At 41.6% G+C, this 1136893-nt stretch overlaps 6 protein-coding genes and 5 long non-coding RNA genes across 19 annotated transcripts; 4 read left to right on the top strand and 7 right to left on the bottom strand.

Moving 5' to 3' along the window:
* Nucleotides 1-53799: 53799 nt before the first annotated feature.
* LOC135974342 (uncharacterized) lies at nt 53800-57657 on the bottom strand. Its single transcript, XR_010591584.1, has 2 exons — nt 57301-57657; nt 53800-56969 (listed from the first exon to the last, which is right to left on the bottom strand). It is a non-coding gene; the product is annotated as an uncharacterized LOC135974342 (long non-coding RNA).
* Nucleotides 57658-64417: 6760 nt separating this feature from the next.
* On the top strand, nt 64418-226986 carry STK39 (serine/threonine kinase 39). Of its 3 annotated transcripts, none has more exons than XM_008178422.4 (19): nt 64504-64900; nt 104235-104347; nt 113018-113126; nt 114655-114796; nt 117939-117994; nt 124398-124507; nt 124597-124698; nt 128208-128341; nt 132043-132091; nt 132194-132259; nt 159757-159825; nt 160650-160772; nt 160915-160947; nt 164758-164820; nt 165411-165478; nt 189878-189930; nt 191948-192016; nt 218632-218696; nt 225498-226986. In XM_008178422.4, exons 1-19 carry the CDS (start codon nt 64792-64794, stop codon nt 225570-225572), a joined length of 1608 nt encoding a protein of 535 aa, XP_008176644.1. In that variant the 5' UTR covers nt 64504-64791; the 3' UTR covers nt 225573-226986. The 3 variants fall into 3 exon arrangements, with proteins under 3 accessions (XP_005290458.1, XP_008176644.1, XP_065417869.1); XM_065561797.1 differs by lacking the exons at nt 64504-64900; nt 159757-159825 and adding exons at nt 72312-72467; nt 72890-72986; XM_005290401.5 differs by lacking the exon at nt 159757-159825 and having other exon boundaries at nt 64418-64900.
* A 31863-nt stretch (nt 226987-258849) lies between these two features.
* Nucleotides 258850-608232, bottom strand: B3GALT1 (beta-1,3-galactosyltransferase 1). 5 transcript variants are annotated; one of them, XM_065561795.1, is made up of 5 exons: nt 606658-608232; nt 522286-522360; nt 446884-447040; nt 356268-356372; nt 258850-265201 (listed from the first exon to the last, which is right to left on the bottom strand). In XM_065561795.1, exon 5 carries the CDS (start codon nt 264969-264971, stop codon nt 263991-263993), a length of 981 nt encoding a protein of 326 aa, XP_065417867.1. In that variant the 5' UTR covers nt 264972-265201; nt 356268-356372; nt 446884-447040; nt 522286-522360; nt 606658-608232; the 3' UTR covers nt 258850-263990. The 5 variants fall into 5 exon arrangements, with proteins under 5 accessions (XP_065417867.1, XP_065417868.1, XP_005290455.1 ...); XM_065561796.1 differs by having other exon boundaries at nt 522291-522360; XM_005290398.5 differs by lacking the exon at nt 522286-522360.
* LOC135974341 (uncharacterized) lies at nt 436082-438655 on the bottom strand. Its single transcript, XM_065561794.1, has 2 exons — nt 437646-438655; nt 436082-436651 (listed from the first exon to the last, which is right to left on the bottom strand). Exons 1-2 carry the CDS (start codon nt 438220-438222, stop codon nt 436176-436178), a joined length of 1053 nt encoding a protein of 350 aa, XP_065417866.1. The 5' UTR covers nt 438223-438655; the 3' UTR covers nt 436082-436175.
* LOC135974340 (uncharacterized) lies at nt 497438-499911 on the bottom strand. The gene is made up of 2 exons (XM_065561793.1): nt 498947-499911; nt 497438-497952 (listed from the first exon to the last, which is right to left on the bottom strand). Exons 1-2 carry the CDS (start codon nt 499521-499523, stop codon nt 497483-497485), a joined length of 1047 nt encoding a protein of 348 aa, XP_065417865.1. The 5' UTR covers nt 499524-499911; the 3' UTR covers nt 497438-497482.
* Nucleotides 608233-628380: 20148 nt separating the features above from the next.
* Nucleotides 628381-770048, bottom strand: XIRP2 (xin actin binding repeat containing 2). 3 transcript variants are annotated; one of them, XM_008178425.4, is made up of 10 exons: nt 769591-770048; nt 698214-698367; nt 668941-669104; nt 664410-664520; nt 646024-646131; nt 645628-645700; nt 644850-644983; nt 634631-644093; nt 631811-631944; nt 628381-630997 (listed from the first exon to the last, which is right to left on the bottom strand). In XM_008178425.4, exons 1-9 carry the CDS (start codon nt 769741-769743, stop codon nt 631850-631852), a joined length of 10455 nt encoding a protein of 3484 aa, XP_008176647.3. In that variant the 5' UTR covers nt 769744-770048; the 3' UTR covers nt 628381-630997; nt 631811-631849. The 3 variants fall into 3 exon arrangements, with proteins under 3 accessions (XP_008176647.3, XP_042716708.2, XP_065417864.1); XM_042860774.2 differs by having other exon boundaries at nt 628381-631038; nt 769591-769893; XM_065561792.1 differs by lacking the exons at nt 698214-698367; nt 769591-770048 and adding an exon at nt 684249-684531.
* Nucleotides 737369-740221, top strand: LOC135974339 (uncharacterized). The gene is made up of 2 exons (XR_010591583.1): nt 737369-737544; nt 740014-740221. It is a non-coding gene; the product is annotated as an uncharacterized LOC135974339 (long non-coding RNA).
* A 31786-nt stretch (nt 770049-801834) lies between the features above and the next one.
* Nucleotides 801835-805747, bottom strand: LOC135974261 (uncharacterized). Its single transcript, XR_010591478.1, has 3 exons — nt 805432-805747; nt 804213-804293; nt 801835-802128 (listed from the first exon to the last, which is right to left on the bottom strand). It is a non-coding gene; the product is annotated as an uncharacterized LOC135974261 (long non-coding RNA).
* Nucleotides 805748-806730: 983 nt separating this feature from the next.
* On the top strand, nt 806731-842296 carry LOC135974260 (uncharacterized). The gene is made up of 3 exons (XR_010591477.1): nt 806731-806804; nt 838455-838641; nt 838777-842296. It is a non-coding gene; the product is annotated as an uncharacterized LOC135974260 (long non-coding RNA).
* A 102925-nt stretch (nt 842297-945221) lies between these two features.
* Nucleotides 945222-1135809, top strand: LOC101945174 (sodium channel protein type 2 subunit alpha-like). The gene is made up of 27 exons (XM_005290394.5): nt 945222-945418; nt 1013318-1013642; nt 1021940-1022058; nt 1022443-1022532; nt 1026387-1026515; nt 1027545-1027636; nt 1028635-1028871; nt 1029800-1029863; nt 1034030-1034171; nt 1035014-1035220; nt 1039783-1040073; nt 1043484-1043849; nt 1047526-1047658; nt 1048806-1049044; nt 1061629-1061802; nt 1063133-1063489; nt 1066023-1066475; nt 1087234-1087351; nt 1097388-1097542; nt 1100578-1100751; nt 1109045-1109167; nt 1121321-1121602; nt 1126601-1126654; nt 1127497-1127634; nt 1130317-1130421; nt 1131262-1131532; nt 1132011-1135809. The coding sequence occupies exons 2-27, from the start codon at nt 1013370-1013372 to the stop codon at nt 1133192-1133194; spliced, it is 5970 nt and encodes a 1989-aa protein (XP_005290451.2). The 5' UTR covers nt 945222-945418; nt 1013318-1013369; the 3' UTR covers nt 1133195-1135809.
* Nucleotides 1051585-1091995, bottom strand: LOC135974338 (uncharacterized). Its single transcript, XR_010591582.1, has 3 exons — nt 1091857-1091995; nt 1060738-1060800; nt 1051585-1052071 (listed from the first exon to the last, which is right to left on the bottom strand). It is a non-coding gene; the product is annotated as an uncharacterized LOC135974338 (long non-coding RNA).
* Nucleotides 1135810-1136893: the final 1084 nt, after the last annotated feature.

The raw sequence follows: 1136893 nt of genomic DNA, 5'->3' as shown, positions 1-1136893 counted from the left end.
GGCTGTTACGCTGTGGAGAAATACTTCAATAGTCATTGGGTCAGGAAGAGAGAAAGTGAGAATGGCACCCAGCTGGAACATGGAAGATCACAGGTCCAGTCCCCCTATTCCAGTCATTTTTTTATTATTTATCCACAGTGGAACAGCTTCAACAGGAGAGACTGCGGAAACCCCACATTAGACTAGGTCATAGCTCGGTGGCTAGAGCACTCATCTGGGAGATAGGAGACCTTGTTTTGGGAGAGGGGGAATTTAACCTGTCTCTTTCACTTCCCAGGTTAGTGCTATAGTGGGCTAAAAGATACAATGTGGGCAGCAGTGGCAGCACCTCCTCCAGCCATTTTGGGTGTAGTAAGGCAGTTGCCTAACTCATTTCCACAAGAAACATCTTAGGTGCCTAAGCTGCCTGGCTCCAGGAGTCAGGTTTTTGTTTGTGGGTCATAGAGTCATAGATTCTAAGGCCCTAAGGGACCATTGTGATCATCTAGTTTGAACTCCCATATAACACAGGCTATAAAACTTCCCCAAAATAATTCCAACAGAATATTTTTTAGAAAAACATCCAACCTTGATTTAAAAATTGTCAGTGATGGAGAATTCGCCACAAGCACTGGAACAATTTGCCAAGGGTTAATTACTGTACTCTCACCCTTAAGAATTTATGCCTTATTTCCAGTCTGAATTTGTCTAGCTTCATCTTCCAGCCATTGGATCGTGTTATACCTTTCTCTGCTAGAGTGATGAGCCGATTATTAAATGTTTGTTCCCCATATAGACACTTATAGACTGCAATCAAGTCACCCCTTAACCTTCTCTTTGTTAAACTAAATAGATTGAGCTCCTTGACTCTTTCACAAGAAGGCATGTTTTCTAGTCCTTTCATCATTCTTGTGATTCTTCTCTGAACCTCTCCAATTTATCAACATCCTTCGTGAATTGTGGACACCGGAACTGGACACAGTATTCCAGCAGCAGCTTCACCAGTGCCAAATACAGAGGTAAAATAACCTCTGTACTCCAACTCAAGATGCCCCTGTTTATGCATCCCAGGACCACATTAACTCTTTTGGCCACAGCGCCGCGTTGGCAGCTCATGTTCAGCTGATTATCCACCATGCTCCCCAAATATTTTTCAAAGTCACTGCTTGCCAACGTAGAGTCCCCCATCCTGTAAATACGGTCACTGTTCTTTGTTCTCAGATGTATACATTTACCCATTTTAAAATACATATTGTTTGCTTGCACTCAGTTTACCAAGCAATCCAGATCACTCTGAATCAGTTACCGGTCCTCTTCATTATTTATCACTCCCCCAATTTTTGTGTCATCTGCAAACTTTATCACTAAGCAGAGATAGGCAGTGCTGATCTCTGTGAAAGGGGAGGGGCTAGGACACACCCCTGTCCTCAGCATTTCCCATTGACTATCTGTAGCCTCCTTGTGGCGCTGTAGGAATATCAGCTGTCCTAGGCGGCTCCCCACCTAGTTTGCTGGCTTTTGTGGATCTCATTCTAAGGCGCCCATCTCTCCCCATTCATTGTATAGGGAACCTAGGCACCTAACTCAGGCTTTATGGATTGCAATGTTGTTCCTGTGATTTTTTAGGTGTCTAAAGTTAGGTGCCGCGATGTTCCACGTTGGAATGTCTAAGTCACTTTGTGGATCCAGACCCTGGGCCTGTTTTTCAGCATTGCTGAGCACTTGTTGGTCTCAGTAATAGACACACCCAGCATCAGAAGTACCCTCCCTGCTGATGTGTAAACAAACCCATACAGATACACACCCCAAAACCTTACCCTCTGGAACCCTCCACCCACATGGTCCTATTTTGGGCAGATTCCATTATACCTTGCTTTAGGTGAGGCCCCTTAGCTGCCTCTAGCATCAATCTTAAGTGAAGGACAAGTTCACACTGTATTAATTTAGATGGAATAAAGTGGCCCAAAGAGTTAAAGGTGTTACCATGACCCACTTACTGGTCAACATTATACAGTGCTAAACAGGGTATACAGAGACCTTAGCTTGCTTAGTGCCATGGCAAACATACCATTAAACACCATTTTAACCTTTTATTAAAGATACAGAAGAGAAAGAAAAACAGTTAAAGCATTTAAAATATAAACTATTAAGTAAGGCTTTGATTGTAACAACATCCCTTGTTCCCTTTCCCTTTAGCTGTAGAGAGCTTTTCAAAGGAAGTCCCCCATCAGACAGATTTTTAAATTATATTAAAGATAGTAATACCTGTTCTTTTGAGGGGGAACAACAGGGAGGAAGTTGAAATGGACTGGAGCTGTTGCTGCTAAAGTCAGATTTTGTTTCCTAGAAGACAAAACAAGACTAACAGATAAGGATACTTGCAACCCTATTACTGGAGAAACAGAAGCACAGCATACAGGGATAGTCACCACTTTGATGACCTGGCAAACTTGTATCAGGTTTAGGCTGTTTACGGCATTGCATTTAGCTGCCTCGTGTTTGTGACAGGCTTACAGCAGTATTGCAAAATATACAGTTGTGGCTAACTAAGACAGAATTTTATTAGACAGAAAGAAAAAGGAGAAGGATAGGAAAGAGAAGAAATAAGATGAGGAAGGAAAAGAACACACAACAGGTGCGTGTGTGTGACAAAGTCTTGCTTTCCAGCTGGTATCTGGGAGGAAGCTGGAGCCGGAGGAGGTAACAATGTAATTTGCCTCCCTCTTTTTGGTTTGATCTGGTCAGGACATCTTTCTGGATTAGGATGAAGGAGACAGTGAAGGCGGTGGCTGTGACCCAAAGGTGCATCTACACTACACCTGATACACTACTTTCATGGTATTTATCCACAAAGGTAGCATGTCAGGTCTCTACTGAAAGCTTGTAACTTTCCACTCCCTGGCTAGCTGATTATGTAAGGTATTGCTCAATTGTCTACTCTTGCACCAACCCAGAAAAGTCAATGGAAATTGATCAACAAACATCAACATAAACATCAAAACCACTTGGAAGTGAAAAGGAACAATGAGACAGTGAGGGGATCACCCCATCTGTGAATAATGATGAAAGACTCACTCGGGTAACTATTAATATGTGTAGGCCCTAGTTCACATTTTATGATTTTGTTTTGTATGGGAGGTCAGATCTACACTACAGACCTATATCCGTATAACTACATTTCTCAGGGGTGTGAAAAATCCACACCCCTGAGCAACATCATTATACAGACTTAACCCCCTATGTAGGCAGCACTATGTTGACCAGAGAACTTCTCCTGTCAACGTAGCTACTGTCTCTCAGGGAGGTGGATTAAATACGCAGTTGGGAGAAGTTCTCCTGTCGAGTACAGTAGCATCTTCACTAAAGCGCTGCAGCAGCACCGGTGCAGCTGCGCTGCTGTAGCCAGGGCCAGCTCTAGGCCCCAGTAAACCAAGCACGTGCTTGGGGCGGCACATTTTCAAGTAAGGTAGATAGAGATACTACAGAATGTACATCTGCATATCCATATACTCACACCAGCTCCTGTAGAACAACCTGAAATGTTAATCATCTTCCTCATCACCTTCCCCATCATCACCAGTGGCCAACATTCTGGCATCTCCCATGGACTACATCCCTCTCTCCTACTGCTCCTAGGCTGGGATGCCACTTTTATAATATGTTACACTGACACCGCTATGCTTGATGCATATTCAGTAGGGGATTTTCCCCCTTTTCCTTATTTGTATTTCCTCACCTTACTACTGTTGGAGTGTCTTTTTCCTATAGGTTAGTATATCAATTATCTCAACTTATCTTATACATCAATTCATTACCATGGCCCTTTTATGATTAGGTATCAAATTTGTTATTTCTGTTCTTATTGGTTATTTCAGTTCTTTCCAAGTTCCTGGTTGTAGCATACCTGTTACCCTTTTAAACTTATGAACTTAGGAAAGCCCCCTATGCCAACCCACTTCAACCCATCCTCTATGTTAAAGGTCGCAGCCATACATGGACCGTATGCTTTAGCTCATCACCATCTATCTAGGTGAAAGGTCCCAGACATACGTATGCTAATTTTACCTTCTCTCAATATACAGGACGTGGCCTGCAGGTCCCTTGTGTTACAGCCCAAATATACTCTAATATAAACATATTCTAATAAAATAATCAAACCCATAAGAAAATAAGAAACTTATAAGAAAAGATATGTAGGCAAGCAAGTAGGCTAGCCTTAGATGTATCTCATGTACGTCAGTTCGTTGCCAGGACACTTCTGTAGTTGACTCATGTACCTGTGATCAGAACTTCCCCATAAACTCTATTTTCAGCTCCCCAAATACTTGGGGTTTTCCATTGGGCCATTTATCTGTGCAAAGCTTATCTGTTCACAATTCATATGCTAACTTGCTGAAGCTAATGTCTTACAGGATACAGGTCTGTAGGTTTCTTGCATTACTGCTGAACATAATGCAAAGCAGTAAATATAATAAAGGCAAACTAGCCCACAGAGCTACAACACGCAAAAGTAAGGAATATATTTGTTGACACTGGTTTCACTGTTCGGGTGTTTGTTTTGTGTACGTCACTGGTTTTGGTGTTGGTTAATTACTGGTGTTTGGTATTGTAGTGGCAGCTGGCCTGGATGCCAATGCTTTAATGTTTGTTTGTTTTTTTGTAATACAACCATGTTCACAAATAAAGGCTTCTGTTTTACTGAGAAAGTTTATTTCTATCACTACATCACATTATATAATGTATATTTCAAATAATAAAGATAAACACATGAGAGACAGCCTGGGAAGTTGTATCCAAATAATTTTTCGATACATCCATTTACATCAATGCATAATGAAAATCCACAGTTCCTCCCACACGGTGCACCTCTCCACCCCATTTCATAAAGTCATCTCATTCATAATTAAAATTCATGACAAGCAATTTCCCCCATTTATTGGGTACAGTGACAGTACTCTATTGTTAACTTTGCTGTAAAAACACATTCATAAACTTACTCTTCTCCCTCTTCCATTGTCCATTCAAGTCCATAATGTGGGAGCACAGAGCATCCCAGATTTCTGTTGCATGTGTGTATTCTGCTCCAGCTGTCACAGGTACGCTGTCTGGCTAAGTGTACCAGTTCAGCAAACATAGGGCCATTCAGGGACCAGTGGCTCATCTTTGGCTTCAAAAGATCATGTTCTGTGGCTTGCTGTACTCTCCACAGACAGCACTGAGGACACAGGAATCCAAACAGGTCTGTGAACAGTGCCAGAGGGATTTCAATCTGCCAAATGAACATTCAACCACCATTCTACACCTACTGAGTGTGCAATTGAACCTTTCCCCCCCCCCCTAAGATCAGGATACAGTTTCATAAGGCAAGGCAGAAGAGGGTGTGTGGGATCCCCTAGAACAGTGGGGACAATTACTCCATTAATAATGTCATGTAGTGGGAATAGTGTCCAAGCTTGTCCATGAATGTAGACTCCTGATCTATGGAAAACTTTGGCATCATAAACTTTTCCAGTAGAGCCCAATTCAGTGGGACAGAAAATGCCATTGAAATGTTAACCAGCATGCTCTGCCTGTTTCCTGAAACAGGAGTGAAAACTCAAGCAAGGCAAGTTCTTCAAATGGTGACTCCACCAAGTTGCTGGCTCAGCAGGATGTATTGATGGGTTGTGACAACTTCCTGTAACGTGGGGTGGACAATCACGCCCCCCCCCCCCCAGTGTACCACAAAGGGCTAGAGTGGCTAGAGCTGGGGAGGGTGTTAAGAAGCCTGCGATAGGCGGATTTGACTTGGGTCTGCATAATACACTCTAGACGCCTGAGCACAAGTGTGAGACCTAGGTTCGGAAAACCTAGGATTAACATTCAGTGTGGATGCTGAAGCCCAGGCTTACTAACAAGAGCCTATGGGCTCAAGTCCTACTGACCCTGGTCTTAGATTGCAGCACAGACATACCTAGAATTAGTTCTTGTTAGCCTAGCCTGGGTGGAGCATCCCACTGAAAAGCCCTACCCAAGTCAGGCCAAGGTAACTGCCCACAAATGTGCTCTACTACTAGACTATATGCTGGGATATCCCTTGGTTCTCAGCAGGGTAATGAACTGGGCTGCTCTAGGAATTCATTCACAGGGTGATCTCTCTCTCCATCCTAGCATGGAGCTGCTGTCTGTAGCCCTGCCAGGAGAATACTTTGTGTAAAGAACGTACAAATGGAATTACTCATTACGGATGCAGACAGCTCTCAAGGTGACAAACAGCCTTTGGCACTTAGAACTTTAATGAGAATGTCATTAAGAAATTCAAAGTGATTTGTAGCACACCCACCCAACTGACTGCTCTTGCATTTAGAGGACCAGAAAGAAATGAAAAGATAGAGATTTCAGGTACATTTGCCCAAATTATGGGCCTTACTGATATCACACTACAGCTTTGCCAGAAAGCTGGTGTCAGCTTCTGGCCAACTGGCAGCACGGGAGGAGGATTTCTTGGATAGCATCTCTGTACAAATGCTGTGGAAGAGCAGGCAAATGTGCAGTTAAAATGCTGAACCAGTGTAGGTGACTTGCAGTGCAGAAGAGACGATGTAGATAGGAAAATACAGCTCTGGTGAAATTATGGGCTAGCACTGGAGGCCAAATAGCACCTGTGCTTGATTAGCCTCTGTCCTCACTGCAAAGTATCAGAGAATATCAGGGTTGGAAGGGACCTCAGGAGGTCATCTAGTCCAACCCCCTGCTCAAAGCAGGACCAATCCCCAACTAAATCATCCCAGCCAGGGCTTTGTCAAGCCTGACCTTAAAAACCTCTAAGGAAGGCATTTCCACCACCTCCCTAGGTAACCCATTCCAGTGCTTCACCACCCTCCTAATATCCAACCTAAACCTCCCCCACTGCAACTTGAGACCATTACTCCTTGTTCTGTCATCTGGTACCACTGAGAACAGTCTAGATCCATCCTCTTTGGAACCCCTTTCAGGTAGTTGAAGGCAGCTATTAAATCCCCCCTCATTCTTCTCTTCTGTAGACTAAACAATCCTAGTTCCCTCAGCCTCTCCTCATAAGTCATGTGCTCCAGCCCCCTAATCATTTTTATTGCTCTCCACTGGACTCTTTCCAATTTTTCCACATCCTTCTTGTAGTGTGGGATCCAAAACTGGACACAGTACTCCAGATGAGGCCTCACCAATGTCGAATAGAGGGGAATGATCACATCCCTCGATCTGCTGGCAATGCCCCTATTTATACAGCCCCAAATGCCATTAGCCTTCTTAGCAACAAGGGCACACTGTTGACTCATATCCAGCTTCTTGTCCACTGGAATCCCTAGGTCCTTTTCTGCAGAACTGCTGCCTAGCCATTTGGTCCTTTAATTAGCTTAGAGCGAGCTTGGAGAGGTGTATGTTGGAGACATTTTGGAAGTACAGTGCTGCCAGCTACCTGAAAGTCACAGACAGCAACCAACTCACGTCAGCTTCCCTGCTGCAAATGACTACAAAGGATGACGAAGAAATTGAAAACAAAAGGGCCAAAACCTAAACTCACTGGTGATGGTATTAATCCAGACTAGTGCTACTCACTGCCGTTTACACAGAGGGAACAGTGATCAGAATCTAGGTGAGTGCATTTAAGGGCCTAGATAATATAGGAATTGGTAATAGGATACTGAGAGATTTACTTTTTGATTATTTGAATCTGTACCAGGCAGCTAGTGACTGAAAGTTGATGCCATCTCATGACTGTTGGTGACCTGTGTAAAATTGGTGGTGTCAATCCAGTTCCTAAAAGCCAGCTATCCATTCAAACGAAACACCATCACAACTCGTAGTAATCAACAGCAGAGAGTTCCAGAGCTGAATGGATGCTGTTTGACTCCCTCAATCCTCTCCAAAGGGGGTCACTAGTCAATTTACACTTGGTAGCGTGTTGTAAGGAAGCTCGCCTGGCTGCTGCCTACGCTGTACTCATGCTATAGACAAAGAGGATTGCAAGCTTCAGGTACTGTCAGTTTTGGCACCTTTCACAAACAAATGAACTTTAAAAATCCCCCCACAAGCAAAAGAGACAGACTCCTTTCCAGCACTGAGAGCTTCAGTGGTGCTGCCCCAGAGCAGTCCTGACATCTCCCCTCCATAGGACTATCACAAATCTGAACAGACTGGCCACCTCCCATAACTCCCAAGTGACTTGTACTGTATCTGAATGAGTAGTAGAGCTTTACTTAATAGTGCTTTTAATATATGGTTATAGCAGGTGTGACAAGGTGGCTATGTTCTTTTTTTTAGCAAGAAAGCCAAGTTGAGACTGTTGGGAAGACATGCTATGTTGTTAGTTTGGGGTTATGCAAGATTCTGTGCAGGAGAAGGGATTGTTGCACAAGCAGCAAGAGAGTTTGTGCCCTGCCTTGAACTCTGATTGAAGCAGAATTGCTCCCTGGGAAACGGGGCACTAGTGTGGTGGTGAGATTCCCAGAAGAAACCAATATAGTTAAAGCAATACAAAAATCTGTGTTTAGACCAGGCCTTACAACTAACCTGTAGGCCAGGTCTACATTAGAAACTTTTGCTGGTATAATAAATCAGTTAGGGGCATGATTTTTTATGACATTTTTATCATGACAAAAACCCTAGTATAGACAGTAATACTGGAAAAGTCTTTTTGCAGTTTAGCTTATTTAATCTCGGGCACTGCTACAAGCTATACCAGCAAAAGCACAAAACTCCATCTCCTGATGATGTTTGCTAGTATAGCTCTACCAGCAAGCCCTTTCTAGTGAAGGATAAGCTTTAGGCAGAAAGTTTTCACATGGATACATAACTGAACTACTCTCACTTCAGCCCAGCATGGAGCCACTCAGTTTGGCCCAGCAGCCCCTCCATTATGACAGAAGGACCACTGGGCCAAGTTTCACTGAGTGGCGTTGTGACCCAGCGCACCAGGTCACACTGCCTCAGTTTGGAGGCCCTCTCAAAGAGGGGGCCAAGGGAAAACTGCCACTTTTGCCCCCTCTCCCACCACCCCAAGGAGGCTCTGTCCTTGCCAATACAGGCACCACTGGCCTTAGGGGATGTCTATACTTGTCAGGATCCCAACAAGCGCAGCCCAGGCTAAGGGTCAGAACAAGGGGAAACCTGAGGCTGGGAGTAGCAGAGGAGCTCACAGTTGGGTTCCAGGTCAGGGTCAACACCAAGGGTCAGAACCTGAGTCAGGTTTCAGGGTCTGAGTCAGGAGGCAAAGTCCAAGTCAAGCCAGGCCAAGCATTCATGTGCAGGAACAATCATAGCAACTACCAGAAAGCCACACTGTTGCCTAAAAGCATCCTAAACCACCCTTTGGGTTTATATAGGGCAGGGAACCAATAACGAGCCATGAGACTGCTGTCTATCAAACCCTTGAGGTGGAACTTCGCTGGTCTGTATCCATAACGGGTCATGGGAAGTGTAGCACAAATTAATTCCAGCTGCTGGTGGGTGGCAGCCTGGAGATGCTAGCCACCTAATAGCACTACAGACTGGGTTCTAAACCTGTGGTGACTTACAATGTAGCAAATAAAAAGTGTGTTTTTAATTCAGGTTAGCTAACCCATGATCCCTAACAAAGATTTTTTTTTTTAAAAGGGGGGCATGGAATGATGTTGTGATTTACTTGAGAGGGGAAGACTTTCAGGCTGTTACCCAGCATTGACTTGTGATGGGCCTGTTCCCATGTGACAGAAGACAATGAAAGACTGTCATTAGTGGCAGCTATTACAGTCTCTCCTTCCGATCAGTCAGGCTGGCTCAGGCACTAGAGCTACTGCTTCTAAACCCAAGAGTTCGTGGTTCACATCCCAATACCAATGTTCCCTCCAACTTTTTACATCCATGTGCGGAATGAATTTTGTTATGTGCACCAATATGGAGGTGATGAGTGGCAGGGGTGGGGTCTAGGGTGCAGAGTGTGGGAGGGGGCTCGGGGCAGAGGGTTGGGTGTGTGGGGGGGTGAGGGCTCCAGCTAGGGGTTCAGACTCTGGGGTGGGGTCAAGGATGAGGGGTGTGGGAGGGGGCTCACGGCTAGGGCAGAGGGTCAGGGTGTGTGTGGGGGTGAGGTTATGGCTAGGGGTGCAGGCTCTAGGATTGGGCCAGAGATGAGTGGCTTGGGGTGCAGGCTGCCCCAGGGCTGCAGCAGGGAGAGAGGACTCCCCCCGTGGCAGCCCCGGGACTGGGGCCGGGGGAGAGGCCAGTTTATATTGGCCAGTTTATCTTGCTGTGAACTACTAATGTGCAGGAAGGGAACTCTGAGTATTTCCATGTGGATTATGAGGCACCGCTCAGAGGTGTGGAAAATACACATCCCTGAGCGATGCAGTTATACCAACCTAACTCTTGGGGTAGACAGTGCTGTGTAGAGGGAAGGCTTCTCCCATTGATATAGCTACTGCCTCTTGAGGAAGTGGATTAACTACGCTGACGAGAGAAACTCTCCTGTTGGCATAGTAGCATATTCACTGAAGCACTGCAACTGTGCTTATGCAGCCTTTTAAGTGTAGATTTGCCGTTACAGATGTATTGCCGTAACTTGGCCCAGGATTTATTTAATGGTAGACCAGTTTCCTGGCCAAATTCTAACTTGGGTCACTATATTAATAGATTAGGAGTACTACGGCTGCTATTCTGAAACCTATATTAATAGATTCTGAGTCTATCATCTAGCCTGACCTCCAGTATCACACGGACCATAGAACTTCTGCCCATATAAATAATTCCCCCAACCAGATACAGTAGCTATCTTTACTTCCTCTTCTACACTGTGGTAGTGTTGCAGTTGCACTGTTAATCTGTTAACACTTTGCATTTAGGAGTTGATGAACCAATTTCTACATAGAATTTATAAAGTTCTTTGGGATCTTTCTGGATTAAAGTCCCTATGTAAATATAAATCATTATCATTGTTTTAATAGGATTGACAAGAAGTTACCTAGCACTAGCTTTCTATTTCATACTCAAATCTCCAGTTCAGGTTTGTCTGTACTAGAGCTCTGAGAGCCTCTAATTGCGTCCACCATAATACTTGCCTTCCTCCACTCTTAGCTATAAATTGGATACTTCTGACCCTGACTAAACTGCACCTGGCCTTATAACTCCATTGGTCTCTACTAACTCCACCTGTTGTGAAACGCAGCATTTATGCTCCTTTTAATTCTCATCAAAGGTAACTTTATTTTCTTTTGGTTTTTAACTCTTCATTAGTTACTTACCCCGTTCATCCCTAAAGTCATATGACTCACTTGCTCTGCCCTCAACTCCCACTCAGATCAAACTCATTTGCTGTTATCCCACTCTACCTGCGTCTCTCTGTTTCTGGCCTGTAAGCACATATAGCCACATAGGCTTTTCAGGAGAGTTAGTGAAATTCTTTCTGGAGGAGCCCTCCACCCCCAGATGTAACTGACTTGGTTTAGATTACAAAGAAAGCCTCCCAGAAAGGACAGAATTTTCACCGCCATCACCAGCTGCCTTCTCTGCTGCAGGAGGCGTGGAGCCCAGCTGTTTGTGATGTGGTCCATGAATCATTGCCAGCATTTGCAAGTTGTTGTCAATGGAGATTCTGCAAAAGCTGGCAGCTGGGGACCTCTAGAGGGTTGCTTTGCATGTAGCCAATTTAGGTTCCCTCCATCTCAGCCCCCCTAGTTATTTAACTAGTTGTCAACAATATTAATATAAGTGCTCAGAGTGGCCATTCCATCCTTTCCCCAGCCATGCCGGAAGCTGACAACTGGTAGCAAAATGACAAGCAAAGGTGCACAGATTCACTTAAAACAATGACAGTCCTAAAAGATGCCTCTATTTGCTTTTTTGCCCTCTATTTCTTTATTCCCCCTTTTTAACTTCCAAGTGATTCTGTCCAATCCTGGAGCATGTTCTCTTTCCCCCTCATTTCTGCTGTGGTCACATTTGGGGTAGTTGTAAGGAAAGTGGTGTAACTTCTCCAAGCTCCACTCCCAAAATTAGGTCCGCCCATCTGTAGCACCAACATGAGATGACTCACTGTACTGTGCAGATGTTCAAAATGCGATCATATGTCCTGTCTGAGCTTCACTGGGCTCCCGGAGCTTTTTCTTGATGGGGGATGGGTGGGGTGGAAATAAGTGATGATATTTCCCAAACACCCCACCCGCTTGCAGCACCAAAATGAGAAATCACTCTCAGTAAATTGTGCAAGTCTGTGAGCTTTCAACTCCTTTCTGACCTATGTGGTCAACAACATTCCCATTTAAATCATTATCACTGGGCAACTGAGCCTTAATTAAATATTGTCAGGTCCATTAAAGACAAGTTGAATCTCTGAAATTCAGGCAAATGAAATTCAGTGAAAGAGGAGAAACAAGGCCATTTAGTGAAATGTTACCTGAAATGAAATTCTGCCTCCTTCCTCAATTTCACAGGTCACTAGAAATTTAATCTCTTCTTTTACTTGAAGAGAAGTATCACTCACACTGAAGGGAAGCCAAGGGAAGAGATGGATAGGTCTGAGAGCTTTGCATTTCTCAAGTGACAAAACAACGTTGTTTACTGTAAGACACCAACACACAAGATACTTAATTTCTGATACCCTCTGTACAATATAGACTGGGTCAAATTCTATGCCAGCATAACTCCATTGACAGTTCATGCTTCACTGACAAAACAGTATATTAAAGGAAATTGGATCATTTGATTTAATGGAATATAAATCAAAAGAGCTGATAAAAATTGGCAATTCATAAATAACTGCATAATCCAGTATAATTTAAAGATACAGATACTGACTAAGTATTTATGTAGCTCAGGTTATAGAAAGCTTTATTTCTGTATTTTTCTAAATTAAGTTAAAAGGTACCAAGAGCTGAAGTGAAGTGGGCCGAGTTCTTTTCTGGCATAACTCCAACACAGTTTGCATTTACACTGAATGTGGCAACTTGTTCAATAATGTAAAAAACTAATCTGAAATAACTTTGAAAATATAAAACTTTTGAAATATAAAATTAACATAGCACCCTTTAAATTGATTAAAAACTGGTTAACTGATAGCTTTCAAAATGTAATTGTAAACAGGGAATCATCATTGAGTGGGTGTGTTTCTAGTTGGGTGCCAGAGGAATGGACTCTTGGCCTTATTTAACATTTTTGTCAATGACCTGGAAAAAAACAAAATCATCACTTAAATGTTTGCAGACAACAAAAAAATTGGGGAAATGGTAAATAATGAAGAGGACTAGTCACTGATACAGAGTGATCTGGGGATCGTTTGGTAAACTGAGTGCAAGCAAACAATATGTATTTTAATATGACTAAGTGTAAATGGATACATCTGGGAACAAAGAATGCAGCCATTCTTATGGGATAGGATACTATCCTGGAAAGCAGTGACTCTAAAAAAAGATTTGTGGGTCATGGCAGATAATCCGCTGAACACGAGCTCCCAGTGCAACTCTGTGGTCAAAAGGGCTAATGCGGTCATAGAATATCAGGGTTGGAAGGGACCTCAGGAGGTCATCTAGTCCAACTCCCTGCTCAAAGCAGGACCTAATCCCCAACTAAATCATCCCAGCCAGGTCTTTGTCAAGCCTGACCTTAAAAACCTCTAAGGAAGGAGATTCCACCACCTCCCTAGGTAACCCATTCCAGTGCTTCACCACCCTCCTAGTGAAAAAGCTTTTCCTAATATCCAACCTAAACTTCCCCCACTGCAACTTGAGACCATTACTCCTTGTTCTGTCATCTGGTACCACTGAGAACAGCCGAGCTCCATCTTCTTTGGAACCCCCCTTTCAGGTAGTTGAAAGCAGCTATGCATGAACAGGGGAATCCTCGGATGCATAAACAGAGGAATGCCTCTGTTTTTGGCACTGGTATGACCACTGCTTGAATGCTGTGCCCAGTTCTGGTGCCCACAAGTCAAGAAGGATGTTTATAAATTGAAGAGGGTTCAGAAAAGAGCCACAAGAATGATTAAAGGATTAAAAACCTGCCTTCTAGTGATTGAGCTCCTGGAGTTTATCTATTCATCTTAACAAAGAGAAGGTTAAGGGATGACTTGATTACAGTCTCTAAGTACCTACGTGGAGAATAAATATTTAATAATAGGCTCTTCAATCTAACAGAGAAAGGTGTAACCTGATCCAGTGTCTGGAAGCTGAAGCTAGACTAATTCAGACTAGAAATAAGGCATACATTTTTAAACAGTGAGAGTAATTAACTGTTGGAACAATTTACCAAGGGTTGTGGTATGGATTCTCCATCATTAGCAATTTTTAAATCAAGACTGGGTGTTTTTCTAAAAGATAAGCTCTAGGAATTATTTTGAGGAAATACTATGATCTGTGTTACACAGGAGGTTAGACTAGTTGATCACAACGGTCCCTTCTGGCCTTAGAATCTATGAACTGATGTGTAGTCTCAGCCCACCTCTCTGTAACCGGAGCACAGCTACTACAGGCCCTAAATTACTTTAGCAGATGCCTGAAGTTAGGCACATACTTACATACCTTTCTGAATGGGGGTCATAATGTTGTGTTTCTGTCAGAGCTTCAAGAAGAGACTTCTTCCTTCCTAGGGAGACAGGAAAACTCAAATCATTTCTGCACATAGACACCGGGGCCTCCAAGTGACAGAAAATAACTGGATTTTCTTCCTACTGCGCACTGAGAAACACAGATGAGTACATAAAAGGGAGGAGATTGTTCTACAAGCCCCACCCCCTCAAACTGTTCAGATTTTGAACAACATCTACATCTTTTGTCTGTCAGGGAACATATGGGTAAAAAAACCAAAGACGTCAGCAACGTAAATTGAGCACTTAACTACTATCTTTAACTACTATCCAATGATCCAATATCTCTCCCCTTGCACTGCTCCTCCTGCCCCGCAAAACAATTCTGAATACAGTTGATTTGTACACAAATCTAATCCAAATCAGCAACCAAATTAATCTGTATCTCCATCACCTTTGCCCCATTCCAATAATGCAAAGCAGCCTGTGTATCAGGAGAGCAGCATGAGCATACCCATGAATCTTGTCACAGTGATTTATAAATGCCTCTAATACATTCTCATGCACTCCCCCATCAGAAGCTGCATCCATCCACATCCTGCAGTTTATGTAACAATTGTCTTGGATTAAAAATAAGTGATTTATAAATTTGAGTTTGACAGAGGGGCTAACACAAACTGAAAGATTTGTCACCCCAAATTTGCCCTTTGCTCATATACACACACACAGGATATTTGAGTTAAATCTATTTTTAGCTGACTGTACAATGAGAGTAATATTAATATGGGAATGACTATCCTAACGCTTATGATAGACCAATGAGTGTGGTCATTATGAAATAGACATTTTCTGGTATCCAAGTGGACTTGTACTGAATAAAATAGTAGAAGTTCTGTGATTTCTCTACTCTTAACCTGAATCCTGTGAGCAGGGCCGGCTCTAGCTTTTTTGCTGCCCCAAGCAGCAAAAAAAAGCGCCGCCCCCCGAGGCCCCCCGCCGAGCGCCGCGCCGCCCCCCCGCCGAGTGCCGCGGAACCCCCCCCGAGAGCGCCGCCCTCCCGCACCGCCCCCCCCGCCGAGCGCCGCGCGCCGGAGCCCGCCCCCCCTGCGTCGAGCGCCGAGCGCCGCCGGAACCCACCCCCCCAAGCGCCGAGCCCTGCGCTGCCCCCCCCCCGAGCGCCGCGCCGCCAGAGCCCGCCCCCCCCGCCAAGCGCCACGCCGCCGGAGCGTCCCCCCCTCACGGAATGCCGCGCCGCACTCCCCCCGCCGCCCCTTACCAGGTGCCGCCCCAAGCATGTGCTTGAGTGCCTGGTGCCTGGAGCCGGCCCTGCCTGTGAGCTCAACCAAACAATGCAGATGGGACTTTTAGAGTGCTCACCATTGACCTAATGTTGCTTCCATGGAAGTAATGGGTAGAACTCTCATTGACTTCAGTGAAAACAGTTTGGTCAAATCTACATTCTTGAGAATCCCATCTACAGCTACTACTTCACTATTAAATTAACAACCCAGAAACATGATAAATAATGTCCTATATCAATGATCCCCAAACTTGAAGAGCTAGAAAGCCAATTTGTCACTGACTTGCAAAGAATCACAAACAAGTTACAATGTTTGTGCATCATTACAACTCAACACTAATCATGTATCAAAAGCACAATGAAAATAACATAATGCAATTTGGGGACATTGCTCAGTAGAGGCAGTTACAGTACTGGCCAATAATGTTGTGAAAAACACTGAAGCTGTTTCCATTACACAGTGTTCAAAATGGACCAATTTCTAGTTTTTAAATTAGTTATTGAAAATTTTCAATTTCAAACAAAAAATTGGGTTTTCCTACAGGCTAAGCAATTCAATAATCATTTTTAAAGTTGCAGAAAAGTCAACAACAATCTTTAATTAAAACCTACATGTTTTGAAAAAGACCATTTCCCCCCTCAAAGTAAAACTAACTGTGTGGAAAACCTTTAGAACAACTCTACTGTTTTAGTGATTGTTTTACAGATTTCTCACTGCGTTTCATGCCAGGATGAAAACTGATGCTGACAACTTCATTTTGCTTATTTACTTCTGCCTTGCGTGTGGGAGAAGCTCAGGTTATAGCACTCTTCATAGTCTGGGTATGTCTACACTATAGGCTTGCTGCATATGTTGTTGCCCAGATTCCCCTTCCATCCGTACTCAAAACCCTTAAATATGTGTTTGTGTGTGTTGAACCTGTGTTCATATACTCCACTGGAAGTAGGGGGTAAAGCATACTTTGTCCTTCAACTCATTCTTCTATCCATCTACTCTGCAGTGAGAAGCAGTAAAAGTCTTGAGTACCTACGCACATGCTATTCCCCCAATTTCCTATGCCTGTATCTTCCAGCCCTTCCTTCTACTTACTTGTTTCTACTTGCCCCATATGCTCTGGAAGCTGCCCACCTATTATATACACGTGGTCAGCAGTTAATCCTTCAGTTCCACACAGCATACTCTATTTTCTGCACAGCTCAGCCCAGCTCTGTTTAACAGCAAAATGCTCATCATGCACCAGGCTACTGGCTGACCAGAGGAGCACTCCAGGGTTCTGGTTAACCTCTAGTGTGAGCACAGCAAGGAGCATGGTTTTGGGAGAAGCACCTGGGATCTGCATTTATGAGACCATCTCAAAGAGGCTGCTGGTGGTGGACAACCACCAGCCTGGTGTGCTGTGGAAGGAGTGCATCAAGATCCTCTACTGCAGAGCTTAAGAATGGCAATAGAAGGTCCTGCAAATCCCCATCTACATGCCCCTATTAAGAGGTCAACCAGGTGCTTACCACTGCCCCAAATGCAAAGATGACTGTCCTGCATGACAGGCTTCTGAGCGGGAAAGGTTTAATGCTGATGCTGTAGGGAGATGGGAGACCGTGGCAGAAGATGGGGTGGAGTCTCAGGACCAGAGCATGGTGCTGTAAGCCCAGGATCAGCACATGTGGCTGGATGGGCTAGAGGGTATCCTGGATTCATTCTCTGAGGAATTGCTGTTGACTGGGCCCTGGGAACAGTCTGGAAACTGAGCGGTGCAGGACCAGGAACTGTATCCACAGCCAGGTAAGTGCCACCCACTGTCTTTATTAGTGTCATCATGGGGGAAAATTGTAGCACATGTGGGAGGAATTTCTGGCTTCATAGAAGCATACAAGTACAGAGATAACAGAGCACTGGATACAGGTAGTTTTGAAGTTTTACATCATTTAGGGCATGATCTGTCTATAGTTGAAGTAAATGGGAGTTTTGCCACTGACTTCAAAGGGAAGCGGATCAGCCTTTTATATAGTAGAGGCAATTGGTTGAGCTATTATTTTCTGTCTGACAATCATCTGGATGTTATCTTGGATTAAACAGAATACCTTTGAACAAAAAACCATTTGGAAAAAGTTACTTCTAATTATTCAAAACAGTCTATGTCAGAACATTTTTGACCAGACCACCACATCTGAGCACATCAAGTGTGCCAATGAATCAACTTTATTAAAGTTCTTTGGAAAGGAATATTATTTCAAGAAAATCAAAACGTATTTGGTATTGCAGTTGCCTCGGAGCTAATGACAAGTGTTGTTGAGGTTGGTGGTCGCCATCTCTCTGAAGCCACTGAATTCAAATATTGAACTACATGCTGATAATTGCTGCTGCACAGGAACTTTCTGTTCTAGCTGCTGAACGGCTTTTATCACCTCCTTTGCACTGATTTTTGTTGTAATTCTGAGAATAGCTTGATTTCCACACAGTGAAATGGCAAGGCTATAATTTGGAAACTTTGCAAGGATGAATTATATAAATCCAAAACAACTTCTTGCTAGCTAAAACAAAATACAGCTGCAAGAGCTTGGAAATTTCCCTGGTGGGCAAGCTATAAGCCTAAAGAGCAAAAATAAATAGGAAATGAACTTTAAACCAAGAAAATGAGGGTAGCTGAATAATACAAATGCGCACTACTTGACATTTTATTGCACAAGTAGTTTTCTTCATCAAAAATATCCTTTTCCTGAAAATGAAGCTTTTCATAAAAGATTGTGGACATGCTGTAAGTTTTAATCACCATTTTATACCTAACATTTTAAAGATTTCTCATTTCCCAAAAGATGCATTTTTCCTACTGAAAACACTATTTTTGGGACATGGAACATTTCAGAAAAAGCTTTCATGAAAAAAAGAGACTATCTGAAACCATGCAAAATGGAAACAGCCTGGCCATCTTGTGAATTTATTTTCCCACTCTTCCACCAATTCCAGCACAAACGTGCGATCTTAAACTAGTGATGTTCAGGAGGTGATTTGTCTGTGACTCATGGAATCCTCTATTAAAGTTTTGCCATCAGGATTAGAAATCCAGCATTTGTCCTGCATTGGGGCTATCAGCAGGAGACACTCAGGGCATGTCTACACTGCAGCTGGGAGTGAACTTCCCAGCCTACGTAGACAGACTTGTGCCAGGGGGACTCAAGCTAGTATATTACAAATAGCAATGCCGACATTCCAACTAGGGCAGAAACTCAGGGTCTCAAGCCCACCCAACCCCCTAGGCCTGAGTTCCAGCCTGAGCTAGAACATCCACATTGCTATTTTTAGCACTCTAGTTTGAGCCCTGCTAGCACTTGTCTGTCTACCTGGGCTGGAAGGCTCACCTGTTCTTTAAAGGAGTCATGTCATAGAACATTGTTGACTGGCTCTAGGACCCCCCATTCCTTAAAAGGGGCCAGAAAACCCTTCTACATAAAGTGACCACTTTGGTAACAATGTTTGAGTGACTAACTTCAGATACCTTAGGCCTGACTTCAGAAGTGATAGTTCAATGGGAGCTATGGGTGCTCAACACCCTTGAAAAATCAGGTCTCAAGTTTGCCATGCAAAAATTGAGGGATCAAAATTTAGTGAGCACTTCAAGATTTAGTCTCATGCTTCCTGAGGAAGAGAAGGGAAGAATGGGCAAAATTCTGCAACCCTAGCCTTCAACAGGAGTGATGCTTTAAGCAAGGACTGAGAGGGGACTTCACTGGGACTATTGCATGAGTATAAACTAATTAGAAGCTGCAATATTTGGCCCTATGTTTGCCATTTGATGCTGCAAGGAGAAACAGACTGGTAGTACCTGCTCAGCAACATGGTAGAATGATGAAATGTATGTGTGACTGTGAGACTTAGCTCAAAGGTGCTTCCCCTTCCTAGGAGGCGGGAAGGTCCCTCTTCCTGACAAGAATTGTAACCTTGGGGTGTGAGAGAAAGAACACAGATGTGAATAGGGAAAGGCAAGGGACAGTGTGTCCTGGCAGAGGTATAGAGGTGTGGTGTGAATATGGAGATGGTGCAGAAAGCCTGTGGGGACTGTGATATGAGGATGGTGGGGCAGTCTGTAGGGAGACAGTAGGGGCAATCTGCAAGGACTGTGTATGCAGGGAAGACAAGGGGTAGTGTGTGTGTCTCCAGAGACAGTGGTTGGAGATGGCAGGTGTACACGAGAGAGATGTGCTTAAAGCACAGTATAACCAAAGGAACAGTTATGCAACCAACATGACGGAAAGGTTGAGACAGAGGCACTTTCTACTCTAGAGTCTGAAATATGAAGGAGAGGGTAATAGTTTCAGGGTTATCTGCACCTTTGACTTCCCCTCTTGGTCTCTTCTCTAGGGCACCCACTTAAAGGTTTCAGGCTCCCAGCTGTCACCTCTCTCAGGCTGAAACCTGCAACTCGCTCTCCCTCCAGACAGGGAGTTTAGGCATCTGCACTTCATTGGGATTTCCCCGGCAGGTCTGACCAAGGTCTAGGGCCACAAGAGTATACACCAGTTATCAACCAGCCTTCACAAAATAAAGTACATTTATTCTTAAGGTAAAAGCATTACCAAGAAATATAAAAAATAATAAATGTTCCTATACCCACACTAAAAGCTTACCAGAGGTCACCCATCAGTCGTACTAAACTTAAGTCTTTCCAACCCTTCCGCAAGTGTTGGGCCTCCCCACTCCTTAAACAGCCTTTTTATATCAAAAGCCCTTTCTTTGTCTGTTGGTCTCTGAAAACCCAGTCTGAACAGCATACGCAAGACTCCCCTAGAGGTAGTACCTCACTGGAGGTGTTTACAGTTTCAGCCACTAGCCTTAATTACTATCTGCTACTTTTTGATTCTGGGGGAGCTGTGGTAACCATCCTCCCAGAGTTGCATACAATCCCTTGCCCACAATGATACATAAATCATTAAATTCATACAATATGGTCTCCTAAAGATAGTGCAAGTGTCTGCAATATCTATCACATCTCCCCCATAAAGAAGCCTATATTAGCAAGGGTGGCTGTTTGGCACCTTAAGGGAATCCACTGACTTATTTCCTGCACAGAGCATCAGCAACCAAATTTGCATTCAATTGGACATGAATGTTCTGTACCATAATCTTGGCACACGAGGTTCCATCTCAGAAACTTGGCATTAGTCCCTTTTATTTCATGCAGCCAGGTAAGTGGTGAATATATACAGTGAAATGTCATCAAAAAAATAAGGCTGAGGGTCCACGCTGTGGCTAAACTTTCTATTCCAATAGTTTTTCTCTCAGGGAAGCAATTTCTTGCTCAGGTACGCTATGGGAAGCATCTCCCCCTTTTCATCATTTTGTATCAGCATCAGCAGGATTCCACTCGGCCCAAGGACATGCATTCACACTGCCAGGCAACAGCTCAGAGCTGCCTCTCTGCTGTCAGCTTGCAGCCAGGGGTCAGAATCATGGGCTGCTGCTTTCTGCTCCTGGCTCCAAGTAACCACACAAGTGGCCTGGGGCCAGGATTCTAAGTAATTCCCCAGCAAGTAGCTGGAAGTGCACTCAAACATCCTTAGGCCCCTGATAGCAGTGGCACCAACTCAGGGGGCTGTAAACCGACTGCCCCTCTATACAGATGGAGCGGTAGCCGGGCCAAATCTCAGGGAGTGGCATTGTGACCTGGTGCACAAGGTTGCAGCTCCACTCAAATTTGGCTGAGCTGTCCCTCCGGCCAGACGGTGAGGTGGCCAGGCCAAATGATGTTGCAACCTGGCACATGGGGAGTCTGTTCCTATATGGCAAAGTGGAGGTGAATCTGTCAAGAACTCAATTCCTGGGGGTATTGGCTCATGCACTGAACTGGTAAGAGAGGGGTGACTCCCCAGCTGAAAGAGACCCAAGGAAGGGGGATCAATCGGGACCAGAAACCCTCACCTGCCAGACTCTCTGGGCTGGGTTTTGCCTGAAATCCTGGACCATCGTTTCATTTCTGGTCCTCACACTATAGCAGGTTGACTAGCTATGCCTTTGTCCACTCCTCAGTGATAAGCGCCTTTCTCTGCATTTCTCAACCAGTTAACTTTTTTTCAGCTGTTTATAACTCATTTTTCCCAGTCTCCCTTTTTGTTGTTCCTTTCCTGAAAAGACTGAGACTTTTCTCTGGGTTTTTCTCTTCTACAACACTTGCTTTCTACAGCACTTCCTCTTGATACCTTACTGGCAATTCTCCACTGTCATAGATCACACACGCTGCTACCAGAAAGAGAGGGAGAGGAAGATTTCCTTATGCTACTGGGAATCATAAGAAACTTTAAATAAAAAAAGTGATGAAAAAACTTTGCCTGACCCTAAGAGGAAGGAGATAGATGGTACCTTGCTTCATAGCAACTTTCTAATGGATCAGAAATGGGCACCAGGAATAGACCCCCAGAGAGAGTGTGAAAAGTTATCCTGGGCAGAAGCTGAAAGAAATACCCAAATGATCCTCAACTGCTGATTTCCAAATTAAAATGCAAAACAACTTGCATTTTTTGAAATCATAAATCCTAAAATAGGTGAGGAGAAAAGTGCAACCAAAATCTTAACAAAACATCCGTGAGGAGCCGGAATAGGGGCTGCAGCCTGGCACACTCCAGGTAAACATGCGCCAGGGTCTCCCTCATGCCGCAAAAGGGGCAGGTGTCTGGGATAGGGGTAAACCGCACCAAGTACACGCCCGTGCTCACGGCTCCGTGAAGGAGCCGCCAACTGATGTCCCCGGTGGGCTTCGGGATCAGAGCAGAATAAAGGCTGGCCCACCGGGGCTCCTCACCCTCCAGAGGTGGCAGAAGGTCCCGCCACTTCATATCGGGGCGGGACGCGAGGGTGAGGACATGAAGAACATGGAGCACGAGCGTGTATAGATGTTTCCTTGGTGCGGTCCGGAACAGAACCGCTGCAGATGGTGCAGCTGGCTCATGGCGAATGGACGGGGAGGGGGCTGGTTGGGTCCACGGGGCAGGGGCCCAATGAAAAAGTCTGGAGGGCTCGGAGTGGAGGGTGGGCGGGGCGTGCCCCCTCGCAGGACCCGGTCGAGATAGTCCCGAGCAGCGGGCGGCAAAGCGGCCCTCACCTCCTGAAGTACGCGCCGGGGAGTACGAGGTCTGGAGAGCCCCAGGCGCTGAGCGAGCGTCAGGGGATCCAGCCAGTCTCCCCGGTCGTAGTCCAGGAGGTCTCCGACTTTGGTGACTTCTGCTAGGACCAACCTCTGGCGCACCATGGGGGACTCCGCCACCTGCACACGAAGCTGGGGGTTGTGTAGCAGGGGCTCCGCGAGGAGATCTGCCCCCACGGTGGCTGCCATGGACCTGGTCACTGAAAACAGTTTCCAGGTCCGGAGGAGGTCCTGGTAGAAGACCGGCAGCCCGGAGAGGCCTCGCGGAAGACCTCTCGGATGGAGACAAAGGAGCTGCCGGTCATATCGGAGCCCTCGGAAGCGGCGCAGGAAGGCGTGCGCCAATACGCTCCATGCCGGACTACTTGCACCACAAAGGAGCCTCTGCAGGGCCTGGAGGCGGAAGACGTGGACCTGAGCGTGCAGACACTTCAGGCCCACAGGAGTCTGGTAGAGGGCAAATATACTGGTCACTGGATGAGTAGTTTTCTGTTCCCTGAGTGACCAGAGCAGGGGCTGCACTAGAGTAATCAGGAACCTGCTAGAACCAGTTAAGGCAGGCAGGCAGGCTAATTAGGACACCTGGAGCCAATTAAGAAGAAGCTGCTAGAATCAATTAAGGCAGGCTAATCAGGGCACCTGGGTTTTAAAAGCTCACTTCAGTTTGTGGTGGGAGTGTGAGGAGCTGGGAGCAAGAGGCGCAAGGAGCTGACAGTGAGAGGGTGTGCTGCTGCTGGAGGACTGAGGAGCACAAGCATTATCAGACACCAGGAGGAAGGTCCTGTGGTGAGAATAAGGAAGGTGTTTGGAGGAGGCCATGGGGAAGTAGCCCAGGGAGTTGTAGTTGTCATGCAGCTGTTACAGGAGGCACTAAAGACAGCTGCAGTCCACAGGGCCCTGGGCTGGAACCCGGAGTAGTGGGTGGGCCCGGGTTCCCCCAAAACCTCCCAATTGACCTGGACTGTGGCTTCTTCCAGAGGGGAAGGTCTCTGGGCTGTTCCCCAACCCACATAGTGAATCTCTAATTACTGTTTGTGTCCTTGAGTTTCTGCATCAGTGTTTTTTTAAGCTTTTCTTCTCCAGATTTTTAACTGCCTTGTAAGTCATTTTTCTGTTTTGCTTGACTGTGTTTTCTTCCTTTCCTTTGTATGTGGTCAATTTTTTTTTACTGTAAACTGTTACCTACTTTCAGCATTCACAAAATACAAGAGTTTTAAATCTGAATATTTTGACTATCACTATCTGAGATGGGTAATAACAGTCTGGGTCTACTTACTGGTATGTTCCTAGAATTAATATATTCTCTTTGCCTTCATGCTGATCTGAAGGCATCATAATATAAATAAGACAAAAGAGTGACGGAAATATAAGCAGAATCTAAGACAGGAATTAGAAGGGTACTCAAAACCTGTTACAAGAAGATATTGACTCACAACCACTGATGATAGTCAATATATTTATCAAGACTTACTTGACACACTTAGTCATCTAGTAGGGCAGCTTAAAAGGAAAAGTGAATGTTTTGACACAATGTCCTTGAGAGCTTCACATGTGTGGGGAAAAACAGAGGTACTAGATATAAATAGCATATCCCATTGGCAAGAGGGGTGGCTTCATATATTAAATAAAACTTGTTCCAGCACTCCTGATCTAGACCTTCCAGCTGTGATAGCTCAGTGCTCACTGTTTATTATGGGGAGATCTAGGAAAGATCACAAGCAACAGAGAAAAAAATGAAATAAATGGTGTTAAAGGGGGATCAAAAATGGTCTTCAGACATTGTACAATTAATTAACAATATTATTATTGGTGGTGTCCAAGGAGGGCAAGAAACATCTGTACTCGTGTGAACTTAAGCTCTCTTTGACTGACTCAGGGACTACACTGACTAGCTCTGGAGGGAGCTGCATCTGGCCCTTGGTTCCTGAGGGATTGTTACTATTAGCCATCACTTATGAGCTACCTGAAAGTAGCTGAGATCAGCATCTGGCCCACGGCATTAAACATCGTCATGGCTGGAATACTTCTATGTTCCTAGAAACTTACATCCAGGTGCTGCAGGGTGGATAAAACCACCTCTACTCCCATCCCCACCTCCTATGCTGTGTCAAATGCTGCCCAGACACAGCTCAATATTAGGTCCATTATATCCATAGGAAAGTATGGTCATGAGAAAGAAGGTCTGCTTTAAGTTCACTCCTGAGTGGTATAGTGAAATCTAACATTTTACAGTTGACAATCCAGGCACTAAGCAATCTTCTCTTTTCATTTAATTCTGTTAATGTTTAATCAAAAGAGATTCCTGTTTGTTGTCACTTTGACTAGTTACCTTCCAATCAACACTCAGAACTCGTTAGAAAGAGGCGCTTAGCAATCTCTAGCTTTCCAGATTAGTTGCTTTTCATGACAATATTTTTCTAACTCTAAAAGGTTACTCAGATAAAACATTCATCTCCATACAGCCCTCAAACCCCATATTTACACCAGTCTATCATTCTTTTCCCGCCTCCAGTAATAAACAATATGCCAGAAAAGATCACATTGCTGCCCTGATTTTTCAGCGTAATTGCTATTTTTCTAAACTTAACAAAATCTAATCCTTAAATCCTTTGATCGTCTACTTTTAATGTAATTTGTCCTTAAACAGATGGCTACAATCAGCTTCTTATCAGCATCCCAGCAATTCTATCAATTGTGTCCATTAAGTCTCTAAATGCATTTTCCTAGGTAAACTGACTAGTTTTCTTTGCTGGATGACTCCTACAGATGCTGCTGTGACTCATCGGCTTCTCTCCCCAACACACTGGCTCCTGCCTTCTCTTTTATTGCCCTGAGAAGCAGGTTGCCCATTATTCTCAATTGCAGATCTTGTTGTGTAAGAGTGGCAAATACTTAGGATCTTAAGGCCCCTTCCACTTAACAAATAAGACACATTCAAACAATGGCCAGTTGAATGAGGATAAAATTCTGAATCTCTCCATGGATGAGTTGAGATTTCCAATTCAAAACAGAATCCAGCCTTCCTACGCTGCATATACTACTGCAGGCATTGTGCTACTGCTTGTCAAGTCTCCTGCCCTTTACTTCACTGAATCACCACCTCCTATCATCCATAGCCCCTAATTTTGCTACCCTGTAAATGTCAAGAATAATAGCACTCTTTTTTTTTCAAATGTAAGCTATGTCTCTAGTCCTTTTCTTTGGGAAGCTAGTCTTCAAAATAAGATCCAAGCTCTAGGGCTGAGAGGATGCTACAATGATGTATCTCCCTTAGAACCCTGGGTAATTCATGGTCCTCACCAAAGCCACTCTTACTGGTCATGGGATCCCCCAGTCTTTGAGGTTAGTTTGGATGAGTTGCGGCTATGGTAGAGGTGGCCATCCATGTTGCTACCCATGACATGGTAATATATTATAGTAATCTCCTTAAATTAAGGACCTGAAGAAGAGCTCTATGTAAGCCCAAAAGCTTGTCTCTTTCACCAACAGAAGTTGGTCCAAGAAAAGATATTACCTCAGCTATCCTGTCTCTTTAAATGTAGTCATGCATAATCACGAGAGGGTCTCCCAGCGTAAGGCATCTTTCACATGATGCAAACACATCAATGGTCTGTAGGAGCCACCTTGTTATGTATCTAATGAAGAGAGCTGTGGTTTAAACTCCATATTCCTGGTCTCGCTCTGGTTCCTGAAGTACAGAGCCTGCAGCATACTCACAAGGACGACACTCTTGGATGCCTGACTCTGCTAGAAAGCATGACTGAGTCAGAAGTGCCCACATTATGCATGAAGCAAAAAGTGTCTGTTTTTGTCAGGAGCACAGTGGATCAGTAAATGGTGCAAACTGCTACCCAAGAAAGTGCAGTCTACAGACCAGAATGAACTAACAGAAGGTGCAGAGCACTGAGACACAGTAAGTGCACAAACCATGAAACCAAAGTAAACCCACACTGAGGCAGGACCACACATACCTAGACCTTCCTTGACAGGTGTTTGTCTAGCCTGCTCTTTAAAACCTCTAGAGGCAGTGACTCCACAGCCTCCCCTGGAAGCCTATTCCAGAACTTAACTACCTGTAGAGTTAAAAAGGTTTTCCTCATATCTAACCTGAATCTCCCCTGCTGCAGATTAAGCCCATCACTTCTTATCCTACCACCAGTGGACATGGAGAATAACAGCATTATTAGATCACATTTGCCTAGTTGGTTTAAGAGACTGTCACATGGAACTGTGTCAAAAGCCTTACTAAAATCAAGATATATCATGTTGACTGCTTCTCTTCTAACCACTAGGTCAGTAATCCTGTCAAAGAAGAAAATTAGGTTGGTTTGACATGATTTGTTGTTGAAAAATCCATGCTGGCTATTCCTTATGACTCTATTATCGTCTAGGTCAGTGGTGCTCAAACTTTTTCAGTCGTGCCCCCACTGTTCAGTCATGGAATCTCTCTGCGCCCACCCCCTCCATTACTGCACAGCCCAGGCTTCCTCAGCAGTGGAGCTTGGGCTGAAGGCAGAGCTGGGAACAGAACTGAAGATGGAGGAGGAGCCGGGGCTAGAGGCAGAGCTGGTCTGGGGGTGGAGAGGGAATGAAGACCGAGCCGGGCTGGGTGTGAAGCAGGGGGTGGAGTAGAGCTGTGGTTGCAGATGGAGAGGGAGTGAGGACAGAGCCGGGCTGGGGGTGGAGTGGAGCTATGGGTGTGGGTGAAGAGGGAGTGAAGGTGTATCTGGACCTGAAGGTGGAGCAGGACTTGGGGGTGAATGGGGTTGAGTGAGGAGCAAGGCTGGGGGCAGAGCAGTTCTGGGGACAGAGCAGGGCTGGAAGCATGGTGCTCCCTCCCCGCCCCCAGAGGGGCTAGCCCTGGTCTGGCTGTGTGTCTCCAAAATGTTCCTCCACTCTCCCATAGGGGGGTGCACCCCACAGTTTGGGCATCACTGCTGTATGTGCTTATAAATTGATTGTTTACTAATTTGTTCCAGTATCTTTCCAGATATCAAAGCTAAGCTGACTGGTCTATATTTCCCCACATCCTCTTTGTTCCCCTTTTGAAAGATTCATAGATTCATAGATTATAGGACTGGAAGGGACCTCGAGAGGTCATCGAGTCCAGTCCCCTGCCCGCATGGCAGGACCAAATACTGTCTAGACCATCCCTGATAGACATTTATCTATCTAAGATAGGTACTATGTTTGCCCTTCTCCAGTGCTCTAGGATCTCACGCATCTGCCACAAGTTCTCAAAGATGCAAATGGTTCCAAGATTGCTTCAACTAGTTCCTTAAGTACTGTAGGGTGAATTTCATCAGGCCCTGCTAACTTGAATACAATCTAAATATTCTTTAATCTGTTCTTTCCTTATTCTGGCTTGCATTCCTTCCCCCTTGTTTTTAATATTAATTGTGTTGAGTGTCTAGTGAAGACTGAAGCAAAATAGATATGTTTTCTTGATGTTGTCAGTTATTATCTCTTCTTTCCCACTAAGTAGAGGACCTACGCTTTCCTTTCTTTCTGTTGCTCCTAATGTATTTAAAAGAACCTTTTCCTATTGCCTTTTATGTCCCTTGCTAGGTGGATCTCATTTTGTGCCTACACCTTTCTGATTTTGTGCCTACACGTTTGTGCTATTCTTTTGTACTTCTCCTTAGCAATTGGTCCATGTTTCCACTTTTTGTAGAAACCCTTTTTGATTTTTCAAGTCATTAAAGAGCTCCTGATGAAGCCATAATGGCCGCCTCCTATTCTTCCTGTCTTTTCTTCACATTGGGATAATTTGCAGTTGTGCCTTTAGTATTGTCTCCTTGAGAAAGTCACAGCTCTCCTGAATTCCCTTTCCCTCTTAAATTCTCTTCCCATGGGGCATTACCTACCTATTCTCAGTTTGTTAAAGTCTGCTTTTTTGAAGTCCATGGCCCTTTTTGGGGGGGAGGGATAGCTCATTGGTTTGAGCATTGGCCTGCTAAATGCAGCATTGTAAGCTCAGTCCTTGAGGGGGCCACTTAGGGATCTGGGGCAAAATCAGTACTTGGTCCTCTTAGTGAAGGCAGGGGGCTGGACTCAATGACCTTTCAGGGTCCCTTCCAGCTCTGAGATAGGTACATCTCCATTTTTTTTTCTTACTTTCCTTAGACTCATTTCATGATCTCTTTCAACCAAATTGTCTTTCACCTTCAGACTCACAACCAATTCCTGCCTGTTGGTCAGAATCACGTTTGGTTTGTCCCGCATTACTTCCTTCACTTTCTGATACAAGAATTTGTCTCCAAGAACTTACTTAAAATGTTGTGTGTTGCCATATTACTTTTCTATCACATGCCTGGGTAGTTAGTCCCCCATTACTGGCAGGACACTATGAAAAGAAAAATCAAAACCGGGAGGATTACAAACCACCTCCACCACTATCTTTACTTGGTAACCTTGCTGAGAATTGGAGGAGATGGGAACAATGCTTCCACATTTAAAGGAAAGCCTCAGAAGCAGACTGAGCCAATGGTAAAGATCAACAGAACAGTGGAGGTGTATACACTACAAGGCTGCTCCCACTGATTTAACTCTTCTGTGACACCGACAAAATAAAACCATTTCAACAAGGGGCCTAGAGCTTTTTGTGACAAAGTTAGATCGATCCAGTGTCAGTGTAGACAGACAGTGTGCTTGTTTATGTCACCTCCAGGAGGTGTCCCACAATGCTTATCATGATTGCTCTGGTCAGCAGTTTGAACTCCCTCCCCCATTTAAAGGCCCAGGAATTTTTTTGAAATTCCTCTTCCTGTTTGCTCGGCGTGGACAGTTCACACAGCATCTTCCCAGCTGACCAGGCCGGCTTTCCACAGTAGATGCGCTCCTGCGTGGAATACATCACAGCTGTTGGATGTGCTGGGTCTGTGGGGAGAGTAGGCTTGTGCAGTTGCAGCTCTGATCCAGCCGTAGGAGCTTTGATACCTGTGGGCTGATTGCTAGAGGGATGCAGGAGAAAGGGAATTAAGCAGCTGAGGCAGGGGTACCAGAAGGCAAGGGAGGCCAACCATCACTCTGGTGTGGCGCTGAAGACATGCCGCTTCTACAAGGAACTGCATGCTATCTGCACATTGTTCTTTGTCCACCAAGCTCTGGGTAAATATCTGCCAAAGTTGGCACGGAAGAAGGTGGGGAAGAGGACACTGCCCCACACTAAGAATGGACAAGGCAGTGTTTTAGCCTACGGGTTAGCACAGGCACCTGGGATGTGGGAAACCTGGGCTTAATTCCCCCCTCTCCAGTAGAGAGGGAGGATGCCACCTCTCAGGAGAGTTCTTTAACCACTGCGCTCTGAGATAGGCTGATGGGACTCCCTCAGTTCCTCCTGTTGAAGCTGTTCCACAGTGGATTAAACAGTGACAGAGTCAGTGGAGCCAGGGTCTCCCCCTCCAAGGTGGGTGCCCTATCCATTTGACTACAGATTCAGTCCCTCTCTTTCTGGCCACATGACTTTCCTTATTTATCCATGGTAGAGCAGTTTCAACAGGAGAGACTGAGGAAGCCCCCCATCAGAACATCCCATTTGGAGAATGATTTGAAGTATTCTAATAATAAAAAAGTTAAGGACTGTTATAATTTAGTTGAGAGAATTAATAAAACACAAACAGCATTTTATATTCCAATTTATGATCTTTTTCATAGCATTTTAATGAGTTATCTTAAATAACTTCAGTAACACTTCTAAAAATCCCTCTTTCCAAGAGATGGGAAATAATAGGAAAGGAGCTTACAAAGATCAGCAATAGTAGAGGAAAAGTATATTTGCATTTCAACCCTAAACATTCAGAAGTTAGTCAGGCCCCCAAAATCATGAGATTGTCTTAAAAATCTCCTGATTTTTAAAAATTCCTTTTGGATTCTTTTTATTTGTTGTCTGGTGTTGTAAGCCTTTAGAGGTCACATTTTCAAGCTTTTCTGCCCAATTATAACTGCTATCTGTGGGCGTTTTTCTTTCTTTCTTTTTTAAAATGAAAACAGAAATTCATGTACAATTACTTGAATTCAGGAACTATGGCTTTAAGGAACGCCCCAAATACTGTGAGATTCATGATAAAAATTGAGAGTTGGCAATACTGATTTTAATCTATTAAGTCTGAGAGATTTTTAGCTTCAGGTAAATAAGAGATTAAGGGTGTGGGGTAGTTTCTTTTCTTTATTGTTTTCTTCTTTCTGTTACAACTTTTCCATGTAAAGATTATTTAAGATCAAAATTATCAAGTAAATGACCTCTCAAATGTGTTTCCAATTTGTCATGGCATTTCTCTGGATAACAGTTACTAAGATATTGACTTCAAATTTCTACTTCAAGTCTGCAGAGAAACACTCTAAAACTATGAATGAGGGAGAGCAGCTGCCCTCAACAGGTACTCCCAAGATGGAGGAAGAATGAGCCTGTTATACATATTTGTCTCTTCTAAATTTCAAAACTGTCTTTTAGTACAGCAACTCATAACTGGACAGCCAGCTCCAGTCTAGCTAACCCTATTAAACTTTGACCAAGACCTTAGTGGGAGAAAAGTTTATGTAGGAGAGTTCTGCCCCCTGCTGGAATGCCCAAATACTGCATCAGTTTATTATATTCAAAGGCTCTACTTTACTATTGTTTAGCTGTTGACACATTTCTCACTCAAGGTGCTATTCGAAATAATTAGTCAGCTAAATGTTTCTTTTTTGCTTCATTAAGAGCATAAGCAAAGAGTTGCTGTCACTAGTGATTTAGTTATATTAGGTGTTTGTGGTGAAAGATAGTGAACAAATCAAAATCCAAACTGTGGAGAACCCAGCAGATCCCTGATGATGGGACTACAGAAGGAAGAAATACCACCCCTGAGACACTGGCTGTCCTTTCCACCCCAATCTGTGGAAGGTCCTTTGCGGAACTGTAGTTTGGAGAATTGGCCCTGTCTGCACATTGTCCTTTGCTCACCAAGCTTTGGGTAAATATCTGCCTAAGTTAGTACTGCAAAAGGTTGGGGAGGGAGAACACTGCCCCACCCTAAGAATGGACAAGGCAGTGTTTTCTCATGAACAGAGCAATGGGGTAGGAGGCAGGAAACCCAGGTTCTAATCCCTGCCACTGGCCTGCTGGGTGGCTATCGGTGCTTCAGCTCTCCGTACCTTAGTTTTCCTAATGTAAAATGGGGATAATGATACTGCCCTTTTTTAAAGTGCTTTGAGATCTATTGATTAAAGACACTATGTAAGAGCTCAGTATTATTATAGTGTTTATGTTCCAATTTATATTGAATGGTTAGATTGTAAGTACTCTGGGACTCTCTTTATTTGTATTTGTTTAGTGCCCAGCTCCATGGAACCCCTAATCTGATTGGGCTTTAGGCCATTACAGTAATATACATTTTAATAATAAAATGGTCACAAACAGCCTTAGGGCACTGGATTCTGCCTGCCCCCACTGAAAGTCAATGGGGAGTTTGCCATTAACTACAATGGGAGCAGAGTAGGCTCTGTATAGTTCAGTGACTTTGATTTCCACATCACAGTACATGATTCATGCCAGTTATGAAAGTCCCTTATGGAAGCTGAATAACAATGATGCCATTCCAAAATGTTTGCCAGCTAACGTAGCTCAGTACATAATGCTTTAAGTTAGGCAACAAAGGATGATGCGATTAAGACAATCAACAGCCACCAGTAAGCAGACAATTACGTAAATGAATTTAAACCCTTCTACGTGAATGACAACACATCTGAGAAATGTTGTAATTCTGCAGATCTGCCACTACTGCGTCCTCTCTCCTGCGTCTTCCTGAAAGACACACCTGTGAAAACAGCAAAGGCTCTCATGTTCATTGAATTGTGCTGTCTTTCAGAGGGGGTCATGCTACTCACTGTGCCACAGCTTTGTCTATTGGTCTATCATCTGAACTGTACTGTTCTACTGCACCTCCTTGGGGTGCATTCACTACCCTAGAGACTAGATCCTGTCATGGCATTCAGGCAGTCTTTAGTGCAGCTTTCTGATTTTCTAAGGTCGGTAGTCATCTGTAGCATGTAGCCTAGATTAAAGCTGAGCTTAGGACCAGATTTTCAAGTGCTCTGTCTGCACCCACAATTGGGGCCAGAATCTCAAAAGTGCTCAGTACTCAGAAGCTGCCACAGATGTATGGCCAGATTTTTTCGAGAGAACTGAGCAGGTTTGGTGCTGAAGTCTCAAAAGCTGGCCCTCTATTCAAGTGCCTAAATGGAAGCTGAGCTCTCTTGATCACTTGGCCACAGCTGCGATGCGGAACTCTTGAATATCTGGCCCCTTGTACATACAATGTGCTGAAATCCTTAGCTGGAGGTGCTCAGCTATCTGGCACATATTCATGTGAAAATTCCTGGCAATGGAATACACTGAGGGCCAGACCCTGCTTGACCAGGTTGTGCACATGGAGAGGGGGACTGTCAATGTGAAAGACATCTTTCCCCCAGGCCACTTTGCAGCTACTACCCCTCACAGGCTCTGGGGCCCTGTTTAATCCTCTTAGACTACACTAGGAGAAAAAAGGTGTATTTTTAACATCTGTCATTAGCTATCACATGTTAAAATCCTAATGTAGATAAATTAACATGTGAGTTGGACACCAGCCTACCCAAGAATCAAGCTGGTTTTAGACCACACAGAAGTTGCTGCGGCCAGATCCTGGCCCTCACTATAAACATTGAGGCTGGATTCCAACAAAAACTCACTTTCATCAATCTGTCAGTGACACAGTCTGGAAGGATGGTCGCTACTGAAACTGGCCAAAGTGATCCCCGGTGTGGAGATTCTCAGGCTGCTGAATATCATGCTTAGTGGCTGAAGGATGCGCATATACCGTGGAAGTCAAACCAGCAAGCCATGCACTTTGAATAATGGGCTCCCACAAGGCTCTGTACTTGCTCTGACAATCTTCAATGTTTACATGAGCGATATGCCTGAAACAATGGCACAGAAGTTTGCACAGACTGATTTGGCACTTGCAACTCAAGTCTCTGGCTTATAAGAACGTGAAGTAACCCTTGCATCTGATCTTAAGACCACACACTGACCTTTCATGACCAACTAAAGAAAGTAGCCTGTAAAGTGGAGACTCACCTCCAGATTATTCCAAAGTTAGTGGGAGCAAGCTGGGAATCAACAGCCTGGGTTCTACGAACATCAGTCTTGGCCCTGGTGTACTCCATTGCAGAGTGTTGTGCACTGGTGTAGACAAGAAGCTGCCATACCCAATTTGTGGATAGGCAACTGAATCAGACCACGCGAATCATCATGGGATCTTTCAAATCAACACCTCTACCACGGCTTTCTGTAATAGCAATCATCGAACCTCCAGCTATCCACCGAGATACAGCCACAGCACGAGAACTTAAATGCTCCAAAGACTACCCAGAACGTCCCAACCAGCAAGTTCTGGATAACATACCCGAACAATGCCTGAAATTGTGCAAAGCACTAAGGACCGCATGTGACCACCTCATGTCTCTGGATCCAACCAACGAATGGCAAAGTGTCTAGACCTCATCTACCATTCCAAACAAGCACATTATTACTGAACCAACAAGCCTTTGTCCTCCTGGTTTCAACCTGCCACACGCACATTGATTAGCAAACTGAACAAACCATGGAAGATGTGGCTGCTTGATGCAAAAGTGGAAAATCAAAGACTCTTTGTGCGACTGCAGTGAGAACATCCAAACCATCCAATGCATTATAACACAGTGCCCCAAATATGGATTCAAAGGTGAATTGGATGGCATCCACAATGTCACACAGGAGGCCTTGAAATGGCTAATGGAGTGACAGCTGCATCTATAGAATGTTGCTCTGCAGATGTCATGCACGAGCTGGTCAAGGTAAATCCTAGGCTTCCCCTAGAGTTTACTTCAACCAGATAATATGTTAACTAAAACTGCCTTGTTTACACTAGAATTTTAACATATACTAGTGAACGTGTGTTAAACACACCTTATCTCCCAGTGTAGACATGGCCTTAGGGTATAGCTGGACTAGGATAAGGTGTGTATTTTTGTTGTTTTTAAACATGTTTGCTAGTTTATTTAAAAACTCTAGTGTCAAAATACAAGTTGCTCTGTCTACATGTGTCCGTGTGACACGTGAATGCTAGGGGATTTAAACTCGCCACCTTTTAAACTAGTCTAGAGATAGCTTAGCTGCAGCTCCACCCCTTCCAGGGTATCAAAGTTCCAACCCAATTATAACAAACTCAAAAAGAAGGTAATCCATCCCAGGCCTTGGCTGGACCCAGCCCTTCCTCTCAGGGTCTGTCTTCTCTAGTCAACACTCACCTGAGCTCCCTGCTCAGGCCTGCTTGCCTTCAGGGAGTCTCTGTCTGCCAGAATCCTCTGGGTGGCCCTGATGAATGGTGAGAAAAGTTATTGGAGGTTTTGGGCCAGATCCTCATCTCCATTGATGGGACAACACTGATTTACACCAGCTTGGAGTCTGTCCCAAAGATATTACAACCCAAGACATGCTATTTTAGGGCTTATCTACACTAGAGATTTTTACCTCAAGTTAATTGGGTGCCAATTAATTTGAGGTAGTTAACAGATTTGCAAAGAGCAAACCACAAATGTTTCTTGTGAGATGGAATGAACATAGGACCAAAAGAATTGCCATATTGGATTAGACCTGAGTCCATCTAGTCCAGCAGTTCTCATACTGTGGGTTGGGACCCCAATGTGAGTCACAACCCTGTTTTAATGGGGTTGCCAGGACTAGCTTAGACTTGCTGGGGCCCGGGGCCAAAGTCTGAGCTCCACCTCCCGGGGCTGAAGCCAAAGCCCAAGGACTTCAGCCCTGGGCAGTGGGGCTTAGGTTACAGGCCCCTGCCTGGGGCTGAAGCTTTGGTCCCCTTCCGGGACAGTGGGGCTCAGGTGGGCTCAGGCTTTGGTCCATCCTCCTGAGGTCGTGTAACAATTTTTGTTGTCAGAAGGGGGTCACAGTGCAATGAAGTTTGAGAACCCCTGATCTAGTCAGTGTCCTGTATCTGACAGTAATCAGCACCAGATGATTCAGAAGAAGGCGTAAGAACCCTATGGCAGGCGGATATGGGTTGATCTGCCTCCCCATATTAGATTTCATCCAGATTTCTAATAGTTGGGAGATTAGCTTAATCCCGAATCATACAGTTTAATATCCATTCCAAAATTTGTTATAATTAATTATAACTCTAGATATTTTTGATATCCATACACATGTCCAATCCCTTTTTGAATCTTTTTAAATTCTTTGCCTTGATTCTTGTGGCAGTGAATTCCACAGTTTAATTACATGATGTGAAAAATTATTTCCTTTTACTAAAATTCCCCTCTTTTAGTTTCATTACACGTCCACTTGTTCTGCTGTTATGAGATGGGGAAACAGAAGTTCTTAATTCCCTTCTCTAGATCATTCATTTTTTATATACATTTATCATGTACCCTCTTATTCATCTAAAGTAAATAACCCTAATCTTTTCAATCTCTCTTCATAAGAAATATTTTTCAGGCCCTTAATCATTCTTGTTACCCTTTTCTGACCCCCTCTAGTTCTGCAGTATCCTTTTGGAGGTGAGGTAACCTGTCCTGCACACAGTATCCAGATGAGACCGCACCATTGATATGTATAATGGTATTACAATATTCTCTGTATTATTTGCCATCCCATTTCTTATCCATCCTAACATCTTGTTTGCTTTTTGACCACAGCAACACAATGAGCAGAGGTTTCCATTGACAATGACACCCAGGTCCATTTCTTCATTCATGCAGTTAATTTAGATCCCAATAAGGTTACTAGCAATTTAAATGTTCCCCTCCAATTTGGATTACTTTGTATTTATCAACATTGAATATCATGTGCCATAGTGTTGCCTATTCACTAGCTTGTTTCAGTCTCTCTGAAGTTCCTCACATAGGAGAAAAGTAAGTTTTAAACTATTCCTATTTATCATACAGTGCCCTTTTGTCCCTTTTAGTAGTAGTTTGTGTCCCCACACACCTACCTCCATCCACACACCCAGCCATTTCAACTCCCTTTCTACTGTAAAAATGATATTTGGACAATTAAAAATAGACACTTCAGTTTCATTTCTCTACATAATCAGTTTCTGATACGTTTCCCTTGTCCATACTTAAGCTGTAGGTTTAGGTTGTAAGATGCTGCATGAGAATGCAAGTGGTTGGTGTTTGTTTGTTTGTTTGTTTTATTTTTAAACTTGTTTCTAATGGAATTTAAAAAGAAAAGAATCATTCCTACTGGCCTTAGGTTTTCAAAAACTTATTTTTATAAAAATCAAATTTTGGAACAATTTTGATCTGATGCAGTTTCTTTAAACTAGGGTATTTCAACTTTACTTTCATAGTGTATAGGTGTCAATCCTCTGTTCGCTTTCTAAATTAATACTAATGATACGCCATCATTTTATCTTAGTTGAGAAATAACTTGATTTCAATTCCACCAGAAATCCCTTTTATATACTCTGCTTGTCTGCTGTTCTTTTCTCCTGAGATACTATCCATCACGACAAATGAACTTTACTAATGCTCATGCTAGTAAGCAATCACACAGATTTCTGCAGAAGCTTGTGGGGCTAGAATACGTCTTTATGGAAAATATTTAGCTATTTTGCGCTTTGCAGCAGTCAGAGAATTCAGAAGCACTTCTCATCAGGAATAAAGTGTGAAATGTATTTGTAAAACAATGTTATAAGGACTCTGCCAGCCAATTTTAGGAATCACATTTAGGTTTAAGTAAACGTTTTCAAAATACTTGCATTTGGTGACTGGGTTTGTTTTCTTTATATACATTTTTGGTTTCCGTTTTATTTTCAGCACATCCTACTGGTGTTTGTAACCAAATATCAGTGAGAAACATGTCTGTTGTCACCCACTCATCCCCATTTTGGGGGCGACAGGGATACTAGAGCAGGAGAGAGGATGGTAATGTGATTAAGACTCTAGCCTGAAATTCAGGAAATATGGGTTCAAAATCCCTGATTCTAGTAGAGGCTCACCTGGGTAAATTACTCTCCCTCTCCCCCTCACTTCCCCATCCATAAAAGGAGGATAAACCTAGACTAGAGGAAGGCAAGGCACAGGGATGTTGTGGGAATAACTTCTTTAAAGTTTGAGAGAGAAGGTGAGTGAAGTAATATCTTGTATTGAACCTTCCAGCTAGCATGGTGATGGGCGCTGCTAACACCTGGCTGAGTCCCATCAGTGGGTGGTCACTGGTCTGTTGTAATTGGACCCAACCTTTGGATCCCACACACTTCCAAGTCAGCTGGGCTTGGGCAGCATCCAGTCACTGTTCCTAGCTCTGGGCCTCTAAGGAACACTCTTATGTGCTGACTCCCTCTCTGGCACCGTTGTTTGGGATATGGGACACCACAGTCCAACTGTCCGAGGCCCCAAAGCTAGAATTGAGACTTCCCAAGCTTCCCCAGTTGCTTATGCATTCTCCCTCAGAGTCCCACTTTGCCGTGGGCACCTTGGTTGATAGTTTAACCTGTCTGGGCTCATGTGGCACATATTGCAAGGAACGTAGGGCTGGTCTACACTGGGGGGGGATTGAACCAAGAGACGCTATTCGCGTAGCTGAAGTCGAAGTATCTTGGATCAAATTACCTGGGGTCCAGACGGCGCGGGATCGACGGCCGCAGCTCCCCCGTCGACTGCGCTACCGCCGCTCGCTCTGGTGGAGTTCCGGAGTCGACGGTGAGCGCGTTCAGGGATGGATATATCGCGTCTTAACGAGACACGATATATCGATCCCAGATAAATCGATTGCTACCCGCCGATACGGCGGGTAGTGAAGACGTACCCAGAGACATTACTCGGGAGTTTCTTAACCACAGTGACCTTTACTCTTAAAGCACACAGGAGTTACAGATCTTTAGGTAAAGACTATACCTTTTCTCCCCTAAATCTACACCCAACCTTTGTGTGGGTCCTTAGGCCCAGTCAGTGTGCCAGGTGGGTAGGGCCTTCTGCCTTCAGTTGTCCAGTGACAGCTGGCTGTTGAGAGAGAGTAAGCTTGGAGCAGACCCTGCCCTTAAATAAGGCTTCTGTCCCCCTCTATTATGTGACTATTAAGGCACTCAAAATGAGAGGCCACTTTTGAAAATTTAGCCCTAGATATCTCCATCTGGTCACCTAAAATTAGAAGCCTCTTTTGACAGGTTTGGTCCTAACCTTTCTGTGCCTCAGGTTTTCTCTCTGTAAAATTATACTAGTACCGGTAATTATTATTTTGAATATATCAGTAGCATGTAGGAACCCCAGTTATTCAGCAAGACCCTGTTGTGCAAGGCGCTGTACAACCATAACAAGACAGTCTCTGCCCCAAAGAGCTTAGTGCATTGCTTCCATGTTTGTAAAAGCACCTTCAAGTCCTTTTATTATTTATTTTTAGATTTATAAAATGCACCCTTTCACAAAGTTGAGCATCCGTCACCTAAACCCAAAAGGATCTAAGGCACTTTCCTTTTACAAGGTAATAGTTATGATCTAGGTTATAGGTTTCTGAATTTATTAGACCAGGATATATTGAATTTCAGGTGAACAGGAAGCAAAATGTAGCCATAAATAATGAAATGTCTATTAAAAATTTAACTTAAAGAGAACCTCCCCATCCTCATTTTCTTACTTTTAATCTTCTCATCTCAAACATGCCTCCCAAATATGTCAGCTGTCAGCAACATTCTTCTCCCCAAAGCTTCTGCAATATATGTTATATTTAAACAAGCAGAAATAGGTGTATATACATATATGTATGTGTGTAGAGTGGTCGAGAGTGAACAAATGTGGAAAGAGGGGCCCAATTCTGCTTTTACTGGATATTTTCTTCATTCTAGAGAATTCAGCTTCAGTTGAGACTCAGAACCATTTCCAATTTGGACATTAACTGCACGTGCATTGTACATGCTACTTTATTTACTGTGTAAGTTATGCACTTTTAAGAGTTAGGCTGTGATATAAACCACATAAAATTCCTGTCTGTTTATTTTCTTAAACACTGGAGGCTTCCTTGCTTATCGAGATGTGTTTCTTTAATTCTGCTTTTAAAGAGGCATTAACTTTGAAATCTGTCTCCCACATTACATTCAAATTTATTGCCAATTACTGACAGCTCTATACTATGAGCAGACGAAACTGTCATTGTGATAGTTGCCATGACAGTTCTTTGTGAATAATACATGGATCTCAATGTGCATCTATTATAGTTGTATGTACTTTTCACTATAGAAACATCTTGCCAAGCTAGCCCCTCACCCATCTGCAGGCCATTCAAATGAGGTTGCAGGACAAATATTCTTCAATTGATTTCTGATGTTCTTTTCAGCCTGGTTTTTCATGTGGGGAGGCACAACAACATGGATTGAGGTTTGCTCACCACCAGTAAAAGGCAGGGAAAGGTGCATGACACACACATCGTTAGAAACACAGGTCTGTTCAGAAAGCTGTAAGCAGGGACTTTCTTTCCAGGCTGTAAAATAACCATTGGTGATGTTGAAATGCCAATCATGATCCTGGGAGACCCAGCCTACTCCTTGCTCCCATGGCTCATGAAGCCATACATTGGCAGCCTGGACAGCAGTAAGGACCGGTTCAACCATAGGATGAGCAAGTGCAGAATAGTGGTGGAATGTGCCTTTGGATGTTTAAAAGGTCACTGGCACTGTTTCCTTATTAGGTTAGACCTCAGTGAAAGCAATATCCCCATTGTTATTGCTTTGTGCTCCATAATATCTGTGAAACAATGGGAGAAAAGTTTCCGCTAGGGTGGGGGGTTGAGGCAGCCAATTTTGAGCAGCCAGACACCAGGGCAACAAGAAGAGCACATCGAGGGGCTCTGTGTCTCCATGAGGCTTTGAAAACCAGTTTCAGCAAAGAGCCAGAGTAAAGTGACACTTATCTGTGTTGTTCCTTACCGAACTGTCCCTTCCATTGCATTTTCTCCCCTGTAAACTCCACCCGCACCAACCACTGTGTGTTAAATGAATAAAGAGCCTTTTCTCCTCAATCCAGTCAGTTTTATTATGCACACAAACGCACAGAGACAGCAAAGAAAAGTAAGCTAACCTGGGGCAAAAGGATTGATAACACTGTGGGGGTGGAAGGAGAAACAAGGAAAGCTTGCTTACAGATGCACTGTAATAACAATCAATAGGAATGGGCACCTTCTGGTCCTTGTGCCCTCCCCTGGTGTTGAGTGCAAGGGATACCGGGCTTCCCCCCTCTCCCCAGCCTCCTAGGATGTTTGAGGGAGAAGGATGTAGAATTGGGCGATGATGGCAGCAGGTTCAGCATAGGCTGCAGAGGGACTCTAGCATCCAGCTGTCTTTCTTGAACCTCAACATGTCTGATTGCTCCTTCATAATCTGCAGCATCTCGTCCTGCGGGGCGCGCTCTTGTTCCCTGCATGCTCTCCTGTCCTCCCTGTGCATGTAATCTCCCATGCTCTGAGCTCCATCTTGTCACTTTTGGAGGCATGCATTAACTCATTGAACATGTCCTCCTGAGTCATCTTTTTCCGCCTTCTAATCTGGGAAAGTCTCTGTCCTGGTGTGGAGGATGTGCAGATGGACAAGGTTTCAGCTGCAAGGAATGTAAAGCACAAGGGTAGCATTGACAGTGCATGCTTTGTTTCTGGTGCAAGGTTAATTTTTTTTATTAAAAAACCCACCCCTCAATACACTTCTTTGCAAGCCACAATGTAATCACAACCACTGGCTATTGCAAGAGTCAGTTTGTTGCTTCAGCCATAGTGAGTAAGGCAACGAGGAATGGGCAAGAGGTTTTGTGCTGCTGCTTTTGTGAAGACATCCTTGGGATCACAGGCTGGAACTTGAGAAAAGCCACCTTTCCCTAGCAACTGGATGGTGCTTGAGGACAGGCATCAGTGTAAAGCCCCCCCAAATAATTTGTTTGTTACAAAAGCAGAACCACGTCAGGGGAGGATGGGGAAGAGAGACAAACAGGAAACCGCCACCCCCCTTTTTTTTTTCAGTGCTACTTGCAATACCCGGTGATCCCTTCCAACCACAAAATGTTTGGGAAACCATGGTTGTGTGACCCATATTTCACCAAACTGGGAGGTGGATTACTTGATGAATTGTTTGCGGTTTAAGGGCTAGCATTGAAAACTTCCCCTGTTTCCCCTAGGTGACTCTATGCAATATCACTCTCCTGAGGGTAACAGCGGTGGCAAGGGAGCAGATGCTGCAAGCGTCTGGGTCGTTATGACCCAGACCTGGTCATTATGCTGCAATGCTGTGTGCTGCAGTGATGCCAGCATAGTTAATACTGGAGTGGTGCAGGAAAGTATCCTACTGTGGTGGACGAAATAAAGCAGCCCTTCCCAGAAATTTTCTGCAAAGGATTGCAGAGTACCTCCATGAAAACTTCCTAGAGATCTCCATGGAGGATTCCAGGGCCATCCCTCTGCTTAGCTGGAGTGGCCACTGATTCCCACTACACCTACCTTTTTGTTCAGATTAAACATAAAAAATAATAGCATGTAACCCCTACAGTTTGATTAGAAATGTGTACTCACCAGAGGCACCTTCCCTGGCATCATGCTCCGCTGCCAACTGGTCCTGTGAAGGGATGGGCTCCAGGGTTAAAAACAGTTCTTGGCTATCGGGGAGAATGGATCCTCTGCTTGCCTGCCTCACATTCTCCTCCTCCTCTTCCTTGTCAACAAGGAGATTTAAAGCCTAAATTTTCAAAAGTAACTACTGGTTTTGGATGCCTTAACTTTTAGACAACCAACTGGAGACATCTGAAAGGAGCCTGATTTTCAGAGGGAAGGTGCTCAGCACTATCCACTAATAACTAATCAGCGTTGAGAATTTAGGCCTGTATTTTGTTTCTCCCTTGGAACAAAAATGAGCCTTAAGACTCTGCTTGTTTGTTAAATCTGTCAAAAGGGTTATAAACTGCTGGAAACTCTTCTTTACCCACAGGGAACAGGGAATAGGGTGACCAGATAGCAACTGTGAAAAAACGGGACAGGGGTGGGGGGTAATAGGAGCCTATATAAGAAAAAGTCCCCAAAAACGGGACTGTCCCTATAAAAATGGGACATCTGGTCACCCTAACAGGGAAGGCAGTTGGGGAAAGAGGGTGTAGTCTTGGATGGTGAGTTTGGGAAGTCAATGCAGACAGATGCCCTGATAAAGGGCCTGAGATTGGAACTGTAAAGTGCAGGGTGGGTTGGAGTTTCCCTCTTTCCCTAGTACCAACAGACAGCAGAGACAACCCCATATAGAAATGCACACCTCCGGAGTGGGAAGAGTAAACCCCCCATACAACGCCAGCTTCTCTTTCACATACTGAAAAATCAGGAACAACCCCCCGCATCTCTATAGCCTTAGAGATTTATGTTACATGGTCAGCTGCAGTAAGGGTTCCTGACAAATAAGTTCTTAGGTCCATTTGAAATATTAAACACAAAACACAAAGTAAGTATAATCCACCCTGCTCTTAATGAAACCTACCTAAAGCAAACTCAATCCTCGACTATATTTTTGGAACAAGGTTGATTTTCCAATTCCATCAAAATACCATTCTAAGAATCCTCAGCAAATCCGCATTCAAACACTTACACGCTTTTACCTTGGGATCACTCAGATAAATCCACTCCTGCATACAGACCAGGCGTCCATCCAAATTGTTAATCTTTGCATTCACTGACTCATATTTTGTGTCTAGTCTGGAGGACAGCATTTTCTGCAGTCTCTCTGTCTTTGCATGGAGATTAGCCAACATCTCTTGAACTGAGCTGACCTTTTCCATTGGTGAGGTGCCTTACAGTGGATCATCATAGCAGTGGGAAACAGAGAAGAACTAGTTGATGGCCAAATCCATTCCCTTGTAAGGGTAGGCTATAGCCCTCAACAGTTGATGTATCAGATTCAATTGTCACTACAACTGATTTTGGCAAAGAGACATTAGCAAAAATTATTTCCCTAAGTAAAAGAGTGCCTGAGGTATGGTCTATATGGTTCAGACTTCTAAGAAAAAATCAGTTTGCTCGAAATTGCTCTGTCTTGTGGATATTCTGATTCATCCCAAGAACACTCAATAATGCCCTGATTACAGTAGGAGCTGCAGGTGTTCCACACTTCTGGACCCCCAACCATTACTGTCCAATTGAACTATATTTGGAAGAGGCAATAACAGACTAAAGAGGAAGGCTAACTGGGCCACAGAGAACTAGGTGCTCCGCAGTACCACACATGACTGACACTACACTCTTGTGATAGGTGGATTGATCAAAGCCTCTGGGGTGAGAAAGGAGTACAATTCTCACCTTCTTCACTTGCAGTAAGCTTAGTATGAAAAGCAAAAAAGCACAGTCATAGCAGAGTTTCTTACCGGAAGCATCCAAATTGATCAGAAGACAGATTTAGGCTACAGCAGAGCAGCAACAATATCAAGCTGTCACCTTAGCATATTAGTGTGTAGCAGTCGGAATCCTGATCAGCTACATGCAACATGAACAAAGGATTGACTTAAGAGAATGTTGGTGTTAGCTGAATGAGCACCATGATCTTACAGACAATATTATCACCTGGCTGTATCAGGTGCCACAAGTCTCAAACACAGGCCCATAGGGTTTCTAAGCAGGAGCTTTACTCTTTCTGCTACGTTGCAAGGCTAGACAGGGAAACTACAGAGGATACCCTGCAAACAGAGGCCAAATCTGCTGACTCAGCAGGATCAGCTGACTAGCAGCCAAATGTTGATTGGTCATCTTCTAGCAGATAGCTTCCTGTTCCTACCAGACCCCTTGTCTGAGCAGCTAGTTGCTGCAGATCAGACCCCTAAGATCAATTTCCTGCTCCCTTGTCCTGACCCCACTTATTGACTACAGTTTTTACCCCTGGTATGATTTCTGGCTCTAACTCCAGTTTGACCTTTTGCATGGCTTTTACCTCTGATTCCAGCTGTGACCTTTGGTCTGACTCCTGACCATTACCACAGCTAGAGTTGCCAACTTTCTAATCGCACAAAACCAAACACCCTAGCCCCGCCCCTTCCCTTAGGCGCCACCCCTTCCCCACCCCTTCTCAAAGGCCCCACCCCTGCTCATTCCATCCCCTCTCCCTCTGTCGCTTGCTCTCCCCCATCCTCACTCGCTCCTTTACACCAGGCTGGGGCTGGGAGTTGGGGTATGGGAGGACTCTGGCTGGGGGTGCGGGCTCCAGGGTGGGGCCAGAAATGAGGGATTCAGGGTGCAGGAGGGGGCTCAGTGGGGGGGAGTGAGGGCTCTGGCTGGGGCTGTGGGTTCTGGGGTGGGGCTGGGGATGAGGGGTTTGAGATACAAGAGGGGGCTCCGGGCTGGGGCTGAGAAGTTCGGTGTGCAGGAAGAGGCAGGGGGTTGGGGTGCAGGAAGGGGTGAGAGGTGCAGGATCTGGGCAGCGCTTACCTCAGGTGGCTCCCAGGAAGCTGACTGCATGTCCCTCTGTCTCCTAGGTGGAGGTGCAGCCAGGTGGCTCAGCTCTGCGTGCTGCCCCGCCTACAGGCGCCGCCCTGTGGCTTCCACTGGTTGCAGTTCCTGGCCAATGGGAGCTGTGGAGCCGATGCTCAGGACAAGAGCAGCGCGCAGACCCCCCTGTGGCCACCCCTATGCCTAGGAGCTGGAGGGACATGCCAGCAGCTTCCCGGGAGCTGTGCGGAGCCAGGTAGGGAGCCTGCCAGCCTCGCACCAACCAGACTTTTAATGGCCCAGTCAGCACTGCTGCCAAGAGCTGCCAGGGTTCCTTTTAGACCGGGTGTTGACAATCCACATATAGTTCACACAGAGAGACCACCTTATACAAGCTTCAGCAAATCCTTCCGTTAGCCCCTTCCTATGTCGCCCAGTTTAGATACTTGGCCACAGACACTGCCTGGAATGGTGTCGCACTCCTCCATGAGTTTCAGCTCGGTCTCTGCAATTAATTAAAGGATGAGCTGGCACAGGTAGTACCTCCTGCCAGGTTGGAGGCCTTTATGGACCTGTGTATCAGGATATACACCAGGCTTCATTAATTAAAAAATGGATTGCAGGAATACCCCATCTTCATTCTGCACTATCCCAGTGTTCAGCCCTCAGACTCAAGGAAGCTTGGCCCCGGTTGAGCCCATTTAGATAGATGTGGCGCAGCCCTAGCTATCCCCCGGAGCATGAGAGCACCAGAGATGGGAAAACCTCTGTTTTCTACTGTGAAGCAGGACATGGTATTCATGTGCCCTGCCAATATCTCTGGCAGCCTGATGATGGGAAAAAATTAGACCCAGACTCATTTGGGGTCCTGAGCCTGAGCACCACCATCAACAGATCCCAAGGGGATGTTCAACTAGGATGCTCTCATTCCTTCCCACTTCTACAAATTTCCCTACAAAGATCCCAGAGGCCTTTCCTGTGCAATAAGCCTTGACTGACTCAGGGACAAGGGATAACTTGCTGGATTTTTCCATAATCCAGGTCCTCAGCCTCCCAGGTCTAGAATCCAGAATCCTAGAACCCAAGCCAGAGAAGCCTACTCCAAGAACCCGGAGGTCCCTCCCCATAGACGCCACTCTATCGGATCCAGAAATGCCAACTCTCCATGATGAACCATGCCTCCCTGCAAATACCAAGAATACCAGGATGTCTTCGCAAAATGAAATGAAGACACATTACCTCCATACCATGATTACGATTGTCCATAGACCTTCAACCTCGAGCTAAAATTCCGTTTGAATGCATATATTCTATGTCTGAGCTGGAGTTAACAGCTTTGCAAGAATACATCCAGGAAAACTTAGACAAAGGCATTATCCACTACTCTACCTCCCCACCAAGCGAGCCCACAACTCTCTGAAACTTTGTGTGGACTACAGGGTGCTTAACCAAGTAACCGTACTCAATCGGTACCCCTGGAATTAATTCCAGAGCTTATGTATCAAGTAGAGTTGGCCCAAGTGTTTGCAACAGGGCAGGTGATGAGTGGAAGACAGCATTTAGGACTAGGTATGGACATTTTTAATATTTAGTATTGCCCATCAGCTTTAATGCCCCCACCATCTTTCAGCACTTAATTAACTACATTCTTTGAGATATCCTCAACCAATATGTAGTTGCATATCTGGATGATATTCTAACCTATTCCAGTGACTAAGAACGCCATGACCACCATCTCTGTGGGGTTCTCACAAGATTACACCAGCATGGGTTGTATGCAAAGATGGAAAAGTGTGCATTCAATCAGTAGTCTATTGAATTTTTGGGTTCATCCTATCAGCAGGAGAGTTATGAATAGATCCTCAAGAGGGTGTCTGCGATTTGGGACTGGACAGAACTCGAACATATTCGAGACATGCAGAAATTCATGGAATTTCCCATCTTCTATAGGAGATTTATCTCCAACTTTTCAAAAATCACATCTCCCATAAACACCTTCATAAACCTGCAAAGTTTCACTGGCCCGAAGGCCCTTCAAGCTTTTGAATATTTAAAGGTAGCCTTCACCTCAGTCCCAGTGTTGGTCCACCCTGACCCTTACCAACCTTTTATCCTTAAAACCAATGCCTCTGATATAGCCATTGAGCCTGTACTGTCCCAAATAATGGGGTCCCAATAGGAGATGCATTTACATACCTTTTTTTCTCAAAAACTTACTTCATCAGAACACAATTATGAAATACCTGACAAGGAATTACTCACAATCAAGGCGGGGCTCAAGACCTGGCAACACTACCTTGAGAGGCCTAAACACCCCATACCAATCTGAACAGACCACAAAAACCTGGAACATATATGATCCACCAATGCACTGAATCAGCAGCTATGTTGGGCCTTGTTCTTTTAAAGGTTTGACATCATGATCTTGTACCATGGAGGACACAAGAACGGTGAGGCAGATGCAATTTTATGGAAGAGGGAGTACCATATGGAATCTGTGAACCGCAAAGAACCTCCACCCAACATACTGAAACCACACCATTTCCTTTGTGGATCTTTGTGGATCTAAGGACTTCCTTACCTCGGTTTGAGTAGCTTTCTCCAGTAATCCTTTTTTAAAGCTTATAACATTATCCAAGGAGGGCCTCCCTGGCACTGCCCTATGCCATTGCTCCTGGTCGGTGATCTATATGTCCCTGAGGGTCCCCCATGACTTTACGTGCTATGCATGCCCTATGATTCCCATTGAGCAGTCACTTTGGACAATCCAAAGACTTGGCATGCAGTTGCCCGCTCATTGTGATGGTTGCAGATATGGGATGTTGTCTGATCCTATCAGGTCTTGTGACACCTATGCTTAGATTAAGACCTCCCGAAGCAACCCTTTTGGGCTTCTGATACCATCCAAAACTCCTTCCCAACCCTGGTCATGTATAACCCCTGATTTCATAGTCAAGCTAGCAGAATCAGAAGGACACAATACCATACTAACTGTAGTCTATCATCTCACAAAATGGCCCATTTTATTCCAGTCATGTGCCTCCCAACTGTATGCTTTTCATCTCCGTGGTTTCCCCCACATAATTTTACCACATTTCAGGCTCTCAGTTTATATCCAGTTTATATTGGAAGGAGATGAAAAACACTTCCTGGAAGTCTGTTCTCATATATCCATCTCCCATCACACCCAGATGGATGGCCAATTGGAACGGGTCAACCAGGTACTTGAGCTGTATCTATGCTGTTTCCTGAACCATTGCAAAAATAACTGGGTTATGTTACTCCCGTTAGCCGAATTTGCTCATAATAACACAGAACATACTTCCACCCAATTCAATCGTTTCTACTCCAATTATGGTTTTCCATCCCTCTGTCCCCTCGTCCACAGCAGTTCCTGCTACTTCAGATCTTGTACAGACGATGCATATGACTCGGGCTAACCTAAAGGAGCACGTAGAGGCTGCCAAAATAGCCCCCAAACATCACACCTAATACCACCAAGAGGCCCCAACTCTGAAGGCTGATCAAAAAGTATCAATGTCCACTATCTACAGACTGGCTGGCCTACACACAAACTGGACCACTAGCACACAGGTCTTTGACAAATCAATCAGGTGGTGTTTGAATTATAGCTCCCTCAATCCTGGAAGATCTATCCGATATTTCAGGTATCCCTCTTAAAGTCTTTCCCCAGCTGGCATCCACCACCCCCACCCTAGTTCAAGTACAAGACCATGAGAAATATGTAGTTTGGTGAGTCCTGAATTCCCAAATATGCAGAGGAGCACTGTATTATTTGATTGACTGGGAAGGTTAAGGTCCTGAAGAACGTTCTTGGGAGCCAGTCCATCATGTTCATGACCCTGCAAAACTACAGGCCTTCTGCAAGGATCACACTGACAAATCTTGCTCCAAGGGACCCAGCAATTGCCCTCAGGGAGAGGAGAGTATGTGGCAAGCACCACAGATCTCGAACACATGCTCACAGAGTGGAAGCATTACTCTTTGTGCCACTTTTTCACCAATAACCAAAGAGCAGAAATCCTTGTGACTGCATCGGAGTCAAAATCAGTGATATGCTGTTGGCATGAATGCTTTCCTTTCAGTCCATGTGCTTTTAACTGTGCAGAGTTCTCGCCCATGCATAGCCAGGAACTCATGAATTCCAGTACCAATACTCACTCTGCAAATTTGGGCAAGTTATTTAACCTCTACCTAAAATAGGAAAATACTTACCTATCTTGCAGAGGGTGGGGGATAATGTGTGGATTAGTTAGTTAATGTCTGTTGAATGCTTTGAAGATAACAAGTGTTCTACAAAGATATTAATAGAAATATTTTCAACTTAAAAGAATAGTTCCCATAGTTGCCCTTCTGGAGTCCTGGTAAAGTGTTACTGGACTGTAATTCTGGTCTTTTATGAGCTCAACCACAATCAGAGCCAATAAAACAAGAAATTGATTAAGTAGGGGACCTATGTGTGCTACTGTATTATTAAATAGTAAACGATGGGTCTAAGACTGTTAGATACATTCTTCTTTTCTTCTCTAATGGAAACTACTGGGGAAATTTAGAATATCTGAGTTAGAATTTGTTACACTCCCAACACTATGAAAAGTGCCAGGGGATCTTTGATGACTACAATGCCATGCTTTCTAACATGTTTAGGCAGTTGAGAGTGTCTTCTTTGTGTGTATGCATGGCAAGACTATCACAGTGCAGCTGACTACTTGCTGTTTAATCTTTATATGTGTGGATCAGAGATTAACACTTATTCTATTGGAGCTCAATCTTTACCTTTGATTCAGTCTGCTTCTGCAGGTAGTCCGTTGTCATACAAGTCTTGGTATCATGCTGGCATGCACACCTGACATTCACTTGGTTTATGCACCTGACATCTTCTTTTGAATTTATTTTCTGATGCAATCAGTGTCTCCGAGATGTTGGAGATGATTATGATTGCTGGTTTTCTGGTATAATTACCACTTGTTGCTAATGTGAATCTTCCAATTTAGAAGTATTTTGTGTATTGGTTGTTGGAACTGGATGGTCAGGTTGTAGGTACAGATGTAATAGAAGACACCTTTCTTCAGTAGGTGTCTCAATCTGACATAACCATGGACCTGTAGCTACCACCTTTGCTGGTTGCCAACTTCATGTTGTTTCCGGGCAAATTGGCTCTTGAGGATGAAACACTGATAGTCACTTAACTGTCTAGTGATATTATTTCTTTTGTCTTTCCTGTAGATGCTTTAATCAGGTGTGAACCCTCTGAGGTATTTTGGGTTGTAGCAGTGGCAGATGCAGAACTTCTGGAAATTTGAAAAAGTAGCCCACTAGGATTAGGTATGAGTAGCTGCCAAATTCAAATATATCTGCAGCTATCTTGTGCCATGGCTGATCAAGAATCTTATGGTACAAGAATAGTTCTTTTTGGTTACTAGGTCTATGTTCCTGACATACCCTGCATCCTTCTATAAGTTATTTTATATGTTGAATCATACCTGACCAGTACATTTTCAACCTAACTCATACTTTTGTTCTCTGTTGTAACTCATGCAAGTGCTTAAGCATTTTCTGCCTTGTATTTTTAGGAATAATTAGCTTGTCACCAACTATTAACAAACCTTGTTGTAATGATAGTGTTTTTTCACAGCCCAATAAGGCTGCAACCTGGGATTCACACGTCTTCTTCTGCATGGACATCCCTCATGTACAATATCGTGTAAAGCATGCATTACAGAATTTTTCGGTATCCTCCCTCAGTTTGTTTAACAGATGTGTGCTGAGTGCAGTAGTGGCCTCAACTGCATAGGCAACCAAATCAATAGTGATTTAATGAACTTGGTCTATACCGGGGTGGCCAACCTGAGCCTGAGAAGGAGCCAGAAATTACCAATGTACATTGCCAAAGAGCCACAATAATACATCAGCAGCCCCCATCAGCCCCCCACCCCACCCTACCCCCAGCATCTCCTGCCTGCCGGCAGCCCTGCCGATCAGCACCTCCCCCTCCATCCCCATGCCTCCTGCCCACCACAATCAGCTGTTTTGCAGTGTACAGGAGGCTTTGGGAGGGGGGGGGAGAGCAAGGGTGCAGCAGGCTCAGGGGAGGGGCGGAAAGGGGTGGGGGCCTTGGGGTAAGGGGTGGAGTGGGGGTGGGGCCTGGGGTTGAGCAGTGGAAAGTTGGCACCTGTCGCTCCAGCCCCAGAGTCAGCACCTATGCAAGGAGCCGCACATTAACTTCTGAAGAGCAGCACGCGGCTCCGGAGCCACAGGTTGGCCACCCCAGTCTATACTATGCGATATACATTGCAGCTCTCGATAATGTATATTCAATTAGCATTTCTTTACCGGGGATATGCGTGAGTTTAAAATAATATTTCTGTAACTGAAATAGCAAGTGTTGTAGCCTTGCAGGTGCTTTTCCTAGAGGTTTGGAGAATATTGTCTCCAGCGGTTTATGATCAGACTGTACCTCATCCTGTCTTCCATATATGTACGGATGAAATTTCTTTGTGTCTAACACAGCAGCAAGTAGTTCCTTCTCTGTTTGGGCATAATTTTGTTCTACTTCTGTCAGACCTCATGACGTGTATGAAATGGGGCCTCCGTCTTGCAGTCGACAAGCTCTTAAACCATCTTTGAATGCATCTGCTTGAATGGTGACTGGTTTGTTGGGATCTTAGAATCGGTGTACTGGTGCATTACGGAGTGCTGTCTCTAGTTATTGCAGTGCCTTGTCATGTTCCCATAACCATTGCCAACTTATGTTCTCCTGTAGCAATTGTGTCAGTGGAGCAGCCAAAGATGCTTCACCAGGGATGTAATGTGCAAGGAATCTAATCATCCCCAGGATCTTCTGTAGTGCGTCTTGTCCTGTGGGGGTTCCATGTTAGCTCTGGTTTCATCCTTACTGTCATCTGACCTGATTCCTTGTGATGAGAGAACGTGTCCCATGTATTTGACTTCTCTTATTGTGAACTGGTATTGTTCAAACACAACATTTTTCTTCGGCTTACAGTAGTTCCTAAGCATTGTTAAAAACCTCATTCAAAGTAGGAGCATTTCAGCTGGCTGCTATACAAATGTGTTATCAACTTCCAGAGCCTCCTCCCCACTGTGAACAATAAAATGGCTACTTTTAAGTCCTCCTCTTTTTTATCTGCTCCTGAGGCTTTCTATAGATGTGGAAGTGTTGTTCCTATCTCCTCCAATTCTCAGCAAGGTTGCCAGGTAAAGATAAAGGTGGGGGTGGCTTGGAACCCTCCACGTTCAATTTAAAAAAAACCCCACTATTTTCTAATTTAACTGCTTTACTTTCAGTTTCATATTTGTGCACTTGCTGTGTTTCAGAGTTCTGTTTCTTCTGTTGGTTCCTGATGGTCTGTAGATTGCTTGGTGTCCAGAAGTTTGCACCGTTTACTGATCCACTGTTCTCCTGACAAAAACAGACACTTCTTGCTTCATGCAGAATGTGGGCACTTCTGTAGGGTTACCATACGTCCGGTTTTTCCCAGACATGTCCGGTTTTTCGGCAATCAAACCCCCGTCCGGGGGGAATTGCCAAAAAGCCGAACATGTCCGGGAAAATGCCGGCCAGGCACTTCCCCTCCCGCGGCTACTCTGCTCCTCCCCTGACTCTTCGGCTCTGTTTAAGAGCCGAGCTGCCCGAGCGCTATGGGCTTCAGGCAGCCCCCTTGCCTCCGGACCCCAGCCGCCAGCCGGGCACTTCCCCTCCCGGGCTCCGGCGGCGCAGGGTCCGGAGGCATGGGGGCTGCCCGAAGCCGGTAGCGCTGGGGCAGCTCGGCTCTTAAACAGAGCCGAAGAGTCAGGGGAGGAGCAGAGCCTCTGGCCACAGCGGCTCTGCTCCTCCCCGACTCTTTGGCTCTGTTTAAGAGCTGAGCGCTATGGGCTTTGGGCAGCCCCCATACCTCCGGACCCTGCGCCGCCGGAGCCCGGGATGGGAAGTGCCCAGCCGGGGGCGCAGGGTCCAGAGGCAAGGGGGCTGCCCGAAGCCCGAGTGCTACCGGCTTCATGGTTTGCCGGGCAGCCTCCAGACCCTGCGCCCCCGGCTGGGCGCTTCCCCTCCCGGGCTCCAGCTGCGCTGGGGAAGTGCTGGCCGGGGGCGCAGGGTCTGGGGGCTGCCCGGCAAACCGTGAAGCCGGTAGCGCTCGGGCAGCCCTTTTCGCGTGGCTGGGAGTGGGAGGGAGGAGGGGGCGGAGTTAGAGCAGGGAAGGGGCGGAGTTGGGTGGGGCTGGGGTGGGAAATGGGCGGGGCCATGGCCCCGTGGAGGGTCCTCTTTTTTAATTTGTTAAAGATGGTAACCCTAACTTCTGACACCATGTGGTGCTTTCTAATAGTCAGGCAGCCAACAGCATTTTCCTTGTGGGTATGCTGCAGCCTCTGTACTTTAGGAACTCAGAATGAGACCAGGTATATAAAGTTTAAACCACAACTTTCTTTATTTGATACACAAGTTACAAGATGGCTCCTACAGCCTCTGAATATGTAGACCCAGAGGTGCCCTCATCATGTAAGAGAACTCTCATGTGAAAGGCCCTCTGGTAATTACACACACCTTATTTTAAAGAGACAGTACCACAATATACTACAAACAGTGACTAGGACATCCATTTTACATCTCATCTTAGATACAGCATCACAAAGACAGTTGCACATGCTAACACTTTGAGGAAGTGCCTGTTGTTTCATTACTGACTTCTAGGAGGGAAGAGTGCCACATACTAAGTCACCAACATAAATTCCTACAGCACCTAAGGGTATGTCTACACTGCAATTAAAACCTACTGCTGGCCCATGTCAGATGACTTGAGATTGTGGGGCTAGGACTAAGGAGCTGTTTAATTGTGTGGTAGACATCTGGGCTTGGGCTAGAGCCTGGGCTCTAGGATCCTGTGAGGTGGGAGATCCCATAGCTCAGGCTGCAGACCCCCCTGTGAGACAGAGTCAGCTGGCACGGGCCAGCCGTGGGTGTGCAATTGCAGTGTAGCCATACCCTCAGTGTCCTTTGAAGGTCTCTTATCCAAGTAATGAAGACTATGCTCGGCACAAGATCAGGGAGGAAATGTGAAATCTTATTTTCAAATTTCCAAGAATATATATAAACACACACACACACACACACACACACACACACACACACACACACACACACACTCGCAACTGAGGTGATTCTTTGGTTCTTTGACACCCACAAATGTTAGTATAGACAGAGACGGTGTTTTTTGCCACAGATCTTGTGCAAGTAGAAAAACATAAGGAGTGTGTTTGTTAGGGGGAACTAATTTTACTTTCCTGCAGAGTAACAACATTGTGTATTGGCTCTGACCCCACCAAAATTTGCCAAATGGTTGCTGGCAAGGGGAAAAGTTCTTAACTGCTAAAAGGATTTTGCTGTCTAATGCCATGGATTAGAAATTCAGTAGGACAAAGGAAAATACAGAGAAAACTGACTTTCCAAAAGGCACGCCTCTACCCCCAGGTGAACAGCAGACTTGCCAGGTGGCCACACAGGTACAGCAAGGAAAAAAAGTGCTCTGTAAAAAAAAACAGTACTTGAAGAGCTACAGACTGCAAACTTTCATGACCTTTTTTGAGGAGAGATCTGAAATGACAGCCGTCAAAAACTCAGCCCATTAGATAAGGAGTAACAGCTTCTTTTAAAAGGCTGGATGTCCTTGAGAAGAAAACAAATTAGTTTTTTGGTTTTTGTTTTTCTTACAGGAAGTTGAGAAGGCTTTCCATGCTAATGTGCTTGTAAAATTGTGATTTTTGGAGTGATGTATTAAGCATTTAAAAGACCAAATTAGACATAGCCATATACTCATGACAGCAAGAAAGTGAAATAGAGTAACAGATTTTGCTGAAAGTATTATTGTGGATTTGTTTAAATAGCAAAGGTGACTCAATCAATTTATGTAGCGAAATGTTACTGGGCACCTTATAATGTCTGCAGCATTACTACCTTGGGCAGAGCTTTGTAAGACCATGCAAGCAGAGCTGGACAAGTGCTTTCTAAACAGTGCCTTAATCTGCACTAGCAGGGGTTGTAAATTGTGATGAATACCGGCATGTCGTGTGCTAACTGGCCTGCATGGACCTTGGTGGTGCATACCAGAAGTTCCTTAGTCGGCATTCATGTACTCCTATTTCAAATGGTATTACATTAATGCATACTAAGGAACTTTTAATGTGTGCCGGCAGAGTACACATGGGCCACACAACCATGCTGATGTGAATTAGAATTTATGCCCCTGCTGGCGGGGACTGAGGCACTGTGTAGACAAACCCTGATTGCATTGGAGACCACTAAGGAAAACCAAGGTACTATAAGAAATACCATTGATCAGGAGGAAATCCTCTTCCATATCAGTCAGTATGGAACTAAGATCCTGAATGGTGTTAGAGGCACTTGGTTACTGGTGCTACTATCTTTCAGATGAGTTGTAAGCATGAGGTCATCCTGTACACTTTGGTCATTAGAGATCTCATGGAAAGAATAGGTAGTTTCCTGGCCAAATTGCAATGTGGGTAATTAGGATGATGTGTCTTCCTAAAATCACTCTGCAGTTTCAGAATCCAATTCTGAAGTTCCTAGGTAAAACTGTGTGAAAGGGCAAATCCGTAGCTGTTCATTCATTTCTATACAGTGCTCTTATTGGACAGTCTCTAGGTGCACTTCTAATAAAACACTAACGTTAAATATGCGTTAATCTGGTATAATCCCTGGTCTCACTCCAACAATCCCCTAATAGAAAGCCTAAGAAAGAAGGTGAGGGGAAAGATTATATCCTGACACTATCTTATGGTAAGTGTCAGGAAGTGGATCTTAGATATTCCTGATTTGATTTGCATAAATATTATTCAAGATAAATGTGTAGCTTTACAGCTATTGGAAAAAACATGTGCTTTCCTCTTTCCCCCACCCGTGAGGCTTGACAGTTATACTGAGAAAGGAACCAGAAAAGGAACTCTGATTTTTTATAGCAGCCATTTAAATTGCTTAATTATGATTGCCGAGAGATAACTCAGATATTTACAAGACTTGCAATGTACACCAGTTACTATATAAAATCCTGGGATCAAAGTATTCCCGTTCTGTAAGTGATTTTAAAAGCAATAAACAAAGTTAAAACATACATAATAAGAAATGTTAAAACATGACTTCCAAATCTCGTGTCTCGTTAAAAAGTGTTGCTGTAGTCTAAACTCTTATGTCGGGAGCTTATCACTTTGAATGCTGTATTGTTCACAATTTCTGCTCTATGAAAGGGGATTTTATTAAGTCATTCAGTAACAAAAATAGATATAAACTTCAGCTACATCATCCTAATTAAATCAGTTATTTTGCCAAAAGAATATTGTATACAATCTGAGAAAACTAATCACAGCCATCTTCAAATCAATAATGGGTTGCTGGAAGGACTTTTCACTCCCCATTAGGAATGCTTGACACAATTCAGTTAGACCCAAATCCTCTCCCCAGCATGCAGGCTGAGTAAACATGATTTGTGCAAGGGAATTCTACGTGAGTTGAGTGGGGATAGAATCCATCCTCCTGCCATCAGCTCCATGGCCTTTATAGCATTGCTAAGTAAGAAACAGGAAGAAGGGGAAAGAGAGAGACAGTGGATTAGTCACAAATCTTAGTCATAGATTCACTGGTCCCCACCCCGGTTTACCCAAAACTTCTCCTTCATGCTATCATGGATGTAGCCTCTGCAGCATGAGGGAAGTAATAGATCCTTCTGGGGAGACCTTCCACCACTGTGCAACAGAACTGCCTCAGTTCCACAGCTTTTCAGGCCTTGCAAAGGATGGGGGCAGGATTGAGGCCTTAATGCAGATTTTAGATTTGAGAGCATTACCCTGGGGGAAAAATATATTAACGTACATTTTAAATAAAAGGCTGTGTTCTCACCATCTGCCGTATTTTGAGAGGGATACATAAACTGTAGTGGAGCCAATGTCCTTGGTGAGGTGGGATAAAGTTTTAGGTGGTAGCTCTGAGTGCTCAGGTTCTGTTAAACTCTAATCCTGTTTCTTCTAATGACAAATGCACACAAAAGGTGAAAGAAAAAAAATAGATTGACATTTTAGGATACAGTCATGGAAACTGTGAGTTGTTGGGTTCCATCTCCTCATCTTGTCTGGTCAGATTGTTTTTTAGGATCAGGAAAAAGAAGGTCCAACTGTGGTTTGATAAATCCCTGGATCCTAGTGTCTGAGATGGTTTTTTTTTTTAAATACTTCAATATAATTTCCGTATTTTGGTGACTCTTTGATTGCTGTTAAGGACTAAAAGATGAGCTAGCAGGAAAATCAAGTTTTTTTACACCACACAACTACATCAGCTGTCTATCAAATATTAGAACATCTTCAAAGTCCTACTCTAGACCTTCCAAGATCTCAACGGGCTGAGACTGAGCTATCTCAAAACTCACTCTTCCTCTGTGACCACAGTCTCCAAAGGCAGTCTCTACCCTCCAGGAAGATGAAAATCTCAACTGACAAAGCAAGACCAATGGATGGCTACAACTGTGGGACCCCTTTCTGATGGATCTACAGAGGACAATTAACCTGACATTTAAGACAAATGCACAACATACCCTTCCTATAGCACTGCCATATGCCCAGGCTGGTATTTGACTAGCTTGGTCATTTTTTTTTAAAATGGATTTGTTGACAGAAAAATAATTTAGTCTGATGGTGTTTTTTATGTGGGTCTAAAGATTTGCATTATTATCACAATACACTGTGATATCTAATGTTAAAAGTTTCTGGGTCCAGTTAAAGATGCTGCAGTGTTCCCACTTCCACAGATTAAGTGATAACAGATCAAAACTATTGAAAACACAGCAGTTGTCTGCCCACCAACACACAAATGCACCATGCATGTGTGTGAGAGAGGGTTTGAGTCACGTGAGAGTGAGATGTGCGATGTTCTCAATCTTATCTATATGTGATATCTCTCTAGAATCTAGATACTATAAGTGGCTGTTGGAGGGGTTAGTTACGAAGTTGCCTTGTGTTGTGGTTGTGGTGGGCTTGTCTTGGGGTGGCGGGATGCTGGGTTTTTTGCATTTCAAAGGTGGTAAGCCTAAGGCACACACATACCTATCTGGTGATTTCCCTAAAAACAAAACAAAACCCAAACACTACTTTTCCTGTCGGGAAAAGAGCAAGGAAGATTAACAGAAGGATAAGAATAAAGAAATTAAGTTCTAATGAAACCTACCAGCCTCTGGAGAGAGGGTGAGAAGCAGAAAATCAGGTCTCTGTGTAGACCACTCACATAGTTTTGGAAGGTGCTTAGATATTCCAGTGATGAATACAGCATAACAACAGAAACAAAATGAAAAAAATTAGCCCATTCCTAGATTTATAGGTTAACTGTACTAGGGAATTGTAAGAGATGTGGTGCCATTGTCCTCTGAGATCTGTCTGTACCCAGCCCTGGTTGGCAGATTGAAGGTTCTCTCCATTTGATGGATGTTTTGTAGCCTCTGTGAAATGTATTGACTCGATCCAGTATCTGGCAGACAGCACAAATCACCACAATTGGCATGAAATGACATTTTTAGCAGTCTCAGCAGAGGCCAAGGACTAACAAGGCACGGAGATTATAGTGCCCTCTCATCTTAGATGTGATGCCTGCTGGTCAGGCTTGAGGCATTTTGACTGGACAAAGAGGAAACCCTCACTGCCTGTACTTTCTTTTTCTGCAGTTAACTGAGTGGCTTCAGGCCAGTCAACCTAGTATCTCTTGTGATATGAGATTAAAATACCCCAAAGCTCCAGAAAGCATAAACAGATCTTTTTCCATTATGAAATTATTCATTTAAAAGTAAAAGATCTTTCAGTTTGTCCTTACAAAACACATGAATTTGTAATTTGTCAAGAGAGGGGAAATGTCACCTGAAACTTGCTGAGAGAAATGTCAGCAGTGCTAATACAAATCAATACGAGTTACTTCCCTGATTTATAGCGTGCGTGTCAGATTGCGGGTCCAAGGGCTGAAGGCAGCTTGCTTGATGTATTCGTCTGGCCCCCATCTCAGTTTCCAACTCTGCAGAATTTGAACTTTCAATTAAAAAATAAAAAAAGCGACTGGCTCTTGTGACTGAGAAAGAAACCTTGAGTATTGTATTTATTTTTATTAGAAGTATTTTATGTACATATAGAAAAGGATTTAATGTAGAATTTACTGCACAGATTGATTCCTCCTTTCTTTCTCCCCCATCCTGCATGTGTAGCCTATTTTGGAACACAGGGATAAAACAGTCATGTGCCTATCATCATCATCCTGCCCACTTGGCTTGTATTGTTGTATCCCACTCCTCTTTCCCTATGTTTTCTCAAGCCCCCCACTAAAATTTGATTAGATTCCCTCCCCCACTCTCCCTTGTTTTTTTACTAGTTCTAACCATAATGCCTCAAAGGAGTCAGGGTACTATGAGAAGTAATTTGCTAGTGTTTTTAAAGTGCTTTGAAGATTAATAGTACAATAGGCATGCAAATACTAATTTAAAAAGTTAATAATTCTGTTGATAGCAGTGGGAGATCTGTTGTGAGTCTAGGGTAGTTTATGGCTTTTAGTTTGTAGCTCAGGCTCACAGACCCTAATTAAAAATATAATTCAGTTCTTTCTACAGAAAGTCTGTTTGTCATTTGATTTATAGCATCTAGAGGACAGCATTTGAATATAAAAGGTGGCTTTCTTTTTTCTAATTGCTCTACGTACACCACTTTTTAGTTGTTCAATACTTTATATCATTCGTACAATGAACTGTCAGTTCATCAATAAATATAAACACATTTAGCGTGAACAGAAGCCTTTTCTATTAAGTTCAGTTTATTTTCAATTGTTTATTACAACAGAAGACATATTTCTTTTAATTTAATATTATGAGTCTTAAATATTTTAATATGTTCCAAGCAGCAATGAAGGATCTGGGCCCTGATGCCTCACTTGCAGAGCTGTTGAACATGGGAGTTGCAGGTGCTCAGTACCTGTGAAAATTAGACCCTAGATGACTCAAGCTGGGTATTCAAAAAATAAGTCACCCAAAATTAGACCTTATTTTTTAAAATGTTAGCCTTTGTATCTAGGATTGTTAGACATCATTCACAAGAACTAAAGTCACTAGGTTTTTTTTTTTAAAAATCATGTACTGGTGGTTGTGATTCAACCCACTGGGAATAGCACAAAGAATAGTTTCCATCACAAAAGTCCATATGAATATGGGGCACTGTGGAGAAGGGAAAGAATTAAAGACTAATTTGAATGTTTGTGTAGCAAATGGCAGGATCGTGCACACTGATACTACAGTCATCAACAGTAATTGAACCTGGAATCTCCTGTACCAAGAACACAAAAGCCTATTGTTTGAGCTAAAGAAATGTATTCATTAAATGCCAAGGTAGAAAATTCCGATCCCACTTGGATATAGCAAACCACACACTGGGCCGGCAAAGAGCTTTATCCTACAAGTAAGACCCCTGTGCCCAAGGACTCCCCCATTGATTTCGCTGAGGCTCTGCACAGGCACAGTGGACTGCTCACACAATATTCCTTGCAGAATCAATGGCTCTGTCAGTGTACTATATCCTTTTGTAATGTAATGTTGGTGCCAAGAAGAGTCTATATTTAATCGTCTAACTTGGTAAAGTGTAAACACATATAGACTAGTAAATACTAGTAACTACACCTAAACTGCATGGCCCCACTCCTGCAAGCTCTTATCTAAGTGAGAAGTCTCACTGAAGTCAGTAGGACAATTCCCACATATGTCTTAGAGTCTGATTTACCATAACTTATTTAGGTTTTTATTTAGATTTCCAATAATAAAGTTCAGCATTCAGATAATAATAGTTCTATACTTTCAATTATACAACTAATGGATCAGAAGTAACAGCCATATTCTAGGAGTCCTTACAAAACTATAACTAGGTACTATTATTTCTTCCCATCTGTGACCTTTGTCATCTGTAAAATAGGTCTTAGAACAAAAATTCTTAGAACAAAGTTGATTAATCAACAGGCAACAATACCAAACATGTAGGGTTGGATTTTCAAAAGTGATCAGTGTTGGCCTCTTTTCCCCTTGTAGTCTTGAAGAGTTGTATCATTGCATGTCAAGTACTGACAAGGATTTATTCTCATCATTATCAAGAGAAAAGGCCAAAACAAGTTCAGAAAAAAACAAAACCAGCCTGAACCTTCACCTGTACCTCAAACTTAATCCTTTCTTCAGATCAGATAAATCTGTAGCTCCAAATGAGTTTCTCGGATCTCTTCCTGGCACCTCCCATCTTTGCAGATATGTTGGTGGGGCCTCTTCCTCTTTAAATGTCTGAAGGATCTTCTGGGAGAAGTGTCTCCTTTCACCCTTTAGCCAATTAGCAAAGTCTTCAATGCTGTGTGGCCCATCTCCTATGCATCCTCGCGGGAGACCTCTTTAACAAAGGCAGCTGGTCAAGTGGCACAGCCCAACAGTTTGAAGGCCTCACTGTTGCTCTCTTTCATATTTGGCCTGTTTTTGGAGCTCCCCCTTGAGCTATACCCCAGTATGCATGGCACACATTTGAGAAGTTCTATAGTGCGTAAGACCCTTGCTCTGAAAGGTTTTCCCCATGGAAGCTGCTAATCTCATAAAATGGCAGGGACCTTATGAGCTCTAGGTTCCTAGAGATAGGTCATGCACCTTGGAAGGAAGTGTCTTACAACATCATCAGATGTAAAACTGAGCACTGTTTCAGCAGAAACAGTGATACTGTACCAGCAGCACAAGAATTCATAATGTTTCTGTTTTTTTTAAATCTGAATACAGATGGAGGAGTTGGCTGTTCTCCACTGAGTGGCAAGTAACTAATTTTTTCTGTGCTGATTGACTGCTGACATTGTGGTCTTTTTTTTCCCCAGACTATTGCTGGCAGAAAGGTCTTCTTTACTAACAACAAGTTGTGTTGTCTTGGTATTAACGTGATTATTGTGGTATTAGCATGACAATTTTATACTTCCTCTTCCAATTTTTGCTAACCTTTAATTTTGTTGGAGATAATTTCTAATGTGTATATATTAAAATATTTTAATTACATTTCTTTAAAGTCAATTAAGAGAGGAAATTTGAGCATCAGTGCAATGCAAAAATATACAGTGCTTCCTTTCTGCACTGCAGAAACGGTAGCCATCTTGAGCCTAATTGACATGTAGAAGGATGAGAGAAAAAACCTTCAATGCACAAACATGATTTGGTATTTACAAAGTATAGGTATAATTTGTGCTAGATGCCAGATGCCAGAATTAGGGATTCCTCTTTCAGTCAGCATTCAGATTTCCCAACCGAACTTTTGTGACAAAGAAATAACTTAATAATCAGGCAAATTGCTATGCTTTTCCAAGGTGATCTTCCTTTGCTAACTAAACTGCTTCCTTATATAAGCTACACAGCAATGTTCACATTTATTACTTGGTCCAATTCTGTTTTTTCTTCTTTTGTTTCTTCCATTATTGCTTTAACCTTTGCTACTCTATATTTCATAGTACTAGTAGGAACTAATATTCTGTTATCTTTAGTTCTCATCAGTATAGACATATTGACCCTGAAACTCTCCCCACTCAGATAAAATTTTCCAATTTTAGTTTGAATAACCTTCAAAAATCTTTCAGTCATAGCTGCAATAACTGAAATTAAAAAAAAAAACCCTTTGAAAGTATATTTTGTTTTTTAATAATATCAGAGCTTTGTCAATCTGAAGTAATGTGACATGTACAAGTCATTTAGGGCCAAGAATGGGGATGAGGGCAGGACTGGACCTGTATTTTCTGGAATTATTTAATAGGTAAACATTTTTACTAGAGCTATGAAATGTACAACAAAGAGAAAAAAGAATTAAAATCCATGTTGCTGACATCACAAGCAGCAGAGTTCCATAATTCACACAGTGACTTTGCTTTTCTGCAGTCATCTCTGTTCTTGTATAATAAAAAACAAAGTGGAAAAGCCTTATACTACTAACTTTTATAGAGCAACAAAATCATTTAAAATCTCTTCAGTACTAATCTAACTTCTGTTCAAGCAAGGAATTATCTCTCTGCATTGCACAGAAACCTGCTAGTTCATTGACAATATAGACCGAGTTCACACACTAGTGTAACATGGCACAGTTCCATTCACCTCAATGGAACTTACACCAGCAGTGAATTTGGCCCTTTGTTTGTTAGGGTACAAAGGCCCCAGCGCTCTGCAAAGATAAATGCATGTTCTTAAATTTAAGAACATGAATAATCCACCTGACATCAATGGGACTACTCATATACTTAATGTTAAGCATATGTGTATGTCTTCAGGGGTTAACAGAGGCTTTTTATCTCTTTGCAACCCCTATGGAGCCCACAGACTTCAATCAAGTTTCCTCTATAACAGTGGTTTTCAACTTTTTTTCATTTGCAGACCACTACATATTTTCAAATAGTGGTACGGACCCCTTTGGAAATCTTAGGCATAGTCTGTGGACCCCAGGTTGAAAAATCGCTGTTCTATAGTAACGACAACCTTTTGTGGACCCCAGACAGTCTGCAAATCCCCCAGGGGTGTCTGGAGACCACAGGTTGAAAACCACTGATCTATAATGGATCCACTTGCTGGATTGGGGCCTATACATTGAAAATGAGCCATGACATCCTTGCCATGGCCTCACATCACTTACAACATCACTGACTGAGACTAACCAGATGATCAACAACAGAACTAAAACAGAATTCAACGGACTGGAAATGGCCACAGACTGAGCGAAGGGCTGTACAAAAAGCTGCAACGAGCAGAGCAAGGAATGGAGAAAGCCATGATGCCTCCTAAAAGTTAGCACCACTTTTTAAAAAATAAGCCTTAACTACACATATATTTCTATAGCCCGGCTTCACCCGTAGGTTTTCCTACAAGACAGACTCGAGGAGTCTCTCTCACATGGCAGGCGCCCCAACTTCAAGCTGTGCCAAGTGATGCCAGACACCACAGAGCGGCGGCGGGGGGGGGGGGGGGGGGCTGTCGATGGAGAGTTACACATCCAGGGAGGCGGAGATCCACCCTCTCCTCCCCCCGGGGCAGGTGCATGCCCAGCTGGCTGCGAGCGGGCCCCCCGGCCCCCCGCAGCTCGGCGGCGCTCATCGCTAGCCTCCCTCCGTGGCGCGAGGCGCTAGGGACCATGCCCGGGGCTGTCTGGTGCAGCCGCAGCTCCCCGCCCCGCCTCCTCGCCGCCGGTGCCCTGTCTCCTCCTCCTCCCCCCGCCGTGCGGCTGGCGGCTCGCAGGGAGGGAGCGTGAGCAGCGAGCGAGCGGGCGGGGGTTAAAGGTGCCGCTGGAAGGGAAGTTTGGAGAAGGTCGTGCGGTGTCTGTGCGCTCCGGCAGCATCATGGCGGAGCCCAGCGACTCGCCTGTCCACCTCCAGCCGCCCCCGCCGCCGGCCGCTCCCGCCGCCTGGCCCATCTGCAGGGACGCCTACGAGCTGCAGGAGGTTATCGGTCAGTGGGGCGGGGGGCCGGGGTGGGGAGCCGGGCTGCGCCGGGGAGGAGGCAGGCGGGCGGGCAGGAGGGATGCGCCGGTAGCCGGCTGCGGGGCCTACCGGCGTTTGCTCTCCGCAGGCTTCTCTCACTGCGGTGGGCGCGCCCGGCACTGCAGCGGCTGCAAACTTTATTTCCGAGGCGCCGGCCGGCTGGGGCTGGCTGCCCCACTCTCCCCACGCGTGGGGGGCGGGGGGCTTGGCGTGTCCCTCCGTGGCTGCTCCGCTCTCCCCACGCGCAGGGGGCGGCGGCTCTTGTTGGGGGTGCAGTGGCAGCTGCCCCAGCCCTTCTGCGGGGCCGTGGGGGTGGGGATGAGCCCCTAAGCATCAATGGTGAGCAACGAGCTGTAATTAACCATTGGCCTTTCCTCATCTCTGCTCTCGCCTGCTGTAACGGTGCACCCCGTTCAGATTAGTCTGCATCTTTCCGGTGGTTTTCGGTGTGTGTGTGTGTTAAATCTCCCCATCTGCGGCTTGTGCTGATTTCCTTTTTGAAAGCCTTCATTTCCTTTTGCCCCCTCTGCATCACTTTAATTTTCCCCCATCTCCTCTTCTCTGCCCTCCCCATCACTCTACTCTCCTATACACTATTTTCTTACCGCTGTTGTGATTATGACTTAATTTCATTGGCGCAAACCTTCCCCTTCGGTTTAAGGTTTAACACCCCTACCCCAAACATACAGGCAGTGTGTGTTGTGCTTGTGCATGTAACAGTTAATTGCCATCAAAACGTGACTGACTTAGTTTTCCTCCCATCTGTGTGAATCAGATCATCATGAATCTTGCAAGGTGAAAAGATGACTGATGGTAACAATATGTATAATGGAAAGCTCTACTCCTTTCTGATCTGGATGCTATTTATTGCTAGTTAATCAGTTCAAGAATACTCATTCTTCTGTTTTTTATTTTTATATATAAAAACCTGCAGAAACTAAAGGCCGGGTCCAAAATTGCAATTGTTACTCCTTGAGGTTTAGGCTAGAATTCATTTACCTCAAACATTTCCTGTAGATTTGCTTTGCGTTGCTCTTGTAATTAGTGGTGCTTTTAATATTGCACACCAATTGCTGATTACTATGACAGATGACATTTTTAATCAGGGTTGTAAATCATGTACATTCAGCTTTGTTTCTGAGGCTATTTAGTTTCCACAATCTGAAACTAAGTGTTGCCAAGGAGAAATAACTTGTTCCTTCACTCTCAAGTTTTACCAGGCTTCTGTTTTACTCATATTCTTTCCCCTTTTATTCCCCATTCCTCCACTTGAACTTCACTAAAATGAAGAAGGCTGAGGCCTGGTTTACTTACATAGCTATGCCAGCAAAACTTTTAAACGTGGAGTATATTGGGGGCGGGGGGGGGGGGGGAGAATCACACTTCTAACTGTGACATAGCTATGCCGCTGAAAGCCCTAGTATGGATGCAGGCCTCTTGCCAGTGTACCAAGAGAACTGAAATAATCTATACCAGAAAAAGAGTTGTTTTGCTGGTATAAGATACATCCCCCAGTGGCTGGGTTTGCAGGTAAACTATACCCAGAAATCCTTTCTGCTGTAGAAAAGGCTTGAGAAAGGTGTTAATCTAATCCTTATCTGCTGTTGCAATGGGAGTCTGTAGTATGTTTCTTATTTAAGTACTGGTTGTCCTCCATTGGTGCAGTTGTAGAATGGCTGAAGATTAGGGCTACTCTACACTGGCAACGATAAAGCGCTGCTGCGGCAGCGCTTAAACGTGGCTTGTGTGGTCACTCCCAGCGCTCTAAAAAGCCACCTTCACGAGTGGCATAGCTACCAGTGCTGGTGCACTGTCTACACTGGTGTTTTACAGCGCGGAAACTTGCTGCGCTCAGGGGGGTGAAAGTTGCAGCACTGTACATTGCCAGTGTAGACAAAGGGCTTGTAGCGGGTGGAGGGGGGGAAGAGTGTTTACTTCTCAAAAAAGCAGTTTAGAAAGAGTCTATGGACTGTTAAAAAATGCTAAATAGGTATAGTTTATCTATTTATTGATACAAATGTTTCAAGTGCCCTATGCAAAGATGGGACACTCTTTTTGGGGAAATGCATTTCTTGTGTAGATAGGCCTCTAGGCTAACTAATAGATAGTATTCGATTACCACAGTAAAGTGACAGGGCAGTTTCTTGTAGCATAAGAATCATCACTACTTCTTAGTGAGGAAGGCCAGGTAGGGTTCTACTGGAACCTGATCCAGTAAGGTGCAGAGTGTTTTCTTGGATGTGCTGAGTATGTATGTAGGGTTGCTTTTGTATACCTTCATCTTAGTATCCAGGGGAAAATAATACAGTTCCAGTGTCTGACTGCCACTCCTGTTCAGTAAGCAGCATTTAATCACTGAAGCTCTTAAAGTTTAATCACTTCATGAACATGAGTACTGCCACTTATTAAAATAAACTTTCCACAGGTGAATAGTTTTAAGTACACACAAAACTGTCTGCCAGATAGGAGCCTGAAGGGATATGTTTTGTTCTAATAGTCCTTTGCCAGTTAAAACAGGAAAAGTACAGTATATTGAGGCATCTGAGTGGGATTTTTAAGAAGAAAGACATACCAGTCTTCTTTAGCACAGACTTTCATAGGCTTACATAGTATGGAATATTTCTGAATGTAACTAAAGTCACCTTCTATCTGTAGACTAAATCTAATGTCTTAAGAGAGATTTTAGGGTTTATTAGTGACAGTTATATTGCTGAAAAGTACAGTAACCTATTTTTTTGGAACTGGTCATGTTTGATTTAATATGGTGAGAGGGTAATCAGTTTCCATCCTGCTGTTGTAGGGTAAGCAACTGGAAATGGTGCCACTGTTTTTTTTTTTTTTTTTTTTTTTTTTTTTTTTTTTTTTTAATCAAATCTTTGCTTACGGTTAAACCACTTCCTACCTTAATGGCAATTTTAAAAACTACCTTTGAGTTTCCATATAGCCCGTGTCATAAATAATGTTTTTTCCCCAATCATATAGCTGTGGCTAGCTGGAGGCCCAAATGCCCAGTAGGGGAAAAATTGATAATTAAGATATGAGAAGCACTGTTTCCTCTAGGAACCTTAAAAACAAACAAACAAAAAAACCCTGCCCATTTTGCTAAACAAAATACATTTTCTTTTAAGGTTGTGTCAGCACTTTCTTTGCAAATTCCTACTATCATGAGTTAATAACTTTTATTAAAAAATAATTGTGGGTTGAAACCTGGTATGTAGATTCTTGAAACAAAGGAAATAGCTTTTATCTGTACCATGAACATATTCAATTAAACTGTATGGTGGATTTGGTCATATTTGAAGATTTTTGTTGTTGGCTGTTCTTGCGAGTCTTGGTATAGTTTGAGATTTACAAAAAGCTACTGATTATAAGCAAATTATCTTTAATGGAAGTAAATAAGATTCAATATTCTTGTCAAATTGGGCTCTTTCGTTGTGGATTGGCTCTGAATAAGATGACACATCTGATTTTCTGTCACTTCCTAAAACTTCTACACATCTTCCTTTCTAACATATAAGGGAATTCGCACTTAAGGATTTGCTAACTGAATTTCCTTGCTTTTGTTTCTATGACATTTTTATATAATTCTGTATCTGCTTAGTTGTATTGAGTCCTATATCAAATGGATGTTACCAAAGATAAAGCAATGTTATGATGAGCGTGAGAAGACTTTCTGAATGCTTTTGAGCAAATTGCTTAAGACTCCATGCCTCAGTTTCCCTATTTGTAAGGGAAGGGATAGTTCTCTCCTCCTTACTGGCTATTTTGAGAGCCTTGGATGGAAGGTTCTGGCCAAGCTCAAGTTACTTTGAAAGGAAAGGATTGTGTCTACAGAGTTTGAAGAGAATTGAAGCATATTTTAGGTTACAGATCATTTAAGAAGTTCTCATTTGAAAATTTGACTTTTTGGTCTAACATTGCCTTGTCACCCTCCAGCTCAAAAAACTTGTGACATGAAACACCGAACTTCCAATGTAGCTAATTTCCTATAACTCATGGAATCTAACTTCTGCATAAAACAGATAATTTAGCAAAACCTATCAATTTTTGTTGTGGATGGTTTTATGGACAACCCTGCTCCTGATATTAGGGTTTTTGTTTGGTGCTTCCCCCTTCCTACCTCCCTCCCTTGCGCCAGTGACTTCACTGGAAGCAGGGCCATGTACCCGGTGTCTATCTAGTGTCTAGTTTTAGCTGAGAAAGAATGAGCACTTCTGTAGGTTTGAGCTAATGGAGACCTTCCTATAGCTCAGTGTTAGAGGCATGTGGTTGTGGAAATGAAGGACTGAGGTTCCAGTCGTGAGTCTGCAAGTGTTTGCTGCCTTATAATGGAGAGAGGAAAGATTTTTGATAGTTGTGGATGTAACTGCAGCGCCTTTTTTTTTTTTTTTTTTCCATTGTCCTTCCTATAACTAGGAGGGTATAGTATCACCGACTACCAGAGTACCTTAGAAAACTTTGGTTAAACCTGAGCGAGTACTCATTGAGATGAAAATATTCAAAGGGCTTCTCTTTGAAGTGGTAATGCAAAGAAACACTAGCCACTTCCAATCTGCTAAACAAAATGTTACACCACAGTACTTGAAGCCCAGGTAGATCTTGACACTAGCCCTTGCAAGAGGCTGTTCAAATACATGAATTGTAAAATGTTTAAGAAACTGCATTATTTGAGAACCAGATAGTGGTGGTTGTGTTTAAAGTTATTTTTCTGTCCCCGGAAATGTTTCTAAGTATAAAGAAATGTATAGATATACTACTACTTGATTTGGATCAGAGTTAAAGTTGTAGTGTACTTTCACCACTAAATCTCAAACAACACTGCACCTTTAGAAAGAATAGTAAATATGGCAGGCGACCAGCTTGGCTAAACAGTGAAATCCTGGCTGATCTTAAACGCAAAAAAGAAGCTTACAGGAAGTGGAAGATTGGACAAATGACCAGGGAGGGAGGAGTATAAAAATATTGCTCAGGCATGCAGGAGTGAAATCAGGAAGGCCAAATAACACTTGGAGTTGCAGTTAGCAAGAGATGTTAAGAGTAACAAGAAGGGTTTCTTCAGGTATATTAGCAACAAGAAGAAAATCAAGGAAAGTGTGGGCCCCTTACTGAATGAGGGAGGCAACCTAGTGACCGAGGATGTGGAAAAAGCTAATGTACTTAATGATTTTTTTGCCTCTGTCTTCACGCACAAGGTCAGCTCCCAGATTGCTGCACTGGGCAGTACAGCATGGGGAGAAGGTGACCAGCCCTCTGTGGAGACAGAAGTGGTTCGGGACTATTTAGAAAAACTGGACGTGCACAAGTCCATGGGACCGGATGCGCTGCATCCGAGGGTGCTAAAGGAGTTGGCGGGTGAGATTGCAGAGCCATTAGCCATTATTTTTGAAAACTCATGGCGATCGGGGGAGGTCCCGGATGACTGGAAAAAGGCTAATGTAGTGCCCATCTTTAAAAAAGGGAAGGAGGAGGATCCGGGGAACTACAGGCCAGTCAGCCTCACCTCAGTCCCTGGAAAAATCATGGAGCAGGTCCTCAAGGAATCAATTATGAAACATTTAGAGGAGAGGAAAGTGATCAGGAACAGTCAGCATGGATTCACGAAGGGGAAGTCGTGCCTGACTAACCTAATTGCCTTCTATGATGAGATAACTGTCTCTGTGGATGAGGGGAAAGCAGTGGATGTGTTATTCCTTGACTTTAGCAAAGCTTTTGATACGGTCTCCCACAGTATTCTTGCCGCCAAGTTAAAGAAGTATGGGCTGGATGAATGGACTGTAAGGTGGATAGAAAGCTGGCTAGATCCTCGGGCTCAATGGATAGTGATCAATGGCTCCATGTCTAGTTGGCAGCCGGTTTCAAGCGGAGTGCCCCAAGGGTCGGTCCTGGGGCCGGTTTTGTTTAATATCTTTATTAATGATCTGGAGGATGGTGTGGACTGCACCCTCAGCAAGTTTGCAGATGACACTAAACTAGGAGGCGTGGTAGATACACTAGAGGGTAGGGATCGGATACAGAAGGACCTAGACAAATTAGAGGATTGGGCCCAAAAAAACCTGATGAGGTTCAACAAGGACAAGTGCAGAGTCCTGCACTTAGGACGGAAGAATCCCATGCATCACTACAGACTAGGGACCGAATGGCTAGGTAGCAGTTCTGCAGAAAAGGACCTAGGGGTCACAGTGGACGAGAAGCTGGATGTGAGTCAACAGTGTGCTCTTGTTGCCAAGAAGGCTAACGGCATTTTGGGCTGTCTACGTAGGGGCATTGCCAGCAGATCGAGGAACGTGATCGTTCCCCTTTATTCGACATTGGTGAGGCCTCATCTGGAATACTGTGTCCAGTTTTGGGCCCCACACTACAAGAAGGATGTGGAAAAATTGGAAAGAGTCCAACGGAGGGCAACAAAAATGATTAGGGGTCTGGAGCACATGACTTATGAGGAGAGGCTGAGGGAACTGGGATTGTTTAGTCTCCAGAAGAGAAGAATGAGGGGGGATTTGATAGCAGCCTTTAACTACCTGAAGGGGGGTTCCAAAGAGGATGGAGCTCGGCTGTTCTCAGGGGTGGCAGATGACAGAACAAGGAATAATGGTCTCAAGTTGCAGTGGGGGAGGTCCAGGTTGGATATTAGGAAAAACTATTTCACTAGGAGGGTGGTGAAACACTGGAATGCATTACCTAGGGAGGTGGTGGAGTCTCCTTCCTTGGAGGTTTTTAAGGCCTGGCTTGACAAAGCCTGGCTGGGATGATTTAGTTGGGAATTGGTTCTGCTTTGAGCAGGGGGTTGGACTAGATGACCTCTTGAGGTCCCTTCCCACCCTGATATTCTATGATTCTTTAAACATGAAAACTATATATATATATATATATAAATGCCACTGATCAGCCTAAACTGAAGTCCATATAAATAACTTACTTGTCTGTAAGTTTCTTTTCTTTTAAGCTACATGTTTCTCAGGAAACAGTTACAAATACTTTCCCAAAAATGTCTGTCAATCGATAAACTGTTACATGGGAAGTTCTAACTTCTCATTTCTTAAAATAGAAAATACATAATACAGAGGAGGGGAAAAGACTGAAATTAATGAGCCCTAGTCAAGGTGGCTCTATTGTGATGAAACTTTTGTGTTTCTTTATAATTTGATGGTGGTTACATGGGCATCTAGGGTTCTGGTCTATAATTGAAAGTCTTACTGGTATAACTATTTTGGTTAGGGGTACAATTAATTAACCAAAATAGTTATATTGAGAAAATAGTCAATTGCAGACAAGGTCTTGGTTGTTGTTGCCGTCTTACATCTAAGTTCTGGGTTTTGTAAGTGATGTGGTTATTTTCACCATTATTTAGCAAACTTGTGTAACTTTTTTTTGTTTGCTAGAATATCCTAGGGTGACATCCCCTCCAAATCAAAAAGCCTGACCACCTTCACACCAGAAGGCTGAATGCTATGAAAGTAGCCAAAAATTAATGCTCAAGAAGAGAAGGAACAAACTAAAAACTGGATTTCCTACATATTGATAGGAGCAAAACCAAGGTGAATAAAGCCTGGTAACTTCAAACTAATTTAACTCTTAAACTGGAAGTCAAAGGTGTATAAAATGTTCAACATGCTGTGTGTTCACCTGGTGCTGTGTAGTGAAACTTACAGAGAATTACATGCCCCATTTCCCCCCCTCTCCAAACTGCTGTGCAGCCACTCAGCCAGCTCCCATGCCACTTTATCACTCATTCCCAAGGATTTCTTGGAATCTGAGGTGCAACAGCTCGGACACCTACACAGGCTTAGCTCTATCTGTGTGTGTGGGTGGTGGTGGTATGTGCTTTGAGAGGAGCTGTTGTGTGGGGCAGTGTTGGGAACAGAAGTAGTCTGAGAGTCAAGAACAGGTACTCTTTTGAGTGTTTGTTTGCTTGATGTGGTGTATTAAAATTGTAATTGTAAAATTTATATTTCCACAGTTTTACCCTGGTCCTGCTTGCAGGCTATGGGCCTCTAGGGAAGTATGCAAACTGGGCCTAGCAGAATGAGTGTGCAGCCAGCCTAGAGTTAAGTGTGGTGAGTTGTGCCTCTCTGTTTTAGAGAGCAGCCTGCTTTGTGTATCTGTTTTTTGGTTCTTGTGTTATGAATTCCAAGAAATAAAGTAGGATTACACTGCAAACTTCCAGAAAGAGCATTTTTATATTTATCTAACTTCTGTGAATATGCATTGAAACAATTCTTGATGAGGACCTATTGTGAGGACCCTAGAAGAAATTCTATTAGAACTCTTCTACTAGTCTGATTTTTTTTTTTCTACTGGAGAGTCATTTGCCCAAGGAACTGGTAGGCCAGCAAACAAATTGCATTGATCCAAAGTCTCCTTGCCATGTGGAACCAGAAACTCTTTGAAATTAGAACCATCCACTCACTCACTTAGTGGAAATAGCTCATTACACAAGGGAAAAGGCAGGTGGTTATTGCAGAGGCCAAAGCAGGCATTGCTGTGTAACAGCTCCATGTGCAGCACTGACTCTGAGACCCTACTTCATGTTTTAATATGCTGACTCTGGGTTGGTCTATACTTAACTCCAGGTCCAGCGGTAAGCAATTGATCTTCTGGGATCGATTTATTGCGTCTTGTCTTGACGCGATAAATCGATCCCGGAAGTGCTCGCCGTCGACGCCAGTACTCCTGCTCCACGAGAGGAGTACGCGGAGTCGACGGGGGAGCCTGCCTGCCGCATGTGGACCCGTGGTAAGTTCGAACTAAGATACTTTGACTTCAGCTACGTTATTCACATAGCTGAAGTTGCGTATCTTAGTTCAAAGTGGGGGGTTAGTGTGGACCAGCCCTTTGGCTATGACCCCTCTGCAGCATGACTCTTGGGGTGGTAAGGGGTGGATGTCTTAGCCTTCAGAACTGAATGGCTGTGGCTTTTAAAAAAAGAAAAAAAAAAAGATACTTTGTCATGTTTTAAATAAATTCTCAGTTCTTAGGCTTTTAGTGTGTTTAAGCCTCACCATTTTACAGCAGTTACCCTTGGTGACCACCAAAGCTTGCTGGAGGCATTAGGAAACCTATGAGCAGCAATGGGGGCATGGGTGCAATCTACCTGCAGAGATAGGAAGATAACTATGGCATTGGTTTACCCTTTTGGCTTAACTTTTGGAAAAGAATCTTCACTATCAGAAGAGCTGGAAACTTATTTACTTTAATTGAAAGCATTCTGTGGAGATTGCTGGCACTTACTCCTAGCAAGCAGTAAATTTTTTTTTTTTTATTTGTTTTTTAAGTCTGGCTTATAGCACTGGCTAGCAAACTGAAGTATTGACAATTCCAGTAGATTGTATTTGTTTGTTTTTGAGGTTTTGGAGTGCTAGTATATGATTTTTATCTTCTGGAAAATATTATTGTGTAGTGTGTCAAGACTATTTTAATGCAAGATAAAACAAGCTGCAATGGTCATGGTTTGTAAGGATGAATCTCCTATGGTGATTGAGGTGAGGTGGCAAAATAGGGTTGGGGTGATGTGAAATAGCCTTAAAGCAGCTTCTTTGCTCAGCACTTGTGGAGCTGTAGAGCAATGTATAGTTGAAAATCTTATTGGGAGGATCTAGGCAAGTACACTACTGTAACTATGAGTCTGTATTTCTGAGTACTGTGGAGTTCTGCATAACTGGTTGCTGACTTACAAGGGTGTGTATTCTATGTTGGTGCTGACAGCCCAAGGATTGAAATGAGCAGGCATCCTATTCTGTGTTCAGTCAGCTAAGGCTTACTTGTATCTTTTATATTTTATAGTCTTATACACTGATCAGCAAAAAATGTTCATATATCCTCTTTCTCCCACCCCTCCCCCATTCCCTCAGCCTGTCCTGGAATTACTCTCTGAAGCACTACAGGCAGTTGAGGGTGGGGAGGGGAGGCAAAGAGGGGACAGAGCTGGGAGTTCTCTGCTGAGAGAGAAGCAGGTGTCAGGGAGTAAGATGTAGAGAGGACCTGCTGAGAAGTCTGCACCTGAGAGGTAATTGTTAACGAAGGGGAGAAGCCAGTGGAGACACAGATCAAACTCATGGGGATGGAGGGGAGTAAAGCCACTGAGAAAAGAGATGGGGAAGATGCCTGGTGGTAGAAAAGGGTTGCTTTTTCTTGGGTCTGATTTCAGATAAGCCAGAGAGCTGTGGAGTTTGGTGAATTTTAGGTAGTTCTCTGCACGCATCCCTCCTCCTTCTCTTGAAGAAGAAGGAAGTCAAAAACCAACTTCCTCTGGGATCTTAATAGCTCCATGACTTCCAGATTACATGGTGAACAGGGTCTCTGACAACAGTCTTGTGATATTGACAAGTACCTTAAAGCCTGGAGGATTTTTAGGGTCCCATTTTTTTGGTCTGTTTTCCTTTACAGAAATATTCAAGAGGTGCTGGCAGTGTCATACCTTTCAGGGATGTTCTCAAAGGTGCCTTAGTGAAAAGATTTAATCATCAGCATTACTCAGTAATGAATTATTAATTTTTATGGAATCAGTGGGGTTAATATTTCCAACCTTTGGTCTCTAGATGTTTGACCTAACTTAACTAGTCAATGGGCTTCTGAAAGCCTAATGTAATAAATCAGCATTGATTGATTCTTTTATGATTAACAATATGAGTGAATCACTTTGTTAGACTAATTAATTATTCTTCAAAACACTGTGGATCACTGATGCACGGGCTTTCTCATCAGAAGTAAAATTCTGCTGGGAGTTGGGTGTCATAAAAAGCTGGCTTACTATGGACGCAGGTATGCCACCAGTTAGGCACTACATAGTACATCTAAAAGGAGACAGGTAGTGTAGAAATAGAAAATTGAAAGGAGAAGAGGTAGTAGGCAGACTTGTCTGATCATGGCTACTGTGGATGGTGTGGTAAGTGGTTTTTATGGCTCTGGTCACATGCTCAGTTGTGTGGTGAAGCTTTGTTTAGAGATCATATGTTTGGTTCAAAGTTGGGGCTGATGCATTTTACCTGAACCAATTAATTTTTAGTATAGCTGCAAGTGGTGTGTGTGTGTGTGTGCGCGCGCATTTTATGATGGGGATAAAAATATGGTTCTGTCATTTAATAGGCCAGAAAAGTATAGGGTTTGTATATTGCAAAATGTGCTCTGATATTTTCATTTGTGGGTATTGCTTCCTATCTTGTAAGGAAAAAGTAGGCAAAGCTCATGATCTTGCTGCCATAACTAGTTCTGATTAATAACATCTAGTAACTCCTCGCTTAACGTTGTAGTTATGTTCCTGAAAAATGTTACTTTAAGCGAATCCAATTTCCCCATAAGAATTAATGTAAGTTGGGGGCGGGGGGGGGGGGGGGGAGGGGATAAGGTTCCAGGGACACTTTTTTTGTTTTATTTTTTTTTCACCAGACAAGACATTGTACAAGTTTTAAATAATTTTAAACAAACTATTTAATACTGTAATCACCAATGATGATTGTGAAGCTTGGTTGGGGCGGGGCATAGTGGGGTCGGGGCAGAACGCCAAGTGGGCAGAACCGGGCAAGCTCCCACTCCCCGACCCCGCTCTCCGGCTGGAACGCCGGGCGGGCAGAGTGGGGCAAGACCCCGTGTCTGACCCCGCTCTCTGGCAGGAGTGCCAAGTGGGCGGAATGGGGCAAGCCAAACAACCTTATAACGGAACGTTGCACAACTTTAAACGCGTATGTTCTCTAATAGATTGGCAACTTAATAACAAAACAAAGTCATCCCGGTTAACATTAAGTGAGGAGTTACTGTAGCTTAATTATAGCACATGGTGGTAGTACAACTAATAAAGATGCTTTCTCCTAATGTATTTCCACCTGCACCCTAAAAGAAGACTTGAATTACTTTATGCTGAATTTATAATTAGATACTCACTCTTGCATATTGCTGTCCAACATGCCTGCTCTTTCTGAGGATAGACAGAAATGGCCTTACTACTGTCTTAAGGGCAATTTAGCAAAGAGGAAAGTGAGAGCTGCTTCTAGCTTTTTTATTTTTTTATTTATTTTTTTTTTTATTGTAAGAACAATGCCTACAAATTTCGTTGTTTCCTCCTTTGTTGTTAATTTTCTGGGGATCATTGTAAGCGGTAATTTGTTGCTAATGTCCTGTCATGACAGATTCTAACTCTTTTTTATTTTATTTTATTTTTTTTATAAAAGCTACCTGGAGCGGTGGGAGCTAGCTGAAGATGCTCTGTTGCTCAACATCTGAGCATTAGCTGGAGACGTTGGTGTCAGGATAGCAACAATGTTACACACTTCAGTTGAAGGCCTGTGGCTGGCCTGTGTCAGCTGACTGCATCTCAGGATGAGGGGCTATAAAATGGCAGTGTAGGAGTCTGGGCTCAGGCTGAAGCCCAGGTTCTGGGACCCTCTTCCACTCCATTTGTGGCCTGAGCTCCAAGAGCCTGAATCTGCTGACACAGGCCAGCCGGGGGTATTTAACTGTAGTGTAGATCTATCCTTTACCCTTTTTTTTTTTTTTTAAATCAACTGCTATTAGTCTGACACACTCAGCAGTGACAGTCAGAAGACTCAGAAAATGCTATGTTGATGTTTCTGTGCAGCTATAATTGTTTTAAAATGTTTACTTCCAAACTGAAGGAAGAGCAGGGAAAACATGCCCAGTAATTAAATCAACATCACAGTTTTTCTCTATTTATGATGCTGCTTTAAAGGTAAGCTGTAGTTCTTCTCAAAAGCTTGTTTCTAGGCAGTGTCTTTCTGTACAACTTTTTAAATCATTTGTAATGTAACAGCCTGAGAAGTGGGGCTGGTAGAAGTAGTGGTTTCTGTAGAAACCCTTCTGTTATAATGTCAAGAAGGCTTGGGATTTGATCCTACATAAGCATTTGATATTGTGGACTTGTGCTCGGGTGCTGATCCTCTAGCTATGCAAGATAAGGGCCTTAGATGTCAATTACTTGTACTGAATGATGGCTTCCTCATTCCGCATGCTAATGAAAGGTGAGAGAGGGAGAGAGAATAAAGCATTTTGAAATTCAACAGTTTTTTTTTTCTTTTTTTTTTAAAGACACTCTTAAAATGTATATTTTTCGAAGGAAAACTCCAGAGACTCGTTACATTTTAGGTAACTAATTGTCTAGCCATGTAAGAAAATAATATAATTCCTCTTAAGCATCTCCTTCAGTAAATGAGTCTGTGGTCTCTGAGGGTGCCATTTGAATAATACTGCTCAGCAGGGATTTGGGTCTGAAAACTGGCTTTCCTGTTATAGAATACTGGAAACCAGAAGGTTTCAAAGTTGCTGTAAATTCTGAGACTTGTAAAGAAAACCAGCATATATTTTTGTGGATTTGTGTAGTAGTTGATTTAACCAGAATATTTTTGCTTCCTAATCTCCCCTGCCCCCAAGGATTTAGAAAACCTGACTATTTTATATCTTGTAAATCTCTGTTGCACTAACAATCCTTTCTCAAATCAGCAGTTTGCTGGTCTTACCCCCCCCCCCCCCGGTGCCTTAGCCTTAGACCCTGATTCTGCAAAATGTAAGCAATTGCATATGCACTGATCATACTGTTACTTAAGTGATTAGAATATTTTTGCAGTTTCACTGAAGCTTTTAAATTCAAGGCCAGCTGTAAACACAAGTGCAGCAAAGATCTGATTGGAGCCTTGGCCTTTCAAAGGCCATGTGTCATATTAATTCTGCAACTTGGTCTTGTCTCCCTTGTCAGCAGTGGGAACTGATTTGGAGGCAATTCATAGGGTGCGAACTATGTCAATATCTTCCTCTTTACAGAATGTTGGGAATTCTGTTCAAATAAGTTGCTTTTTTTTTGATTTGACAGCTTTGTCTTTTAGTGCTTTCAGATATGCTTGTCCATGGTTCTGTTTTCTCTTTAGCCTATTCTTTCTCCAACATCTCTCTTGCCCATGAATAAGAATTTTCAGTCAGAATTATTTATTACATTGTTGGCAGTTTTGTGTTTCAAAGATAACATGTTAAGATTTTCCCATAAAACTCTTGTGTGGGCTGTTTTATACGGAGTAACTCTTTAGACCTTGGAAACAATGAATTCTGCATCAGAATTTTTAAGGGAGCTTGAACACAATTTACCATTTCTGTCTTGGATTGAGCCACTCTAAAACTAATCATGATGTACCGTCTGCCATTCTTTTGACTTGGAGCCAGGTGCTTTTGTAGAAGTTTGATTTAGCTGAATTTGAATAAATGATAAAACATCTAGTTTCTATGATGTACTCCTCTTTTGTGTGTGGAGCATTTATATTATTCTATGCTCCAGGTCAGTGGCAAAAGACATAATGCTTCCTCTGGCACGCTTCCTGGATGTCTAATTAGATAGAGGAGGAATTTGTAGATTACCAGCAGAAAAGTAGAGAAGGAGAAAATATTTCTCTTGAGGATGGTGTGGATGGGGAAAGAACTACACTGGAAGCAATTACCTTATTGTGGAATTAAATTTACCAAATAAGAGCTCAATCCCTTTTTGAGCCACCTTAGATTTTTAAGTTTCCTAGTCTTTGAATGTAATGCGGGAATGCCGGACTTGAGAGTTCAGAAATTATTGGCCAGGCAGCCAAAAATCATAAAATTGTCCTAAATCATGCGATGTCACAAATAACTTTGGGGTTCTCTTCATTTGCCTAATAGTGTCTTGAACCCCAGTAGGGTTCATGTTTTCTGGCTTGCCTCTGCAATGGTGAGGATTAGGAACTTTTTTTTAATTTAAAGGTGAGATTCTCCCCTTATCTCTACTCCAGGTACTGAGGCTTTTAGAATGACACTGAATCTGGTATTTCAGTTGGCTGCTGTTAGTGGGTTTGGATAAAGGCTATTTTCCTAATTTGAACCAAGGTAGGATCTTTGTTGGCTTTTTGCCCCTCTGCTACTATTCAATTTGTTCCTGTATATTAAAAAAATGCTAATAAAAATGAATAGACTTTAGAACATTGGGCAATATTATGATTAAAAAGCATCTTAAATTTCACTTGTCTTTGAATATTCTTATTTTAAATAGTTTCCCTGGGGCATCCAAATTATAACAGATTGGCATGTAATTAACTGAGCACTTCAGATCACGTTACTATGCTCCAACTTTAAAAACAAAACAAAGATCGCCTACAAAAATCCATTAAGATCCCAAAGTTGTTTTCTCTTGGAATACTAGATCAAAGTGGTGAAGCCTGTTTTAAATGAGTACATGTTAAGAGATGTATTTTCAATGCAGCAGATGAAATGAATACCTGTAAGAAACAAATTTCAAATGTACTAAGAAGTGAGAGAATTCACTTAGAATTTATAAAGGCCATTAATAAAAACATTAAAAAAAAAGCCTGTGCATATTATAAAAATACATGTTAAAGGAGTCTTCCAGTGAATTATAATGTAATCCTAGAAACATGGGGTTTCAAGGGACTCAGAGGTCATCTAGTCCAGCCCCCTTCACTGAGGCAGGACCAAGTATAGCTGACAGGCATCTGTCTAACCTGTTCTTAAAAACCTCCAATGATAGGGATTTTCACAAAACTGGGTGACTGGGCAATAAAATGGCAGATGAAATTCAATGTTGATAAATGCAAAGCAATGCACATTGGAAAACATAATCCCAACTGTAAATAAGGGATAGATAAGAAGACAGAAAATATCATATTGCCTCTATATAAATTCATGGTATGCCCACATTTTGAATACTGCGTTCAGATGTGGTCACCCCATCTCAAAAAAGATATATTGGAATAGGTTCAGAAAAGGATGACAAATTATTAGGGGTATGGAATGGCTGTCATATGACAGCCGATATTAATAAAACTGACTTTTCATCTTGGAAAAGAGACGACTAAGGGAGGAGATGATAGAGGTCTATTAAAATCATGACTGGTGTGAAAAAAGTCAATAAAGAAGTGTTCTTTACTCCTTCTCATAACACAAGAACTAGGGACCACCAAATGAAATTAATAGGTAGCAGGTTTAAAACAAAAGGAACTATTTTTTTCACACAATGCACAGTCAGTCTGTGGAACTCCTTGCCAAAGGATGTTGTGAAGGCCAAGACTAGAAGGGGGTTCAAAAAAGAATTAGATAAGTTCATGGATGATAGGTCCATCAATGGTGATTAGCCAGGATGAGCAGGGATGGTGTCCTTAGCCTCTGTTTGCCAAAAGCTGGGAATGGGCAACGGGATGGATCACTTGATTACCTGTTCTGTTCGTTCCCTCTGGGGCACCTGGCATTGGCTGCTGTCGGAAGACAGGATACTGGGCTAGATGGATCTTTGGTCCAACCCAGTATGGCCATTCTTATGTTCTTATTCCACTTGGTAATCTCTTCCTTATAATTAGGCAGTTCTTCCTAATCTCTAGTAAGGGAGATTTATGTTAGGTACTACACCAATTACTACTTGTCCTACCTTCAGCGGACATGGAAAACAACTGATCTCCATCCTCTTTATAACAATCCTTAACAGATTTGAAGACTATCAGTCTCCCCCTGAGTCCTCTTTTTCTCAAGACAACATGCCTTCCCCCCGCCCCCAACCTTTCCTTGTAGAGCAGGTTTGTAAAACTTGTTTATCATCTTTTTTTGTTGTTATCCTCTGGACTCTGTCCAATTTGTCCACATCTTTCTTCAAGTGGGGCATCCAACACTGGATGCACATTCCAGCTGAAGCCTCACCAGTGCTTAGTAGAGTAAGACAATTTAACTCCCATGTTATATTAGCAGCAGTATTCTATATAAATGTCACAGTATTTGTCTTTTTTTGCAACTGCATCAATAGTCATATTCACTTTGATCTGCTCTAACCCCAGAACCTTTTTAGCTGTGTTATCACCTAGCTGGTTATTTCCCCCATTTTGTAGCTGTTAGATATATATATATTTTTTTCCCTAAAGGTAGTATCTGTCTTCCCTTTGTTTTGTGTCATTCTGGTGATTTCAGACAAATTTTCTAACTTGTCAAGGTTGTTGTGAATTCTAATACTGATCTCCAAAATACATGTAACCCCACCCTGCTTGGTGTCATCCACCAGATTTATAAACCTTCTCCACTCCATTGTCCAAGTAATTAATGAAAATATTAAATAGTACCAGACCCAGGACTGAGCCCTTTCCCCCCACAAGATCCACCTTTCAGTTTGACAGCAAACCATTGATAATTACTCTTTGTGTACAGTTTTTCAACCAGTTGTTCACCCATCTTATAATTTAATTCAAGACCATGTTTCCCTGTTTGCTTATGAGCATGTCTGGTGGGACTGCATCAAAAGCCTTCATAAAAATGAAGATATATCATGCTTCCCACCATCTGTTAGGCCTTCAAAGAAAGAAATTAGGTTGAAATCACTTACATCGAATTACAAAAAATAAAACTGTAGGGAAATAAGGTGAGCCATCATTTTGGCTGAAAATTCTGACTTGCATTGTATATGTGAGTGTAGTGAGAAGTCTTCCATGAAATCCTACACAAAAGTTCTTACTATTTTTAGGTGCCTTCATTTTCCTGTGAAATCTGACTGCATATTATGGGCCAAAGTAGGCAAAAATGCAAATTTTGAGGCTCCTATCTTCTGGAAAATGGATGTGCATTGCGAAGGGGAGAAAAATGGACTACAAGATGCAATGAGCAAATAGACAAAACACACTGAGGAGTTAAGACAGAAATCTTCAAGTAGCTCTACACTTCATTGCAAGTTTTTCACACCTCTGGTTAGGATACTGGAAATGCATATAACGTCTGGAATGAATGGAGCTTTAGGTTCATGTCTTCCATCTATTTCTTACTAAAAAAAGGGTCCAGTGAGATGAAGTAGCTGCAAAACATAAGCTCTTACGAGAAACACTAGTGTTACTGCACACTGATTGGAGCTACTGAAGCAGTGGTGTAAAGTTGTCTACAGTGGCTTAGATGTATATTCAAAAGAATTTTCAGAGGTATAGCAAATACTTAGCCTAAGTCTCTGTACTTAAAGCACTACAGTGGGACAGCAGTGCGGTGGGCGGGATTCTCCCATCTTGAGTCCCTCTCTCCGAGAAGTGGTAGCTAAGTCGGAATGATCCCATAGTGTAGACGCAGCCTATGCCAACAGAAGGGGTTTTTCTGTCAGTGTAAAAACACCTTTGCCCCAAACAAAGTTAGCTATGTCTATGGAAGCCCTCTTTTGTCAGCATAGCTATATCTACCCTGGGGGTATATCGGCATAGCCATATTGGACAGGATTTAGCTCCCATCCTCCCCAAACTCCTGACCACCTCAGCTATGTCCCTAGAACTTTCCATTGTACAGCAAGACTTAATTAACTAAGTATGCAGGATTCTGGCCAGTGCAAGTGGATTTCTGTGCATGTAAGGAGCCCCACTGACTTAAGTGGACTCCATTAGGGGTGCAAGGGTCCAACGGGGAGGGTCTGATTGCCAGGTTATTATCTATAGTATCACTTGACCCTTCATTGTCAAAAGGAATAGACGTTTTAACCCTTCCATCCTTTTAAATGCCTTTCTAAAAAGCCCATCATTCTAGCCTCTGGTTCTTTTATATACTCTTCCCATTAGGGTGCAGTCGGACAAGAATGGCTCTCCATTCCTTCCTTCCACGTTGTCAGAGAAAAACAGAGTTCTCACTCTTTTGTTTTGTTCTCTGCTTCCACAACGTACATCTGACACCTCTATTAAGATGCTAAGTCCATTAATGGAACCTTTGCCATCTGCTGAGGAAACACTTGCAGAAGAAGCGTGCCCTTAAGGTTATCTACGTAATCTGTTTGTATGATGTGTGCCCATCCCTGATTTATAAACTACAGCTCAAGAGCTGCATCCGACCCTCCAGAGGTTTTAATCTGGTCCTCGAGCTCCCTCTGGGGAGCGGGGTCGGGGGCTTGCCCCGCTCTGCGTGGCTCCCAGAAGCAGCAGCATGTCCCCCCCTCCAGCTCCTACACGTATGCACGCACGCTGTCCCCACCCCAAGTGCAGCCCCTGCAGATCCTATTGTCCGGGAACTACGGCCAGTGGAAGCTGCAGGGGGGGTACCTGTGGATGGGGCAGCGCATAGAGCTGCCTGGCCATGCCTCCACGTGGGAGCCAGAGTTGGGACCTGTTGCTGCTTCTAGGAGCTGCTTGAGGTAAGTGCTGCCCAGAGCCTGCACCCCTGACCCCCTCCCACACCCCGACTCCCTGCCCCAGCCCTGATCCCCTCCTGCCCTCTGAGCCCCCTTTGGTCCCAGCCTGGAGCACCCTCCTGCACCCCCAGCCGCACCCCCAACCAGAGCCCACACCCGCTCCCACACCCCAATTTCATGAGCATTCATGGCCTGCCATACAATTTCCATACCCAGATGAGGCCCTTGGGCCAAAAAGTTTGCCCGCCCTGGTATAAATCTGCCGTTGATGAATTTACAAAAATGCATCATATGTCAGTATCTCCTTAAATACTGAGGATAGTTGCAGTACACATACACATCAGATAGGGACAACTAAGCAGGTTTGCTTATTTACTGTATATGCTGCTTGTCATTACAGGCAGGGAATTGGGAATTAAATTTAGATTTTTTTTTTTTTTTTTTTTTTAATGTAAAGTAGAACTATTGTGTTAAAACTAATGCAAATCTCTTGCTTTTTCATCTTGGTATTTTCCCACTTGCCTGATTTTTCTAGTGAAAGAGAGACTAATTTAATTAAATATGGGGTGGATGCAGATATGCAGCATGTGATCCGATTGAAAGAGACAAGTGGAAATTGTCCTAACTGGCAATATGCCTTCACTCAGGTTTTCTAAAGAACAACTAAATTAAATTTAAAGCCTGTCGTTTATCTAAACAATTTAAAACCATGATAAATTTAGTTGCTAGAATCTTGAGATTTCCCCCCCCCCCCTTCTATGAGGAAAGCGTCATTTGTCTTCATAATCAACTTGATATTACTGGGATAGAAGGGTAATGTGGGGCTGAATGAAGTCTTTCCAGTGCTTAGTCTTGTAATAGGATTCAGTTTCATTCATCTTTAAATCTTTTTGTTCTATGCCATTTTTCACCACGTCTATCCATTGAGTTCAGTCTTCCTCTGAGGTTTTTGAGACACTGACGAGCAAAATGAATTTTGTTAAACTCAGGAGGTATTTATACTAATAAGGGATTGTCTACATGAGGAGAGTGTTGGGATTTCTATAGGAGTGAACATGTGGAGATTTTGTATCACTTTTGTAACAAGTCCACACATTCCTTATACTATAACATGTAATGAGTACTGTTGATAGCACAAGAAACCTACCCTTCAGTTTGGAATGCATCTCCTAATGTGGTTATATTATTCCTGGGAACTTCATTACTAACCTATATATCCTTATTGCAGTAGTGCTCTCTAGGATATGGCCTTGTTGATGGATGAGATTTCTGGTGGGGTGAAAAACACTCATTATGTGAACCAAGTCATAATAGGAATATCAATACTGGGGAAATACTTCATTAACGTAGGTGCCTTGGGAAAGGGTGGGCCAGGGTTTTCAGTTTTCTGTAATTAGAAAATTGGCAACTCTATCTGTAACAAATTAATTGAGCTGATAGATTCTAAAAACTTGAAGGATGTTTTAACTAGAAACAATTTTTTTTATTCAGAGATTATAAGAGGAAAACAAACTTCTTCCTTTCCTTTCCAACTGTTGGTTCAAAGTTAAAAAACAAACTTGTAATTGAACTTTGTGAAAAAACTGAAATGAAGAAAATATTCTCTCTGCATCGATGGAAGAGGCAACTATTGTCAAAAGCTAGTTTAGCAATTGAACAAACACTGGTTCCAGGTTCTTAGCCAGTGATTTTCCACCAGTTCAGTAGAAGAATCTGGCAACATAAATCTACTTCTTAATGTTTTTTAATTTAATTGAAATGATTAATAGATTACAGTAAATTTAGGCGTTAACGTATTTTGTCAAAATTTACTTTTAATAAATAACCTTTTAAAAAAAAAATTATTTAAAAAATCAGTTTTTATCCACCCTGGGATTAGTGTAGTGGAAGGTGCTTACCACAGTCATTATTTGCTATTAGCAGAATGAAAGTGCAAAGAAACAATAGAGAGAACTGTATATGTATTGTCTTTAAAGTCAGCAATACTAAAACTCTCCTTTATAGTTATCTGGTGCTTAGATACTAATTGGTACAGGATGCTGCCTTGTGCATGGGCTTTTGCTGGAGGGGATGAAGTAGTCCTAAACTTCGGGTTTGAAAACACCACTTCAAACCCGGCATGGTTATGTCAGCTCTTCATTCCTAATGATCTTTGTAAGAATAGAGATCTGTCCAGAGTCCTTGGCCAAAAATTTTTGTTCCCCATACTGCAGGTTGCTACTTTCTACCATAGAGGAGGCTGCATTTTAGAGGTGGTGAAATATGTAATTTCTAAAGTACTCTAGGAACCCTTGGGGTGAAAAGCATCATGTAAACATAAAATACAACCAAATCAACAATACCACCGCTGTTTGAAGTTATATAATAGGGGAGATGGATGGTTTATCTAAACGTTATATGGATGGCTGAAAAACACAACCTTGGGCATTTGGCTGAAGAATGTATATGCCTCACTTCTACTGCTGCCCTCTCCCTCCTTAAAATATTGACTTCATCTCCAGGACTAATGATGTGTTAAAAGAGCTCTAACTCTACCCTTTCCAGTACCCCTTTAACAAGAATATAATTTTAAACTAAGCAGACTCCTGCATTTGTGTTCTATAAAACAAGATAAATGTGAAATGTTTAAAGGACAAGTAACATTTCCAACACAGTGAGTGATAGAAAATGACAGAATGGGTGCAGCTTACTCTTAGTAAAACATTGCACACAGTACGCCAGTGTCCTATTGTTTCTTCATGTGGCTGGCACTATGTTCCCTAAAACGTTTACTTGTGCCTTGGGGATCTCTTTATTGATAGAACTGGATGTATGTCAAAAGAAGTATTGTATAATGATCCCTCCACTATGATATTTCTTCCCCTTTCTCTCTTCGGTGCCGTGCCCCATTTCCCCCTCAGGTAACCTTACAGTTACGCCTTTACAGTCTGATTCTCTCTGCCCATAGGCAGACTGGCTGTTTCTCTTCTCTACCCGCCCCACCCAGTCTGACAAATGCTGTAAGAACTTCTCTACCAGTGAATCCCTAACAGCTCTGTGGACTTGCTCAACCCTGCCTCTCTGAGAATCCACCTACTCTCCTGTTTCATGCTTTGCTGATCTTTGTCTCTTGTCTGCCCCTTCTCATCTCTCTCTCTCTCTCTCTCTCTTCAGTAAGGTTTGACCTTTCACTCACAGCCACCTATATTTGGAGTTCTTGTCTCTTTCTTATTCTTCTCATCCTCCTTCAAAAATGATTGTCACTTCTTTGAATCTTACTATTTCTATATCTCCTTTACCTTTTATGAATAATTCCCTTCTTACTATGTTCTGTAATACAGTATTGGATGGATGCTATATAAAATCAAATTGTGTTCTGTAACTGAGAGGCAGCATGATGCCAGATTGACTCACGGCACTTCAGTAGATTCTTATCTGGGGCACAGATTTTGATGTGTTGCACGTGAGACCATGATGCATTATTCATCCTGAAGGTACAGCCACTTCAAGCAAATGCACTGATGTTGGTGTCAACACAGCAGCTGGTTGCATCATGGTAGTACCACTGCCCTTGCAGTGATATGGTAGGTATAGTACTCTTTAACTTCAAAAAATCCTTTGATACTGATCAATAAAAGGTTTCAGAGTAGCAGCCATGTTGGTCTGTATCCGCAAAAAGAACAGGAGTACTTGTGGCACCTTAGAGACTAACAAATTTATTAGAGCATAAGCTTTGGGCTGTCGTCCACGAAAGCTTATGCTCTAATAAATTTGTTAGTCTCTAAGGTGCCACAAGTACTCCTGTTCTTTTTGATCAATAAAACTCATTTTATCTAGGATAGGATTTATTACAGAGTGAATAAGGGCTGTTTTGGGCAAAATTTGATGGCCAACTGGGTCAGGCAGGAATTTCTTGTGCAAGAGAAGTAAGCTGTTGAGAAAGAAGGCAGGGAGAGAGAAGAGTGGTGTGTAGGAAGGCTGCATAACGGAGTGTTCTTTGAGATACTCACTATTTTCATTTTTGTGCTTGCACCGTCAAGTATGGGGAGAGAACACTAAGGTTGGGGGATTAGAGGGGTGGCTAACTCTCTGAGGGGGAGTGAAGGAGGCTAGATCTAAAGGCAAGGATGCCGGTTTTAATAGGAAGGAGCAGAGGTGGGGAGGAAAGCAGAGTGCTATGTCAAAGGCTAAATGGGTAGATGAAGAAAATAGTTTATTATGAACTTGTGTTACAGTGACCACCCAGAGGTCCCAATCCGGATCACAGCCCCGGTGTGCTAGGCACTGTACAAAGGCACAGCCAATACTTGCCCAAAGAGCATATAACCCCCTTATTGGGTTGCCCCACAAGGGCAACAGTGATGGGAGCATGTAATTACATAGACTAGCTCCCTGCATAGGCAGCTGGCTTGGTCATTAAATCTCTTAATTTTGAAGGTATCTGTCTTAGTGAAGTGATGGGAGAGTAAGCAAGGCTAAAGGAGAGCAAATGGACAGAGGCAAAACTTAGCTGTGTAAGTAAGAAACAGAGCAGTGTAGGTAAAGTCATATCAAATGGTAGCAATTCAGTAAGGGAGTTGGACCGAAACTGGGGCTTGAATGAGGCTGTTAGTGAGCAGTGAAACTTGAAGGGTCATTAATGTGGAATCTGAAGTTGTCATCAGTCTCCCCTTTCCCTTCTAAGAAAGGTGAGGGACTTTGGGGGTGAGTTGGTAGGAGAGGCAGGAGCAGCCCTAGCCAAATTGTTGGCCCAGTTGGGAAAGATTTTCAGCCTCCTTTCCAAAAGGCTGAGGGCCCTCTTCCCCCCGCCCCCCAAAATGTCTGGCCAACCAGAGGGGTGTGTATGTGTGTTAAAGGCAGGACAGTGGCCAGGCAGCCTGGAGAAGTTGGCATCCAGGGCAACAGGCTTGCTTGCTCGCTTTCCCCTGAAGCGTCAGTGAGATTAGGAAGAATGTGAGAGAGAAAGGAAGGCTGCTAGAGTTGCAACATGGAGGGAGAACAGGAACCTGGGCAAAAGTCAAAAATCTGAAGTCTGACTCAGAAAATGTTTGCAACAGCAAAATACTGAAAAGTTTTGGGAGTATTTCCACTTTCAGTGCAAGGTGAAAATGATAGGTAAGATGAAGAGGCCTGGAATCACTGAGTCAGGAATGAGAGGCCAAGGTGAGACCCATGACAGAAGCTGAGACACTGGGAGAGACCCAGTTTCAGGTGTCTACAGGAACTGAGATAGAAGTCATGGAAATTGGCAACTTCAGAGGGAAAAAGACAAAGGAAGGCCAATATATTGGGTTGTCAGGATTAGTTGTCAGTTTGCAGAGGCGAGGACAGGCATTTGGGTTAGAAGGAGATGTCACCAGAGATGACAGAGAGGCAAGGAATGCTGTGGAAAGAAGTGACTATTTCCATGCAACAATATCTTTCTATCATAGATGGGATGCAGCTGAAACTTTGGAATGCAAATTTGAAGTTGCATTACTAGAAGAGGTAATGCAAGGAATCAGTCTGAGGCATTGCTAACTTCTGTTGTATGAAGATGTCTGTCCGTCAAGACAAATGAGCTCTGGGCTAAAGAGTATTCCAACCTTCCATATATGTAAGGCTGATGCATTTATTATAAAGTCTCTACCCATCCCTTCCTAAAAATATTGCTGTTGTTGCATAGTTTTCAGCCTGACTAGACTACAGGGCTGATCTGGGGGGTGGGGAGGCTAGCATAATGCCTCCAGTTTTCTACAGGATATTTTTGCTGGAGGCTGGTGTTTGAACCATGTTACTATGACAGTTCTTTGCACTAACACTTTCCAATGATCTCAAAGTGCTGTACTGAACAGCATCTAGTAAGTACATGTGAAGTGGGCTGATGTGCTGAAAGAAGAGGAATCTTTCCATTATTAGTGAAAATCTCAACTTTAATTAAAACACTTCTAAACAGGACAGATGTTTTTCATCTCTGTTGTCTGTGCATTTGAGGCAAATAAAGTGTTTCCTTTTTATCTAGTGATTGAATAAATCATATTCACAAGCACAGTATTAAAGACCAATGTGTGGTCAAGTCTAGTTCCCCTTACCCTGAAATAACTAGTTGTTAATGTGGTGGGGGATTGTTTTGCCAAACAGATGACTCGTATTGCAGTTTCAATGGTTCTGATGTAAAAGTGAAATTTGTTTCAGCTTCTAATTAGCTGAATTGTCTCAAAAGATATCGCACCAAGATTTATACAGGTACAAGTAGTTACTGTAACAGTCCTCCACTTCCGAGGAGCATGGATAAAGAACTGCTGATTGATGTCTCTGTGGCTGCAGTCTAATTGTGCTGGTAGCTATTTACAAAGTTAAGTTTCCAATAACTTTGGAAAAAATTTGTTCTTAAAGGGGAGAGCAGAATCTCAACTACACACGTTTTTGGCACGAAACCTCCCTGTTTGTTCCAATATACATTTGGAAGGTCATGAACCTCCTCAACAGAAAGAGGAACCTTATAAAAAGATAAGGTGAAGTGTTGGAACAATGTTTGGAGCAGCCCAAAAGGCTGTTTCTCCTATTCAGTAGGGAGAGGACGGTATCTCTTCAGACTTTCAGCCTCTGGCTAATGGAGGTATGTTACAGAGGTTGATGCAGAGCCAGCTAGCCTCTCTCTCTCGTTTGTGCCCCTTTCTGGAAATCCCAGAATGTTCACCTACCTCAGCAGCTGAAGCTAATGGGGAGGAGGGGCATGCTTTTTAGCAAGGTGTTGCCCCTGGGCACCACTAGTTGGGCTCCCACCTCATCTTGTCTTTTCAGATCTACTTCTGTCTGATCAACTCTAAGTCCTCCTCCCTAAAACAAGGGACTAATCTATGCCTTCCCAGCCTGTGTGGTTCTGTTTTACTTTGTCTTTGAGTGCTCCTCCTGTCTCTGCTCAGTCTTCCCCAGGGGTAGTAGCAGCATCTTACAATTGATTCTGGATGGGCTTGTAGCTGGATTCTGAATAGCAGCGGTGAAACTGATCAGAATCTTGTTAATCTTATGCTACTTGGCAAAACTCTGAGCAGCAGTAGAGACATGTGACCTGAGTAGTCTGTTGCTAACCTCCAGCACAGCATTAGCTTATACTAGTGCTCTCATTTGGAAAGCTGTCTCTGCAGCCAAGGAGGGCTAGGATCTTAACTTTTGATTTCTACTCCCTCAGTTTTGCAGATGATTTCCTGTTTTCTCTTCCTATTCCCTTCTGGTGAATTAAGATTGCTCTTTAGTGGTCCTCTTGCTGTTCCCATCCCCATTCCACAGATTAGGTGTGATTATCCTCTTGCAGGAGTATACCTGACCCCACCTTGGATTTTGGGCATTTTAGAGACTTACACCTGTGTGACACACCTTACAGAGCTCTTCCCTAGTCAGTGAATGAACATGAATGATTTTTTTTTAATAGCATTTTCACATTCAGTACACACATCATTTTGACAAATGCATCCTGCATGCATTTCTGAATCTTTTCATGCACATCATTGGAGCAGTTTTGCTTTAACTGATAAGTAGAAATAGCAAACTCCCAAATATTCTACATATTTATTTTGCTACTGCAAACTTTTTCTGAATTAGATTTCAGATTTTTACTATTTGAATCTTATCCATATCATTGTAGTAAAAAAGCTGTTTACATAAGACATGTTGAGGTGTGATGTTTTGGGACTGTTTTGCTCTTCTTCTCCTTCTCGTATATTTGAAAAGGTCAACTGAAATTATCCACAAGGAAACTGAGGTTCTAGCTTTGAAGTTTAGGTCTGGAATGCAATAATCTCTTAGGAGGGTTTTTCTAAGTTGCTGAGACAAAATATACCCGTCCAAAAATTTAGCTTTGGAGTAGTCTTTAAATTGTGATGTACTAAGCATGACTATATTTCATGGTCAATTTCTTGTCTCATACATTCCAGATTGAGTCTTAATTGAGAGAGTCTTCTTCAAAGATACTAGCAGAGTATTTGCCTTTAGTTTCGGGCTTTTCTGTTTCTAAATTCTGCAAGGAATTTTTTAAATTTTTTTGTAGTGCACTGAATTTAGAGTGCAACTTGACATTTCTGACAAAAATAGGTAGGAGGAAGTGGTGGTGGCCAATGGCTAATATTAGTGACTAGGTGTCAAGCCTCCTGGATTTTGTTTCTGGCCATACTACTGACTCAAGCAATTTAAGCTATCCCTGCTTCCATTTTTCTAGCTGTGAAATAGAAAATGTCGTGGGGGTAAGCAAGCGTTAAATGCTTTAATTGAAATATTTATGTATTTAAAGGTTGAGGGAATTTGGCTAGCACATTCCAAAGGAATAGACTAGAGCTCAGTTAACTCCAGAGCACAAGACTTCACTACTGTCATTCGTATATATTAAAATCATATCTTTTTTTTGTCTTAGTATGCTGATGTGATGCAGTTCAAAGAGAACCCTCTCTTCTTTCTTACACAGCACTGTCATACCTTTTTGAGACCTGAAATTTGAAAGTATCCGATGCATGTGTAAATGTTGTTATAAGTACAAAATGTTGGTCTTGTGGTGATTGATCTCCACGGTGTAGCGTTACTTCCTCTTAAGTCATATTATTGGAATACACATCCCATTTTCAGTGTTTTGTTTGCTTTTTACTTGGTGCCAACAAAAGTGAGACATAGGCTTGCATTCTTCTCCTGTCTGTGTTGGGGCGGGGAGAAGGAAATGTATTGAAGATTGATGTTGGCTTGTCTGCACTTATACCACCGCTGTAGCGCTTACTGAAGACGCTACCTGTGTCGATGGGGAAAGCTTTTGTTGGCGTAGGTACTCCACCTCCTCAAGAGATGGTATCTATGATGATAGGAGAAGCCCTCTCATCAGTATAGTGCTGTCTACACCAGGAGTTAAGTCATTATAAATGAATTGCTCATGAGTGTGGATTTTCCACTTCTGTGCAACATAGTTATACTGGCATAAGTTTGTAGTGTAGACCAGGGCTGAGGGACAGGTTGTCTTTAAAGAAGCAGAGACTCATTACATAATTCATTGAAAACCTACTTTTAATCACAAATACTGTTCAAAACCATATCCTACTTCCTGTTGATGGCCCCTTGTTTGACAGGCACAGTCAGATTTTCACATATCTGTGTTTCACTTAAGAAAAATGTCAAAGAATTAGATTCAGAGATGTGGGGAGGGAGGAGGACTGTAGGAGTTGTTTCTTTTGCTAAGCGTAGGATTTAGATGTATATCTGACTAATTTTATACTTCTTTAGAACCATGGATTTCCCTTGACTACCGTACATAAGGTTTGATTTTAAGCTTAGTTTTGCTGACTGTGGTAGAAGCTATATGGAATCTTAATTTACTGAGATTTGGAATTATATTTGCTACAGAGTTCATTAATATATTGGACTGCAAATGCTCTTAAAAATGGATTGTAATTGACCGTGGCTGTACAAAGATACCAACCATCAAAGGTGGAAAAGTTTCTATTTTGCATTCTCTAAGTTTCATACTTTACAATATGTTTTACATGCACATCATATTTGAAAGAATTTCAGACATGGGAGCAATTTTCCTGGTATTTAATGCAAAAAATTAAGTTAAGAGAATACTTTAAGGTTACCCATTTAGTTGCTCATAATCCAGAAAACAGTACAGCTGCAGTTGTGTATGTAACTTTAACACTTTCTTTGAGCTGATCGCATCTCAATGTAAATTGCAGGAAACTCTGTTGAACCCAATGGACTTAAACCAATATTAAACAGGTATAAGCAAAGTCAGTCAGACCCAGAATCTTAATTAAAAGATTGCATTAATTCTGCAATAATAAAATATTTATATCCTAAATCCTGCTCTCACTTGCTTTTAGAGGGAGAGCAAATACTGGGCCTATAGCCTGATGTCTTCTGCAACTTTCTTTCCCTCCGTATCCAGATCATGTCCAATTCTGCCATTTCATCCTCCCCCAACTGGTAGATGCAACCTTTTTCTTCGCAAACAACTAAAACTTTTCAGTGCTCTCATCACTATCTGTTTTGACTTCTGTAACTTCCCTGGTGTGGCTTTCCAAACCTCTACTACACCCTCTTTCAGTACATTGAAAACACAGCGAGTGGGTCGATTGGTGGTCTATTATAAGTGGGGTAGAATGGGGAGGTGGTCACAATGCATCTGGCAGTATAGTTCTTTGCATTACATCAATGTTGCCAGAGATCGCCTGCTGTCTAACAGCTTCCAGTGTAGATCTTGGGCCTACTAGCTTAAGATTCCTAATACTTTACTTTTTTTTTTTTAACAGCCATTTCCGTATTTATTCACTCCTATTAAAAATAATAATCACACAATGCCATCTTGTTGATGTTTTATTAAATAGTCCATCATGAAAACCATAGGGTTTAATGCCAGAGGGGACCACTAGGTCATCTCATCTGACCTATTGTATATTGCAGGCCATTACATTTCACCCAGTTATCCTGTATTGAACCTAATAACTTATTTGAATGTCTCGCTTCAGCTTCCTGCCACTGGTTCTTGTTAAGCCTTTCTCCCCTAGGTGAAAGAGCTCTTTAGAACCCTAGCGTCTCTGACTCTTGTGACAGCTGTGACTAACAAATGTCTAATTTCCTAAGAAGCAAGGCAAGTAGTTTTTTATGGTAGAGTAGTTGCATAGTATTGCAACATTCACAGAGGGAAGGAAAGAAGACTACTTTACCAGCTAAGAATGGGCTTAGCTTCTGCATTCTCCTTTTGTTTGTTTGTTTTTGGTCACTACCCAAATTAGTTTTGTGATGGGAAGTTGTTTCATGTTAGACTAGGTGACTTCCTAGTCCCATGTGCTTTTGGGGGAACAGAATGTGTGCAGTTCTCTATCCTATTCTGCAGACTTTTATAGGGGCTGGCAGCAGGGGAGTTGTGACATGATTGCAATGTTCCTTAGTGAAAGTGAAAATATCTTAGTTCTGTAATCTCTTATCACTTAATAAATATCAGATGTGGCTAATCTTCATAGCATTTCTCAACGATGGTGCCTGGAAATAATGACTCTCTTCTGCAGTTGAGGGATAGAACCTTCCTCTTTTCTAATTTTGGTAAATGTAGGGTTTTTTATTGCTGATCCGTTTTTCTTTTCCTCCCCTCTAAGAATGGTGAATTTTTGTCTAATACCCACACTTCCTATCAGATTTTTCTGCCACTCTTCTGTCCTTATAGCACATGCATGTTTAAAACATTAGAAACTCCTCTTGAAGGTTTTTTTTAATAGTATTTTAGCGATGGAGAGAGGGATGCATGTTCCTTATCTAAGGCTGTAGTGGGATTAAGAAAATATTCTAAGATGCTTTTCAAATTTGAACTCTAAAAAGAGTTCTTCTGAATTGCATATATAGAAAATAGAGCATAGTATTATTGCTAAATTGCAGAGATTTGTATCTAACAGATTCTTACATTACTGAGCAATGTAAAAGCAAAAATTAATCATTAATGTCAACTTTTTCATGGCAATTGACATTTGGAAGTATTGCAAGTAGAAATTATCTCATCTTAGTTGCTTCCATATGGCCATTCTGAAGGTACTCTAATGTCACTTGAAATGTTTGTGTTTTGATCTATTGCATGAAGCTAGAAAGAGAAATCAGGAGTTTTCTGTCAAGATGCTTAAACTTTAAATAGGATTTTTAGAGATGGGATATCTTTTTGGTCTACATTTAAAGTCCAGAATTTGACTTTAATAATATTTATTGTAGAAGGAAACAGGTAACTAAAATTGAAAGCACTCATATGTATGATAGTACTGAAAAAAGTCCTGAACAAGGATTCTTTGACTACATTCAGCCTCTTATTTCTCTAAATTGGAGTTACCTACCAAATGGGTTCTTTGTGTTTTGAGCATCACAATCATTAGCTGGCTGTGTGACACAATAAGGTACTGAATTTCCATAGTTATTCCACAATCAGTTGGAGGACTAGACAGTTTCTAACAGTGATGTGACCATTAGAACTTTATAGAGCATATACATTTTATGAACCTGATTGGGACTTGAGTTAGCCTATATTTGCACAGGCACAGTCTCTGACCACAGTCACTTGGGTTTGCTAATGATTTGCAAAAAATCCTTTGGATACAGAGTATTCATATTGCACTTGCAGGTGGGGGTAAGGGTGTGTGTGGGAGAATAGTGTACATAAGTCTGCATTTTGAAAACAGGGATCTGTAAACTGAGACAGGGTAACTAAAAATATTTAAGAAGTCAAAGTGCATCTCCTCCATCTCTACAGATTTTGCTCAGCCTGTGAAAAACAGTAGTTCATCTGACTGTGTAATATAATCTGATATTGAAGGAAAATTTTCTCTATTCAGAGATACATAATGTCACTGATATTATCTGTGGCTGAATGTGGATTATTATTATTATTATTTTTTTTAATGATAACTGTAACCAAATCCAATGGGCAGTATCAGTTCTCTAGTGCAGTGCTTTTCAACCTTTTCATTTGCGGTCCCTTAAAAAATTTCAAATGGAGGTGTGGACCCCCTTTGGAAACCTTAAACATAGTCTGCAGACCCCTTGCAGGGGGTCAAAACATGCTAAATAAATTGTGTGTTTACAATTTGCCGGTTTTGCCAAAAATTCCAGTACCTTCCTAGTGGCCAATAGGCATACACACATTGTGAATGCACAACACATCATTCCTCAACAGACTTGCATGTGCACTCCTCTCTCACCCCCTGTGCATTCACTTTTCTGTTCTCACACACCATCCTGCCATTCATTTACTCCCCAGGGGTCAGGAATACACACAAGACTCTGCCCTGTGATAAATGAAGGGGGAGGGAGTAGGAGTAGCTCCCTTTTATGGATACCCACCCAGCCAGTTAGCTATAAAGTCCCTCTTGGTGGCTGTTCTCTGCTTGCTTTACCTGTAAAGGGTTAACAAAGTCCCCCAGGTAAAAGAAAGGGAGTGGGCACCTGACCAAAAGAGCCAATGGGAAGGCTAGAACTCTTTAAAAATGGGGGGACGGGGGGAAGCTTTCCCTTGGCTGAAGTGACGGGCAGCAGGAATGCTGTGTCCAGTTTGAACCAGGTATGAAAAATTATCTTCCATACCTAGAAGGATTCATTGGGACAGGGAATGTTTAGATAGATGCAATCAAGTTTATTTCTTTATTTTGGCTTGTGGATTTCCTCTGTGCTAAGCTCAGGTATTTTTGTTTTCTTTTGTAATGTTAAACTGGACCCCAGGGAGCCATTCCTGGGGTTTAACCCCTTTTCAGTTGCTCTGTAACATCTAGCCATATCCTGATTTTCCAGATGTTTCCTTTCTTCTTTTTAATAAAATTTACCCTTTTTAAAAAACCAAAAAAACCCCCCACCTGATTGGTTTTGTCTTTTAAAGATCTGTGCATATGTTTTTCAATTAGCTGGTGGCAACAGCTGGGTTTCCCTTTTGTTTTCTTTCTCGGCTTTCCCAAAGGAGGGGTGGAAAAGCTAAGGGGCCACAGAGAAAACTTCCCAAGTGAGTTTTTCCGGGATTCACAAGAGGCAGTTTTTTCACTTGAGTGGTGGCAGCGTTTGCCAAGCCAAGATCAGAGAAAAGCTGTAACCTTGGGAGTATAACAAACCTGGAGTGGCAAGTATTAATTTTTAGAATCCATGCGGGCCCCCACCTTCTGCACTCGAAGTGCCAGTGTGGGGAATCAGCCTTGACACTTCCTCATTCATTCACCCAGGGTTTAATAATTCCTCCTGGCCCTGCCAAAGTCATCAATTCTTTTTCCTCCCCTCTGTTTCTGTCCCCATAAACTTTAAAATGAATCTGTCTCAGTCCACGTCAATATCCCCTCCATTCCCATTTGATGATGAATAAAACAGACATTTAGAAAGTGTTAAGCAGTTAATCGTGACTGTCTTGTGCTGTCATCCGTCACTGTGGTATCTGAGCTTTTACACAACTCATAAAAAGTTGAATTGAAACAAAATGACAGCCCATTCATCCCTTTAGCCAGGTGGTTCCTTTAGGGCTCTATACTGTGCATTCCACACTCCTCCAGCTTTCAGCATTTTTATGTATTCTGCCTAGAACCTTCAGTTATTTAGTTTTGTGCAGTGTAGAAAACTGAGTGAAAAGCTATGATAGTTGGCCACCATACCATATTTTATCTATCACGAAGTGACAATAGTCACCACCTTCCTGAGGAAGAGTAAGTGTTAAGCTGGAATATTTGCAAGGAGTTAGAATTGAAGATTCAGTGATTTCTTTGTAAGTGCCTTTATATGAAAGCCAGCTCTTGTAAAAACACTAGTATTTGTCAAGGATTTATTAAGACTAATTTGATAACTTTGTGACGGGTTGGATCACAGAAACCCCCTTGGGAGCTGCCACCCGATGTGCAAAGACTACCCCTGCTCCTGTTTTCCCTGCCAGCTCAGGACTCCAGCACCCTGTCTTGCTGAGCCGGACACTCCCATCTGGCTCCAGACACAGAGCCAGGGTCTGAATCACTTGTCCAAAGCTGCAAGTTTACCTGAAAACAGCTCACAGTAGCGTGCTTGTCTTTAGCACTCAGATGCCCAACTCCCAATGGGGTCTAAACCCAGATAAATATGTTTTACCCTGCATAAAGCTTATGCAGGGCAAACTCATAAATTGTTTGCCCTCTATAACACTGATAGAGAGATATGCACAGTTGTTTGCTCCCTCAGGTATTAATACATACTCTGAGTAAATTACTAAATAAAGTGATTTTATTAAATACAGAAAATAGGATTTAAGTGGTTCCAAGTAGTGACCGACAGAACAAAATAAATAAATTTGTTAGTCTCTAAGGTGCCACAAGTACTCCTGTTCTTTTTTCTTAGAACAAAGTAAATCACCAAGCAAAATAAAATAAAATGCGCAAATCTATGCCTAATCAAACTGAATACAGATAATCTCACCCTCAGAGATGCTTCAGTAAGTTTTTTTTTCTCCAACTGGACACCTTCCAGGCCTGGGCACAATTCTTTCCCCTGGTACAGCTCTTGTTGCAGCTCAGGTGATAGCTAGGGGATTGTTCATGATGGCTCCTCTCTCCCCTTGTTCTCTTCCACCCCTTTATATATCTTTTGCATAAGGCAGGAACCCTTTGTTCCTCTGGGTTTCCACCCCCCCTCACTGGAAAAGCACCGGGTTAAAGATGGATTCCAGTTCAGGTGACATGATCACATGTCACTGCAGGACTTCATTACTCACTTGCCAGCACACACATATACAGGAAGACTCATAGGTAAATACAGCCATCTGCAGACAATGGGAGTCATCAAGATTCCAAACGATCCTTAATGGCCCACACTTTACATAATTACAATAGTCACTCAGAGTTATGTTTTATATTTCTAGTTTTAGATACAAGAGTGGTACATTTCTACAAATAAGATGATCACACACAGTAGATTATGAGCTTTGTAATGATACCTTACAAGAGACCTTTTGCATGAAGCATATCCCAGTTACATTATATTCACTTCTATTTTTATAAAACCATATAGACTGCACAACGTCACAAACTTCATTAAAGCTAATCTAAATCTGATGCAAACAGATCGAGCTTTTTAAACTCCTATTTGGGTTCTATGTAAAATCAGCCTTACAAAGTCCCAGCCTGCTGTTTGCAGGGAGTAGGGCACTCGATCAGCAAAGCCATCAACTTCTCCTGAACTTATGTTTTAATTTAGCCTTTGTTAGCAAAGAAGTCCTTGAAATGCAAACTGAGTGCAGTCGATGCCTGTGTCAGATGGATGATAGCAGCTGTTGCCATAATAGGGTCAGGCCTTGCTAAGCAAGCAGAGGAGCAGCTGCAGTGGCCCACACTGAATCCTCTGGGCTCGGAGGAGAAGTGACAATTAGCAATTCCTCCAGGCTCTCCCTCCACAGAGCCAGACCTGTTTCTAATCCTCCCTCATGGCCAGCAAACACCAGCACAGAGCTCTCCTGTCCTGTAGTTCCCACATCAGCAGGCCATAACCTCTTTCTAAGGAAGGAGAAGAGAAGATACATGCTCCTTTTTATCTACTGCACCTCCAAGGATCCCAGTATAACCTTCTTGTGGTGCTGGCATGCGCAAGGTGCACAAAGGGGCATGCAAGGTCCCGAAAGAGAAATAAGCTTTTCATTAAAGATAACTCTGGAGTGATCCAGTAGCTCTACCAACAGGTGTGACAAGACTTTCAACATTGACCCTCCAGCATCCCAGCAAAGCACTTGAACATACACACAACTTTGAACACCCAACTAGTACTGCTGACTCGAGCATTCACGCTACTTTTACATGTGAGTTAAAGTGCCTACAAGGACAAGAAGATCCCTAGGGCCTCCAAACTGGACATGATGTGGCAAGTGGAGAAGTGAGGCACCTGCCATCGGAGAACAGGTGCTGATATGACCTCTGGAACTTGCAAAAGATGCTGCTGAAAGGCAATAGTTTGGTGGGACAGGGTAGAGAACTGTCTTGTTTCACTGTAAATTGTGCAAGTGACCTTTGGCAGTTTGAAAACTCTCCAGTCTACACCTCAGTGAGTCCCTGTGCCTACTAAAGCAGTCATGAGAGAACTTTCCTTCTCCCAACCCTTTCCTCCTCCCCTTCCAACAATGGAAGAAAATCACTCTGGGCTTGTCTACATGGGGACATTCAGGAAAGTAAATTTAACTAAAAGGTATAATTGGGATTTAAAGTAGTTGAGTTAAACTGCATTAAACCCCTGTGAGGACACTCTTTCAGAATTAGGGCAGGTCTATGCTTAAAATGCTGCATCGGGACAGCTGTGTCATAGCACTTAAGTGAAGATGCTCCTACGTTGATGGGAGAGCTTCTCCCATTGGTGTAGTTAATGAACCTTTGGCAGATGGGAAAAGCTCTCCTGCTGACACAGGCCCCTCTGTAGACAGTGCTAGGTCAGTATAACTATGTTGCTTAGCGATGTGGATTTTTCACACCCCTGAGTGACGTCGTTATACTGAGTATAGACCTGGCCTTGGTGTCCAGACAGGGGTTTAATGCAGTTTAACTAAGCCACTTTAAATTCCCACCTGTTAGGGCTTTTCTACACAGTGCAGTGCACTCTACAGAGGTGTGAATCGTAGTGCACTGTAACGTTACAATCTAAGTGCCCAGTGTAGATCCTGTTGGCATGAGCTAAAAGATACCCAGTGCTCACTGATGTAGTCACATATGAAATGAGACAACGTAATCTGCTAGGTGCTGAACTGTCTTGCTCAGCTGGCCATATAGCATATAAATACTGTGGGGCGCTGTGCCTCTCCCTCTGAGCGTGAAAATGGAAAGGAAACTAAAACTAATTAGCAGAGATGGTGCTGGATTTGTTTTATTCTAAACACAGAAGGCCACCTGAGCAGTTGTCACTATATATCATGGATGAATTTTGTCTCTGGCATGCTGCTGAAGGAGACCACAAGTGGTAAATGGCTGGTAATTTTTGTTCATGCTTGAAACTGATATAAGAAGTTCTTAAACTGGACTTCAAAGGAAGTTCCTTAAGGAACTTGCATCAAATACTAGTTCAGTAGACACAGGGCAGGAGAAGTCTTCTAATCTAATGCAGAGGATTGGATAGGAGTTGTGTGGTGGGGAGCCTCCAAGCAATAACTGTATACTCTTGAGATCCCGTCCTGCAAAGACTTAAACTAAGCACATGCGTTATACACACAACTGGTTCTGGTGAAATCAATGATATAATTCCCATAGCTAAGCACATGACATGCATAAATCTTTACAGGATTAAGACCTGGGTCTATAATTGGGAACAACAAACCTGGATAATTTTTTCTCAGCAAGTTTAAAGAGAAACAAATCAAATTTAGGTTTAAATTAGAGTAAATGGTGGATTCTCTGAAACTTGAAATCTTTAAGTCATGGTTTGAGGACTTCAGTAATTCAGCCAGAGGTTCTGGGTCTATTTCTGGAGTAGGTGGGTGAGGTTTTGTGGCCTGTGATGTGCAGGAGGTCAGACTAGATGTTCATAGTGGTCCCTTCTGGCCTTGAGGAAAAGGGAAGGGAGAGTGAGTAGCAGCCAAAAGTGTGTGTGTGTGGGGGGGGGGGGGGCGATGCGGGGGGGGGGGGGGGGTCTAGTAGTTGAAGGTGGTACGGGTAGATGGGCGCTCTTGAGTTGTTAGCATCCAATAAAACTGGTCATATCCTGGTCCCAGTGTAGTCAGTGGGAGTTGTGCTGCTGACCTTAGTGGGGCCAGGATTTTACCCTTGGAATCTTCACCCAGCAGGAAAGTGCAGATTTGGGTAGTTTCCCTCACTACAAATTAACTAAACTCCTGGCATAGGAAAAGATACATAAAGGGCAAGCTTTTTCTTTAGTTCCTGTATCCTGGTTTCATTCTGCAGCAACTCTTCCAGTATGGAGCTGAAATATAATGACACACATTGTGTACTGATGTTCATTGAAAAAAAATTAACAAAAACATATTAGAAACTTGGCCTTTGGGGGTAGGCCTTTCGTTTCCTGGTGTGTCTATTTAATATCACTTAATTCTTTTGCTGGATGCCATTGCAGGAACAGCTTAGACATGTTTTTTTCCCCCCAAGTTGACAGAGCAGATTGCACCAATATTTGTCAAAGGCCACATCCTGCAAAAGCACTTCTGACTTGTTCTGTTGTAGGGGTTTTTTTTTTTTTGAGATCAGCTTTATTTTGTAACTAAGTAGATGCACTGAGCTAAAAGCTTTTGTTTTGAAGCATGATGTGAACAAAATTATACCAATAAACAATACATCTAAATAAGTAAACAAACATACACAGTAACTTCTAGTCATGTGGTATTGTGTCAGTTCTGTTTTCAGATAGCAGGAGGAAGTTGCCTATTGTTCTTAAGCCAGCTGGTAACTGACACCACATTTGTGGAACATAGGAACAAAAGGCTTTTGTTCACAATTTGTATTCCTCTAGAACATACCAATTTCAAAGCCTAAGTAGAACATAGTGTATGAGCAGGCCAATTTGAATAGAACAATCTGGTGAGTTCAATGAGTTGGTACAAATCCATAATTTTAAATTAAAATAAAAAATGGGACTACAGGTAGTAATTACTCAGGAGGATTACAGTTTGCAACATGAATGGACAAAATGCTCCCATCGCATCTCCTTGCTCCTCCTGTATACGGGCTCACTCTGATCACAGTAGGATATTGAAAAACGTGTAAGCATTTCACTGTCCTTCTCTCTGAGTTGGAGTTGAAAGGAATGCATTTAATTTAGAAACTACAGTACTGAGGTGTCCACTTGACGGCAAACAAGAGCTCTTGGTAAAGGAAGCAATGGTACTCTCTAATCCTTGTGACAAAATAAAACACTTCCTGAAAACAAAATAGTGTTACTCCATGCAAAATACCATTGGTCACCTCTAATACAGTATTGCTGTGTATGAGAACTAGAAATGGTTTAGCCATGCTCAACTCAGTTGAGACTTAAGTCCAGTTTTTCTGTAGCCTCGATATACCTAATTAGGATCCTCACAGGGAAGCAGTATTTTGTCCTAATATGCTGCTCCCAAGGTCAGACCTCACTATTGGGTGCTCATCCACCTCACTGTTAACAAGCAGGAACACAAATGAAACTGCAGAAGTTTTGGCGCACCCAGTTTTACTGGAACTTCCCTCAGTTCATTACATTGCATAGACAAAATCCTAAGAAGTTTGGATCGTCCTGAAACAATTGAGCCAAGTAACATTTTGTAAAAAAAAAAAATTAAAATATTTTGGTATTATTTTGTAGTAATATGCTAACTCTGTGTGTAATGGAAGGTTTAAATTCCTGTTGATTTGAAACTGACATGTTCCGGGATGGGCCTCCACCTTCTTAATTTATGTTATTTAGGTGACTCCATAGTTAAGTTGTGGTCATCCCATTTTATAAATGTGGAAGATGAGAACTGTTTCTGGAAATTAGAAGTATGGGACAAACACCAAAATAAAAAGATTAAATATATTGAGTCTTAAAACTTTTTTTCTTTCGGCAAGTAAGTGTGTGTGCGCGCGCGCGAGCGCATTTTCAGTCCTTTCTCACTGAGAGCCAGTTCATTTTTGGAATGTCCAAATAGGCATCTACTGGTGTGTCAAACTTTTGTTTCAAGTTATTTTCTTCAAACTTCTTAGCTACTGACTAGCACTTGATTCTTACTCATGACACTTTTAAAATTAACTGTAAACTTGTGGTGTTTATATATGTAAGCATGTATTCCAATTCTGTTCTTTTTCAGGTAGTGGTGCTACAGCAGTAGTCCAGGCAGCGCTATGCAACCCCAGGCAAGAACGTGTAGCAATAAAGCGAATCAACTTAGAAAAATGCCAGACCAGTATGGATGAATTGCTTGTAAGTAAATTCAAAGAGAAAAATGTTGGTGGGCAGCTCTTCTTTTGCCTTATCTGAGATTTTTTTATGTAGAAAACAGGTTAAAAAGAATCTGGGAGACATGTGCCACTGCACTAATAAATGAACTGTATCCAGATCATCCAGTAACTATACTACCATACAATATTTCAAATGTGCAAAAACAAGACATGCAAAGATTGGATATTTCAGGATTGTATGTGTTGAGGCCTTTGGAAGAGCTACTCTAAGCCGTAGCCATTTCTTACAAGTGACTCTGTCTTCAGGAGTTTGAAACTTGACCATAAAAATGTTTGAACTTCATATGTTAAGACTACTTACAAAAAGAAATTCATGTCTAAATCAAAACTTACTTACTTTTTTTGGGGTGTGTGTGTGTGTGTGTTGTGTACACATTATTTGGGTTAAAAATCCCAATGAAGAATGGCAGCATTTTAAACAAACAAAAAGCTAGTTGAAGTTGCAAGTTTTGGAATAATAATAATAATAATAATAATAATGTCTATATTTGGTCTTAAAATGGATTACAGCACACCTTAAGAGCATATCTTTTCACACATCAGGATTTTCATATCACAGACCTAATATGGGTTTGTGCCATTTAGCTTTAATCCAATAGACCATACCAACTGCTTTAGAAACTCTTGTTTGGATCACTGATCAAAGGAATACAGACTTTTTTTTAAAGTGCATTTTTATACAATAGCCACTTTAGAATAGTAGGAGTGTAATAGGTTAATGCACCAGTGATGGCAGTCTATCAGGTGAGTGAACTCTTTTAGCAGACTTTCATAACTCTCCTTCTATTCAGGTGCTTATAAGACCAATCACCATGCTATCTAGGCAGCATGACAAGAATCCAAGAATGCCAAATATTTCCAAAAAAGAGAGTGTTACTTTCTGCTTCTCAGGTTGCTGTTACCGGGAGGGTGTGGATTTTTTATTTTCTAATGAAGAAACTTGTAGTTCTTCTTCAAATGCTGTTCCCTATGTATGTTCCACTGTGGGGTAGGCATACGCTCTGTATACTGGGTTCTTCAAGATGTGTGGTCCACTAGATGCCCTCCTTCCTTTCTGCTTCGGATTATTCTCTGATTTGTGGTGGAGAAGGAACTGGAGAGACGGTTGATCCGCTCTGCCTTTTATCCCTTGGTCAGAGGCATGAGGTGATCAAGAGACACTGCTTTCAAAGTTTTCTGGCTCCAGGCTCATGGAGTGCTTGCCTACCCACAGTGGAATGCAGATCGAGACCACATATCTTGAAGAACCTCCAGTTACTATAAGGTAAGTTAAATTTCTCTTGGAAGATAAATGGTCTCCTTGATGTGGAAATGCCAAGATAAAGGTGTCTTGACTATTACCCTTGATACTGAGGACTTGGCTACACTCGTGAGCAATAAAGGAGCCCCGGGCGCACTAGCTCACTCCCCATCCTCACTGGCAAGGTACGTAGAGTGCTCTGACTCCACGGCTACAGCGCTGCTGGTACTTCACCTCGGCGAGAGGAATAATGTTTGCTGCGCCTTGGCTACAACACACGGGCGTCAGTGTGAATGAGGTGTTGGGTTACTGGACTCTGATCGGCCTCAGGAAATGTCCCATAATCCCCTTAAGTCAAGTAGCCACTCTTGTCATTGTTTTGAACTCCTGTAGGAATGCGGAAATGCCCTTTCAAAGCTCTGTTTCTGACAGCCGGCATGCAAGCCGTGTGTGTGTGTGTGTGTGTGAGAGAGAGAGAGAGAGGCGGGGGGGAGGTCTGCTGCTGTCTGAACTTACAAGACAGCATGCTGACATGCTCTCAGCCCCCCCAAAACCTCACTTTCTCCCCCTACATACACCCAACTCACTCCCTGTCACACTCCACCTCCCCTCCCCCATTTGAAAAGCACGTTGCAGTCACTTGCATGCTGGGATAGCTGCCCATAATGACCACTCCCAATGCCATTGCAAGTGCCGCAAATGTAGCCATGCCAGTGCGCTTGCAGCTGTCAGTGTGGACAGACTGCAGCGCTTTCCCTACTGCGCTCTACGAAGGCTGGTTTAACTCACAGTGCTCTACATCTGCAAGTGTAGCCATGCCCTCACACAAGTTGGGCTCAGCCATCTTCCTTCTGATAGTATATCCTGCAGTCTTGGGCTCTCCACTGCAAATGTTCTTCATCTGGTTCTTGATGGCCTTCCCCTTAGTTTGTCCACCCCTGCACTGTATAATCCTATGTCCTGGGGGCCGCATCCGGCCCTTCAGATGTTTTAATCGGCCCCCGAGCTCCTGCTGGGGAGCAGGATCCAGGGCTTGCCCCGCTCTGGTGCTCCAGCTGGGGAGCAGGGTTGAGGGCTTGCCCTGCTCTGTGCGTGCTGTGGCTCTGCACGGCTCCTGGCAGTAATAGCATGTCCCCCCTCCAGCTCCTACATGTAGGGGCAGCCAGGGGGCTCTGCACGCTGCCCCTTGCCCCTGGCACCGCCACTGCAGCTCCTATTGGCCAGGAACTGCGGCCAATGGGAGCTGCGGGGTGGCGCCTGCAGACGGGGCAGCGCGCAGAGCTGCTTAGCCATGCCTCTGCAAAGGAGCAGGAGGGGAGACATGCAGCTGCTTCTGGAAGCTGCTTGACGTAAGTGCCACCCAGAGCCTGCACCCCTGACCCCCTCCTGTGCCCAAACCCCCTGCCCCAGCCCTGATCCTCCTCCTGCCCTCCAAACCCCTTGGTCCCAGCCCAGAGCACTCTCCTGCACCCCCCAATCCTTCATCCCCAGAGCCTGCACCCCTGGCTGGAGCCACACACCCCTCCCACACCCCAACCCCCAATTTCATGAGCATTCATGGCCCGCCATACAATTTCCTTACCCAGACGTGGCCCTTGGGCCAGAAGGTTTGCCCGCTTGATATAGTGTGATGTCTCAACCAGTTGTAGCTGTTTTCAAGAGGATTGTGGTAGAGGAGTTGTCTTCTGAGGCAGCTTAATTCCAATGTGTTTGGGCTCTGTAGATAATCAGAGCCTTGAACTGGACCTGGGAGGGGAAAAGACTCCACTGGAATGTGGTGTGATGTGTTAGCACATGCCCGCTACTTCACCCAACCCCTCCCAAAAGTGCTAAGAGGCTTTATTTTAAAGTACACCTTTACCCCGACGTAACATGAATTCGGATATAACGCGGTAAAGCAGTGCTCCGGGGAGGCGGGGCTGCGCACTCTGGTGGATCAAAGCAAGTTCGATATTATACAGTTTCATCTATAACACAGTAAGTTTTGTTTTTTTGGCTCCCGAGGACAGCGTTATATTGGGGTAGAGGTGTAATCTGAAACAATCTTTCTTAAACTGGCTCTAGAGGCAACTCCGAGGGAAAGGGTTAAACAATCCCAATCTTTTCAAAAGGGATTAGTGCCTTCTCTTAAAGGCTACCTTCTTGTAAAACATTCTCTGTCAGGGCTTGAGGTATCCACATGTCTGTCTGTCAATGCTAAGATATCTTGCCTGTCTGCCAAAACAGAAGCAGTTTATCTGGACCTTTTGATGCCATATTGCCTTCTTCCTTCCCCACACTTTTACTATATTAATGATGGTAATTCTGCCTTTATGTGCAAACAGCTTATTTCTCCTTCTGCTACTGTTCTACTTGAGCCAGAAATTCCCTCCCACACACAGTTCTGTGGCTACACGTGACTGTTGTCCTCCCGTGTTAACTCTTCCAAGTGCATGTTTATAATCTGTTTGAGAGTCTTTAGTCAAATACATTAAAAGGCAGAGGACCCTGATAATTGTTAGCTCTGTTCTAGCATTGTGAATTCACTGTTTCAAAACAAGATATTCTCTCTCTCTCTCAAACACACACACCATTTATCCCTAAACTATTTGATTGCACAAGTACTTTGATTTCTATGCATAGCACTTCGAATATATTTCCCAAGCATTCTATGAGCTCTCCTTTTTGAGAATACTGATTGTGTTAAACACTGTACTCTACTAAAAATGCAATTCATACAATAACTATGATAAATATTTTCCATAGGATGGTAGTGGCTTTTATAATGGGAGAGCACAACTGCATTTAATAAGTAACTTATTAGGTAGCTCAAGAATTAAATACTTCTGTTTACAGTGTGTTCTTTACTTTCTAATATTAAATTGTACTTGAATTTCTTTTGTGCTAAATGTCCACTTCATTTTGCAAAGTGAGCTCAATTAACAATCTTAAGCTGCTGCATTTTAGAAAAAGACTTCAGTAACTTGATGTGCAAATAGAGATCTTATGTCACTGCTGGTGTCTGCAGAATTGTCGTCTACCCTGTGAATCCAGCTGTTTGCTACCAAATGTCAGTGCCAGGGGGTCCTTGTCTTCATCAACTCAGGCAACATCTACACTATAAGGACTATAGAAGCACAGCTACGGCACCATAGCTGTGCTGCCATAACCCTGTAGCATAGACACACCCTACAGGGATGGAAAAGTTTTTTTCCATCACTGTAGGAACTGCAGCTCCCTGAGTGACAATAGCTAGGTCAACCAAACACATTCTTACATTGACCTAGTTGTGTCTGCATTCGGGGTTAGGTTGGCATAGTTACAGCGCTCACTCCTGAGCAATGGTAGCTATGTCAACTTAAGTTTTAAGTGTAGACCAGGCTTCAGACTCAGCCAGGGAAACAAAATTTCTAAATTAAATGTCCAGAATCACTGAGAAAATTTTTACCAATAGTGGTTTGGTCATAAAACTGTTAGATCAAGGAAACTGCTCGTGTGTAAGTAGGAATATTCACGTGAGTAAGGAGTACTTGTGTGAGTAATGACTTGAAAGCTCTGTACTTCCTGAAGGACCTATTCAGTCAAGTGAGTAACTTTAAATATGGTGTCAAGTATCAGGGGGTAGCCGTGTTAGTCTGTATCCACAAAAACAACAAGGAGTCCAGTGGCACCTTAAAGACTAACCAATTTATTTGGACATAAGCTTTTGTGGATTAAAAACCCACTTCTTCAGATGCATGGAGTGAAAATTACAGGTGCAGGCATACTGACACATGAAGAGAAGGGAGTTACCTCATGCATCTGAAGAAGTGAGGTTTTTTACCCATGAAAGCTTATGCCCAAATAAATCTTTTAGTTTTTAAGCTGCCACCAGACTCCTTGTTTTAAATAAGGTGAAAGTTGCCATTACTGTTTTGAATAAGAAGAATATTCCCAAATCAAGTTCTTACCAAATGCTACAAGGGAAGTCAAACTTTGGCTCCATAATGATTCTGTGAAGTGAAGAAGGATGGTCTACTGGAGGAGTCACTGGACTCAGATCTGGATTCAGTTCCCTTTTCTGCCACAGACTACCTGTGTGACCTAGGACAAGTCATCTGATCTACCCTGTGCTCATGGGGTACTTGCTATCTCTCACACAAGTGTTTGTGGTGATGAAATCTATTAATGAATTAGGTGCTCAGATTCTATGGCGAAGGCTAGATAGATTTCTTCTAAAATAGTAACATTTAATGTTACTATGATTCTTGTTAGCCATTATTTTAATAAAATAGATATCAGATTTTACAATTTATGAAATGGGGCTACCAATGACTGCCTCGACCCCATAGCTATTCATCATGACTTGATAATAAATTCTTAAGTTGAGACCTATTTTTATGGGGGCGGGGTATGTGTGTTGTTGTGGTGTTGTTTTTTTTTTTTTTTTTTTTTTTTAATTTCTGCATATCACTGTGCTTGCAAGGAAGAAGAGAAATTCTTACAATTTCTTGAGTACACATGGGTTTGAACTACTTTTAATATATAGGGTCAGCTTGCTGTTTGTTTTTGCACTTCTGTATTCTTACCTGGCTACTAGCTGTTGTAGCAGAGTCATTATGCCCAGTTAATGGAAACTCTCTTGTACTCATTCTGGAGCTTAGATCATTTGCCTGATAGAATAGAGTGGCTCTATCTGAATAAATATATAGTTATCCAATCGACTTCTGTGGCATTAGGACAAACCTATAAAAAGAGGATCTCTAACAAAAGAGACACAACCATCTGGAAACCAATTTATTAAACAAGTTTAAAAGTACCTTCAGTTATAACACCTGCTCTGAGTCCTCTCTGCCAATTTTTGTAGCTTTAGTCATATTATTTCAAAACAAAACAAAACCACCAAAACCCTCGAGTGTTTGCATGGGAGACATGTAGAAACAAGAAAAATTATTTACCCATTTAGACTCAATGCTGTGAAAAGCACTTGGTAAGCAGATTTGAACAAAAATTAAAAATCCTTTTGCTCATCCTTTTAATCCTTTTAAGTATTGTTCCGAAGGTGGTTTAAAATGAGGTTTTATGCACTTTTTTCAAAGTTGTTGATATCCCATTAGGTGAACCTCCCCACTGCAAGCAAACTTTGCGCCTCAGCCAAATAACTGCTATTTGTAGATCTTAGGCTCTGAAATCTTTTGCAATTGAAATTCCCATCCTTCTGCAATACAAGATTTTTAGGCAATTAACTGATATTGAGCTAAATGACTTGTGGAGGTGCTTGCTTAGTGGGTGGTTGTTACATCACCAGCTAACTGTAGCATAATGTGGACAACTGGAGTTTTTTGACCCTTAAATCCTCTTTTTTTTTTTTTTTTTTAAATGCTTTAAAGTATCTTAACGATCTTTTCAAACAATTACACCTTGCATACCCTTTGTAAACATATGGAGTAAATTTTGCCCAATAGTGACATGCCGGTACCTCTGAGAGACACCAGCAGCTGTTTTACAGCATGAAGCAGCAGTATACAAGCGTGAACAAAAAAATATTGTTCAATTGAGACTGCAGGTTAAATTTGAGTCATAATGTGACTTGCGGTATTGCAGCTTGATGTGGACAGCTGGGTTAAGACCCTGACTTTACAAAAAAGTACAATGAGATTATTAATAAATCATGTTTGTTCAGGACCTTGGCTTAACATCTCATCTAAGACTGCTGTGATTTAAATCCCTCTTATTATTCTGACATATAATTAAATGTGGTGAGAATAACTTGGCCATTTTTTTTCTCTTCCTTCTAAGGTATGTGTACACTGCAATGTAAGCCCAGGGCTAGTGGGACTTGAGTCAGCCTAACCATGTTAGGGAACCCTGGACTTGACTGTCAACAGTGACTGTATTTAAATCCTATGTTAAGACTTTTCTAACCCATGCTTGAATTTAGGGCTCTGGCATCCACACTGACTCTGGTCTACGCACTATAAAGTACCATTTCCCAGATATGCTATCCCTAGCGTCCATTTCCCAAATGTGGCCACTCTAGCCCTAGGACCGTGGTGCCTGCCCTTCAAGTTACAGAAAGTTTGAGCAGCCTGCCAAACTCTTTGCAAACCCAGGAGGCTCTCTGATAGTATGCTTGCAGATCTGTGATTAGAAGAGAATGGGTTAATGCTGACCTAAGTTGCTGCTAATCACTATGGGGTGGGGGGGTGGTGGCTTCTGTTTTCAATAGAGTGGATTGCAGGTTTTTGGGATAGAAGATTAAGCAAGTTGTCCCATGGAATTGTGGGATACATCCAGATGACTCATGGGGCACAAATTAAACGGGGCTGCGTCTACACTACAAAGTAATAAGGCTCAGACTCTGGATCCTGGCTAGGCTTGAGCTCGGACGCTCTAGCCCTGCAGGGTCCCGGGACCCTGGATCCAAGTCCTGAGTTAGTGCAGTTGCAGTGTGGATGCAAGGGAGGGGTTAGGTTTTAGCCTGGGCTCAAACAGGGCTTACGTTGCAGTGTAGACATACCATTAGAGGCCTTCATGCTGACTAAAATAAAGTGTGGAAACCAGATGTAAGCTAGAAACTACATTTTCTTGCTTTTTAAAGACACATAGGACCTATTTCTGTTAACTGTCTGGGAGGCACTGTAAGAAATACTCTTAAAATGTTAAGTTAAAAATAAGGAAATAACCTTGGAAAAGGAGGTCTGGGGCTTAAGAAAGTTGTACACATTCATGAAGGTAACAGTCTTCCTTGCAACCTATTGTAGACTGTATGACTTGGTGGTGGTGCTGCTGCTGCTTCTGGCCACATCATGTGGTGACTGCTGATGGTGTACTTGTTTACTAAATCATTTCCTTTGCTTTTTTTCTATAGCTGTGAGCCAGCTTCCTCCACTCACTTGGCTATGTGGTCTCTACTTTGAGCCCCACACTTTGCTCACTCCCCTTTCACCACTCTTCCTCTCTGTCTAATGCATTTTCCAATCCTAGAGTTTCCTTAATCAGTTTTCTCTGTTCCTGTGCTGCCAAGGGCCTTTTGAGAAAAAACAGGGAAGGTACAGGCTCATTATTCTACAGCAGGTTTGTTCTCTCCTTTTAATTCCAACTTGCATGCCAAACCTGTTTTTTCTCTTGATCTACTCCCATGCCTTCTACCCTTGTAGATTGTCCACCATCGCTCCCTGTGGGATCATGACTCTGACAATTCCCTCCCTCCAGAAGAAAAGAGTGGCATCAATCTCCTGGCCAGCCTCCCTTTAATATTCCCCATCTTCAAAACTGGTTCTGTTGCTCAAGGTTTATGTAAATCATAAACGTGTGTGTAAACTATTCTATTCTCATATTTCACTTGGGAAGTTATTAATAACATAAAAATGATGGTTATAGCAAAATAGAACTGCTGTCTTTCCAGACTGTCCTGTTTTGCTTTTCTTATAGAAAGAAATTCAAGCTATGAGTCAATGCAATCATCCCAATATAGTGACTTATTACACGTCTTTTGTGGTTAAGGATGAACTCTGGCTGGTTATGAAGTTACTAAGTGGAGGTAAGTTCCTGACCTTTTTTTTTTTTTTTTTTTTGCTTGAGCTTGTTTAACTTCAAGATGATGTATGATGTCATTTGCATATGCACATTCTTTGTATTAATGCATCCAGTCCAAATACCTCCTTTTGTGGGGAAGAAGTAGTAGAGGAACACACTGGCTCAATGGCATAACAGGGATGCTGCTCTTTTAATGTACATTATTCAGGCTATGTGAGTAAACATGCACTTTTGCCAGATCTAATCAGTTCTATTGTTATTTTTTTCTTGAGCATTACATTCATTTACTTATCTAAAATAAGAGTAAACAAACCACTGCAGGTCCTATTTCCCTCATCCTGTCCCTCACCAAGAGAAGGACCAACACTATTTCATGCCTATTAGGCCTGTAGCAAAAGTTATCTGTCTTCTCCGCTGTGTCACTATTATTATTATTATTATTTTATTTTTTTTGACTGGATGTTTAAAAAGATTCCCACAACTTGCATGATTATTGTGGACAATATGAAAACGTAATCATAGTCATCTCTGGGAGGGGAAAAGACAGAAAACTCCATGTGTTTGCAGTTGGGAAACCAAATTTTTCCTTGCTGGCAAATAACTTACTATATCATCTTGTGTTACTAAATGTAACACAAGATTGCCAAGATCTGTTCTGATGGCAGCAGTTGACTAGTGCACTTCTATGGTCAGAAAATAAATATGGAAAATCTGCCTAAAATAACAGTTTGTTACTTGGGCTTCATTGAAATGCAGAAAACATTAAGCAATAATACGAAATATCTTTGTTGGCCAACAGTTAATGACTAGCTAAAGCAGCTGAGGACACAAAATGAAGCCAAATGATCATTAATACCCTAGCTAGTTACTGTCAGGAAATGCCTAGCTGAAAAGACAATGTCGCTATTGAAAACTGTTGACATTTTAATTAAAAACAAAAACTTTGTTTTGAAACGTGATACATCACAGTGCATGTTGCCAAGGACGCAGTGCTCTACTTAGAATACTTTTCATTACTATGCACAGTTTTCATATCCAGTTCTGCAACTGGATTTCTGTAGGCATGGGATTTGGCCCACATGGATCTGAGTGAAGAATTGGGACCTTGGATGGAAACTCTTGAGGGCAGAAAACATGGTCTAGTCTGTTTTGTAAAGTGTTTGTGTAAACTTTCAATGATATTGAAATGTATAACAACAGTAGCATAATAAACAAGTAAGCAGAAAGTTGAATGTTAGCTTTTTTAAACCAAATGATTTTTTTTTTTGAGCAATCTGTGCACTTTATTCAAACAGCTGATAGTTGAGGGTCTCTGTGTGAGCATACAAAGATATTTTTTTTTAAGTTGGAGCAGAATAGCTTAATAGGAGTAAAGAAGTGTAAATATTAAAATGTAGAAACTAATAGAGATCAGAAAATCTGGTCTCTATAGCTCAGTAATCACTGTGGTAAGACTTCTCAAACAGATTGTTTCTGACTTGTTTTCCCTCCCTTTCACCCCGTCCCCATGGAAATCCCGCTTTTCAATTTAGGTTCAATGCTGGATATAATAAAGTATATCATCAACAGAGGGGAACACAAGAATGGGGTCCTTGAAGAATCTATCATAGCAACAATTCTTAAAGAAGTTTTGGAAGGCTTAGATTATCTACACAGGAATGGGCAAATTCACAGGTAGGAGCATGTATACAGTGAATTGTATTCTTAATTTGCATTAATAGTCTTCACTATGGCTGACACTAGTCAATCCTAATAGGTTGGTTAATTGATGCTTTTCTCCAAGTATTAAAGGACTATGTTCAATAATTCTTGGTGGCAGATAGCACTGTTTAGGCAACTGGTATACCTTGTCTGGCTTATCATTGTTATCTTGTACTGTGTGTCTATATCCAACTGTTCTGTCTCCTCTTCTACATAAATTGCAAGCTCTTCGGGGCTTTGACCGTCTTTTTGTTATATTTGCATAGTGCACAGCACGATAGAGGCCTGATTTGGGCCCCCAGTGAATATCTGTGCCTTTGTAGCTATGAATCAATGCTTAGTTTTTGGTGTGTGTTTTCCTCTGACTTAGTATAAACCTACTTTGAAGGACCCATGAACACCTTTGTACTTGTTTTAAAAACAAAACAAAAAATTGTATCTTAGTAAATGCCCACTTTTCATCTACTTTCCCCACTGACTCCTAAGGTGTAGATCACATGTAATTTTATATTTCTTCTATTCACTCAGGCTACTCTATATGACTGCTATGGTGATATACTGTACCAGTTATTTCCATGACTTGGAGTTTTGGTGTCAGAAGCACTATATGTTGACCTCATGAGTATTGTTGGTTAAGACAAAGTTGGCTTTAAGGATGAGACTTTCAACAATTTCTTTGCTTGATCCAGTAGTGCCTTTATTTTTTTTAATTGTTTGCTTTCAAAAGGTGATTAAATTAATACTGTAAACAAATGCCCTAAAACGGTACAGCACAGGCCCAATGCAATATTAGTTTCTTGCACTTACGTAGCATGTTTCATCTTCAAACTGCTTTTTACAAATAAGCCCCCTCTTGTCAAATTAAGACATATATTTTCCTCACCTAGAACCCATGTTTCCAATCTAGACCTTCAAAGGATGTGCCACAAACCTTAATTTGTTGCCCATGCTAACAGAGGAAGAGTCATTATCGTCTAATGCTCACCATGTCCTCTGGATTAGGAAGAGATTTTTCTCAGCTCTTTTTGTAATGGTGCATAAGAAGCTGGAGAAGAGCTATTTGTTTAAGTCTCATTACAAAATGGAGTTGAGAAATAATTCTCTTAAATCATACAGCAGCAGCATGGAAGCATTGTTTACAGTAGAATCTTTTACATTCTTCTTGCCCAAATGGGTTGTCACTGATTTTCCCTAGTAGACACTAAATTAAACAACTGGAGTTGCTGCTTCCAAAATGGCTAGTGTGTTTTGTTTTTCCCTTCACCACCACTTGCTTCCCTATTAAAATATATCAATGAGTGAAGAGTTAGTCAATGACAGCAGATGCTAATTCTGTTCAGTAGATCCTAGGAAGATGGACTACTCAAATTCTTAATTTTTTTACTTTATGGTTATTGAAAGGAACATGTATTCTGTGCAGTTTAAATGGGTATAAATCTGTCATTTAAAAAATGCCCGATCCTGTGAAGACTTATGCTCATGCTTTTGTTTTTAATTTTAAGCATATGAATAGTGCCACTAGATGTCTGAATAAAGTCACTGAATTCAACATGAAGCATGAGTAGATGTCTTTGTAGGACTGAGTTATTGATCTAGTCTGACCTCCTGTATATCACAGGCCACCAACACCAGCTACATTGACCCCAATAACCAAAATGAGACCAAAGTATTACAGCCCATCTAAGTACCTTTATAAACCACCTATGCAGCACGTTAGTCAGGTGTAAATTTGCAGTAAACTATTTAATCTCTTCCCATAAATTTGATTAGAGCATTTTACAGAAGATTAAAGAAAGCAGTTTTATTTCTTTAAATTATTGGTGCAATTAGGGCAGTTCCTCACTGTAGAATTTTGAAAAGTTTCATTGGATTGTTAGGATGGAGACATCTAGGGCCAACCTCTGCAGTGCTGTTAAGGTGCAGTTTCCTTTGAGGTCATTGGAGTTTTGTCCATTTACATCAAAGCTGAATTTGGGCCCTTAGTTTCCATTCAAAATGGATTTGGCTTGTGTTCTTACTGGTAAGACACAATTTCCTAGCTGCAAGGGAACAGCCTACCCAGGAGAGGTGGTGGATTTGCTGTCACTTGGAGTATTTAAGACTAGATTTCTTTCTAAAAATATCATTTAATCCAGTTTCTGGGGGAAACTCTACGGACTGTGCAGGGGAGTTGGGCTGGATTGCCTCCTTAGTCTCTTCTGGCTTTGGAATGTGTGAATCTGCCTATCCCCTTCCTTCATGGGCCCTGGGGAGAATAGGATTGCCTACCTTGCCTCAAACTCATAATTATTGCAGTTCTGCATTAAGATAATGACTCGTGCTCCAGCCAGTTGCCTGCATGAGTCAGGAAGGAATTTTTTTTCCTGATGCACAACTAGCTAGATGTGTTCTGGGGTGTGGTTTTTTTTTTTTTTCCCTGCCGTCTTCTGAAGCATCGGAGATTGGCCCCAGCTGGAGATGGGGTGGACTGGTGCTTTGAGGTTGTACAGAGCAGTCTTCTCTTAAATGAATGGCTGGTGTGTCTTTCTCTTATGGTCAGGGTTAAACTGATCTCCTCCACAGTTGGGATTGGGAAGGAATTTTCCCTCAAGTCAAATTGGCAGGAACTTTGAAGGTTTTTTGCCTTCTGCTGCAGCATGGGCTTGCCTGCTAGCATGATTTGGGTCTCGCTCACTTAATCACTTCTCTGTTGTTGCTCTCCTGTTCTCTGCCTGTGGCCTGCAACAGTTTAATCTCATGAGGACTGAAATGCTTTGGTCTAAAGTCACTGGGCTCAATATGGGAGTATTTGAGTGAAATTTTATATCTCATACACTGGACATAGACCTAAATGGGTCCTTCTGGCATTAGACTCTGAAAGAATGCAAGCTCAGTTTTGCACGTCTATTTGCTTTTATATAAGCTAACAAAATTGTGTCCCTCCATTTCCCCCCCCCCTTTATTTTAAACGTCAGTGGAGCATCTTTGTTAACTAGTTTCAGATCAGATAATCAACATGTTTTGAGTGAACCTTTTACTAATTTTACATTTTTCTTATGAAGCTTTCTTTACAATAGCTATAATCACACATTATGAAACTTATTCAGAAAGTTAACTCTCTTCTTGTGCATTATAGGGATTTGAAAGCTGGCAATATCCTTTTGGGTGAAGATGGCTCAGTACAAATAGCAGGTAATGATGATGACTGAGGCCTAACAGTTAGTCAAGGGGAAATAGAAATGAAGCTAAGTGATACCTTTTTGAGATTCCCCCCTCTTCCTCCCCCCCCCCCCCGGAAATGCTGTAGTATCTCTTGGGCTACCAACTTCATAATGTGGGGGTGTCAGCTGAAAAATATGGTGCAATAACCCAGTTTGAGACTACATGATCTCCAAAGCAACAATAAAGCATCTGAGCAGCATATATCATACTTGTCTTACAAGCCATAGCAACAGTGTCCAAAAACCTATTTCCTTTTCCCCCAGCATCTTGTAACTATCCACATGCATGGGAGAATTTGTTACCCAGACTCAGCAATTCATGTTGATGTCCTCTGCATTATGTCATGAACTGTATTTCTGTAAATTATTCTAATACTTTAAAGTCTACACTAAAATACAATGGAGATGTTATACAGTGACCTTGGCCTCAAGACTCTTCTTGAAGATGTGTGGAGGGATGTTTAAGAGAAGATGCCTCCCTTTCCACTTTTGGCATCTCATTGTTTCATGATGGACACTCCAATAATCTCTAAGGCCTCTTAAAGATCAGGTTATAAAACATGGTGGTCGTCTTAGTGGTTGTCTATCAACCAAATAAATTAATTCTCATGATTGCTAGCCACTAGGCTGCATAGGTTTAGAAGAAGCTTTGAACATATCATGGGTTGTCCACATGACTTTTTTTTGCATGGTTTTTTGTTCGTTTGATTATTATTTTTTTAAATAGAAGTCTACAAGGGCATTGAAATAACACTGAACAGAGCAGAAGCTATTAGTAGATTAGATATCAAGAGCAAGTCACTAATCAGAAAAATGTTAAGTTTTCAGTTTGTGAGCAGAAATCTCCTTTGAATTAAATAGAAGTAACATGTGGAGGTTTGACCTCCTCTCCTCCCCTCCCCCCCCCCAAAAAAACCCCTAATATTAAAATTAATGGGATATTAAGTCTTCTGTGGCTTTTTCTATTAATGTTAAATTGAAATCAAAGAAAATAATAGGGCAGACTTATAGCTGTACCTGAAATCACATGGCTTCAAGTGTAGGACATATCAGGCACTTGCTGAGAAACTGTGACTTTTCTAAAACACTAGTTCAAGTATTTGAGATCCATTCGTTTTTATAAAGGAATTACCCCAAACTCCATCCACATGATTGCATTAGATTTTTTTTTTTTTTTTTTTTGAAAAAGTGGTCTCCATTGATTTGTTAACTTTTGGATACTCTGATTATACTTTTGATCCTATGAAGGTCATGCAGTCCCTCTCATGAGTAATACTGTGTTTCTTGCCAGGATTACCATATGTCTCTTTGGACAGTACATTGCTGCTTCTTGCTCTTGTGAGAATCCCTGTGATCAGTTCTATCCCTTCCTGTCCTTGGCATTACTCTCAGTGAGTAAGTCCCTTTACTGTGCTGCAAAGTCCTGCAGTACATCCAGAATTAAGGAAACTCCATGACTGTGTGGACATATGGCATGTATCCTGTGGCATGTGGTTTTTATGGCACACTTTCTAGCTAGAAGGCTATTCCACATCTTCACCTGGGGAGAATAATTGAATCTGAACTGTCTTTGTGAGTCCTTGCTGGTTTGGGCAGTTCCTATAATGTGATTTGTTGTAAATCCAGCAATAAATGAAAGTAGATATGCAAGATGAAAACATTTAAGAAGTTGAGAGTCATCAATTTTGATTTTTTTTTACAATCTATTTAAAAAAAAATCTTCTATTTTTTTCAACTTTGTGGGTGCTCTATATTTTCAATTTGTATGTATTTTTTTCTTTTAAAGTCATAAAAGGACACAATCAAAAGTCGCATTTCATTGAACACTTTTTATGCCTCCCTTTGTTAACAATTACACCTCTGATTACTATAATTAAAGGATTCATTCCTGGCCACAGTATGGGTGGCTTTGCATAATAAAGGTCAGTTCAAAATGAGAAATATACAAAGACAAAATGGTTTATTGTTTAATGTTAAATTTTGTAAAGAATGGTATTTGAAAGTGCAATTGCCCTTCAATATTCTCGCTTTTTGCAAAGTGCTGACAAATATTGGCATTATGTATGACAAATGAGAAACAGAGTCTATATGGACTTAATAGGGTGTTAAATATTTAAGTAGGCTCAGTCCACTAGAATCTTCAAAGAAATTGAAGTGCAGGAAAGTGACGTCTAGCCAGAGACCCTGGGGTAGCGGAACAGAGTTGGCTAGGGGGAATGTAGCAAACCTTTTGTTGTGTGGTTTGGAATTAAAAAAACAAAAACAAAAAAACAAAAACAAAAAACTTTTTTCCTTTTTCACTTCACTTCTCCTTTGTAGTGAATAGAAAGTTTTTCAGCCTACTTTTAACTAAATGATTCTAAAATCATTACTGGCCCACAGTCCTATAGCCTATTAAATACCAATAAGATTGTAACATCTTGTGCAAGAGATAATTGGTACTTCATCGACGTTTCAGCTTTCTAAGCTTGACTTGCCTAGAGAATATAAAAAAGCCATGAACTAAGTGAAGGAACAGAAAACCAAGTCGAGAGAAGGAGCACACAGTAATGAACAATCCTCTCTTGCTATCACAATTGGAGACTGAGAGGGAACTGAAAGAAGGTATGGGTTATTTGGTAAAGTTTTTACTTTAGTCAGTATAAGTGACAGTTCTGTTATCTTAAAGAGCATGCAGCTTTAGTAATCTAGGGAGAAGGTCTTTCATTTCCATTTCATATGTAGCTGTGGGTGCAAAACCCTTAAATTTCACCAGGCCGTTCTTCCACTGTTCATTGATGTGGCTATGAATGACCACAGAACAGATTGTGTTTAACCAGACCTTTTTCAGATGCTTTTGAGGCTGCCTCTTTTCAAAATTTTCAAAACAAAGGTACGTTTAGGCCCTGTTCAGTATTAATCTTAGTTTTAAGCCTGGGAAAGTAGCTCAGTCATGCAGAGTTTTGTGAAGGTCTCCATCTTTATTAGAAAGAAAAGGTTTAGAACTTGCCACCTAATTTTGATTTTAGAGGAGACTTCAGCCAAAACAGCATAGTTTAGAGCTCTGGGTATAACGGACACCATCACACCTACATTCACCAGCATTTTACTACAGAGTAACCTCCTCTCAATCCAGGGGAAAAATTGAGATATCTTGGATACCATAGTGTGTAGTAAAAGTTGGCAAGTACTGATTTAGTACAGGTGACTCTCTCCCGTCATCTACTATATAATAGAAATGTCTAACAAATCTTTTTTTTTTATTTGCAAGAAGGAGTATAAAGTAGGTTTGCCTCTTGCTTTCTAACTTTAATCAGAAGGTTATGTTCTTCTAAAGGAAAATCCTGAAACTTGATGAAAGACCTTTCCCTTTTAAGCAAAAACCTTGTCTAGTGCATGTGATAGCACATATGAGCATAGTACACAAAAACCTGTCTTTCTTACCAATCCATCTCAGTCCTGACCTCTGTCACTCCTGCTATCCTAGTCCTGAGATCTCATGACTTAAGGCTGGCAAATTGTGCCATGTGGGCAACTGTTTATGAAGCATTAGATTGAGATTGCTGAACTATTTTCCTGTGTGACACAGATCACGTTCAATCTATTTTTTTCCCAGAATAAACATTTCAAAAGTTCCCAAGTATGTCTCTCTCTCCAAAGTGACTTGGGTACGTGAGCTTAATGCCTGTTGACTTTCTCCCTGCACTGTACTCAGTGAGACTTGGGGTCATCCATGCATATGCTGCTTTTGAAAATGGATTGTCACTTAAATACTTTTGGAAAACCTTGCCACTAGTGTATTAACTCACTGTATGTGTGAGGCTGTCCCAGTCCCACCATTCTTTCCACTTGCAAGGCTCTTAAGAAGCTTCATAAACACTAATAGTTAACTTCTCTTCCTTGGCAGCTGCTTGTACATTGTTACTGTCTCTTACCATGAATGTGTAACAGTTTGCTATCTAACTTCTTCAGTTTTGCCCACTTCCCTTTTCCCATTTGGTTAAGTGGCCTAACAATACAGGAAAATGTCAACGCTAAAGGCACATTATTGGGTTAGGACAGGGGAAGTTAAACCTCTCTGAACCTTTGAGTAAACAAACGGTATGTTTTGAAGGATCTGTTACTGAGATACAAAGCTACTCAGTGAAGGAATGCTTTTTGTTATGACTTCTGTTCTTCTTGTTCCTCATCTATATATGACTTGTCAAACACTGCAGTCTCCTGCTAGTTTAATATGCATTTGAAAGTCATTCATATCTGTGAAGACATAAAATACAGAAAATACACTTATCTATTGGGCAGTATTTGGGTGATTTATTATGAAGCTTTTGATTCTGGGTATTTTGTCTCTTGCCTTTGCCATTTGTAGTACATTGCAAAATATAAAATATGTATTAATAACAAGAGGCAGTAAATACAAATAGGTGCATATAAATAAATTTTTTAAAAGGTGGTGCACAGGCTTGAAGATAAAACAAATGTGGCCTGAAAAACAAAACTACAACCGTCTCTCATCTGGATAACTTTTCATGAAGTGAGTTAACGAATAAACTAGAACTGAAATATAGATAACTAGTTAATAAAATAACATCGTTCTTCATATTTCAGTACTCAGTGCAGAATTGCCTGGTTAGACAGAAGGACCGTGTTTAGAAGACATTACCCATTACAGAATATTGACAAGTCCCAAAGCAGCAACTCCTAACCTACAATGTTTTATATAAAACAAAAGTGCTTCATGCAGCAGGCCCAGATTCTCAAGGATCTTCCTTTAATCCTTACCAAACAAGTTGCAGGTCAGGTCCCTGAAAACATATTTAGATGGCAAACTTAAATGCATTGTTTTTTCTGTGTGTAGAGATATAGGAGGGAACCAAAAAAGACAATCTACTTGTAATGCACTTACTGGCAGGACACTTGATAATGGCTTTGTGGAGATTAATGACAAAGTATCAATGACCAAACTCTTAATTCCATTTTAAACCAAAGGTAAAATCCTAAATACTGATCCCCATCAAGGTCAGTGGGGAAATGAATGTGAGTGGGTCCAGGTTTGGTTCTGTAATGTCTCAAAGACCTACTTTAGTTATGCTGTTGTGAAAGCACAAAAATGCACAGCCACATGCTGATAAGACTGGGCTCAAGTGTGAGTAAACTCTTAAATTAAGGAGTGCATTCAAGTCCTATGAATCAATTTTAGGACAAGCAAGAATTGCTTACTTAAAAAGGGGAATGCATAAGAGGCTGTGTTCTTAGCAGCAACAAGCCCTTTAATGTTCTCTGTTCAAAAATGGTGTCTAATTGCAGGGTATATTAAGATACAGAACTCTGCAGTCCAGCATAAGAACATCAAATGTTGCACTGATTTCACAAACTGTACGGATAATATAAAAATCCCAAATTCTTGTAGGGAAAAAGATTGAACAATACAGCAGAAACAATCATATTTATATTTTGTTGCTGGTTCCTGACCAAGAATATAACTTTTTATTGCCCATGTTGCCTTACTTCATTTATGATTTTAATTCTCCTCTTTGCTGTGGTCTCCAGAGGACTTTGCACACTTCTTCTTTTCTTTTTTTGTTTTTAAATTTTATTAAAAATGAACAAGACCAGGAAGAAATCCTTACCAAACATCAACAAGCTCAGAAAAAGTAAGGAACCTTAGAAGTGGGTACAATGATCAGAAAATAATACGAATTTGAAAACTTGGTGGTTCAATTCCCTTTGAAGGCAAATGGAATGTAATCTAGTACTCTTCATAAATGCCAGAATTACTGGGCCAGTTGGAAATACTGCAGTCTTTTTAAGATAAGAACAGCAGAACAGGGTTAGACCAATGGTCCATCTAGCCCAGTATCCTGTCTTCTGATAGTGGATAGTGCCAGATGCTTCAGAGGGAATGAACATAACGGGAAATTTTGAGTGATCTCAAAATGTTGTCCAGTCCCATCTACTGGGAATTTGGAGGTTTAGGAACCAGCCGGAGCATGTGTCTCTGACCATCTTGGCTAAATTGCCATTGATAGACTTATCCAGTTCTTTTTTTAAACTCCGTTATACTTTTGGCCTTCACAACATCCCATGGCAATAAGTTCCCCAGGTTGATGGTGTGTCATGTGTTTGTTTTTTAACCTGATGTCTATTAAGATGACCTTAACAGAAGAATGTGAACTGAGGAAGATAAGGCTGTTATTCTGAGTGTCTAACATTTTTGTGTAGTTTTGCCAGCTGTGAAAAGATAACTCTTCAGCTAAATTTAGTTATACAAAAGATTTTATAATTGGACTCCATTTAAAAAATATATTTATATTTTCTGTTTAGCTTTGGTATGGGGAAAAGGGTGAATTTTTAATTTTAATTTATTTTTTAATTTTTTTTAAAATGTGTTCCAGATTTTGGTGTTAGTGCATTTTTAGCAACAGGAGGCGATGTTACCCGTAACAAAGTAAGAAAAACCTTTGTTGGTACCCCATGTTGGATGGCACCTGAAGTCATGGAACAGGTATCTTTATGACTAATTAAATGCACTTGTATCTTATGATTTACATTTTAAAACACCACACTAAAACTTCTTTTTTTGCCCTGCAATAGGTGAGAGGTTATGATTTCAAGGCCGATATGTGGAGTTTTGGAATAACTGCCATTGAATTAGCAACAGGAGCTGCACCTTACCACAAATATCCTCCTATGAAAGTAATTATCCTTGGAAATTATGTATAATTTAGTGTTGCATAAGTAACGTTCAGGTCTTTACATTGAGGAAATTTCTAGCATTTCTCTTTTAATCACTTGGGATTGCTCTACTTTTAGCTTATTAATAAACAGTCTTGCGTAGATTAAATGGGGGAGGCAAGATTGTCCAGACCATAGAACTGGAAGATGGGATTCCCGTATTGTTCCTTGCTCTGTTTCTGCATGACTATGAGCAAGTTGTCATGCGCAGTTATCTGAAAAGTGTCTCTGTCATTGTAGAGCTCCATGTGGTAGCGCCTCTCTGACTTTAGATCAGATTTTGTTCAGATCATAAGTAATATATTTTTCTCTACAACTTCCAGCCCTTTGGGCACACCTGGTATGTAAAGGTCAAACTCTGCATTTTTTGGCTTGCACGTTATCACTAGTAACAGATTCTCCAACCAGAAGTTAGCTAACAGTTCTGTTGAGGTGTGACCGGAAGAGGATTCACATTGCTTTTCCCTAGCTCTGTTGGGTCTTCAGTGCTAATAACAGGAAAAGGTAGTTTAATCTTGGAAGCATGTTGATACTAAAGTAATTGGTGTGTTCAGAGTCACTTCCTCGAGTGTGGATCTGATGGAAGTAGAAGGGTGCCGTTTTTAGTCACTTTTCTGATCATACTTGGTCAATTGTAAAATTAGGAAGATGGGGGGCCTTTGTAAGGTTCAGGGCATGTAAAGCACTCTGAAGTCATCAAATGAATGACGGTACGGAATTGCAAATTTATTATTCTCAAAAATGGCAGAAAGCTGCAATAACTGACGTTACATTTGCCAAAAATAAGATTTTATGTGCTGACTTTAGAGTTCACTAAAAATAATCTTAAATTGAGCAATTGAGGGCTGCTCTGACACACATTCTCCACTACCTTTCATTCAGAGAATCATAGGACTGGAAGGGACCTCGAGGGGTCATTTAGTCCAGTCCCCTGCACTCATGGCAGGACTACGTATTATCTAGAACATCCCTGACAGGTATTTGTCCAACCTGCTCTGGAGATTCCACAGCCTCCCTGAGCAATTCATTCTAGTGCTTAACCACCCTGACCATTAGTAAGTTTTTCTTAATGTCCAACCTAAATCACCCTTGCTGCAATTTATGCCCATTTCTTCTTGTCCTGCTCTCAGAGGTTGATGATAATTTTTCTCCCTCCTCCTTAAAACAACCTTTTATGTATCTGAAAACTGTTATCATGTCCCCTCTCAGTCATCTCTTCTCCGGACTAAACAAACCCAATTTTTCCAATCTTACCTCATAGGTCATGTTTTCTAGATCATTAATCATTTTTGTTGCTCTCCTCTGGACTTTCACTAATTTGTCCACATCTTTCCTGAAACGTGGCGCCCAGAACTGGATACAATACTCCAGTTGGGGCCCAATCAGCGCAGAGTGGACTGGAAGAATTACTTCTTGTGTCTTGCTTACAACACTCCTGGTAATACATCCCCAGAATGGTGTTTTCTTTTCTTGCAACAGTGTTTATACTGTTGACTCATATTTAGCTTATGATCCACTATGACCCTCAGATCCCTTTCTGCAGTACTCCTTCATGGGCAGTCATTTCCCATTTTATTAAATAGCATTACCATCCCTGAGTTTTACGTCAAAAGATTAAGAAGTCGTGAAGTTAGCTTGATCTTTGCTTTTCTGGGAAACATTCTAGGGTGAATTTTAGTAGGGAACATTTTAAAAAGGAACATTTCTCAGATGAAAACTGAGGTAGTTACTGCTGTTTCATATTCTCCTTTTAAAATTGCTAAATTACTTTTTAAATTCTTAAATGTTAATGTTCTGAACTTAGAGAAACTCTATAATTTCATTTCATTTTGTTTTTAATATGCTTAAATTACAGCAACTGTTGTACATAGCAGTATTCCTACACAGCCCCCTCAGACTGAAAAATTTCTATCCAAAGTGTTACAAGAGTTAGAGTACCATGGCATTTCAAAAGAGGAATGTGGTGTTTTTTCCCCCAGTTTCTTTTTTGCCTTTTTTTTTTTTTAAACTCTGTAAACATTAGTTGATTGCTTGTAGCAACTTCACTATTCTGACTCTTCTCTCATTTTACCAGAATTAAACTGACTAATCCTGATGTGAAGGCCTGGCAGAAACCTTTCAGTATTTTGCAGTACTGCTGGGTTTTTTTGTTTTTGTTTTTCCCCCTTGTCTCCTTGGTGAATAGTAAATTGTCTTTTATTCTCTTGTCAAGTATACTCTTCATTGGTCTAAGAGGGTTTTGTGAGAATGCTTACATGTGGCTGTACGTGTTAGTGCAGATTTATGTATTTATGAGGCTCGTGTTAAGAGTTTGATATATTTTTTTTAACTAAACAACTTTCATTTTAGTGAAACTCTCTCATTAAAGTACTGATACAACATAAAAGTCCATTACAGTATATGAAAAACCTCATTAGCTGAGCCTGATCTTTGTTACCTTTTGTATTAAATTTCTGTTCAAGTAGTCCATGTTTTGATGTTTATAATGCACTTCTCTCTGGTAATGAACTTTTCTATTCATGTGTTTCTGCTAATTCCAGGTAGCTTTCTTGGTTTTCATATTTTGTTAGCTCCCCTATTACATTTCCCCCCCTCCCCCCCCACACTCATCTCTCTGCCTGCTATTTGATCAAGTTCTTCATTATCCATTCCTGGAGTTAAAACAAGCTGATCCAAGTTGTATGGCCTCATCCTTCAAAGATAAATTGCTTCCTCTTTTCCCTCACCCCCTTTTCCATCCCATGCTTTTCCCGTATGCATAGCTACCAACAACAAACTTCCTATGTAAATATTTTAGCACAGGTCACTTGCAGAATAATATAGAAACAATTCTCTCTGCCTTCTGTAACTTTTACAAGGTGTCCAGATGCAACTTATCTGGGAGAAAGACCATCCTAGGGATACTTCCAGACCTTTGTCTTCACAAATTGATGGCTTTAGCTATATGCTATCTATATGTCCTCCAAGGTCAGATATGTGGCATTGTGAGTGATGTGCCATAGGCTTGTTTACAGGTAGGGGGAGAACTTGGTTGAGTATTGCCTGTCAGCCTTTGCAAAAACCTATGCCATCCCTGATTTGCCACTCAACTTTTTTTCATTCTTTTTAGAATGGCTTTTCTGTTTCTTTTGGAATCTTATGATAGACTGGAGCATTGTGGTTTTCAGGACTGCTAAATTAGTTCTGAAGACCACCAACTCAAAACTAAGAAGTGGGTTTCATAGTATGTCTGAACATCACACAGTATCCGAAATAGATGGAGCAAAGTGAAGGTCTGATAAGTGAATGAACCCCATAAATGTGAGAGTAATGTATAATTTATTACCCTGATAAGCACTGTGTGATGCCTCAAAGTGTTTTTAAACATGAATATTCTATGTTTTGTGGAATATTTGTATCCTACTTCATCTACTATTGTGTTTGTAATTTCACTGAGACACTTACCATGTCACCTTTTGGTTTTACTATAGGTGTTAATGCTGACATTGCAAAATGACCCTCCCACTTTAGAGACAGGTGTAGAGGACAAAGAAATGATGAAAAAGTATGGCAAATCCTTTAGAAAACTAATTTCACTATGTCTTCAAAAAGACCCTTCCAAAAGGTATGGCTTTTTTGTTGTGTAAAATGGAATTAGTCCAAAATTCAGTGAAGACTACTTTACTTTAAATATCCTTGTTACAGATTTTTTCTTAAATATTGATTTGGAAAATCCTTGAGTTTTCTAAATATTAGGTCTTTGGTTTGGAGAGGAGTTTGCTGTTAACCAAATTGTTGAAGCTTGATAATTGACTTAGTGTACTAGTATCCAAATATTCTAATTCTATTGCACAAAACATTTCTTGAACATTTTGAAAAACCATGGTCCCTACCCTGAAGAGCTTACAGTCTCTAATTTGAAACAACCCCCCCCCCACTTCTTGCAAATCCATGTTAAAGATTATGACCATGCTGATCAAGCTGAGCTTTTACAGTCTGAACATACTAACTGCTTGAGCCTAAACCAGAAATTGCTGTTGGCCTTCTTTTTTCTGAGATGAGCTTATTTCTAACTCTAGTTGTCATTTGTGCTGTGTGACAAGATTATTTCGAGAGGGTTAAGGTGTTTTTTATGTTGAAGATAAATAGTGTAAACAACTGAATGGCTCTGAGCTAACTTGAAAATTATATATTACCTCTTTCTTCTGTTTTATTCTGAATCATATATTTCTGCTCTATTTTTGTGACTGAAATACTCCAGATAATTACACTCTTTGTTCCAAAACTGTTGGTAAAGTCCCACAATGATGTCTCCCATTATCCTTTTGATAGTTATTTCTATGTAAACCCATTTTGTATGTTTCTCTTGCTTGGACTCTGTGGGAGGCACATTCTGTAATTAACATGTTTTCTTAGTGTATTTAATAAATCAGTTATCTGTTTTAGAAGTTACAGTGCTAGTGGTACGAAACAATTCTCCTTGTCTGAGTCACCTGACTCACTGCTCTCTTACCTTATTTTCATGGTGTAATTTGAGTTTAGTGGTGTTACAATAGTGTAAAATTAGAGTAATATAGTTGTGAGTCAGACTTAGCCTGCTGGGAATCAGGGTAAATATGGTCAGAATAATCAGGCTTAGGAACTGAGAGCAGAGATAATAGATAGATCAAGAATAGTTAAGAAATAATAAGTGCAAACAAGAGACCTTCTTTTTCAATTTCCCAGAACCCCTCAGAATTCGTCCTCTTGGCTCAGGGGATCATTTGTGTATCTTCAAATTCCCCAGACCTTTATAGTCTGTCTCATTAACTTTAAGTCCCCAGAGTCTGGTTATGCTTTAAGCATAGTCCTACAACTTGCAGACTGCTTAAATAGATTTTAGTGTTTTCTTTAGATTGAAACATGTTCTGGAAAAACAACTTTTATTATGGTTACAAATTATTGTAGAAATGGCCAAATCTTTTCGGGGCATGATTAAACTGGTGCATAAATATGATTGTCCCTAGGAAGTTAGCAGTTGCAGTAGTTTTCCCTGTCTCTCTCTATGTGGTAGTATCTGCTGCAAACACTTGATTCCTCCCAGTGCAGTTCTCACGGTTAGCTGTTCTGCATTAAGCATACCAGTGTGTGACCCTCAGGGTATTAACATTCCTGGTGACTTTCTGCTTTTTTTAGTGTAAAACTAAAGTACAGTGCTAGTGCCCAGGTCTGGCTTCCTGCTGTTAGCTCTGACTACAACGGATCTTTCAGTTTTTTCTTTTAAAGCTTCCATTAGTTTGCCCATATTGAAAAGGAAGCTTCTAGGTGTATCACCTATTCACATATCCAAGTGCTGTGGATACACTGGATGTGAAAAATGGTCTATAAAATTTCGTTGTCTATTGCTAAATTGGATAGTAGTCTCCTTGATGGCAGGAGCGCGCTCTCTCTCTCTCTCTCTCCCATGTGTGGAGCATGTGAACTGGGCTTACTTAAATAATAAAATCTTTCTTCCTGGTCTCTTCTTCCCTTTCTCTTCAAACCCTTATACCACATCAAATAAGAGTGGCAAATTAATAAGCTAAGCAAGCTTTTAATCAACATAGAATTTGCAGCTTTGTTGGACACTCCATCTACATTGGGTTATAATCTTTTCTTAAACCCCTGCAACTTCTGTGTGGAGACAAGCCCTTGTGACCTCCTTCCTGAATTACTGTAGGTTCTTCTTACATTTTAACCACTCATAGACAAATGCAGTGAGGCATTAATTGGGCTTTGTTTTGGTTTTTGTTCAGTCCTCTTTATCCTCTGCAATAGGGATGATAGAACTTATTTTTCTGTTGAAAGTCCACTCTTCCATTGAAAATTAAACATTAATTTGTGAGAAAGTGTCTGTTTTTTGTGCAAAGTTAGAATTTTTCTTTCCATCCCTCCATTGAAAAAACTGAATGCCCAAAGACCAAAATACTCGGATTCAGATATGCCACCACGGTGCTCATGGGATTTGTGGTTTAGTTCCCTCATATCCCCAGTCCCTTCTATGGGCAATGCTTCCCAGCTAGAATACATCTCCTATAATGCACCCTGGCCAGGGATTCCCATGATGTACCACCTCCCCTCACCAACAAGGGGACAGTGGTGCATCATGGGAAATTGAGCCCAGTCTGTAATGAAGAACAGGAACATCAGATACCTGAAATACAATTCCCCTGGGGCACCACAGGAGCATTTTCAAATCAAAGTGTGTGGTTTTTTTGTTTTTGTTTTTGTTTGTTTTAAATTTGTGCTGAAATATTTCATGTCTTTCGGTTGAAATTTTCTATGGAGGGTGGGGAACCCGATTTCTGACCACCTCTGCTTGACAGTCAGACAAATACATTCATAGGTCCTCTGCTGTACCTCTAGGCAAAAGTGGGCAAATGTTGCTCCTCCACATTCAGAAATCTAGCATATCATTAGTGTAAACAATAACACTCTGGTTGCAAGGTTGTGACTTCAACTGCTGCAAACTTCAAAAGTATAAATTCAGGGGGGTCTGGGAGGAAGAGCATCCAACAGATAACTCCAGGGAGTAAAAATGGAACATAGAGCATTTGGCCTCTATGCCACTGCATCAGATTCTACTTGTGTGTCTAGGGACTGAAAGCTCTGACAGTGCTGTTTGATTTATGAAACAAGTTAATGGGTTCAGTCCAGTTCCTTTTGGACAGGTCTTCATATCACTGAAATAAATGGCACTTACCTCACTATTGGGAACATTTTAAATTATCCTTTCATCTGCATAAGCTAATTTGTTCTTGAGCAGGGTAGTCAATAGGCGGACCACGGGCCAAATCTGGGCCACCAGACACTTTTGAACGGACTCCAAAATCTTTTTATTTATTATCGTTGTTTTTTTATTATTTTCTATAGAGTCTGGACCTTGACAAGAAATTTGGACCTTGACAAAAAATAATTGACTACCCCTGCGTCTGGAGTATGGTTTAGGCACATGGGCAGGGTCATCTAGGGAAGCATGTATTGACTTTTTAATGGGTAAAAGGAGATTGTAGGTCTTGGCTTTTTAATAAGCACCCCTCACAAACACTAAATTCATTAAAAAAAAATGGACAATCAAGGACAGGATATTGATTATATCCAGTGCTTTCACCATCTAGGAACATCATTTCACAATGTGTATAGTGAATGAATATGTATATCATTATAGATTTTAAAATTAATTTTGCAGTTAATATTGCTATTCATTCAGCAGTAATTCAAAAGTATCATGTCATTTCATGAATGTCCTGTACAGTATTCATTAGGAGGGATCTTTGTTTCTGCTCTAATTTATTATTGATCTTTCAGGCCCACAGCAGCGGAACTTTTAAAATGCAAATTCTTCCAGAAAGCCAAGGTAAAATACTTGACCCTACATGTAAATCTGCTCTGTCTTGCAATCTGTGAATCTCCTGTTTTCCTTGTATTGGGTTTAACTGTCCAAATGTTGGTTTTTCAGAATAGAGAATACCTGATAGAAAAGCTTCTGACTAGAACACCTGACATAGCACAAAGAGCAAAAAAGGTAAGGTTCTTCACACTTTTTTTCTCTAGACAGTAAGATAGGATATTGTCCAGAGACCAGCATGGGGGAAAACTCAGTATGTTGATTTTTAACTGTCAGAATGTAGCAATTCTCTTGCTAACCCTTCGCAGATGGTGACTGTTTAAAATGAATGGCTTCTGAGGTTGAGCTTTCTCCAAAAAGTCTTAGGTCATTTTGACTTCCTTCCTTATTGTGCCTTGCCGAGAGAGAGAGGTTTTTTTTAATTCTTTAAATTTTTAGTTAGAAAGCTATAAAAGCAGGAAAATTTTTAGTTGTTATTAGGAGGTACAGAAAATGGTGAGCATATAGATCCACAGACCGAGAAAATGAAGTCATAAATTCAGGACATAAAATACAGTGTTAAGAGCACAACAAACACTATTGACAAAGGATTACCCGGTTAGTGTGCATTTCCATGTGATTATGATAAGTCACAAAGACGTCAGTAACAGTTGTTCAGTTAGGGAGAAGCTGGCAGCAGGGCACTTCCAGAGAGGAACCCGTGTTCTCTTCCCTGGCCCAACAGACTGAGCCCTAGTTGAGCCACTGAGCCACGTGCTGCAAGGCTTTGCTCTTCTCTTGGGCTTTCTGAGAGATTGGCTTGACTGAGGTTTCAAAGGGCTAAGGTAGGAACTTTCTTCAGGAGTCTTGTGGCTATTGACCCAATGTAACTTGCAAGAATGAGGGTGTTTTTTTTTTGTTTTTTTTTTATATAACTATTGTAGAAGCCTCTAGAGTTCAGAAAAGACATTTTTTGGTGAACTCAGAAATATATACTTTAAACTACTCGCTCTTGATTTTTTGTTCCCTAATGAATACAGGGCAGTGCTGGGACATAGAGGTCTGCTCAGGTCTAACTTTTAAAGCCAGACCCAAACCTGACTACACTGCAGTCATTCCTGAGCCTGAGAGTGTGGAATTGTTTCCAGACCCTGACCCAACTCTGACAATTGTAGCATATTAATTGTGCTCAGGGAGCTATGGGCAGAGCAGTGGGGTTACTGCCTGCAGGCTCAGGTGGGGTGTTCCATGCTCAGAGGGTCAGTGGGATTTTTGCCCCCATGGAAGTCGGGGGCCTGCGGGAAGTGATGATGAGTTCAGCCCTGCTCACTGGGAAAGCTGCCTTGTCTGCAGGTGCCAGCAGTGGTTTGCTCAGACACCCCATCTCTGCAATAAGGCCAAGCAGCTGGAGCATGTGCTACCTAGCAGTGCAGGCCGAGGACTCAGACTGCTGTGTGCAGGCCCAGGGGTTATTCCCCCTTTGGTTCCTTCTTGTGAGGTGGGGAGAGGGGCACCTGCCCCTGAGCAGGCTCAACCTGCCAGCAGCACTGGGATGCTTCCACCCACCTGGGCAACAGCAGCACCACTACAGCCACCGCTCTCCTTAGAATCAATCCTTGTCCTGCTTCCGGGAGTTTGAATCCTGTGGCTCCGCCAAAGTCATTCCTGCTTGGGGTACCATTCTATCGGGGGGGGGGGGGGGTGGAGGGGGGGAGAATGGGGTCCTGGTCAGATGGGCTGGGGAGCGAAGAGGCTGTTGAGGGAAGGGGGAAGGTGAACAGAGGATCATGGGGCCAGGGGAACTGTGGAGAGAGTGGGCCTGGGGAAAGCTGTGTAGGGCCTAGGGAAAGGGGTGGGAGTGGGGAGGAGAAGGCAGGGTGAAGGGCTGGAAGGAGGAGCAGGGGAGGGTAATAACTAATATAGGCTACAAAGGAAACCTGATGAGGGCATTAGGAAGTTGGAAACTCACACTCTCTCTCTCTGATATTTTTCATACCTGATCCAACACATATAGTCGGTTCCCATTGGGTTACAGGACTCTACCGGACATTAGTGACTGGCGATAGGGATTTGTGGCACAGTGGGTGGTGGTAATATTCTAGAGGAGGAGAAGAAGCAGTTCTGGCAATAGACAGACTGTTTGGGTAGAAGTAGGCAGTGCTAGAGATGGAATGAAGGACACAGAGGTGGATTGAGTAAACCGACTCCTTTATTGCAGTACTTGTTCCCCTCGACCCAATTGTCGAGTAAGCCCTGAGTTAATCACATCACACACTTTTATCTAAGTTTAAGATGTAAATACCTACATTTACTACAACACCCCCAAAATCCTTATTTGATAATATGAACGCCCATATAATGAATATTAATAGCTATATATTGAATGTAATTATACCCGCTACTGTTTACAGCATTAAGCCTGTTATACAGACTTTTTTACCTTGAAGATACATTTCTTTGCGGTAATTGTAGCCACAAGTTCCCTTAATCAGCAGTTCACAGGGGAGGGAGGAAGGGGCCATGACCCCAAGCTCATTTATGTAGCTGGGAGAAGGTGGGGGGGGGGATAACACTTCACACATCCTTCAGACAACCATATTCCTCATTCAGCTGCAATGCTTATCTATCCTTAACAAGCAGAAGGGAAGGGAAAAGGATGGCAACTTTATCTATCAAGCAAAGAAATAGCGCTTGCCTGTGCCTCACTCCCGATCACTATGATAGCGGTTTCCCCAGTCTTTACTTAACCCTTACGTACCCCAGCAGGCAGGAGGAATGGAAAACTTGGAGAGGGTGCAGTGAGCACCGCATCTCTTTGTCCATGTGGTGACAGCATGTGTTGGAAGGAGTTTGTGTAATTTGACTTTAAAAGGGAAAAAATAGGATTTTTCAGTTTATACCACAGTGGGAATCACCATAATCTTCTATCTTCGAAGACCGGTTTCTAAACCTATATAGCATGGACCACATTTTAAATAGTTCGTCTCCTGACCATGCAGACCAGCCTCCCTTCTATTCATAATCACATAATATCTGAGTCAACTGCAGCAAATTCTCATTAGGGAAGTATTTAATGTAACTTTATCTCATAAAGTAACTTTTCATTTGGAAATGAGAAGCCAGCACAATGCTATCTTTCTGTGGACCACCATCAAGTACTCCTGAGACCACAGTTTGGGCACCTCTGCTCTCAGATTCAGGATAAACCTCCCCACTTCCCCTGCCCCCTTAGGATTGCGAAGAAAAAGGACTGTCTTGAGAGAGCTGTAAACACCATTGTGTACTAAAAATGCCAATAGAGTAAACATCTGCCAACTGCAGCATAAATTGAAAACTGTTAAGTCATTTAATGTCTTCACTAGCTAAAAACTTAAGTTTTAAAAGCCTCAATATTAATATTCATTGGAAATTTAAGCTTTAATTATCAGTTGGCTGCTATTTTAAAATGCTATAAAATATAAATCTATTTCAATATTGAATTGATTGTTTAAAAATATTTTATAAATAGAACTTGAGCAACTAAACTTATGCAACATGTGAAATGTCAGTCAGAAATCACTTTTCGAAGAACCCATGTGCTGGAAAGGTGGGGAAGGCAATTGGTGTCATCAGTACTTTAAAATATATTTTAATATGGCATTTGGCGTCAAAAGTCTGTAATTGACATCCATGCCAATCCTGCTAGTATGTATAGTAATGTAATTTCTGTTGCATCTAAGATATGTGTGATTAGTTTGCCTCGCTGCCCAAAACTCCAGCCTTATTCCACTTAGTTAACCTTTTTCTCTTTACCTGATGTCCTCTTTTATTGTGCTGCTGCTGTGTCAGCACTATTTGTGCCTATTCCTTTATTTTAAACCTGATTCACATCACCTTGGTATAATCCTAAAGATACCGTATTTAAACAGCAGCTTTAAATGAGTGGGTAAAATGTGCGAGGCTGTAACAAGTGTAACCTTACAAAATTGGGATTTACAATAGATATCTACTCCCCAATCATATGCCTTTTTTTTTTGTTTTTTGTTTTTGGTTAATTTACTAATTCTAGATTAGGTGTTTTCTACAGAGTTAACTTTGCATTTTGAAATCCTCTCCTCCCTCCTGGCACTTTCAGCCACAGTGATGATAGCCAGACACTTTCTGAATTTGATCATGTGAAAGGAGTGTGACTTATCTTCCACCCACCCAACCCATCATAAAACCTAGTTTAATATATATTAGTACTGATTTTCCTGGCAATAGCACAATACTAGGAAACTTCTTATTGGCACTCCAACTCAATATAAATAAATTTTATAACAATACTGTGTATCTTGAAGTCCTGATGCATTTTGTAATGTAGAACACGAATGTATTGTTAGAGGTCACAGTGGAAAATAAAGTGACATCTTAAGAGCCAGGGATTGTTGAACATAGGAATCTTTAGGCATTGGCCGTCTTCCTGAGGGTAGGAAACATTTTCAAATAGTAACCGGAGGAAGGGTGAACACTAAGCTCAGATTTTGGATCGTCATCTATTCCTCCCACCCCAGCCATCTCCCTTTCTCCACGGGTTCCAGGAGTTTATCTTTTCAGATTTTACAGTGGTGAAGAAGTCCGTAGGATAGGGAGTTGGTCAGTCTTGCCCTGTTCAGAGCAGGCCTACCAAGTACTCAGAAACAAGATGGAGTGTGGAACCATCCATTCTGAAACATAAGAGCCGAGTAGGGGGTTGGATGAGGCTACAGCTACCAGGCAACTTTTCCAAAAGACTTCTTTTCCTTTAAATCCTGGGGACTGCTGTGTCAAAAGGTTTGAGGGCTGAGGAAGACCGTTTAAGTGGAGAAATAGGCACAATAGGAAATTCTTGTCTTAAGCAAGAATGTGGTTTCTATTATGACTTTAACTAAAGATTTGTTCTAATTTTTTTGCCAGTCCTTTCCATGGGTTATTATTTTAAGATAGGTTCCACTGTATTTTTTTCAGGCTTATTAGTATTGTACTTGTAACTTACATTTCCCAAATATATAACTGCGTCCAGTTTATGAGCAGAAGTACACTTCAGAACTTGGGGCCTCATCCTGATCACACTGAAGTGAAGTCAATATCAGTACTTCAATGAGGGTAGGATTTTAGCCTCAGTTTAAATAAAATATAACTCCAAGGAAAGAGTCTTGATTCCTTTGTGGCTAGACTGACTGTGTTATGCTAAAAGAAAAAACATACATTATAAGGTGCTATCAAATATAATACTGAAAGCAAACATTATTACTAAACAAATTCTTTTAAAAGAAAAAAAAATAATCCACACAACCAGAATATTAGCTTCTGATTGTGTCTGAATTAACAAGTGGATGGAAATTGAATGAGATCACTGCAACACAAGCTTGAAGTTGATAAACTTTGTCCTGACCCTGCAATTTCAGGAAGAGGATTGCTGTGAGCCATGCTGACCCTGGGACATGTATGAAATAAACTCCTGTCATAAGATATGTGGAAACCAAAACAGTGAGTTTCTGTTTTTTTCCAATATGGCACTTACACTGTCAATGGAAGCCTTGGAACACTTGTGGGTGTTGAGCCTGAGTCCTCTCCAATCCTGAACTTGCAGAATCAAACCAATCTCCTAAACAAACCCTACCCACCACCAATGTTGGTGCCTGAGATGGTCCATATGCCACTGCAACCTAAAGTTCAAGTGACTTTATATCCTACAGCAATTAAATGGTATACTGTCCATCAGGATTTAAAAGCACCGAAGTGTTTATCTTCATCATAAGAACCTATAGGTGATGTTTTTCAAACTTAACTTCAGTGAAACAGTGAGTGTCTCTTGAGTGCCAGCATTGACCTGATGGCTTGTTTAGATGTTTCTAGCAGTAGCTCTGACTCCAGGGTTATTTGAGTCTCTCTGATTGAAACAAAGAACTGATGGGCATGTAAACTGACACAAACATGTACTCAAATCCTTAACGATTGCTGATTTGATTTTTTTTTTCTTCTTCTTCTTCTTCTTCAATTTTAACATGAATCTCATGGTAGTTGGAGACTGTTCTTTTACAACCCCAGTTCCTGAAATTAAATAACTGCTGGAGAATGTTTTTTTTAAAACAAAAGTTTCTAGCCCTTGTGGTTGCAGAGAAGGCCATAATCATAAACTGTGTGCACTCTAAAGGCCCAAGACTGACAAAGCAAATAAGACCCAACTTATTTTTAAATCTTGCATTATTTTTAAACCAATCTCGTGCTACTATTGGGCCTGACTCATGACTTTAGAATGCTTAGCATTGGCTGTATCTTGGGTTAATCTGTTAAAATCATGACCGTGAACATGTGTTCTAATATCAGAAATGCATTGTGTAGTCTGATGGCACAAAGTGTGAAATGAATTTTGCGGTGCTGGAAAAGTTCTGGAATGAGAATTGTTGAAACAAGCCTTTTCTTTTCAGAAGGGGTTGATTCTAGGCAGTGGTAGTGCAAGCTTCTTGTTACCTGTCTTAGCTCTGAGAGGGCTCCTAGCCTAAGGGGATAGCTAATTTTCCATGACTATTCCATCCCTGTCCTCTTGCCTGTGAAAGGTGCCGGTTGTGGTGGGGTTTGTAGATGTGGGTACTTTCCTGCTAAAGAACTGGATTGAAACCACCAACACCTCTTGTGTAAGCCACCAAACACCAGTGTGAGGTGTTGACTGTCACTATCTGTGCCGGATTTGAGCCAGGGTGCTGGAGGGTGGATGGCTCTGTAGTCAATTACTCCTTTCTGGAGTCATACAGCCCTCAATCCCTTCAATCTAGAAGAGGCCAAACTGAACAGATATTGCTCAGCATGCACATACACAGTTGACATGGAGGGTTATCTCAAACTTTGTAAATTGTCTCCAACTACTGTTTTCCTAATATGCTGTGAAACATGGTGGAGGAGTAGGTCTTTGTGCCTGCTTAACTTGGTATGGGGACGGTCAAAGAGCCCCCATTCATTCCAAAAAGTAATCTGTGTGAACATTTGGAAATGAAGAGGTTGGGAAGCATGAGAAGTGGTCTGTGTGGTGGTATTTTTGTTTTGTTTTTGTTAAACTGGCAAGAGGCTCGGGCAATGTAGATTAGCTCCAGAAGGGATTGCGGTTGAATTTGCAAGATGAATCAGAAGCAGTGTTGCCTGCACTCACTATTTTATTGCAAGTCTCAGAGTGTCTGTCTGTCTGTCTGTATGTATGTATGTATATAATAATTGAAAGCTCCAGCTTCTGGAGTTAAGTAATAATGAGAGCAGAGATTTTTATATAAAAACAAATGAAATAGGTTTCTAATGCTCACAGTTGTAGAGAAGCTTGGAAAGGTTACCCAAGTACACCTTAAAGGCTCAAAAACCAAAAGAAGGCAAAAAAATCATTTTTGTTTGTTTTTAAAAACAAACAAACAAAACTTGACTTCTTGAGACTTGACTGGTGCAGCTGGAGATGCTATAGGAGCTACTAGGGGACTGCTAGGGAAGTGGAACTGGACATTATGGGAATAAAATAGCCAGAGGTAGAATTTATGGGACAATGGATATAACTGAAAAATATTCCCGGCTCAAGAATTGAAAAACCTAGTATGGGGCTGAACATTTGGGGGTTGACGGGAACAAGCCCTTAAAATAGGCGTAAATAGAAGAGCAGAAGATGAATTGGGACACGCTGGAATAGTGGGTATGTAAATATTGAGTGAAAGCTCTGTTTAAGGCTTGGGAAGAAAACAGTTGCTGGGCTGGGTGTATTCAAAATGTACATGCACAGATGCATATAGAATATGAAGTCCAATCAAAAAAACAAATAAACAGCTCTAAGTCTTAAAAGGTTTGGATTTCTAACCATATAGTTGAGTAATCACATGTCCAGCAGAGGGCAGCAGTGTATTTGTATTACATTGATTTAAGTGCAAAGTAAGAATGAAATGTATTCTGCCTTCTACATTGACATGGCAATAATTATAGTTACAGAAAGCATTACGTTAGAAAAGGCTTTGGTTCTGGGGTGTTAAACACTATTGTACTCATCAGAATACAGGCTTCTTTTTGATAATTCAAACACATTCAATATGCAAACTGTTTGGGTCTCCATGTTTATTCTCCGGTACTGTGAAAATGTCAAGATTTCAGCATCCAAAATTGTACTAGAGCTTTCATTTGAATAGGCTTATAAAAAAAAAAAAAAAAAAGTATTTGAAGAATGAACTTTGATAAACCTTATCAAATTCATGTAGAGATGCTTAACTCAAATTTGAGAACTCTTGTGATGTATGCAAGAGGGAGTAAAGACCTTTCATTTTGCTATTTTAGTAGCAAAGGGTGGAATTCAAGTGTGACACCTAACGCAGCATTCTCTAACCTATGAGCTGTAGTGTAACTTTTTATGTTAGTGGAAATTTATAGTTAAGATTGAATTCAACTATCTCCTAGCCTGTATTTTTTTAGGACCTGATCCTAAATAACACATGACTGGGCATAGTGCTTGCGGTCAGTTGTAGTACTTACTGTATCTTGTAGGGCTCTATTGAAGTCAATGGGGGTTCTGTCATTAACTTAATTGGTGCCAGGATTATACTTGTATTCTGCTAGGATCAGGGCCTAAAAAAGCAATTGTGTAGTAGTGAAAGCATTCAACTTCCATCATTATATATTTTCTGAGAAAGTGGCTGGTTGGTCAGTTAGACATACTCTGAAGGGTGGGTAACACATGGTGAAGGGGATCCAAAAAATTTTAACATAAATTTCCAATTACTTCTCAAATAAAAATCTTTGATAGTGATTTGCCTTCACTCTGATTATCCATGTGAGTGGCTAGGAAATGGATCTCTAGAGCTACTACATCTAGGTCTGTACATCTTTGGCTGAATTACCTGTTTCAGCAATTAGTTACCCCTTTAATTTGGTTTCTTTCCACTCCTGCCTTTAACTGCTGGGCTGTAGTAGTTTACTTTGAGCTGCGGAAAAAAACAAATGAATGGCTCTGTTCACATGACTGAATTACCATTAGGGGGTGCCCTATGAATAGCTAGTTTGGGATTCCTGTGTTCAGGCTGTCTTTTTTTTTTTTTTTTTTTCATAGAAGCATTCAATCTCCTCTACCCTAAGGACTTAAACTTCCAATTCCTCTTCCATACAGCTGCACATGTGTGCCTAACAGATGAAATATTCCAATGAAACAATATGAATTGGAGAGATGTGGATGACTTACTGTTTTTAAAAATGACAATAATGGAATTTTATGTAGTGGAACTAACAATTGGAGAAAAAAGAAAAAATACTTGAAAAAATAAAATCAGTACTGAATTACTATCGGTGCATACTTCAAATAACATGATAGTAACAGAAAACAAGATCATATTTTTGGATCCCTAAGCTTGTTTAGGTTGAGTATAAACATGTCTGGCTTAATTCTGCTTTCCAAAACAAAGCATGCATTACAAATATTGTGGGAAACATTCCGTTCTTGTTACATGCAAGCTGTGCAACATGGAGCCTCAAGTCTGAACTCTGATTGCTCAAAGAAGCATTATTCTTGTGAGAAGAGGAGTTGGGGACAGAGTAAGAGGGTGGATTGGGGAAAGACCTGAGAAAGGAAAAGGAGAGAAAGCTGGTCAGCCATTTGTAGAGAAAACAAAGGGGACCAATGGCAATCTCTTGTTAGTACTAATATTACCTACAAAGGTTCCTTAGTCTTACCATTAATATCATGATTCCACATTTCCTTGTTTGCTAGGGGGAAACAAGAACCTCTTCTGCAGTACTTTAATGTTTGTAAAGCTATTGGCTGTGAAGTGCTTTGTTGTGGTGCAGATGAGCAGAAAGGCGCATGGTTGCAACAGGTAAATTCTTCATTAGTAGTAATCTGGTCATCACTACTTCTGCGGGTAGTGAAACCAGCGATGCAAATTTTTTTTTTTTTAAAGTGTCCTTGCAGCACAGTAGAGGTGAGGGCTTTGTTAGTGTTAACCCCAAAGGGGGACACTGGGCTGTCTACCTGTTGATAATGGGTGTCAGCAGAGAGTGCCATTGACTATGACTCAGTCTTTGTTTCTGCTTGTAGCTAACTGTGCTCGATGCCCAGGGCTGAAAGTAACTCCGAAGACTTACTGGTATGGGGGCTGGGGCAGGCTCTGGCCCCCGGAAGGGGCGGGGCCTCAGGCAGAAGGGGTTGGGGGGGGGTCCGCTTTCCCCCTGTGCTGCCCAGGGCTCCAGCCGCTGCGGCAGCGCTTTAACGTCCCTGCCCCTTTTGCCTCCCTTGTTGGCGGCCCTGCCAGTAGGGTCCGTACCAGCAAGGATGGGGAAGGGGCAGTGATGTTAAAGCGTTGCCACGGATGGGCTGGTACCGGCTTCTTACCGGTATGCCATACCAGCCAGTACTGGCTCACTTTCACCCCTGTTGACGCCATTTCAGAATTCTCAGGCCTTCCCTATTTAGTGAGGTTTACAGTACTGGCTCTAAGTGCCCTGTAGCACATCACAGCAAGTAGTTATAATTCTTAAATTTGAAGGTAGAGTTTAGGACATTAAACGTTGGGTCGCTTCAGTTACTTGTGAAAGCTCCCTCATTTGGAAGGCCTCCTCTACTATGAAATGAGACGTAGGGATGTGTGAATCCCTTGGAAGCTTGAAGTGTTGCAAATCATTTATGGAGACTGATGAAAAGTTTGTTCATGAAGTTACAACCAGTTAAACTGGGTTTTAATTTGTTTTCCTAGGGCAAGGCGAACAGTTTTATTTATACTGAAGGCAGACATAGATGAACATATTGGGGGAGGAGGGCAGACAGACTGGCATAGATGAACATATTTTATGCCAGTCTGTCATATGTCTGTCTTCAGAAAAGTAAAAACCTAACTGCCCCCCATGTCCTGTTCTTAGGGCAGGTCTACGCTACAAAATGACTTTGGTATAACTACGTCGCCCATGGGTGTGAAAAATCCACACATTTGAGCAACATAGTTATACTCACCTATGTGCATTTTAAGTGTAGACCTGCCCTTATTCTCTTTGACTTATTCTAGTTTTCCTGGGTATTTTTTGTCCCCTCACAGACCCTACCTACTCTCTTGCTCCACTTTGTTTATTACAGTGTCCCCCATGTGGAGTATGAAAATGATAATGTCCGTGTTTGAGTGGCTGCTAAAGATCTTCCACCTTCAATCATTTTAATTAAACGTAAATGCTGTTGTCCCTTGCTCCTGCTGCAAGAGTCATGATCCTCCCACTCTCACGTTCCTGCCACCCTTCGTTATGGTTCTAGTGTTCCATCTTTCCTGGGGAACGCATGGGAAATGTTTTTGCTTAGTAGAATAGTATATTGCCATGTTGACCTGCTCCTGTGACCACTGGAAACTGAACTGGGAGCAGGGTGAAAAAGAGCTGTTGAGGGTAAAATATGCTGTCAGTTAAGGAGCAAAGGAAGTGAGAAGATTGGAGATGCGAGCACTCTGAAGAGCTGGAAAGAGGAGCAAGTAGATGGTTGTAAAGGTGATTCAGAGTCAGTATGAAAAATTAGAGTTCACCTGTTTACCTCCTCTTTCTATTTATATTTTTGGGGTCCCTTTCTCTCCTGGTTCCAGCCGGTCCATGTCTTCCCTTGTTCCTGCCAGTCCATTCACCCACCGTCTTACACCATCTTAGGGCTGAGGATGTAAAGTACTGCCTGTGTGGCCAGCTCTGCTCAGTGCAGTATTTCCCCACAGAAAGTCTTCGTTGAAGGTGGGGTAAGGAGAGAGTGATGCAGTAGAGGCGGCTCTCCATTGAATCTCCATATCCCATGCTCACAGAAGAGGGTGTGATATGGCCCCGTGTGATGTTGGTTTATGCCATAAACCTCCTACCTCAAAATGAAAATCATACTTCGTGCTGTGTGCTGGGAGGTGCTTGGTTCTAACACAATATTTTTCATTTATGCCCAGAGGTAGTGCTTGCTTTCCATTTCAGTTTCGCTTTATTACTAATAAAGCGCATGGACCTCTGTGCTCCCTGCTCCTGCCTGCACAGAAATGTGGAAGTGTTGGCTGGATCTCTGCTTTTAAAAAATGGACAGGGGGGAGAGGACAAGCTATGAGGCATTAAAAGGAAAAGAGAAAGTGGTGTTTTTCCATGTGGCCATATTTGTGATTTGCAGCTAATCGTCCTGAGCTATGCCACAGTGACCAAGGGGACTAATTTAGTACTCCAAGGGGGAGGGGGGGAGAAAATACCAAGCAATTTAAATACCCTAGCATAATTCCTAGAAGATGGAAACTAAGATCTCCATCCCTCTCTCATTTCCTTTCCCTCCTTTTCTTTTTCTTTTTTGTTATCCTAGCACTATACTTTAGTCAGAGATGTGTATATGTGTTACTCCTAAAGGGCAAATGTGTACCCCTTACTGATGGGAGTCCATGTATTTATGGCCTTATTTGTGTTGTTGTAATATATCATTAGCAATGGACTAACTCAAAAGACAAAACTTTGCTCTCAGAGCACGTCTCCCATTAGCATTGGAGAGTGCTGTGTGAGGGCCTGGAAATTTGTTTTAAGCAGTGGTTTACTTGAAATGGAATTGGACAACGATGGTGTTTGACTGATTCCAGTGAGAAGAACATAAAATTGTATTGGTAGGTATTAAATACTTGCATGTCTTTATCTTTCCTGAATATCTTACTAAAATGCTCACATTTGTATAATAACTTTTTTAAACTAATGGCAAAAGTCCCGGAACAAACTGGGATATGTGTATCTGAAGAAGTTGCTCTGCTTCTCAGAGATGGCATGTAGTATAGAAACAATGTCCTGTGCAAATGGCCAGAGTCCAAGTTAGAAATGTTTTTATGATGTCCTAATTCTTGCATAAATCTTTCTGTAAAATAGTTAACATAACAAATAACAGGCATGTTATCACATCAGATTCCAAAGATGAGCTCTCTCATGATTTTGGGCAAAGATAAATCTCTCAAATTGACCAAATTGGTACAGAATTGATAATTTCTAAATGGCTAAGACTCTGCAATTCTTGGCCAGATTTATCACATATTCAAGCTGTTCTGAATACAACCAGCTATGTAAATTCCCACCTAAAATATGTAGAGAACACAATCCTAGGGACTAGCTGTATCTTACATATAAATATTTTAATGAAGAGAGGCAGAATAAAGACCATTTTACAATTAAACAGACAAAGGAGAGCCTTATTGCAGGAATGATCTTGGCAGAGTAGTCTCCTGTTGGTCATTCTATAAAGTTCAAAAGTCATAAATATTGAAATATTCAAATTCCTTTTTGTGTCCCATTGGTCACCAACTAATTTCAGAAAATCACCTCACACAGGGTTTGGCTATCAATTACCATAACATGCATTTTAAATCTTAATTAAATTTGCATAGTTGTATAATCTTTCTGAGAGCAGCTAGGATGTCTGCCACTTCCTGAATAAATTAGTGCATCAAAGAGCTGGTGGTCCCTTTTTATAATCCCAGGATTTATGTACACACCTCTTCAAGCCAGACTTACCTTTGAAATTTGGCATACATGCACAAACATCATTCTGCCAAGACTCTTCATTGCTCTACCAATTAGGTGATGCTGCATCATGGGATCTGTTTGAACATGCCAGCAATGAGACGGTGAATGTGCCATTTACCTCAAGTGTCATTCACCCCTTTCTGAACTGCAAATTACCTTCAGTGAGCTACCAGCATTAATAGATCACAGGGATGCTACAAACACTCTGCCTTATGTCAATGAACTGTACACCAAATCTTCTATTAGATGTAGGCTTCTATTCTCAACGTTACGAAGGCCTCTTGTTACATTGCTGGGGCGTTCGTGTAACTGAGATTGTGCCCACAATTGTCAAGGTAGAACTACTTCCATAGCAAGGTGAATACTCTCGCATAGGAAGATGAAGCATTCACTGGAGTGATGATGCTGTGGCAGGATCCTGATGCAAAAGCCATGAATACAAAAATTGAGTAGGAGAGTCATGCAATGATCCTTGTGCAACAGGCTTTTCAGAGATTAACCCCCGGGTGGGTACTTTAATCATGTGTGATTTTTTTTTTCCTTTAATTTCTTGTCTGTCTTGCTGGGCAGCAGAACTTTCTTTTCAGTACTATTTATTGATGTATAATGTCTTTCTGACTGAGAATTCTAACACACGTTCTATAGATTCTAAATCAAAAGGTTAAAGACGCATGTTTATAGAAAATCTTCTCTTTCTAAAATGAATTTAGTAATGGTGAAAAATGCTCCACTGTCAAGCCTGCAAAGTGAAATTCACCACCACTGAAGAAGTGTGGCAGGAGAGGTGGCTTTCAGCATAAGCTTTCCTTTGTAGTAACCCATCCATGAGCCATACTGTTCTGGAGAGATCGCTGTTGTGTCTGAGACGTAGGATAGACCAGATATAGTCATGGACCAAGGGCATGTTTTGAATGGACTTTTGAACAATGAGGGATGAAACAGGAGCATCTTATTACTTGGAGGAAGCTGTGGCCTAATTTCCTTCCACACCTTGCTTTCCAATGAGAGTTGGTATTTTTTTTTCTAGGCCTCAGAGGTCATGAGGTATTGGACTTTTAAAACTGCTACATTATGACTTAACCTCATAGCTTTTGCTATAATTTTTGAATCTTCTGCAAACTTAGTTTCTCTCCTTCCAAGACATAGACAGTGTAAATATTGTGGTAAAATAACATATTAAGTATAGTACAAGGTGTAGAACAAGTAATGTGATATTAAGAAAGGGTAAATTTACAGCAAGATCTATATAAACATGGAACAGTTTGTCAGAAAGGTGGAAATCTTGTTGCTAGAAACTCTTAAAACTGGATGGGGCAAAGCACTAGGAATTATACTGTGCTATAGGGAATAGTCCTGCAAACTGGCAGCAGTTCTGTTTGTCAGACACATAGATGAACATAATTTGTTGGGGAAGAGTCAACATGGTTTTTGTAAAGGGAAATCATGCCTCACCAATCTGCTACAATTCTTTGAGGGAGTCAACAAGCCTGTGGACAAGGGGATCCAGTGGATATGGTGTACTAAGCTTTCAGAAAGCCTTTGACAAGGTCCATCACCAAAGGTTCTTAAGCAAAGTAAGCTGTCATTGGATAAAAGGGAAGTGGATTGGTAACTGGTGAAATGGTAGGAAACAAAGGATAGGAATAAATGGTCAGTTTTCACAATGGAGAGAGGTAAATAGTGATGTCCCTCAGGGATCTGTACTGGGCCCAGTCCTATTTAACATATTCATAAATGATCTGGAAAAAGCGGTAAACAGTGAGATGGCAACATTTGCAGATGATACAAAACTACTCAAGATAGTTAAGGCCCAGGCAGACAGTGAAGAGCTACAAAAGGATCTCTCAAAACTGGGTGACTGGGCAACAAAATGACAGATGAAATTCAATGCTGATAAATGCAAAGTAATGCACATTGGAAAACATAATCCCAACTATACATATAAAATGATGGGGTCTAAATGGGCTGTTACCACTCAACAAAGATCTTGGAATCATTGTGGATAGTTCTCTGAAATCATCCACTCAGTGTGCAGCGGCAGTCAAAAAAGCAAACAGAATGTTGGGAATCATTAAGTAAGGGATAGATGAGACAGAAAATATGCTGCATGCAGATGTGGTTATCCCATCTCAAAAAAGATATATTGAAATTGGAAAAGGGTTCAGAAAAGGGCAACAGATATGATCAGGTGTATGGAACAGTTGACATATGAGGAGAGATTGATAAGACTGGGACTTTTCAGCTTGGAAAAGAGACAACTAAGGGGGGATATGATAGAGCTATATACAATCATGACTGATGTGGAGAAAGTAAATAAGGAAGTGTTATTTACTCCTTCTCATAACACAAGAACCTGTGGTCACCAAATGAAATTAATAGGCAGCAGGTTTAAAACAAACAAAAGGAAGTATTTTTTCACACAACGCACAGTCAGTCTATGGAACTCTTTGCTAGGGGGTGTTGTGAAGGCCAAGATTATAACCGGATTCAAAAGAGAACTAGATGAATTCATGGAGGCTAGGTCCATCAATGGCTATTAGCCAGGATGGGCAGTGATGGTGTCCCTAGCTTCTGTTTGCCAGAAGCTGGGAATGGGCGACAGGGGATGGATCACTTGATGATTACCTGTTCTGTTCATTCCCTCTGGGGCACTGGGCATTGGCCACTGTCAAAAGAGAGAATACTAGGATAGATGGACCTTGAGTCAGACCCAGTTTGGCCGTTGTTATGTTTAGCTAAATAGATGTGATTATAAGCATGGTATAAATGCAAATATCTCTGATCTCCTACATGGCAAAAGAATTCTGACTTTTTCTCTGGCAGTTGTGCCTCCGGTTGATCACATGGTATCATACTCTTAAGAATCAGTCCCACAATAATGACCTTCCAATGGTTTCTGCACTTGATTAACAGAATTGCCTATGAAATGTCGGTGCAGAATGATAGACAGTAGTTGCATCAGTGTAGAAAATTTGCACAAATAGCCTTGCGTATAAAGCCTTGTTGCTTTTCTGAGCTCATGTTTCTTACCTACACCCACCACTGTTGCAATACTACAAAGTTCAACTCTGTTTTTACTTTATAACTATGCTGGCCAGTTTGTAAGGACAGGCCCTAAGGGACAGAGCACTCCATGCCTTTCATGGAGATTTTGAGTGAATGTATCTGAGGGTATGTTAACACTGCAAAAAACAAACAAAAAAACCTGCAGTGGGACGTCTCAGAGCCCGGGTTAACTGACTCAGGCTTGTGCTTTGGGGATAAAAAATAAAAATAAAAAAATAAAATAAAATAATGGGATATCTCCATCTCCTAGAACTGGAAGGGACCTTGAAAGGTCATCGAGTCCAGCCCCCTGCCTTCACTAGCAGGACCAAGTACTGATTTTGCCCCAGATCCCCAAGTGGCCCCCTCAAGGATTGAACTCTCAACCCTGGGTTTAGCAGGCCAATGCTCAAACCACTGAGCTATCCCTCCCCCCTAAAAATAGCCATGTGGATGTTTGGGCTTGGACTCTGAAACCCAACCAAGGTTGTGTGTTTCAGAGTCTGGGCTCCAGCCTGAGCCCAAACATCTGTGTTGGTATTTTGAGCCCCATAGTGCTAGCCTTGTGAGCCTGGGTCAGTTGACCCAGGCTTTGAGACTCGTTGCTGCTACTCTTTTTTGTAGTGTAGACGTACCCTGAGTGTCTCGAGGCAGAGAGACCTTAAAGGTCATTCTTGTCAGCCTCCAGGACAGGTCTGGGCTCTTTATAGAATGGGCTACAGTGAGTGGCAAAGAGGAGCTATTAAATGATCAACATGTCACTCCTGCTCTCTGGGATCTTGAATATTTTAAATAATATAGTGGTAGATGCAGTGGAGAAGGGCATCAATAGGAATGTGTTTTGAAAGCCATTTTCTGTCTCCTGTTAGACTGTGCAGGAGCAACACAGCTGGCTGGTTGATAGCATGCAGTGCTTTCATAATGATCTAAGAACAGATAGTCCTTCTGTAGATTGGTGCAGGTCACAGAACAGTGTTGGCTGTCCTCCAATTAAAAGGGTATAGGGAACAGTGCTGGGTGTGCCAGGCAGATCTGACAGAAGTTATTAATTGGGTCTTCCTATATATCAGCCCCTTCCCAAGAATACTGGAGTTGGAGATATTGATTTCCTATATCAAGACAATATTACACCTCTACCTCGATATAACGCTGTCCTCGGGAACCAAAAAAATCTTACCGTGTTATAGGTGAAACAGCGTTATATTGAACTTGCTTTGATCCACTGGAGTGTGCACCTCCCTCCCCCCCCCCCCCCGGAGTGCTGCTTTACCACGTTATATCCGAATTTGTGTTATATCGAGGTAGAGGTGTATTTTGTGTCTCTGAAATGTTTAATGATCATCACCATCTGTTTCATGTGCACAAAAATCTCATTGAAAATACTTGCTGTCTCTTTTTTAATTCTGTCCCCATAATATGAGAACAAATGGTCACTAGAGGAAATTTACAACAAACAAAGGATAGGCTTGTATCTCGGATGGGATGATTCTGCAGATTTACCCTCGTGAGTAATCTTGACTCTCACATTTCAATTGAAATAAGTGAGAGAACTTCAGCACCTAGGGACTGTGACAAAAAGAATTGTACAAATACCTGAGATACGTGGGTGACCTAGGAGCATTGAGTTTGGGCCCATAGTGCCTAGTCAGCCTGTAGTTTGTGGTTGAAGATCAAGGTAAAGCGCTGTACCTGCATATTAACAAGGGCTGAATAATTTTGTGACCAATTATATTTATATCTGTTCACTTTACGTCAAAGCATGTTTTGTGCTTTCGTACATAAGCGTACTGCTGCGAGCCAGGAAGGTGTCCCCTATCTCCTGTACAGGGTTACACAACTGTTTCGGTGTACTTCAGGGAACTTCCACCATTCCTGAAACTATAGGTATGAATCACTGCCACAGATGGGATACCGGACCTACTGAACCACTGTGATGCTTTGGGGTTCAACCCAGACCAGTAAGGGGTTGTCATCACCTGCCCTGCAACTTTGGGTGCCTTTAAATGGTGTGCTGCTGTCGCTCACATCCTGGACACCAGCAGCCCACATATAAGCAGAAGGGCATCCGGAGTTGCCGGGCAGGTGGTGACACAGCCACTTACTGGTCTGGGTTGAACCCCAAGCATCACATTGGCTTAGTTAAACAGGATTTACATGCGCCTTGCTCTTTAACTGACGTTTACACATTAAGCACTGGTAAAATAGCTTGTGATTCTCAAGTGAGAAGTCTGGGAACAGTTAAAGGTTATAGTTTTATTATTTTCCATTTATTTTGGGAAGGACATAGAGCAAAGGGAAGTGTAAAAATGAGTAAGCAGCAGAAAAGGCAGGAGGAGCAAAGAAACGTGCTGAGCTCATCAGGAAGCAATTAGAAGAGCTGTGTATACGGGGGGGGGTCTGTCAGCAGCCACTCAGAGGAAATCAGAGTGTGGTGGTCATGCTGCACTTGTATGCTATGGGGCACTTGCTCCAAATGAGGGTCAGAGGGGATCCCTTTTTCTCCTGCAGGGTATACAGGAGACCAAGCAAATGGCTTCCCTAGATGCCTCAGAAATGGAGAAAGGCACAGAGCTGTGGAGGCTGGCGTGGAAAAGGCTGCTAGGGGAAGCAAGATGGGTAGAGCTGGAGGCCAGGTGTCAGAGAGTGGCAATAGTGCTGGAGCAGTCTGACCAAGACAGATGCAGCCAGCTTGAGCAGAAGAGGGTCAAGTCATAACTGTGGGACCCAGGAGGAAGGACATAATGGTGCACCTGATTGGATACTAGCAGACGAACAGATGTGGGTGTGATAGATCCCATTGTTCTGCCTGTAGCATGAGTCATTATGGACACTAAAGGTTCTTCTGGGTTCTGACTGTGGAAATGTGGGAAATGTCTCTTCTTGGTGTGTGTTCTGTAATAATGTAACAAGTTTGAGCCCGAGGGCTCAGGTACAAGATTGCAATAGCCAGACTCAGTGGTCAAGGAGGTAAACCCTCACTGAGGAAACTGAGTCAGTGTTGAGTGGGGCTGTGGCCAGGGTGTGCTAGGAGCAGTGGGACTCTAGCACAACTAGCAAAACAGAGGGGGAAAAGTAGGGAAACTGAGCCACAGCTAGAAGGTACTGTATTCCAAAATATTGTGTATAGAGAGAGGCTGGCACAGCTACGGATAGCTATGGGCCAAAACTCCACTAGGAGCAGGGCAGACGCAGGGTGGTAAGTAGGGTGACCAGCTGTCCCGATTTTATAGGGATAGTCCCGATATATGGGGCTTGGTCTTATGTAGGCGCCTGTCCCGATTTTTCATACTTGCTGTCTGGTCACCCTAGTGGTAACACCTCTAGGGTTCTGGCACTTCGGTTATTGTCCTGGGTGACCCAGATGGGTACTATGTCAATGTGGGGGGGTGGGGGGGGTGGGGAGAAAGGTGTGACAGCGGCCCATTTACGGTTCATTACTGTGTTAGTAACACTTGTCAGGCCTGACATGCTACACCTATCACACTGTTGATATAATCTGTATCTAAAAGGTGTCATGTAAGGTATCCTATACAAATTGGTTTAGGTGGGTTTGGGTTACAGCCTCATTTGGTGGGATTAGCTTCTGACAAGTTCCAAAGATAGTAGTATTACTTTTTGCATGTAGTCCTTGTTTATCTTTGTGTACAATCTCATTTGCCTGAATACTTTGTGTGGACCTCTGCATAAATCCCTGCAGAAACTTCTTGTAATCGTTCCTTTGGATAACTTGACTTTTTTAATATTTTTTGTCATAGTCATGATTTTTTTCACTCCCTAATTTGTCCAAGCATTCTCAGTTCCAGCTGACATTCATATTGTCTTCCTTCCTTCCGCAGCTGTGGTGATGTTGGCAGCAGCTTGTTAATCTTTTTTCCTCTCCCACAAACTGCTTTTGGTTGCAGATTACAATGTGCTGAGCTGCTTTTGTGTTGGGTACAGTTTAAATGCCAGCCATTCAAATTCATTTTTATTCCCTACACACTCTTCTGATTCATGTGAAACATGTTTCCTAATACATGTTAATTTGTCTTTGTAAGACTGAAGGGTCTCATTGTTTTCTTTATTAGCTAAAGTTACAAATCAGTTTGCCTCCTGTACTGCAAAAGGCTTTTATTCTTTGAAGACAATAGAACCCAAATTGGAATCTCCTCTTCTTCTTTTTGCTGTTTTCCATCTTCCTCTTTCCCTCAGTCTAAGTAATGTTGCTCTGAGATATACCAACCTTGCATAAGGGCAAACTGTTAATACAGCATGTTATGACTACACCCAATACAGACATATAAATTATTAGGTTTTTATACATATTTAAAGAATTTTCCATGATCTTTTAGAGAGGACTTGAGAGATCTGAGTTCAGTTCTCTGCTTCCCCATAGATTTCATATCTGACCTTGGGAAAGTCACTTATTCTGTCGGTGCCTCCATTCCCCATCTGTAAAATGGAGAGAATAGTACTTTTTTATCTTACAGAGGTGTGATGAGGAGAAATACATTAGATTGTGAGCTGCTGAGATGCTACAATAATGGGGGGGGGGGCAAACAGGAGATTATAGCGTTCTCTTTTTATAGCAATTCTGATAGTAGACTTCTAAATGAACAGTTCTATAGTGTGATCTCAAACCACACCTTTCTCTGCCCATTTAGGGTACATCTGCACAGCACACTAAGCCCGGGTCTTTGTGACCTGCATCTGCAAACTGTGTTTCCAAAGTCATGCTTGAGCAGCCACGCTGAATTGGAAACCTGGGCCTCACAACTATGCTGACATGTCCAAGCTGCTCTACACAGACCTCAGTCTCAACTTCAGCTTCTGTGGGCATATACTATTGTATCCCAGGGTTCTACCACCTTCATCAACTGTAGATGCTTTAGGGTGTGTTTCATAGTGGGTGGTAGGAGAACTTATCTGTCCATCCAGCTGACGTTGACCAGAAGCGTTTGGGTGGTTTTAGCATGCCAACACATCCAGCTGATCCGTTTTGTGTCCACATGCTCCTAGTAAGCAGAACCATCAAAACAGTCTTCAACCCAGTGGAAGAACTTCTACACCTCATTCTTTCAGTCCTGTTTTGGGAAACAGGTGGCACATCTGTGAGATGCTGGTGGATATGTCAATGACAGTTTTTGAATTGCTGAAGACACTTCTTGGAGAGGATTGCTGAGATGTCAGCTGTGACCCAGCTGATGCTGCTCATGCCTGTTGTCTTAGCTATGTGTTCTCCCTGTGCAAACCAGCGCTTCTGGAGTGGAGCCATAACCACAGACTGGTGGGATTGCATCATTATGCAGACCTGGCATGACCAACTGTAGGTCCAGAATTTTTCCACGAAGAAGCAGTTGTTTCTGGAAGCTTTATCTCTTGCCCTTACCCTCCAGCATCAAGGCACCCACCTAAGGGTGTCCATGCCAGTCCAGAAGCAGGTCACTATAGCTACCTTGAAGCTGGCTACCTCAGACTGCTACAGGTCCATGGCTAATCAATTTGGAGTTGGCAAATCAACTGTGGGATTGATTGTGGCAGAGGTTTGTGAGATGATCAGGACTGTGATGAACCCAGAGAGGCTGGTCATAGCAAAAGTTCCTGAAATTATTGCTGGATCTGAGAGAATGGGCTTTCCAAATTGCGCTGGGGCCATTGATGGGACTTGTGCCTATAGTTTACTCTCCACAAGGAGTACATTCATGTCAACAAAACATGGGATGCACTGGCAGGGTGCATGATGCCAGGATTTTCCAGAGATTGAAACTTTAGCTTCATGGAGAAGCTGGGACATTATTCCCACCCAATGACACTGTTATAAAGGGAGTCACTGTCCCCACTGTTGTCCTAGAGGATGCTGCTTACCCCTTGTTGCCATGGCTATGAAACCATATAGTGGTTTCAGAGAACCTGGCAAAAGAAGGTTCAGCTACACACTCAGTAGCTGTAGGATAGTGGTGGAATGTGCATTTGGCAGATTGAAATCCTGTTGTCACAGCCTTCTAAATCATTTAGATGGCAGTGTCATCAATTCAGTCCACATTATTGTGGCTTCTTGTATCCTGCAGCATGTCTGTGAAAACATGGGGGGAACGTTTTTACCAGGAGTGGATTCAAGACACTGCTGGATTTCTGAACAGATACGCAGAGCACAGCCAGACTGGGCACTTGTCATGACTGGGGCTGGAGCCACATGTGCATCAGAAATCTGGGATGCTTTGTGCTCCCACATAATGAGTTTGCATGGTCCCATGCATGAAGAGCAATGAAATGATATTTGAGGCTTTGCTGTGTAGGGTATGGGGCAGCTGTGGGAAGATATTTGTCAATGTGTTGTATTAGATATTGTGAATTTTGTAAACATTTTCATAAAATGCATAACATCAACATTTTTCACCAATACTGGCCATGGACTACAACTCAGTTTATGGATTATTGTGACGACAGTTTGTAAATTTGTGTTGTGAGCGTTACTGAGAAAGGATGTGTAATGACATTCATTAAAGTCTGTGCCACCTCTAACATTACAATAGCAAATTTTATTATATGTAGCCTTGAAATGGCCAGCTATTCCTGGGTGTCTGTCTCTCTGTTCTCCTTGGGCTTTCTGGTCATTTTGTATGTGTGGGCTGCAACTGTATTGGTGTATAAATGCACAGGGTACGTTTATCTGTTCCATTTGCTATTGTTTATTGCCCCTGACATGATCCAGCTACCCCCTGAGTTGTCCAAATGATGCATAGCCTGCAGGGCATGATAGTGTGGAGGGGACTCGCTGTGACACAGGAGCTGAAGGTGGCACTGGAGCCTGCAGTCTGGTAGTGATGAGTGCAAGTAACTGCTCAAACAGTTCCTGCTGTGCTCTGTCTTCCTCCCTCAACCAGCAGTCATGCTCCAGGAATTTGTCCATCAATTTCTCCTCGCACTCTGTAGCCTCTTTCTCTCCTCCCATCTTTCATCTGTATCCTTTTGATATGCCATTTGGTCCTTCCGGAATTCTGTGTACTGATTTGTTTCATGTAGCAGCTCTCCCATCAGCTCATCTGATTCTTTCTCCTTACTTGCAGTAGGTTGGCCCACACTTCCAGGCTCCTGATGCCGTGTGTTTGCCCTGTGTGGAGGTGGAAGGCCTTGAAAGGAAGGGGAAGAAAAGTTGGGGGGGAAAGAGAGCACATTGTCTGACCGTGGTTTTAAAAAAAAAAAAAATGTACATTTCCCACGGCATGAAAGGGGCTGCTTTAATTAAAGGTCAAAAATGATACTTTATCGATGGGCTGTATTTTATTCACACACCACGCTGGAGACTTCAGTCTTTTGGAATAGGTAGGAGGAAAAACAGCAGAATAAAGATAATGGATTTCAAGAAGGCAGACTTCAGCAAATTCATGGAGTTAGTAGGTAAGCTCTCATGGGAAGCAAGTCTAAGGGGAAAAACAGTTCAAGAGAGTTGGTAGTTTTTCAGAGAGACATTAGTAAGGGCAAACTATCCCACTGCAGAGGAAAGATAGGAACTATGACGAGACCACCCTGGCTTAACCTAGGCGATCTTCAATTATCTGAAACTCAAAAAAGTTTGAGTGGAAACTAGGTCAAAGGACAAATATATACACAAAATTAGAAAGGCCAAGGCACAAAATGAGATTGAACTTGCCAGAGACATAAAGGGTAACAAAAAAACATTCTACAAATACGTTGGAAGCAAGACGAAGACCAAGGACAGGGTAGGCTCATTACTCAATGAGGGAGGAGAAACAATAACCGGAAATGGCAGAAATGCCAAATGACTTTTTTGTTTCCATTTTCACCAAAAAGATTGGTGGTGATTGGACATCTAACATAGTGAATATCAGTGAAAATGAGTTTGGATCAGAGACTAAAATAGAGAAAGAACAAGTTAAAAATTACTTAGACAAGTTTGGTGTCTTCAAGTCACCAGGGCCTGATGAAATATACCCTAGAATACTCAAGGAGCTGACTGAGGAGATATCTGAGCCATTAGCAATTATCTTCAAGAAGTCACTGAAGACGAGAGAGATTCCAGAGGATTGGAAAAAGGGCAAATATAGTGCCCCTCTGTAAACAGAGAAATAAGGACAACCCAGGGAACTACAGATAAGTCAGCTTAACTGCAGTACCTGGAAAGATAATGGAGCAAATAATTAAGCAATCAGTTTACAGCTTATCTTCTAGGTGTTTGCAAACTAACAGTCAGCATGGATTTGTCAAGAACAAATTGTGTCAAATCAACCTGCTAGCTTTCATTGATAGGGCAACAAGCCTTGTGGCTGCGGGGGAAGCAGTAGTTGTGGTGTATCTTGATTTGTAGCTAGGGAAATACCTTATAGTAGCTCCATCTAGGTTGTATGTGCATAACTGATTGGAAAACAGTTCCCTGAGAGTAGTTATCAGTGGCTCACAGTCAAGCTGGAAGGGCGTATTGAGTGGGGTTCAATATCTTCATCAATGATTTAGATTTGAATTTTGTTCTGATGTTCTGGCTTGTAAATGTTAATTTTCCATAATTTGCAAGTGGTTAAATGCTAGTTTGAATGTTCACATCAGCCTCAATATACTGGTTTAAATGTATTTTGTGCATATGTGTACAAATGAGTAACATGTGAATAAGCCAATTCAGGAATACTAGAAAACTGAAGAAGGTGTGGGGGCTGCACAATGTTAAGGATATGTTTCAAGATGGGAAATGCTCGTTGCAATAGGAACATTATCTGTTAGCATAGTTCTGATCCATCTGTGATATTGCCAGTTGTAAGGTTGTGTGAAAGATGGAAACAAGAGTGCAGCTCTTCCCCACCTCCCTACCCCCACCACTGCTTTGCCATTAACCTCTAACCTCTCCCCACTCTAGCCTGCTTAAACAAGTTCACTGGTACCTGTTGACACTATGCAGATTAAGATGACTGTGGTTTAAACTAAAACTGAGCTTGCATTGAGTCAATCAATCCACACTTGATCCTGGCAAACACAAGTTGTTCAAAATCCAGTTGTGGAGAACATAAATGTCAAGCTCTCATGGCATATAAAGAATGTTTTGTGCAGAATTTCTGCACAGTTGCAATCCTTGAAGGTGACTTATTGTTCAGTGGCTTGGGGTTTTTGGTGCAGCTGAGGTTCCTATTTTCCTTTATGTAAGCATGTGTTCTGTGGTCTTTCACGTCCAGCTGATCCCTACTGGCCTAGATTTGCGCTTATTCTGCCTTCAGACAACTTTCAAAAACATTATTCAGTTGAACACCATATTTTGATGATGATATTTTTCCTTGAGGCATTTGTTTGTTGCTTCTTCAAAGGCAATTGGTTTAAAAACTTAAAGCACACTCATTCTTCATCAGTAAGGCTTTCTCTTTCAGCTCTTTGCCAGCACCATTAAACTCCATTAAAATAACTATATTAGAAGAGGTCTTCCAAATGACTGAAAATATAGGTGTAAGTGTCTACACTAAGCACAAAAGGTGTAGTGCATGAGCATGTCAGGCTCTAAAGGTTTATAGATGTCGAAAATACAAAAATAGCATGTCTAAAAAGTACATTTTGGCTTGTGATTGGTGTAATTCCAGAGTTTTCAGTGCAGCTGTTAAAGAATAATAATTGTGTTGTCTTGTTTGTCTAATTCGACACCTATATTTAAAATTGGTTGCAGAGCAGCTTTTTGCATTGTATTAATAGTATTGCATAGTTCTTTAGAAGCTGGTGTTTTAAACCTCTTTGGTTTGGTTTCTCATTGTCAAGCCAAATAGGTACTATATGTGGTGTGACGTTAGAGTGCAATGGTCACACTCCAATATTTTTAAAATCCCCTGCAGTCTACCTTGTGCTATGTAGCTCCCGAGCTAGCAGTAAGCAGCTACTGGAGAGTAACCACCATCGCATGGATTCTGCAAGTTTAGCTCTCCATGTAGATTTTAATCTAGTTAAAAAGCAAAACCAAAAATTCTCTATCCTGTCTGAGTGGGAATTTGCTTTTTCTCTTTTCTCCAGTGTTCCAGAATAGCACCTCTCATGGTAATGACTTCTTTGTCTTCCCTTCACAGCCTGTAGTGACCATTATCATGGTAGGATTAAATAAACAAATGAACTTCAGAGCAGGGCACACCTAGTTTTGGACTTTGGTTTCTTCTGAGAAATGGTACAAATAAAACCAAACCTGGATCAAACTGTCATCTTTTTGTAAGAGCCTAGAAAATATTGTGTAGACCTCTGAGCTACTCTATCCTTTTTAACCTTTGGAGGCGAAATATCTAGACCTGATTAAGGAAGTGATAACTACAAAGGATTATTACTATTTTTAAAGAAAACTTTAAAAGGTATCTTATCTGGCATTTCTCATTGTACAGAAAACTGCTTTCTATGCATCGTTCTATCATGACTCCACGAGTCTCAAACCTGCGTCCACAGAGTTCCCTGTTGACTGACATTGTCCTGCTCTTACTCAGCAGCTTGCTACCAACTGACCAAATAGAGAGACCATGAAACCTGAAGCTACATCTAGAAGGCTACCATTGGGCCCTGATTGAAGGAATGCCAGGACCTATTTAAATAGGGCTTGCTATTTAAACCCAAAGAAGGAGTGAGACAGGAAGTTGTCCACATAACTGGGTGAATTCCTGTCTGGCAGCTACGTCCAACTCTGCCTTCTCACCTAGTTCCTGAACTCTGCCTTCCTGACTTATCCCTGGATCCTACTTTCCTGATCTGTTCCTGCCTCGTTCCAGTTTCCTGTCCTTGGTCTCTGACTCTGGCTCTGACCCTTGGCTCGACTCTGACCACCCAAGCCCCAGTCATGACAAGTTCTCCCCATTACGTATTAATGGCTAGTACCATACAACTGTTCATAGTCCCCTTTTTCCTGTTGCAATGTGTTGATTTTTTTTTTTTTTCAAATGAGAATTTTTTCATTTTATACTTTTAGTACAATGGGCCATAATTTTTAAAAAGGCATCCTCTTGAGTTTAACTGCAAAGGCATTTAAATTTCTGCACTGTGGACTACTTCTTGTTTCTTGGTTTGATCATTTGAAATAATTAAGGAAACTGATTATAATCAAACACCAGGGTGGCTGCTGATTATCATGCTGTGCTTCTAGCAATCTCATGAGTCTCATAAATGCTTTCCAAGGTGTGTTAAGAGTAGTCTGATTCTGTTTTGTTTTGCTCAAGTAGGTTGAGCAGAATCCTGGGAAAACAGGCATGATGTCAGGTTCTGAGAAAGAGCAAGATGGCAACAGAAGGGTATTTGATTTTTTTAATTTAGGAGTTAGCTGCTGGATGCTCCTGGTGTGTGCTTCATTAGGCTGCCTAATATACATACATTTGCCCAGTCTGCAACGTGCTACGTGCATGCCTCCTGTTTTCGTAGTCATGCCTGAATGCGTTTTACTGAGTTATTTATAAAGATCCAAACTTACTTTAAAGGTCAGACGTGTTTAATAGGTTTTCACTACATTTTTGTGCTTTGTCAGGGTTGTTTTTTTTGCTTTAAGAGCTTTTTCTCCATTCATATTAAATCTGTTCCATGTCAACAGCAACACATTTTTTATTTTTTTTATTTTAGGGATCGTGTTTTGTGGGTCAGAAAGAGGTGGAACTTTATTTTAATCCAGCAATTTAACATCAACTAACATTTCTGCATAAACACTTCAAAAGTCCAAATGCTTAAGGCTCATATCCTATGAACAATAGTATGAATAACTTTAACCTTGAATAGTACCATGAACGGCCTGTCCCATTTAAGAGAAAAGGGCTACTCACAGTAGTGAGTGCTACGTACAGTAATTGCTTGAAGGTTCTGGCCCCAAGTATTGTGGTTCTCAAAAGATGGTCTATAAATCGCCATTAGTCCAAGGAGATGGCACACAAAATTTAAATGTTTTTTAAAAGCCTAAGTATTAATAGGAGAGGTGATCCGTGGAAAGACCTCTCTCCTGAATCAAACTACAAAATGAAAGCATTGGAGAACAGCTGATGTATACTGTAACTGTCGACTTAGTTACCAGAATGCAAGGGAAGGCTTTTGAAGTACAAGAACTAAACATCTATTGTTTCATTTTTCACAGGTTAGACGAGTACCTGGCTCTAGTGGCCATCTTCATAAGACGGAAGATGGGGACTGGGAGTGGAGTGATGATGAGATGGATGAAAAGAGTGAAGAAGGCAAAGCTGCATTTTCTCAAGAAAAGGTAAGTTGTTTTCTACTAACTGCTGATACACTAGCAAAGTAATGTAGTGTTTTCATTTTTTTTGTGAAAAGTATTTCTACAGTAAACTATAACAGCTATAAAATAAACTATAACAGCTAATATCTAACTACTTCTTCTACAGTCAAGAAGAGTAAAAGAAGAAGAGAATACAGAGGTAAATCATCCTTTGTTACTTTACTGCCCCCCAGTAGCTTGGATAGGGGTAAAATTGTAGGGGCCTGATTCTGCAGCCTTTCTGCTGAGTAGTAAATAATTTTGAGTAGGGGTTGAGCATGAAGGTTATGCAGGTGGGCCTGGAGTGATTAACTTATAGCACTCACAGGGTAAAATGGCTAGGAAATTCAAGCTGATGCTGCTCATGCTTTCTAGCTTTGAAGTCTAGTAAAAATATTGATTAAAATGAGCAATTTGGCTATTTTTAATGAATCTTCAAAACTAGATCACACTAATTACTACCTTTCTCTTCACACTAATGATGGCTGTTTCTCTGTAGCTGAAATGTCTCCAAAGAATTTTCAGCCTTTTAGAATCTGTATCGGTACTGTGCATAACTGGTAATTAGAATGGTTCATACCATATGCAGTATAATGGTTCAGTACAGTGCTACAATAGAATAGATTGATTCAGTCACCTATAAACACAAAAGAAATACAGTATTAAATGCCATCTTCTTATGCTGAGACTAGGAAGGATTCCTGCCATGTATAAATGGAATAATAGGATTTCTGGTTTACTGTCAAAGTTCTATTCAGATGCTTATTTATTGGATCTATGAAACGGATACATTCTTTACCTGTAGCTTTGGATCCTCCAATCCCAACTGATGTGTTGCCGAGTCTGCAAAAGTTTTGGTACCACAGGATTCTCTGAATTCTGTGCTTGTTCTTTCTCTGACCCCAGTGCTCTTCCTTGACATTCAAAAGAAATCTTTCAACTTTTTCCTGCCTGACTCTCTCAAACATGGAACCAGTTAATATGTGGTGTGCTCATCCCTTTGGAAGTGGCTGTTAAGATCTGAGATGCTTTGTGGTGCTGTTCAGTGAACTTCTTGCTGCTTCTTTAGATCAGTCTTCAGAGCTGGAGGTGACCTTCAGAATAAAAATATATATTGTTTGAATAGATTCGAGATTTGACACATTCTTTCCTCTTCCTTTAAAGTATTTGAAAGTTGTATCATCTGCCCAGTAAATCCCAGAGTTCATAGATTAAGCAGATTGGGTCTTTGCTAGTAGATCATTCTGAAAACACTCTACTTAGAGATTTCTTTATCTGGGTGATTAGTGAAGTAGTTGGCCCACCCTTCTGGACTAACGTAAAGCAGAGGGTCTGTAGCTAAGCTTCTGACTTCAAAGGGGCCAAATCGGATTCTGCCTAAATATTTTTCTTCTGAAGGATTTGCCATTTTTATAAAGTAGTTGCCAAGGACGCAGGTTCTTGTCCCATTTCTCAAAAAATTTCCAAGTTGCTCCATGGGAAATTACTGCCATTGAAAGAGGAAGGAAGCCTGATAAGGTGGCAGTCTTCTGCATGGTGACTATGCCTTCATCAGCCATATGTGATGCAAAGAAAACTTGATTAATTTTCATCTACTATAATTGCACTAGTTGTGCAGATTTCCTATGGAAAAGTCTAACCTGTGTCTGGGACAGTACATCTATGGCTGGTATAGATATAGTCAAAGGAGCACAGGAGGAAATTTCTCCCTTAAAATTTCCTGGATGAAATAAGTAAACCAGGCCCTGAAGTCCTTGGAGTTATCATCTGCCCTGTAGAGTCTTCATTTATGCATTCCCCGTGGTAAGACTTCTCCTGGAGTAACTAAGGGACCCACAGCTTCCTGATCTATAAAATCAAATGGTTTAACATCTGCTTTGTGATTAATTTCCTTTGTTTCTTCATTGGCGTCTCCACATCTTGCAGTAAGGTCACTCTCATCTTTGGCAGGAGAGCTTTGTCATGAAGGTTATGAGCTGCTGTCATGAAAATCTTAGATAAAGTAGAGCTTTCTTCCTTTTATTGGGGAATGGTAGTTGTGGAAATCCTCTTAATCAGGAACATACTCAACCAGTGAGGGAGTCAGGCATTCTGTCTTTGCAAGATCTGTATTTCAGAAAAGTTAAGGTTTAACAGAGCTAGAACCAAACCATCAGTTAACTCATCTGTCTATCCCAGGCCCATCTCAAATCCGGCAAAGATCTAGGAAGTCCGTGCTCTTATGGCTTGTTCAGTTTGTTTTGTGGTTACAGATTGGATATTAAATAAAGTTGGCTCTTAAGTGTTCTTTGTAGAAAGGAAGAAATACAAAACTGTGTAGACAAAGGCAGCCTAGTTCCGATATCCGGTCCAGGAGACCCCCTGGCATTTATAGATGCACAGGCATTGTATCTCCCAGAGACGGTTATGAGTCTCAGTATCTGAAAATATCCCTGCAAAATGTTGTTTTCCATTACTGTTCTCCCTTTCCAGGAACCAGGGTAACATACAATGATTATTAAAATAATAAATCTTATGGATGATTACATCTGGGATGATGGGTGGAAGTGGAAAGGTTCACCATAAATAATGTTGTTGTGCTTTAACCAAGCACTCTCAGGATGGGCCTATGATCTTCCAGACCATCCTGGTCCTGAAGGCAATGCCCCTGTGAGCCCACACCCTCTTTTGATATGTCTGATTTTTAATAGAGGAAAGCAGCACCTGACAATAAGCTCATGGCACCTAGAAGCGAAGTTGCTCAGGTTCAATAAGTAGACTCATCTGCTTGCTTGCCATCCTACTTGGTTTAAACATTCCAAGCATGGCTTGCTCATTTCTGTTTATTCTCTGAGAATACTGGAGAGTTTAAAGAAAATGGTCTCACCCTGGGAACTGTTCACATCCAGCAGATGCTCTGGTTCTGTAGTGGATGCTGATCCTTCCCCAACCAATGGACTATGTCCCAGAAGTTGATATGTTGTTTGCTTTGGGTTCCACAAAGTCTAGCAGCGACCAGCCTTGTTCTGCTCTCTGGCACGTGCTTTTCCAGCTTTACACATTGTGGCCCCCTATTTCCTGCCCCCAGACTTAACCAAATCCCTCCTATCTCAGCCAGTCCAATTTCTTTGTCAGTTACTTAGCCCACTCCAGTAGGTCAGATGTGGAAGGCCACAGTGGACTTCATTAGTAAGGTGGTAGTTTGTTCACAGCTTTGATGTCTCTCCAAGTATAATTTGGGCATCCGTTCTCTAAGCAGTGGTCTCTATTTAAGTCTCCCTTTTGCTGTGTGAAGGTGGGATTACCAGACAGTTCCTTTCATTCTAAATGTACGTGTAAACGTTTGGTACGTCAGACATGCAGAATCGTCCACTCTGTTAAATCAGTAATTAGTTCCTAGGACAAGAGTTGTGGGGTTTTATAAAGTTTCCTTGCTGGTTAGGAATTGGTTACTGTTTAGGTTAGAAATCTGGAGGAAACGTTCTTATTCTTCTGTTAATCTCTGTACATATCTAAATGCTGTAGGATATTGCTTTGGATCAGAGGTGGTCAGAGTAAGATGTGCAAAATACGTGGAGCATATCATTGGTGCTGTGTGCCTGTCAGGGTTTCCCATCCCCATGAAGACTATCACTTTGAAATGGTGTATCTGTAATAGATGTAGAAACACATGTAAAAAGGTTGTAGTCTTACTATAGACACAAATTAGTTAATCTAAAGCATTCTTTTTTAACTCTTGCTGACCAAGGATTCTTTAATTTCAGAAATGCTAAATTTGTGCCCATACAGTACTTAAATTGACATGTTAAAATGACTCCTTTTATGAATCTCAAATGTGTGGTGTCTTTTTTTTTTTTTTTTTTTTTTTCTTAATAAGTATGCCTTAACTGGCATCACTGTCCAAAAACCAGCATTCATAAAACTATTTTGATGGTGTATGGATTTTTTAAAAATAACTTTTCATAAATATTTCATCATAATCTTTTAACAGATTTCCATGAATGCCACTAATATCCCAGAACAGATCCAGAATCTATCTATACAAGACCCTCAGGTACTGTCAATAGTTATAGTTTATGGGTTTTTTATTTTTTATTTTTTTATTTTTTATTTTAGATTTCAGGGAAGTACAAATCCTTATATGGTGGGGATGGAGGGGAAAGGATAACATGAAGATGGAGACAGAAATAACAAACTTGGATTCCAATATAAAGATTTGGCAAAGCTGGTGAGGTCAATCATGGTAGACTCTCTTAGTTCTCCACCTACGGCTAGAAACAAGATTTAACTAGAAATAAGACTAGAAACTTAGTGCTGTGTGAAAACAACTGAAGAATGGCTCAGTGTTCTAACTCCAAAATTATTACTTAGCTTATCAGAATTTGATGCTGAGTGGAGAAAAATCCAGCGCCCTAATTTAAGCTCCATGATTTGTGGTTCTGTAATCTATTTAAATACACAGACTGTTCTGCAGGTTTCACTTGTACTTTAGACCTAGCACTTTAATAAAGCCCTTAAAAGGTGCTTGAGAGTCAGAGTACATGTTAAATATTTTATGCTTGCATCAAACCTATAACTGGGAAACTACTTAACATTTCTGTCCGGCATCCATTGTAACTTACATGCTGCTTTTTTCTTTAATAGTCCCTACCTACTGTTAGTGATGAATATACTGAAGTTCCACATGCAGTGAATCTTGTTCTAAGATTAAGGTAAAGGATTCATCTGTTTATTTTAGCGTTCCTTTTTTGTCGACTGTGTTATTCCTGTTCTCCCTCATTAAACTTCCATAACATTAGCATAAAATAAAAATATTAACCTCTTTAAACTCCCAGTATGACCAGTATGAATTGTGCTCCCATGACTAATTGGTATCTTTTAATTGCTTACTAAAATAGAGGAAAATGAAAAGCAGAATATGAATGTGGCTTTAGGCTACGTATACCCTTCATTAAGTATTTTCTTTTTTTCCTTGCAATGCAGGATCACAGTCAGTGATTTTTAATGAGTTTCTTTCACACTTCAGCAGTCGGCCTCTGACAGAAATAAACCATGGCTGTATTACAAGTTGCTTGCTCAAAACATTTTTCACTAGCAGATTTGATCAGCCACTGTGGAGAAATGACAGATATCTTTTGAAAGAACATTTAGTCTTTTAGGAAATAGAGACAAATCTGATGTCTGACTTCATAGTTTTTATTCAGTAAAAGAAAGTCAGTTTATATTTTAATAAAATCAGTTTACAGCTGCTTATAAAATAATTGCTTCTTAAGTATCAAGCTTTATTCTTGGAGAAAACTGTTTTTTTTTTTTCACAAAAAGCTAGCTAGCTTTCCTATGTATTTTTCATAGGGTGTCTCCTTAAATGGCTAATTTATTTAAAGTAATTTACAGGGGAACACAACTTCAAAACTTGTCATCTTTCTGCTCATGCAGATAACGAGGTGATAATCTCTTCCACAGGCATTTGGGGGAGAGGGAGGGAATAAGAGTATTATGACATTATACTTAATTAGCACAAATACACATGAAGGGAGTACAAATGGCCTTTTTATAGCCAACTGTTTTTTAATAGTTGTAGACTCTAAGCCAGAAACAAAACAGTTATATAAAAGTACAGCATGTGATTTTCCTGAAGGCAATACAAATTTAAAACTCCTTTATTAGAAATCAATAAAATATCTGCATGATTAATCCAGAAAGCTAAATATCCTATGTTAATCCAGAAAGCCATCGTTGTCCTCTTGTGACATCTACAAGAGATTGCCCAATCAACAATGGCTGGGTTGTGTGGGAGTCAGAGATAAGTGACTTTGTTTAAAAAAGTCTTTAAAGTGATTTGGAATCAAGTTGTGCAGCAGCCAAGCTATGTAACAGCACAGTCGCATTGTTACCCTTCACCTTTCCATCTGCCCCTCGACTATTTCATACTCATTTTCATCTTATCTCCAGTTAGATCATAAGTCTCTTCCCATGTATTTGTACAGTGTGTAACACAATGTGATCGTGATCTTTATTGGAGACTCTGGGTGGAATTTCCATAATGATTTATTGACCAATTGGGGTAGTTTCTTGAAACACAAACCTTGAATATTGCACCTAGGGAAGATGGTGACTAGTGTTCTAAGAATTAAAAAAAAAAAAAAAAAAAAAAAAAAAAAAAAAAAAACCACTAGAACAGATGTAGTTGGAAATGCTAGCTGTGGGTGATTTAGGAATGTGCAATAAAAATCCCTTTTTGATTTTACTTTCATATCAACAAAATAGAATACAAGTGGATTCAAGAATTCTTTGTGTAGATTATATTTTAAAAGCAAAGCAAGAAACTATTGACTGCTTTTTACTAGATTAATGAAAAATGGGCCCTTAGTTTTTGTTTTTTTTTCAGAATCACTCACACTGAATCAAGCTTTGAGAAGCAGTGAGGTAGAATGTGTGGGGAGGTTAATTTCTGAACAGGTAATTGTACTGAGATTTAGTGGAAGAGAGGAATTCTGTTTGGGTTTTTGTTGAAGGGTGTGTGTGTTTAATAAAAACAGTCTATAACAGAATTATAATGTGTGTACTATATTTCTAAATCTTAATGTGTATGAGTAAGTTGTAATAATAAGTTTTGTGACAGCTGCTTATAAGATTTATCTTGCAAAATATTCACAGTTGAGTATTGCCAAAAGAGTTACTTTGTGCTTGGGGTGGGACAGGATGATGAGGGGATGGTATGGCTGACAACAGACAAAACCCCTTCTGAAATGATGAGATGTAAGAGGTTACAATTTGTTTTCTATATCTCTTGGGGTTGTGATGAAGGATGAGGCAGATTTACAAACTGGCTTTTAAAAATGATATAGGATCTGATCTTTCAAAACCTTATTTATGTGACTAGTTCTTGCTCATACAAATATTGACTCGTGAGTCAAGTTTGTTGGAAGTCCATAATGGGTAACTGGACTCTCTGGCTACAAGTATGTGGTAGGTGCAAATAGTTCCTTGGCAGGGGAGGGGACTAAAGAATCTTGTTTTCTATAAAGCAGAAAGATCCATAAATGTAAATAGACTTCTTGGGTCTTAACAAAGAACCTTTTTTCTGAGGCACTGATAAACAACTGGCTGTTAGCAGCTCGCTGAAATGAAGCTTCTAATATTTTTCATTTTGCTTAGTTAATTTTCTTAACTAAACTTAGGCTTATAATAGCTAGGAACTTTGTCTTTATTTATGGCCTATGCAAAATAAGCTTTTTCTCTATTAAGATGCCTGATGTGGGTTGTGTAGACTTTTTTTAAATTGGGACAACCTCTGGCTAACCCTCCATTGTGAAGATTGACTTTTGACTAGAGGGCAGGCGAAGGAGGAATGAGAACTGCTGGAGCTGTCAGTCAAAGGCAAAGGAGCTGCATTTCCTCTTCACTAATGAGGCCAAAAAGGAAAGTGGGTATGGGCCAGTATGGACATGGCAAGAGCTGCATTACCTATGGAGAATGAGGCTTTGTTACACTATCACTTAAAACTTGGTTTGTGTGTTTTGGTTCTTTGATTCTTATTTATTAAATTAACTCAACTATAAATTAGCAATCTATTAAGAGCTAGTTAAAAATTACTGATTTTTTTTTTTCTTTTAAATAAAATTTTATTGCCCAGACTTTCAGCCAATTCTAAAACCAGTCTAGTCCATCTTGGGTGTTTGTAGAACATCAGTGTCTAGGCTCATTGTTCCTGCAGTATACCCTGTTTTAAATTAAATTGTCTGCGTTGCTTTTAATCTCGTTATAGCTACGTTAATAGTGGCTGTTGTGGTCTGGTGGCGAAGGGACTGGGAAACAGATTCCTGGGTTCTGTTCTCCATTCTGTTGTTGATTTGAAATGTGACTGTGGGCACGTTCACTTGAGCAGAACTTGTGCTGGAGAAATTGCAAGTTCTTTACATGTAAAAGGAGGTTCAGGCTTCACTGGGCATATATTTATAATCCATTTATAGTTTAATATTTTATAATAATAATTGCTTATTAAGTATCCAGTTTTATTCTGATAGCTGGACCTAAGTCTCTGAATATTCTGGAGGTGGAGAGGGTGACAGATCATCCCAAATGAGTGCTAATACCATGAAGTGCTAATACCACCTCAGACCATACCATGAAGTGTTCCTTTATCACACGTTACAGAAAAACTATTTTTGGGAAGAGGTTTTCATCTTTAGATCTACTTCTTGTCAGTCTATCTGTGCTTTTTGTTACTTGGACCCCAACTGAACAGAGCTCAGAGAAAACATCAAAATGTTTACAAATGACTTAATTTAGCTGGGGCCCTGCATCACTACAAGCAAGTCCAGGGTCATACTGGAAGGGGGAAACTTTCCCTCAGTCTTCAGTGGCATAAGACTCTCCATTCTACCAGCAGCCTGAGATAATGGACCTTGAAGTTGTGACATTTCTATGTATAGAAAAAGCTGCTTCTGGTCCAGAACTGTGTGTGTCTGCATATGTTATAATTAACATATATTTAGTCAATTTTTTAATTCCGTAGTGGAAAAGTACACTAATTCTTCAGTCATACAGTTGCAGCTAATAAAAACTCTGTGCATGATATAGTCAATATGCATAATATTGTACTAAGTATATCTCACTGTTGCTTCCATCATCTCTGCATTCAAAATGGAGGAAAAAAGCACTTGTCTTCTGCACATAAGGTGACTTTGGTCAGTAGTTTGCTTTGCAACATGCTACATTCAGTTGGGATTACAAAATGGTAAGCAGCGAGAATGTTCCTTAGGATTTTTGCCTTTATCTGCCGCCTCTGCTGATTTTTAAACTCATTTAATATTTCCTGCTGAGATGCTCATTAAGTCTTTATGGCCAATACAGATTTGAACACCTCAGAGAATTTTTGTTGGAATTGTTAGAATGATCCGTACAGGTGAGAGCTAGCATTAGCATGGAGTAGCTACCAACTACAGTATATTAAAAAGAAACACATTTCTCCTAATACGTCGCATGCTACTGTCCTAAACCTTTAAAAGAAAACTTATATTCAAATAAGCTTTGTGAGCTGAGCTCTGAATGGCAGAACTGAGAACTTTAAAACATGCTTCTTCATCCAAAATGTTGAAAACTCTTCTTAAAATGAAAGTTCACTCTTCAAGCACTCATGACATTAAGCCCACTGGAGGACATTCACAAGGTTCAAAACAAATGACTCAGTGTGTGTCATTAGTAGTTTGCAGCAAGTACCTTTGAAAAATTAAAAAATCCTTAGAACTTGCTGGAAAAAATGCAAATATTTACCAGCAGAATACACGCAGGAATTAATTAGCTGTAATCTATGATTGCAAGACTGTCCAAAGTGTTCATGTAGACTAGTCACTACTTACTCCCTCTGCAGCTCTGTTTGCTGGAGACTTTTTCTTAAAGACCTATGCTGAAATAAGCAGTGGTGGGTCACACAAAAATAACTTCTACTTGTCGTTAGTGACCACAGCAGAATAAAAGTGCAGAGCTACATCCCAAATTGATTCTCACAAAAGAAAATTTATCTTAGGGTGTATCTTGGTTCCTTTCTAGGCCAAATGTCTCAAAGTAATGCTGCTTTGTGATAGTCCTGTTAGATTTCACAAGCTAAAGAAGGTTTAGCTGGGTCAGAAGTTTATTGGACATATCCCATGCAAGACCTAGATTGGTGATTTCAGTCTTCTGGGTAGGGGCGTACTATTTGTTGCTAGAGATGCTGCCTCTTGGATAAGCTACACAACTCTAAATTCTCAAAGAGACATCATTAAAAATTCCCTGGAACTCGTTCTAAAAATCTGAGTATTGAGCGCTGCTGGTCTGGTGAGCTTCAATTTGAGTAGCTGATTTTTGCCATCCTTAACTTGTATTTAGTGAGTAGTCTTGTCAATGGGACTACCGTGGAGGAAGATGCTTCTCAGTGTGAGCAAGGGTAGCATTATTGAGTCTTAAGTAATTACATTCTGTCTAGTTAGATTTTCTATTGCAGTTTTAGTTGTTCATTTCCTGCCCCTAGAAAGACTGTTGTATGGTATTGCTATGCACTGTAAAATAGCTAGTGCATGTCACCCCAGAGGCGTTGATTTAAAGTAATCCCTATATATAACTTATCAAATTGCTTTGAAATCCTTTGGTATTAAATATTTACTGTATACCAATGGAATCTGTAAAGTCAAATTCCATTCAAGAGACTACACTGCTAGCATTATTCAATGGCCAGAAAAATATTTCTCTTTTCAAAAGGTTGTCTATACTTTGTGTGCAGTATAGCTACACCTATTTGACAGCATTAGAATTTCAGAGTACCTACATGTTAATATGTTTCTCCCTTACCTACAATCATTAGTGTTTGGTATCCTCTTGTCATGAGAAAATAACTCATCATTCAAGTGTCCTCAAAGCCATCATTACGAGTAACTACATGGAAACATACATTACTTCCTCTCCACAGAAGGCCAAAATATGGTGGCTTACCTCCAATTTTAAAGAGCAGGAAAAAAGGAATGATGACCCTCTGAGACTGCAGGAGGTCCTTGATACACATACTGTGGGTGGATTTGAAAGGGTCTGTATGGTATTCTGGCCACACAGCAATGATCTTGGTAGGATGTAAGGAATAAAGGATTAACTGACACTGCCCCAAGACTAATTCAATATACTGGTAGTTCTTGTGAACCAGATGAATTAATCCTGTGGAAAGACAAGAGGGGTAAGTACTTTCCACTTGCACTTGCAAATGGCGTAGTTATATTGTATAATTGCATATTTTATTTGGAAAGTTGAATGTGGAGATAATGTTAATAAATAAGAATGTTCACACTTAATTCACAATATTTATGGATAAATATCATTTTTACTAAACTAAAAGTCCATTTCCTAGAGTAAAATAAACAGTTTTATAATGGTTATAATAATATGTGATTTGATCCTTTCTAAAGAATGTATCTGCTGTGACGGGTTGGGTCACAGAACCACCCCCCTTCGCAGCTGCCAACTGATGTGCCAAGACTACCCCTGTTCCTATTTTCCCTGCCAGCTCAGGACTCCAGCACCCTGTCTTGCTGAGCCAGACACTCCCGTCTGCTCCAACACAGACCCAGGGTCTGAATTATTTGCCCCAAAGCTGCAGGTTTACCTGAAAATAGCTCACAGATGTGTGCTTGTCTTTAGCACTCAGATGCCCAACTCCCAATGGGGTCTAAACCCAAATGACCCTCTATACCCGTTTTACCCTGTATAAAGCTTATGCAGAGTAAACTCATAAATTGTTCGCCCTCTATAACACTGATAGAGAGATATGCACAGTTGTTTGCTGTCCCAGGTATTAATACATACTCTGAGTTAATTACTAAGTAAAAAGTTATTTTATTAAATACAGAAAGTAGGATTTAAGTGGTTCCAAGTAGTAACAGACAGAACAAAGTAAGTCACCAAGCAAAATAAAATAAAATGCACAAATTTATGTCTAATCAAACACTGAATACAGATAAGATCCTCACCAGTTCCAGAATGCTCCCTTTTACAGGCTAATTTCCTTTTAGCCTGGGTCCAGCAATCACTCACACCCCCTGTAGTTACTGTCCTTTGTTCCAGTTTCCTTCCAGTATTCTGGGGGGGTGGAGAGGCTCTTTCTTTAGCCAGCTGAAGACAAAATGGAGGGGTCTCCCACGGGTTTAAATAGACTTTCTCTTGTGGGAGGAGATCTCCCTCCTCCACAACAATCTCGCAATGCCTCCGTCATCCTAGGTAAAGAATGCCCAAAGCTTGGACACTCTGACCTCACCACTCTGTCCCTGATTCCCTGGCTCATCCTGCTCTGTATGTAAATCACAAGCTTCTCTCTCTCCCACCATCTCTCCTTCCAAAAAGGGAACATTTCAAACATAGTGGTTGTCTCAATCTTGTTGCTACTTGATAGATCTCTGGAAGGATATGGTCACATGATTTGATGTGTCAAATCGCTGTTGCCTAACATTCAGTAAGGGGAAAAAATATAAAATCCACATTGTCACCCAACACATGACATTTTTCACCCTCCATTTCATGGGGCTTTCTCGTCTGACTTTAAGTGCATTTTGAACCTATGCTGTTCAAGCAGATAGGGCAAACTTGTGCTTAATTTCTATGTGGTTTTTTTGCAGCGCTGCAACTGAGGAGTTTCTGTGCACAAAGTGGCTTGGCAGTGCGGACATGTCTGCAGTTTGAGCACAAAAAGCTGCTATACTGTGCAGAAACTTGCCAGTGTAGACAAGCCCTTAGCATTTAAAACGCTTTTCCATTCCAGTCCTTTTTTGTAAGGCGTGTCCGAGGATTTGTCCTGTTTATCAAATGCAGGCACACCTGGTTACTGTGTTTTTGAGAATGATTTCAGTTTTTGGTTTCCAGTGCCCTGGAGACACTGAATGGTAAAAGTCATGTACACAACTCTCAATGCTTGAATGCTTTAAACCTGGACAGTGACATAGGCTTTCTTTTTGTAAGTCTCCTTTTTACAGTGAAGGAGAAAGTAGGTCCTCCACATTTTCTGCAGTCTTTTGTCATGTGGTCTAAAGCACTGGAATGTTTCTTAGCAGTTATAAAGATGAATACAATTTTTGACTGCTGTACTAAGTACTGTCGTCCTCCAACAGATTCTGGCATCTGCAGACTTTGAACCAAATTCTGTCCTTGCAGATACATATTACCTTTCACTGATTACTCAGGGTGCTCTGCCTATGGGAGACTAGCCCCCGGCTGGAAAAGTTGATGCACCCTTCTGAGAGAGATCTTAAGCTGTTTTGGGTAGCAATCAACAGAGAGTCCTGTGGCACCTTTAAGACTAACAGATGTATTGGAGCATAAACTTTCGTGGGTGAATGCCCACTTCGTCGGATGCATTGGGTAGCAATATTTGTTTACCTTCGCTACTAGAATACTTCACACTCTCTCCTTGTTCAGCTAGTCAGGTCATACCCATCAACGTTAGACAGATGCTAATCAGACAGTATCATGTTTTTGACAAAGGGGTCAGTTGGGAAAGCTAGTAACTTATTCTATTCCAGTTCAACTAGATTCAACTCAGTTCAACTCTTTGGTTGTTATCTTAGCATGTTGATAGAACATCAGAGGTGAAAAATTTAGCCTCCCATTTAAAGGGGCGCACACATTCAGGAAAGCTTTGATAAAGCAACTTAAGTTGTCTGGAATTTTAACAAGCTTATTTTGCTCCTGCCTAAGCCTAAGGTATCTTTTAGGCCTCTTCAAAAGCCCCTTTTGCACACTAAAGGAATTTCTCCTCAAGAAATGCATGTTCCTTTTAGAACTTGCCACAAGGCTTTTGTTTTGATTGAATAAATGAAATCACTGTCCAGAACCAACCCTTTTGTAATGGACTAATCCCACTCTCCTTCTGAAGAATTGTAGTGTTGCTTTAGGTAGCTTGGTCACTTCACAGTTCTGTACTTGGGGAATATGTCAACATACTAATACCTTGTCTCTTTTGTGCAAGGTATACAGAAGCCCAGTATGGCTTTAAATGTTGAATCTGAACTTGTTCCCCTTTGTTAGTCAAGAAGATGCAATGTCTCACCTTAGTTCAGTCACACAGCTAATGTGGATTTGACTCCTTCAACTGGGTGCATTGAGCTATCCCTTCATGGTGTATTTTATCACAGAGAGACAAATCCCTTTCATACGGATACATCACAGGGGAGTGGGGAGGTTAGTTAACTTGACAGAATCAGAAAGTCCTCTATATCCACAGTATGTGCTCCAGTGTGCAATAAAAGTTGATTACTGTATGCATAAGCAGTTGTGCCCTTCATTGTCATAAATTGCAATATTTTTGCACTTTCATTATCAGACTCTATTTTCAGACACTTCCAGCTATTTCTAGGGGAGGGGAGAGCTTTCTTTTTGAACTGAAACCTCTCCTGCCTGTTTTTGGCCAATGATGAATATTATTTTCTAAGATGGTACAATTTTATTGGCCATCTTTAGTTAATCAAGCATTTTTTTTAAATAAAAATGTTTTTCACTAGTCAAGTTGTATTTTTACCATTGCTTTTCTTTGTTACTACACTCCAAGAATAGCTTTAAAAGAACGCCCCAAACCTTATATGCTGTCCTGTAGCAAAGAAAATGTTGTAGAGAAATGGATACAAACACTGAGAGAAATATAGAAGTCTGCAGATAGCATATAAGTGAAGCTTTAACTGAATATTGCCTTTCAATGTAATGAGGTACATAGCCTATGCTCCTCTCACTAGCCAAAGAACTGAATTCCCAGGGAGATCCATGCAGGCTGGCTTAGACTGCTGGAGAGGTCCATTCCAGAAGGGAAATAACGAGTAAACAGACTGTCCATTTTGCAACCTGCCAGTCCAGGACATAGTGACCAGTAAGGAAAAATAGACTTTTTCTCTCTCGTTCTGCCTCCTTACTATCTTGCTACTCGTATCCCCATCCTTGTAAAGGATCTTTGGTTTAAGAGCCACCACCTGCAGCACCTTAAGAACTAAAAGTGCATTTCTAGCATTTTTCATTGTCAAGATAGCCTTGATGTTAAACAAGCAGCTTGGCTCCACATGTGCAATAGGAGGCTTTTTTTCACTCACTCACTCACATGCACGCACACCTTAGAATGAGCAGGCTAATTTGGGGCTGTCTCTGTGCAAAGTAGTGGGATAAAGGACAGAATTTGGTTTGAGGTTGTTTAGGTGGGAGTAGGAATTGCAAACACTGTTTTGCAGGCCTGCTCTGGTTTTAGTGTATTACAGCTCATCATCAGCCTAAATCTGTGTATATTTATCGCACACCAATGAGTGTTTGAGGCACTAGTGAATACAATCTCAGCAATTTGAGCTAAATCATAAATCTCATCCATATGCCCCATCCTTTGGAAGGGTTCTCATCTTGTACCTATGACTGATGTAATTTTTTTTTTTTTTAAGCCTGATGTTTCATTTTAGATTGGGATGGGTCAGCTGTGGAGGGGTTGTCTTAAATTTGCTCTTCACCTGGCAAGTTGTTTTCCAGTTGATGTCCATTGGTGGCTGCATAACATTTTGTACCAATTAATGAAATGATGGTAGTAGCAATCCAATGAGCTGCAGTGGCTGTAGCTTTTGCAGCAGGTGTGAAAGGGTAGGTTTGTATGGAGACTGACAGCAGGAGCAATCCATACAGAAATTAAAAACTTCCAAAAACAAGCTCCAGCAATGTAGGAAGTGAATGAAAGTGTTTCATTAAGATATGAACTGAACTATTTATTGTATCTTTCTAAAGCATATTTGGTAGGTACAGACCATAAAATGTGTTTAATTACATTTCATATTGCCCCTTAAAACTTGCCATTTTGCTCCATGAAAAATAGCCCATGCTTCAGTAAGGAGGAAAAAGTAAATTTTAGTTTTAGCTATGGAGCAATGGTATAAAATGCACACCATGATTAATTAAAACACTTTCTCCAGCCTCCAGGCACTTCTGAGATATCTGTTCTTAAATGAAAAATGTTTTCTGCCCTTGTATTCCAGAACGCTTCTAAAACACCACTCTCTCGTTCTGTGATTGCCTTGCTTTATTATACTTTCTCTTGGCAATATATGATCAGAAAACTTAGTAGAATATTTATATTGAAGAAAGGAAGGTCTGGCCTGGGACCAGTGCCAGAAACCAATACTAAATATTCTATTTTCATTTTTAAAAACCCTTCCAACTCTGAGGATTCCTAAAACTGCAGGCTAAAAACAAATGTTGTCCTAGAATAGCAGGTACCTAATATTTGTAGGGCAGGGGAACTTACAAGTATGTCTGTCTGGCCTGATTCAAAGCCTATTGAAATAGGAGGAAAAACTCCCATTACTTTCAATGGGCTTTGGATCAGGCCCATATTTACTTACAAAGAACCAGCTTCTCATCCCATTGGAGCTGATGGAAGTCTCGCCACTGGCTTCAATGAAAGCAGGCTCAAGTCCTCAGCACCCAATTTGTTTATACCAAAAAATTGTATTGAGTTAAAGCAGGAGTGATCCTGCATTTGACAATGACCTAGAATTACAGGAAACATATTCAGAGGGACTGTCTCTCCGTTTTGTTTTTCAAAAAGTAACTGAAAAACAGAGGATAACAATGCAGAATGGGAAGATGTCCCGTTCACACAGAGTGAATCCTCAAGAAGCTACTTTTCAGGAAACTTTTTTTTTTCTCCAACCAATTTGCATGCGTGGAGAATCTCGTATTTTTAATATAAGAACATTAGGGCACTGATTCACAAAAGTATTAGAGCACATGTGTGGGGGAAGTTAAGCAAGGGCTTAAGTGTGCTTCCTGAATAAGGATGTTTTCTTCTATTGGGTCTTAGGTTAGTGTTCTGTCAGCTGGGCTAGACAGACAGCCACATAAGAGCCTGGATGTTTGTATCTGATGATGGGAGGATGGAGCACCTCACATGACTTTAAGTACTATTCTGTAGCAGGTGCATAGGGCACCATGTCTAACCCCACTACACCAGTTAGAGTGTGCACTACACCAGTTGGAGTGTGACATTGGGCCACAGAATGAGGATAAATAAAATAGAAACTGGGTACCTCAAAGGATTCCTCCTGTTCTTTTTCCTCTTAAAGTAGTAATAATAATCATCCCAGTACTCCAAAAATGTGAAGTTACAGCTATACACACGTTAAAATATTTCATTCCAGTTTATATATATTGAGGGTATTTATAAATACCATCTATATCTAAAGTTGCAGTAACTACAATAGAGTCCTCTAACAACTTGATAGAGACAATAGAAACAGAAATACTTTTTTCTATATTTTTTTCAGTCCATTTTCAGTTGATCCTTTTCTTTTTCTTTTTTTTTTTAATTACTATTTTTATTCAGGTATATAAGCATTTTGTCAAGGCTTCCTTTAACACCAAAATTAAATCAAACCTTGATAACATATCTTACAGTAAAATTGACTTTGTGCCACTGTATCAGTAAATCACCATCCACAGGGACAGTAAACTCATTATAGTAGCCTTGGAATGGAAGCAGCCCATTGGAAGAACAGTGATAGATAGATGAAAGAATTCTTTTTCCCCCTCTCCTTTCTTGGGGGAACTTGCTTGAAATGCAGCTGATCCCACAAATGTTAAGTGACAAAGGGAACCATATTTAACTGGTTTACTGCTTAATAAGGAGTTGCAACTTTTAATATTAAAACATACAAAAATGCGTCCAAGGATGCAGAAATGAGCCAACGTTAACCAATTCTTTGAAGGGAAAAGCATTGAAAGGAACTGTGGTTCTAAATCATTCTTATTTTTGTCTTAATTTTATTTATCCGGTTATTTCAAACACAAATGCATAAACAGGAAGGGAAAACTTATGGGACGCCAAATGAGATCTCGCCTGGTGAACTAGAATGAAAATTAGAAATGGGTAAAGATTAATACAGCTCTGTGATATACAGCATGTAGCTTTGGCTCTGATTACTGATTCAGCCAGTGTAGTTATGATCTAAACTTCTGCCTTCTCAGAAATCTAAATGAGCGAGGTCCTTTGTGTTCCTTTATTTTTAATTACGGCAGCAACTGCAGTGAGGCTGCACAAATATTGTACAGTAATTCCTTGTTTTTAAGCTGTTGGTGTGCTTTAGGTGGATTGTTTGGTTGTTTTTAAAAATGAGTTGGCTGCATCAGCGATGGTATAAATGAATTTCAACTTTTAGAGAGGTGTTTCTGATTTTAATTCTAGATAAATATGTCTTAGACAAGGCTCTGGTTATGGTGGAAATTCCCTGCTTTGTAGGAATGGAATTGGTGTATGTGACATGCCCCAATTGTTTATAAGAACGGCCATACTGGGTCAGACCAAAGGTCCATCTAGCCCAGTATCCCGTCTTTTGACAGTGGCCAATGCCAGGTGCACCAGAGAGAATGAACAGAACAGGTAATCATCAGGTGATCCATTCCCTTTCGCCCATTCCCAGCTTCTGGCAAACAGAGGCTAAGGACACCATCCCTGCCCATCCTGGCTAAAGCCATTGATATAGTGACCAGGGAAGGTGAAAGGCTGATTCAGGTTGCCAAATGATGCCATCCAGGCTCTGTCTCTACCCCCAGATGCTGGGGATATATGGTTTAAGGACTTGTCTGCATGAGGACATCCAGGAAAGTTAATATGAATTAACTAAAACTTTGGATTTGAAGTGGATAACTTAAACCATGTTAAATCCCTTTGTGAACATCCTCATTCAGAATTAAAATGTCTTTAATTTGGTATAATTAATTCACTTTCAAAATGAATTAAACTAAACTGAATTAAAGCTGCTTTAATTCTGATTAAATCCCTGCACGGATGCTGTTAATGCAGTTTAACTATTTCAAATTCACACCTTTAATTAATTTGGATTAATTTTTCAGGTTGTCCCTCTGTAGACAAACCCTTAGTTGCAAGCAATCTCACTAGTGGTCCTCAAAGAAGAAAGAATAGCTCATAAAGAGGAGTTGATTAAATTGGTGGGTTTGGGTGGTTGTTTTTTCTATTCGCCCAGACTCCTTTGGGTGGGCTACGTTTGTAGAGCTTTAGAACTCTTAATTTTAGAGAGTGGAGATTTAATAGTGCCTCCTAGAGCATGGGCCAACATTATATTTAGTACCCAGGAATGTTGGGTCTCAAATTGGCTCTTTTGTCCTAGTGGAGCATCCAAGAAAGAAGAGAGGGGCTTCTTATCTCCCTGAGAGATGCCATCCTGCTCTTCATTCATGATTCCCTTAATTGAGTCTTGATCCTCCACATGGCTGCTCAGTTGCTGAAGGTGCACAGAGGCTTTTATTGTGACAAATGACCCGAGAATAGAAGATGTGGAGAGTTCTGGCTCCCTAACAGCCTCTCCACTTGAGCAAGCTGGGGGCTCTTGCCTGGGTCGACTCTGTGCTGATGATAATGTCACAGAGAATTGCTTCTGATTTTCATCTTTTAAAAACATTTTTCCCTTCCCCTTGACCTCTACTGTCCTCTATTAAACTGTAGGTCAATAAGAAGAGGGGAAATAGAAGTCTTATTCTTTGCATCATCAACATAGAAAAGAAACCAAAGGGTAGGTGGGAGGAATCCTTCCTCAGGTCAGGGCTGCTGCAGCTACCTGTGTATGTCTGGCTCAGTTAAGACAGAGTAAAACCAGGTTGCAGCTGGGTGAGAGTGAGTATTCTGGCACCAGCACAGCTTAGTTTCTTAGTGTTGCTGTCTGTCTGAATATAGAATATCCCTCTGTGTGTTAAGGGAGGCCTGAGATAGCTAGAATACAGAAAACAGATGTACAGGTAATGAATACAGATGTCCCTGTTACATTGCTTTTATGTAGAAGTGTTCCAAGTCTAGTTCTTAGAAGCCCACTTTAGTGTTCCCTCCCCCTTCTCATTAAAACAAAAAATATTAGCTTACTGTGTGGTGTGGGTTTATAATTGTTACTTCTTTTCCCCTTCCACTGTGGAAGAGAAACTCTTTAACAAGGTAGGCAGGATAATGTGGTTATACTCCTATCTGGAATAGTTTGTCATCTACAGAATGCATATGGCTTTTAGACAAGCTGGGTCATTTTAAGGCAGATGAGAAATAGGGGCGGATGAACCAGCCTGTATAAAACAAAAACCAACATTTCATCCAGATCTTGAGGTGAACATAAATTCCACTTTTTTTAAAAAAAATTTGAATTTGTTTTTTGTATGCATGTCTGCTAACCAGCTTTTCAGGAATGAAACTGGCAGTAGCCCTGGAATAACCTTTCGTGTCATTTCATGCTAGATCAAAATAGATCTACAAGCTGATTTTTTTTTATTGTTATTTTTCCCCTTGTCAACCTGTCCTTTCCTCGGAAGGAGGCAGAAAAGGGAGGTCTTGGAGTCTCATTTTGGAAAATAGTGTTGCTTGTGTTTCTCATCAAGAGTATTCAGTGAACAGTCATATGAAGCTTCAGTATCTGTACAAAATGGCATTTTGTACAGATTCTGGTATTTCAGAACAATAAATATATGAAATCACAACTTTCTTTTAAGTTGAAATTGGTAAATAAGAAGCACTGTATCCATTTTCTCTAGAAAGTGGGCTAAAATTAAAACAACTTGTGTTCAATAGCTTTACTGCTTATTTAAAAAAAAAGTTTTTGGTATAATATAAAAAATAATCCATGGAGACTTGCTACTTGTCATCTACCCCGGCTAGCTCAACTTGATTTGAACTATAGTCTGTCTAGTTTTCAGACACCTATTTCACTATGGTCTCATTCTTATCAGCATTTAGATATCTAGCTGATGGATACTTTACAAATAAAAATAAAAAGATAAGATATACTCCCATTGAATATCTGTTGAACTTACAATTGCAAAAACATAGTGTCCTATCTTAATCTCCAACCATATATGGTAGTCAATAATGGTAGATTCTTTGTAGCTAGCCTGTGGAACATGGTTACTTGACCATAGCAGAAGTATAGTTAGATAATTATTTGTAAAACTACTTAATGTGTTTTTTTAAATGTGGGTGTATGAAATTATACTGTCTTCATGTCTCATGCTCTCCCCCCCCCACACCAAACAATCAAGTTCATTTTGCAGCTTCAGTGGTTGTATTTCCCACAGTCATTGCCTTTAAAGCAGAATTTTTGTTTTGTAGAGACAGACAGACACACATACACAAACACACACTTACTTACTTCTATTTTGGCCTTTGGGTCATCTTCTAAAAGAGGAAAGGCCAGGTTCAGAAAGATCAAGTGACTAAATGGGAAACCACCTTGCTTTGGTTTCTGTATGAAAACATAGTGCTTATCAAACCAGAAAGTGGGATACCTTAGCTGTTTAACATCTGCATCACATGATGACAATGAAAGCAAAAAATCAATGAAGGATTTTAAAATGTCTGTCATAAAGTGCAGGGTTTAAATACCAAAATCACATTGCAAGGGTGATGCCTGCCAAAATGTTGTGGTATGATTAAATGGTCATTCATTATGTTTTGGTGGGGGGCAAGGGGATGATTTAAAGTGACTCTGTAGAACTTTGGCACCTGGAAGTGACTAATGTGCCTATTAGCTATCAAAAAAGCAGTTTTGGAAAATTAACTCCAGTTAATGTGCTTTAATGTACGCTGCTCTACTGCAGAAAAAAGCTGGTAAATCTCCCCAAACTACCATAATTAAGGTGCCTCAGGCTACAGTGCTTCTGAAGAAGCAAGAAACATAGCTGCCAAATAAGCATGATGAGGGACTGCAAAAAGGTGTGTGTGTGTGTGTGTTTCAAAGAGTAGAGTTTCACAGATATATTAGAGAGAGAGAGAGAGAGAGAAGTAGTACTAGAAGAAAGTAGGGGCCATTAACAAATAATGAGCGAGATTAAATTAATGACTAAGATACTGAATTCCTTTCTTCTAACACTTCTGGCCAACAAAAATACATGGAATCAGTTTGAACAACTAACTAATGAAAAGTAACTATACCTTACAAAATAGGAACTGTTTTTAATAAATAAATAAATAAAGGAAAGGAATACCATACAGATTAGCAAGTCCACAGGACCTGCATCCAAGCGAATCAAGGGAATTAGCAAATTAATTTATTGTATCACTTACACTAATTAGCCTTAGAGAGATGTCTAAAGACCAGAAAAGTAAAGGCAGTTTACACCAAAAGAAAGAAGAAATGCTCTGAACTCTCGAAACCTAAGTGTAGCTTTTATCTAGCCTTCTTAAAATGCATCAAATAATTTAAAGAAATCATTAAACGTCTAGAGGATAATGGGACTGTAAGCAATAAGCATTGTGGATTTCTAGAGAATGGGTCTTGCCTAACAAAAGACTTGCTTTGCTTGTTGCACAATTAATGGATGAAGGGAATGCAGCAGGCAATTGTTCTGAGTTTAATAAAACTTCTGATAGTCTCATGAAATCCTGCTTCTAAAATTAATTCAAATTAGCTCAAACACTAATACTGTCACCTGGATTGAAAACTGGCTGGAATTCCATAAAAGATAATGACAATCAGCAATAGTGTTGGGTGAAAGAATACCACCAAACTTTCCTTGGCAATGCACTCTAAAAAAAGCAATGGAATTGGCTAGTTATGCTTTGTGCTCACTTTCATTGAATATTTCAGCAAACAAATTCACAGAAACAGTGAATTTGAAGTGTGTGTGTGTGTGTGTGTGTGTTTCATTCATATATATATATATATATATATATATATATATATGTACGAAAATGTTTACAGCAAACAGTGAATCCTCAAATACCAATATTTGTGCTGATGATAATCTCATTCTAAGAATTTGGCAGCTCCAGTCATGGGACAAATATTGGAGCCTGATCTGTATGTCCAACACCAGATAACACAGTTCACATCAAATGCTAGAAGTAGGCTTGCAAATTATAAGAGAAAATTATAAGCTGCTTGCAGACAATGTGTGAACATAAAAGGCTCAATTAGCCTAAGGCCTGGCCTATAACTGAAACGTAGTTTAGTTAAGCCATCCTAAGCCCCATTGTAGACACTGCTAGGATGGCAGATGCCCTGTGCTGAGGGGCTGAATTTACTACAGCAACTGGAAAAACTCCTTCCATCACTGTAGTAAGTGTCTAAACTACAACACCAGAGCTGCTGTGCTACAGCTGTGACGCTCTGAGTACACTTCCCAGAGCTGAAGAAGAGTGCTGTGTAAATTCAAAAGCTTGTCTCATTCCTAAACTGTGGCAAACAAAATATTGCTGGTGGTCTTCAGAAACCGGGCTGGCAACATGATACTGGCTCTCTTCCTTCTGTTTTCCAAATTACACCTTGCTGTTGCTAGAAAGGGTTAGCCTGTAGAGGTATACTGGCAATTTCCCTGTTGGAGATGCAGCTTATACTGGCAAAAGAACTCTATTGCCAGTATAGTCTAAACCAGTTCCTTGAACCGAGTATGTATACTTGTGAAAGGACTTCTTGGCTGGTATCACTCTATCTACACTGCGGCTTTTTCCAGATTAGCTATACTGGTTTGAGATGTGATTTATTTCATTTCATTTCACACTCCTAACATACATAGTATTCTGGTAAAACTTACTAGGCCTTAAAGAAACAGAGTAGATGAGAAAGAATGATGCTCTGGCACCATGGGGAGCTGAAATGAAAAAGACAGTAAAAATAACTTTTCTAAATGGAAAATATAAACACTTAACGTGCATGAATACTTTCCTTGCTATTTTTCCATGTAAGCAATTATTGAAATTGCCATGGAGACGTTCTGTGATTGCAACTGGGAGGGGAAGTGGTCCATCAGAGAATCTGTAAGTGGTAGTCCACATCATGGAACAGTTGTATCCTGTCTTTGAAAGTTGCACTCTCAAACTACATGTAGTGTAGCATGACCAATAAGCACTACAAAACTTTGTAGCTAATTTTGTGGTATTTTGAGGCCTGTGGCTTGTGTCTTGGTGCAGTGAAAGTTATGTCATAATTTAGTCTTTTTGTTGTAAAATGCCACAGTCCAAAAAAGTAAACAACCCCAAACTCCAGACTATAGCAGGCCTTTCACTTCCCTGGGCGGTAAACTGCATACAATGAAACTATGCAGTTCCCTTTTATAACTGTTAAAATGTGTTTTGCATAGATGCTGCTCTGAAAGTCAGAAGGATCATTTAAAAGTTGCTTATTAGTAACTTGTATCAAATAGTATATAATACTTTTAATGTCTTGTTATATACTGTATTCTCCAGCTGGGAAATCGTAATCTGCAGTTGCTAGACACACAGCCCTCAGAATTCAGAGTAGCAGCCGTGTTAGTCTGTATCCGCAAAAAGAACAGGAGTACTTCTGGCACCTTAGAGACTAACAAATTTAGTACAAATTGATATAATGTTCCCAAGTGCTGCATTTTGGATTTCTCAGTTTCCCAGTGAAAACACACATAGCCTGGACAATTCAGTGTTGTCTACAAATCTGAGGGAGTGAGAGTCTACTGTTCATCCCAATAAAGGCATGGAGTAAAGATTTGGTGCTCCTGTTGCACTAGCTTCAAAAGGCAGTATGCAGATACCGAGTGCCAGGAGGTGATGCCTCCTGCATTTGGTGAAACAGTGTCCTGTTTAAGGGGGATGTTAGACATTTGGCTCACTTGCTTTTTCAAGAATGGGTGTTTAATGTGAAGTTCACTGTCAGCCCTCTGCTGAATAAATTATTCCACATATTTCTGTGAATCTGATATTGGAAGTAAGCCCAAAGAATGAAAGCTTTGGCTTTCAAGTAACCTTACCAAGAAAAGAAAGAGCCTCCCTGGTTTTTCCAGTGAGAAACATCATTTTATACTATAATTCTCTGCTGATTAATGGATGTGGACTTGATGGCAGAAGCAAATGAGCCCAATAAAAGGCTGTATGTTACTAATCAGATAACTGCATAGTTGCATTATCTATATCTTTCTATTAGATGATACCAAATTACCTATTAGTATCTGTTTTGCTACAATAAAGTGCCAGATACCTCAAAGTTGAAATAATTGAATAATAAGTGTCTGGTATATTCAGTAGGTGGATACTTTTCATTATAAACATTGCATGTAGCTTTGTAATTTTTCAATATCTTCTAGCTCATTCTGGTAAGGTGAAGTATCCGTTTTTGTTATGTTTTGCTGTTTCCTGACTATATAATGTTTCTAGCAAGTGATGATAGATCTCAGTCATGGCTGAATGTGCCTGCCTGTTGGATTTAGGTTTCCCACAGTAAACCATGGCCTGGTACACTGATATTTGAACCTGCTTATAGTTTCCTTACTGAAGAGAAGAATAATGGACTGAAAAACACATTCTACTGTTGTTAGCTTTTCAAGTAGATTGAGCTATTCATTAGAAAAAAGAGTGTGCTACAGCAATTAAGTTAGTCTCTGGGCTTAGCCCGCTTGCTGTTTCCAAAAATGAGCTGGATTTCTATTTTGCAAATGAACGAAATGTTTTATTGATGGTGAAAATTATTAACGAATACCAAAATTGGAAATTTGAATGGAAAGGAGATTTTTGCAGCACAATCCCTGTAGAATCCTAAAGAAATTCTTTACGATGTATAGGAAACATACAGTGACTTTGTTGCACGCTGAACTGGCTGAAACGCTTTTTTCCTGGTAAATATGAAGGCAGCGGTTTTTTAGGCTTGAATGCTGTACCATCGATATAAGCAGTCTGATCTCGTATTCGTGGGAAGAACTTCTGAGTGGAAAAAGTACTGGAAAAAGGAACTGTTTGTATTAAAGCAGTTTTATAAACATTGCTACAGCTAGAATGAGGGGGGGAACCCCTATGCTTTCCTGTATTAAAGCAATGCTGTAATTATGGTTGATGAAGCACTTTAATTATAAGCCTGTTTCCACGTATTCTTACATTTCTTGAATAGTTTGTTCTCAGATGAAAACTTAATTGAGCCGCCCAAATGAAATTTTTTGTTTTTTTGTAAAAAGCTGTGTTAAAAATTGGATTGCTCTTGCTAAGCTATTGGAGCAGGTGAATGGCAGGTGAATGATATCTTACATATTTCAGGTAGTATTCAGAAGTTTATTTTACACTTGGACCACTCAAGCATATTTTAAAGCTATAAACTAACCTCCAGTTTTAGTCCCCAACAAGTACTAGTAGCTTGGACATATTTAGAGAAAGTATATATAGAAATAAGTTATTTAAATTGTTATTAAATCATATTGTGGGTGAAATTCACCTCACCCTGACAAAAAACAAGCTTTGCACAGAGACCAAAGCGTGGACTGTCACGGGCTCACAGATCGTGCCCACTCTTGGCCCAGTGCGGTCTGTGGGGGGAACCCCTTTCAGTGAGACAGCCCTTCTCGGGGGTCCACTCTCTCTCGGGGTCAGGCCCCTCCATCTCCTGGAGCCCCGCACCTCTCTGAGCCGTAGCAGGTCTGTCTCTCGCCGTGGGCCCCCTCAGGGAGTCCACTCACTCTGGACCTCCAGGGCCTCCACCCCCTTCCCCCCCGGGGGTTGATGCAACTCTGTTCTCTAGACCGGAGTGACTCTCAGCCAGCGTAAAACAGGAGGGTTTATTGAGCGTTGAACACAGCACAGGAAACTCTGACCCTCAGGCCTGGCCTCCCTCAGCACAGCACATCCCAGTCTCCCCTGCATCCAGGTGGGCTCTGCCTGCTCCCCCTCTCCAGCCCAGAGCCCCCCTGCTTCCCAGCTGGGCATCTGATGTCACCGGCTTCAGGCCCCACCTCTGTCCATTGTCTTCTTTCCAGGTAAACAGGGTCGTCTGGGCCTCCTCTCCTCTCCGCCCTCTTCTGGCTGGAACTGGCTGGTTAGGTCATGGGGTCCTCTCTTCGCAGCCCATTGTCCTCCCACTGGCCAGAACCGGTTGCAACTCCTGAACTGGGTCTCCGGATAGGGGTGTCCCCCCTCCAGGCCATCAGCTGGGGTCCCAAGTTCCCTCTCCGGTCCTCTGTAACAGCAAACTCCCGCTCACCTCGTTAAACCAGTAACACCCAGGGACCCGGAGTCCCACTCCCTCTGCATGCAAACATTGGAAAACCACGAAAAAAATAAAAAAATCCCCCACTTTGTTACAGTGACAATGGGGCAACACTATGGGCAGGGTGCAGGCCTGCAATGCAGGCACTCTTCCAACTGAACTAACAGCCACAATCACATCACACCTCCTTTTGTCAGGGTTCCTAGCCACTTGGTCCATGTTGAGGGTTGTGTCGCTGGCCTCTTCCACCAGCAATCACCACCCTGCCTCACCCCCAATGTTGTTTTCTGTGCCAGCCTGTTTCTAGCCACAACACCACTCATCTAGTATGTAGGGATGCAGTTCACTCACGTGCACTTACATGCAGCTTTCTTATGGAGCTATACCGCCATATTGGTCACTGTATACGTTCCCCACTAGGGTGCAGTGCATGGATTTTTGCCATGGTTAAACTAAGTCATGGAGCTCAAAAAAGATGCATGGTCTATGCCTGTAATACAGTTTTCAACAAATGCCTAAATCCTTCAGGATCAGGGAAGGAAAAGTGATCCAAGATGAAAGAGCATCCAGTGACTGCAAAGGGCAGGTCAGACCATGTGGGCCCCTAACCTTTTAGATACTTGCATTAACAAGGGCATCTTGCTACTGGCTACCATCTTCTCTCATACTGAACCTGAATCCATGCTGTAGGTTGGGCTGCTTGGAAGGAGTGCACGTTGTGTTAACAGTGACAGAGCAGGTTAGTTGGCATGCCTGAGGAGAGGATGCGGAGAAGAGAGAGTACGGGGACTGAAGTAGTTTGCACGGTTTATACCAAGCATCAACTCCTACCATTGGCTGGATTGTTGTCTATTGTTTCGATTGTGTGTTCTTGAGTCCCGGGACTCTTTTTTATGTGTAGAGACAGCCTAGCATACTGTGGGTGCTACCGCAGGGTGAGTACTAAATAATAAGTGCACACTGTGTTAAACTGAATATCTGATTAAATATCATGTCTCTGTGAAAACACCACCTGATTGTAACACCTTATGCCAAATCACATTAAATTGTGAGAATGGGTTTAAACACAGAAGTCAAATGTAAAATTTATAGTCATGGTTCCCAGAGGAACAATAATGTGCTTTCAGTTAAAAATGCTAAGTTGGAGTCTGAAGATGTTTCTTCGATACTTGACCGTCAGTAGCTATATCCAATTTGGCATTTTGCAAACTATATATCGCCTCAATGGGGCAAGACTACTACTTACAATTAATCATAGCTTGTTTTACTCTTGAAAGTATATTGAATGTAGGCTCCTAAAGAATGAATAGACAATATGGCTTACTTGAGCTACATAAAATAAGTGTTAGGGTGTGTATATTACCAATGAAATCTTGAAAAGTTTTCCAACCAATTTTATTAAACACTATAGAGCGGTTGTGGGCAACTGGCTGCCCGTGAGCCGCACGCACCCCGTCAGGGTAATCCACTGGCGGGCCATGAGACAGTTTGTTTATATTGACCGTCCGCAGGCACAGCCACCCGCAGCTCCCAGTGGCTGCGGTTTGCCGTTCCTGGCCAATGGGCTCTGCAGGAAGTGGTGGCCAGCACGTGAAACCAAAAATAAGGCTTCTTATTGGGTTGTTTACAGTTTTGAATTCCCAAGACTTCCATGTTTTGTACTGTTTCTCGTTAACTGTCAGGCAAGGAGAGGGAAAAACAAAAGAAACCATTTTTCTTGCTCTGTATTTCTGTCCTCAGTGGTAGGTGGGTGGTAGAGAGATGATTTGCTTCTGATGTTATAGTACATATACATTTATATAACTTGATGCTGGGAGACTTCTGTCTTTCAAAACATTGCTTTATTATGTTTTTTGTTTCACTTGAAAACTAACATTATTAGGGTTATATATAGAGTCTGATGTTCATTTTGTATTAGTTTTCTGGGTTTATTCTAGCATGTGGGTCCCTGAAATTTTCTGGCTGAAAATGATGTGACCAAGATTGTTTGTTTAAAGAAAAACTAAATATAATCCACCATAATCACCAAAATATTCTTGTTTCATTGTACAGAGTTTTATTAAGATTTTGTACATCAAGTACTGAAAATTTGAAGTACCATACTGAAATACTGCAGCAATGATTATCCCAACAACTTTAAAGTATGGGCTGTTCCTGTATTGGAGGACTGGAGCTGGGTTTCCCCTCCCCCCCCCCCCATAATAAGTTTGTTTTACTGGATCCGATGCCACTATTTTTTTTAATACTTTAAAAATACATAATTCTGTTGGTTGCTCTTATAAGACCAGTATTTATATAATAATATGGAGATATACCTATCTCATAGAACTGGAAGGGACCCCAAAAGGTCATTGAGTCCAGCCCCCTGCCTTCACTAGCAGGATCAGGTACTGATTTTGCCCCAGATCCCTAAGTGGCCCCCTCAGGGATTGAACTCACAACCCTGGGTTTAGCAGGCCAATGCTCAAACCACTGAGCTACCCATCCTCCCTGTCTGCTTGTATTTTATACTCCAGTTGAGTAACAGTAGAACATAAAACTGTAAAATGCTCTTTATATATTAACAGCAACTTTATAAATAAGTTGAATACACTTGTAATGAAGCACAGCTTATTCAAACTTATTTTAATGTTTCCACTGAATATTTTTCAGGAACTCTAGAAAGGAACTTAATGACATACGATTTGAGTTTACTCCAGGCAGAGGTAAGACGACTGTTAATTAAAATAATTATTTTAGTGCTCAAAAGGGTATTTCAGAATTTATTATTGTTTATGGTTAATATAACTTACCACTCTGAAGTGTTTCCTACTATGCAAAGGTTTTATATTACACTATTTAAACCAAACAAAAATAATGCAGAATATGTAAATTCTAGTGACAAAGTTAGATCTTGAACAGTATAGTAGATACATGATAGACTTTTCGTTTCACTTTTTAATATAGTGAAATATGCAGTATATAGAAAGGTCTCTTTGCAAGGTGACATGAGTTACACCATAAAAATGTACATGCTGTAACAATAAACTGATCATTGTATGAGTGATGGAAAGTAGAGTAAGGTATCCCTGAAAGCACGTGTGGTTATAGTCTGAAATAGTACTCTGAAAATGGCATTGTGAGGGTCCACATTTGAGTCTCTTTTGACTTCCATATAAAACTTGCTCAGTTTTACAAGTGAGAAGTATTTGCCAATTCTGCAAACTCCATCTTTATCTGAAAGTTTAGCTGTATTTCTGGCTTGTGTATCTTCACTAATAATTAAGTTATTGTAATTGGAACTTTAGAATCCAGCTCACTTTTCCAGCTGTATTTGCTTTCTATTGCTAATAGTTGTAAGAAGCCATACAACTGTATTTTTGCAGATATTATTGGTTAAAACACACAGCTGATCGGTTGAGTAAGAAGATACAGTCCACTTAGCCAACATTTGGGCTATAACTGTACTTCAAATTTCACAGCAACAGTTTTCTAAATTGAATAAATACTAAGAGTGCTACTGCCTACAAAGGAATCTAAATTGGAAGGGAAATTATGATTACTTAAAGATGTGTGTTTGGTGTTTTCTTTTGGGTAAAATATACCTATAGTGTAGTGGATGGGATATATAGAGCTATATGCTCTCCTCTCTTATTAATTTAATTTATTTATATAGTGGGATTTTTGCAGTCATTTGTTTTAATATAAGTACACAAACATACCCCCTATCACTGGCAATCATTAAGGAGATCAGCCTCTAGATGATCCCCCAGACAGATCTTTATCTACCTGGATTTCTTACTGACTGTGGCAATGAAAAGAGAGAACAAGGGCTGACCAGGAGCCAGTGCGCTATTCTGACAGGCAGGTAGACACTTTTGTGAACTCCAGGCTATATTACTGCAACTCTCTCTAAGCCTGGGAATGAGTACACAAGCCATGGAAAATGTCCAAATGATCAAAAATATATCAGCCTGCTTACTAAGAAACACCCTCACCCCAGGGTTCCGGTCAGTGACCTGACCTCCCGTTTACAGACAACATTGAGAACAAGGTTGTAGGTCTAAGCTCTGCAGGAGTGGGGATTGAGCTATTTTAGGCACTGTCTCTCTCCTTCCTTAGCCTTGGCTTTCTTCAACAATTGCATCCTTCAGGAATGAAGGAGCTGTACACAGAGTAAGACATTAGTTGAAGATGGTGCTCTTAGTGTCTACTCCAGCTATGGAACTCCCTGATCAGAATGACCTTGAAAATTACAACTTTGAAATCCAAATGAAAGGGCCCATCTCTTCAATGTAGCTCTTTCTTCATAACAATAATAAAGCAAGCTCATCAAGAGAACTTAACGTGATTATCTTTTCTGCCTGGGGAGGAAGAGAGTGAGAATCCCACCGCAACAACCCCCTGTCGTCTTTTGTAAGGTGCTCAGATATTACAATGATGAGTGCAATATAAAATATCTAGTTAGGTAATAAGGGAGAAATGTCAATGCCAGGGAATGATCTTTATGGGCTTCATGAAGAATCAAAATGTTATCTTGTTTCTTGCTGTGCAGAGTATGATGGGCTAATAATCAATGGGAAATTATGGTACCCTTTTTTATCTTTTTGTAATAAAGACCGTTTTGAATTCAAGCACACTTAGCTGGGTGTTTGAAGCTGAAATATATTTTCTTAAATTGCATTGGATTATTGATTTTTATTTTATGGCCACTAATACGTATTCATTTCACCTTTTGGACAGACACGGCAGATGGCGTTTCTCAAGAGCTGTTCTCTGCAGGCCTGGTTGATGGTCACGATGTAGTTATAGGTAAATTACACTTAGTTTGCAATTATGCTTTTGCTAAAACTTGTGCTAAATGGATGTGCCTCTGCATCTTTTTATACAAAATGCATTCTCTACTTTGCTTTCCTTTTCATATATGCACAAGAGAGCCAGCGGTCCACTTTGATATAAATCCTTCCATTATCTCTGGAAGTCAGAACTCCTACTGATTTAACATAGGTTTTGATTTCACCGGGCTGTCTCTCCTGCTGTTATTTTCCAAGCAGTAAGTCATAACTTTTGTGCTAATTCCAATTTTTGTTCAAAAGAAAATTGACTTTTGAATTAGCTAGTTAGGATTTATGGATGAGATTTTTTCAAAAGGGGCTCAGCATTGGCCTAATTCTGCTCTCATAGAAGTCCATAATAAATCTCCCATTGAATTCATGGAGGGAGAGAGAGAGGAATTAGACCAGTCCTGAAAGATTTTAAAAATCCCACCTGATGTCATCAAGCAATTTCTAGTGAAAAGGGAGAATCTCAAAGTGATTAATTGCCCTAGGGTCTTTGGTGATCGCTTCTAAAATATTATACTTGGCAAAACATGATTGGCTAGGAAAGTCTCTTTTCTCTGCAAGTTGGCTCCTCAAAAATTGGATGCAAGAATCCAGTAGCTTCCTCTTTTTACCAGAATAAAGGAATTGTTGAAGAGCATAACAAATGACACTTGTGACTGGAACATCATTAAAAAATATTAGAGGCTTACCTCTCACGTGATGTATATATGGTACTGGTAACACTATGTAGAATTGAATTACTGCACCAGTGTCAGAATCAAAGCAGTCAAGGAACATTCACACCCATCAAATATTGGTTCAGATGAGTTGCTTGTCCAGGTTACCTAGTGGGTTCAACTCCTGGTCCTTGCATGGCTGTCCTTCCTCACCACGTTTGTCCACTTGGCTGGATCCCCGTACCCTCCATGATCCAATTTCCTACATCTAAGTACAAAAAAGTTCTGCTTGAGGGTTTTTAGCCTCATCACCTACCTAAAAGAGGCTACTCAGATACTTTATCAAAATCTAACTCGCTGAAGTATTTTAGGAAGGAAACTGATATTCCAGTGCTATTGTATAAACAAAGTCCATGTTTGTTTTGGCTGGGACTGGGAAGCTGAAAAAGAAGCCATACCCGCTTTACATATAAACAGACAATTTCAGTCTCCATAGCTGTCAACCAGGAGTATGATTCCTTTCTGACTCAGTCCCCAAATTCAGCTGCCATTCCCTGCTGCTTCTCCCAGTGTCACCCAGCTCTTTTCTCCATTTTTCTCACAGCAGAAGTGGGAGGTTGCCAGAATTGCAGCCATTTCTCTCTGCATGCAAAGTCTCAAGCCTAATGTTTCAACTTGGCCCCATGAAAAATAATCCCTTGCCTTCTAGCCCTCCCCTTTGCTTTAGAGATGGCATATGGATGGGATGGAGAAAACTGTACAGATCCTAGGGGACAGGAAGGCATATTTGAAAATCAGTATTTGAAAATCAGTAAGCTCAAACTTGCACCTGGGTAAGCTGGAAGCTGGCTCCTCTTACGTGGTGTGCTGGCTGCATTCACTGGTGCTCCTTCTCTTGTATCTCAGCAACACAGACTAAATTTAGGCCTCCCAGTCCCTGAAAACTGGAGCCTGAGGTACCATAGGGGCTGCAGGGATTGGGACATGTACCACTGAACAAACGCTAAATTCACAACTTTAAACATTCAATCAACTTGTTGTTCCTCTTTGGATAAATAGAGACATTATCCAGCTAATCAGTAAAAAAAAATAGATTATCGTGTTTTAACCTTATTTTGGACTGCACCAGAGAGTTTGATATTTTTAATACATTGGGGATCTTGATCTTTATTGTTCTCCCTATCTATATGATTGTTTCTTGGTATACCATAGTCTGTCTCATATTGGAGGGGAAAGCCATTTGTGTAGCTGTTGGACATTTCATGACTGTACTAAAATCCTGTACGAATGAATTAATTCCAAGTAATAGTATGTCTGGTAAAACTAAATCAAGTCCTTACTTTGAATCCTGTAGATGCTGATCTTTGCGCTACATTTTTTAAAATTTTGCATGTAGTATTTCATAATGTCTGCTCATTTTGTGCAGCATTTTAACATTCCAGAAATTTGTAGACAGAACAGTATGCTTCTGGAATGTGGCTTACTGTTTTCATATCTCACTGATGCGCACACACACATCCTGCAAACTTTGTTTTGCTTCTGCACAAAAATATAAAAATTAAATTTGAGTTAGATTAAGGTCCATTTACCTCCTCCAAAATAACCAAACCAAAAACCATCCCGGATGCAGATATGCACATATATAAATCTGCAGATTTGTAGGGCTCTAGATACAAAATTGCGGATCCACGTCGATCAGCAAACATGGTCCACGGGTATCCGGATGTTGATATCTACAGATTTGTAGGGCTCTACAAATTTTCATCTCACTGAGATTTTATAGCATGGGGGGAAAAAGTCCTGTAAATAGTGATTGGTAGATGGAAAAGAACAGTGGATGTTATGCCCATTACTAGAAGCAGTAGTGAATGTAATACTGGATCCAGAGAAACTTGGACTTCAGGTTTCATGTCCAGATGTTATGTATATTTCAATTCATTCTTTAACCATGCTTTAAGGGATTGTCCAGTCTTGTCCAAAAAATATAGTCAGGAGCACAAACTGAGTGTTATGCTTGTACACCTGAATAATAGATTTACCACGGGTCTTTTAACTGCCATGCCTCCTGTAAGAAAATAAAAAACAGCATTAAATCATTTGAACTGAGAACTGAAAAATGGATTTCCCAGAGTAGGTTAAAAGAAATTGAGCAAAACTTGTTCCACTAACTCGAATACTGGAGGAATTAATTTAACCCATTTGGGTTTTAAAAACAAGCTGAAATCCTGACGGGAAGATGGTCCTGAACGTGTAAATCTGTTTAGGAAGCTCATTTGTTGTGCATGTCTTGATATTGCCTTGACTTTTTCAAAATAAAAGGCTTAAAATCTTCCTGTGTGTGGGGGGGTGGGGGAGCTATGGCAGGGATAGTAGCTCGGTTAACCTTGCTTCAGCAGAGGACCTGGTTCCATTAGCTTCCAGATTGAATGCAGCTGATAAATTGTTTCACTTTTTAGCTGAAGCATGCACAAATTCAGCCTGTAAATAATGTGCATGAAAACAAAGCTGAGTTCTGTGAAAGCCTTGTGAAACTTGATCTTTTCATAGCTCCTTTTTATAAATCTGAGGAGCTGTAGAGTTGGAAAATCAGGGACACATGTGATTAGTATCAGGATAGACAGTTTCTTGGCATAACCTGTTCCTGAAGGATTGTTGGAACTGTGCTCATCAAAGACAGTTGCAGAAAGTGTGGCAACTGCATGTGAATAAAAGCTGTTACTGGGGTTCATTTGGCATGTATCCTTTCACAGCATTTGCTGTTAACTCTCAACATTTTTCACCTCCTGAGTGCTACTGGATTTGCTTCAGTTAACATGGGCTTCAGAGGAAGATTTTGAACTGAAATAAGGGTGTCAAGGATAAGATATGCTGTACTGGCAATAGGCGGAGAAGAGCAGACCCCAGTGGCTGAGAAGGAGAAGCCACCTGCCCCTAAGACTTGGATGCTCACACTACCACACCTAAGAGAAGGAGATGTAAGGTGGTGGATGCACAGAGGCATCCATCTGCTGACCTGACGACATCTTGGGAAGTGTGCTGCCTGCTCGGAGCCCTCATCCAAGACATCACAGAGTGATGAGGCTCATTGGACCTCTGACCACTACCCCATGATGTTCAACCATGTGGGCACCAAGGATACCATCTGGTATAACCCAAAGCAGATGAGTAGGATGAGATTAAGGGCCCAGGCAAGAATATGCATCCTAGAGATGAATGCATGGCTGTGCAGGGGGTATTGACAGAAGATGTTGGCTTCCTAGACCATGGGATGCTGTTCCAGGAAAGAGGATTACTGGGAAGAGATGAGGCCCACCTGACCAGGAAGGGAAAGAGCACCTTCAGACACTGGCTCATCAACCTAGGGAGGAGGGATTTAAATTAGGTTCAAAGGGGGAAGCTGACAAAAGCCTATGTGTAAGTATGAAAAAGGTGTCCTTAGAGGGCTAGATTTTGGGATGGGTGAGGGAGGAGAGGAATGGAAAAGTAGGGTCATAGGAACATCAAGAGAGAAAACAGTGGGGGAATCTGCACAACATATTAGATGTCTATACACACCCGCAAGGCATATGGGGGATAAACAGGAAAAACAAGTATTAGTACATAAGCTAAATTATGACTTGGCATCAGAGAGACTTAGTGGGATAAAGTTTAATGACTGAAATATTGGCATAGTTTGTTCAGGAAGGACAAGTAGCGAAAAAAGGAGGTGTTGCATATACATAAAGAATATATACACTTGTTGTTTGAGTGATGGTCCCATGTATTCCACACATGGGCATGTATACGTGCCATGCACCTCAGTCCAGAGATTGTAGGCCAAGACGACCCTCTCGAGAAACATTCCACCATCAGCCTCTGCTCAAGCAGCAGAGGGTTCACGGGTCTCAATTTTCAGCCCCCACTACTACTGTGACCTCTACTTGTTCCTAGTCAAGAACCACCCAGTGTTACTGATGCCAAACACTTCTATCCCTCCCCAATCTTTGGGGTAATCTCTCACTTTTTGCCCACAAGTGGGACTCTGTCATGACAGACAGTTGAGTTCTAGAAATTATTAACTGTGATTACTCCATTGAATTTCTCTCCCTTCCTCCCCACAAACCTCCTTCCCTCTTCCTCTTCAGGGACCACTCAAAAGGAGATTCTTCAGCAGGAATAGATTCACTCTTCAGGGACCAATAGAACAAGGGCCACCTCAGTTTCAAGGGAGAGGGTTCTATTCCCCATACTTCTTAATCACCCCCAAAAATGGAGGATGGAGACCCATTCTAGACATTCAACAGTTGAACATCTTTATTTGAAAGTCAAAATTCAGAAAGTCAAAATACACTAGCATCAATAATTCCCTCCCTAGAGGAGGGAATCGGATTCACGCCTCTCAACATGGCTGCCTATATTTGTATAGACAGTCATCTATCCCATAAAAAGTTTCTCCGATTCCTGGTAGGTCAGGAACACGATCAGCTCAGAGTCTTTTCCTTTGGATTCGCCACAGCGCGCAGAATATTCATAAGGGTTTTCTCTGTGGTGGCAGACCAAATGAGATGTCACGATTACAGAATTTTCCCATATTTGGACAATTGGCTCCTAATAGGTTTCCAGCCACAAGGTTAAATCCGTGACTTTGTTCCTGCTCCATCTTCTAGCAGTACTGGGGGTCTGTGTGAACAAATAAAAGTCCATTTTGACCCCCCCACACACACAGACAAACTTTACTGGGGCAATGCTGGATTCAGTTTCAGCAAGATCTTTTCTCCCCACGGAAAGATTTCAGTGAGAAGTCTGATAACACAGGCTACTTGCAGACCAAAGACTATAGTGAAAATATGCCTTTCTCTATTAGGCCATGTGTCTTCATGTACTTATGTGACACCATTCACCAGACTTCATCTGTGCTGCCTGCAGGCCTTTCTCTGGTCTGTCTGCTCACCAGACAAAGACTGTATGTCATTACCTCTCTTACCTGGTGGTCGAACCCAAAACAAGTGTGAGTAGGAGTCACATTCAACACTCCCACCCCCAGTGCCACCACCACAACAGAGGCAGCCCTTCTGGGTTGGGGCACTCACCTGAATGATCACACTGTACAGGGCATTTGGACCCCATGGGAGGCTAGACTGCACGTCAACCTGCTAGAACTGAGTGTGATCCACCTGGCCAGCAGGTCTTTCTCCTGCTTATAGTCACTCCATATCCAAGTAATATTGGACAACATCACCACATTCTTTATATAAACAAGCAGGATGGAGCAAGATCCCTTCCCCTTTGCCTGGAAGCAGTCAGGCTTCAGAATTGATGCATCAGAAACCACATCACTGGATAGCCACATACCTACCAAGTGTTCACTATTCTTTAGCAAGCAACCTAGTTAGGCACTTCTGTGCAGATCACAAGTGGGGAATACACAGCTCTGTCCTGAGTGATATGTTCACTCTGTGGGGAATACCTCAATGGGTTCTCTTTGCATCCCAACAAACAGGATATTTCCCCTGTACCTCTCCAGAACAGCTATGGGCCACGACTCCCAAGGTGATGCTTTCCTGTTGTCATGGACAGACCAACTCCAATATACCTTTCCACCCACTCTCCTGCTACCACAGGTCTTGAGAAAGATTTGTCCTGACTGGGTCAGAGTCATTCTCATAGCACCCAACTGCCCCAGAGAATTTTGGTTCCCAGAATTTTGAGAATGTCAGCCTGTCCTCCTCTCAGGGTCTGTCCCTTCTGAGATCACCTAACTCAGGAAGATTGCAAAATCAGACACTCCAGTTCAGATCCACTTCACCTGATGGCCTGGCATTTGGATGGGCATCAGATCTAGAATGCTCATGTTCAGAGGCCATTCAAGCCATTCTTACTCAAAGTAAGAAAGATTCAATTAGGAACTGCTTCCTAGCTAAATGGAAACATTTCTCTACTTGGGAACAGTGCAATCAGTCATCTTCAGACTCTGAAGATATCTCAGTCAATTTAGATTATGTCTGGTCATTGAAGAACTCGGGTCTTTTCATTAGCTCGTTGCGGGTCTATCTTGCAGTAATCAGTGCTTTCTTCCTCTAGTAGACAGGGTTCTGTTTACTCACCCAACTCAGAAATCAGAGTTAGGAGCAAGATGTAGGGCCAAGGTAGATAACAGTGATGTGTTACTGATTCTATACAGTAGAGGCTTTCAAAAAGGACTCAATCAAAGCTCACTAACAAACTGTTAATGCATGCCAGCAGGGTCCACTCAGACTGTAGCAGGTTAGTGTTGTGTAGATTCACACCCCAGCTTGCCGCAAACTAAATGGTTGTGTAGAAGAGCCTTAAATTATTAAAGCTTGCCATATGCCATTCAACTGATTTAGCTTGGACAGTAGGCCAGCTTGCTACTTGGATATATTTAGCCAAACTAAACTTTTAAGCTATTGGCTTGACAATGGTCAAGCAGCTCAAATATGAGTAAGCTTTGTGGCAATTTCTCATTTAAAAAAATAGCAACTCAATTCAGAAACACGTTTGGCACGGTTTGTCAATCTATAGTCCCCTCCATTTTTTTAAGGGAATGTTTTGTCTTCTATGAAGCCAGTGGAATTATATATTTCTGCAACAGCTCAAAAGTGTACTATTTTATGTGCTAGAGCCTAGCTTCAATTAAATCCCCCAAAGTCAAGATGCTCTTACAGTTATTAGCATGTCCCTTTCTGCCCACCAAAAATGAAACAAAACCAAAACACCCTGATAAGGGCTTGGTGATGAGATATACAATTGTGGATCAGTGTGTTAATGACACGATCCTGTGTTCAGAAATGATTGCCAAGAGACCTCCATATAGATTTTGAACAGCATAGAGGAGAGGATAGTCTGATACATATCAGATATTTGATGCACTTGTTCACTACCACTTGTTTGACTCCTATTTGCCAGATGATATAATCAGAACCAAGCAACATCACTTAGTCACCAGAATAACAACTTTTCTTCAAGAATATCAAAAATTTCTTACTGAGAAGTCTACTATGTCAGAAAGAGCCAACTGAGTAATATGTAGATAATATTTGGAATGGGCAACACTAATCATTTCTTTATCTACATCTGTTACATTCTCTTGTAAGAAGTTTGAAGCCATTTGGAGAGTATTGTTTGAATCTCGTTTCTACACCTGCCCTTTCATTAATACCAACTTAAAATATTGCAATATGGCATGGTTTCTTTTTCACTTGGGTGCTGATTCACATTCAGCAAAGGTTGTAAGAACTGCTGCAATAAGTAGGTGAGGTTGAAAGCCTTACATCTAGAGTAAAAGATTGTTGGATTCAAAGACAAGTGTGCTGGCCACACCAAAGAATGGGTGCTGGACCAACTTCACAGTGGCTTCGCCATAAGAAATACTGAGTAATAAAGAATAGTATTGATGGCTCTCTATTAACCTTAGTGTCATAGAAATTAGAAAATGAAAAGACTACTGGTCTCCCCCCTTCTACTGATAAATTATTCCCTACAATATTTTACTGTTTATGTGTTTAATTTTATTTACTTTGTCCAGTCTAGTTTCAAATGTCTCACATGCTAGAGCTTCTGCTTCTTCCCTTTTGAATAGTTTATTCATTTTTAGCATCAGAATTTCCCTTCCCTCCTTTGCTTACCTCCTTTTCTACCCACTGACTTCTGGTAAATAGTCCCTTATGCTCAGGTTAATAATTCCTCTCTCTCCTTTGTGTTTATTCCATCATTCAAGTATCTGAAGCTAGTCCTAGGTAGCGTAAGCCCTGGGGATTCAGGTAAGGTTGGTGGCAGCCATGACTACCCTTTGTCTTGGTTTTTGCTCTACTGTTATGCATTAAGGTCTAAATTGGAGGATAGTGCATATGACAGGCCAAGCACTGAGTCTGCTAGGCACACTAGAGAACACCAAAGTGAAGCAGTGGCAGTAGTACTACCAACCTTCCATATAAAAAGAGAAAAAGCTGTCCCCATCTTTGCTCCAACTATCTCCATCCAACAATTCTGTTACTTTCTCCTTCCATGACTTAATGCTTCAGGGCTTGCAGCCTAAAATCTGATCAGCTTTTTTTTTTTTTTTTTTTTTTTTTGTACCGTATCTCATTGCAAACTCTTATCTAACTATTTGACCGATCACCACAAGTTTCATTCTTAGATTCGTTGCACTGAGACTATTTCAATCATTCATTTTGTTTGCAAGTCAGTCTTTTGTGATATATCTGCCATACCACAAAAGCTATTTTTTGTCATGAAATTCTGTCCAGGGAATTGCTCTCTTAGTAAATGAATAGTGGTTTTGCTTGTTTGTCTGGAGAGGTAAAAGCAGAAGTGTTCGTGTTAATCCACATGTGATTTTTTTTTTTTTTTTTTTTTTTTTTTTTTAGAAAAGGTTGTTAGTTTTGAGATACATAGACCACATGATGCATAAAGACTTTGTATAGTACTTTAGGCAGCTTGATCACTCAGTAGAATGATACGGCTTTGAAGGATATCAAAAGGTAGAGTCTTCTCTTCGTTCAAGAATCCTGTAGGGATTCATTTGTAACTTATCTTATGCTTGTCTGCTTCAACCAAAGGATCCAAAAGTGAAAGTTCAGTATGTTAATTTACTCTTCTTAACCTCTTCCTATAACAGCATTTGAAGTTGTAGGCACACAAAAATGCCACACAGTTCCTTGTGGCTTGCCCTTTTTGCTTCTATAGTTTCCCCCCCCCCCCCCTTTGGCTTTGTTTATCCCCATCTTCATCTTTAAAAAAAAAAAAATCTACTTATCAGCTGAACTTAGTGATGCTTTTTGTTCACTTAATTCTAGCCTACCACCTTTCTTTCTGTAATCAGAAAAGCGATTGTGCTGAAAGTAAGTTTCTTACAGTTATTTATGAAAAGCTACAACATTGCTAGAAGTACCTAATTTGGGTAGCACTACTTTCTGAAAGCCTGAAGCTTCACAGGTTCTTCATTAATATCTTCATTGCATCTCAAATCCCTGCTAATTTTGGTAGTCTTGAGGACTTTGTTGAAGTTTTGTTAAATAGTTTTGTTGTTGTTGTTCAAGCTTTATACTTGTATAGAGTAAAGTTGTAATATCCGTTCCATTCCTCAATTCTCCTGCCATTGTGTAGTACCTATCAAATATATAGATACTCCATAAGGATCCTAATGACAGACCAAAGAAACTCAATCGCTAGAAAATTGGTTTTAATCTCTGTTTCTGGTTGGAACAGACTGTTCTGGAGAGCAGTCTTATTTATCTCTCTCCTGACCTACAGCTAATTTTACTTGAGCTATTTTATAGTAAGTATTGTCATCTCAACACAGTCACGTAACTCCCATTAGCTTTAATAAGAGATGTGCACACATTATTGATAGACTAGCCCCTAAGGATTTTATAGATAACTAGGAGCTTAAATATTTCAACACATCCAGCTCATTTAAATCCTAACACACTGAAGGGTGACTCATAATGACTAGACTCTTGGGGATTCAGAGAGCATCAAATACAGCCTTAGGTGGTCAAACCTTGCATCTAATTGCTCCTTCAAAGAAGAAAAATCTGAATATTATGCCTTGTTAATTATGTAAGCTGTGTATAAAATGTCTTTGATACTGAAGAACTTTATGTTCATTGAAATATGTTCTGTATTAATTTCAAGGGTCAAGAGAGTTCAGGGTGTTAAACTCATTGTCCAACATAAAAACAGAGATGCAATGAATTCTGGGGGGGTTTCCTACAGAAACCCTAGCTAGCTTACTCAATTTCTTGGTAAACATGCAAAAGCATTTGTTCTAAAGTTGAAAGACAAGAAAGAACAAGATATTAAAACTAGGGTTACCATTTGTCCGGATTCCCCCGGACATGTCTGGCTTTTTGAGCTAAAAATAGCGTCCGGGGGGAATTTGTAAATGTCTGGACTTCACACACACACACACACACACACACACACACACACACACACACACACACACACACACACACACACACACACACACACACACACACCCCCCATGCAGAGCGCGCGCGGCTAACAGGGCAGCCGGCCAGATGGTGCCACTTACATGGGTCTCTGACAGCCAGAGAGAGCTCCTCCTCCTCTCCCCTGCAGCAGAGATCCCTCCCTCCCTCCCTGCATTCGCAGATCGCCTCCGGCAGTCTGGAGCTCCTCCCCCACTCCCCAGCGTGCCGGGACGAACTGCTCCAGCCGTTCCTGAGCAAGTTCACAGAGACATTAGGCGAAGGCCAACAACAAGGGAGCGAGGGGGTCGGAGAAGGGGCAGGGAGGTTCTGGAGGGGGCAGTCAAGAGACTGGGGGGGTCGGGAGTTCGGGGGGGGCTTTCTGGGGGTGGGGATGTGGATAAGGTTTTGGGCAGTCAGGGTACAGGTAGGGGGTAGGGTGCTGGGGGGCATTTGGGGGGGGTCTTAAGAGGGGGCAGTTAGGGGACAAGGAACAGGGAGGCTTAGGTAGGGGGTGGGGTTCTGGAGGGCAGTTAGGAGCAGGGGTCCCAGGAGGGGGCAGTCAGGGGACAAGGAGCCGGGGGGGGGGTGTTTGGGAGTTCTGGGGGCGGGGGGCTGTCAGGTGGCAGGGGTGGGGAGAGGGATCGGAGCAGTCAGGAGACGGGGAGCAGAGGGGTTTAGATGGGTCGGGAGTTCTGGGGGGGGCTGTCAGGGGGTGGAGAGTGGTTGGATGGGGCGTGGGAGTCCCAGGCGTCTGTCTGGGGGTGGGGGTGGGGGTGTGGATAAGGGTTGGGGCAGTCAGTGTACAGGTAGGGGGTAGAGTCCTAGGGGGCCAGTTAGGATGGGGGGAGGGTCTCAGGAGGGGGCAGTCCGGGGACAAGAGGCAGGGAGGCTTAGGTAGGGGGTGGAGTCCTGGGGGGCAGTTAGGGGCAGGGGTCCCAGGAGGGGGCAGTCAGGGGACAAGGAGCGGGGGGAGGGTTGGGGGTTCTGAGGGGGGAAAGTGGGAGGGGCGGGGCTAGGGCAGGATGGGGCGGGGCTGGGGAGGGGCGGGGCTAGGGCAGGATGGGGCGGGGCGGGGCTAGTGCGGGGCTTCTCCCGTCCTCTTTTTTTGCTTGCTGAAATATGGTAACCCTATTAAAACAAGTGTTTATGTTGAAACTGAATGATTAGGCAAAACAAAATTAAACCTTTAAAGCCCGTCTTCTTTTTAGATATAAAATATTAGCCCCTGTTGAAAAGGAAAGAGTTAATTTTACTTACAATTCTGATGTGTAAAGAATATTCACTTTTCCTGTTTCTAACAGACAGACTGACCCAAGGTGAAAGGAGAGAGGGGATGGCAAAGGTGGGGGAAATATGGCTTTTGGTGATGTCTTTAGAACACTGAATGGCTGGTCAGTCACGAATGGATACTTTGCCTGACAGGTCAACCACAGTACCTATTGCGTGGACCCTGGTTCACATTCTGGTCAGGGACATCATGTGGTTGGACCTTTTCTCCTTAGGTACAGTAGGATTGTGGTCATCTCATCTCACTGTGCTGATGCAATGCAGTTTATTTCAGCATTTGATGAAAAGTCAATAAAATAAGAGGAAGGAAGGGGAGAAAGTTCCAAAAGGAATGGAACAGAACAGGCTCTTATGTGCCTTTACAGTACTGGCAATTAGGTATCCACACTGATGGCCTGAGGAATGGATGTCAGGATAATAGGATTTTCAGGACTCACAAGTGAAAAAGAAAGTTCCTTGAAGAGCAAAACTTAATAGCCTTCTCTCAGGAAGAAAGTCTTTCAGGCTCATTTTCTGCTCCTTCTGTCTTGGGGTCAAGGAAAATAGGATGAGACCAGGTGAGCTGGGATGTCAAATGGGACGGAAGAGAGGAGCATGTTTTGTTTTTTGTTTTGTTTTGTTCTTTTCTTTTAAAATCTCTTTTTAAGAAACCCAAAATGGGAAAAGTAGGCTGTTCATCCTCATTATTTTGTCCACCAGTTATACCCAATAGCCAACATACTAACTTCTAGCTACACATTTCCTGGTTTTTAACCAGCATAATTTTAACACTGTCACGGGCAGGCTGTGGGCAAGCAGGGACTGTGGTCGCAGGTCAGGAGTCAGCTGGATCAGGATATCAGGGGGTCAGAAGTAGGAGACAAACTGGAGGATAGAACCATGAATCAGACACCAGGAGTTGTGCCAGGCCAAGATGTCAGAAAATCAAGCCAGAGGCGCAGGAAAAGGAAGCACAAGGCACACAGTCCAGAATAGGGTGGAGCCCAGTTGTTCAGACAGCTTCTTGTTCCTCCTGCTGGCTTAAGTAGGGTCAGCAGGCCAGTCAGCTGCTCTGGAACTTCACCAATAGGACTGAAGGGGCAGAGCCTCAAACTAGAGCTGGGCTTCATAGTCCCAGGTATGCACGTGTCAGCAGGTTGGAGCGTGGCTGCTCCTATAAACTCTGTGAAAACAATTGTCACAATTTGAATCTGTTTGTTTTGCTTATAATATGAGGAATACATTGCTATGAGTCACTGGTATCATATATTACTTACCCGGTACTTAATCTTGAGTATTTTTTGTTTTTGACCCCCTAACCAATACCATGTTGCTAGAATTGCTTGAACACTAGGTATAGTTCTAGCACCAAAATTATTTCATGTTCACATTTGATATAATGTTCCTATTCAATGGAATATACTCTGTTCTCAATAGATGGAAAACTTTCTAGCAGCTATTGCTTGCATACTACTTTGGTTCAGTCCTGAGTTCGCGTCTTTCTGCCTGCGACTTCTGGGTATTAAGGAATTTGAGGACTACCATTTTTACATAATCTCTAGATTTGATGCAGTTCAAGTGGGGATGAATATTTCAGAGGTTCCTATCTGTCAGAACTGTCTTTAAGCAATGCAAACATGGATTTGCAACCTTCCTACTACATAAGGCTGGCAAGAATTCAACATTTTTATCCCACCATTTCCTGTTTAAGAAGACTTACTGTCAATATCTGTTTCCAACAGGACCAGATTCAAACCTCCCCTTACAGTTTGCGACTAGGATGTGCATTTGGGTTATAGATTGTTTCAGCATTTAATCTTTTGGAGACTTGATATCTGTCCTCTCACTGTACACATACCACACACACACACACACACACACACGAAATTAATGCTCTGTAGAAAATGCCAGCATTTTAAGAATTAAACATCACGGGCAAACTTTTTTCATCCATACAATATCTCCAAAAACACACACTTTAATCTGATAATTGTGTTGAACTTTATTCACTTGGAGTTGAGCATTTTAGTTGCTGGGGCTGCTGCTGTCTTCCCTGTATTGACTTCAGCTCATGCAACATCTAGTTGCTCCTCTTAGACTCCTTGGAGAGAAAAAAAAAATACGGTCACGAAGTCTATTGGCTCCTTGTCATACAGCACACTGATTTTAGGATATTTTTTTCCCCACTGTTTAGCTGGACTGCTCCTCTATTTGTCTGTTTTGACCTCAAAGCTTTCATGAGTCCGCTTCTCAAAACAAAATGTAGTGCACCTAAGATTCAGCTGTCTACTAGTAGTGACACAATGTTCTAATCTCTTGCTAAATTTTGGAATATACACACATACAGAGAGCATGAACAGGTGGGAGTTGTCTTACCAACTCTGAGAGGCCAAGTAAGTAAGAGAGAAATTTTTTTTTAAAGTAATAATCAAGCTAGCCCAGTACAGACAGTTTGATAAGAAGTGTGAGAATGCTTACAAGGGGAGATAGACACTTCTTATCAAACTGTCTGTACTGGGCTAGCTTGATTATCACTTCAAAAGTTTTTTTTTCTCTTACTTAATTGGCCTCTCAGTGTTGGTAAGACAACTCCCACCTGTTCATGCTTTCTGTATGTGTGTATATATATCTCCTCAATATATGTTCCACTCTATATGCATCCGAAGAAGTGGGCAGTAGCCCACGAAAGCTTATGCTCTAATAAATTTTAGTCTCTAAGGTGCCACAAGTACTCCTGTTCTTTTTGAGGATACAGACTAACACGGCTGCTACTCTGAAAGGTTAGCCAGGTGTATTAAGTTTTTGGCTTCTTTTGAAACAGGATACCAGACTTGATTAGTCTGCCCTGGGTTGGCCAGTTTCTAAGAATTCCCCCCCCCCCCCCCCCCCCCCCCCCGTGCCCCAGTAACTTTGGTTGTCTTCAGCAAACCCTTTCAGTGACTTCACCCTATGTAAGAGAGAAACCGATTAATACACTCTCTGAAAGTGGTTTTACTACTCACTGCCTTAGGGCCAAATTGTAACCTGACTTACATTCTGTGCAAACCCAGGGAACCCAATGGAGTTGCACAGCCTTTAAATCAGGGCAGGACCTGTCCCTTATTAGTATTAGAATAGCTTGCGCTAATGTATATTCCATAATTTTATGTATATATTTCTAGGCCTTGTTTGTCCGCCTTTTACTCCTGTCAAACATTGTGCAGATTTTCTTCAGTGTATTATTGATGATCACCACCAAGTCTTTCCCACTCTGGTTAGTATTCAGTATCCTGCTTCCGTGTAGGCCACAGCCTTTGATTCTTTGTGGTGACTAGTGTGTTGCCTTATCCTTTATCTTAAAGTACACAGCAGGGATCATGTCCTCTTGTGTTTGTTCTGCTATAGTGCTGTTAGTTGGCAAAAACACATTCTATAGTCTCCAGAAGTGTCACCCTCTACTAATCAGTTACAATTGGTATTTGCTCCTTTTCTGTACAAGCAAAAGATTGGTGCATATTGGGCAATACTAAATCCAATTAATGTAAAGGGCTGAATTTCTGGGTACTTCTGTAATATAAATAATCTTTTGAGCTGTCCGAGCCATTTATCACTATGGAATTTTCTTCCCAGTCAGCTAGTTTAGTCCCTTATGTATATGCACAGGAAAAACTACAATAATCCTAGATGGCCCTTCCTCCACTTCACTGTTCCTCTTCAGCCAAAACTGCTTTGGCTCTCTCTAATTCTTCTTCGAGGCGGGGCATGTACCAGTCTCCCAGGTTCAAGCCCTGCTCGGACTGCAGCAGGCCTATGCCTGTGAGTGACCCCCACAGCAGCTTCCTTAAGTGCCTGGGGGAGTCACATGTTAAGGAGCGGTGCCGGATCTGCAAAAACTTTTGGCCCCGCATCCAGAAAGAGTGGGACGTCTGCCTCAGTGCTGTCCTGATGGAGTCCGCCCTCCACCTGACTTCCGACCCCTCTGGGCAGGTCGCACCGAGTGCCTCAGCCTCCATGCACAGTCCACCACCGGCACCTGACTCCTCCTGGCACCTTTCGCCATCACCGGTGCCGAAGAGGAAGGCCAGGAAGCGCTCCCCGGCACCGAGCAAGAAGGCCCAGCAGTCATCTATCAAGGGACGCAGCACTGCCCACCAGACTGCTCTGGAGCCACGCGATCGTGCCTCCCCTGCTGGGGCACACACATTATTGATAGACTAGCCCCTAAGGATTTTATAGATAACTAGGAGCTTAAATATTTCAACACATCCAGCTCATTTAGATCCTAACACACTGAAGGGTCTGCCACCGACTCTTGGGAGCAGTATGGGACCCGCACTCTTGCCTGCACCTTCATGATCCCAGGCTCCCGCGGTGCAGAGAGAGCACAGTCTCCACCTGCTCCAGTGACGACCCCGATGCCGCAGGACCTGGCTAAGGCTCCCCAAGAGGGCAAGCCCGCTGTTAAGATCCTCAGGGCACAGGAGAACGATGCCGGTCGCTGGACAGAAGGCATCGCTCTTCGTTGCCACGTTCAGAATCCCGGGGCAGGTCGCTGGTTGCCCAAGTGAGCTTCCAGATCCCCGCGGCGCTACTCTCCGGCACAGGGCCAACGCTCCCCTTACTATTCCTGGCACCGCTCGCTGTCTTGACTATTGTCCTCCAGGTGTCGGTCCCAGTCACCAGAATGGTGGGAATGGTCCTGGTTCCAGTCCCCCCGGCACTGGTACTTCTCTCCATGGTACAGTTCCCGTTCAGTCATGCCCAGGCAACGGTCACCTGTAGCCACGTCCAGCAAACAAACTCAAGCATCGACAGCTCCTCCCTGGTCACTAGAAGGGGGTTCCTCCGGTACGGAGGACCAGTTCAGCCCGTCCCCACGGTCTCATCGGTGTGACTGGGCACTGGAGCCTGTTCCCTCATCAGCAGCACCGCAATGGCAGCATGGCCAGTGGCCAGCGCAGTGGCCTTATTGAAGCATGTGGACCCATACCAGTAGTGACACTCCTCCTTCACAGCTCTACATGGTGGCCCCACTGGCACCGGACCCAGTACCAGAAGCCCATTGTGAGGTCGGGGCAGAGGAACCTGTGCCCACGCCAAAGCCTCTTTCTCCGGTGGTTGAGACTCCAGCACCCCCACTGGCAGTCTAGTCTTCCTCGTCCTCCCCAGACGAGGAGGTTGCAGGACCTTCCAGAGCTAGCCTGCCGGATGAGTTTAGGGCACATCAAACCCTTCTCCGGCATGTGGCTGAGAACTTGGGGCTCAAGACGGAAGAGATAGCGGAGTAGGAGGATGCCCTCTTCAACGTCCTCTCGACCTCTGCGCCCGCCCGGGTCGTCCTGCCTGTGTATGAGGGGATCCTCAAGATAGCTATGTCCTTGTGGTAGACCCCATCCCACTCACCTCAAAACGGGCTGAGAAAAAGTACTTTTCACCAGCCAAAGATTACGAATACCTTTATACCCACCTGCCCCCAGGCTCGCTGGTTGTATCTGCAGCCAACAAAAAAGACAAGCAGGTCCCCACCGCCTCGACTCCCAAAAACAAGGATGCTAAGAAACTTGATTTATTTGGGAGAAAGATTTATTCTATCGCCAGCCTGCAATTTTGGGTGGCGAATCATCAGGCCCTGCTGGGCCGGTACAATTTGAATCTCTGGGACGGACTTAAAAAGTTCCAGGAATCCCTACCTCAGGGTTTGGCCCAAGAGTTTGGCACTTCGGTGGAGGAAGGCACAGCAGCAGCCAGATGCTCCCTGCAAATGGCATGGGACGCGGCGGATTCGGCGGCAAGGGTGGTTGCATTGGTGGTGGTCATGCGACGTAGTTTCTAGCTCCAGACTGCAGGCCTCGATCCAGGACCTTCCTTCTGATGGAGTTGGTCTGTTCTCGGATCAAACGGACTGTAGATCTACCCTTCGCTTGCTGGGCATGCACATGCCACAAGCAGCCAAGAAGCCCTTCCGGCCACCGCCAAGACCCTGGCAGCTTCGTCAGGGACCTATGAGGAGAAGGGATGCTAGTTTAAGTCTTCGTTGCCCTTCTTCCTCCCACTCGCCAGCCCAGCCTGGGGCAGCCAAACACCCAGAGGCCCAGAAGCAGTCATTTTGAAAGTGCACCCGAGAGCGACGCCCCAATCAGTCGACCATATCCTACCCACCTTTTCCTCAACCACCTTCCCCCTACCACTCAGCCTAGTCATAGGTTACGTTGGACCGCTGGGTCCTGGACATAGTGGCTTGGGGCTTCCTGCTCCCTTCTGCTTCTCTCCTGGAAGGTCGCCTTCTGGGTCGCTATAACTTCGGTTTGTAGGGTGTCCGAGATCAGGGCTCTCACGTTGGAGCCACCCTATATGGTCTTCTGTAGGGACAAGGTCCAGCTGCATCCGCACCCAGCCTTGCCCAAGATCATCTCCCAGTTCCACACTGGTCAAGACATTTACTTACCAGTCCTTTGCCCAATGCCTCATGCAACAGATGAGGAGCGCAGGCTGAATACCCTGGACATCAGAGGGGCGTTGGCCTTCTACATTGATAGAACAAAGCCATTCCGTAAGTCAACACAGATGTTCATTGCTGTCGCTGACAGGATGAAAAGTTGCCCAGTGTCAGCCCAGAGAATCTCGTCTTGGATCACAGCCTGCATCCTCTACTGCTACGAGCTGGCAAAGGTGTCCCCACCGGCAATCGTGACGGCTCATTCAGCTAGGATGCAGGCATCAGCAGCAGGCTTCCTGGCGCAGGTGCCAATCCAATAGATCTGTTGGGCCATGACCTGGTCATCTGTCCACCTGTTCGCATCGCACTACGTGCTGACCCAGCAGGCTCGAGACGATGCTGGCTTTGGCAGAGCAGTGCTGCAAGCTGTGAGACTGTGAACGCTGAGCCCACCTCCATTGATTCTGCTTGTGAGTCACCTCGAATGGAATCGACATGAGCAAGCACTCGAAGAAGAAAAAACGGTTAAGTACCTTTCGTAACTGCTGTTCTTCGAGATGTGTTGCTCATGTCCATTCCATTACCCACCCTCCTGCCCCCCCGTCAGAGTTGTCAGCAAGAAGGAACAGAGAGGGCGTAGGGCCGGCAGCGCTTGATATACCGCGGTATGAGTGCAGCACTCCAGAGGGCACTACATCTGGCCCTACGAGTACTGCTAAGGCAAAAATCTCCAAAGGCTGCATATGTGGGCGCGCACACCTAGAATGGAGTAGACATGAACAACACATCTCCAAGAACAACAGTTAAGAAAGGTAGATAACTATTTTTTCTTGTCCTTCTAGCCAGCTGAGAATATGGTTCTCCTTAAACCATGTATTCTGAAGTTCCAAATCAATTTGTTGCACAAGAGAGTATCGCATGATGAAATCCAGATAAATCACGTCCACTGTTTTTTATCTTTATCTACCGATTCAGCAATGTACTTTGAGAATTCAAACAAATTTGTGAAGCTTAATCTTTCTTTGAATTCCTGATGACAGCTCCTTTATAAATAATGCATTTCAAAATGTTTTTCCTTATCAATGTGTCCAATATCTTCCTCACAATAGAAGTCAGACTTACAGCTTGGTTGATCTCTGTATCTTTTGTTCCTTTCTTATAAGAAATGTCAGCTACCGTCCAGTCCCCTGAATACCCGCTCCTTAGTGAGCAATCACAGATCATCTCCAAATGCTGTAATAGTTCTCTGGCTGCTTTTCTTAAACAGCTTCTGATAAAAGGGTCTTTTGACTGTTATCTTGAATGTCTGCACTAAGGGAGTAACTCCATACACTTATAAATCTTTTCTTAACCCCGCCTTAGTTTCTCATACGAACAATTCTGGCTGTTCAGTACACTACTAGGAGCAAATTTAGAAGCAGAGAAACATTTATGTAACCAAAGTTCACACACTTCCATGTTTTGGGATTGGATAGGTGTACAGATTAAGACACTTGCCCAGGGAGAAAAATTCATTTGCATAATGGATAAACCAGAAATGAAATGCTGTCTAAGCATGCTGTAAAACTTAGAATTTTGCATTTGACACAGTCTTGCAAATGTGATGCAGTATTGCCCAGTCTAAGACATCAATGGATATACAGCCCAGCAAACGCCTTATGACAAACTACCACCACAAGAATGTATAGATTAAATTCAGTTCTTTGGGCAGTTGAGTTTTCAAGAGCTCATTATTCCATTGGAGAGTGTCCCATCAATCCAACATCCCATTTCTCTCTAATATCAGTAAAAAGGGGAAGCAGAATGAATTCTGAAGCCAGCAGATCCCCAAGGCGGTTGCCGTTTCATGTAGTAATCTGCTTATCAAATGAAAGTGCCAAAGTCACTGCCTACACATAGGAAAATAAGGTTCAAAATGAAAAGGCCAATCTGGTGAGACTGAGCGCACACAGGAAACTTGGAGGGATTGTGTCCCCACTACATACAGGCTGTGTTTTGCTGCCTCCAAACAGGATTACCCACAGAACAATCAGCTGGAAAATGAAGCTGTCATTACTACATCTCCTTTGGACTCCATGGTAGAAATATATACATATTTGGGAGAATTTAAATAGCTCCCAGTTAGCTGCTGAAGGTATCCCTAACCAAATTATCTAGCCTAAAATGTAATGATACAATATATGCATACAGTTATTTTCACTGTTAAAAAAATAGCTTATTTCAGAATCTAGCCTAGCATTTCTCTTCTCAGTGCCAGCAGCTGTACCCTAGAGAGGTTTGGGCAGGAGGGACAGGGTTACCAAATGGTGAATCACTTTTTAAATGTTAAGAAGCCAGGAAGATTAATCAAAGGCTCCCCATCCATCTGAAAATGGAGAGGTGCATGAAAATGTTTCCTTCTGGAGTGGGCCACAAAGTAATGTCTCAAACCTCTGGATTCCGTCTTGTGCTTTGTGTTTATGCCAGACGGCTCTGCCTCAGTTGACTGACTTGGCATTGTAGTTGAAAAGCATTATTCACATTACTGTATTTACTATCTCCTTAATTTTTTATTTTTCCAGAGATTTTCCCTATTCAGAAGTCATTAGGGTTAAAACTCCTGTGTAGAGAATTTCAACTAATCAGCCACAATATTCTATGACACTAGAAGAATAAAACTGTAATTTGAGACTGATGAAAATGCAGTTAGGCAAACTTTTTGTAATCTTGGAGATTGAATTGCCATTTACTTTTGTTGTTTGTTTGTTTGTTTGTTTTGTTGTGTTTCTGTAACTTGAATTAGATGGTTGGTCATTTTTATAAAACTAAGATCTGATTTATCAGCTTGAAACCTTGTATGGAAAATGGTAATTTGTATCTGCAGCCTAAATAAATATATGCAATTTCATAGAGTGCAAAGTTTTTGTTTAGTTTTTCTTGTTACATCTGTCCTGAATTAGAGCAGTCCATGTTGTGTTTGCATAAACGTTGTTCTTGACCTTTTATTCTGCAGTGATTGTGGAGTTGCAGTAACATTATCAAGTTGACAGACTGGCACAGCCATTTGTAACTAAGCAAAGCCTTACAGTAGTATCTAGAATGAATTGTGGTCCCCAAGCCAAATATAGATCACTTAGAAACCTAAAAATACACCTCATTCACTGCTGTACACAACATAAAACCTATTGTACTAAAAAAAATGCTGGTAACATTTGGAGAAAATTTTGATTCTGAGAAATATCATCAGGTACTCTTCTCTCTTCTCCCTTTTTTGTTCCAGGATATTGCTGGCACGAATTTTTATCGTTAATTTTATTAATCTTCCCTCTACCTCTTACTCACATTTACTCGCTCGAACCTTATGGGAACGTGACTATAACACCTAAAGGATACCAGAAACCAAAATAAAGTTGAGACCTTCCAGCAATGTAGGGTGCTGGGAGAGCTAGGAATTCCCACCAGGAACTTCAGATTGGCAGTCACTACTGCCTGCAGTCAAACTAATATAATCTGGATATGCAAGGTAGTGCTTATCCAAGAATTTTAAAGCACTTTACACAAACTTCATATCACCCCAGTGAGGCTAAATAGTCTTATAACCATCTTACAGATGAAACACATACACACGTATGGTTTTCTTTGCTCCCACGTCTTCAAATATCTCAGCTGGAGAAAGTTAACTCATAGCTGAGTCTCTGCACTACATCACTTATCTCTCTGGAAATTTCAAATATTGCAAGAAATAAGAGAGGAGTACTGCTTATCTCAGTATAGGATTCCTCAAAGCACTAATCAGATAAAATAGACTTTGTATCCATTGACTTGCAATAGAAATACTGTTGTTACATGTCTTTTATTACTTCTCCCTCAATTTTGGATGAAGTTCATTTAATTTATTTTTTTGTTTGTCTGCTCACTTCCCCCAAGCAAGTAAAGATAGAGCATAACGTTTCTTAGATGGTCAGTGAAATCTTCACACAACTTCGTTCTTCTGGTTTTTCCAACTAACAAAGGTGCTAAATCAGTAGATGGCTTTATTGATGAAGAGATGAGTCCTAGGTAGCAGTACCACTTACAAGAATTGCTCTTCTCCATTTCTTGCCCGATACTATCAATAATTCTAGTAAGGGTGACCACTAGCAGCAACTGTAGTTAAGTTTATCGCACGATGCCATTATAAACTTCTCATTTTCACTGGTTTGTGGCCCTGTGGTTGGTGTGGATTTCTCCCTCTTCCATTTTCTTTAATTACAACTAAAAGGAAATTTAACCATTTTTAACTTAAACCCACAAAGACAAAGAAATTCTGTGATAAATTTTAAATGCAATATTATATATCCGCTTTGCTGTGTCTAGGTATTGTGAGGAAGACATGGAATGATTTTATATTGGCTATGTTGTATGATGTTATGTCACACTTTAAATATAGAATTATAGCTGTCATAGTTGAAGAGACTGTCAGTAAATCACTTAAGCTGTCTTCCTGAATGAATGACAAGCCTGCTTTAATTGCTCCTAAACCATCTGAGTCCACATCTCTAGAGCGTGTACTTCTGCTTTCTTTTTGTCACTTAATTGAAACAATATTTCTGAAGGGATATAATTTGGACTAAAGGCCTAAAACAGTCAGCAGCAGATCTTTGGCTGGTGCTATTAGTTAATGTGGTTGTTTACATCATGCCCAAAGGATGCTAGGAACTTTCCAGATTGCCTCCCTACCCCCCAAATCCCTACCAGCAGATTAAGCCAGGATCTTCACATTTGGATGCTTAAAGTTAGGCACATAGGTTTCATCTTAAGAATCCAAACAACCAGCCTGATTTTCAGAGGTACTGTGAGCATCTGCTGCTCCCAGTGAAGTAAATAAGACCATGGGTGCTCAGTGCCTCCTAAAAATCAAGCCACATCTATTTAGCTTTCTAAATATGGATTTAGGTGGCCAACTTTCGGTACTGAACTCTGAGTTGGCCTTAGAGTCTAGATACAAAACATAGCAAATGTGAATAAAAAGCAAGGGGTTGGGTGGGAGAAAGGAGGGCAAGGCTTCAGTAAGATTGTACGGTTACTGGGGTAGTTATGCATGCCTCTTTCACTTGAATTGATGCTCATCACTCCTTGAGGGCACTGCAGAAGAAGTGAGCCTCCAAGAGGGATTTGAATGGGCGGTGGCTTTGTGGACCAAAATTGATGACACCATGAGAGAATATTAATTTTTATTCTCTGTGGTGTATATCTAGCCAGAAATGCAAACCATGCAGAATACTGATCATTGCTGAAGCACTAGTTTTACTTCTTCAAACAAACAAACAAACAAAACCCAGCCAAACAATTCAACAGTGCACAGTGCAGGTAATGGAAAAACACACACCTGGAATGCAAAAGGAATACCTCTAGCAAAACTTAAATGCTGCCTTTCAGAGGTGAGCTAACCTTTGTGTAAACATCAGCTCTGTTATGGAATTCTAACAGTTCTGCTGCTTTTATTTTTGAAGATAGTGTCTGAAAACATCTGTTGTGATTCCCTTAAATCCCCCTAATCTTCTTATTGATGAAATGTTTCACACTGTAGTCGTAACACATCAGGGAAGTGCAGCAAAAATAAAAGATAAACTTCTGTTCGTTAACCCATGGTCCAAATACTCTTAAATGTCTGCTTCCTGCAGTAAACTTCCAGGCAAAGTGAACATGTGGTGTTAAAAATGTAGATGCACAAATAAAACTGTTTTTTATGGTCCTTAACCTCCACTTTTAATGAGCATTACCTTTGAAACATATCATCATCTAGAATAATATGTAAAATTGGTTAAATACAGGCATTTTAACATTTTTTACAGGAAAGTAAAAGTGTTTTGAGAATATAAAAATAGCATTAGGATAAGCAATCAGTTGAGTGGTCATCTTTGCTGTTTTTGCTTTGAGATGACTAAAAGAATTTGAATTTCTAAGGTCCCTGAAATGCAGGATTGACAACTGGAGACCATGGTTTTTAAGATGATCATTCAAATAACTAAGAGCTCAGTGCTGCTTTCCACTACACAACATTGCATTATATTGATAAAGGGGTGTTGCGCATATCAGTACGGTGCAGTAGCTGTGTCTTAGAGGGCAGATTGAAGCCCTTCACTTGACTGGAATAGCAGCAGCAGAATGGAAATAATCCAGGAGCAAGTCAGCAAATAGTCAGTGTTAACTAAAAGTCAACTCTTCTTGATGTAAAATTGAAACTGAACGTTTAAATCAAGAGATCCATTTAATTCAATGACGCCAATTGACACCAGCTGAGAATCTACCCCTTACTTTTAAATAGAATACTTTATTGGATTTCAGATAAGTCACAAACACTGCCTGAAGTACATGGTATCATGATGAAATTCCAGGCCTAATAGTGTTACACAGCTCTATCCTAGTTTCAGCAGATGGGAGGCAATGTGCCTCATATTATATATTTACTTGGTCTAAGTATTATTCTAATTAACTTTTGTTTTAAATGTGCACTATATTTTGACTGGGTAGAATGTGTGGACTTTAGAGGCTAGAATAAGATTGATCTGTGGTTTAGAGATGTGAGTTGTCTGATTAAAACAAAAACTGTAGATGAGTAGAATAAAAAATCCAATGGAATTTTAAATAAGAAAATCACTTTAATTTGAAATGGATTAATCCAATTGTACAAGCAAACTTCTTGTCATTTTCACAGTTACCTTACAGAATTCGTTAGTGTTTGGCCTTGAAGTTTCAAGCACCCTTTCTACTATTTCTAGATTCCTTTTCTAGCTAGAGGGTCAAGTTCTGTCCCAAGTTTCTGCATGCCACCCCCCTACCAAAGACTGTGGTAATGGTGAGCACATACCTTAGCGTAGAAATGAAGCCCAATTTTTTTTCAGGTTTGGCATGGTTACATGGAAGCTAAAATGTCTACATTTTTTAATAACTTAAATTTAATAACAAATTAAATAACTCTAGTTCCTTATATGGGACTACATTCCACCTTAGAATGTATAGTAAATTTTACTGGGACAGTGCACATTTACCCCAGGGTGGAATTTGGACCACGGCGACTAGCAATAGTAATTAGATTTCTATTTCCTCAGTCAGTTCTGAGTGTGGTACTTTTTAAATGTATATCCAGTGGCAGGGAAACCAGGGGTTTTAAGAAGTGTCAACATGCAAACCAATAAACCATGGTGTGCTTTCTGCATTTTTATACAATCAACAGAAAGGAAGCATGTAGAGGAAAACATTGCTTTAGTAAAACACTTGATTTCTTCATTCTCCATTTTGCTGCAGTAATCTGTCCAATGTATTCAGAAATCTCCACTACTTGAGTACCCTTGTTGTGCTCTGTTGACCAGTGCATATGGACTCTGCAGCAGTGCTGAGACCGGAGCCTCTCTCTCATGGTGATGTCCTAGCAATGGTACTCACGCTCATAAGACAGGATTGAACAGAGGCTGACAGTGATTAATTTTGAACTAGCTAGTGCAGAATCCTGTAATGTTCAAAGTTGTGTAGAGTAGGTTTAACAAACCAATGAACTTGAAAACAGTCAAATGAATCTGCCAAGATTAACATCTAAATAGATTGATTAACAGACAAGTTAAGTACTTTCATTGAAAAGGGATTTACTGTGTTTCTTGGTCCTCTCTCCTTTTTAAAAAGGCAGAAATAATTCTAATACCACTCTCGTTGGTAGCATATTGACTCATTGAGTTTCTAACTCTTGTCACGAGGCTGAAAATATTGGTGACAGTATTTTGGTTTCTGTGTTGATTAATTTAAATTAGTAGTTTTAGGTTACAAAATGTCATTTAGCTTTCCTGGTGTGCACAGACCCGGTACATGCTTTTTGAATATTTCTTTTTCTCTTCAGTTTCAAGAGCGAAACTTGCCAGAGTATTTGAATTGGCCAGGTTGGCCAGACAGTTTCCTACTCCCTCTTAATGCTTATAATCTTCCAGGGTAGATATGCCATTGCACTCAATATGTACTCTAACACAGCAGAAACGGTTACCATAGAGAGAGAGCTCTAACCGTGGGCTAACAAAAGGTCAGATGAATGGGAAAATGTATTACCCCCACAAACATTCCCCTCTCCACTTTCCTGGAAATTAAAGATTGTACACTCTAAAGTACATAATAGATTCTAGACTTATGTGCTGCTATGTTAATATCTGTAACATTCTTTGTAGCCTGACAGAAATTTAGCCATTTAAGTGGTATATTACAAATGTATGTGTGCTAGTGGAATTGCTCGAATACTCCCATCTGAAAGAGAACTGTATTTAATGCTATTTTCTATGTATGTTACTTTTCACAATTTGTTTTACAGTTGCTGCTAATTTACAGAAGATGGTAGATGATCCTCAGGCCTTGAAAACATTGACTTTTAAATTGGTAAGTAAAAGGTTCTTGGTGACAAAACAGTACACACAGAAAATAATTACTAATATTTGAAGCAAACTTTTTTTAGCTTCTGATTTATTATTGGCTCTTCTTCTGTACAGAATATTTACATTTTTGAACAGTGTACAAACTAACAGGAAAATAGAAAGCAGCCCTCTCTTCTTCAGCTGAAAACGCATTGCAACAAACCACTGTTTGGAATGCTATGATCTGGTAATGCCTGGACAATGTGTTCCATTGGAACACACAACTGTCCTGTGTGTTCTGCAATTGCTGGTGGCAATAACTCAGGGGTGGGCAAACTAGGGCCCATGAGCCACATCCGGTCCGTCAGACCTTTTAATCCAGCCCTCAAGCTCCCATTGGGGAGCGGGGTCGGGGGCTTGCCCCACTCCGGTGCTCCTGCCAGGGAGTAAGGTCGGGTGATTGCTCTGCTCCGCATATGCAGTGGCTCCGCATGTCTCCTGTAAGCAGCTGCATGTCCCCACTCTGGCTCCTATATGTAGGGGCAGCCAGGGGGCTCCGCACGCTGTCCCCGCCCCAAGCGCCGGCTCTGCAGCTCCCGTTGGCCGGGAACCAGGGCAGTCCGTAGAGGTGCCTGGCCGCCGCTTCACCTCTGTGTAGGAGCCGGAGGGGGGATATGCTGCTGCTTCTGGGAGCTGCTTGAGGTAAGTGCTGCCTGGAACCTGCACCCATGACCTCCTCCCGTGCCCCATCCCCCTGTCCCAGGCCTGATCCCCCTCCTGCCCTCTGAACCCCTCAGTCCTAGCCCAGAGCACCCTTCTGCACCCCCAAACCCTTCATCCCTAGCCCCACTTCAGAGCCCGCTCACCCAGCTGGAACCCTCACCCCCTCCTACACCCCAACCCCAATTTTGTGAGCATTCATGGCCCACCACAAAATTTCCATACCCAGATGTGGCCCTCAGGCCAAAAAATTTGCCCAACCTTGCACTAGCTGTTGGAAAGAATTGGACAAAGTTTTTACCTTGATCCAGTTGAACCAGTATGATGCTTGAGGGATCTGATCTACACTGGGAAAAAGCCATTGAATTCAGTCCTCTAAATCCATTCCTCAGTGCAATACTTTGTGGTTGGAAACTACGTAGAAGTCCCTGCAGGAGGTCCCAGAATGCATTCATATAACCGTGGCTGTAAGGCAGGTTGTGTATGGATGTCTCAATCTGGTCATTAGTTAAAAACTGAGTTGCTGTGTGGATAGGCCATGCTACTGGGAGGGAAAACAAGAGAAACAATTATACAATCTCTGTCCCTGCAGTGGTTTCTTCACTGAGTAAAGGGCCCCCTACTTCAGTATTACACTTTTGGTACTTTTTAAGTAAAACAAGTTGGGAATCTTGATGCAAACAACCATTTTACTGACCTCTGGCAATGTATCTGAACCATGTACATGAATTAAAGTGAATTCAAAGCTATACTCTCCTAATAAAGCTTTCCTGTGGAGCCAAGTACTCTTAGCTGTAGGGGGGAGAGAGCACATCATACAAGGTGAATATATAAAGGTCTAATGTGACTGGGAGCTATTGTAGAGCTGCTCAAGTGAAAGCCTAATGAACAAGAAGTAACACTAACTCCAACCATCAAATCACAATAATGGGCTCTAATGGACAGGCATATTTTAATGGCACACTCACACCAGGAAATAATGACTGTAGTCTCTGGTGTGCCTGTGAAATAGCGTGATGGGAATGGCATTCAGGTCACTCAAAATAAACATGAAGTCAAGATGTAGCAAATAGTTGTCATAGCATAATCTAGATTTTTATCTCACTTACTGCTATTTTACTGCTTTTAATAAATGTTGATAAAAGTTGACCAAAATGATCATCTTAGATATACAAATCTGTAGATGCCTGAAGTCTATGTCAAAACAATACAAGATGTATTAATATAAATTTAAACTTACATTGCAAAGAATTGCCTGCATTGATGTGCTATATTTGCATTTTTCCAAAATTAAGTAGAAAATTTGTATGACTGATTAGTTATGTAAATATTACTGCTACCAATTAACTTTCTAGCTTTTAGCACTCTTAGCTGAGAATGACTGTGCTGTATATGAAAGGATAGACCATCCAGAGAGGTGCTTTCTTTATAAAATAGGCTACTTCATGATGGGTTATAGTCTAGATTCGATTTTTAGAGAGAAGACATAATAGATCACCTAGAACATCCACTTGTCAGTGTGGGATTGTTCCCTCTCTGTCATTTTAAAATGACATCATCAATGGGGCTTCCACCCCTTCCCTTATCAGACTGTTTCATAGAACCAACCATTCAAGAAAAAGTGTTAATGTAGGTTTAAAACTTCCTTTGCTTGATTTCATACCATTAATCCCATACCATAAACTCTCTCTCTATTTCTATGGCTTGGTCCACACTGGGGCCAGGGGATCGATCTAGGAAACGCAACTTCAGTTACGAGAATAGCGTAGCTGAAGTCGACGTTTCCTAGATAGAACTAAGTTTACTTACTGCGGGTCCACGCGGCGCAGGCAAGCTCCCCCGTCGACAGCGCTTCCTCCTCTCGGTGAGCAGGAGTTCCGCAGTCGACAGGGGAGCGCTTCTGGGATAGATTATCGCATCCAGATGAGACACGATAAATCGATCCCAGAAAATCGATCTCTACCCGCCGAATGAGGCGGGTAGTGTGGACCTAGCCTATGTCATTTAGCCTCTAAATATAGTCTTTTCTTGTCTTTCCTCTTTGTTATTGTTTAGCCAGGCTAGCTACATAGCATTCAGTTAGTTTAATAGCTCATCAAAAACCATTCCACTTGACATGTTTTCTTGTATTTCTCTGACATCCCTTCAGTTTCTCTACTATGTTTCTGGTACTGAGGCATACACAGTGGCATGTGATATTCCAATGCCTGTAGGGAAGGAGTATCACTCTCCTGGTCTGTGAAGAGAGGCCTTTTTATGTATGGTCCAAAATGGTGTTGGTTCTCTTTGGGAAGGGGAGGTGCCAGATCATAATTCAATCTAATTTTCTATTCCCATTCAACCTAAAAAAAATTTCAGCATTACCCCTTTCTGAAGTACAGTTCTATCTTCTGTTGACATCACTGGGCATCCTGTGTGTCATCTTCTGAGGGAATATCTTCTATTTGGATAGTTCTCCCACAGATATTCTTTGTTAGATTCACTCTTGGAAAAAGCTACCTAATTCCTATGGATATTTCTAACCTCCCCAAGTTTCTCTTCCATTTCCCTATCCTCTGACTTTTTAATACCTCCCAGTTTCGGAGTATCCTTCAGTGTATTTCATACGTGATCTGATTCCTCCTGCTCCTAGGTCGTGGAATAGATGCCAAATAAAATAGTGCCTAACACTGAACTTTATCAACCACACACTCTCCTCTATTTTTCATTAATTTTTAGGCAAGATTCACTCCATTTGACAGTGTTTCTATACAACTCAGTTCAAATTCATTTTGCTAGTAAATATTTCCCGGGAAGCTGAAGTCTAACACACATCGTCTGTCCACTGACTTTGTAAATGTGATTGAAAAGCGTGCAAGTTAATCTTGCCTTATTTATCATTACTCATTACTATGTGTCTGTTACTTTCTGGCTGTTTACAGATTGTTTCCATTCATGTTTGGACTTCTGCTTAAATAGCAACTATTGTCTCCTTTAGAAAACTTTAACTATACAATATCTAAGAATTTTAGATCCAGGCAACTTCCATGTCTTCAATAAATTTTGCGTACCCATTTGATGTTGATTAAAAATGTTATTTTTAGAAAGCAAACAGGGATGAAATCCTAATTGTGTTTGTTTAACCCTCTGTTAATGTCATAATGCAGAATTTGTGACATTTGTGACACCGTAATCATGAGGGTGAGAGTGAGGTTGGTAGATGATATGAAAGATGTAGTGTGAAATTCAATTTGTGGCAATAGGCTGTTGCAGTTAACTCAGAATTATGCAGGATCAAGATCTGAGAAGGAAACTGTTGTTATTCAGATACAAATATTCGTGGTAATAGCCAAGGAAACAGAAATTCTGTTCAATATAATTAGGGTTTTTTCTAAGTTTGCCTTAGAGTAAAATACTTGAATGAGAGAACTTGTTTGGTTGGTTCGTGAACTGTAAATTGTAACTAATTGGAGCCTTTCCTAACTGTTGCAATGTAGATATTGGCATTTATACTTTATTAAATTTCTATTTTTATGCCCCGTGTTGAAAATTGAGCCGATTTCAATATTACATAAGAACGGCCATACGGGGTCAGACCAAAGGTCCATCTAGCCCAGTATCCTGTCCTCTGACAGTGGCCAATGCCAGATGCCCCAGAGGGAATAAACAGAACAGGAAATCATCAAGTGATCCATCCCCTGTTGCCCATTCCCAGCTTCTGGCAAATAGAGGCTAGGGACACCATCCCTGCCCATCCTGGCTAATAGCCATTGATGGACCTATTCTCCATGAACTTATCTAGTTCTTTTTTTGAACCCTGTTATAGTCTTAGCCTTCACATCATCCTCTGGCAAGGAGTTTCACAGGGTTGACTGTGTGTTATGTGAAAAAATAGTTCCTTTTGTTTGTTTTAAACCTGCTGCCTATTAATTTCATTTGGTGACAACCCCTCCACTCCCCTCCCCCCAGTTCTTGTGTTATGAGGAGGAGTAAATTACACTTCCTTATTTACTTTCTCCACACCAGTCATGATTGTATAGACCTCTATCTTATCGTCCCTTAGTTGTCTCTTTTCCAAGCTGAAAAGTCCCAATCCTATTAATCTCTCCTCATACGGAAGCCGTTCCATACCCCTAATCATTTTTGTTGCCCTTTTCTGAACCTCTTCCAATTCCGCTATATCTTTTTTTGAGATGAGGTGATCACATCTGCACACAGTATTCAAGATGTGGGCGTACAATGGATTTATATAGAGACAATATATTATTTTCTATCTTATCTATCCCTAACGTAATGATTCCCAACATTCTGTTAGGGTTTTTTGACTGCTGCTGCACATTGAGTGGATGTTTTCAGAGTACGACCCAGAACTGACTCCAAGATCTTTCTTGAGTGGTAACAGTTAATTTAGACCCCATCATTTTATATGTATAGTTGGGGTTATGTATTCCAAAGTGCATTACTTTGCATTTATCAACAATACTAGCTAGAATTACTCTTATTTTAATCTCTAACTGCCTAATCTTTTAAAGTGACACTGTAAAAAATATATATATAAAAAGTTGCCTGTCTTATTGACAATACCTTTAGATTCCTTTAAAAACAGACTACCTCTTCTCCTGGACAAGTCCTTTCAATTAAGAGTAATATAACTAGTGGATAAGGGTGAGAGTGAGATTGGTAGATGATATGACAACTCCATTTAGCCACTAAAGGTCCAGTGCCCATTGTCAGTGGAAGTCTTTCTACTGAAATCAGTGGAGCTACATGAAGCTTTTAACATAGGGCATCAGTGATAACTAAGGCCTATTCAATACTCTGCACTGAGGGAGAAGACAAGGCCTCATCCTGCATTTCTGTAATAGAAATAAAATTGTCTTCTGACTCCCAAACAAAAATAGAAGAGGAGAAACTGATGAAATACTTTTACTGTATCTGGCCTTTAAGAGTGAGCAACTCAGCATGGCTCTTGCAAACACCCAATTGGTTTTCCTTGTCAGTGATGAAAAACTATTGGTGAAAAATGTCAATGAGAATGCATGCACGTTATGTACACGTTCTGTGGCTCTTTTCTCACTGTTCCAGATATACACACTAACTTGTAATAAAGACATAAAAGGATTAAAAGAATTTTTCATGGGGGAGACTGAGTAACAGTTTAATGGGAGCTGTGCCAAGTAGAGTCAAAAGGTGTCTTTCAGTGTAATTTACCACTAACCACCATTCATCAAACTACTGGTACTTTATTGCTTATAATCAGATGTATGCACCAAAGAGGTATCTAGTTTCTAGCAACTTGATGAGGACTTCTGTGAAAATGTAGCCACCACTCAGCTACAGGCACCAATTTTGTATTTAAAAAGAACAGTTACAATCTGTAGACTAAACAAATTGCACTTGTTAAAAGTAGTTTTGAAGCAGCAGTTCCTTGCTAGAAAATCTGACTTATACTTTCACTATTATTTGTGAAAATCATTTACCCTTTAAATGGGTATATTACATTGTGCCAGTTGCATGCTGCAAAGCACATTAATAAAGAAGCACCTGTGATTGCTAGTACTAGATTGTAGAGTATGTCAAAGGGAGAAATACCTTAGTACTTTCCCAAATAATAGCACAGACTCCCCCAAAAGTCCCTATTCTTATTTTTAAAATTCCTGGCCAAATATTCTAAAACAGATTTGAAATCAGTAATTGTAATCTTGTGGCATATTTTTTTTGTGTATGCAGCAGAATGTATTCTACAAATCAGATCGCAACTATGCATATGGCTATTCTGTTTCTCACACATTTAGAAGGCAGACTTGGAGGGCCTCTCTGGAAAAAACCATTTGCTTTTGTGTTTTTTAAAAGTGCCAGTTTTGGATGACTGCCAACTGTTTTCCTGAAGCATGGCCCCAAACATTTTTCACAATTTTTTTTTTAATTAGCCATATTGATTTAAACATTTTGTGCCTTGCTATAAGTGTGCAGTTTATGAACAGTGAGAGAGGATAGTCCTAACTGTGTAGACACTTCATTCTTAAACTGAATAAAGCATTTTGTTACTAGTGTGGCAGTACAGGGAACTGTAGAATTATAGAACGGCTGTCAAATATTACAATGAATGTCTGTTTTCTTCTTCCAGGCTTCTGGTTGTGATGGCACTGAGATCCCTGATGAGGTGAAACTGATTGGGTTTGCTCAGTTAAGTGTCAGCTGATGTCTGTCCCTCGACCCCCAGCAGAATTGTGAGTTTGTGAGGAGGCCAGCTTAGATGCAAAGAAAATTAAAGCACCCACACTGAGTTCTGCTTCATTCTCTAGCAATTCACAAAGTCAGAAGACGCAAAGCCCTCAGCTACACCGCTGCTGCTAACATTCAAAATGCTACTAACCGTCTCTTATCAATTTGGATTTCCCCTATGTGAAAAGCATATGGAAATGCACTCAGGTGGCTGTATTTATTGGTTACAAAAGGAATTTTCTATCAAATTTATTTCAGCTTTCATAAAATTTCAGTGATATTATTTTAATTATGTACTTCTGATTGACAATACCACCTCTCTTCTGTTGTATTTAGAAATTAACATACTTATAAAAGTTAACCTGTATTAGCCAAACTTGAATTCTAGTTTTAAAACTGACTGTGAATTTTATTTTTCATATATTTATGCATTACACATCCTAGCTATAAGAAAATGATTGAGCTGATTATGTGCTACTTGCAGTTAATCTCCTGTTGAAACAAAAAAAGTTTCAGGTATATCTTTGAAGTATTTGTAACTTCTAGTTTTTGAAATGATTTAATTATGAGTTTAGGAAGCTTTTGTTGGTTTGTGTGTCTAAAAACCAATCCACAATCTGATTGTCAAGGGTGTGGGAGGTGCCTTGCAGACATTGATGTTTTGAGAATGTGCCTGAGGCTGCTTAAATCTAGAATAGACTCAGTTCTAGAAGCACCGTATATATTTGTTCTTGGTTAGAAGGGGATATACTGTAGCAAAGACTTCAGACAAGTTTGGCCTAAACTATGCTTTGTTGGGGAGTCTACAAGCAAGAATTATTATAAAATGTTGCCATTAAGCTAGACTGCTTACTGTGCCCATGTCTGATTTGGCTTATCCTTAAGCGATAGAAATTATTTTGTAAAGGTGATAAAACTTGAACAGAATCTGAGCTTTACTTGAAATTCTGCAAAATACCAAGGTGGAGTGAAAATAATAGAAAGGGGTTTGTGCAATGACTAAAAGGTAACATTTTGTTGTTTAAAAAAAAAATAAATAAAACCCCACTTCTGACCCAAGTAGTCTTATGCTTAACCTGTGACATAGCTATTATGGAGCTAATAAACTTTAGAAAGATTCTGAAATTTGGAGTATATGTTCAAGGAGGTATATTCCTTGGATGTTACCATTTAAACTACTTCCTAGCTAAAACTAGATAAATGGCAGCTCTTTAATGTACTGAAAATGGCAAATATATATTAAGAAAAAGTTATTTATAACTCCTTGTCATAATTGTTGGGGTGTTCTAGAGCCAATTGCATAAAACTCAGTGTAATTTCATTCCATTTTATTGTTTACACGATTCAAAGATGACTGCAAAGGTAAAAGGAAAATAAAAGTGTTGCACAAATAGGCTGTGTAATGAGTTTCCTTGATCTGTGTATTTTGTGCATTACTGTTGTAATATGGCAAATAACACACTCTCTTATAAGATCACCTACAATTACCAACACTTGTGTTCTTTACTTGGCTTATTGAAAATGCCACCTGGAAAGGAAACCTGGTTCATAAAGGTCAGAAGAAGAAATGGAACCACCCTCCGCTCCCCCCACCCCCAATTATATTTTCCTGTCCATTTGCCTGCAGTGGAGGATTGTTCCCTACTGCTCACTGTTCAGTGCTTTGTCAAATCTAGTGTTAAAAGTCCCAAGTGTTGAGGCAATAGTTGTGAAGGAGGCAATGGTCAGAGCAGAACTGGAACTGTGGAACTACTTTCTCAAAACTGTTTTGAATGAGAATAAGGAAACTGCTCGCCTGTCCAAATTAGGGGAGAAGGTGCAATTTGACAGGCGATGTAATTAAGAAGTATCAGTTAGCAAGAAAAAGCCTCTATTGAAATAAGAGTAAACTAAAAGGGGAAATTATAAACCCATCTGGCTTCTGATAAAGCACTTCACATGCTTGTAATGCTGTGAACAGATCATTAGTCACTAAGCAAGAGTGAAAGTATTTAAGTGCATGAGCTGTGATTGCATTTAATGATTCTTGGCACATACAGCATCTTGGATTTTTAAAGCACTGTACAATTATTAACTAATTCTCCTGTGAAAATAGGTGGATAACTTTCATTTTACAGAAAAGTGGTGTTCAGGGAGGCTTGCTGCTTGCCCAAGGCTACACGAGAAATCAGGATTAGAATTTAGAAATTCCATGCTGCACTAAAGAAGCCAGGAAAAAGGCTGGGAAGCCAAATGTGCTCAGATAGCACAGTAATTGGGGGTATATAAGTACCTAGATAGAGACAACACAACCTATTGATGAAGTAGTCGACAGTACCCTAGAAGGGTGTGCCTATTCTAGTGCTGCTCATTAGTGATCTGCTGTAGAAGCATGAAAACACTTTAAAGGTTTTCCTGGATACAAAGAAAGAGCTGGTCTTCACGCCAGGAAATAGTTTCTTTGCTTTATTACAGTTGCATTAAAGTGCTTTTTGCAAGTACCAAAGCACTGTATGTAAAATAGAACCCACAACAACAAAAGGAATTTAGAAGGAAAGTAACTTGGGGGAAAATAACAGCTTCAGCTTTAAATTTAGTAAATATTACTCTCATGAGGCAGATTATGCCACCAAACTATCAGTATAGACAAAGATTTGATACTCAAAGTTGGCAAACAAACAAAAAAACCCATAGCTTAACATGTACCAGTGTGCAGCTTCTGTGTAGGAATATAAACAGAAAGCACAATGGCATTCCAGAGTGAAGGACCTTTTAAATGCTGCATTCAGATACTTCAACTGAATATGGAGAGGAAAAGAAAACCAGTGACTGTTACATGAGCAATTTTGCATGAGAAATAACCAAAACATGGATGCGATTTATTTTGCAGGAGTTGATCAGACAATGGTGGTGTCTAGTAAGGGATGGAGAACACCTGGTTACATTGAAAAGGAGAAATGTCTAGTTAATTAGACAAACTTGGAACAGGTGAGGTACTGTATAGTCATCTGTGAGCCCAGGGAATGGGGCTTATTGAAGAAATCTCTAGTATTTTTACAGCAATGATGATATGTCATTGCTTACAGTTTTGCACTTGTAGAAGTTATTAATTAATTTCGATATCTGTGGAACCAGCCTTTTCAGTACACTTTTCTTTCCAGTGTGTTGAAAGCAGCTCTTCATTTTGGGTAGAGGTTGAAGCCAGTAGATGGGAAAACCAATTGTGTCTGCCCACTGCTGTAAAAGAATAAGCATATAACCCAGCTCAGCACCAAACTGACCTGCTACAATGTCTGCTGAGCAGTTGTTAGCTGATGTTCAGTTAAGAAAATACAAGCCAGGTGTACGGGCAGCGTGGAATGTTCATCCTCTTAACTCTCGGGACATGAAATCTTCAATATGTTTAACCTTAGGCCAAGTAAGCTTGGCTTCCATCTCTCTCTTCTTTGTGCCCCTTCCCAGCTGTTCTTCCCCCGTGTTCTTACTGTTCCCTCTTCTTGATGTCAAATGAGACAGACCTTCCCACTTCACTGACCCTCAGCTTATAAGAGGTTCTGCCCAGCTTCCTGGCATGAGACTCCAATATATACTACGGTTCTGGGTCCCAAGGCAACTGCTTTCTGCCCCACGCCTGCACTGTGCAGCTGCTTCTACCAGAAGCCCCCTGCTGCTTCCTGTAAGGACATCCGGAAGTCAGGGAAGCAGGGGTATTTAACAGGGGCAGGAAGAGGACGTGCTAGAAGCGAGGGAGGGAAGTCCTGACCAATAGCTACGATCCCTTCCTCCTTCTGCCAACATATCCACTGTAACCGCGCCTGCCTTTGGGAAACTGGCTAGTTCTGATGGTATTTGACATCCTAGAGCCAGAGTCTCAAGGGTTAGTTATTCCCTGAACAGATCCTGCTTTTATTCCCCTAGGATTGGAGATGAAGAGGCTCCTCTGCAAAATGCTTCTAAATAAAATTATCTTCCTAAGAAATGGATCATTCTGCATAACTTGTAAATAGCCCTTTCTTCCCCTGCCCCCAGACCCACTTTTCTTGCCTAATCAGAGGCTTGTTTTCCTTTCCACCAGCTAGACTTGCATACTGATGTTGGATGTGAGATGGCCTGTGCCTGAAATCAGTCATGATGATGATGAGTCTGACACAGACCTTAAAAAAAAAAAAAAAAAAAATCTGCTAATTAAGTGGGGTGAAATTACAGATTCTGTTTAGGAGGGAGGAGTTTTCTCTTTAGGGTTCTTCAAAGCAGCAGAAAATGTGAGACCTTGTTAGTAATTAATTATATTCCTCATAATGAGCAGTTCAGTTTTTCTTTAGCTCAGTTCCAGTGCATGTTAGGTTGATTGTGGAGATTTTTCCCAGCATCAGTGACCAGCTCACCAAGCATCTTGCAATGTTTCCATACCCAGGCGTGACCATACTGTGGTAGTAATTTTAAAGAGAGAAGTTGGCAGATGAGCAGGAACCAACATCTCTGATCTTCTGCTAATGAACTGACAGAGCAACTAGATTTGCTCACACCAGCAAAAATCCCCACCAGCAAAATCTCTCCCTCTTTTACTTGCATTTTATTACACGATGGTCCAATTGATTAAATATCCAGACTTAATAGCTGAGCATTGTGACATGTTAGGTTTATTCACAGTGACAAAATGAATTACTAACATTACAGTGTACATAAAAATGTGGTTTTATGGCTGCTTTATGATTGTTAAACAGCTGCTTGTCAAACTGTTTGCATAGTGAAAGTAATCAGAGGCGCTGAATCAAACCCAGTAGTTGAGAAGCAAAGAACGTAATCTTCATAGGCAGTGCTTCTTGGAGCAGATGAGATATTAAAGGGAGTTATCCATAAAGAGTTATGGCCATGAGCAAGAAGATTAAGTTTTTGCTGCATGGACCAAATGAGAGGCAATAATGTGCTTCTCAGGAAGCAAGTCCAGGTAGTATCTTGCCATCCAATCTACAAACATGAATATGAAAGATTGTATTACTCTGCCGTCTCCGTGGGGTAGAGAAAACCATTATGGCAGATGGATGTGTTTTTGTGGGGAAACAGTTAAGGCATTTTTATTCAACATCAATTCCCCATATTCATTTCTCTCATCTATCCCTCTCCTTTTTTTAATGTGCAAATTTTATGAATAAAAGGTGTCTGCATCCTTTCCACCTGCCAAAGACCTGTAACTGGAAAGGTCTTCAAGGACTGAGTTGTTTGGTTCTTTCCTGTTATAAGAGAAAAGTGTAATTCACTAGGGAGGGACTCTGCTAATATATGGAAAGATTTATTAAATAGAAAGTGCTTTTATTTTTAATCTCAATTACTGTGCCCGTGGCTGAATGGTTCCATTCTGCCTTCCCTGATGTACCTGCTCAAAACATTGTAGTTACTTAATAGAGCGTATGTTTTTATCTCTACTTGCTAATTTTCTGGAGGATAAATGAGGTATAGCTTCTCCAGAGTTAAAGGGATTTAAGGTAATCATGAGATAATATCTAGTCTTGGCTCTCGGAAAAACAGTTAACTTCATTGTCATCTAAAATGAAATGTTATCAAGAGCCAGGGGTACTGGTGTGGCCCAGTGGTTGTGGATGGGAGGGATCTGTGTTTAGATGCCTTTAGATATTAAGGATGATGTGTTTTGATGTTAAATCCGATATCTGTACTATTCTATAAAGAAAGGAGAGGTTATACACGTGGTAGTTTTACAAGATTAGCCCCTGAAAAGTCTCTCTGGATCCATAAATCACTATCATTCACAAGACTATGAAAACATATGAGTGACCTGAAAATGTTGAAAATTCTTCTTTAATCTTTATCATGATGGGACTTATATGACAAAGAAACAGGCATATTCTGTAAATGTCCTGTATTGTCAATTGGCCGCATAGAACAAACTACAACACTACAACAATAAATGAAGTGTAAAACAAAGTGGTTATGAAATAGCATTTGATAGCTCTGATGCCCTGACAAAATTCCAGTGTGGGCAATTTATATGTTTGGCTTCCTAAGTTTCCCTGCCATTGAGTTTGGATAGGGCATTCTTCACTTTCCAGCCTAAATTGTTGCACAATAGCCGCTACCATATTACAAGGCTGATGTCTTTTTTCCCCGCTAGAGATCACTTAATTTCTGCACTGGTGTAGTGATCTTTGCCATGACGGTGTATATCGCTGTATAAAAGCCTTGCAAAATTATATACTAATCGGGAAAGTAACTTTATTAGACTATTAAATTAAGACAGAAGAATAGATTTTTATACCTAGACTGGTAAATGGATATGACAACTTTTCAAGGATGTTGTGTTTGTAAAGTTCTTTGGGTGATCTGAAAACTGTATTCTTGACAATGTAGTAATTACAATGGTTGGCAATATATAGACATGTTTTATCGGTGAAAGTAAAAACATTCACAACTACTTGTTTGTTTGTTTTTTTAATTCCAGTCATACGTGTCTTATGTATTTAGTTCATTTTAAAATAAAGGCATAAATGTGGACACATGATTAGAGTTATTAGAGCTGGAACAATTACAGCACCTTAAACATTCCTCTTTAGCTTCAGCAACCAAGCTCCACAGGAAGAGGGAAAGTTTGGGGACAGATGTGTTGGACCTGACTACAACCCACTGACTTCAACATGATTTTTGTTTTGAGTAAAGAGTCCCTATATGATAGTCAAATGATTGGGCTCAAATAGAACATTTATTGTGTATTACGTAGCTATAGAAACAGAACAACTATAGAATAACTGATGGAAAACCATTGATAAAATCCTGGCCCCCACAGAAGTCAATGTGCGTTTATGTATTGACTTCAATGAGGTCAGGTTTTCACCCCGTGTTTCTCAGTTAAGAATTCCCTAGCATGCTTTTGCGGGCTATAAAATGAATAATAATGACCCCACCACTGCTTGAATGTGTTTTTGATTTGAATGAAAGGTGGTTAATAAAATATCCCAAACATCTTCCACATCTCTCCGTGCAGCAACCTTTTCCTTTTTTTAATAGCACATCATATTCAGTCAAGCAGAGAGTGATCTCTGACAGACAGCTTTCCAGTTGTTTATGGTTGATTTCAGTGCTAACACTGTAAGACTGTCCATCAGACATTGCACAGCTTTGTCATCCATAAACATGAAGCCCCTCAAAAGAATTAAAGAAGCAAAGTGATAAAAGTTTGTACCCACATAGACTCATAGACTTTAAGGTCAGAAGGGACCATTATGCTCATCTAGGCTGACCTCCTGCACAACACAGGCCACAGAATCTCACCCACCCACTCCTGTAATAAACCCCTAACCTTTGTCTGAGCTATTGAAATCCTCAAATCATGGTTTAAAGACTTCAAGGTGCAGAGAATCCTCCAGCAAGTGATCCGTGCCCTGCGCTGCAGAGGAAGGCGAAAACCCCCCAGGACCTCTGCCAATCTGCCCTGGAGGAAAATTCCTTCCCGATCCCAAATATGGCGATCAGTTAAACCCTGAGCATGTAGGCAAGACTCACCAGCCAGACACCCAGGAAAGAATTCTCTGTAGTAACTCAGATTCCACCCCATCTAACATCCCACCACAGGCCATTGGGCATATTTACCACTAATAGTCAAAGATCAATTAATTGCCATTTCCTCCATAAATTTATCAAGCTTAGTCTTGAAGCCAGATATGTCTTTTGCCTCCACTGCTCCCCTTGGAAGGCTGTTCCAGAACTTCACTCTTCTGCTGGTTAGAAGCCTTCATCTAATTTCAAGTCTAAACTTCCTGAGGGCCAGTTTATATCCATTTGTTCTTGTGTCCACATTGGTACTGAGCTTTAATTCCTCTCCCTGCCTGGTATTTATCCCTCTGATATATTTGTAGAGAGCAATCATATCTCCCCTCAGCCTTCTTGTGGTTAGGCTAAACAAGCCGAGCTCTTTGAGTCTCCTTTCATAAGATGTGATGTTGGATACATTTTTTTTTCTACCTAGCACTTTAAAAATATGAATTCAGAGCCATGGATGAAAGCTATTTAAATACAATTCAGCATTGTATAATCACTATGATTCTAAATTACCTTTTCAGACATTCATATGGCAGGTGTGACAATGTTCCTTTGTTGGATTTACAAGACCAACAAACATCTGAATCCGAGATCTACTATATTCATTGTTACTATCATCCAAAAGATTGCTCTATAGAATCTAAAACAGGCTTCTGTTCATGCAGATGAGCTAAAAACCTTGTTCATTCTTCCCCAGCTCCCCCCTGCCTTTAATAGCAAAATAATCAGTTTTCAACATAATCATGGTTTTGATCTTTTGAGGGAGTAATTGATTTTATTGCAATTAAAATCATTACAAGATATTCAACCACAGGTATTTGTTAATAATAAACAATGTGAAATTTCACCATATCCATATGATGATTTGTGATCAGTCTGAATATATCTGTTCTAGTCTTGCTGGAGTTTACATCTTTGGCTATAATATTTAGGCAACGTAAGAGCTGATGCTAACAGAAAATATATACTGGAGTTCAGCTGTGAGGAGTAAGATATATTTAGCCCATGGTAACATTTTTGACTTTTATTAATTGCAATATGCATTTTGTTGCATTTATGTATTTGTACATGTCTGGGGCTATTCCTTATGGCATAAAAATGACATCTCTTGAATGATATTAATGAGAACTTGAAACCAAGCTAGGAAGTTTTGGATTAAGTACCGTCAATGCATTTACATAGATCAAGTTATCATAAATCACTCATTTCTTTCCTTCACCCCATTTCCCCCATTATCCTCACTCCCAGAATGTTTATTCTCTCTACATTTATTTCCATACACTAGTTGTAGTGAGAACACCCCTGATCTGATTTTATGTTGCACTAGAAAGTAAACTGTTTTCCTCACCAATCAGTAATATTTAGTGCAGTTCTATTTTAAAAAAATGATTGCAAAATAACATATGGGGTGGTCAACATTTATTGTTTTGCAATAATTGTATTAAATTTACTTAATCTACAAGCAAGAAGACTTTTCTGTCTTCTAATGTACAGCCCTGCAAATTTAACCTGGGACTGTGAATCAAACTGTATTCATTCCTTTTTGTGCATCATCACCAGTGATAGAGGTTTTGCAAGCCAAGTTATGCCCTCAGTAATACCAGTGCAACCCATTCCTTCAATGGGCTTCCATAGATGTAATCTTTTGGACCCTAGGTTAAAACTCTTAATTTTTGTTGACACACATAAATGAACAGAACCTAGTTCACTTCATCTTCACCGCGTTGGTTCTGCAGGACAAACAGAATTAAAAATAAAAAGTTACTTAAAAGTAAACCCAACGATCTGTTAGGTAAGCAGGTATCATTTTTATATCGTCACTTTTTCAGAACACAATTTAAAGAACGGCAGAAGAGGACACTTTGGGCAAATTTCTTCAGAGATTATTTTTGAAAAATCCAAAATGATTGAGATAATGCTGAAGCTATTTTGAGTGGATCAGAATATTGGTTTAAATGACCAGTCCCTCAGCTGCATTAGAGCATTTCTCCACTGCTCTCCTGCTGGTGAACAGCTACCTTACCTGTCCCACAAGACGTGTCCTAGATCCTTGGTTAACACAGGGCTGCCATAATGGCTCCTGCCAGTGATGAGCTGCCAAAATCTTAACAACCGGTTCCCTCCTCACCCCACAAAGGGGTCATGGCCTGCCCCCTGGACTCCTGCCCCATCCAACCCCCTGTGTTCCTTGACACACACCCCCAGGGCCCCTGCCCCATCCACCCCCCTTTCTGTCCCCTGACTGCCTCCCGCTGCCCCCATCCAACCCCTCCTCTCATTCCTGATGGCCCCCCGGGACCCCTGCCCCATCCAACCACCCCTTCTCCCTGTCCCCTGACCGCCCCTGGAACCCCTGCCCCTGACTGCCTCCCACCACCCCATCCAACCCCCCCTTCCTGACTGCTCCCCTGGGACCCTTGTCCCCATTTAACTCCCCTGTTCTCCACCCGCTGATCGCTCTGACCGCCCCCCCCCCCGAACTTCCCTGCCCTCTATCCAACCCTCCCCCCCCCACTCCCTGCCCCCTTACCGCACTGCCTGGAGGTGGCTGGTGGTGCTACAGCCGCACCACTCGGCTGGAGCTGAGCCACGCCACCGCCGCGCAGCACCTAGAGCACCAGGTCAGGCCGAGCTTGCAGCCCCCCCACTTCCCGCGAATCAACTGTTCGCACAGGAAGCCTAGGAGGGCTGAGAAGCAAGCGACAGCTTCGCGCTCAGGCCCAGGGAGACGGAGGCGGAGCAGAGATGAGCTGGGGCAGGGAGCGGTTCCTCTGCATCCCCCCCCGGTTACCTGCTGCGGCGCAGGCGGCCCCCCTGCCCCGGCTCACCTCCGCTCCGTCTCTGCCTCCCTGGGTCTGAGCGCGAAGCCGCCGCACCGCTTCTCCGCTCTCCTAGGCTTCTTGCACGAACAGCTGATTCACGGGAAGCGGGGGGGAGGAGGAGAAGTGGGGCGGAGCGTTCAGGGGAGGAGGAGGCAGAGCGGAGGTGAGTTGGGGCTGGGGGGTGGGGCGGGGAGCTGCTGGTGGGTGCTCTGCACCCACCAAATTTTCCCTGTGGGTGCTCCAGCCCCGGAGCACCCACAGAGTCCGCGCCCAAGGCACCACTTTTGGATAATGTGCTCAGGGGGGGCGGCCGCTCCTGGATCACTTCAACTTACTGGTTGTTAAATTTAGAAGCCCTTTTAGAACCGGTTGTGCCCCGCAGGACAACCGGTTCTAAAAGGGCTTCTAAATTTAACAACTGGTTCGTGCGAACCGGCTCCAGCTCACCACTGGCTCCTGCACTACTACATTCTCCACTCCGCAGTGGGTTTATGTGCATGGCTGTGGGAGAGTGGGAAGGCTCTACCCTAGAAATCCTTGGCTGCCAGAACAGCCAATTGGAATTTTAGGAAATCAGCACAACTTAGAGTATGATAGCAAAGTCATCTTAGAGCCTCTTTCCCCCCACAGTCCTTTCATGGGGCAACTTAACTGTTTCATTAGAACCTCGACATTTCAAATCTGTTTTGATGTTAACTAAAATATAAAGGAAGATGGATTTGTGCATATGGTCCATACTGTTCCTTTATTCCAGCCTTCTTGAAACTTAGGAACAGTGATATAAAATTAGTTTTATTTACCTGCTTTACATTATACCTAGATGGGTTTCTTTTTAACCTTTTGGAATTGACACTAAAAAGTTTTCAGTGTATTTCACTAAGAAATAGAAATTGTCAGTAACCCTTATTTCTGGGCTTGGAACTTTTGAATGAGCAGGAAAGAATTTTGCATCAGAACATTTTTGTCAAGAAACCTTGAGTTCTGGAATTAGACAATCTTTTAAATCAACTACAAAATAATCTCTTGAGGATTCTGAAACCATAGGAATGATTGAATTGAATATGCCATCCCCACCCAAGTTTCCTATACAATCATCCTTGAGCTCTAAATATTCTGATTTTTATACACATATGCTGTTGTAATCAGGTTATATATAATGCTTTATAACATAGCTGAAACTTGAGACACAGGAATATTTTATCGGAACGTGTGTTACAAGAATGAACTATGGAAAGACGATGGAGAGATGATCCCCCAAAATGATGCATTACATCATCCCGTGGGACCTGTAGCAGATAAGTATCTGTGAAATAGTATTTTGGGGTCATTTGTGCTAGGCATTTTGAGAAGTATTCCTGTATAAGTTCGTAGATGATAGCCTATAATGCTACTTTCCATACAGCTGGACAGCCCACAAATGATGTTGCCAAATGCATCATGAATTACTGCTGTGCACTTCATGTCTCAACATAACTTACTTATAAACCACAATCAATGATGGAGCTGAAAGATTTTTATGTTCTGAAATTTCCCTAAAGTCTTTGTTCATTATTTTGTGCCATTTTTAAACACACAAATATTTTTGTCTTCTCTTTGTGTGTGTCACTCCCACTAATATTTATGTAGTCTTAAGAATTATAGCAGGATTTCATTTTGTGTATCATCATTGTATAGAATGTATCTGTCCTTCAAAGCAGCAGGTTTATTTCCACAGCTTAGATATCTTGCCAAATTGTGATGAGTTACCCATACTAGGAAGCAGCATTATGTCACTTAGCCATGGTTTCGTTCCATTTCAGTCTTCAGGACAGCATTCAGAATTTTTCATGCACATTAACCTAATCTCACTGCCTTCACTTCTGCCTGTTCTTCAATCAGCATGTTCCTGCTCCTTAAATATCAAATATTTATTTCTGTTCCCCTGTTCTCATCCCATGTCAGTAGATCAGTCTTCAGTGCTGTTTTCATACCTGGAGTAGCCTACTCTGCCTGTCTGCACCTAAATAGCTCCTAGGCTGTTTTCATGTGCCATACACAAAGCCTGACTGCTTGTCCTCGTCCTTACTTTCTAAACCTTGCTCTGAAACACAGAAAATCCTAATCCCTGAGTCTTCCTAGTTCCCTGTGCACGTTCTACTTAAAACTGGGGCTTTTAAATTTTTTCAGCATCTCAGTAGATTGAGAGCTAGAGGAACATCTCTCCTTCCATTTCATAGACCATTCCATCTCATGGACACCTCCAATCTCACAGCATCCTTATGGAGACTACAGCAACTGCCTATATGGAAAAGTGCTACTGTAGAACAGTAGTATCTAGAGCTGACTGGAAAATGCTAAGAACTTGCTGAAAAAAAACTCAAAAGCAATGCACAATTGTCAGCTTTCTAAAAGCAACATTAATGGAAATTTCAATTTTCATTTTCACCAAAAAAATGTTTGCGTTTCATGGTTCTTTTGCTCTTCAAGACATGATGCTCAGTCTTTCCCTGTTTCCGTTGGACAGACTCCCTTGCTGCCTAGTGTTTTGCAACCCTGGATATTCCTCTCCTGCTAGTAGCTGGAACTTGCAGTGGCTCTGGTTCTTGAGTGCATCTCATGTTTTCTCTCTTCCTCCCCTGAGTAGCAACATCTCCTATTATAGACAGCTGTGCTGAATTTTTCCACTTTTCCCTCTGCCTCTGCAGGCCTCCAACAATGAACACTCCAGATACAAGGTAGAAATAATTAGCAACCAGGGGAAAAGCCCACATCAGACGACCACCCGTGTCTCCATACACTACCAGTGATCCAAGAAGCCCAATTTGGGAACGACTGCCTTTTTATTTGGCCATTGTATGCTGCTTCACCCTTACCTTACCACACCACAGTTGCTGTTTGTATTTTATACATTGTAGCCTATCTGGTCTATATGAGTAAGTGAAAATATTCACATGTGATATTCTCCATGATTCGTTTGTTTGAAAGGTATTATACAACTTACTTTAAAGTTCACTTTTTAAAGCAGTATTCATCCCAGTTGGCACCAGAGATGTTTAGTTAAAGTAAACAAATCTCCTGTTCTGTGATTTTTGGATTGGAGGGGGTGGAAACAGAGAAGAGTGATATATGATTGATCTATATCTGAGCTGGAAAGGGAAAACATGACCAGATGGTAGTAGTTAACACTGAAAATCCATAAGGATTTTACTTTGCTTACTGATGTGGCGGGTTCAGCAGCCAAGTCACACTATCAGCTGGTCGAAATAGTCTGGTTTACTTATATGAGCTGGTTGTGTTGTGGGGTTTAACAGAAAATAAAACTAAGCTTGTTTCACATGACACTTCCTACATCACAGTGCTCCCACAGTAGAAAAATAATTAAGTGTTTCTTCACCTTCAATGCCAAGAAAACAAGCCATCTCCACTGTGAATGAGGCAGTGGTGTTGTCTAACACATGTACATTGGCCAAACCGGACAGTCTCTACGCAAAAGAATTAATGGACACAAATCTGACATCAGGAATCATAATACTCAAAAACCAGTGGGAGAACACTTTAACCTGTCTGGTCATTCAATGACAGACCTGCGGGTGGCTATTTTACAACTGAAAAACTTCAAAAACAGACTCCAGTGAGAGACTACTGAGCTGGAATTGATATGCAAACTAGATACAATCAATTTAGGATTGAATAAGGACTGGGAATGGCTGAGCCATTACAAACATTGAATCTATCTCCCCTTGTAAGTATTCTCACACTTCTTATCAAACTGTCTGTACTGGGCTATCTTGATTATCACTTCAAAAAAAATTTTTCTCTTACTTGATTGGCCTCTCAGGGTTGGTAAGACAACTCCCAACTGTTCATGCTCTCTGTATGTGTGTATATATATCTCCTTAATATATGTTCCATTCTATGCATCCGAAGAAGTGGGCTGTAGCCCACGAAAGCTTATACTCTAATAAATTTGTTAGTCTCTAAGGTGCCACAAGTACTTCTGGTCTATCACATGGTTATTCTCATGACAAACCATAGATGCCAAAACCCTTTGAAGTTACTTTGAACCTTTTGTATTTTAGTCTCTTAGGTGAAACTTTTTTTTTAATGGCCCACCATGTTCCTACCATGGCTAACACAACTGCTGACTCTTTCTTGCTCTTGAGGAGGACAGACTTTGATAACTAGAACCTGAAGTGCACCAGGAGCATAATTAACAACATTAAACACGCTATGAAGGTTTGGTGCATGGGGACATATGGGGTGATTCATTACCCTTAATGATAAACTGCGTATCTGGCATCTTGATAGGTTCCTTATAACTGGATAAGATAGGTCAGATAGCCCCAGATTCAGTAAATTTTTCATTTTTGGAAGCGTACTGGACTGGGCAATTTATGGTCTGTTCCCCAAACCCACATCATACTATTGCTTGTGACTGTGTGGGGACTTATTTTTCCACCACTGCATCACCCTTTGTGGTATTTTTTGTCTCACAGGGAAATGGAACCTGACTTTGTGCTGGAGTTTCATAAAACTGAATGTGGCTGTATTGCCATTTTACCTCAGGAATGCAGTCCACTGTTTCTGTGCTTCTCAGGCTATCTTTTCCCACAGATATGGACCCTTCCTTGCTAACATCTGCAGGACTCTCACTCTCCCAGCATTGCACCCATGTGAAGATAGTGCCCATCCCTTACATGTTGGTGCTGCTATGTCACCCATTGATGGCCTCCCACATGATGTAGACTAGGCCATCGCCAATGGTTCTTGGGGTGCTTCCAAGTGTATTTAGTCAAATGCCATCATCATACAGAGAAGGGGCAATAAGAAGTAGGTACCAGTAATCTCAATGTTATTTTTTTAACATTTTAGGGGGAAGCATGTAATAATTATTTTACACTAAATTGGCTGGATTATTCTCTATATAAATTATTCTGGAAATGCATCTGTGTCTGCTGCTTTGTATTTGTGCATTCCCACTCCCCACAGACTGAGTACTTTTACCCTATTCCTATTTGATGGGCTAGGGGTATGTGTGTGAAGGGCATGACTTGGTATGTTAAAATGAACAGCCAATAACTATTTTTGCCAAATACTGGCTTATCTTCAGTTTGTTTTTCTTCAGATAAAATACAATTATTATTTTTTTGTGTACGATGCTTAAAAAGTCTCACCAAAATCTGTGAATCATTATGTAATATATTGCACTTAGTTAACACAAGCTAATACTTTTTATAAGTAATTAAATCAATTGAAAGTGTTGCACAACTCTCCCATCTGTTTGAAGCAACTGCTAAATTGCACTACTATACAAATTAAAATATATACTGCTTACATCTTGCTTTTGTAAATATGTGCCAAGATGCATTGTATATATGGGTGTGTGTATTTATGTATAAAACCAACAATTTAAATTACACACTGTAGGCTGGTCCATTAGTTTTATTCTCAGGTGAGGAAATGCTGAATCCCAGGAACAAGGGAGTAAACAATACTGGCTTTTAACGGCCAATTGAAGCAGCCATGGCATCAGCTGAACTTGTAACTCTGAGATGTGCTGTAATTGGTTAGAATAAAATAGTGCTTTGGAAGTATGTCTACAAATGGATCCTGAGATATGCAACATAATCTCACAATGTTTGCCATCTGCAACATGTTGCAGAGGGCCATCAACTCAACTGGAGTAAACAAAGAGGAAAACAGCAAATGGTGGAATTAGCAGGTGGTGGTGGTAGAAATGTACACATCCATTGAAGAAGTCGCAAATTGTATATTAATATTAACCAGTTGGATCGATGGCTGATTATATACTGCACACCACAGTCTTGCTTAGCTGATAGTTCTGCCAATATTAAAAGGATCAAAAGCTAAGGTATGGCTAAAAGAGAAAAAATAAACACTTTAAAAACCAATCTTATACTTCTATTCTTCTTTGAACAGTAAATTTAAACTTTCTTTACAGATTCGAAACACTGAACTTTTTTTTTTTTCATGAGTATGTTTCTTTTAGATGGTTGGAAGCAATGCTTGACCATATACAGAAAGACCTGTGGGTGTAGCAAACCTTTGACATGGCTTCACTGAACCAGTAATTCGCTAACAAAGTCTACAACAATGATGTCAAGTATCAGAGGGGTAGCCGTGTTAGTCTGAATCTGTAAAAAGCAACAGAGGGTCCTGTGGCACCTTTAAGACTAACAGAAGTATTGGGAGCATAAGCTTTCATGGGTAAGAACCCACGGTCTGAAGAAGTGAGGTTCTTACCCACGAAAGCTTATGCTCCCAATACTTCTGTGAGTCTTAAAGGTGCCACAGGACCCTCTGTTGCTTTTTACAACAATGATGTAACTATTGGCAGTTGTTCCTGCACCTATAAATGTCAGAAATGCATTAAATATAGTCCATATAGAAAATACAGACCAATAGTTATACAGAAACCCGAAGAAGAGCTTTGTGTAGATTGAAAGCTTGTCTCTTTCACCAACAGAAGTTGGTCCAATAAGATATCACCTCACCCACCTTGTTGCACTATCTTGGACCAACATGGCTACAACAATGCAAAAAGTAGTTATATGGTGCAGATTTCTCCTTCAACATTGTAGCCTTCTGCAGAGAAGTGTTTCTCTAGTGTTAGAGTGATTTATATAATATGGAGCAGAAACACCGACACCCTCCTCAACTTTGCACCTCTTCCCAGAGGAGATGGGCACAATGCTATAGGGCAAGGCTGGTACCGCTTCGTGCTAGTCCCACTGCCAAAACTAGACATTTGCAAGGGGCTGAGGAGGGCTGGAGGGAGGCAGAGGTCTATTCTCCCTTCACTCTGACCAGTCCCTTTCCACAGTCTCCCACACTGCATCTTTGGTTCCTGAAGACAAAATCTAGTCCTTTGTATTAGACAGGTCTATTTAGTTCTTTGTACATTGTGTCCTTTTTCTTTTACAAGGACCGTGGAAGGCTCTTATCTGTAAGTGTAGCCACCTGTCACTAGGGATTGGATTTTTGCATACACGTTTGCCATCACTTTGTTGTTGTTAACTTACTACCCACTTTTCCTTCACATAGTTATGGCTGCTGCCATTGATTTAGTTGATCGTAAGGTGCTGCGGACTTGTCTGTGGCATTTTGCAGGAATGGAGGATGAGGTTGACTGTAGGTAACTCCACTCTTTCCTTTGAACATAAGAACGGCCATACATGGTCAGACCAAAGGTCCATCTAGCCCAGTATCCTGTCTCCGACAGTGGCCAATGCCAGATGCCCCAGAGTGAATGAACAGAACAGGCAATCATCAAGTGATCCATCCCCTGTCGCCCATTCCCAGCTTCTGGCAAATAGAGGCTAGGGACACCATCCCTGCCCATCCTTGCTAATAGCCATTGATGGACCTATCCTCCATGAACTTATCTAGTTCTTTTTTTGAACCCTGTTATAGTCTTGGCCTTCACAATGTACTCTGGCAAGGAGTTCCACAGGTTGACTGTGCGTTGTGTGAAAAAATAGTTCCTTTTGTTTGTTTTAAACCTGCTGCCTATTAATTTCATTTGGTGACTCCTAGTCTTTGTGTTATGATCTGGAGTAAATAACACTTCTTTATTGACGTTTTTCACACCAGTCATGATTTTATAGACCTCTACCATATCCCCCCTTCATCATCTCTTTGACAAGATGAAAAGTCCCAGTCTTATTAATCGCTTGTCATATGGCAGCCATTCCATACCCCTAATAATTTTTGTTGCCCTTTTCTGAAACTTTTCCAATTCCAATATATCTTTTTTTGAGATGAAGCGACCACATCTGCATGCAGTATTCAAGATGTGGGTGTACCATGGATTTATATAAAGGCAATATGATATTTTATGTCTTATTATTTATCCCTTTCTTAACAATTCCCAACATTCTGCTAGTTTTTTTGACTGCTGCTGCACATTGAGTGGATGTTTTCAGAGTACGAGCCAGAACTGACTCCAAGATCTCTTTCTTGAGTGGTAACAGCCAATTTAGACCCCATCATTTTATATGTATAGTTGGGATTATGTTTTCCAATGTGCATTACTTTACATTTATCAACATTGAATTTCATCTACCATTTTGTTGTCCAGTCACCCAGTTTTGTGAGATCCTTTTGTAGCTCTTCGCAGTCTGCCTGGGACTTAAGTATCTTGAGTAGTTTTGTATCATCTACAAATTTTGACACCTCACTGTTTACCTCTTTTTCCAGATCATTTATGAATATGTTGAATAGGACTGATCCCAGTACAGACCCCATGGGGGACACCACTATTTATTGCTCTCTATTCTGAAAACTGACCATTTATTCCTACCCTTTGTTTCCTATCTTTTAACTACTTACTAATCCATGACAGGACCTTCCTTCTTATCCCATGACAGCTTACTTTGCTTAAGAGTAGGGCTGTCAAGCAATTAAAAAAATTAATTGCAATTAATCGCACAATGAATTGTGCTGTTAATAAATGGTATTCTATTATTATTTTAAATATTTTTGGATGTTTTCTACATTTTCAAATACATTGATTTCAATTACAACACAAAATACAAAGTGTACAGACTTGCATCTGAAGAAGTGAGGTTCTTACTCATGAAAGCTTATGCTCCCAATACTTCTGTTAGACTTAAAGGTGCCACAGGACCCTCTGTTGCTTTTTACAGATTCAGACTAACACGGCTACCCCTCTGATACTAAAGTGTACAATGCTCACTTTATTTTTGATTACAAATATTTGCATTGTAAAAAACAAAAGAAATAGTATTTTTCAATTCACCTAATACAAGCACTGTAATGCAATCTCTTTATCATGAAAGTTGAACTTACAAATGTAGAATTATGTACAAAAAAACTGCATTCAAAAATAAAACAATGTAAAGCTTTAGAGCCTACAAGTCCACTCTGTCCTACTTCTTGTTCAGCCAATTGCTCAGACAAACAAATTTGTTTACATTTTCAGAAGATAATGCTGCCCGCTTCTTGTTTACAATGTCACCTGAAAGTGAGAACAGGCGTTCACATGGCACTGTTGTAGCTAGTGTTGCAAGATATTTACGTGCCAGATGCGCTAAAGTTTCATATGTCCTGTTCATGCTTCAACCACCATTCCAGAGGACATGCGTCCACACTGATGATGGGTTCTGCTCAATAACAATCCAAAATAGTGTGGTCTGATGCATGTTCATTTTCACCATCTGAGTTAGATACCACCAGCAGAAGGTTGATTTTCCTTTTTGGTAGTTTGGGTTCTGTAGTTTCCGCATCTGAATGTTGCTCTGTTCTCACTTTCAGGTGACATTGTAAATAAGAATCGGGCAGCATTATCTCCCATAAATGTAAACACACTTCTATCTCTTAGTGATTGGCTGAACAAGAAGTAGGACTGAGCGGATTTTTGGTGGGCAACCTGCGGCCTATCAGGGTAATCCGCTGGCAGGCCGCAAGATAGTTTGTTTACATTGACCGTCTGCAGCTCCCAGTGGCCGCGGTTCGCTGTTCCCGGCCAATGGGAGCTGCGGGAAGTGGCACGGGCCAAAGGGACGTGCTGGCAACCACTTCCCATAGCTCTCATTGGCTTATATTTATATTTAAGTTGAGCCTGTATTATGGTGTCTTTAAAACGTTTCCATGCAACTTGCAGGGATTTCACTTTTGGCACTGTACCTTTTGATTTCTGTTTAACTAACTTCTTCATTTTTGTGTAGTCCCCCTTTCTGAAATCAAATGCTACAGTGTTGGGCCTCTGTGGTATTTTCCCCACAGGGGATGTCAAATTTAATTATATTATGATTGCTATTACCAAGCGGTCCAGCTATATTCACCTCTTGGACCTGATCCTGTGCTCCACTTAGGACTAAATCAAGAATTGCCTCTTCTCTTGTGGGTTCCAGGACTAGCTGCTCGAAGAACCAATCATTTAAGGTGTCAAGAAACTTTATTTCTGCATCATATCCTGAGGTGATATGTACCCAATCAATATGGGGATAGTTGAAATCCCCCATTATTATTGAGTTTTTTTATTTTTATAGACTCTCTAATCTCCCTGAGCATTTCACAGTCACTATGACCATCCTGGTCAGGTGGTCAGTAACAGGGCCGGCTTTAGGCACCAGCGCTCCAAGCATGTGCTTAGGGTGGCACTTTCCAAGGGGTGGCACTCCAGCCTCCCCCCGTCCTCCCAGCCTTTTTTTTTTTTTGCTTGGGGCGGCAAAAAGCTGGGAGCCAGCCCTGGCCAGAGCCCTGCCGCTGGAGAGCCAGAGCATTGTCCCCTGGAGCCGAGCCCGGGCTGCGGCCGTGAGAGGGGCTCTCGGAGTGTGTGAGGCGCCGGGGAGGGAGGGAAGCGAGCCCTGGGATGCAGGGAGGGAGGAGGGGTCCTGCTGCCGCCACCGCTACTGCCACTGCTGCTGCCACTGCTGCTGCTCTGAGTCTCCCCAGGGCGGCGCGACGTTTCCCCGCCCGAATGGGCTGTGCAGGGCACCACCGGGCTGGGCAGGGGGCGCGGATCCCGGCTCGTGCGCTGATGGGGCAAGTGGTTGGGCAGCCCGAGCTGCCAGGGAGCTGCCCCCGGATCCAGCCCGCTGCGCACCTCCCCTGCCTCAGCCCCGCGCTGCTTGCCCCGGACCCCCACAGCGCTGGGGGTGGGGAAAGACAAAGCCCGGCTTTGAGCAAGGCAGCGGGGGGATACTGCCCCTCTGGGGGACCCCCACGGCTCAGGCACCTGGGGGTCAGTGTCCGTCCTCTCGGCTCTGCCTGCACGGGGCTGGGGAAGTAGCTGTCAGCGCCTGCCCTCTCAGACCTTGCACCCCCCATCCCGCTCGCAGCCTCTTCACTTGTACCTCCCCCCATCGCTCCTTTGCCAAACCCCTTCCCCTTGTACTCTCCCTTCACCTGCACCTCTCCCCTTGTACCCTCCCCCAGCCCTCTCCTCCCACATTCCCCCTTCCCCTGCACCTCTTCTCCCGCAACCCTCCTGATACCCCTTCTCCTCCTCCGCGAGTACATCACACCCCACTTCTCTGCCAGTGTACAGCCCCCAAGCTCCCCCACACCCACTCCTCTGCCTGAACCCTCTTTACTAGATCCCCATCCCTTTCCAGGTACAAGGTTCGAGGGTTAGTCCCTATGCCTTCCATGTGCATTTGGAGTACTAAAGATGGGGTTGCGGGGGATGGGAGGGGTGAGATTTATACTAAAGTGAAATAAAATAGGAGAAGCGGTTTGATTCCCACTGCCAAGTGTAAACGGGGATTGCTGTGGTGAATGAGGTGGTCACGTTTTGGGGGGAGCCCAGGACTGGGGCGGCAGGGGGTGCAGGTGGGGGGGGAAGAGAGAGCCCAGTGCTGGGGCGGCAGGGGGTGTGGGTGGGGGCGGGCACTGGTGGGAGGTGGAGAGCCCAGGGCTGGGGGTGGGGGGCAGCCAAAATTTTTTTTGCTTGGGGTGGCAAGAAACATCTATCTATATGTCTTGAGAGATCTGCAACCTTCACACCAGGCAGGCAAGTCACCATGCGGTTCTCCTGATCACCACAAACCCAGCTATCTATATTTCTAATGATCGAATCCCCCATAACTATTACATGTCTCTTCCTAATAACTGGAGTTCCCTCCCCTGGGGAGTTATCCTCCATGCGAGAGGATACCATGACATCATCTGGACAGAGGATCCCAACTATGAGATCATTTCCCTCTGTTCCAGTTGGATGTTCTCCTTCCCTGAGATTTTCATCCTCAGAGACCTTGTCAGTCCAGGGGTGTGACCATTCTACTGTGTCCAGAAAAGTGTCATCTATGTACCTTTCTCCCTTAGCTCCTCCAGTTCAGCCACTCTGGTCTCCAAAGCCTGTACAGGGTCTCTGAGGGTCAGGAGATCCTTGCACCGAATGCACACATACGCCACCTGCCCATAGGGCAGGTAATCATACATGCTGCATTGGATGCAATAAACTGGTAGCCCCCACTCTGTGGTTTTTCTTTTACTTTTTACTCCTGCAGCTTGTTCCTTTGTTGATGTTTCATTTTTATCAGAGGGTGTTTTTGGCTTTATAGGCTGTTAAGTGTATCTAGCCCCCTGTCACACTCCTGCTCTAAACTCCCTTGCAAAACTCCCCCGTTAGCCACTCCTGTTCACACCCTTTGAGGGGAAAACCCAAAGGGTTGTGATGAACAAATGCTCATCTCCTCAAGAGTTCTTGATGTGGTGTCCTCCAAGATTCCCCTCTTGTTCACCATGTATGAGCGTCTGCTAGGGGAGATTGAGAGATGTCATGCTTTGTTTCCTTCTACGTGAAAGCAGATTCTGCAGCCTTTTTGCTTTCCAGCTGCCCAGGGGAGGGATGAAAGCTACCTGCCTGATGCTTAGTGAGGGTGGAGTGACTTTGATTTGTGTCAATTGTTGGCAGCCATTCATTTTAATTTTTTAATGTATCCAAATTATAACTATGGATGAAATGTAATTAATTAAAATAAATACTATATCTGTGGCAAACAATCCAAACACCAGATACTTAATTACCTGGAACGCAGTAATGCTGAGAGAGTAGTAGGGGTGATTCTAGAGAGAGGATTAGACATGAGTTTTTAATTTGATATGGCAACAAAAAATGTCAATGGGATTTTGGATTGCATAAACAAAGGCACAACAGGGAGATAACAGTCACACTCTGCACAGCCCTGGTGCAACTGTGTCTGTGATATTAGTTTAGTTCTGGGTACCTTGCTATTACCAGGATATTGACAAACTGGAGACAATTCAGAGAACAGAAGCTAAAAAGATTAAAATGCTGAAATGATTTATGAAGAAAGATATTTTTAATCTGGCTAAAAGGATAACAGGCTGTGTGTTCTGAAGGGTCTGAATGGTATTGAATGTAAGTAATTATTTACAGTGATGCAAGGCAATTGGACAGAAATAACGAGAAGAAAATGAAGAAATGTAAAGTTCCGACTGACTATCAGTAAAAACTTCCTGATAGTGGAAGCTATCAGGCTGTGGAATAATCTCCCCAGAGAGGTGATGAAAGCCCATCATGTGATGCTTTTAAAATTAGATTGGACAAAGCAAAAGAAAATGTACTGTATGGAACCTGGACCCTGATCCTGTATTGGGTGGGCAGCTACAACCATGCTAAGATTCCTTGAATTCACTCTGCTGGGCACCAGGCAGGATCTGGGCCCTAACTTGTAAATTCTTCAGGAGATGGACTGAGTCTCCATCTGCAAAATAGGGACAATAACACTTCTGCCTTCATGGGGACAGTGTGAGGATAAATTAATTCATGTTTATAAGGTGTTCAGGTTCCACTGTGATGGGGAGCTATGGAATCACCTAGATAAATAGAAAGGATGTTAGGCAGCTAGAAGAGACAGTAATCGACAAGGGTGAAGATGGAAGGAAATGAAGGAAAGGACAAAAAAGAGATGGAAGCAAATCAAGGCAAAGATTCAAAAGTCATGAGCCAGAACCCCCAAAATCATGAGACTTGCCAAAAAATCATGGTGTGTTCTTTTTTTTTTTTTTTTTTTTTTTTTTTAAAGATGATATTGTGGTTTTGGGCTGTCTTTCGGTTCTTGAATTTCCGCTGCTCTCCAACTCCCTGCCCCTCATCTGTACTATATCTGTACAGACCAGGGAGGTCCTTGGCCACTCTTTCCGTCCACACAGTGTATTTTTCTCATTCACACAGTAATTCACATTAAGAGCTTTTAGGTCTTGCTCAACATTATCCCTCCATCTTCTTGGTCAGCCATGAGGTTGGACACCACAAGGCTGACTTTGCAAGAGATGCTTAGCTGCAGTCTCTTCTCTGATTCTAACTGCATGCCTGACCCACTGGAGTCATGGGGATTTCACTACAATTACTATACTTGGTTTACCCATAGACCTCCCACGGTTCCCTATTAGATCGTCTCCACATGTTCTCCCTTATTGGCTCCCAAATTCATCTCAGCACTTTATTTTCAAAGGATTTTAGCTGTCTTTCTGACATGTGTGTGTGTTTGTGTGTATGTGTGTGAGAGAGAATTAATGTTGCCAATGCTTCCAAATTTATTAAGGTGATTTTGGTCCTGCTGAAGGAGCTCTCACCCCACATCTGCCCATCTCCTGCCTAGCATTTGATTCTGACCCGACCCAGCCCCCACATCAGTTCTGCCCCCACAGTCTCACCTCTACTCCTTCTACAGCTCCTGGCGTTCTTCACCACCCACCCAGTCTATGAGGGGGACTGCAGCAGGGTCCCCTTCTCCATCTTCCAGGCTGGAGGGGCAGCTTGAGGGGCTCTTTGCCCGCCCTTCCCAGGCCAGGTACTGCAGGGAGGGAGAGGAAGGGGAAGGAGCAGAGGAGCTGTCCTGTTGCTCACGGGAGGGATGGAGGGAGTGGAGTTGTCCCTTATGCTGGTCTCTTTCTGCTCTTGTGGGAGGAGGGAGTGGGTCACCTTGAGCAGCTGGGCTCTTTCTGCTCCCTGCACTGTCCTCCCATCATACAAGAATGGTGTCTGCTCAGGGAAAGAACACAGTCTGATTCCCGCAGCAGACATATTTGGCTGCTCTTCCCCAGGAGGTGGGGTTGTGGGCAAGGCAGTCAATCAGCTTGGGTTTTCCCCCAGGCAGGGTTGAATTTTGGGAGCGGACTGGAGCTTCAGGCCTCATTGTGAGACTTTCTCTGGTCTCAGCCAAACTTGTGTGACTTGCAAAGAAGTCACAGGAGCTGGAACACTGTAAAAGTGAAAATGAAACAATAGACAGGACAGATACATGTTAAAAATGAGAGAGAATGAAAGTAGGAAACGGAAGAAGAGAAATGGATGCAGAAATGGAGAAAAACACAACTTTAACCTGAGTAGCTCTGTGTTCATTCTTGTGGGTAACAGGGTGGTCCATCTCTTTTAAGGATGGTGGGGGCCCCAGATGAGCCAACACTGTTCCAAGGCATGGTCCTCTTAAGAACAGGTAGTTAAGGGACAAAATCAGGCCTGCTAGGAACTGGGATGGTGGCAGCTCTCCACGACTCCTAGGCCGAAGGCCTGGGAGAGAAAGAGAAAGACCTGCAAGTAGCTGGAACTGTTGAGGGATAAGCCTCTGCTGAGGGACTTGCATGCAACAGGAATGTGCTGGGTGAGAAGCCCAGCTATGATGGCCGCATAGGAATGCAAGCCTGGAGGGAGGTGGCATTGATACCGGAGGCCATTATAAACTTACAAAATTAACTGAGTCGGGAGAAAAGGGCTGTAAAGTTTTGAGTGTTACTTTATGGTAATAAACGCACCCAGGAGGGAGCAGTATTGTGAAAACACCAGTTGTGTGGTGGGTTGTTTGATGCATGACAGAAGGTAAACTGAGGAAGTGGCATGGCCTGAAGCCAGATTGGGTAAGCCCTGTTACACCACAGTTAATTTGATATATTTATCTGTATAGAAGGTTCAAGAAGGAAGGGAAATTTACTTTGCATTTTGCTGATCATTGGGGCAAAAAATCTTCCAGATAATTGAAGTTTAGGAAACATGGAGAATGATCTTTGTGCCACCACTTTTATTTTTTCAGTGCAAGAACTGTATAAATAAAAGCAGAGTGAGAAATTAGAAAGAAGTTTGTGCAACTAGAAAAGGTGAAATTTGGGACATCTGCTGTGATTAGATAGGCATGTGTTTGTTTCGCTGCCAGATAGGGTTTCAATGAACAGAAAGCAGCAAGTCCCTGAGTTCATAGGGAGCCAGAAGGTGGTGGATAGATACCTCTTTATATAACCCCTCCTGTCAAGAGGAAATGTATTATACTATGCCTCTCAGTACACAATACCCAGTACAGACTGTGAACTCATAGATATCCATATTCTACTTTACTCGATGACCCAGGTAATTATAGACCTGTCAGTCTGACTTGGATCCTGGGCAAAATAATGGAACCGCTCATACAAGACTTGATTAATAAAGTATTATAGGAGGGTAATTTAATTAATGCAAATCAACATGGGTTTATGGAAAATAAATTATATCAAACTCATTTGATATCTTTGTTCTATGAGATTAAAAGGTTGGTAGATAAAGGTAATACTGTTGATGTAATATACTTAGATTTCTGTAAGGTATTTGACTTTGTACTGCATGACATTTTGATTAAAAACTAGATAAATGTAAAACTAACAGAGCACACATTTAATGGCTAACTGATGGATCTCAAAATGTGATTGTAAATGGGGACTCATCATCAAGCATGTATGTTTTCATTCAGGTCAACAGGGATTGGTTCTTGTCCCTAAGCTATTTTATATTTTTATCAGTGACCTGGAAGGAAACCTAAAATAGTCACTGATAAAATTTGCAGATGACACACAAATTGTGGGAGTGATAAATAATGAAAAGGACATGTCACTGATTTAGAGCAATCTGGAGTGCTTGATAAATTGAGCTCAAACACACACTATGCATTTTAATACAGCTAAATGTAAATATATAAACCTAGGAACAAAGGCCAAACTTACAGAATGGAGCACTCTATCTTGGGAAGCAGTGACTCTGAAAAAGATTTGGAGGGGTTATGGTGGATAATCAGCTGAACATGAGCTGCCACTGTGATACTGTGGCCAAAAGAGTCAATGCAATCCTGGGATGTATAAACGGGAATCTTGAGTAGGAGCAAAGAGGTTATTTTACCTCTGTATTTGGCACTGGTGCAGCCACTGCTGGAATACTGTGTCCAGTTCTGGTGCCCACAATTCAATAAGGATGTTCATACACTGGAGAGGGTTCAGAGAAGAGCCATGCGAATGATTAAAGGATTAGAAAACATGCCTTATAGTGACAGATTCAAAGAGCTCGATCTATTTAGCTTAACAAAAAGAAGGCTCACGGTGACTTGATTACAGTCTATAAGTATCTACATGGGGGACACACATTTAATAATGGACTCTTCAGTCTAGCAGAGAAAGGTATAACATGATCTAATAACTGGAAGTTGAAGATAGATAAATTCAGACTGGAAATAAGATGTACATTTTTAATGGTGAGAGAAAATAACCAGTCATTTACTCAGATTTGTGGTGGGTTCTCCATCACTGACAATTTTTAAATCAAGGTTGGCTGTTTTTCTGAAAGATGTTCTCTAGGAATTATCTTGGGGAAGTTCTATGGCCTGTGTTATACAGAAAGCCAAACTAGATGATCACATTGATCCCTTCTGGCCTTGGAATTACGTATCTATATAGTGAACATGTTTGATTCAAACTGGAGTGTACAGATTTCTATGTACTTGACTTTCCCCTCTGGTATCCTTAATATCAAACAGTTATTTGTTACTTGTTAAGTGCTGTATCGTATATAGAATAAGAGGTGGTCTCTGCCACAAGGGGCCTTGCAATCCAAGAACCTGACCAAGCTCCCATTGACTTTATGGGGAGCAGGAGCAGGGCCGAAATTAGATACAGGGAATCAACAGATATGAATCCCACTGAAATTGATGGGAATTGCAGCTGCTTAACCCAGTTCTGAATTCAGCTCTTATTGTTCTGTCCAAACATTATCTCCAACGTACCAGATAAAGTACAGTGGCTGCAGACCATAATTTCGTTCAATAGGTTTTAATTAAGTTGTCTTTAAGAATATGTGAACAAAATCATGCAAACCCTGAAAAGCCTTGCAACAGAGAGGTGTTTTGAGGTAGGTTTTAGAGGTGGAGAGGGATTTTGTGGCTGAATAAATAATCAGACATTTTAAGATCTGCCAGCTTCCTTGTGTCTTTCCCTGTTCTTCTCCTTCTCATTTGCACACTCTCCTTTTAAAGATGTTCTCCTAACTGAACCGTGACAAGCATGAGGTGACGTGACAGCAAAGGCAATGACACACTGGTTAGTACACAGGGACTGTAGAGCATACCTGCTGTCAGTCATTTAGTCTTCTCCCATTTACCTAAACCCCCTGCTAGTGCCAGAAGATGGTGCCACACGATATAATCTTATGCTGCTTGCTTGCTAGCACTTCCCTGCATGGCATTTAACAGTCTTGACCTGGCTAGAGAGACTGCTTTTTACCCTGGAAATAAAGGAATTACCAGATGATATGCAGCAGGGGACTTGGTTACTCTTACCTATTTTGAACCTGACCAGCTAGTCAAATTTCAGGCCCCTGGGGATGTTCCAATTGGGAGTAGAAATTAATGATGGAGCCTGGTATTTTCTTTGATGCAATCTTGTTTATTTACAAGGAGTGTACAAGTCCATGAAGGAACCAAAAAAACAGGGGATCATAGAATCAAATATATGGGGCTGGAAGGGACCTTGAGAAGTCATCAAGTCCAGCCTGCTGCCCTGGTGCAGGCCCAAGTATACCTAGACCACCCCTGACAGGTGTTTGTCCAACCTGTTCTTAAAACCCCCCAATGATGGGGATTCCACAACCTTCCTTGGAAGCCTAGACCTACTACTAGAACTACTCTTTTATTTTGAATTTTTTTTCTAATATCTAATATAAATCTCCCTTGCTGCAGATTAAGCCCATTACTTCTTGCTCTACCTTTAGTGGACATGGAGAGCAATTGATTACCAGCCTTTTTATAATGGCCCTATGAGTCTCATTCCCAATCCTGTAGAACTACCAGGAAGAAAACATCTCCGTGCTGCCACCCAGCAACAGCAGTAACCAGGTCACACTCGGCTACCCAGGACCCAACATGGACGCAGACCATGGGAAGTTCCGCCTAAAGGAGTCTGACTGGCAGCCTCCCCATGTCTCCTGCCCGGTATAAGTCCAAGGGAAGCGTCCAAGCAACAGCGTGTCTCTCCTGTATCTGCCAAGACCGTTCCTGCTCTTGAACTCCTGGCTTTGTCCTTGGCTTTATTTGGACCTTGCTTCCTGACCTGGACCCTGAAACCTGACGAAGTCTGCTCCTTGCTATCCAAGCTGGCCTGATATTGACTATTAACTCCTCCACTACTCTCAGCCTCAGGTTTGACCCTGACTGACCTTATCAGGATTCTGACACAGCCCTTAACATATTTGAAGTCTGTTATCAGATGCCCCTCAGTCTTCTTTCCTCAAGGCCGAACATGACCAGTTTCTCTTAGGTCACGTTTCTAAACCTTTTATCATTTTTGTTGCTCTACTCTGGACTCCCTCAAATTTATTCCCTTTTTTTTTTTTTACATTTTCCAGGGTAGTTTTGAATTCTAATCCTGTCATCCAAAGTGCTTGCAACCTCTCCCAGCTATGTTATCTGCAAATGTTATAAGCATACTCCCCACTCCATTATTAAAATATTGAATAGTACAGGACCCAGGACTGACCCCTGTGGGACTCCACTAGATACATCCTCCCAGTTTCATACCTAACCATCTAACTATTCTGTGAGTATGGTCTTCCATTCAGTTTTGCACCCATTTTATAGCGATTTCTTTCTAGACCCCATTTCCCTAGTTGGCTTATGAGACTGCCATGTGGAAATGTGCCAAAAGCCTTACTAAAATCAAGATATATCATTTCTAATATGTTATTTCTACAGCTTCGCCCCTATCCATTAGGCCAGTAGTTTTATCACAGAAGGAAATTAGATTGGATTGTCATGATTTGTTCTTGACAAATCCATGCTGGCTATTCCTTATAACCCTATTATACACTAGATGCTTACAAACTGATTGTTTAATCATTTGTTCCGGTATCTTTCCAGGTATCAAAATTAGACTGACTGGTCTATAATTCACTGTGTCATCTTTGTTCCCCTTTTTAAAGACAGGTACTATGTTTGCCCTTCACCTGTCCTTTAGGACTTCACCTGTCCTCCATGAGTTCTCAAAGATTGCTTCAGCTAGTTCCTCAAGTACCCTAGGATAAATTTCATCAGGCCCTGCCAACGTGAATACGTCTAACTTATCTAAATATTCTTTAACCTGTTCTTTCTCTATTTTGGCTTGTCCTTCCTATTGTTAATATTAATTGGGTTGATTATTTGGTCACCATTAAACTTTGTAGTGAAAACTGAAGCAAAATAGGCATTAAAAACCTCAGTCTTCTTGATGTCATCAGTCATTAGTTCTTCCCTGCTGAATACCTGCACCTCCCTTTGTCTTCTCTTGTTCCTAGTGTATTTTAAAAAAACCTCTTCTTATTGCCTTTAATTTCCCCTGCTAGGTGTAACTTATTATTATTATTATTATTATTTTTTTTTTTTGCTTTAGTTACTTACAGCCCTAAACCTCCTTAGTCAGCAGCAGACCCAGCTCTTTCCTCTAGATTTATCAAGGTCACAATGTCCTGCTTTCTTTCTTTCTTTCTTTCTTTCTTTCTTTCTTTCTTTCTTTCTTTCTTTCTTTCTTTCTTTCTTTCTTTCTTTCTTTCTCTGAGTCTTTCCATCAGTTCTTTGTCTGTCCCCTTCTCCTCCCCACCTCAACATTAGCCTTTTCCACACCCACAGACACATTCAAACCTGGTCAGAACAATACCCAGTGGAACCCTCCACCCACATGGTGCTAGTTTCTGGGCAGACTCTATTCAGCCTTGTTTTAGGTGTGGCCCCTTAGCTGTCTCTTCCAGGTATCTTAAATAAAGGGCATGCTCACACATCAGTTTCAGCGAGGATTTAACTCACTCCATAACAAGGTTCAACACAGCTCATAATACTACCATAGTTTCCAAGGGGTTAAAGAAAGCAATACTTAGCTCAGACTAGATGATCTTAATGATCCCTTCTGGCCTTATCTAGTAAAACAAAACTGCAATTTCTGGTCATCTGAGATACATAACCCACAAAGGGATGTGCTGTATGGGGTTTGCTCACCTCAAATTGGTGATTTTTAGCTCGTTCCCTAGTTAAGGACAATCTTCTTCACAAAACCACTATTCATAATTCTGTACAAGAACACATGTAACACTGGCTCTGCTGAGAAAAAACTCGAGAATAAACCTCCCCTGGAGAATAAATCGCATTTCATTCTTGGGCCCCTCCAGGAGATGGCTGAGGTCATTGCAAGAGCCACAACATAGAGCCAACATACTTCACAGAACGAAGAGATTTTATAAAGAAAACTAAATGGAATTTTTTTTTCTTGTGGACTAGGCACATCCACTAGAGACAGTGGAGCTGACTTGATTATAGATACAGTTGAATCAATAAGACTTATTTATTCTTCTCTAGATGCCTCTTTTCATAAATTCATATTTTTAACAAGAGAAAGGTAAGCAGATATTATTCAGGACAATGTTTTATGCCATATGGATATTCTCTGGTACATTGCTCTCTTCAATAGGCAAGTTTCAGCACTTTTTTAATATATTGGTTTCTCTTACAGCAGTGGGAATTCATTTGGAAATCTATGACAATCAATTAAGTAAATGAGAAAATAGAATGCTTGTAATTGAGATAATCAAGCTATATGAAACCCACCCTGCTAGTACTAATATTCATACATTTTAAGATGTACATTAATTAAATGCAGTGTAATGGGTACAATTAGATTTAGGCTGCTGTTGTAAAAACAGGAGAAATCTGTGACAGTAAGATGAGATGTTTCTAAAACATGAAACTGTCAGTTGCTTTAAAACAGGTCATTATCCCTTTTAAGGTGCAGATGTTGCTGAGGCCACTTAGGCCTGGTCTACACTATGGGGGTGGGATCGATCTAAGTTACGCAACTTCAGCTACGTCAATAACGTAGCTGAAGTCAACGTACTTAGATTGACTTACTGTGGTGTCTTCACCGTGGTGAGTTGACTGCTGTTGCTCTCCCGTCGACTCTGCCTGCGCCTCTCGCGACGGTGGAGTATAGGAGTCGACGGGAGAGTGCTCGGGGGGTAGATTTATCGTGTCTAGACTAGACACGATAAATCGACCCCCCGCTGGATCGATTGCTGCCCGCCGATCCGGCAGGTAGTGTAGACATACCCTTAGAGACACTTCCGGGGGCCTGACAATGCTGTGTCTGAATTAGAGTGTCTAAGGAGAGGTCGACAGTTGCTGAAACTGATGACACAAGTAGCAATACACTTCTTTTGTATTTCTGTACTTCTTTTGTACACTTCTTTTGTACTTCTTCTGATTTGTGAAAGCAAGAGTTTCTCCTAGGAGGGGGTGAAAGAACCTCTCCCTTAATTTCTGGGACTAGAAGGAAATTTGGGTTACTGAAGCCAAAGGTTACTGAAGGCCTGAAACCAAAGTTCAATAATCTGGGACTGTTCAGACTGTGCTTCTTTGAAGCAAAGGATAACCCAGTTTATTGACTGTTGATTGGTTGAGTCTCTAGGAAGCCTACAGAGGTGTTGTCTGACATGCCTCTGTCATAGAGGGTCAAATAGTATTCAGATACACAGGAGACTCCACTTTCCCTCTATTTCAATACATTCCTTTACAAATTCCTAGCTGCTTCAGTATGGGTTCATTTTCTCCAAGTTCATTGAGATTGTATTTGGCTCTGGCATAAATTGGATCAAATTGTGATTCCTTAGACTGCAACTAGCTCTTGTATTGGTGTAAAAGGGACAATGCCACAAGGAGACTCTCTCCACTCCATCTAGGGGCCAGTGACATTTGTAGTCCTTCCTAGAATCTCTGGGGTTCAAGCCGTCCAAATGATTGTGGGAAGCAATGGGGCCATGGCCCCTCTCACACTCCTCACTGGATAGCAATGTTGGCTAGCACCAAAGAGAGAAGTGCTTTACCATAGAGCTCTTGGAGGAGCTGTGCCTTGCTAAGGCAGCATGCTTGGGCAGTTGGGCTGCACCCCATCTTCAGCTCAGATCTGCATAGCGTGGCTGCTTAACAACATTAGCTGGGATTGTCAAAGGAGCTGAAAATGAGCTAGGCACCCAATAGCCCCCTTTGAAAAAGCCCAGCTCTTGTCAAGTTTGTTTTAAGATTGACTCTTCAGGGTCAAAAACCATTGTACATTTGAACAATGTGTACATTAGCTTGAGGAAATCAATACAGAAATGATGATCAAATACAATAATTTCTCCTTTTGTTTATTTTTCCCAATGTTTTAAAAAAAAATCATCTTTTACAGCACAATGCTCTTTCTCATGGCATATATGCCTATACATTAGCATCGTGCTTTCTGATAATAGTTTACATGTTGAGAAAGAGAGAGGTGAAGAAGCGAACTGTACATTGACACTGTCAGTTTTTCATTTGTCTATTCGTTTTTTTTTAATTTGACATTTATACAAAAAATAGTATCTTGATTAGCAGCTTGACTGGCAACCCCACAAAACCCTAAATAATACTTTGAAAGAATTCACTTTTACAGACACGGTAGATAAAACAATATATACAATTTTAACAAATAAATACATAAATACAGCCATTCATATATAATGATACACCTAAAGTTCAGTTGCTATCAACACGCTTTTCTAATTAATTACTTCCTTCATTTATAAATTGCCCTTGCCTTCTATGTTTTAAAAAACATCCCCATAAAGAATCAATATCTGTACTGAATCTAAATATTAGGAAAGATGGAAAATGAATCTTGAGTACTCATTGAAGAATTCCCAAGTCATCTGACAGGAAAAGCTACAGTGAAAAATTCCTCCAAAAGAGACATTTCCCACCTCCCCTTCCCCTTCTCCCCCCACAGCTTCTTGGTACCATGTGCTTTGTTCAGCTACAATTCAATCAAAACCAAATATGACTGTATTCATATTTTGATTAAAGTGATTTAAAAACCCAGCACTCTTAAATTGTCAAAACAAAATCACCTTTAACACAAATATTTGTTTTGATTAAAGGGGGCCCAATGCAAACATTGCTTGTTGCTATTTAACCTTATTCAGTCCAACACAAACTCTTTTGGGTTAGAGGGACAGTGTGCTGGTTTTAGGACCAGACATATCCCTTTCCAGATATGGTTTGCATATTCTATTTTTTGAGTGATGAGAAAATACTAAATCCATATCATGGTCGTAAAAAGCTAGTGAAGTACAGTATCAGAAAATTAATAAAAATAGAAAATCAGTTCATGTTTTATTTTACCTGACATAAAAAAGTCTTGTATATTCAAAAATTAGGGCACACATGCTTAAGGCTCTTAAAGCACTGGACAAACATAATGCCTAACCCAGCTCCATGCATAACAGAATATTACATTGCAAGCAGACTCTACACAGCTGAATACAGAAGAAAATGCCTTCAAAATATATGTACGAGTTCCATGATGAATATTTACATTTCTGTTGAAAAACTATTTATTTATAAACACCAGGAAATAGTATTTTCAAGATGTACTTGCTAATCATTAATGCAATTTTTAGGCTGTCTGAGGCAGTTTGCTCATAAAGGAGGAAATTCAAGGCCCTCCAAGCTCAAGCCCTGTGATGATGGGAATAGGAGCTCTGTGACCCTCCTGGGCTACAGAGGGGTGGTCTCTCTGCTTCCCCCAAATAGGCTCAGCAGAGTGTGAATGGCTGGAGGTGAGTTCACAGGATTTATGAGTTTTTGGATCCAGGGCCCAATATCCCCACACAGTGTGCGAAGATACAGCAGAGGCTATTCCAGCTTATTGGTTGGAACAGTTACAGTAAGTGTTCATGGAGAGACTGCATTGCAGTCTGTGGTTTACCCATGAGCTGGGGGTGAATTCCATCTTTCACCCTCCATTTAGTTACTGGCACATAGTTGGGCTTGAGTGTGAAAGGATGAAGTTCACTCTGTGTGTGTGTGTATGTGTGTGTGTGTGTGTGTGTATATATATATATAAAATGCATATGTGCAAACAGTTGAACTTTGTTTTCTTAGAGTTCTGAGTTTGGCAGGAAGCAAGAACAGCTTTATCAAGGGCAGCTGAGACGGATATATCTTGATTTCATTGTAGCAAATTCAGTGTTCATAGCCAACATTTCTGGATTTTTTCTAAGGATACGCATGCTACTGCAGTTATAAATTAGCAGCAGCTATTGGGCTAACTACTGTATGGCTTCACTTCTAACTCTGAAGTAAAGCTCAATACCTATTGTTTTCATTCACTGCACTATATAGTGTGGTTTAAAGGCCAAATCCTCCTCACCTGATTTATACAAGTAGTTCCCTTGAAATCAATAATACTGCTATGTGAATAAGGTGAGCAGGATTTTTCACTAGCATGTAAGCTCCTTGGTGGAGGAACGCTCGCTTACTTGTTTATAAAGTGCTATGTACACCTATGGCATGATATTAACAACAGATAATATTAAAGGCAAAATTACTTCAGAGATTTCACTTAAACAATGAATCAATAATTTCATACTATTTCCCCATGGATATCCTGAATGACATAACTATCCTTGTACTTACACAACACTGGACACCAGTGATGGCTGAATAATCCATAGCTATAACTTTTATGATGAATTTTGCCTCTTTCAGTTTGCAAACTGTGAACATGCAGCAATATTTTTGAATTCTTTTTGCTGAAATTATTTTCTGAATAATTTCAGCAAGTAATTCTTGGAATGTATTGTGGCTGAAATTTTTCAGACAAAACTCTTCATGCAAAGATAGCCTTTTTCAAAAATGATTTTCTTTTGTGAAAAAATGTCAGTTGTCAAATTTGTTTTTATGAAAAATGCTGTGCTGCTTTAATTTTTTAAGAAAATATGTTGTGTGTTGTCAAAATGGTTATAGAAATGTTCACTTTCTTAAAATAACTTTTCAGAACATGAACATTTTAGATAACCATTTTGAAAACTGATGAATATTTTACAAAGAATGCGTAATAGTTGCATTTTGAGCACATCAAAACAAAAACAAGCTCAACATTTTGAATTTTTAACAAAATTATTTTTGGATTTTTTTGACCATCTCCAACTATAATTAATATTTGAAATTTGAGTTGTTTTGATTGGACATTTAGGTCACCTCGATGAATGAGGATGTCTGTTACTATCAGATTTTGAGTGAGAATTGTCATGTTTACCAGGTGAAAATTCAATTTCCATGAATACTCTAGACTATTTGTTTACATCTGTTTGTTCCAGTGAACATCCTGCAAGAATATTAATTGAAAGCACACTTGTGTGAAGGCAGTGAAAGCACATTGCTTTAATGATTCAAACAGAAAATATTTTTCAGTAATCTCACTCCACTAATATTCATAAAGGTTGGAGAGATGTGCTTCTGGGATCTATTGTCGTCTCATTATATGCACAGGCTGAGACAGGAGTAGAGAAGAGCAAGCATGAGAAAGCAGGTTACGCTGTAGGAAGATAGGGTGACCAGCTGAGAGGAAGAAAATATCGGGACACATTGAGGGGTGTGGGGGGTGCTGCCTGCGGAGCAAAAAGAAGCCGAGGACTGCCCAGCGGAGCAAAAAACAAAACAAAACAAAAACCAGTGCTGCCAGCGGAGCGAAATATTGGGACGGTCCCGATTTTATCGGGACGTCTGGTCACCCTATAGGAAAAGGCCAGGGAAGGAAAGGGAATCCTAAAGGGGAAAGGCATTTGTACCTAGAGGGGAAAATTTAAATTAAGTAGTCACATGTTTTGTAGTCTGAAGACCAAATTCTGCCCTGGGATCTGTGTGCCCAGCTCCCAGGCCCTGATTCAGGAAAGCACTTAAGAATGTATTTGACGTTTAAGAATGTTCTTGAGTCCCATTGACTTCAATCCCATACTTAAAGTTAAGTGTGTGCTTAAGGGCTGTCCTGAGTTGAGATGCTTTCCTGAATTGGGCCTCAGTGACTTCTTGGTTTAATAATGACTTCACTGGTAGCTCCATATATGAAACAAAGACTAGAATTTGGCTTATGTACGTGTTGCTTCTAAATATTCTTGATTTTGCTGTGAGGATCTATTCTCCCCTTGAGAGATCCACATAACTGCTATTATACTTTCCTTCTGTTGCCCACGAAAGAATTGACTGAGTATTTTTTGTGTTGTCCAAATTCTCCTCTGCTACACTGGTATAAATCTTGAGTAATTACATTTTCTGTAATGGGTGCACTGCAGTAAAAAGCAGAATTTAGCTCTAAGAAAGCAAAATGCTTTAAGTACCATATGTTGTGTTTAATTTTAATGATATACTGAGTGATGTGGAGATGGTAAACTTGCCTCTAGTCAGTAAGACAGTAGGAAAGGATTGTTTTATTGATATTTTCCATTATTCAATAAAATTACATATTTGCTATGGCAGACACTATAATTTATGAAAATTCTATTGGTGATAATACTGTCTAGTCCAATAATACTGTACCAAAATAATATTGGTGTTAATGCGTATATCTCTACGAGTCCTAAGTAGTACTAAGGAGATATGCTGCACTGGTTTTAAAAAGAAAATGTTAAAGTATTTTAAGTACCTTTATCCTGAATACATATTTGATTTGATTTTTAGTTTTTGTTGCACACATTTTCTTTGTCTTGTATTTCACACACAAATTATATTTCATTGTACGATTATATTAGATAGGGCTCTTTTAGTCAGGGGGAATTATGTGGTTTTATTATATAATCCACATAAATGCCACCTTTTGGGGGCACGTATTTTATCTTTGGGCAGGTTGTGTTGTTTCTAAGACCTACAGTATTTTGATTTTCAATGTTATATTCACACTTGTTTAAATTCTGCCTTTCTGCCAGTAATAAACTGATTTTTAAACTGCACATACTGTACGGTAAAATGTACATGCCAATACAGGTGTATAAAATCAGTGCAAAGATAGCACTCAAGCTGTAAATACACACATTTAGTATATTTTTTATATTTGTGTGTATATTTATGAATAGAGCCCTAAAAAAAGACACTTATAGCTTGTGAGGATGAGATAAAGATGTTAACATGATTCTTCATTTTTTAGGGCCAGACTCTCATCTCAGATGCATGGGCATGAATTGTTATGCAGCTCTGGTTAGCTACTACTGTTCTTATACCTACAGGTGCAAGAGCTTATTTTTTTTAATGTTGTTATAGAGAGCAATGACTCTGAGATTTGACGCTGGCCCCTGTACGTTGCGTAATGTCTTTATGATAGAGTCTGAAGGGTGCAAACCAGGAGTCAAGACAAGAATGCAAAATCAGTTATTAAAACCCTCCTCCAAGTAAATTTGCCTATAAATTATCCGATTCCTTTCTGCCCAAATAAAAAAAAAAGTATTTACATCTGTAAAAATCTTAACATCTGAGATGCTTCTTGCTTGACATGTCATTCCAGATTCTGTGCATTTCTTCTGGAGTTATTTGATGCACAGTGATCACTCTGCGATATCTACACAAACTGTAGGCCATCTTCCAGTGATTGAAGCCACTGTTTTGGAAAGGGTGAATGCCAAGCTTCCGAAGACAGAGTCCCACGTACACATCTTCCAGATGAAGAAGTCTGGTATGGAGGGAGGTTTTGTAAATCAGTTCTGCTACATCCGCTGAAAAAATGTAGCCAGTGCCTGAACAGAACGGTGGATAATTACTGTCAGGATACAAATCTCTGGGCATGTACCATTTACTGCGGACATCCCTTATTGGTCCTCCATTGATGACATAACCAGTAAAGTACCTTCTCCTTGGCTTGGTGTTGGGTTTGAGCAGTTTATAAATAAGGTTATCCATATTTACAAAAATATCACTGTCTGTCTTCATAACATACTTCGCTTTTGGACAAAATGTGGCCACCCACCTCATACCCATTAACGTTTTAAGAGTAAGGTTATGATAAGAGTCAATGAAGTCCTCAACAATAATGTCGTGAAAAATTTGACTTTCTTGCTCTACCATCTGATTTAATACAGGATCTGCATTCTTCCCAAGAAGGAAGAGAGTGGCAATTTTGATGCCTTTAAAGTTGTTTTCGTCTCCCCAAGTCTCTCGAATTGCTTGTCTTGCATCAAATTCTTTGTGAGTCGTGCTGATCAAAATGACTAGGAAAGGGATGCTCTTCTCACACTTATTAGGCTCATTTATAAGGAAATCAAATGAATGTGGATTTATAGGTCGAGTTCTTATATTACCAAAGGAGACATTTTTCCTGGCTATCGATATGGTATTGAAGTGTCTGTGGCCAGTGTAGGAAGAAGTAGGACGAGTTATACTTAAATACCAAAGAGCACTTGCCCAACAAACTACTGTCAGAACATATAAACATGAGACCTTTGAAGCCATTGTTTCTGTAGCTCCTCTATTCAGTATAGTGAATAAATAGCCCTCTTACCATTAGCATCTCTGTGTCCCGCAAAGGCAGCATATTATTAACAAACCTTAAAGTTCGATATAGAAAAATAACTGTGTAATTGTTCATGGATCTCAGATGGAGGATATTAACCCTGAAGATACTTTTTTCTTTCTTTCTTTGTATAGTAGCAGCTTCTATTTCTTGGTATTTTCATTTATCTCTGAAAAATATGAGAAAAAGATTTCCATTGCTATGTCATATATTCTTGAGGACAATTATTATGATATAAGAGTTATCATTCTCCTGAATTTTATTTCATGAAGTCCTTTGATACAACACACTGTACTGGAATATACCCCTCCTGGACGAACATGTTTATGATATATACAGGCTAATAATTCATCTTGTATTATATCCAATTGAAAAGACTGTTACTGTATTTTAGGTCATCAGTAAAATTTAAAAGGGATTTGCTGGGAATTCATCTCCTTCTTTTGGACTACCACAATCTAGCACAATATTTTAAGATAAATTATAAAGCATTTTACATTAAAATATAAGATAAAATATAAATTAAGTAAATGAAATATTAAAATATAAGTATAAATCATAAATTAATATTTGCTTACAGTCTTCTCTAATAAGGCATACATGTCTTGTAGGATAGAATTAGTGGAGTATGGGTATGGATATCTACAAACCCAGTTTTAATACAAATTGTACTAATATGTGCCCTGGCAACAATTAAAATTAAATTAAGCAGGTTTGGACTAGAATCCTGTTCCTAAGCACAATAACCATAATAGGGAAAAATATGCTGTCATAAAACAACCCATAATAAATCCATGTAAAGATCTGAATACAAATATAGTAGAGACAATGGTAGGAAGATGTGATTATAGTTCTTTTCTAAACAAACAGTGCAGTAGCTTTCTGCAGCATTGCTCTAGCTAATACGGTGCCTCATCTACCGTAAATATTGCCCCAGTATAGGCTTATGGTGATTTTTCAAAACAATAAACTGAGACACTGTTATGGTAAAATTTTTTGAAAGGTTGCAAAATATTCATGTGAAAGTACACTTTTTTTTAAAGAAGTGCTGGTTTTGCTACTGTCTGTTACTGACTCAACAGACACATGTGCATATTTATTGGAGGGGAGAATTTTTCCTGCAACATAGGCTATTCTACAATTACAGGTGCATGTAGACTACAGACACTACACAGGTAGCTACATGCCACAGGGAGGCAGGCTGTGTCTACACTTGTCACGGTGATGTGTAGCTACATGTCACAGGGAAAGACTTCAACAGTGGAGACCTGCAGGAGCCTTTCTCTGCTGCTGCAGCCTTTCTTTGCTGTGTGTAGCTACACATAAGTGTAAACACAGCCTGCCTGCCTGTGGCGTGTAGCTACTTGTGTACTGTCTCCCCACTGCAGTGGGAAAAGACTCAAGCAGTGAGGAGATAGTGGGACACTAAACTGAAGGCACAGCTGAGGCATGTAGAGAGCTATGTAGGGATATATACCTTAGGGCTGGGGTTCTCAACCTTTTTTCTTTCTGAGGACTCCCTCAACATGCTAGAACAACTCCAGGGCCCAGCGGGGGGTGGGGAGGACTCGGGGCTCCGGGCCAAGGTGAGAACCCTTGGGCATAGGCGTGGTTTGACTTCAATTTTTTTAGGCGGGGGGCAAGGGCTGGCGGGGCTCTGGCCAGCGGGGTCCAGGGAGGGAGCGCCAACTCCAGCCTCTGACTCACCTCAGCAAGCCACCCACCTATCTGGGGCTGTGTGCCGGTGGCTGCTCCCCCAGGGCTCTGCTGGGCTGGAGCCACCTGGGCAGCTCTGACTGGCTGCGTGAGCAGTCAAAGGAGGCTGGGAGCGGAGGAGCAGCCACAACCCTGGCGGGCACCAGCAGCAGATTAGGGGAATGCCATGGCCGCCCACTCCATGGCACCGCCAGCCAGAGGAGCCGCTGCCCTGCACTGCCTGGCTCCGGCTTCCCGCCTAGGACCTGGCAAGAGGGCGAGGCCTGAGGGGGGCTGGGGGAGTGGAGGAGGGGGAGGAGTGGAGCTTCCCCAAGACTGCCCCACTCTGGGTAAGGCACTTCAGTTTGGGGGGCAACACCCTTGTGCCCCTTCAACTTGGCCCATGGGCTCAAGCTTTCTGCCTGCGTTGTGATTTCAGCCCTGCTCCGCTCCTCGCGGCAGCTGGGAGGAGGAGAACTCAGGGTTTCAGCCCCATGCTGCTCCTGGCTTCAGCCCCACAGGGTGAGGGGGCACCGGGACTTGGGGCTGAAACCCCACGCTGCTCCGCACTTCAGCCCCGTGGGGGGGCCCCAGAGCTCAGGGCACCGGGTTTCAGCAGCGGGGCCCTACGGACCCCTGAAAGGCTCGCGGACTCCAGTTGAGAACCGCTGCCCTAGGGTTCAGGCTTGTAGGGCACTCTACACTACTCTGCTCGCTTAAGCAGTGCTTCACCATCTACACTGCTAACTGGATGTGCAGTGACTGTACTCTATACACCACCATAAATGTAGATATAGCCTCAGTGTTTTGAATGAATGTATCATAGAACACTGAATAAGTGCTGTTAAATTCATTTTGAGCAAAAGAACAGCTTTAATAGTGTCTATGCTCATTTTGGGGCCCCAGAAAGAAGGTTCTGGGAAAACTGGGATGGTTCCGGGAAAATTGGGCTCATGTGCTACTGAATTCAAAATGTTGCCCTCTGATGCACAGGTGCAGCTGTGTTTGAAGTAAACTGAGGTTGTGTGCATATTAGTTGTGTGGCAATCCCCTCCCCCCTACCCCCCATGGACTTTCCTAAAAGAAGCAGATTGATACAGGAAAAATAAAGAGGAAAAATGTCACTATAACCTTATCTTCAGATTAGGAAATTTCTTTTAACCAGGAAGTGGAAACAAAGGCTGTATTGCCATGCTCTACAGCATTCTTGCTACAGAGTACACATGGGTAAGTGAAAGGTTAACAGAAGCCTGAGAGACCAATTAGCCCACCTGATTACACCTGGAAACTGTGTCAGACTCAATTTCTTATCAAATCCAGCTGGGGAGGAGGTAAAGGAAGGAACTCAGAGTGGGAGGAGAGACCCAGAAGAAGAGGAGTTTTGAGTTCCCTATCTAAGGGAAAGGAACCAGGAGGAAGTTACAGCAATAGAGCTAGCCCTGTGGTGGGCACAGAAACAGGGGCAAGGCCCCGGGGAGGTAGCCCTTTAGGTTGGCATTCTGGAAGAGGAACAAGGAGCTGGGGAGAACAGAGAAACTGAAAGCACAAGCCCAGGGGGGTGGTGGCATGGAAAGCAGTGGTCTAAGACGTTTGTTTTATTTGGGGAGTTTGAGTTCTGCTGAGAGATGCTGGGCAGAAGCCCAGAAACCCCTGATTCTGAGAAGAGTGAGATTGAAGAGGAGCCCAGGAGGGCTGGAAGATTTCAAATTGATGACTAGTACTATGAAGGCCACAGTTTATTTGGGATACTGATACACCAGAAGGGGTGAGGATGTACATAACTTGGCTCTAGGGCTGAGTCCCTAGAAGAACCAGACCACCACAGGACCCCAATGGTCACTGGAAGGAGGGGGCTGAAAGGAAGGTTCTGTAATGCTGCATCCAGCTATGAAGGGGTATGCTGATTGGTGAGTTCTCTCTTCTATGCAGATACAAAACTTCCACATGAGAAAGTGGTTTTTGTAATCAAAGATCATTTATTTATTCAAGTTATGGAGTGAGTTAAGGAAGGAGTGGCAGGCTCAAATTGGAATTTACTTTGTATAAGCCCAACTTCTAGTATTTTAGTATTAGGTTTTGCCTTTTCTGTTACTCATGTGTTTTATTATAAAAAAAATATAACTTTTGTACTGTGCATGGGAAATAAAAATGGTAACATATTGAGAAAACAATAACAGTGTTATTGTACTGGCTAGAGTGTAATGTATCACTGGAGGTGCTATCTCTCTTTTCAAGTGGTCAACCTGTATGTTCAAGCCTGTTCCAAAGCCCATTGATTTTAATAGGTTTTAGAGCACAAGGGCGAACATTCTGAATAGTTGTGTTGTGCAGCGTAGCAGCAATCCTGACTCCATGAGGAGTCCTGGATTTGTCACAATATTCAGGATCTTCCCTTATTAATCAATAAGCTAAGTATACAGGAGTAATCTTTTTAAAATATGGCCTCTGTTTGTGCATATGAAACTATGCACCACAATCATCTGGGCATGCAATTTTTTGAGCACCCCCAGTGGTGAATGCAGTTAGCATTTACATGCATGAATCCCATAGTGGCGTTAGTGAGAGTTAGCCCCTCCACTCTCACTAGTTTGTTAAATTCAGTAGAATTGTGGGAGCCCATACAAAACTGAAAAAATAAATCCCTAATCCAGCAAGATTTCTCAGGACTTTTAATTAGCTCTGGCTGAAATGGGATCAATAGGCAATGACTACAATTTATTATTATTATTATTTTTTTAAAAGCTTATATTAACTACCACTTTGAGACCAAGATATAATTCAAATTGGGATACGTGATGCTGTGTTGTGATATGAAGATTTTATAAGTATGAATTTGAGATGCCATGAGTGAGCTATATAGTTCAGTGTAGGTCAGTTGTGCAATCATGATACATAAAATCTTTATATTGCACTATACCAGCGGATATTCTGTATATGCTACAGAAAGTGGTTTAGGAAATTTTATAGTAGATTGGGTTATGGCTTTCCTTATCCTTCTCTAATAAATATAGGCACATTAGTTACCACACATAGCTGTACAGATTTCTGAGGGAGAAGAAAATTAACTAGTACATTTTAGAAACTGTAAAATTGCATAAAATAGATTTTTCAATCCATTATATTGTGATTTTTAAGGTCCCATGTATTTCGTGATCTAGCAGGGCTAGAAACTACAAATGTCTCATACCAGTAGGAAGAGAGATTCCTAGCTTTCTCATTGGGGTAAAATTTTCATTAGATATCGGATCTTAAAGCCAGCACTCATCCAAGAATGATTATTTCCCATCCTGGCCCTTGGGCTCATGTAACTCAAAATGAAATTTCAGTTTTCTGGTGTACAGTATTAAATAAAAATGGTGGTGACCCAAGGACCTCTTAGTGCCAATGGGGAGAGGGTACAGGGAATGCATAGGCTTTTATAGGGATCTCCTGGGTCAGATATTTGCGTAATAGTTCACCAATGGGTGAGGTCTCCATCAAGAGCCAGAAGCCCACTGGTCATCATAATCATTGCAAAATGTATGTACAGCAATATGTAAGGAGTTATGTATCTATACTGAAAATTATGTTCTTAAGGTCTGGGAGTAAGGCAGGTCACCAGGAGGTGACACTGCTTGGAGATGTTCCTTTCAGCAGGAGGTAGCAGATGCCTATCTCCCAGTCTGGTCATTTGTGTAGTGTATGCCTCTCACTGTATGCCTATTTGTGTAATGAGTCAAGGGTGGAATGAAGGACTGCAAAATTGACAAGAGAAGAAATTTACAGGATGAAAAACAGCAGGAAGATGTGCTGTTTATGAATAAAGACCAAGTATTGTACTGGTCTATCTTGGGGTGCAGGGGAATGCACACAGTCTTTCACGTAGGAGGTAAGCTGACAGTGTGCTTATCTCAAGAAAAGAATCTGGCTATAAAGCACTGCCAGGATTTTGGCTGAGCAATACTCTACAAGACAGGAGAGTATCTTGTTAATTAATCTAGGCTTTAGAAAGCGTGTTATGATTTTATTTTATATATAACTATTTGTTTCCAATACTTTTATTTGCTACTATTTAAATCTCTGGGCTTTGTTAAATAAGCTTAGATATGTTTATAGTGAAAACAAGTTTAAGTGCTGTGGGCTGAGCAGAGGGGTGATCTGAGGAGGAAGCAGTAAGCTGGGGTGTATTGTTTCTGTGGAAGTAGCAGATCCGTGAATACTACAAGTGTTCAGTGGAACAGGAGCTGGACACACAGGACGATGCTCAGAGGACTCCGCTATTGGAGTGTGCCTATTGCTAATGTGTACAGTGACATCAGGGCCTCCAAGGCCTAGAGGGGATGACTTGTTGCCCATGGTAAGTGGCGATGGAGAGCTGACCCTCAAAAGGCACAGACATGGCTTCCGATGCTAAGAGCAGGTGGTAGTGAGGAGCCTTCCAACCTTGGGTACCCCAAAGGAGTGTCACAACGACAGTTTGAAAGCTGTTTCTAGGTTTGGAATATTAAACATAGCCCCAGTAGTGAGCTTTATGTGCAGAACGCAGGTGAAGTGTTCAAAGGTACATGATAAATACAATTTGTCACATGGTTCTGCGGGTTCACCTGATTTAGAAATATCTCCTAGAGATCACCATCCCATATGTAGGGGGTGTGTGTATGTAACATGTATAGTGTATGTACTTTAAAAGCTTCATTGGTTTCCTTTGCAAACATAGATTTTTCTTAGTTTTATGATGACAATGGTAAAAAACAAACAAAAAATAACACCCCCCCCCCAACATACAGCAGTGACTTATTTAGTCACCCAGCAATTTCAGTAGCTCCCTGCGTGTTCCTAGTCTGTTAGAAAAGAAAATAGGAGGATTGTTGAACTGAGAGAGTGAATGATTGAAATGACATCCCACAAATTGCAACAGGGTGTGGAAGAGTATTTAAGATTTAATATCTGATACAAACAGGGATTTTAATTTTATTTTTTTAAAGAATGTGTTAATATGGCATTTTTATTAGACGACAGGGTATCTAATATCTAAGTGGGATGTAGAATATTGCATTTGACTTTGATAGCCAATTCACTACTTGCTTCCAGAGTATGTCAAGTCAAGTTTCATATCAAGAATATTAGTACTGCATGCACAGGAAATATTAAAGCTTTGTTCAGAATACTAGATTTCGAATTTCCTTTCTCTTACAGAAAGTTTTTAAAATGCCACTTTACATATTAGCTTTAAGTTACCAGAATCTCATTGTTAAAGATCTCCATTATCCATTCAGGATCTGGTGGCATTTTAAGCTAATAGTTTTTTAGATACCCTCAAATCAGAAAGGTTAAACCTGCATATAACAGATAATTGGTGTAAGGTAGCTATATTCATAGTACAATAGGCTTGGGCAAATATAGTTCTTTGTGTTTGGTTGTGTGATACAATAAAAGTTCCAGGTTTTCTGTTTGTTTACCTTTTTTGTGTTGAGCATTTGGCAGGATATGTCAATATGCTCGACTTAACACTTTCATGGAGCCTCAGTATATACAAATACACAAACTGTGAGGTTCATTGAGAATATTTTCATGAGCTGTCTGCACACAAATTCCAAAGCTAAACGATTTAAGTATCTTTCTGTGCTAAATAATGTTAGCAATATTCAGAGCAGGGAAGAACATAGAGAGTGGTGGAATTCTAGGGCCCCCTTTAGCACATCAATTGCAGGGTTAGGTAAGGATCAGTCACTTTTTTTTGGTTGGCTAATGGACAAAAGATCATGTCACTAATGCTGCTGTTGCACAGTGATATGAAGCTGGTGTCACAATAATATATGGATTTATTGGGCAGGGGAACATAGAGCAATCTATGAGAGAGGGAATAAGCCAGTAATTGAGAATGTCCAAGGTTGCCAAGTACTTACATTAAATATGCAGGGGTGGCCCTATGTTTTTTGCTGCCCCAAGCACGGCAGACAGGCTGCCTTCGGGTCTGCTGGTCACACAGATTTGGTGGCGTTACTGCAGGTGATCTACCGGTCCCGTGCCTTCGGCATACCTGCCACCGAATTGCTGCCGAAGCCATGGGACCGGAGGACCTCCCGCAGGCATGCCGCCAAAGGCTGCCTGACTGCCGCTCTCATAGCGACTGGCACGCTGCCCCCCGCGGCTTGCTGCCCCAGGCACGTGCTTGCTGCACTGGTGCCTGGAGCCGCCCCTGTAAATATGGCTCTGATTCAGCAAGGTACATAGCTTTGACATTAGTAGGTCTAATTGTGTGCTTAGTATTAGGCATGTGATTAAATTGCTTGCATGATCGTTGACAGTAGCCAAAATCCTTTGTAATGTGCTGCAGACTGGACCTAGATTCCGCAGCAATGACACCTCCCCTCCCCCCCGCAGCACGCTTGCATTTTTGAGGCATTTCAAGTATATTTTTTTTATGACTCTGCCTTAAAATATGAAAATGAATAATCAATCATCACAGTATCTTTGTTTATGATGATATTGAATCCAACTAAAGAGAGACAATGTTATGTGACTTCTTTGACTAACTGATTTAGCACAAACTATGAGGTTCATTGAGAATATTTTCATGAGCTGTCTGCACACAACATAATGTATTTGATGGATAATTAATACATTTGAGAATTTTGCCAACTGTTCCTAGACAATTCTCAGGCAGATGTTGTTCATTAGTTGTAATTTCTGCCAGTTTTTCAGAGTGCTTCCTTTTTTTTTTTTTTTTTTTTTTTTTTTATAATCAAGATCATCTCAATCTTCTCTGGATTAAGCCTAAATCAGATGTTTCCCTCGATTCTAGATGAATTCTTGTAGTGGGGTAACAGGAAACAGCAGTGTCTGCACAGGGGTATGATAGGCACCCCCAAATCTGTAAGCCTGGCATAAGCCTGTAAACCTCTCATCTCACTCTCCCCTCGGGGCTGTACACAGATGTTGAATAGGAGTGGTGACAGCACAGCCCTGTGAAACACCCGAGATCAGAGCCCTGGGGAAGTGCAGCTGCTCATCATGATAACTCCATGGTCTGTTGTAGAGCAGCAAGCCCAGCTGAGTGAAGACAGGCCCAAGCACATCTGCCAAGACTGTACACCTGAAGGAAAAGGGGATAATGCTACTAATGATTTTAATAAATATAACAGACCCTAATCAGCTTTCCCTGAAAAGAGGTCTTTGCAAGAGTTTTCTCTGATCATGGCTTTCATTTGTATACAGACCAAGACACTGAAATTTCTCTACCATTTATGCAGATCTGAAGTTACTCAAGTAAAAGTTTGTCATCTTTTGAGAAGATAATTATTCAGCACATTACGAATTCAGCTACAAAGAATTCCAGGGAAACTATTATGTTTCTGGCACTATACTTAGAGTAATTTATTGATGAAAATCTGGACAGATGGTATAGGTGACTTTATAGGAGATTGCAAGCTATTCTCCTGCAGCTTTAGTTGAAGGTTTGTTAAACATTCCAAACATTTTGTAGTCCCTGAGTGAAATAGATATTGGAGTACAACTGAAACAGTCAGTTCTAAATCAGGTTTTCTTTTTCTGGACCATATATGGAATTGAATTATTAAATTGTAGAAAAAGCCAAAGTCTGGGGTGGGGGAAGTACACTGGTGGTCAGTTTAGGACCAGAGTTTCCAAACATTTGGTGATATTGTTATTATTAATTTTTTTTTTTAGGTGTCTCAATTTTTGGTTGGTTGATCTGAGACACCTTACTAGAGGACTGGTGTTTCTCCCCACCTGAAAGTCTTTATAACTGCAACTGAACATAAAATATTTCTTTCTGCTGTCTTTTTTTTAAGCATAACATTTTTGGATTAAAAAAAATCTGTTTGTCTATTTCTCCTTTATCTTCCACTCTAGTGCCCCAGCATAACTTCGTGCAGTTTTCAGCTCTGCTTTGCATAGTCTGTCAACGGCCCCAAGCGGGTCTAGAGATGCCCTGGCTGAACTTCCTTTCCCGTGCTATGCTCCTGGAGAAGAGAGGCCTAGGAGCCCCTATGCCGAGGCTGGCCAAACTTAGCCAAAAAAATTTAAGTCTAGTAATTTCAAAGGTCTAGCATAAACCAGGAATGGTTCCCATCCAGGTCCAGTTTTATCAAACTCCCATAAAATGTTGGCCTGTGGTGAGTACAGATAAGTAGTTCTGGTTTGGGCACACTTCTATTTGAAGGTGGTTTATTCTGGGCCTGGGTCTGGTCTTGCTGGAGTTAATTGGAGCTTTGCCATTGGCTTCAGTAGTAGCAAAATCAAATCTTTTATGCAAATACACTTAGTGCTAACTAAAAGGAGAGGAATGAAGTGAAGAAAATAAACATTATATGAGCAGAATAATTTCTTAGCAAAATGCTTTTCAAAGTTTCCCAGGAGATGTCAAGTGTCAAATCCATGCACTTTTTCCTCCTGAATGCCTTTTAGAAACAATTTAAAAAATACTCTTGACTTCATGTTGTGATAGGTCATTTGTGCTTACATCAATCATGTCCGCTTACAGCAGTAATGTGTAAATTGCATCTTGGTGGGGTTATAAACTGATGCAAATAACACAGTTCGCCTTGGATTACCATAACCACAGCCATTATTTTCAATAGGTATTGTACTGTATTCTAGTGTGAAATTTCACAGCAAGGTTTTTTACCTTATGTCCTCCGCAAATTGGTTACAATACTGTGTGTGTCTAATGAAAAGTTTAGGACCAAAAAAGGACCCTTCATGAGTTCTCAAAAAATTGTTTTTCAGGAGGAAAATCTTTACTGGCTCTGTAAGAAAATCCTTATTACCCACATAACTTAACCTATTTACTCCAGTAGTAAATAATCTTCAATTAATAGTCAGTATTTCAAAGCATTCACTAGTCCTGTCTTAATCTTGATAAGACCTCTCCACCCCCTATTTCTTTTCCTTAGTATTTATAGAGATGCTCGGGATGTGGCAACAGGGAATGTGACTGTAAGAACAGATGACAATGGCCTTGATTATATAGAGGCCTGTCCTGACTATACTGCCATTCTCAATTAATCTGTGTCAGGAAAAAGGGCTAACAATAATGTGGAGACCAGAACATCTGAAATCATACCCAGTTCAGTGAATGCAACTAATGAATCTGCTTCCCATAACTCTCAAGCTACCAGGAGGAGCACATTGAAGCAAAACTACAAACCATTAAAACTTGGGGATTTACTGTGTAAAGTTGAAAAAGAGTTTCAAACTTCACCCTTTATGGTACCCATCACAATACTTCAGGTATTTTTATTGCCTAACTTTATAAATTGGGGTCACTATTATGTGGAAAGATTTAATTCTTGGCATGGCATATTCACGTGTTATACCCTGCCATCAGTCAGACCCATAAGAAAACAGGATGTCAGAAATTGCCTATCTTTTCTTATGTAAACGATAATTGTTCCTTTGTTATTTAAAAAATTGCATAATCGCATACCTGTTTACTGTGCCTATTATATATACTAAATCTATTAGTTATATGCAAAAATCCTGCATTGTGCAAGGTTAAGGACCACCATCTTAAAATTGTGAAATGTTGCAAATCATGCGGAGGTTGCATTGGTTACTTATTCTATCTTCTCTTTCCCTCCCTCCCCCCCCCCCACCCCAGGAAAAAAAATCTAGAGCTGGCAAATTGCTTACTCTGGATGTAATCAACTTGTGGAGCTTACAAGGGCCTTCCATGTAACTATTTGATTTGCAGACTTTAGAAATTCCACCAGCAGTTGTACATTCCACAGAAGTTGTGTGCCAAACACCTATATCTCTGAAGGAACATCTTGTGCCCTAGCTCAAAGCATTAGTAACCAGACTGCACTGGCCTATTCATGAGTGCTGGGGAAAGATTCCACTCCATTGCCTGAAGGAGAGGAATGGCAGCAGAACCTCCCCAGAGTCGCTGCTACAACACTGAGGTTGTAGCAACAGCCCCCAAGGTTGTGGCAGTCCTCTTAGGGTTACTATATTTTAATTTATAAAAAGAACACTCCATGGGGTCCTGGCCCCGCCCCAACTCCGCCCCGCCTCCCCTGAATGCTCCGCCCTCTGCTCGTCCCCCTCCCCTGCTTCTCGTGAATCAAATGTTCGCGGGAAGCCTGAAACAGGGAGGCAGCAGGTAAGCTGGGGCGGGGTGCGGCACGGCGCGGCTCAATCTGGCCCCCCTGGCCGAGCGGCTCCTTTCGGCGGCCGGCCGGCCCAGGCCAAGAGGCTCTGCCCGCGCTGGCCCCCGGCCTCGCACCGCTGGGCCCTACCTCCCTATTTTCCCGGACATGTCCAGCTTTTTGGATTTCCCCCCGGACGGGGATTTGAGGCCCAAAAAGCCAGACATGTCTGGGAAAATCTGGACGTATGGTAACCCTAAGTCCTCTTCCATAGAGTGGCTGTTGTGCAGCAACCCCAAGCATCAAAAAAACATTGGATGTTTATTTGCCTTTGGATTTTTGAGTCTTTAAGGTTCATGGTTGCAAGCTTTTTTCCATAACCATGAAAACTAGACACTTTTACAAATGAAAGCAGAGATTATTATGTAATCACTTTTCTCCAGCAGCTGGGACTTTAAGAAAACCACTACATTTCATGAGGGGGAGGGTTAGAGCTGTCAACCCTGCAGATAGCAGCAGATGAAACACTCCCTCTCTTCTTTCCACCTTATTAGGGCTGCTCAGAGGTTTTTGTGGGCCTGGGGCAAAATCTGAAAAGGTGGTTTCCCCACCCTTTCAAAAAATTACCACTGAGGGGGAGGCACTGGGTCAGAGGGAGCTTGGAGAGTGAGCCTGCACATCATTCAGGCAGTGGCTCAGCTCCCCAGTCTGGGAGTTGTGACCTGCTGCATAGATTCAGTGTCACTCAGGTTTGGACTAGCTTCCCCTTCATCACTGGAACAAACCCGAGAGGCACTGTAACCCTACATGCCAGGTCAGAACACCACTTGGTTTGGAGGTCTTCTCAAATGGGGGGGCCTGAGTCAAACTAACCCTTTTGCTCTCCCTCTGGGTGGCCCTGCCCACTATTCCCCTCCAAACTCTCAAACACCCTGCTTAGTGGGAGACATAGCTGTGAAGTATAAAAGGGAGGGGGCTCCCAGAATCCCACAGTGCCTGTGCAGGAACTGGTTGTATACAGGTTTGTCTGTGTTTGAAGTAGGGGCAGTTTTGCAAATAATTTATTTCTTCAATATTTTTAAGTATATTCCTCACGGTGGACTATTTGCAAACAGGTTTGAAGTTTTTTAAATCCCACCTATGACGTGGTGGTGGTGGTACATTGACAGCAACAACTTGCTTTTCAAAATTACATCTCTTTATTACAGAGTCTATTCTTTCTCTTTTTTAAAAAAAATAAGAGATGGTTATTTTAATCATCAAATTCCAAGCTAGAAAATCTGGGGACTTCTTTCAACCAGATGATGTGCCCTCAAATAAGTGAGATTTCAGTCCCTTTCATACAGGCAATTGACTGCACTACTGAGGCTCCCCCAGTTTAAAGGAACTTTCCAGAAATGTTTCCTGATAGCTGGCCCTTTAAATATGGCCAAGAGAAATAGAGGCAGCTCTAAAATAGCCATTTGGTGGCTGCCTACAGCTGGCTGCATCTCCCTCCTTTCCAGCTTGCAAATATCCCAGTAGACTTTCCCTTGTTCTTCTCATTGTCAAGATAATTCAGAGTCTGCTGTGCTGTTATCCTGCCAAAAGAACAAGTGGCCAGAATTATTTTAAATGGGGAGGATTCTCTTATTTGTGGAGTGGAGCTGGGCTTCCTGGTGACCTGAATCACTCCCCAGCTCCTCTTATAGGTGAGGCATCACATTCCAATACCAAGGAGCAAATCTTCAGCTGGTATAAATTGTCCTAGCTCCACTGAAGTCAATAGAGCTCTATTGCCAATTGACTTAAATGGAGCTGGGACAATTTACTCCAGCTGAGGATCTTCTCCACTGCCCCCATGGCTGCAAGTGCCTTATAATTACTCAAGTTAAAAACTGCATTTATGTTACCCTGCCATAACTCAAAAATGGCTGGTAGTCTTTTGCTTGGACTTAAAAAAACACAACCTAGTTTTGCTGGACATCAAGCATGAAAAATTTCAACCCAAAAGCTGAACATGTCAGAAAGCTGTGAGCAGGTAAAAGCATGTGGTCACAATGGAAACTGTTCTGCAACCTTAAATGTAAAACTTATTACCAGAGCAGCTACCAACATGTATATGGGATTGTTTGTTTAAAACAGACTCTTATGTGACCTTAATTCTTAGAGAATCAGGATGTTTCATGCCAGTCCCAGACTGAGCCAGTGGATATAACCGAATCTCAAAGCAAGGTCAGCCAGTCTGCTAGTATCATCAGTGGTATATATAGAATTTGCAATTGAAGGCACGTATGTGCTTCCTTAAATATGCATATTCAGATAACGTGTAGCCACATCAGGGCCCAAAGTTTCAGCAGAGCTTCAAAAATACATGCATAGTAACTGTAAGCACATCTATTTGCACATGCAACCCCGCTTTTGCATATACAAACCAGATAATTGAATGCATATGTTGATTTGTATTTGGATACCCAATAAATGGTCAAATACATGCCTTTGTGCATCCAAATGAGTAATTTTGGCCTCCCAGTGCCCATATATTAAAAAATGCAGCAAATTGTGCCCCAGGATAAGCCCCTTGCTAGATGATTTCTTTTAAGGTGATTCTTGTAAATCCAAAAGTGCAATATACTCATCAACTTACATTTGGTACCTCCACAGTTGTACAGCCCATAGGGAGACTGGTCTAAGATCACTGTTTGTAATCTCAAATGACCAAAATAGACTACTGCATCCTTAGCCGAATTATAAAAATAATGTTGGAGAATCAGCATGACAACACTGCATCTCCTTCCCCATAATCTAGGATCTGTTGATTTCTCTGGCCGCTGTTTCTCTCTCTCTTTGCTTTGCTGGGTACAAGGCTGTGAAGTCTTATATATTTATTTAAGACAGCTGAATTTCTTCTAATCAGCAGGAAGTTTACATCAATGTTTGGGGAGGGGGGATGAATAGTTTCCTACTTTTTTTCTTTTCTTTTTCATTCTATGGTTAGTTCAGGGATTAACTGAGTCCCTCTGAAAGTTTCTGCAGACAAAAATAGTGGGAGCATTCTCAAACTATATTCTCCCGTTAATGAAACCTGGATAGAGCATAGCTGATAATCTCTAGAATCTAATAAAGCTGCTGGCAAAAATGTATTCTGGTAAACAGTGAGATCAGAGTTCTTACTCCATCTCATTTTTATTCACTGTATCATTAGAGATACTCCTCAATATAGACTTTGTTTTCACTGGGGCGCATCAGTTCAAAATCCTGAACAGTACAAGTGGTCAGGAGTGCCAGTCCAGATTTATTTTATCTTTGTCTCTTTGAGTCTGCCCAATTAGGAACACTGCTATAGCTGGTGACTAGAAAAATAAACAATTGAACTTTTTCCCTTTATTATTCTCTCTCCCCCCACCTGTGTGTCTGTCTCTCTCTCTCTCTCCCTATACCTAACATGTAGAGAATGGAACTTTGTGTCCTCATTAGGCTGCCAGCACATTTTACTTGGTCTTTTTTTTAATATGGTGGCTATAGAAACATGACCAATGCAATTGCTCCTTCTCAGTATAATTGTTGGGCTGCCCTACCTGTAATCTCATGGTTCCTCGTGAGCTGATGTAGGTATAAATGTAGACTCATTGTCTTTACTGCAGGATTTGTCAAACGTGCAAAGCAATGTTGTATAACTATGGCCTAACATAGGAGCAGACAAGTACAGTATAAATGTGCATAGAATGAGACAACCTAATTTAATTTGCATCTTACTTCTACCCTATTTATGGGGCACATCTTTACATGGTTATGGCAGGGAGCATTGTGCAGCATCTGCTACCCTGCACTGTCCAGTGCTTTCTTCCCATCATTCCTGAAAGTACTGCTTTGGTGAGCCACACTAGCAATGATGAAATCTAGCATGGCTGCCCGCACTGGTTCAAACATAGGTCATGTAGACAAAATCCTTCTCTTTCCACCCTCACCTTTTTCTGAAACGGGTTGTTACAGGCTGAACAGTTGTTTAGCCCATGTGAGAGAGAATGCCATGCCTGAGCTGACTTCAGAGTCAGGATCAGCTCCACGCACTCAGCTATTTATCACTTTATATAGTTATTTTCTATTGTATTAAATGGCATAGACAAACCATATATGTGCCCAAGGGGAATAAATACCATGCCTTACTTCACCCTTGGCTTATCCATATTCATGTGTTCAGAGTTAGTCCTTTAAAAGAGGAGTGCTAATGTACACTGATGTAAAAATTCAATTTTCATCTGTTAATAATTCTTCAATAATGCTCTCCATCTGTGGAGCTCAAAGAGCTTTACAAACATGAGTTCACTGAGCATCTGTATATCCCTGTGAGGTAGGTAATGCAGTCCTAAAATCTGCCAAGCAACACTAGTGTATAAATAACATGAACCCAGACCTTCTCAGGAGGAAGGTGTTTGGCTCATGGAGTGTGTGGGAACAACAGGAGTTTCCTTGTAAATGTTTAAATACTGTGCAGTTCTCCCTCAATATCCTATAGCCTTCTCTCTCTTTGGGAGGTCTCCTTTCAGCATTATTGAAATCTGAGAGATCTCTTGAACAAAAAAGCTTTTAACCCACCCCTCCACCTATGCTGTAATTTGCGACTCCATTCCTTTTCCAGCTACTCTAATATCAAAAGCAGCATGAGGCAAAAGCAACACAAAATTCAGCAAAGCAACTGGTGGGGTGGATCACAGAGGTCACAAGAAAAACACAGCTTTGCTGGGTGATTGTATGTTGCATGTGGAAATCCACAAGACTTGACCATCTGTGTTCCACTCAGTGCTTCTCACACACTGGGGAGGAAAATGTGCTCCAAATTACTTCCCGCATATGAAAAACCATCAGGAAACTTGAGGAGTGTTGCAAAATTGGTAGTGCTTTGCCCTGCTATTCAGGAGAATGGAGTTCAGTTCCTGCCTCTCACTCATGGCAGGGTTGAGATTTACAGAGGCAGTGAATGCAGCTTCTGGGGGAGTGGGAGGGAGAGACTGCACCACTCTGGCTGAATAATGAATGGCAGCAAATCCTGTTCAGGATGGAATTCTAGCCTCAATTGCAAAATCCCCATCGATTTAAGTGGAGCCAGATTTCACCCATAATGTCTGATAGGAGCAGGGGATGGGAGAACAGCTGTGTGTGCACAATTGCATGTTACTATCTAAAAGTCTTTCTCGCTACCCAGGGAATAAAATGTAATACTCTGAGAAGGAAAGCAGATGATTGTAGTGGACTCTCTTGACTGCATGGTAACAGCATCCTTAGGAGCTGCCCTAAGCATCCCATGCTTCAAAAGAGAGTTTCAAATTTTCTTTTATAGTGCCTGTGCTTCCTCTTTGTAAGAAAAGCCACATCTGTCTTTATTTAAACAAATTAATTTCCCCGTCTATGAGCTCAATGCACATGTACTTTGCAGAGATGTTGACATCTGCCAGTGGCTTTACTTCTAAGCTGTGATCTTGGACAGACACATTGCAGGGAAAAAGAAGCCAGGAAGAAAAGTGGTTGAGCTCATTTTCACTTTTCTTGAATAGAAGTGGGATCAGGTCCAGAGCCTGGCACTGAGTCTCGCTTATGTGCCAACTGCAAGTCATCTTTTATATAAGGTATTAATTCACTTCCTGCAACGATGTGCACATGTTGAGGGAAGGAATTCCATAACCCTTCCAACTCCCATCCCTTCTTATTCCCCCCCTGTCCCTCTCTTCCCCCCTCACCCCCCAAATACATTTATCCACTAAGAAAGCAATTCCACTGGGGAGGGCATCCATATAATTTCTTAGCCCTCATCCCCTTTCCCCCACAGAAAGCATTGCATCTTCTATAAACTACCCCTCCAGACAGTCACATCTTTCTAGTGTGTAGAACATCCCACTTTCTGCTTATGGAAGTGACTAATAGCGATGGCCATAAAGGCCATATGCTGCTGTCCATAGCGTACACCAGTCTGTAGCTGCTCTATGATGCCCACCTCCCTCTATTTAAAGACCCTGCTATTTTACTTAATTTTATAAACTTTCTCTTTCAGCTGTGGCAGATAACACTTTACAAAAAAAAATTTATCATGTTAAACTTGGATAATTGTATGTTAATATGATGGCAGAGTAAGGTCACGATTCTGCCATCATTACCCAGCTTACCTAAAAATAGTATTTCACTTTGAGAACTCCCATTGATTTCAAGTAAGGCACTACTCAGTGTGGTGGAAGATAGCAAAACCATGTTTTGTTTTGTTTTTTAAACAAGTATTCTCTGAAGGTGGTGTATTTGTATTACATGCATGCTACTATTACTAATATAATTTAGTGGCAACTTTTTTCAGAAGTATGTGGCAATGAAAAAGCACAACTTCAGTTTTAGGTGCATAGAATTTCTTGAGGACTGTAGAATTGTAGCCGTGTTAGCTTTTCCAGATTCCATGGGCATAGACTCTATTTATTTAATACTTTGAATATCCAGTATTTGAACACAGAAAATCATGCCATGTGGTGCTCAGATGCACTGGGGGGCGGGGGGGGAGGGGAAGTGTGTGGTGGTTTCACCCCCAGCTCACCTAGCAAAGTGGGTTTCCTACCATTCAAGGAAAAGGGACCTAAGAGAGTAGGAATGGAGTAAGTCACTAGCCCTGTGAATGTTATGCATCCGAAGAAGTGGGCTGTAGTCCACGAAAGCTTATGCTCTAATAAATTTGTTAGTCTCTAAGGTGCCACAAGTCCTCCTGTTCTTCTTTTTGCGGATACAGACTAACACGGCTGCTACTCTGAAACCTGTGAATGTTGCCATTCATATGCTAGTTAGAGGGAACATAGGGAATTTCTGTAGGTGACAGCTAACAGATCTGCCATTAGATCAAGTTGAAGAGTTCTATGTTTTGCAGCCTCTGTAACAAAGTCTCAGCTCAGTAGGTGTGTGAGGTTGCAACCACAGTCTCATTAAAGGTGATTTGATCCCCCATATGTCCCTTAACAAAATCCTCATGCTTTTAAATAAGTAGGGGTAAGTTTAAGTGACTACTGGAATATTTTGGAAATTGATTTTAAGTACTCTTTGAGATTCAAAATTTTAAAAAATGATTCTCTTCACCATATTTCACAGTCTTGAATGCATCTTTGTATCCTTCAATCTGCTGAAATCACTATGAAACTTAAAATCTGACCCCTCAGTAGGTTTTAATATTTACTTGGTTCTTGCAAGAGGCAGTTTTCAAGGGCATGAAAAGTAAAATGTTTGAGAAACTGCTACTATTTGAAAACTAGGAATGATTTTCTGTTAAAGCAGCTGATTGAGTAAAAAGCAATGGTGTCATGGTCTGGTATATTTGTCATAAACTTTTGAACCTACCAAATCTACTTTTCAAAAGTCAAAGGCAACTTCAGGCTCTGGAAGACTGGCCTAGGAAGAATGTGCATGTGTCTATTTTCCAGATGTGGTAATTGAGGAATTGTGTGTTTGTAGCTTGCCAGAGGTGGTGTTATATTGTGGTGGAGCTGAGAACAGAACCCTGGGCTCTCTCAGTATATCTACGCTGCAGCTGGGAGTGTGCTTCCCAGTGCAGGTAGCCAGACATCCACTAGCTCTGCTCCAGCTAGTGTGCTAAAAATGGCTGTGTAGCCTGGGCTAGCCCAGGCAGCAGTTTGGACTAGCTGCCTGAGTTGCCACCCATGTTACCCTCAGCTGCACTGCTATTTTAGCACACTATCTTGAGCAGAGCTGTCTGTCCATCAACACTGGGAAGTCCACTCCGAGCTGCAGTGTAGACATTCTGTTAGGTAGCAGATCAATAGCCTTCAGATTACATTTCTTCCAGTTACTTTGCTTGTAGAAAGCCAGCACCTCTATTACAGAGACTGTGTTCATTAACTCACTGTGAAGCAGACAAAATGTCAGCTTACTATCTTCAGTTCGTCACCACTGGTGATACTAAAAGCCATTTTATTGTGGTCTGTTTAGAATAGACTAGGTAGGCATAACTAAGGATAAGATTTCTGCCATGGATTCCATGACTTTCAGAGACCTCCGTGACACTTTCTGCTTCAGCTCTGTGCCACAGGGTGGCAGGGCCAGAGGTGTCAGCTGGTGGGGGCCCCAGAGTGTTGAACTGCTGTGTCTTCCATGAATTTATTTGTTTGTCTGTGACTTTTATTAAAAATAACCGCAAGAAAATCTTTACCTCAGGCATAACCATGGCAAGGGACAGTAGAGAGTATTCAATATCACATAGCAACTGCTATACATTTCCAGCTGACAGGTTTTATGAAAAGTACATGTGCCAAGATTGTTAATGACACTGCCTGCCTTCACTGTATTCAGCAAGACCTGGCTTATGTGTTCTCTCCAATGGCTCAGTAAAATTTGCTGAGCTGCTACTTCTGAAAAACCATGAGGAGAGTGAGATCTTATTAACATTCACCCAAACAGCTTCCCAATCTTCAAATTACTTTCTAATTTTTCCCATTTAGACTTAATACTGATGGTGAAAGGATATAATGAGGAACTGAATCATGTTACCTAGAAAATAGCTGTCTAAATCAAACTTCCTAAAAACTTCTTCCAGCAGGGAGGGACTTGAAACTTGCTGTTCAGAGCTGAGATGTACAATACTCATAGCATACTTTGCAACTTCAAAAAAAAGTGCAGGTTTGCAGGAGAATATTTATTACATAAAAGAAACATGCAATCTCATTATTAACCACAAGGAACCAAATTCTGCTTTGTTACAGTAGTGTAAATTCAGGACATACCATTGGTTTTAATGGAGTTAGTCTTAAATTTACACCTGAGTAACTGAAAGCAGAATTTGGCCTTAGATTATGAGCTCTGATCGTGCATACAGGAAAAATTAAGACCACTATCACATTCTACTGATCAGTTTAAAATCTAAATTTTTTTCCTAAGCAAGTAACTGAAGACTGGGATATCTGGATAGTGTAATCATTCAGAGTCAGCGTGCCTCAGGAGACAGCAAAGACTGGATTTTTTTCCAATCCACATAAAGCAAAATCTGAAAGTGGAAACAGCTAAATCTTCCTTTATCATGAACCATGAAGGCATGTAATCATTCTCCAAAAATAAGAATTGATTTAAAGACAGTTGAAAAGTCAACCAAGACTAGTTTTTAGTTCGGCATGGCTGTAAAAAGTATGGATGAGCTTTTCAGCATCTAGGTACCAGAGGAGGAGCAGTGGTTCCTTAAGTGAGGAAACATTTCAGTGACCTGGATGTTATATTCTGACAACCAAAAGATTTCTTTACCCCCAAACAACCCCAAATTATTATCCCAGCTGGTAGGAACCAACCCGTAAATTATAGCCCTGTCTGGCTGGTACGAAAGAAAATCCATCAGAAGAAATTGTATATGAAGAATGAATTCTATGGTTATCTTGATCCAGTAAATGAAAATGTAGACATATCTTAAATTGGGGTGAGAGGGAACCAACAACAAAACTGCAGGCATCTAAAAGTAGACAAATTGAATTGAGGGCTGGATAAATTATTGACAACACAAGAAACAAAAACAAAGACACACCTTTAGCACACAAGTTAAGACTATGGACCAAATTTCCTTCAGTTACACCAGTGTAAATCTGGAATAATTCCATTACCTTCAGTGAGCTGAAGTGCAAGGAAAAAAATATACTACCTTAGCAAAGAAATGCAAAACAACCAAATAGGTCACTTCCCGGGCTCATACTGAAGAAGAAGAAGAGCTGAAGACCAGTTCCCCTTTATAAGACTGGACCAGGTCGGCAAAGTAAAATTAATCCATGACAATGGGCTTGAGTCTGCTATTTCTCACAAATGTTTGACACCCAGGTGACTCCACTAGCTTCAATGGTGTTTACTCCTGTTTTACAAGAATATAAGTGAGATCAGGAGCAAAATGTCTATGATGCTAAATTATTCAAGAGAAGATTATCTACAGCATCAAAAGATTAAAAACAACTCCAGAGGAAATGATAAAAGATCAGTTCCACATGATATACACAGTATCCACCCTAACCAATAAGGGTAATTACCACATTGTGAGAGAGACCAAGTTTGGGGTTGAAAATGGTCTGTGTGTAAAACCCTACCTGGACCATTGGAATAGTTTGAGCCTGGGTTCTTCAGCCAGAGTTTAAAGGATTAAATCCATTACGTGGTAGATTACTGTTGTCTTTTGTGGACCAGCCACTACAGAGGAACGAAGCTCCATACTGTGGTGTTGTGGATTACATATACAATAAACATAAAACTACAGCTTATCTGAAATTTATTTTTAATAGACATGTTTTTTTCAGTCTGTTGGCGCATGTATTGTATTAAAGGGTCAAAGTATTAAGGATTGTTTGGCCTCTGTAATGATTAAGCTGCAAAGTTGGATTCCAGTTTATCAGTGGTTGGGCACAGCTTTATAGCCTGAATTCTTGCCAAACAGGCCTGATTTGAAATAGTGTAACTAAGGGGCCTTGAATTCCTAGTAGGGAGTATGCTGCACCAATACCCTATGATTGCTCTTGGGTCCAAGGCAAAATGTAAGGTAACGAAAGGGCAATTGAACCTAGTCTAAAAGCAGCAAGGACACATTCATGACACTGACAAATATGGTCTCTGCTTCAAAGGAAGGTTGAATCTAGAGTGGAATCTTTTTAGGATGGCATTCGTGTCTGATGCTCTTGGAACTGAATAGCCACCACTATCTTGATCAGGTTTTCCCAAAGAGTAGCGGAAGAGTGAGTGAGTGGTAAATAGCAAGGACTCCATTGTTAGAAAGATGATCCAATATAGGAGTACACAACTTCAATGAAAATTTCTACTTTCAACACAGCACAAAAGACAGGACTAGGTTGAAGACAGATACTTTAAAAAGTGTATCTATCGTACAGTACATTTAAACAGCTTCAGCTGAGGCTAATTAGAACTTATTGTACATCACAGCAAATGATTAACATTGCTAAATATGCTTTAAAATAGTGATGTTAGTAATAGCTAATTAGTAACCATTATGGTCAATCTATAAGAATGCAAATATTCTGTGCATCTCCTCTGAGACTATCATGTTTCCAATGGAAGAACCTTTCCAGTTTCATTAAAAATGTGTTATAACTGAATATCCGTAACAAAGTCTCATGCATTCCCTTTAAGCCTTGTAATAGCTTCAAAGGAGCTCTGCTCCACTTAAAATACCAATGTGAGTAACTCTGTCAGGTCTAAAGCAGCTTCATTCTTCATATGATATCCATAGAGTTTTGATCTTAACTTTTAAACCATACCACTCTGTTTAAGACTTAATGCACTTTGATATGTCCTTTATATGATCTTACATGAAGGTGCCTCAAAGCAAAATGGAAGGTACACAGTTAACAGCTTAAGGTATTAATAACCAGTTTTCTGAGGTCAGTTACACATTTCTTTTCCTTGTTCAAGCCAACATAACTGAAAAAATTTAGAGGAAATTGTCATGGTTTTTCAAAAAGCATTAGTGATTTTGGTGGGGGCGGCTCAATTTTTAGATGTCCTACCTGAGACAACTTAAACACATGAATTTATTCAAAGGGTGGACAGCTGCTCAGAATTTTCTGAAAATCAGGGTCCTTTAAACATCTGATGATTGTGCCTGAAAAGTGAGGCACACGAAATCATCAGTCATTTTAGAAAATTTGGGCCATGACAAGCAGTTCAGCCTTAACTCAAAGTGCTGCATGTACAACAGGCATATGGTAGGCATTATTAAACTCGGCACTTGCCACTCAACAGTCAGTCTGCATATGTCCCATTATACTCAGTTAGCTATAGCCTTTACTAGTACCACTTGAGATAAAATGCTAGGAAATGAAAACCTTAAGTAATATGACACTCTAATTAAATGCAACTTTGTAAGGATCACATCTAAATGATTCTTGGAAAAACAATGTTGCTTGAATAACTTTGTCCAGAACATTTCTTTCATTTCTTCTCTATGTGAGCAGGGCTGGCTCCAGGCACCAGCGCAGCAAGCCGGTGCTTGCGGCAGCCAACGGAAAGGGGCGGCACGTCCAGCTCTTCGGCGGCAATTCGGCAGCAGGTCCCTTGAGGGAAGGACCTGCTGCCAAATTGCCACTGAAGAATGAAGCGGCGGCGGTGTGGTGGGTTTTGTTTTTGTTTGTTTTGTTTTTTGCCACTTGGGGCGGCAAAAATGCTGGAGCTGGCCCTGTATCTGGGAACAATATTCTGTTACACAAACATATTTTATGTGAGTTAAGTCACATTAAGGGGTGTGTAACCTTCCTAGGTGGGTGTATGGAGGAGCAGAATGGCTCTGGGGGACATTCCCCAGTCAAAGAAGGCAACTGTGCACCTCTGTTTCTTTATCCTTCTTTCATGAGAGAGAGTCTTGTGACCCCCCCACTTCTGATATCCAGATGTCATAGGGTGGTGGTGACTTATATGCTGGCTCACTTATCACACATTATTTTTACCGTGTGTGTGTGTGTGTGTGTATATGTCTGTATGTATATGTATGCATTAAGCACAAATGGCATTAAGCAAAAATATAGCAGCCTAAATTGGCCTATGGTTTTTACATAACTCTGCTCACTTATGCTAAGTATCCTGTAACTCCTTGCATTCACTGAAATAACTTTTGAGCTTAAGCAAATAGGGAAGCTGTCAAGACCAGGACAGACTAGCACTTTACCATAGCAACAGAGAGGCAGTTACTCTTACAGCCTTGTACTGGAATGTCCCAAAGAAGAGAACAAGACACATGATTGTTCTACCCAGGGCCGGCGCTTCCACTAGGCAGTCCTAGGCGGTCACCTAGGGCGGCAGGATTTGGGGGGCAGCATTTTGCCACCCTTGGCGGAAATTCGGTGGCGGGGGGTCCTTCTGCTCCGGGTCTTTGGCGGAAATTCGGCGGCAGGGAGTCCTTCACTTGCTCCGGAACCACCGCCGAAGTGCCCCAAAGACGTGGAGCGGAAGGACCCCCGTCGCCACCGAATGCTCAGAGGAGGAGCACTGCTGCCTAGGACCGCAAAAACCCTGGCGCCGCTCCTAGTTCTACCCTAATACAACCCTAGAGGTGCCTTCATGCTCTTGGTACCTGAAAGGCATGTGTTCAGAACAAACATTAAGGGTATACCATGAAAACAGGTAGAAAGCCGATTGGTTAAATCTAGTTTCAAATGGCATATGCAGTACCTTTTACTTGTAAAAATGTAGGGTATTATAAAATGGCTTTAGGGCTGTAACTTTGGGAGCACACCTTTTGCGTAAGTTGAATGTGACATTGCTGCATAAGACAGCTTCCTGGAGACTAGCATCATATAGAATCTTTTTACTGTACCATATCATTACTGAGTTATAGCAATAAACCTGAGACATTGGTTATTTGGTCTCTTGAGCATATTTTATAATGAACCAAAGTGTGGTCAAACAATTGACTATGTAAGCTACCAACCAACCCCACCGTTAGCTGCTTCCTCTCTGCCTTTGTTATTTTCCTTAGACCTTTGAATACCAAACCTTAAAGTGGCGACAGCATGGTAAAGGGGTGGGATGACCTTTAGGATCTAGTAAACTTAAGGGGACAGGCTACCAGGGCCAGCTCCCAGCTTTTTTGCTGCCCCAAACGGTGAAGGGGGGGGGGAGAGAAGAAAGAAGAAATGGCACTTCAGCGGCAGTCAATCGCACCGCTTCATTCTTCGGCGGCAATTCGGCGGCGGCTCAGAGGAAGAGAGGGACTGAGGGTCCCGCCGCCGAAGACCCAGACATGCCGTCCCTTTCCATTGGCCGCCCCAGTCACCTGCTTCCTTTGCTGCAGGCCACCCCGTCACAGAGTGTGACAAAGTAAATATCATTGAGGTTAATGGAGGAGTTGGGTACTCTACTCTCTGTATCAGGTCCTATTTGCAGTACTGTCAGATAGATGCGATGATTCCTGCTTTGTGGGGTTGGGGGTGAATCTTATTTTTTTTTCTTTTTTCTTTCAAGGCACCTTTTGCAGCATGGCTCTAATCACAGGACATGGTCTTATCGTACTTGGGGGGAGGGGGGGAATGGGAGGGTGACGGATGGAGTAAACTTTTTTTTTTCATAATTTCAGTGTTTTTTGTTAAGACACATCTCTTAATCCTACTTTAAAAGATTTGTAATGTGTTAAGAAAACTCACTATAGTGAAGAATGATTAAATAACCTGGGTTAGCAGGTTGTTTAATCAAAATCATACTGGCATTCCAGAATCAATTAAATATGGCCATGATGTAACTTCATTTAAACATAAAGCTCGCAGTACATCCAAAGTTTCTCTTTAGGCTTCTAGCATCTCATCTAAAATGGTGATAGGAAAGGATGCAACTAAAACCATTCACAAGTGTTATGGATGATTTTGCTTTAAAGTTACCCTCTTCTAATTACAACGGATACAAACCCATTAATGCTAGTTTGAGGAGATAGAACACTTGGAAAACTTTCACAATTGTTTGTTTCTTAAATCTGATGCATTTTATTCAAATACTTTTGGACAAAACACTTACAGAAAACAACTTTTTATATGGTCACAATAACCTGCATGATCACTTTAATTGGACATGAATGCCTTTTTATTGCAGAATAAAAGATGCCTTTTACTGCTATCTGCTGTGTAATTGACCACTGCAGCTTGCATCTGCTTCACAGATTTTTTTTTTTCTTGGTGCCTTAGAATAGTGACAGTATTACAAAGAACTGTATAGTGGAGTGTGACTGCTTAAGAAGAAGAGTGGAACCAGTAATGGTTTGAGTGATCAAAGTAAAAGGTTACTAGCAATGCATTGCTTGTGGGTGGCCTGGAATAAAGCAGAGACAGCATGTATTACCATGTATATTCTGAGGCTGGCTCTAAACCAGGCAGCAGTTGTCATTTTATATTCCAGTCTTGTGCACTGAGTATTGGCTGAGAGTAATATCCGATATCTTGAACATCAGATACTTGAAACCCCAAAGCAGAACCACACTGTTGGATGTTCCTAGTAGATCAACCATTAAATATGCAGGGAGAATTCCAGAGGAGTTCAGTGAGTTCATTTCAGCCATGACATTGAATTTACTAGAGACAAGGTGGGTGAGAGAGTATTTTATTGGACCAGCTTCTGTCAGTGAGAGAAAAGTGGTCTGAAGAAGATCTTTTTTTCACTAACAGAAGTTATTACCTCACCCACCTTGTGTCTCGAATATCCTGGAACCAATATGGCTCCAATGACACTGCATACACTGAAGCTATTGTCAATTTTTTCTTGTTTGGCTTGGGCAGGACTCGTATCCAGTTGTTTTCAAGCTCCAGTCAGGTTTGGAATTTTTAACAGCTCTGCCTACAGTAAGTATGACCACAAGCTGGATCTGATTTCCTTGGGCATAGTATTAAAATGAGAAAAGAAGCTGGATTTAGGATAACATTTATGCTAAGATTTCAAAAGTGGGTAATGATTTTTGGGTGTCCAAGTCAAGACACCTCTAATCTGACCCTCTGTACAACACAGGCCATAGAACTTCCCCAAAATAATTCCTAGTGCTTATATTTTAGAAGAACATCCAATCTTGATTTAAAAATTGCTAGTGATAGAAAATCTACCGTGACCCTTGATAAATTGCTCCAATGGTTAATTACCCTCACTGTTAAACATTTACATCCTATTTTCCAGTCAGAATTTGTCTAGCTTCATCTTCTAGCTATTGGATCATGCTACACCTTTCTCTGCTAGATTGAAGGGCCCCTTATCAAATATTTGTTCCCCTTGCAGGTAAGTACAGACTACAATCAAGTCACTCTTGACCATCTCTGTGGTAAACTAAATAGATTGAGCTCCTTCAGTCCACCTTTATTTGGCATGCTTTCTAATCCTTTAGCCCTGGTCTACACTACGAGGTTTAGGTCGAATTTAGCAGCGTTAGATCGATTTTAACCCTGCACCTGTCCACATGATGAAGCCATTATTAAAATCAGTTTCTGTACTCCTCCCCGACGAGGGGATTAGTGCTGAAATTGACCCTGCTGGGTTGAATTTGGGGTAGTGTGGATGCAATTTGACGGTATTGGCCTCCAGGAGCTATCCCTGAGTGCTCCATTGTGACTGCTCTGGACAGCACTCTCAACTCAGATGCACTGGCCAGGTAGACCGGAAAAGCCCTGCAAACTTTTGAATTTCATTTCCTGTTTGGTCAACGTGGCACGCTCATCAGCACAGGTGACCATGGAGTCCCAGAATCGCAAAAGAGCTCCAGCATGGACCGAACGGGAGGTACTGCATCTGATCGCTGTATGGGGAGATGAATCCGTGCTATCCGAACTCTGTTCCAAATGACAAAATGCCGGAATATTTGAAAAAATCTCCAAGGGCATGAAGGACAGAGGTTATACGAGGGGACCCACAGCAGTGCCGCATGAAGCCTACCAAAGAACCAGAGAGGCAAACGGCCGCTCCGGGTCAGAGCCCCAGACATGCTGCTTCTATGATGAGCTGCATGCCATTCTAGGGGGTGCCCCTACAACTACCCCACCCCTGTGCTTCCCTCATCCCCCACCCGTCCTGGGCTACCTTGGCAGTTATCCCATTTGTGTGACGAATTAATACAGAATGCATGAATTTGAAATAACAATGACTTTATTGTCTCTGCAAGTGGAGATTGAAGGGGGGAGGGGAGGGCGGTTGGCTTACAGGGAAGTAGAGTGAACCAAGGGGGCAGGTTTTCATCAAGGAGAAACAAACAGAACTTTCACACCATAGCCTGGCCAGTCATGAAACTGGCTTTCAAAGCTTCTACTGTAAAAGTTGGCAATGTTGAGACGAATCCATGGGTCTTATGGGCACCATGTATTCATCCCCTGACTCATGAGCCTGAATGATTTCTCAAATATGTCCCTATGAAAGTCACTGTTGGAGCTCCCTCTTCTCACTATTGTGGCATAAATAGTTTAGATCAGCAGTTCTCAAACTGTGGGTCAGGACCCCAAAGTGGGTTGTGACCCCTTTTTAATGGAATCTCTAGGTTTGGCTTAGGCTTGCTGGGGCCCAGGTCTGAAGCCCCAGCCTCACCACCCAAGGCTGAAGCCTGAGGGTTTCGCCCTGTGTGTTGGGACTCAGGCCCTTAGACCTCTGCTTTTCTGCCCCCCGCCCAGTATAGTGGGGCTTGGGTAGACTTCAGTCCCCCATCCTGGGATCGCGTAGTAACTTTTATTGTCAGAAGGGGGTTGCAGTGCAATGATGTTTGAGAACCCTGCTTTAAATATTCTGGCAGTTTCTCCTAGGACTCCTTATCCTCCTCCCTTTTGCTTTTCCTACAGTTCTTGTTCTTCTTCTTCTTTTGCTTCTCCAACTCCATCTGATTTTTTTCCCCCACCCCATTTGGATGGGGCAGTCTTTTTATGCATCACATTGTCATCTCTGGTCCTCTGTTGGTTTGACCTCAAGTTCTGAAGGGTTTCACGGACCGTGATCTCCTAGTTGGCCTACCATCCCTGGAGGAGACTAACTTAGTATTGACAAAGGGTGGCGGGGGCGAGGGCATGCCTATAATTTCGTACTCGTACACAACCAAAACTACAAAATAGCACTCTTGAGATAAAATTGCTATCTACTTTGCCGATTCTCTCACCCCACACACTTCTGCCTGTTAAGTTTTGTAGACGAGTTTTCTCAGGAAAAGAAATGGTGTTGATTTTTACCTTCCAGCTCTCCCAAATATATAAATAAATATAATTTATTTATTTTTGGCAAAGGAGTGTGTACAAAGTCCTGGGAGAGCGAGCAGCAATGATGATTCTGTTCAGCCCATTTCAGGGGGCTGCAACCATACAAGATGTCCTGTTTCAGATTCTGTAATGGAAGAAGGACCAGATATTCCAGGTCTCAAGGAGGAGACAATCTATGTACGCAAGGGAAATCTTTCCATGCCTTGTGACAGATGAAATAAGTGACTGAACAGGGACTAAAAATTACAATACTGGCAGAGGAAGGCTTGCCTTACTAAGGAATCTTAGAGGCCACCTGGAATATTTACTGAGTGGAAATATCTTCTTACTCTTCAGGAATGGACCAGAATCAGACCAGCAATAAAGCAACTTCAGTACTAGTGGGTGGGTGCCTTTAAGGAACTACCATCCAAACACTCCTACATGTTAAGTACTGTTACAGCAAGTTACATTTTGCCTGAGGTAGCTGTGGCCAAAACGTGTGTTCTCATTAATGCTTTCCCATTAAACAATGCTACTTCATTCAGCTGCTGTAAGATGCCTGTTTGCAGCGGGGATTTCCTCTGCTTGTCAGTCATTTAAAGCAGTGTGGCTGGGAGTGTGTGCTAGGGAGCAGGGAATGGGAGAGGTGGACAAACAATGGCACTGAGCCCACCCTCAACAGAAGTGGCATCCAAGTTCTGAACATACACATCTCGGCCCGACAGAGGAGTCTGTGGTGAAGTGGAGCTCCATGCTCAAAGCAGTACGCAGAACATAGGGTTTGCTTGCAAAAGCCAAAAGCTGCACCAGAATTCTGGGGTGATCCTCCAGCCAGGTGGCTGCACCCTGATACAGGGTTTCTCACTGGGCATTGTTCTGTTGTATGGAACGCTGGAGATGAGGAAAGCTAGAAAAACTGCAAGCAGGATAGAACAGAGGTTACTGAGCAGAGGCATATGAAAGTAGACCATTTTCAGTCATAGATCAGAGGATGAGTAGACGGGGAATCTAGTACACAGGAATGGGTGCCCAAGAGGCTTGTGGAACCATCATGTCTCTAGTCAGGTGGATGACCATAGCACATTTTCCATGCAGGTATCTCGGGTTAGCAATGTGCAGGATAAGCTAATTTGGGGTCTGCACTAGACCACAGAGGGTGGTGGCTGTTTCGCCATGTGGCATGAATGTATGAACACGGAATGTGTTAAGGGGACAATGTGGTTGAACCAGAGTTAAATGTGCAGTGAAGACAAGGCCTGAATGGAGTAGAGACAGGCACCAAGGAGAGAACACAGGAGAATCTGCATGTGAAAGGGAATGGCAATGTGGGAGAGGCAGAATCTGCTGTGAGAGTTAGAGATAACAGGATACTGCAGGTACAGGGCGGGGTTAGCACACTATGGGGAATCAGTGATTTGTTTGTGTGGTTTTTTTGGGGGGGGGGGGAGGAGATCAGGGCAAAACAGAGATGAAGTCTCCAGCAGGAATCTGTGGAGGGAAGAGAGGTGCTGGGGTGACGGCAGGAGTAAGGGTGAAGAGTGGGTGACTGAGGGAAGTGACCACACAAATCCAAGGAGGCACCACATGAGATGGAGAAAACAAAGCAGAGAGGTGGAGGGAGAGATTTGGGGGGCGGGGCATGGGGGAAGGAGGATGGATAGAGATTTAGAGGTGGAATAGTGGAAAGAAATGGGGTAGAACTGAAAATGAAAGAGTGAGGGAAGAAAGCCAGAGGGAACAAAGAAATGACCCTAAAAAGAGTACGTTATTTTGTATTTTTACAGAACAAAATGTTACAGATAATACATGCTACATTTGGGTTGTACATATATTGAGGATGTGATTCTGTGGAAAGGGAGGTTTGGTTAAGAGGAGCCCCATGTTCCAGCGCATGGGGAAAGCATAATATGTAGTGCTATTAGATTAGGTATCTGAATCCTTGACCTGAAATTGCTTCAGAGATGCAGTTTGGGTGTGGGCTTGAATCAGTGGCTAATGAGAATCTTCTACCAGCCAAGGTCAAGGCTACCTTTCCTAGCTGAAAAATATTGCCAGACTAACCCTTCCTCATGTCCTGATAACAATGGCTTGTGCCTTTGTTACAGAGCAGCATTGGATTATTGCAATGGCTTCCATAATGGGCTACCTAAAGGCTGACCCACTGCTAGTGCAGTTGGCAAAAGCAAAATCAACTGTTGGCAGACGAGTCTTCTTGCCCACTGCTTCTCTCCTTCCTCTGAGGGCCTGTTCAGAAGTGGATACAGTTTCAGGTCACAGCTTTGACATTTAGATCTGTAAATGGGCCGAGTCCCAAGTACCTTGCTGTGTTTCTGGCATCCTCTATACCAGTGAGGACTCTTCTGTCAGAGAGGATAAGATTTTTGATCTCAAGGGCTTGTATGATTCATATCTTTGCATCTGGAATGCTCTGTGAGGTTCTTGGCCTCTTTCTAAGGGGCCTTCCAATTATGTTTGAAATGGCTCTGTAAGCTGTTTCTGAAATGTGTTTACTCATTCTTGTTTTTAACTATTGTTTAAAGTGTATATTTTGGATAGAGTCTAGAAGAGCTTGGCAGATCAAGTCCTAAGAAATACATTTTTTATTATGACCATTATGTTACCTCATGGAAGGCTGACTAACTGCTGAACATCTGTGAGCTAGTTTCAAGGACAGAGAAAAACCACCTGATCATCAGCAACTACAAAAGCTGTAGAATCCAAATGTGAGAAATCTTGTGTCTTCTGTCTGAATGTTAATTTACCGAAGGCATTTGAAAACCCTCCTGATATGTGATGCTCCAGCTTGCAGGTCACATAACTGGCTGGAGCAGTCCATACCTGTTTGTTTCTCACAATGTATAATACTTTAGCAGAAGAGTAAAGGTTAGACTGCTTAATAGATTAATTGTTCACTGCTGATGAATTGTTCACGGACTAGTTTCAGCAGTAGTAGCACTTGGGTTTTAAGCAGGTGGGGTATGTTGACCTTGTAAATGTAACATCTGGGTTTTCCTATTTAAACATATTATCCCTTTATAGACTGTCAAGCTTCTGGGATTTTTAAGTACCAATTGGGGATTGTATGCCCCCTAGATACTGTGCAGTATTTCTAATAAATATTGAAAGAAGCCATGATCATGTCCAGGCTAGATCTTGCACTCTTCCATTTATAACTGATTGTGCATTCTCTCCCACTGCTGCTTTTACACTTTTTTTAATATCATCCCTGCCCTCTCCACCACTCTGAGCCCAGACATGTCACCAACAAGTCTGATTATCACCTCCATTGCACTTCCTGAAGTGATGAGATGCATCTTCTTTGTTGTTTAACAAGGTACATTGCAAATGTTGGAGCTGAATCCCACAACAAGTGATAGGGATGGGCTGGGCTGAATCCACTCCAAGATTGTTTTGAATGACAGTGTTCCCATGCAAATGTCTTCATTTTCTTTGGACAGTCTTTACACCATCAAACAAAACAGAGCACATAATCATGGACCTCTGCCACCACATGCAGATACACCCTGTTCTGGATTTTGGAGTCTGTCACACTTTACTTTTAGAATCTCTATGTGCTATGAGAGAGAATAATTTTCAATGTCTTCTGACCTGCCTTATAGCTAAAAAGCTACCCCCTCGGTGATGACTGTGGTAACTCAATGCAAATGTTAAATATCCTGAGGAAGCACTCTAGAGGAGAAGTGAATCCCTCTGAGATGATGAAATGACTCCTAACAGAATGGAAAATAGTAGCAATGGAAAAGCTGACACATTACTTCAGGAATAAACATAATGGATACATTGTAACCTGGTCAAAGATATGTATGATAGCTTCTGAAAAGTGTAGCTTGATATCCACATCCTTTAGCTACAGATCAGTACTGTATGTCCTTTGATGATGATGATGATCCTTAATGGGGTGGAGAAATTAATGACTGGGATTTAGATACAAATTGGATCCCAGGGGCCATATAACTTGATATAGCAATTGTGTAAATTATAAGTGACTATGGCCAATGTCATTTTATTGCTATCTGTGAGTTTAACTTAATGTCTGTAACTCCTACAAATGTACATGTTGAGTAATACTATTGCTTTCTTAAGATGTGTAATGAAAGAGGGTCCACATTGGAGAAAGCTTTGATTTGATTTTTCCTGAATAAACCTCCTCATTAAAAACCAGAGCTGTAACAACCCTTCCTTTTAACAAAGTATGACTGAATATTAGAAACATGAGAGAAGTACTGTATCAAAGCTGAAAAATATATCCTTGAAAACCAGAGTCTAATAATCCCCAGTGAAAGACAGCTAATAAAGTAATAACATATTGTAGAAATGCAAGATATTGGTAAACAACCAGCAGGGGCTTAAAAGATTCTGGAAAAGTACAACAAAGTCCCCCTTTATGGTGATTTCATGTACATTTCTTTTTTGTTCTCATGCAGCCTTGGAAAAAGTTCTTTCTAGATGAAGACAGTTCGTACAGTTTTTCTTTATGCTCAACACTGTGCCTGTGTATTTGGCTTCATCCAAATTTGTGACCTCTCCCCTTCTTCTAGGGAAGAATAAAGCAATTCAAATGAAACAAGTTGTCCCACATGCCCTTAAGAATTGATCTCCCTTTTAAAATAAGTCTATTTAATGTTTTCAAATACTCACATAAATATGTTTTTTAATTCTGATTTCCAGTCAATCAGAAATGTAGGGGCTGGAAATAGAGCCTGTTCAGCTGAGATGTCCAACCCACTATCGCAGATCTAAGAGATTAAGATGCTAAACTCCAATCCTTCAAATATTTACTTTTGTACCTTATATATTAGGAGGCAAGTTTTTAAAATGCCAATTCCCATAAACTGCATTGTTAGCATTAAATTCCCTATGTAACGAACAGTAATGTAAGACAATTGTTTGACACTAATCCTTGTCCCTTGATGAACCTTTTGCATAGCCATTACATTTTTATATTTCAGAGTTAAGCTACTACAAAAAAAATCAAACTGTTCCCTGTCATTTAAATTGATATTTTAGATGGACAACGCAAAAACAGGAATAATGACCTGGGTATTTTAATTCTCATCCCATCTTACTGCCTTTGATCTTCATTTCTCAGCCATTCTGCCCAAATATTTTAATGAAATAAAGGAAAACAAGAATTCCAATTGATAAAACTGTGTATTAAGTCTGGCTGAACAAAATATTCCACTACAATAGAAATGCCTGGTAATTTCATTTTAGAAAAAAAATGCAATGGACTTAAGGAAAATATAACTACACTGCAAACAATAGACAGCTCCACACTCTAAAAGTAGAATAGAGATTAAACAGTCACAGCTATTGGAGAATATTTGTATAAAAGAGCCCGTATTCAGACCAATGCTACATTAGCTCACAAATTTTATAAGACCGATTACATCTTGTATTTTATATAAAATAAGAAAATTTATGTGGCTTGTGGGTTAGACAATGTCTGATGTCTATTCCAATTTACATAAGTCTCATTTTTTCCTAAGCCTCTAGCTTTAGCAGGGAAACCAGCTAGGGATGCAGGTCGGTTCTGATCATCTCTCTTTCTCTCCCCCCATCCCCCCAAGTTTAAATAGTCAGAGGCTATTTTCAGTGTTTTTCTTTCTTTTCAGTAAGTATGTAAGTGGCTGCTAAATTTCAGTAGCAAAGCAAGTATTGGGGCTGACCAGAAACCAATAATTCAGCTTTTTTTTTTTTTTTTTTTTTTTTTTTTTTAAACTGAGGCTTCAACACTTGGGTTTGTTCCAGCGGGGAAAGAACACTAGACATTTAAAAAAAAAAAAAAAAAGCTGAAAAATAAGAGCCCCCAACCCAGAATAATGAATGCCTAATTCAAACAAAGGACTTAAAATTGCATCTCCCACATCCTAACTGAGGTCCCTAACCACTGGGCTATTGGCTATTCTAGGGTGTGGGTTTCTCTTTGGTTTAGACCAGAAATTCAATTTCATTTTAAACTATGTTTCAGTTCCAATGATAAAGCATTTTCCATTGAATGAGCATTTTGTTGGTCTAGTGATAATGGCATTTTGGGATTTGCATTGTGCATTGCTTAGCTGCTTGTTCCCCCTTTCGCTCATACCAAAGGCACTATGTTACTATGCTTTCATTTTTGTTATAAAATGACAACATACAGACAATCCAGCCATCATTTATTACACAATATTGAACTTTATGTATAGAATAATGGCACCATATGGCTCTAAAACAGTTGTTAATTCAGTGTTTTCTTTTACATTGTGTTTACTGTAACTTGGTGTATACTGTTTTAGGGTTAGACATGCAGGATTAGATTCTCAAAACGGGCATGTGCAGCTGCACACACTTCTGCCTAACTTAGGAGCAAGTGCACATACCAAATAGGTATTTGCACACATACTCTATGGACCGGTTTCTTCACATAAAGCTTGTAGGACTGTGGACCCAGTAGTCACACTACTGTGCCTGCCTCTATTGGGAGCTAGTATATAGTCTGCTTTGTGCCTGCAATGTAAAGTCACTTGTTCTGCAGTTTCTTTTCCCTTCCGCCCGCTGAAGTGGGACCTTCTTCAGTCCTTCCACTCCTGAGAGTATTACACAACAGGGTAACATCACCTTCTTAAACAATAACCTCCAAATTTAAAGCTTTAGTGTGGTGTTAAGGGGTGACTTTTAAAATATGGGGTTGTATATTTGCTAATTATAACCTATGTGTATAGGTTACTTTAGTCCACTATAATTTATCTTCTAAAATGAAGCCAGGAAAACACAAATTTCTGTGACTGTGGCTATATTCAGCCATAATTAATATGCAGTGATGTTAAGTGCAGGGCTTCTTGCCATTCTTCATTGCTTGAGAGTTCCTTTGATACTCCAGCGGCATTCTCAAGTAGTGAAGATCAAGGTCAGTGGGATGAAAATTAAAATACCCACCTAACTCTTGTCCTTTTTTTTTTTTTTTCTTTTTTTTTTTTTTTTTTTTTAAAAAAGCCTAGTAAAAGTGACAGAATAATTTGTTTCTCTATTTTTTTCAAAAGGTGACAGCAATTAAACTTGGAAATGTGAATGTAGCTTTCTGGAAATATTTTAAAATGCTAGGCCAAATTCATCCCTGGTATAACACTGACTTAAAACAAAAATTAATTGGTTTATTAGTTTGGAAGGATCAGATTCTACACAACATAAAACATGCAGAATATCCGCACATTGTATAATTTAGCTAATACACATTCAGGTTTAGTGTTTTAATATAGACTGAAATAAATAGCCAATTTTGCTCTTAAAAGGACTAATGACAAAATAATCTAAAAGCTGGGCTGCTTCTTATTCAAAGAAATATCAGCTTTCATGCTCTTTGTGTAGGCAAAACTCCCTTTGCCATCAATAGGAATTTTGCACATGCGAGTAATGAGATTGAATTAGACATCAAGATGTCCACCAAGAAATGTCATATAAATGCAGTATTTCTCTTGTAACTGTCTTTTAGTCAATGCTTTCCTTCTCACAGCAGAAGCACTGCCTAGTGTTCTAAAAATATATTCATCCCTATTGAGAAAATAAAAATAGCAGAGAAGCTACAAATCAATAAAAAATGTATATTTGTATCTTAAGAAACATTTTTCCCTGAAAAACTGCAATAAAACAAAAGTAACCTGAAATATGTTGCTAGTGATCATGGCATCTGAGCTGTGCATATCTTTAATCTGACTAAATCTATTATCCACAACTCTACCCATAAGAAGGTAATGAATTGGTGTAAAGCACCAAGTGTGCTAGCTAGATGTTATGTATATAAAATGAATAAATTCACTTTTACTGGATTATAAGCTTTTTCAGCACAATTGGGCTCCAGTATGACCGCTGCTGCTGCTACTATTACTACTACAAACAAGTATGTAAATATCTCATGCAGAAGACTGTGAATAGCTCACCAAAACTTTTTTTAGAGAGGATTTTTCCCTCCCACATGAGTGAGAATTCTAGATAAATTGATCTAATATTTTCTCCTTTGTTAGGCCCTTGCTCATTAAGTCAATGAAGTTAGTTGAGCAACTAACATTATAATGCTGCCAAAGGATCAAGAAGAGCTATGTTACCAACTAAAGGTCAAGCAGATCATTTTTAGTTGCTACAGGCTAATAATTTGAGCCTGAATAGAAGAGGGCCATAATAGAGAACATGAGACCAAATGTTCTAACTTCCTAGTCTCAGATGCCTTTACTATGTCTGAATAGAATACCGGCATTTCATTGTGAATTTCAGTTTACATCCCAAAGTCATGATAGTTTGAAACAAATTATATTGAGAACCCTATGCAGATCATTTTAAAAGTTACTATCCTTGAACAGAACATTAATAAGACACCATATCTTCCATAGCAGAGAGAAACTTGAAATTTAAGCACCTTGAAAACTAGGACATTGTAATAAGTCAAATTGTGCTTCTCAAAGCAGAATAGCTATTCACCCTACACAGCATGCAAATCATTCTTTTATAATACTCTACATTTATGGAGTGCTATTGTAAACTTTACACCATCTTGAAGTACAAGCTACAGTACACTTATAGAAATGACACTATTAAGGACAGCTGTGTAAATGAGATCTGTATAGATTGTCAAATACGTTTGTAGAAATATAGTACAGTATCTTAATGCTTTTTAAATCGTGATTTTTATGAAAAAGGCATCTCTAAATAATTACACTTTAATAGGACATAATTAGTTGTTGAAAGACCAATCACTCAAGTTTTAAAACTAGTCTGGAAAACACTAGAAAGTGTAGAAGAATGAACATACTTTTGCATGCAGTTGGACTGGATGATCAATAGTCTTTTCCACCTCTAAATTCTTTTGACAAGATTGTGCCATTGTAAGCACTGAACTTTGTTAGGAGTGTGGAACGTTATCTAATTAAAATATGACCATGAAAATCATGTTGCTACCACTGTTATATAATTGCAACAAATCTTATACAAAGTATGACCCATGGCCAGAAAGGGGTAAGCATCCTGCAGGCTAATTGATCCAGAGTCAACCTGTAGAGACCTGTTAGAAGAGTAATGGTAATTAGGGCCATTCCATGGTAGGCTAGAACTTTGAAATGCAAACCTATATTGTTAAAAATTAAAGGTGATACTAATTGTATGTGTTTACTTATCTTGTTTAATGATTAGCCATGTAAACAGACAGTTCCTGTCTGTCACTATAGCTATTAATTCAGAGATCAAAAGGGAATATTAACATTTAGATGAATTTTGGGTGAAATAATGTCATTGTCTATATAGAATCATAGAATAGAATATTAGGGTTGGAAGAGACTTCAGGCAGTCATCTAGTCCAATCCCCTGCTCAAAGCAGGACCAACACCAACTAAATCATCCCAGCCAGGGCTTTGTCGAGCTGGGCCTTAAAAACCTCTAAGGATGGAGATTCCACCACCTCCCTAGGTAACCCATTCCAGTGCTTCAATACCCTTCTAGTGAAATAGTGTTTCCTAATATCCAATCTAGACCTCCCCCACTGCAACTTTAGACCATTGTTTGTTGTTCTGTCACTTTAAAGTTTGTGATAGATTGCCTTATGTAAATCTGTGTAGCTAATTACCAGTGATGCTTAGGAAATAGGTCCACTTCAAAGTATCCGTGATTGCCTATTGTTCGCATAAGGACTCTGAACTGTATAAAGATGCCTTGGGTCCCAATCCTTTTTATCTCAGATCTGCTTGATGCTTCATGCAGGAGAACCTTAAGCCACAAGGCTGAAATCCCAGTCCTGACTGGACCACCCTAAATATAAACACTTGGACTATAACCTATGAACTAATTCTGAAAGAACTCATTGCAATTACAAAACTCACCATCTCTCAAGAATTGTATTCATATCTGTATGTATACTGATCTTTTAACCAATACTTTTTTCTTAAAAAAAAAAAAAATTAGTTAGTTTTAGAAGAATTGGCTGTGAGCGTGTATTTGGGTAAGATCTGGAATATTCATTAACCTGGGAAGTAATGTGTCTGATCCTTTGGAATTGGTAGAACTTTTTTATATGATTTAAGGTTTTCAGTAATCCTCATCATGTTTGACTTGATTGGAGGCCTGAGGCTGGGTTGCTTTAAGGAAACTGTGTTGCTGGTAATACCAGTGAGGTACTATAGAATCTGTTTTGAGCTGGCTTGGTAAATCTAAGTATTGGAATATCCACCAGTTTGGGGGATTGTCTGCCTCATTCTTTGCAGTTCACCATAATTCAGTGACTTGGTTGGCTCCCGTGGGACTCTGGTCACCATGGTATTCTGCTTTGGGTAGGATTATGCGCAAGAAGGCATGTTTCACAGAGTGAGCCTATCATTCTTTTTGATAGTGTAGCCTGCTCATCTCTTGATGGCTAGGCAGGCTGGGGAGAAAAAGTGGCAGTGCCATGTTGCAACTTGCTGCCTACCCCTTTAGAGTTGCTAGGAAGCAGTCTCTACATTACAGAGAACAAAGAGGCTGCTATTATGCCTATCCCTTGGATGTGCAACCAAGTGGGGAAGCCTTACTGTGCTCCCACTACCCCTGTGATTGTAACTAGGCATTAAGGGGAAAAGGGTGCTGAATGCTGTATACATGTGTTGTAGACAGTTAGTCAAACTGCATTAGATCTCTATTTGCTCTATTTGCAATATTATTGTCAGAGCCTTATTTACAAAGAGACTATGATTCCCTAGGCCATGGTTTTAAAATAATGTGTAGGGAGAAAACAGTGATCTAACCCCCCCCATATGCTTTGTTGTGCAGCATGTACACCACATTCACTCTTAATAATGTAGTGCAGGCAAGATACAGGACAAATCCTCCATGAGATCTATTATAGGACTAAGCATATTAAATCCTCTTAGAAGAGGGTGCAAAACAGATTGATAACTACTCTGAGTATGGTCTTTCAATTTGTTTGCTATCAAACCGGGGTGCAGGGACTGTATCTAGAGGGGTCTGTCTTGGGTCCAGCACTAGCCAGTATTTTCACTAATGATTTGGATAATGGATTGGAGGGGTTGCAAGCACTTGGAGGACCAGATTAGAATTCAAAATGACCTTGATAAATTGGTCTGAAATCAACAAGATGAAATTCAATAGAGACAAATGTGAAGTACTTCACTTAGGGAAAAAAAATCAAATACACAACTACAAAATGGCGAATAATGGTGTAGGTGTTAGTACTGATGAAAATGATCAACTCTAACCACCAGATCACAAATTGAATGCATGAATATTTGTGATACAGTAGTGAAAAAGGCTAATATCATCACTGCCCTCCTGGACAGTACATATATACCAAGTCCATTATTCCTTTAAGGTAATAAGCGGACACATTATTTCATTAAATAGGTGCCCAGAGATAAAACAGTGTTTAAAAAAAAAAAAATTAACGAGAGAGAGAGGCATAAAAGTTAGGAATGGTTACAAGAAAAACAAAGATAAAATGCTTAATACTATTTACTTAAACTGTCTTAGTTGAAAAGCAAATTTTCTTGCCACATACTCCAACAGATTACTAACCAAACTCTGAGGTCAGGACCCCTCCCTCGGAGCCCAACAGTTTGTTTCCTTTTGTCCTCTGAGGTGTAGAAAATGTAGTCGGTAGGGAGAGAAAGAGGACCTTGAGGTGTTTTGTCCCTCTTTTTTTACAGTTTCAGTCCTCTTTTTGAAAACCTTTCCAGCTGAGAACCAGGAGGCAGAGTCTACGTGGAATGATATTCCCTGATGTTTTTCTCACTTCCGGTTTTGACTCCATTTACTGCTTAAATGCAAATTAAGGCAAGCACAAATTCCTTCCTTTGTTTAGGCCAGATCTGACTTCTGTCTGGGGCGTGGCACATGTGTTAATGACATCATACATGTGTTTTAAAACCTGAGGTGTTATGCAAGACATGAGAGGTTATTGTCCCACTCTATTCTGCTCTGGTGAGATTTCCATTAGAGGACTGTGTCTAGTTCTGGGCACCACACTTGAAGAAAGATAGAATCATAGAAATGTAGGGCTGGAAGAGACCTTGAGAAGTTATCAAGTCCAGCCCCCTGTGTTCTGGCAGGACCAAGTAAATCTGTGATGAGATGTACTTCCAACACTGGCCCTGAGATGGTTGAATTAGGTCAGGCAGGCGCAATCAACCAATTCAGCAGCAAATAGGGATGGTCTAGATATACATGGTCCTGCCTCAGCACATGGGGCTGAACTAGAGGATCTCTCAAGCTAATTTCCAGCCTTACATTTCTAGGATTCTGATTCTATGCCAATGGCCCCATTGAAATCAGTAAGACTAGATCCTGCTGTCTTGGTGATCAACAGGGCTATTCACATACATAAAGTTACTAGAGGGCATAAAAGTTTACAAGATCAGAGACCTAGAAAGTGAATTAGAGAGGCGATTGCTTAGATGTCCTCATTTTCAGTGCAGTTCCCTACCACGTGTAGCAATGTGTACAATACTGCCTGTTGCCCCTTATAAACTAGGACTTTGAATTTAATATTCATGAACAAGATTCATTTAATATTTAGTTAAGGTTGCTCTCATCAATAAACTAAATGATAAAAAACTAGAAAATACAATGTTAAGGATTGAAATGTCAAGCACTCTGAAATTAGGATGTACCAAAATAGGTGTTGCCCATGAAACCTTAATTCAGCCCTGTTTGTGTGTATGCATGAGGATACACTCTTTAATTGGATGCAGAATTGACTATCTGTGAAAACTTTGGAATAAGCATCTTGCTCAGCATCACACAGGAACTCTGTGGCAGAGGCAGGGGTTGAATCCAAGTCTCCAGAGTGACCTTCAACTGCCCTAACCACAATACCATCCTTTTTCTTCCTGCTGCCCATGAACTCGCATCTTACAGACCTTCCAGCTTCTGCAAAAAATAAGGAAGGGGTCCTATAGATAGACCATTCACTATAGAACCCCAATTCAGTCCTAGAACAGATCTCTTTGGGGCACTGAATGAGGCAGGGTTCCTGTGTAAATACAAATATGGGATCATGTAACTAAAGACTGTATCATAATGCATACACAAAATGGGGCTGAACTAAGATTGCATGAGCAGTGTTCATTCTGGCATTTTATAACTTGAAAGTATTTGACTTTGCAACATTTCAATTGTTTTTAATCCTTAATTTTGTATTTCCTAATGTTATGGTTTATTGAGGGGAGCAACTTTTAACATTAAACAAAGTTTTTTTTTGGTTATGAATTTCCTTATGTTAATAGAAAATTTTATGTGCATGATATTTAAATATCAACCTATCCCCTGGGGCTGATACTTAACCCCGTTCTGGGATTCCACTGCTTTTCCCAGCTCCAGTATCAAGCACTGTCCTGCTCCACCTAACTCCTCCTGATGTCTTCAACACACTCTCTGAGGCTTCTTCACAGGAACCTGCCTGCCTATAGCTTCCCTCTTCTGACTATGTATAAAAGCCCAGATGTCTGTGTTTTCACCTGATCCTTTTTAGTCAGCCAGAGAAGATGGGACAACTAACTATCCAATTAGCGCCTAGATGAAGTAAATGTGACTAGCTGGGGCTTTAACTCTTTCTCCTGCAAGATGGGTTTTTTTACTCCCTCATACAGCTGTAATAACTTATTTTCTTCTAGCGAATTGTAAGGCAAATAAATACCAGCAGCCACCTCTCAGCTCGAAGGAAAGACACACTTTTCTTGGTAAAAGTATAATTGAGGGGTCAAGAGACATTTAAGGACATCTGCTTGGATTATGGGACACAAGGTTTTATAGTAAATAAAGAGAAAATCTGAGCCTCCACTACTGGAAATCCTCACCTAAAAATAAAATAAAATAAAAATTAAAAATTAAGGTTTCAGGCACATATAAATGTGGATATTAACTTTCAAGAATGCTAGCATGAAACAGCAACAATAAAACCAGCCACCTCTTTGTAAGCATTAAAATTGGAGTTAATGTTGCAGTTCTCACACCTGGCACCCACAGCATCTCAACTCTGCCCCCTAGAGACAACCATTTATTTTAGTCCTTTCTTTGTACACACAATAGCAAAACATGTACCACAGCTCATTGGTTTTATAATTTATTTCATGTTAACATGTCTACAGTACTAAGTAAACTTTTCACCATACAAACCTAAGTTAAACTGAGCCCCCGTATGAAAAGAAACAATCTGGGCATATAGGGGCATTCTATGCCTTCTTTTCCCTCTCTCTGGGCGGCTGGGCTGCCACAGAAGGAATGGAAACCTCATACAAGTCCTCTGCCGGGTGTTCCTTGCAGGATCAGTTGCCCAGCAAGCACAGAACTGCCTATGCTCCTTGCAGCCCCAACTAGACGGTTGTCTTGTTTTGTAGCTATTTGCCTCACTAAAACAATCAGGGAACTTAATACTATAGACAGTCAAGGGCCATTGTTTCGGGGATTTATCAGTTGTGACAAGAGGGCCTGCCTGGGGAATGGAAACTGAATTGTCAGGGAAAGACTATTGACTTTAAAATTGACTCAGGAGCAGATGTAACAGTCAGATCGAAAGGGACTTGTACTGATCTTCAACCCCTCCCAGAGCTGGAATCATCTGACACAGCCCTGACTAGCCTTTGTGTTCACAACGTATGTGGCCAAAGACCAACAACCTTCTCATCTGCAATGTGGCAGCCATGTGGACCTAGAGAGGAAGATGGAAGAACTCAAAATATTTGATGACGTGGGACTTTTGAAAGGCGATCCAGTACAAATAACCTTAAGAGACAATGCTGAACCATATAAAATAACTCTAAGATTGTTGTATGCAGTGTAGTTGTAGCTGTGTACGTCCCACGATATTCGAGAGACAACGTGGGTGAAGTAATATCTTAGACCAGCTTCTGCTGGAGAGAGAGACAAGCTTTCAGGCCAAAAACAGCTGCTCTTCACATCTGGGAAAGGTAGGCTGAGCAACTCCGTAAAATGCAAGGTGGAACAGACTGTTTTTAGCATTAGTAGTTAACTTGAATGGTCCCTTACAGTGTGTTACTTATTACTCTGCTAGACACTAAAAATCATGGATTGAACAGACACTGGATTTATGGCATATCACAACAATCTGTAACACTCTCTTGTCCTATGACTGTAGAGGTGTTAATGGGCCATAGTACCTTGAATGGTCCCTTACAATATGTGTTAACGACGTATGCTAAACAATCTGTTCCACCTTGCATTTTGCTGTGATGCTCGGAGTACTTTTCCCTGATCTGAAGAAGAGCTCTGTGTGGCTTGAAAGCTTTCCTCTCTCTCCAACAGAAGTTGATCCAATGAAAGATCTTATTACCTCACCCACTTGTCTCTTACAACTCTACCAGGCAGACCTCAAAAGAGATGGTGATAGGCCTGGGTTCAAGTCCCAGCACAGTTCCCAGAAGCCATTGCATCCTAGCTGCCACCTGATTGTCTGCTGATACTTGGTGGCCAAGGAGTAGCAGGACTACAGCCTTAGCCAAGCCACCACCCACAGGTGCCCTGACTGAAGGATTGCCTGGCTCCAAGGATTGGTCCAACAACCATTCTATTTATACCAGCTGCAGGTACAGGATGTTTGAATAACTAAGTGATTTGCAGTAGGGGTGGTGGCGGCAGCAGCATTGGACCCTGCTTGTACCTGCATTCTGCACCCAATCCTGTTGCTGATTCCTGATTCACTCCTGCCTCATCCCTGCCTTTGATCCTAATTTCTACTCTATGCCTGATCCTTGCCTGTCCTCTGGGTCCAGTCCTTATGCCTCGCTTCCGAACATCAGTTACCAGTCCTGGCTCTGACTTCTGACTTCAACTCTGGCTTGACCCTTGACTCTGGCATTTGGTAATTAACCCCACCTCTGACCCTCCGCTTTGATTCTTGGCTCTAATTCTGGCTTGGCCCCTGGCTCTGGTAACTGGCAGTTGACTCTGGTCCTGACCCTCGACTCTGTTCCTTGACCAGGAAGCCTGCTCTACTCACTAGACATGACCCTTGCTCTGACTACTGGGCCAGGCTGCCTACAGCCTGATCCCTAACAGAGACTAGCTGGAGATTTATGTAAATTCAGAGGACATCATCACCTGGTCACAGTGGACTATTTTTCCAGGTACACATAAATGTACTTGAAGGAGGTAACATCCATATAAATATCAGGGGGTAGCCATGTTAGTCTGTATCTACAAAAACAACAAGGAGTCTGGTGGCACCTTAAAGACTAACCGATTTATTTGGGCATAATCTTTCGTGGGTAAAAACCTCACTTCTATGCATCCAAAGAAGGGAGGTTTTTACCCACGAAAGCTTATGCCCAAATAAATCAGTTAGTCTTTAAGGTGCCACCAGACTCCTTGTTGTTTTTGTATCCATATAAATGTCTATGTTAATTTACCAGTACGCTAGCATTTAACAGCAACAATAAAACCAACCACCTCTCGGTAAGCATTAGCATCAATATTGCAATTCTCACACCCAGTGCCCACACTATCTCAACTCTGTCCCATACAGTGAATTACCTACTCTGTTCCCTTCTTTGTACATAAAGTATCAAAACATGCACCACAGCTCATTGGTTTTATAATTTTTCATGTTGACATGTTAACAGTACTAAGTGTAACCCCCTTCTCACCACACACATCTTTGTTTCTTTTCACACAAGTGCTCATATTAATAATCTGGGCATATAGGGTTATTCTCTGCCCTCTTCCCCTTCTCACTGTGCTGCTCAGGTACCACAAAAGGAATGGAAACCACACAAGTCCTCTGCTCAGGTCCTGGCAGGGGCAATTGCCCAGCAGGCACAGAACTAGCCTCCCTCTTTGCAGCTCCTGCTGGAGGGTTGTACGAGGTGTTGGCCAGGGAAGGAGGAGTGTGGCTGGAGTGCATTGTGCTACAGCTATCCTCTTGAGTGTCAAAGCCATATGGTCTAATCTGGGTCCGGGCCAGAGTAGAAGATCCAGAAGCTGTACTTTCAGCTCCCTGAAAGCTCTGAGGCAGCTCTAACGTCCACAGTGAACTCGCTCAAGGATGAGGGAGCCTCAAAAATGGCTTCCTTTCCAACTCCAGAGCTTCAGTGAACCCAGCTCAGTCAAAGCCCCTTCACACAGGTATAAATGAGTATGAGTAAATGAGTACCCAAAGCAGCGGAGAGTCAGTTCTGCTGACTTCAGTGCAATTGACCCAAGCTCCACAGTGTAAATGAGAAACAGAAGAGTCAGGCCCTATGGGTCCAATGCACACAGCTCAGGGCTAGTCTACACTACCCACCCAGATTGGCGGATAGAAATCGATCTCTCGGGGATCAACTTATCGTGTCTCATCTAGACGGATACATTGATCCCCGAATCAACGTGCTTACTCCCACCTCGTTAGGAGGAGTAAGTGCCGTCGACGGGGAAGCGCGGCGGTCGATTTGCCGCCGTCCTCACAGCGGGGTAAGTCAAATAGGATACGCCAAATTCTGCTACGCTATTCGCGTAGCTGAATTTGCATATCTTAAATCGACACCCCTCCCCCCCTTAGTGTAGACCTAGCCTCAGACTGATATCATATGGGAACCAAACTGAATCGGAAAACCCAATGAATGTGTGGCTTATTGAATGGATATTTCATGTACTGGTGATGAAAATGTTCACTGTCAAGCAGGTCTTTAGAGTTTCAGAGTAGCAGCCGTGTTAGTCTGTATCCGCAAAAAGAAGAACAGGAGGACTTGTGGCACCTTAGAGACTAACAAATTTATTAGAGCATAAGCTTTCGTGGACTACAGCCCAAGTGGGCTGTAGTCCACGAAAGCTTATGCTCTAATAAATTTGTTAGTCTCTAAGGTGCCACAAGTCCTCCTGTTCTTCTTTAAGCAGGTCTTTGTGATCATTCATTTATCCCTAGGCTAACCTGCAGAAACTGATCTTGGCTCCATGTTCCAGGCCTTGGATACAATGAAACTTAAGCTGTTGACAGCTGAATATTGGCATATTAAATGGCAACTTTGCACCATTACTTATGCACAGCTAAGTAGGCAAAAATAACCAGTATCCTTGTACCCTAAGGTTATTTGTTTTTCTGTTAGTTATTTTTCTGTTCATAATAATGCACTCACCCTTTAATTGATAGTATTTTCAACTGACATTGCTTTATTTGTATGAAGTGTTTTAAGCTTTATTTTGCATTTATGAAACTGTTCCTTTTTTTTTTTTTTTATAATAAAGTCTTTAATGGGTTTTCAGGAAAATATGGTTCTTTCTTTGTCTTATTTTTAGGGCTGGATTCAGTAATACAATCCATTTGTCTTAAGCATTGAAAAAGCCCATGCCAAGTCCCCAAAAAATCAATATTTTTTGAGAGAGAGAGAGAGAGGGGTTCTGTAGCTGCATGCATCTGTTAGAAACTCAGAATCATTTTTTTTAATTAAACCAGTTCCTAAACAATTACAGATTCCTTATTTTAAAAGGCCACTGTCAAGCAGTTAAGGCTCTAAATTTAGACTTTGTAAAGAGAAAGGTGGGGAGATGTTTACAAAACATTGTATGACTAGGTTCATGTCTTCCCCCCTCCCTCCCCCAATCCAGTAAAAAGCTAGGGGTCTTGGTTTTAATACCCCCTTGTAGAATTAGAACCTCAAACACAAAATCATTGGTCTAATACATTGGAACTAGAATGGGAAAGTAATCAAACCATGAAAGTGGCCAGTTTAATGTCACACTTATTAATAAGCGAATTCAAAACATAACTATTAAAACAGAAGAAAAGTAAATTCTAAAAATAACCTAAGGGGTTGGCGATGCAGTTTAAAAAAAAATATTTTTTTTTTTTTTTTTTGGCCTCAACAGAATTTTCACAAGAAAGCGAGCACCTCTCAAAATCAGCCTGGGAAACCTCCTGAACTTCCTGGGAGTAATAGGAAGCAGTATGCATTCCTACTAGAGTGCTTGACACACAATCTCCAAACAGCTAGTTTACTCCATAATGCTCACCATCAAAGTGTTTTGAGTGGGATATACACTGTTTGGATACAGTCACAAAGGGTACATCTTCACTACCTGCCGTATCGGCGAGTGGCAATCGATTTATCCGGGATCGATATATCACGTCTCGTTAAGATGCGATATATCGATCCCCGAACGCGCTCACCGTCGACTCCGGAACTCCTCCAGAGCGAGCGGCGGTAGCGCAGTCGACGGGGAAGCCGTGGCCGTCGATCCCGCGCCGTGTGGACCCCAGGTAATTCGATCCAAGATACTTCGACTTCAGCTACACTATTCGTGTAGCTGAAGTTGCGTATCTTGGATCGATTTCCCCCTCCCCTCCCAGTGTAGACCAGGCCAAAGGAAAAACTCTAGGCCTGATTCTGCTCTCATTAAAGTAGATAGAATTTCATCATTGATTTCAAAGGGAGCACTATCAAGCCCTAGTTTGTAAGTAACCGGGATGAACTAGATGAGAATGACAGGCTTCAGTCTTCAAGCTTCCGCAGTTAGGGCTGGAATGTGCAATTGGAACAGGGGGCCACTTTGGGGGCAGTGAGGAGACTCAGCACTCCAGAGTGAGCTCTGTTAAGGATTGTGACTCAGGATGCATGACCCTTTACCAGCTTGATGTTCAGGGGAGTGTTCATGCAGCATAGTGCAACTTGCTACCTCATGTGTGAGCTGATACAGAGGGGCTGGAAGGCCCTGTCTCCCTTTGATGTGACTTGCATCACCCAAAGCACTAAGAAGGAACAGTCCCCAACTCTCGAAGCACAGGTACTGCTGTTATGCCTGGTGCTTGCAAAAGGCCTCCTTGCACACTGTCCCTGTGCACGCAGGCTATGCACAATGTCCCTGTGCAAGCCTGATTAGATTTCTGGTGGCAATTTTTTGTGGGGAAGGTGGATAAGAAGGGAAATTATAATTTCACCTGGTTGAGTTTATTTTTAATGGAGGGAAGCAGGGTTTTAACATGAGCTCTTAGCCACTGGAACCATCTAAACTCACAATTATTTCTGTCTGGTTTCGAATTTAGCTTCTGTCTGGGAGGTGCTGTGAACAGGAAAGAAGGGTGAGGGAGAATTAAGCACTTACAGATGTGTCAATATGCCATTATTGCTACTCTTACAAAGAAAGTTAATGTCATTTGTGCCCTGATTCTGCAAAACACATAAGCATGGGCTTGTGTGTGTTTATGGAATTGGGACCTTGTGCCTATATTTGGTTTGGGTGGCTTATATGTGCACGTTTATCTTCTGGAGAGATAGAAGAGATGTCTTCCTTGAGATCCTTTAATGCACTCCCAGGTACAGCTATTCAGGGGTACTGGAACAGATTTTATAGTGGGGATGCTGTGAGCCATTGAACCAAACTGTAAACCCTGTATATAATGGAAACCACTTCAAGCCAGGGGGTGTAGCAGCACCCCCCACACCCCTAGTTCCAGCACCAATGCAGCTGTTGTATGGTCAAGTAAGTTATTTTACACGTAGTGCTACCTAATGGCAGAACGGTATAATCCAATTTAGTATTCCGTTAAATCTCCCCTTTAAGTTTTACATTCCTACCTTTTTACAAAATGTACACAATCCTGCTATCTTTAAAGTTCAACACATTTCAATGTAAGGGCTTGTCTACATTACCTGTGGATTGATGGGCAGTGATCAATCCAGCAGTGGTCGATTTATCACATCTAGTCTAGATGCGATAAATTGACCACCGAGCGCTCTCCTGTCGACTCCGGTACTCCACCAGGGTGAGAGGTGCAGGCGGAGTCGACGGGAGTGTCAGCTGTTGACTTACCACAGTGAAGTCACCATGGTAAGTACGTCGACTTCAGCTGCATTATTCACGTAGCTGAAGTTGCGTAACTTAGGCCTGGTCTACACTAAGATTGATCAAAGTATCTCTGAATTGTACTGGTTTTCTATTTACAAGCCCTGAATATGTAACAACTTGGTCATCTGTCTATCCCTTAGTTGCAACGTCTGTCTCTCGGTGGTTTGAAATCTTTGAGTTGTCGTCTTGTTTGCATCCACCATTTTTAGAGCTTGCTTTTTTGCTTACTCTTTCTGGGGAGAAAACTGAAGATGTCAGCAGTTTCTGTTGAACTCGATTCTGTCAGTTTTGATCATATATGATCTGAGTGAATTTTTTCTTTACAATGGTGGAGTTGTCCATCCTCTTTCTCCATCCAGTTTGATATTAACACAGTCCTCAGATTCTAGACCCAGTAGTTCTCTGAGTGATGTCTGTTGTAAAAGTCTTTGTAAATTTTTTTGCCTTTTTATCAAATTTGGCTACTGTCTTTGTCTGGCCACTTTGGAGATAGTCTGTTCCAAAATCAGAACAATAATTTGGAATTGTCTTTCCATCAGGAATTGTATTGGACATCCATTCTGGTAGGATGCGTCAATCCTTTATAATCCTTAACTTTGTATTTCCTAATTTTTAATCCTGTAGTTGATTGAGAGCAACTCTAAGGTTAAACAAATTTGTTTGTTCATTAATATTAAATTCAAGCCCCTAGTTTATAAAGGGCAACAGGCCCTTGTACGCATTCTGGTAAGGAGTAGCACTGAAGATAACCTCTCAGCCACAGCAATAATAACCAAGGGCCTCTCTAATTCACTTTCTATGACTCTAACTTTGTGAACTTTTATAATGTCAAGTAACTTTATGCACGTGAATAGCCCTGTTGATCACAAAGACAGCAGGATCTGGTCTTACTGATTTCAATAGGCATAGAATCAGAATCAAAGAAATGTAGGGTTGGAAAGGACCTTGAGAGGTCCTCTAGTCTAGCCCCGACAAGTGTTTTTCTAACCTGTTCTTAAAAATCTCTAATGATAGGGATTCCACAGCTTCCCTTGAAAACCTATTCCTGGTCTAATGTATCTGTACAGTAGGAAAGCTAACCTAAATCTTCTTTGTTGCAGATTAAGCCCATCACTTCTTGTTCTGCCTTCCATGGACATGGAAAACAACTGATCACCATCCTCTATATAACAGATCTTTACATATTTGAAGACTGTTTATCAGGTTTCCTCCCCAAACTCCCGAGTCGTCTTTTTCTCAAGACTTAAACATGGCCAGTTTTTTAATCTTTCCTCATATGTTAGGTTTTCTAAGCCATTTATGTATGCATGTGCTCTCCTCTGGACTCTTGCCAACTTGTCCACATCTTTCGTACCGTGTGGTGCCCAGAACTGGACACAGTACTCCAAATGAGGCCTCACTAGTGCTGAGTAGAGCAGGGCAATTACCTCCCATGTCTCACATATGTCAGTCCTGTTACTACAACTCAAAATATTAGCCTCTTTTGCAAGTGCATTACATTGTTGACTCCTATTCAATTTGTGATCCACTCTATCACCTACCCAGTTATTCCCCATTTTATAGTCATGCATTTGATTTTTTTCTTCCTAAGTGTAATATTTGCACTTCTTTATTGAATGTCATCTTGTTGATTTCAGATCAATTCTCCAATTTGTCAAGGTTGTCTTGAATTCTAATCCTGCCCTCCAAAGTGCTAGTAGTCCCTGCCAACTTGGTGTCATCCTCCTACTTTATAAGCATACTCTCATTAATGAAACTATTGACCAATATTGGACAGGACAGCTCCTGTTTGGAATCCCTTAGATATGTCCCCTCAATTGAATAGCAAACCATTGATAACTATTAGACCACAATTTCCTAGTTTGTTTATGAGATAAAGTATGCATGAAGTTATTCACATGATGAAATGTATGAAGGATGGGGGACCAAGTTTGGGAAGGAAAATGCAACTTAGAAGTCCTTTGGACTATTCAGATGTTTTAGCCAAAGAAAGTATTGGCCTATTAAGACCACCTAATACTATGGTTGAGCGGACTGCCAAAATACAAGAGTCAATAGAAGTAAATACAGAAGTGTTCTTGATAATATTATGCAAAGTACAACCAAGGAGCTAGTCTATTTCTTAGTAGTATAAAAGTAAATAGCTGGAAGTGTCCATTATTTTTGCTTTTCTTTTGCAGAGGAAAATCAGGATGTTCAGTATGTGTTAATATTATAAATAAAGTCTTTAAATGTGTTGACATTAAATTAGATGTGTTTGAATAAAATATAACTTCAGCTTTATCATGGAATATAATGATAATAATTGAACTGGTATAAAATACAGGAGAACTAATCCATGTTTCAAGATATATTTGTATGAAGTTTGAATGAACTTCCATGATTGCAAGAGGGGAAAAAAAGGCTTATGGCTAAAGGATCACGTGGTACAGAAGCTTCAGAGTGAGACTAGAAATTTAATAATCTAAATCCTTCAAGCCATTTGCTGGAGCTATGGGGCAGCTCCTCAGCTGATGAAAATTGTCATAACTCTATTGACTTCAGTGGAGCTGTGACAATCTGCCCCTATTTGTATGGCTAGATTGCATGGTCAGGCTCCATGTTAGGCTATATCTATCACCTTTATTTATTGTGCGATCTAAAGACCTGTTTCTTCAAACTCTGTTCATACATACACAAATCTATTGTAAATCTAACCTAACAGCTGTCAGCCTTGTGCTATTATTAGCACACAGTGATGTGTGAGTTCACATCTTGGATGCAGTCTCTAGCACCCAGGGCCAACAGGTACCAAAGTAAGGCAATGCTCAGTGCATGTGAGGGATGGAGGTGGCTGGGATAGGGAGACAGTGTAGCCACCTTATTTTCTACAGTAGTAATAATGCATACTGTCTGATTCTGAAGCAGCACTGATAAGGTCCACTCCCAGCTGGAAGATAGTTCATGTTTACAAAGGGTGGGATTCATACGAAGTGTTGGTAGTCTACTTCCCTCTTTCTCTAGCTAAGAAACACTCCCAGAAATGGAAAAAAACTGAAAATGAATTTTCTCTGCTTTGGACTCTTCACTTGAAGGGATATGTACTATGTTGTATGTCCCGATAAAATACATGTTAGAAATGAAAATAGTGATATATATTACTGATTATAACTGATTGATGTTAGTAATTATATATTTACATATAAACATACTTGAAATTGCTCTTGCAAATATTATTTCAGTTTTAGGTGTTTGAGTTTTTTTCATAAATAAACAATTAAAACAAGATAAATGGCTTATATATTGTATAAATTTTATTGACTATCCTGTGAAATGCAACTATGCAACTTTATAACTTGTCAAAGCTGCAAAACTGGACAATACAAAATCAGATGATATTACAGACTTAACATGTCAGGGTAGAGGTACCAATAATAACAACAAATAGGCAGAAAAGGGAAGGAGACTTGGGGGAGGGAAGGGGAAGATGGGAAGAGGGAGGGAGAAAAGCAGAGAGGTTTCAGGTGCTTTTTTGTTTTATCCCTTGTCAGAAATTTCAGTGTCTCCCTGAAAAAAGTGTCAAATTTTGCAAAAATTTTCCTTCCCTCATTACCTGAGCTCTAGTTTAAAGGTAGTAAGTTATGTATGTAGGCCAAGAATAAGTATTTCTGATCACTGTACTGTTAAAGTAAGTGTGACAGCATAAGTTTTATGGCTAGATGGAGTTCAACGGGGCTACTCACGTGCTTAAAATAAATGTGCCCTTGTTTTGCTGGATTGTGGCCAAAGTTATTGTCAAAGAAATGGCTGTTGGCTTGAAGGGCAGGAGAAGAACATCCTAAATCATATGCAGATTGAGGCATTACTTGCCTGTACGCTCATTCCTCCTGGCTGGGGGAGAGTGGCCGTCAGCTGTGCTGAATCCTGTGTTCAGGAAAGGGTGGGTTAAATTAAAGTTGCATTAAATTCCCTTGTGGTTGTCTGGTTTATAGCCAGCAAACTGCACACTGGAACCACTGGATAGTTTAAAGTCCTACCCCTCTTCCCCTCAACCATTATTGAAAAGTTAATATAGTTGTGGCCTGATCTCTTTAAATCCATTCTTGTGGCTGTGTCTTCATGCTACTAGGTTTCCTGATCAATATATATGAGGCAGTTTAAATGAACATTCAAAATCCAAAAGTGAACTGCTTCATGTGCATTCCCACAGCTGTATTTATCCAGCTCAGGGATTTCATAGCTAAGATAGTTCACTATTAGAGACTCTCCAAATCCAGAGGCACGGTATCAAACACCCATATAAATATAATGGTTATAATTGAAAAAGTCAACATTTAGCAACAGATTCCATACAATTACTACAGGTTTTTTGTTTCCTGTTCTCTTAGAAACCCTATGGCAACTGTTGGCTGATTTCTTAATGGTGACAACTGTACTGGTAATATTTCAGGAGGTGTGAAGAGTAGCATTGAGAAATTAGCATAATAAATAATGAACATTGACATTATTATAACTTGCCTAAAAAGCAAGTAAATGAGTTCATCAGTATATATGATACTAATCATGCCAGGAGCTTGGGAAATAATTCATAATGAATTTGATCAATGTTGTGTGTCTCTGCTTGTGTAATATCAGTAATTAAATCATAATGTTGCAACAGTGTTTACATTTGACAATGTTTTTTTTAAAGTTTTTTAACTGTGAATATTCAAAAATTGATCTCTCTTGCTTAGCTGTAATTGGTCAGAGAAGCAATATGGTATTTCAGTTTAGTAAAATGCCACTGCTTGAATGTTCAAAGAAGGAAGTACAAACAAGCCGTGCACATGGTCAAACAAAATTGATTTCGAAATTCAAACAAGAATAGGATATTGAGAAATTAATAAAAAAAAATCAGTAAATACACAACTGAAAGTACAGAACCGATGCCTTTATTTTTAAAATAATTATTCCAAAAAACTGAAAACCAAAATTTTGGGGAGAAACAAATGTTGGAGATATAATAGAGAAAATGATGATTTAATACACATGGAAATATAAAACTACAGAAAGCTTGGGAAAATAGTGAAAGCACTGTTTGAACAGAAATGAAAATTCTCCACTGGATGAATAATTCTCTTGGGGTATTTTTCTCTCCTACTGGAACAGTTCTGATTCATCTCATGAGGAACAATTTCTGTATATTCTCTTTTTCGTGTGTAATTTTATGTCACACAGCAATTGAAATAAGAAAAGGTCCTGGCAGTATCCTAATGAACTTGATCAGTTTCACAGTATGATGCTAATGAAAATCTGGTTTACAGACTGAGAAATCCAAGTAAGACTAAAAACAAACAAAAACTGTTGGAAATCCTGGGCTAGGTGCGATGGTATAAAATAGACTAGTTCATTGTGCTCCTTATGATGCCAATACTGCAGTGGATCCAAGTTCCGTTAAAACAATGGTACTTGACTTCTCCACAGGATTTCTGCATTAGTGGCTCCAGAAGCAGGATTGGGACCTTGAGGTTAAATCCTGTAAATGGGTCTCTCAGGATTGTGTGCGCCTGTGTGGAGCCCTGCTGAAGTCAATAGGTGCTCTGCAGACTTGACAATGTGCTCAGCCAAATCCACCTGCAGCATCTGACCATATATTTGTAAAACTGAAGCCCTGCTATAAATTTCATGAATCTGATGCTTCTTGTGGATTCACTTCAATAAAGTGGGTTTAAAAAAAAAAAAAAATCAAACAATACAATAAAAATTCAGCGTTTGCAGATTTTTTTGTTGTGCACCCAGCTCTGATAGGGCCAAATGGAAAAAGCAATTCCAGAAAAAACTGAATGAGGCACAAGGGTGAGCAATGTTTTACATTTCTATGGACTATCATATCGAGCAGGGACAGGCAAACTTTTTGGCCTGAGGGTCACATCGGGTTTCATAAATTGTATGGAGGGCTGGTTAGGGGATGGGGTCATGGCCCGGCACCTCCTATCTGCCCCACCCCGGGACTCCTGCCACATCCAACCCCCCCTGTTCCCTGACGGTCCCTCTGAGACCCCGCCCCATCCATATCCACCCCGTCCCCTGACTGCCCCCGGATCCCCACCGCCCCATCCAACTCCTCCTCTCATTCCTGATGGTCCCCCTGAGACCCCTGCCCCATCCAACCACCCCTTCTCCCTGTCCCCTGACTGCCCCTGGGACAACTGCCCCCATTCAACCCTGGTTTTCCCCCTCCAACCACCATCCACACCCCTGCCCCCGACCACCACCCCGAACTCCCCTACCCTCTATCCAACCCCCCCCGCTCCCTGCCCCCTTACCGCAGCCTGGATCACTGATGGCTGGCAGCGCTACAGCTGTTCCGCCTGGCTGGAGCCGGGCCACGCTGCCACCACCATGCAGCACAGAGCACTGGGTCAGGCCGGGCTCTGCAGCTGCACTGCCCCAGGAGCTCTCAGCCCCACCGCCCAGAGCATTGCGCTGGTGGTGGAGAGAGCAAGTTGAGGCTGTGGGCGAGGGGGGAGAGCTGGGCGAGCCTCCTGGGCCACGAGCTCGGGGGCCGAGCAGGATGGTCCCGCGGGCCAGATGTGGCCCATGGGCCATAGTTTGCCCACCCCGATATAGAGTAATTAGCTAAGACATACCGAGGAGGCTAGATCACAGTGTGAATGCGAATAACTTCACCTGCTTTATCTGGGCAGTCCTAACCCTGCCTCGCTGTCTCAGGTGAGTTTGCATTAATACAATGGCCAGTCAAAGACTTGACACAATTAAGAAACTCGGAAACAAAGGCAGCTGTTTCTTGCTAAATGAAACATGGCACTAAAAGCTGTTGTCCACATGTGAGAATCCAATTAGCAATTTGATTTATGCCTATGGTATTAAAATAAAATACTGCTATTTATATGATATAGACTAGCACAGCATGATTTTCATTCTTGTAAATTAAAGAATGATTCATCTCAGAACATTAAAATGCAGATCTGGACTAACACACGTGGTATTTCAAATTCCATTCTATACAATGGAGAAATCAGATGAGCAGCTAGAACACATGGGCAAAGTAGTACTTCTAACCGGTTCATGTTTTCCTTTTGCTCTGAACAATACACATCCAAGTCTGACATGGCATAAGGTAGAACGAAGGATTCTATGGTTTTCTGACTTTCCTAATGCCCAACCTAAACCTCCTTGCTGCAATTTAAGCCTATTGCTTCTTGTCCTATCCTCAGAGGTTAGGAAGAACAATTTTTCTCCCGCCTCCTTGTAACAACCTTTTATGTACTTGAAAACTGTTATCACATCCCCCATCAGCCTTCTCTTGTCCAGACTAAACAAACCCAGTTTTTTCAATCTTCCCTCATAAGTCATGTTTTCTAGACTTTTAATCATTTTCTCTAGACTTTCTCCAATTTATCCACATCTTTCCTGAAATGTGGTGCCCAGAACTAGACACAATACTCCAGTTGAGGCCTAATCAGCACAGCGTAGAGTGGAAGAATTACTTCTCATGCCTTGCTTACAATACTCCTGCTAATGCATCCCAGACTGATGATTGCTTTTTTAGTGTTACTCTGATTCATATTTAGCTTGTGATCCCCAGATCCCTTTCTGCAATACTGCCTCCTAGGCAGTCATTTCCCATTTTGTGTATGTGCAGCTGATTGTTCCTTCCTAAATGGAGTACTTTGCATTTGTCCTTTATTGGTCCCCTCCCCACAATCCTGAGGTCAGCCAGGAGCTGTTTTATCTCTTGTACAACTCAGAGCAGCTTCAAGGGTGTTCTGTCTTGCATTTGGCTGCAACAGTGCACATGGAACTGCTCTTGCAGAAATTAGCCACACCATAGCAGTGCTCTGGCTATTCCCCTGACAAATATCCTGTGTCTGGACCAGGGTTCAGGGGAGATAAAGGGCAAGGCGTAGCTGGTTTAGTTAATTTTATGGTTGTTTTGCAGAGCACCCTGGATTGCAGTCCAGGGTCTGACTCTAAAACAGCAAAGACTCAGGAGATATTTTTGGCAGGGGAGACTTTGTGCCTGTGTAATGGTTTAGGCAGAACCTTATTTCACACCTCATTTACTTGGATGATTGGAACTTGAAAAAAGGAGTGAGGGGGAGATGTGAGTCTCTTTAAAGGACGTCATGAATGTGGTTTTATTGTTGTCCTCAGTTCTTGGGATAGTGCACCTTCCTGGTCCTCTCTTCATGACTTTCTAGAGTGCTCATAACTCATTCTGGCCAAGCCTAGCCTTTGTGGTGCAGTGTCTTAAGCTGTGGGTCCAAGGTCAGCATTCAGTAAACCATATTGTTTGGTGGAGAGCAACAGGGAAGAGGAGGCTTGAACAATCAGTTGTAAGAGAGAGGCACTTCTCATTGAGGATACGTTTACACTGCAATTAGACACCTGTGGTTGGTCTGTGCTGGCTGACTTGGGCTCTGGCTAAGGGCTGTTTAATTGTGGTGTAGATGTTCAGGCTTGGGCTGGAGCCTGGGCAGGGGCACTGGAACAAGGGGCCATGGCCCTCCCACTCTTTAAAATGGACTGGCCAGGCCCGTTCACTTTTCGACATGGGCCTGGCCTCTGCCCCTCCTCTTACCCATGAGGCCACGCCTCCTTGGCCAGGCGAGAAGCTGCAGCCGAGCCCAGGCAGCTGTGGGGAGCCACGGACCCTCCAGCTGCCCAGGTAGGGGGGCTGAGAGCAGCCCCTTGCCTGTGTCCTCACCTCCCAGGGTCCCCACCCAGGGCAGATGCAGGGTCTGTGGCTCCCCACAACTGCCTGTGCAGCTCTTACCATGACTCAGCCCTGCCCCCAGGCCAGGCTGGAAGCTGGAGCTGGGTCAGGGTAAGAGCTGTGCAGGATTCTGAAGGTGGTGGAGGAGCCTGGGCTCCCTGGCCTGGCTTCGGCTTCCAGCTTGGCTGGGAGGCAGGGCCTCGGGGAAGAGGCAGGGAAGGGTGGGGCCATCGAGGGGGTGGAGCCTCATGGTCTCCCCATTTTTACAAAGAATCTGTTGCCCCTGAGCCTGGCCTCTAGGTCCTGTGAGGTGGGAAGGTCCCAGAGCTTGGGCTACAGCCCACACCCAAATACTTACTGTGATTAAGCAGTTCCTTTAGCCTGATCCCAAATCAGTGGGCAAAGGCCAGCCACTGGTGTCTTAGGGTATGTCTACAGTGTAATTAGAGGCCACGGAGGGTCAGTTTCAGCAGCCGGTAGGGGTTGGAGCAGAGCATGTGTCTGGGTGGTACTGTGGAGGGGTGTGTGTGTGTGTGTGTAGTTAGTTCAAGAGGGGGAAAAAACAAAGGCATATGTTGGGGTCTCAAAAGAACAAGACCTTTGCACACTTGGTACTAGGGTCAGCTCTACTTAACGTACAGCAGTTCTTACTCTATTGTCTGGGCACTGAATGATGATTCCATCTGTCACAGATGCCCTTATCTCACAAACACATAATGACACTATCAGCATTTGAAAAATGGGATTAAAATGTAGCTGTTGGGGAATTTGGGTGAGGAAACTGCACAATTTTATGGCTGCATCACTCTGTGCTCTCAACAAGGCTGCCTGCCTCAACCACTCAGAGCATCGACGCGTATACTGTCATTTTTCTTCATCACAAGATGTTGTCCTCATCTTACCATTGCAGTGGCTCATACTCTGTCTGGATTCCATGTTTCCAGCTTGCTACAAAAGGCTACTAGGGAAAAACTCTTCTGGGGAGGATAGCTCAGTGGTTTGAGCATTGGCCTGCTAAACCCAGGGTTGTGAGTTCAATCCTTGAGGGGGCCACTTAGGGATCTGGGGCAAAATCAGTACTTGGTCCTGCTAGTGAAGGCAGGGGGCTGGACTCGATGACCTTTCAAGGTCCCTTTCAGTTCTAGGAGATGGGATATCTAATGAATTAGGTGTAACCATGAAAGGCAGTTAGTGATCACAGCCTCTGCTATCAGTTCCACTTTGTTAGACAGCTGGTTTTGAAACAAAGGTCGGTTAGAAGAGCATGTGGTTTCTGTGACCTCTACTGCCATTGTTGCTTGATGCTTCCAGCATTACTGGAAAACTCTACAGTAAAACAACACCTCCCAAAGGACTGAATGGCATCTCTACTGGTCTCTATTATATCTTTCATTTTTTCAGATCAGCAAAGACCTTGCTTTCCTTTTTTCTTCTCTCCCTGCTCCTCCTCCACTTAAACGACTGAACTCTGTAGTGATGGAACAAGAATTAAAAATCTTACACCTAGAAGCGCTGAAAAGTGGTTTAACTCTTCCTGTCATATTTCAGCAAAATAAACTCCCACTCTGGGGAGAGATTAAGAGTGACTCAGAATGAGTTAGGGTGGGAAGTTAGTGTAATAACTTGAGCACTGAACCCACAGAGTGTTTTTTCTCTGCATAATTATAGCGAATCCCTCATCTGCTGCTGATTTTGATTTATTTGAACACCACTATCTACATGGCAAATGGCTATGCTGCTCTATCCACAGCACATACTACTAGTATTGGTTGAAGTGGGTTGTGCGCAAGAACTAGAATTTTTGTGAGAGACTCGACAGCATAATAAAGAAAATGGTCTGGCTCTTCTCCTTTGATCTCATCTTTGTTTTTCCTTCTTTATCTCTGGCACTGTCTCTAAATGCTTAGAAGACCATACTTGGTTTAACTGTCAGTCAGTCATTGCCAATGCATTTATTCAGCTTTAAGCCTGTGATAGTTACTTGTGGGTAATTAGGTCAGATATTTAACCCAACAGCAGTAGTAGGTTGGTTCTGGTTTGTTTGTTTTAAATATACAAGCTACTGGCAGGTATTTTGACTATGTAAAAATGTTTCCAGGGCTTGGATAAACTGTTTTGGAACAGGAAGAAGGAGGTAATAAATAAATAAATAATTCCAAAATGGAGAGGAATCTTAAACCATAAGAAAAACATCAGATTTTCTTCCTGGGTTTAACCACCAAGAGTATAAGTCTTTGCAATATATTATTTTCTATAGATTCAGTTTTGGCATTCTGAAATACCTGTTACTGTGATATGTATATCAGATGCAACTTTATTAATTTTGTAACATTTTTATTACTTTTTGAAACACCTAGAAAATTGTTGCATTTGTAAATCTGTATCCTGAGTTTTTATCTCATAAGTCAACAAGACAGACAAAGAAATAGGAATCTTCCTTCTAGGAATTCAAAAGTCTTGTATCAAATCTCTAGATTTCAGGCATACTGTCTTAATAGCCTCTAGTTATAACCACAATATGAAAAAGCTTCTAACAACTTTTGAAACTTAAGCTATGCGTGGAGTGTTAAAGTAAAATGTTTGTATTCTATTAGGAATATGAAAAAAATGAAATAATGAATACTGAAGCCCAATTAAATGCTTTAATGTTCCTGGTACATGGCAGTGGGGGCTATGCTGTCTCTAAGAAATTTGGGGATACCCCTTGCCAGGGGACTTGCAAGCTGTCCTCTGGGCAGCTTTAAGGCTGCTTTGTGGTGACAGAGTGGTACAAAGCAGCCTTATCAGAGGTCAATATCTAATTGACCTTGCACAGAATGGAACATATCTTTGTGTGTTATAGCTTAAGGACCTATGCTGGTGTCAAATGTTAAAAATTTTCAACCTATGTGAGTCAACATCAGTAGTAAAAAGTTGGAGGGTTTAAAATCACCCCTTACTCTGTTTTATGACACACTGATGACATAATGTTTTATATTGAATATTCTATTTCCATCAATTCCTATAAAAGCTAAAAGTTCTTAAAGTCAAAATAGCTTCTTAGTTTTATAATTAGTGGTACAGATAGCTGGAGTCAATGGAAAATGTCTGTTATCCCGGGTAAGTTCACAGTAATTTCTTTTCCTATATAGTGATGTCTCACCTTTCCTCTGTCCTTCAGTGACTGCTAATATAAAAGCTTGCTCTGTTCTGCTTGACATCTAAAGGATGAGATGTAGGGAAGGGGAGGAGAACTTTCTGAAATGAGCATTAGCTTAAGGGGAGACATTAGACAGATCGAGAAGGTCAGTACCATTTAACCATTTGCTGCACAATAACAACGGTGAATTAATGCGCAGTCCAGTAGCTGAGCTCCAAACATTAATTGGGGAAAAAAGAGTAAAAACAATTTTCATTTTATTTTAAGGCCTTTTAAAAATCTAAATATAGAAGAGCACATCAGTAATTTAGGATACTGTACTACACTGGGCAGGGAATAAGAGTGGGATTTTCACCATTGTTCAGCATTGGCCTGACTCAGTCCCCATTAAAGTCAATGGGAGTTTTACCATTGACTTCAATGGGAACAGAGCTAGACCAATGCATATATTATCTGGAGAGCTTTTGGAATCCCTATGTCACTAATCTACAGGACCCCAGCTTTGGAACAGTCTCTGGGAGAACCCCCTACAGTGAGCCAGACCCTCTAGGGCTCTCAATCTTCTTCCAGGGCAAGCCGCACGGCTTCACCACCTCCTTAGGCTGGAACTCTGATCTTTCAGCAACCCTGCTTCACATTGTGAGCTCCATTCAGTGAGTCCCACTGAGGCAGACTCCTGCGGGAGACTTGCACAATCCTGGGGAGCAATTTGTCTCCTCCATTAGCATCTGCAATGATCGTTAGTCTGCGTTGTAAAACAGAAAACATAATAGCTAACTGGAAAACATCATAGGAAGTCCTTGGTTAGTACACAGAAAAGAGAGTTTACAGCATAGTCCATCCTGACAGCATAGAGCCCAAAGCTCTGTCACTCTGACCTCTGCCCCAGTTCAGGTGTGTGCCTGTCTCAACTACTTCCTGCAGCCAACACTTAACCTCACACCCCCCCAGTCCTTTGTTCTCCAGCTGGAAAAACACTGCTTGGCTTCCTGCAGAGAAGTGGGCCATCCAGGGTCACTGGTTGGTAGGCACCAAAGTCCCGGTGATTGGATTTGCCATTGTTCTCAAAAGTTCCATTGCTATGGGTCCCAAGCCCCAGACAGCAAGGCTCCATTCACACCTGAGCTTCTGGGACTCTGCAGAGAACAAACAACACTTTCTACTCCCTAGGTAACACTGCAGCATGTAAGGGAAACTAAGGCACATCTAGTATTAATAAAAAATGTTACAAAAGTTCCCACTTCATCACACCCTGTCAGTGGAATTTTTAAAGAACAGGTTAGACATACAGCTGTCAGGGACGGTTTAGGTATACTCAGTCCTGCTTCAGCATAGCGTGATTGACTAGGTGACCTCTTGAGGTCCCTTCCAGCCCTACTTTTCAATGATTCTGTGTTTTATATATTTGACTATCATGAGATTATATGCAGACTCATATGGACTAATATGAAAATAGCCTCTCACATCAGTCCACAAACAAACATTCTTTAAAAACAGCATATGTCTTTATGTGAATTGGGTGTGTTGCTAGTAAATATCTTCGGCATGGTGGCAGAAATCTATGATGATATTGTTCAGATGGCTGCTGATCGCTAAGCACTAAGGGACAGGAAGAGATGGAAAAGTGAAGCCCATGTTAAATCAGTGTGTAAAAGAGGGGCACAGTATTTTCAGCTATTTTAAAAAATAACACATTAGGGGAAGGGTGTCTCTAAGGACACAAATGTTCTTTGTGTAAAGATAAAGTGGGTCCAGAGGAAGATTCAAATTTAAAGTGTTCCGGGGACTCCAGGCAAAGCTGTAGTGAGCTGGGGATCATAGACTCAGAAGTGCAATGAAGGGAAAGAGCAGAAAAAGTTAGGGGCCCAGTAAAACTATAGCAAATAAGGAACTGTAAAGCTTCCTACATAGGGTTACCATATCTCATAAATAAAAAAAGAGGACCCTCCACGGGCCATGGCCCCGCCCATTTCCCCACCCCTAGCCCCGCCCCAACTCCGCCCCTTCCCCCACCCTGACTCCGCCCCCTCCTCCCTCTCACTCCCAGCCAGGGGGAAAGGGCTGCCCCAGTGCTACCAGCTTCACGGTTTGCAGGGCAGCCCCCAGACCCTGCGCCCCTGGCCGGCGCTTCCCCAGCGCAGCTGGAGCCCGGGAGGGGAAGCGCCCAGCCGGGGGCGCAGGGTCTGGAGGCTGCCCAGCAAACCGTGAAGCCGGTAGCGCTCGGGCTTTGGGCAGCCCCTATGCCTCCGGACCCTGCGCCCCCAGCCGGGCACTTCCCCTCCGGGGCTCTGGCGGCTCTGCGTAACTTACACTGTATAAGTTACACAGAGCCGAAGAGGAGCAGAGCCCCCGCAGCTGGAGGCTCTGCTCCTCTTAGGCTCGAAGAGCCGGGCTGCCCCAGCGCTACCGGCTTTGGGCAGCCCCCATGCCTCCGGACCCTGCGCCGCCGGAGCCCGGGAGGGGAAGTGCCTGGCTGGGGGCGCAGGGTCCGGAGGCAAGGGGGCTGCCCGAAGCCGGTAGCTCTCGGGCAGCCCGGTTCTTAAACAGAGCCTCCAGCGGCTGGGGCTCTGTGTAACTGACACTGGGTCAGTTACACACAGCCCCGGCAGCTGGAGGCTCCAGCCCCCGCGGCTCTATTTAAGAGCCGGGCTGCCCGAGCGCTACCGGCTTCGGGCAGCCCCGTGCCTCCAGACCCTGCGCCGCCGGAGCCCGGGAGGGGAAGTGCCCGTCTGGGGGCGCAGGATCTGGAGGCACGGGGGCTGCCCGAAGCCGGTAGCGCTTGGGCAGCCCGACTCTTAAACAGAGCGGGGGCGGCTGGAGCCTCCAGCCGCCGGGGCTGTGTGTAACTGACACAGTGTCAGTTACACAGAGCCCCAGCCGCTGGAGGCTCTGTTTAAGAACCGGGCTGCCCGAGAGCTACCGGCTTCGGGCAGCCCCCTTGCCTCCGGACCCTGCGCCCCCAGCCGGGCACTTCCCCTCCCGGGCTCCGGCGGCGCAGGGTCTGGAGGCACGGGGCTGCCCTAAGCCGGTAGCGTTCAGGCAGCCCGGCTCTTAAACAGAGCCGCCATTTTCCCGGACATGTTCGGCTTTTTGGCAATTCCCCCCGGACGGGGGTTTGACTGCCGAAAAGCCGGACATGTCCGGGAAAAAGAGGACGTATGGTAACCCTATTCCTACAGGATCTTAAAATACATTAATTTAATTTTCAAAGTTCCAATAGCTGCTTCATAATAAACAAACATCTTTTACTAAATCCCCCCTTTAAGACAAAAAAGGCTTCTAACTGAAATCTACTAGTTCTGTCTCTGTCCGGGTTGCACTCCTAACCCAAACTAATGAACTCTTAGGACTGGAGTAAACTCTTAAAGCTAAAACAAGGTCCGTAGCTATGCAAAACGTCTAGGTTGGAGTTAAGTTTTTAACCCTAAGTTGGAATGAACTCCTCAGGACTGGCTTCTGGCTAAACGGAACTGGACTAAGAGCTAAAGACCAAATTGTGTGTGCCCTTAGCCTTGCATCTATTATATGTTCTCTTTCTGAACAATCAGCCACTTCCACCTTACCCAAAATGGAGTTTCACAGCCAGCAGCAAACACTGCCCTTTCCTAGCTCCAAAGAAAATGCCTCCAACACTTTTGCTAAGGTAAAAGTACCTCAATATATTCTTTGATGCTAAGGGCGATTAGAAGGAGGGGAGGAGAAACCAACCCCGCAACTTGGATCTACTTCTCTATCTAGCTTTGTACTCAAAGATTTTTAATACAAATAACAAACATTGCCCATTTAACCCTTTCACAAGCTTATTTGATTGGCGTCAACTAAACTACTTTCAGCACAGAAGAGATTAGCACAGTTAAGTTTTATTTTGTGATAAAAGATATTTTTTTAAGGAGTCAGCCAGGAACTCTCTTATTAATTCAAATACAGTAAGCTTTTTAAGAGTGCACAAGCATATATAGAAATGGTGATGAATATTCTGTAAGTCCATTACAATGCAGTTCTGTAATCATGGTAAAGTGAGTCACTTTAGCTTACCAATGTCTATCAGCAGCAAGGTTAATGTAAATTATTTGGAATAGTAGAAAGTCAGTGCATTAATAAACTGTCTACTATGAAATATTGTCTAGTGGTTAAAACACAAGAGTAGGTGTTAGGAATGGAGCTGACTTCTCCTGGATTTCATTAAATTGCTCTGTGGCCAAAGACAAATCACTTAACCTCTCCCTGTCTGTTTGCCATCTGCAAAATGTGAATACTCCTACTTTTCCCAAGAAGAGTTGCCAGGCTTAATTCGTTGATACTTTGAAAGCACTCTGAGATGCTCAGATGGAAGGTTGCATAGAAGAGTAAAATGTTACATTAGAATTTGAAAACAAACACCTCAGCCCTGTCTCAGTGTTTATCTCATCAATTCCTGGGCTTTGCCTTGGCATTTATATGACAGAGGGAGATGATTATCCTGTGACAACATTGTAATCTAGTGATAGTATCTTTTCAATCAGTTAGGGATCAAATTTCACCCTAAAAAAACCAAACCCCAGTTCACAAACAAATATCTGCGCCCACACTAAATCAAGGGCTCTGATACCCTGGTAATGGGCCTGGCTTCAGAGGTGTGTATGAACAGAGATGTAAATAATACATAATCGTGCACTTTACAGGATTAAATCGGCATTTTGTTAGTGGGTGTTTGTCACAATGTGCATGTTTTCTGTGTTACTGGTTTCTTATACCATTAGATCAGTTACTTGGCAATTTCCCAGAATGGCAATTGTTCATGCTAGACTGCTGGATATATACAGTTGAAACTGATTGTCCATGGCTTTGTTCCCACAATTTTCATTCCTTTAAACTTATTTTAAAAGGTCTCTTCCCCTCTTTATATACTATAAACCATATTCACAACAAGCATAACTGTGAACTCCTGATTTTACTGTTTGGAGAGATAGTATAAAATGTGCTGGAGGATGTATGGGAAGGTGAAAAATGTACACCCATGTTGTTTTCTAAACGTGTGCAGCCTTGTCTGAGATTTTAGGTACTTAAGATAGGATTGTGCTTTTGCTGTTCAAAGGCTTCATCTCTGACATTCACAATGACATTTAGACATGGATTAAATATTTTGTTGATTATTTTTAGGATAAGCATTATTAAATGGTGGGGCTACATATGTGGTAAATCTTTTAATAAGAATGCATAATTCTCTCAACAGATGGGCAGAGAGATGTATCTTCCAGTGATTTGATTGTACTCAGATAAATAATACAGTTATGTTTGAGTGACAGTATAAATGCAGAGGTGTATGTGTATGAATGGCTGTTCCGTAAATGCTAAGAGTTATGAGTTGTTTACTGATATTTTTATTAAGATATTTAACAATGATATCTTGTCCAAAAGATAAATGCACTATGGAAAATTAAACTGAATTTTGGGAAGTATCAGTTTAGTTAATTTTTTTTTTAAATACATATACATTAATTACCCGCTCACAGGGTCAAATCCTGAAATCCTCACTCTGGCAACCCCCCAGTCCAAATTTACAAATACTTTGCTTACATAAAGGGTGAATAGATATGATATATACATAAATACATACACATAAGGCCTGGAGCCACACAACAGTATGCTGTGATCCTGCCATATCTCAGGAGGTAAGCAGTGTCAGCTGTTGTTTAAGAAAGCCAAATATAATGCTCTATCACAAACTTAAAAACAGCTGGGTTCCTGTCTCCCTGAAAGAGAGCAAAGCTGCATCAGATTTACAGGCTGACTTTACTGACCATGACTTGTCACAGTTACAAAAAGTAAAAACACGTGCATATGAATGTGTGGTCCTAATTGAAAATGTTGTGGCTAAATCTGTGACTGGCTCATTTACTTATCTGAGCCGGAACTATGGACACCAGGGTTTGGGAAGCCGCAGTATATTTTCCCATCACATATATGTGCTATTTCAAATGTCTGCTGAGTACATGTTGAATCCATGGGTCTCCATTTTATGTCACACTATGCCCAACTATTCACTACAGTTAGTAGGCTCCTCAATTTGGGCCTTACCAGGACCTGATTTTTCAGAGGTGCTGAGCACCTGTAACTCCTACTAATTTCACTTAAAATTGTGGGTACTAATGACCTCTAAATATTAGGTCTTGTGTGTCAAATGTGGGTGGGGTTGTATTGTATTACTAGTTGCATTAAGGCCAGCTCTCTGTTCTGGTTCCCTGCTGCAACTAGAGGACAGCTTGTTCCAGGATAATCATCACCCCAGCTTTTTACTGTTTAGATGCATCTGACTATGCTTACACCCAGTGACACAGGTACATACCTGGCTTTGAAGTGCCACCAGGCTTATCCCTCAGCCAATAATCATGGTGGTGATGATGATTGCACATTACCCTTACTAACTCCTTCAGCTTCTTGCTGCTACTGCTCATTTAAAAAAATAATTTTTAAGAACTGTTGTGCTCTTTTTTTTTATTATTATTTTTATTTTTTTTAAGGAAAAACCTCCTTCCTTCCACTTCCGGCTCGTAAAGACCTCTCAGAATGGTCACTGGAACGCTTCCCGGGACAATGATGTCAAATATTTATTCAGACTACTTTTCATGATGCTCTTGTGCTTTACTAACTTTCTTGCAAATAACACCATGATATCTGCATGTTTGTGAATAAAAGGGTTGTGAATACTGGCAAAGTGGATTAACAGGCTTTATTTGGATTATTATTTGTGAATGCTCTTTTCACCCATCTCTGCTTATAATTTCCCCTGCAGTTTCAGCTGGATTCAGTATTCTTTACTTACTGTCCTGAACTGTTGGATAATGTAACTTGCAGCTAAACAGCTGTCAAGTTTCTTCTTAAAGGTGACTGCATTACAGTGGTTATCGCTATCTTGCTATATACACAGAAGTATGTAAAGCAGTTGGGGAACTTTTGGTATGAAAGGAGACATACTATTGGATGGTAAAACTAAGAATTGTTCAGAGGTAAATCCAGAATAATGGCTGATTGCTCAAGTTATTGTATTTTAACAAATATGTATTCAGTTTTCAAAAGATCTGGTCTGTCAGGTGGTCCTTCATTAAGTGATTTTGATAAGTGGCATTAATTTAACAGATTTCCACTGAATGAGACTGTTTAGTAAGGAGAATAAATTTCCAAGGATGATTTCTCTGTGTTTGAATATTACTTGATTGAGGGCCTGATCCAAAGCCCACTGAAGTGAATGGAAGACACATTGACTGCAGTGAGCTTTGGAGCAGGCCTTGATATGACACTTGTTTAAACGTGTGATCCCATGACTGACATTTCCAATCAGGTTTAGGCTACATAAAAACGAGCTCTTCAAAATTTGCATTATAAATGGTTCATGTAATTCAGAGATAGAAAAGGATTATTGTGTCAATCAATCTGTTCTGCTGCCAGTATTTTTTTTTTAGTATATTTTTGGTATATTTTTGAGTGCTTCTTAAATACTTAGGGCTTATTTCATGTTGCTAGGATGGGGTGCCGGTGGGGTTTGCAGTTTTCTGGAATGTATTTGGTACAAGGGAGGGGAGATGTATTTGTGCACCCTCCTCTTGGTGTTCCTTCCCATCTTTAACAAGGCCAGAAGATTATTAGCCTAGGAGTACTATTGTCACAGACCAAAAGCTAGATGTTTACTTGAACCATTAGGCAACTGTTAAACTGGAACTAATCCAATCTCTGATAGAGCTTCCTATTTATCTGAAGAATTCTGAGTCCCCTTAAACTATAACAAAATTGGACAGTTATATTATACAAGTGATGTCCAAAAAACTTAGTATTTATCAATGTTAGAATACACATTTTAAACATAAAAAAAATCCCTTGACTTACATTTTTTCCTAATATAAGGTATCTGAGAGAGTCCCAAATAAATGAGAAAACATACTGTTTAAAGAAGACGTTTTGTGCTCTAGAGGTCATTTAAGACCTCCCGAACGCTTATTTCAAGGTTCCGGAGAATGAAGTACAATATACCCATACGTTAGTCTGAGAACTTTCTGGCTATATGTAGAACTATGTATTTGCTCCCACTACATTATGCTCCACATAATAAAGGGTTGTGTTTCTAATGATGGCAATTATAGCACTAGAGAGCGTGGCTCTTGAGGATGGTGTCATAAAAAGAGTTTAAGTGCCCGTATTACCAATTCTGAATGTCTTTAATTAAACAGGAGAAACAAAAATAGGAACAAAGAGGAAAACAAGAACATTACTCTACAGACTCCTTTAGGATTATGGTCCTGATCCAAACCCCATCAAGTCAATGGGAGTGTTGACCTCAATGTAAAGTACCATCCAGGAGAATTTGAGAGTGGTGAGGAGCAGGGATGGGGCCAGTGGACTTACAGTTACTTGGAAGTGCTGTCTATTCCTCCCCAGAAGGCGACTGCAGCACTGAAGGCCTATGAGTGGCTCTGCTGCTGTATAAGAGACTAGGGAGGGAGGAGCTCTTAACCACCAGCACCCATGCTGGCTACTCAAGCTGTGCTCTGGGCATAGGACTCCTCCTCCCAATAAAACAAAGCACATGGGACATGGCAAAGAACCCCAAAATTCTTTTGTGCTTGTTACAAAGTCAAAAATGCCCTAATGCTTATATCCCTTAATGATGTCTATATGGGGTGTGTAATTTAATATCCCATGATTTAAAAATACTTGCCCAGTCTTAATCTATTGACCTTCACTGTCTCTTGGATGTCTTTCTCCTCTTCCCTTGCTCCTTCATATACCTAGCACACTTCAGATTCTCTTCTCATTTCTACTCAGCCTGACAGTTTCATTTTAAAAACAATTTTGGTTCCCAAAAGTGCATGCTAAGACTTTTATGATTAAACTTTTCTGACATCATTTCTTATGGCTTTTTTCTGATGCTACTTTCATATTTCATACCTGTGTAATGATACCCCGGGCTGGTTTGTCAGTGGGGACTGAACTATGGGAACTCATGAATCTAGAAACATGAACCTCTGCTGCTTGTGCTAAAGGACTAGGTCCATTAGGATACTCGTGAAACTCTTAACATGGTTCAGGCATTACTGGGGGACAAAGCCATATACTGGGTTACTGTGTATTAAACATAGTTCAGACACTAGAAGGGAACAAAGACACATCTCACTAGTGTGTTACATTCTCCCCTGGTCAGTGAAGATTGTCCTGAACATCGGAGATTCACACCATCCATATCCTTGTAAAGGGCACTAATTGTAATGCTACCCTTGGTTGAATCATCTGCTGGAGTTGCACCTGGGACTACTTGAACTAAAAGCATGAGTTTCTACTGCTTGAAAAAAATGACCAAGTTCATTAAAGTGGCAGAGGAAGCAGACATATAAAGCTATTCTCATTGGTCAAGTGTACATTTGTCCCTCTCTAGTGGCTGGATCACACAGCCTTGAGTCCACTATTGTGACCAAGCAAATGGACCTGCTCCTTTAGGTCATGTAGGGTCACATTTTTACATCCAGAGGACCGTGTTTGGTCCCTGCAGGTGACCCATTCAGGTAATTTTTACATCAATACTGAACAGTTATAAGCATTTCAACATTTGTATTGTTTTAAGTCTATTGCAGCTTTTTAACACTCTATACCTGCCAGTAAATGTTATCCACCTGTACGCGGATGAAGTTTAACTTTGAGCAGTTTTTTCCCCAGTGTAATTGTTAATTTTTATATTGTGTAAATGGACATATATGCCATGGTTTCCTTGTTAATTCTGAATTACTGATATCAGTACTAAGTAATGACTTGAAACTACACATACGAAAACTGCATGACAGTGCAGTCACATACAATACTATGAAATGCTTTTTAGTACTAATTAGAACTGAAAATGCCAGAAAAGAGGCTATACAATATGTACATAGTAACTTTCCTGTCTCTGAGAAGTCATATAAGTTCTCTGCGCATGTGTGTTGCTCATAAAGTGTAAACACAATATTGATATTCTGTCTGCGCTGGCTGGAAGTTTTTCATCAATGTTTTTTGACAGAAAATATCATTTTCATCCAAATTGAAACATTCCGATGGGAAACATTTTCATTTTGGAAAACTTGCATTCTGGAAAACTTTCATTTCAGGAAATTCTGAAATGAAATTTCAGATTTTAAAAAATATTTTTACATTGTTTCAAAACATCCGTTTGTTGTAGTGCAAATTATGCGCTAATACTAACTTGTAATATAAAAGTTGAAACATACCATTTTTTATTTTATTTTTAAAACCATTATGGGCAGCTGCTACTTAATACTGACAAACATTTTATGATGTTTTCTAGATCAGTGTTTCCTGTTTGTGTTGCAATGAAACAATTTGATGAAAGTATGCTACTATTACTGGCATGTTATGAAATAATATAAAAACGAGAATCCATAAAATACAATGTCAAAACAAAATTTCCAAATGTCAAAATGAAATTGAGTTTCATCCAGCACTAGTACACGTATCAGCTGGTTATTCTCAGCAGCTTGGCTAAAAGTCCACTTAAACTCTAAATGGTCAAGGCCTGGTTTTTAAAACTGCACACCTAACTTGCACATGCACTCACGTTTGCATGTACAAATGTGCAGTTAGATGTATATCTGATTAGCACATGCAGTGAAGATAATTACCTTTGCAAGTCAGGTTCACACCTACATGGGCACAATTTTAAAAATCAGGACCAATACTGTTTACAGAATTTAAAGAAAGGAATGGATCATTCTGTAATACTGTGTACAATTTAAAAGGCCTTATGACTCTTGGATTCATGTTTGTTGAATACACTTATATGGACTTCATTCGTTCCTGAACTGTATTTAATATTCAGTGTAATTCTAATTTGTATTTAGATTGACGTAGCTATGAACAAAATGAAAAGGAAATTGTCCCTGGGGATGCTGGATAATTCATATTTAAGTAATTGGTGATCCACATTGCTTTGATTTTATTTCTAATTGACATACATGATTTTAGAACATGGGGCAATAGGTTTAGTAAGGCTCTCCCTTCCCCCAACTTTTTTCTAGAGTGGGACCGATGTGTCTGAATGTAAAAATGTCACTTGCTCCAAATGGCCCTGACAGAATATATACCAGAGACACTTACCTCTCTGAAGCAAGACTCATAAATTTGGGTTAACTCCAATGGGAGCATGCAGTTTTTAATCAATACTTTTATTATGAGTTACTATTCTCCCTCACTTCCAGATATGACCCTTCCCAAACCCCCATCAGTCCACAGGATTAGAAACCGCTTATGCTCTGCTAGAACATTAAAAATGCCCTGTGGCTGGATGAACAAGTGTTTGAGTGCTTTAAGGCTCAAATACTTTTCCATAACTACTAGCTATGTGTTAGAGCAATACCCAGGCAGGTAGTAGCATCATTACAATGGCACTTCTTCTCTTAAGTGACCAGAAAAAAAATGTAAGAATGCATAATATTTCCAGCCCGACAATTAAGCCAGCCTTAGCCAATATTTTTTGATGTAATTTATTAAAATTTCTTTATCCTAGCATTTCCATTTCCTCTCATCTGCTGAAGAAAAGCTAGGCTACACTTGGCCTTAGTGCTCATTGGGCCAAACTATTATGCACAGACCTACACTGGGGAGATGCAGAGCCATATTGCCAAAGGGAAGCACTGACCAGCATTGTGACACAGCAACTCGGAGTTTTCCTGTGCACAGGAGGACAGCAGCATCTCTTACAACTGTCTGGGGGGTGCAGTACATGTTGTCCTTTTGCGGCTTCCCAGTTCCACAGGCTGGTGCAGAGAGAGAAAGGTAGGGGCATTTTAGAGGGCCCTACCAGGGAGCACTCACTGCATGAGTGTGCAGAGGGGAGGCCAGGCTTATATACTGCCTTCTCTTTCCTCCCCAACTTGCCCATTCTGGTTGCCAAAATTTGGGATTGTTCCTATTCAAAAACTTGTTTGGCCCATTTTATAAGATGCTAAATCCAGATCCAAGCTTCTTTAAAGTTCGGGGGTACTCAGGTCTGGAGTCTTGGTTCAAGTTCATCCCTATTTTATTGCAGCTGCTTACAGCCTCATGTGCAGCTTGCCAAAGGAGCATCATGTATGTCTGCCGTGTTCACACCTCCCTAGATCTGGCTGTTTATATACACTAGATAACTGTCAGTGTCACAATAGCTTGCATAGCACCAGAAGAAGACAGGGGTAGGCCGAGAATGAATGCTGAATGTTAAAGTTAAATTGAACTTCAGCATAGGCTAGATATGTCCTGGCATTAGAGCTAAGATAAGAACACAAGGCTTGCCAGAACCGATCAAGCCTTTTGTTCATCATATCCTGAATCCTGCTGCTGGCAGTGGCCAATACCTGGGTGCTACTCAACAATTAAGAGACTATTGGAGCTGGATATAAAAGTTGCTCCCATGATTAATAGGCGGCGGCTGGACTTGGAAGTGTTGGGGAATGCCACTCGTTTGTTATACATTCAGCCCTCAACTTGAGAAGCTGAATTACCTAGCTGCTCTGATAATAGAACTTGTCCTATGTTTCTGTTAAATCATGATAGCTTCATTAAATAAAACATTCTTTCTCTGACATTCCTTTTCATGGTACTGTAATTCAATTAATGACCCCCCCCCTTACAGCTGTTCATAATATTTACAATGAACAATATATTTTAAAAAAATAAGCCCTTTTTCTCTTTAAAAATTGAGTGCAAATAGACTTTGATTTTGACCTCTTTATTTGCTGCTGACAATTATTTGTACACTTCATCCAGACAATCAGCCTCTAGATAGCTAATTTAGTGTTTGTTGGGGTCTTTGTTATAGACTGTTTGCTATTTTATTTGGGTAATGGGGGACTAAAGCCACCAAAGTGATTTTTTTATAGGTGTGAAGAACTATTTTGCATGAACATGCATATTCATGTGTGAACAAAAGCATTTACATGTGAACAAGCATATATGCACAAATACAAGCTTCCTTCTAACATCTGCATGAACAAAATTTTATCCACTTGGTCAAGAATAGCAAATAAAAAGAGGGTTCTACTGTTGAATTATATATTCAAAAGTACTGTCTATAGTATTTAGCAGATGTATTCTTGTTCATTATGTACAGCAACAATGTAAGTGTCTGGTCTCATCTGCTGTTGTAAATCAAAGGTACACTATAGCAAATATTTTAACTGTGTTTCTAGTGGTAGAAGGTTGGCTGTGAAGAACAGTTAGAGTATTGTATAGGAAAAAGGACAACTTCCTTATTATAATGAGTAACTGAAATTTTCATTTCTTAAAGCAATTTTTTTCTTCTACTTACTTCTGAGCAAAATAAAATGATGTAAAAAAAGCAGATGATACTTTACACCATAAAAGAACAATGCCGCATCATTGTATGTTAATGTTTATTTTATTGGGATATTCAATATTGGCATCTTACTTTTAAGTAATTCTAAGCTCTCAAGAATCTTGGCGGTGGACTAATTTATTACACTATGTGAATGAGTGACAGGTGTACATCAGATCCTGATCCTGGCTGAGCCTCTCAATTACTTTGTCATCTTCCTGTCCCTTTGTCATCTCATCTGACAAAATTAGGTAAAAAGTTACATGTTTCCTGCAGATGCGGTGAGCAGAGCAGAATAATTAAGTTACTAAAAATTAAACCTTTAATTTTTCAGGACGTTTGACAGTTTTTAATAATGTGTAAACCACAAAAGGGTTAATATTAGAAAACATGTCAGCAGTTGCATGTTAAAGTTTGTCTTGTGTTTAAGGAACATCGTTTCTGAATTGGTAAAATATTTGGACTTGAAACTTAAGCTTTGAATATGTATAATAGGTACTTTCCATAACTTTTTGTCTATATAATGACTAGGATATCTATTCCATTGATTTCAATAGAATTGATCACGCAACAACGTTACCCAGGTATAAGGCACAGAAAAGTGTCTAACAACGTTGTTATAGTACATCTTAGTAGTAGTAGTAGTAGTTTAGACCACTGATGCACTAGTTTCACAAAAATACAAAAGTAATTAAATTCACAACATTAAAAATAACGTTTAGCATCTGACACAAATGTGCTAAAGGCTTCAGAGCTAATATTTATTGTGTCTACAGATTGGCAAGTAGTGGGGAAATTATTTGCTAGCATGCTTGTTGCTTTTGAATAGCCATTGATTCAGCATAGGGTTACCATACGTCCTCTTTTTCCCGGACATGTTTGGCTTTTCGGCACTCAAACCCCCGTCCGGGGGGAATTGCCAAAAAGCCGAACATGTCCGGGAAAATGGCAGCTCTGCTCCTCCCCTGACTCTTCGGCTCTGTTTAAGAGCCGAGCTGCCCGAGCGCTATGGGCTTCAGGCAGCCCCTTTGCCTCCGGACCCCAGCCGCCGGCCGGGCACTTCCCCTCCCGGGCTCCGGCGGCGCAGGGTCCGGAGGCATGGGGGCTGCCCGAAGCCAGTAGCGCTCGGGCAGCCCGGCTCGTTTAAGCTGGGCGCTTCCCCTCCCGGGCTCCAGCTGCGCTGGGGAAGCGCCGGCCGGGGGCGCAGGGTCTGGGGGCTGCCCGGCAAACCGTGAAGCCGGTAGCGCTCGGGCAGCCCTTTCCCCGTGGCTGGGAGTGGGAGGGAGGAGGGGCGAAGTTAGGGCGGGGAAGGGGCGGAGTTGGGGCGGGGGGTGGGGAAATGGACGGGGCCAGGGCCTGTGGAGGGTCCTCTTTTTTTATTTAATAGATATGGTAACCCTAATTCAGCATATCTCTTGGTGTTTTGCTTTTTCTTGAACTTTTATGGGAAGAGGTATCTGTTTGCACAAATGTTGGGAAATAGCGGTTTTTCAAGCAAAGTACCTGTATTCACAAGCAAACAAGAATATTTGCTATTTGTGATGGAAGTACTCCTGCCCTGTTAAATTGTTTCGCTCATCTAGTTAGATAGCAGAAATAATACAATATGATTTGGGTGACCAGTAGCAAACCATAAGTAATAAATTGTCAAAGGCCTAGTTGAAGCACATAATTAGCAAAATTTTAAAACTTGGGTGGCTGCCTTCAGTTTGATTTCCCTTGCTTTTGGTCTTACTTTTCAGCTGTTTCTGCTCTACTTTCACAGTCTCTGGCTGACGATCAATAATTTTGAAAGATCTTATTTTGAAAATGTTATGGGCCCCCATGTGGGGAGTTGTGTATTGCAAGCCTGGTGGATCAAAGTATCTGTTGGTATAAGTCCACAGAGCTTTGCTGATTTACACCAGTTGAAGCTCTGACCCAGTGTGTTCACAGACCCATTCATTGGTATAATTACCATTGTATTCTTGTAGGAATAATGCCATAATTTTCACGGTGCTACAGTACATTGTGCTGAGGCATACCTGGTTTTATTCTGTGACTAGTACCAAAGTCTCTCACCTCTATTATTTCAATCTACCCTAGTTTTATAGTGACCAAAAGTTTTTCTTTCATGTAATGGCTGTTCTGTGGCCTGTGTGAAATGAGCTGTTCTCATTTCTCTCTGTTCAGCTCCTCCAGCGGAGTCTACATGACAGAAGCCGTGAAAACTGACCTAGCTTAGCACATTTTTGGGTTCCTTTTCAGAGAAACTGAAGTTTAAAAGGATATTAAAACTGAAAGCTCAGACAACTAACCATGGTCCCTACAGAGCAGTGAAGAGGCATGGCAGGAAGGTGTCGTGGAGAAACTTGCTCCCTGTGTCATTTAATACCTGCTCTGCAGAAAAGAGTTCTCCGTTTATCCACAGATGTGTTCTCTCTGGCACCGTTCACAGTCAGACTCGTAAATAATCCTGAATGTATATTGCCATGGGTGGTGCATAATGGAGGCTAGGAGAGGCTAAGCATCTCCAAAACTCACACCACTAGGGAGGGGGGAGTGGCAGATTACCTGGCCTGTGCCCAGGGAGCCCCAGACAATTTGCAGCCCCTGGAAAAATCTCCCCCTGCCATGACTCTGGGGCTGGAGGAATTCTTGCTCCCCGCCATGGAGCTTTTCTGGTCTCTGGTCCGCAGCAGAGGGGAGGAAGGAAAAAAGGAGTAGGAGGTGGGGCCTCAGGGGAAGAGGTGGAACGGGGGCGGGGTTGCAGGAAGGGGGCAGAACAGGGGTGGGGCTGTGGACTGAACAGGGGCGGGGCTGTGGGGAAGGGGCAGAGGGAGGGAGGGCTCTTGGCTTTCAACCTCCCCTGGCTGGAGCCACGGGGGTCTGAGAGCAGCAAGTGGGGGCGTGGCCTTGGCCAGAAGAGGGGTGGGGCAGGGGGCTAGCCTCCCCAAGGGGAAGCTTTCAGTGTATATTGCTGCTTGGAAATCAGCAAGTAAGCCACTACAAGATGTGTAGGCACTATTGGAGAAGTGCTGATCATACATCTTTCACATGCATCTCTTTAATATGCAGAGTATACAATTGTACTGTATGACATCTTTTCTAGTTATATAAAGGTGCCTATTTTAACAATATAAGGGGAAAAACACCAGACTTGGCAGGACATGAACAACTGTATGTTCCTAACCAAAATGATAAAATCAGCCCCAGAATTACTGCTTTCTGGATGTTGTAATTCCAAGAAAGACAAAACAGTGCCGTTGAGCGGTTTATACATGAGCAGGAAGGGGTAATAACTAAGGCTGTGTCTACACTACACACCTTTTAGTGACACAGCACAGTCACTAAAAGGTGCTTTTTGTTGGCAAAACTTTTGTGGGGTGGGGGTATGCTTTTTTCATACCTCCTAAAGGACAAAAGTTTTGTCATTTAGGTTCCAGTATAGACACAGCGTAACTGACGTGCTAGTAGGATTTTTTTTTAAACTGCTTGCTCAAGTGTGATCTAAATGTAGAACTTTTTCAAAACCATGTATAAGAGGTGTATACACTAACCCCATTATTTCTTAATAGGATTTGCACGTGTGCCTGCTACACTCCACTTTGAAAACGTGCCCCATAGGTCTAAAACCCATCCGCCTTTTTTGCAAATTAATTTCCAGAATAATTCATAGTATGTACAAGAATGTTCTTGCATATGAATTAGTTTTTGACATGTGTCATGCACTATGTGAATCCGAGCCTTGCTCCTTTTTTGTTTTCAGTAAACCATGCCCCTCTGCCTGGGGGTGCTATAGCAAAGCAGTGAAAATGGCTAGTATTCTAACTGTTATAGCCCCTCTCTAAGCGGCGCAGCATTTTTATTTTGGTAAACAGTCTAGGATAAAAATTTATATGCATTAAAAAAATCTCAAAAATTCACCCGATACAATCTCAAGAGTGAGACAAATCATGTCATACCAACCTGATAGCTTTCTTTGACAGGTTAACAAGCCTTATGGATGGTGTGGGGAAAGCGGTAGACATGGTATATCTTGACTTTAGTAAAGCTTTTGATACTGTCGCGCATGACCTTCTCATAAACAAACTAGGGAAATGCAACCTACATGGAGCTAATATAAGGTGGGGCTGGAGAGTTTCAGTTTGGAGCTAGCTGGGGAAAGAGAGGGAGGCCCAGACCCAGGGTCTGGCCTCCCTGGCCCCAAGATGGACCTGACTTAGAGGTCCAGTTTCTGTACCTACAAGCTCTGTTTTGGACTGTGTTCCTGTCATCTAATAAACCTTCTGTTTTCTGGCTGGCTGAGAGTCACGTCTGACTGCGGAGGTGGGGCGCAGGGCCCTCTGGCTTCCCCAGGAGCTCCCCTGTGCGGACTCGCCGTGGGAAGTGCACGGTGTGGAAGGGAATGCTGAATGCTTTGAAGTCAGACCCAGGAAGGTCGAAGCTGTGTAAGCTTCTTGCCTGGGAGACAGTCTGCTCACAGAGAGGAGGTATGCTCCCCCAGAGTACTGACTGGCTTCGTATGGAGTAGTTCCACAGCATTGCCCGGTGACTCCGTGGCACCTACCAACTCCCTGTGTTTGCTAAAGTCTGCCTTCTTGAAATCCGTTGTCTTTATTTTGCTGTTCTCCCTCCTACCATTCCTTAGAATCATGAACTCTATCATTTCATGAACATTTTCACCCAAGCTGCCTTCCGCTTTCAAATTCTTAAGCAGTTCCTCCTTATTTATCAAAATCAAATCTAGAACAGCCTCTCCCCTAGTAGCTGTCTCCACCTTCTGAAATAAAAAATTGTTTCCAATATATTCCAAGAATGTATTAGATAATCTGTGCTCTGCTGTGTTATTTTCCCAACAGATGTCTGGGTAGCTGAAGTCCCCCATCACCACCAGGTCCTGTGCTTTGGATGATTTTGTTAGCTGTTTGAAAAAAGCCTCATCCACCTCTTCTTCCTGGCTAGGGGGTCTGTAGTAGATCCCTACCATGACATCACCCTTGTTTTTCCCATTTTATACTTACCCAGACACTTTCAACAAGTCTGTCTCCCATTTCCATCTCAATCTCAGTCCAAGTGTATACATTTTTTAATATATAAGTCAACACCTCCTCTCTTTTTCCCCTGCCTGTCCTTCCTGAGCAAGCTATACCCTTCTATACCAATATTCCAGTTATGCATATTATCCCACCAGGTCTCTTTGATGCCAACTATGTCATAGTTGTGTTTATTTACTAGCATTTCAAGTTCTTCCTGCTTATTCCCCATACTTCTCACATTAGTATACAGACATCTATGATACTGATTAGATCCCCTGCCCCATTTCTGTCTTGTCTCTCCTTTATCCCTGCTATAACAGCCCATGCTCTCCCCAAATTCTGACCCTTCTCCCAGGTCTCCATGTTCTTTACTTACCTGTGGGCTTCAGTCATCTGCCCCCTTCGAACCTAGTTTAAAGCCCTCCTCACTAGGTTAGCCAGTCTGTATCCAAATATGCTCTTCCCCTTCCTCGATAGATGGACCCATCTCTGCGTAGCAGTCCTTCCTGGAATAGCATCCCGTGGTCAAGGAATCTGAAGCCCTCCTGGTGACACCATCTTCATTCCCAACTTCTTCACCCTTACTCCCAGAGCCCTGTAGTCACTTCTGATCTGCTGAGGGTCAGACCTTGCAGTATCATTAGTGCCCACATGGATGAGTAGCATGGGGTAGTAGTCAGAGGGCTGGATGATCCTCAACAATCCCTCCATAAGGCCTCGGATATGGGCCCATGACAGGCAGCATACCTCCTAGGATGCCATGTCAGGACGACAGATGGGTGCCTCCGTCCCCCTCAGGAGAGAGTCACCAACCACCACTACCCTACGTTTCCTCCTGGGAGTGTTGGCTGCAATCCTCCCAGCTTTGGGGGTGAATGACTTCTCCTCCTCCTTTTGGGGGTGATTCCTCATCTCTCATTGCCAGGGAAGCATATCAGTTTTCCATCACCGTGGTGGGTTGGAGCACTGTCTGCTGCCAGAAGTAACCACCTGCCAGTGTCCTCCCTGTGACAGAGCCATATCCTCCTCTCCAGGTGGTGTGACAGCAATCCTCTGTAGCTAGATAGCTTCCTCAGCCTCTGATGTCTCCATATGAATACTCTCGAGGAATTCCGTGTGGGCACGGATGCTTCTCAGCCTAACCACCTCCTCCTGCGGCTTTCCCAAATGCTTCCTGAGAGATTCCACCAGCAGGCACCTTTTGCACTGGATGGTCCACTGCAAGCCTGGCTTTCTGAGAGTGGGAAATGCAGGCCACAGTCTCTGCAAATCCACACCAGGATCTGGGTAGAGGCATCCATGGTTAGGTTGTCTGTCTGGATACAAGCGTGGGTGGAAGAGACAGGAGCAGCGTTGGCACTGGCAATGTGGCCCTTCCTAACCATAGCGATTTTATTGCAACTCCCTCCTACAAACTCACTCCCCTCTTTGCAGGGCCGGCTCCAGGCACCAGCAAAACAAGCAGGTGCTTGGGGCGGCACATTTCTAGGGGCGGCATTCTGGTGCTGGCCATCATAGGCGCCGATTCCGGGGCATGGGGGAAAAAGTGCCCCCGCCACCGCAGCTCGCCTCCACCTGCTCCCCTGAGCTCACCGCCGCCGCTCTACTTCTCCCTCCCTCCCAGGCTTGCCGCATGTGAAACAGGTGTTTCGCGCAGCAAGGCTGGGCGGGAGGAGAAGCCAAGTGGCAGGCGCTCTGGGGAGGAGGCGGTGGTGGAGTGGAGGCGGTGGTGGAGCGGAGGTGAGCTGGAGCAGTTCCTCTATCCCCCCGTTACTTCCTGTTTTTCTCCCCCGCCCCCCAGCTCACCTCTGCTCCGCCTGCTCCCCTGAACGCGCCGCTGCTCCGTTTCTCCGCCCTCCCTCGCCTGAGAGGGAGGGGGAAGAAGCGGAGCGGCGACGCGCCCGGGGGAGCAGGCGGAGCGGAGGTGAGCTAGGGCGGGAGGTCGCGGGGGGGCGCGCAAGAAGCAATGGAGAGGAATGCGGCATGCCCAAGGGAAGAGGCGGGGCTGGGGATTTGGGGAAGGGGTTTGGAATGAGTGGAGTTGGGGTGGGGCCAGAGGCAGGGGGGCACAAAAAAAGGAGTGGGGCGGCCAAAAATTTTTTTGCTTGGGGCAGCAAAAATCCTAGACCCGGCCCTGCCTGTTTGCAATCCCCTGTTTTCTAGCCTAGCAGACAAATCATTGTTAGCCAAAACAGAGGAGGTTGTCCAGAACATCAAAGCATATAGTTGAAGCCACAAACAGGTTTTAGTTCAGATGCCATGGCTGCTTCTCTAGGTTCCTCAGACATCGTTGATCTTATAGGAAATATGTCAGTCTTCACAATTTAAGGACCAAATCTGGTGGTGGTGTAAGCAGGTAAATTTTCAGTAAAGTCAGTTGTGTTATGCCAGGCTGAATTTGGCCCCAAATGGCTTAGTTTTCTTTCTACTTGAAAATGTTCGTTCAGACATGTCATTTGACACCTTGCCTTTTTATGAAGAAAAGCTAAAAAGCTAAAAGTAGGTGGGAGAAAAAAAAGTCACACTTGCTGTTTGTTTGTTTGTGGACTGTTTTTAGGTAAATATTTAGAGACCTCTTTCCCTTCAGTCAAAGAATGACAAACATAAGCTCCCTCACATCCTGAAGGTAATTTAAAATCTGGGATGTAGTTTAATTCATATTTAAACCTGATTTCCCTGGAATGAATATTGGGTCTCATCCACGTAGGCGCTATATCATGACCAACAATCAGGGAAGAATGGAGTATACACTGGATACGTTTCCAACCATATACACCATCTTGGAAGAAATTATAGCAACTATTTTAAAATAACAAAACTACAGAGTACTGTTTTGTACTCAAAAATAAGCTTTTTTTTAAACAAGATTAGAAAATAATTTTGCTTCAGGATCCTATCAGTTCAACCACTATTTCATTCTTAATATAGTGAAATTGAACCTATTGCTAAATCGCTCATACAAAAAGTCCAAAATGGAGACCGTAAACATAGCTCAAGTCTCATATGCTCTTTTTAGTTTATTCTGTTTTCAAGAAAATAACTGTCCTAAATCCTGCTCTTCAGATGTGAAAAGCTGTCAGCTGAATCAGGACTCTGGTAATCTATAGCGCTAGAGAATTTGAATCCTGAAATTCAATCGTTGCAATTTTATTACTTTGGGTGAAAGTGCTTTGTAATTTTGCTTCAAATATTTGGCTGCTTTCCTTAGGGGGAAAGTTGTAGGACCTAATTTTTACAGCAGAGGTAGCAAACTTACTAGATTTACAACAATGATTAAATTTCACTTACCCACATTTCCCTTTAGCTCTGAAAATCTGACATAAACATCTAGCCTCTTCTATGATGAGATAGCTGGAGTTGCTACAAATATATTGCTTTGTGATAGTCGTTTAAGCTGGTCTGTGTAGGCCTGTGTGGAACCCCACTAACTTTAGTGGGGATCTGTGCAAACAAAAGGGTCTGAGCTTCGTAGCATTGTTCTGGGCCTTAGTTGGAACTAATATTAGGATTAGTAGGTTTATTTGAACAGCTATCTAACAAAAGCCTGCTTTCTTCTTCAGGTGTGACAAATATGTCTGCAATCTCTGCTCTCACTTCCCAGATGCCCTTAATAATCACTGGTTTTCAGCAGACTTGTCCTGACAGAGAAGGTAGGAAATCAGTAATTCTTCAAGATATGCGATTGGGTTCGATGGGATACATTCTGGTCATTGTCATTTGGATATAATATTTGAATATGATTAAGAGCTAGTATTCTGTCTTCTGGAGAGAAGATTAAGTAGGACAATCTCATAGCCAAATCCTACTGCAGCTTGTGTATTTTACCTGGGTTAAAGTCAAAAACACTTTTCTATAAAAGAATAAACGGTCTATTGTTACACAGTTGAAGTTTTCTTATTGTCTGAAGTCTGCCGAAGCAATTGGAATGCTCTAACACAGATTGGCCATTTAACAGGCTCTTTCTTCAGTCTTTCTAAACAAGAATACATTTAGTAGTTAAGTGACTCTATCCTAGTCCCATTAAAATCAGCGGAAAAAACCTCTATTCTATTCAGCACAATAGTGGGCCTAACATGTGAAAGAAATGTGACCTTTCAAGGTCTTAGTAGCAAATTGCTTCTGACCGAAATATTTGACTTAGTAGTCAAAACTGAGAAGTGAATTATGTTATGAGTCTAAATTTAGACCAAGCTAGTTCTAAAAATTTCCAGACATAGGAGTGATCACTCACTACTTAGCAAGAGTTAACAAGTCAGATGATGAAATGTGGACTAAAGATCTATTGATCAGATTTTGAAGGATTTGCAGACATATGAATAAGGTGGAATTTGGAACCCCATGGGTAGAATAAATTCTCAGACTACAACCACATCCCGTGGCAACATATCATAGTACTGTGCCTTAAAAGCTCTGTGGGGGGAGTTTTGAAAGGGTGGCCATTTGACGCATGATTACATAGATTCACTGGTTATAAACCCCTATCTCTGCATACAGGATGTGCAGGTCTTGGGGCTTCTAATAACCAGTCAAGGCACTAGACAAGCAGCGACCAAGGGGTTGTGGATACGCACTGTATGTATGCTGTCCATAGACTGCGGCTGGATTACACACTTCAGTCACAGCTGAGGTGAAGAGCAAATCTCACTTTTAATGAATAAATGTGAATATCCCTTTAATTCAATGATACCAGGTAACATTGATTTTTTGTTTTGTTTTGGCTGGGTGCTCAAAATGCAGTTTGCTCTTTTTTTTAAGATACATATTCTGTAGGGTATCTTGGTGACAAGTCTCCGTGATCCAATGAAGTTCAGAGTTGTATTATCTGTCATCAATCAGTTTGGCTGCAATACCTCTGAGGTTGTTTTGAGGGGGTTTTGCAGTCACTTTTGTAAAGCAATTTCTCATTTCTAGCTCTTTTTTTCCCCTAGTACATTTTCACTTAGTAGTTGAATTCCTTTTTGTGAATCACTTTTTCTCCTGAAGGAACAATAAATTGATGGCAGCAGAAGACAACTGCCATCTCTCTTCTGCTCTCTCTAACACACAGTCTCACTTTTTCTCTTCAGTCTAGCTTTTCTATTAATCAAACAATTCTCTGTAAAAACAGGCCCTAATCTTTGCATATGATGCAAGTTACTTTGATATGTTACATATTTCTTCTTATTGGTTTAAGAAAAATTGTCATAAAAATAACTGTTTTCCACTTTACTAATCACATAAAAAATATTGTTTATTTCCGTACTTCATTCTTAATGTAAAACAATGCATCCTTAAATGAACCTTAGCTTATGTCTCTAATGTACTTATAAAACAGTCTCTCAAACTACCCAGGTTGAATTTCAGTTATGACATTTGTTCTAAACTAGTACAACAATCACACTAGCTGAATACATTCAAGGGCCTGAATACATTTTTATAATGCACTTTTACCCAAACAGTTCTGATTAGGTACTCTTGATTTTGTGAAGAAGTTTGAACAGCAAACTAATAGGGTCATATGAAGACTATTGATTTTCATGGATTTTGACACCATGTAAGTTCTCTTTTTACACATGGATGTATTTTTTTAAAGATAAAGTAGAATCTTTGAATGCATCAGGTCTCATTTTGAAATCAATGGGAATTTTGCCTGAGCAGGGACTATAGTATTGGGCCTATCATTTGCAATATTGAAATATATAGAATAATAGGTTTTTATTTGTTTTTAAGATCTTGTGTATGTGGAAAAAATATTTGGGTACAACTTCAGGTATGAATTAAAACCTTGTTTGTCTTGTGAGCAACCCGCTGTGTCATTCTGGTATAAGAGCGACTTTTTTGTTTAGTGGTTTGTTTGTTTAACTTGTGTCTCTTTGGAAGGAGTTCAAGCTAAATCAAAATAAGAGAGAGCTGCTCTTCTGCTTCAGTCATCTTGTTGGCAATCTGAATACAAAAATTAGCATGAATACTTATACAGGTTACAGAACTATTTAAATAATCCCTTAAAAGAGAGGCTAATTAAACAAAGTATTATATAGGGGGAAATGGGGACAGACTATGGAAGATTAATAGATTTTGAGGCCAGAAGGGACCATTGCCATCATCTAATATAAATCTTGTCTGGTCACAGTCCTTCCTTTATTTTTAAACCCTCTCTCCTATTACATTGTACTAAAGTTACATGGTTGTGAAATCCTTGACTGCTATTTAAAACATGGACACTCATCTGGTTTTTCCTTCTTTAATGCTAAGTTCATTTGATTGTTTTAACTGCATCCATTTGGTTTTTCTTCTCAGAGACAACAGAGAGAGACACTGCTATTTTAGTTTCTGATTAAAATAATTATGTTTGAGCAATCCAAAGGAAGGATAAAGCGGGTAGGCAAAGAATAAAGAGAGAAATAGAAAATGGGTGTTTGTTTTAGTGCAACATCCTGAGAGAATAAAGTCAGCAGTTAGCTGTTTATTGGCTGCTGAAGAGTTCACAGCCACTGTGCTTGGTGTCTGAGCATTTGTTGTAAACCTGCTGAGGGTTTACTTTTACTTATGACTCTTTTTTTGGCTGACTTACATCTTTTTGTTTCTAATATCACCACCCTCCACACATTTTCTATAATTACATTTGTTCTTGAACTGTGGTTGTACTCTGAAAAGTGACTGAATAGGACAATTTTTACTCAACAAATCTGCTCCCTGTGTCTGTTCAGAGTCATGTCTGCTGAATGACCAATATTTTTTACTATTTTCCCCTCTATAGCTCTGCAGAGCCAATGCAGCTATAAGAGAGTGAGATGGATTCTAATCTGGCTGGTGCATCATCAATCAGTGATTGGTCTCTGGTCCTGAAAGCAGCACAGAGAGCCAAAGCACTAGTGTCAGCACACAGTGTTTACTGAACATCTATGCAGAGTGGGGAGGAAAGTGAATGTGATGAGGCAGAGAGGGCGTGACCTGCATGTAGATGCTTCTATGCAATCCACTGAATGCAAATAATGGGCCAGATCCTAAGGAAGTGTAAAGCAGGGTAGCTTCACTGAAGTTTAGGGCACTACACTAATTTACACCAACTGAGGATTGGGCCCAGGTGTGATGTCTCCCTCCACCCCTGCAACGCCCCTTACTTGTATTGTTAGTCTACCTAGAGTAGTAGCTTTATTTCACAGGGTTCTTGTCTTCCTACCATCCTTCAGGGCTCTCTTCCCCTCAGCTTAGGTTACTCTGCAGCAAACTGAACCTAAATTCTGAGGCAAATTCCAGTCGACTGTGTGGCAGACTGGAAATTTACAGCAACCTGCATTTAAACTAAAAAGTGGGGGGGTTGGCTGAATTAAATATGAAAAACAAAACACTCATTGCAATAGGCCATGTTATTTTGATATTAAATTCCATTTATTTTTCAGTGTCTGCATTTTCAATTATCAATATGGTGCAGATTTTTTGCATTAACAATATGTAGCCGCACCATAGAAGGAGTGGAGGAGGAGGGAAGGGAATCCTGACCAATTGTCCTTGGGAAGCTAAGTCTTCCAGTTTGGTTGTTCATGAAGAAAATGTCATTGTAACTGTTTAAAGGCATTTCTTTGTTTTCTGAGTGTTTGCTTACAACTTCTTGTGCCAGGGTTCTTTTCTATAAGATCTGACTCTCCCACTTAATCACATAAGTGTCCTCACCTTACGGTAAATTAAAATACTACTGCCCCCATCAATCTGAGACTGAGTCAAAACTAAGTCTGTCATTTATTTATTTTTAATTCAAGAAAAAAATTGAATCCCTAAATAATATTATGGGTACTATCTGTCTGGTTTGAAATAGGGATCTGAATAGCACTGGTCTAGTCTCCACTAGTGCTGCTGGCTTCTGTTATTGACTGGTCACTATAACTACATTCACAAATGCTCTGTCCTTTCAAGGCAATAGGGAATTGCCTAACAGGGTGAAGGCATGTTCATTTGGGCTGTGTATCAAATCCTGGATTGTGCTTTGCTGTATGAGTATGTGTCAACTTGCTTTGGTTATTTTCACAATGGAAAACCCTCATTCTACCTCTGTGTGTGTGTGTGTGTGTGTGTGTGTGTGTGTGTGTGTGTGTGTGTGTGTGCACAAATCCTGAAAGACAGGAGGTCGGTGGTTAAAAGCACTTTGACTGCTTTTTGCTGTTTTCTGGTATTTAGAGGCAACTACTGATTTAGGAAAAGGAGAGAGCCAGCCTGATACAGTACCTGTGCAAAGTGACCTAACAGATTGTTAATTTGTTCACTGACATAACAAGCCATTTCTCTTTATCACTAGGCCACTGTGTGGAGTTAGAGCATTAAAACCACATGAATGGTTGGTAGGTGCTGTAGCCTAATGTATCTGACATCAGTATGCTCAAAGGCAGTTGCAATCATACAGATTGGATTCTTGGGCAAGCTTGCCTCTAAAGACCCAGAAATGTTTAACCCTTCATATCTACCAACCCAGGGGATAAGTGTTCAGAAATAAGGGCCAGGATTGTCTTTAGCTGCTGAGAATTCCAGCACAACACTTTCTGGCTCAGTTCTGTTGCTCCGTCCAGATCCTGCTCCTTCCCCTACTCCTGAAGGCAGTTCAGTTCTCTTTGCTTTACTCCATCTCAGCCCCTCTGACCACCCTCCATAGTGATTGGCAGCTCACAGTTGCTGTCCCAGATATCGCCCAAACCACCCCTCACCTATCTAGTCTCCTTATGTGGAGGATATGAAAGCTGAACATCTTACTTGCCCAGAGAGCACTTCTACTTGTCCTTCTACTTGTCCTTCTGAAGTGGTCAGCTGGTGGTAGACAGTTGAGGAGGGTTGGGACCTGGGGAGTATGGGAGCCACTTTTGTGATTGTGGGGTAGACATATTGGCTTAATGTTTCAGCTATATTGTTGACATCTAAAACCCCCATTTACCTTGGGCCACATTTATTCCTATGGTTTTTGCAACCATTAGGTCTAGAAGAAAATGAAATGAAAGGTTATAGATTGGAGCTCTAATTCCAGGGAAGGGATGGACCATGCGGCCATGGGATCACAAATACGCATGGTCCTGATCATGAGTAAACAAAGCATTGAGTTCAGGAGCTGTAGCTGTGGGTCACTGTTGCTCTCACCTGAATAAATAAGCTCTGACTTTCAATTGCAAGACTGTATTCTTTACTCAATTACCCCTGTGTAACCCCACTGAATACGGCTATGAATATTGATACCATGCAAATGGGGTGTGTGTGGGGGGGGGAAGGAACACTGGAGGCTTGGGTCCATCAAAGGCCCGGTCCTGCTCTCAGTGAAGTTAATTGATGGCTAAACTTTCATTACAAAGAAAGCAGAACCCAAGTGAGCTGGTTTGAATACCAAATGGTTCATACTCTTAGTCACTCTTATCATATATACATTAACTAGACTTTTGCTTAATGAATCCATCTAGCAAAGTTAGCTTACTAAGACATCCTTTTTGTTGGTTTTGAGCTCTTCACAATGGAAAATAATTGTGAACAGGGAAAAAGAGCTCACAAATTGCAAAAACATGTTCTTTTACTCAAACAATTGCTTTCCTGACTAAATGCTATTTGAAATGCTATATGGAAAACTTACGCAAGTGGTGTTTAAAGCTTTTATGAACTGGTCTCTTAATGGCTGTAAAAGCGATATGCTTTAAATTTCTTTAGTATGATTAATATCAGCCGTTTTCCATTTACTTTCATTTTTAAGTACTTTAAACTCTTGTCATAAAATGGGGAAATGGCTTGTGTATTTAAGTGTAGTAATTCTTCTAACCTTTATGCATATACTAATTTTTTAAAGTAGTCTACATCACAATTATTGATCTTTTTTTTTAACATGAAACTTCTACTATATGTACTATTACTGGGCTTTGTTTCCATTTTTCATCATGAGAAATGTTTTACTTTCCCAGTTAAATTCTCAGTGCGTATTTTTAACTCTTTACAACATAAAAGCTCCTTTTATTTGTTGAAGGGGTAGACAATGTATAACTTTCAATTGCCAAGAATCACATAGGAGAATGCATTACTGAATTATTTGATTTTTGTATTAAATTATCATGTACTGGCAGAAATAGGATTTCCTAACATGACTTCTCACTTCTGTCTGAATATCACCCTAGCAGCAAAGTTAAATAACTTAATGATATATTCTTTCAAACTGATACTTTGTTTGTAATTTCAATTATGATTCTGTGTTCCACATCAGCTGAAAGTCCTGCCGCAGACAGAAACCAAAGAGTTCCTCTGATATTATTACGGAAGCATTAACATATAAAACAAAGCATTATCAAGGATGAATGAATTTAAAATGTCACATTAATAGAAAAGAGACTGACACGGAGATTATGGAAAGTGTGGTATTAATTTTTTTGCCCCTTTTGGAAAGAATTAATATATACTTTAAAGCATTTTAAAATAATAAAGCTTGTTCATTTTTTGACATTCGTGTGAATTTTATTCACCACATTGCATAAAACTATGAGCTATTACTAAAAAAATCTGTTACTGGTAACTGTCAAATATCCTGTAATTCTTTTATAAAAGTGTCGGTCCTTGTTGGAGGAAATATAACACCATTCAAACTGCCCCAAAGAACTATTTTTATGCTTCACTATGTTGACCTCCAGGATCACAAATCATTTGTCATGCAGAGAAGCTATTAAACCAAACCAAGGAATGAAAACAAATCTCCCTTCTTTGTGGTATAAAAGAAGATTTGCTATTGAATAAGCAAAGTGTTACAAATCTGACATGCTGTTGTACAAACTTTAAAGACTTGAAAACAGTTTAAGGCATTATATAGTACTTACCTTATAAAAAGCAGCAAGGAGTGGAATTTATGTAAGGTCCCCAAACTGTAATCAATAACTGATTAAAATGATGATCCTTTATGGTATTATTCTGAAGTGCATAATCTGAAATTAGAGGGCATTTATTGACAGTTACAATATTCATTCTGTTAAAAGAAAGATTTCTCATACACATTAACCACAAAATCAATGTTTGTTGCTTCCTACAGAATACAAGGACAATGATTTATTCTCAAAAAGCATTTTCAGTTGGGTAACTTATACTGTGCTACATTAAGAGCTTAAACTCCATGTCATGAAACAAGATTCCAGCACACTGAGTGAAAGAAACAGATGGGAGTAAGAGGAGGACAGATGGGTAACAAAAAGAAGGAAAAAAAAAAGAAAGAAAAGTAGACTACAATAACCATTTTCAATACCTGTGTGTTAACTGGCATGAACCCATTTTCTTTCAGTTTTATTGAAAATGTTAGCAATGTTGGCAAATATCTGAAACCGCAGTAAGTTAGTGCACATTAGGGAACTTTTAGTACTCAGCTGAAGGTCCCCAAGGACACTTAGCGCTCCAGCATGCTGTGCACTGCAGATTTACACCCCAGCTTGCTGCTCAATAAGTGTTTGTGCAGACATGTTCTTAGACGGGTCCCCAGGACTATCTAAATTACAGTGGGGGCCTCTCTAGCTCCTGAAGCAGCCCAAGATCAGAAGGGTGTAAAGATGGCTTAGAAGCACAGTGCAGAATCTCACCATACATGTCTACGGATCATATACACTGCATGGCACAAGCAGCTGTAGTTTGTTGTCCATGCTGCTCCACTAACATGCTTAACCCTGAGTTGTTTGAAGCAGACCAATCCCTATAGTTCAAAGGGCAGCTTCAGACTCAAACCCTACTCAGTCTTTGGCCCCTCTGGTAAGTGCTCGTCTGTTGTTTTTTATATGAACTCCAGTCCCTTAGAAATTGGACTGGGACCATCAACTCAATTTCACTGCTAGACTGTTTTAGTACATCTAGAAATTACTTGGACTGACACTGATTACAGTTTCTAAAGAGCAAAAAATTATTTAAATGCCATAATATTCAAAACATTTGTGCAAGGAGGTAAAAACATAGCTCCGCCTACAATATTTTACACACAATCAATTTGCTTACATGATGTCTCATGACATCGTATGAATAGCAAGTATATTTTTGGCCTATGAGAAGTATCAGAAGTTGAACACCCATCATAGGAGAAAAACTGCCTGAAAAAGGTTTTGTATATGACTTTTAGAATGGATTCTGTGATCTTTCTATGTTATACAGGGTTTATCTTTACTTGATTTCCTTTTTAAAATTTTCCTATAAGCATTTTGAAACAAAAATTGACTTATTTTTCTTAATCTTTCAAAATAATAATGAACAATTGTTAACAACCCCCTCCCCCCCATACTAATTTAAATAGTAAGGTTTTGGCTAAACTCATAAAAACATGGAACACAAGTAGAAGCTACCAAAGGACCCTTTATATCAACCCTATTTATATCCAGAGTAGCCACTTCAGTGCAAATGATGTGTAACCTCTATACACTGTTTTGAGAGCATCTGTCTTAAAGGATCTTATGTGCTGCACTAAACAGGCACAATAGGGGCTAATATAAAGTGGCATATCATGTGCAGAAAAACTACCTTGAAGAAAATATTTTTAATTAGTACTTTATCCAGTAACCTAGGATCAACAGTGAGGGCATTCAGCGAGGAGAGGGCAGGATTACCTGATTTAAATGAAAAATCTTTACTCTGTGGGCCAGGTTTGCCGCTGGCATAATCACCACAACAGAACTGTGCTCAAAATTGGCCCTATGATGCATCTTGCTTTCATTCGAAGAAGTCAGTTCTGACTTATGTTTGCCCAGAAATTATACTGTATTAGAACACAACCCTGAGAAGTCATGGTAACTTTCATGATGTTAAACACAATTTAACACTGAGTAGACAGGGACTAAGTGTTTAACATCATGTCAGCTGGTTGTGATTTACCATCATTAGGGGGCTTGATGCTAACTTTGTGTACACTGAGCATTTAACATTGTATTAGTTACCAGGATTCCTCAACGTTGCGTTAGAACACAATGTAATTTATCACTGCAGACAAGCCCTTTAAGAACGTCCCCTTCCTTTCAAGTAACTCTTTGTTGGTTTGGTGGTGTCCTCAGTGCTCCATCCTGCTCTCAGGTGTCTTCAAAAGGAACTGTTTTGAGAGGAGGAAAATACTAAAGTGATATTATTCTATAAGAATAGGATGAACACTGCAGTATGGAGGTGGGGCAAATTACTTGTTTTAGTTTTATGACTGAACTAGAGAATAGATCATTGTCTCATGTTGTCTTCAAGAAGAAAACTTTAGTGAGCGAAGACTTGCTTTCTATATTGCATTGCTGAATTACGCTGAGAAACAGCTTTGAGTTTATAGTGCTAGGTAATGTGGACTGTAATTTTTTGGATGTTTACCATATTAATCCACATTTTTAGCTAAAGGGGCTGCCATACCTCAGGCACAATGACTACTAAGCTCTTCTGCTGCAGCTTTTCTTAGCATCTTTTGTCTCCACTATACTATATTTAGCCCACCTAAACCTTAGCCATTCCCCTTTCCGTATCTGGAATAAGAAGATATGAAATACCATATATCTCATAAGATAGGAGACACACTATTCAACTTTCTTAAAACCCTCTATCCAATGCAGACAGTTAATAATCTTAACCAGTGTCCAAATAGTAATGAAGTCTTTCCAATTTTTGTGGCTTAAAGATAAAGGAAAGGAATTATAACCTAATCCTTTTGAAAACACAGAATTGCTTTGGGAATGAAATTGGGGCAGGAATTTACTACTGCAATTCTGGAAGGAAAAAAAATCTCCAACCCTGGCACTGGCAGACAGTCTTAAATTTCTATCAGAAGTAATGGCCACTAATCAGATTTGTCTTAATAGATAAACCCCTCAACCCAGGAGTTCTACAGGGAAACCTGGCAGAATATAGTGTCAGGAACATCTCCAAGCAGAAGTACCTTTTCTAACTATAAGAATGAATCTCTAATAGCAGTGCAAAATCCAATTGTTTCAGTCTCTAAAGGCTAGACTGATACACTTACGTGTGCTGGAGGGAGTTACTGAAAGGGCCATGGAGCAATAGGAGCCATGGGAGGAATTTGGGTTGATCTTGCCAAAATTCCTCTGAGGGGCTGCCAAGTATTACACCCTAGTATGACAGCTACTTCACCCTTGGAGCAGTGCAATATGCTTCCTTCCCTGTGTCCAGCCAGTACTGCCAGGGCCCGGCACTCACCCTGCCCACTTTCAGGAAGATAGCACTTACTGTGGCACAGTAAAAGAGAGAGGCCTGTACTCCCCAGCCATATTATGTCTGGCTCCAAAGCAGAGATGTGGCTTCTTATGCAAAGTTACATTGTGGCAGTAAATATAACTTTACATGTAGTCCTGAAGAAGGTACTGTAGGCCTGTCTCTAATCTGAGGCACATATACTGTTCTTTAAGAATGTCTTGCCTTTCATCGGACATTTTTTTTACTGTGACTTCTGTAACTACAAAAGTTCTAAACTATTTTGAGCTCTTCAAATTTTAGAGGTGTTTTATGTCAAAAGGAAAAAGATTCAGATAGACTTCTTATCTATTCTAATAATGGCTCTAGAGTAACTGACAAATATCACTGCTTTTCTTGTACAATCCCACATGATTCTGCTATTAAACTGACCCTTCATATTTAAAGATGCCTCATTATGAAACTTTGGTTTTTTCACTGGCATTATTATGCCAAAAATACTATGAAATAATCTTCTCTTTTTCAGAATTGCCTACCAATACACGTGTGTGCGCATGCACATGCATGTGTATGTGTAGTGACTGATGTATTTTACATACAGTTATCTATAGTAACTCTAGGTGATGCACAACTTTTAGATATTTGACCTATAGCCATAATTAAGTCGTCCAGCCCCAACTGAGACTCACAAATCAATCCACTTAATCCCTCTTCTCCCATGAGTGTGTTTAGCAAAATGGATTATTTTTTTTAAAAAGTGACTTGATGGTCATAAAACTTGGGCTTTGATGGACACAGAGAGAGAGAACATTGTAGCAATGAGAACTCTTCAGTGAAAATGCCCTGTTGCCAGCCCTCTCTTATTATATTAGCTCAAGTACCATGGCTACTCTTGACTGCAGCATCTTAACACAAGAAAAAGGGAAATCTCTAAGGTTGTCAAAATTCAGCCACATGAAACTTACTGCATTTTGTAAGAAGCTGGAAACCAGTGCAGTTTAGAGAATGTAGGTGTTACTTGCTTCCTTCAGGAGCATCACTAAGAACGTGGCCCCTACATTCTTCACTAGATGAAGTTCTCAAGTGGACTCCAGATCTGTCACCACAGGGAGTACATTACTGTAATCTAAGGGGAGGTCTACACTACCCGCCTGAATCGGCGGGTAGAAATCGATCTCTCGGGGATCGAATTATTGCGTCTTGTCGGGACGCGACAATCGATCCCCGAATCGACGCTTGTACTCCACCAGCGGAGGTAGGAGTAAGCGCCGTCGATGGGGGAGCTGTGGAGGTTGATTTTCCGCCGTCCTCACGGTGGTGTAAGTCGGCTCCGATACGTTGAATTCAGCTATGCTATTCGCGTAGCTGAATTTGCGTATCTTAAATCGACACCCCTCCCCCCCCCCGTAGTGAGGACGTAGCCTAAAAGAAACAAGGATAAAGGCTAAACCCACTACAAAGGGGAAAAAAATCACAATCTCCTGGCCAATGGGTATACCTGGCCTCTGCTGGTTTCTGAGTATCCACAAGCAGCTGTGGATCCAATAAAACTCCCTTGTTGCAAATTTGATTAGCAAATGGACAAACTACTTTAGCCAAGGAAGCTGACACTGTGTGAAGAACAAGCAAGGAAACAAAAAATACAAATAACGTTTGCATGTTTTATGTCCTTGTGTATAAAAACTGCCTCCCTCCTAACAACCCTCTACATAATTTGTGCCTTACAAGACAGCTGCATGGATGGGCCCTGGGGAGCCCCCATTTAGGGGATCTTCCATATTACACACATGCTAAAAGTGGTCTCTGTGTTGGCCTATAGGGATCCAGTACCAAGAATATGGAGTTCTGACTTCAGGGGATCAATCTATATGTTCGGTAGTGATGGGTTCTTCAGTCTCCATGCTATAGGAGGCAGATGTTTTGATTGGCTGGGCTGACTGTCCAGATAACTCCTCCCACTGAACAGCCTCTCCAGAGAGTTGCTTTCAAAGCTGATAACTTGTATCTGACTAAAACACTCTTTTTCATGCAATAACAATAGCAGCAAATCTGCCCAAAAAGTAGAATCGTCCAAACTGGGTTAAACCTAAGGGACATTAATTAAATGTAAGAACAGTTATCCATCAAATCTCCCTAAAAAGGGAAAAGACAATGCTTCACTAAAGAGCCATCACCTTCTGGAAGAAAGAGATAAAAGTACATTTATGGACCCATCTCCCTATCCAGAATGAACATTTCTGGATAAGTGAGAAATTTTCTCATTCTCACTTTGGTGAATGCATCCATAAATTCAGTAGTGATGTGATTTTTGTAGCAGCGCATGCTCCTCCCCCACTCCTCCCTCATCATTATCAATTGTTGGGTGGGCTAAAGATGAGCTATGGCTTGCAAAACCACCTGCAGAAGTCTGTCTTATAGAATGTAGTGAACATATGCAGAGATGCCCCGCAAAACTGTGTATATGGTGCACTGGACTCATTGGCCCATGAAGCTGCCATTGCCTTTGTGGAACGGGCTTTAATCTTGAATGGGGGAGATTAAATAGGGAATGTATATATCAGAGCATGTGGCATAGCTGGGAGAAGGTACTGATTCTTTTGGCTCAAGGCACAGAAGTTGTTCTTCTTGGCACTGGAACGGGATGCATAAAGATCCCAAATTGATTTCCCAAAGGTCTGGGCTATGGGCCATTATTTTCAGCAAAGTTGATTATAGAGTTTATTTTGTCAGTTGTTTTCCTAAATGTTCTCTGGGTAATAAAATATTTTCCTTTTTTCCTTTTTTATTTTAAAGTAAAAGCAACCCCTTTCATTCCTTACATTAAATGAGAAACACTAGGCTCATGCTGATAGGTCTCTATTTCTTTGGGATTATGACAACCCTTTTAAAGGGGTTAATTCAGTACCAATTTCCACCTTATGGATATACAATATATAAAAGCCCAGCAAATTTTGATACAGTAATTGGATATACTCTGGGGAAAACCCAACTCAGTTTTCACATCTGTATTTGTGCTGCTACTAGCTAAGAGAGACTCGTCACAGGTGCATTGGGGGTGTGCTTGTTCGTGGGCAGGCAGAGAGGCAACTAACTAAAAGGCTGTCACATTAAAGGTAACATTGGAATAGGAGATACTGTACTTGGGTAAGGGGGTATACTCCCTCTTCTGCACTCCTTTCTATCACAAGGCCACTGGATGCTCCTTAAATTACACGTTTACTTTTCCTTTTGTTAACATCTTTGCGTCTGATTAACTTCACTGTTGGAATTAGTGGTTACACTGGGATTCTGCCTTGAAAATTCATGGGCAAGCTCTAGATAATGAGACACAAAACACTGTTTAACTGGGGGCTCTTGATGCCATCATTCCTGGTCTCTTGAAACATGCCCCCCTACTGTTCTAAGTTACTTTAAAATGCTATTTAAAAATCTTAAATAAATTGAAATAAAAAAGGCCCTGGGTAGCTGCTTCTCCTGCTGGCACTGATTCTTCATATTGAAATTATATCCTTTTCCCTAGGAAGGAAGGAAGTGTATAGGCCTGAGGCAGGATTTAACATTTTAAAGCCATGTCTAAAAGCAGTTTAGATCAGTTGGCAAAGGCTGGGGGAAAGGAGGGGCAAAAAGCAGTGGGAGGATGGGATGAAGAGAAGAGCAAACAAACCAGAGCATGAAAAATAGTAGCAAGGGGAGTAGCTGAAGAGAGAGAACGCTGGGGGCAGGCGGAGAGAGCTGAGAGGGAATCCATGGCCAACATCAATTGGAAAGAAGCACAAGTGGGGGTAGGGAAGGGAAAAGGAAGGAATAAGAGGTAGAGAAGGGAAAGAGCAGGAAAGAGTAGTAAGGAAAGCAAGGATGGGGGAGAAGTTGTGAGGATAATTAGAAGACAAAAGGTGCCAGATCAAGGAGGTGGAAGGGAAAGTAAGATCTTTTTAGAGTTTCATTTTTAGAGTCTCATTTTTCTTCTAAGAATAAACCTCCCTCAGCAGCATGTGTGATAAAACAGTATAGCATTCACAGAGAAGTATGGTAGGCTTTTACAGATAAGCATGGATCTCATCTCCTATAGGGAGCATAGGATGGCTGTAGGCAGAAAAAAAAAAAAAAAAGCATGAGAGACTTCTTTACTGTCAATATTTTAAAAAGTCATTATTTGCCCCGATTAATTTTACTTTTCTTTCTTGACCACCAAGCAAGTCATTTTCTTCCGTTTTTTTTTTTGCTGACAGGAATTGCATGAAAATGGGGTCCTATTCTGGATCAGGCAATGTTCACTAAAGTGTATACACAAAGTATTTTTACAGGTGTCTTTTAGCACCTAGAGTTTTGAACTCCTGCCTCTGAATTTCTCTCCTTTGAAAAGAGTGCAGTATCTATCTAATAAAACCTTCAGAACACTGCAGAAGGAGAAAGCTGTGAAGTTTGGGGACATGATTTTGAATACTTTAGTTCATTTTTATACAAGACTTTTTTTTTAACAGGTCTGAGCATTAATGACTACTGACTTCCCTGATGATAATCAGGTAGCATGCGGAGTATATGAGGCAGAATTCGGCACTTTATGCTCTAAATAGAGCCAGGTACAAAATATCCAATTCTGAATGTAGAATATCCATTCTACATTAGTTTCTTCTATCCCAGTGACCAGGGCCGGCTCCAGCATTTCTGCCGCCCCAAGCAAAAAAAAAAAAAAAGCCACAATCGTGATCGGCGGCAGCAATTGGGGAAAAGGAAAAAAAAAGCCGCGATCGGCAGTGGCAGGTCCTTCGCTCCTAGAGGGAGTGAGGGATCTGCCACCCCCGAATTGCTGCAGGTGCCGCCCCTCTCCCTTGGCCGCCCCAAGCACCTGCTTGTTAAGCTGGTGCCTGGAGCCGGCCCTGCCAGTGACATCCTGAACACCAAGGATATAATAAGTGTCCCTGTTTGTCCTCTTAGACATCTGATTCTGAAGCCCTACATTTAAAATATCAGGCTTAATCTTCCCCTGTGGAGGCGCAGAGCACTGTGCATGTGAGCACAAAGTACAAAAAGTGATGATCAGGACAGGTTGTGTAAGGGAACCCCATCTTACATTACTGAGTGTTCTGCAGAATGGCTGCCAAGTTACTCCTGCCTAGTAACAGGAGTATAGCAAAAGAGGGGAATGCAAAACTAAGTGCCTCATCAGAATGAGGAGGATTGTGTTTTAAGGCAAGTCCACTCTCCACGATTTTTTTTTTTTTTTTAATTCCCACATGCTTGCATATAAGGGCCCAGGCATTCAGGAAGCTCAAGACTTACCACTACAGAGAGCTATGCTTAACATGTAACTCTTTTTTTTTTTTTTTTTTTGTGCTCATGGGTATCCCGCACAGGCATTTGTTCTAGAGCCTTATACACTGGCTCTACAATGAGAAAAGGTCTGCAGGATCAGTTGTGCCAAATACTGCAACAAACCAGGACACTTCAATAGGATTTGTAAAAAAAATATTCCCAGGCAAACTGCAGGAGTCTGAAAGAACGACAAACATTGAATCTATCTACTCTGAAACCGATCATATTTATGCTATTTAAAGTTAGGGACTGGCAAGCTGAGTAAGAACCAAAAGCCACCCCACTTTGTCTGAAACTTTTAGAACCAAACCTGCTTTGCAGTTCTGAAATATTCACAGGAGTGCTTTCTGCAGGAAAACTTGTTCTCATGGTACTTCTGCTGGGACTGGAAGTGAAATTTGTGTCACTCAGGAGAAATATTATTCCTAGAGGATTTCAAATTGCAGCCCCATTTTGTAAATGCAAGATGTTTGTGTAGTTCAGATGAGCTTTTGTGCACCTGAACTTACAGATTTTTATCAAATTCCATACCCTGGACCTTTTGAGGAATGACCCTCACTGTTACAAGCCACTTCAAACCAGAGAGAACCATCAAACACATTTTTCTTTTAAAATATTGTCAGAGAGAGGATAGTAGACTTGACAGTGGGCTCACCTCCTAGTCCTGCAGTCCCCATGCAGACCCCTACTCTGTTGTCAGTAGGGCACCTGACTACCAAAACAGTGCTGCCACTTGAGCTCAAAAAGTAGCCCCTTTAACTGACAACAGGGGTAGGCTGTTTTGCTCCTCCTAGCTACTATTAGTGGGGGACTTGACATGCGTTTGGCAAGCATGTTACATTTACTCAGATAAAATTCCCACTGATTTTATTGGAAGTTTAGCCCCAGTAAGGAGAGAAGGCCTGATCTTGCAGGCTATACTCACATGAATAGACCTATTGAAGTCAAAGGGACTAGGCTTATGACTAAGAATTATTCACATGGGGTTTGTAAGATTGGGCCCAGACTAAGGGTTTCAGGACTGGGACTACTGTGATGAAATATTCAGTGGGCTCTACACATTGCTCTAGCTTTATCACTGTTTGAATTTGAATTACTCTGTTCCATGTCTCAGTAACTTTTTAATCTTTTTTTTTTATATACTGCAGTGACCAAGGCTGTGTATATTTTAAATAAAGGCTTATCATAATATTTTACAGTCTCATTAAAACTTTTTTGCATGTCTAGTCTCCAATTTCTTCTTTTTTAATGTATTCCCATTTTCTTTCTATTGCCTGTACATACTGAATTTAGAGACAAATTCACCTCATAAAGCGTCTGGTTCAGTTAGTCATTTTGCACTTGTTTTTTTATTATTTCATGAGTTTTGTATTATGTATGTAATTTTGTTCACTGCTTGCTCTATGTTCAACCAAAACAAGAATTCACTGCTGTAGCTTATTTTTTTAATGAAAAGACAGGTAGAGCACTACTAATTCTTTAAGATACTACTTTCAGTTCATCTCCATCACATAAAATAGCCCTTATTTGAAGTGCTCTTGATATGCTGTTTTTAAACTAGTTCTTACTTCACTCATGTCCAGTCCAAGACCATAGTCTGCTGCCATATGAAATTGTACCAAAGACTTTTTGAAAGTCCAAACTAATTAAAAGATACAAACAACAATACTCGCCCTGCTATTGAATTTTAATTAATAAATCATTACAATTCTGTTGAGAACAAGAACAAGCCGCACTGTGTATGATTAAAAAGAGGGTATTTAAATCTTCATTAAAGGAAATCCAGAGAGCTAATTAATGAGTTTTTGAAGAGTCAAAGTTCATTGTTTATCTCTGTGTGACAGATAAGGCAAGTTCCTGCAATATCTTTGGGAACAGAGGTGCTGCAACAGGGAGGGCCAGGGAACCATGGCCCTATCACATAGCTGTGAGGGTGAGCTATGGTGGGGAGAGGAGTGAGTGGGGGGGAGGGAGCTAGAGGAGGTGGGGGGTGGGGTGGGCCATGGTTCAGGCACTGGTGAGCCCCTCCCCACACTTTGAGGCAGCTTCCGCTGCTCCTGTTTGGAAGACTATATTGTATTAAGTGTATGAATGGTTTATGTATCATTGTGGGCCAGAGATGGTATGAATTTCACAGAGGAAGGGTTACCACAGCTCTTCCAGGAAGTGAAAAGAGTAGGGAATTGTGACATTATCCAGGGTACAATCTGGACTGATGAACAGCTGTATCCCCTCAATTCTCCACTCTGGGGTGCCTTTTACATTGCTTTGCTATGAGAGCTACCACTCCTGGTGTGCTCATACACAGCCTCCAGCATGTAAATTACTCCCAGTTATACACTATCAGTGCTATAGCCAGACACTCTTGAATTACACTGCAGAGTAACACCAGCAAATTCCCAGTCTCAGACTTTCCCCCAGAAATGTATTTCTTGTACTGTCCTGCACCCTCCTGGACGATACAAGCTCATAGAAAGTCTGTCATTTAATTAACAGAAAATGATACACACAGATCCTGTTATCCCAAATGGATTTTCCCTAACACTTCAGTCCAAGCACACTGGTTTAGATAAAACAATAAAACAAATTTATTAACTACAGAAAGATTTTAAGTGATTACAGGTAATGAGGCATAAAAGTCAGAATTGTTTACAAGAAAATAAGTCAAACACAACTATTGCCTAACTTAACATGCTAAGTGAATTCAAAGCAATGCAGTATCTCACAGCATATTCCAGCTGAATTCCTCTCAGTCAGGATCCCTCCCCAGTCCAATGATACTTCCTTTTTTCTTCAGGTGGTGTTGATGTCGTGAGTAGAGATGAAGGGAGAGATGATTTTGGGTGTTCGCTCTTCCTTCTTATGTGTTTTTTCTCTTCTTTGAGAACCATCTCCAGCTGAGGTTCAGAAGACAGAACATGTGTGTGGATGGGAACCCCCAGCTGTTCTTTTGTCAAGATGTAGATTTTTTTCCCACATCCTTTTTCCTGCCAAAGAATGGCGACTTAACCAGGTGATGGTCCATTTGATTGTGTTGCCACCTGGCTGGGGCGTCGGCTAGCCTTTTGTCTCTGGAGAACTGGTTTGTGACTGCTCTCCAGATTTCTAATGTATTTTAGTAACGTACAGTAAAATCTTATCATTTTACATACATTGTTCCCAAATGTACTTTTTCAGGACAATAATATCAGTAAGTTGAGTTTTCAATGATACCTCACAAAGCATACTTTGTACAAGATATATAATAGTCCTATAAAAGGGTGAACATAGGGGTAGACTCACAGGGATGGTTAAGGCAAATCACTTGGGTTAGAACACCTCCAGAGAGGTACCACCTGTTAGGGAGAATCAAATATTCGATTTAAACTGTGTTCTTCAGAGACCAACAGCTGGCGAAAGGACTTTTAGTTAATGACCCAAGCTTAAACTGACTCAGGGCCTTTGCTCTGATTCTGGATCTAAAATGGATGAACTTGTAATGATGGGGAAAACCCAGCTTGTGGGTTTTCAAGGACTAAAACGTACCAGAGCCGTAGGTTGAAATTGGAGGTCACCTCCCAGGAGCTTTATAGCACGAATTGTTTTAATATGTTTTCTCCATAATGCTTTAACTTTAAGAATAAAAGTGCTTGCTTAGGGTACGTCTTCACTACCCACCGGATCGGCGGGTAGTGATCGATCTATCGGGGATCGATTTATCGCGTATTGTCTAGACGTGATAAATCGATCCCCGAACGCGCTCCCCGTCGACTCCGGAACTCCACCAGAGCGAGAGGCGGTAGCGGAGTCGACGGGGGATCCACGGCCGTCGATCCTACACCGTGAGGACCCGAGGTAAATCGATCTAAGATACGTTGACTTCAGCTACGCTATTCACGTAGCTGAAGTTGCGTATCTTAGATCGACACTCCTCCCCCCTCCCCTCCCCCCAGTGTAGACCAGCCTTTAGACAGAACTGAGTGGTAAATTATACCTGCAGGCAATATACTGGTCTTTGCTTTGATTTCTCTCCAAAGGCTCAAGTGCTGGTGCTGCCCTTTAGGCAGACTGACTTGCTGGGGATATCACAGTGTAATGGAGAGAGCTGTACAGACTTAAAAATCCCTGGTCAAGAGGGAGTGAGATACAGGTCTCCCTCCAATTGAAGTGATGGCTCAGGAACTGGAAGCCCAAAGTGGGTGCCGTTGGTGGACCACAGAATGGGAATACAGCTGCAGTTGTCCTGAAACTATGACATTCAATATACCTCAATTTAAAAAGAAAAAAATCAGCTGCAAACCAAAGAAAAGTATCAGTGGTGCTTTTCTTTCCTGACAATGTATTAGAAATGGAATTTGGTAGTTGTTTACAAAGCATATACTCCATTCATACCATATTAAGAGGAGGGGGAACAGCATTTTTATCTGTAATGAACTGAGAAGGTTCATTAACTTTTTAGTATCGCTACAATGAGTTATACATTATACATGGAATTTATACTTACAGTACAATACATTTATCCTTTGCCCTATTTCAAACCATATGCTTGTACAGAAAACCAAAGTAAACAAGTAATGGTGCTACAATTAACTTTACAGAAGACTAATTAGGTCAATTCCATTACCCTATCTCCGCTGAACATATTTCCTTTTTATAAAGAAGCTTATATATAGCGGCACAGCAAATGACATTTTCTGGTAGAAGGTAATCATAGTTAGTGTAAAATATTGTGCCCCGGTGAGGGGCCAGACTTTCCGAAACACAGTTGTCAGCTGAGCAGTATTGGTCCAGGTGTAACTTCTCAACCCCTTCATCCACCACTAACTCGAACTGTACAGAACCTCACAATTACACCTCCCAAAAATGCAAAATAGAATTAAATAAACAAAACATGATGTGATAATATGTCAAACTCAACCAATCATTCTGCAGGGGTTCTAGAGCAGGGGTTCTCAACCTTTTTGGGCTCAGGACCCATTTGTAAATGTTTACAGCCTGTCGCAACCCAGTAAATAGTCTGGGTGGTGGAAGACATGGAGGCCTTGGGGTGGTTTTGGTCGGATCCAGCCCCAGTGGTGGCTCCTGCAGCTCCTCTGCTATGGGGCTGGCTAGGTTTGACTTTCTGCTCTATCATTGCAACCTCTGGGGTTGCAGTGCCACTCAGGGTTTGGCCCTGCCCCTCTGACTGGACCAAATTTATGTGATTGGAGTTGTGACCTGATTCTTGGGGTTTCAGTGCCACTCCCTCAAATTTGGCTTACCCGGACTCCCAACGTCATGAGGGCTGGACTAGACCTGAGTGGTGCTGGGACCCCAGAGGTTGCAGTACCTGGAGCAGGGAGGTGAGGCCAGCCAGCCCCATGGGACAAGAGCCACAGGAGCTGCCATGCAACCCTTTGAAACATTCTGGTGACCCAATTTGGGTCCCAACCTACAGGTTGAAAAACCCTGTTCTAGAGCATGTTTCCCCCATCTAAGGGCTCAACTGCCCTTACAATATATTTAAAAAACAAAAATTAACCAGTCCCTGCTTCCAAGCTTCTAAAACCTCTCATTTTTTGCCACTGCCACTGCTGTAGCTGGCCTGCAGAGAATGTTAGTCAATCTGGATGACTTTCCCTCTGGAAATAACTTATGACACTTCTTTTATGATGCCCCTATACTTGGCTCAACTTCCCTTCCCCTTTTACCTAGTGATTTCCTGCTCCAAATTCAGGTCCTTCCTCAAAGCCATCAGTAATCACAGATCAAGTGTTCCAAGGGAGGCTTCTTAAACAAAAGATACACTATTTAAAAAAAAGTTAACTACTTGGATTTTTTTTTAAATCAATTTACAGGTATATAAAATAATCCTGTCCTAAGAACTCTTTTTTTTGTTTGTTTTGTTTGTTTTTGTCACCTAATACTCCCCCTCCCCTTTCGAATTTCATGTAGTTACTTATTGTGTTAGCTGCATAAATTGAATTTTTTCATTGGTAAAACCCCTTCACACCTGTGCCACTTTATAAAGAAAACCTAATCATCTGGCACCTTTCATCAGTGTTAAATCCATTTCAAAATGTTGGGGGGAGGGAATGTTTCACTTTAAAATATATTTACCATAAAACCCCCACCTCCTTGCTTTCATCATCTGATTGTACTCAAACACACCCCAGACTTCCCTCACTCCTCTTTCCCAACTCTAGCAATTGGTTGTGCTTTGCAGTTGCTTGATGTGGCATAATATGCTGCCATTCTTTGAAGTATCTCTGCCTCTCTGCTGCTGGGGAGACTCAAACACTATGGGCAGGTACTCAAGCTGCTCTGGTACATAAAATAAATTGTCCACAGCCACGTATATTTGCTCTGGCACATAAAATAAATTGTCTGCAGCACAGCATATTTCAAGTAGCACATCTACTTGTAGATGGTGCTGTGGATCTGAGATTAGAATCTCTCTAAAATGAAAAGTGATGTGCAAAATGGACAGAAACAGTGAGCTGCCTCTTATGAGACCATTGGTAACTCTTAGATTTCAATGTTATAGATTGGGTATCTTCGGCATCAGTGTATGAAAAGTAACTATGCATAAGTGCTGTAACTGGAGGTGTGTGTATATATACATTTAGGCCTCAATTAGCAAAGCATATAAGAATGTCCATTCCTATTTGGAAAAGCATTTAAGTATGTGACTCATTGACAATATATGCTTAAAGTGCTTTGAAGTAAAGCATGGCTTAAGTGTCTTCCTGAATATATATATATATATATATATATATATGTGTGTGTGTGTGTTCTATAACAGGCATATACAATGGAGGCAGAGATATGTGTGTTTATGCACAGGTGGACAGATAGAACAATAGCAGCTGCCAGCTATCTAGTACTATGTAATACATTTAAGCTGCATCCCAAAACAAAGATCAGATGGCTTGCCAAGCAAAGAAAATGTGTCATATGGAAAGAGATCTCTTGGTAAGAATTTTAAATAATGGAGCCATATTTCTGAGTAACACTTGTAACATTATTGGGAAAACAATCTAAGAACCACACTCCATCTATGTATTTGCACAGTAACATTTTAGCAGCTCTGTTTGCTGTTGTATATGCACAGGTTTGAGTCTCCCATCATACTGGTAATGGGTTACATTTTAAAAGCACTTTCTACTTTCAGGCCCATACATTTAAAATAAAGAGGGGGATTAAATTGACCATCTGTCGAACAGGTAGGGAGGTTGTACAGGCCTTTGTCAGTTCCTGCCTCAATTTAGGCTTCTTAAGATATCTCACCCACCTTGTCACTCTATTGGACCAACTTCTGTTGGTGAGAGAGACAAGCTTTCAAGCTTACACAGAGCTCTTCTTCAGGTCTGGGAAATGTACTCCATGTCACAGCTCAATACAAAGTGGAACAGATTGTTTAGCATAAATAGTTAACACATACTTCCAGGGATCATTCAAGGTGAAATGGTGCATTAATATCTCTCCGGTCATAGCGGGGGAAAGTCGTGGGGTGGGGGTGGGAAGGCAGCTGGTGGGGTTATTAGTGGCTTATAGATTGATGTAACAAGCCATAAATCCAATGTCTCTATTCAGTCCCATGATTTTTAGTGTTTTACAAAGTTAAGCTCCCAGGCTTGTCTTTTGAAAGTGTGGTGCAGGTTTCCTTTGAAAATGAGGACTGATAAGTCAGAAACAGAGTGATCACTTTGTGAAAAATGTTCACCCACAGGTGATAAGGTGTTTTTGTCTCTTATCTTTTTCCTATGTGAATTTGTTCAAGTATATAGTGATTGTCTCGTTTCACCCACACACAGAAGTAAAAGTAAGCTGATATGGTCTGGTACTAGATAGCTGACCATACTGGCCGGGCCACTGGTGTGGGTGGGTGGGGCGCTGCCCTGGGGCTACGGTGTCAATTTAAAGGGCCCGAGGCTCCCGGCTGCTGCTGCTGCACCAGCGGCTGGAGCCCCAGGCCCTTTAAATCGTCCCTTTAAAGCCCCGGGGTTCCTGGCCACTGCTGCTACCAGCCCCGCCCCTTCTGCCTAAGGCGCTGCCCCCTCCCCCCCCCCTTGCTCAGGACCCTGGCCGCCCTGCGTACTGGTAAGTCCGTTAAGTTACTTTCACCCCTGCCCACATAGTTGTTACCGGGGGCATTTAGTGCACTGGATAAGGTGCACCATGTGTTGTGATAGGCATGTGTAGGACCTATAGATATTGAAAGTTGTGTTGTGGGAAGTGTTGATCATTGTAGCAGAGAGATGTCTGCAGGTTTTGCATGTGTTGTTCTGGCAGAGTCTCGGGCGACTTTGAATTGGTGTGTCCTGGTCAGTGGGAAGCTTGCTTTTGATGAGGAGCCTGGAGAGGTTGGGGGGTTGTTTGAAGGCCAGAAGAGAGGGTTCAGGATGGATGCGTACTCACTTTTGGCTCGTCATCTTACTTGAATTGTCCTCAGCGTCCAATGTTAAGTGACCAGTTTGGTTATTGGGTCCATCTATCATAAATTCAATTATTGTCTTTATATTCCTTTCAACCGGGAGCAAGAGAAGCTAATGTGAAAATATCTGATTCCTCCTACACAATAGCAGCGATAAACCAGCAACCATGAGTCCATTCTCCCACTGCCAGCAGGTCTTTGGGCCCCATGTGCCACTCCCTATCAGTCCTGCCAACTCTCATGATTTCATTGTGTCCTGCAATATTTGGTGTATTTGTTAAAGGCCCATGTATTTGAGTTCTGTGACTAGATGATAGTCTCAGCTTCTCATTAAAAAAAGAAGTATGTTTCAGCCCTAATCGCTGTGGAGTGAAGCTTGAAATTGTGACCAGTGTGACCTAAAGGTGGAAAAATCTGAAGGCAAATAGAAAGAACCCCAAATGTATTATTTTAAAGTCTTATGACTTCTAAGCAAGGCCCAAGGCAAGTTTCCAGTTCCATTTTTGCATGATCTAGGGTTTCCTGATTGGAGATGTAACTGAGAACTTTGTGTCACTCTTATAATAGAGCCCAGTTTAAAGAGGAAATAGCCCATCACTTGGGCCTCATCTAAGCATGTGGCTGGCTGCATGCTTACCTCCAGAGCACCTGGAGATCATGAGGCTAACTTCTCCATTAAAACAGTGTTTTCAGGCAGCCCTGTCACTCCCCAGTGGAACTGCAAGTTCGTGGGCATGCACTAGTGGCAATTCTGACTACGTCAGCTACAGAAAACCCATTGCCTCACAGGAGCTGTAGGAAAACTGTAGGAAGATTTGGGAGGCCTCATGTAGCCTACTGCATCCAACAAGAATGCAGAGTCCAATAGGAATAATTCCTATAAAGCAACAGGATCTTCAGAGCTTAAGGAAATGCTTGGCAGTCTCAGTCTTAGTCATGTCAAGCATTCAAAAATCATTAGGCCAGGGCCCCTGAAATCATGAAACTGGCTTAAAAATCAGGGTTTTTTTGTTGTTTTGTTTTAAGTGGGTTCTTTTTCATTTGTCTTCTGGCTGGCTTCTGAAGTTGTAAAGTGCACTTGAGTCACATGAAAGCTGAGATTCTTGTGCTTCAAGCACCTGGAGCTTTAAGAAAACACAAAATATAAGGTTACCATACGTCCGGTTTTTCCCCGACATGTCCGGCTTTTCGACAATCAAACCCCCGTCCGGGGGGAATTGCCAAAAAGCCGACCATGTCCGGGAAAATGCTGTCCGGGCACTTCCCCTCCCGCAGCTGCTCTGCTCCTCCCCTGACTCTTCGGCTCTGTTTAAGAGCCGAGCGCTACGGGCTTTGGGCAGCCCCCATGCCTCCGGACCCTGCGCCGCCGGAGCCCGGGAGGGGAAGTGCCCGGCTGGGGGCGCAGGGTCCGGAGGCATAGGGGCTGCCTGAAGCCCAAGCGCTACCGGCTTCACAGTTTGCCGGGCAGCCTCCAGACCCTGCGCCCCCAGCTGGGCACTTCCCCTCCTGGGCTCCAGCTGCGCTGGGGAAGCGCCGGCCGGCGGTGCAGGGTCTGGGGGCTGCCAGGCAAACCGTGAAGCCGGTAGCGCTCGGGCAGCCCTTTTCGCGTGGCTGGGAGTGGGAGGGAGGAGGGGGCGGAGTTGGGGCGGGGCTGGAGTTGGGGAAATGGGCGGGGTCAGGGCCCGTGGAGGGTCCTCTTTTTTTATTTGTTAAATATGGTAACCCTACAAAATATCATGAGACTCATAGGTGCCGACTCCGTGGATGCTCTTGGGCTGGAGCACCCACAGAAAAAAAAATAATGGGTGCTTGGCACGCACCTGCCACCAGCTGATCAGCTCCTCCCCTTTCCCCCCAGGGCCTCCCACCCGCTGCCAATCAGCTGTTTGGCAGGGGCGGGAGGCATGGGGGGGGGAAGGGAGGAGCAGGGGTGGGAAGAGGTGGGGTGAGGGTGGGGCATTAGAGCACGCCTGTGGAAAGCTGAAAATCATCACATAAAATCACAAGAATTCCCAACACTTCTCCCCCCTTTCCCAAGGAGCTAGAGGATTCATGCATCCAAGTTAAGGGGTCACGGACGAGAAGGTGCAATGAAGCAACCTTTTGAGTAGCAGAAATAAGAGCGAGACTAATTCTGAATCAATCCAAACTTTATCAAGGTGCAGGCATGCAGCTGAGCTTCTGGACTGGTTTTAGTTCTTTTTTTTTTTTTAGTACAAATTTGGCCAGTCCCAGAAATATAAAGGAAAAAAATAAATATTTTGTAAAGAAAGTGTTTGTGCGGGGGACAGAAACACTGGCAAGGGGAGAAATCAATGTCGTCTTGGGTAGCAACATACAGAGAGCCTTAGGGGAGTGGATCACTGTTTGTGTATATTTCATCTGAAAATAGTCCAAGGTTCTAGCTATTAACTGCACTACAAACATTTTAGCTGAAATTCTTCAAATAAATTTTGTCTTAAAGCTTTATTACTGTTGATGTATCCTATAGTTGTGATCACTTCCAACTGGTGATTCAATGAAGCTTTGCAAGATTTGTAATTGAACTATTGTGTTCACTGGCTTTTGGGTTGTAAAGGAACAAAACAGTCAGAGAAGGGCTAAATAAAAACAAAAATGTCTGGATCAATAGCCCTGAATAGGGAAATACTGTAGGTAAAAGGGCAGCCCAGGCTCATCTTCTATTCACCCCCTCTGTATGTAAATGTAATTCCATTTGCTAGGGGATTAATTTAAATATGAAATACATTTGCAGTGAAAAATAAAGGATATCTCTGCGCATAAGTGAAGTCAAGGTTTTCACATTATTCAGCAATACTGTGATTCCTTGCTGAGATCATGGCACTAGTGTTGTGTGTGTAGAAGGCTACTACTAGAAGCTAGCTTTTGGTTGCAATCACACTCATGATGAGCTTTTTGATCTACCCCTCCATTTTATCTTCTCAGCTGACACTAATAAAAACATGTTTTTAACACTGTCTGATAGCCACAGTGGTAACCTTGATCCAATTAAAATTTTGTAGTCTGGCCAGAAAGTAGATTTCCTATAAGGTATATTGTATATTTTTCAGTATATTGCATAATACACTTTTTAATAGATTTACCTTCTTATATTTGTTTTTGAAACACCTGGGATTTAGCAGCTTGTATTTTGAAAGTGGCAGGTGTGTTAAAAGGACACTGCCAATTACTTTATTACTATGCATTGTGATTGTTTAGAATACAGTCTTAGAAGTTTGAAAATATAATATCCTTCCGTACCAGTTGTGTCCTTTCCGTTTGGCAAACTGCAGTTTTCACTCCCTCTGCTGTCTTTATGGGCCCAGTCCAGCAGTTTTTTACTCAGATTCTTCCACTGATTATAAAGGACTGCAGGATTGGACTTTTGATTTGTTTTTCCTTGGCCTTGATTTTGCAGTGAGGTCCATGGAGCTCTGTACTGGGGCAAGAGTCCACCCATGTGGAAATTACTGCAGAACTGTCCATCCAGGTCACTGAACATCATCAGTACATCTCTGGAAAGGTTGCTTAGTTAACTATTACTACGAAGGGAAGCTCATATGCTATTTGTGGTCTTATAAAAATGATTTTAATTTCTTAGCAACAGTTTTTCTTTCTCTTATGGATATTTAGGCATTTAGCACCAGAATATAAATTTAAATTAGGGCCAATTTAGGGGACCTAAATTTCTCAGTATTCTCTCTTTTAACTAATTCCACCACCTCCTTATGGACATGTTAAAGGCAGCTCCATTGTGTTCTTCATGAAGAAATGGATAGGCACCTATAGAATTTGGAAAAATTAATATGTATTCACTTTCTTGAACTGGGCATTTGAAGCCCAAAATCAGTTATCTACAGCATTATTTTAATTTAGATCATTTGATTTCTACATTTCATGTCTAGTTTTGATAGCAGTGGAATCTGGCTTGCTTCAATCTTGCAAGAAACTTCAGCAATTATATCATGAAGTACATATCTATACATCCACTGATGTATAGGTCTGAATAGAGCAAGAAAAGAAAGAAATGGTCCTCGGCTAATCCAAAGCCCTGATACTGCAGATTGTTCTGTGATATATTAAAGTCACTGGGACCCCGTACAGATTTCCTCATACAGAGTGGCTTGCAAGATCAGGGACTAATTAGAAAGATAACACAAAATACTTTAGGACAACCCAGAGGAAGTCAGTTTTGGAACCTTTTTTTGTAAACTTGAATACTTCGATAGTGGTTTGGTGACCATACTCGGCCCCCAACCCCCTTATGTGGCTTAGCATTGTGGGTGTCTTGTTTTGCACAATAACATGCATGTTGCTGGTTGTTGTTGTTGGGTTTGTCACTACCTACTGTTCTGGAATTGTTTGGATGCCAAATCCAAGTAATCACCTCTCAGGATAATAGATAGGGATCTGGGATTGTAATGTAGTTTCAGTACCCGTATTTAAATACTAATTAAATGGCACTGATTCGGGGATCACAATCCGAATGATTCTAAAAAGGCTGGAGTTGCATGTGCATAGCCTATCTAGATCAGATTTTTGTCACATCTCTAATTCTTATCTTGCATAGGAATGTCACAGAAATATTTTGAGCAATTCGTTCCTTTCAAAGGGATTTTTCATTTTGAACTGTATAGAGCATAAAACAAGTGTATATTTTATTCTTACAAAGGATCTTACTTTCCTGTATTAAATAATCTGAGAGCATTTCTATATTGTTGTTGTCATTGGATCAGGCATCTCATTAATTTAAAATGTTATAAGGCAGCATGCCACAGACTTAAGGTTGCCTGACACTTTCTATTATAAGACCCTATTTTTAATTGCTATAACTTACCAAACTTTAACCATCTAGGATGAAATTTTCCACGCACAGTATCTGCCTCAGTATGAACTTTTTTAATAGTTCAGCCACTTCTGAAAATGTGGTTAGAAGACAATGTTATTTTGCCAGGTTTTTTTAATCTTGTCAAATGATTAACAGACCCAGATTCTTACTGTGTGTGATTCAGACTTCAACCTGGATCTCCTATTTCCCAAGGGGTGTATATGGAGGGGAGGGGAAGAGAATTGTCACTTTCAAATAATAATAATAGTTGAAAAGTTCCCAAGCAGCTTTCATATTATTCCCATTTTACAGAGGGGGGAACTGAGCCACAGAGAGCTTAAGATATTGCCTAATCTGAGATGACCATGGCCTGATTTTTTTTCAGAGAATTTCGCATTTTATTTGTTCAGAGCACAGTTCCCATTGACATTCAGCTATACCTATAGCTGTGAGAGTTCAGGACTTCCACAAGTCAGACCCCAGAAAATGAGGGAAACAAAAGGTTAGTAGCTACATGTTAAAAGTCTGGTTTAAGTGATTTCCCCAATATGGCACAGTGGCAGAAACAGAATCCAGGTTTTCAGAGTGGCATTAATTTTCCTTAACCATAAGACTAACCTTCCTCTTCCTGCCTCATTCACTAATACAGTTGGGTGACTTTTTTCACCTAATAGCAAATTTGCCCAAAAATGTGGTTTCAGGGAGACCAAAAAACGACTTATGAACTCAGGTCAAATTTTGGCAAATAGTTTTGGCCAATTACAAAATGAGGGATTATTTTAAAGAAATTGAAATGGTTCATTTTGACATTTTCCAAATGAGCTGGTTTGACTTTTTGTTTTGAAATGTTTCATTTATAAATGTAACTGTATTTTAATAGATCCCCAAAAGGGTGAAAACTATCTAAAATTTATCAAAACAAAATGAAAAACTGAAATTTTTGTTTTGAGTCAAACAAAATGTTTCATTTGACCAAAACTGAATTTTATTTAATTTTATTTTAGTGAGAAAAACAAAAGTCAGTTTTGGTTAGAAACTAAACAACTTCTTCTTGATTTGGCCACCAAACCAAAAAATCATTTATTCGTTTAGTTCTTTTCTCTAACACCTTTCAAATTCTACAACAAATGAAACAAGTGTCCTGCAGACGGCCATCTCCCTTACTGCACAACCCTGATTCATTCCCAGAGTATCATCCATCCTGTGCATGGCAGTGTAGTGCTAAGTTTTTTATATGTAATATAATAATGCTTAATATCTCAAAGAGAAGTAGGAGTTAGTGAGATTCATATGTTCAGTTATGCTAGTTCAATTCCGTCGTCCCTTTTGAAAATGAAAAGGCCTTATTTAATTCATATTTAGAGCTCTCTCACAAGTTTTGGCCTGGAGCTCAGCACAAAGCATTGTAAACACTGGTAAAATGATTATTTTTACCATTCATCAGTAAATTCATCACTCTTGTTGCTTTCAAATCACATGGTTTCCAGCCGGATCCCAAACATAACAGGTCTAGTTGTAGCTGATACAATTTTTAAATGACCAAGAAAATAGCATCGATACTGCAAATCCACAGTGAGGCACGCTGACTGATGTAAAGAGATGCTTGCTGATTGCCTCTTCAACAGTATCTCTAACTCTATCCAGTGGTCTTTTAGTTTCATGAACACTCCTCTAGAGAGAACGGGGTCATTTAATGGCTAAAGCACAGAACTGAGAGCTAAACTCCTGAGCTTTAATCTTGTCTCTGAGATTGACACCTTCTGGGGCTTTATACTAGTCACCAAGGGGCAAATTTTAAAACCAGTACTTTTCTTTGACAACTTTATCTTTTTTTATATAAAACCTAAGGACATGCACAAGCAAAAATCTTTGTGGATATGCATGTTATTTAAAGGAAATATCTAAAAAAAATCTTCATAACAAATAAAAAGCAAAATTTGAAGAACTTGGAAATGCAGAGTGAAGCGATCCTTTACTTCATCCCTCACTCTCCAGTGTGTGCACTACGTAAGTACAGTAGATATATCTGTGGTAAGTATCACCGTATGAAAACTAGTTGATAACCTAAATCGTTTCTATCTTGCTTATTGGTTAGAAACACTGTCATTTCAGATGTGCAGTGAAAAGTTACCGTCTGAGCTGTCCCAGCATGCAAGGTTTATGTCTAAAGCTATACAACTGAGCAGTCTAGGTATATATAGGTTGTACATATAGGTGAGAGAGACAACAGGCATTTTGCATTTATTTGCCAACCAGGATACTGTTTTCCAGCCCAAGATGATATTCTATTGTTTTTTAGCAGTTTGCCAAAGCAAAAAGTATATGAAAAGTAATGCAATTAGTCAGACACTTAATTTGAAAAATCAGTCCAAAACAAGGTCTTGATTTTAAAATGCTGTAGGCATGCATTGTTTGCCTTCCTTAGGCACACATTTGCCATGACTGTGCATACAAATGGCTATTTAAATGTGAAAGTGACCAGTTTAGCATCAAGCTGATCATCGTCTGGTCAAAAATCTGATTTGCATATTCAACCACAGGAATTTTGTATACAAAGAAAGTGGGAAATTCCAATGTATTTGCATACTTAAAACTACTGAAGGTAAATTGGAAAAAAGTTGATGATAGATAGGGACAGAATTAAAGGTTAGCTGTAATCCGCTTGTAAATTGGGAAAATCTGATCTGGAAATCCTTACTATAATAATTGTGGACCATTTTTAGAAAGAAGTTTTATTTATTTTTTTATTCTTTTAATTGACAAAATATTGTTGAACAATGAAAGGAGGCATATGTATAGCTGAAATGACTCTCGTACCTGAGCCATATCAAAATAATTGACAGAATTTTATCAAAGCTATGAAACAAATTTACAGCACAAGTTAATCTTGGATAAAATATATCTGCTTTATAGTAAACTCAGAAACATTAAGAAATAAAAGCTGTTTTTGAGCAATCTTTTTAAAAGTCATGTGCAGTTCAGGACAAAAATCAAGATGTGTTTATGGCTGACTTTCCATCTTTGCAGCAGCTCATATTAGTTACTCAAATTATTTTCCAATCAGGTCTCTAGCCCTCAACTGAGAGCTTTGTGAACATTAGCTGCCATAATCAAAGACATTATATTGGCTCTGCCTTTCAATTCAGCTACAAGCAATTTCTGTAACCACCCACAACTTTTTGAAGCTCATTTTTAAAGATAAAGGCTGGCAACTGGAGCTATGGGGATTTAAATGTTTGTTTCACACATTCGTTTCATTTCATGTAATTTTGCAATTCCTACATTTTTCTAAAATTTTAGAAAAAATAGGTATTTTTGCATCGATGATGTCAGGGATGCTTGAACCATTTTTATAGTGGGGATGCTGATGAGGAAACCATAGAAATCATGTATTTAGTGTTTGTTATTGCTACTTCAAGACAGCACCCCTAGTTCCAACACCACTGAATGATACACATTTTGGTATGTTTTGAGTGTAAAAATGTTTCTCCCTCAAGAAAAGAAGTAAGAGGCAATTTTTAACTGTAATGGGTCTATTTTCACTGCAAAAAACCCTTTAATTTTCAGAAGGCTTGCATTCTGTTACAGATATTTTACACAGATCACAGAGCATACTGTACAACATTTTACATGAAATGTATACCATAACCTGGGCCAGCCCCCCTCTCAGATGGACACCAGTCTGCTGTGAGTGAATGCAACCACTGGATTCCACATGATTCTAAGCCACCTGACTCTTCACAGAGCCTGATCACTGTTCCTAGCTCTGGGGATTGCAAGGCTCACTCCCAAGCTCAGATTCCTTGTCTGAGTAATTCCTTGGGATGTGGGACTACACTGTCCTGCCACCCCCAGACCTCCCAAAACCCTCTAGTTGCTTACATGCTTTCCCTCAGATGTTTACCTAGACTTTGGTCACTCTGTGGTCAGTTTAACCCCTGCATGAACAGGAAGATAGGGAGTCACAGTCTCAGTAAATAAATTTGTTAACCATAGGTGATTTATTATAATAAGCACTAGAGAGTTACAGAACTTTGCAAAACAACAAAAAGTCCTGAGAGACTGCCTCCCCTACTTAAATGATTAGAAAACGTGCCTTACGCACAATCTATTTAGCTTAACAAAAGTGAAGGTTAAGGGGTGACTTGATTATATGGCAATAAGTACCTACACGAACAAATATTTAGTAACGGGCTCTTCAATCTAGCAGATGAAGGTATAACATGATCTCATTGCTGGAACCTGAAGCCAGAATCCAAGTCTCTCCAAAGTTAGGGGCGGCTTGAATCTGGTGTTCTGGTAAGGCCTACCTCTAATATTTATTAAAAACTGAAATTGAATGGCTAATAATTGAAAGTGTTCTTAATGTCTACAGCTCTGATTTTTTGGGTCCCCCTAAAAAGTGTTCAGCACAGGATCAAAATGAGAGGAAAGGAGGCTTTCCACCACTTTTGCATTCCCATGTTCCAGAGACTACCCAGAAGCAAGTTCAGTCCCAGACTGAAGAGCAGTTTATATGCTGCTTTAAATGTTGGCTAGCTGCCCATGGCCATAATTGGCCATTCTGGCAACAAGGGGTCACTGGAGTACTGCCACCTCATATAAATGTTCCACTGCATGGGGTGTCGGAGTCTGAAAGGAGTTGTGTTGAACTATTTTGAGTCTTCACCACCTGGACACTTCTGCTTTCCTTGGGAATAATCAGTTGGATTTAAGACCGCTTAAGCTTTAAGGTCCTTTTGAGGTGCTGGAATGGCCCAAAAAGATCTTGTAGGAGAGCCAGTAATCTGCCCCATAGCCTTTCTAGAACTTTAGAGATACGTGAGGATTGAAAATCCAAACATGTTGCCCCATTTTTAACAAAAGGAAAAAAGTGAATCCTGGAAATGTAATGACCGATAACTGGAGCTTCAATCCCAAATTATAATAATAGAACGATATATTACTAGGAAAAATCTACCATTAGATTATCATGGAGCAGTGAACAACAGTGGTGATTTGTAGAAAAGTTATGCAAGAAATTTTGAATCCCTTTTTTGATACTGAAATACAAAATTAATGGAGAAAGGCAATGCAGTAAATGTAATATCTGAACTTTAGCAAAGCAGCTGACACAGTGCCTTGCAAGATCTTATTGAAAAAAATCAAGTTGGCTTGGGTATGAGCATTGAAACTTGGATTGAAAACTGACTAGAAAACCTTAAACATAGCCCAATGATACACATCTAAGTAATGACAAAGGACTGATGCTTTATAACTTGCACATGCATACCCAAAACTCGAGGCGAGTAGGAGTTGTGCAAGGAACACAAGATGGACCTCAAAAGTATCAGTAGAAACCTGCAGTGAGGTGTCCAAGGAATAGTGCTACACTCTGTTTCTTAATGGGCTAAATTTTCTTCTGGCACAGCTCCACTGAATTCTGTGGGCTAATCCCACCAAAGAATTTGGCCCAGTATTTTTAATAATGATCTCAAAGGCGGATTGTCACAGGTGGCCCTGCCTGGAGCACTCCTCTGCTGCAAGCCACGGTGTGACAAGTACAGCTGCCTCAGTTTCCCAGAAATAGTTAGTCTTTCAAAGGGCAAATAGCCCTTGTGGAGGTAATTTATTAGAGTCCCATGTGCACAAATCATAACTAAACTAGTCCCAACACCATCGTCCAGAATTTCCCCAGCATAGTCCAAACAGTATGTGCAAATTACAGTTTTGGATTCCCTCATCATGCCCCAGCTCTCCAGTGCAGCCCCATCCTGTCTTTGTATCAGGACAGTACCCCATTCCTTCCAACTGGAGTACAACCCAGCTCGTCCCAGCAGGAGCTCCCATAGCCCCTGTGCTGGAAGCATCCTTGCCAGGGGTGCATCCCTCACTCTCCCTGGCCCTCCCACCCTTCCTCTGGGTCCAGCTATCCAACCTGGAGATGTCAGTGGGTAAACCCCTCCACTACATCCCTGCCTCTAAGCCCCCAGCTTTAGCTGTCTGGCTTAGATCCAGCAGGCAACTCTGCTGCTGCTCATCCTGCCTTCAACCCTCTCCACCTGTGGCTCTCTGACTTGGGGATGCCAGCCAGCAGTCCTTTTTACTGCTCTCCTGCCTTCAGCTTTCTCCTAGATCTCAAATATACCATCTCCTAGCCAATTCCCTCCTCTTCCTAGGTAGGGCCTCAGCAGCTTTCCGCTCTCTGCAGCTTTCCCCAGAGACCTTCTCCGGTCTCCTGACTCTTACCGGGACTCTTCCCCAGAGCTTCTAGCCAAATGAGAGCACCTGCTTTGGCACAGAGGAGCTAGATCTTCTTCATTTACTGGAGCCACCCACCTTGATGAGGTAAAGAGCGTATTAATGCCAGCCAAAAAGTCAATTGAATTCTGGGCTGGATACACATTCTGTTTAGGTTCTTAAAGTGCACTGACAACTGGTATCTGAAGGTGATCTTTTAGAGGCATCACCTGACAGGGAAGGAATGAGATATTCCATTTCTAGATGGCTTTAGTGATATCACACCCACAATTCTGCATTCAGCTCTGGGAATAATTTCTCTAAGAGTTACCTTGCACTACTCCCAATCTGACCTTGTGCCTTAAGTGTGAGATTTTCAAAGTTCACCAGTGGCCTAACTTTGCTCCCATTGAATTTACTGGGAGTGATGGGGTTTTGAAAATCTCACCCTGAAGACACAGTCTGGCCCACAGTGTAGGGAAAAGACTGCATTAGGAGAAAGATGGACAAATGACCACATCTCTAATTTCTGTCATTTTAATGAAGATACAGGAGTATTGCAGTCAGTGCAGCAAAGATTCAGGTTACTGAATTTATACTCTATAAAGATATCTGATAACTAAACTAGCATACAGTAGTTCAGTTTTTCATAGTTAGTTTCTCACATATAATTAGTTACCCATCTCAAACCTAAAAGGAAACTAACTAATGGCTACGTCTAAATACATCATTTACTTCAAAATCATTTAGAAACCTTTCTTAATTCAATTTCAGTTCTAAATATAACTAAGTAGTTACAGATAAGGTGAGTGAGGTAATATCTTTTAGTGGATTAATTTGGAGAGAGAGAAGCTTTCGAACTAAACTATCTGTTCGATCTTGTATTTAGCTGTGACATTAAGTACTTTTCCCAGACCCAAGGAAGAGCTCTATTTAGTTTGAAAGCTTCTCTCTCTCACCAACAGAAGTTGGTCCAATAAAAGATAGTACCTCACCCACCTTGTCTCTCTAATATCCTGGGACCGACAACAATGGCCACAACAACAATGCATAGTTACGGCTAGTGCAAGTTTATCCATCAGAAATACTTCAAAACACATACTACTACTACTACTACTACTACTACTACTATTCAATATCAAAGTGATAATGCCAGATGCCTGAAATGAAACAAATATTTCAACCTATCGCATTAATTTTTCCACAACCATTTCATACTTACAATCTTAATATTGTCCTTTACCAATCTCTACCAATGTCATTCCACTTGCAATTTTCAGCTGAACCCTACATTGCCACTTTTTTTCTTCTAGCATCTCCACCATTGCATCCATATGTCTGTCTCCCTTACAAACCAGGAACATAAGCCATGATTACCATATCCCATTTATGTTAATGGGTGCATAATACTTTGCAATCTCAGCATCACAAGCTTGCTGCATGTTCTCAGTTAATTTTTTTTCATTACTCATTAAAGGGTCTCCCTTAACCAAATCTTGATAATATATAACAAAGATGTTCATATGATGGGGGTACTGTTTGCTAGAGGGCTATGAGACTAGTCATAAATGCTTTCCTGCTTCAGGGCTCAAGTTCATGTCATAGGTAAACTTCCCACACCCAATTCTAAATTAGTTAGTAAGCTTGTAGTTTTAGAGTGTAAACTTTTGGGGGTTGGGATCATGCTTCCTCCTGATTTGTAGAGCCTTTAGCACATTTTGGATAATAGGTAGTTAATTTATATTAACTAATAGTATTAAAGGGATAAATTAGGGTGGAGCAGTAGTACAAATCTGATTAATTACTGGCCATGAGTAGTATTGTGTTGGTTAAAAACAGAATTGCCAAATACTGAAACATTAAGGAAGCCCCTCCCCCACCCCCCCCTGGAATGTGAGGGTCCTATAGCTTATGTCATGGGGTTCAAAAAGGTCAGGCAAGAATCCAAACCTTTGGATTTTTTTTTATTCTGCAGGTAGAACCACCATTAATGTAAAGTTATATTGTGATTTAAATTTGGGATTTACACTGTAGGTTTAAAAAAAAAAAAAAAAAAACCTGGATATTTGGATGTTTTTGTTTTATCCTAATATATTTTATCTCCCTACTTCCTGATATACTGGGAACGGATCATGGGGAAATAACTAGAGAGAGGAAAATCCTGACAATCAACTATCTTTATTTCCAAGATCAGACTCCCAATCATTTTGTTCATTGTTTTTATTACAAAATAGTGTATGACTCATGTTCTAGTTTTTATTTTTTGGAAAGCAAAGCAATAATAAGATACATTAAAAATAGCCTTTTCATTTATGTGAAGCAGGTAGATTAAGAGATTTGCCAAGATTAGAGAGAGAAAACAAAGTGGATTGAGCTCAAAAACAAAACATAAAGGAACTGAAGGAACGTATTAAAATTATTCCCTTTCTTCATTGGCAGACTATGTCTTGAAGGCCAAATCCTGTAATCCTTGCTGACACCATACACCATTACAGGACTGGGCCACCTGGAAATAAACAACCAGTACTGCAGTTTTAAGTAAAATTATTATGATGTAATTTTAAAGTAAAGAGACTAATAAGACACTTGTTCTTAGGCTCTACTGTGATGTAATGTAAAAGATTGGCAATATATTTTTATTCTTACTATAAATATTTAAGAGATTGGGGAATTTGTTTGTGCCAATTATCATCTGAAGAGACATCCAGGCTGTGAGATAAGTGAGTGAACTGTTTTTCTAAAAATCTGCATACTGTACATATAATTCATCTTCACAACAATCATTCCAGAGCCATGAATCAGGATTTATAACATAGTTTGTTTATTATAAACAACAATACCATAGGGAGGCATAAACCTTACCCATGATTAGAATGCGTAGTACCTTGCAGATAAATCTCCTGTACACAGCAAGGTCTACTTAAGACACAATATTTCATTAGTGATAGGTGGTTGGGGGTGGGGAGAGAGCTTCAGAAGTTACTGATTATTACACCTTCCTTTCTATGTGTGTCAGAAATCATGGCAGTATTCCAATTTGTTTATTCAAGTGGCCTATTTTCCCCTTGCCATCTTATTGCCCTGATCCAACTCCAGTCCACCCAGCAAAGGGAGTAATTTTGTGGTATAAAGTGTCCCTTAACAGTTTTAAAATATAGATTGAGGACAAGGAGTGGAGGAATTTAGGATTTATTAGTGTGAATTTCTGCCCCTTGTTCTGTTCATGGTAAATTGTGACAGAAGTGATAAATTAGCACTCACACATACTGCATCCTCAAAGCAGCTATTGGAGTTACAGAGGTCCCTAGTTCATCACACAAGACCCAATTCCTGAATGTCATGCAGTTCTTTGGTTTCATGAAAAGCGGCCATTCTGCATTATATTAATCTTGTCTGGAGACTTGATGTATATGTGAAAGTGAATATTAATCTACCTTAATATTAAATTCTATGAATAGCTAGTTTTTAAAAACCTCACACACATTTGGATCTATTCATATCTAGACCTGAATATGAAAGACAGCCCTAATTTATCTCCCTCAGTAACTTCTTCAATATAACTGTCTTGAGAGTCTAGTCAAATGAAGAGTTTTTGTCCTGCTGAGCAGCTGTTAATAAGGAGTTCTAAATTAATGAGATAGATTTGTCAGAAAGGTTTTCTACATCCAAATAGGATATTTTATTTTATTTTGTGATTTTATCCAGAAAATATTTACGTAGAAATAGTCCTTCATCAGAAGTGTTCGTTTGGAATTATTTACTAGTCTGCAAAAAAGAAATAAATAAGCATTTAGAGAACATTGTGCTCATAGACTTTAAGGCCAGAAGGGACCATAATGTTCATCTAGTCGGACCGCCTGCACATCACAGGCCACAAAACCTGTGACCCATAACTTCTGGCTGAATTACTGAAATCCTCAAATCATGATTTAAAGTCTTCAAGTTACAGAGAATCCACATGTACTCTAGTTTAAAACAGCAAGTGACCCATGCCCCATGCTGCAGAGGAAGGCAAAAAACCACAGGGTCTCTGGCAACCTGACCTGGGGAAAAATTCCTTCCTGACCCCAAATATGGCACACTCCTACTTTTTGTGCCAAAGTCATGAATGAAAATGTTAAATAAGATTGGTACCAAGACTGATCCCTGAGGAACTCCGCTGTTAACCCTCCCTCCAGCCGGACAATTCACTTTCAATATGATCCACTATAGTCTCCCCTTTAACCAGTTCCTTATCCACCTTTCAATTCTCATATTAATCCCCATCTCCTCCAATTTAACTAATAATTTCCCATGTGGAACTATATCAAATGCCTCACTGAAATCTAGGTAGATTAGATCTACTGCATTTATTTGGCTAAAAAATCAGTTATCTTCTCAAAGATATCAGGTTGGTCTGGCATGAGCTACCTTTTCAAAGCTATGTTGTATTTTATCCCAGTTACCATGTATCTCTATGACCTTAACTACGCTCTCTTTCAAAATTTGTTCCAAGACCTTGCATAGAATTAAGGTCACACTAATAGGTCTATAGTTTCCCAGATCCCCCTTGCCTAAAAATAGGCACTATATTAGCAATTCTCCAGTAATAGGTGGATGACCAGCGTGGATCCAGAACTTTCACATGAAGAAAGCTACATTTCTGGAGCTTTATGAGCAGCTTGCCCCATCTCTCCAGCATAAAGACACATGCACGAGGGCAATCATGCTACTTCAGAAGCAGGTTGCTATAACTGTCTGGAAGCTGGGTGACCCCAGATTGTTACAGGTCCGTTGCCAAACAGTTTGGTGTTGGAAAGTTAACTGTGGGTAAAGTGGCAGTGAAGGTTTCTGAAGCAATCAGGGGTGTGGTGTATTCTAAGGGTTGCATGATTGTGTGACTCCGCGCCCCCAATCTGTGGCCCTGCTCCAGAAGTGCTAGTTTAGGTAGGTGGCATCAGTGGCTACACCAAGTATCATGAGTAGCATTAGCTAGTTCAAGTCTGCCTGTCTGTGTCCTCCTCTTGCTCCATCATTAGCTCTGTCAGGTGCCTTTGGTGGGTCAGAAAATGCTGCAAACTGCCTATCAGCTTCTCATGTATGCTCTACCCATGTCCTAAACAGGAGTGAAAGCCCAAGCAAGAGAGTCCTTGAAATGGTGACTCCCCTATATTTATGGCTCCGATTTGCTGGGAGCATGCAGGCCAAAATGACATCTTGGCAGGATGTGTTGATGGGCTGTTCAAACGTCCTGTAACATGCAACATAGTCAAGTTTTCCCACACTGCACCATGAAGAAAGGTCTAGAGTGGCCATATTTTGAGAGGCTGTGGTGGGATACAGGTGGTTCGGTCAGGTCTACATACTGCAATGTGGATGTTGGAACCTGGGATTTAGGTGTGGGTTAAAAATTGTTAACCCAAGGTTGGAAATCAGTGTAGATGCTCAATCCCTTGATACTCAAACCCAGGGTCTGCTGACTTGAGTCCCACTAACCCTGGTCTTATGTTGTAGTGCAGACATACCGTCTCAAAGACATTTTTCAACTCTAGCACAGAGTTAACAGAGTTTACAAAAGGTTCTGAAGGACCCTTTATAGGGTCATATCAAACTGAGAAGCATATTACTGGCATCAGTGAAAGATTCACAAATGGATCTCAGAGAGAAGTTTCCCTTACAACCTGTGTTTACTCATTTGAATCAATGGGACAAATTCAACCCTGGATGAACTCACTTGACTTACTGGAGTTTGTCCAGGGTTAAACTTTGCCTTGTAGACTGGGTATGAATGGGTATAAAATCTTCACAAAACCTTAATAGTATTTTGAAAATTATAAAACTAAATATTTCTGAAACATTCAGCATTTATTGGGGGTTCTAAATTGTAAATTAGTTCCAGCCTGTAGTAATGCTGGTGTAGTCTCTGGCTCCCTTACTGATGAGATCTTGAAGTATTTAATATTTTCAGCAAGATAGTCACCGCTGTCAAGGAATTCTGAAACAGTGTTAGTAGTTAAAATGTCATTTTGAAATTTATTTCATAGTTAATTTGGGGGTATTATTGACCTATCAACTTTACAATTTTTGGGCTGAGCAAAATAGTTGGGAACGTTCCTCTCTTTTTAAAATTATTTGGATTTTGATTATAGGTATTTTGCTGTTTTTGTAGCCTCGCTGTTTTGGTTATTTAAAAGCACTAGTAACCTGATAACACACAGGATATAATAGGCTTTTAAGAGGCATTGCCTAATAAGGCATAATCAGGGCTTCCGTATACTAGTCTAGGTAAATCTGTGAATGGTAAAACATTTTATTAGCTCAGATGAGCTTTAAGGTTCCAGGAAATTCTGGATCTAACTTGAAACATAATGAAGCAATCTAAGAAAGATTCTATTCACCAGACATCTATGGTCTTTTCACAGATACTAAGGTTAGTTTTCATAGGCAACTTTGATTACCATCAACAAGAACTGCAGACGTACATTGAAGAGAGAACAAAACCCTGAGTGTGTATTTATTTGAAATATTTCTACCACTCACTCGTTAGTATGAAGTGGACAAGGTCCCAGGTGGTACACTGAACAAGTCTGAGCCAGTAGGCCAGCATCAGTATGCAAGTAGTATGTGACTGGTTTGAAAAAGATATGGAAATGTTGGCAGGTCCTAATTGAAAAACTGCCTTGGTCTTAACTGTCTGATCTTCACAGTAGTTTTTCCTACAGTCTGGATGGGAATAAGTTTGATCACTTCAGCAGAATTTTGCTTGACCTTATCCAGGAACTTACGAAAGTTCTTTCCTGCTCAAACAGTAGAATAATGACATGCCTCTTAAAATACAGATCAGGTTCTTGCTAAAGTATTCATCAGTATTCACACTGTCATAAAGAGCACTGTGACACAGAGAGTGATGCAGAGCAAGGTAGCATCTAGAGACAGTTTCTTCTTTATAAATTCCAGCTTTTGTATCCTTGTCATAACTCTGGAGCTACCACAACAGGAGAACTATCATGTCTAAGAGGGAGAAACAAGTTTCCTTGAATGTGACTGTGCAAGTTTGGAAATTTCAGAGCACAGAAGAATTAATGTTTTGACAGCTTGGCTCAACTAGCAGCCCACAATTTATTAATCTTAGCACGTGACTGGCCCTGTGACACAAAATACATTAGACTCCCATGTGGGAATTCTGTATTTGGAAGTGTCCTTGGGATTTGTGCACCCCAAGTTTTACCAAAGTGAAGAACTCAGTCTCCAAGCTGGAAGCAGAAACAACCCTTCTAACCATGCCACCCTATCGTATATACAGTAGATTCCTAATGAGATGACACTAAGGGCAATTTGAGAGGGGATTCCCAGTGAAGAAAAAGCACCAACCATAATGGTAGCTAAACGCCAGGAGAACTGTGTGAAGAGTCATGATCCCAGAATAAATATTAAAATGCCTGGGGGCAAGATGTGGGGGAAAGGAAATAGCCAAGAACACTTCCAAAGCTGTGTGTGTTTGTAAATGGCTTGTAAGGTTTATTTTGGAATAATTGCAGGAATGAAATTACTTCCTGCAAATGCTCATCTGGCAAAAATCTAAAGTCTAATTTTGCTATTGAGAAGCCCTTCAATATTTGCAGCAAAACCTGGAAGTATTAATGGGCAATAGAACAAAGCCTTTGACAGAGACAATGAAATAAGGAACAGCTCCCTTGGCATGACCCTCCACAGTTCTTTTCAGATAAAAAGATGTTCTGGCAGTTGTACCGCTCTACCACTTTTCTGCTCCAACTCCAATTTCATTCTAAAGCATCCTGACCATTTCCAAATTACACCTGGAAGTAAATAAAAGCAGCACAGAAGCAAGGCTAAAAAATTCCAGAAAATAAAATGTTGAAGTAATTCTTTCACTGAGACTTGAGACCTTCCGAGAAGAAGAAACTGCTCGGGAGTTTTAAAGTGGTGATTTAAGGGTCTGTCTACAACACAATTCAACACCCACGTCTGGCCCATGCCAGCTGACTCAGGCTCATGGGGCATGGGCTAAGAGGCTGTTCAACTGCAGTATGGATGTTTGGGCTTGGAATGGAGCCCAAGTCTTGTAAACCCAAGTCAGTTGGTATGGGCCAGCCATGGATTTTTAATTGCAGTGTAGACATACCCTCAGGGCTTTTCTACATGGTGGGGTAATGAGCATTTTGGGGGGGTGATTTCTAAAGTGTGCTAACGTGTTGTGCATTAATTGGTCCAGGTAGACCCTGTTGGTGTGCATTACAAGTTCCCTAGTGCACTTTAATGTAGTACTGTTTCAAATAGCACTACATTAAAGCACACTAGGGATCTCTTAATGCATGCCAGCAGGGTCCATATGGACCAATTAATGCACAACATATTAGTGTGCCTTAGAAATCACACCCCCATAGTGCACATTACCGCTCTGAGTAGACATGCCCTTAGGCTGAAGTATAAATCAGTTTGATAGTCACTGGTGGACAGGTTGCTTTTATGAAATCAAGTTTGGGGTTTGTTTTGTTGTTGTTTGGTAGGGCCCAATCCTGCAATTCTTTCCCCCTTACTTTGAGTTCAGTAGAAATACTCACGTCAGTAATCATTTTAGGATTGGTTGCGTGGTCAGTCAGGGTAAAACTCATCTGGGCCAGGTGTCTCTCTTAAATTCTGTTTCTCATTGCTATTTACGTGCTGTGTAGCCTTGGGCAAACCTTGTTACTTCTGAGCACAGGGGTAAATTTCACTGGTGCCAGCTCTCACAATTTTATTGCAAGTCTTGCAATATTTGATGTTCTTCTTAAAGCCCAGCTCTTGGAGTTTAGTGATTATGTGAGAATCTCCGATTAGCAAATTTCAGGCCCTAATGGCGCTGGAGAAAAGCCTGAAAACATGCCAAATATACCTTTCAGGCTCAAAACCCAAAAGGCAAACAACAAAATATCTATTTCTCGAGGGCCTGACTTGTGATTTTTTTTTTTGTGAACATTTGAGGATGGTAATATTGGAATTTTACCTTTTAAAAAGCTACAGTGCTGCAGAGCAGAGTGTGCGGGCGCAGGTGAGGGTGTGGTGCTGTGGAGTTTTTGCTTTATTTTGTTGGAATTTTTGACTACTTCTGCAGGGTTGGAGTCTCCCTGCAAAGTTGTAACACTTTTAGGTGACCATAACTGTGTTATAGGATAATACAGTGTTTGAAATAAGTTTGACTATGAGAAATATGCATATGGAATCTATAATTTTGGTGCGGCCATGGCGTTAGGTTTCATTACTAGGAGAAGTGTGGTAACTTCATGTTAGCTCGACCAGAAGAGGAGAGGTATCAGGTATTCTTGTGGAGCTGTGTTTTCTGGGTAGAGCAATTGCTTCAGTGATATTTTGTGTGTGTGAATATTCTAGCAAACAAGTTTACTGGGAAGGATGTTCATGGGAAGAGTAAATTTTAAATTGATACTGGAGAATATTTGCAGAACAAGACTCACTTGAAGAATTCTGTTCAGACAAACAGTGAATAGAAATCTAATACATGACTTAGGTGACCAGTTGTGCAGAATGAATTTTGAATATTAAACACTCACATTGGAGTGAGCCATGGATCAAGAATTGTTTGTTGAAATTATTCAATAAATAATTTTCCGTAAATAATACATATGAGAAAATATCTGCTCACAGACAACTCACTGGTAGCAAAAAAGACAAAACTTGTCAAATCAATTATTCATGACAAGTAAATTATTCATCACTCAAAAGTTTGCTTTTGAGTGATTGTGGGCTAATTTTGAAATGACTGCAAGCAGGTGTACGGTTTCTTACATATATGCTCTTTTATGCAGGGATTGCACATAATTCTTGACACATAACTAGGCAAAACTGATAATGGACTGAAGTTTCACTTTGTGTTTTGAAGTCGAAACTCAAAGTGCTTCTTAGCAGCTGTGAACCAGAATTGCTAAGTTGCATACAACTGGAAATAAAAGGCCTTAATTATTTGAGCCTGCAAACAGAGATGCACATCCTTAACTTTAAGTATGTGTGATGAGGCATATGAAACTCTCGCCAGCTGAAAAGAGGTTAGGTAGAGCTTGTGAACTCTGTTTGCACCATCTCATTATACTCAGAGGGCATATCAGGCTCAACCAGGAGTTCAAGGGAAGGAGGTCAGTGCAGTTAGGGGGAGAGACCCAGGAGAGAGGTGGTCTTTGAGGCCCTCTTGTGGGACGGCGAACCACTGTAAAAGCTGCAGGAGCAGAGTTAGCTCCTGTGATGGGCATCTAGGTGGCAGACGCTGTGGGCCAGCATTCTGGAGAAGAGCAGAGAACTAGGGAGAACCGAATCCAAGACAGACAAGCAGGATGGTTGGAAATTGTTCAGTTTGTATTTTAGTCTTGTTTGAGTGTTGTTGAGGGACTCCAGAGGGAAACAACATAAGCCACTTCCCTGGGAGAAGACTGAGACTGAAGAGGAGTCCAGGAGGGGTGGAAGATGTTGTTGATTACCATTATTTTGCAGGACATTATTTGTTTGGGACATTCATACCCCAGAACGGCCAAGTCACCACCATACAAACCACTGAAGTCCTAAGGCAGAGAGCTAGGCAGTCTCTGAAACACCATGTCATACCACAAGGGGGCTCTCCAGACGATACACTGACAACAGCATATGAATAATTTCAATTAACTTCAGTGGGACTATTTGTGTGCTTGAAATTAAGCACCAATGATCGAACCCCAGGCTGTTGTGTAGGGTTACCATATCTCATAAATAAAAAAAGAGGACCCTCCACGGGCCCTGGCCCCGCCCATTTCCCCACCCCTAGCCCCGCCCCAACTCCGCCTCTTCCCTAACTCCGCCCCCTCCTCCCTCCCACTCCCAGCCAGGGGGAAAGGGCTTCAGGATTTGCTGGGCAGCCCCCAGACCCTGCGCCCCCAGCCGGCGCTTCCCCAGCGCAACTGGAGCCCGGGAGGGGAAGCGCCCAGCCGGCATTTTCCCGGACATGTTCGGCTTTTTGGCAATTCCCCCCGGACGGGGGTTTGATTGCCGAAAAGCCGGACATGTCCGGGAAAAACCGGACATATGGTAACCCTATGCATGGCAGAAGCCTGTAACCAGAGCTCCCCACCAGCGTCCATGGAGCTGCACAAGCTCCGGGTCACTCGGGGATTCTGCACCAAGGGGCTGACTGTGAGCTGCACCCCAGCAAAGCCCTGGCTGGGCTGGGGAGGGGGTGTGCCCACCACCCCTGTGATAAGTGAGGGAGGGTCCCCAAAGCCCTGGTGAGCAGATCTTCCCTTCTCTCGCTCCGCTCTCGAGGAGCCGCCTGCCCAAAGCATTGCTCCAAAGCACTGGTTCTCAATCGATTTCCCATTGTGGGCAGCACATGCGGCTTTCTGGGGGTTCTATGGGCTGCAGCCACACAAGATACGCGCTCCCTGTATGGCCCTGAGGATGGCACATGGGCTGCAGCCGGGTGCTGATAGGGCTGCAAGCGGCCGGCGGGCTGAGAATCACTGCTCTAAAGAGCCACAGCGTGCTCGCTCCACGTGAGGCTGAGTTAGCTGCCCCTACAGCACCTGCCAGAAGAGGGCAGTCATGACCCGATTGCACCCTCCTGCCCCTTCTTCAACCACACAAACGTTGGGGTGGATTGGGAGTTGAACTGAGAGGCTAGGCAAGCTTCGCCCACAGCAATGCCATGCCCCTTGTGGCTGGCCTGCAGCACCCTGCCACACCAGCCTGATCCCCAGTCCTGCCATGCAGCACCCCCTGCTCTGCCAGCCCCCCCAATGCACCACACACCTGCTCTGCAGCACCCTGTGCTCCACCAGCCCGATCGCCTCTGGCCTGCGCTACACGGCCCCTGCTCTGCCAGCCCAGGACCCCCTCCCTAGTGCTGGCTCTCAGCTCCCAAAGGATTTGAAGTGGCTGGTATGTGAAGCCCAGCACCTGACCTAGCCCATGGCATCCCTCAGTGGCACTAGCATGTTTGCATCAATCTCCTGTCTGCAGACAGACTCCCCCCTCCCCCCCCCCACGTGCCCCAGGCCGGGCTGAGCCACGGTGGAGTCCCTGTCCCTTTAAGAGCAGGGCTGGGCTGAGCCGAGCCGAGCCGGCGGGGGGTGGCTCCGCTCCCTGCTGCAGCCTAATGCCAGAGCCTGGGCTGAGAGCCAGGCTCGTGTCCTGCACCAGCTCCGGGAAGGGGCTTTTCTGCGGCTCCCCCAGTCCCCCCCGGGCCGAGCCGCCACACGGTAGGGGCGGGTTGCTTGAGGCAGGGCAGGACCCGGTGGGGCCGAGCACTGAACAGGCCCGGCAGGGCGGTGCGGGGGCTGCTGGAGGGAAGCTGGGGAAGGGGTGGCATGGCCTCAACCCCCTGGGGCTGCCTGCCCCGCGGAGGAGGCAGAGGGGTGCAAGCCGCAGCAGGACCCCAGCCCCGGGGGAGGGGATCTGGGGCCAGCCCAGGGAGGCAGGAGCAGCCCCGGGGGTGCTGGGCGTGTGCAGGGCAGAGCCCTGGGAGAGCCCCAGCCCCGCGGCGGGCAGCGCTGCAGAGGAGGAGCCCGCGCTCCCCGGAGGGCGAGGGGAGCCCCAGGCAGGGGGAGCCGGGCCGCCCGCACCGACCGCTCAGGGCTGCTCCATGCTGCTCCCAGTACCACTTTCAGCCGGCGCGGCTGCCCTATCAGCGGCTTTTGGGTCTTTAAATAGCCGTCCGGGGGGAATCCCGGACATTTTTAGCTTTTGACAAATTCCCCCCGGACGGCTATTTAAAGACCCAAAAGCCGGACATGTCCGGGGAAACCCGGACGTATGGTAACCCTACTGTTGTGCAGACTGATTTCTCTGATATCAAGTCCATGTGCTGATTCTTTGGTTTTCCCCTTGGTTGTCAACTTACTATGTCGCCACTAAGTCATCAGCAAACAGCATGTTCCAAGGCAGCTTCCTTCTATATTTTCACTTATAATATCCATGACAACCGCAATCATAGATTCATAGATTATAGGACTGGAAGGGACCTCGAGAGGTCATCGAGTCCAGTCCCCTGCCCGCATGGCAGGACCAAATACTGTCTAGACCATCCCTGATAGACATTTATCTAACCTACTCTTAAATATCTCCAGAGACGGATATTCCACAACCTCCCTAGGCAATTTGTTCCAGTGTTTAACCACCCTGACAGTTAGGAACTTTTTCCTAATGTCCAACCTAGACCTCCCTTGCTGCAGTTTAAACCCATTGTTTCTGGTTCTATCCTTAGAGGCTAAGGTGAACAAGTTTTCTCCCTCCTCCTTATGACACCCTTTTAGATACCTGTAAACTGCTATCATGTCCCCTCTCAGTCTTCTCTTTTCCAAACTAAACAAACCCAATTCTTTCAGCCTTCCTTCATAGGTCATGTTCTCAAGACCTTTAATCATTCTTGTTGCTCTCAAGTCCCCCCCACTCTAACATAACACCAAGAACCAGACCAACTTTCCCACCATTGGGCAGACACCGGTAGAACAAGGGTGATTAAAAGAAACAGATTCCAGCAGAGATTAGCATGGGCCTGAAATACAAATGGAGGCCAAACATTTCTCCCTTTGTGTCAAATGCAGGCCAGAGTTCATGGGATTCACCTTTAAACACGACAATTGTGCTTGTTGTGTAGTGCGCTTGGCGCTGTTCAGCACTGATCCTGATGCAGGGCAACACGTACTGAAAATTCTCTTCTCTAGTCCAATTTAGTTTTGACTATGGTAGTCATTCCATCATATATATCCTGGGTAAGACCGATTTCTTTCTGGCACACCTCTGTCTCAAACTCCACCAAACTAGTTCTCTTGGTGCTTGATTGTATGTCTTATCCAGATCCACAAATACCGTGCTGATTTGTTGTCTCTTTTCTCTGAACTTCTTCATGTGGATTTGTAGCATAGATATGGCATCCTATGTGCTCCTTCCCAGCATGAATCCATACTGGCCTTTCCAAATTTCAAGCATTCTATGCAGACACATTTCAATAATCTTCCATACTTTCATAGCATGTGATGTCCGCTTAATTGGGCAATGCTTAGCACACAGTATAATGTCTCCTTTATGTTTAAAAACAGGCACCACAAAACTTTTATGCCATTCACCCAGCATTTTCTTTTTCTCAAGAATATCGTTGAATAAACTTGTAAGATACTTGATGCCTTCCCTTCCCAATGATTTCATTGCATCTGGCCAGATGCTTTCTCTTTTTTCATTTTCCTAAGTGCCTCTGCAACTCCTTTGTCCTGTATATAATCCATCATGACCAGTTTTGGCTTACATTTTCTTAAACTGTGGGGTCTCTATTAATCACTGTTTCAGAATAATCATTCCAAGCTTTGTTGACTGATTCACCATTAGTTTACAATATACCATATTCATTTTTAATGTAAGCAAACTCATTCACATCCCTTGGCATGTTCTTTCGTACCTTAGCAAGTCTCCCTCATGTCCTCCTAGTCTATATAGCTTGTCCCATACTCTTCTTCTTCTTCTTCATTATTATTATTATTATTATTAATGTTAAAGGAAAACCACATTTTTCAGTGTGAGTGAATAAAGCTATCAGTTTTTGGCCTACACACTGCATACTTCTAAGCTCTGTGAGACAAGGGCCATAGCCACCTGTGTGTAGTGCTAGACAAACAGCATTACGTAAGTGTGTTTTATAAAGCATCTATCATAATGGGGCCTCGAATGTTGTTGCAACACAAATAATAAAAATCATCATATTTCCAAGATACACTTTTTACCAGCTGAAATTATTTCAAATTGTCCTATTGGAAATAAAATAACCAGGCACTTATAGACTTGCAAAAAAACTCAACCCTGCCCTTTGTAACTCTGAGTATCTAGTTTCTGTGCAGCAGTACATCAATTTATCATCATCTCCTATTACTTTTACAGATTTTAGGGTTTTTGTTGCACTTTTTAACATAATAGACTATTATGGTTTTGAGATTAGATATTCCTTCATACACTTCACAAGAAAATAGACAGCTTTTTCAAATCAATATATCATGTTCAAAGGCCAGTTTGTACATTTATGGAGAACTGAAAGTGAGAATTATTAGTCATTCAGCTGTACCACCTATTTAGAGAGCAATGACTGATGACTTTCCAACTGTCCATGAAATATTTTATTCTCAATTTCCAAGTGTGTCTCTTTCATTCCAATCCCAAAAATGCCTTTGAAGTGTTTCTGTGCTTAGGGTTGTATTCTCATTTTGTTTCTCTCTACTTAAATGCATAGATATCTTCAGTTTTCAGATGGATTTTCTTTGTACCATGCTCTGGTTAGTAGGCCTGTATTCATGTGTGTAATCTGAAGTGCTCATGAAAGTGAGGAACTAACAGCAATAGTTTGAAGTCAGTATACTGAAGACATGGACTGCACAAGTTATTTTATACATCTTTCCAAATGTACTTTTAGTTCTGATCTGCTGTTTTAGGCCAGGATCTCTTTTCTCTTTAGTATCAGACACTGCCAGTTGGGTGGTGCTACTGTCTGTGACACACTATATAATACTACTAAACTATTTTTCATTTGTAATAAAAAGCAGGATCAAAATCCAGCTGATCAGAGGGGAAAAGCTAGTACATAATGCTGCCAGGTAGCCTTTGATTATAAAGTTTTTGAATTACAGGATCTTCTACCAGTACCTACAGTACATGGAATTTATGTACTATACATGTTACTGAGCATTGCACTTTTTTTTAAAATTAATGATCAGGAAGAAAACACCTTTGTTCTGTTTTACTGTGGGCTAAATCCTGGAGCCCACTGCAAAGTTAATGGTCAGGAGAAGGCATCCTCTCCTTAGGCCACACCCCCTCATGAAGAGAGAATGATCCAGTAGGTTCACATGATGGCGTACAGGGATCCCATATGGTTGGCAATGCATAGTTCATACTTTTGTGTCATCATGATCTCCAATCCTGATCCCTCTTTCCAGAGTAGAATCACACCAATTCTGCTGAATGAACATCTCTCTGTGGTTGTGAAGCATGGGACAGATTTGGTCCTACTGAATCTATTAATAAATATTTGCCTGACCTTTACTGATCCTAAAGCTCCAGCTTAGAAAGAGCACAGCAGATGTAAAAGCTAGAGAACACTTGCTGGGTGAATTATCAGAAAAACATGAGATGCGTTTAAAAATTCTGCCTCTGCTCTTGCCAGTTTGGCTGCTCTTGGTGTTGCTACTGTCAAGAGAGATACCAATGAGTTGACAGCCTCTGTTGTTACTATGAGGAAGCACAATTTTGAACCTGAAGTAATGGAACCTCCAGTATAGGTCACCAAGCACTGCAACCCATTTGTATGCAAAAGATAATGAAAAAGAACTATCAATGTTGCCAATTCTTGCAATATTTGGTGATTTTCATGAAGACCCAATTCCTGGATTACATGAAAATCTCCACTTCCATTTACCAAAAAAAGTTCATTTCTAGCCATCATGATTACAAAAAAAAACCTTGTAAATATATATTCCAAGTGCACCCTAAAGGCTCAGAAACCTGAGGACAAATAAAAAGAACCCAAAATGTATTATTATTTTTTGAAATTTCCTAACAGTTAGACAAGATTTTTTGGGACTTGACTCATGATTTATAAATATTTGGTGTCAGCAATACAATGCTCACCTTGGAGCAGCCTGGGAGGGAAGTCTGTCACTCTGGCTCCTTGTGACAGCAAATGGTCATTTATGTGCCAACATAGCTATGCTGCTGGGAGTGTTGTGGGTGCAGAGTAGAGTTGGCCATGAAACCAAATTTCAGTTCTGCAAAAATTTGAGTTTTGGGGAAATTATTTTGTCCTGAATCAGGATGAAAAGCCATAACCTTGAAACTTTTCATGGTACAGAAATCCTTCAATATTCTGAAACACTGAAATGTGATATTTCCAAAATGAAATATCCCCCACCCCGCCCCCCGAATTCCTGGCTACCTGCCTGGTGGGCTGTAGTGGAGCCTGGGATCCTGGAAGCTGCTGACTAAAACTGACATTCTTATCAGTTTCTCTGATGCCCATCACTGAAAAGCAGCAGTGAAACTGACTAGACTCTTGCTGTCAAGTTTACAAGCACTAGCTCCCAAGCTCTGAGGCTCCCTGCTTGCCTGGGGATACCAGACTGCTGGCTCCCCTTGAGCCTGCCTGGTGGGATGTGAAGTGGAGTCAGGAACCTCGGATTGCTGTCTCCCAGCTGAATGGGCTGCTGAGAGCAGTAAGCTGGCAGGAAACCAGGCAGGTTTCCAACAGGGTAAAAACTGGTATGGAGTCTCTGGGAATCATACTACTATTCTGAAGGAAACCTTGTCTGGGTTCCATTGTGAGTTCGCTGAAATAAAACCGTTTCCGTGAAACATTATGATTTAGATGAATTGGAAAATTTCAGCAAAAATATTTTGTTTGAATTTTTCCATCCAGTTGTTGTGCAAAGCCAAGGCTCTAGCCACTACTTGCCCTTTCCTACCCAATTGTGGGGGCTACGTAGCGGTTCCATGAGCACTGGAAGCCCTGGTATGGTGCACAGGTTTAAAGTGCTCCCTTGCTTCCTTGCACACTTGGGATGGGTCACCATTTGGCCCATAACTTTTATCAGCAGGTATGAGAAATAAGCCTAAGTATTTTCAGGGTATAGCTTCTACATGACAGCCATCAAATCTTATGTGAATGAGATATAGAGCAATTCAAATCCAGTTGGAGAGATTTTTTCAAAGTCTCATAAAAAAAACAGTATCATTACATGACTGGATTATATAGGGCATGTAAAGATGCAACTATAGCAGTTTTAAAAGGTCTTTTAATAAGAAATATCAGAGTGAATTCTTGCTTTTGATATAATCTGTTTTAAAGGATGCATGCAGTCTGTACTGTCTGGGGAGAATCCAGCTCTTCATGTATGGGTAATATCTATCCGGACTCCAGTACACAACTTGAGGAATAATCAAAGAGCCTGTCCCAAAGAATCCATCTGTTTTTACTCTGAATCCAATGCAGTCTGACAGGAGTTTGGGAATTTAGTCTTGGTGTGTGTGTGTGTGTGTGTGTGTGTGTGTGAATATATATATACACAGTGCCGATGTGATCTTAAAAAGGTTATAGTGGTGACCCTCACTATGATGCCTTTAATTTAAGGCATTTCCACTGGTAATAAAACAATCTTCTTCTTCTTCTTGATATTTACTTTATTTCCTTTGTAACTTAAATTTGTTAGCATGTAGCTTTCTCCTCGTCTTTAGAAACTTCCAATGACATTTCAGTGAAGATTCCTCTTCTAGCTTTTCTTTGTCTTTGTCTTATGTGTCTGTAACTTTCTTGTGGAACTTCTGGAATGTTCTGAACTTTTGATTAATATGGCGGATTTCTTATGGTTATTTAAAAACTCCTAAAAGTTTACTACAAGATTCACCTGCAACTGCTTCTGTGTGGTGTTAAAAGAACAATCAATGCTATGATATAAATCACTCTTGGTACCTAAACATCATGTTGATAGGTATTTTGGGAATACCAGATGAATGTGAAAAGCATTGGCTCTGGTTGAAGATTTGACCAAGGAGTTTGTCTTCGTAGTTGACTTCTGTTTGTATATTTAGGAGGTTTGTTGCACTACTATTCCAACTTTACTTCTAGGCATGTTCGCTGTAAGTGCTAGGACAAAGCCAATATGTGGTTGATACCATGTATGACCCCTTCCTTGCCTAGAATGGCCCTAAAGTGCAGAGCGCTTCCAGAGAGGTTGATTTCAGAGTGTTAAGATTTCACCATCTCTTTTAATGTCTCCTAAAGTATTAAACATCTTAAGGTATCTGATTTTGTATCTTAAAGGATCTGGTATTTCATAGTTAAGATTTACAGGTTTCAAGTTTTCATTCTCTTTAAATAATTGGGATTAAAGGATTACTTTAGATGAAAAGTATATGAAACCCAACATGTTCTAACTAAACCATAATCTCGTGTAGAGGGTAAAAGTCTCAAAAATTCACCTCAGAAAATTAGAAGACTATTGTTGACTGTATAGTTTATCTTTCTACTTGCAGTAGTACAGTCACTAATGCAGATATCTGTCCACAAATCCCAAAGTGCTTGAGGGAGAAAGCAGGAAAACATTTTATCATACCAATAGCTAAGTTCTGTCCTCAGATAGAATTGCAGACACAAATCTAAGTGTAGAATTTTGCCCGAAGAGATTCATTTTAACGAATGTTTGAGTTTAGTTTTTGTTTTCTTTACCCTGGTAACAGGAAAAAAAAGTAATACAATATGATAGATTAATTCTAGTTAGGTTACAGATATTCCTAACTGAAGGATCACCAAACTTGCTAATGGGTGTTTATACAGTGATGACTATATGTTCAACAGCCAAATGGCACTTCAAAATAACTATACAATAACTATATTGGAAAAAAATATGACACTGCTATTCATGATGAAATGGTAAATAATTCATACTGCTATGGATATCCATCTTTCTTTCTCTATACTGATAAACATGCATGTAATATTATTTATAAGGGGAACTGGTAGGGACCCCTACAATTGGCAAAGAGAAAGCCCATGAGATAGAAAAGAGCCACTTCTTTGTCCCATGAAATTGTGACTAGGTATTAAACCATTAAAAATCGCATTTCCCTTCTCTTGCTTGTGTTCCAAAGGAAATATTTGGGAACCTGCCAAAATAATAAATGGTAAATGGACACAAACACTGACAAGCCATACACACACGGCTACTGCAGAAACACACCTAGTAATGGGAACATCTGGGAGATGCCAGAGCACCTGTAGCAGCAGTGGTGGTGAAGAGCTTAGCTGAGCAGAGTCTTTCCTTTTATCTCCCTCCCTGCCTCCTTTCCCCCACATTGTCCAGATTTAGCACAAGGCCCTAGCTTAGTGGGAGAGATTCTTTCTTGGAGTGCGGCTACTTTACATTGCAACACCAATGCCAATATAGCCAGCAATGCCAGCATAAGGAAGTCTTTTAGTGACACAGATCTAGGTAGTAATTTTTACTGGTGCCAGGAGTATAGCCAGGGAAAAAAGGTGGTTGCCAGAACTTACCTGCACTTGGAAATTCCCAGATGCCACAATTGTCCCTTTAAGGCTTTTGGAAGTCAATAAAAGTTTGAGCATTTTTAACTTCTGCCACAGGATTGAGCTGATGCACCCCACCAAGGAATGCAAAAGCACAAAAGTGGCTTAAAACCTTTATATCCACAACCCCCAAGTTTCACTGTGTGCTTCTTGGCAATAGCTGAGGACTGGGACTGAGTGACTGCATGTGTAAAAGAGAGAAAGGGAGGAGAATATTCACACACTAGTTAATAATTATAAAATGGTCAGGACTGAGGGATTGGCTGACAAAGTTTCAGCCCCTGCAATTATGGAATAATAATCACACAAAGTAGAATTTATTAGCCCCATTACATCCTCTGATCCACATGCTCAGGAAAGAGGGAGAAAAGCGGCAGGAAAATATTTTAAGATTTTAGCCCCCTGCTATTTTTAATCTATAATAAAAACAGAGAACCCTTCCCAGGACCCTTAAGATCCTGAAAACTATTATTTCTGCTTAAATCACTTCCTTTGGGATGCAGATTCTGCCTGAACCATGGTGTCTACTGAGTGGGGCTTTTGATGTAACTGTGCCTTGGACTGCAGCTGCTCTCAATTCAACAGAGGAACTAGCAGTTTAAAAAAAATCTTTTCTACTCACAGCCAGGTTTAAAGTAAAAATAATCTGAAAGTAAAATAGCAGTAATTTTTAAGGAAGTCATAAGTGGGTGGTTTATCCATTGAATAGACGGACCTCAGTGGACTTCGAATCAACCCCTTGCAGGGCAAGCAGCCTACTTATGGCTACCCCCTGTGTTGCTGCGTTGCGGACAGAGAGAGTCTCCTCATGGTCTTGCACCAGAGTAGCCGTAATTTGGCCCACAATATATGTTGTTTTCTTCTTAAAATAGCAAATTACCATGTTATTTTAAACCAGTGATGATAATCGCTAATAGATAATAGCTTTTCTCAGGTGCTGGAGGTGCTTGAGCTTGTATTTTGTTCTGCACGGGGTTTATGGTTATTGGCAAAGAACTGCACTGGATCCATACTTCAAAATACCAACAGGATCTGTGGTGATTACAAACTGGTCTGGGTTGGGGAAGTGGATAGGTTCCATAGGGCTCTTGGAATTTACATTTTCCATGACTTCCCTTTTGTGCCGGAGTCAATGAAGTGTCACCATTGATTCCCCCCATCCCTCTCCCCTCCCAATCCCTCAAAGGAAGGAAAGAGGAAGGACGTGTTTAAAATGTTGCTGTTGGCCAGTCTCTTCCTGCAAAATGGATATGCAGATAAACTAGTGCCTATCCCCCTTTTTCAGAGCAGTGAATATGCTGCCACTGGTCACTGTCCTCTGTTCTGTGTAGCCTTATCTAGGCATTTCAGGTCCAATTCCACTCCTATTAAAGTCAGTTGTCTTCAGTGGGAGTTGGATTTGGCTCTTGTAGTAAGTTCGTCACTGTGGTATCCCTGTATGCATGATGGGGAAAATATTGCCATTTGTCCAGTTTTTTACTGCAGAATAAAAGGAATGTGGGTGTTAGTCAGGCCCCTTTGCAGAAAGGATGGGGAGGGAAGAGATACTCTGGCAGGTGTGACTTCTCTTACAAGACGAGGGAAGGAGATGCTGCTCCACTTATTTTGGAACCTTTGTTGGGAGCTGATAAAGATTGGGCATTCTTCTTTGGGGAAGTAAATAGGATAATACCATTACTGTGAGTGTCTGGTTCAGTACACACTCACATACATAAAAATAAAGACAGTTTTCGATGTATTTATGCTGCTGGAGAAGAGTTGTTCTTTCTTTCTTCTGCAGATAACAAAATGCCTGTCCAAGACAAACTGTTACTTGTCATATTGATGGATTGGCAGACAAATGTTTTGATCAAGTTAGAATTTAAAAAAAAACCCCATAAACAGGCATTAAATAAATAGATAGCAAAGTTAAAGTATCATACAGAAGAAGGTCAGAATAATTGTGGCGCAGTTAGTCCTACTTGAAAGGTTAACTCATCCATTTTTACTTCAGTGGCATTTTATGGCCTTTTGGAGAAGCGAGCAGGTCTATACTGTTGCAATAGAAAAATACACTTGACTTGGATTTTAAATGGTTTGGAAGAAAAAGATGAAGTAGTTTATATTTTCCTGTTTTCACTTAAATTAAAGGCAATGCCTTTCTAATTTTTCTGGAGTTAAGTGAACTTCCCTGACAAGTTATTTGTAGAAAACGGGGGGGGAGGGGGGGAGGATCTGTACTTTCCATGGTTCATACTTAAGATTTATTCTCCAATTAGGCTCACACCTCTGTTCTTTATGAAACATGATTTGGCCCAGGGGACGCTAAATCCTTTAAAGTGATGGGAAATCATTAATCAGTAACTCAGCTGGGACTGACCAATCCTTAAGACAACTATTGAGACAGATTTAATTTTAAAAATAAAGCTAAATGGGTCACTTTCAGCAGAATCATTATAAGCAATCATAGATGCTTATAAGTTATGTTTTGACTGTGGAAAAACATCAATGAAGTTGTAAGCAAATAATATGATTTAAACAGTGGTCCAAAGCTGTGCATTTATAACTGTAGACAGAGAACAAATGGCAAAAACCAACATACACACAAAAAACAGAGAGATCTTAGGAATTGTTTTTAGGCTTTGGTGAGCCTTTTAAGCACATGAGCTCTTGTTAAATAAGATAATTCAGTTAGGCTTTTTATACTCTTAGAAATCCTGGTTTGGACTGTAGCCAAGAATAATTCTTCAAATCACAACAGTAAAGATTCATTATTGCAGTTACGCTGGCAGATATTTCCCCGATGGAAGATACTGCTTCTTCTGTGAAAGGGAGCAGGTATTGTACCCAGCTGCAGAAAGACCAATTAGGCTTGAAGGAGGATAAGATGAGGAGAGATTGACAGCTATCTGAGGTCAACAAATTTCTGCAATTTCACTGTTGACTTAAATAATACTTGAGGACATTCCTAACTCTTTTCTGAGTCTTCCTCATTATTTGTGCTATTCAAGCTGTGATCTTGGCTTATGTTCTGCTGATATTTCAAAGCTTTGAAATAGATTAACACTGATTGCACATTAAATCCAGTATACATGTGGTAATATCAATAGCAAATACATTCCATTGACTGGTCAAGTCCTTTTTAATTAACGTTTGGTATAGCAGCTGGAGCGAAAACTTAAACATTTGAAATGAAGTGCCTGTGCTGATGAGGCATGACAAGGCTAGATGGACTGACAAGGCTAGGCATGACAAGGCTAGATGAACTGAGAAATAATGACATCCAGAGAAAAGTGAAGATGAAATGTGTGACTACAACCATCAAAAGGCACAGACTACAATGGTTTGGCCATGTTGCTGCCTAAAATTGTTCTCTATGGAAGAACGCATGGTGAGAAAGGTTGCAGATGTCCAAGAAACAATGTTATAACACGGCTGCTACTCTGAAACTGTTATAACACGGTACATAAAACCATCCAGGAAACCCCGAACAGGCCAAAATGGCAGCTGAAATCAGGCATAGATGAAATCTGCTCATAACCTCATTCCTTCCTAACCTTGCCATTGCAAAAATGAGGAGATGATGATGATAGCATTAAGAATATACATTCTCTCTTTTTCTCACATTATATATTATCCTACATTATTCCAGCATGCCTTGGTTGTCACCAGTACACCAAGACTGAATCACCTCCTGTGATATTATTGCATGTTTATTTTTGAAGGCTTCACTGGCTCTCTTTGAAATATTGTTTATTTTCATGTTGTGGGTCAAATCCTCAGGCTGGATTATAAGGCAATAAACCTGTTGTGCACAGGGCTGTGTCTGATTCTGAGTTGGTCAAGGGAAGAGAGACCAGGACCAAGTCTCTTAGTAATTTTTTTTTTCTTTAAAGAAAAGAGCAAGTCTGTTTCAAGAAATAGGAGTAGAGGGAAGGGAGCTTCAGACCACTGGGTTTACTGAGTCCTTGGCTGACAGTGAGGTTTTAAGCTACCAGCTGTAGGGGTATTCGCTTCCATTCTGTCTGTTCCTATATAGTCTCATCTAAGGAGGGGCAAGTCTGTTTAAATTAGCCAGGAACCAATCCAATCTCAGTGCATCCCTGACATCATTTCCCTGGGCCAAATGGTTATATAAGTAACTGGCCTTGGCAAAGTGACAGATTCCACCTTTGGTTGGAGGTGTTGGGTGGTCACAGGACATATGCTGGTATAAAATATTCAAATAGTCACCGAGCCAGAGAGAAAGTAAGGATCACAGTTGCCAACTTTCACACAGTAAATTAGCACCCCGACTTTCACAATAAGCCCAAAATCAAGCTAATCCCATTTCAAAACGAGGCCAAAACAGGCCAATCTGTAACAACCCCAACACTCTATGTGACTAGATCCCCTCAGTGTGTAGTCTGCTTCCCTCTGCTTGCACCTTGCCCCCCCCTTGCCCCTGCTTGCCAGGAGCTGATCAAAAAAAAAAGAAGCAACTACCTACAAGCCAAACAAGCAACAAGCCAAAAACTAGCCAACAAGGAACTCACAAGTCAATTAAGCCCATAATAAGTCCAATTTCAACATTTTTTCCGTGGGTTTGGCATGTCTGGTAAGGATATGTCTGCACTTTGAGCTGGAGGTGTGCTTCCCTGATTGAGGAGATTTTCCCATTGAGCTAGCATGCTAAAAATTGAATATAGCCTCCTCCCTTATTTAAGGAGAATCCTCAGCTCCCTACTTAAGCCAGTATTAAATCAGCTTTGAGCTGTTGGAGCAGCATGAAGGACGTCAGAATCGCATTTCTATTAAATGTTATAGGTCTTCAGAGCAGCTTCCTTAGAATTGCTATTACATTGCTGTAGTATTCTACTGGTTTTGTTCCAATTAAATTCATAAGGATTCTTCCATCAGAGTGAGTAGCTGGGCTGTATATTGGGGATCTACCTGGGAGCAAGGGATAAGAAACCCTCTTGCAGACTGTGGAGCTGTGAACAGTTACTGTGCAACTGCTCTCCAGCCACTATTTCAGTTTCAGGGCTGCAGCTCTTGTATTTCCCCCTTCTCCATATTAGGGTTCAATGGCCAATGGATTCATATAGTGATGGATTAATTGGCCCTTCCTTCCTTTGCCACCATCAAAGAGCCATTGTGCATAAGAAATCCTTGCAGAGATGGGCCTATATTCAGCAATGCACTGAAACCCCTATTTAATTCTAAAGCAAACAGGATTAGAGTTGGCCGAAAATTTTCAAGTAAAACTCTTTTCAATGAAAAATGCAATTAGGTGACACTATCATACTTTGTAAATACTCATCTATTTTGCTGAATTGTTCATTTTAAAAAATCTGAAAACAATTTAAAACACAGTTTCAACATTTCAAAAACAAAATCTTTACTTTCTGATGTGAAACGACTTTGGTTCAAAATTTTTGTACTTTTTTTAATGTAAAAATATATAAAAATGCTTGAAATTGAAACAAAACATTTATTTTGGGTAAACAACATTTTTTGTTCTACCCAAAACAATTTTTCTTGACTTTGCAAAATTGCCAGTGATTGAGAAATCCATTATTCATTCAGCTCTAAAGAGGATTTCTTACATTGCTGAGAACTCTGCGGACTCAGGCTAGGTCTACACTACGGGGGGGACGACCTAAGATACGCAACTTCAGCTACGTGAATAGCGTAGCTGAAGTGGGGTATTTTAGGTCGACTTACCTGGCTGTGAGGACGGCGGCGGGTCGACGGCTTCCGCACCGCCGTCGACTCCGCTTCCGCCACTTGCCGCGGTGGATTTCCGGAGTCGACGGAAGAACCATTGGGGATCGATTTTATCGCGTCTTCACTAGACGCGATAAGTCGATCCCCAATAGATCGATTGCTACCCGCCCATTTGACGGGTAGTGAAGATGTGCCCTCAGTCTCTTTGTTGTAAAGGAGGAATATCCCAACTGAATTCCCCTCATTCCCTGCACTGAAGAACCACACAGATTCTGTTGCCAGTGGGATTCTATGTGCCAGCAGAAAAGGGGCAGGATTTGGGGTTAATTGCATTTAATTGAATCTGAATTTGCATTTTTAAATACCCCGCCCCCCAAAAATTTTGATTTTGCTTACAAGTTTCTTTAAACAATCAAAAGCCAAAGACAGTAAGTGAGGGGAAAGCCCTACATTAATACACCTTTGCAATAAAGCCTTAACAGGAAAGTTAAGAAAATTCAAAGTTCTGTCTCAAGTATATTGAGTCACCTCTCTGAAGGTTTTCGGTTTTGAAACAATAACTCAACCATATTATATACGTATATTTAGGCATAAATACTAATGCACAGTTGACACAGAAGAGCTAAAATATTAGTGCTGTATTTTTAATTATAAAAGAAACCTTATGGGAAACACTGTTGTGCTAAAAACAGAATAAATGACACCAAAATATATTACAAAACTCAAAGTATATAAAATTATTATGAGATGCAGGAGAGTTCTTTTTAAAAATGTTCCTTAATTTGGGAGGAAAGTATGGAGCTTACAGTGCCCAGGAAAGTCCGGTTGAAATGGGGACCTGTTGGTGTTCTGTCAGCTCTACTGACCTGACACCCAAAGTCCAGTTACTATGGGCAAGGGAGGCACTGAGTCCTCACCCACACCAGCCCCTACTCGCCAGGGCTCCCTCCTACCTGCATCAGGTGCCTGTAGCTCCCAACCCCAGGTCTGCAGGCAAGTCCCTTCCGACCCACGCAGGGAGGGGGGCAGAGGGGAAAAGCAGTGAGTGAGGGGGAGGGGGGAAGACGAGTAAATGGGGGAGGGGGGGCTCAAGGGGAAGAGGCAGGGCGGGGAGGTTCCGGCACTCCTGCTGGAGTGTCCAGTTTTTAAATATTACGAAGTTGGCAACCCTAATGGAGATATAACATTTGTTCACACATATCAAGTTATGATCTAGTTGATATAGTTTCTGCCAGTGAATAGCAAATATATGATTTATATTATAAAGAACTGTTCTTACTGAGGTTAGTGACTTCAATGGCAATGGGATCAGGCCCTACATGTATGTCCATCATAAATATTTACTATTTAGTGCCTTAGAACACAGAGCATATGTCTTTTAAATCATTGCTGCACTCTCCTGGCCTCAGCTCTCTGTTAATCAATATTCTGAAGCATTCTGTTTGCCACTAGTAGTGTTGCTTCATGCTAGGCTCTAAGGACCAAATTTTCAAAGGATAATAAGAGTGTGACTCCAAAATTTTCAGGAGCCCACCTGTTCCACTTATGTAACTCCACCTATGTATGTGAAAATGGTTGTCAGCGAGCACAAGTGTGTTTTCTCAGATGCATCAGTTGCACCTTTGAATACACAATTGTCACAAAATATTGCAATGTCGGTAGAAATGATAAACCTACACATTATGGACTGTTCCTCTGCAATATATACTGTAGGGGAGTATTATTTTTTCTCTTAACAGTAGAACTTATTAAAGGGACACCATCAATTTAAAAACCTCACTTTATGTTGTTATAAATGGCACCTGTCTGAAAGACCATTTAGCTGTCTTTTTACATTCCACACATCACCATGGTATCTGAGTGCCCCATTGAATCATTATAACTCATTCAGTTATAGTCATCTGAGGTGATAAAGATACAACAGACAGCTTAACAATCATTGTTTTTTCATTTTGTTTTCTGTGCATTTGACAGCACTTTGTGTACCATCACTTTCACTGTTTCCCCATATTGTCAGTCAGTTCCTCTTCTTTCTTCATGTGGGTCTTGCACAGCAATATAAAGGAGGTTTATTTTTAATAAATAGGAAGCTGTCATGAAATTGTAGTAATAAGTGCTACGCTTAACTCACTTTTAAAATGCACTAGATTTCAGATGATCTTTTTCCCTTCAGCAAAAAAATTGTGTTAACTCAATACATGGAAAGAGAGCAGTTTTTAAATAAATACATATTTATACATAACTGCTGTGGTATATTACCAGCTGAAAGTGTCTAACAATGTCAGTCCTTTTTCAACACTTCTTCTTGATAAGAGGTATTACCATCTGCATACATTAATGTATAATAAAAGGCACTCGTATAACTCTCTGAACATGTGTTGTATGTCATCCTGTTAAAAAGATAATAATGGGTCTTGCTGAAAGGTGTTGCATTAGATATTGGGAAGAAGTTATTCCAGGGTTAGGGATTGAGTCTAAACTCTCATTGACTTCATAGAGAGCAGAATCAGATCTGTAATTCTGCTACTGTAAATGTATTATTGTAAGGAGGAAATTGAGTTTTTTAAAATTCTTTATTGGTGAATTAACATTTTAGGAATAACAGTAATGGCAGTTTATTCAAAGGGGTAAGCTATTTTCCTGTAAGGACTTTCAATTAAATTAAACTTTAAGTTCTCTGGGGCAGGGACTGTGTCTTTCTGTATGTTTGTACAGCACCTACCACAAAGACATCTCCACACACATTGGGACAGTTAGCCAGTATTGCATTATAAGGTACAATCAATGGTACATCAGCATGTTGATTTATGATGAAGGAAATTGAATTCTTTTGTGTATCCACAGGCTATCAGCACCTCTTAAAAAGTTACACTGTTAATGATTATATATAAAGACATTTTTATCAGCTGTCTCCCAGTAATGTTGTGAGCTAAGGCAATTCATCAGTACTACAGTTATGCTCTTATTCAAATTAAACTATCTGTTAGACATTCATTTCCATGCATAGCAGGAAAAATGATTGATTTTATTTCCCAGTTTTGGAAATAATTTCAGAGTTCTAGTATTTGAAGCATTCATGATCACATTTGGAGCAGTAATTTTTAAAAAGCAAAGCAAAAATGTAAAAATGTTCGATCGCAATATTGAATTTACGAGTTGGATTATTAATATAAGGCATCTAGAAGCCAAAATAGAAATTAGGGGCTTGATCCTACACCATTAAAGTCAATGGGAACTTTCCCAGTTATTTCAATTAGGGGCAGGATCAAACCCTAACTGCTCATTTTAGAGATGGTAGATTGGAAAAACAAAATGTTTTCCTCCCCTTGGTCAACGTCCATAGCAACAGCACTGAGAGCTGCACGGCTCTGACACTGCTATTAACATATTTTCACAAAGAAATATTTCTACTAGCTTGCAGGGGCCCAAATATATTACCCTGATCCACCTCATTTTGTTTCGTGCATTAAAACTTTACAAGCATCTTTTGTGTGTGGGGATTCACTGCAGAGAATCAAACCTCTTAAATAAAATGCACCGGCAATATTTGTTCATAATATTAAAAAAAAAAAAAAAAGACAGATAATCCAGATGTCCTATTTTTCCACCTAGTAGCAGAGAGGCTTCAGTATTATTCATATGATTTATTCACTTTCTCTCACTTCTGGACTGCATATCCTATTTTTAGAGTGTTCCAGTATAGAATAGGAGGAAAATAAAACCTTGTCTTCATTTGTAGTTGTTACATTTCTGAGAATAGTTTTTCTAAAGCTATACAGGGCCTGTGAACAGAACAATCTGTTTTACCTTGTCTACACTGGAATGGAGTTGCTGGCATAGCTATACCAGCAGACCCTACTTGTGGAGATGCAGTTCATATTGGCAAAAGAGTTCTTTAGCCAGTATAGCTTATACCACTTCCTCAAGTGAGATAGCCAATACCACCAAAATGATTTTTTTGATAGTATAACTGCTTCTATGCTAAGGCTTTTGCCAATATAATTGTGTCAGTTAGAAATTTGTGTCTCGCATACACCCCACTCCACACTCCCTTCTTATCAACCTAGCTGTGTTGACAAAACTTTTTAATCTAGACCAGGCCTATGTGAAATAGTCAGTAACTTGAGAGAGACAATTCTCAGCTCCAACAGATCTAGATGTGTCTGAAGCTTGTACAAAACTGCTATTCTATGCTATGCCAGGAGTCTTGGCCTAGTACACTGGTGCTGTTTGCGCACCTATTGGGCATGCTCCTTAACATACTATTACTATAGAGGGCATATGGAACAATTATACTTTGACAGCCATAGACTGCACCCAATCCCTACCAGTCAACTTGGAGCACAGGCAAATGGGTGGGAGAGTCTGGATGGTGTGATGCAAGCCATCACCACTGAAAACAATTCATATACATGTTCTAATGACAGAGGAAAGTTTTACAGTGATGGACAACTTAAGTAGTGAAGTGACAGGTGTGGTGACACTGGTGTTCCTAGTCACAGATCTGCATGTAGGCAGCTTGTGACACCAACTATAATAGTTTTGAGGAAGCAACAACCCTGCCACCAGCTGATCTGAGAGAGGCACGGCCTTTGTTGCAAGAGACTTGGGCAGGTATAGGGTTGACATTGCTGCACTCAGTGAAGTCGGACTCACTGATGAAGAGCAACTCGCAGAGATAGGTGTAGAGTACACGTTCGTCTGATAAAGTCGTCCATTCTCAGAGCAATGACAATTGGGTGTTGGCTTTGCTATTAGCAATTCCATTGCTTCCAAGCTCAAAAGTCTACCTAAAGGCATAAGTGATTCTTATAGTTCTACGGTTGCCATTCAAAAGTAAGTGGTATGTTACCTCATCAGTGCTTATGCTCCTACCATGACAAATGCCGATGATGAGAAAAAAAAGTTCTGTAGTGACTTAGTCAAATTCATCATGTCTGCATCAGTATCAGATAATCTCATTAGCACGGGGGGACTTTAATGCAAGGGTTGGAAGTAATCTGGTAATCGGTTGGCCTGCCATCTGACAACATAAGACTGTGAAAGAGAATAGCAATGGAACTCTGCTAATTGTCACTTGACACACTAAGTAGCAATCTTTTGCTGCCTATCAGACAAAAAGAAAACATTACAGATGCACCCAAGATCCATACAATGGCATCTTATCAACTACATCATCGTCTGGCAGCGAGATCTACAGGCTGTACAAATCACCACAGCCATGGATGGGACAGACTGCTGGACAGAACATCACATGATCTGCTCCAAACTGTTAGTAATTTGACCAGTGCATTGCAAGTCATCATCTAATCAGATGACTTAATGTAAAGTAATTAAAAGATGAAGCTACATGAGTGCAGCTCTGTGATAATATTACAGCACCTTTGTCTGATCCTGCTGGCTTGACTACTAGTGCTAATGTAAACAGTTGGTGGGCAAATTTTCATGACATGGTAAATCAAGTTGCTCATGCCACCTTGGATACAGCAAAATGACATCATAAAGATTGGTTTGATGTGATGCTCTTAAAATTCAAAAACTACTCACTACAAAAGATGAGGTGCATCTTAAAATCCTTGTATCCCATATCCCTGTAGGTGGGGTTATTAAATACGGGAAGCTGTCATGACATCCAATCTTAGAGACATGCGGGATCAATGGCGAAATGCCTAGGCAGATGAAATCCAGGGCTATGCCACCTGTCATGAGACCAAAGACTTCTATGCTGCTTTGAAAGATGTAAATGGTCTTACACATACTACTACAGTGCCTTTAAAGTGTGCAAATGCCTAACACTGATAATTCACAAAGGAGCAATCCTTTAAAGCTGGCGACAGCATTTCAGTGATCTTTTGAATACAATGTCCAATATCACAGATGAGATAGTAATAAGAGTAAGGCTTAGCCAACGTGTAATGACAACATGGCCACAGCTCTGTTCCTTGACGAAGTCACCTCTGCACTCAGTGCCATGAAGAATTGATGGGCTCCCAGATCTCATGGCATTCCTGAAGAAATATTCAAGTATGGAGGTGAAATTCTGCTGATGTGACTACATGAACTCAATATATGGAGTACTGTAGACTTCAAAGACACCACTGTTGTCACCAAATACAAGAGGAAAAGTGAAAAGTCTGATTGTGGTAACTATCACAGAGTCTCATTATTCTCCATCGCCAAAAAGATTCTGACTAGAGTACTTTTTGATCGTCTGCTATGGACCATCATTAATCGTGTGCTACCACAGTTGCAATGTCGTTTTAGGCCAATATGAGGAACGGCAGATGTGATATTTGTGGCCTGTCGGGTGCAGGAAAAATGCAAAGAACAGCAACAGGACCTTTACACTGTCTTTATTGGCATGGCTAAAGAATTTGACACCATCAGTAGACCTGGGCATTGGCAGTTATGTAAGTTTGATTGTCCAGAAAAATTCACCAACATTCTGAGGCTATTTCATGATGGAATGCTTGGACAAGTCTGGGTAGATGGTGCTCTGTCTTACCCATTTCCTATTACTAATGGTATTAAGCAGTGCAGCTTAATTGGTCCACTCTTGTTTAATCTCTTCTACACAGCAATACTCAATGATACTACAAGAGACCTGAATGCTGGTATCAGGATATGTTTCCGATCCTCTGAAAAATTATTTAATCTGAACAGGCTGCAATCTTCCATGAAGGTCTTTGAGGCAATTGTTCATGAGCTGCTGTACACTGATGACTATGCTCGAGAGGCTGTACTCTAAAAGAGATACAATTGATTGCAGATAGATTTGCAGCGTCTGCAGAAAGGTATGGGCTGACTATCAATCTGAAAAAGACAGAGGTCATGTATCAACCTGCACCAGGGGAAAACCCTACACAAATCCAAAAGTCACCATCAGCAACACACAGCTAAATGTTGTTACAGACTTCTGCTATCTTGGTAGTATGTTGTCAAATGATATTATTATAGACAAGGAGCTGACAAGTTATATCAACAAAGCTCGTTCATCATTTGGCGGACTATCAAGCAGAGTCTGGCAGCAACATGGTATTAAGCTTAAAACCAAATTAAAAGTCTATAAAGCAGTTGTGCTGTCCAACTTGTTGTCTGAGTGTGAGATCTGGACCTGCTACAGGCAGCACATTAAGCTTCTAGATAATTTCCATTTATGACATCTGCACGCCATACTCGGCATCAAATGGCATGATAAAGTTACCAATAATAAGGTTCTGGAACATAGTCACTCCACAGAGATTGAAGCCATGCTGATTGTTTCACAGTGATGCTGAGCTGGTCATGTGTTGAGGATGGAGGACATCAGAATGCCAAAGCAATTGCTGAATGGCAAACTGAAAGTGGACAGTTATGTATGAGGCAGCCAGAAGAAACGATTCAAGAACACATTGAAGCATAACTTGAAACAGTGCAACATTGACAGTTGGGAGCAACAGATAGATCATGCTGGCAAGCAGTAGTGAATGATGGGGTTACCCAGTTTGAGATTAACCACTATATGGATCTTGAGGCACAGAGCCTGAGTTTATTCAGCAATACAGATTGTAATCCTTTCCTTGGCATCGAGCTACCTATTCACTTCATGTAGAAAGGACTGCCACTCACGCATCAGTGTTTTTAGCCACAACCATACTCCCAAGACCTAAAACGGTTGTCAGTGTCATCTTCAGTCATGACAGACCACCACAACAACATACCCCAGTTGTCTTTCTGCATTCTGCCACAGGAGTTCTGTACACTGGCATGCAAGGGGAGTGTAGTTACTCTACAAGGGTTGTCTGCTACTTGGCACCCTTGCATTGTGGAAAAATCTGGGGCGTTCTGCATCCATGTAGAAGGCAACAGGTTATGGATATTAATCTAGAAATAAGCAAGGGGTGAAATACCTCATCACTCAGATAAGCAGTAATAGTGTAGTATCTTAGTCTGATACCCATTCTATACAACTTATACTTTCCAGGTATTTGACTCCTAAAAAAATTACTTAAAAATGAGTCCCTGGAGTTGAACCATATAAATCTCAATGGCATTTTGCCCCACTGCACTCTGAGGAAGGGGAATCTGACCCTCTCCCCGAGCACTCAGAGAACAAAAAAACTAGTTACTGAGTTGAGTATGACAATGAGGTAGCTTGCAGATCTTACTTTAAAGAAAATCTTCCCAAGGCAGAGTCATTTCACTTCCACCGGATACAGACATAAATCCTTGATAGATCTATGTCTGCAACCAGTGGAAATGCAACCACTCTACCAAGTTGTAATATTGTCATTGTGCATGCTATCTCTACTAAGCTTTAAGTTGAAGCTATTGTGAAGCCTGATAGGTAGGATGTGATTCCCAATGCCTCCTTTTATTCTAGATGCCACATTTTAGTTAAATAATTTATTCATAGGCACATGTAAGTTGCTCATTACTGTAGTATCATTTTTTTATGGGAAAATGTTTCCATAACTTGGCTACATACGATGGCTGTGATTTTCTAAAGGAGCTAAAGGAAGTTTAGTTAAGAACCAAACTCCACTGAGATTTAGGCTTCTTCGAAAATCCCAACCCAATGAATCACTCATCCAGCCCACCCAAAGGAAATGGGAGTGTGGGATGCTCTGCAGTTGGTGCAGATGAATGACCTTTTGTCCTCCTACATACAGGAGCAAATAGTCCCCTGTGCCCCAAACTTTTCTTCTCCCTACAAATATACGCATGCCCTATAAGAAAAAAATGTCCTGTAATAATATTTTGGAATAGAAATACTTCAACTTTTTTTTAGCTTTGGGAAGGATTTACAAGTTTCTGAGCTTTTCAGTTTTGCTTAGGGCGACCAGACAGCAAGTATGAAAAATCAGGATGGGGGTGGGAGGTAATAGGAGCCAATATAAGAAAAAGACCCAAAAATCTGGACTGTCCCTATAAAATCAGGACATCTGGTCACCCTAGTTTTGCTTTGTTTTTATCTGAACCATATACATAATGCTTTAGGTCTCAAAGTCAGGGAAAAACTGGGAATTAGCTGTTCTTGGTGCTTAGAACTCACAGACATCAACAAAAGATATAAAAGGTATGTATTTCTAGGGTAATTATGTGAGTCCAAACAGTATGATGGACTAGTTTATCCAGTCTTCTTCAGCTGGAGCCCAATTCTATAGTCCACAGGACTGTGGTGATGTCCACAGGACTTGTAGCAGAGGTAAGTGTTGGATGTCTAGGCTCCAAGTTTGAAATATTTGGCCTACAGATGGCACCTAAATAACTGAACTAAATAAGGCTCAGCATCCTTTTTGAAAACCAGGCCACTTACTCAGGTGCTGAATTTTAGGCATCTGCATTTGAAAGGTTTGATCTTAAACTGAGAGTTGGTTGGTGTACTGCTACAGACCTTTTGAAGGCACCTACCACCACACTATCATTTTTAACTTGTGACTTTCAGAGGTTGAAGTGAAATCCCAATGAACTCACTTGCAGTTAGAATGCACATTTAGTCTCTGAAGTGAACTTTAGCCCTGCCCCCCATTTTACAAATCTTGGGCCAGATCCAGAGGTCTTTTCTCAGTGTTTACTTAGATGAAACTCCCACTGACTTACTCCAATGACTTAGTTCAGAGATGCCAGGAAAAGTTTTGCTGAATGTAGAGGTTCAGTTAACAGAGAGTTGTTTTCTTTATTATTTCTTTTGCAGTATCATCTATGGGCTGCAACCAAGGATCAGGTCCCCATTATGCTAGGTCCTGTCTAAACCCATAACAAAAAGATGGTCCCCACCCCATAAAGTTTGCAATCTAACAGCTTCATTATTTGGCCCTCTATCTGCCTTGCTGGCTCTTACTTATTTTTTAATTTGCATTCAGTACAATTTAGACATTCATCTCTATCGGCATTGTTAATTCATTTTTCTTTTGTCTAAGGCACCAGGTAATCATAATTTAACAATTTATATATTTCACTACACCTTATTTAATTTATATTGGACCTAGCATGTTATAATGTCTTCTTTTTAAAAATAATCTCTTCTAAGGGAACACTGTTGCATAAATTGTCAGCAGTAGATGTAGCCATGGGTGAAATGGCCTTTCTTATTAAATGTCACAAGATTTAATGTCACAGTATAATTGGGATGGAAGTATAATTGAGCTAAGCTCAACATGTCTTTTTCTGTTAACACATTATTAATCTGCAGGAGTGTTAAAATATGTTTTATAAAGGCCCTATTCACATGGAAATTGTTGGCTCCTACTAAAAATTACACTTTCATTGCATAGCACAGACATGAAAAATGTTAGCTTTGGTTCACAGAGAATATGATTTGCAAGTAGAATGTGAAACAGAAAGGGGACACACTAAGGAATTACCATGTATTCATAAAGCATATGACTTTGAGGATATACAATGCCCGATGTATAGTATTATAACATCATTCCAACACCAAAGAGTAGTTTAGTTTCAGAAAGAGTTTCAGCACAAAACTTCCATTTTTCAACATTCCATTCTGAATCTTTCCTCATTTGTAAAAATGAGAGAACAAAATGTTAGTTAAGTTTACAACACCAAATGGCACAATGTGCGATTTCCTCCCTCAGTAATGGAGTATTGTATGCAGATAAATATAGCTATCTTCGTAGGGCTTTATAGTGTCACCCAATTTGAAATAGTTGGTAAATAATAAGTGTAAGATACAGTTAAACACTGATGATGATACTTTTAATGGTGAAAATGTTTTTCTTTCTGAAAGTAAATGCTTGTCTATGTGGTTGGGTAACATGCTTCTCAGTGGTGTGATTTTTAATGTGCACTAACTTGTTGTGTATTAATTAGTCCATGTAGATCCTGTTGGCGTGCTTTAATGTAGTGCTGTTTGTTAAAGAGCACAAGGAAACCTTTAGTGCAGCGGATCTCAAACTTTTGTACTGGTGACCCCTTTCACATGGTAAGCCTCTGAGTACGACCCCCCCCTAATAAATTACACACTTTTTAATATATTTAACACCATTATAAATGCTGGAGGCAAGCAGGGTTTGGGGTGGAGGCTGATGGCTTGCGACCCCTCCGTAATGACCTCGCGATCCCCTGAGGGGTCCCGACCCCCAGTTTGAGAACCCCTACTTTTGTGCATACCAGCGAGGTCTATACAGACCAATTAATGCACAACATGTTATTTCCCTCTACTGGAATGTGAGTTCTAAAGAGCATCAGCCCATCATGTAGACAAGCCCTAACATTTTCAACACATTGATTGTTTTCCAACTGGCCAAATTTGGAAAACAGTCAGAAAGTGAGGAAATTTAGGGGGGAAGAAACTTTTCACACTTTATTATTTCCCATTTGGAAAATGTTGGGAAACAGTAAATAAAGTGTAAGGGAGTGGTATTTTTTTTTAATTGCTTTCTCATGCTTTCTGACTATCTTCCAACTTTTGACAGTTGGAAAACTGTGTGTTTAAATGTTTTTAAAGTTGAGATCTTCCTTTCAGAAACTGAATATCAGAGAGAAGGCAAACTTTTGAACACAAATTCCCCATTTTCTGAAATGAAAAATTCTGTTTTTTATCCAAAAGTTATGATGTTGAAAAATTTCAGAAATTTGAAAAATGTCATCAAAATCAAAATTTTCCATGAAAAATTTCATTTTCAATTGAACTCCATTTTCTGAAAAAACAAAACAAACAAAAAACCTTTTAATCAGAATTTTTTTACCAGCTCTATTAGTTTAGGGCCTTTTGTTTTGAAATTTGTTTTGCTTTGGGAGGGCACCTGGCGTCTTTACACTTGAATAGTGCTGACACTTTATTAATAATGCTGTATCACTAAAAGTCAACAGAGCAGCATGGCGCCTCTTCTGTCAGGAAAATAGGATAAACAAAGGACATTTGTAGAGAAAAGAATAGGAGCCGCGTTAAGAGGAAGTGTAGGTGACTCTTTTATAATGAGTTGCAAATCTATCCCTTTCAAGATGATTCGCACTTGGATTGTAATTGCTTTAATTATTTCCTTCAGTAATTTCCCTCTCAGAAATGTCTCTTGTGTTTCTTTAATTGACAAAACTCTGCTAAATCAGAGATCTGAAATTCTTCTAAATGGGAGAGACTACATATAGGTTTATAAAGCCTATTTTAAAAAATAATGTGTTGCTTGTGTTTAAAACAAACAAAAAAAAATGTTTAGGAACTATCTTGACCTTTCACCCAACTGCCAATGTACTTGTCAGATTAATACGTCTTCAGTTCTTTTATTTCTTTCATATCTTGTTTCTGTGTTAGATTTTGTAATTATGCAAGTCTTGCAGAATTACTAGAAAGACACAGTTCAGAGAACCTCTAATTCTAACAGCTTTACCCAATAGTCCTTGGAAAAGAATTAAACGTTAGAGCCATTTGAAAAAATGGGTGTCTCTATCAGATAATCAGTTAGTATTTGTTTTTTAGATTTGTAGACATTCTACTCCTCAGTAGACACATAAGTCAGGAGTTTATAAAATGTTGAATGGCATCTTATTTTTGCTTTCCAGAAGAAATAGTCACTGACAGTAGGCCACATTTTATCAGCTCATAATTCCAAGCTTTTCTAATAGGTATTATTTCAAGCACATTCTAGCCCTCCCATCCACAAAGAAATGGGATAGTAGAGGAATCAGTACAGATTGCTAAGTGAATTCTATAAGAAAAATGTCCCCTATTGGTTTTGTTGCATTATAGGACAGTCTCCCCATCAGTCACTGTAGTAAGTCCAACTCAGCTGTTCATGGGTTGACAGATCTGAACTCTGCCAACTTTTATCCTAAATTTAAATCCTGATTTTGAAGGTGTGAGGTTCAGACATTCTGCATCTAAGAGGGAGTCAGGGTTTGTTTAAATTTAGGGATGCAGTCCAGGGTTTACCCAAACTTTATCCAGAACACCTGGCCTGGCAACACTGGATGAGGGAAAATATTGGACAATATCCGCTATTATAATTGGATGTAAATGCACCTGTAGTTTTACATGGTTGAGACCGATAAAGGTACTTGATACAGAAGAAACAGGTGGGATTCTTCCAAATCTACTTGTATTGCTGCATGGTCTAGTAGCCATAGTAGCCTTAGGGAAGAGGGAGCCCTGTGGAGAAGAAGCCTAAACCTATTGAAAATGAGTTATCTATTAGAGCTGGTCAAAAATTTCCCATCAAAACTTTTTTTCATTAGAAAATTAGGTTTTCAACAAATGAAAATTTTAGCAGAAAATATCTGCTTTCCTCAAAACAAAACTTTTTGCTTTTCAGGTGTTTGGGTTCTTTTATGAAAAGTCAAAATTTACCAGAAAAAAAAATCTGACCAACTCAATATTCTACATGAGGAGGATTTTCCGGTATAACTATACCAGTTCCTAATGAAATAAGCTATATAGGCAAAAACACTTTTTTTTCCTGATATAACTGCATGTAAATTATAGCTTTTGCTGGTACAAAAATGTGTGTATGCAGGGCGGGGCAGAAATCACACCACTAACTGATATTACTTTACTGATAAATGTTTTAAGTGTAGACCTGGCTTGACTTTCTGTGCTAAATAAATCACTTCACCTCTCTTCCTTATTTATCCAAACTCTAAAATGGGACTTCTAATGCATACCCTCCTTGGTAAGATGCTTGGAGGTCAATATATGAAAATCGTGAATACAACACCCAATACCATACTATCTGTGCACATTTTACATAGCTTAACGTGGGTCATTAGCATTTCCTGTTAAAAGGAACAAAATATCCTATAGCCTGCAGTTTTAGAGATGGCTAACAGGAAGAAGAACTAGTCAGACAGCTAACTGCCCGATATTTCATGTTATATTAGTTCAGAGGTCTGGGGTAAAAGATGTATTTTGCAACTGTTCTTAAATATGGCCAAGTTTGCCCTGAAGTCTATTTCCAGAGTTTCAGAGTTATGTTCCTGCCACTGAGAATACTCTGTCTCCAGCTCCAGCAAGCTTTGCCTCTAGAACCATTAGTTCCAGATGAGCACAAGTGACATGGGGGGAAGGATATGGTGAGTCAGTCCTTGAGTTTGTGTTACATCTAGTTCCAGTAGCTTTTAGAGCTTCTTGCAGGAGTAAAGGAACGGATGACTGAGAAAATGTCTGCCATTGAGAGGAAAGGATGTAATCACCTTGTCAGTCTTAGGTCAAAAGAGATATTTCTAACTATTGATGCAATCAGTGAGTATCAAATCCTGTGCAGTTTGGAATAGAACCCAGGTCCAATACTCCCTGTCTCATATTCTAAGAAACAGCTGCTACCAATGCACAAAATAAGCTTATAATGTTCAAAAATTTGCCTATGTTCTCCTAGGCTAAGAAGTGAAAATTTAATTTCACTCCTCAGGAGACTGACCTACAAGAGCACAAAGTAATTAACCATTACCAACTGAAGTATGTTATACTGCTGAAGAAGATATTGCAGAGAATATAGAACAATTATTTCCTGCTAGTAAAGCTCCTAGGAACTTTCCCCTGCTTTTTAATCATAAGTTATGAAAGGTGAGAAGGAGGAGTTGGAAGAACGGGAATTCTCAAAATCAATGGATTGGATAAGCATTATAGTGACATGCATATACAGACCCTGACATAGACAGTATTACACAATAAATTGCTCTTTTCATGGCACAAAAAACATCTAAATGTAACTACACGGTCCCTATAAATATTAAGTCATAGCAAACATTTGATGTCCTCCGCTTTCCCAGCCCCTCACAATGAGAATTGCAGCCAAGCGATTCTTTCAAAGTAATTTTTGCACATAATTACAATTAATACTCTAGACTCAAATTTCAAACACTGGCATCATAATAAGACATTCAAAGCCTATATTTGGATGCACAAATTGGTATTTGAATTAAACATACTTAACATCAATGCCAGTTCTAGAATTCAGATGTGGGATATGGTCATCCGGTAAGGCATTCATGTGTGACCCCAAGACTACTCAGCTGTACACAAGCTAACCAGTATGTACTTAGTCACATACATATTACACATGAATGAAGTCCATGTGTCACGTCAGAACAATCACAGTCACAAAAGAAAGTAAAATAAGCGTAGAGGCCGCCTGCTTAATATGGATCACTGTCATAGGGCAGCTGCCTCCCATGTTCCCCTGCATGGCCTCAGGGTGGTCCTGCAAACAGCCTACTGCATTGATTTCCCTATTCTGGGCACTTGCAGTCCCCTTTTTCCCAGTAGCCAAATGCCTGCCTATGTTCTCCACCAATATGCCAGAGGGCAGCCCTGCTGGGGCACCCTCCTTTGGCAGGCCATGGCACAACCTCTTTAATTTTCTCCTTCCTTCCAGAATCCTCAGTAGCTCCACACAAGCTCTCAGAGTATAAATAGCTCTTTCCAGGGTTTATTTATTACAAAAGTCCCACAGCTATAATTCAGAATTCCCTAGCACTGTCCAAGCAGTATTGGACTTCAATATTTCAAGTCCTCACAGTCCATCCACACACCAAGTACAGCTCCATTGTCTCTCACCATGCTCTGGTCTCTGGTACAGTTCCAGTGTCTCCCACCCCATTTAGACACTCAGGTATGGCTCCAACATCTCTCCCCATGGCGCCTCCCAGCCCCACCTGCTTGGGTAATTTTCCACCTCCGTTCTTTCTTTCCCAGATGCGGTCCCAGCTCTTGGCCAGAGACATCAGTGAGCTCACACCTCCATCATTCCCCAGCCTTCAGTCCTTTCTGGCCCTCAAAGAGCCAGCAGACATCCCCTGCGGCTGTTCTCAGCCTTCAGCCCTCTCCAGCCATGGCTGTCTGGCCTGGGGAAGTTTGCCTCTCTGCCATCTGCTTTCACCTGATCTGACTCTGCTGCTCAGTGAGGACATCTCTGCTCTTCCAAGGGCATCCCTTCCCTGAAGGTCTCTCCCCAGAACTCCTCCTGGAAAGGACAAGCTTCAGCAGCCATGCTATCAGCCTGCAGCATGCACTTTTCTCCATTTCTGGCCAATGCTGCTGTATGGTAGTGAGGTGGGGGCATTGACTCTCCCTGCCCCCTCCCACCACACCCCTACACAAATCCCTTCAATTCCACCCTTCCCCCTTTGGAGTCTCTAGTGAAGGCATTAGACATATACAGAAGCTATGTTCTTTGGCCAAATTATGGCTGACCCCTGTGAAAGAGCACATAGAGAGGAATGGGGATGTTTCTTGCATTCTCTCCCCCACTTTATGAACCACCTTTTCCAGGGCCAGCCATGGTGAGTCAACAAAAATAGAAATACCGATGAGAGAATTTTTCTTTTGTACCAAAATCTTTCTAGACTAAAGGGATCCTGCCTTGGGTGCAGGATTGGATTCACTAGATCCAAGTGTCTCACTGGGAACTGTTTAGCAGCATCAGTAACAATAGGAAGCTCTGTTTTCCATTTCCCATACTGATCATGTTGAAATCTCCAATGGCAGGGTGGGACTTTTGCCTACCATTACTAAGTAGCAGGAAACCTGCAGAAATGGTAAGAGCCAGATCCCTGCCAGCCTGCACACGGCTGGGAGGAAAGGTATCCCCAGCCCCACAGGCTGTCCAGAATTCTGAAGGAGAGTATAGCCCCCATGGATGCAATGTGCCACATGACATGGCATTTGCTTCATCTACCTTTCACACTAGCATAGCAAGTGCAGCTGGCTGGGCACAAGAGGGGAATGTACCTCAAGCCTTACAAGCATAGGAGCCTCCAAGCCCTGGAGGAATTCTGGCTGAGGTTATGAAAGATATTATAACCACCTCACTTTCATTTTAACGAAGAGGAATCTATCAATAATTCATGTTAGATTTTTTTTCTCCTCAATTTTTTACCTCCAGCAGATGTTGTCGCTCAGTTTTCCTATCCTATACGTATAGTTGCCAACAATGGAAAACAAAATACAGGGGCAGCTCTCCAAAGAAGCCATAGGTCTGGCATCAGCTGCTGGAGGGCTGTGTATGCATTCTGGTGAGTCTTAAGGTATTACAGATATTCATATCTTGATTATCTAAAGGCTTGAGGCACAGAAGAGCTTGCAAAGGTTTGTGAGAGAGAACAGAATCCAGAAGTTAGGATCTTTGCCCATGCAGGCTGCCTGTGAGACTCTGAGATCTGCTGTCCCCACCCAACCCTCCTCCTCAGATTCCCCCCTTCACTTGCAATTTTCTTGGAAGCGAAACCCATTTTCCCCGGCGCTTAAAAAAAAACGTTTGTAACTAAAAATAGCTCCCATTAATGTTTTGCACATTACTATTAGTAACATAAAATATCTAAACTAATACAGAAAGATTTATGTTGCTGTGAACAGTCTTTGGAGTGGTTTTTGCATTCAGTCCATAAGAAGAAAAAGTAGCAAAGACTCTGAGCCTTTATAAACCTTTTTCACAGATTCCAGGGCCAGAAGGGACCATTGTGATAATCTAATCTGACCTCCTGCATAACACAGGCCACAGAACTTCCCCAAAATAATTCCTAGAAGCTATCTTTCAGGAAAACATCCAATCTTGCTTTTAAAATTGTCAGTAATGGAAAATCCACCATGACTCTTGGTAAATTGTTCAGATGGTTAATTACCCTCACTGTCAAAAATTTATGCCTTGTTTCAAAGCTGTTTATACAAAATGAGCCAAAGAATAATGAGGAAAAAGTAACTTTTGCGTATTAGAATTTGTAGGTCGGTGATGACAAGAATGAATCATACACCTGAAAAAAGATTCCTGTCTAGCACTGGGAAAATTTCATAGCAGCTAATAGCTTTGAGGGCTCCCTAACAGACATAGTGTCTAATTTAAAAAAAAACAAAACAAACAAACAAAAAAACAAACCCAAGCCTCCTTTTAGATGACATAATTGCAACCCACAGAGAAACACCAACAAACTAAATACACAAAACCAAATTCTGAGTCAGTTACACATAATAACCCAGTGGAAATCAATAATCATACATGATGCCGAGAGTGAAATTTGTCCCATAAATACCAATTCTGAATGAGCACAAAAAGCTGACATACTCAAAATGAAGTTGTCACTTGTAATAACCAGTATTCTCCCCCTTTATGTGCCAAGCTGTAAGAATAATTCCTCTTTTAAAGAGACTTTTTTTGAGTCACATCATTGTGCAATTCTTCCACAATTTTAACGCTTTTTAGCGTATGGTCTCATACATTATGAGAATAAAACCTAGGCTTTCATTTGAGAATCCAGACTAGTTCAACTGGAGACCACAACTGAAGAATCTCAGAGAAACGTATCTGCAGTTATATGATGTGTGAAGTATTACTGGACAAATATCTTCACCAGATCAAACATGCTGCAGTGAATCTAACCAGAATGAAATTGCACAAAACTCTGAAACTTACTTCAGCTCTATTAATTACTGTATGTTTAGCATCCAAGAGGCACAATTGCCGCTTTAATTTCCTCTTTGTCTTACCCCTTTGAAAAATGCCCATTCCCAAGTACAAACTGGCTCTTTTTAGGATTTAAAAAGAAGACTGGTTGCATTCATGACCCTTGAATAGTGGAAGTACTGATCTACCTAGCCCACTGCCAGAAATCCTTACTAGTCCTCAAGCATATGCTCTTCAGGTGACAGCCTCCTTGCTTGCAGTTCTTGACTTGACCATCAAGTTGAGAACTAGCAGTAGCAGGAAGCAGATCAATTGGGAGCACATTTCTGTAGGATCAGGAAGTAGAGAGTGGGGGCAGGGAAGGGGTGGTGTTTGTTGGGAAGGGAGCTGGGATGGGATCAGCATTGAGAGGAGTGTCAGATTAGTGTATTTGGGGAAGGGGGATATGGAAGTATCAGGAGGCTGAAAAGGTAGGTAGTCTCTTGTGAGGAGGGGACAAAAAGGAATCTGTAGTTGGAAGGTTGGGTTGGATTCTTGGTGGGAAGAGGAGCTGAAGACCAGAGGAGAAATCCTGGCCCCATTTAAGTTAATGACAAAACTCCAATTGACTTTTGTGGAACGAGGATTTCACCCAATGTACATAGCTGACATTTCTCTGTGCTCTAAGGGTGCATTCTTTGAACATTGGTTGAGATGTAAAGTCAAATGAAGCATCATTTTACTGCAATGTCTGGATTTGATATTATGGTTCAGACTGTGGCCTAGTTTGTGCAGTCATGCAAAGGTCTAAGGCGACATAAGATGCCCTCTTACGAACTTTCCCCAGATAGCTATACCACCACCCACAGCACGAGTGAGGAAGGAGACTTCACAGAGCCACCGCATTCCTCCCTATGTGCAGCTGGCCAGGAGGTGCCAGGAAGGGGTGAGGAAGAAGTTCTATCTCACTGCACAAGAGCCGTGCACTGTATCTGGTTCAACTTAACTAAAGACTCATTGTACAAGAGTAAAGTCTGATTCTGCCTTTTGCAGGGGGGAGACCGAATACGGTTTGGGTCTAAGAGGATCCAGTATGACTTTTTTTACATAGGGGGAGACCTGTAATGCCCTAATGGATTTTTTTAGATAGATGTTTTGGGGGAAATGAGCCAAGAGAGCCTGTTTTTAAGGCATCCAGAGACTCCAAAATAAAACTGCATTTTACTCTTACAAAAGAACATTGCACAGAAATTTTGCTATAGTAAAATGATAGCTCCTTAGCCCTAATACATTGCTGGAGATGGAAAACCTATCTTGGTATTCTTTTTTTGTTGGTGTTATAAGAGACCTGAGAGTTACTGGGCAGGGTGACTGATTTGTATGAATAAGGGATTCAGATTGACGCTACAGTAGCTGTGATGCCTGAATTTGTGTCCTAGCATATAAAGATGGAAAGTTTAGTAGTTTTAGATCTGAATATAAGAGAACTGGATTGGATTTTTGAACTCTTTATTTCCCTTTTGTATAAAATTATTAGCATGCACACAGTTTACTTTGTTCTCTTTAATCAGTAGTGGTATTTTCTATCTTATATTGATGGATTTATTAGACCATGTCTTCTGATGATGTTTCTTATGGGGTATTTTATTTCCCAGTAAAAATTCTTAATGAAAAAAGAAGTGATAGGAAAATCAGTTTAGTTAAAATAAATGCTTTTTTGAAACTTGAAAATCTTCGGTTAACGTTCTCTCTTGTTTATATGCCATACTGCAGCTAGAACTGAAACTGTTTGTACTGCACCTGTCACAATGAGGACCCAATCCTAACTTTGGGCCTCTGTAAAACAAAGAAATAATAATACCAAAATGCAGTGAGAAAATATTTCTAAACAGATTAGTCTGAAAATCTGACTGAAATCTTTCAAAGGGGCTTAGATAACACTTTGTAAGCATCCAAACATCTGGATAATGAATTAAATGAGCATGATTGGTTAAAAAATAAGTACTTTAAACAGGATACACTATGAAGTTTTGACCTAAAATTTCCTTAAAATCTTCCCCGACTGCTTACCTTGTTCAATTTTTATTTAGCCTGATATGTCATAATAATTTACTGCACCATGGGATGATTTTGATTTTAGGCTGGTTTTACACTGGTGTAACTTCAGCCAGTGGAAGAAAATAAGTGAGATCAGCATCAGATCACATTTCTGTAATTTTCTTGACTTTGGGTCTAAAAGAATTTTCATGAATGGGCTCAAAGTAAAGAAAACAAAGTAAACTTAGAAAACAGAGTAAAGAAATATCAGCAAATTATTATAGCATATTTGAATAAACACAATTGCATCAGCCGGTTATTAATCTTCTAATCAAAATTTCTACGCCTCTCCATGCATCATATGTCACTGAGGTCAATGGGAGCCCTGTGCAAGGAGCACTTCCAGGAGTAAACCCTATATGTGTATTAGTTAAAATGTTAATTTTCAAAGGCTACTTCTCAACGTTGTTTGTTTGTTTGTTTTGTTTTTACCAATAATTGTTGAATTGTGTCAGATGATCCATGGGCCAAATCCTGGCCCTATTGAAGTCAATAGCAAAATTCCCATTAACTTCTAAAAGGCCAGAATTTCACCCCCACACTCCACATGTTTATATTTAGCGGGGCTACCTAAAAGCATGCAATTCTGTAGGAATAAGCTTAGAACTTCATGTTACTTTAGTGCAAGAAGCCTACTCAAACTTGATTATTGTAAGTAATTAAAACTAGAGGGTCACAAACTTTGTTGCTTCTGTAGGCTGAGTTCATTGCACATACCAGGGGCTCCTTGCACCCTTCCATTGTCTCCCATAAGCTCCCTGTTCTGCATCCCCCCCCAACACTTTCAGAGGGTTGGTGCAATTCCCCACACTTACCCTCATGCCATGCGCTCTATATGTACCCTTCCCACCATTATTATTTATCTTCTTTCTCTCTAGAAGATAAGTCATTCAGGCCATCAACATGTTAAATGCTATTGGGAGGATGTATGCAGTGGCGTTGTAGCTATTTTGGTCCCAGGGTATTAGAGGGAGAAGGTGAGTGAGGTAATGTCTTTTATTGGGAGGACTAAACTGGGACAATGGATGGAGATATTGTTATTTTGGAAGGTATCAGAGGGTGTCATCAACCAGTTGTTTGATCTACAGACAGTTGCAGAAGTGCTTGCAGCTGTGGCTCTGCTAAACAAATTCCAGAGGCTCCCCCACTTCTTCCCTTCTAGTTTTGCAATTCCTCTCTCTCGCACACACACACACACACACACACACACACACACACACACACACACACACACACACACACACACACACACACCCATAGGGTTCTGCCCATGAATGCCTAGAACATTCCCTGACATTTTGAAATTGATCAGAAGTACAGTTCCAAAGTTAAGTTACACTGAAACACAGAAATGCTATCAAGCTGAGTTTTGGCTTCACAAGCTCAGCCAATAATTGTGTGTTTGTGCACTGTTGCACAGCAATACTGCCCACTAAATAATGTTACTTTCTAAATATTGTTATGTAAGCAGCAATATGGCACACAGAAATATATTGTCCTACAGTCTATATTGGTTACCAACATATAAGGTATAGCTTAAATATAAAATATATATGGAGATATCTCATAGCTATGAGTACCTATCTCATAGAACTGGAAGGGACCTTGAAAGGTCACCGAATCTAGTCCCCTGCCTTCACTAGCAGGACCAATTTTTTGCCTCAGATCCCTAAAGAGCCCCCTCAAGGATTGAGCTCAGAACCCTGGGTTTAGCAGGCTAATGCTCAAACCACCGAGCTATCCCTCCCCCTAAACTATGACAAATAAAAAATGGATTCCAGGCCAAAATTGTCAGAACTGGGTACCTAAAAGTAGGAACATGATTTTTAAAATTTTAGTCCTTAAAGTCTTTAATCCTTCAAACGCAATATGGACAAACTTTATTCTAGTCATGCTACCCTTAACATTATATTAGCATATGCAAAACTCTAGATTTTAATTTTTAAAGGAGAGTGCTGACTAGCATTACTTGTTCACTAATTATGGAGACAAAAGCTATGTAATTGTGACAGTCAAAATCTTTTCTAATGCTACAGACCAAAAATGCTATAGTTTTAAAGGAATAATTACATACAATTGTCTATTTTTAAATATGACTACTATAATGACAATTCTCCAGATAAACATACATATACATATATATATATATATACATATATATATATATATATATATAATGTGTGTGTATAATGTAATTAGAGTGATTACAATACAGCAATAACCCATCACCACTTATTATTATAAAACCATAAACTATTATTCAGTACACTATAACATTCAAAATCTAATTGAAAGTGCTAGTTTAGCATAATTCCCACAAGCCATCATTCTTTAATATTGTGAAATGAATGAGGTTTTTGTGGAGCTATTAATTGATACTGACAAGCAATAACCACTGGAATGAAACTCCAATTATGAGAGGCAATTAATCACATTTACTGTCATCTGTGGTGTCAAACAAAATTCAATAAAATTCTAAACAGTAAAAAAAAAAAAGCGGGGGGGGGGGGGAATTTATGCCTCTTATGTTTTAATTCATTTCATGGAAATCAGATTGTCCTTTGGTGGGATAATCAAGCAATTACAAAAGTGCTATTTTCACTATTAATGCAGTGCTTGATTCTGTTGATTTAAAAAAAAAACTGACCATTTTTCCTTCTTGATGTAGACTTTTGAATATTGAATATTTATTTCTAAAGTCATCTGTATAATTAGTAGCATAATTGGTCTTATGGCAGACAAATATCTTTAAAAATAAAAACGTCCAGGTCCTATCTGTGCATTTCAGCCACAATCCAGGACAACACCTAAACATATACTTAACTTTTAGCATGTAGGGCATAAGCATGTGCATAGAGATACTTTCCTGAATTGTGGCCTTTTAGCACATTCACCGCTCTGGAATCTAAATACTAGCAAAATTGTTTAAAGCAAAATTCAGTCAGAAAGAATTTATTCCCCATCCATTTGTATAATTATGTTTTAGTTTGCATTAGGGTGACCAGATGTCCCGATTTTATAGGGACAGTCCCGATTTTTGGGTCTTTTTCTTATATAGGCTCCTATTACCCCCCACCCTTGTCCCGATTTTTCACATTTGCTGTCTGGTCACCCTAGTTTGCATGAACTTGTAAATGGTTTTTAAATTCTGTTCCTTTTTCCAAGAACAGTTGCCAGTCAATTAACTTTAAATAGGCCTTTCAAACACCACATTTTGGCATTCAAATGGGTACAAAAGAATGTAAAACAGTTTAGTACCTTAGGCCTTGTCTACACTACGAGAGTAGTTCGATTTTACTTGCATCGAATTTTTGTAATCGATATTGCAAAGTCGAACGTGTGTGTCCACACTAAGGACAGTAATTCGACTTTGTGCGTCCACACTAACGGTGATAGCGTCGACATTCGAAGCGGTGCACTGTGGTCAGCTATCCCACAGTTCCCGCAGTCCCCTCTGCCCATTGGAATTCTGGGTGTAGCCGGCAATGCCTTCTGGGTAACAAAATGAGTCGAGGGTGCTTTTGGGAAACTGTCGTCATCCGTCCATCACTCCCGCCCTCCCTCCCTGAAAGCGCCGGCGGGAAAACAGTTCGCGCGCTTTTCCAGTCATTGACAGCGCGGACGCCACTGTACTCCGAGCATGGAGCCCGCTGCGACCATCGCTGCAGTTGTGGCCGCTCTCAACGTCTCGCAGCTTATCATAAAGGTTTCCCTGAGGCAGATGCAGAAAAGTCAGGCAAGGAGGCTACGGCACCGCGGTGATGTCCTGAAGTCTGAGAGTAGCACAGACCTGTCAGAAAGCAGGCGACCCAGCGCCGAGGACATCACAGTGGCAATGGGTCATGTTGATGCCGTGGAACGGCGATTCTGGGCACGGGAAACAAGCACTGAGTGGTGGGACCGCATAGTGCTGCAGGTCTGGGATGAATCCCAGTGGCTGCGAAACTTTCGCATGCGGAAGGGAACTTTCCTGGAACTTTGTGAGTTGCTGTCCCCTGCCCTGAAGCGCAGTGACACCCGGTTGCGAGCTGCACTGAGTGTACAGAAGCGAGTGGCCATAGCCCTGTGGAAGCTTGCAACGCCAGACAGCTACCGGTCAGTCGCGAACCAGTTTGGGGTGGGCAAATCTACCGTGGGGGTTGTTGTGATGCAAGTAGCGAAGGCAATCGTTGATGTACTGCTGCCAAAGGTAGTGACCCTGGGAAACGTGGAGGCGATCATAGATGGCTTCGCAGCGATGGGATTCCCAAACTGCGGTGGGGCCATAGATGGAACTCACATCCCTATCCTGGCACCGGACCACCAGGCCACCCAGTACATTAACCGAAAGGGATACTTTTCCATGGTGCTGCAAGCACTGGTGGACCACAGGGGACGTTTTACCAACATCTACGTGGGATGGCCGGGCAAGGTTCATGACGCTCGTGTTTTCAGGAACTCTGGTCTGTTTAGACGGCTGCAACAAGGTATTTACTTCCCGGACCACAAAATAACTGTTGGGGATGTGGAGATGCCTATAGTCATCCTCGGGGACCCAGCCTACCCGCTAATGCCCTGGCTCATGAAGCCCTATACTGGCGCCCTGGACACTGAAAAAGAACTCTTCAACTACCGGCTGAGCAAGTGCAGAATGGTGGTGGAGTGTGCTTTTGGCCGTCTCAAGGGGAGATGGAGAAGCTTACTGACTCGCTGTGATCTCAGCGAAACCAATATCCCCATTGTTATAGCAGCTTGCTGTGTGCTCCACAATCTCTGTGAGAGCAAGGGGGAGACCTTTATGGCGGGGTGGGAGGTTGAGGAAAATAGCCTGGCTGGTGATTACTCACAGCCAGACAGCCGGGCGATTAGAAGAGACCAGCGGGAAGCGCTGTGCATCCGGGAGGCTTTGAAAGCAAAGTTCCTGAGTGAGCAGGGTAACCTGTGATTTTATAGTTTGTGTACTGAGAAGCTAAACCTGCCCCCGTTTCTTTACCCAGGTAATGTTGACTATCCTATCCAGTTACATACCCCCTTCACCCCCCCTCCAACACACGTGTCGAAATAAAAATAGTTCTACTTTGTTAAAGCACACCGTTTTCTTTAATACTGTTTTAGCGGGAATTTTTTAAAACTGGGACGCAGACTGTGGTGCGGGGCGGGTCTAGTGTTGTGATGCGAATGCAGCTTCTAAACTCAAGGATTGACAGGCTCCGCTGCGGTGGGATGCTTGTTTCAACGGAGCCTGTCACCCCTCCTGATCGGGACTGTGTGTATGGGAGGTCTATTTGACTTTGTGGCAGGGGGAGGACGGTTACAGATCCCATGCTGTGTGGCTCTGTGATCCTGTCTAAGGACCGGCGCTTAAGATCTGTAACTGCCCTCCCCCGCCACAAAGTCACAGAGCAACCCACCCCCCCCAACATTACATCAAAACAACCTCCCAGACTAACCGGGGCAACTAGTCACTGCATCACTGCACTGTGTATGTGCCCTGCTGCTGTGCCTGCCCCCGACTATGTACCCTGCCAAAGGAGACTGTCCTGTCCAATTTCCAACCCCCTTTCCCCTCCTCCTCCAAAAGAACATGATTGAAACAGTAGTTAACAGAAACGAATTTTTTATTATCAACTACACATGGCATTGGGAGGTGAAACTTGGACGTGGGCTTGTGTCAGGCGGGAAGGAAAGAACTTTTCAAATTTTGGGAAATGAGAGCCTTCTGCTACTAGAGCTCTCTGCAGGGGTGGAGTGAGAGTTAGCAGGGACTCTGCCGCCTCTCCTTCTTTGCACTTTGGGTGAGGTGGGTATGGGACTTGGTGGCGGGGGAGGGCGGTTAGAGATGGACTGCAGCGGGGCTCTGTCCTCCTGCCTCCGTTCCTGCAGAACATCCACAAGGCGCCGGAGTGTGTCCGTTTGCTCCCTCAGTAGTCCAAGCAGCGTTAGAGTCGCCTGCTGGTCTTCCTGCCGCCACCTCTCCTCCCGATCCATGTTGGCTTGGTGCATTCGGGTCAAGTTCTCCCGCCACTGGGTCTGCTGTGCTGCCTGGGCTTGGGAAGAGGCCATAAGCTCAGAGAACATGTCCTCCCGTGTCCTCTTCTTCCTACGCCTAATCCGCGCTAGCCTCTGGGAGTGTGATTCCAGGCTAGGTTGTGAGACAGTCGCAGACGGGGCTGTGGAAATGGGAAAAAGGGAGTGAATTCCTCTGAAAGATAAATGTAGTTGTGAACAAAGAACATAGTCTTTCTCTGTGAACAAGACCATGCACAGCACCTTTCACATGCGCACTCAGCACAAGGTCGAATTCTCGGCCTTCGCATTCTGTGCCTGGGGTCTTGAACAGCACATTTGAGAAGCGAGGCAGCACAACGGAATTTCTGTTGCAGGCAGACATGGTAAGCCGTACACTTGTGGCAGTTTAAAACTTTTATATTACCACTGGCCTCATTTCACATTTAAATCAATGTCAGTCCCTGCTGCCAGCAATCCGGCAAGCGGGAACTCTGCCCCTGTCCCACCCCCTCGCGGCTGTCCCCGGGAACGATCCCTTTCGGCTGCCCCTCTCCCGCCTCCACCGCGTGGCTGCAAACCAGCGGTGACAGTTCTGTAAAGGAACGGGAAAGCAGTCCCAACACTAACATTCCCCTACCTAATTAAAAGCAGGTCACCATGGCCGACATCACCCTGATGAGGATCTCCGAGAGCGACAAAGAGAGAATGCTCCGGGAAAGCCTCCAAAGACCAGGGCCGTATGCCGCCCTGCTGTGCAGAGCAATGATCCCCGAGTACCTGATAATCTCGTGGCGCGGCAACGTGTCGTACTTCGGAGGACCCAATAAGGCCGCTCTCCCCAAGAACCTCATGCAACGGCTTTCAAGTTACCTCCAGGAGAGCTTCATCGAGATGTCCCAGGAGGATTACTGCTCTATCCCCGCACATATAGACCGCATTTTACTGTAGCTGCAGTAGCAGGGAATACACAGTAGAGCGGCTTGTGCAGGACAATCACTGAAAACCGGACATTGCTAGATTTCTTTTCAAAACTTGCACTGCCCCTTACTAAACCGTTAAGCGCCTAGGGCACACTAATCATGAACAACCCATTCTTTTAATTGTTAATATTCCTGTTTTGTTAAAAATAAATGTTTAGATGTTTACAACACTTACTGGCTGATCCTTCACCAGATTCTGTGTCCGGGGTAATGGCTGGGGACGCTTCGTAGGGGATCTCTGTAAGGGTGATGAAGAGATCCTGGCTGTCGGGGAAATCAGCGTTGTGAGAGCTGCCAACTGCCTCGCCCTCCTCATCTCCTTCCTCATCTTCCCCGTCCCCTAACATGTCTGAGGAACCGGCCGTGGACAGTATCCCATCCTCAGAGTCCACGGTCACTGGTGGGGTAGTGGTGGCGGCAGCACCGAGGATGGAATGCAGTGCCTCGTAGAAACGGGATGTCTGGGGATGGGATCCGGAGCGTCCGTTTGCCTCTTTGGTCTTCTGGTAGCCTTGTCTCAGCTCCTTGATTTTCACGCGGCACTGCGTTGCATCCCGGCTGTATCCTCTCTCTGCCATGTCTTTAGAGATCTTCTCGTAGATCTTTGCATTCCTTCTTTTGGATCGCAGCTCGGAAAGCACGGACTCATCGCCCCACACAGCGATGAGATCCAAGACTTCACGATCAGTCCATGCTGGGGCTCTCTTTCTATTCACAGACTGCATGGCCATCACTGCTGGAGAGCTCTGCATCGTTGCCAGTGCTGCTGTGCTCGCCACGATGTCCAGACAGGAAATGAGATTCAAACTGGCCAGACAGGAAAAGGAATTCAAATTCAAATTTTCCCGGGGCTTTTCCTGTGTGGCTGGTCAGAGCATCCGAGCTCGCACTGCTGTCCAGAGCGTCAACAGAGTGGTGCACTGTGGGATAGCTCCCGGAGCTATTAGCGTCGATTTCCATCCACACCTAGCCTAATTCGACATGGCCATGTCGAATTTAGCGCTACTCCCCTCGTCGGGGAGGAGTACAGAAGTCGAATTAAAGAGACCTCTATGTCGAACTAAATAGCATCGCAGTGTGGACGGGTGCAGGGTTAATTCGATTTAACGGCGCTAACTTCGACATAAACGCCTAGTGTAGACCAGGCCTTAGTAATTGAGTTGACTGGCCCAATGTAAAATTCAGACATCACATTTAGATGCCATGTTTGCAAAGTGGGCTCAGAGTGTCATTTGACATGACACTTTTTCAACGGTGTTCTCTAGAAGTCCTTTATTTATACTTCTCCAAAAATGTGACACGTCATAGCCACCTTGCTTGTGTCAAGAGAGCTGAATAGACTTCCTTCAGACCCCATCAAAGTGCTAGCCAGAAAAGGTCACTTCAGAGCAGTGTAAGGCAGCCCCTAGCTCCCAGGTGATGTTCACTCTGTTCTGACCTGTAGCAATCGCAGTCCCTGTTGGGTGGGCAGCTTCGAGCACAAACTTAGCCAACCATTTGCCACGAGAGTGTGATCAATTGTTGATGGTATAAATAGGTGGCACTGACTAAAATTTAACAGTGTAAAAACAACAGCTGGATCAACTTCTGCTGAGAATAGTCTCAGTTCAGAAAGTCAGAGAAATCCTAAATATTTTCTTTAATATACTTTGCTGGTCATTGGTAGCTTTATCTGCCCTTTATATTCCATCAACGCTAGGATACCTTAAAATGAATCACCAGAGCAGTAATAACATCTGCTCACCCTACACTGGAATATCTAACAGAAGCATCTTTGTGTAAGAAGCACATGAGAACTGACAGTTGAAGGAGTAATACATGTCTGAGGAAACCCTAAAATAGACACAACTGTATTTAGTTAGGTCTTGGGCACTTCCAAAACACATTCTTTCCATTCAGTGAAGCTATATTAAAAAAATATTACAGCCTCTTGTAATAAAAGTTTAAGCTAAAGAGGCAAATGCGCTAAAAATCCTATTCTTATTTATACAGTAAGTATAATAACTTGCTCTGTTTTTAAATATTGTATCTTCATCCTACCTCAGCAGACATGAGGATGTAGTGTTATGGTTTTATAATAGCTAACATAATATGTAATTAGGTCAAGGCTTTGGATCCCATGCTGTTTAAAATTCTGTTATGAGGGCACCATCACCCTTAGCCCTCTAGGTTATTTAGTGCCACTACTAATAGATAACAAGTGTGCTTTTTTCCACTAAATATATTTGAATTTTTAACTCTGAAACTTTTGACCTCTTTTAGTTATTTTAAGTAAATAAAACTCTAAAAAAAACTGCACATAACTAATATAATCAATAAAGGCAATGACTTTGTAAAAAATCAAATTGATCAGACCATCAAGGTAACCTCAACTGTGTTGAGAAATAGTCTTTGGAGATGGTCCTTTCCAATGCTGAAGTTCAAAGACTCTTGCATTTATTTTTCTTTTGATTCTGTGATTCTGGACTGTTAAACCTGCATCAGGACTGTGTGCCAAGTTGTGTAAAGAGAGTCCCCAGGTTATGATAAAATTATTACATTGCATAGGGCATTATTTGAACAACAGTTGGTATTATTTGTAACCTTAATTTGAGTTTAACTCCATTTCATACCAGTAAAGGGTTTTTGGTGATGGTGGTTTTTTTTTTAAATTATTCATTTCTCCTTCTAAAAAGTTCTTGTTCAGTACCAACTTTGAACACCCACAGTGAAAATTCCTGACAGCACCTTCATCCTACGTTTTAGCACAGAAAATTTTGTTGCCAAGGTAACTGACTTTATCGGAGTAAAAGGAAATTTTAAATATTCAAAACTACAAGGATGTAAGTTCTAAACGTACCAGGGTAAAACAAATACTAATTCTGCCAAACACTAGTAATTATGATGTGGAGTCAAACATAACTATTCTACGGAGAAAAAAGTCTAGAATCTTTAAAATAAACATTTTCTGTTTTAATAGTGCATATTTTTTAAAAAAAGATATATTTTGGACTATTTCACAAATGGTTTATAAAGCAGATGGTGTCACAAAAATGTACTGTTTAAACCCTGGTCCATCAATTAACCCATATTCAAAACTCTCACTGGCTTGAATGGGAGTGCCACATTTGGAATAATTATAGAGTATTTTTTCTTTATCATCTCTTTGGAGTTTTTGCTCTTACTGAAGACATTTGCAAGAAAACAGAATCACTCATGCTGCTGATTCCCCATTAAATAATAACCCTCTGTTGGTGACATCATAGTCATTCTACAGCAACCAGTTCTGATGTCAAAAAACAGAGGATTATGACTCTAAGTGGAGAATCAGTATGATTGACTCTGACTGGGAAGTTGTGGAAAATTATTAGTTGTTTATACAATATAGAAAATGTTATGGCTGGGCATTTATTTTAGATAAATCATGAAAATATACATGCAAATTTTAGGTGCAGTACTTGGGCTGAAGCTCATCCTACTGTGAACTCAGCTGGACTATTCACATGGATAAGTATTTGCACTATCAGGGCTTGAGATTGTAAGCTTCCCCATGCTTCACACCGTACTGAACACTTTGGGTAAAATTTACAATAAATACTTGCAGCCCTGATCATGCACCCATTGAATTCAACAGCAGTACCTGAATTGATGTCAAGGACCCTAATGGTATGTCTACACTGCAGCAGGGAGCATGCCTCCCAGCCTGGGTAGTCAGACTTCTGCTACCTCTGCTTAAGCTAGCGCTCTAAAAATAGTAGTGGGGACAGTGTGGCACTACTTGCCTGAGTCCAAGCCAACCTGATCCCCTGAGTCTGAGCTCGGGTGACTAGCCTGAGCTGCTGCCCATGCTACAAAGTTCACACTGCTATTTATAGTGCCCTAGCTCAAGCAGAGCTAACTCAAGTCTGTCTACCTTGGCTGGGAAGCAAGCTCCCAGCTGCAACATAGATATATCCTCGATCACATAGCCGCTTGAGCATCTGGCCATGAGACTCTAAATACACTTCTTTGGTGACTCATATATGAACAGATGACTGTTCTGATATTTTCTTACTACCAATGTATTTTATAAGCAGCATTGGCTTCTCCATTCATTTCTAGAAGTAAATGCTTAAATTGTTTATATAGTAAAATGCCATTGTGGCGTACTATGGTATTTAGGGCCAAAACACTCTTACAGTGAACATGCAACCACAAAAGTTCCATTGGATGAAGATAGTTCTTTCTGGTGTTGTCTAATCAGGATTATTTTAATTTAAAATATAAAAGGCATGATAGAATCATTTGCCCTCAGAGACTGATGTGACATTATCAATAAGTTCAGATTTTTATCTCCAGAAGTCTGAGGATCCCTCAGACATATGGCTGCAACCCACATTGATTTAGAGCTCGAATCTGCATGGTGCGGAGCACTCTGGCCCTGATCCAGGAAAACACTTAGGCACATGCTTAACTCTGAGCATCACAGCACTCTCATTGACTTTAATGGTATACTCATATTCTTCAAGTTAAGCATAGATCTGAATCAGTGCTCAGCATCTTCCAGGACTGAACCCTTAATTCTGAGGGCCAAATCCTGTAAACTTTATTCTGGTAAAATTCCTACTGAAGCCAATGGGACGTAGGTCAACCCACGTACTTTTATGGTCCCCATCCTCATAATATCCTTCAAAAATACTGAATACTTTTCAGGCTGGAGGAGAAATGGCTTGATTAGTTTCTAGGGTTTTTGTTTGTATATGAGGGTATGTTTTGTTTTTGTTTGTGCAGGTGGAGAAGTTTTGAGTGAAAGCTAAGTTAAAAAATGAGTTTTGCATGTAGTTCCCAAAGCAGCTATGTCCATGGTCATTTTTGCTTCTTGTGGCCTGTAAAAGTTGCACTTCCCACACTCATGAGCTGCCCCCTAGTGATTGACAGTTTTGTTGTTACAGTGGAACATAGTGGTCATGGGAGATCATGGTTGCAATGGGAAAGAATCTCTTGGATACCTAGGGTCAATCCTATGGGAGCCTTTGACTATGGGACAGAGATCTTGATTCAATGGGGAGCAGTGGGGTGACCTAATGTGCTCACAGCAATCTGTTTTGCTAAGCACAAAGACTAATACAGTCTATTTCAGCTTATTCATTCCCAGATATCGTGAATTGAAAGAAAATCAAACCTGGAGATCATATGTGAGTGGCTTACTGTGGCCAGATCCAAGTTTGACAGAATGGGGTGGATCTGGCCAATTACACAGTGCTTTTGCTGCTTTGGGTATTTAGGCCTCCCCTGGGGTCTGAGTTAAGGTGACAGTTGGTGAGGATCTGGCAATGTTCTAGTTGCCCTGGATATAGCAGATGTGTTCAATATTCCTAAACACTGTGCTGGTGCTGTGTTGTGGGAAAAGGTGAAGCTAGCAAAGATACACTCCAGGGTAGAGCTGATTTAATAATATTAAAAAAAAAAAAAAAAAAAAAAGTTTCTGACAACAGTTTTCTATTGGGAAAATGCTGATTCCATTGAAAATGTTTTGTGGGAATGTATTGACTTCACTGAATTTTTTGATGGGAAATTATCAACAGGATTCTCATTTCAATAAGTTTTTGAAACATTTCATTGTAACTTTTATCATTTCAACTTATAATTTATAATATAATGTAACTTAAAAGTCAAAACAAAATTGAAACAAAATATTTCTAGCTTATCAGAATGAAACACGTTGATAAGGTTTTTCAATGTTTCCAAAACAAAATATTTTAGAATTTTTGTTTTGTGGTAAATTTCAAAATTTCAACTTTTTAATGTGATTGGGGATGAAAGGAAACTTCGACATGTCAGAACTTACCACAGAACTGCCCAGCTGTACTCTAGGTGAGTGGAAAATGAAGGTGCAAGTGGGAGAGTAATTTTCTTTTAAAGGTTACAGATATTAGGTTGCTTAGGCCTGGGTAACAGATGTGTAACTTAGGTAGTGGTAGCACATAATATCACAGACAAGTGCTGCTGGATCCTCTGTATTTTAAGCTCTGGAGCAATGGTGGGCAACCTGCAGCCCATGGGCTGCATGAGGCCCATCAGGGTAAGCTGATTGCAGGCCGTGAGAGATTTTGCAGATATTGACCATCCACAGGCACGGCCCCCAGCAGCTCTCAGTGGCTGCGGTTCACCATTCCTGGCCAATGGGAGCTACGGGAAGTGGCGGCCATCCCATCCCTACATATTTGACTAAATATGTAATATTTTCTAGTGAATTAATCTGCCATTTTGTAAAGGAGGGTGGTTTTTGTGCCCCGAAAACTGCTCATTTGCCCTGATTTCAAAATGCCATGATTAATTTAGAATCCTTTTCTTTAAGACTTTTCGGTAAATTATTTTTTCATGATTAGTTCTACCCATTCTTTAGATGATTTTGTTGTAGCTGTGCATCTGGAGTCTCGTCTTCAGAGATTATTGGATTAACGTTTTCTGTATATTGCCACAGAAAATCTGATGGACAACTGCATTATGACATTGTATATAGAATTATGCATGGCATTTCCTGGCTTTGATTTCTTTTGGATTGTCCATGGGACTTTTATATAAGATAGTTGCCAATTTCTTCCTTTTTAAATGTTCCTGATAGAACTGAACTATATTTAGAGATAGGCAGATAATTGATTTTTTTTTTTTAGTTCAGTGGATGAACCAAAAAATCTCCCCCCCCAAATTCATGTCAGGTTGATCCAAAATGACAATTTTTCAGTTTCTCACTGAAATGATTTTTTTTGTTTGTTTTAGATCCAACAATACAAAACATTTTGTGTCATTTTGGGGTGTTTTTATGTCTCCCCCATTTTTAGTTAATCTAATTAAATTTCTAAATAAAATGCTGCTTTGAATCAAAATGTTGAAAGTTTCATTTAAAAAATGTCAAAACAAAATGTTTATATTTTCTTTGGAATCTCCCTCCCCTTTTTTTGGAGCAAAAACCATTCTCCAAATGCCACCCAAATTTGCAAATAGTTCGTGTCAATCCAAAACTGCATTTTTTTGTGAATAAACTATTCACTGAAAAAAAAATTGCCCAACTCTAATTATATTGTCTGTTCACTAGTTGGAGAGTGCTACAGCATGCATCCAGTCTCTAATATTCAGTTTCCCCTGTCAGTCTGCCCCCATTACAGATTTTATTGCTATAATCAAGAACTATGCACCTTCTGATTATTATTCTCTACACCTTGAAAGTGTTCAGTTCTCCTTTAGTCTTTAGTGCACTCTCCAAGGAAATACAAAATAATAATGTGCCATATGGCAAATGGAATCAGCTTCAACTCCATGCAGCATCTTCTATCATGTGGTATTTTACAATATGACAGTCTCAAGTTTGTAATTGATGAACACTGCATCTCCTCACATAGCTCTGACTCTATACCAGGGGTCTCAAACACGCAGCCCGCGGGGCTATTTCCTGTGGCCCACGCACGCCTGCCCCCCCCCAGCCTACCTCCAGGCCAGGGATGGGCAAACTACACCCACAGGATTGCCCCCCTCAAGCCTCGCACCGGCTGGCATCACGTCCCTGTGGCTGGGGGGTGGGAGAGGAGAAAAGCAGACGGCTCTGTTCTTATATTGCCCTGGCTTCCAGGCATGCAAGGCCGGCTCCAGGCACCCAAGCACATGCTTGGGGCGGCACCTGGTAAGGGGCGGTGGGGGGAGCGTGGCGCGGCATTCCGCGGGGGGGGGGGGGCGCTCCGGCGGCACGGCAGTCGACAGGGGGCGGGCTCTGGAGGCGTGGGGGGGCGTTCCGGCGGCACTCGGCGGGGGGCAGGGGGTGGGCTCCGGCGGCGCTGCGCGGCGCTCGGCGGGGGGGGGGCAGTGCGGGGCTCGGCGCTCGGCACGGGGGGGCAGGCTCCAGCATGTGGCGCTCGGCGGGGGGCCGGCGCGGGCGCAGCACTGGAGGGGGGTTCCGGCGGCGCTCGGCAGGGGGCAGGGGCGGGCTCCGGCGGCGTGGCGCTCGGGGGGGGGGGTTCCGGCAGCGCTCGGCGCAGGGGGGGGGCGCGGGGGGGCGGCGCTCTTGGGGGGGTTCTGGCGGCGCTCGGCGGGGGGGCAGCGCGCTGCTTGGCTGGGTGGCTCGGGAGGCGGCGCTCGGCTGGGGGGCTCGGGGGGCGGCACTTTTTTTGCTGCTTAGGGCAGCAAAAAAGCTAGAGCTGGCCCTGCAGGCATGCCCCCCCGCAGCTCCCATTGTGCGGGAACGGGGAACCGTGGCCAATGGGGAGTTTCGGGGGAGGTACCTGGAGGAGAAGCAAGAAGCATGCAGAGCCCTGCATCACGCTCCCCCAGGGGCCGCAGGGACATGGTTCCAGCTACTTCCCAGAGCGGAGTGGGGCAGGGCTGGGGCCGGGGCTGGCAGCCTGCCCTGGCCCTGGCCCCGGTGTGCGCTGCTGCCACCCCGGATCCCGAAGCCCTCCTGCACCCCGCCCCCCAACTCCCTGCCCTGAGCCCCCTGCTGCATCCCACACCCCTTCTGCACCCCAACTCCCTGCCCTGAGCCTCCTGCCTGTACCCCAACCCCCTGCCCTGAGCCCCCTGCTGCATCCCACACCCCTTCTGCACCCTGAGCCCCCTGCCTGCACCTCAACCCCCTGCTGCACCTCAACTCCCTGCCCTGAGCCCCCACCACACCCCTCATGCACCCTCTGGGAGCAGGGAAGGGGCGGAGTTGGGGTGGGGACTTCGGGAAAGGGAGTGGAAAGGGGCGGGAAGGCGTGGGAAGAGGCAGGGCAGGGGTGGGGCCTCATGGAAGGGGTGGAGTGGGGGCAGGGCCAGGGGCAGCAAGGCGGGGTGTGTCAGTGATGCGGCCCTCGGGCCAATGAACTAGCCCTCATGTGGCCCTTGTGGTCATTTGAGTTTGAGACCCCTGCTCTATACAGTATGCTACTTTTCTCACTAGAGACATCCATGTCAATACTGTTAATCTTTTCTTATATCTAAATAAAGGATAGGTATTTTGCTGAAATTCACAGTATGCAAAGTAAATAAGATGCAGAAATAGCTCAGTGTGTGGTAATTTTAATAAATGGCACAAAGTGCCATATGTTTGCATTAATACAATAGTTGCATATCCATATGAGTTCTGCTTTCTCAATGTAACAATAATAATCATAGATGTAACTTAGGAATGTTGGCTGAATGGTCACTCTCAAGTGTTGTTTATGCTTCTAGGCTCCACTCACGTGATACCATAGTGCACCTAGGTGCTGGAGTTGGGGTTATTCATGCTTCAAAGCAAGTCAAATGGATGTTTAATATCAGAAGAAAGTATGTTTGTACTTAATGCAGAGAAAATATTGCTCAGGAAGGAAGTCCCAGCATTTGTCTGTGTGTGTGTGCATGCACGCACCTGTAATCCTTGCATAATCCGAATAAGCTTCAGTCACCTTACACATTGTTAGGTAATGGTCTAAATTGCTTACCTGACTTAGACAATGTTCCGTTTTTCTCTCTTCATTAATTGCTCTTCTTTGCTTAGCTGTGCCATGCCCATAATTTCATAATTCTTCATTCTGTGCCATTTTTCATCTCGCCTTCTCCACCTCATATCGAACAACTGCTGGTTGCATATTGATAAACCTGTGTTGGAAAATAGCCACAAGTTATATAGGGATAAGCCAGAGTTTTTATTTTTTATTATTCATGTATCTTGCATGAAAACAGATTTACAGCAGGATGTTAGCTATTTGTAGAGAGAGCTCCAAGGGCCATGTTCTAATGTCAAATAAGAAGTTGGTACATGTGAACACTGTTGTAATTTATATGGCTAAGCAGCTTAAATCCACTCACTTGAGTAACACAATGCACACAATTTCCTTTGGTGGGATAATGCAGCAAATGAGATATGCAGGAACAATAATAGAAGTGTTTTCATAAAATAAATTGTGGGGATTTATAGAAAAAAGGAGCAACTTGCCTACAGGCAAGTTACTGTTAAACTGCTGCCTAGAAGCACAAGTAATACCTTCAAAATGACCAGTCAGATTTAATAGAGCCACAGGCTGATGGAATTAATGCCTTATCCATGTATGTTTAGGCCAAATCCTACAATTTACAGCATGTGTGGACCCCTATGCAGTACTTCATTGACTTTAATGGAGCTCCACTCAGGCACAGTGGACCACCCTTTGTATTGTAAATTGCAGGATTAGGGCTTTGATCTCTTTCCTCCTTTGTTCATGCCTTTTGTTTTTCTCTCAGTCCTCATCCCCTACCTCTTTCCCTGTTTCTGCCCATCTCTCTATCCTCAATTCCTCCTGTTTTCACCTCTCTCTTCATACAACCAGCCAGACATTAAAGGCAGGAGCTATCAAATCAAAATTGTATTGTTTTACTTTATTAATTTGCCCCTTTAACTATTTCCATCATCTCATTTCTAATCTTCAGACTTCCTTATTTAAATCTTAGATACCGTGAGTTTAATCATGATTTTTTTGATCGAACATATTTTTGTCACACAAACAGGAATAAAAAATAATTAACTACCATCAGATCTTTAATAAAATTTTAAAACTGCAGGTTTTGTAAAGGTGCTAAAAATTGTATGCAAGATTTACAAGGTCAAATTTGAAGGCACCTTTCAAAATAAACAGCATCCACTTTTAAAAAGAATGTCGTCTTTAATGGCCAAATCTTGTTCCCATGGAAGACAACGACAAATATTATTGGGACCAGGCCTCAATTCTTAGTAATTCCAGCAATACCAGCACTTGGAAATACCCCCCATGATAGATTTCTTTAAACCACTTATAAAAATTATTAAGACTATTAATTAGCCAGAGTCCCATTGCAGTGGAAGAATATGCTCCTGGATAGATCAGCATGCCACAGAACCTGCATCGGTGGCTTTCTGTGATCAGTGTGGCTCAGAGGTACACAGATATATACTGTTTAATCATATCTTAAATCTATAATGAACTCAGGTCAAAAAATGCAAAATTTGGCCTGAGGGTTGATTTTTTTTTTATTTTTTTTTTTTTTTGGTCTCTCTCTGTCTGTCAAACTAACAAAAGATTTTCATGAAATAAATTCAGACATCAAAAATCTCTACCAACAATAACTGTTATCTTATTTATTGCATGGTGCTATGATTAATCACATTTTAATATAATTTAGGATGTAATGTGCATTTCTTTAGAGCATGCCACATTCCATTAAGGTAGCCAGCTTTTCACAAGGGAGGATATTAAATTAAACTAGTTCATTATTTGCCTGAAAATGCATGTACTACACCAAAATATCATGTTATCTGTGATTAGTTTGCAGAAGCCATCTGTCATCTTCCCCACCCCCACAGTACCTCAGAAAGTAGAGAGGCTAGAGAAGAGAAGTATATATACTTTTGACAACACAACCACCTGTTACCATTAATTGTAGTTAGCTGTGAGAGACATGGACTAAAAAAGAAGGAGGCTATCAAGGCTATTTCCGAGTGTACTGGGGCCAAGTATCACTACTGTTGACTAAAGGGCTTTTAAAATCTTGAAGAAGAATATGTATGGTTCATGTCAGACAGATGTGTACACGAGCAATTTACAGTTGAGAACTGGAACCAAAGAGCATAAATTTCAGGCAGGTAGAGTATTGGGGTATGTTCCGCTAGAGAGAAAAAATTTCCTCTCCCTTTTGCTGGGAAAATGGAATTCCATGTTGAAAGAGCAAACCATTTCTCTCTAATGATTGCACTGATTTTGAAATTAAACACAACAAGTAGAAAGATCCTGCACAGATTTTAAAATCTATTGTGTATTCATGCACTGAAATGTGCTTTGTTTTTTTAGCACTGTATGAGAGAATCATAGAATATTAGAGTTGGAAGAGACCTCAAGAGGTCATCTAATACAACCCCCTGCTCAAAGCAGGACCAACCCCAACTAAATCATCCCAGCCAGGGCTTTGTCAAGCCGGGCCTTAAAAACCTCTAAAGATGGAGATTCCACCACCTTCCTAGGTAACCCATTCCAGTGCTTCACCACCCTCCTAGTGAAATAGTGTTTCCTAATATGCAACCTAGACCTCCACCACTGCAACTTGAGACCATTGCTTCTTGTTCTGTCCTCTGCCACCACTGAGAACAGCCGAGCTCCATCATCTTTGGATTCCCGCCCCCTTTCAGGTAGTTGAAGGCTGCTATCAAATCCCCCCTCACTCTTTTTTTCTGAAGACTAAATAAGCCCAGTTCCCTCAGCCTCTCTTCGTAAGTCATGTGTCCCAGCCTAATCATTTTTGTTGCCCTCCGCTGGACTCTCTCCAATTTGTCTACATCCTTTCTGTAGTGTGGGGCCCAAAACTGGACACAGATGTGGCCTCACCAGTGCCGAATAGAGGGGAATAATCACTTTCTTCGATCTGCTGGCAATGCTCCTACTAATGCAGCCCAATATGCTGTTAGCCTTCTTGGCAACAAGGGCACACATATTGACTCGTATCCAGGTTCTTGTCCACTGTAATCCCCAGGTCCTTTTCTGCAGAACTGCTGCTTAGCCTGTCGGTCCCCAGCCTGTAGCTAACTACTCAAAGTTGGAAACAGGTATGAGCTCTGCTGCTGTTCAGTTCACTGTGAAAATGCTGCCACCAAATTATTGGGGCAATTTCCCTATCATTCATGGAGTCTTCTCATCTTTCAATACTACTAAATAATCCTTATCGGAGTGGATTCATCCTTAAGGCTAACAAAGCTACTCCTGGAGAAAAATGTTTTGTTTTTGGAATGGATTAGATGATCAGATGGAATGATGGATTAGCAAATGGCAGATATTTAAAAAAAATTATTAGAGAGGGAGAAGGAAACACCTAAAATGCCTTTACCCCCACCCCGCCTCCAGGGCCGGCACAACCCATTAAGCAACCTAGGCGGTCGCCTAGGGCACTGACATTTGGGGGGCAGCGACCACGGCGGCCGAACATCCGGCATTTCAGGGGCGGGACCTTCCGCCGCCTCTGTCGGGGATGCCATTTTGGGGGCGGGACCTTCTGCCGCCTAGGGCACCAAAAAGGCTGCCGGCGCTCCTGCCCGCCCCATTCAAACTACACAAGGAGAACACTGTGCTTGTTTCATCAACACCCCAGTTATATATTACCAAAGCAGAACAAAAACATTCCCAGCAAAGATCATTTCTTGTAAATTTGTTTGCTGAGTGGTGATTTCTCCTCCCTTATGGCTGTGGAAAGGCGTTATTGTTTGGGAACATAAGTGAATAAATGCCATAGACCCTCACTTTTCTCTCTAGAGTGCACAAAACCCTAGTACACAGGGATCGTGGTGGAATAAAGGGGGGGGGCAATTTTTGTAATTGCAATTTTGTTAAACTGTGACCAATGCATCACTGTCTGAAGTGGCAGAGATAAAAGGAGAGCTATAAAGGACGTAAACCAGTTCTAGGAAGAGGAAGAAAACAAGCTTTCCACACCACTGTGCCTAACTCTCTTTGGACTAATCTGATTCTCACTTTCCTATTTTTCAGCCCACTCCTAAATCCTATCCTTGTCCAGAAACAAATTCACCACAGTAGCTGTCTCTGCTTCAAGCAATCTCCATGGTAACTTGTGCTGTTTGTAACATTTTGTTTTCAGTTGGTTTGGTTAAAATAAGAATAAACTGGAACACTTGCCCACCCCATGAACCTAATCTTTTCTAATATTTAGAAAAAAATCAGTTAAGGGTCTTCCTCCATTTGCTACAGCACCCCAGTTCCTCCCTGTCACTGCTCTCTGTTAATTGGGTTACCCCAGCTTCTTCATCTTCCAGAAATCTAATTTTTTCTGTCAGAGCTGTTGTGGGATCCAGGGTACTGACTAATGCTAATTATTTTGTGTTCTGGAGCACACAATAAAGCATGTTAGAGTTGAATAACATGTCAGAGGTGTGCAGCAGAGAGTCTGTCATTTGTCTGAAGCCCCCTGGGGGAAGAAGGACTTTAGGCCCCTGCTTGTAAGGAAACCTCCCTCCATCCAACACCCAGAATGAGGATGAGATGCCCCATCGAGATGGGCAGCCATTAGTGGGAGCCAGGGGCGGCTCTAGCTTTTTTGCCGCCCCAAGCACGGCAGGCAGGCTGCCTTCAGTGACATGCCTGCGGGAGGTCCGCTGGTCCCGCGGCTTCGGCGTACCAGCTGCCGAATTGCCGCCAAATCCGTGGGACTGGCAGACCTCCCGCAGGCATGCCGCCGAAGGCTGCCTGACTGCCACCCTCGCAGGGACCGGCAGGCCGCCTCCTGCGGCTTGCCGCCCCAGGCACGAGCTTGGAGCACTGGTGCCTGGAGCCGCCGCTGGTGAGAGCAGACCACTGGGAATCTCCATTTCAGAAGGTAGCATTAGCACAGAGATAGGACCTATTAAGGGGGGAGAATTTTTTGCTGTGGGGAACAATCCAGACCTGTTGGGGAAGGGGGATAAAAGATCAAATAAGCAAATGAACTTTAAAATAATCCTGTGACTCTTTAAAAGTTCTCCTATCATTACTCTGTGTGGTATTTCTACTTGCTATTCCTAGATACTCCTAGCTAGTATCTATAATACATTATCTAGCTTGGTGCATTGCATCCACAGTAACTCTCCATTTGCATAGAATAAACTCTGCTCATCACTTACTGGCTCAACTCACCTTAGCTATGCAAATTCCTTGAAATCTGGTTGTATTAAAAAAAAAATTCTTCTGTATTCCTCTCCAAATTGTTCCTCTGATTTTAGCTTCATTTGCAAATTAGAAATTTTGTTTTCAATATCTTCAGCCCAACGATTCGCATCCAGAGTAGTATGAGTACCTCAGAAGTCAGATCTATGACTTAATCATTCCCCTGGAAACTTCTTTCCAACTTGAAAAATTGAACCTATGGCTAACTTTGTCTCCAGCTGTGCAGGCAGTATTCTCACTAACACTCTAATTTACCCCTTATGCCATAGCTCTTTGCTATGGACATTAATTTCTGAAGGCACAGCCTTGTCAAATCAAGGTATACTAAATCCACTGAATTCCTCTAATCTATCATGGCAGTAATATCTTCAAAGGACTCCAACAGTTTAGTAAAGCATAACCTCCTCTGCCAGAAACCATGCGGGCTATCCTTTATCAGACAGTGCTTTCCCAGGTATTCACCCATCACATTCCTTAAGATGGGTATTTTCTCCATAAGTGATGCTCCACTCCCTGGGCTCTAGTTTCCTGATTTAATAATAAATATTTTTTGTTTGTCTCTTGCATGTGGGTTGTGTTTGCCATGCTTAATTTCTCTTGACTGTAGTGAATATTAAATGTTTTAAGATTTGTCAGTTTCTTTGCTCATTTCCTTTAAAACTTGTGAATAAATTGGGCCTGATTCTCTAATGATTTACACCAGTGTAGCACCGCTGACTTTAAATTGCAGGGTCTTTTAGACACAGGTTTGACTGGGGTTTCAGTGGGGGCCAGCTGTGGTCACTCAATTAGGGTGAACTGCAAAGAATGGGGCAGATAATCCCCAAAAAGCTGGTGGATATTCCAATACTTAGGTTTACCAAGCCAGCATAAAACAGCTTCTTTGGACTTCTAAGTAACCAGTAAGATAATAAACAACACAGTTCCCTTAAAGTGATCCAGCCTCAGGCCTCCAGCTGGGTATCTAAGTCAAATATGATGATTTCTGAAAATCTTATTTAATCATATAAAAGAAAAGGTTCTACCAATCCCAAAGGATCGGACACATTGCCTCCCAGGTTATTGGATATTCCAGATCTTACCCAAATAAAACTACAACCAATTCTTATTAACTAAACTAAAATTTATTAAAAAAACAAAAGAGAGAGCGTATGGTTAAAAGATCAATATACATACAGACATGAGTTCAATTCTTAAGATTCAGATTCATAGCAGAGAACATAAGATGAACATAAGAACGGCCATACTGTGTCAGACCAAAGGTCCATCCAGTCCAATATCCTATCTACTGACAGTGGCCAATGCCAGGTGCCCCAGAGGGAGTGAACCTAACAGGTAATGATCAAATGATCTCTCTCCTGCCGTCCATCACCACCCTCTGACAAACAGAGGCTCAGTGGCGGATTAATAATTTTGCTGCCCCTAGGCCGGGAAATAATTGCCGCCCTGGCCCTGCCCCGACTCCGCCCTTTTCCCGCCCCCATTCCAACCCTCTCCCCAAAGTCCCCACCCCAACTCCGCCCCCTCCCGTCCCCTATTGGATCCCTTCCCCAAATCCCCGCCCCTGCCTCTTTCCCATGCGTGCGGCGTTCCCCCTCCTCCCTCCCTGCCCCATGAAACAGCTGTTTCACGGCGCAAGCACTGGGAGGGGAGAGAAACAGGACGCAGCGGCGCGCTTGCAGAGGAGGCGGAGGTGAGCTGGAGCAGGGGGACGGGGCGCGGAGGGGAGCTTCCGCCCCTGCAAATTTGCCAGCCTAGGCGATAATACGGCACTGCAGAGGCTAGGGACACCATTCCTTACCCATCCTGGCTAAAAGCCATTAATGGACTTAACCTCCATGAATGTATCCAGTTCTCTTTTAAACCCTGTTATAGTCCTAGCCTTCACAACCTCCTCAGGCAAGGAGTTCCACAAGTTGACTGTGTGCTATATGAAGAAGAACTTCCTTTTATTTGTTTTAAACCTGCTGCCCATTAATTTTTTTTTGGTGGCCCCTAGTTCTTATATTATGGGAACAAGTAAATAACTTTTCCTTATTCACTTTCTCCACATCACTCATGATTTTATATACCTCTATCATATCCCCCTTGGTCTCCTCTTTTCCAAGCTGAAAAGTCTTAGCCTCTTTAATCTCTTCTCATATGGGACCTGTTCTATTTTAGTTGACCATCTCTGAACCTTTTCTAATGCCAGAATATCTTTTTTGAGATGAGGAGACCACATCTGTATGCAGTATTCAAGATGTGGGCGTACCATGGATTTATATAAGGGGAATAAGATATTCTCCATCTTATTCTCTATCCCCTTTTTAATGATTCCTAACATCCTGTTTGCTTTTTTGACTGATGCTGCAAACTGCGTGGACGTCTTCAGAGAACTATCCACGATGACTCCAAGATCTTTTTCCTGATTAGTTGTAGCTAAATTAGCCCTCATCATATTGTAGGTATAGTTGGGGTTATTTTTCCCAATGTGCATTACTTTACATTTATCCACATTAAATTTCATTTTCCATTTTGTTGCCCAATCACTTAGTTTTGTGAGATCTTTTTGAAGTTCTTCACAGTCTGCTTTGGTCTTAACTATCTCGAACAGTTCAGTATCATCTGCAAACTTTGCCACCTTACTGTTTACCCCTTTCTCCAGAGATGTAGCTGAAAAGAGTTATTTCAGAAATAGTTCATAGGTTATAGTCCGATGTCTAAATATCCTATTCTGGGCATACCAGCATAACTGGGACCTCAATCTTATGACTTAAACTTCCCCTGATGAAGCTTACGCAGATCCGAGATGACAGAATCAGGACCCAAGGCTCTTTTATACAATTTCATGTCCTCTTTGACATGTTGGGAGTTCCTTGGGGAACAAAAGGTAATTAGGATGACTTTGAAGGAGGTCCATCACCGGTACTTAGCTATAGAATTAACAGAAGGCAATTTGCTCATTCCTCCACCATTCACAGATTATTTGCTATACATTTCAAAGAGAGATGAATATAGAGAGATCTCGTGTTTACAATTCATTTAAATACTAGGATGTTCTTTTGAGCTCTGAATTATCAGAATACAGCATTGACAGGGACTGTTGATTATATTGTTGACCCTATATATAGGGTCAACAATGTAATCAATATATATATGTGTGTGTGTGTGTGTGTAAAAACACAAACATTATCTCCCCATATGTCTTGTGAGGGTTATTTATTTTGCAGGATGTTTAATCTTTTCTGGCCATGCGTCACAACAGGTCAAGGAAAATTGTACTAGAAATCTCTGCAATCCTCTGAAATGGTCATTTAGGATAGGACGTTACCTGTTCAAAATGATCAATTGTGCAGTTTCACTGTATTTAATAACTGTTAGTTCTGTATCCCTTAGCAGTTGCTCTAAGAACGTAAGAATGACCATACTGGGTCAGACCAATGGTCCACCTAGCCCAGTATCCTGTCTTTCAACAGAGGCCAATATCAGGTGCTTCAGAGGGAATTAACAGAACAGGCAATAATTGAGGGATCCAACCCCTGTTGTCCACTCCTAGCTTCTGGCAAACAGAGGCTAGGGACACTTAGAGGATGGGGTTACATCCCTGACCATCCTGGCTAATAGCCATTCATGGATCTATCCTCCATGAACTTATTTAGTTTTTTTCTGAAGCCTGTTATAGTTTTGGCCTTCACAACATTCTCTGGCAACAACATCCACAGGTAGACTGTGCATTATGTGCTTCCTTTTGTTTGTTTTAAACCTGCTGCCTATTAATTTAATTGAGTGACCCCTAGTTAGTGTTATGTGAAGGAGTAAATAACACTTCCTTATTAACTTTCTCCACACCAGTCAAGATTTTATAGACTTCTATCATATCCCTCCTTAGTCATCTCTTTTCCAAGCTGAAAAGTCCCAGTCTTTTTGTAGGATATGTAATATGTAGAATGTATATTTTAGGTGTTGGGACATGTGAAAAGATCCCTGCTTGTCTGCCAGTGAGGGAGAACAGCTGGGTGAAAAGCTGAGCCAGCAACCTGATCAGGTGAACAACTGGGTCAGCAGTTCAATCAGATGAACAACAGGGCTTAGCAGTTTAATCAGATGAACATCTTGGTCAGAAACCTGATCACGTAAACAGCTTAGTCAGCAGTCCAATCAGGTAAACTCTAGGTTAGTAAACTAATCTTAGTGTTAGACAGAAAACTATTTATACAATTGTGACTGGGGTCCCAGTGGGGGCCAGTTGAGGTCACTCAATTAGGGTGAACTGCAAAGAATGGGGCAGATAATCCCCAAAACTGGTGGATATTTTCAGTACTTAGATTTAACAAGCCAGCATAAAACAGCTTCTTTATTACCTCACTGGTTGCCCAGAAGCCAACAACACAGTTCCCTTGAAGTAACCCAGCCTCAGGCCTCCATCCAGGTACCCAAGTCAAATATGATGAAGATTTCTGAAAATCTTATTTCATCATATAAAGGAAACATTTCTACCAATCCCAAAGGATCAATCACATTACCTCACAGTTAATGAATATTCCAGATCTTACCCAAATACACACTACGACCAATTCCTAGATACTTAAACTAAAATTTATTAAAAAAGGAGAGAGAATGGATAAAAGATCAATATACATACAGACATGAGTTCAATTCTTGAGGGTCCAGATTCATAGCAGAGATGGTGAGCTTTGTAGTTGCAAAGAGTTATTTCGGAAATAGTCCATAGGTTACAGTCCAATGTTTATATTTCAGGGAGGTCCAGTCAGACCTGGGATCTCAATCCTTGTGGCTTAGGTTTCCCCTGCATGAAACCTCAAGCAGATCTGAGATAAACAGGTTTGGGACCCAAGGATCTTTTATACAATTTCATGTCCTCTTTGACATGTTGGGAGTTCCTTGGGGAACAAAAAAATATAGCATAGACAGGGACTGTTGATTACATTGTTGACCACTAGTCATATACTGTATATGTAAATACACATGAGGAGATAATGTTTGTATTTTTGTGTCTTTAAGGGTTGAATTTGAGTCCTTCATCCTGCAGGATGTTTAACCATGTTTAACGCTGGCCATGCGTCACAACAACGATATATAACGAACAACGTTGTAACAACCTGAATGCGGGTGTGTACTTGCATTTAACCCTGTTTCGGTGGACTGATCACTCACTGAAGCAACAAATAAATGACATACTTCTTCAGCTCAAGAGTCTGTCTGTGAACCTGTGCATTTTCGGTAGTGGGGAAAAGAACCGGTCCACACTTTTTAATCTTTCCTCATATGGAAGCTATTCTATACCCCTAAGCTTTTTTGTTGCCCTTCTTTGTAACTTTTCTATTTCTAATGTATCTTTTTTTGAGATGGAGCAACCAGATCTGCATGCAGTATTCAAGATGTGAGCATACCATGGATTTATGTAGAGGCAATATGATATTTTCTGTCTTCTTATCTATCCCTTTCAAATGGTTCCTAACAATCTGTTAGCATTTCTGACTGCCAGATGTTTTCAGATAACTATCCACAATGACTCCAAAATCCCTTTCTTGAGTGGTAGCAGCAAATTTAGATCCCATCATTTTCTATGTATAGTTGGGATTATCGTTTCCAAAGTGCACTACTTTGCATATATCAACATTGAATTTCATCTGCCATTTTGTTTCCCAGTTTTGTTAGATCCCTTTGTAACTCTTCGCAGTCTCTCTAGAATGGGCCAACATTTCTTTTGCTCTGAATGTTGTTGATACATTTGACAATTCATTTAGTAATTATGATGTTCTCTGCATGGTGCTGCTTGATATTTCTTCTGGGCTGTGGCTCCATCCTATGATAATTGAAGTCAATAGTAAATTTCTTGTTGACTTTAATGGGGCAGGATCAGGGACTAAATTCTCTAATTTTGTTTCCTTTATTCTATTGGCTTTTGAGATTTTTCACAATTTTTCCCTTTTCCTAATTCCTTTGGATTTCAAAATATGTTGTGGGAAGCAGTAAACATGGAGTGCTGCATATCTGTCCTGCAGTCTGGATGAGGAAGTACAAATTAAGTGGTGGGATGTAGACTGAGGAGGAGCCATGAAAAAACAGCTGAGTCTTTTGGAGTTCCCTGAAGGTTACCAAATCCAAGTTCTGGCACACCATGGGGTGTGGGGGAAGTGACTGCCAAGATTTAGGACTCCTTCCTGGAAATACCTGCTGCCAGGTTCCTCCCATTCATATGAGAGGGCTATTAGCTCTAATACTTCAGAAGCTCATAACTCCCACATTATCACATAGGGAGGGGGGAAATCTCTCAGGTAATCAGGATAATTTTGAGCTTTGTAGGTTTATTAGAATACCTTAAACTCAATCTGGAAATTAATCATTAGCCAGTGGGAGTAATGGAACACAGATGTGATGTTTTGCTGGCAAGAAATACCACTTAATGAGCAGCTGCATTTTCCAAATGAGTTGTAGCCACACAAGTAGCATGTATATTGTAATCCATCCTCAAGGTGACAAAAAGTATGGGAATTATGATTAGAAGATAGAGAGGAAGGATGGTCCAATGGTTAGGGTGTTAGCTTGGGACTCAGACTAGGTTCCCTGCTCTGCTATGCACTTTGTGTGTGAACTTGGGCAAGTCTCTTTGTGCTATTGTAAAATGGAGATAATGAAAAAAGGACAGAATCAGCCAAAGAGAAGTCAGTTTAGGCTCTAGAGAATATTTGACATTCACATCTTTCCTTTCACAAAGGAGAAAGTATTAACATTTTCCAAATTACAGGTGTGAAAATGAAGGCTGCTGGAAGCATGTGTTTAAAGTATGCATTATATGTCTGAAAGCCTTTTCTAAGAGACAACCTAGGGACCAGACAACAAAAAGCATAAAATATACATTGGAAAAAAGTTTTGTATCATATCCCCAAAATAAACTTGTGTACTTTGAAAATAAAACTTTAAAGTTCAATAGATGTAGGGTTACCATCTTTAACAAATTAAAAAAGAGGACCCTCCACGGGGTCCTGGCCCCGCCCACTTCCCACCCCCAGCCCCACTCCAACTCCGCCCCTTATCTGCCCCAACCCCGCCCTAACTCCGCCCCCCTCCCTCCCACCCCCAGCCATGCGAAAACGGCTGCCCGAGCGCTACCAGCTTCACGGTTTGCCGGGCAGCCCCCAGACCCTGCGCCCCCGGACGGCGCTTCTCCAGCGCAGCTGGAGCCCGGGAGGGGAAGCGCCCAGCCAGGGGCGCAGGGTCTGGAGGCTGCCCGGCAAACCGTGAAGCCGGTAGCCCTCGGGCTTTGGGCAGCCCCCATGCCTCCGGACCCTGTGCCCCCGGCCGGGCACTTCCCCTCCCGGGCTCCGGCGGCGCACGGTCCGGAGGCATGGGGGCTGCCCAAAGCCCGTAGCGCTCGGCTCTTAAACAGAGCCGAAGAGTCAGGGAGGAGCAGAGCCGCCGCGGCCAGAGGCTCTGCTCCTCCCCTGACTCTTCGGCTCTGTTTAAGAGCCGGGCTGCTCGAGCGCTACCGGCTTCGGGCAGCCCCCATGCCTCCGGACCCTGTGCTGCCGGAACCATTTGAGCCACAGAATTGTACAGCACAGAATTCTTATAGACCAGTGGAAGTGTACCTATACGAGCCACAGGATACTTGCTTTAAGTTAGCTAGTTTTGACAATGCAAGGTCGCCATCCATTTTGGATATTTTTGGGGAGCCTTAGATAGCTTGCTCCTGCATGCATAATTTAATCCTTTCCATTCTTAACATTTTGTAAGACTTTTGTACCTGCTAAAACCATAACTGGCCGCATAATGGAAAACGTTTTTCCTTAAAAGATTTCTGAACATAGCTTTCATCAAAATATAAATTTGGTCAAAAAGATTCTGACTTGTTCAAACCCAAACTTTTATAAAAGTTTACCTTATTTTTACCTTTTAATGAGCATTTCATTCCCATCTATTAGGGTTACCATACGTCCGGTTTTTCCCGGACATGTCCGGCTTTTCGGCAATCAAACCCCCGTCCCGGGGGAATTGCCAAAAAGCCGAACATGTCCAGGAAAATGCCGGCCGGGCACTTCCCCTCCCACGGCTGCTCTGCTCCTCCCCGGACTCTTCGGCTCTGTTTAAGAGCCGAGCTGCCTGAGCGCTATGGGCTTCAGGCAGCCCCCGTGCCTCCGGACCCTGCGCCGCCGGAGCCCGGGCGGGGAAGTGCCCAGCCGGTGGCTGGGGTCCGGAGGCAAGGGGGCTGCCTGAAGCCCATAGCACTCGGGCAGCTCGGCTCTTAAACAGAGCCGAAGAGTCAGGGGAGGAGCAGAGCCGCCATTTTCCCGGACATGTTTGGCTTTTTGGCAATTCCCCCCAGACCGGGGTTTGAGTGCCGAAAAGCCGGACATGTCTGGGAAAAAGAGGACGTATGGTAACCCTAGAATTAGATCAAAATATGGGTTTACAAGAAAAGAAAAAGGAGAGACTTCAGCTTATTAGAAATACTGAGAAGTGAAAAGAGAACTTCTGAAATGGAATTTTAAAATGTGAAGTCAGAAAAACAAAGTTGAAGACAGTTTCAAAAAGTGTTTTAAACTCAGTGGAGGATTTACTAAAACATTGGCTCTCAAGCTTCTCCCCAGGACTCCTGACTAGCTAGCTAAGTAGTACCCCTCTCTCATATGGCAATGTAGGAAGGGCAGAGTGGTTGCAACTTCTGACACCTGGTCACAACCTCCAGGTTGAGAACCATGAAATAGATAACCTAATATTCAAATGACTCACTTGTGTGCTGAGCAATAAACTGATAGAGGGCTCTGCCTACCCCGTAGGAACCATAGCTGCTTATACTATAATTTTGTCATAGTTTCTCCAACCAGTGTGGTCAGACTCCCTTCCCTCCCCCTGCCTCCCCAGGACTTTGTTTGGGCCGGGCATTACTTCAATTGTGGCCAGAGTTCTACAATACATTTTTGTTGAGTCATTTTTAATGTTTGTGGGAGAAAACTTATAGAACAATTCTTTTTTGGATAGAGGATTTCAGTCTTCAGGGATGTGAATACAGCATCTTTCATTAGCACTAAATTCACAAAAGTGGGGAAAATAAATTAAGTCCTGGAAATTAAGCAAAGCCAATCATTTCTGCCTTAGGAACAGCTAAAATTATCTGTTTTCTCTGAATAAATAGGTTCTTTTTATTTCCAAATGAAGAATACTATCTTCTGCCTTAGTCATGGAGGAAAATAATTAGATTTTTAAAAGTGGAATCGTTTGGGAGTGGAGAAAAAGGATGAACATAAAACCCTCATGCATCCCATGTGTATAGTGCTAAAACCTAGCATTTGGAGGGTCACTTAAAAAGAGAGACATTCTTTTCAGAGGTATCAGTTTCCAAGATAGTTGTTTTAGATCAGTTAGATTTAAGGTAGTCTATTATTCCATACAAAACTTCAGCTCCTCCCTCTGCTATGTAGTCCCTGACTAACAGTCATGAGAAAAATAAGTTTTTTACATTCATCAAATCAGCTCAGCAGATAAGCAGAAAGTAAACACAAGACAAAAGATGCTGGTATCAACATGTGAGTGTTCTCTCTCTCCTTCTCCCCTCCCCCATTTTACTCTCTTTTATAATTACTATTTTAAGGCTCTGTCTTGAAGCTGCTTTGTGGGCTAGATCCCTTACTGGTGTAAATCAGCATAGCTTCATTGACTTCCTTAATGCTATGCTACATTGATTTAGTCCGTCTGGGGATCTTGCTGTGTGTGTAATTTAAACACTTACGATAGTGCAAATCAATGGGTTTTATTGGGGGAACTAAGCAAAGGTGGAGAAGAAGAAATGTTATTTCATCAATCCATCTAAGTATTCACACCCTGATTATCATTATGGGGTGAAATCCTGGCCCCACTGAAATCAATGGGTGTTTTGCTATTGTCACTGGTGCCAGGATTTCACTGTAATGTCTGAATGTCTCACAAGAAAACAAAGAGACTGGTCTGCTGTTGCAGGGGCTCGCTCTCCCCTCCTGACTCAAGTAGGGAGGATGATTTTAACTGGTGAGGGAAAACTAGATTTCAGAGAGAGGTTGTGCATTTGGACCAGGGTTCAATCATCACTGACTGAGAGAATGCTAAACACAATTTGCTCTAATCTATGCGGACTGGTCAGTCCTGGTCAGAATCACGTCAGCTAACTCAGCTCTACACAACTACATTTGAACCCAGTAGAATTCATGGCAAGGATTGGAATTCAAGTTATCACTTTTGGCCAGGGCACTTACTATGGAACGGAGCTCATTAAGCTGGAACAAATAGCAGGCAAGCCCTTGAACAAGAGGATGGGAGGATGCTTATTTGGAGATGCAAGGATTGGGATGAGAGATAAGTACTGTGTATGTTTATGCCTTCCAAATAACGAAGAAGTGTGTTTATATAATTGTGGATACACAAAACATCATTTGTCACCAGGGCCGGCTCCAGGGTTTTGGCTGCCCCAAGCAGCCAAAACAAAACAAAAAACAAACAAACAAAAAAGCCGCGATCGCGATCTGCGGCGGCAATTCGGCGGGAGGTCCTTCACTCCCAGGCAGAGTGAGGGACCATCTGCCGAATTGCCATTGAATACCTGGACGTGCCGCCCCTCTCCAAGCGGCCGCCCCAAGCACCTGCTTGACAAGCTGGTGCCTGGAGCCGGCCCTGGTTGTCACCTTATATTTCCACAATGGTAAGATAATATAGCACCCAAAAGAACTAACACACCAGACTCATTTCCAATGAGTTTTCCACAAGAGAGGTGACAAGTATCATCTCTGAACCTGAAAAAGCCCATTGCCAGAAACTAGGATGGATTGGTTGTTTGTTATTTTTAAATTTGAACCAGTAAAAGGGACAATGCTACATCCAGACCGCAATTCAGTAAAATACTTAAACAAGTGCTTAACTTCAAGCAGATCTGTATTCAGCAAAACACTTGAGAATGTGTTTATAGTTAAGTCTCATTGACTTAAGCATGTGCTTACATTCTTTGCTGAACTGAGGATTTGAGGAAAGGTTAGGAAGAGGATACTTTGGAATCTACGTTCCAAACAAGCAGAAATTTACTTTTTAAACAAAAATGAAAACTGATTCTCTTTGCTAGTTCCTTCAAATGAGGAGAAAGGACCATTACCAGAGGCATCACAGGACTCTTGAACTGACGGTATTCCTGTGTTGTATATAGATGTAGTACCCTTTCAGAGAGGCTGCCATTGTGATGCCATTGCTTAAAGCACTAAGCACTTCCTGGGAAAAAGTTATTTCCAGATTTATAGAAAATTAACACTGCATAAATCTGGAATGTTGCTATTGTCTACATGATATTTTCTGATGGACACAATGTATTTCTGCCTAGCCGAGAATTGTGACTGGTGGGTCATATGAGCTACCTTAAGGTCCTGAAAAAAACCCATATGGGGTATTTATACATTCAGGTGCCCACAATTATATGTGCCAGCTTTCACAAATACAAGAGTACATTCATTTTCTATAAACAACATTCAATAATTATTTTACCACTTTTTAAAATTGAAAAATAAAATAGAATTCATGGCTTATAAGGTTTCACGGGAGCCCAGAATCACACAAAGACATACAGGGTCTGCTATACTTCTACATGTCTCCCCAAAACTTCAACTTTTCATAAGAAAATGTGAGTAGGTAGAAAGAAAAATGTATAATGTATTAGACTATAAAGCATGCTCCTTTTGTCAGGTTCCTTTCTGAATTGCAAACCTCTTAGATATGTAACAGAGCTGGCATTGCAGACTCCCACATCCTTTGAGAAGTATTCTCTCTAAATCCAATTATTAAACACATGCCTAACATAGTACCCAGAATAGCTAAAAACCAAAGTTCACTTTCCTGAAATGCATGAAAGGCATAACTGATAGTTATATATATAATTTTGCTGTAATTTTGCCTCATCTCTATAGACAGCCCATGGTTATGAACTTGGAAACACAGCTGCTTTTCCCAATACTCTACTCTATTAGAAAGTAATATGGGATGGAATATAGCATGACAGTTATACAGCCTGTACTACAATTTTTTATGAACTTACTCTACCCTATCTCTAAAAACACAGTCTAAATCCCAAACATACTCTAGGGTGTTTTGTAGAACCAAGGCTGCCATATAGAATTATATTGTGTATATAGGTTACACTCAAGATAAGAAAAATATCTTGTAGTAGTCTATTTTACTGGTCTTATTTATCAGTAAATCAAAAAGCTTTAGGAAAATACCAACTGAGAGAACAGATTTGGAGTGGGAAAACACCTAACAGTGAAACTTAAAACTGGCTATTCATGGCTGATGAAAAATCCATACCTATTCCTTCAGCATTAATGGACATCAGATCTATTGGAAGACTAAAGGTGTGAAAGATGTAATTCATCTGTCTGAGTGTAGTAAAGCATCAAAAAAGATTAAACATAGTTTATATTAATTCTAAATATAGAAAAAAGCTAAATACTGTTTTGCCTAATTGTGAGAGACACTGTGGTAAAAATTAATGATTAACTGCATGCAGTGTAGGGAGAATAATATGAAGTAGGTTAATCATCTTAAGCTCATGCAAACTATGTTAGCCCCTGCTCTTTTCCCTAAGGTACAAACATGATTTGGATTTCAAAAAAGAGCTTAACAAACCATAGTTCTTCTCTGCCTGTTTAATAAGAATTTGGACTACAAAGAAGTAAACTTTATAATTTTTCTAAATTTCTTGGTAATCCATTAAAAAAGTAAGTGAATTAGACAAATATACTAGCACAAACATTTGTGATTTGCTCAAGTAACTCAGGTATGCAATGCAGGCAAAGGTTATATAAATAATGAATCATCTGCCTAACATCCTTCGGCTGAATCCAAACCACTACATTACTTTGCAGATGAAGATGCCCTGTATGTGCAGTTTCTTGTTTTTGTTTTTAATTTCAGTCCAGGGAAAGAGTATCTTGACTTATGCTGGTGAGTTATTTGAGGGATGGGCGGAATTGATTATTCAGTCAGACAGATTATCATCATCCCAGTCTGGCTGTGGGTCAGGCAAACGAACAGGGCTATAATTATAGTAAAATTAGTGAGACAATTGTATCAGTTATGTTGTTCATAAAATATATATAAATAGATTATTTCATCAGTCAGGGGAGCATGCATTAGAGATCAATTAGAGAAAAGATATCGAAGAAATATGCCAGGGCAGGGAGAGAGAACGTCTCAGGTCCTGACTCTTTAATTTCTTTATACAACCTCTTACTAGAGTTTTGTCAGGAAATGGGTTCTCTATCCTGTGAAAATGTGAGATTTCAATAATTTTTTCCTGTTATGCTTCAGGTTGAAAGAGGGACCTTTTGCCTGATTCAGAGCAGGCATTTGAACTTGGGTCTCCCATATGTCAAGTGAGGGTCCTGATCACTGGACTATAGAGTCAGTCTCGCCTTTTTTTCTCTAGCCAAATGAATAAATAATAATTTATACAAAGTGAAACAGCACCAACAGGAGCGATTACAAAAGAGAGACTGAGTCTATAGCCTGGTGGTCAGGCTACTCAGATGAGATAGGGGAGCCTGCAGTTCAAATCCCTGCATGTGCCCTGGGCTATTGGCAATTCTGGGCTTGTCTCATTTTGACCACAATTCCATCCTGGACCTGAGAAACCTTCTTAACTACAGTTTTATTGCAACTAAGGCCTAGTCTTCACTTACCGGCTGGTCCGGCGGCACGCCATCAATGTTCTGGGATCGATTTATCGCGTCTGGTTAAGACGCGATAAATCGATCCCGGATCGATCCCGGAAGTGCTCACAGTCGGCGCCGGTACTCCAGCTCGCCGAGAGGAGTACGCGGCGTCGACGGGGGGAGACTTCCGGCCGCGTCTGGACCGCGGTAAGTTCGGACTAAGGTACTTCGAATTCAGCTACGTTATTAACGTAGCTGAATTTGCGTACCTTAGTCCGAAGTCCGGACTAAGTGGGGACCAGGCCTTAGACTTTCCTGTGAAAAAAATTTCAGTTTCAACAAATCAACATTTTCCAACAAAAAACATTTTTGACAAAAATTCGCAACTAGCTCTACCTCTTATTCATTTGAACCACATCCCCATTCATTCACAATATCATACTTATGACTATGAACATTTTATTTTTTTTAAAACGACAATTATACTCTTACTGCACAACTGAATTTGATACACAAATCACAGCATGTGCTATCTGAGCCCTTACATACTATACCTTGATTATAAAATAAAGGAGTATCTTCAGTGAATCATTCCTAATGATCAACAGACTTTGAGATTCCTCTTAGGCTAATGCAAATTTTGGCTCCTGATATTTTAGAATATAATGTTCTGAACAGTACACTCAAGCTACTCTTAAATGTACTTTATTATTGTGTTTTGTTTACCTTTATTATCATTAAACATTTTCACATACACAGTGAGGATTAGGTGCAAACACAGATTCCAGCTTGAGATTGGCTGAAAAGATGGCTTCTAAAGCTCTGAGAGTCTAATGACAACTCACAGAAAGGGTAAAATATATTACCTCTGAAGGGTTTGATGTGTCTTTCGTTTGTGGGAATCTGGTCATAAATCATGTGTGCATCAGGCACACATGAATTATGAACTCTTCACACCTGAAAAGGAAAGGTGATCATAAACCTAAGTATTTGAGAGAACATACAGGCTTACTGATTTTGATCTTTTAGAGTAAAGAGGTGATATAATTCATGTAACCTGGCTCCTGATTAACTTTTGGAAATGTCTTTTGGAGACAACAAGCCTGAGCTCACTCATTAAAACCAATGGGGGTGATTTCAGTTCAGGAGGAGTTTGATGGGGCTCTAGTTTTGTAATAGATATGTATAAAAAATGAAGTTTACTTAGGTGAAGCTAAGGAAAGAATCAACTGGGTAGGTAAATGTGCTTCACAACCACATGTATAGATTTTACATTTAACATTTACCATAAAATATGGCACCTTTAATGAGGAGTGTATCTTGGAATACTATAGAGTCCATTTACCATTGTAAATTGTGTACTAAATTCCAGACAGAAGAAGGAAAGACAGTAAACTCGTGGTCTGCTGTTAACTCTGTGATAGTCTATAAATGGGTCACAGTCTACCATTTGGGCAGCCATGCTTTAAATGAATACTTGAGAAAAGACTAGAGCTGTTAGATGAATGGGGCCTATAAACTATGTATTGGAGAATATAGATTTCTAGGTCTGGCACATGTTTTGTGTACAAGTCTGCTCCATTTACATCACCTCTAGACACCAGGATGTAAACCGTTATGATTAACCTTGATAGTAGAAGAAAGTGGAAATGTAAATTGTATGCCAAAGATAAGGATATACCTGTGGTACCTCAGAGTGGCATGTATTCATATATTTATAACCAACAGCATAAAGTAATACCAGTGTATGATTTTGGAGTGTCTGTTTTCTTATGAGTAAGGCTGCGAGTCTGTCACGGAAGACAAGGATTCCGTGACTTTCCAGGGCCTCCATGACTTCTGCAGCAGCCGGGTGCGACTGACCCCAGGGCTGCCCTAGCAGCTTGGGCGGCCCCCGGGCCAGTCGCACTGGCCACTGCTGGGGCAGTCTGGGACCACTGCATTCCACCACCACCACAACCTTGACCACCAGCGGCGCTCTCAGGCTGCATGCCACCGCCGCCACCCCACCCCACCACCAGCAGCTTTCCCAGGCCACTCCCAGACCTGGAGCACCCATGGTGATCCCGGAGCCCCCCTTCCAGAGCACCCAAGATTTAGTCAGGGGTATATAGTACAAGTCATGGACATTCACAGGCCGTGAATTTTTGTTTACTGCCCGTGACTTGTCCATGACTTTTTTTACTAAAAATATCCCTGACTAAAAGGTAGCTTTACTTATGAGGGCCTTTGATGGGGTGTACCTTTGCAGCTACATACAGGAGGCCACGCTGTTCTACTACACCTTATTCCAGGAAGCCGCAAAGTGATAGAAAAGGAGCAGTGAAGATGGGTCCTCCAGGCATGCTTATAGAGGCTCAGGTAAAGGAGGTTCAGGGCCTTAGCGGGTCAGTTTTGGGCTGGGACCAGAGGGACAAGAAAAGCTTTGCCTTTCTGGCCAAAAGAGCTCAAGGAATAATCCAGTTTGGGTTTGCAGGGAGACAGAAGACCTAAGACTCAGGCTTCTTGTCTCCAAAATACATTTCCTTAAGTCTGAGGGTGAAAGGAGCCAGGTAGGAAGAGACCCAGGCAGGGCCGGCTCCAGGGTTTTGGCCGCCCCAAGCAGCCAAAAAAAAAAAAAAAAAAAGCCGCGATCGCGATCTGCGGTGGCAATTCGGCGGAAGGTCCGAGCGGGAGTGAGGGACTGTCCGCCGAATTGCCGCCGAATAGCTGGACCTGCCGCCCCTCTCCGGAGTGGCTGCCCCAAGCACCTGCTTGCCAAGCTGGTGCCTGGAGCTGGCCCTGGACCCAGGGAAAAAGCAGCAACTAACTGAAATTGAGCAACACATCGCGGGTGTTTATAGGGTCTCTGGGTTGGAACCCGGAGTAGCTGGCAGGCCTGGGTTTTCATAACAGCCATAGTTGCATAAACCCCAAGAAGTGGACAGAGCTTATTTGAGAGCCCAAACAAAGGGCTGAATTTAAAAGCCCCAGAGCTGGGGCTGTAGACCCTAGTGAGGGCAACAGGACTGTTCATTTATTGGACTCTTTACTACCATGAAAGGGGCTCATTTGGACTTTTTGACTTGGCTGGAGGGCCAAGCTACGGAAAACCCACCAAGGTTGGCCATCAACCTGCAGGGAGTACCAGAGGTGAGAAAAAGATGGTAGTACCACACTCAGCTGCTGGGAGTCACTCAAGAGGGGAGTGCCCCACCATCCTATCTGAATAAGTTAGATTTCTAGGGAGAGGTGAGCTAAGAATAGCCTCACAAGTGGAGTGCATGATTCGGGTTCCTTTTTAAAGATGGTGCCTCCCTTCTCAAATAATCTAATGCTAAAGAATATGTGCTTCCATTCAGTACTGTGTTGTTAGCGCTTCCCAAGGCACTACGTTTCAGAAACCTCTACCCTGTGTCACTCTATTCAAATATCCCTTTTCTGGAGCTATAATAGTGGAGAATTTTCAGTGGCAGCCTTTGAGGGTTTAACATAATCACTGCAGAAACAGGTATCTTACAGTGCATAAAGGAATTTACAGAATGGTTCCCCGCCCCCCCCCCCCCGCAGACTCGTAGTGTTATATGATTCATAGGGAAAACAAGCACATAAATCAACTGTGTATTGTAGTTTGAGAAGATTTAAAGCTACCATGCATTTCCAAATAGAAAACAGAACAGTCCCATGTATAATACCCTTTCTTTCTCACCAGAAAAGAACAACATGAATAAAGATCACGTACTATATATAATACATGTAAGCAACACTATGTGAAAAGGTACTAAAAAAGATGGTTACTGACGAATTATGAGGTGTTCATGTGGATTGCTAGAATAGACCAAAATGAGCTAGCTATATGATATAATATTCTATCACACCACCCACATTTGTATTCTTAAATATTTTTATGTTGTAACAGGTTAAATATGATCTAGAAAAGTCATTCTCTCTTCTTGCTGACCTCTTTTTAATCCCATCAGCTATATTTCACTATTTTACCTAGATAATGACCATATTGCAAAAAACATGAAACTCCTTTTAAGTAAGAGACTTTATTTCAGAATAAATATAACAGAAATCAAAGAATCTATGTTAGTATTTTAAAAAGGGAGGTTCCCACTATTTTTTTTAAAGAAAGAAGTTCTGCACAGATATTTGAAACAGTATTTTTCACCACTTTTACAAGATTGTCTGAAAGTGTAAAACACACCAGGTAAGCAATGGAAGCGGGGATGGGGAAGCCATAACGCTAAGCTTTTTATCTTGTCATTGTTAGTATGATAAGCTGTAATATCCAGAGAACTCAATCAGGATTCAGACACTTATTGTGCTAAGTGATGTACAAACACACATCCAGATACTGTCCCTGGCCCAAAGAGCTTGCAGATTAAACAGGTTTGGAAGGATTAGATTATCTATAAATATCAATTTCACTATATACACACAAACGACCACCACCAACAACAAAAATCCATCATTACATAATCAGTAATGATGTAAATGTACAGATAGGAAAAGTAAGAAAAATGCAGCTTGAAAACTTATTATATATACTTATTACAATTTGATTTAAGGATATTTACTTTGATGTGTTGTTGACAATCTGTGTTTTTAATAGTTATAAAGCTGTAACTTTTTGAATTTCAGCTTCTATTGTCATTAAATAATTATTCTGACACCCCCCCCACCAATCCCCATAACTGACACCCCCCCCCATAGCTTCCCAGAACTAGGAACATTTAAAAGTTATAAAGATGGGGGAAATGTTTTAAAATATACCTAGATATTATCTGTCAAGTTCTGCTAAGACAAAACTTAATTTAAGACAAGACACAACAAGTACGTTTAACAAATAGGAAGAAGGGGAGGGGAAGAAAATATGAGCATAACAGTGACAAGGTCATGCAGTTCTGTATGTTAACTAATACACAACGTGATTATTCATCATGTTTAGTTGTTTTTTCTCTTCTGCTTTTCCCCTACTTTTATTTTTAATAACTTGTAAAAATGTCCATTTTAATCTCCCCATATTACCAGTTTCTTGTTTAATTTACAGCTCTTTTTTAACCTCGGTCTTTTATGCAGAGCTGTCCCTAGGGTACAGCAAATCGGTGCAACCGCTCCAGGCCCTGTGCTTTGGGGGGCCCCGCAGGCTGGCGCGACTGGCCGGCGCATGAACCACTGGCTGGAGGAGGCTAGCCCTAGCCCCACCCCTTCCAGCCAAGGGAGAGTGCGCCGGGATGGAGAGTGCACGGTGGCGCTGCTCCAGCCCCCTGGAGCCCAGCAGCACCACCAAAGCAGGACCCTGAGGGGTGCAGTGTGGGTGGGGCCACATCTGGCTGTTTGGGGAGGCACCACCACCCCTACCCACTGCCCGACGCAGTCGGTCCTGGAAGTGACGGATTTGTCACTTCTGCCCTGGGCCCTGCATCTCCCCAGGGACAGCCCTGCATTTATGTAGTCTTCCACCTTTCCCCATTTCCATTTTTTCTTTTAAAACTGCTGCCCTTGCAAGTTTCCAGTGGCTCAGTCCTGTGATGGGCCCATACCCTGACTCCTAGGGATTGCTGGAGTGCAGTGTGATCTAGCTATACCCACACTAGCCCTGTCCTGTCCTGATATGCCCCTCCACCAGAACCTGGGTATTGTGGGCAGTTATACGCCACCCAGGGATTTTTCCCTATATCCGGAGCATTCCCATCTGACTATACAATCCCTAGGAGCCCCTAAAACAGTCAGCATGGATTAGGCCTTTACATCAGGGTATAGTCCAAGGATTTTAATCTCTGCCCATTTCCAGTATTTTAAAATATATTTTTAAATCTCTATTTCGTAATAGAATCTATTCATGGTTATCCCATTTTTCTTCTGTCATGCCCCTGTTGCTTCCTCTCCCTCATAGACAGTCAAGCCTCCTTTAACAAAGCACAAAATAAAACTTCCAAAGATAACAGGAGGTGATGTCACTGGATTTGAGGCACTGAATTTGTGTCCCCTTCTGCTGCTGTCTCTTAGGGAGAGCTGGGGCAAAACACCTTTTGCAATAGTAAAGTAACATCCCTGCTGTAAAACACTTGTACTTTTATATGTTAAAAATACAGTGCTATTATGCAAACTATATTTCAAGTCAGCACTATCAGGGCCTGCTCCAGCTTTTTTGCCGCCCCAAGCAGCGAAGGAGGAAAAAAAAAAAAAGAGAAACTCGATTGAGCTGCCGCCAACGTGCCGCTGAAGAGGAAGAGAGGGACTGAAGGACCTGCCGCCAAATTGCCGCCGAAGACCCGGACAGGGCCATCCAGAGGATTCTGGGGGCCTGGGGCAAAGCGGGGGAGCTGCGGCGCTTGTACTCACCCAGCGGCGGTCCGGGTCTTCGGCGGCATTTCGGCGGCAGGGGGCCCTTCAGTGGACCCAGATGTGCCGCCCCAGCAACGGACGGACTGCCGCCTCTTTCTATTGGTCACCCCAGGCACCTGCTTCCTTCGCTGGTGCCTGGAGCCGGCCCTGAGCACTATTCAACAGAGTACAATGAACTCTGCTAGAACTGTCGTGTATTAAAAATATTATTTAATTCCAGTGTCTGTCTGTCTCTGTCTCTCTCAACATTTCCAATGTGCTTATCAGCATAGTAATTATATGACAAATACAATGACTTTTCCTGAAATGTATTACTTATTTTTAACTCTACTGTGGAGCACTGGGTGTGAAAACTGCACGTAAAGAGGATGAATACTGGACATGCCTATGAGCTGGGACATTTGACTCTCAGCAATACAGTGTGGAGGTCCACCAGGGATGTAATATTCCAAGCATATGCTAAAACCAGGTAGTGACACTGAGATACACCTGTATTAGCAAAAGTAATGGTCTATTTTAAAATTAAATGATAGGGATAACTGGCCAGAGTTGCAACCCCCTTTCTTTCAGTCTTCCAGAGAGATGTGGAGGAATTGTGGACTAGTTCTTTTTCTCCCATTCACTAGCAACTTGCCTCAGTGCTCCTGAGACAGAAGTCAGTCCACAAAAATGAGTGAATATAAATGTTCTGAATTTATATTTATTTCTTTGTTATAAAGCTTTCAAATTGCAGGTACAATTGTATTAGCGTCTTTTAGTAATGTATATATCTGTATATCCCTTTTTCTTTTATTTACAAGGTTGCCTGTGGTCTATAACTTTTGGCATTTTAAATAAAGCTAGGCAATGCTATAATTATACAATAATTCTACTTCACTGTCTTGTCTCATATTTAAGGCTTAGTTCTCCAAGTATCTCCGGAAGGCATGAGAATCCGTCCACTGAGGTTCCAATAGGAAACCATAGGACAGTGGCAGATCAGCATAGCAAAACAGAGCTCTGCCACATCCCCAGTGTGCCCTGTTCCTGGCACACTTCTCCTTCCCTCAGCGTGGCCCTAGGCAAAATTTTTCAACTAAAACTTATTTTGGTGAAAAATGCAGATTCAAGTTGACCAAAGCATTTTGTGAATTTGTGTTTGTTTTTGGAAAATTGTTTCAGTGTAAAAAAAAATTGTAAGAGTTTAAATATTTTGTTTTGACATTTTCAATTTGCACCATTTTGACTTTTCATATTGAAATTACTTTTCATTTAGTTTTAAAAAATTAAGAGGGGGAAAATCTCAAAATTAAAATAAAACATTTTTTTAATCAAATGAAATGTTTAGGTTGACCTGCCACTATTTTTTTTATTTGCCATAAATTTCAAAAAAAAAATTTCAATCAACCCAAAACATTGTTTTAAAAATAACAATCTATAACTGGCACTGCGCTACCCTACATCCAGCATGAGACATGGCTGATACAAGAGTTGGCACAGCTGTTTACAGCCATAATTTGAAAACTGACACTTTTTGCAATGCTTCCTGTGCCAATGTTAGTGCACAGGGCAGAAACTACTCTCTTCCCATTTCTCTGTCATTTGCTGCTGCTTGTATCTGCTCTATGGTGTTAAGATCAATTATTCTGCCCTCCCTCCTAAAGGTTCTTCTTAATGTTTCTCTTGTGTGAGAAAACGAGGGCACCCTACTTGGTAGCTTGATAGCTTCATGTGGGAATCTGTGTGTTGGCATCAAGAGTATATGCCCCAGATAGGTCCAGCTCTTCCTTCTAATCCTTGTGGAAACAAGCAGTTTGTTGGTAATTTCTCAGATCTCGTTGTTGGTGAAGAAGTCTTTCCAACTAATGCCCAGAATCTTTTGTAGGCACTTATTTTTGAAAGTGTCTAATTTTCTGTCTAACATTTTAGTAGATTTCCAGCTCTTGCAGCTATCTTAGCACTAAGATTATGTCTGAATTGAACATTCTCAGTTCTCTTCTGGTGCTGTACATCTTTAATTTCAATTTACTGCTGAGTTTAGTAAATGTTGTGGATGCCTTTCAGATTCCTGAGGCCACTTCCTTCTTGAGGTTTCTGTTGGCCAATATGGTGCTTCCCAAGTGGGTGAACTGTTCTACTTCCTTGATATTTTTTTTGATGTTCCTACTGGGCTTGTTTTAGCATAATTAACTTTCGGCCCTGCTTGGCCTGCTATTTCCGTCCGTCTATATGTAAACTTTCAGGTGTGTCACTCAGCAGTGCAATATCATCAGCAAAGTTTAGATCTTCTAGGCATTTGCCACCTACCTACGCTATGCCACCATTTGTATTGCTAATACACTTCTTCGTTATCCTGTCTACAGCAATGCCAAACAGCAGTAGATATAAAATGCAGCCTTATTTCGCACTAGTGTCCATGTTGAACCACTGTGGTGTCTGATTTTTCACCCTTAAAGAGCACTTTGCATCTCTGTACTTGGCCTTGATGATGTTGACAACTTTAACTGGGATGCCATAGGACTGAAGAGTATTACACAATGTATGTCTGTGCAGGCTCTCAAATGCCTTTTGAAAATTAATGTAATTGTTGATGAGGGGAGCTTGCCATTCTATACATTCTCCTATGACAGTCCATAGTGTGAATATCTGATCTTCACAGATTTATTTTGGCCTGAATCCAGTCTGTTCTTCTTTAAGCTTTCCATCCACTGTCTCTTGCATTGTATAGTATCACAATGCAAAAGGTTTTCCCTGCAGCAGAGAGTAATGTAACCCCTATCCCATTGTTACAGTCAGTAAGATCACCCTTTTTGTATATTCTGACAATGATTCCATGTTTCCACTGGTCAGGAGGGGTCTGTTTTTCTCAAACTTGGTTTAACAGCTCTACTAGTTTTGTTAGGGTGATGATATCAAGTACTTTTAGCATTTCTGCTGTGATTTGATCATCTGCTTCCCCTGTAATTTTTCAGTTTCTCGATTACAGCCTGTACATCCCTGTTGAGCCTTTGTTAATGTCAAGTTGATCAGGTTCATGTTTCATCAACATCTGGTACTGAAGTGGGTCTGGATCTGTTGAGGACTTCTTTGAAATGCTCTGCTCATCTTTTTTTCTGTTCTACCACAGTTGTAAGTATTTTTCCATCTTTGCTTTCTATTGGACCACTGCTTATTTTGAAATATCCATGTAGGGTTTTATTCGCTTGGGAAACCTCTGATTTCCTATCATAGCAACAACTTCAGTGGCTTGGTCTTCAATTTATCTCCAAATCTTTTCTTGTGTTGCTTTTTGCCCTTGGGTCTGTACCCACGTGGCTAGCCAGTGCTGCTGCTCATGCCACCCTGCTATTTTTAGTGCACTAGCTCGAGCAGAGCTAGCATGTCTGTCTATCCTGGCTGAGAGGCACCCTCCTAGTCGCAAGATAGACATATATTTGGAGAGAAGTAGTCTAAAATATCTTAAATCAAAATACAATATTTAAAACACAAATTTGGCCTGATTCTCTGCTGAATTGTACCTTGTGGCATAGAGCTGGAAAGTAAGCACTAAGTGTGGGTAAAACACTTATTTTGTTCAGGCGTAAATGACCCAACGTGCAAGCAGGTAGAGAATCAGGCTCTATGCTTTGCCAAATCTTATCTTTCCTATAAAGGTAGCTTTTTCACTAGAAAAGGCTGTAACTGTACACTGTGCTGGCTCAGAATATCTGAAAACCTTACAGTTACACCTAGCAGGAACAGGTTTGATGTTTCTCACTTCCTGCTCAGGGGGAAAAGAATTCACAAAATTGAATACCACAAAAACTCAGCCTAGACTTTAGGCACAAGATTTATGGTATATTCAGTGAAACTATAGTACACAGAAATTCCAGGAGGAAAAATATGGTCTTCCATTTATATTTGCATAGATATGAAACTAGTGAACTAGATCGGAGTAGAATATTATTGTGCAGTAATGCTCACTCAGCCACTCACATTTCCCAGACAGACATAGTAGCATCAAATTATATGACAAACTAACATTCAATATAGATTGTTCTGTTTTGAAATTTTGAACCACAACTTAGCAACAAGTAATAGAAGTACAAGAAAAACAAAAATGGACAAGAAAGGAAATGTCTACTCTTTCTAACTCTGATAAGTATGCAATATATTGTAAAACAATGGGAATTCACGGTACCGCCATCCTTAAAGCACCACATAGTGAGTGGAGGAAACTGTCTAAGGAGAGCTAATAACTATAATAGTTGACACTGGCAGTAACTTAAGTCCATCGCCAGCTCAATATAAAGTTGCATTTTAGTCTGAATGCTGACTGATATATCTGTGGAGAAACTTTCTGTTCACCCTAATTAAACTGGATAGTGCAATTCATGAGTTGTTTCTGGATCACTGCTCTTCTTACTTTAATGGAAATCAATGAAAAATAAGTAGGTTTCTAAAATAGGAAGTAAAAGTATATACTCAACCTCAGAAAAACAGTGCATGGACATTTTGACTAGAGTAGAAAACACTGGTGACTAGGGTTACCATACTTAACAAATAAAAAAAGAGGACCCTCCATGAGGTCCTGGCCCCGCCCATTTCCCACCCCAGCCCCACCCCAACCCCGCCCTAACACCGCCCCCCCCTCCCTCCCACTCCCAGCCACACGGAAAGGGCTGCCCGAGCGCTACCGGCTTCACAGTTTGCCGGGCAGCCCCCAGACCCTGCGCCCCTGGCTGGCGCTTCCCCAGTGCAGCTGGAGCCCGGGAGGGGAAGCGCCCAGCCGGGGGCGCAGGGTCTGGAGGCTGCCCGGCAAACCGTGAAGCCGGTAGCGCTTGGGCTTCGGGCAGCCCCCTTGCCTCCGGACCCTGCGCCCCCAGCCGGGCACTTCCCCTCCCGGGCTCCGGCGGTGCAGGGTCCGGAGGCATGGGGGCTGCCCAAAGCCCGTAGCGCTCGGCTCTTAAACAGAGCTGAAGAGTCAGGGAGGAGCAGAGCCGCCGCGGCCGGAGGCTCTGCTCCTCCCCTGACTCTTCGGCTCTGTTTAAGAGCCGAGCTGCCCCAGCGCTACCGGCTTCGGGCAGCCCCCGTGCTTCCGGACCCTGCGCCGCTGGAGCCTGGGAGGGGAAGTGCCCGGCCGGCGGCTGGGGTCCGGAGGCAAGGGGGCTGCCTGAAGCCCATAGCGCTCGGGCAGCTCGGCTCTTAAACAGAGCCGAAGAGTCAGGGGAGGAGCAGAGCAGCCACAGGAGGGGAAGTGCCCGGCCGGCATTTCCCCGGACATGTTCGGCTTTTTGGCAATTCCCCCCGGATGGGGGTTTGATTGCCGAAAAGCCGGACATGTCCGGGAAAAACCGGACGTATGGTAACCCTACTGGTGACCCACATTATTTACTGAGTTAACACAAAATACTGCTGAATATATTGCAGTATTGGTTTGGTAACTCCATTGGAAATAAGTGTCTCAATAGTACGTACTGAATGCTATTGTTAGTGAGTTATTACTTGATAATACAGGGTCGAATCCTGTCTCCAGTACACAGCCTAAGCAATTGGGTTTATATGGTGGAAAACTGTGGAATGGGAGAAAAAAGTCCCCCATCAGCAAGTGAAAGCAGAACTGTATGGTGGCTGCTGTTACAGCATAAAGCCTGCAACCTGCCCATTGATGCCATGTGATCCTCTCCACAGAAGGGAGGAAAGCCCAGTTCCTTTCCCCACTCTGTCCTGCTCCAAAGATCTCCCCTGCAAACTGGGATGCAATTAGCTCTTATAGAGCTATTACTTTTGAGCAAACAGGACACAGCACCACCGTACAAGGCTCCATGCACAGAAGAACCGCACTGGTTCTGCTGAATCATAGAGATTTCCATATGTATTGTAAATGCCTGGTATCTCTTATTCTGTAAAGCATTCTTTCCTCTATGAACCCAGTTATCTCCTCAATCCTCCCTCTGGTGGAGGCACAGCTGTGTGGATACGTATACTGTCTATTCACTCCACAGAAGGAAACAAGCAGCAGAGGTCTGTGGAAGGTGCAGCAGAAAGAGAGCGAGTGTAACTCTAGGGATGACATTGTTTTCCTTATTCTGATACAGTTCCTTGTTCAGGCATTACAAGAAACTGACTCTGTTAGTGATTCTTTGCCATTATCATGTGACACAGTCGAGGTTGGTTCCATTTTCCAACACACCATACAGATAGGAGTAAAACAGTCAGTTTCTCTTGTGTACAACATTTCTATGTCTTGGCAGTAACTACAATATGGTAATTATGTTATCTAGAAGGAAAGGAGAAATGATAATTTTGGGTTGTATCCCAAATCTGTCCAGACAAGGACATGACCAGACTATATGCTCTACGGGGCCCTACCACCACATCTTTGCACTGCAGACTGTGAAATATTTGTTTCTATGGTTTGGTTTTAATAAGGCATGCCATCAAATAGCTCATGTTGTTAATAATGCCACATTATGTTTATATAGCACCTTTTACTTAATAAAAGCATTTTGGAATCCTTCAAACTAGTAGCAAAATCCTTTCCTCACATAGGGTTACCATATCTAATAAATAAAAAAAGAGGACCCTCCACGGGCCCTGGCCCCACCCATTTCCCCACCCCTAGCCCCGCCTAACTCCGCCCCCTCCTCCCTCCCACTCCCAGCCACGGGGAATGGGCTGCCCCAGCGCTACCAGCTTCACGGTTTGCCGGGCAGCCCCCAGACCCTGCGCCCCCGGCCAGCGCTTCCCCAGCGCAGCTGGAGCCCGGGAGGGGAAGCGCCCAGCTGGGGGCGCAGGGTCTGGAGGCTGCCCGGCAAACCGTGAAGCCGGTAGCGCTCGGGCTTTGGGCAGCCCCTATGCCTCCGGACCCTGCGCCCCCAGCAGGGCACTTCCCCTCCCGGGCTCCGGCAGCGCAGGGTCCAGAGGCAGGGGGGCTGCCCGAAGCCGGTAGCGCTCGGGCAGCCCGGCTCTTAAACAGAGCCAAAGAGTCGGGGAGGAGCAGAGCCGCCGCGGCTGGAGGCTCTGCTCCTCTTCGGCTCTGTTTAAGAGCCGGGCAGCTCGGCTCTTAAACAGAGACGAAGAGTCAGGGGAGGAGCAGCGCCGCCATTTTCCCAGACATGTTCGGCTTTTTGGCAATTCCCCCCAGACGGGGGTTTGACTGCCGAAAAGCCGGACATGTCCGGGAAAAAGAGGACGTATGGTAACCCTACCTCACAGCATGTGGGCAGTCGGGGAGAGGCGTATACTAGCTGTGTGACCTGCACTAGACTCATGCAATCACCCGAGGCAGCTGGTGGGAAATGAGCTCATGGCCTCTCCATCTTGAGCCATCAAGCCCAAGAAGAAATGCCGCAGGCTTCCCTAATGACCTGTTCAGCAGCATCTCCCCTCCAGCACCGTTTCTTCCAGCTAGCAAATTCCCTTTCTCCCCTTCCTTCTACCACTGTTCATCCACACACCCCAGATGCAGCTGCTGCCACCTCTTCCCTCCCAATAGCTCTTGCAGAGTCCCTGGAGCCCCTCTGTTTCATTGTTTCTTTGCTCCTTCCAGGGTAGGACTGCTGCACCCCTCCAGTCCCCCATATTTCTCAGCACTCCTCCATTTCCCTTCCCCGACATTCTCTGCTGCCTCTTTCTTCCTCCTCCTCTCCCTATTGTCCATTTCACAATCATTGCTGTCTCCCTCTCTTCCTTGTTTCAGGGCTATCTCCATCTTTTCTTCCCACCCACTATTGCTTCCATCCTCTCCCCAGTCAGTGATCTCCCCAGAGTCGGCTGCAGCTTCACTCCCTTTCACGTGCCATTCAGTGCTTCTCATTCCACTCCTATGACTTTCAGAACCCCTCAATGCGTTCAACTGTCAAATGGTTCACTGCTACTTAAAAGCAGCTCTTAACAGGCCTGATAATCTCCCTATACACAGCACACCGTTTTTATGGTACTCATCCATAAATGATGGCATGTGAGGTTTCTAGTAAAAGCTTATGTCATCCTGATAATTATTGCAAGATGTATGGATGGATGATATTTAAGAAGTTGTGTATATGAACTGAAAATATGTTTTAAAGTCCGTCATCAACCAAACAGAAAAATGAGTTTCTTCCAGAGAGGAGATGAGGTGTTTCTCTGTAGAAATGTAATTTAAGCATTGTAAGCCAGCACAATTGAAGCCCCATTACATACTGAGTCAACAGGAAAGAAGCACATCAGAGAATGAACCACAGAGGGTTGCCCCGTCTCTGGGGGCAGACAATGACTTTGGAGACTATAAGGGAAAGGCAAAATGACACTCTTTTATCCTGCATCTAGGAAAAAATTGGGCTTGATTGAAAATGCTATAGAGGACATTTGGAGTAAGCTTTTTTGGACAGATGGTTAGCATATTAAAGTTAACTTTAGTCTCTAGGAATCATGTTATGATTTTGTTTTATATGCAACCTTTTTGTTTCCATTATCCTTACTTATAATCTCCTAAATCTTAACCTTTGATAATAGACTTATGATTGATTTCACTATAAATCTATCTCTCTGCTGTGATGTTTTATAGGAGTTGATCCTAAGTTGAATCTTACAAACTAGTGTGTATACTGTTCCCTTGGGGACAGCAGACCTGGTACTACTCTGAGGCCTCGGCTACACTCGGGAATTCACAGTGCTGCCGTGGCAGCGCTGTGAAGCGCGAGTGTAGTCGCGCTGCGGTATGTACTCCACCTCTCCAAGGGGAGTAGCTTGCAGCACTGTGAGTGAGCGTGCAGCGCTGCACGCTCTGATCACACTGGCACTTTACAGCGCTGTGCTCGGGGGGAGGGGGTGGTGGTGGCGTTTTCACACCCCTGAGCGCAGCAAGTTGCAGCGCTGTACAGCACCAGTGTAGCCAAGGCCTGAGTGTTCAGATGATAAGGGGCTGAACATTACAGGGGAATGCTTCGAAGGGATTCCAGGACTGCACCTATTGTTAACCTGCAAGGCAAAGTAAGGGCTGGCATAGCGCAGAGGAGATTGTCTGGGTGGTGTTAGGGAACTGACACCCACTTAAGCACAAGCAATTCTCCCTCTCACTGTAGGCAAGAAAGGTGACTTACAGTCTAGGGCATTCCGAGAACCATCACACCTCCCCTGCCAACTTCTGTGCTGTTGTTCTCCGTCACTGTTACAGCTTGTCAACAATGTTGTGTGGAAAGTTTCCCCACTGAAAATACAGTTTCATGTCAAATTATTTTTTTTTCTTTTGTTGGGAAAATGTCAATCCTGGTGAAAAATTGCATTTTTCCCCTAGGATATTTCAAAAAAAAATTTAAATCACCTAAAAGGTCACTTTGTGTTTTTTTGTTCACAAATTTAGGTTTTCCAACCAACTCTTCTCTCTCTAGTCAGTGATACAGCCCCTCTCCCATTTCTCCCCTGGCCCCACCCCAGTGTCTTTTCACTAAAGTGGGAAGTAGATAAGAGAAAGGGGTAGTGAATTAGGAGAAGTGTATGGCGAAAAGCTCTCTTTGCATCCCTCCTGCCTCTTGAGTCTTGAATGCAGCCCAGGCATAGCCTTCAAGGCATTAATTGCAAAGGTATAATTGACTTCCAACACATGGTGCCAACATGCAAATAAACAATGATGAAGGCATTTCTGTCATGAAGACAAGACTTGTCTAGAGTAAAGAATTGCATTGTGTTGTGCCTAGAATAGATGTGTCTATGATTCTATGCCTGTCTGAGGTTGCCCACAGTTTACCAGAAACAGGAAGCTCCCTGTAGCTTTCTTTAACATGCATCCCAGAATTTACTCAGTTTTTAAGACGATTTGTCATCTACCTTCGTCATATCACCTTTAAATCTTTTAAGTGTTTATAATGTAACATTAGAGATGACAAATCCTAACAGAAACCAAACAGTATGAAATACAGAAAATGCTGCAAATATTCAAACTACTCTTCAAATTCCTCAAGTATTTTTTTAACAGATTTTCTATTGACTTCAGTTGGAGCTGGGGGTACTCAGCACTTCTGAAAATCAGGACCACGCTGTCTCAAGTTGGGCTTCCAAAAAGCGAGGCATCCAAAATCAGTAGTAGCCTCTTCTAAAAATTTACTCACAACTTTGTCGTACTGAGTTTACAACCAGTCACCATTTACCAGCAACAAGCAAGACAATTTCCGCTTATGGGCCTGATCCTGCAGTTCTCACTCAATGAATTAAATGGTAATTTTGCCTTCCAGACTTTTCATGCTCTTCCAGACTTTTTCAGCATTTCTTCTTCAAATATGAAATGCAATTGTGGCCCTATTACTCTTCAAGAATATATTGTAAGTAGAAATATAACATTAAAATAGGAATCAGTAACTTGGCGGTGATTCTTGTTCATTCAGAATCCTAGGCTAATAAACTGACTTTGGAGTTAATGTAGCCCAAGATCTGAAGCCAGTCCCTTCCACCCCTACTAGTAAAAGTCCTTGCAAAGGACAGAACACTATAATGTTTCTTTTGTGTGGTTTCAACTGGGCAGGCTGGTCAAAGCCTGCCTGTCGACAGAGCCTGTGGATTTGGGGGAATTGGGTGGAAGCCAAAGCTGTCCTTGCAGAGACTCTGTGCTGCCTCCTGTATTTCCTCCCCTTTCCTTCACCACTGCCCCTGGATACCCCTAAAGGAAGTTTACAGGGAAACCTGATTGAAAAAGTAACACAACCTTAGGTTGTGCCACATTTAAGGCAGAGTAATCATTTGATTTCAGTGGAAGGATGGTGTATGTAGTTCAGCTGCCCCCTCTGACCCAGTCCTGCTCCCATCCCTATGCCTGGATCCCCAAGCCCATGTAATATCCTCTGCATGGTGTAGCAACAAGGTAGAGTGGTACTGTGAAATGGCTGCTTTGTCCCCACATTTCCATAAGGCAGGAGTAGTGCTACTACACTCTGCTCACTGGGGAGTAATTTGGCCTTAGTATATAATGATGTGAACAGGAAACCGCTTCGAGTTTCTATCTAAATATTCATATTTTACATGCCTTGCTCTTGTGAAACAAAACAAAGTAGTTCAGCATTAGTCCTCTGTACCCAGAGGCAAATTAAGACTGGAATATAAAATGTGTTTGTGATCTATAGTCAGTGTGAAGGAAAACTTTTATTTAAATATTTTATTGACCTCTTATGCTAAGATAACCTTTATCTACATACCGTAAATCAGACAAATCACTACAAAAGCCTGATGTATTCATGGTGATTAGTCCTACACATATGTTAATCCTATATCTCCAGTTCCCAAAGTCCAATTTTATTTTCAAATATGAGAATATCCTGAGTTGGCTACTCTTTCTCTGATAGCTATGTTAATAACTGTATCTCTGCATACAGAACTTCTGCTTGTAAATGTAGTCTTGCACTGTAAAGATTGAATGCTTTTCAGAGTATTTTGATATATTTTTATTTGTATTTTTCCCTTTTTAAACATTCAACTAAAAATTGTTAAACAGTGTAGAGAATAAGACCATGGAATATGTACCTTACATAAATGCCTGTGGAACTTCCTAAGGTATTGTTGTGCCTATTGCATCAATAATCCCAACTTTATCCTACAAAAGAGAACAACACTTGATCATCATAGAAGAATTGGGGACCTAAAACTAAAACTTAAATTGAATTCCTTTGGTTGTGTCTTTGACTTCTCAAGCTGAATTTTACTTGGATGTACATCTGGGCAATAAAAAGGATCCAATGAATAGGCATCACACCTCCCTTGGTCTATGGGTCACCCTATAAAAGTTGTCTTTGCTCTAGGGAATGTTTCTAATTGATACTTGTGGCACTTCCCATGACTAAAAAAATGACACTTGTTGAATATTTTTTTTCAAACCTGGTGCCTCCAGCTATTTAATTATATTGATTTATACAAATACTAAAACACCCTCTCCCCACTCCTGCTAAACATCTAACTATGTTTCCTCTTCTATGTTCCATGTTTATTTCCCAGGGAGGGATTTCCAATCTCCAGCTTTTTGGGGTCTGCTAGTCAACACCTGCCTTCTCACATACAAACCTAGCATGGAGTCCTGGGACTTTCTGTTATGGCTATCCTCTTTTCACTGCACATGGGTCCTATCAGTGGCAGATTAATGATTTTGCCGCCCCTAAGCCCTGAAATAATTGCCGCCCCCAGCGGTTGGCCCCATATGAACTTGTTTTAGTTTTTTAGTTTTAGTCTGTATAGCGCGATTTCAGTTACCATGCGGGACCGCACACATGGATTCAAAACGCTGTGTTCAAGTGTATATCAAATTTTTATTTTTTTATTTTATGTAGATACAATGAAAGAAATAAAAGTATTTGAGTAGTAAGTAATTACATTTGTTTACGCCTACACCTTTGAGTGGCAAACTTATTAATTAATTCTGTATAATCCAGAGAAGTTGTTAGATCCTTTTCAATTGTCAAGAGAGAAAGGGAGTTTAATTTTTCTTCACTGATATTAGCCCTCAAGTAGTTTTTCACCCTTTTTAAAGCCGAAAACGATCGTTCTGCTGAATAGTTTGTAGCAGATGTGCAAACGAACATTCGGAAGGCAATATCAAGGTATGGATATACTGAAAGAATGTTTCGATTTCGAAGACGGCTGCAATATCTTATAATTGACTTCTTTTCATTTTCAGGAATTTCGACACCTTCCAAATACGATCGAAAATGTAGACACTCATTCACAAATGATTCTTCTAAATCTCCTTGGTAGCATAGCTGTATTTTTTTAGCATGAACTGTTATATCTGCTGTTGAAGCAGGGGCAGCTCTATGTTTTTTGCCATGCCAAGCACGGCAGTCAGGCAGCCTTTGGCGGCATGCCTGCGGACAGTCCGCGGTCATGTGGATTCGGCGGCATTTCTGCGGGTGGTCTGCTGGTCGTCTGCTGGTCCCGTGGCTTCGGCGTACCTGCCGCCAAATGGCCACCGAAACCGCGGGACCGGCAGACCTCCCGCAGGCACGCCGTCGAAGGCCGCCTGACTGCCATCCTCACAGTGACTGGCAGGCCGCCCCCTGCGGCTTGCTGCCCCAGGCACACGCTTGCTGTGCTGGTGCCTGGAGCTGCCCCTGTGTTGAAGTACTGGTAATGTTAGAGAGTAACTGAAATCTGCTATAAATTTCTTGATACACATTACACTTGCGTTTCAATTCAGAACATACAAGGTCTAGTATTGTTAAAAAGGTATCTACTTTAAATTTAACTCTACCACACATTTCCACTTCAACTTCGCGTGTCTCCTCAGCTTGCAGTTTATGATTTCTTTTTCGTTTTGTGTCAAATTCATAGTCTTCAATTTCAGATTTTTCTTTGGCTTTCTCTTCATTCATATCAAACAAGTCCCGTATAGAGTTAATGTATCCTATTAGTGAGTTGTAGAGTTCTACAACTGTCTGTATATCAATATAAACATTTTGCAGTTTTTGGCTAGTTATATGAAATCTTTCCAAGAGTGAGCTCCAAAATACAGCCATAAAAGCTGCCTCAAGTCGATCGAGTTTTTGCTGCAGGCCTGCAGCTTCATTACGTGTAACAGGTTTCTCAGTAGCATCTTCCTTCATTGTTTTTAAGGCTTTAATTATAGCATTCCAGTTTTCACTCAAATTATGACAAGCTTCCACTCGAGATGACCAGCGAGTCTCAGAAAGTCTTTTTATTACTTTACTGCCTGGCTTCAAATTAGATAGTAAAATCTCCCACCAGTGAGTAGAGGCAGAAAAAAATGAATAAAGATGTTGGACAGTTGAGAAAAATGAACATGCTTCTTGACAACTTTCTGCTGCACATACTCCAACCAGATTTAAAGAATGCGCAGAACAAGGCACATCCACAGCATAAGGATTTATATTCTTAATTCTTGCTTGCAACCCGCTATATACACCAGACATGTTAGTGGCATTGTCGTACGACTGGCCACGGCAGTTTGCGATATCTAATCCATAACAAATCAAAGTTGAAAGTACAGCATCAGCTAACTGTTCTGATTTGTGGCCAGTATTTGGTAAAAAACACGGAAACCTCACTACTGGTATGCCATCATCGTTTACATATCTCAGTATAAAAGCCAATTGATCAACATGAGATATGTCGGGAGTTGAGTCAACGCTTATCGAGAAATATTTGGCTTCTTTTACTTCTTTAATAATAATTGAGATCACATTTGAAGCCATCAATTTTATAAATTCATTACATGTATAGGATGAAAGATAAGATACGTTACCTGGACCTTCATTTCCATAACGTGCAATGTGACTTGCTAAAAATGTGTCAAATTCTGCGAGAAGCTCAAGAGCCATCATGTAATTGCCATTATAAGGTGATGCATTTAGAGGTAAGGTGGAAAAATTTGGAAGTCCTCTGCTTGAAAGTTTCTTTACCACTGCTACAATCCTTTTCAACACATTTCTCCAATACATAATGTCTTCTTCCATTTGAAATTTTAAATTCATATCAATTCTTCCGGATATCTCGCCTCTCCTCACCATTGTCAGTACACACGTTTTATGTTCAGTTGAATTTTCATGTTCACGTAGTCGAGTTGATGTGTTTTTCCAGTCATGGTATCCACTCATCGCCAGACTAGAGATCCCTCCAAATAATCAACATGGGGCACAAAACACGGCTCCTTTGCTCTCTGAATATATAAGATATTGCCGTGGCTTTATTTCACCATTTAAAAGATGTCGTTCAAACACATTTTTTGTTAGAACATGCATTTTATCAGTATATTGCCTTTTTGAGTTAGTAAAATCACTATCGATATTTTGTTTAATACTATGCGTTGATAAATACTCAATTGTAGCATTATTCAATATCCATTGGGCCGGGTCGTCACTTATGGTAGATAGTCCAATATCAGATTGAATTTTTGATTGAAGTGATTCACAAATCTCTGCAGTATTGTCAAAGATATCCAGATCAACATGATTCCCGGTAGTCTCTGATACACTAGTATTTGGAACATTTTCTTCAACACTAACCGCAGCTGGAATTTCTTCATTAGTTTTAATATGTACTTTATACACATCAATATTTTCACTTTTTACTTCACTACTTCTTTCAACTTTTTTTCTGTCTCACTGTCAGCACTAACTGATACAACAAAGGAATCAATTTTGCGCATTTTTGCTATCATTTCATTTTCCCTTTTTTCTTCTGTATAGCTTTTTTTTTTTTTTTAACTGAGCACCGCTTAATTTCTTCCTTCCAGTCATATTGTTAATTAACGCTTAGGATTGTCGTCGTGACTCCAGTCCCGAGTATGTTGCTTACTAAATGGCATCTCCGTCACGCCGTCATTGGTGGTTTCACTAAGCGCTATCATGATTGGTAGAATTGCGGCTCACGATGCCGCAATTACAAAAATGCTGGGCTGCTATTTTAAATTTGCCGCCCCTGAAAATTTGCTGGCCTAGGCCTAGGCCTTGTTGGCCTAGGCGATGATATGCCGCTGGGTCCTATACTCCATTACAGAGCAATATCAGTGACATCATTGGGAACCAAAAGCTCTCAGCATCTTTGAAAATCAGATTACTTATATTTCAACATATAAAAGGATTTAGTAGCTTAACTTTGTGCACCAAACTTTGAATTTTTTTCTTGGTCCTAACCACTTGTTCTATTCTGTTCCAAAAACCCTTTCTTTTAAACTCGTTTTTAACTAGCAGTTAAGTTTAATGTGAATAAAAAGCAAATGTTGCTGTATTACAACAATTTTCACAAAATGAAAGATGTTCCAACATGCTTTGAGATGATTCAATCTTCAAACTGTATCAGTTGCTTTCCTGCAAAGGTCTACAAGGAAGGCATAGGTCTCTTTAAGAACCTTTCATTACATCCAATAAAATGTCAAGGGTATTATAATATGTAACCCTCCTGCCAGGTGGAGCCAGCGGCAACCAGGGCCGAGTTCAATATCTAGGGGTTCCTTTCCATTGATATAACACAGAACCGGCTCAAGCCCCCACCCAGTAACCTGGGAAAATTACATCCCACCCCTGGGCACCACTGAGAGGCAATACTTCCCCACTCACAAAAACAGAGTCCGAATGTAGAAAAGAAACTTTTAATAAAAGGAGGGAAGTAACTCGGAGTTAATTTGGGAAAACACTGCAAACATTGTTCATAAACATAAACCATGGGCAAAAGACCCACTCCCAAGTAGGTTGGGCAGTGCCCTTTTCCCCTCAGGTTCTTAAGTCCAGCAACCCAAAAGTCCCTTTCACATGCCCAACCCTTCTCTGCATCCCACTCTCAATTGCTGTCCTTGGTCAGTGCAGACCCAGAGTTCAGAGGTGCATCTGCATAGTTCACCTCCCACTCCGGTTGGGAGAGTAAAGAGACATCTTACTCAGTCCGTTGGCTGCTCACCTGCTCACTGCTCTCGCCGCACCCTTCCACCAGCCACGCTGCTGGCTGTCAGTCACCTTGTACCTCTCTGCTGTGACCTCTGCACATCAGTTTTTAAGCGATTTTCAGCTCTTTTGCAGGCTGGGCAGAAACACTGCCCCATCTCAAGTGACTTTAGCTCTTAGCAGGCAGGGCAGAAACACAGTCCTACCACAACTAGTTTCAGCTCTGATTGAGCAATTAAAATAACAAAAGAGGCTTGTAATGAAGCCTATTTAGCTCTATTCTTTGAACAGTGGGGAAGAACAGGTTGAGCCAATCTAGAGGGCACCCACATGTCTGTCCCCACCCTTCTTACTTTCACTGGGCTCTGACATTTGAGTCCCTGCTTATCACATTCTTTCAACTGAGGGTACCCCCCCTCATTTTGGACAGGTTAAGCACAGTCCTGCTTTCCTGTATTTCTACAATAATTACAACATTGGTAACCATATTTCACTATCCCTGCATTTGGTACTAAAGTCATTTGTACCCAACAGCAGCCAAAGTTGATCCTTTGACACAGCTGTAAATGATGAGTATGTAAACAGAGCAGGAGCAAACTGTATTTACATAAAAAGAACAGGAGTACTTGTGGCACCTTAGAGACTAACAAATTTATAAGAGCATAAGCTTTCGTGGACTACAGCCCACTTCTTCGGATGCATATGCATCCGAAGAAGTGGGCTGTAGTCCACGAAAGCTTATGCTCTTATAAATTTGTTAGTCTCTAAGGTGCCACAAGTACTCCTGTTCTTTTTGCGGATACAGACTAACACGGCTGCTACTCTGAAACTTGTATTTACATAAACACACCCATAGTCTCTTTCCCTCCCAGCTAGCTGTCAGGGAAGCATTCATTCAGACCCTGCTTACAAATATATGAGGATTTTGTAAAGTCCAATTTAGCAGGATGCAGATTTTAACTAGGAATATGTGAAATTCTATTTTACTTTCCTGTCTGATGTTCTGGATAAAGAATAACCCTTCAGAACACAAGTTTTGAGTCTCTTAAGCCCATACATTGAAATATATGGTTTCTGGCTTTTGACAGCACTATGTACACTTATGGCAGTACTGTACATAAATAATAACCACAAGGATACACATGCAGTCTTTGTATGACTTCAGAAAATGTTCATTATAAGTGATATCTACCTTCAGGTGAATAGAGAAAGGGTGGGATGTTTTATTACTATTTTATATAATTTAAGGGAAAGAATGCTTATAGTAGTTTTTTTCCACATCATCAAGCAGCATGTTTTGTACACACTTTTTAAGATAAAGAATTCTGTTGCTGATATCTTTTCACATTACTTTAATGAGCGTGTCAAAAGCATCCATTTGTAAGCACTACTCCTAAATATATCAATTTAAACTCTCTCCTGCTTTGTCAAATGTGCTAATTGTACCAGTGTAGAGATGCTACAGCACTACCCTTTCTTTCAAGCCTATTACCAAGTACTTTCTTTCAGCACACTAGGTTATCTAACACTTTTCCCCTTACAGTAAATTAAAACCAACAGGGTTTCTTTTATCAGCAGCAAGCCTCCACCTTTTCCCCAAGAAGGGAATTGCTTTGTCTCAGACAGTTTATAATAGACCCACATATCCTGATTTAAGAATCTGGTACTTTGCAGCACATAATACCAGTTCCATCAATTATTTCGTAAAAGGAGAACTATGATGTTGGAATTAAGATTTTACATTTGCTAGCAAACTCAACAAAATTCTATTTAAAAGTAAAGGAGGAAGAAAGGTTAATTAGAAGTAGCAAGGATTCCATTAAAGTTCAATTATGGGAATAAGAGATTTCCTTTAATGTAAAATAAGAGATGAAAATCAAATGTGAAAATGCAAATGCAGGTTCAGCACAAACACCGAAAAGAAATATTTCCAGCTGACCCCAGCCATTTGTTTGATTTTTTTCCTCCATAATGTTCTTTGTTAGCCATTCTCTTTTCTTTATTTGCCCTTTGTCAATCCCCTCAAATCTATCTTCTGTCTTTTGTTAAAAAAATAAAATCTCTCTTTGTACAATACATAAAAGTAGATTTAAAATGTCTGGTATTAAGCCACAGAACAGACAGCTGAGAACCAAAGCTAGCTTTATAAATATTATAAATCCCTAATTTGTGAACTCTTTCAGTTTTATCAAGTTATTGGTGAATAGTACCACCAGAAAGATCTGTTGAGCAGAATAAGATGTATTAAGGGCAGAAGGGTGAGAGTATGAAATGTTGATACTCCCATAAATGTGGGGAAATTAGCTCAAAAGAATCATCTAGCTGTGCCCAAAGGAGCTCACTGAGCATGCTAGGTGGTGTAGGGGAAAGTTCGGGAGAAAGTGCGATTTTTGGCAGAATCATGCAGTGAACAAAGTACCTGAGAAGGGTTCAATGAAATACTCAAACTAATACAAAGAGTTTCAACTCTAATTTAGGCTGGAATGCCCTGGTGCTCAGTTAGCCAACATAGGGAAGGGTTTTAGCTCTGCCAGGCATGCTCAGTAACCCATTCAGAGGAAACTCATTTTAAGGAGATTTTTAATATTTTTTCATAAAAATATTTTCATCACATGCAATATATGTTTAAGGTAATAAATGTGTTATAACTATTTCAGTATTTTTAAAGGTGTGGGATATGTTACAGTGCAGGAATCCTATTTACAGTCATGCGTTCTGTTAAATGTATTATGAAGTATACAGGTATGAACATGTTATTTTTACATATTTATCTTTGATTTGATTAACTAGCTATCCTAATATACTACATATTTGGCCCAACGAAAGCAGAGGTGCATGCCTAACTTTGCTTGCATATTTGCTTTTTCCTGACTCAGGTAAACAAAACCTGCAATATGCAAGTCAGGGGTGTACACACACACTACAGTTCCACAATTTAAGTCAAGTGTGCACCCTTCTTTGAAAATTTGGGTCTCCTGATGCCAATGGCAGAGGGCTTAAGGAATGCAAAGGGTTACAGGCATCCCCTGGCTCTAGTATTTACATTCTAGTTCACCAGTGACTTAGGTGAGGTCTCTAATAAAAGCCTGTGTCATTCTGGTCATTAATAACATTGTGAAATGTATATTTGGATACTACAAAAGGACTTATGCATATATACTGAAAATTATATTCCTAAGGTATGCAACTGGGATGCTGGTCACCAGAAAAGGTTAAAAGCATGTTTTTACAAGGCAAGAGATGTTTTTATCTATCTATCTACCATTTACATGTAAACTGAGTATTGTCTGGTTCACAATGGGCAACCATTAGCATTCTAAGTTAAATGCTAAAGACGAACTGATAGGAACTTCAGAAGGAAACCAACAGGAAGAAGTAAAGAGCGGGGTGGGGGGGGGGCAGGAAGGGCAATCTTTTTTGAGGTGCACATCAAAGGTTTGTTCTGATATATTTAGGGAGCAAAAAGGATACCCTGGCTTCACCTAGGAAGTAAACAGACATTGAGATTGCTTCATTTAAAAAAAGGGGGGAGGCTCTCCGCCAGGCTTGGCTGAAAATGCTGGAGAGAACTTTGGATGAGATAAGCTTCTTTTGACAGGATGATCACATTGTAGTTAAGTGTAGGCTCTAGAAAGCGTATTATGATTTTGTTTTTTCCCAATATTCTTACTCACTATCACTTGAATCTCTGTTCTTTGATAATAAACATGTTCTTGTTTCCACTATAAATATACCTAAGTGTTGTGTGTTTAGCAGAGCTGTGTTCCAAGGTATAATTAATAAACTGCAGTGTAATGTTCCTTTGGGAACAGCAGGCCTGGTAATTCTGAGTATGTTCAGTAGACAAGGAACTGGACACTGCAGGGAATGCTCTGAAGACTAAGAGAATGGTGTTTGCCTAGCACTAACCTGTACAGAGAGAGCAAGGTCTGCAGAGGCCTCAAAGGTAGTGCTTGTGTTTTAGGTAGCTGGCCCACAGCAGGCACAGACAAGACTTCCTCACACTAAGGGCAGGTGGTGGTGAGGTGCCTTGCAACCCTGAGAACCCCTAGGAATGACCCCTTTCAGACTTTGCTAATCCTGCTTAATGGATATGAAACTCTGAGAGCCAACATCTTCTAAGATGGCTTGCCCTGTCCATGGATCTAGTGGTCAGGATGATGCAGCAGCAATTGTCCGTACCCTGGGCACAGTCCCTCCCACAGCATGCATCCTGAATTCCCTGGAGCCTCCACAAAGGGATTTCTGTAGATTATGAGAATGGATGCAGCCCCCTCGTAACCCAGGGTGAGGAGTCTGGTATAAAAATTTACAGCCTGATCCAAAGCCTGCTGAAATGAGTGGGAGTCTTTGATCCGTTCCCTTTTTATTTTGTATTCCTGGATAAACAAGCTGGTTTTAACAACTCAACAATTGGAAGAAACTATGCAAATGATGTAGATAATGAATCATATTATCTGTACAATTCAATGGAGTAGATTCTTACCTTTTACTATCTATGAACCTCGTTTACATATTTTTCAGTATTCCCTGGCTGGCTGACCCAGATTGTCTTGTATTCTGTTTCAAGGTGTTTTTCCACAGTATCTTTTCAATCTTAACCCGCAGTACTAAGACTAACCAGTGTCCTTTGTTCAGTACTTATTTTGACTAAGGAATTCTCTTCAATCTACCAAGATATTATCCCCTTCCTTGGCACTCTGGAGAGGCTAATACTTTTCCCAGTTGATATTCATATTAATTCAACTCTTCTCAAGGGGTTATTGCATCTATCAACAATTACTTTTCCTGTACCACAGTTTACACTTCAATCTCATTAGTAACAGTATCTGCTGAATTTAAAAAAAAAATCTATTCTGATACATTGTGAGTTACCAGTCTTATCATGTAATGACACAGTAAAACTGAAGATACTGTGGAACACATTTTGGTCCCTATTTGCCTGTATCTAATTTTTTTTTTTTTTTTTTATTTTGAAAATGCTCACTATTGTTTAATGTGCCTGGAATCTGTACCCGTACTATCTTGAGCCAAGACAAAATTGAACCCTGCCAAGAACTTCTCTAAAATGTCTTTGAATCAGTGTAAGTTACAGGCATTCTCTTTTAGACCTGGCAAAGAAAATTAGCAGTTTTGGCAGCAGGTCCTGGATTGCGGGAATGCAATGAATCCATTTGACACAGGTCTTGGCAAAGCACTTTCTTTTCTAAGACCTCCCGCATCTCAACAAGTTTCTCTGTTTAAACAGAAAATACTAAAGCAACTAAATTCTAAAAGATAACATTTCAACTAACTGCTTTTTTTCATTCTTTTGAATTCCAACCGGGTTGCATTCTAATTTTAAAGAAGCAGAGGGGGGAACAGCTAGATGTTAATTGTATCCCTCTCCTCTGGCTTCTTATCCCCATTTTCCCACCTCCTGTCCAGTAGTAGGGAGGTGGACAAATTCTCTGGAACACTCTAGTGCAAATAGAAAGGGTGTAAAAAGAAGAAAAAGAAAGATCAAGGGAAACTAAGAAACTGAGATAAAGAGAAAATCAGGAAATTAACTCCCTGTAGAGAAATAGCCACTCTGAACTATTTCTACTAGGAAGGTGTTCTAACATAGATTGTATAAGGCTGCGTATCATGTTTGGGGTGGGATTTTCAAAAACACTTGGCACTGGCTTAACTCTGCTTCAAGTTAAGTCAATGGTGAAATTCTTATTGGTTTCAGTGGGAGCAGAGCTAGGCCAATGTTGAGGACTTTTAATCTCACCTTAGGTAATTTCCTCTTGTTCCTTCTGTTTTGTGACATGAAATACAGTCATTGTAGCATGCTATTAAGCATGTAATAATATTGGCCGAGATATGGAGCATTCACTTCTAGGTCACTTTTCTACTCTAAGCATATTTCAGTAGTGACTAATAGTTAACAGCTAATGGCTTTTTGTTGGCCTGTGTTGCTCATCTTAACTGAGTTCCTATCCCCCCAAACCAGCACAGGTGGTGACCTTACCGTCAGTCTCAGTGGAGTTAACAAGGACTGCGTGTGTACGGATACTGAACTACCCTGTCACCATTAGATTGGGTTTCTCCAGCTCAAGATTGAGGCATATTAGTTGGTAAAATGAGAACTTATTCATTGTTAGTGTCTTTCCTGTGTATATTCAGTCGGTGGATAAACAGTAGAATTCTCTAAACCCACCACTTTTTAAGGAACATTAAATTCACTTGAAAACAAGAAAACACTGACACTGAAGTTGAACTAATTCTGGAGTATTCACAGACATTTGACTTTTAATAGCTTCCTAGAAATTGAGATTTGTTTTTAATGATTCCTATATTCTGCAAATGATTATTGAAACTATTCATTTTATGGAGTTTGTAATTCCTTCTTATAAAGTACATTCAAATCCTGAGGATTTTGCTTTTATACTGAAGATGTCAAAGGTATTCGTATGCAGTACTATTTAGGCAGTTGGATCTTTTCATACCTTGTCTGCATAATTGTTTTTGTTTTCCCATTATGGGGCTGTGATGCTTTGTTCTCTGTTCCCTTTTCTGTTTCTTCATGTTGTCCGTGTATCTCTGTGTGCTGCCTCTCTACTGTGTGGTCTTTCATTTTTATTCTCTGACTGTTGTGTGGCATTATGGCAAATATTTCAGTTTCCATTTGTTTTGTAATGTGGCGACTGACTGTGCTATCTTTCTTTGCTTCAGTCTTCCCACTGGTCCCAAAAAACCATTAGAAACAGCCAGTATTATACATTTTCAGATATTTTTGTGCATACACTAGCAATACACTTTTTATATTTAATTCATAAATCAGTAATTTAATCTGGAAGCAGGAAGATGCTGACTAGGGGTATGTCTACACTACGAGAGTAGTTCGATTTTACTTAAATCGAATATGTGGAATCGATATTACAAAGTCGAACATGTGTATCCACACTAAGACAGTAATTCGACTGTGTGAGTCCACACTAACGGGGCAAGTGTCGACATTGGAAGCGGTGCACTGTGGGCAGCTATCCCACAGTTCCCACAGTCCCCGCTGCCCATTGGAATTCTGGGTCGAGCCCCTAATGCCTGCTGGGGAAAAAAATGTGTCGAGGGTGGTTTTGGGTAACTGTCGTCATCCAACCGTCACTCCCGCCCTCCCTCCCTGAAAGCACCGGCGGGCAATCAGTTCGCGCACTTTTCTGGTGAGTGACAGCGCGGACGCCACAGCACTGCGAGCATGGAGCCCGCTGCGACCATCGCTGCAGTTATGGCCGTTGTCAACACCTCGCACCTTATCATCCACCTTTTCCAGAGGCAGATGCTGAGAAATCGGGCGAGGAGGCTACGGCAGCGCGGTGAGGACATGAAGTCTGAGAGTGGCACAGACCTGTCACAAAGCACGGGACCCCGCACCGTGGACATCATGGTGGCAATGGGTCATGTTGATGCTCTGGAACGGCGATTCTGGGCACGGGAAACAAGTACGGACTGGTGGGACCGCATAGTGCTGCAGGTCTGGGATGAATCACAGTGGCTGCGAAACTTTCGCATGCGGAAGGGAACTTTCATGGAACTTTGTGAGTTGCTGTCCCCTGCCCTGAAGCGCAAGGACACCCGGATGCGAGCAGCCCTCACTGTCCAGAAGCGAGTGGCCATAGCCCTCTGGAAGCTTGCAACGCCAGACAGCTACCGGTCAGTCGCGAACCACTTTGGCATGGGCAAATCTACCGTGGGGGTTGTTGTGGTGCAAATAGCCAACGCAATCGTTGAGGTACTGCTGTCAAAGGTAGTGACCCTGGGAAACGTGGAGGTCATCATAGATGGCTTCGCCGCGATGGGATTCCCAAACTGTGGTGGGGCTATAGATGGAACTCACATCCCTATCCTGGGACCGGACCACCAGGCCAGCCAGTACATTAACCGAAAGGGCTACTTTTCAATGGTGCTGCAAGCACTGGTGGACCATAGGGGACGTTTTACAAACATCAACGTCGGATGGCCGGGCAAGGTTCATGACGCTCGTGTTTTCAGGAACTCTGGTCTGTTTAGACAGCTGCAGCAAGGCATTTACTTCCCGGACCACAAAATAACTGTTGGGGATGTGGAGATGCCTATAGTGATCCTTGGGGACCCAACCTACCTGCTAATGCCCTGGCTCATGAAGCCCTATCCAGGCGCCCTGGACAGTGAAAAAGAACTCTTCAACTACCGTCTGAGCAAGTGCAGAATGGTGGTGGAGTGTGCTTTTGGACGTCTCAAGGGGAGATGGAGAAGCTTACTGACTCGCTCTGATCTCAGCGAAACCAATATCCCCATTGTTATTGCAGCTTGCTGTGTGCTCCACAATCTCTGTGAGAGCAAGGGGGAGACAGATGCGCTGTACATCCGGGAGGCTTTGAAAGCTAGGTTCCTGAGTGAGCAGGGTAACCTGTGACTATTACGTTTGTTTACAGAGAAGCTGAACCTGCCCCCGTTTCTTTACCCAGTGAATGTTCACTATCCTCTCCAGTTTCATACCCCGTTCACCCCCTGGGACGCAGACTGTGGTGGGGAGTGGGTGTAGTGTAGTGATGCAAAGGACGCTTCTAAACTGGAGGAATGACATGCTCCTGCTTCTAGAGTGGTCCGCACTGGTGGACTGGTTGTTTCAACGGAGACTACCACCCCTCCTGTTCGGGACTCTGTGTGTGGGGGCTATGTGACTTTCTGGCAGGGGGAGGACGGTTACAGATCCCCTGCTGTGTGGCTCTGTGATCCAGGATAAGGACCGCTGCATAAGATCTCTAACCGCCCTCCCCCGCCACAAAGTCACATAGCCCCCCCACACACAGAAAATGAAAACCACCTCCCAGACTGACCAGGGTGCCTAGTGACTGCATTGTGTGTGTGACCTGCTGCTGAACCTGCCCCGTGTCTTTACCCTAGTAAAGGTGACTGTCTTGTCCAATTACCAACCCCCTTCCCCGCCTTCAAACAGACTGTCCTCTAAAAAAACATGATGGAAAGAGTAATTAACAGAAACGTATTTTTTATTAGCAGTTAGGGGATGAAACTGGGATGGGGGCTTGGGTGAGGCAGGAAGGAAAGGACTTATCAAATTTTGGAGAATGACAGCCTTCTGGTACTTGAGCAGTCTGCAGGGGTGGAGTGACAGTTTTCACGGACTCTGCCGCCCCTCCTTCTTGGTACTTTGGGTGAGGGGGGTATGGGACTTTGTGGCGGGGGAGGGTGGTTACAGATAGACTGCAGCAGGGCTCTGTCCTCCTGCCTCCGGTCCTGCAGAAAATCCACAAGGCGCCGGAGCATGTCCGTTTGCTCCCTCATTAGTCCAAGCAGCGTTTGAGTCGCCTGCTGGTCTTCCTGCCGCCACCTCTCCTCCCGTTCGCTGTGTGCTCGCTGGTATTGCGACATGTTCTCCCTCCACTGGGTCTGCTGGGTTGCCTCGGCTCGGGAGCAGCCCATAAGTTCTGAGAACATGTTGTCCCGTGTCCTTTTCTTTCTACGCCTAACCTGCGCCAGCCTCTGGGAGTGTGATGCCAGGGTAGGTCGGGAGACAGTCACAGCTGTGGGATGGGAAAAAGGGAGTGAATTCCTCAGAAAGATAAGTTTTTTGGTGAACAAAGAACATAGTCTTTCTCTGTGAACAAGACCATGCACAGCACCTATCACATGCGCACTCAGGACAAGGTCGAATTTTCGGCCTTCTCATTCAGTGCCTGGGGTCTTACAGTGCAGATCAGACAAGCGCGGCCGGACAGCGGAATTTGGGTAGCAGGCTGACATGGTAAGCCATAGACTTGTGGCAGCTTAAAACTTTAATAATAGCACTGCCCTACTTTCACGTTCAAAGCAATGCTCCTAGCGTTGGCCAGTTCCTGCTGCCAGCAATCCGGCAAGCATGAACTCTGCCCCTGTCCCACCCCTTCGCGGCTGTCCCCGGGAAAGATCCCTGTATGCTGCCCCTCTCCCACCTCCTCCGCATGGCTGTAAACCGCTGGTTACAGTTCTGTAAAGGAACAGGCAAGCAGTCCCAATACTAACATTCCCCTAATTCAAAGCAGGGCACCATGAGCGACATCACTCTGATGAGGATTTCAGAGAGCGACAAAGAACGCATGCTTCGTGAAAGCCTGCAAAGACCAGGGCCGTATGCCGCCATGCTCTGCAAGGCAATGATCCCAGAGTACTTGCTGCTAGCCTGGCGTGGGAACGTTTCCTACTACGGAGGCCACAACAAGGCCGCTCTCGCAAGGAACCTCATGCAAAGGCTTTCCAATTATCTCCAGGAGAGCTTCATGGAGATGTCCCATGAGGATTTCAGCTCTATCCCCGGACATATAGACCGAATTTTACTGTAGCTGCACTGGCAAGAACTAAACAGTAGAGCGCCTAGGGCAAACCAATCATGATAAACTGGACATTGTTAGATTTTTTTGGCAGTAGTTGCACTGCCAAAGACTATAACTTTAAGCGCCTAGGGCAAAGTAATCATGAAAAACCCACTGTTAATATTAACGTTCTGTTCAAAATAAATCTTTACATGTTTATAACACTTACCGACTGATCCTTCCCCTGATTCTGGGTCCGGGTTAACGCCTGGGGATGGTTGGTAGGGGATCTCGGTGAGGGTGATGAAGAGATCCTGGCTGTCTGGGAAATCAGCGTTGTAAGCGCTGTCGACTGCCTCGTCCTCCTCATCTCCTTCCTTATCTTCCCCGTCTGCTAACATCTCCGAGGAAGCCGGCGTCGACAATATCTCATCCTCAGAGTCCACGGTCAGTGGTGGGGTAGTAGTGGCGGCTGCACCTAGGATGGAATGCAGTGCCTCGTAGAAACGGCATGTCTGGGGCTGGGATCCGGAGCGTCCGTTTGCCTCTTTGGTCTTCTGGTACCCTTGTTTCAGCTCCTTGATTTTCACGCGGCACTGCGTTGCATCCCGGCTGTATCCTCTCTCTGTCATGGCTTTTGAGATCTTCTCGTAGATCTTTGCATTCCGTCTTTTCGATCGTAGCTCCGAAAGCACGGACTCATCGCCCCACACAGCAATCAGATCCAAGACTTCCCGATCAGTCCATGCTAGGGCCCTCTTTCTATTCTGAGATTGCATGGCCATCTCTGCTGGAGAGCTCTGCATCGTTGCCAGTGCTGCTGAGCTCGCCACGATGTCCAAACAGGAAATGAGATTCAAACTGCCCAGACAGGAAAAGGAATTCAAATTTTCCACTTGTTATCTAACTGTCTGTCTGTACTCGGCTAGCTTGATTATCACTTCAAAAGTTTTTTTTCTCTTAATTAATTGGCCTCTCAGAGGTGGTAAGACAACTCCCACCTGTTTATGCTCTCTGTATGTGTGTATATATATCTCCTCAATATATGTTCCATTCTATATGCATCCGAAGAAGTGGGCTGTAGTCCACGAAAGCTTATGCTCTAATAAATTTGTTAGTCTCTAAGGTGCCACAAGTCCTCCTGTTCTTCTTTTTGCGGATACAGACTAACACGGCTGCTACTCTGAAACCTTTCAAATTTTCCCAGGGCTTTTCCTGTGTGGCTGGTCAGAGCATCCGAGCTCGGACTGCAGTCCAGAGCGTCAACAGAGTGGTGCACTGTGGGATAGCTCCTGGAGCTATTAGCGTCGATTTCCATCCACACCTACAATAATTCGACATGGCCATGTCGAATTTAGCGCTACTCCCCTCATTGGGGAGGAGTACAGAAGTCGAATTTAAGAGACCTCTATGTCGACCTAAATAGCTTTGCTGTGTGGACGGGTGCAGAGTTAGTTCGATTTAACGCTGCTAAATTCGACATAACCTCCTAGTGTAGACCAGGCCTAAGAGACTAGTTAACCATGATTAGCTCATACTAAGGAACCAAAATCAGAACTGACTTGGTTGACTGACAAAGAGTCAAATTCTATATCCAAAGAGAATAGCAAACCTCCTTGCTTTTAGCCATATAAATTCATTTGTTTACTTTCCTGACTAGCATTTGAGACATACAGTTAACTGCACCAAAAGGAAACTTCAAAAAGAATTTTGGTATCACCAGGGGGCAGAGATGGCAGATAGTCAATCAGCAGTTAGAAGTCAAATTGTTTATCTCCAGCTGTGTCTGAGGAAATGAAAGGAGCAGAAACACTAGACAAAAAACCTACATGGTGAAAACCTTTTTAATGCACCATGTTTCTTTTAACAATTATCTCTATAAAGTATTAGGCTTAGGAAAGGAAGCGTCTAAAATCAAGTGCAAATATTTATAACATTAACATTTTTTATTTTGTTGTTTTCCTGTTATGTTTTTCTCCTTATAGCTAATGAATCCTCTATCATGACAAAATAAAGATCATAAGAATGGCCATACTGATCCAGTAACTTGGATTATTTTGGCAATTTGTTTATAATCTGCCTAAGAGACAGGTTTATTTTTAATGTATATCTGAAGAGCTAGGCAGGCAGTAGGAGTAATATTTCACCAACCCTCCTGAAGTTTCAGGTAGACTGTACTGTAGCAGGAGAGCTGGTGAAAACAAATGAGAATACATGCAGAAGGTAGAATTTATAAAAACATTTGAATCATGTGCCCAACTGCCATTAATTTCCAATGGAGGTTGGGCACCTAAGTCCCCTAGGCACTTTTGAAAAATTGTACCCTCTTGGTGCTGAGTAAACTCCAACTGAGATACGATGAGGACAGGACACATTTGTTGGGAGGAAGGTTGAGACTAGGATTCATTGTCGTTTGACCAGAGACGAAGCACAGTTAATATCTTGCTGAGTGGGATAATACATCTTACCTTACTGATTTAAAAATGAGTAAATGTCTCTTGTATGAGGGACTGTGTTCTAGTGGATGGGACACTAGCCTGGGAATCAGGAGACTTGGTTTCCATTCCTGGCTCTGCCACTGACTTCCTTTGTGCGCCCTTGTGCAAGCCAGCTAATAACTCTCAATGCCTCAGATAGCCCATCTGTGAAATGTGAATAATAATACTTACCTACCTTTGTGAAGTCTTTGGCTGAAAAGTGCTATGTGAGTGTTTTATACTATTATTTGTTTATTTAGTTATATTGTAAGGTATGTAAAGGAACAGAATATTAACCTGTTGGTTGTATTGTTAGGTCACAGTTTCACCAATAGGGGGCAGTATTAATATGTACGCCTCAGCTTCTTTTGTATATTTGATCTTTTTTTTTTTCCACAAGGATTTACCCTGGGTAAGGGGGAGAGCATATCATAATGCCTATCAGAGAACCCCCACACAATTAGAAACAAAACCCTGATCTTCAGCTCCAAATCAGTGGAGCTACGCCTATTTATAGCAGCTGAGGGGTAGCTGTGTTAGTCTGGATCTGTAAAAGCAGCAAAGAGTCCTGTGGCACCTTATAGACTAACAGACGTATTGGAGCATGAGCTTTCGTGGGTGAATACCCACTTCTTCGGATGCATGTAGTGGAAATTTCTACTACATGCATCCGAAGAAGTGGGTATTCACCCCCGAAAGCTCATGCTCCAATACATCTGTTAGTCTATAAGGTGCCACAGGACTCTTTGCTAACCTGTTACACGTATCCTCCCGTCCCTCTCTCACCCCTTCCCACATACTGTGGAAAGTGCCAGCATCCAGTTATACAGGCAGTATTTGCTCCTCACTCTTTCATTCACAAAGGATCAGAATACTGATTATCTCTATTTCTAAACAAGAGATCCCCATCTGGTTAGCCCAAAAGGCCATATAGAGCTTGCTGATTACAGAAGTGTCTATTACCTTTTGAAATTTGAGATAGTAACTTATTTGTGTCTTTCTATATTCACCCACATTAACATTATAAACAACTCTCTTGTTTCTTTTTCTTATTTAATAACTCTTTAGATAGTTTATTATAGGATTGGCTACGAGCATTGTCTTTGCTGTGATATCTAAGGTGCAATTGACCTGGGGTAAGTGACTGGTCCTTTGGAATTGTCCATAACCTGAATATTGCTGTGATTCTTGGTGTAAGGGACCATCTATCACAAAGGTAGGCTTACCTGTGTGGTGAGATGGATAGGAGTACCCAGGGATTGTCCGTGACTCCATGTTTAGGGGCTGTTCTAGTTCGTGAGTTTATTCTTGATAACTGGCTGATGAAATCTAAGTACAGGACTCTCAACCAATTTGGAGTTTGTGCCCTGGTTCCTAGCGGTCTGCCCTGAGGTTGGTACTCAGTCTTGAGTCACTGCTGGCAGCACTACACCCTCTCTGCAGTGGCCATCACAGTAGAATCTGTTGAGTGCTCTATTATTTTTTTGTTATCCGGGCTCTAGTAATGGCATTATTTTCCATAACATGGTCTAACAATTTACAATAGAGATTAACCCATAGTAATATTACTCTGATACTTTTCCTTGGGACACTACTTTTATGTTGTTATGCCAAGCCTCTGTGTTATCATCGTTGTCTTCTTCCCAACTTCTCATCCCACTTTTTTCTGATTCATTCCTTTTAATGATCCCTTTGTTGTAATGCGTTCTTTCTTCCTCTATACACTTAAACAACATGAATGTAGCCAGATTCTGTGAGGGAGCATGTTGCAACATAGAATTGAGCCTTCCTATTTCTCTGACATGTTGCTATATAATAGGGCCAAATCCTGCAGTCTACTGAAGGCCTGATCTTGGAGGTTGCTAAGCACTTGCAAATCCCATTTACTGCAAGGGGAATTCTGTTTGAGTAGGGACTGTAGAATTTGACCCATATATTGCAGGATTATGAGAAAGTTACTTGTATCACTACAGTAAATGCTTTTCTGTAACTTCTTACTGTTTATTATGGTGTTCTCTCTGTACTGCAGCCATCATATAATCTTATATTTTTCACTATTACCACCGCTAACTGTCTCTACATATTACCATCTGAATGTTTTTACCCATCTGTATCCCATTATATTGATATTGCATTGTCCTAGCACCTGTCTTTGATACTTATTTTTAGTGTAACATGTCATTTTGGCAATAGTGGAAAAGATATGAAACCCGTGGATTCATTACTCAGTCATAACTGAAATGGACAGATACCTTCTATTAGAAAGAGACTGCAGAGCTATCCAGCTCAGTGTGAAGTTGAATTGAGTACTGTACATGTATTTAAGTGAGAATAATGTGGATGCCTTCAAGGACGATGGCCAGTTTGCAGCAGATCAGTACTTGAGCTTAAAAAAACCAAGAGGGAGGAAGATATGTTTGCATTCACACTACCCATACATAAGAAGCTCATTTAGGGCTTGATCCTGCTCCCCCTGAAGTCAATGGAAAACTCCTATTAGCTTGAATGCTGCAGGATCCACACCTTACTGAACCATGGCCAAGGTCAAATGTTTTGGTGTTAGTTCAGGTTTTGGTGTGGCTTTGATAGACACCTGAACTGCACAACAGAGGGACAGTGAGCTTGATTAACAACCATAAAATGGCAATAACACAAAACTCCTGACTCTCCTTTTATCTGAAGCAGAGAAATTGGGATTAACTCTATTGCAGTCAATACAGCTCCACCAGTGTGAAAGAGGGGAGAATCAGGCCCCAAAAGGTTTAATATGTTGGGAAGGGGGAAGATACACAGTGTCCAGGGCCGGCTCCAGGGATTTGGCCGCCACACACACACACACACACACACACACACAAAGCCGCGATCGCGATCTGCAGCGGCAATTCGGCGGAAGGTCCTTCGCTCCTAGTGGGAGTGAGGGACCGTCCGCCGAATTGCCGCCGAATACCTGGACCTGCCGCACCTGTCCAGAGTGGCCGCCCCAAGCACCAGCTTGCCAAGCTGGTGCCTGGAGCCGGCCCTGACAGTGTCATATGCATCCCACTGTACAGTAGCTCGACTGGCTTCAGCAAAGTTACAAAGGGAATGAATACGACCCAGAGTTCCTGAAACAGTAAGAGAGAAATGAGCTGCTGGAGGCTGAATTGAGTTGGTTTCTGGAGCTCTTGAGGTTGCATGGCAGCTCTATGAGTTGTAAGCTGTGCTCTGTTTGATATCCTACTTCTGAAGTGTACATATTTATTTAAATATGGATGAGGACAGAACACGTGGTGTCTGCATCCATTCATTTCCCTTCCAACAAGGAAATAATTCCCTGCTAGAATCCAAATCTTCAAGATCGCTTCGAAGTGGTGACAACATCCAGAGCATTGGTTTAATCATCTAATCCTAAATAAAACATTTTATGATTTGTAGCTATGTGCTTTCAAAAAAGCTGAATACAACTTTTCAAACTTCATGTTTTCAGAAGTAATAGGAAACCCACGTGAATTTCATTGGTTTAAAATTTACTCATGGAAGTGAACATTTTGAAAGATGCAGTATATATGGAACTTCGGTATCTGATGGCTTATAAAAGATGTATTTATTTACAATATGTGCACTTTTGAACACCGGATATTAGATCTTTCCAGGTCTTCTGAAATGTTGATGTTATTGCATCTATGCCACTAGAAATTATCAAAGTATTGGGCATATTAGGGTACACCTTTCTTTTTGGAAGAACAAAAGTAATGCTGAATCTGTTATAGCAAAATGTCTCGGGAGCAGCAGTAACAGACTGAAGGTCTATTCTCTGAAGTCAAAAAGGATACAGTAGTGACATACAAAAGAGGGAATGTTTTGTGAGCGAATGACAGGAGCAGAGGATGAGACAGTTTCCTTTGGAATATCAAAAGAGGATTAAGGGTAAATATAGTACCCTTTGAGTAAGGATTGCACAATGGGGTCCTAAACAGTATCCCTGGAGCAGTGCACCTTCAGACATTCATCTAGTTAGAGAATATGAGACTGAGAATTTTAACTTTGTGAAAAGTTTCTGAGTATCTAATTCATTACTTTTTTTTCTCTCGTTACAAGAGAAAGTTAACCCTACTGTATGAATGTTAATGAGCCTGGTTAATAACACAAAAAAGCATGTGTTCATTAAAATGCTTCATTACAGTAACAAAAATACAAGAACCAGATCTGCTGTCTGTCACACCAGAATGACTCCATTGACTTAATGGAGTTACTCCAGAACTGTGTTGGGTAACAGAGCAGAATCTATACCTAACTCTGCTACCAGGTTCAGAGAAAAACTAATCCAAATAAGTGTATGTTGTTTTTCTCTAGTACAAACATTAATATTCCATACAACAGATACTAAGGTTCTGGTTCAGAGAAAAACCCATAATCACATAAATTTTTCATTAAGGGAAAAACTAAATAAACATTCCCTACCAAAGATATCTTTTTCCAAATTATTGTTACATTATTAATCAAAACCTCTTAAGTTCTAGCACTTCTATAATTAAAGAAAATTCTGTACTTGCTCAAACATATTTTGAAATTAGTGAGCAAATCCACACCTTCTGTCAGAATAATTTACAGAAATAAAGTAATAATGAATTATCTTTGTATGAAAACTCGGTAGTGACATAAGAATTTCTCCAAGTCTAATTAATGTCTTAAAAGACATTCGTACATGATTTATGAACAAAATCTAAACTGTTTCCATTTTAAAATTGGCACATATACAATTTCTACTAATTAGAGGGTTGAATTTAGCAAATTACCTGCAAATTTTCACGGTGAGGAAACTCAGGGGGCAGGTCTTTTCATGTTGGTGAGGCATTCTTTCAGCATACAATGACTATGGGTCTGATTCACAGCCCACTGAAACCAATGGGATTCTTTCCACTGATGTCACTGGGCTGTGGATCAGACCCTGTAGGTGAAATCCTGACCCCACTGAAGTAAACAGGAGCTTGCCTTTGATTTCAATAGGACCACAATTTCATCCCATAACTTTTTATTGTTTTTACTTTGGAAAGGATTAGTGGGGGGAAACTGCAGGCTAAGAAGTTTCTAAGAGCTAGTCATTCTTCTAGACTTATAACAAGATGACCAAAAAAGGCAATCAGAAATATATTAAGTACTCATAAGAAAAATAAATTATTAGAAACCCAGGTTGATTTCTGCACAAAATTGATAGCCTGTTGTTTGCGTCTAGCTGGTGGTTCTACTTATGTAAACAGCAGTATCTCTCAGCTCTCCCACTGTCTCCCAATGGCTAGCTGAGTTCTTTATCTGGGTGAAGTACAGCTAGCAAAAGTTGAACCTGAAAAAGCCGGAGATGATGTTGATAGAAAGATGGAAGTATTTTAAAAGCACTCACCTCATTCAGAACATTGTAATCTGCTACATTTCTTGAGTTTTCAGTCTTAAGGTCTCCTTGGACCCCTCACCCCCAAAAAGCTAAAAAAGGCTGTGAAATGTGCCCACTTCCATCTGCAGCTGGCCAGAAGATTGCACCCCACTGTATCATACTGAGACCTGGCCAGGATCTCCACACACTTATGACTTCCATTCATGTCCGGAATTAAGTCAAATATTATCAAAAAGTTCCAGCTGGCCAGGAATGTAGCAGCCTGTCTGCAAAACAACACAGACTGCTGTAAAGCCCATCACCCTAGTGGTTCTCTATCTGACCCCGCCACAAATGAAGATGGCAATGGTTTCGGTGAACATACACCATGCAGTCTAACTGATACTGATTTACTTATATGGGCATGGAGGAAGAAACATCATTTCAGATTATGGAAGTAGAGACAAGGAGCCAGGAATGTTGCTGAACCCTACACCCAAAGAGCCAGATTCTGATGTCAGTTCCAATGTTGTAAATCCAAAATAACTCAGTGGAAGACACTGGAGTTACAGTAGTGTAAATAGAGTTACCAAGCGCAATCTATAGTTCTAGATTCCATTGGACCATAGCTGCTGAACTTCTTAGGCTATATTCTACATTGAAATCCATCAGTGGGATTTTCAAAGGCACCTATGAGATATGGACATCTCTGATTTGGATTCCCAAATCCAATGGGAACTGGGTGTCCAAATCCCTCAGGTGCCTTTGGTAGTCGTATCCTAAATATCTTATTTTCTATAGTTGAATGTTTGAATACTATTTTGAGTGATTTTATCAAATTCTAATTTAGTGGGGTAAAAATATTTATATATATTTTTTAAAAAGAATGTTGGTACAGTGTTTTATGGGGATGAAGACATGTAGGTCTGCTTAAGACACCTCTACCCCAATATAACGCGACCCGATATAACACGAATTCAGATATAACGCAGTAAAGCAGTGCTCCGGGGGGTGGGGCTACGCACTCCGGCAGATCAAAGCAAGTTCGATATAACTCGGTTTCACCTATAACGCGGTAAGATGTTTTGGCTCCCGAGGACAGCGTTATATCGGGGTAGAGGTGTATATGTAGCCAATGAATGCAGCAACCTAACTAATTTTTAAGGCAAATTGGGAGAAAAATCATCTGAAGCTACTACTTTTACAGCACTGTTTTAAAATTTGTATTTTGAATACATATGCATAGGAAGGAATTTTCAGTGTAAGGCACAAAGAGTAAGAGTTCAAAAAAGTAAAAAGCATATTCTGATGATAAATAATGTTATCTGTTCTATGTGAGGCGCTCTGAGGTTTCACGCCTTGACATTCATATTCCCATTCCAAAATGTTATTTTATTTCCTGATTTTACTCTTGCTGCTGCTTTAATTTTTGTCAGTAGTATTCATTGATCGTATTTAGCCTCCGGGGGCTTGTCTACACACTGGGGTGATGTGCACTACAGGGATGTGATTTCTAAAACTCATTAAAATGTTGAGCAGTAATTGGCCTGTGTAGACCCTGCTGGTGTGCACTAAAAGTTTCCTATGCTAAAGCATACTAGGGATTTTTTAATATGCTTCAGCAGGGTCTATAAGGACCAATTAGTGTGCTTTGGAAATCAGACCCCCCGCCATAGTGCGCATTACCCCACCACATAGAAATGCCATAAATTTTGCTTTCTGATCACCAAGGGATCAAGCATTCCCTGCCCGTAGATAACGGAAAAACACTAAAAGCATTCCCAAAGCCTTGCATAAGAACTATGTTGTCATCAAATGGCCTCTTTCCAAAATTACATTCCTGTAATACTTAAGAGAAAGGGGAACAGCACTGAAGAAATTATCCCTAGATTACCTCCCTCTATACTGCCAGCCCCTGATTTATTGGAAAGCTGATTTATTTTCTTTTGTGGATGTTAGCATTTGTGAGGCTGTATATCAATAAAGAAAAATAAAATGTCCAAGAGAAACAGTAAGGCCCACAACCAAAACACAACCCCAGCAAGAAACCCCAAAACTATTTTTTTTAAAATCACAAAATCCAATCTACACAGAATGCATGAAAAACACTTCCAGTGCCGCTAAAATTAGCTCAGAAACTCCTCTATTTTTTGAGAGACAAGGTGGGTGAGGTAGCAACTTTTATTGGACCAACTTCTGGTGATGAGGGAGACAAACTTTTGAGCCAACACAAGTTGGTCCAATGAAAGATATTATCTCACCCACCTTGTGTCTCTAATATTCTGGGACTGACATGGCTACAACTATTTTAGTCATTTACAGTTCAAGGTCTGGGCAAAGAATAGTGAGTACACTATATTCACTTAAATTTGAAAATTCCTTATAAATCTAGAGCAATAATTTGCTGTACCTTTAAAAAAAACACACAAATAAAACCTTTAATTTCTTGGCATTTCTGGGAATAACCCTGACTTTTACAGACCATACTTCTGTGGGATTAATACAAACTCTCTGGGGGGAAAAAAGTATCCGTAAAATTAAAAATTCACACCTTTCTTTCTTTATGTAAAGTTAAATTGGATCTTTCAGTCACTTACAGATATTCCCTCGGGACCTTATCATGCTCCTTTTTCTTTCCTTCTCCCTCCCACCCCCCTGAAAAAAATCTCATTATTGAAGTTGAAAGCACTAGTTGCTGACTGAATCATCTCGAAAGATGTTAACCATTGATGAGATTCCAAAAAAACAGTCTTTTATAACTTCTTAAATTGGTAAGTTTTCCTACAACTTTAAACAGTCATTATCTTGAAACACTGTTGGCCACATTTCATCCTATGGCTTTCCATCTTAGGTTATGTCTGAAGTAACCATGGCCACGGTATTGATCAGTCCTAGCAAACAGACCACTTCACACTAATAAATTTCCACTGTCGTTTTTTTGATAAGAAATGTGGCTAATGAAGATTTAATGCATTTTTATTTAAATCTGGAGTTTGAAAAGCAGATTTAAGAGCACTCTCTGCACCATGGGGGTCCATCATCCCATCAACAAGACTTAAGCACAAAATAACATAGGGTTATAGCCATCAATTCAACTCTGAAGTGACATGAGGTGGAACGATGACCTTCTTGTTCATCTGGTGCTTCACTGGGGAATACACTGATCTATAAAGAGCTATAAAGGCCATAGGTGAAGCTGACATGTTGGCCTAACAGTCTGAGGCATGGCTACATTGTTGTGGTTAAATTTGATTTTATCCTGGTTAGTAATGACTGGAATTCTGTCTTGAGATAGGTAAAAACTCTCATTAACCTGGAGTCGATCCTGGCTCCTGTGAACTCTATTGCCTGCCTGTGATGCAGTGAGGGACATGTAGTATAGTGGCTTAGTGAAGGCACAACAAGTATATTTCTCCAAACGGTGGTACTGTTTTGTATGGCTCTGCTGCTAAGGGAGCCAGTGCTGGGAATGGTCTCAATGCAGAGGATGTTGCAGGTGGAGATCTGGATTCCTCTGCCAGAATGTATTTCAGGACCAGAATGGCCTGGTCCTCAGTACTGACAGTAAAGCCGGCATTGAGGTTGATACCAGCCTGATCCTTCCCCACATTACGGTTGAACTCACATCTCTAGCAGTGAAGTACTCGGAGGATTTCTCTGAAAGCCTGGTATGTAGGTCCTTCCTTTCAAGATGACCTGGAACGGTACCAGGAGGGATGCTTTTCTCTCTGTCTGGAAATTGTACGTCCATGGTATGTCATGTGACTTGTTCGCATACTATTCATTGATCCTTTCACCGGCCCTTTCACCGTTTTTTGGCCATCCTAAAAGTAAATCTGTCACATTAAGCTATTCAGCTTTGAACTAAATTGCTCTGGTAATGCAGCTTTGCACATTTCATGTTTTCATAGTAAGGCTGTTGATTAATCGCAGTTAACTCAGGCAATTAACTAAAAAAAAATTAATTGCGATTAATCGCACGGACAGAATACCAATTGAAATTTATTAAATATTTTGGATGTTTTTCTACATTTTCATACATATTGTATTCTGTGTTGTAACTGAAATCTAAGTGTATACTATTTTTATTACAAATATTTGTACTGTAAAAATGATAAACAAAAGAAATAGTATTTTTCGGTTCACCTCATACAAGTACTGTAGTGCAATCTTTGTCATGAAAGTGCAATTTACAAATGTAGATTTTTTTTGTTACATAACTATACTTGAAAACAAAACAATGTAAAACTTCAAAGCCTACCATGTCCACTCAGTCCTCCTTCTTGTTCAAGCAATTGCTAAGACAAACAAGTTTGTTTACATTTACAGGAGATAATGTTGCCATTTTCTTATTTACAATTTCACCAGAAAGTGAGAATAGGTATTTGCATGGCACTTTTGTAGCCGGCATTGCAAGGTATTTACATGCCAGATATGCTTAACATTTGTATGCCTCTTCATGCTTTGGCCACCATTCCAGAGGACATGCTTCCATGCTCGTGACTCTTGTTAAAAAAATAATGCGTTAATTACATTTGTGACTGAACTCCTTGGGGGGAGAATTGTATGTCCCCTGCTCTGTTTTACCCACACTCTGCCATATATTTCATGTTATAGCAGTCTCTGATGATGACCCAGCGCATGTTCGTTTGCAGAACACTTTCACTGCAGATTTGACAAAATGCAAAGAAGGTACCAATGTGAGATTTCTAAAGATAGCTACAGCACTCGACCCAAAGGTTTAAGGATCTGAAGTGCTTTCCAAAATCTGAGAGGGCCGAGATGTGCAGCATGCTTTCAGAAGTCTTAAAAGAGAAACATTCCAATGTGGAAACTACAGAATCTGAACCACCAAAAAAGAAAATCAACCTTCTGCTGGTGTCATCTGACTCAGATCATGGAATGAACATAGAATCACAGACCTGGAAGGGACCTTGAGAGGTTATCTAGGCAGGACTAAGTATTATCTAGACCATCCCTGATGGGTGTTTGTCCAACATGCTCTTAAAAATCCCCCATGATGGAGATTCCACAACCTCCCTAGGCAACTTATTCCAGTGCTTAACCTCTCTGACAGTTAGGAAGTTTGTCCTAATGTCCAACTTAAACTGCCCTTGCTGCAATTTAAGCCCATTGCTTCTTGTCCTAACCTCAGAGATTAAGGAGAACAGTTTTTCTTCCCCCTCCTTCTGACAACTTTTTATGTACTTGAAAACTGTTCTCATGTCTTCTCTTCTCCAGACTAAACAAACCCAGTTTTTTCAATCTTCCCTCATAGGTCATGTTTTCTAGACCTTTAATCATTTTTGTTGCTCTTCTCTGAATTTTCTCCAATTTGTCCACATGCACTGGCCCACACTGCTTTGGATGGTTATCAAGCAGAATCCATCATCAGCATGGACGCATGTCCCCTGGAATGGTAGTTGAAGCATGAAGGGACATAATAATCTTTTGTGCATCTGGCACATAAATATCTTGTGACGCCAGCTACAACAGTGCCATGCGAATGTCTGTTCTCACTTTCAGGTGACGTAAACAAGAAGCGGGCAGCATTATCTCCTGCAAATGTAAACAAACTTGTTTGTCTGAGCGATTGGCTGAACAAGAATTAGGAGTGAGTGGGACCTGCAGGCTCTAAAATTTTACATTCTTTTATTTTTCAATGCAGGTTTTTTTGTACATAATTCTACATTTGTAAGTTCAACTTTCATGATAAAGAGATTGCATTACAGTACTTGTATTAGGTGAACTGAAAAATACTATTTCTTTTGGGTTGTTTTTTTAACAGTGCAAATACTTGTAATCAAAAATAAATATGAAGTGAGCACTGTGCACTTTCTATTCCGTGTTGCAATTGAAATCAATATATTTGAAAATGTAGAAAATATCCAAAACTATTTAAATAAATGGTATTCTCTTATTGTTTAACAGTGCGATTAATTGTGATTAATTTTTTTTTAGTCGCTTGACTCCGTAGTTCATAGTTCTTGCTGGCATATTTTCAAAAGTGTTATACACTTTGGGTCCCACCTAGTGTAGCAATAAACCTTTCTCTTTTATTTTGTTCCATGCCCGTAGCACCTTAGTAAATTTCAAATCTTTCAACTCATCTATCACAGAGTTGTGTCACATTACTAGATGTGTTACAGTCAAAACAGGTCATGCAGTTCATTTGTGAAGGTTTATTTACCCCACCACCACCACCACTATATATGCAGGAATGAAATAATGATGTTTATCAGTTGTGTAGCATGTTACATCCTCAAAGCTTTGTACAAACCATAAACGCAGATTGTGGAATGCTGATGTGCACTGAAACCAATAAGACTACCTGCATGGGTAAGGTCTCAGTAACATATGTAAGGGCTCCACAACCTGGCCCTAAATATTAATCTTTGCAACAGTCCTACGTTGCTATTTCAGTTGATGAAATAATGAAGAGAACAGATTGGCTGATATATTAATGAATAAGCAGGCTCACTTGACTTTGCCGCTATTTGCAAATTCATATTATTTATCTGAATGACTGGCAGGCAATTGCAAGACCTCCTTATGACACCCGAGACACTCACAGATTTTTGCACGAATGACTATTCATCCAAAAATTTGAACCAGACTGTGTTAACCATGTTCTAGGAAAGAGTGGGGAGCAACCAAAACCCTAGGAGCAGTAGCCTGGAACATCAAGCAAAGCATGAACCACACATCACCCACTCAATGTGACCATAAACAGGGGTGAATGATGCAGTATATTTATCTAATGGCCCTCCATTACAGTAGTATCTGAGCACTTCTCAATCTTTAAATGCATTTCTCCTCATAACACCTCTCTGAGGTAAGGGCATGCAGATGGGGAACTGAGGCAAAGAGAGAATAATGACTTGCCCAAGATCACACAGGAGGTCTCTGGTAGAGCAGAGACTTGAACTTAGATCTCCTGGTTTCCAGGGTAATTCCCACAGCTGGTCAGAAAAATCTGATGGAACAATTTTCCATTGGAAAATGCAATTCCATGGAAATCTAAACAGTTTGTGGAAGTGGGTCAGTTTTGCTGGAATTTTATTATGGAAGAAAACTAAAAAAAAAAGGGGAAGTTCTGTCAATGTCAGAATGTCTTATTTCAACATTTTCAGATGGAAATATTTCAATTTTTCAATTTGAAACTAGTTTTTGTTTCAAATGTTTTAATTTTTGGCTTATTATATGTAATAAAATAAAAAATAAATAAAAATGAAATGTTTCAATTTTGTCAAAATGAAATATTTCAGTTAATTTGAAACAAAAGTATTTTCTGAATTTTCTTTTGCAGAGAATGTTAAAAATTGTTTCATTCCAATTTGAAACAAAGCCAAATTTTGAAATCCTGCATAAAACAGAATTTCCATCCTCCGCACAGCTCTATTAGCGTTCTAATAAGCACTGTACCATCAGAGGATCCCATAATGGGGAGGAGAGGCAAGTGGAGAAAAGAATCTCAAAATGGCAGGAAGATGCAGACAAAAGGAGGTATCCTAGAATCCTGTCTCCTTGACCATAGACAGGATTTTTCCTTTATTGTGTTGTCATCTAGAGTTTAAAGCAACAGAGGGTCCTGTGGCACCTTTAAGACTAACAGAAGTATTGGGAGCATAAGCTTTCGTTAGGGTTACCATACGTCCGGATTTTCCCGGACATGTCCGGCTTTTTGGGCTCCAAATCCCCGTCCGGGGGGAAATCCCCAAAAGCCGGACATGTCCGGGAAAATCGGGAAATGCGGGGCCGGCGGGGCCGGGCCGGGGACTGGCAGTGCTGGGTGGGCCGGGGGTGCTCGGCCGGGGGCCGGGCCCGGGGCCGGCACCCCAGGGCCCGAGCCGACCCAGGCTGGAGACGCCGGGGGGGCCAGACTGGGCCGCACCTCCTCCCCCCATACCCCCCCTTACCTGCTTCAGGCTTCCCACGAATCAAATGTTCGCGGGAAGCAGGGGAGGGGGCGGAGTTGGGGCGGGGACTTTGGGGAAGGGGCGGAGTTGGGGCGTGGGCGGGGCTGGGGCGGGGCCCCGTGGAGTGTTCTCCTTTTGGAGGCTCAAAATATGGTAACCCTAGCTTTCATGGGTAAGAACCTTGCATCTGAAGAAGTGAGGTTCTTACCCATGAAAGCTTATGCTTCCAATACTTCTGTTAGTCTTAAAGGTGCCACAGGACCCTCTGTTGCTTTTTACAGATTCAGACTAACACGGCTACCCCTCTGAATCTAGAGTTTAGTTTTTTGTGCAAAGGGACTTCCCTCGGGAGATTATTCCACAGCATAAAATATCACTGTTGGTATTCAGCAAGCATATATTTTCCATTGTTTTCTTAATTTCATTCCATTGTCTCATCACACCACCTTGTACCACACCAAATAATTCCTGTTTGCGTCCTTTTGATTATTTGTACTTTGTTACATATATAACCTCCTGGATCACCACCTAACTAATCTCTTTCTCTCTCTCTCTTCACAAACCAGTTCTGCTAGGTTCCTAATCATTTTTGTTCTCTCTGCCTTCATATCTGTTTGAAGTGTTGTTGTAGCTGTTGTAGTCCCGGATGAGAGAGACAAAGAAGAATAGCTCTGTGGAGCTCGAAAGCTTGTCTCTTTCACCAACAGAATTGGGTCCAATAAAAGATATTACCGCACCCACCCTGTCTATATATCTGTCTATCATGGTCATCACCATACTATCTTATTGTTTTTCTGGTAATGAGTTGCCCAGAGCTGAAAGCAATCTTACTGGTATGATTACCCTTGAATCGTAGAGAAAGGGAATACTATAGTGGTTGTCATTTAAAAGTCAGTGTTTGCCAACAGTGGCAAACCTTATTTGAGTGAACACATTTTTTCCTATATCTAGCATAAGGAATAATTGTGAAGTCTCAGATACAGTGGTAACTGTGTGGTAGGTGTAGGTAAATTGACCTGGAACAGCACACATCAAACAGTGTGAAATTTGAGCCTATGTCATCGCTGGCTCTCAGTCTTAAGAATGTAAGAATGGCTATCCTGGACCAGGACCCCATTGTGATAGGTGCTCTACAAAACTAAAAGCTGGTCCCTTCCCTTAGAGCTTAAAATCTTAGTATTAGACAACTAACAAATGGATACAAAACTTATACTAGGCACTCGTACAACAGTAATGGGCACATAGTATAAAAACCTAATTTGAAAATAAGAAGAAAGCCTTTTTGGGGTCATTATCCACCTCTGTCAGGCTTGTTTCCCCTGCTCCACCTTCCTTTGTATGGTAAATTCCTTACCCAGCATCACATTCTACTTGCTGCTTCCTCCCCATCCCCTGCACTGTGATTTTGAAAGCAATTATACTGTATTGTGTCCACACCACAGCGTCCAGCTTTTCTTTTCAAAAGACCAAATAAAGGCTGACCCTGGTCACCTTACCATGAAGGCTACATACTACTGGGGACTGTGGCGGGGGGAGCAGGTTTGCCAGGTTTGGTTCCTAGGTCTCAGAGTCTTTGGACCAGCAGAGGCAGCACGCCTCTGGAGGCCAAGACAGTCTTGTGTTGTGCAGCATATCATGAGGCCAAGCCAGGAGCCATATAAAGAGATCTAGGCCAAGTGAAAACACAGTGATGTGGTCCTGGACAGGATGGGAAAGATTTCTGTTTAGGATAAAGTATATCTGTCTGTTAACTTGTACTAATGCTATCCAGGAGCCATGCGGGCTATTTTAGAATATATTTTGGTCTATTGTATTTTGCTTCATCTTAGAATTCCATTAAATGGATGATGAACAGAGAATCTAGCTTTGAAATACTCTTATGTGTAGAGCTGGAATTGTAATTTAGTTTCTAGGTGGAATTCTTGAGAATCTCTGTTCACAAAACAACACACGCACAAGGGAACTGCAATTTTAGCGATGTGTGCATGTTTTAAAAACTGCAGAGATAAAGCAATTCTGATACAGATTCTCCTACTCCCTGTCTTTAGAGAAATACTGTATTGAACTTTTACTTCTGTTGTCTGAGTCTCTGTCTTCAGGAAACTATTCAGTTGGTGTCTTAAGAACATTAACAATCACTTGTTTCTTTTGTATTCTTTAATCATTATGTTTGCTAAAAGATACCTTACCCTTTTTTTCCCCTCCTCGGAATAGGACCTTTAGTTTGCCATAATAGATCCTTCACATAAATCATTTAAATTAACCATTCTTCAGAAAGTCTTATTCAGTGTGACTCTTCCAAGAAAATGGATTAAAGATTAAAGACTAGATGATTCAGTCCATTCAGAACTGGGCAAAGCATAAAATTTAAAAATACAGCCACGCCAAAGGGTTGTCTTGCCTTATCTCTAAGAGTCACAGCTTTATTTTACAATAAAGAGTTGCTCTCTTAAGGCACGGGCAGTCACCTGCATTAATATCCACATGACGATGAGACTATATCTGATAATGTTCCCAAGGAAATTTACTCTAGTATAAAACTATTCCAGGTTGAGCTGTTTTGTAACCCTAATCAGTTTATAGTATACTAAAATCTCCACCCCAACTCCCTAGCAAATAGTGGACTCACTTGTACCAAGGATACTCCAATTTCTGATCAGTAGTCCTGACTGAATTCTCCTAGTCAATGACTAAGCACATTTGACTGGCTCATACCTCTCTATTCATTCAACAAGTTTATATTTTTGCTCTCAGGATTTATATCTTGAGAATTGTTAGTATCTTTATTTCACTCAAGGCTGGGCTACACTTCTTTGGTTGGTAGAAAGATGTTCCTTTTAGCTGGGAGAAATTGCTTATTTTTGGGGGTCGGGGGGGGGGGGAGAAATAATAAATTACAATCCCATATATCTTTCACAGCATCATTCACACTCAAGTATCAGAGTACCACAGAGCCAATTAGTCTATCAAGCAGATACAATATAACTACATAGGCCAGTGGTCCCCAACCATTCTGTTGCAATAGCATATTCATGTTCCCAGAAGAGTGTGACGGGCGCTGGACGACCAGCCGCCGAAATGCTGCCGAGATGCGGCGTCATCGAGAAGCGTTGCTGCCGAAAAGTCGCCGAGAACCGTTTCTCGGTGGCATTTCGGCGGCTGGTTTTCTGGCAGCTGCATTCCTCGGCGGTGGGTTGTCCGTCGGAAGTGCTCCCTTGTCAGTAGGCGGGCGCACATAAATGCCCCCACGGGCACCGCGTTGGGGACCACTGACATAGGCTATATAATATATCACAGTGGTAACATCTGTGATAGGGAAAGCATGAAGAAAAGTAGAATGCCAAGACTGAGAAAGGTGGATTCAGTGTGGAGAAACTGGGAGGATCAGGCAACTGGATTTTCTTGTTTTATTATTATTACAAAACAAACTATTTATTGAGTTACAGTTGCTGTTGTTAAGGGCAATTCAAAAGAAGTCATAGCATTAAAAAAACAAAAACAATCCACAAACATAAAAACACCCTGGAAAAACAAGCTACAATTACATAAACAATTCTTACATCAACTTTAATACTCAGTTCTCACACACTGAATGTTTAACAGAAACATTTTCAGTGACCAAATGCTATATAAATGTATTCACTTTATATGGTGGATGTTGATGCAGCAGAATGACAGATTCTCTTTGAACCATTATTAGATTTTTAGCATTTTAACTGGCTTATAAACAGACCCATTCTGTCCTTCAGCCAGTGATAATTCATAAAAGTAGAGGGGCAGATGCTCAACTGGCATAAATTGCCATAGTTTCATTAAGTCAATGGAGCTATGACAATTTATGCCATCAGAGGTTGTGTCCTACAATTTAATCTAGAAATCTGGTTGGTTGTTAGAGGATCCAAGAGGTGTAGCATAAACAAAGTGATCATCTTCCAGAATTGGTAATGTCTACCTCAATTGTTCTAAACACATAAATGAGCCCTAAATGTCTAAATATTGCCCTGAAACACACTTTGTTTAAATGATTTTTTATTTCAAAATCTCCTTCGTGTAGTAAAAGCAATGTCACCTCAAATTAATTTTTATTACATTTTGAAATATTACAAATTATGGAGTCCTATGGAAAGGAATATAACATACAGAAAATTGATATTTTAGCATTTTAACAACATCCTGGTAGAATTGCCAGAAGGGCTATTGCATTTCTGCTTTGTAAAAAGTCACTCTCAGGACTTGCTTTTGCAAATGTATTATCCTGGCAGGTGTTCAATATCATTCTTAAAAGCAGTTAGTAAAGGTAATAACACTAAGAAGCTCTAGGTATCTGTATTGTTAGCCATATACATTATTCAAGTTCAGTTATATTGGTAATTATGTCCAAGAGATGTGAACATCAAATCCTCTGAGATTTACAACAGAATATCAGGATAGGAATGGCCTAGCTCTTCATTAAACCAAAAATTTTAAGAGCATGTAAAACTAGACATAAGAATCTCGTTAGGTTTCTTCCCAGTGGAGGTTTGTTCATTTTGTAGATTTAAGCTTAGTACCGTACTCATAAAATAACTTAGCATAACATGTTATTTTATATTTTAATTTTACAGTGACTAGTACCAGATTTACATTCCTGGAGAATGAAATTCTCAATTCACAAAACAGGTGTGGATAGGCAGTGGTAGTCCAGGCTTTCTTGGACTGCTTGAGCCATTTGCCTACCCCCTAGGGATAAACAGTGAGATGCATGTCCATTCAAACGGTCATATCTATGCTGAGGCTCCCAGAAAGGGTTCCAGTCAATGCAAATTGTGATGATTGCTGTGTGCGATGTGGATATTGGTCAACTAGGAAGTGAATTTAGATCTCCAATTCATTTAACTCAACAGCCAAATAGTTATACTGCCCATGTGTTGTAGTATATAACCAACAACCTGGTAGTTAAGCCTATAGGTATTCTATCCCATTATCAGCTACTGGATGGTAGAGAATATTTTGAATGTTGTATACACATTGTATTTCAGAATATGATCCTTCAGTCATCTGTGTGTCTAGTGCAGTTTGCTGCAAAGCCTGGAGAACATAGTTCACACATGGAATAGGACATCTTATTAAACCTTTGTTTGCCCTCCCTGAGTCTCCTGGGACCTCACCCATCTTCAATGAGTTCTCAGATATAATTAATGGCTCTGGGGTTGCTGCAGCTAGTTCCTTAAGTACACTGGGATGAATTTAATCAGGTCCTACCAAATTGAATATATCTAACATATCTAAATATTATTTAACCTGTTCTTTCCCTCTTTTGACTCGTGTTCCTTCTTCGTTGTTGTTAATATTAATTGCATTGAGTTTCTGGTCACCATTAACCTTTTTAGTGAAGACTGAACAAAATAAGCAATAAACACCTCAGCCTTCTTGATGTCATCAGTTATTAGCTAGCTTTCCCTGCTAAGTAGAGGACCAACATTTTCCTCTGTCTTTATCTTGCTCCTAATGTATTTAAAGAACCGCATCTTATTCCCTTTTATGTCCCTTGCTTTTGTTCCTACTTCTATGTGCTATTCTTTTGTACTTCTTCTTAGCAATTCATCCATGTTTCTACTTTTTGTAGGATTCCTTTTTATTTTCGGGTCATTAAAAGAATTACTGATGTAGCCACATTGGCCATTCTTCCTAACTTTCCTCCCCATCGGGATAGTTTGCAGTAGTTTTTTTAATACTGTCTACTACAGTTTCTCCACGAGAAACTGACAGCTCTCTTGAATTCTTTTTTCCCTTAAATTTTCCTCCCATGGGACTTTACTCCTACCAGTTCTTCATTAGTTGGCTTTTTTGAAGTCCATTGTCTTCTGCTACTCTCACTCCTTTCTTTCCTTAGAAGCTACTTCATGTTTTCTCCCAGTGGTGCAAATCTTTGTTTATTCCTTGAAATACTTGAAAATGGCACCAGCCTCTTTTGAGATGTATATTTGGAAACATTTTGCAACTAAGTGCAAAGCACCTAATGTAATAACTTCCTAATATCATTGCTATGTAAATGGCAAGATGTTTTATGTACCAATATGAATTCCAATAGCCTTGCTATGACTGGTTACTAATACGAGAAGCCATCTGGAGTATAGAATATTGATACTAATTGGCAAATTAATTAGTTATCTGACAATGCTTAAACAACTCATTCACCCAACTCAGAAAGACAAAAGTCACCACTCCAACAATTGTTAAGAAGAAAAGACAATCAATTCTTTAATAACTATTCAAGTTTAACGACTCTCTAAGAATTAAAGTAAAAAGACTAGTCTGAGAACTGAAAAACATAAAGGTGTTTGGACTTCTTTGACACAAAATTTTAATTTCTATTAAACACTGATGGATCTGAAGGACTATCTCAGAAAATGGACTACATAAAAGAGAGTTAAAACTCTAACTTTAAAGATGTTCTGAGAATTTCCCACCACAAAGAACAAGGCAATCCGAGGTATACTGAATATGTATTAAAAAGATTACACATTAATGAGATTTACATGTCACTAAGACCAGCCCACAAAGACATTGAGACAATGAAAGGATAACAGCAGCTAAATTTTTAATCTCGCCACATTCCTGAAAAGGTGTATTCCTCTTTCCATTATGTTATAGGAAACAGAATGGTATAAAGTATCGGAATTGTGAAGCAAGCTCTCTCTGCTCACATTTCTCTTCTCCTTGCAAAATCCTCATCACAGCTTCTCATCTCTGCTCAGCAGGCTCTCTGAGCAAGACAGCTAAGCAGAAAACAGCTACAGAGTAGCATCACCTTTTAAAGTCTTCCCACAAATAACTATTCAAAGACACATTCACATTTATTTGTGGTTCTAACTTAATTTGTCACAGCTCAGTTATACCTTCAGTCTTTCCATGGGCACTCCTTCCAACTGTCAGGCCTCTACCTCCACTTCTGCCAGACTGGAGCTCTGCAATTCATCCCAAGGCTAGAATACCTCTTATTCCCACCATCCAGCCAGGGAAGCAGTGCCTTAGTTTCCTTTGCAATCCCTCATGAGTGCACCCTTCAGTTGATAGGCTTCAGTCCCTTCGCCTCTCTTGGTGGAACCCTATAGTTCTACCACTCTTACATGCAATCCTGGGGCGGCAGCCTCCCTGCTTCCAGCCATGTTAACCTGTTTGGCACCTGTCAAAAACTTCCCTTCAGGAGCCTGTGACCAGCCATTGATTAACGTAACTCAGAACAGCTCCTTCCAAACAAACATTTTTATTCTTCACCCAAAGGAACATAGGGAGCAGAGACAAGGATTAACGCCACAAAAGGTGTGCACACTTGGGCCTTGCTTAAAGCTTATCTCCTCTCTGACAGGCTCAGGCAAACCTAGCTGTGTCAGACACATCCCGCAGGGCCTCCGTTTCAGTCCCAATCTCCAGACTGCATTTTCTGCCTTTCTGTCAGTGTTTCACCTGAAGCAACTGCTGGTAACTCCTCCCCTTTCATTCTGAGGGGGTGCTTTTAAGTGTTTATGGTCCTTTTGATCTTTAGGCTCTGGCCTTGGCAAAACAGGGTGTAACTTTTAGTTGGCACCTTCAAAGAGCCTCTTTCCAATTAATGGCCCAGCCATTGCTCCCTTTGAAGTTGTTTATCCAGAGATGTCTGATCTCTGACCATTGTTTTGTTTCCGGCTTACTCTTCCAAACAGCCCTTTTAATTCAGCTGTATAGTCGGACAGAATAATAAAAGCAGGTAAACTGAGGTACATATCATAGCCAAAAAGTTCCAACAGAAATATATGTTCCAACAGAACTTCTCACCAACACAAGTTGGTCCAATAAAAGATATTACCTCACCCATCTTGTCTCTTTGATATCCTGGGACCGACACAGCTACAACAACACTGCATAAAGTTCCAAATAATTTCTGTAAATAATAAATTTGAGAAAATTGTAAGATGCTCACAGGCAGTTTGTGAGCAAAGAAGTGAAAGTTGTTGAATAAATGATTCATCAAATTATTTGTCCCTCTTTACTAATTGTTTACAAGAAATCCTTGCAGTCTCATATAATGGGTATTAGAAGGTTGCAAGCAGGCAAGAGGAAAATTTGACAAGCACAATAATACCATAATTGCATTGAGAAGTTATTAAATGTAATATGTTCAACTGCTATTGTAAAGGCTCAGTTTCTTGTATTTACCTGTACCACATGGTGTAACAGTTTTTCATTGTTACTCTGAATGAATTACTGTCCTTTGCTCTTGAATAACCTCATCTGTCATCACAAAATAACCTTATATCAAATATCTCCCTTGGTGTTGCATATTTAAGTAAGCCTAGACTTTTGATGACTCTGGTACTTAATCAAACCTGACACACAATTTACATCTACTAACTTTGCCATGAGACTATAGTCTGACTCAGTACTGTTGATATCTGCAACAGAATGCCACTACATGTGTAACTGAGCTGAATTTGGATTTTTGTTACAGAATCATTACATAGGTAGATTTTTTCCTCTAATACTACCATGCAGTATTACTTAATCTTGTTCTCTTTGACTATGTTAAAAAGTAGACATTTTTTGTCTGTAAATGCTATTTCTGCATCTTAGATGCACCATGAGACTGCAGCTTTGCTGAAACGATCACCTTGACTGTTCCATTCCACTAAGAAAGTCTCTATATTGCTTAGAAACATAAGGAATAATTAGACAGGAGAAAAATTAAAATATTTTAACAGGGTACTGTGACAACTTCCACCCCTTAAAATGTGGATGTTGTCAGAAAAAAACTATGTAAAATGGTACCTTTTAGTCAACAGACAGTAAGTGTATTGGGGGTACAAGCTGATTATTTTAGTGACAAAAATAAATGTTTACTACTTTTCAGTCCTGCTACTATTGCAGAACCAGCACAGCTCTGGGTCACTGAACTGGATTCTACTGTATCAGCAAGGTTGTTAAAGTAAGAGATTATAGTGATCAGTCACATTTCACTAGACCATGCATCTAATTACAGTCATACATTACTGTAGAGGATTACTCTTAGAAAATGTAATTTGAATGAGTAATCTTATTTTTTTTAATGGTAAACAATAACTTAGGTTGTTTTTTACTTTGGCTTATTACCTCTACCAACCCCATTCCCTCCATTGTCAAAACTAAGAATCCACTGTCCAGATCTTTCTGAATAAAGCCTAGCATCTGGGTGTCAATAGCATACCGAAAGGGAGAGAGTTGGTTGTTTTTTCTCTCCAAAGAGGAAGAACAGACGTTGGCAGAAGACTGGCAGTAGAGGGAAATGATTGTGAAACAACTACTAGTAGCTCTTCCACTGCCGCTGCCTTTCTCTGCGTGGCCTGTTCTAAAGAGGGGGCTGCCTACTCTAGTCGTGATTAGAGAAAAAAGCTCCAGTTCCCAACAGGATTCAGAGACCTTCCCCACTAGTAGTCTATGCTTCACATTTATTGAGTGAAATCCTGGCCCCACTGAAGTCAATGGGCGTTTTGCCATTGAGGCCAGGATTTCATCCATTACGTCTAAGAGGGACCTCATTGCTGGTAAGGTTACCAGGTGTCTGGTTTTCAACTGGAATGCCTGGTCGAAAAGGGACCCTGGAGACTCCGGTCCACACTGCAGACACGGGCCATTAAAAGTCCAGTCGGCGGCGCAGCGGGGGCCCGGGGCTAAGGCAGGCTCCCTGTCTTCCCTAGCTCTGTGTGGCTCCTAGAAGCAGCTGCCAGGTCCCCGTAGCCCCGAAGCTCCGCATGCTGCCCTTGCCCTGAGTACTGGCTCTGCAGCTCCCACTGGCTGGGAACCGTGACCAATGGGAGCTGCGGGGAGCGGTGCCTGTGGGCATGAAGGCAGCACGCACCGCGCAGAGACGCCTGGCCACCCACATGCCTAGAGCTGGCGGCCACTTCCTCGGAGCCGCAGTAAGCACCGCCGGGACCCCGCACCCTCCCTGGCACCCCAATCCCCTGGCCTAGCCCAGAGCCCCGTCCTGTACCCATAGGAGCTGGAACTAGGAGTGTGAGGGGTGCTGGAGCACCCCCTGGCTTGAAGTGGTTTCCATTATATTCAGGGTTTACAGTTTGGTTCAATGGCTCTCAGCACTCCCACTATACAAATTGTTCCAGCACCCCCTGCTTGCACCTCAACCCCCTCATCCCCAGCCTCACCACCACCACCCCCCGCATCCCAACCCCCAGCCCAGAGCCCCCTCCTGCACTCCAAGCCCCTCATCCCCAGAGCCTGCACCCCCCCAGCCCAGAACCCATACCCCATACCCCCTGCTCCAGCCTGGTGAAAGTGAGTGAGGGTGGGGCAGAGTGAGTGACAGAGGGAGAGGGGATGGAGTGAGCGGGGGGCAGGAAAGGGGAGTTTGGTTTTGTGTGATTAGAAAGTTGGCAACCCTAACTTCTGGTGTACTTTTTTCTTCATTGGCCTTTTCACCAGAGATATTTTTCTTAACTTTAAAAATACGTTGAAGGGGTAGGTACTGGCAGCTTCAATTGCCTATCCCCGAGGCAGTGCTAGGACTGGGAAATGTCGGACACAGGTCTGAGGCTTCAGTATCAAATCTCTTTTCCAACTCCATTACTGCTATTGCCTGCCACTTTCCTGAAAAGAGCTGCAGTCCATCACTCTGGACTGGTGAATCTTAGAATGAAGAAACTATGCTTATTCTGCCTTCTATTCTGGCATTACATAATGTGGCTACATTGTCCATATTTCAGAAGAAAATCTGAAACCTGAATCAGTAAGTGTTACATGTGTCACCTGCTCTCTAGAATTTTTGTCACTTCATGCAAGATTCAGAAGGAACTTGAAAAACTAAATCTTGTTTTAATGATGTGATATTTGATGCTAAATGCTTTCAAATTGTTGCAGTATCAGCCATAGTAATATTTTAATATTTGATTAACTAAATTAAGTAAATTAGTAATGCAATTAAAATGCTATTCTCAGCCTCAGAAATTACTGAAAATTAGAAGAGAAATGTATCAGTTCATGGATATTACAGGAAGCATTGCAAAAATAACATAACCATCAGCCCCTGAAATAACAAGTCAGCTGATTTCAATAGGCTCTAACCTTTGGTAACTAGAGACTGTGTGTTGTGCGTGTGAATAGGAATCCGATCTCTTAATAGTGTTCTTACCTTGGAAATGTACAGGTGAATGTTGAGTCTGTTTAACCCATAATTCCAAAGCTAAATAAGAATGCTGTTAAATGAGCTCAAAATTTATACAGCAATTGTTCTCAACTTTTACTATGCTGTGACACCCTTTTCCATATAGGGACCCCTGTTCCTCCAATCTAGCCAAGAACCCCTCTAGTAGTATGGGAAGTACAATCCCTTCACACCTGTCTGGGGCTCCGCGATAGGTCACAACCCCATTTAATCCTTGACATACAGTATATGTTCCCAGTTATCCAATTACTGTCTAGTCTAGTTTAAAATTCATACTCAGTTGATTGTATAGCCAACTACTGGAGTGTGCTGCACTATTTGAAAGACCTCTTCTTTCAGTTTGATTTTCAAGTCCATTCAATTTTGCTGGTTATTAGGTGGAGTTATAAAATTCATGACAAATAAAATTCTAACAGTTAGAGCCAGCCACAAGACCTCTAAGTACAAGTAATTCTTTTGCTCCCCTGCTAATTGGCCTGAAGAAGTTATTTAGACAACCAAGAATTGGCAGTGTTCCACCCAGCATGCACTTATAAAATTGCACATTGTCTGGAAATACATGTGAAAAAGTTATTTTCCCGAGAACAGGAGTGCACTGTTTGTAATGCCTTTAAATGATATAATGGAGACCAAATGATTCTTTTTTTTCCTGCTTGTTATTCTGCAGAACACCAGGTTATCTTTTCAAGCCTGTATAACATACTGCCTCTGTACAATGTGATGTATCATTACTATAAGAATACATGAATCACAAGGAAAATAATCCAAATAATGTTCACTTTGTAAGAGCTATTGTAGTATGACAAGAATAGCAATATGAATTAGCATGTGAGCGCCAGCCATTTGATCTGGACTCATATTTACATCACACGGTCCACAACAATATTTTAAAAAATGTAAACTCTTCTCTACTTACACTAAAACTACCAAAATACTTAATAATTGTATATTTTTAAAGTTATTTAGGCATTGACTTAAATGAAGCTAGGTCAAGCCTTTCATTAGGTAAGTGTGGAGGACAGACTGATGATAAGCCCAGACAAGTTTCAGCATGGTAAAAGTACACAAATTAACAAGGAAGGGTATCAGGAAGAAAGAAAAACACACAAATGAGAGTAATTTTTTTCCAGGGTAGAAGGAAAGGTGTTTCTCTGCACCTATTGCCGCCTTACAAAGATAGTCAGTATAAACAGTCTTACAAGAGTCTAAGTCTATTATAAACAGTAAGATGTAACAGAATATTTAGCATTTATGTAGTGCTTTGCATGTTCATAGTAACTAATAAATCTGCATAATATACCTGTGAGGAATGTAGATAGAATTATCCTCATTTTACAAATAAGGCAAATTTTGACATTAAAAATGGCTTGTCCAAGGCCCCACAGCAATTCAGTAACAGAGCTGAGACTAAGTCTCAGGGGCAGTGGATTCTCTGTTCCAAGCTCGTGGAAAAAGACTTGAAGGTGGGTCTGGAAGAAGATTGTAAAGGGCGTTGTGATGCTGGCAGACCAGGTGTCGGCTCATGCCAAAGCCCCTGGGCCTCACTGAACACTGACAAATACGTAGTTGGAAAACAATCTGGGTCATCTGTGTGTTAGTTTTGTTAAAATAGATATTATAGTTATAAGAATATGTGTAGTGTTTAGACTTTATGAAATGCATGTAGGATGCTGTATGTATTAATCTTACGTCTAATAGCTGTATCCCATGGTACAAGGTAATGTTTAAGTATTTGTTCTGTAACTATAAAAGTGTTTGAACATAAGAACGGCCATACTGGGTCAGACCAAAGGTCCATCTATCCCAGTATCCTGTCTTCTGACAGTAGCCAATGCCAGATGCCCCAAAGGCAACGAGCAGAACAGATAATCAAGTGATCCATCCGCTGTCGCCCATTCCCAACTTCAGGCAAACAGGGACACCATCCCTATCCATCCTGGCTAATAGCCATTGATAGACATATCCTCCATGAACTTATCTCTCTCTTTTTTTAACCCTGTTATAGTCTTGGTCTTTACAACATCACCTGGCAAGGAGTTCCACAGGCTGACTGTGTTGTGTGTGAAAAAATACTTCCTTTTGTTTGTTTTAAACCTGATGCCTATTAATTTCATTTGGTGACCCCTAGTTTTTGTGTTATGAGAAGGAGAAAATAACTTTCTTATTTACTTTCTGCACACCAGTCATGATTTTATAGACCTCTATCATATCCTCCTTAGTCATCTCTTTTCCAAGCTGAAAAGTCCCGGTCTTATTAATTTCTCCTCATATGGCAGCCGTTCCATACCCCTAATGATTTTTGTTGCCCTTTTCTGAACCTTTCCCAATTCCAATATATGTTTTTTGAGATGGGGCAACCACATTTGCACGCAGTATTCAAAATGTGGGTGTACCATGGATTTATATAGAGGCAAAACGATATTTTCTGTCTTATTCTCTATTCCTTTCTTAATGATTCCCAACCTTCTGTTCGCCTTTTTGACTGCCGCTGCACATTGAGTGGATATTTTCAGAGAACTATCCACAATGACTCCAAGATCTCTTTCTTGAGTGGTAACAGCTAAAGTTTGGTAAAACTGTAAAACCCCACAGTCAGGAGAGATGCATTACTAAGTGTGAAATGCTAGCTTACCACAAGAGGTGTCATCTCCCCAACAAAAGAAGGCCTATAGACACCAGACATCGTGGAACATCAGTGGACAAGAGACTTTGTTGATTGCTTCCCCCACACCCATGAAGAGGAGGCATGCACAAACACTTGGCCCATCACAGCTTGAATGCTGGGGGAAGGGCATAAAAATCCATGTCAAGGAGAAATTATCACTATGCTGTTTGGAATTTGGAGAGGGAAATATTTCTAAACATAAGCAAGGGATACCCAAGCTGCTTGTCTTATCTTAGCCCTAAAGAACATATAGAGTTTACGGCAGATACTATTACCTTTTGGAACCTAAGATTGTGTCTCCTTTATGTGTGTACACGTTTACCTGCTTTAACCTTGTAAATAATTCTTATTTCTTTTTCTTAGCTAAATAAATCTTTAGTTAGTATTATAGGATTAGCTAGAAGTGTTTTCTTTGGTTTGCGATCTGACGTACAGTTGCCCTGGGGTAAGTGTCTGGTATATTGTTATGATTTTTTTGGTATGAGGGACCATCTATCACAAAGGCAGGCTTGTCTGGGTTGCAAGATAGACCACAGTGCCCAAGGGGACTGTCTGTGACTCCTGTTATACTGCTTTAGGAGTTCACACTTGTTACTTGGTTGGTGAAATCTAATTATAGAACATACAGCCAGTTTGGGGTTTGTGCCCTGTTCTTTGGCAGTCTGCCTTGAGGTTGTCAATCACACTCATGAGTTACTCTAAACAGCTTGACAGGGGTAGTTAGGTTAGTTTCCTGGATTCAGTGATGTGGACATGGGGAAAGGGGAATAAAAGTAGAGGTAGAAGAGAACTAGATTGTAAACACTCTTGGTGAACCCTTTTATCTAGAGATTTCAAGTCATATTCCCCCTGCACAAGCCCTATAAGGGCAAATCAATTTTTAAAAATTTCTAGATAATGGAAAGCCTATGCTATGTTTTTGGATACAAGAACCTCTCTTTCCCCCCAAGCCTAGCTGGCAAAGTAAGTGATCTGACTGTTTCAGTAGCTGTTTTTACCCTATAATTTCTTTCTTCCTGATGCATGCTACTTTTTTTCACAGTCCCTCTCTGTTTTCCATTCTTCCCAGTCTCTGCTCCATTTGTGCCCTCCCTGCCTCAGCCTCACTTTTGGGGTGGTGTGTTTTTGTTTTGTTTTGTTTGGACTTTGTCTCTATCCTTTCTCTGTTCTTTTTCTTGGTTTCTCCTTAGAGGAATTGGAACACTAGAGTTGAACTTTTAACTACTGATGTTCAAATGAGTTCAACATGACCCAAAGGAGATCACCCGTTCCTCATATATACACATATAGAAATAACTTTTCCTCTGGTTTCTCAAAAAATGTAAATGTTTCAGTTGTCATATTTAGAACATTGCATCACAAACATGACCTACAAAGGAAAAATCTTGCGCTTTGCCTCTTATTCTTTATAAAGTATACAAAAAGCATGACACATTTTGGTTTGCTTTAAATTCTGCTTGTTGTTTTACTTTAGAGATAGCAGGAATATGAATTCTGGTCTTGTTTTTCTGGAGATCACCGTGGTTTGTGATCTTTCACGGCTGCTTATTGATGAATCAGAAACACTGAAGGTTTAATATTTTTTCCAGGGCTCTGTAGTTAAATTGGTGTTAACTTAAATAACAACAAAAACAGTTTTAAACAGTCTAAATTAATACCATTTCTGCTTTCAATTAGTCTGGTTTCACTTTCTTGGTATTCTACTTGCGATATTCTAATGCTCTTAGTTCTCCAGTTGCACATAGAGCCTTCCAGAAAAAAGACAGATGTTACCTGTGTGACGTTGCACTCTATATGATTTTATGAAAGTATGCTAATGAGTATGAATATAATATAACTGGAATATGCTTCGTGCAAAAGGTATCTTTGTAAGGTATCATTACAAAGCTTATAATCTACTGAGTGTGGTCATCCTATTTGTATAAATGTATCACTCTTGCATCTGAAACTAGAAATATAAAATATAACTCTGAGGGCCTATTGTAATTATGCAAAGTGTGGGCCATTGATGGTGGTTTGGAATCTTGATGGCTCCCATTAACCAGGACAATTGTCTGTAGACGGCTCTGTTTTACTTGAGTCTTCCTGTATGCTGTGTGCTGGCAAGTGGGTAATGAAGTCTTACAGTGACATGTGATCATGTTACCTGACCTGGAATCCATCTTTAATCTGGTGCTTTTCCATACACCTCATTTATGCATGAATATACCATTAGGAAGCAAAACAGGGCACAAACCCTTTTCTCCCTGTCACCCCTCTCTCCTGTCAGTGTGCAGACTGTCTTTAAAGTATCGAGTAAGCAGAAAGCTCTTTTCTCCAATTACATCATTTTAATTGTGGCTTCTCTCTGGCGTTCTAACAGGTGGTGTTTCAGTGATCAATCAACTCCCAAGCATCTACATCCTCATATAGTGCACTAGACTATCACTGTACTGATCTAGGATTGCTGATCTACTGTCACCATCATTTTTAGGTGCCAAAAACAACCAAGTCTCTAGGCAACTGAACTTTTTAAAAAGAAATCTTTTCCTTTTTGTAAGCATCAGAGAGTGGTCAAATCCCACTTTCATCTCTTGTGGGAGGTTTTGACAGTCTTTGCCATGATTTTTCCTCATCTTGCTCTCAAGAAGGTAACATTATAACACAGCCATATTGGAAATTATACCCTGAGGATCAGCTCAGATTTACCTTGCATATGACAAAACACCTAAGAATGTTTAGTCATCATTCAACAAGCTGAATATTGCAGTTGCTATTCATTCAAAGAGCTGTTGCTATCTGTACAGTAATACTGAATAGGAGTATTGTTTTAGTGTACAAGGAATTTTCTTTTTTTTTTCTTTAGGTGGTTTATCATTGAAAAATATAGAATTTAGCTGGTTTTCAGTAATTATGTGTTAGTACATGGATCACAAAATAGCTTTTCGTATTATGTCATTACTAGAGCTGGACAGACTTTTTCAGACAAAGCATTTTTTTTTAAGAAAAATGCAAATTTAGGTTGACCAAATTATTTGTGAATTTGTGTCAAATTCCCCAAATTGTTTTGGTTGGAAAAAAATTCTAAATCTACTGAGTTGCTATTTTTGAAACTAAACATTTGGATTTTTCAATTCAAAATTACTTCGTTTTGAATTTTACTTCTATTTTATTTTTAAAAATTCAAAGGTAAAAAAAGCTCAATGTTTCATTTTGGGTCAGAATAAAATGTTTTTTGTGATCCAAAACAAACTGATATTTTTGGTTTGCTGAGAAATTTGAAAAATTTTAATTTCAGCGCAAAACATTTCCCCCCTGTTTTGGGGCCACTAAACCAAAAAGTGGATTATTCAGCATTCTAGTTATTACACTGTCATTTCAGGCAAAACTACTTATCTTTCCCTATTTGTTTTACTATCTGATCATGCAATGAAACATCATTTAACTTTTGGGGTGTGGGTGTGTCTCAGCCTACACCAGTGCAGGCCAATCATAATCAGACAGGGGGACAATAACTAGAAGTCACTTATTTCTGTGCCCACCCAACACACAGCTCTCTCTCCTCAATTTGTGAATTTTGAGAGGTGTAAATTAACATGGATTAGAACAACATATAACAACTTTTAATTTTGTCTCATTGAAGGAAAGGTGTATGCATGAGTATAGCAGTCACTTGGTAAGAAATTATTTTTTCTGTGGCTCTCATTTATTGCCAGTACACACTGCTGAGATCTGACTGACAATTACCTAACAGGTTGAACACAGGAAGGGGAAAACAATGATACATTTAGAGAGAACCATTTCAATTATGAGTCTCCCCAACCTGCTGTCCTAGAGTCTAGGATCCAGATCATCACTAGATGACAGCTGCTCAACAAAATACAGAGCTTTGAGATGAATATTGCACAAAGGAGGATTAGGGTACAATGGCTTGAAAGACTCACCAGCCAAACACCATACTCACTAAAGCCCACCTGAATATTGCACTTGAAGGCAGTGAAAGATGGTACCTACTTTTATGGAACCTCAGTGAGTCGGGCAAGAGACCTTTGTTATAACCCCACTGTAGAAATTCAATGCAGAAGAGATCAACTTGTTTAGCTGATATCCATGGTATGGCACAGACCTAACTAAAGACAGAACTATGATACTGCATGTCAGTGAATTAAATTGTTTCCTAAAAGCTTATCGTAAGTAGCACTCTAACACACACAACCTTTTCATGTGCTTCACTCATGACTAAGGCTCTGTTTGTGTCACAGAAGTCACAGAAATCACAGATTCTGTGACTTTCCATGAATTCTGCAGCGGCTGGTGTGCCTGGCCCGGGGGCCACCTGAGCAACTCGGGCAACCCCTGGGTCAGGTACACCGGCTGCTGCTGGGGCAATCTCGGGGCTCCCCCAGCAGCAGGAGTTTGGGTGTGGGGGAGGTTCAGGGCTGGGGTGCAAGGGCAGTGCTTACCTTGGGGGGGACTCCCCGGAAGGGCGACAGGAACTCCCCTCCCACAGCTCCTAGCTCCACGTGCTGCCTCTGCCCACAGGCACCACCCCACAGCTACCATTGGCCGCGGTTCCCAGCCAATGGGAGCTGCAGAACTGGGGCTTGGAGCGGAGCAGAGGCAGCACATGGAGCTAGTAGCTGGGGTTGCCGCTTCCCAGGAGACGGGTAGAGAGCCTGTCCCAGCCTCCCCAACTCCCTCCCAGCACCTGCGGCGCCCACCGGGATGTGCCCCACTCCAGCACCCACGGCGGCGCCACCCCCCAGCACCTGTGGTGCCCCCAGGGCCACCCTCCAAAGCCACCCCCCCCAAGTTTTAGTCGGGGTGTATAGAAAAAGTCATGGACAGGTATTGGGCCATGAATTTTTGTTTACTGCCCAGGGCCTGTCCATGACTAAAACACCTTTTGACTAAAACGTAGCCTTATTCATGACCCAGATCAAAAGTCTGAGGAGTTGCACTTGCTGGTTGAAGCAAGGACTCTGGGGTTGTAGGTCATAACACAAAGGGTGCTAAGCTCATCCCAGAATCACTCTTCTTCCATTGTTTTCCATTCCACTGAAACTTTCAGTGTTCTCATGACTCCACAAAAATAATTCAGTGATTCAGGAAGTTGATTACCAAATTCTCTTATCACTTTATTTATTATGTACCTTGAACTGACCCATTGATCTGTATACGAGGTATTCAAATTTTCTAAGTATTTTCTAACCTGCTTTTTTCAATAACTATTTTTATAAGGTCTTCATTACACTCTAATATTCATTTCTCTTGTTAAAGGCAGATTCAGTATGGCACCCTCCTCATTAATTAGTGGGACTTTTTCCTCTCTTTCTCTCTCTTTTTGCCCGATACATTTTTAAAAGCCTTTATCCACATATATCAGTAGACACTTCTGTAATATGTGAGCTCTCTACAAATCCTCTATTTGTTCATTACTCTTTCATCTTTGAGACTCCTCTTTGCAGTGCCCAGTCCAAATGATATAGTCTTGAACTAAAAACTGAAGAGATATGGTGAGGATTGGGATAATATGTAATGACTTGAAGGCTTTAGTTACACAGCATGCAAATCCCTCTCTATCTATATCTGCTTGTCAGTCTCCTTGACTAATGGCAACAAGGATGGATAGGAAAAACTGCAACCTGAATCTTTCGCAGCAAACATACTGATTTTAACAATTTTAAATCCAGTACCAAACACTGGGCTTGGATAGACTGGACTGCTAGAGATGGGTCGTTTAAACTGAGAACTGTGTAGATGATGTGTGGGACTTTAGACAATAAAGTTAGTAACAGCAATACTGTCACCTCCCAAAAATCCATAACTGACTTACTGATGCTCAAGTACCTTGGAGAGTTAGGACTGGAAACCTCTGATGTCATTGGTCTTCATGTGACAATCTGGAGATGGGGCTTTGTGACAGTACATGTGGGTCTGGGAACACTGCAAGCATGAAATTTAAGGACTGCAGTTGAAAGGAACAATTGCAACAGTGTTGTAAAATATTAAAAAATTAAACAGACTTATGTAAATTTGAGAGCACTGTTTTAATCTATAGTTTAAATAAATATGAAAAAGAAGAAAAATCTTCTCACCGAATTCTCTAGGGATAGTGTTTCTCTTTGCGTGTCCCCCTCCCCCATTTTGCTACAGTTTTCAACCAGCAAACAATTTCTTAATTTTCCTAGTGTTCTCTGTTTCTCTGTGGAGGTCTTTGCTGGTTCAGGCAATCTAGTAGGCTAGCTTGTTGAGCTATCTCTACAGTATGAGTTTTACACGTGGGTGCTCATCAATCATCCTAAGAACCATTCTGCACGAGCTATGTCATAGGAATGTGAATTAAAATTGCTTCTGCAGTGCCAGAGAACACAGAGAAAAATCCCATGGGCTTCAAGGAAAATGCCAGCCAACCACTAAAAGGCCTGCAGGCCAGATTTTAAGAATTGTCCCACTAGAGGAAAGGCAATCTGGGGCTGAATTTTTAATTAAAAAAAAATCAGTTCATAAAATTAACAGCAAGCAGCTCTCATAAATTATAAGATACTCTACATAATTTATTTACAATTATACTAAATGTTGAAGTTTAAGCATTCCTTTTTTAATTTTCCATTATTAACTATTTTGAGTCTGTGTGTATGTACCTGATATGTGCATCCCATAAGGACTGAAAATTTTCCGATATTGTGGATAGTTTAAAAACAATAAAATAAACTGTCAAGAAATTTTCATCTCTCCTGAAAAAAAGACAATTACAATTATGTTAATTTGGCAAACTATGTGATATAGCAGCCACTATAATAATTCCTATAAGTCCCACCATATCAAAACTACATGTAAATGTTCTGAGTGTGAATCAGAACTTCATCAGGGAAGACTCATTTATTCAATAACATTTTATTAAAATCTTTAATTTTGTGTCTTGAATACTTTTTGGGCGCTGGAGAATGCCTCTTTCTTAGCTGATGCTTTGAAGACAACAAATTAATTAAACTCATCAACTGGAAGAAGGCTATTATCAATAATAAAATCTGAGCATTTACTGTGGTTTAACATGGTCTACAGATTGCATTAATGAGTCTAATAGATACTAATACAGTACTATAAAATATGAACTCTTACTGTTTTATGTGGTCTATTACTTGCATTAATAAGTTTATAGAAAACCTACAATGCAGCTTTTTTATAAAATGTATTAGATATGGTTAAGTCACAAGGGTCAACTTAAACTATTTCATTTATAATATAGTAGCCTTTAAATAGAGGCAAACAGAGGGTATTTAAGAGATTTAAGTTGAATGTTATTAAAATATATTATTAAATCGGAACAATTATCTTCTTTCACTGAGATCTGAGTTAAAACTTCCAGTTCTGACCTAATTAAGTGGTATTTCATGGCATGAATCCTGAAAAAGAAACTATATTTGTAAATTCACTTCTCATATTAGAAATCTTGGGAGTTCTCATTAACTGAAAATTACAGTAGTGTAGTCATGAACACTTTTGTCATCTACAGATGAAATAAGGTCTGTGTGAAGTTGTCAACTACCATTTCTGCAATTCTGCCTAAAACAAAAAGGGCCAAGTTTGAAGCCCTTACTCACGCTGGTGAATACTTATTAACACAAGCACTGCCACTGAAGAAACTGGGACTACTCATGTGAGTAGTTGGTCACCAGTGTGAGAGAGAATTGCACCACTGCGCTCCAAATAATGTACTGATAAAAGCTGTGCGTAGGTATCATAAGGCACAATTTGTTCCATTGACATGATATTTCTCACATAGTGTTGTATCTAAAGCTGACAACAGAAATTGTGTGTACATAGGGGATGCAGTAGAATCCTAATTGGCACACCCAACTGGTAACAGACACACCAATTAGCAATTACCTCAATTATCAAAAGTTTATAGGAACATACTGAGCTGCTGTAGAGTTGGGCTTGTTTCCTGAATTGCTAACCTCCCTGCCCCCACGCCCCTTCTATATCAAGGGGCAAATGATCCCCACATTACCCTGCAAGCCCACGCAGACCTAAATACAGCCGACACGGATTCTGCTGCATTGGGGGTGGGGTTTGATTCTGGTCCCCAGAAAGGGAAAAGGGCCAATTGGTCCATGACTAAATTCATTCACTGGGCATGACCCCCGAGAGGAGCGTTACTGGGCTGCAAACTTAATGCTGAGGCTCATGCTCTGTGGTCTGGTATTACATTGTAATACACCTCAGTTAGTTCAAGTTAAAATAAAATGAGTTATCTTTACAGCCAATGTTCATTGAGCAACATTTTCTTTACTTCACAGAACTATTACTTGTCAGCAAAAACTGAGTTCAAAAGATGTCAAACCCACACGTGATATTTTCTCAAATTCTTCTTTATTTTAAAAAATGAAGAAATAGGAATCAATGTATAACCTATCATCTTATCCCTAAATATCTGGTTAGTTGTTGTACCCCGGTCTGCCACCCATTGCAAAGTAATGTCCAGTTCCATCCTGAATTGATGTGCATTATTTCTATCGCTGAGTTTGGCTGCTTGTTTCATCTTCCCAGTAGTTTTTGCATAAATGGTATTCCACCAGGATGTATCAAATGCTAGTCTCTACCTCAGCATCTGTACTTTATTCATACTGTTTGTCATGCTGTCTGGAGTGGCTCATAACCGAGAGCAGGACCATCCTTACCCATACGCAAAGTACGACGCTGCGTAGGGCACCAGAAAGTTGGGGGGGGAGGGCTGTGTAGGGCACCAAAATAGCTAGGGATGGCCCTGACCGAGAGTGCCAACCTCAAAAGCAGGGCGGACACCCCAAATTGGTAGTACGTTCTATCATTAGATTTCACCAATCCAGTAACAAATGTGAACTCCTGGATCACTGTAACAGTGTTACCATGTAGTCACAGCCAGTTCCCTTGGGTACTCCAAGCTATCTGGCCACCGGCAAGCTGGACTTGGTGATAAATGGTCACTTATACCAAAAATCACAAAATATTTAGGTTGCTTCAATCCCAAGAGATCACTTACTTTAGATCTCACACCAAAGACAATGCTAGTAGCCAATCCTATATGAACAAGGATTTATTAACAGGGACAAAAAAAATGAGTGTTATTTACAGGTTACAGCATGCTCCATATATACATAAATGAGTTCAGTCTACAGTTCCAAAGGTGATCGAGGTTTAGTAAAAACAGATCACCGGCCTTCCACGAGGCCTGAGCATGGAAGGCATTGAAGTACACCCCGCTGGCTGACACCCTGAGAGACCTGGGCTACAAGGTCCAGATACACGCCCTGGGCTCGTTGGACCCCCACAATGAGCCGGTACTGAGAGCATGAGGATTTGGTTGACGCTACACCCAGCTCATGAGACAGCTTATGGTGTCCGACACCATCAGGTGGTCCAGAGACATCTATACGGAACATATCATGGGACACCGTCAATACCACGTTGAGTAATCGAGACCGCCGACCAGGGAAATAACCCACTTCCTTCCCTGATGAACCAAGGGACGCACCCCACCCATGTAGTTATTCGCTATACTGATACTGACTTGGACCTTGGACTCTTAATACATTCCATGGGTGGCGTACCCGAGCCCACTTATCCACTAACGCTTTAAAAACTCCCGCACCCTAATCTGGGTCTATGCTGATTATGTGATATGTATGTATCTCATGATCCTTGTAACCAATACCTGTAATCCCTCATAACTCAAGCCTGACCCTAGACGTACAGTACCTTCCCTCTTAACTTGTGTATATTTAATTTTAAACATTAACTTTAATACAATTTTTAAATCTGTCAGCATTAAACCCTGGGGATCTCTGTTCTTTTGTTTCTTGACTCCAGCCCTTGTAAGAGTCCAAACAACAAAGAGAAGAAAAAATCTTCCTCAGATATCTTTATGTTCCTCTTACACAATTCAAGCTGATGGGAAGTGCTTTCTCACACATAGCCCCTTCATGGGTGTAAGAGGGCCATTAAACCAAGCTTTGTGTTGTGATGTTCCACAATGGCCCATTTAGTCTTGATAGTTCTTGATGAGTGGGGGAATCACTTTTCGTACCTTGGTTCACAAGTTAAGAGCAGGCACTTTTACAATTATAAAGCAAAACTTACATATTACCTTATAGCATGGGATACAGATATTACAACTAACATTAATGCATGCGGCAACTTAGAAGCATTTTATAGAGTCTAAACACTGAACATTTTTTTTAAAGTTCAACACCTGTCTTGAACCATATTAACAGAGGTGAGCTCATCTGGTTTCCATCTATGAATTTGTAGTGCTCAGCAGCTGATGCCTACAGCCTAGCCCTATAGTCCTGACATGGGAGTCCTTTCCTTGCAGCATGGGCTACATAATAAGGTCTGAAGTCTGGCTAATCATTAGTGCCTCTAAACACTAGAGGCATTTTGACTTGCTCTTCACTGCACTCTTCCAGGCCTTGGCTACACTTGCAGATGTACAGCGCTGTGAGTTAAACCTGTCTTCGTACAGCTGAGTAGGGAAAGTGCTGCAGTCCGTCCACACTGAAAGCTGCCCAGCGCACTGTTGTGGCCACATTTGCAGCATTTGCTGAGCCATTGGGAGTGGTGCATTATGGGCAGCTATCCCACAGAGCACCTCTTCCCATTCTGGTGCCGTGGGTTGTGGGAAGGGGGCGGGGGTGCAGGGCATTCTGGGTCCTGTCCCAACGCCCCGTGATGCATCGCTTCGCATCCCAGAAATCCCTTTGTTTTCGACCACCTTTGGCGCCATCTTTCAGCGGTTTCTGTGCAGCGTGATCTTTCTGCGGGAAATGGAGCCCGAACTGCTGAGGCGTATGCTGACTTATCTTGCCAGCACATCACATTTGGCTGTTGAACTATTCCTTAAGATCCAAAGTGACAGTGAGAGTGAGGAGTCCGACGATGCTATCAAGCCGCGTAATGCGTACGACACGAAATTGCTTGTGGCATTCACGGACATGCTCAGCACCATGGAACGCCGCTTTTGGGCTCGGGAAACAAGCACCGAGTGGTGGGATCACATCATCATGGAAGTCTGGGATGACAAGCAGTGGCTGCAGAACTTTCGGATGAGAAAAGCCACTTTCATGGGACTGTGTGAGGAGCTTGCCCCCACCCTGCGGCGCAAGGACATGAGATTGAGAGGTGCCCTGCCAGTCGAGAAGCGGGTGGCTATTGCAATCTGGAAGCTGGCAACTCCAGACAGCTACCGGTTGGTCGCAAACCAGTTTGGAGTGGGCAAGTCGACCGTTGGAATCGTGTTGATGCAAGTTTGCAGGGCCATTAATCGCATCCTACTGAGAAGAACCGTGACTCTGGGTAACGTGCAGGACATAGTGGATGGCTTTGCACAAATGGGGTTCCCTAACTGTGGAGGGGCGATAGATGGGATGCACATTCCTATTCTGGCACCACCCCACCTAGGATCCGAGTATGTTAATCGGAAGTGGTATTTCTCTATGGTTCTCCAGGTGCTTGTGGATCACCGTGGGCGTTTCATTGACATTAACACAGGCTGGCCCGGAAAGGTGCATGACGCACGCATCTTTTGGAACACTTGGCTGTTCAGGAAGATGCAGGCCGGGAGTTTTTCCCCCAGAGCGGAAGATCACAGTAGGGGAAGTTGAAATGCCCATTATGATCCTTGGAGATCCCGCTTACCCGTTAATGCCATGGCTCATGAAACCCTACACAGGGCGCCTTGACAGCAGCAAGGAACGGTTCAACTACAGGCTGAGCCGGTGCCGAATGACTGTGCCTTTGACCGTTTAAAGGGCCGCTGGCGATCTCTGTATGGGAAGCTGGACTTGGCTGAAAACAGCACCCGCGCGGTTATATCTGCGTGCTGTACCTTCCATAATATTTGTGAAGGGAAGGGTGAAAGCTTCACTCAGGCATGGACCTCCGAGGTTCAACACCTGGAGGCTGAATTTACACAGCCAGAGAGCAGGGCTATTACAGGGGCCCAGCGTGGGGCTGCAAGGATTAGGGATGCCTTGAGGGAGCAATTTGAGGCTGAAAACCAGCAGTGATATCTGGTGCCCTGCACAGGAGTGAAGTGCAGTAGTTCCAATCTTTAGGAATCAGTGTTTGCTAAGCAGACAAGCAGACTTGCAGTGCCTGTTTATTTCCTGGGCTAAGGAGTCTTTTACTTTATGCAATAATAAAGAATGTTTTCAAAGCCAAAAAATCCATTTATTGAAAAGAAAAAAATTATTTATTGAAAGAAACAAGGGGGTGGAGTGGGGAACGGTACAATCACAGATTCACATATGTCCTGTCTGGTGTGCTGTGCAGTGAGTGCTGCACTTCAGGATAGCTATACTGCATGGTGATGGGGGTTGAGTGCAGAGGGTAAGAGTCGTGGTTTTCAGGGCTGGGTGGTGAAGATACTGGTGTTGGAGGCAGCTGGTGGCGTGAAGAACATGGAAGTTGGGGAAAGTAGGTTGGAGGTGACAGTGGGGCACAACGGAAAGAGTTTTGGGACAAGGGCTGTGGGGGGGGGTGGCATTTGCATTTGCGGTACTGCTCCTTCTGCATGGCTACAAGCTCCTGGATAGCGTCTGCTTGACGCTCCAGGATGCTTATGAGCTGATCCGTGCTTTGCTGCCGGTGCTCCGTGCTTTGCTGCCGGTGCGCTGCGTTTGCCTGGCGGATCCTGCTTTCTCTCTCCCTCCAGTTCTGTGCTTTCTCATTCTCTTTAATAGATTGCCGCATCACTTCTTGCAGCATGTCATCTTTGCTTTTTCGCGGTCTCTTCCTGAGTCTTTGCAGTCTCTGAGCAGGCGATAAGAGGGACGGCTGAGGTCTCAAGGTTGATGCAGCTGTATAGGCAAAATGCAACATTTAACAGAGGCAGCATTGTTTATACCAGACAGAGTAATGATTTCCCCTGCACTTAAGGAGTAGAAAACACACAGGGTCTACACAATAGCATAATTTTCCCGTCCGAAACAGAGCGCACACATCCCACGGGAGCTTCAAAATGGTGAGTAAGGGGGACTGATTGTTTCAGGGCTGCACTGTCCTCTGGGTTTCTGTGCCTTGGGGAGAGCCAACAGCTTCAGGGGGCACCTACATTGAACACCGTCCCAACATTTTCCACAGGAGTTCGTCCTGGACGATATCTTGCTGCTGAGGGTGACCTTGGATGCAAGGGAGGGTCTTCTACTGCAATGCGGCTTCTGCCCTGACCCATATGCAGCTTGCGTGTGTGCAGCAATGCTCCCCCACCCCTCGCAGCACAGTGGCACGGACACGTTAGCCTGGCTGGGACAAGGACCACGGTGGCTCTCCTGATAAACCTGCCCAAGCGCATTGCACAAGTTCTGGATGAGACATTCGAAGAGATTACCGAGGCCGATTACCGCGATGTGATAAACCACATCAATGCACTATTCCGCATCTAGGCATGCATGCCTAACCCTCTTCTCCCAAAGAGCCCGCACCGAAAAAATTCCTTTCCGAAAAAAAAACCTGCTTACCGGGAACCTGCTCTTCTGTTTGTTCTCCACCAAGTACCGGCCGCTGCGACTGGCTACCTTCCTCCTGGCTCAAGAAGAGCTCCTGGCTGCATGGCTCCAGGGATTCCGGGGTGTCTCCATCCGGCCCACCACCCTCACTCCCGTTTTCCTCCTCCTCCTCCTCCCCCCCCCCCCACCGGCTCTGAAGTGTTCATGGTGGTGTTCGGAGTGGGGGTGGGGTTAACCCCAAGTATCGCATCCAGCTCTTTGTAGAATCGGCAGGTCGCGGGGGGGGGCACCTGAGCGACCGTTTGTGTTGCGGGCTTTGCGGTAGGCACTCCGCAGCTCCTTCACTTTAATTCTGCACTGCAGGGCGTCCCGGTCATGGCCCCTTTCCATCATGTCCTTTGATACCTTCCCGAAGGTATCGTAATTCCTATGGCTGGAGCGCAGCTGGGACTGTACAGCTTCCTCCCCCCAAACACTGATGAGGTCCAGCAACTTGCCATTGCTCCATGCTGGGGCTCGCTTGGTGCGTGGAGGCATGGTCACCTGGAAAGATTCGCTGATAGGACTCCACGCCACGCCTGGCTGACCATACAGGAAGGGGATTTTTAAAATTCCTGGGGAATGTAAAGGGCGGGTCACATGGTTGGTTACCTGAGGCCAGGGCAGTAGAGTTTAAATTGATGACCAGAGTGGCTAGAACAGGCATTGTGGGATACTGCTGAATACTTCTGGAAGCCAGTCACAGCGCATTGGGCGGCCACACTGGTGCCGCACAGCAGCACAATACACGCTATTCCTCTTGGGGAGGTGGAGTACATGCAGCGCTGCAACCACGGAGATACAGTGCTGCAAATGCCTTGCCAGTGTGGACAGGGAGTGAGTTACAGCGCTGGGGGTGGCTTTACAGCGCTGTAACTCGCAAGTGTAGCCAAGGCCCCAGTCTCACCAATTCTCCTATATACGCGTTCTAAGCTTTATTCTGTGCCTTTTCCTCTCAAATTACTCCCTCATCCTTATTCAGTGTTATTTTTCTCCATCTTGTAATAATTCTATTATCAACCTTTGTTTTTTGTTCCGAAGTCTAGCATGTGTTCGTTGTCCAAAAGCAAAGTTTATCTATTTTCATAGAATCATAGAATATCAGGGTTGGAAAGGATCTCAGGAGGTCATCTAGTCCAACCCCCTGCTCAAAGCAGGACCAATCCCCAGACAGATTTTTGTGTGGAATCTATTGCTCTCCTGAAACTCTGACACAATAGGTCTACCTTTTCACCCAATTTGCCAATGCAATCAAATAATTTAAGCAAATCTGTCATGCATGATGTACTTTTTATGAATCCATGTTGAGCATTCCTACCTAAATTATGCATTTACAGATGTTTCATAATTTCATTCCTTATAAATGTTTCTAATTTCTTCCCTCTGATTGAAAGTCAGAACTTGGAGGGGAAGCACTACTAAGAAAGCCCAGGATGTTGCAGGAAATAGTGTTGGTGACACCCTTCTCTCTGGCTCAGTTGTTAACTAAAGTCTCAGTATTGTGAAAAGGGGGCAGTGGGCTGTCACAGGTGTATTCTTTCTGATGTAAAACTGAGGTCCTGACTACTTCTCATAATTATAAAGCTGCTATAATCTTACAGTGACCAGGTAATAAAAAAACAATTTGTAATGCAAATTCTATAGTCCTTCATTAACTATTGAAATTCAAAAATAACGTAAACTCTAGGCCGATGACTGACTGTTTCTGTGTAAAGCAAGATTAAAATTTATAAATTTAGCAAGTTTGTTTAGTACAAATCAGTGCTTTATCCAGCTTGTACTGTAGCCAGTTCACATCCATCTAATATGAATGTCATTAAGAAAACATTTTTTCCTTACCTGTCAGTTGCTTTTCTCTGAGATACAGTGTCTGCTGATCCTTCACAGGTAGATTAGGTCCCCATCACAGAAGTGATTGGAAGCAGCAGAGCTGTCAGTCAGACAGGCATAAACTGAGGCAGTATTTCTCAACAACCGGTCTGTGGACCAGCACCAGTCTGAGATTTCCCTGATGCAGTTTACGAAGGCAACAAGTCAGTCCCTGGTGTAAAAAGGTTGAGAAACAGTAAACTAAAGGACCCTGCCCATCAACGTCCTACTTTATCCTGGATACTTCCTAAGCCATGGTGCTAATAATGCAAGTTAAAATAGTAACAAAATGCTTATATAAACTTCTTTAACAGAGCAGGAAGTCTAAGCTCACTACTTAACTCACTACGATAAGATCCCTCGCAACTCTTACAGCACACACTCTGATTAAAAAGAATGAAGTGACGAGTGGGGTGGCGGGGGGGGGGGGAAGAATCTTCTCTCTTGCTAGTATCTGAATGGAAGACAAGGGAAGGACATAAGCCAGCAATGAAATAATAGGGTGGAGAATGTGCTGCATCCAAGGAAGTCTCTACATGCAACTTGTAGTCAAGGTTGCTGGATATTTCTTCAGCCAATGCTGGGGATGTCTCTCATACGGGGTACAAATCAAAGGGACAAGTGTTTGCATGCTTTTAGGAACTTAATCTGATCATTTATAAGATTTATGCATGTATTTTTATCCACGGACAATATCTGTCTGCCTTGTGTCTCCTAGTTGTCCAAGTGATGCCGTGGATGTACGAGACTTGGCTTCACTGACTGTAGCTCCAGGAGAATGATGTTTTTTCTCATTTGTTCAGTAGATAATGGCCCTTACACCAAATCATTTCCTAGTGATGCTACCCAATCCCTGTCAATGGTATCCCATGTGGCAGCTGAATACTGTCAAGAGTCCTGTCCTGTGACAGGATCTGATGACCAAAATATTGATTTATTTGTGGAATTGCTTAAATAAATAACTTTTTCCAGCATTTCACAGAGAAATGAAATTCTTACTTAAAAGACAAATTCCCTGAAGTTACCTATGGGGAATGATTTCTTTTCTTTTTTAAATAAAATATTTTAACAAAATAGAAGCATATTTTGCTTCCATAATGGAATCAGCCTTCTCATAACATCAGATTCATATAATTAGAGCCCTGAGCAGATACAAATTTATATCCGTGGATGCAGATATATAAATTGGTATCCGCGGAACCACAGGGCTCTCCCAGCAACTGCAGTGATGAAAGGAGCAGAACATGGGGCCGCTGCTCTCAGAAGTCAGCGCCCTGTGACAGTAGCTCTCCAGCACGCTGTACCACCTGCAGTCTCGCCCCATCCCTTCCGTGCAGCTGTCTGTGTCTCCTGTCTGGGGGCATGAGCACCACTTGAACACAAGAGTGTGACCAGAGTTAACTGCCGGTGAGCCTGGTGCCCGCCCCCGTGGGTGGGACTGAGAGTGGTACAGCCGTGCCGGAGGAGCTGCCAGTGTGGGGCGCTAGCTCCTGGGAGCGGCGGCCCCACATTCTGCTCCTTTCACTGCTGCAGTTCCTGGGACAGCCCTGCGGTTCCGTGGATACTGATTTAGATCTGTGAATATAAATTTGCCACGCAGGGCTCTATATAGAATATTAACCAATATTGTGGATGTGACAATTTGGTCAGCTCAAAAGTGAGACAGCCCTGGAACAGACTGCAAAGAACAGTCATAATAATCAATTAAGGAGCTTTGTCAAAGGCTTCAATTAAGAACAATAACTCAGACAATTATGACTTCCTTTCAAAATTGGTTTGTGACTAGGCATCTTTGTAAGTGACTTAGCATGGAAGGGGTACTGGAAAGTGAAAATAAATGCTCCCCTTCTTCCCTCAGGTGAATGAGGCAATACAGGAATGATGTTATCTTATTACCACTGATGTGATATTTTGAAATTCTTTCTGATTAGTGTGTTCTGCATTTAACTTCTTAGTGAATATGTAAATCGTTTTTGAAAAATCAACAAAGAACATTGTCTCCTGCTTTTAACATTTCATATCCCCTTTCCCATTTCACGAAAATGAATGTCAAGTTCCTAAAAGTTACTTCTTCAATTTATTTTACGTATAAGAAATAATTGCCTTTAGCAAAATCAACCTCATACTTCTGTGTGATTTGTTTTCCACTTTTATCGGCCCTACTGTCTCCCTCCATCACTTTCTTCTTTTATTTTTGGTAGAAAACATTGTCTAACTTTAAAAAGTACTTTGTTGTTTAAGTCAATGTGAACTGCATGTCTGCATCCAAAGGAAGCATTTGGCTCTTATACTTTCTTCCAACTTCCCTTAACATATTTTACACTTCCAAGTCTTAGCTGTTTATTGCTTCATCATCATCCTTCCCTGATACTTTAAATAGCCACTGAAACTGGATTTTTTAAAATTCCAATCACATTTCATAGTGTTGTTGACAGGCACATACTTTTTCTTTTGTGCCTCATCCTATTAGAATGTATGTAATTAATATAATTTTACCTGTTACATCACTGTTGGCATTTCCTAAAGAGCAAAATTTGAATAAATAAGATAAATACTGAATAAATTCCATCACCATAACCCTCTAAATTATTATGCAATAACTATCTAATACGAACATGTGTTGCACAAATGTACTATACAAAGATAAAATATTTGAATTAAACAGTAGCTTAAAATAGTGTATAACTTGCACCTATCAATCCTAAAAAGCAGTGTAAATACAAAAGTTTCTGTCTTAATAGAAATGTAATGTTGTAGTCCTGGACCCACTGAAGTTGATGGAAAAACTCCCATTGATTTCAATGGGGCCAGGATTTCGTTCTACATTTATTTTAAAAATAAAGAAGTGCCATCTTAATAGTTGAGTGATGATGCTCTATATTTCCCTGTAGTGATCTGAGTTCAACACAGTGCAGTGTTACCAGAAGAGAGAATGTCGTCATAAATCTATGAAGTTCATTGAAGAGACAAACAAAATTTCTCTGTCACTCTCTCTTAAGAGATTGGAAAGTGAATTTAATATTCATGAAGCTGAAGGACTAGCAGTACTGGCTTGAGAAATCTGGCAATCTGTCCCAGCAATGTCAAATCCTGACTTGCAACACCATTCCTTTAGATTTTTTTTAAGTCATTTTACATCAGTAGTATCATATAGTGCTGAGGAGGAAAAGAAAACAGACAAGATCATCATTATTATTAGTAATTAGCTTAAGGACTTTACAAATACAGTGTATGGCAATCCATCTGATAATCTAGCAAAGCATCTTTGCTCACAAATGCATTGGCCTCTTCCTGAGCCCAATCATGAGCAAACATTCAGGACTTTACCAGACCATTATACTTAATGTTAATGCCACTATGAATCCGTGGAAGGAATAACGTAGCTTGAGAACTCTGAAAGGAATGGGAAACAATTTGAGGTAACCCTAAGAAAAAGGAATTCCAGTTAAAGTTGGCATTTAAAAAAATCTGATTGCTTTTTTAAATTTTCCCGAGGCTCTTCAGCTACAGTGGTGGATGTGGTATAGATGGACTAGGATTACTAATGATTTATGATTAACCCAATTAACAGCCTCAAAAAGATCAACAATACCGACAGCATTCACACTATTTATCAATACATTGCATTCTAAAAATATATCATTTAATGAGGCCCAAATAGTGGAGTTCAGTTATCTAAAGTAACCATGTTTCATCAATAGACATTCTTCTATTTGGCTATATATACTTGAGCGCAATTTCTAGCTTTTTAGTATTTCATGTTAAAACAGCTAATTTGCACACTTTTAATCTTCCCCTCCTACCCGTCTCATTCCACCTCCACCTGTATAAAACAGAATAATGCTGCATGGCACTTGAGAGACTGGCATCTTTGCAACTTATCTTCAACAATCTTGAATCTACACATCCCCCCCATCTCTTTTTATTGCTATTAATTTTGCTCACCTATTCAAAACATTCTTTGAGTACAGTCCTTCTTTGATGTTAAACAATCCAAATTTTCCTTTTTGAAGAATCTGATAATTAAATGGATAATTTGAACTGGCTAAGCTCAGCTTCTTCTTAATTTAAACCTCTCAAGAATGAAATACTTCTCTAGGATCATGTCTCTGAAATTTAATGTTTTTAATTTTTTCCCTGTTAACTTTTATTTTCACCTAAACCAGGCTGTAGTCATGACTTCCTAGATCATCCCCTAACCTGGTATTTATTTAAACATAACCTACCTCATATTTAATAAAAGCATGTATCCCTTTTTTGTCATTTGTTGCACTTGCTGTATTGCTCTAAAAAGCAATTCTGTACCAAATCCACAAAATAACATTAGTCTCATTTCCTCTATTTAATGTATTTCAGCCTATGCTTGGGTAGTAAAAATCTTCTATTACTTGCCTTTTAACATGCATAATTTTATTCAGTAATTTCACAGTTCAATAGTTTTTTGGAAGGGGGTTACATTACTATTAGTAGTTTACTCACTGAAACATCTCCAACTTCAATCTTGGCTCCAAGATCTCAAAATAGAGCAATATAATATGTATTTTGTTAAGTTGCATAAACTAAAAGGTATATCCTTCTATAACCTAACCTTCCACTCACAAGGCCCAAGGTTACGCAAAGAATATTTATATTCTTCCCTGTGTAATAATCAGAAGGATATTCTGCTCTACAGAGAGCTTTTTATCACCCAAACGGTTTATTGTGAAAGGTTTGGGTTTCTTAAATATATCTGATATCCTGCTTCTATAGCAGTATAATTGTCCCAATTAAACATAAAAATAACTCTCTGAGAGGTGTGAGAACATGAAATGAATAAAAAATACCAAATGTGCATTAAAAAATGCATAAAATTGTTTTCAGAAGGAAAAGGTCTACCTGGTGTGACAGGGTCTACCAGGCATTTGCTGTCCCCTGCCAGAGGCCCCATTACCTTGGCACGCCCTGTCCTAAGGTGTCCTGTTGGAAGGGAAAAGCAGTCTCCCAGGAACAGCTCCAGGCAGAACCAGGGAGCGTTAGCTCTTCCGGGCGCTGGGGGCTTGGCAGCTGGTGGAGCAGCAATCTGAGCCAGATTTAACTAGATAAAAAGAGCTGTCTGCTTCTATGAGAGACTAGTTGTGAATGAAGGCTCATGCTTCCTGCCTTAACCCAAGTATCCTGGCCCGGTCAGAGGCCTTACCTTGACATTATTTGTGATTGAATCTCTATGAAGAACTAGTGTTTATATTATGCATTTTAACACCCAGGTGACTATTTTGAGCCCAGATTTAATTTGCTTTCTGTTACCCTCAGAAGATTAAGAACTGAGCTGGCTGGAGGGCTAGGCTATGGAAGTGGCAAACCATTGCAGAACTAGGATACAAGGGAGTTGCTATAGAGGAGTCTGCAGTGCTGCTCCCTGACACAAGGAGGTGCTCTAGCAGAGAGTGCACACCATAACATCTGGAAATGAGAAACTCTCAAGCTAGCCGCAGCCCTAAAAGGGAGGAGATTCCATGAAGTGGCAAATACCCACTGAGATTCAGCCTGGCCTCTCCTTCCTCTATTTTTAGCATCTTTTCCCTTTTACTTCTCTGTGTGAGCAGTACAAGCCACGAGCCTGAACTATGCTCTTTTGGGAGGAAGACATTGTCCTTTTGGTACCTTATGTTGGTACCAAAACATATCCCCCATTCCACATAACTGAGCATCACAACCCGCAAAGTTAAGATAAAATTGTAATATTAAGTGTATGCCGTAAGGACAAGTTATTTGTGCACACAAAATTATAGAAACCTGATTGCAATTAATTAAATTTACTGATCAGATGTTCTAGGTGAATATTGTCTTGCCAACTGCTCAAGCTGGAAACAAAATAATTCCCTTAGGTTCCTTTAATTATTTTGACCAGTGGCTGAGATTTTCAAAGTGAATGGGACTTGTGCTCCTAAACCACTTAAGTGCTTTTTGAAAATCCACCCTATGTGCCTAAAGTTAGGCACCTAATTCCATTGTTAAGCATTTAAATAGCCTGGTTTTCAGAGTGCAAAGCATCCTCCAAAACCATGCGGCCATTTGGAGCTGCAAGTGCTCAGCACCTCTGAATATCAGCCCATTTTATTTAGGTGCCTAATTTCAGGTAAATAAGTTTGAAAATGTGGTCTAATATTGCTGGATGTGCAAAAGTGGGCAAAAAACCCCACATTTTTTTTACAAGGTGAAAACCCTATAGTCTTATTTTAATTGCAGCCACCAAAAACAGAAAAACAAACAACAAAACCCCAACAACAACCCTATGCTAGATTCAGATCTAAAGAAAATGTAAATAAAGACTAAACCCCTTTCTGGGACTCTGTATGTGTGATGTTCTGAAGAAGTTTCCCACACAGGCAAGGTGATAGACGTGGGACTGTGGAAGGAGACAGCAAGGTTCACTTTCACAGATGGTCATTTTGAAGGCCTTTGTCATTATTTTGGCACATGGGAAAGAGGAAGAATGTATTTGCCAATGGGAGATTTGCTATTTCCATTGTCACAAAACTTTGTGAGAAGTCTGCCTTTGCTGCAAACAAATTGGAAGCAAAATAGTGAATTTTGCACTACTCTAGAGAGTGTGGGGGAGCTGAAAAACTGCCATCTACGGAGCAGAACACTTTCTGTTTAGAAAAGTAGAGCCATCCTGAGCTCGGCTAGCCTTTCTGCCTTGGCATTTTCTAAGAGGCAAAAAGAGATCCAGGCAATGCATACAGCCATCTGACTTGTAGATAATAGCTTAATGAATTAAACACAGAATGAAATAAAAACACATGCCACTAGTCTCATAAAAGATGCAAAATGCTTCTAGTCAAACCTTGTACTTCATTCATATGTGCATTCAAAATGAATGATATTGGCTCCATATGAGCTTTTGGTATTACCAACTATTTATAATACATATTCTGATGCATTAAGAAACAATACTTTATTAAAAAAAAACATTAAAACTTTGTCCAAGTCAGCTATAAAGAAATGCTGAAGGAGGCGCCATGTATAAGAATATATTGCTTTTATTTTCAGGCTACCATCGTCAATAAATTTAACTGCTCAATATTCTACCAGCCATGAATAGTGAACCTGCCAGCAGAGAAGATTTCCATTTCTTAACCACCACTGACTTTTTGACATAACGTTACTGGCAGAGACAAAAGATTATCCCTCTCCAAATCACTATCTTTATACCAAATTTGTTCACTTCAAATGAGCCCAATATCATAAATATTTTATTTTTTAAAAATATAAATGAATTAATCCAAATCCCCAATGCTGTGAAGTACTTTATCTTTGGAGAACACTGAACATAACAGACAAAAATAACCATCTTTTCTATATAATGCAAGCACATTTTCCTCTATCATAGTGGCAGTACCCAATCTTATTTGATAAGTGCACCAGTTACTATATTAAGACCTCTACTCTGTTAGCAAATGTCCACTATTTCCCATTAAACTGGGTTCACTAATCCACAGTGGAATCTGAATTCTCAGTCTGACAGGTGCACGGTAGTGTTGTGCTGAGGTTTGTATTAAAGTGGTGGGGGAGCCAACAACACAGTACTAGTTCAAAAGTCTGATGTAACAGAACTCAGACCAATAATTAAGGTTTTCTATTTAGTGACATGCTGCAATGTACAACATCTCCAAAAGAACAATAAAATTGTCAGACACTCCCATCAAAACAGCACCGTAGAGTTGCATTAAGATGATACTTCATTGTATAAAGAGGTATTGTAAGACGTATGATGTGTGATAAACACCAGCTAAAGTACTTTGCTATTGCGGAGTAGAAATAGTCTCAGCTTCCGTTGTGGAACCTCCCTAGCCACACACAGCCATCTTTGGTTCTTGCCTGCTGTCTAGGCCAGGTTGACGTGCAGATCCAAAGCCTAAACAATGTGGCCAACATTTGCAAATTTGGTTGCCTGCCATCAGGCACTTAGGATTTGATCCAAAGCCTACTAAAGTCAATGGGAGTCTTTCTACTGGGTTCAATGGACTTTAGATGAGACCACTAATCATTACTGAATCGTCTCAAGAATCAGCCTATTTTCAGAGGTGATCTTACAGAAGTAATTGGGAGCTGCTCAGTACCTCTGCAAATCTTCTTTGGTGCCTAATTATAAATCTGCATAACTAACTGTAAACACCCACATTTGAAATGTTGGCCTGTGAGTGTAATTCCTGTCACTTGTTGGCATTGACAGATTGTAAATTCCCTCCTCCCTTGTTCTACCCCCAAAACAAAATGATTTTATACAGCAATGCACAACACTGAACTCAAGTACAGTGACATTAGTTTCCACCTCTGGTGGTCCTGCAATATTGTGACACACTCATTTTAAGTGAGCCAGTCCCCATTTGGACCAGCAAGGCTTACAAAATGCTTCCAAACTCAAATTCTAAAATGCTCTCATCTTCTGCAAGTAGGCTGTATTTAGAACCAAAAGACAAATCGGGGCATGGTAGTGGAAAACTTCATCATGGGGGTGGCCCAGTTTGTTTTGCATGTGCTAGTTTTTGTCACAACCTTAATGTTCTTTTAAACTAGCTTTTGTGTGTTAATATTAATATCCAGAAAGTGTTACCCTGCATATAATGAAATTATAATGAAAAATTACAGGAATATTTTCCTAAGTGTCTTGACACATACATTTTTAAACAATAACAGGGGACTTGCAACTTTTTGGAACATTACATTTGGGTCAAGTAAAAAAAAATTTCTTCTGTGTTCGAAACATCTGCTTTATAACTCATTTTTTCATCCACTATTATGACCCTCTCTGGGGTGTAGAGGCAAAAATGTAGATATAATTATGCAAACATGAGCAAACACATAGTTCACTTTTCAAAAGTACTTTGCCTTTTTCATAACAAAAAAGATTCAAAATCTGGTTTTGTAAGCATTCTACTCCTGGGGAAAACAGTATTTCCAAAATTACTCTCAGCAGTTTCATCTCACAGCTATTCAACACATTACGATGCTCATATTTGGAGAATACCTATGAAAAGCCATCTGGAACTTTGCAAATGTTGCAGATATTCCAATTATAAATTTAACCCTATTAATGCTTAGGTTTCAAACACAGCATGTAAAGTTCTATAAGTCTTTAAAATCACAAATGAGCAATGTTTCTATGCTTGAAAGAACAGTACTAGTGAAAATTATTATTTTCATGTGCCATTGTGAGATTCCATATTTAATGTGTCTCTATTCTATATAAGTTGTGCTCAATGTACAGGTAAAAATGTATTTTTGGAGAGGTTACATGAACAGAGATGGCAGAAGGATGATATTTAATGCCAGAAATTTACCACCAGGATTCATTTAATCCCTACCGTCCCCTCCAAAATAATAAAGGTGGAACATCTAATAAACTAGGGAAGTAGTTCTAAAGGAAAAACAAAGGTGAAATTATCGAGCCAGATTCTTGGCTGGTGTAAATTCTCATTGGAGCTACACCCATTCGCCAGTTGAGAATCTGATGTGAGATTGCCTCCTTAAGGTCTGTCCAGGCCCCAGGAAAAGAGCAGAGAAGCCTGCAAGGGAAGTACACCTCTACCTCAATATAACGCTGTCCTCGGGAGCCAAAAAAATCTTACCGCATTATAGGTGAAACCGTGTTATAGCGAACTTTCTTTGATCCACTGGAGTATGCAGCCCCGCCCCCCCGGAGCACTGCTTTACCGTGTTATATCCAAATTAATGTTCTATCGGGTCGCGTTATATTGGGGTAGAGGTATATTGAAGTTGTAGAAATGAAATGAAGAAAGATTTGAGTTTCCTTATTGAAACTGTGCTATGGAAGATGTCTGAGAAAGAACTGCAGAGATGGAGTACCGACTGGGGGCATTGAAAAGAGAGAGAGAGGCAAATCCTCCAGTATGGTGTGGCCACTTTGTGCCACACTGTGGCGGATTCTGACTGAAGAATGCAAGGGATGTTATCCAGTGGCACAGAGGATATGGCCAGGAAAAACGGCATGATTGGGATACGTATACTCCACACTGTTTGGCCCTTTTGCACCATTAGCATCCAGTCAGACAGGTTAGCAAAGACTGCTCTAAACCAGGGGACCAGTGCTTCATAATGATCTCTGATTGGGAGGATGCAAAGTAAAAGAGACAGGTATTCCCTGCTGTCCCTCTAATGATTGAGTTTGTCTACAAAATACACATTCTTCTCCGCTTTTATGTCACCTCCACTGACCTTTGTTCCTTGTCAACCTTTGTTTTCTTCTTTCTTTCACTCTCCACTGACTAACAGCTGATTTAATAATGGTTCTCTTTCTCTCTGGCATGGGAGATCATATCAGAGAATTAAAGGAAATAATGTGACCAACTTTTTGGTTTTAACAGCTCTCTTCTAATGGAAACTCTCGGTACTTAAAAAATAAAACCGATACCCTGGATTTATAAAACTGAATGATATGGTGTGTACAGGGCCAACGAGGGGGAGGGAAGCCGGTACAAATTACCAGGGCCCGGCAGTCCGGAAGGAGACCCGGGGCCGGCCTGCCTCCCCCCTTCCTCCCCCCGCTCATCGCCTTACGAGGGCCTGGCGGTCTGGAAGGCGCCCGGGGCCTGGCTCCCCTCCCCCTCTCGTCAGCCCTGTTTAGCTGTTCCACCCTTGCTGGGGGGCCCAAAATTTTTTTTCCACCGTGGTCCGAACCCGCTCTCGGTGGCCCTGGGTGTGTATAATTGACGCTACCTTATGAGAAGCTGCCAAAGTAGTATTTCAAGGGAGATTGCATGGCTTGTAACTTGTAAAAAAAAAAATGTAAAGATGCAGGAAATCAAAAGCAATACAGAGCACTTATAAATGTGAGGGAGAGCTTAATATATATTGAATGAAAAGGCTGAGTGGCAAATAAAATTTGGGGGGGAAGCAAAACCCCAGACCTTTTATGTAAAGGGAAACAAAATTGATAAAGTATTGGCTTATGTCTTTGGGAGAAGAGCTAATAAAAAGCATTTTGTCAAATAAAACTGAAACGAGCATGATAAGATATCCTAAAGCTATTGAATCTGTCTTTCAGAGTTTCTATAAATCTCAATATGCAAACTCTACAGACCAGCTATAACAGTATTTTAAAACTGTAAAACAGCCAGATATATCAAAAGATGATGCTATTAGATTAGAGGAGCCAATATCTCGAGCAGAGATTGAAAGGGCAGTATATAGTTTAATGCTGGGGAAAACCCAGGGTCAGGTGGCCCTACAGCAAAATTCCTTAAAATTTTTAGGCAAGAATGCATTCCCATATTAAGTCAAGATTAAATTAAAAGGATAATCTCCTGACAATCATTCAGCAAGATACCGTCACAGTGAGACACAAGGAGAGCAAACACAGATGATTGTGGATCCTACTGACTGATTTTTCTTTTAAATATAGATATTAACATTTATACTAAAATATCGACAATAAAAATGGATCAAATAGTGATGCATAAATATCAAACGGGCTTTGTTCCCAGAAGGAATTTTTTGGACAATATACATTGAATTGTATCCACTAAGTTTGGTCAAAGAAACAGAGGCTTGCCTTTAATCTCTTAATGAAAAGAAGGTCTTTGACAGGGTTGAGTGGCTGTGGTGTCTTGAGCAACTTAGATTTGGTTTCAAACACAGAAAACAAATAAATTCTTTATACTTAACCCCCTATTAGCTAGTATTCTTGTATATGGCCCCCTCACTAAAAAAAATATACCTTAAAAAAGTAATAACACAAGGATGTCTGTCACCACCACTGGTAGCTCTCACAATAGAGCCACTAATTAGAAAAATATTGTGCTAATATGTATATCCTGCAGACTGAAGATTGAAAGTTTAGAGCCAAAACCAACCATCTTAAAATGACATATTCTTGAATCTTATGCAAACTTTATCTGCCTACCTACATTTCCCCAAGATCTAGCTAGCTTTTAGCAGAATTTTGGATTATAAAGTAAATATCTGAAAATTAGTTATTGCCTACAGTAATAGAGCAAGAAACTATAAGAAATTTAAAACTTCATGCTGATTTTCCTGGGCCTTTAAAACACCAGTGTACTTAGTGTACATATAAATTATACAGTTGACTCATTTTATAAGGATAGATTTCTTCTTTTTCAGCAAAAATTCCAAGAAGATGCCAGAGCCTAAACTCTGCAATTTGGTTAGGTAAATGACATGATATATGTATTACACACACAGATAAACTATGTTACGCAAACATGAATAAGACTGCAAAGTCAGGAACTCAGCATTAGGATATGCCACCATTAAGTTTGCTTGTAAAAGATCTTTTCCAGTGAGTTTCACAAATATTCACCAACAGTAGCGAAACAGTGTGATTCAAGAATCTCAGGTTCCACTTCAGGCTGTGGAAGATAGTGGGCATGGGCTCTCTCCAATTTGTCTCTGTCGTAGTCTTTTCTCTTCCCTAGCCCTGGCTCATTATCACAGTAAGAAAGTGGCTGCCGATGTTAAAGCGCTTTAAGCACCGTACTGGCAGGGCCGCTGATGGGGGGCGGGGGTGGATGGGGCAAAAGGGGCAGCTGCCCCGGGGCCCGGTGATTTAAAAGGGCCCAAGACTCCCGGCAGCAGCTGGAGCCCCAGGCCCTTTAAATCGCCGTCACCACTACCACAGGGCTCTGGTGGCAGTTTAAAGGGCCTGGTACAGTGGGTAGCGGCAGCGGCCAGAGCTCCGGGCCCTTTAAATCACCGCCAGAGCCATAGGCAATGTGGGCCGGGCAGCGCTCAAGGGTTGGCTGGGGGAGTCTGGCCCCAGCCCTGCCCCTTCTGCCCGAGGCACTGCCCCTTCCAGGGGCCCAGAGCCCGCCCCCCGCCTTGCCCAGGACCCCAGCTGCCCTTCGTACTGGCAAGTCCTTTAAGTTACTTTCACCCCTGCTTATCCCAGTGTCATTTTTCCTCAACCACTCAATCTTCATTTTTTAGGCTTCTCATCCCAGTCACAGGCTTGTTGCCAAGAAAGTCCTAATCTCACCATTCTGGATTCCCTTTTCAGTCTTCCTCATTCTCATCCCAGTTTCCTTGCCCAGCTAGTCCCAGTTCCCATCCTGGCTCCTTGTCCCTAGTCTTCTTGCCCTATCAGTCTCAGTTCCTCCGTCCCAGCTCCTCATCTGATCTGCATCTCACCCCCCCCCCCCCACTGTCCTCCAGTCACTCCCCGTCCCTGGCACATGTTACCAGTCCTCATTGGTTCCCAGTTCTACCAGCCTTGTCTATAATGAATGAACTGGCTGCCTCTTGTTTTTCACCCTTTTTTTCCTGCTCCCAATAAAAATTCTGAGTTTTCTTTGTTAGAGAAGACTGGTACTAACAATTACTTTTTATTACTTTAACTTTATAATGACAAAAATAGTAGGATATTATAGTTACCTCTCAGAGACTGGAGAATTTACTACAATGAATAATGTTTAAAAAAATGCCTTAACATCCCTCTGTATTTCTATTTCCACTTTTGTTATCTTTCCACAAAAATATATAGTAAAATAAATTACTCGTGGAATAAATTTAGGAGATTCAGACAATTTATACCAATTGAGGATCTGGCCCTTTATTTCTAGCACACCGCTCCCTATTGTGAGAGGCTGAAAGTCTGAGTTTCCCTCTCTTGATTCAGCAAGGTATTTAAGCATGTTAATAGTCTCATTTAAGTTACTAGGACTACTCACATACTTAACGTTAAGCAAGCGAAGTGGAAAAAGAGAGACGGCGACAGACAATTTAAACAGAAATTAGACTAATTTTAATTCATTATTTTTGGAAGATCAAAAAAATTGCGAGTGGGTATCAGTGGAGTACAGGGGGGAATTATTCAACTATGTTGATTTCATAGTGTACAGTACTAACTTGGGGTATTATATGGGATATGATTTTTTATTTAATTTCTTAGTATCTCATTTTATTTTTATTCAGATTTATTTAATCTCTGTTTGAGAAGTATAGAATGGGTGTTGTGAGAAAAGAAAAATTTGAAGTCCAAGGTTAATGTACAAAATGAATGTATACTGAAAGTGCTTGGTTTGATTTCCATAAGATGAATGGATATGAGGTAAATAAAAGACATCTATTCTTATTGTCATCCCTGAAAACTCTGCCTCCAATATACGAATCGGGTTCTTTCTTTCACACTCATTATTACGAATAACAAAAAAGGTTCTTTAGGCAAGATTAAGCGCTCAGTGACAATCTGTGGAAATCCCATTGTTTTCAATGCATTGAACAGGTATGGCTGGTTAATATTTATTAAATCAGTTGATGCATGAGACTGAATTGATTCCAGCTCCTTCTCTGTTGGTTGATTGGGCTTTGCAGGGCTAACAGGAATAAAAAGTCTTAAAAATGTATCCTTGTCACTAAAATCAGCAGATAGGGCTGATAACATACAGAGACCTCATTGTGAGTAAGAAAATGCCATTTTTGCATAATCACTTTTCAGAGCAGAATCACACTTTAAACTCAGAAGGCCAAAGTGTGGCATTTAACTACTGGACTATACTGGGGGGTGGTATGGAGCAGCTCTGACCGGTTGGTCTTTGGGAAAGGATCTCAAGCAGCTGCATGCCTCCTTAGCTACCTAGTATGGGGTTGAGGGTGGAAGAGGGAAAGGGAGTGTGCAAGCTGCATATCTCACATGTCATAAATATGGACTAGGTAGACCATGGGCCTGCCTCCTGCAAACTCCTCTTGACTTCTATGTCTCCTTTGAGGTGGGCTGTTCCTGTGGGAGCATACAGAAGAAGTAGTCCCTGCACTTCTCAAAGCATAGAGCAGGGGTCGGCAACCTTTCAGAAGTGGTGTGCCGAGTCTTCAATTATTCACTCTAATTTAAGGTTTTGTGTGTCAGTAATACATGTTAACATTTTAGAAGGTCTCTTTCTATAAGTTTATAATATATAACTAAACTATTGTTGTATGTAAAGTAAATACGTTTTTTTAAATGTTTAAGAAGCTTCATTTAAAATTAAATTAAAATGCAGAACCCCCCGGACCAGTGGCCAGGACCCGGGCAGTGTGAGTGCCGCTGAAAATCAGCTCGCGTGCCGCCTTCGGCACGCATGCCAGAGGTTGCCTTCTCTGGGCATAGAGACTGCAACAGTGACCCGTGCATTTGCTTGAGGAACACGGGGCCCCATGCACTCTACCCTACTGCACACACATACCAAGGCCAGAGACAATGTATTCCAGAAAATGCAAAAAGGCAATACCAAAACGAAATATTTGGGGAAATATTTTCAAATATTCTATAACTTTCCCAGGAGAAATGGCTATTAGCACTATTACTACACTTTCAATCAAAAAGAAACAATAAATATACTGGTTTGAAAACAATTAACTAAATTTGTAATTTATTTTTTTCCCCCAAAATGACATGTGCTGCCAAACTGAGGCTCTGGAGATTAAAGTACTGTCTTGTTCAGCTGTAATGGATGTTCACCCTTGCTGCCTTTACTTTCACTGTCCTCAGACACACATGAGTTTTGTTCAATTTATAAACTTCAAGATTGAAAAGGTCAGTCTCCTATGAGTGCGGCATAATATGAACTGGTGTGATTAACAAGGCCCATTGCCTAGAGGGGAGCAAGCAACACTGTTTACAGCTGATGATAATCTGGATGAGAATCCTCCTCTGTCTGACCCTATCTGCTGACTGCCAGTCATTCTCACTGCAAAGAATGCTTTGCAATGTCAGCCTGTCAATACCATCAGTGTCGTCATTACTACAAATTTCCACTTTTTACTGCAGGTGTTCACTTTGGCTAAGACTCTCAAAACTCAATGTCGCAGTATAATTGAACACCTGCTTCCACAGTTCCACTCCTAGCCTGAAGAAGATGGGCAAAGCAACTTAATGGGTGTTGATGGCTACAGGTCCTCCTGTATTTTCACTTAACTATGAAGGATGCTGTTTCTATTGTTTCCCCTCAACTGTGGCTTTAGGTTCACAAAGTGCAGCCTTCTAGCCATATGCTACTTTTTTTTTGCAAAAAAACAGATCATGTCCCTCTATACTCTCTATACTAAAAAAAAAAAAAATCTTGTTATTTTAATGTTTCATTGGGCCTGATTTTCTGCTTACCAACACTGGTGCAAACCAGAATCCATCAAATTCAGAATCCATTGGTGTAAATTTCTTATATTGCCAGAGGAGAATCAGGTGCAATATTTCATGGAATTGTAGTAATATATCTCCTATCACATTTCTTAGGAGTTTGTAAAAAGTTTATTAAGATCCTACTGAATGCAGAGTTTTCCTCTCTTGAACATCCACTCTTTGTTACAGGAAGAAGAGACCAGCATTTTCAAACTTGGGTTGCGTAAGTTAGGTACCTGAATCCATATTCTGGTACCTCTCTGTTTGGCAACTCATTGCCAGAGTTGCTAGATCCCCCACTAATCCCATTGACCACTATTCTTGTACCATAACTAATAGCAATTAGCTAGCATGATTAAAATATTACCAAGGAAAACTCTCAACGCCAAAAATGAGTTTGAAATAAAAAGAGAGAATAACACACAGAAAAATACACATGTATAATACTTTATATCAAATTATATATATTATGAAAACGCTGGCTCTGGTAATTGTTAGGTAACCAATATTCAGTTGTGTTGTGGATGGAGCAGGAGTAACTCTTGTCCTGCTGCAAATTAACAGCAGTCAGCCGGTCACAGGCCCCAGAGGAACTTGCTTGTAACTAGCTTCCTGACTGAGTGGCCTGTAGTTAAGCCAACCCTTTTATAAGGCCCATTGTAGTGAAACAGCTCCAGTCATTAAGTGTTTCAGATTTATTGACCCTATTTTCCAGTATATTGAGGATCTAGTTTTCTGAATAGACTCCCCTAAAATTTTGTCCTTAATGTTGTACTCTGAGATTTTACTCCCAACACCCACAAAGCCTCATTCCGTATGCAAGTGGAAACGCGGCCAATAACAGGCAAAATGCAGCATGAAAATAGAAATTATTCCTTGACCTGCAGCTCCTCCCTCTCCTTATGCATTGCACAAAGCTTTGTGTTCAGAGATGAGTTCTCATTTGTGAAAATCATTTTTTATTGAGAGTATAAACAAGAGGCCCTGCACAAGCAATGCCAAAAAATGGGAAGGCATTCATTTTCTATTCAGTTAGCAGATTGTCTCATCTTAAGTGCCATTTCAAATACACCAACCAGAATATTTCACATACTAAATAAAGCACAACATGTATGTGTTTAGTAAATAAAATGTACCAGATATATCAGAAGCCCTTTTTTCCTTCTTCCAATTGACATCAGTTGCAAACCAAGCAAATGTAGGTGTCAGGATGCACAGGTATTTCAGATGTTTGGATTCATTAGCAAGTGAATTAGCCCATTTAATCAGCAAGAAGTTTTGTATTGAATTTTATGGCTCATCAGAGGTTGGCCTGTTTGAATTTCATTTCACTCTAGGAGACATTTTTATGTTTCATTTTTTATTGAGTAATTTTACACATCTGACTTGTGCTCAAAATAGGGGCACCACGTCTTTCCTGCATAAGAACTACTGTACACAACAGTTTTATAGACTTTAGATATTCTTGAGATGTATATAGGAGAACCTTTGAGCAGCAGAGTACAAATACCACTCCAGCATAGTGTTTTAAATTGTATAATCAGGAACAAAATACACTGCTTCTTTGCTACATTGCCATACACGATTTAGGAATAAAAATATTAGTTTGTGAACACAGTGTCTGTAATGTATCAATTTGTTAGACTTCCATATGGATATTAGTCTATTTTTATAATACTTTGATTACATTCAAGATTCAACTTAAAAGCCAGGCTCATCAGCACTGAGAGGAGGGTTAAAGTAGTAGATTCTTAATAGAGATTTCCTTAGAGATGTGAACAGACTTCCCTGGAGAGAAAGATGGAATTAAAAACTAATATCACTCTCTCTTCCTAGAATGCTAAGTAAATGAACAATTAAATCAGACAGACTGTCAATCACTAATGTATGTCTGTAGAAGTAAAAAAAGAAGGATGTTTATGGGATAAAATTTATGAGACTGTTGACTCAGTGAGGAACTGAATGATTCAGTTTGCACCAATGCTAAACTGTAAGAGTCTATTTTAGCTTGAATGCTTTAGAGTCCATTGGAAAAACATATGAAGCAAGAGGAATGCATCGAGTAATTAATGCCTTAAAATTCATAGAAAGCAGCCTTACTGCTTCAGAAATGGAGATCTAAACTCTGTACAGATGCAACTACCCAGAAGCTGCAGACAGGACCATAACCAGGGCAGGGCGAGCGGTGATGCTGCCCAGGGCATAAAGCCATGGGGGCGGCTCAGGCCAGTGACACCAGGTGGGTGGGGCTAGCCCTGCCTATGTGGGGCTGGCGGGGCCTGTGGAGCGAGCACCATCTCCACACCCTGACTCATTTCAGCAGGCCACCCAGCCTGTCTGGGTTGGAGGTGAAGGCGCAACCAAAAAATCTGCGCAAGCACATGACCCCGCATGCCCCACCAATGCATCGCCTCTGGTAGGGGGCGCAAATATGCTTTAGCGGGTGCTAAATGCCTAGTTATGGCTCTGGCTGCAGATAAGGGAGGCAGACAATACCTGGAAACTGAGCTACACAAACCTAAAACATCTGTTAAATGTATGTCTTTTAATTTGAATTAAATATTTTCAATGTTTGGTATAGCAATTCTGGATAGATTTCTCAGATGAGAACAAATATATATTCACTAGTGGCCTTAACTTGAATTTAAATGCTTAAAAAAGAAGCTGCAAGGGGCTCTGAAAGGTCTTTCATAGTTTTAGGTTGTTTAAAGACCAATTAAACTTCTTCCATGTTATGAAATAATGGATTGTTTTCAGTTAGCTTCTGACAAATATCCAAGCCAGTAAACAGAATCTATGAAGTTACTCTTTAAAAATAATGTATCCCATAAGGCAGACTGTAATGGCAACATCCAAAAATCTTTTATTTAAAAAAAAAATCCTTTTCTACCTAAACTAATATATTGTTAGTAAAGACATTTATTTTTGATGTTGTGATCCAGGTACAACTACGGTGTGTCCAGTATATAACAATTTAGTTACACAGATGCAGCCTCTGAATTCTGGCGGTACTAAACACTAGTGTAATTGCAGTATGAAACAAAAAACACAACATCAGAATTTTATTATTTAGTCATTATTTTAATAAATCCTATTATTGTTATGATACTCTACAACTATTAAGAACAAAATTAGGATGCATAATAATGCAATAAATGTTCTGTATTCATGGCTTTTATTTCTGATGTTATTTTATGTCATTTTAACAGCCTATTGGAACATTAGTCGTCATGGGTACATACAGCGAGCTCGTCCGTCAATCTGTTCAAATCTATTACGTAAGATAGACCCAGCCCAACTGCATTTATAGCCAGGTGGTTCAACCTTTCCTGTGACATTGCTGAGCTGAGATAGGTCTTGATTCTGTTGACGGTGTAGAATGATCTCTCAGTGTTAGCTGAGTTCACTGGGAAGGTCATGGCCATCTTAAGTAAGTCTCATACTTCTGGGACTCCTCTATCAGTTCTTTGATCACTCATGACATTATCAAAGATGATCTTGTAAGTAAGTATGTAGTGTGTGCAAGTTGGGGTTGTAGAAAATCAGTAGAAATCAGCAGAAACCAGTAGCATCATCTCACTACAAGGATCCAGTGCAGATATAGCCAAGATGATGTCACGGTTGTTTGTAAATTTCTTGCTGAGTTCACTGATTGCTTTATCAATCACCTCAAACATGATTCCACAGCAGTATAACAGCACATCATCATTATGCACATCTTCTCATCTTCCTAGTGATTCAGATATTACGTACGGTAGCTAGAATTTAGTTGGTTTCATACAGTGGATACACATCCTCTGTTGTCCTGGTACTTCTACCCATACATTAGCCTTACCTGCCTCATCAATAAAGCCAAAACTTATTAAACCCCTTCAGGTGATTGCAATTCCACCAGTTTCACCAGGACACCTTCCACATTCCACAGTGCTCTATCAAGAGTGATATCTTCCTTCTGCAGGCTCTCAGAGGGTGGTTGTGTTTCTTGCAAAATGCTTAACATGATCATCAGCAGTGCAACGGTATTAAAGGATGCTTCCTTCCTGTGGTTCTTCATTCTCTTAAATTTCTCAGGCTGTGTAGTAGTTCTTGAGGATGATCTACCACCTTTTTGCTTCCCAAAGAAATCAGGTATCTTCTTGGATGTGATTTTGCATTGTAATGTAGTACTGATGTGTTGTCTAAACTGTGCTGCTGTAATGTAATACTGTAGTGTAGATGCAGAGTACAGCTATGGCAGGGGCTTTCCCCCTTCCAGCCTATTGAAATAATTTATTAAAACAATGTATAGTTGCTCCTGTAACTTACACAAGGATCTTATGATGAGAACAAAGATTTCAAAACTTTTCTATTACATAGCACAAGGCTAAACCTTAGCTACTCTCAATATAGTATGGCTCACAATGTTTTCTGAACCTACCTATAATATATAAAAAAATGTATAAATTATGTAAAGCACAGGGCCCAGCCCTGCATTCCTTTCTTATAAGTTTCACTGCAGTCAATGGGAACTCTGTGTTTAGAAGGTCTCTAGGATCAGGCCATTCATCTGTGACATATTTCCAGTTACTGTATGCAATTTTTTAAACTGCTGATCCCTATCCTCCATTCCATAGCGCAGCAAAGTAGGGTGGAGAACTAGGGAGAAAGCTGTGGTGTGGAACCCTAGGAAGGAGGAAAGTGGCTATGAAAGACTCATCCTACTTTCCCCACCGGCCAAAATATCAGCACTGCCAGTGAGCCAGGCAGAAAAAATGCACGGGACAAAGGGCAGGCAGAGGGGCCAGGAAAAACCATACCCAACTAATAGTCTTGTCATAGCTGGGCAGGAACGGGAGCTGTAAGGATGTGAGAAAGAAGAGTGTCTCTACTTGCCTGGCAAGGATACATGCATTTGGGGATCAAAATATACATGAATTCTGGACCACTGTTTCATTCTTCACCCCCATCTCCAGACCAGTCCATGCTGCCATGAGTTTTTACTTAATTTGTTCCCTGACATCTGCTTTCCTGAAGAGTTGGCTTGAAAATATGAAAGGGAAGTTGAGGGCTGCTTTTAGATGAATAATATAGATAATGTCCTTGACTTGGATTCAAAGGTCTTTTGGGGGCTGACCAGCAAAAATCAAATGCAGCCATCTACCAGCTGAGAGAGAGGAAAACACAGTGCACATCAGTGTGATGGAGAAACATTATTTAGGAGAGGATAACAGTACACCCTCTGTTCGCTATATATATATATATATATATGCAGGGCATCTGAGCTACAGAAACAGATTTTTCTAAGTAACAGTTCAGACATCGTTCCAGTGGAATCAGTGCATCCCAAACAAGAGGTTTACTTCCAAATCATCCTTTATACATGCATCTGTTCAGCCCTTCTGATTTTAGAGTTATACATATTAATGATATACTGAGTGATCAGTTTTGCAGATGTTTTTACTTGTTAGTTCCAGGTCAGATGGTCCTGAAATGGCTAAGAAAATTGAAAATAGATTTTGATGCAGGTCTTTTGTTGCACATTTTTAAAGAAATGAGAGGGAAAATACTACAATTAAAAATTAAACAAGTGAAGTTTGCTAACCTGTACAACTCAAAGTACACAGCCATTTTTTCCAGTTAAAGTATTTCTTATGGATTTTTACGGTTAGGTTTTTGGCAGACAGAAAACTTTTTGGAGCATGATATTTTATTTGCAGACAGGTTATCCACTGAGATATGCACTAGCAGCTGACCATAATTATAACTGATTCAAAGGATTTGGAAATACTTAAGGTGGGGGTGGAGGTGAAAACAGTAGGTAGTTATTGCTTCTAACATTAGTCAGGCTTGGTAGTCACTGTTTTGGGACAGAAAAGACCATTATTAATACTTATCTCCATTATGCTAGCACCTAGAGGTCCCAATCATGATCGGGGTCACAGTGTGCTAGGCACTACATAAACATGGAGTAAGAGATGGTTCAGAAATATTATCTCCTAATTTTTTTTATATTAGAAAAATTAACTTCATCCATTGTGAAGTTTTTGAGATTTTTTTGAGATTTTACGGATGTAATGTAATGGATTGAGTTTTACGGATTTTACGGATATAATATAATGGATTAAGTTTAGAAGTGTGATCAACAAGGGTGATGTCATGGTGGGAGTCTGCTATAGACCACCAGACCAGAGGGATGAGGTGGACAAGGCTTTCTTCAGGCAACTAACAGAAGTTACTAGATTACAGGCTCTGGTTCTCATGGGGGACTTCAATCACCCCGATATCTATTGGGAGAGCAATACAGCAGTGCATAGACAATCCAGGAAGTTTTTGGAAAGTGTAGGGGACAATTTCCTGGTGCAAGTGCTGGAGGACCAACTAGGGGCAGAGCTCTTCTTGACCTGCTGCTCACAAACACGGAAGAATTAGTAGGGGAAGCAAAAGTGGATGGGAACCTGGGAGGCAGTGACCATGAGATGGTCGAGTTCAGGATCCTGACACAAGGAAGGAAGGAGAGCAACACAATACAGACCCTGGACTTCAGAAAAGCAGACTTTGACTCCCTCAGGTAACTGATGGGCAGGATCCCCTGGGAGAATAACGTGAGGGGGAAAGGAGTCCAGGAGAGCTGGCTGTATTTTAAGGAATCCTTATTGAGGTTGCAGGAACAAACCATCCCGATGTGTAGAAAGAATAGTAAATATGACAGGCGACCAGCTTGGCTTAACAGTGAAATCCTTGCTGATCTTAAACACAAAAAAGAAGCTTACAAGAAATGGAAGATTGGACAAACAACCAGGGAGGAGGATAAAAATATTGCTCGGACATGCAGGAGTGAAATCAGGAAGGCCAAGAGTTGCAGCTGGCAAGGGATGTTAAGAGTAACAAGAAGGGTTTCTACAGGTATGTTGGCAACAAGAAGAAGGTCAGGAAAGTGGGGGCCCCTTACTGAATGGGGCAGGCAACATAGTGACAGAGGATGTGGAAAAAGCTAATGTACTCAATGGTTTTTTTTGCCTCTGTCTTCACGAACAAGGTCAGCTCCCAAATTGCTGCACTGTGCAGCACAGCCTGGGGAGAAGGTGACCAGCCCTCTGTGGAGAAATAAGTGGTTCAGGACTATTTAGAAAAGCTGGACGAGCAAAAGTCCATGGGGCCGGATGCTCTGCATCCGAGAATGCTAAAGGAGTTGGCAGATGTGATTGCAGAGCCATTGACCATTATCTTTGAAAACTCATGGCAATCGGGGGAGGTCCTGGATGACTGGAAAAAGGCTAATTTAGTGCCCATCTTTAAAAAAGGGAAGGAGGATCCACGGAACTATAGGCCAGTCAGCCTCACCTCAGTCCCTGGAAAAATCATGAAGCAGGTCCTCAAGGAATCCATTTTGAAGCACTTTGAGGAGAGGAAAGTGATCAGGAACAGTCAGCATGGATTCACCAAGGGCAAGTCATGCCTGACTAACCTAATGGCCTTTTATGATGAGATAACTGGCTCTATGGATGAGGGGAAAGCAGTGGACGTGTTATTCCTTGACTTCAGCAAAGCTTTTGATACGGTCTCCCACAGTATTAGAGGATTGGGCCAAAAGAAATCTGATGAGGTTCAACAAGGACAAGTGCAGAGTCCTGCACTTAGGACAGAAGAATCCCATGCACTGCTACAGACTAGGGATCGAGTGGCTAGGCAGCAGTTCTGCAGAAAAGGACCTAGGGGTTACAGTGGACGAGAAGCTGGATATGAGTCAACAGTGTGCCCTTGTCGCCAAGAAGGTTAATGGCATTTTGGGCTGTATAAGTAGGAGCATTGCCAGCAGATTGAGGGACGTGATCATTCCCCTCTATTCGGCACTGGTGAGGCCTCATCTGGAGTACTGTGTCCAGTTTTGGGCCCCACACTACAAGAAGGATGTGGAAAAATTGGAAAGAGTCCAGCAGAAGGCAACAAAAATGAATAGGGAGCTGGAACTTATGACTTATGAGGAGAGGCTGAGGGAACGGGCATTATTTATTCTGCAGAAGCGAAGAATGAGGGGGGATTTGATAGCTACTTTCAACTACCTGAAGGGGGGTCCAAAGAGGATGGATCTAGACTGTTCTCAGTGGAACCAGATGACAGAACAAGGAGTAATGGTCTCAAGTTGCAGTGCGGGAGGTTTAGATTTGGATATTAGGAAAAACTTTTTCACCAGGAGGGTGGTGAAGCACTGGAATGGGTTACCTAGGGAGGTGGTGGAATCTCCTTCCTTAGAGGTTTTTAAGGTCAGGCTTGACAAAGCCCTGGCTGGGATGATTTAGTTGGGGATTGGTCCTGCTTTGAGTAGGAGGATGACCTCCTGAGGTCCCTTCCAATCCTGATATTCTATGATTCTATGAATGTAGCCTTTTCTATTCACAGATGGGACCCCACACACACACACATCCTTCTCTCTCTCTCTCTCTCACACACACACACACATACACACACACCCTTCCATTCTCCAGCAATAAATAATGTATTAAGTGTTTTATTTTTTTTAAATACTGCAGGGATAAAAACCTAAAGCTCCCACATATTTTTGCCACAACTACCCAATGTGTAACTTATAACCAGCCTTTTTAAACTGTCTCCAGCTTCCCTTCCAAGACTATAAGTTCAAGGTGAGGTTACTAACAAGTATAGCTAACAAGTATTTTCCACTAAGGTCTCTTGATCTCTACTATCCTTTCTGTTTTAATGCCCTTATTCTTGAGGCCCCATCTTTCTGATCCTCATGTGTACCAGGGACCTCTTGACCACTATTAACTCTGCTGCTTAACTTATCCAGTGAAGTTGCTTTGGAGTGAAATTGAACACTTCTTTGTCAAAGGGGTGAGTGCAACTGCTTCTGCAATGTTCCCCACTGAGGAGTCGGCAAATAGAAGTAGGAATTGAACCAAAGTCTCCTATTTGGCACCAATATTTTTATGCTTGTCTTCTGTCATTGAATCTACAATAAAACAGTGGTGGCAGAAGGGCACTTATCTGAAATTGAAATAGCTTTGGCTAAGATGCAAAATTCAAAGTGAAAAATAATAGAACTGGAAGACCACTGATTTTGGAGAGAAATGATGTGAAAATAAATCCTAGGAGAGGGATTTTTGATACATATATACATTTCTTTAATGCAAGTGGGCTCAGAACCAAAGTCGATTGCTGAAAACGATGAATATGTATTCAGTATAGGCGGTTCCTCTCTCTGTATCAAGGAAGTTCTTCTGTTAGGTTAAGAATGTCTAGAGCATAACATAATAGGTCACGGTACAGTGACCTTGTACAGTCTGAGAAAAATCAGTTCTTTAGAAAGCCCTTGATGAGGGTAGATGAATATCTATAAAAGATTATGCTGCATATTAATATTAGATGCCCAGATTTTCAACAATTGCCTCAATTTTTGCAGATTTTTGTATTTGCAAAAAACCTGCAACTCCAACTTTGGTGCCTGTTGCAATAAGGGTCTGATACACAGGAGTTCTGGTAAGAAGCTGGACTTTATTTCTTGGCCCCCTACAGATGATATGGGTCAGTTGCTGACTCCAGTGGCATCTGTTAAACCTGTAATGAATTGCTGACACTGATAGTAGCTAGGCTTCTGAGTACCTGATATACAGGTAGGAACAGTAAGCCAGTAGCAGAACAGGTATGGTAGGAGACATGCTGCCCAGTAGGAGAGGCAGAAGAAGGCTCCTGCCTCTGAAGGACCAAGGGGCCTCATCCACTATGAGGATGAGGCCCCTTGGTCCCAAACCTTGTTAAAGGGGAATCAAGAACCATGTACGGTTTCCTTCTCCTTTGGCCCTTTCACATGCAAGAGAGGGGGCCATCCAGGTCACGTCCTTAAAAGAATCTTGTAATATGTTCATTTTCTTTGAAAAGATCCCCATACTATTAATGAGATTTACAAAGAGTTTTCACCAGACTAATATCACTCAGGTTATCGTTGCCATCATGGTCTACTGATGATTTGAGCTCACTCGGGGCTAGTCTACACTGGCAATGCTAAAGCGCTGCCGCGGCAGGGCTTTAACATGCCTTGTGTGGTCGCAGCACGGCTCCCAGTGCTGAGGCACTGTCTACACTGGAGCTTTACCTTGCTGTGCTCAGGGGTGTGTTTTTTCACACCCCTGAATGAGAAAGTTGCAGCGCTGTAAATTGCTAGTGTAGACAAGCCCTCGGTGTTCTGTCCTGACCATTATATTTTCAAACCACCATCATAATAGCAGGAGGATGAGGAGCTGCACATGGCTGTGTAGTTCTGTGGAAGCTGTCAGACTTGTATCATGCATTAGGAGATAGTGACATAATCCTGCTTGTTTACTGTATCCTTTACCATTAAGGAAAAACTGCTTGCAAGTTTCCTGAAAATTAGCTTGTTACCTTATTGATTATATTGAGCAACTCCTCGCATGGAGTAGGAAGAGTAGGTGGGGCTGAGTTCATTGTAGATCAGCCTGACACTGAAAGAGTAATTAGCAATGTTACTGCTGAGCAGGCCCTCTTGTTTCCACTTTTAAGAATTACGGCTTAATAGATATGAATTGTTGCAGCACTATGTAACTTGTTTCAGATCTAAAGTAATTATCAGGAACTTTATATATAATTTAAGAGGTGTCCCAGATTCAGCAAATTGGCCATCAAGTTGCTGGCATTTGAAGGCCAGAATATTACAGCAGTGGATGTAACATCACATTTACATCTGCTGTGATAGAAGCCTTTCTTGGTTTTATGTCTAACTGCATTGATAATTTCATTTGAGAAAATACTCTAGGTTGTATTATTTTTTCCTATTCTGGCTGACCTAAATACTAAAATTGCCAGAGGTCTGAGACTGCCTCCCGCAGAAAGAACATATCAGATGGTATTTGTTTCAGGGTAATTGCACCAGTATTCCCTCTCTGATGTCCCTTGAGGGCACCAACTTAAGGTTTCCAGCTCCCAGCTGTCACCTCTCTTGGGCAGAGACCTGTGTTTCTCTTCCTCCTGACTTGTGTTTTAAGGCTGCCTTATACTGTGATATCCCCAGCAAGCTAGTCTACCTAAATGCCAGTGCCTGGGCTTTGCTTTCTCTCCTAGGGCTATGAACAGTGTATTGCCAGCAGTTACAAGTTACCACACAGCTCCTTCTAAGCAAGCACCTTTATTCTTAAGGTAAAAGCATTGCAGAGAGAACATATACAAACAATAAAAGTTCTTAGATGCATCCTAAAAGCTTACCAGAGGCCACCCACCAGTTTTGTGGGGCCCTGGTAGAGCAAAGTCTTTCCAGCCCTTCCGCAAGGGCTGGGGCTCCCATTGGAGAGATGGCTCTATCTGTTTGCTGGATCAGTAAGAAGGCCCCGAGTCAGTTTAAGCCCAGCCTTTTTATATGCAAAGCACTTTCTTTGTCTGTTGGTTTCTTGAATAAACCCTTTGAACCAGTGTATGCAAGCCTCCCCGGGGGCAGTTAGTCTTTGGAGGTGTTTACAGTGTGAGTGCTTCTCCTTAATCATGACCCCTATTGTTTTAGCTCCTGAAAGAGCTGTGGTAACCCTCCTCCTTGGAGTAAAACACAGTCATGCATACAATCGTTGGCCCACAGTGATAAACTTAATACAATATGTTCCCCCAAAGATACGGCATGCAATTGCAACATCTGTCACAGAATCATCTGCACAGTCCACAAAGATGTAACCATGTAACAAAACTAGAATTATGCACAGGCCATTTGCAAACTTTGTAGTAAAATGTTAGTATAAGATACTTTTTGGAAGGGTTGCGAGAGGGACCAAAAGTTTTTAACAGCCCGAGACTGATGGGAAAATAGATTTAACTGACAACAGTTGCTTGCTGGGCACCAATAATGCAAAAGTCTCATTATCAGCAGAATTGTTGGAATTCTATAGTGGTTACTTTTATTTGTATTAATTCTGGGTCCTAAAAAAATCCTTTTATTTTATATCTAAAGGGCTTGAGTTGCCACTGCCATGCACCTTTTATAGGCATTTACAAAATGAGTGGAAAATGATGGCAAAATGCAGCAGAAAGAAAACAACAGATATTAGTGGCAGAACCAGAGGATTCACTATGCATTGATCCTCCAGATCTCTCCCCGGCGGCTGGGCCACACTGAAGTAGTGAATGCTATCTATTTAGCCATCTACAGTCATTTCGCAGCTGCTCTGCAGTCTAGAAGAGAAGATTCCTTCCTCCCCCAGCCTCAAATAGATATTTAGCACATAGTCCATCTACTTGGGCTGGATCTTGGATCCCTGGATTTGGGCCTTAGCCTTCCATGCAAACATGGACTACCTGCTAAAAATGCCCCCAAACCGATTCCAAATAGACCACAAGACAAAGGAACAAATGCATGACTTGGAAATAGAATACCTGTTTAAAGTTATTTTTTCATTACACCGCAGTCCTTCCAACAAACACTGTATTACTTATTTTCATAACTTAATTCCAAACTTCTGAATTTAACCCCCAAAGAGTATCAATGTTTTTACAAATAAATCTTCCCTGTCTTGTGTTTTATCTGTCTAGCTATTTATCTTTTGAAATGGACTGGAGAGAACAGTCCAGTCTGGCTACAAATAAACATCTTCAGGGACTTCTGTCGTGGTGTAGATTTCCCCCCTTTATATAGTTTCTTTCCGCTGTTTTTTGCCTTATGGCATGTGCATATTTATGTTCTACTCATCCCTGAATTGGGACTACAATCTGGGAAACTCTTAGAATTTGCATAACTTTCAGTGACTTAAAACTTTAAAAATAAAAGGCCTAGTTTTCTTATGCAATGGACATAAAATTCCTATAATGCCCTGGCCATGTTTCAGTAAAAGAGTCAAGTAAGTTGAATTTTTATGAGACTGAGGGTAAATCTTTTATTGTTATTCATTGGGTTTGAGCCTTCAGTTTCTATTTCCTAAAAGTCCAAAGATACCTTTCTTGGCCTTTCACTTTCCTGATCTGTGATTCTGGAAATGGTTGATTTTTCTCTGAAGATATGTGGGGTTAGGGGTTTTTTTGTTTTTTGTTTTTTAGCAGAATATTATGGTTCTTCCCCTCCTGTCTGTTTTGATATTTCAAATTTATGTTGCACACTGTACAAAAACCAATGAGGCCCATATTTATAATGATGAGGATTTTCTCTCTCGTAAGACAGTAACATAGAAGCATTCTGAATAAATACAGGTGAGGGAGAGAGACACCCTTAGGAGAGCACTAACAAAGTAGGTGGGTTTTGTATATGAAAAATTGTAAGAAGTATGAGAAAAAGGATTATGATAAGCAAGAGAACACCTAGTTTGTGAATCTTGCTGGGACTTAGGCAAGAGCTAAGCACTAGGTGTCAGGACTTAGATGGTTGTGTGCATGCCCACCAGTAGAAATTTAGGCACTTGGGGACTTTACTGGCAGACACTTCGGTGTGTAGGCAATGGCAGGATTAGGTGGGGGTTTTGAGGATCTAAATGTTGAACTTTGGTGCCAAAAGTGGCAGTTGGGTGCCTAAATCCCTTTGAGGATGTAGCTCTATAGCTCTTTTGTTGCATTCTGTCAAGGGCAACTGTCATATATATGAAAGTACAGTTTTCATAGACATTCACTTTGTTTGCTTGAAGATTTCTCATTTTTAGCAGTCCATTGCCAAAGGCTATTAGTTGGAGGGAAGCTTAGTTGTAATCTCAAGCATAATTTAAAAAAAAAAAGTGAAAGTTAGAACTCTCATCTACCTCTATGGGTTCTTCCTTTACAAAAACTGCCAATTTAGTAAATTCACTATGGATGGTGTTTAAACACAGACACCAACACCATATAGACACCCAAAACCAAGCTCATTCACCAAGTAAATTTTGCTAAAGCTCTCTCAGCTTTATACCATATAAATAAACACCTTTTATTAAAGCATGCACATGAGCAACTTGATAAGTGTTTATCCTGTAAGACACACAGTACATCCAGGGTAACAGACCAATTTTCCATGCCTTCCTTTATTGGTAATTTCTCATCATATTTTTATTTCGATCAACCACTTGAACTAGAGCTTGAAAATAAAACAATTCTGGAAATGCAAAGACACCCAGTGATTTAGCCACAATCTCAGGATACCACTAATAATAGAACATAAGAGATAAATTTTGCACTTGTAATGAAATATCAAATTCCCAATTGACATTAGGGATGTTTCAAGTGGCAGAGAAAGCTGTGGTTTGTGAACAGACTCATCTACTGTGAAACTAAGATCTGTGAAGAATTATGATATGCTAGGAAATATTTGCTTGCCCAAAGCAAACAATACGATGGTTTTACTTGGCAATACAAACTACACATGCTGATTTAACCTATATCTAAAGAGTGGCTAGAAATAACTCATTAACTTGGGGCAGGGACCAGCTTTTTATTTTGTGTTTGTACAGCGCCTAGTACAATGGGGTCCTGATTCCTGAATGGGGCTCCTGGGTGCTATGGCAATACAAATCGTAAACAATCATTTAGATTGGAAGTGCTTAGGAGCAGGAACTGTCCTTGGTATGTTTGTACAGTGCCAAGCACAATGAGGCCATCGCTGCCAGGTGCTACCGTAATACAAATAAATAACATCATCATAATGGAATGGCACTGAAATGAAGTATGACTCTGTGATAGATGCTGCATTTTTCATACAGTCCACTATTAAGTACAAATCTTAACACAGATATGAAGTTCAAAAAAATCAATTAAATGTAAAAATATCTGTCTCCCAGAGTTTTTCTGCAGCACCGATCCCCACAGCATCAGATATTAATCATAGTAATAAACTGCTGTGATGTGTTCTATCCTGGATTTGCTATAATGGACTGATCTGAATAGAAGTATGAAGACTGGTAGAAAGTTAGTAATACCTTCCCCTGACTAGCAGTTGATTGCAGTGCACTCTGCTGTTACAATGCCTCATTAAAAGCTATTTACCAAAGAATTATATTTTGCATCACAGGTCTGAGAACTCATATATCATGATACAAATTTGATGTTTTGATCTCTGGGAACATTTGACAACTTCTCCAATATTCATTAAAGTGAAAACATTAATTATTTTTGTGGCAAGAATTGCCAAGTGATATTCCATTACCTACTGACAAATTGCATATTAGAGGTGGGCCTGAGCAGGAAAAAAAAATTGGAACTGGATTTCAAATATCCCAGATTGCAGAAGGGTTCAGATCAAGGGGTTTGATTTTCCCCATTAGAAATATAGGAGCTATCTGTGAAATTCAGCTCCAGTTCTGTGTTTGTTTTTCCAAATTTTAGCTAGCTGTCACCCTGGCAAAGTTCAGAGGCGTTTAAATCCAGACTTCTGCTTCAGGCCTATCTTTAATATAGAGGGATAAGTTCTACCTCTTAGAGTAGGACTGAGGAGGTAAGAGAGCACACTAGGGATCTAATACAGGGACAGAAAGAGAGAATCACAATAGATAGTTAAAACCTATTCTCCTTATCTGCCATCCACCATATTCACATAAAAGGCAATTGCCCTAGGCAGCAATATATTATGGGCAGCAAAATGTTCATTTTAGTGCCCACCAGGATTCAGTATAATTAAAAGGTTTTCCTACTGCTCCTGACTCTACATTTCCCTCTCACACTGAGCTGCCTTACCACTTCAGACAGAATACACAACAAGAAGCTCTGTCAGTCCTAACTAGATCTCGTCCAGACCTTTTCAAGGATTTTTAAAAATAATTGGTATTGCTAGTAGGGCCACCACTGTGGGGAGCATCCCTTCCTGTAAAAAATCAGTTTCACTGGACTTTTTCACTAGATGTCCCACCCCATGATTGACAGCAAACAGGCCAGGCTATACGCAAAGCGGGTGGCAGTAAGAAGTTTCTCTAATGAAATGAAAATGGAGGAACTGACTGTGCCCAAGAGGCAAGAACGAGATTAAGAGAAAGAAAGAGACATCACCAAATAACACACACTCAGAAAGGGGAGGGGACAAACAAAATGTGAGAAAAAAGGAATTAATAGGAATAATACAAACAAACAATGATTAAAAAAACAGGAAAAAGCAAACACAAGCTAGAAAAAACATTAGTGTAAACAGTGGCCAGCTCAGAAGAAAAGAAAACACCTTGGAAAAATCCCACAGTGATGTACATTTTGAGTGTAATTTTGGGCTGTGATGAGTGTATATTTTCCAGTGTGCCAAGGGAAGCAAAAACCCTTGTTAGCCTTGGTACTTTCCATGCTCCTTGTTCAGACTGAAAAGTTAAATTTGGGAGAGGGGGAGAAAATCCACACAGCTCGTATTTAAGTTATAAAGGAATTTCCAGATATTATATTGTTTTCTTTATAAAAACAATGTCCTTTATAGTAATCTTGAAGGCTTTGTGAAGTTATTTCAGTGTAGACTGGAAAAAAAGAAGGTGGTACAGTACATAATGAAAACAGGTACAGTAGCTAGTCTTTTTGTATTAGTGATATTTTTCCAGGCACAAAACCCAACATAAACAGCCAAAGTAAAACCATGTAAATGTAAGTAGCTATACAGGAATAGCTAAAAAACACACAAATATGAATGAGATGCATATAGGTTATCAAATAAAGGAGAACAACAGAAAAACTATCATAAAGAGGGCTTCTGGTTTTCAGTTAAAATGAAAAAGGCCACAAACTCAGCAGCTGTTTCAAGATGTTTCAAGAGCCAGTACTTCTAACTAAAGAGGTCATGAAGCATACCAAGTTTGAATAGTGCAGACAGAGAGAGCTCAGCAGAGTGACTTCCAGACCAGATATCTCCAAAAATAGAGGGTCTCTTTGGGAAAAAGGAAGTTAGAAAGGTTTCAAGTGTCAGGGAAATACCTCTATGAAATCTAACAAACTGAAAATGAAAATATTTAATAGTGCCTGTCAATGGAAATGGTTGAAACGCATGCAGGTCTGAAGTCAGAGCTGAGGTTTTGCACACAACTTTATACGAAGAATACCAAATTGTCAGTCTGGTGTTTTCAAGGATGTAGAGTTCTAGTGAAGGTACAATTATCCTCTGAATTGTATCATATAAGAAGCTGAATGTCCTCCAGACACAAAGAGAAATAATGAAAACTGTATAGCTGAGGATTTATAGGGACATATTTTTTTAAATGTTGAAATTTCATAGCTGGGCAGCTTTTTTCCAGATACAATAGCCACTCAGTCCTGGAATAAAATGAGTCAGATGCCACCTCTGACTCATTCTCTTAAACAGCTATGCTGAGGGGAACCCAGATACTGGTTAACAAATCTGAGTTAAAAAAAATCAGATACCTGGGATTTTCAGAACTGGGAACAAGTGAAAACATTCAAGATATGTCTAATATGTCTACATATAGGATTTCTCTCCTATCATCTTATCTGTTCATTTCACCCCACAACCAGTGTATTAATTTGCTGCTCACCTAACCACACCCCTTACCTTTGAATCATTTATGAATGACATGATCTTGTCAGTTCACTGACATGCATCTACTATACCTTGTATACCATTGTGGTCCTGTTGCTGACATTTTGCACAATGAGATGTGCCCTTCCAATACAATATGCAGCTCTACCCAGTTTGAGATAGATTATCAGTGTGGTACATTTCAAACAACTCCCATTATTAACAGATATTGTGCATGCAGCTCCATAGCAACCGTAGTAAAAAAATTATACCTTCGTATATATTTTTTCCCTTCTCAAGGAGAATACTTACTTCTTTTTGGATTAGATAGCTATGTTGTCTTGGCTATTGACAGCTCATATTATTCTGATTGATGGTCCTGTTGTACATTACTTAAGAGACATTTTTAGACCCTTAGGTCTAAACTGATTCTGCAGTTCTTTCCCCTGCAAAACTCCAACTTTAATAATTTTAGTTCTGGGTTAAAATATAATTCTCCAAACTGAGAAAAATCTTCCCAAGAAAAGCTAGCCATTTATATAGGTATTTTAATCAAGTCAGGAGCTATGAAATCAGTTTCATATGGAAACAGAGATTGCCTAACATGCTGGAAAAAGTGGTGATGCTGGACTTAATCAGCAGAGAATCAGAAAAGGATGTTTTCTAGTCCCCATTCTCAGGGTGCATATGACGGTACAATCACTGACCTATTGTAAGCAATTTCAAAGGAATTTCAAGCTGGCTACTGCTTTCTAAGTTATAGATCCAAACCTATTACGATGGATATGGGTGATGGCAAGGGAAAGCCTTGCATTAGTGGTTGCTGCTCCTTGTTCAAAATGCTAGGCTCTAATGAACCACTCATATGAACATTTACTTCAGAACCAGTGAACAGGGAAATTTGATTTGTGAGAGTTCTGTTAGGATTCACTTTACATCAGGAAATATTTTAATTAAAATAGGAAAATAATTAATAATTAATACTTCACACTTCAGTAACATTCTCTATCAGAAGATCTCCCTGTCTGGGAAATACTGGGCCCACTTCTGCCCAGGGAGAAGGATGTGGTGGCAGACAGCAGGCAACTTCCCCTCAACTCAGTGTGAGGTGGGGGAGCTGTACAGGGCCAGTACAGGTGTGGAAGGGGATAAGGCCGGGACAGCCCCAGGGAAAGGCTGATTTATTGTATCATTTCAGCAGCTTCTGGTGTCAGAGCTTCCACAGAGCCCCAGCTGTAACCTAAAACTGCTTCCACTTAGTGGGAACCCCAAGTGAGGGTGGCAGTGAAAATGACAAGAGTGAGTGGCTGGTGCAGAGAAAGTGTATTTTACACCTCATGGTGCCAACTCAATTGAATCTGGCCCATTCATTTATTAAGTCTCTCAATACAAAATTTTTGCCATTGTCCACACCTCTTCTTAACTCTGCCCAGCTCCTGTCATAAAACTAGATAAAGGTATGTGACCATGCACTCTTCAGTGTACAAGAAAAACTATAGGACAGGTTCAAGTAAGGTGCAAAAAGTCCACAGAGTTTATTGAAGCAGTTTCTCTGTACCCCTCATTAGCAGGGTTTTCCTGCCACAGTCTTGGCAAGGCCACTCAGGCTTCTCCCAGGCATCCCAGCCTGAGCCAACAGTCCTTTTATAAACAAGGAAAGAAAAGCAGTCCCAAATCAAACTTAATATCCCTGGGCCTGGCCCCCTTCCTCTGGTGGGGTTCTGGAAGTCTGCAATCTCTGCAGAGGCCCTGGGCTGGTCCTTTCCCCCAAGGACCAAAGGATAGGATGTCTGTGCACCTTCCTGGTCAGCCAGCAACTTAGCTGCCTTCCTTTCCTTTTAACTGCCCTTCCTTACCTGACAGAGAATGCAAGTGTAGCAGGGCAGGGCTGAGTGGGTCCGCAGTAGCTCATTAACCCTTGCTGGCTCGGTGTGGGGTTAGAACACCTCATGACAGGGTACATGATTAGATCATTATAATTTACATTCAGCTGCCTCTGGCCCTGAAGGTTGTTGCCACAGCCAAGGATACCAGGATCGTAGCTTTGATTAGGCCTCCTCTTTCCCCAGCCATGCCCCAAGCAGAACCCCTATGCTGGGGGGCAGCAGGGCCAGAGAACAGTAACCCACCGAAAACCCTATGCAAAGTATATTCCCTGTGGCTGGATCCACCAAGTTAGTGGCCCCTTTACACCAGTAAAGCTGCCCAAAAGGTAATGGTTTGCGATGATGAAATGGGCTCTCTCTATTTTGAGTTTCTATCTATAAAATAACTGTTATAATATCCTGTTAATGTCCTAATGAATGTATAAAAAAAGTATAACCGTTCTATAAGCTTTGGGGACTACACTACAGAATTTCATAAAGATGTGACACTGGAGAGCAAATGCACATAAACACAGAAGTCAACAGGGGTTTTGTGTATGAAATGAGTGCTATCTAGAATGCTATAGGTGATTCAGTAAAACCTATAGAAAGGAATGCATAGTCCTCTAAATATGCATTTTAGAATAATTTCTAGAGAACTATATTAAATGTATTGGTTTCATCCCTATTCTGTAAGATATTTATGTAAGAGTACCTGTCTCTCAGGAGTGTTTTGAGACAGTGTTTGTATAGTGCTTGGAAATCCTTGTATAAGTGCAAAGCACTATTCTATAATCAATTGTTAGGCTCTGTGTTTATTTATCAAGCACAATGGTCACAAAACTAAAGATAAAAATAAATATAAGAGTGATTGGTTTTGGGCTTGAAGTACATTACTGAAGATTAGAACAAAATGCCCTTACAAATGAGACTCATTTACATTTAATTAAATATAATGGCAAATTTCTTAGTATTGTTCAAAGTGGAAAGAAAATGTTCCAGGAACTAACTGGGATTAGTATTGGCAGGGATATTCTATAGGGATGTTGCATCTGATCTGGTCTCTTCTTCATTAGTAAATTACAAACCAGTCTTCTAACTTCTCTCTACTGAACAATACACATTTTAAGGGACACTGGAGAAACTACTCTACTCCACCCCAAAATGAAATCAATAATGATATTTTTAAAAAAGCAATGGATGTTAACTGAAGCAATATTAAATCTTCATATAAATGTTTCTATTTCAGAGCCCAGTCCTATTACACGGAATGTTACTTTTGACTTCAACAGGAAGGAGAGACTATTGGTGTTGGTACACAGAGAGAATTTTGCTGCTGTAAGTCAGAAGTTTCAGTGTAGCTCTGGTCAGTATGACCACAAGTCATTATATTTTGAGTGGTTTTATTTCCCTGTCACAAAACAAAAAGCCATAACTGACATACTTTTTGGCAGTTTTAGTCCTGAGCCTGCAAACACTTAGGCCCATACTTTTATGTGACTAATTCCATTGAAGGCAATAGGATAAATAGGGTTACCATATTTTGTGCCTCCAAATGGAGGACACTCCACGGGGCCCTGGCCCCGGCCCCAGCCCCGCCCCCGCCCCAAAGTCTCCGCCCCCTCCCCTGCTTCCCGCGAACATTTGATTCGCGGGAAGCCTGAAGCAGGTAAGGGGGAGTGTGGGGGGAGGAGGCGGCGCGGCCCAGGCTGGCCCCCCGGCAGCTCCAGCCTGGGTCGGCTCGGGCCCTGGGGTGCCGGCCCCGGCCGACCACCCCCGGCCCGCCCAGCACTGCCGGCCCCCGGTGGCCCAGCGCACCCCCCGGCTCCCGGCCCCCGGCCCGGCCCGGCCTGGCGACCCCGGCCCCGCGGGCCCGGACTGGCTCCCGGCCCCGTGACCGGCTCCCGGCCCCGTGACCCCGGACCGGCTCCCGGCCCCGCGACCCCGGCCCGGCCCCCCGGCTCCCGCCCCGCGACCCCGGCCCGGACCAGCTCCCGGCACTGCGCCCCTGGACCCCGGCCCGGCCCCGCGCGCCCGGCCCGGCTCCCGGCCCGGCACCATGCCCCCGGCCCCGCACCCCCGACCCCAGCCAAAGAGGCCCCGGCCGAGCCCTCCCGATTTTCCCGGACATGCCCGGCTTTTGGGGATTTGGAAAATCCAGACGTATGGTAACCCTAGGATAAATCATGTACAAACTTAAGCGTATGCCTAAGTGTTTCCAGATCAGGGACTTAGTTAGTAAATAGGTCAAAAGCTGAATGGGCAGAGACAATAAATTAACAAAAAGGGATAAGCACATCGGCATAGCAGTATAGTTGGAGCTTGAACTGCTGCTGCTCATGCTGTTTCTGTTCTAGGGATAAGAAGGAGTTTATTTTCTAAAGATATAAAGTCAATACCTTTCACCGTCACCAAATTCAAGTGAAATAAAACTCTTCAAATCTTTAAAAGCACAATTTATTTCTAACACATTAAAACTAAAGCAAAGTTATTTTTAAAAGGTATGTAATGTGTCAAATTCCTATTTGAAAAATTGATAATTCTTTGCCAGTTCGCTTACTCCCCTTATACCACACCTGTGGACGAGATATACTTCAGTTGTAAAAGGTCTATAAGTAAGCGAGGTGCACACAGTACCAGAACTGAGAAAAATGTCTTGCTCAGATTTAGGGCTAGATTCACCACAGAATCTATATCAGCTTTCGCCAGCATGCAGCCTGACAGAGGGTCCAAGCAGTGGGAACAGCTCCCCTCAGCAGCTTCTGTCTGTGGAGCAACTAAAGAGCTCCAGGAAGAGTTCGATCTGCCCTCCTGATGGGAAAGGCAATGGCAGTAACACTGTCCTCTCTCTTTGGTTTAACTCCTCCCTGGGGTGCAAGATCTTTGTTGAAAAGAAGAACAGGAGTACTTGTGGCACCTTAGAGACTAACAAATTTATTAGAGCATAAGCTTTCGTGGACTACAGCCCACTTCTTCGGATGCATATAGAATGGAACATATATTGAGGAGATATATATACACACATACACTACAGAGAGTGTATGTGTGTATATATATCTCCTCAATATATGTTCCATTCTATATGCATCCGAAGAAGTGGGCTGTAGTCCACGAAAGCTTATGCTCTAATAAATTTGTTAGTCTCTAAGGTGCCACAAGTACTCCTGTTCTTCTTTTTGCGGATACAGACTAACACGGCTGTTACTCTGAAACCTTTGTTGAAAAGGGAAGCATCTCCCTGGGTGATAGTTTACACACCTAATTAAGTTAATTTTGTGGATGACACTTGAAGATATTCATGGAGACCACCTAATTTTATAAAGTAGGCATGCACTTTCTCAGTGAGAGGTCATGTGTGTTAGTTCTACTATAAAACAAAAGAAACGTGGAAATTGGCATATCTAGCTCTGACACATCTGGTCGGCATGGATGACACTTATTAAAATAAGTGTTCTGCTGATTGACATGACAAAGCCCTGAGCCAAAATACTTACTCTTAATGTCACTCAGCAACTATTTGCCACAAAAAAATGGCATTTCATTAGAGCAATCAATGCTTGTCACTATTCTATAGAAAGAAAAATCAGAGTTTAGAATGGACCTCCTTCAGAAGAGTTCTATATATTGTGACTTGGTATTAGGAAGATTAGCTTTTTGCATAGTTATATTGTATCACTAATATCTTTAGCTTGATCAGACACTCATTTCATACACAAAACTCCTACTGACTTTTCTCTGAGTTTGTGCATTAGGTCTCCAGTGTTACTTTTTTGTGTGCTTTTGGTAATCTAAAGTAAGACACTATTTGAATCCTTAAAATACACAAAGGTAGGAAATATTGTGAGGAGAGAGAGAGAGCTGTTTTCCTTCCAAGTTCAAGATTCGATGTTAAAAAAAATTCCCAGAGACCCGTACCTTTTATATAATAGTTTTCTCCAGAGTTGAATATTTCTTCCCCACAAAAAGTGACTGAGTTATGTCAGTCCCCCCAAAATTGAGAAAAGTGTGTACAGTGGAAGGAATAGAAGTGCAGAAGGACGCGTAAACAGTATTCATATTCCACTGTACAAAACATTGGTTTGGTCAGGAGAGGAAAGAATGTGAAGTAGTTCCTTATGGTTTTCTCTTTTTCCTGTAGAAAGAACATCAGTGCTGGCTTCCCAGCCCTGCTTGTCCCATCCAAAACACACTTGAAAGAATTAAGTACACCATTCTTTTTACTTGATTTTCTCTTTTGCATTGAGTTATATTCTTTAGTTAGGTAAAGAGTGTGATAAAAGACACTCTTCTAGGAGAAGTAGGTTTTATTAATACCAAAACCAAAGTATATAAAAATGCTGTGAAATTGTGAAATCTTAAAGAATTAAATCTGAAGACAATGAGTTAAATGTCACTATGCTTACCCCATAACCATAAAAACGGGGCTTGTCTATGCTACCGCTTAAGTCAATGTAACTTACATCACCCAGGGGTATGAAAAAACACTCCCCTGCGTGACATAAGTTATATTGACTTAAAGCAGTGTCTACACTGCACTATGTTGGTGGGAGATGCTCTCCCGCCGACATAGCTTCCGCATCTCTTTGAGGTGAAATAATGACATTGACGGGAGAGCACTCTCGCATCAACATAGCGCGTCTTCACCAGATGCACAACATCAGCTCAGATGCATTGATGCAGCTGCGCCAATGTAGTGTGGTTATAAAGGCAAGCCCTTACTTAACATAGGTTAACACAAATATTTTTCATTTGATCTTTGCCATCATCTCTCTATGCCTTTTCTTGTTAGACTCCAAGTTCTACTCTTCCCTTGATGTGTGTGCAAAACTCCCATTAATACTAATCAGCATTATGTACGCTGAATGGAGAAGAGACTCTCCCTCCCCCCATGATTATTAAAAAAGATTAGTCAACGGTTTAATCATATGTAGTTTCTCTCCCTTTTCTGAAACCATCATTTACTGAAAATAAGTGCCTGAGTGAGAGAGCTCAATAATGAGTAAGGAATGCCCTTTCGTCAGAGAATTTAAAATCCCCTTTGAAAATTAAAATGCATGTAAGTGTTAATATTCACTAGGCTGACAATTTACATTTCTAACTGAAACGCATACAAAGTTTTTTCTGACATTGATCTCTCTCAATAGTTTCAGAATTACAGTACCAAGATTTAGTAGTGTAATTCTGGCAGAAAAAGAATAAATACTACATATGTCGAGCAATATTGGCTGAAATATTACAAAATGGCACAGATTGTTTTATGATGCACCTGTAGCCTGTAAGAAATTTAGGGGAAAGGGAAAACTACAACATTTTTGTGAGACTATGAAAGAAACAAAAGTGGTGAATATATCAAGAAAACAGTATTAACTATTTAAGAACTAAAGACCAGATCCTGCTTCCTTTGAAGTCAGTAGAAGTTTTGCCTTTTGACTTCAAAGGAAGCGGGATTAAGATTTTAGGTCCTGATCCAAACCCAGTTGAAGTCCCAGGGAGTATTTCCATTGAGTTGAATGGACTTTGGATCAGGCCCTAAATAAGTAACCTTTTGGGAAATCAGGACCCTGTAATTATATTGTCCTCACTATTGAATAGTTAGTCACTTTTGCAGATTTTTACCTTAGTTTACTTTTTATATATTTGTAAGGCCCTTTGTTTTTGGTATTTACAAACTTTATCTAAAATATTCCTGAATTCTGAAAAAAATTCAGTATTGGTTTTACCCACTTTCACCTGAATTTTGGCTTTTTTGGGCCCCACAGATTTTTCACAGGGGAAGCAGATGGGGCCACGCTGAACGGCGAGAGTCAGGAGGGGAGCAGAAGGCTACAGCCTGTGAGTATTGGCCCCTATGCCAGACAGAGCTCCCTCCTGACCCTGGACCTTCATCGTGGCCCTGTCCACTTCTCCGTAGGCTGTGTCCAACAGGGGAAGAGGATGGGGCTCTGTGCCCTGAACCTCCACCAAAGGGATTGGTCAGCAGAGGAGTGTAAGGCCATTCCCTATGGGTACTGGCCCCCTGACAGAGCCCTCTCCTGATACCACTCCTTCAGTGCTGAACAGCCTGATCGGGAGAGGGCTTTGTCTGGGAGATAAGTGGATGGGGCTCTATTCCCTGGGAAGTAAGACAGGCAGGGAGCCGGGTTCTGGCAGCTGAGACCACCTTCTGCCAGACAGAGACTCTCCTGACCCTGGCTCTTCAGCCCAGCCCTGTCCACTTCCTTTGTGCAGTAGGGGAGCAAGACCATCAGAGAGCTGGGTCCTAGCAGCCAAAACCATCCAGCCACTATACAGTGAGTACCTCCCCGCCATGGCCACCAACCACTGTGAGTACTGAGGACCCCTTCCAGCCTACCAGCCTTCATTTCCAGTTCTAACTGATTTTCACCCATAGCTTACATTTTCAAATAAATACTGGTAAATGCCAAAGAAATTTAAAAAAGAATAAAAACTGAAAATGAAGGGCCTTATATATCAGTTAGTTTTGAATATGGTCACAATGCCTATGGTTCTATTTATTCCAAATGATCATTGTGTAAAACTTATTTATGTAACATAACAGCTAGTGACATACTGAAGAGTAACTCCAGAGAGCGATAGTTGACATTCTTCTCTGGAGGCAGTTGAGGTTATTACAATATTTCATTATCACAAGACTATATGTCTTCAAACACAGACAACAGTGGCTTTTAATATTCTCTACCACAATTATACCAGATTTTCTTTGCACTATCAATACTGGAAGTAATTAAATTGCTTTTTCCGTAACATCAGTATAACGTTTAATATAGTACATCTCATGAGTTTATTTAGCAAATGATTTCGTTACAATATATTTTATATTACTTAATTATGCAGTTGGAAAATCTATTTGTTTACAAATATGTCACTGCATCTCATTGGAAAGCATCTTGGCTAATAATTTTTTCTAGTAGAAAAATGTATTTTCTAGTTGGAAGTCCTCTGTTCAGACACTCAAGAGTTCACCACCAAGTTTCTGTATCCCACAAATATCCCCTTTCGTTCATTTTGTCATTTTTCATAATTTCATACAAAAGAACAGATCAGACACTATAAATCTTCATCTTTCTAGATAGTGAAGAGTGATCACATACCATAAATTCATAACAAGGTATGCTTAACTGCACTATATTATTATCTATTCACCATCTAGGAGAGGGAAGTAGACTAAATGCCAAATATAGTTAAGAATTATTACTTCATATATATGATATACATAATATGCAGGGCATTAATGGCAATGCAGTCACAAAAGTTTGATGTGCTTTTTGTTTCTTTGTTGGCAACCATTAGAAACATTACATTCTCTGACGAAAGGGCATTCCTTACTCATTATTGAGCTCTCTCCCTCAGGCACTTCTTTTCAGTAACGACTTCAGAAAAAGAAGAGAAACTACATATGATTAGCAAAGAGTCCTGTGGCACCTTATAGACTAACAGACGTATGGGAGCATGAGCTTTCGTGGGTGAATACCCACTTCGTCACATGCATCCGATGAAGTGGGTATTCACCCACGAAAGCTCATGCTCCAATACGTCTGTTAGTCTATAAGGTGCCACAGGACTCTTTGCTGCTTTTACAGATCCAGACTAACACGGCTACCCTTCTGATACTTGACTACATATGATTAAACCATTGACTAATCTTTTTTACAGGGGCACGCAGGGGCACCCCAAATCAGTGGGGGCACAGAACACCTCCAGGGCTGGATGGGGAGAGCAAACTCCTCTGACCCAGGCTCGGGCGGGAGATGATAGTTCCTCCGGCCCAGGGGCTGCAGTGTGGAGATCCAGCTCCTCTGGCTGCTGGCGGGAGAGCCAATTCCACCAGCCCCAGGGCTGCGGCAGGGAGAATCAGGTCCTCCAGCACCGGGCAGAGCCACTCCCCCCATGGGTGGGCGGGGGGAGGGAGAGCCAGTTCCTCCAGCTGTGGGAGGGGAGTGGGAGAGAGAACAGAAAGTGCCCTTCCAAAAGCGGCCACATTTTTATTCCTGGGCATGCCCCTGCATCTACCAGAACAAAATAAGTACATACATAATGCATATTTAGAATGCTTTTGAATCCAGAGAGAGATGGGGCTAAAGTTATGATCAACATTTCCATCACCATTATGAAGATACCGGCCAAGATTCTCTGGTGCATGGAGTTTCCACTCAGTGCAGCAGAGGCAAGCTGTTAGAAAGCCAGTTACAGCTCTCTGATGCTGTACTGCCATGAGCACCATCATAGATCTGACTCAGGTCAGCTGGCAACAGTCTCTCAGAGGCCAACAACCAGGTGAGGGCACAACATACTTCAGCCATACCGATCCTCTGCCCCACCCACCTCCATGTTCAGGCTAGGGTTGCCAGGTGTCCAATTTTCGACTGGAACACCCGATCAAAAAGGGACCAGCTTCAGTCGGCCCTGCCGACCGGGACATTAAAAGTCCGGTCAGCGGCGCAGCGGAGGCCTGGGGCTAAGGCAGGCTCCCTGCCTGCCCTAACTCCATGTAGCTCCCGGAAGCAGCCACTGGGTCCCTGCAGCCCACAGGTATATGGGCAGCCAGGGAGGCGCCACACACTGTCTGTGCCCCAAGTGCCGGCTAAACAGCTCCCATTGTCCGGGAACTGTGACCAATGGGAGCTGCGGGGGTGGTGCCAGGAGATGAGAGGGCAATGCGTGGAGCCTCACTGGCCACCCATGCGCCTAGGGGCTGCAGGTATCTGGTGGCCGCTTCCTGGGAGCTGCGATAGGCACCGCTGGGACTCCACACCCACTCCCGTGCCCCAACCCCCTGTTCCAGCCCAGAGTCCCCTCCCACACCCCAACCCCATGCTGGAGCCCGCACCCCACAACCACAACCCCCTGCCCCAGCCCTGAGCCCCCTCCTACACCCCAAGCCCCTCATCTCCGGCCCCACCCCAGAGCCCACACCCCCAGCCTGGAGCCCTCTCCCGCACCCTGAAGCCCTCATTTCTGGCCCCACCTGGAGCTCCATTCACATTGGTCAGACAAGAAATATAAAACTTGCTTGAGCCTGAAATGTGTAGAACTTGTATTTTTAAATGCTGTAGATAGCACAGCTAAAATACAAATATATACTGAATCTAAAATACAGCCCACAAAATTGTTTGCAGTGCAGTTGGAGCTGGTCTACTTGGGCTTGGGAAACTATGTAGATGTTATATTGACATCCAACTGGAAAAGACTTTATCAAAGCATTAAACATGTCTTAGCACAAAAGCTTTCAAACAGGACTGAAAATAATTTTGAGTCTTCTATTCATTGGCACGTAGTGCAAAATGCACAAGACTTTTTCAAATATGGCTTGACCTATTTGCTGATGTCAGAACTCTAGCTACAAGACACTCTAATAGTCAATTTATCTATGGTCAAACAAAAGTTTGAAGTAACTTGGCTGAGTAATCAAGCAGAAAATACAGACAGACTTTAGAAAAGACAGTAAAGCTTCCTGATCATACCAGGCTCTAGGCATTCAAGTGACCATGTGTAATAAGACAGCACATGTTATATATACAATCTGATTTACCCAAAACCATCCCACCAAAAAGAAAGACACTTATGAAATGGCAAAATTCCTAAACGACTAGCATCCAATGTCATAACATTCCCATAGGCTTCCTTGAATTACAGTAAAAAGAGGGGTATTTTATTTATTTCAGAGAAATCAGAAAGAAGTGTTCTCTACTCTTGTGTATAAAACATACTTCTGAATGGGACTGCTTTGTTTTAAAACCCAGGCAATTTAAATTAGACTACCAAAAGCTATATAGCATAGGTTCAGGATTTTGAGAATTTTACATAAATGCTGTAATACAGTGGTTTGCAACCTTTTTTCATTTGTGGACCCCTAACAAATTTCGAATGGAGGTGCGGCCCCCTTTAGAAATCTTAAACATAGGCTTGCAGACCCCCAGAGGTCCACAGACCACAGGTTGAAAATCACCACTGTAATATATATAAACCTATATTAATTGGCTAGTGTGAATATACATCACTGCCTTCTATTGGATAGACTCAAAAGTGCTCAGCTATGTTTCATAGGCCTTCTACTGCTAACAGCTAAGAATCATTTCCTTTTAGCTCAAGTGACAAGGGCCTGAGCTTTTGGAGTATGAAAATCTGAGTTCCAAGTTCTAAATGGTGATAGTGAAGACACAGTACCAACCATGGAGTCTTAGGACACCATGAATGTATTACTACAGCATAATATATTTTTTATAAAATTATGTACAGCCCAAATAGTATGGTTGCTCCTTGGCAGCAGCAGCTAGCCAATATTCATGGCTTAACCAGTTTGCTTCCATTAGGGAGAGAAATTGATAATCAAGTCAGGTATTTCTTTGCTACGATCCTGTTTATTTACAAAGAATGTTTCCCTGAATACAGTAGGAATGAACAACAGGAAGCAGTTTCCTTGCTCCCAGTTTCCAAGCCTGCTGTGCTCAAAAGAAGCTCTCTCTCTGCCTCCTCCCAGGGCCATGCTTACCAGTTCTTCTCTGGCTTCACACACACACACACAGACACAGACACAGACACACACTCTCTCTCTCTCTCTCTCTCTCCCCCCCCCCCCACCCACCCCCCAACCAAGCTACCTTGTTTCAGGACACAGCTTGATAAAGTAATGGAGGGAATGGTATGACGAGACTCTCTACAATGGCATGTAGCCGATCTGCGACTGCTAGCAGCAAATATTTCCAATGGCTGGACCCTAGATGGGGAGGGCTCTAAATTACTACAGCAAATTCTTTCCCAGGTGTCTGGCTGGTGAGTCTTGCCCACATGCTCAGGGTCTATCTGATCGCCATATTAGGGGTCGGGAAGGAATATTCCCCTGGGTCAGATTGGCAGAGACTCTGGGGTTTTTTGCTTTTCTCTGCAGCAAGGGGCATGGGTCACTTGCAGGTTTAAACTAGTGTAAATGGTGGATTCTCAGTATCTTGAACTCTTTAAATCATGATTTAAGGACTTCAGTAACTCAGGTCTATTGCAGGAGTGGCTGGGTGGGGTTCTGTAGCCTGCAAAGAGCAGGCGATCAGACTAGATCAGTGGTTCTCAACCAGGGCTACATGTACCCCTGGGGATAGGCAGAGGTCTTCCAGGGGTCCATCAACTCTTCTAGATACTTACCTAGTTTTGCAACAGGCTACATTAAAAAGCACTAGCGAAGTCCATACAAACTAAAATTTCATACAGACAATGACTTGTTTATACTGCTCTATATACTACACACTGAAATGTCAGTACAATAGTTATATTCCAAATCATTTATTTTTATAATTACATCTCTACCCTGATATAACGCGACCCGATATAACATGAATTCGAATATAACGCGGTAAAGCAGTGCTCCAGGGGGGCGGGGCTGCACACTCCGGCGAATCAAAGCAAGTTCGATATAATGCGGTTTCACCTATAACGCGGTAAGATTTTTTGGCTCCCGAGGACAGCATTATATCGGGGTAGAGGCGTATATGGTAAAAACGAGAAAGTAAGTAATTTTTTCAGTAATAGTGTGCTGTGACACTTTGTATTTTTATGTCTGACTTTAATGACTGACGTTGATTTGGACCTTAACTACTCTATTCAAGTCAACATCTCCTTAGTAGGATCATTTTTCATGTACTTAATTTTGAATCTTGCAGCCAACCTTCAACCCTGTGTCACTCTGCTTCTTGGCTTATCATTGAGTCAGTTCAGTAGCCAATTCCAGGCAGCACATAACTGGCACTTTAGAACCATTTTAAGCGTACAGTCTAGATGAAAAGCACTATCTGGGGGTTAACAACAAACACAAAGGCTGCTGTCAAATATTTTCAGGTAGAACTGATATGTTGTATTACCTTCAAAAAGTCTCTGAGATTTGAACAGTTTTCTTTCGTTAGCTTTTTTTCTAGATGGATCTGATCTCCCAAAGCTTGATAAAATAAAACTGAACAGTTTGTACAGTACAAGAACATAAATATACTAATGATTAGGGCTGCAGGTTTGTCACAGTGATAAAAGTGTTATAGGTATGGTGATTTTTCTGTTTGTCTATGACTTTTCTTTGGTTCCAGAGTCCCGCTCTCAGCATTGCAAACTAATACAACGGGAGTTGTAATGCCACTCAGGTTTGGCCCAGCTGAGGCCCCGCCCACTTTAAATGGCACTCTGATGACCTTACACACCATTTTCCCCTAAGCCTGTGGCTTTTCTACATTTACCATGACTGCTCCATGATTTTTTATTTTAAAAAAATTCCATGACAAATCTGAAGCCTTGTTAATTATACTTGTATTAGGTGCCTAAAAGACCAAACATCTGACTTAATTGAGAAGAAACTTATTTTTTTGTAAAAATGCTTCATACTCTTTCTAAATGGATATGGACTATTTTCTAGGTGACTGCATCAATGTGGCACACTGCTTGGATATCACCCACAGAAAAATACTCTCCTTCATTATAAGTATGTATAGCTCTCCTTGGGGGAGAAACTACTAACATTGTGCTGATGTAACACAGAAACATAGACTACATATAGTGGGTTAATGATTACGGACATCTCAACAAAAAGAATATTATTGTTATAATTAGACATTAGGAGCCAAGCGCTGCCCTAGAATGGTAGCCTGTGTAAGTCAGAAAAGCAGCATAAGTGATTTTGTTCAGTGTGTGTGCCTTTGGAATGTATTCTGCATAGATTTTGCTACTGTCCACTGATTCCACTCATGAGATTTACCTGTCAACTATGACTCAAGTGGCATAGTCTTAAAGAGGACAATGCTCAAATACTACAGAGGAGTATTTATGCCCATCCATGACATCTGCACATGCTACCATGCAGTAGTCCACAGTCTTGTATTCACTAACCCACATTTGAATGCAACCTTGAGTAGCTGGGCTAACTAACACATGACCATGATTTTATATTAATTGCAGATAGGGACAAGTCGTATTCAACATCATGTCAGCTTGTTGCGGGTAGACCCTGTTCCCTAATTTTCTTGCAAAGACAAACTCCATGATAACTTCAAATATATCAGGAATAAAATATGAACCAAACCAAGTAGGATACAATTACTGCTTATTCTTTGTGTAAAGAGATTCTGGCAACATGTGTTATCAAATGGATGGAAAGATCAGCAAAACTGACTTTAGGCCACCAGTCTCTAAAAGCAAATCTCAGACTACAGACGTGCATGCTCTAAGGAAACATATATTTATTAATTCCAAAACAAAATTATCTTGTTAAATTGGGTTACAGTTGAAAATACGTCAAAGTCTGGAGCCTATGGCTGCAATTATCTAAAGCTGGATGCACAATAGTTTAAATACTGCATCATAGTGAGGTGTACGTAGCAGATCCTGAAGATGACCTAATCTACAGGAATGAGGTCTCTAAAGGGTTGAAAAGGTAAATTCTCTATTTATTTATTCTTTAGATTAAGGAAATAATAAGAGGCATCCATCTGAACACTTTAGGTGCATCTGACAATACTCAAAATAATAAATCAAGGAAAGAAACAGTAACTTTCTAATATAAACTTTCTAATACCATAGGTGGGTGCAAAACTGGTTGGAAAACCATACCCAGAGAGTAGTTATAAGTGGTTCACAATCATGCTGGAAGGACATAACGACTGGGGTCCCACAGGGATCAGTTCTCGGTCCAGTTCTGTTCAATATCTTCATTCATGATTTAGATAATGGCATACAAAGTACACTTATAAAGTGTGTGGACGATACCAAGCTGGGAGGGGTTGCAAGTGCTTTGGAGCATAGGATTAAAATTCAAAATGATCTGGACAAACTGAAGAAATGGTCTGAAGTAAATAGGATTAAATTCAATGAGGACAAATGCAAAGTACTCCACATAGGAAGGAATAATCAGTTGCACACATACAAAATGGGCAATGACTGCCTAGGAAGGAGTACTGTGGAAAGGGCTCTGGGGGTCATAGTGGACCACAAACTAAATATGAGTCAACAGTTACGCTGTTGTAAATAAAGCAAACATAATTCTGGGATGTATTAGCAGGAGTGTTGTAAGCAAGACACGAGAAGTAAATCTTCTGCTCTACTCTGTGCTGATTAGGCCTCAACTGGAGTACTATGTCCAGTTCTGGGCGCCACATTTCAGGAAGGATGTGGACAAATTGGAGAGAGTCCAGAGAAAAGCTACAAAAATGATTAAAGGTCTAGAAAACATGATCTATGAGAGAAGATTGAAATAATTGGGTTTGTTTAGTCTGAAAAAGAGAAGACTGAGAGGGGACATAACAATTTTCAAGTACGTAAAATGTTGTTACAAGGAGGAGGGAGAAAAATTGTTTTTCTTAACCTCTGAGGATAGGACGAGAAGCAATGGGCTTAAATTGCAGCAAGGGAGGTTTAGGTTGGACATTAGGAAAAGCTTCCTAACTGTCAGGAATAAATTGCTTAGGGAGGTTGTGGAATCTCCATCATTGGAGTTTTTAGGAACAGGTTAGACAAACACCTGTCAGGAATTGTCTAGATAGTACTTAGTCCTGCCATGAGTGCAGGGGACTGGACTAGATGACCTCTCAAAGTCCTTTCCAGGCCTTTGATTGTACTAGTAGTACAACAATAAAACATATTCCCCATTTTTCCCTAATCATCATCCTCAACAATATCTGCTTCTTCAGCAACCCTCCTAAGAAGAGCTCCTGAAGAGCAACAGATTTGGGCTATTTTTGACCAGGGCATTTCATAGGAATAGAGAACACCTTGCCAGTGAGCCCTTCTCTTTTATATTTGGGAGCGGTCCAATTTGAGCATCTCTGCTGATCTCCCCTATGGTGGTATGTCATGGGAAGACTAGCAGCCTCTCTGGTAGGAAGATCCTAAACCATATAGGGCGTTGTAGGTCAATACCAATACCTAAACTCCATCCAAAAACCCATGGGAAGCCAGTGCAGATCATGGAGCACTGACTCTATGAACATGTTTGCAGTGGACACTCCAGTGGCTATTTATGGCGCACAGACCTCTATTGAAAATGTGGGAAAGACTTTGTCCATTTCTTTGGTGTAGGTATGAAATGTAATATGTGAATGGAGGATGATTAATTAGGTGGTGTTTGGGACTGAGATTGTTTGTTTATTGAGTAGTGTGTGGGAAGAGTTAAGGTTATTTGCCTGATCGTAATTATGCATTTCCATACTTACAAATGTTTGATTTGATTACGTGTAACTTTAACTGCAGTCACTAAGAGGGCAAACTCTGTACCCCACTGTTCCCATTCCCCCAATGCAATGGTTTGGGAGAAACTCTACAAGGGCCATCTTGTAGAGTTCTCCTTCCCCTCCACTACTAAACACAGACTTTATCCTGGGAGGGGGGTCAAGATTGCTCTAAATTATTAATCCATGCACTTTCCTGAACTAGCCATAATCACCGGTGGTCTGGATTGTACCCTGGAATGTGACACACTCCGTAATACTTAAGATCTGACTAACTATAGATAATGTTAAAATTTTGCTCCTCTACTTAAATCTCCTGCTATGTAAAGTAAATATCAAATTTGAACATAAGAGAAATATTATTTATTCTACTTTCCTTCTAATATACAAGATCCAACTCTAATTAGTAAGAGTATCCTTTAACAATTCAGGGCCTGATCCAGCAGGAAATATTTGCAGCCTTCTGGCTGGCACAACCCCCACAAAGCCACAGATGTTGCTGCTCAGCAGAGCTAGCTATTCACACGAAAATGTGGCCACCTGCTGAAGGACTAAAGAAACAAAACAACAGCCCTTCACATGGAGGAGCTGCAGAACAGCTCAGAGGGAGGCAAGCTCCTGCATGTTATCTGCATCAGAACACCACAGGCTAGGATTGTGTCAAATCTGATACTTGGATAGGAGACCACAAGAGAAAAACCTGTGTGTGGAAGTGATGGTGGTGATTTGATAGATAGTATTGTTCCCTCTTCTTTTCTGATTAAGCCAGTACCCAAACATGGTATAAGAGGCCCGAAGAAAGATTTGTGGCTATTTAATAATGCCAGGCATTTTCTGCAAAGGCAGAAGTGATAACCTAGATGTCCTGGCCAAATTCCATAGGAATAATTAAATTCTGGCTACCTGAATTTCTCACATTATTTAAATTGTATATGGCACTTTTCAAAAGAGCTGTGTGTATAAATGAATATTTGGTTTGGTCAGATCCAAAATTGGAAAAGTTCTATGTTGTTGTGTTGCTGTGCACTATAAAACCTTAGATGTGGCTGTATTTCAGTGTTGTGTGAAATTATGCCTGAATACAGAGTGTAATAGTGATTTTGAATGAAAACTGAAATGTAAGTGTTGAGTATAATAATAATTGTTATTAGCAGTGACCAATGGAAGCAGAGCTCGAGGACTGTAAATGAGATTCATAACGCATCATCACATCTGGGCCCATTCAGGTCTATCACAACTCCTAAAGCCCTAAGTCTGGATTAACATGCCCCATATGCAGATCCAAGTCTCAGAGAGGCCAGTCATTTCTGTCCCTATCTGTCCTTCACTTCCAACTGGCTGAGCTGCAGAATATTGCTGTCAAAGACACATCTGAAGGCTGTGCTGCCCTTTGGAAATGTTTTCCTGGCTGACAGAATATTAATTAGAGACAAGATGGGTGAGGTAATATCTCTTTTATTGGATCAACTTCGGTTGGTGAAAGAAACAAGCTCTCGAACTTACGCAGAGCTCTTCTTCAGATCTGGAAAACATATTCAGAGTGTCACAGCTAAATACAATATGGAAAAGAATGTTTAAAATAAATAGTTAACACATTTTAAGGGACCATTCAAGGTGAAGTAGCCTATTAAGACCCCTCTAGTCATAGTGGGGAAAGGAATGTGGGGAGATTGTTAATGTTGTGGAGTTTGTGGAAGAAGTCCATTGTGTCCTGGAGGAAGCTGGCCCTTTGTGTGGTGAGTGGTTTGAGGATGGTTTCTGAGAGTCCCGATATTCCTTCACTAAGGGCATGGCTACACTTGCGAGTTAGAGCGCATTAAACCAGCCCCAGGCACCCTAACTCACGACGCGTCCACACTGGCAAGGCACATAGAGCGCCCTGACTCCGCGGCTGGAGCGCTACTGGTAATCCACCTCCACAAGAGGCATAACGCTTGGTGCGCCCTGTTGGAGCGCCACGGCACCAGTGTGGATGCCCTAGTCTGTTAATGCGCTCTGATCCGCCTCCAAAAGTGTCCCACAATGCCTGTTCTAGCCACTCTGGTCATCACTTTGAACTCTATTGCCCTGCCCTCAAGTGACCAACCGTCAGACCCGCCCTTTAAATTCTCTGGGAATTTTGAAAATCCCCTTCCTGTTTGCTCAGCCAGGCGTGGAGTGCTCTCAGCGCATCTTTCCAGGTGACCACGCCTCCATACACCAGGCGATCTCCAGTATGGAGCAATGGCGAGGTGCTGGACCTCATCAGTGTTTGGGGGAGGAAGCTGTCCAGTCCCAGCTATGCTCCAGCCGTAGGAATTACGATACCTTCGGGCAGATATCAAGGGACATGATGGAAAGGCGCCATGACCGGGACGCACTGCGGTGCAGGGTTAAAGTGAAGGAGCTGCAGAATGCCTACGGCAAAGCCCGCGAGGCAAACTGCCGCTCCGGTGCTGCCCCCACAACCTGCTGTTTCTACAAAGAGCTGGATGCAATACTTGGGAGTGACCCTACCTCCACTTCGAGGACCACTATGGACACTTCAGAGCCCAGTTCAACAAGGCAGGAGGAGGAGGAGGCGGAGGAAAGCGGGAGCGAGGGTGCTGAGGAGGAGGAAGACACCCCGGCATGCCTAGATGCATGCAGCCAGGAGCTGTTCTCAAGCCAGGAGGAAGGTATCCAATCTCAGCGGCAAGCGCTTGGGGAAGGACAAACACCAGAGGATGTGCCCGGTAAGCAGCTTTCATTTTGGAAAGGAAGTTATTCCGTGCAGGCTCTTGGGACAAGGAGGGTTAGGGCTGCATGCATGCCTAGATGCAGAATAGGGTGTTGATGTGCTCTCACATCGCGGTAATCGGCTCAGTGATCTCATGTAGAACTTGGGCAATGCGCTTGCACAGGTTTCTTGGGAGCGCTACGTGCTCCTTGTCCCAGAAAGGCTAAAATGTTTGCGCCACTGTGCCGTGAGGGGCAAGGGGACCTTTGCTGCACACAGGCAAGCTGCATATGGGCCAGGGCAGAAGCTGCATTGTAGTAGAAGACCCTCCCTTGCTTTCCAGTCACCGTTGGCAGCGAGGTATCTTCCAGGATGAACTCCTGTGGAAAATGTGAAGACAGTGTTCAGTATAGGGGCCTCCTGCAGCTGTTGGCTCTCCCCAATGCACAGAAACCCAAAGGACAGTACGGCAGTGATACAATCAGTCCCCCTTGACCCTGTGCTTACTCACCATTTTGGGGCTCCTGTTGGTTATGTGCGCTCGCTTTCGGACAGGTAAATCTTGCTATTGTTTAGATTGTGCTTGTCTTAAGTACGGGCGAATCGTTGCTCTGTCTGGTGTGAACAATGCTGCCTCTGTTAAGTGGTGCATTTTGCCTTTACAGATGCAATCTTCAGATCTCAGCCGTCTGTGTTATCTCCAGCCGAAAGACTCCAAAGAATTAGGAAGAGGCCACATAGAAGCAAAGAAGACATGCTGCACGAAGTAATGCAGCAGTCCCTTCGTGAAAATCAAAAAGTGCAGGGGTGGAGGGAGAGTGAAAGTAGGTTCCGCCAGCAGAATGCAGAGTGCTGGCACCGAAGTGTGGAGCACCGGCACCAAAGCACAGAGCATCTGATAAGCATTACGGAGCGCCAAGCAAACTCGATCCAGGCGCTCGTAGCCACGCAGGCGGAGCACTACCCCTCCCCCCCACAGCCCTAGTCCAAAAACTCTTTCCCTTGTGCCTCCATGTCACCTCCAACCCACTTTCCCCAACATCTGGGTTCTTATTGCCACCAGCTGCCTCCAACACCTGTGGCTTCACCACCCAACTCCGCAAACTACGACCCTTACCCACTGCACTCAACCCCCATCACCATGCATTTTAGCCACCCTGAAGTGCAGCATTCATTGCACGGCACTCCAGACAGGAAGGCTGAGTATGAGAACAGGACATACGCAAATCTGTGATTGAACCGTTCCCCACCCCACCCCCTTGCCCTTTCTGTTTCCCAAGCAGTTGTGTTTCTTTTCAATAAATGAATTTTCTTTTACATAAATGGCTTTTATGGCTTTGAAAACATTCTTTATTGCATTAAGTAAAAGATACCTTAGCCCAGAAAAGCAACAGGCACTGCAAGTCAGTGTGGCAAACACAGATTCCTACTAACATTGGAACCACTGCACTTCACTCCCGTGCAGGGCACCAAACATTACTGCTGGTTTTCAGCCTCAAATTGCTCCCCCAAGGCATCCCTAATCCTTGCAGCCCCGCGCTGGGCCCCTCTAATAGCCCTGCTCTCTGGCTGTTCAAATTCAGCCTCCAGGTTTTGAACCTCCAAATTCCATGCCTAAGTGAATCTTTCACCCTTCCCTTCACAAATGTTATGGAGTGTACAGCACGCAGATATAACCACGGGGATGTTGTCATCGGCCAGGTCCAGCTTCCCATACAGAGAGTGCCAGCAGCCCTTTAAATGGCCAAAAGCACACTCCACAGTCATTCTGCACCGGCTCAGCCTGTTGTTGAACCGCTCCTTGCGCTTGTTAAGGCTCCCTGTGTAGGGTTTCATGAGCCACGGCATTAAAGGGTAAGTGGGGTCTCCAAGGAACACAATGGGCATTTCGACTTCGCCTACGGTGATCTTCTGGTCTGGGAAAAAAGTCCCGGCTTGCAGCTTCCTGAACAGGCCTGTGTTCTGAAAGATGCATGCGTCATGCAACTTTCCGGGCCAGCCTGTGTTAATGTCAATAAAATGCCCATAGTGAGCCACAACCGCCTGGAGTACCATAGAGAAATGCCCCTTGCAATTAACATACTCGGAGGCCAGGTGGGCTGGTGCCAGAATTGGAATATACGTACCATCTATCGCCCCTCCGCAGTTAGGGAAACCCATTTGTGCAAAGCCAGCCACAATGTCATGCACATTACCCGTTCTTCTGAGCAGGATGCGATTAATGGCCCTGCAAACTTTCATCAACACGATTCCAGCGGTCGACTTTCTGACTCCAAACTGGTTAGCGACTGATCGGTAGCTGTCTGGAGTTGCCAGCTGCCAGATTTCAATAGCCACCCACTTCTCCACTGGCAGAGCAGCTCTCAATCTTGTGTCCTTGCGCCGCAGGTTGGGGGCAAGCTCAACACACAGCCCCATGAAAGTGGCTTTTCTCATCCGAAAGTTCTGCAGCCACCGCTCGTCATACCAGACTTGCATGACGATGTGATCCCACCATTCAGTGCTTGTTTCCCAAGCCCAAAAACAGCATTCCACAGCGGTGAGCATGTCCGTGAATGCCACAAGCAATCTTGTGTCATATGCATTACGTGAGTCGACATCATCGTCGGACTCCTCACTGTCAGTTTGTAGCTTAAGGAGTAACTCGACTGCCAAACGTGACGTGCTGGCGAGACCCATCAGCATATTCCTCAGGACTTCGGGATCCATTCCCGCAGAATAAAAGGGAAGACAGCGCACAGTACAAAAATGTTGAAAGATGGCACCAAATGTGGATGGAAGCACAGGGATTACTGGGATACAAAGTGATGCATCATGGGGCATTGGGACAGGACCCAGAATGCCCCGCATCACCCGCCCCCTTCCCACAAGCCACAGTGCCAGAATGGGAAGAGGTGCTCTGTGGGATAGCTGCCCATAATGCACCACTCCCAATGCCACTGCAAGTGCTGCAGATGTGGCCATGCCAGTGTGCTTGCAGCTGACAGTGTGGACACACTCTAACCATTTCCATACTGTGCTCTCAGAGGGCTGGTTTAACTCACAGTGCTCTACATCTGCAAGTGTAGCCATGCCCTAAGAATGCCAGTTATGAAGGGTCTTCCTGGGTTCCCTTGTTTGTGCATCTTGGAGTTTCTCTTGGATTTGTTTGGGGAATGATTTGATGATGTCCTTAAGTTCCTGGATAAATTGTGGTGTAGGGTCCTCTTTGAGTTCTTTATAGTAGGTGATGTCAGAGAGCTTTTGTTGGCCTCGTTAACATTGTCATCATGGCTGAAAACTACAGTGGTGCCCCCTTTGTCTACCGGTTTGATCACTATCTAGTGGGACTTCAAACCACTCACCACACAAGGCCAGCTTCCTCCAAGACACAATAGACTTCCTCCACAAACTCCACAACATTAACAACCTCCCTTAGAACACCATCCTTGCTAACAGGGATGTCACTTCCATATACACCAACATACCCCACAATGTGGCATAGCTGCCTGCCTTCAATATTTACAAGACAATGGACAACCATCAGATATTCACCCCAAACACATCGCCAAACTTATCCATTTCATCCTCATCCATAACAGTGTTTCAGTCAACAACGAACACTTTGTCCAAACAATGGGAAAGGCCACGGGTACTAGGATGGGTCCCCAATATGCCAATATCTTCATGGGCCACTTTGAAGAAGAATTTCTGGACAAATGTACCACAAAAGTAATGATTTATCTGAAATACATTGATAATATTTTCATCCTCTGGACAGATGACTTGAACTCCCTCGTGGATTTCCAACACAACTTCAACAACCACCACCCAGCTATTAAATTCTCTGAAAAACTCCCACACTTGCCTCAACTTCCTAGACACCACAATCAGCTTCAATAATGGAACTTTACAGACAACTATATACAAGAAACCCACGGATCGCCACACTTACCTTCATAGATCCAGTAACCACCCCAAACATATCGAGAAATCTGTTATCTAAAGCCCAGGCACTCAAATACCAATGAATATGCTCTTAGGAGAAAGGCCACAATATATACCTTCACACAATCAAAACTGTCTTCCCCAAACAAGGACATTCCACCAGAGAAGTAGATCACACCATGAAACGGGCCACCCAAATACCCCTTGAGAACCTTCTACAATACAGAAAAACCCTTTAGACCACACACCCCTTCTGGTCATCTCTGACCCTACACTGGAACCCATATGAGGCATCATTAAACAACTACAACCCATAGTCAATGGGGACTCCATCCTGAAAGCAATCTTCCCTGTACCCCCTCTTCTGGCCTTCAGACAACTCCCTCACCTCTCCAACCTCAGCATCAGAAGCAAGTTCCCCACAGACCAGGGCACACCAATCCAAAGTGGCACCAGACCTGCTAGAACAACAGATGCAAAACCTGCAGACATATCTTCACTGCTACAATGATCAACACTCCCCACAACACACCTTTCAACATCTATGGGTCCTACACATGCCTATCACAATACATGGTGCACCTTATTCAGTGCACTAAATGCCTCAGTAACAAGTATGTGGGTGAAACCAGACAATCACTACATACTTGAATGAACTCACACAGGAAAATGATAAAAGACAAAAACACCTTATCACCTGTGGGTGAACATTTTTCACAAAGTGATTACTCTATTTCTGACCTATCAGTCCTCATTCTCAAAGGAAATCACACAACACTTTCAAAAGACAAGCATGGGAACTTAAATTCATAACTTTGCTAGACACTAAAAATTCTGGTCATCTCTGACCCTATATCTGACCCTGACTGAATAGAGACAGTGGATTTATGGCTTTTTACAATAATCTATAGTCCACTAATAACCCCCCCGAGCTGCATTCTCCCCCGACTTCCTGCATTCGTTTCCCTCCCTCTATGACTGGAGGGGTGTTAATGGGACACTTCATCTTGAAATATGTTAAATATTTATGCTAAACAATCCTGTTCCACCTTGTATTTAGCTGTGACACTGAGTACATTTCCCAGATCTGAAGAAGAGCTTTGTGCAAGCTCAAAAGCTTGTTACTCTCACCAACCGAAGAACATCCAACAGACGATATTACCTCACCTACCTTGTCTGTCTAATCTCCTGCGACCCACACTACATACAAGTATGTTAGTCACTGACAGAAGAACCTCCCTGCCTCTGCCCATCTTCATCTGTTGGAAAACGAGTTTATCCTTAGCCTGTGGACCTGAATCTGCAGTCTCTGCTTAAGAGCAATCCTCATGGATGTCAATGGGAAAGGCTTTATGAGGCCTGATCCGACTTCCATTGAAGTCAATGGGAGGTGGATCAGCTTCCATGCAGCATTTGCTCCTTGGAGAGAAGCAGTTTTAGGCATCCATACTTACAGCGTAAAGCAGTGTTATGCACCTATCAGTATCTTTTGACACTTTGGAAACATTTGGAACAAGCTGACATATGAGTAAGTGGGGAAGATAAAAAGTCATTTTAGGATGTATTTTACACTTCTCTGTATCCAGGGAGGTCTGCAGAGCTTCCATGGACCAGAAGTTAAGAACACTGTATTTGCTGGAGAGGATACAAGTCAGTGTTTTCAATGAAGTTCAAAAATCGAATTAGCTTTTTAAAAGATCAATGTACAGTTTGCATGATTTATACAACTGAAGGAAGGAGCAACATAAAGTACACCTCTATTCCAATATAATGCGACACGATATAACACGAATTCGGATATAACGCAGTAAAACAGTGCTCCATGGGGGCGGGGCTGCGCATTCCAGCGGATCAAAGCAAGTTTGATATAACGCGGTTTCACCTATAATGCGGTAAGATTTTTTGGCTCCTGAGGACAGCATTATATTGGGGTAAAGGTGTATTTAAAATTCATTAGTTCTTTCTATAATTTTCTTACAAAGCTTTTTTTGTATTTTACTAAATGTATATATAAATTTCTCATTTCTATACAGAATGCAATTTGCTTTTCCTAGCTGCATCAAAATAAATCATTTTACTACTACACGTGGCAAATTACATCACCAATATTTTAGTACACTGCTTTACATCTTTATTTTGGCAATTATTTGGGAAGCAGGTTGCAACGTGCTAGGATGATTAATCTTCCTTTCTATATTTCCTCTTTATATTATTTATTTATTAATAGTTCCCTGCAAAAATCACTGATGTACATACAGGCAAGGAAAATCTATGATTTTGTGTTGTTTGATAATCTCCAATTGGTAAGATGTATTGGGAAAGGATGAACTTATTTTGCTTATTTCATAAATAGGAAATCTAAATAAAGCAAATCTAGTGTGGTTTAAGAAACTGCACTGTCATTCTGATATAGCTCTAGAAAGATCTGAACATTAATAAGTCCATAATTAAGGGAAAAAGCATTGCTGAAAAAAGCATATAATTGATCAAATCATGATAATTTCTAGTGATTGATTGGGCGTTTTATTATAACAAAATCCACTTTCTAGTTCTTCTTTTTTATATATTAATGTGACATTAGATCTGGCGCATTTCCACAGAAATATAAATGAGTTAAAATGTTTCAATTTTTGTAAAATGTTTCATAATACCTATAATGAAAATGATCCAGTTAAATAAATTTAGGTGATGCAGTAAATTAGGACCTGATCCTGTAAATATTTACTCCTGTGAATAATTCCACTAAAGTAAATGAGACTTCTCACATGATTAAGGGTCTGTAGAACAGGATTCAGTCCATTAATAGACTATTCTTTCACAATCTGGATATCTAGATTAAAATCTAGTTTAGATACAAGAAAAAGTAGTTTGGTTGTTTCCACTTAATCCCTTGTCAAAAATAACATTTGTCCATATCTCAAACTAATAGAACCTTTGGCACCATCTGTCCGTAGGGGGCATGTACAGGTAGTTTGGGTTGGTATGAGGCAGACTGGAATAACTGAGTGGGACTGGGAGATCACGCATCATGACTATCTGCACTGTACCTGATTCTAGCTGCAGTGCTGCTACTACTATTTTCTCTTTACTGGACACTCAAATTAGCCTAAAATATTTTAAATAAATTGACTTTGTCAAGTTAACTGATATTTTTGTAGTCATCTCTTCATACCAGTTTTTGAGTTCACTAGATCCACCGAAAATCTATATGGTAAACGGGCAACTGAATTTAAATAGCATTTTATGTTCTGTAAATAAAAATATTTATCTACTAAATACGCAGTGGGAAGAATAATGTTGTATTAGATCTGAGGTGTAGAACTTACACTTAATATTTACTGTCCAGCCACAACACTGGTAAACGCTTCGTGATAATATGGTTTACACTTGTTGTCCATTCTGCCATCTATCATATAATTTTGTAATTTTTTAAAAATGTTTCTCATGCATGGTGTCAAATTTCAGTAATTTAGTTAATTTATCAGATTACTTTGCAAATTTTAGAGCACCAAATCAATACAGTATTGTTATGGTTTTTTGACAGCTAGAAAAGTATCATAAACTTGGAATTAAGTATTCTTGATACGTCATACACATTTTAATACATTAAACAACTTCTTAACATGTTGAGCAGTATTTTAAGCACTCAGGATTATGGCTGAGGGATCTGCAGATAAAATAATAAAAATAATTCAAATTACATTTCCTATTGAAATGTAGCATATGATCAGCTATATTAGCCTTTTCAGATCAGTTATTTCAGACATTAGATTTGGGTCCAATCCTGCTTGATAAGACTCTCAATGACATCAATGGGTGCAGGATCAAGCCCATCATAAGAAAATATAGAAGTATACCAACAATTATTTAAAATATTATGCAATCAAGATTTAATTAAGAAAATAATAAAATTAATCAAAGAACTTTTAAAGGTAAGTTAAAGAATATTTTAACAAATTAAGAATATTCAACACTGGTTTAAAACACTGCTGTTTTAAAGAGATGAAATGTTTGGTCTTATATCACAGAGTAATTCATGTTAAAGAGCAATGAAAAAGAGAAAATTATGTGTGGGGAAAAAAACAGGATTTAGTCTTTGGAATTCTTTAGAAGTCTTAACAGCCACTGGCTTTATTTCTCCCCTTCCTGTTTGCTACATTAGAAGTTTTCTTTGAACTTACCATTTTTAGCCTTTTACAAAAGCATAAATTAGCCATCATAATTTTTTCTATTAATTTTTCTGTGAATATGAATTTTCCATTCAAATGGTCTGAGTTAATGTTTACATAATCTCTAATTTAAAAAGTGTTTTAATGACTGTCATCAGGTCAAGGTCAGGATACTTGTAATAAGGATTTCCACTACCAAGGTGTCTCTAGTAATTCACTGTTCTCTAAAGAGGGCCATGGTGCATGCTTGCTGAAACACACCTTTCACGCACTACCTATTTTTCCATCTATAGTATGACAACATGGAGCAGCTTTTATACTTTCCATTTTTATTACTTATGTTTCAATTACCCCTTAAAAGAATGACTCAATGCTAACTGAATTAGTAAAGCAATTTTTTAAAAGTTAAAAACACTATTCAATGTCTTGTCTGGTCAATTTTACTGAGGGAAACTGATTCAAACTCAGCCAACCAGCAATGCCCATCTGCAGTGTATAATAAAAAGCAATCTCATTTAAGATCTTTCTACAGAAAATAAAATCCAATACCCTGGTGGGATGGTTACAGAAACAGAAGGTTAAAACCATTCCGTTAATTGGCAATCTGGCTTTTTTAGCAGTTACCCTGCATCATTCTTTGAAAGCGGTGATAGTTTCCCTCATAGAAAACAGTTGGGAAGTCAACAGTGGAGGCTGGCAAATGGCTATACATCCTGTTGAAGGAGCTGACAGTTCACAGAGGAAAGCCTTTGGATGTCTAAACTCCCTCTGCCTCGCACACAAAAGAAAAGCCCTTTCTTTCCCCGCTGCAACACAGTTTATTGTAGTTACCGAAAACTGGGAAACGTGTCCACTAAACCCAACCCTGAGATTCACGCTGTGTCTTTGGAGCTGCTTCAGGAGGAGCACTGAATGAGTTTGGATGGTGGCAGTTCATCATCTCCAAATCCAAAGCCATGTGAAGCTCAACAGCAGCAAGGAAAGTACAGAGGGGAACTGCTGAGCCTGTAGGGCTTTAGGTCTACACTATAAAATATAATAAACAGTCCTCCCCCCCGCCCCGGCCATTTTTTCACGAACAGCCCTCCGTTTTCTCACTTTACTGGTAACTATTGCCTCCTCTCCAGCAATACTGGTGCCATGACTGTGCCTCTCTGGAGTCTGCCTTCCCTTGGAAGGACCACGCTAACACTTCCCGTTGTCATTATGGCAATGAAGTTCACTTTGCTCGGCTTTGCTTTTATCTTTATAGAGACACCGCGGACTTTTGCACTCGTCCGAGCCTCTCAGCAAGACACGCTCGTTTCCAGCAATCCCTGTGGTTCCTGAAGGGCACCCGGGCAAGGCTAGCTAGAGAGGTAGGTACCTCGCTTGCGAAGCGTGGATCCTAACGCGCACGCATGCAATCTCCTGCCTGTCAAAGTCGATTGCAGCCGGCAGCGGCAGCAGCCGCCAGCCGATTCCCTGTGTCCCAGACATCTTGCCCACACACAGCGCTTCCCCTTGCTGCTACGCTGCCCTGCATTGCCTCCAGCCCCGCCAACAAAAGGCGCTGTGGATACACAGCCATGCATGGACGCACAGAGCGAGGCAGAGGCATACACCTCCCCCGTGGCTGGACCTTACCAGCTGGCTTTGCTGTCTTCGCCTGGCTGGCGGCACGGAGGGTTCAGCTGGGCTCCCACGGCTGGTCCTGGTCCTGCCGCTGCTGCCGCCCGGGTCCCGGCAGCCAGCATCACTTCTCCATCAGCAGCAGCCGGCCAGCTCCCCGCAGCCGCCGCGGCAGCAGCAGCCAAGCCCGGCTCGCGGAGCGAGGCGATCCCGCAATGGAACTTGGCCTTTCCGATTGACAGGCCCGGGCAGCCAATCGCCGCCTCCCCTCGCTCGGAGCCGGGGGGGGGGGAGAGAGCGAGCGGCGGAGACCAATCAGAGAGGAAGGTCCCGACGTTCGCCACCTCCCTTCCTCAGCAGGCTCGTTTCCGCGAGAGCGGCGAGCCCCTGCGAGGGGGAGCGCTGTGCCTCGAGAGCGCTGCGCGGGGATGCGCGGCGGGGACGGGGCTTGCGAAGGGCGCGGGGTCCGGGACTGGAAAGCGTTCCGGGCACCGCATGGCTGCGCTTGTCCCTCGCTATCAACGCCTCGCAGCTCGCGGTGCGGCCAAGTGCATTGGCCCCGGGGCCAACCCCGCTCTCCCTTGGTTGCACCAGCGGATTGCTGTAATCGCTCCCTTGCAATCAGTTGATTAGCCTTACTCCTTCCTTGTGTTCTGGTACCACTCCAGGCCCTCGCTAGGATGGGCCCGATTGCACCAGGTGCTGTGCAGGCTGCACTTGAGAGAGGAGCCGGGATGCTGGAACAATTTGTAGGGGGGGGGGTGCTGAGAGCCACTGAACCCTGTAAATGATGGAAACCACTTCAAGACAGGATGTGTGGCAACAGCCCCAACCAGCACCCCAAGTTCCAGCACCTATGCAGAGGAGTTTACAATCTAATCTTATCAACAGACAACGTATAGCCATAATGGTAAAGATCTATTCCCTTGCGCATGACTCACTGGCTGGGGAAAAGGCAGAAATGCTCAGTTCTTCATAGGCCAGTAGGGCGAAAACATCTACATCTCATGGCTTGCTCTTGATCCCTCCACTTAACTTCTACTGTTTAATCCTCTCCATTTAGCTGGGGGAGGGAGACTTGTGGAAATATGATTGGTGTAAATCCAGAATAAATGAGGATAGAATTTGGCTCATTGTGGCAAAGGGTTTAAATACTCAGAAGCCATGTAATAAACAGCAGGCACTGTTTAATATAAACACTATGTGGTTTTAAGGGATGATATTGTCCCCTGTGTGCAAGTGTTTCTTAGGACCTTCTTTGGTTAATACCTTTGACATTGGCTGCCCATCGCTGACTGGCAGTCCTTCCCCTTCCTCGGTCTTGTGCTGCATCGATTCTGATTCTGCATTGATTTTGAAAACACCTGATATGGACACCTTACTGCTGGATTATTTTAATTATCCACAGGTACTTCATTACTGTCATTTTAGTATTTGGCGTACAGGAATGTTTGTCCTAGTGCTAAAGCCTCTTTCCTTAGTCAACCCACAAACAGAAAACTGGGCTGAGTTGAAACTACGGTAAATGCCATGAGAACATCTGGAAGGCTTGGGAAGGATTCTGTTTATATATCTTTCCAGATTGTCTCACTCTTACAATAGAATATGTGTTTTATTTCGTGGCATCATAGGCGACGACTTCCTGAGTTCCTGGGGGGTGCTTGACACCTGCTCTGCCCCAAGCCCCGCCCCCACTCCACCCCTTGCCCCAAGCCCCCGCCCTACCTTTTCCCACTTCCGCGCCTCCCTCCAAACCCTTCCCGCCCCATTCCATCCCCTTTCCTCACCTATTCCTGCCCCTGCTCTTCCCCTTCTCTCCCCCCAGCGCCTCCTGTATGCTGCTGTACAGCTAATCGTGGTGGGTGGGAGGTGCTGGGAGGGAGGGGGAAAAGCTGATCCGTGGCGCTTCCGGTGGGTGCTGAGCACCCACTATTTTTTTTCCATGGGTGCTCCAGCCCCGGAACACCCATGGAGTCGGCGCCCATGGGTAGCATGTCTTTAGGGCCAATCCTATATGGGGGGTGTGCCTGCTACAGGTTCCCATTGACTTCCCAAGGTGCTCAGCGTCTTGTAGAATTGCGTCCACAAAGTAGTTAACTATTTCTGGTGAAAATAGTGGTGTGTGAATAGCTGTTGTGCCAATGGACAAATATGTTATTTATGCTACAATGGGACTATACTGTTTTGAAGGGGAGTGGAAATCTGATCAGCACAATCATTTCATGATTTATTTCTACATTCCAATATCCTTACATTGACTTCATTGCTACTACTCTGGAGTTAAATGCTACTCAATGAGAGTAAGTGTTATATATTTTGGCCCTTTATTTGCAAACCATATCAGTGTACTCAAATTTTCTTCTGGTTAGACTGGTCCACTAAGATAGTAGATTTATTTTACTCCCATCCTTGAACTGTTTATCTTTTTTTAGATGGCAGCAGTGATACATGTGGGTCCAGCATAAGTACCTGTACTAAATCTGAACACTGGGTACACTCACATTTTTTTAGAGGAAATATTCAAAACTATTCTTGCATTTAAGATTTTACATACAGTGTATTACTGAAGTAAAAATGACAGCTCTGTTTTTCAGCTAGAAAAATATCCAGTAGTTCAGAAGCCATCTCAAGTACTGAAAAAGGTGTTTTTAAAAATTTAATTTTTAAAACTACCCCATAGTGCAATTTTTTTTAACATTTGATGACAGAGAGCCAGATCATATTTTACAAAACCATATTTTATTTACAGTTCAGATTTTTACAGATGTTGCAGAACTAACAAAAGCATTTCACAGTTAGGATTTTAAAACTCCTGATCTTAGATTATGTATTAATTATATTGATTACTTAAGAATCCCCAATTATCACTTTGAGGGTTGACAGGTTCTTGCCCCGAGGTCAGGCCCAGTATTATTTAAATTATTATATAGTTGGGAACCCTGATGTGCACAGTTGCAACACTCACAATATAGGAACTCTTATATTTACCAATGTAGTTTATTAATATATTTAGCACAGTCACAAGGTAAGTAAGGTAGATAGAGATACTACAGAATATACATCTGCACATCCATATACTCACACCATCCCTTGTAGAACAACCTGAAATGTTAGCCATCATCTTCCTCATCACCATCACCTTCCCCATCATCACCAGTGGCCATCATTCTGGCACCTCCCAAGGACTACATCTCTCTCTCCTACCGATCCTAGACTGAGATGCCACTTTTATAATATGTTACGCTGATGCTGTTATGTTTGATACATATTCAGTAAGGGATTTTTCCTTTCTCTTATTTGTATTTCCTCACCTCACTAATGTTGGAGTGTCTTTTTCCTATAGGTTAGTATATCAATGATCTCAACTTATTATATACATCAATTCGTTACCATAGCCCTTTTGTGGTTAGATATCACATTTGTTATTTCGCTCCTAACTGGTTATTTCGGTTCTTTCCAAGTTCTAAGTTGTGGTGTACCTGTTAAGTTTAAAAGGATAAGAACTTAGGAAAGCCCTTATGCCAACCTGCTTTAACGCATCCTCTATGTCAAAGGTTGCATTCATACATGGACCTTATGCATTAGCTCCATTTATGTAGGTGAAAGATCCCAGACATATGTGTGCTAACTTTGCCTTAGCTCACCATACGGAATGTGGCCTGCAGGTCTCTTGTGTTACAGCCAAAATATACCCTAATATAAACCTATTATAATAAAACAAATAATCACACCTATAAGGAAATAAGAAACGTAGAAGAAAAGATATATATAGGCAAGCAAGCAGGCTAGCCTTAAATGTATCGCATGTACCTGTTATGTACGTCAGTTCGTTGGCAGGACACTTCTGTGGGTGAATTATTTACCTGTGGTCAGAACTTCCCCTTAAACTCCATTTTCAGCTCCCCAGATACTTGGGGTTTTTCCGTTGAACCGTTTATCTGTTCAAAGACATAGGTCTCAAACCTTATGCTAACTTGCTGAAGCTAATGTCTTACAGGATACAGCCTGTAGGTTTCTTGCATTACTGCTGAATATAATGCAAAGCAGAATACAGTATAATGCAAAGCAGTAAATATAATGAAGGCAAGCTAGTACACTGGGCTACAGTAGCAGTGAATATAATAAAGCAAACTAGCCCACTGGGCTACAAAAGCCAGGGGTATAAGAAAAATAATTATTATATGTTCAGGTCTTTCTCATTAACTAGCAAATCAATTTTTAAATATAAAAAATATAATGAAAATTTATCTTAAAATTTAAACAAAAACACTCAGCAATTCTGTCTGTACAATATTTTCATCTCAGAAAAATACCCTCCATGTGTCAACATTCCACAGCAGCTCCTCCTGAGCATATCAACAGCTCCAATGTGTATGGTAGCTAAATCACTGCTTGTCAGAAAAGCCTGCACTTAAACTACAAATATCAGTAATACAACTAACCCAATTTATCAAAAGTGTTGAAGATCACTAAATAGCACTTGGTCCAAATACTAAAGCAATATATCACATCATAACAGCTAAATATGTTGTAGATCAGACCAAACCTGCCCAGTCAAAGACTTGCTGACGAAGATGGGGAAATAGAAAACCATTAAAAACAGCGAAGATGTAAAAATGAGAAAATAGCACACCTAAAATCTGGGCCCAGTTCAGCAAAGCACATAAGCACATGCTTAAATCCTTATTGTTCATCAAAGCTCCAAAGTTTAAATGCTTTTGCTGAATTGGGGTCAATATCCCAACACATTGCATATGTAGGCTAAGTTCCTTCTTAAGACCTGATCTTTCAGTCTCCTCAGAAGGGACAGCTTGCTGATTCTTTCTAAAAATGAATTTAGTGCAAGAGGGACACACTAGCAGCTGATTTTCTCTTTTTATTCACAGCACAAGCTGTGCAAGTAATATCCCTGTGCAGCTCTGTAGGTACAACTCCATTCTGTTCTGGATCAACAACCTTCAGAGGATATAGAATAATTCAGGAATCATGCCCATTAAATCTTCATCTTTATAGTTGAGACTGCCAACAAGGTTGAAGGTGCTATTTGTGTTGGTACACCTCTACCCCGATATAACGCGACCCGATATAACATGAATTTGGATATAACGCGGTAAAGCGGTGCTCCGGGGGGGTGGGGCTGTGCACTCCGGTGGATCAGAGTAAGTTCGATATAACGTGGTTTCACCTATAACACAGTAAGATTTTTTGGCTCCCGAAGACAGCGTTATATCGAGGTAGAGGTGTATTTGCTGTACTGCGAACTGTACTGAGAGCCAACTATACTGAGCAACTGGCATATGTCCTATGGGCTGATCACATGTGATGGCCTAGAGGGGAAATGATCTGTATCCCATTGCTAATTCTCATGGTCTGAAGAACTACTCCATCTAAATATCAAGAAATTCTCCTGTGTGGCGATAGGGGATGAACTAGAAAGGTTGCCCACTTAAAAATAAAGGTAAACTAATGGTCTCCTACCAAAAAGAATTTTCCCACTGGAATCCCAGTAGGCACTCAATTCTTTCAGCTCTTCATTTTTATTTTGTTTTTACCAAACAAAAAAATTGTCGGTGGAGAGATTTTAAAGGACAATCTTAAAGACAGCTAATAAATCAATACAGTGGAAGACATTTGCAAAATTTGCTAATGCAGACATCATGTGATTGGGGTCTCAGGTGTTTTCTCTGAAATTAACCTCTGATCCAGTCAGGGACTCATTATACTAAACAAGGGATAGAACCACCAAATCTTGTCCTCATACCTCCCTCCTAGTCCATCCTCCACAGACAAACTCTTGACTCCATATCCCTTAATGGACTATTGCCTTTCTTCCACTCTTGAGTCCTTGATCTTTCCTACTAGTGATGCAGCACAACCTGCTCAAGGAGGCCACTACCAATAGTCACATGCATGCTGCATAGTTACCTGCTGCTCACCGGGCAGCAGGTACCTTGACTACCAGGCCAATGCTCCAAGGACTATAAGTAAATCTGTCCCACATCCAGTTTCGAAAGGAAATACCTGCCATATTGGTTTGAGGACCTAAGAGAATTCAATAAAATATTTTCCCAGATGTACAGCCAGTTAGATTAGATTACACACCTGGGCGCCAAGTACTAAAACATCATGGACAACTCTTCACTGCTATCTATAAGTCACCTACCCAATTGTGCAATGATGTGCATGGTGGAAAATTCCTTCTTATCTCTGTAACCAGTGACAGATCAACATTTTCCATAGCACTGGGGTGAGACTAATAATGTTGTTCCTTGACCTGCACTTAAAAACTGAAATTAAAAAAGTATACCCATCTCTTTCTGGGGTGCCTATCCTAAATTCTCTGAATGCTGGGATTAAATATGGCAAACAGGCTAACCTTCAAGTGGGGGCATAATGAAACACATGACAATCTCCAATCAACATTTTTATTCATAACTGTATATGGATCCATTTTCTCTCATTTCTGGTAGCTTGCTGTTTGATCCATACATAAATACAGCATTTCTGGTAACAATCACTTTGAAGAATATTTGATTAACCATATTTTAACAAAATAAAACTATGTGTTCTTATAATTAGTCATAAGATTACTCAGCCCCCTTTGAAATCCTTCTACGCTATTTATTATTATAATATGTATTTTATATATATTTAGTTATAGAGCATCATCAGCATGCTAGGCACTATGCAGACAAAGAACACAAGGTCCTTGCCCCCAAAGCATTTAACTCTATTACCTCTTGTGTAAATGAATTCCAAGGGCTGATTTCATGCTGTGTGAAGAAATATTTCCTTCTATTATTTTAAGATTTATCTACCATATATTATGTCAGCTAAATAACTACCTCCGAATAAACACAGCAAGAAAACTCTGTTAGCATGCTCAGTCAATCCTTTGAGACAGTTGTTTATCTGAAATGTTAAGTAGCAAAACCGACTTATATTTATATACAGTAGCGTCATTCATAGCAATGTCACTGGTCCTTATACACAGAACATAACAACAGTACTTATGAACAGTTAAAAGACCCACTAAATATACATTTATTATGAATTGCCTTAAACAATGAGGCAAGCTAGGCCTTTTGGGTTGGAAAAGGGATGGATGGGGGAATCTGATTTCTGACCCAAGCAATGCTACTCAGATAGGGCTGGCCTTACAGGTGGGCAACATGGGCGACCACCTAGGGCACCATGGTTGGTGGGGGAAAGGGGTGCCATGGTTGAGAGGCAAGGAGTGGAGCGAGCCTGGGGTGTGAGGCTGCAGAAGGGAGCTCGGAGCAGTGAGGGGGAGAGTGGGGCCCCGGTGCGATTGGGAGGGGGAGCCAAGGGAGGCAGCTGGGCCAGGGACACCAAAATACAAGTTCGTCCAGTGCGCCATTTTCCCTAAACAAACTAGCCCACTGGGCTACAAAAGCCATAGAACAACCCTTAAAACAAATTACTACATTGGTTTAGTCAGGCTAAGGATTAAGGTGAGTCTTTGTAAGTTAGTGTCTGTGGTGTTCCCTTCCTTTCCATTTTCAGGCAGACCATCTGTTTCAACAAACATTTATGCTATTGCAAAAGAAATTAATTTAAAAAAATTAATCCAGCTCTGAACTGGATTAACCAAGAGACAGTTCCTTCTGATCACAGTTGGGTGGCTGAATCCAGCTGGCAAAAATCAATGTAATTCTGTTTAATCATGATTAATGCTTCATTTTATTTATACTTTTGCATGTAATTTCCTTTTTAAGGCTCTCCCAGAATAATCTGGAAATTGCTGTTAATAAGGCTGAGATAGCCTAGGTCCCCATCAACCAATACAGATGCCATTTGACTCACTGAACAACAGTTAGCCAGTAAGAGGTGTGTGCCTCGATCATAGACAGCTTCTTTGGGAAGATGGGAAATGCTACCAAAAGTCAAAGGGTTTGAGTTCCCTGGTACTACTGCCACAAAAGTTTGGGAGCTAGAATCATCATTATTATGATGTTATGAATTATTTATTTACTGAGTACCTGATTCTGTTATCCTGACTTATGTACCTTGAGTAGTATCTTACTGTGCAGTCAACATCAGTGGAACTACTTGCCAAATAAAGTTCCAGTTCTTCAATGGCATTCATGTGGGCACAGGTGTTCACCCATGTGGATGACATTGTAGGTTCAGGGTCTAGGTTGTTAATTGGTTTAAGTAAGGGTAGCAGAATTGGATCCTGTGCACCCAACAGTGTGCTACTCCCCATCCAGAAGAATAAGATGCATGTGGCCCCTGCACTAAACAGCTTACAATGTAAGTAGAGCTACCACAAGATGGAAAAAGAGAAGATAGAGGGAGTAGACAGGGGAAATGAACACTAACATTTACAAATGCAAGATCATAAATCAATTTAGTGGCACTGCACTCATCTTGATAGTTCTCTCTTTATATACATCTGTGTTACAATAATTTGTTGATTGTGCTCATATCTTGGTTCTATTTGTGTGTGTATGAACATCTGTCTATTTGTACACAAATTACATACATTTAAAGAATGTTAGGTTGCAAAGTTAAACCCTCTAAAGTTAGGAAATGCCAGAATTAAAGTTATCTGTGCAACATTAGTTCGTCTTTTAAAAAGCACATTTTAAAATGTAAGGAACCATTATTTATAGATTGGCTGTTAATTCATTACACTGGAAGCAGCAGTGATTACAGTACTATAGTTAAAGCAGATTGATTTAGATTATGCAGTCTGCCTATCTAGCTAGGTACTTGCAGATAGCGCCCTCGCTATCATATCTGTGGTGTTTCCATTGTACTCCTCTTTCAATCACCCATACCTTTCTAAACGTTTCCCCTTTGGGGCTGAAATTTTCCCTTTCAGTCTCTGCCCAAAAGTGATTTTTTTTTTTAAGTCTGAAGGGGAAAAAAGTTCAGTCATTTTTGAGTACACCTCTACCCTGATATAATGCTGTCCTCGGGAGCCAAAAAATCTTACCGCATTATAGGTGAAACCGTGTTATATTGAACTTGCTTTGATCCACCGGAGTGCGCAGCCCCGCACGCCCAGAGCACTGCTTTACCGCATTATATCCGAATCCATGTTATATCGGGTCGTATTATATCGGGGTAGAAGTATATAAGGGAGACTGGAAAAATTACGTGTTTCTGATGGTTGCATTGTTAGCTCCTTGGGGCTGGGATCATCTTATTAACAGGTGTGTATAGCGTCTACACAATAAGACATGTTCCCTGTCTGCATCTTTGGGCATTGCTGCAGTACAAATAATAATCCTAATTTCTAAACAAAAAATAAAAATCCAGACTTTTTTTTAAACAGGTTTAATATTTAAATAGTCAAAAGCAGAAAGTTGAAGTTTGGTGCAGAAATAGCCCTTGTTGAAGAGACGTGCCTTTGAGTGTTCCAAAGAAAATTGGTTTTGACTTGCCCAAGTTATGAGTCTTTGACAATCACGTTTTAAATGTAGAATAGATTTTGTGTGTGTATTTGTGATTACATTTGTAAAGTGCACAGCTATTGAAAGGCACATTAATTGTACGTCATTATGTGATTAAAGATTTAATCATAAATGGATGCAGATAATGAAACAGAGATAAGGTTGCACTTGTAACCTTTAATTTTGGCATTTCTTGAATTTTAAGTACTCAAATGTGGAAACTTAGGGCTTAGTTGGTTTTTTTGGCACTGCTCCTAGGGAAACCTGGAAGAAATTTTACACCTGAGGAAAAGTTCCCTTTTGTACAGACAGAGTATGCCCACTGCTACATACTTGTAAGCAGAGGCAGCTTATTGCCTCACAGAATCCTGCTCTTCCCTTCCCTCTTCCTTTGGGGCATTTCCAGAGGGAGCTGTCCATGGGCTTTGCCAACCACAGGTCCTTAATTGAGGGGGAAGGCTCCTTTCATCTTCGGCCCCAGTGCATGCATGAGGACCAGGCACAATCCGCTGCTGTTTCACTTTAAGTCATTTGTTGTATGTATTGTAAGGCATATACTGAAAAACCACTCACCCTTACTATCTTTATTTTTGTCTGTCTAATCTGATTTTTTTGGAAAGTCAACGTCCTTTTGGCTGTCTTCCTAATTTCTTTTTTACCCAAATCCTTCCTAAAATTTGTAAAGATCTATTGAATACACTTTCCACCTTTCTCAGTCAAAATCAGGAAAGGAGACTCTTTGTCTTTAAGGGTTATATGCACTTACAGGGTGAAATCCTGCTTTTACTAAAGTCAGTGAAGGGGAGAGAGGTCAAAGAATTTCACCCAGATTATTTAAATCGGGTGCCCCATAATCGGTGCATTAGTAAAGAAAATGTCCATAAATATGCAACATAGTTTCTTTCATCTGTCTCTTTTGACTTGATGCTTTGCTATTTGTTGTATATGCCCACAGGGTTGTTAATGTGTTTGTAATTATACTCACCAGTTGGAGGTGTACTTGACTCAAGTGACCCAAATCTTATATAAGTAATTCTGATAATTATCCCGCACTTTGAAAATGAGGCCTTAACTATAAATATTTATAGCAGGCACACTGCAAAAAGTGTTTGTATGGCATTAGATAAGGCAGATCACCAGCATGATATGTTTTTAATGTCCATACTATGTGCTAGGTCTTTTAAGATGCTATATAGATGTGCCTGTTAATATGTCTGAGGAAGAAAAATCTTGAACAGAAAACACACCCCATACCTATACTTTGGCAGTAATCAAGCATTTGTTTTTATCTGGCCCTTTACCCAAGAGTAGCAGTCCATCTCAGCAATATAGTAGCAATGTTCCTTAAGTCCCTTTATAGCTTTGAGGGGACTCCAAGGGGAACAGCAGATAGTCAACACCTATAAAAACAATTTAAGTAGCTGCAAATATGTCTTGGTGTCAATTATGTTAATGAAGCTGCAAAGGGACTGCACATTTAGAAGTCCCATAATGTCCAGCACTGATTTAGCAATGCAGAAGTCCCTTAGGAGCACATTAAATCAGACTCTTTAATCTATCTAATTAGTGCCTTTTCATCTTAGAAGAAAACGTAACCCCTGCTGTGGACCTTGGGATCCAAAAGCAGCAGATCAACTATTTGAGCTAAAGGAATACCTTCCCCCAGTTGGCCTGGTAGTAATACTAGACAAGATACACCTGTAGACTTGCAGACTTTTGTTAGTAACATAAGTCTAAGTCTATGTCTACACTACGTACCTTATAGCAGCACAGCTGTGTTGCTATAAGGTCTCCCGTTTAGCTGCTCTCTTCTTGGCAAAATAAAACCACCCCTAACAAGCGGCGGTAGCTTTGTTGGTGGGAGAGCGTCTCCTGTAGTCAAAATGCTGTCCGCATTGGCGCTTTTTGTCGGTAAAACTTTTGTTGGTTGGGGTGTGTTTTTTCACACCCTGACCGACAAAAGTTTTACCGACAAAAGTGCAGTGTAGATATCGCCTAAGCAACACAATATAAGTCGACTAAAATTTTCTTTTCAGTGCTGCTTTGCTATTAAGCACAACCCAGCTTCTTCACCAAGCCCAGAGCTGATCATGTTCTGATAGCAATTTAGCAAGTCTTTGTCAGCTTCTTCATGGTCCAACATATTTAAATCAGGCCCCTGGAAGTCCTAGGGACTGGCTGATTTTGCTGAACCTTTGAAGTTTAATCATATAACACCTTTGTCTGTGTTTCAGTGTTCATTGACTACACTGCCTGCCCCTTTCTGGAATTAGGAAGTGCTCTTGTGACTTGCTCAGGCTATAGCAAGTACTCTGAGTTGCAACTGTGCAGTTGTTGGAAATGAGAAACACGAGAGAACATGTTATAATACGAGAAAGAGACAGGCTAAGAGCCCTTCCAAATACAGTATGTTTTTGAAAAGTACACTAATTTCTGCCAGACTCTGACTAGATCCCCAGGGATACCAGAGTTTTAAGCCACTTTTTCATCCCCAAAACTGGCCACAGCACATATCAGAGCAGCCTGCCACTTCCAGACCAAGACAAATATGTGCCCAGCCCATCCTGCAATGCCCCCTCTGCTTGTAAGGGAAAGAGGTGGGTGGTGTAGGGCTGCCAGTCCTGCACCCGCTGAGCCTGCTCCTATGACAGAGACAAGTAGTCACTTATTTCCCCCTCAGGATAACCCCAGCAGGGACACACAATTTGTGTGAGGCAGGACTCTATCCCTCGCACCTCCCAGAAGCCAGGGGGTATGTCCGGCTGGAGCCAGGAGCATCATGTGGAGTCTGGGGAAGCCAGGTGGGAGCAGAGTATAGCACTGAGTTGGGGAAGACTGTGGAGGAAGGCCAATGAGAGCTTGTTTACGGAGAAGGGTAAGAGAGCTTTGTGGGGGTTTGCTGAGGACGGGGCACAGCCTGAAGCAGCTTTCACCATCCTGATCCTTCTTCCCATTAATCACCCCTATGTCTTCCCCAGTCCAGTTGCACAACCTGTTCCCCTTCTCCTCCTAACCCCTACCCTGTCTTCCCTAAGATTCTATGCCTCCATCCTGCCCCTGAATTGCAGCCATCTTGCTTCTGCTCCCCAGCCCCCTTCACCACCACCAATGAATCACTAATTAGTGCAAGTGGCTGTACTAGATATACGTAGTGCAGGGGGAGGGACTAGATGTTCTCTCAAGGTCCCTGTTTGCTGGCTGTGTGAGTGTCACCTTCTGCAGTGCAATCCAGACCAGTGAGGGGCTGTGTCACCCTTCTCCTGCAATCTTGACTGCCTCACAATGCTGCTGGTCCCAACCTGGTCCACTCACAAACAGCCAAATAATATGCAGTTCACATCCTGTGTGTCTGTGAATAGCTACAGCCCAGTAACTCTGACCCCAGCAGCCTGTCAGCAATACACCAGCCACACTCCGGCTTCCAGTTGCCTGGGTTACTGCCTGCAAGGTGACCCTGACACCCTCCCACTCCCAATTTTACCCCCAAAACAAATGTTCTGCACTGTCCAGCCCTCTCTGGGCAGTTCAGATGATATAGGTCCATTACCCCTGTAAGGGCTCGACATCCAACAGCCTGCTAAATGGGGTTACCAAACAGCTCAATTTAAACACAAAACTGGATTCATTATGATTAATAATAAAATATGAAAATATAAAACAAGTTTATTTAATTACAAAGAGATATGTTAAGTGAGTACAAGTATAAGGCATTAAAGTCAGAAATGTTTACAAGACAAATAAAGATAAAATGCTTTCTGACCGCGAAACTTAACAAACTAGATTTGGTTCACGGTAAAATCCTTACGGGATGTTCCCAGCAACAGGACTGACCAAATTCTCAGGTCAGAACCCGTCCAGAACTCCAAAGGCTGGTTCCTTTGTCTTTTTAGGTGGAAGAGAGAGAGGGGGAAACATAGAGAGAATACCTGGAGAGTTTTTACCCCCTGCTTTTATAGTCCAGTCACCTTTTAAATGCATTTTCCTGAGGGTTACCCCTAGATAGAGTTCCTTCCCCTTGTGAATATGGAAACATGAAGTCTTCTGGTGAAAGAGGTTCCATGTTTGCTAAAATGCAGATCTACCTGTTCCTGCTCCACCCCTTCATTGCCAAAGAATGGCCACTTGACAGGTGATTGCCAATCAAATTTGATGACACCTGGCTAGAGTATTAGCTTGTCTTTAGTCTTTGAGGAACAGGTTCACCCCCTTCCCAGACTTGTCAGGTAAACATATTTCAGTCATAATTTCATCTTATGTTCATAACCTTACACATAATGTTGCTCCATCCATTTCACCATGATATTATTGACCAGAGAGTTGTTTGTTTTCAGCTGGTACCTCACAAGGCATATTTTGTAAAAAGACTATTACAATAATCTGTAGGATGTGAATACAGGGGTGCATTTAGTCACCAAGAAATCCCAGCAGGGCTGCCAAATGTGTGACTATTTTGCCCAATGCATTGTGTGACATGGCACAGTTCCTACATGACTGTTGCTACAGCATTGGCAACCCGAAATATTCAAAAATCATGAGTCACACCCCCCAAAAGCATGAGGTTAGCTTAAAAACCATGAGATTTTCAAATGTGGTATATTTTAGGTCGTTTTCATTTTTTTTTTTTTGAGTCTTTAGGATACTTTGGGAATCACATTTTCAAGTTTTTCACTGCAACCATGACTCCAAGAGCTGGAGCAATAGTGGGAGAATTTCAGAAAGTACTTAGTGGTAACAAATCCCCACTCACTGCTAGCAATAACTTGACTCCATCTCCTGTCCTGCTCCTTCTTGTGCACTGCTTAAGCAGCTGGTGAAGGAGAGTACAGGTGGGTCATTTGCAACAGCTCCCACCATCACACAGCAAGCGTTGGAACACTCAGGTTGGCTGAAAATTTGAAGTAGCAAAGATGCCCAGCATTTTGGGGTAGGTTACTAAACATTTTTTCCCCTTTTTTTCTCCTAATGTAACCAAAATTCTGCCCAAGTAATCATACAGGGTTGTTTTAAGGATTTTGAGGAAGTTTGTGAGACTTTGGGAGATATGCAAGCTTAATGGACTTATTTGACATACAAAAGTAGAATGTGTGTGTTTGTGTGAGTAACTTTGATCCTCTCTCCCATCATTCTCTTGCTGCAGAATTGGAGCCCAGCTTCTTGTTCCTTTTAGTCTTAGCAATTGGGTTTGGTTTACATTGGTTTACAATTGCCAGAATACCTTTCATAAGCTTACATAAGCCATGTCCAGCTCATCAGTGTTTACCAGTCTCTTGCTGTAAACCTCTCTCTCGTTATTTGAGTACTGTTTTTACTGTTTTATAACAGTTCCTTGAAAAATTAGAACAAACCTTCATTGAGCTCTGATTCTGCAAAACACTGAGGCACATGCTTAATTTTAAGCATCTGCTTATGTCCAATTTATTGCTGTAGAATTACTCACGTGCTTAAATTTACACATGCGTATGTACTTTGCTGAACAGGGATGGGATTTCACATATGCTTAAAATTAAGTATGTGGATAAGTGCTTTGCTGAATCAGGGCATCAACCGTTCCTGTTCCATAAAAAACAAAACAAATTAGACCCTTCCAAACAGCCTAGAGAAATCTTAACTATCGTCTTCTACAGAGAGTGCCATAAAATGCAGAGACTCACAAAAAAACAAATTACATTTTAAAATTACTATAATTACAATACAGTAGAATTTCACCTAAATAGAATGTACCAACCTCTTGCCCTTTTCTTCAGTCATAGCCAAAAATACTCTGATTAGATAGCAATTCAGTCAATCCAGCTGCAGAGGAAAAACATTTTTTCTTCCATCTCTTCTGAACTTTCATCTGTTGCTGCACTCATACCAGCTCCAACCACAAGAAATGCCACTCTGCCTACCATCCCATGAGAATGGACACAAACCCTAAAACACAATGTAACCATCTGCTTCCCAAATTAATTCAACGAGGCCCAAACCTAGCATGTTTACAAATTAAAGTATTTTAAAGGGTGTTGCCGTATTTGACTCAATTCACTTAAACTATTATAATACTGCTGAACATACCAGGTTTCTGATATTTCACCTTTGAAGTGCTGGTATTCCGGAGAATGCTGCCACCTTACACACAAAGATCTAGCAAGAATCAGTCGTAGAAGTGCTAAAGTCTTTTCTCTTTAGCCTGATGTTCAAAGTATTCATATGCATCCGAAGAAGTGGGCTGTAGTCCACGAAAGCTTATGCTCTAATAAATTTGTTAGTCTCTAAGGTGCCACAAGTACTCCTGTTCTTTTTTTAAAGTATTCATAGTCCACTCTGTATGAATGGTAATGCTCTGCTCCTCTTACTCCCTCATTTTTTGGATGTTAAGAACTGTTGCTCTCTTGCTAGTTTCACTTTGTTCTGGATAAGATTTTCTTTATTTTGTTCACTTTTATTTATTGAAATTGGTGAGGTTTTAGAAAAGTGACCCATGTTTCTTGATTTTTGTATGAATGAAGTTGCCCTATTGTCTCATTCTGCAATAGTTTAGAATAGTGGAATTGCTATAGAAAAATACAAATAAACCCTATGAGATTTGCAGTGAATGCTTTAGACCTGGCCTGGTTGTCAGAATATTCATCAGTCACTTTGATGACTGTTCATAACACTCCCTTTATTTAAATGAGGGGGAGAATGAATGTGTACAACAAAGGTCATTCAGAGCTACTGTGTAAGGCTATGTATGCACAGACACAGAGATTGGTACAGATGAATCAGAATAAGAGCAAAGCTTGAGTGATTTGTGATCAGAAGCTCTCAGATTTTTTTTACAGCCTTACTCAGTTTTCTTGTGTTTTGTACATTTTGAACAGTAATGTGCATCTTTAAGAAAACATGTTTCTAAACACCATATTAAAAATGCCCTCTGTTGCTCAACATACTTATATTTTATAAGATTTTTTTTTGTGACGAAACATAGGAAATAAGACAATCATTTTCAACTGGGAAAAAAATGTAGTCTGATTTCAAACCAGCCAAGACTAGACTTTCTCCAACTATTAGACATGAAATACCCTTCTCCAGCTGTCTCAGTGAGATAGACACTTCTTACCATCTGCTATTCTTTAAGGGCCAGATCCACAGGCGGTTGAAGTCAATGAGAGACTTTCCATTGACTTCTTTGAGCTTTGAATCAGGCCCTAGAAGAACTGTGAGGATCTGCAAATCCTTTAGAATTATACACAGATTAGTATCAATGGTATCTTTCCCAGAATTATATCAATTCTTAGAGAATCTGTTTCTACAATCAGTCCAAGATGGCGTAGCCAGATGGAAGGTACTGATTTTTTTCTATGGGGAAGGGTTATCTCCCTTAAATTGATCATAACCCCCATAATAATTTATCTTTCAGTGTGATTCTTCTTTAGAACTCAGAAACCATCTTCAAGTTCTTTGATCAAGTATTTAAAATTTTGTTGTGAGATAGGAAAAAGTCAAGAAGAACTTTATTGAAACTGCAGATACATGTCACCAAGGTAGGAAGTGCTGATTGCTAACTCTATATCAAACTAGACCTTCCTATTGATGAAATAATTAATAGGATAAAAGTGAAAGCTCTTGAGGGAGCACCTGCAAATCCAAAATCTATCCTGACCACTTCAGTAACCAATACATCTAAGAGCAGCCCAACAATCCATACAATTTGAATGACAGGAATGGAGGAAACCTGTGTCCTTCTCTTTCCATTTCCCCCAGCCTGACCTCCCTTTCTGCTCTTTTCCACATTCCTTTCTCAAATCAGAACCCTCCCTTCTTCCCTCAGGCTAAAATAAAACCTGGATGAATCTTCCACTATTCCCAGGAGATATAAAACTCATGCTCCGTGCCAGATAGTTCTTCGCATGGAACCAGTTTTGCTTTCATGCCAGGAAAATTCCATCCCAGGTACTGCTGTTAGTCAGAGAATCCTTTTCCTTTTTACTTTCTTTTCTGAAGTGGGGAATGAAACCTGGTAGCTGTTGCAGGCAGAGCAGGACATCTGGCCAGGGGAGTGGGTGTTTCCACACACAAAGTGTTTCAGAACAAAGCTCAACTTCTCAGCAGCCTCAGAATCTCTCCTCCACCAAGCAAAGTGTTCCCTACTGGCTCCTCCTTAACTCAGGAAATTAGCCAGTCCTGAAACTGTAAAACATCTCAGGAGCGGTCAGCCTCTTAAGAGTTAATGGCAATTTGGGAGAAGACATCTAAGCTTATGCAGACAGTTTTCCCTGGTTCTCCCAAGGTCAAATGTATGAGTTTTATGGGTGATCGTTATTTCAAAACACTCAAAGCCAGCTCCTCAGCTGGTATAAATCAATGTTGCTCCACTAAAGTTAATGGAGTTATGCTGCTTTTTACCAGCTCAGAACCTGGTCATTTAATTTAAAGAAAACATTTAATTTAAAGAAAATGTGTAATGCACATGACCACATCTTGCAGCCCCATCTCACCTTTCTGTAGCTCCTATGTGCAGGACAGGAGAGCTCCCACATGCAAATTCATTCACATGATTTCGGCACATATCCCAACAAACAGACGCTTATTCACTGAGTTTCAGCCTCATTTGTCTCTGATTACTCATGCTTCAAGCTCTTGGACAAAGTCTCAGAGAGCTCTTAGTCCCAGCTTCATTTCCTCCCATCACTTACATTCTTTTGCAATTATTGACTAGCTACCACTATTACCTCTCTCCTTTCTGAAGCATGTTTGCTATGGCCACCCATATGATTTGCATAAGGACAGCACGATGCTAGAAGCAGAAATTTGGTCTGGCTTTGGCCCTGGTAGTATTTGATTTATAATAGCTCTTCTCTTTCTCACTTTATTTCTCTTACAACAGGAATGGACTATCCCTGGGGTCTGTATCTTCTCTCCAACCTTGTTATGCTCTTTGAGTCTTCTCTTCCTGTAAGTTAATTTCCTTGTTAGAGGAAAAGCTTATTTTTCTGTTGAACTTTTGTTGTTGTTACTTCATAAGATACTTTTCTGACAGAAATATTAACTTTTCAGTGAAAGTAAACTGGTTGCACAGGTATATATTGACGTAAGTTACATCTGCCACTCTTGTATCCTGAAGTTCCCCAGAGAGTAGTTATCAGTGATTCACAGTCATGCTGGAAGGGCATAACGAGTGGGGTCCCACAGAGATCAGTTTTGGGTCTGGTTCTGTACAATATCTTTATCAATGATTTAGATAATGGCATAGAGTGTACACTTATAAAGTTTGTGGACGATACCAAGCTGGGAGGGGTTGCAAGTGCTTTGGAAGATAGGCTTAAAATTCAAAATGATCTGGACAAACTGGAGAAATGGTCTGAAGTAAATAGGATGAAATTCAATAAGGACAAAGGCAAAGTACTCCACTTAGGAAGGAACAATCAGTTGCACACATACAAAATGGGAAATGATTGTCTAGGAAGGAGTACTGTGGAAAGGGAACTAAGGTTCATAGTTGATTACAAGCTAAATATGAGTCAACAGTGTAACGCTGTTGCAAAAAAAGCAAACATCATTCTGGGTTGTATTAGCAGGAGTACTGTAAGCAATACATGAGAAGTAATTCTTCCGCTCTACTCTGCACTGATTAGGCCTCAACTGGACTATTGTGTCCAGTTCTGGGCGCCACATTTCAGGAAAGATGTGGACAAATTGGAGAAAGTCCAGAGAAGAGCAACACAAATGATTAAAGGTCTAGAAAACATGACCTATGAGGGAAGATTGAAAAAATTGGGTTTGTTTAGTCTGGAGAAGAGAAGACTGAGAGGAGATATGATAACAATTTTCAAGTACATAAAAGGTTGTTACAAGGAGGAGGGAGAAAAATTGTTTTTCTTAACCTCTGAGGATAGGACAAGAAGCAATGGGCTTAAATTGCAGCAAGGGCGGTTTAGGTTTGACATTAAGAAAAACTTCCTGTCAAAGAGGTTAAGCACTGGAATAAATTGCCTAGGGAGGTCATGGAATCTCCATCATTGGAGATTTTTAAGAGCAGGTTTGACAAACACCTGTCAGGAATGGTAGACAATACTTAGTCCTGCCTTGAGTGCAGGGAACTGGACTAGATGACTTCTTGAGGTCCCTTCCAGTTCTGATTCTAAGTAATTGATCAGAACATGCAGGAGAATGAAACACAGGCACAAGGATGGATTTTAAAGCAGAAGGCTGAAATGTTATTAACCTTTTTTAACTTTAATCTCTCCCCAACTCATCCCAAAACAAAACATGTATTTGGGTCCAGTGCAGTGTTAAATGGCATCATGCCAAATAACCAATATTCAGGGTTGGCCTCTTCAGACTAACTAGGATTCAATTCACCTCTGAATATACTCATTTTTCTCACTGCAAAGTGTAATGTGGGCATTAATGAAAGGAACCTTAATCTATGAATACTAAATGTCTCCCCTTTTTGCTCCATGGTCCCCAGGACATATCCTGGGTCTCTCAGTCATGTCTACCTCTGGGAACCATCCTCTGAGAGCCTCTCATCTGCACAGGACATCAGCTGCAAGTGGTGACTAAATTACGAACTCCACTTATAAACTTACAACTTTTAAACACTGTTCTTATGCCTTATTAACCTTAAACCAGGCCTCTGGGATGCTGCAAGAGAGGTGGAAAAACCTAACAAACACCTCATCAGTCTTTCTGGGGGAGGAAGGGGGGAAATTCCTTCCTGATCCTCAAAACTAGTGATCGCACAGACCCACAACATCATAGTTCAAACTATACCTCCATAGGGCAGAGAGGGCAGAGCAGCAAATGTGGCAGAATGGCTGCTACTTACTCTGAGGGTGTCACATACTGCAAGGCACGAGGGGAAGAGCATAAGAGAATAAACTCTCCCTTGTCCACCAGAGACTAGGCAACAGCAAAAGGGAGAGGTAGAATCTCTCTTCTCTTCCTTTGCTCCACTTCTCACCTAGGCACAATCTCAATGTGCATTCTGGACAGGGGAAGAGTAGGGCCCAAAACAACTGAACTTGACCCTCTAATTCCCCCCGCTCCTCTCAGGACTCCATGGGTTGTCTTTCCCCTATTGGTCTGATCAAACATTGCCCACCTCACTGAGACAGGGGACCTTTCAGGAAAGTGTATTTAAATTGTTTGTACAAAATCATTAGTTTTGCAGAAGACAAATTTACAAATATTTTATTTTTTATAGTTTACCATAATCACAACAGAATTTCAAAATATTCTGCTAAAGGCATTTGAAAATTTGACATGGCTAAATCCTTATTCAGTTTTTTTCTCAAGCAAACTTTAATGAAATTGACTCTACAAGAGTTTGCCTGAGTAGAAACTGAGTTAGAAACTCAGGAGATGGCCCACAAGTAGTAAAACTGTATTAAGAAGATTTTGGGAATAGGAGAAATAAACAAACTACATGGCTTATATATTCCCTCCCATGGAAAAACATCTGGAAGGTGAAAATTTACTTGGAAAGAGCTGTGAAAAGACGTAGGTAGCACCACATCATCCTCTCAATTACGTGCATTGGACTGCCTGTTGAAGAGCAGTAGATATGACCTAAAATCTTTGTAGGCTGAGATTCTGTAATGTCTGAAGCCATCTTCTAAATCACAGGATGTCCACAGCAGCTCCATGCTTCCCACCTCCGGAGGAAATCCAGGCTCCATTGAAGTCAATGGGAGTTTTGCCATTGACTTGAATGGAACCAGGATTTCACCTCAGATGTGTGGTTTGTTCCCTTACTGTGTTGCCTATAGTTCCCTATCAGTGGTTTGGCCCTTCAGCATGGTCCACAGGCTACTTCCATCTATCAAAGTTCTTATAAGGCCACGTATCACCATAGTACCTGCCTTTCGTGCAGCAATCTACTTACACTTGAAAAGGATTTCTTACATTTCATGAGCATAGTTTGGGGTAGCGAAAGAGATATATGGTATACAACTTTGGATGGGAGACTCCTCCAACCTACACACAATCACAGCCCCACATTTCAGCAATGTGCTGTACTCCTGGAGATAGCCTGTGCTGCTACTCCTGCACGATAGTTTCGTGGTGGGAGTATGCTGCTTAAACATTGGTAATTATTGCAGGAAACTGGCTACCTGTACTCCTTGTAAATTACTCTAAGTGATCCCCACTGTTGCATAGCAGAGGGGAATGTGTGGATCAGTGCTTGCAGGAATAGATAGTTTTGAACACCGTATTTTGGTTTCCCTACACAGAGATTTTTGCATATTCACTGTGACAAATATCTGCCTAAACTAAAATGATTACAGTCTGAATATTTCACAATTGTTTTAGAAAAAGTAGATGTAAAAAATAGTCAAAAGATAGATTTTATAAAGTGCTTTTTTATTATGCGTTGTCAACAGTTAAATGATGTGTTGCTGTTTCATGCAAGCTAGAATAATGGTAAGATAGCAAAAACATACTATGCCATAAAAGTGTTAAGGATAAAAAGTGCTAAATCTGAATAAGATTGTACAGTTTTAAATCTAAAACTAGGAAGCTGGTTTATCTAAAATTATTTTTGAAAAAAAAAAAAAAAGTAAAATAACCTCTGTTTTACTCCTGTTTTCCTGCATCTTGAATATTGTCCCAATTCTACATGTGATGTTCTTCTTCATGTCATTTCCTACATTTTTACACAACTTACTTTTTGCTGTCATGCAACATAATGCACAGTAAACATCTCAGTGCTCCAAAGGGACATGACAATTTCAGGGAGACAGCAAAATGATATAATTTCCATTATTATTTGCCCACTGGTTGTAGCTCCTATTTTATTATTATTCCATTTCAAACCAAGTATTTCATGATGTTACTAGAAACATACTTTTCTAATAAAAGCTAACAAGAAAAATGTACATAATTTATCATGGAGAAACAGCTTATTTACTTATAGAAATAACAATACATGAAAAAAAATTGTAGAAATATTTTTCCTTATTCTTCTGCACACCAGGTGCATTACTTCTTAGTTCATTACAAATGATAAAGAACAATGTTGAATTAATGCATGTATCAGCAGGATAGTCATATTTTAAAATATTGCCTGCAGCATAAAGAATTGTGGAAATACAAATCATTTGCATCCTGAACTGAAAAAAAACCCATCATATTTTTGCCTCTCTATTGACTGAAAGATAATGTAAGCAAAAATAAAATATGAATAATTGGTGATATATAATACAAATACACATTCATATATAATCTCTGTATATTAAGTTCCTTAAGAAGTGCCATAGAATAACTGGATTACAGAAATGCCTAACTCATTAATTGTAGACATAAATAATATTTTACCATATACTTTGTGAGTGACAATTTTAGCTGATCATTTGTTTTATTCATAATCATTATAGCATCTATTTCTTTTGATTTGCTCTTCTACAGTGAGATAATCAGACTGGACTTTATCTCCTTGAGATGGTGGAACAGCTATATATCTTGAGCTCAGTAAATCTAAACTTGTGCTTGTGCCATTTGCTGACACTTCCGTTATTTCACCTTCTTGACAGATATTGATATCATGTAGTTCCATATCAGAATTCCAATGTTCTTTTGAATATGGACTGGAAGCATTTTTAGTTATGTCTACAGAATCTAACAGACCTAAGTCTAAGAACATGTCATCTTTTTCAGGAAAGGAAGGTGTTTTCACATTATCACATAAAGCAGTATTTAAGCTATTGTCATTTTTTGATTTTTCCCCAATGCTTAGCAACTTGGTATCAAAAGGGAATGCTGTATTAGTGGTTTCCTTTAAAACTAATACGTTGCTGGTACAAGATTTTTGACAAGTGGCATTTGTATTAATTTGAACAAGACTATCTGAGGTAACTTTATCTTTGGAGTTTTGTTTCTCAAGTGCAATGTTTACAACATCGCTAGAAGAGCTCTCTTGAAATTCAGGTATACCAAGTAGTTCTGCATTTCTTGGTTGATTTTCTAGCTTTTCAAAAGCATATTCAAACATGGTGTGATTTGCATGGCTTAATTTTTTTACTGGATTAGGTATAACTGAGAGAGAGGTTTCCTGTCTACAAATGTTCAAGTGTGAAAAAGTTGTATAATTATTATTATTATTATTATTGTTACTCATATTAAACTCTTTATGATTATCTTGTACTGTCTCCTTATTAATGTTAGTAACCTGTAAAGCTTCTACACCATCAGATTCATTAATTTTTTCATCTCGCTCCTTCTCAGCACTCTGCACAACTACATTATGTTCCTTTCCACTATCCTCTCTATTCTCTGATCCTTCTGTTTCATTCATCTTATCTTCCACATTCTCATTTTTTTCATCTATTTCCTTACTGCCTACTTCAGTTATCTTTGCTACATTGAAATTTATAACTTCTTCTCTCTCAGACATAGAACTAAAAGATGACTGTTGATTTTGTTGTGAGTCAACAATGTCATCTTTCTTTTGTTCTTCTTTCTCTCTGAGATCACTCTGGGTATTTTCTAGCTGAGGTTCATTTTTATTGCCCAGAGGTGTATTTGTGTATGTTCTGGACGCTTCTTGTGCAAAACCTTCTGGGGGCCACTTTGGCTTATTCATTTTAACCTCCTCTTCAACAGAAAATGTTTTTTGGGGGAACATAACATGATCTGTAGAAGGAGGCCATGTAATCTTTAATTTGCCTCTTTCTGTAGATCTTTTCAAATTGTCATCTAGAGTTTCAGAATGCACATATTGAATATCTGAATGCAAGTCTGGTTCAATTTCTGTATTAAGCTTAGATATGATAGTTGTCTCATTACTTGGATTTACCTCTTCAGCATGAACATTGCCAACTGAGCTTGTTTGGTCTTTGGAACTCCATAATTCTTTGTGTTGCTTGTGTCCAAAACCTTCATCATAATTTCCTTTAGACTTGAAAAGTTGCTTAAAATGGGGTTTACAGTATGATTGTCCATGGAGAGATGCATAATTTCCCAAGCTGTCAAATGGAAGAAAATTTGTTTGATAGCATCTATAGATCTACCAAGAATAAATACACCAAGAATATTCAATTTTAGTTGACCTGCTAAGTACTCAAAAATTACAGTATCTATAGATATCTTTATGTATATTTTAGCAAAGAAACAATAACATTTATTTTTAATTTTAATGCATGGGTCTCACCAGAAAAAGGATCTTAAGTATTTGAAACTTTATGTATTGTAAATTCCTATAAAAACTAAAAATTTTTGTAGCAAGAACCTCACTTTTATATCATAATGATAATAATTAAAATATATAAATGGATGATTATTTCCTACAGCTAAAGAAACACTTTACAGTAAATGGACTAAACTTAATGAAAGTATAGGCTGCCAAGAGGAATGATCCCTAGCACTTTATGTTTATGCTTTTTTAAAGTTCATGACAGTTGCTAGTGTATATGACAACCACTGAAGTCCTCTTTATTTTCCTACAGAAGAGGTGGAAAACATGCAGTACCATCCAAGCTTCTCTACACTTCTCTATTAGCACACCTCAGTCCTTTTCTTGGATGACAGGATTTATTCATATGCATGTTTACTTAGGCTTGGATCCTGCTCCCAATGAAGTAAAGGGAAAAATTCCTATTGACTTTAGAAGTACAGGATCATATCTATAATCCTTGCCTGGAAGACCTCCCAGGTCTCTTGACTACTGATCCAAAGCTCTATCTGCTGGTTAGCATTGATAGGAACACGGTTGCCAGTTACAGCGGTACTTGCACCTCAGAAACAGATTTTCTGTGAATGAATTGGTAGTTCCTCCTTACCTTAACTTACTGCCGCAGTGGTGACATCGGAAACATGATTTATGAAAGATTTGCTTGTCGACAACTAGACATTCCATTGGATAAACTTTCTTTTGACAAAGTATGCATGTTTCCTTTTCCTGAAGTTGCAGTTTCTAGAAACAATATTTTATAAAGGTCATATATCGGTCCCCAGCCATGTATTAGAATTTATTTCTAAAAGATGTCACTTTATCAGTCCATGCACAAAATGAATGGTTTATATGGAAAGCTGCAATGTTGATTTTTGTCAGTTCATCCACGAATTGATAAGTAATCTACAAATTTTAGGGATAAACTATAATTCAACTAATTGTAATACTTTGAAAGCAAAAACCTGTTCACTTTTTCAGGTGAGTAGTTTCATGAATTTTAATAGGACTTCACTTCAGGAAGCCAAGCAGAATTTTGCCCTTTGTATGTAATAAACATTTTTTTCTTAAAGTGAGATGGTATCATAAAAAGGAATGTTAAGTTGGATTGAGTATGTTTATATAGAACCCACCTCTTTGAATCTGCAATGTCATTTAGAGATATATACGCAGAGGGTGAATGTTTGAAACTATGATTAGAAAGCTTTGCTTAATTATGCCAGAAGCACATCAAGGAACTCCATTACTGCATTAACCTGAAAACTACATGCACATATGTTGCAAATATGATAGAGATATAATTATTTGAGCTTTTTACAGTTTTCATTTTCATGGCTGGTATTTTGTTCAGTTAATTTGCAAGAGAGAATTAGCTACAATACTGATATTAGCTAATTATAGCAAATCCCTTCTTTTTTGAAGCATAATTGATTGTAAAGGAAACTAGCTATACTCCAAAGTACAAAGCACCAGTAGAAAGTTTATTTCAGGAAGGTGAGGGGCAGGAAGAGAGGAAGATAACAGACAATCTGCTGGGCTTGAGAAAGCTACACTGCTATTCTGTCTTGATTTATGAATTGCTATAACATGCATGAAATCCATGTTAACAGGCAAATACAAATAATACAGCATTAGAGTGGACTAAATTCTCTGCTGATGTAAATGGTGCCGCTTCCCCCTTATCATCCTAGTTCTGCACCCATTTACACCAGCAGAGAATGTGGCCCGCTCTAATGTTATATTATTTGTATTTGCCTGCTAGTACTGATTTTATAGCAATTCATAAATCAAGACAGAACAGCAGTGTAGACTATACAACTGTGCCTATATCTCCTAGAGCTGTGCAAAACATCCAAGGAGAAATTAAAAATCTTCAAAATTTACTTAGAAATTACCTGAATGCAAAATTTTCCCCATAAGTGAATAGACTAATCAAAGTTGATTTTTGTACTCATGTCCCTGAAAATTTCAAGGCACTCTTTGTAGTACAGTCTGGATTTAGTTTCCTGTTGTTAGCCTGAGGGGAAGGCAGATGGTTGAACTCACACAGTATTTTGACAGGTTCCCTGACTGTCTGAGGGATGTACACACGTAGAGCTGGGGTGTGCAATTCCCAGCTCAGGAGACATTCCCATGCTAGCTCTGAGCTAGCAGGTTAAAAATAGAGCTTAGCCATGATGGCATGAGTGGTGGGAGGGGCTATCTGCCCCAAGTATGTATTGGTCCAAGATGCTAGGTATGTACTCAGAGTGGCTCGCCCCTCTCACCACTCACACTGCTGTAGCTATACTCTGTTTTCAGCACACTAGCTCGATCAGAGCTAGCCTGGGTATGCCTCCTCGAGCTGGGAATCACACCAGGTGTAGATATACCCTATGCCTTAGAAATATATACCTAAGCTAGAGACAGTGAGTGTACTAAGGCTATGTCTTCATTGTGCAATTAACCCAGGAGGCAGGTATCCTGTCTGAACACCATGGTTAGCCTAGCATGGGTGTGAGCAACTACACTGCAAAATAATATAATTAACTTAAAGCAGCTCCAAATTTGGGTCAGCGGTTTTTCTGTGTGGGTGGTAGAGAAGGTTGGGCTAAAATACAAGTAAGACCCAAATTAACTGTGCAGTGAAGACATTTTTGATTCATTTTCCCAGGCCTGGATGGAGCACTGAAGACATGGGGTGCCAGGCCTCTGAGGGAGAAGAAAGTGTCTCACAGTGGCAGGGTCCTTAGAGAGGAGAGGAAGGGGATATTTCCCTCAGAACAATGGACAGTAGTGTGAAAGTTACATTTTGCATTTTTGTATATTTCAATGCAAGATAAAATTTCAGGGTATGAATTCACCCAACATAATGGCAAAAGTTTTCACATTAAATTTTGTGAACAACTTCTTTATTTTTGCACACATTTAATTAAAACCTACCCTAAACAAAACTCATTTTGTTCAAATTCAAGTTTTGTGATTTAGCAAACTTAGAGCAGATGCATATAAAACATGCAGATTGTTATACCATTATTGCTATGTTGGAGTGCATGCAAACACAGCAGTCACTTAACTATTTATCTCAGTTAAAAGCACAATGCCAGCTATTTGCCGCTATAAGAAATGAAATGCGTTCTATACGTATTTTTGTTCCAATACTAATTCAAATGCAATATTTACCTTGGCAAGAAAGTCCTCAAAACTCAACATACCAGTATTTGTTAGTCACACACTCAGCACATCACTTAAAGCGTTTGGAAAGGGAAAATGATTAAAGATTGCTGAGAGAAAGAGAGAGAGAGCAAAAGTGGGGAAAAGTTTGTTAGTTTTATGTTACTTTGTTCTTTGATTATCAACACACTTTTCATTAATTGCACAATATACTGAGGTTGAATCATTTTTTTTTAACAGTTGTTAAGGTTTCTTCACACTTTGCATGCTTATTTACCACTGATAAATGCTGATTCCTGGTGGAAGCTACTTCTCACTTCAGCTTCAGAAGTATCTGAGACCGTGTAGCCAAGACTATTAAATACTCTTTCACTTTCCTGCCACGTCTTCTGAAAATTCCTTAGTAGTTCTTCTGGTGAATCAGTAGCAGAAATATCCAAAATGTGTCCTGAGATTACATCTTCATATGTTGGAGGTGCATGCTTGAAGCCAAATCCTGACTGCCTACAATCAGCACTTTGTGATGTCGATTCAGTGACCGTGTTGGCAAATCTATCCAGACCAGAAGTGTGGTCGGTATGATACTTTGCTTCCAAGCAAACCAGGGGTTCAAATGAGTGCTCTTTATCTTCACATTGCTTTTGTTTATAAGATATACCTTCCTTTGGGTCTCTTGGCTGCCTATAAGGAGAGTTTCTAAAGGTATCTTTTCGCTTTTGATTCTCCAGAGAGGTCAGTACAAATTCATCCTTGCTAAATGTGTGTCTGTCTTGTTTTATTTTGCTATTCATTCCACCCCTTTCAAAAACTCTTTTCTTTGATTTCACATCAAATCCTGGCTTGTCCTCTGATTTCCCTAATAACATATCCATTTCATCTACACTCTCATAGTCTACTCTTTCAACTACTGTGACTGGTTCTTTTTTTGTATGTCTTATTTGCTCAGATGCTTCAAACCTACAAGTAAGCCCTGACTGGTCAATCTTAGGGACCTTAAAACTTACTGCATGTGGCTTTAAGCATTCTGGAATGTTTACTGGATCTTGGTGTGCGTCATTGTTGTTTTTCTCTGCTTTTCTATTTTCTTCACGTGTTTCTTTTATGTCCTTTACTGTACCAGCAGTTACCTGAGATTCATTTATAGTTGCTGAGAATGAAGGCTCCATCATAGCATGTGTTTCAATTTTAATTTGTCTACGAAGAGTTGCAGGAGATTTAACAATCTCTGATCTTTTTTCTACAACTGGAACTGATGTTACTGACCAGTGCTGTGTTACTCCTTGAGATAGCTTTGCTGTTGTGCCTTTCAGTTTGGCCAGTTGTTCAGAACGGCTCCTTGGAGGAGAGGGGGAAGAGGCTGGCCTTCGAATTGTAGATGTTGGTGTTGCAGATCTGCGTGGTGGGGGAGGAATAGGAGTACTTTTTCTTTGGATGGCAGATGAACAGAGTGCTTCCTTCAGAGGAGATTCTGTCCGTTTAGATTCAATTGTTATATAAGTAGGTGATGGCGATCGCATTCTTAATGCTGGAGAAGAAGTTCTGAATTCTGTTTGTTTGATTCCACTGGATTGCTGTATAATTTCACGGTGCACTGATTCTTCCTTTATAACCTCTTTCGTTTGGTGCGAATCTCTTCTGTTGGAGCCAGTGCTGATTTTTGATATTTTCTGTGACAAGCCTCCAGAACTAACAGAGTCATTTCTGGATTTCACTGTTTTTGTGGACATCATAGCTGTCTGGATTGTGTCTTCACATGAGGCTAGTATTTTGACTGCTTGATCTTTAATATCTGATAGCTCTTCTTTCATCCTTTCTAAATTATTTTCTGTTGCAATATGAACTATATTTTTCTTTCTTTCTTGGTCTATAAGCCATACTGGGATATTATTTAAAAATGTCTGAAATGCTTTCATACCATTTTTATTTGGCTCAGCTTCAAACTGTTTCACTCTAGACAAAACTTGCTGCAGTTCCTCCCGTTTCCTCAAGAATTCTAATATATCGACTGCAAATTTTTCGTCGTTCAGCTGTGATCCTTTTGATGGAGGAGAAAATAAAGATTTGTTCTGTGTAATCTCTTGTTTTGGATCTGTTTTCTTCGGATGTACTTGTTTTAGTTGTATGCCCTTGTCTTTGGCACATTTGCTTTCTTGCAATCTATTATATTGCTGGGATAACTTTTTATTTTGAACTTTATTTTTAGAAACACACACATTCTTTTGCTCAACAATTTGAGTCTGAGAGTCATGACGTGTATCAATTACCTTTTGCCTGACTACTTTTTCTGTTGATTTATTCTTAAACTGACCTTGTTTTTCTGGAATTGTTACTTTTTCTTCTTTTGGACAAACTAATACCTGGCCCTCCTGACTTACTACTTTAGCCACTGAGACTTTCTCATGCTTGAATTCTCCTTTTTCTGTTTCTTTCTCATTAACTAATTTTTGTTTCACTTGATTGGCATCTTTTTGGCTTACTTCTTGCATATTCTCTATGTGTTCTAAAGGTGGTTTTTCTCTCAGCACCTTTCCATCAACATGCTTCTGGTGATATTCTTTTGCACCACTTTGTTTTTTCCTAGCGTTAGTACTTATGTCTTCCCCCTGTTTTTCCTGATTTTGTTGTTTGACAACATTTTGAACATTAGTTCCCTGTTGTTTTTTGTGTGTCTCACAATCTTTGTGTGTTTCATGTAAGCTTTGATCTACAATTGGAAGCTTGATAGTTTTAACTTTGAAATGAGGGGAGATAATTTTATTTTTGGACACGTGCAACTGCTCCACATTCTTCAGCTGCTCTGCCTTATGCAAAGTATGTTCTTGATGGATTTGTTCCATTTGACAAGATAAATTATGTTTTGTAAGATCCTTTGAACCTTGCAGTACTTTTTTTCTAATGTGATCTGCTGAGGTTTCTAAAATGTTTTGAAGCTGCTCAGTAGCTGATGATACTACTAATGATGTAGACAGTTGTTTACCTCGGGATCCTGTTGCTTGTAAACTGACTTGAAAGTCAGAATCAGAGGGTGTTGTTTTTTGTGGAGTTACAGAGGGAACTGAACCTTGTAAAGAAGTTTGATCCTGCTTGCTTGATTTTTTAAATGGTACACAATTTTCTGACTCTGTTTGAACTGGACTTCCCCGAGTCTCGCTGTTTGTTCTGACAGTCTCATGACAAAAACTTTTGACTTGCACTTTCTCCATCTCCTCCCTTTGCTGCCTGTATTTTTCTTCAGCAATCATTAAAGGGGTTTTAAATTTTCTGACATAAGGTTTAGGTTTTATTTGTGTTAGCTCTGCTGGAAGGGAAGGAGATCTTTTAAGAGGAAAGACCACTCTTTTCTTGGCCAGTGGTGTCTCTTGCAGAGCTTTGGGTGGAGGATTAATCACTTCTGAAACAGATGATGGCCTTTTTATCCCTTCTGTTTTTGTATGAGTTGTCTCCTGTTTCTGTTCCTGGCTAACCACATTCACAAGAGCTGTGGAATTTTTGCTTTCTACCGCTGCTGTGGTAATATCCATTTCTCTGTGTGTCTGAAGAACAGTTGGTTCAATTTTTGGAGGCATTTTAGACTTGTTAATGTCTAGCCCCTTAGAAGGTTCCATTTTGAGGAATTTCTTTGAAGATGGAACTCCAGCTGGTTTACCTGACGATGTTTTAGCCCTGGCATTAAATTGCAGTGGCTCAGGCACAGACTGTTCTGGATATTTTGGAAAATGTTCTTTCTTTTGCTTTGGCTGAGAAGTAGGAAAAATCACCAGGGGAGGTGGTGGGGGTGGTAGAGGGAGAGCAGGCAGAAACTCACTTTCAGATTTGTCATCTATTGGTGGTGGGGGAGGAGGAAAATGATCAAACTCAGCTTTGGTTTTGTCGATAGGTGATGGAGGTGAAGGAAATATATGTCTATCAGATGGCATCATTAATGGAGGTGGGGGAGGCGGCAGAGGAAATTCAATTTCAGATGATGCTACTGATGGTGGTGGTGGAGGAGGAGGGGGTGATGGTGGTGGAGTAGATGAGGAATCTATTTCTGGCTTATCTTTCCCCACAGCATTCTTGGCTGGATTTAGAGGATTTTTCACTGCAAATTGGAAGTCTGACTTAGCAGGTTCCACTTTAGTCTTTCCTATAAACTGTCCTACAGATTTCTTATTTTGCTGATGAACATCTCTCTTTTGCTTCCTTTCAGTTTCTTTAAATTTATTGAGTGCTTCCTGTGTGACTTTTACTTCTTGTTTGTTGTTTATATTCTGTTCTGCTGTCATGGAAACTACAGCTTGCCCCAGCTGAACGTTTATTTCATTCTCTGCAAAAACCTCTCTAGAATGCTGAGCTTGTTTTGTTTCTTGCTTTATCACTTGCTTTTGAAAATGGCCAGTCGCCTTAGAAATCCCACTAGCCGGCATTTTAATTGGTTGTCGTGTAGTTCTGGATTTGGAGCTATCAACATCAGTTGACATTTTTGCCTTTTGTCTTGTCTCCGTCTGACAGCTTAGGTTGGAATATTCATTGTCTTTATGCTCATGAAGTAGATTCTGTTTCTTTTCAGCTATTTTTTCTATGGACTGCACACTGCTGGTCGTGCTATCCTTTTTCAGAGCTCTACATGTCTCTGATTTCTCTGTTCTCACATCTCTCTTAACTTTACCACGGAAAGAAGACTGGCTGGTCACATGTTTTGCTTCTTTTTTTACATTGCCCTGGACTCTGCTTTTATCCATTGATTCATCCACTTTTTTGATGACCATGTGTTGAGAATTAGATAAGTTCTTTATATGTTTTTTATCTACATCAAGAGACTCAGTGCTCTGTTCTTGTTCTAAATGGATCTTTCTGGTACCTTGTCCACCTTCTTTGAGGAAAGTCTCATTTTCAGCCTGTGTTTCCTCATGATGTTCATGGACAGATTTAACATTCTTTTGCAGATTATGTGACCTGTTACTTTGGAGCTGGGCTATATGCTGTGTCTGGATGGTGCTTTTAATATCTTCATGACCACTTACTTCATGTTGTACCATTTTCTTTTCCGCAGAGGCTTCTAGGATGTTTTGTCCAGCAGTCTGAATATCTCCTCTGATTACATCTTCTGTGTCTACATTCTTGAAAGACTGCTGAGCTTCTTTTAAAGATCTTAATGTTGATTCAAGGTCACCTCGAACAACCTCTTCTTTCAGAACTTCAATTTTTGTGGTTATTTCTTTTTCAAGGGAATCAATGGCCTGCTTAATATCACCAGGTATGACATCAGGCTTCTCTGTTTCTTTCAGTTGATGGGCTGATTCTTTAAGAGACTTCAGTATTGTGAGAATGTCGGCTTTTATAATTTCTTCCTTTTCTATAACTGTTCTCTGATTTATGGCCTGACTGAGGGAATTTAAAGTTGCTTTCAAATCACCTTTTATAATATCTTGTTTATTTACATTACAAGATGTATTTTTTGGCTCCGTCATAAAAATTTTAACTGCATTAGCCACATCTCCAGGGATGATGTCAGTTTCGTTAACTGTACGTTGAATCTGAAACTTCTGTTTCTTTAGTAACAGCTTTGTGCCTTCTACATCACCACCAATTATTTCCTCCTCCTCCTCCTCTTCTTGTTTCCTTGTTGTAATTGTTTCAGTTGACCCTGTCTGGAGTAGTTTCAGATAATCCAAAGCTCCAGATTCTATGCATGTTGTGAAAAACTGCACGTTTCCTCTCTCTGAATCATCTATTTTAGCTCTTTGGGATATTTCATTATTCACTGTGGAAGACAGAAGGTTGTGAATAGTATGTTTCACATCACCACCTATCACTTCATCACGCTGGATTTTATTGTCAGACCTTTTGTGAAGGAGAGAATAGAGTGTCATGTTAATATCACCTCTCTCATTTTCCTGAATTAAAATTCCTCGTTTTACAGAACTATCCTGACTAAACAGGTTTTTTATAGCTTGCTGTATATCACCTCTCACTATCTCTTCTTTTTCAACACTAACATCTGTTGATCTGTTCAATAATTGAGCTTTGGTCAAATCGACATTGCCCTTTTCGTCTTCATTTACCATAATTTCTCTTTTGGTAATGCTTCTTTTGGACAACAGGTTCATCATTATGTTTCCTAGATCCCCTCTAATAATCTCTTCCTTTTGTATTTCAGGAGTCTCTTGATTCATTAGTTTATATTTTGCCATTCTGACATCTCCAATTTCATCTGCCTCAAGGATAATTCCATGATACTCAATGACTTTGTGAGAGTAAAGTTCTTTTAAAGTTTCTTTGATACTTTTCCCTATAATTTCTTGCTTTTCAACCTTATTTTCATTAAATTCAGGGAAAGGTGTCGTTTCAAAAAGCCATGTTGTTGTCTTTACATCTGACTGAGGAATTTCTTCCCGGGTTATCTTTATTTCACTTTCATCAGTTTCCTTAATGGAATCTAAAGGCTGGTTTTCAAAAAGCCACACAGCATGCTGAACATCACCTTCTTGCACATCTTCCTTCGTGACTGTCTTGATATCTTTATACTCTGACCCCTCTCCTCTAATCTCATCTAGAGTGTGTGTTTCAAATAACCAAGTGGAAGTTTTAACATTGCCCCATTGGATTTCACTGACACTTACTGTTCTTACATACATGCCTTTATTGAATCCTTCAGACTCAAATAATTGTTTGTTGGCCTTCACATCACCACCCTGGACACTGTCAATAGTTGGCACAATTAATTTTTCATCATCTGAAATTCTGTCCAGTGGTCGTGTTTCAAATCTGTATCTGACAGAGCTCACATCTCCTTTCTGAATATCTTCCTGGGTGACAGCTCTAATAACATACACATTATCTGATTCATTAATAGATCCTAAAGGTTTTGTTTCAAACAGCCACCTAGTCCCACGTACATCTCCATGAATCACTTCTTCCTTCTTAACTGTTGTCACTTCATGATAATACCCTTCTTTGTCTTGAATTGCATAAAGTGGCTGGGTTTCAAACAGCATTCTGTAGTTTTTCACATCTCCCTTTGTTATTTCTTCACTAACAGTTTTCTTGGTGCTGGTATCTGCAGATCCATCTTTAATCTGGTCTAAAGAAAATGTCTCAAATATAAAGCAGCCTTTTCTTACATTCCCACCGTGTATATCTTTAACAGTTCTGACTAATGTAGCTTCTTCTTGGTTTTCTTTTATTGCATCAATAGAATGGTTTTCAAAAAGCCATCGGCAATGTAGAACATTTCCTTTCTGTATATCTTCACTTTGCACAGTTTTAATTTTTTCCAAAACTTCCTCTGAACTAAAATGTATGGAATCTAGTGACTGGTTTTCAAATTTATATTTCATGGTGGAAACATCCCCAGGCTGGATATCAATTTCCACTACTCGTTTGAATTCCTTTTCTTCTTCTCCTTGTATATTTTCTAGATTTTCTGTCTCAAAAAGGAAACATGCTGTGCGGACATCACTTCCTTGAATATCCTCCTGATTCACAGTGTGTAATTTCACTCTTGTTTCTGATTCATCTTTTATTGCATCAAGCGGCTGGGTTTCAAAGAGCCAAGTACAGGTTTTGACATCTCCTTTATGTACTTCTTCACTGTCAGTCACTATCTCAACCTTGTCATACAGTGATTCCATTGGCTGAGTTTCAAAGAGCCATCTACACATTTTTACATCTCCTTTAATAATGTCTGTAGTCTGTTCTGTTTTACTTTCTTCACTTTCCATATTGCTAAAATATTTAATAGAATCAAGAGGCTGAGTTTCAAACAACCATTTAGCTGTTTTCACGTCACCTGATTCTACTTCTTGTGAAGATATTCCTTTGATAATCTGGATTTTTTTAATGCTCTCATCAAATTGGTCAACAGGCCTTGTTTCAAACAGCCATCTGCAGCTTCTTACATCACCTCTTAAAACTTCTTCTTGTCGAATTGTTTTAACTTCATGATATTTCCCAAGACTATCTTGAATTGCATATAATGGAGTTGTTTCAAAAAGAGCTTTATTCAACTCTACAGTTCCTCTTCTTATTTCTTCCACATGGATTTTATGTGATTCATCATATTTACTTAAATTGCTTGATTCAAATATATGTTTGCAGCTACTCACATCTCCTCTGTCAACTTCTTCAAGTTTCACTGTTGTTATAAATTCCTTTCTTTCTTCTCTAATCTGTTCAAGAGGTTTAGTCTCAAAAATCCATTTTTGATGTCTCACATCACCTTTTTCTTCCTCAGTGGCAACCACCTTTTGAAGCTTACCAACATCTGGGCTATCCTTTAAAGCATCCATTGGTAGTGTTTCAAATAAATGCTTAGTAGTGCTTACATCACCTCCTATTATTTCTTCAGGTGGCAGATGAGTTGTGTCATCATTATCTTTTAGGGTATCAAGAGGTTGAGTCTCAAAAATCCAGCATTTTCTACAGACATCAGCCCCTAGAATAGCTTCCTTCTCAGTGACAGATACTTCTGAGTCCTCCTTGATAGTATCCAAAGGTTGTGTTTCAAACACCCACTTTGCCTTGCGCACACCACCTTTGATGCTTTCCTCCACAGAGATTCCACGAACAACATTAATTTCCACAGAATCTTTGTTAATCATATCTAGGGGCCGCGTTTCAAACATCCAACGTGCTGTTCTAACATCTCCTTTTTCAATGTCTTCTCGGTGAACAGTTTTAATCTCCAATATTTGACCTAAGCTGTCTTTAATAACATACATTGGTTGAGTTTCAAAATGCTTTATGCTTCTCTTCACATCTCCTTTAATCTCTTTAAGCTCAGATTTGAGTTGCAGCAAGTTAACTTCATCCACTGAGTATAGCTGCCCAAGTTTATCCAGATGCTGGGTTTCAAACATGTACCTCACAGTTTTGACATCACCTCCGGTAATTTCTTTAATGAAAGTTTCATCTTGTTCATTGTCATGATGAATTTTATTCATTGAATCTAATGGTTGGGTTTCAAACATCCACGTGGCTGTACGGACATCTCCACTAGCTAAATCTGGAATTTTGTCTGTATTTTCTGCAGCGTTTGAAGAATGTGTACCCAGTGCATCGATAGGTTGTGTTTCAAACATCCAGGTAGTATATTTTACGTCTCCACCTGCAATGATTTCTTGATCTGCAATGCTTTTAATGTTGCTCAGTTCAGGAGATTCATCTTTGATTGAATCCAAAGGCTGGTTCTCAAAGACCCATCTCATAGACTGAACCTCTCCTTTTAGGATTTCATCCCATTCTAGGTATTCTCTCTCAGGGCTCATACACTTCTGAGAGCTATTACCAGTGTTTTCAAAGACATATCTAGTTTGCTGTACATCTCCTGACACAGAGCTGCCTATTTCAACCTTACTAGATACAATATCAGAAACTTCATTAAAATATTCTTTTTCTAAATTCTTTCTTAATTCTGGGTGAATATGTTTGTATAAACGTTTTAATTCATATAAATTTCTTTGCTTTGAATATAAATCTTTGGGAATTGTGGGCTTTGCTGGAGAGGTGGATGGTTCAGGGGACTGGGAAAACTCTTTCATTTCTGATGGCGCTTGTAGTATGTTTGGTAGTGGAGGAGGGGAAAACTCTTCTGTGCTTCCATATTTAGGGGAGTTGGTGTAAGCTGTAACAGCAGCAGCAGTTCCATATTCTGTTTTTCGTGTCCCAAGAGTTTCGTGTACTCTACTTTCTGAAGCAGTGGCAGCAGAAGAGAAGCTCACTGCAGAAGGCCATACAATTTCTTGGAACTCATTTTCAATCTTTAGGGGACAAAATTAGTATTTTTAAGAAATCATTTCTAAGATCATAGCTTTTATTCATTCTATTCAAAGGGCTTAGTCCTGCAAGATGCTGAGAAATGGGATTGCAATGGGAGTTGAAGGGACCCAGCACCTCCAGGAGTTGCTCAGAGCCTTGTAGAATTGAGCCTAAAGGGAACATGCTGTTTTAACACAGCCTGCATAAGGAAGGTAATGTACTTCTTTCAAAGAGGTGCACAGTGATTTTGCAGCTTTGCTTTCTCTGCTGCAACCAATGCACATTGTATCATTTATCAGCAGTTTATATTTGTTTCATTCATTGATGAAATTGATATTCTCTGCATTTACCTCTGATGAACCAATGTGTCTACCAAAAATTTTGAAGAAAAATAATAAGTTTTTTTTACATGAGTCAAAGGAGAGAGAGAGAGAAAATTGCATGCAGCAGAGGAAGACAATGGAAAAACAAAGATTTTTGGTAAAAGCTTTACTTTATCATATAATATAAATATATTTGCTAGATTTACTTAATATAATTTTCATTACTTCTTACTTAACGTGTAAACAGTTTCCAAACCCACCCATGCTCCCACCATTTCCACAATGTTATATTTATTTTAAAAATCAACTAAACGATCAAAATATGAATATGCTGAGATTTGAGCAATTGCACGAAGGGCAATGTTTCAACATTCTGGCTAACCAGAACACTGCTAGTCTGCATATACAGAAATCCCACTTATTAAAAGCACAGACCTTAGTATGCTTTGCAGGTGTCGCAGTCTCCCTGTCTGAGAGAAGAGCCTTTTCCTGGGCTGTCTTTTCAAAGTGCTGTTTTAAAAACTGTGTTGAAATCTTTGGGATCTCTTCATTCATAGTTTCATTGACTACTACAATAAGAAAAGAAGAACAAAAGGGTTTTTCTAAGCCTAGTATTTTATTATAATTGTCTAACAGTGAGTTATTTTAAAAAAAGAGTTATTAAACTAAACCAATTGCACTCAACCTTGCAGAACTGTAGAATCACTTAGATGAAGACACAGAAAACCATAGAATAATTGCAGAGTAACATATCACATATTGTTTTGCAATGTGTAATTTGTGTTAATGTCATGACTAGAGCTGGTTGAATACTGAAAAATCAGCTTTCATGAACATTATTCATATTGTCCAGAGCTGTTATTTCAACCATAATTTTATCCATTATTATTCACTATTTACAAAAATTTGCATAAATGGGTTTTTGTTTTAACAAATGTTAGGAGAATGGATTTTCTACATGGCCCCAAGTCAGTAGATCTTTTAACATATGCTTAAAGTCCACCTCATTTACAAAGCGCTTCACCAGGTACTTAAATTAGCATATGCTCCTTAAATCCCATCAAAGTCAATTGGTGTGTTTTGCTGAATAGAAATGGAATACTGGGCCCATATTCACCTGTGAACAATGGTATTTTTGTGCCAACAAGTGTATATGCTGTTTGTCATTTCTTAGTCTTTATTCTCCTGCTTAAAATCATCCTGATTTTCTTACCTGTTTCATCAATATGTTGAGTGAAATTAGAAGCCTTGCTTGTCTGATGGGTAGATTGTTCGACATGAGAAACCTGTGGACAAAATTTTTATTTTAATATAGGATTTAGTGTAATATGTCTAAGTTTTCTATTTGTATGCAGACACACAGAACAAATGCTTTATGAAGGTAAAGTCTGAATGAAAACCCAACTAATTAACACATTGAAGCAACACTTATAAAACACCTATTTTAAAATGATTGCCTACCACAAAATCAGGGAAGTTTTCACTAGCACGTCAAGATCTTGTTATACTAAGTGGTAACAGAGTTAAAAAGCAAAGCAAATATGTAGTCTCCATATCAGCATCTCTGTACAGTGGCCTGGTGACAAAATTATTAATTGATACACTTAACCTCTTCTGTTTGAAAGGCTTCCAACTGAGTTCCTTTGGAGGTCACTTCATTCTGTTCAGCTTCTCTGCTGCTGCTTGATACCGTGAGCTGACTACTACGTGTCACTTCCTAAAGACAAATAAAAGTAATTACACATTAACAGTTTAATGATAAATTGAAAAACTTAGTGTTTGCCTATGAATGGCTTTTCACTAATGTTATCACTTAAACAGCATGGTTTGAAAAATATATTTTTTAGCAGGTTATCATTATTAATGCAGTTCGTCTGGATAAGAACTATAAACAACCAAAGACAGGCCTTGTTATATAATAGAACATATGTTGTAATTTCATTACTGCAGTCTGAGTTTGAGCTGCAGGTACTGAAGTTCCATGGATAAGCATAAGGTGCAAAATGACGAGCAGAAGAGCATGGGAAGCTGAACCTGCTTTAATGAAGGTGACTCTACACAGCTGCTCAGTTACTCCTTATTAGCAGGAATCAGGCCAAAGACACTTTACAGTAAATTCTATAATTTTTTTGCATAAGAGATAGTGTACAAAGATGTGCGCACATATAAATGCATTTGCACGTTTGTATGTGCACAAATGGAGGGTGTATAGGAACTTTCAGACTCATACTGCCTTCTGTCTTAACAGAAGATCCAATGTAATATATGTGCTGCTTTTATATTTGAAAAGAAAGGCAATTGTGGTCTAATAGACTGAGCAAAGGGCTGAAAGTTTTGAGATATAGTTTTATATCTGTGTAAACTAAATTAATGCCTATGATGCTTATCATGGTGACAGTTACATTCAGTTTCATCCCAGATTCTGCCACTGACTTGCTTTCTGACCTAGTGCAAGTCACTTAACTTTTATTTGCCTCATTTACCTATCTGGTAAACATTATTCTTTCCATTTTACAATCTTCATAAAGTGTTTTGAGACTTCCTGATGAAAAGCATTCTATAAGTACAAACTATTATTATTTATATCCATTTGCACAAGTTTTTCAAATATTTTGCAATCTATGCTTGACAAATCAACTCACCTATTTGTCTATATCGATTAGGAAACTGCTTCGTAAAAGAGGGACTCACCCATTAGTTTCTGCTGAATCTAAGCTCCCAATTTAAAGGGAAAAAACGGTATCTAGTCCTTCTTCAGAGGAAACTCCCAAATGCCCAGTGAGAATACAAATCGAGGCCGTGTTGTGTAACTGAGGCTGCAGATATGCAATCTGAAGAATAGAGAGCTATTGACTTCCTAAATCTCCAACCTTTGCATCTGCTTTCAGCCAAATAAGCCATGAGTGTAACAATTCCCTCCCCATGCACTCAGTCACTTTATGGCAATAGAGTCATTCCATGGCTATTACTCCTGCCTCGGGACCAAGGCACCTCTATGGAGCTGGCACCTACATGAGGGCATGTTGGGGGAATCTATGTAGTGGAAAATCCACTGATTGGCCCCCAAATCCCTGCTGCACAGTGGGCTGCCATAAAACTTAGGCTCCATTGCAGAAAGGCTTCATGGATCCTCATCGTAGGCTTTATGACCTCCATCCACCAGGCAGTAACATTCTCTGATTAGGCTAAAAGAGGAATTAAAATATTGGTACAGGTAGAATAATCTTCTGGCTAGTGACCCACTGGATGATTTAGTTGGTCACTAATCACATTTATCTTAGTCACTGCCATGCTTGCATTGTAAAAGTGCATGTAGGGTTTGGGGTGGCAAGATGGGGACGTGATTGACATTACAGACTGAAGTGGGGCGGCTCCCCCACTCCAGTGGAAAAAGGGTTAAAGTCAACCCTGGGAGAAGGTTGTGCTGAGAGCTGCTAAGCTGGGCTGCTTGGGGAAGCTGCCACAGCTGGGCCATGCCCCAACTAGGCCACAGCTGGCCTGTATAAAAAGGCTGTGAGCCAGAGGCCCAAGAGAAGTGTCTCTCCAGGCTGGGAGAGAGCAGGGCCTGGCTGCCTGCAGAAAGGGTACTGGGAGTAAAGCAGGGCTGGGGAGAACCAGAGGAGCAGGGGAGCTCCAGGCTGGCAACTCCCCAGGCTGCAGGGCCTGGTTCAAGCCCCATAGAGGTACTGGGAGGCAAAGGAAGGCAGCAGGTCCAAACCCCCTTGCCTCAGTCTGGGCTACTGCCAGTCATCACTAAGCCCCGGGTCCCTGGGGCAGACTGCAGTGTAAAAGCCACTCATCATACAGCAGTTTTGAGAGTTAACTCCCCAGAAAGACAAAAAGGCTTCAGCATTAGCTCCCCACAAAGCTGAAGGGAGGCAACTTGCAAAGATTTAGGGATCGATCCTACCGTCCACTCAAATAGTTATATTTTACATATATGTATGTATTCACACTTAGACAGTGGCTAATCAGAGGTGGGCAAACTACAGCCCGCGGCCAGGATTTGGCCTGTCAGGGCTTTGGATCCGGCCCGCGGGATTGCCCCCCGTGGTGCCGTGGGCCCCACGCTGCTCTCAGAAGAGGCCGACACCATGTCCCTGTGGCCTCCAGGCAGGGAGGCAGAGAGCTCGGTGCATTGCCCTTGCCTCCAGGCCCCGCCCCCCGCAGCTCCCATTGGCTGGGAACAGAGAACCGCGGCCAATGGGAGCTTCGGGGGAGGTACCTGGAGGCGCGGCAAGGGCAGCGCACGCGGAGCCCTCTGCCCCCCACAAGGGCTGCAGCACTTCCTGGAGCAGTGCAGGGCCGGCAGGCAGGGAGCCTGCCCTGGCCCCGGTGCATGCCACTGCCACCCCGGAGCCCCTTTAGATAAGTGGTGCCGGACTGGACCCCAAACCCCTCCTGCCCCCCCCAACTCCCTGCCCTAAGCCCCCTGCCTGAACCTCGCACCCCTCCTGCACCCCAACTCCCTGCCCTGAGCCCCCTCGTACAACCCACACCCCTCCTGCACCCCAACCCCCTGCCCTGAGCCTCCTCCCGCAGTCCGCACCCTTCCTGCACCCCTGCCCTGAGTCCCTTCATACACTCTGCACCCCTCCTCTGCCCCAATCTCTTGCCCTGAGCCCCTTCCTGCACACCACACCCCCTCCCACACCCCGCACTCTCTCCCACACCCCAACCCCCTGCCCCGGCCCTGCATACAATTTCCCCACCCAGATGTGGCCCTCGGCCCAAAAAGTTTGCCCACCCCTGAGCTAACTACTTCCTAATTTCAAGGATGCAATAATTTCAATTGCTTGGCACAGGATCAATAGTCTGTGTATGTAAACAATTCATGACTGTGGGATGTTCACAACTCATTATGACTTTGGGAACTCACATCTGGTGAATGGTGTGAAGGTTTGTGATTCTTTATGCATGAATGTGCTATGTGCACTTAACTTCCAAAATCCAAATTTCAGCCAGGCCTACACTGCTGATCGGGATAAAACTTGTGGCATGAGTAAAATTAGAGTAGATGAGAAAATGGTTATCTTTTTCTTTGCCTTATAGGGTACAATAATATTGTCTAAAATATATAACTGATATGACATCTAAGAACACCTAAAGAAGCTGAAAAGCGCTAGAGATCAATAATATGCATTGAAAGCAGCTGGTAGAGAAAGGCATAGAACGTTAATGACATTATGATACCAAATTCATCCAATATTGAGACAAAGGAATAACACAAGTAACTGTGATTCACCCATACACATCTCCACAAGAATATTAAAACTCTTTAAGGATTTGTGAAATGGGGCACTACAGCAAGAGGAAGAATGCTGTGGCCAAGATGCTGAAAGTTTTACAAAGATGGCTGGTGTCAGTCAGAGCATGTATAATTCTACCAGGAGAGAACAGTTGCAGGTATCCATCTGTGCAGGGATACAGAAGACAACAGTAGAGAAAAATGTCAGTATTTTTTGAGCTAGGTGTGAAGACACCTTCTACTATGATGATTTTCCCCTGTGATCTGGGGCCCTCTTTAACACACTGCCAACTAGACACTGGTTAGTCATGTGGCAAGTTGGGACAGCTGTTCATTATGCACAATGTTCACTTCACTGTTACTTCATCCTCTTATTCTCCTCCACCCTTCTCTTTTGTTGGTTCCTTCCACCTGTTAAATCTTATCATTATCGAAGACTGTGGGCTGTATGGGACAGGTACTGTGTTATTTAAGTGTATGTACAACATCTACCACAATGCCACCTAGATCAGCATCTCTAGAGACTCCTGTTGTATAAATATTAAAAATTGTTTAAAAAATTAAAATAATCTTTAGAAAGGAGGAAGCAAACATGGGCATAAGTCTGTATATATTTGCATTAGGGGACTGAATTTTTATTCAGGCGTTCAGATGCTATTACTGAATAGAACTGTAATTGCTACACTAGTTTTATATGTTAGTGGCGAATGCATCAATTTTAGGGCCCCTGGGCTGCAATAACTTACACAGAATCCTGTTGTAAAATGTTCCAAGATTTGTTTTTCAGTAATTGTCTGTATTGTACACTTTGGACCTAGGTTTGCCTTTTCCTTTTATCTGACATTTTTTGGAGTTTCCCATCTCTGTGTTGTGGCAGAAAAGGAAAGAGAATTACTTTATAGAGTAAAATTATTTGTATGGAGAAAAAGAAAATCTGTCAAAAGAAAATAGGACTAGATAGCTAGTTTTGCTTATATTGTTAGTCTGTCTGTGCAATTTTGGATTCATCTATAGTTTGAGATCTGTATCCAAATTGAAAAAATTTGTCCCAGGTTTGATTCAATGATCTTGAGTAAGTTTTCTGCTACTAAAGTATATAATCACGTTTTACATGAAAGTGCAGTTCCATTAAGAATAAATAGGATTTTATGGTCTTGCACTAATTATTTAATCTAAATTTAAAGACTATTCCACATAGTCGTCCCGGTTAACGTTGTATCGTTGCTGATCAATTAGGGAACATGCTCGTTTAAAGTTGCGCAATGCTCCCTTATAACGTTGTTTGGCAGCCGCCTGCTTTGTCTACTGCTTGCAGAAAGAGCAGCCCGTTGGAGCTATCTGGGGGGAGGGGCTTGGAACCCAGGTGGACTGACAGCCCCCCTATCAGCTCCCCTAAATTCCCTGTATGGCAGCCACCAGCAGGCTATCAATTGTCGGGCAGTTCAGCTGTCCCTCCCCCTACTGCCATGTGTTGCTCCTGCCCTCTACCTTGGAGCTGCTCCCGGGAGTCTCCTGCTTGCTGTGCCAAGGGGAGGGGCAAGGAGTGCTAATGTCAGGGTGTCACCCTCCCTTTCCGCTCCTTTACCCCATCCACAGAGAGGGGTGGGGTAGGAGGGACACGACAGGGCTCAGGACGGAGGGAGCTTACTAGCAGCAACTGCTGTCTCTACTTGCTGATCTACTTAACAAGGCAGTGTACTTAGAGTGAGGTCAGCGTACTTAAAGGGGCAATGAACGTCTCTCTCTCTCTCTCACACACAAAATGTTGTCTTTGTCTCTCTCTGCCATGCTGTCTCCCCTCCCTCCATTTGTGCTGCCTTGTAGAGTGTGAAGCTACATTAACAACAATGTGTTAACCCTTGAGGGCTCAGCCGAGTACTAATTCATCTTTTAGCAGTAAGGCAGTCCCTGGGAAATATCCCTCCCTCTTCCACCCTCTGACTTCACCACCTCAACCAAGCTTCACGATCATCATTGCCGTGTACAGTATTAAATTGTTTAAAACTTATACTGTGTATATGTGTGTATATATATATATATAATATAGTCTTTTTTTCTGGTGAAAAAATTTTCCATGGAACCTAACCCCCACATTTACATTAATTTTTATGGGGAAATTGGATTCACTTAGCATCGTTTCGCTTAAAGTAGCATTTTTCAGGAACATAACTACAACGTTAAGCGAGCAGTTACTGTATTTCTTGGCACAGCCTACCTCATTGCCCCTTGCAGATAAATGGCAGCAAAAGATAGCCCTTGTCAGCCTAAAAATGGGGGCAAGAGGTGACCTTATGTGACATGAGTAAAACAGCTGCAGAGGGAAAAGGCTAAGTGAAACACTAAATTCACAAAAAATGAAGCTTCACTTTTCATATATATTTTTCTAATTTGGATCCAAATCCTCCCTGGCTCCTTATGCAGTGAAGTCAATGTATAAGTTGGGCAGATTTTTGCGCTATTCAATGGTAATATAGAGCTCCTATATTGTATAGCGCTTTTGATCTGTAGATCTGACAGCATTTCACAAAAGAAGGAAAGTATCATTAGCCCCATATTAAAGATAAGGAAACTGGCACAGCGAGATTGAGTGATTTACTCAGGGTGACACAGCAAGTCAGTGGTAGAGCTGGGAATAAAACCCAAGTCTCCTGACTCCCAGTCCAATGCTCATTCTTACTGGACCACACTCCCCCTCTCCTTTTGGAGTAAAGGGTGCTTGGTATTTCTAAAACCCATACTAGTTTTATTTATGTGCCTAACTCTAGACACTCAAGTTTGAAAATGTTGCCCTAAAGTTTTGTCTTAGCTCTAAACCATTTCTTTATTCAGTCCATAAAACTTGAACTAGATTATCTGGTTTCTCTCTTTCGCCAAAAAGGATCTCATTGTCCTGAGGATCATCTAGGTTCCATAGGGTCCCTAGCTCACCTCCCTTAGGCCCTCTGATTCTCAATGCCCTGTTGGTACCAAGCTCCCTGACTATTCATCACAGATCTCATTGTCTTGTGGAGCTGCTAAGTTTTCTGACTCATCTTCCCCCTCTTCCACCCCAGCTCTCATTGCTCTGTGAAGGACTTTTGGGTTCATTGACTCGTCCTTTATAATACTGTGCAGAGCTCCTAGCCTTGGGCTTTGCTAGATTCTTGCCTTCTTAGGTATTACCAGCACTGGTATCTACTTATAGTGAAAAAATATGAGTTTATTAACAAAGGTTAAAATTTAAGAGCTAGTGAGCAAATATAATAAGAACTGGTTACAAGTAAAACAAAAGATATAACACGCTTCTTATAGACTAAACTTAACTTTAACAGGCTAAGGCCTTGTCTAAAGATGTCTCTTACCCAGATGTCCTTTACAGTGCTTTTCAACCAAACCCTGGTTGAGATCCCACTTTAATTAATGGTTTCAGAGTAACAGCCGTGTTAGTCTGTATCCGCAAAAAGAAGAACAGGAGTACTTGTGGCACCTTAGAGACTAACAAATTTATTAGAGCATAAGCTTTCGTGGACTACAGCCCACTTCTTCGGATGCATATAGAATGGAACATATATTGAGGAGATATATATATACACACATACAGAGAGCATAAACAGGTGGGAGTTGTCTTACCAACTCTGAGAGGCCAATTAATTAAGAGAAAAAAAAAAAAACTTTTGAAGTGATAATCAAGCTAGCCGAGTACAGACAGTTTGATAATAAGTGTGAGAGTACTTACAAGGGGAGATAGTCAATGTCTGTAATGGCTCAGCCATTCCCAGTCCTTATTCAAACCGGAGTTGATTGTGTCTAGTTTGCATATCAATTCTAGCTCACCAGTCTCTCTTTGGAGTCTGTTTTTGAAGTTTTTCTGTTGTAATATAGCCACCCGCAGGTCTGTCACTGAATGACCAGACAGGTTAAAGTGTTCTCCCACTGGTTTTTGAGTATTTTGATTCCTGATGTCAGATTTGTGTCCATTAATTCTTTTGCGTAGAGACTGTCCGGTTTGGCCAATGTACATAGCAGAGGGGCATTGCTGGCACATGATGGCATATATCACATTGGTAGATGTGCAGGTGAACGAGCCCCTGATGGTATGGCTGATGTGATTAGGTCCTATGATGATGTCACTTGAATAGATATGTGGACAGAGTTGGCATCGGGGTTTGTTACAAGGATAGGTTCCTGGGTTAGTGGTTTTGTTCAGTGATGTGTGGTTGCTGGTGAGTATTTGCTTTAGGTTGGGGGGTTGTCTGTAAGCGAGGACAGGTCTGTCTCCCAAGATCTGTGAGAGTAAAGGATCATCTTTCAGGATAGGTTGTAGATCTCTGATGATGCGCTGGAGAGGTTTTAGTTGGGGGCTGAAGGTGACAGCTAGTGGTGTTCTGTTATTTTCTTTGTTGGGCCTGTCTTGTAGGAGGTGACTTCTGGGTACTCGTCTGGCTCTGTCAATCTGTTTTTTCACTTCAGCAGGTGGGTATTGTAGTTTTAAGAATGCTTGATAGAGATCTTGTAGGTGCTTGTCTCTATCCGAGGGATTGGAGCAAATGCGGTTATATCTTAGAGCTTGGCTGTAGACAATGGATCGTGTGGTGTGTCCTGGATGGAAGCTGGAGGCATGTAGGTAAGTGTAGCGGTCAGTAGGTTTCCGGTATAGGGTGGTATTGATGTGACCATCGCTTATTAGCACAGTAGTGTCCAGGAAATGGACCGCTTGTCTGGATTGATCTAGGCTGAGGTTGATGGTGGGATGGAAATTATTGAAATTATGGTGAAATTCCTCAAGGGCTTCTTTTCCATGGGTCCAGATGATGAAGATGTCATCAATGTAGCGCAAGTAGAGTAGGGGCGTTAGGGGACGAGAGCTAAGGAAGCGTTGTTCTAAGTCAGCCATAAAAATGTTGGCATATTGTGGGGCCATGCGGGTACCCATAGCAGTGCCGCTGACTTGAAGGTATATATTGTCCCCAAATGTGAAATAGTTGTGGGTGAGGACAAAATCACAAAGTTCAGCCACCAGGTTAGCTGTGACATTATCAGGGATACTGTTCCTGATAGCTTGTAGTCCATCTTTGTGTGGAATATTGGTGTAGAGGGCTTCTACGTCCATAGTGGCCAGGATGGTGTTTTCTGGAAGATCACCGATGGATTGTAGTTTCCTCAGGAAGTCAGTGGTATCTCGAAGATAGCTGGGAGTGCTGGTAGCGTAGGGTCTGAGGACAGAGTCTACATAACCAGACAAGCCTGATGTTAGGGTGCCAATGCCTGAGATGATGGGGCATCCAGGCGTACAGTAATTAATGTAATCACACTGCCCAATTATTCCCTCGGTGCAGGATCAAACAGGGGTCCTTTTGTTTTCCTCTTATATCCCAAAGTTCATAATCTTTCCACTCTCCCCTCCCCCGCTCCCCCAATGGCAGGACACACTGTGGGTTTTAGTTTCCAGTGTCTTCCCATGTTGACTTCACATCCCCACATTGACTAGGAATGCAAATATAGCTCCCATTGTGTTTGCCTTACAATGCTTAATTTACATCAGAGACTGGGATAGGTGAATAGACATGCTTTGTCTGACAGAAACCCTGTTTGTCACCAACGACTGGTTACATAGTTTAAAACATATTTTTAGCATGTATATATCTGCATCACAAACAGGAACGAGGAGAAATATTTAGATAAGAACGATGGGGAAAATATTGGCAGGCTGGTCAACATACAACTCTGACACCACCTTAGTTCCAAATAAAGATGCAAATGCACCTTGTCCATGCAGGATTTATTATATGGTGAATCAAATGTGAAAGTATGGAATTTATCTGACAAGCTGAAGTGAGTGCACACCACCTAAGATGCAATCTTCAGTGTAATAAGAAACTTGAGCTTGCAAAATCTAAAGGCTGAAAAGAGGCTTTCATCCAATTAGCAATATCCCAAGAATTATACCTCTTAATTGGATTTTCAAATACATCATATCCCTAATAAAGACTAAGCAGAAATCAGCTTACCTTCTACAGGTTTGTGAAAAGCTGAAAATACAGTTAAGAAGACTTTTAGGCATCTATTCTCTCATCTTTGTGTGTGGAGCTTACACAATAAATCCTATTAACACTAATGTAAGTTACAGGCATAAATCCTCTGTACATCAGTGGAGAGAATAGATCCCTTGCTGTTAAAAAAGATCAGACTGTGATCAACAGAGAAGACATTAAAGCAGTTTTTATGTGAGGTAGGTGAAAGTATCTGTTTGGTGCTGGATTTATGGCACAGTAGTCAGACGGCCTACTTAACTAAACCTTTTAATAGCCTATCTGTAAACTTTGGTAGCCAGCATAATTATCAGTGAAAAATGTTTGTGGGAAGGTACTGATAGATTTACTGCACCATCCCTTCCCAATTGTTCCTCCACACACGGCTCTTTCCTTCCTTGTTTTTCTGTACATTTGTGTCTCCTCTTTCTATCTCTCCTCTAGTCTATCTCATCGTTTTGTTTCTCTTATTGCTTTCTCTTCCTTTATGGAAGCATCTCCAAAATTTTGAAAGCTGAGCCCCACCACTTCCAGGAAAAATTAAAGGCATAGCCATATTTTAGAATTTCAATTTAAGACGATTAAATAGTATTTTAAAATGCTTCCTTTGTAGGCCTTCATAATGTGATACTTCCACTTCCTTCTTATAAGCTTTGAAGAGCAGTGAAATAGTTAATAATTACACTTGATAAGATTATTTGGTGAAAAAATGTTTTGGGGAAAAATTTCTTATTTGTCGGAACCAAAACTCTTTTTTTGAAATAGGGCTGGTTTTGGCGAATCTCCTGACTCAAAAAAGTTTTGGAAACAAACAAAAAGCTTTTGAAAAGGAAAGTTTGTTTTTTGAGTTGAAATGACTTTGTCTAAATTTACTAAAATTTTAAAACAAAGGTTTTAAAAAGTCAAAATCAAATCAAATGTATAGATGTTATTGAAACAAAACATTTTGATTGACCCAAACCGATTTATATTTATTTACTATTTTTATTTAGTGAAAAATTAAGATTCTGACTTTTTGTGTCAATTTGAAATGGGGAAAATATTTTGGTATTTCAATTTTTTACGGAACAGGAAAAATCACTTCCCGCCAAGCTCTATTAATGATGTTGACATTTACCATATCACATTGACATCTGAGTTAGCATCCTTTTGAAATAAAGGGAGTGGTTCACATTTGAGATTAATAGCCTGAAACTCAGGTAGACACCACTGCATACATTACACTTGATTCATATTTGGTATTCTTCACAACCATAATATTTGTTTAAAGTGAAAACTGGTATCCAAGGTATAGCTATCACTACGTACCATAACAGTCCCTAGGGTGGTGTTATAAACCAGTACAACTTGAAGGAACCTAGAAGTTGTTCTAAATTGTGTTAGGGACTGAACTGGCCTTGGCCAGACCCAGGATCAGTGAGAAGCAAAAAAGGAGATGTAAATCGCTAGCTTGGTGCATTTGGGGACTCAACCCAGTATCAATAAAAATGTTTAAAGCTCTATAAAACTGTAGTATAAAGATTTTATTGGTTGGGATGACTTCCATAATTCACTCTCAGCTTTGCCACTCATGAGTAATGTGGCCATCCTAAATTAATTCTGATAAAAACTTTGTACCGCACCATTTTGTATTTTCTACATAGTATATCATGTCATTTGTGGTGATTTCTTTTGTGATATTAGAGAGCTGTTTTCAGAGGAACATGCAGATAGCTTCCCTTTAAATACATCCTGCAAATATTTCCTTTAAAAATTACTTACATCGATTTTTAAATGCTGAAGGTTCCAAATAGCAAGGGTGAGAAGATAATTCACCTAATAATTTACTTATTAATTTTATGTATTAGCTCTTAGAGTCTAACGATAGCTAGGAAAAATCTAGGATAGATGGATCATTCCTAATATTGGTGTGTGTGGAATTGTACTTGAAGGAAGAAGAAGACAAGGATTTCCCCGAGGATTTTCCAATCTAGGGATTGCTCCTTCTAGACCAAGTGCATAGTAAGCACTGTACTCTTCCAGGCCCAGCCATAGTATGTCTTAGTTCAGCTTTTTGTCCCAGTGCAACCAGCTAGCTCTGCTGGCTTATGTGTTGGTGCATCCCTCGCTGCCCCTTTCAGGGCACTGTGCTCCTGGGGAAGTAGGGACAGAATAACCCCAGCATCCCCCACATAGCAGGAGCTGCAAACCTCCCTAACGCTTATGCAGGCAGTGCTAAAGTGGGGAAAGTCTTCTTATTACTTACCCTATGACACACCCATGCACCTACATCAAGGGCCAGGCAGAGTCCGGCCCTTTATATGATTGACAACATTCTATGAGTGGGAAAGGTTGAGGGATATATGAGAATGAAAGGAAAACTGCCCTTTCAAGTCCATCACATTGTCTGCTGGCACTACAACCACCCCGTGCGAGGGTGCACATCATGCTGTACTAAGGAATCCAAGTGAAGATGGACTATAGGGAGTTATATATGTGGCAATTATTTTAGTATAATAGGATTTATTTCAACATTTTCTATCAATAATTTTTTTTTGAATTAGATTAAAAAAACAATGAAAACCCTGTACAGTACTCCACTGATCTGATTCTATATGGTTCAGCTCCATGCTCTGGGAGGATGTGGGGGGAGGTTGGTAGCTTTGATGTCAATTGCATGGTGCATGCAGAGATGTCTCAGTAGAATGAGAGCCACCAATCTGCAATTTCTGGGAACTAAAATGAAAAAAAAACATAATTATCCCTCTTATCCTTGTTATTTGGGGCATTCAGCTCATAAAATACATATTTTAGTTCCTTTTCCAAAACAAGTCTTTAAAAAGAATGAACACATTGGAGCCAGATTATATCTGTCAGAAGCTATCAAAATAATTTTTTTATTGTACCAAATCCACATAATCTTCCTGAGTGCTAACATTTGCATTGGGATCTTTACGGAAGTAGATATATGTATTAAAAACAAGTACTACCAGAGTTCCCTATTGGCTCCACATCTGAGATGGCCGCAGAAAGTTATTCTAACAAAGGTCAGGAACAACTAATGCTTCTGACACAAAAATCAGTTAAGCAATTTATCATGTGATACAGCTTGAAAAAGTGGGGAATTCTACAGACAATTCCCCCTTTTCCAAACCTCTCTCTCTTGTAGCTCCATCTACCATTTTATATATTTCCCACTCAGTTTTTATTCTCTTCTTTAAAAATAAATAACTAAAAAGTAATTCTGTTCTAAATATAGGAAAGCATGTGAAGGCCTTGTTAGGATGGAAAGTAACTCTCAGGGGAAAAAGCTAATTTTTTAAAACGTGTGAACCCCTGAACGTCAAACAGCTGTGATGATGAGATTGTAAGAGATGTGATGAGTTGTTGTGTCCCAATACTATAGGGATCCCAAAGATGTACACTTTTCCCTCCCACTTGTAATCTTTAAAAGCAAGATTATTTCTCTTCCCAAGTACACACAGAATAGTAAAGGAATTTCAGTCCCCTTTTTACTCCCGGTGCAAGCTCCCTGCATCGTGGGTCACAGCACAATGGGGAGAGCAGCCTCCACAGGGCCACTACTCTCCATCCCATGCAGCTGGGTGAGGAGTGGGGCAGATGGGGAATAATCAGAACTAAGCAACATGCTGACATGACCCTTAGTGGGGAAGAAACCTGTAACTGGCATGGATGTTGAGCAAATTACTTTCCCTCTGGAGCAGGAGGAAAGGAGAGCATGAAATAAACTGTGATTCTCAGTGTGACTCCCCTGGTACAAAATACAGCTCCCCCTCAGTACAGCTATGTGCTCCCCTTATTTAGGGCAAGTTTTTATGTTACAGTCTAGCCCTAAGATAGTGGAACTGATGATTGTTGACTCAGTAAGGGCCAGATTCTGATACCCTACTGCTTTTGGAGTAAGGAACTATTCCTGAACAAGGGTATCAAAACATGGCCTTAAGTCTGGACCAATTAGATTGGTAGAATAAGAATAGGCCTGACCCTCCCCCTGACTTGAATTTAACCCCAGCACTTAATTTTATTTTACTTTTAAAGGTTCAGTTCACTTTCAAAGTGTGCATGTGATTTTCTCTTGCCTTGGCACTTCTCATTTCATACTGAAACTAGAAGTGGAAATAGTGAGATACAGTGAGAGACTTTTTGTGGTATTTCTGGGCTGACTGGAAACAAAAATGTTCATTCTCTTGAGATTTCCAGCCCTGTTTTTCAGACTCAGGAGGTTGAATAGTTCAGGTAATCCAGACTTTTGGGATCGCGTGTGAACTGAACTGTACTTCTAAACCTGTTGAAGCTGATAGAGAAAATTATAAAAGTGGCAAAGAAAAGTGATATGTTCACTAGAAGAAATTAGCAATATAAGAGGAATTACATTAAAAAAAACATGTTAAAAGAATGTTTCTAGGCTACAAAGCCAACCACTCAAAAGTTAGAAAACCAGAAGTGGGCAAACTATGGCCTGCAGGCCACATCCGGTCCATCAGAGCATTTAATCTGACTCTCAGCTCCTGCTAGGGAACGGGGTTGGGGGTTTGCCCCCCTCTGGTGTTCCAGACGGGGAGTGGGGCTGGGGGCTTGCCCCGCTCCGAGTGACAGCTGACATGACCCCCCTCCAGCTCCTATGTAGTATGCGGAGGCGTGGCCAGGCGGCTCTACACGTTGCCCCGTCCAGAGGCTCCGCCCCCGCAGCTCCCATTGGCTGGGAACCACAGCCAATGGAAGCTACAGGGGTGGCACCCGTGGACGGGGCAGCGCGCAGAGCCACCTTGCCACACCTCAGAGCTGGAGGGAGGACATGCTTCTGGGAGCTGCTTGCACTAAGCACTGCCCAGAGCCTGCACCCTTGAGCACACACCCCCCGCGCCCCAACCCCCTGCCACATCCCTGATCCCCCTCCCACCCTCTGAACCCCTCGATACCAGCCCAGAGCCCCCTCTTGTACCCCAAGCCTCTCATCCCCAGCCACACCCCAGTGCCCGCACCCCCAACCAGAGCCCTCCCCCCTGCCCCTGTACCCCAACCCTCTGTCCCAGCCCTGATCCCCCTCCCGCCCTCTGAACCCCTCAATCCCAGCCCAGAGCACCCTCCTGCACCCCAGAGCCCTTACACCCCCCAATCCGAACCCCGAGTCCCCTGTCACACCCTGAACTCCTCATTTCTGGCCCCACCCCGGAGCCCGCACCTCCAGCCGGAGCCCTCACCCCCTCCTGCATCCCTACCCCCCAATTTCGTGAGCTTTCATGGCCCGCCATACAATTTCCATACCCTAATGTGGCCCTCAGGCCAAAAAGTTTGCCCACCCCTGATGCAGACTGCCTATGCATACTTAATTCTGCCCCCTTATGCATGAGCATTAGATAAGTAAATTTAGGAGCCTAAATCTCACTGAAAGTCAGTGGGATTCAGGTTCTGAAGTCAGATAATTTGGAAATTTTAATCACAATTCAGTTACATGATCACATACTATTTTTGCCATAGGACCCTGCCTCATTCAGTGGAGAGGATGGGCAGTGCTTAGGGAATGAGGCAGACGTTCAATATTTTTATCTTCATTCAGCTAGTGACCCCTGCCTTAGTTACTGAGTACTGTGCAATGAATGCAGAATTATTCATGTCCTCATAGTGTTTTCCAGGGCGATCCTCACTATAATATCCCCATGCCTCAAAATTGATGAATTTATCTTTTACTGAAAGATGAGAGATTTATTATTCTAATTTTACAGATGGGGAAACTGAAACAAAAAGACTTGCCTGAGGCCACACAGTAAAAAAAGTGACAAAGCTGGGATTAGAATTCAGGAATACCTGACTCCCAACCCAGTGTTCATTCCTCCAGACCACTGCTAGAGATACTGAGAGCAGCTACAGTTCCCATGAGACAGAGGTTCTGTGGGGAAAAAATAGTATCTGATTGTATAAATAAAGGCTGTATCATAATATTTACACACAAGAGGGCTGAATTAAGATTTCACAGGCAATTGTAGAGCTGGCATTTCCTAACTTTTGAGTGCTTGACCTTCCAACCTTAACATTATTTTAACATTTTCTTAATGTAATGTCCTAGATTTTTTTTTTATTTTAATGGAAAAAGGTACAAACAAATTCTATCATGGGTAACTGTAACTCTCCCCCCACCCCCAATCTGGTTTGGCTGAAATTCCTTCCATACGTATGATTTCCATTTCTATAATCATGCATCATCAACGCGGTTTGAGCCCTGACTCTTCAGCAATGCAGTAGTGCTTGAGCTAACTACATTGGTTATCAGCATGATAAGACTGATACTCAGGGGCAGGGAGCGATTGAGTGTGTGGACTACTTGGGTTATTTTGCTGGGTCTGGGAGGCTGTCTGTTTCCAGGGTTGCCGCTGCATTGTGGGCTGCTGCTGCTGCTTTGGTGGTGATGTGGATGCAGCCTTTTAGAATGTTTATGTTCAGTTATTATTTTGGCAGGCTGCCAAAATTTACCTGAGGAACACAAGTAAGAGATGGGAAATAACAATGTACGAATTTTATAACTCAGCAAAACCTAGAGAGAATGTCATGGGACAAAGAAAAGGCATGTCTATGGTCTTATGGATTTCTCTTTGATGACTTGAAAAGCCCTGCTGCAAATATTAGAAATGCTGGAGCACCTAAAAAAAGTTGCAAGAATCTGTAATCGGGAGTGTTAAGCAATTGAAATATAGGGGTAAATACTAGCTCCCCTATAATAAAATGGATTTGGTGCTTTCCTAAAGGTTAAGAAGTGTATCTCTTTGCATTCCTCCTCCCTGTTGCTTTTCAATCGGTGCTTTTCAACAGCAGTATTAAGTATGGAAAGTGGTCTAATGATTCGTCATTGGAAGGTAACTGCACATTCAAAAAAACAACAACAACGAGTCCTTGTGGCACCTTAGAGACTGACCTCACACTTGGTAAGGCAACTCCCATCTTTTCATGTATTTATACCTGCTCCTGTATTTTCCACTCCATACATCTGATGAAGTGGGTTCTAGCCTATGAAAGCTTATGCCCAAATAAATGTGCTTATGGCAGGAGGAGCCTGAAGTCTTTGTGGACTGAGGTTCTCCTGCCATCCCAGCTTTGTGGCCTTTTTTACTCCATCCCCACTTACTCAGGGAAGGGAAGAGGTTTCACAACTGAGCTGAGTCTGTGGGGTAGCTCAGGGAGGCCCTACCCCAAATTACTGTTTGGTTTGTGGTTAAATCTCTGTAACCTGGACTGGAACCAGTCAAATGCCTGGCATGTGAGAGCAGAGGGCAGGCAGTGTAGTGCTCTTCCCCAAGGAATAATTAATAAAACTGCGGTCTGCCATGTAAAGCCATCCCGGGAGCGTCAATAAGAGTGTCTGTGTGGGAAGGGAGAGTAAATGTGACACTGTGAGAGGGAGAGAATGGGTGAGTTATCTAGGTAGGTCTAGTTGTTGGTGACAGGTTCACATATGTCCCAGCAACAACAGCCTATTTCATAGGATGCCACCCTCAGACATCACAGAAACACAAAGAAAAGAAAAAGTAACAGTTCTCCCTAAACCTTATGCAAACACATTCAAATGCATTTTAACGCATTAAATAGGCCATACAAGAAGACTACAAATAAGAAAAGCTTCAGTAGACACCTAGATAATCATAGTGTCCCATAAGATATTTTAATTATTTTTTAAAGAATCACAATTTCAATTTAAAGACATCGGAGATAATAAATTCTTTATTTTACCACATTCTCCCCATAAAAAATGTAAATGCCTTTTCATATTTCTGCATTTGCAAATCCATGATTTCCACTGAAATGTACCTCCAGCCTTAGACATAATCCACCATTTACTCTTACTTATATTTCATTTATTTAATCTTCAGATTCTGCCTTTGAATACACAAGTTTCCCGTTGACTTCAATGGGAACTGCACAAGCATACCCCCAAGGTAGAATTTGGCTTACCATGTGTAAATGCTGTGGGTTCTAATGTTCATGAGTAATAAAATGATAAACAGTGGCCTTTCGTAAAGTTGCCCTAATTTAACACACTAAGTATGAGTATGTTCAAACTGTAGCTTTATCTTGTGGTACAAAGTTTTACACTTACATTATTTGAATATCTCTCAAACAAACTCAGTTAATGCTGCTGTTCACTATCCATTGCTATTTTTCAGAGTGCACAGTATAGATGTGTAATAAAATTAATTGCACTAAGCCTTCATATATTCCAAAATCATTATCTTCAGCAACCATTTTTCATGATATATGATAATGAAGTAATAAAATGCAAAAACCCTTTATCTAAAACACTTGGAATGTGGTTTTATGTAGCATCTGGGTTCTTCCATGCAATTTTTGATCTGTTTAGAGAAGCTGATTAAATTTAAACATGAAGGAAACAGCAAACTCCTTCTCAAGTGAAATGGCTTAACAACGCTTCAAGTAAAATATATGCCAAGTAATAGCAGATACTTTTATAATGAATTACAACCCCAAAGACAAGGTTCTTACAATTCTTATCTATTTTCTTGTAGATCAGCTATAAGTCTAGATCTCTTTTCCACATTGAGGGTTTATCTACCTAAAGAGTATATAATTACAGTAGCAAATATCAAAGAGAAAATTACACTCTCTACGTACATTACAAAAACAATGTCTGTCAGTGATCATGAAATTAATCAGCACATTCAGCACGCCAAGTAACAGTATTTCCCCTCCAAGTTATCTAGTAGGTCATAACTCTTATACTACTATTATTACCTGTACAGATTTGTGCTCGTACTGGTGTTGACCAGTTTCCCATTTCTCAAATTGTTTCTTCACACTTGCTAAGCCACCAGGTACTGTACAGGTCTCTGATTCCTCTATAGCCTAGTGTAATAGATAAAATAGGTGTTATTTACCTGATACAGTAAGAACAGATGTTCATGGAAATAATTTTTTTCATTAGGGAATATAAATAATTTGTGTATTTACCACTTAAATAACCATTGATTTCCAAAATTTATGTAGCCACTTAGTGATAACTTCCACCAACATATTCTACAAGCTCTGCTACCTCATTGTATGGTAGATTCTATATTTAACTAGTTCATACAAAATTTTGAATTTTTTTCTTGCTTCTCTGTAAGATACATTTTGATATCTGATATCTCACTATTGTTAGAACATATTGCAACTGTAGCTAGCACACAGAACCCATGAATATTAGTATATGTCATCATAATAATAATTAATAATAATAATTAGATATATATCATAAACCATATATGACCAATTACCATATATATATATATATTATATTTCATATATATATATAATAGTATATTTCATAATAAAACAAACACAAAATAAGGCTGTCAAAAATACTAAACATATAAACATTTAAGACTAGTTGTTAAAACATCACTGAGTCCCTGTGGAATTACTATCTCATTGATTTATAGAGAATAAAAACACACAAATAATAGACAGTCTATGGAATTCCCTTATCCAGAGCTTCTTCAACACCATTAACTGGTGGTGTAGAAGAGGTGCTGAGAGACAAGCAATAGATCCTGTTATATCTATAAATTCTCTCTTCCAAAACTAATATCCAAGGTCCCAAAGGCCCCTGCATAATGCTAAGGATTAGTCATGTGTATCCAGCAATGTATAATACTGTTTGTATTTGCAAGGACTACTCAGGCATCAACACAGACAGGCTCAAACCTGCAGGAGGTGATAAACTTGGAGAACGGAGCAGTTATAAATTGAGATGCTGATAGAACTAGAGGGCTACTTATTAAAAAACAAACACTTTGGCTTGCCCTGGAACAGTGCAGACAATTGGTTACACCTCCTCACTCACTCTGACCGATAAGATGATGACCAATTACCATCCAGGTTTTTCCAGCTGTCCAGGGGGAATGTAAGCCAAGGGTTCCAACTACGGGTCAAGCCTAACCAAAACAAAACAAAAAACGCTCCGCCTCTGCAGAATGGAACGAATGTTTATGATATTTATATTGTAAAAACTCCTTAATTGTTCTTACAGGTAGATAAAAAAGAGCAAATTCACATGGTAAGGTGAAAGAGTAATTGCCGAATAATTTAATTAATACCTTTTACATGTAAAATTACCTTTTTAATCTTATGGATTCATAAATTATGTTATATTAAATATGACGTTTTTCGTATTATTTAATGTACAAATACAAAATAAGCCTTGAAAAATGGTTGGCGCCCGCCACACTCTTCTGAAAACATGAATGTGCTACTGGCCACAAAAAGGTTGGGGACCACTGACTGTGATCCTCTAGTCCAGGGGTCGGCAACCTTTCAGCAGTGGTGTGCCGAATCTTCATTTATTTGCTCTAATTTGAGGCTTCGCGTGCCGGTAATACATTTTAACGCTTTTTAGAAGGTCTCTCTATAAGTCTATAATATATAACCAAACTACTGTTATATGTAAAGGATGGCCTGCTGGGACTCCAGGCCCGAAAGCAGGATGAGCAAGGGCTGGAAACCAAGATTGGCAGCTGAGGTGAGTGGAGTAGGTGGCTGGTAGGCCTGAGCAGGGCTGGAGGCCTGGACCCTGTCTGCAAGAGAGCCTCCAACCGGAAGCAAGGTGAGTGGAGCTGCGCGGTAGAGACCCCTGCTGGCGAGGGGCCAGCAGCCAGAACCCCAGATCAGCGATTGGCTCAGCCTGCCGCCACTCTGGGGTTTCTGCCCCCAGCTCCTGCCAGCTGAGGTCTCAGGAAGGAACCTGGGGTTCCTTCACCCAGGCCGGCAGCAGGTGCTGAGTGGGACCCGCGGGGACCCGGCTGGCAGGAGCCGGCAGTGGGAACTCCAGAGCGGGGCGGGCTGAGCGGCTCAGCCCGACCTCAGCAGGAGCCGCCGGTGAAAACCCCAGAGCCGTGGCGGGCTGAGCGGCTCAGCCCGACCCCCGCTCTGGGGTTTCGGCTGCAGGCTGCTGCCAGCGGGGTCTCAGCCCGCTGCCAGCCTGGGGTTCCTCCCCCCCCAAGCCAGCAGCGGGTGCTGAGTTGCACCCGCGGGGACCCCGGCTGGCAGGAGCCGGCAGCGGGAACTCCAGAGCGGGGCGGGCTGAGCGGCTCAGCCCGCCACGGCTCTGGGGTTTTCACCGGTGGCTCCTGCCAGCCGGGGTCTCAGCCCGCTGCCAGCCTGGGGTTCCTTCCCCCCCAGGCCAGCAGCGGGTGCTGAATTGGATCCACGGGGACCCCGGCTGGCAGGAGCCGGAAGCGGGAATTCTGGAGCGGGGTGGGCTGAGCGGCTCAGCCCGACCCCCGCTCTGGGGTTTCAACTGCAGGCTCCTGCCAGCTGGGATCTCAGCCCGCTGCTAGCCTGGGGGAAGGAACCCCAGGACAGCAGCCGGTGCTGAGTTGGACCTGCGGCGCGACCCCAGCTGGCAGGAGCCGGCAGCGGGAACTCCAGAGTGGGGCGGGCTGAGCAGCTCAGCCCGCCGCGGCTCTGGGATTTTCACCGGCGGCTCCTGCCAGCCGGGGTCTCAGCCCGCTGCCAGCCTGGGGTTCCTTCCCCCCAGGCCAGCAGCAGGTGCTGATTTGGACCCGCGGCAGGTCCCACAGGATCCGGCAGCTGGCAGCGGGAACTCCAGAGTGGCGGCGGGGCTGAGTGGCTCAGCCCACGCTGCGTGCCAGGAAAAATCAGCTTGCGTGCCAACTTTGGCACGCGTGCTGTAGGTTGCCGACCCCTGCTGTAGTCTGACCTCCTGTATAACATAGGCCATAGGAATTCCCCAAAATAATTCCTAGAGCAGATCTTTTAGAAAAAACATCCAAGCTTGATTTAAAAATTGTCAGTGATGAGAACCCACCATAATCCTTCATAAATTATTCCAATGATTAATTTTCCCACCATTATAAGTGTATGCCTTATTTTGTAGCAATGGGATTCACTCATCCAAAGTTCTCCCTCAATTTCACAAGGTGCTGAGATAATTGTGTGACATTGTATATACAGATTAGTGCTGCTATATGACAGATCAGCAGAACATAGGATAAATTTATGTCTAGACTAGTTTGTGACACCACTGTAATTTGGTTTACATGACTGCCAATTAACTTGAGTTAACTCACACCTTTTTCAATACTCATCTAGACACTCCACAAGCATTTGTTCTAGGACTCCATGAGCCTTGTATAAACCACAAATATTTGTGTCCTATCAACTCTTTTAATGTTAGCATACTCTTCTGGATCTGGTTGTTACATCAGTGAGACCTCTGTAAAGTGTTTAAGTGAACTTCTCAGGAAGCCTGGCAAGATAAAAATGGTAAAAAGTAGTTTGCCATTTTCTCTGGTTTTTACTAGGAGAAAATCATTTAGGAAACTTAAAAAAAATACTCAGAGCTGTTAATTCCTTCCAGATATTTTTAAGGATCATGTAAATAGAGTGCAATATTTAGCATCTCAAGTCCAAAGTATCACAATTCACTTCTATTAAGTAGTTTTTTGATCATCTTTCTGTCTGTGCCCTTCTGCAAGGTTTCTGAGGTATTAATGATAAAGGAACAGGCCACTGAACCAAACATCATATACCTGAGCTCCCACCAGCCTCACGTTTCAATTCTCTGTTGTTTCTCTTTCTGCTGTCCAGCATTTTACTACATTTTATAAATATATATAAATTGAAGTGTGTGTATGCACTAGTTCTCCTGTTCAAGGACAGGCTAGGTATACTTGGTCCTGCCTCAGCACAAGGGGCTGAACTAGATGACGTCTCAAAGTCTCTCCCAGTCCTACTTTTTATGATTCTGTAGCATTGTCCAGTTTAACACTGCAGTCATTTCAAATTCCATAGTTTGAGCAGCCAGAGTTAAGCATTATTTTGAATACAATTTTATTACTTGCTGACTATAAAAATTGATAATAGTACAGAAACCTGTATTCTTCTATAATCATAATTGGTTTAGCAGAGTGGCTATGTTGCTAATCTCTCCTTTCTATGTTGATTTAAATATTCCTAATAGATTTAGTGCATACAAGAGCAAAAAGAAAAACTGTACAACCAGTGAATTAAAATGAGCCTTCCAAAACATCAGTGGTATGCAAACTCTTATTCATAAGAGACTGAAATGAATTGGTAACTTTGCTGTGTAGGTGTTCATAATTCAGGTTTTTAATTTTGTTCTACATAAAGATAATGTGGGCAAAATAGTGCGACTGCTTTTGTGAATAAGCGAGCAGAATATGGCCCTGTGAAAACAGAAATAGCAAATTATGAAGACAATTATGAAGATAATTGTGATGTTAAATAGAAGGCAATATCTTACATTAGCACAGGAGCTGCTGCGCTCTACTTTGGACACAGCTGCTTGATACATAGCCATTCTTTCCTTCAATGAGACAGAATCTTGGAAATCCAATGGCACACTATCACTCCAGTTCGTGTTTTCTTCTGAAAATCCACTTACAGGCTTGTGACAGCAAGCAATAGCTAAAAGCAAACATAATATTTCATATTAGGAGGTTTATTTTTATTATTAAATACCTGCTTTTTAAGGCTGAAAGAAAAGAAAAATGGTCTTCAAAAACAGATTGCAAGAGTTAACAATGTTATCCAATATCTATGGCAATATTACATTAATTCTAACTTATGAAGTACGAACTGCAGATAGTAAATTACGACTCTGAAACAGGTCCAAATGCCCAAGCCTTCTCCCAGTGAAGTCAACAGGCATTTCAATGGAAACAATGATGTTTCTTATTGAAATAAATACCACTTTTTTAAAAACTCTACTAAAATAAAGACTTTTCAACAAAAAACATTTTTCTTGATAACCTAGCAAAAATATGTGGTCACCAGAAAACTTGAATATATATCCTTTTACACTATAAGCAAAACCACTATAACGCAATACATAAGTTATAATGGGGCAAATTCTATTTTAATCAATTGGGTTGCAAGGGAGTAACTCAGAGCAGAATTTGTCTCCAGTTTATTCATTTACTATTAATTGTTTTGTCTGCACTAGAGTATTAAAACCTCACTGATGATTAACTACTTTGACCTCACTCATAATGAATACAAACGCAAGTGAGTGTACAGCAGCTGAGCTTTTCACTTAGACTATTACTTTACTCTGAAAAACTACGTATAAAATGCAACACCTAAATTGCTGTGACTTCCTCAGTTTACATTGCACCCACAAAGTTGACTCATTTCCATTAAAAATGTGAATTGTCTCATCATAGCCTATTTATTAGCTCTTTCAAGATCTTCACTTGATATTTCATCCATATTATCTAAATCTCTACATTAGGTGAAGAAGATGTATTCCCTTCAGTAGAAGACAGCTTATTTTGAAATTTTCACCTTAATAATTTTGCAGCTGACCAAAAAAGTTACTTTGATATCTTCATATATTAGAACACCCTACAGTAACTGGTTCTTCAAGATGATGTCATCAGTGGCCTCATCTTTGCTGGTTAAAAAAGGTGCATTCTTTACTTTAGGGGTAACAAATGTGTCTGAGCTATCCCGAGGTAAAAACACAGTAAAGACAAGACACTTTCATTTTATCATGAGGTAAACTAGGCAAAGTCAGCACTGTATGTACACCTCCACCTGGGTTGACCTCACCTAGTTTCCCTTGCAGTAAAACTAAAGTGCCTTTGTCTTCACTGCACTTTTACCTTGGGGTAACTCACGCTTGTTAGTTACCCTAAGATAAAGAGTGCTCCTTTTTTAGTAGTGAAGACAAGGCCAGTGTGGATTACACTGTAGATAAGCGAGCAGTGAGTCATTTGTGTGATAGAACGACATTGATCAAAACTAAAAGCTAAAAACAATAAGGGCCTGTGCCTGTTGGAAGTTTCTACTTTCTGTCTATTCAGTATGCGTCTCTTAGTATTTAAAATGGTTGGATATAGACAAAGGTTTTACAGCTTTTCTTCAACTTTATCAGGAATTTGTGCCTGCAGTATCTTACTGACTCTCATTTCTTCCTGTAGTATATCACCAGGGAAGATCTCATGTTCAAAGCAAAATTCCAGGATGTAGAGCACATAGTGCTTGATAGCACATAGTGCTGCTTTGCTATTGCTTCTGTGACATACTGCAACCTGACTGCATAAAATAAGCCGAATGGTTCATGTTTCATTTCTCTGGCACTTGTAAAGTAGTCATATTTTTCTCAGTGTAAAATCATTGCAATCCTACCCTAGAAACTGTCATGTCATATTGGCAGGTGAAATGTAGAGAACAATTAATTTAATTCAAGAGCAAGTACCAGTACATCTATCTCTTTTATTATTTCTAATTCCACATTTCCATTACACAAAAACTGCTTTTTGAGAGTCTGTACAAATTAATAGTAAGAGACTCGTTTTAATAATAAATAGGCTTCTTAACATGCTAGCTGCAAATGGCAGTGCCTTTGTGCAAGCCAGCACATCAAAATCCAAAATTGTAACTAGTTTAAAAACTATAGTTAAATTAGTCCATGCAGATTTCTGCTCATGTTCTGAAATTTCAAAACCCCATGAGGGTCAAATTTGGTATCAGATACATTACCATAAATTAGTGGGAATTGCATGTGTGAATATTAGGGCAGAATTTGCCCTTGAATTTTTTAAGATAATTTTTAAGCAAAAATATTGAAGAAGAGTAGCCTCTAAGCTTGTGAAATAGCCAACCTAAATTTAGGTGAAATAAATGGTTAAAGGAGCTTAGTGAGTCAAGTCAATTTTTTCCAAAAAAATAAATCTACTTAATTTTTCTTTTTCTTTTTAAATATAAAAACACCATTTGAAAACTAGACATAGTATCTAGATTTGGTTATGACACAATACCTTAATGAAGGTAGAATATTCCTGTAAATGGCAAATAAAACTGAAAGTTGCTGTGGAACAAAGTTTTGCTTTTACAATGCAGCTCAGGTACTGAATGTCAAGTCAGAGACAGATAATATGATTAATTGAAGTGAGATTTGCACTCATAATGAAATTTAGGAAATCTAGCCACAGCAGCAGCAAAAGAGCTGCAGAAATGGGCTTACAGGAGAGAGAGAGAGAGAGAGAGAGAGAGAGCACGCATATGGCTTTGTTTACTTTTATCTGGATGAAGGTGCAGTTCAAGGAAAATCTGGGAAGGAGAAGACCTTTGTATATGAACATGGAGCATGTACGATACTTTCTAAAGCGAGACAAGAGGATAAAGGACTTGTAGGAAGCTTTGCTTTGCCACTTAATACTCTCATTTCACTTTCTGCAATTATTTTCATTTAATAAAATCATTTGATTTGCTGTTTATGGGATTTTTTTACTGTCTGAATGTAATAATGGTTTTGTTTTTTCTAAATGATATTGGAACACTAAAACCCAAGTGCCAATCACGGAGATAATCCACAAATTAGTGCTATATAGTCATGGTGATTTCCCTATTTGTCATCCCATTTACCTAGTAGTAGGGCAGAACCCTAAACAAACAAGCCCTGTGACATGTATAATTGCTTTGGAGATGCTCACTGTAAAGGAAAATATTTCACATTTTCATATTCTGCAAAAGATGAAAATATCGTTAGGGCATATGATTCTAAAGAAAGAACCTAGTCCTTGAAATGCAATTAATCTGCAGTTTTGAGCCGGACAAGAAGTCTCCCTTGTAACAAAGGATTTGTCCTTGGTTTTTCCAAAGGTGTATGAATGCAATCTATTCCCTTAATTGCTGAAGGAGAAGCAATTTTATGTTATATAGAGAAGAAATGTGTATATGTGAATAGCTTATTCTGTATGGCACACAATAGGAAACATGTCCTCCTTCTGAGTGAACTCTTGGGGAAACACACCAGCCTGGGGAGACTTTTCTATACCTATCAGAGCAAGAGTCTGTGTAAATGGTCCATAAGGACATTTCCCATTCAATTACATTTTCTGGGATTTCCTTTTATTAATTGAAAGTTACCGACACACTTCTTCAGTTATTAAGGAGAGAGGGATTCCTTTCTGCTAGTCTTTTTAGTATTTATCAGAATATAGTAGAAGAAACACACCTGACATACACATTTACACAAAGGGCCTTCCTTCTAAAATTAAAGCATTGTTTCAGTCCACAAAAGCAAGAACATCTGCTGGACATGGTTATTTTATTATGATTATTTAAGCCCTATGTTATCTCACTGGCAGCTAGGCATGGTCACAATTATATTTTTTAAATGCATACAAATACAGAAAGCCATTCTCAAAGGTAACCTAAAAACTACTGCTCCTACTGTGGCAAGGAATGCACCTGAAACTGGAATGTGTAATCCAGGGCCATGAAAGTTAAACCAAAAACTTAAACAAAATAAATATACCTTATATTGTGCCTTGAAGACCAGAAAAGCCAGGGCCTGATGGGACCTCTTTAGGGGTCTTAAAAAGACCCTTCACTTAGAAAGTTCTGACACTATTCCTACAACATTCACTCTTAGGAACTGACAAGACAGATAATGTTAAAGACCATGGGCTGAATCCTGAAGTCCTTACTCTGTTCTGACTCAGGCAAAATTCCCATTGAAGTCAGTGGAAGTTTTACCTCAATAATAACTTAAGAATTGGGCCATATGTTCTTAAGCAAAACCAATTATTCTGTATAGCGCTAGTGTTTGAATTTGTACTCCTGCAAATAAAGCAGACATGAATACACAACAGGCAAGAAAAAGTAATACTTACCACATATATAGCACTTTACAATTTCAAAGCGCTGTACAAACATTAATCTAATATATGAGAAAAGTAGTATATTGTCATGTGTTAACCATAACAATATGGTTGTAGTATGAGTTTATTGCTCACATAATGCTGACTGTCTCAGTTTCTGCATGGGTTGTCCGCTATCACTCAAGTGAAAGCATCTGTCTTTTTCAAAACACAGGACCTAGTAATCTTCCTCATTTGTTCTACTTCTACATGTTTTAAATCTTCCTTCCAGATTTTCCATCTAACCTTCACTGAATACTTGAGTTACATGAACACCAATTTTATGTCAGAAATTTAAAAATGGGACGTTGAGCAATTTGTGTAATTTTCATGAAGTCTGGCCTTGCATTGGTTATCATTCTGTGTGGATACCGCTCTGAATGTGGTAGCTCATGTTAACTACCTCCCACCTATGCTCAGGGATTCATAAGTCATCCATAGGGATGTGCTGGGGGTGGGATTTAGCCCCAAAAGTATTTCACTCGAGTTGGCATATGAAGTGAATGCATGTTCCTTGCTCCATTGCCCGCATATATGTAACTCAGTAACAGAGAGCATGGAAGCAGGAGTTTGGAGCACCTCGGAAAAAGCAGCATAAGCGTATTAGCACCAAAAATACTTTTGTTGACGTTTTTCCTGTTCCCATCAGTTCATTAAAGGAATTGCATATACCTGACAAGATGCCTTAAAAATGCATCTTCATGACAGTTTTCCTTCTTGTAGATAAAGATGAAGAAAATATGATGTGAGCATCTATACTTAACAGTTCAGATCTAATACAATTTCAGTGCCTGGACATTTCACTTGTTCTGCTAGGGTTTTTCTGCACTGCACTGGAAAATTTGATTGAATAATGTTGAGTCCCTGTAAATAGAGCACTCCATTCCTTCAGGAAAGGGGGAATTGTAAGGGTCCAAGAATATAAATATAAATATATATATTTAGTAAAAGTCACTGGAATCTAGCTATTAATCCTGATACTTGTACTGCACATAATATCAGAGCATCCCTGAATCCCTCCACATCTCCTTTTCCCTGGATAATGTAAGAGAGGGTATATGTACATCAAACCTGCCTTACTTTAAGAAATGCATTGTCTGAGGTTACAGAAACAGGTTTCAGGTGAGATAAATTTGGGTCCAAAATGATGCTCAGTGGCCAGAGACAAGAAGTTGTGTTTTTAAAATTCCCTTGTATTTCTTTTGAACTTCTCAAAGATGGCGAGGTGATTGACTTGACCAAATGTCTTTCCCTTTTCCGGGTCTCTGCAGAATTTACTTAGAAAACTTTAGTAGAGTACAAGAAAAGTTTGTCCCTGAGAGAAAAGTAAACATACACATAAATTACCTCAGAAAAGATTACAGTGGCATAAAAGCCTTTAGAACAGATTCCCATAACAATATGCTGTCTGAAATGGTACAAAGCTTCCTTTTCATTGATTTGAACTATAATGGACTTGTTTAGGGTTTCGGTTACTATATCTCAAGGATGTGAAAAGGTGGTACTGTAAATGTTTAGAGTCTTCATCATCAATGTATAACCAATATGCTTATAATCTTCACCAAAAGAAACTGAGTATGTTGAGTGTGATGCTGGTAAGTCAAGCAGGTGCTAAAAATTATTTTAGTACTTCTCATCCTTATCACCACTAATTTGACCAAAATACCTCTTCCTCTGAAACATACTGCACTCTTACATAGCTAAGAGAAGTGATAATCATAACAATAAATTGAAATTAGGAGCAGAATACACAGATTATTCTCTCCTGTAATAAACATCCAACTTTATCTAGGATTGATCTAGTTTTTTTTAAAGCTGGTGTTATAATTTCCTCCTTTTCTTTCACTCTCATAAATTAACCCTGCAAGAGTAACATAATCAGACAGAGGAACTACAGGGCAAGGATTTATATTGGTTGAAGCACTCACATTACAAATAGCGAGGGGACAGATTGAAGTATTCAACCCAGGATTAATCCAATCCAAAAGGTATCAGAACCTAATACCATAAAATGCAATACAAGGTGGGAGAGAGAGAAAAGAAGGGGCAGTGTGCATTCTGCTAGCTATTAAAGCTTACTAGTCCAGTCATATACTCTTACACTGCTCACATCCTGTCTTACTCATTGTGAGCATGATTTGCCGCTCAACTTTGCTGTATCAGAACATTTTCTCAGCTATTTCGCCTTCTAAGGGCTTAAGGGAGAAGACAACCTTGCATAAATCTCTGGAAGTACAAATAACAATACATAAGAACTTTCCATGTACTTTGGGATGGATGAAATTAGGTGATATATCGTTCCATCAATTTTTAAGCAAAGCTGCCTATTCATTTCTATTTATTTCAGAACTGTCGGAATGACACAGTCCATGAAATGACTGTAACTTAGGGAGAGACTTCTACGTTCAGATTTTCAAATCTTATCATGCAACTTTGGTAAAACGAGTTCCAGTTAGTGGGGCAGAGTTGAAAAGAGGTACCTAGACTCTGACCTCATAAGGGTGCCCCGACTGCCTCCTGGGAGAACAGCAAAAACACATGTGCTGTAGATAGAGCAGTATTATCAGATACTGAAAGACCAAGAAACCTGCAGCCAGGTCATCCTTACATTCCAGCCCAACATGTTCACAGTGTACAAACAGCACATATGTGGGAGTGCAAATGTGATGACCTTTGAACATTTATTCTGACTACTGTTGGAATTAGAGCATATTACTGTGCCCATTTACATATCAATGCATACATGACACTTGTTTCTGTGTTTGTATTTAGCATATTTAAAAATAGGGGAAACCAAGTTTCAAAGACGTGACTCAAGTAATTATAACAGCAGTAGTCAGAAAGATTGGGAATAAAACTCCCATGACAGAATAAAAATAGAAGACAACCTTTGAACCTGTGAGCCTCCCACAATGCAATCAAGTGCATTGCCAAAAGCCTCAGAAAGACACCACATGAGCAGGTGAAAATTAAAACTGCAAAACTGTTTGCATGAAAAGCAAAACAAGCACATTTTGGGCTTTTGGCCAGTTCTGCTTTCTGCCAGAAATGGTTCCATTACTGCAGAGCACTGAAAAGCAGTATTTGTGGATGAAAACCAAATTTTCCCAACTATAAATAGTGTTTTCTGCCTGGAGACAAACCATACAACACTTGAGCCTTGTAGGCCTCAAAATAAAGTAAAATCCTTGCCAGTGGAGCTTCGTGGAACATCTCCTCTGATTCTACTTTGCGGTTCACAGCTTCCTAGTGGGATTGTCGATTATCCACTGGACTCCAGAAGTGGAATTGGATCATATTATGCTACTACATCTTCAGCCACCAGCCTCAGCCTCTTTATTTAATAAGTTAAATCCTTACAACTCTTCTGAGGTGAGAGAGTGCTCTTCTCTGTTATACAGATGGCGAAGAGATGGCAGAGGTGATGAGTGATTGTTCAAAGCCTTCTCTGAGCACTGAAGCTGACTCTAAGTTGAGGCCACTAGACATATTTGTGAGCTGGTGGCTTGTTCAGCAATGTGTTCTCAGCCAGTGAGCTTAACAGCAGAGATTACTACAGCCATCAGCTACTATTGCTACGCACTTAGTAAATTTGTAATTCTGATGACAGTTATAATGCATTACAATTGTGTCTCAGGCAACCCAGTGGCTGGAAGCAATGTTGCCAACTCTCATGATATTTGGTGTTTTCCTGATAGCTCCTGTTCCTTCTTCTTATTCTCCTCCTTGTGTTCCTTCCACCACAATCATAGGTTTTTCCAGTGTTGGGCACATGATATGGCCCAGTCTGAAGCCCTGGCAAGATCTTCCTCGGTTCATGGCTCCTCTACGAGCCAGCAGACCGACAGATTTTCCATGTTGTGTTTCACCATAGTCACATGTATCTGGGTTGTTGCAATAGCCCCACTTCTGCATATTGACTTTTGATCTGCCAACTCTTGTTCAGAGGGGATTTAAACTTCTCCAGCTGGACCAATCCTGTTCTGCGCCTGTGGGAAGGCATTCCGCAATGTCAATGTGCATTTTGATGTCCTTGTCAAGTATTTTGAGCCATGTGCATCACATTTACAGTTATGTAGCCATTGACGACACAGTTGCCAACTTTCACGTGGTAAATAAGTACCCCGACTTTCACAATAAGCCAAAAATCAAGCTAATCTAATTTCAAAACAAGCCAATCCCTAAGAACCCAACACTCTATGTGACTAGATTCCCCCCTGGCATGCAGTCTGGGACTGTGGTGGGCCCCCTGTGCATCCCTGACTCTCTCACCCCTTTGCTTCTGCTTGCCGGGAGCCGATCAAAAAAAGAAGCAACAAGCTACAAGCCAAAAAACTAGCCAACAAGCTACTCACAAGCCAATTAAGCCAAAAACAAGCCCAATTTCTGCATTTTTTCTGCGGGTTTGGCATGTCTGATTGGTGATTTTTTTAAGCAGTTCTGTTAGGAAGGTTTTCTGCAATTCAGGTGGCCAACTTCCACTGTGTGGCCATGTAGCAGATGTGTGGTATCTTCACCCTGTCATAATTAAGGCTACGATTTAGTTACAGGTATTTTTAGTAAAAGTCATGGACAGGTCATGGGCAATAAACAAAAATTCACAGCCCGTGACCTGTCCGTGACTTTTATTTTTAATATAAGTCATGGACAGGTCACGGGCCATGAATTTTTGTTTATTGCCCGTGACCTGTCCATGACTTATATTAAAAATACCTGTAATTAAATGTTGGGGAGGGGGGAAGCCCACCTGGGTTGTTGCTGGGGGGTCATTTGGGGCACTGCTGCTGTGGGGGGGCGCCCGTGGCCAGCGGCACCAGCTGCCCCAGAGCTGCCGGAGCAGGGGCTGCTCCAGCCAGCCGGGGGCTGCTGCACAGGAGAAGTAGTTGGTGTGGCTTTCCCCCGAGCTGCTCCAGCAGTGGTTGGTGTAGCTGTCCCGTGGGCCACCTGAGCAGCTGGCCCCGGAGCCTGCTGCTTGGGTGGCTCTGGGATCAGCCACACTGGCCCCTGCAGAAGTCACGGAGGTTGCAGAAAGTCCCGGAATCTGTGACTTCTGTGACCTTCGTGACAGATATGAAGCCCTAGTCATAATTATTCCACTTTGCTTGAGACCACTCTCCTGATATCCAGTGGAGCCATTCCAGCAAGCACATAAAGGCTGTGCATGTTTGTTGGTTTTAGACATCCTGCCAATCAGTGCCAGCTGTTACTCAGCACAGGGTCCAGCTTCTTTGCATGAGCCAAACTTTCCCACATCAGACATGCATATTCGGCCCTCGAAGTACTTGTGTGGGGGCTCTTAGCATTGCTGGGATGGTTTCCCATTTTGCATTTGCAAGCTTCCTAAGCATGTTGCTCTGGGTGCTACCTTTGCCTCTTGTCTTCTCCGCATGGCCTAGCATTACTCCGAGGCAGACAGGATTACAGCAGTGGGCAAGTGATACTCCATTCCAAATTATGTTAAGTTGTCTATTGGCCTCACAATTCTGAAGATGGAAGAGACTCACTTGTGTTTCGGCTGGGTTAGGGCACAACTGGTTCTTGATGTAACAGACTGAGAGCCCAGACAGCACCAATGTTAGTGTAGCTTCAATCTGGGCGATATCCTTGGCTTGGGCAGAAATGCACGGGTCATCGAAATAGACCAAACTTCTTGAGCTGAGATGGATCAGTTGATCATTCATGTAGATGTTGAAGAATATTGGCAAGAGTATGTTCTCCTGTGGTAGGCCATTTTTCTGTTGCTGCCATCGGCTCCGCCTCCCACTACAATATAGCCCCTGTTCCTTCAGTTATGTGACTAAGTGAAAAGGCCCAGGTTGGGAGCAGTGGAGAGCGAGGTAGGCAGCTGCATGACATAGGAGTTGCTTTGGGAGGCACTGTGTGATTTACAGCATCTCCTGGATCTTCCCAACACACAGAGAGAACCTGCCAACTGCATCTCTTAGTAGGGGGCAGCAACACCTCATTCCTGCCTCCCCAGTTTGCACCCTATAACAGGGGATGCTAGGAGAGATTGGTCCTTGCACTCAGATAAGGCCAGGCACCAGGATGCAGCTGGTCCCTGCATAGGAGAGTGTGAGTAGACAAATGGTTCCTTCTACCTTCCTCCCAGTCTGGCCCTCAACATTTGATTAGCAAAGATCTTTAAGCAAGTGAACCTTTATAATTTACATGCTGTACAGAGGTAACTACAGTGACACAAGAGGTGTGTTGAAGTGCACCAACTATAGGCCAAATCCAGCTCACCTTAATACATGATTCAACCCACTCACTCATTCAATGAGCTGAAACTTATGAGTCAGATGAGCAGGATAAGGCCAATAAAGCTAATGTAGTGAGAGACAGAAGAGGCACATAAATAGATTGGAAAGGGCTTTTTTAAACATTAGTAATAGCCTCATCCTCTAGTCTTCACTTAGGATCTATGGACTCATGTCCTAGGCTACATCTACACTGCATCTGGGAGTGAGCCTCCCAACCCAGGTCCACTGAATTGTATTAACAGGGGTTGAGCTAATGCACTAAAAATAGCTGTGTAGACATTGTGGCTCAAGCTTTCACACCTAGAGTGACAGGGTGGGTTTGAGAGCCCAAACTGCAGTGTCGACTACCAGTTACTTTTAGTGCACTAGCGTGAGTAGAGCCCTGCCAAATTCACAGTCCATTTTGGTCAATTTCACGGTCACAGGATTTTTAAAACCATAAATTTCATGACTTCAGCTATTTAAATGGGACATTTCCCAGTGTTGTAATTGTAGGGGTCCTGACCCAAAAAGGAGTTGTGGGAGGGGTTGCAAGGTTATTGTGTGTGTGGAGGGGAAGGGTTTGTGGTACTGCTATCTTTACTTCTGTGCAGTGCTGCCTTCAAGGCAGTTCAGCTGGAGAGTGGCAGCTGCTGGCCGGGAGCCCAGCTCTGAAGGCAGAGTCGCCACCAGTAGCAGTGCAGAAGTAAGGGTGGCATGGTATGGTATTGCCAGCCTTACTTCTGTGCTGCTGCTGGCAGCAGTTCTGCCTTCAGAGCTGGGCACCTGGCCAACATCCGCTCCTCTCTGACCGCCCAGCTCTGAAGGCAGCGCAGAAGTAAAGGGGGCAATACTGCAGCCCACCTAAAACAACACTGTGACCCCCCTGCAACTTCCTTTTGGGTCAGGATCCGCAATTTGAGAAACGCTGGTCTCCTCCATGAAATCTGTATAGACTAGGGAAAAATCACAAAAAGGACCAGACTTCACCAGGGGGGGAGAAGGGGGACCAGGAGCAGATTTCATGGTGTGTGATGCATTTTTCATGACCATGAATTTGGTAGGGCCCTAAGCATGAGCTCTGCCCCCACAAGTCTGTTTACCCAGCCTGGGAGGCTCACTACCAGATGCACAGTAAACATTGCCCTAGAGGCTTACTGATGACAAGGGCTGAGCACTCACAAGTGCATCTGCAGTCAACAGGAATTGCTGGTGCTCTAGAACTCCCAGAATCAAACTTATTTTCTCACTTTATGTCCCACCCCAGTTTGTCTTGTTGGATTTGAGTGCATTAGGTTTAAAAAGCAATCTCAATAATACAGTGACATGTAAAACAAGATGATCCCCTACATTTGGCGGCAACTGAACTTTCCTGAGTCAGTTTGGTCTATCTCCAATTACAACATCTGTATTTAAAGCTAGGACTCCCATGCTGTTTATCCTTCTTAAACATGTAACCACCAATTTTAGATCAATCCTCACAGACAGCCTGAGCATGTGCATAATCCTATCATGGCGATGCCACCACGTCTGTGACTAGCACAGCAGTCTCCAAAAATAGCCCCTTTAAGGATTATTTTTATTGCAGGTCACATTTTCACCTTGAGCAGTTTCTTATTTTTTTTTAATATTTGAGCAATTTGACATATCTGAGCTTCTGATTCAACAGGCAATTGCAATAGTTCCTGCATAAAATTAGCAAAAAACTTGTCACCAGGAGTCCTTTAAGCTACTTCCAAAAACATTTTAGTTGAAATTATATCTATCCAGTGACAAGACATCGTAAAAGAAGAGCTCGAGTAACATGGAAGACGAACAGATAGCAGTGCCTAGCAGAGTTAAAAAATAAGTCCCCCCTTTTATTTCAAGATTTAATTATTTCCTTTTCTCTGAACAGTTCTATTTTTAAAAGCTGTGAAAAACAAAATTAAAAAAAAAAGTTTTTTTGTGGGGGAGGGGTTAGAGGGGAACAGTTATTTCTGTAGGGATAAACAACGGCCTGTAGGAAGGTGACTCTGTGAAAGCCCTGCAGTGATATTTGGTTGTTCTATTCCAGTGGTTTTCAACTTGTGGTCCATGGATCCCTAGGGGTCCACACCTCCATTTGAAATTTTTTAGGGGTCTGTAAATGAAAAAAAGTTTGAGTACCACTGTTCTATTCCAAATGTAAAGATAAGAACAAAATTAAGTGCTTTTCCTATACTGTATTTAGTGGAGTGCAGTTACTGACATTACCACGTGACCTGCTTCAGGCTGCATATTCTTATTCACACAAGTAATCATTGCTCTAACGCCAATCCATAGTTTTCCCACTAGGTACTGAAATAAAGCAATATTTTTCTTTGTCGACTTATTTTTGTTTCCTCCAAATTTCTGGAAGTTATTCAATCTAATTTACTGACCAGTCTTAGCTTTTTCAGAGGCGTATTCATATAGCGTCCCGGTTTATGTTTAATTTAATTGGCTGTGAAGAGGTATTAGGAAAGCAAATAGCATAACTTATTAACCAATTCAGTGTCAGATGTTACATGCAGATGGGTTAAATGGCACCACTGATTTGGAAGAAATGTGAAAACATACAGCCTTAAACATTCTGACCTGGATGCCTAAAGTTAGGCTCCCCAGCCCAGGTTTAAACAGCTGAATAAGTGACCTGATTTTTATAGGTGCTGAGCATCCCAGCTCCAATTGATGTAAGTAACCAAGTTTATAAAATTTTGGTCCCAGTTTAAAGGCATTCAGTACATCTTGAGGGCATTGGAAGAGTTAAGTGAGTATTAAAAATAAATTCCTGGATTAGGTGTATAAGGGCAAAATGCAATTATTTACTCTGGAATTCTGCTGAGAAATTATTTGCTTCGGGTCTAGGAGAAGACAAATTACAATTTAATTAAACTTCAAAGTACAACTTGAATGCTCTCATGAGGAAAAGAAAAAACAAAAAAGAAAAGCAACACAGTCACAATTAAGTTCTGTTTCCCTGCAGATTGTTCAGTTTTAAATCACAGCACAATACTATTAATAAATACCCTCCTAGTCTATATAAATTATATCTGAACATACATCTTAACTATCAGCATGTCTATTTTTACACACAGACAGCCATGGTAATGCTCTTTAAATACTTGATGTAGTAAAGCACCTGCATGTGTGCATGTCACTTTTGAATGCCCCTGCGGAGTCTATTACTCAATGCAGCACGATTAGGGGCAATGATCTAACTGAAATAGCAAGTCCTGACTAATATGAACAGCTCTTCACCTTAGAATGATGTAAATAAACTGTTAGAAGAAAACAGCTACTTAATATGAAAGACTAAGGAAAAATATAAACCCAGATATGCCACAGTGAAAAAGGGATTAGTTTCAATATTTGATATCAATGATGTTGAAACAATGTTTCAAAAAGTTGTTATAATAATTATGATGCACAAAGTATTACACATGTGCTATTTAAGCACTGATATTTTAATCCTAACTAAATCACATTGGCCCTCTGAAAAGTATTAAGCAATACTTGGAAATGTTATTGATCTTATATTCAAATTTGCATGCCAAAACCCATTGTAATGTTTTGATTGTCTCATGGTTGGGGATGGTTTCAAACACATATATTGTATGTACACTTTGTCACTTAGCAAATGCAATATTAGCAAAGAAAATATTTTTTCATTCAACCTTGCAAAATAAATTGTGTGTTCCCATTGTGTGATTTTAAAATAATGAATCATGACTCATTTTATTTTTGTTTGCACTGTTGGTCCTAGGAATATTAGAGAGACAAGGTGGCTTGAAGAAGAGCTCTATGTAGCATGAATGCTTGTTTCTTTCACCAACAGAAGTTGGTCCAATATAAAATATTACTTCACTCACCTTGTTTCTCTCACTTTATATTTGTGACTTAAGCATTCCAGTTATAAATCTTAAAACATTCTAACCTCCAATATCTAAATACCCAGATCATAGCTGTCCTTAATTAAATGATATGCCAACATCTCAGAATATTTGTTTTACAAACATATGTATAAAATAGTAAATTATATCTATAAATGTAAATCTATTCTTTTAGATAAAAGAATATGTCCCCATTTTTAAAGTTGTTACAGTTGCTATAGTTAGACCTAACATAGCCAACTGACAACAATTATCTTAGAGTGTTAAACATATATCTTTAAGCAATTTGGAGATCCCACCACATTTTAGCTATTTATTCAAGATATAGCTATTCTTTATGTGCTTCTAGCTATGAAATCAAATTTTATTTGTTATATAAGTAATACAATACAGTTACATGCAAAATATATGAAATCCAGGTCCTGAAACACATTTTTGCTTGTCCCCATAGGGACGTACCATACACTCTAACACAAGTGTTAGGACCTGAATTGCTTTCACTGTGCTGTGCATTTCTCATTCAAAATAAACTTTATTTATAAGTTACAGACTTACTGTATTTTAGGTACGTGTTAGAGAGCAGCAATGAATCAGATCACATTTTGCATGCAATTCATTTGTACTTTTTCATCCTTTGCTAATGAAATATACCCAGTTTGCCATCATTATCCTGAGAAATCAGCTGTTTCTTTTCACTGGTTACATGGGGTTGAAGTTATATCACACTATACATATAATACTATCTACATACTAGATTGCACTTACTTTTGCTACCATCCAGAGCGCATCAACACGATTTACAGAGCTGCAGTTCTCTTTGTAAAGGAAGTCTTTACTCTCAATTTTTTTGTCTTGATTTTTGTAAGACAAAGTTCCCAGTCCCCTGAAATATACAGTCTGGTGGAGACCAGCTCCACTGAAGCACACACCTCTCCGTTCTGTCAAGCAAGTAGGTGGGGACAGCTGATTTTATTTTAGCCCCACATGTAAAAGATGGAACTTGGTGCCTATTTTTAGGGACTGAGGCCTGTATAGCTGTGCCTGAGTCAACTACTTGTTGTAGAAACCTGTTTGTAAAGGCCCTATTACAGTGTGCTTTTGTCATATGTATGGACAGCGTAAACACTTGTTCAATCAATCAAACTTTCTCCTACCTAAGTTACCATCACAGGCTAACTTCTGATTCTTGAGTTGTTTTCAATAAGACACTGGATGCCCTGGGTAGCTTTAGACTGCAAGTGCTGTTTATAAGCTCTTTGTATAGCATAACTTGAAACTCTTGGTGTTATTTTAAGACCTTAAATGCTGTAACTTTGTTTGCCCCTTTCTTTCAATCACAAACTGTATTTGTGGAGAAAAGAAACATTGCTCGCCGGATAGTAGCTGCTGATTCTTTCAGGATTAATTGTATATTTCTTCAGCAATATTTTGTCAGAAAAGCCTAGACACGTATCAACTGAAGCGTGCTACTTCTGCCAGGAAGAAGCTGTGAAATCTTTGCTCTTTCCAGTGTGATTTACATGGGGCCCACATAATGAAATACTGCATATGTCTTATGCATCTTATTTTTATATAGGCCTTAGTAGCCCTCTCAGAGAATTCATTATTTTCTTGTTAATCAGAACTGTATACTGTAAATTGTACAGAATAGACAGAGATTGGCAAAGTGTATCACACATAAAAGGGGAGTGGAGAATTCTGGCTTTCTCCCATTTTTCCAAAGAACTAACTAAATTAGTTACTGCTGATCAAGATCCACATGTTTTCATTACAGGCCACATGAGCATCAGTTCAACTGCTGCTCACTGACAACAATGACAGCTGAAAATGCCCAGCTATCGATTGTTTGTAAATGTTTCATCAACACTTTTTTCTCTTAGGGGGAAATTTTTTTTCAAATCAGATATATGAAGTGCAGAAAATTTACAATGGAATCTGAAGACATCAGGGAAAAAAAATCCAGGGCTGGAAGGAGTAAGAAAAAAAGAGTTTCATTGTTTTTCCCCCCAGTGCATTAGGAACAAAAGAAATCCTAGCAACAGCATAAACTCATTATTAGATGGAAATGGTAAAATTGTTCATAATGATGCAGAAGTGTAGTGTTCAATCAATATTTTTGTTCTGTATTTGGAAAGAAGCAGGATGATGTACTAATTTCATCAGGATGATGAAATACTTACAGTCTATTATTAATTAAGGAGTATGTTAGGCAACTTCTATGAGGGATAAACATTTTAAAATAAGCTGCACCCAAGAGTCCTAACAGAGTTGGCTAAGGAGATCTTGGTCTCAACCATCTGTTACAGTGCACACTCATCACTCGATAACACCCCTTCATCAGAGCATGACAGACCTTGCAGAGGTCTCCAGCATCCCCTGTAAACTTTCTGCCTCTGTTCACAATTCAGGCCTCTGACTGAGAAGGGTCTGTCTCAGATCCCTTTTAGTATAACTAACGGTCAAACTAATATTCAAAGCATCTAAACAAATCAGCTCTTCCTCTAAGCTCTGTCTTCAATCTTCTTTCACAGCTACTCTGGACTCTTCTCCCTCAGCTCACCTCAGACTGAGACATCTGTTCTCCTACAGATTCTTGGTCAGGTCCCGTCACAGGAATCTCTCTGCTCCCCGTGGTTCCTCTGTTCAGGATGAGCTCTCTCCATTTTATGAAGCCAATGGTTTCATTAAGTTACCACCTGATGCCTCTTAGCCCTGCTCCTCCGAGAAGCAGCTAATTATGACACAAGTGTAATGGATGTAAGAAAATGACTCTTAACACTTTCTATCCTGTCATGGGGTCTCATTCAATCTCGCCATCCTGAAAGAATTGCCAAAACTGATTTATGGCATGCTGATTTTAATTTTTAATAAATCTTACAATATCAAGGAAATTCCAGAACCCTGGAAGAATGCCAATAATGCACCAATGTTCAAAAAGGGCAAGCAAGATGACCCAAATAATTATAGGCCAGTTAGTCTATATCCATCCCAGGAAAAATAATGAAAAACTGATTCAATTAATAAAAAATTATAGAATAGGAATATAATTAATCGCAGTCCACATGGTTTTATGGAAATAGGTTTTATCAAACAACCATGATTGTGTAGATGAAATAAACTTAGATTTTTATAATGCATGTGACTTAATACCATACAACATTCTGCTTAAAAAACAGCATTATACAATATCAATAAAGCACTCGTTAAATGGATTAAGAACTGACTAAATGACAGATCTGAAAAATAGTTGTTAATGGGGACTCATTGAATGGGGGGGTGTTTTCTAGTGGGGCTCTATAGGGATTGGTACTATGCCTATTCCTAATCAACATTTTCATTAGAGATCTGGAAGTAAATGTAAATTCACTGCTAATAAAATCTGTAGAGGACACAAAGATTGGCAGAGTGATAAATAATTATGAGGACAGGGCAGTAGTATAGAGTTTAGTAAGCTGGGCCCATTCAAACAAAATACATTTTGTCATCTTACTAAGCTGGTCCAATTAAAAACAAACATTTAAATTCAGCCAAATACAAAGTTATACAGCTAAAAATAAGGAACGATGGCCATACCCCCAGAATGGGGAACTGTATCCTGGAAAGCAGTGACTCTGAAAAGGATTTAGGGGTCATGGTGGAAAAGTAACTGAACATGAGCTCCCAGTGCGATGCTGTGGCAAAAAGAGCCAAAGAGATGCTTGCATATATAAAGAGGAAAGTAATGAATAGAAGTAAGGAGATGATTTACTACATCCAATTCTGATGTCCACATTTTAAAAAGGATGTTGAAAAATTGGAGAGGGCTTGAGAAAATTCCAGGGCTAGAGAAAACGATTTACACGAGAGACTTTAACAGCTCAATCTGTTTATCTTATTGAAAAGAAGATGGGAACTCTGGGACTTGGAGTCAAACTAAAAAACTTCTCATGATTCCTCTCCTTTATCCCATCATTCATTTCACTTTTGCAATCTAGTGCCATTTTGAAAGCACTCTCAGGCAACATGGACGAAACTGGGAAAGGCTGTGATCCTCACGGTGATGAATATAAATAGACTGCTGCAAGCATATCTAAAGTCATGCAGTGACTTCCGAACCAGAGTAATAAAAGGACCTGAGATAGAGGAGGCTGAAACTTCTAGATCTTTTCCTGAAGCAGCTTTATCAAGTGGACTGCCATTTAGGGGCTCAGCCAACTAGCAGTGACAGGTGGGACAGGATAGTGCTGCAGACCTGAATTTCAGCACAGGGCCATGCTGAAGCACAGGCATGTCTGCTTAATAATGAGGAGTATCACACAGGATGTGAACTTCCCATGAATCGCAAAGGACAACACCTGACTGCACACCAGCATTTAAACGAGGAGGTATCATCCAGGCAGGATAATCCTGAAGAGGTAGAGGGAACACAAGTAAACAAACAGTCAGACTGTGGTACAAGCAAAATAGTGCGACTAGGAGGATTTGGCAGGCGCACAACAGTATTTTGAGATGGAGATGCATCCACACCTATTTTGATGCAGGTAAACATATCCCGTATCTCAGTAAACCCACTTCCAATGTGTGTTTAATAAACGTTAAAGCGTCAGATGATTCACAAAAAAAAGTTTTCTTTGTACATGCAATAACGCACGTTAACTCACAACAAATTTCAAGAGTCTCTAGATTTGAGGGGTTTATCTGTACTGAACATACAAATCTTTGGAGGCCCACTCATCATTGGAAATGAGACTGCCACATTTCCAAAGGAACTTCTCAATCGTTCCTGCAAAATTTACAAGTGCAACTGATTTCACACACGGGGTGCTAATTTTCATGTACAAATGTGGGTGCTTGCACGCACAAATTAGCACTTGTACGTTTTGTGTGTGCAATATACACTAGTTAATTTCACATGAACAATTCAGGAAGATCTCAAAAAACAAGAAAAGATGACATCTACATGAGTCTGAGAGGAAGAGATAAAGATAATGAGTAAAGTCAGCAAATTACAGATTGTCATAGATCTCTGATAGGGGACAGACCACAGGCCTCAACCTCGCATCATTTTTCTCAAGAAGGTTCACACCAAGCAGTAGACTGCAGCACAGTATGAAGAAACAGAACAAAGTCAGACAAACAGAAGAAGCTTTAGTGATAAATTTATCAAATGTAGAACTTAAGCTTGGCAAGATAAAAGTACTAAAGGATACTCCTATCTCTTGTAAAAATAAATATCAGACAGGATTAATTTAAATATAATTCTGAGTTTACTTGCAAACATGACAACAAGCAGGTACTGACTCCATTTCTCTTACTTAATTGGCCTCTCAGAGTTGGTAAGACAACTCCCACCTGTTCATGCTCTCTATATGTGTGTGTATATATATCTCCTCAACATATGTTCCATTCTATGCATCTGAAGAAGTGGGATGTAGCCCACGAAAGCTTATGCTCTAATACATTTGTTAGTCTCTAAGGTGCCACAAGTACTCCTGTTCTTTTTGCGGATACAGACTAACACGGCTGCTACTTTGACTCCATTCTGACATCAACTCTCCAAATGCTTGTCAGATTAAAATACGGACAGTTTATAATGTATCCCTATGTATTGAACTCAAATATCCCGAATACGTACAGATATTAAGCCTGATTCTTCTCTCACTTACACCTGTATAAATCAGGAACAACTCTACTGAAATTAAATGGTATGAAACCAGCATAAGTGAGATGAGAATCAGGCCCATTGACAATAAAACTACATTCATCAAATTATTTTAACCCAAAAGATTACAACACTGTAAACAAATCTGTCAGACAAAGGATCATATTCTTTATTAAATAGCAAAACTTAGCCCTATCTCTTCCTTTCTTGCAGACCATCAGGCTATTTTGCCTATCATTTTAAGTCATTTTAAAGGTTCTGAATCAGTGTGCATTATGAGCCATTTGAAATGCAAATCACTAATGCAAAACCCTGCAAACCTGGAGACTGTCCAGACTACCTGCAAGGAAAGTGAGCATTTTCCTTTCCGAGCTTTTCAGGGCCAGATTTTCAAACAGGCCAATTTTAATACATGTGCAACTGTGTACACTTCTTTTAAATAATCAAAAACCATTATTGCACGCACAAATCAAAAAGAAAACTTACATTACTATCAACTTCATAAGTATGGTTCACTAACAAGCTGCAACATAATTACAGGTTGCATTCTTATGCCATCTCCGTATGTTCAATGCTCATCTAACATTTGGGAGTACAGAAATGTAAACTCTGAATCTTGTTTAGCATTGTTTTGTCATACCAACTGGTTTAGTATACATGCTTTAAGCTCTACATGACACCCAATAAAAACAGTGTTCTTACCAAGCACTGCAGTGGTGGCATGACAACCTACTTTAATTAATTTAGTGCATTCTACTTCTAATTACTTAAGGAAAACACTTAGTGTTATTTTACTTGTTTCTTTTATTAATTTTCCTTAATGCAAAAACCCACTTCAATTCACATTGTACTAAATGTTTTCCATTTTCTGTGAGGTAGAAAATAAATGGAACACGCAGGTTTCTTTCAGTGACATAGTAAGAAAACACCCTTTTGTTGTGGGTTCTGCGGAGTATTGTTGTATTATCTGATATACAACCTGATCCTGAAGTCTTTACACAGTCAAAACTAATCCCTAGAGTTAGTTCAATGGGAGTGTGGGCTGCATTTAGACTGCACAATTAGACCCGAAGTATAGGGTAGTATATGATGCTACATTTATTCTATTCAAAACTGGTCAAATCTTATCACAGTGTTAAACAATATAATACCAATTTAAATTTATTAAATATTTTTCGATGTTTTTCTACATTTTTAAATATAATGATTTCAATTACAACACAGTCTACAAAGTGTACAGTGCTCGCTTTATGTTTATTTTTATTACAAATATTTGCACTGTAAAAAACAAAAGAAATAGTATTTTTCAATTAACCTAATACAAGTACTGTAGTGCAATCTCTTTATAATGAAAGTTGAACTTACACATATAGATTTATGTACAAAAAAACCTTCATTCAAAAATAAAACAATGTAAAATTTTAGAGCCTGCAAGTCCACTCAGTCCTACTTCTTGTTCAGCCAATTGCTCAGACAGACAAACAAGTTTGTTTACATTTGCAGAAAATAATGCTACCTGCTTCTTGTTTACACTTTGTTTACACCTTCAACCACCATTCCACAGCACATGCGTTCATGCTGATGAAAAGGTTCTGCTCAATAACGATCCAAAGCAGAGCAGACTGACACATGTTCATTTTCATCATCTGAGTCAGAAGCCACCAGCAGAAGGTTGATTTTCTTTTTTGGTGGTTTGGGTTCTGTAGTTTCTGCATCAGAGTGTTGCTCTTTTAAGACTTCTGAAAGCATGTTCCACACCTCGTCCCTCTCAGATTTTGGAAGGCATTTCAGATTCTTAAATCTTGGGTCGAGTGCTGTAGCTATCTTTACAAATTTCACATTGGTATCTTTGCATTTTGTCAAATTTGCAGTGAAAGTGTTCTTAAAATGAACATGTGCTGGGTCATCATCCGAGACTGCGATAGCATGAAACATATGGCAAATTCAGGTAAAACACAGAGCAGGAGACATACAATTCTCTCACAAGGAGTTCAGTCACAAATTTAATTAACGCATTATTTTTTTAACAAGTGTCATCAGCATGAAAGCATGTCCTCAGCACCAATGGCTGAAGCATGAAGAGGCATATGAATCTTTAACGCATCTGGCTATCTGGCACTGGCATCTGGCACATAAATGTCTTGCAACACTAGCTACTACAGTGCCATGTGAATGCCTGTTCTCAGTTTCAGGTGACACTGTAATTAAGAAATTACATTATCTCCTGTAAACATAAACAAACTTGTTTCTCTTAGCGATTGACTGAACAAGAAGTAGGACTGAGCAGACTTGTAGGCTCTGAACTTTTACATTGTTTTGTTTTTGACTGCAGTTATGTAGGGTTACCATACGTCTGGATTTTCCCGGACATGTCCGGCTTTTTGGTCCTCAAATCCCCGTCCGGGGGGAATTGCCAAAAAGCCGAACATGTCTGGGAAAATGCCGGCATCCCTGCCCCAGTCCCCTGCTTACCTGAGCGGCTCCGGCAGGCTGCGAGCTGCAGGTGGATTCCCCGCTGCGGCGGCGGCTGCTCCCCCGAGACACCTCAGCTCTGTGCAGCTGAAGAGCAGAGCTGCCCGAGCGCTACCAGATTCACGGTTTGCCGGGCAGCCCCCAGACCTCTAGACCCTGCGTCCCCGGCCGGGCGCTTCCCCTCCCGGGCTCCGGCTGCGCTGGGGAAGCGCCTGGCTGGGGGCGCAGCGGGTCTGGAGGTCTGGGGGCTGCCCGGCAAACCGTGAAGCCGGTAGCACTCGGGCAGCTGTTTCGCGTGGCTGGGAGGGAGGAGGGGGAATGCGGGGCACTCAGGGGAGGGAGCGGAGTTGGGGCGGGGACTTTGGGGAAGGGGTGGAGTTGGGGCGGGGCTGGGGTGGGGAAGGGGACTTTGGGGAAGGGGCTGAGTTGGGGAGGGGGCAGGGAAGGGGCGGGGCCAGGGCCCCGTGGAGTGTCCTCTTTTTTAAAACCTTAAATATCGTAGCCCTAAGTTATGTAACAAAATAAACAACATTTGTAAGTTGCACTTTCATGATAGAGATTGCACTACAGTACTTGTATGAGATGAATTGAAAAATATTTTTTTTATCATTTTTACAGTGCAAATATTTGTAATAAAAATAATATAAAGTGAGCACTGTACACTTTGTATTCTGTTGTAATTGAAATCACTATATTTGAAAATGTAGAAAACATCCAAAAATATTTACATAAATGGTATTCTATTATTAACAGTGCAATTAATCGCATGATTAATCGCGATTAATTTTTTTAATTGCGCGATTAATCACGATTTTTTTAATCACTTGACAGCCATAATTATAAGTAATGATGGCCAACAAATAAAAAAATCTTGACACTTAACCCAGGCTAAATTTGCAATACTTTCCACTAAAGAAAATAGCTTCCATTTGTTAAACAAACTACAAATGGAGCAAACTTGTTTTGGAATCACTGAGAGACAGTGAATATGGAATTTCACTATACTGTGTTTTCAGTGCCATTTTTCAGAATCGACCTCACTTTAAGGTATTGGCTTTACCTTATAAAGCCGTAAATGGCTGATTATCGGAGGGTATGTCTTCACTACCAACGTTAAACTACTAAACGTTTAACGTAGCTGTATAGTTGCGGCACCAACCCACCCCCACGAGAGGAGTAACTCCCAGCGCTGGTGCACTGTCTACACTGCCACTTTACAGTGCTGAAACTTGCGTCGCTCGGGGGAGCTGTAAAGTGCCAGTGTAGACAAGGCCTGAGAGACTGTGGGTGTGTCTATACTGCCACTTTCAGCGCTAAAATTTTAGTCATTCAGGGGTGTGAAAAAACACACCCCGAGCGACAACAGTTTTAGCGCTGAAAAGCGCCAGTATAGACAGTACTTTTTCACCGGGAGCCGCAATCCCGGCGATAAAGCTACCATCGCTCGTTTGGGTTGGTTATTTTTTATCGCCGGGAGAGCTCTCCCCGGGTGATAAAGCGTGACTACACTGCCACGGCAGTGCTGTAACATGGGCAGTGTAGGCATACCCTGCTGTCTCAAAGATACCACAGCAGTTGCAATCAGCAGAGGCATTTGAGCAAGCACCTCAGTATTTTAAAGCAGGAGTGGGCAAACTACGGCCCGGGGGCCGCATCCGGCCCTTCAGACATTTTAATCCGGCCCTCGAGCTCCTGCTGGGGAGCGGGGTCTAGAGCTTGCCCTGCTCTGCACGGCTCCCGGAAGCAGCAGCATGTCCCCCTTCCGGCTCCTACATGTAGGGGCAGCCAGGGGGCTCCGCATGCTGCCCCCGCCCCAAGCGCCGCCCTCACAACTCCAATTGGCCACGCCTCCGCATAGGAGCCGAAGGGGGGATATGCCACCGCTTCCGGGAGCTGCTTGAAGTAAGCACCATCCGAACCCCTCAGTCCCACCCTCCTGCACCCCAGAGCCCGCCCCACCAGCTGCAGCCCTCACCCCCCCACCTGCACCCCAATCCCCTGCCCCAGCCTGGAGCCCCCTCCTGCACCCTGAACTCATTTCTGGCCCCACCCCAGAGCTCACACCCCCAGCCGGAGCCCTCACCCATTCCTGCACCCTAACCCTCAATTTTGTGAGCATTCATGGCCCGCCATACAATTTCCAAACCCAGATGTGGCCCTCAGGCCAAAAAGTTTGCCCACCGCTGGTTTAAAAAGTAAGCAGTTGATGGCAGGGTGTTTCCAGAAGAAAGTCCTCACCTCTGGAAATCACTCTTCTCTGTGGTTTGCCAGAGTCCAAATCGATAAATCTTCTGGGCACACTAGGAAGCTCATCTGTGGATTTTGGGAAGGGAGTGGGTCTAATGCTAGAGAGTTGTGAAAAATATCATGGTTTTAATTGCGATGGTTGGCAAGCATTTTTATGCTGTTCAATGGCTAGCCAACTCATTACATATGTAAGGTGAAATTCTGAATACACTAAAGTCAAATAGGAGCTTTGCCACAGACTTCAGTGGACCCAGAATTCCATCCCTTGTGTCTTGTCTGAATTCTGTTTTCATGTTCTACAATCTAAATTTGTAAAAGCACCTGGAAGACTGACAAATTGAATCAAAAGAAAGAAATAGGTCCACAGTGAGGATTTAATACATCAAAGGTGTCATTAAAAAAAAAATCAACCCTTTCTTCTTAACTATAACATGGAGAACAAAACTATATGAAACTAAGTAAATGGATTCTTTTGAGTCACTAAAACTAAAAAAGTCAATTATTTTTTTAACAGAAAAAAAGTTTTAGCTTTATGATATAATGGCTGGGTAATAAATTCCTGAAATATAGGCATAAAATGTCATAACACTCTTAACGATATGATTTAAATGTTCAAGTCCATCTAAGACCAAGTGAAAAAATTGATTTTTAGCAGGTAACGTCTCATCTTTTATATTATCCTATGATGTCATTTTATTTAATAATCTGCATTACAACTTAACTGGGCTCAAACTGGGTTAACAAACTAACTATTATAAATGTTAGGGTACCGCTTACATCATTCCAGGGTGCAGATTTATGAGCTGCCTTGGGGAAAACATAATGAGTAGCCCTTTAATAGCATATTTCTCAGAATAGTAATCTTCCATCAGCTAGAGATTCCAGCTAGCCTCCAAATAAAGCTTTGGAATCTGCTCTGAGTCAGTGACTATAACGGTTAGTTGATGTGCACATAGGCTCAAGTTCACACAAGTATCAGATTTTGTTCCTTTTGTTCTTAATTCAAGATTCTTTGTTTCATCATGATTTGCTTAAATATAGCTCTTCTCTTAAGGGAAATTGATCAAAATTGATCTCACCATTGGATATTTAATTGAGGGGAATACATAGAACCAGCCACATGAACTCCAGTTCATCTCTCCTTTTGTATTTTCAGTACTACTGACAATGCTTTTGGTAGAATTCTTCTTTCATTCCTGAGGCTGGTTCCAGTTGTTTGTTTAAACATCACATTCAACTGCACTATTAGAGTTCTACAATAATAATTCAAAGCACTCAAACAGTACTATTCACCCACAGTGTCACAGGTCAGGGCAACTGCAACTGTATTTCCTGTTTATGGTCCAGCAAGGGCATCCATTCTTGTCTCCAGCTCTCCAGCCATCGTCTCTTTTGGACAGAGACAAATGTCTCTCTCCCTCCTTACCTGAGTTTTTCCAAGCTACACAGCTCCCTGTCTACTCTGTGAATTTCCCAGCAAAGTCAGATTTCTTGAGCAGGCCTACTTTTTCTCCTCAGTGTAACTGCTACAGTTAAGTTATCACACAGATCTTTCTCAGCAAGCATATTTATACTTAAGGTGAAAGCATTACAGAGAAAACATTAAAACAATAAAAGAACCTACACACATGCTAATAAGCTTACCAGACATCACCCCAACTCCACTAAGGGCTCTAGCTGGTTAACAGTCCTTCACACCCCCAATAAGGGGTTTTTCTGTGGTTACCAGTTTAGAACTGCTTCGACTCTGAACAAGCACCCTCATGAATCTGAGTCACTCCTTTATCCAGCTTGGGTCTTTGAAGACATGGTAAATAGGTAATCAGCCAGACAATGGGTCTCTCTCTGAGGATGAATCCAGAGATGGGTAATTTGCATTCTCCTCCTCCCAAGTATTTCTAGGAATCCCACTTAATTTTCTTTGTCTGGCACATTGTCTCAAAGAGTCCTTTAACGCTCATAACTCCTGCCAGGGTTTACATTAGCCATGCCTTCTCCTTAAAAAAGTGATATACCATTCCACAATAATATATAAACATTTGCATTCTTTGTACAATCAACTCCTCAAATACATAAACGTAATTCAGTATGGTTTATTGCAGAAAATTGCCATATCTGTCACACAAAGATCACAGTATTTTAGGGTGAGTATGGATTCCTATTCCCACTTTACTGAAGTGGAAATTGAGCAAGAGAGGTTAAGGGACTTGCCCAAGATCATACAGCAAGTCAATGGCAAATCTCCTAATTCACTGAACCACACTGCAGACTGTATTTACGAAAATCAGATGGACAATGACGATGTTAGGATATTAATTGACAGAACAGAGGAAAATGATATGGCCACACTACAGTGTGCAAATACCTCTAGCATGGATTAACAAGAACTGGCTGAGAGATAAAAAGGTGTTGTCACAACCTCCACCTATTTAACAACTCTTAACATTCCCTTCTTCATTACAGAGGCTGAAGCTAATTTTATTTGTGCTGACATTTAAGGTGCTTTGTTCTTCATCCACCCACATGCATTATAATGTAGGTAGTTGCTCAGGGTGACACTGGCTTAAATGCTTCAGTGTTTCTGTAAGTGGAGCTGGCCCCCAGTTGTCTGAATATCAAAAGGAACGTATACTGTTCAAAAAGATTCAGCCCAAGTTTACATCAACCTTTGCCTCTGTACGCTTTGTGTACACAGGCCTCTAGTGGCAGAAAACCTACCAGGAGTAGGTTTTCCTAACCAAGAGCCTGGATTTGACCCTCCTCAAGAACAAATTTTGAAACATTTCAGATCCAAATCCAGATCCAAGCTTCCCAACTCTGGTTTATCTCTATCATGAACCCAAACCAAAATCTGAGTATGAACTACTCTGAATTTGGGAAAAATTTGAATACAAATCTTGATCTCAATCCAAATTTAACACCTCAGGCCCATCTCCATTTTAAATTATATAGAAGTATTTTACGCTCATGATAGTAAGGAATTAATAGCAGCAGTGTAATATAACTATGACCTGCAAGTCACAACAACTTTGCTGTTCTAGTTCTCGACCTCTCTCTTTAGCAAACATTAGGCCAAATTGTGTAGTATTGTCATGATATCATGTGAAAATCTGAGGATGAGGTTGAGACCATCAAAGTAATTTTCAGATGGGTTCTGAACCAGGATTTGCCCTGAACTCTCCAGAACTGATGCATTAACATACTTTATCATCTAATTCCTGATACAAAGGTTCTTATCTCATTTGATAGTCGCTCTGATTGTCTCATTATTATTGTATGTGTGGAACAGAGAGCTGAATTTGGTTCCTGGATGTCATGTGGAATTGGTCTCTTCTATACTGAATAAGTATTACACTAAACTATGGTTAAAGATGTATCATTGCAGGGAGCGAGGAGATGGGATATATTGTTTTTCTTCATTTCTAATTTTTTTTAATTTCTTTATTGTTAGGGTCAACTTGAGTAGCAAGCTGAAGGTGTGGGCAATTTAAACACAGAGAAAAGTGCAATGGGGCTTAATTATTATTATCATTATTAAGCATTATTTTTAACAAACACACTGCTAACTCCAAATTACCAAAATGTACAATCCAGTTATTGCCTCTTCAGAAATGATTAATTCTGTCTGTATTTTTAACAAAGTACTGTATTTTGTGGCGATATCATTATTGAAAATTATGGTAACAGTGCAATCTCAGGCATATGAGCTATTAACATTTGAATGACATTTACAAAACATTAATAAATCAAAATTATATAACATATTCCTAAAAACTGACACGATTCTGTCATATTTTATCCTAAAATCATTAAACACATTTAGGGTAATCATTTGAAAAAGAAAAGATGGAAAGCTTTTTTTTTTTTGCAGTTGATATAAACACCCAATTCTTTTCTTATGTGCAGCTTTGATTATACAACTATGATTCTCCTTTGTCACTTTGATGATCAAGTGCATTGTTCTAAAAATGTCTGTACTTTTTGCATGAAGAAATAAATGCACTGTTTTTTCTATTGTAACAGCACTGTCTTTGGGGGAAAACAGAGATGGTTATGTGTGTTGAGGTCTTTTTTGCAATAGTGCCAATAACCTCATATTGCACACAGCTACTTTACAAATAAAATCCCAACTTGAAAAATTTAGATGTCAACTAAATTTATGTTTTAGTGCACCCTATGCTGTTTTCTTAAAAACAGAACCATATACTGTATCATCAGTTTTGTTTTACTTTTAACACACACACACACACACACACACACACACACACACACACACACACACACACACACACACACACACACACACTCTTTATCTTACTTGTTCTGTACAAGATACAAATAAAGAAATCAGATCAAAGCGTTATGCTAACCTTCAGAGCTGTTGTTCTGACCATTTTCAGATGACATCTTGTCAAAAAATGTTTTCCCACCTTTCGCGTCTGAATCTTTCACAGAAATGATGGAATGGCTCCCAGGCTGATTCTTAAATGTTGGTGAATACAAACTTCTCTCAATTTCTACTTCCTGTTAGAAGACATTACGGGGATGTGTGTTAAAAGCTATCAGTAGGAAACAGATGTGGTTTTCTGGGGGAGGAGGGTGTGAGGAGGCGGGGGGGGGGGGGGGAGGGGGGCAAGGGGATTCCATTACATGAGTGATGTTTTCCAATATGCTACAGGGTAAATCTCTTCTAACTTTGCAGAGAGCTACAAATGCATGGCTGCTGCTTAGTTTACATTTCAACCATGATGCCTGGCAGTAGCTTGCTGTTCTCATTTGGCATTTCTTTCATGGTTCCCCCACATCCCCTCCTCCCCAAGAAAGAGAAACTGCGGTTATAAGTGTCACAATAAAAGACACCACTTGCTCACATAAAATGTATATTTGTTCAAAATAAAGTGGACAAAGGGAATTTCATTAACTGGTATATAACATATATAAACATTAAAAGATGGGTCAGAGCAGACGTATAGAGTGTGTGTATTAGTCAATAATTTGATTTTTAATATAATGTTAACCGTTATGATATTTCAACTGGATTTTATTAATCATAATGGACCACAGTTCCATCTTTGTAGTTATTACAATTATCTTATTACAATTATCACCACAAAAAACGTCTACAGCGCTTTGAAACAAAATGAGTAAACAGTTTCTAAACCAAAGCTACAGTGTCACCAGATTGGATGCTTTGGCCTGCTGTTTGTTCCCCCACATGATGTGCCACTTAGTACAAACCTGTTCACCATCTAGGACACATTGGATCTAAAGCTTTGGACAAAGTCTTTAAATTAAGTGAGTAAAAAATTACTTTATATTTCAATGGAATAGGCTGAAAGATTCCTGTAAGCTGAGAGCATTTTCCTAGTCTGTGTATAAAGAGGGTACATTTTCCAAACAACTATAAAGCAGAGACATGACAAACAAGTCACTTGTGACATTTATTGCTTTTTAAATATACTGTAACTAGAGCTATGTGAAAATGGAATATAACAGCTCATAGCTTTTCAAACACACTTATTACAGTATATAACTTTTCCATATTATATTTTCTCATATCTGTCATCTTAAAAGACAACGCTCTTTTGATAAACGGCTATTTGGCAAATTTTGTGAAGAGAATGTAAATTAGAGCAAGAATTACTCAACACTTTTTCAGTGTTGTGAAATATTTGAATATATTTAATCACAACATTTAAAGAACTAAAATTTGTTTCTGGTACCTTCCACTCTTTGTAGTATTACTTTATTATCTAAGAGTGTTTACAGAACACTAAGTGACAAATTACAGGGTGAAACATACACACATATAAAACCTTGTATATTGCAAAGCACTGTTCAAAAGATGTGGTGCCTGATTTTCAGACAGAGCCTCCATTTTTGTATCCATAATGAACTCTAGGTACAAAATTATGGACACAGTTATCAACAGAAACAAAATTGCTCCTCTAAAAATGCAGACCTGGTTGAGACCTATCGTAGAACCAACCCATTAAGACCTAATAAAGTGGAAATTTGGAGGAGGGGAGGAGTAGGGTGGCCAGATGTCCCGATGTTATAGGGACAGTCCCAATATTCGGGGCTTTGTCTTATATAGGCGCCTATTACCCCCCATCCCGATTTTTCACACTTGCTATCTGGTCACCCTGGGGGATGAGAAGCATTTCACAACAATCATATACATTTTTGTATCTATAAGGGTCATGCTAACTAATCTGATAGGAGGGTGAGTAGCAATGGAGCAGGAATTCTACTAGCCGAGTTCACATAAGAATTTTGAGCTTACCCATACAATTATTTCCTAAGCAAAAAGCCAAGTTCATGAAGAATCCATCCACTGGTGGTATTTAGGTCCTTAGCAAACTCCCGTTGGTAGCTTTGGAAGTCCTAGTGGTTTTATCAAGTCAGGTTAGTCTATCAATATGCCTTGCTGTCCCTTGTTCTTTTAGGGCCTGATTCTCAAGTATGCCAAGACTGCTTCACAACCCTTCAGCAATGCAAAGAAGACAAAATGGGTGTAAATTACATTTACACACAACTTAAGGACCCCTTACATTGCCAAAGTGAGGTACTGTGGTATTAGTGTAAATGAGAATCAGGCCCTTAGACTCTATTTTCATTTGATTCACCTTTGAACCTAAAAGAGTACTGGAGTTGATTGATCTGAAAACCTACAATGTAATCCCTGATGAGATGAAGGTACTTACTGCTACTGTATGTCGTACATTTGCACAGTTGATGTGCTGGCCGCGGCTTCTCGCTGCCCCCACTGGCCCAGGACGGCGAACCGCGGCCAGTGGGGTCTGCGATCGGCCGAACCTGCCGCGTCAGCAGGTAAATAAAACTGGCCCGGCCAAAGTTGCCGAACCCTGCTCTAATTGCTCTACCTATAAAGGGTTAAAAAGTCTCACTGCTAAGCATAGGTAAAGGAAGTCATGGGCACCTGGCCAAAAAAGCCAATGGGAAGGCTAGAACTTTTTTAAAATTGAAAAGCGACTTCCCTTTTGTCTGTCTGTCTGTTCTCCCAGAGGGAGGCAGACAGAGCAGCTATGCTGTAAGAAGCTTTGGCCAGGTATGAAAAAATCATCAATATCATACCTAGAAACTACTCATTTAAAACCCCAGATATGTAAGTGGATCAGGAAATGTCTAGGAAGACGCAATTAAGTTTATCCCTTTTATTTCTTTATGGCTTGTGGATTCCTCTGTGCTAATCCCAGGTGTTTTTGTTTTGCTTGTAACCTTTAAACTGGACCTCAAGAAAGCTATTCTTGGTGCTTAATCCTTGTATTTGCTCTTTTAATATCTAGCAATAGCCTGAGTTCCCAGATGTATTTTCTTTTACCTTTTTTAAGAACAGAATTGGATTTTTGCGTCTTAAGAGGTTTGTGCACTTTTTTTTTATTTAGCTGATGGCAACAGCTGATTTCTTTTTTTCTTTCTTTCTCAGCTGTTCCCCGGAGGGGTGTGTGTGAAAGGACTTAAGGGTACCCACAGTAAGGAATTCCCAAGTGAGCCTTCCTAGGCTCTCAAAGAGGTTCTGCACTTGGGTGGTAGCAGCATCTACCCATCCAAGGTCAGAGAAAAGTTGTAACCTTGGGAGTTTAATACAAACCTGGAGTGGCAAGTATTAATTGTTAGAATCCTTGCAGGCCCCCACCTTCTGCACTCGAAGTGCCAGAGTGGGGAATCAGCCTTGACACTAGCAATGCTGGATTGGGGCCCATTTATATCTTCCAGTGTGTGACCTCAAACCCCCTGTTGACTTTTCTCTTTTTATGGCCTTAATTTTAGGTGCATATGCTAATTTGTTTTGTGCCCAATGGATTTTTGTGTGATAGGCTTATGAAATATAAACAACCAGTAAACATTTTCAATTCTTGTATGAAATTAAGTATGTTACTACAGGAATCTATTCATTTACTTTCAATTTTGACCTCCCTTTTCTGCTAACTTCTAGCAGGAACTAAACATAATCAATAACAAAGAAATCAAACAAGAAAATAAACTCTCACAGAGAAAAGAAAGAATGGAAAAGGAATTGTATACTATATCAAGATACTATTTTTCTAATTACATGGTTTGTAACCCAGTTTTAATTACTGTGTATTATCCAACTGGAAAACAAAGCATTCCAGATATAAAGAAAATCTCCCAATCTGTCTTTGTTCTGTATCTTACCAAGTTCTTTGGAGAAAGGACTCCAGTACTACAGTACTTCATAAATCTATAGCACTACAGTACACAAGTAAAACGTGAACAGCATTAACCTTATATGGCCAAACCCTGCAGTCTTTATTGCAAGTTATCACAAGCCCATTTACTGATGATACACACACACACACACACAAAACCACCCACTTGTTGGGTGGGCTTTTTTTGTTTTTTTGCAAATTTGCAATTTGCAACTATCATAACTGCTTCTTTCCCAATTAGGACTAAATCCTTTTAAAATCGATGAAGTATTAGATGGTTAAATTGGTTTAAGATGCAGTAGTTGAACTTTCAAATGTATTGCATTCATTATATTATTTTTTCTTTTCTCTTGCTCAAATATAGGACATCTTTTTGCTATCTTACTTAGTATTACCTTAATGTGTGAGCAGTCCTATTCTACACATAGTGAGTACACTTATAAAGTTTGCAAACAATAGCCATCTGGGCAGGGTTGCAAGTGCTTTGGAGGATAGGATTATAATTCAAAATGATCTGAAGTAAACAGGATGAAATTAAATAAGGACAAATGCAAAGTATTCCACTTAGGAAGGAACAATCAGTTGCACACATACAAAATGGGAAATGACTGCCTAGGAAGGCAGTATTCTGGAAAGGAACCTGGGGGTCATAGTGGACCACAAGCTAAATATGAGTCAGCAGTGTAACACTGTTGCAAAAAACCTAACATCATTCTGGGATGTATTGGCAGGAGTGCTGTAAGCAAGACATGAGAATTAATTCTTCTGTTCTACTCCACGCTGATTAGGCCTCAGCTGGAGTATTGTGTCCAGTTCTGGGCGCCACATTTCAGGAAAGATGTGGACACATTGGAGAAAGTCCAGAGAAGAGCAGCAAAATGATTAAAGGTCTAGAAAACATGACCTATGAAGAAAGATTGAAAGAAAATGGGTTTGTTTATTCTGGAAAAGAGAAGACTGAGAGGGGACATGACAACAGTTTTCAAGTACATAAAAAGTTGTTACAAGGAGGAGGGAGAAAAATTGTTCTTCTTAACCTCTGAGGATAGGACAAGAAGCAATGGGCTTAAATTGCAGCAAGGGCGGTTTAGGTTGGACATTAGGAAAAACTTCCTGTCATGGTGGTTAAGCTCTGGAATAAATTGCTTAGAGGGGTTGTGGAATCTCCACCACTGGAGATTTTAAAGAGCAGGTTAGACAAACACCTGTCAGGGATGATCTAGATAATACTTAGTCCTGCCATAAGTGCAGGGGACCTGGACTAGATGACCTCTCAAGGTCCCTTCCAGTCCTATGATTCTATATGATTCAAATCAACGGAACTCTACAGATAAGCTCCTCACTGTGAGTAAGAAGTGACATAATCTGGCCCATGGTGATTAACCCTAATTAGAAAGTATTTTCTGGGAAAGGTTTTTGTCTTTTTTGTTTAAGGAAAAAATTAACATATTTCGCAATGCAACACAATTTACCTTCAGTTTTAAAAGTCATTTTCAGAGTAAGAACATATAATAAATTCATGAATTTTGACAAATTATGTGGGGAAACATTGAATGTATATTCTTAAAGCTTGTAAACCGTTAGAAAGCAACAATAATTGTGCCATTGTTCATCTTTAATAAAATGCTTCTTCCCTCCCAATACGCCAGCAAGCATTATCCTAAACATGAGTCTTGTCCTTTATTTCGTGATACATCTTGCTTTTTTGCATTCTATATTTGAGTGTTCTTCCCTGAACATAACAGTCAATGCTTTCTGGAAATTCATTCTTGTAAAACAATTTGTCCAACTTTCTAAATTATGGTAGTATTTGCTTGAAGAGTATCTGAAGGATTTCTAGCATGGTATGTCAGCATTAAAATAAAATGACTGATTAGACTGTAGAGGCTATCGATGTCCTGTTACTATGGGTATCTGATAAATCTCTTCAGGAAAAAAAAAACCTAAACATCAGATGTATTTTCACATTAGTGACTAGAAAAAGAGTGCTGCCTTTATTATCCAACAGAAGTGAACTTGATAGGAAATCTTGGATATAGCGCACGTTAATTTTAGCAAATGGACAGATTGTGAAGAAACATACAATTAGGAAAATATTAATTTTTCTTTTTCTTTTCCTTTTCTTTTTTCATTGAACAATCAAAACATACAGAACCAGGTTCTCATCTGGTGTAAATTTCACTGAATTCAATGGAAGCTACACTGGTTTAAGCAAGTTGAGGATTTGGCCATTATATCTGAAGTGTGATATCGACACGTTTTGAATACAGACATGGGGAAGGGGGAGGAGGGTAACAAACGAAGAAATACCCCAGGTTGTGCTCTGTGCAAGACCAGGGGAGAAATGAGGGCAGAAGGCTGCCTTCATGCTCCTCCAATCCTGGGGCCAGAGAGTTCCTGGCATAAATTAGAGCAGGCTCAGGGTCAGACTGCCACAGAATTATCCTTTCAGCAATCATTAGGCTAACAGAGGTCCATTCGAATGATGCTTTAGGCATTCCTTTAATTCATTTAATTTTAGTACAAACCAAAAGTTCAAAACATAATAAGTTTTCAATTATTATTGTTGACACTTCTGAGACCAAAATGAATTAATCCTTTTGCATTCCCAGTACATTTGTTTGTAGTTACCAATAACATCTAAGCAATTACAACATGTATTGCTATTTCTTACTCTTGCTTGTATGTGTCTGTGCAACATAAACTATGTAAGATTTTGATTTGCATTTGCTTTAACACTCATTAACTTATAAAGTAGCTCTTCTCCAAGAATTTGTTCCAATTTTCATGTGTGTGCTAGAAATTATTTTTGCCACATAAACTTTATGTAAATGGCTATTTTGAAAGTTTGGTGTAATAGGACGTTAGACATCAAGCTTCAAAGATGTATTGTCTTTTTGCCTGTTTTGTTGTTGTTGTTGCTATTTCTTAATATTGATTCTGGGGAAGTCTTCTGTATTTCAGTGAGATTTGTCCCCAAAATCTATTATAGATAGTCTTTAAGAGCAGACAATGCCAGTCAACATTATTATCTAATTTTGTTTTGTTGTTCCTAAATGTTCAGAAAAGCACCTTTGTCAAATAAGGCTGAAAATCTGAGGTTTCTACCTAGAATCCATTTATCTTATTGTAACATTTGCTTGTTGAGTTTCCCCATGTGTAAGCTTCTTTGAATCTCAGACTTTGCTTTGCAGTGAGCTTCAGTCCTTATTTTCTAAGACTGCAATATTCTTGGATTCAGTGCTTTTGACTTTTAAAGACTTCAATAACTAGTCCCCTGTATTAATAGTTTTAGTACTATTCTTTTCCTATTTTATACTATGACAGGAATTTGTTATCCTAGCTCCACAGAGTATTTAGTTATGGCAGATTGAATGCAAGTTAGTACAATTTCAACGTAAGTAGTTTGAGACCTGTGTTTACTGTTGCAAATTGTTTTGTTAATTTCAATCTTGTGATTTGTGTGTGTGTGTAGGGAGCAGGGAATGTTGCCGAATAAATGCAGATATGTTTTCTCTATTGTTGCACAGACATTTTTGGGGATTATTAATGGAACTGTTTGTAAAATATAATTAAACTGTGGTGCAGTATTATTTCTCCATCAGATGTTCAAACTGACTTCTCCTCATCTTCATAGTTGATTTTATATTTTTGTCATTACATTGCACAATTAATTATCCACAGCCATATTTTCTGTAAGGTCCCTACCAGGCAAATCAAGCTCCCACCTCTTCCTCAATGGAGAGACACTGTGCAGTGAAATTGGTATGATTCCAGTGTACAGTGAGGACCAGATTTGAGGCAGAGGAAGTGCACACTCAGCATAGCCATAGAGCTCTGCTTTAGAGAAGCCTCTTATGTAGCAGTATCCCAGTTATCGGACAATGCCAACTCCTCTTATTCCCTCTACCTTCCACAGAGAGGCCACATAAGGGCACTCTCTAGGCTACTTAAGTCCAATGTCTCAAGTTGCCTCTGTAGAACAGCTGCAGTGCCACTTCTTAGCTGGGATGGATTCCTCCCCCTTCCCCAATGCACATTTCTCCAGAAGGTAGCTGAGGTGCTGGAACCTGGCTCAGACCCTCGGAGAATACATTATTTACTGTTGTGTGGAAAGTTGCTGAAATATATTACAGTTACCATAAACTCCTTTTAATCGGGACAACCTTAACTAGGAGGGCTGCTTTATTGGGATGTCTCCCCAGATAACTTCTTAGCCTAATGATAGTGACTAGTAAAGACAGCTGCTTAATTAGGATAGAATTAGCATAAATTCCCCTTAATGAGAGAGCACTGGGCTAGTGCCAAGTGGTGCTTAATTAAGTGCTAAATAGGTATGTAATTCTTGCAAAAGTTCCCAAGTAAAAATTAAAAGTGAAAGAAATAAAGATAAAATTCAGGGAGTATCATTTTTTATTCTTTATTATTTAGTGCGTTGCTTTATTTCATGTTAAGCTCATTGTGATTCTGTGTATGTGTCTGTGCAAAATGTTATCTTTTAATGGGGACAGCTGCTTACGTGGAACAATGACTGTGCAAATAAGCTGACTGTTCCACTTTTTGGACCACAATTTATTGAGAGCTAGCTCGCTAGCTAGGACAGAACACCTAGGTGCAGATGTACAGAGCAGCCATGATATCACATACATGATTAGGACAGTTACTTTCTGATAACTAGACTTGGCAGAATTTGATTTTTTTTAAATAATTTTGATGGATAATATCAATGTTAATTTTTAAGCATTTTTTTCAATTTTCATTGATTTAGATTTTCACAGTTGTGGGAAATTATGTGTGACCCTCTCCAATAATTATTTAATGACAGTAGATATTGAGAGCAAAAAGTTAAAAGTACCTCAATGGAGCTCCTGCTCTCGCTCCACTAACACCAGCATTACAAACCCTTTCATAAACATTATGGTGGGACTCTAATAAATTCTCAAGCAGCATTTTTCTTACTTTGCCTATCTGTAAATTTTGGATTATTATTGATGGAAATACTTTTAGTCAGTTAGTGTGTGTATAGTGAAATAAATGTTTACCAGCATTTACCAATTAATAATCTAATCCTTCCAAGGCTACTGCTAACATATATTCAGTATCCTCTGGATGCTTTAAAGAATAAAGCATATGAATGCCAAATTTCAAAGATATATAGTCATCACATTCAGAATATGCCAAAATAAAGATTCCCGTTTTATTAGCCTACTCAGTGACTACGCTTTCATTTATATAGTGCATTTTTTGTTGACTATCTAGTGTTGTGCTAATCTAAAGGTCAGTAAGCCAGAATACAAGAAGCTTTAAATAGAACAGAACTATTTACCAAATTACTACTGTCTTTCCTGAATACACTGAATTATCTTAGATCAGGAGAGAAGGGAAGACCTGGTGTCACCATATTGATTAGACTGTAAGCAACAGTTCTTAATGTACAAAACATTTAATCTTTTTAATTGCCTTTGAAGATACAGTTGAAGATACTTCTGAAAAAGTCTACAGACCTACCGTACTGCACTCAGCATTTAGAGCTTAAACCAAAAAGACATTTCCAGAGATGACCATCAGCAGTGATACTAATAGAAGCATTAGAGGCCTTTCCAACACAAATAAATATGTAAATTTTAAAAAAAATCCTAGTTAGATATGCCTTATCCTGTTTTTATAGTACCTCAGAAAGTACAAGCCAAAGAATCATATTTTTCTACACATCTAGAGACTATACTGGTGAAACACCATACTCTTTTATCTCTCTTCCTGTTTTCCTATGCATTCTGTTCCATTACATGGTGATTCAGGCCAATGCTCTGTATAGGAAGACGATTATTTTAAGTTGCATTGTAGCACTGGAGTGGTTACAGGCTCACAAAAGGGTTTCTGTAAAACTTTTGAAATGAAAAATGTGGGGATTTCATTCTAAATACAACAATTAAGAAAGCCTACTGTAGTTTATATAATGCTCAAAGCACAAGACTGTGTCATGATACCCTTAATTTACAGCTACAAAATCCAAGAACTTTTCGCTCTGTAGCTTCTTCACTGTAACAATAAAGAACCTCATTCCCTTGATACCCTTGTGCAGGAACAATGAACAACTATAATGCGTGTACTCCCTGAGTGTTAATAATTGCTCCTGCTTAACACTTTGGTAATACTTGGATCCTGTTTTGGGAAGACCATGGCACACCCCACCATGCTGCACCCTTCCCAAAAATGATACATTGGGATATATAATTGGCTGTCCCCAGTATTGCCCACCCCAAGCATTCAAAAATCAGGAGTCTGGCCCCCCCAAAATCATGACACTGACTTGAAAATCATGGGATTTAAAAATAATAAACGTGGTGTTCTTTTTATTTGCTTTCTGGTGTTGGAATTTTTAGGGTTCACATTTTCAGCCTTTTCTCCATAGCCACAAGGCTAGAAACTTTTTTTTTTTTTTAAAGAAAGGTGAGATTCTCAGGTACTAAATGGATTCCAGCAGCTGGTGCTATAAGAAAAACATCAAATGTCCACAAAGTTTGCAACACTGTCTCCCGGCCCTGCAGGAGTTCTTGTGCTTGCATGAAACTTAATAGCTTCTGGAGTTCCCATTCTGGAGATTGGATTGCTTCCACTCCCACAGTGAGGTGTGGCTTAATGTGTCAATAAGAGTATCTGTGAGCATATACTCAATGAGAGAGAAAAAAAGACTAATGAAAAAGGGGGAATAATAGATGGATAAATGAGGAAGGAAGGAGATGCAAAAACAAGAAGGAGACGGTATGGTTGAATGTTTGAAAATCTGATTGGTTGCTTAAACAAATATGCAAGGCCTTGATCCAGCAAGCTCTTAATTGTCTGTGAAATTTTAAGCACACAAGGAGTATTACTGAAGTGAATGCGATGTGAACATATTAGTTATGTACATGCTTAAAGTACTTTTCTGGACTGTTACCTCCTAAATTCACTAATATCACACATATTAAGTCCATTTTAAGAAATCTAGATGAGAAATCCCTTTCTCTACCTACACTAATTAAGTGTATACATTGAACTATATAATAGGCTTTCAAATATCCCTGGGGGTAGAAATAGGACCATAACATAGAGTGAAAGTTTTCCTGGTTGTAACATTTCACTGCCTCACTCTTTATTTACAAAATATTTTCAGTACATTCTTAACCTTGCTTCAGTTATGACACTGCCTCTTCTTGTCCTTCTATTATCCTTCTGGATGTTTAGATAAGGATTGATGGGTCTCTATATATTTTTGGCACGTCAGGTTAAGAGTTGGGTTTATGTCATACCTTTAGGTTTTGCTAATAGAAAGCATTCTGTAGTCATTTCATTTTTGAGTAAGGACGGCTTTCTACAACCACCACTGATCAGGCTGGCTCTGGCACTTCACATTTTAATTCAAAGCAACAGAATGCTGAATTGAAGAATGTGTAAGAGTGATTTGAAGTTAACTCTGGAGCTGGACAACCTGAAAATATAACCAACCTTAGTGAAATGTGTAAAAACAAAACAAAAAACCAGTAGAAAGACTTGCATCCAAAGAAGTGAGGTTCTTACCCACGAAAGCTTATGCTCCCAGTACTTCTGTTAGTCTTAAAGGTGCCACAGGACCCTCTGTTGCTTTTTACAGTAGAAAGACATTAACACTGGCCTGTTTGAAAAAAATCTGTTTGAAAAAACACATCAGAAGCCTGGAAATGTCAACATGATAAAAGCCGGCTTCTGATGTGTTTCACGTTTGTTAATTAAAATATGATGGAAACTCATCCCAGTGCAATTTATAAAGCAGTGACTGCACAGAATCATGTCAACCATCTGCTGGAAAGCTGAGGGCATTATTAAGACTGACTGCAAGCCCCCTAAATGGTCTATTACAGAGGAGTGCTAATAACACCTGCTGCATAAACTCTGTGAATCTAGTAAGGAAAAACACTGAGGCAAACCCCAGCATTCTCAGTTGATTCTCTGCAATGCACCATTTCACTGAGCCAAAATTGCTCAGGAGGCTTTTTTAAAACACAGTGGCTTCTTGGAGCTTGTCCCCAGACCTGGTTCCCAGAGACATCTACCTTTTCAGCAATTAATGATTGCCTATATGGTAATTTAGAGGTTGTGAGAAGTTGATGGATGCAGACAGCAGCAGTCTGGGGCCCCTGAAAAATATCATCCGAATTAGTCTAGAGTCACTTTGACAAAAATGAGAGCAATTGCCAAGTTAAAATGGGGCTGTTCATTGTAAAGACACATTGGGGCCAAATTCTGCCTTCAAATGCACACTAAACCTATTGATTTCAATGCAACTCAGGCAGGTACCTGCCCTTAATTGGCAAAACTCCCATTTATTTACCATACCCCATTGCCAAATGGAACTTCACTGTGACATTAAGGATGGGCCCCAGGTCCTGCTGTTTCAAATGCAAAGACCCCCAACTACCTGAGCTAAAGAAGAATTCTCCATTGTTAGCAGTATGGGGCCTATGACATAGTTGGGCAATTTAGATTCCATTCAGTATAACGCATAACCTCTGTAGCCAGCTGATTACAACATGCTAATCTCCAACAGCACAGCAGTTAGCTGCTGTTGGATAATGAGTTTTGTGCTGCTGCTGGATCAACAACTTTGGACAGTGCATTCCTCTTTTTACACAAAACATGTAGCACATGCAGCATCAGTGCAAACTCCTCACATTACATGGAAATGAGCCTAAACCATGACCTGGAGGGATCATCTCCAGGGATAAGTTTTGATGGGCAAAAAGAATGTGTTGTTCAATCATATTGGAGAGAAGCCAAGCTACAATACAACTAAGGCCTTGTCTACACTACAAAGTTTTGTCAACAAAAATTATGTTGAGACTCAAAAAGCGCTATAATAAAAATCGATACTGCACGTTCACACTCACTCCCTCTGTCAGCAGAGTGTCTCCACACTTGGGGCACTAGCATCGACAGTGTGGGCAATGCACTGTGAGTACCTATTGCACAGTCCAGCTCGACACCTTCTGCTGCTAGATCTTGTGGGAAGGCAGAGCGGATCACGGCACATCTTGGGACAGGGTTCCATGATGCATTGCTTTCTGTCCCAGCATTCCATGGGCTTCCGGCTTTCTTTCGTGGCATTTTTCAAAGTCCCTTGATTGCTGTGCACCCCGGCATCTTTGTGAGAAGGGATGGATCCTGCACTGCTCTCCTATGCTCTGATAACTGTCATGAAGACATCATGGATGGCAGTGCAGTTAATTGCGAAGTTCCTAACTGAAGAAGCCTCTCAGTTGCTTGACATGCTGTGTGATATGGATAGGAGCAACTTTAGATTGATTTTGGCATGCACAGAACAGCTGCCGAGGGTGGGACCGTCATTTTTTGGCTCGGGAAACAAGCACTGAATGGTGGGATCATACTGTCATGCAGGTGTGAGATGACGAGCAGTGGCTACAGAACTTTTGGATGCTGAAAGCCAGCTTCCTAGAACTGTGTGCGGCGCTCGCCCCAGCACTGTGGCACAAGGACATCAGCATGAGAGCTGCCCTATCAGTAGTGTGGAAGCTGGCGTCAGTAAAGAATCAATTTGGAGTCGGAAAGTCAACCACTGCAGCTGCATTAATGCAAGTGTGCAGGGCAATTAATCACATCCTGCTACGAAGGACCGTGACTCTGGGAACTGTGTGTGAAGTAGTGGATGGCTTTGCAGAAATGAGTTTCCCTAACTGTGGAGGGGCAATTGATAGCACACATATTCCAATTTTGGCACCGGACTACCTTGTGATGGAGTACATCAATAGGAAAGGGTACTTCTCCATGGTGTTGCAGTCACTTGTGGATCACCATGGGCGTTTCACGCACATCAATGCGGGGTGGTCTGGGAAGGTGCATGACACATGCATCTTTAGGTACGTCAGCTTGTATAGCAAGCTACAAGTCGTGATTTTCTTTCCAGACCAGAAGATTACAATGGGGGATGTTGAAATGCCCACAGTGACCCTAGGAGACCCGGTTTACCCCTTACAGCCGTGGCTCGTAAAACCTTACACAGGAAACTTGGACAGCAGTAAGGAGAGGTTCAACAGGCTGTGTAGGTGCCAGATGACAGTGGAATGTGACTTTGGCAGATTAAAGGTGCGCTGGTGATTTATTGCAGGTTAGACCTCAGTGAGGATAATATTCCGATTATGTACATTGCATAATCTTTGTGAAGCTAAGGGTGAAAGATTTGCTCAGGGCTGGAGTGTTGAGGCAGACCGCTTGGCTGCTGATTTTGAGCAGCCAGATACCAGGGCTATCAGAGGAGCTCAAAGGGGGGCAATTCAAATCAGGGAGGCTTTGAGGCAACACTTTGAAAATGAGAACGAGTAATGTATATTTCTGTGATTGGTGCTGCAATGTTACATTACATGTAGTTTTCCAAGGAAGCAATGGGGACATTTGGGACCTTACATTCCAGTAAGCAAATGATTAAACTGCCTGTGTATGTATTGGTAGTTCCTGCTATCTCAATTTGTAGGAAACAAAGATGAGTTACTATTCAAATGTTGCTTTTATTGCACAAGAAACAACATACGCGCGCACACACACACACACGCACACAAAGATGCTTGGTCAGAAAGGCGGTACCAGGAAGGGCAGACTTTCAGAGCTGTGCGTAGGTCCAGCTATCATTCTGAAAGTTGTCCGAGGGGGTGGAGTGAAGGGGAAACAGAGAAATCTCGGAAGGCGGAAGAACTGTGCGGTCAGTTTGGGGGGATGGAAAAGAGTTCTGAATGTGCTGCAGGGGAGGGCGTGCACTGATCTGCTCAGTCTGCAGCATTATTAAGGACTTCAGCATCTGTGTATGCTTCTCCATGACTTTAATCATCCGCTCAGTACCGTCCTTAACAAACTCCTGATTTTCTTATCTGTCCTGCCTTTCGGCTTCCCTCTACTCCTTACGTTCCCTTTTCTCTGCATTGGAGAAGTGTAGTACCTCCCGGAACCTGTCTTCTTTTCTCCGTCTTGGGCACTTTCTTATTTGGCACAGACGCTTGGCCAGTGTGTGGGGGGTGTTCCTGAAGGCCACATCTGCCGAAGCAGAAGGAATCATGCACAGAAGCATGATTGTTAAGTTCATGCACAGCATTGAAACATTTCAGTAAAATACAGCTTTTGTAACATAACCATCACTTTTTCACTGATGATTGGCAAGCACACATCTCTGCAAACACCCACAGCATGATGAGTGTTGGCATCTCCTCTCCTGCTTCTTGATCACTGGAGAGCAACTGCTGAGACTGGCTCGACACCTCCGGAGTGGTGAACAGTTCCTGGCTGCCTGCCCCCCGTGCGACCCCGCCAGGAGCTCCACATCGTCATCTAACTGCACCTCTTCATCAATGACTTGGCCCTCCAGGTTAGGTCCTCTTTCCACCACCTCCAGGCCTGCCGAAGTATCCACAGGGCTCTTGGCAGTTGGTGGGATCACTACTGAGGGTAGCATCCAGCTCCTTATAGAACCGGCAGGTCTTAGATGCAGCACCGGAGCGACAGTTTACCTCCCTTGCCTTATGGTATGCCAGCCTCAGCTTCTTTATCTTCGCTCTGCACTGCAGCGTGTCCCAATCATAGCCCTTTTCGCACAAGCCTCGAGAAATCTGCCCATAGGTATCAAAATTCCTACGTCTGAAGTGCAGCTGGGACTGCACAGCCTCTTCTCCCCCATATACTGAGCAGCTCCAACAACTCCACAGTAGTCCAAGCAGGAGAGTGTTTGCTGTGATAACCTGCCATGGTCTCCTGGGTAGATGTGATGAGACCTCTCCATGCCAAGCCAGCAGGGAAATGGAATTTCAAAAATTCCCAGGGCTTCTCAGGGGGAGGGGCGGATGGTTGTTTACCTGGCTGCAGGGCAGTGGAGTTCAAAGTGCTGACCAGAAGGGTCAGGATGGGCATTGTGGGACACCTCCTGGAGGCCAATTAAAGCGATAAAATAAAGCGTGGTGACTACACTGGACTTTGTTGACAAAAAATTTTGTGCAAAAAGCCTTATATCTCTCATTGGGGTGGTTTTATTTTATCGTCAAAACAGGGTATTTTTGCCACCAAAAGTCGCAATGCAGTGTGTATACATCCACCGTTTTGTTGACAAAATCTGCCTTTGGTCGACAAAACTTTGCAGTATAGACAAAGCCTAACTCACCCAGCTTCAGAGGTGTTAGCATGTGTCTTAACAAGGTTTTTCAATCACGTGAAGCTAACTTGAGTGAGCTAACATAATTGAAAAACAGGGCCTAAGGATGCGAAAGTTGGTCTTTTTTTTTTTTAATTGAACCACCTCATCAACTATAATGCCCAGTTAAGATAAAATTTAAATGGCATCCTAAAATGGAAGAATCTCCAGAAGTAAATACTACTCCACTGTTTTAAATCAAATATAAACCAAACAATATATAATTCTAACAAAATTCATACTAAGTCAGTATTAAAAGTCCAAATAAATCATGGCTAAAGCTCTGCCAGTATGTAACAGCAGAAACTTTCAACAAAAGTCCAAAGTAGAAACAGCTATACTCTCAGCTCTGGTCTATACTACAAACTTATGTTGGTATAACTGTCACTCAGGGGTGTGGAAAATGCACACCCCGGAGCAATGTAATTACACCAACCAACCATAGACAGTGCTATGTCAAAGGAAGGAGCAGCTCTCCCATCAGCACAGCTAGTGTCTTCACTAAGCACTACAGCAGCACAGCTGCACCGGTGTACCCAGTGCAGCACTATAACAAAAAAAGGTGTATTTGAACTTTCGGGATCAGTTCCAGAAGTAGTGGACATAGTAGAAACCAGTGCGTCTGGTAGCGCAGAATAATGTCAGAGACACTTTTTCCAAAATCACAGCCTAAGGCAGTGTGAAAAGCATTGAATGGCAGAATAAAGGCTTTGAAATATGATGACAATCACCAGGAGTATCAGTGATTATTTTCTTTTTTTCTTGTTTCTTTTATTCATAGATAATATGCCTGACATTTCAACCAAACAAGTTTTATCATCTTTTCTTTTTACATTTTAATGTTAATAAATTAATAAACATTTTCACTACAAAGATTTAAACAGCACTATTGCAAATATACTGCCCTGTTCTAGCACTATGCAGTGTTGTTGTAGCCATGTTGGTCCCAGGATATTAGAGAGACATTTTAAGGATATAATTTTACAATCCACACTTTCACCTTTACAGTGGAAATTTAAGGACTGTTATTTTACTGTCTGTGCTGTTTACAAATAACAGTGTTATTGTTAACTGCTGGTACTGGGTTGAAAAAAAGTTGCTAGCTTGTTTTTTTTTTTTTTAACTGTAAATTCACGGACATTTCTAACAGCATATGTATTTCTCTGCGCACTCTGGCTAAAATTCTTTTCAATGTAGAGGCCCTCTGAACCACTTAAGGCACTTTTAAGACCTTAAAATTTATTGGCCTTTCCCTCCTGTTATTTTTCCAATGTCGTCCATTGTCTATATCCATAATTATGGAGTTTTTTGAAGGTATTTGCATTCTTGCTTTTTTATTGTATTATAACGTCTTTATCCTCTCTAAAATATGTTTTGGAGTAAAGTTACCCAAGCACATTGGCAGACAATGGGTGGGACAGATTGTTAAGCATGTAGAAGATCTCTTAAAATGAGGTGGGCTGTGAACACGTCAAAAGGAAGAACAGGAGTACTTGTGGCACCTTAGAGACTAACAAATTTATTAGAGCATAAGCTTTCGTGGACTACAGCCCACTTCTTCGGATGCAGCTGTAGTCCACGAAAGCTTATGCTCTAATAAATTTGTTAGTCTCTAAGGTGCCACAAGTACTCCTGTTCTTCTTTTTGCGGATACAGACTAACACGGCTGCTACTCTGAAACCTGTGAACATGTCTGCAGTCTTAGGACAGTGGAGGGTTAGTAGTCCTACCGCTGCAGAGGTGTTAACTGCCCACTTCATTTTAAGTGGTCACCTACAACTTGTGTTGAAACCCTCATACAAGTTTGTCCAACAAAATATATTACCTCACTCCCCTGTGTCTTCCATATCTTGGGACCAAGATGGCTACAACAACACTCCAAACAATCATTTTCCAATATCCTTTTACTCTTTTTCTCTTTCTTTACTTTTTCTCTCTCAGAAGATGTTAGGGTAGGATTTGACCCACAAATAACAGTTTCGCATTCTCTTAGATACTTATCTTAATATACAGTTTATCTGGGCTAGGACAATTCTCTCAGGCATGTTATTTCTTTATCTATCCATCATCACACAAACAATGACCTGTTCTATGAAAGCTTTTTTTTAAGAAGCTCATTTTACAGTATTGCTAACTGTGAAAACTAATACAATTGCATGTCATCACATTTTTTCTCATTTTAAAACTATAAGCTTTTGCTTAACCCAAAAAGAATAATTGAGACATTCTGCAACAGATTATTATTAATGAGAGTTTTTAAAAAGAAGAGCATTATGGATTTAAGTGCACACATAAAGGGAAGATGGGAAATGTGTAGGATGAGCTAAAACATATACTAAATTATGGAAAATGTGAGCCAGTGGGTATATCTGGGATGATTCTCAAAACTGAAATTAATAGGATTATTCTCACACCTGAAAAGTCAGTAATGGTGTATAACATCTGTTGAGAGCTCCATGTAAATAGCAGCACACAGGAACATTTGAAGTGCACACATTTTATTAGTCCCACAAAAGCCTGGAACTATGCTACATAATCCTGAGCATCATATCCATTAACTAACTGCTATTATCTATAGACATAGAGCATTCCTGTAACAAGATCCATACTACAGAGAGAGACAGAGAGCAGTTGAAGGTGTCACAGTTGTTTTTATTTAAGTGCCAACCGTACACTCAGCTCTTTATAAGACATAATAAGGTATGATTTTTATCCACAGAATATTATAAACTAAACAGAAAACACAGAGAAGGTGGTCCCTCTTTAGAACATTTGCTTTCTGAATGGGTGGGTGTCAACATTAACACTGGCTAGTTTTTGAGAGCTTTGCAGAAGAAACGAGTTTTGAAATTTTGTGAAGAAGGACTCGGAAGGATAAGGCAACTCCCTAGCTGTGCAGTGAAGCTATGACCCGGGATGATGGGGAGGATTTGTGATCATGTCAATAACAGGAAGAGGAGAGGAATTAGGGGGAAAGGTGAGGAGACAGTTTTTCTGAGTGAAGTTTGAGGCAATGATGGGATCTCCATGATGGCCATTAATTACTGTGAGAGTTTGTTTTTGTTTTTCAAATGGAGTGGAACCTCCAAAGGGAGCAGTGGAAGGGAAGGATAAAATGAGGAAGCCAGGGGATATGGAGATCAAGAGAATGAAAATGGAGGAGAGGGTCAGCGTGGGTTAAGATCAATGTTGACAGAGATAAAGAGGAGCCATCAGAGGAAAAGGCCAAGTTGAGGTAAGTATATATGTAGGTAGGTAAAAGTGGGGCCAAAGGGGATAGAAAGAAACATGTTTCTGCTAGAGCTCATGCTTGCAGAAGGGAGTATGGATTCATAGCATGAGTAGCAACGTCAAGGTGAAAAACAGAGGGAGGAGTGGAGAAGATAAAATGTAATAAGTTAGAGGTGCTAAGAATGAGGGGGGGAACGGGAGTTTGAAGAAGGACTGATTGATAGTAAGAAAGGCAAGTGCAGAATAGCAAATTGTATAATGGCAAGTAACCACTTAATGCTGAAAATTAATATGGTGGTAACTAACCGGTCAATAATTAATATGGTGGTAACTAACCAGTCAAAAATAACAAGCTGTGTGGCTGTGATGGGGTGTATATCCCCTACCCATTCTCAACTGAACTATGAAAGGGCAAACCCCTTCGCTGAATGGAGAACAACCCATCCCATTGTCACTACTTCTGGTGTCAGGCCTGGAGAGAAGGGCTGACAGCTGTGGCCCATTAAGGAGCTGAAGTGTGGAGCTGACAGCTAAGACTCATGAAAAAGGTAGCCATAAAAAGGTAGGGCTTACAATGAGATGAGGAGGAGCTCTTTGGACAGAGGAGTGGTGCAGAATGGAAAAGAGTCATTATTCCTTCTATCCCTCAACAGCAAAGACACATTATTTGGCCACCCTGCCAAGAGGGAAATCTTTCTTTTTTGGTTGATTGTTGTAGCTAGGCCAAGCTAGTTAAAAGGGATCTATGAAAGACTAATTGTCTTCTAGAAAGAAGGACGGGCATAGTATGCTTTTCTACTCTTCTTTTAAAGGCGTGGTGACCTAAATCCAGCTTGGGCAGAGACCCTAATATCCGCTCTATGTTGTGATATATACAAATGCATAGTATTTACTGGTGACAAATAATTAAACAATGAAGAAAATTATAGCAAAATATTTTGGGTAAGGCTACAAGTAATGAAAACCAATGGAGAAACTATAAGGGGTAGTTGCCAAGAAACCCATGTCTACAGACCAGGTGACAGTGAGAATGAAAAGTTTGTGAGTTAACTATTCAGAAATGTAAAACCGATGGATACTGTATTCCAAAAAAGTTTTAACTACCCAGACAACTGCTGGATACAGCAAAACAAAGGTCACACAAATGATTCTTTAGTTTTGTGGGAAAGAAAGTCCTGATGTATACAGGACAGAATGAAATGAGAGAATCCATCTTGATAGACTTCTGATCAGTGAGAAGGAATTGATTTAAAGCATGCAAAAACTGTGAAACAAATTCTTAAGACTTTGGAAGTCATCTAATGACACCTAAGGGTTCACTTCTCTTCCTGCATGTTATATGTAACTCCTATCATGTGTTACCAATAACACAGAGAAGAAAAATAGGGCCTCTGTAGTGTGCACCTATAACCAGAACATCCTTACAATGGGCTCTTATAACTTATGCGAGCCATGCCAATCTCCTGCTCCATAAATTCCTTCCAAAGAAGACTTGTTCAGGAGACATAAGTGGTTTATATTTATTAAAATATTCAATGTATCATTTGACTAATATAATGCTTGTGCATTTGGAAGGTTAAAATATGTAAGTAAAAGACAAATAATGATCTAATTAAAGTGTATTTCTTATAAAATGTTTGATGTAAAGAATATATTGACAAATGGTAAATAATTTAGTTCTGCCCTAATCATGTGTTGATGCATTTTCCTAGGAATTTACAAAATTTAAAGCCAATTTTAGTAATGACAAAACCCTCCAATAATCCACTTCTGCAGAGATTGTCTAGTTCTACAGTGTACATGAAACCATGTAGGATTTCTGCATGTGATCTTCTTAGAATATTGTAGGAGGGAAACAGAGTGTTAATGAAAAGAAGTCACAGATTTTCTTTGTTCATATTCCAAAAAAAGAAAAAACCCACTGGTAAGCAAAATTATTCAGATGTTTTTTACGATTGTGATTGTAAGATTTGTTAGCCAAAAAGTCTAAATAGGTTTCAGAACTTGGATTTCTGGGCTACTTTTAGCTTACTGCCATAGAAGAAATAAGAAGTTTGAAGTTTTTATCATTGTGCTACAAATAGAAGCACTCAGACTTACTGTGAAAATGACTGCTATAACACATATCTGTGTTTTTAATGCATTAATAAAATGTGGTATTCTTTTCTAGATGCAGAACAAGTAATATACTTTAGAAATTCACAGTCCATGAAATATGTAACTCATTTCCAGAGATTTTTGTCCTGTTTGTCATTAAGAACTCTTGAGGTTATGAACATTTTTATATAGCTTAACTCTTTTTCTACCAAAGGAAAATTCCTTACTTTTTTTATATAACAATATTCTTTCTATCCACGTCATGTTATGATATCTTAGTTGCTGAAACCCCATGACCAAATTCAAGTCATCTAACAATTCATGAGAAAATCATGCAAAATAGAGAGAGTACTGTCTCAAATCTATTTGTATTTTAAGTGCTTGCCACTTTTACTCATGATGACCGTATTTCACCAGCACTCGTGCCCCCTGACAGACCACTGGTTAACTCTTCATGTTATCATCTAGTATGAAGTAAATGCTCAGTGGACTAAATGTCTCAAAGCACTCGTACTCGACACCTATTTATGGAGATATAATTGTCTCTCCATAGTTACTGCAAAGATGAAATGAAGGTCCATTGTAATCTTTTATGTTAACCCTCCCGCTCTCATATCACTGAAGTGTTAACAACTCCCATGATTTGAGTCTCATGTTTGGTGTGGAATCCTGGCCCCATTGAAGTCTCTGGGGTTGTGTGATAACATGAGATTCTCGGCTCTCTCTTTTTTGTCTCTTGGCCCTGGTGGTTATGGAAGCTTAAAAATGTGAAAACAACAGACTCAAAAACAAAAGAATCAAATAAAAGAACACAAAACACATATTTTTAAAATCACACATTTTTAAGCCAATCCCATGATTTTTTGAATAGTTTGGATTGGCAATACCATCTTTGGCTAGCAAAACTAAGTTGATCCGAAGTCTAAAGAGGCATTTTCTGCCAAACTTGGATTAAATGGTTTTTGAGTTCCATTTTATTAAAATGTTACTCTGATATTAAATTTGACGTCTCTAATATTTTTTTGTCCCTCTACCTCAAAATCAGGTTGTTACTATCCCATCCCAACTTTTCACAGAATTTACTCCCTTTGAAAACTCATGCAGGAGCTATATTTGAAGAAAAAGATTTAAATAAAGCAAAATTATCAGTGATCATGATAGCTAATCAAAATGGTTACAAAATGTGTATAAGCAATTTGCATTCAGATAGTTGGTTGTAACGGAGAGATAACAATAAGAGCCCTTCTGTACTTTGGCCCGAGTTCAGGAAAGTAACTCTATTCGGGGCAGTGCTAAGACTGTGCTTAAGATCTATTGGATGGACTTAAGCACATGTATAAGTGCTTTTCTAAATTGGAACCTTTATCATTATAAGAGGTTTTCCTATAGATCTAGGACTATAGCCCTGTCTCTGCAGGAAGATGTGTTGTTTACATGTAATTATGTTGCTTGTTTTTGTTGAAGAATGCCACGCAAATAGGGTTGCCAACTTCCTAATTGCACAAAACCGAACACCCTTGCCCTACCCCCTGCCTCGCCCATTCCCTGAGGCCTGGCCCCTGCCCCACCCCTTCTCTGAGGCCCCGCCCCCTCCCTCCATCACTCGCTCTCCCCACTCACTGGGGTGGGGCAGGAGGTTGAGGTGCAGGAGGGAGTGAGGGCTCCAGGAGGGGGCGGTCTCCAGGGTGGGGCCAGAAATGAGGGGTTCACTGTGTGGGAGGGGACTCCAGGCTGGGGCAGGGAGTTGGGGTGTGGGAGGGGGTGTGGGCTCTGGGGTGGAGCTGGGGATGATGGGTTTGGAGTGCAGGAGGGGGCTCTGGGCTGGAGCCAAGGGGTTAGGAATGGGCTAAGGGATGGGGCAGGAGGTTGGGGGCTCTGGGAGGGAGTTTGGGTGCAGGAGGACGTTCTGACCTGTGGCAGCGGGTTGGGGTGCGGGTCAGGGTGCAGGATCTGGGAGGGACTTTGGGTATAGGAGGAGTTTCGGACCTGAGGCAGTGGGTTGGGGTGCATGTGCGAGTGTGGGGTCTGGTAGGGAGTTTGGGTACGGGAGGAGGTTCCGACCTGGGGCAGGAGGTTCGGGGTGCGGGCTCTGGCTGGACGGCGCTTACCTCAGGTGGCTCCCACTCGGAGATGCAACGTGGCTCCACGCCACTCCTGGAAGCAGCTGGCAGGTCCAGCCCCTAGGCAGAGGTGCAGCCAGGTGGGTCTGTGCGGTGCATGCTGCCCGCACCCTCAGGTGCCATCTCCGCAGCTCCCATTGGCCACAGTTCCTGGCCAATGGGAGCTGCAGAGCCAGCGGTCAGGGTGGGGGCAGCATGCGGAGCTTCCCAGGCCACAGGGACATGCTAGCTGCTTCTGGGGTGCCAACCGGACTTTTAATGGCCCGGTCAGCAATGCTGAATAGAGCCGCCAGTGTCCCTGTTTACCAGGGCGATCCAGTTGAAAACTGGATGCCTGGCGACCCTACACCCAAAAGTTATCTTTTTCTGCAAAATTAGTCAATTGATCAAGCTGTTTTTAAGTTAGTTTATATATGGAATTATTCAGCTGAAAGACAATAGTTAAGATTACAACCAGGGTTTCACAAGCAGTCCTGTATTTGTAACTTTGCACAGAAAAAGGATTTTTCTTTGTTTTATTGGTTTTTTTATGACTTTCAGTGTATCTAGACTCTTTTTTTGAAAGTGTGAAAGTAATAGGTGAAATCATTTTTAATATGTACATGCTTGAAAGTGACTTTTCAGTGTTACTATAGGAGCTGTACTATGGCTTTTACCTACAGCCCTGTGTTGCAGACAGCATGGAGGCCATCAGTCAAGTGAAAGCACCTGGAGGCATTGTGCAATCTCTACAGTGCAAGAGCTAGCATGAGCACTGTGGATCTCCTAAGCTCCACATAGCTGGGAGAGACAATTTTATGAAGTATGAATGGTTTTGAATATTTATGTTCTTCCCTTCAATGCTTATTTCCAAACTTATAAATACCTAGGCGTGTTCTTTAATTGTAGTGTTCCTCAGTATGTTTACATACCAGCAATCTTAAGTTAAAGTTCATGGGCAAATTCTCAGCATTTTCAGCTCTGCAGAGACACTGATTTACACCTAGGGTGACCAGATCACTGACAGGAAATATCGGGACGCAAGGGGGAGAGGGGGGAGATATCGGGACGCGCGTGGGGGGGGGGGGAGGGGCGGAGAAGAAAAAAAAAAGCTGTTTTGCAGGTGCCGGCCGCGCCGTGGCTGCTGCCCCTCCCCTTCCTCCCCAGGGCCCCGGGCACATGCAGCACGTCCCGCCGCCCCACGGGGAAGGAGCCGCTGGAGCGAGAGGCGCGGGGCTCCGGACCCCGGCAGTGGTGGGGGAGAGCGGCTCAGGGCCGCGCGAGTGGGCACGTAAAGTTTATCGGCTGGGGGGGGACCCCGGCCCGCTCCTCGCCCTGCCCTGTAGGGGGGTAGCGTCCCCGCCCCGCGCCAGCAGGTGCCGCCGGCCGCCGCAGGCCAGGTAAGGAACCGAGTCCCTCCCTCCCCCCGGGCTCCTCAGCTGAGCGGCATTCCTCCTCCCTCCCAGGCTTGCAGCTGGAATGCCGGTGCAAGCCTGGAGGGAGGGGGTGGTGGCCGGCTTCCAGTTCCTGCGGCTAGTAAGTACGGGCACTGGGCGGGCAAGGGGGGCTGGCAAGGGGGCTGCTCCCCCAGGAGGGTGACGGGGGGGCTCAGCTGAGGAGCCAGGACGAGGGGGGAGGTGGCGACTCGGCTCCTTACCTGGTCTGTGGTGGCCGGCGTGACATGCTGGCGTCTACCTCCTGGGGGAGCAGCCCCCTTGCCGGCCCCCCCCGCCCGCTCAGTGCCCCTAGCCATCACCCCCTCCCTCCAGACTTGCCCCGCCATTACAGCAGCAAGCCTGGGAGGGAGGAGGAATGCCACATGCATGGGGAAGAGGCGGGGCCAGGGTGCAGATTTGGGGAGGGAGCCAATGGGGGATGGAGGGGGGCGGAGTCGGGGTGGAGGGGGGCAAGAGCCATTCCGGGAGGGCAAAATTGCTTGTTTGTCCAGTGTCCCGACCGCACATAGATTCATAGATTCATAGATTATAGGACTGGAAGGGACCTCGAGAGGTCATCGAGTCCAGTCCCCTGCCCGCATGGCAGGACCAAATACTGTCTAGACCATCCCTGATAGACATTTATCTAACCTACTCTTAAATATCTCCAGAGACGGAGATTCCACAACCTCCCTAGGCAATTTGTTCCAGTGTTTAACCACCCTGACAGTTAGGAACTTTTTCCTAATGTCCAACCTAGACCTCCCTTGCTGCAGTTTAAACCCATTGTTTCTGGTTCTATCCTTAGAGGCTAAGGTGAACAAGTTCTCTCCCTCCTCCTTATGACACCCTTTTAGATACCTGAAAACTGCTATCATGTCCCCTCTCAGTCTTCTCTTCTCCAAACTAAACAAACCCAGTTCTTTCAGCCTTCCTTCATAGGTCATGTTCTCAAGACCTTTAATCATTCTTGTTGCTCTTCTTTGGACCCTTTCCAATTTCTCCACATCTTTTTTAAAATGCGGCGCCCAGAACTGGACACAATACTCCAGCTGAGGCCTAACCAGAGCAGAGTAGAGCGGAAGAATGACTTCTCGTGTCTTGCTCACAACACACCTGTTAATGCATCCCAGAATCATGTTTGCTTTTTTTGCAACAGCATCACACTGTTGACTCATATTTAGCTTGTGGTCCACTATAACCCCTAGATCCCTTTCTGCCGTACTCCTTCCTAGACAGTCTTTTCCCATTCTGTATGTGTGAAATTGATTTTTCCTTCCTAAGTGGAGCACTTTGCATTTGTCTTTGTTAAACTTCATCCTGTTTAACTCAGACCATTTCTCCAATTTGTCCAGATCATTTTGAATTATGACCCTGTCCTCCAAAGTAGTTGCAATCCCTCCCAGTTTGGTATCATCCGCAAACTTAATAAGCGTACTTTCTATGCCAATATCTAAGTCGTTGATGAAGATATTGAACAGAGCCGGTCCCAAAACAGACCCCTGCGGAACCCCACTCGTTACGCCTTTCCAGCAGGATTGGGAACCATTAATAACAACTCTCTGAGTACGGTTATCCAGCCAGTTATGCACCCACCTTATAGTAGCCCCATCTAAATTGTATTTGCCTAGTTTATCGATAAGAATATCATGCGAGACCGTATCAAATGCCTTACTAAAGTCTAGGTATACCACATCCACCGCTTCACCCTTATCCACAAGGCTCGTTATTCTATCAAAGAAAGCTATCAGATTGGTTTGACATGATTTGTTCTTCACAAATCCATGCTGGCTGTTCCCTATCACCTTACCACCTTCCAAGTGTTTGCAGATGATTTCCTTAATTACTTGCTCCATTATCTTCCCTGGCACAGAAGTTAAACTAACTGGTCTGTAGTTACCTGGGTTGTTTTTATTTCCCTTTTTATAGATGGGCACTATATTTGCCCTTTTCCAGTCTTCTGGAATCTCTCCCGTCTCCCATGACTTTCCAAAGATAATAGCTAGAGGCTCAGATACCTCCTCTATTAGCTCCTTGAGTATTCTAGGATGCATTTCATCAGGCCCGGGTGACTTGCAGGCATCGGTCGGGACGCAGGACAAACAAGCAAATATCGGGGCAGTCCCGATAAAATCAGGACGTCTGGTCACCCTATTTACACCAGCTGAGCATCTGGCCTAAAGAGATACGTCAGTTAAATGCTATGTACAAAGTGTACCTTGAGGTGAATGCATTATACACAATTGTAATCACATTTTATTAAACTGATTATGGAAAGTAAAAACAATTTGAATGGAATCATTACACGGGAGATCAAAATTAAAATTCTCAACTAAAAAAAAGGAGCTGCAGTTAAGGTTGAGAGTGCATATCAGTATAAGGGTAAAGTAAACTTTCAAGGTTTTTATAATTAATTTTTAAAAAGAAGTATTAGAAACCCAAGACAATCACATTTAAGATTAAGTTTAACAGAAAGCCAAACATTTGAAAATCTGGGCCTGATTCTCTTCTCACACCTATGTTTATCATGCAAAAACATCATTGAAGCTAACAGAGCTAAACTGGTGCAAAAGTAATTTTATAGTACAATCAGGCCCACTGACTTCAATGGAGTACTTCTGATTTATATCAGCATTACTGAGATTTAGAGTTGGGTCCTTTGTTCAAAAAAAAGTAAGAGAGATTCCTATGCTACCATAAAAAAAATCACATGCTATTACACAATTTCCACTATATCTTCCCAAGTAACATCCTGTATTCAGCTATTTACAGAGAAGCAGCAAACACTTTATCTGTGAATCCTGCTTTCTTGGAACACCCTAAGGACTTTGCATCTTCCACTTCTGCTCTGAATAATACAACACTGTTTACCTTTTTATGAGGAAATGCCTTTCCAGATACTCTGCACAACGCCACCATTCAATAAAAAAGCAATATAACTCACACACATAAGTGACATTAACATAATAAAGAGAAGAGGTCTTCAGAAACACATTTCTTCTCATCATTAGCTTGGTAGGTAATTTACTCATATTTGTTTTAATAAAACAAAACTAGTGGGGGACAGGGGGGGAGGAAGGGGAGATCTTCAAGAAGTGATACATCCTCCAAATTATAATATCATTTTAGGGGTTCTTTCAATATTATGCCTGCTTCCCACAGAAAAGTCCTTTCAGTATTATTACTCATATTCCAGAGTAAGTTGACATTATTATTGCTACTATCTATTTATGTGGCAGTGCCCACGGTATGCTAGGCCCTTTTCACTCACAATGCAAAACATTGTCTCTGCCCTAAAGAGTGCAAATTATGGGCTGTATCCTGCACTCGTCTTTCATTACTCGTGCACATTTTTGCCTCCTCAATAATGATATTTCAGCTGCAAGTACTGCTACACATTCATGTGTGTGGGGGGGAACAGCTATCCATGCTTTCTCACATAAAAAGTAATATTCTATTATTTAAATACAGTTGATTACGGGTAAAAGAGATTATTTTATTTTTAAATAAAATAGCTGGATGATTGAGATCAGCACATATTCCTCCTGAATGTTTCAATATGAGTACAATGATAAAGTCAAAAAGTTAAATTGAATAATAACTAACATTCCAAGTGCTCCATGATGCATGCAATGTACCCATTATCTCATTTGCCGTCCTTGATAATTATAGGTACCTTAAGAGAATTCTGAGGGATTTAAGTGGATGATATTAGTGAGACACTCACACGCGTGTTTAAAGAAGGTAGATCAAGACAGACACGCAGTGTAAATGGATTTCTGACACTGCAAAAACTATTTACATTTTTATTGCAGAGCTTTGTGCAATTCACAAAGTACTGCTGGCCATTTTTACTTAATGTGTTTTTTCTTTTTCAAGCCCTATGTTCTATAAATAAAACAAGCAGCAGTATTTCTGATCTGCAAGACCCCATTTTCTTGCAGTATTTGGTTGATGGAAAAGATTAAAAGCCAACAGTCTAATAAGCTTAGTTCAATTAATTTTTTTTTTTTTGGCCTCTGATCAATTCACATACTTACTGAAATTCGCTACATTTCTTATGAATCACTGATTTTATAAGATTCATTAGAATATAGGGTCAAATTCATCTCTGGTGTAGCTCTATTAACTTAATACTAGGGGTGGATTGTGACTGAGCAATGACTGATTGACTCTAGCCTAATGGTTCACCTACTACCTGAATGCAGATCTCCAGGGATTATTTTTAAACTGTCAGTCACACCTGACATCTAAGCCATACTGAGAGGGAGTTCAGAAGCATGATGAGAAGAACTGGGGATGGAACATGAAGGCTTTTGTAATGAGACAATTCCTAAATCAGCATTGACTCATATGTTTAAATACTGCATGTGTCTTTAAAAACTGTTTATATCCCTCTGGGAGTGTAACATGACACTCCGTATGCGTCATGGACTGAACAATCCCTGTTATCTGTAAAGGAAGTTCCAACTCTCTCCCCTCAACCAAGATTGAGGGCTTGTCTACACTTATAGTACCAGAGCAGCTTCTCCCATTGGCATAGATACTCCATTCCCCTGAAGCCCACCTATTAGCAGAAGCCCACCTATCAGCATAGCACTGTCTGCACTGGGGTATAACTACATCTCTCGGGGTGGACTTTCCACACCCCAAGGGATGTAGTTATACCAACATAAGTTGGTAGGGTAGACCAAGCCTAAGATATACTGACAGGGCCTTGTGTTTTGGGAAGCTTGCCCTGCCACTGTCCTGTAGATAACCAGAAAATTTCCATCAGCAGGACTGTCAGGCCGATACATTTCAGAAGCACTAAATCCTCACAGTTTTTTTTAAACTGAAGTATATGGTTATATGCAAATTATCTACATATATGTAAATCAGGTTATTAAATAATTAAATATCTTCCTTTACAGTAACAAAACATCCCTAATTTTTCTTTTTCAAAATTTTACCAGTGATTGAAGAGAGACCTGGGGAAAATGTGACTGACCTTAGAATAAGAGTGTCTGAGAGCTCTTGCATCTGAAGAAGTGAGGTTCTTACCCACGAAAGCTTATGCTCCCAGTACTTCTGTTAGTCTCAAAGGTGCCACAGGACCCTCTGTTGCTTTTTACAGATTCAGACTAACACGGCTACCCCTCTGATACTTGAGAGCTTATTGAATAGCAAAAAAGAAAAAAGCTCTTTAATGCAAATACCTAAAAACTCTTCCCATGTTTGGGGGGGGGGGGGGGGCTTTTTGTTTTTTGTGTGTCTTTGTTTGTGAAAATAAATAGTATGTTCTGTGCTTCTCTCCTGTGCCTGAGAAATGAGTTCATGCCATTGTGGTTGTCATTCCTGATAGGTGTTATTGCCATTCATACAGTACAGAAAGCACTAGAAAATAAACTGTAAAGTACAGTGCTACACTGGAAAGAGGTGTTATAGATGACCCCAATAGGTCACTTCTATCTCCAACTTCTATGGAGCCTGACTACACCTCTGTCCTACAATAGTAATTGCTTTCAGTATGAATTACTCTGATCTTTAACACACTTTAGTTCCTCCAGATCTTGGGTATTGGTGGAATATATAATTCTGTTACAGGTTGTGTGCTCCTTGGCAGAGTGCACCCTTCAAGCATCCCATTCCAAATACTAGTTAAAAGTATTTAGTGACCTTTCACATCGCACCTATTGTGCTGTGAAATTGAGTGTGGAGGAATGTAGACTGCTGGCCTCATGATGCTGAGAAGAGGCAAGAACAGCAGCAACATGATACTATAGTAATTTTTTGGTCATCATTCTGAATTTGAACACTGGCTGTAAAATTGCTCTGACACATTGGCTAAATATTACCCATGTGTCACAACAGATATTTGCATAAAACAGGATTTGTTTCAGGTTTGGGTCTGCTTTAAAAGTTAACCACAGGTACATAATTCATTTCTTTTATGAGAAGGGCCCTCAAAATTGATATCATGAATGCATGCTGTATGTGAGTACAACAGCATAGAAAGAGCAAATTTACACCTTTAATAGGAATCTTTGGTCAGGTATTTCTGTACAATTGCAGTACAACTGTGGCCCAATAGACAAATGTTAATAATAATTGTTTTGCACAGACATGTTCTGTGGGAGACGGGAGTGGATGTACTAAAGATAGTTCCTCATTATGGAAGTTCTAGAACAATATATTTTGGCCATATAGTGAGATGCTATGCCCATCACTGCAGAAGCTAGCAGCAGCAATAGGCATCATATGAAGTGTTCTCACAAGTTCTTGACACTGTTACAATCATATTTACCACAAAAAAAAAAAAAGAGCAAAGGAATAAAAAGCACTTTCACTTTTTAGAGACCAAGGTGAGAATCTTCCTGATATTCTTTTCTTCTGCCCCTCATTCTTGATTCTTTTTGAATCAGTATAAATACAAAGTACACCCAATGGACCATCTGATATTTATTTTACTAAATGTGGGTTATACTTTAATTCTGTAATATCTAATACTTACTGTGACCCAGGGACCCTTTGGTGCCAACTGGCAGAGAACACAGAGAGGGTGTGTGTGTCCTGTTTATGAATAAAGACAAAAGTATTGAACTGGTATAACTTGGAGTGCAACGAGACACACTGAATTCTTAACCTAGGAGGCAAACTGACAGCATGCATGTCTCATGAAGGAAGAGTCACAGACTGCCTGGCTGTAAAGCTCTATAGGGATTTTGGGTGAGCAAATACTTGGTTCAACATGAGAGTATCTTGTTAATTCCAGGCTCTAGAATGCATGTTATGATTTTGTTTTATATGTAACTATTTATTTCCAATATTTCTATGTGGTACTACTTAAATCTCTATGATTTGTTAAATAAACCTACGTGCTGTGGGTTGAATGGAGTAGTGATTTGAGGTGCAACAGGTAACCTGGAGTGCACCGCTTCCTTGGAAAAGTGGACTGGTGAATACTGAGAGTTGGACACTTCAGGAAGACACTTGGTGGACCCAATGGTTGGAGTTTGCCTATTGCCAACCTGTAGAGTGATAGTGGGGCCTGGAGGCCTAGAGCAGAGTGCTAGTGTTGCCTGTGGCTGGTGGAGTTGACCCAAGGCAGGCACAGACACTACTTCCTCATGCTAACAGAAGGTGGTAGTGAGGGGCCTCAAAACCCTAGGGACTCTCTGGAAGCATCACACTTAGCACTTAAATAGCACTTTTTTTGGTAGATTTCAAAGCATTTTACGATAATTTCAGAAATTTAGATTTTTTTATGCGTTCTGTAATTTATTTGAGAGAATTTACCAGTCTGTCTAGTGTAGTGGTCCCCAAACTTTTCACAGTCACGCCCCTCCCACACTGGAGCCAGGACCAGGGCTGCAGCTCGCACAGGCGGGGGGAGGGGGGAAGGTTGGCAGGACATGGACAGGGTAAGGGAGCTAGGGCTGAGGCTGGGGGCAGGTCTGGGGCCGGGAACGGAGGCTGGGGGCGGAGCTGTAAAGTCAGGGACCAAGGCTCGGGGCAGGAGCCAGGGATGTGGTTGGGGGCAGGCCTGGAGCAGAAGTATTCACAAGAGTTCAAGTCAGACCCATTTTAAGGATCTATCTACATAGAGTATGTGGTTTCAGTGATATACAGACTGAAGAACTAATAAAGAACAACTCACTATAGTGGATAACTAATACAGCATAACTCAAATTTTAGTGTGTTAATGAGTTTTAGCTTCTACTCCATAACTCATTATTCGCAAAAGAGCTAATGCAACAAACTGTTCAGGATAATAGAAAGACGACTTTAGTGAAGGGACACTGTCAAGACTGTTGGCAGCTTTACTTTTAAAACGTCTCAGTAGTTTGGAAAGCACTGCCATCCTCTGAAGTGAGGGTTATAATTGTGACTAAAACAACTCTCACCTAGGAATTTGAATTTCTAATGCACAATACAATCCTTGATTTTAGATAACTGGAGACATTATCCCTTTAATCTTTTACTCTATTACATATTCACTCACCAACATTTCAAATAGTAACTTTAACATATGTTAATCCTCCCTTCTCTATTTACTTATTTATTGGTCAAGGACTGAGATTTTAAAGATGCACTCAACAATTTCAGAGATATGTACAATATAATTTAGCAAGCTGCCGTGTTTACATTAACAACACTATGGGCAACTCCTGATGGTCTAAAGCACATGAATATCTGAATAGTGAAAGAATTATTAGGCCAAACACTGTGTTTAAATGTCATCTTCTAATTCAGTGGTCCCCAACCTTTTTGTGGCCAGTAGCACATTCATGTTTTCAGAAGAGTGTGGTGGGCGCCAACAATTTTTCAAGGCTTATTTTGTATTTGTACATTAAATAATACAAAAAACATCATATTTAATATTACATAATATATGAATCCAAGAGAAGAGAGAAGCCGGAGAGAAGCCACGAGGACAGAGAACACCGGGGCCCGCAGCCCCGGAGTACTCTGTCCCCAGCAGGCGCGGAGCCCTGGCTTCTCTCCCCTGCTGGGCACTAGGCGGGCCCCGCGCCTGCCGGGGCAGGGCCAGCTCTAGGTTTTTTGCCGCCCCAAGCAAAAAAATTTTTGGCTGCCCCCTACCCCAGCCCTGGGCCCTCCCCCACCCGCACCCAAATGCACATGGAAGGCATAGGGACTAACCCTCAAACCTTGTACCTGGAAAGGGATGGGAATCTAGTAAAGAGGGTTCAGGCAGAGGAGTGGGTGTGAGGGGGCTTAGGGGCTCTACACTGGCAGAGAAGTGGGGTGTGATGTTCTCGCAGAGAAGGGTGGAGGAGGAGAGGGGGTATCAGGAGGGTTGCGGGAGAAGAGGTGCAGGGGAAGGGGGAGGTGTGGGAGGAGAGGGCTGGGGGAGGGTACAAGGGGAGAGGTGCAGGTGAAGGGACAGTACAAGGGGAAGGGGTTTGGCAAAGGAGCGATGGGGGGAGGTACAAGTGAAGAGGCTGCGAGCGGGATGGGGGGTGCAAGGCCTGAGAGGGGCAGGCGCCGACAGCTGCTTCCCTAGCCCCGGGCAGGCAGAGCCGAGAGGACGGACACTGACCCCCAGGTGCCCGAGCCGCGGGGGTCCCCCGGCGGGGCAGTATCTCCTGCTGTCCCGCTCGGAGCCGGGTTCTGCCTCTCCCCGCCCCTGGCGCTGTGGGGGCCCGGGGCAAGCAGCACGGGGCTGAGGCGGGGGAGGTGTGCAGTGGGCTGGGTCTGGGGGCAGGAGGGAGCAGCTCCCTGGCAGCTCGGGCTGCCCAGCCACTCGCCCCATCAGCGCACGAGCCGGGATCCGCGCCCCCTTGCCAGCCCGGCGGCGCCCTGCACAGCCCACTCGGGCAGGGAAACGCCGCGCCGCCCTGGGGAGACTCAGAGCAGCAGCAGTGGCGGTAGCGGTGGCGGTAGCAGGACCCCTCCTCCCTCCCTGCATCCCGGGCCCCGCTTCCCTCCCTCCCCTGCTCCTCACACACTCCGGGAGCTCCTCTCGCCGCCACAGCCTGGGCTCGGCTCCAGGGGACGATGCTCTGGCTCTCCAGCAGCAGGGCTCTGGCCAGGGCCGGCTCCCAGCTTTTTTGCCGCCCCAAGCAGCCCCGGAATTCTCTGTCCCCAGCAGGCACGGGGCCGCGGCTTCTCTCCCCTGCTGGGCACTAGGCGGGCGCACATAAATGCGCCGGCGGGGGCCACGGCTCCCGTGGGCACCGTGTTGGGGACCACTGCTCTTATTTGTACTCATTAGCAAGCAGGGACTTGACAAAGACAGGCAAAAGATAGTGGTACCTTGTATCAAACCCAAATCCAACTTCACACTTTAGTTTCCAACCAGACTGAGATAAGAAGTTTGGCCTTCAGAGGAGTCCAGACCAGGACAACCTTATCCCTGAGTTCACACCATATTAAATATGTACCTTTCAACAACTATTAAGGGAAAGAGGTGCCAGTATTTGGGGCTAAAATGGAGGGCAGGGGGTTGAACTGTTGGTTTGTTGCATGAGTTAGATTGCTCTAGCTAGGCATTGTGTTTAACACCATAATAATGCTCTGCTATTGGCCATCTTTCTACAAGCATATATGAGGACTCCCTCAGTGGCTAACTATAAGTATGTGGCATACGTAGCTATCATTCAGTATTCTCTTCACTATATCTTTATTAGGTGTAAGACATCTGCCTGCCTGACTACTGGGGGCTAGAGCTATGAGAAAAATTCAGCTATGAGAAAAATTTCAGAGAGAGAAAGAGAGACACAACCTGTTTTCTATCTCCTGATATTTGTTTTTTGTTTCCCTTAAACTAAAATAAACTATGCTGAAATTATGTTTTGCCCTTCTTGTACAGAAAACATACATAACCTCCCTACTTGTCATCATGTACCTGTCCTTTGCAGTACTAGTGTATTTCACTCCTCACTAGAACCAGCCAGTAGGAGGGTTATTCTTGCCCCAAAGCGTTTAGAAAACAGATCAGACTTAATGGGCTATTTGGAACTCGTGTTGTGTAGCACATTTAAGAGGGACATTGTGCTATCCACACAGTGGAGGGAATCACTCATTACCTATAGCAACTAAATGTAGCATGTCTCTGGTTCTCTTGGGAAACTGAAGTGCTCTTTTGAAATAGCTTTCCCAGTCCCTACATGGTTGACAACAGAAATGTGAAATTCCTGAGGGAAGTGATTCGGATCTAGTGTGTTTCATGCTGCTGCCAGCTACAGCAGAAATAGTGATCCGAGTCTTTCCCTTTGCAACTGTTGGTGTCAAAAAGTAACTGGGAAAGCAGGGAAGACAATGGGAGAGAAGCAGGAGAAAAAGGATGGAGAGTAATGCTGGTCAAAACTTTTTAAAACTTTGACTAGCTTTGATAGTCTGTATGACTGTGTGTTCAGTTTTATTTTATTTATTTCCCAACTATGCTCACTGGCAGCTTGAAAGTGTGACAGGCGGTAGTTTTATCCTTATATTCTGTTTCTTTGAAAGGAAGCATTTTTACAGCTCCCACTCCTGTGCTTGCCTCTGCCCACAGTACCTTTAAAAAAAAAACTGTTCTGGCTTTGTGTCAACAACTTTAAAATATTTCAGAAGTGCTGAGCACCCACAACTCCCATTAGGAGTGTCCTGCCAAAAATTCTCCCTCACTCTAGCTCATGTTTCCTTTGAAAGTGAGAGCAAATAATTACATTTTTTTAAGCCACTATCTAATTTAAGATGTAGGCATTTCAAATACTTCTCTTTCACTTTATTAAAATACCTGACAGACTAGGCCCAAGACTTTCTTAAATGACTGGTGATTTTGGGAACCCAACTTGAGACACCTTAAATGATCCAATTTTCAAAGAGTGGGTGCTGAGTATTTTCTGAAGAAATTAAGCTATTTCAAAGTGGGTATCCCAAAACTGAGGAACCCCAAATCACTTTTAAAAATCTTGGCCTGAAGCAACATAATGATAATGTGAAAGTAAAAGATGTAATGGAGCTACAACTGATCAACTGTACAACTTCTATTAGGATAAATTCTGCAGGATAACTAAAAACAACTGAGGAAAAGAGAATAAGAATAGACATCTTGTGCAGTTTATTTTCCCTGGTGATTTGTAGCCTGATGGCAAGGCTTGAAAGTAGTATCAATCAGTAAAGGTGGGTAGATGCTGGAGCAGGCACATGAAATTTTGATCATTAGCCTGAGTGTGCCCACCTAATTTATTTTCCTCTGCCTTCCATTGTTAGCTGCTTTGCCTCTTTCACCCCTGTTTAGTCCATGGATCTGCCCTGCCCCCTACCATTCTAGCACTTTCAAATCACAGACCTATTTCCTTCCTATTCAACTTTCCTTCGCTTCATACAATACAAGTATATATTTCCATTTCACTGCTGATTTCACACTCTCGCCTGAGTAATGGACTTTTTTACCTCCTGCCACCTTCCCACTTCACTACCCTGCTCTGCAAGAATTGCATCTAGGTCTCCTGGACTGGTCAATTGTTCCAGACACCAGCTCTGCAAACACTTGTGGAGAGACAAGACAATGCCTATTTTTCCACCTACCAATTAAATGGCTTTATTTAAAATTGCCAGAAAAACTTGTCAACCAATTACATGATCTTGTTAAATTTACCAATTACATTCATGCAAAAACACAAACTTCCTCCCAATACCCCCAACACAAACAAGATGACATAACAGCATGAAAGAGAAAGTATTTGGAAAATAATACTTTTATTTCTCTCAGTCACAAATGCCAAAATGCCCTAGAAAGAAATACTTCAGATGTAGAATATGCTGAAAATTAAAGTTAAATTAAATGGGCACTTGTATTAAAGCTGTCTATGTTACAAGTAAAAGCTTAGCATATTTTCAAAATCTAATTTACTTGTCACTGAGCTGAGACAATGAAAATGACATGATTTTTTAATAACCACTTTGTAGTCAGTTTCACATACAGGTCATCATGCCCTGGTGCAGTGGTACAATGGGTTGGAAACACTACTGGGGGGATGCTTAACAATGGGCTCCACTAAAACAAGACATTTAGTTCCCCACAGTAAATAATGGGGAAGGGTGAAAAGAACTCTCAGGATCCATGGTTCCTTCTATGGGGAGGTAACCCTGCCCCTGTGATGGAATAATATTGTGGAAATGCCTCGAAAAGGACCTCCGAGAGAATTCTTCCCACTTAGTTCCCTCCCATGAGAGAGGATGCTACTCTGACCCAGTTTTTAGTACTACTGATCGCATATTTTAAAATCTAAATATGCTGGATTTTTTTTACATTACTTATATCAGTCTTAGGTTTTGCAGAAATAAGCTTTTACAAAGACTAACTTCTCAGCCGTCTCTGACTGGCAATTTCATGTTCTGAAAGGAGAGGAGCTAGGTGATTAGGAACCCAACTCAGAATCACTGAGAGACATCTCCTTTCTTAGCTCTGCATTATCTTAAACCAGTTTGATAGCACACAGTCTGATTGCAGAATGCCACAGCATCAGCTTCAGATCTCAGTCAGGAAGACAAAAGCCCCTGTCTTCCTCATATCCAGAAGCCCCTCTGGAAGGTCATGCAAAAGAATTAGTACAATAGAGGTCAGCCTGTTACAACTGTGGATTCCCAAGAAGAGAATTTCTGCTGGATCAGATCCTAAATCAAGTACTAAAAATATCTCTGACAGGAATAAAATCAATGATTTTTAAAAAAGAGAGAAAAAAAGTTGGCTTCCTAGAAAACCGTTTCCTTCTGCAACCACAGCAGCTTCCAACACTCTGTCAGCAGTAAAAACACACCAGCAAAAAGAGAAACAAAATCATACTTTCCTCCTATATTTCTGTGTCTTTTGTGGAGGTATGGATATGGTTAAGCAGCTTAAAACTATGAAGCCATAAAGAGTTATAGGTATGGCCCAGAAATTGCCATCAATAAATTCAGTCACTTTCCTAGTCTATAGCATCACATTATACAGCTAAGGGGTGGGGGTGGAAGTGGGGGGCGGGGGGAGAGTATTACTTCCCTCAATACATTCTTCTAAAGTACAGGGATATTTATAGTAAAAACTGGATTACTGGGATTTTTTTTTAAATTGATCCTTTAACCATTTATTTTTAGATTGTTCTATATTTTCTCTCTTCGTCACAGCATTTCCTTCCATTTCCTGAAAAGGTCAAGGGTCCAGTGAGAGTCAATCTGTTCAGAATTTGGGTACCAGAAGCAGAGAATATAGGTGGTTCCCCATTTGCTGTGCAGAGGCTCTGCAGCAAGGCAGGGGAAGGAGAAGGGAGGGACAAAAGCCATCTAATTTTGGATAGCTGTTTAGGTACTGAGTGAGATTCTTGAATGTGCACTGGGAGAGCAGTGGGGCCACTTTTCAAAACTAGGGAGCTAGGGAAAGCCTTTAAGTCTCTGGCCTGGGACAGCTGCCAAAAGCTGGTGACTATCCACAGAGGCAGATGGAACATGCTCCCTGGCTTGCTCTTATTTTATAGCTGCCCAGAGATTTGTATTGAGGACAGGGAAGTCATCAGTGGAAAAGGAAGGTGAGAAAAAATAATATATGGAGATAGTTCCCAACTCACAATAGTACTGTTGTCTTTTACAGTCCAAACGGAAATAGGGCTGTAGTGTTTTGTGGGCACAAAAGTTTCCTGTGCATTTTTGTGGGAAAACCTATTGTGTCCTGCTTTGAAAATAGTATTTTATGTTAGCAGATTACTCTGCATATGGACATGCTTCCATCTCTAGTGTTGGAAATTTCACACAATAGTCTGCTATTATTTTATTCGTCAGTTGCTTTTTTTTTTTTTAAAGGTCTGATGTTTTCCATCACTTCCCCTTTCCTGTGGCAATATTACCCCCATCAACCCTCCCATCCACAAGTTATGGTGAAAAAAGTGCAGATGGAGAAATACTTGATGATGTCTGAGTGGTGCAGAATACAATGATAATTCAGGTCAGCTCAACTTAGAAAGAGCTACTGGAAAAACGTAAGTAAAATGTTCAGTGAAACAGATGAGCTGTGTTACCACCATTCAAAAGATGATTAGTAGTTTTAAAAAAATGCAGATATAGTCAGCTTTCTTGAGCAGCCGGCACACATTAGTAAACTGTTTTCTCTAGTCATGTGATTTTCTCACTTACTTGACCTTGACAATACCATGAAACTGGTATTTGGATTTTCCCTGTCCACTGTCACTTCATGCACAATTTATCAGGGAAAGAAGGGGAAAGAGAGAGAGAGAGATCATACTGAGATGTTTGGGGACCCAAACAACAAAAACAGAGATTAACAAAAAAAAAAAAAGATAATTTAAGATTTTAGATAAACCCACAAAACCAAGTATTTTCACAGTCAAGAATTAATCCTCTAATACTCACGATGAGAATTTGTACTGGGTTATGGTTTTTTTAATGTTCTTCCAGCTTTTTCTTGCAACCTTAATATTCCTTGAATGTAGTTCTTGTGTATGAGTTATACCTTGGTGATAGGAAGGGGATAATTGGTTATTTTATTGTTGTGGGGCTGCGTATTTACTTAATTATTATAAGTACTGGAGGTTTTGTAGTTCCTTAATTAAAGCATAAATATGCAGCATATAATGAATGGGACAGTTATAATAATATCCTATCTCCTAGAACTAGAAGGGACCTTGAAAGGTTATCAAGTCCAGCCCCCTCCCTTCACTAGCAGAACCAAGTACTGATTTTGCCCCAGATCCCTAAGTGGCCCCCTCAAGGATTGAACTCACAACCCTGGGTTTAGCTGGCCAATGCTCAAACCACTGAGCTATCCCTCCCCGCCATGTGCAATAGGATCACAAAACCCCATGCTTAACCTTGTGAAGTGAATTCACTATCTAAGCCATTGCAACACATTACAAGCAATTTTTGGTGGTGTCCCAAAGCACCAAAGGTCATTATTCCACATTATGGTCTAATAGTCTGAAATGTCTCGCTTTAAAAAACAGAACTTTTTGGGTCATAAGAACACAAATATAGTAGAAGTGTGAAAAATAATAACAGTTTTTCTGTTGCAATTCTATCCCTCAGAAAAAGCTTATTGATTTTTAATTTTCTGGAAACATTAGTTTACAAATATACTCCATATTCTACCCTGATTGCATGTATGGATCTCCCATTGATATCAAAGAGTTTTGCCAAACGACTGAAGGTGTAGTACGGCACAACTGAGACCTTACGGACTATATTAAAACAAAGAAACGGTCACACACAATGTACAAGCAACTGCATGCACAGATCAAGTAACTGTATGTGTATATGGCCAATTCTGGTCATTTTTCTATACTCAGCTACTGTATTTGCACATAAAGTTGTGCCAAATAGGCATGAAATTTTGCACACATTTTGCATGTGAAATTGTATAACCAAAGCTTTAATAAAATTGGTCCTACGATATTCATTATTTTCAAAGTTACATGCATGCCACCCTACTGACTTGCAAACTCATTGTTGAGTGTAAAGTGGTCAAGTTCTTCCCTGAGATACACAGACACTACTGTATGGCAACTAGCAACTGTGTATATGGAGGGAGAACAAGACTAAGTTAAATTTTAAAAGGTGATCCTTTTTGTGCACACACAACCATTTATGCATGCAAAAATCTCTGTTTCATTGTGTAGAGCAGGTACTTTTGCATGGAATAACTCTGTTTACAAATACAAATAATCATCTGCATGTGCAAATGACAGAACTTGCATACTTAAACAAGCATCAGTGCACAAATGAGTATCCCTTTAAAACTGTGACCTTCACTATATGCAAAATTTATCCCAGGGAAATGTTTACCGTAACATGCTCATATATACACATCCTTAACTATTAGGTCACTAATATTCATTATAATATGAGACTTTAAGAAAAGTACTTAAGTTACTGTTGTGTTACAACCATGACACAGATATGATATAACAGGAACTGGTTCAGATGGTGAGTAACGTATTCAGAATAACGCATAGGGTTGCCAATTTTGGTTGGATGTATTCCTGGAGATTTTATCACATGATATAATCTTTAGTTAAAGATTAATCTTTAATTCCTGGAGACTACAGGCCAATCCTGGAGGGCTGGCAACCCTAAAATGGGGAGGGCTGATGTTGGCAACAGTAGAAGATGTGTGTGGGAGTGAGAAAATATGCTAACAAACTGACTCACTCAGGAGGGAAAACAAAGCTGACGTAAGTAACGGGAAATTAGGGAACATTCAGATACTGAAGGTGATTTAGTTGATATGTTGACATTTCAATGGAGAAAGCTTCTTGGACAGGAGATGGCAATTACAGTCTTGTCCATTTTTGCTAGATTCATGTAACTACATTTTCAAAATGCTGTATGTTACTTGTATGTGTACATATGATGTACATTCTTGTTTAACGTTATATATATTCAGACAAGATATTTTGCACATTTGAAGGCACAGTTTACTCTACCATATACAGGTAGGCCTCCGTTTCTGGTGGGACCTCTGAACTTAATTGGGAATGTTCCAGTTGGGAAGATCCTGTGCACTGCAATCTAGCCTTAGAGACTGCAACTCCCATGATGTCTTGGGGCAAGAGGAGAGACTACCTCTTCCAGGGAGAATAGGCAGTGGACTCCATTTTGGGAGAGGAACAAGATTGCTGGTGTGGAGCTCTGTCTAGAGTCCAGACCAGGAGCTGCTGCTAACTGCTGCTGAGAGCGGCCTGGGGCTTTGATCGAGCAGAGAGCTTCAGAGGTGGTTGGTGGCTTCACTGGAGCTAGAGGAAAGACTGTTGCTGTGTCTGGGGCTGCAGTGAAGGAACTGTGAGTAACCCCCACTCTCATTTGGGAAAATACTTTCAAGGGAAGAGGCACAGCAGAGTGTCTGAGTCTGAGGAGAGGCAGAGTGATCTTCCCATCGAACCAGGCCCCAGAGCTGCTGACCTTTGGTGGGGCCAATTCCCAACTTCAGCGGCGTTGTGCAGCTTGTTGCCTTGGCTGGACTGATACACAGAATCAACAAAGTGCTGTCTCCAACTGCAGTTTACAGTTCTTTTCACTAAACAAGCAAACTTCCGTCATTGTCATAATAATCTGGACAATAGGTGCCCCAGAGTCAGTGCCTATACAAGGAGCCACATATTAACATCTGAAGAGTCACATGTGGCTCCGGAGCCACAGGTTGGCCACCCCTGACATAAGGTGAGATTTTATTGAAACTTATTCCATCTGCCATACACATCTCCAAATCAGGAAAGCAGAAAATAACATATATGAATTGTATGATCATTTTGAGTGGAATAATAAGAAAGTTGTCTCTGTTATATTAAAAGTAATTAAACAATACAAAACTAAACAAACTCCAAATTATTTGGAAAATGTTCACATATTTTGAATGAACAGAGCTACTTACAGTATTATGGGAAGGAATGAGGAAATTGAATTTGGGAGGCCATAATGAATTTGGGAGGCCATTCCCTATTGGAAATGATGAGTTGTCATTAAATTTGTATCATTTGTGGCAAGTTTACATTCAGTTCTGCAGAACATTGTGATGGACTGGTACATAGTTATTTGTGAAAAGTATACTCTCTATTTATAAAAGTATATGAATGTTTCAAAAATAACAGCATAAACTATTAAAACAAACAAGACATGGGAAGTAGACATTATAGAATAATCATTGAGTACAACTGATATATTTGTGTTACTCAATAAAAACTGGTAAAAGAGGTGAGGGGGAAAGAAGAGTAATTGTTGACAGTAATTGATGTACAAGAAAAAATAAATATGCAAGTTGTACTGCCATGGAAAGTGTAAAGATCTGGCACAGCTTGTGAGTGAAGGAATTTTGAAAAATCTCCAATAGACAGAAGGAGATTTCAAACAGACTGGGGAAAAATAAAGATTACGGGGCAGACTTCAATGAAACTATGACAATATGCAACAGATGACAATCTGTCCCTTCACTTTTTAAAGAGAATGAAAGGTTGGAGAAGTCAGACAATAAACTAGCAAATCATTTCTGGATGTCTGGCGTCTGATAGCTCAGCTATTTAGTGCATCATGCTACATTTTGACAGGGCAGAACACTATGAAGATGAATTAAAAAAGAATGAAAACGGACCTGTATTTCTTTAGGTGATTTCTGTTATTTCAAGTTATATGTAATTATCCAGTTCATTTACCATGAAGTTACAAGCACAGAACAGAAGTACTCCCATTAAGTGAAAAAATAACACCAAATTTAATAAAAGCTACTCTTCAGAAGCTAAAACTGAAGTAACATAGATATTTGGGCATTTCCTTGTAAAGGGCCCTTTTAGCTTCAGGAAAAAAATTATGGAAACCAAAGGAAGACAATGAAAAGCCTTGCAATATAAATTGCACACAGAGACAATGAATGTTTATACCAAAATCCAAAGTTAGACTGTACAGAGACCCCTCGAGATCATCCTTTGTGTTGGGGTAATCATTTTGTTTGGGTTATATGTGGACAGCGCACACGCACTTTATTGTTCAATAATTATGTACCCTTCAATCATCCCTAACAGAAATACAAAGAATAAATGATGCAAGTGCTAAAGGGCTATGAAACTAACTTACAGTGATGGTGGGCTTCCCTCCTTCCCTCATCACACGCCTTTGTTAAATTAATATAAGCATTTCTCCGAAGTGTAGGGGAGAAAAGTTGCTGGTTGTTTAAACAATTTTAATGAAGGTCTAACCTTTTTACATTAAACATCTGTTTCCTTCATTTACTTTCTGGCAGCAGTTCATAAATTTTCTGCAGCGGACACAGCTTAATGAATATATACCAGATTATTTAAATGAATGGTGGTGTTAATGTGTTCTTTGAATAGATTTCTCTAAAAAGCAAGCATAAAATTACTTTCCCAATTGGGATGCTTTAACATATTTTAAGAAAAACATACATAATCGCTGTCTCACAAGCACAAGCCTGAGTTGCCTTAAAATTCCAACATTTTTAAACGCTAGTATAATTTATAGTAATTATAATTTAAATAGTTGTCATTTTGTAGGAATGTAATGTCAGCACAGTGGATTGATTTCTCCTTCCCCCCACACGCATTCCCCCAACCGAATGTACTATCAGTTTATCACAAGTAATTCTTTTTCATACAGGAAAGGGTCAATTGTTCTGCTTCTCAGCCTTACTGTAGGGAGGAAGGAAGGGATATAAATAATAATACAAGATGTTCAAATAGCCTTTTACAACACCTTTTTTTCCCCAAAGGATCCCAAAGGGCTTATCAAACATGTAATTAATCCATTTATTCCCCTTTGAGGTAGGAATTTAAATCCATTTTACAGCTGGGTAAAACGAGACAGGATAAGTGACTTGCCTAATATGATTCAGTATCAAAAGCTGGCTATAGGATTATGAATCTTTCATCATAGTCCCCTGTTCTAACCACTCAATTACACATATAATTTTATTTCTAACTGTGATAAGAGTGCTGATTCTATTCAAAGAGGTAAACTTACTACAGGAATGTTATGCTTTAGAAGTCAGTCTATATTTCATTTAATGGGTCTCATTTTAATATATAAATTACCAATCAAAATTGAGCTCTGATCCAAAAATGTTATTTCTGGTGTACAAACTAAGTATAAGATTCTAAATTATGTGTCTCTCTTCCTCAACCACATTCAGAGTGATTTGCCTGAGTAAAGATATGGTTTAATTAAATGTGGTTTACCACAACTGGTAGTCTCATTTTGAGGAAAAAGGCTAAGGTCATAATAATATGTGTATTCACTTATATGAGGAAATTCAGCAACACACTGGAGTGGGTTTTCCAAGGCTTACAAGAGTCTCTTGATAAAAATCTAGCTCTAAAGTGAAGGATGAGTTCAGATGATCTCCCTTGCTCTGTTGGTGCTTCCCCCTCATTCCTGAATACTGCTAAATCATCCCTAATGGAAATGACTTATTCCTGCAGCTCTTAAAATTACTTCTGCTGTTTCATGTACCACATGCTGGTTAATAAGATGACAGAACTTCATGCTTGGAAAACTAACCTGGCTCTTTATTAAAAGAATTATTTACAGAGAACTGCAGCCAGCATTCTAGCCATGTGCACATAGACTGAATTCCTGGTGCCTCCTCCAAATTTTCTCATCTTTATCCCCTATGGTCAGCTGTGTATACAGACTCCACTCTTGCTTCCATGGCTTCCATGTTTGTGCAAAGTTTTTTTTCTGGAAATCCAGCATTCCTGGTGGTCTGAGTCCCTCAGTGTTGCCTGTTTACTTTATTTCTAAGTGCAGCTTTATTTGCCTGCTAATCTTGTACTCTACCTTGCTGTGGGTCTCACTAGACTGACCAGAGCCACTCTGTTTTATATATCGCATGGCGGGTAATAACACGAAAGGACTCCATGCTTGTACAACTGATTGTATTTTGAGTGGCTTCACCTCACCTCGTACTTCCCTCAAATTGAAAAGTCGAATCAGAATTAGTCTACTACTTTACATGCATAATTAGCCAATACCTACTGTATTGATTAGTTTTATGATTATGTTTGAACAGATACAAAAAAAAATCTGTAAAAGAGTGTCAAATATGATCAAGTGTATCCATTTTAGCCTATCTAATGAATGCTACTAATTCAGATTTTGCTATTTCCAAAAATCATTGTTCCCATTGTCCCTACTAGATGCCTTATATCTCGGATTCTCTTTGTAAAGTATGTTACATACTATGCCTTGCCTTTCAACTACTTATTTTAGGAGAATTTTGCTTTGTCTATACTACCCAGCTTTTAGCGACACAGCCATGTCGCTAAAAGTCGGACACTGTAGCCACTGTTTGTCAGCTCTTTTGCCATCAGAATTCTTCCATCCCCAACAAGCAGCATTTGCGTTGTTGTCAGGAGAGCGCGCCTGCCAACAATGTGTTGTTTACACTGGCACTTGGCGTGGCAAAACTTTTTTGTCTTTCAAGGGTTTGGTTTTTTTAAACACCTCTGAATGACATAAGTTTTGTCATTCAATTGCCAGTGTAGACATAGCCTATATTGGCCTGTGAGTAAAGAAGAAAGAAAAAGAAAATTAGTCTTGAGGATAGTGTTCTTTAAACTGTTCATATGACCTAATACTACATGCAGCTAAAATCCTCATTAATGACAATGGAAGTAAACATTGAAACATTGGATCATAATAATTAGCTATTATATAGCCCACAGTCAGCAATTCAGACAGCTCTTAGAAAGCTCATAAGATTAACTCATTGCAACTTATTTTCCACTTAAGTTTTTAGGTGGGAAGCATGCCCTGTGACGTATTTGGTACTATATATTAGATTATATGGATAAGAGAACTGACAGCAAACTCTACATTCTGAAATCTATCGGAACTTAATTTCAAAGTTGCTAGTGCTCCAGAAGTGTTTGGGGGGCTTTGTTTGGCAAAATTTAGGTTTTTTTCATGGAATAAAGTAAGAAACTGTGTATCGTATATTGTTCTACTTTGCTTTTATGCTGGAGGTTACCTTATTTATAAAAAATTAGACCAAATACAACTCCTTCCTGATGAGAAATAAACATAAAAGTTATTTATTTTTCTTTTATCCAATTATGTTTTTGACATTAGTAAACTCTCCCCACAATTTACTCCATTTTCCTAAGTGGAATCATGTTTTCTCAGCTTGATTAGCTCATTTTTGTTTTTAATGGACTCTCTTGGTATTACAAAGAAAATTACAGGAACATGTCCTTTCCAGTAGATGTTTAACCCCTTAGCCTGATGCTCTTTAATCCTCTAATGTATATTTCAGACTTTGAGAGGGTTTCAAAACCTCTGCTATCTATGCTCAGCAAGATAGAGGGGTAGGGTAGAGAAAATACTTCAAGGATTTATTTTCATAGCAATAAAAGTTCTCTATCCAAAGCATATATTTTGTTTTTTTAAAGGGATTTGTTTCCAGACTCCCAAACAACTTTTAGACTACTTCTCATTTCCGATCTAAAACAAGGAAAACATTTCAAGGGTGCACCTCTGCCAGATCTCTCTCTCACACTTCACTCTCCATGCCACAAACGCACACATGTTTGCTGCTGTTTGAAAAGGAACCTCGGTCAATGGGACTGCAAATCTTGTCAGACTACCACTCTTCGCTCAAAGACATTTTAAGGTATGGGACACTTCTGTAATGAAATAGCTCACAGCTATGAACACGTTATGCTACCTTGACTCCTTTTTTCAAAATTTCCAAAGGAGACAACCATGGTAGCTCAGAGAACACCCCAGAAATCATATACACCTCTACCTCGATATAACGCTGTCCTCGGGAGCCAAAAAATCTTACTGCGTTATAGGTGAAAGCGTGTTATATTGAACTCGCTTTGATCCACTGGAGTGCGCAGCCCCGCCCACCCGGAGCACTGCTTTACCACGTTATATCCGAATTCGTGTTATATCAGGTAGCGTTATATCGAGGTAGCGGTGTATTTTGTACAAAAGTTGTCAGGATAAATTGTTTAGAATGATCTCTATTGAGCTAAAGGGTGCAGAACTGCTGCAGATCCACTCTGCAGATAAGGGCATGTTGCAGCGATTTCATCAGACCCTGTCGATGGTGGCATGGAGGTTGGCTGTGGAGGCATAGTCAATTGGTGCATACCTGTACTGATCTACTAGCCACATAAGACAGATGATTTAAGCCTAAGAACTTGAGAGTTATTTAAGCAACTGATTTGACTTGCAGAACTTCAGTTAAGTGAGATGAAGATCCAGGGCTTTGTTACAATGGTGTCAATCTGCACTAACACATTTGCACCAGAAGAAAAGACAGCCATTTTATCTGATTTTATCTGTGATGCCAATAAAAATATTTATTTGAATTCTCAAGTTAAACAGGCAACGGTTAGGGCTGACAAGATCCCACATCAAAGTGCAGATTACCTAAATTATTGGGGGACCAAAATCATCCTAAATACATCTTTTAATCTGACCTTTAAACAGCTAATCCTTATGTCAGTGGTTCTCAACCAGGGGTACACGTATCCCTGGGGGTACACAGACGTCTGATATTTGCCTACTTTTACAACAGGCAACATAAAAAGCACTAGCGAAGTCAGTACAAACCAAAATTTCATACAATGACTTGTTTATACTGCTCTATATAATATACATTGAAATTTAAGTACAATATTCATATTCAAATTATTTTATTTTATAATTATATGGTAAAAATTAGAATGTCAGCAATTTTTCAGTAACTGTGCTGTGACACTTTTGTCTTTTTATGTCTGATTTTGTAAGCAAGTAGTTTTTAAGTGAGGTGAAACTTGAGGTACATGAGAGAAATCAGACTCCTGAAAGGGTTACAGTAGTCTGGAAAGGTTGAGAGCCACTGTCTTATGTGACTGAATTCTTATTTTTCTAATCTGGTGATTTACATGTGAATTGTTTGCTATCAGATATCACTACTTCCTTTGATTCCTGAGAAAATTGGTAAGAATTTAATGTATACTTGCACTGATGAAAGAGGTTAATAGAAATTTTAATAAAAGTCCGGCCTTGTCAGTATTAGATTTTAGACGTCTGAAACAACATAGAGCTTCATCAATAAACTGCATAATTTTGGGATGCAATCCACTGGAATGTAGACAGTGGTGTTAAATCAGTTACAAGAGGACTCTGCTAATGTTCCATGACCGTGTCTCAGCCAAATTAACTGTTTAGAAATAGGAAGGTGCAGTACACCAAATAGAGTATGTTTGTGTGTTTATCTATAGCTATTGAACATTAAAAAGCAACAGAGGGTCCTGTGGCACCTTTAAGACTAACAGAAGTATTGGGAGCATAAGCTTTCGTGGGTAAGAACCTCACTTCTTCAGATGCAAACTTGTTGCTTTTTACAGATTCAGACTAACACGGCTACCCCTCTGATATTGAACATTAATTTTGTTTTACCTCGATTCTTGAGAGAGTCAGAAAATAACCCAATCTTTTAGACTAAGTGGCGCTGAAAGCAAGAAAAATAGTAACAACAAATAATGCATACAGGTTTTTAATTTGATATTAAATTTTAATTTAGGAATTTTTCAAGGACTAGCAGTAATATAGCGAAAATTGCTTATAGCATAAAACACTTATTTTCAAACTTACAAATCAGTTGAAAAAATGTTTTAATGCAATTTAGCCTTTATTATTCATTAGTTCCCTGTAATTACACTTCCACTAATTAAGTCTTTCATAGTTTTGGTTTCCTATAAAGCTCAACCTATTCTCCATCAATATATTTAACCGTGAGCTGTCAGAACTAACAACTTTACCCTCATTTAGCCTTATATAAAAGGGCATTGACTACTCCCCAGATCTCACTACAATTAAATATAGTAATGGGAAAGCTAGATATTATAATGTGAAGCAAATTAGTTTTTGCTTCAGTGACAACATGTACTTGTGAATTCTGTACAGATTTTTCAAACTGCAAAACAGTCACTGAGAATTCCTTCACAAACATAGGACATACACGATTTCAAGTCTGAAGCATTTGGAGTCTACCAATGGTGTTTTATTTGTATCTCCAATAAGGTCAATCAATGAGAATAAAATATTATTATTTAAAGGAATTGTTAATAGTTTTATTAGTACACCAGTGTGCATATAATTAAGCATCACTTCACTCTGATGGAACTTCCTTTAATTCCTAGATATGGCAGCTGTTATTCCCTTTCTGCATTTAATAAGATAGCAAGATCTAAAGGGTAAAAAGGACAGTCTGGAGATGTAATCATCAGGGATTTTTGTATGTGTTTATTTTTGAAATCCAAATTTCAATCCAGAAAAAGCAATTTTATTACTATTAAGTTAACAAAGGAGCTATAGACAGAAATCTCAGTCATATCACAAGTTAGCTTTAAGAATAAATGTGGTACAAAGCAAAGTAAAGCAGCAGCATTTCTAGAGGAGTTGAAAGGAGTCATGTTGTCCTTATATGTACTGTACGCAGTATACATAATTCTTTAACTTGACATGCTGAAATGTAATTTATTTTTTGACTAAGGACTTATCTATTCTAGTGAAAAGAGCATTTCTAGTTATACAATATTTCATGCGCTGAATTATTCTTATTATGTACTCAGTATACCAAGAGTATATAACTAGTTTCAAAAACACTCTGGATTCTAAAGGCAGAATATTATTGACCCAGTTCTGCTCTCAGAAGACAATAGAGTTGTGCAGCTTAGTCTAAGAGCTTATTATTCTATTTTGATCTTTTTGGCATTATGAGTACATGAGAATCTTGAACAGGCCACATAACTATTCCCCTGCTCAAACAGGAAACTCTATAAAAGATGACTATTTCCCATCTTTCTCAGATAAACAAAGTGATACCATGCGTCACTCTAAGGCTCATCTACACTTGGAGTGGGGGAGTGATTTGCAGCTTGAGTAGACATAGTCACGCTAGCTTTCATCGAGCTGGCACACTAAAAAAGTACTATAACAACAGTAGCACAGGCAATGGCAAGTGGCACATGCTAGCCACCCTGCATAGGTATATGGGGGATCCAGGAGGGTTTGTACTCAGGGCGGCTAGCCCGTCACCCCTCAATGCTGCCTGTGATACCAGGGCTACACTACTATTTTTATCAAGCTCGCTCAGTGAGAGCTAGCGTGAGAATGTCTACTACAGCTGGGAATCATACCCGCTATCGTAGATGTAGCTTAGGAGGCTATGACACGAATTTTTCCATGCTTCTCCCCAACCCTACAGCTGCAGAAGGTCCTGGATATAGAGGAATTGGTGTGGTTTTGCTGCATAAGGGGGAAGGATTTAGGGAGTTTGGGAAGTCGCACCTCCCCCCCCCCCCCCCAACAAACATCCCATTTACAATGGACCTGTGGTCTTCAAGGGTTCCTTCCCTCAACCCCAGTATACGGATTTGGGCAAGAGATAGTTTGTGGAAGGACAAGGAATGTAGCTCAAGATCTGTTACTCTTTAGATCTGTTGGCCATTCCCACACTCCAGGTGGGTAAAGCATTACAAACATAAGGGCAACAGGTGTAGTAATGCAGTAGCCTCGCTTCAGTGCCTCTGATTCTCCTCAGCACAGAGCCGGTTTACTCAGGCGGTACGCTAGAAGAGTTTGGCCTCGGTGCTCTAGAAATTCATTACATAGCAATATATGAAAATAAGTAACAATTGCTACTAAAAGGGATGACTTAAACCTGGTCACAAGACAGCCTGGGGTTGTTTACATCAGCTCTGACCACTGGAGCCAAAAATCTGGAGAAATGTAGGAAAAACTCTTAAGTGAGGGGCATTGTGGGGAGAACAGGACGGACTCAGAGCTAACCAGATCCTCACAGAGAAATAAGATGTACAGTTTTGTATATGCAGGAATGTGTATCTATTATCATGCAAATACCTGTTATCAAGGATTGTAGGATCTAATAAAAAAGTTTAATGTTAACATTATTAAAACTAGCACTAACACTCTAAGAGCTACAGTTAATCTGGTGGGGATTTACAGGTATTATCTGCCCAGAGATCCCCAAAGCAGCATAACAGCAAGACAAAATGAAAGACTCTGCCAAACATTTGTTTAAAGGACAATGCCTGATATTTTCTTAGCCCTGTTTTATAAAAAGGCATGAGAGAATTTCATAGCTTAAGCCAATGAAACAGATTCAACATGGGATAAGTCTGAGATAGCACAGCTGAGGCACAGGATTCCATAGAAATAGGCTGCAAGAAAAGTCATCCAAGAATGACAAGAGAAAGAGTGGAAGGACTCAGAATGCACGCAGGAGTGACTGGAAAAGATTGGGTAGCAGAAATGCAACAGGAAAATCCCTCTCTCTCTGTTTCAGCTCTCTAGGGGCTGAAGATATCCTGTTTCAATTAGTAAGATCTAACCAGGAGGGTATTTCCAAAATGAGAGAGATTCTAAACCTCTAGGGAGAATATTTAGGAGGGAAATGAGGTCATTAGAATAGGGGGTAAAATTACTATGTTAATTAAAAAAATAGAAATGTAACTAGAATGGAGTTAGTTAAACTTGGAACAGGCATCAGAAGGCAATATTCATGACCTCCAGGTTTGATGATTGCAACTCATTTTATCTGGGAGTAAAGCCAAACAGATTCAGAGAGCTCCAACAGGAAGCAAAATGCACCAGTCCACTTGCTCAATAACACAGTCCCCTGCAAACTGATTCAGGTGGTGCTCCACTCTCACCGCTGCCTCCCTCCCCTTTTGAACACAGGTTCCAGTTCGTGGTCTGTCCAGAAATACAAAACTCTCAATGGGATTGGTCTGCCTGAGAGATTCTCTGTGTCTTAGTGACTTTAATCTCCCAAGAAAGCTACGTTCAATGAGGAGTTCAGGAGACAGAACCTCTAGAAGAGCTGCACATACACTAGGGAACGTACTCTTGCAGGAGTTAAGGAAGACCAAGGCCCTCACAGCTTTTAGAATTTCATTCAAACACCTCTCTTTGATCTAGCTTTGCCATACTAGCTCTGTTCATAGTTTGCACACACATAGGAGGGGCTTGGGGACAGAAAGGGCAAAAATCTGCCACCTTTCAGGTTACTCCTGTAGAAGGGAGAAGAGTTTTGTTTGTTGGTGTTGTTTTATTAATTTGGACGGTGCTCAGATGGTACAAATACAAGGGCTACATAAGTAGATAAACAAACTCCTATCTAAAGATTCTTTTTAAATGTGATCTAATTGTGTTGTTAAATGGCCCAATCCTGCAGAACATACCAGGTCCCAGGTGTCAATGGGAGTGCAATTGTTGCCTGACAAACAGTTAGGTACAGACTAGTGATATGACAGGTGGCAGAGGCCCAACTCTATCCTGGTGAGCAACTCAGGCTCACACAAGTGCTATAGGTACAGCCCATAAAAGCAGATCTTCCAGGAAAAAAAGGGGGAGAGACTGCCTTGAGGAGGACTGTTCTCTGAGTTATGTTGTGAGTCTCAGTAGGAAACCCCAAACTGAGAATATTATTACGTTTACATTTTTGTATTTCTTTTTTGTTTCTCTGTGATCAGCAGAAACTCTTTTTCCTGGGAAAGTGGCTTGCTCTGTTGTGTTTTTTGGTATTTTATGTCCTAATTTATTACAAATGAATACTGGCTACTTTAAGCATTTAACAGGTTTGTCCTTCTCAGTTAATATTTTACATGTGCTTGTGGTGTTTTAGCCAAAGTTGGAGCTTTTTAGACAAGGTTAAAGAACTTTGACAAGTCTAAATGGTTTACATGGACATTAAAGTACTTTATGGATGAATAATCCTATTTGCTAAAAAGATTACAAAAGGTTACCATTACCAATGTGGTCTGCGTATGTGGTCTGCTTGTTTATCTGTGAGAGTTCACACTCTCAATGTACAGGTTAAAAGATTTTAATTATAGAGGTTGATGTGAACTGAAGCAGCTTCTTGCAGAAATATGCTAGAGTGGACGATATTAATGGCATTTATCATAATACTGTGGGGGGTTTTGTCATTGTAATAATATGTCAATTGAATAAAAATACACAATAAATATCTGTTTAAATATGTGAATGGAGTTTTGGGAATATAATTCCTATACCTAACATGCATTCAACCTGCTTTTATTACAAGAACAATGCAAATGCTCCTGTGATGGGCCTGTTCCATAGGATTGCTGAATCAAGTCCTGTGTAATTTGTCTACCTTGGTTATGGTCACTGGTCCACCAATATACACCTCTACCCCGATATAACGCGGTCCTCGGGCAACAAAAAATCTCACCGTGTTATAGGTGAGACTGCGTTATATTGAACTTGCTTTGCCCCCCCCCGTTCCTTGTTCCCTGACCGCCCCTCCAGAGACCCCTGTCCCTAATCAGCCACAGGACCCCACCCTCTACCCAACCCCCCTGCTCCCTGTCCCCTGACTGCTCCAACCCCTATCCACACACCCCGCCCCCTGACAGGCACTCACCGGCAGAGGCCGGAAGCGGAGCAACGTGGCCCCAGCCCGCTCCACTCCGCCACCTGCCAGCCGCGGTGCTCCGCTTCCCGCCGTCGGGGAGTGCGGGGAGGTTGGGGAAAGGACGCCCCCCGTACTCACCTGCAGCGGGAAGCGGAGCGCTGCGGCTGGGAGCTGGCGGAGTAGAGTGGGCTGGGGCCGGGCTGCTCCGCTTCCCGCCGCCAGTGAGTGAGGGGAGGTTGGGGGCAGGAAGCAGAGTGATGCGGCGCCAGCCCCAGCCATGTCGCTGGTGAGCTGGGGGGTGTTGGGGAAAGGTCCCGCACTCACCTGCGGCGGGTAGCGGGGCGCTGCGGCTGGGAGCTGGCGGAGTGGAGCAGGCTGGGGCCAGGCTGCTCTGCTTCCGCCGCTGCCAGTGAGTGCAGGGGGCATCTCTTCCCCCAAGCCTCCTCCCCCGAGCGACACGGCTGGGGCCAGGGTGAGGGAAGCAGAGCAGACTGCTCCCGGCGCCCCACTAATCCCCCGGGCCACTCTGGGACTGCGGGGCCCCCAAAATTGCCCCCCCACAGCTCCTGCCTCCTAGACCCTTGGGGGGGGAGCCCCTGACCGCCCCCAAGGCCCTCTGCCCCTTATCCAACCCCTCGGCCCCGGCCCGGCATCCTTAACACACTGCTCAGAGCAGCGTCAGAGCTTTACCGCGTTGTATACGAACCCGTGTTATATCGGGTTGCGTTATATCGGGGTAGAGGTGTAGCTGCTCTGGCATTGTACTGATGCAAATCCCTACTGTAGACCCATTTCATCAAAGTACAAAGTGACTTGCATCACTGCCACTTACCCAAATTTGAAAGCAGAGCAAGCAGCACCAGGAAAAGTTACTTTTTATAATGCCACTACAGTAAAAATACAAGTCATAAGCCCAAAGCCTGGTTAGCTAACTTTTTCAGTGACTAAACTATGTTTATTCTGTGTTGTTTCTCTTTAATTTATAAAGTAGCTAAATACACTTTAACTTTACATAACATTATGAAATTGGATGTGATAGCCACAGACTTCCCTCTCTTGAATGCCTGGGAGAAAAGGAAAATGAACTCTGACCCCAGTTCAGCTTAAATCACAAGTACAGGTAGTAGCTAAGGACAAAAGAGGTTGGAATTCCCTCCCTAAATAGTGCTATTAGGAAACTGGGCCCATTTGAAATGAGTCCCTCTGGATGTGAGGAGTTTTCAATTTTATGCAGCATATGTTTTTTAATTACCAAAATACTAATTGTACATTTCAATAGCTCGATGATACTTTGCAGGCAATTTTCAAATTAAAATGTTGCCATCTATTACATTTGGTGCTGCTATCATTGCTGATTGATGGACAACTGGGTAGACTGCCCAGTTTTAAATAATGCAGTGTTGTTGTATCCATGTTGGTCCCAGAATATTAGACAGACAAAGTGAGTGAGGTAATATTTTCTATTGGACCAGCTTCTGTTGGTCAGAGAGACACAATTCTGTGTAAACTCGAAAGCGTGTCTCTCTGACCAACAGAAGTTGGTCCAATAAAAGATATTACCTCACCCACCTTGTCTCAGTTTTGAATACTTTTAATAATATATTAGATTAATATTTTGCATAGAGTCCAGGTTACATGTAAAGCCTGAAAATGTCATGGATCAAACTCAGCTTATATACTTTTTTTTATTTTTTCCATGTATTCTTGCTTTTCCCAAAGGCAGCATTTGTAACTTGCTCTGTGTTATTTGGTTGGTGTGTTTTGTTTCAGTTTGGCTTGGTTTTTGGGGTTTGAACAAGGCCTAGCCTTTCACTGAAAAAGATCTTCCCCAACAAAATGGAAATCCCCTGAGACAAAAGGGATTTTTTTATGTCACACAGTCAATATCAGGTACATTATGAGTCCACAGTTGGTTAAGATCTTTGTTGAAAGAGCAGGGTACCAGCATCCCTCTAAGAGGTAGATTTTAGATCCTTGCTTTAGATGTTGACAGTAATGCTTGCAGCACAGGTATCACTCTGCCTCTCACAATCTTGTTTTGGGTGATATTATTTAGAAAGTTGTTTTGAGACAGCTGTCGTGTCATTTGGAGTCTATAGACTTTCTGGAGCCTTTGCAGTCTGGCTTTTGGTATACGTATGGCTCAGAGATTATGCTAGTTTTGCGGGTGGATGAGCTCATTCTGATAATGGACACAATTTAAGTGTCCATGCTGACTTTTTCTGCATTAGCAGAAGAAGCCTTTGATACTGTTGGCTGTAAGTTTTTGTTGACTCACTTGCTGACATGTCTTTCCTAACTGAAATCCAAGAAGGGGCGTTGGACAATTGCTCATATATCCCAATGATTCTCTTATGGAGGATTCCATTCTGCCACCCTTTCTGTTCCATGTACATGTGAGAGCTCTAGCTCTTTCAGAACCCTGGGGAAGTAAATTCCAGAGTGTCACTTCAAGGCTACAACATAAGCCTATTTTCTAAGACATTTGCCAGGGTGGGATAATTGTGGATAGAATATTTCAGCCAAATGCTGGAAGAGTCCTCTTTGAAATGGAAGTAAATGGCAGGTCCACATGGACAATTAGACTGTGGCAGGCTAGTGTGGGAGATTCACACCCCAGCTTGCCACAGACTAAACATTTGTATAGACAAACCTTAAGCAGTGTGGTGAGTGGTAAAGCAATTTAGTACCACTTTTTTTCTGAAAAGGTTTTTTTGTTTTCTGTAACAATTTCACTTTCATTTTTTGCATAAAATGACTGATTGCATTATTTAGTGCTTCAGAGAGATACCTGTATCAAGGCTATAATTTAAACAAAATCTACAGAAATAAAAGTGGTTTTAAAAAGGTGGGAGCATAAACTAATGGTCTGATTTGACATTTTTTAGGAAAGAGCAATCTTTCATGGGAGCTCTGCCTATTTTCCATTATTTTTGATATACACTGATCCCATGGCACATGTTGAGAAACGTAAAAGAGAACAATCCTCCAAACAGGGCCGGTTCCAGCTTTTCTGCCGCCCCAAGCGGCAAAAAAAAAAAAAAAAAAAAAGACGACCGGCGGCACTTTGGCGGCAGCTCAATCGCACCGCTTCTTCGGCGGCAGTTCGGTGGCAGCTCAAAGAGGAAGAGAGGGAATGAGGGACCCGCCACCGAATTGCTACCAAAGATCCGGATGTGCCATCCCGATACCGGACGGAGTGCCGCCCCTTTGAACTGGTCACCCCAAGCACCTGCTTCCTACCCTGGTGCCTGGAGCCGGCCCTGCCTCCAAAGCAACAAAAGAGAGTTTGGGGTCTCAATCTTACTCTCATTGAGGTCACAGTTTTTTTGATGTCCACTTCAGTGACTCAATGCTGGAAGTCCCAGCTTGCATGTAAAAAATAAATAAATATAATTACTGAAAAGAAGGGGGGCTTATTCTGTGGGATCTATGGCTCTGGAATGGCATGCTCCAAACTTTGTGTTACAGGTTAATGGAGAGAGTTGCAGAACAGGCAATGGGACATGCCCTAGCTATCATACAGTCACTGAGGATCTGTGTGAAGAACAGGGGCATTTCCTGCATATCTTATCATCTGCAAAACTGCTATTTCCCACACTGACTTTGCCATTTTCCAATTCTTGTGCACTCTTTGCCTTCTACTAGTCTGTGCAAGCTGCAGAAGGCAAGTGATTACTGCTGGGGCAGTCTCCTTGCAGTTATTAAATGAGTTTCATTGGTTTAGCAAAGGGCTGTGTAGAGAATATGCTCTCCACCTTACATTGTCCAGACAAAGAGATTATTTTAGCTATCAAGCAGGGCTTACATGGAGTTAGTATGGCGGGACTGCTAGAAAACAAACAGCAGGGGATGGGGAGGGGTTGTGCAGTGGAGCATCCTACATAGTTGTGTTTCCCCTTTACAATGCCTCCCCAGCTCTGTTTTCACAACTTTGCTATGCTTTTGCTCCCATCTGTACCATACTACAGAGGATGAGATACTCAATTCTGAGAACATCTAGCACAGAGGCATACATCCACAGTGTGAAATCATAACAATTAGGGCCAGATTCTACAGGCTCCAAGTGAAGTCAGTGCATTAGCAGGCAGCTGAGCGCAGAATTTGGAACTAGAACTAACAAAATTCACTATATATTTTTACTGACGCAGCAAAGGAGACCAACTCACCCCCACCACCACCACCACCAAAAAAAAAAAAAAAGGCATGAGACTAGGAGTCAGCAGACCCGTGTTCTATTCCTATCCCTGAAAATGACTTACAGTGTGACCTTGGTAATCATGCTTTGAGTAAAGCGCTTTGAGATCTATGGAAGAGGAGTGCTATATAAAGTGCTGAGAATTATTATTTCCCACTTAAAAAGAAGCTCTCCATTCCAAATAGATTTTAAAAGAAAAAAGAAACTCTTTACTCCTGCAAGAACTGTAGAGCTTGCAATACTGAGTTTTACTGTCTGACAGCGAAACAAGCCTTTTTCCTGTTCCTACTAAAAGTGACTGGCTGCTAGGGCTACTACTGATAACCAAAAAAACCTCCACCTTAAAATAACTTGAGAATATGAGTTAAACATAGTCTGTGGGATATTTTATGGGTTCTTTAAAGTACTAAATAACACCATCAAGTTTTACATCTTATTTTACTAATACTTGCTACTTAATGTATCGAGTATCTAATGTCAATGAAGGAGCTTTATTCAGATGGATTTTCACTTTAGTATGCAGATAAAAAGGCTTTCTAGCATTTTTTATTATAAGGAACTGGTATATGAATTATATGGGGATCAGCATACTGATTTTTAACTCTAGTTTCTGGGCCAGAAAATTGTCAGTTTAAGTCACTCTGGGTGCTGCATATTAGACATGTTATCTCAAATAAGATATCAAACTGGCATCTCTTCTGTCCTCCTCAAGGGAATGCTGAGGTATAAACTAAAGTTCCTGTGTCACTTTTTAAAAAATGTCCAGCTAGTAAACAGCTATAGCACACTTACCTTTAACTATCAGAAAGGGAGCCTAGCCAAAGCTGATCCCAAATCCAAAGGCTACCGAAGTGTCAGGGCTCTCAAGTTTGAGGAAAAAGATTCTAACTGCTCCAGGTATTTTTGAATCCAACCCTGATTCAATCTTTTGGGGAAGGTGGGCATTTTCCCTTTCAGGTTGCTCTTCCCTCTAGGATGGATGGCAACAACAGCCAATGCCAGTAGGCCCCCTGACCCACTGCATAAACCTTTCCTCAGAACAGCTACCCCTTTCTGCCCCATCTCTTCCATTGGCTGTTCTTTAGCGCCTCCTTCATTCTTCCCCTAGGCTCTAGGAATAGAAGGTTGGCTGAGGGGGGAAAGGGGGAAGAGCATGGATGCATTGGTGGGTGAAACAAAGTGATCACATGTCCTGGTTTTGCATATGATGGTACAGTGTACCAGGAACTTCTTTCAGAATGCCTGAAATGTCCTGGTTTTTCATTTCATCAATCCAAATTTGAGGGGGGAGGGATTAAAATACAAATGTTGGTTCAAGACATGTGGCTACACCAAGGAAATTTGCTCTGTGTTTATCAAAAACAAACAGTGCAGTGGAAAGAGTGTTCAGTGTGATGAATGGCGTGTGGAGTAAAGAGAAAAGTTGGATGAGCTGTAAACGCTATCAGAGTTGTTCTTTTGCTCAAACTTGATGTAGCCTTTGTTCAGCATTTCCTGATAAACTCATTCAGAACACTAAGTACTGGGGAAAAATCCTCCACCCTGAGAAATATGCACGTCACTGTTGAATCAGTAACTGGCAATAATGAGACAAACATACGTTTGCTCAGAAAAAAATGGTATGAATATTGCACAACTCTAAAAAATGCTGCCATAAAATTGTCCATGTTCTTGGCTTTGAAAATACGATGAGTGAGTGAGTGTGGGGGTGGGGAGGTGGATGTGTAGACTGAGGGGTCTCTTGTGGTAGCCAATACATAACAGATGTGTGCAGGCAGTAGATACAGACTATACTGAAGAAAACAGAAGCAATGAGGGAGGAAAAAGAGAGGGAGGAGTACTTTAGAAAAAGTGAGAAATTGGGGATGAGGAAAGGGAGAGAAGAGGAAGAGGGGAGAAATTTATAGGGATGGGTAAGGTGAGAAAGAAGAAAGCAAAGACTGACAGAGGGATTCTTGTGAAAGAACTTGGGACAAGGGAGGGAGAACACAACACAAGCAAAAAAGGGGGAGATAGGAGGAGGAAAAATTGGACTGAATGTAAATGCACTGGAAAAGATGGAGGGGAGAAAGAGAAGTCTAAGGACTGAAAGGAAAAAAAGGAAAGAAGAAATTAAACCAAAGGTGTAAAAGTCGGTTATGTTTTTTATTTGTAATAATTATTAATATTTTAAAATCTATAATAAATGTGCATGCAGATTTGATTGCATATGCAATATTTCCATGAAATTCAACATAAATCCCCTCAATTTAAAATATACTTGAGCACAGTATATAAATGAAGAATACTGGTAAACTGAGAGGACCTTAGGTCAAATGTTCTTGTCCCTGGCAATCTTACCACATGCTCCTACATGCATGAAGTCATGGTAATGCTGGCAGCTGGCTAAATGCACGCTCCTATATAAATCCTAACTATGCTGAAAGCTAGAGTTATTGCACACTCCTAAATAGCTTATTAACTTGTTAAAGTTGGCATTTCTTCATCTCATATTCCTAAAGGCAGGGCAAAAAATATTCAATGAGGAAAATGAGATATATTTTTTTAACTTGATAATGTCTGAAATGAGCAGTAATGATGTGGAATGAGTAAAACACTCCATATTCCTATAAGTCTTGAATCTGCAACCAAAACCAAAAGGAAGTTTTTGTTATGTCACTGGAAAGGCAAAACATACCGGTAATGAATTAGTCTCCCAAAACATGGCTGCCCAAACCCATCTCTAGAAATCATCGTCTCAGTATCCTCTACCTCTCTTTTTGGAAAGCATTTTTATATGAATAGTAAAATGAAAGTCCATCTGATTAAAGCTCTCTCATTGCTATTAAATAGTTTTCATTAAGTAGTAGATACTAATAAAAGAAGGCAGTTGGGAAACTAACTCATAGTCTCTTGCCAATAAAAATGGATAACAATCTCCATGTGAGAGTGATCATAAAATGCAGGTGCTGTTTGCCTACCGTGTGTCTGGATTATCAAGATGTAATTTTGTTACTTTACTGGATCATATAGTAATTTACTCTGCTGGAGAACTGGGTTTGGGAATGATTTTGGCGCTTTCCTTTCCAGTTAGGTGCATTGCATTGGGAAGGCACAGAGACCAGTGGCCTGATTTCCAGAAATAGTGCCAACACATGGGATAGGAGGAAGAAATCAGAGTAAGATGCTCCCAGATGTGAACAGCTAAGCTCTATCCATGACTACTTCCCTGCTACCACCTGCCCACTGCCACACAAGTGTAGAGCACAACTATGAGGGCTTACCCCTCTCTCCCACCACTTGTACAGCTTAATCACCCTAGTTCTGCTGCCAGGGGGACCTCCTTGGACACAAAGGTGGGGTTTGGGTTTGTTCATAATGCAGACAGGTCATTATCTCTGTGAATCATGTAGTTTCATGTAGAACAACATTCTAAACCAAAAATGGATAAATCTATAAACTTAGGAATAAATAAAACACACTTACTGCAAAACAACCACCAGACAAAAACAGCTTAGGCCACCCAAACACTGAGAGAAAAATGTTAATTTTCATTATCCACAACAATCCAGACAGAAATCTCCATTACAATATAAGAGAATCCTGCTCTCTCTCTTTATTGCCTTTATATACACCACAAATAAGACCCTTCAAATTGTTAAAGAAAAACCTTTGGTGGGTGTGGACCCTAAGAACATCCCAAGTGCCAGAGGGCAAGGGGCTCATCGAAGTTTCAGCTGCCCTGACCAGTTCAGTGTATCCCAATTCACTTATGTTATAATCTGTATCTAATAGGTGTTTTGTAAAGTATGGCGAGGTGTGGAACTGAAGGGGTTAAGGAGCAATTCTGGGCCCAAGCAACCCTGCTCAGCCACATCTGCAGAGCATGAGGTAGAGAAGGAGTGAATGTTCCAGGAGAGAGTTGGACATTTCAGGGCAGATGGTTTGGGGACATTCAGGACTGGAAGTGTGTTGGGTTCACTTGACTAGTGGTAACCATGGCTGGTGCAGACCACAGTGTGGATGAGATATAACAAGCAGGCTGCTGGAGTCAGAGTTGCTGAATCAGGGTGCTCAACACACAGACACTCTGTGCATGCCAGTGTGCTAGCTGGGAGCATGCAGAAAGGGAGCTAGAGCAGCAGAGCATTTTAAGGTAGTCAGGATCACAGGACAAGCAGTGACACAACCTCTCACTTGTCTGGATTGCACCCCCAAAATGTGACAATAGGACTGTGACAGCTGCATTTTAGTTTATTAGTAGCATTTCTGTGACTGCTAGATTCATAGCTCCAGTTAATTCAATTTGTACCAGCTGAGAGACTTTGGCCCTTGGTCCTTTCTGACTCCTTACAAGAATGGAGCAGACATGTAGCAGGAGTACTGTGCTGCATTCAGTTACAAAAATGGATAACCTGAATTTGTATGTAGTGGTTGTACTTTAAATCTAATAATCTTCCATTGATCCACTAAATACTTAATTAAGAAACAGACATTATTTGATCTTCATTTGATTTGAACCATAGTGTAACCTAGCAACAATATGGGCCATAGTATTATAGAGAAGTTTCTAAATGTTCAGGCTTATTAACATATAAAAAAAGATCTAAATTCTTTTTATCAAAATAAATCTTTCAATATGTAAACTGAGCTTTACTGTTTTTGTTTGGTTACCTTTAGCTTGAAAATAGATCTGCTTTTAAAAAAACAGTGCAACCTCAGGAATACTTTGTTAGTATTTTTAAACTGGAATTGTTCATTTCTGATGTAAGTGTATCTATTGTTAAAAATTTCGTTTATTTCAAAACAGTTGCATGGGTTGGGACTCTAGAAGTGTTCCTCTGAAATCCATGCAGCATTGGTAATTAGTCTCTCAGGCTGCTCAACTGAGAAATCCAGGTGGAATAAAGGTTATGGAAAATGGCTTGCTGTAATTAGTCTTTAATCATATAGTTCTCATTTCCTTTAAACCTCTTGGGTGCCTCTTGGAAAACTTTGAAAAGCATTCTATCTGAAAGCTATTCTCCTTAGATACCATATTTTCTATACCAGTCTCCCCTCATTCTTTATTATTAATAGTATCTTTTTGGTGTCTTTTTTTCTTAAATGTTTATCTGATCTGATTATTCCTCACTTGAAGACAACAGTCTTAAAAATATCAAAAAACTTAGGGCTTATCTACACTTACATTTTATAGCGCTCTAACTTGCTGGCGCAGGGGGGTGAAAAATCACCCCCCCTGAGTGCAGCAAGTCTGTGTGTTTTAAAGCGCTTGTGTAGACAGGCTCCGAGTGCTGGGAGCCGGGCTCCCAGCACTCGGAGCTAATCCCCTCGTGGAGGTAGATTGCCAGGAGCGCTGGGAGAGCTCTCTCCCAGCACTCGCGCGCAACCACCCTCGCACTTCAAAGCGTTCACATGGCAGCACTTTGAAGTTTCCAGTGTAGACATACCCTTACTGTGATGTCACAAACAGAATTAAGACTACAGGTGGAAAGTAACAGGGGCTGATAAACAAAGAATGCAGTCTCGTACAAATTTTATTGCTGGGGGAATTCTGTGCCAAAAAATTGAAAAATCTGTGCACGATATTCTAAAATTCTGCAAAATTCTACATATTTTATTTGTCAAAATAACAATATAATCACACTGGTTTCAATTATTTTGGTAATTTATTTAAACTAAAATATAGTGGATGAAGAATAGGAGTGGGAAGTATTGGAAGAAATCTCCAAATTCCCTTGCCTAAAAGTAATGTAGCTAGGTTTGACCCTTTATTTCTAGTTATTAGTCAACAAATATATGCAGCCATATGCTCAGTGTTACATCAGAGGTAAGGCTACGTTTTAGTCATGGGTATTTTTAGTAAAAGTCATAGACAGGTCACGGGCAGTAAACAAAAATTCACAGCCCATGACCTGTCCATGACTTTTACTATATACCCCTGATTAAAACTTGGGGGGAGCGGCTCGGGGGGTGGCCGTGGGGGGGGGCACCATGGGTGCTGGAGGGATAGCCAGGGGGGCACTGCCGGTGCATGGGGGGAAGGGATTGGCGGGGCAGGGGCAGACTCCGGCTCCTGGGAAGCGGCGACCTACAGCTCCTAGCTCCAGGTGCTGCTTCTGCTCCACCTCAAGTCCTGGTTTGACCATCCACACAGGGGCTGCTGCAGAAGTCATGGAAGTGACGGAACGTCACAGAATCCGTGACTTCAGTGACCTCTGTGACAAATCATAGGCAACTGAAAAGCAAGTGAAGGCTGGGGAAATCAAATTTACAATTTATATTGGCTACGGACCATCTCCAGAAAGGTCAGACGCAAACAGTTCATGGAGCACACTTTGATAGGAAATTTTTTCAGTTCAAAAATTTAGATCAGTTCTAATCACTAAAGGACCATAAGCATTTATAAGGCCATACTGTCCCTTACACCAGTCTGGCAATGTAAAGGAGCCATAAAACTTTTACACCTGATTTATACTCCTGGGGGAATTCACAAAAACAATGGGAACAATTCACTAAACAGACAGGCTGCTACATTCTGCTCTGCCTGAGGGGACAGAGCCTGCCCCATGCTTATCTCCTCAGAAACATCCCGAAGCTCTGCCCCTCCACACCAAGTATGCCACAATAGAGAGTGAGAGGGACAGAGTGTCTCTCTCTTTCTCTCACACATTCATGACTACCCATTCCCCCCCATCTCCCCCCCCGGTGGTGATTTACATCTCTACAGGCTGCTCTGGGTGCCCGAACAGATCTGCCTGCACTGCCACGGAGGGAGGGTGCATGACTGCTCATGCGGCTTCCCTTTGCTTCCCCGTCAGAAGTCATTTTTCTGCAGGGAAGCAAAGAAATTTGCGGGGGACATGAATTCTGCGTATGTGCAGTGACAAAGAATTCCCCCAGGAGTAAAATGTCCTTGGTAAGAAAGGATGAAGGAAGTTAGAGAATTAGATAAATTACATAATATGTCAGCATAAATGCTTCTGAAAATGTTGTCCATGGTGCATAGATAGTCTATTAATTTAAAGAGTCATTGTCAACCCCCTGAAGGTGTCTTTTGTTACCTGTGTCAAATACTAAAAGAAGTCTCCAAAAGTAATTTGAGAGTAGTTTATTGCTACCTGTTCAAATCCCGCCTGCCTGCTAATTGTTTTAAATATTCAGGAAAAAATAAGAACATCCACAATATAGTTATCACTTCTAAAGAGCAGTTTCTGGTTTAAATATATAAGCTGGGGAAAAGTTGGGGGAATTACAGTGAATTCTCTTTTTGGACTGACACATGAATAACATGAACTATAAAAACCTGAAAATATTTTAAATGGAATGTCAGACAGCCTTAATTATGCAGCTTGTTGTATGAGATGTTATGTTTTCTTCTTATTGCCTTTGCCAGTATGAAAGTGCTCATACATACCTAGGTTTAGTGCAGAGTAGGCATTTGATTAAATTACACTCAAACTTGCATTCTTAAACTGTTTTCTACCTCCTAAAAAATATGCATGATGCATTGCCACACTTCACAGCAATTTATCTCATGACATACCCTAAATGACTTACATTGACATAAAACAAATTAGCACACTATTAAGTGTCATAAATCATTGATATTCAGTAACTTCCAGAGAGAAGAAACATTAATGGAGCTTGAATGAGTTTCAGGTGTCTGAAACCCAGTGAGTTCTATCCATTAAACATGAAGAAAGGACTACACAGGAGAATCCTTTTTGATTTAAGTAGACAAATGTATTAGTCATTTACATATTTTAAATGTATTGCATTAGGACAAGCAAATATCAATAGGGCCATAATAACAGAAAGTTAAGACTAGATGTTCATAAAGGTTCCTTCTGCCCTTAAAATCCATGAATCACTACTGCACAAATATTTAGGTATATATTTTCCCTTTGATGCAAGTACCTAACTATGATGGGTGTTCATTGAAAGGTGATAGATCCACTCTTTTTTGTTTTTTTGTTTTTTTTAATTTAGGATGTGACACTTCAGATCTGTGCACAAATGGAGTGACAGCATTTGATATTTTCTGAAGAAACTTGCATCTTCATAAAGCATTTTAAATAAATCCTGACTTCTTTCTCAATATGTTCACACCTAGTCCATGAACGGAAATGGGGAAGAAATGTGCTTGCAAAGAAAGTTTGATTTGCCCCAGCCTGCCTTGTTATGTCAGTGAAAGCCAATGCCTGGACTGACAGCAGCTTTCTCAGCTGAAAGAGAGTCAGTATTGCTTTATATCTTTGTCTGGTGGCTGGCATTTCATTTCAAATTCTTGTACATCAATGTGACATGCCTAAATGAGCTGGGATTGCAGTTGAGTTTTAAAGAGTATGTAAATATTTTTGCTTGGGAATTCTGCCATCAGTCCATAATGTCTTGTCCAAAAAAATAAAGCACTAGACAGAAACTCTTGCAAACTATATAACAGAGTTGTCAGGCTGGCAAAAGGTGCCACTTATTCACCATTCAAATTTGAGGTCTGCTCGGGCCTAATTAAAGCCCGATCTGGACACAAACCTAACTTCAGCACAGGCGACCCAAGAATGTCTAGACCTTTTCAGACCTGATCCAGACATGATGCTTCCCCCTAAACCTCTGTGAGTGACACTGCCACCATCTCATCCTTGGGGCTCAACCTAGTAGAGGCTTCCTATGCTCGGTGCCTTCAGGATTGGTGCAGTGGCGGCTGTGTGCCCCGCTCCTGCCAGCCACAAACACCTCTCTTCACTGTGTGTGCTGCAGAACAAAAGGTACTGTAACTCATTGGCACACTCCCTATGCAACACACACACTGCACAGCAAGGTAGGTGCAACCAGCACAAGTGAAGCACACAGCCACACCCATTCGAACCACATGGGCAGGAGGAGGAGGAGCTACAATTACTTGACCTGAGCCCAAGAGGGTCTGATTGTTTTCTGACTCAGCCAAAGCAGCCACTTGTAGTTTGGGTCCCACTGAGTTCAGGTCAGGTTGCAAGGCTCTAATTCAAAATTCCAAACTCAAATAACTCCAACAGAAAAAATTAAAGTATATGAAATATATCTTGAAGATATTGGTCAAAATTTTCAGGCATGGGGATCTATCTGCCTCAGTGCATCATCTAAGTACTTCCCAAGTCAATTAGGTCTCCTTGGTGAGGTCCTAGTGGACTTCATGAGTCTTCTGTTTTTCTCCCTTCCCTGGTAGATGATTATATTTTTAGGCCCTACACGTATGTGGGTCTTTTTTCTCTTTTGCCCTTTCCCCATTATTTTGTCTATGGGAGGAAAGTTTTGTCAAAGAGGGAAAGTTTTGCAGTATTCCCAGAAAGTGGTCAGACTCCAGATTAGTCTGACGTCCTCTGGAAGTATGTTTCAAAGACTAACCCCACCCCTCACCCCCACCCCAGCCAATAACAATTTGTCTCCGGCTCCTACATCCTTTGCCGACTTTTGATGGCTGGCTGTATTGTCCTAGAGGAGCATAGCATCTTGCTGGCTCATGAATGGAGATGTGGTTGCTGATGTCATTGGGTGCTGACCCAGTAATGGCTTGAAAAGTATGATGCCCAAAGTTAGTCACCTAGATCCAGATTTAGGTACCTAATTTGATGTGGCCTGATTTTTAGATGTTCTAATTACTTGCCACTCCTATTGAAATCAGTAAGAGTTGTGTGTCTGTTTGAAAAACAGACTAATCTGGTCTACGTGCCAAAATATTGATCTAGGTACCTAACTTCAAGCAACCATGTTTGAAAATTTGTCCATTACTTATATTAATGTGCCTAAAATTCCCTCTTTTACTAAATCAGTTCCTTTGCTCTTCCTTAACGTTGTGACTGCTGCTTTTTGTAACTCTTTACCTGCAATAATGCCTCAACTTTCATTTTTTATTATTTTAGAAAATCGAGAGTATCAGATACTCACCCCAGCTTTTTCAAGATACTCTGAATAAACCACTGTCACTATGCAAGTGGTTTGAGCCAACAGTTTTCACTTTGCTGGATATTTTTGCTGGTTTTCTTTACATGTAGATTCCATAGTGCTTTTATATTTCCTTTAAGTGACTGATGTTTAGATGACCATTCAAATAGTATAAAATCTGTGCATGGATTTGTTCTTAGTGGCATTGGTGTCTCCTACCTCCTTTTTATGTAAGCCATTTACACCTGTTGCTTGTGTAAAAGGAAATAAATGAACTTTGTACAGTAAACTCATATCCGCTGGTTTAAGGCCCCTAACTAGAAACAGATTTGTGTAAGAGCCAAATCCTACAGCCATTAATCAGGGTCACATGCTTCCCATTCACACACAAAAGAGTTTCACATAAGGAAAACACATGCCTTCTAAGATTCACAGCTCATCAAGAACTACTAATTTATGATATCTTCCCATCATGAATGGCTTGACATCAGATAGGCTCTCTGGTATCAGCCTGCAATCTGGAAACAAACAGGAAAGACCAAGCAAATCTCAAACCAAACAAATACTCTCCCCAACTGTGCATACCTCTGCACCTTCCAGCCCATCCTCTTTCCTCACCAATAGGAGCACAATTTATAGCGTATATTCTCACTGGCATAGCAGCCCTGTACCACCCATCTCTCCATGGTCTCTGAAAACCATAAAGTAGTTATTGCTGTTTGGGACAGCATTGTAAGAAGAAGAGCATGCTATCGGCAGAGACTGTTGCTGGTTCCTTCCCCTTTGGACATGCCTTCCTCTGCCAAGTGAAGCAGAGTATCACATTCTTGCAGCAGAGGGAACGCGTAACGTATATTAGCCATTTTTCTCCTCCTTGATTGTCCAACAGTGGGATACAGGCCTTTCGGATCCTTTCTACTTGGTGATAATAGAAGAAAGCATATGCTTTCATAGACAAAACTTCCACTGACTTCTGCAATAACAGAAGTATTCCCTGTTCTGATAAATTATTAAATACAAGTAAACATAACTATTTGGAAAATCTAGTTTTTATCCCTAATTACAGAGGATGGCTTATAATATGTGCTCTACATTATGCTGACTGTATAGATTTATTCTTCCTTTGGGTGAAACTCACCACAGAAGAGCGACATAAGAGTTTCTGCACTAGTCTAAGCACAATCTGGTAAAAAAAGGTGTCACTGGAGCACAAGCAGGGATGGACCTCGGACCAGTCATCATGTGGCTTTAGTAGACCTAACACCCCAGGGGCTGCAGCATATACTCCACCTAAAATCCATATAGGCTGAGGTAGTAGTCATGGATTTTAGCCTCCAGCCCCAAACACCTGCACACTTAATCTCCACAAAGCCTGGTTGCTCAGACTTGATGTCTAAGTAGCATACACACATCAAGAAGGCAACTAGCCAGGATGGGCAGGGATGATGTCCCTAGCCTCTGTTTGCCAGAAACTGGGAATGAGCGTCAGGGAATGGATCACTTGATGATTACCTGTTCATTCCCTCTGGGGCACCTGTACTGGCCACTGTCGGAAGACAGGATACTGGGCTAGATGGACCCTTGGTCTGACCCAGTATGGCCATTCTTAACTAAACATATTATTTTTTTATTTTTTTTATTTTAAAACTGATATATGAAACCTCTATGGAAGGAAAACTGTGATTCATGTTTGCCATATGCTGGACAATTTCCATTAATAGTCCTGTTAAGTGACCTTTATTTCATGTCTGTAGTGATGGTAACCACAAATATATGCCACATACTTTCTCCAACTTTCCAAACACAGACCCAACCTTCTCTCCCCCTTACCCTTAAGTCTTTCTTTTAATTCAACTTTATTAAAACACATTCAATCTATCACAGAGTGACTTTATTTTCTGTTCTTGTTGGAAAAGCTGAAATTCTTTTTCTGATTCCAGAAATGTGTCCATAACCTTGGGAAAGTCACTTCACTTCTCTTTTAAATGGGACTAATGGTACCAACCTTTGTAAAGCGCTTTGAGATCTACAGATGAGAGATAGGTATTACTAAAAAGAATTCATTGGGTCCAGGTGGGAAGTAAAGATCTCATGGAACTACTTGGAAAAAAAAAAACTCTCAAACAGCCCATATTCTTTCTTTCAGTAAAAGTCTTTAAAGCAAGGTAGTGTGTGAACTATTGTTGAATGCACAGTGCCTACCTCATTTGCTACACAGTCCCTGTACTGCCTATCTAACTTATTATTGTAAAGCACCAAGGGACACCTAGAGTAGCAAAGGAGCTAATTAAGACAAATTCTATTCTATAAATAAAATTGCCAAGTTAACAAAGTAACTGAGCATCCTTAGTAACTTTTCCCCATAACTTTTCATATCTGTACTGTAGACGATAGATAGCATTAAAATTGCTTCGCACAATGAATTCACATAATACATTAGAAATCCTAACAATGTTCCCTATCAATGCTTTAGTGTACTCATTGATCTTACCTTCATTCCATTAAAAATGCTTCATGTTATATCACCTCATTTTTCCCCCTTTCCCTTGCTGAGTTTTTGGCCACTGCTCCATCTCCCTCTGACACACAGTCAGGTTTGGACTTAACATGGCAGAATCAATTAGAGTCAGAGTTAGAGCTCTTCCTCCATCCCTGTGCTATGCACAGAGGCCAGGCAGAGGTCTGAGACCTTAGGTACCTACAGCCACAAGGGGGAAAGGTCACATAAAAGATGGAAGAAGAACAACCTCTGTGAATTCCTTTACTCTAGTCCCTGGGGCCCAGGTCCACAAAGGTGTTTAGTCAGTGCCCTTGGTGGCTGTCTCCTTCCATTACTTGGACCATGGGGCCGATCAAGCTGGGAAGAAGCAGGCTTGGACTAGTGTGTGCAACCCTCGCTTGAGTTCAGCGGCAGGCCCTGGTCCGGCCCAGGGGAAGTTTCCCGGGGGCTGCCACTCGCTGGGGGAGAGGGAATGCGCGTGTCTGGCACCTGCCCGTGGCTCTTACCTGCCTGACTCCCGCTGCCGCGCCGCTGGGGGCCTCAAACCTACTCCTCAGCTCCTCCCAGGGGATGGGGAAGCGCTCCAGCCTGCGGCGGCCGTCCCGGGGCTCCTCCTTGGCCACTTCGGCCCCCTCGCTGGCCCGCGGCGCTTTCTCCATGGTGCTGCTGCCGCCGCCGCGGCTCTTATCCGGCTGCCGGCTCTGAACTCGCCCCTCTTGGCCGCCAGCTGCAGCTGCTCGGGTCTCCTCCTCCCGCAGGGCGGCGGCGGCCGCTGCTGCTGGCGCGGGACAAGTTCTCCTCCCCTCCGGGATTTGCGAGCGCCTGCGGCGGCGTCCTCCCGCGGAGCCCCCCCGAGGACCGGCTCTCAGCGCATCGCCCGACTCCCACTGCTGCTTGAGGCGCTCCAGGGAGCCCTTCTGGATCGGGAACTTCGCCAGCTCCAGGGCGCCCTGCAAAAGCACCACGCGGCGGGGTCAAAACACGTGGCACCAACGCGTGAAGGACACACCCGCCTGCCCCAAGTCCGCGCCTAGCCCGGGAGCCTAGCGTGTGATGGGACCCCACAGGCGCAGCCAGACATGTCCCAGGCCAGGCTGCTCTGCTCCCCGAAGGTCAGGTCAGCCGAGAACGCACTGGGAACTCTTCTTTGCAGGAGGGCAGGCGCTGGAAGTGCAGCGTCAGATTGTCAATGACATAAGCAACTTCCCAAGGGAAAGAAAAGTCCCCAGCCTGCAGGAAACAGGGGCAGGAAACGCCTATTGCCCCTCATTTCCTTAGATGCGGCACAGAGCCACCGAAGAACTGTTATGTGGAAACTCCTTATTGTTAAGTGCTGGGAAAAGCATCACTAATAATCTCAACTCTAAAAACAAACATTGCTCAAGTTCATGGTCTGGAGCACTTCCAAGATTTCCTGGTCTAGAACAAAGCCTTACCATAAACACATCACTTGAAATTAAGTAACATTTTTCACTTTCACTATTTTTCACTGTGGTGCAACCATTCTGAATGGAGCCCATCCGCAAACAAGTCTTTCAGAGTCAGACCCACATCTACAAAGGTATTGAGGGTCCTGACTTCCATTGACCAAAGCCACCTGTGCTTTCATAAATACCCTAGATGCAGAGATATCAGCCATTAAATATTAGAAAGCAGTTATTTGTGCTTTGGATTTGGATAATTATCCAGGACTGTTTAAGATAGAGTAAATTAAAATCTCAAATGTATATAGCTGAACTAGCTAGAAGAATGGGGTGTACACAAGTGCCTGGAGATGACTAGACACCAGTAGTAGGGTTTTTGCAATCAAACAGATCTAGTGTCTTAAAAATGTCCCTCTCCTGTGGAGGATTTCCTACCCAGCACTGTGAATTCCACTGAATAACAGGTAGTTCCTTTAAAAAAAGGCATTACTTTCCCACAGAACAGAAGGAATTGTCCAACTCCAATGGATTTGGGAAAAGAAGGGGCATTTTTGTTCATGCGAGGCCTGACTGGTCAGTAGCTGGAATTTAGCTTGAACACAAGTACAAAGCCTTTGTACACAACTTCATTAAAAATGTAGCACTAGAGACCTGCTAAAAGAACTGCAGACTTCAATATTTTAGTGAGTAAGAGAGCTACTCTGGGCTGGATTCCTACTTCTGCACAATCCAGGCTGAAAAACTGCATTAGTAAATTCATCTGGAGCTGTCTCTCTCCTTGGCAGACATCACTGGCAAGACTTGGATAGAGCCCTATTACACACTTTAAAAGAGTGCCTTCTCCTCTTTGGAACATCTGCCCCTATAGCCATAGTTGAGTGCAAGGTGCATTAATTTGGACCCATAAAGGTGACGATGTGCCTTTTATATTTCAGTAGTTTTGTTATGGTGTAGGAGGGACGTAAAAGGTGTCTTATTAACTGTCACAACTGATGATGTGATCTCATCAGGATGGTTAATAAGAGATTTGATTCAAGGCCACTCACTGTCCATGTTAATATAGGATGCATATGCACTAATGACACAGTTGTATTGTTATATCTTTATCCTAGAGAACTTTTACTTTTCATTGTATGTACAGTTAGAACTGCCAGAGACACAGACCACTAAGAACTTTCAATTTGACGGTTACTGCATCTGTGGCTGGGAGGGTGTTACTTGAACCGAGAAAGGTAGTTGAAAAATATATACAACTTCATGTCTGCTCTGCAGATTGAAAGGGGGAAAGGAGAAATTAAAAAGATCTGTTCCATCTGTCTAATAATTTCCCATTGAACTCATTGCTGTTGGAATATCTGAAGTTCTATAAGTTTACTTTACATAGGGGGTGGGCAAGCAATGTGTAATTAAATATATCTCAGATAGTGATACTGTTACTACAAACTTAGCTCAAAGACCCTATGAGAAATGGACATGTCACTAAACATTAACTTTCTAAATTAGTACAACTAATGAATGATCAACAAAGATACATTTTACTAAATATATCAACAAATGCATGTTCAGCCAAAGTACTGAAGTCACTATGTACTATAAATAAATAAAAATAAAGTTATATCGTTTCTTTTTAAAAAGTAAAGATCAAAAAGGGACTGTCCTATATTTTAGGGGTTTGAGTTAAGAGGAGCAAGTGACAACTGACAGTATAAAACGGCTGAGTCTAAGAGGGCAGCATCTCATTCATGAGAGCAGTAAGGCAGTATTGTTAATTTAATCTTCTTTCCTGTGCATCTAAGCTGATAGGATAGCATACTAGATCTTTACAGGACACTGAGCATTGCTGTAACATTTTAACATCTTTTCGTACCAACTTGTCTATTGGGAAAAGATTAAAGTGGTGGAGGTAGTTATTTAATTTTGGAAAATACTATCTGAGGCTTTCTAAAAGAGTATTAGCTAGTCCTGCTGGACATAGGTGGAAGTAGTTTGAGGATTAGCCTGATTCTTAGTCATGGCGAGGACAGGGGCTATGGTTTCTGTTCTAAATAGATATGTCTGAGAAACTTGTGGGTGAAGTGTGGGCAAGGACCGGGCAAAGGTTGGGCCTGCTCCTGCACCAATCAAAGTCAATGTCAACATACCTGTGACCTTTAATGGGCGCAGTATTTGGCCTCATGGCAAGTTCCATCACAGTAGTAATGTTTTGAGAGGTTATTTTTATGCATCGCTTACTGAGATGTAGTATGTATTAAATGCAGTGGAATTATTTGTGATTTTTTTTTTAAATAAAACTGCAGGCTTTTCAGACCCAGAAGAAAAATAGTTTTGTTTTATTTTGTTTTTTGTTTTGTTGTGGGAAACCAGGTAGGTGGTAAAGTCATGTTACAAAATGTATGTTCCTTCATATGCATGAGAAGAATTGGGAAAGCATCTCATAACTTTTCATGGATCAGGTTCTAAAGTATAATTCTAGCCAAAATTAGTTTATCTTTAGCGCAGTGATAGCAAGCAGGTGTATTATGGGTTACAAGGTGGGCGCTTAGAGCCTGATTCAAAGTCCATAGAAGTTAATGGAAAGACTGCTATTGATTTCATGGGTCTATATAGTTTTCTGTGGCCTGTGACAGGCTCTTGGATCTGCGGTAGCCCCACTTCCAAATCCTCTTCCATGCAGTGTCTTAAGTTTAGTTCAACTGTGATTTTTTTTTTTACAGCCTAAGTATTGGGGGGGGGGGGTTCTCACTCAGGGTTCTATCAGTATTTTGGTTTCCCATACCATTAAGAAAATCAGGGATCAGATTTACAATTGTATAACTCCAACTTTATATCAGTGTAATTCCATTGAGATTAATGAAGTTACGAATGGCATAAAACTGGAATAATGCAATGGTGACTCAGATACCCGGGGTGCTTTCATTATCATAGCATCTTGGTAGGGAACTTATTGCCACACAGCAGAATATCACTTCACTATATGAAGAGAAAGGAAATGGGGGTGATGAGGCTAGGAGGGCAGAAATAGTTAATTTCAACACAGATGGGCTTGTGTAAATCCACCTCCATGCATAAAAAGAAAATAAATTAAACAGGAGGTGGATTGGGGAACAGGTTTACTTAAAAACATATGGACCAAATTCTGCTTTTGATAATGCCTGTGTAAATTTGGACCACTGGTCTGACTGATAACAGATTTTGGCACATCTGTTTAAAGGTAAAGCAATGTTTAATTAGGTAACTTGTTCTTGGACCACTGCTGATACCAGACTACTGAACACTGGCGGCCCCATCTGTGAAAGTGATTTATAGATTCCTTCTCTGTGGCTCACAATGTTTGGCTCCTTGCAACAGCCTTGTAAAAATAGAAGGAGGACATTATTTTGCCATTTGTTTCCCACAGCTATAAACATCATTTAACAAAAACCACTGCATTTTTACACTACATTGTCTGTGATATATAGAATCATAGCAATTAGAGACAGAAAAGGCCCATTAGATCATAGAGTCCTTCTCCACCTCCAGCAAGAGCAACAAAAATCCCCTGGAGAGGAAGTGTCAGACATTAAGCTGATATTATAGTAGAGAGAAAAGACTTATTAAATCTTAGCTAAAAGGCCAAGAAGAAGTGATGCAGTTTTTCAAAGCCCTAAAAATATAAAGCTTTAAATGCAACATCCACAGGCCAACTTTTTAAACCAGATCCATTATAATATAGCTAATGGAGTCAGTGAAAGGCTCAATGTGATGATACTGTATAAATATGTTAATTGGCAAGTGAGTTAAGTGTGTTATTCAGATATTTTATTTTTGATATTGCCAGCAGCACTGCTGTCTATCATGAATGCAAGTGCACAATTAGGGAGAATTTACAAATAGGGTGGGGGCTAAAATGAATGAATGCTGAATAATCAGTGTGTGCTGCAATGAATGTTATGACAGGTGAGTTCTGTGTTCTCTCAGATTTGATACAACTGTCAGAATTGTAGGGAGAGATACTGCATTTTAATGCAAATATGAGTTACAGGTCATGTATGGCTGTGACAAAAAACCTGCTTGCTTCTTCATATAGCCAGAGAGCACATGCCAGTGAACAGATTACCTATGTGCTAATTCTTCCACCATGAAAAATATTAAGGCTGGATCAACAAAGGAGCTTAGGCAGTGCAATACTCAGTATTATGGCACTTCACTTTTAGGTGCCTAGAAAATCACAGGAACAACACTGCAACCAACAAAGCCTCAGGGCATGTCTACACTTAATTTAAAATGACATCCAGGCGCTGCAGAAATTAAGTCAGTCGGGCATGTCCACATCACACTCATTGTGTTGGTGGAGTGCATCCTCATTAGCAGCGCTTTCATCGATGCACAGAGCAGTGTATCATGGGTATGTATCCCACAGTGCAACTAGCTGCAGGCGTTTTTGGGAAGGGCTTGCAATGCCTCATGAAACCAAACATTGTTGCAGGGGGGAATGAGAATATGGCTTCAACCTTCCATGATGCAGTTTTCTCCCTCCCTCCCTCCCTCCTCTGATATCAATGGCAAACAACCCATGCTTTTTCATGCCTTTTTTCAAAAGCCTGGCTTAGCCGCACATATGCCATAGCCCAAGAAGCATGGACCCCATTTAGCTTTGCACTCTTGTTGTGAGGTTTACAAACACCTTGCGCCTTATCCTGCAGTATTTCCAGAGCCGAGACAGGAACCGCCACGTGGAACATTGCTATGTCATTCAAGCAGCCAGGCTGCAAGTCATAGAACGAAACAATTCACAGTTGTTGCTGGCAGTTGTGCAGCAGCTGAACACGGTGGAGCACCGTTTCTGGTCCCGGGAAACAAGCACTGACTGATGGGATTGCATCAATTGGCAGCTATGGGATGACGAACAGAGGCTGGAGAACTTTCGAATGCAGAAGGCCACATTCCCCAGGTCTGAAGCACAGCAGCACTAAAATAAGACCTACTCTGTGGAGAAGCAAGTGGTGATCACTCTGTGGAATCCTGCAACCCCAGACTGCTACTGGTCAGTGGGGTATCAATTTGGGGTTGGTAAATCCACCGTGGGAGTTCTTGTGATCCAAGTTTGCAGGGCCATTAATCAACTTCTGCTAAGAAGAGTAGTGACTCTGAGCAATGTGCAGGACTTAGTGGATGGTTTTGCCGCAATGGGGTTTCCTAACTGTGGTGGGGCGATAGACGGAACGCATATCGCTATCTTGGCACTAGACCAGCTTGCCAAAGAATACATAGACTGAAAGGGTTACTTTTCAGTGGTGTTGCAAGCGCTGGTGGATCACAGGGAGCGTTTCACTGACATCAACATGAGATGGTCAGGAAAGGTGCATGACATGTGCATCTTTAGGAACACAGGTCTGTTCAGAAAGCTACAATCAGGGAATTTCTTTCCAGATCGCAAAATAACCACTGATAATGTTGAAATGCCAATAGTGATCCTGGGAGACCCAGCCTATCTCTTGCTCCCATGGCTCATGAAGCCATAAACCAGCCATCTGGATAGCAGTAAGGAGCAGTTCAACAATAGGCTGAGCAAGTGCATAATGGTGGAGGAATGTGCCTTTGGATGTTTAAAGAGTCATTGGCACAGTTTGCTTACTAAATTAGACCTCGGTGAGAGCAATACTGCCATTGTTATTGCTGCCTGCGGCGTGCTCCATAATATCTGTGAGGAAAAGGGAGAGACATTTCCGCAGCGGTGGGCTGTGGAGGCAGATAGGCTCGCAGCTAATATTGAACAGCCAGATACCAGGGCTATAAGAAGAGCCCAGTGAGGAGCTCTGCATCTCTTGGAGGCTTTGAAAAGCCATTACAGTAATGAGCAACAGTAATGTGTGCTGCTTATCTGCGTTGTGGCTTCCCATACCATCCCCTCTGTTGCATCAGTTTCCCTGTACCTCCCCTGCCCCTCCCCAAGACCCCATGCTTGGAATAAATAAAGAGTATTGCATTCTTGAAACATTGACTTTTATTGCACAAACATAAACTGAAAGAACAAGAAAATAATTTAACCTCGGGCAAACGGTGTGAAGAAATTGGAAGGGGAAAAACGAAGTCAGCTTGTTCGTGAAAGCACAGAAGTTTTGCCCATCAAAGGTCTTCAAATGGCTGCCTTTTGTTCTTAGTAACCTCCCCCGGTGTTAAGTGGAAGGGATACTTCACCTCCAACCGCACACACACACACACCTCCTGGAATGTTTGGGGGAGGGGGATTGGGAACAAGGCAATATTTGCAGGTCATTGTGTAGGGGCTGCAGAGGGAGTCTAACCTCAACCTGTTTTTCTTGAAGCTCAACCAGACACCTCAACATGTCTGATTGGTCCTTCATAATCTGCAGCATCTCATTCTGCGTGGCACATTCATATTCCTGGGATGCTCTCCTGCTCTCCATGTTCAGTTTTTCAGACAATTAAATCCTCCAGGCTCTGAGCTTTGTGTAAGCTGTCCCAGAGGTGTTCATTATCTCATTGAACATGTCATCACACATTCTCTTTTTCCATCTTCCAACCTGCGAAAGCCTCTTCGCTGGTGTGGAGGATGTGCTGAAGGCCAAGCTTTCCACTGTAAGGCATGCAGAGCACCAGGCAACTATTGTCATTGCATTACCTGGTTTCAGGGGTGAAAGTAACTTAAAGGACTTACCGGTATGCCGGAGTCCTGAGCGGGGGGGGGGGGGGGTTTGGCCTCAACCAGAAGGGCAACCGAAAGAGGCGGGGCCTTTAAATCCCCAGGCCCTTTAAATCCAGCTGTGGTAGTGGTGGCTGGAAGCCCTGGGCCCTTTAAATCATTGTCGGAGTCTCATGGTAGCGGTAGCTGCGGCTACTGCCGGGAGCCCCAGGGCCTTTAAATCGTCGCCCAAGCCCCAGGGCTCCCAACCATCGCTGTGACCCCGGGGCTCTGGCGGCTATTTAAAGGGCCTGGGGCTCCGGCTGCCGCTATCACAGTGGAGCCCCGGGCCCTTTAAATCGCTGCCGGAGCCCCAGGCCGCCACTGCTACCCCAGGGCTCCAGCACTGAGGCTTTGGCGGTGATTTAAAGGGCCCCGGGCTCCGTCTGCTGCGGGAAGCCCCGGGCCCTTTGAATAGCCGCCAGAGCCCCAGGGCTCCCGGCTGCCGCTGCTACCCCGGGGCTCTGGAACCGGGGTCTGGCGGTGATTTAAAGGGCCCAGGGTTCTGGCTGCTGCCGGGAGCCCCAGGCCCTTTAAATCAGTGGCCAAGGAAGCTGCTCCCTGCCCGTATGATCGGCGATGTACTGGCTCTTGCCGGTAAGCCGTACCATACCGTACCGTACCAGCTTACTTTCACCTCTGCCTGGGTCTGGTACAAGGTTGCTATTTAAAAGTCACTCCCCTCATTACACTTTAATGCAAGCCAGAACATAATCAGAATCCCTAGCTATTCAATGAACCGGTTTGCTATTCCACCCACGGTGAGTATGACCCAGTGGCATGGTGATGGGTGTTGTGCTGCAACTTATGGGAAACCCACGTCGGGAGCACATGTGGACAGGTAGACAATGCCCTCTCCCCTTAGCAACATGGATGTTGCTTTGAGAACTGGGACCAGCATTAAGCCTCCCAAATCGCAGCTCCGGGGGGAGGGAGGGGTTTGTGGCCATGAGAGAACACTGGAAGCCCACCCCCCTTCCCTTAATGCTGCTGGTAGAAGTCACCCTGGGCTTAAAGATTCTGAAGTCAACTCCAATCCCTGCCACTCACGCTATGATTGAGGGACCCAGAAATCACCATGGGTGGGGGATCACATGCTCTATTGTTTGCGGTATGAGCACTTGTAATGAAAACTTCCACCGTCTCCCCTGGGTGACCCTATGTGATATCAGTCCTCCTGAGGGTAACAGAGGTGGCAAGGGAGCAGATGCTGCAAGCATCTGGGTACAGACCTGGTCCTTTTGCTGCTATGCTGTGTACCACAATGATGCCAGCAGAGTGGCATGAGAAAGTGTCCTATCATGGTGGAAGAAATAAGGCAGCCCTCCCCAGAAACCTTCTGCAATGGATGAACGTTTCCTGGAGATCTCCATGGAGGATTCACAGGCCATCCCTGTGGACATAACCAATCTTTTCCAGGGGGCACCCTTTGTATAGCTGGGGCGGCCAGTGGGAAGCAGACACCCACTTCACCTCACTTTTTCTTCATATTAAATATAAAATATAAGAGCATGTAACCCTTACAGTTTGACTGAAATTGCATACTCACCAGAGGTGCCTTCCCCAGCATCATGCTCATCCATGATGCTGTCCTGCTGGACTGCTTTAGGATTAAAATAGCTCCTGGCTCTCAGGGAGAATGGATCCCCCGCTCACCTGTCTCCCATTCTCCTCCTCTTCCTCATCCAGAATGTCCTCCTTGTTGTTGCCTGAGGTAGCCTGAAATTCAGACTCCTGGGAGGTATCGACATTGCGTTTGGGGGTAGTGATGGGGTAGCACCGAGAATCACATCCAGCTCATTGTAGAAGTGGCACGTCTGTGGTGCAGAACCAGAATGACTGTTTGCCTCCCTTGTCTTCTGGTATGCCTGCCAAAGTTCTTTGATTTTCATGCAGCACTGCTGAGTGTCCCTGGTATAGCCACTCTCCCTCATGCCTCACACAATCTTTTCATGGGTGTCTATGTTTCTTTGGCTGGATCGGAGCTGTGCCTACATTTCCTTTTCTCCCCACAGACCAATAAGTCCCACCATCTCCTGTGTACTCCAGGCTGGAGCGCGTTTGGGGCATTGAGTCACCATAATCAGCTGGGCAGGCGAGCTCTCCACATTGATCAAACAGGAAATGGGAATGCAAAAGATCCCAGGGCTTGTTCAAAACAATCTTCAGAGTGGTCACAGCGGAGCATTGTGGGACACCTCCTGGAGACCAATTCAGTCAACTTACACAATGCCGCGTCTACACTGCCTCTCTGTAGACCCATCAACATTGAATTAAGCACTATGCCTCTTGTGGAAGTGGAGTAATTAAGTCAACGTTTCACGCAAGTCAGGTCGGTGTAAGGGACCTGGGAGTGTAGACGCATACATTATTAGGTCGACGTATGGCGACTTCCATCAACCTAAGTTTGTAGTGTAGACCTGGCCTGAGTTAGCTGCCTAGGCTCCCTATACAATGAATGGGGGAGAGATAAATGCCTTGGAATGCAATCCAAAGGCCAACATGCTAGGCAGGAAACCACCTAAGCTATCCAATGGGAGATGGCAATGAGAGGTATGTGTGTTAAGTCCCACCCCTTCATGGAGATAGGTGCGTACGTTGAAACTCTGTTAGCAATCCTCGAATGGGACCTTGTGCCCTGGAATCAGGTTGGGTTAAGCATCTAAGCTGTTTCTTCCAGCACTGAGTTAGGGGCCTGCTTCTCTCCACACAAAAACAGCTGGAGGAGGCGCTGCTGCCCACCTTATAATTTTAACCCAGTGGTTAGAGCACTCACCTAGCATGTGGGAGACCCATGTTCAATACCCCCTTCCCTGCCAGCAGGGGAGAATGGATTTGAACAGGAGTCTCCCACCGCTCAGATGAGTTCTCTAATCACTGAATTCTGGGACATTCTGATGTGGGGTTTCCTCAGTCTCCCCTGTTGAAGCTGTTCCATTGTGGATAAATAATGAAGAAGTGATTAGAACAGGGGGACTAGACTCAGAGTCTCCACCTAAGTTCCCTGTAAGCTGCGCGGTCGTGCAGCAGCCTATTTAGCACTGTGCAGGCACTCAGGGAACCTCCTTGGGACCTAGTGTGGCCCGGCCCCAACTCAGCCTGTGGCCCAGACCTGCTGCAGCCAGGGCAGTAACCCGGACCCCGGCATGGCCGGGACAGCTCTCCCGCAGCACAAACCTGCTGGGGCTGGGGGAGGGGCACCTATCCTGCAGCCCCACCCCCACAGCTCCCGCGGCAGGGAGAGGTGCCTCTCCCCTCCAGCCCAGGTGCTGCTGCAGGGAGAGAGCACTGGGGGGAGTCCTTTCTCCTGCCATAGCCCCAGAGCACCCTCCTGCACCCCAAGCCCTTCATCCCCGGCCCCATCTCAGAGTCCACACCCCTAGCTGGAGCCCTCACCCTCTGCACCCAATCCTCTGCCTCAGTCCCGAGCCCCTCATCCCCAACTCCACCCCAGAGCCTGCACCCTCAGCCAGAGCCCTCACACCCCTGCACCACAACCTTCTTCCCCAGCCCTGAGCCCCCTCCCAAATTCCAAACCCCTCAGCCCCACCCTCACCACATGAATTTTGTTATGTGCACCAATATGAAGGTGATGTGTCACACATCAGCTCCATATTGGTGCAAATAAAAAATTCATTCCGCACATGGGTGGGAAAATTTAGAGGGAATACTGGTCTCCATTGCCCAGGTGGGTAGGTGCCTTAACCACTCACTGGATTACAGACTCCTTGTCTCACTCTTTCTCTCTCTCTGGCCCAAAGACTGTTCCACTGTGGATAGATTCTTAAATAGCCTGCTCTGGGGCTTAGGTGGGAGATAGGGCACCTGACACCTACAAAGAGGCAGCAGTGCACGTGCCCAGAGGCAGAAATGTAGGTGCTAATAGAACTTTTCTGAAAACTTAGAAGCACACAGGGTTTGACGGGAGTTTTCTGGATCACTGTGGAGCCTAAAACTAGGACTTAGATGCCTAGTACCTTTGTGGATCCTACCCTAAGAACCCAGACCCAAGCCAATAAACCCTGAGATCAAGTGACCTTCTCTGTAATTGCATTGTTTGGAGAAGAAAATCACAGCTACCTGCTTTGATAATGAACACCTCTGGGACAGCTCACACAAAGCTCCGAGCCTGGAGAATTTGCTACCCCTTTTTGACTCAAGAGCTTTGATAAACTTCAGGATCCTATGGGTTGTTTCAGTTAGGAGGAGAATTTGATGATGGAAGCCTGCTATCTGATGCAATCCTATTTATTTATTTACCAATCCTATTTATGTACACAATCTTGTTTCCCTGAACACAGCAGGAATCAAACAGCAGGAGACAGATTCTTCTTACGCACAGCTACAAGTACCTTTTTAGCCAGCACTCAGCCCAAAAGCTCTGTCTCAGGGCTTTTTCTCATGGCAATGCTACAGGTCACTTGGGATGACGTGATCATAGACAGTATATTATAGATGCCCAGGAAATCCTCTTTTGTCATTACAAGGAGGTATTTTTTTCTGAGGTTGATAAACAGCTGGTATCTTCCCAATACATAATGAATCTCCATATCACTACTTTTTTTTTAATAGAAAAGCATTGAAAAGAGCTGGTAGAGAAAGAAGTTTCCAATCCAATCAGGAAGAAAAAGATTAGAACAAAATCAATGGCTTGCTGTGTTTTGACATTCATATAATGTCAATCTGCTGCAGGGCAGGGAAACTTATCTGAAAAAATAGATCTTTTAAACATGAAGAGCCACTCGTTGGCCCTTCTGAATTGGGCTTAAAGTTCCATGTGGAAAAGGGCGAGAAAGCTCAGAACCCACAGCACATTGTGACCTGAAGCTGTAACTATGACAGAAAACAAAATGTTTTCTTAGCTTAGCCAAACTTCTCTTGAGTCATTTGGCTAGGTGTGAAGCCAAGAAGATTCACAATCCCATGGGAAACAATCAAATGTTAGCAGAATGAGCATATGAGGGAGTAACATTATGTAGCTTGTATAAGACATAAGCCCACATATTGGGCCACATTTCCACTTCTCATGGTAAAACCTGTGAAGAACATGAATTGAGGGCAGAAATCTCTGTTAGATTCCCCACACTGTTCTATCAAGGGGATGGAGTTTTCTTATGTGAAATAGGCTATCAGGTCCCACCTCCTATACCCACACATCCTGGGACACCAGTATCAGGCCAGGGCCACCCACACAGAGGCCTTGTAGCAGCTCTTGCCCTCAGCAGCAATATCCCTCTCCCTCCCTAAAAGCATGTTTCCAATGGAACTGCACTGTCATAGCCTCCTCTGGCCACAGCTGCCATTAAAGACCCTCTCCGCACCATTGAGCAGGTTTTGTGGAGAAGATAATACAGTCCCAATCCCAATGTGCATTGTCCACCCCACCCCACCCCCCGAACACCCCAAATCCTCCCCCAACCCATCCAGTTACTGCCTCTTTCCAAGTGTGGATATTCAGGCCAGGGAACAACCATCCACAAGGTCCACAAGGAGCCATGAAGACACAGAGGCGGCTGATCCCTTTCTACATAGTGGGGATTTTCAGCTGCTGCTGTGTCATCATGGAGTCTTCTGCTGGACCCCACATAGAGTTCTTCACTGAGCAATGTGTTTTCTTTTTTGTCTATACACACTCTTCTGAGGTTCCTCTGAGCTTACGTGGTTTGAAAAGCTGCAGTTCTTTAGCAGGTACATAAAGCTTCAAGTATTTATAACTTTTCTCCATTTAAAATTCAGACATTTCTTACATGAAGGAGATTAAACAAGTGTCTGAAATGAGCAAAAAAAAAAGATTATCTAATTTAAAAACAAAAGCTTAAATAATCGTAGCCATATTTTGAGACAATAGATTAATTTGAGCTCACATTTTATATGCTAAGCTTTAGGCTGATGCAAATATGGGTGGCTAAATTATAAACCTTGAAAAAACAGAATTTAAAATGAAAATGGCAAGTGACTTAACTGTAGCAGTGCTCACAGGTGCCACTATTCTGATGTAATTCACACAGGAGCACTAATTCTCAATTAACGGTCTGCACATTTCGTATCCAAAATTGGCATATTGTTTCATTTAATAGGAAAGGAGTAGAAACCATGCATTATTAATATTTATGAAGAGTAAACCAAAGGCGAGGCATTTGTTTTATTTTTCTTCCTTTTATCTCCTCATTCTCATGTATTACATGAACGTTATCAGGCACCACACGAGATAACCTATTTTAAAAAATCCATTAAGTTGCATATTTGTAATGAGCTTATCTTACCCCAGTATTTTTTTCAGTCAAGTTTCCTTCTTGTGAGTCTGCTACAGCAGTCATGAACCTGTTAAAGGAAAACACAAATGTAAAATTTCTTTAACTTGCTGATCTCATCTAACTAATGACCATCAGGCACGATAGACATACATCTGATAGCAGTTACAAGACACCATATCTCTTATATGTGCCTCTTGCCAATGTATTATTTAGTGAGCCAGGGAAGAAAGGAGCATACTTTCAGCCATACCTATGACTGTATTGTGTGCTCACCTTTCACTGCTTAGCAGTGGTAAAAGCTGGAAGTGACAGCTTTTGTTTCAAAACTCTATAGATGAGAACAAAGCATACACTGTAGTAATGAACATTTGTTCTTAAGGACATAGAAAAGGTTTGGAGGGGACATATACTTGGTATCATATAAGAGATATAAATAAGGAAGAATTAAGTACTTTAATAATTATTCAGTCCAGGTTATAGTACTGTATTTAAGCAATGTTGGTGTTAAATAGACATTGCTACTTCTCAAAATAATAAAAGATAAGTCATTTCATTTTTATCAAAGGGTTTCTTCCTATGTCAGAATCTACATGTATAAGGAATGTGAGTGTTTTCAAAGAGATCCCCATCCCTTTCATTTTATTTTCTTCTTTGCTGTACTGTGGGAGTTGCTTCCTATTTATTGGCATTCCCTTTGTCATAAACTTTAGATTATCCATGTGAGGCTTATTTGATCTCTCTGACCCATTTTTTCCAGCCAAGTGAGTCTCCAAGCACTGATGTTCTAATGATGTACCACTCCAAATGATGTTACTTGTTGCCTGTGACAAATGAATTCAAAAGAGGCAATACATTTTAATTTACTGTTCTAAATCTTAAACTGTGAAATGGATGAAATGTATCCACTGAAGAAGATGTAATACTGCTAATAGAAAGCACTGGGAAAATCTGAAGGACTAGTCATCCTACTTACCAAATATGATTTCCATAAATTTAATTCTGTTTTGTAATGGGGAGGGGACAATTACTGACTATCCAAGAAGTGTTGAGAAGCATCACTTTCCTATCACTAATTTCCTCTGACAAATAAGCAGTAGACAGTAAATTTGCTTAAGCTTTTATGTATTTGCATAAATTCAAGCACAAACCATTGGAAATACGTGACTTCCCATTTTAAAGTTATATTGTTACAAATCCTCTATGCAGGGAAATAATTGCATATATTTTTGGGATGTCTAGTACATTTATGATAGACACCAACATATAAGACAAATAAATAAATTAAAATATGTTTTCAATATAGGGCCAGATTCTCGGCCTCTCCTAAATCTCCTTTGCAACTTAAAGCAACATCCAAGGATTCCCCTAGCATAGGCAAATCTTCAGCTGGAGTAGGGCTGGCTATGCCAGCTACTCCTGGCCCTCTCCCCAATATGCATTGGGGATAGTCTATGGCAGGCTGAGGGCAGAGGGGGGAAGTATGAGAGGTGGGAGGGACCTATCCCTGACCAGCAGTATAGTTCCTAGAGGACTGCTTCAGCCAGCATAATTTAGAGCAGCTTTTAGATGCCTATAAAATATACCGGGGCCATTTTGTACTGAGACTGAGTCCAGGATCAGGGAAGTGGGAAGTTGGTACAGTTTTTCTCTTCAGAGTTCATGTGTCAAGCCTAGATTCAGAGTTTATGTATCAAGCCTAGATTGTCCAGAGCCTACTAGCTGACCTACTGTACTCAGTTGTCCTTGCAGATCAGTTTCCCATTGGAGGCGAAATCAGGATATATACTTAGTGAATCTTGCTTATTTATACTATATACACCAGTCATTGAATAGAGGTGGTCTCAAACAGCACCCAGGCAATCTCTTTTCAGGAACCTCAGCCCAAAGACCCATACCCAGTTTCCAGGAATCAAGTCTGCACCAATTATTGACTATAGATAGAGAAATTAAGGAGAGAACAAACTCTCTTGCTGTTTTCTACAGCTGCACCAAAATATCTGCATCACAGACTCAGCAGCGATACAATATTTCTTCAAAGACTGTACACTGCTCACATGCTGAGAAAAATAACTTCTCAGACTATGTGTAACAGTTCCATTTACTGATTCGTGTAATAACACAATATATTGTTTCATACATCACAGCACTCCACAAGATCTGTTCCATTCATACTACTAATGAGGGAGGCTCAGTATAATAGCTTCTTAAAAATTAATGATTTAGGCCCGAATTCAGGAAAGCATCCCTATTCAGGACAGTATTTAAGCACATACATATAGTTAAATATTTGCTAAGTAAGTAAATCCATTTATTAATTTTGAGTACTGGTGACATCACAGTGGAATTTTCAGAAGTCTTCGCAATCCATCTCTAACGTTGATCACTCAGCATCTGACCTTTCAGTGATCTGCCACACACCATCCATCCATCTCCTCGCTGGTCCTCTCCTACAGTGATGATTCTCCACCATTCCTTCCATAATAACTTTCTTAAGGTTATTTTCATCTCTATACCTAATGTGACCAAAGTACAAAAGTTTGTGTGGCAAATTGTCTTTAATGCAGTAGGTGTTTTGCTCATTTTGGGGGGAAAAATCAGTCACACTGTCTGCTTCTACTCTTCATTTCATCACCCACTCCTTTCTGTGCTCTTCCTCTCAACTGGAAACAATTAGATCCAGAACCATGTGACCAGCCAGCTCTCATTGAACCATCAGCGAGTGATTTCTGGACTACAATCTGGGACCCTCTGCAGTATTAATGGAGTTGTGTATCCTAATCTAGTCCAGACTACAATGTCATTTGAAATTAACATAAGAATCATGTCAAGACGGTTTGGATGTCTTTGATTGCAAAGTTAGGAGATCAGCATAAACATCTCTTTATAATTATCTTGATCTTTCTCCAGTATTATATATGCTTTGCATTTGGACCCTTAATTTTGCTATTTGGACCCTTAATTTTTACTCTTGTCAAAATGTTAACATAATGAGAAGACATGAAAAACCATTATGACTTAGCTAAACACTGGGAAAAATAAGTGACTTATATGTGAAAGGAAGAATGGAAAAGAAAAATACATAGATTTAAAAGTCTAAATGTAATGTGAACATATATACCATAGGGAGTGAGTAAAGCAGTCAATATATTACTGGTATCAAAGTTGGAAGAATTCTCTTCTGATGTGTGATCGGAAAACATATAGGAGCAGTACATCAAACTTTGACTAAAATACATGTAAGCAGAGTCAGAACAGGCTGTACCCTGACATCTGGTGCTGAGCTGTGGAAAAGGACTTTAGGGGCTGATCTCGTTTGCATGGGCACACCCACTCTGCCTAGCATAATGGGACTGCGGGCCCAAATGGTCACTTTGGCTGCTGTGGGATTCCCCAGTCTCTTTGTTATTGGGGCAGGAGTAATAAAGGGTTGTTATCCCGTTTATGTGAATCAAGGACAGTAGAACTCTACTTGGCATTTTATGACGGATGGAGGGACTCGCCCTCAACTAAGTAGCACTCACTAGGCAAGGGACATGGGTTCCAAAACCCAGTGAATTGAGAGGAGGGGGGGGGGAGAGAAGATGTGTGCTTGCTCCCTCTCTCCTTTCTGAGGGCCCTAAATACCATTTTGATGCCTCTTCTCTCCACTGTGTAATAACAGAGCTAAGTTTGACTCTATTAGGAATCTTGTTACATGCTGCAAAGCTGAAATCACAATACCCAGGTCTAAGCATTAGATCTACTTTGGGCTAGTGATGCACCAGCACTGAGACTCCCCTACTACCAGCTGCAATCACTAAAGAGCTAAAGTTACTAAGAGCTGAAATCACTGAGAGCTATGTTAAGTAGCAGGGGAGCCTGAAGATATATTGGTGAGCGGCTAGCAGGACGGCTGGTGGAGAGGAGCGGCTAGCGGGATGGCTGGCGGAGAGGGGCGGCTGGTGGAGGGGGCAGCTGGAGGAAGGGAGCGGCTAGCGGAATGGCTGGCAGAAAGGCGCAGCTGGCGGAGAGGAGCGGCTAGTGGGATGGCTGGCGGAGAGGAGTGGCTAGCGGGATGGCTGGTGGAGAGGGGTGGTTGGTGGAGAGGAGCAGCTAGTGGGACAGCTGGCAGAGAGGGGCGGCTCACGGTGAGGAGCGGCTAGCGGGACGACTGGCGGAGAGGAGCAGCTAGCGGGACGGCTGGCAGAGAGGAGCGGCTGGCGGTGAGGAGCGGCTGGCGGTGAGGAGCGGCTAGCGGGACGGCTGGCAGAGAGGAGCGGCTGGCGGAGAGGAGTCAACTCGGACAGGCAGAAGGGTTATATATAGAACAGAGGTATATTCTCAATGACTGCAAACATCCTAATGGCTGTAATGTTTTAATAAGGATTTTGTCTGACTATACTTACTGGGCCTGATCTTGAATCCATTGAATTTGATGGGAGTTTTACTATTAACCTCAGTGGGAACAGGTCTGACCTAATATAAGAACAGTCACTTTAAAAATTCTTTCTCGAGCTCCAAACATACTACTTTCATTTTAATAATTTATTAGTATCACAGTTTTTACATAAATACAGCTAGTTGTTCACCTGAGAGATTGACATCTGAAATCTGTTTGAAGCAGGCTTTATCAATCGTTAGGATAACCTACTTATTCTTCCACTGCCAATTTATTTAAGAGTTTTAGTGTTTTGTATCTGAGGACCTTAAAGTTTTTGAGCAACTACAAATACAACTTTTTAAAGTTCAGTTTCTTTCTTTACATCTATTTCTTTTCATTCTACAGTCCAGGCATTCGTGCCTGGGTTCCTGTAGCTATTATGAGTCGTTTGTTGTCAGAGACCCTGTTTCAATTGTAGCTCCATTCTGGAGTCATCTTATGTTGTGTTCTGTGATGCTCTTGAGGTTTAACTTAAAAAAGACACAAGCAGGGAATGGGAAATAAACATGACATTATTATCAGTACAGACCTGCTCATGCACAAGGACCCGGCTTTCCATTGTGCACTTGTTTTCAAAGAGGATTAAAATGTACTCCATACATCCACATAGAGCAGTGGTTCTCAAAGCCAGTCTGCCGCTTATTCAGGGAAAGCCCCTGGCGGGCTGGCACAGTTTGTTTACCTGCCACATCCGCAGGTTCGGCCGATCGTGGCTCGCACTGGCCATGGTTCGCCGCCAGGGCCGGCTCTGGCTTTTTTACCACCCCAAGTGAAAAAAAAAAACAAACCTGCGGGGCGGCCGAAGCCAGGGTGCAGGGGGACTCCCTGCACTGCAGACGTGCCCCGGCTAGCGGGGGGGGGAAGGAGAGGGAGCGAGGGGAGAGAGAGAAGTGGGGTGGCCAGGGCTTCAGTGGGGTGCTCCCCATGTGGCCCCGACCGCCGTGCTGCCTGCTGGGAGGGCTCCACGCCCTCCACGGGGAGGGAAGGACGCGGGCTGCCCTGCTGGGCTTGCTACAGACCTGGCACCATCTGGGGCAGATGGAGGGCACAGCCCACTCCCAGCAGGGCATTCCCATCCTCCGCGCTGCCGCTCCCTACAGGACGGCCGGATCAGTGAACAAAAAAAAACAACAACGGCCGTCGCCCTAGGATTGGGCGGAATGCCACCCCATAGGATCTGCTGCCCCAAGCACGAGCTTGCTCGGCTGGTGCCTGGAGCCGGCCCTGTTCACCGTTCCAAGCCAATGGGGGCTGCGGGAAGTAGCGCGGGCTGAGGGATGTGCTGGCCGCCCTTCCCTCAGCCCCCATTGGCCTGGAGCGGCGAACCACAGCCAGTGGGAGACGCAATCGGCCGAACCTGCGGACGCGGCAGGTAAACAAACCGGCCCAGCCCGCCAGAGGCTTTCCCTGAACAAGCGGCAGACCGGCTTTGAGAACCACTGACATACAGTACTATATCTGCCAAAATAGCACGTTGCTAAAACATGTCTCTTCAGTCCTAGCTTGGAGGTGTCAGTTTTATAAGGGTGGGTCTAAGGAAGTACAGTAGCTATTACTTTTGAGTGTACAGTATTGGGACAATGGTTCACACCCAGTTCACTTCACTCACATTAGTACTGTTGTGGTCACTGGGAGTTTTGGTCGCCTGAAGTTTCTGTAGGTATGGACTGCACGAGCTTGGTTTTTAGTCATAAATGTGGACCAACTCACTATTTTAAATAGACATCATATTTAAATTTGCAAATTAGCAAGTGGGCCTATACAGCAGATCATTTTCATATTTTTATTGTACACTGGAATTGAATTATATATTAAAACTATTTTCCATTTTTAATTATAGCTGTGCTCCTAAGTGCCTCTATAGTTAAGTTTGTCTGTGTGTTTTCTTTATAATTTACCATTTTTGAGAGCTAATACCTTTGGGCCAAATTCTGTGGCCCTTAATTGAGTAAAACTCCTGTTGGAGTCAGAGAGTTTTGCTTTACTAACACTGAAGATTTTGGGCCTTTGCAGACTGGAACTTCTTCCTATTGAAGTAAATGGGAGTTTTTCCATTATTTGATTGGTGACATAGGCTAGAGTTAACGGTGTGAAATCTCTGCAAGATTCTATTCATATAGATTTGTCCCTGGTTGTTCAATCTACATTTGTCTCTCCCTGCCCACCCAGGAAAAAAGGTTATGTGGTTGATCCCAGGCTATTGGTGGCAGGCCATGGGCCATCTATGCAACCCTTGTCCCCACCCATACCTCTGCAGCTGCTCTGTGTGCCTGGCACCTCACCCACCTGCTTTCCAGCAGCATGACTCTGTAGAGTCCAGGGAGAGAAGGGGAAGCTGCAAAATAGGCAGCCATTTCCCCAGTGCCTTCTACCCAGTAGTGTTATGCTCAGCACAGAGAGGGTTGCTTCCATGCATATAGATCAGGGGTATGATTAAAATTTGGTATGTAGCTTACAAGCTGGCAGGAGGAAAATGGTTTATTTTTAAACATAATTTTTCAAGCCATAAGCCTCTTTTAAGGTACAGCTCAGCATAAAGTACTTGGAGTTAGTGATTTAAGGATGGAACAGGTGGCCCTGTTCCATCACACCTGTGAGATATCAGAATTTCAAGGAAGAGATTAAGAGGGAGAAACCCAGCTCATTTGATGGCTGAGCAGAGAGGAGAGGAGATTTTTAGTTCTCTGATCCTGAAGTGAGGACTGCCTGAAGGCAGGAGCTTCTGGGACAACTGATGGCCTCTCCCTGAAGTAAAAGAGGGCCTGATCCTGACTTGTGTTGGGAGGGGACTATTCCTATCTATTGTTGGGAAGTCAGTGAGGGGCTACAGCCCAATGAGTGCTCTCTGAAGGAAGTGAACATTAAGCCAGCATTGGGATGATTCCTTTGTGTAATCTCCCTCCTTTCTGTGCTTTGACTGCTTTGGAAGGGGTCTGGACTATCTGGGACCCAGCTGGAGGGCTGAGCCTCTTAGGCCTTGAACTGGGGTGGGAAGCTCTCCTGGCCCTTGGAGAGCTGGGGCCTAGCTGAGTGCCAGGGTTCTGCCTGAAGCCTCTGGGGAGTTCTGTTGACAATACTGTATACTATTATCATAACTTCAGTATCTCCTTTATTTGTCAAACTCTTAAAAAATGGGTTTGTTAAAAACATGAAATTCTATAGATTTATTTTTACTTTGAAAAAGTCTCAGTTGTTTAAAAGTTGCTGACTGCATTTGTAATACATCTGATGCAAAGAGCAGCATAGCTGCTGAATCTGTGAAATAACCACACAGCATATCTCTGACCTTCAAAATTTCCAGTTAATTGAAGGGTATTTCTGTTCCTTTGACAGCAATGTGCATTATGCATTATTGTCCTGCTTGGATCCTCTGTATCCATAGGTTTTAGGTACATCTGAAGCCTTTAAAAACTGGTGTTAGGGTTGTGTTTGAACCAGTGTGTAGAAAGAATAAGGTACTTGCTGATCTTCCTTGAGATCAGACAGTATTCTGTGCACAGACACTACAGGGATGGGGATCACAGAAGTAGCTAGTGAAACAGCTGTATGTTTCACTAAGCATTAGCTTTATTACATATTTGTGTGTGCATATACCTCCCTTCCCCTGCTCCCCATCTATATCCTACCTAATGATTTAGGATCTATCAAAGTCCTACTGAAGTCAGTGAAATCTTTCCATTGAAGTCAATGGAATCAGGTTCTTAACTTTAACTGTTGGATTCCTTTATTCATTTTAAACTGACAGCAAAGTGAAATGAAGCCACGAGTAGGTAAAACAACAAAGGTGTGGGAATCCTTCTAATTCCTAGAAGCTTATATTGTGGTATTTGGTGTCCCTTGCCTCTGTTTGTCAGAGGGTGGACAGGGATGGCAGGAGAGAGATCACTTGATCATTATCTGTTAGGTTCACACCCTCTGAGGCACTGGCATTGGCTACTGTTGGTAGACGGGATACTGGTCTGGATGGACCTTTGGTCTGATCCAGTGTGGCCGTTCTTATGTGTGTGGTATTTTTGTTTTAAACACACCCTATTTAGTAACTGGTCAGATAGGTGTCTACCTTTTACTTGTTTAGTTTAATTATGAAATTACTTTTTAGGATGTTATTGTGCATCTAAAACTTAAGGAAAATCCTAGAACTGCTTCCCCACACAATCAAATGATATAACAGGAACAAGTAGGCCAGGATTCAGAAACTCTATTACCTGTGTTTCATTGTCTACCTCTGGCAGAAAGCCAGGATTCCCCACATACTAGCTTTGCAGAGGCTCTCAGATTTGTTTGAATTAGCCTTGGTGTGTGGATTTCAGACGCTAACTCCGGACCTGGAACTGAATTTTGCTGTTAGCCCCACACTCTGTACTGGTCTAAATAAAAATCAAAACACTGCAACCCTTATTATAAAGCACGGTACTAAAAGACAAGTGCTAAAACAACAAATATGCTTTCTGGTCTTAATGTGATGTGTATCCTAGTTCACAGTCCATAAAGCTAGATACCTAGTTTCTAGGTAAGCTAGAAACTAGCTTGTGATAACATTTATAGTACAATAGATTGGAAGGTAGTACAAGCTTGGTGCTGGTTTCTGTGCTGGGGTAGAACTAGACCTTTTGTTATCTTTGCAGGCTTGAAATAGTTGTTGTTGTTTGTAACCTCTAAATCTGTTAATACAATTGTGATTACAAATATGGATAAACATCCTAATTCTCAGGTTGAGGGAGAAGCAGTGCATGATCTCATTAAATGTGTGGGAAAACAAATCCCAGAGACACTGCAGCTGAAATTAAGTGATGTGCCTCATTGCACGAGCCCACTCTCGAAGGACAGACTTCACTTCTAGTACAAATACTAGAAGGCAGTGTTTCCAATCCATTTAATATCTGAGATGCCAAATTAGCAGAGGGCCTACTGAGGGAGGGTGTAACGGTTTTTACCATCCAAGAGGCTGGATGCTTGAAGGAAGATGTCAGTAGTTCTACTAATGACAACTAATAGGCGTACTTTAGTTCAAGTGCTACCATTCATAGGAAGCTAGACATGTTCTGTCCTCTCTGTGCTTATTGTAAATATGGGTTTCTTCCCATAGCTGCACTGTTTTGCTAGGAATAATAAGTATATGGTAAATAGATATTCTGTAAGCAGAATGCAACACAACCCTGCTGCAGACTCATGACTCCCCTCCCGGAGATGAGGTCTGAGGTTGGGGGTGAGTGGATCTCACAAGGTCTCTAAGTTCTTCAGTAGGTTGGGGGAAGGTGGGAGAAGAGATTAGCCCTATTCTTCTCTCCAACCCCACATGCCCCACCTCTGAGTAGTAAAAGGTTTGATTTCCCCTATCTGCAGTGTTGCCAATTTTCATGATTTTATCGTGAATGATGCAGACTGTGCCCCTGCTGCTGAAATAAAGGGATTACTTGAGAATCTCAGCTTTCCTTTAAAAAATGAAGTTTCTAGCCTCATGGCCATGGAGTAAAAGCTTGAAGATGTGACCCAAGTGCACCCTAGCAGCTTAAATCTGAAGGCAAATAAATTAATACTTTTAAAAATATAGGATTTAAAGTCAATATCTTGACTTTTGAGAGCCTGACTGACAAAATGCCGGGTGCTGGCAGTACTGCATCTGGGCAGATCTCCTTGAACAGGCCCTAGGACAGCACAAACCAGGGACTTGTGATGCTGCTCTTGACTCCCTTAGAAAGGACTGCTGTTCTGCAGGAAAACTTATACAGGCTCAAATTTAATTAACTTTCCTACGGATTCCCTATAGGGTTGTCGAGGACTGATGTCTACACTCCTCCTGCTTCCCTTTCCCCAGATAATTCACAGAAGTTCTATAGCTTGTCATGCAGGAGGTCGGACTACATAATCATAGTGGTCCCTTCCAGCCTTATCTATTAATCAAGTAACATGGATGCCTGAACCAATGAAAGGGTCTCCACAGGACCTTGGGAGTGGTGAAGGTGCCACACAAGTATTTAAATTCCCCCAGCTCTAGTTCAGACAGAACCCACATGTACGCCATCCTTCCACACATGAATCAACAGGGCACAAGCTGGTCCTAGCTATCCACTGTACTGCTAGCTTATAAATTCATGATAAACCAAGCAATCATTCAAATAATCTGAATATACACATTCTGTCCCCGCAAGCAGTAGGAGAACCAGAAACGTGTTAGCTGTGAGCATTGTACTTTAGCCTCTCCTCATGTATGGGAAAGTATAATTATTAATCTAAAAGTATTAATGCAACAGAACACATTGTAGTGACTGGAGGCGTATGAATATTACTGGGTGTTTTGTTATTGCCGTTCTGTTTGTGTTTGTTAGCCTGCTTGTGCTAGATGGTGGCTTTTATGGCACATCCTGGTCGGGGGGTTGGTTCAGAACTGCGCTGCTTCATGACAAGCACCAGTGAGTTTGTGTCTCAGGCAAGTATGTTATCTCTCTAGTGGCTGCTCTGTGTGCATGGGGGTAAGTGGCAGCAAATGGTGCACCAGGGTGCTCATACACCAGCCCACAGAGCAGGGTTTAAGTGGGTGGGGAAAGGCCTTGAATTCTTCTGTCATTCCTGGCATCCTTCTCTATCTCCTGCTCTCCAGAGCTCAGGGACTGTCATTGTGGGAAGCCTTGCACAACTACACAGGGTAAGAAGGCTTCTTGCTTGTCCTTTGGCCCCTGTGCATCTGAGTAAGCCTTAACAAAATCTGTAAAAGCACTTTTCTTTACAGAAGGCAGCATTAGTGCTTGGGGGTTGGAAGACACCGGCTTTGGGAACAAGGTGCATTGTAAGGAAGTGAAATGAAGAAATATCATGTTTAAAAAAAAAAAACACAAGAAAAAAAAAACCCTTCATTTGACACTTACTCCATTATCTTGCTGAACTGTAACCTCCTGTGTTACTCTGGCTTATTACATCCATTCTCTGTATGATTACAGCACAACTGCCACTTCCCGTTACCTTAGTGTATTTTTAATATAGCTTTCAACTTTGTGAATGGCTGACAAGATGACCAGCCTGGGATGCTGATTTGGAACCAGGGTGTGTGAGGAGTACTGCTCTGCATGGGTAAAAGGATACACATTTGTCTTCCCACAGTGCTATGTACCATGTTTTGCACTGGTTACACCCGATAGGCAGCCACCTCAAAGGTGAGAGTTGCCAATCAGTGGTGAGTGAATTTATCCTCTACCTAAAGAGGGACAAATCTTGGGCAAGGGTTACATGGTAATACGTGCAGAGTAAGCCCAGACAGGCTGTGTAACTTGCCTGGGTGCTGGGTCGACTGACTCTGACATTCTTTAGGCTTATTATGTAAGGCGGTGACAGAAGACGCTCCCGGAGTGGACACCAAGTTCACATAGATGGACTTCCTGCCTTCCTTCTGCATGCATCACAGCAGCCCTGCGTTGATCTCTCTTCCCAACCTATGTGCTTCCTAAAGCTTTGGATGTTACTGCACGCTTTGTGCATTTGTTTGTTCTTTAGATTTTTCAAACCTCAGGTTGGTGGAATTCTGTTCAGACCATGGAGGTAACACGATCCATCCTGAAGGAGCTTGCACAAGACAAGGATTCAGATGTGTGCAAGACTAGGAGTTGGAAATATCCTCTTGCAGCACTGCTGGTGGGGAGCCGGTGATGGTTGCTTTTTTGGCTGCATGGGGTTTTGGGGGGAGGGGGGGCAGTTAATGGAAAAATTGAACTTCTTCAGGTGGTGGAGAGGCTGCACAGAAGAAATGTGTCTAAAGTGGATTTGAAATAGTAGAGATTGTCTTATTGCAGCACCAGAACAGGGGGCAATTCCTGGCATAAAAGCCAGTAGAGGGGAAAGCAAAGTGATGGTCATGGGAGAAAGATATAAAGGGAATGGTTAGGAATGAGTGGCAGGTGGGAAGAAGTTAGCATGGGAAGAGCGGGGCGCGCTGGTAAGTTGGAGCAGAGCTGTCCACAGCCATGAAGTAGGAAATTGAAGCCTTTTGTCCCCTATGGATGTGGGGAGAGAGAGCCAGTGAATGGATTGGGGAGAGAAGTGACATTATCAGAGTGGTAAAAAAGAAAGATGAACTTAGTGGCTTTATGTTGGGTTAGGTTGACTGGACTGGTGAATCTAAAGACTCGATCTTGCCATTTATTTATGTATTTGTCTATGGTGTTGATGAGTGCCTCATCTTAATTTAAGGAAGCATTTGCATTTCATGTGGGGAAACTGAGGCAAAAGACAAATATTTTAAAAATAACTAATTCTGGGTCCACAACTTGAGATAGCTAGGCGCTGTATCTCTCAGGTACTGAGTACCCAAAAGTCCACTTGAAGCCAGAGGGCGCTGTGGATGTTCAGCACCTCCTGAAAAATCAAATTTTATATGTCTCAAGTTGGGTATGTAAATAGCAAGGCACCCAAAAGGTTGGCCCAAGTGACTTGTCCACAGTCACAGGAAATCCATGGCACATCCAGGAATAGAACACAAGTCTCTTGCCTGTCAGTTCTGTGCCTTACCCCTGCTTCCACACCCCTTTTTCCACAAGATCATCCTTTTTCCTCTCTTGCTTCCTCAGATTGTACAAGTTACAAGTTGCAATGACCAAGGCATAGAATCTTGGCGGTGGATCTGAATAGGAAAAGACAAACTTCTAGAGGTGCTGTAGTGAAACTACTTGGAGCAGTTTAGTATGGTCAGTCTCCCTGACAACATTCCACTTGCCCCACTGCCTTTGCTGTAGTATATTAGTAATGATGGAGGCAGGTTTTAAGTTCTTGTAGTTAAATAAGTTAGTTAAGAAGCAAGCACAGTGCTGCTGATGATGTAATCTACCCTGTGTTGCTCTTTGTTGGTCTGTGCAACTGGTTCCTGTCCCTGTATGTGAGTGTGTAAGAGCTCTGCAGGGTGTATTGTAATTTAAAACTTCCTGATGCTTATCCTCTTGCCATATGGCATTTAGGGGTGGAGTAACTTTTTCCATACCTCTCATTTATTCAGCTTTAGCATACCTGACAGAATAAAATCTGAGACACAAATAATTCAAAAATAGTCATTTTAGGCTTTAAAAAGTGGTGGTGGTCCTGTTTACATTTTCATGGCACTTCTTGGGGATGACTCTCAAAGGAAAAACTCTTATGACCACAGAGAACAATTTTTTGTAAAGAAAGACTCATTCTGATACCCAAAACATTTTTATTCTCCATCTTTACCACTAGCTCACATCACTTTCTCTCTTATAGCTAACTTGGCAGATTCTGCTCCACCAACTGACTTACAATTTTTTGAGTCTAGAAGAAGCCATAGTGTCAAGTGATTTAGCCTCACTAGTATTTGCACTTTTTTTTTTTTTTTTTTAGTACCATGGAGACTTTTCAAACCTTCAAGCTGAGCCTCTTGTCCAACCAATGGTTTAAAGGATCTTGTAGCTAGGTATGCACAGCTACATCTCAATTATTATGTTTCATACTACAACTCCCCGAGCATCTGCCTTGACTGCTTTTGTAGTTTTTTTTTTTTAAGTATATAGTTAATTCTGTACTGATTGCTCAGTAACTCATAAATGCAGCAAAACTCTTATCTTGTAAAATGCCCTTTTAAAAAAAAATGCACATCACACAAATCTACAAAATAACAAAACATTCCCTTTGAGTATTTCTAAAATTGTATCTCTTATTGTATACTTTTTTTGGTAGTACTTAATTTAAAATTGTAACAGGGCTTATTATGGTGCAAGATGATTATGATGGATACATTTGTGTTTGTGTGTTCTTGCCTAGACATAAGGAAGCAATGCAAGTCCACATCTGTGGCTGAAATAACTGCACAAAATGCTACTTAAGGCCTGTTCTCCACTGACTTGCACTAATGTGGTCACTTACACTTGTACAACAGGAATGCCACGGTATAAAATATTGTAATATCACAATGGTATAGTTTTACACCCTCTTTGTGATTGCTTTGCCCGTGTGTAACTGACTACACAAGAGGTAAGGCAATGGAGAATTAGGCCCTCTACCTCAGAGTATTTTTCTAAGTGTTCGGAGACCTCATAAAGAATATTGCTGAGAATTAAATCCCTATCCTGGAGCTCATCCATCTCATTTCTATATTTCCATAATTCTTCTCACTAACTTTCATAGTCTCTGTCCCATGCACTAGTATAATGCTTATAGAAGCTCATGAAGTATTTCTTTTATAACTAAACAGTCTGACTGATATAACTACATATAAATTTATTGGATTTAGTTTTTTGGTTTAGAAAATCCACTTTTGTCTCCTCTAAAAAAGTTTTCATTAAAGGATGTCTGTTTAAAAAGGAAATGCACTGGATCACTATTTGATAGGGTTATTGGCAACGACAGCAAACGTAAAGCACAGTTGTTAAGGCTATTTGGCATAAAGTGCAGTCCTTTGAAAGTAGCTTTTTCTTAACCTTTTCTCTTCTTAAATAGGAAATTCAGAGGAAAGAACCAAAACCCTGTCCAGGCTTCTTTGTACCTATAGAGAGAATCAGCAAGAAGAGTTAGAAATTGATAATTATGCTGACATTACTTGAATTAATAAAGCAATTCAATGCTCTGGGATATGTTAAAAGGTGATCTAGAGTCATGCACCACCTGTCCACATTAGGGTACCATCTGCTCTATATTTGTTTGCTACTAACACTTATATATTCACATAGACATTTATTTGCAGGAAAAAACAGGTCTCCTTGTAGAGTTTAAATGAAACTCTTGCTGATTGATTTTAAATAATTGGCTGTTAATATAATGATGCATTTAAAATATAGGATGTAAACATTTTTCTACACAACTGGAGAAGCAAATGCAACTGAATTTTTTTTTAGAAATGTGCCATTTTTTCCCAATGTTCTGGAGATATGAATTGCAGCCACATATAGCCATTACTTCTCTGTTCTGGCAGGATTATATTAATTGGAAGAGGAAAGCAATATCACCATTTTGTGAATGTATGAATAGAGTAATCAGCAGCAACACCTATTAAATATCTGGGTGAAATTCTCAGGATTGTGCCATGATTCACACAGACTCGTTAATTGGCCAGTTATTTGCAAATGGAAAAATTGCAGCTGGTTGGCTTATGAGTAAGAATGTGTTACAAGTATGTTAATTGTGTTGTAATTTAAAATGTTCCTTTATCACCTAAAGTAACCCTGATTTGATTTCAGGGCACAGCACTGTGCCCATTAAAAACACAGCTGTTGGTAAGGGTTAGTCACTTCTCTAACTCCAGAGAGCAAAGATAGCTGAGCTTAATCAGTCACACTCTGTTATCGAGACAAACATTTAGGATGCTGAAATCCTTGTTCTTGTCTCTCAAAAATGACTGGTGAAATGCTCTGACATCCTTTCAGCATAATGGATTTTCCCAAAATATGGCTGTATCTAACCCATGAAGAGCTTTGTCATGCAGGATAATGAAACACATATGTTTCAGTGGGGTCCATTTTCTTGACCCTAGCATGAAGAATGCTTCTAGGTGAGTTTATCTCCACAAAGCAGTGTTACTAAAGGAGATCTCTTAAATGATTCCTGCTATTTTTCTTGTACCTAATAACTGTATTTACAGTAGGAACTGTAGAAATAGCGTGGGCCTCAGTGGGGAACACGTATGTATTCTTCACGTCTCTTAAATTCTCTGTGAGCTTACCTGCCTTTTTATTCAGGTCTCTGCCTGGTTCAGGGGAACACCCTATCTATTCTTCCCACTCTCGAGCCAGGATCTTCCCTACCCTCCACAGGCAGGAGTGGGGCTAATGGTCATTCTGCTCTTCACCCTAGGGAAATATAGCTCCCTTTCCCTGTGCCCTCTCTAAGTCTGTGTGAGAGCTTGTATACTGGGATAGGCAACTGTAACACACAGGGAAAGAAGCACATTAAGGGAGTTGAATCCATAGAGCCCTGGAATGCTGCAATCAATTCCAAGGTAGCTGACACAACAAACATGGGTGTCCGTCTTTGATATTGTAGCAGGGTGTGAAGATGCTGAGCTGGCTTTGTTCCTGCTTCATGCCATACTTGCAATGGAGAGGGGAAAGTACCAGCGTGTCAAGGGAAGCTCAAAGACTAATCAAGTGCTGAGACGGGCAGTGAGCTGAGTTAAGCAACTGAGTCACAAGGTGCCTCAGCTCAGGCATTGGTACACAGAGAACATTATGGGAATCGGAAAAACTTGTCAAGGCTGCAACAACTGAGCGAGATGCTGGCTAGCCCCAGGTGTGTGGTGGAAGGGGTAGCCAGTGTCATAAAAGACAGAACAGAGGCACAAAAGACTAGTAGTGCTGGAATGCCAGAGCACACCTTAGAGCCCTGGGGGAAAACAACCCTTGAGCCAAGCGCTCAAGAAATGCCCTGTGCAAAGAGCTAAAAAGTCCACAAATGTTGTGGACCTTAGTGAAAGACAGCGTGTATAGGAAAAGGTTGCCCAGTAAGTAGGGCCCAGCTCTACCAAATTCATGGTCATGGAAAAACACGTCACAGACTATAAAATCTGGGGTCTTGTGTCCTTTTACCCTTTACTATACAGATTTTAGAGGGGAGACCAACATTTCTCAAATTGGGAGTCCTGACCCAAAAGGGAGTTGCAGGGGGGTCACAAGGTTATTTTAGGGGTGTTGTAGAATTGCCATTCTTACTTCTGTGCTGTCTTCAGAGCTGGGGCGGGGTGGGAAAGCAGCAGCTGTTAGCCAGGCACCCAGCTCTGCAGGCAGCAGCACAGAAAGGATGGATGGTACGGTATTGCCACCCTACTTCTCCGCTACTGCTGGCAGCAGCTCTGCCTTCAGAGCTGGGCTCCCAGTCATCAGCCACTGCTACTGCCAGCAGCAGCACCGCAACTCCCCCTACAATAACCTCGTGACCCCCCCCCAACTCCTTTTTGAGTTAGGACCCTTACAATTACAACACCATAACATTTCAGATTTAAATAGCTGAAATCATGATATATGGTTTTTAAAATCTTATAACCATGACATTGAGTGAAATGGACTGTGAATTTGTTAGGGTCCTATCAATAAGCCATGGTCCCGATCCTGTGAAGACCTGGAACAACAATTTCAAGGCAGTCTCCTAGTGGGGGGCTGCACTGTCAATCTAGCTATGATTACAATGTTGTAGCACATAATATCTATGTAGGAGTGGATGCTGCATGACCATTAGTAAGGCTCTGACTCATGATCTTCTCTGCTGCTGCCCACGAGGGTAAAAATCCTTAAGAATGGTGGGGAGAGAAAGGGTATTGCCAGTCTTGTGCTGGGAAACTAAAACCCTGGAGTAAGAATCCTACAACATAGTCTTCAGAGAAGCAGAATTACAAGGCAATTTTCTCTTCAGGTAGTGTCAGGTTAAAATAATCCATCCATCAGAATACCGATTAGGGGGCCAGATTATAGTTAACCCTCACATAAGTGCATTTAGCAGGGGCATGGGGATGCATAAGGAGCTTTCCTTTGCACCTGTACCCTTGTGCAAAAACTGGCCACAGTTGCAGTCCCTGCATTATTTTAAGTACAGGATTGTTCCCTGGGACATACTTCAACCCAAAAAAAGTGTGTGGGGGAGAGAGGGCCTCTTCCTGCAAGCCAGTGGAAATGGGTGGCCGTGTAGGATGTTCCTTCTGCACGCCCTTGAGCTCCTAAGAGGGTTTTATGGCTCAGTTGTTTCAGTGCAGGACCATCCCTCATAGGCACAAACTAGTTCTCTAACATTGTGACAAGGTGGACATCCCTATGTAAAATTTAAGAACTATAGGGCCGGCACCTGCTGTGTTTGAAGTCAGCAGTAAAATTTCTATAGGTGTACAGTAGGGCTTTCTTGAAGGCACTGCTCTACTCATTTCCCAAGCAGTCTGAAAAGCATGAGGAGGAGGGAAGGGAGTTGGTGAAGATCAAAATAACAGAAGTTCCCCTTTTCCCGGAAGTATGTTTCTTGTACCCTTCAACTCTTTCCTGTTCATCCACCACAGAGAGAGCTAGAAAATAGTAACAATTTAAAAATAGGCCCCCAAGATTTACTAACTTTACCAATCCATTAAATCTACACGGAAAATGCATCTCTGTGGGGTGAGATCTTCTTAGGCTGTGCCATAAACCTGAGGAAATGTACAGAGATGACTTGTCTCTGGACTGGTGCCCTCAGCCCACTCTGGCCAATAAATCTTCAGTCTTCATGTTGATTGAACCTATGACTTGGAGTATTGTGTGGGCTAGTAAACTCTTTCACCCATCTAATCAAAGCAGCATGAAAAGGATCCATATTTTCTTGTTCTATGGGTTCAAAATAAACAGTTTATCAGAGTTGAAAACATTGTTTGTTCCATATAAATAGAAGACAGTCTAGGCAATATCTAAGATACAGAGACAATTTATTCTGGAACTGCTAGTTTAGGGGGAAAAGAACAGTTGTGAACTGTACAAAAATCTTGCACTCCTTACTCAGGTAAAACGCCCAATGAAGTTGGTGGGAGTTCGGCCTTTAGTAAAGGCCAAGAACTGCAGGATTTCTCTTCCCTTTGCAAGGAGTTATAGAACTGCTATCTTTTCCACCCTGCCCTTTTTAAAATTGATGAAAAGAGAAAAGGAAGCAGGCTCTGAAATAAAAGGAGCCAGCTCTTATACAGGCTCCTGAACACAGCAACTTCTTTATTTCTTGCCCACTCGAATCTCCCATCAACGTCAGTGAGCATTTGGGGTGTGCAAGGAATTCAGGATCAGACCCAATGGGGGTTTTTTGTTGCATCATGAAGGAAAATGAGATACACCCAGCCGTGACAAGCTGCTATGATCAGAGAGAAATATGCCAGAGGATATGGGGGGAAGGTAAGAACACTGAAAAACATGTTGATCTTTTAACTTTTGCACACAAGGCCCAAATGAGGTGGGATAAGTGCCATCTTATTCCCTTCCCTCTGCTAGTACAGATGGCCTATACACATATATGCACTGGACTTTTAGAATAGGCTATATTTAATGAGACAATGACCACATTTGATATTTTTATTAGACCTGTTTATGAATTATTCTTCACAAAGAAGTGGCTGCACTGTTAGCTGTACACCAGCGTGCTGGTTTTTTAATTAGCAATGGATTTTTATGTGAAATTGATATTAAAAGATTATATTAAGGAACATCTGGAAACAGTAAACAACACTGACCAAGTGCAGGTAACTCTTCCCCCTCATTTGACAGGTCTGTCGGTTCAGCAGACAGCATTCCTACTCTCTCTTACCTGGAGGAGGGAGCTGGAGCAATCTTCAGAACTAATACGATTGTGAAAGGAGTGGTGTGGGGTGCAAGCTTATAAGAGATACTCAGATTGAAAACTGAGATACAGGACAAATAGCCTGACCCTGCACCACTACCATTATTTAAAGAAACTTAGCACTGAAACCTGAAAATCTTTGATACTTAAACTAGGTTGGGGAACAGCCAAGCCTAAATCAAGCTCTATCCCTCAATCCCTTCTCCTCCAAATGAATTAACTGCTCTGCACCAGACTGTACTGCGGCAACTGTTCTATCCACTCCCTGGGGGTTGCACCTACTTCATGCTGACAGCAGGCAGGCTCTGCAGAGAACAGCAATCTCTGCTCTGTGAGTATGTTTGCTTGGAGAGGCAGGGTGCGAGTCCCAGCTCATGTAGACACACTCATACTAGCTCTTATTGCACAAGCAAGCTGAAAATAGTAGTGTGCGGTAGGAGGGGCTAGCCACACCCAGTACAAACACTGCTGGAGCCTGTGGGTACCTACTCAAGTGGCTAGTATGAGGCGTTGCAAGTGCACCGGCAGCTATGCTACGCTACCATCTTTAGTGTTTTAGCTCAATGAGAGCTAGGGTACGTCTCCTTGAGCTGGGAATCACCCTGCCAGCTGCAAGTGTAGACATGTCCTTTATTCCCAGCAGCTCTTCCACTGCTACAAGATATTAAACACCTTCAATTCCCAATGGAGTTATGAATATGCAAAGTCAATGTGAAGGCATTTAGTAGCTCATGAGCCTGGGCCACTTTCCTTTGTCTCATAGAACTGGTGGTCTTATCTCCAGCTTCCCCCCCAGACTCATTTATTTTGTCAAACTTCTCACCTCCAACAGGGAGCGAGGTGTGGTGTTTTTTGTTTGTTTGTTTTTGTTAGAAGAGAAGTTGTTTCTTTACTATCAGGGGCACTGAGAGCTAAAATATGGTCTTCCAAAGAAAAGCAATGGTGCCTTCTAGAACAACGAATAGTATGACAACACCTGTGGTCACACTTCTGTCTGCCTTCTTTGAAGACACCCACCTCATTTCTCTCTGCTCTCATGCAGAGCACTCAGTTCCGTGAATGAATTTTTTACAGACTGCATGGTGCATACCTGTTTGGTGAGGATAACTCCACTTTGCAGCTCAGGAGATGGTGTGATTCCTTAAGGTTTACCTCTAAAATTGTATATGATCTGGTGGAATTTGAACAAAGAGAGGAGTCAATGTTTGCTCTTTATATTTAGGAATGGAATCCCATCCCCTGATAAAACTCCAACTGATACAAAATGCAGCAACCCGTCAGCTTAAGAACACAGGTTGCTGTGAGTACATCATCCTATTTCTCTATTGTGCGCTGGCTCCCCATTGAATACAGAGTCCAGCTTCTCTCTCACACACCAGAATACATTCCATGCCCCCACTCAGAGGAGCCCCCTCCCCCAACTGAGAATCTTTGCTCTATGTTGAATGCCTGAATACCACAGAATATTTGTCACATGACTTAATATCCTAAAGAGAATAGTGATCCTGACTTGCAATAGACTTGTACTTGTGACAATGCATTCAACATACTTAGATATACTCTTTACACCCACATCACATGACCCCCCCTGTATGCTGCAGATATATAAATTATGCTTAGATCATTCCTGTTTGAATTGTTAAACTTTAAAAAATAATAATAAGGAAACAGAGAAAGGAGTGAACTTGCCTACTCATTCTGTGGAAGAACTAGAAAGAAGGAACAAAACTTCCAAATTAGAACCTCATAGAACATTGAGATAATGATACAAACAAGGGTTTTTAAAAATATTGCAAACTAAAGATGTTAAACTAAGAAAATGTCTCCAGTTTTTGGAAGCTACACAAAAAGGGATCATCCTGACTGTCTGAGATCTTACTAGAAGAAAAGTCAAGCTAGCCTTTTGTAGCAGATGGTGCAGAGGCTAGAATTCTCAAGGAAGAGAGAACAAAACATTTCTTGTTACTTCCTCAAAGAAATTGCAAAGTAAGTTTATAAAAAAATAATAATAATAATAAAATAATAGGAGACATCAACTTCCCTGGCACAATATTTATGAAATGCCTAAAGTCAAAATTAGGCTAGAAATATATACAGTGACAACTTCATAGGATACTCAGATGCCTCCTGACTGGACTATTCAGTTTTCAGTCATGTGCACAGAAAGCCAGGTAGGCTGTGGGAAAATTAGTGCACCATGTGAAAGAAATCTGGCAGGAGGCTGTCAGGGAAAGATGATCAAAAGTTTCACAAGGTCAGAGTAACAAGGATATGGAGCTGTGCAAAAACAAATAAAAAAAAACACTCACCACAACACTGAGCTCAGGCTTTTGGAGAAGGAGCCCTCAGGAGAGGGGAGAAGGAAAGAGGACTTGGCATAATGTAAATAAGGGTCCATCACTAGCCAACTTCTGAACAATTTTTGGTAAGGCAGAACACTAGAGACCCCACAATGAACAGTTCAAACCTTTAATTTCAGAAGAGGTGAAAAGCACACACCAAATAATACTAAAGAAATCACATATGTACTGAAAAGTATCATTAATCATGTGACTTATTAGCTAGCTCTCCTCTTCCCTCACCACAGAAGCAATCCATTTAAGCTCGTTTTGTTGAAATACTAGTTTAAGCTGTGGAGAGTAGCTGCTGAAGATAAAGTATAGCTTACACTCTTATTTATATTGCTTGTTTCAGGTACATTGTGACCAGAAAGCATAAACTTACACTGCTTAAATACAGACAGGAAATAAAAAACCCTCAGCCCTTCTTGGATCTGTGTTTATAATGCTTTTGTAACTGTTCCCTTTGCTGCTCTTCTATTATTATTGGGGTCACATGAGGCCATTGTTATCTCCCCCCCCCCCAAGGGATGGGCACTGAATTTGTTTCTGAGAATGTGGTGGGACTGATTTGAGGGGCTGTCTTTTGCATTGGCTTATGCTGGTTGTTAAATGCAACTATTGTAATGGCAGTACCAATAAACTGCATTCATTTTATATTTGTTCTGGAACAAACTATGCCTTGTTTTATTTAGACCTTGTACAGTTTGTCACCCTACTGTGGCTTGGGAAGCACTGCCTGTAGGCTCAGGCTGATTCAATGTGAAGAAACAACATGGTTACTAGCTAGACGCTATTTTATATGATTTAATGCCTTTTGTTTAAAGTTCCATAAAAAGCAGACAATCTTCATACACAGCTTCAGGTATTAATATGAGCAATAACCCTTTAACAAGAAAGCTGGTTTTGTTTGAAAACTCTGCCCCTGTTGATTCCGAAACTAGATCTTAAAAACCCAATTTATGGCCACTTCTGACTCCTCCCTTGGGCTTCAGCCCTTCTTCCTTCTATGCTATTTTTTCTATAGCTATCCCCCCTCTTTCTCATTAAAACAATGTGACTTTTACATTTCTGAGGCCAGCAGGAACCAAAGAAATACCAACACCATCCAGCTGTAGTGAAAAGAAAAATAAATAGGAAAAAACCTTAATATGGTATTTCCAGTTTCCCATTCTCACTGGAAGAGTGCAATGCTACTTTCCTGCCACCATGTGGTGCTATGTGAGACTATATGTTAGCCACATACGAACCCTACCTGTGTGATTCAAGATGGCATCTCAGAGCAATGAGTATATACGGCAGCTGGTTTTTCCTGTGCCACAGAACCAGAAGAGAACAAGACGGTTAGTCATTCCCACTTTAGGGGAATATTTTGTAAGGCACGAGTGTCTAGTCTAAATTTGCTAATTTAGTGAGTTGTTTGAATGGAGGGGATGAGCTTTGCAGTGTGTACCCTGCAACTGGTACCTCCTTTAGCTCTGCCCTAGGTCTCCATGTTAGATTTCTTTAAGGCAGGAGACTGATATAATTAGGATGCCATTGTAGATTCACTCCCTCACCCTGTGGCTCTTCTCCCTCAGTGGTGGACTGCTTCATCACAGTATATTTGTGCAGTAAGGGTGTTATTTATTAAGCCATGTCTACGCTAATAGTCAACAACAGTTAATGTGGTTGGGCAATAATGGGGAACTGTGTCAATCAGGGCTAAATAGGCAGTGGACAGAGACATGTATTGCTGTGAGACACTTGTTTCTGAAAGGGTTTTAGTTAAGCCTACAACAGCTCCTCATACTCCACTCTCTCAATTAAGCTTGCCTTTTCAGTAAGTCTGTGACATGCTTTCCTTTATTATTAAGTGGGGAGACTAGAGGTAAACAAAACTTCTGAGATTTTCAGCACAGAAACATTGAGATTTCTATCCCAAGGTTTAAAATGAAAAATTCTATCATGATTAGTAATGTAGACAATAGCAGATCTGTTTAGTATTAACACACTGAACAAACATACATAAATTCAAACACTTTCAATTTTCTATTTCTTTATCCTGCTCAGAGTTATGAAATATTACTAGATGTTAAGGAAGGTACTATGAAGGGGAAGAGAGGCTTTGAATATATGTGTCCTCAGAACCTGTCCCGACAAACTGGTCTCCCCAATCACTATAGCAGATAATAGCCTCTTGAGACAAAGAGGGATATAGATTCTGAGTTACATGATAAAACCCAAGGCACAGTAGAAAATGCAGCATACTCTCTATGACCTGTTCTTGAGGGGTTTGTCCAGTCTAGTTGTCAGTTGTGCTAGCAACAGATTACCACTTGAGACTGTCCCATTCAGGGCCGCCCAGAGGATTCAGGGGGCCTGGGGCAAAGTAATTTTGGGGGCCCCTTCCATAAAAAAAAAGTTGTAATACTATATTCTCATGCTGTGGCCCCCCACCCGCACCCCCCGGGCGGCCCTGGTCCCATTGACTTTCGACTCACTGTTCTGAAAGATTTCCTGATACCCAATTTAAGTTGTAATTTCTTCAATTGTATTTTATTACTACTTTTTATAGTCTATAAATAAACCCTCTCCTTCCTTGGTGTTTAAATCTTTCCAGTGCTTGTAGACAGTTATGTCCCGTCATACATCCTTTAGTCAAACTATATATAGTTAGAAATTTTACACTTTCCTCCTAAATCAATCCCTCTAAGCTTTTGATCATTTTTCTTGTTCTTTTGAATTCCCTCCAATTTGTTGTTTTTTGGCAACCACAATTGTGAATGACATGCTAGATGCTTTTCAGTACTGCATAGAAAAGTTACCTATCTGGTACATGACTTGTGCCACTGCCTATTTAGCCCTAAATCATATAGGGGTTACAATGTAAACCCTTACTCATATTGGTGAATGTAAGAATGGCCATACTGGGTCAGAACAATGGTCCATTGAGCCCAGTATCCTGCCTTCCAACAGCAGTCAATGCCAGGTGCTTCAGAGGGAATGAAGAGAACAGGCAATCATTGAGTTATCCATCCCCTGTCGTCCACTCTTGGCTTCTGGCAGTCAGAGGCTAGGGACATCCAGAGCATGGGCTGCATCCCTGACCACCTTGGCTAATTGCCATTGCTGACCTATCCTTCATGAACTTATCTAGCTGTTTTTTGAACCCCATTATAGTTTTGGCCTGCACAACATCCCCTGAGTTCCACAAGTTGACTGTGTCTGTATTGTTGTGTGAAGTAGTTTGTTTGTTTTAAACCTGCTGCTTATTTATTTCATTGGGTGACCTCTAGTTCTTGTGTTTATGTCAAGGGGTAAATAACACTTTTTTTTCCATGCCATTCATGATTTTATAGACCTCTAGCATATCCCCCTTAGTCGATTCTTTTCCAAGCTGAACAGTCTCAGTCTTTATAATCTCTCCTTATTTGGAAGCTGTTTCATATCTTTAATAATTTTTGTTGCCCTTCTCTGTACATTTTCCAATTCTAATATATCTTTTTTTGACATGGGGCAACCAGAACTACATGCAGTATTCACTATGCACTAGTGCACTATGGATTTATATAGTAGCATTCTGATATTTTCTGTCTTATTATCTATCCCTTTCCTAATGGTTCCTAACATTGTTAGTTTTTTTTTTTTTTTTGACTGCTGCTGCACATTGAGTGGATGTTTTCAGAGAACTATTCACAATGAGTCCAGGATCTCTTTCCTGAGTGGTAACATCTAATTTAGATACCATTTTGTATGTATAGTTGGGATTATGTTTTCCAATGTGCATTACTTTGCATTTATCAACATTGAATTTCATCTGCCATTTTGTTGCCCAGGCACTCAGTTTTGTGAGTTCCCTTTGTAACATGCCTTGGACTTAACTATCTTGAGTCATTTTGTATCATTTGCAAATTTTGCCACCTAACTTTTTACCCCTTTTCCCAGATCATTTGAGTGTGTTGAACATCACTGATACCAATACAGATCCCTAGGGGACACCGCTATTTACCTCTCTCCATTTTGAAAACTCACCTCTGATTTTTACCCTTTGTTTCCTGTCTTTTAACCACTTACTGATCTATGAGAGAACCTTTCCTCTTATCCCATGACTGCCTACTTTGCTTAAGAGCCATTGGCGAGGAACCTTGTCAAAGGCTTTCTTAAACTCCAAGTATACTATATCCTCTGGATCACCCTGGTCCATGATTGTTGTCCTCCTCAAAGAATTCTAATAGATTGGCAAGGCACGATTTCCCTTTACAAAAGCCATGTTGACTCTTCCCCAATAAATTATGTTCATCTATGTGTCTGATAATTTGGTTCTTTACTCAAGTTTCAACCAATTTGCCTGGTACTGAAGTTAGATTTACCGTCCTGTAATTGCCACAATCGCCTCTAGAGCCTTTTTTTAAAAAATGGTATCACATAAGCTATCCTCCAGTCAACTGATAGAGAAGCTGATTTAAGTGATAGGTTACGTACTACAGTTAGTAGTTTTGCAATTTCATGTTTGAGTTCTTTCAGAACTCTTGGGTGAACACCATCTGGTCTTGGAGACTTATTACTATTATATTTATCAAACACGAGCAGGGTTTTGCAATCTGACCTATTGTCATTTTTTTCCTGGCATATTGCATTGCAAGTTCATTTCTAATTTTCTCTCCACTATCATTTCTAGGTATTTCTGCTTCTAAAGTCCTTCCATGGGTTTTCTATTTCAGAATATTGCATTTAAAGGGGCAAAAAGAAAATGACAAGTACCTTTTGAAATTTGTTATGTACATTTTATCACAAAAGATTCGCAACCCAAAATAGACCCAGTAGTTCTGAGTCATAAATTCTCAATAAAATTCTAGGATTGTTAATCAGTGTGTTGATACATTTGCATATGTGATGCAAATATGAGTCACCAATGCTACCTGTAATGAGGGGGAAATCCCACAGGGGCTGGATCAGGGTTTCCTATGAATCTCTGAGCTATTCATTACAAGGCCCTTTCTCCTGGCCCTTCCATATATTCAACAGCCCTGCATTCAAAAACTGCTGGGTTTATATTGCAATGTGAATTTTTTAAAATCAAAATGATGTGGTGGTGATATTGCTCTGCAAAAGCCATGTGGCTAGCATATCTGATACACCTGTTGGCAACTTTTGTGGACAGTTACACCTTCCTGCTACTTTTCTATTGAAAACTGTAAAAATGTTGTTGAGATTCGCGAAGTTATTGTAGGCTACATATGAGTGGCTTTTTTGGTTTCTATATGCTTAGGTTCAAACTGCCATTATATTTCTGCAAAATGTAATGTAAGACTTTGTAATAATCTGGCCAGTCTCTCCTCCAAATTTAAAAGAATCCAAGATTGTGAAAGCACTGTTTTAGAAGTGGAGTTCAGTGACTTCTCAATAACTTTTACACATCACTCAAGGTTCTTTTCCCCAAGTGCTCGGATTTTGTCTCAGAACATTATTCTGATTAGTGCTTGTAATGGACTCTTTACTTGCAGATAAGACATTTCTTACTTTCTCTACTTCCCGCCCCTCCAAATATTTATTTACCTAATCACTGATATTTGGCTTGACTTTTCTTGAAACTTTCTTCAGCTATCTCTCTCTATGGTGGAGATTAAATCTTTTCCTGATTTACTAGCTGCTCTATGGCCATCTTGCCTTCGTTTTTTAGAGACTTTTCATTGTTTGGCAGTGTTCTCGCTACCCTTACCTTTTGCATATGAAATTGCACATGTAAAATTGTCAGGAAAAAAACTTTCATATCTGCAATACAGTTCAACATTTTTTTAAAAAGGCATAATGTCTAGCTTCTCACACTTCTAGATGCAGAATTAAATAACATATGATTTAAATTGTTTCCGAAACTACAGAGTGATATTTTGTATCAACTAAATTATGTATTTCAATTACTTTCTTGGCAATGATAATTGCTAACATAAACCCCAGTGCAAATCAGAAGGTACTGGGAGAAATCAACAGATCCCAGTGTCAAGGGTTACCTTTTCGAAATATACAAATTAAAAATCATTTTTGTGTGAAAATAACTGTGAATGAGAAATGTATCAGTAGTTTTGCCCTTAATTTACAATTTTCATCCATAAAGTCTCTATTCTCAATTGCAGTCATATAATATTATTTCCACTGACTGCACTACTTAAGAGAAATTAATTTAAAATGCTAGTGGTGTTTTCATATCATCTTATATATGTTTGTAATGTAGTCAGATGTTTCCCTCTTATCTCAATCTACGCTTCACTGGAAAGATCAAAATGGGTGTATTTTTTTCCTTAGCTATTTCCTAAACTAGATGAGAGAACTGAGGTTGTAGGCAACGCAATGAAACTTTAAATATGTGATATAAACCAGTGCTAGAAGCAATGGAAAATGGTTACTCTGGTATAAAGATCATACAATCAAGGTAAATTATTAGATGATATCTCTAATACAGAAATCTTTGGGATATGACCTTGGCTTACACTGTGTGATTCTCAGAATCACACAGATATTTTTCTCATATTTGTAATTTTAAAAAGTACTCACCTCAAGCCAAGCAGGCCCACTGATACACCGACAAAGTATTTATGGGATTTAACACATCTTTACTTGAGGCCTATTCAAGTGCTCACTGAAGTCAACAAAAGACTCCTATGGACTTTAATGTGTATTGCATTGACCCCCAAACAACTGATCTTCAGCTTGTGCTGACAATGCTGCATTGTGTAAGGGTCTATCTGCATGCTTCTTTCAGGGTTGTGCAGTGTACGTACTCACATAGTGCTCCTACATGGGTATAAATAGTGTATACTATGAGAGACAGCTTGGGTGAAAAGACCTGCCTGAAGAGTATGTATGCGAGTACACACCCTACATAGCTCTCTACTCACCCAAGCCATGCCTCCCCATCTACTCTAATGTTTTTAGCAGTGTAGTGTCCTGCTACTAGAGCCTTTCATCACTGCAGGAAAGGACTCCAGGACCTGGGAAAGGCTCTGGCGGGGGGGGGGGGGGGGGGGGGAGATCTACAGAAGCCTTCCCCTGCTGCCTCCCTTCTGCCAGAGCTTTTCACTGGCACTTGTAGATGTGGGCTGCATCCACATAGGGTGTTTTCACTATGGCATGTAGCTACATTCACTGTTTGCCAGTGGTGTGTAGTGTAGATGTAGCCTCCTATTGATGGCAAAATAGAATAAACTGCTTATCTAAACACCGGATTTTTTCCTTTCTTTCTTCCTTAATAGAAGTTCTCAAACTATGGTTCAAGCACCACCAGTGATCCATAGCGCCCAACCTGGTGGTTCACACAATGAAACATTTAGATGTCTGAGAATTTGGGATGGGAAGAGAAGCAAATGTATTACAGAATCTTTCTGCAAGATCTACAGAATGGAGAAAAAGCTGACTGGTGGAGAGGTTGAAAAGGGCTGTAGGAAGACCAGAGCTTGATGTACAGAGGTTCTAGAGGAATTTATGTTTTGAAGTCTGAATGCTCTATCTGTGGGGCCCAACTTGCCTTTGGGGTCAAGATGGGGATAAGACTAATTGAAAATCAGTGGGACTTAGGCTCTTGAATGCCTACATCACTTTTGAAAATGGGATCTAGGCTCTTAAGTCACTTAAGTACTTCTGAAAATTTTATCTTTTGTCTATTCCATTAGTTAGCACTTTGGTTTTGGAGTCACTTCCTCTAAAATTCTCAGGGGTGAGTTCAGAGCCTGCAGAGGAGCAGGTCTTAATACCACTGCCTCCAACAGCAGGGCTCCATGCTTGGCAATATTGAATTTTAAATAAGGAACAATTTATTTTGATTACTTCCCCAGCCCCTGAGGGGCTGGGGAAGTAATCTCTTCCTTTTCTCTCTCCCTTTTCTCTTCCTTCCTAGCATGTCCTCTCATCTTGGGCCCTGTGGAAGATCCTGCTGGTATGGCCACTGCCCAGCTGATACTGCCCCTCTTGAGAGGTTAAGTCAGGCCCCTGGTTCAGTTAACTTTAAGCAAAAAGAAATTTATAATAAAGACTTACTGATGTCCAAATGTAAATGGTGGTAAGACCAAATGGCTCACTTCTTTCAACCAAGGCCACACTAGATCCATTTACTGTCAGGAAACTCATCTCCTTTGGCAGTCAGCAAGACTGGGAAACTGCTCCAAAGGCCTGCCTGGCTGCTCAGATCAGTGCCCTTTCTCTCAAGAAGAATATCGTTCCCTCAGCTGGGCATCTCCCAAATCAGCTCCACCTAGGGCAAGTCTTGCTTCCAAGTGCCTGCTTCAACACCTTCCTTTTTTGTCTTGGGTACATAAACTCAGTCACAGTTCCCAGTATTTCTTCCACTCATCCTTCCTTCTGGCTATCTTGTATAGTGCCTATCACAGTATATCTAAGACTTCTTCTCCACTCCTAGTGGGCCCCATTCCTGTTTCCCTCCTCTACGGGAACATATACATTACTATTTTCTTCTTATGCTTCTCCTCATCTGTCTTGCTTCCACTCTGTTTGAAAGTGGACAAACTGGGAACAAAGTGTGATTGTCACTCCCCCCAGACATCGGGGCTGCTGGGCAATCTACATGTCCCCAAGCCAGGCTGTGTCGTCTTAATGCATGAAACAGTGCTCCATCTAATGAACATCTTATACTGTTTCCAGGGAGGAATGAGGAGGTATGATTTAGCGGTTAAACCACAGGACTGGACCTAAAGGTTCTCTTCCTGGATCTGTTAAAGACTCCCTATGTTACCTCAAACAAATTACTTAATTTCTTTGTCTGAGATTCCTTTTTCAGAAATACTAACCTAGTTCATAAGAGTATTGTGCACTAATGGGTGAAATGTCACTAATATCTGAAAAGTGATCTCAGACCCTTGGATGGAAGTTGTCATAGAAATTCAAAGTAGCATATTATTCTTTCCCACTTCCCTTGCCTGCTGCACCCCTACACACAGTATGTGCTGTTAGGGTGACCAGATGACAGAGGTCAAATATCAGGACGCGGAGCAAAAAACCCCAAAAAACAAGCCAGTGGCAGAGCAAAAAAAAACCAAGCAGGCGGCGGAGCAAAACAAAAACAAACAAACAAAAAAAAATGCAGGAGCACAGGAAAAACCACCGGCAGCTCCATGCCCCCCACCCTCACCAACTTGCCTCCACTCCATCTCCACCTCCCCCCTTGGGGAGGGAGGGGGGCAGCACGCAGAGCCCCCCTCCCCTGCCAGAGGGACCTGCCAGGGGGCCAGGTGAGTCCCAGGCAGTGCTAGCCTTAGCTGGAGTGGCTCCCAGGAAGCATCCAGCAGGCAGGTCCCGTCCCTCTGACTCCTAAGGTCACACGGGTTGGGTTGAGTCGAGGTGGGTGGGGGCAGGGATGGGGGGGCTCACTGCTGGCGCGGCACACTGCCAGTGCCTACAAGCCCCGCCCCTGCAGCACACAGTGGAGACCTACTTGCCATCTCTGTGCGTGCCTGGGGAGTGGGGCTGTAGCACTCTGCAGGCTCCTGCTGGCTGGTGGGCGACCGCCGGGAGTTCAGCTGCACTCCCCTAGGCCCAGGAAGAAGAGGTGAGCGGCGCCGGCAGCGCCGGCTTGCGTCCTCCACAAGACGGTCCCCCGATATCGGGACAAAGTGCGTCCTGACCGATGTAAGGTCGGGACGCAGGACAAGTCCCCTAAAATCGGGACTGTCCTGATAAAATCGGGACGTCTGGTCATCCTATGTGCTGTATGCATTAATATTTTGGGCATACCTCTTAACCATCCCAATTTTTACCTTTATTCCACAAAGACATGGTATTCTCTCTCTTTTTTTTTTATTATAAATTATTTAAATGAGGGCAGATGAAGCATGGAAATAAGATTATAGGAAAACCTTATTTATGATAAACAAAACAATCTCACATCATGTTAAGCTTCTCTACTTGTGTATGCCTGGGTGATTCTTGGGCCTTGGCAGGCTGAGAGGTATGTGTGACAATCTTTTTTATTTATTCTTTTGTTTTCTGAAACTTTTAGTAATACAACCAACAGAGAAAAGAGGATGTTTTATACACTGCAATAATTAAATGAGAGAAGTAGTCTTACAATGGGGTAAAATGGTTAATGGGAAATTACAAACAAATTGTATAATTGTACTGTATGAAGAATTATTAATACTTGCAGCATTTTAATATTTTATATGGGTCAAAGTTATCCTTGTAATTTTGATAGGGGCAATAGAAACCAGAGTTAACCATCAAAGCGGGTACTTCTTTAGTATGAAAGATGTATGTGAATTGTATTCCATAACTTCAACAATGTACTGTCAGACTCCTATAAACTGAACATTATTCGCTTTAATCGGCTTTTTTTAGAGGAATTATGTTTTTGACATACTTGATCCAATCAGACTTAGAGGGAGACTGATTTGACATTTGGCTAAGAGTTTTGGTATGAACGACATCTTGTGTTATCTGTGCGGGTATGAAATATGCAGGCTTTGTGAGCAAATCAGATATTCAGTCTCATACTTCTGTATGCATGATTCACTATCCTGTGCCAAAAGTATATTACTGAGCATTCCCAAAACACATGTATCTGTGAAGCTATTGTTACTTGGCACTAGTAACAACACAAGACCCCTTTGCTCTCTTATTGAAATAGTTTGGATGGTTTAGTAAAGTTTGGTGACGTTATAAGCAAATATATTTTACATTTGTATGCTCTCCCTTTGCAGTTGAACAAGTCCTTTGTTTGCCAAACATGACATCAACAGGACTACTCACACTGTGTAAAAATCATGTGCTTAAGTCTTTACAGGAGTAGAGTCTTTGATTATAAGCTCTTTGGCATTGGGACTATGTTTCGGTTCATGTTTGTAAGGAGTCTAATGCAATAGCACTTCGATCCTGACTGGAGCCCTTGGGAACAACCATGAGAAAAACGTTAAATAATAATAATGAAAACATTGGAAATTACTTGGCGCACAGCCTTTGTGCGGAGTAAGATACTCACCCTATTTCTCAATATAGAAACAGCCACTGTTATATGTGATCGATAATCAAAAAGAGTGTCCTAAGTGTCACAAAGGAAAAGCCTTGATAAAATAGTAAATCTGTGCCTGCAGTATATCGTATATTTGCCACTTTAGGAGAACACAGATCTTGCACACCTAATAGTTAATAGTGTTGTGCAGAATTGTACTCGTGCTACACAATTCCAATCTTCTGACAAAGCAGAATTCTGAATTCCATACTCCACAACAAGCCCCTATGTTGTCATTCTTCTGGAATAGTATAGGGGGAACGGTATCAGTAGTGGAAAGTTATACTGTCATTGAATTTAACATAATACATATATTTTAAGGGAAGCATACTGAGAAAAAGAGAAGCCTGATGTTAAATAAAAATAACTAGAAGAATAAATTCCAGGTTAGTGATAGCACATTATTACAAAAAACGGCCAATGTTATTGAAATTGGCATGTGCCATGCAATGGACACAGTGGAAATTATACCCTAATCGTGTAATCTGGTTGTGGAAATTATACCTTTTGCACTGTATGTGATTCCAGTTCCCTTTTCTATCTGCAGAGTCTCACCGCCCTTGAGTGTATACAGGACTAGTCCCAGTAGCATCTGTAGACAGCTGATTTAAGTTACACAGAAGAGGTATATCAAGTGTTTTCTCCAGTAAAACTATATGAAGCAGAGTTCTACACATTACAGTACTATTTCCTGCCTTGCAGGGAGATATTTCACTTTTCAGAGATTTTGGGAGTTCTCTGAAATAACTCCCAGACTCTGAAAAGTGAGATCTCCCTGCAGGAAATAATATTGTAATGCAGATTCACTGCAGAGTCCCTCAGCTATGCAAGAGCAGCAGAACACTTAAGTTGTCAATGACGTCTATGCCTTTTGTGCACGAGGCCCCAAAATGTCAGCACTGTTGGGATCCCAAGTGCTCAGAACTTGACCTCATTAGTGAAGTGTTGACCCAACTAGACACGCCAGCAGGGGAACAACAATCCTGAGACACTAACAGTCTAGAGCATACTGTGCTGGTGGCATACTCCATTTCAGACTTAGCAATGCGATACAGACTTCCTTGCTAAAGAACACCATTGTTTCAATTTGATTAAAATGTTTAAAATACTTTAACTTTTCATGGAAGAGCTCCAAAAATATTGCTGACACAGTTTTTAGAAGAACTAAGTGCACTGAGGCACAGACTTGAATTACATGTGACTGCTGTGGTAGAAAAAAGCCACCTGGAGACTTTCTTTTTCTTGGCTCAAAGACAATTTTTATGTCCATCTGCACTTCAATCCTACAAGAGCATAAATATCAAACTATGTTAAGTTGCACCCAGCTGGAAAATGTATACTTTACAAGGCGGATGACATTATTTAACAGTACTATATTCACATGGTTATGAATCTCATGTGGATAATAAACTTGAACCCTATACCACATCCAGCATTACATTATTGTGAAACTTGTCTTCTAAAAAAGTTTTGAAACTGTGTCCTTGATTTATGAAGCACTCAATAAGAGATCACCATTAAAAATCAATTCAACTCAGAAATTACAGGTTTACAATTACTATTTAAAAATAGCTTGATTATGTAACTAAGGATATCAACACAGAGTGTGATTTAACTTCAGAGGGCCAGATCTTCAATTGGTGTAAATAATTCTACCTCCCTTGGAGCCCCTGAAGGAATAAGGAAAAAGTTTCTTTGTAAAACAGAAATGAGTACTAATGACATTTATTTTGAACCATCCAGTTTAACAAATGTAATCTTGGTTGGGGGAAAAAAGAAAGTGATGGCAATTAATATATAACAGGTGGGCAAACTATGGCCCGCGGGCCACATCTGGCCCACGGGACTGTCCTTCCTGGCCCATGAGCTCCCAGCCGGGGAGGCTAGCCCCCAGTTCTTCCCCCGCAGCCACACTTGGGGGGGGTTGCGCACTCTGGGCGGCGGGGTTGCGCGCTCCTGCTGAGCAGAACGGTGACGTGGCTGGCTCCGGCTAGGCGGCGCGGCTGCCAGACATGCTGCTCTAAGCGACATGGTAAGGGGGCCGGGCCCAGGGGGTTGGATAAGGGGCGAGGGGTCCTGGGGGCAGTCAGGAGACAGGGAGCAGGGGGCCGTTGGATGGGGCGGAGGTTCTAGGGGGCGGTCAGGGGATGGGGGGGTTGGATAGGTGTGGGGTCCCAGGGGGCCTGTCAAGAGGCAGGGGTGTGGATAGGGGTCAGAGCAGTCAAGGGACTGGGAGCAGGCGGGTTGGATGGGGTCCTGGGGGCTGTTAGGGGCGGGGGTCCCGGGAGGGGGCGGTTAGGGGACAAGGAGCAGGGGGGATTGGATGGGTTGGGGATCCTGAGGGGGGCAGTCAGGGAGCGGGAAGTGGGAGGGGTCGGATGGGGGCGGGGGCCAGGCACAGCCTTCCCTACCTGGCCCTCCATACAGCTTTGCAACCCCAATGTGGCAACCCCAAAAGTTTGCCCACTCCTGATATATAACTCTGCTTACAAACAGGTAACCACATTTTTCCTAACTCCTTATTATGCTTTATTTTTCTGAAATCAGTAGAAGAAGGCCAAGCTGTCAGCAATCTTTGAAGTGCAGTTCTGTTCTAAAAAGTGACTTTCTTACTCAACAGATTGCTCCCTGTGTGTATTCAGAGTCATAGCTGTTTACTATACTGGCTAAAAATAAGTTATTACTGCTGTTTACTCGCATTAGCACTGCAGAACCATTACAGCCAAGACAGAATAAGCTGTAGATTCCATTTTGTCTATTTTCAACATAATTTTGTTTACTAAATTCCTGTCAGTTATACCTGTGCAAGCCCAGTGAAGGGACAGGGAATTAAGGAGCTAGGCAGAGACGGTGTTGGAGCTACCCTAGGAACAGTCGAGCTCAGAGAGGAAGTTAGGCTGATGTCTGTTGTGGTGGCGTTCTTGAGTTACCAATAAAAAGCCCCAAGGGTGAATTTAGACACTAACTCAGGATCTGTGTATTCAGTTGAACACTCCAGACAATTGTTGGTGTTCAGCAATGCAACAAAATACAGAAAATATCTCTTTCTCATAGCATATGCAATTCCTATGAGGCTGAGTAGCATTTGGTGAAGTGAGCAGAGTGTCTTCATAATGACTTTTATTACACTATTCTTTTAAATCTAAAAATGAAAGAATAAATAGATGATCACTGGGGGCCCAGAGGAGACACAGTTAATTAGCCATAGATTAACATACAGGCAGATTTTAGTGCTACAGGAGGTCCCATGGCTTTTAATGAGATCTGTTAGTTTGCCTTTTGGCAGCAAAGAACGGTAGGAAAATAAAGCATACAGAGTTGTTTCAAGCTGAATACATTTTAATACACTTATAGAATCAAAAGTCATTTATTAGTTTGTCTCACCAAAGCAAAGCAGCCAGTGAGTTTCACAGATGTCTCTGGCTCTTACTGTGAACGTTCTTGTCCTCTCTGGTCTGCTCTGTACAACTCCTATTCCTGCTCTAGCCAAAGGTCATACTTCCTATCTAACACAACCTGCAGGTTCCTTCTCTCTTGTGTAAGGGCCTGTCTACACTGGCACGTTTTGTTTTATTAAACTAATGTTGCCAAGGAAAAATCGACAAAAACAAAGTCACCAAAGCGTGTCTACATTTGCTCCCTCTGTCGACAGATCATGCCCACATTCAGGGCACCTTTGTTGACAGCAAGAGCAATGGACTGTGGGGATGTATCCCACAGTGCCTGGTGACACCATCCATCACTAGGTGTTGTGGGAATGCAGAAACAGGGCGCGGCGCATTCTGGAATATGCAAAATGTACCGTCATGCACCACTTTGTGTCCAACCCCTCCAAAGGTCTCTGGCTTCCTTTCATGCCATTTTTCCCACTGTCATTCTTTTGTAGTGCACACCAGCATCTGCAGTGATTGAGGATGGATCTCGCACTTCTCTCTTATGCGCTGTTAGCTGTCGTGAGGACATGGCGCATGGCAGCACAGTTACTCGCAAAGTTAGCAGAGAATGAATCACAGGCACCCGAGTGTGATATGGATGGCAGCAATTTATCAGTGCTTTGTGCATTCACAGAGCAGCTGCATACAGGAGACCGTCGCTTTTGGGCTAGGGAAACGAGCACTGATTGGTCACACTGTCATGCAGGTGTGGGATGACGACCAGTGGGTACCCAACTTTAGGATGCGTAAAGCAATCTTCCTGGAGCTATGTGCTGAGCTGTCCCCCAACCTGCAGTGCAATGACACCAGATTGAGAGCTGCCCTTTCGGTAGAGAAGCTTGTTGCAGACCCTGTATGGAAGCTGGTGAATCCAGGCTGCTACCGGTCAGTCGCAAATCAATTTGGAGTAGGAAAGTCCACTGTTGGGGCTGTATTACTCCAAGTGTGCAGGGCAATAAATCACATTTATTTGTAATATGTGATAAATCACTGCTGCATAGGACCATGACTCAGGGAAATGTGCATGAAATAGTGGATGGCATTGCAGAGATGGGTTTCCACAGGGTTTCCTGTGGCAGGGCGATTGATGGCACACACATTCCAATTTTAGCACCAGACCACCTTGCCTCTGAATACATCAATAGGAAGGGATACTTCTCCATGGTGTTGCAGACGCTTGTGGATCAGCAGGGGCATTTCACAGACATCAATGCAGGCTGGTCTGGAAAGGTGCACAACACACGCATCTTCAGGAACAATGGCCTGTACAGAAAGCTGCAGGCAGGGACTTTCTTTCCAGACCACAAGTTCACAGTGGGGGATGTGGAAATGCCCATACTAATCCTGGGAGACCCGGTGTACCCCTTACAGCCCTGGCTCATGAAACCTTACACAGGGCACCTGGACAGCAGCAAGGAGCATTTTAACAACAGGCTGAGCAGGTGCCGCATGGTAGTTGAATGTGTCTTTGGCTGTTTGAAAGCTCACTGGAGGTGTTTAAATGGCAGGCTAGACCTTACTGAGGATGATAATCCCCTTGTCATAGCTGCGTGCTGCACTTTGCATAATCTGTGTGAATCTAAGGGTGAAATGTTTGCTCAGGTGTGGAGCACTGAGGCAGAGCGCTTGGCTGCACAGTTTGAACTCCCAGATGCTAGGGCTGTCAGAGGAGCCCAGAGGGCTGCTATTAACATCAGAGAGGCTTTCAGGAACCACTTTGACAATGAGGGGCAGTAACACATCTGCTTCAGAGTTGCTTCCCTGGTGCATCCATGTACAGTTTTGGGGCCCAATGTGTTAGAAGCCTGTTCCCGAGAGTGAATTGATTGCTATATGCTTTTGTAGAACACAGAATAAAAATGCTGTACCATTAAATAGCTTAGCTTTTATTTATTGTTTAAAAAGGGTAAAATCTCACAACTGTGTGTTGCTCCAGCTATCGTTATGCAAGCTTTGAGAGAGGGTGGAGTGATGAGGAAACTCAGGAGTGCTGTGAAGTGAAAAGGAATGTGTGGGCATAGAGGGGGGTGGGACTGGCAAAGAATTGTGCATCTGCATATGCTTCAATGGTGCTCAACCATGGATCTGCTCAGTCTGCAGTTTTTGGCTACAAAACTTGCCAGTGTAGACAAGCCCTAAGAAAAACAACCTGACTGCCTGATGCATTCTCTTTTCTCCTTCCACATTTTCCATGTCCCTATGCGTTCAAACTGGGCTCCTCCAGTTGTCTGCAAAAGTAAATAAATGCAATGTAAGAAATGCCTGAATCGAACTGTGTGGCTCCTCTAGAGCCTTCTCTCCTCTGTAATGACTCCCCTCTCAGAGTTCATGTTGGGTATTAACTTTTCTCCCATTTACACTCTCCATTAGAAACAAAGCTAGAGAATGTAAAAAGCTGAATAGCTTCCTCCCAAGCCACGTGCTCTCTTCAAGCTCAGGTCAAGATGTCCTTTTTCAGTCTGATATAAAGTAGATGACGATTGAATGGATTGGGGGTTAATAATGCACATCCACTGTTAAATTTGAAAAGTGAGGAGATGCAAAAGTTGTGGTTCCTGGAATAACATTAACTTGACTATGTTGCCTGAAGACAGTATTTTATGGCACACCAAATAAATAAATAAATGTCAGAGGAACATTTGAGCATAGCGTGCACTGCTATTACTGACTTACTTTTAACTGTGTAGCCTTAATATATTAATAGAGATTTTTGCATTTAATGTTCCTGACTTTTAATAAGATAGGAAAGGGCTAAAAGCCCTCATTTCGGACTTATGGCAATATATGTGCCTAAGCATTTATGGAAGATACATACCTCTATATGTCCTTCTTAGGTATTCATCAATCACTTCAGTATCTAAGTTCCCATATAATTTAGGTAGTGTTAATAATAGCCAAAAGGGAATTCATTTTTCTCCTGCTCTAGAATTTCGGACTTTTCTTCACAACAGCTCTTAATTTTTTAAACCTTTCTGCTACTCCTTTTTCTTCCTTTTGAATTCTCCTTTTCTTATTTGCCCCTCATCTGCATCTAAAACGAGCCATATTCGAGGTGATGCTGTTGAAGAAAGGCTTTAGCCAGAAAAGTCTTGCACTTTGATCTGTACACAGTAAGAATGGGGCTCAATCACCTCTGTGGTAAGGGGTTCACAGATGGGGATCTCACCATCAAGATGTCTTTATCAAAGGCTTCTTCATCTACAGCATCCCTTTAGAGCATAATTGTCTACATGGGTTTTGGAGCAGTCACTGAAAGAACCTGGTCCTAACCAATTAAGAGTCTCGTACAATAAAGTCTTGAGATTGGTGCAAAAGTGAAGACTGGACTTTGTGGAGAGTGGATATGGTGTGCACATGTCATTTGCTTGGTATGTGCTTTATGCAGTGTTTGCTTTCATCCCCATGCAGTATGAGTTGCACTAGTCTGAGCTGAAAGTGGTGATAGCATGGATTACAGCTGCAAGGTCCTTGTCTGAAAGCAGTGGGTTGAATTTTCTGGTCAGCTGACAAAGGGAAAGACTGTTCCCTGTCCTATTGCAATCGGAATATCCAGATGTAACAATGATTCTAGTGTGACTCCAAAGCTGTGCGCTACATTGACGACTGTAGCTTGGTGCATTTAGTCAACAATGAGGTTGATGTACTAACAAGTTCCTTTTCTGAGACAGTCACTGATTATTACAGTCTAATGATAAGCAGATGTTCTTCACTTGCCTTCACCATCCATGATGGACAGGGGTTTGTCTCACCAGTTGTGGGCCTGATATATTTCAAGGCCACTAAGTTGTTTTCTGTTTGTGTGATTGGTACAAACTCCATAAAAGCAGATGGATCAAGTGATGGTCTTGATTCTGGTTTGGTTGATCAATCATCTGATTTTGGTACTCTTTTCTCAGAAATAAGATGAGCTTTTTATGTCAGATGACTCTTGGGCATGAGGGTTAGTGGATGCACTGAGTTGATTATTCAGTTTCTCATACACTTTATTTACAATTTTTGCAGTTGTGATTTGGTGGATACAGTTTCAGCTAAGAAGGCTATAGTAGCTTCTTTCACTGGGGTGGTTTGTGTCTTGAAAATCTCCCCCTTAATGTGTAAAAACTTAAGGCCAACAGCTGTCTACATCCCTAGACTTTCTAAATTTAGAGTCAACTTGACAGTGTTTTTGTTTTATTTTTTCTCTCTCCAAGGAATTTTCCAGCCTGACAAGGTTGCCAACTACTCTCTGATGTATTTCTCCTGCACACATTAATGAACACAAACTCCTCTCTGTGTTGTAGCCTCACTACCAGGCTGGCTTGCAAAGTGATATAGCCCTGATACATGTGATTTTTTGTTAGATGTATTTTTGATTTTCTCTTTCTTTTATGGAGATCCAGTTGTTTGGATAATTTATTTTGATAAGACATATTGAGATATGTAGCAGCTCCTCCGGGCTTGAGCCAATGAGAGGGCTCATCTCACTCTAATTCCCAGTGGGACAAGGAAAAAGCCAGAGCAGAGGAGAGTTTAATTAGTTAGTGGATTACAAAATGTATGGTATTCAGCATTAAAAATGCTGTTCCATACTGGATCTAAAGCAGGGGTTCTCAAACTGGGGGTTGGGACCCCTCAGGGGGTCACAAGGTTATTACATGGTGGGTCATGAGCTGTCAGCCTCCATCCCAAACCCCGCTTTGCCTCCAGCATTTATAAATTTATAATGGTGTTAAATATATTTAAGTGTTTTTAATTTATTGGGGGGGGGTGTCACACTCAGATGCTTGCTATGTGAAAGGGGTCACCACTACAAAAGTTTGAGAACCACTGATCTAAAGGAACAAGGATATTGATTCATAGACAAAACCAGCACTTCAGTGTGGAGATAGGAGTTTGGTGTAGTAAATTATTTTCCCCAGTGGAACTTGTACACATAAAAGTATTTTTCTTTTCTATCTTGTAATGCCCACACTCAACTAAAGAAGCAATACCACACGGAGGCATAGATAGAGATGTTTTCAAATGGATCTATATCTTAAAAGGTAATGATATCATCTTACAGTGACCTTGAATAATGTAACTTCATTCTACTTCTCTATAAATGTAGCGCTGCACTGCTGAAGTGCATTTCAATGTGTAAACTGCAATTTCAGTTATGGTATCTTATATTTTGGGGGGAAATGACTCTGCCATATGAGAATGGTAGCATTTTATATCCACTTTGCACACATGTAAATGACTACAATAGGTGAGAGGCTGTGGAGAATCGGGCCCTGTGCACACGGGGTCAGCATCTGTCAGGAGCGCTGATTGCAGGCACATGAGTGGTCTTGTTCTAGGCAGGCTAAAGAGCAGATCTGTGCTCTCTATTAACTGGAGCTAAAGTATCTTAGAATGGGTCAGCTTCATCTGTGAGTCCAAGTGTGAGTCTTTTAAGCTTCAAATATTGTAGCCTATTTTCTAAGAGATCAGTAGAGAGAATCATGGTGTTAGCTGTGGATCGTGCTTTCCAGCAAACGAAAGAGGAGATGCATACATATCTTTGCTCTTTCCCCGAGTTTCCTCTGATTGCTGCCCTTACCCCACATACCAGAGAACTCTGAGCTCTCTCTTTGAGGGAATCTGTTGGAGGAGGAGGAGGAGTATTTGGAGCAGCTCCACATGAGCTACTTCAGCAGGGGGTTAGCCACCCTATGATGAGGCAGCAGGCAGCCAGGTGTGTTGGCTATATCTTCCATCTTCAATCCATGCTTTAGCAGTGGCAATGGTGCAGAACTAATATATACCTCCCTAAACACTTCTCTACCACTGTCATTCACTGCTGTGTCCCTCTCAACCCATTCCCTTCAGCGTATGTCTGCTCTTCATAGCAAACCCAGGCTCAGACTCAAATTTAAGCCCAAACTACCCGACTACGCACACAGTCTTCTGACTTGCATCAGGAACTTCTTGGGACTGAGGTTCATGGACGTGCCCAGGTGTATAGGTCCGAGCCTGAGTCCCACTGGGGTGTGAATCCAAGCCCATTCATTCCGCAGTGTGGACGTAGCTGAAACCGGGGTTGCCAGGCTTGTATCTAGAAATTCTGCTCACACTATCCCACAATCCCCTAGGTCTGTGTGTCCCGGCCTTCTGTCCCCATTTTTTCCACTTAGTTCTCAGAAACCCTTCTAGTTAAAGCGCAGCTAGCTGATGTTTAATCCTTCATTTCCATGTGCACTGCTCAACTGGAAACAGTTAACCCTATTGCGTGTTAGCTATGGCCAGCACTAAGAAAAAGGCCTACCTCAAACATTCTGTTAGTTGGCCAGAGGAACACAGCTGGATTCTGGTAAAACTGTAGTGTGAGGAGAGCAAGAGATTGGACTTCAGCAAGAGTACAAGAAAAGAGTGTCACAATTCAACTGCACCTGTATTCCCACTCCCACCTTGTGGTCCACCAAGAGCACCCACTCTAGGTTCTCAGATTCTAAGCTGTCACCTGTTTTGGGCAGAGGTCTCTCTCCCCCCGCCCCACCACCACCACCACCACCACCACCACACACAGACAGTTAGAAAGATCGGTTAGAGATATTAGACTTGTGGACCTTATATTCCCTTTCCTGCAAGTACAGCACAATTTACAAATCAGCCATGCTGATGGACCATGGAAAACAGGCAGGTCCTTTTCAAAGTATTTTGGTCAATGTAATTTCTGAGCATTTAAAAAGTCTGGAAGAAAAAATTAACTCATATTTTCCTTCAACCTATATAGAAGATTTTGATTGGGTCTGGGATCCTTGGATCTGAAACTCCAATCTGTCTGATTCATGTCCGCATAGATCAGCGTGGATGCATTGGCATGGGTATGAGGGTCATGTGGCAATGCAGTGGGATTCTCAAACCTGAGCTTGGAAAGAACAGGTATGCAGGCGTGGATTCCACAGATATGGGTTAGCTATACTGCATAGACGTACCCCAACTCCTGGGCCAAACAGAGAAACAAGGAATGTGGCAGGATGACAGGATCCAGAATCTAGTAAGTTTGTAAATGCACCTAACACTTGGAAAAACCAGAGCTTTTCCATGGTAACTCTTTGTGGCAGGTGCTATCTCTTCACATATGTTTGTAAATTATTTTGTCATATTGGAGTTTCAATCCTGACTGGAGCCTCTGGATGCTATTGCAATACAATATTAAATAACAGTAAGATGAATAAGTACCTTCAAAGAGTATGTGGGACCAGGATATCCTTAACTCAACCCCCTGCTCTTTTTCCCCCTCTGAAACTGACTTATCTTGTAGCCTAGGTAAGTCACTTAGGGCCAATAATTCTCCATTTCTGAATAAAGTCCATGTGCAAAAAAGTCCAAGCAAAATGATTGCATATGTAAACTGCCAGGCAAATAAATAGCTATGTACATCAAAACACCCTATTTGCATTATTATTTGCACATCGACATTGGGGAAGAAAATATTCTTTTAACATGTCCTCCAGACACAGGGATTTCTCAAAATCTCATCTCCTAATTTACATAGTTGGCTGACATTTCATTGACAGACTTTTTTGGAACACTGAGAATTTTGAGGAAAAATGAGCTTGATGCAAGAGAGAACTCTATATGTGAATTATGTTGAATCGCTATCTACCAGTTTCAAAACTGCAGGTTAGAAAACAAACTGACTAATTTGAAGACTGAAATACAGACCACAAACACAAGTTTTTAGCAGTATCCAAGTTAAGAATGTTCATTGGGGAGAGCAAGCATGCTTCAGCAGAGACAAGATGTGCTCAAAAAGGGAAGTTGAGACAGAAGTAAGAGCTGGTAAGAGTGCCAGGCAATGAGTAAGTTTGTGAAAGGAAATATTCTCCAAGCTTTCTAGACTTGATTGCTGCTAAGCCTGAATGAAGTCTAAAGTGTTTTTCCTTCCATTGATTTTTAACATGCTCGTTTGTGGACTACTCCCAACCCCTTCTCTTAACTAGTATGTGCACTGTGGTTAAAGATGATAATTTAAAAAATCCATAGTGGTAAATAAAATTCTTATTAATCCAGTATTAAATTACTGTACTCTTCCAAAGGTTTGGAGGAGTGTGGAAGTTGAAACCAAAAGAGATGTTCATGACTTAAAAAGACAAAAACAATAGAAGATGAGCAAAAGGTGGAATAGATTATAATCCATACCAATGAGAAACATTCGTAATGAATAAAGAAATTGGCCAAGACTCGGCAAAAAATGAACATTTAAGCCTAGCAGTCTCTGCTAGATGCATCTGATTCTCAAGCCAGTTTTCTGCCAGCCTCCAATATAGTTTAGAGCATTTTTAGGGTTCTAATGGCTGCTAAGCAGCTGTCTGCCAGCTGAGAAGAGATGTGGCATTGGAGTGCTCCCTTCTACCTCCAGTGCTGAGGCTTGAGGAAAAGGACTGAAGGAGCCAGCCACCCGAGCTTTATGATTGCTAGACAGGTTCTCTAGTAAGGATTCCTGCATGCTGGGGAATTCTCAGCTAGTGAAATCCATCCAGCTTCTGTCCTCTGTCCAAGGTGGCACAAAGGGTTTCCGAATACACCAGAGAATCTGGGCCTTTGATTCTTGTAGATTTATTTATGATACATGTTGTAATGTCTTGCTGAAAGTAAATCCAATCATGTACAGTCCAGAGCAGGTCCAACACTATTTTATTGCCAGAACGCTGGAAGCTTGCTTAGTACTCTGTGTAACAGTTTATGGCTTACTGACTGATTCTACTAGTAATGATGGGGTTCTCCGGTTATAGCCATATGGTTTCCTTTAAAGTGATGTCTTGTGGCACTTGTTTTCATTGGTTAATATATTGTCACTTTAACAGAGCTTTTAGCCCAAAAGGTAGTGCTCATCAAAGTGTCCTTCATGTGTTGGGGTGACAAGGAAGAGATTCCCTTGATCAGAATCATGTTTCAGTCCAAGGAATTAAAATTACAATTATTAGGTGAACAGCTTTCTTGGGTCACTGCTGGGATCTCGCTTGACACTCAGATGAAGCCATTAGCCAGGACTGTGTCAGATTACAATACATAGGAGATACAGTGGCCTGGTTTCAGGTTCCATACGGTTCTCTTTATCATTACTTAGTAAGTGTAATGCATGTGATTTATGCAACAAGAGTCAACACATGCCAGGTTTAGTCTGACTGTTTTGAATGAGACTTCTCTAGTTCCCAGGCACTGGAATCCTGATTGCCTACTTCAGCCCTCATCCTAGGGAAGGAGGGAAGGAGATTGTCCTAGTTAGAATTTCTTTTCTTCCTCATCTGCACCTCAGGCTTGCTTCTCAGTTACTCCATTCTGATACTCAAGCCATAGGCAGAAATGGGAGTCAAGGTTACTGTAAGAAATCTTGCCCCTCTCATGCTCTGGGGCCATTTGGAGGCCTCCCCATCCCCTGGTGTATGCTAGAGCAGTCCTGAGACTTCCATCACTTACACTTTATCATAGCTTTGCATGAAGCAGAGAAGAGCCATGATGCAGTACACTCTGTACAGTGTATTCTCAGGGGGCCATTTCTGCCCACTGTAAGGCCCCTTTACTGTGTCAGAGCAGTGTAAAAGGACCTTAGCATATCTGAGAATCAGGCCTCTTGTCTCTAGCTGGACACTTTTTTTTTTCTCCTGAGGGACAAGGATTTTCACTAACTTTTTCACGAGGACTAGTGGCTTTTCAATGAATGACACTACAGTGTAAGCTGATTGTCTTGATACTATCTCAGAAAATGTGAAGACAGTGTTGTAATTTAATTCCCTCACTTCATGGTTGCTCTTGGCTCCAAAGTTACTTGGTATTAAAGTAATGATTTACTTATTATAAGGGACCAAAATGAAAAGGGGAAGGCATAATGCAATAGGTTTACAAGATGTATCAGAGGTTATATTGTATGGCTGGAGTATATTAGCACAGAAGGGGTATGAGCAGGGCTTTTGAGGAAATGCTATATTACATTAAAGAACCTAGGCATGAAAATATATGATTTATATAACTCATATACAGCCTAGGCTTGGCAATGCAAAATATCCGTGAACTGCGTATTGTGAAGTTATGCTATGTAACTTTCAGGTGAAACTATTTAGAGATCTGCTGAGTTGTTAAAATATTGTCTGCAGCTGCTTACATGAACAATTGCCTACACTCCCTGAATCTCTAACAACCTTTTGGGAATTAATACTCTATCTTTACTCATGCTAATCAAAGCCTAGTGTAGAAAATATTCTTTCTGCTGCCAGGTTAGCTGTAGCAAGCAAGGAAGAGTGAACATGATGACCTATCTCTGAATCAGCTGCTTTATGCTATCCTAATATTTTTTTTCTCTCTCCTCTTCTTCCATCTCTTCTCTATTTCCGTTGTCTGCACCTCCTTAGCTAAGCTGTCATCTTCCGACTGAAGGAAGAAATAAGCACGCACCCCAAATCCTCTTACCAAAAAAGGGCAAGAAACACCCTCTCTCTATAACCATTCATCCTAAATTTTGATGCTTTTCCAATTCAGTTATGTTTTTAGAGCCAGACAACAGGCTGCAGTTAATTCTGTGTACATAGACTTCAATGTTAATCCCCAGCTCCACGGTGCTGATTATTTAAGCCTGAGTACTGCACTTCTAGCATATTTATATTAAGTATATGTACTGTTTATCCACCAATGAATGTCCAAACTCTGGAGCTGCCTTGGACAATTTAAGTCCCTCATGGGTCGGTAGGTCAGGGTGATTAAAAACATACTACTTTTTGAGATTTTTTTTTTTTAAGAATGAGTAGCTCTGTCTCATTGTGAGGAATGTGACCCATTAGTTTTCTCCAGTGGGTTGTCAACACCTCTCTTTACAAGTTGATGTCCGATGAGAAATAAAAAACCCTTTACACTGAAAAATGTGAATTTGCTCTTCAAATATAAGGGGTTTTTCCTCAGCCAATTAGTGATCTTTGAACCAGGCACGTACATAAACAGCAAAGATGAAGGCACTTCTAAGAATGCAAGTGATTTAATTCCCTGGATAAATAAAATAGGGCAATGAGAATTACCAAAATGTTAAAAATTAACTCCAATTTCTACTTCAGCAGTAGAAAAATGAAAAAAAAAAATCTCTTTTCAATAGCGCCAACATGTAAACATGCTTCCCAAGAAAGCTAAAATTAAAGTTTAAAAATCTTCATGTCAGACCTGAAATCTATGGAGGAGAGATCCAGTAAAGAAACTCTCTGTTCTCCTTAGGTTTCTGGCCTGGGAAAATGCCCTTTCTGAAGTAATTCTCTTCCTGCAGGAAAGAAAAAGACAGATGGAAGCTTACCATCTCCTAGGAAAGAACAAAGTAGATGTGTAAAGAATTGATTGTGTGTGTGTGTGTGTGTGAGTGAGAGCGCAGAGTCTAGCCGGGAGCCAACTGGACAGTTAACGGCCCGGTGAGTGGTGCTGAACAGAGCTACCAGTATCCCTTTTCAACAGGGGGTTCTGTTCGAAAATCAGACACCTAGTCACCCTACGCATAATAGTTCACCAAAGGGTAGCATGTGAGTTCTCTGGTGAGAGCCAGTAGCCCATTGATCATCATAATCATTGCAAAATATATGTTTGAATAATACTTCTGTACGGGGAAATTATGTTCTTAAGGTCTCAGAGTTAAGGCAGGTCAGCAAGAGGTGACATACCTCTGAGATGTTCCTTTCAAGCAGGAGGTAACTAACAGTTATCTGGCCATTTGTGTACAGTGCCTCACCCTGTATGCCTATTTGCAGACTGAGCTGGGGCAAATTGAGAGATTGCAAAATCTACAAGGGAGAAAATCGACAGGATGAAACAGACAGCAGGGGTTGTCCTGTTTATGAATAAAGACAAACAATTGGTCTGGTATCTCTTGAAGTGAAAAGAGAGACACTGAATCCTTCACCTAGGAGGCAAACTGACCACGTGCATGTCTCATGAAGGAAGAGTCCCAGGCTGCCTGGTTGTAAAGTGCCACAGAGATTTTGGGTGAGCGATACTTGGTTCACCATGAGAATATCATGTTAATTAAGTCTAGACTCTAGAATGTGTTTTGTGATTTTATTTTATATGTAGAAACCATTTGTTTCAAATACATCTAGTTCAGTGTTTCTCAAACTTTTGTACTGATGACCCCTTTAACATGGCAAGCCTCTGAGTGTGATCCCTCCTTATCAATTAAAAAATACCTTTTTACATATTTAACACCATTATTAATGCTGGAAGCAAAGCAGGTTTAGGATGGAGGCTGACAGCTCACGACCCCCCATGTAATAACCTCACAACCCCCTGAGGGGTTCCGACCCCCAGTTTGAGAACCCCTGATCTAGTTGCTACTACTTGAATATGCTTTGCTAAATAAACTTAGATTTGTTTATAGTGAAATGAAGTATAAGTGCATGTGTTAAACAGAGCAGTGATCTGAGGTGCAATTGGTAAGCTGGATTGTCCTGGTTCTTTGGGAGTAGAGGATCGGTGAATACTGTCAGAGTCCAGTGGACCAGGGGTTAGGCACTCCAGGGAGATGCTTGGAGGGCTTAAAGTTTGCTTGGAGGGTTCGCTAACATGTAGAGCGGGGCCTGAAAGGCCTAGCGGGGAGTGTTGTGTGGCTTGTGGCCAGTGGATTTGGGGAGTTGACCTCTGGCAGGCACAGACACTGCTTCCTGATGCTAAGGGCAGGTGGTAGCAAGGTGCCTCACAACCCTGGGTACCCATGGAAAGCGTCACATACAACATGGCCCACACCTTCTCCAAGCTATCTAAGTTTATTTGCTCTTACAAGAGAGATGGGGCCAAATCTTTAGCTGTTATAAATCCTAAACTGGTGAACCTCAGTGCAGCTGTGCCAATTTACAACAGCAAAAGATCAGTCTCATAGTTTTTACCTGATATAAAGCACCAGTTCCTGAACTTAGATTTTAACATTTATTTCTAATTAAACATTCCTTCTGAAATATATTATAGTGTAGTTAAATGCTTCATACTGGCTCTATAATATTGTATATATTTTAGTATGTAATATGTTATTTATTTTTATTATTGGAGCACTCAGGCGCAATAGTGATGGATCAAAAACATGCCAATATATTACATTTGCTCTTCATAAGTGTGGAAGCATAAAGGAGCTTTGTTTCTTCTGAAAGTTTCTGTGAATTGTGTGGTCTGAATTTCTCATGTGAGCAACATTTTGGACAGCTAGGCCTCAGCTATTCCTGTCAAATTAGCTAAAAACTGCAGCATGAGTGTGCCACAGACTGGGCACTCAAGGGGCTAAAACTGGTTAGATTGTCAGATTTTATCTAAATCAATTCAGAGACAAACCTCTAGGATTCCAGATGGATTTCTCTCTCTGACACCAGAAAATATGAGAGAAAATAGTCCAGTGTGTTTGCTTACTGCTTTTTCAACAGTTAAGCTTAAAAGTAACCACAGCCTTCTGCCATTCAGGAAGTAAATGCCAAAAGTTGTATAATAAATATTAAAGTCGAATTGTGGAAATTTACAAACCTATGTTCCTGCTCTTAAACGGAGGACAGTAAAATCACATTCATTTACATGCAGAGCCCTAAATAAATTATAAGTTCATAACCAGATGTTGTAGGTGTTGATGGAATACTCAAAATACAAATAACCAGCTAATTAAGAATGGATTCACCTTCTGATTCCCTAAGTTCTGCAGTTATACTGTAAACACAAAGAAAGATGTATCAAATCCAGGAAGAAGCTGCTTTTGAAAATACTCAAATTATTTTTTAAAAACATGCAGGACATATCAGAATGCAAGTCCTTCAGCTCTCTCACTGTGTGCCAGGTTCATCCTAGCTGGTTCAGGGTATGCAAAGGGGAAGAGAGGGTGCAAGAAGCTCCCATTCCCTGCATGCTCATTCAACTGCAAGGCATAACTACAGTCCCTGCACTCCCTGGAGCATAGGGATCTCTCCTGCCATGCTCCCTGGGATGCAAGACATCTAGGGCCTAGATGCTATATGTCCTGGGGGACCTGGAGGGAGTAGCAGCAGGCATTCTCCCAAGCACACTGGGGAGGTCTGGAAGGAAGTTCCTCCTAGAGAGTTGCAGTCCTGCACTGCCTACCATACAGACCACTGTCTAAGTCGCTTGCCTGAGGTCTAGATAAGGCAGATGGAGCCATGAAGCTCAAGAAAGACGTACAGTCAGTTTGTCCAATTATAGTTTTCAAGTTTGCAGACTCTTGAGAAGCTATTGCTCTCTGAAATGTATTGGTTGTGGTCATCTTCACAGTACCCTGACACCTTTTCAAGAAAATGGGTCCTTAATCTGAAAAATTATTGTCATCTATATTTTTGTCCTAGGGGTGGATGTGGATTAATCAAGCCTCCTTTTCCATGGTTTTCATGATCTCTACTACCCTTAGTGACTTTGAATTTCCCTAATTCACCTGGGGTGAAATTCACCCCTCATGTGTTGCAAGTCTGCACACTGTAACAAGCTTGGTGCATAAATTCAGTTATCTAACTTGCTCTTCGTTGTCTATTTTTGCATCTCCCTAAATATACGATTGCAGTTTGCCTTCATGCACTCTGGTACAGATACTCCGGTATCTGAAGAGATGACACTGGTCCATGAAATTTAAAGGACATGACAACGGCTACTATCCGCAAGCAAAGGAAAATTTCAAAGCAAATCACAGTATCACTGACATGATCTTTTTGCTAAAAACTTCAGAGTATGGAGAAACATAAGATGTTTGTTGACTCCTTTAATGCTGTCAGCTGACTTGGTTTGTGGAAGTAGTTGTCTGGGTTTGGATGCCTAACAAATCTATATGTCAGCTGAAGGAATACTCACTAGAGCAGAATGAATGATACACTGTCTGAGCTCTTTCCCATCATCAAGGAAGTCAAATGAACAGTTATTGACACCAAATTGCTCTGGGCTGTATTTTTAGAAACAATACATGAGGGGTTTCCATCATTTAAGCACAAATTGGAAATTCATTGTCTTGATTATGAACGTTCACAAACAACATGAAGAAATTGGGGTTAGATTTTTATACTCTAGAGGGGCATACTTATCCTCAGGCTCACAACTAGCTTCTTACTAGTTCACAACTTCAGCCAATAACTATTGCCTTACAGTCAGTCTGAAAAAGACAAGATCACCTCATGGCCACACCCAGAATTAACTACATCCTGTCAGTTATCACCATTGAGATCATTCTAAATTTATTCTCCTTTTATCTGTGTGAGCAGGTAATGCACAAGCTGTGAAATACCTCCTAATATAAGGAGTGACATCTCTACAGTAGATTGGTATAACTTTTTACAATCTAAGGATTTTATAAAGTGCTAAATAAAATCTCTCAACAAAACAGTGGTTTTCTTCCCATATTTCAGGACAGATGGGAAGGCACACACTTTCTTTTTTAATCTGTTTATTGGTGGCAAGGGCTTTATCATAAACCTTCATTTTACTCCTTAATCTGAACACAGTGCAACTTGGGCTCAGTATGATTTATTTTTGCCAAGTAATATACACCCAGGAACTCTGGGTGTAGACAGTGCTCTGTCCCAGTGCCTGGCAGTTGGAGCCTGGGTCTGTTCAGAAGTCTAGGAGGAATCGTGGAAGTGTAAAGTATTCTCTGAATTAGCTAGACCTTAACCCATTAAGTACCTTATAGTTTAAGTTGGCCCATGTCTTTGAACTCTTCTTTGAAGCAAATGGGAGGCCAGTAACATTTGTATAACGTATGTGGTCTGTGTCTAGAAAGGTGTACTGCTGCATACTGTATTAGCTTCCACCACCTAGTAATGATTGTATCCAGTACCTAGCAAAATGAGTTACAGCAGTTCAAGTGAAGATTACAAAACCATGATTTAACATAGTTATGTTCTCAATGGATCTTCCTGCCCAACAAAGATGAAAGAAGTTGGCTCTTCCAAATGTGGCAATATTCAGGTCTAGGAGTAGTGAGGCATCCAGCAAAACACCATGACTTTGATCCACATTGACAGTCTCTGGTTTGATGCCCTTGATTGTCAATGATGTTAGCATATTGGCAAGTTCTATAAAATGTTTTATCTTTTCTACCAACATCACATCTATTTTAAATGGGCTAACTTCTTCTGATGCATTTTGTTGATGGTGGGGGCTACTTCCATGGAGAAAGAAATAATGCAGGAGTTAAGAGTCTTGAACCATGTGGGACTCCATATGGTAGGGATCTGGGTGACAAGGAGTGGGTACTCATCATAGGAATGAGAAAATACAGCATTGTGCTGTCCTATTTAAAGATTTTGTACATTTGTTATCAGCACCAGTGGTGTTGAAGGCTGCAGAAAGATCTAGCAGTATCAGAGGTTGGTCAGTTTATCCCTACTAGGAGAAGGCTGTCCATAGTGTTGATAGAAGACATATGCTGCTAGTGATAAGGTTACTGACATTAAGCGCAGATTTCTTCAAGATGAGCTAGACTATTGCATTTTTAAGGATATCTGGTAGCTCACCTTCTTTGAAAAGGGCATCAACGATCTCCCTTATCAAGGAGAGGGATAAGATCCTCATTATACTTAACAGAGCTATGGAGGACTGGGATAATGTTTGCAGGTGGTGAGTCAGACATCCCTTAGAGTCTCCTGGGCTCTTGATTGGGTGACTAGGCCAAACTCCATCAAACAAGGTGGGTTGGGAGTCATTCCAAGTTTGAGTCTAGTTTATTTTGTCTCTAAGTCTTGCTCTGATTTTGTGGGAGATTGTGGTGGGAATTTTTTACACAGAACATGACTTGGCTCTTGGGGCAGATGGTGGGATTCTAGGTCAATTACCCAGTCTACTGTATAAAATAATTCTTCTGGTCTGATTCAGTTGTGTTGGAATTCTTCTTCTGGATTCCTTTATAGCTGCTAAGTATGCCTGTAGTTTTTCATGGGTTATGACTGGGAGGGTCTTGCACAGAAGCGTGCTCCATTTGCCTGCCTTCCTGTTTTGTTTTTTGTAAATCGGTAAGGGCCATGGTTATTAGGGTTGCCAATTTAGGCTGGATGTATTCCTAGAGGTTTCATCACATAACATAATCTTTAATGAAAGATTAATTTGTTAATTCCTGGAGGCTCCAGGGCAATCCTGGAGGGTTTGCAACCCTCATTGCATGGGTCATGTTAGAATAGAAATCATTGTGGGGCTCTCTCATCAGTATTTTCAGAATAAAGCTAAAACATGATCTTGTCATCATGAACTGTGTAGATAGATGAGTGATTCCTGAATATTTTATCACATCTATATTCAGCAGATTAGGAAGCTCTGTCTTCAGCAATTGAGATGGTTAATAATTTTATATTTATGCCACCCAAAGTGTGCTACTTGTCTTCCAGAACAAATAGTGCCACTGCCCCAAAATGTAATAATCTAATAATAGATGTACATGTAATGAAGCTCATTGCACTGGCCTCCAGCTGAAGAACCAATCCCTGAAAGAATGATAGAATATCACTTTGTGAAAGGGGCACTTCATATGTGAAATATTAGGGTCACGTCTAGCTGTAATAGTCACCAAAGTACTAATTAAGTGATAATCTAACATCCTTCTATCCTTGGGCACACAAGGCAGTGATAAAATGTATTTACATGAGCAATTCAGTCACCTTTAGTGTCATTAACTATCGCACACTCTTATGTCTTGTTGGTACTTCTCCTACAGATGAGCTGATGCATCATATACTAAAATCAATTAAAATAAATTGTTTATTAATAAGCAATAAAAGATTACATTGAAATGCTTAGTATAAAGGCTGCAATTATATATTGAGTGTGTAACATTCAGTATCACATTAAAAATAAGTTTTGTACAATAAAATAGCCAAAAGAACCAAAGTGTTAAACATATGGTAATTTGGTAGATAGTTTAGCCCATTTCTCTGTTGAATAGATTTAATATGGATCCCATCTTTGTAAAATAAAAAAGAAGAATGATTAATACTTATTACTATAACCTCTCCTTGATGCTATTGAACAATACACTTTTTCTAGCATAATTTGAGGGGATATATGGAAGCTACAAAGTTTGTAACTTGGTACAATTATTATTTATATAAAAATTACTCTACTCTTTTTAGTGGATTGGACACTTGTGTGTCTTATCATACTACAAAGTAATGGAGACCCTTTGTTAAATGATTTGAATAATTTTAATTAAACTAACTGGAAGAGAAAATGTATTTATAAACTGAATTGTCTGGAACCTAAAATTTCAGATCATTACTTAGGGTAGGTCTACACTACTCGGTAGTTCGGCGGCAAGGAAATCGAACTTCTGGGTTCGACTTATCACGTCTTGTCTGGACGAGATAAGTCGAACCTGGAAGTGCTCGCCGTCGACTGCGGTACTCCAGCTCGGCAAGAGGAGTACCGCGAAGTCGACGGGGGGGGGGGGCCTGCCTGCCGCGTCTGGACCGAGGTAAGTTCGAACTAAGGTACTTCGAACTTCAGCTACGTTATTCACGTAGCTGAAGTTGCGTACCTTAGTTCGAATTGGGGGGTTAGTGTAGACCTGCCCTTAGAAGTAGATTTAAAAAAAAAAAACAGTTTAAGAACTTGGAAAACTATGCTAATAATTTTCCTTTCAGGTTTTGTTGTTTATAGATTGGTACCAGCCATCTTTTGAAACACCAGCTATCTAAGCTTTACCTGCATCACTTGACTAGAATTTCCCAATACAACTGGGTTTATTGGATCCAAGATGGAGGTTGTTCTTTGATTCCAATATTAAAATGTGAAGTCCTTATTTTATTACCTCTGACTCAAGAGCTGTAGGTACAAAATGATTTCATTCCACAGTTTATCATTTGAATATGTTTTTACTTAAGTAGAGTATCATATATCCAGTTTGCAATAGCTTCTTTAGAGATTGACTGCTATATCTTTTAAAGATTGTTTCCTCTTTTTCAGGGGACTACACTGGAGTTTCCTGTATTTTGTAAATAGTGGGTGAGTAATTTTCTTTTGCACAAGAAGTCACACCACAGCTGGTGTACTGGTGTCCCTGGAGAGATGGTTAGATCTGAAAACCTAGTGTCAAATTTTCACCCTGCAATGCTTGGTTAGACCTGAGAACTGAGTCCAGAGAGAAGCTAGGAAGGAGCCAGTCAGTTAAGAAAGCATGTAATCATATAATAGCATACAGACAGAGAGAGCCCGCTAAGACAGAAATAACTGTACAACACTTGGATTCTTCACAACCGATAGTTAACATATCAAAGAAAAAATAAAGAACTAGAAGTAAAAGATCAAGTGTGATGCTGTATGATTGAAATATGATCATTTATATCATTGATATTAGATGTTAGCCAATTGCAACAAATCTTGTACAAAGTATGTCCTGTCAGGTGTCAATGGTAAAGTTATGATTGGCTAAATAAGATTATCCTGTGTAAATCCATGTATCATCACTGTATCAGAAGTTATGAATATTGCCTTTGTATCTATATCTCAAATGTGTTTGTTCCTGGGGTAACACCTCCAAGATAGTTTACATTCAATCTAGCCAGCCTATTGGGAATGGACTATTTAAGCTTGATGGCCTATTAAGGACACTGCTCTAACAATGGGCCATAGAAAAAACTTGTTCTGCCCAGATAGCCTTCCTGTGGATGCTTCAGCACAGATATGGGCAATGGCTGCCTCTGAGAGTCATCAAAGCATGTAAGGACATGCAATATGCTCACGTGACCCTGTACTCCATCTTAGAGCAGTAGCTTTCCACAAACAGAGGTTGTGAGCTGTGTTTGAGCCAGTAAATTTCCAGGCACCTGGCAAAGAGTATAAAAGACCTCTGAGATATCTCCATTTGGCCTCTTTCCTGCTTTGATTCTCTGAACTGTGGATTGACAACTAAAAGGAGCGTATTGAGCTATGGATCATCCAATCTTTTGGAAGTTACCAGAGAGACTTTACAAGCCAACAGTCTATAACATCACTGCTACAGACCTGATATAAGGAATTTGCAATTATTGTATGTATATGATCTATTAACCATTTTTAACTCTCTTCTTCCTTTCTTTTATTAATAAACCTTTAAATTTTAGTTACTAAAGGATTGGCAGCAACATGATTATTGGGTAAAATCTGAGTTATGTATTGACTGGTTAAGTGGCTGATCTCTTGATTAGAAGGACCATATATGTGATGAAATTGGCTTTCAATAACTACTCATCATAGAATCCAGTGTCTGGGTGGTGAGATAAGGGCTGGAATGCCTAAGGAGACTGCATCCCTGACTTCTTGTTAACTAGTGTGGTGAGAAGGAAGTTTACTTTTGTTACTGACTTGGTATAATTTAATGATAGAATAACCACCAGTTTGTGGTGAGTCTGCCCTATTTCTCAGCAGCTTGTTCTGAATCTGGTACTCTCAGCTGTGACCTACTGAGGCATGGTGACACCAAGGAAAAAGTAACAAGGGATTGAGAAGTGGACAGGTTAGAAGTTTATAAGCAAGTGAACCACTGGAGAACAGATTCCGGACTGCGAGATAACCATATTACAGAAAATGCAGCCAATGTCGCAGCTGCACAGGCAGTATCAATGGTATACGAGATAATGTCATTTTACCCCTGGAAATCCTGCCCTGAACAGTCCAAGAAAGCACACTTGCAATTGCTCCCAAAGCCTCCTGCTAAAGTTAGTTCTATAGGGAAAAAATCACTTTGAAACACTCAGACACTTAATGACAGGTTTCAGAGTAGCAGCCGTGTTAGTCTGTATGCATCCGAAGAAGTGGGCTGTAGTCCACGAAAGCTTATGCTCTAATAAATGTGTTAGTCTCTAAGGTGCCACAAGTACTCCTGTTCTTTTTACAGACACTTAACTGTTTCAATCTTTTCTAATGTTAACACAGTGTTTTGGAGACACTGTTCATGCAAATCATTTCTGGGATGCAGTTCCACACAGAAAACAGTGAAGCCTCAAGTAGAGAATAAAGTGGTGGAGTAGCATGGTGACTCCCTGCACAGTACTTGCTGGTGGGCTGCAGATAGTCGGCTGTTCTCATACTGCTGATTTTCCCTTTGTTTCCTTCTGCTGCATTACACCTGTGTAGAATTTCATGACACAGTGGTTTAAAAAAAAGCTTGAGTTCATCTAGAGCCGTAGTTCTCAACAAAGGTTACATGTATCCCTAGGGTAGGCAGAGGCCTTCCAAGAGGTACATCAACTATTCTAGATATTTGCCTAGTCTTACAACAGGCTACATAAAAAGCACTAGCGAAGTCAGTAGAAAATAAAATTTCATACAGACAGTGCTTGTTTATAGTGCTCTATATACTCCACACTGAAATGTAAGTACAATATTTATATTCCAATTGATTTATTTTATAATTATATGGTAAAAATGAGAAAATAAGCAATTTTTCAATAATAGTGTGCCGTGACACTTTGTATTTTTATGTCTGATTTTGTAAGCAAGTAGTTTTTAAGTGAGGTGAAACTTGGGGATATGCAAGACAAATTGGACTCCTGAAAGGGGTACAGTAGTCTGGAAAGGTTGAGAGCCATGGCCTACACTAATAGATCAGCATTGGTGTAAATGCACTGCTAGGTAGGCACTAATTTTTCTAGTGTAAACACATACTAAGTGAATTCATTGCTGTTAGCCCCAGAGGCAGAAGTCTTCAACTTATTCATATACAGCAGTAGTACAAGCTTCCTCATATTGCCCCATTACTCTACCACAATCTTCGCCCTGGGATGAATGCCTCAGTAGCTTTCTTACTTATTTAAGCCCCAGTTGAGCAAGGTACTTCAGCACTTACATGCTTGTAGTTAGGCTCCATTGACTTCAGTGATTATTTCTCCCCTGAGAACTCCAACACAGGAGTCAATATGTTCAATGGTTTGTCCAGTAGGAGCTGGTTTGAGACTAACAAGTTATTTCACATTGATCAAAAATAGCCGTTATATGATAACAGTTTTGTCACTAGAAATCTACACTGGATTTCAGCTAACTGTGTAGAGGTGAAAAATTCTATAGCCTATTGCTTCTACATCCTGGAGTTCACCATTATAAGATGTCTACAAGGTTGGTGTATGAAAGTATTTCAAAAGCAGTACCTATTGATAAGTAATCCAAATTCTGCCATGTTTGTATATCGCTCCTGCAGTTCTATCTAGAAAAGGAAGAAAGTACTTTACTAACAATAAAATGCTTACTCCATCACAATTAAAAATAGATCCCTATGGCTGGGAAAGAATAAGAAATTAAGGAAAATTCCAACTTGCACTCACTGCTAGTTAACTAATCTTGTCAAGGAAAATGGAGAGAAACAAAGGAAAAATAGCTGGTGATAACCACCAACAGCTGCAAACAACCAAATATTTTGTGTCTGATTCTCAATTTATTAAGGCCCCCTTTTATATCACTCTGGCAGTATAAGAAGCTCTTAAAATAGGGATAAATTACAGTCATGACACTAATGTCAGTTTGTTCTGCCAGAATGGTGTAAAGTGGCATTAGTGTAAATGAGAATCAAGCCCTTTTATTTTTACTCTCTCTCTCTCTCTCTCCATCAAGTATAATCCCTGAAATATGTGATATTATCTGCAGAGTTCAATTAGCTGAACCTCTTATACTTCCCTTATTCCCTTTGCTATAACTGGTAAATGAGCACATCCACAGTACTTCATTTTCTCCCATATGGCATTACTAATTAAGAACTTCTGCGGAATTGCATATTTAAATCTCAGTCAATACATTGTTACATGGAAACTTTACCTCCCTTTTCTCTGTGGCTGTGCCTATACTAGTGATATTTGCCCTAAAACTTTCCACTGTTGCTAGAACTGGTTCAGCTATAGAAGGAAATGTCTATTGTAGATGTAACCTGTCATCAAAGTACCCAGGAGATGGGGATGGTATGGAACTTACTTCTCCCAACCTACGGCCAAAATATGGTGGCTGCAATGTAACCCCATCCATGCCTTCTACTCCATTTTGAAGGCTGGAGAAGTGACTGTAGTCCCATGCTACTTGCAAGGGGCTTCAAGGGCAGTTTCCTCTACCCTAACCATCTGCACCAGCCTATTCTGGGCTGACAGCATGTTCCTCAGTGGCATGCCAGGGGTGCAGAAACCCCACCTCATGGATTTTCCATTCACAGTCCTCAGGAAGTGTGGAGCTTAAGTGGCAGAAAAGGTCTGTTCAGCTCTCTGCTCAAGGGGGAATTTCATCCAATGTGATTCGGGAATCATTTTTACCCTTCTAGCAAGCAGGTATTAAATACAGGAATATAAACTGTTTCTGAATTAAAATCTATTTACAAGTTTCACTTCATTTAATTCAGCAGATTATTTGATGAAACTATTTATATTCTGATTTGTTCATGTAATGTAATTCTAATGTATTTAATTATTGGGTGCATACTAATTGAATAAAGTTAGCTGATGAAGATGGATACTTAGGTTCAGTGAATTAAACAGTAGTTCCATGTTTTTGGTTTCAAGACTTTTACAACCATTTTTTTGTGTAATATGAACCAGGCTATCTGCTAAAAATCAATCACTTCAGTGAATAAGAATGGTAATAATAAATGGTTAGTGTTTGCTTATAATGTAACTTCCTTATTAAAATGAATGCATTCTTTAATAAAACCTTTCCCAGTTTATTCTTATTTCTTCTAAATCTGTAAGTATGTACTGTAACAAAAGAAAAAAAACATGATTTATCAGAATGCCACAGGGATTGTCAGGAGTGGACCCATTTAAAATGTATACACCGAGAGTTGTACACTGATGATCAAAAATAGCAAACACAAGCAACTGTTATATACTATAATGATAAAGTGTTATGTGAAGTACAGAAAACATGCTATAAGGTTGCAGCTAAAGGCTGCTGTTAAATATAGAAGACTATCCTTCTGTTTGACTTCTCATAAAGCAATATTCATAAAGCTATGAAAACCAAAATAGCTTAATTGGGCACAATCATGCAAAATTAAATGTTTAAAGCCAGAAGAGGTTTGGAGAAGGCTAAATTTTTAAGAGGGAAATACTGTAACTATCTGAGTTATAAAAAGATAGGTAAACAGTATTTGAAAGTATAAGCATACAGATTTATTAGACACAAAAATGGAACATGTTTGATTTCCATGTTTATTTTTAGACTCATTTGTACTGACCTGCAAACAGCATGCAAACCTGCAAATATTACAGTTTAAAAACTCAAAAAGTGGAGTTATAGTAATTATAAATATTTAAGCAATCTCATGTTCTAATAAAATTTTCAAAGTACACCTTAAATCTTGACATGACAGTAACATTAAATGAAATTCAGAACCAATTTGTGTTGCCATTGCAGAAAGATAAGCTGATTAGAGTTTGAAATGCAGGAGATATGGTTACCTATTACATGTGTTTCAATTAGGGCTGCCAAGCAATTAAAAAAAATAATCGTGATTAATCGTACTGTTAAACAATAATAGACTACCATTTATTTAAATATTTTTGGATGTTTTCTACATTTTCAAATATATTGATATCTATTACAGCACAGAATACAAAGTGTACAGTGCTCACTTTATATTTATTTTTGATTAAAAATATTTGCACTGTAAAAAACAAAATAAATAGTATTTTTCAATTCACCTAATACAAGTACTGCAGTGCAATCAACTTTCATGATAAAGAGAACTTACAAATGTAGAATTATGTACAAAAAATAACTGCATTCAAAAATAAAACAATGTAAAACTTCAGAGCCTATAACTCCACTCAGTCCTACATCAGCCAATCAATCAGACAAACAAGTTTGGTTACAATTTGCAGAAAATAATGCTCCCTGCTTCTTGTTTACAATGCCACCTGAAAGTGAGAACAGGCATTCGCATTGCACTGTTGTAGTTATTTATGTGCCAGATGCGCTAAAGATTCATATGTCCCTTCATGCTTCAACCATCATTCCAGGGGACATACGTCCATGCTAATGACGGGTTCTGCTTGATAACGATCCAAAGCAGAACAGACCGCTGCATGTTCATTTTCATCATTTGAGTAGGATGCCACCAGCAGAAAGTTGATTTTCTTTTTTGGTGGTTTGGGTTCTGTAGTTTCCGCATCGAAGAGTTGCTCTTTTAAGACTTCTGAAAGCATGCTCCACATCTCATCCCTCTCCAATATTGGACTTCAGATTCTTAAACCTTGGGCCAAGTGCTGTAGCTATTTTTAGAAATCTCACATTGGTACCTTCTTTGTGTTTTGTTAAATCTGCTGTGAAAGTATTCTTAAAACAAATATGTGCTTGGTCATCATCATCATCATCATCATTCGTACTATAACATGAAATATATGGCAGAATGCGGGTAAAACAGAACAGGAGACATACAAATAAAAAATAACAACAAGCGCTGTACACTTTGTATTCTCTGTTGTAATAGAAATCAATATATTTGAAAATGTAGAAAAACATCCAAAATATTTAATAAATTTCAATTGGTCTTCTATTGTTTAACAGTGCGATTAATTGCAATTACTTTTTTTGAGTTAATAGTGTGAGTTAACGGCGATTGAAACTAGGGCTGTCGATTAGTGTTCTACTAATAAGGAATGAACAGATATTTATAACTATATTTGGGGTCACTTACGAGTAAGAGATCCAGTAGAGGAACATATGCTCTTGATTCAGCTAAAATACTTGGAATGTAATGAAAGTATTTGAAAACAAACAATTTCAAAATGTAGAATGTTTTGAATTAAGCAATTTATTTCCAGTGTCACTTTCAGTTTAAGAACCACCAATGTTCACTTAGCAGAACGGGTGGTCATTTTGGAATGTCATGAAAATTCAATGGATAATGTTTCTTCTTTCAGAAGATACATCCATGCTAGATGTTAGGTGTCTACTACAATTGGGTCAATTCTGTTTTATCCCACTTGACACTTTTCTTAAGGATCTGTGGTCAGCAGCATTGTATTTATCAAAGGGGGGTGGTATTAATGTATTTTGGCAGTCTTTGAGAGAACAGGTTATCCTGCTTAAACTACAGTAATATAAGCCTGCTTTTTTTCCCCAAAGAGCAATATCTAAAATGCTTATTTTCTTCAGACATAGCTTTCTAATAATGTTCATATAATAATACAAGAACTGTGCTGAATTCTCATTTATGTCAGTCGTGCACTTTGAAGCTCTGAGGCTGTTTATAACCAGTGAAAATTTAGCTTCCATTATCATTTGATTTACAACCTTCTTCAAAATGCATACTACATACAGAAAATGTAATGAAACTACAATTTTAGAGCTTTCAAGTCTATATATTTTAGTCATAGTGCCAAGATTTTTGGAACATACTGCTGATGTGGAATACTGTAAAATATTCACCAACGATTTATAGTGTGGCTTGAATATGTAAATATAAAGCTAACATTGTTTAATTGATTTAAATCAAGTTTTGCAAAATAATATAACCCCATCCTATAACTCATTGTATTGCTCAACATATTCATGTAAATTAGGAAAAGTGAGGGGATGAGCAAAGAATTTAGAATACACAAAATTTTACATTTTCTTTATTGATATCCTGCAAAATATATTTATTCCCAAATCTGGATGACATTAGATTGCTAGTTTGTAATTATAAATACACGTGAAGCATGGACAGAAGATCATCCAATGTAAATATGAATCACATGTGACTGGTCTTTGCAGGCAAGACTATTTGTGTGTTTGCCTTCACATTGATATACGTGGTTCAAATAATGGCATACTTAAAGTCAACCACAATCAGATAATAAACCTAAATTCTTTACATGTGTCTTGTGTGAAGCAAAACATTTTGCTTCTCTTCATCTCTTTTATCCCCTTGTGGCCTGGGCCAACACCTCCTGAAGTAGTGGAAGAGCTACTAGTAGCTTCAGTGGGCAAGGGATCCGGTCGTTATACCTCTTCAAAACACTGTGTAAACATTAACTAATTCTCATAATTAATCATAAGGGTGATGACTCCTTTGGTACTGATCCAGTAAAGCACTAAAGCATGTACTTATCTTTCAGCATATGAGCAGTCCCTTTGTGGCACTACTCATGCTAAAAGTTAAGCATATGCTGAAATGGTTTGTTGGCAGGGCCGGCTCTAACTTTTTTGCTGCCCCCCCCCTCGGCGAGCGCCGCGCCGCCAAACCCCCCTGCGAGCGCCGCGCAGCCGACCCCCCCCGTGAGCGCCGCGCCGCCTGAAGCCCCGCCCCTCCAAGCGCTGCGCCGCCCAAAGCCCACACCCCCCCTCCGAGCACCATGTCAAGCCCCCCCCGAGCGCTGCACCAAGCCCCCGCCCCCTCCGAGCGCTGTGCCGCACCAGCCCTCACCCCCCTCCGAGCGCCGCGCCAAGCCCCCGTCCCCCCGAGCACCGCGCTTCTTGAAGCCCCGCCCCCTCCGAGCGCCATGCCGACCGAAGCCCCGCCCCCCGAGCACCATGGAAACAAACAAACAAACAAAAACCTCTCCAGCGCTGCCCCGACGAACCAATAAATAAATAAAAACCCGAGCGCCGCCCCGCCCCAAGGTGCCGCCCCAAGCACATGCTTGGTCGGCTGGTGCCTGGAGCTGGCCCTGTTTGTTGGATCGGAGCTAAACTGCTTGAGCACCTTGCAGGATCAAGTCCCTGATGAGACAAGACACAACATGCAGATTCTATAGGGAGTTTGGAACCTTTTGGCCAACATGTGGATGTTAATGACTAAAATGATTGTATACGGTTATACTGACTACCTGACAACAACTTGCAATCTTCAGGCAAACAACCTAAGTCCTTGAAGAATGTGCACTGAAGAGAGAGGAAAATATAACCTGAGAAACCAAAAGCTAATGACTCCACATCTAAACAAAAATAACCTTCCTTTAGCAGGAAGAATCAGAAGGCAGAAGATATCCCCATTAGCACAAGATGAACACTAATATCATTTAAATGGCTGCATCACAAATAATGAAATATTGTTTACATTTATGGCACAATTAGGGGCAGGATTCATCCTAGAATACATCCATCATGTACTGTACTGAAATCATGTACGTTATAATAAAACCTGCATTAAGAAATTAAATGTTTTAAAGTATAATCAAATATAGTTTACAGGGTGCAATGTACAAAACTTGATCATAATTTGCTCTGAAGCATATACAATATGTTTTCTAATAAAGAAATCATTAAGAATTTTGTCCACATTGAGAGACCTGTAGCTTTCCTTATAATTAAACTAAAAAACAGGAAGGGGGAGCTTTCAAGCTAATTTTTAAAATCCGTATGTGTTGCTTGTACAAAGAAATATTGCCTGTGCAGAGTCAGTGGGGGGTACAGTATGCATAGCAAGTTGTGGGCATTCCATAAGAATCTTTGAAAGTCAAGAGATTGTGTGCTCCTAAATCTCTTAAGCACTTTGTACATACTTGACTGTAGTATTTTCAATCACAAATAATATATTCAGTGCACGACAGCTGTATAGAACTGCTCTATTTAACTTCTATACCTAATCAAGGTATTTGCATTTGGAGATCACTTAGTTCAGCGGGAAAGTGCTAACTCCAAGCATTAGAACAATTAGGGCTTTAAGCATGCAGAAGCACATCAGCAAAAACTTAAATCATTATTGGCATTTGCATTAGGTGCTTCAGTTGAACCTATGGGAATAATTTTAAGCTTTGCATGCACACTTTTGTATGCCTAGTTCCCTGATTTTGTGCTTATATTGTATTCTGAAAACCTGCTCTTTTGTCCAAATATATTCCAATAAGTTGCCATTCCTGCTTTGTGGATTATTACCAGATTATTTGTTGGGTGTTTCAGTTTGTAATTACATTGAATGACCCCAAATAAAACATATATAAAAATAAAAGCCCCTAATTTGAAACCCCAAATCTGTCCTCATCTGAGTATCCAAATGTTGAGAGTGATGGTAATGAACTATCACATATTAGAAACATATTACATTTACAAACATTTTTTTACACATAATGGGCCTAATTCTTTTCTGCCTTACACTTTATGTAGTCACATACACCTGTGCAAAGTGGGTTAAAATGTGATTAAATGAAAATGGTAGTGTTCTATACCCAGTTTGTACTGATATACTATAGACTTAGATAAGGTAGGGGGCAATTGAGAATTAGGTTTCAGAGTGGTAGCCGTGTTAGTCTGTATCAGCAAAAACAACAAGGAGTCCTTGTGGCACCTTAAAGACTAACAAATTTATTTGGGCATAAATTTTCATGAGCTAAAACCCACTTCACCAGATGCATGGAGTAAAAAATACAGTAAGCAGTATATATATTACAGCACATGAAAAGATGGGAGTTGCCTTACCAAGTGGGGGGCCAGTGCTAACAAGGCCAATGCAATCAAGGTGGACGTCACCCATTCCCAACAGTTGACAAGAAGCTGTGAGTATCAGCAGGGGGGAAATTACTTTTTGTAGTGACCCATCCACTCCCAGTCTTTATTGAAGCCTAATTTGATGGTGTCCAGTTTGCAAATTAATTCCAATTCTGCAGTTTCTCACTGAAGTTTGTTTTTGAAGTTTTTTTTGTTGAAGAATTGCCACCTTAAGTCTGTTATTGAGTGTCCAAGGAGACTGGAGTGCTCTCCTACTGGTTTTTGAATGTTATAATTCTTGATGTCTGATTTGTGTCCATTTATTCTTTTGCATAGAGACTGTCCAGTTTGGCCAATGTACATGGCAGAGGGGCATTGCAGGCACATGATGGCATATATCACATTCGTAGATGTGCAGGTGAACGAGCCCCTGATGGTATGGCTGATGTGGTTAGATCCTATGATGTTGTCCCTTGAATAGATATGCGGAGTGGGTTTTAGCCCATGAAAGCTTATGCCCAAATAAATTTGTTAGTCTCTAAGGTGCCACAAGGACCCCTCGTTGTTGTTGTTTTTAATTGAGAATTAGTGGCCTCATACAAAACCACAGAAATTAATGGAAAGATTCCTATTGACTGCAGTGGGCTTTGGATCATGTCCTAGGTTGATGATATATGCTAAACCATCTGTGATATAGTGAAAATGAAACCATAGTAAAATATAGGTTTCATGGAGGTAACTAAGTGAAGAATTTGCAAACCAAAATGTGCATATTGTATCCTAAAAGATGCATACTATATTGGAAACAAGACTCCACTCTGTAATCCCTCTTCCTCTGAGTAACACCCCATTCTTTCCCATCTGGGTAATACTCTGTAGGAAACAAACTTTCATTTCACTGTAATTTATATTCATAACAAGGTATTCAAGTTTCATTTTCTGTCAGTAAGAGCATCATCATTTTTATTTAAAGTTCTTCATTTTTCATAGAGCTTTGAGACATTATAAAATAGAAATATCTTCTAATGGTGCTGTAATGCCTTGAGGCTTCCAGACTCTGCAAGTCAATGTTTTATTCATAGAGATTTTAATAATTATACTTATTTATTGATCTTCACACAATTCTTTTCAATATTGCTTTGAATTTAAAGATTATGGTATGAAAATGTTTTCTGGAGAGTCAAGATCAGTCTTCAGTCATAAAATGAGATATCCATATGCAGTTCACAGTAAGTATGTTTTTGCAAAGTGTTCAGTTTTATGAATAATTTAACACTTTACTTCTTTTGTTTTTGTTTGCAAGGATTTTCTTTCCTATAGACACAATAATGACCTTGTTTTGCTTTTCATACATCCTTGGTTGAACTTGGAGACTGTTTTTATGGACTGCCTTAATTGAATAATGAAATAATTGTGGAATTGCCCTTTGTGGTTTGTCCTGGTCTGCTGTCTTTCATTTCCATTGCTCTTTCCTTTGGCCAAGTCAATTAGGTTGTTGTTGTTTTTAAATTCTGGCATGTATAATAAGCCAGTTCCATCTCATATCCTAATAAACTCTATTTCTGTTTGTGCAACTGCTTAGTCCTCATATGCTGCACTTTTCTGTTTTATTCTTTCCAGAAGGGCTCACAAGGAGTCTTAGTCAAGTGAATTATCAAAGTCTCTTGAGTCTAGGGAAATGTCTCTGTTTCTGGTAATGGATCACAACACACAAATCTGATCATTGTATTTGACTGCTTAATATACACCAGGACTATGTTGATCTCTGAACACTTTCCCTGATAACTGTCTCCATTGTTGGTGTCAGTCTGTTTCATCTGGATGTTGTTTATATTTCTCCGTGGCTGTAAAATACCTTTTCTGTACTTTATTTTATACAACTGCTTTTCTTTTCTGCTATGTATCTTATTTTTTGTCCCTGATGTAATTAAGTTCACAGCATGTCCAGGTGTTCCTAAATTATTTGTTGAAAGTTTCAGTTTGTAACTACAATCTGGTAATGCATGAAGCGGGTATGGCTACTTAATGGACAAAAGAGCAGGGTTATAGTGAAACACTGAAGTGAGAAGCCAGGTTAAGCTAACGGGGATAAATCTGGTTGAGAAACTACATTGCAAGCTTAGGGAATGAGTAAAATAAGCTGTCATAAGAAAGGAAAATATCAGGTTAATGAGTAGAAGATACAGCATAGTGGAATAGAGCATGCCATCATTACCAGGGAGCAGCTCCATGGGCCTGATCCTTCACCCATAGAAACCAATAGCAGTGCTCTCACTGACTTCAATGGCTGCAGGTCGAAGCCCCACATAAGTGGGTATCTGGCTAAATTAACAGAGCAACTAAAGATTGTACATTTTAATATGAGAAATTGACATAAAGGGCAAAAATGAAGTTTTATGCTAGTCACATTAATGTTAATGATGAGGGTGATGCATTGGTGGAAGATGTGAAAATATTAAGACACGATGGGCCAGAAATATCTGCTCTCACAGTAGTAATTTTATATTTCAGCTTTTGGTCCCACTGACTAGGAAGCATCAGGCCTATGTGATTTAAAAAATGTAATTAAACCTTTTAAACCTTAAAAAAGGTTCAGATAAAGTTTGGATTGAGTTTGGGCTCAACTAGCCAAACTGATTTGCTCATTGCGGATTGTACGTGTCTCACTGAAGAGCCGTCAAAGATTTATATAAAAACATCTGTTGACTTTCAAAATTAAAAAAGAACACAAAAATAAATTATTACTACCAGTTTAAAGAATTAACAGTTATTCTTCAAGACAAACAGTCCTTTATTCTTCTGGTTTTGAGCCCACTGCTAGAACTAGGCTTTTCTCTGCTCTGTTTTCACCCTCAGTCACTACCTGAGCTCTACCGCAAGAGGCAGTTTTGGCTGTTCATCTCAGCTCTTCTCATGAAATTACTCCAACTACCACCTCAAGCAAGTTAAAATCTTTCTTTCCATTTAAATATAACCCCCATTTAACTCACATAAGCTGCAAACAGACCAGGTAACGAATCCGTTCTATTTAGAATAACATTCCCTTGTGGTCAGATCATGCTATGTTGGTGGGAATAATTGAGTGAGTAACTTCTCATCAATGTGCCTAAGGCCCTTACTGTGACTCACACACACACACACACACACACACACACAAACCTGCAACAAGGACTCAATGTCACATTTCCTAATCCCATCCCAAGTAATATAAAGCCTCCACTTCTGCCCAGGCTTCTATAACATGGAGCTCCAAACTGCAGGGAAGGCATCCAGTGTAAGAAGTAGTTTACCAATTCTTATTGTTTCCTAAGAAAATCTACCCACCAACTTATTATAAATGTAACATGAGGTGCTTTCAAACTAGATAAATCAAGATATCATACACTAACCACTTCTGGGTTGAATAATATAATAATTATTTATAACTAGACTCTCTCAATTATTTAATCTTGCTCAAAGAACCCAAAGTACTCTTTCTTAAACTCAAAAGTATCCAGCAAGATACAAAACCTTTTGAATAGCCCCATGCCATATTTATGGCTCAGTTTAGATGCATGCATGTCTTGTCAGTTGTACATTGAGGGCCTGATCCAAAGCCCATTGAAGTCAATGGGAGACATTCAGTTGACTTCAATAGTCTTGATTCAGGCCCCGAGTGAGCAGTTACTCAGTCCTTTAATAATTAGATAATGCATCCAGTCCCATTTCTTTAAAATGTAGAAAACTGTGTCTTTACTTACTTACTTACTGAAAAGGAAAAAGAAAAGATGTTTAAAAAAATAAAACCCAAACTGTGAAATTCCAAAACAAAAAACAGCTCTGGTTGCTAAGGGACAACAATGTAGTCACCTAGTGCATCATTTAATCAAAGTACTTAAAAGCAAGAAAATGAATAGTTAGAGACATCATAAAATATACACCGCCCACATAAACAAACAATTATTCTTATCTAGTATGAATTCATATTTTATCACAACACAACCTACTTAGCTCTTACCCTAAATAAATATATTTTCTTCACATATAATTGAAAAATACAAACAAAATGCCTTTGAATAAGGAAAATAAAGATGATCTCCATATATAGAGGACATACTGGTCAGTTTCAAGGGCAAGTCCACTAAGCTTGTGACCACCCCTGGTCTGACCACTACTAATGTAGAGAGACAAGGTGAGTGAAATAATACCTTTTATTGGACCAACGTCTGTTGGTGAGAGAGCTCTATCTGAGGAAAAGCTCTGTGTGGCTCGAAAGCTTGTCTCTCTCACCGACAGACATTGGTCCAATAAAAGGTATTACCTCACCCACCTTGTCTCTCTAATATCCTGGGACTGACATGGCTACAACTGTACTGCCTACTGCTAATGTATGTGAATAGATCCATCTTTACAGGTATCTGTCCTCCAGCCCATCCCCATTTGTCTGTTTATCCATCTGCTGCACCTTGCCTAGCTTAGGGAGACAAGGTGGGTGAGGTAATATCTTTCACTGGACCAACTTCTGTTGGTGAGAGAGACACGTTTTCGAGCTTACAAAGAGACGAGCTCATGTTTTACCTCAAAGAAGAAAAGAGCTCTTTGTAAGTGCCAAAGCTTGTCTCTTTCACCAACAGAACTTGGTCCAATAAAAGATATTATCTCACCCAGTTTGTCTTGCTCTAACATCCTGGGACCAACACCGCTACAACAACACTACAAACAATAAACATAGATTGTGAGCTCTGTGGGGCACTGTCTATCTGTGTTCAACTCAGTTGTACAGGGCCTAGCACATTGGAACCCAGAAACCTGACTGGGGTTGGTAGGTGCTCCTGTAAAATAAATAGTAACAGTAACAGTGTACAAATTAACAACGTTGTACACTTTCCTATTAAACAATATAAAAGTTATTCTTGAGAAACCGAAATAACTTCTTTACCAAAAATGCCAATATATGTCAATAAATACATTGTGATATTTCCCATTTAACTGTGTCTCTTAAAGAGAAAATACTCAGAAACTGAAATAAAAATTTAAAAAAATGATTTTTTTTTTAACTCTCTGACTCCAGGTCTTTGTGTTAAGGTGGTTGTGTTGGAGTGAAGCATGCCTTTTCTTTTGCTAGATAAGAATGTGTTTCTTCGTTCACTCACTGTGTCCTATAAAGGGGTGTAACAAATTACTCTCCTCCCTGACACAGGAAACGATCTCACAGTTCCTTCCCCAGGCTACCCCTGTGGTGGCAGAGCAGTACACTTCCCCTTACAAGAACTGAGATGTAAAGACTTAAGTCTAGTCATTTGTGGGCAATGTAAGATTTGTGATGTGCTTATTGTTCATTCTCTTACTTTTAAGTGCTTGGTTGAGCACTCCACTGTGAGCACCTTGCCTTAACTCGTGTTTTTGTAAACAACTTTTTGTGTTTGGAACTGTACCTCCTTTTAGGGTTAGAGTTATGGTCATCGTCTATGGCCTATGCTATAGACGAGAACTTCACACAGTAATTTCTGCATCAAACCCAATAATTTGTGGTTGAATAAAAATATATATTTTAGAAAAACATCTAATCCTGACTTAAAAACTTCAAGCAATTGATAATTTATGAAATCCCTTGGTAAACTGCTCCAATAGCTAATTATCCTTGCTAATTTAAAAATTGGCCCCTTACATCCAGTTTAAATTTTTGCAGCTTCAACTGCCAGCCACTGGATTCCTGTTATGCATTTGTCTACCAAGTTAAAAAGCCCTATGGTGTCAGAAATCTTCTCTCTGTTGTAGGTACTTACAGATTGTGATCAAATCACTTCTTAACCATTTCTTTGATAATCTTAACAGAATGAGCTCCTTAAGTATCTCATTGTAAGCATGTCTTCCAAACCTCAAATGAATCTTATAGCTCTTTTCTGAACCATCTCAAATTTTTCAATGTCATTTTAAAACATGGATACCAAATCCGGATACAGATATTCTTTGTTCCTAGAAGTATGACTTTCCCTTTGGCCGAATTAAAATGCATGAATCGGATTGTGCTTATTTAGTTCAGACTGAGGTGTGCAAGACATGTCTTCCTCATTACTTACCTCTCCACCAGTTTTTGTCATGTGCAAGTTTTATTGGGAATAATTTTTACATTTGCTTCCAGACCATTATGAAAAATATGGAGTAGTGTTGGGCATAGAACCACTCTATGATGTTGGTTTCCCATTGAGAACTATCCATTTTAATCAATTTAATATTGATTTTTTAATTAGAATATCAGGGGGTACTAAGTTGAGGGCCAAAATCTTGGCTCCATTTGAGAGTTTTGCCATTGACTTCCATGAGAGCAGGATTTCACCGTAGGTATGTTACACGGCAAAGTCCCTCCATGATATAATGAAATTGCTCGCTGCTGTGGTGTTGGAACTGCCAAGGCTGAGAGGGTTCAGGGAATTTAACATGCATATAGATGATAATTCCTCTGAGTTGACTCAGAATTTTATGACCATCATGACCATGGGATTATTCCAAGTGATTGTAGTTCTAACTCATGAAGCTAGCCACGCTGTAGATCTGTTTATTTGAGTTTGGATTGGTGAGCTGGATATTATATCTTTATCATGGACCAATAATAAATGCTGGCCCTTGTAACATGAGGTCAGAACTGGAGGGGCAAGGAACTATTTCAGTGGTCTGCCTTAAGAGGGAGAAGGCCTGGACAATCTAATGAGCCATTCCCATGTCCCAATTCTACTACTGTACAATAGTAGTCATAAAATCTAATAGGGTCACAGTCTTACTGTGTAACAAATACACAAGGTGCAAAAATAAACTAAAAACAATCTGTGATCTATTATTTCCACAAGAAAGTAATAATTAATATGTAACAATTACTTCTTGAATTAGACAGTTAGTCCTCTGTAATAGACCACTTTTCAAATTAACTTTAACCACCAAGTAATACCAAGAATTCGGTAAAAAGATAGATTAACCATAACAAAAATAATTACTGAGAATATAGACTAACAGATATTTTAAAAATGTAAATAATATGGCAGTCTTAACCAAAACAACAAAATGTATCTTAAAGCATCAACAAAAGGAATTCAGTGAATGCAAAATATATTTGTTCCACTTTCCCTAGAGTGTCATAAAATGCAAAATAACTTCATTCAAATCCAGCACATCCAATACATACTAAATGTGGGGGTTAGGGGGAGAATCACTGAGAGTTTATATGTGAAATTTTATCTTAAATCATATTTTAACAGAGTTGTAAACAATTCCTAACAGTGACGGGCTCTTCACTTGACTAGCACAACTTCGAAAATGGGCCAAACATGGAAACTGCCTTTTACACTGTATTCTATGCATCTTTCTACTCCCTTAACCACAAATATATTCAGAAAATGTCACCAAGATTTTTTCTTGCCTGTCTGCCAACTGACTTTACAGGTTGAAAACACCTCTCTCTCTCTCTCTCTCTCTTCCTCTCACATGTGGATTTGTTTTGTAATTAATGATTTTATATTTTTCAAACTATGATTTTCCAAGTCCTTAAACAAATCTCTTTTCCTTATCAGAATTGCAATTTTTACCTGTAAATTTTTAAAACAAAGCAGTGGTAGTTAGCCTCAACAGAAAAGTCAGAGGTGGTCTGGGGATGTGTATACTGTATGCAATCTAACCCTCTCCTCAGCCTGTGTTCTGTGGGTCTCCCCATTGCTAGCACTAAATTTTTGAAGGATATTTTTGTCACTCTTCTGTTCTTATATTCGTAGCTTACATGCATTCAGTTTCTATGGGATGTCACGATACAGCATGATTTTATGGGGGATGGGGAGTTATAACGTACTATACCTATAATGCATGGTACGTAATCTTTTTATCTTCTCATACCAGAGATGAACTTTCACTGCCCATTTGAAGCTATTGTTGCCTAGACAGCTTTCTTCAACAGTCTTGGCAAAAATCAGTAAGATCTCAGAGCTTCAGTAGAAGTGGAGACTGGTAAACACCGGGTGTTCTAACATTCTGGTTGGTTCAAACTCCCAAAACATAACATTTTTCTCAGAATGGATCCCATTCCACATCTTCCAAACGAAACATTTTGCATGTTCTGGAGTGGGTTTAGGGGTTGTACTACAGCTGAGAAAACAAGCACTTTTTGCTGGCCTGTTTCTTGACTTTGTTATGTTTGCCTATGTTGGAATAAGTTTGTCTAATTGCTATGCCTCAGGACCATTATGAAAATGAGATGTGCATCTTGAAGCTACTAGTGGGCCCTATTTTAAAATGCACAAAAATAAATAGTTGATTGCTTGCAGGATTTTTATAGAGCAAGTTCTATTTAACAATCTGGATCATAGTTAAAATTTTAATTGAAGGCTTTTTTCAGTTTAAATATTCATTCTGTATTGCCCCTTTTTAGACAGTAATTTGCAATGTACTTCTAACATGCAAATTCTTTGTCTCTAAACACAAATAGGTTGGAAAGCTATACTATTTTATGTAGACCAGTGTTTCTCAACCTTTTCATGCTGGTCACTTTCTTTGGACTAAAAAAAAAAAAATCATGACCCCCTTCTCCCACCCCAACTAGAAAAATTGGTAACCCCCTACCTTCAGCCCCACTCAGGTTGTGGGGATCGGTGTTGGGGCTGAAACATGTAAATTAGCTTCACTGGGCCCCCTGTGGTGTGGGGCCCTAGGCAATTGCCCTGCTACCTACCCCCTAACACCAGCCCTTCATTACTGGGAGGCTTTGAAGCCGAATGATTATGGACAATAACCTGCCATATTCATAAGGAACATGAATAGAATAATAGACTCTGACTGCCTGAGCAGCAGAATTTGAATTAGCCACTTTGGGAAAAAGATCAGATAATCCTGTAACCCTCTTTGTTGATACTTTCCCAAATCTGATTCAATTCTTAATCTTCCCTTTACTTCTGCTACATCTCTCCTCAATCCCTAACTCTGTTGCTTTCCTGTGGCAGCAGGAAGGGGAAATAAGGAATCCCATGTATCCTTACAGCATCTGTATAGGTTATACAAATGACTTGTTTTGTATAATCATAGACATGTAGGACTTCAAGGGACCTCGATAGATCATCTAGTCTAGTCCCCTGCACTGAGGCAGAGCTAAGTATTATGTAGAACATTCCTGAAAGGTATTTATCTAATCTGTTCTTATAAAACCTCCAATGATGGAGATTCCACAACCTCCCTAGGTAATTTGTTCCAACATTCAACTACCCTTATTATTAGGAAGTTTTTCCTAATGTCCAGCGTAAATCTCTCTTGCTGCAATTTAAGCCTAGTACTTTTTGTCCTGTCCTCAGTGGATAGGGAGAGCAACTGATCACCCTCCTCTTTATAACAACCTGTTATGTTCTTGCAGACTGTTACCATGTCCCTCCGCAGTCTTCTGTTCTCCAGTTTAAACAAACCCACTTTTTTCAATCTTTCCTTGAAGGTCATGTTTTCTAGAGCTTTAATCATTTTTGTTGCTCTCCTCTGGACTGTCTTCAATTTATCCACATCTTTCCCAAAGTGTGGTGCCCAGAACTGGACTAAGTGCTACAGCAGAGACCTTATGAGTGCTGAGTAGAGTAGGAAAAAGTACTTCTTGTGTCCTATTTACATCACTCCTGTTAGTACATCCCAGAATGTTTGCTTGTTTTGCAACAGTATTACATTGTTGACTTATATTTAGTTGGTGATCCACTATAACCCCACAGTTCCTTTTCTGCAGTACTCCTTCCTAGGCAGTTACTTCCCATTTTGTATTTGTGCAATTGATTACTCCTTCCTAAGTGTAGTACTTTGCATTTGGCCTTACTGAATTTCACTTTATTTATTTTGGACCATTTTTCCAGTTTCTCAAGATCATTTTGAATTGTAATCCTATCCTCCAAAGGACTTGCAACTCCTGCCAGTTTAGTATTGTCCATAAACTTTATAAGTGTACTCTCTATACCATTATCTAAATCATTTATGAAGATATTGAATAGAACCAGATGCAGGACAGAGCCCTGTGGAACTCCAAACAATATGCTCTTCCAGCTTGACTGAGAACCATTGATAACTACTTTCTGAGTATGGTTTTTCAACCAGTTGTGCACCCACCAGGTTCATCTGGGCTGTATTTCCCTAGTTTGTCACATTAGACAGTATCAGAAATCTTACTAAAGTCAAGAAGAATCACTTCTATTGTTACCCTGTCAAAGAAGGATATTAGGTTGATTTTGATATGATTTGTTCTTGACAAATCCACATTGACAGTTACTTATCATGCTGTTATCTTCTAGGTGCTTACAAACTGATTGATTATTTGCTCCATTATCTTTCCAGGTACCCAAGTTAAGCTGGCTGGTCTATAATTCTGTGGGTTATCCTTATTCCCCTTTTTATAGATCAGAACTATATTTGCCCCTTCCCAGTGATCTGGGATCCCTCCCGTCCTCCACGAGTTCTCAAAGATAATTGCTAATGGCTCAGATGTGATAATCCCGTAACTAAAGGGTTATTTAATAGGGTATACACACAAACTTGAAGTCCATGTATGTTGTTTTGATCCTATGGGCTGGCAGTGCTTCTGGTCAAAAGGTAAAAGTTATTTATCTAGTTTGCACTTGTGTCTAATTAAGTCTGTTGTAGAGAACTGTTTCTGAGCTAGACAGCTATAGTTGTGTTGCTAAAATAGAACTAGAAGGAGCTGCCAGTGGTGAGTTGTCTAAACCCCTTGTAAATTATCCTCTGCGTTTAATAAAGGTTAAGGATTTTGTTAAGGAAATCTAAGAGGATGCTTGTGATTCATTACTACACAACAGATCTTCTCCCTTTTTGTCTCTTTTCATTCAGACATAAAGATCCTAGGATAAATTCTGCTTGTTTTTATAACCACAGCTTAAACCAGATGCTTTTTTTAAAAAATAAGAGCTCTAAGAGGGACTGGTGGCTGGTGAGGGCGGCAGGGTAGGTCTGAAGCTATGCCTTCCAACTGATAGAGGAAGCCAAATATCATCAGGAGGATGGGGGGGGGGGGGATTACTACGTGTTTGCTGCTCTTCTTGAAGATGCAATGACTGGTATTTGCAGTGGTGTTATAATATATGTGCAGTTGCAACAGGGGTTGTCTGCACTTCAGGCTGGAAATTCTCACTGGTATATTTTGGTTTGGATGTTTGAACTTTGGCAGGTAGGAAGATTGCCAGACCCAAGTCAGGGGTAGCGCCATGTCATGCTCTACTGTTCCATCACTTCGGACCCAGTATTGGGCTGCCTTTGATCAGGCAGATAGTCTCATTGCCTGGCAAATTCAAACCTTTTCATATATATCCATGTGACTTTTCCTATTTGATATTGAAGCACCCTTCAAAGAAACTAATAGCATTCTACATGCATTTAACCAGACATCACAAAACCTAAAATTCAGTTGTAAAATTCAATCTTATACAGAAGGCCTCTGCACTACTTAGGTCGTATTTAATACCTCAAGGCAGGATTTAAATGGGTCTTTAGTGAAGCAGAAGTTTTGTGCTGGACTTGTGAACAGGGAATTTCACCTCGTAGGTTTATGAAAGAAAATGAGCCAAGAAAGGGGTAATTGGATCCATATAATGTTGAGGCTAGAGTGCAGCATCGAAGGCCAAATGAGGGCTATGATTTCAGTTCAGATTTGATGGCAGCATACCAGTTGAAATCACATGAGATTTCAGCTGAGCCCAGACTACTGCAGGAAAACATGACCCTTCCAATTTTGGATCCAAGCTGGACCCTAAATAGATGGGGCAGGTTTGGATTTGGGGATTCAAACCTGGATTTATATCCTTCATTTATAATCTCTCTTCCCTCTGCTGAAATTCCAAGCTTCTTGGATGTGAGTTTATAGTTTTGTATATAGTTATAGTTTATAGTTTTGGCCAGTCACCAGTAATGACCCAATGAAATCGCCTTGTCAGGTAATGACAGATACAGCGCTTCCACGAGACCAAAGCCATACAATGCCAGTGATGTCAGTGCAGTGGGTTAGCACAGCTGTAACAGAAAGCAGAATGTGGCCCACTACTTGTTAAGAATAAAAGCAACTATGCAGCACCCATCTCATTTCTTCAATGAGACTTGGCAATTTCATTCAATGTAAATCATTGTCCCTGAACCTAAATAAAGACTTGAAATTAGAATATAACTACATTTAAATGTCAAATGGGAAAGCATACCCCCTAAGGTCCCGTCAAGATTATATGAAAGGACATACCCGGCAGTAGCGATCTGCCAGTTTTCTGTTAAAGGAAATGTTTCCAAGAAACCAAACGTTAGAGAGAAAGATCTCACCCCAGATGAGGAGCACCCAGCACAGGGTGGGGAGGCAAGAGTTCAAAAGTGGCCTAAAGTTCATCTTTGCACTACCCCAGTTCTGGGCTGACTGCCTCATTCCACTCCACAGCTTAAAATTAGAGCAACTGTGAAGGTTGCTTTAAATTACACGGGATGCCAACTGAACAAAGGGCCTTAAGTCACAGCTGGAGATTGGCAAGTCTTAATGAAGCCCTAACCACACCCACTTTGCGCCAGCAGTGAGGTAGGAAGTCAGTACTACATAGGCTCTACACCACCAAAGGATTCCCATTTCACTGGGGTGATCCCCCTAGAATAGAAAACACCTACTCTATGGCCAGATTCCACCTGCAATAAAAACCAAACGGCTGCAATGCACCTGCAGATCTGGCTCAGAGTTTCTCTTGAACAAGTTCAGCTATTTAATGAATCGGGCTCATTGATAGGAATCTATATAGGCTTATTAAAGGGTTTAGTAACAATTTTTAAATATCTTACAAATCTAGGAAACAATAAAAAATTACTAAACTGAGCTGTAAGATTTCACCCAAGAGAGAAGTGTTGGAAAACATTTTCTATTACATTTTGCTTGCAAAAAAAGTGCTTTTGAAATCTGACAGATTTGTACTGGATGCTGAGCTGCAGTGATCAGTTTATATGCAGTGATCATAGTTTATCAAATCCATAACATAACTTTAAATGGAAATAAGGATCTCTCATATTTCTTTCACTAGCAGGTAATACGTAATTATCTCTGACAACCCATGCCAGAATAATTATTAAAAATTCAATGTGTTCCGCTTGACACACAACCAAAGATACACAGTTTGAAAGCTTCTGGGTTGTTCCGTTTAAAATTACAGTATGATGATTGAGGCTGTCACAAATGCACGTTTTTCCATATTTGTGCAGAATATAAACCGTATTTTGTATTTAGGCTTTACAGTGTCAAACTTAATAGTACAATTAATGTCTCTTTCTTCACCATATAACCGGATAGTTGCAATGTAGAAGGCCAAAGCTGCTGTTGCTTTTGAAGTTGTTAAAGCCTCATCCTGGAGTATTTCAACAAACCTGCATTTGACATTCAGCAGCACGATTCTTAATTTAAAAAAAAAATAAACGTTATATACCTAAAATACACACTTTTTCAGGTATATATAAATAGAAGTATCATTAGAATAACATGTGTTGATACAACTGCAGCTGTGAGCATTAATCAGCGCTTGCAAAAGGCTGATGCTCTGGGGAACCCAGGCGCACAGCTTAATAAATAGTCTCCATTTCCAAAGGCAAGATATTTTTTAATTTAAGAATGAAGTTAAGACTTCCCCTCCTTATTACATAGCACACAGATTAATTATTATGACAGCTGCAGCTTGCATGACAAATAAGTGTGACTGTTCTTTCTTGTTACTTGTTCAAAAGAACTGAACAAGGTAATTAAAAAGCTGTGTTACCTGGTAATTCTTTTGCTAAGAACTTAGTTGTTTGAAAATATGATGAAAGTGAGGGGTTCCCCCGCCCGCCAGCTTGTGATGGAGGGAGGCAGCCTTCAGACCACATGTGACTTGTTCTCCTTGCTCTGGTAAGCATGAGAAGGAACTGATCTGCATTGTAACTAATCAAGATGCTTTGTTTTACCTCTTTTTTGCCAGCATACAAAAGCTTATTTCAGCAAAGCTTTCAGAGGTAATCCATCCAGAACAAAAGATCAGCAGTAGGCAAACAATAAGTATAAACATTAAGCTTGTTGTTTTTAAATATTATCAAAACAAAGTATCCTGTTCTTTTTCCTCATTTATTTTAATTATTCGTTTACTTTTTTATATACAGAATATGTATGTATTTTAGCCTGAGGTATCTGATATATCAACAGTGGCTCAAGGAGTACTACAATGCATACCAGGCCTGCCATTGTCTTCAATATGCAAGTTAAATCTGTAGGGACTACAGTTCCCAAAATACAATGCAGCCAGTTCACTTGGATCAAGAGCATCGTACGCCATATCTCTGTGTTAAGGTGGCTGCAGGAAACTGTTCCACATTATTCAAATGTGGCCCTAGGCTGGGAAAAGATTGGACTCTCCTGGAACGAGTTGAGGTACTACTGTAGAGAACATAGCAGAGACATTTGAAACAGTGGGGGGAAGGGGTTCCCATTATTTGTTCTTATATAGATGATGCTCTTAAATCAGGAACAAGTTTCTGGTAGCTTAACAAATGGTGATTTCAATCAGGGACAGCAAGATGGTGAAAAAATGTTGGCTTTTTTAAAAGTCCAAAATAGATATTTCCTGTGTCCAGTGATGGATTATCATGAGAGATTAGAACTAAATGAATCATAAATTTCCCAGGAAATTAAAATCAAAATGTCACACAAGATAAAAGGCTACCAAGATGACCTCAAAGCAGCATAATCTCACATGTCAGTAGCAATTCTAGAGTGTTAGGCATTAATGCCTCTGGGACTGTGTCTTGTGTTGGCCAGCTGGCTATGCAATGATAGGGATATCCGATTTCATGGCTTTATGAAGACAGAAGTGCTGAACTGAGTTATTTGCTCTCTTGGGTCCAGTGGGGAATATCAGGCATTTACACATGTCCCATGTTTTGAGAATTAAACCAAAATTTCTCCAATTTTTACTATGCTTGTGTTGGTAATCCTTTGGGCATAAGCAGAACAGCCCTAATAACTTCTGGATTTTGCACCATGGATTAGAGATAGGAAGAATCAAGAGAAGCTTGGCCAACAGTCCCATCCCTTTCACTACAGTGTCAGAATCCCTCAGAGGGTTTCACTGGGGTTAAAGGAAAAGTAAAGTATGACATGATGCACAGGGAGGAAGGAGCATCATAAGGGATGTATCCTGGCTGGAGAGCTTGGCCCATAAAGGTAAATGAAAGCACAAACACCTGAACTACAACTTCTATGAGGCACCAAGAATCATTCTGAACTGAGATATTTCAGTTTTCATCCAAAGTATTTTGGTTTTTGATGTTTTGCCAAAAAGTTGACATTTCCCATAGAAAATTTTGATTTGAAAAACAAATTAGGTTTTTTTTTCTGTAGGAAAAAATTGAAAATGTTCTTACCAGCTGTACTTACTGTATTTCCCTGGTTGTCGTGGGGGTTTACTGAGCAGTTCTTTGCAGATATTTACATTGAGGGATCTGCTTCCACCAGATTCCTGTTTTCACCATTTTTCAGTCTCTTGTAGACTCTGGAGGATTATTGAATGACGGGAAGATGATGCTTTTCCTCTCAATTTTCTTCTTTGGGAAAGAAAAAGATTTAATCATTCCAGCTTTCTGTCTCCCTACTCTTTTCTGATTTCTTTTGATCAAACTTAAACCCTAGGTATAATACTCAGTAACTCTAGACAGGCCAAACATATATGCAAATTCCTTTGAACTTCAAAAGTGACTCCAACTTTACATGTTTAAGAGATGCATAAATTACAGACAGACAGCTTTTCAGGAGATACATTTCCAGGAATTTTACCTTATTGAGTACCCTCCTGTGGAATTTCTGTTCCCTGGTCAAGTGAGAATAGCTATTATACAGAAGTTCCTTTGGAGACCATTAAAAGTCATTAAAGTAATGAAGAAGAACTCTAGCTTGTATCTCTCACCAACAGACGTTTCTTCAATAAAAGATACTCCTCTCCCACCTTATCTCTCTAATGACTTTGAGAGTTTGTTTAACTTCAGCTCTGGTAAAGATACTTCTGATTGAAAGGGGGGGAATGAATAAAAATTTTCTACTCTAATTTCATACTCTTCTGTTAATTAGATAGAAGAAATACTAAACATGACCAAATGGCCTCTTAAGAAGTTTATGCTTCAGATGACAAATCTCATGTATTGGTTAGTTAGGTAAGATATTGGACACTAATGTCTTTGGTAGAAATTTTTCAAAGCCAACTATTGGAAGCTGTTGAAATTAGTGGACATTTTGTGGTTGAATTCCCTCATTGGCTTTGAAAATCTCTACCTTCCGCCTCTCTCTGTCCCACCCATTAAGGTTGTTAGTGTGGATTTTATTGATAAATCCATGCATTGCATCAAGACCTGTGATAAGATTTCCCACAGTTCATTAACTAGGATACCAGGCAATTGAAATATTTTCTTTTTCTTTGTTTATTACCTGATTATCAGATACAACATTTTTGTTATAATGTCACCAAAAGAAATACAAACTATCCTATCCTACAATGTATTTCAATTGGATGTTGTTTATTCACTATCATATTCCATAAACAAAAAATCCTTATTTCAGCAACCAATTAAGGTTTCAAAGAGACAACAGTGTCCTTAACTATGACACCAATTGAAAAATCCAGCTGCTTAATGAAAAGTAATAATAATTTCTGCTACAGAGGTCATACATCTTATTCTACCAAGATAAAAAATAAACAGACATTCATAGAATCATAGAATATCAGAGTTGGAAGGGACCTCAAGAGGTCATCTAGTCCAACCCCCTGCTCAAAGCAGGACCAATTCCCAGCTAAATCATCCCAGCCAGGGCTTTGTCAAGCCGGGCCTTAAAAATCTCCAAGGAAGGAGACTCCACCACCTCCCTAGGTAACGCATTCCAGTGTTTCACCACCCTCCTAGTGAAATAGTTTTTCCTGATATCCAACCTGGACTTCCCCCACCGCAACTTGAGACCATTGCTCCTTGTTCTGTCATCTGCCACCACTGAGAACAGCCGAGCTCCATCCTCTTTGGAACCCCCCTTCAGGTAGTTGAAGGCTGCTATCAAATCCCCCCTCATTCTTCTCTTCTGGAGACTAAACAATCCCAGTTCTCTCAGCCTCTCCTCATAAGTCATATGCTCCAGACCCCTAATCATTTTTGTTGCCCTCCGCTGGACTCTTTCCAATTTTTCCACATCCTTCTTGTAGTGTGGGGCCCAAAACTGGACACAGTATTCCAGATGAGGCCTCACCAATGACGAATAAAGGGGAACGATCACGTTCCTCGATCTGCTGGCAATGCCCCTACTTATACAGCCCAAAATGCCGTTAGCCTTCTTGGCAACAAGAGCACACTGTTGACTCATATCCAGCTTCTCATCCACTGTGACCCCTAGGTCCTTTTCAGCAGAACTGCTACCTAGCCATTCGGTCCCTAGTCTGTAGCAGTGCATGGGATTCTTCCGTCCTAAGTGCAGGACTCTGCACTTGTCCTTGTTGAACCTCATCAGGTTTTTTTCTGCCCAATCCTCTAATTTGTCTAGGTCCCTCTGTATCCGATCCCTACCCTCTAGTGTATCTACCACGCCTCCTAGTTTAGTGTCATCTGCAAACTTGCTGAGAGTGCAGTCCACGCCATCCTCCAGATCATTAATAAAGATATTAAACAAAAGGACCGACCCTTGGGGCACTCCACTTGAAACCAGCTGCCAACTAGACATGGAGCCATTGATCACTACACGTTGAGCCCGACGATCTAGCCAGCTTTCTATCCACCTTACAGTCCATTCATCCAGCCCATACTTCTTTAACTTGGTGGCAAGAATACTGTGGGAGACAGTATCAAAAGCTTTGCTAAAGTCAAGAAATAACACATCCACTGCTTTCCCCTCATCCACAGAGCCAGTTATCTCATCATAGAAGGCAATTAGGTTAGTCAGGCACGACTTCCCCTTCGTGAATCCATGCTGACTGTTCCTGATCACTTTCCTTTCCTCTAAATGTTTCATAATTGATTCCTTGAGGACCTGCTCCATAATTTTTCCAGGGACTGAGGTGAGGCTGACTGGCCTGTAGTTCCCCGGATCCTCCTTCTTCCCTTTTTTAAAGATGGGCACTACATTAGCCTTTTTCCAGTCATCTGGGACCTCCCCCGATCGCCATGAGTTTTCAAAAATAATGGCTAATGGCTCTGCAATCTCACCCGCCAACTCCTTTAGCACCCTCGGATGCAGCACATCCGGCCCCATGGACTTGTGCACGTCCAGTTTTTCTAAATAGTCCCGAACCACTTCTTTCTCCACAGAGGGCTGGTCACCTTCTCCCCATGCTGTACTGCCCAGTGCAGCAATCTGGGAGCTGACCTTGTGCGTGAAGACAGAGGCAAAAAAATCATTGAGTACATTAGCTTTTTCCACATCCTCGGTCACTAGGTTGCCTCCCTCATTCAGTAAGGGGCCCACACTTTCCTTGATTTTCTTCTTGTTGCTAACATACCTGAAGAAACCCTTCTTGTTACTCTTAACATCTCTTGCTAACTGCAACTCCAAGTGTGATTTGGCCTTCCTGATTTCACTCCTGCACGCCTGAGCAATATTTTTATACTCCTCCCTGGTCATTTGTCCAATCTTCCACTTCTTATAAGCCTCTTTTTTTGCGTTTAAGATCAGCAAGGATTTCACTGTTTAGCCAAGCTGGTCGCCTGCCATATTTACTATTCTTTCTACACATCGGGATGGTTTGTTCCTGCAACCTCAATAAGGATTCTTTAAAATACAGCCAGCTCTCCTGGACCCCTTTGCCCTTCGTGTTATTCTCCCAGGGGATCCTGCCCATCTGTTCCCTGAGGGAGTCAAAGTCTGCTTTTCTGAAGTCCAGGGTCCATATTCTGCTGCTCTCCTTTCTTCCTTGTGTCTGGATCCTGAACTCTACCATCTCATGGTCACTGCCTCCCAGGTTCCCATCATCTTTTGCTTCCCCTACTAAATCTTCCCAGTTTGTGAGCAGCAGGTCAAGAAAAGCTCTGCCCCTAGTTGGTTCCTCCAGCACTTGCACCAGGAAATTGTCCCTTACACTTTCCAAAACCTTCCTGGATTATCTGTGCACCGCTGTATTTCTCTCCCAGCAGATATCAGGGTGATTAAAGTCTCCCATGAGAACCAGGGCCTGCGATCTAGCAACTTCTGCTAGTTGCCAGAAGAAAGCCTCGTCCACCTCATCCCCCTGGTCTGGTGGTCTATAGAAGACTCCAACCACGACATCACCCTTGTTGCTCCCACTTCTCAACTTTATCCAGAGACTCTCAGGTTTTTCTGCAGTATCATACCGGAGCTCTGAGCAGTCATACTCCTCTCTTACATACAATGCAACTCCCCCACCTTTTCTGCCCTGCCTGTCCTTCCTGAACAGTTTATATCCGTCCATGACAGTACTCCAGTCATGTGAGTTATCCCACCAAGTCTCTGTTATTCCAATCACATCATAGTTCCCTGACTGTGCCAGGACTTCCAGTTCTCCCTGCTTGTTTCCCAGGCTTCTTGCATTTGTGTATAGGCACTTAAGATAACTCAATGATCGTCCCTCTTTCTCAGCATGAGACAGGAGTCCTCCCCTCTTGCGCTCTCCTGCTTGTGCTTCCTCCCAGGATCCCATTTCCCCACTTACCTCAGGGCTTTGGTCTCCTTCCCCCGGTGAACCTAGTTTAAAGCCCTCCTCACTAGGTTAGCCAGCCTGCTGGCGAAGATGCTCTTCCCTCTCTTCGTTAGGTGGAGCCCATCTCTGCCTAGCACTCCTTCTTCTTGGAACACCATCCCATGGTCGAAGAATCCAAAGCCTTCTCTCCGACACCACCTCCGTAGCCATTCGTTGACTTCCACGATTCGACGGTCTCTACCCCGGCCTTTTCCTTGCACAGGGAGGATGGACGAGAACACCACTTGCGCCTCAAACTCCTTTATCCTTCTTCCCAGAGCCACGTAGTCTGCAGTGATCCGCTCAAGGTCATTCTTGGCAGTATCATTGGTGCCCACGTGGAGAAGCAGGAAGGGGTAGCGATCCGAGGGCTTGATGAGTCTCGGCAGTCTCTCCGTCACATCGTGTATCCTAGCTCCTGGCAAGCAGCAGACCTCTCGGTTTTCCCGGTCAGGGCGGCAGATAGATGACTCAGTCCCCCTGAGGAGGGAGTCCCCGACCACCACCACCCTCCTCCTCCTCTTGGGAGTGGTGGTCGTGGAACCCCCATCCCTAGGACAGTGCATCTTTTGCCTTCCAATCGGTGGAGTCTCCTTCTGCTCCCTTCCCTCAGATGGGCCATCTAGTCCACTCTCCGCATTAGCACCTGTAGAGAGAACATGGAAACGATTGCTCACCTGTATCTCCATTGCTGGTGCATGGACGCTCCTCTTTCTTCTTCTGGAGGTCACATGCTGCCAAACCTCCTCACAATCCTTCTGTCCCTGCTGCGCCTGCTCTGAATCTTCAGAACATTGTGGCCGTAGAAGCATCTCCTGACGTCTGTCCAGGAAATCTTCATTTTCCCTTATGCAACGCAGAGTCGATACTTGTTTCTCCAGCCCTCGAACCTTCTCCTCCAATATGGAGACCAGCTTGCACTTTGTACAGACAAAGTCACTTCTGTCCTGCGGAAGAAAGACAAACATGGCACAACCTGTGCAGGTTACAACAGCTGATCGCTCACCTTCCATATCACCGTCCTCTTAGGAGCTTCCTCAACTGTTGCAGGAACTACTCGGAGAAACCTGCAGATGAAAGCCTCAGTGCGCTCTCCCCACGCGAACTCCCAGGCAAACTCCTGCTGTTCGCCGCTCAGCTGGTTCGCTGCTGACTGCCCTTATATACCAGTCAGGCCCACTCAAGGCCCACCTGGAACAAAGCACTCCCAATTCACACTTTTCAAACAAACAAGCAAGCAAGCACACGGTCAAACTGACCAACTGTCCCAGCAGCAGGCACTCAGATACTCACCAACACAGCCCCCCTAATGCAGCACTTAGCGTACCTCCTCTTGGACAGCTCCCAGGCAAACTCCTGCTGTTAGCCTCTGCTGTTTGCCGCTCCATTATATTTGTTAACAAATATAAGGAAAGAAATGCATATTTCATCACAATACAACAGCTGTAACTCTGATCCAAATATGTACTTTATTTTGGTTACCTTGATTTTTACTATTTCGATACTATGGGTGAAATCCTGACTCTATTGAATTCAATGAGAGTTTTGCCACTGGCATCAAGGAGGCCAGGATTTCACCCTGAAATAATATTTAAATTATTCCTATTTTTATATGTTATATTTATTCATTTTGAAATTATGATGAAAGAATAGTACGTACTTTGGGTGACCAAGGAATTATGTTGTGTGTACAGCACTGATATGTGTGCTTATTGTTGAAAACCTTTACCTTTTCTAAATTCTACCTTTTATGTCATGTATTAGATTTTCTTGCTGTTTATATGTTAATGAACGGAATGGCCCATACCACCTCATTGTGACCTACTTGTATGTCTTTTAATCCATTTGGGGAATGCTTTCTCCTTCTTGTTGAATGTGCAGCAGCAGTATTTTTATAGTCATTTGTAGAGCTCTTCATTTGTTTTAAGCTCCATTTGACTCAGTCTTCCAGGAGATTATTAAACCTACATCCAGTTCCACAATGTTATATTTTCTGGGCTGACCCCCTTTCAGTTTACTAATTCTGGTTGTATTGTTGTTAGTATTGGATTCTAATACTTTGTTTACTGTGAACTGGATGACTTCTTGCATAAAGAAATTAAGGAGCTAGGTACAATTTGAGTCCTTGACAAGGGTATGATTATAGCAACAGTCAACAGATTCTGCTTGGGCAGAAAGCATCAGAGGACACAGCAGATGAAATGAAAGTAAGAACTGCTTCCATTGAGATGTAGCAATCTAATTACAATATTCATGACTGCCGCTTCTCTTCCTAACTCTGTAGTGGTTTACAACAGGTGATAGATTTTAACAATAGGGTAAATTGAAGAACCAAACTGAAGGACTATTTTGCATTCTGCTTTTAGCATGAAACTTTTTAAAATTATACTGTTTTATGCTGAAGGTTCCAAAAGGATAGAAAAATTAGTACTTTTTCTCCCAGGGCTTTTACATGTGAAGGTTCCATCATCTTACCCCACTTCACAATCTGAGACCTTTTGACATACAATGTCACTAATTTGAGGTGGGCAGTTAAATCTACATAGGGTTCCATCAAACCTGGAAAGATGAGCTGTGCTTTTCTGATATCTAAGGCAGGTACGGACTTGAATGTGAACAGAATGGTATGAGATTAACCTGGGTATGATAGAAGTGGTATACTGAGAGCTGGAGGGGAATTTAGGGGACTACGTAGAGACTGTGAGTGGACCTTCTCCTGTCGGCCCTAATTCTTCACATTCTCATAGTCCTTCTCATAGTTTCTATGAGACACTGTGCCTCGATTCTCAGCTGATTCGGTTGCTCGTTGTGTCTGATAGCTGTGACCGTTGCTTTCTGATGTGAATCTTGGCAGTGACCCAGGTCTTTTTAATTTCAAAGCTGGATTGTTCCAGTGAACTCTACTAGATTCAACTGTTGCAGAATATAGTGGCTTATTTCTTGAGTGGGGTGATCCATTTGGAGTATATATCATGAGTATTCCATAGTTTGTGTTGCCTCCCTGTACTTGCAAGTGTAGCTCAATGTGTTCATTATATGGGCGCTCTTCCTGTGTCCTATTGCAGCAGCTAAGATTTGTGGTGCCATGCTTGCCTACCTGTTCTTGTGGTTAAACTTGAAATATGATATTTCCAAAGGAAAGATCATGATGCTGGAAGCTGCTCCATCTGGAATGCCTCAAGATCTAGAGTATGGCAAGATTCAGGATACAGTGTAAGTCCTATCTATATAGTGCTCTGGATTTACTTTAAATCATCTAACCAGCAGGAGGCTTGGGACTCTAAGGCATGGTCTACGCTACATAGTTAGGTCGACACAAGACAGCTTATCTCGACCTAATTTATGTCAGTATACACACTACAGCCTTGTTCTACCGATGTAAGGCTATGTCTACACTACTGTAGTAAGTTGACCTATGCTATGCAACCCCAGCTACATGAATAATGTAGCTGGAGTCGATGTACCCTAGGTCAAGTTACCACGGGGTCTACACCGCAGGGGGGTGATGGGAGAAAATCTCCCATTGACTTACCTTACTCTTCTTGGCGGGGGTAGAGTTCAGAGGTTGACTGGAGAGCGATCTGCAGTCGATTTGGCGGGTCTTTACTAGACCTGCTAAATCGACCGTTGGTGGATCAATCTCAGAGCACTGATCCCGGCTATAGTGTAGACCTGCCCTAGGTACCCTACTACACCGACATAATAACTCCACCTCCACAAGAGGCATAAGGCTTATGTCGGTGTAGTTAGGATGACGGAGTGTTTGTGTAGACACTGCATTGCTTACATGGGTTGTTGGCTGCTTTGTCAATTTCCTGGCTGCTCCCAGCTGTGAGCAGGGAGCTGAGAGCTGGGGGGAGGAGGACAGCTGTGCTCCCAGCAGGGAGCTGTGCAGAGCTGAGAGTCTGGATCTCAGCCTCCCACACTGTCCCCCTGGTGAGGACACGCACCACCGACAGAGGAGGGTAGTGTGGACATCAGCCACTGCAGAAATTACTTAGGTTGACTTAGGGCTGTAGTGTACACATGCCCTAGTCTCTTCTGGTGAAGGATTTTTTCTTTTTTTTAATGACTGTTTCAGCCAAAGTAAGACAACTATGGGCCTAAGCGATGTGTGCTGATAGTAATTTTTAAATGAGTAAATCATAAAATTAAGTAACAACTACAATCTTGGGGCATGTCTACCCTACAGCCCTAAGTCAACTGGGCTTCTCAGCTCTCTAAGTGGGGAGCCTCTGGGTAGCCGCCAGAGCCGTGAAATAGACAAGACAGCCACCAGCAGATGTAAGTAATACAGTGTGTCACCCTAACTACACCAACATAAGCCCTATGCCTACATTGGCGGGATGAAGCTGTAGTGTGTACACTAACATAATGAGGTCAAGGTAAGATGCCTTACGTTGACCTAAATTAGTAGTGTGGACCAGGCCAAAGTTATTCACTCATACAGATATGGGTTCTGGAACTAGGGGTGCTGCCGTACCCCATGGCTTGAAGTTATTTCAAATATATACAGGGTTTACAGCTTGGTTCAACGGCTCTCAGCACCTCCACTATAAAATTGTTCCAGCACCTCTGCATACAGAAACAAGAATCACAATCTCCTTTTTTGTCAATATTTTTTTTATCATAAAATGACAAATGAACCTTATAGCTTTTTCTCTCTGCACTATCTGATCCAGTCAGATTCTCTTGAGAGAACATGAATACATTTTTCCTCCAGCAATCAATGTAGAAACCTGAACCGTGAACTGACAATCATGGTTAAGTGATGATATTTATTCTAGTAGCCTTAGGGTATATGTCCATATAGAATTCCCCCATTTCCATAACCAGTGGAGGATACCCTGTCAGTAAGCCTATGGGTGTATAGCTATGCCTTAAGTCATAATGACTCAGCTTCTGTCAGTAACAGAAACCAATTTGTCCCCATTAGAAAGATGTTGATTTGGCTACTTTATTCAGATGTTAAGGCATGATGTCTGATTTAGGAGTTAGAGCAGGGAGCTATTTGAGTCTGGACTCATTATTTATCTTTGGTGTTACAGTAGTGCCCAGAGGCCATGACCAAAACTGGAGCCTGCTTCAAAGTCAACTGGAGTTAGGTACCTAACTCACTTAGGTGCTAGTGGAATTTTCAAAAGGGCCTATCTGTTTCTTTAGGTGCCTAAATAAAGACACCTTTGTAAATCTGGCCCAAAGAGATTGGGTTATTTGCCACATATAAAGTCAATGGCAGAGCTGGGAACTGAACCAATATCTTGTAAGTCCCTGTCCAGTGCTTTCCCACAAATCATCTTTCCTTCTGAATCCTATCCCAGCTCTGATGTTTCCATGTGCTCAGTTTACTCCTTTCTAAGGTGGAAAAATACTGCCTGCCTCACAGGAATTTTTGAAGCTTAATTTCTTAATATTTATCAATCACTTTGAGATTTTCGTACAAAAGACACTCCACGGCCCTGATGCTGCTCTCACACTGATTTTAAAACCAGTATAATTCTATGCATCTCAAATGAGATGCTTCTGATTTACCCTAGTGAGAGAGCAAAAGCATTCCCTACAGGTGTAAAGCATTGGACAAACAGCTCTGCGCTCCATTGACAGTGTTTGTGCACAAGGAAGACAAGATAATACAACCCTTGAAACAAAATAGATTAACAGTACCTATGCTAATTGTCAACAACGGCAATCTGCGAAGCAATGAACTAGCTTTCGCGAAGGGCATCCAAAGTTTTAAAAAATCTGATTGCACCTTTTTTATTAAAGGTAGTTCAAACATGTTTCATCGCTACAGTGACTTTTTCAGAGTTAATTAGAATGCCCGCCAGTAGTCCTTTAAATAGTTCAACTGCATACAAAAAATATAATAGGGTAAAGGAATACACTCCAAATTACTGCTGTGCTCTCAGGAAAGGGTTTCTGTTGAAAGAAAATTAAGCACAATAAGGTACTTATTGTAAGCAATCTATAATAAATGTTGTTAAAATGGCAATGTGCATTGCAAATTCAGTCATTGTGCTCACTTCAAATTGAAAACAACATACAAAATGGAAACAGTTGTATTGTCAGGGTCAGGAGACAGGAGGAGCGCCACCAGCTTTTCTGCTGCCCTAGGCGGTGGAAAGTCCCACCCCGAAATGCTGTCCCCCACAGAGGCGGCGGAAGGTCCTACCCCCAAAATACCGCCGCGGTCGCCGCTCCCCAAATTGTAGCGCCGTAGGCGACCACCTAGGTCACCTAATGGGATGCGCTGGCCCTGGAAGACAGTCCCTCACTTTTTTCATTAATTATTTTCCTAGATTATTTTCAGCAGGATGTTGTAAAAATCTGACTCTCTTCTTGTTTTATTGATATTCACCAGATAGAAAAGTTTTATTCATGAAGTGGGTTCCCTTCCAAATAAACAATTAACAGAAAGCAGCATAGTTTTGTCAGTTCAACCCTCCAACTACACGGGGAGGTGAAGCTTTCAGGACCAGAAGCCGGGATTGTTTAAAGTGCTATGTCCTCAGCAAGAAGTGTCAATACTTTTAGATAAACCGAATTGTATAATAGCCGTAATTCAAAATGGGATCAACTGAGTAAACATGTTTGAAGCCATAATATGCATCCTAAAGTTCAGTATGCATGATACAAATCAAATACTTTAAAAAACCTTAAAGGCTACATTTAATGATGGTTAAAACCAATTTTAAAGATTTATGAGATCATTTTATTTCATTAAATTATTTAATTGGCAGGAGTATGTCAGAAACTGACTTCTCTGTTTTATTAATTTCCATTACATTTAAGAGTAGTGAAAAATAAAAAAGTCTTCACAAAGACAGAGGAAAAGTGGTAAAGGAATAATGCAGAACTGAAAGGAAAACTGTCTAGAATGTTGTTTTGGAAAAAAATGCACCTTGCACTGTACAGAATCAGAAGGCAATACTTAATCCCATTACAATTCTATGAATTTGGGGAACAATTTCTATGAATTACTGTGCCCTCTGATGGTTGTCTGTATTCCATACCAAGGCCCTTGATTCAGCAAGGTATTTAAATATGTCCCTAAGAACATGAGTAATCCCATTGACTCATGTGGAGGGGGGGAAGGGATAGCTCAGTGGTTTGAGCATTGGCCTGCTAAACTCAGGGTTGTGAGTTCAATCCTTGAGGGGGTCACTTAGGGATCTGGGGCAAAATCAGTACTTGGTCCTGCTAGTGAAGGCAGGGGGCTGGACTTGATGATCTTTCAAGGTCCCTTCCAGTTCTAGGAGATAGGATCTCTCCATTAGTTTTAGTTTTTAAAATTGGTCATCTGCTTAAAAATCTTGCTGAATTGGGGCCAGAGTTCAGATATTCCTACCTATTATGAACGTCTCTTATGAGGACCTCCCTATTATCTCTGTTGAGGCCACCAATCTCAGGCCCAGGATGACTAGAAGGATCCTCAGAATCTGGAAGTGGTGCTATGTAAATTGTCCAGTAGAGGTTGCCTTTGAGTTATGTGAAGCTCACCCTCAGACCTCTTCCCTTTCCAGCCCAGGTACTGGAAAGCTGAGTCCTACATTCAGTTTCCTAGTTTTTGCTACATTCAAAAAGAAGTTCAAACTACAGCAAATTTAAGGCAAACTTATTACAATTCACTGATGTACTAGTGGTGTACCATTATACTATTCTGTCCAGAAATCTGCCACACTGATTGAATATTGGATTGCAAACACTAGCAACTGATCTGTCTAATATTTTAAAGAGGGACTTCAGAATTATTGTCCCTTTGGCCTAGGTGGTTAGCAAATATTCAGGGTCTTGTAGGTTTGTTTCCACTGGAAGGAGAAATTGATGATACAAGTCAAGTATATTCTTTGGTCAAATTCTGTGTATTTACAACAAATGTACACAAAGTCCTGTTTCCCTGAATACAGAAGAAACAACTGGTAGTTTCCTTGCTCAGAAATCCCCAAGCCTGCCTTTTGCATACCCAAGGAGCAATCTCTCTCTTCTCCCTCTCAGGGCCTCACTCACAACTGCGTCTCTTGTTGGCTTTCTTCCCTCTCCCACACCCACTGCTTGTCAAACATTCCCTTAGCCCCTGTATTTGCATTCAGGAAACCCCTCAGTCCACACAGGTTCGGATCAGGCTTTGCCATTGTCTTAGACAGTGGCTTCTATTATTTCTAGCCATTATTACATAAAAGGGGCTTAATTGCTCTTTGCTTTTTAGCCTGAAAGAAGGGTGCTTAGCACACCCATTGGCTTTATCCAGAACTGTGATATTCTATTTATCAAAGGACCTCTTGATTAACCTCTTCTAGCATAATAATATGAATATGCCTTTTAACACAAAACACTTCAGCTATTTTAAAATACTCTAATCAAAATGTTTACTTGTTTTTGCTAACTTTAAAATTAGATTGGAAGCATTGAAAAGAAAAGAAAATGATTTTGTTAATATCACCTAAATATCTCATTCAGTAGATTATGGCTCCCTCATTTCCCACCGTTCTGAGGGAATTCCTCTAAGTGATATTGAATTCCTAAGGGGTGGGGGGTGGGACACCTTATTTTCCTACAGGGCCACTAAGATTCCAAGATTCCATACTGTATTCTATGGGTCAGGTTCATAGTTGTTCTACAGATTTATTGCTCCAGGTAGGGGGAAAATCCTGAGGCAAAGGGCCTCTATGCTTGACAGACAGCTGTCTCTGCACAAAGCCCCGATGGAAAGACTGTACCAGGGTGGGGAGGCAGGCCAGAAAGGGGCAGATCAGGAGAAGGCCATGACTGGGGCATTCTTTGGCCTTGATGATTCTGTGTCCCTGCAATGATCTTTAGGGATGATTGAACTCTTCTGCAGCTCTCTGCTTCTAGGAAGTTTTCCATTAAAGCAGCAGTCACTGGTTGGCTCTCAGGCACATCAGACTAGTTCCTGTTAAGCCATGTATTCAGTGAGTTAGAGGCTGAGCTGGGATGACCGGAGGTCACCAGAACTAATGATTCCAGAAAAAGTCCACAAGGAGTTGCTTAAAGTATTCTGTTCCCTCCCATACCCAGAGCCCTACCTGTGAGTATTTTCATGATGATCCAGATGAAGTTATATTGCATGTGTTAAGGGAAGCAGATATGGAATTTCAGCATGAACTCAATATTGGCAGAGGCAGAGATTAGCTAAAATTCAATGAAAATTCCAAGTGCATTGCATCATGATCAAAACAGATCAGTTAATGCCATTAAAAATGCATGCAGAAGTATTGTTGAAGATAATATTCATCTAGACAGCAAATGCCTTACAGCGTAAGCACAGTGTCCTGATAGCTGAATAGAAAGCTTATGGGTAGAGAGGCAGGTCTAGGCAGGGCCGGCTCCAGGCACCAGCACAGGAAGCAGGTGCTTGGGATGGCCAATGGAAAGGGGTGGCACGTATGAGTCTTCGGAGGCAATTCGGTAGCGGGTCCCTCAGTCCCCCTCGGAGGGAAGGACTGGATGCCGAATTGCCACCAAAGAATGAAGTGACGTGGTAGACCTGCCGCTGAATTGCCGCCAATCGCGGCTTTATCTTTTTTTTTTTCCTTTTGCCGCTTGGGGCGGCAAAAAAGCTGGAAACGGCCCTGGGTCTAGGTATAGTTGATCCTGCCTCACTGCAGGGAGATGCACTAGATGACTTACTGAGGTCCCTTCCAGCCTATACTTCTGATTCTATATAGTTCTAAACAGCCATGGTGTGCATCACAGTGATATCTGTGGAGCCCTTAGATGGTTACATATCTTTTACTGTGCTGCCTTGTTTTGCTTCTGTAGATCCCCAAGTATATTACAAAAGTGGGTATTATCTCTGTTTTACTGGCTGGAAAATGTAAGGCATGGGGAATATAAGAGAATTTCACAAGGTCACACCACTCTCAGTAGAATAACTGGAATGAATTTCCCTACAAAACAGTCTTTTTTAATGTTGACACAAAGCAGTTCACAGGTGAGAGACAAGTTTAGTATAAAACCATTTAACATGCAAAAAATAAAACAACCAGGTGTCTAATTGCCTGTAACTCTGCAGCTAGTGCCATGTATTTAAGGGCCAACTGGAAAAGCTAGCTAACCTGATGGTAATTCTGAGCTCTCACTGCTTCTCCTCCTACTTCCCACCTTATACATCCGTTAAGTTCCGGGGCGGTTTAGTTCAGGTCATATCTTGCTATAATATTTTTTCCAGATACTTAGGGAGCAAGTATTAATGCACATGTACTTCTAGCACTTATTCTGACCCCTCAGGCAGAAGAGATTGGTGCGAACAGGGCAAGAGGAGCGCCGATGGCCAGGTTTCCCTCACTATTCTGTACTGCATGTGTTTTGCAGTGTGGATAAGAGGGATCATTTTACACTGAACGGAAGGGCCAATATGAAAGATGAAGTTACACCTGCTATTAATAGGTTTAATTTGCATGGATAATTTTTCTCCTTAATTTGTATATTTGGAGACATATGGTACCCGCAATCCTAGAGATCAATGGAAGTTGGATGGCAGATTATGGGTACAATAAGAAGAACTTGGACAAATTCCTACCTGCTTTCCTAAAATCTGTCTTTTTCTCACTGTAGCTCAGGGGTGGCCAACCTGTGGCTCTGGAGCCACATGCGGCTCTTCAGAAGTTAATATGTGGCTCCTTTTATAGGCACCAACTCTGGGGCTGGAGCTACAGGCACCAACTTTCCAATGTGCCGGGGGTTGCTCACTGCACAGGCCCTGCCCCCACTCCACCCCTTCTCGCCCCCTCCCCTGAGCCTGCCATGCCCTTGCTCCTCCACCTCCCTCCCCCCAGATCCTCCTGCACATCACAAAACAGCTCATCGGGAGGTGCAGGGGAGGGATGGGGAGGTGCTGATCGGTGGGACTGCCGGTGAATGGGAGGTGCTGGGAGCAGGGGGGAGCTGATGGTGGGCTGCTGAAATATTTCTGTGGCTCTTTGGCAATGTACATTGGTAAATTCTGGCTCCTTCTCAGGCTCAGGTTGGCCACCCCTGCTCTAGCTTGTCCTTTTTGTTCTCTCCATCTCCCCCTTGTGTTGGATCTGTAGATTTCTTCCCTATCCATCTCTGTATTCTGACTGGCAGCGTTTATTTAGCTAGGCTTTAATTTTAAGTAAAAGATATTGCTGAATAATTCTCCCTCTGTAAAAAGCAACAGAGGGTCCTGTGGCACCTTTAAGACTAACAGAAGTATTGGGAGCATAAGCTTTCGTGGGTAAGAACCTCACTTCTTGCATCTGAAGAAGTGAGGTTCTTACCCACGAAAGCTTATGCTCCCAATACTTCTGTTAGTCTTAAAGGTGCCACAGGACCCTCTGTTGCTTTTTACAGACTAACACGGCTACCCCTGATAGAATTCTCCCTCTGTGGAACTTCTGGCTATCTAGAAATACACACACCACATATGGGGTGGAGGGGGAAATTGGGCATGAAGTGTTTAAAGCAAGAGTGCCAAACATATGGCTCACAAACCAGATCTGGCTCGCTAGTTGTATTTATGTGGGCCCATGGTATATTCGGATTGTGCACAATCTGAGCTTTGATTTTTTTTTAAAATTAGGAAGTTTCTGGTTTTCATGGTCAAGGAGAAAACCATCCAAATGGGAGCCACGTGTAGTAGATGCAGTGCGGCTGCCTGAGTAAGCAGCCTTCTGGAAACAATGACTTTGAAAGGTGTGAACCCTCAGCCCCTATTCTGTATTAACTTCAATGGAGTATCAACATCAGTGTCAACACTTACTGTAGCATCACTGATCATTTTCGTAGAAGGAAGCTGGGGAGTTAGGAATAGCTGCAGAGAAGGAAATGTAAATGGAAAAATAGAAGAGACAAATAAATATAGGGAAGAGGGAGAGAAACAGAAAGGAGGATGGGGAAGGAAGAGGAACAAAGGGCAAAAATAGCAGTGATCCTAAGGGTGGGAATATTTTCTGTCAAAGTGATATCGAATGCAACAATAAGATACTCAGTAAGTAATAATGATAACTAAAAAGTTACCGCATAAAAGCCATATTTATCCCTGGTCTTTGTGCAACGTCCCCTTCCCCCTGACACTGATGGTGAGGCTCTATGTGGATTAAGGGGTGTATTTAGTCCTCTATTTATACACAGCCCACTGATTTATAATGGAATTTGGCCATCTCCACCCAATGTGTTTGACACCTGATTTAGAGCAAAATCGAACCACAAGAAATTCCACAGAACCCAGGGAGTCATCACCAGGTTTATTTAAACTTAATTAAATTAATTAAAAATGACTGTACATATAATGATGTGACAATCCAAAAGCTTTATTTTCAGATAGGCATCTGAGTGTTTTTCCAGATAGCATAATAGACTTATCTTTTTTCAAACACCTGTTTGGTGTAAGTAAAATGAATATAATAGAGATCAAAGAACCACTTAGATTCAGAGATTGAAACAGCAATTTAACAGAGGAAAAAACCCTCATAAAAAGGGAGATGTTCTCAAGTGGTATTCTGCAATGCTACAGAATTACTGAGAGAGGACACCTAGTGGTGATTAGTGGTTCAGTATATACACATGCCTATAAAAAAGAGTTTAGTAGCTGCTGAAAATATGTAATAAAGTTAATAATTGCCGTAAGGGGCTAACTGTTACAGCAGGCAGCTCGTTAGCAAAATATTCTGCTTAGAATTTACTAAAATCCAATTGCCTTTATCATGACCACCACTTAATGATTTAAGTAGAAGGTCTAGAAACTAAGGCAAAACTTGTCTTTATTTTCCCCTTAAGACTTGTTTTGTTAAAGGAACTAGCTTGTGAGTAGATGGTCCTTTAAAATAAGACCCTTGTATGAAAATGCTTTTAATTACCTGTTTGCAAGATCAGGAATTATTTCTTTTAGAGAGATCATAGGAAAGATTTTGATGATTTTTGTTTGTATTGGTAACTTTGTAATTAGTCATTAAATAAATTAAAATGCAAAATAAAAACAAACCCTGCATTGTTTATCCTTCCTAGACTCATTTTGTTCAGTTCAGCCAGAGAAATCCTTACCATTAGGATAGTCACAATTTAAATAGCAAAACTTCTTCCAAGAGATTGACTGATTGGGGCTGCTTAACGCTCATATTTATTTTAGATTGGGGAGAGGTCAGTTCTCTAAAAAGATGTCAGATCTCACCATCAGGAATTCTGGGGATTTTAAGATTAAGGAGAGAATTGTTCCTCTAGACCCAGATAGGATCCAGTAACTCTAAACCTCCCACAGAACTTTTTGAAGGACCTGAGGCTTGTGTAACCTGAAATTTGAGCTTCATGTATGTTTTTTTGGTGGACAGGTGTAAGAATGCCTGTTTTATTTGGTTTTATTTTCAGATTCAGCTTGTATTCCAAATGCCCTTCAAATCAAACCCAATAATTCATGGAGAGAATTTATTTCATGTTCAGTTGTATTCATACTCCTTGCCCAAATACACGGCACAGCTGTAGTCTTGACATAATTTATGATGCAGATATAAGCAAGAAAATCCAGGCAGCAAAGTCATGTTGTCTTGTGGTCCAAAAGAAATACAGGAGAGAGAATCTGTTTTAAAACAAAAAACAAACAAAAAAACCCTCCCTTACACTTCTATAAATGTTCCTTTTCTGTTGTTTCACTAACTAACAGCAGAAAATACAAATTTAAGACTGCGTATTATAATAGTGTTCTTTTAAGAATTGGCTCATGGTAGGAATGTTTGCTGTGAGGCTGTAAATCATACTCTTACTCATCAGCTTATGAAAAATGATGGTATTAAAAAGCCCAACTGGTTTTTATAGATATGTAAGGCCAGAAAATCAATTTGTGAATCATGATAAGTAATGGTAAGTACCAGCAGCCTGGCACTTTGTTGAAACTTCAGTCTCTTTTTACCTATGTTAATAGAAGTGAGAGTAATCTCAAATTCACTCTTATAATTCAGAAATTGATTTCCTGAACTTACATATCTATAAAAGCCAGAAAGTGCACTTAACTTCTGCCCAGCTAGTTCAACTGTGGGGAAAATAATCCAAACAAACAGATTAGTCCTGCACTCTCAGTGCAGTGGCTGCAGTTCATAAATGACAGTAAACTGAATCACTTCTAATAAATTTTTTAAATAAAATTATTATTACTAACTAGTGTGCATTACCAATTCTTGTATGGAACAGACGTCAAATATTATTTTAACATAAAATGCAAACAATCTTTTCTTAGAGCTAGGATAAGTGTGAAGGTTTTCTGTTTCATTATTCACTCCTGCAAGAAGAGTGTCAACACTAGACCACCCCATTGTTTCATTGCTAGCCAGCAGCCCATTAGCCCTGGGGAAGTTGGAGTGGAGATGAAACATGTTAGCTTTTTATCTTTCTGTTCATACTTTTTGCATATAATAGGATTCTGCAAACCTCCTTAGATGTCTCTTGTAAAAAGTATGTCAGGGCTTTAGTATGTCCCTTTTTCGTGTGATATTTCATGTGTTAAACTATATTCATGTGATATTAACATATTGTTATGTCTTCCTATTCCTGATCATTCTTGCTATTTTTAACCCAATCTTGTCAGGTGACTAGTACCTTTATGTCCTAAAAACATCAACTCCTTAATGGAAATATAGGGCACCCAACACCTGACAGGATCAAGCTCATTGGTGAGATCCTAACCCTGCTTAGGCCTTTTTATAATGAATAAAAGAGCTGGAATGGTGTACAGGGCCCTAAATGCCCCAGTTCCTTCTGGGGGAGGGTCCTCCAGCGTAGACACACTTGAAGAAAACCATGACTTCCAAGAACTTCATTACAAGCCCTAACATCGGGGTGCATTGTGAGTAGGCAATGTATGTCAGGCACAGGGCCACAGCATACAGCGCTGCAGAGATTCTGAGTAGCGCTGCGGCCTACAGGACAGCCCAAGGAGACTGCCATAGCTTAGACAAGCCCCCAAGATTTGTAATATCCTTGATGCCATGTAAAGTCAAGATTTTTATAGCATGCTATAATTTTGTTATGGATCAGTCAATCCTTTTTCTGTGGGGTGAGGGTCTTACGTGATTGCTTGTATACATTCCCCCCCCCCCCCCAGTGATGGAAAAACACACCGTAGCATAACATTATGGTTTAGGCCTTACAAATGTACTACACAATGCCTTGCACCTTTAGAATGATACTAACCAGTGCAGGGGTGCTGGAACATTTTTTTATAGTGGGGATGCTGAGAGCCACTGAACCAAACTATAAATCCTGTCTATAATGGAAACCACTTCAAGCCAGGGGGTGAGGCAGCACCCCCAGCACTCCTAGTTCCAGCACCTATGCACCAGTTTCCAATCCAAGGATTCTAAATGCTTTACAAACAATGAAGTAAATCTCATAATACCTTTGTAAAGTAGGTATGTATGTACTATCCCCTTTTTACCTACCCGGTCACTGGGGTACAGAGATGTCAAGGGCATATAGGAAGTCAGGGTCAGAGCCAGGAATGGAACCAGTTTCTCTAGATCCCTAGTGTTTTTTGGTATTGCTGAATATTGTGTTAACTTTCATTCTTTTAGCATGTAAGCAAAATGTGGCTGAATTATGATTATACTATGATTACTAACCATTTCCTGATTTCATCCACAATCCAGCAATGAGTTACACAAATCCCACTGAAGTTAATGGGAGTTTGCATGAGCATGCATATAGAACTCATTACAGGATAGGGGCTTTAGAGCAGCGGTTCTCAAACGTTAGCAACCCCAGCACCCCCATTTTGATTTACAATTTTTCATGGACCTCCAAGCCTCCTGCTCAGCCCCAGGCCCCACCCTGACTCCACCCCTGCCCCACCTCTTCCCGCCCTGCTTCACCCCTACCCCTCCTCTTCCCTGCCTCTTTCCACCCCCTCCCCTGAGTGCACCCTGTCCCCGTTCCTCCCTCTCCCTCCCAGTGCCTCCTGCATACTGCTGAACAGCTGTTCCATGGCATGCAGGAGGCACTGGGAGGGAGGGGGAGCAGGGCTGGCGACCCTGGACATGATTCCACCCCCATCCCCAAGCGTGCCACATTCCCTCTCCTCCCCCTCCTGCACTCCACTGAACAGGAGGGAGGGGGATGAGTTGATCAGCGGGGCCTGCAGACCCCCTGGAGTACCCTACCAGACCTCCAGGGGTCTGCGGACCCCAGTTTGAGAAACGCTGCTTTAGAGCATTTAAAATGTCAATAGTAATGTTACATTGACTTAGGTTTTGCATTACATTTGCATTACATTATAAACTCTTAGAGTGAACAAACCAGCCTCTTTGGTAGTAGAGGAGTAGAACAGAACTACCAAGTGCAGCTACTCCATTGATCTCCAAGGGCTCCTGACTCTATAGCCCTGCCCCTCTGATGTACCTGCAGAGAGTCTTCCACTGGATCAAAGGAAAGAATATGCTTCAAATCTCTTGCTTACACGCTTTACACCTCTCACCCCTTTTGGACCTAATGTGAGTCTCATTTGCAAGCAGAAGTGGAGAGAATGATTGGGCCCCTAAGAACTTGGATTGTCGTTCTAGCTATTTATAAAATGCCACTCACTCTAGTCTCTAACAGAGCATTTAATAGAATGTACAGTCACAGAATAAATTAAATGTGCTGAAATCTTTAGGTCATAGCATAATTCAATAGAATTCCTTCTCCTATGTCTATGTATTTGAATATGCAATCACTGAAATATACAGCTGTATTTATTTCCTTGTGCCTGTGCCACTGCAGGAAAATGAAATAGCTCAATATGCTGATTTCAAATGGTTGTGACTTTATTTGAAAACCATATTTCTTCATGCATGATAAAGGCACCGGTGTTTAATAAATAAATATAAAGAGAGCAGAAACTGGGATTTAGCTGCAATAAGTAAAAAATGAAATGTGCATTGTTACATCCTCTTCTCCTCTCTGTTCAAGTATGTGAATATCTAAGACCAATTTGAACTCAAAGGACAGTGGCTGAAATCTTGGCCCCATTAAAGTCAATGGCAGTTGCCACAGACTTTAAAGGGGCCAGGATTTCACAGCATATGTTCAGGAAGTTATAAGCCCTGTAGTGGAGGGTATGTCCTCAATCTTAACTACAGAGAGTTACACTAAAGCTGTATTTTACATTCTGGTATGCAGAGGTATTGTCTAGCCTGCACCAGTACATTCAGTGACAGTACTTGGAATGGTAGCATCTCACTCAAGATGGGGAATGTATGCTGCCTGCAGCAGGCAGAAGTGGTTGTCTTAGCCTTTTCCAAAGAAAATATGGTTATATGGCTACAGCCTGAGCTTGTGAGTAAAAACATCCTGCTGAAGACAATAAGTTTGCTTCAGAAAACCTATAGCACTTTTATTAGAAACCATTATTCTAAAGGTTAAGACACTCCTGTGCAGGAGTTGAAATTTTAGCATGAATGTCTGACTCTGGAGATTTTTAAATTGTTCAAAAATATATTGGAACCTTTAAAGTATCAAGAGTACACTTTTAAAAGAGACCTAGAGGATGTGCTCAGTAATTTGAAGGCTTTTGCTACTTATTAACAACATTTTACAAGTAAATAATAAATCCTTTGCAAATGATACAAAATTACTCAAGATAGTTAAGTCCAAAGCTGACAGTGAAGAGTTACAATGGGGTCTCACAAAACTGCGTGACTGGGCAACAAAATGGCAGATGAAATTCAGAGTTGATAAATGCAAAGTAATGCACGTTGGAAAATGTAATCCTAACCAGGGCCGCCCAGAGGATTCAGGGGGCCTGGGGCAAAGCAGGGGAGTGGACATAAAAAAAAAAGGCCCACCCGCTGCAGTGCTTGTACTCACCGGGCAGCGGTCCGAGTCTGCGGCGGCGGCGGGTCCTTCACTCGCTCCACATCTTCGGCAGCACTGAAGGACCCGCCGCCGAAGACCCGGACCACCGCCGGGTGAGTAGCCAGGGAAGGGATTCTTGGCCAGGGCTCGCCCCAGTTGCCCCTCCCCCCCCCCGGGCGGCCCAGATCCTAACTATAGATACAAAAAGATGGGGTGTAAATTAGCTGTTATCACTCAAAAAAAAAAAAAAAAAAAAAAAGAGAGAGATTTTGGAGTCATCATGGATAGTTCTTTGAAAACATCTGCTCCATGTGCAGCAGCAGTCAAAGAAGCTGACAGAATGTTAGGAACCATTACAAAAGGGTTAGAAAATAGGAGAAAAAAATATAATGCCTTTATAAACTTTAAAAAAATATATAAACTTTTTTTGGGGGGTGGGGGGGAGTACAAGCTCTATGCATGTTAGCTTCAAAAATTACATGTAACTACTTTTTACTGGGACATTGACACTAATTGAAAATAGTTTCTTTATCTCAGTAAGACTTTTGGGCTTTGAAACTACCAAAGTATAAATGTCAGAGAAACAAATATCCATTGGAAGTTAACTGGAGTCATAGCCTGCCAGTTTTTCAAACGCAAATTTATATAATATAATATAAAAAATATAATAATATATAAAATATAATATAATACATGCATAAATGCCCACACCATGAATACTGCATGCAGTTCTGGTTGCCCCATCTCAAAAAAGATATATTTGAATTGGAAAAAGCACAGAGAAGGGTAACAAAAATGATTAGGGGTATGGAACAGCTTCCATATGAAGAGATTAAAAAACTGGAACTGTACAGCTTAGAAAAGAGACTGAGGGGGGGATATGATAGAGATCTATAAAATTATGAATGGTGTGGAGTAAGTGAATAAGGAAGTGTTATTTACTCCTTCACATAACACAATGAAATGAATTGGCAGCAGGTTTAAAATAAACACAAGGAAATACTTCTTCACACAGTTGACCTGTGGAGCTTGTTGATAGGGGATGTTGTGAAGATCAAAAGTATAAATGGGATCAAAAAAGTTAGATAAATTCAAGGAGGATAGGTCCATCAATGGCTATTAGTCAAGATGATCGGGGTGCAACCCCATGCTCTGGGTGTCCCTAAACCTCTGACTGCCAGATGCTAGGACTGGACAACAGGATGGATCACTCAATTAATTGCCCTATTCTGTTCATTCCCTCTGAAGAATCTGGTACCAGCCCCTGTGGGAAGACGGGATACATAGACCATTGTCTGGCCCCATATGGCCATTCTTATGCCTTCAGAATTACTGAGTACATTCCATAGCCACCTATACTTTTTTGGGGGGGTGGGGGGGAGTACAAGCTCTATGCATGTTAGCTTCAAAAATTACATGTAACTACTTTTTACTGGGACATTGACACTAATTGAAAATAGTTTCTTTATCTCAGTAAGACTTTTGGGCTTTGAAACTACCAAAGTATAAATGTCAGAGAAACAAATATCCATTGGAAGTTAACTGGAGTCATAGCCTGCCAGTTTTTCAAACGCAAATGATTTGAGTATTATATTTTTCAAGTGATTAGTCTATACCTTGATTTTTACTATTAAATGGATGCTTAGATGCTACGGTGATGAGGCCTATGTAAGTACTGTACCTAGCTTGATAGGTTGCACTTTGAAATATGAGGCTAGTTCATGTAGGGTTAGTTATTGGCAAACTAACTTCTGACTTTGGTGGGGGGTATTAAATATTTTATTTAAGTATTCTAAGATTCAGCTATGGAAATGGGATGGAAAAGCTATAAATCAAATAGTGGGAAGTGAAAAGAAAATTCCCCTCTACTCTAGTGTAACCATTTAAAAATATTTTATGTACATAGATTTAGTATTTCAATCTTTAATAATGTTATTGACTGAAAGGCATGGAGGAAATTCACAGAAAAAAATTAAACGTGAATTGCAATTTGTCTTGCAAAAGTTCTCAGATCACTTTGGATCATTTCCAGAAATACAAGGAAACTGCATCTAACTACTCCAAGAACACAGCCAAATGGGAAAGTACAATCCAAGCTGGCTATAAGATCACTTTTCAAGTGGATATAAAGTAAAATACCATTGGATATTACAGGTGATTGGTCAGTCAGGGAGAACAGATTCTGCAGTTAGGTTTTTCTTCAGATTGATCTACAATCTTCATCACTCAACATCTCCTTACTTAAACATGTTGCAAAAATAGCTTTCAAGTCATCACAGTTGAAAAACCCAAACTTCTTACTGTATTCAAACACTTGGAGCTTAGCAGAAAAAGCCACAGATGCAGTTATACCAATAAATGTGAATGAACTCTAATGTAGGCATCAGAATTTTTTTCTTGTGGATTTTGTTCTAGCAGCACTGGGAATATTTTAAGGGGTTGAGGTTTTTGTTAAAGAGGGGTGTTCACTTAGTTATAAGAGTTAGCTTTACTTCTCCATATGTAACATTCTTTACTCATAATTGAAGTGAAAATCCCTATCAGAGTATATCACAGAGCAGTAGCAATCAGCAAAGAGGGGTTGGGATGTATCACGGAAGAGCCAGAACTACACACCATAAGCCTCAGGGTAAGAGTCCCAACTATAAAGAGCCCTAGCCCCTGGCCATGATTCAACCACAGGAAGATCTTACAGCAAGAAGAATATCAAGGGTACGTAGGAGTGTTTCCACTCTCACTGACCATCCTGTTAGATGACAACACACAATTATCTTAGAACAGCAACAAACAAGGCATTTTTAAAGGTTTGATCATTCCTGCCGGGGTGCCCAATGGGAGAAAAAGAAAAAAAATCACAGATAAAATAGAGAGGATTGAAGGAGGCTGGTAGTAGGATTTATCCTGAGAGATCATGGCCACAGATGACAGAGGAAATTTAAGGAAAAAGTAAAATGCAGACTGTCATAGTGACAAAACCAGCCAGAAAGGACTGTTTGAATTTTCATGCATATGGTCCAGCTGCTCTGGGATACAACTCTGTTCTACTCCAGTATGACTAGCTCTTTGTCATGCTCACCAGTCAGCTTGTGCATCCCAGAAGCCTTTGCAGTCATGCCCATCAATCAACACCCACAGCAAAGGTTGTGGAGACATAAAAGCCTGGTGGCTATCATGCAAGGTCAAATTTTGGGACCTGTGAAACCTGCAGCAATAGGACTCTGTATTATTTTGGCTTGTTATGACGCACGTGCAAAAGTAGTTATTGAAACGATAGTTTATTTTTTAGCCTGTTTCCATGGATAAATATTAAGCAAAGCAAGTTTATCATCATTGTTCTGAGACATGGTGTTACCCTTCTAGGAGAATTAGGAGAGCTCTCATGACAAAGCATATAGAGGCTGCTTCAGTTTTCAATTCATGTCGGAATTACAGTATGATATCTGCAGAATGAGAGAATTTTATTTTGTATTTTTCAATAATATGTTTCAAAATAGTCTCCTGTGAAATGTTCTTTTCTGAGCTCTTGCATCCTAGATGGTTCTGGTTTTGGATTGCTCTCTTAAACACAAAATAGGCATCTGTGCAATTAAAATGAGGACTTAAATGGGGATTAATTTAAATGAGGATTATGAATAGGGATTCTAAATCTAACTACATAAATAAGGATTACAAATGTAACCCACTGCATTCATTATTGTGATTGGCAGAAATAATTTAGCAGCCAGTACAGAAATGCCACTGGAATTGTTATATTATGTGCCTTATAAGATGTCTGCTAAAGAATTCAGCTCTATCTAAAATGTCACCTTCTGCCAGTGGGCATGTCCACAGCCATCTAAATCTTGCTGCTACCAACCACCTCAGCACCTAAGCCCCAGCAGCATCTTCAAACTAGGAATTCACCCAACTATCTTGCCTGGTCTGGAATGCAAGCGACCAACCAGATTGGGCCACACACAAAACAGGCATAGTAACGCCCATTCCCCCCTATAGCCCAGTGGTTCGAGCACTCAGCTGGAATGTGGAAGTCATAGGTTTAAATTCCCACCCTGCTGGATTTGTATGAAATATTTATTGGAGAAAGGACTGGAACCTGGGTCTGCCAGGTGAATGCTCTAACCACTAGTCTATAGAGTCATTCTCACTCTCAGGTCCAATGAACATTAATTATTTCATACAAAGTGGAACAGCTTCTACAGGAGAGACTGAGAGAGCCCTTGAACCAGGGCCTCCTATATTCCAGGTGATTGCACTAAGCTCTGTGCTGTTGAGTATAAGGGGACACTACCTCCTCCTCCTCAGTTTTTGGCAAAAAAGGGATGGCCTGTTTTAGCCCTATCCTTCTCTGCATTTCCTACTGGCTAGCTTAGGTGGCTCCCTGCTTAGCTTTCTGGCTTTTGTGAATCTGTTTCTTAGGCATCTAACTCTCCCCATGCATTGTACAGGTATTCATAGAATCATATGACTGGAAGGGATCTCAAGAGGTCATCTAGTCTAGTTCCTTGCACTTATGGCAAAACTAAGTATTATCTAGATCATCCCTGACAGATGTTTGTCAAATCTGCTCTTAAAAATCTCCAGTGATGGAGATTCCATGACTTCCCTAGGCAATTTATTCCAGTGCTTAATCACTCTGACAGTTAGGACATTTTTCCAAATGTCCAACCTAAACTGTCCTTGCTGCAATTTAAGCCCATTGCTTCTTGTCCTATCCTCAGAGGTTAAGGAGAACAATTTTTCTCCTCCTTGTAACAACCTTTTATGTACTTGAAAATTATTATCATGTCTCCTCTCAGTCTTCTCTTCTCCAGACTAACAAACCCATTTTTCCCATCTTCCCTCACAGGTCATGTTTTCTAGATTTTTAATCATTTTTGTTGTTCTTCTCTAGACTTTCTCCAATTTGTCCACATCTTTCCTGAAATGTGGAGCACAGAACTGGACACAATACTTCAGTTGAGGCCTAATTAGCGCGGAATAGAATGGAAGAATTCTTCTCATGCCTTGCTTACAACACTCCAGCTAATACATCCCAGAATGACGATTGCCTTTCTTTTTTTTTCCTCAAGAGTGTTACACTTGACTCATATTTAGCTTTTTGATCTACTATGACCCCCAGATCCCTTTCCACAGTACTGCTTCCTAGGCAGTCATTTCCCATTTTGTATGTGTGCAACTGATTGTTCCTTCCTAAGTGGAGTACTTTGCATTTGTCCTTATTGAATTTCATCCTATTTACTTCAGACCATTTCTCCAGTTTGTCCAGATCATTTTGAATTGTAATCCTATGCTCCAAAGCACTTGCAACCCTTCCCAGTTTGGTATCCTTACATCCCCAGCTCAAAGTGTAGAAGCACCTTATGTTCCCTTTGTGTATCTAGCCCCAAAAGTCAACACAAAATGAAATCATTGCAGATTTTGCCAGACTGTGAAAGCAGGTTTCATCCCACAGTTGTAGAATATATATTTAGGGTTCATTTAACAATTGTCTCTAGTTTTGTTAGATACCCCCATTTTCTTCAGCATTGATTAAAGCTCACCAAAGTCAGCAATCCTGATATGTTGGGAATAAGATCAATACCGTAATTTTAGAAGGGTTTGTGTTGAGGCAGAATTCATATTGCTCTGGTTAATGTTGTTTGTTTTTGTTACCATAGTACCTGGGAGTCCTAGACCTGGACCAGGACCCCATTGTGCTAGACATTGTACAAACAGAGAGCAACAGGCAAAGATCTCTTATACATAAATCAACTGAAGCAGATTTCCTACTTCACACAGGGTCAGCAGTAACTAATTTTTAATACAAAAAACATTTTTCCCCTACAACACCCCCCCCCACCACCTTTTTAAAGAACAATAATAAATGAATTACCTGAGGTGTGGTGACCATGAGAGAATCATAGCACTCAGAGATTAGTGATTTGATATTTAATCTCTTGCCTCATAACTCCCCATGGGTGTGATTATCTGATTATCTCACTAAATCTCCAGTTATTTTTTCAGTACAGATGGACACAGATAACATCAATCCAAGCATTTTGAACATATTGCTGCTAAGGATCAAAAAGCCTACAAATTTAACTTAACATTTGAGCCAACTGGAATGAATTAACAGAATTTCCCACCCAACTCATTCTACCGTCCATTTCTTCACAATTTACACATAGTGTAGCCCAAAGTGCATTTCTTTTTAATGGGTATAGGAGAGGGTCATAAGTGCATTGATTTCAGTGGCTTAACTGAATTGTCCGGTTCCAAGCCTGAAATAGATACAGAGACTGAACTACCTACTCCTTCTAGTAGTGGTCCCTGTAATATAAAGTATGCATAGTAAAGACACGCTAGCTGGACAGTCTGGAAAATATCACATTGCTGCCACTTGCGCTCTGTCTACCTTGAAAGAGGATTTCATTTTCCAGCATGGAAAATCCAGCACATTTCATTACTGCTAAATTCACTTGTTTGCTTAAGTTGCACTGTGATGGTTGATTAACCTGCACTCACCTTATCCTCTCACCCACTCCCACCTGCAGCTCCAGAGGAGGCAAACACCAAAAGTGGCAGAGGTGAATCAGATTGCTGATTGCTATTCCAACATCTACAAACACTAAAGAGGCTAATCTGGTGTCAGACTGTCTTCTAAAATGCTAAGCTAGGACAATGCCAAACACCCTTACCTGTTGATTAAGGGCTAAATCCTGTCCTCTTCTTACCTGGTGCACAAGGGTGGCATCAGTTCATAGGGACTCCCCTTCCTCATCCTGCTTCTGCAGTATGGAATATCTTCTTCATGCTGAGCTAAAGTAGTGCTAGGACAGACAGACAGCCGGCTAACAAGCTATCAGACCATGTGGTCTCCAGGTTCAGAGGAGACATATTTAACTCTCAAGCATACTAGTACAAAATGCCGTCCCCCTGCCCTGTCATAAGGAACCATATGTTGTACATCAGAAGTCTTTTTGCTGCAAACATGGTATCTTTACACCATCCAAGGCAGGATTTAATCCTAATTTATATATAGATGTTGCTATAATTACATTTCTATTAACAGTAACTATGACAGTCACAAGAAGGGAATCAGAACTGGGGGAAGTCAAGAGTAAAGAATATTTTTTTGGTGTCTTTTTTTCCTCTCAATCTCCCATATTGTCCCTTTGTTCCATCTTGCACCGTATGTTTGTGTCTGATGTATCACTGATTTACTGAAGTATTATCCAGGAGTTGATGAGATGTCAGTTTTATCTGAACATGACATGTTGTTCTGTCTGTTGTTCATACCTGAAATGTGGAAATGGTCTTTGACATAAAAAGGCTAGTGCTAAAAACCAAAAATGATGACAACCTTTCTTCATCTATCTGTCCAGATTCTACCTCTTTAATGTGGTAATAGATGCATGCCCTCACCTCTTAAACATCCTAATGGAAATTTTGCTCTTGGTGCCTTTCAAATCTTTTCAGATTTTAGACATGTCTGCAGGTCACTCTTCAGATCACCTCCCTTTCAGCTTCTTGCCACTTAGAATTCACTGCACATTCTTCACAATCTAAGGACACATACACTGTTCCCCAATGACTTGGATGTAATGAAGGCACATATGTTCTACCTCCCTCTGTCTTTTCTTTTCAAAAGAGGAAGCCATACTGAGAGAGTGCTGCTTTTTGGGTTGTGATTGTGGAAGCACAGAAAGAACTGACAGGAAGGGGATGCAATGCATGACAGTTCGTTAGCAAGAGTTAGGCTAACTGTAACCCTAATAACGCGAGATTTGTAGAAGCGAGGAATGTGTGAGGCAAGTGGGAAAGAACTGTGTGAGAAGTTGCTGCGACCTTGTGTAGATAATATGTGAGCAAAACAAGATATCAGAATGACCTATGTATAAACAAAATGCAGCTGTTGCTTATTATTGTCTGTAACAAAAGGTATAAATGCTTGCTGTAATTGTTTACCTGTTGAGAGACCTGCTTAGCTCTCTCCCTCTGCGCAGTTGTGAGAGTTAATAAAGCATCTGACTTGCTGTACCCAAACAAATAGTGAGAACTCTGTTTTTCTCCGACATGATGAAAGTTACCTCTTTTCCTCGTCCATCTTTCAGGGGCTGGAGTGGAGAAGGGAAATTAGTCACTGTTTTTCTAATAATATCATGCACCTTAACTGCTCCATCTTCTGCTATCTTGGTGATAATGAGGCCCTTTTACTGTAGGCCTTTCTCGCAGTCATGTACACATTTTAAAATCTGACTTTGTCAAATTATCCAGTCTAATTTGTAAAGCTATAAACTGTGGAGGTAGAGAAATAATGTTAAATGTTTGCTGGACTTCAGAGTTGTAGAAAAGAAGCACAAAACGGCTCCTGTAACCTGTCCTCATTGGAGACAAAGAAACAGCAGATGGAGGTTAAATATTTTCCACTTTATTCCCTGTCCTACCACTCTACACACACAAACACCTGCAACTACAGAGTTATATAGATCAGGGATCCTCAAACTGGGTTCACAGCTTCTAGGAGAGATTGCAAACGAGTGTCGGGGGAGGGCTCACAACCATCCTGCCCTAATCATATTGTTGAATGGGAGGAGGACCTGGAGTGGAAGGAGGCAGTGCAAGTCCTAGTACAGAAAAGATTGTTGCAGCATGGAAAAAGTTGAGAATTATTGATATAGGGGAAACAACTCATTCATGGACTTGTGTTATCGCAGAAGTTGCATCTGTCTCTGTAACTTGTGGAACGTTTTCATACAGTAGGTAGAAATTATATCCCTGGGGATGGAATTCATCCCCTCTGAACGTGAAAGCCAAATAATCTGGCTGTGTTCAGGGAACTGTGTGGGGCTGAGGAAGGGATGGAATTCATGCCTGTAGTGAGGCAGCGTGGCCTCCCTCTGAGACTGATGTGGAGAAACCACTCTCCACCCCTTGGTGGGTGGAGCCAACCAAGTAAGCCATGTCCCCATGCTGGAAGCAGTGGGGTAGGACAAGAAGTTTAAAAGGTGGGCCCTGCAGTTCAGTTATGTGAGAGCCAGGAAGTAAATGTTTCTTGCCCGCTACCAAGCCCTGCACGCGACACTGACCTCTACAGCACCAAGGACCCAGAGGAAGTACTGGGACTGCCCACTAACCAATACCCAGAGGAGCTACTGGAACTGCCACTGGCTGTGTACCCTGGGGAGACAGAGGAACCCCAGGAGACAGCGATACACTCAAGGGGTAGTGGGAAATAGCCCAGGGTCACCGGACATTAGTCTGGTTGTGTTGCCATAGTCTAGGTCAGCGTGTTTCAGTGGGATCTCTGCTGAGCCAGTGGTGGAGCCCTCCTCCACTGTCAGGAACCTGGGCTGGGACCCAGTGGAGTAGGGTGGGCCTGGTCCTCCTACCCCCCGCTGCCAGCCCCACTCCTACCCAACTTAAGCTGGACAACCTGCATTGGCTTCGGCCCCTGTGCTGAGGGCCAGGGCCCTGAGACTGCTAATTCCCCTGTGGAGCACTGTTTTCATCTCCAACACTTCCTCCTCCTCCAGTGGTCTTTTCAGAACAAGTGCAAAGTACTTCTTCCTTGACCTGAAGGAAATGTGGGCCTCTACCCTCCCCTTCCATCCCATTCTCCACACATATATACATTGCTGTTTCATCTGAGGAAACCCCACTACAGAGAGCCTTGACTGCCTGATAGCACCAGTATGAATTTTGCCTGGAGGCAGGTGCTGTCATGATTTCTTCATGCCAGAGGCATAGCATTCCTTAGGAATACTTAGCACTGGATCCTGAATTTTGTTATTTCTGTTTGTGCTATAACATCTAAAATTCAACAGAGTCATATCCTGGCCCTCATGTGTATTGAAATAATTTCTAAACAATGTGTGTTCTTTTGGCATAGTGAAATGCAGTTTTTTTGCCATAAACTATTGTTTCTGCCCATTTGGGAGTTATCATTGGCTTCTATTGCAAACTCTTTGCAAAAATAATACTGAGAACTGACATTCAGTCTCTTGAAATGTTCCTAAACACAATTGCATGTGCCGTATTTATTTGGAACTGCACCAGATTAATGTAATTCTTCCCTCAGATGTGTTGCTGCAGCTCCCACTGAAGTCACTGGGAATTGTGCGTTCATCAGCCCTAAAAGATTACAAATAAAAGAAGCCATACATATGTTAAATCAAACTGAAATAGCAATATGCTAGTGCACATTTGTACCTATTCTGCATAAAGACTTAAAAAACAATATTGTATGCAGTATTATTGTAGCTGTTTTAGTCCCAGGATATTAAAGACAAGTTGGGTGAGGTAATATCTTTTATTGGACCAACTTCTGTTGGTGAGAGAGACAAACCTTCAAGCTAGACAGAGGTCTGGACCTGAAGAAGAGCTCTTTATAAGCTCGAAAGCTTCTCTCTCACCAACAGAAATTGGTCCAATAAAAGTTATTACCTCACCCAACTTGTCTCTCTAAAAACAAGAAGCAGACTGGTGTTCTAATTTTTTTATAGAAGATCTTTCTGTGTCTTATCCTTAGAGTATCCTATGTCTGTTTCCCTCTGGCAAGTTTCTGTGTCATATCTGTGCTCTGTCCTCCACTTTCCTACTCTTTGTACTCTAGGAGGGTTGAAGTAGAGAGATTTTTATTTTTATCCAACACATAGGCTATGGAGCCTTGGTGAGGTACTCTGTCAAACTTGTTCCTAATTCCCTTGTGCCACTGGGATTCTAGTTCAGAGGTCAGAGTTTTTAAATCCTACTTCATTTCACAAATGTATGGCCATCTGCTGCCATCTGTTCACTTTGTAGCAGTGAGTCAATAGTGCACCATTAGTTTTGTTTTGTGCACCCAACTGCAGTTGCTTGGTTTCTTCCTGGAAAGCTGCTAAACTTCTGCTTGCACTTTTTACTTCATTTCAAATGTTCAGGTATGATTTTCATAGCCTCCTGACACCCTTTGGCTTGTTACTAGGAAATTAGACTGCAAGGGAGAAATGTTTGGGTCTACACTCATATAAATTCCAGCAATTGTAAACAAAGGATTCCAAAATGACAAATCACTCTGAACAAAAATACAGTTAGAATGGTTATAGCTTCTAGGATCACAGTTTAATTCTATCTACTTCAAATCACACAGCCCTAATTTATCACTATTCCTCCCTCACCCCCCATTAGCACTATTCCTCCCCCATTCCCCAAACAATAAGGTAACTGTTATCCTCTTCATGGCTGTATGTCTGTGTTTTTTCTCATTCTCACAACAATTTTTGTGAAAATGGAGCCGTATTGTACCAGATACTAAATGAGATCTTCGAACACTAATGTATGCCAGTCTTTGAACTGCTCCTTATTCCATTCTTTCCCTCAAAAGCCTTTGAGATTCTAAATAAGGGAACTGGAAATGACTGCCGATCCATGTGTAGAGACTTGTAAAGGTCAGAGTAGTACAGTATACTACTAATACGGCATATTAAAAATTCTGATATCTCATTGTTGTGACACAGATTATAAGAGGAGGAGGAAATGGCACCATGTTCATTTATTCCTCTCTCTACTTATGAGAGGACCGGTACGGTAAGTGGTATAAATGCATTCCATTTTCATTACAAATCTTAATAGTTCAGCCCTCTATAGGGGTCATACTGTACTTTTCAAGTTATGCACATCACCAACACAAGATGAATACCAAGTACTTTATATACCTCCCAGCATTTCCATATGACTGCCATAGAAACAACTTTAAATTATAAAATAAAAATACTCACTTTAACACTGATGACTTACTACTGTAGCATGTATATGTGTGTAGAAATGCAGCCTCCAAGAAAATTCAATGAAATGAGGAAATATATTATGTAAACAAGGACATTCTTTTGTGCCAGTGCCAGATTAAGAAGCATTTGTTCATCTCAAACAAGTCTTGCTAAAATATTGAATCCACCCCAATCCCCTCCAAAAAGTTGTCCCCACCCACCCATTGCATACCCACGTACATACATGCTATCATATAACACCTGCCATTTAAAAGTTAAGTAGAAAATATTAGTTATTGCAACAATTGGACTAAAAATCAGAAACTCTTTGAACTTGGAAAGGTTATGGTCAGGTGAATATTCTTTTTGTAGTCAACAATTCCAGGATACTTAACAAATCAAGAGAATATCTCTTTTTTTAAATAACATTTAATTATTATTTAAAATGTATTGTTATCATCAGAAGCAGTATTATATGCAACCTGTTATCCTGCAAGCACATTTACAAAGCTGTATTAGTGACAGAACGTTGTTTATATCGGTGGGAATGTGCTCTGCATAGGCTATGGGAGAGTAGAATAATAAAGAGTGCTAATTTTGAGTCCTCCTTCGGGAAATTGTGCCAATAGCATTAATATACTTAACACACACACTGTGTAGGTAAGCAGCTGAGTAAAATAAACAGCATGAGCTAGAACCTGGAATTTCAGGGTGGGTAAAAGTATTGAGAAATTTGTATTGAAAGATCTCTTATTGTTTTAGAGGCAAGGTATAGATCTTTATGCCCTAAACATCTTTTGATTCACATTCATATAGAACTGCAACGTACACAGGAAATCCCATTACTCATACTCTGAATTAAAATCTAAACTCAGATAATAAAACACTACAACAAAGAAAATACATAGTTACAATGTAACCCCTTAATTCTTCACAACCATCATCTGATCCAATGTCACCTGCCTATGACAACAGGTTAGTTATTGTGGCTATGATCTCTACCACAGTTAGTCACACACAAAAAAGCTAAGTACTTTTGCAGAAAATTTTCAAAAGAAATTAAATGTTTTTATTTTAGTTTTGTATTCAAAAATTAAAGTTATATGATTTGTTTTAATTTTCTTTCATTTTATGGGTAAGAAATGCACCTTCTTTTTACTTTTTTCCTCCTTTCTTTAACTTTTTTCAAATGGAAAAAAGTAAAACATGAGACTGTTATTTTCCCGAACTGAAATTAAGCAAAATTTTACATTTTGAAATTTTAAATAAAAAAATGAAAAATTTCAAGCAAAATGAATATTTTTCATAAAAATTGTTGCCTTACTTGAAAAGGCAAAAATGTTGACCAGCTCTAGTGTCTCCAAATGGCGTAATCAAATTGTCAAAGCAAGCTCCACACAACTATTTTACAGCATGGACTCCATAGCATAAGCATGGAAAAAACTACCTGACAATATTTTGTCTAAAATGCTGTATTTTTCCAGTAGAAATTCAATTAGGTCTCTCTTTTTTCCCTTCATATTTTCTATGCAGCAAAAATTTGCAAAATACAGTTAAGGAACAGAGAGGAAGTGCTGTGCCAACATGACTTAAATATTTGCTGTAAGTCTTACTGCAAACTATAATTACAGATGCATTTGTACCCATGCTGTAACTCTGTTGTCACAATATGGATGCCTACACTGCAGGATTCTTTTGGCGGTAGTGAACATACACACATAGCCCCCACAGCATGGGAATAAATAGTAGTGTAGATGTTGTAGCCACAGATTAAGCCATAGAGTAATGACATGCCTGAAGGGTGTGGGTATATACCTGGAATACATGTCTGACATGTTCTCTATTGGCCCAAGCTGTGTACACTACATGCTGCTGAAAGTAATGTGTAGTGTAGACATAGCCTCTATGTGTTTCATGCAAAGTATATGAAAGGAAGATTTCCTTCCATATTTACACTTTCTCCCTGGTTTATATGCAGTACTGTAGATCTAATGGAAGTGGCCCATGCTGTCACTTGAAGCTGTTCAATGTTTAAACAGCTGCACAGTCAACTTAACTTAGTATAAAAGTGTCTATCATCAGATGGATTATTTTTGTTAAACAGATAATTGATGTCATGCAACCTGAATTGCCCTCACCTCCCCACCCCTAAAAAAAAGCTACCCCCCTCATCAAGATGTGATGCAGAGAATAACTATTACAACTCCCATGCCGCTCTGTTTTGTTACACTGCCGCCGGGGCCTCAAGTCTTTAGAATACAGATGATTATCCTCTCCATTTTACCTAGGTATAAATCAAAGTTATGTACAGTCACAAGGTAGTGACTTAGCTATGGTATTATGAAAAGAGATTGTGAGACTTACCCTCATTCTTATTTGTCCATTCATACTTTGTTGTATTTCCTGCCGCCTTCCCCCAACTCAGCTTTTCAAATGTCTAGGAGTGCAGACACACTGCCCATTCAGATATTTTTTGTAAATGCTGCCACTTAAACTGAAAGTCCTCAAGAAAAAGAAAACCTCATTTTGGTGTTGAACTGAGCCTGCTATTTCCATGATGTAACCAGCACGGAAACTATATTTTGGAATATTCTGTCTCCTTTTTAAATTCCTTTTGGATCTTCTGGAGCCAGACTTCTGAAAGCTCCACTCTTGCAAAGATGCTCTGATAATGACTTGTATCTGGACAAGCACAGGGCCCTTTTTCTTGGACCTCATCATTCTCTATTAGTCTCCTTCCTTTCAAACAGTCTTTCACTTTGTTGTTCTTGATACTCTCGCTTCCTCAAACTTTTGTGATTCTGTGCACAATTGGTTGTCTGTCATACTCCTCTGATCACTTCAGTATTTCACTTTGTGGTGGTTCTTCTGCCTCTCCCTCTCCTCTCCCCTACTCTGTCTGTCCTGCAGGGGTCAGTCCTGGATCTTTTCCTGACCTCCAACTTGGCAAACGGAAACGGAACTCCCCCAGCCTTCTCCACCACTTTCAACAATTCCATGTCCTGGTGCTGCTGGTCCCTTAAGCTTGTGACGTGACTGAAATACTCAGTTTTTTCTCCTAACCCAGCTAGCTCTACTGTGAGAATTCTGATCCTTGGCCTGGTCATCTCTTGTCTTGACTACTGTAAGCTGCTCTTCTTTTGCCTCCCTGCCTAACACACTACATCCCTCAAGTCTACACTTACCAGAGGATCGACACTGCGGCAATCAATGCATCGGCGGTCGATTTAGTGGGTCTGGAGGAGACCTGCTAAATTGACTTCCGATCGCTCTCCTGTCAACTCCTGTACTCCACCTGATGGAAAAGAGTAAGGGCTTGTCTACACTTACCAGGGGATTGACAAGCGGCGATCGATGCATCGGTGGTTGATGTGGCGGGTCTAGTGAAGTCCCGCTACATCGACTGCAGATCGCTCTCCCGTCGACTCCTGTATCCACTGGATCAAGAAGAGTAGAGGGAGTTGATGGGACAGTGTCTCCCATGGACATCGTGTAGTGTGGACCCCGCGGTAAGTAGATCTAAGCTACGTCTATTTGAGTTACACTATTCATGTAACTCAAATTGTGTAGTTTAGATCAAATTTCCCCTGTAGTGTAGATAAAGCCTATATAAAACACTATCACTAAAATCATTATCCGCTAGTGCTCTGATCATGTCACTCCTCTACTTGAGTCCCTGCTTTAGCTTCCTGTTTCTTTCAACATTTTATTTAAACTCCACCTCTTCATTTTCAAGTACTTTCACAGCTCTGTCCCCTACTAACATCCGTTATCTGTTGCCCATCCCCAGTCTACTTCTAGTTTATTCCCTAATCTCTGTTAATTCTGTTTGTCTTGTACTCCCAGTCGGGCTCAACAAGCAATTTGAAGCTTTTTCTCATGCCACCCCTATGCCAGCAACATCTTCCCCAACTTTGTGTGCCATGCAGGGCTGGCTTTAGGAAGTGCGGGGCCCGATTCGAATAGTTTTGAGGGGGCCCCGGCAGGGATGATTCACCCGGCGGCGCTCTGGATCTTCGGCGGCACTTCAGCGGCGGGTCCTTCACTTGCTCCGAGTCTTCGGTGGCACTGAAGGACATGTCCCCGATCCCCCGACCGGAGCGGCGGGCAGAGCGTGGCTAAATCCCTGGCCCCGATCCCCTGACCGGAGCAGCGGGCAGAGTGCGGCCAAACTCCGGGCCCCGATCCCCTGACCGGAGCCCCAGGAGGAACACAGGGCCCGATTCGGGGGAATCGGCCTAAAGCCGGCCCTGCTGCCATGCAGTCTCTCTGTCTTCAAATCCCTCCTCATATTCACTTCCTATTCACTTCCTATAGTTAACTTGCAAATGAATTCCACTCTGGTCTTCATTCCAGAGAGTGCCCTCAAATTGTCATGCTGAATGCTTAAAAAATAGAAAGGAAGATATGTGATGCTTTATTTGTACACTGCAATAAAAGTTCAGGGTGCTTGGCACACAAATAAGACAGTTTCGCTGCCCCAAGGAGTTTTATGGTTTAGGTAACAATAAGTATATGCCGTGATTTGCCTGTGACACAGATAAATTAGGCTGATCAAAGACAGACTGTTCTCTGCAGGGTGTTTATTTGTGCACAAAAAAGTCTCATTCACTATGAAACAAAATGAGGATCTGGCTTCAACAAACATATTGCACCATCAATAAATTCCTTTGTTTCATCTGGATGCTCAGCTAAAAGATGGACTCGTCAGCCACTCAGAAACCCCTGTCAGAGGTTTCTGACTTGACTCAATCCCAAACCATAGCTCAAATGCCTCAATCCTTTGCTAGCTAGTCCCAAGGAAAAACATCTTCTAGTTTCAACCTCTGAAACACAACCTTTGATAGAAAAAGCCTCTGCTGGGAAGAAAAACCCTTACTGGGGAAAGGCCTCCAGGAAATGACATCTCATTAAATTCACAAAATGAGGGTTTTATACTATTAAGTAAATAAAGAACTTGAACAGGTGGGCTAAACCCTCCTACTACCCTATCTTAGTTATGTCCAGCTAGATCCCTTATATAATGGATTCTTCTGTTCTCAGTTTCTTTAACTTAGTGACACTGGCCTGGATTCAAAAGGGACTTAGGAGTTGCAGTGCTGAGCACTGTGGTGCCTAACTTTTAAACATTTAGAAAATCACATGCCTAGACTCACCTAAGCCCCACCTGTAGTATTTGGGAGCAACTGCTTATGAGGCATGGAAACCAGGAAGTGGAGCCCAAAAGGGGAAGACCCCTAGAATAAAAGTTTGCTCTTGTTTGCATTTAAACATGAGTGGTCTTCGTTATTGGAATACCACCAGGGGTGAAAGTAATAATGAAGACTTACCGGTACGGGGGCCGGCTCTGGCCCCCCGGAAAGGGTGGGGCCTCGTGCAGAAGGGGCGGGGCTGGGGGGGTCAGAGTTTCCCAGCCAGCCCATATGCATGCTGCCTGGCCTGTGCCGGCCGGGGCTCCAGCGGTGATTTAAAGGGCTCGGGGCTCCGGCTGTTGCTGCAGTAGCGGCGGCCGAAGCCCCGGGACCTTTTAAATCGCCGGCCCGGGGCAGCTGCTCCTTTTGCCCCCCCACCCCCATTGGCAGCCGGGGCGGGGAGGCAAAAGATGTTAAAGTGGCAGCACTTTAACGTCACTGCCCCTTTTGTGCCCCCCCCCCATCGGCGGCCCTGCTGGTAGGGACTCGGCAGAGCCGCTGACGGAGGGCGCAAAAGGGGCAGCGACATTAAAGCACCTAAGCCATTTCTTGTGAGAATGAGGTAGGCACCTGTCTCAATCCACACAGAATGGCCAGAGGAGGAGGTGCTGCTGGTACCACTGCCCAGGCATGGTAACTTCTAGGTCAGTGGTTAGAACTCTCTCCTGAGAGGGGGAGACCTCTGTTCAAATCTTTTTTTTTTTTTCTCTCTCAGAGAGGGAAATTGACTCTGGGTCTCCCATATCCCAGGAGAGTGCCCTAACCACAGAGCTAAAAGTTATAAGATGGGAACTGGCACCACCATCACTGCCCAAATTTTGAATGGGTCCCAATCCACTAGGCTGTCTCCTAGCCTGCCTACTGGATTGGGTTCCACATATGAATTAGGCAGACAACATCTATCTTCTCCCAGTTTGTGGATCACTTTGGGGCTTAGGTGGGAGATAGGCACCAGTGTGCATGCTCAGGGGCAGAAACTTAGGCACTAGGGGAACTTTTACCCTGAAAATGTAGGCACAGAGCGAGTTTAGGTGCCTACAGGGTTCAGTGGGAGTTTTGTGGATTGCAGTGGAGCCTAAAACTGGGATTTAGGTGCCCAAACCCCAGACTTAGTGGCCTAAGTACCTTTGTGGATCTGGGCCACTGTCACTACTGTAACCCTTACTGTCCTGTAGCCTCTGACCCTACTCTTCATTTGTATTTCTAAGCTCCTCTGAGCTGGAGTCTGCCATTTATTTCTAAAGCACATGACTAGAGCTGGTCGGAAATTAAAAATGCAATTTTTGTCAAAATATAAATGTTTAGAAAAATGTTGGTTTCATTTAGGAAAAAACAAAATGAAGCATTTCAATAATATCAAAAAGTCCCATTTCTACATATTCAGAATGGAACATTTCAGTTTTTGATTTTAAAACAATGTTTGAAACAAAAATTCATGGTTTCTATATAACATTTTAGAGACATTTTTTAAAAAGTCAAAACTGGAACAAAATGTTTTGCTCGGTCTGAAATTGGATTTTTTCCCCCTGGCATTTTATTTCCTGGGAAATTTCTGATTTTGTTTCACTTTTGAATGGAAACATTTTCAAAATTAGAGAATTTCTCCAAATAAGTTTCAGAGTAGCAGCCGTGTTAGTCTGTATCCGCAAAAAGAAGAACAGGAGTACTTGTGGCACCTTCGAGACTAACAAATTTATTAGAGCATAAGCTTTCGTGGACTACAGCCCACTTCTTCGGATGCATATATATATGGGCTGTAGTCCACGAAAGCTTATGCTCTAATAAATTTGTTAGTCTCGAAGGTGCCACAAGTACTCCTGTTCTTCTTTCTCCAAATAAGGAAAATCCAGGTCTCAACTAGCTCTAACTGACACCCTGTGATGTTGTATAAATAATAATTTAACTTAATTTAGTTTTTTACATTCTTCTGTTCAATGCTTGTTACAGGTTAAGTACATTTAAATAAGACAACCCTTCCCCCCAAAAATAACAGAAAAACATTCTGTTTTGGAGAAGTCTGTACTCCTAAATAGCCTTTACATCCTCATACTACAATATATGTGAAAAAAGGATTTGCTCTCAGTTCCAATGGAAGAGTAAATTAATATACCTTTAAATCTTACCTTAGTCCGACAGTAGTCTTATCAATAACAAGGGGAGGGAGGAGAGGAGAAAGGAAGATAAACAGAAATGAAGTGATCATGAAAAATCTAAGGAACAAAAAACAAAGCAGATCCTTTCCACAATCAGTGTTTTAAGATGTTACTTACTGATTGAACAAATTAAAAACACTCGTAGGTACAAAAACCAGAAAAATCCCCAAAGCATATGATCCAATTTGCTAGCTTTAATGAGGTTAAATTAACCAAAGGAATCTTTAGAATATCAAGAAATATTTCAGTAACAGTGAGAGCAATTAGATTCTCAAAGGATGAGGTGGGAGCCCTGTTACCTGATTAATTTAAAACTGGCCTGGACAAAATTTGGAAAATGTACTGTAGGGTATGATTCTGGACTGGCAAGGTGATGGATGACATGATAGATCTGTTCTATCACAGATTTCTATGCGCCTGTGACTTCTGATCAATAATAATATTGTCAGAAGAGGCAACAAGGAATAGAAAATTCCTTTTTATGGGTTTCTTTATTAGGCAAATGAACAGAATTTTCCTGTACAGTCTAATAAGCAAACCTCTGTCTTCAAAATAATAAAGCCTCATCCGTAGACTCTAGTTCTCTTCTAAATAAATGACAAACTTGAATAGTAATAAAAGCCATATCCTACAGGTGCTTAGCAACCACAACTCCCTCTGAAATCCATAGGAATTGTGGGTGCTCAGGAACTGGCCCATTGTCAGTTACAGAAGCAAAATTCTGGCAACAGTGTTCTTTCTCTCTGGCAGCTGTTGTAAACAGCACCGTTTTATTTTCATTTTGTTAGGAGTAGTCAACATAAATGAAAAGAAGATTTTTCTAAGTTTTAAAATGGAACTCTTTGATAGAGAATAAATATGAAAGATTAAACCAGGATGTCGTCGTAAAGCCACTCTTCTGAAATATAATCCCATTTTAATGTGTTTATTGTCTGTTATGCTTTCCTCTTGTCTCTACCCAATATGTAATATTTATGTGTACAATACTTCTTAAATTGTTATTATAAATATGTAGATGGTGTATTAAATAGGGATAGATATAACTGTCACATTGTGCTGCTTTTTGTGCTCTGTCTGGCATAACAGTCCATAGCAAGGGCAAAAAGGGAATATCAAGTCCTTAGCAAAAACTGAAATATACTTGGAGATTTTGTGCATTTCCAAGAACAAGAAAGGTCAGGGTCAGAATGGGTGCGTAGGCCCCAATTCAGCAAAGCAGTGAAGCATTTGCTTAATTTCAAGTATCTGAATACTCCTGTTGACTTAAAGAGATCTTCCTTCTGCTCTTGACTTCAGTGGGACTACTGAAGGTGCTTAAGTGCTTTGCCAGATCTGGGTCACAGTGTTCAGCACCCTGCAGGATTGAGCCCTTAATGATCAGTAGTTTGTGTGAATGTGACTTTAGAAGCATGAAAACAGAGTGCTCTCTAGGTGACTGACTGGGCAAAACCACTTTTAAGTATTATTTTATATATCTGTGGATATAGCAGAAATTTCTCTAGGCTGTATCCCATAATAATTCTCTTTCCCAGATGTATGGGCCCAGAACCTCAGCTACTTTAAATCAGCAAAAATGAGCTCCACTGATTTCAAGGGAACATTGTCTACTTTCACCCAGCAGATGTTGGAGGATCTGTTCCATTGTATCTTAGCTGTGACTAGAATTGAGTATATGTAAGTTTCCCATATTTATTAAGAGCATTTTAGTGTTTACTAATCACTTTGCATCATAAGCTGAAATTAAAATGCATCCTTTTAGTCATCTCAAAATGCTAGTGGTATTGCTGACTTTCCTTAACCTGATTACATAGGATTAACTGAAATACCAATACTTCTAATTTTACAGCAAACCTTTCACTTCTTTTCAGCTATCAGGCTGAAGTGTTTATTATTTCAATTCCCTGCAGGTTAGGAGAGCCGCATCCATTTTGGGGACTTGATAATGGGATACTAAACTCATCATCACTAGTCAGTACTTCAAATTTGGCCCAGGTCAATTTTAACTAAAAGTTGTTGGTTGGTTTAGTTTGTGTTTTATTATTCACATTTATTTTACACCCCTTGCTGTAGTATCTCTGTGCCTTATAAGGCATAAGTTGAAACATTCAAGATACCATTAAGAGAGACTAATCACTGTGCTAATCTCCCCACCCATATGATGACCTATGTGAAATGGACTGTGGCTACATCCAGAGTGCAGGCTAGGTCCCAGTGGACAACATCCACATCACAAAAACATCAGCACTATTAGCATTCCTGATACCAGTCTAGCAGCCAAAGAATGACTAAGTGTGGCTTCAAGTATCAGAGGGGTAGCCGTGTTAGTCTGGATCTGTAAAAAAGCAACAGAGTGTCCTGTGGCACCTTTAAGACTAACAGATGTATTGGGAGCATAAGCTTTCGTGGGTGAATGCCCACTTCGTCGGATGCACATGCATTCACCCACGAAAGCTTGTGCATCCGACAAAGTGGGCATTCACCCACGAAAGCTTATGCTCCAATACATCTGTTAGTCTTAAAGGTGCCACAGGACTCTCTGTTGCTTTTTAAGTGTGGATTGAGGTCCATTAAGGGGGAAGCTTGAGGTGCTGGAAATAGAGGATTCCAGGCTGTAGGCCTATCAGTTCAGCACTTGCCACAAGTACTAACTGCACATCAGAAATAAAGCAAATAAATGGAGAAGACTATCAGTTACAAATTATTCAGGAAAGCAATAGGTGGTAACTGTTTCTCTGGCTCTCAATTTTTCTCAAACAAAAACAAAATAACGATGCCATAAGTATTCAAATATAATTTAATATGTAGTATGGCTTTGTGCTTAAAATGCTAACACCCGTTAAGAAAATGGAAAGCTGGGGAGAAAAAGCCCAAATCTATACTACAGCATACATCTGCCGAGCAGAAGAATCCTGATTTTCCTCCTTAAGGCTTCCCAGCTACATCCTGCTACCAGCAATGGGAATTAGTTTTTTGAAATGAGCTGTAAAACTGCTGTAATTCCCAAGACTTACATGGTGTATGCTTCAGTAAATAGGCTTATTACTTTTAATATGCTGCTACTGCTATTTTTAAATATAATCTGTTGGAGCATTCAGTCAGGTATCAATATTGTAATACTTTTTACTGGCTTATTTTGTTACCTTTACCTTAAAAGAAAATACAAATCATGAAATGCTGGAGTCTGTAAGTAAATACTTTGAGGAGGTCCACGTATCTCAGATATGTCAATCTTCCTCCCACAACCCTAAATGTCCTTAAATTACATTTTTTGCATCATAACTGAATATCCTCTTTATAACCCAAATACTAGCTAGTCTTTCCCATCTTCCTTAAAGTTCTTCCATTCTGGATGCTGAAAGGTCTGTCTTAAATCCTAAAAAGCTGCCCTCCACCTCCAAAAATAAAACTATTAGTGTGCTTCTTGGTCCAATGAAAACTGTACTAGAATGTGGAAGAGAAATCAGGGCACCCCGTGTTTGAGGCAGAAAAAGGAAAGGAAGCTGACAGTACTCAACACCAAAAACAAGCAAGCAAACAAAAACCCAACCAAAAAGGTGAGATGGCAGCTAGAGAAACTATTACTCAGCTCAATACAATTGGGACTTGAAGTCCTGCTTCAGTTGACAGATTTCCTGGCAATAAGTTGCAGCTATTGGAGTTTAGTCCTTGAATAGGATATTAGCCAGAATGAAAAATATTTTCCTTAGACTGTAACTGCTTTATTTATTAAGTTCAGCAGATACAGCCTGAATCTTCTGAAAACAAATAGCAAATAGTTGTGGATGCTTTAAAAATTATTATAAAAATACTTTACAATTCAAGGTCAAGTCATCCAGCTTTTTACTTCAATCTGATTAAAAAATAACTTCTGAATCCACTTGCCATTCTATTTACATAAGTCATTTAAAGTTTTATCTCTGGTGAATTATGTCTGTGACCTCGGGCATGGAAAAAACTGTCATTTTCTCATTACGTTTTTTCTTTAAACCAGTGTTGTTTTTTTCTTTGAAGTGCCCGCTGTTCAGCTAAGAGTCTCCCAATGATTCAGAATAGCTCCTGTTCGCATTTCAATAGTAGGGCTAAAGTGAATCACTTTTTACAAATTAGTTACACCACATAACTTTGGAGTCATGCCGTTGGCTTCAATGGGATTACCAGTGTAATTGAGATCAGAATATGGCCCTAAGTGGAAGAAGCGCAAAACACTAGGGAAGGGAGATGACAGTTAAGAAGAAGAGAGATAACAAGAGGATTCAGTGGACAAGGCCTGAAGCTACAGTTTTCCAGAGAAACCTGATTATGAAAAACATTTAAAATACATTGATTAAAGTATCACAAATATAAACATCACTAGGAAGCATATTGTTTGAAACTGCCCAATCGGCAATCTGTGAGAAGGCAATATTTGTACTGGTTTGGTAACAGAGGAGAAGTGAAACTTTCCCCTGTCTTCAGCAGCATTTTCAGAAGTGCTGGTAAGCCCTTGCAGTGCATCAATACCTTTCCCCTGTCAGCATAATAATTGGAGACTTACATCCTGGTAATGTACAGAACCTACTACTTAACCTTCTTCCCACTTCTCTTTAAGGTTTGCCAACCTCTCTCTCCTTTCCCTGGTGGTTTTTGGCTGAGGTTCTCAAGGTCTTACACTCAGCTCAACAGCATTTCTTTATGTGCATATCTGTCTATATATAACATGATACATTTTGAATGCCATAACTGTTCAATTCTGAAATTTCAGGGAATGTTCTAGGTGTCAGTGGCCAGAAATCTAATTGATTTGGTGGAAAATCAGAAAACCAAATGGAGTGGAAATGGAGGCTATATGAAGCCAGCTCTTGCAATCTGTTTAGCAGAGTCAGGGAGCGTCTGCAGATCAGATAATAGTTTGATGTGACCCATTAACATCTTCCAGCATAATACCCCTAATTCACCTCTGTCCATCCTCCCAACAGTGAACATGTTGACACCCTGAATGACTTGTCACCCAACTAGAAAGATGAGAAATAATAATGGGGCGGGGGGATGTGCATTAAGGGAAGTATGGGAGGTGCCTAAGGGGAATGGGTATGTGCACATAGCCCCTGGCATAGTGGAAAATGGGGGGATCCTTCTATGGGGGAGAGGGGTAATGAGGGCACACAGAAGGGTTGGTGTGAGGGGGACGGTGGGGAGTACACAGAGCTCCTGGTATAGGGGGAAGGAGGGATTCAGAGAAAGGGAGTGCACAAAGAGCCCATGGCAGGGAGGAGAGAATGGGGGTCCCTGGTATGGGAGGCACACCGAATTAATGGGGAAGAGAGATGGGGAATCCCTGATATGAGGGAAGGGGGTAAGAGGTTCACCAAGCCTGTGGCATGGGGAGAAGGAGGGACTGGTGGGCAGTGATGGGGTAGACTCCCTACACTAACTCTGCAAGAGCTAAATTAGGCCAGTTGGGTCCAATCAGCTAATTAGGCTGCAAGCAGGGGAGATTTAGGCTGGAGGCAGCTAATTAAGGACTGGCTCACCTGTGCAGGAAGAGGCAGGGCCTGTTTAAAGCCAAGTAGCTAGCTATGGAGAAGGGTGTTGTGGTGAAAGGCTATAGGCTGTATTCATTTCCTGAGAGGATGGAGTTGGAGGCTGGCAAATCCAGAGAGGGGGAAAGCCAGACATGTAGGAAGAAGCCCAGGGAAATAGTAGCAAGAGGTAGGACTGCACAGGGACTGTGGTTGCTTGTTATAGGGTCCCTGGGCTGGAACCCAGTGTAGAGGGTGGGCCTAGATTCCTATACCAGCTACTGTGAAGCGATAAAGATGTTGGCGGTGCTAGCTAGACAGCATGTCTAGAAGGGTTGAATTCCCTTGAAGGGGAGGACTTTAGTAACCTGGCCAGAAGACCAAGCCATACAGAAAAAGCTGCAGACCCAGGAGTAACCAAGGCAGAAGTGTGCAGTAAGACAGGAGAAGGCTGCACTGGAGAGAGAGTGCAAGCTGGTAGAGCTAGTCCCCAGGATAGCCAGAAGGAGGTTCCTGTGACAGGGGGACACAGGATTCTGCCAAGGGGGAATTGTGGAATCATGGTATTGGGGAGTGGGGGGGAGCACTAGGGGCACAGACTTCCTGGCAGAGGAGACTGAAGGTCTCTGGTCTAGGGTAAGGGAGTAAGGGGCACACAACACCTATCATTGGGGAAGGGGGCAATGGAGGGGAGTGAGCAAATACAGAACCATTGGCATGAGGCAAGAATGACAGACTCTAGTATGGAAAGTGTGTGTGGAGTGGAGTTGTACAGAACCCTGACATGAAATCCATGTCCATGAAATAGAGGTGGATTGGAGGGTGGTACACAGGAAGCTTGGGGGGGATGGGAAAGAGTAATGTAAGTAGCCCCCGGTGTGTGTGCAGTGAGCTCAGCCTACACAAGCTATGAAGTGTGTGACATCCAAAAGGACTCTAGGAGGGGCTGGATTATATCTAAGGCCTGGTCTACACTGGGGGAGGAGTATTGATCTAAGTTAAGCAACTTAAGATACATGAATAACGTAGCTGAAGTCGATGTACTTAGATCTACTTACCACAGTGCCTTCACTGCAGTAGGTCAACTGCTGACACTCCCCTGTCCACTCCGCCTACACGTCTCGCTCCGGTGGAGTACCGGAGTCAATGGGAGAGTGCTTGACGGTCGATTTATCGCGTCTTCACTAGACGTGATAAATTGACCCTTGCTGGATCGATCGCTCCGGAGGTAAGTGTAGACACGCTCAGAGTAATGTCAAGTTTGTGGGACTGCCCTGCTTTGATGCGCTCCCCTAGCCATCTGGTCTGACTGAAGTGACTACTTCCTTCACTCAGGGCTGCCTGGGGAGAAGTGGGGCAAAAGGGGAAGCTTATCCTGGGGCCCGCAGATGAAGTGGCCTTGCAACCTGGCATACAAGGTCATAGTGCCACTCAGGTTGGCCTGCCCACCTACCGCAGTCTCCATGTCCATAGGGGTGGCCAGGCCAAATTTGAGTGGCATTACAACTCCATGCAGTAGGTTACCACACCGACTGAATTTGGCCTGTCCATCCTTCCATCCCCATTTATGAAAGGGCAGATAGGCCAAACCTGAGAGGCGCTGTGTCCTGATTTACCACTGGAAATGTTGGAAGTGTGCATCTTGACAAGGTAAAGGTACATGGGGAATATGCCCTTACATTACAGAAACCATTTTGTTGCTTGAAATAGTCTCACCAAATGTGAGGGGGTGAAAAATATTTTTCCTTTAAGGGAACAAAGAACAGCAATCTTAAGACAGGACAAAGTGGGAAACTTCTCCAGCCAAACTTTTCTCTTTTGCATGCTCAGTACAACAGCAACATACTATTTCCTTTTTTCTGATGCGTGCATTGAAATCCAGTCTCCTCCATTTTGTGTAACAATGGGCTTCAGCACTATCACTTAATCGTACCTTCATACACAGCGCTATTTGAAGAGGGTGTTCAAGTACACTTCATTTTATTGTAATAGCTGTTCTAGGGACAGGTCTCTGTCTTGAGGATCACTGTCTACACTGCTGTGTTTAGTGCCCCTTCCCAAATATAACTGTCTGTGACAGACTTATTATCAATTCAAATTTTGCTTGCCTACCTAGACAGTGTGATGACTGGAAAACTGGTGAAACAATGAATTGAAGAGTGTGAAAGCTCAGCAGTTCAGAAGGAGAGGGTTTCTAATCCAACTGTTTAAAACTTTTTTTAATAACACCTGATTAACTTCAATGGCTAGTTGGCACTTCAGATAAAGGGCATCTTTGTTAAAGATTCAGTTCAGCTAACCTTTCAACTGTGAGGTATGAGAACTCATACTAAACATACTCTAAGCCAGTGTTTCTCAACATTTGTTGACCACTTATTTAAGGTCAAACTTTCATGACCTCCTTGTATTTACTATAGAAGTAAAGAGTAAAAAAATGTGTAAATGAAAACAATCATGTGCCTATATAATGTTTTGTGTCTCTTATGTCTCAAGAGGTTGATGGAGAATACTTGACCTTAAGGATAAGGGTATGCAAAGGTGTGTGGAGGGTGAGTTTTTGTTTTTGTTCTTTTAGGCTGTAACAAAAATTTCAATGCCTTTTGTGATACCTTCCTTACCCCTGGTGATCAGGTCCCACCAGTTGAGAAACACTGCCTAAGGTCTCCAGGAGGTTCTCCAGCAAAACCAGAGAAGAGCAGACTTAGTATTTCTGATATTTCTAAGGCAAAAAGTAAGCAGGAATAAGTACTTATTTTTTCAATAAAACCTTTCAGGCTTTCACTATGCATCATTAGGAAGCAAAAGATGAATAATCCCAATTAAAAAAAAATTCTTTGTGGTACATCTTCAATGCTGTTCTGCTTAACCAAACCATGCTAAGCAAATCCAAGCTCAACAACTACTTCAAAAGTAGCTGTAGTTATTAGAGTTTGGATGGGCATTAATGCCAGTCACGATGGTCAGAGACTCAGTTTAACTGAAATTCCTAATGAATTATCTCTGTTTTGCTACTTCTCTATAGCTAACTCAGACAAGAACTTGTAAATAACATGTTAACAGCAAAGCAAGTGCATTTTCAATTGATTTTAATAAAACTAATGTTAAAATTACATAATACCCAGGTTAAGGAAAGAGAGTCTGTACATCGGAGTATAATGCTTAAATTATCCAAAAGTATAAAGGTTGGTTTGAAAGTCATGAAATAAAAATAGTACATAATCTGCAGTATCCCAAATTAAGGTTAATAAATTCAGTGATACAGTTGAAGTATTAGCATCCAATTATTCGGGTACATCACTCATGAAAAGTGTCCCTCAGTAATTGAGAATTTAGGATAGGCTGTCCCTTAGAAAATACAATCCATCAGGGAAGTATTCCAGTTATTTTCCTGACCTTGCTTCTCATCAGCATTCCAGCTCATCTCTCCAGGTATTGCTGATGTCTGGTGATGTCCCTCACCCACCTGATGGTGTCCAACACCATGATTTGCCGCATCAGCCAAGTGTAGCACTGACCAATTCCGCATTCTCGCAACACTCGCTCGAGGGCTCAGATGATCAGTGTGTGAGTTTGAACTTCGTAACCCCTTGCTCTCAAGGTATCAGCCAGAGGGGCGTATTTCTCCAGCTTTCGAGATCAGGCATCATGGAGGGCCAGGGTTCTGTTTTCAAAGGGAACTGTGACATCCACCATGACTATTAGATGAAATTACTTTAACTTTTAAATCAGGAGAATTTTTATGAACTACAGTGTTAAGGCAAATAATGATACCCCAGTGTGTGCTGACATTCTCCAACAGATTGACAAGCAGACTTGCTTTATCAGTACTAATATGACTACACCATTTTAATCTCATTTTTTTCCTAAACCTTTCAGAAAAGTGTTTTAAATTCAGCTGTTGTGTAAAAGTGCCCTCTTGTGGCAGTTCTTTTGTCATAGTCAGGGTAATTTGGTTTGTGTAAGGTTCTATCAGAGACAAAGTTTTGCTCAGATTTAACTAGGGTTGCCAATTTTGGTTGGATGTATTCCTGGAGCTTTCATCACATGACCTAATCCTTAAAGAACAAACTTTAATTCCTGGAGACTCCAGGACAATCCTGGAGGGTTGGAAACCATAGGGTTAACACAACGGGCTTTTAATATATTTAGTGTATTTTACAGTAAACACTTAAAAGTTGTTGCTTTAAATTATTTAAATATTCAGTCAATCCCTTAGAGTATTCAGGTGCAATTCTGGCTCCTTTTGAAGTCAATAGCAGTTTTGTCATTGACATAAATGGGGCCAGGATTTCTCTCTTCAGCTCCATCCAGTGCAAACAGAGCAAAGAATGTGGCAGCACAACTGAAAATTGGTTGGAGGCTAAATTTAGTCAAAAGTTCATAAAATAGTATGTTACTGAAAAATAGGACCTGCTGATGGAAAGATAAGGCCCACACGCCCAAATGTTTGAGGCAAGTCTAACTTGGGCTACATTTATTTCTGCAGTATTATTTAGTATGACTACTTAAGTACTTTTTTTTTTCAGTCAAACTTCATACTTACACAAATGCGTACAACTGTGGGCTCATAAATCAGAGTTAAACACACACACCCTGCTAGATAGGTGCCTGTCTATAAATGGTTGAGAGTGTAAAGTAGGTACAAATTTCAATGTATGTAAATCTTTTTTTCTTACTGAAAAGGATCACTTTTTTTTTTCTGTTCCCTCTTTAAAATTCAGTGAATTTAATGCTTTTGAAAAGTTCAGGTTTGGCAGTCCTCACTGAAATCTCCTAATTATCTGTAAAACAGATATAACATCATGAACTCTGGCAATGAGGGCTTCCTTATACTGATCCCACAACATGCCATAATGTTGGGGGAGAAAGCTCCAAGGTTTTTTGTTTTTTGCTCTGGGATGATGCCATGCCCAAATGTTAATTTGAAACTAGGGCGGATTGAGTTAAATCAGTGATTTAAATCCTGATTTAGCAAGAAACTTATTTAAAATTTTTTTGTCATTTGTACTTTAATTATTGTCCTAAAGAAAAGTTGATTTTCATTGTTTAGTAACCATTAAAACATGTTGATTTTTAAGGCATCTGACTTGTTCCACATGATATTTTGATTTACAAATTAGCATTTTACAAAAACAGTATAGCCCATATTAAATGAGTTTAAAAACCGCTTAACCGGTAAAGCAAAAAAATAATTGTGAATGGGGAATCATCTTCGTTTCTAGGATATGTTCTTATTCCAATGCTAGTCAATATACTTGACAATGAAGAAAATATAGGATTATTGGTAATATTTGCAGATGACTCAAATTGGTGGAGTGATGAATAATGAGAGGGACAGGTCAGTCACACAGACCAATATGCATTGCTTGGTGAGGTAGGCTCATTTGAGCAACATGCATTTTAACACAGCCAAATGCATGGTGATACATCTAGGAATAAAGAATGTAGGTCAAATTTATAAGTGATTATATTCAGGAAAGCAGTGACTCCAAAAAGGATTTAAGGTCATAGTAAATAATTGAACATGAACTCTTAGTGTAATGCTGTAGATAAGGGTGGCAAATGCTGCCTTTGGATATCTAAGCAAAGGAACATTGTGGGAATACAGGTGGAATTACCTATGTATATGTGAGACCATTAATGGAATACTGCATCCAGTTCTGGTCTGTACACTTAAAAAGATTTTGACAAATTGGAAAACATTCAGACAAGCTACAAGAATAAGGAAAATATGCCTTATAGTATAGGATATGTCTATACTTTGAGTTGGGAGTCCTGATTTCCAGTTTGAGGAGACAAACTCACGCTAGCTCTCATCAAGCTAAATATAGAATTTCGCTGCATTGTCATGAACTGCAGGATGGGCTAGCTGCCCTGAGTACATGCCTAGGGTTTTGCACAGATGTGCTAGCCCCTTGCGTTTGTGGCTACATTTGATTTTTTTTTTTTTTATTTCTATTTTTTTTAGAGCGAATGTCTCCTCGGTGGGAATCTCACTCGCAGCTTCAAGTGCAGACATACACCTCTACCCCGATATAACGCTGTCCTCAGGAGCAAAAAAAAAAAAAAATCTTACCGTGTTATAGATGAAACTGTTATATCAAACTTGCTTTGATCCACCGGAGAGCTGCTTTACCGCGTTATATCCAAATTCGTGTTATAGTGGGGTAGAGGTGTATTCATAGTGAGAGACTAAAGAAGCACAATCTGTTTAGTTTATCCAAGAGAAGATTAGAAGTGACTTGACCCTAATTTACAGGTTACCTGGGGGAGAGATTTCTGATAGTAGATGGCTCCTTAATCTAGCAGTAAAAGGCATACAGTAGAGCCTTAGTTACAAACACCTCGGGAATGAAGATTCTTCATAACATTGAAATGTTCGTAATTCTGAACAAAATGTTATGGTTCTTTCAAAAGTTTACAATTGAACATTGACTTAATACGGATTTGAAACTTTACTATGCAGAAGAAAAATGCTGCTTTCCCTCTTGTTAGTAGTTTACATTTGACACAGTACTGTACTATATTTGCTTTATTTGTTTATTTGGTCTCTGCTGCTGCCTGATGGCATACTTCCAGTTCCAAATGAGGTGTGTGATTGACTACTCAGTTCGTAACTCTGGTGCTCATAACTCTGAGGTTCTACTGTAGTTAAATCCAATGGTTACTTTAAGAATATATTTTGCTTCCACTTTATCTGTTGAATTCTTCATAATTAAGGGGCAAAAGGAATCATTTGCTATAGAAAAGTGATCTTCAACTAAAGCAAATGTTAAAGGATCCTTTGTTCTAGATTTTTTTTTAGCTTGATTTTTTTTGTCCGTGACTATCAATTTTTTAAACTGCCTCACAGAGACAAGCTGTAGAAATCATACTCTAAAGTTATATAATCACTGCATTGTCTCTAAAATGATGTTTCTGTACCATAGGCTGTTTGTGTCAGACAACATGCTTGGTGCACGGAAGTCCCACTGGAATGAAAGACGCACCTGTCTGCAGCAGAGTCTGAGCAAAGAACAAAAGATCAGTGTTCCCAGGCTGCAGAGCTGCTCAATGTCCTATCCTGATCCTGTCCCTCTGTACAGCCCACTGACACCTTGCAGATCACTGAGACCACTTGGACGCTGCAGTCCTTGAAACAGAGTAACCCAGTTTGTAGACACAACATGTCTTCCAGGCTCCCAGGTATTCTAATGAAGTATTTTCTGCTTTTAACTTGTAGTGGGTTTTACTTGAGGGAGGAAAAGCTTGAATTGGCTCATACTGCTTCTTCCTTTTTTCTTGGATTTGTTTGTTGTATATTTCATTGGGGTTTTCTTTCTTGTTCGTTGTTCGGCAGATAATGGCACCAAATTTTGAAAGGTCTGAATGCTTCAGGGAACTAAACTCAGGTCTGCCATGTCCTAAGCCAGTGCCTTCCTCTTCAGCTGTAATTCATGATGCTGATGAAAGGGAGAATGGTGTGCACTTTTTGTGGTTACTTAACAATGTTGTTCACTTTCGTATCTGCACAAGTAAAAACATCCCATAGGTCTGTGAAGCGAGCACTTGAATCATCTGGCTCTTTTAAATGTATAGAAAAGTTAGTGTTTGGCTTTCACTTTTGGTTCAGGTGCGGGCTAGTTAGCCCATCCAACCCTAGGCCTAGGTCCCTCAAAGACATGAATCCTGGGGTATGCTTCACCTGCTCTGATAAGGTTGGAGATGGCACAAGCAGTTAGTTTGCCTATCCGTGAGACATGGCAGTACGATTGAGCAGGGTCGGCTCTAGCTTTTTTGCTGCCCCAAGCAGCAAAAAAAAAAAGCGCCGCCCCCCCAGGCCCCGAGCCGAGTGCCGGGCCGCGCCGCTCCCCCGCCAAGCGCCACCGGAACCCCCCCTGAGTGCCGAGCCCCGCGATGCCCCCTGCCGCCGGAGCCTGCCCCCGCCCCCTGCCAAGCGCCGCCGGAACCCCCCTCCAGCGCCGCCCCCCCGCCGAGCGCCGAGCCCCGCGCTGCCCCCCCCACCGAGCACTGCGCCGCCAGAGCCCGCCCCCTGCCAAGCGCCGCCGGAACCCCCTTCCAGCGCCGCGCCCGCACCGCCCCCTTGCCGAGCCCCGCACAACTGGAGCCCGCCCCCCCAGCGCCGCGCCGCCGGAGCGCGCCTCCCCCCCGCGGAGCACCGCGCTCCCCCCGCCGCCCCTTACCAGGTGCCGCCCCAAGCATGTGCCTGGGTGCCTGGTGCCGGCCCTGCGATTAAGGCAACCAGCAGAATGATAAAAACCAAACTCTCCCACCAACGTACAGAAAGATTGGACTTTTATTGATATTTCAGGAACAAAGGAATTTGTCGAAAAATATGATTCATGGCATGTTACATTTGGAAATATGTAGCTAGAATTTCAGAGTATTAATTTAGTACTAATCACTTGCTGAATTTTTTTTTGCATAGTTTTTGCTTTGTTAGTACTGTATCTAATTACTGAAAACCTGGCATGGCTAGATACACTGAATCTGATGTAACGTGCCTTTGTTTACAAAACAAACAAACAAAATCTTTGCACTGTCCTTGAGTCTTTATAGTGCAATGTTAGTAATTGCCACTCCAAAAACTCTCACTTTCAGAGACACTCCTTGTGGGTGCACCTGTACAATGGCGGGATGCATTATCGCTATAGTAAATAGTCAAATCTACATACACCCTTCAGGTACACCTGCATGGTATATGGTAGGTCTCCTATACCCTTCATATCACAACTCCACAAACCTTTTTTATAGCCCATACAATGCTTCATTGTATGTATTTGGGGTTTTATAATTTAGTGCTTCCGCTATTTAGTGAAACTGAGATTATGGGTATGTCTTCACTGCAGATTCTTGCATTAACTCATTTTGAGTTAACCTTGCTCAAGTGAGAACAGTCATGCTGTGAAATAACATTAGAGCTGCAAAGTGTGGTTGTGTTAGCAACTGAGGATTTGAGGTAATTTGACCTTTAGCCTAGCTCCACTGTCAGGCCAGCCAGCTCAAACTAGAAGCATCCCTACACTCAGGTTAATGGTTTGTGTATGTGGATGGGACTTAATTCATGCTTTGCCCATAACTCAACTTCTGCAATGAAGACAAGCCCTCTATCTCTTCTAAGCTCCACGTATCCTAATCTGATAAGGCATGATTAAAAAATTGGATAGTGTTTTAGAATATGGAACTTCTTCTTCATATTTTTATGCAGCATTTTAAAACTGTTTTTAAAATTGGTGGCCATTTTGCTGTGCCCCACCTCCCCAGGTTTTAATCTGTGGTTTTGTCTATACTCATGGGTAAGGACTCGTATGGGCATAGGCAATAAGGGTAAAGTCTGCAGTAGAGAAAGTGTGTTTTATCTTTTTTTTTTTCTCTTCTAAAGTGAGTTCCATTTTTTTTTTTTTTTTTTTTAGTCAATTTGGTCAGACATCCATGCATTACTGTTAGTTTATAACATTGCAGACAAAGGATTTAAATCCCTGCAAATCCTTGTTTAATTTAGTTTTCATGACATTGTATTATATTTGTAAGGGTTTTTTAAAACAGTGCATTTTGGGACTAACGTACTACACTTGCTGGTGCCCCTTTTTAAAAGGCCACTATCAACACAAATTTACTAGTTTTAGAATCCTTGTCTTAGCAGTCTCTTAAAAAAATTGTTTTGCTTCAAAGTGTGCCTTTTCAGCAGGCAAACATGCCAAAATGATGTTCTGAAGGTTGTTGTGAACTCCAGTGTGAGTGAGCATGTAGGTTATGGCCCATGTGAGGGCTCCAGGCCTGGTCTGTTGTCACCTGGATGGCTTCCCCTACAGGACAAGAGGAACCACTCCCAGCTAAACCAAGGAAGAGAAGAAGAACTTCATGGCGGAAGAAACCCCTAAATCCTGTTTTTTCTTCACCTCCCCAAATCCTCAGTGTGAGGAAATATGGGCAGACTGGTGAAGAGAGAAAACAGTATATCTTTTAAAGGAAGGTGACAACTGCTGATGATGGGGGGTGGGGAGATCTGTGTGGTACAAATAATTTAAAAAGCTGAAGAAAAGCAGTAGTGCAAGAACTAAACTCCGTGAAACACTGCATATCAGAGGTGTTGGGGAAGATGCCTACCTTGGCTTTTTTGGACCTGTTGGACAGAAATTAGCATAGCCATCTTAATGTGTGTGTCTATCATTTCCTGCGAAAACATAGGCAGTTCAACAATATCTCCTGATTGACAGGATCAAAGGTGGCTGAAGGATCAAGTAGTATCATTATGTCACCTCTATGAGGAGGCCATCCATTAGTAAAAGTGCCTTCGCCCAGAGGCACCATCCCCTGAGTTCCTATTAGCCACGGTTCCCAGCCAATGGGAATACAGAGCCAGTGCTCGGTGTGGGGGCAGTGCACGGAGCTCCATAGCGCACCCCCCCACCTAAGAGCCGGACCTGCTGGTCACTTCCTGGGCACAGCACAGTGCCAGGACAGGTAGGGAGGGGCTAGCCTGCCTTAGCCCTGCTGCACCCCAACTGGACTCTTTAATGACCTGGTTGGTGGTGCTGACCCGAATTGCCAGGCTCCCTTTTCGACCAAGCATTCTGTTTGAAAATTGGACACCTGGCAACCCTACTTCTCAAACATGTGCACATACAGCCCAAGACATCTGTGCTCCAGCCATAAGATTTCATGTTTCACATATCAGACGCACACTAACTTTGAAAGTAATGAACTTTACTTTATGGTAAAATCTTTTGGCAGTGTACTAATGAGGGTGTAAATCAGGGCTGGGCAAAATACAGCCTGCGGGCCAGATCCAGCCCCTCAGGGCTTTGGATCCAGCCTGCGGGATTGCCCCCTCCCCTTGGCACTGTGGGCCCTGCGCCACTCGGGGGTGGGGGGGTGGGAGAGGGCAGAAGGCTCTATGTGCATTGCCCTTGCCTCCAGGCACTACCCCCTGCAGCTCCCATTGGCCAGGAATGGGGAACCGTGGCCAATGGGAGCTTTGGGGGAAGTTCCTAGAGGCACAGCAAGGGTAGGGTGACCATATTTAACAAATAAAAAAAGAGGACCCTCCAGGGGCCCTGGCCTCGCCCATTTCCCACCCCCAGCCCTGCCCCAGCCCCACCCCCTCCCTACCCCAACTCCACCCCGTCCTCCCTCCCACTCCCAGCCACGCGAAAAGGGCTGCCCGAGGGCTACCGGCTTCACGGTTTGCCGGGCAGCCCCCAGCCAGCGCTTCCCCAGCACAGCTGGAGCCCGGGAGGGGAAATGCCCAGCCGGGGGCGCAGGGGCTGGAGGCTGCCCGGCAAACCATAGAAGTGAGGTTTTTACTCACGAAAGCTTATGCCCAAATAATCTGTTAGTCTTTAAGGTGCCACCAGACTCTTTGTTGTTTTTGTAGATACAGACTAACACGGCTACCCCCTGATACTTGACATGAAGCCAGTAGCGCTTGAGCTTCAGGCAGCCCCTATGCCTCCGGACCCTGCGCCCCCGGCCGGGCACTTCCCCTCCCGGGCTCTGGCGGTGCAGTGTCCGGAGGTATGGGGGCTGCCCGTAGCGCTCGGCTCTGAAACAGAGCCGAAGAGTCAGGGGAGGAGCAGAGCAGCCACGGGAGGGGAAGTGCCCGGCCGGCATTTTCCCGGACATGTTCGGCTTTTTGGCAATTCCCCCCCGGACGGGGGTTTGATTGCCGAAAAGCCGGACATGTCCGGGGAAAAAACGGATGTATGGTAACCCTAAGCAAGGGCAGCACATGCAGAGCTCTCTGCTCCCCCTCCCCCAGGGGCCGCAGCCAGGGCAGGCATGCAGGGAGCCTGCCCTGGCCCCAGTATGTGCTGCTGCCACCCCGGAGCCGCTTTAGGTAAGCGGGGCTGGAGCCTGAACCCCTCCTGCATCCTGTCCCCCAACTCCCTGCCCTAAGACCCCCTGCCTGCACCTTGCACCCTGCCTACACCCCACCCCTCTTCCCTGAGCCCCCCTCATACACTCTGCCCCAATCCCTTGCCCTGAGCCCCTTCCTGCACCCCAACCCCCAGCCCTGGCCCTGCATGCAATTTCCCCACCCAGATGTGGCTCTTGGCCCAAAAAGTTTACACCGGGGTGGGCAAATAGTGCAATCATTTGGTGTGACTTCAGATGCCAACATAATTACAAGAATTAAAACTATCAAGCTATACCAGGTTTGAACAGTGAGTGGCACTAGGATAGTACCTTTTGAAATTTACACTGTTTGTCTTTTGCATTTTTTTTTACATTGAACCAAGAGATTAATTTTTAGGCTGTCTGACTCAAAACTCCTCTTAGCTTGTTCATTAACTATTAAATTATCCGATTTCTTGTATTCATTATTAATGGTTATCAAACTGGCATGATCTCCAAAGGTAACTTATGGAATATAACTAAGGCCTTGTCTTCACACAAGCTGGAACTGAAATAACTAAATAGCTTGTAATTCATCCCTTTAGTTATTTCAGTGCAAGTCTCCGTGTGGACACTTACTCCAGATTAAGAGTGTCCCATTTAAATGTAATTTGTTGGGGGGGGGGGGGACAATTTAAATGAAACTGAAATAAGACACTTTTAAAATCTGAAATAAATGTCCAAAAAGAGACTTTCACTGAAATAACTAAAGGTGTGAATTTTGTTTGTTTTGGTTTCATCTTGTGTGCGGACAGCCCTTAAACTTTATAGAGCAAATGAAATTTCTCTCTATAGATAGAGAGAGAATAGCAGCAGTAAGTGTGCAATTTGTTACATTAATCCTATTGAATACTTCCTATACAAAGATAAAGCTGTTTAAAAATGTTTATTTGTGTGTAGTTTGAGATAAAAGAAACAAGTATATTAAAAAAAAGCAAGCCATTGCACAGAATTATTTTCTACTACGTAGAAATAGTTTGTAGGGCTGACTAATACTAACTACTCAACTATGAAAACAAACTGTCATTCAGTCTACTATGATGGCAAACAGTTAAAATTTAATAACTTTTTCTATAGTAGAGAAGTCAGTGCATCATATGATTAATACTTTTTAAAGAACTATCATCATTACTCAAATATCTAATTGCCATTATCTTAATTATAAATATGATCTCTCATTTAACCAGAAAACTTATTCCTGTTTTGCCCAATGTGAATTTGTTGATCTCATTCTTTGTCATTGCTTGGTTGACCCATTACCACAATTCTTTTCCCAAAACAATTTATAAACCATGTTTACCCAATTAGAAAGAGTGAACTGCTTTGAAAATCTCAGAGGATCCTCCAGTAAAATTAACCATCAACTCTACTACCACATGTGCCAAACGCTATAGCTAGGTAGAGGTTGTTTAACAAAGCTGTAGATAGTTTCCTGATCTTCTGAATGCTGCTAAGTCTAGAGAATTATTTGTAGCAACTGAAATACACTTACTTCTAAAGTATGTTGTCTTATGCCCCAAAACAACCATAATTCACATTCATAGCAGTGGGTTCTGAGATATTACAGAGCTCAACTCCGGAGGAGTCCACGCAGCACTACCTACCAGCACTACAAAAAAAAAGGATTCTGCGTGGACTCCTCCGGACGGTCGAAACAACAGACTAGATTTCTACATAGATTGCTTCCGTCACTGTGCAAAGGCTGAAATTGTGGAAAAGCAACATCACTTGCCACATAACCTCAGCAATGCTGAACACAACGCCATCTACAGCCTCAGAAACAACCCTGACAGCATAATCAAAAAGGCTGACAAAGGAGGTGCTGTCGTCGTCATGAATAAGTTGGAATATGACCAAGAGGCTGCTAGACAGCTCTCTACCACCACATTCTACAGGCCATTATCCTCTGATCCCATTGAGGATTACCTAAAGAAACTACACCATCTGCTAAAAAAACTCCCTGACAAAGCACAGGAACAAATCTGTACAGACACATGCCTAGAACCCCGACCAGGGGTATTCTATTTGCTACCCAAGATCCATAAACCTGGATATCCTGGACGCCCCATCATCTCAGGCATTGGCACCCTAACATCAGGCTTGTCTGGTTATGTAGACTCTCTCCTCAGACCCTACGCTACCAGCACTCCCAGCTATCTTCGAGACACCACTGACTTCCTGAGGAAACTACAATCCATTGGTGATCTTCCAGAAAACACCATCCTGGCCACTATGGACGTAGAAGCCCTCTACACCAATATTCCACACAAAGATGGACTACAAGCTATCAGGAACAGTATCCCTGATAATGTCACAGCTAACCTGGTGGCTGAACTCTTTGATTTTTGTCCTCACCCACAACTATTTCACATTTGGGGACAATCTATACCTTCAAGTCAGCGGCACTGCTATGGGTACCCGCATGGCCCCACAATATGCCAACATTTTTATGGCTGACTTAGAACAACGCTTCCTTAGCTCTAGTCCCCTAACGCCCCTACTCTACTTGCGCTACATTGATGACAATCATCTGGACCCATGGAAAAGAAGCCCTTGAGGAATTTCACCATGATTTCAATAATTTCCATCCCACCATCAACCTCAGCCTAGATCAATCCACACAAGCGGTCCATTTCCTGGACACTACTGTGCTAATAAGCGATGGTCACATAAATACCACCCTATACCGGAAACCTACTGACCGCTACACTTACCTACATGCCTCCAGCTTCCATCCAAGACACACTACACGATCCATTGTCTACAGCCAAGCTCTAAGATATAACCGCATTTGCTCCAATCCCTCGGATAGAGACAAGCACCTACAAGATCTCTATCAAGCATTCTTAAAACTACAATACCCACCTGCTGAAGTGAAAAAAACAGATTGACAGAGCCAGACGAGTACCCAGAAGTCACCTCCTACAAGACAGGCCCAACAAAGAAAATAACAGAACACCACTAGCTGTCACCTTCAGCCCCCAACTAAAACCTCTCCAGCGCATCATCAGAGATCTACAACCTATCCTGAAAGATGATCCTTTACTCTCACAGATCTTGGGAGACAGACCTGTCCTCGCTTACAGACAACCCCCCAACCTAAAGCAAATACTCACCAGCAACCACACATCACTGAACAAAACCACTAACCCAGGAACCTATCCTTGTAACAAACCCCGATGCCAACTCTGTCCACATATCTATTCAAGTGACATCATCATAGGACCTAATCACATCAGCCATACCATCAGGGGCTCGTTCACCTGCACATCTACCAATGTGATATATGCCATCATGTGCCAGCAATGCCCCTCTGCCATGTACATTGGCCAAACCGGACAGTCTCTACGCAAAAGAATTAATGGACACAAATCTGACATCAGGAATCAAAATACTCAAAAACCAGTGGGAGAACACTTTAACCTGTCTGGTCATTCAGTGACAGACCTGCGGGTGGCTATATTACAACAGAAAAACTTCAAAAACAGACTCCAACGAGAGACTGCTGAGCTAGAATTGATATGCAAACTAGACACAATCAACTCCGGTTTGAATAAGGACTGGGAATGGCTGAGCCATTACAAACATTGATTCCATCTCCCCTTGTAAGTATGCTCACACTTCTTATCAAACTGTCTGTACGGGGCTATCTTGATTATCACTTCAGAAGTTTTTTTTCTCTTAATTAATTGGCCTCTCAGAGTTGGTAAGACAACTCCCACCTGTTTATGCTCTCTCTGTGTGTGTGTGTGTGTGTGTGTGTGTGTGTGTGTGTGTATATATATCTCCTCAATATTTGTTCCATTCTATATGCATCCTAAGAAGTGGGCTGTAGTCCACGAAAGCTTATGCTCTAATAAATTTGTTAGTCTCTAAGGTGCCCCAAGTACTCCTGTTCTTCTTTCTGCAGAGTGCAATGCCTTATGTTAAATGAAGAAAGCTGAAATGTGCTATATTCTGTACAATTTGCATGTGGTCCTAGAGCTCTGGTCAAGCAACTGGTACAACGTAGAGTGTCAAGACACATTAATGATGAAAACTATAATAAAATATATATACTACTAAGCAGAAAGAGACAGCTGAAGAAAGTGAAGGTACACTTTAAGCTGTTAGGGCCTATTATTTAAATTATAATTTAGATGTGGAAGGCTGTACACACCACTCTGAAATCTGCTTTAGATAGTATCTCCCAGTTATAAAGTATTTTAAATATTCTCTCCTTCCCCCCTCCCCCCCCCCACAAAGAATGACCAGTGCTGCCTCTAGTTTTACTACTTTATTTTCCAATCCCTTCCCACCCACCACATTTCTAAAAATAACCCCTTGCTTTTTGTGTGTTTTTGCATTCTGGGATGCTAATATTTTTATTTACATTTTTATTCTGTTGTACATCACCCCAGATGCTTTAGCAGGAAGCCTGTGTAAAATATATATGTAAACAAAATATTGATATGTATTCAGTAGATGTTTATCTGTTCTTGTTCAATTTACACATTACTGACATACATCATCTAGTAACTGCCAAAATTTTACTGGAAGATAAGGCAGCATGGGTGGTTTTCCTGGACTCACTCACTGCTCATATTGGATTTTTTTTACAATACTAAGAGTTGGTGGAGCTACTAGCAAAGTGAAATATTCATGGTAAGACATGCTAATATATTGTCCAGTAATCTCCTTTATAGTGCCAGGACAAGCCCTCAGGTGACTTCAAGGTACATATAGGAGTGGCAGGTGGTTTATCAGAATAATAGGAGCAGTACATCCCAAACATGGGTAATTTCCAAATGAGCAACTGCAAACTGACTGGGGGTTCAGCCCCTGGAACTCAGGGTGAGCCACTTTCCTTTAGGTTTTCTTGCTGACATTTACCTCAAACTTTCTCATCAGGATATTTCAGAGAACAGAGGGGTAGAACATGTAAGTAAATGTGGTAAGGGTCTCTATCAATGTATACAATGAAGAGCATATAGCCTCAGGGCTGGATTAAGACAGAGGTACTATAGGCCTGTGCCTAGGTGCCTAACTGCTGGAGTCATGTGATTAAAAAAATAGAAGCAGATATTCTAATATAAAGTAAATCTCTAGTCATCACTATTGCAAAGAAAAGCTTAAAAACCTGAGTAAGCAAAGCAGTGATGTCTGAGTTTGCAGAAAGCCTGAAACAAAAGCTCTGAGATGTTTACTCCAAGACCTAGTGCTCAGGGATGCAGGGGGTGACATAAACCCTTCCCTGGCAGAGGACGTGGTATGTGAGGTAGGAGGAAAAGAGTGCAATGGGCCTAGTCCATGAACCCAAGCTGCTTCAAGCCAGCTGCTGGGGTAGCACTACAGAGTCCCTCTACAGTGTGTGTGTGTGTGTGTGTGTGTATATATATATATATATAGAGAGAGAGAAAATGAGAATGAATGTTTGTGACAGGTTGTATCACAGAAACCCCTTGGGAGCTGCCACCTGATGTGCAAACACTACTTCTGCTCCTGTTTTCCCTGCCAGCTCAGGACTCCAGCACCCTGTCTTGCTGAGCCAGACACTCCCGTCTGCTCCAACATAGACCCAGGGTCTGAATCACTTGTCCCAAAGCTGCAAGTTTACCTGAAAACAGCTCACAGAAGTGTGCTTGTTTTTAGCACTCAGATGCCCAACTCCCACTGGGGTCTAAACCCAGATAAATCCATTTTACCCTGCATAGAGCTTATGCAGGGCAAACTCATAGAGGGCAAACAATTTATAACACTGATAGAGAGATATGCACAGTTGTGTGCTCCCCCACGTATTAATACATACTTTGAGTAAATTACTAAATAAAAAGTGATTTTATTAAATACAGACAGTAGGATTTAAGTGATTCCAAGTAGTAACAGACAGAACAAAGTAAGTCACCAAGTAAAATAAAATGCGCAAATCTAGGTCTAATCAAACTAAATACAGATAAGTTCCTCACCAGTTCCAGAATGCTCCCTTTTACAGGCTAATCTCATTTTAGCCTTGGTCCAGCAATCACTCACACTCCCTGTAGTTACTGTCCTTTGTTCCAGTTCCCTTCAAGTATCCTGTGGGAGAGGTAGTGGGTGGAGAGGCTCCTTCCTTAGCCAGTTGAAGACAAAATGGAGGGGTCTCCCACAGGTTTAAACAGACTCTCTTGTGGGTGGAGACCTCCCTCCTATGCAAAGTCCAGCTTCAGGATGGAGTTCTGGAGTCACCTGGGCAAGTCACATGTCCCTGCATGACTCAGTCTTTGCAGGCCAAAGCCATTGTCCACATGGTAGCTTGTATGTCTCCAGGAAGACTTCTTATGTGGATTGGAGCATTCTAAGATGCATTGTTCCCCAAGTGCTTCCTGATCAGGTACTTAACCTTGCAAATTCCTTCCTAAAGAAACTAATCAAATGCCTCACAAAGCTTACTTAGAAACCAAGCAAGTATACAGCCCATATTCTTAACCTCAAGTAGAAAATGATATATGTGTACAGATAGGATGAATAGATATATTACATGGTACAGGCAGCACAAAACATATTCCAGTTATGTCATACATACAATTATAAGCTGTGACAAAGTTCCTCCTCTATCTTGGTGGGTCCTGCGCTTATTGGCGGATTTTCTTGCCTCAGAGATTCACCATGTGGGTTGAGGAACAGCCCAGAGACCTTCCCCTCTGGGAGAGCCCACAGTCCAGGTCAATTGGGAGGAACCCAGGCCCGCCCTCTACTCCGGGTTCCAGCCCAGGGCCCTGTGGACTGCAGCTGTCTATAGTGCTTCCTGTAACAGCTGTATGACAGCTACAACTCCCTGGGCTACTTCCCCATGGCCTCCTCCAAACACCTTCCTTATTCTCACCACAGGACCTTCCTCCTGGTGTCTGATAACACTTGTGCTCCTCAGTCCTCCAGGAGCACACCCTCTCCCTCTCCACTCCTTGTGCCTCTTGCTCCCAGCTCCTCACACTCCCACCACAAACTGAAGTGAGCTCCTTTTTAAAACCCAGGTGCCCTGATTAGCCTGCCTTAATTGATTCTAGAAGCTTCTTCTTAATTGGCTCCGGGTGTCCTAATTAGCCTGCCTGCCTTAACTGGTTCTAGCAGGTTCCTGATTGACCAGAGCAGGGGCTGCACTAGAGTACTCAGGGAACAAAAAACTACTCATCCAGTGACCAGTATATTTGCCCTCTACTAGACTCCTGTACCCCACTGGTCTGGGTCTGTCACATATCCCTCCCCCCTGCCCAACGCCAAGGGGTTGGGCAGCTTGGGACGCCAGACAGTGCATACGTGACAAGCCATCGGCGTTGCCATGACGGCTCCTTGCTCTGTGTTGCACACAGAACTGGAAAGGTTGGAGGGATAAGAACCATCAGGTCACCCTTGTATTCTTCTCCTTGGTCCGCTGCATCCATTGAAGAGGGGTATGGTCGGTCACGAGGACAAATCTGCGCCCGAGCAGGTAGTAGTGCAATGTTTCCATGGCCCATTTTACAGCGAGGCATTCTCTCTCCACCACTGCATATTTTTGTTCCCTTGGAAGGAGTTTCCGACTGAGGTATAGAATTGGGTGTTCCTCCTCCCCGACCATCTGTGATGGAACGGCCCCCAACCCTACTTCCGATGCATCTGTCTGCAGGATAAACTCCTTGGTGAAATCAGGGGCTATCAGTACGGGGTTATTGCAGAGGGCAGTCGGTAGGTCTGTGAATGCTTCCTCTGCTGCGTCAGACCATCTCACCAGATCAGGTCCACGGGCTTTCACTAGGTCTGTCAGGGGGCTTACCTTTGTGGCAAAGTGGAGGATAAATAGTCGGTAATACCCCACCACACCGAGGAACGCCCGGACTTGTTTCTTGCGACTTGGTTGGGGCCAATTTTGGATGGCCTCTAACTTGTTTACTTGGGGTTTTACCAGACCTTTTCCCACAATGTAGCCAAGATATTTGGCCTCTGTAAACCCTATAGCGCACTTAGCAGGGTTTGCTGTAAGGCCAGCTCGCCTGAAGGTATCGAGGACTGCCTCCACCTTCTCCAGGTGGGTTTCCCAGTCTGGGTTATGAATGACCACATCGTCCAAGTAGGCAGCAGCATAACTGTTATGCGGGTGTAATAGCTTGTCCATGAGGCGCTGGAAGGTAGCTGGGGCCCCATGTAGTCCAAAAGGGAGGACAGTATATTGAAAAAGACCCTCTGGTGTAGAGAACGCAGTCTTTTCCTTTGCCTCTTCTGCAAGGGGAATCTGCCAGTACCCCTTTGTCAAGTCTAGGGTAGTCAAGAACCGGGCATTACCCAGACGGTCCACTAGCTCATCTATGCGAGGTATGGGGTACGCGACGAACTGGGATACTTCGTTTAGTTGCCGGAAGTCATTGGAAAAATCTTGTGGTGCCATCAGGTTTGGGCACCAGCACGATTGGGCTGGACCACTGACTGTGGGATTCTTCGATGATCCACAACTCCAGCATTTTTTTTTTTTTACTTCTGCTTTTATTTCCTCCCTTTTTGCCGCTGGCACGCGATAGGGCCTCATTGTTACTCTGGCCCCAGTGTTCGTGACGATGTGGTGATATGTCTCGGTTGTTCGACCCGGCTTTGTCGAGAACACATCTTGGTTCTGGAAGATCATCTCAGACACCTCATTCTTCTGGTCTGGTGTTAAATTGGGAGACACTCTCACCTGTTTGGAAGGCTTGTTTTCCTGGGTTAGGTCTTTTTTGGACCGTTGTGCATGCCTCTTGTGCATGCCAGGGTTTCAGAAGGTTAACGTGATAAATCTGTTCTTGTTTTCTGCGTCCTGGCTGCCGCACCTTGTAGGTTACTTCCCCCACGGGTTCAACCACCTCATAGGGCCCCTGCTATTGGGCCAGAAGCTTGCTTTCTGCCGTGGGTATCAACACCATAACCCGATCCCCTGGTTGGAACTTTCGCAATTTTGCCTGGCGATTGTAATGGGTTCGCTGGGCCTCCTGTGCCTTCTCCAAATGTTCCCATACAATAGGGGTAACCCGGGCTATCCGGTCTCGCATCTACATTACATGCTCTATTATATTTCTCCCTTCATTGGGTTCCTCTTCCCAGATCTCTTTGGCGATATGTAGTATGCCACGGGGGTGATGCCCGTATAATAACTCGAAGGGGGAAAACCCAGTTGAGGCCTGTGGTACCTCCCAGATAGCGAACATAAGGTAGGGTAATAGGGTGTCCCAATCCTTCCCATCCCGACTTACCACCTTCCTTATCATAGCCTTGAGGGTTCGGTTAAACCTTTCTACCAACCCATCAGTCTGTGGATGGTAGACCGAAGTTCTCAGGGTATGTATATGGAGCAGTGTACAGAGGTCCTTCATTAGCTTCGACATAAATGGGGTTCCTTGGTCGGTTAATATCTCCTTTGGTAGCCCCATTCGGGCAAAGATTCCCACCAGCTCTTTGGCTATAGTTTTAGAGGTCGTGTTCCCCAGGGGGACAGCTTCTGGGTAGCGAGTAGCATAGTCCAAAACAACGAGTATATATTGGTGGCCCCAACCCGTCTTCTCCAGGGGTCCCACTAGGTCCATGGCTATTCGCTCGAAGGGGACCTCTATGATGGGAAGGGGTACTAAAGGTGCCCTCAAGTGGGGACGGGGACTGTGCAGCTGACACTCCGGGCAGGAGGCATAGTACCTCCGCACATCTTCATGTACTCCGGGCCAGAAGAGCCATTGTAGGACTCATGCCAGGGTCTTCTCTACCCCCAAATGCCCCCCAAAAAGATGACTATGAGCCAGACTTAATACAGCATTCTGGTGTTTTTGAGGTACTAGGATCTGCTGTACCTTCTGCCCCTGTACTGGTGCAACCCGATATAAGAGATCCTTCTTCATTATGAAGTAGGGTCCTGGTCCCTGGGTTTTCCCTTCCATGGGGACCCCATCTATTTCAATCACCTCCTTCTTAATGTTGTCATACCTTGGGTCTTCTGCCTGGTCCCGTCCAAAATTTCCTCTCCCTGGGCTAATCTGCCCAAGATCTAGGGGCCCAGTCTCTGTTGCCTCTACTGGTTCAGAAGCATTAGGGTGGGGGTCAGACTCAGGTGCTTCGACCTCCTGCGTGGCCTCCTCTTCAGCTGCGTGGGTCCACCTACCTACAAGAGCGACCCTCTGGCTTTGGGTCAGTATTCGGGTTCCCAAGGCCTTAGCTGCCCTTCTTTCCCTTTTTGTCTTTCTACCCTGTCTGGGAGTGGAGAACAAATCTGGGGATATTTCAGAGAAGATTGCGGGTTGACAGTCTGCTGTGGATGCCTCATCAATTTTAGGGTCCCCATCTTTCTCCAATTCCCCTACTGGGAGTAAGTTTCCAAACCCTGGGAAGTCCCTTCCTATGAGCACCGGGTATGGGAGTTTAGGGACTACACCTGCTGCTACCTCAGTAGTGTTCTCTTGGATCTCAATTTTTACTGGGATGGTGGGGTAGTAACTAACTGTCCCATGGACACATGTTATCCCCGTACGTTTAGCCTGCAGCAGCTGACTACGCTTCACAAGCTTCCCTGAGATAAGCGTGATAGCACTCCCCGAATCAACCAGTGCCGTGGTCCCTACCCCATTTAGTTTCACTGGTCTGGTATACATATGTGGAGTTAGTGAGACCCCCCACCAGGTGGATTAGGGAGCATGGATCTGCCCAGTTCCCCAGGTTACACTGCATAGGCTCCTCAGCATTGGGACACTGTGCATCTATGTGTCCCCGCTCCCCGCAGGCATAACATCTGTATGGAGCCCTAGGCATTCCCCGGTCTCTTGGTTTGGGCAGTCTAACATCACGATCCTCTTCTCCCTCAGTGCTCCGACTCTTTGTGGCCTCTAATGGGCCTTCAGCCTCTCTCTTTTTCCACCTGGGCCCTCCTGGTGGCCCAGTCACCCGAACTTTAGGGCTTGGTGCTGCTAGTTTAACCCAGGTGCTGCTAGTTTAACCCAGGTGCCTCTTCCTTAACTGGTCGGGTCAGCTCCCTCGCTGTCCTTTGCCTCTCTACCAGGGTGACAACCTCATCATAGGTGAGGGTTCATTCTGGCTTACCCAGGCACGAAGGTCTGGTGGTAGTCCCCTCATGTATTGGTCGATGACCAAAACCGCTAGTATCTCTTCCGGACTCTGGGACTCTGTTTGCAACCACTTTCGTGCGAGATGGATGAGGTCATACAATTGGGACCGCGGGGTTTTGTCTTCCTGGTACCTCCAACCGTGATACTGCTGGGCCCGCACTGCTGTTGTTACCCCAGATCTGGCAAGGATCCCTGCTTTCAGCTGGGGGTAGTCTGCCGCAGCCTCTTCAGGCAGATCATGGTAGGCCTTCTGGGCCTCCCCACACAGGAATGGGGCAAGGATGCCAGACCACTGATCTCGAGGCCAGGCCTCCCGTAGGGCTGTCCTCTCAAAGGCCAGAAGGTATGCCTCTACATCATCTTCCCGTGTCATTTTCTGCAGCCAATGGCTGGCCTGTATGAGCCATGTCCCATCATGGCCTCGATTCAGCTCTGTAAGGGATTTTATCTGGTTTACCAGTTCCCGCAACATAGCTCAGACTTGAGAAGCCTGGTCCATCAGCAAGCGATTAGTCTCCTGCTGCAGCCGCACTGCCTCCTGTTGGGCAGCTGCCTGGACATGGGTAGCCTCCTGCTAGGCCGCCGTAGCTTGTATCAGTGCCCGCACTAAGTCATCCATTGTGGTGAAAAAAAATAAACTCTCTCCCTTTTTTTGTTTAAATCATCCTCCTTCTTCCGCCGTGCTGTGCACCCCAAGATCCCGCCCCTGACACCAGTGTGACAAAGTTCCTCCTCTATCTTGGTGGGTCCTGCGCTTATTGGCAGATTTTCTTGCCTCAGAGATTCACCATGTGGGTTGGGGAACAGCCCAGAGACCTTCCCCTCTGGGAGAGCCCACAGTCCAGGTCAATTGGGAGGTTTGGGGGGAACCCAGGCCCGCCCTCTACTCTGGGTTCCAGCCCAGGGCCCTATAGACTGCAGCTGTCTATAATGCTTCCTGTAACAGCTGTATGACAGCTACAACTACCTGGGCTACTTCCCCATGGCCTCCTCCAAACACCTTCCTTAGGCCTGGTCCCCACTAAGTCCCCACTTCAGACTAAGGTACGCAAATTCAGCTACGTTAATAACGTAGCTGAATTCGAAGTACCTTAGTCCGAACTTACCGCGGGTCGAGACGCGGCAGGCAGGCTCCCCCGTCGATGCCGTGTACTCCTCTCGCCGAGCTGGAGTACTGGCGTCGAGCCGGGATCGATCCGGGATTGATTTATCGCGTCTTAACCAGACGTGATAAATCAATCCCAGAACATCGATTGCCTGCCGCCAGACCCTCCGGTAAGTGTAGACGTACTCTTATTCTCACCACAGGACCTTCCTCCTGGTGTCTGATAATGCTTGTGCTCCTCAGTCCTCCAGCAGCACACCCTCTCACTCTCAGCTTCTTGTGCCTCTTGCTCCCAGCTCCTCCCACTCCCACCACAAACTAAAGTGAGCTCCTTTTTAAAACCCAGGTGCCCTGATTAGCCTGCCTTAATTGATTCTAGAAGCTTCTTCTTAATTGGCTCCAGGTGTCCTAATTAGCCTGCCTGCCTTAACTGGTTCTAGCAGGTTCCTGATTACTCTAGTACAGCCCCTGCTCTGGTCACTCAGGGAACAGAAACCCTGTCTGACCTGGGAATCATAGATCACTCTCCTGTAGCCCTCTGGCCTGGAGGGAGGTAGGGGACTGCTCCTCCTCTTTCTCTGCTACCTGCTTGCTGGCTGCTAGACCCACCCATACCCTTGGGTGCTGCTGCTCCAGCTCCAGCCCCTTTGGGGGGGGCCTACTGGCCCACTCCCCAGAGAAGAGGAGGGAGAGACCCCAACCATTGCTCCTGCTGCTGGGAATGCCACCACCACCTCCACCTGAGAAGGGTCCTTCCTGCTGGCCACCAGACTGCCGCCTGGAGCTGCTACGTTTGCTGCTGGGGAGCCGCTGGAGCCCTGAGGAGAAGAAGAGGACCATCTGCCAGTGGGGGAGCGCGTAGGAATTCTACAGACCACTGTGGAGGGGGCCCTCCCAGACTGAGTAACTTTTGAACTGTGCTCTTGTGGTGGGGATCTAGACTGTGTTTGTGGAGACACAGGGGGTGTGGCATGGAGCCTGCCCCCTGGTCCATCTGTGTCTCCCCCAACCCCCACCACCACCACCATCATCGTTGCCCCCTCCACCACCCCCACTGACTACTCACCATCTGCCTTGGGCTCCTGCCTCTGGGACTCAGCTGCTCCCCAAGGCTTGCCACGCCCTGTTGCCACCATTGGGCCTGATACAGCAGTCAGCTTACAAGGACTTCCTTTTTTGTTGCAAGTGCACCTGGGTGCACGTGCCCCCCCCTCCTTTGGACTGACCCCCTACCCCCTACAGCAAGCCCCCAGCTTTGCCCCTGCTACCTACCCATTTGCCCCTTGCAGCCTTTTGCCCCTTTCCCTTGCCCCAGCCCCTTGCTAGCTCCAGTCTGTTTGTCTGCCACGCCCTTTCCCTCTACAACCTTTGTCTGTTTGATCCGCCCCAGCCTCTGAAGCTAGCCTCATGGTTCCTCTGCCCCACTCCCAGCCTGATTGTTCCCCTTCCCCTGCGGTCCCCTTGTATTGATTAGCCTCTCCCTTCGTGCGCCCATGTCCCCTCCCTTGCGCTTGTGCCCCTCCCCATTTTAGTTTGACCTTGTCTCACTGCACCCCCCAATGCTGTTATATTCCCCTTCCTTGGTGCGACTAGAGGAGCCGGAAACCCTCCCCGAGTCGGTGACTGACCCCTAGCCTTGATAGCCCCCCCATCCACCCCCTCCACTTTTTTGGCGCCCTCCTCCCCTGCCTACAGCCTAGCGGGGAAGAGTGGTCGAACTGCTTCCCCTTTCCCTACCCCCCCTCCAGTGTTTGCTCTCCCCCCGTCCTCATTATGGCAGGGGACGAAGAGAGTGAGACCCCTCAGGCAGACCCTGCTACCCCTCCTCCACCCGCCCCACCATCATCCCCCCTAGCCTCTACCTCAACCGCCGCTGCCAAGCCACCTACTACCATCCCTGCTGGAGCGCCGGCAGCGGTGAGTAACGAGGTGACCTCCGCTGCTGCCACGTCCCGTGCCCCCTCTGACTCTGGGGGAGTCCCCCCAGCCGGCAGGAAGGGCCAGGGCACGAAGAAGGGTAAAGGCCCCGCTAAAAAAGCCAGGCCCTCTATGGCAGGAGGTGCCCCTACTGCCGCGGCCCCACAACAAGCCGCGGTGTCCCTCCCTGCTGTTCCCTCCACCAGCTCTATGAGTGTCCCACCCCCAGCTCCCAGGGCATACGCCCAAGTGGCGGCGGCCCCCCCGCCTGCCGCTACGTCATCTCCCTCATCCACCGCCTCTGCTACCATCTATAGAGGCCGGGGCCCCTTCCCCACCTTGACCAGGGAGCACGGCGTCCGTTGCCTCCTGGTACCCACCTCTCCCCACGTGGAGACCTACGTGCGGGCATTGGCGAGGGTGGTGGGGCCCACAGCCATTGTGGCGGCCTCCAAGATGTACGGAAAGGTCGTCTTCTTCCTAGCATCGGAGGCCGCTGCCCAGGAGGCAGTGGAGAAGGGCCTGGCGGTGGGGGGCGTGTATGTCCCCCTGGAGCCGCTAGAAGACCTGGGCGCCCAACTGGTCCTGACTTCTGTCCCTCCCTTCCTTCCAAATGCCGCCCTGTTACCCGCCCTCTCTACCCTGGGGAGGCCGATCTCTGTGGTCAGCCCTCTCCCATTGAGCTGAAAAGACCCCGCCCTCCGTCACATCCTCTCCTTCCGCCGGCAGGTACAGTTACAACTGCCGCCGCCGGCACGTGACGGTGAGGCACTCGAGGGGTCCTTCTTGGTCCCCTACCAGGGGGCCCGCTACCGGGTACATTATTCAACGGGGGAGGCCCGGTGCTACCTCTGCCGGGCGATAGGACACGTCCGGAGGGACTGCCCTTTGGCCTGGCACGGAGGGACATCCGGGACCCCCGAGCCCCGGCAGGGCGCCGACCCCGTCATCGCCAGCGCCCCTAGCTGCCCGGTGCCCGAAGCCGCCCCTCCTCCTTTCCGGCCCACCAATGCTCCCGCTCGGGCCCAAGGGGTATCTCCCCCAGTGCGCCTAGATGAACGAGAGGGCCCCGCCTCTGCCGCCTGCGATCTGGCGGGGCCTGTGGAGGAGGGTGAGGTAGGGATATCGCCGGGCATAGAAGAGGGCATGCCCCAGAGAGAATCCTCCCTCCTTCATGCTGCCCCACCATTGCCTCCCCGAGTCCCTAAGCCTTCGCTCTTGCTCCCTGACCCAACTCCTGTTAGCCAGCCCCCAGATGATGCCATGGAGGACTGGTCCTTAGTACAGGGGAAGCGAGGCAAGCGGAAGGCTCGAACTCTGCTCCTTCCATCTGATGCGGTAGCCCCCCAGAAGACCAGGAAGGGGGGAACCGATGCTGAGCCTTCCGCTTTGCCCCCGGGTGGGTTTTGTCCACCATTGCCGGCTAGGAAAGACGTGGCAGCATCGGAGGAAATCACTACCCCTCCTCCGGTGTCCCTTCCTATAGAAACCCCTGATGGAGCCCCTCTCGCCCCCTTACAATCTGAAGCCCCTGCATGCACCAAGGCGAGCGTCGCTTCGGGTGCAGGAGGGGAGAGCCCTGAGGTGGTGGAAGGTGATCTCCCTTCCATTTATGAGGAGATCGAGGCCCTGGGTCTGACCCCGGTTACCCAGGGGGAGGACGACCCTCTGCCAGCGGGCCTCGATCTGAGCGACCTCGCCTCGGCCCCCCTTTCCCCGTATTCCGTCCCCTTACCCACTGCTTCCACTCCCGCCTCTGAGGAGCCCCTGGACTCTTCCACCATCCCAACTGCAGATGGCACCCCGCTAGCAGCCGCCGAACCTCTTGAGGCGATGACCAGTGCCACGCAACTGGGACCCGAGTCGCCAGGGGACTCCCTCATGGCTGAGGGACAGCTGACCTCCTTTCCGGGTGGGGGCCCCATCGTTGATTCTCCACCTACGGATGCCGTGGCCTTACCATCTGCCTTGGAGCACGAGTCCGGCATCGCCGAGGGCCCACCTCCCTCCCTGCAAATCCCTGAGCCCCTTTGTGGGGTGCCACCCCCCCCACCCAGTGGCCTGGCTGCTGAGGCCCCCGATCCCACTATCGCCCCTTCCCCTGTCCCTATTCCTGACTCCAACCCTGCCCCTGTCACTGACCCCGTCTCTGTCCCCTCCACTTCCCATGATGCTATTGCCGCCCCTGGGGTTGTCTCCTTCCATATCCCAGAGGATGACCCCCAAGGAGCGGCCTTTGTTTTTCCCTGTCCCGACCCACCAGGGGCTGCTATTTTCCCTCCGCCGCCCCCCATTGAACCAGGGTCTGAGGCGGGCCACGTGGCGCCAGCCCATCGGACGCCACGTTGAGGGTCTGCCCCCTGCTTGCCCGTCTCGGTGGGCCACGGGTCTGTGACAGGGGCCCCGCTGGGGGATAGCCATAGATCAATAACCCCACCCCCCCATACGCTGAGAGAGGAGTTATGGGACTTCCTTGAGGACGTCCGTGGCTCCCGCAACAAGGTACAACTTGCACTCCAGTGATGGGGGGATTTCCATCAGATCCTCCGGGCTGCGAGGGCCCTCATGGGGGAGGGTAAGAGGACCAGGAGGCAGGCCGCCGCGGCCTACCAACGGGTCCGCCTCTTCCGTGACTCCTTAATCGCTTATGGGGTAGGTCACGGATTGTTGCGCGGCCCGACGGAGGCCGTAGGTGTCTCTGCTAGCGAGGATCCCCCCCAGCCCTCCTCATGGCACCGATCATCTTCGCAACATTAAACACCCGGGGCTGTAGGATGGGTCTCCGCAGGAGCCAGGTGCTCTCCTTCCTTCGGGAGGGGGGGTACTCTGTGATTTTCCTGCAGGAGACCCATACGGATCCGGCCGCTGAAGCTAGCTGGCGGCTGGAGTGGGGGGACAGGGTCTATTTTAGCCACCTCACAGTTCGTACGGCTGGAGTGGCGACCCTGTTCTCCCCCGACCTACGGCCCGAGGTGCTGGGGGTCACCGAGGCTGTGCCGGGCCGCCTGCTGCACCTCCGGGTCCTCATGAAGTGGCGGGACCTTCTGCCACCTCTGGAGGGTGAGGAGCCCCGGTGGGCCAGCCTTTATTCTGCTCTGATCCCGAAGCCCACCGGGGACATCAGTTGGCGGCTCCTTCACGGAGCCGTGAGCACGGGCGTGTACTTGGCGCGGTTTACCCCTATCCCAGACACCTGCCCCTTTTGCGGCGTGAGGGAGACCCTGGCGCATGTTTACCTGGAGTGCGCCAGGCTGCAGCCCCTATTCCGGCTCCTCACGGATATTTTGTTAAGGTTTTGGTTGCACTTTTCTCCTCACCTTTTTATTTATGCACTCCCTATCCGTCACCCCACAAAGTCGCGGGACCTCCTGGTCAACCTCCTTCTGGCCCTAGCGAAACTGGCCATCTATAAAACCAGAGTGAGGAGGTTGGCCGATGGAGTTTCCTGTGACTGTGGGGCGTATTTCAGGTCCTCTGTTCTTTCACGTATCCGGGCAGAGTTCCTCTGGGCTGCGTCCACTGGCTCCCTTGACACCTTCGAGGAGCAGTGGGCGCTGTCCGGGGTTCTCTGCTCGGTGTCCCCGTCTGGTTCGCTTCGTTTGACCCTTTGACCTCACTCCTGTCCCTGTTCTTTTATTAGTTGTCCCCCGTAATTTTTTGGTCTCCAGGTCCTGTGGACCCCCCGTTAGGCTGGGGGGGATCCTTTAGCAGTGGGCGGGCTTTGCCCGCCCACTTCCTGGATCCCAATAGGTCTGGTCACTCAGGGAACAGAAAACTACTCATCCAGTGACCAGTATATTTGCCCTCTACCAGACTCCTGTACCCCACTGGTCTGGGTCTGTCACAAAGCACACACCCCCATAAAGCCTTATGGGGTACACTGTCGCACCCTCCCCCTGAATTTACTGCCAGAGACTTGGACACTGTCCATGGCGGAGGCAGTACCTGTAAAATTTCTGTTTGTCTTTGGTCACACTCCTTTTCAGTACCTTGAAACCGTATGAGGTCATTCCTAGGACTTCTAGCCCCTTTTGGTGTTCCTGGTCCCCAGATGCTTGCAAAAAGGTTGGCTTGTAGTATTGCTAACAGAATGCAGACAACAATATCTGTTAAAGTGGAGGTGTCTTGGCATTTAGCCACCAATGCCATGAGGTGGTGTGCCTCAGTTTCCCCTTCTACACAGCAGAATAGGCCTGTTATGCTTTTGCTGCTTCTCACAGGTATGGGCTGAAAAGTAACATGCTGGTGGGGCTGTCTTGTGTACAACAGCTTCTTCCAAAAATTAGGTATGTCCCACATTTTTAAAGGGTTTACCACTAGTGTGAATTCTTTTGTTTTATCCCATAGGTGAATTAGCAAAAGACACAAGGTTAACAGCAAATCTACGGTGGACAGGCTTCGTTCACTCAATTTGACTTGTTTAGCGTTTATTGCATTTTCCCAGTTCTCTGTGCCCTCAGCGTGTCTACCAGATGCAGATTCTTCTGCCTCTTTGGGGAAGACTTCTAGTTCGGGCATGTGTTTGGGTCTTTGGCCAGGAAAGGGTGTACTACAACCATGCTTGCCCTGGCTCCCCCCCCCCTGGAATTTTTCTGGGCTGGACCCCACTTCCTTGTGAAGTTCCACCCATGCAGAGATCCCGTCCCCTCCCCGTCTTGGAAAGAGAGTTTTATCTCTTGCAAGTGTAGCAAGAACAGCATCTTTCCATGGGGTGCTCTGGACCCCTTTGGGCACCCCACTTTCTCCTGTTCCATCCTGTCTCAGGCTTGGTCTACACTCACCCCCCAAATCGAACTAAGGTACGCAACTTCAGCTACGTGAATAACGTAGCTGAAGTTTGAAGTACCTTAGTTCGATCTTACCTCGGTCCACACGCGGCAGGCAGGCTCCCCCGTCGACTCCGCGGTACTCCTCTCGTCTAGCTGGAGTACCGCAGTCGACGGCAAGCACTTCCGGGTTCGACTTATCGCGTCCAGACAAGATGCGATAAGTCGAACCCAGAACTTCGATTGCCAGCCGCCGAACTAGCGGCTGGGTGTAGACATACCCTCATTGATCTTTACCTCATTGGCCTATCGGGGAGACTAACTGCATAACAGTGAAGCATGAAAATGATTATACATGAAGTACAAATGTACAAAGCAAAACTAAAAGAAGAAATGATCTTTTCCTATTACCTTACTAGTGTAGTAACTTTAGGTGTTATTTGTAACAATAGTATGTAAAATCTTTTCAGATTAAAGTGGCTTTTTAACAAATTGTTTTCTTTTATCTGCTTCTTCAGAAAAAAAATTACAACTTTGTTCCTGATTTATAATACTTGGAACTTTCCCAGTTGCACAGCAAAAGAATAAATGGACACAAATCTGACATCAGGAATCATAACATTCAAAAACCAGTAGGAGAACACTTTAACCTGTCTGGTCACTCAGTAACAGTCCTGAGGGTGGCAATTTTGCAACAGAAAAGCGTCAAACACAGATTCCAAGGAGAGACTGCTGAGCTGGAATTGATATGCAAACTAGATACAATCAACTCAGGATTGAATAAGGACTGGGAATGGCTGAGCCATTACAAACATTGAATCTATCTCCCCATGTAAGTATTCTCACACTTATCAAACTGTCTATACTGGCCTATCTTGATTATCACTTCAAAAGTTTTTTCTCTTACTTAATTGGCCTCTCAGAGTTGGTAAGACAACTCCCACCTTTTCATGCTCTCTGTATGTGTATATACATCTCCACAATATATGTTCCATTCTATGCACCCGAAGAAGTGGGCTGTAGCCCACGAAAGCTTATGCTCAAATAAATTTGTTAGTCTCTAAGGTGCCACAAGTACTCCTGTTCTTTTTGCGGATACATACTAACATGGCTATATTAGTGTGAAACCGCAGCAGATAATGTCTATGGGACTTAATGTGTTTATGCTACACTGTAGTCCTGTAAACTTAGTTGAAATTTTGTTCAGCACATGCACAAAACTGAATTTTACAATTATTACATTTTAAAATAATGCTTTTAAATTGAGCTGGAGACTAGTTCACAATGATGCTTTTATTCTGTAAAGCACTTAGGCTGATGAGTAATTTTAACTCAGGGGACCACTCACATGCTCACAGTTAGGCACATTCCTAAATACTCAGCTAGTAATTCAGGCCCTCATCCAGCAACTTGAGGTTTCAGGTTGGAAAGTTAAACCATTTTGGAGTTCGATGTGCATGAAAAGTGTCAAGAGGAAGCTATTCCCAAGAATAGCACTTTTTACCCCTTACTGGGGTAAGGACTGTATAAAAAATATTTCACCTTCTAAATCAAAAATAGCTAAATTGAAGAGACCAATCTAGAAAAATGAAGCAAAAATACATTTTATACTTTTAAAAACTGGATGTGAAAATAAGAATATGGGTACTAAGAACCAAAAATGTTAACAAATGTGAGGTTAACAGATGGGGGAAGTGGAAGAAGAGGTACAGAGCTGGGAGAGGAGAGAAGAATCGGTTGGTTTTATTAAGTCACATTTTGTAATTCACTTGCAGTAGACAGATGCATTATTTTCTTTAGCACTTATTTAACACAGACTCTATAGTTGTATAAACCACGAAACCAGGTCAATACTTGTAACATTGAGTATATCTGCTATCTTTTTAAATCCCGTTTTGTCCTCTAATTAGATCTTTCTCTGGGTTTTAGATGGCTCCGGTTTCTCTCTAGCTGCACTCCATACCCTTTAACTCTGTCTCCGCCTCCTGCTTGACCCGCTAGTGTGTTTAACCCCTCATTCCCTGGCACTAGGTTTCCCTTACATCATCCCCTCCCTCCCCGGCAGGGAGACAAAGCCAGAACTCTACCGTCTTTGCTTGTCCATTTCTAGTCCTCCCTCCTCCCCACAGCGATCAGCTGCAAACAGAGCAGCAGCAGCAGCCACTATAATCTTCAAAGGCGGATCGTCTGCCCAAGAGTGGAACCCCCTCCCGCCCGGCTTTGCTGCATGAGTAGCCAACGCCCAGCAAAGGGCGGCTCCCGAATCGCAGCTCCTCGCGCGGCAAGTGCATCCTCTCCAGCCACACATCCCCAGACCCCTTCGGTGTGAGGCACTAGCGGCTCTTTTGCCATCACCCCCTTTGGCCCCATAAACTGCCTGGCGTGACACCCACATTTCTCCTCCGACCGGTGCAGACTGGGCTCCCTGCTCTCTCCTGTGCAGTCTGCACCGTCCTCACCCTCAGCTCCAAGCAGCTGCGCCTTTCACCAGCTCTCCAGACACCTTCTCCCCTTTCCGACATGCCCCACCCGCGCCCTCCGGAGTACCAGCCTTTAGCGGGCAGGCTCAGCATAAGCACTGGGGCAATTACACCGCCAAGAGGGGGCATTCCCAGCCAGTCACCCCCGAGTCTCCCGCAGCACACGCTCGAAGTACAGCCTGTGGCTTCCCCCGGGGACCGCCCGAGCACTGCTCACAGGTGTCACACAGCCCGCTGAGCGCTCCGTGTAGGCATCCACCTCCCCCCTCGTGGGCAGCCCGCCTGGGGACTCTCCTCCTCACGCAGCGGGTACCGCTGGACTCCTGCCTCCCCGCCCTTCCCCCTCGCAGGGAAACTGCTCTCGCCAACCTGCCGCCGCTCTCCTCCCCCGACACCCCTTCTTTGCAAACTTTCTCCCCCTCGGCGTGCCTCGCCGAGCCCCTGCCACGCGACTCCCCCTCGACCTCCGCAGCCTCCTGTTCCCGGAGAGCCCCTCCTGTGCCTCCCCCCACTGACACCTACACACGCTCTTGCACTCAGACCCACGTGCCGCGGAGCGAGGGGGGCTGGTCTAGTGGTACAAACTGCTCCCGGCTCTTGCTGCCGCGCCCTTAGCGGCGCTGGGACTGGGGTTCGGTTCCTGCGGCCCCCCCCGTCGGTGACACCGCTTTGCCTCGCCCTGGGCACTAGCCCAGCCTAGCGCTCGGCTTTCCCCGATGGCTCGGGCGGGGCCGCGGCTCACGTGGGGGCGCAGCTGGTGCTGCTGAGACGGGCGCGGTTGTTTTCATTCTCTGGAGCCCGCTCTGTCGCTTGTGGCGGGGGGCTGGCAGCCCCTGCTCGCAGCAGCGCGGGAGGGAGGAAGCGGGACTCAGACCAGGGGAAGAGAAACCAGTAGCTGGGAGAAGGAGGCGGCACCTGCGCTTCAGTCTGAAACCAGTTCCTGGGCATGGCCGAAAGTAAGTGCTTTGTCCTCTTGGTGGTTTGTTGGGTGGTCGGGGCTTAGCTCTCAGCCGCTCCTCGCGTTTGCCGAGAGAGCGCTCCAGCATCTTCCTCACTTGGCTTTACACACGAGGGGCGGCTGAGGCTAGCAACAAACACGCGCCCTGTATTCTTTTTAGTATTCCTTCATTTGCGTGTGTGTAGTAGCGCCCATCACCGTAGTGTCTGGCTGCTCTCTACACGCATAAAGGTTCGAAGATTTTTTCCCCTGCTTTATATCAAATCAGTTTCTCCCCCACCCCTGCGCCTCAAAGCCCCCGTGCAGTTACTTCCCTCAACGCCCCTAGGTTACTCCGCAAAAGTGTTGCCTAGTTGTTGTGAAATGATAGTTTGCAACCCTGGAGAGGGAACTGGGATGAGATGGAGGAGGAGAATTCTCCCCTCTCCCTATCAGGTTCCTCTTGATTGCTGCCATGTTTATTGGAAGATCCAAGGTACGTGGAGAGAAATGACAGAGAAATATCTGAGCAAATGATGGGAAGAAGAAGAGGATATGGTCTCCAGTGGCCTTCTCTGCTAAGGAGTTGCAGGAGTAGCTCTCCTGTAAATTACCTTTATTTTGCCAGGTTCACTTCCTACCTCAGTCTCAGAAGTTTATTTTCTGCCCTATCCTGTGGAGTTCAACAGGTTTGATTTATGTACCTAGGTTTGTTTGTAATGCTTTCTGCACAAATAAGAAACAAACATGTTTAGTTTGTGCAAACAATCCCTGTGAGATAGACAAGAGGCATCGTGAACAGCTGTAGCATGAAAGCACCACTGATTTAGGAGAAGCCATCCACTGGAAAGCCTTTAATCAGCAGAACGTGTTTCATTGCATATTCTTTCATACATACAGGTCCAAAACTAGTTTTTTCATTTTAGTTTAAGAACTTTCTGCATTACATTTCTTCCCATTAAAATATCTCACTTGAGATGGAATGATTATAAGATATGATTTTTAATTGGAGTGGGAGAGAGAAAACAAAGTAGGGCTATAAGGATTATTTTATCCAAAGCTTTCTTGTGTTAGAGTAAAAATATAATAGATAATATGCCCATGAGGTAATGATAAAGGGCTTAGTACTTTATAAAATGAATTACTGTAATAATATGCATTTACCATATAAGGTGCCCATCACTGTACTATCTGGTTTCAGAGTAGCAGCCGTGTTAGTCTGTGTCCGCAAAAAGAACAGGAGTACTTGTGGCACCTTAGAGACTAACACATTTATTAGAGCATAAGCTTTCTTGGACTACATCCCACTTCTTCGGATGCATATATGAGCTGTAGTCCACGAAAGCTTATGCTCTAATAAATGTGTTAGTCTCTAAGGTGCCACAAGTACTCCTGTTCTTTTTGTACTATCTGGGTGTTTTTCTCTTTCCTGCTTCCTCAGTCACTCTTTACAGGTAAGAAAGGTGAAGCTGATTTTTCCAATCCCAGCTCAGTAGAGTAAATATTGGATTATTTTCTGTCAGCTAAAGAAGTTGGTGGGAGACAAACCTGAAACACATTATTTTTTGGTCATTAAAGTCCAATAAAATATTTTTCTTGCCTTATTCTGTCAAAAACAAGAGTTGGCTAATTTTCCCAAAGTATTTATCTTTGGCTTTTATTTAAATTTTGGCAAATGGATTTTCCACCCTGCTTCAAATCCTAGATGTCACTGTACCAGTGCAGTTGGGCTCTAGAAGTGCTTCAAGAGGCCCCTTCAAAATCCCTGGCTGAAAAGGTGTGTCGGGGTGAGAAAGAGAACTCTGTAGCATATATCAGTATAGAGATTCTGGGAAGCCACAGAAGAAGCAATCATTGACATAATCACATTTCTCTTTGCCTGGCGTTTGTCAGTGTGTGTGTGTGTGTGGGTTGAATGCCCGACATTCAGCTACCAGGAGGTTACTGTCCCCCTACAGTACAAGGCAGCTACAACGCATAAGTAGCTGGTATATTTCCACGGTCACCCACTCTAATGGTGAAAAGATGGTTTAAAGCCTCTGAAATGCTCCTGTACATAAGTCTCCAGGAGGACAAACTCACACCTACATTCTTCTTCTTTTGCCTTTGTTCCTGTATCTTTTTTCCCCTAAAATTTCCCATTAATTTTCCCCTTTAGATTTTGTAAAAACAAGCTTTTTCTAAAGCTAAGACAAATAGAAATGTGTCCAGGAATGTCTTAAAAATACAACAAAAAAGGCTTTAAAAAGATCAAATACTTCTCTTCAGTGTTTGCAGTTGAAATCTTCCAGGGCGGAGTACCAGACAGTTTGGTCTGCATCAATTTTCATTTGTACAAGCTGAGAGAAATGCAAAAGGTAAATAAACAAGATAAGTAGTAAACAGGACACTGGATTTTAAAAAAAATCAGTTTTGATAATCTAAAGTGTTGTTAGCAACAGTGGCAAGGACATTTGGTTTGTTTTAAAATATATTTGTCAGTGCCCTTTGTAAAGGGAGGAGGTGTTGACCGATTTGTTGAGTGGTTATCGATTATTGGTTATTGATTATATTGAATTGTAGCGTTTTCCAGTTAGTCACAGATTAAAATTTCTGAGGGTTTAAAAGGTTCCAGTCCCAGAATCATGTATAACAGAGTTAAGTTCAGTATCTGGTTTGGAACCTCAATGTGCACAGCAATGATAACACTCACACTGAGGGCAAAGCAAGCTTCATTGATAAAAACACACGCTTTTCAACCCAAATGAAGGCATAGGTATAGTGCAGTATTAAGGTAGTAATGGTGACATGCACCATTCCTTACGTATACTCACAGCTTTCTCATGGAGACCTAGTAGTGGGAGACAGGCAGTGTTCCATGAGGGTCCTAACCTGCTTCTGGTATGTCAAATAAGTCCGATGGTTAAGATCTCAAAGCTTATGTGGTGGTTTCGCCTATTACGGGGCCTTGCGACTACCATGAATATTCATATAAACACTCGGACTCCTTTGTCCATAACTAACTTCCTGTTGTATCAAGCAGGCAAGGTACTAAGAAGCTTCAACAGGACTTTATTTTTACAGTGGAAATCTCTTCACCAAGCTGCTGCTGCACACTCTAACTCTCACTCAGCCTCCTCAACTCCTACCCCCTCCTTCATGTTTCCTGTCCTTTCAGACTCCCAACAGCCAGTGCTCCCAGTTCTAATAATACAAGCAGCATCTAAACACCACACTTCCTCACCCTAATAATGTTGGGGTGTCCTTATCCTGTAGGGTTGTTATATGATAATGAGTTGAGATCATTAATATACACATCACATTGTTGCCAAAGCAATTTTGTGGTTATGCATCTGTAGCTGTTCCTATGCTAAAATATCCACAAGCTGGTATCAGTTCATATTCTTGCAGTTACCCGGTATTGTTTTTTACAAAAATCCCCTAGACAAAGTATTCCCAACTCCCTAGTAACTTAGGGTCACTGTTGAGTAACCCACTCACGCTGAGGTTCATAGGCCTCAAAGTCTTATGATAACTACTTAAGCTAACTATCTTACAGAATGAAGGTCTGTAGGGTTCTTGTATTAACTCTAAATAAAATACCTTTAAGCAAGCTCTATGGGCTATAGAGGAAAGTCTTCTTGGTAACGTTTAGTAAAAGCTGCTCCTTGTATCTGCAAACTGTTTTGTTCATTTTTGTGAATTTGTTCTTCCATTATTCAAGCACTGATAGTAAGCTTGATACTGTAAAAGACAGAAGATTGCCCCTTACTCCACTTCCAAGGAAGTTTACCACCCATGGCCCCAATCCTGCAAACACTTATACAGGTATTTAACTTTACACATGTGAGTAGTCCCTTGGGACTTTATGTGAATATCTTATATGGTAATGCCATTGGGCCTACTTATGTGTGTAAAATTCAGCATATGCATAAATGTTTGCAGAGTCAGGGACTACAAAATTTCAATTATTTTTTTTTAAAAGCTGTGTTAAGTGAGAGTAAACACAGTTTAGGTGAAAGAGGACTCTTTGTTACCTTCTGAAACAAGTTGGTAGAGATGGTCCAATTGTGCAGGACAAGGATTCACATATCACAAATAACCACAATAGTAATCACTGTCAATAGAGGATTAAAATATTTTTTTCTTTCCTGTGGCTCAGAATTGAGGCTGTTTGGCATAGCAGTATGTAGAAACTTTCTCTTCTGTTGATAGTGTTGATAGTGTTGTATCTTCCTCGAATTCCTCCACCACCATTAATTTACTGATAATCCCAAATTTTGGAACTTCGTGTTTTGTGCATTTTCACAGGCCACTTGATGACTCAGTGTTAGGGTTACCATATTAAAGGTTTTTAAAAAGAGGACACTTGATGGGGCCCTGGCCCCGCCCCTTCCCTGGCCCAACTCTGCCCCTTCCCCAAAGTCCCCGCCCCAACTCTGCCCCCTCCCCTGAGTGCCCCGCATTCCCCCTCCTCCACCTCCCAGCCATGCGAAAAGGGCTGCCCGAGCGCTACCGACTTCACGGTTTTGCCGGGCAGCCCCCAGATCTCCAGACCCTGCGCCCCGGGCCGGGCGCTTCCCCAGCGCAGCCGGAGCCTGGGAGGGGAAGCGCCCGGCTGGGGGCGCAGGGTCTGGAGGTCTGGGGGCTGCCCGGCAAACCGTGAAGCCGGTAGCACTCGGGCAGCTCTGCTCTTCAGCTACACAGAGCTGAGGTGTCTGGGGGGAGCAGCAGCAGCCACAGCGGGGAATCCGCCTGCAGCTCGCAGCCTGCTGGAGCTGCGCAGGTAAGCAGGGGACTGGGGCAGGGATGCCGGCATTTTCCCAGACATGTTCGGCTTTTTGGCAATTCCCCCCGGACGGGGATTTGAGCACCAAAAAGCCGGACATGTCCGGGAAAATCCGGACGTATGGTAACCCTACTCAGTGTGAGCAACTTCCTTAATCTTGGAAGAAACCCTCTACAGAAGTGCAATAGAGAAAAAGGAAATGAAAGTAATAGAGATAAAGATAAAACATTAAAAGAAAAAGTATATTCATATGTATGTAGCTGTGATCACTGCTGTGTATTGGGGGAGAAACAGAAGTTGGAATGGAACTCCAAGTCACCTCACCTAATTTTGATGCAGTTACTTTGGTAACATTTCTGGCTAGACCTCTAGCAGAGTTTAATGTTAAAACCTCCCCATCACATTTTCTACTCTTGCTCTGGAGGGAGGACGCCAGCCTAAATAAAACAACACAAAAGAGATTCTACAGCCCTCTTTTGCTAAAAATAGGAAGTCTCACTTTGACATATACTGGATGTTATTACTCTTCATGTAAGTCTTTATTAACTGGTTAGTTTGTGATTTTCCTATGAAAAAGAGTGTCCAAGTGTAAAACCCAGCAGAGACAGAGGGAACTCAGTTCACAGGTGGATTAATTTTTTAAAAAGATTGTTCTGTGTATGTCAGTGGTATCATGAACCTTGAACAGGTACTGAAGGTTGTGCTGGCATACAGGTTCTAAACTCTGGGACAAATATTAGCCTGGCAAGCACAGAAACATCATAGGGTATGGGAGGGAGGGGATGTAGGCTCTACAGAGCTATTCTGTCCTCATTTTTGCACAGATGGGAAGGAGAAGGTAGAATGGGTTGGTGATTGACTTTAGTGTTCAACATGCTGGCCAGCATACACTGTGTGGGCTGTAGACCTGGTGCTGTTTACTTCCTCCCCAGAGCAGCCGAAGAGCCAGGAGGGAGATGTAACTGAGTCACAGTCTTCCTGCCCAGGTTATTCTTGGGACAGTGCAAAAACAGATTGCCCATTACTCTGGATTCATAGCAAAGGCTTGATTGAGCCCTCCATGTTTTTAGCCACTAGTTGGCTCTGTCCTGGCAAACATCCAATTTACTGTACCTAATATAACCTGTACCCACGTCTCTTCACAGTAGTGACACCCGGAAAATATTTAAAAAAAACCTGTAATTTAAAAATCAGTTTAAACTAATTTGGAAAAACAAACACTAAACTGTATAAATCATGGTTGTATAGTAAATGCATTACATTGGTACAGGACAAAGTTAATGTTGTTTGGGATACCTTAACTGTGCATTTCCTTATCTTATCAGCTTTGGATGACTTGTAAGTTTAAACTTAACTCCGAATTTCCTGTGTTTTATAATGCTTCTTCGGGGATATTTACAACATCCTCTGAGTTTTACCCCATGCTATTGATCTATACTCAACTCCAGTTTAACATAGATTTTATCTGGAATTTCCTTGGATTTTATTAATTATTAAAAAATTCATACAAGCCCTAAACTAGAAACCCAGAAAGAAGGCTACCATACAATCAAAGAAATGTAGGGCAAGAAGGGAGCTGAAGAGGTCATCTACTCAATCCCCTGAGCTGAGTCAAGATTAAGTATATGTAGATGATCCTTGAAAGGTGTTAATGTAACCTGTTCTTACAAACCTCCAAAGATGGAGATTCCATAACCTCTCTAGACAACCCGTTCCAGTACTTAACTATGCTTATAGTTAGAAAGTTTTCTGATATCTAATGTAAATCTCCCTTGCTGCAAACTAAGCTGATTGCTTCTTGTCCTACTCTTGGTGGACATGGAGAGCGATAGATCACCATCCTTTTTATAACAATATATTTGAAGATTTTTGTGTCCCTCCTTCTTTAGATTAAACATGCCCAATTTTTTTAAGCTTTCCTGATAAGTCATCTTTTCTAAACCTCTTATCCTTTTTGATGCTCTCTTCTGAACTGTTTAAGTAGTCCACATCTTTCTCAAAGTGTGGTGCCCAAAGCGGGAACAATATTCCAGCTGAGACTCCACCAGTGGCAGGTAGAGCAGAACAGTTAATTCCTATGTCTTAAATATGATTGTCTTGTTAATATGTCCCAGAATATTTGCCTTTTTTGCCTTGGTATTGTATTGTTGACTCTCATTCAGTTTGTGATTCACTATGCCTTCCAGATCCTTTTCTGCAGTACAGCTGCCTAGCTAATTATTACCCATTTTGTATTTGTGCATTTGATTTTTTTTCTTCCTAAGTGTAATACTTTGCACTTGGCATTACTGAATTTCAGATTATTGGCATCAGACAAATTTTCCAATTTATCAAGATCAGATCGGGTGGTATGTCTAATGATTTGAAGTTATGTAGTATCAACCTTAAAGGTTTTTTGCGGGGAGAGGGGGCAGGGGTTAATTAATTTTCAGGGCCAGATTCATGAGTACATTCAGCAGCAGGGAAAAGTAGCTGGAACATCCTGAGCAGTTAAGTGGTTAACAGTTGCTTTGCATCTCTAGAGAAGCATAGAAGGTACTGGTGAATCTGCCTCTGAATTTGCAATTGATTTATTGGTTTAGTGATCTGGGATATAGGATAACTTATTTATTTATGTTGTAATTAAAAAAAAAAGGCAAATATATACCAAGTAAACTTCCAGGATATGAAACTGTGCAAGATGATGATCATAGTTGAAAGAAAACTAATAATTAGATAACCAATATTTTAAAAAGTTAATATTATCTATGAAACCCTGGAGGATGACTGTATAGCAGGGGGTGAGAGGTAGTGAGTGGGGCTGTGCAGGGTCTATAGATGGGGGTAACTGTGAAGATGGAGTTGGAGAGGAAAGAGGGTTCTGTGATGTAGGGAGGCAGTGGTAATGTTGAGTGGAGTGGGGGGGGGGAGGAGGAGGGTTATATGCAGATGGGTCCTGTGTTGAGGAGACTTGTGCTGGGCCCACTCTCTCTCTGACAAGGCATCAGTGTTTGAAAGGCTCCTAATGGCACTGTTGCCTCAGCTCCATTCTGTACAAAGGCAGCACTGCCAGGAGGAGCTGGGGAAGGACCACAACCTTTAAAGATAGAGATATTGGCATTCAGGGGCTGGTCTCCTTCGCTCCCCTTCTTCTCCTATCCTAACTTCAGCCACCACCCTGTTTTCAAATAAATGGTCTCCCTAACACATCCCTGCTTTCCTTCAGACCCATATACATGCCTGCTTCTCACTACCCCGCCCTACATCCTCCCACTCTCCCCCTGCACCCACGCAGCCCCTTCACTGTCTACCTGACACCAGAAACCCTCACTGTGAGGAGCCAAAGGAAGGGAAAACTGACCACATGTGAGGAGGGTAAGGGAATGACCAGTAAATCATGGGGATGTGTCATGGGATGGTTGGACAGTATGAAGCAGGGATGTGCATGGGTCTGGGGAGGGAAAAGGGCTCTGTTTGGAATAGGGGGCTGTGTGAGGGAGCCTTAGTCTTCCTCATACCAATGACTCATTTCAGCCAAAGAATTGACATGGAAATTAGCTATAGAATAAGGGTCATGATTGGTGGAGTTACTGCTTATGGCATAATGACTCCACTTAGCTGATCTGAGCTGCTGTTCTGGCCCTGTCTTTATAACCATAATAATTGGATACAACAGTTGTAAATAATTTAGCTTAATTACAACATAATTTCTTCCAGTGCAGTTTATGCATGAGATTTCAAAGATTTAACTAGTTCAGGGGGTCCCCAAACTTGGTTCGCGGCTTGTTCAGGGTAAGCCCCTGGCAGGCCGTGAGACACTTTGTTTACCTGAGCGTCAGCAGGTACGGCTGCTCGCAGCTCCGAGTGCCGCGATTCGCCATTCCTGGCCAATGGGAGCTGCAGGAAGTGGTGGCCCGGCCCGCACCATTGGGAGCTGCGAGCTGCCATACCTGCGGAGGCTCAGGTAAACAAAGCATCTCACAGCCCGCCAGGGGCTTACCCTGAACAAGCCGCGAACCAAGTTTGGGAACCATTGAACTAGATGGAAAACTTGAGGAGTCTGTGCTGCATCATTTCTAAGTTGACTTGGGACATAAGTTCTATGCTGAATAGTAAATTTCGTAAAAGACCCATTTTAATTAATGTTAACTGAAAAGGTAATGGATTTAGTTGAAAATTCCCAGAAGAGTCATTCAGTACTCAGAGTAAGTGATGTTATTTTTGGGAGGATCTGCTGTATTTTTTTATACATAACAAAAAGGTCTAAACTCTTCTCTAAGTGTAAAAACTCAACTCAGTCTTAACTGTGGAGCAGCAACAGCGCATCCATAATGTCATTTGAAGATAATCCCCTCAATCTCACTCTAAATCTATAGCACCTTTGCTAACGTTTTGGACTCTTTTTGTTTGTTTGTTTGTTTTGCTTGTTTGTTTAATGAGAAAATGCTGGTCATCTTTGTAGGATGAGAATCCATCATGTTTAACGAAGCTTTAGAAAGGCCAAGAGTTATTGTGTGGTTTCTGTGATGTAGAGAAGATGATTTTGTTGATTAACCAAACATAATGATTTAACATAAATTAATTTCAGAATGATGAAACATGATTTGTCTGGAGTACGAAGTATCCATTATTACTTATTTTTCTTTCCTTACGTCGCTCAGTCTCTTGAGGTATATTTGCCTCCCTTCTTACTGCTTCCTTTTTTTGGCACTGTAGTCAAGCAGTGTTCTTTCTTTCTCTCTCTAGTGTTGTTGTTACTGTTAGACATTGAAAAGGAATGCTCTGAAGAGATTTGTTGCTGCACTGAGTAGACAGACATCATATTTGTGAAGTTCATACATTGTTATATTTAACAGAAAAATTGTTGTTGTTTTTTCAGTTAGGAGACTGCATGCAGCTAGTTACCTATTTTTATGAAATATAGCAAAGGCTCACCTAGATATGGTGTTAAAGAACTGAAGTGTTGGAGCTTGGGGGTTGATTGAATACTTCAAGCTTCAAGTTGCAGAAATGAAAACATTTCTAGTAGGGCTGTCAATTAATTGCAGTTAATTCAAGTGATTAATGCAAAACAAATTAACTGGATAAAAAAATTGTGATGAATCACAGTTTTAATCGCAGAGTTAAACAATAATAGAATACCAAATAGAATACCCTTCCAATTCTAACCACTTCCAGCACATGCTTTCCAAGGACTTCAATCTTGTATCAAAGCAGAATACAGTAACTGTTCCATTTAATTACTGAGAAGGCAAGAGGTAAAATAGGCCTTTGTCTCTTAATGCATTTAAAAGGAATTGCTTTGACAGCTTCCTAAAGTAGGTAGATTATAAAAGTCACATCAATCTGAACTAGTACTATAAGAAGAAACTAAATAGTAATGTATCTAATAATTTCATTCTGAGTCACAGATCTAGAAAATATGAAAATCCAGATATGTACAAAAGAGATACTGCTATAGAGGAAATCCCAGTTTTCCAACTCTTATGATTTTATTGCAAATCTTGAGATTCTTAGTGTTTTTCTTAAAGCCCCAGCTGCTGGAACTTTATATTGAATGAGAATTACAGCTTTCATTTGAAATAAAAAATAAGACTATAGTCCTCATGATTGCAGAGAAAAGCCTGAAAATGACAGGCAAGTGCATCCTGAAGGCAAATAATAATAATCCAACATTTATTATTTATAAAAAATCTCATGATTTTTAAGTCAATCTCGTGATTTTTGAACATGGGGTTGGCAATACTAAAATCCACTATTTGATCAGGATTTTATTAATTGTTGTTTAAAAATTAAATAAATAAATAAACCCAAATCTGAACTACTAGATATTTGATGATCCAATCTATTGTTTTAGTTGATTACTTGGTTTCTAGTATAACTGTAATGGCAATGAAAGTGATGAGTAAGGAGGACTTGAAAGGCTTTGCCTTAAGGACCTACCATCAGTCAGTTAGGCTAGCAATTGTGCTGAATACCCAGCCTTGGAGGAGTAAATTATTTGAAATTAGCCTTGCACATCATAAATAATTTAAAAAAGGTAGAAGCTGTGCTTACAGGCAGATGTAATTAGCCACAATGATCATTCCTTAGATAATGGCAATACTGCATTTTTGAGATTTTTATCACTGGAGTGTGTGCATACGTGTGTTTTAGAGAGGGGTGGGTGTTTACATTGTGCCCTCAAAAATATCTTGGTGGTTGATTCTCTAAGATTCATACATTTTTGAAAAAAGAACAGGAGTACATTTTTGAGTGCCATGCTTTTAGTTTCTGATGCTGAGTAATGTTCCTCGTCCTGTTTCCATTTAAAAAAAAAAGCATCCTGTTTCTGCTCTTGATTTAATTTTAATTTGATCTTTTAAGGAGCTGAGTATCCAGGAGATATTTATTTATTTATTGGTTCCAAGTATGGGCGTGTATAAAGAGCTGATGCTTCCTTTTTCTGTTTTTTTCCCCTTAAAGTGTTATGATGCTCTATCAGATTGTATGGGAGTTGATATAATTTTCACACCCAGGACAAATTTGTCGGTTAGTGTTAATAAAGCCACAAACAATGTGAATTACACTGATGAATTAAGGTGGGCATGGCAGCATTGAGCTGCAGAAGGCTTGTCAGACTGTGGAAGTATATAACTGCATAAAATAAAGGAGGGGCAATGTATGTGGGCATGCTGGCAGGTATTTTTCTTATGCTGGTTTGAAGTCTTTCTGGTGTGGCCTTTTTCTGTAGGACACAACTAACTACCAGTTAGCCTAATCAGTGCCTTAGGTTCATTTTAAAATTTAATCTATGGTTTGTCTACACGAGAGAACTTTGACATGTTAATCACCAGTTGGTTCCCATAGCACAATTACACACCTCTTATCTACACACACAATTGCTTCCAGTGGTGCACAGGCATTCACACCAGCGTTTGGATTAGGTTGTCTTTCAAGGCTAATGACTGTGTGGTCTTCTAACATGCTAGTTTCCAGCAGTATAGCACCAGTGAGGATAGATCACTGGCATAATAGCTTCGACAGTGTAAATAGTCCTTCTGCAGCACATTTAACAGTGCTTAGAATGCCTATCTGGTCTCCTCTTTGAACTTCACTGCACATTGTTCAAGTTTGTATAAAGCCAACAGACCCCCAGCTTGAAAATACGCGGAATTGTCTGTGCTGTATAATCCCATGGATCTTCATTTCTCATCATGCCATGAAATAAATAAATAAATATATATATATATATATATATATATATATATATATATATATATATATATATATATATATATATAATATAAAAAAAATACAGCCTGAAAGAAATCTTTTAACTTCATGTTACATTGAGATCCAAAGGACTCAAGCAGGTGAAAGGAGAAGGCAGTGCTTAGGCTAATAGGCTATCTTTCCATCCCGTAATTAGTGTTTCAGTAAATTATTTATTCCTTCTGCATGGATGATAAGTACATGGTTTTTTTGCAGAGTTATTCCATAGTGACTGTAGAGTACGGGGAATCTTGGTAGCCCAGTCTGAAACAGCCCTTTATTTTTTAACTAGGGAAAAAAGGCCTTCTGCCATAAGGGAATTTCCCCTTATTAAATTGAGGGCTCGATTTTGTTTACTCCCTTGGGCTATTTAATTTTCTCTTATAGTTGTCTTCAGTTAATGGCTACCCAACATTCTGCCTTTGAATTGTATTACAGCTGTACAGATTATAATGCAGTTTTTGTCTAAAACTGTAGCACTTATGGGGCAGGGAATCTCTTGTTTGCCTAGCACAGTGAGTTCTCTTACTGTACAGCACTATTACATAAATAAATAATAATGGGAGGTCAGCAGACAAGTACCTTATGGAACTATTTAGTGTATTTATAAAATATTTGTTGCAAACCAAATTTGTTTCACTACATATATGATGGTTTTGGGTTTTTTTGTTTTTGTAGGGGAAAAATATTACCATAAGAAATGGTCTGAAGTTCTTTCCTCCTCCTCCTCTCCCCCCCAACACCTTGCTTGAGTTGGAAAAATTACATCTGAGAATATTAAATCCATGTAGCAGTGATTTTATTTTTCTCCCCTTCAGGGCAATTGGACATTAATCTCAGTAATTACCCAACTTATTTAATATGACATTTTTGTGATATGTATTTTCTTTCCAGTTAGCCACAAACGTTAATAAATGTTTATGTAAACTCATCAATAAGATTCAATAGAGCAGTGTTCCTTAATACGCCCTTAGAAGTAGAGAAGCATGATGGTAAATGCTAAGTGACTTGAACCATCTGAGATGTGTGTTACTAATCTTGTAAAGCATTTCAGGCAGGTTTTTTATTGCTGCTCATAACGCAGACTTATTTTTTAAAAAATTCTTAAATGTTCAAAACATTTTTCTGCAATTTCTAATGGTATTTTTCATTTCTGGTTCTAGTCACAAGTTTCTGTGTATACCCAATTCCTCCTATCACCTCTCCAAACTACACTTCATAAAACCTGTGAGACAGTTATTAGGCTGAGGAGGACTGCAGGGACTCCCCAGAAACTCATTGCAACTGCTTAAATTGACTGGCATAGCTGTTAAGAAAATAAGGTTCAGCTTCCCACCTGGAGATGTGAACATTGCAGTTCAGAAGCTGAGGGGCTGATTTAAGGAATCAAAATCAGTTTCTTCACACTGCAGAGCTTGGCTTATAGCTAGGCCCTTTGATTTCATTATTTTCACCCCTAAGGATACAGTGGTCCAAATTCTTCCAAGTGGAACTCCACTGAAAATGATGGAATTATATGAAGTATGAATTTGGCCCAAAGTGCTTATTTAATGAATTATTTCTATCATGGTGGGATGACTAATTGAAGTGCTTTCTGTCTCCTTGCCAGTTATTCTTTATGTGAAAGATAATTTTATGTCCCACTATGTGACGTAACATTTAAAGGGATGCTGTCTTATAGTTTGTCCTTTAATTCATATGAACCAAGGGGCAAGTTTTCCGATTCTAAACATTTGGTGGTTTGTTTATTCACCATTCATAGAATCATAGAATATCAGAGTTGGAAGGGACCTCAAGAGGTCATCTAGTCCAACCCCCTGCTCAAAGCAGGACCAATTCCCAGCTAAATCATCCCAGCCAGGGCTTTGTCAAGCCGGGCCTTAAAAACCTCCAAGGAAGGAGACTCCACCACCTCCCTAGGTAACGCATTCCAGTGTTTCACCACCCTCCTAGTGAAATAGTTTTTCCTAATATCCAACCTGGACCTCCCCCACCGCAACTTGAGACCATTGCTCCTTGTTCTGTCATCTGCCACCACTGAGAACAGCCGAGCTCCATCCTCTTTGGAACCCCCCTTCAGGTAGTTGAAGGCTGCTATCAAATCCCCCCTCATTCTTCTCTTCTGGAGACTAAACAATCCCAGTTCTCTCAGCCTCTCCTCATAAGTCATGTGCTCCAGACCCCTAATCATTTTTGTTGCCCTCCGCTGGACTCTTTCCAATTTTTCCACATCCTTCTTGTAGTGTGGGGCCCAAAACTGGACACAGTATTCCAGATGAGGCCTCACCAATGTCGAATAAAGGGGAACGATCACGTTCCTCGATCTGCTGGCAATGCCCCTACTTATACAGCCCAAAATGCCGTTAGCCTTCTTTGCAACAAGAGCACACTGTTGACTCATATCCAGCTTCTCGTCCACTGTGACCCCAGGTCCTTTTCAGCAGAACTGCTACCTAGCCATTCGGTCCCTAGTCTGTAGCAGTGCATGGGATTCTTCCGTCCTAAGTGCAGGACTCTGCACTTGTCCTTGTTGAACCTCATCAGGTTTTTTTCTGCCCAATCCTCTAATTTGTCTAGGTCCCTCTGTATCCGATCCCTACCCTCTAGTGTATCTACCACGCCTCCTAGTTTAGTGTCATCTGCAAACTTGCTGAGAGTGCAGTCCACACCATCCTCCAGATCATTAATAAAGATATTAAACAAAACCGGCCCCAGGACCGACCCTTGGGGCACTCCACTTGAAACCGGCTGCCAACTAGACATGGAGCCATTGATCACTACCCGTTGAGCCCGACGATCTAGCCAGCTTTCTATCCACCTTACAGTCCATTCATCCAGCCCATACTTCTTTAACTTGGTGGCAAGAATACTGTGGGAGACAGTATCAAAAGCTTTGCTAAAGTCAAGAAATAACACATCCACTGCTTTCCCCTCATCCACAGAGCCAGTTATCTCATCATAGAAGGCAATTAGGTTAGTCAGGCACGACTTCCCCTTCGTGAATCCATGCTGACTGTTCCTGATCACTTTCCTTTCCTCTAAATGCTTCATAATTGATTCCTTGAGGACCTGCTCCATAATTTTTCCAGGGACTGAGGTGAGGCTGACTGGCCTGTAGTTCCCCGGATCCTCCTTCTTCCCTTTTTTAAAGATGGGCACTACATTAGCCTTTTTCCAGTCATCTGGGACCTCCCCCGATCGCCATGAGTTTTCAAAAATAATGGCTAATGGCTCTGCAATCTCACCCGCCAACTCCTTTAGCACCCTCGGATGCAGCGCATCCGGCCCCATGGACTTGTGCACGTCCAGTTTTTCTAAATAGTCCCGAACCACTTCTTTCTCCACAGAGGGCTGGTCACCTTCTCCCCATGCTGTACTGCCCAGTGCAGCAATCTGGGAGCTGACCTTGTGCGTGAAGACAGAGGCAAAAAAATCATTGAGTACATTAGCTTTTTCCACATCCTCGGTCACTAGGTTGCCTCCCTCATTCAGTAAGGGGCTCACACTTTCCTTGATTTTCTTCTTGTTGCTAACATACCTGAAGAAACCCTTCTTGTTACTCTTAACATCTCTTGCTAACTGCAACTCCAAGTGTGATTTGGCCTTCCTGATTTCACTCCTGCACGCCTGAGCAATATTTTTATACTCCTCCCTGGTCATTTGTCCAATCTTCCACTTCTTATAAGCCTCTTTTTTGCGTTTAAGATCAGCAAGGATTTCACTGTTTAGCCAAGCTGGTCGCCTGCCATATTTACTATTCTTTCTACACATCGGGATGGTTTGTTCCTGCAACCTCAATAAGGATTCTTTAAAATACAGCCAGCTCTCCTGGACCCCTTTGCCCTTCATGTTATTCTCCCAGGGGATCCTGCCCATCTGTTCCCTGAGGGAGTCAAAGTCTGCTTTTCTGAAGTCCAGGGTCCATATTCTGCTGCTCTCCTTTCTTCCTTGTGTCAGTGTCATTGCTGAAGAAATAGACACTATTTTCTTAGGGTCTACACTCAATTCACTGTTTTGCTTTCTGCTGTTCTCTGCTACAGCTATTAACTAGCCCATGCTATTTCCGGAGCGGTATACATTCCTAATGACATTACTGCTGATGGTGAGCGAGCAAACAGAAATAAATTAATCCAGACATTGCTAGCAAAAAAATGGTTCAGATGTTTATTATACTGTCTGAACTACAGAAAATACTAACCTCAGTGGAACTCCATGAGAATGAGGGGGTTCATGCTAATGGATTGGATGTAAATACTTTAATTCTCATTTAAAAGCAATATAATTTTGTGATTCTCTTTGGGGATTTTAGGTGAAGTAAAAAACATTAAATAGTAGCACTGGCTTGATGTGGTAAACACTCTACCACATGGATATCTACTGTATGAAACTTTTTGATAGAAGCACCCTATTCTTATTTTCTAGGCACGATGTCATATGCCATGTTTGGCATGGTATATGTTAAAACTACAAAATATACAGTTGTCTGGAGACATGAAAGTAATACTGACTTTACATTGTCATCTGTAATATGTAGGACACTCTGTATTTTAAGTATTTAATGCACTACAAAAGTCTTCTTTTAGACTACGTAGGTATTAATTAATACGCAAAACTAAGTGTGTCATAATAAACATACAAGCTCCATAAATATTGCTGTGACACACACTAGTCCACTACAGAGATTAAAAACAAAACAAAGCAAAGTAATTGAGTAGTCCGTTGTGGACATATATTTTTGGCCCAGAGTGGCTTTGTAAATAAGATGTTCTTAGTGTATTTACCTCCTTAGTATATATTATTTTTCTTTTTTAAAAAATTGGTTCACTGCCACACAGAATTTTGATCGTACTATGTGTCCTTTGCTTTCTGCAGACATTAATTGTACAAAAGGCTTTAACTCTTAGAATTGTCACTAAGGAATGCCTAGTCCAAAGTCTTCATATGATTTAATGTAGGTTGTAGACATAAAAAAAACCTCAACGTTTCTTTTCTAAAATAATATATTTTGACATTTCATTAAAATGCATAATTTCTTGATTGCCCCAGACATCTAAAATTCAACTCCCTTCCTCTGTGTATTGGGCAGCAACTGAACAACAAACTAAATTTCAGCAAACAACAAACTAATTACCAACATCTTTGTTCCACATATAGTTGTTCTCCAAATGTTGTACGTCTCCCATCTTCCTTGCTAGTCTTGTTTATGCTACAGACAGACATCTCGTCATATGGATACTAATTACTACATGTTTTCCCAGCTTCAGTCATGAACTGATTTTGTTAATCTTCAAATTTAAACAAAGCAGATGAACAATTAAGATATTTCAGAAAGATATTTGTATTTATGGACTGACATATCATTCTCATTTGATCATGAATCAGCCACAGCCCCTGGGAAAAGCAGTGAAAACTATGGCAGATCCAGCAATGTGATAAAGAATCCATCTTGTTGTCTAAACTGGAAGAATTACCATAATTTTCACTGCTTTCTCCCAGGGCAGACTTCCTACGGGCTTCATTTTTGTCACCTCCTGCTACCAGACAGAAATAGCTCATTTTCTAGATATCCATCTGCTTATTCTTATGCTACTATTTCAAGGAACTTTGGGGGAACATGCAAGGCAAAGGAAGAGGTGTAACAGCTAATGCCCAGAGTCAATAGAAATAGTATCTAAAAGGGTGTCATAAGGAGGAGGGAGAAAACTTGTTCACCTTAGCCTCTAAGGATAGAACAAGAAGCAATGGGCTTAAACTGCAGCAAGGGAGGTCTAGGTTGGACATTAGGAAAAAGTTCCTAACTGTCAGGGTGGTTAAACACTGGAATAAATTGCCTAGGGAGGTTGTGGAATCTCCATCTCTGGAGATATTTAAGAGTAGGTTAGATAAATGTCTATCAGGGATGGTCTAGACAGTATTTGGTCCTGCCATGTGGGCAGGGGACTGGACTCGATGACCTCTCGAGGTCCCTTCCAGTCCTAGAATCTATGAATCTATGTGTTACACCTCTCAAATGGTTTTGGTTCGTATCAAAGGAAGATGTAATTTACCTGCCAGTGCTCTTTTGAGAAATTCTGATGGGTTGGTACCCTCGTATGCAGAAACAGAGTACACTGTTTGCTTTTTACTGAAAGATACGCCAGTTGACTTAGGGTGGACTGCTGGCACGACTCTTCAAGATGGTGAACTGTACGAGGTGATACGTGCTGTACAAGCAGTTCGGATGGACTCAGTCCTTAAGACTAGTTTGTCTGCATTCTACAAAATTCGTTCTGAGCTTACAGTGAAGATATGTGTTACTCGGCATATCTTATAGAGAGGAGCCTGGGTGATCGTCCAAGCAGTGTTGCAACAAGCAGTCCTGAATATGGCTCATAAAGGATATTTGGGAGTTACAAAGATGAAACATAGTTATGCTTGGTGGGACTAGGATGGCCAACTTTCTAATTTGTGAAAACTGGACACTGAGTGCCGGAAGGTCCCCCAACCCCTGCTCTGCCTCTTCCCCTGAGGGCCCTCCCCGCCCTTGCTCCACCTCATTCCCTTGAGGCCCTACCCACTGCTTCTCTTCTCCACCCACCCCTACTGTTGCTCACTGCTTTCTCCACTCTGCATGCCCTGCCAGCTGAGCAGGGCTCTAGGGTTGGAGGCATAGGCGCTGACTCTGTGGGTGCTCCAGGGCTGGAGCACCCATGGGAAAAAAATGGTGGGTGCTGAGCACCTACCGGCAGCCCCGCTACCAGAACCTCCTCCTCTCCCCCAGCGCCTCCTTCCCGCTGGCAGGCCCGGCCAATCAGCGCCTCCCCCTCCCAGCACCTACTGCCTGCTGTTTTGTGGTGTCTGGAGGCGCTGGGGTGGAAGAGCGAGGGCACAGCGTGCTCAGGGGCAGGAAGAGGCGGGGCAGGGGTAGGGTTACCATATTTCAGCAATCAATTAAGAGGACGGGGGAGCCCTGCCCTAGCCCCACCCCCATCCACTCCCTCCCACTTCCTGCCCCCCTCAGAACTCCCAACCCTCCCCCCTCGCTCTTTGTCCCCTGACTGCCCCCTCCAGGGACCCCTGCCCCTAACTGCCCCCCAGGACCCCAACCCCTATCTAAGCCTCCCTGCTCCTTGTCCCCTGACTGCCTCCTCCTGAGACCCCCCCCACCCTAACTTCCCCCACCATGTTCTCTGTCCAGACAGCGGAGGGGCAGAGGGTTGGTCCCACACCGCACAAGATGTGGCAGGATCCAGTTTTAAATTTACCCCCTGCCCTTGCTTCACTGAAGCGGGGAGGGGAGAGTTGCTCTCGACTTGTGTCGGGTACCGGGGAGTGGAAGCCCCGACCCCGCCTGAAGTCACTGGTGCAACCCCTCCCGCTGGGGAGCTGCACCTGGCCTTGGGGCTGCAGGGTCCGCCACTCCCGGAATCTCCCTCCCTCCTGCCGTGGCTGCAGGAGGCTCCCTTGTCCTGGTCGCAGCCTTGGCGCAATGCGGCAGCCGGAGGGGAGGGGAGGAAACCCCCCGTTCAGCCCCCCTCGCCAGGCAGCCTCCTTTGTGAGGGCTCGGCCCTGACGCGCTGCCCTGCCTGAGCTGCAGCTGTGCCAGATAGCGTCCGAGAGCTGCAGGCAGCGCAGGAGCTGCCGGAGCATGAGTCGGAGCTGGCCCCGCACCAGCGAGCTGAGCGGGGAGTTGTCCCGGGAGAAGTTTCCCTGCAGGCTCCGCTCTGGCCAGCAGAAAGCTGGGAGCCCGAGGGTGCCCGTGCTGGCGGCGCTGCAGGGAGGGAGGTTACGGGCTTGGGCACTGCACGGAGGGAGGTTACAGACTTGGGTGCCCAGGGAAACTTCTCCTGGGACAACTCCCCGCTCAGCCTGCTGGTGCGGGGCCGGCTCCAACTCATCCTCCGGCAGCTCCAGCGCTGCCTGCAGCCCTCGGACGCTCCCCGGCACGGCTGCAGCTCAGGCAGGGCAGCGCGTCAGGGCCTTGGCACTTGCCAGCCGGGGCTGGGCCCTGAGGGCCGTGGATGGGGCCGGGCTCAAGGAGCGCTGAGCTGTGAACGTGACGCCGAGCTCAATAGAACCCCTAGCGGCGCCTCGGCAAAGAACCTCTCCGAGCCCTGCAGTCCCTGGGACAGGCGCTCAGAGGCTTGCTCCGGCAGGGTTACCACACATCCATATGCCGGCCAGCTGGGAGGGATTTTTAAATATCGAAAAACCTGGACTTTTTTTAGATATTTAAAAATTCCTCCCGGACGGCCATTTAACAACCAAAGAGCCGGACATGGCCGGGGAAATCCGCACGTATGGTAACCCTAGGCTGGGGTGGGAAGAAGCAGGGTGCGGGTGGGGTCATAGGGGAAAGGGTGGAGTGGGGGCGGGTCCTGGGCGGAGCAGGTGGGGAGCACCCCCCAACAAATTAGAAACTCGGAGCCTGTGGGTGGAGGGGTGATTGGGGCAGGACGGGGCAGGGAGAGCCACGCTCGGGGGAGAACGGGGGAGCTGCCAGTACCTCTCTCCACCAGAGCTACTGCTGAGTGCTCCACTGCTCCTCCAGGTTGCAGCAGCTGCTCTTCCCGCCTCCTGGTGGTGGAGGCCAGTTATTGCAGATAACTGGACTTTTAATGTCTGGTCAGCACTGCTGATTGGACACTGCCAGGTTCCCTTTTCAAATGGACTTTCTGGTCAAAAACTGGACAGCTGGCAACGCTAGGTGGGAGACCTTTTGTATGAAGAGTGAAGATTTTCTGATAAATATTTGTACAGTTCATTTTAAATCTGCTGGATACCATCCCCAAGGAAATGGGATAGTGGAGAGACTACATAGGATCCTGAAGACATGTGTAGCTTGCATAGAAATGTAGGACTGGAAGGGACCTCAGTAGGTCAGCTAGATCAGTCTGCTGCACTGAGGCAGGACCAAGTATTATCTAGACCAGTGTTTCCCAAACTTGGGACGCCGCTTGTTTAGGGAAAGCCCCTGCCAGGCCGGGCCGGTTTGTTTACCTGCCCCGTCGGCAGGTCCGGCCAATCATGGTTTCCGCTGGCCATGGTTCACTACTCCAGGCCAATGGGAGCTGCTGGAAGCGGCGCGGGCCAAGGGATGTGCTGGCTGCCCTTCCCGCAGCTCCCATTGGCCTGGAGCAGTGAACCACGGCCAGTGGGAGCCGTGATCAGCCGAACCTGCGGATGTGGCAGGTAAACAAACCGGCCCGGCCCACCAGGGACTTTCCTTAAACAAGTGGCGTCCCAAGTTTGGGAAACACTGGTCTAGACCGTCCCTGACAGGTGTTTATCTAACCTGCTCTTAAAAATCTCCAGTGATGGAGATTTCACAACTCCCTAGGTAATTTATCCCTGACAGTTAGGAAGTTTATCCTAGTGTCCAATCTAAATCTTCCTTGCTGCAATTTAAGCCCATTACTTCTTGTCCTGTTCTCAGTGGATAAGGAGAACAGTTTTATCACCATTCTCTTTATAACAACCTGTTGTGTTCTTGCAGACTGTTATCATGTCTTCTCCAGATTAAATAAATCCACCTTTTCCCCCATCTTTCCTTGTAGGTCATGTTTTCTAGACATTTAATCGTTTTTTGTTGCTCTCCTCTTGACTTCTTTCCAATTTGTCCACATCTTTCCCAAACTGTGAGGTCCAGAACTGGACACAGTACTCCAGCTGAGGTCTTATCAGTGCTAAGTAGAGCAGAAGAATTACTACTTGTGTCTTGCTTACAATGCTATTCTTAATACATCCCAGAATGATGTTTGCTTTTTTTTGCAACACTATTACATTGTTGACTCATGTTTAGTTTGTGATTCACTATAATGCTCAGATTCTTTTCTGAAGTATTTCTCCCAAGGCAGTCATTTCCCATTTTGTATTTGTGCAATTGATTATTCCTTCCAAAGTGCAGTACCTTGCATTTGTCCTTACTGAATATTATCCTATTTATTTTAGATGATGTCACCAGTTTGTAAAGATCATTTTGAATTCTAATCCTATCTCCGAAAGCACTGGCAAACCCTCCCAGATTGGTGTCATATGCACACTTTGTAAGTGCACTCTCTATGCCATTATCCAAACCATTTACGAAGATATTGAATAGAACTGGACCCGGAACAGATTCTTGTAGGACCACGCTCGATATGCCCTTCTGGCTTCACTGTGAACCATTGATAAATGCTCTGGGAGTATGTTTTTTTGAAACCTGTGCATCCGCTTACAGCAGGTTCATCTAGGCTATATTTCCCTAGGTTGTTTGTGAGATGGTCACGTAAGACAGTATCAAAAGCCTTAATAAAGTCAAGAAATTTCCCATCTACTGCTTTCCTCCCATCCACAAGGCTTGTTACCCTGGGAAAGAAGGTTTTGAAATCAATGTTGTCTGTTACTTACCACCTTATCTTCTAGGAGGTTACAAATTGGTTGATTATTTGCACCACTATTTTTCCAGGTACCAAGCTAAGCTGATTAGTCTGTAATTCCCAGGGTTGTCCTTATTCCCCTTTTTATAGATAGGTGCTATATTTGCACTTTTTCCAGTTCTGTGGGATCTGTCCGTCCTCCTTGAGTCCTCAAAGATCTCTTTGGCCAATTCCTTAAGTATTCTAGGATGTATTTTTGTCAGGCCCTGAAGACATTTAACTTGTCTAAGTATTTCTTAAATTGTTCTTTCCCTGTCTATGAAATTGAAACAGTAATTTGGTGAAATTACTTCATGTAAGATGGTAAGGGCTTAAGTGTATCTAATAGATCCATATATTGGCTAGTAATATATAAGTGAAGGCATAAGTAATATGTAAGCAATATAAATACTCGCCTATTTTACTGTGATCAAGATGACGTCTGAGAAATCCTTTTGCAAAAGAGTACAAATAAAGCCTTCATGACTTACTAAATATCCTGTTGTTCAATTTTTGGGATGTCCCTGACTTCGGTACAGGACAAAGAGTAAATCATTGTGACCTCCCAAACGTAATCAGAGAAAACAAGTGGAAAGTTCATGTCTTAAATAAGATTCATAACGTTGTTATTATTAGTAGATAAACATGTTATATAATCTGGTGTTTGATGCAGCATTTTATATATGTTCATAAATATTATTTTTTTTAAAATAATGAATCAGAGAAGGGGCTATTGCTAAAAATAGGGTGTCAGTTTGGGCATAAAAATTGCGTACTGATATTTAAGTCTTTGCCTTTGTGTACCTGCAGCCAATTCATTCACCTGTTACGTCACAGCTGATCACTGGGGTGTGGGGTGTACCTATGCTGAAATAAATCTTCTCGTTGATTTGAACTTGAAGTTAGCCATGGTTTTTGTCTGCTAGCAGCAGTGGCTGTATGCTTTACTAAGTTTGTAAGGTAACCTGTGGGCCTGGCTGGTGGCCCTGAAATATGCTTGCACCCTATTTTAGCCTCAGATCCTACCCCTTTAACACTGATATTCACTATGTTAGTCATCCGATCACTGCTAAAGTTTTTGGTGAAAAGTGAAACAACATTTTGGCCATTGCTGCATTTTTTGTTGTTGGCTTTCCCTCCTCATTCAGGAATGAGCCTACTTTGTCCCCGGTCCTTCTTTTGCTTCTAAAGTATTTGTAAAATGCTTTATTGTTACCCTTTGTGTCCCCACCTAGTTTAATCTCATTTTGTGCCTTGACCCTTCTAATTTTGTTCCCACATAATTGCGTTGTTTTTTTTATATCCGTCCTTTGTAATTCAACCTAGTTTCCACTTTTTGTATAACTCTTTTTTTTAATTTCAGATCGCCTGGTTAAGCCAGGATGGTTTCTTATACTTCTGATCTTTCCTATGCCTTGAGATAGTTTGCGCTTGTGCCCTCAATGTCTCTCTAAAAAAACTGCCAATTCTCCTGAACTCTTTTTTCCATTAGATTTGTTCCCTAACCTGTTCCTCCCTATTTGTCAGAATCAAATTTAGAACAGCCTCTTCCCTAGTCGCTTTCTCCACCTTCACTATCAAAAAGTTGTCTCTAGTGCATTCCAAGAATTTACTGGATAATCTGTGTCCTGCTGTATTATTTTCCCAACAGATGTCTGGGGTAGTTGAAACCCCCCATCACCATCAAGTCCTGTGCTTTGGATGATTTTGTTGGTGTCTTTTTAAAAAAAAAAAAAAAAAAAAAAAAAAAAAAGCCTCATTCACCTCTTCTTCCTGGTTTGGTGGTCTATGGTGGACCTCTACCAAGAAATCACTTTTTTTATCCCTTTTATCCATACTGGAAGAAGATACCCCTTCCTATTGCATTAAGTTGTGCTTTATATGATATTTTGAATAGACCTCATGGGTGTGTTGGAGAAACCCCACTCTATGAGCTCTTCAGCCGACTTACGAGGACCAACTTCTCTATGCTGATGGAAAAGGTTCATCCCTTCGCTGTCCTGAAAGCCGGCTGATGTGACCAGGATAAATGCAAATTTCAACAAGCGTATCCATGCAAGACTCCATGCCTTCTATCCTGGACAAGCAGTATATGTTAGTCAAAGGTCTGTAAATGTTTTCGATACTCATGGTATGATCTTTCAGACTGTAAGGTATGGAGAGTGCATTTACCACAGGGAGAGCATGTTGTTAACCAGCAAGATATACTGCCTACTGAAAGGGGAACAGATACAGAAGAGATGCTCTTGATGCATATGATGATATCATGTGGCCAACTGGGGAAATTGCACCACATCAACATTGCTGAATCAGAGGTATAATCTTGTGGCAGGGTGGACTAGGCCCCCTGCTGGAGGTCTCATGGCCCTGCATCACCCTGCCCCAGAATAGAGCAGTGAGAAGTCCTTCAGGCAGCCTAGAGCGGCTGCAGAGGAGCAGCCAATCAGAGGGGCTGGTGGAGTGATCAATAAGGGGCCAGAAGGGCCAGATAAAAGGCAAGCAGCGGAGCTGAGCCTTTAGTTGCTGTGTGGAGCTTGATGAGGGAGGAACGGGTGCCTGGCTGGTTAGACAAATAGCAGGACCACAGACCGCTCACTGCAGAGAGCTCACCAAACAGACTTGAGCCCAGAGAAGGCTGCCAAAGACCAGGTACTTGGCTGGCTGGATAGAAGAGTGGCAGGACCATCAAAAGATCAGTGTGGGCAGGCTGAGCCCAGGGGACTGAGCACAGAACCTGGCCAGACCAGATGAGGATACCAAGATGAGCCCTTCTGGTCTGGTTGCAGACGGAGCCCAGGGAGGACTGCTGAAAAGGACACCAGCTGAGGGTACTGAGATGTGCCCCGGCTGGATGGTTGAAGAAGGCAGTGTCTCTGGGAAGAAGCCTAAGAACTACGGCCCCATACCAGCGCCGTGATAAGAACTCAGGACTGGGGGACAGCATATGCGGCTTAGCCAGAGGGCTGAGTCACTGGAGACCTGCCAAGAGAACCATTGGCTGGGAGGCGGTCATGAGAGGCGGATGTCACCATGAGATAAGAACTAAAACCAAAAGCAGGCTCAGACCCAACCAACTAAAGGGGGTGCCTGCGAGAGTTTGGTGCTGCCCCATGAAAAGAACTGTGATCACAGGCACATCAGCCAGAGAAAGGGGGAGCTCACCGGAGGTGGGTGCCAATCCCGTTACAGACCTCTGGTCCCAGGATCACTGGGTGCCTCTGGCTTGGTATTAATGAACTTTTTGGGAGAAGGGAAGATTTTTTTTCCCTGATACCTCCTGGGAGTTCCAGCTCAAGATGGCGGTAGCAGTGCCAAAGTGAAGACACAACACAGTTTTACAGTGAAAACGGTGAACTCAAAACACAATGGGACTTGCAGACCGATTAGACACATATACAGACATATACTATCTGTCACACTATCATACTAAATTTGTCAGGCAGGAAGACATAGACCTAACATGAACATGAAAATGGCAAGATTGACATGTTTATGTTGATATTTTTGTTCATAGTTCATGGTACATTTTGACAGTGGAATGAAACTGGATTTTACTGTTTCTGGACTTTATATGGGTGTCCTATAATACTGTAATTGGCTTGCAGATCTGTCCTGGTGCAAATCCCTGGTTGTCAGATATCAGTTCCAATTTCTGTACAATCTGTGAACATCTTTTTCTCTGACTCAGAGAAAAATGGAACATCACCTCCATTTTTCTTGTGCAGCAAGAATTAATTGCTCAGTTACTACCTAGATGCAGTCACTTTTGTGAAGAGTCACATTTATCTTGGGTTTAATCATCTAAGTACATTGCCCAGGCAAGCAATATTAGTCAAAAATATTCCTTTCAGATACTGCTTATCATTTTCATAACGATGTTGAAGCTTTACAGCTGTGTAAGTCTTAAAGGTGAACTAAAAATCTTTGTACTAAAACCAAATAAATATCCATTTTATTAACAGACTAGTGTGTCCATATAGATTTTACTGCATTTAGCACCTTTCATCTGAGACTCTGAGTGTTTTATAAGACTAGAAAAGTGGAAGAATTTCTGTTTTTACAGATGGAAGAGCAGAGGCTGGGATTTAAGCAATTTGTCCAAGGCCACAAATAAGTAAGCACACTTGGATCTAGAACCCAGTCAAGGTTGTAGATATACAGACTTCAAAATACCTTTTAAAATAAAAATATTTGAAAGATAACAGAATAGAAAATCTGTTCCTCCTTTTATTGGGGCCTAATCCTATCTTCCAAAATGTAATCAATAGGAGTCTTTCCATGGAGTTCAAAGAGCTTTGGATCAGGCCCCTCAACTGCCAACTCCTGAGTTCAGTATTATCTATTTTTCAAATAGGAGTAACTATAACTTTATATTTACCAATAAATATGAAATTACACAGTATACCTGGGTGCACAAGCCCTTTGGGACCTGACAGGTGAATCTTCTTGTAACAGAGAGACACCCTCCCCCCCATACCCCTCTACATGCTGGTGGAACTCCCTCGAGTCAATGCACAAGATCACAGGATGTCTATATGCTGCCTTTGATTGGTAAAAGGCATTTAGTCCCATAATCCTAGCCAGGCTTTCCAGATCCGCTCCAGCCTATAAAGATGTGCAGAGAGGCAGCTGAGCCTTGCTAGAAAAATTAGCCAGGCAGAACAAGTAGACTCAGATTCCATTAATGAGCCCATTAAGAGGAAGTATAGGGAGCCTGTCTGGTCAGTGTGAGGGACAGAAAGCAGTAGTCTTGGCTGCACTAAAAGAGACAGGGTAGTCTGGATTAGTTGTCAAGATGTTTTTTTTTTTTATATTTCATAGTTTTAAATCTCAGTGAATCTCTGCCAGGCAAAACCTTATACAGCTGTCCAGCCCTGTCAGTCTCAAACCCTGGTATGTGGGGGTCCTGGGAGTCATCGTATGCCAATCCTCCACCCACAGACAACAGCTGGGACTGCGGTCCATGAAGCCCAACTGGTCCACAAGTCCCTTCCCCTATGCTCTGATTGGGAGAGCTCTAAGGCTCCTCATTGGGCTGCAGCCCCTATTTAAGACAGAAGAGGAAACAGGAAGTAGTCTGTACAGCTGGGTTTCACTTGCTGTGGAGTGTTAGACTGGTGTTGACTTGTTCCTGTCTTCTTATCCTGACTCTTGGTAACTGACTCTTGATCTCTGCCTTCCAGTTTGTCTCTTGATTCTGATTTTCTGGCATTCCAACCAAGGCTGGCTCCAGGGTTTGCGCTGCTTGGGGCAGCAAAAAAAAAAAAAAAAAAAAGGCCATGATCGCTATCTGCTCTACCGCCGCCGCTTCAGTCTTCGGCAGGGGGTCCTTCCCTCTGAGAGGGAGTGAGGGACCCGCCGCTGAAGAGCCGGACTTGCTGCCCCTCTCTGTTGGCCGCCCCAAGCACCTGCTTGCTGGGCTGGTGCCTGGAGCCGGCCCTGATTCCAACCCAACCTGATTCCTGGTAACTAGCTCCTGGACCCTTTGCCAATGCTGGATGTGAACCTGTAGACCAGACTGCCCCCACACCGGCCTTGACAATGGATAACGTTTGCTAGCTGTAACACTAACCAGATTCCACAAAAATCTGTAAATGAACACCAACCCTGAGGAAAGTATATGTGTTTATCAAAAACCTTCATGCAGAATGTCTATTCAGATATGCCAACTCTAGCTCTTCCTCAGATCTTTTATGTGTTAAATGTTAATGCACTGATAACTGAAATATAATGAGATGCTAGTTTTAAAACATTTATTAACAATTCCTAAAAAAAACCCTTAGTTCTATTGTAATGTATGTAACAGCAGATAATCTGTGACATTACTTCAGTAAGTGGGAAAATCTATTTAAATGTAATATTTATAGCAGGGGGAGGTGTTAAGTACTTTTGGCTTCTGTCGAAACCAGGAAAGGATATTACTAAATCCATTAAACCATGGGTTTGGAGTTGTCATGAGGGGGTAAGTAACTAATTATATTTTGTCAAGTATTTTGTATATTTTTAAGTAATGAACATTTTTTGAGGGTCTATTAAAAATCTTTTCCCTCCAGTCCAAGATTTTAAAAGGGTATTTTGTAGTGGTACAAGGTATTTCATTGTAATGTGCAGGGATGGAGAGCATATGCTAGTTTTGGAGAACCACTGGTTTTGCTTCTCAGATATTCTTTGAAATGCTATTGCATTTTGATGATGAGTAATATAGATGATAGCCATTAGTGTAAAGCATGACATCTGAAAATAGTCGAAGACAATGGGACCTGGAAGACAGACCAGTAACAGTTGGAGGAGGCTGAGAGAGAGAGAGTTGTAAAATTCTACAGAATAAAGTCAGCAACTTGGAGTAGAAGAGGGCATCGAGCAACAATGGAAGATAGCCAACAGAGTCTTCGTTGTGCAAGGAGTAAGTCAGGATTGGGAACACTGAAATTTTACTGGGGAGCAGTGTTCCCTCTAATTTTTCCCACCCATGTGTGGAATGAATTTTATGTGCACCAATATGGAGGTGATGTGTCACACATCACCTCCATTTTGGTGCACATAACAAAATTCATGTGGCGAGGGTGGGGCCGAGAGGTTTGGAGTGTGGGAGGGGGCTCATGGCTGGGGTTGGTGGTGTTGGGGTGAAGGCTCCTGCTGGGGGTATGGGATCTGGGGTTTGGCCGGGGATGAGGGGCTCAGGCCTGGGGCAGAGGGTTGGGGTGTGGTGAGTGTGTGTGCGGGCTCTGGCTGGAGGTGCGGGCTCGGGGGTGGGGCTGGGGATGAGGGGTTTGGGGTGCAGGCTGCCCCAGGGCTATAGCAGGAAGAGAGGACTCCCCCCAGCTCTCTTTCCCTGCAGCAGCACCTGGGCTGGAGGGGGAGAGGTGCCTCTCCCATGGCCCAGGCAGATCCAGGCTGGGTTGGGGCCGTGGGAAGGGCGCCTCTCCCACAGCCCCAACCCGTCCTGGCCCGGAGCTGCCGCAGCCGTGGGAGGGGCACCCAGCCCAAATCCGCTGACCTGCTGCAGCCCAGAGCGCGCACGCACAGCGCTCGCTCTACGTCAGCTGACTCCCTGGCTATTACCTGGGTGAGCCAGGGGAGCACGCTGAGCTGCCACATGGGGCATAATGGCAAAGAGCTGCTCCTCCTGTTTCATGCACGGCACATTTGAGTTGCGTTGCTGCCGCTGTGCCAGAGCCTTGGCGTGAGCGGGGCTTGGAAACGCGCGTTTTGGCTGAACAAGGTGCTCCGTGGCAGCTCCAGGCCAGGCTGGGTTGGGGCTGCGGGAGAGACGCCTCTCTCCCCGGGCCGCGGCAGGTCCCCGCGGGCCAGGCTGGGTTGGGTCCAGGGCATGGGGAGAAGAATCTCTCCCCGCCACAGCCTTGAGTGCCTGCGTGGTACTTAATAGTCTGCTGTGTGGCTGTGCAGCTTAGAGGGAACTTAGCTGGGGAGCCTATGAAGAAATGGAGAAAGTGGGTGTTCCTGGGGAGACTTGAGCAGATCAATTGCACCTAGCCAACTCTTAGTCTTTAACAAATAGGTGATTCACAGTGATATACATCTTTATTTTTCATAAGGAAAGGTGTTTTTTTTAAGGCAACTTATATAACTGAAAAGAACATTAATTTTGTTGTCTTGCCATGGCTCATTTAATATGAGTCTATGATACAAAGCATACCAGAATTGTCTCCTAAAACCCCTTCATTGAATGACACTTAAATACTACATTTTTACTATAACTTGTATTTCAGGAAATGGGAGGCAGACAATGTTAATTTTATAAAGGATCTTTTAAAATTTAATTATTTTAGATCCTCTCTGAAATTCACAACCATTTCTCTTCCTAATACAAGTTTTCATCAATACAAATACAGTGTTGAATCACTTCCATTCACAGGAATCTGAATACATCAGCCTTAATTAATGGAACGGAATACTTTTATGTTAAATGCATTCAGGATAACTAAGTTCGTTCATTCTTATAATTTAATTATTGATGTTATGACTAAAATAAGAGAACCACAAAAAAGTCTGGGGTACTCGGACAGATTTGTACCCCATTGAGATAGGAGACAGCCATGCAGAGACTCTTCGTCAGCACCGGGATGCTGCATGCTGACTCTGAATAGGCCAGTGTGTAAGAGTCTGTTGGTGATGGACCAATGTAGGGATTGCTGGCTGCATGTCTATGAAGATCCATAAGAAAGTAATTTATCTGCAGGCCCATTGATTGGAATATCAGTCCTGCCATGCACAAAGCCAATTTACTTGAAGTGAATTTTGTGGTGTTTTGCATGGGGTGTTTTTGTTTTGTTTTGTGTTTAGTGTAGCTCTCTCCCATTAAGTTCTGAATGGGGGCTGGACCTGGCAGGAGTCGATGTAACAGCTCTGGTTTTTAGCAGAGGCAGCCCCTCTTGAAAAGTGAATGGAGTTTGGGTGATTCTGTTTACTGGGTTCATCCTCTGAGATTGGATTCACAGTCAAGGGGCTAGGCTTCAGGTGCTGTGATAGCTCCTGCTCCTAGCTGGCATGTAATACGTATTCCCTTCCTGTACAGTGATGAATCATTGTTTTAAAGGGGTTTCCTCTTTTCCCGTCTCTGAGTTTCCAGGTGGGTTGGGGCTAGCACTGCAATTGAATGGCAGCTCCTTAGGATCAGGCAATTTTTTTTCCCCCAAATCAGTTATGCCCCATTTTTGTATTATATTATGCAAAGGTTTGTTGTGGCTTATATGTTGCATTTCTAGGTCAGATTCTGAAGAAAGCTGTTTTCCTTACTTGCCAGTGATAGATGGTTTAATGCAAAGATATCTATGTTCTAAAACAGGTGCTTCATCGTTATACTGGTAGGCCCCAGTAACATACAATTGTTAATTATGGGAATTGAAATACCATGCCTGACCCAGACTCTAATGCAAGGGGTGAGCCAAAGGCCTCCAAGAATCTCATTTGCAAATAACTGTAATGGAAGAATTGGTACTAGTGTGGCCTTTTCATCTAGTTCAACATAAGAATAACTATACTGGGTCAGACCAATGGTCCATCTAGCCCAGTACCCTGTCATCTGGCAGTGGCCAGTGCCTGATGCTTCAGAGGGAGCGAATGGAACAGGACAATTTCGAGAAATCCATCTCTTGTTGTTCAGTCCCACCTTCTGGAAGTTGAGGAGGTTAGGAACACCCAGAGCAGGGAGTTGCATCTCTGACCGTCTTGGCTAATAGCCACTGATGGACATATCTTCCATGAACCCTGTTATAGTTTCGGCCTTCACAACATCCCCTGGCAATGAGTTCCACAGGTTGGCTGTGTGTTGCATGTAGAAGTACTTCCTTATGTTTGTTTTAAACCTGCTGTCTATTAATTTCATTGAGTGATCCCTTGTTCTTGTGTTATATTAAGAGGTAAGTAAGACTTCCGTGTTCACTTTCTTCATACTACTTGCGATTTTACCTCTATCATATCCCCCCTTAGGCATTTCTTTTCTAATCTGAACAGTCCCAGTCTTCTTAATCTCTCCTCATTTGAAAGCTGTTCCATACCCCTAATCATTTTTACCTAATGCCTTTTTGTCTAATAACTGGGAACAATTTGAGATTGCATTCCATGGTCACAATTGGGTCTCCATAGAATTCACTGTGCTAAAACATTTTAGCAATACAAACAGGCATAAATCTTTATTTTTTTTATGCATCTTCCTCATACTGACCTTTTTGTATATGTTGGAAAAGACTTATGTTTAGATTTCCATAGCTACCCCTCTCCATTTAAAATTTTGAATTGAAGGCTAGTATAGTAGATCTTATCTCACTTTACACATACCAGTTTATAAAGCGATTTTTAAAGTATTGTCAAGTGAAATAAGTATTTGAGTTTCTGGCACCTTTTCTCAATGGAGAATCAGTGAATTGATTCAAAGTTTGCATGTTCAAGAAATACAAAGATCTGTAACACAAAAAAGATTTTTCCAAATTTCTGGGTACCCCATTCTTGTCAGCATGTTAAATTAAGAGAATTTCCGACTGGGTAAATATGTGAAGATGGGGTCAGAGAAGCAAATATTTAGCACTGGACTAAACTCTCTCATTGAGATAGTGCGAGTATAAATAGTGGTGTATCCGAGGTAGCATGGGCAGCAGCAGCGGAGGCATGGCTTAGCCTGAAACCAGTGGGTATGTACTCAGCACAGCGAAGTTGTGTCTCCACTGCCACTGTCCGTGCTTTCACAGCTACAATGCTATTTATATTCATGCTAGCTTGAAGAGAGCTAGAGTGAGTATGTGTTATGTGAGCAGGGGAATTGCAGCCCTAGCTCATAGTGTAGATATGATCTTAGATACGATGCCTTGGCCAGTGTTTACTTCATCTCAGTACGTCGTGTATGTGTCAAATGAAACATCTGATTTAGGACTGAATAGCAGGGGGCTGGACTTGATGACCTTTCAAGGTCCCTTCCAGTTCTAGGAGATAGGATATATATATATATGAGAGAGAGAGAGAGACATGTTCCCCTTCATATTTCAGCCTTTGTCACGCTATCTTGCAGACATGATGTCATGGTGGTATGACATAACTCCTCTTCCTAACAGGAGTTTACTTAAGGTTCCTTCCCAACCAGGATTATAAATCATTTAGGATTTTATCTATATAATTTAATTTTCAGAGAACTAACTCATTCATTACCTGCATATCTTTACGTTAAATATTAAGTGTAGAGTGTTTGGGTTTTTTCAGGATTTTTTCTCTTTGCAGAAAGGCTATTTTAAATTAAAACAGCAAAAGTAATCTATTTTGGATGAAATTATAACCTCCTGTGGGGGGGGGGAAATGTTTCTTTTATGAAGCAGTCTTGTAGATGCAGAGATAATTAGCTTTGCTTTTTAAAACACTATAGCTTTTTATATGAGAACACACAATTCTCATGTATAGAAACGTATTCAAAGCTGTCCCAGGCTTTGTATGTGAGTAACCTTGACTAAATCATTTAACCATTCTGTGCCATGGTTTGCCCATCTGCAAAAATGAGGATAATGATACTTGGTAATTAAGCTTGCTTTCCTCAGGGTGGTGATAAGGCTTAAATTTGTAACTGTTTGTAAAGTGTTTTGAGGTTCTCTGACAGAACACATTCAAAGTACAGTAACTCCTCACTTAAAGTCGTCCTGGTTAACGTTGTTTCATTGTTACGTTGCTAATCAATTACGGAACATGCTCATTTAAAGTTGTGCAATGCTCCCTTCTAGTAGTTTGGCAGCTGCCTGCTTTGTCCACTGCTTGCAGGAAGAGCAGCCCGTTGCAGCTAACTGGTGGGGGCTTGTAACAGGGTGGACCGGCAGCCCCCCCATCAGGTCCCCGCTCCCTAAGTTCCCTGTGCTGCAGCTGCCCAGCAGGCTATCAATTGCTGGGCAGGTCAGCTGTCCCTCCCCCCACTGCCATATGCTGCTCTCAGAGACTCCTGCCTGCTGTGCAGGGGGAAAAGGTGGGGGGGCTAATGTCAGGGTGTTCCCCTCCCCCCTGCTCCTGCACCCCGCTTACCCTTCTTCATATAGAGCAGGGAGGGGACACCCACGGAGAGAGACAGAGAGAGCCTGGGGCAGCAGCTGCTGTCTCAACTTCCTGATCTACTTAAAAAGATAATGCACTTAAGAGTGGGTCAGCTTATTTAAAGGGGCAGTGTGCATCTCTCTCTCTCTCTCTCCCACACACGCACAAAGTGTGTGTCTGTCTCTGTCTGCTATGCTTCTCCCCTCCCTCGTGTTCGTGCTGCCTTGTGTGAGAGGCTACATTAACAACAATGTGTTAACCCTTGAGGGCTCAGCTGAGTGCTAGTTCATCATTTAGCAGCCAGGCATTCCCTGGGAAATATCCCTCCCTCTTCCACCCTCTAACTTCACCACCTCAACCAAGCTTCACAATCATCATAGCTGTGAACAGTATTAAATTGTTTGTTTAAAACATATATTGTGTGTATATGTATATCTATATAATACATAGTTTTTTGTCTGGTGAAAAAAATTTCCCTGGAACCTAACCCCTCCCTATTTACATTAATTCTTATGGGGAAATTGGATTTGCTTAACATCGTTTCGCTTAAAGTCGCATTTTTCAGGAACATAACTACAACATTAAGCAAGGAGTTACTGTATTAATAATAGATTCCATATCCCAAAGTCACATTAGTATATACGTTATCCCATTGATACTAAAGGCTGAGTATTGTAACACAGCAGCACTAATGGGACTCTTTATTTGACTTGCGATAGGAACTTACAGAAACCATGTACTTAAATAAAAGTAATCTGTGCAAGTCAAATTGCTGGATGGCTGCCAATTGTTCATTGATGCAAGTTACAAAAAAATTAAAGCTCCCAACAGAAGCCAGCTTTTTCAGTACATTAAATCATTTGTCTTATGACTAAGCTGTTTCTGGCTGGCATACATCATTGCCCTTATGTGTGTGCTACTTAGAATTCTGTAGATCAGTAATCATTAAAGATGGGTGTCTGTTGTGGGGTTATTGGATGTCATGTGATTTGTGACATTCAGATTTTCCCCAAACAAGTTAGAAATAGCTTCCCCTCTCCATCAGTGTTAGACTCAAAATGTGCATCAAGTCCCCTGTTGCCAGAAGACTAAATTTGGGAAATCTAACTGGAATGATCTCCCATAATAGAGCCTCAGGCATAATACTGCTAATGTAGCTAACCAATTTTACTTCCATATTCATTAGACAAAATGGTAAAACTACATTTTACATTGGGAATTAAATTAATAAATGCATATCTAATACAGTATTGTCATACAATCAGTCTGTCCTGCTTTGCAAAAACTTTTATTTTCACATTACCATTTTAAAATGTGGCATTCAGTAATCTGCTCTCTTCATGAATGATGCCTATATTGCCATGTATTTGTTTTTTAAATAGCTGAACATGTGGGTAGGTGGATGTGTAAGGTGGGCACATGGTGTGTATAAAGCTTTTTAAATTTAAACAGTGTACATTAATTAGATGTATCCCAGGAGGCCAGAGTCTCTGAAACTGATGCTTGTTGAGTGGTTCTTTAGCATCAAAAGATCCAATACTTCTGACTAATGTACATTCTGGTAACTGATGGCTTTCAGTATATATAAAATGTGTTTCTGCTCTGTATTTTTTCCCCAAACAAACTATTCAGATTAAATGAAGATAAAAATCCTGATTATAATTGGCAGGATTTAAATCCTGCCTAAACAAGTCCAAGGTCAAGATAATTATTATTGTCATAAAAGTGAGTATGATCTCTAGTTACTAACAGCAACAAAGCGTTCTTGAACACACTGTACACTTACAGATCGTTAAAAACACACATCAGGTACCGACCACTAATAGATGTTTTGGGATTACCTACAAAAATACAAAATATAAATGGTTTTTAAAATAAAAGATATGGCAGGGCTTTGTCTTTGCAATGAGCTTACCTGTGGCAGAACAAAGGTGTCATACCAATTTAGTCAACATGAAAATGCATCTCCCATATCATTTTACAGTCAGAGGTACTTTAAAATTATATTTGCTAGACTTCACCTTCTAAAACCTCCTCCAAACAAAATGTTAATACCCATCACTCCTGGTTCACTGATTAAATATAGCTGTGACATGTACCATAATTGCAGACTTTCACAGTTCAGTTTTTGTACAGATTATCATACTTCCATTAATTTAAAAGGAAAATAAAATCCATCACTTTGAGTGACACTTCCTTCCCTAAGGGTAGAGGTGATCTTTATGCACCTTACATTAATATTTAATTACTTGCTACTTGTAATATATACTGTATTGAATAGACTAACCCTTTTTTAAAATGTTAACTTTTCTTTCCACTATCTAGGCTTGTCTCAGTCAATTAAGTCTTCCACCAGTAGTTTGTAAATACTCTGAAGCTGCTTAGCATTGATTTTATTCTATATACATTCTTCTACTGCACTCATCATAGTACCTCAGAATCTTCCAGAGGTGCATTAAGTGATGATAAACTGCATAGATATTGTCACTTTGTACACAGGTCATAACTAGGGGTCCGTGTTTGTCACGGAGGTCGTGGAAGTCATGGACTCCATGACTTTCTGCGACCTCCGTGACTTCAGCAGTCAGTGTTGCTGACCCCAGGGCCACCCAAGCAGCTGGCCCCAGAGCCTGGGGACAGCCACACCGGCCACTCTTAGAGCAGCCCTGCAGCCAGCCACTCAGGCAGCCCTGCAGCCAGGAGCGGCGCCAGGGTTTTTGGCGCCCTAGGCGGGGGTCCTTCTGCACTCCTGGTCGTTGTCGGCAATTCTGCGGGGGGGCACTTTCGCTGCGGGTCCCGGAGCGAGTGAAGGACACGCCACAGAATTGCCAACGAAGATCTGGAGCGCAGAAGGACCCCCCGCCACCGAATTGCCGCCAAGGGCGGCAAAATGCCGCCCCACCAAATCCTGGTTCCCTAGGAGACCACTTAGGTCGCCTAAATGGAAGTGCCAGCCCTGCCTGCAGCCAGCCGCTGCTCTGGCAGCCCCAGGCAACTGGCCCCGGGGACTGCCTGAGCAGTGGCTGATGCAGCTGGCCCTGGGGACTGCCTAAGCAGCTGTCCCAGGGGCGGCCGGAGCAGCTGTAGCCAGGGCCGGTTCCAGGCACCAGCCCACCAAGCTTGTGCTTGGGGCGGCACCTGGAGGGGGGTGGCGCGGTGCGGCCCCCGGCGCTCTGGCCGCTGCGGAGAGTGGAGACCCGGCTGGGCTCGCCGCCCTCCCCCCGGCGCTCTGGCCGGTTGGGGAGAGCGGCCCACCGCCGAGCTCGGCGCCCTCCTCTGCCGCATTGGGGGAGCGGCAGGAGGCTTTTTTGCCTGGGGCGGCAAAAAAGCCAGAGCCGGCCCTGGCTGCAGCTCGGCGGCTCCTGGCAGCAGTCCCAAGGCAGCCGGAGCAGTGTCTGGCCTCAGGATTTCCCTCCTCTCCGGCAGTGGCTGGAGCAGTGTCTGGACCCAGAGCTCCCTTCCCCCCACCCCGGCAGCAGCCGGAGCAGCCGCTGGCCCCTCGGGGCTCCCTCTTCTCCACGGCCTGGCCTTAAGGGAGCCTGCCTTAGCTCCACTGCACTGCTGATTGGGAGCCACCTGAGGTAAGCATTGCCTGGCCAGAACCTGCACCCCAAACCTCCTGGCCCAGGTCGGAACCCCCTCCCGCACCCCAACTCCCTCCCAGATCGTGCACCCCTGCCGCAGTCCTGAGCCCCCTTCCAGAGCCCACATCCCACAGCCTGGAGCCCCTCCCATACCCTGAACCTCTCATTTCTGGCCCCACCCCAGAGCCTGCACCCCCAGCTGGAGCCCTCACCCCTTCCCAACTCCCAGACAAGTGAAAGTGAGGGTGGGGGAGAGCAAGCGATGGAGGGAGGGGGGATGGAGTGAGTGCGGGGTGGGGCAGGGGTGGGGCCTCATGGAAAGGACGGGGCAAGGGTGTTCGGTTTTGTGCCATTAGAAAATTGGCAACCCTAATTCAGCAGTCTGCTGTTAGTCACCTGACTCTGATGAGTCAGTAGATGTAGCTTCTGGTGGTGGACTATTAGCAGCAGTTCCCTCATCAGCCCTTGCAGCTCAGTGACAGCTGTTTAGCGGTGCTTAGGATTTTCTGGGAGGGAGGGGGAGGAGTGGAGATGCGGGGCTTCTCCGCTCCTCTCCCTCCCTCCCAGTACTTCGCACTTAGGACTTTCTGGGAGGGAGGGGCAGGAGTGGGGAAGCTGTTTGGTGGCGCTTAGGACTTTGGGGAGGGGGAGGGATGAGGCGTGCTGCAGAGAGGAGGTGGAGTGGGGGTGGGAAGAGGTGGGCCTGGAGTGGAGTGGGGACAGGAAGAGGCGGGCCTGGAGCATTCCCGGCAAAATCCAAGCCTGTTCTTCGGGGAAGCTGCTGCTGCAAAGGTGCTTCCTAGCATCCTTGCCTGCAGTGGGCTGTGCCTGTGTGGGGTAAGCCAGGGGCACTTCCCAACCACAGTACAGTATACAGTATAATGCCTTTTGTCTGCCCCCCAAAAATTCCTTGGAACCTAACCCCCCACATTTACATTAAATCTTATGGGACAATTGGATTCATTTAACCTTGTTTCACTTAGTTGCATTTTTCAGGAACATAACTACAACGTTAAGTGAGGAGTTACTGTATAGATGCTGACACCAGCTGTCACTGAGTACTTCACAATGAGATGGTTCGTCTCATGTACCCATTATGGTAGAATTGGATCATCTATTGGGACTTGAGTACAGCCCAAGTAGTGGCCTTGATCCAACGTTACTCATGAGTTCAGCACTTATATATCTTAGTCACTGTTCAGGCCTTTCACTCCCCAAGTTTTGTAGCAGCAGCCTGCAGAAATCTTTAGGCGATGAACTGCTTCTACAGCTAACGTGTAGAGTTGACATCACACAGTAGCATGCATAGTGCTAGGACCCTGTATTTAAAGTTGGATCAATTAAACTGGCTCACAAAGTTGCCTGATGTGAATATACGAAGGAAGGACTTTCTGCAAGATAATGGATTTGGGCTCTCTTGTCCTTAACCCTAGAAGCCTGAGCAGGGTCTGCATTTTCAAATCAAAAGTAAAGTGGGAACCAGAATAAAGGGCATGATGCTGTCAGGCAGGATATCAGGCTTTGGTACATTTTAAAGGATTTAGTTAACTAAGTGCTGGCATCCATCCAGCTGAATTTTCTTCTACAATAAGTGAGAGAGAGCTTTAATTTCCAATCACAGGCCCTTTTGTTACGTATTTTTATATGTGAGGCTGGTGAGTAAATGGATTACGTGACTGCAGTGTTGAATAAACAAGGCTGATGGTGGCATCATCCACCAGTATGAGACAGACTTGGAGCCAAACTGTGGTTACACAATTTTGTCATACTGATTTTGTATTTGTGATATGAGCTATATGAATACACATGACAAGTACATGGCATGGTCTAAAGCTTAAGGAGTAAGTGCTGAAACTATGGATTTTGTGAGGATAGAACATTTTTTTAAAAGTCAACAAACATTCTATTCCTCATAATTTCATTTTAAGGATATGTGCCTCAGTTTTCAGCTTTCATTCATTCAATGAAAATGAAATCTGAGCCCAAAAGCTTTTAAAATTTAATACAAAAGTAGAGTAGTTCTTCATTGTTCTTTTATGTAAGCAATATATATTGACTTCTCGGAATCACTGCAACAAATCGTTGATGTAGGAAAAATCCCAGCTGGAACAGAGCTTGCCATAGTATTACTGCTAATCTTGCTGTGTGCTAACCACACAACACTCAGTTCCGGTTCTGTAAGAGAAGCCTACATCAGAATAGTTATTTTATATTTTGTTTTAGTATTCTTTTCTTTTCACTTGCTTAAGTCCCTTTTTATTCCCTCCCCTAAATCTTCAGCTCCAAAAAAACCTGGAGAACTTTTCTCTATCCCTCAGTCCCCACAAACTCACCCTCTTCTTTGCCTTCCAGAACTTGATTTTCTTTATGTAATATTTACAACATTAATTGCTTCCACCCTACTTTATCACCAGCTGATAATACTGTGATAACTGTTTTTATTAAAATCTACAGGAGGATCAATTTCATGTTCTTTCTGGACCCCTTCACAAAATGAATGAAGGACATTTGTATTAGGTACCTTTAACCCCTGTGGAGTTCACATAACTAAAGCAAGTATAGTCAGTTCATTATGTTCTGAAATTACTTAGTCGCTACATAATTATTCTAACTCTAAGAAAAAAGAAGTTAATGCCATCATATGGTATATACTTGCCTGGCCTTCAAACTGTCATACAGCAGCTACCAAATGCAAGAAAATAAAGCAGTTTTGTTATAGGAAGCAGACAATATACTAGTCCAGGGGTAGGCAACTATGGCACGTGCGCCGAAGGCGGCACACGAGCTGATTTTCAGTGGCACTCACAGTGCCCGGGTCCTGGCCACCGGTCCGGGGGGTTCTGCATTTTAATTTAATTTTAAATGAAGCTTCTTAAACATTTAAAAAACCTTATTTACTTTACATACAACAATAGTTTAGTTATATATTATAGACTTAGAGAAAGAGACCTTCTAAAAGTGTTAAAATGTATTACTGGCACGCGAAACCTTAAATCAGAGTGAATAAATGAAGACTCGGCACACCACTTCTGAAAGGTTGCCTACCCCTCCACTAATTACAAAAACTAAAAATATTCTAAAACACACACGGACAAAGCAGATTTATCCATAGATTAATCTTCAAATTGCTACAATGTACAATTATCCCATACACATGGATATACTTAAGTTAACTTGCTTTGCAAGTTTAACAAAGATATCACTATATTCTTATTCAAGTGTACTGGCAGAAATGGTACTACTTACTTTACTTTCCTCAAAATGGCAGCTGGCTATCTGTATTTTAAAAATTGCATCTTTATCATGAAGTCACTCAAAAACTTGCCCAAAAGTAATGAGGCAGAAGATTAGAAACATAATTATCTTGATGCCGTCCTCTTTGGTTTCATAAAAGACAATGTTTTGTTGGGCAACTTTTAGCCTAGACCATTATCACTGTTTTATGTTGAAAATTGTCTCAAATCCTTGTATCCATAAATCATTTTAATGGCCCTTTGTAATTATACAAGCAGACTAAAGAGAATGTGGATAGTTTAGAAAAAACATTAAAATGAATCTTTGAATAGCAGCTATATAAGAACCAATGCATACAAAAATGCATCTGACTCATAAAACATTGTTAATTAATCCACATGAACTCCATATATAGGTTTAACTAACTGATGCTACATAAAGCATGTCCAGAAAGTCAATACACCTGGACTATTCTCTAACAAGGAGAAAGCCTGTTTCAAAGCTGAGGGTAAATATAAGATAGGATTCTTGATACAAATGAACAAATTCTGGTAAAGGAGACAGGTGCCCAGCTGGACTTCAGATCTCCAGATGGCGCTTGGAACTGGGGTAAACTGGCCTTTTGCTCTCTGCTGTGAGAGGAGATGAAGTTCTCATCGGGAACAAGAAATAGAGCACAGAATAGTACAGAAAAGAGCAACATAAGAGGCACTAAAGGCTTTCAAATAGAGATTGAAATGACTTGGACCAGTTTAGAGAAGGAGCAAGTAAAGTAATATGATTGATAGCGGTCTGGGATTGAAAAACATACTTGATGGCTTCTAGCCTGAAGACAGCCACTAGCCCAGGAAGAAAAATATATCTGCAGCAATACCGCTGAATGGATTAAAATATTAATTGCATACTGCACTTAATTGTAACGTCATTCTACTTGTCTTTTATAAAAAAAAAATTAAAATTTGCTTTTTCTCCTGCACTTTTGTTGTGTCTTTCACCTTACTTCACTACAATTTTTCTTATTTTCCTTTCAATTACAGATAATGTTTCTTTTTCTGTTATGGTGTTCCCTCTCTTTTGTTCTCTCCCTCCACCCATTATATTCTTTCCTCTTTTTCCTATACTTGGTGTTTCCTACTTTCTCTCCTGTACTTTTCTCCCTCCTTTTTGGGTTTCTCTCTTTCCTATATTTAATAGAATATTTATTTCTTAGTCTTTTTCTTTCTCCTTCCTGCACACCTCCATTTCCCCACTCATACACACACATTTTTTCTCTCTGACACATGCAGTCTTGATTCCTATCTTCCATCCACTTAAAACAGCAGCAGTGCCAGGGCCACTCTACTTCCTGACTCATTCTCCTAGCTTGAGAAAGTAGTGGCACCTAGACATCAACTCCTTTTCCTCCCCTCCTCCTCTTTCTCTTTGAATAAACAATAGCAACATCTGTGCTGTTCTGCTTTTAACAGAACAGCAATCCCTGGACTGCTCTGCCCTGAGTACTGCCCCTTCCCTCAGAGACAGGAGCCAGTTATTCAGGGTGCTCTGCGCCTTAATTCCAATCCATTTTTACCCAATCCAAATTCCCATTTGCCCTGGTGAGCAGGTCACTCATTTTTGCAAGTCCTGATCCAGGCATATAAAACAAAACATTTTATATAGAGAGGGTGTTTTTATTTTCCTTTTCTCAGTGGGGTGGGATGGGATGTATAAATCCCACAGTAGAACTGAAGGGGTAAAAGAGGAGTTCTGGGGCCAAGTGACTCCGCTGCCTTCCCCTCTTCCCATCCCCGAAACCTGCTGAGGATGCTCCAGCAGGAGGGAAGAGCTTACAAGGGAACCAGACAACTCAGATAGGGGCAGATGGGGGAACAGGTCAGATCTACCCTGAGAGCTCCTAGCCAACGCTGTCGCAGAAGCCTCTGCTGGGGAGGAAGAGACTGCCAGCTGGGCTCACAGTTCAGTTACCCTTTTGTTTCCCCAACCCTGACTTGCTATCTTAAGTTGGACTTTGAGACTGTGGAAGGGGATGGATGGTGGGAAGTGGCCCAGCGAGTGAAATCTTGAGACACGCCCTAGTGCCTGACACTGTTTGCCTCTCCTAGGGCCCTGGGTTGGAGCCCAGTGGAGTGGGAGGGCCCAGGCTCGCCTGTCAAACACACTTTCCATATAGGGACATAAACTTCATTTCCACCCCTCCCAGGAGTAAAGAGAAATGCCAAAAGCCTTGTGGCAAGGATGAACTATCTGCAGGGGCCAGGAGAGAGACTGAGGGTCCTTCCCTGTCAGAAGGGCGCAGAGCACGCTACAATTCTTTGGACATAGCTGAACATCCCTTTTGGGTAGCAAAATTGGTGACCCAGCCACCCACCAAAAAGTGGGCCATCCCAGTACTGAAGTAGTTGCTGATGGGAGGCACCAGAGACCAAAAAGGGGGGGGGGGGGATTGAAGGCCCAGTGACCTAATCAGTGGATACTGCCACCAGTAAGCCTCGCCTCCTGCCTCAGACACCTAATAAAATTAAACCCATTTAAAACTGATGCAAGAGTTTTGTACGGTGTCTAGTTTTTCCATAGACCTCACTGTCACTAGCTTTTATTAAAGCGAAGAGCTTATCCAAAAACTATTAGAAATTCATAGATTCCAAGGCCAGAAGGGACTGTTGTGATCATCTGTTCTGACTTCCTGGATAACGCAGGCTAGAGAAGGTCTCCAAAATAATTCCTAGAGGATAACTTTGTCTTCATTTAAACATTGATAATGAGGGAGAATACACTATGACCGTTGGTAAATTGTTCCAATGGTTAATTACCCTCACCATTAAAAATTTACACCTTATTTTCCATTGTGAATTTATCTAGCTTCAGCTTCCAGACCTTGGCACATGTTATACCTTTCTTTGCTAGATTCACATGAATTATAAGAATATTCTCCACAGTTATGTTTGTAGGATAAAAATCTATAAATGATATAATCCTTCATGCTTTGCCACAAATTATTCACTGCCTGGGGTTAGGAACAAACTCTGTCCCTCTCCACCCAGCTAGAATCCTGAGTAGTTGTTCATTACAGTGGTTTTACATCATCTGAGAGAGATAGACAAGTTGACCATTGGTCTGATTCAGCATGGCATTTTGTATGTTCCTAGAATCAGGGCCGGCTCTGGCTTTTTTGCCACCCCCCCCTCCCGCGCAAGGGAGGGCGGCGAGCCCCGCCGGGGGGAGGGCTGCGAGCCCTGCCGGGGCTCCGCTCTCCCCAGGGGCCAGAGGCAGCGCCGGGGGGAGGGCGGCAAGCCAGGTCGCAGCCCCGCTCTCGCGCCACCCCCTTCCAGGTGCCGCCCCAAGCACTAGCTTGGTGGGCTGGTGCCTGGAGCCGGCCCTGACTAGAATACAACACAAGCATTGGGAATGCAGAAAACACTTTTTTTTTTAATTACTGTAAATAAGTGAATGATTACTTCAGTCTGTGGAAAGAGGTAGGAAATTAAAATTATTTGCATTAGCTTGATTTGATTAATAAAGGCAATGGAATGTCTTCCTGTTTTCTCTGGATTTTCAGTTTCATGTGTTGCATCAGTTTCTAACCCAGATCTGTGCCATGCTAGAATCAGAACCAACAAATAACATTTTCAGACACAATTTAGATATATTTAAGAAAGACTGGGTGAGCCACATCTACATGAAAGTCAAATCCTAATAGGTGTTTTCCTTTGCAGGGAATGAATGACCAAAAAAAAGGTTACAACTATTCTTATACGAGGTACTAAACTGAGTCTTTCTGCAAGGATTACTTGCATGAGTATGTTATAGTAAACAGGTGACTCAGTGCATGGCCCACAGCATAGATTGGTAGTAAGAACTGTTCCCAGCCCTGTCTCTGATACACTGTGGCCTTGGGTTATTTAAACTGTCTGTTTCTCATTTTACACATCTGCAGAATAGGTATACTGTTGCAGGATTGTAAAGCTTAATTGTGTTTTCAAAACTCTTTGCAATTCTAGAATGTAAGTTGATATAACAAAGGCACAATATTATTTTTTTTATTATTACTTCTAATAAAATCTCTCAGGTATGCACACTAGAATATGTATTATCTCTGTTCAGGTTTTCCTCAATTTGACATCTCAGTGATTGGTTTGCGGGTTTGATCAGGACTGGGCTTCCTGGATTGGTACTCGCTGATTAGATTTGCTAACGTTAAGGGAACAGACAGAGCCGTCAGCTTGGTTAGTCACAGTTTCTTTTCCCAAAAATGGAGTATGTAAAAGGAGTCTATTAATTTTAAGATAGACATAATCAGAATGTGATTTAAGTACTATCATATTCCTAAGCTTTTTAACATCTTTCTCTCCTGCAACACAGGAGTACAGGGGGCAATCTTCATAAATAATTCAAATAATCTTACCACAAGTTGAAATTTTTTGACTCTGAAACACCAAATATTTTGTCACAATGTTGGATTACCCAGTCAATTCAGGAAAGTCCATGTAGGGGGAGTTACATGGCCGGAATAGATTTGCAATGTGGGGAAGCTTTTCTTCTCTATGTCAGGGAGTACTAAACAGGTCTAGCAAGTCTTCATAAGAATTTACAAAAATGACTCAAACTATAAAGAAAAGAACCAGTAGTAATCAAATAGGCAGACAAAATCCTTCACTTTAAAACAATTGGTCTAGTTAAACCCTGTGCATCACTACTCGCTTCTGTGGAGATGCACCAAGGGTGAAGTGTGCTCATAATGTCTAATTTATGTTCCGGTTAATAATTCAGAAATGTTTTAGTTCTTATTGATGTGTAGGATTATATCTGGGAAAATACTGTACATAATATAAGCATCTATAAAGGAAATACATAAAAAAATTAGAGTACCCTATATACTCATTCATAAGCCGAATATTTTTTAGTAAAAAAGGGAAGCACCAGAGAAGGGGGTCGGCTTATGAACGGGTATAGAGAGGCAGAGGTGGGACACAGCCCATCCCTCCAACAGAGGGAGCAAGGAGAGGCAGCAGAGCCAGAAGGGAAGAGGCGGGGCCAGAGTGTCTCCGCTTCTGACCATGCTGCTCTCCCCCCAGCCTCCAAAGCAGCTGCAGGGGCTGGCAGGCTGCAGCCATACCGCTCGGCCCAGCCCCCCAGAAGAGGCTGTGGCCGCGCCACCCGGCCCACTGGAGCAGGCTGCGCCCGTCCCGCCCAGCCCAGCCCGCTGGAACATGCTGTGGCCACACTGCCCAGTCTGGCCCGCCGGAGTAGGCTGCAGCTGCACTGCCCAGCCTGCCGGAGCAGCTCCAACCAGGCCGAGACATCCTCCCCTGGCCCTCCCCAGATCAGGTGGGAAGGGATGGGATGGCGGTCCCGGGCTAGGGATGGGGTCATGTGGGGGGTTATCCGGCTTATCCTGATGGCCTGGGAGCCAAAGTTTGCTGACCCCCGAATTATAGGTTTGGCTTATGAATGGGTCATAAAAATTTTCCATTTTTACTTATCCATCTTAGGGGGGATCAGCTTATAAACGAACCGGCTTATGATTGAGTATATACGGCACTATATTTTTTGTTATTGATCATCAACAAATGTTTTCTGTGTTAGCCTAATTTGTTAAACTGTTCCTTGATTTATGTTGACACGTCTCTTGTGCTGTGAGTATTCATAGCTTGATGATGATTAGTAGAACTTAATATACTTTCTTTTCAGTCAGAAGCTTTGATTGTGTAAATATTGCAAGATTGGGTCCCAATGAACAGTAAACAACATATGTTTTCAAGTATAAATATTGCTAGACAAAACTTCTTAAAAATTTTTTTCACAAAGGGCCATATTCTGACACTGAGTCATGCTTAATGCCTTACTCAAACTTTTACTAATTTTAGTGGACCTACTTGTGTTACAAGGCGCTGCTCAGTGTGAATAAAAATGGCAGAAACTGACACGACATTTGTGGATGAAAGGAGCACAGTAGATAAAAATATATTTGAGTTTTAGTAAAGCATTTGATACTGTTTCATGAGTTTGCTGCTAATTCACCAAACTTGACCATCTGTTTGTAAATAAGTTAAAATTTCATAATGCAGCTTGGAATAAATGAGAGAGCATAGACACAGAGCTGGGGTCAGAGAATTTCTAATTGTTTAAAATGGTTATTTGTAAAATATAACTTACCACAGATTTGAATTTCTGAACCTTCTTCAAACTGAATTTTAGGTCTTAACCTATATCATCTGTCTGACAAGATAACGGCTTTGTTTTCTTTTAATTAATTTTTCATATTTGATGAGCCTTACTTTTTCATCTTGCTATTTGAATGTACTAATTTAGCTTTTATTTGTCCGTTTTTCATTAATTCAGAACTACTAGATGTAGCTCTAACAGCAAAATGCATTATAATAGAGCAAATTCATCTTTCTATTAAAGAACCTTGAATACCAGGAGCATATAATCTGTTCCTAACCTTTGAAAAGTTATAATGTAAATAAAATGACAAAAAACATAAAATAGACATTAATGTGTCACTTGCTCACAAGAAATGCATTTGCTGATTACTAAAATATAATTATAGGTTTGTTGCTATGTAGCTTGGATTGCTAGATGTTTGTTTTTGTTGTTCTTTTTTATGCAAGCTGCAGATGCTATGGTAGTAAGTGTCTACAGAAAGATAGGTGCAAGATGTTTCCTTTTCTCTTGTTGTCAGCACAAAAGTGCTAATATATTGAAAATAGAGATTCTTAAAAGTCTGTCTTCAGAAAATTGAGAGAAATCAATCCATGCTACCAACAATATTAAAACAATCAGAACTAGGTATAGATTTCACAGAAATTTGGTTAAGAGCAGTATTGTAACAACAATCCATTCAGATATCTAATCCATGTAATGCAAGTAGTTTCCATGTTTATAAAACCACATAAATCTGACCACAGACTTTTCCTTAATTAAAACAATTTTTCCTGCATTTGTACAAATTTCAAAGATAAATAAGTTATTGTTTAAATCAACTCACAATAATGAGTTATACTTGAGCAATAGTAGGAAGTAGTCCTCTGTAATGCTTCATTTCTGTGCCTTGCTCTTTCTCTCTTGTTAGATGAGGACATGTTGTGTGCAGTCCTTCATGCACAAGATGGCCATATTAGGTTAGAACTTGTTTGTTTATAGTAAAGGAGAAAAGAAGCTTTATGTATTTGCTGTGTCTCACTTCTATAGCATCTATTTTTCTCCATTTTTTTTTTTAAAACAGGGAAGGACTAACACAAGCTTCTCTGACCTTTTCATGGCTTTACTCCCAGATCACTTTGTAATTTCTCTATACACACTGTCTCACTGCTGTGGGTGCTGCCCACTGTAGTAAGCTCTGTTACTGAACTCTTTGTACTATTCACAGGATAAAAGACGGGTTCCTGTACTGAGAAAGGCAGAGAAGGTTACCCAGAGACCAGACTCTGCTGGCCTAATCAAAATATTGGCACTACTCTTCAAGCTTAATGCTACATGGACTTTGGAAACTGGAGTTTACCTTTGTTATGGTTCAGGGGTGAGCTGTACCTTTGACCTCTCTCATCTGTGAGCACCTTTTTCAAATGACAGGGCTGCACCTGCATTTCTCTGAGTGGAATCCCGAGATTCACACTACTTTTAGACTGGATCAGCAGACTAGAGCACCCCCGGTTTACTAACTGTATCACCTCAGCACTCCTGCTATATAGAGTTTATGTTCACTGCAAATTAACATGAGTCATCATACTACAGTTACTTCACTTGGGCTTAGGGTGACCAGATGTCCCGATTTTATAGGGACAGTCCTGATATTTGGGGCTTTGTCTTTTATATAGGTGTCTATTACCCTCCACCCCAGTCCTGATTTTTCACACTTGCTGTCTGGTCACCCTACTTGGGCTATGTAGAGTGATTGGATTAGTGGATAATGAGTTGTTTTAATTTAAGGTGCTGCATCACCACTGCATTATAAACTTGAGCATCAATGCTGAAAATTCAACCCACCTCCATGTGACAAGCCAGCTAGCTTGAGTTTAATATACCATTTAATTCAAGGTAGAAATTATGTGGACAGGCTTGGGTTAGGGGCAAAAGTCAAATTATAGTTTCAAGTAAGAAAGCAGCAAAGACAAGTCTATAGACTTCTCTCCCAGAACTGTGCTTAGTTTTTGCAGTGAGAGAACAACTTGTTCAATATAAAGTATTATTTATTTTTCTATAGGAACGTAAAAAGGAGAGAGAAAAGGTTTAAAACAACAAAAAACTTAAACGTATATTATCTTACCTAAATTTAGCATTTACCTCATGCAAGTAGGTAGTTCTGTCTCAGTCTTGGTATCCCCCACCCCTGGTTCTCCAGGGGACCAAGTTGCAGCCTGCTTTTCTGCAGACCCTCTGTCTCACATGTCTCATCATAGGCTCAGTTTTTTATCCACTTTCAAACTCTTTGTTTTGACTTTCCTGTCTGACTTCCCCTGATGTTTCAAGCTGGAATCTTACACCACCCCTTTTCAGCCAGACCCCTGGATTTCACATATATGGAGGTGCATTTCAAAGGAATTAACACATTCGTTGTCTGAGTATGGTCAGTTTTTCTGGTTACTCATCTTGTTTTGGATTCCTGCAGACCAATCTAACTAAAACTGATTTAACCCCTTAGGGCTTGTCTGTGGGTAGAGGGCCTGGAATAACTCAAGGAGCTAATAGAGGAGGTATCTGAGCCTCTAGCTATTATCTTTGGAAAATCATGGGAGACGGGAGAGATTCCAGAAGACTGGAAAAGGGCAAATATAGTGCCCATCTATAAAAAGGGAAATAAAAACAACCCAGGAAACTACAGACCAGTTAGTTTAACTTCTGTGCCAGGGAAGATAATGGAGCAAGTAATTAAGGAAATCATCTGCAAACACTTGGAAGGTGGTAAGGTGATAGGGAACAGCCAGCATGGATTTGTGAAGAACAAATCATGTCAAACCAATCTGATAGCTTTCTTTGATAGGATAACGAGCCTTGTGGATAAGGGTGAAGCTGTGGATGTGGTATACCTAGACTTTAGTAAGGCATTTGATACGGTCTCGCATGATATTCTTATCGATAAACTAGGCAAATACAATTTTGATGGGGCTGCTATAAGGTGGGTGCATAACTGGCTGGACGTACTCAGAGAGTTGTTATTAATGGTTCCCAATCCTGCTGGAAAGGCATAACGAGTGGGGTACCGCAGGGGTCTGTTTTGGGACCGGCTCTGTTCAATATCTTCATCAACGACTTAGATATTGGCATAGAAAGTACGCTTATTAAGTTTGCAGATGATACCAAACTGGGAGGGATTGCAACTGCTTTGGAGGACAGGGTCATAATTCAAAATAATCTGGACAAATTGGAGAAATGGTCTGAGTTAAACAGGATGAAGTTTAACAAAGACAAATGCAAAGTGCTCCACTTAGGAAGAAAAAATCAGTTTCACACATACAGAATGGGAAGAGACTATCTAGGAAGGAGTACGGCAGAAAGGGATCTAGGGGTTATAGTGGACCACAAGCTAAATATGAGTCAACAGCGTGATGCTGTTGCAAAAAAAGCAAGCATGATTCTGGGATGTATTAACAGGTGTGTTGTGAGCAAGACACGAGAAGTCATTCTTCCGCTCTATTCTGCTCTGGTTAGGCCTCAGCTGGAGTATTGTGTCCAGTTCTGGGCACCGCATTTTAAAAAAGATGTGGAGAGATTGGAAAGGGTCCACAGAAGAGCAACAAGAATGATTAAAGGTCTTGAGAACATGACCTATGAAGGAAGGCTGAAAGAATTGGGTTTGTTTAGTTTGGAAAAGAGAAGACTGAGAGGGGACATGATAGCAGTTTTCAGGTATTTAAAAGGGTGTCATAAGGAGGAGGGAGAAAACTTGTTCACCTTAGCCTCTAAGGATAGAACAAGAAGCAACGGGCTTAAACTGCAGCAAGGGAGGTCTAGGTTAGACATTAGGAAAAAGTTCCTAACTGTCAGGGTGGTTAAACACTGGAATAAATTGCCTAGGGAGGTTGTGGAATCTCCATCTCTGGAGATATTTAAGAGTAGGTTAGATAAATGTCTATCAGGGATGGTCTAGACAGTATTTGGTTCTGCCATGCGGGCAGGGGACTGGACTCGATGACCTCTCGAGGTCCTTCCAGTCCTAGAATCTATGAATCTATAAACTAGGGCAGAATAGAAAAGCTATACTCTAAAAGAAGCGATATAACCTAATCCACTTGGTGTGGAATAAGAGTGTCCATACAGAGAACTAGTGTGGCATATCTATTGTAGTTTAAATTCACACAGTAGACATTTTACACTGTCTTCCCTGTGACTTCCCCATGTAGACTAGCCCTTAGTTACCTTTTAGCCAGCAACAACATAAACACCAAACCATATGTAATTAATAAAATTAATACAGATATCTCCCGCGTTCTTCACACTTCGTTTTCTCTCTCTTTTGGGGTAAATTGTCTTAGGATCTATAGCACTATATCAAGCAATCAGCCATGATTTAAAATGTTTAGAGAAATTACTTAATAGAAACAAACTTTTCTCGTGCTTAAATAAACAGATTATTTTTAAAGTATTAGGAATCCATAATCAAACTATTATTTATGACTTGTTTAACCAATATGTTCCTTCTTCAAGTAGTGATTATTGTTGGGCTGCTGGGATAAATCACTAATTGAACTCATTTCCTACTATGTGCTCCAAAAATATATTAGCCTATTTGATAATTAGCTCAGAGGGATCTTCTGTAATTGTTGGCCATTGTCTCTAGAGCCAAAAGCTGGAGTTCATTTCAGCCCTGCGAATACCTTTTAAGCACTGTTAATAAAGCAGTGAAGTAGCAACATTCAGCAAGAAGCCTGAATTTCTCTGATTGCATCAATAAAAATTCAGAAGAACTGCTGTAAGGCCATGTCAATATTTAGTAAAATGAGTAGCCAAGTAACGTTAAAAGTTTGTAAAATTAAAGAGTGCACTTAGCCTGAATATGTAGACAGGCATAACAAATTAGTGACATTTATTGAGCATATGCCTGATAGAAATGTATACTGTTTTATCAATCAGTGAATGTGCTGTCTGTAGAAACCATTTTTTAAGAGCGCAAGATAAATTTATTTCAGTACTTTAACTCAGTGTTTCCCAAAGTGTGGAGTGCACCCCTGTGGGTGTCAGAAGGTGTGAAAGGCTAGCTGGGGACAGGGCCGGCTCCAGCATTTTTGCCGCCCCAAGCGGCGAAAAAAAAAAAAAAAGCTGCAATCACATTCTTCAGCAGCAATTCAGCAGCAGGTCCTTCCCTCCGAGAGGAACTGAGGGACCCGCCACCGAATTGCTGCCGAAGACCTGGACGTGCCGGCCCTTTCCTTTGGCCGCCCCAAGCACCTGCTTGCTGCACTGGTGCCTGGAGCCGGCCCTGGCTGGGGATTATGGATAGACCTCTCAATTGTCTTCCTCAGTTTCTGCTTTCATTTTTTTAAGACATGTCCAGCTAATATGGTTCTGAAGAAATCCCTGCTTCACACAACTAATACAGAGAGATCTGGTTTGCAGAGAGCCTGAAACAATATTTCAGAGGTATGAACTGCCCCATTCATTTTTGATGGGTGTTAACTCAGATGCCAGGAATGATACTTTAAATGTCAACATTATTAACTATTTGAACAGTGAAAAAACATATAAGAAAGGTGAGGATGTATCATATTGTGATAATCTACATATGTGATTCCCAAAATGTGGGGCATGCCTCTGCTTGGGGGAGGTATGTAGGACTGGGTGAGGTGTATGGAAGATTTATAATTAAAGACAGAGAGGCTGCCTTGCAATGCATGGTTGGTGTGCAGCTTTTAACTGTTCATTATTCTATTACATAGTGGTTCTCTGATAAGCAGACTGATACAAATAGCAACTATGTTTACTCATAAGCAAAACGTTTATGGACCAATTAGTTGCTAATGTAATACACTTTAAATAAAAGTTGTCCAAGTAGATTTTTAGTTTTGTTCACAGATATTTCAATACTGTATCAGTTCACTACTGGCCCATATACAGTAGCATGATGCTCATAGCAACAGCAAGTCTGTAGTCCATGTGAGTGATCCGGGGTTGATTCTGCTTTAAGGCAAAGATTTTGCTTGATGAACTACTGCAAACTTTGCTCCAAATGCTCTCTTGTCTGATCTGCTAAAATTGTTCAATAGATGCACAAATTCCTTCTTGAGTAATGTCTGTAAGTATGTAAACTGATACAATTAGTGTTTTGATGATGATGCATTTTTCATGCATACAGCTGTGTAAAAGGTTAAATCATACAGCAGAAAAAAGCCATGTTATATAGAAAACAATAGCATGATATCTCCTCTAGGCTCCATAGCATAATTAGTTGGATCTAATTCCATATAGGAAGCTTATGAATAACAAGTAAAATTTATTATTAAAACAGCGCCACCACAGCTTCCTGTTAGATGGAACTTGCAGGTAGGCAGAGTTGGGATGTGCGAGACATCTCATTGTTTTGTTCTCACTCGCCGTTTCACTTTTCCAGCCTGTATTCAACAGCTTGGAAGCTTGGACATAGGTAGGTAATTACCCCAGGTGTAAGCCACTTCATTCGTTAATTTCACAATTACTCAAAAATGCATACAGTCTTAGATAAACTAGCATACTGTCTGCTTTGTGTGATCCGGGATTTGCATTATTGTGTTTGCCTTCTTGTGGTGCCTGTTCTGTATGCCGACAAACCAGACAATTAGAAAGTACCCTTTGGCTGAATTAGCTCTTTGTCATTGGGTAGATCTTAATGCTTTCTCCTCCAGTAGAAAAGAAATTGTTAAATATGTATTCCATACATTTTATAATTATTTGCATTTAAGTAGCAGTTTAATTAGAGGATCTCCTAGAACTTCACACATACATATTAATGGATTAAGCCTCACAAAACTCTGAACTAGGTAAGCATTATGTATATTTTGCAGATGGGAAAACTACGGTACAGATAAGTTATTGTAGTTCATTTGCCCATGGTTCTACAATAAGGTCACAACAGAACTCAGAATTCTATCCTTATTTCTACTCGAGCTGTAACCACTGACAACATAAATTTGTCTTTGGGAGAAGTTAATCAAGTTTAATTTCCCTGTGATGAGGTGTACTAACCCCACACCAGGCAAGAAGAGGTTAAAGATCAGCTTTAGGCTCAGGCAGCCCAACCCTACCTCACCTTCAAGGCATGCCTGTCTTAGGGGAGCAGCCTTAAGAGGGAGAAACTCAGTTCAGAAGGCCACAGTCCTGGGAGGTGGACAGACTTCTCCCCACTACCTCCCAGGAAGGAGCTCAGTGGAGGCCAAAGCTGGCAGAGAGTTCCTGTGAACATGGCACAATAGCCTGGAGACAACTGAGCGAGGCTACAGCTCATCAGCTATCTCTTAAAAGAGGGAGATGTTTGGATTATTTTAACGTTGTGCCTTCCTTTGTTATCTTTCCTCTGAGGTCTGAAGAGCACTAGGGTAGGAAGGCCTAGAGGCAGGCCACAGTAGGAAGAAGCCCAGGTAAGAAGCAGGGTGGTCTGAAGAAGCAGACCTTAATCACCTGCTACAGGGACCCTGGGCTGGAACCCAGGATTAGAAGAAGGGACTGGGTTGCCACTCAGGTCACCAGTGAAAGGCCTGGTGAAGGCCCCAGACAATGGTCATAAGGCTTAGTCAGGCTGGAGCCCTGGCACAAGGATGCTGGACTGTCATTGGACTGGATTCTGACTTTTCTCAAGAGGGGTGATATTAAAAGTGACCTGGCTGGAGGGCCGAGTCTCCTGGCCACAAGACCTGAACAGCTGGCCAGTAAGGCTATGGAGAGGAAAAACCTGGCAATGCCACACCCAGCCACAAGGTGGTGCACTAGCTGGTGAGTTGCTGTGTCACAGCCTCACGGTACACAGGTTCAAAGGGAATAATATTTCAAGATAAATTGAATAAAATGGCGTTCAGTAGATTGCAAAATGATAACTGTCTGGGTAGGAAAAAATGCAACCTGAATTGGAAGAAACAACCTTAAAAATTGAGTCCTGAAAAAAATTGAGTGGTTTATTGTTTCAGATGGCTAGGTTCAGAAGGCATAAAGTTGAATCTCTCTCGATCAAGCTCCACAAGGTGAATACCTCAGGCTTTCCTTCATATGTATTAAAGCCTTTTAATAAATTGCAAGAATCAGATGAACCAGTCGTATATGTAGGACAAGACTTTTCTCGTTGAATTTGTGTGCAAATAAAAACACAGGCCCAAAGGTGTCTACTTAGGGAGAGAGTCTGAGACGAACATCTTTTCAATTAGGTAGAGCAGAGCAGGAACAATCCAAGGTTTCATGGGAGAGGTAGAATAAGCATTGTGCAGATGGTGGGTGGCCTGCCTCATCTGTGTGATGGACTGTCATGAGCACATCACACTTATTCAATCCCTCTGCCATCTCTCAGTTTTACTTCCATTGTCATTTCAGTTCAAGGCCCAGATCAAAGCCATCAGCAGGGCAGAATTTAAGTACAATAGTGACCCTGATTCTATTAGTGACCTGCCAAGACAGCTGTACTTCTGGTGGACAATGTATTTTATAAATCCCAGGATGAACCACGTGGGAGCCAGAGATGAAGCCCCTTCAGCAAGAATGGTTTAACTGTGGAACTGTCAGAGAACTTTGGACTAATCCAATCTTACTACCTTCAGAGCATGCTGCAACACCTCCCTCTTTGAAGTATTTTCATCAGACCTGGCATGATGATGGTGGGTGGGGAATATTTCCCAAGCAAAGCCTTTAGTGAGTTGAGCACATGCAGGTGGAATTTACCTGGGAAGCAATTAGATACTGTGGTGATTGGTGCAGTAGAAAACTATAAGATAGTACAGGAGCAAGGGGGTATAGACCTGATGGTATCTGGGGTGATCCTGGGATGCAAATCCACTAGGAGACATTGAGGGAGCTATCATGCACCCTTGCAGAGGTGCTCCAGGAAATAATCCATGCATTTAGTGTATGTGTTTGGGGCCAGGGTGGGGGTTGACCAAAGTTCCCTTTTCCTATGTACAGAGGCTATGTCAGACTGATTAAGCATGAGTTTAATATTTTTATCTATTCTTTCTATCTGTTTCTTTCCTTATTTGTTCTCATTCTCTCTCACACACCTAAATTCAATCTATCTCATCCTAATTCACATACTCTCTTCTCCCAGTCTCTCATTCACTCCAACTTGACCTCTCCTCATTCATTCCCTCCCACTCATTCACTTAGATTCCCCTCACTCTCTCACTCCAATTCCTCTCCCCATTCTCCCTCTCTCTTCTTCCTCCCATTGACATTCTTTTTCACTTCATCCCATCTCATTCTACACACCCTTCCTTCCTGGCCTGAGGATAGAAGAGCATTCTGGGATCTTCACTTCCTTCTTGAAGGCCTTATGGGGAGCAGTATGTATCAGGATCTTTTGTTGTCCTGTAGTTGTGGTAGGGAAAACCTCTGATATCTTCACGCTTCCCTTACAAGGCAGAGGAGTCTACCAGATTCTTTGCTTCTTCACTCCCTGCCCCCCAGGAGGCATCATTGGCAGCCATAAGAGGATGGGCAGTAGCAGTATAGCCTATGGGGATCCTTGATGCTTTACCTAAGAAGCCAGCAGCTCAACAAATTTTGAAATGGTATTGAAAGAAAAACATTTAATTTTTTTCATTCCCATGAGTCCAATTTTTTCCTTTGCTCTTGCCAACTTTTCTACTCAACACTTTAGCAGCAGTGGTTTATAGGGTTCTACTGCCCTCCAAAGGTGTTTACAGCATATATCTGAAGGTTTAATCCTTAGTACATATGCATATATTAAGCTTTCAGCAGTATTAGAGTAGAAACAGTGAAAGAAGAAGCTCTGTTGATCCACTTCTAGATTCCCTTTGCTTGATCATATTATAATGTGGATGCAAAAAAAAAAATCACTTGGCCTTTTTCACCTTCACTTTGGCAGTACAGATACAGGCGGGATGGGAAATCTTATCCCTTTTGGCGTCACTCCAACTCAGATTGATTGTATGCTTTTTCTTATGGATATGTGCCAAACAGCTTTTCTTGTTGTGAAGTTTATGTTCTTAAGAACCCAAGTGATTTGTCATAAAATTGAGATCTGTCTGAAAGCTAGCAGGTTTCAAGGCTAGTTGTTGAAGCCAGTGTTGTTTGAAGACATTTTAGTATATGTGGTTCAGATTAGATTAAACTAACTTTGAAAGAGACATTATTTTTAATGTATATATTTTCTCCTTCTCTATTCCCCACTCCCCATGGTGCCGAAAACATTTTGAATTTTAACTCCATTTTAACATAGTGGTTTGGTCTTGGACTTTCTTTGATCTTTGTAAAAACAAACAAACAACCAAAACCATACCTACCTTAGGTCCTACTCCCTTCGGACTTGACAATTTATAAGTACAGGATATCCAGGACCAGTGGATAAGGACAACAAAGTTTTATTCCCAGAAAGAATAAGGGTAAATTAAGAGAAGGAATGGTACAGAAATCAGGGATATACAAATAAACAAGTAACACTAAATGCCCTCAGACTAAGTAAAAATAACAAAAATGCCCACAGTCTCCTCACAGGTCTTAGCTGGTTAATGTAATTGACACTTGATGAGCAAGGGTGGCATCCCTCTCTGAGAAGCTGAGAGCTCTCCCTTTGGGCTGGAGTAGGTCTTAGGTTGTTTCAAGCCCTCACTCCCAATGCAGGGACATGGTACTGTGTACAGCTTGCAGTCAGTCTTCACAACACGAAGCAGTCTCTGTATCTCCTGTGTGGAGCTGAGGGCTTTAGGTCAGTCACCAGCCCTCTGGCCAAGAGAGACAAAATGTCACCTTCCCTTCTGTTGCAGGGAGCAATTCCTTGGCTGTTGCCCCTCTGGCTGCAGTAACCTTGTGACTCCCTGTAAGCAGCTGTCTCCCAAAACACTGTCCCTGACTGGGGTCAGCACGCACACGCGCACACACACGCTTTTTAGTGCCTGCAGTTGGTTGCCCAGGCATATTAATCTGTCTCTTTAACTCTTTCTCCTCTCAAACATGGTGCCTGTCCAGGCTCAGTTCGTGTGTCTGAGCAATCTCAACCCTGGGCAGGCTCTTTGGAGTATGCAGTTGGTTGTCCAGCTTGTCAGTCAGCCTCCTGGTCAATGCTGCACAAGTTGTTTGTGTGTCTCAAGCACAGGCAAGGCAGAGAGCCTCCGTTTCAATTCCAGACTCTCCCTCTATATTGCTATCTATGGGAATTTCTGGGAGCTCTTCTTGCAAGACCCCAAAGTGGCATGGATTTTTTTCTTTTTCTGTGTTTTTACTTCATCTAGCACCATGATCCATGACTAGGGCTCTTAGGTGTACATAGTAGAAATATATAATAAAGTTGTAGAGACTTGTAGCAATAGCTTTAGTCAAGTTCCATAGGGAAAAGTATGTGATATATTTAATAATTGTTTCTTGCTTGCAGCACGTAGGCTTTTTAGAGACTGGCATTCATTTGTTGAATTTGAACTTCTGTACAAGTTAGATGCTCAAGATCAGCTTGTCTACAGACAAGGGCGCATGCACTAGATTTGCGTATGTGATGATCGCTGTATAGTGGCTGACTCACAAAGAGGATATGGGACTTAATACTACACACCTTTATAGAATCATAGAAATGTAGGGCTGCAAGGGGCCTTGAGAGGTCATGAAGTCTAGATGCCTGTGCAGGATCAAATAAATTTAGATAATCTCTGACAGGTGTTTGGCTAACACACTCTTAAAAACCTCCAATGATGGGGATTCCACAACTTCCCTTGGTAATCTCTTGTAGGACTTAATTGTCCTTTATAGTTGGAAAGCCCTGATATTTCCTAATATCTAACCTAAATCTCTCTTGTTGCAGATTAAGCCCATTACTTCTTGTCCTATCTTCAGTGGACATAGAGAACAACTGATCACCATCCTCTGAATGACAGCCTTTAACATATTTGAAGACAGTTATCAGGTCCCCCCTTAGTCTTCTTTTATCAAGACTAAACATGACCAAGTTTTTTTTAATCTTCCTCATAAGTCAGGTTTTCTAACCCTTTTATTGTTTTTGTTGTTCTCCTCAGGTCTCTCTCCAGTTAGTCCACATCTTTTCTAAAGTGTGGCACTCAGTTGTCCCACGTTACTTGGCCCTATCTCCCATGTCTTAGGGTACGTCTTCACTACCCACCGTATCGGCGGGTAGCAATCGATTTATCCGGGATCAATATATCGCGTCTCGTTAAGACGCGATATATCGATCCCCGAACGCGCTCACCGTCGACTCTGGAACTCCACCAGAGCAAGCGGCAGTAGCGCAGTCGACGGGGGAGCCGTGGCCGTCGATCCCGCGCCGTGTGGACCCCAGATAATTCGATCCAAGATACTTCAATCTTGGATCGATCCCCCCCCAGTGTAGACCAGCCCTTACATTCAAGACTCCTGTAATACACCCCGGAATATTAGCCTTTTTTGCAACTGCATTATGTTGTTGACTCGCATTCAATTTGTGATCCACTATAACCCCTAGATACCTTTGGAGGGCTTTACTTTTAGTTCAAGTGGTAGAGGCCTTTATAAAACTGAAGGATCTAGGTTCTAATCGCTATGAATTATCTCAAAACTGTGTCTGTAGCACAAGGGTTTGTTACATCTGTCCTTTTCACTTCACTGCAACTGAGCTTTTCACTTGTAATTCTCTTGCTCGCATGCTGCGATACCAAACTTTGCCTTGACACCACAGATGCTTTAACTACTAGGGCTCTAACACCCAATACTATTTCCCAACTACCTTTAAATGCTGTACTCCACCCAGGGTTCCAAACATCCCATCTCTTTAATGCACTCCCCCTAAGTGCTGTGCAGTCTGACCCTGCCAAAGGAAAACAGCAGCAGCAGAATGACCATAAGCAGATGGATCACACTGCCCTCTGTTGATCCATCATAGTTCAGCTGATTCATCACGTTGTTAATACCTCCCCAAAAGTGAGAACATGCTGTAGTTTCCTCACAGTAAATGACATTAAGATTTGGAGTAACTATTGTCTATATGTGGGATTTTTTTACAGAAGGAACTCCCTGGCCCCTATATGAATTATAAAGCATTTCTAATCATAGGTAGTTGGTCTCCGAGGATACTATGTTGATGCCTCAGTCAGATGGGAAAATGTAAAATTCTCATCTTTAAAAGGGTTGTTGCACCTTTAAGAAATGATAGCTGCATCCTAGTTCTGCTTGCTTGTTGCTCAGCGACAGATTTTCAGAGGCTTGAACAGAGCTTGTGGTGTTTGGGAGAAAAGATTACAAGAGAAAGCAGAGAGAGTGAAGAGAAGATGCTTAGAGGGAGACGTGAGCCAGAGTTAAAATGATTAGAACATTACCACTGGGAACTGAAGTAAAATTCAGGGTGCATCTTGATGAAAAAGAGTTTTGAGTGGAATTCTGGCAAATAAGTCTAAAATAACAGGCAAACAGTGAGTAGGAGAATACATTTTATTGTATAGACTTGTAATTGGGAACAGGAATGAGGGAGGAAAATTTATTTAATTATATTAATTTCTGATGCATTAAGACACTTGGAAAATAATTTATAAAATTGGAATATTTGTAAAATTATTTTTAGAAAAGTAGAATAAGACTTTAGGCTCAGATTCAGGCTTGATGTAAGCAGGTGTAAATCCACTTCGCACCACTTTTTGCATCTATTTCACACCAACTCTGAATTTGGTACACTGACTTTTAAATAATTATGCTATAGGGAACTTGTTTTTAATTCCACAAGTATTACAGATGGAAGCCCTGAGCTGCAATTGTCCTGGAGCTGTGGTTTGTTGGTTCAAATATATAAAAGCTGTCTTCTGCTTCAGACATACTGCACTGCCTCTGATCAGTGCCCACCAATTGTAGCTCTTATTTTGCCCTTAAGTTTTGATGCAAAATAATTCTTTAGCTCACCTGGTCTTTTTTCTTGCACCCATCCTTTATGATTTATAGCAAGGGGAACAAATCACTTCCTCTTGTTGTGTAAACATAATGATTGCCACATGTTATTATTTCTACTGCATTGGATCCATGTTGAGTACAGGAAAGCCAAGAAAAATATGCAAAGAGCAACTGGTAGTTGAGACAGCTTTAGTGCAGCTCCTACTAGATTCGCTAGTGGAATGTCCCTTTAGGATTATCTAGAAGAGCTGTGCCTTTCTGCAGCGGTAATGTGCAGGGCACACCCACAATCGATTCAGACACTGGAGGGAGTATCCCATTATTTGAGTCTGCTCTAATGTTTACCACCAGTTGGCAGACATGACATAAGCTGCATTTGCAGACTTGCCATACTTTTTCATCTCATTAAAGGACTGATTCTGTAAGGTACTGAACACTTTCAACTCCCATTGAAGTGACCGTGAGAGCTTTCAGCATGCATTCAGCTCCTGACAGTGTTGGACCATATGAGCATTAGAGAACTGCATGTGGCTCGGTGCTACGTTTTTTGTCACTGAAACAGAAAAGAATCAGATTTCTTCATGTTGGTTTGTAGGGTCTGTTTAGAAAAAAAAAGTGAAAAGTTTGAATGTAATAGTGTTTACTGTGTACTTACTGAAGTTAAATGGAGTGGTGATTCTTCTGTGCATATTATACGAATGTGAGGTTACTTGGTTCAGTCCTAGGTTTTAACATAAGAAACTCAAAGATAAAGTGGTCCTGTCTTAAAAAAGGTCTGGATTAGAAATACTATGGCATTATGTATTAGATCTAGGACTTTAAAAAACAAGATACGTTACATTCAGTTTTGATGTTGCACTACTGTGGCATGTTTGGTATGGGGCAACACCTTAAGACAGTGTTTCCCAAACTTGGGACGCTGCTTGTGTAGGGAAAGCCCCTGGTGGGCCGGGCTGATTTGTTTACCTGCCCTGTTCGCAGGTCCAGATGATCGCAGCTCCCACTGGCCGCGGTTCACCACTTTGGGCGAATGGGGGCTGCTGGAAGTGGTGGCCAGTACATCCCTCGGCCCGCGCCACTTCCAGTAGCAATCATTGGTCTGGAGCAGCGAACTGCGGCCAGTGGGAGCCGCAATCGGCCGGACCTGCGGACGGGGCAGGTAAACAAATCGGCCCGGCCTGCCAGGGGCTTTCCCTACACAAGCGGCGTCCCAAGTTTGGGAAACACTGCTTTAAAACAACTCAGAAATGTAAGGCAGTGCAGAATGAGGCTTCTGGTTGGCAGGGCCGGCTCCAGGCACCAGCAAAGGAAGCAGGTGCTTGGGGCGGCCAATGGAAAGGGACGGCACGTCCGGGTCTTCGGCGGCAATTCAGTGGCGGGTCCCTCTCTTCATCTTTGAGCTGCCGCCGAAGTGCTGCCAAAGAGGAAGAGAGGGAGCGAAGGACCCGCCGCCCAAGTGCCGCTGATCTTTTTTTCTCCCCCCGCTGGAGCCGGCCCTGCCGGTTGGGTAAGCAATGTTTTGCACTTGAAGGTACATGCTATTCTATAATTTTGCATTGCCTGCCTGTCAGTTTTAAGCTGTAGTTTTTCACATATAGAGCCCTGTAATACTGCTACACCTGTGATCAGCAGAGGCACTTGGAGTATCATTCCCCTGAGTTAAAAAGGGATGATGGTGGCAGGACCCTTCTTTTGAACAGTTATTGACTTTGGAATTTAGTCATTCCCCCACCCATTAGGTCAGAAATAGCTCAAGTTTCTTCACCTACAAGGACATGCGGCAAGATCCTTTTTATTTTATTTTATTGGATTATAGTGAGAGTTGAAAGCAGGAACATTTACGAGAGGGTGAGATGAATATAGGCATAGATTTTGTCTGGTTGATTTGTTAATGTGGATGGGGTTCAATCTAGTTCAGCCTACCATAGAGAGTTTTATTTTTTAATTTTTAATATTTTTGTATCCTTTTAAATGATGTAAAACTACCCAGGATTGGGGTGTTTTTTGCTATAAATTAAAATCAGTAATAATACTGATGTCACTTATAAAAATTCATGACTATAGTGAAATCATGCAGTTAGCAGATAAGTGAGCTAACCACTAATTTAATCAATACAGATGATTACAGTGATATTTTGGCACTTACATACATTGCCTAAATGTTGCTTAATAAATCCAGTTCAGATGGATGAATCTGCAGTACTTAAGAGTAATATTTATTCACTGCCAAAGGGAAAATGTTACTTCACTCACCAATGTAAATAATAGCCGTTTAAGTGAGATTTATTAAATGTAATACTTAGATTTTGAAATATATGAATGTATATTATGTAATTGTAAAATTATTTTGAGAATTGGCTCTGTTTTGTGATTTAAGGGGCAATTTTGGGGCAGGGGCTAGATTGTGGGAGGGGGTGAGGGCTCCAGCTGGGGGTATGGGGCCAGGGATTAAGGGTTTGGGGTGCTGGAGTGGGCTCAGGGCTGGGGCAGGGGAGTGGGATGTGGGGAGCAAGCTCTGGGAGGTAACTTGGGTGCAGGAGGGGATTCAGGGTGTGGGCTCTGGGCGTTGCTTACCTCAGGCAGCTCCCGGGATGTGGCGACATGTCCCTCTGGCTACTAGGCGGAGGTGTGGCCAGGTGACTCCGCACCCTGCTCTCGCCTGCAGGTGCACTGCCCCCATAGCTCTCATTGGTTGCAGTTCCTGGTCAATGGGAGCTGCAGAGCCGGCGCTTGGGGCGGGGGCAGTGCGCGGAGCCTCCCTGGCCATCCCTGCATCTAGGGACTGGAGGGACATGCTGGCAGCTTCTGGGAGCTGCGTGGAGCCAGGTAGGGAGCCTGCCTTAACCCCGCTATGCCGCCAACCAGACTTTTAATGGCTTGGTCAGCTTTAGAGGTTTATATTGAATAATGTTGTATTTTGGAGATCTGGAGATTAACAGCTATTATCATCACACCTGTACAACCTCAACATTACACATCACTTGGAGGGAGGGTAAGATTGCCACCAGGGAGGTGAAAGTGTTGCCATGGCAAACCAAGGCAAATCCAAACTCTGCCCTAGGCTCCTCTCTTTAAACTCCTTTGTTTGTCAAACAATTACATAAAATTGAAAAGAATGAAAATTTAATAATTATGTAACAATCATTCAGCGTAACAAGACCATAGGGAATTATGAGAGTCCAAAAAGGTGTTAGATTTATTGTTACTACACAAATTACTCTTAAAAACAAAGCAAATTATTAGGCTATTAGTATAACACATGACATATGAAGTATAAATACTGCAGATTAATACCATATTATGAAAATCTGCATATTGGTAGGTTTTTTGAAACTGTTTAATATTACACATTGTATAGAACAGTGTGGAAATACAATACCTCTATTATAGTGGAATACTTTTAATTTGTACACCCTGCTGGAGTTAGAAAACATGCTTATTAAACTATTGCCTTGATTAGCAGAGACTCAAAGAAATACATTGTACTGGGAGAGAATCACATTCATTTATTTAATTCTTTATGATATGATTATTTTAAAAACAATCCAAGTATTTAAAATACTATAATAATGTCAAACTGACTTCCTGGGCAAAGAAGCAGAGAAGTAGTGTCCAGTGAACAGGGGTTTACACCATACCTTCCATCCTTTTTCTAGCCTCAGAGATGAGGAAGCTTTGGCCCCTTTAAGATTTGCACAACCCCCTCCCCCAATGGGCTTGAGGGTGGGAGCTTTGTGACTGATTGATTGGGTGTACAGGAGGGTGTATATAAGTTTGTTGGTTCCTATGCATCCAAAGGGAAGGCTTTCTTTGCTAGGAAGAAAAGCCTCCTCCTCCCTATGACATTAGGGTAGGACTGGTTTGGCGGGCCTTGCAGTGGGCTTCTGCTAGCCATTTGTTTGGGGCTGGGAAGGAAATTTTCCCCCACAGGGTGGGGGTTATTTCACTTCCCTGCAGCAGCCCAAGAACTCAGTGCATAGGGTAGGTTGTTAAATTCATTTTGTTGAAATTTGCCAAGTGCCCAGTGCAGTTGCTCATTCCATAGTGGGCCGATTTCCCCAATGAAGTAGATTAGGAGAAAGCATCTCTGAAAGAACTTGGGGAATGGGGACGGGGCTCCTATGTCTGCCTTAGTGAGGAGAAAACTCTCTCTTCCCCATGGCCTTAACGCTGGTAAAAGAGGAGAGCAATGGGGTCCCAGCAACAGTGCTGGAACAGGTTGACCAGGTGGGTGGGTGGCTGGCTGGCAGTGGCCCTCCACCAGGTGGAACAGGTTTCAAAGGCAGGATGAATTATTGCTGGATAGTTGCAAGGTGTGTTAAACCAACCACATTCCTGGTGTCTTGTATTTCTTTCTGTGGTGTCTGAGACCATAGGAAATTTACATTAGCAAGCACAGTCCACATCTGCGTATTACTGTTAATAGGCTTGCAGAAAACATCAAGTGTGCCACTTGAGTGGACTAGGGCCATGTCTACATTTACCGGGGATCGACGCTGCTGTGATCAATGCAGCAGGGGTTGTTTTAGCGGGTCTAGTGAAGACCCTCTAAATCGACTGCAGAGCACTCTCTGGTTGACTCCGGTACTCCACCAGAACGAGAGGAGTAAGATAAGTCGATGGGAGAACATCACCTGTCAATGCAGCGCAGTGTAGACACCGCAGTAAGTCAACCTAATCTACCTCAACTCCAGTTATTCATGTAACTGGAGTAGTGTAACTTAGGTCGACTTACCCCAGTAGTGTAGATAACGTGCACATTTTATCTGTTCTTAGTTACTGAAATATATGACACTGTTCCTGTTTTCTGACATTTGTACTGTTGCATTTGAGGTTTGCAGCATTCATCATGGTGATGATTAACAAAAAAGAGTATTGGTTCAACATATATTTGATATTTTTAAAGCAGAGTGGAAAGTAATCTGCTATCAGTTATAGTGGATGTCCAGTGTCTCAAATAAAATAACTTTACAGAAACACAATTTGGGCACTACAGGTAGGCTCAGATATACCAGTGATAATGATCAAATTAATTTGCAGTTATATTTTGCATTTATTTCTAGTAATATAATTTTATCTATCATACTTTCAGGTTCAGGGAAATGGGGACCTTTTTCCTTTAATTTGATTCTACTATATTGTTACTGTACTATGTGAAGATATAATCTCATCCACATTGTGCTCATTGGTTTATCTGGATTTTGCATTAAATCAGTGTTCCTGTTGTTTAGAGGTCAGATTGTGTTGTGACTTTCTGCTTTAGACAAACATCAGCTAGGACTGCAGTTGAAACCAGGGAATTTAGTAAGTCCCTGTTTCCTGACTATTGATGAATTACAAGGCTGACTACTTCTTGCTTATTTTGGCTATGATATTTGAAATTAGTTCAGTCCAAACTCTTATTCTTATAAATGGTGTAGCTTTGAATACATTTATTCTATGGTGCACTGAATAATGTTACACTGGAAAATGAGATCCCTTCTAAACCCCCTGTTTTTTCATATGCTCACAACTTTTCAAAATATTCATCTTTTGGGCTGAAATGTTCAGTGTTTAGTTCATCTTGGAAAAAACAAACGCCTATTGCTGAACCTGATCAGGAGCATTTTTTTTTTTTTAGTGAATTATAACTTTCGTTTTTAATTCTCTCTGCCTTTCTATGTAAACAAAGGCATGAGTCCTCATTGAAAATTCTATTCATGCCCAGTTTCAGATTTGCGCCATTTTTGCTGTAACCCTGTTTATAAAAGGTGTGGTTAGAATTTCATGGGGAAAGTGAGGTTTTTTTTTTTTTTTTTTTTTTAATTTGTTTGTTTTTCTGAGAGTTCTGCTCAAAAATGGCTGACGGAAATTTGGTCAAGCTTTCAGAAATTTTTTTTTTTTTTGGATTGAGATTAAAGCATGGAAAAGTTCAGCCCTAATGGTGAATATTCTGGAAAGTTCCCAGGGCATAAAAACTGGGCTCTATTGGAAACTGTTTTCCAACCATTGGACCTAATATCACAAGGACTTAACTATGTGTTTAGCTTTATGCACTGTGAGTAATACTATTGATGTCAATGGAACAACTCGGAGTGTACAGTTAAATACAGACACAAGTCTTTGTGGGATTGGGGTCTCCCGAATGGCAATTGTAATAAATTATTTTTTCTTAACAGGGCTGCTGGAATTATTGGGTCACTTCAGGAAACAAATGGTATTAGCTTTTATTACTTGCAACATTCAGAACTACAAGAAGTAAAGCTGATTGTCAAGTTATAAACTTTTCTCATTATCTCAGTGTACCTTTGGTTATGAAGTTGGCTTGATCATCAGAAGAATTCAGTATCCATGGGTTCTGGGGAAGCCAGTGAGAACTGCAGGTAGTTAATACCTGTGAAAATCAGGCCAAGTATATGCAGAGGATACGGCACAGTTTACTGTGACCTATAAGGCTGTCTGTCTGTACAGACAGATCAAGGGTTTGTGACACTAGCAATGGAGATTGTATGTATAGTCTGATTGAGTTTTCCAGACTTTTTTTAAAATTGTATTTGTATTGTCTTGGGTTTTCCTCAGGCAAGAGAAGTGATACATTTCATGCAAATTTGGCCACAGTTTCTTGTTAATTTCAGTGGCTTCAGCTGTGAAGTCCCTATTGCTTCCCCTCCTGTTTTACCAAAAAGAATCAGTGTCACTATGCCAAAGATATAATTTGAATGGAATGGAAAAGCTTAAGTGGTTAGTTTTTTATTAGGTAGCTGTGAAGTAATGCAAGTCCCTTACTGTACAATGCTTTAGGAGAGGGTAGGAGGCAGATAACAGTAAAGATTTTAGTCATTATTTGTAGCTGTCCATTCATATTTTAAGTAGGTAACTTAAATACATACCAGAAACTAATAGTATGTATTGATGGCATAAACTTTATTATTTTCAAGAGTTTGATTTCTGCTTTAGATCTGATCCTGCAGCCCCTGCTACTCAGGAGATAAATCCCATTGATATTGTGGCAGAAGTGGATCCTTATGCAGTGATCTTCAAAGGAGCCAATGGGAGTTAGGCACCCAGTTTCCTCAGGTGTCTTTGAAAAATCTCAACCTTAATGTTTTAGATAGTTTGCATTTTCAGTTGTTGGTAGGTAAAACCAGATAAGTCATTAAATAAACCCCAGGGAGTGTTTTGATTTTTGTTCCTGTTGAATTCTTGTTTTCCTAACTTTTTTTTTTCTTCTGTTTCTCTAGAACTTTCTGATACAAGAGGCTAAACGTTAATTAAAATTTGCAGAATGAAAAGATGGCGCAGGCACTACTGGTACCACCGGGACCTGACAGCTTCTTCTACTTCACTAGAGAGTCTCTTGCAGCTATTGAACAACGTATCGCTGAAGAAAAGGCTAATCGTCTCAAAGACGACCATAAAGATGATGATGTCAATGAAGAAAATGGCCCAAAGCCAAATAGTGACTTGGAAGCAGGAAAGACACTCCCATTTATTTATAGCGACATACCTCCGGGAATGGTGTCCGAACCCTTGGAGGACCTGGACCCATATTACATCAATAAAAAGGTAGCTATTTACTAAGCCTATTTTTATGCTGTACCTGTTGAATTTAATGCACTGTTAGACTTTAAAACCTGTAGCATGGGAGTGGCCAGCTTGGCAGCCTCAATGAAAATTATGTACGTCCTGTGATGTCACAGACACAAATTGATTTTTGTGGCCACAGTATGAATTTATTTGTAAATGTTCCGTTTTTGGTAGGATACACTGCTTTTCGGTGATGGCCATATATTCCTCAGACTTCTTGCCGTCTGAGTTGGGGCGGGGGAGTGGTTTGCCTTCCTGCTTATTGCTTCCTGCTCCCTGTTCCTGTTTGTTTCCTGGCTCCTGATCCCTGGACTCAGTGTTCCAGTTCGTGTATGTACACATAGTGTTGGATATATGCAGTTATTCAGGGCCTGCTGCTACATACCTGGCATTTGGACAGTTATACTGTTTGTTGTTCAGGCTGCTGCTGACTTATCTGGTTCATGGTAATTACCATAGGCGCTGACTCCATGGATGCTCCAGGGCTGGAGCACCCACGGGGAAAAATTGGTGGGTGCATCCACCGGCAGTCAAGCTCCCTGCCCCGCCCCAGCTCACCTCTGCCTCCACCTCCTACCCTGAGCGCACTGCATCCCCTCTTCTCCTCCCAGCACTTGCCTCCGCGAAATAGCTGTTTCGTGGCATAACAAGCTGTGGGAGGGAGGGGGGAGAAGCGGGAATGTGGCATGCTCAGGGGAGAAGGCAGGCTGTGCAGAATGTCAACAAGTATTTTGGGACTGGAGATTCTGTTCTGCTAAAGAGGAAAATGTTTTTTGATGGTCGACAGCAGCCCAACAAAACTGTATATGAGTTTGCATGTTTGCAGTGGTTAGCTTAGGTCTGTGAATTTGCGGATTGTATGATGATCATGCTCAGGGATATTTTTGTGATTGATGTAGCAAATGACCAGTTGGGCAAATGGTTACTGGCTGAAGATGCTAGAATTCTAACTTTTGATCCCACGGTTGTTAAGAGTGAGGCATTTGAGAGGGCTCAAGGTGAAAGGGGTTCTGTGTCTCAGACTGCTGCTATCTTTTTGTCTACGCTTAAACCATCAGCCACTCCTCCTACTTCCATCTTCCAGAATCACATGACACACGTACTTCTGCCCTACAGCTTCGGCAACGAAAGTTGACAGCTCCTCAGTGTTTCCACTATAGTAGTATGGATCACTTGGCCAATTTCCTTGCCTTTCTAGGTAGAACTGCTATGTGCTGGTCTTGTGGGAAGGAAGGACACTTGACATTAGTGTGCTGTTGTACACTGTTTCACAATGTTCTGAGACCTCAAGTGCATACCGTGAATGTGAAGTTGCATTAGATCACCTTTACCCAGGACTCTGATATTTTCTTTATGACCTTCTCATATGGCAAGGTGCTAGAGCTGGTATTCTGTATTGTAGAAATTAATGGTACACTGCTGAAGATCACGGTGGACAAAGGTGTTGAGATTATGAACTAACCCAGAGGGGAGAACACTAATCTGGACATTAGCCTCACTACAATTATTCTAAAAGCTTGGAAATTTGTATGTTTTACAGACAGTGGGTGAAGCTGTAAGCTCTGGGCTCTACAAAGGCATAGCCTTGACGTCAAAGTTTACATTGTTAGAGGCGGGGCTACAGATGCTGTTCCATTACTGTCCTATGATCTCTGCTTGCAGCTTGATGTTATACATAAATTAACACAGGACACCTAACCTGTGGTTATGTCAGCCAGAATAGAAAGGGATACCCAGTGTATTGTTCAGAGACCCAATGATTTATTTAATGGTAATAGTGTTTTGTCCATGGGATATATGTATTCTCTGCAGTTGGATTCAAACACCAAGCCCTTTGCATGCCTGCATGTTGTGTATCTCCTGCACTTGTAGACGAGATCTGAGCAGAATTGCAGCTCATGAAAGATAATGGTATCATTTGAGAGATGGAAGGGCTCACAGACTGTAGTTTACCCACGTGATTGTATACAAGGAAAATGGTGACACTTGAAGTGCACAGATTTTAGGGTACTTAATAAGTATGTGAAATGTGAATGGTTTCAATTGCTAACCTTCAAAGAGATGACATGCTGGGTTTTTGTTGTGCTGGATTACCAATCCGATTATTGGCAGATACCTGTGGCTGAAAGTTCGCAGTGGTTATTGACTTTCAGCATGCTATTTGGGAGGTACTGGTATCAACGACTCCTTTTTGGCTTAGTCTCTGCTCCTAAGGTATTTCAGAGAGTGGTCTCTCAGCTCCTTGATAATATCCAGGGTGCATATTGATATTTGGATGACACTGTCGTCTTTCCAAAGACCCTTCCTGAGCATAACGCTATTCTGGATCAGGTGCTAACTTGACTCCAGTAAGCTGGCAAAAAGCTGAATGTGGTCTAGTGCAGTTTTGCAAAAGATCCTGTAGCGTTTCTAAGCATTCTCTGTCAGCCAATGGTATGAAACTGACACCTGAAAGGCTACAAGTTGTTGTTTCGCTACCATTACCCACTGATCATAGCTGTTTATGTTCATTCCTTGCCCTGGCTTAATACATAGGAGACCATCCTCTCCTCCATTTTAGTGTTTTTGCCAAACTGCTGTGGAATTTAACAGGGCCGGGGACAATACTTTTGGACTAAAGAAGCAAAGCAATGTTTTGAAACCCTGCATCCAGCCTTCTGTGGGATCCAATCCCATGCTTATTTTGATCCATGGAAACCCATAATGATTCAGACTGATGCATGTAATTCGTGACTGGTGCAGTTGTGCTCTCGGAGGCATGGCTGGTTATATTTGCATCCTATACTCTTATCTCGATGGAAGCAAAGTATTCCCAGATTGATCTAAAATTCTTGGCTATGGCCTTTGCTATTGTATGCTTCAAAGTCAACTTAGTGGAAAGACATTTCACCTTAGAAACTGATCATGTGCCTATTTTGGGCCTCTGGCATGAAGCCATTGACCTGCTGAGTGTAAGACTGCTGCCGTGGTTTATTCAGTTGCAACAGTATGACTTTGATTTGGTACACATCAAATAAAAGGTGGAACTTACATGCCTACACTCTTGGAAGAAACCCTGCTGGTTTGGCACCCTCATATGCAGAAACAGCAGAGTACACTATATGCTTTTTACTGAAAGATAGGCCAGTTGACTTAAGGCAGACTGCTTGACCCCACTCTTCAAGATGGTGAACTGTGCAAAGTACAAGTGGACTGGATGGATCCAGTCCTTAAGACAATTTTGGCTATATTCTATAAAACTTGTTCTGAGCCCATGTTAAAGACGTGCTACTTGACATGCAGAGGAGCCTGGGAGATCATCCCAGCAGCGTTGCAACAAACAAAAGGCCTGGATGTGGCTCGTGAAAGACACTTGGGAGTTACAAAGATGAAGGAACTTCTGTATAGTTATGCTTGGTGGGCAAGGCTGCATTCAGATATAGATTGTTGTGTGAAGGCGTGCTTAGCTTGCACAATGCATAGAACTACTGGCTCCTTTGTAACTGATAGTCATAGACAGACCATGGGAGAGAATTGAAGTGTATGTTATAGGCTGCTCAATTGGACTGTGTGGCACTGTTGACCATTATAGTCTATTACTCACGTTACCCCTTTGCAGTCATAATTTCACAAGACGCCTCAAAGGAGCTCATTTCTTTCCTAACCACTTTATTTACGATGTTTCAGATAAGGGGGACACCTTTTGTATCAAGAGAATTTGAAGGTTTTTCTGACAGGTATTGGTACAGTGCATTATAAATCTGCTGTGTACTATTCTCAAAGAAGTGGGATAGTGGAGAGACTGCATGGGACTCTGAAGTAGCATGTAGATGGCATGCTGGAGGAATGTCAAGGAATGTCCCTGTTGCACTGTGTCATGGTTTAGAGGAGGTTCAGAGTATGGCTCATGAAAGTATTGGAGAAACCCCATTTTATTGGCTTTTCAGCTGACCTGTGAAAACCAAGTTGTCTATGCTGATGAAAGGTTCATCCCATTCCTTCGCCATTCTCAAAGCTGATTCATGTCATTAGGAAATATGCAAGTCTCAGAGAGCATATCCATGCAAGACTCCATGCATTCTATCCTGGAGAAGAAGTATCCCTTAGGCGAGGATATGGAAGTGTTTTAGATACTTATGCTGTGATCTTGTGGGCTGCAGGGTATGGAGCATGGTGAGTATATTTACCACAGGGAGAACATCTTCTTAACCAGCGAGATATACTGCTACTGAAAGGAGAACAGATAGGGAAGAGGACACTCTCTTTCAGTATATGATGTCATGTGGCCAGTTGGGAAGTTGTGCCACAGCAACAGGATCCATCTCCTAAGCTGAATCAGAGGTATCACCTGGTGCCGCCTGCAAAGCTCCACTGAGCTTTTGGGAAGAAGGGAAGGAAATTAAGGGGGGGGCAGCAGCATTATATTCCTGCTTATTGCTTCCTGCTCCCTGTTCTTGTTTGTTTCCTAGTTCCTGCTCCCTGAACAAAGTGTTCCTGTTCCTGTGCGTGTGTGTTCATGCATAGAATTGGGTGTATACAGTTACTTAGGGCCTGCCGTTACATACCTGTCATTTGGACTGTTATATTAGTTTATATATAGTATAAAGGCTAGTACAGTATACTAAGGCTACAGGCTGGGCTTCACTACAGGGAGATTGACACTGCTACAATTGATGCAGCAGGGGTCGATTTAGAAGGTCTAGACCCACTAAATGGATGGCAGAGTGCTCTCTGGTTGACGCAACGCAGTGAAGACACCGAGGTAAGTCGACCTAAGCTATGTCGACGCCAGCTACATTATTCACATAGCTGGGGTAGAGTAACTTAGGTCGACTTACTCCGGTAATGAAGACAAGCCCTACTATTCACCCAAGTGCAGAGGTCTTGCACAAGGTCCTCTGTGCCCCTTGCAATTCGTTACAGCTGTGCAGGTAGCTGCTGGCAGAACGACCATGCAGAGGAAGTCTCCACACCAATTTCAAATAGGCCAGCATTGGTAGATAAGGTTTTCGCTCATTATATGAGTTCAAGGTGTAGATGCTGCAAAGCACCCTGGGGTTTGGTATATGCAGGATCCGTAGCCAGTATTCTGTTCCTTAGGCTGGAATAGCACCTGTAGATGGTCTGCACTGCAATCCAGTGCCATGCATGTGTGGGAATTCTAGTCCCTTAAGTACACATGGAGTTCCTCACACAAATCCCAATTAAATTCTGTCAAGCCAGATTTCTACAAAATTTAGAACAAGTATATCAAAGCTGACATTTTAATTATTCTAATGTTTAGTGAGAAATAATTAGTTCTAAATTAAGGGAAAGTATCAGGAAAATAGCTTATCATTACCTGTACTAGAAATTCAAAAGATCAGTGAAGTGTTATACCATAATTTTAAAACTGGAAAATGAATTGGATATATCAGTTACTGAAAATTGCTCTTGAAATGAAATTGACAGGTTAAACAAATAAAGCCTATTGTATATGTAAGGTAGCATGAACTTCAGAGGTATTAATACTTATTAACTAGCTGTTGTTGGTTCTACATAGAAAGAGACAAGTAAATAAGAGCTAGCATCCCTCTGCCTCATGAATAATATACATTTATATGAAAGTAAATGGTTAATGACTATAACTAATTGGTTTGGGATCAATATAAAAGCCTGACACCAGTGAAGAAAATTCCTTCTTTTCTACTAAGCCCTACTAAAACTTTCATATATTCTGTTGTAAATATGTAAAGACCAGTCAACATGACCTATTACTAAACATTGCTGTTGATCTTTGGTTTTATAAATGCTTGTTTTACTAAATATTAAGCTAAATTTGAACTTGACAGGATCCTGTTAAGGCTGCATAAGTTTATAAACAAACAAAATTGTTAAAGCCTGTTAGCAGTTTTATTCTTTTTTTCTTTTCTTTGCAGGAGTTCCACAGCTTAGGTCCACTGCTATAAAAGTTGCAGTACTTGCAAGCCTTCCCCTATTGGTTAACAGTTTCATTGTTCAGGTGAAATGTAGCTGTTATGGGAGATCATGGATGCAGAGGAAGAATTGAGCTCTTGGGTACCTAGGGCTAGTCTTATGAAAAGCACCTTGAATTGGACCCTGTGTTCAGTAAAGAACAAATATAGCGCGTGCAGTACTGGGGTAATGTGCTCATACAACCTGCATTACTAAGCAATTGGGATGCTGCTTTTTATACCAGATAGTGCTATTTCAGGGCGGTGGTTTCAGTTTTAGATAAGAATGACAATAATCAAACATGGAGGTTACAAATGCATGCACCATTGTAGCTAGGTCTGAGTCTGATAGGCCAGTTCTTATGGAAGTGGATGGTTTTTAAAACCATGTCTATTTAGGCATCTAGTAAATTTGACCCCCAAAGGACCCCAAAGCTGCAAGCTGATGAAACAATCTGAAGTCGAATGTCCTCAGTAATAGGAATGTTAGAAGAGGGAAGTTCTTTAAAGTTCTGCACTCTTCCCACTAGAATCACCTTAGTCTGGCTTGGGTTTGTATGTAGGCAGCTTCTCTATATCCAAGTGCAGATTTCAACTAGGCATTAAGAAAGCTGGGAGAGAGTACTATTTACACTTGATGTAGAGGAGCTACAGAACACATGTAATCTATATTTTGCTGATTCTTCTAACTTCTCCGTGGTTCTATATATATGTTGAATAATTTCAGTGAAAGGATTGTTTCAGCTAATTAGCTGTTGTTTTCCTTTCTGAATACTTGAGGTTAAGTGGTGAAATAAGAGATGTAATTGTGCAGCTCAATTCTGCAAATACTTACACAAGTAAATAATTCTACTGCTGTAAGTATGCCATTGATATCAATGGGACTACTCACATGAGTAAAGACACTGACCTTGTATGTGTTTACAGGATCAGGCCTGTGAAGAGGAAACTCAAAGATTTTTTTTTTAAAACATACATTTCCAACTGGAAAATTGATTTTCCCATATTAGAAATAGTACCAATAGAAGAAGACTACCAAGGTGATTTTGGAAGCCATAGACTGATGATGAGATGAGGGAGGAGGGGAAGAAATCTTGAGAGAATGCAAAATGGGAAGTTGATGCAGAAGATTGTGAAACAAAGCTGAAATCAGTTTGAAAAAAGAAAACAAAATTATAAAAACAAATTGTGGCTGTGCAGAAATAACACAAAATAATAAAATGATGCTTTAAATACATGATCAGGAAGAAATTGATGGAATAAAGCATTATCCCATTAAGGAGAAGGAGGGAATTTATAATTTAGGAACAGGTTATAGCTTATAATTAAATCCATACACCATCTGTGTAGGATGAAATCTACAAGTAAGAAGATATAAACAACATGAAATAGTGAAAGAAAAAGAATGACTTCCTCCCAATTAAGTACTGGAGTTGAATAATCTTATTGGATCAAAAGTAAACTTAAAGGATCAAAGGAAAAAATATAACTTCAATTTTAAAGAAAATAACACGAGCCAGAAAAAAATCAGTTTCTCAATCTGACAGTAGTAGCAGGCAGAATTTTAGAAATATGAACAAGGAAAATAGTCACAAAGTAGCCTACAGTTTCTCTCTGACTCTGTTTGACTCTGTCTCCCAAGTATCTACCAGTTCAAAAATGTTTATAGAACAGTCCTAATGGTAGTTACATTGTGCCACCGAGAAGACAATAAATCCATAAAACACTCTGCTACAAAATTCTGAAGTGCGGCAATGATTAAGTAAGATGAACCTAATATCAGAAGGTGCTTGACTTGTGCAAATGGCCATTCAGGTGTTCAAAACAGGTATTATTTGAGAGCTAAAGTTCCTCTTTGGACATTCCCAATTGGACCCTGCGTATCACTAATATCATTGGGTTCAAATTTCACCTTTAAAGAGAGAGGTTAAAGTCATGCCACTGTTTGATTACACTGTAATCTTCTGAATTATATTTCTCAGAGAGAGAGAGAGTCTGTCTGTCTAATACTTTGCCCTCAGTTTGGATTACTCTATCATATATCAGGTAAATGTAGAAATAAAGATTTATTTTAAAAGAAAGAGTGAGACCATGAATATCTTTTTTTTATTATTACTATTCCTGCTGAAATTTATGACCTGATGCTTGTTTGTGTGAGTAGTTCCATTAAACCATGAAAAGTAAATGGGACGATTAACGTAAATAACAGCAGCAGACTCAAACTGTGTGTTTACAGCAATGCTGTATATCAGGCAACATAAACATAACTAACAGTGAAAATTGCTTAATTGAGATTGAAAATGTTTGTTCATACTTTCTAAGTGTATATTTTCCTTTTTCCAGACTTTTATAGTATTGAATAGAGGGAAGGCAATCTTTCGATTCAATGCCACACCTGCCTTGTACATTTTATCTCCTTTCCATCCTCTTAGAAAAGCAGCTATCAAGATTTTGGTTCATTCATATCCTTTTCATGTGGTTTGTTTAGAATGGGTCTGTTTTTAATATTTAGTAACATTGGATTGTTTTAATATTTAAATATGTTTCTGTTCTTAATTCCTCCTCTTACTGTGAATCTGAATTAAATTAATCACATTGATTGAATCACCAATTAAATTCAGTGGAAGAAAAAGATACTGTATACTCCTAGAATACAGAATTAGCATTAGCAGCCATTGTTTTAACATTTTTCTTATAACTTTAATTGACAGTTACTTTTATGAAATTCTTTAATTTGTATCATATACATTTATTAACAGCCCATATCCTGGGAAACTGCTTACATTTCATGGGATATAGTTTCTTGCATTTAACTTGTCATCATATGTTCCTTGACTAAAATCTACATTATTCAGCATACTTATTATGTGCACTATTCTGACTAACTGTGTATTTATGACATTGAGTAACCCTCCAGATTGGGCAAAGAATGTAGAGTAAGTAAAAATGATGTTATAAAGTATATATTTGCTTCACAGAGATGTTGAGAATTAGCTAATTAATGTTTGTACAGTGCTTTGAAAATGTAACATGATGTATCAAGAGCTGAACCTTTAATTAATTAATTTTTATTTATTTATTTTTAAAATTAGGTCTTTGCTTTGTCACCCAGCTCTCTTTAGCTCGAATCACCACATATTATGCATGGCAGACTCTGGTGGAAGCAAGGCTGTGACTTTGCTATAATTTTAGCAATACAAAGTTCTCTTCACTGTTTGCATAAACCACTTATCTACTGAGATATGTTCCTCTTTTACTTAGAAGGAAGATAGCTATTCAGAAGAAAAATAATACTATTAGTCTCCCTAAAATGCTTTTCTCGGCTATCTTGAACCACCTACTTTTCTTTAAATATAAAAATTAAAAATGGGTCACTGACTTGAATTCAAGCAAATGGCAAGTACATGCCTTACCATTTTTCCCTGATGGGTCTTGCCAATGTATCTAATTCCTGACCTCTTAAAAGTCTTCCACAAAGGGAAAATAAAATATTCCTCCAAGACACTTCCATGAAAGGGCAACTCCTCCCAGGACCGTTTTCTAAAAACCTCTGCTAGTCCCACTGTAGTCCACAGTATAGGAACCAGACCGAGTGTGGTGCACTTCATCAATTCTCACCTAGAACACCGTCTCTAGTGTCAATACAGATCAGCCCGAAGCATAAAGGAGCTATAATTTGCTCCCTCACTCTTCCACTCCAATCCTGAATGGATCCTAGACAAGAATCTGGTCCCAAGTATTCATATGACTTTGTTAGATCTGTCAACTGCCTTCGATGTCCTTGATTATGAGGTGTTATTGACTTGCTTTCAGACTGTAATGGGAGTGGATGGGTCTGCTTTTTTGGGTGGCTCCATTCATTCCTTGCCTGATCATTTCTAGAGGTTGGAGTTGGGCATTTACTCATGATCTTATTGACTTCAGCAGGCTTTGGATCAATCCCTAGATCTCTATCTGATTCAACCAACTAGTGTTGTCAAATGTCTTATCCAGTGTATCTGTGACACTTGGATGAGAGCTAGCTAACTGAAGCTTACTCCATGTAAGACAGAGATGAAGCTGTTAGATTGAGGGAAGTTTCCAGAAATTATGGTGAGGACCATATTTTCCAGGCTTTTCTTGAGTGTGTGTTCATCATTAACAATCCGAGGATGATATTAATGGCCAGCTGCCATTAGACAATCATATATCAAAAGTCTCTCAGGAGGCCTTTCTTCAACTTCATCCAGACAGGAGACTGTGATAGCTTTTATTAGATGTGACCCTTACTACTATAATCCAGGCCTTGTTCCTCAATGCTGAATTACTTCAGTGCACTCTAATGTGCTCTACACCTCAGGTCAATTCGGAAAGTGAAACAAGTGCAGAATGCCGCAGTCTTCTTATTAAGTCATGTTTCTAAAAGGAGCACATGATGTTGGAGCCTGATCTGCATGGGCTGCCTGTTTGTTTCAGGATGGAATTTAAGGTGTTGTTTTTTATAAAGTCTTAAGCATCTTTGGATCTGCCTGTTTTCAAAAACTGTCTCTCTCTGTGGACAAGAAGGGAAGTGGAGCCTCTCAGTATAAAAGAGGGAGCTGCTAATGGAGAGCTTTGGGGAACCATCAGTTCTGGAACCTACTTCCACCTCAGCCCTGTCAGAAATAGCCCAGGTTTCTTCAATTTCAGGGCATGCTCGAAGGCCCATCTCTGAGACCTAACACCCATTCTTAATCCTGGATGCAAGAAAATTGGCTTGACGTTGTTTCTGTTGCTTTTTAAAAAAAACAATAAAAGCAATTTTAGGTCATTTTTAGACATTTTTTAAAATGTACAAGAAAAGCTGTGTTATCTGGCACTTTACAAACTGGAAAACTCTATAAACCGGCCTTTCGGGAGAGGGTGAGGTCATTGGTTCTGGAGGGAATTTGGGGGTTGGGGTATGGGAAGGGTTTTGGGGGATGTCACATCTGGGCAGTGCTCACCTCAGGCGGCTCCCTGTAAGCATTGACACGTTCAGAGAGGCGCAACCAGGCAGCAATGCGCGCTGTCTCTGCCCGCAGATGCCGCCCTCCCACCCAGCTCCCATTGGCTGAGGTCAATGCTCCTAGGTGGAGGGACAGCCATGGGGGCTCCGGTTGCTGCCTCTGCCATGAGCGCTGGCTCCACAGCTCCCATTGGCCAGAGACCGAGGCCAAAGAGAGCTGCGGGGACGGCACCTGCGGGCAGAGGCAGCGGGCAGAGTCAGTGCACAGAGGCCGCCTGGCCATGCCTCTTCGGACCTGTTGCTGCTTGCAGGGAGCAGCCGCCCAAGTTGAGCACCACCCAGATCCCCTGCCCCAAGTCCCCTCCCACACCCAAACTCCCTTCCAGAGTCCGCACCCCTCCCTCTTATTTAACCAGAATTTTTGACTTACCAGCACCCCCCATTCCCCAACATGGGGTATAACCAGGGCCGGCTCCAGGCACCAGCCTACCAAGCATGTGCTTGGAGCGGCACCTGGAGGGGGGCGGCGCTCACCCGGGGAGAGCGGAGTCGCAGCGGGCTTGCTGCCCTGCTCCGGCCAGCCCGGGAGAGCGGGGCTGCGGCCGGGCTCACCGCCCTGTCCCGGCGTTCCGGCCAGCCGGGGAGAGCGGGGCCCCAGCCGGGCTTGCCGCCCTCCCCGCCACGCTCCCCGCCGCGGGAGGCTTTTTTGCCTGGGGCGGCAAAAAAGCCAGAGCCAGCCCTGGGTATAACAAAGCTTTTACTTTATATTGTTTTTTCTCACCTTCTGAGCCCTGTCCATGTGGACTTATGCTAACTAAGGATGTTGAATTTACAGACAGATATAGATGAAAAATAGCAATATCAAAAATAATTTAAACTTTCTTTACCATTTCTAAAATATTTTTTCTGTAATATATTTAGTCATACACAAGATACGTTTCTGTAGGGAGGTATAAAGATTTTATCTTCACTAGTTTGAGACAACCTGCATAACTCTAACTTGAGGAGAACAGGAGGACTTGTGGCACCTTAGAGACTAACAAATTTATTAGAGCATAAGCTTTCGTGGACTGAAGTGGGCTATAGTCCACGAAAGCTTATGCTCTAATAAATTTGTTAGTCTCTAAGGTGCCACAAGTCCTCCTGTTCTTCTTTTTGCGGATACAGACTAACACGGCTGCTACTCTGAAATCTAACTTGAGGATTTGCCTTTTGTGAGTAATGTCCCCAACTCTTGTTGAGTAAACTTGCTATCATGCAAGTTTATATATAATATAGATATAATAATGTTTTTGGCCTCCTGCATTGTGTGAACAACTTTCTTTGGCTGGAACTGTCTTTGCAATCCAACAATAAGTGCTGTTCCTTGCTTGGCTACAGAGGTAACTGAAGAGCCCTCTTCATAAAGTGCTGAATGTGCTGCCTATATATTGCTTCAAGTCCATGCCAACTCATGCAGTGCAGATGCAGGAGTTTAGTCCTGTAGCAAGGGTTGTATCTCATTGGCAGAATAATGCATGCAGACTTATACTGCAGATGTCCATGGTGTAACTGTTCTTTAGTTAAACAGATTTTCTGTACCCCGACATTCTTTGGGCTCTAAATTCACTTTAAAAAAAATAAAGGTGATGGACAAAAAAGTGATGTTAGAATGCACTGGACTCTTGTAGTGTAGGTTTAATGAACTGTCTGCTAAACTTGATCCAGTGGAGCAAAGGCAGTGCATTTAAAAATTAATATTTTTGCATGACTCTCCTTGTGATTATACTGACACATTATTGATCGATTAGGGCCATTAACTCTTGTTTGGACGTTTTTCCTCAGGTACACTTTTACTGGAATTTATACATTTGAATCCCTTATAAAAATTCTTGCAAGAGGCTTCTGTATAGGTCATTTTACTTTTCTTCGAGACCCCTGGAACTGGCTTGATTTTACTGTTATTACATTTGCGTAAGTAAAGTAACAATTTAAAAAAACTGACTGTGGAATGTCAGTTAGCTTTTTTGAAGTATGTTTTTGCTGTGTTTAGAGTGATTTGTAGCCAAATCTTGTTACATCTTTTACACACTTATATAATGTACAGTAGAAATGACATTCACCGTTAGTATAAAACAGAAGTCATCCTTCTATCTTCACTGCATAATGTAGCCAACCTAGTCTACATTAATTAAGTTTTCAAAAATAAAATCAGGGTTGTCCACTTCATTTGAAATTTACATTTAACTGGTAGTTCCTGGAGCTTATTAATGTAGGGCAAACTCCAGTGAAAGGAGAATATAGTAATGTAATTATTTGGTTTTAAGATCACCAAAAAGGTCTAGATAAAAGATCCAGGTAAGTAGCATAAGCTCTTGTAACGCCGACGGACCCCGATCGTCAGCAGACGGGATCAAACCTCGGCCCTCTGGAGCTTAGTGCATGAGCCTCTACTGTTTGAGCTAAAAGACAACTGGCTGTTAGCTAAGGCTGTAGAACAGACTCATTTTATCTCTCTAAGTGGTCTCCAGGCCACTAGATGGGACAGAACACCACACCCAGGATGGGTGTTGGTTACACACTGTCTAAATTCTGAATAACTTTGATTTAATCCTACAGGCATGTAACAGAATTTGTAAATCTAGACAATGTTTCAGCTCTTTGAACTTTCAGAGTATTGAGAGCTTTGAAAACTATTTCTGTAATCCCCAGTAAGAAGTACCTTGGGAATTAATAAATTGCCTAGGGAGGTTGTTGAATCTCTGTCATTGGAGATTTTTAAGAGGAGGTTAGATCAACACGTGTCAGGGATGGTCTAGATAATACTTAGTTCTGCCATGAGTGCAGGGGACTGGACTAAATGACCTCTCAAGGCCCCTCCCAGTGCTACAATTTTATTATTCTAACTATTAGGTATTAGGTCAGGTGTTAGGTCCCGGATATCTCCAACTGTTTAATTTTGTGTGTGCTGTCATTGTGTTTGTGTGAACTCCCCTATTACAGATATCTGACAGAGTTTGTGGACCTGGGCAACGTCTCAGCATTGAGAACATTCAGAGTTCTCCGAGCATTGAAAACAATATCAGTCATTCCAGGTGAGAGCTAGGTTAAACACTGAGGCTGACTTTAAGGGTTTTATGGGCTTTTCTATTACACTTGATCCACTAGCAGTAAAGACAGTTGTTTTAAAAATTACTATTATTGAGTGACTCTTCTTGTGAATTCTCATGTTTTTTAACATAAGTATTTTTGCTTCCCAGCCTTTAGACTTTTATACGCACACAAAAGAGGAATCCAGATTTTAAATTTCACTTAAAGATTCCTTGCCTTTCTAACATTTTCTTTTAACAATCAGCCTTTAAGTTTAACAAATTCTTGCATGAGAAAATTGCAGTATGCAGCCTGTGTAATTTGCATCTTATGATGTCAAATTTCTCTCCTCCATTAGAATCCAAATTATTTATTTTTTACTTACTACTGTGAAATTTGCCATTTATTGTAAGGATACTTGGGATTGAAAAATTCAATCAGTTTTTTTTTAAAGTTGAATCACTAATAAAGAGAAAGGAATAAAATAATAAAGAATAGCTTGGGCATTGCATGAGGTATTTATTATCTTAAGATGCCTCTCTTTACCAAACCATCTTGTTTCATAGGGTACACTATAATACAATAGCTAACATTTACAACATAACAAAATCTTTACTTTTGTTATACCCATGTATTGTATCATTGAAAAAAACACTAACAAAGGTTTGGAGCAAGAGGCATCAGCAAAAAATTTTAAATTAGAAATATTTTTTTTAATGTGGAATTCATGTAAAGCACAATAACAGTCACTTGTTTTTCTGTGAAAACAAGTGCTTTGGAATACACGCCACTAATTTCCGTTCATACTTTCAAATTAACCAGTATTCAGCTAATATTTTTTTTCACCAATTATGAGACTTGTGTAAAATTTTAATTTTAAAAACAATGCAACCATTTATGTAGAGTGATGCATGAAATCTTTAATAGTTTTGGAACAACTCATATTAATTTATGTCTAAAATAAATGTTTAAGGTCACAGTAAAAATCGCTTTCTGTTTGCAGGCTTGAAGACTATTGTAGGAGCCCTAATTCAGTCTGTGAAGAAGCTCTCAGATGTAATGATCCTGACTGTGTTTTGTCTGAGCGTATTTGCACTAATAGGGCTGCAGTTGTTCATGGGCAACTTGAGGCATAAATGTTTGCTGTGGCCCTTAAATGTATCTTCTTCTGAAAATAGATTTGCTTCATTCTTCATTAATGACACAGTGTTTGACTGGAAGGCGTACATTGAAGACGAACGTAAGAATAACTGCTATAAGTTGTTTAAATGTTTACGGTTGAAGTCTCCCATTGACTTACCTTACTCCTCTCTGGGAGCTGGAGTACTGGAGTTGACCAGAAAATGCTCTGCCATTGATTTAGCAGGTCTTCACTAGACCCGCTAAATCGACACCCGCTGCATTGATTGCAGCAGCATTGATCTCCCCAGTAGTGAAGACAAGCCCACAAAGGATTGTGATTTCAAGTATGTTCATTTCTAGGCATACTGGTACATCTATTCCTATTGCTTAAAGATCAGATTCCCTGAAAATCTGTCATTAAACTAAGAATTCTTTCTAAATAAAACTTTTATATTTTTCAGAATGTGTGGTAACTTGAATTATAACTGTACTATCTCTTTGATATAAGCCCCCTTTGGACTTGTCTATCCAATAAGCCCCTTTAAAGTAGCTCTCTTGCACTGCTAGTGACTATAGTATTCATTTGCAGAGACCTTTCCTTTAAGGAAAAGGCCTTTGCGTTGTCTAACTTCTGAGCAAAGACTGACTAGACATGTTGTATGAAGATTTTATGAAACATAGTGTACTAGAATCAGTCAACACACAAGTATGTTGTATATGTGAGTATATTTGTGTACCCTTCTATCATACATGCCTTTTGGTAGTTGGAAATGAATGAGAAATTAATATTAACTAGAATATTAACAATAAATTATATTTACAATTGTAGAAACGTTTCTTATTTTCTTGCTGATTAATTAAAGTGCACTAGATTAAATTCTTATCTTGCCTATTCTCTTATGTTTAAATGACTAAATTTTGTGAGTCCATTTTCTTCTTAGCAAAATGGGTTTTGCAGCTACTGATGTTTATCGTACAGCACTGTAACTAAATGCAGCATTCCTTTAGTTCAATATTATAACATTTTAAAATTCTTTTTTTAATAGGTCACTTTTATAGTTTAGCGGGACAAAACGATGCCCTGCTTTGTGGTAATAGCTCCGATGCAGGGTAAGAAATGTTGTATGTTATACTGTGGCTTTGTATAAAAAAGATGTAACATTTTGGCAACACAGCCTAAATAATTCATTTAGCTAGCTAACTGCACTGTCAATCAACCTATATTTTTTCATATTAGAAAACATCTGAACTACGTAGATAAAAAATTTAAAAATAAAAATATTTTGTAATATCAGTTTGCTTTCTAGAGCCCTGAATTGGACTTGAAAATTCAGTTTCAGCTGACAGCAGTTGTACTATGAATGACTTAAAATATTTGTCTCCATCTCTTGTTAGACAGTCTTCGTAGTTGGCATTCCTCATCTCCACAGCAGCTAGAGGGAAATCAGATCTTTGTTCTGAGCCTGGGCTTAAGAAGAGCTCTGTAGAATTCTCAGCTTCCAAACTGCACACCTGCAGCCTCTGGGCCTCCTTTTGTAGCAGAGCTTTCACAGGATTTCTTAAAGATTTGTAATGAAACGTCTCCCAGTCTATTCACTGGCTTCAAGGTTTTTCTCCTCAAAACTGTCAAAGCAAAAAAATGTCCTTTTGGCATTCTGAGGAGGGTTTGAAGGACAGCACCTTTGCTCCCCCTCAGAAATGGCAGACAAACAACACAGGGAACCAAAAGGGTAAGAAATGTTTCCGCATTACGCATCCTCACATACACTAAACAGCTGCCAGAACAAAGATGATGATCCCTGCTGGCAAGACCAATGCTGAAACATTTGAGCAGTCTCCAAGGAAACTCAGCTAGCACATTGGCAAGACCTGCACTGAAATGGCGAGCAGTCTTCAAGTACGTAAAAGATTATAAAGAGGAGAGCAATCAGTTATTCTGCTTATCCACTGAGGACAGGACAAGAAGTAATGGACGTAAATTGCAGCAAGAGAGATTTAGGTTAGACAGGAGAAACTTCCTAACTGCAAGGGTGATTAAGCATTGGAACAACTTATCTAGGTTATGGAATATCCATCACTGGAGGTTTTTAAGAACAAGTTGGACAAACCACTGTCAGGGATGGTCTAGATAATACTTGGTCCTGCCTCAGTGCAGGGGACTGGACTAAGTGACCTCTCAAGGTCCCTTCCTGTCCTACATTGCTATGAATTTATGGTTCAGCAGGCTATAAGGAAGTTTCCACTGACTAGACCAGGCCAGAATTAGCAGCGTGGAAGTGGGGGTTAAATTCCAGTTTTGTTTCTCAAAGTAATTTATAAAGCCCTCAATGGGAGTCAACCAATTCAAAGAAATGGATACTTGAGATTATCAGAGGAGGACACTGTAGAATTGATTCACTGTCCCAGGGACAAGTTTATCCTTTCCCCAAAGTTAAAATAAACCAACACTATCAACAACAAAATTATTTTGTAACCTCAGAAGATGAAAGATGCAATAGTTTATCCCTAACATATTAGAGCAATACTCTAGAGAGACAGGTTTCAGAGTAGCAGCCGTGTTAGTCTGTATCCGCAAAAAGAAGAACAGGAGGACTTGTGGCACCTTAGAGACTAACAAATTTATTAGAGCATAAGCTTTCGTGGACTACAGCCCACTTCTTCGGATGCATCCGAAGAAGTGGGCTGTAGTCCACGAAAGCTTATGCTCTAATAAATTTGTTAGTCTCTAAGGTGCCACAAGTCCTCCTGTTCTTCTTCCTAGAGAGACAGATACTTTGGAAAGTGCACAAGATTTTTTGTAATACAAAGAGAAATGATTGTTTTTCTAGATGTCTGGTCTCTCAATAAATCCACAAAGGAATTATTCCAGATGGAAATACTGAAATCCATTCTACAGCATTATTCCTGTAAGACTTCAGAAAGTGAAGGTACACCTCCTGGAGGTCTGCTGAAGATAATATGATTAAGAAGCCATCAGGGATAATTTAGCTTCTGTTACAACAGGAAGCATTTTCAGTGCACAGCACTACTTTATCAGACTTTTATAAGTATTCATAGAGATCATGTCATCCCTCCATTCAAATATAGTACATTTCTTATCAGGTCCCCTTCACGGCCCAGTGCAACATACAGCCTACATGCCTTTGGGAACAGGTATTTGAGTGAATAGAAAAGAACCAGTCAGAGCCCTTACAAAACTTCAGCATCTTTGGATTGTTCTAGTCACTTCCAGCCTCCCACTTCAGTAAATCAGTACATAAAAGATCTTGATCCAGAGCTGTACTAACCTCTCTTTGCAAATTCATCTGTATTATTCAGCAACAGCTATCTGATTTTGGGTCCAGAGAAGCTGGTTGTTTGCAAGGATTCCAGAGTCCATGTAAAGGGAGATACTTCAGGGCTCCTATGTGACTCAAGGGATGTGATTTGAAGAAGGAGACATGAGTTGAAATCCTGGCTGCATTGAAGTCAGTGGCAAAACTCCATATTGACTTCAGTAGAGCCAGGATTTCCCCATAGAGTATAACCTGTCTAATGCTGTGATCCATCACTGTCACTCTTCCTCCTCCAATGGAGGATTCTTTATAAACATGGTGTGTGTAAACTACTAGGAAGGCAGAAAAACTCAGGAAAGGTAGATCTGGTTATGGTCTGGGCAGAAGCTCTCATTCTATTCCTCAAGCTTCTGTGTGTAAAAGAAAAAGTAAAGTCAGTCTACTGCCTCAGGATAATGCATTAGGCCTAAGGGAATGTCATCTGGACCAGCCTCCCTTTCAGAACATCACAAGTCAAGTTGTGATTAAACTATTTTCATCCAGGTCCAGTTGGAAAATCAAAAATGGAAGAGTTATGTCATTGGGCTATACAGCAGATGCTTCAATCCGATTAATACGGGACAGCGGAGTTAACCCCCTCAGTCTCATTGTTTCTGGCTGTTTCTCTCTGCAGATTCAGGCATACTTCATTATATCAGTTTACACTCTGTTTCTGTTGGAAGATTATTTCTGTAGCCATGACGAGTAGAAACATATTTCTAGTTTTAAATTAAACCTGAGTCTCTGCACATTCTGATTGTCATGCTGGCCATGTTATAACTACACCATTTGGTCTGGATTTGGACCACAGACCGTGTGTTTAATACCCCAATACTGTAGATTCACTGCAGATGCAGTGTTTGGTAGAAAGATGTTACAGAACATGGTACCCCTGTAATCTTTGTCAGTTTTCAATTTTCTATATGGTTAAATTAAATCCTACTTCCTCCTTAGGGATAATTTACTGTTTTCCATATTCCAAGGGGAAGACTGATATGGAGGGGACAGAGAAGTAAAAATTCTGTGCTATCTATGAATTTTCTTTCTAGAACCTTCCATGTCTTCTGGTCTGACCCTCACTTGTCCAGATTTTTTTCTGGTTATTGCTCCCTTGTTAAACAATTTGAAAGGAAGACTGTATTCCTTGAAAAAAATCTTTAAATTTTGTGCCAAGGCTCTGCAGCAAAAGATTTGAATTGAATGGTACATTTAAAATTTTACATAGTATCTTTCAGGTTTGTAAGCTAACAATCTAGAGAGTTCTTCCTACAGGGTAATAGCAGACATTTGGGCTGTGAGATGGGGAACCACCCACTGTGAAAACTGACATGCAAGGTTCTAGAAAGAAAATCCACAGGTAAGACCTTTTTTTTTTTCCAATTCTGAAATTCACTAATTCCAGCTTCACTGATCAACAAATTACCAAGAAATCTGATGGTCCAGCTCCTCTTCCAGACAAATTTCAGCAGTAAATATGTATAGTGGGACCAAATAGTACTGTAGTCCTCTCTGGGGAAGCAGTAGCATCTTTTATGGAACTCCTGGGCTAAAGGGGAAAGTTACCTCCAATAAAGCTGTATATTTAGTGTCCTGGTAGAGATAACACAGAGCTTCTGGGAGAAGTATGCATCACCTGGGTGAAGCCCCTGTGGTTGCAGCTGGGGGCAGATGACTCTGAGCAGTGCTTTGGAGGAGAAGTTTGTGGCAGCCAGAGGCTGAGCAGATAAGAGCAGACCCTGGACAGATCAAATAGAGGGAGGGAGTGTGTATGTGTGTGAGGGGGGTATATGGTACAGTTTGTCATGCAATATCTTTAATCTCTTTCCCATTTGATAACTTGTAGAATTTAGTAATCCACAATGAGTCTCCTATTCATTAGTGAAAGTTATTCAATTGAAGGACAATTTTTACTTTTTACCATTGTTAAAAAAACCAAATTAATTTAAATTAATTTTTTTTAAGTCAATGTCCAGAAGGATATACATGTATAAAAGCTGGTAGAAACCCCAACTATGGCTACACGAGTTTTGACACGTTCAGCTGGGCATTCTTGTCACTGTTTCGACTGATGACTCAGGATTACTGGGAAAACCTTTATCAACTGGTGAGAATGTAGTGAAAACTATGTTTTGATATGTTAATTGTCTAAAATCAATTATGACAGAAAGAATGGTCTTTACATTTCTTATTACATAATGGTGTATTAAAAATTAAGATGCCCAATCATAAAATGTTATTGGGGAACATTGTAGACTAATAGGATTTTCAAAGGTGTGGGACCTTTATCCCAAACTTGCAGGATCATACAGAATTGTGAAACACATGCTACAGGATTTGTCATGCTTTGTATAAATCTACACAGAAGTTTTCAGAACCCATTTTCATGACTGTATCATGTTTCATTTGACACAACATTGTTATTTGTTACCTTCAGAACTGCAATACTGTGCTTAAGCAGTGAATACTTGTTATAATTTCAGAAGGTGGTAGTCCTGTCTTAAATACCTTGAGTCCTATTTTGATAGCCATGAATTCATGGCTTTATTCTTACAATAAGCTAGGATCTATTGTTTAGTTGATATTACTGATGGTGCTACTTTTAGGTATTCTGGCCAGTCAAAGGGGAAGATACAACTAGTAGTTTTTCAGTGCCTAAAAATCCCCCACACAAATTTCTTTTTAATTATTTACTTTGAATCGTCTCCTCTTTGAGATGATTCTTAAAATCTCATCTCACCCCCATAAGTAAAACAGGATTCCTAAATCACACCACCTTTCTCTCATACACACACTCACATTTTGCATTTGTTTTCATTTTGGTTTATAAAATAAATTTTGTTGTATTCAATATGAACAACTGTCTTTGATATAGACACATAACCATTTTCCTAATTCTTAAATTCTGTATAATTCTCAAATTAATCAGTTGTATCATTTTCCTCACAGACTCTACGTGCTGCTGGCAAAACATACATGATATTTTTCGTTCTGGTGATTTTCCTGGGCTCTTTCTATCTGATTAACTTAATCCTGGCTGTGGTCGCCATGGCCTATGAAGAACAGAATCAAGCAACCCTAGAAGAAGCAAAGCAGAAGGAGGCAGAATTTCAGCAGATGCTTGAACAGCTGAGAAAGCAACAAGAAGAAGCTCAGGTAGCTGTATCTGAACATTTTTATTCTTTTACCTAAAAATATAACATTGCACACACAAATTAGTGAAAGATAGTATATAATTTAGTGGAAACTAGGAAAACAACAAAGCTTCCACTTTTTTTACCTATGTCAGATTTGTTGTGATAGTACCGGTGAGGTACACCTAAAAATGGGTCTGTCATTCAAGAAATTTCTAACCTCAAGTGTTAATGAAGATTCAAAATGAGCAAAAAATGAGTTGGGGTTGTTTGGGTGCCTTAAGTGTACATTTCTTATCTTGCTGTGTTTGAATTTCTTTTTACAGTAACCTTAATTCTGGATTTCCTGAGTTTATAATACTTCATTTGGGGATAATTACAACATCACTGTAATGTTTTTTGCCTTTAAATTACTGATATTTATTCTCAGCCTTAGTTCCACTTTAAAGTGTTTTTTTGTCCAGGAATTTAATATTTAAAAGTAATCTAAAATGTCATAGATGAACATATTAAACAAGAAACTTAAAAGATTTATACCATCCTATATGTCCAGTGAATTAAATATATGTAATATCAAGCCTAAATCATTTTTTAAAACGTTTCAAGGACATCCACCAGAGCAGTAAAAAGAAGCCAGAATGCGCCAGCCAGTTAAATTGGTTTAACAGTTGCTTTGCATTTGAAGTGTACTGGTGATTGTCTGGCTATGCCGAAAGAATGACAGGAGACATTAGATATGAGTTTAATAGAGTGACCAGATGTCCTGATTTTATAGGGACAGTCCCGATTTTTGGGTCTTTTGCTTATATAGGCTCCGATTACCCCCCCCCCCCATCCCAATTTTTCATATTTGCTGTCTGTTCACCCTAGGATTTAATCAGGCCACAACTATATTATTAGATGTCTGGGACTAACCTGGCAGATAAAATGTGCAGAGCAGGGGAAAACCTCCACAATTCACGCGGGGGCGGTGAGTGCTTTTTCCAGCCTCTTCCCCACACCGTTCCATTTATGTCCCTCCAGCAGATCCACTGCCGGGACCCTCCAATTCTGAGGGGGGGGGGCTTCCACCAGCTTCCCCCCCTTTTCATCCAGGCCCCTCCAGCAATTCCCTTGCCGGGACCTTACCGACCACCTCCGCTCGTAGGAAGGGTTAAGGTGGACTATAATGATGGGGGGTTGGCTCCCTGCTGTACCAGTCAGAGGAGTCCCCAACTGCCCCAGCTTGCTCAATTACCAAACACCTCTCCTTAATTCCTTTTCCAAGCCATTTATCCATTCTTTTGTGCCTTAATTTATGGAGTACCTGCACTGAACATCCACCACAAGGAGGCGCCAGCCATTAGCTTCGCTGCCTCCTCCCCACACCCAGCCGGGTTCCCAGACATCTCCCAATTCCCTCTTTTATATCAGCCAAAAATATGGCAGCACCTGAGTCTGACAGGTGCAGCCCATCCTCCTGAAATAACTCCAGTGCCCCATAGAATATGTCAGAATGTGAAATTACTGTGTCCCCCTCCCCAACCCCACCAAAGGCAACAAGAATTTGGCCACTTTCCTATTCACATACTTCCTGGTTTTGTCCACCCTGGCGGGGTTCATGGCTCCCCGTCAGACCCTGTGCTGAAGCATATCCGACCAGACAATGTTAATGCCCGGAAAAATTGCCAGGATCTGCATCAGGTCCCTCCTAATTAGAAGCATTAACTCCACCCCGTTAAGTGTTGCCAGATCATTTTCTCCCAGGTGTATCACCCATATATCCGGAGGCTGCTGACACGCCCACACAGCATACAACAGCGGTATCAGTTGATCCCATAACATGCCCCTCTGTGTGCCAGCTGAGCAGGGGCGGCTCTATGTTTTTTGCCGCCCCAAGCACGGCAGTCAGGCGGCCTGCGGCGGCATGCCTGTGGGCGGTCTGCGGTCACATGGATTCGGCGGCGTTTCTGCGGGTGATCTGCCAGTCCCGCGGTGGTGTACCCGCCGCCGAAATCGCGGGACCGGCGGACCTCCCGCAGGCATGCCGCCGATGGCTGCCTGACTGCCACCCTCACTGCGACCGGCACGCCGCCCTCCGCGGCTTGCCGCCCCAGGCACGCGCTTCCTGCACTGGTGCCTGGAGTCGTCCCTGCAACTGAGTAATGCTTCGCCACTGAACTCCAACTGGGAGCCCTCGGGGAACCTGGATGCGTGCCTATGCACCCAAAACACAATACTGTGCCCACAGATCCACACCCTCATGTGTATAGCCGGCTGTCCCGTATCTGAAATGAGAACACAACCGATTAATGTTGATTTTCCACCTGCGATCTTACATACGATCAGTATGCATTAGACTGCCAGTGCCCGATTGCCTGAATAGCCTCTGCTTCCATACCTATCTGTGCTGCTGCCATAGCCGCCCCTATTCTGAATGAGTCTGAACCAAATTCATGGGCTGGCAGCCCCAACCTCATTAGCCCCCATCTCAACATGGTAATCAATAGATATGCCATGAGGGGACTCCCTTCTCCATGTACAAAAAGGGGAGCCTTCTCCCTTCCACCATATTGCCATATAGGCCCTCAATGCCCGAACGGCAGACCCCAGGCTCGCCACCCTCCCATAGGGTAACAAATGTACCCTGGCCAACTTGATCAGTCTTTGACCTTCGCAAGTGTAATATCACTGCATGCTTGTGCCAGCTTATGTCATGAAATTCCAAAGCCTTTCCCGTAGAAACCCTGATGGACCCAGGCACCAGATCAGTGATCCTGAAAGCACCAAAAAATGCTGTCAAGAATGCTGCCCTGAATAGGGACACCTCCTGTGCACTCTGACATGTGACACCGAGCATGTGAAGGAGGTCCCTGAGCATGGAAACCCTGATGGGATGATGGGAATCCTCCTTGGGACCACCACTACGTGACCATCCCGCCAAAAACCTTTGTACTAAGAAATCCCCGCAAGGATCTGGGTAGCCATTTAGCCTGCTGACAAATGTAATGGCCGAAAGGCGATTCGAAATTTTGAAGTGATGGGTTGCCAATGACAGCATGTACCGCAGCATCTGTTCCTCTTTAATGGGCCACATTGCCAACTGGCCTTCCTGCTCCGTGAACAGCATTTGTCTGGGTTAGTGGATGGCGATCCACTGCCCTGTGCGTCTACCATTACCCCTGAAATCACCTGAGCAGGATGTCCTGGATCTGCGTGACCTGTTCCCCTCCCCCTTTTCCTTGTTGTACCTATACTCCCTCTAATGAACTCTACCTCCCTTTGTGAATCTGTTCTCCTATTGCTATCCCACTCCACTGGTGCCAGAGGAAAAGGAGAATTAAGCCTTCCCTTTTGTGCACCCCTTCCTTTCCCCTTTGTGTCCCCCTGGAGCCATGCAGAGACTGCTTACCAGCTTCTTCCCCTTCTGCCTCCCTTGCTTGAAACAGGGAATGGCTTGTAGCCTCCTATCCACTTTCCATCCCCCAGTCCAGCCCAACCACTGCTTTCCCAGAGAGTGGGAGGTTTCTTCCCCCTTCTCCCCACCACTGTATGGCCTATATGCAAAATTGCATTGGTTTCAGTGCCCTCATCCACCATGCTGACTGCTTTTCCAGCAGTTTTATGTCTTCCCCTCCTCCCCCAGCCTCAGTTCCTCCAGCAGTGTTGCCTGAATGGATAGTGGAGATAAGAAAGCAGTGTCCTGGGGACTCAAGCTAGTATGCAGCTACAGAAACTTTAAAGAACAGAGACAGTGGGACTACTTAATCAACCAGTGAGAATTCTTGACATGTATGCAGTCTTCCTTTTACTTCTTGATTCATTGTAACAGATAGAATTGATTTAATCAAAATTAGCTGTAGAGGAATGATGGTGATTAGTTGACAGGTTTCAGAGTAGTAGCCTTGTTAGTCTGTATCCGCAAAGTTTCCTCTGATATCTCAAAGTGCCCACCTAAGAGTTACATGAACATGTCTGTGTTATTTATAATCATAAAAATTTACATACAATGCTATATACAACTAGATACAAAGCTGCAAATGTAGCTTAATTACAAGCTGATTTCTTCAAATATAGTCTATGCATAAGGTTTTGATTAATTTTAACTGTATGGAGAGCTTGAATTTCTGTATTTTTCCCATTGTTAACGTCATTCAGGACAAAGAAAATACCAAGACAGATACTAAATTTCTTAAAGGACACAAGTTTGAATTAATGTTAACCAATTTTCAGAAAATACTCTTTAAATCCAGTATGCAAATGTTGATGTGAGGCAGAGATGCTGTATTTATCAAAGAGATTGAGTCAATGCTTTAAGTGCAAAACAGAACTCAACCTTAGCTATAAAGTTGTGATCAGTGCTTCCATAATACATTATGGGCTTTATCCTGTTCTCCTCACTTACTTTGCATTTACTAATTATTTCAAGTGATATTTTTGCAGAAATTAGTAGGATTTGGCCATATACATAAAAGCCACTTGGAGTAAATTTGGGAAAACAAGGATGGACTGTACTTTGTATAGTAAGTAGTAAAGGATATGGTAGTTAAATGCATATTTGATATTTTAGTGTTTTAATAAGTAGTCAACCTTTTGGTATACCAGGCAATAGCAGAAGCGGCTGCTGAGTTAAGAGATTTTGGTGGTGAAGATAGGATTTGTGGGCTCTCGGAGAGTTCTTCAGAAGCATCGAAGTTGAGCTCAAAGAGTGCTAAAGAAAGGAGAAATAGAAGGAAGAAAAGAAGACAGAGAGAGCTTTCTGGAGGAGAGGACAAGTTGGATGATGAAAAGCTTCCCAAATCTGATTCAGAAGGCAATATCAGAAGAAAAGGTTTCCGTTTCTCTTTGGAAGGGAATAGACTGACATATGAAAAACATTTCACTTCCCCCCACCAGGTACTGTTATAACTAATGCAATTGTAATTTTTTAGCACAGTGATCTGTTTGACCTGGAGGTTGTAGTAATATATAAGGCACAGCATTCTGACTAAACTGCATGATTGTAAAAGAGGGGGATAATTAAGGGAAAGCTTTTGTGTTACTTAAATAAACCCTGAAAACATTCCCCAAAATAATATTAATAAAACAGCTGTTCAATATCTTGATGTTATGATAATATAAACACATGCACTACTTTCCACTTAAATCTACATTTACTCACAGCTAAAATCTCCTAACCTGTGCTTTCATATACCTTAAAAGGTAGTCCAGGAATTGTTCATTTTGCTGGCCTAGTGTCCTTGTGGTCTAGGATGCTGTAGTAGTATTTAATGCTAGTAGTCAATAACCATTGTCAATTCTTCTTTTGTTTGTATTTTAATGAGTCCATATTCATTACACACACATTTAGAATATTCTAAAGGTTCACGAAATGATGGAAATGTATGCATTTTTCATATTGAAGTAATTCTCTGCATTATACCTAGAAAGGTGATTTGTTTTCTCTTTTTTTCAACATTCAATTACCACTTTACTGTAATGCTGAATGCATCATTTCATTTCCACAGAATCAACAGCTATTTCAGCTAACAATCTTTTATGTACTTGAAAACAATTATCATGTCCCCCACTCAGTTTTCTTTTCTCCAGACTAAACAAACCTATTTTTTTAATCTTTCCTCGTAAGTCATGTTTTCTATCATTTTTCTTGCTCTTCTCTGGACTTTCTCCAATTTGTCTACATCTTTCCTGAAATGTGGCACCCAGAACTGGACGCACTATTCCAGCTGAGGCCTTATCAGTGTGGAGTAAAGTGGAAGAATCACTTTGTGTATCTTATTTACAACACTCCTTGTAATATATCCCAGAACGATGTTCAGTTTTTTGCAAGTGTTACACTGTTGAGTCATATTTAGCTTGTGATCCACTATAACCCCCAGATCCCTTTCTGCAGTACTCCTTCCTAGGCAGTCATTTCCCATTTTGTATGTGTGCAATTGATTGTTTCTTCCTAAGTAGAGTACTTTGCATTTATCCTTTTTGAATTTCATCCTGTTTACTTCAGACCATTTATCCAGTTTGTCCAGATCATTTTGAACTTTAATCCTATCCTCCAAAGCACTTGCAATCCCTCCGAGCTTGATATCATCCGCAAACTTTGTAAGTGTACTCTCTATGCCATTATCTAAATCATTCATGAAAATATTGAACAGAACCAGACTCAGGACCAATCCCTGCGAGACCATATTTGATATGCCCTTCCAGATTGACTATGAACCACCGATGATTACTCTCTGGGAATGATTTTCCAAGCAGTTATGCATCCACATTATAGTAGCTCCATTTAGGCTGTATTTCCCCAGTTTGTTTATGAGAAGGTCTTGCAAGACAGTATCAAAAACCTTACTAAAGTCAAGATATACCACATCTACCACTTCCCCCACCATCCACAAGGCTTGTTACTCTGTCAGAGAAAGCTATTAGATTGGTTTGGCACCATTTGTTCTTGGCAAATCCATGTTGACTGTTACTTATCACCTTATTATCTTTTCAGTGTTGGCAAATTGATTGCTTATTTGTTTCATTATCAAAAAAGTCATTTAGCATTTCTGCCATTTCCACGTTTTCTGTTACTGTCTTTCCCCTCTCATTAAGTAATGGGCCTACCCTATCTTTGGTCTTCCTTTTGCTTCTAATGTATTTGTAGAATGTTTTCCTATTACCCTTCATGTCTCTAGCCAGTTAAATCTCATTTTGTGTTTTGGTCTTTCTAATTTTGTCCCTACATGATTGTGTTGTTTATAGTCATCATTTGTAATGACCTAGTTTCCACTCTTTGTAGGACTCCTTTTTTGAGTTTCAGATCCTTGAAGATCTCCTGGTTAAACCAGGATGGTGTCTTGCCATACTTCCTATATTTCCTACACAATCGGATAGTTTGCTCTTGTGTCTTTAATAATGTCACTTTGAAAAACTGCCAATTCTCTCAAACTGTTTTTCCTCTTAGACTTGCTTCCTATGGGAACTTACTTACCAACTCCCTGAATTTGCTAAAGTCTGCCTTCTTGAAATCCATTATCTTTATTTTGCAGTTTTCCCTCCTACCATTCCTTAGAATCATGAACTCTACCATTTCATGATGACTTTCACCCAAGCTGCCTTCCACTTTCAAATTCTCAACTAGTTCCTCTCTATTTGTCAAAATCAAATCTAGAACAGCCTGTCCCCTAGTAGCTTTCTCCACATTCTGAAATAAAAAATTGTCGCCAACTTGCTGGATAATCTGTGTCTTGCTGTATTATTTTCCAACAGATGTTTGGGTAGTTGAAGTTCCCCATCACCACCTAGTTCTGTTCTTTGGATGATTTTGTTAGTTGTTTAAAAAAGCCTCATTCACTTCTTTTCCTGGTTAGGTGATCTACAGTGGACCCCTACCATGACATCACCCTTGTTTTTTACCCCCTTTATCCTTACCCAGAGACTTTCAACATTTCTGTCTCAACCTCAGTTCAAGTGTATACATCTTGAAATACAAAGCAACACTTCTTCTTTTTTCCCTGCGTGCCCTTCCTGATCAAGTTGTGCCTTTCAATACCAATGATCCAATCATGTGTATTATCCCACCAAGTCTCTGTGATGTCATAGTTGTGTTTATTCATCAGTATTTCTAGTTCTTCCTGTTTATTCCCCATACTTCTTGCATTATATACAGATATCTAAGATACTGATTTGATTTCCCCTCTGTGTTCCCTCTTGTCTCTCCCTTGTCTCTGCTATAACGGTCCATACTCCCCCCAGATTCTGACCCTCCTAGGGCTCCATGTCTTAGACTTACCTGTTAGCTTTTGTCTTCATCCCCTGATGAACGTAGTTTAAAACCCTCCCTCGCTATGTTAGCCAGTCTGTATCTAGAGATACTCTTCCCCTTCCTCAATAGGTGGACCCCATCTCCACTCAGCAGTTCTTCCCAGAACATCATCACCCCGTGGTCAAGGAAGTGGAAGCCCTCTTGGTGACACCATCTGCCCAGCCATGCATTCACCTCCTGGATGCATAATACAAATAGGTCTCTAGAATTTCCAGAAAGTTTACGAGATACTCAGAATAGTGTGAAAGGTAACATAGCCTAATGCAGATTTTTTCAAATAATTACTTTTTGGTTTAAATTTAGCAACTCAGATGAACAGTGATCTCTGGTGGTTATGTCTGTACTCTTTCTCTGTTTTATTTCAATCCCAGAAATGTGTTTGTTTTTTTAAATCTGGTTTGAAAAGACTTTTTAGGGCATGTTAACTGGTTTTACCTTGAAATGTGTTTTTATATATTTAAAATTTTCAAATAATAAGTTTAATTATGTTTTCCTACAGTCTTTGCTGAGCATTCGTGACTCCCTGTTTTCCCCAAGGCGCAACAGCAGAACGAGTCTTTTCAGCTTTAGAGGTCGAGTAAAGGATGTAGGATCAGAAAATGACTTTGCTGATGATGAACATAGCACTTTTGAAGATGATAGCAGAAGAGGTTCTCTTTTTGTGCCACTCAGACATGAACGGCACAATAGTAACATTAGTCAGGGCAGTGCGTCATCAAGGAGGCTTCCAGTGAACGGGAAGATGCATAGTACTGTGGACTGCAATGGAGTGGTTTCCTTGGTTGGTGGACAAACATCACTCTTGTCGCCTACTGGACAGCTTCTGCCAGAGGTGATAATAGATAAACCAACTACTGATGACAATGTAAGGAAGTTTTAAATAGTTCAGGCATGATGGCCTTTTGTTACTGCATCAGCCTGTGTTTCTACAGAATGAAATCCCTGGTTGGCCAAATTGTGAATGTTACCGCATCCCACAATAACTTTTAGTATAATAAAATAGGTCTAAAATGATTTTCTATATTAATCCGGAACTTACTACATGTACTTGCAAACACACTCTGAACTAATAGGCTGAAATACCAAATTTACTGAACATTTAGTGTCTACGTATGCAGTAAGGATGTGTACAGAACTGAATACCGAATAGCATGCATAATGGGCTATTTGTAGTTCAGTTTCAGGACCCAAAATTCAGACATTTGGCTTCCTAAACATTTAATGTATCCCCTCCTTCCCTTTTTCTCATTACGTCCAATTATTTCCTTCACTCTCAAACTCCCTCTGTCTCTGTTTCCTGACAAGCTTCTTACTAGACCGTGATTTTCCTCTCTCTTCCCATGTCTGTGTACAAATGTGTGTGCACATGGTCTCAGAAATGCTCTGATTAAATTTTTCGCGCTAAGGTTACGCTACCTAGAAGCATTCCAGATTTTAATGGGGAGGGAAGGATGAACAAAGGGATCTAGTGTGTAATGTGTTCTGGAGACCCTCATCCTGGGATTTCTCTAGTCAAAGGAAATCTTTACAGGTAGCAACAGCACCAAAGTTCAGCAGAATCCCATAGCACCAGGATCCTCTGACAGGATCCTGAAACCAGGGAGGAGAGCTTTTAGGCCATCAGAGCCCATAGGAGGGAGGGGTGTGGACTGTGCATGTGTGAGGTGGAGGGACAGGATCATAATTAGTTAGAAGACCGTAACCATGAAATCCAACCTGCAACGGCCCATCCCAAATGCCAGAATCTGTGCATATCTTTTGAAAGCACATATGCGGCATGCTATAGCAGGTAAAATTGGGAAAATCTGTCCACCCTGTCAGCTATCATTTCAAACAATACAGAACAATAAACTGCTCCTTGTATCCACAGACATAGGCACTGACTTCCCTGCTTTTCCCTGGGTACTCGACCCCTCCCCTGCCCCGCCCTCATTCCACCCCTTCCATGAGACCCTGCCCCGCCTCTTCTCACCCCCTGCCCTGTCCCCATTCCAACCCCTTCCCCAAAGTCCCCGTCCCAACTCCGCCTCCTCCCTGCCCCTATTCCAACTCCTTCCCCAAATCTCTGCCCTGCCTCTTCCCCGCCTTCTCCCCTGAGCGTGCCACATTCCTGCTCCTCCCCCCTCCCTCCTGGAGCATGTTAATGCTGACAAACAGCTGTTTGGCAGCGGCTGGGAGGTAGGCGGAGGAGCGGGGACGTGGTGTGCTCGGGGGGAGGAGGAGGAGGTGGGGCTGTGGGTGAGGGGAGCGTGGCTGCCCAGTGGGTGCTGAGCACCCACTAATTTTTCCCCATGGTTGCTCCAGCCCCAGAGCACCCACGGAATCGGTGCCTATATCCAGACTTTTTGTGAATGTGACATGACCTTGGAATGAAATATTTTTTTCTGGAACTCTTACTCATTCAGAAAATCAGACCATTAGACAATTATATCAATTTTAATGTGAGCCTTATCATGCACTCCATGTGTTATCATTTTATTTTCTTAAAAACATTTATTTATTTTAGTGTAGCAATTTTCAAACACGCTTGCACACACACACAATGTCTCTTTATATGTATATGCAGGGCGTGACTGCAAGTACAGGTATATCTTCAGTGTGTTAATTTCAAGATTCATCCTCTTTACCCTTCCTTACTTAAAAATAAATTGGCATGCTTGGGCTCAGTTCAGTCAGACTTTTATTGGTAATTGAATTTGAGTTGATAAAAAGTAGATACCCTTTACAGTGAATATCTCATAAGAAGAGTCAGTCATGAGTAAGGCTACATTTTAGTCATGGGTATTATGACAAAGTTCCTCCTCTGCCTTGGTGGGTCCTGCGCTTTTTGCTGGAATTGCTCACCTCAGAGGTTCACGGCAGCCCTCAATTTGGCTGCTTCTGATAGAGGCTCAAACCTGCCGTTCACTCAGCTAACCTTATCACCGGCCAGCATGGGGGAAATGGTGAACAATCCCCACAGTCTCTGTGTCCCACCTATTGGGTCAGGGAGAGGCCAGATCCATTTCCAAATTAGACCTTCCCTTCTGGTGTTTCTCACAGACCAGGTCAACTCCTCCTGTGTCCGATCAGGAGTTGGGGGGGACCCAGGCCCACCCTCTACACTGGGTTCCAGCCCATGGCCCTGTGGATAGCAGCTGTCTACAATGTCCCCTGTATCAGTTGCATGACAGCTACAACTCCCTGGGCTACTTCCCCATGGCCTTTCTCCAGCACCTTCTTTATCCTTAATGCAGGATCTTCCTCCTGAAGCCTGATCACACTTGTACTCTTCAGTCCTCCAGCAGCACACCTTCTCACTCCCTCCTCCTTGTGTGCCCACCCCCCACTAACTGATGGGAGGTCCTTTTTAAACCAGGTATCCTGATTAGCCTGCCTGCCATAACTGATTCTAGTAAGTTCTTAATTGGCCACTAGGTGTCTTAATTAGCTTGCCTGGCTTAATTGATTCTAGCAGGTTCCTGATTGCTCTAGGGCAGCCCCTGCTCTGGTCACTCAGGGAACAGAAAACTATTCATCCAGTGACCAGTATGTTTGCCTTCTACCAGACTCCTGTACCCCACTGGTCTGGGTCTGTCACAGTATTTTTAATAAAAATCATGGACAATAAACAAAAATCCACGGCCCGTGACCTGTCAATGGCTTGCACTGTATACCCCTGACTAAATCTTAGCTGGAGGGGAGGGGCGTTACTTGGGGTAGGGGGACCAGCAGCACCAGCTGCCAGGGGCCACCAAGCAGCAGCTGCTCTGGCTGCCCCTGGGCACTGGCCGGTGCAACAGTACCATTGTGGCTGACTGTAGAGTCACTCCAGTGGACTGTATGGCAGTCCCCAGGGCCAGCTGCTTGGGCAGCCCTGGGGTCAGCTGCACCAGTCGCTGTAGAAGTTGCGGAAAGTCACGGAACCTATGGCTTCCACAACCTCTGTAACAGACACGAAGCCCTAGTCATGAGTGCAATAATAAACTGACAGAAAAACTTTACCAATTTCAGTTGAGAGGAAAATAATTATTACATAAAGTTAACTTACATGAGATTTTAGTTTCCATGTGTATCTTGCATTTTGATCCAGTCGGGAAATAGAGGGTAAAATGAGACAGTTTAATCTAGTGCACTAAGCCTGGAACTGGGAGCCAGAAACCTCCAGACTTCTGATTCCAGCTCTGCCATTGACTTGCTGTGTTAGCTTGGCCATGTTGCTTAACTTATTTCTTTTACAGTTTTCCCATCTGCAAGATGGGGTTAATAATACTGATTTCAGAATTAATAAGTTAATGTTTGGGTAGCACTTTAAAAATGTGAAGTACTGTATAAGTTATCAGTAATAGTAGTGTCCAGAAATACACTTTGGAAATAACTAAACAATACTTTTTGAATATGGTAGGTTAATATTACAAATAAAAGTCTGACATAATACATTGCATAAATATGAAGGTGCATGTAGCATGAGTTCCTTGGAGCTCAGATTCATTATAGAAATGTTTGGTGTCTGCTTACAATATTTCTGAATTTAATTTAATTAATCTATATCTAATTTACAGAGCACCACTTCAGAAATAGAAATAAAGAAGAGGAGGTCAAGTTCTTATAAAATATCAATGGATTTACTGGAAGATCCAACTATAAGGCACAGAGCAATGAGTATAGCCAGTATACTCACAAACACAATGGAAGGTGTGTTTAAAAAAACAGGAACAAAACCACAGATGGATGAATTTACTTTCAATTGAGTCTGAAATTAAGCAAAGGTGTTAAGTTTATGGTTGCATTGGGGAGACTAAAAAGAGGGGCAGAGAAGAAATATCCTATTAAAAACAGATGAACATAGGGAAAATTGGATACAGTGAAAATGATAGGAATAGAGGGGAAGAAAAAATTATTCGAAATAGTTTAAAGCGTATCTTCTTTATATTGGTCATCCACTTTTGTTAGCCTAGTTATTGGCATGGGATGGTGTTTGCTCCTAATAATTAGCATAAGATTCCTGCTAACTGGAAAATGCTTGTTTCTATGAATTAAATATATTCTTGAAAGTAAAAAACATGGATTAAACTAATAGGAAGAAAATGTTAATGAAATGAAACTAGCTTTGCAAATCCCCAAAATAGTTTGAAAGGTTTACAAAACCTCAGTGAAGTTAATCCAGCCCTATTTTCTTGTTTGTTTGTTTTGTTTGTTTTGTTTGTTTTGTTTTGTTTATTTCATGCAAGTAGGTAATTTAGATTTCTGAATGGATTGAAGTATTGGAGGCTGGTCTTGAAACATTTTGATCTAAGAATGGAAGAACCTTTTAAATTAAATAAGTAAAATAACAAAAAGAGAAAAGTGAAACGCAAAAGAAAACAGAAGTTTCTTCAATTAAGATAAATTTAAGCCTATTTCCTGCAGGGCCCTTTTCTGGTGTTGGTTTTTTTTTTCCTATGCCTACACTGCCTACACCTGCAACATTAATACCATACTCAAAACCTAACAAGGCTTCTCCAACCTACCTCTTGAACCCATCACTATATTCTTGTTTCGAGCATTGCAGCATCCCCCACATGTAGTATTGCTACTTGTACCTTTGTTTTCCTGATTCAAATATTTTCATTGACTGATTAGAATGACTCAATTCCTCATTCACACATCTCATGCCAAGCCCTAAAAGATAAGCCTCAAAGTGTACAAGGCTTAACAATTTGAATTTAGTTTGCAAATTTCAATCCATAGTTTTCATTGGCCTTTTCCCCACTTTTAAACCTTAAATTGAGATATAAAAATATAAAGTAGAATCAGTAGATATTTGTCTTCACTTTGTTTTTACACATTTCTCTTCCTCTAGAACTTGAAGAATCCAGGCAAAAATGCCCACCGTGCTGGTATAAATTTGCCAACACTTTCTTGATCTGGGACTGTTGCGCTCCTTGGTTAAAAGTAAAACATTTTGTTAGTTTGATTGTGATGGATCCATTTGTTGATCTTGCTATTACCATCTGCATTGTTTTAAACACACTGTTTATGGCCATGGAATATTATCCAATGACTAAACACTTCCACAATGTGCTTTCAGTAGGAAACCTGGTAAGTCTGTCAAAATGTATTGTGATATGTGAATACAACTTCTAATTAAAGTAGAATTCATTTCTGATTTATTTCATCTTACAAAACAGATTTAAAATTATGATTATACTGTGAAAAGTGGCTCTAAAAATCATTTTGAGGTGTACTATATGACTTCTATGTGTTTGCATAGGTTACAAGTATTAGCTGTTTGGTAGAATTTACAAAAACTTTTCACTTTCAGTGGACCTTGTACTCCTAAGTCAATTAGGCATTTTTGAAAATCCCACGTGCCAGGGTGCATGTGTGTGTTTGTCCACCCATCTGCCAATCTGTAACAGTGAGATAGTTTGTCTGTACCCCTTTGAGGGCTAGAGGCTTGGGGTCAGCCAACTCTAGTTACTAAGCAGGCACATCTCAGAGGGATCAGGTGATTCCATTATAAAAGAGCAACAGAGAGCTCCAGAGAGAGAGAGAGAGACAAAGACGGGACTACAGATCTGTTGTAGGCAGGGGGAGCACTGAAAGAGACTGAAAAGGCAGGCAAAATACTTCAAAACTCTCCAGGCAGGGAGGTTTGAGGGAGACCCTGAGCAAGCCTGAGGCCTTACAGAAGGGACTGTTGCTGAAACCAGAGACTTTTTGTTTTAGGACTTTTAAGTTTTGGCTGGGTTCTGAGGTAAGAACCTGTAAACTGTTGTTAAAGTACTTTTCCAGAAGGCTCCATTAAAGAGCAAAGCGCTGATGTAAAGCAGAGTTTTTGGCTTTTCTTTGTGGGCTACCGAAGGGAACTCAATGTTATCTCATTGACAAGGAAACAAAGGTGGGTGCTGCAGGCCACAAGGGGGCGCTCGGGAGGCAACCCCCTGGCTACACCACCCTATAAACTCAACCAGACATCTGAAAGTCAGTTTATGTTGTTTCTAGCTCTGACATGAATAAAGGTTCGGCAACTAGAAATTAGTTAGCAATTCCATGGATGATGCACATGGCAGAAGAGAACCTTAATTCATTCTCTTGTAGTACTAACAGGAGTGAAAAGAAGTAAAATTTCCTTTGCCTGTTAAAATAAGTAGATCTTACTGATTACCCACAAGAGGCAGATCTGTTAAACAAAAATGTGTCAATTTTACATAGTCCCTTTAAGAATATTTCCTGATATACCTTGAAGCATTTATTTGACTTTGACTTCTAGAAGAGGAAGAACCCATGGGTAATTCTGGTCTTATGTGCTATTCTGGTTGTTTTTGTTGGTTTTCTAGAACTACCCACCTATATTTGATTTTTAGAGGAAATACTCTGTTTTGTGTTCTAACTCTTCTCACTGTGAAGCAAATTGGGGCAGCAAACCACCATTTAGAGCACACACAATGGATTATTTGGATTATTTGAATCTCGAATAGTTTTTTGTAAATTGTCACCATGTCTAGAGCTGCTGAGCATTAACTGAATGTCAAGCCCTTGAACCAAACCAGACAAAGTACACCTGTCTCGTCTGCATTTGAGGTAACAAATAAGTTTGTCAGAGGTAGTCAGATTGATCCTAAAATACAAGATAAGGATTACATTTGAGGAGAAGGAAAATATTGAGGGCTAACAGCTGTCACAGGTTTTCTGTGATTGTGTCTGTCCCAAATCCAGGAAAAATGAATCTCAGATATCAGTAATTCATTGAACAGACCCACTAAAAGTAACAGCTAAGTATGAATGATCTAATTGTGCGATGTGCAAAAATAGGTATTTCTTCATACTATCAGGGTTCCATGTTTACCCACGCACTTAGCTAAAACTCAGCCATTGCAGGTTTGCTTTATGAGTTGTATGCTTCTTCTTGCAAAAAAGAAAAAGAAAAAAAAATCCTATAGCCCATAAATACTCTAGCTTTCTTCTGCCCATTACCTTTTTAAAAGGTTTTTTTTTCATCCCTTGGTGCTAAAACAATGAATAATTAATATCTTGCTTTGCACTTGTATGTGCCATATATTCTGTGACTTCCTTTTGGCTGAGCCTCTTGCAATTACTTCCACTATATTTAAAAAGATGGGGCTTGATGTTCTGAAATGCTGATCACCCACAACTTAGTTGAAGTGGAGTTGCAAATTCAGCACTTCTTAAAATTAGAACCCATAACTGTGAGCAGTTTGTTGCTTATTTCTATACTCCTCTGGAGACGTTAGTCTGACAGGATAGACTTCCTTCAGAATTTTAGTACTTTCACCTGTAGTTGGTCACCTGTAGTTGGTTTCTTATGTTCTAGTAATGGATTTCATTGATTTTTTATTTTTAAGAATATCTTCTTCTCCGAGTGATTGTCCACACAGAATCCTTCTTTGTGGACATGCACCTCAGGTGCATGAGATCAGCTTATTTTTGACTAATAGGTGCAACCCCAATGGACACTATGTCTGAGTTGCCCTTACATCCCCCCATCTGTGGATATAAAGGGTGGAGTGGGCTCAGTACCTTCTGACTACCCATGGCTTTAAGACAATCCTGGGTAGTGTCTGTTTCACTCGTGCACTGAGCAATTCATCTTTTATTATTAGGATTTAGTATAGTTAGCAGTTGTTTCATTTAATGGCATATAAACATATATATCTAGCTTACATTTTATTTAGCTTAGGACCCCCTTATCCCATCCCCATCCCCACCAGACAAGGGTACTAAAATCATAGCAGAAGCAAGGTCATCAGGATCAGGCTGACCTGTCCATGTGTGATGCTGCAGTGGCTATCAAGAATGGACACTCTCGATGCCTGATGTGTTGTTCTTTCCATGTGTCATTCTTTCTGCAAGCACACCCAGAGAGCCAGGGAGGCAAGAAGTCTTGCTGTGGGAGAAATTGATGCAGTCCTCCTCAGACTCAGGCAGGAGGACATGTCCATATGGTGTCTGCTGGGTACATACACTGATTTAAACCACAGAGATCATCCAAGTGGGTCTCCAGTAGCATAGTAACTTGCTAGTCATACAGGATTCATTCAGTCATATTAGAGCTCATTCCACTATGGTAGAGGCAGCATGCCTTGTTGGGGAATGTTTCCATACCTGAAATATGTAGAGCACCTGTGTGAAAATGGTATACCCATTTACCACTCAGTATTACCTTGTACATGTTTTCAGATTGGGTGTCATATTGGATAAAATAGGATTTCTTATACCCCCTTCCCAGAAAATAGACAACTGTTTGTTAGTTACTGAGAGTGGAATCCACATGGACAATCCCTCAAAGATGATTGAATGGTTACTTACTGATAGTAACTGGTTCTTCGAAATGTATTGTCCACAAAGATTCTAACCTGCCCTCCTTCTCTGCTACTACAGAGTCCTACTCCTCTGGAATTCTGGATGATGAAGGAACTGGGGCGGGGTTGGGGGGAGGTAGGGTAGGAAGGCATAGGTGTGGCCCCAGCAAACACTGCTGCTCAGAAAGAATCCAGTCTTGTGCTCAAAGGACACATGCAGGCCATGAGTGGAATCTATGTAGACAACACATCTAAAGAACCACAATTCTTTCTAAGGGCTCTACAGATTATGGGTACTGCATACCTTGTGGTGCCTTGCAGTAGAACCCTCTTCTAGCAGTATCAACTAGAGTGCTTTCGCACCCCCACCCGTCCCCTAAACATTCTGACATACGGAGGATAAGGCCATATATATATAGTGGGTGCAGCGCCCTTCCCACCTCAGCTTTTTCCAACCATCTGGCAGGACAGATGCGAACCCCTCTTGTCTCTTTGAAGCCAGAGTGTTGTTTCTTGCAAGATAGTTGGAGATAGCTTATAGCAGCGGTTCTCAACCCATTGGGCCGCATGCGGCCCAGCTGTGTGCTAAAGACCGCCCAGAGTGGGGTCTGGGTTCCTGGCTGCCCAGCGCGGGGGTCTGGGCTCCTGGCCTGGCATGTCGGTGTCACCAACCAACCCTATGGCTGCCAGCCAGCCCTGCAGGGTCCAGGGTCAGAGCTGCTGGCCAGCTCTGCGGGGTCAGGGTCTAGTCTGCCACCCGGCCCCGTGTGGCCAGGTCCAGGGTCAGGGCTACCGCCCTGCCCCACTCACTGGGTCCAGAGTCCCTGCCGCCCGACCCCATCGCCCAGGGCTCCACTCCTGGCCCCACTTTGTGGAGGGATCTTTGGGCAGGAGGCACTGGGCATAGGGGTCTGTGGGGAAGGGATTCATGGAGGGGCTTGCTGTGGTTCTCAGTCTTTGGCCCAGATAACACATTGTGGGCCGTATGTGCGGCCCACAGTGATAAATAGGTTGAGAACGACTGGCTTATAGTAAGTCAATAAATAGTTAGGGTGTCTTTACAATTTCAGGGAATGGTGAAAATGAAAAAGCTAAAAAGCCAAGGTTTAAGATGTGCGCTTCCTGCCTGGCTGTGTTCTTGATATCAAATGACTACATGCAGTGCCTGAAGTATCTGGGAGAAGGCTGTTCACCTTCTGGATGTTCAGTCTGCCAGACTTTCATCCCCCAGAGACCATAAGGACAGGGAGACTCGTCTGCAACTCTTTCTGGTTAAGGAAGCCCTCAAGGTTGGGCCCTCTGGACCTATTCAGACTTCGGCTCCAAGGTCTAAAGAGTCAGCTTTGGCTCTGGTGCCCTCCATTGGTTCTGGTCAATGTAGGGTTCCAAGAAGCCACAGCACCTGTTGGGCCCAGACTCAGTTCCTGTGCTCCCTCAGTCAATCCTTCTGAGCCAATACAAGTCCAAACCGAGGGTAGCATGGTTGGATCCAACCATCCTGGTTTCAGAAGAAAAGTCAAGAACCAGTTCTGCCACCCTCTCCAATGCTCTGAGAGCAATCTGATCCTGACATAATCCCTGTGGCTGTAGGACCAGGGTCATTTCCGGATCCTGGAGGATGGATGTAAGTAGTGCCTCTGAACTAGGGCCATCAGCACCTTCAGACTTAGATCCTGCGGCACCAAGGAAAAAGGATAGAAGCAAAGCCGCCAATGTTAGCAATGTCATTTCCTGCTCATAAGAGCTATCGGATCCATTTGATTTTAATAGGGCAACCATGATTCTGAAACAGAGATCTATTCCACCTTCAGCTTCAGTAACTAAGGAGATGAGCCCACCGGATCAGATGATGTCCAAATCTTTAGCTCCACTGTTGTTTCTTGACCTGGTCTCTGTTTTGTTTCCAGCTACTTCTTTGGTTCCAGAAAGTTCTGTCACTGTGGCAGTCCAAGTTTACCTTTCGGCTCCACTGCATGCCTCAGATTCAGACATAAAGCACACAGTACCCAAGAGGAGATGTTTCCTTGGTTCCAGAGTCATCATCTTTGTTTCCTGTTAGGAAGAAGAGACCAGTTGCTGATTGTTCCCCAGAACACTTCTTGATCCCTTCTCTTAGGATGCCTACAGGGTCTCCCCAAAAAGCTGGATCCCTCCCTCCTGGTCTGTTACTATCCCCAGTATGTATTTTCTCACATCCTGACATGGAACCTTCCAGGAGGAGGAGAGAGGAAGAATGCAGAGACCTGTAGCGAAGTTTGGACCACCCTTTTGTGCACGCCCTGTTGGCATGTTCCCAACCTCCAGTTGTTGGACATACTGGAAATTCATGGCCTGTGGCCTTATTGGGAGCCTCCTTAGGACCTCTTCATTTATCTTCCACTTGGGTGGAAAGGTGACATTTTATCTACAAAGAATCTGAAAACTTAAAGATCCTCTGATCCAACTCATCTGGATCAGTTGACGCTACAGATAGTGATTCCTGATACTCTGTTTAGGAGACTGACAAAGAGAGGGTTTAGAAACAGACTTTGAGCCCGACCTATCACTGGATGAACTTGTGGAGGGTGGCTCCTACTTCCTCTCCTTCCAAGAATGCTGTGCACTTTCACGATTTGGTGGATCATATGGTCTCCACTTTCTCTCCCAGTGGTACTGATGGAAAAGACTTCCCACCCGATATCTGATATCCTCAGTGCTATTGCCAAGAATAGACTATCACTCACCATCCTGAATGGGTTGTTACAGCTGGCCAAATCTGTATGGTCCAATCCTGTCTCTTGTCAATTCATCTCTAAGAAGGAGGACAAACTATACCAGATACCTTCTGAAGAATTCTCTTATTTCTATACCTACCCAATACGCTGGTAGTGGCTGCTGCCAGCAATAGGGCAGGATCAGGAAAATCACACTCCACTCCAAATGACAGAGGGGAAAATGACTGATTCACTGAAGAGAGGGGTGTTCTCCTCATCCCTTTGTATCAATGTGGTCAATTATCAGGCAGTCATGGCACATTATCAATTCCAGCTATGGGAAAAATGTTGGCCAACATCATCTTATTGGAGGATCAGAATGTAGCCAAACTTTCCCTCAGGGCCTCCTTTGGTGCTTTGGACTCTGCTGCCAGAGCATTGGCATCAACCAATACTATCAGGAGGCTTCAGTCCTCCTCTCTAGCTATGGACACTAGAAGTAAGCTGGAAGATCACCCTTTTGAAGGGGAGAGTCTCTAGTGAAAAAACTGATAATTTATTAGAAAAACTAAGACATGAGATCAACAGCTCAGTTTCTGGGGTTGATCCCAGCTACTCAAATGAGGCCCTCCACTTCCTCTTTCCAATAACAGAGGCAGCACTACTCCTGGCTTTTAGTGTCCTACTCTTTGTCTAGTCACCAGACAACAATATCAACAAACTGCAGACTCTCAGAGCCATTATAGAAAGAGGCCTTTCAAACAAGGATCCAAATCCAAACAGTCAGCTGCTTTGTCAGCGCCCTTGTCCCAAACTGCCAAGTCTCCGTTTTGACAAGAGGATCAAGAGTCTAGAAGCAGCCCTTTTCTACCCCTTCCTTTGGAGACAGGCTAGCCCACTTCATTCATAGATGGAGACAAATTACCTCAGACCAATGGATCTTAAAGAATGTAGAATTCCAAAGACTGCCTCCCGCTTCAGGGACCCCTCTCATAAAACGAATTTTCTTGCAGAAGTGGGAAAGTTGCTTTGGATAGGAGCAGTTGAGGGGTTCCCACTTATAGAAGGGGTCAGGCTCCCAATATTTTCTGGTTCAAAAGAAGGATGGAGGGTTTTGACCAATATTAGACTGAAGGGAATTGAACAAGTACATCTGGAAGTTTCAGTTCCATATGTTGACCCTGGCCTCCATAATCCGTTTGCTGTCAATTCTGGATTGGCTCACAACTCTTAATCTAAAGGACACTTGATTCTGTATTGCAGTTTGCCAAAACCATCAAAAGTATCTTTGAATTGTGGTGGCTGGCTGCCATTTCCAGAAGGTGTTCCCATTTGGCCTTTCCACAGCACCCAGGGTACTTACTAAGTGCCTCTCCATTGTGGAGGCATATCTGAAGAATCAGGGTATTTTTGTTTACCCTTACTTGGACGATTGGCTACTGTAGGATGCTGTGCATGAGGACCTTTTGAGCCACATAGTCACCATGACCAATCTTTTCTCAGACTTAGGTTCTTTCTTAACATCCCAAAGTTGATCCTCTGTCCTAAATAAGGGATTACTTATTGGACTTCGTAGATGGGAGATCTTTTCTGCCCAAGGACAGATTTCTCAAAATGAGGCAATGTCTATTAAAGTTGCCCCACACAGAGGATAAGGTTCTACCACATGACTCTGTTTGCCCATCTGAAAATGAGACCTATGCAGCACTGGATGTCCCAGGTCTACAGTCCAGGTTGGGGCAGTCTTCAGTTATTGATCACCAGGCCTCAGAATATCAGTCTTCCAGATTGGTGATAAAGCAAGATGAACATGCTGAAGCGTGTGCAGTTCAATCCTCTGGGTCCATCCTGGACAGTGACTTCAGATGCATCAAGCAATGGTTGGGGGCATACTCCAATCACATAACAGTTTGAAGGCACTGGTCTTCTAAGGAAGGGGAACGTTGCACATCAACGCACCGGAACTAAGAGCTGTTCATCTGACTCCGATCATTCCTTCTGCATCTGCAAGGAAATATTGTACAGGTAGTAACATACAGTCTATTGGTGGTGTATTACATCAAGAGGCAGGGAGCTGCTTGCTCCACTCCCTTGAGTGCAGAGGCAGTAAATCTGTGGAATTAGTGCATCCACCAAGACGTTTATCCTGTAGCAATGAATTTGTCTGAGGAGACCGATCAGATGCACAAGTGGACCTTGAAGGATTAGTTGGTACAGACCATATTTTCCAGGTAGGGTCGACAATTGTAGATCTGTTCACAAGGAGGTTCAACAGAAAATGTCTTTGTTTCTGTTTCAGAGCAGGTACGCACACTCTCTCTCTGTTAGATGCTTTCCTGCTGCACTAGGGGAGGGGTCTGATATGCCTAAATATCTATGCCTCCCTTTTTCTTGGTACAGTAGGTGATAAGAAAGATGTATCAGGAAACTCATTGCCCCAGCCTGGGCATGTCAGCAGCAGTTTATAGTTCTCCTTCAGCTATCTGACAGAGTCTTTATGCATCTCCCTCTGTCTCCAGATGTCCCAGGAGAGGGGCAGGATTTTTTATCCAGACCCACAGTTTCTTCACCTGTCATGAGTGATCGGACTTTGATTCTTTCTGTGCTTGAGCAGTCATGTTCTTCATCTGTGCAGGACTTAATAGTTAACTCTACAAAATGGTACAGTAGAAATTGCTATCATCTGAAGTGGTCCAGTTTTCAGGTGGCTCTGCATATTCACACTTCTTCTTTGAGTGATGTCCCCATGGGTGCTCCACTGTAGGTGCAGCAGCGCCTCTTTGTCTGAGATCTTCAATAGCAGTGCCTGTTGGACCGCACATGCACACCTTCCCTCCCTAGCGCTGTGCGCGGGTAGTATAAATAGCGCTGTGCAGTCCGCCCACCCTCAGTTCCTTCTCTACCACATGCGGTCTGGAGTGGAACAGTTAGCAGAGCTCACTTTATTTAGATAGTCTCTTATCTGTTTTCCCTCTCATAGTTAGCTCCTTCATTTTCTTTTCTTCTTTCATCCTTAAAAAAAATTAATTCATTTTTTTTTTGTTTTCCCCAATTCCCGTCCGGGTAGGGTGACCAGACAGCAAGTGTGAAAAATTGGGACAGGGTGGGGGAATAATAGAGCCTCAAATATCGGGACTGTCCCTATAAAGTTGGGACATCTGGTCACCCACCCTACGTCAAGGAAGCTGCTCCCTCACCCTTATGCCTGGCTCCTCCGGGTTTAAGTATGTGTGTCATGCGGGGCTGCCTTCTCTATAACGGACGGCCATGCACCGTGTATCCATTGCCTGGGAGAGACACATCTCCCAGAAATGCTCCCACTGTCTAGGCTTAAAGCCAAGAGCAAGGAAAGACAAGGACCTTAAACTCAAACTGTTTCTCATGGAAAAGTCCCTGCGACCAGCATCGGACCCCGGTTCTTGCTCCTCACTGGAGAGACCCTCACGCTCAGCAAGGTCACCCTGCAACGCTCACTCCCCTCGCCTGAGTAAGGGAAGATCATCCTCTGGCTGGGCTGACACTAAAGAGCGCTCCCTCCCTCCGCTCCTGAGGCGCAAAGCACAGGAATGCCGCCCCCGGCTAGACCCGTGGGACTAACGGCTTCTGACAAGAGGCACAAGGCTACTCCTAGACTGACTACCTCAGCCCCTGAGAGTTAGTCTAAGGACTGTGCCAGGGCAAAACAGCAGCTAGCGGCACCACCTCCTGTTGTGGGCGACCAAAACGAGTTCTTTTCCTCCTCAGCTGCTCCAGGTTCATTTCTGGCGCCAAGGTCGCCATCGGCACCGTCAAAAAAGCCTCGGCCCCGACGTTGCGCACGGCACCAAAGCTCTCAGCTCTGAGAAAGAATCCGGCAGGGTTGTAAACTCCTACCAAAGCTATGACTCTGAAAAGATCTCTGGTGCCATCTGCTGACTCTTTTCCATATCACACCTCGGCTGCAATTACCGAATTCCACTGCCCTGTTGAAGGATATTCAGTATTTGCACACACCCTTGTCAAACGTTTTCTTAATGGTATTCGAAACCTGTACCCTGACATATGTCCCCCCCAACCCCACTCAGCCTAGTCCTATGCTCTCTGACAAGACCTCCATTTGACCCAATGGCAACCTGCTTACTCCTTCATCTAGCAATGAAAATGGCCTTCCTTGTCACCGTTACATCGGCATGACACATGGGAGAAATATCAGCCCTAATGGCATACCCACCGTATATAATGTTTTATAGGGACAAAGTGACCCACCCAAAATTCCTGCCAAAGGTTATAACATCTTTCCATCTAAACAAGCTTATATACCTTCCCTCTTTCTTTCCCAAACCACACAACAATTACCAAGAAGTAGCTCTCCACACCTTAGATGTGAGACGTACATTGTTGTTCTACTTGGATAGAACCAAACCATTCAGGAACTCACCACACTTATTCATATCCATTGCCAAACGCTCTAAAGGCTCTGCTATATCTAAACAATGCCTCTCTAAATGGATTTCACAGTGCATACCTCTGTCTTATGAACTTCACAGTAAGCAATCACCTCTATCCGGGGACACTCCACATGAGTGCTCTCAACCTCCATTGCATTCCTCAATAATGTTCCCATAATAGATATATGCAGGGCTGCCACATGGGCATTTGCCCAACATTATGCCATCTTGCAGGATTTCTTGACGGACACCATTCTTGTACGTATGGTCCTATCCTTAGTGATACCAGTCACTCCGAAGCCCCAACCTTCTAGCTAGGGGCACTGCTTTATAGTCACCTACATTGGAGCACCCATGTAGAAGAAGAGTAGGTTACTCACGTTGTGCAGTAACTGAGGTTCTTCGAGATGTGTCCCCTCATGGGTGCTCCACTACCCGCCCTCCTCCCCTCTGCTTTGGAGCATAATGTTTGGGCTCTATGGCAGAGAAGGAACTGAGGGCAGTTGGACTGCACAGCATGGGGGAGGGAAAGTGAGCATGTGTGGTCCAACGGGCACTGCTATTGAAGATCTCCAACTCCAGAAGCAAAGGCACTGCCACACCTACCGTGGAGCACCCATGGGGACACACATCTCAAAGAACCTCAATTACTGCACAAGGTGAGTAACCCTCTCTTCCCATCCGCCTTCCCCTCTCTGTCAGAATCCTTGTTATTTTGCTCCTGCCAGGGGTCAGCAACGTGTCCGTACATGGACACAAGTGTCCGTGGTAAAAGAATTTGAGGTCCGTGGCAACTTTTCAAAAAATTGAATGACATAACCCCCCACCCCCCCACACACAAAATGTCCGTCACCAAGTACGGTAATTTTGTCAAGTGTCCGTCACGCAACATGGTGGTGCCGACCTCTGCTTCTGGCTTTGCAGTGGAAGGAACTGACTTGGGGAGGGCACTCTGTCCCTTATGTAGCCTCGCCTTCACTTCATCGTGATGCTGAAGAGAGGAGTGGGGGTGCAAGAACACTTTAGCTGACACTGCTAAAATAGGTGCAGTACTCATTAGTAGGAATATGCAGAGCCATCTCAAAGAACTCCAGTTACAGGTAAGTACCCTCCATTTACTGTATGGTAAGTATCTGTTCGCTACAAATTACGTTAGATGTGGCTTTGCAGAACATTACTACATCTGGCACTGTGCAAGGTAGTCCACAATCAGTAATTAAGAATTGTTGGGGTGAATTGGAGGGTAATCAAACAGATCTGTATCAAAATTTGGCCTCAAATAGCTATTCAATCAAATTTTGGTCAGAATTCTCATTGTCTGCTTTGACTGAATAATTTTTCAAACGTACCTACTTAGGCCAAATATTTGAATCCTGGCTCCCTCTTACGTCCAGTTCCTATAGTGTTCCAGCCTGCATTGGAAAGAAGGAGAAAGGTGAAAGGTTGGCTCTACTGCCCATTTAACTTCAGCTGTTGCTTCTCTTCTCCTATTCATGTCAGGCTCTCTCAATTTCTGCTCCTCTACTATCCAATATCAGACCCTCTCTCAATCAGGAGTGAACTCAAAAACTCTGAAAAAGTGAAAGATTAAGTTGTTCCTGTGGACTATAACGAAAGTTATTATTTATTAAACATTTTATGTTGCAGTAGCACATCTCAAATCCTTACTTTTGCAATCAATATTTTAAAATTATACTTTAGTCAATATCGACAAATATTAGAAAAGAGGGAGATATCAATGTAATGCCTGACTTTTACTAATTCACTGGGGCCAGAATATAAGCAAAAGAATATATGTATTAAGGTCTTTAACCTTCCTAGTTTGTACTAGTCAACTTCAGTTATTAAAAACAAAAACAAAAATACTTTTTCTTTTCAAAATTGATTAATACTTTCCTGAACAGGTTTATATAGATTTTCTTTATAAAGAGTGAGGACACCCACTTTAACTAATTAGGGGTTTACTATAATTCCTGTATACCTTTGCAATGGAAACAATGAATATTCTATCCGTGCTCTGTTTTTTGTAACAGGCTAACTTCAGCCCTTGTGTAACTCCACTGACGTTAATGGAGTTACACCAGGGATTAATTTGATCCAGGATATTCTTGTATTTTCTGCGAGTTTTTTTTATTACTGACACCTTGCTGTAATAAAGATATCACTTATTGCTCAATTTTTGTTTCTAATTTTACTTGTTTTACAGCTATGTAACACTAACAAATTACATTTTCATTTAGGTTTTTACCGGGATCTTCACAGCAGAAATGGTTCTCAAGTTAATTGCCATGGATCCTTATTATTATTTCCAAGTAGGCTGGAATATTTTTGATGGGTTTATTGTTACCCTTAGTTTGGTGGAGCTTTTTCTTTCAAATGTGGATGGACTATCAGTTCTCCGATCATTCAGATTGGTAAATATATTAGTAAACAATGTACAGTTACAGTTAATACATTAATTTTATCATTACAAATTTTTATGTTTACATAAGTTTATCAGCATTTTCACTGCACATGTAATTTCTCTGAAGTGCCAAAAGATGCACCTCTTTAGGTACAGGTCTACCAAAAGTTATTTATATTATTATTGCAAAGTAATATATGTAATTTTATGGTTCAGAAACAGTTAAACAGTAATTCAAATGGAGGCAATGGTAATTACAAATGTATTTGCATTATCATGACTGCATAATAACGTCATTACTGTGCAATTCACTATTGTCACCATTATAGCTCACTGATAGAAAATTTATATATTTAATGTGTGTTGGGCAAAGATGTAAATAAGAAAAGTTATAGGGAGAAATTACTTACAATCCTTATTTATTTTTTATGTCATACTGTTATGTCAAAGGAATAGAACTCTTCTTTTCAAATATTGGATTTATGTCCAATGACTAAAATTACAAAAAGTTAATATTAAATATTTAAGAAACTGACTTTCATCAGTAGTGAAGTTCAGCTGCGTATTTTAAGGGAGAAATATTTCATTTTTAGAATAGCAATTGAGTAGCTGAGGCATTACTATCTTAGGCTCTTTTTTTCTGTCTGACTTAATATGATTTTTTGTAGTTGAGAATAAAAATTTTAATCAAATATTTTAATTAAGTTTTTGCTGGATCAGGGATTAGATGTTACAAGGGTCTCTCATTTATGTTCTTTCCTCAAATCTACAAATATTGTCTGTTTTGTATTTAGCTTTTAATTCCAGATTTATGCCCATGAAGATCTTTTCTACATTGTTTGAAGAATATTCTTCTAATCAACATTTTTTTTTATCTTAAGTGTTTTGGGGAAATTTACCTTAAAAGGGCTGCGTCTTGGTCTGTTAGTGTGATACATTCTGTTTCTTCTCCACCCTTTTCCCTGTATGATGCTAATAGCCTGTCAAGCTCAATATTCACTAGCCTACAGGTTATATTATTGGGAATTCCATTTGCTATGTCAAGTTGGGCAGTGGAAGGATGCATGACTTCAGTTTCAGCCACAGACAGGGTGATGAAGGGTCAGTTGTAAATCTGTAGAATTTTGTGGACTTCCATAAGACCTGATTTGTGAGTGAGTTATGGAATTTGGAGGATCATCCCTAGGTGGTGCAGTAATTTAATGGTAAATTAATAGAAATCACAAAGATAAAACATTACAATTTTTTGCATTAAGGACTACTCGTAGTCTATGGTCTGAAGTACAGTTCTACAGCTCTGTTGTAATTAGTACTAATGATGCTTCTTTGTTGTTTTCCAGTTGCGAATTTTCAAGCTGGCAAAATCTTGGCCCACACTAAACAAACTGATAAAGATTATTGGTAACTCAGTAGGGGCTTTGGGAAATTTGACGTTGGTGCTGGCCATCATTGTCTTCATTTTTGCTGTGGTTGGTATGCAGCTGTTTGGTAAAAACTACAAGGAATGTGTCTGCAAGATCTCCAGTGACTGTATACTTCCACGCTGGCACATGCAAGACTTCTTCCACTCTTTCTTGATTGTATTCCGAGTGTTGTGTGGAGAATGGATAGAGACTATGTGGGACTGTATGGAGGTTGCCGGCCAAGCCATGTGCCTTATCGTTTTCATGATGGTCATGGTGATTGGAAATCTAGTGGTATGTAACCAAAGATTTCAAGGGATGGAACACCCATTATGGTTACAGGATCTGTACTGTATATTTTTTGTGGATAGATATTCTGTTCTATATTGATTCTTATACTGCGCTTATCACCATAGTATCTGAGCTCCTTCCAGTAGTGCATTCCGTAATGTGACCAACGTGTCATGTGTGTGTTCTCTCATCCTGTTTCCAATGGAGAAATGTGTGCAGTGAAATGTGGGGGGGAGGGGTTGTTTGTTTTGGAATTTTTTTATATAGTGTAATATTAATTATATATATGTTTTGTGTGTGTGCGTGTTTGTATATATATGCATACACACATTGCTATGTGTTTGTTAGAGAAGGCAATGTCAAAAAATGTGCCTTGTGCTTAAAGCAGAAGGTGGAGGGTTTGTGATGGTCCTTAGTTCCTGTTCCTAGAGTTATTTTGTGTTCTGTTTTTTCTTCATCATGACATCTACAATCTTGGGCCAGTCCTCGGGAAAGCTCTGTTCCCTGCATAAATGAGCTTTACCGTTCTTGTAGAAAGTTCCATTGTGCTAGAGGAGCGACTGGCTTTGATCTGTTCCATCAACATACATATTTTGGCCCCTCTTGTCATCACTCCCCTCTTCCCATCAAAACATCAGTCCTAGGAGAAATCTTGTTCAGGTTCTGCCAGTCATACACAGGTGCGAACGTATTTTTTAAAAATAAAAATATGTGATTACAAAACCACAAAAGTTGCCTTTAAGCTCTTGCTGTCAGGTGTAACACCCCAAAGATTTTTTTCCCCTCAAACTATCTTGAGCTCAGTCCTAGCAGCCAGCCAGGAGCTCTGTCTTGCTTGCCCAGTCCCTGCCAGCACTGAGCTGTCCGTGGTCCTGCTGCTTTTTCAGCCAGCCAGAAACACACTCCTCTCTCCTTTAGCTTCACGCAGCAATGACTACTCTGGCCCTGCAGCTCCTTTCATATGAGCCTGCTGGGCCCTGATTGACTGCTCCCTCATTGGCAACCTCCCTCACTGGCTGCAGGGAGCAGCCTGGAGGACTTCTCCACTGCTCCTTTCTGGAACAGGGAGTGGTAGGACTACAAGGCCTCCAGCAGGGGGCCTCTGGGCCTAATACATCCTGTCACACCACAATATAGAACTCGGTTTAAAATATATGCAGACAATTCTGAGTTATCATTGTGATGGCTAACATGAAAAAATCTCCAAAAAGTGAGACTTTTTTTTGACAGTTAGGTATGCATAGACACATGTGCCTGCAAGTAATCATGCAATTGCAAATACCTTGTTTTTCTGGCAAAAAATGGAATTCTGAACTATAAAAATTCTTCGAACAAAGAAATTGAAGTTTGTTTTTTTCCCTTTGTTCAGCTAGCACATTACTTTGTTAAACCCCAAAGAAGATAAAAAATTCTCTGTCATCAAAATCAAAGAAAAGATGCGTTTGGTTTTTAAAATGCATTTTTTAGCAGGAAAGAGGAGTGTGGCTTTACAAGTGTGATCCAAAGCCCGCTGAAGTCATTCCATTGATTTCAGTGGATTTTGGATGTACTTATGTCTTGGAGGTGTTAGGGTAGGAAAAACCTTCCTAGGTCTTTGGACGTGAATCTATGGACTTGCCTAGTGTGCTTTTTTTTTGTTTCCGTCCTCTTGGGCCAAAAATGCACAAAATTATTTAATCAAGACCAAACTGCTTTCCAACTTTAAATAAACCAGGAAAAGCCAAAGTATGCCAGTTAAAATTTGTATAGAATCATTCTCCTATAGTTCTATTGCAGATTTCATAATCTTATACATTTGTGCTTCATCAAAAGATCTGAAGGTAACCAGCACAATATTTGCAATTACAGATTTCCTTCCTTTTGTGTACATTGTTTATATTATTTAGAGTAGTCACATTCTATATTCATATTCATATTATTATTTACCACAATTTCATTTTATGATGGTCTTATTTTTTTAATACATGAAGTTTAATGCGTTTTGAGGTATAAGGAAGGTGGCATAATAGGATTAAGAAAATACCAAACTATTAGTGTATGGAAACAAAAAATAAAAAGTATTTACATTAGTATTGAAAACCAGAAGTTGAAAAGGAGCATGTTTTTTATTTATGTATACAGGACCATTTATATGCTCAAGAAATCCTGAGTTCTAAATCCATCTCTACCACAGATTTACTGTATGACTTTGAGAAAGTTGCTTAACCCATCTGTATCTAAATTTCCATTTGTAAAATGAAGGTTATACTACTTTACTTACCTTTTCAGGAGTGTTGTGAGCATTAATTAGTTAATGTTAGTACGACTCTTTGAAGATATAAAGTGCTGTATAAGTCTTAAGAATTTAAATAATAAAATATAATTCCAAAGTGGTTTGCAGAGATTTAGCCACACAACTGTTCTGTTATTGGAAAATCCCTGCACACACTAAAATTTTATCAGAAGTACAGTAATATGAAAGCATTATGTTTAAAAGTAATTTTTGTTAATAAGAAAAAGAGAGGGGAAAGATCTAGCAGTGTCTCTTTGTTTTTAGGTACTGAACCTGTTTTTGGCCTTGCTGCTGAGCTCATTTAGTTCAGACAACCTTGCTGCAACGGATGACGATAATGAAACGAACAATCTGCAGATCGCTGTGGCAAGGATTCAGAGGGGAATAGATTATGTGAAAAGAAAAGCACGTGAATGTGCCCAAAAAACCTTCGTGAGAGTACAAAATGATGTAGATGAAATAAAATCTATCAGTCAGCTAAACAACAAGGAAGACAACTACACTACCAACCATACTGTAGCTGAAATGAATAGAAATCTGGATAATCGCAAAGATAATAATGGAACCACTGGTGTTGTAGGCAACCGTGATTATGCATCATTCATACACAACCCAAGCCTTACTGTGACCGTACCAATTGCTATTGGGGAATCGGATTTTGAACATTTAAATACAGAAGAGTTTAGCAGTGAGTCAGAGCTGGAGGAAAGCAAAGAGGTACGACTTGAAAATATTTATGCTGTATAAGTGTGTGTGTGTGTGTGTGTGTGTGTGTGTGTGTGTGTGTGTGTGTGAGTGATATATAGCCAGTTGTGGTTGCCCTCAATTTTGGCATCAATTATATTCTTTCATATTATGGCTTACATTGTTGTTTGGATGCCACAAGCTCAAGGAACATATATGACAAGTTAGTATTTAAACATAGAAATGTCAGGTTAATCAATCTTAGTCCTTCCTCCTGCAAGACAAAGTATACCTAGACCATCCTTGACAGATGTTTGTCTAACCCATTCTTAAAAATCTCCAATGATGGAGGTTCTGCAACCTCCCTTGGTAATCTTCCAGGTCTTAACTATCCTTATAGTTGGAAAGTTTTCCTAATATCTAACCTAAATTTCTCTAGCTACAGATTAGGACGATTAATTCTTGTCCTACCTTTAGTGGACATGGATCATCTTCTTCTTTATAACAGCTGTTAACATTCTTGAAGGCTGTTATCAGGTACCGCCTTGGTTTTCTTTTCTCAAGACTAAATATGCCCAGTTATTTTTTAAAACCTTTCCTCAGGAGCCAAATCATGTATCATTTTTGTTTTTCTGCTCTGGACTCTTTTCAGTTTGTCCACATCTTTCCTAAAGGTTGGCACCCAAAACTGCGTACAATACTTCAGCTCAAGTGCCGAGTAGAGCAAAACCGTTCGCTCTGTCTTGCGTACAACATGCCCCAGAATTACATTTTCCCTTTTTCACATTGTGGCACATGGCTGGCTTTCATTCAATTTGTGATCCATTATAACCCCCAGATCCTTTTTAGCAGTACTGCCAGCTAGCCAGTTATACCCCATTTTGTATTTGTGCATTTGATTTTTTCCTTCCTAAATATTGTACTTTGAAATTACCTTTATTGAGTTTCATCTTCTTGCCTTCAGAACAGTTCTCCAGTTTATCAAGGTCATTTTGAATTCTAATCCTGACCTTACAGAATGCTTGCTACCCCTCCCAGGTTGGTGTCATCTGCAGATTTTCCTCTCCACTGTCCAAGTAATTAATAAAATATTGAATAGTACTGGACCCAGGACTGATCCCTGCAGGATTCCACTATATATGTCCTCCCAGTTTGACAGTGAGCCATTGATAAACACTCTGAGACCTGGTCCCCACTAAGTCCCCACTTCGGACTAAGGTACGCAAATTCAGCTACGTTAATAACGTAGCTGAATTCGAAGTACCTTAGTCCGAATTTACCGCGGGTCCAGACGCGGCACGGAGGCTCCCCCGTCGATGCCGCGTACTCCTCTCGCCGAGCTGGAGTACTGGCGTCGACGACGAGCACTTCCGGGATCGATCCCAGAACATCGATTGCCTGCCGCCGGACCCTCCGGTAAGTGAAGACGTACCCTAAGTACGGTCTTTCAACTAGTTTTGTACCCACCTTATAGAAATTTCATCTAGACCATATTTCCCTAGTTTGTTTAAGGGAATGTCATGTGGGACTGTATCAAAAGCCTTACTAAAATAAGGATATAGCATAGCTACTGCTTCCACGTGTCGACTATACCAAAGACTGTGGTTTGGCATGACTTGTTCTTGACAAATACATGTTGACTATTCCTTATCACCTTATTATCCTCTAGATGCTTTCAAATTGTTTAATAATTTATTCCAGTATCTTTTTGGGTATCACAGTTAGGAGGACTGGTCTATAATTTCCTGAGTCCTCTTTGTTCCCCTTTTAAAAGATAGGTACTATATTTGCCCTTCTCCAGTCTCTGGGACCTCACCTATCCTCCATGTGTTCTTGAAAATAATTGTTAATGGTTCTGAGATTTCTTCAGTTAGTTCCTTAAGTACCCTAAAATGGATTTCATTCGGTTCTGCTGAATACATTTAACGTATTGAAGTATTCTTTAACCTGTTGTTTCCCTACTCTGGCTTGTCTTCCTTCCTTTTTGTTGTTAATATTAATTGTGTTAAGCAGCTGGTTACAATTAACCTTTTTAGTGAAGATTGAACCAAAATAGGCATTAGACACCTCAGCCTTCTTGAGTCCGTTAGTTATTATCTCTCCTTCCCAGCTAAGTAGTGGATTTTCCTTTTCCTTCATCTTTCTCTTGCTCCTAGTGTATTTTATATCCCTTCTCATTTTGTGATTCAGCCTGTCTGATTTTTGTCCCCACATGCTTGTGCTATTCTTTTGTACTCCTCCTTAGGAATTTGTCTGTTTCCACTTTTTGTAGGATTCCTTTTTGATTTGCAGGGGATTAAAGAGTTCCTGATGCAGCTATACTGGCCTCTCAGTCCTCCCTATGCTGATGTTTTTCAAGTCATATTGGTTATGAGGAGCAGTAAAGTACTTCCTTTTTTTCCCCACAATACATAAGGACTGGACTAGCAGAACAAAGTCCTTTCTCCAGCCCATAGAATAGGACCCAATCTTGTGTATTGTTGCCTGCCAATTTCTAATGAAGTCATCGGGGTATCACTTTAAAAAAATAATTTAACATATTTAAAACATCTGAAAATTATTAGAACTTCTGCTATTTGGCTCTGATTTGAAGCCCTTTGATGTCAGTCAGTCAGTGGCAGCATTAATGGTATACAATGAACTATAGCTGTTTTGTTGTTGTTGTTTTTTTTAGTATTTGATGATCAGTTTTCCCATACCTAGTGTTAAAACTGAAAAAATATCTTAAAGAAAACAATACGTGTTATAATTGGAACATCTCCAATAAAATTTTACATAAGAATAGCCAAATAGCAAATCTAAAGTATTAAACTAATTTCTTGCCTGTGATTTGTAGCAGCTCTGAACTGATAAACACAATGGTCCAAATTCATCCCTAGTACTGTAACTTCTTTGACTTCAAGTATTTGTGGATCACACATTAATTTAATGTACTGAATTTTTATGTGAAAATAGTTTGTGTGCTCTTTTAAAACAAGTTATTGAAATACATTTTCTGTATCAAGGTGTAGTCAGAATTAGACTTTAATTTGAAAGACTAAATAATGATAGGTTTTATACATGTTTCTGTTATTTTCTTATGGTTTAGTATACAGTGATGAAATATTATTGCTTTCATTTGCTGTAGAAACAACCCAATTACCAAAATTCGACTTGTTCTGTGTATTTTATAGGGCATCTGACAACCTATCTATCATCTTCACCTCTCAAATTAAAGGAAAATGTGTGTTTTTAATTTATGGTTCTATAGAATTAGAAGGGCCTGTAATTTTGTCCCTTCCATCTCTACCCTCTAGGATACAGTACTCCTGCATGAAAAGTGTCAAGTCATTACCCCCCTTTAAAAGTTATGAAAGACCTTTTTTATTTTTAAAATATTTATAACGCATTTTAATGTTTTAACGGCACTGTATTTTTGTAAGGTATCTAAAATGTTTTGGTCAATAGGTGCTATATAAACTAAACTATATTGTTTATTACTAACCTGAATAATGGACATTGGATTTTGGTAGATATTGGTTAGGTTTTTCTTTGAGGGAGTGTTGGATGTTTCCAGATATCATTATATTGTTCTGGTGTCACTTTATTAAATTTGATGACTGCACTGTAGAAATTGTTACCCCAAGCTATTGAAGAGGTCATTGTTACCCACCTTTTATATTTTGGGTTTCAAATTCCAGAGCTGCTCACCACTGATATTCAAGTTTAAACATATATGTAAGCTACTCTTAAGTGCTGTTATCTGCTTTTCTTTTAATTTAGTCAATTTGGGGAAAGTGGCTCAGATAATCAGAGTGGCCAATGAGACACATCAATTAGCAGAATTATATCTTCTATATGCAATATGTTTGCAATCAATAGGGAAGTTGGTTGTCTTTTTGTTAGGGAGTTTACGGAGATATGTCACATCCAGAATCTGGTCTTTTGGCACACAGTCCTAACTGGGCTGGCTGCAGCCAGGGATCGCTAGAGTGTAGAGATGGCTAACCCACACTGCTTTCTTCCCATTACACTTTATATTCAGATGGCTGGGAGTAGGTTGCATAGGAAGAGTTTTGGTAGCTCCATGCCATCTGAGATTTCCTCTATGATGGAGAAAACCTAGTAGGGGAGGCTTTTGCCTGGTTTTTAATCTGATTTGCACCAGAAGACTGATGCGAAGGAGACTTAACATATTAGAGGATCACAGATTTATCTCTAGGTTTAGACTTTCATTTTAACAATGTTTTATATCTGTTATAATATAGAATTAAATTTTATATTTAAATGTATTTCTATCAATTACATAATTCAAAAATGCTAAAATAAATGCAATCGCATATTGAATATGATGATGATAGGCAAAATTCATACCTGAGATTTTGAATTTGGCCTGTTGTGACTGATTGTTCTGTGATCATTTTCAGAAACTGTATACTAAATACATTTTTAGTGGATAGAATATAATGAAGAGAGAGGAATGGAAGAATAAAAATATTTTCTACTTTTTTAAAATATCTAGTTATTAACACTTGATGATGATCTAAAACTATTTGAAGACATAATGTGGATGTAGGTGTGTCATAATTTTTAAAACTGTCAATTCCAAGTCTAATGTACATTTATCAGTGTCAGTCTTCTTATATTATTTCTTATATACATCTGCAGAAGTCACTAATCAACCAATGTATAAGTTTTATGTTTTGGAAATTTATAGCATAGCTAGATAACGTATGTTTTAATATTTTGGAAGCCATATTTGAACTGTTTCCAGCACACAAAAAATCAGAGGTATTGTATTTTGTACTTCATTTCCTACCATTCTTACTTCTCACAGGAGTAAATTCAACCTGGATCAGTCAAGAATTCCGCTCTGGTGCTTTTTAACCAGGCAGAGCTACGGGTCAGCACTCTTACACTGGTTACCTAAACAAGTCATACATATATAATCACTTTTTAAATAAATATTGAATGCATGCTACTTAGCTGTAATATATTCCTTCCCCATCCATTGCAATGCAGTAGAAACATGCACAGCTGCTCTGTAAGATGAGTCATGTGACTTGCATCACAGCATGGTCGGGGGCAACCCCAACATTTTTTTTATGATTCTCTCTCTCGTTACATCATCTTGGTACTTTATGTATCATACTTCAGTGATATAAAAAGTATATGCTCTGTAGATATTTTTTTTAAATTTGGATTATAAAGTGACAAGAACACTACGTTTTAAGAGATTATCATTTAAAAAAAATACAAAAATATTTTATTTGAAACTTGTTTATAACTTTATTGTTGTATTAAAACAAACTTTTAGAACTCTTGTAATTACAAACATTCTGATCACATTCATTCCTATAATGTATATTTAAGTAAATATTTTTATTACATTGATTATTTGATTGCTAAAAATGTTTATATTTTGTGAGGTTATGTTGAATTTTTTTTTAGTTGCTTTTAACTTAAGATTTAAAATATAGTTTTCTCCTCTAAGAAAAATGAAAACTTGCAAAATGTTAGGAATAAGGCCCCAATTCTGCAAACATTCACATACCTGCTTAACTTTATGCACGTGGGTAGTCCCATTGAACTCAGTGGTAATGCGCAGTGCACCAAGTTGAGGATGTGTAAAAGTTAGGGCACTCAAGTGATTAAAAAAATTAATGGTATGATTAAAAGTGCAATTAATCACGCTTTTAAAGAATAATAGAATACCATTTATTTAAATATTTTTGGATGTTTGCTACATTTTCAAATATATTGATATCTATTACCACATAGAATACAAAGTATACAGTGCTCACTTTATATTATTATTTTTATTACAAATATTTGCACAGTAAAAAGCAAAAGAAATAGTATTTTTTAATTCATCTAATACAAATAATTTCGTGAAATCTCTTTATCACGAAAGTTGAATTTACAAATGTAGAATTATATACAAAAAAATAACTGCACTCAAAAATAAAATAATGTAAAACTTTAGAGCCAACAAGTCTACTTAGTCCTACTTGTTCAGCCAATCACTTAGACAAACAAATTTGTTTACATTTGCAGGAGATAATGCTGCCTGCTTCTTGTTTACAGTGTCACCTGAAAGTGACAACAGATGTTTGCATGGCACTGTTGTAGCCAGATGCGCTAAAGATTCATATGTCTCTTCATGCTTCAACCACCTATCCACAGGACATGTGTCCATGCCGATGACAGGTTCTGCTCAATAACGATCCAAAGCAGTGTGGACCGATGCATATTTATTTTCATCATCTGAGTCAGATGCCACCAGCAGAAGGTTGATTTTCTTTTTTGGTGGTTCGGGTTCTGTAATTTCTGCATCAGAGTGTTGCTATTTTAAGACTTCTGAAAGCATGCTCCACGCCTCGTTCCTCTCAGATTTTGGAAGGCAGTTCAGATTCCTAAACCTTGGGTCGAGCACTGTAGCTATCTTTAGAAATCTCATATTGGTACCTTCTTTCTGTTTTGTCAAATCTGAAGTGAAAGTGTTCTTAAAACATTTGCTGGGTCATCATCCGAGGTTACTATAACATGAAATATATGGCAGAGTGCAGCTAAAACAGAGCAGGAGATATACAATTCTCCCCCAAGGAGTTCAGTCTCAAATTTAATTAATGCATTTTTTTTAACGAGTGTCATCAGCATGGAAGCATGTCCTCTGGAATGTTGGCTGAAGCATGAAGGGTCATACGAATGTTTAGCATATCTGGCACATAAATACCTTGCAATGCCAGCTAGAAAAGTGCCATGCAAACACCTGTTCTCACTTTCAGGTGACATTGTAAATAAGCGGGCAGCATTATGTCCCATAAATGTAAACAAACTTGTTTGTCTTAGCGATTGGCTGAACAAGAAGTAGGACTGAGCAGACTTGTAAGCTCTAAAGTTTTACATTGTTTTGGTTTTGAGTGCATTTATGTAACAAAAAAAATCTACATTTGTAAGTTGCACTTTCATGGTAAAGGGATTGCACTATGGTACTTGTATGAGGTGAATTGAAAAATACTATTTCTTTGATTATCATTTTTACAGTGCAAATATTTGTAATAAAAATATAAAGTGAGCATTGTTCACTTGGTATTCTGTGTTGTAATTGAAATCAATATATTTGAAAATGTAGAAAAACATCAAAAACTTTTAATAAATTTCAATTGATATTCTATTGTTTAACAGTGTGATTAAAAGTGCTATTAATCACAATTTTTTTTAATTGCGATTAATTTTTTTGAGTTAATCGTGTGAGTTAACTGCGATTTATCAGCAGCCCTAGTAAAAGTGTTTGCAAGATCAGAACCTAAGTCCCTAGGAAAACGTCCATATTCATTTTGTTTGTCATCATCACTAAATTTGTCCCTGTGAACATAGCTGAATAGGTTTATTCAGAGAGAGACAAAACTTCATCACAAACACAAGATTTTAAGTCAGAGTTAATATTTAAATAGATATATGTTAATTTAAAGTAATATATTACAGTGTGAACATTGGAACAATGTGTTTGTACAGCACCTAGCACAATGGTATTCTGGTCCATGATTAGGATTCCTATAATGCAAGTAATAAATAATAATTTTGAAAATAAGGAAATTCAGAGTGAAGGTTACGAGCAAATGTGTAAGTGTCAGGAAATAAGATTGTAGGTCAAAAACCCTAAACCTCTGAAAATATAAAAATAGTTAAGGATACAACACAAACCTTAATTGTGCCAAGCTGTGTGCTCTCTCACCCTCATTTATCCTTTCCATAATGGTGGGGGAATTTCACTTACTGCCACTTGGTGGAAGTTGAAATGCAATTGAGAATTGTGCTCATAGTCTTTGGTTGTGTAATCCTGTGGAACACTGTGCACTCACCCATTTGGCCTGTGTTGAGTATAGAGAGAATCTATAAAGCAAAATATATAAAGCAGGAGTCTAATCCTATACCTGTAGATAATGGTCTTGATTCACACCTGCAGGTGCAGGAAGGTAATTCACAAAGATTCACTTTAAATTCTGTTTTGGGGCTTTATGGAAGCACCACCAAAGGAAGCTTCCTATGCAACTCATCTCCTGAGTGCCTCCTTATTTGGTAAAAAACGACTAAGAGAGTCCTGTGGCACCTTATAGACTAACAGACGTATTGAAGCATAAGCTTTCGTGGGTGAATATCCACGCATGTCATGCATCTGATGAAGTGGGTATTCACCGATGAAAGCTTATGCTCCAATACATCTGTTAGTCTATAAGGTGCCACAGGACTCTGTCGCTTTTTACAGATCCAGACAAACATGGTTACCCCTCTGATCCTTATTTGGTCCCATCTTTTTAGTGGGCAGTTTTAGCCAGCTCCAGACCACCCATTGGCATAGGGTGATAGAGGAATTATGCCACTTTGCTCCTGCTTCCAGCTGTTCAAAGCAATTTATTTATTCAAAGCAATAAATCTAGCCCAAATCATGGAATGCTAAATGATAGATTTCTAATTCTTTGGCTGGACAAACATTTTGGATTTTTAATTTTAACTCCAAATTACCTGCCATCTTTCTTTTGATAATGTTCTAAGTATGTTTGTTGAAGTTACATTGGTAAATAGATACACCTCTTAATAACACTTTTTTGTCTGTAGTTTGCATAGTTTTTGAGAGAGTTTTTTTGTGAATACTTGTAATTGGGTTGTCTGTGTCTACAGAAGTCTTATACCTGATTCTATTAGCATGGAAAATGTCTTACAACCTGTCTTATAGAGACAGACAATGCTCTGGCTCTTTAATCAAGATGTGCAAGAAATGTATCAATTGAATGTTTCTATCTGAAGGCCCAATTCTTCGAGTGCTTGTTCATGTCCATTCCAATCTGGTGTGTGTGCGCACGCACGTGCACGGTGTCTGGAAGATTTTTCCCCTAGCAGCGTCAGGTCGGCCTGGGCATCCCCTGGAGTTGCGCCTTCATGGCGCTCAATATAGAGCACCTCCGACCTGCCACCCCTTCAGTTCCTTCTTACCACCAGTGATGGTTGGCTGGAACTTCCTTTAGCCCTTGCTTAGCAAGCGCATTCTATAGTTATTGTATATAGTTACCTTAGTGTCTTCTTAGCATTAGAGTTCTTAGTATAGAGTTGTTGGGGTTTGTCTACCCGGAGCTGTGATATGTCATGGTCCCCTGGGTTTAAAAACTGTGTGGCCTGCGCAAAGCGTATGACAGAGTGATCCACACTCTTCGTGTTTACGGTGCCTAGGGGAGGGCCACCAAAAGGATCGCTTTAAGATCTGCCACGCGTTCCGCCCTAGAACTCTCAAAGAAAGGGAACAGTAGCTTAAGGTGATCCTCACGGAGGCAGCCCTATGCTCCCACTCCGACCCGGCCTCACGGAACCCAACCCCTAACGCTTCATCTTCGAGACGGAGCTCCCTGGCACCGTCATAAAGCTCGGCACCAAGAAAGGACTTGTCCCAAGACGCTCGGCACTGACACAGCACCTCATGAGGCCCAGCTGATAGCAGGCACTGATGCCACTCGCCGGTGCCTCAGAAGAAAAAGAAGATGGACAGCCACTCTCCTCCAGCTAATTCCAGAAAAGTGAGACCTCAGGTGGGCCACAGCTCCGGATCCCCTGCTGGGGCCGCGTCAACTCCTGCCCAGGTGAGGCAGTTGAGTCGGGGCCTCCCCTCGGTCACCAGTCCCTATACAGCCAGCTATGATGTCGAGGCGCTCCCCCTCTCCATGTCCCTTGGTCCCGCCCACTCAGACAGAGAGCCTACCCACTCCCCAAGTTCTCGACGCTCAAGGCACCAAGGCTCGGCTCCTCCATGGTCTTCAGTCTCAGAGACCTCGGAGTCAGAGTCTGACTCCTATCACTCCAGGAGAAGCAGGAGACGCAGATCGAGGTCTGGGAGAGACAGGAGGGAGCCCCAGGTGTGGCCTCCGCAGTGGCAGAACCGACCTCAGTGGCCCTTTTGGACCCCCTTGGCTTTTCGCCAAGGACAGGGAGGAACCCAAGGTCACCGCTCCGTGACATCTTCTGTGGCATCTGCCTTAGGCACCTTCCCACACACCAATACCTCTGACAGCGGCACCGTCATCAACTCTGGCACCGTATTTGGCACTGACCCTGGCAACGCCTTTGGCAACGTCCTTGCGCCCATCTTCCACACCAGCACCGTTGTGAATGTCAACTATGATGCAGGTACCGATGGCACCGATGCCAGTGACAGGCCCTCCATCTTCGTCGGCGCCTATGTCGGATTGGCACTGGCTCCATCAATGGTTCCTCCCGTTATACCAATTGTGGCACCAACACTTGGTCCAGCACATCACTAGCACCAATGCTGCCCCCAGAGTCTAGGGACCCCCTCGGGGTGGATAGCAGGGAGCATCCGCTCCTAATAAATGCTTCCAGTTCATCACCTGAAGCATTGGCAGGTACAGCCGTAGCCCCGGCGCTTGAGGACAACAGGGTGCTGCACTCTCATTGCGCTTGGCAATGGGTGGGCATTAAGGCCGAGGAGGTGGCCGAGGAGGCTGATCCTATGGTGGACATCCTCACTCCCTCAGGACCTTCCTGTATTGCCCTTCCACTCATTAAAACCATTATGGACACCACCAAGACCCTGTGGCAGACCCCAGCTTCCTTGCCACCCACTGCCAAGCGCAATGAGAGGCGTTATTTTGTGCCCTCCAAAGGGTTTAAGCATTTATACTCTCATCCACCCCCTAACTCTCTTGTTGTGGACACTGCTAACCAGGGTGAGAGACAGGGCTTCCAAGGGCCCTCCCCAAAAAAACAGGGAGGTTAAGCACCTAAACCTTCTTGGGAGAAAAGTCTATTCTACAGGGGGTCTGCAGCTCCGTATCTCAAACCAACAGGCCATTGTCAGCAGGTACTCATATAACACCTGTGCAGCGATGGCCAAATTTATGGCGCTCCTCCGGTCGGACTCCCAAACAGAGTTCTCGGCCTTGGTGGAGGAGGGGAAGCTAGTCTTCCAGGCTTCCCTCCAGGCCACATTGGACGCTGCAGATGCTGCGACTAGGGTCATGGCGACTGGGGTAGCCATGAGGAGGGATCCTGGCTCCAAGTCTCGGGGCTCCCTTACGAGGTCCAGCAGACTATTCAGGACCTCCCATTTGAGGGTGAGACTGTTTTCTGAAAAGACAGACAAGAGGCTCCACAGTCTGAAAGACTCATGAGCCACCCTCAAGTCATTGGGCCTGCACACTCCCACCACACAGTCGAAACACTTCTGACTGCAACCTCCTCCGAGAGTCCATCAGCAGAACCAACAGGACAGTTCTCAGAGGAGGAACAGGAGTGGCAGGAGGAGGCAACAGCCATGGCCAGGCCTCTAGCCAGCCCAAGCCGCCTTCTGACCCTAAACCGGCCTTTTGAAGGTAAGGTTGAGGATGGCGTACCAGATCACAGACTGGATCTTACCCTGCCTTATCTTTTCCTCTTAATTAGCCCCTTTCTACCATGCATGGTCCCATATCACTTCAGACCGCTGGGTGCTCCACACAGTAGAGAGGGGATACTCCATCCAATTCTGTGCCCTCCCGCCCTTCCATCCCCCTTCCCTGTCCCTCTTCAGGGACCCTTCTCATGAGCATCTACTCATCCAGGAGGTGCAGTTGCTCCTATTGCTAGGGGCAGTGGAGGAGGTTCCTCGGGAGCACACAGGTGAGGGCTTCTATTCCCGGTATTTCCTAATACCGAAAGCCAAAGGCGGCCTCAGGCCTATCCTGGACCTGCGAAACTCAAGTCTGTAAAGAAACTCAAGTTCCACATGGTCTCCTTGGCCTCCATCATCCCCTCACTAAATCCAGCAGATTGGTATGCCGCCCTCTATTTGAAAGACGCGTACTTTCACATCGCAATCACTCAGCTCCACAGGAAGTACCTCAGGTTTGTGGTCAATGGTACCCACTACCAATTTACTGTCCTCCCGTTCGGCCTGTCAGCAGCACCTTGAGTATTCCCCAAGTGCGTGGAAGTCGTCGCCACGTTCTTGCAGAGGCACCATGTACAGGTGTTCCCATATCTCGACAACTGGCTTATCAAAGGCCGCTCCAGGACCCAAGTGGAAACTCAGGTCACATTTATCAGAGCTACCTTTGTGAGCCTGGGTCTACTCCTAAATGAAGCGAAATCAATTCTGTCTCCCGTCCAGAGGACAGAGTTCATAGGGGCAGTACTGGACTCGACCCAAGCCAGGGCATACCTGCCACAGGTGAGGTTTCAGGCCCTCAATGACATAATCTGAGGCATCATGCAGTTCTCCAACACTACAGCGAGAAACTGCCTGAAACTTCTCGGTCACATGGCTGCCTGTACCTACGTGGTGCAGCACGCCAGACTCAGGCTTCGACCGCTCCAGTCATGGCTCGCGTCACTGTATCTCCCAGCCCGGGACAGTTTGGACAGGCTCGTGACCGTGCCTCGCCCGATCCTCGACTCCCTCTGGTGGTGGATGGACGCTCAGGAGGTGTGCTTATGGGTCCCCTTTGCTGCCTCACAGCCATCTCTGTCATTGGTGATGGACGCATCAGACTTGGTCTGGGGAGCTCATCCGGGAGACCCGCAGGCCTCCGGTCGCAAGCAGATCTATGTCTCCACATCAATGTCAGAGAGCTGAGAGAAGTGCGCCTGGCATGTCAGACATTCTGTCCTTACCTAACCGGACAACGTGTATCAGTCATGATGGACAATACAACAGCAATGTTCTATATCAAGAAACGGGGGTGCACATGCCTCTCCCCTGTGCCAAGAAGCCCTCATGCTGTGGGACTTCTGTGTAGAACATTCAATTCACCTGCAGGCGTCATACCTCCCCAGGATTCAGAACGAGCTGGCAGATCACCTCAGCAGGTCGTTCCACAGCCACGGGTGGTTCCTTTACCCAGACGTCGCAATTTCAATGTTCCAGTGGCGGGGGTTTCCCCCATAGACCGCTTCATGACGTGATGCAACAGGAAGTGCCAGCAGTTCTGCTCCTTCCAAAATCACAGCCTGGGCTCTAGTGCGGATTCGTTCCTCCTCCATTGGGGAGGTCCTCTCTTATATGCCTTTCCAACAATACCACTCGTTCACAAGGTGCTGCTCAATATCCGCAGGGATTAAGCTCAGGTCATACTGGTAGCACCGGCTTGGCTCCGTCAGCAGTGGTACACATCCCTCCTAGATATGTCCATGGGAGCCCCGATTACCTTGCTGCTCTCCCTGGCCCTTCTCACACAAAATCATGGACGTCTCCAGCACCCAAACCTTCAGTCGCTCCACCTCACTGTGTGGAAGCTACATGGTTAAATCCGTTGGAGCTTTCCTGCTCAGACCAGGTTAGACAGGTCCTCCTTGACAGTAGGAAACCCTCTATGAGAGTCATATACCTTGCCAAGTGGAAGAGATTTTCAATCTGGTCAGCACAGCATCATTCACCTCCGACACTAGCTTCAGTGCCGCACATTCTGGACTACCTCCTCCATCTGAAGCAGGAGGGTCTCTCATTGTCTTCTATACGAGTGCACTTAGCCACCATCTCAGCATTCCACCAGGACATGCAGGGCCGCTTGGTATTTGCTAATCCTATGGTCAGCCGATTCCTAAAGGGGCTCAACAGATTATACCCTCATGTCCGTCAGGCAGTCCCTGCCTGGGACCTCAACTTGGTCCTTTCTAGGCTCATGGGTCTCCCTTTGAGCCTTTGGCAACATGCTCCCTGCTCTACCTCTCTTACAAGGTCGTGTTCCTGGTGGCAATAACCTTGGCCAGGAGGGTGTCTGAGCTCAGGGCCTTGACATCAGACCCTCCCTACACCATGTTCTATAAGGACAATGGGTCAGCTCAGGCCTCAACCTTCCTTGCTCCCAAAGGTTGTCTCGCAGTTTCACATCAACCAGGACATCTTCCTCATGGTTTTCTACCCTAAACCTCATTCCAGCAGCAGGGAGCAGAGACTACACTCTCTGGATGTTTGCAGGGCACTGGCCTTTTACATCGAGAGAATTAAACCGTTCAGAAAATCGATCCAGTCATTTGTGGCAGTGGCGGACAGGATGAAAGGTCAGCCAGTTTCATCCCAGAGCATCTCATCACAGATCGTATCCTGTATCCGTGTGTGCTACGACCTGGCAAGTGTCCCCGCACCTCCGATTACTGTGCACTCTACCAGGGCGCAGGCTTCATTTACAGTGTTCCTGATGCAGGTGCCCACCCAGGAAATCTGCAGAGCGGTGATGTGGTCCTCCATACACACTTTCGCCGTGCATTATGCAATTACCCAGTAGGCCGGAGACGATAAGGCCTTCGGACGAGCAGTACTCCGATCAGTGGACAACTCCGACCCCACCTCCTGAACTTGGCTTGGGAGTCATCTGTTTGGAATGGACATGAACAAGCACTTGAAGAAGAAAAACAGTTACTCACTTCTCGTAATGGTTATTCTTCGAGATGTGTTGTTGTTCATGTCCATTCCAATACCCACCCTACTACTCCTCAGTCAGAGTAGCTGGCAAGAAGGAACTGAAGGGGTGGTGGGTTGGCTGGGCTATATATTGAGCGCCATGAAGGTGCAACTCCAGGGAGCGCCCAGGCCGACCCGACGCTGCTAGGGGGGAAATCTTCCAGCCACCATGCACGTGTGCATACGCACACACCTGATTGGAATGGACATGAACAACACATCTCAAAGAACAACAGTTACGAGAAGTGAGTAACCGTTTTTTCTGCCACCTTTACTTATGTTGATTAGTACCTTATTTAGCTATTAGGCTAATTGATGGAGTAAAGTATTGCTCAGTTTCAGTCAGGGTAGCAGATTCTGGATCTAAGTAAATAAATGATACACTTCTGTCATGTCTTTCCATTTGATCTCATCAATTAGAAAGAGCCTGTGATGACAGCTCAATTTTTTAAGTAGAAGCAGCATTTTCCTCTGAAATGAGAGTGAGAGAGAGAGAGAGAGCTGAATAAGTAAGAAAATATTCCCAGGATGAAAGATCGAAAGAGGAGAGAATAAGAGAGGCGTTCTAAGTGTTCCATTTCTGTCTTCACTTTGTAATAGAGTATAACCAGATACTTTTTTCTCCTGAGAGGTCCTTAGCATCCCTTATGGAGCATATATCTGTTTCCCATTTTAAGTAATTTCCTTCCCCCCCCCCACTCCAGTCACCATCCTCCAGATTAAGGGGGGCTAGATCCAGCTCACTTGGAGCCAATTAGAAAAGCAGTTTCTCAAGTGACCATAACAGCATCAAATGAGAGAACCAAGGCACTCACCTGGACTAAGCATGTTTCCTGGGTAGCATTCCAAGTCCATATTTGCCTGAAGAGTGAGAGTCCATTGTGAGCTGCTTCCTCACTCTTCACTCTGACTCCTTTTGAGAGCATCATGGTGACTAATTTGCTCATTTTTCTCCAAGCAGTATTTTTTTACTGATACGCATAAAATAGCATCTTTTTCCTGTTATCTTTTGTTTAGCAATTGCTAGCTATTACACAAGTTGTTCAGCTTGGAGGTTGGCAATTGTGTGGGGAATTTGCTTTTCTGAATATTAAAATGTGAACTATTCATGTTCTAAAACCTAAATCACAGTAGATTGTACCACTTGAATCAATATTTAAATATTAAATACTTAATGTCTTCTAAGACAAACATTTATAAATCTATAGATCTTCAGTATTTCACACTTTTCTCATTTGCTATTGCATCTAAAGTGATCATCACTAACAGGTCTCCAGGTACTAAAAACTACCACACTTCAGTTGCTTCCCAGGGTGTATAAAATCATAATTAAACATACTTTGTGATTCACAGTCACTTTGTTTTATTGAAAGTCCAAGTAAATTTTCATTGTTAACAGTGAAGGAGTTTTATTTTGAAGTGACAAAGATTTTATGCCACAAAGCTTTTTTAGCAAAAATATAATTTTACATCTGGCTTTGCAAACCCTGATGCACATAATTACCAATAACTTTGACTTCAGCATATCTACTCATGTTGTTAATGGGACTATTCATGTGAGGAAAATAATATATCTGTTTTAATGTTTGTAGGATCAGGGTCTTCATTTTCAGTATTTTGGGTTTTCATATAGTAGTTTTGTAAATTCAAATAAGGGATTCTACCAGCAGTTGCACTTCCTTAAAAAACAAAAACAACAACAACAAAACCTGCACTTTTTATGTCATTGTAAATTTTAATCTAAATTTGTAATGCCACAGATTTTCAAATTAATTTTGCAAAGGCGCAACCTGATTTAAATCAATGATTAAAAATAAAATCAAGTGATTTAAATCGCCTTGATTTAAACTGCTCCATCCTGTTGCTCCCTATTCTAAGGTAAGGGTAGAATGTCCAGTCTCTTGGAAACCACAGAATGATAACTATTAGTAAATGTTGACACTAATGGCAACAGTTGTGTGAACAAATTTATAAAAATGAAGGATTCTTTAAAGCTTTCGATGTAAGGATATTATTCTGATTATTTAATCAGAAATCAGTTAAAACCTTTAATGAATAATCAGATAGATTCTGTATGGGTTAACCACTGTCTCCTGTAAAAATTAGAATTCCTTCCAGACAACAAGAAAATTACACATAGATTTTCCTGACCCTTCTAATGTCTAGGCAAATGTTTAAGAATTAACTGTGCTAAAATAGAGGACATAACCAATGTGTGAAAATGTTCAGAATACTTGTCTTTATGGAATGGGAATATTAACAAGAAGTTGTGAAAACTGAGACTATGAATGTACGGTTTCTCATCATATAAGCTATTTCTCTATGCTAGAAACACCAGGCAAAGTTAAAGGGGCAAGAAAAGAGGGGGTATATTTCAGTACATGAAGGCTTTGCATGGTGTAATTTTGAGTAAGAGCATGGGAAGTAAAAGAACAAGAAAATTTTCTTCCCTTCCTCCATTTTATGAACTAGAGAGAGCACATTGCTATTAAGCAGGATAACATCCTGGTAACTTCTAGTGGTATGTCCCCATGTATCTATACATTTCTATATGGGCGGCAATATACTTCCTAGACTTCCTGGTTACAACCACGTTCTGCAGAACCAGTTAGCCCTGTGCAAAATCTGCAGATGGTAAAGCAATTTAGTTCAATTATCAATCAGTACCAAAAGCTGGCTCTGTTTCCCCACACACTATAGGAATGCTGTGCTCTGTTTTGTTACTTTATGTTAGTGATTACAGTAGAACCTCAGAGTTATGAACACCTCAGAAATGGAGGTTATTCATAATTCTGAAATGTTCTTACCTCTGAACAAACATTATGGTGTTGTTTCAAAAGTTTACAACTGAACATTGACTTAATGCAACTTTGAAACTTTACTATACAGAAGAAAAATGCTGCTTTAACCATCTTAATTTAAATGAAACAAACAGAACCAGTTTCCTTACCTTTTCAAATCTTTTTTTTTTTAAACTTTCCCTTTATTTTTTAGTACCTTAAGTTTAACACAGTACTGTACTGTCTTTGGTAGGTGGTTGTTTGTGGGTTTTTTTGTTTGTTTGTTTTTGGTCTTTGCTGCTGCCTCATTGGGTACTTCGGATTCCAAATGAGGTGTGTGGTTGACTGGTCAGTTCGTAACAACTGCAGCAGTTGTATCTCTGAGAAATGCAGGCATAACATAAGGGATTTCATTATTAATTAGATACATCATATTTTATTGCTTTTACTTCTTTTGTAACAAACACAGTAATCAGACAGGATTATCCCGCCCTCCCTCCGAAAGGAAAGCAAGCCGTAAAACCCTCTGTGGTGCAAAAACAGGTTATACCAATACTTATTACAGAAATACAGTACTTTGAATATAATGTAAATCAAGAAACATTCCAGATTTAAGTAGTAACTGCTAGGATTAATTTATCATAAATTAAACTCAAATATCATATACACAGATTTTTTTTGTAATTATGATTGTCTGTCTTGTCCCATTGATGCTTGAGATCCTGAATTATCTGTTTTGAATTCAACATTATCTATTAAAGTAGCTAATTGAGCAACTCACAGTTCCAGTGACAGGAAACTATTTTATGTTATAATTATTTTCTACTAAATGGTACGAATAGGTAATATACTATGACAACACAATATCATGTCTCATTTTTGTTTTACTTTTTTAGAATAATAAATCAGTACTTTTGAAGACTTTTAATTTGTTTTATAATCCATTCATAATTTTGGTTTTCCCTTTCATTGCTGCAGCATTTTGCTATATAAATGCTATTCATGATGGAATGATGAAAGCAAAAGCTTAATATAATACTGTAGTATAAAGAAACAGTATTTTCTTCAGTTTCAGAAATGTTGTGGGCAAAAAGTTTATGTTAATGTTGCTTGCTTGCAATTTTTTTTAATTAATACTCTTACAAAAATTTGAAATAGGCACCTATACTACATTATATATAAATATTAATAGCTTAGAGGCAATATTCCAGATATTCAGATTGTATATAAATAGTAAATTAGGAAATAACTGGTTCAATTATGTTATTAAATGTTATCACAATAGCTTGCCTTACACCCTGTCATTAAGTTCTTCATATCTTCTCTCACAAATACAGCAAAGTTACTTTTCCCAGCTATATATTTACAATATATATATATACAATATATTTACAAAGGTTTGGGGCATCCCTTACATCTTCATAAAATCAGGATTCTACTGAACATACCCTAGACACAGAATTAAAATAACATTCTACTCTCTGAGCAACTCACACTTTTATGTGAATCCAGATGTTGACAATTAAATAATCTAATAGTGTAACTTAATTACATCTGTTAAAAACATAACTATCCTTCAATTCCTGGAGATTATACTATCACCATAGTTTGTTTGAATTAATGTATAAATATAATTTGCTTGCTACTTCTGCTTTCACACATGACATTTTTTTAAAAATCGCCATTAATTGGAATAATGCCTCTAACTCTTCTATTGGCACTACTGAGGTATAGAAAGTTTCTCTTAATGATACAAGTCCACATACATTCATTAATATTCGTTCCATACAATTGACTTTTTGTTGTACTAAGTATGCTTACATCATTCCCTACATACATTTAGCTATGTATCAGTGCAGCCATTACTGATGTTATATACTACCTGGTAATAACATTGTAATAAGCCAGAGAATGATGTGATGAAAACTACTTTGATTTAGTTTGGTACTCAAACTTGTCTCAGGTTAACTATACAGTACATTGCCATGCTTTTTTAAATTATCAGGATGCAGACTTTGATTAGTTTGGACAAGTGATCTTGCAATAATGGGTAACACCAAATTCAGACATTTCTTTATATTACAAAAAGAACAGGAGTACTTGTGGCACCTTAGAGACTAACAAATTTATTAGAGCATAAGCTTTCGTGGGCTACAACCCACTTCTTCGGATGCAGTTTCATTTAGTACTACTGTAATTGTGTGTTAGCTGTTCTAAATATATTTTATATATCTATATAAGAAATATATTGATACATATATCTCTGTATGTTGACAGGGCACGTATGAGCACCAGAGTAACAAGTAGTTTCAAAATGCACAGGAAAACACATGTGCATTAGTAACAGAGAATGTAAAATAATGGCTATTGAAATTAAATTAACATGCTTTTTTTTTCCTTTTTGAAATTTCAGAAATCTGAAAGGTATTGTTGAAAAAGTGTAATATATGTTTACATGTCAATAATTGCAGGTTATGAAAAGTTTTTAAATTAAGAATTGTCAATTCATATTTTTCTATTTGTGCAAATCTTTCTGTGCGGCTTCTTTTGGTTTGGTCATAGCGCTGGAAAAAACAGATGTGCCAGTCACAATATAATCTGTATTATAGTCAGAGTGGGAGAATAATTTAAATAATTAAAATACTCTTTTAATATTATTGAAGCTTAATTTCAGTTTTATACGTTGCTTATCTGAGTGGCCAAATTACATGTCTGCATGCCCAATATAAAGTGTTTCCACTGGGGGAAATTGTGCTGTTTCTAATTTTGTGACCTCATTTACAGTATTAAGGCAAATTGACATAGTATCTTCTATAAAATGGAGAGGTGAATGGTAATTCTAATCCATTTATAAATCTTTTGTCACATAAATCAGAACTATTTAGCTGCATCAGCCTGATGTTCAAGAAATAGCAGAAAACCAAGAGTAAAAAATCATATATTTAATTTTTTCCTTTTATATTATAGAAACTTTTTTTAAAATGGCTCCTGCCAGAAAAAACAAAACAAAACAATAACAACAATAAAAACTTTTTTAAAATACCAGATTTTTCTGGAGAACAATTTTATCCTGATGATTGGCAACCTGAAAGAGTCTACCATCAGGATCTTCAGTGTTATGGTTGAAGAGGCTGGTATGATGAAAGCTGCTATCTTTTGGTTCCTAAATGATCCTGAAGTGCACAGTGTAATTTGTACTGATACAAAATGTAATAGAAAAATATAGTAAGAAAACAATAGCAAATGACCAATCTCAAATGGATTTCATATCAGAAAGGCCACTTAGTAAAAATCCAGAGTTTGGTTTAAAAAAAAAAAATAAAAAAAATTCCTTACTATTTTTACTCCAAACATTTTATAATTCCATGTGATAATTAAAATAGCATGCTCTACGGTTTACAGATATAAAGATGCATCGTTTGTACACTTGTGGAGTGCTGACTGTGTTGGGGGAGAATGTATCTTTGGCCACATATACCAATGTTTCTTATTCCTTGCACATAGTGTTGCCTGCTTAATATTAATTACAATTCAAAATAAATATACTGATAAATATAAAATCTATATTCTGGGCTTTCATTTGCAGAAATTAAATATTTACAGCTCATCTGAAGGTAGTACAATTGATATAACTTTCCTTGGAGAAGAAAAAGCAGATATTGAATCAGAAGAAGCACTAGAACCAAAGGCCTGTTTTACAGAAGGTATGGAAAGAACATTTTGGTTTATCAATTCCCATTAGTGCAGGCTGCTATAGTTATATAGTCCAGGCTTAAATTAGGCTAGATGACAAGGGGTTGTAGACTTGAACCCCAAAATAAAGAGGCTTCTATTGTGGGCCGGCTGCTGGTAATAGGATATTCTAAAAGTATAAGCAACCTAAGGCCCTGACCCTACAATAACTTATACCTATACTTAAATTTACACATTGTTAGCATTGAACTCAATGAGAGTGTTCCTGGCATATAAAGTTAAGCAGGATCAAGGCCTAAGACTTTAAATTTTGTAACGACTAAGAGATCCAATCCTGCAAACTCTCACTCATGTAAGTAGTGCCTTTGATGTCAAATGGAGTACTCTCCTGAGTAAAAACTGTAGGATCAAGCCTCTCAGCCTGCTTTCCTGCAAAGAAGCCTGCCCACACACTCATTTCCTGCATAAACTTCAAAGGGCCAATTTAGGAGAATCTGAACATTCAGAAATTTTGAGATGTCAAAAAAGTGATATTTTGGAATTTCAGTTGTATAGCACCATAAATGTACACACTGCTTAACAATGTGCAAAATCTGATAAAAATATGGAGTTCTTATATAGAGTTTTTATCAGTAGAGCTCAAAGCACTTTATAAAGGTTACTATCATTATCCCCATTTTTACAAACATAAAGGACAAAACCATACAGCCTAGTCCTAGTTTTCCAAAAAGTTTGAAAGTTCGATGCAAGTTTTCACCATTTCACTTTGAACAATTTTTGCACTTCTATTTTTCTATAAAATTCAAATGTTTCATAACAACTTTGAAGCTTTTAAATTAGAACTTCAAATCCACATTTGGCTCCAATTAGGTCCCTTGTGACTTAGAAATGTTCTCACTTTCATGTGAAAATAAACCCACTTTCAAGAAGAAAAAATTACAAACATAAATATCTTTGCAACTCAGGACCATTTTCAAATTCTTAATGAAATGCAAAAAAACCACTAAATTTTTGAGTATTTCACATTTTATTACAAATACATTTTATCTAAATGCATGATGTGCATTGCTGTCAAGGATGTGACCAACTTTTAGTTAACTAGGCATTTTGAATAACTCAAGATGAGATTATTGGGGCTATAAAGTATATGCTCTTGGTCATTTCAGTAAAAGTTGCAGGAGTATGTAGTATTTTTACGTGAGCTGATGAAATACAATATAGTCTATGTGTAGGGCCCTACCAAATTTACAGCCATGAAAAATGCATCACGGATCGTGAAATCTGGTCTCCCCCTGTGAAATCTGGTCTTTTGTGTGCTTTTACTCTACACTATACATATTTCATGGGAGAGACAAGCATTTCTCTCACTGGCGGGTCTCACCCAAAGGAAGTTGCAGGGGGGTTGCAAAGTTATTGTAAAGGGGGTTGCAGTATTTCCACCCTTACTTCTTCGCTGCCTTCAGAGCCAGAGAGCGGCGGCTGTTGGCTGAGTGCCAGGCCCTCTCAGAGGTCCAGAGAGGCTCGGGCCACTTCCAGCTTTTGAGGCCCTAGCCATAATAAAATTAAAAAATGACAACACATGAAAACAAAATAAGGCACCAAAAAAAGAGACATAATTTGAATATTTTTTATTTAACAAATGCTTTTCTAGCCTTTTTCTGTGCAGATGCACTAATTATTGAGGGAAAATCTAGCTTTCGTGCAATGTCATTGTTGATATTAAGCATGGTGAGCCCATTCAAACGCTCTTGTCCCATAGTTGAATGGTAATAGTTCTTTACCTGCTTCAACACATTGAAGGTGTGTTCACCTGAAGCCACTGATGCAGGAAAACTGACAAAAATATGCAATTCAGGTGTCTAAATGTGAGGTCCCCTTTGAGCTTGAGGACCAGGCCAAATGGCCCTCCTGGCCCCCCCTCTGATTGGCCCTGCTGTGCCTAGCTCTGAAGGCAGCAATACCATACCATACCATACCATACCATACCATACCATGCCACCCTTACTTCTGCGCTGCTATCGTCAGAGCTGGGTGGCCAGAGAGGGTCAGCTGCTGACTGAGGGCCCTACTCTGAAGGCAGCAGTGCCGAAGAAAGGGTGGCAATACCCTACCATGCCATCCTTACCTTGGCACTGTTGCTGGTAGTGGTTCTGCCTTCAGAGCTGGGTTCCCAGCCAGCCGCCAAATCTCTCTGGCCACCCAGCTCTGAAGGCAGTGGCACCATCAGCAGCAGTGCATAAGTAAATGTAACAATACTGCAACCTCCCCCCCCCCCGATAATTACCTTGTGACACCCCCTTCCACCACCCCCACATACACAACTCCTTTTAGGACCAGGATCCCTACAATTACTACACCATGAAATTTCAGATTTAAATATCTAAAATCATGAAATTTACAATTTTTTAAATCCTATGACCGTGAAATTGACCAAAATGGACTGTGAATTTGGTAGGGCTCTATCTCTGTGTAACAGATCATCATGAGAACTAATGACACTCCAGGGAGAGCTAGGATTTTACCTCTGGGGTCATTAAAATGGTTTAAGATACTTTATGTTTGACTAATCTCTTAAAAAGAATGGGAAGAGTGCTAGTGACCAAGTGGGCATGAAAGCTCTTGGGCTCTGCTAGAATATGAAATTCGCACAACTAAATCCTTCAGGCCTCATAATGAAAACAGAGCTTTCCAAGGTGCAAGTGGACTATACAGATCAGTGGTTCCCAAACGTTTTACTAAGGTAACCCACCAACTGTGTTTTGTCTTCTTTTGCAACCCACTCAGGGTCCAAACTGGGTGGGCAAAAATCATAGGCATTGTGACCCCATGCAGGAACCCTAAGCTCAGAGCAGGAAGCTGGGCCCATGCTCACTATCCAACTCCACACACACACACACACACACACACACACACACACACACACACACACACACACACACACACACACACACACACACACACACACACACACACACACACACTCCACGGCCTCTTCTCCACACCAGCCCTATGATCTAGAACCTTTCTGCAAACGGGTCAGGAGCACTATCTAGGAAATATTACCATAGATGGTTCTTACAAACCTATATTTCATGAAAAGTTTACTTTTGTTCTAATCAGAATAGTTATTGTTTTTCTCATCATATTTATTTGGGAAATTAGTATATTTTCCCAAACTTGTCTTGGGTAGAACCAATAAGACAATATAAATCAATAAAAACTACACCTCTACCCCGATATAACCCGACCTGATATAACATGAATTCGGATATAATGCGGTAAAGCAGAGCTCCGGGGGAGTGGGGCTGCGCGCTCCAGCGGATCAAATCAAGTTCGATATAACGCAGTTTCACCTATAACGCGGTAAGATTTTTTTGGCTCCCGAGGACAGTGTTATATCGAGTTAGAGGTGTATATACAGATTAAATAATTATCATAGTTGTAAATTGCGCCTTTAATACACCCTATTTGTTAAATCCTGTAGAACACTTTTCCTTTATTTTGAGATTAATAAGTGTTCCAAGTTATGATATCTATAACTTAAGTGCCGGCAATATGCTTATTGCTATACAAGGCAAAAAAGTCTTTGCCCTAAGAAGTTTCTATTCCAAAAGACAGAGAAGTTAAGATGCAGTGGTAGACCCAGAAGATAGTTTTTAAACTGGAGGAAAGGGGTTTCCTCAGTCTTTTTAGCTTGCCTAGTCTTGAGATGTCAGTCTTAGCCTTGATAATTTTCTCTAAGGGTTAACGTTTGTGGGCCTCATGGTTTTAGTGAGTCTTTTGGAGGCATTTGAATGAGGAGAGAGTGGGGGCCTTGCACACTAGGATTATTATTTCATGTATAGGGGCTACACGGAGGAAGACACAAGGCTGTGAGTGAGTGAGTGAGAGAAAGTGGCAAGGCTGGTGTTGTTGGAGAGGAGGGAGTGAGGGGGACACAATAAGAAACAGGATCCAAGATGTGTAAGGTGGTGCTGCATATCTTTCAAAGGCAAGGACAAAAAGTTGATACAGTAGGGTACGAAGAAGCAGCAGAAAGGTTCAAAGAGGGGAGACTTGTGGGGTCATCTACAGATGAGGATGGCATTTTTAACAGCTGTATAATTGATAAACTGAAGGGAAAGGCACTATAAGAACATAAAAACGGCCATACTGGGTCAGACCAAAGGTCCATCTATCCTGTCTTTTTACAGTGACCAATGCTAGGTGCCCCGAGGGAATGAACAGAACAGGTAATCATCAAGTGATCCATCCCCTGTCGCCCATTCCCAGCTTCTGGCAAACAGCGGGAACTATGAGAATTCTAAAAACTAACACTGTGGGAATCAAGGAGGCCAAAGAGGGAGAGGCTGCAGATCCTCCCAGAGCCGGAGCCTAGCCACCTTCTTCCCCTTCCATAGCAGGGTAGGGCCACAGACACTAGCAGTCTAGCAGGGAATCTGCTGCAAACATACCTTCACAGCATTTTTCAAAACCTGCTCCCCTCCCCCTGTAATTTTGTCCATTTACCTCTTACCTGTGGCTCTCATCCATCTGCTGTTGCACAACTTCTCTCTTCATTCATCTAATGACAGCGCCACCAACCTTTGGAGTTCAGAGGAGGTCCACTGTTTTTGTGGGGGGATCCAGGACTAAGCCCCCCCTTCAGCTCAAACTTGGGCTGGAGCGGGGAGAGAACCCCTGAAAGGACCCAAACCCACCCTCCTCCTGGATACTGAAGTGGGTCCTCAGCTCTTGGGGGAAGAAGTAGTTCTCCCACTCAGCTCCCTTTCCTCCCACTATGAATCGGAGGATTCTCATGATGCTGAGGGGTAAGTCTTGCCAAACCCCAGCACATGTGTTCTTCACAAGGCAGCAATTAGTGTTGTTAATTAACAGGTGGGGTGAAAATCAGTGGTTCAGTCCCTCCTCCACCTTGCAGCATGTGTGGGCATGCAGAGTAGCCTGTTACTCCTATGCAGCATTCTCTCAGCCAGTAGTGTAATGGGAATTTGGGAATTGTGCCTGTCTGAGTTTCAGCACAAGAACCTTGCTCTGCCAGGTAAAGAGACTCAGTTTTCAAGCAGCAGCAGAATGGGAATTGTGTCTTTTGATCATAAACTGTAATCTTTTTTTTTTTTCAGGGAAGGGGGCTTTGAGTTTGAAAGGCTGGGAAAGGGTCTTTCTCTCCACCCCTCCCCTACTCCAGACTGGCTTCCCACTAAAGCATAAGGAGCATGTCAGGCAGCCTGTGACCAGAACAGAGGCTCATGAGGATCCCACACCCCACAGAACTGCACCATTAGAGGAGTAAATGGGAAATCCCTTCCAATGTTCAAAAGGCCCCCTGAGTTACGGAGTAAAGCCCTGAGTGGTACTAGGTTGCATCTGCAGTATTTACTTGGGTACTTGCCAGCCTGGGGGAGCAGGTAGGCAACCTTTTAGGGTCCTAGGGACATCTAGCAAGCTACTTCCACAACTGAAGTATTTGTACCAGTACCCCACTGTGGTGGTATGGTCCCCAGGCCAGGATGAATAACATGCTATCTCCCCTCTGTGTAAACAGCCAGGGGAACTACCACACATGCACCATTAGGAGAGAAGGAAACTGCAGGACTTTCCCAGGACAGGGTGCCAGTGGCTTACAAGGAACTTACTAATATTAGTTAAATGCCTTCCCTTTCAGGCAATATTAAATACATAGTTTCTGGCAGATGCATTCTAAAGGACATCTGATTAAAGCCAAGTGTTAAACTAAAATGTGATATGAAAACAAAGAAATTTCACAAGATCTGGGAGCCTAAGTTTGGTGCAGCAGTAGCTTCACCAGTGAAACACCTTCAGACTTGCATCTGAAGAAGTGAGGTTCTTACCCACGAAAGCTTATGCTCCCAGTACTTCTGTTAGTCTCAAAGGTGCCACAGGACCCTCTGTTGCTTTTTACAGATTCAGACTAACACGGCTACCCCTCTGATACTTGACCTTCAGAAGGAAAATTCCTTCCAAAAGACCCCATAAATCATAAGAGTGATGACCTACTACACAGCAGTTTCAAAGTTGCAGCTATCACCATTCAGACCAAAGGTTTTTCATTTATTTAGTAAGGAAAGTCTACTCAGTAGCAAGCAAGTAGCTCATCGTCTAGCGGTATGAACCTTGAGACATCTTGGGCTCTTTCCTGATCAAACCCTTGATGTGATTTGTGACAAGAGCAATGGCTTTTAACTTGATGGCTGCAAGGAAGCCATGTGACACCCATGAGTAGCAATCAGTCGTCATAAACAGATACCTTATATATCCAAATGCACAGATCAGAAAGAGCAGTTTGGGGAAACTTCAGATAAGTTAGTAGCTGAGAATACGGAGAGCCTCAGACCACACTATCAAAGCCAACGTAGCAATCTACTGGTCGCTACTAGCAGCAAGGGTATCCAGGAAGACACTATTACCATGGCAGAGGGAGAAATCTGAAGCAGAAGTTTCCAAGGAAACCTAGATAAATTTTTCTCCAAACCAACAATATCCTCATCATGACAAAGACAAAACGAGCATTTGTGTACAAGAGGTCACAATTTCTGTCCTAGACTCTTCCTTTCGATCTACCCTTTCTGCACTCAGAATTTTAAGTAACAACTAGCAGTAGTCACAGCAAGGTACAGATCATAAATTAGATACCTATATTCTTGCATAGACAATAAGCTAATCAGTGTCCTGCCCAGAGAAGCTGACCACTCACGACTGGAAAGCTGATGGAAAGGACTCATGCCCACCAGTTCTTCAAAATCAAGAAGAGCTTCTGAACCCAATGCAGAGAATTGCTCACCCATGGATCAAAACAGACATAGCTCTGGCCATAATTTTACCAACACAGCAAAGAATTGCAAAGATCCAAAATTTCATTGCATTGATCATTCCCTGGCAGAGGTCATCCATAACCTATTATTTCCAAAGCTAGGATTGCTAATGCCAAGCATTGGCTTCATCCCCTGAGTGGGCTTCTCAGAATCACTTTTTGAGGTCATGGAACCACACTCCTGATGCAGTGCAATGCATTAGGTGTCATTCTCAGATGGCATCCGAATTGTCCTTTATGGAACAGGTAAGTACAAAGAACGTTCTGAAAGTTAACCCTGTTTCCACTCTAGACCCTTGCTTACTCACTATGATAGCAATTCTTGCGGTATGGGTAGCATACTTGGCAGACAAATTTCCAAAATCTCAAAGTACACATTCTTTAGATCACTTTGACAGCTCTACAAGCGGTATGTTTGAACAAAAAAAACAACACCACCCCACCAAACCTACGACGGACATTGCCATGTGGGATTGGACCAGTGGTTCTAGTCCAATATCCTGTGTATGACAGTGGCCAGTATCAGCTGCATTTCAAACTACTTCATTAAATCAGTGGAAATTTGTATCTGAAACACTCTTAAATTAATTTAAACCTGTTTCATATCAGTTTAGCTTTCCTGTGTAGGTTTTCTTTTTATGTATAGATATCTGTTTAGTTCTGCCTCAAGATTGTTCTGGCATGAATGTTGTGATATCTTCAGTGTTATCCGTTCTTGTGATACTTGATGTTTTTCTTAAAGCCCCGCCCTGCTCCTTAAGACATATTATTAACAGGAAATCTCAGCTTTCTTTCTTTTTTTCTCTTTTTTTAAGTTTCTAGCCCTCATAGACGCAGCAGAATGCTTGAGTGTGCCCAAAAGACTCAGAAACTAGAAGACACAAAATGAACCCCAAATTTATTATTTTTTAAAATATCATGATATTTAATCAACTCTCATTATGTTTGAGGCCTGACTCATGATTTTGGAACACTTGAGATTGGCAATAATGTATCTGGTCAACATTTCAGATACCTTTCTCTCCCCCCTCCCGCCCCCCACCCCGTATCAGAGGGGGAGGAAAGTAAGAGATGTTTGATTGGACTAAAAAGAATGATACCCTAACTCCCTGATGATGTGTAGAGGAGCGAGTCAGAGCAGGCCTCTCCTTATATAGAAGTGCATGGAGGAATGTGCGAAAGGGAGAGGAGTTTCTCTCAAATTCACTAAATGATAATTTTCTGACATGTAATAAACAGATTTCCAGTTTTCAGAAATGCTCTTCCTGTATGAATTCAGAGGCTGATTCCTATTGTATTACTTTTGATTAGAAATCTGGAATACCTTTTGCTATCTCAATTATTTTTTCATCCTCAATCAATTGTTGATTACATTTTGTAAGTATGAACTCATGCCCTTTCCTCTAGATTTATTCAAAAACAACAACAAAACCCTTCTCCCTCCAAAAAGATACAATATTATCTTACAAGAGCAACAAAATATGTTGATGACTGGGAGATGTGGAAAGGGGGGTGCACCAAAATGTGGTTTCAGTGCTGTGTCTGCATAAAATTAGTGAATACCGTTCTCAGAGCACATTTAGGCTGACACCACTGGTGATGATTTACAATCAGGCAAGTAAAATAGCCCAGTCTTATTAATTTTTATTTCAGTAGGAGAAAAAGGGAAACATAATAGTGTTTTCCAAATTGGGAGGAAAAAACAACAACAAAGGAACGAAATCAATGGGACAACTTGCATAAGCAAAAAAATGAGCAGAAATATAACTCCAAATCACCAAGGAAGGGCATCAAAAGTTTCAAAGTTGGTGTCAAAAGTAATAGGATTTAAAAAAGAAAAAGAACAATGCCAAAAAAGATAGCTATGGTGCTGATATTTCACACCAGTCAGCATTTAACTTTGATGTCTGCAACAAGGTGTATTATGCAGGAGTTTGTTAAATATTTCTGACAGGAACTGAATATTTTAATCATCCAGCTTGCTGAGATTTCCTGATGTGGAGAAACCATAATTAGCGTGTGTATAAATTCTGTTTTTTTCCCCCCACTGAAAAACGTATTATTGAATGTCACTATTATTTTGTGTTTGTGCATGCGCATGTGCACAACAAAATTTTTATTTACAAATTGTAGCATTCAAGTAAACCTCTTGGAAAAAGGTTCATAGAAATTGAAAGGGGAACTATCAAGGTAAAATCATTTTTGAAATAAAACAGTTTGTTATTAATTAAAAGTCAAATCCTGCTGTGACTTGTGCCATACATAACTTCACTCTATCCAGTGGGATTACTTATGTGAATAAATATTTGCAGAATTGGGTTCGATGGGATAAATGGTGCAAAACACTTACTACACTATTTGCTGCTGTTGAGTAATCTGCCTATGGAACTACTCACAGTAGTAAGCACTACAACTGGTAAGTCTTTGTAGGATCTAGTTCTTAAACTTAGTAGATACACCTCTACCTCGATATAACGCTGTCCTCGGGAGCCAAAAAATCTTACTGCGTTATAGGTGAAACCACGTTATATCGAACTTGCTTTGATCTGCCGGAGTGCGCAGCCCCGCCCCCCCCTCCGCCCCCAAGTGCTGCTTTACTGCATTATATCCAAATTCATGTTATATTGGGCCTTGTTATGTCGGGGTAGAGGTGTATCATTAAAACAGCATTTTTAAATATCTACTTTATTTCCTACTCTAATTTTTCAGTAGAGAAAATATTTCCACAAAAGGAAACTTATTTTCATATTAGGCTATACAGAAACTTGATTCTCTCCCCTCCCCCTCCCCCCCAAAAAGCTACGTTTTGAGTCCAAATTACTAGACAGTGACCATTTTACAATATCCTAGTACATAATTACACTGTTCTAATGAAAAATACTGTTATGTTTTCTTAGGGACCAATCCTACAAAAACACACACGTGGAACATATTCATATGAGTGAAGTTACTCATGTATAAATGTCTACAGGATCAGTCCTTAGTCTCTGCCTTCTGGTAGCTGCAGTTTGTTTTCTTGTTCTGTATGTACATTTTATAAAAAGGTTGTAAATGAAAGTGAGCTCAACTATATCATTGCCTCTGATTCCCGGTTTGATGTGGAGTCAGGAGGCTAGCAGAAACTTAGTATCAAAATTTAATTTGTCAGCATTGATTTACTATTTCAGAATAATATCACAAATTGATTTGTCATAATTTATTGTCCTGATGATTAGGCTGTGTACGAAAATTCAAGTTCTGTCAAGTCCGCCTAGAAAATAAGAAAGGAAAAATCTGGTGGAATCTTCGAAAAACCTGCTATAAGATAGTAGAACACAACTGGTTTGAAACCTTCATTGTCTTCATGATTCTCCTCAGCAGTGGTGCTCTGGTAAGTGAAATGTGTAACAGGCATATTATTTCTGAGAGAAAACGCCCTTTAGAAGAATGGTTAATCAAAGAGAGATGTATATACAGCTTTTTTTTTCCACTAGGAAAAAATTATTTAAAAAAATATTTTAATAAAAAATGTCACATATCTGGAATGCCATATGGGGACACCCAGAATTCCTTTATCCTACCATTAGTAGAGATTAGTTCTTCACACTGTTCTGGCCAGAGTTTGTATTGGGGTCAGATTGTGAGTGAGTGGAAGTTCTCTTTCAACATTCTGGCTGGCTCAGACAGAATACTTGCAGGAGCATTGGGGAAAATACACACAAAAATAGAGTCTGTAACACCTGTACATATGTATGGATTCATACCTTCACTAGACCGCTTTCTTTTTCTTAGTCGGTATCTAGCCATATCCCCTTTGGAGTCTCTGTCAGCCCTGTCCTTGGTTGCTGAGAATACAGTAGCAGAGATGTGGCTGCTCTTTGTGTGTAACGCTCTTTCCCTCCTTGTGCACCTCTGCGGGGCCAGCCACAATCTAGCTTTTATTATTTTATGGAGAAATGGAAGTGGTGGTCAAACCCAGATTTTGTAAAGGTTTGATCAGATGAAAAAGAAAACAAATATAAAATGACATGTAAAAACTCTTATCAAGGTTCTTGGACCATACTCCTGTATAGATTCCTCCAGCCAAATTCCTCTCTCTCTCTCTCCCCAAGCCTTCTGGGTGTCTTTTATTGCATAGAGAGAGCTCATAGATTTTAACATGTTCTTTATATTTGCTGCCTTTTAATTTGTCATATTACCTTCAGCTCTGCCTACCCCCTGCCACTGCACACGCAGAATTCTGGGGTAATGCTGTAGTAGCAAAAACATCAGCAGTTGAGGACATTGTGTCACATTGGTAGATAGCAGGTGGGAGGAACAGTTGGACTGCAAGATGAAGGAAAGGGGAGGAGAGTTTTTGGTATAAGAAACTGCAGATGAGTGCATGGATGGGGAGCTGGTTTTAGAGAATAGGACTAATAGGGTCCAGGCTGTCTGTTTCCATTTAGGAGCAGGAGTCCATGGGTAGATATGGGAGGGCGACAGATGAACCACTTGATTTTGGTGGTTGACTAGACAGCAACAAGACGACTTTTTTTTTTTTTTTAAGGAACAATGCTTGCAAACACTTAAAAAAAAATCCCAAAATGGTGTAGCAACCCTAGACAAGGAATCCCTGTGAACTTTCAGTGCCTGTGGTACAGATTACACAGATGTGTATTTCTTATAATCCCAATCTTTCCCTTAGGCCGCGACTCTTTAATTTAAAATTGATATTTCTGATGTGCCGTCTCTAGGCTTCATGACTGCTTGCTAGGCATCCAGTAACAGGGTATAGGGCATTAACTTGCTTCCCACCAAATTAATAAATCTTCTTCTGGGCCACTTAATTTCTATCAAATTAAATTTCTTGTATGAAAAGTTTTATTTGTGTAAGTAGTAACTTTGATTAGTAGAGGATACTTTTTATTCACATATTAGAAACAGATCGTATCCATGCTTTATAAGGGCAAACCACTGTTACATAATTGTCCTAATTTCTTTGAACAGGTAACATATGAGTTTCAGTTTAATTAGCCATTTACCCTCCCATTATTTTTACACACCTACATACCCAGTCTAGTCGGGCAAAATTCTCCAGATTACATTTTTTAAAAGTTCTCTAGGTTTGTAGCCAAAATCTCATAAAAATCCATTAAGCTATTCATTTATTTTTACACTCTATCACAGAGGTGGGCAAACTATGTGGCCCATGGGACTGTCCTGTCCGGCCCCTGAGCTCCTGGCCTGGAAGGCTAGCCCCCAGCCCCTCCCCTGCTGTCCCCCGGCCCCCTGCAGTCTCAGCTCACTGCGCCACCAGTGCAATGCTCTGGGCGGCGGAGCAGTGAGCTTCTGGGGCAGTGCCGTGGCGGTGTGGCTGCCTGTCCTCTTGCAGCTGCGCTGCCAGCCACCAGTGCTCCAGGCAGCGTGGTAAGGGAGCAGGGAGGATTGGATAGAGGGCAGGGGAGTTCAGGGGGTGATCAGAGGCCGGGGGTGTGGATAGGGGTTGGGGTGGTCAGAGGGCGAGGAACAGGGGGGTTGGATGGGGCAGGGGTCCTGGGGGGCAGTCAGGAAGGAGAGGGGGGGTTGGATGGGGCAGCAGGGGGCACTTAGGGGCAGGGTGTCCGGGGGCAGTCAGGGAGAAGGGATGGTTGGATGGGACAGGAGAGTCCGGGGGCAGTTGGGACAGAGAGCAGGGGGGTGGATTGGGCAGAGGTCCCCAGGGGACCGTCAGGGAATGGGGGCGGTTGGATGGGGCAGGAGTCCGGGGGGGGGGGGGCATCAGGAGGCGAGAAGCGGAGGGGGGGGAGTCGGATAGGGGTTGGGGGCTGGGCCATGCCTGGCTGTTTGGGGAGGCACAGCCTCCCCTAACCAGCCCTCCATACAATTTCAGAAACTCGATGAGGCCCTCAGGCCAAAAAGTTTGCCCGCCCCTGCTCTATCATGCATCCTGCTTGTGTTTTAAAAAGAGACACCTGGAAACAAGTGTCTGTTTATATTTCCTATAGTTATTCACTGCATGAGCTGTCATTTGAGGGTTAAGGATTTGTCAGTTACAGTATACAGCATTGGGTCACTGTGCCTCATTTCTTCTTGCCACATACTTATTACATACTTTTGTGAGCTGCAGGTATTCGTGTCTAATACTGCCTTGTGCATTGAATTGAGATTTGGCTTGTCTGAGTCACAGGGTCTGTGTCTAGGATGACAGTAGACAGTTTTCTAAAAACCTTTGGAGGATTGCTGTAGATCACTCCCATCACCATGTACCAAAGACTTACATCTCAAAAATATATTTTGTAATCAGTGATAAATACTACCTTCAGAAAACATCCTGAATTGGAAAGTGATTTACCTTTTCCTTTTCATCTTCAGCCCATGCAGCCTAAATTGTACCTTGCAAAGGCTTATGAATACTGAACTTGAATACTATTTGTTTGTTCACAGGCTTTTGAAGATATATATATTGAAAAGCGTAAGGCTATCAGGACCGTGCTAGAATATGCTGATAAGGTCTTCACTTACATCTTCATTCTGGAAATGGTGCTAAAATGGGTGGCCTATGGTTTTCAAACCTATTTCACTAATGCCTGGTGCTGGCTGGATTTCCTGATTGTTGATGTATGTACTATATTTTCTAAATAACCTATTTTTACTCTTCTGTAAGTTGGCCATTCTACATAACTCATTGTTAGTCATATGTATAATGAGGACAGTACTCTGGGTTAAAAATGACCAAAAATTCACAACTGGTGAACATTTCCCTGTTGCCTTGTGGTTATTTAATAACGCATTAAAACTGCATTTGTATGTTCCATTTCATTCTGCATCTTCTGTTTGTTTTCAGCAGTAATTCTCATGTTCATTTTATAGCATTCCTGCTCAATGAGGTGGCAAGACAACTTTAAATATAATCCTATCACTTTTCAGCCACTTTTGACCTTCTAAAGCAGTGATGGGCAACCTGTGGCCCATGGGCTGTGAGGGTAATCCGCTGGCGGGCCGCCAGACAGTTTGTTTATATTTGCATGGCCGCCCGCAGCTCCCAGTGGCCATGGTTCGCCGTTCCCGGCCAATGGGAGCTGCGGGAAGTGGTGCGGGCCGCAGGGACATACTGGCCATCGCTTCCCACAGCTCCCATTGTCCGGGAATGGTGAACTGCAGCCACTGGGAGATGCGGGCAGCCGTGCAAAGGTAAACAAATTGTCTAGTGGCCCGCCAGCGGATTATCCTGCCAGGTCGCAGGTTGCCCACCACTGTTCTAAAGCTTATATTGGGAACTAAATCTTTCTTACTTTTGGCTTGGCTTGGCTTTTCTTCTCAGTCTCAGTTTTGGTTTGGCTTCTGTCTATATTGTCTCTCTGAATACTATACTTTTAAAACAGAAGTAATCTATTTTTATGGGTAATAGAATTACTGTTTTACTGCTAGCTATGATAAAAACATAGATTGGTATCTTCATAAGCACCTATATGACTTAGGAGCACTAATCACTGGGATTTGCACTCCAAAGTCATTTAGGTACTTTCAAAACTCCCATGCATATATTTTATTTTATGACATCTACATGAGTTCATACTCATGAGTTCTTTCTGTCTTTGCAGACATTGGGAAAAATTCAAAAAAACTGACAAGGCCACACAAACTCTGGAATCCTGCCAAAAGTTTTAAATCTGCAACCAGCAGCAGTTCAAGCATATCCATTCCTTTCCTGTAAATACTTTGGTTTTTAGTTGTTGGGTCTTTCTTTTTTATGTTTGTTTATGTTCTTTGCTTCCACAGGCAAAGCAAGTTAGTAATTCAGCTTCTCCCAACCTATTTGTTTTAGAATTTTAATTTTTGTTTATTTTTGCACAATAATTATCTCATATCAGATTCTAACTCCTCTCTCCCTCTCCTCAACTGAGAAAACCTTAGAGCATTGAAACTCTAACCTTCTCTTCTGGGTTTCCTTTGCCCACCTATCTAGGTAAAGTCCCTCCCTCACCACTACAAAAAAAGCATAAAATTAACTCCCCCTTCTGAGACAGGGGCAGTGGCTCATAAGAAACTTAAAATAGATACTGTGACTCCTTCCCCTCTTTCCTGTTCCAATAGCTCTGTTCTTCAGGAGAGGAAACTATCAGTTTGTGCCATGACCACAATCTCTGGACAGTCAGGAGCATGCTGTAACACTAGGATAGTGCCTTTAACCACATAAAAGTAGAGGAAGGAGGTCTCAAAATAAGGGAAACAACCTGTTTCTAATTTTGTTTGAAGAAGATATTCTCATATTCTCCTCTGAAGACTGCATAGGATCCAAATGGGGACTGCTGATTAAAACTAAAATGTTAAATGAAAACATTGGATAATTTCATAAGTAATGGGAAGCTAGTGGTTTCCCAGCTATACTCATCCATGGCTCAGCTGCTAGGATTGCTGTGACATGGTAGAATTCCACACACTGTATCTCCAGAAACCCATGATCTTTAATTTTCCATTTCTATTTGTCCATCAAGGCCTGCTTTTTAATAGATACTACCCCACTCCCCAGTCCCCAACACAGATTTTGGAATTATTATCTCTATTAAAAAAAACAAAAAACTGCACCCTTCATCTCATGAAGTTAAAGTACCTTTCCAGAGACATCCTTTGGTAGTAAGGTGATACACGGACTGCGCCTACCCTTGCTTTTTAAGACATTATCTTTGAGAGTAGGAAAACCAAGACAAAGGGAAAAGAGCCAGTTGTCAGAAATGCAGTGCCATATAATTAAAATTCTGAAAAACTAATGAAGCAGTGGCTTCCTTTGTGAAAAACATGGTGGCTTCTCAGAAACCCAGTAGGCAAAATGCATTAGAGATAATCTGAGGCTTCTAAGATGCTTTTCCCAACACAGCAACAATATGGTATGATCCTGGAGGATAGGTCCATCAATGGCTATTGGCCAGTCTGGATAGGGATCCCACCTGCTCTAATCGTCCGTAGCCTCGGTTTCCCAGAAGCTGGGAATGGATGAAAGGGGTGGATCACTCAATGATTGCCTGTTCTGTTCATTCCCTCTGAAGCACCTGGCATTGGCCACTGTCAGAAGACAGGATACTGGGCTAGATGGACCTTTGATCTGATTCAGTATGGCCCTTCTTATATTCTTAGGATAACCATAAAGCTGTATTGTTCCCTTTAAATATGAGGAAATCCTCACAGTGCTTCATAATATTTCACTCACCACTTCTTGAATAGTCGATTCCTAAGTGTTTTGCTATGAGAACTTTGCAGCCAACTCAGTTGCCAGGCCCCAGTTTAGTTAAGATGGAACTTTTTTGTGCTCTTCATAGTTCATAGGATTTAAAGTCTTCAGGAAAAGTTGGAAGAAATAGCTGCAGAAAATACAAAGAAGCATAAGCATTCTCTCCAAGCTTCTGAACAGATCAGGAGCTGGTAGTCCTCTAGTAACTGTATCCAACATAAATATTCCATTGGTATTCTGACTCTACAAGAAGTAGATATTGGAACAGAAACTTCAGGAGAAGTCCCAGGCAAAATTCCGCTGAAATTTCTTCCATCGAAACATCAGCATGACTATGCCCTTGCACATCTCAGGCCCATTCTAAGTTTGAAAGAGCTACTTTTACACTACTCCAAATGCACAATAAAGCTATGTATTCAACTGGACCTGAGGGTTTCATGCATTGAGGTCCCACCATAGATTTAACTGCACATAAGAAAGTTACCAGTGTAAACACTAAAATCACTCAGTAGTTGATATGCTCCCAAATAAACTTTACCAGCAGTACTATACTTCTCACTGTTGAACCAAAAGGAGTCTTGTTATAATGGATTCTTCAGCTGCAACTGGACCAGAATTCTCATAACAGATCCCAGCCTTGTAGGATGGGGAGTACACCTAGAAAACCAGATAAGTTAAGGATCCTGGTCACCCACAAAAAGAAAAAGTATAACTATCTGATAACAATGCTAGCTGTTAAATTTTTGAAAAGCACTGCCAGCTCCAATGTTCTCATTCTTTTACATATTTTTATTTTACTCTTGGCTATGGAATGTTTTCTTCTGCTGCGCTTTACTGCTGGATACTTCTTGTTGCTGCAAATGTCATGAGATAGAATGGAGACTTTCTGACTTGGCAATATGCATTCATTGTCTGACATCTTTCCTACACTTACCACTAGAGTTTAACTCTTTGGAGGTATAATCTTTTTTTGTGATTGTAGTGTAAAACATTTTAGACTTCTGTTTTGAAATTTTCTTATAAATAGCTGTCTAATAATTTATAAGTTTCTACACTTTTTGGTAGGATCCAGAGTTGGTGTGTCCTCTAAGACAAACTGATTTCATTTGAACTGCACCTAATCTCTGCACATATAAAAGGAATGTACTGGAATGATTGGTGTAGATGCCAATTTTAGAAAGGTAAATGTAGAAATGTATTAGGTAAATAATTTTACATTAGATAAAATATAATTCTTAAGAAATTAAAACATTGGTAAATGTACCTAGCAATTTGCTTTCTCCAGAATTATATCATAGAATTCTGTTACACTTAATGCTTTTATAATGCAATATCATTTGAGCTCAGAACTGATGCCATTTTTTGTGGGGGATGGAAGGCAGTCCATTATGGTCTTAAATATGCAACAGGAGGAGGAAGAAATCAAAAGGCCCCCACACAAAATTTTTCCTCCTAGAGGAAAATGTATTGCTTTCATTGCCAAAATGAGATTCCAGTCTGACCCTGAGTCGCCAGGGTTTTCCCTGGCTCCGGAATCACAGAGGGCAGAGCTGACAGGAGGAGGAGGGAGAGTAAGAGAAAGTATTCTCACAAACAGTGAGAGAAATCCCCTCTGAAGTGTTCATCTGAGAAGAGGATCTCTTCCCCTACATCCTCCAAATCAAGCGAGAGACTGCATCTTAGTACAGGTGTGTCAGGAGGTCACAAGGAGCCTGGGTCTGGCTAATTGTTACCAAGACTCAACTGTGCCAAAAACCTCAGTCATGGATGGGACAGACTCAGCCTCAGTACTGGTGAGGGAAAGAAGAGAGTGGAAACCCCCTACACCAACAGTACAGACTCACAGCAGCAAGGAGCAGTCATCGGTACCTGTGACTAACCACCTGGTCTGAACCAGCACTGTTGACTCCACCAAGAGGTAGAAGCCCTTCCAGCCTCAGGAGTCAGGTATACTGTTCTTGATGACCTGGCTGCATATGCTGACCCAGAGTCACCAATACTCTTGGAACCAGTCATGCAGAGAGGTTCCCACACCACAGATCCACCACTCACCAGTACAGCCAACAAGATGGGGCATAATAAGACAGCGGGTACCAATGACTCCACCTGTTGATTCAGAAGATTTATATTCCTCAGGTGAGTTCAAGACCTGGATGACAACTCTACTGACTGTACTGAGACAGAAAGTTATTCCCGATATAGATTCCAGAGCTTCTTGGGCACGTTCCCACTCCCACAGAGCACACTACACTGCTGAGAATCAGTGGTTCTCCCCACAAGGAGACCCTGCCCCCTTACCAATGTAATCTCTTGCACTGGTTTTAATGTGCCCCCTTGGTCCGGTCCTGTCCTAGTCCTGTCATCACTAATGAAGGGTCCATTTGAGCCCTTACCCTCGTGTTCCTTTGCTCACCTATCTATGAAGGTTGTATTCCTGGTTGCAATTACCTCAGCCAGAAGAATAGGTGAGTTGGGGGCCCTTATGGCTGACCCACCTTAGACAGTCTTCCACAATGAAAAGGTTCCCTGAGGTTGCACTCCAAATTCATCCCCAAAATAACCCCTGAATTTCATCAAAACCAGGTCATCCACTTGTCTTCTATCCAAAGCCACATGCCACCAGAGGGGACAGGTAACTACACTCTCTGGATGTCTGTAGAACCTTGGCTTTGTATCTGCAGGGGACAAAGCCCTTCAGAAAATTTCCTAAGTTATTTGACTCTTTTGGCAAATGTATGAGACAAGAAGCCACCTACTCAAAGAGACTGTGCAAATGGCTTTCAGCTGCATCCTGCTTTGGTTACAAGTTAGTGGCAACCTTCCCACCACAAGATGGGAGGGCTCACTCGACCAGAGCCCCATCCCCATCAGTGGCTTCACTTAGAAGTGTCCCTCATCTGTAGAGTGGCAATGGTGGGGCTCTGTACACACTTCTGCAAAACATATTTGCATCCTTTGGCAGAGCACTCCTTTAATCTGTGGTACAGCATGGTTTCTTGCACCCCTGTCCTCGATGAATACTGCTTATGAATCACCTTGAGTGGAATACACGTAGCGGCCATCACTCAAAGAAAGAAAGGTTACTTAGCGTATAGTAACTGGAAGTCTTCAAGGTGTGTGGTCACTATCTGTATTCCACTACCCACCCTCCTTCCCTTCTACTGCGGGGCCTTATCCTAGGACTATTCACAGTAGAAAGGTAACCAAAGAGGCAGTTGGTCTTCACCACCCCTTATGCCCTCAGTTTGGTGCACAAAGAAGTAAAGGGTATATATGTGGACTAACAAACACAGCCAACAAAAAATCTTCTGGTCTCAGGTGAGTGGAATACACATAGGGACTACACATCTTGAGGAACTCCAGTTACTGTAAGGTAAGTAACCACAATTTATACCTTTTGTCTGCTAGACTGAAGAGCCGTGTATTATCAAATTTCTGTTCTCCATGTGTCTATTTACATAGGTTGATCAAATCACCACTTAATTTCCTCTGATAGACTCAAGAAGCTCGGTCAATTTAGTTTTTCACCAAAGGCATGTTTTCCAATCCTTTAATCATTCTTGTGGATCTTCTTTGAAGAATTGAATTAATAATTGCACCAGATCTATGCTGTAATGTAGATTATTATTTCCCAGAAAAGAGAGTAACAAAAACAAATGGCTGTATGCCACATTTTGTCACAACTACAATAATTTTATAGTAATATAGTAAAATACTTCATGAAGGATTTAGGCTGCAAACAGATCATTTTCAATCTGCCTTGTAATGACAAATAATGATATTCTATTTTATTACTGAACATGCAGCAATAAGATTTAGTTCCTACAGTAATATGCTTAAGTGTAAATTCCTTAACAATCTTATCCATTACACCAGTAAATAAGCTTTTTATTTTCTGGAAGAAAGTTATTTCAGACTCAGTACCTTCCACATGGATTATGCTGCCTACTGAACTAACTGAAAAAATACTTTCAATCCAACTAATGAAAACTAAGTGGAAAATCTTTTGATTAAATGGATGTTATCTTAGATTCTTCAGGTTTCCTGATTTTCTAATACTACTTATATTCATTTAATGTCAAATTCTGAGAAAATTACAGCTCGTATTGCATTTGGGAGAAAATTACAGGTGCTTGACAACTTCTGTGGCTTGTTTTCTGAGTTTGGTGAAGAGTTGAGCCAACCTAGAGCCTTTCATCCAAATCCTCATCCCCTACAAACCTGGATGGCACTGATAAAAATGGAAGTCCGTTCCAAACCACCTCTGGTTGTGGTCTAACCAAGATTTTGCAAAACCAAACATGGGCTCCTTGCCCCAGCTATTCAGAATAATTTGTGACGAAGTTTTAGCATAGTTTGATAGGAGACACTCCTGGCAGAAGACATATCATGCACGAATTTTCTTGCTGTATTGGCAATTAGGAGGGGGAAAGTACTTCCTAATATGAATAAATTAAGTAATACTCAGATCTGTGAATCATCATTCCAAGCAGCCTTACTTCGAACAGTCCTCTGTATAGGTAGGGGAGGTAAGCCATAGCAGGAAGACTTCTATGGAGCTGAGGAAGCTTCACAGAGAAAGAGAAACACCTTTTCTTGCACAAACTGAGTAGCCTACAACTGATTACTTTTTAGTATACCTTGATCCTTGTGAAAGATACTACAGAATTCAATAAATAACTTTTTGGCACAAGGTTCTTCATACAACACTGAATATAAAACCTTTAATAAAACACAAGATTGATCGCACAAATTAATTACTGAATTACATATTGACCCATCAACTCTTGATTAATAGTATCCTGAATTCTCAACAGACTTTCAGTTTTTTTTCTTCATTGTGGTGTTTGGGCCCTGGAGAATATGACTACTATAAGTTTCTAAGGACTTTAAGCCTAATCCTATTCCCACTGAAGCTGATGTCAAAATTTCCATTGATTCCAGATCAGGCCCCTGATTGAGAGTAATAAGGCTCTTGTAAGATTTTAAGGCAAATTGGTTAAAATATAAACACATTGACAAACTATGTAGATTTATCTTTATTGCTTTACAATAGGTTCTTTCTGCTTGGTATAGCTTCTCCTCAGCTAAATTTATAGCATAATAAGTCAAAAGGGTTTCTTACACTAACAGGATTTCATCAGCATGACAGACTTTATGTATGAGAAATTTTGTGCCACCAGGATTTCACTATGATGCCCTTTATGAAATATTTTTGAGTAAGGTAGTAACACTGTCACAGTCAAAATATTGTGTTAGTAAGAATTGTGGAGAAAGTCATCCAACCTTTTACTATTTTTTCCTGAGAATGTTATGATTCATCCATACCATGATTTCTCAAGGGCAGTAATGTCAGAAAAAGACTATTTGTGTTTTTTAGTCCAGCCCACAACCTGTATTTTGCAAAGGTACTTCCTATATCTAACCTGTTCATGTATATATGTAATGATAGTATCATAGATCAAGAGACTAAGAACTTCAGAAATTCACTAACAACTTGATGTCTCTTCTTTTCCAGTTTTTTCCACTACCCAGTTGCTCTTGCTGTTAGAAGCACCGGGCATCTAAGAACATTTTCCTAATATCCAGGCTGAACTTTTCCACATTTAGCCATTATATCTTGCATCCTTCAAAGGGCAATACAAGATACATACAAATAATTTGTCTTTGTTTTTTTGTGTGTAGGTTTCTTTGATTAGCTTAACAGCTAATGCCTTGGGCTACTCTGAACTTGGTCCAATTAAATCACTTCGAACGCTACGAGCTTTGAGACCTTTGAGAGCCTTGTCGCGATTTGAAGGAATGAGGGTAAGACAAAATGAAAGAACCTGAACTCTTTATTTCATAAAAAGCGACTATTCATGTAAACATGCACAAGAAATTTTAAAAAAATAGGAATGCTGTACTCACTCTTTATTGCACCTCTGTTACTGAGTTCTACAGAACTATGTTTTATTATGTTGTTTCTAACCATATGCAATTGTATGCATTAGCTGTGCTCATTTGGGTTACTTAATCTCTAATTAATCTTCAGAAGTTTTTTTTAGCTGTCAGTTCCTAGCAGACTTAGCTGTAACAAGTTTAAATGTAAATTGATTCTATTTATATTTTTTCTCATAATTAGCTTATTTTTAAAGTAATCTTTATATAGCTTTATAATTTTTATATATTTTGCATACTTTATATACAGTATGCAGAATGGCTTCATGTAGGTATAGAAAAAACAGAATGAGAAGTGTTCAAATCTATTTTTATTATTCTGTTGGCTGTCAGGTGAAGTTTATACGGAATAAAGGATAGAATGATCCCTTTCTTTATTAGGAAGTTAATCACAGTAACTAAAATATCTTGATCGCAGTAAGAGTCATTTATCAAATATGCGTACCTACATATAATATTTTTGGTTCTCTTTTCTACAGAAATTGAATTATTGCACAATATCTGTATCACACAGAAAAAATATGGATTTGATTAGTATTTTTCTTCTGTTGATGTTTTTCTCTCTTGTAAGGTACCATGAAGACACCCCATCTAACGTTATGTGAAACACATATTCAGTGTGCTTTTATGATTTCTGCAATAGCTACTGTCAGCATGATTGTGACCCAGCAGTATGGGAGATATAAATCTTGTTTCATTCTTTGCTGCTTGGATGTATTTATGTAGTGACACAGATGAACATATGTAGCACCCTGCCTCAGTGACAAGAGTTCTTCTTCGAGTGCTTGTTCATGTCGATTCCAATCAGATGTGTGTGCACATGCACGATGGCCGGAAGATTTTTCCCTTAGCAGCATCCATTGGGTCAGCCTGGGCGCCCCCTGGACTTGCACCCTCATGGCATCTAATATATAGCCCTGCCGACCCGCTAACCCTTCAGTTCCTTCTTACCGCCAGTGACAGTGGCTGGAACTTCCCTTGGCTCTTGCTCAGCAAGTTTCTTCGTTATTCCGTGTATATAGTTAGTTAGTTGTTAGTAGTACTCCAGTTAAAGTATAGTATGGTAGTTGGGGGGTTTCCCCCCACTCTGGTCCCGGTGCCGTGGCATGCCGTGGTCCCCGGGATTTAAGAACTGCGTGGCTTGCGCCAAGCGCATGCCTAAGAGTGATCCGCACTCATCGTGTCTTAGGTACCTGGGGGAGACCCATCAGAAAGATCGTTGCAATATCTGCTGTGAGTTCTGCCCGAGAACACTTAAAGAACGGGAACAGCGGCTGAAGGTGATCCTCATGGGGAGGCAGCCTTGTGCCCCCATTCCAACCCAGGCTCGAGAGACCTGACCCCTACAGCGGCAACCTCGACGTGTCAAGCCCCAGCGCTGTTGGTGACTTCGGCGCCGAGAAAGAACTGCTCTAGGGACGCTCGGCACCACTAAGGCTCCTCATGGGTTCCATCTGATAGGCACCGCTTACAGCGCCTCAAAAGAAGAAAAAGCCAGATGACCGTTCTCCTCTGGCCACTCCTCAGCGTCTCCTTCCGGGGCCGTGTCAACTCCTGTCCAGGTGAGGCAGTTGAGTCTGGCCCCACCTCAATCTCTGGTGCAGCTTCAGCTCACGTCCACGCCAGAAGCATACCAGGCTGCCAGAGATCTCCTCCACCTGTGGGCACCCTTCTCACCTGCCAGGGAGGAACCCTCAGCCCCGTCCTCCGGTGCATTCGAAAGGAAAGCCTGCTATGATGTCGAGGCGCTCCCCTTCGCCTTGTCCATCGACACCTACATGTTCCGACAGAGAGCCTTCCCGCTCCCCGAGCTCTCGACGTTTGAGGCACCGAGGATTGGCTCCTCCGTGGTCTTCAGTGTCTGAGACCTTGGAGTCGGAGCCCAACTCTTATTGCTCAAGTAGGAGCAGAAGCCGTAGAGCGAGGTCAAGCAGAGACAGAAGGGAGCAGTAGGTGTGGCCTCCGCAGTGGCAGAACCCGCCTCAGTGGCCTTTCTGGACTCCCTGGGCTTATTACCAGGGCCAGTGAGGAGCCCAGGGCCCACACTCAGCGACATCCATACTCGGCTCCAACTTTGGCACCAGCCTTCACGATGGCGACACACCCATCTCCCACTCCTGCACCATTGTTGACGTCAACCTCGATGCAGGCATCTACGGCCCAGGTGCCGATATCGGCACCTGACCCCACGACCCCAGCGGCTCCTGTGAGCGTGCCGATGCAGTTCCCTCCTGTGAGACTGATGCCGATGCCAACATTGGCTATGACGCCTATGGCCCCAGCACCATCATCGGCACCACCTTCTCCAATGCTGCCCCAGGAGTCATGTGACCTGACCGGGGCAGATGGCAGGGAGCTTCTACCACTGGCACACGCTTCCTCCTCCTTGTTGAAGGACGAAGTGTTGGCAGGGACATCCATAGCTCCTGCATTAGAGGACAACAGAGTTCTACTGCAGTTGCTCCGCAGGACTGCCCAAGGTTTGGGCATCAAGGCCGAGTAGGTAGTTGAGGACACAGATCCCATGGTGGACATCCTAGCAGCCTCTGGGCCTTCACAGGTAGCGTTACCCCTCATAAAGACAGTGGTGGACACCACCAAGACTCTGACCGACACCGGCATCCCTGCCACCAACTGCCAAATGCAATGAGCTCCAGAGGCTTTGAGCATCTCTACTCCCATCCACCTCTGGACTCGCTGGTCATCGATGCAGCTAACCAGCAGGAGAGACAAGGTTTCCAAGGTCCTTCCCCAAAGAATAGGGATGCTAAACGCCTGGATCTCATGGGTAGAAAAATCTACTCCACTGGTGGTTTACAACTCTGTATTGCTAACCAGCAGGCCACTGTGAGCAGGTACTCTTATAACACCTGTGCTTCCATGGCTAAGTTCACGGAGCTCGTCCCTTCGGACTCTTGGTCAGAATTACCGCCTTGGTGGAAGAAGGGAAATTAGTCTCCCGTGCTTCACTTCAGGCTGTCACAAGAGTCATGGCGACAGGGGTGGCTATTCAGCGGGGGGCCTGGTTGCAAGTCTCAGGATTACCCTACGAAGTCCAACAAACAATTCAGGACCTCCCGTTTGAGGGTGAGACTGTTTTCAGAGAAGACAGACAAACAGCTCCACTGCTTAAAAGATTCCCGAGCCACCCTCAAATCCTTGGGCTTGCATACCCCCGCCACACAGTGGAGACACTTCCACCCACAACCTCCTCAAAGATTCCAGCAGCAGAACAGCCAGAACAATTCTAGGAGGAGGAACTGGAGTGGTAGGAGAAGGCAACTTCCCTCCGCTAATCAAGGACAGCCCAAACTGCCCTCTGGCCCTAAGGCCTATCCCGGACCTGCACGACCTCAACAAGTTTGTGAGGAAACTCAGGTTCCACATGGTCTCTCTGACCTCCATTATCCCTTCACTGGATCCAGCAGATTGGTATGCCACCCTCGACTTGAAGGACGCATATTTTCTCATAGCAATCGCGCACAACCACAGAAAGTTCCTCAGGTTTGTGGTTAACAGTTCCCGTTACCAATTTACTGTCTTCTCTTTCGGCCTGTCAGCGACAGCTCAAGTCTTCACCAAGTGCATGGCACTCATTGCTGCCTTTCTGCGAAAACTTCAGATACAGGTGTTCCCATATCTCGATGACTGACTGATCAAAGGCCAATCCAGGGCTCAGGTGGAAGCTCAGGTGGCATTCATCAGAGCCACCTTCGAGAATCTGTGTCTCCTACTGAACGAGACAAAATCAACTCTGTCCCTGGTCCAGAGGATAGAGTTCATAGGGGTGGTTCTGGACTCAACCCTAGCCAGAGCATTCCTCCTGCAGGCAAGATTACAGGCCCTTGACACCATGAACCAGGGACTCAGGCAGTTCCCCACCACCACCGCAAGAAATTGTCTCAGACTTCTCAGCTGCATGGCGGCCTGTACGTACGTGGTTTGGCATGCCAGACTCAGGCTTCGGCCGCTTCAGTCGTGGCTTGCGTCAGTGTACAGACCTGCCAGGGACAGCTTGGACAGGATTGTGACCCTGCCTCACCCTATTCTCAACTCGCTCCTGTGGTGGACGGATGCTCAGCAGGTGTGCTCAGGAGTCCCCTTCGCTGCCCCACAACCATGCCTGATGCTAGTGACGGACGAGTCAGACTTGGGATGGGGGGCTCATCTGGGGCACCACAGGACACAGACAGATCTCCGTCTTCATATCAATGTCAGGGAGCTCAGGGCAGTACACCTAGCATGTCAGTCATTCCGCCTGTATCTAGCAGGTCGATGTGTATCAGTCATGATGGACAATACAATCACAATGTTCTATATCAACAAGCAAGGGGGTGCACGCTCCTCTCCCCTATGCCAGGAAGCCCTCAGGTTATGGGACTTTTGTATAGAGCATTCAGTCGATCTACAGGCATTGTACCTTCCAGGGGTCCAGAACGAGCTGGCAGTCTGCCTCAGCAGATCTTTTCACAGCCACAAGTGGTCCCTTCACCCAGACGTCGCATCTTCACTCTTCCAGAGGTGGGGCTGTCCCCTGATCGACCTCTTTGTCATGCGACGCAACAGCAAGTGTCAGCAGTTCTGCTCCTTCCAGAATCACAGTCCGGGCTCCACAGCAGACGTGTTCCTCCTCCATTGGGAGAGACCACTTTTATACGCCTTCCTACCCATACTGCTCGTCCACAAGGTTCTGCTCAAGATCCGCAGAGACTGGACTCGGGTCATTCTCATAGCACCAGCCTGGCCCCGCCAGCATTGGTACACGTCTCTCCTAGACATGTCAGTCGGCGCCCCAGTTACCCTGCCGCTCTTCCCGGACCTTCTCACGCAGGATCACGGGTGGCTCCAGCACCCGAACCTGCAGTTGCTTCATCTCACAGCCTGGAGGCTCCATGGCTGAATATGTTCAAGCTCTTCTGTACAGAACAAGTCAGACGGCAGTAGGAAACCGTCCACTAGAGCCACGTACCTGGCCAAGTGGAAGAGATTTTCAATCTGGTCAGCTCAACGCAACTTTCCCCCGGTGCTAGCCTTAGTGCCCCAGATTTTGGATTACCTTTTGCACCTAAAGCAGAAAGGTCTCTCCTTGTCTTCTATAAGAGTACACCTGGCTGCCATCTCGGCTTTCCACCCGGGGGTACAGGGCCACTCGGTTTTTGCTAACCCCCTGGTCAGTTGCTTCCTGATGGGCTCGACAGGTTGTACCCGCACGTCCACCAACCAGTTCCTGCTTGGGGCCTTAACTTGGTCCTTTCTAGGCTCATGGGGCATCCCTTTGAGCCTCTAGCAACATGCTCCCTGCTCTGCCTCTCCTACCAGGTCGCATTCCTGGTGGCAATAACTTCAGCCCAGAGGGTGTCTGAGCTCAGGGCTCTAACATCCGAGCCACCCTACACTGTGTTTTTTAAGGACAAGGTTCAGCTCAGACCCCATCTGGCCTTCCTCCCGAAGGTGGTATCACAATTCCACATCAACCAGGACATTTTCCTCCCAGTTTTCTACCCCAAGCCTCATGCGAGTAGCAGGGAGCAGAGGCTCCACACTCTTGACATCTGCAGAGCGCTGGCCTTTTATACCGAAAGGACGAAACCATTCAGGAAGTCGGTACAGCTCTTTGTCACAGTAGCGGACAGAATGAAGGGCCAGCCTGTTTCAACATGGCGCATTTCATCATGGATTGTGGCCTGCATTACCGAGTGCTACAATCTAGCAGGAATCCCAGCGCTCCCGATAACGGTGCACTCTACAAGGGCCCAAGCTTCATCAACAGCTTTCCTGGCTCAAGTCCCACCCAGGAAATCTGCAGGGCGGTGACGTGGTCATCGATACACACTTTGCCGCACATTATGCAATTACTAGGCAGGCCAGAGATGATGCGGCCTTTGGTAGAGCAGTACTACAGTCAGTGGACAGCTCCGACTCCACTTCCTAAATTTGCTTGGGAGTCACCCAACTGGAATTGACATGAACAAGCACTTGAAGAAGAAAAAACGGTTACTCATCTTCTCGTAACAATTGTTCTTTGAGATATGTTGTTCATGTCCATTCCAATACCCACTCTCCTACCCCTCTGTCGGAGTAGCCTGCAAGAAGGAACTGAAGGGGTGGCGGGTCAGCAGGGCTATATATTAGGCGCCATGAGGGCACGACTCCAGGCCAACCCGACGGATGCTGCTAGGGGAAAAATCTTCCAGCCATCATGCACGTGTGCACACACCTGATGGAATGGACATGAACAACACATCTCGAAGAATAAGAGTTATGAGAAGGTGAGTAACCGTTTTTCAGAGAGGAAGCATATTTTTTCATGTGCACCAGAAAAAGAGTATGAAATAACTTACGAATAGGTGGTAAATATTAGCTGCTTTAAACTGGTTTTTAAAGCAAAGGGCAGCTCAGGTTTCCTGCAGCAGTACCTGTATCTGCTTTCACATTCAGAAGCAGATTAAAAACAAAGTTCTCCATTTCCACCAGGCCTTCTCTTCCCTTCAGAACTCTGAGAGCACCTCCTAGCCCACCACCTCATCACCAAAGCCTAGACTCTCAGCAGAAACATCAGGTTCTGGATGAGCGTAAAACAATAAAAATACCCTCAGTACTCCTTCCAGGATTCTCTGAGGAATCGCTCTTGTATTGTAGGAGAGGGAAGAGAATGTTTCTCTTCATGAGATGAGATGTCAGTAATGGGGGGGCAGGCAGGGAACCAAGGTGAACCAGGTGAGAATGTGCAGGAGCTTGTATATGTTGTGAGGAGTTTGATAGTGTGGGGGAGGGAGGGAGGGAAAGTTGGAATACTGCTGTTAGGAAGAAGGATTTCTGTAGTGTTCATCATATGCGTTTGACTGTGTTTCTCTCTGGGAAACCTTCCCTCTTTTTCATCTTTATAAGCTCTTTCAGATGCCTTGTCCTTAGTAGCTGAAGACTAGATGTGTACCATTTCTACAGTGGTGAGGTCCACAGAGGTAGAGTTAGAAGCTGTCTGATAGAAAAGTGACCTACTTTAGTTGAGGTTTTGATCAGGGTGAGGAACCTTTATTGGATTTAAGTTAAGTGACCTTGTTTTGGTCCCTTGTGCCAATGAAAACACCTAAGCTGTATTATAATAGAATTGGATATTCTTCATAGTATTCTTCTTGATTGTCCTTGTTGTGACCCACTAGCCTATACTTAGTAGGAAAAAAGTATGTTCATATAGTTGTTCTTACAGAGTTCCATTGAGTTTGCTTAGGACCATGATATACTGTAATTAGTATTTCCCAAGGGGTTGTAATCTGGGCTCTCTTTACAGGAGCAAATTCCTTTTGGGGATTTCAGATGCAGCCTGCCTCCAAAGTCTGTAATGAGGTGCAGCTGTTACAGTCCTCTGATAGCTACTATAAAGTGACTGAGCGCTGTTTTCTGGGAATATGGTGGCCCAGGAAGGACCACTATCCATGTTATGATAATCATGGGAACACAAGGTCTTATTTTCAGATGCAGACCAGATGTCAGAATTCTCATTCTTAGCAGTTTCAGAATCATAGGTCATTTGTTGGCAGGAGCCCTCCTCTCTTGTTAATGCTTTCCATTGCAAGGTCAATGCACACCTTAGAACATCAATACATTAATAAATGTTCTTTGTTTTCCAGGGTGAGGAAAGAGAAATTGTGTGGAAGATTGGTGGCAGGGGAGAGGTTGTTAAAAAGAAAAAAAAGGGGGGGGGGATTCCCATGTAGGATGATTCTGATGCCAGATGACCCTGTAATAGAAAGTGGGAAATGAAAAACCTATTGAACATGTCTGCAAGCTATGTTTCCTTTTATTTATTATTAATAAAGCAAAAAATAGCTTAGGTAAGACCTGATCTTTAGCCCATTGATAGGGCAGAAAAAAGTAGTGTTGCCTACAGTTAGGATTGCCCATTACATTCTTTTATAAGCCTCAGTTTTCAGTTGCTTATAACTTTGTCAAAATGTAACTGTGTAAACTGAAATATTCCATTCTGCCTCAGGTGGATTTTTAGTAAAGTTTATGGAAAAAGTAGTATGTGATTATGTTAACAAAAAAACCAACGCTGTATCATAATGCACATGCACAGTGGGGTGGAATTAAGGTTGCACAGGCAGCCTTAATTCTGGCATTTCCTAATATTTGAGTACTTGACTTTACAACCTTAGCATTTGACCAAGGACTATACATACTAAATAATAAGTTAAAAGGCCCCTTTTAAAAGTAAGATTGTGAGGCAAACTCAGGCTTGGATTGAAAATCTGCTTGCAACCTTAACTATGGACTAACATCTCTCCATAATCCTTTTAGTTGTGAACCATTCTTATAGGTTGCTGTAAGTCTCCTCCCTCGAGTCCTTCATCAAACCTTCTGTGAAGCCTTCCAGCTTCAATGATGGCACATCATTCCGTGTTTGCCTATATGGTACCTGTATGTATTTTTAAATATTGTGTTGTAATCACATGCGTCTTTTTCGATTGTAAGATCTTTGGGACAGAGCATCCTCTTTGTTTAGTACAACCTATGTATTGTCAAGCACAAATTGCACTTAGTGACATATATCCATATTAGGACTCTTGTAGCAGGAAATCAATGTAAACACCCAAATCTTTCTGACAATAACCATTTGGTCCATTGCTCATGCTTAAAGTTTCTGCCAATACACTTGTGATTTTCATCAATTGTGGGTAATACCATAGAAAACACAATTTTACATCACTTTTCTCCTAGGTTTGGGAAACATGCCTTACCCAACTTTTTAGTAGACACAAGTAACTAAGGCCTAACATTTTGTTATGAGGACAGTAGATTTTATCAAATCTGATTATTACTAGAAATGTTTTCATGTTTTGGGTTATTTTTGTTTGTTTTTAATTTAATCCCTGATCTGTAGAGACAAAATATGAAATTGACTAAACAAATGTGAAATTAGCCAGTCTATTATCATTGTCCACTGAGTGAAATGTACGCAAAATATAAATATTGAAAAGTAAATTTGATTTTTAAAATATATTTACTTTTAATTATCTAAGGAATTTGGTTTATTTAAAATAGGACTCGTAAACTGACAATATCCATTTGAATATTTCTGATTGTCATTCATATAATGTACTCCAGAATCCACTACCACAATAGCTTAATCCTTAATTCCTTTAATTAAAATGCCAACTCCCTTAATTTTATGATTGATCTTTGTTCTTGGCACATTAATTGATATCCATGTACCCTTTTTCCTTTCAAAAGAAATTATTTACAAAGTGTACTGTATCACTGAATCACCACCAGTGGTGGAAACTGGCAACATTCTGTAGGATCCCACAGATTCTTTAGGATCCCACAGTAGCTAGTTCCTGCCACCTACTGTATACAGAGCAGAATGGCATGGTATATAAATATATGCAGTGTTGTTGTAGCCATATTGATCCATTGATATTAGAGAGACAAGGGGGGTAAGATAATATCTTTTATTGGACCAACTTCTGTTGGTGAGAGAGACAAGTTTTTGCGCTTACACATCCCTTTAAGCCTGCGATCCTGATCTCCAGCCAGAGCTGCAACAACCACACTGCCATTTTTAGTTCATTAGCTCAAGACCTGCTTGCACAAGTCTGTCTTCCCTGGGCTGGGAGGCTCATTCCCAGCTGCAGCAAACATATGCTCCGAGTATCAAAGGATACACTATACTCAAAATTGCCCCCGTTTTTTTCCTCTGGTCACCAGGCTTTCCCTGGGTTTCTTGCCAACTGCAGTTTGTGTTTTGGCAGACCTCTCGGGCACACATATTTTACAGCCTTGTATCACTGATGCCTCAGATCAGGCACCTTTTAGGTACTTTTGGTTCTTAGCAGACGTCAGAAATATGATTTCTAAGCAATAAAATTCGCCACTAGTCCTATCTCTGCTGCATTGTCACACCGAGAATTCAAACAGTTCAAATGAATGAAGAAAGTCAAATTCATTATGAAAATCCTGACTTCAACAATGATTGCAACATCTTCAGGAAATTATTTTATATTGATAAATCTTGTGGAGACTTACTTTCTGTCTCTATCCATTGTCACCAGAGTTTTCTTAAGGACCCACCATTTTCATTCCAGAACCCTTTTCTTCAGTCTCTCAGTCCTTAGGGCATGTACAAAGATACGGGCACTGGTGGTCTCTGGTCCACATTCTAATAGAAGCAATCTCATTTCAAGAGTTTATGGACACATCCTCTCTACAGGAAGATGACTCTGCGGTTAGCTTGTATAGCAAATCCAACACCTGGGGATGGATAATGACATGCTATAGGGCAGGCTTTTCCCAACATAGGAGAGGTTAATCCATATATATAAACCAAATCAAAGAGAAGTGGAAGCCATCAATACAGCTCTGTCTTTAGTTGCTGAGAAACCATGGTCTCAGGAATATGGACTACCCTCTGGAGAGTTAAGACATAAACCCTGTAAGTCACAGATATTGGCCAGGTTGGATTACCTTCAGGAAGACATGGAGGTAGGTCTGAAACCAACTTCACTTTATGAACATTAGTACTGTTTATGTTGGTTCAAAATCAGCAAATGCTCAAATCTAGGCTCAGACTCATTTTCCTCAATAAGAGACCTTAGCTTAATCTTTTTCAAGCACTTTTTCTTCTTCCATATGCCATATATTTATGTAAAATTATTGATTTGTAGCTGTCACTTTTGTAGAAGAGCAGCAGCATATCAAAGTTCTGTCTATTTAGAATACTTATAATTAATGATGACACAATGGTTGTGCAGATTGCTTTGTACTTCATCACTAAAGAAAATTCCACTTTTCATATGTCTCAGGAGATCATTTGACATTTTGCCTCAAACTATTTCAAAAGGATTAGCTAAGGTACAAGTTGGAAGCATAAAACAGAGATCTAACGTATCTGAAATGAATCTGGGTTGGGGACAATCACCATGCATCTTTCTAAGTTTTCACTAGAAAGGCAGATAACTTCAAGTATCAGTATTTTCGTTTGCAAGATGGATTAAGGTATTGCGTGAGAGGAATTTTAAGTGCTCTCCAATCAACTACAGCCAGTAAGTATCACAGTGCACCAGCAGATCCACACCCATGTTCTGGGCAGAAAGATCCCTGAAGGCTGAGACATGGTGAAAAAATTCCAGTTTCATTAAACAGTCTAAATTGGCTCTTCAGTTCTCTGTGGACTCTTCCGCAAAGGAGCGATAACCCCAAAGGTTAGAACTAATGGAGAAATTTTTGTAGAAATTAAATTATCTGGTATGAAGAGCCAAAGCTGTTCTCCCCTGGGATACCACACTTAAGTTCCTTATTCAACCAGCAGGAGGTACTCTTCTTTCTGCCACCCTAATTATCTATGTTATAATGGCAAAAATATTGATCATAATATAAGCTGAAACTATACATGCTTTTATATACGCTGAAATAAAATCATATTTTAATTTGAAACACCTAACAAGATTATTATAAGTGGTGCTTGAAAGGTACTCTAATGATCCAAATGAACATATAATACAAGTGGTCTATAATATAAAGTGGTCTATTTCTGTGACAGGGTTGTCTTTAGTAAGTAAAATAGTAATGTATGAATAAATATACTGTAAAGGTATTATGTGTTTTACAATTCTTGAAGTCCTAATTTTGTCAACCTCTGTACTGTTTGCAAAGATCTATAGATCAATCAGTCCTTATCATCAGTCATTGTTTATGTTCATCAGTAATGATTTGTCAAATTTATTAATTTGAATGTTACATTTCTTTAACGTGTATTTCTTTTTTCCCTTAGCGTACACATTTTATGATTACGTCTTGCCACTTTTTAAAAAAAATAATTCTTATTTTTCATCTTGACATTTTAGTCTTCACCTTTTTTCATGTTGATTCATTGTGTGGCTTGTAATAAGTATTTGAAAAATAAGATAATTTGTAACTACGTTTTGGAATAAAATATTTTTGCTGTTAGCCTTTTTAGAAGAATGCCTAATTACTTTGCTGCTATTTTTTTACAAGCTTTTCTCCCCTGTATTTCTTTATTAGGTGGTTGTGAATGCCCTTTTAGGAGCAATACCATCTATTATGAACGTACTTCTGGTTTGTCTTATATTCTGGCTAATTTTCAGCATAATGGGAGTAAATTTGTTTGCTGGCAAGTTCTTCTTCTGTGTTAACACCACAAGTGGTGACCGTTTTTCAAGAGAAAATGTTATGAATAAAACTGATTGTGAGATTCTTAAGAACAACAATAAAGATGTCCTGTGGAAAAATGTGAAAGTAAACTTTGATAATGTTGGAGCTGGCTATCTTTCTCTGCTTCAAATAGTAAGTGACAATTCTGTATATATTTTTATAGTTTAATTCCCTGTCTATAGTTTATAAAAGCAAAATTGAATTCCTTAATTTTCATTATCTTGCCATAAAGTCATAGATAATCTATTAGTGAAAATTGTTAGTGCATTAAATATATGAAAATTTGGGAGTCTTGGAGAAGGAAACTGTTTCTATGATGTCCAAAAGCAAGTTTCCATGGAGATTACAAAAATGTAGTTCCAAAGTGGACATTCTGGACCTTTATCAGGGATTAATAGGTGGCTTGCTTAATTATCTTTTTGCTGCTGTTCCATGCAAGCAGATTAATATTGGTATTTGGTATCAATTTGTGTAAACTTTGGAAGAGGAGAGGTGTTTACTATCAGCCAGAATATATAGAATGAAAAAGAGAGGACTGTTGAGAACAAACAAAAAAAAAGGTTTAAGTTCTCTGCAGATTTCACTAAAATATTCCAATGCTACAGAGTAGCCCAGTACGGAAACTGAAGGACCTTTCCCAATTTTCAGAGGAAAAAAATGAGGAAGATAAATTTAGTGATTTAAAAATAGAGATCAAGTAAGAGGGTTTTAAACCACCTTCTCTTTCTCCATGTTGTATGCTCTCTCCCAGTTTTTCTCCAGTTCAGTTGCTTTCCAACCATTACCCATGTTTTGGGGGGCTTTTGTTTAACTGTGGGCCAGCAGGTTCACAAGAACTGATTAGTGTCATGATTTTGAGCACAAGTATTTTCCTAGCAGACCATCTGTAGAATGAAACCAATTAGGACAGGAACATGCATTTCTAATCAGGTTCACTTGGCAAGCTGCTTCCGGGAAAACATTTGTGTGCATAAACACATGCTAATTATTCTCTCTCAAACTCTGGAGCTAGTAGTCCTCTGCTGGCAGGCTACCTTTGTGATTGCTCTTGGGAGAACCAGCACTTAATGTTGAGGGTTAGGCAATTGCATAAATTATCTATTCTGGATTACATGGGTGTGTCTGCCTCTGTTATATGCACTGTAGTTCAACTGTGTATTTGAATATGAATTCCACATATATTCAACATGTCAACATACTACATGTTGTTTCTAGTAAAGTTTAAAAAATTACACATTTTTGTATGGTTTGTTTTTACCCAATATTGTTAATTATGTAGTAGAGATTACAGTATTTGGGGGGGGGCAGTTTAACTGATTTCATGTTTCTGTTTCTTTTTTCAAGTACCAGTTTTTAACGTATCTAATAAGTAATTATTAACAGAAGAGATGGGCAAGTGCCAGACAATAATTTCTCATGAATATTTATTTGCATTAACTCAATTTACATCAGCCCTGGTCACACCTTGATTGTCTTTGACCATTTGAGTAAAGTTTTTTCACATTTATGTTAACTGAAAATGACTTTACTTCACAGAATCACTTCAACTAACTAGAGGCTAAATGCAATAAGAAGAACCCAGGAGGAAGGGAGGAGCTTATCAGCAGCTCTCTTCTGACAATCCAGTTTCTCCACTATATTGGTGGCAATGTGGTGTTTCTCAAATCCACCCAGGCATGGTGGCTGTATACTGACACATGCCACAGTTGCTTCTAAGACAGAGGCAGTTTGTGCTAATAGATATATGATTAGTGATTTATTAACTGAGCCAAAAGCCTATGCTCGGGTGGACCTCTCTTGCCAGTGTAGCTCCAAAGGGCATGCTACACTGAAGCATTCACTGCTTCATAGAATTCAGCCACATCCTTGTTCATTCGAAAATTGCATCCAATTTGCTTTTGGAAGTCTTCTTTTTTTAAGGAAAGTAGAGGGAATAAGTCAAATCCCAACATCTTTGCACACTATACACTCAATAAAAGGGCTTTGGATTGCAGTATATGGTGCCCCTCTTAAATTATCTCAGTACTTGTTTTTTGTGTCCAGTGTGCAAGATAATACACATTGGAAAGAATTATCTGAATTGCTTACACACATTGCTAGATATAAAATAACTGTGACCACCCAGGAAGAAAACCTGGGCATCATTGTGGAAAGCTGAATGGAAAAAACTATTCATTTCCCAGTGGAGGTCTTAAAAATGAAATGTTAAGATGCATAAAGAAAGGGATAGAAAATAATGTCTTGCTTAGCAGTACAGCCTTAGTTGGAATGCTCAGTTCCAATGTTCCATCCTGGTGACCCCATCTGACCAAAGAAGCAGCAATGGGGGGAGGGGTGAAAATGACTAGAAGCCTGGAAATACTTTCATGTGAGGAGAAGGGGGGAAATTGGGACTGTTTAGTTTAGGGAGGAGGGGACTAGGATAAAAATATATAGAATAATAAATGATGTAGAGAAGTTATTTGAGGCTTCTATTTATCTTTTCTTAGAGTACAAAACCAAGGTGACATTCAGTGCAATATAGCTCATTTAGTCATTTTCATAAATAATCAGTGGAACTCATTACTGCAAGATAATATCGAGGCCAAGAGCTTGGTAGGCATAAAAGAAGGATTATATATATGGATAAGTGGGTTACAGAATATAACAGATATAAATCTGGTTATTCAGAGCACAAGACAACCACTAGCTGATGGGATTAGAAAGAAATTTGTCCTAGGTTATTCCATAATTGTTTATCAGTTTCTCATACCTTCCCTTGAAGCATGTAGCGCTAGCTGCTGTCAGAGACAGAACAATGGTCCATCTAGTCCAGTGTTCTGAGGCAGTTCCTCATGTGAAGACACTGTCCCTGCTGAGGTTGAGCTGTTCTTTCTGGCACTGTGGCTACTCTGCTGCCTCTTAAGTGGAGGCACTTGTCCTTATCCATTACGTGGCTATTAAGAAGGCTTCCCTCCACCTGAACTATGTTGCTGCGCATTGTGGCTTTTCTGACTAGCATATATATTGCAGCAATTGTGCTTTGTGTTATTTGCATGACACAAAAATGTTGCACTGGTTGGACAGCTGATGTCAGTGGAAAAATAGTTCCACAACCATGATTTCTTCCTTTGTTGTTTATCAGATGCTGTACTTTGTACTTCTGATTGCTTACATAGAATAGCAAAGACAGCAGTACCCTGGGAGTCTCCATAATTTCTTCTGGTCCCTGTGGCCTATCCTATTCCATTTTAATGCATTTCTCACTGAGTCTCATATTCCATCTCTTGAATATTTTCTTTTTGGACATCGTGGAAGTAAAATGTTAACATCATACTATGGCAATCTCTTTACTGCCGGTTAGTACAAATTATCCTATGATACACCACAGCATGACCCTTATGTTCCCTTTCCTCCAAACCTAGAGAATAACATTGGAGGAACATCGTTTTTATCTCAGAAGAAGAACCATGAAATGTATTATCTCCATATAAATCCAATTCTCCTTTTTCAGATATACTGTCAACCTGTGCACCATTCTGTGACTGGGCAACAACTTGCATCAGATCATCTGTAAAACTCCCTGCCTGACTGTTTTTGCCAGATTTTTTGCCGCTGCGCCCCTCCCCCCCCCCAAACATTTCTCTATGGTGACATCATACTGTGTGCCCACATTAGGATGATTCCCTTGCATTTACATGGTGCCTAAATCATGGGTTTAGGGATTCTTTTCCCTTCATTGTTTGTATAACTATTTGCCTTATTTACTGTTAATGCTGATAACCAGAAAAAGGAAGTTAGTTATCGATACTGCTGCAACATTAACACACCAAAAGGACCAACACCGCTGTCCTGAACCCTGGCAGAGTGGCTATTACAGGAATCTCATAATGCCCATCAGGAGGCACATACATATACAAAATTTTTGTGTGCTAGACAGAAAATTACAGACATCAGTAAATGCAGTTCAGTTATTTTATCCAGGATAAGAGGACAATGTCTGCACAACTACAGAGTGATAAATTTGTTTCCAGAGCCAAGGCAGGAGAAGCCGTTACAGGAATCTGACTATAGCCTCTCAAAATAGGAATTTCTTTGTATGAATGTGATAAGAGAAAATTAAATGAAAATTTGTCTGTCCTCAGCCAATAAATGTTAGATTTTTTCCCCCTAGGAACAATGCCTAGAGCAAAGCCTGTATGCCCCAAAAATGAAAAGTTTTAAATACATAACATTTCCCATGCCTGCTTATTTTCTGCCTTTGTAAGCTGTTCCAATCCTCTCCCTGAGAAATTCAAAGCCACAGTGGTCTGTGAAAGCCTTTCTGATGTTTGTAACAGTCAGAAAATGGAAACAGAAACATTACCATGTGAGTTAGCTGTATGACTGATTAGCTCAGATGTTGACCAGAACTCAGCCCATCTATGGATTTTTTTTAAGAGTTTGCATAATAATTCAAAGAATGAACACATCCAGGAAAATCAGAATTTGTTCAGGGATATTCTGTGATCCAAAAGAAGCAGCTGAAATTAATTTGTGAATTATTTTACTCATCTTTTTCCAAGATACTAACTTTAAAGTAGCGCTATGCAAGTAAGTGATTCGTTGATTCACTGGCAAGTCTGAATTTCTTTTAAAAAAAGTAAAGTGGGGTCAAACCAATTTTTTTTATTTATTTATTTTTTGTTTTTGGAGAATCAAAATTTTGAAGAAAAATTCACTTTGTGTTGAACAAAACATTTCATTTTGATTTTGAGATTTTAAAAACATTTTTGTGCGAAATAAAATTAAAGATTTAAAAATGAAAAGTTGTTTCAGATAGAAAAATTGAAACATTTCATTTATAAAATGTCAAAATGTAACATTTTGATTTTTAAAAATTTGTCTTTAACTGAAATAATTTGGCAAAACTGACATGAATTTGTGAAATGTTTCAGTGTTGCCATATCTGTATTTTTTTTTTCCCGAAAAGAATTTGTGGCAAAAAAAAATTCTCACTGCTATACTTTAAGTACTTTTATTCTATGAATATGCAAATACATGGTGTGATAAATGGGGATCTTTCTTTCATAAGAATATGATTGTAAAATGTTTCACATTTTCTTTGACCTGAAGCTTGACATAGAATTTTAACACATTGCCTTTTCATAGGCTACATTTAAAGGATGGATGCCTATCATGTATGCAGCTGTTGATTCCATAAATGTAAGTACGGTACATATTCTAAGTCTGTTTGTTTAGAATGGGTAGACTCTAAGGTGCACATAATGCTTCTTTAATATCTAATTTGAATGGCAGTGAAAATGAAAGCTTAAAACATGGAAAACGTTGTATACAAATTAAATTTATAAAGTAATTAAGTGCACATTTCAGATGGAGCAACTTGCTTTCTTACAGTAGTTATTTACAATAAATTTTACTAACTAAATAAAAATAGATTAACAAAGACTGACAAAGGGTACGTCCAGACTACCCTCCAATTCGGCGGGTAGTAATCAATCTATCAGGGATCGATATATCGCATCTCGTCTAGACTCGATACATTGATCCCTGAATGCGCTCCCGTCGACTCCGGAACTCCACCAGGGCGAGTGGCGGTAGCGGAGTCGACGAGGGAGCCGCGTCCATCAATCCCGCACCGTGAGGACCCGAGGTAAGTCGAAATAAGATACGTCGACGTCAGCTACGCTATTCCCATAGCTGAAGTTGCTTATCTTACATCGACCGCTCCCCCTAGTGTAGACCAGCCCGAAGAATGCTTAAGTACTGCTCCAGAATAGCCAAATGTCATGGCTTTCTTGCTTTTTTGGTTAATGAAGTTTGACACGCTGCATCCAGTTTTCAAAAATGACTTGCAAGTGTGCACAGACAACCTGCATTTTAATGTACCAACTGTCACATATGCATTTACCTGCTTTGTATACCTGGTGTGCACTGAAACACACAAATAATTGCAGAAATTTAGGAGGCATTAGAAACATCCTCTTCAGACAATTGGTCTCTTATTATTTAGTGCTGACATTTTGCTATTTCTCCTTATTTTGTAGATAGACCAGCAGCCCAAGTATGAAGGAAACCTGTATATGTATCTTTACTTTGTCATCTTTATCATCTTTGGGTCATTCTTCACTTTGAACCTTTTCATTGGTGTCATCATAGATAACTTCAACCAACAAAAAAAGAAGATAAGTATTCTAGCATTTCATCCCTACATCAGAAAGAGCTGAATATAAAAGAAATTATTTAAACATCAAGTGGTCAGCTTTTATAAGGGATGAAAATCATTATCTGAACTTTCTCATAACAGTTGTAGGGAACATGGGCCATATTTGAATCTGGGCCTGGATAACTTTATTTGATCAATTATTAAATGAAGTTTAATATTGATAAGAAATGTTAAAGCAGCTTTTGATTTTAGGTGAAAGGGCACTAGAGCAGACCATGTACTTGCCCTGGTTACCCCACCATACCACCACCCAAAGTTGTTCTTACTAATTGTCGTAAGGAGTGAGTGAAAATGTATGAAAGGGTTAATTGCTGATGAACAGTTAATCATATTTAGCAAAGTTAGAATGGGCCTTATATCATTAGACTGACATCTGTTACCAGCTCCTTCTCACATGGATCTCTCAGGGTATGTCTACACTGCAATTAGAAACCCACGGTTAGCCCATGCCGGGTGACTTGGGCTCAGGATCTCGGGCTGTGGGGGCTGTTTAATTGCAGTGTAGACTTCCGGGCTCAGGCTGCAGCCCAAGCTCTGGGACCCTCCCACCTTACAGGATCCTAGAGCATGTGGGCTAGTCCAAGCCTGAAGCCTACTCTGCAATTAAACAGCCCTGCAGCCTGAGTTTGGCGAGCCCAAGTCAGCTGGCACAGGCCAGCCACAAGTTTTTAATTGCCGTGTAGACATACCCTCAATGTCCCCTAAATAAAATAAAATAAATTGTCGTCACTAATAGATTTTACAAGAAAACATTCTCTTCAGACTGGAATCTTCTGCTGCAACCTCAGATTGAGAAACCAAATGATTGGTCCGCATTGAGCCACGGTCAACATGTTGGAGCTCCTAATTAGCCTTTAAAGAGTTCCCCAAGGATTGGTCTTGGGACCAATTTATTCAATATTTTTATTCCTCATCTTAGCACTAAAAGCAGGAGTGTGCTAATGAAAATTGCTGTTGATACAAAGCTGGGAGGCGTCGTCAATACAGAGGAGAATCGGAACATTATACAGGAAGATCTGGGTGACCTTGAAGACTGGAGTGACAAAAATGTGATGAAATTCAATAATACAAAGTGAAAGGTCGTGTGGTTGGGGTCTAATAATAAAAAAAATTCTGCTGCAAGCTGGGAGCTCTTCAGTTTGTAGTGACAGAGGCAGAGAGAGACCTTAGTGTGTGGATCAATCACAGGATGCCTATGAGCCACCAATGTGATGCTGCTGTGAAAAAGGCAAATGCGATCTTAGGATACATTAGGTGAACCATTTCCAATAGAAAGAAATATCAATGCCATTGTACAAGGCACTGGTAAGACCTCATTTGAAATACAATTCTGGTCACCCATTTTCAAGAAGAATTAATTTAAACTGGAACAGGTGCAGAGAAGAGCTTAGTAGGATGATCGGGGATTGGTAGGCATATCTTGTGAAATTGAAAGGATTTGGCTTGTTTAACATAGCAAAAAGAAGGCTGACGGGATAAGATTTCTTTCTGTAAATACATCAGAGAGGTAAATACTGGGGAGGGTAAAGAGCTATTTAAGCTACAATACAATATTGGCACAAAAACACATTGATATAAACTGGCCATGTACAAATTCAGGCTGGAATTAGGAGAAGGTTTATAACCATCGGAGGGCTGAGGTTCTGCAACAGCCTCCCAGTACCTTGTGGAGGCAACTTAATTCATTGTAAGAGAGAGCAGGACAAATATATGAGTGCAATTGTATGATGGGATGGTTTGTGATGGTAGGGGGCGGGGCTGAGCAGCCCCGGGGCTCACTTTCTATTTGTCTTATTTTCATAAAGCTCATGCTTCAGGGTTTCAGCCAACCACCAACAGGGATCAGGAAGGGATTTCCCCTCTTTCCCCAATGTACTTTGGAAGGGGATTTTCATCTCATTCTCTGACATATCAGGGATGGCCATGGCTGGGGATGGGCACATTGTGGGGTGGGCTAGGGCTTTGAACATTTTCTCTCTAAGATGCTTGGCTGGCTGTTTCTTGCTCACATGATCAGGGTCTAACGGATCACCATATGTGGGGTCGGGAAGGAATTTCCCCCCAAGTCAGATTGGCTGTGATGCTAGGGGATTGTTTGCCTTCCTCTGTAGCATGTGGGTGCAGGTCATTTGCCAGGATTATCTGGGCATATCTGATTTAATCATTTCCCTGCCACTGTGAGGGCCTCAGGCACTGGTGCACCTCAGTCTCTTCTAGTATCTGTGTTGTAGTCTTCTTTGGGTTGTAATACTTTGGTCTCATTTCAGTTGTTGGGTTAGTATGCAGGTGCTGGAGGCATTGTCGGCCTTTGCCAAAGTGGCAAGTTGTACTTTTTTAAAGCAAAGGCAAGAGTTAGCTTCTGCTTTTGCAGATTCCTGGCCCAACCAATTAGATTAAGGGAACTGTTTTCCTTCTTAACATTCGTTTGAAGTATTAAAGTAATTCTTTAAAGCCTAATTTTTCTAGTAAGACTTCATATACTCTTAAATAATTCAGTTTATGTAATCTATTTTGATCCCTGAATTTTGTCTTTTGAAAGAATGAATACCTGTATAGTAAATTCTGTGTTCGTATATATTTGAATAACCAGTGAAATATCTCTCTAATGGCATGGTTGTAACCAGTTTTTTCATTTCTTTACTTTGGAGGTCAAGACATCTTCATGACAGAAGAACAGAAGAAATATTACAATGCAATGAAAAAGCTGGGTTCAAAGAAACCACAAAAACCTATACCTAGACCAGCGGTAAGAATGCACGTTATTTTACATTCATCTGAATTTGGGAGCAAATCACAATTGCAAGCTAAGTGTCAAACATTTCTGGATGTTATAGTTGGAAATGGAAATGTATGCATATTTCTGTTTCAGTGTGGTAGCCGTGTTAGTCTGTATCAGCAAAAACAAAGAGGAGTCCTTGTGGCACCTTAGGGACTAACAAATTTATTTGGGCATAAGATTTCATGGGCTAAAACCCACTTCATCAGATAAATGGAGTGGAAAATACAGAGGCAGGTATAAATACACAGCACATGAAAAGATGGGAGTTGCCTTACCAAGTGGGGGGTTGACCCCCTCACTTGGTAAGGCAACTTCCATCTTTTCATGTGCTGTGTAAATACCGGCCCCTGTATTTTCCATTCCATGCATCTGATGAAGTGGGTTTAGCCCACAAAAGCTTATGCCCAAATAAATTTGTTAGTCTCTAAGGTGCCGCAAGGACTCCTCATTGTTTTTGCATATTTCTCTGTGGTCACAATAGAATCTTTGAATCTCTTCATGTGATAGCTCTCAGATATGAGACAGTATAAAACCAATCCATTTCCTGGAGGAAAACTTAGACTGGCAGACTTATTTTCTTCACTTTTTCAGATTTTATGTTTCGCTGATTCCCAAAGCCTTCCTTTAAAAAGAAATAAACTGCATTAGGGCTTTTCTTTCTGAACTAGATCTCATCAGTTAGAGAGAGAGAGAGAGAGAGAGTGTGTGTGTGTGTGTGTGTGTGTGTGTGTGTGTGTGTGTGTGAGAGAGAGAGAGAGAGAGAGAGAGATTTAATAAAATCCGACTTTTTCACTTTTTTTTTTTCAGAACAAATTCCAAGGTTTGATGTTTGATATTGTAACAAAACAAGCATTTGATATCAGCATCATGATTCTTATCTGCCTCAACATGGTCACAATGATGATAGAAACTGATGAGCAGAGTGATGAGATGAAACATATTTTATACTGGATTAACATGGTCTTTATTGTCCTTTTCACTGGAGAATGTGTCCTCAAACTAGTTTCACTCCGTTATTACTACTTCACCATAGGCTGGAACATTTTTGATTTTGTAGTTGTCATTCTCTCCATAGTAGGTAAGAAATAATTACATTTAAAAGGAATCTAATGAATGGAAGGGCAAACATTTGTTATAAAAATTTGTTTTAACAATGGAAGATTTACAAGATCAGATAGACCGTTAGTTAGCTTTCACTTCCTCTGATTCTACAGTAAACAGGAAACATGCATTAGAGCATTTATAGTAATCTGTATATACCATTCCTAACCTCAGAAACTACAAATGGGCTTTCTTAGTACTTTAGTATTAATTTTAATATCCATTTGTTTTTCATAACCCACATAAAAAGTGCCAAAACAAATATGATACCTGTGCAATGCCTTTCAATAGATTCTATTATGCAAAATGTAAGAATGCACATTATGACTCTCTCCCTATTCAGAATCTCTACTGAGGATAGATATGGCCTGTCTTCATTTATGGTCTGTGATATGGAAATTTTAAATCATTATAAAACAGACTATCCTTTTGTTTTGTTTTGTTTTGTTTTACAGGTATGTTTCTAGACAAGGTGATTGAAGAGTATTTTGTGTCCCCCACCTTGTTCAGAGTTGTCCGACTTGCCAGAATAGGTCGAATCCTGCGTCTCATTAAGGGAGCTAAAGGGATCCGCACTCTGCTTTTTGCTTTGATGATGTCTCTTCCTGCTTTGTTTAACATTGGTCTCCTGCTTTTCCTGGTCATGTTTATCTATGCTATATTTGGAATGTCCAACTTTGCTTATGTTAAGAGGGAAGATGGTATTGATGACATGTTCAACTTTGAAACTTTTGGCAACAGCATGATCTGCCTATTTCAAATTACCACGTCCGGTGGTTGGGATCTGTTGCTGTCACCAATTCTTAACAGTGGAGAACCAGACTGTGATCCTAATAAACCTCACCCAGGAAGCTCTGTTAAAGGAGACTGTGGTAACCCTTCAGTTGGGATTTTCTTTTTTGTCAGTTATATTATCATCTCATTTCTAGTTGTAGTAAACATGTATATTGCTGTTATTTTGGAGAACTTCAGTGTTGCTACAGAAGAAAGTGCCGAGCCCTTGAGCGAGGACGACTTTGAGATGTTCTATGAGGTTTGGGAAAAGTTTGATCCAGACGCCACCCAGTTCATAGAATACAGTAAACTGTCTGATTTTGCAGCTTCACTGGATCCTCCTCTTCTTGTAGCAAAACCAAACACTCTTCAGCTTATTGCAATGGATCTGCCCATGGTGAGTGGTGACAGAATTCACTGCCTTGACATCTTGTTTGCTTTTACAAAGCGTGTTTTGGGGGACAGTGATGAGCTGGATGCACTTCGAATACAAATGGAAGATCGTTTTATGGCGGCCAATCCTTCTAAAGTCTCCTATGAACCAATTACGACCACATTAAAACGAAAACAAGAGGAAGTGTCCGCTACTGTTATTCAGCGAGCTTACAGACATTACCTTTTAAGGCAAACGGTGAAAAAAGTTTCATTTATGTATCGCAAAGAAAAGCATGGTCTGCCTATCAAAGAAGATATGACTCTGGATAAGCTAAGTGAAAACTCAGCTGCAGAAAAAACAAATGGGACCCCCTCCACAACTTCTCCACCTTCCTACGATAGTGTAACAAAGCCAGACAAAGACAAATATGAAAAAGACCATTCAGAAAAAGAAGACAAAAGTAAGGACACCAGGGAAAGTAAAAAGTAAAAGGAAACCAAGAATTCCATTCATCACAAATTGTTTACAGCTTGAGAAAGTGACATCTATGTCAATAGGACTCCTGTAGGAGGTCTACGCCAAACTGACAGCTTTTACACACACACACACACACACACACACACACACACACACACACACACACACACCCCTTAAGGTCAGTGCCTATATCAAGACAGTGACCCCTCGTCATCAAACTATGACTCTGTAGGGTAACAGCCTTGCCAAGAGATGATTATTACCAGCTGGTACTGATGAAGAGGAGACACAACATTGCTACTCAGACTGTTAGGAACATTAAAGGGTGCAAATCTATAATTCTTAAAATGCGTGTGTGTTAACAACAAATACTTCAGTGGCGTAATTATATCCATTCTGTGCATTTCAAAGTAGGCCGCATTTGTCCTACTTTTAAAATTTCTGTTGGTACAGTCATTTGTTTTAATTCACAGATTTTTATATGTGGTTCTTTTATGTTGGGAAAAGGAGATAAGTGCTCTTTCACAGGTATTCAAGTGTCAGATACTATTTATACAGCATGATAAGGCATGCATGGTTCTTAACAAGCCAATTAAAAAGCGAGGTCACTGCCCCTGTGACCTTAAACCTAAATCAGATCAGTGCCATCACAAAAAGATGACAAGACCATGGGGGATATAGTCAAGACATCAATAAATACCAGTAGAGGAGTCTGCCCTTGGAAGATGTAGTTATTCCCACAGACAGCTGATTCATTTATTAGTTTCACTTTTTTCTTTTTGGTTACTTAGTTTTTGGTTTTCTTAAAAAAATTATTTAGCTATTTTAAAGTCTATATTTGGTGAGTTATTATACTCTGATTCTCTCTCATGTTCAGATTGAAGTGATTTGCATGAAGGCATGCTGTACTTATAGCTCATGCATGGAAAAACATGACCTCACAAAGAGCAGCAGAGTTCTAACTACTTCCAGATTTCAGGCTGGCTCTTAATTTTGAAGTATTTTAACTATCATGAAGTAAAATCCAGAAAAATCATAAATATAAAGTCAAAAAGAATTCCCAAAAATGGAACAGTCATTTTTTTTTGTTTGGTTGGTTGATTTGTTTTGCCTTTTAATATAGACTATTACATTTCAACAGTGCATTCCATATTTTACTCTAAGGTCTGGAGCTACATTCTGTCTCTACTTCTCTTATTCACGTGAGTAAAACCCATTTAAGATAAAGGGAGTAACATGTGCAGATCAATGGGAACGTTAAGCACCTTGGGACAAATATTGCCTTGCTTTATACCTTATGCCCCCAACCCAACCCTGTTAGGGTTGCACAGGGGAGACATGGCAGGGGAGGTGTAAATCAGGGAAGAATTTGGTCCCCTTATGTTTTTGTCAAGTGTTCTGCTATATGAAATGAATCTTCCCTAAACACTGAAATGTTCAAATAGGTGTAGTTATTCTGCTTTATCCTGCAGTATTTTTTAAATGTCATCTGTTCTCAGCAAGGCTGACATTGTAATTGTCAATCAAATGGCTTTTGATATTTAAATCGTTTGACACAGTGGTACATGTTTGAGCAAGCAAATAATGACCTGACCACAGTATTTATTACATTAAATATGTACCTTAATAAGTCGAGTTTGCAAACTTTCAACAGGTAATATGATATATTCTGTACTATTATAAATAATTTGAAGGTTGTTACTGATGCATGTTTATCTGTATCTTACGCCTTGTTGCTGTATCTTACGCCTTCCAAAGTTCGGAAGTCTAATAAGGGAAGCCATGTGTCAGTGGAAAAATGAAACAAATTGTTCAACCAGACATCATTCCTCATGTCAGTAAGCAATAGTTTGCTGCTATTTAAGAGCTTATTTTTATTTAATTTTAATTAAAAAAAATAATCAATATTATGCGGTGTATAATTGGACTATACAGGACATGTAAACTGCTTAACTTGTTGAAAATGTGGAGTTAGAAAACAGTTTTATAAAAAAAACTATATTATTTTTAAAAATCACTTTATTTTTCAGCATTTTGTACCTATAAGCAGCTACAGTTATCCTCAAGTTGTTGTCAGTCACTTTTTTGTTCATTTCTATTCCTACTTCTTTTTCATTAAGAAATTTAAGATATGAAGAAGTGAATAGGTAGTTGTATGCTTCTGCTTATTATTATACTTGAACATATTTTAATATGAAATAATTTGAAATAAAATGGGGACCAGAGTTCACTTGCTTTTGAGTAGGTTGTTCTTTGTATGTGGAAAAAGAATGGAGAAATTTGTTGATTTTCTAGCGCTGCCTGCATCTGAAGTTATTCATGGAATCCTTGATCTTTCACGGTGTCCGTTTATATAGACTGTTGTTCTTATTGATTCATGATGCACTAGAACTGTTCAAAATATAATATGGGATCCAGAATCTTTTTTCACGAGAACAAAGTAGTGAACTTGTATAATGCATCACATCGGGATGTTTTTGTTTCTTACACAAGGTAGAGTTAAACATAGACTCCTTCTTTTACTAAAACTATTGATGTGTAGTGTATTGGTGAACTGCATGCCACAAAATGTTTTCCCATAAATACATTACTAACCAGACAAAAGAATAAAGATTACATTTTTATCATATGTACTTGTTCAATCTGTGTTTTATTATGTAAAATTAATACACAATAATAAATGGGTTGCTATTAAAATTAAAGGGGAATGGTTTAGCGATGGGGCAGAGGGCCCTTAGACCACAAGTTACAATATGGCTTAAGTCAGTATTGATGGTAACAAGTTTCTATCTGATTATTTTTTAAATTATGGGAAAGAATTAGTGGTCTCAATTCAATTTTTAGTAAACAGCATCACAACACAATAATAAGAGGCACTTGTTCAGGGTGTTTTAGCAGGTGGTCCAAGAATTAAATGGGCATGGTAACTTTAATTACCATTTTATCCTCACAGGTCCCTCTAGGTTAAGCCCGAGGTACTGGTGCAATGTGGGGACTTTTGTACTGCTGATGCCCATGCTTGACACATTCTGTGAACTTAAAGAGGATTCCAGCCTCCAACACTATCTATATATAAATAGTCAGCTTTCAAAATGGAGAGCAGTAAATAGTGGTGTCCTCCAGGGGTCTGTACTGGTACCACTCCTATTCAACGTATTCATAAACGAGCTGGAAAAAGGGATAAACAGTGAGGTGGTAAAATTTGCAGATGAGTCAAAATTGCTCAAGATAGTTAAGTCCCAGGCAGACTGCGAAGAGCTACAAAAGGATCTCTCAAAACTGGGTGACTGGGCAACAAAATGGCAGATGAAAGGCAATGTTGATAAAAGCAAAGTCATGTACATTAGAAAACATAATCCTAACTATACATACAAAATGATGGGGTCTAAATTAGCTGTTACCAATCAAGAAAGAGATCTTGGAGTCATTGTGCATAGTACTCTGAAAACATCCACTCAAAAAATCAAACAGAATGTTGGAAATCATTAAGAAAGGGATAGATCAGGGGTAGGCAACCTATGGTACGTGTGCCGAAGACGGCACGCGATCTGATTTTCAGTGGCACTCACGCTGCCGGGTTCTGGTAACCGTTCCGGGGGGACTCTACATTTTAATTTAATTTTAAATGAAGCTTCTTAAACGTTTTAAAAACCTTATTTACTTTATATACAACAATAGCTTAGTTATATATTATAGACGTATACGTTAAAA

This window comes from Chrysemys picta, chromosome 11 (assembly GCF_011386835.1).
Source record: "Chrysemys picta bellii isolate R12L10 chromosome 11, ASM1138683v2, whole genome shotgun sequence".
Taxonomy (NCBI): Eukaryota; Metazoa; Chordata; order Testudines; family Emydidae; genus Chrysemys; species Chrysemys picta.
The sequence above is the reverse complement of the archived record's forward strand: the minus strand, read 5'-3'. Positions and strand labels throughout refer to the sequence as shown.

Coding starts and splice junctions, on each gene's coding strand:
- STK39 (XM_008178422.4), top strand. CDS start 64,792: ATGGCGGAGCCCAGCGACTCGCCTGTCCACCTCCAGCCGCCCCCGCCG. Junction 160,773..160,914: donor CTGCATTTTCTCAAGAAAAG/GTAAGTTGTTTT, acceptor CTTCTTCTACAG/TCAAGAAGAGTAAAAGAAGA. Junction 165,479..189,877: donor AATCTTGTTCTAAGATTAAG/GTAAAGGATTCA, acceptor AATATTTTTCAG/GAACTCTAGAAAGGAACTTA.
- B3GALT1 (XM_065561795.1), bottom strand. CDS start 264,971: ATGGCTTCAAAGGTCTCATGTTTATATGTTCTGACAGTAGTTTGTTGG.
- LOC135974341 (XM_065561794.1), bottom strand. CDS start 438,222: ATGCAGAGCTCTCCAGCAGTGATGGCCATGCAGTCTGTGAATAGAAAG. Junction 436,652..437,645: donor ATCTGGTGAAGGATCAGCCA/GTAAGTGTTGTA, acceptor CCATTTCCACAG/CCCCGTCTGCGACTGTCTCA.
- LOC135974340 (XM_065561793.1), bottom strand. CDS start 499,523: ATGCAGAGCTCTCCAGCAGAGATGGCCATGCAATCTCAGAATAGAAAG. Junction 497,953..498,946: donor ATCAGGGGAAGGATCAGTCG/GTAAGTGTTATA, acceptor CCCATCCCACAG/CTGTGACTGTCTCCCGACCT.
- XIRP2 (XM_008178425.4), bottom strand. CDS start 769,743: ATGGAGAAAGCGCCGCGGGCCAGCGAGGGGGCCGAAGTGGCCAAGGAG. Junction 646,132..664,409: donor ACGAGCACAAATCTGTACAG/GTAATAATAGTA, acceptor ATTTGTCTTTAG/GAAGTGACACGTAGTAGTCA. Junction 631,945..634,630: donor GGAATCAGCATTTATCAGTG/GTAAATAAGCAT, acceptor TATTGTTTCTAG/AAACTGCAACTTCAGGAAAA.
- LOC101945174 (XM_005290394.5), top strand. CDS start 1,013,370: ATGGCGCAGGCACTACTGGTACCACCGGGACCTGACAGCTTCTTCTAC. Junction 1,034,172..1,035,013: donor GGGAAAACCTTTATCAACTG/GTGAGAATGTAG, acceptor TTTTCCTCACAG/ACTCTACGTGCTGCTGGCAA. Junction 1,100,752..1,109,044: donor TGGATTTCCTGATTGTTGAT/GTATGTACTATA, acceptor TTTTGTGTGTAG/GTTTCTTTGATTAGCTTAAC.